Source organism: Homo sapiens, chromosome 10 (assembly GCF_000001405.40).
Source record: "Homo sapiens chromosome 10, GRCh38.p14 Primary Assembly".
Classification (NCBI taxonomy): Eukaryota; Metazoa; Chordata; class Mammalia; order Primates; family Hominidae; genus Homo; species Homo sapiens.
The window spans coordinates 76,668,292-77,821,724 of NC_000010.11; the positions used below are offsets into that span (position 1 = coordinate 76,668,292).

General features: G+C 43.3%; 2 protein-coding genes, 7 long non-coding RNA genes and 7 pseudogenes across 87 annotated transcripts in view, besides 35 other annotated features; 9 read left to right on the top strand and 7 right to left on the bottom strand.

Annotated features, from left to right (window-relative positions):
• Positions 110,782-111,674: an enhancer, noted in NCBI's record as "NANOG hESC enhancer chr10:78538831-78539723 (GRCh37/hg19 assembly coordinates)". NCBI's record gives its function as "activates a minimal SCP1, AML or CMV promoter by ChIP-STARR-seq in naive H9 embryonic stem cells {active_cell/tissue: H9 hESC(naive)}" and the evidence as "EXISTENCE:reporter gene assay evidence [ECO:0000049][PMID:30033119]".
• Positions 140,947-141,448: an enhancer, noted in NCBI's record as "OCT4 hESC enhancer chr10:78568996-78569497 (GRCh37/hg19 assembly coordinates)". NCBI's record gives its function as "activates a minimal SCP1, AML or CMV promoter by ChIP-STARR-seq in naive H9 embryonic stem cells {active_cell/tissue: H9 hESC(naive)}" and the evidence as "EXISTENCE:reporter gene assay evidence [ECO:0000049][PMID:30033119]".
• Positions 154,692-155,193: an enhancer, noted in NCBI's record as "NANOG hESC enhancer chr10:78582741-78583242 (GRCh37/hg19 assembly coordinates)". NCBI's record gives its function as "activates a minimal SCP1, AML or CMV promoter by ChIP-STARR-seq in primed H9 embryonic stem cells {active_cell/tissue: H9 hESC(primed)}" and the evidence as "EXISTENCE:reporter gene assay evidence [ECO:0000049][PMID:30033119]".
• On the top strand, positions 168,055-168,670 carry ATP5MC1P8 (ATP synthase membrane subunit c locus 1 pseudogene 8; annotated as a pseudogene).
• KCNMA1 (potassium calcium-activated channel subfamily M alpha 1) lies at positions 201,311-969,517 on the bottom strand. 61 transcript variants are annotated; one of them, XM_017016208.3, is made up of 32 exons: positions 968,974-969,517; positions 825,507-825,638; positions 735,571-735,732; positions 582,904-582,965; positions 516,532-516,625; positions 515,130-515,241; positions 452,682-452,757; positions 444,076-444,151; positions 441,882-442,052; positions 440,190-440,281; positions 422,109-422,219; positions 418,197-418,302; positions 416,346-416,428; positions 411,190-411,259; positions 404,806-404,961; positions 371,237-371,346; positions 359,532-359,600; positions 357,155-357,166; positions 350,722-350,808; positions 343,676-343,752; positions 333,116-333,289; positions 301,683-301,776; positions 285,510-285,633; positions 280,851-281,075; positions 276,482-276,674; positions 246,645-246,758; positions 245,766-245,846; positions 241,675-241,805; positions 223,234-223,428; positions 221,160-221,278; positions 219,000-219,224; positions 201,311-209,599 (listed from the first exon to the last, which is right to left on the bottom strand). In XM_017016208.3, exons 1-32 carry the CDS (start codon positions 969,349-969,351, stop codon positions 209,578-209,580), a joined length of 3,933 nt encoding a protein of 1,310 aa, XP_016871697.1. In that variant the 5' UTR covers positions 969,352-969,517; the 3' UTR covers positions 201,311-209,577. The 61 variants fall into 61 exon arrangements, 60 of the variants coding, with proteins under 60 accessions (XP_016871697.1, XP_016871696.1, NP_001309759.1 ...); XM_017016207.3 differs by having other exon boundaries at positions 201,311-209,602; NM_001322830.2 differs by lacking the exons at positions 333,116-333,289; positions 825,507-825,638 and adding an exon at positions 339,894-339,902 and having other exon boundaries at positions 201,311-209,602.
• KCNMA1-AS1 (KCNMA1 antisense RNA 1) lies at positions 219,753-310,302 on the top strand. The gene is made up of 4 exons (NR_120655.1): positions 219,753-219,990; positions 233,513-233,731; positions 309,319-309,513; positions 310,151-310,302. It is a non-coding gene; the product is annotated as a KCNMA1 antisense RNA 1 (long non-coding RNA).
• Positions 261,673-281,172, top strand: LOC124902466 (uncharacterized). Its single transcript, XR_007062207.1, has 3 exons — positions 261,673-261,946; positions 271,387-271,492; positions 280,675-281,172. It is a non-coding gene; the product is annotated as an uncharacterized LOC124902466 (long non-coding RNA).
• Positions 304,991-306,190: an enhancer, noted in NCBI's record as "P300/CBP strongly-dependent group 1 enhancer chr10:78733040-78734239 (GRCh37/hg19 assembly coordinates)". NCBI's record gives its function as "activates an origin of replication core promoter dependent on BRD2, BRD4, P300/CBP, MED14 and CDK7 cofactors, with strong dependence on P300/CBP, by STARR-seq in HCT116 cells {active_cell/tissue: HCT116}" and the evidence as "EXISTENCE:reporter gene assay evidence [ECO:0000049][PMID:35650434]".
• Positions 339,867-339,926: an enhancer, noted in NCBI's record as "active region_3609". NCBI's record gives its function as "activates an Ori minimal core promoter by ATAC-STARR-seq in GM12878 lymphoblastoid cells {active_cell/tissue: GM12878}" and the evidence as "EXISTENCE:reporter gene assay evidence [ECO:0000049][PMID:35858748]".
• Positions 413,239-413,795: an enhancer, noted in NCBI's record as "OCT4-NANOG hESC enhancer chr10:78841288-78841844 (GRCh37/hg19 assembly coordinates)". NCBI's record gives its function as "activates a minimal SCP1, AML or CMV promoter by ChIP-STARR-seq in primed H9 embryonic stem cells {active_cell/tissue: H9 hESC(primed)}" and the evidence as "EXISTENCE:reporter gene assay evidence [ECO:0000049][PMID:30033119]".
• Positions 428,906-429,093: a silencer, noted in NCBI's record as "fragment chr10:78856955-78857142 (GRCh37/hg19 assembly coordinates)". NCBI's record gives its function as "represses an EF-1alpha promoter that drives an FKBP-Casp9 reporter gene in an ReSE screen in HepG2 liver carcinoma cells {active_cell/tissue: HepG2}" and the evidence as "EXISTENCE:reporter gene assay evidence [ECO:0000049][PMID:32094911]".
• Positions 445,914-446,882: an enhancer, noted in NCBI's record as "OCT4-NANOG hESC enhancer chr10:78873963-78874931 (GRCh37/hg19 assembly coordinates)". NCBI's record gives its function as "activates a minimal SCP1, AML or CMV promoter by ChIP-STARR-seq in naive and primed H9 embryonic stem cells {active_cell/tissue: H9 hESC(naive and primed)}" and the evidence as "EXISTENCE:reporter gene assay evidence [ECO:0000049][PMID:30033119]".
• KCNMA1-AS2 (KCNMA1 antisense RNA 2) lies at positions 472,540-481,809 on the top strand. Its single transcript, NR_120654.1, has 3 exons — positions 472,540-472,557; positions 479,361-479,527; positions 481,550-481,809. It is a non-coding gene; the product is annotated as a KCNMA1 antisense RNA 2 (long non-coding RNA).
• Positions 495,126-496,325: an enhancer, noted in NCBI's record as "MED14-independent group 3 enhancer chr10:78923175-78924374 (GRCh37/hg19 assembly coordinates)". NCBI's record gives its function as "activates an origin of replication core promoter dependent on BRD2, BRD4, P300/CBP and CDK7 cofactors, and independent of MED14, by STARR-seq in HCT116 cells {active_cell/tissue: HCT116}" and the evidence as "EXISTENCE:reporter gene assay evidence [ECO:0000049][PMID:35650434]".
• Positions 495,660-495,954: an enhancer, noted in NCBI's record as "tiled region #3384; HepG2 Activating DNase matched - State 9:DNaseU". NCBI's record gives its function as "activates a minimal TATA promoter and a strong SV40 promoter by Sharpr-MPRA in HepG2 cells {active_cell/tissue: HepG2}" and the evidence as "EXISTENCE:reporter gene assay evidence [ECO:0000049][PMID:27701403]".
• Positions 532,978-533,506: an enhancer, noted in NCBI's record as "NANOG hESC enhancer chr10:78961027-78961555 (GRCh37/hg19 assembly coordinates)". NCBI's record gives its function as "activates a minimal SCP1, AML or CMV promoter by ChIP-STARR-seq in naive H9 embryonic stem cells {active_cell/tissue: H9 hESC(naive)}" and the evidence as "EXISTENCE:reporter gene assay evidence [ECO:0000049][PMID:30033119]".
• Positions 630,563-630,765: a silencer, noted in NCBI's record as "fragment chr10:79058612-79058814 (GRCh37/hg19 assembly coordinates)". NCBI's record gives its function as "represses an EF-1alpha promoter that drives an FKBP-Casp9 reporter gene in an ReSE screen in phorbol 12-myristate 13-acetate-treated (for megakaryocytic differentiation) K562 erythroleukemia cells {active_cell/tissue: K562(+PMA)}" and the evidence as "EXISTENCE:reporter gene assay evidence [ECO:0000049][PMID:32094911]".
• Positions 645,993-646,540: an enhancer, noted in NCBI's record as "OCT4-NANOG hESC enhancer chr10:79074042-79074589 (GRCh37/hg19 assembly coordinates)". NCBI's record gives its function as "activates a minimal SCP1, AML or CMV promoter by ChIP-STARR-seq in naive H9 embryonic stem cells {active_cell/tissue: H9 hESC(naive)}" and the evidence as "EXISTENCE:reporter gene assay evidence [ECO:0000049][PMID:30033119]".
• Positions 656,579-657,121: an enhancer, noted in NCBI's record as "NANOG hESC enhancer chr10:79084628-79085170 (GRCh37/hg19 assembly coordinates)". NCBI's record gives its function as "activates a minimal SCP1, AML or CMV promoter by ChIP-STARR-seq in naive H9 embryonic stem cells {active_cell/tissue: H9 hESC(naive)}" and the evidence as "EXISTENCE:reporter gene assay evidence [ECO:0000049][PMID:30033119]".
• Positions 681,983-683,182: an enhancer, noted in NCBI's record as "P300/CBP strongly-dependent group 1 enhancer chr10:79110032-79111231 (GRCh37/hg19 assembly coordinates)". NCBI's record gives its function as "activates an origin of replication core promoter dependent on BRD2, BRD4, P300/CBP, MED14 and CDK7 cofactors, with strong dependence on P300/CBP, by STARR-seq in HCT116 cells {active_cell/tissue: HCT116}" and the evidence as "EXISTENCE:reporter gene assay evidence [ECO:0000049][PMID:35650434]".
• KCNMA1-AS3 (KCNMA1 antisense RNA 3) lies at positions 682,581-708,322 on the top strand. The gene is made up of 6 exons (NR_126365.1): positions 682,581-683,119; positions 686,119-686,328; positions 686,878-686,937; positions 704,556-704,656; positions 705,406-705,544; positions 708,138-708,322. It is a non-coding gene; the product is annotated as a KCNMA1 antisense RNA 3 (long non-coding RNA).
• Positions 707,583-708,782: an enhancer, noted in NCBI's record as "BRD4-independent group 4 enhancer chr10:79135632-79136831 (GRCh37/hg19 assembly coordinates)". NCBI's record gives its function as "activates an origin of replication core promoter dependent on BRD2, P300/CBP, MED14 and CDK7 cofactors, and independent of BRD4, by STARR-seq in HCT116 cells {active_cell/tissue: HCT116}" and the evidence as "EXISTENCE:reporter gene assay evidence [ECO:0000049][PMID:35650434]".
• Positions 741,982-742,481: an enhancer, noted in NCBI's record as "H3K4me1 hESC enhancer chr10:79170031-79170530 (GRCh37/hg19 assembly coordinates)". NCBI's record gives its function as "activates a minimal SCP1, AML or CMV promoter by ChIP-STARR-seq in naive and primed H9 embryonic stem cells {active_cell/tissue: H9 hESC(naive and primed)}" and the evidence as "EXISTENCE:reporter gene assay evidence [ECO:0000049][PMID:30033119]".
• Positions 765,281-765,491, bottom strand: COX6CP15 (cytochrome c oxidase subunit 6C pseudogene 15; annotated as a pseudogene).
• LOC124902464 (uncharacterized) lies at positions 848,706-869,730 on the bottom strand. The gene is made up of 2 exons (XR_007062205.1): positions 868,635-869,730; positions 848,706-868,422 (listed from the first exon to the last, which is right to left on the bottom strand). It is a non-coding gene; the product is annotated as an uncharacterized LOC124902464 (long non-coding RNA).
• Positions 862,740-863,241: an enhancer, noted in NCBI's record as "H3K4me1 hESC enhancer chr10:79290789-79291290 (GRCh37/hg19 assembly coordinates)". NCBI's record gives its function as "activates a minimal SCP1, AML or CMV promoter by ChIP-STARR-seq in primed H9 embryonic stem cells {active_cell/tissue: H9 hESC(primed)}" and the evidence as "EXISTENCE:reporter gene assay evidence [ECO:0000049][PMID:30033119]".
• Positions 862,740-864,228: a biological region, named in NCBI's record as "BRD4-independent group 4 enhancer GRCh37_chr10:79291078-79292277".
• Positions 863,029-864,228: an enhancer, noted in NCBI's record as "BRD4-independent group 4 enhancer chr10:79291078-79292277 (GRCh37/hg19 assembly coordinates)". NCBI's record gives its function as "activates an origin of replication core promoter dependent on BRD2, P300/CBP, MED14 and CDK7 cofactors, and independent of BRD4, by STARR-seq in HCT116 cells {active_cell/tissue: HCT116}" and the evidence as "EXISTENCE:reporter gene assay evidence [ECO:0000049][PMID:35650434]".
• Positions 863,242-863,741: an enhancer, noted in NCBI's record as "H3K4me1 hESC enhancer chr10:79291291-79291790 (GRCh37/hg19 assembly coordinates)". NCBI's record gives its function as "activates a minimal SCP1, AML or CMV promoter by ChIP-STARR-seq in primed H9 embryonic stem cells {active_cell/tissue: H9 hESC(primed)}" and the evidence as "EXISTENCE:reporter gene assay evidence [ECO:0000049][PMID:30033119]".
• Positions 877,570-878,070: an enhancer, noted in NCBI's record as "H3K4me1 hESC enhancer chr10:79305619-79306119 (GRCh37/hg19 assembly coordinates)". NCBI's record gives its function as "activates a minimal SCP1, AML or CMV promoter by ChIP-STARR-seq in naive H9 embryonic stem cells {active_cell/tissue: H9 hESC(naive)}" and the evidence as "EXISTENCE:reporter gene assay evidence [ECO:0000049][PMID:30033119]".
• Positions 895,977-896,833: an enhancer, noted in NCBI's record as "H3K27ac hESC enhancer chr10:79324026-79324882 (GRCh37/hg19 assembly coordinates)". NCBI's record gives its function as "activates a minimal SCP1, AML or CMV promoter by ChIP-STARR-seq in naive H9 embryonic stem cells {active_cell/tissue: H9 hESC(naive)}" and the evidence as "EXISTENCE:reporter gene assay evidence [ECO:0000049][PMID:30033119]".
• Positions 895,977-897,688: a biological region, named in NCBI's record as "H3K27ac hESC enhancers GRCh37_chr10:79324026-79324882 and GRCh37_chr10:79324883-79325737".
• Positions 896,800-897,094: a silencer, noted in NCBI's record as "tiled region #368; K562 Repressive non-DNase unmatched - State 21:Repr, and HepG2 Repressive non-DNase unmatched - State 21:Repr". NCBI's record gives its function as "represses a minimal TATA promoter and a strong SV40 promoter by Sharpr-MPRA in K562 cells, with weaker repression in HepG2 cells {active_cell/tissue: HepG2 | K562}" and the evidence as "EXISTENCE:reporter gene assay evidence [ECO:0000049][PMID:27701403]".
• Positions 896,834-897,688: an enhancer, noted in NCBI's record as "H3K27ac hESC enhancer chr10:79324883-79325737 (GRCh37/hg19 assembly coordinates)". NCBI's record gives its function as "activates a minimal SCP1, AML or CMV promoter by ChIP-STARR-seq in naive H9 embryonic stem cells {active_cell/tissue: H9 hESC(naive)}" and the evidence as "EXISTENCE:reporter gene assay evidence [ECO:0000049][PMID:30033119]".
• RNA5SP321 (RNA, 5S ribosomal pseudogene 321) lies at positions 918,758-918,868 on the top strand (annotated as a pseudogene).
• Positions 924,203-924,391: a silencer, noted in NCBI's record as "fragment chr10:79352252-79352440 (GRCh37/hg19 assembly coordinates)". NCBI's record gives its function as "represses an EF-1alpha promoter that drives an FKBP-Casp9 reporter gene in an ReSE screen in phorbol 12-myristate 13-acetate-treated (for megakaryocytic differentiation) K562 erythroleukemia cells {active_cell/tissue: K562(+PMA)}" and the evidence as "EXISTENCE:reporter gene assay evidence [ECO:0000049][PMID:32094911]".
• Positions 951,459-952,746, top strand: LOC124902465 (uncharacterized). Its single transcript, XR_007062206.1, has 2 exons — positions 951,459-951,548; positions 951,729-952,746. It is a non-coding gene; the product is annotated as an uncharacterized LOC124902465 (long non-coding RNA).
• Positions 981,379-981,478: a silencer, noted in NCBI's record as "silent region_2517". NCBI's record gives its function as "represses an Ori minimal core promoter by ATAC-STARR-seq in GM12878 lymphoblastoid cells {active_cell/tissue: GM12878}" and the evidence as "EXISTENCE:reporter gene assay evidence [ECO:0000049][PMID:35858748]".
• Positions 990,651-991,850: an enhancer, noted in NCBI's record as "MED14-independent group 3 enhancer chr10:79418700-79419899 (GRCh37/hg19 assembly coordinates)". NCBI's record gives its function as "activates an origin of replication core promoter dependent on BRD2, BRD4, P300/CBP and CDK7 cofactors, and independent of MED14, by STARR-seq in HCT116 cells {active_cell/tissue: HCT116}" and the evidence as "EXISTENCE:reporter gene assay evidence [ECO:0000049][PMID:35650434]".
• Positions 1,004,808-1,005,006: a silencer, noted in NCBI's record as "fragment chr10:79432857-79433055 (GRCh37/hg19 assembly coordinates)". NCBI's record gives its function as "represses an EF-1alpha promoter that drives an FKBP-Casp9 reporter gene in an ReSE screen in K562 erythroleukemia cells {active_cell/tissue: K562}" and the evidence as "EXISTENCE:reporter gene assay evidence [ECO:0000049][PMID:32094911]".
• LOC105378372 (uncharacterized) lies at positions 1,034,143-1,042,397 on the bottom strand. Its single transcript, XR_001747510.2, has 2 exons — positions 1,042,215-1,042,397; positions 1,034,143-1,034,827 (listed from the first exon to the last, which is right to left on the bottom strand). It is a non-coding gene; the product is annotated as an uncharacterized LOC105378372 (long non-coding RNA).
• Positions 1,041,572-1,041,631: an enhancer, noted in NCBI's record as "active region_3610". NCBI's record gives its function as "activates an Ori minimal core promoter by ATAC-STARR-seq in GM12878 lymphoblastoid cells {active_cell/tissue: GM12878}" and the evidence as "EXISTENCE:reporter gene assay evidence [ECO:0000049][PMID:35858748]".
• Positions 1,042,002-1,042,191: an enhancer, noted in NCBI's record as "active region_3611". NCBI's record gives its function as "activates an Ori minimal core promoter by ATAC-STARR-seq in GM12878 lymphoblastoid cells {active_cell/tissue: GM12878}" and the evidence as "EXISTENCE:reporter gene assay evidence [ECO:0000049][PMID:35858748]".
• Positions 1,044,308-1,044,539: a silencer, noted in NCBI's record as "fragment chr10:79472357-79472588 (GRCh37/hg19 assembly coordinates)". NCBI's record gives its function as "represses an EF-1alpha promoter that drives an FKBP-Casp9 reporter gene in an ReSE screen in HepG2 liver carcinoma cells {active_cell/tissue: HepG2}" and the evidence as "EXISTENCE:reporter gene assay evidence [ECO:0000049][PMID:32094911]".
• LOC399783 (zinc finger protein 532 pseudogene) lies at positions 1,062,481-1,066,680 on the top strand (annotated as a pseudogene).
• RBBP6P1 (RBBP6 pseudogene 1) lies at positions 1,069,882-1,070,918 on the top strand (annotated as a pseudogene).
• Positions 1,102,442-1,102,941: an enhancer, noted in NCBI's record as "H3K4me1 hESC enhancer chr10:79530491-79530990 (GRCh37/hg19 assembly coordinates)". NCBI's record gives its function as "activates a minimal SCP1, AML or CMV promoter by ChIP-STARR-seq in naive H9 embryonic stem cells {active_cell/tissue: H9 hESC(naive)}" and the evidence as "EXISTENCE:reporter gene assay evidence [ECO:0000049][PMID:30033119]".
• On the bottom strand, positions 1,108,661-1,108,764 carry RNU6-1266P (RNA, U6 small nuclear 1266, pseudogene; annotated as a pseudogene).
• On the bottom strand, positions 1,111,304-1,113,632 carry IMPDH1P5 (inosine monophosphate dehydrogenase 1 pseudogene 5; annotated as a pseudogene).
• The window catches only part of DLG5 (discs large MAGUK scaffold protein 5), a 149,946-nt gene continuing 119,012 nt past the window's right edge, over positions 1,122,500-1,153,433 (bottom strand). For 14 of the 19 annotated variants that reach the window (XM_047425998.1, XM_005270276.5, NM_004747.4 and 11 more), the window contains 18 exons: positions 1,152,791-1,153,433; positions 1,151,604-1,151,727; positions 1,151,030-1,151,174; positions 1,149,486-1,149,598; positions 1,148,716-1,148,805; positions 1,148,260-1,148,410; positions 1,143,924-1,144,086; positions 1,143,633-1,143,766; positions 1,142,803-1,142,943; positions 1,141,256-1,141,439; positions 1,139,505-1,139,653; positions 1,138,467-1,138,637; positions 1,137,374-1,137,570; positions 1,128,160-1,128,303; positions 1,127,770-1,127,897; positions 1,126,558-1,126,667; positions 1,125,717-1,125,826; positions 1,122,500-1,124,252 (listed from right to left, as the gene is read on the bottom strand). The exon at positions 1,152,791-1,153,433 is cut by the window's right edge and continues 377 nt beyond it. In XM_047425998.1, the coding sequence (XP_047281954.1) occupies positions 1,124,149-1,124,252; positions 1,125,717-1,125,826; positions 1,126,558-1,126,667; positions 1,127,770-1,127,897; positions 1,128,160-1,128,303; positions 1,137,374-1,137,570; positions 1,138,467-1,138,637; positions 1,139,505-1,139,653; positions 1,141,256-1,141,439; positions 1,142,803-1,142,943; positions 1,143,633-1,143,766; positions 1,143,924-1,144,086; positions 1,148,260-1,148,410; positions 1,148,716-1,148,805; positions 1,149,486-1,149,598; positions 1,151,030-1,151,174; positions 1,151,604-1,151,727; positions 1,152,791-1,153,433 (3,001 nt within the window). In that variant the 3' untranslated portion in view covers positions 1,122,500-1,124,148. Of the gene's footprint in view, positions 1,124,253-1,125,716; positions 1,125,827-1,126,557; positions 1,126,668-1,127,769; positions 1,127,898-1,128,159; positions 1,128,304-1,137,373; positions 1,137,571-1,137,607; positions 1,137,881-1,138,466; positions 1,138,638-1,139,504; positions 1,139,654-1,141,255; positions 1,141,440-1,142,802; positions 1,142,944-1,143,177; positions 1,143,330-1,143,632; positions 1,143,767-1,143,923; positions 1,144,087-1,147,738; positions 1,147,885-1,148,259; positions 1,148,411-1,148,715; positions 1,148,806-1,149,485; positions 1,149,599-1,151,029; positions 1,151,397-1,151,603; positions 1,151,728-1,152,790 lie in introns of those variants that run through there. The other 5 variants (XM_006718056.4, XM_011540346.3, XM_047426002.1 and 2 more) reach the window with 5 other exon arrangements.
• Positions 1,140,468-1,140,967: an enhancer, noted in NCBI's record as "H3K27ac hESC enhancer chr10:79568517-79569016 (GRCh37/hg19 assembly coordinates)". NCBI's record gives its function as "activates a minimal SCP1, AML or CMV promoter by ChIP-STARR-seq in primed H9 embryonic stem cells {active_cell/tissue: H9 hESC(primed)}" and the evidence as "EXISTENCE:reporter gene assay evidence [ECO:0000049][PMID:30033119]".

Sequence of the window (1,153,433 nt, forward strand, 5' to 3'; positions counted from 1 at the left end):
GTGGGCAATGGAAAATTGACCTGATGCTTCTCCCTCACGTATTTCTGCCATAGAAGCAGAAGGAAAATTGACCCCATAGATGAAGGAGTTATATGATGAATTGTGTTCAAAGAACCATGTTGACAGAGAGAGTTATCTTTTAATACACAGAAAAATCCTAAGGAGAATTAAAACACGGAATAGGTAGATATCAAAGCATTTACTCTCTCCTTAACCATAGGCAATGCTTCTGCCCCTCTTTTTGGCTTTAGTTACTCAATAGTACTTATATTCTATTATCTTCTCACTTAACACCCTGCAAATGTCCTCTCCTGACATTAACCTGAGTTAATAGAAGGCTTTATGTCTCATGAATCCTGTCTACAGTCAAGTGGGAACAGTAGTCACTGAACATGGGTCAATGTGAGTCAGAAGAGCTCACTACAGGACACTGACAGAACAATTCTGGAGGAAGGATTTATGCAAGATTTATGCACAGGGCACAGACACAGAAAAAAGTTGTCAAAGATTGGACTTGAGGACATGTCTGCAAGCAAATTTCCAGAGATTTTAGAGCAGCTCAAGAATCTCTCATCAAGAATTAGAATTTGGATCAGTTAGCTATTGCTGTGTAACAAGTTATCTCAAATTCAGTGGCTTAAAACAACAGTCATTTATTATTATAGTGTGCATATCTGTGGATCAGCTTGGTGTTCCTAATAAAGATTGGTTTGGTTCATCTCCATTGGGCTTACTCTTGTGTCTAAGGGTTGTGTGGGAGCTCCACTCTGAGTTGGATTTAGTTGAGGCATCTTGGTTGTAACAGCTCAGGATTCTCCCATCCTCTTGTTGACATCAGCATCTAAGCCCAGGTACATCTTTCCTATAGTGATGGCAGAAGCTAAAGAGACCAAGCAGAAACACATGATGTCTCTCGAGGCCCAAGCTTGGAGCTGACATACTAAATCTCTTCCTCATTAGGTTGGTCAGAGTCACAGGCTTGAGCCCAAATTCAAGGAATAGGAACATAGACTCTGCTTCTTTAGCAGCACAAACCTCAAAGTCACATGATGGAAGTGTGAATAGAAGGAAAGGTGAGGAATTTGAATCATTCATGTGATCTACTGTAGGAGCTTAGAAAGACCAGTGGTTTTTAAACATTTAAAAATCAATAGACCATTTTGCAAGTAAAGTAAAAAAGAATGCAAACTCTCGTGACACAAATCCATTGTGTGAAAAACACTGCGTATACATCTCTGGGGTTTATTAATCCTTTGAGGTTTATCCATAGGCCTCAAATTTAAAAATCTTTGCTGAGAGGGTCAAGTTGGTTGACTAAGGAGTGACATTATATTTCCATATAGAGAGAGGGACACCTGCCTGCCAGAGACCCCAGGAGGTCTTTTTTGGTATGAGATGTGCTAGTCTATTGAGAACAGAAATTTTTCTTTCATGGGGTTAAAAGTATTGTGACCCAACAGTGTAAGATCCAGTGCCAAAGTGTGTACCGAAGGAAGAGCTCTGTGTGGGTGGGTGTTCTAGAATGAACCACTTAAATCCTTTCTTGGCAGTATTTTCATTAAATACAATACTTTATAAATTCTAACTTTATTGCTTCATTAGCATAGTGACAGGAAGTTATATTTCAGTTTTCCAAATAAGATTATTTGTCTCTCTTTAATAGCCTACTGCTTCTGAAGGGGACTTAAGCAGTGAGAGGCAGTGCAGCCTGCAGAACAGGTGGCAGAAGCTAGTTCTTAAAGAAATGGACTCCCCTAGGCAGTCCCTCTTCTCCCTAAGTCCTACTCCACCACCTCACCCTGGCCAGCCAAGGAAACGATGAGTGGGTCCAGAGATCTGCCAGTGAGGGGCTACTGTTTACTTGACAAAGAAAACTTGAACAAGTCCAGTGAACCTGTAAGGATACCTGGTGGATGAATAGCTCTCAATAAATACATTAGTTTGTCTATTTTCAGTGAATTGACCCCAAATAATATCCATTTGCTTTATTCACCTTCTTTCAGCTAAGTTAAAACAGATGGATTGTTCATGAAGATGTCAGTTTAAAAGGCAGAGAACCTCAATAAACTGACTTAGAAAAACAAAGTAGGGGTGGTTCAGTGACAATACTCAGTCATTTACCATCTGATATGGGAATTGCCTTATCTATAGAACCATAACTCAAGGTAGAAACATTTGCTTCTTCCGGTGCTCATTCTGTTTGCAGTTCTTTCATGTCCATGTTCTTCCCTAGATCATCTGTACCACAGAGGGTTGAAACTGAAGCAGCTTTTATTTCCTGTAGTATTTCTTGCACCTAGCATAGTGTGCAGCTCACAGTGGGTACTCAATAAGTTTGTCAGATGAACAAAAAAAAAATTCTTCAAAAGCACTTTGGACAGTCCCTTCCCTGTACTAAGAACCTTATTGCATATTATCCATTTAAAGCACTAATGAATTGGTATTTATAACTAAGATCACTCTCCCTGGCTTTTGAATATTTTCAGGATTCCTTGGGGAGGAATATAAACTTAAAAATGGTGATATTATAATAGCATAATTCCGAGTCAAAAATTTTATAATGAAACTGAATCTAACCAAGGATTTAAAATGTGAATTTGAAAGCTGTTTTCCCACAGAAGCTTTATATGGTGAAAATATTTTTAAGGATTTTTTTTTCTTTTGACTCAGTGTTTAACCAGGAAATTCTAACATGTTCTACTTTACATAAAAAGTTGAGCTTATTATTAACAATAAGAATATTAATTGCTAGTCACTGTGAACTATAATGCTGTCTAGCCTTTGAGATGTACAATTAATTATTATCACTTTTTTGTTTTTATTTTAATTAAGCACTTATGCAGCACTTTACATATTTGATGTATTTTGTAACCATTAACCACAGAATTAATGCACAAACATAAATTATACATGTTCAGGAAAAAAAAAGAACCATCTTAAATTATGAATAAAGAAGCTGTTAAGTTTGTGTAGTTTTTCTTTTTGGGGAGAAAATTTTGCCCCTATACAATAGGAGGCTCAAAACATATTTTCCTATTGAGAATGGCAGAGCTAGTAAAGGTTAACTAATAGTTTTACAAGAACTTGTGACAGATATTAAAAAATGGATACAACTTTTTAAAAATATCTGCTATTTTAAGGGACACAGGTTTTCAAAGGCTAAATGGTCCACAAATGGCTCAGCTCCCCTTGTGCAGCAGAGGAACAACTGGAAGTGGGATGCAGAGATGGGCTTTATAAGGGTTTTGAGCATGAAGCCCAGAGAGGTAGAGCTCAGGGTTACTGAGCTGGCGAGTGTGCCTTGAGCCCAGGCAGCCTGCTTTGTGGACTCTGGAAGGAAAAGCAAAAGTTGTCCAAAGCAACTGTACTGTTGAAGTGGCTTTGTTGTCTGGGGTAAATACCCAGGGTTCATCGTCTCATGCCAAGAAGATTTAGGACAGGGACACACACGAGGAGTGAGTTTAGGGGCAGAGGTTTAATAGGCAAAAGAAAGAGAAAGGAGAACAGCTCTCTCTCTTTTGTGAGAGAGAGGGGCATCTGAAAGGGAAAAGCCAGCCTATGGAGGACCCCAGCAGATTGTATAAGCAGTCTTGAGGAGGTGGTGTCTGCTTTACATAGGGCCCACAGATTGGTTCCACCAGGTGTGATGTTTACATAGTAGGAAGGCTGGTGGCCCCACCCTAATCTTATTATGTAAATAGGCTTTCCACTTGGCCAGTGACATCTTGTGTGCTCCTTACTGTACTTGTGGCTGTCAAAGAGAAGGGAAGTTGGAGCCGCCATTTTGATCATGCCTAGTCCCAGGTAGCCTTTTCCTATAGGCACAACAGCCAGCATTCACCCATGTAAGCTTCCAGCTTACTTGTCTTTGTCTGCAGCTCGATTTTACAGGCTACTCTTTGTTAGAAAATAAAATGATTTGGGGGCTCCTTTTCATTAAAAGGAAAACCTTACCAAGGACTTCCTTATGCTCACTATCTGCCTGAATAATTGCTTTTTAATTCCTATATCACTGTGAGGAGACTGGCATTGACTGGCTGACAACAGTTCTTGGCGCTACCTTCCTAAGCTAATAGAAACCATTGTGAGAGGTAAAATGTGGCCTCTGGAACCCAGGACTGCCTGGGTTCAGTTATCTGGATTGATGAAACAAGTTTCTTAACTTCTCAGAACCTCAGTTTCCTCATCTGTAAATTGGGAGCAATAATTGTACATACTTCATAGGGTTGGTGTGAACATGAAATGAATTAATTCATGTGAAGCACTTTAAACAGTGGCTGATATATAGTAAATTGTCGGTCAACGATAGTCTTATTTGTTACTATTTCTGGCAAAACTAGGACATCATTTGGACAGGATTGTATCAGAGGTCCCTGACATTAGGGTGCCTCCTTGAGGAGGAAGATGGTCCTGCTCTAGTAGGGATCAGAGGCAGGTACCAAGTTAGTGTGCTGGTCATTACCATGGATGCTGCAAACATGAAGTGTATGCAGAAGAGGAGACTCAGTACAAGTAAAGCAATGGAAATATCCTAAATGAAGAGCTTTGAAGGGACTGGGGACATTGTGATCAGAGAAGAACAAACTTCCCACGTTCATCTAGGCTGCCTCCAGAGACGTGAAGGAACTAGAGTTGTCACATGACCCCAGGAAGCCAATGAGACCTCTGCATATGGAATCATACAGTCTGGTACTTGGGGCAGAGCACCCAATACATTTTTGTTGAATGGAGGAATTAATATATGAGTAAATAAATCTGGATGAGAAAGAAATTTCTCACAGCCAGCACCATTGAAAAAGTATGAACCCTGTTACTCATTTTTTGTCATGGACATTTGTCATGTCATTTTTTCTTTGTCATGGGCAAAAAATAGTATAAGAGAGAACAGTGAGTAAGATTTGGACACTTTGGAGTCAGGCAGACCTGGGCTAAAATTTGGCCACCTACACTTAAAAGCTACTTGACCTTGGGAATTGCACCTAACCCTTCTCATGTAGAGCTTTCTAGTCTAAAATGTTTATGTTATCTGTGCCAATCTCATAGGGTGGCTGTGAAGATTGCATGACATAATGCATGCACCATACAAGTCAATACATGATAATTGTGAGAGCAATGAGAGTAGTGAGAGAAAATGCAGGTCAAAGATTGTATAGATGCAGCATGGGAATCACACAAGAGATGGCACTGAACAGCTTTTTGGTTTCCTTTCAAATTGTAGGTTCTGTGCTTCCATTCACTGTTAATTCTATATTCTTTCTAAGAAACCTTTGAGAGTAGTGCATGTCTGTGTATTAAAGGGAGAGGGGGATATCCTTCTGTTAATAAGGAACGCAGCCTCTGGTCAGAAAAAAGAATGGGAATAGTAAGTGCGTATAAGGAGGGATTACATCTGAAACCTTGGTTTCATTGGCACTGTACTCTAACCACCAAGCTAACCAGCCACAGACTCAACCAGTAGACACCAGAGGTTAAAAAGAAGAGAGCGAAGAGTGGTTTCCTGGCATACATGCGCTTACCTGGCAAGCTCTGGGGCACTCTGAACATGGTTGTTCTCCATGGTTTCCCTGTTTCTAGCCCAAGTTCAATTAGAAACTCCTGGCTGAGCGCAGTGGCTCATACCTGTAATCCCAGCAATTTGGGAGGCCGAGGTGGGTGGATCACTTGAGGTCAGGAGTTTGAGACCAGCCTGGGTAACATAGTGAAACCCCATCTCTACTAAAAATACAAAAACAAAAAATATTAGCCGGGCATGGTGGTGCACGCCTGTAATTCCAGCTACTCAGGAGGCTGAGGCACGAGAATTGCTTGAGCCTGGGAGGCAGAGGTTGCAGGGAGCCAAGGTTGTACCACTGCACTCCAGCCTGGGTGACAAGAGTGAGACTCTGTCTCAAAAAAAAAAAAAAAAAAAAAAAAAGAAAAGAAAAAAGAAAAGAAAAAGAAAAAAAGAAACTCTATTCTCTTATTGCTTTGCTGCCTCAGTTCTCCATGGTGCTAGGCTCCAAGCTGAAGCTTCTGATAGTGCTCCCAATATCCCTCACAACCTGTTCTAAGTGGTCCTAGAGTGAGGCATGCAGGTCCACCATGGCAGGGTACCAAGAGGTGGTGGAAGGAGAAACTTTCTCATAGCCATGTCTGGGCCTCCATGTTGCATAATTCCAGAAAGTGCCATTGTCATTGTGATTATTGCTGCAGCAGCCCTTGCCAGCAAGGACGCCTCCAAAGTTATTACATACCTTGCCCCCAGAGATGGCCCATTGGAGACTGGGAGACCTCCAGGGTAATGTGACCTTGTTAATCATCATGATCAGTTATGATGATTACAGGGATTGTTGGCTGTCCTCAACCCAAAACTTTTTTGGATGCTAAAACATTTTAAGACATAGCTCTTTCCTTCCTTCTAGGAACTTACATTCTCTCTAGGGAGAGGACTCAGTTAAGATATTATAACTAAATGCCATCACAGTTGTACAGGGAGTGCATTAAGTATTATCTTAGGAAGTAAAATGTTACTTTCTTAATCTATCCAAGACTAGAATAAAGAGTATACCTATGATACTCAGCACGTTTGGAGAGAAATGCTCATTAACTAAATCTTATCCACAAAGAGCGTCTTTTAACCCATAGTTGATAAGTCTTGAGCAAGTGCAGCCTGGTACACACAGCTTCTTTGCAGAATCTAAGGTGGTGAGTAAAACACATGAGAAGAGAGTCAAGATGGATTTGTTGACTTTTACATGTTTTAGCCTACTGAGGAAGATTTGGGAGCAGACTCCCAATATTCAAGTGGGGAATTACTTCTAACACAGTGAAGTTAGTTTGGGGGACATTTTGAGGATCTCAGTAAACTACAGATTCTTCTCCCCAGAAAAAAGTTACATGTGCATATGTTTGCACATAAGCAAATATCTCACATGTGCCTGTACACACAGATACTTCTCCCCAGAAAAAGTTATATGTGCATATGTTTGTACATAAGTAAATATATCACATGTGCCTGTACACACAGATACTTCTCCCCAGAAAAAGTTATATGTGCATATGTTTGTACATAAGTAAATATATCACATGTGCCTGTACGCACATGCAGGTGTTATTACACACAAAATCCTGTTCATAGACCCTGGGATTCCAGGGATTTTATATACAGAACCCATGTGTAATATGTCCTTTATTTCTTGGAAATTAGTCTCCTGCTGTTTTTTGGGTGAAGATTTTGCATCTGCAACTTGTTTGGAAGCTTCCCAAGAATAGGAACCTCATTTTCCTTTCTAGCACATTGGTACCTGGTGCAGTGCCGAATGCAGGGGTGTTTAACAACTTTAAGCCAAATGAGTAAGTATCAAAAGGCTGATTCCCAAGTCAGACCCAAAACTAGCATTTAAGAAAAAATATGTTTTGATATGCTTTTCTCTTCTCACAGAAGGTACTCACTGGATGAGCGGGACCTTTCAGCAACTCTGCTTAAGGGAGGACAAAAATTTCTTCACTCTAAAAAAATCTAAAACCTGGCTCAAAAAGGAATTTTCAAACCAGGGAGAAATAGTCTCAAACATGCAAACAAACGTCATGAAACATCCAAATAGAATGACTTTAAAGGACACAAGTGCCAAGAATGCTAAGGAGTTGGAGAAAGCCACTTTGGGAAGGCCTTTGGGGGGCTCTCCCACAGAGTTCCCTGCAGTGCCCTGGTCACATGGGCTTGACTTGGGCATGTGTCTGCCTCCTTGTTCTTGGCCAACTATCCCCTCAGCCAAAACTAATTGGGACACAAGGAATGTTCTGAGGGAGGGTGAATGTTATAACTGGCCCCTTTATGAGACTTCCTGGAAGCCTGGTGGTGCTCCAGTCCCAGGGCTGGGATACACAGGCTGGGCAAGCCTTTGTCATGAGCCTGTAGGCCCTTCCAGTTCATGGCTCAGTCCAGGAAAGTGGAAAATGCCTTTGAGACCATTAGGCACAGCTCAGAGAAGACAGGGTGGGAATGCCGCAGAGGCCAGATCCTTCTGATGAAGGGCAGGCTTAGGGTCACTGATCTGGCATGAAATGAAAGATGCCTACTGACTAGTTCAACCAAACAAAAACAGGCCTCTTGTGGTGGAGAGAAGTGAGGAGAATTCAGCTTTCCAGCTGCCCAGATCTGCCCTTTTGGGTCCGGGCCAGGGAGGATTTAGCCGCCAGGGGCAGAGATGCTGACGTACTCATCTGCATTTCTGCCAACCCTGGGCTCTCAGTCAACCCCTTTTAAGGCATATTTGTGATGATTTGACTTCTCAGAGTCTGGAAGACCAGGGTTTTGTGGCTCATATTAAGTGTGAAGGCTTGGGCAAAGAATCTACTTCAGCAATATGGTTTATTCCCCATTTGTGAATTCAATCATCATTTATTGAACATTGGCTTTGAACAAAAATGAACAAAATTCAATTCTTTCCCTTTAGGCATGTACAGTCTGGAGGGAGCATATGATTACATGCCCAAGCAACTGCAATTGCAGAACATGACGATGTTTCCAGAAATGACAATGGAGGACACAGAGGAAAGGGTGCACATTTTAATTATAAAAATCAGAAAGGCTTCATAGAGGAGGAGGTATTTGAACTAAAATTCAAATAGAAAAGTTACAGGAGAAAATTAATAGCACATGCTCTACTTAACTTTCAGCAGCTCTAAGAATGAATATACATATTATATAGTTACAGTCCTAAGATCTACTTGGAAAAAAAATCATTTAAGACCTCAGTCTTTGATATTGATTTGGTGTAATGGCAACATACTGATCAGCATGCTTGTCTGATGCATCCTAATAGTCTTGGATTAGCCATTCATACGGAGCCAACCAAGGCCTGCAAACATGGTATTGTCCCCTAGAAGGGCAGATATGCAGGTGAGAGTTAAGGGTGGTGACACTGTTTTGCAGACAGAAATCTCCCACAGCTTTGCATTGAATTAATGTCTTCAATGTCCTCAAGGCATAGTATTTTGCAGTGGCTGACCTGAGTTTGAATTCTGGTTCTGACTGTGCTACCTATGTGACCTGTGGCAGGCTATTCAGATTCTCTGAATCAGAATTTGCTTAAGTGGGAGATGATAGCAGTGTTACAACACAGAGTGGTTGTTAGGAGTAAAAGCAGTGATGCTTGTAAAACCTCAGGCACTATCAGGCCCTCAGTACAGGTTAGCACCCCTCCTAATGTGTTATAGAATTATGACTATTGATATAATTAATTCAAGATACTCTTCGGCATCCCCAAACTATAATGATATTCTCTTACTTCCTACTCTGACTTCTGTTTGTATAAACTATAAACCAAACTTCATGAACTTGTATAAGTTTCATGTAAGTCTTAGCTTTATACCTAATTGAGTTACAAATGATCATGTAAAGGCTGGAGTGCCTGGGACCCTTAGCCTTCTCCTCATTCTCTCCCCTGCCAATTTCCCACTGGGGTCTCTCCTAACTATTCTCTTCTGAAAGGGCTCTCATTTAGTCAAAATAATACATTTTTACCACCCCTAGTCATCAGAATTTGGAAGTAAAGAGACCCAATGGTGGCCAAGGTTTTGATTTTTATAAGCCTAGATCAAGCTGTGGGACTGACCAGAATTTGTACGGTATTGGGAGAGTCTACTTCTTGAGAGTTGATCCCACTTGTAGAGTAGCTGCATTTACTGGCATCATCCTGTTAATAAACTGGCTAGTGCAGACACTGCTGTCAGAGATGGGAACCTGCTGGAGATGCCCTGATAAGGGGCATCCTTGAACTCTGAGCATCTTTTTATCAGGCATGAAGAATCCCTTGTGCTACTTGATAAAAAAGCAGATTCATGAGCCTCAGTGCCGATGGAATGGACAGGGTGGGGAATTGACATGCATGATTCTTCTCCAGGTCATTCCGATTCCCACTTACTTTGGGATTTACCCTTCAGATGGGCAAATGGAGCCATCCACCAGCATCAGGTGGTGGCCATCAACAGAAAGGTATCTGTGGAGTGAAGCTGTGGCTAGGAGGGCAGAGATTAGGCTGGAGAGCAGCTGAGGCCATGGGTAAGGAGAAGCCAGATTTCTCAAAAGGTGAGCAGTCTGGAGTGGGTTATGTTTGATGCCTAGGGGATGGCAGATACCTAAGATCAAAATGAGACAAGAGGTCATAGTCATGCTGAGTAGACACAGTAAGGAAACAAAGAGCCAGAGCAAGCAGTGGTAAGAAGACAGGTGGCCAGACAAGAGCAAGGTACACACGTGGTCATTTCCAGAGATGTCACGGCCCTAGGGCCATTCTCAAAGCTGCTTACCCCAGCTGCTGGAGGAGAGGAAAGCAAGCTAGCAGTTGCCTAGTCGGTGAGGAATAAGACCAGCCTTGGCACTTGTTTACAAAATTATCCAAGCCATCCTGAATCCCATTGTCTAGCCCCTGACTGTCACTCCTGTCTGACCGTGGGACATTAAACAACCCCCACCTGTCACAATGGTGCTGCGAGGAGCAGAGCCATACAACAGACAGAGTGTCCTGAACATTTTGGATATTAATCCTGATGGAAAAATCTTTAGCATTGTATGGATTAGTCAATGTAAATTCATTAACTACTTGTAATGACTGTAATATAATCTGCCCTGACTGTAAAGACTCGACAGCACAGTGTTAACCAAATTGACGCAGAAAAAAACACATTTCTGTTTAGACTCAATGACTGCTTTACTTGCCAGAGCAGAGGCTGCAGCTTTAAGAGGAAAAAACAAAGTGCTCTTTTGAGCATCCTTGGGAGGGAGCCTCCTGTCCTCAGAAGAGCATCCCAAGTCTCCAACAGTGACAATTTGAAGATACCTTCCCTTTTCTGCAAACCACACACCCTCCACATAATGGAATCCCATCAATCTCTAGTCCCTGTCCACGAGAAGTTCACAGATAATAAAGCAGAATGTATTCTGCAGGATTGAACATTTCCTCCCAGGATGAGTAATTACCAGGTTTTAATCATGCTCATTAGCCAGCCATTAGAGTGCTGTCCAGCTTTTCACCACCAGAGACAAGACTGGAGAATGATTGTGGTCGGGGGCTGCACCTGACCTGGTGAAATACTCAACCATCTGTTCCAAGTTGTAACCCCCTCTATGAAGCACCTTGGTTTATGGCCACAGCAGCCTAAGATCTCCAGCACTGAATCTACTTGTGTATCTAGGTTGAGCCAGGCCTGAACCCACCAGAACTTGGAACAGTAAAAAGTTAGCATTCACTAAAATCAGAGGTAATCCAGCACCAACTTAGCAATCATGAGTTCTCCACTTTAGCAGAAATATGCATTTTTTTTCTCCATAGCTTGGTGCATTAGAAGCCAGTAAAAAACTGACTTTGAAACAGATGAGTACAATGCAAATGACTAAGAACTTGTTTCTTTTCTGTTCTCAAAGCAACTGCCATTGGCTAAAACACCACCGTTCTTAGGAATGCAGAAAGAGCGAATGTTTAAGTTCAACATCGTAGCATTTGCTTGCCGTTCTCTATCTCTTCAGAATTGTACTTTGATTGTCTGTGGTGGGGCTGTCCTATAACTTTTGTTTTCATACAAATCTAAGTTTTCTTTCAGAAAAATAACTGACAGAGAGCTTCATACACAGTAGGTGCTTTATAATGTTTTGTTGAATAATGGAATGCCTCACATGTATTTTCTTAGCTAAGAATGATAAACACAAGGTGATTTCATGTATTCCCAACATGTGAGTTTTTCTCTGTGTACCTAGGTCCAGTGCTTCCAAATGTTCTGCCCATAGTGACCAATTACCTTACCTTAGCCTTTTAATTTATAACCTGCTCATTTAGAATTTTGCCTGTGCTGCAGAAGAGCCAAAACAACAACAATAATACTATTAATAATAAAGCTTTCACTTTTTTTCCTTGCTGCAGTAGCTATTAAATCTCTCTTCTCACTTTTGTCTCTTATGTAGACCCAGATTCTTGTTCATTCTAATTTCAATGATGAGTTTTCCTACTGTTCCTTCTTGCTCCTCCCTGAAGGAATCTTCTGTGGTGCTCAACAGAGGGTACCACATGCCCTCTGGGGCAGCTGCATAAGCTGTTATGGGGCAGCTGCATAAGCCATTGACCTCTAACTTGATACCTTCCCTTCAAGTGTGCAAAGTCCAGACAGGTGGTGAAAGTGAGCATCCCAAACATCATAGTGATGGTATCAGAAGAGCTCCTGAGGAAAGCATATATATTCCCATAGGTGAACAAGGGGAGGGTGCTAATTGCAAGTCAAGGAAGGGTCAATCAATGAACCAGGTAAGTAGACAACCTGAGTGGAGAGTAGCCACAGGAATCTGTATCCTACATACAAGGCTGGGTGAACCCCAGCAAAACTAGGATATAACCACTGCTGTGGAATAATAAATTGTGTCTTCCAACGTTCATATGTTGAAGACTAACCTCCACTGTGACTGTATTTGGAGATGGAGTGTTTAAGTAATCAGGGTTACATGAAGTTGTAAGTGTGGGGCCCTAATCTGATACAATTGATGGCCCTCTGAAAAGAAAAAATGATCTCTGTCTGCAAGCACGCATTGAGGAAAGACCATGTGAGGACACCACAAGATGGTGTCAGGAATAGAGTCCTCACCAGACACCAGCCATGCTGGCACACTGATTGTGGTCTTCCAACCTCCAGAATTGTGAGAAAATAAATTTCTGTTGTTTAAGCTAACTCATGGTATTTTGTTATGGCAGCCTGAACCGACTAATACAGCTTTGCCAAAGTTCCAAAAGAGCATAGTATTAAAGCAAGATCCAGTCACTGGAACTGGGTATGTGGCCTCAGGAGAGAGGTAACTGGAACCAAAAGCCATACTCAGAGCCAGCATGTTCTCTGGGCACCAAATCTGAGCTACTTATGACTTCCTGATCTAGGACAGGAGCAGGCTGAGAGTCCAAGAAGGTGGTGGGCAAATGGCCCCAACAGTGGGAAGAACCTAGCTGTGAGATCAAGCAGCAGGCAAGGCAGGGCAGGATGGCCCTGGCTGCTCATAACCCATTAATTGACTTACAACAAATTGAGCTGAGAAGGGCCAAGAGATTTACCAATTGTGCTCTGTGAATGTGGGCTGCTTGGCCTTGGCCCAACAATTACCTCAGAGAATTATGTTAGTGTTGAGATTCAAAATTGGATTACAAATAATAGTGGATTATGAGAGAGGAGCAATAATGCGTTACAAATAAACATTTAACTTCTGTCTGTCAAGGAACTGCCAATTATGAAGGACACTAAATATGATATACTCCAAAATGAATGTTGTGTGTCCCATTTGATTTAAACACTTCTCACCAAGGCGTTTGCTGCTAATAGAACGATGATAGGACCTTCTAATAGAGCCACCCTGTTCTACCCATATATCAATCAGGATTATTCTGCCCATTTCTACCCATTCTAACCCCCCAACCCACTCCCACTTCTGATTGATAGATACTGTCAAGAAGACCAAAGGAGGTGACTTCTTTTATATGAGGCTGGGAAGGTCCCACAAACTCATACCTCCCCCAAGTTACCACCAAGGCACAAAGGTGGGCCAGTTCCTTTGCATTTCCCACAGCCCCCTCAGGCCTGCAGGCTGGGGATTCCTTTATGTCTCCATATCTGATGGTAACATTCATTACAGGGTCAAGAGATCACAGGAAATGAACCAATAAAGGGCTTCCACTCTGTGCCAGCTAGTGTGTTAGATATTTTATGCCATGCTGCCACGTTTAATTTTCCCATAAATTTCATGATGTGTTATTAGGCTCATTTTACAGATAAGGAAACTGAGGCTCAGAGAGGTTGTATAAGTTGCTTATGTCACGTAGTTGATAAGTGCTTGCCCTGAGATTTGAACCTAGCACTCTGGGGCTCCAAAACTAATAATATTTCTCTTTGGACAAGCTGCATTCCAGAAACAATATGCCAGGATATAAATATCACAGAAGGGGCCGTACCAGTATCCCGCCAATATGGCCATGACTGCTGTGAGTTCAGTGGGGTTACTTATTATTGGCACATAAATGTCCTCTTTCCTACTTTTGGCCAAGATTTGCCCTTCTCATAATTAAAACCTATTTTTATCAGGAACAAGGTTATTCCATATCTGCTTTTTCCCAATGCCTAAGAACTGGTAGACTGCTATGAGTGGCACAAAGTTTTGTTTTGCTTTAAAGATGGTGCTATAGTTAATTTCCTGGGTAACTTTGGGTGCTCCATTAGGAGGAAAGACAGACAAGTAATTTCTTAAACAAGAGAAGCAATAGTCAAACCCCTCATCCCTATAACTTTTCCTGTCCTCCTGACCCAGCATCCCAGTAACACTAAGAGAGAGATGCCACAGGAGAGGGTTGTTCAAGCCACTGGAGTATGGTGGATGTGATGGTTAATTCTAGGTGTCACCTTGACAGGATTAAGTAATACCTAGAGAAGTGGTAAGGCATTATTTCTAGATGTGTCTGTGAGGGTTTTTCCACAGACACAGACACCACTGAGTGGGGAAGGTGTGCCTTCAATGTGGACAGGTACCATCCAATTGGGTGGGGCCTGGTTAGAAGAAACAAGCTCCTTTGGACTCCAGGACTTACACCAGCGGCCCACCAGGTCCTCAGGCCTTTAGTCTCGGACTGAGAGTTACACCGTCGGCTTCCTGGGTTCTGAGGTCTTTGGACTTGGACTGAGTCACATTATTGGTATCCTAGGGTCTCCAGCTTGCAGACAACCCTACTGTCTGACTTCTCAGGCTCCATAATCACATGAGCCAGTTCCCTTAATAAATCTCCTCTCATCTGTCTATCTATCTATCTATATCTGTCTATTATCTATCTTTCTATCTATCTATCTATCATCTATCATCTATCTATCTATCTGTCTGTCTGTCTAATCTATCTATCAGGTTGGTGCAAAGTAATTGCAGTTTTTCCATTACTTTAATGCAGAGGTAATTGTGATTTTGCCATTAAAGTAATGGTTGGCACAACTACTTTTGCACCAACCTAATAGCTACCTGTCTGTCTGTCTATCTCCTATTTGTTCTGTCTCTCTGGAGAGCACTGACTAATACAGTGGACGAGAGAGGGTGTTCTGGCAATTCCAGATGGCATCTCTACAGAGTACGGTTTGGGGAGCTTTTGAGTCAGACCACAGTGGGTTGAAATCCTGTGTCTTCATTCACCAACTGGGTGACTTTGTTAAGTTCCTCCACAGTTTTAGGTCTCAGTTTTCCTATCTATAAAATGGGGGATTGTTGTTATGAGGATTAATGAAGTGATGAATGTAATGCATTCAGTCTAAAACCAGAACATAATGAGCCCTGAATCATTCTTGGCTCTCATTAAGATTATTATTACTGTGATTCCTCTATTAAAATCATGGAATCTATTATTGCTTTGTTTAATGGGACATGGGGAAATGACACGATGGAAAGGGAGGAGCTCTTTTGGTATCAGCAGGACTGTCAGCAGAGTCTTAGATTATTTTGGAAGCTATTGGGAGACATGGGGAAAAGCTATGGGGGATCATCCAATTTATATACTGAATTCCTTAAATGATATATGTATGTATTTACTGATGTTTCATTCAAGTTAGTGATGGAATTGCAGTGTCATTGAATGTTGAGCCCTTCCTTTTACTCATAAGGAAACCAAGGCACAAAAGGAAGGGCCCTTTTTGAATCATACAGCAAGTGAAAGATGGGACTAGCACTGGAACTTGGGTCTTCTGGCTCCTGCTCTGAGCCTTTTCCCCAACTGTTTCGTAAGGTTTGCAGGCCTCAAGGGCAGGCCCCAGAAGGCACCTTCTCTGAAGGGCCCAGCTCAGCTCTGTGTCCTTAAAGATGCTAGGTAAGAACCTGTTGATGAATTGGATGTTTGACTAGGGCCTCTACAATTATGCTTTCCCATTTATCCCTCCTTCCTGTCCTAGCCCAGGCAGCTCAAGAGGCCTCCTCACTTCAGCTCTGTAGCTTCCATTTCTGCAAAATCCCTGCTGCCATTGCAGACCTGGTCTCCCTTTGGGTGACTGCATTCTCATAAGCTTGTAATTGTCCCTTTGCTAGTTTCTGGGGTGTGGATAGTATCAGGTGGTGGCTAAGAGCTGGGACTTCAGATCAAGCCCATCTGGATTCAAATTCCATGCTCTAAGTCTGCGACCTCAGGCAAGTTATTAAACTGCTCCCGGTCTTGGTTTCCTCATCTGTAAAATAGGGATAATTATAATGAGGTGTTCATGGGGCAGTGGTGAGAACTGAGTTAGATGAAGTATTAAATTAGAGTATGAGAATCACCTAAGTCATAATAAGTGCTCAAAATCTGAAAGCTCTTAATTATAAACTGCATCCATGTTAGAGGTGGAGATGGTAGGTGGCAGGATTCAGTGCCAGAAAGTTATATTTTAAGATGTACCACGCTTTTTCTAATCATATTTTCTGAAATCTAGTACTTCACAATTTCTATCATATTTTCTCAAATTATTTTGAACTCAGAGATGGAAATTCAGCACTATCCTTCACTGAATCTACATTTGTTGAGCACCTGCCATATATATCAAACTGACAGGCCAGACACCTACCACCTGCCCTGCATCCATTTCAAAGCTGGGGTTGCTGGATTGAGGGTAGCTAACTGATTCTATGACCTGTGGGTTTTAGGAGTGAGATATGACATTTGTCAGTTATTCGGGAGGTACAGCCTCTGAGGAGGGTCTCTGAAGACCTGCCCCCATGACCCCCTTAGGCTCCCTTTGTCTATCTCTGGAGGGACCTTCAGTCCAAACAGCAATGTTTTGACATCTTAGTTACAGGGACACTAGGCTCATAGCAAGAGTGGGGAGAGGGACTTTTCTGGCAAAAAGACAAAGTCCTCTAATTGCTGACTCTGCATTGCCGGCTCTGCATTGCTATGGCAATATTACCGTCCTTCCGTGAGTCATCTATGGCTTAGCCACTTCCATGCTCTATCTAGTCAGGCTGTGGGGCTGGGGTCTCCATTTGCTAAGGAGCCTCAGTCGTCATGACAGCACTAATCAGAATAGTTGAGAAACATCACTTGGAAGAAAACATCACCAAACCCAGGAAATAAACTCATTGCAAACGATAGAAACTTTTGCACGTTCTGTAATTTTGCATTTTCACTAAAAAATTTTGCACTCCGGGAGAACAGGGATCATCCTTGCCTTATATTGCACTCACAGCTCCAGTGCCTCACAGAGTGTCAGGTAAAGTAGGTACTCAATAAATATTCTTTGATTGAATTATTCTCATTGCCTAGAAGTAATCTAAAGGCATGCTAATTCTAGGTACTGCTCTAAACACCTTGCAAAAGTTAATCACTCTGTGCCTCAGCTTCCTTGACTGTAAAGTGGACTTAATATTAGGAATAATAGTCACAGTCAGGTTATGAGTTAAGTAATTTGTCCAAACAGAAGAAGCCAAGGTTTGATCCCAGGCAATGTGGATCTTGAGTCTAGCGGCTCATCTAGCAAGGTTGTAGAGGCATCTAAGTGAAGAAGTGGGGTCTGGGCCAACTGCTCTCTTGGTGTGCGTGTCTTCCAACTGCCACACAATGTGTTCAGATAAAATGACTAAAGTAACTATTTTTGGTGGCTTGATGAACAAAAAATGCACACCAAATTGCAGACTTGAAGAAGGAAGTTAGTGCTAGCCTCTGCCATGTGGCAGTCCTATGGAAAACTCTGGATTTGAAGTATTCCAGGGCTCTTTCTTTTTCTCCCAAGCACATCCTCATTAGCCCTACCACAGATAAAGGTAATGAGCTAACTATGAGTTTTATGAAGACAAGGAAATGTTTGTGTCATTCATACTGTAGCTTTGTTGCCTAGCACAGGTGCGTGACAATAATAAGTGCTAAAAACAAATTTGTTGAATGGAAGAATGAAGAAGACAGCACTGTGTGATGGGTGGAGATACTTTTAAAAGAAGATCATTGAGGGTAACTGTCCAGGGTTCAGGAAGAAAAAGCCAATAGACATGGTTTTCTTTTTTTGAGGACTCAAGTTTTGAATGAAATCCCAGAACACAGATTCCAGAACAGACGACAAGAATAATTATTTTTAAAATTCATGCCGTGTGGTGTGACTTTTCTTTGGAAAATTTCAATACATAATTTTGAGGATGCCAGTTGGAAGGGAGAATTTTTTTCCTAATAAAATAGTACAGACCACTTCAATTATTCCTGGGAAAAGGGATATTTTCTCTTTTCTCCTCCAGGCTTTCCCTGAACTCTGATTGCCGCCTGAGGAACTACGGGAAAGAACAGGATGCGTCTGCTTCTTTGTCTCTAATAAAGTTTGTCACTTACTGAAAACTCAAATGCCACCCTCTTCCCCACATTATGAGTGCCCAGCCAGGCTTTCCAAGCTCTGAAACACTGAGCCACAGTGAGTATGGAATTCACTCCCTTTCCTCCCCTAAGAGCATGCCACACACAGTACATGTCCAACCAGGCACACACAATGTACATATGTGCAAGTGCATGCATGCACACAAGACCACACACACACGCCCACACCCATCTGCTCCATGCTTGTGTCAGCCTTGGTTAACATGCTTAGGAGCATCTTTACTCCTTTGTCTCTTACAGGACCGGGGAGGTGGTTTTCTTGCTCTCTGCACATAGCAACAGCTGCAATCAAAGTTAGCCTAGCTCTTCTGTGGGGAATCTGGTGATATACAGAAGATGTCAGGGCTAGCTGTCTTGGCTGAACAAGGCATCGACCTGCCTGAAGGGACATGAGATGGCTGTTCTGTCTTCTTGCTGAAGCATAGGCAGCACCCCTAGCAGGCTGCGAGCACATTGACTCCACAGGGGCAGGGATCCTTGACTGTTTTATTCAGTGATGTACCCTAAGTTTCCACAGGTGTGCCTGGCACATAGTATGTGCTCAATAAATACATTTTTGAAAGAATAAGTAACTCTGGATAGTTTTTAGAAAAATACATGGTCTTTCCTTGCATATACTGCCTGGAACACCTGTCCCTCTCTTACCCCTTCCCAAGGCAAAAGTCCCATTTGTATTTTAAGGACCAGCATATTGTCACCTCCTTTTGGGTGCTTTAAAAAATTTATATATCACTGTGTACATATTTGGGGGGTAGATGTGATATTATGATACATGTATACATGTGTAATGATCAAATCAGGGTAATTGGGATATCCATTACCCCAAACATTTATATTTTCTTGGTGTTGGGAACATTACAGTTCTTCTAGCTACTTTGAAATATTCACTAAATTATTGTTAACTATAATTTCCCTAGCATGCAGTCTCCGCCCCAGGTATAGGTAATTTCTTCCTGTCCTGAGCTCTCATAGCATGTTATGTGCTCTGTTTTTCTTGGAGAAATGGATATGTTGACTTGCAATTACTTGGTTACATATTAACCAAGTAATATGTAACCAACATGTAATACATAAAAGATATTACATTCTCTTTCAATAGCAAAATCGTTTTTCTGTTTTTGTTGTTTGTTTGTTTGTTTGTTTTTTGAGATGGAGTCTGGCTCTGTCGCCCAGGCTGGAGTGCAGTGGCGCGATCTCGGCTCATTGCAAGCTCCACCTCCCAGGTTCATGCCGTTCTCCTGCCTCAGCCTCCCGAGTAGCGGGGACCACAGGCACCCGCCACCACGCCCGGCTAATTTTTTTTGTTTTTGTATTTTTTGTAGAGACGGGGTTTCACTGTGTTAGCCAGGATGGTCTCGATCTCCTGACCTCGTGATCCGCCCACCTCGGCCTTCCAAAGTGCTGGGATTACAGGCGTGAGCCACCGTGCCCAGCCGCAAAATGGTTTCTCTAAGGCAGATGCCTATTTACTTGTTTATGTGTTCCTCACATCTACTAAAGTGGATAGAATGACAACACTATGCTCACTAGAGCACAGTGGTTAAAAGGTTGCCTCTGGAGTTGGACTGCTATGGTGTGAAACCTTGCTCTACCATTTGCAAGCCATGCAGACATTTAGTCAACTTACGTAATTTCTGCATCTTCATTTCCTTTTCTGTAAAATGGCAGTAGTAACAAGATCTACCTCATAGTAGTAAGCGGCTCAGTGAATTAATACTTGTAAAGCACTTACAACTCTGCTTTGTGCAAATTAAGTACTCAATAAATATTTTTATTTTTTTCATAATGTATGCTTATAGTTGACATTTGTTTTTAATTTCTTTTTAAAAATTTTACTTGGGGCCAGGTGCAATGCCTGTAATCCCAACACTGAGAGGCTGAGGTGGGAGGATCACTTAAGCCCAGGAAGCTTTAAATTTAACTGTGTATTATTCAAGCAATATTTTCCCTATGATAACCCCTGAATTTTGTCTGGGGACCCACTTGGTTAAATTTCAGTCTCTGTAGTTTTTCCAGAGCTACACACTCTCTACTCCCAGATAGAGTGAATCACATCTGGCCAAGCAGCATTATGAATTTCCCTGGTCCCATGATTGGGCCAGAGATAGATCCAGGATCTCACTGTAACCAGGAAAGTAGTACGAAGCTTGTGTTGGGGTTCCTGGGAAAGAGGAGGATGGTCTCCTCTCACTGGGCTGAATCTGTGTTACCTCCAGGAGGGTAGAGCTCATCTGGGAAGAGAGTCAGCTAGGAGAAGAGCCAAACCATGAGACGGAGGGAAAAACTTGATCCCTGATATACCTGTATTGTAATGTGTGAGCCCCTGATCTATCTATACCAGGGGCCATTGTCTGTTCCAGTGACAATGGCTGCCTAACAATTACTACTAAACTTAGTAGCTTAGAGCAATGGCAGAATGTATTTGGCTTGTGTGTCTTCAATTTGGGAAGGGTTCAACAGGGAGAGATTGCATCTCCTCCACTAGGTGTCTGTGATGTTGTCCTGAGGGCTGGGGGCTAGAATCATCTGAAGGCTTGGCAATTGATGCTGGTGGTCACCTGGGGGGCTCCAGCTTCTGTCTACAGGGACCTCTTCATTTGTTCTTTTCTTATGGGCTAGTGTGGGCTTCCTTACATCAGAATGACAAGTTTTACTCTGAGGGAGTGCCCCATTCCACCCTCTAACAACACAGAAACTGCACCCTTTTTATGACCCAACAAGGAAATTCTCATGGCATCAGTTCTGCCATCCTCCATTGGTTGGAGCACTCAGTGGAGGTCAGGTCCAAGAGAAGAAGAAGAAGAGCAATGTTTAAGAAAAGCATTTGGGACTGGAAATATGATTGTGGTCATTTTTGAAAAATGTAATGTAAAATTACTTTTTGATAAAGTCAGTCAGAATTAGATTTTCTATGATTGATCACAGAAAGAATCCTAAAAAGACTGATAAAGCTTTGTTGAATAGATAAATTAATTGTTGACAATGCCTCATGTAATTTTATGGACTTTGTTATCTTTTCCTTTAATCAAATCATAACTTTTATCATCTTTTATTTGCTCTATATTTTGTTCAGGAAAAAAAAATCCCTCATTGTAGGGGAGCCTAAAAAATGGTGGCATATTCTGGAGAGAGTCATTCACCTCGTTAGTTTTACCAATAGGGTAGGCTCACTTTTGTGGGCATTCAGCAACATGGTACCTGAGATGTATTTGTACAGACATTCTAAGCTTCTCAAAACACTTTCCTACCGGGAACATTTTAGCTTGTCCAATCAGTAGGGGCAATCGTTTCAAACTTTGAGTTGCCTAATATCTAGAGAGGAAATGATTAACATTACTACTTAACTGTAATGAGCTTACATGATGTTTCAAATAAAATGGCTATAAGCTTATATACATTAGAGGGAAGCTGAAATAAACCAGAATGAAACAAACATTTGTTTTGTTTTTTATTCTAGGACTTTCAAAGTCCTTAACATGTCATTTACCAATAGGGACTGTAGAGCACAGATTATTATGAGCTGATTCTGAGCTAACATTTTTTTCTCAGATTCTTGCTAAATTCTGGCATTCTAAGGAACACAGTTTAAGAAATAATGGCATTCCTAAAACAGATCTTGGAGGCAACTATAAACCTTTATTACATTTTTTCATACTTGCCTTTTTGAAAAGTTTTTTTGTTTATTATTTTCTTCAGCCTATTAAGTTAAATTTCATAGTTTTCATATAAACACTCCACAAATGGTATCCATATGAGTCTGATCTCCTCAGATTCATTTGGGGGGAATAACTAGTATCTTCCTGGGTGGGATAATGTCTTTCATCTGCAGAATGTGAGACTCTATGATGTGTGGTCATATTGACATGCATTGAGCAAGATAAGTTCCTGCCACCAGGAGAAGTGCCTTTTCCCAATTCAGAGGGGCTCCAATTCTTTTTGACAGTCTTACAAGCGTGCTGTGTCTGGTATATATTTCCTAGCTCTGGAAACTAGATCCAATCCTTCAGACTAGGTCGTCCTTTTAAAGGCAACCTCATGAGCCAGAAAACAAATGGTGGATATTTCCTTTTCTTTGGTAACAATGTTGTTTCGCAAATACCATTTGTTTTGTATCCTTGTTATAGTTTGCTTGGATCTTGGACATTTTGTAGTTGGTTATTCTTTTTTTTTTTAATTATACTTTAAGTTCTAGGGTACATGTGCACAATGTGTGGGTTTGTTACATATGTATACATGTGCCATGTTGGTGTGCTGCACCCATTAACTCTTCATTTACATTAGGTATTTCTCCTAATGCTATCCCTCCCCCTCCTCCTCCCCATGACAGGCCCTGGTGTGTGATGTTCCCCACCCTGTGATGTTCCCCACCCTGTGTCCGAGTGTTCTCATTGTTCAATTCCCACCTATGAGTGAGAAAATGTGGTGTTTGGTTTTCTGTCCTTCTGATAGTTTGCTCAGAATGATGGTTTCCAGCTTCATCCATGTCCCTACAAAGGACATTATCAGGGGAACCCACCCCCAATATTTCAACATAGGTTCTTTCTATTTTCCATAAGTGTTAGCTGGCTGAGAAATAAAGAGAAAGAGTACAAAGAGAGGAATTTTACAGCTGGGCCACTGGGGGTGACATCACATATTGGTAGGACCATGATGCCCACCTGAGCCTCAAACCAGCAAGTTTTTTATTAAGGGTTTCAAAAGGAGAGGGGGTGTAAAACAGGGAATAGGTACAAAGATTACATGCTTCAAAGAGTCTAACAAAGATCACATGCTTCTGAGGGAACAGGACAAAGGGAAAAAACAGAACCACTGATAAGGGTCCAACAAAGATCACAAGGCAGAGGGCAAAAGCAGAACTACTGATAAGGGTCTATGTTCAGCGGTGCACGTATTGTCTTAATAAACATCTTAAACAACAGAAAACAGGATTCAAGAGCAGAGAACCAGTCTGACCACAGATTTACCAGGGTGGAGTTTTTCCCCACCCTAGTAAGCCTGAGGGTACTGCAGGAGACCAGGGCATAACTCAGTCCTTATCTCAACTGCATAAGACAGACATTCCCAGAGCAGCCGTTTATAGACCTCCCCCCAGGAATGCATTCCTTTCCCAGGGTATTGATATTAATATTCCTTGCAAGGAAAAGAATTTAGCGGTATCTCTCCTACTTGCACATCCATTTATAGGCTCTCTGCAAGAAGAAAAATAGGGCTCCTTTTGCCCAACCCCACAGGCATTCAGACCTTATGGTTGTCTTCCCTTGTTCCCTAAAAATCACTGTTATTCTGTTCTTTTTCAAAGTGCATTGATTTCATATTGTTCAAACACACGTGTTTTACAATCAGTTTGTACAGTTAACACAATTATCACAGTGGTCTTGAGGTGATGTACATCCTCAGCTTACAAAGATAACAGGATTAAGAGATTAAAGTAAAGACAGGCATAAGAAATTATTAAAGTATTATTTGGGAACTGATAAATGTCCATATTAAAATGAAATATTCACAATTTATGTTCCTCTGCCGTGGCTCCAGCTGGTCCCTCTGTTCGGGGTCCCTGACTTCCCGCAACAGGATGTGAACTCATCCTTTTTTACAGCTGCACAGTATTCCATGGTGTATATGTGCCACAGAATGGGAGAAAATTTTTGCAATCTACCCACCTGACGAAGGGTTAATATCCAGAATCTACAAAGGACTTAAACAAATTTACAAGAAAAAAATCAAACAACCCCATCAAAAAGTGGGCAAAGGATATGAACAGACACTTCTCAAAAGAAGACATTTATGCAGCCAACAGACACATGAGAAAATGCTCATCATCACTGGTCATCAGAGAAATGCAAATCAAAACCACGGTGAGATACCATCTCACACCAGTTAGAATAGCGATCATTAAAAAGTCAGGAAACAACAGGTGCTGGGGAGGATGTGGAGAAATAGGAACACTTTTACACTGTTGGTGGGAGTGTAAACTAGTTCAACCATTGTGGAAGACAGTGTGGTGATTCCTCAAGGATCTAGAACTAGAAATGCCATTTGACCCAGTGATCCCATTACTGGGTATATACCCAAAGGATTATAAATCAGGTAATTGGTTATTTTAAGAAGAAAGGGGAGCAAGGCAGCTCTAGAAATCCTGGCTTTCTCTCAGCTCTTTTGTTTTTCCAATTAAGTGTCCTGGGACTTACTGTCCCTTAAGCTTTCTTCTCAAGAGGCTTCTCTATGATGTTACATGATATTGGAGTGCCTGTTGTAGAATATTTCCTGTCTTCCAGAACTCAATATGTTACAAATAACAGACCCACACTGGACTGAGCATCTGCCCTCCACTTTACAATTCTTTTGGTTGTGGGTTTTTGATTCAGGGAATATCACAAACAGCAAGGAGAAATATTATCCATCAGAGAGGTGACACAGAACGGCCACTCTCTGCCAAATATCTCAAGAGAAATTCATCCCAATAATACAGAGACAATTTGGAAAAGAGAGATTTAAAATCTTAGATTGTGTGTGCAATGGTAAAAGGACAAGGGGGTAAATAATGGGAGTGGAGAGGATTGATTGGTTTGGGGTTCAGCATTGCTTATTTTCCATTTAATACACATTCTGCAAAATATTAATAGTTATTAGTTGACAAAAAGAGAGAGAGAGATTGTGTCAGCAGATGAATTTAGAAAATCTGTGGTTAAGAACTTTTTTATTACAGGACTTAACAGAGCCCTTAATACATAAATGTGTTTTGTGTATCTCCAAAAGGGGATGAAATTTGCTAATGTTTTGACCAAGAAATTCTCTTTTCAAGAAGCAGATCTTAGGACTGGTGATTCCAATATTAAACATTAAATTATAGAATAACATTTCCCAAAAGTGTTTTCTGTGATTCTGGCTTCAAGATAAAGATTATTATACAAAAAGAAGGATAAGAAGGTAGCTTGGCAAAGCAGTCAGGTCATAGACTGGTGATGAGAGTTGCTAATGACATTTGGGCAAGAGGAAGAGCTCGATGGTGTGTGCCAGTTGATCTCAGAGACATCTTACATGAATTACCTGATTGTAATCCCCACAACTCCATGAAATAATCACAGTTGTTACCCACATTTTACAAATGGGAAAGTCAAGGCACAAAGATGATATGTTTCTTGTCCAGGGTCACTCAGCAAATAAGTGATGGAATCAGAAATAAACTCAGGCCACCTGACTGCAGAGCTTTTGCTCTTACTATACTACAGTGACTTGAAAAAATATCAAGGAAAATGTGAATAGACCATGGAAGTCATTTCAGGGAAGTGGAATGGCAGTGCCCACAAAGTGGTTTTGCAACATGTTTACCATAGAGATTCTCCAATGTTAAGACTTTTATGCCACTTTATGTGACAATCTTGTCCCTGACTCTTTCTAATGACACCAGCTTCTCTCATTTGCATTACACACTGAAACATGCCATAAATCACACACTGGAGGGCTCTTTGAATCATGGGGCCATATCAGATGGCTCTTCCATGACCTTGGAAATGTATATATTAGGAAAGAAGAAAGATCAAACCAATAGCCAAAGCTTCCACCTTAGCAAGCTATAAAAAGTAAAGTAAATTAAATCCAAAAAAGCAGAATAAATGAAATAATAAAAATTAGAGCAGAAATCAGTGAAATTAAAAACAGAAAATCAGTAGGGAAAATCAACAAAATCAAATGCTGGTTCTCTGAAAAATAGCCACATTTTACAAATGGGAAAATCAAGGCACAAATATATATTTAATGAAATATAATTAATAATCCTCTATCTAGGTCTACTAAGAAAGAAACAATAAAAAAGAGAAGACCCAAATTACTAATATTTCATTTCAAAAATAAAAGAGGGGCTAGCAGTACTGAGCCCATGGACATTAAAAGAATAACAAAAGAATATTATTAACAACCCAATGCCCATGCATTTTATAACTTAGATGAATGGACCAATTCCTTGAATAACACAAATCTATCAACACTCACACAAGGAGAAATAGATAACCCAAATAGGTCTATACCTATTTAAAAATTGAATCAATAATGAATGATCTTCTAAAACAGAAAGCACCTGGCCCATATGGTTTTACTGATGAATTATATCAAACATTTAAAAAAGAAATTATGCCAATTATTTACAATCTTGTTCAGAAATTAAAAGTAGAGGAAACACTTCCTATCACACTGTATGCAGCTAGCATTACTCTAATACCAAAACCCGACACAGACATTATAAGAAAAGAAAACTACAACTCAATATCCCTCATTAATACAGATGTAAAAATATTCAAGAGGATATTGCATACTGAATCCAACAATGTATAAAAAGAATGATACACCATGCAAGTGAGATTTATCCCAAACATTCAAGGATGTTTCAACATTTAGAAACCAAGTAATGAAATATGCTATATTAGCAGGCTAAAGAAGAAAACTTATTATATGTGAGCATATCAATGGATCCAGAAAATGCATTTGACAAAATCTAATTCATGATAGTTCAAAATGTTTTAAAATTTATCTTGAGGTATCTTCTCTGACTCATGTTATTTAGAAATGTGTCATTTAATCTGCAAATATTTGGGGATTTTCCAGCTATCTTTTTGTTGTTGATGTCTGGTTAAATTCCATTGTGGTCTGGAAAGAGATATTGTATAATTTATATTCTTTTCAATTTGTTAAGGAATGTCTTATGTCCCAAAGTATTGTTTATCTTGGTGAATATTCCATGTAAGCTTCAGAAGAATATGTATCCTTCTGTTGTTAGATGGGGTATTATGTAAATATCAACTATATTCAGTTGATTGATGATGCTTTTCCGTTCAACTATATATCCTTATATAGTTGACTGTTGGATCTGTCAATTGCTATTAGTGTCAAAATCTCAACTACAATAGCTTATTCATAGATTTCTCCTTGTCTTTCATTTTTTGCCTCCTCTCTTCTGATGTCCTGTTGTTAGGCACATGCACATTAAGGATTGTTACATCTTCTTGAAGAATTGACCCTTTTATCATTATGTAGTGCCTTTCTTGATCCCTGATAATTTTCCTTATTCTGAAGTCTGCTTTATCTGAAATTAGTGTAGCTAATCCAGGTTTTTTTTGATTAGTGTTAGCATGTTATACCTTTCTTCATTCTTTCAATTTTAATCTACCCACGTCTTTAAATTTAAAGTAGATTTCTTGTAGACAACATGTAGTTAGGTCTTGCTTTTGTTTTTGTTTTTCAGTACACTTTGGCCATCTCTGTCTTTTGATTGGTGTATTTAGATAATTCATATTTAAAGTGATTTTTTATATAACTGGCTTAATATCTATCTTATTTTTAACTGTTTTTTAATTATTGCTCTTGTTCTGTGTTTTTCTGTGTTCCACTCTTTTTCTGCCTTCTCTGCTTTTAATTGAACATTTTATATAATTCCATTTTCTTTCATCTCTTACCATCAATTATACTTCTTTTAAAAATATTATCAGTGGGTTTACTGGAGTTTGAAATATACATTTACAACTAATGTAACCCACTTTCAAACAACATGTACTGCTTCCCAGATAGTAAAAGTAACTTATGAAAACAGTTTTCCTAATTCCTCCTTCTTATCCCTTATAACATGGTTGTCATTCATTTCACATATCCATAAGCAATAATCACTGAATACATTGTTTCTATTGTTAAGTCAATATACGTTAGATCAACTATAATTAAGAAAAATATAATATTTATTTAATTTTTTCCTTATTTATTCCTTTCTTTATGTAGGTTTGAGTTTCTTACCTGTATTTTTTCTCTAACTAATTTTTTAAACATTTCTTTCAAGGCAGACATACTGAGAGAGTTTCCTCAATTTTTGTTTATTGTAGAAAAGTAAAGACTAAGAAAGTCTTTATTTTTCCTTCACTTTTGGAGGATAATTATGCAGGATACAGAATTTTAGGTTAGTGGGATTTTTTTTTCAACACTTAAATATTTTACTCCACCCTTTTTCTTTCCTATCCTTTTTTTTTTTTTTTTTTTTTTTTTTTTCTTGTGTGGTTTCTAAAGAAAGGTGCCATATAATCCTTGACTTTGTTCTTTTATGTGTAAGGTGCTCTCCCCAACCCTCTTGCAAGATTTTCTCTTTATCATTTATTGTCTGTAGTTTGAATGTGATATGTCTAGGTATAGGCTTGATATTTACCCTGTCTGGTTTTCTCTGAATTTTCTGGAACTGAGGATTATTGTTTGTCACTAATTTTGGAAATTTCTCAGTCATTATTACTTCAAATATTTCTTCTGCTCCTTTTTCACTTACTTTTCTCCTAGTGTTCCCTTTATGTGCTTGTTTACACCTCTTGTAATTGTCCCATAGTTCTTGGATATTCTGCCAAGAATATTTTTATTTTATTTTAATTCCTTTTCTCCTTGCTTTTCAGTTTTAGAAATTTCTATAGAGTTATCTTCAGGATTCGTTCCTCAACTGTGTTCAATCTATTAACTTCTGAGTCCCAGGATGGAGTCAGCTGCACTCAAACCACTTGAGTGGTTTGGGGAAGAGACATTGCTCCAAAGAAAACTGGGGAGCTATTACCTAAAGGGGAAACAGGTGTAAAACAGATAGTAATGAGAGAAATAAACTGCAAATGCCTCATAAAACCAGGAAAAGGGCAGTTTATGAGGTAGAAATCAGAAAATGATAGCTAGACTTCAGTGGAAGACATTTAAAACAACATGGAGGAGTGCAAGATGGACAGGAATATACAGGAAAGTCTGAAGCGTGGAGTCAGGCAGCCCTTTAGCAATGCAGCTCAACACCAATACTCTGAGAGCATGGTAACATTCAACTTGGCATTTATTGTAGCTTCTTATCTGTGCTTTCCATCATGGTAGTCACAGCCACATTTGGCTATTTGAATTTAAATTAGTTTTAATTAAATAAAGTTAAAAATTTAGTTCCTCAGTTGCACTAGCCACATTTCAAGTACTCAGTAACATTAACATGTGGCTAGTAGCTACTGTATTGCTTAGCACAGAATAGAACATTTTCTTCACTGCAGAAAGTTCTATTAGGTAGCACTGGATTAAACTATCATTTGCATCATTTCAATTATTTTTCCCAAGAAACATATATGTTGAGACATCATACTTTTCTTTTGCTGGCCAATTTGAAATAATGAGGAAAAGAGAATAGAATAATTTTGCTAATGATAGATCTAATAAAGAATCTCCATTGAGAGGCTTAAGCTCAAACATGAAATTCAATTAAAAATCTTGATTATCTATCCATGACTACACCAATCCCCCTGTGTGCTCTCTTTTTCTCTTTCTCTAATTATGTCCTATCAAAGTGGAAAATAAGTTGTGATTATTGGAAGCTGGTCAGGTTGAGTAACAGACACCAATTAAGTATCTACTGAAAAGAAGAGAACATAATACTGGTTAATCCTTGCTTTTGGACTCTGTGGCCCCCTGTTGGTGTTATACAAACCTCCCACAGGGATGTAGGAAACTGTTCTTCAATTGCTGTCAGCCACCCACTGGGCACCCTGGATGGTCCTGACAGCATCAAGTGGAGCCTGGAGTTCCAGGACTGCATCTTCTTATAATTGATGAAAAATATTTACAATTGCCACATCCCCAAATTGTATCAGATATTTCCTATGTTAAGGGAAATATCATGCTACACAGATGCTGTCCTTTGGGTTTTATACATGTAGTAGATATTAATTTGGAGTGTGTTTGAACTCAGTTGTCAGAGAAAATGAGCAGAATGGATGGCAACCAACGTTTACTTAGCCATTGCTATGGCCAGACTCTGCCAGACATGACAACAAGGCATTTCATGTATATTTCACAAGAGACCTACATGATGTAGGGATTATACCTACTTTAATTAGTTAGAAAACTGAGGCTTAGTAAGGTCAAGCAAGTTTCCAAACATTTCAAATGTTGTCACTAAGTTAAGTGGCAGAGCTGGCATATTAATCCAGTATTGTCTGACACCACTTTTGAGTTCTTTACCACCTGGTATTTCTGCAGTATTTGATGGGGAGTTTGGCCTTTGGTTGGGATCACCTCCTCTGCTTCATCAGAAGTTTGTACTGACTTCAGTTACAAAGTCCTAAGACTTTGGGCAGTGTTGAATTTGGAGTTTTTGTTTGTTTGTTTGTTTGTTTTTTACCTTTGTCAGGGGTATATGTGCAGGAATCTCAGCCACTTCTTGTATGCATATATTTATTGAAACTTCTTTCAGCAGTTATTGAGAATCTATTGTGCAGCAAATGTTGGGGATATAGTGATAAATAAATAAAGCATGGTCTCTGCCTTCAGAGAGCTCACAATATCATAGAAGAGATAGATATATCAGTAAGCTATTACGAAGCAGGGTGATAGTGATAATCAGAGGAGAAAACATAGGGTACTATGTAGTTTCATCGCAGAGGTGGGCTGGCAGGAGGAACAGCCAGGTGCAGGAAATGAGGGGGAACACTGTGGAGAAACTAAAAGCAGTAATGGAATCAACTAAATCAACTAAATGTTACATATTTTTTATTATCACCAGGTACTGGCAATTCTAAATAATATCAATTATATTTAAAAAAACCACTTGTTGGTCTAAGTTCTAAATAATTGTAGAACTTACTGTTGAGTTTGAATAATATATACATAAGCAGGAAATTAGTGCATTTTTGTTACATGTTCTTTAAGAAACGTTTTATTCTACACAGAAGTTAATCCAGATAACTCCTAGTTATACTGTCAGTCCTCCTCCTCCCATGCCTCCCACCACAAGAAAGATGACAGGGCTAAAGTTACTTCATGCTATTGTGACCACTATTTGTGTTCAAAATGAAAAAACAGGGAAATAGTACCAACTACAAGTTGTAATTATTTTGTAACAGATAAGGACAGATTTAATTCAAATGTGACATATGTTGCAGGTTTTTATAATACCCTCTAAATTGACATTATTCTTCTTTTAAAATTGTGAATTGTGAATTGTCTGTTTTCAAACTAGTAAACAAGTTAGGAAACTAATAAGTGTTATTAATTGTTGTGTGATTTCAACTGAAAATCGTTTCATCTTATAGAGGAGAGTTAAAACAATCTTCTCTGGATGTCCAATGCACTAGGCCCAACACTAGTGCTACAGGCTCAATGTAAGGGGCCCCTGACAGCCCATGAGCTTGGGAGAGCCTGATACATTAAAAAAACTCAGGATGGTATAATCCAGGGTATGGGTTGGGGAGTGGTAAGAGCTGAGTCTTGTGAGATAGTAGGAACAAGGTAAGGAGGGTGAGGGATTTAGAAGATTTTAAAAAGGAGAGAGTCATGGTTAGGTTTGTGCATTAGAAAGTACATAGACAAGAAATATGACCATGGCAGCAGATTGTTGTCTTATGTCACTACTTTTTATGAACTTTAAAATTTTTAATAACTTGTTTCAGTTATGCTCCACATAACAATATTTTGCTCCACATAACAATATTTTGCTCATCATTAAGTGATGCATGACTATATTTTAAAATAATTTCAGGTTTCAAAGACAGATGCAAAAGTAGTACAAAAACTGTTCTATGTCTTTCACCCACAGTTGCCAACAGTTAAATCTTAATATGATTGAAACAATATTATTGATAGGCTACTATTATCTGATCTACAGACTTTATTCAAAGTTCTCCAATTGTCTCACTAATGCTCTTTTTGGTCCAGGATTCAATACAGGTTACGATGTTACATTTGGTTATTATTTATTTAGTTAATATCTCTTCCAATCTGGAAAGTTCCTCAGTTGTCTTTGTTTTTCATGACCTCAGCACTTTTAAAGAATACCAGACATTTATTTTATAGACTGGCCCTCAATTTGAGTTTGTCTAATGCTTCCCTATGATTTAATTCTGATTTAAATTTTTGGCAAAGATACTGCAAAATTGATCTTGTGTTCCTCTCAAAGTACATATCAACAGGTACTTGCTAATTTGTGCTATTACTAGTGACATTTATATCACTTGGTTAAGGGGATATATGCCATGTATTTTAATTATGGTTATTTTTCTATTTGTAATTAAGAAATAGTTTAGCATTATTTTGAAATCATATAAATATCCTGTTTCTCGCACTTTCACCCACTAATTTTAGCATCCACTGATGATTCTTGTCTGAAACAAATAGTACTGTGATATTTCTCAAATAGTGATTTTCTATTTCCACTGTTCCTTCTGCATGTATTAGTTGAAGGAAAAATTGTCTCATTTACTCACTTATTCTTTCATTATTTCATTCATCGGTTATATCAGTATAGATCCATCATTTTTATTTTAATCTCTGGATTGTAATTTTTCCTATTATTTATTTTATTTCTCAAAAATTCCCAGACTTGGCCAATGGGTGTTTCTTATGTTGGTTTCTGTGTCTTTTTAACATGTCCTCAATTTTTCTTGCTCAGAAAAAACTAGTGTCATGTATATTTTGTTTTTCAAAAAGAGAATTTTAAAATATTGCTTCCTTATTCTTGACATCATTAGACCATTTGATACTGTTTCACAGCTCTAGGATGCTCTGTTTTGTGCCACCCCTTAACCAGCTCCCACTCATTTTTCTCCTTGTGCTTCAGTTGGGTAATTGCTATTGACCTATCTTCAAGTTCACTGATTTTTTTTTTTCCTCAGCTGTGTTGACTCTACTGATAAGCTCATCAAGAGCACTCTTCATATTTGTTACTATGTATTTTTATTTTTAGTGTTTCTGTATGTATATTTTTCTTAGAGCATCTTTCTTTCTTCAGAAACTTCTCATCTGTATATTGTTTATGAATGTTGTCCACTGTTTCCACTGGAAACGTTAGCATATTAGTCATAGTTATGTTTAATTTCCTGTCTGATGATTCCAACATTTGGATCACCTCTTTGTCTGATTCTGCTTATTGCTTTGCCTCTTGACAGTGGATGGCATTTTCTTGCTTTTTAGTATCTTTTCATTTTTTATTGAGTGCCAGACATTCTATCTAAACCAGTAGTGGCTGAGGCCAATAGTAATTACGCATAAAAACAGGCACATGTTTTCTGTTGGGTCATTAGTCAATCAAATTAGGTATTGAGCTGGGTTTGGGTTTTACTGTTTCTATTACCTGTAGCTCACTCTAATTTTAAATTTCTTAGCATTATCTTGTTTTTAGATTGGGGGCTCTGGCATAGGAAAAGGCTTCTCAATGATCCTGCTCCACTCTCAACTGTAAACTTTCCTGTACCTGTGTCACAACAGTGCTGTCCCTCTATTCTCTTACCTATTCTGTATATGAGTAATATCTTTTTTCAATTATTATTTTCTTCTTTGAGCATTTTCAAAATTTGCTTTCTTATATCTTTCTAAGATTTTTGTTGAGCTGTATATTTAATTTTCTTACTTTTATTCTTTTGTCTTATATTTGCAAGAGTATTTATGGCTATTCTGTTTTCTTCAAACATTGTTTTAATGTATCCATATATTCTGATAAGTAGTGTTGTTATTTTTTTTTTTTTTTACAAATTCTATACTTTAAATTTGCTTTTTGCCTTTACATGAGATTGTCTATAAATTCTAGCAAAAAGACATTTTGTGGTTTTTAACATTTTTTTCTTGGTTATATCTGAGTGTTTTTGCATAGTGATCAGATTGTTGTTCATAATATTTCTACTTTACAAAAGTTAATGCTGATTTCTTTGTTACCTAACTGATCCTAACATAGAATCAATGTTGTGGAGGTCTCATGATTGATTTCAAGATAATATTCTCTGTTATCAGTGTATAGTCTGTACTATGTGTATGTGTGTGCATGAATCTTGCTTTGTAAATTAAATTGAAAGGCTTTTTCAAATTCTGAGATATGTGTGGTCTCATTAGCATAATAATATCCATAATTATGTGTTTTATATTACCTATGTTAATGTATTTACCTGATGCATATTCTTTGATCTTTTATTTTTAAAAAATGTTTTGGGATGTGGAGGAGGAGCAAGATGGTCAAATAGAAGCCTTCACTGATCATTATCCCTGCAGGAACACCAAATTGAACAACTAGCCACACAAAAAATGTACCTTCAGAAGAATAAAAAATCAGGTGACTGATCACAGCACTGCGTTTTAACTTCATATCACTGAAGGAGGCACTGAAGAGGGTAGGAAAGACAGTCTTGAGTTGCCAATGCCACCTCTCCCCAATCTTCCAGCAGCAGCCACATGGCACAGAGTGAGAACCTGTGTGTTTGGGGGAAGGAGAGTGCAGTGATCATGGGATTTTGCATTGGAACTCAGTACTTCCCTGTCACAGCAGAAAGTAACACCGAGCAGAACTCAGCCAGTGCCTGTGGAGGGTGCATTTAGTTCAGCCCTGGCCAGAGGAAAACCGCCTATCTCAGTGTTCAGAAGTTGAGTTTTTGCAAGCCTTCCCACCATGGGCTAAAGGAGTCTGTGGTTCTAAATAAATTTGAAAGACTGTCTAGACCACAATGAATAAAATTTCTGGGCAAGTCCTAGTGCTGTGCTGGGCTCAGAGCAAGTGAACTTTAGGGGCAAGCAACCTAGTGAGACACTAGCTTGGATGACCAACAGAGTGCTTGCACCACCCCTCCCTCAACCCCATGCAGTGCATCTAGCAACTCCAGGAGAGACTCCTTCCCTTCGCATGAGGAGAGAAGAGGGAAGAGTAAAGAGGACTTTGTCTTGCAACTTGGATATCAGTTCAGCCACATCACTCATATAGAGTATCAGGCAGAGTTGTGAGGTCCCCATTCCAGGCTCTACTTCCTGGACAACATTTCTAGACACACACTGGGCCAGAAGAAAACCCACTGCCTTGAAGGAAAGGACCCAGTCCTGAAAGAATTCATCATCTGCTGACTAAAGAGCCCCTGGGCCCTGAATAATCAGTAGCAACACCCAGGCAGTACTTACTATGAGCCTTGGGTGAGACCTAGAGTTGTGCGGGCATCAGGCATCAACCGGCACATTCTCAGCTGTGGTGACTACAGGGAGAGACTCCTGCTTGGGAAAAGAAGAAGGAAGAGTAAGGGGAACTTTGTTTGACGCTTAGGTACCGGCTCTGCCACAGTGGGGTAGAGTACCAAGCAGGCTTTTGGGATTCTCGATTCCAAAGCATTTCTGGACCTGCCCTGGGAGGGTCAGAGGGGAGCCTAATGCCCTGAAAGGAGAGTTCCAGGCCTGGCAGTATTTGCCACAAGCTGATTCAAGAGCCCTTGGGCCTCGAGTGAACATGGACAGTAGCTAAGCAGTACTTGCCTGGGCAGTGGTGGCCATGGAGAGAGATTCCTTTGCTTGCAGAAAGGGGAGGGAAGAGTGGGAATGACTTTGTCTTGTAGCTTAGGTGCCAGCTCAGCTGCAGTAGAATAGAGTACCAGGTAGATTCCTAAGGTTCCCAAATCCAGGTTCTGGCTCCTGGAAAGCATCTCTAGATCTGCCTGGGACTTGGGAGGACAGGGGGCGGGACTTGCTGTCCTGAAGGCAATGGCACAATCCTGGCAGGCTATGCCAAGTGCTGATTGTCGAGTTCTAGGGACTTGATTGAACATAGGTGGTATCAAGGCAGTTGTTACCACAGGCCTTGAGTGAGAATCAGTGCTGTGTTGGCTTCAGGTCTAGCCCAGTACAGTCATCATGGTAGTGGTCACAAGGGTGCTTATATGACCCCTCCACAATCTTTGGGAAACTCAGCAAACAGAAAGACTCTGTTTGTTTTGAAGAAATTAAGAAAATAGGACAAGTGTCTCTGCCTGGTAATCCTAAGAATTCTTCTGGATCTTATCGAAGACCTTCAAGGCAGTACCTCTATGAGTCTGCAAGGGACACAGGATCACTGGGCATGGGGTATCCCCAAATGCAGATACAGCTACAGTGACTACAAACTTAGATCACAACACCCAAATCCCTACAAATACCTGGAAAGCCTTTCTGAAAAAAATGGGTACAACAGGCCCAGACTTAAAAAACTACACCCACAAGTATCAAAATCATCCAGGAACACATGATCTCACTAAATGAACTGAATAAGGGACCCGAGACCAATCCTGGAGAGATAGAAATATGTGACCTTTTAGACAGAGGTTTCAAAATCACTGCTTTGAGGAAACTCAACAAAATTCAAGAAAACACATGAAAGAATTTATAATTCTATGAGATAAATTTAACAAAGTGATTGAAATAATTTAAAAGAATCAAGCAGAAATTCTGGAGATGAAGAATGTAATTGACATACTGAAGGATGCATCAGAGTTTATTACCAGCAGAATTGATCAAGCAGAAGAAATAGTGAGTTTAAAGACAGACTATTTGAAAATATACAGTCAGAGGAGAGAAGAAAAAAGAATAAAGCACATTCACAAGATCTAGAAAATAGCCTCAAAAGGCCAAATCTAAGAGTTATTGGCCTTAAAGAGGAGATAGAGAGAGAGAGATAGGAGTAGAAAGTTTATTCAAAGGGATAATAGCAGAGAACTTCCCAAATCCAGAGAAATATATTAATATCTAAGTACAAGAAGGTTATAGAACCACAAGAAAAATTAACCCAAGTAAGGTTACCTTGACTACCTTAAGACATTTAATAATGAAACTTCCAAAAGTCAAAAATAAAGAAAGGATCCTAAAAGCAGCTAGAGAATATATATATATATATGTATACACATACAATGGAGCTCCAATACATTTGGCATTAGACTTTTAAGTGGAAACCTTACAGGCCAGGAGAGAGTGACATGACATATTTAAAGTGCTGAAGAAAAAAATCACGCTAGAATAGCATATCTGGTGAAAATATTCTTTAAACATGAAGCAGAAATAGACTTTCTGAGACAAACAAAAGCTGAGGGATTTCATTAACACTAGACCTGTTCTACAAGAAATTCTAAAGGGAGTTTTCTTCATTTTGAAAGAAAATGATGTTAATAAGCAATAAGAAATTTTATAAAGGTGTAAAACTCACTGGTAATAGTAAGTAAACAGAAAAACACAGAATATTATAAAACTATAATTGTGGTATGTAAAGTACTTATATCTTGACTAGAAAAACTAAAAGATGAGCTAATCAAAAATAATGACTATAACAACATTTCAACCCATAGACAATACAAAAATAAATAAATAGAAAAACAACAAAAAGTTAAAAAGTGGGAGGACAAAGTTAAAGTGTAGAGTTTTTATTCATTTTCTCTTTTCTTGTTTTTAGTCTACATAATCATGTTAAGTTTTTATCAGTTTAAAATAATAGCTTATAAAATATTATTTGCAAGCCTAATGGTAACATCAAATAAGAGAAAACATACATCAGATTCACAAAATTAAAAGCAAACAGAGAGCCAAATCATGAGTGAACTCCCATTCACAATTGCTTCAAAGAGAATAAAATACCTAGGAATCCAACTTACAAGGGATGTGAAGGACCTCTTCAAGGAGAACTACAAACCACTGCTCAACAAAATAAAGGACGATACAAATAAATGGAAGAACATTCCATGCTCATGGGTAGGAAGAATCAATATCGTGAAAATGGCCATACTGCCCAAGGTAATTTACAGATTCAATGCCATCCCCATCAAGCTACCAATGACTTTCTTCACAGAATTGGAAAAAACTACTTTAAAGTTCATATGGAACCAAAAAAGAGCCTGCATCACCAAGTCAATCCTGAGCCAACAGAACAAAGCTGGAGGCATCACACTACCTGGCTTCAAACTATACTACAAGGCTACAGTAACCAAAACAGCATGGTACTAGTACCAAAACAGAGATATAGATCAATGGAACAGAACAGAGCCCTCAGAAATAACGCTGCATATCTACAACTATCTGATCTTTGACAAACCTGAGAAAAACAAGGAATGGGGAAAGGATTCCCTATTTAATAAATGGTGCTGGGAAAACTGGCTAGCCATATGTAGAAAGCTGAAACTGGATCCCTTCCTTACACCTTATACAAAAATCAATTCAAGATGGATTAAAGACTTAAATGTTAGACCTAAAACCATAAAAACTCTAGAAGAAAACCTAGGCATTACCATTCAGAACATAGGCATGGGCAAGGACTTCATGTCTAAAACACCAAAAGCAATGGCAACAAAAGCCAAAATTGACAAATGGGATCTCATTAAACTAAAGAGCTTCTGCACAGCAAAAAAAACTACCATCAGAGTGAACAGGCAACCTACAAAATGGGAGAAAATTTTCGCAACCTACTCATCTGACAAAGGGCTAATATCTAGAATCTACAATGAACTCAAACAAATTTACAAGAAAAAAACAAACAACCCCATCAAAAAGTGGGCAAAGGACATGAACAGACACTTCTCAAAAGAAGACATTTATGTAGCCAAAAAACACATGAAAAAATTCTCACCATCACTGGCCATCAGAGAAATGCAAATCAAAACCACAGTGAGATACCATTTCACACCAGTTAGAATGGCAATCATTAAAAAGTCAGGAAACAACAGGTGCTGGAGAGGATGTGGAGAAATAGGAATACTTTTACACTGTTGGTAGGACTGTAAACTAGTTCAACCATTGTGGAAGTCAGTGTGGCGATTCCTCAGGGATCTAGAACTAGAAATACCATTTGACCCAGCCATCCCATTACTGGGTATATACCCAAAGGACTATAAATCATGCTGCTATAAAGACACATGCACACATATGTTTATTGCGGCATTATTCACAATAGCAAAGACTTGGAACCAACCCAAATGTCCAACAATGATAGACTGGATTAAGAAAATGTGGCACATATACAACATGGAATACTATGCAGCCATAAAAAAGGATGAGTTCATGTCCTTTGTGGATGAAATTCTTCCACAAAGGATGAGTTCATCCTTCATAGATGAAATTGGAAATCATCATTCTCAGTAAACTATCACAAGAACAAAAAACCAAACACCTCATATTCTCACTCATAGGTGGGAATTGAACAATGAGAACACATGGACACAGGAAGGGGAACATCACACTCTGGGGACTGTTGTGGGGTGGGGGGAGGAGGGAGGGATAGCATTGGGAGATATATCTAATGCTAGATGATGAGTTAGTGGGTGCAGCGCACCAGCATGGCACATGTATACATATGTAACTAACCTGCACATTGTGCCCATGTACCCTAAAACTTAAAGTATAATAATAATAAAAAAATAAAAAAATAAAAAATAAAAGCAAGAAATTAGAACATAACCCCAGAGAAATTCACCTTTACTAAAAGAAAGACAAGAAGGAAGAAAAAAAGGAAGACCACAAAACAACCAGAAAACAGATAACAAAATGGCAGGAATAAGTTCTTACTTATTATTAATAATATTGAATGCAAATGGACTAAACTCTCCGATCAAAAGACATAGTGGCTGAATGGATTAAAAATAATGAGACCTAATGATCTGTTGCCTACCAAAAACACACTTCACCTATAAAGACATATATAGACTGAAAATAAAGGGATAAAAGAAGATATTTCATGCCAGTTTAAACAGAAAAAGAGCAGGAATAGCTATGCTTATATCCAATACAATAGATTTCAAAACAGAAACTACAAAAAGAGACAATAAAGTCATTTTATAATGATAAAGGGTCAATTCAACAAGAGGCTATAACAATTTTAATTAAGTATGCACCCAATGCTGGAGCACACAGATATATAAAGCAAATATAATTAGAGCTAAAGAGAGAGCTAGATCCCAATACAAGAATAGCTGGAGATGTCAACTTCTCATTTTAAGCACTAGAGAGATCATTTAGAGAGAAAATCAACAAAGAAACATCATACTTAATCTGTAACTGTAGACCCAAGGGACCTAATAGATATTTACAGAACATTTCATCTAATGAATACACAGTACACATTCTTTTCCTCAGCATATGGATTATTCTCAAGAATAGATCATGTGTTAGGCCAAAAAACAAGCTGTAAAAAAAAATTTTTAAAAAAGAAATTATATCAAGTATTTTCTCTGACCACAATTAAATAAGACTAGAAACAATAACATGAGGAATTTTGGAAACTATGTAAACACATGAAAATTAAACACTATGTTCTTGAATGACCAGTGGGACAATGAAGACATTAAGAAAAAAAGTATAAAATTTCTTGAAACAAACGACAATGACAACATAACATACCAAAATCTATGGTATATAGTGAAAGCAGTACTAAGAGGAAAGTTTAAAGCTATAAGCTACATCAAAAGAGTAGAAAACTTCAAATACACAACCTAATGATACATCTTAAAGAACTAGAAAATCAAGACCAAACCAAACCCAAAATTAATGGAAGAAAAGAAAGTATAAAGATCAGAGCAGAGATAAATGAAATTGAAACTAAGAAAACAATACAAAAGATCAATAAAATGTAAAGTTAATTTTTTAAAAGATATGCAAAATAGACAAACTTTTATCCAGACTAAGAGAAAAAGAGAGAAGACATAAATAATTAAAATCATAGATGGAGAAGGCAACATTACAACTGATACCACAGAAATTCAAAAGATCATTAGAGGCTACTATGAGCAACTATATGCAATAATATTGGCAAACCTAGAAGAAATCATAAATTCCTAGATACATACAACCTACCAAGAGTGAACCATCAAGAAATCTAAAACCTGAACAGACCAATAACAAGTAACAAGATCAAAGCTATAATAAAATGTCTCCCAGCAAAGAAAAGCCTGGGATTCAATATCTTTATTGTTAAATTCTACCAAACATTTAAAAAACTACTACCAGCCCTACTAAAACTTCCAAAAAATAGGAGGAGAAGGAAATACTTTCAAATTCATGCTATGAGGCCAGTATTACCCTGATACCAAAACCAGATGAAGACACAAGCAAATAGAAAGAAAAGAAAACTACAAGCCAATATCCCTGATGAACATTGATGCAAAAATCCTCAACAAAATATTAGCAAACCAAATTCAGCAACACATTAAAAAGATCATTCATTATGACAAAGTGGGATTTATCCCGGGGATGCAAGGATGGTTCAACATATGTAAATTAATTGGTGTGATACATCATACCAACAGAATGGAGGACAAAAACCATATGATCATTTCAACTGATGCTTAAAAAGCATTTGACATAATTCAATCTCCCTTCATCATAAAAGCCCTAAAAACCCTTAAAAAATGGGTATAGAAAGAACATACCTCAACACAATAACAGCCATATACAACAGTCCCACAGCTATATCATACTGAGTGGGAAAAACTGAATGCTTTTTCTCTAAGATCTGAAACATGACAAGGATGCCCACTTTCACCACTGTTATGCAATGTAGTACTGGAAGTCTTAGCTAGAGTAATCAGAAAATAGAAAGAAATAAAAGGTATCCAGATAGGAAGGGACAAATTCAAAGTATCCTTCTTTGCAGGTGATATGATCTTATATATTTGGAAAAACCTAAAGACTTCACAAAAAACTATCAGGACCAATAAACAAATTCAGTACAGTTGCAGGATACAATGTCAACATACAAAAGTCAGTAGCATATCTATATGCTAACAGCAAACAATCTGAAAATGAAATCGAGAAAGTAATCCCATTTACAATAGCTACAAATAAAATATCTAGGATTTAATTTAACCAAATAAGTGAAATATCTCTACAATGAAAACTACAAAACATTATCGAAAGAAATAGAAGAGAACACACACACACACACAAATGGAAGATATTCCATGTCCACAAATTGGAAGAGTCAATATTATTAAAATTTCCATATTACCTAAAGCAATCTACAGATTCAATGCACTTTCTATCAAAATACCAATGACAATCTTCACAGAAAACAGAAAAAAAAATTCAGAAAATTATATGGAACCACAAAAGACACAGAATCCTGAGCAAAGAGAAAAAAAAACTGGAGGAATCACATTATTTGACTTCAGATTATAGTACAGAGCTCTAGTAACCAAAACAGCATGGTTCTGGCTTAAAAAGAGACACATAGACCACTGTAAGACAAGAGACAACCCAGAAACAAATTCATACATCTACAGTAAACTCATTTTTGGCAAAGTTGTTAATAGTATACTTTGGGGAAAGGACAATCTCTTCAATAAATGGTGTTTAGAAAACTATATGCAGAAGAATAAAACTAGACCCCTATCTCTCACCATGTACAAAAATTAAATCAAAATGAACTAAAGACTTAAATCTAAGACCTCAAACTATGAAACTAAAAGAAAACATTGGAGAATCTCTCCAGGACATTGGAGTTGGCAGATTTCTTGAGTAATACCTCACAAGCACAAGTAACCAAAGCAGAAATGAACAAATGGGAAGACATCAAGTTAAAAAACTTATGCACAGCAGAGCACCCACTCAGACAGACAGAGCAGTTTGTGGAGACTCACGTCATGAACTTTTGCTCCAGAACTACTGCAGGAATAAACCAGGAAAGCAGAGAGAACTCACAGACCCTTTGAAGGAAGCAGATTGCGCCTGCAGACCTGGGAGACAGCCCAAATACCATGAGTGTCCAAGCTGTGAAAGTGGGAAAGAGGGACTGTCCACTGCCAAACACCTACCCACACTGGGGTACCTGAAGATCTAGATCATGGGAAAAGGATCTGACCTTACCTAGAGCTGAGTCAATTTAGAGAGTCGAGTGAAATACAGGGGTAGAGGAAGCAGCGGAAAAAAGATCTGTGGGCTCTGTGCGTCCCCTGGGAAGCTATTTCAGACTTGTCTCACAGAGGTCCTTTGGGGAGAGCTGCCAGAGGTACTGGGAAAAGACCACAGGGAGAAGGAAAGCTCCAGCTGAACTTTGTAACAATTCCAACCAAATGCAAAGTCTCCTGGCCAGAACTTGGGAAAGGGCATAAATCCGGTTTGCAGACTCCACAGCAGGGGAGATACAAAAGCCCTGCTTGCTTTCGCAGCTGAGAGGCAGGTAGCCTGGGACAAGTTCTTAGCCCTGCTTTCCCACTGCCTGGAAACAGAATCGGTGCTGTTAAGCAGGACACCGTGGGAGTGAGACTGGCCTTTTGGATAGTCTCATAGGAGACTTCTTTTCCATAGGAGCTGGGTGAGGCTTGTGACTGCTGGTTTTCTCCCACTTTCCTGATAACCTGCCTGACACAGCAGAGGGAGTCATAATCCTCCTGGGAACATAACTCCATTGACCTGGGAAAAACACCCCCATCCCCCATGGCAGTCACAGCAAGCCCTGCCCAAGGAGAGTCTAAGCTCAGATATGCCTAGCCCTGCCCCCACCTGATGCTCCTTCTCTACTCACCACCGTAACAGAAGACAAAAGGCATATACTCTTGGGAGTTCTAGAGTCCCACCCACCACCTGATCCTCCCTATACTACCACAGCTGATGCTCTCTTGAAAGTGCCACCTCCTGGAAGGAGGCTAACCAGGACAAAAATAGTGCATTATACAACCAAAACTAAGGACCTTCAGAGAAGCCATTTCACCCCCACCACCTCCACCAGAGCAAGTGCTTGTATCCATGGCTGAGAGACCTGCAGACGGCTCCCATCACAGGACTCTGTGCAGACAACCCCAGCACGAGCCCAGAGCCTGGTAGAGCTGCTGGGTGGCTAGATCCAGAAGAGAGATAACAATCACTACAGTTAGGCTCTCATGAAGCGACACCCCTAGGAAAAGGGGAGAGTACTACATCAAGGGAACACCCCATGGGAAAAGAGAATCTGAATATCCTTGAGCCCTAGATCTTTCCACTAATATGGCCTACCCAAATGAGAAGAAACTGGAAAAACAATTCTGGTAACATGACAAAACAAGGTTCTTTAGCAACCCCTAAAAATCACACTAGCTTACCCGCAACAGATCCAAACCAAGAAGCAATCCCTGATTTACCTGAAAAAGAATTCAGAATGTCGGCTATTAAGCTAATCAAGGAGGCACCAGAGAAAGGTGAAGTCCAATTTAAGGAAATTAAAAAAAAATCATACAAGAAATGAGAAGAGAAATATTCAGTGAAATATATAGCATAAATTTAAAAAAATCACAACTTCAGGATATAGAGAATGCACTTAGAGGAATGCAAGATATTCTGGAAAGCCTCAGCCATAGGATTGAACAAGCAGGAGTAGAACTTCAGAGCTCAAAGATAAGGTTTTCAAATTAATGCAATCCAACAAATACAAAGAAAAAAGAATAAGAGAAAATGAACAAAGCCTCTGAGAAGTTTGGGATTATGTTAAGCGACCAAACCTAAGAATAATTCATGTTCCTGAGGAAGAGAAATCTAAGAGTTTGGAAAACATATTTGGGAGAATAATCAAGGAAAACTTCCCTGGCCTTGCTAGAGACCTAGACATCCAAATACAAGAAGCTCAAAGAACAACTGGGAAATTCATTGCAAAAAATCGTCACCTAGGCACATTGTCATCAAGTTATCAAAAGTCAAGACAAAGGAAAAAAATCTTAAGAGCTGTGAGGCAAAAGCACCAGGTAACCTGTAAAGGAAAACCTATCAGATTAACAGTAGATTTGTCAGCAGAAACCCTACAAGCTAGAAAGGATTGGGCTGTATCTTCAGCCTCCTTAAACCAAACAATTAACAGTCAAGTATCTTGTATCAAGCACAACTAAGCTTCATAAGTAAAGGAAAGATACTGTCTTTTTCAGACAAACAAATACTGAGAGAATTTGCCACTACCAAGCCAGCACTATAAGAACTGCTAAAAGGAACTCTAAATCTTGAGACAAATCTTGAAAACACATAAAAACAGAACCTCTTTAAAGCATAAATCTCACAGGACTTATAAGAATACAATAAAAGAAAAAAAAGGTATACAAGCAACAAATAGCACAATGAATGGAATAGTACCTCACATCTCAATACTAACACTGAATGTAAATGGCCTACATGCTCCACTTAAAAGATATAGAACTGCAGAATGGATATGGATAAGAATTCACCAACAAACTATTTGCTGCCTTCAAGAGACTTACCTAACACATAAGGACTCACATAAACTTAAAGTTAAGGGATGGAAAAAGACATTCCATGCAAATGGACACAAAAAGCAAGAAGGAGTTGCTGTTCTTATATCAGAAAAAACAAACCTTGAAGCAACAGCAGTTAACAAAAACAAAGAAGGACATTATATAACAATAAAAGGCCTTGTCCAACAGAAAAATATCACAATTCTAAATATATATGCAGCTAACACTGGAGCTCCCAAATTTATAAAACTGTTACTACTAGACCTAAAAAATGAGATAGACATCAAGACAATAATAGTGGGGGATTTCAATGCTTCACTGACAGAACTAGACAGGTCATCAAGACAGAAGTCAACAAAAAAACAATGAATTTAAACTATATCTTTGAAAAAAATCGACTTAACATATAGCTACAGAACATTCTACCTAATAACTGCAGAGTATACATTCTATTCATCAGCACATGGAACTTTCTTCAAAATAGACCATATGAGAGGCCACAAAACAAGTCTCAGTAAATTTAAGAAAATTGAAATTATATCAAGTACTCTCTCAGACCACAGTGGAATAAAACTGGAAATCAACTCCATAAGAAACCTTCAAAACCATGCAAATACATGAAAATTATATAACTTTCTCCTGAATGATCATTGGGCCAACAATGAAATCAAGATGGAAATTTAAAAATTCTTTGAACTGAACAATAATAGTAACAAAACCTATCAAAACCTCTGGGATACAACAAAGGCAGTGCTAAGAGGAAAGTTCATAGCCCTAAATGCCTACATCAAAAAGTTTGAAAGGGCGCAAATAGACAATCTAAGTTTGCACCTCAAAGAACTAGAGAAACAAGAAAAAACCTCACCCAAACACAGTAGAAGAAAGGAAATAACCAAGATCAGAGCAGAACTAAGTTAAATGGAAACAAAAAATGATACAAAAGATAAATGAAACAAAAATCTGGTTCTTTGAAAAGACAAATAAAATTGAAAGACCATTAGCAAAATTAACCAAAAAAAAGAGAGTGAAAATCCAAATAAGCTAATTAGAAATGAAACAGGAGATATTACAACCTACATCATCATTTAAAGCTACTGTGAACACCCTTACATGCATAAACGAGAAAACCTAGAGGAGATGAATAAGATACCACCCTCCTAGCTTAAATCGGGAAGAATTAGATACCCTGAACAGACCAATAACAAGCAGTGAGATTGGAATGGTAATAAAAAATTACCAACAAAAAAAGTCCAGGACCAGTCAGATTCACAGCTGAATTCTACCAGACATTCAAAGAGAATTGGTACCAATCCTATTGACATTATTCCACAAGATAGAGAAAGAGCAAATCCCCCTTAAATTATTCTATGAAGCCAGCATCACCAGACATAACAAAAAAAAAGAAATCTATAGGCTAATATCCTTGATGAACATAGATGCAAAAATTCTTAATAAAATACTAGCTAACCGAATCCAACAACACATCAAAAAGATAATCCACCATGATCAAGTGGGTTTCACAGCAGGGATGCAGGGATGGTTTAACATATGCAAGTGAATAAATGTGATACATCACATAAACAGAATCAAAAACAAAAATAGCATGATTATCTCAATAGACACAGAACAAGCATTTGACAAAATCCAGCATCTCTTTATGATTAAAACCCTCAGCAAAGTTGGCATACAAGGAACATACCTCAATGTAATAAAAGCTATCTATGACAAACCCACAGTCAACAAAATATTGACTGGGGAATAGTTCAAAGCATTCCCTCTGAGAACTGGAACAAGATAAGAATGCCCACTTTCACCACTTCTATTTAACATAGTGCTGGAAGTCCTAGTCAGAACAATCAGACAAGAGAAAGAAATAAGGGCATCCAAATTGGTAAAGAGGAAGTCAAACTGCCACTGTTTGCTGATAATATGTTGTATACCTAAAAAACCCTAAAGACTCCTCTATAAAGCTCCTAGAACTGATAAATGAATTCAGCAGTTTCCAGATACAAAATTAATGTACACAAATCAGTAGCTCTCCTATACACCAACAGCAATCAAGCTGAGAATCAAATCAATAATTCAACCCCTTTTACAATAACTGCAAAAAAATAAATTCTTAGGAATATACCTAACCAAGGAGATGAAAATTCTCTACAAGAAAAACTACAAAACACTGCTGAAAGAAATCATAGACCATATAAACAAATGGAAACACATTGCATGCTCATGGATGGGTAGCATCAATATTGTGAAAATAACCATACTGCCAAAAGCAATTCTACAAATTCAATACCATTCCCATCAAAATATCACCATCATTCTTCACAGAACTAGAAAAAACAATCCTGAAATTCATATGAAACCAAAAAAAAGCCAACATAGATAAAGCAAGACTAAGCAAAAAGAACAAATCTGGAGACATCACATTATCTGATTTCAAACTATGCTATAAAGTCATAGAAAAAAAAATCATGGTACTGGTATAAAAATAGGCACATAGACCAATAGAACAGAATAGAGAACCCAGAAATAAACCCAAATACCGACAGCCAACTGATCTTCAACAAAGCAAACAAAAACTTAATGTGGGGAAATGATGCCCTATTCAACAAATGGTTCTGGGATAAGTGGCTAGCCACATGTAGGAGAATAAAACTGAATCCTCATCTTTCACCTTACACAAAAATCAACTCAACATGGATCAAGGACCTAAATCTAAGATCTGAAACTGTAAACATTTTAGAAGATAACATTGGATAAACACTTCTAGACATTGGGTTATTCAAGGATTTCGTGACTGAGAACTCAAAAGCAAATGGAATCAAAGCACATAAATAGTGTGACTTAATTAGACTAAAGAGCTTTTGCACAGCAAAAAGAACAGTCAGCAAAGTAAACAGACAATCCACAGAGTAGAAGAAAATTTTACCAATTTATACATCTGACAAAGGACTAATATCCAGAATCTACAACAAACTCAAGCAAATTTGCAAGAAAGAATCAAACAATCCAATCAAAACTGGGCTAAGGACATTAATAGACAATTCTCAAAAGAAGTTATAGAAATGGTGAACAAACATATGAAAAAATGCTCAACATCACTAATTATCAGGGAAATGCAAATCAAAACCACAATGCAATACCACCTTACTCCTACAAGAATGGCCATAATCTAAAAAATAAAAAACTAATAGATGTTGGCGTGGATGTTGTGAAAAGGGAGCACTTCTACACTGCTGGAGGGGAGATTGCCATTTCAAATATCTACCTTTGGAACATTTCTTGTCATTGGTGATTAGATCTATCAATAGAAATTTCTAGCAGTTTCACACTTACAGTAGACTCTCTCTTTCTGGCCATGGTTTCAGACAAATTTATGTCCACCTTTTGTTCCCATCTTCTCTTTTTCTTCTAGTTTTTCTCAAGCTGCCCTTGCTCATCTTGAAAAGCTTGTGGTGGGATCATGAATGACAGCTCACTGGGATTTGGCAATTTTTCTTTCTACAGTTATTTTGAGGTTTGGTAATTCTGTCCTCTAGTTATGTTGAGAGTGTGGGGTTTGTGCAGTTTTTTTGTGTTGTTGTTGTTGTTCTTGTTGTACTCTATTGTTTTAAAAGAATATTTAGGAAGATATACACTTAGATTTCTGCTATTTCTGCTATTATTTTTAGCTACCCAGAAATCCCCACAAATCATTGTGCAACAATGCTCTCTCATTTTATAGCATGAATAAGAGCTAGTATTAAAGATAAAATGCTACATGACTCACGTACAAGTCAGACACCTAATCAGTGGTAGATGCTAAGAATAACACACTGTAGTGACTAAGACTTCATACTATAGGATAAATAAATCTCATTTCAAATATTGGTTTTCTAGCCATTATCACAGATTACTTACTTAACTACTTTAGCCCCTCATGATCTTCATTTAACAAATAGGGATTACACTCACCTCATGGTTCTTTTGTGAAAATTAAATGAAATAAACTACAAAAAGTCTGTAATATATCCTCTAACATCATATTTCTCAATAAATATAAACAGGAACCCCTATTCTCCAAAAATGTATCCTTAAAGCTTTTTTACAGAGTTCTTTCCAAAATATCCTGCTGCCTATGTAGTTAGAGCTTTGACCAACCCAGTCTTGGCTTACTACAAGGAAGAATAAAAGTTATCTTAGCATGTGAGTATTACACATGGCCCTAGTTTTTTTAAGACATCAAAAGAAAGCCGGGCATGGTGGCTCACACCTGTAATCCCAGCACTTTGGGAGGCCGAGGCGGGTGGATCACGAGGTCAAGAGATGGAGAACATCCTGGCCAACATGGTGAAACCCCATCTCTGCTAAAAATACAAAAATTAGCTGGGCATGGTGGTGCACAACTGTAGTCCCAGCTACTTGGGAGGCTGAGGCAGGAGAATCACTTGAACCCGGAAGGTGGAGGTTGTGGTAAACTGAGATTGTGCCACTGCACTCCAGCTTGGCAACAGAGTGAGACTCTGTAAAAAAAAAAAAAAAAAAAAAGTCAAAAGAAATATCTCAGCATCCAAAGAAAACTTGAGAACCTAATATCCTTTTGGAATGTTAAATCCCTCCACAATTTTCCCAGAAATTGTTAATTCATCTAATTTAGTGGGTCTGTAATGCCAAGCAAACAAAGAAAAAATCTCTATTTCCTAAGAAGACTATGTTTTTTCCTCTGGTATCTTTGGCTGTACAAATGTCCTTTCTTATGTAGATCTGACATCTCCCACCCTTCAACTTCCATCCACTATTTCAACTTCCATCCGTTGTTTCCAGTCCTGCCAACTAAAAGCCACTACAATAACTCTATGTCCCAGTGCTCTGATGGTCTCATGAGAGTTATTTAAAACCAAGTGTTCCATTAAACCTTTCTTCCCAAACTGTGAAGCCTTCATTGTTTTGGAGATTGTTTCAGAGATTGTTTCTGCTCTGTAGAAATAACTAGGCTTTCTGCCTGATTGTCCCTAAGATAGAGGTTAGAATGTTTTTCCCTCACTGCAAAGTCTACCAGATCCCTCTCAGCAATGCCCCATTTTTGCATCTTCTCAAGAGTTCAGACTTTCATACAGCAAAGCATCTGTGGTAATAATTTCTTCCATATACTAAAGTGCATTGTCTAGTTATAGGATATAGATATGTGCCCAGCAGGGCTCAGAACCTTTAGTGAAAGTTTTTATTTCTGATTTTATTTCATGCTTCCTCTTATTTTGGAATGGATTCTCTCACTCTTCCTCTCCCCTCCCCTATTCCTGCCAGCATTTTGTCATATTTGATTGAGTAGATCAGTAATATAAACGGATGAGCTGCATAGAAATATGATGTAGATATAAAGGCATTCATCAAACAAGTTTAGAGTGGCCCCAAGTTTAGGAAATAATTATAAATAGACTTGTCATGAAACTCCATTTTAGCAGAGAGCATGACAACAAAATAGTCAGAATATTGTCTAATAGACTTAGGTTGCTGGCATAGCTACCATACCCATCATGTCTACTATCATGTCTCTGATTTCAAATATAATATATTCTCCACTCCTGGCCACGTATCAGATATTCTTTATTTATTCAACACAGTCATCAAATTCTTAAAGCAAATAGTATTCCTATTTCCCAACCGAGTGATTGTCACTAGCAAAATTGTGGTATTGTGAATAGTAGTAGTAGTAATAACAGATAGCTTTTATTGGGTACAAATGTGTCTACCCGGTTGAATGCTTTATGTACCATCATAATAGTCCTATAATCGTCACTATAGTCCTATAAGTCTTCAGTGCCTGAGCCTTTGCCTAAATATACCATAAAATAACTCTTTCTTTTCATGAAATTCTACTTCATGTCCTTCCTTTGTAGCCCCTTGTAATCTGGCTCCTGCCTCATCACCCTGTTGATACTAATCACCAATAGCCATCTAATTAACCAATTCAAAAGCTTCTCTTGTTTTCTCATCCTGTTGGGTCTTTCCTCCAGCATTTTATTTTACATTGCTGACTATTATCTCATTCATTAACTTTTCTAATAATTATTAAAACCATTATTTTATAGATGAAGGAGTTGAGTCTTCCATGGGTTAAATAACTTTCCCAGGGTTACACAGCTAGTAAGTGAAAGAGCCAGAGTTGACAACTCTAGTGTTCAGGCTTTTTACCCTACTAAGCAATCCCAAATCCCAAAACTCAAGCTTCACAGTTCTTTAACCAACTCTACTCCAAAGATATTCGCCTCCACTTCATGTGGGCAAGTCATCCCCATGGCCACACTTTGTGGACTTGAAGTTCCAAGATCATAAACTAAAATTGTGATTTACTAATCACAACAGTTCCCCTGTAATTATGCCTCCTTTTTATCATTTGTTTATTTTTATTGTATATATTTAAGGTGTATAACATGATGTTTTGATATACATCTGCATAGTGAAATAATTGCTACACTCAAGCAAATTAACTTATCCATTACTCACAGTTATCTTTTTTAAAATGCTAAAAGTATCTACTATCTACTCTCAGCAAATTTTCAGTATATAATACAACATAATTAACAGTAGTCTGCACGCTGTACATTAGATCTCTAGACTTATTCATCTTACTTAACTATAAATTTGTATCCTTTGGCCTACATCTCCTTATTCTGTCCCATTCCTCCTACCCATGGTAATTACCATTTTACTCTCTGTTTCTATGTATTAGCCTCTGTTCAGATTTAACATATAAGTGGGATCATATAGTATTTTTCTTTCTGTTTCTGACTTATTACACTTAGAATAAGTGATCTTAGAATAAGGATCTCCAAGTTCATCCATATTATCATAAACGGCAGATTTTTCTTTTTATTTTTAAGGCCAAGTAGTATTTCATTGTGTATATATACCATTCACCCACTGATGAACACTTAGTTTGTATCCATATCTTGATCATTATGACTAATGCTGCAATGAACGTGGGAGTTCAGTCATCTCTATGAGGTGCTAATTTCATTTCTTTGACTATTTCCCCAGATGAGGAGTTGCTAGATCATATGGTAGTTCCATTTTTAATTTTTTGAGCAACCTCCATACTGTTTTAATTAACAGCTATACCAATTTACATTCCCACCATGCCATCTTCTTAAATAATTTTAGTACAACTCTATTCCATTTCTTCAAGTCTCCTCTCGCTGGTCAAACTGCTGCATTTGCCCTGTTAATCCGGTACTACATTCATCTACCTACTCTGTTTCTGAATAGATAGATGCTCTGCTGGAGAAAGGGTATTGTGTCATGACATCCTTAGTGCTATTAAACTCCATATTCCTGTCCACTCTCTTTGCTCCTTCCCCTAAACCCACCACTCCACTGATGTCACTTTACTCCCAGCAGGTGACAGAGTCTTCTCTCCGGCATAATAAAGGCCATGGAGGCATGAAACCACCATATTTTCCTCTCTTCTTCCTCCAAGCTTATTTTCAGTCATCTTCATCTTCCCACATCTACATTTCAAACTTGGCTGTACATTAGAATCTCCTGCAGAAATGGTATGATTCCCAACACTCAGGCAGAGCCCCAGTCCAATTAAATCAACATCTATTGGACATGGGGTATGGGCACATATATATATATACATACACATATATATATGTGTATATATATGTATATTTATGTGTGTATATATATCTATAATGTGTGTGTATATATATATATTTTGTTTGTTTGTTTGTTTGTTTTTGAGATGGAGTCTCGCTATGTTGCCAGGCTGAAGTGGAGTGGTGCAATCTAAGCTCACTGCAACCTCTGCCTCCCGGGTTCAAGCGATCCTCCTGCCTCACCCTCTCGAGTAGCTGGGACTACAGGTGTGCGCCACCACGCCCAGCTAATTTTTGTACTTTTAATAGAGATGGGGTTTCACCATGTTGGCCAGGATATTCTCCATCTCTTGACCTTGTGATCCACCTGCCTCGTCCTCCCAAAGTGCAGGGATTACAGGTGTGAGCCACCATGCCCGGCCCAGCACTGATATTATTTTTAAAGCTTCTCAGTTGATTTCAATGGGCCATCAAGTCTGTGGACCACTGTTCTAATATCAAACATTCAGAGAGCAATCTTTTAAACCAGCTTGATTATAAGAATCACCAGGTATGCTTATTAAACGTTCAGATCCCCAGTCTGCTCTGGTGGAAACATTAATTTGGAAGATCTGGATTGGGGTCCAAGAATGTAGCTAACAATTACCTGCAGGTAATTGTTATTTTCAGGCTAATTTGGAAAACACTATACTAGACTTTCCTGTATGTCTTCTCTAATATTTTCACACTGTACTGGCACTTCTTCTGATCTCAAATATCTGTAAATATTTCTCATTCTTGAGTCATCTTCCTTCTGCTATACATTTTCCTAAAGTTAACACAATCTCTCTCTCTTCTTTTTTTATTATCAAAAGTCTTGACAATGCCTTCCATTCAGTCCTTAACCCAGCTTATTCTAGGTTTTATCCACACTACTCTTTTAACCCAAGATTTCCAACAAATAGCCGAAAGCCTTTTCTGTTCTATCTTTTTTTCTGAATTCACTTCCTTGTAGCATTTGACCTTAACCATCTGCCCACTTTGAAAACATTATTCTCCCTTAACTTTCTTCCTACTCTGCAACCAACCTTTCTCTCTCTTTTAGTGAGTCAGCTCTCTCTACCTTCTTCTTAAGTGTTTTTCACAAGAATCTATCTTTCTCACTGTTCTCCACAGACACATTCTTTATAGGTATTCTCATCCAGTATTGTGGCTTTAACTAAAGCTACATACTGTCTAGTCTCAACATTTTATTTCCAAATTTAAGCTCTACAGTTTTACATGCAACAAGTCCCCTTAGCATGTAGGTGTTTCTCATTCATCATGCCCAAAAATTAACTCATTATTGCTCTGCCTACATCATCTTCTGTCTCAGCTACTTCTGTTAAAATCACCCTGCTTTGAATTGCTCAGGTAGAATCCTGAAATAATTCCTAGTGCTACTGCTTGTATCTGAGTTTATATGAGCACATATATCATCAGATCTTTCCATCCTAGCACCACTTCGGAGTGAGGGATCATCTCCTGCTCATCTCAGTCCTGAATAATTTGCCCCAGCCAGCAGTGCATTCTTACCTCCACCAAATCTCCTGAGTGTCTCACCTCAGTGACCTGGGACCTCCCTTTTACCTTTGGATCATCTTCTATGCTTGGCTCTTGGAGACTGTTTCCATGGTGATATTCTTGGCTATCCTCTTAGACTACATTTCTCCCTTGGCTGTGTTGCCTTAGTTAGCCCTGCGCAAATTCTTCTCAGGGTCCCACACTCCCCCAAGACCAGCTTTCTTGGAAAAGATGCTGTGGCAATCCTCCAGCTATATTTGCCCTATCTCTATGAGCAAGCACTTGACAGATTCTATTTATAAAACATTTCTTGCATCTTTGTCCTTCTCTCTAGTCCCTGACCAACTCTAATCCAGGATTTTATTCTGTTGGCCTGAAGCTATTGTAGTAGTCTCTGCCCCATCTCTTTCCTTGTCTCCACACAGCCGTCTAATTGCATAATTCTCCTGCCTAAAGTCATTAATTGCTCTTTATTGCCAATAGACTAACAAATAGGAATTTTTTGACTTGCCATACAAATGGCTGGCCACCCTTCAGCGGGTCCTAATGTGCTTTCTAGTCTTTCCTCCAACCACTTTGTCCCACAAAGTCTTCTGCCCTACTGCTTGCCTCATTTTACCCATCTTGTTTCTCTCTCTCTCTGAAACCATTGGGTGGTTTGTATAAAACTGCTGTGGAATTGTGGGCTTAGAAGATTTAAAATAAGGCAAAATATTTCTCCAGGGAAATACATTAAACTCTGTATTTTTATGCCTTTCCCCAGCCCAGATTCGTAAGTCTAAAGTGATCAGCCAGTGCCACCAGGAAGAGTAGACTTCCTGAGTGATGCAGGAAGAGGCATATTCAGTGAATGCCTTCCATTCTCACACGTTGGTTCAGCAGGGTGTTAATGGGATTACCCATGCTTCATTTGGAGAAGGCTTGGCTCAGAATATATATCTGTATCGTACCTGAATACCCAAGGAGTGCTTCCTACATCATAAACATCTCTGAGCCCTTGCATAGATGTTAGAACCTTGGGTGCCTTTGTTGTGGTCCTTAATTCTGTTAATCGCCCTAGGTAAAGATTAGCTGCTCTTGTCAATTTAATTCAGCTTCAAACAAAGCAACAAGGTCACTATTTTTTTCCATTCTCTCTCTCTCCCTCTCCCTCTCTCTCTTTGCCAGCAAGCAGTATTGAGTTGTCATGTAGCTCTAATAGGCAGCGCGGGGAATCGTTAGTCCACCTCAACGCCCTGACTGATGGGCACTTCACTTCAATCATCTGCCTGAGCAGTGGTGGCCCAGTACTATTGACACTGTGTCAGCTGCGAGAGAAGATGCCTTAATCGGCCCCGACACCCTCTGCATTGATTTGACAAGTTGCTGTAATGACCTTCTTGTTTTTCTGAAGGATTACTGTTTACTTGAAAGGTGCTGCTGACTAAATGTACTGCATTGTCATGGAAACGCCGCCTCCCCACCAGGCAGGGGTGGAGGGTGACATTGGGAGACTCTGAATATTTCAATAAACTGGTCTGTCCCAGGAGTACTAATTCCAGCCCATTAATCAGACCTACTCTGAAGAGCCAACCAGAATTAGAAACCAGCCTTGTCAGGTCCCCTGTTAAAGACAGTTTGCTTCAAAACTCATTATATTTCCAAAATCCATGTTTGGGTTTCCTTGTAGTAAGAAAGTGCTGTTCCTGTGGCCACCTCCTGTGTGCACCTGGAATTTATAGCCATTTATCTGTTATTGAAAGAGACTGGCTCTTCCCGTGCAGACACACCCTAGCATTAGAAGGTGTACGAATGAAAGACAGAACATAACACTGTGAGTACCTGCCATGTAAGTGGTAGTGAGTTAGGCACCGTTATATATGTGAGTAAGAATTGCTCTATAAATATTAGCTATGATTATTGTCCTATTTCATTGATTTTAAGATAAATGATTTTCCCATCCTAACATTTCAGAAATTGGGTACATCTTATAAATCAATCCCAGTTTGCATTTGTTGTCAGCCAGGTGGCAATTGTGGCATACCTGGGAGAAAAGCTTCCATTGTCACCTCCTGGTAAGAGCAAAAAAAAAAAAAAAAAAAAAAAAAAAAAAAAAAAAGAAACACAATCAAAGTGTTTAAGATTCAGTATTGCACATTTTGCAGTAAATGCTTTATATGGATTACTTTTTTGAATCCTTAAAAAATCTTAAACAATTACATACTGTATTTTTTTTTTCTCACATAACAAGAAGTCCAGAAGGAAAAGTTTGCTGGCATTGTTTCAACTGCTTAAAGATGTCACAGCCAAAGTCTCAGCAATTTTCTTTGTCTATTCCTCTGGTACCAAAGATAGCTGCTGAGGCTGAAGACATCACATCCTAATTACAAACAGAAAGATGAATAAAGGTCAAAAACTATGGCTCTCAGCTATATCAGACCCCTTTAAAAGGATTCCTCTACTATACTCTTAACAATTTCCACCTGTATCACATTAATACCACCCCTATCTTCAAGTAAAGCTGGGCTTTAAAAAAAAATCCTGGCATATTGTTTCCCCTACTAAAACTAGGACTATATTATTGAGAGGAGCATAATGAACATTGAGTAGGCAACTTCAGTCTCTGTCTTACCATAGGAGGAAGGCATTACTATATACCCATTGTACAGATCATGAAATCAAAGCTTAAAGAGGCTGAGGATTGACCCTTGCAACTGTCCCACAAAATGAATATTCTTATCCCTACACTACAGATAAAGGATAAAGCAAGCTTACAGATATTAAGTCACTGGCCCTCATTGTCACAAGTCTATCTTATCCTAGCATTCAAGCACCATGTACTATACCACAAGCCATTTTAGGAAGGGCTTATTTTCAATGGTTATAGATGAAATAATTTGGAGATGAAAGCAGGAACTGGGCTAGGAAACGCATCTGAAGTTATGCTTCTCTTCTTCTTCCAGGGATCCAGCCAGTGGTCATGAGCAGAACCCATCTTCGTGGGTGTCTGTTATTTGTTTGATATTTATTAAGCATGTACAGAATGTCTGACTGCTTTTTCAAAACTCTTAAATGGAGACCATGTGCTCATCTTTTACTGCCTTTTCTTTGTTTTTTTTTTTTTTTTTTTTTTTGAGACGGAGTCTTGCTCTGTCGCCCAGGCTGGAGTTTAGTAGTGTGATCTTGGCTTACTGCAAGTTCTGTCCCCCAGGTTCATGCCATTCTCCCGCCTCAGCCTCCCGAGTAGCTGGGACTACAGGTGCCCACCACCATGCCTGGCTAATTTTTTGTATTTTTAGTAGAGACGGAGTTTCACTGTGTTAGCCAGGATGGTCTCGATCTCCTGACCTCGTGATCCGCCCACCTTGGCCTCCAAAAGTGCTGGGATTACAGGCATGAGCCACCATGCCCGGCCTTTTACTGCCTGTTCTAAGGCTTACTGGCCATGCAAGAATTTTATTTCTTGGTCTCTTCTTGACTCATAATCTCCCTAGGAAAGTCCTAAGCAACTTCAGCTGTAATTTAGAGGATGCTTAGAAAAAAAAAAGTTGAGATTTGAGTGGCCCAGTAAAGGACTGGAGGACCCCAAGTGTGATAAAATAGGGACAGATGATTATCTGCATTATGGCACCTGGATAGGTAAGGTGGAGAAGTGGTTTCTACTTCTAGTCCCCTTTTCTATGGGCACTTCTTTTCCCACCACACCTCCACAACACCCATACCATTCCCTGTAGTTCTGATGGGGCTTTTATTCATGGATGCCCATTTAATCACCTGACTTTAAGCTGGCTCAAGTCTTTATGGTAGACCCAAGGTGTAAAGAGGTCTAATGATGATTCAGGGGTGGAGGGGTGTGACCCAAGTGGGCCATTTAGAAACCTGCCTTGAGATTCTACACATGGGCACTGAAAGGAGGAATGTTTCTCTCCCTTTTAGATCATGAACCACTAAGAGGAAGGCCTGGGGATGCTAGTAGCCATGTTTCCCATGCCCTGGAAAGAGCTTCTCTGAGAATGATGCAATTATACAGAGGAAGGAAGAATCCCCAGATGACAAGATAGCCAGAGTACTGACAACACCATTTGAGCACCTGGATCAAGCAATGCCTAAAGCTATATATCTCTTCATCCATTCAAATTAAGTTGAAATAAACCAACAGCAAGAAAACAACAGAAACAAAGAAATTCATTGTCTGATGCAACCATTCTCTATCACTTTCAATAAAAATTATTCTAATACTCTAGGAAAAAGGCACTATTGCTAAATAAAGCCAAGACACAGCCAACCGAAAAGTGTAAAGGAATGTAAACAAGGCTGTTATCTAAGACCGTGATAGGATTTGGATCTGTGTGTTCCCACCAAAATCTCATGTTCAGTTGTAATCCCCAATGTTGGTGGTGGGGCCTGGTGGGAGGTGATTGGATCAAGGGGGACTTTTCTAATGGTTTAGCACCATCTGCCTAGTGCTGTTCTCATGATAGAGTTCTCAGGAGATCTTGTTGTTTCAAAGTGTGTAGCAACTTCTCCCTCTCTCTCTTCCTCCTGCTCCAGCCACATAATAAGAGCCTGCTTTCTATCCCTTCTGCCATGATGATAAGTTTTCTGAGGCTTCCCCAGAAGCTGAACAGATGGCCAGCATCATGCTTTCTGTACAGCCTGCTGAACCATGAGCCAGCTAAACCTCTTCTTTTTTTTTTTTGAGATGGAGTCTTGCTCACCCAAGCTGGAGTGCAGTGGCGCTATCTCGGCTCACTACAACCTCCGCCTCCAGGGTAAAGCAATTCTCCTGCCTCAGCCTCCCAAGTAGCTGGGACTGTAGGCACCCACCACCATGCCTGGCTCATTTTTTGTATTTTTAGTACAGACTGGGTTTCATCATGTTAGCTAGGATGGTTTCGATCTCCTGAAACTCACGATCTGCTCGTCTCAGCCTTCCAAAGTGCTGGGACTACAGGTGTCAGCCACCACACCCAGCCTAAATCTCCTCTTTTTGTAAATTACCCGGTCTCAGGTATTTCTTTATAGTGATGCGAGAATGGACTAATACAGACTGTTTGAAGGACAAGTATAAAATGAATTGAGAAGAGTTAAAGACAAGAATTCAAAACCAAGATTGAGAACATGGAGAATGAGATGTAGATTTGCTTCCTATAATGGTGTGTGTGTGTGTGTATCAACAGTATGTATACATGATCCTGGATATATATGTATAATGTATATACTTTATTTCATGATTTCATGTATGTATGTGTGCATGTGTCTGCATATATAGTTATTTTTCAAATCTATGTAAGTGCTGTTGTGATCAATTTAGTAGTGCTTTTGGACAAATTTGAATTTTCTCAAAGGTTCTTTTTGTCATTTTCTCAAGCACCAAATTAAAAAATGTATATACTACCACAATCACTTAAAGTTCAATGAAGTTTGTGGGGTTTTTTTGTTGTTTTTTTTCCCCGTACCCTCCCCTACCATGATCTAGTAGCCAACTGAAAATTCTCCCCATCTTTTTCTCCCAGAAAGAGCTTCAGAAACACAAAAGCTAATGTCATAATGTCTTTTTATTTGTTATGTCTTTAATTCTTAAAGCCACTTACTCAGACTGTTTCCTTTAATGAGTTTAAAAATGCAGTAACTATGGAGGCCGGGCGCAGTGTCTCACGCCTGTAATCCCAGCACTTTGAGAGGCCAAGGTGTGAGAATCACAAGGTCAGGAGATAGAGACGATCCTGGCTAACACGGTGAAACCCCGTCTCTACTAAAAATACAAAATTTAGCCGGGCGTGGTGGCGGGCACCTGTAGTCCCAGCTACTCGGGAGGCTGAAGCAGGAGAATGGCATGAACCCAGGAGTCAGAGGTTGCAGTGAGCCGAGATTGTGCCACTGCACTCCAGCCTGGGAGACAGAGTGAGACTCTGTCTAAAAAAAAAAAAATGCAGTAACTATTAACTATGGATATTGGAACAGAATCAATTGTGTTATCCTTGTTCAATTTTTTGACTATTAACATCATATATTTATAAATATTTTCATGTGGTGGATGCATTCATGTTTCATATGCTGTGCTAGAGGTGTACAAAGGACATCAGGAAGCAAAATAGAGGCATGTATGTGATGCTCAACTAGACCACATGAGACTCAGTTGAGTAAATACTAAGATGACAGACTCTAACAGTGATTCACGGTAAAATTGCTAATAGACTATATATTGTCTGTTATTCCCATATTCCATTGCCACTGAGTCAAATTAAAGGATGAGAAAAGTTAGATTTGTGTGTCACTTTAAATTGAAGCATGCTTCAATGTGCTACATGAGCATAATAGAAGAATACCTATATATGCTTATATGTTGGCATGGTGATGGATTAAGCCAAGATAAATGGGGCAGTCAGCTGAAGCAGGGACTAATGATGGCCAAATCAGCAGTTAACAAGCTGGGGGCCTGACATATATCAGGTTTTGAGAGAGAGAGAAAACATAAACTGTCCTCCTATCAACATCTGATGAGGGTAAAACGAAGTTCATTGGGTCTTGCTAGCCCAAACCTTAAAAGACAAGTCTCTTTTTGTACTAGCAATTGTTGCAATTGTCGGGATCATTGGAACTCTTTCTCCTCATCTTTCCTCATGCCCCTCCCACTATGTAATTCCACATTAATTGCCAGATACCTTAAGGTACTCAATGAAGCATCCTTCTGGCAGAAGAAAAGGAAAAAAAATCAAACTCTAAGTCATATTTCAGTGCTTAAAAATGATTTTTTCCTTAATATGATTTAGTTTCTATCTTGATGAAAAATTTGTGCTATGACACCATTCCAACTGGTAGCTCATTTAGAGAGTAAGTTAGATCATGCCTCTGCTGGGCCCATGACCAAGTGTGCAGATTCATATAGATCCAGCCCACCTCTTCCCCACATAATCTTGGAACAACCATGAGACTGGTGGGAAGGAGTTTTGTGTTTAGTACTCCAGTATTATTCTGCATTTATTCTTTTCTCTATCCCTCTTTATCTCATTTCACTTGAAGTATACTGCACCCCTTTTTTTTCCTCATTCTGTATATTTACTTATTCCTACTGACCATCCATTTGGATATCCACTTTCACATTCTACCCTTAAGATACATTTCCTAAAAATTTGTTGTTCATTACTGATTGGGACCATAAAACAATTCCAGAGGGAATGCACATGTCTGTCTATCTAAACTCCCAGGCAACTATCACATGAGCTGGAATGAACTGGACAATGGATATAAAATTGGATGTGTGTGCAGATGGTCCTGGAAACAGCTGTGAATGCACATCTGTCACTGTTTAGTTGTCTGAAGGCCAGTAGCCTCTATTTGAGTGGAGCCATCCATCAGGAAATGCTGAGACAGATTCTCTACGCCCCCAACCATAGCCCAGGCTGTGGATAACAACTAGACAATCTGATAAAATCATAAAACTGTATTCATGAGGATTACAGTAGTAATAAATTACCTATCCCATTATACATTTGCATATTAATAGGAGTCCTGTAGTGATTCACTAGCTTAATGTAAATGAATGCCTTCAGTAGTGAAAACTGTGATCTCTTGGACAGACAGTGCAATGTTCCAGTTCTCAAAATCCTCTGCAGAGACAGCCATGTATGTGATCTCCATAAAGAGCTGACTTACAGACAAAGCCATGTCATCTACTTGTGTTTAATAGACTCATGCAGCAACAGAAACATGAGATCAGTCTAGCCTGGAGCAGATTTTCCAAGAGGAGTTGGAAGAAGGACAGCCAGGTGATTAGAAATCTGACTTGGCTTTCATATAGAAAGATGACTCCACAATTTGGGAACAGCAAACCCTACTGTATAGTACCTCAGCAAGGTGTCAAGAGAGGGGTGACCCTCTCCTGGATGAGGTGAGAGCTCTGTTCATTTTATTAGCCCCCAAGTGGCCCTCTTCAGCACCATATCCTTTCACTCATTAGCTTTCAACTTTGTGTTCCAGCCTCTCAACATTACCTCCGTTTCCCAAAGTGCCATCTCTCTGTCCCCTCCAGACCTGGAGACATCCTTTTCTCCTGCCTCTTCACTTGGAAACTTCTCAATCAGTTTGTCTCACTTTCTGTTCTTTTTGCTTAGAGCAGTATCTCTAACACAGCAGTCCTCAAAACAATCCATCCCCAGACCAGCAACATTGAGATCATTTGTGAGCTTGTTAGAAATGCAGATCCTTATACCCTTGGCTTGCTTACCCCTTTCAGAACATGGAGACAAGTAACCAAGGAATTACCATCCATTGGGATGTCTCACCCATCATTACAGTTGTCCAGAGTACAGTATGCTCGTTCCTGCTTGCTTGCATCCTTTGCGCCCAGATGGTGTTACTATCGGAAGCTTCAAGCCTGACTGACACATAGTGGGACCTCAATAAATATCAATTAACTGAATGAATGATTCCAAAGGGAATGAAAGGCAGAATTATATGGTGGTTTAAACACCCAGGCTCTGGAGCCAGACTGCCTGGGATCAAATCCTAGCTCCTTGATATAGTTTGGCTGTGTCCCTACTCAAATCTCATCTTGAATTGTAGTTCCCATAATCCCCATGTGTGGTGAGAAGGACCCAGTGGGAGGTAATTGGATCATGTGGGCAATTACCCCCATGCTGTTCCCATGATAGTAAGTTCTCATGAGATCTTACGGTTTTACAAGGGGCTTCCCCCTTTGCTCAGCTCTCATTCTTCTCTCTCCTGCTGCCATGTGAAGAAGGACATGTTCACTTCCCTTTTGCCATGACTGTAAGATTCCTGAGGCCTCCCTAGCCATGCAGAACTGTGAGTCAATTAAACTTCTTTCCTTTATAAGTTACCTGCTCTTGGGTATGTCCTTATAGCAGCATGAGAATGGACTACTACACTCCTATGCTCCCGATCATGTGGCCATGGACAGTCATTGAGCCTCTACGCTTCCTGGTAAAACAGATGGTAATGGCCTTAATTTTGTAGGCTTGTCACGTGGATTTGATACCTTCATACTGGTAAGGTACTTCGAACAATGCACAGACTCTAGTAAGCATCCAATATTAATAGTATAGAAAAAAGCTTTAATTCTGACATAAACGTCCCTTTATTTCAGAGAGATTTCACTGGATATTCCCAAATGATCCTTGGAATCTAAATCTGGAATAAATATACATATATGTTCATATTCTATTTCTTGGCACTTTTCAACAGCTCTAAAGAAGAGCTTCTTTTGGTGATGTTTTCCACCCAATTAACAGTGTTTATAAATTGGAAGCTGAGTTGATGAGAGCAGGAATTTTTCTAAACAGTCTCTCACTCCTCCCCTTCTCACCTTTCTTTTCTCCCAGCCCCCTTCTTTTTCCTCTCTCTCTCCATTTCCCATTTTTCTCTTTCTCTTCTTCCTTTTGTCTTTCTATCCATCTCTTCTCAGTGCCCACCATTATTCTCCACTTCTGTCCTAACGACTTCCTACCTCTTCTTCCTCTTTCTCCCCAAGATACCTCTGAAGCTATTACAGTTGGTTTCTGCCAAAACTTAAATGCCACAAAGAGTCTGAGATATCCAAGAGTTATAAATCACTCTCAACCACCCACAGTTTTTAGCCCAAATGAACAGGCTAGGAAAATGTCAAGGAAAAGAACATTAATGCAAATGAAGCTCTCAAAGTTATTTTGTTCACCAAACCTAAAACTGAGTTTCCTTGATGGTCTTTTGGCTGAGGCATCTTTTTACACAGCTGTCCATAAAGTGAAGGCAGGATGGGGGGCCATTTGTGGTCAGAGTGGGTGGAATGCCCATCTCACAGGGCATGCAAAGTGGACAGATTGTGCTTAACTGAGCTCCTGACTCACTTCACTTGCATCATCCACCCAGGCGGCATGGAGGGGTCTATGCTGGGAAGAGCTGCCTTCGGAGACAGGTATTGTATTGAAGAATATGGCGGTGCCTAGATGCAGGGACAACCTCCTCATGTGTGCTAAAGAAATGATCTGATGTTTGGTGGGAGGTTGGACAAGATGACTTCAGAGATTCCTTCAAAGTGGACATTCTGTGATTATGTTACTTGACTCCAAACTCTTGTTAGAGGGACTGGAATTCTGCTGTGCACTAGGTGCCCTCCTTACCCCCACCCAGCCCCTATGACCATGGGGTTCTTGCTTAATGGTCATCACCCACTCAGCCATCTGGCAAACCAAAAAATGCCTCCTTTGGGTTTCACCTTAACCCTGGACTATTTCTAAAGTATAAAAAATAGACAAATACCTCCCTCAGAGGTGGCCAAGAATATGGGGCCATGACCCACCTGAGCCAGGTGATGGCAGCTTACAGGCTCAGATGGGGGTATTGCGCTACAGAGGACGGAAAAGGGAAGTTATGGTGGCAATGAATCATGTCCTTCTTTGCCTTTCCTCCCAACAGAGGACCCCTCTGCCACTCTCAGGAATGTATCTTTCTTCTTTCTATTTTTTTCCCTCATTTTTTTTTTTTGAGACAGAGTCTCTGTCACCCAGGCTGGAGTGCAGTGGCGCGATCTCAGCTCACTGCAACCTCCGCCTCTGGGTTCAAGCGATTCTCCCGCCTCAGCCTCCCGAGTAGCTGGGACTACAGGCACCCACCACCAAGCCCAGCTAATTGTTTGTATTTTCATAGAGACGGGGTTTCACCGTGTTGTCCAGGCTGGTCACAAACTCCTGAGCTCAGGCAATCCACCTGTCTCGGCCTCCCAAAGTGCTGAGATTACAGGCTTGAGCCACCGCGCCTGGCTTCTTCCTTCTTTCTTAAAAGCCAAATCGAATTGCTGCCCCCATCCCCTACTGGCCAAATAGATGACTCCTACCAGGGCAAGCAGAGAAAAAAGAGCATTATCTGCTTCTACCTCTGGTTCCCCTTCATTTCATTGAGCTCACGCTTTCCCTCTTCATGTCACTGAAAATGTTATTTATTGATCCTGCTGACAGCAGCAGTAAATAGAGAGGGGCTGTTTTACATCGCTGATGAGAAGGCAGGCTCCATAACTCATCAGGCCCAATCTGACTCCACATCAGTCCTCTTCCTCTTTTTCTTTTCTGTATCTCATTACAGAAAGAGGAATTAATACACATGGACAGAAGAGAAATGAGTTCAGCTGCTTGCTGCTCTGAGGGCTTTAGTGGGAAGGCAAACATCCTCAGCAGTTCCTTAAGAAAATTCGGTGGATGGGTAAGTCAGGTTGCCATCTGTTGGCATGCCCTGGTGGAGGCCCATTAGCTGTGCCCTAATGGTCATAGACTGGGGGTCATCACACACTTGGGCTTGAGCTGAGGTTTGGGGAGTACCATAGAGAAAGAGAGTCCCTCTAACCATTTTTCCTTGTCTGAACTGCACAGCTATGGGCCATGGATATCCTGAACTATAGAATAAACATGGTAGTTTCTTGGCATACTTATTTTACTTCCAGATTTAAGGAGTAAATATGCATTAAAATAAACATGCATATACCTTGGCATTGAGTGTAAATGAACATGAATTTTAATGGGAAACTACAAAGAAATTTCACGCTTGTGATGAGCCTCTTGGAGTTACTATGCTTCACCCCTTCAGTGTCAGGCAATTACTTCATTCCTGCTCTGAGACCTTTTCAAATGAAATACTCACCAACTAACCAACCTATTTATCCCATTTTTTGAAAGCACCATCCTTAAATAGTGACCTGCTTTGTGGAGTTTGACCTAAAACAATAGACAATGAGTCTACATTGAGCAAAAGAATGTTGAATGGAATACATGCTAGACGTAAGATGGATGCCCTGAGATTATTTTCCAGCTTCAATTCATTGCCAATGACTTCAAGGCCATCATTTCACTTCCTCAGATACTCACTCTCCTCCTCTATTAACTGGAGATGGTGGTACGTGTCTTCCTGGGTCCGGCAAGTATAGGTGAGCATCAACTAAAATAAAGTGGGGACCTTTGCTTGTCAACATTCTTACAAATGGGATTTCCCTGTGATATTAAATCACAAGTCCTCACCGGTTTCCCAAGGCATGTACATCATCATCAGTAAGGGCATGTGAAAAGACTGCACATCATAAATGGCCCCACCATGTAAAACACAATTTGAATCCTTACTGAGCACCTACTGGTTGAATTAGGGCCATGTGCCGGAGAACACAAAGTAGGACTAAAAAGATGACCCTGATCTGAGAAAGTCAATGTCTAATGGAGAAGTAGCCAAATGTCCCCAGTGTGCCACACCTAGAAAGCAATAGCAAGAATATCCAGGTGGGTTGTGTGTTCAGATGGTATAATTAACAAGACAACCATAGCACTCTTTTATGGATGTCTAGAATATGCCAGGCACTATTCCGAGATAAGGTATACTTATCTCCTCTACACCTTGTAAAAAATGTATACAATGTATCTTCATTTTATAAATGAAGAAATTAAAAAATAAAGAAATTATCTTCATATTATAATTGAAGAATTGAGGCTTAATGAGATAAAGAAGCTTGCTGTCCACCCCATCCTACAGTGTTTGGACCCATATTTTTTGACTTCAAAGCCCGTGGCTACAGGGTTTTCCCAGGCAATGGTGATTGTGTGTGGGAAAGGGTGTTTATGAAAGATACCCATTTTTCTTCACCTCTAATCCATTGACACACTAACCATGTCAGATCCCTCATTGTGCCACAGTTTCTTCATTTGCAAAATAAAGAAATTTATTTAGATGATCTTAATTTTAGGATTCTGGATATACTTGTGAAAAAGGAAGCTAGAAAGATTCAACCTTAAGTCTGCAAAAGCTTCCAGTAGGTTTTAAAATCTGTTCTAAATGAAATGAAGAAGGGTACCATACAACCCTAAATTAGGCATAATTTATCTCTTAGGGGATGATGTCTTTTATTTTGGAAAAATGAAGGTAAGAAGAAAAACTTCACAACTCATCCAGTTCTTTGAAATAAATTGTGAGGCTATATGTATCTCCATATATAAAATATGTATTCATGTGTAATATACATATTCATATACAGTATCTAGTATACACAAACATAAGCATATGTGTAGTCATACAAACATTTCTCATTATTATCATTGTAGTTATTATTATTAACCTGTTTGAATTTGAGGCTGACTCTTCCTCTCCTGTACTCAGAGCTTAAAAATTCCCAGTTCTTACTACTTTCTTTTCCATCTTTAGAAGTTGCTGCTGCTTGTTTCCCAGCTACTTCTTGGTTCCTAACTTTGCTTAAAAGCATTTCTAATTCCTCATATTGAAAAGAGGGTTGCAAATGAGGTTTAATACGAAAATGTTTTGTACCAAGAAAACTAATGCCCATTTTTCCCCCCTAATGAATGCCAAAGTCATCACAGACTCAAGGCTCATGAATAATGTATATCTTCCAATTAAGCGCAAATGCTGTTCAGTTCTTACAACCCATATGTAATGCCTGCTCTGGCCTTAGAATGGGCAGAGGCTGGGGGTAGAAGGAGGGGTTGGGGAGGGTTGTGTGTGTGTGCATGTGTATGTGTGTGTGTATCTGACAGCTAAGCTCCCACAACCTGTAGCATGCTCATTACCTCCTGGGAGTTAAACTTCCCATGCTTGAGTCTGCAGAGATTTGTGAGTCTTTGCAACCATAAATAAAATTTATTTTAAATTTCTAAATCTCCAAACCTGTTCCTTAATAGCCTGGAGCTCTTGCTGATCACTCTACCATCTGTTGCCAAACCGTCAATCTAATTGGCTAGCAGGTACCCACCTCCCCCACTTTCCAGAATGCTGGATTGTTTCAGAAGGGAAGCCTCTGGAGCCCTCCTCTCCAAGAAAGCTACGGTGGTGACTCTGTGGGTAGCTCATTTGCTTCTTTGGGCTTCTGAATGAGATGCTCTTCTTTACGAAGAAAGCCACACAGGCCTTTTGAGGCTGCTAAATTTGGTGTGTTCATCTTCCACTACCAAAACCACAGAGCCAGGAAGACCTGATTTCAAGCCATGACACACCCAGGAAGGGCGGTCATTTCATGTCTCTAAGCCTCAGTTTTCTCATCAGAAACAGAAGATAGTAAACAACAATTGTGGTACCCAGAGTGGGTGCCTAGACTAAAAGCAATATTTTCTATACATGATGAAGCCCCATGCAAACGTTAGGAATTACCCTCTTTGCTGTCAGTGTATAGACATCCTCACTTACAGCTTCATGACTGGACATGACAAAGCCCCAGGGCTTGGGCTGCTCTGAGCCTGATTAACGTTGTTCATAAAAATATTCATCCATCAGGGTTTCCATTTGTAGCATTTAGGTGTGCCAAATAACAGAGCCAGCCAGTGGTTTCTTAGAATTACACCATCTAATAATGAATGCTGGAGACAGATTTTTTCTTTCAGCCTGAAATCTCTTCTTATAACTCAGGGCTGATGAGTGCTGCCCTACATTTCTCGATGGATCCAATTTAACACCAGACGAAGCAGTGACTCAGACTAACTTAAATATCTCAAGATGAGTTTCACCTTTTCCTCTGAGGCCGTATCAGTTCAATTGCATAAGTGCAAATTTATTGAAAGTGGTTTGGTGCTTAGCTTTTCTCTATTGGCAGTAATGGAGTTTAAATTTATAGCAGGCTGATGAATTTCAGATAAGAGAACCATTACCTTACAACAACATTAAGGAAAAATATATAACTCCGATTGCTGAACCTCGAATGTGTATTGTTTGAATGAGGGGAGATGGATGAGGTAGGCTGACATTTGCAAATGCAATTCCTTTCCATCCTCATGGTACTAGCCCAGGAGCCTGAAAGTATGGCATATTCCAGAAAGGGCTTGGGATAGCTATGCATTACAAGTGCATTACAACCAAATAGCAGGAGTAGGCTATGATCTAAAGGAGAGAATTTTTCTTTCTCTTTAGTAATATAATTGGAGGTGTCTTTTGGCAATGTACCAAGGCTGTTAGAGGGCTTAGGTTGTTCCTTTGGTACTTGTCATGTTCCTCTCCCATAGGTTATTTTCCTTTTACTACAAGGCTTTGTCTTCCTGCAGGGTGGAACTCTGGCATTGTAGGGATTAAAATGAAGGATGTACGGTACAAATGTGCAAAGCTTCAGAGAGGATGGAAGGGGCCTGGGCTTCTCCATTATCTTGAGGCTCTTGGTATACATAAAAAAAGGAGAAGAAATATTAAAACAGTGCTATAAAAATTGTGTTATTTTTAAAACAGTTACACTGAACAAATTAACTCTTTTAAAAAATGTGGTATCAATGTGCTATGCATAAGATAATCACAGAATTGCTAAAATAGGGGTTGTGGACAGTATTTTTCCATAGTGAAACACGTAGTAGAATTTTCGGGCTGTGTGATTAACTTTAACTTTCCCCTAGGTCTGTAAAGCATCTCAGCAATCTTGTGAATAACCTCCTTCAAAGATAAAGTTGAAGTCTAAATGTGAGGTCCTTTGTGGGTTTGTGTGTCGAATACCCTTTCTGTTTTCCCATTTTCACCCATTCCCCTACAGGCCATAGCCATCTACATAAGATTTTTTTTTTAAGTTAAAAAAAATGATAAGCATGTGAGGTGATGAATATGTTAATTATCTTAATTTAATCATTCCACAATGTATACATATATCAAAACATCCCACCATACCCCATAAATGTATACAACTATTACTTATCAATTAATAAAATTTAAAAAATAAGAATTCAAAAAATGTTTTGCTCTTGGGCTTCTGTTTTCTGGGTCTTATTCTCCTCATTCACAAAGAGCGTATGTGTGTGAGGCAAGGGTGGAGCTGGGGGTTCTCGGAGCTGCAGGGGTCCAAGGTGGGATCACGGTCCCCAAGGCCAGAGTCCATTCTCTCAGCATTCGAGGAATCATTCTTGTTGCTATAGTGTATCTAGTATACACAAAGTGGAAAGCAGCTCCACTTGGGCCTCCAGAGCTCCATGCTTGGAGTGTTTTCCCTGTGGTCCTCTCTCTGTCCCAGGCCCCTTCTCTGTAGTTTGTGCTGTGGGGGGTGAACCAAACACAACTCAACCTGAAGATGAGAAGAAATGGGAGGACAGCACAGTTCATTTCTCTTCATTCTCCTGAGCTTCCTGAGAAAGGATAGCTAAAGGGATGAAACCCTGAAACTGCCTCTGTCATTTTAGATGCCAGGACCCTTGATGTTTCTCCAGGCACTGAGGGCAGGGGTGGGAAGGACAGGATTTACCAAGGCCTCATGGATGCCCACTCTAACTGCACTTGTGGGGTCCTTTCTGTATGACTTACACTCTCCTTTCTAGAGCACCAGAGGAAGCCAAGCACTGAAAATGCAGTTAACTTTACAAGAGAAAGCTCTGTTTTCTATTAATAACAACAGAGGGATTTGTGCCGAATGAATGTGGGTATACACAAAGCAAATTTGAAAGAAAAGAGGCTACATTTGGTTGGCTAGTTATTTCTTTTGAAAAGAACTGGCTATTAACTAAACTCAGCAAAGTGTGAGTGAAATTAAATAGGCAAACAACTTGATGTTTTGCCAGCAATTTTCTTAGCCAACAAATGGCTTTTGGTGTGGCCCAATCTTGGAACGGTTGATCCTGTCATTCTGGGCTGAAGCAATTGACCGTGGTTTCTTGTTATAATAGCACAATAGAAGAGACCCAGACTGATGTGGCCTTTACCAGAAAGAAGTATTTCAAACACAAATTACAGAACAGTGGCTAATGCTGGTCTAAAGATGTCAATTGCAATTTTAATATGGAGTCTGTGAGGCTCTATCAATAACCAGGAGTTTGGTTGCTTTAATGTAAAGACAATTGGGCACACATCAAACTAATAAAACTAACAATAACATATTACTGTTTTGCATGGACTAAAAATTTTTAACGTGAGAAAAAAACTAGATTATTTAGTTCAATTATAATTCAATTTTCTTATTTTATAGACGAAGAAACGGAAGCCTGCAGAAATAACTCTAGTGTCTTTCCTGGTATATAGATTTGAGCCCCATCTCCTCTTTTTAGTGTCTTGAGTTACAGAAATTGATACTGTGGAGCTTCTGAATTAGGAAGCACAGATTACTTTCTCTGGTCCCATTTTAATTTTTCTCGAAACTCATAAAATATGATTAGAGTGCTTTTTAATTTTTTCTGAAAAGCAGGGAATCGTAAGATTGATAAATAGTTTAATGTGAACCTGATGGCTTGATTAATTAATCACCAAGCTGAGGAACCACTACAATTCATATGTCAATTCAGACTATTTTCGGGAAATGATTTGAATCAATTGCTAATGAAATTGAGAAATTTAGGAGCTGCTTTCTGACTTCCAAATGACAGGGCTCATATTTAACTCAAGAGATGTGACAGTTAATGACAACATAAAAATGCCATGAATTATTTTCCAGATCATGGGAAAAATTACAGCACCTCTTCATTGAAACAGCTCTTAGCTCATCAGTATGAAAATAAACAGCCTTAATCACATGCTAAGAAATCTATGATGCAGTTTAAAAGCTAGGTTATTTTTGAAATAAACAAAGGCCATAATCCTCAGGAATAAGTATAATATTTCATAACCTCTTCCTTAACACAGAGTGATAGATGAACTTAGTGTGGCTGATATCACAACTGACATCCTATGGGGAAAAAAATGAATCGTTGTTCTTCTATCTAATTACTTTAAACCCTTAAAATAGGGAAAGTTTAATTTTTATTTTCTGCTTCAATTCATAAGTGTGAGTTTTCTAGTCCTTTTTATGTTTAAAAGGGCTAGCTTTGTATATCTTCCCATAACTTCTCATTTCCAGCAGGACTTTTTAATTAATGTAGTTACATGTAGACATAACAAGACAGTTATTGTGTGTTAATGAAATACCAATGGAAAGTGCACTGATCAATATTTAATCTAATTAAGATGAATACAAGGCAATATTACTATGTAATTAACTCAAAACAGCATAAGTAACCCATGCATGTTTAAATTTTTATTAATGTATTTGTTAAAAATTTTTAGATCATGCTGTTTTATGGGCTTACTTGAGAGATATAAAATTAAAATGTTTGTCAAGATGCTACTGGAGCAACTATTAAATGTGGCTCTTAATCATCTTAACAGTCCTTAAGGTTCCCATGTAGTTCTAATTGTCTCACTGAGGATGAAAGATGATTTTGCCACAAACAAGAAGCCATATGTAAAACCTTCCTGGAATGGTTTTTGATTATTATATTTTTAGTTCCCCTGTGGTTTTGCCCAGATATGACAGGGCTGATGAATGCAAGACAATTTGAAATACGTTAATATTTTAGGAACATCCTTTAAAGAGCTACCTATTCCTGGAGGAAAAAAATATTTTTTGGAGTAAATATCATTGGATTACTCTAACGTGTGTAATGGGATTTTAACATCACAGCTTCACAAATTCCCTTGAAATTATAACTTGGGGGGGTAAACTTGGGAGGGATAAGTCTTATCTTAAACATGGACCAGAATCTGTTGTCATGATCTTCAGAGGCTCAGATATACAGCATTACAATATGAGAAAACATTTGAATGAGGGTCCTATACTCAAATCCAGAAACAGGCTCTTGTACATAGGCAATAACTTGAGTGGTGCCACAGAATTTGTGCTAAGTTAATATGAAGAATGTGAACTCACAGTTACAAAGCCAAAGCTCTTTTATAAATCTGTTGCTCAGAAAGTTTGCAATGTCTCACACTTCCCTAAATTTCTCAAGCAAATTCAGCCCTTGAACTAGGGAACCATTGCTTGAATTGGCCCATTCCATGTGCAGGTACATGTGTTTACAGACTCTCTCTGTGCTCTCTAAGGCTCTTAGAACACCCAACACACTGGGAAACCTTTTTATACAAATAAATATAAAGATTGAAGTTGGTAGAATGGTGATTTTATTCCAAAGGCTTGTGTTGCTTTCCTCAAGTCTACCATTTTATTGTAGAAGGAATATAGGAGTTACTGGGGCAATTTATTGTTCTTCACCATTCTTGGTATGTATATCTTACTTAAATGTCGGGATGGCATTTCTATGTTTTTATCTCTGTGAATGAGGAGGTGAGGGATAACTCATGCCTTGTTATTCCCCATCTCACCCATGAGTGATGATAACAACAGGGTTCAGACATCATATGTGATATACGCAGCGTATTTTTCTTCCTCTCTCTCGAGATGGCCTGCAAATACTGAAAATGACAGTTATAGAAGGTAAAAATAAATAAATAAAAGATGTGGGATAAAGATGTTCCAATAGAAGTAAACTTTTAAATACTTCTGTGTGCTTGTGTTGCTAATGAAGCCATTGAGACACGCATGATGAGCTAACATGAATGGCTGAAAATGATTACCTTCACCTCTGCTTCTCCATCCTGGCACTATGATAGTTAGAAATATCTTAAGTCCACAATTCCTGTTGTGTTAGAAATCTTGTATAGCTAGACAGATTTCAGGTCTAAGCAAGCTGTGAAGGTAAGTCAGGGAAAGATTCACGAAGCCCTTCTTTCTATGGGTTCATGTCTAAACTCAGTCAGGTGGATGGATCTACAGTCAGTCCTGGAGCCCCCAGGTAGCAGGCAGCTGTGTGGTGGGGGGGAAGGGGAAGGACTTTACCGCCTCAACCACAAATTGCCCCCACATATTGTCTCCTCATAGTAACGGAAAAATGAGAATACTAGGATTTGTTCATATCAAAACTGAAATTTTAAAGGTCCTTTGCTAATAAAGAAAAATTCTTTTTTTTTTTTTTTAGAGACAGGAACTTGCTATATTGCCCAGGCTGGAATGCAGTGATACAGTCCTAACTCACTGCAGCCTCAAACTCCTGGGCTCAAGCAATCCTTCCACTTCAGCCTCCTCGGTAGCTGGGACTATAGGCATGCACCACCAAGGCCAGCTATTTTTTTTTACTTTTTTTAGAGATGAGGTCTCGATATGCTTCCCGGGCCCATCTAGAACTCCTGGCTTCAAGTGATCCTTCTGCCTTGGCCTCCCAAAACGCTGGGATTACAGGGATGAACCACTGCACCTGGCCAAAAAAATTAATTTTTAATCTCAAGAAAAAGGCAACAAAAGAAACCAGAAAATAAATGAGTACTTTGGTCTGGAGCAAAGAACACAGCTAGACTATTCAGAAGAGTGTCTTAGTAGAGTGACTTCTGATTTTAATGTAACAAAATTATTCGAATTGATTTATTATATTATTTTCAACTTTTTCCTCCAAAAATTGGTCCTTTATTCCTTTGCAGTCAACTCTACCCTCCCCATCCCATTCCAGCCATGAGCAACCACTGAATTGCTTGCTGCCAATACAGTTTTGCCTTTTCTGAAATCTTATTTCAATGGAATCATACAGTATGTAATCTTTTGTATTAAGCTTCTTTTACTTAGCACAATGCTTTCAAAATTCATGGTGTCATCGATGACTTCAATAGTTTGGACTTTCATATTGCTGAGTAGTGTCACTTCAATTGATATGCAGGATATGTTTATAAATTAACCAATTGATATATCTCTGTTTTTTCCAGTTTTTAGCTATTATAATAAATAGGATGTGAACATTTGGGCACAAATCTTTTGACAGATATGTTTTCATTTCCCTTGAATACTCAGAAGTGGGAAAGCTGGGTGGATGGTAAAAGTATGCTTCACTTTATTAGAAACTGTCGTGTGTTTCTTAAAGTGGTTGCATAACTTGTTGTTCATACCAGCAATTGTGTGAGAGGTCTGGCAACTTCACATTCTTGTCAGCACTTAGATTCTTGGCCTTCTTCTTTTAGCTGTTCTATCGTATATATAATAGTATTTTACTCTGGTTTTAATTTGCATTTCTATTTTGTAGAAATGTTTAGCATCTTTTCACGTTCTTATCTAGCCATAAACACTCTTTGGTGAAGTATCTGTTCAAATCATTTGCCCTTTTTAAAAAAGCATTTTTACTTAAAATTTTATTTTAAGTGTCCTTTATTCGGAATACAAGTCCTTTATCTGATATGTTTCACAAATTCTTTCCCAGGGTATGATTTGTTTTTCATTTTCAAAACACTCTATTTCTTAAGTTTTATGAAATCTACTTCATCATTTTTTTCTTTGTATGATTCATGCTTTTTTATGTGCTATAAAAAAAGCTTGGGCCGGGCACAGTGGCTCACGCCTGTAATCCCAGAACTTTGGGAGGCCTAGGCGGGTGGATCACGATGTTAGGAGATCAAGACCATCCTGGCTAACATGGTGAAACCCCGTCTCTTCTAAAAAAAATACAAAAAAAAAAAAAAAAAATTAGCCGGGCGTGGTGGCAGGCTCCTGTAGTCCCAGCTACTCGGGAGGCTGCCACTGCACTCCAGCCTGGGCGACAGAGCGAGACTCCGTCTCAAAACAAAAGAAAGCTTGGGCAGGGTGCAGTGGCTCACGCCTGTAATCCCAGCACTTTGGGAGGCCAAGGTGGGAGGATCACGAGGTCAGTAGATTGAGACCATCCTGGCTAACATGGTGAAAACCCGTCTCTACTAAAAATACAAAAAAAGTAGCCAGGCGTGGTGGTGGCCACCTGTAGTCCCAGCTACTCTGGAGGCTGAGGCAGGAGAATGGGGTGAACCCGGGAAGCGGAGCTTGCAGTGAGCCGAGATTGCGCCACTGCACTCCAGCTTTGGCAAAAGAGCAAGACTCCAGAGACTCCATCTCAAAAAAAAAAAAAAAAAAAAAAAAAAAGAAGACAGAAAGAAATTTGGTAACACACAAAGATACCAAGGTCACAAAAATTATCTCCATTAAATTTTTCTAGAAGTAAAACTGTTTCACCTTGTAATTTTGCTTCTATTATTTGTGATGATTTGTTTATTATATATAGAGTAAGATAAGGATTGAGGTTCATTTTTTCCATATAGATGTACAGTTGTTTCAGCACCATTTGTTGAAAAGAATTTTCTTTCCCTTACTGACTTACCTTGTCACACTTGGAAAATCAGTTAGCCATGTGGATGTGAGACTATATATGGACTTTCTATTCTACCACATTAAACTATATATCTATCACACTGTTTTAATTACTGTAGCTTAAAAGTAAGTCTTGCCAGCAGGTTATGTATTCCAATGACCATCATTTCCACAATAGTCTTGACCATTCTGGCCTTCGCTTTTCTATAAAATTTAGAATCAATTAGTCAATATGTTTTAAAAAATCCTGCTGGTATTTTGATTGAGATTGAGATTGCATTGCAACTATAAATTAATTTTGGAAAATTTGGCATTACAATGCCATTCAGTCTCCAGATGTAATTCTCTTATAATATTTTGTAGGTTTCAATGTACAACTCTTGTACAAATGGTCTTATACTTATTGACAAATAATTCATATTTATGATATTGCAACTGGTATATTTACTTACTTATTTATTTATTTTTGAGACAGAGCCTCACTCTGTTGCCCAGACTGGAGTGCAGTGGCATGATCTCGGCTCACTGCAACCTCCGCCTCCTGGGTTCAAGAGATTCTCGTGCCTCAGCCTCCTGAGTAGCTGGGATTACAGGCATGCACCACCACGCATGGCCAATTTTTGTAAAATTTGTAGAGACAGGGTTTCACCATGTTTGCCAGGCTGGTCTCCAACTCCTGGCCTCAAGCAATCTGCCTACTTCAGCCTCCCAAAGTGCTGGGAGGTGTGAGCCACCACACCTGGCCAGTGCAATTGATTTTGTATATTGAGATCATATTCTGCCATCTTACTGAAATCAATTATTAGTTCATGTTAGCTTTTTGCAGATTTCTTGGATTTTCTACTTAGATGATTATGTTGTCTGCAAATAAATCCAGCTTATTACTTTTCAATCTGCTCACTGCTACTTCTTCTTCTCACTTTATCACATTAGTTAAGATGTCTTATACAATGTTAAAAATGGCAAAAGCAAACATCCATGCATTCAGTCTTTCACCATTGTGGATGAAGTTAGCTATAGGTTTTTCATCATGTTGAGGAATTTTCCTTCCTAAATTTGAGAGACACTTAAAGACAGAAATAAATGGAAAGCTATACTGTACTCATGGATCTGAAGACTCATTATCATTTGGATGTCAATGCTCCCCAAATTTAACTATAGATTCAATGTAATTCCAATCAAATTTCCAGAAGTCTTTTTAGTAGAAATGGAAAGGATGTTTCTCAAATTCTTATAGAAATGCAAAGTACCTAGAATTACTAAAACAACTTTGAAAAATAACAAAGTTGAAAAAGTTATACTACTTGACTTCAAGATTTATTATAAAACTACAGAAATCAAAAAAGTTTGACATTAGAGTTAAGGTTGATGATTAATGAAACAGAATAAAGAAACAAGGAATGGACTTCTACATATATAATTAGCTGACTTTCAAAAGAGAAGAAAAATCTACTTTGTGGGGGATAAGCAGTCACTTCAACAAATGGTGCTAAAAAACAACTTCAACAAATGGTGCTAGAAAAAAGTTAATAACAATATATTAAAAATGAGTTTTGATTCATAGCTTTCAAAAATTAACTCAAAGTGAATTATAGTCCTAAATATAACACCAAAACTACAAAATTTCTCAATAAAATTGTAGGAGAAAGGCTTTCTTTGATACAACACTAAGGGGAGAAACCATTTAGAAATTGCTAAATTAGACTCCATCACAATTAAGAACTCCTGCTCTCTTAATAATTTTCTTAAAGTTAAAAAATAACTAAAAATAAATAATGCTGTTAAGACAATGAAGAAACAAGCCACAGATTGGGAGAATATATTTGCAAGTAACATATCTAATAAATGACTTGTACCCGGAATATATCAAGATAACAAATATTTCATAAGAAAAAAACCCAATTTTAAATATGCACAAACTATTATGAGGATAGAACAGAAGTCCCACTATGTAGGTAACAAAAGTTTTGAAAGAGAAAATAGAGAGGATGAAGAAAAAGTAATATTCCAAAAAAAGAAAGACTGATAATTCTAAGTACTAAAGAAAGCCACACATCCTTAAATGGCAAGAAATGACAGAGTAGGACTAAAATACACACAACACTAACACCATCAATGCTATAGTGACATATTATAGATACACATCAGGATATCAACCATAAAGAGAAAATTGTAACACATACCAAGAGGGAAAAAGGCAATCTACTCTAGCAATTACCATCAATTCTCTGCCATACTTGGTAGCCTTAAATGCAATGATTAGAAAACAAGAATTGATGCCTCCCCATAAGAAATCCTAAACCAATGGGTGAAAAAGAGTTGGAGTGTGAACACTTCAGCTTCCTTACGTTTAGAGTGGGATAATTCTGAGGCAAAGATTCTACACTGTTTCCTAGACTTGTTCAGAAGAATAAGTTCATTTTCCCCAGTGGTAACCAGCTCAATCATTCACACCTTCTTGGGCCTCCTCCCCTTCCTTTCCTGTCTTGATTTCTTATTAGGGTTTCCTGGGATCATCTCCCAAATAAACTATTTTCTTTGCCTCAGAAACTGCTTCAAGAACTCAGATAGCACTAGATTCGTCATTATCAATATTGCATACAAGAACTCCAAAAATGGAGAGGGTGGGAGCGAGCTGAGGGTTGAAAAATAACCTATTGGGTACAATGCTTACCACTTGGGTAATGGGTACACTACAAGCCCAGTCCCTACCAGTACACAATATACTCATGTAACAAACATGCATATATATCCCCTGAATCTAAAATAAAATAAAATAATATCTTGAAAGTGATGAAGACAATACTTTGATTCTAGAATTCTATCCCCACAAATATTGTCATTTAAAGGTGATTTTGGACTCAGAACTTCTATAAATTATAGACCGTGTCTGAAAATAACTACTAATCAGAGGATGAACTACATTCGGGAAAGAAAATGAGTCCAGAAAGAAGCAGGAATATGTGTGAAGAAATAGCAAAGAATTGAGAACTACTTGTTGTTAGACCTAAATAAGTATTTATTATGAAAAGAAAAAAAACAACAATAATATGAACTAAATTTTCAGGCAGTTGCTCCAGGGGCATTAGTGGAGGCTAAGGGCAAAGCTGAGAAAAAGGAAAATGTGCTGTGATTTTTACATTGCTCTGGAGAAAATATAGTTTCTAATTAACAGATTCCAGACTTTAAAAGAAATTAAAACTAGAACTAATTACAGAATTACCTCACATAGGCATTGCTTAGTTAATAATGTTTTGCCATAAGAGCTCTTGAAAAAACATACCATTTCCTGGACACAACTACTTTTCTTTTTTGGTATAATGACTTTTTCACCAACAAGCACACTAAGTTAATGTACTCTAAGATGTGGTATTTCAACATTACAGTTTCAAGCAAGAATACACTCGCCAATTTTCTAGACACACTTTCTAGTCAGTGAATACCACATGGAACAACTTTAAATACAAGTTATAGTTCCATGAACCAAAACATTTTATTTGTGAAAATGTGCCAAGTGAGAAGGATTAAGAGGAGCTGCTTCTTCAACTCTTCAGCCTGAAGTGTCTACTCTTTTACTATGTGTTTTCAAAATGCTTTTGGAATTAGCACTAATTCCCTTAAGTATATATTTTTCTGTTCTTTAATTTTATTTGTAAGAGTTTAACCAACAAACACATGAGAAAATGCTCAACATCACTAATAATCAGAGAAATCCACATTAAAACCACAATGAGATATCACCTTACACCAGTCAGAATGGCTATTATTAAAAAGTCAAAAAACAACAGATGTTTGGTGAGCATGTGGAGAAAGGCAAGCGCTTAGACACTGTTGGTGTGAAGGTCAATTAGTTCAACCTCTGTGCAAAACATTATGAAAATTTCTCGAAGAACTAAAAATAGAACTACCATTCAACCCAGCAATCTCACTACTGAGTATCCACCCAAACAAATATATATCATTATATTAAAAAGACACCTGCACCCATATGTTCATTGCAGCAGTATTCAGAATAGCAAAGTCATGAGACCAACCTAAGTATCCATCAACAATTGACTAGATAAAGAAAGTGTTTTACATATACACCATGGAATACTATGTACTTATAAAAAAAGAGTGAAATCATGTCCTTTGCAGCAACATGGATGGAGCTGGAGGCCATTATCCTAAGTGAACTAACTCAGAAACAAAAGCCCAAGTACCACATGTTCTCACTTATAAGTGAGAGCTAAACAATGGGTACACATGGACATAAAGATGGAAATAATGGACACTAGAGACTCCAAAAATGGACAGGGTGGAAGCTAGCTGAGGGTTGAAAAATAACCTATTGGGTACAATGCTTACCATTTGGGTAATGGGTACGCTACAAGCCCAGTCCCCACCAGTATACAATATACTCATGTAACAAACATGCATATGTATCTCCTGAATCTAAAATAAAATAAAATAAAATAAAAAGAGTTTGAGTGAAGCTACAAAGTGTTAAATAAGAAAGAGGGGCAAAATAATGAATGCACTTTCTCAAGAGTCTCCCCCTTGCATGTCTCCTCCACCAATTCCACTTTTCAAGTTTCTCTTCATCTTTTGGTGAGTACAGAAAACCTGTATTATGTATTTTTGGTTTTTAAAGTGTTGCTTATATCTTACACAATTTAATTGTTCAATTTATATTTCTATTTGTGCAAAGTGTGCACGTCTCTAAGTTTGAAGTGGAGCACATCTAATTTTTTCCATATAGACGTTGCTTTTCCCATTTTAGCTGTGATAAGGAAGAAGCTTGGAAGTCATCACTCCTGTCATTACAATAAAAAGCTAGGCAAACTGAAAATAAACAACTCTTCTTGAACCCATCAGATACCTGAGGCCACAGGGTATACTGCTACTCCAAAATCTGGTAAAAGTGACCCAGAGAGATGCAGCACTAGAGATTTACTTACCTGAAGCAGAAGCCAGTGGAAGCCAAAGGTTGTAGAACCACTACTTTTTCTAGTAATTTCGACAAATTGCTGTAGGCTGAGTGCTAAGTAGCTTGATCATGAGAGATTCCTGGGGGCTGCAATCAAAGGAGAACCCCCACACTTTCTCCAGTTTTCCATCCAGGAACCCCCCCCCAGGTTTTCACGGTGAGGATCCAAAAAAAAAAAAAAAACCAAAAAAAAAATCTCCTGTGTCTCTGACAAGGGGAAGGGAAAAGCAGAAAGTGTAACCCTCCCATTTCCTTCCCTGTAACAAAGGCTTATTCTCCAAGAAGAAATATTTTGCCGTAGAACAGCAGTTAAAACTTACTGAAACTAGGGCAATGGATTTCCTTCCCACTGAAGTCTTTTCTAGTCTTATGTTTTACCTAAGGTAACACACAAAAAGGAGAACAACAACAAAAAGAAAAAAAAATTAACAGAGGGCAGAGCTTCAAATATTTATTTATTTATTTTTCAATATATTATTGGGAACTTGGTAGCCAGGCAAGGTGGGAGACCTACATTCCTGGGGGAAAGGAGGAAAACATTTGTGAAGGCTGCACTCCGAGACAGAACTCCACTGAAAGATGGAGACTTCCCTTCCTCCCCTCCCAACTCACCACACCAACAAACCAAAATATGACAGGATTATAGCTGAAAATCTGTAAGATATAGACTCCTCTCAAGAGAAGTGTTAACAGAAGCCTCAAAGCCAAGAGAGGAAACAAAAAAGAAATGGCACTACAAAAAAGAAATGGTCCCTAAAGCTACAACAAACATGACACACAGCCCATCTTAGAGCCAGATTAACATAAATCCCCCCCAAAAAAACCTACTTACCTGAGTAGCCATTACTGATACAACATATTGACTTTTAACCAAAAATTATAAGCCATAGCCTAAGTCAAGAAAAGCCAGTCTCGTTTTTCAAGAAAAGCCAGAAGCAATCATCACAGTCACATTCAGATATGACACAGAAGTAGAAATTCACAGATAAGGAATTTGATGTGGCTATATGTTAAGGGTTCTAGTGAAAAAATCAACAACATGTGAGATCAAATGGGTAATTTCATAAGACAGGTTAAACTATAAGAAAGAAAAAAAATTAAAAATCAAAAGCACAGTGATAGAAATAGAATGCCTTCAATGGACTCCATAAGAGCACTCAATACAACCAAAGAAGAAATTAGTGAAATTGAAGATTGGTCAATAACAACTTCTCAAACTAAAACACAAATAGAAAAAAATAAACAGAACTTGAACATAATATTCAAGAACTGTGGGGAGATATGCATAACTGAAACAGCAGAAAGCAAAGAGAGAGTGGGGCAGAAGAAGAAATGTTTTAATTAATAATGGCTGAGATGTTACTGAAATTGATGACAGATACTCAACCACAGTGTCCAGAGGCTCAGAGAATACCAAGCAAGAAAACACAACCGTAGAAAACCAAAGATAGTGAGAAAATCTGGACACAAATCAGAGGTGGGAGAAAAACCTTCCCTATATAGGAACAAGGATAAGAACAAAGCAGACTTCTCGTCAGAATCCATGGAAGCAAGAAGAGAGTGCAGTGGAATATTTAAAGTGTTGAAAGAAAAAAACAAACTGTCAACATAGACTTCTACATTCAGCAAAATTATTCTTCAAAAGTAAAGGAGATAAAGACTTTCTCAGACAAACAAAAACAGGAAATTTATTGCCAGCAGAATAGCACTACAAAAAGATATTGAAACGAGTTCTTCAGACAGATGGAAAATTACACAGGCCAGAAATTTGCAACTACATCAAGAAAGAGTGTCAGAAAAGAAATAAATGAAGCTAAAAATAGAATATTGTATTTTATTACTCCTAATTCATCTAAAAGAAAACTGTGTTATCAGAGCTATAATAGTAAAAATACATTAGGTTATCATAGCATATGAATAAGTGAAATATATTAGTAAAAGTTTATAAAAGATGTTGGAGAAATTGGGAATACTCTGTTATATGGTCTCTATACTATATTTGAAGTAGTACAGTGTTATTTGAAAGTGGGCTTAGATTATTTTATGTGTATATGAATATACATTTCTATATATAATAGTATGTTTATATTATATATAATAGTGTATTTTATTTTATTTTAATATATATTTATATGTAAAATAATATATATAATTATACGCACATATAAAATAAGCCCTAAAGCAGTGGCTAAGAGCATTTTCAAAGTAAGTATAAATGATGCAGTAAGAGAGGAGATGAAAGAGAATTATAAAATGCTCACTTAAAGCCAGAGAAGATAGAGAAACGGGATAAAAAGAAACAAAGGACAAACATAATACTTAGGAAACAGTTACAAAGATGGTAAATTTTAATACAACTGTATAAATAATCACTTTAAATGTAAATGGTCTAAATACCACAGTTAAAGATCAGAGATGTCATATCAGAGAAAGAAGCATAATTATACACTGTCTAGAAGAAACCTGCTTTAAATACAAAGATTTTAGCTACAAGTAAAGAGATGGAAAAGGATCAAAAGAAAGCTAGAGTATCTATATTAATTTCAGACAAATCATACTTCAAAACAGGAAAATATTTCAAAGAGAAACAGGGACATTACATAAAGATAGTTAGGTCAGTTCTCCAAGAAATCCTAACACTTATAATCCTGTGTGTACCTGACAACAGAGCTTCAAAATACATGGGACAACAACTAATAGAAAGAATGGAGAAATGGACAAATCTCCTATTATATTTGGAGACGTCAATACATCTCTACCAGTAATTGACAGATCAAGCAGGCTGAAATCAGTAAAGATATGTGACATGAACAGCACTATCAGTTTGATCAAGTTGGCATTGCATAGAATACCCCATCAAAGGACAGCAGGATGCATATTCTTCTCAAGGACACATGGAATATCCATGAAGATAGATAATATACTGGGCCATAAAGTATGCCATACATTTAAAAAAATAATGTAAATCATACAAAATATGCTCTCAGACTACAGCAAAATTAAACTAGAAATCAATAACAAAAAGATAGCTGGTAAATGCCCAAATATTTGGAGGTTAAGCAACATTCTTCTAAATAATGGGTCAAAAAGAAATATCAAAAGAAATTTTAAAATACTTAAGTAAAAATACAACTTATCAAAATGTATGGGAAGTAGCAAAAGCAGTGGTTAGAGGGAAACTTATAGCTTTAAATACACTTATTAAAAAAGAGAACGATTTAGAGTCACTCAACTAAGAAAACTATAGGAAGAAGAACAAATTAAACAAGCAGAAGAAGGGAAATTATTTTAAAAAATGGGAGCAGAAATCAACAAAAGTTAAACCAGAAAAACAACAGAGAAAACAAAACCAAAAAGTGCTTATTTGAAAAGATCATTAAAAATTGGTAAGTCTCTAGACAGGCTAAACCTGAAAAAGAGAAAGAAGATTCAAATTACCAGTGTCAGGAGTGAGAAAGGGGTCATTACTCCTGCTCCCAACGACATTAAAAGGATAACAAGGAAATACTGTGAACAACCCTATGCCCACTAATTTTATATGGATGAAATAGACCAATGTCTCAAATGACATTAACTGTCATGAAACAGATCATCTGACTAGTACCATAAATAGTAACAAAATTGAGTTCATAGTTTACAACCTTCCAAAAATAAACCACTAGTTCCAGGTAGTTTTACTGGTGAATTCCACCAAATATTTAAGAAATAAATTATACAATTTCTCCACAACCTCTTTAAGAAAATAAAAGAAGAAAGAACACTTCCCAACTCATTTTATCAAGCCAGTACAACCCTAATATAACAATCAGATAAAGACATAATAAGAAGGAAAACTATAAGTGAATGTATCTCATAAATGAGACAAAAAGATTTTTTACCAAAATGCTCATCAATTAACTTGAGACATACATAAAAAGAATAATACACCACTACCAAGCGGAATTCAGTTCAGGAAGTCAAGGCTGGTTCAACATCACCAATCAATGTAATTCACTATGCTAACAGACTGAATAAGAAAAATAACATTTTCATATCGATACACGGAGAAATACATCAAATTTAACAAATTTAACATTAATTTATTATTTACCAAAAAAAGCTAGAATAAAGAGAACTTCCTTAACCTGGTAAAAGATATATATATATATATAAACCTTGTAGCTAAAGAAACTGAATGCTTTCTCCATAGTTTTGCAAACATAGCAAGGATATCCTTTCTCTCTACATTTTTTCCAACATTACAATGGAAATCCTAGAGCATAAAATAAGGCAACAGTAGAAAAGTCATACATATTGGAAATGAAGAAATTCACAGATGACATGATGTCTATGTAGAAAACCCTAAAGATTCTACAGAAAAAAAAAAAACACAAACAACAATGAAAAAACCTCTTGGAACTAATTAATGAGAAGCAAGGTCACAGGATACAAGTTCAACATAGAAAAATAAGGTGCTTTCCTTTGTATCTGCAAATGAACAATTGAAATTTAAAATTTTACAAATAACATTTACAATATCACAAAAAATGAAATACTTAGATATTAATCAAAAAAATATGTTCAGGATCCATATGCAGAACACTACAAGCACTGATAAAAGACATTTTTAAGAGATCTAAATAAATTGAAAGACATCCTATGTTCATGCATTGGAATAATCATAATTGTTAAAATGTCTGTTCTTCTCATCTTGATCTATAGAATCAACTCAACGCCAATCAAAATCCCAGCTAGCTTTTTTTTGTTAACTGATTCTAAAACTCATACAAAAAGCAAAAACCTAAACAGCCACACAATATGGAAAATGCAGAAGAAAAAAGTTGGAGGGTTCACATTACTCAATTTCAAAACATACTATGCCTTACACTTCCATTAGAGACAGCATGGTGTTGGTAAAATAGACACACAGACCAATCGAAAAGGATAAAGATACCACATAAATATAGTCAACTTATTTTTGACAAAGATGCAAAAACAATTTGATGGGGAAAGGATAGTCTTTTCAACAAATGGTGCTGGAACAATTGGGCATCCATATGCCATAAGTGTGTGTGTGTATACACAGACCTCACAACTTACAGAAAAATTAACTCCAAATGAATACAGAACTAAATGTAAAATGCAAAACTTAAACTTCTAGAAGAAAATCTAATGCTGGTTTAGTGATGACTTGCTAGATACAAAACCGAAAGCATGATCCATGAAAGAGAAAATACATAAGTTGTATGTTACTGAAATGAAAAATTCTACTCTGAAATACACTGTTACCAGACTTAAAAGAAAAGCCACAAACTGAGAGGAAATATTTGCAAATCAAGTATCTGACAAAGGACTCGTATCAAGAATATACAAAGAAATCTTAAAACTCAGCAAGAAGAAAACAGCCTAACTGAAAAATGAGCAAAATATCTATCAAACACATCACCAGTGGGGATGTACACATGGAAAACAAGCACATGAAATAATTATCAACATCATAGGTTATTAGAAAAATGCAAATTAAAACCACAATGCAATATCGCTACACACCTACTAGGATAGCTAAAACAACAACAAACTCACAATATCAAATGTGGTGAGGACGTAGAGCAACAGGAACCCTCATTCATGGCTGGTAGGAGCACAAAATAGTACATCCACTCTGGAGGACAACTTGGCAGTTTTTCGATTTTTATTGTTTAGACGAGGTATTTTTCAATTGTGGTAAAATCTACATAACATAAAACTTACCATTTTTACTGTGTTTAAGTGTGCAGTTTAGTGGCATTAAGAGCATCCACATTATTGTGCAACCATCACCACCATCCACCTCCAGAACTTTTTCATCTTTTCAAAATAATATTCTGTACCCATGAAGCAGTAACAGGCCATTCCTTTCTTCCTCCAGCCACTGGCAACCACAGTTCTATTTTCTGTTTCTATGAATTTCACTCCTCTAGGTACCTCATGTAAGTGGAATCATTGGAATCATATAGTATTTGTTCTTTTGTGACTGGCTTATTTTACTTAGCATAATATCTTCAGATTTCATCCATGTTGTAGAATGTGTAAGAATGTCCTCCCTTTTTAAGACTAGATAATATTCCATTGAATGGATATATTAATACCACATTTTTTTATTCATCTGCTAATGGACACTGTGGTTGTTTCCACTTTGGGGCTACTGCTATTAATACTGGTGTATGAATTTTTCTTCAAGTTATTGCTTTTAATTCTTTCAGCATGACTCTTTTTTTTTACAAAGCTAAACACAGTCTTGCTATATAATCCATCAATTGTTTTTGTATGTATTTATCCAGCTTATCTGAAAATTTATGTCCACACAAAACCCAGCCCACAGATGCTTATAGGAACTGTATTCAGAATTACTAAAACTGGAAGCAACAAAGATGTCCCTCAAAAAGTGAATGGTTAGTGTAATATATGTAATATAAAATATAATATATCTTTATAATGGAACACCACTCAGTGGTATATAAAGGAATGAATTGTCAATCCAAGCAAATACATGGATGAATCTTAAATGTGTATGGCTGAGTAAAAGAACCAGACTAAAAACAACACATACTATATGATTCCACTTACATAGTATTCTGGAAAAAGCAAAAGTAGAGAGACAGAAAACAGATCAGTGGTTGCTAGAGACCTGCAGGGTAGGTGGGTAGAACGGAATATGTGAAGCACATAAGATTTCTTAGGATGATGAAACTATTCTCCATGATACTGTTGTGATGGATATATGGCACTATGAATCTGTAAAAACTCATGAAACATTACGGTACCAAAAGCGAACCTTACTGTATGTTCTATAAATGCAAATGTTAAGAAATCAATTAGGAGGTGTGGAGATCCCAAGATTGAGCCCAGACTGTGTCAAATGAGTCCAAATGTATTATAAATATATGACATACCTTACCAAGTAAGAGGAAAAGAAGTACTGACCTAAGTAGTTTTGAAAATGTATGGAAATTATAAGACTAAAGTCAAGAGAAACTGTCTATAAGCACCATACTCCAGTTGGTAAAGTTATTTCTCGTAAGAGTACAGATTGACAATTCAACACACTATGCATGCATGATGAGATTGAATAAATAAGTAAATGGATGACAGCTCCTGGGAGCCAGGTTTCTCACTGTCGGATTTGGAGGTTACAGACAAGGAAAGCTAGAATGAATCATAGAATACTGAACTGGAGTTGAAAATATCAGTGTAAACTTATCTTTAGATTAACTTAGATACAGGTGGATTAATGTAAAAATAATTATAGATATGTCTGTCTACACAGTTAGTATATACATATATTTCCAACCTCATCCCACTGAAAGGGCCTAGAATCAATGACACTCCTTAGCAAAGAGCATGCCTAGCACCCAAACTTTGGTTTCAAATACCATTCTCTGATAAAAGAAACCAGGGCTCCTGGAGGAAATGGCAGATTATGAGGCTAGAGCAAAGAATATACAAGATGATCCTAGAGCATCTTATAATGTCAGAAAGTAAGGAAGGACTAAAAATAAAATAAAACAATGGGGTTATGTCAGAACACATGGAAGCCAGCAGTCAGAGCTCCCAATGGCCAAGGCTGGAACATTATGAACAACAAAATAAATAAAATGTATTGAAATATAACCCAAAGCACTATATATATGTGTGTATATATATACACATATATACATATATACACATATATACATATATACATATATACATACATATATACATATATATACATATATATACACACACACTTATTGATATAAACAATTTATTAAATAAATTTATAAATAAATGAGAATAGATAATTCTGCCATACGGAATTTCAAACAATGTATGTAGTTACTTTCTCCTCAAGAAGGTGAAGCATAACTCCTCATTTCCTTAATGTGGGTTGCTCATGGCTTTCTTCCAAATAGAATAGTATAGAACACCGGCAGGGAGGGGAGAGGGGAAGGGCAACTGTACGGTGGAGAGACCTGACAAACACTACCTCAGCCATGTGATCAAGTGATCAATATCATCAGTGATATGTCATATTGACAGTATGTACACTGATATAATGTGATAAAAATGACATGTTACAACTCTATGGTCTTCAGAGATCCCAGAATTACAGTCTAAACATGAGAAAAAATATCAGACAAACTCAAATTAAGAAACATCCTACCCAATAACTAACTAATATTCTTCTAAAGTGTCAAGGTCATAAAAAATAAGGAATATAAGCATTGTTACAGTCAAGAGGGCTCTAAAGAGTCACGATGACCAAATGTAAGTTTCTTTACATGTGGAATCTTGGAACAGAAAAAGAACATTAGGTAAAAACTGATTAAATCCAAATGAAGTGTAGACTTTAGTTAACAATAACAAATCAGTATTAATTAACTAGTTTTGACAAGTATATCATACTAATTTAAGATGACTCTGTTTATCTCTGCTCTAGAACATGCATTAATTATTAAGGTCCATAAAATCTATTAACATGAAGTCCCCATTTTTAACCCCTCTGATGTTTAATATATATAGTAAACTATCAAAAAATATGACCACTTCCTTATTTCAGAGTCCTACCTCTCATTTCCTTGTGGTCTAATACTCACAGCCGGAACATTCAAGAACTTCCCAAGCCAATAGTTATTTCTATTGTGACCTGGTATTTCTATTGTGACCTATTTGACCTAGACAAATTCCTTCTGCAGGCCTTTGTGAATGCTTGAGCAACAGGCTTTGCAGTATGGCTTTAATCCTTCACTATCTGTGTACCTTGTTCAATGAAGGAGATCTAGTCCTGGAGCCGATTCTTGAATCCATTTCAAATATAAGGAAGAAAATTTCTCAAACAGAGAGAAAATTACCTAAGCAAAATGTCCCTGAGATTTCTTCAGGGATAGCTCCTTAAAGAGGGGAAGAAAAGCTCATTCTCAAGAAGATATTTTTATCAAAGAAAGGAATCAGAGATAATTGGAGTTGGAAAAAGCCATGGACAAGATATTTGGACAAGGTGTGGAGACGAAGCCTCAGAAAGATTAAATGAGTCACCCCTAGACATAGTTTGTTAGTATCAGAGAGGAAATAATACATGGTTCTAAAGTAGCATGCTTCTCACATTTTCGTCTTTTACCTCTTTAGCAAATTTAACCTTTTCCATACAGCTGTTGAGATAACCTACTGATCATACAAGCTAAATCAACGTAAGGGACATATCTCAGAAAATGTACCCAAACTGCCTCCCTTTTCATTATCGAAAACCACGAGATGAAAGTCTTTAATAACTCACCACACAAGAGGACCATTTACTGTCAGCATATACCACTCAGACATATATTACAGCTTTTTACTTCTCAACACAAAATTGCTTTGAAATTTACATTTGCTATAAAGGATTCAAGTCCATCACTATTAATTTTCTTCTACAAATTATGTTTAATTATCACCTCTCTCCACCTAGGAAGAACCCCCTCTTGTATTCCTGTCTCTGTACAGCTCTCGAGAAGAGTTTTCCCAGCATGAATCTGTGATGGTGATTTTATATCCCCAACTTGCCCTTCCTCGTCAATCTCACCCAGCCTGCTTGGAAATATGGAAATGAATGGTTAGCTTGGCTCCACATTTCCTGCATACATATGAAATCTGGTCTCCCTGAGCAAGGGGAAAAAAAGACAACGTTTTCCAGCCTTAGCCTATGGACAATTAGGCTAGAAATATTCCACTTTAGCAGGTTTGAAATCCACCCATGATTGATTGCTTAACAGTTCATACACTACATTACATCTACTAAAGAAACTTCTTGGAGATTCAACTATTTCTCTGATGCTTCAATAATCATCTTTATTCTCTCTCAGTTTTGGAACTCTAGAAGAAACTAAAAGAAATAGAGAAATCAAAAAAGTATATTTTATTATTTTTAAATCTAGTTTCTATGTTTTCTTACTGAATGGCGTAATATAAATTGCATGGTCTTTGAAGTCAGATACATCAGCGGTCAAATCATAACTCTACTGAAAAAGTATGCAACTTCAGGCAAGTCTCTTATCTCTGAGCCCCGGATCTCTCAACCTTAAACATAAAGTTATTTTAACTTTAATTGAGACTGGAATGTATTACTCTTGGCAGCTTCAAGGAATTCAAATGTTAATTGTCTTTCCCTTCCAAATTCAATGAGGCAATATTTTCGTCTACAATTTTTGTTTGCAACTGATCAAATCTCAACTCAAAGTAGCTTAAGCAAAAAGGTGGTTTACTGACTCACATAACTAGCAAGTGCAGCACGTCTCTGGCTTTAGACATAGCCAGATTAAAGTTTTCAAGCAATGTTGTCATGGCTTTTGATTCTGTTTATCTCTGCTTGGTGCTGTTCTGAACATAAGTACTGACCAGATGCCTGGCAAAATAGCCCACGTAAGTTACATATCTTTAGCCTCAGTACATATTTTTAATACATATTTAACAGCACCACCATCCACTAACTTCCTTCAACCTCCAAAATTAGAAGTTATCCTTGTTTCCTCCATTTTCTTTCTTTCTTTCTTTTTCTTTCTTTTTTTTTTTTTTTTTTTTTTTTTTTTTTGAGACAGAATCTCACTCCGTTGCCCAGGCTGGAGTGCAGTGGCACGATCTTGGCTTACTGCAATCTCTGCCTCCTGGGTTCAAGCATTTCTCCTGCCTCAGCCTCCCAAGTAGCTGGGATTACAGGTGCGCACCACCACGCCCAGATAATTTTTTTTTTTTGTATTTTTAGTAGAGACGGGGTTTCACCATGTTGGCCAGGCTGGATTTCCTCCACTTTCATGATACTTCACTTCATCCATAGCTTATTGAGTTTTCTTAGCTCTACCTTCAAAATATGTCCTGAAAGAATCCTCTTTGTCTTTTAGCTTCCTCCCTAGTGCAAGTTAACCTCATTCTTGCCTGGACTAATGCAGTAGTTTTCTAACTCACATCCCTGCTTCCATGCTTACTCATATACACTCCACGATATCTTCAACACCCAATAGGTACCCTTTTAAAAACAAATGAGGAAATATTGCTCCTTCACCTAAAACCTTCCAACGGCTTGTCATTTTGCTTAGACTGAAGTACAATGTCTTGCCCTTGGGCTGCAGTCACCAGGTGAACTGGCCCTTTTCCCCTTCTCAATCTCAATCAGATTCATTCTAACCCTTTTATAACACTCCAGCTATGAAAGTCTTCTTTGATTCGTAGAACACACCATGCTCATTCTCACTCCTGGGCTTTTCCTCTCCCTTTCTGTGCCTGGAACTTTCTGCCCTCATCACCACATGGCTGGCTGATTTTGCCAGATGATTCAGGAATCAAGTCATAGGGCACCTCTTCATTGACTCAAAGTATCCCCTCACCACCACCATGCAATCTCTCATACATCACTCTGCTTTATTTCATTTATTCAATCTATTGTTCCCCATTTATTTCCTTTTATTCATGTATCTTGTTCTCTACTATATCCCTGGTACCTAGATGAATGTTGGGACCACACGAGAGAATATATAAATACCTGCTGAATAAATAATTATAAAATACATTTTCCCATAACTCTTGTAGAATATATGATATTGTGGTATTGCACAGGACATTCTATTTTTTATCTGGCTACCACATGCATTATGAGATTTATGCATCTGTAAGTACTAAGTAATTGACATCTATAACCTTATTATTTATGAATTATCATCTACACATTAATAGCCAGACTCCCTAACATGGTCCAGGTGGTGACTAGAATGATACAATCACAATTATATGTGCTAGGTAAATGACTCTTTTAATGAGATGCAGCAATATAATATTCATGTCTTTCCTATGTTCATATACTTTGACTAATTCTTCTAGAATTAGCTTCAGCTTATCTACTTTCTTCATTTACTGAAGAGTTCTTTAATATTGAGCCTTGTTTTTCCATTGGTTGAAGTTAATAATCATTGGCTAAAGTATATTTGAAACTGACATGTAATATGAGAATAAGAACCTATATGTTCTGTTTAAATAACTCAACAAAACTGTACATTTTGACCCAGAAGCTGTTTACTCAGGTAACCCAAATGAAAGTATCATCAGCATTATTAGCAGCATCATCATTAAAATGTCAAATCTATCATCATTAAAACAGCAAGTCTCATGAGTTTTGAAAAGATTGTGAGAGAGGAGACATTTAGAGATTTTCTATTGCAGGACATACAATATTTTAATTGACCCCAAATATAACCTTGGTTTATTGAGATGTTAGCACTACTTAATATAAGATTATATTTCATTATGAATAGCCCTTGCTGGTTCAGAGCTATTCTGAATATGCATAACTAGACATCTTCTTGCAGATCGAAACTAATACATTAATCCGTACCTTTGAATACAATCCTTCAGCTAGGTACTTGTCACCTTACTGAGGGAGGGTCCCTGCTCGATACTTGTCCACAAAGGGATTTTGAAAACTTGGTCAAATGCCATGGGAAAATCCAGGTACAATTTATCTACAAATTCTTAATCTACAAACAATACCAAGAACAGTAAATAGGGTTTGTCGGTCATTATTTTTTTTCCTAATGACCCTATCTTGCATCCTGGTGGGACCTGCTTTTCCACCTCAGTACTCATAAACCAGCTTGTATTATTTCACACTGTAACACTGATCAAAAAAAAAATCTCAGATGTATAGTTTGTCATACTTTTACCTTTTCGAAAAACAAACGTTGCCCTCTTCTATTATCATCTGGCAATTCGCCTAATCTTAGGAATTATATTTGGAAAATATCTTGGGATATAAGCCCAGCCATTAAGGAGCTATTCAGTGTTAGAACCACAACTCACTCTCTTATAATCTTGCCAACCTTCTAGGGTCTCAGTTCCCACATACTCAGTGTCACAGACTTCAGTCCAAAAAAAAAAAAAAATTCTTTTTACAAAAAAGACCAAAGGAAGTGAGTGTATTTTGACTTTATATGCATTGTTATGATAAAGAAGAATCAGATAAAGAGCTCTAGATATTCAGAAGAAAACCTTAGCCTTGGCACCACATGGAATTTGCAGCATTTTCTCCACCTTGGAGTCTCACCAGGAGATTGTTACTCTGACATGAGGTGAGATCAACATGTCTACCATTCATTTACTGACTGTAGTCACAGCTTTAATTGTATGCTTTTCTGGAGCTTGAGTTATATATGTGTGTTTCTTAGAAACATGTGACCAGGTTTGAGCGAGAAGAGGAGAAACCCTCAATAGATATTGAACATGGTTTCCACAAGTGGATCAAAAGCAAAATTGAGAATTTATTGACAACTTTTTCATCTCACCTCCACTTCTCCCTCCTTAAGCTCTCCCAAGGAGAGAAAATCCCTTCTTTTCTCTCAAGTACTGAGTCATCTTGCTTCTCAACGGTCACCTTAATTTCCCACAGAGACACTTCCAAACATTGCACATAAAACTTTGTATATCTGATTTTTATGATAGACTCTTAGGAAGGAACTTCTAGGAAATATTGTAAAAACATTTTTAAGCACTTCACTATATACTACCAGAATGGCATTCTATTTATTCATCTGAAAACTGAGACCTCCTGCTGCCACAAAGCTGAATTCTCAGGACTGAGAACTGAAGCCAGCTATATCAATATGATTTCACTCCTTCTTCCAGGAAATTGTTGCCCATTAAGACAAGGCTGTAAACCAATACATAATTTCACCTGTAGTTTCAGAAAATTTCTAAGAACTAAGTAATATAGATAATTAACTTGTACATATGGACAAACAGATCCCTTGTCAAAACAATAGATTGCCTGTGTGTGCAAATAGCTTGTGAATCAAACTACTTTTACTTGCCAAGACTTGCTTAAAGGTCCTTGTCCCACTGTTTTATTTATTATCACCTATTTTAAACTATTACATCATAAGATTTAGTCACTCCCGGTGAAATCCTTATACTGAAATACCTCCCTTAAATCACTGGAGCCCAGATCTCTAAACCCTAAAGATTTCTACCCATGACCACTCTCTCTGAGACATGACTAAGACTCTGTTAAGTTGGCATTCTCCATTACTGCAGTAGGTTTAGTAAGCTTAGCTTTATTCCAGTGGCTTTTTGGAAAGTCAGCTGTCAAGACATCAACAAACATGTATCAATTTACTTCCTGGCACCTTGCTAGACACTGGGGATTCAGTGATGGCTAAAAATAACATAGTTCATGTAATCCTATGAGGGAGAAAATGCTAATCAAATAATTGTAAATATATAAGTTCCGATTGTGACTCGTGTTCCAAGGAAAAGTTACAAGGTGTTACGAGAGCAAATAACCAGATAACGTGACCCTTTTAGAGTAAGGAGACTATATTGATTAGGTGATGTTTGATTTGCGATTTCAAGGATGAGTAAGGCTTAACTAAGTGGCATGCAGGAGATGACATAGAGGAAAAGGGAGAGGAGGAGGAAGAACGGAAGGGGAGAAGAGGTATAAACATGGAAGAAGGGAAGGAGCAAGGAAAATAGAGAAGGAGGAGGAAGAGAGAGGGGAAAGGGAGGAGAAGAGGGGAAAGAGGAGAGAAATGAAAAGGAGGAGGATAAAGTCAGAGGGAGAGCAGATGGGGAAGTCTGAGTGCTTTCGAGGAATATGGAAAATCTATATGACACCAACTTAAAAAATATTTCCTTACCCTGGAACAGAGAGCAAAGGAGAAAGCAATTTGAGATAAGACCAGAGAAAATCGTAGGAGCAACATGACATATAGGCCAGAAAATTTGTACAATTTAACCTTCATCCATAAGTGTATGGGAGTGTCTGTTTTATCATATAATTGCTAACATTAAGTATTATCGTATGTTCATCTTCACTAATTTGGTAGATAAAAAATGGCATCGCATTATCTCAATTTTTAGTCCTTTGTTTACTGGTGAACTTAAAAAGAAAAGGTAATTTAACATTTTTATTTCTTCCATTATAACTTATCTCTCCCTATCCTTGGCTTCAATTTATCCATTGAGCCTCCTGTTCTTCTTATCTATTTTAACAAGATTTTATATGTTAAGTTAGATTAACCCTTAAGCATCTTTGTTGCAAATATTCCTTCTAGTCTGTGGTTGGCTTTTAATCTTTGTATTGTTTTGTACATATACAGATCTTTTTTTAACATAAATTCAAGAATATTCATTTTTCTTTGCTTTTCTTTTTAGAATCTTTGCTAATTCCAAGACTTAAATAATCACCTAAATGTTTTTAAAACTTTTTTTTTTTTGAGACAGAGTTTTGCTCTTGTTGCCCAGGCTAGAGTGCAGTGGCGCAATCTCAGCTCACTGCAACCTCCACCTCTGGGATTCAAGCAATTCTTATGCCTCAGCCTCCCGCGTAGCTGGGATTACAGACATGCACCAACACACCCAGCTAATTTTTGTAATTTTAGTAGAGACGGGGTTTCTCCATGTTGGTCAGGCTGGTCTTGAACTCCTGACCTCCTGTGATCCACCCACCTCAGCCTCCCAAAGTGCTGGGATTACAGGCATGAGCCTCCATGACCGTCCTTGAAAACTTTCATAATTTGGATTGCTACACTTAAACCTTGAAATATTTGGTATTTATCTTGGAATGTGGCATCTGTTAAGGATCTAAATATACTTTTTCTGCCTTAAGAATTATCCAGTTGCCCCAGAGCCTTTTGTTGATTAATCTTTTCCATCCTCTCTCCGCAGGTTTTTCATGCCTCCTTTATCATATTTTGTTTTCTCTAATCCTATAGTTTGTTACAAAGCCACCACCTATTCTACTTCATTTGTCTGCTTGTTTATCCCTGGGGCCTCACTGATTTAATTATTGGAGCTTTACACTAAGTTTTAATATCTGGATGCAGCCTGTCGCAGCTCTTACCTGGCTCCTCTTCTGGAAGCATCTGAGAATAATGGTATAAAGTTCTAAAGAAACAACTCATTCTGAAGTGGAAATTTGGAGTGTAACAGATTCACCTTCTAACACTGAAATGCCATTCCGGGCAATTCATAAAGCACATATATTTTATCTGGCCTGCTAATTCATTCTTCCAGAGCAGTAATTGGAAATACTAATGTCCAAAGACCTGCACTGGAGGTCAGGTTTCATGGCTTTCAGAATCTATGTGAGGATGTTCTGTAATTTGTACTTTTTCATATATAACCTGGCAGTCCTTGTGCCTCTCACTGAGCTATGGTGAGGATAAGATAATGTTTTATAAACCTTTGTGAGTTAGGACATATCAACCGGATGCAGGAGGCCAGAATTTGTTCAGAGTCTACAGCCAGACCAGGTCTTCCTACTGGTGGCCACGACTGGGCCAAGGTCACACCAGCTCCTCCAAGTTTACCTTCCTTGCTCTCCACATCGAATCTGACCTCTTCAGCCTACAACCTCATAATTTTCAGGATCAAGTTTTGCAATTACTATTATAAAAGCAAAGATTTGAATGCTGAAACGGTACCACAATTTAATCCTGCTATAAAAGGAAGAGGCTTACAAGCAAAACAAAATGAAACACAATAATAGCCCTCCTCCACTGGGAAGAGCTTGGATTTGGTGATTTTTTTTTTTTTTTTTTTTTTTTGAGACAGGGTTTCCCTCTGTCCCCCAGGCTGGAGTGCAGTGGCACAATCTTGGCTCACTACAAACTCCGCCTCCTGGGAGTTCAAGCGATTCTCCCGCCTCAGCCTCCCGAGTAGCTGGGATTACAGCTGTCCGCCACCATGCCCGGCTAATTTTTGTATTTTTAGTAGAGAGAGGGGTTTCACCATGTTGGCCAGGCTAGTCTCAAACTCCTGACCTCAAGTGATCCACCCGCCTCCGCCTCCCAAAGTGCTGGGATTGCAGGTTTCAGCCACTGCGCCCGGCCGGATTTGGTGATATTGAATTCTCTTCAAGAGCTGAGGGAAGAAAGAAGAGGTTGGTTCCCTCCGTGTTCATCCTGTGTGAAGAAAGGAAGGGAGGAAGGCAAAGGTCTGCTGCGGGATCAAGCAAAAGGCTAAGAGAAAAAGGAAAAGAGGAACAGAGGGGTGGACCCTTTGAAATTCAGTTGCCCCCCTCACTTGGTGCAGGGTGGATTTCAATGAGGGAAAATCCCAGTATCTTCCATGAGATCTCTTGCTCCAGCCAGAGGGCTGTTTGCCCAGGTCCAGCCTGATAGGAAAGGCAGATCCCAGAGAGGCCTCATGATGCCACAGCCGCCCTCCCCTCCTCTGAGGCTGGCCCCAAGTTGTCACACACCCCAGCAAACTCAAACAAGTTAATTTGTAATCTTAGGGGGAAAATGATGGTCGCGCTGTGTCTGTCACTGAGCACTCTCCCTGCCAGTTTAAACAGCTGATTAGTTAGCGCCACTGGAATCGATCCGCATCAGTTCCACCTGCATGCACCCACCAGGAACCACTTTATTGTAAATCAATCATTCTGAAAACATCTCACAAAGGGGCCAGGCTTTACTAACAAGCCGTCAATTCCTGCTGCCTGTTGGCAGAGCCCAGCAAATGAGGAGTGCAACTAACATTTATTCAAAAATTATCTCTTCAGATTATTTGGAGCCTGGGCAGGTGGTGGATATGCGGGGATGAATTGGAGCTTCCTAACGCCTGCACATGCACTTAAGCTTCTGAATCTGTTTCCCCAGAAAGAGAGCCAAGGTTTGACCCAGCCTTCACGTTAAAAAAAGGTGGGATGAGGGAGGGGGCAAAATATTTGAACAGAAACTTTACGAAAGAAGACATATGGATGGCCATCAGCACATGAAAAAGTGCTCAACATCATTAGTAATCTTGGAAATGCAAATTAACACCTCCATGAGGTTCCCACACCACCACCAGAATTATTAAAAAGACTGAACATCCAAGGGCCATGAGGATGTGGAGCAAACTGAACTTTCAAACATTGTGTAAAATGATATAACTACTTTGACAAAAAGGTCTCAAAATTTCTTATAAACTAAACATGAACCTACCCTATCATTAGTAATTCTACTCTTAAGCATGCATTTGCCCAAGGGAAATTACTTGTACATGAATATTCATAATAGCTTTATTCACAATATCCAAAATCTGGAAGCAGCGCAAGTGTTCATCAACAGGTAATGGATAGAAAAATTGTGGTATATCCACACAAGAAGATACTATCCAGCAATAAAAAGGGATCAATGACAAATACACACAATGGCATGGATAAATCTCAAAATCATTGCACTGAGGGAAGAGACTTCACAGACAAGAGTACCAACTCTATGATTCCACTTGCATGACACTCTAGAGCAAACAAAACCAATCTATGGGACAGGAGATGGGGATGGAATAGTAGTTGACTACTAGAGAGGTGGGATTAAGGACAGATTGGGAATTTACTAGACTGATGGTTGTGTTCTATGTCTTGAGAGGGGTTTGGATTACAAAGATGTATGCATGTGTTCAAACTCAGTGAAGAGTCCACCTAACATTTCTACCTTACACTGTATGCAATTTTTGTCTCCAAACTAAAAGGTGAGAAAGAAGTACTTTTAAATTCAAATAAATATTGAATTTAATTAATAGTCTGTGCTTGGGGAAAAGTATCAAAATCTGCAATTTATTTTAATTAATTAATTTATTTATTTATTTTTATTTTGAGACAGGGTCTTGCTCTGTTACCCAGACTGTGGCAAGATCTCAGCTCACTGCAACCACTGCCTCCCAGGCCCATGTGATCCTCCTGCCTCTGCTTCCCAAGTAACTGGGACTAGAGGCAAGCCCCACCACATCTGGCTAATTTTAGACTTTTTCTAGAAACAGGGGTCTCATTATGTTGCTCAGGCTGGTTTCGAATTCCTGGACACAAACGATCCTCCCACCTCTGCCTCCCAAAGTGCTGGAATTATAGGCATGAGCCACCATGACCAGCTGGAATTTATTTTAAAATGAGATGGGACAGTGGAGTGGACAGATGTATAGATATGACATAAGGTCATATCATAGGGTGGGGTTGAATATGGATGTTGGATGTTCTCTGTAAAATCCTTTCAACTATGTGTATATTGGTAATTTTTCATAATACAATGTGGGGGAGGAATTTTTCATAATGCAATGAGATGAACGGTCTTTCCTTACCTACTCAGCATCAATAGGACACAGGGGCTTTGTGCCCTAAAGGTCCTATGGGTCTCTAAATCAATCTTTTCCCTTATTCATTGACTAGATGAAATGACTACATTTTGGCTTTGCAGAAGATAAACTTGCCAGATAACGCTAGGAATACACTCCTCCGTGAAAAGATGTGCAGAGAACATTTTAATTGGTTTCCAAGAGCCTTCAACAAGACATGCTCAACTGTCTTTAGTTAAAGAAATGGGACAAAGGCATTTTGTCTTGAGATGTTTTTTCCCTCCATTTGTGGCTTCTCTCTGAATCTCAGTATGTGAACAGGAAAGGCTGAGAAAGCTCTGCTCCCATTCTGGGTAATGGAGAGCTCTATTGTCCTCCTTTGGTTAGAAGGCATGATGGCACCAACCTGATTTTGCCTAGTGTAGTCCAGACAGTCCCATGCAGGAGCCACTTATGTCGTTTCCTGACAGATGATTGCATTGTCAGCATGGCCTGTTGGAAGGTAATTGTGTGATTATGATACCCTTTTAAACCTTGCATCAGAAAGCAAAATTCTGGGAGTTGTTTGAGCAGTGGGGAGGAGTAAAATTGGACTGCAAGGGGGAGCAGCTGAATGCCTATGGCCCATCAACTACAGTGGGGGTTTGTGGAGGCACAGATGGGAGAACCAGCTTCAAGCCACTTGGGAAACAGTTATGGTAATGAAACATCACAAGGTAATGATAGTTACGACATAACATGGTTAGAAGAAACCTTGGATTTATTGGGACTTGGCAACTGAGGAGGAACATGACTTAAAGAGGCATTAGATGTGCTGAAATTACTAGTACTGGTGCAGGAGTTAAGCACTTGGATTGCTAAATCTAGTTTGCCTGGGTCCAAATCCCAACCAGCCACTTACTACCTGTGACCATGGGCAAATTACTCCGACTCTCTAGGCCTCTGTTTTACCTTATCTGTAAAATGATTTAAATAATTATAACCCTCATATGGATGCTGTGAGCATGGGCTGAGTGAAGTAAAAAGCTGAAAATAATGCTGGGCATATGATCAGCATTATGGAAATGTTCATTGTGACTTTAGGCAAACTGCCCTTCCTCTGGGCCTTGGATGGTCTTGAGTTACAGTAACACAGTGTTAGGTTCCAAATATTACTCTCTGTTGCTTGGCTACTCTCTGCCCTTTATTCAGTTTGAATTTTCTTGTTCTGGGCATAGGCCATAACTCATCACAGTAAGCAGGATAAATGCAAGGTATGAGCAAGTCTGTTTTAAGCTGAGCAGATATTTCCAGGCTTCTTTCAGAAAATTAAAGCACAGGGTCCCTACACTTCTGGGTGGTTATGTAACATCTCTAGGCCTTGATTTCTTCTTCTTAAAATGGGGATACTAATGCCAGTTTTGCAGATCACTATGAGGATGAGAATAATATTGTAAAGAACTGGTCACCACAAATGGCACATAATAGTTGCTCAATAAATGACACATGTCATCATATGTGTATATACATATACACATAAATATACAACACACTTATACACACACATTTAGTTGTAGTAATAATGATCATATATATGATTATAGTAATAACAATTATCAAAAATTACAACTAGATGAATGAGGTTTGCAATTGAATATTTATTTAGATACATGGGTACTATTTTTTCTCAGGCATAGGCTACTTGGAAAGCAAGAATTCAGTAAATGATCCATTCAACTGTGTTTTATACCTGATTCTATAGTCATGCATTGTGTAATGACATTTTAATCAATGTCGGACCACATGTGCAATGGTGATTCCATAAGATTATAGTGGAACTGAAAAATTCCTGTTGCCTAATGATGGAACGGTGGTAACATAAAACAATGCATTACTCATGTAATTGTGGTGACTCTGGTATAAACAAACCTACTGCACTGCAAGTTGTATAAATGTGTAGCACATACAATTATGCATAGGACATAAATATTTTTTTTTGAGACAAGGTCTCACTGTCACCCAGGCTGGAGTGCAGTGGTGCGATCTTGGCTCACTGCGACTTCTGCCTCTGGGGTCCAGTGATCTCCCCCCTCAGCCCCCACAAGTAGCTGGGACCACAGGCTTGCACTACCATTCCTGGCTAATTTTTTGTATTTTTAGTAGACACTGAGCTCAAGAGATCCACCCACTTTGGCCTCCCAGAGTGCTGGGATTATAGGCTTGAGCCACTGCACCTGCCTCATAATACTTGAAGATGATAATAAACCACCATGTTACTGATTTATGTATTTACTATACTATACTTTTTATTGTTACGTTAGAGTATCTCCTTATATTACTTTTTTAAAAAAATTTAGCTTCATAACAGCCTTAGACAGGCCCTTCAGGAGGTAACCCAAGAAGGCATTGGTATCATAGGAGATGACAGCTCCATGTATGTTATTGACCCAAAAGACCTTTCAATGGGACAAGATGTGGGAGTGGAAGACAGTGATATTGATGACCCTAACTCTGTGGAGGCCTAGTCTAATGTGTGTGTCTGCATCTTAGTTTTTAACCAAAATATTTAAGAAGTTTTAAAAAAGTTAATAGAAAAAAGCTTATCAAATAAGGATATGAAGAAAGAAAATATCTTTGCACAAGTGTGAGCTGTGTTTCTGTTTTAAGCTGTTACCACACAAGGGTCACAAAGTTTTAAAAAAATTAAAAGTTTATAAAGTTAAAAAGTTACAGTAAGTTAACGTTAATTTATTATGGAAAAAGAAAAATATTTTTGTAAATTTAGTATAACCTCAGTATACTTGTTTATAAAGTCTACAGTAGTGTACAGTAACGTCCTAGGCCTTCACATTCACTCATAGCCTCACCCAGAGCAATTTCCAGTCCTGCAAGCTCCATTCATGGTAAGTATCCTGTAAAGGTGTACCACTTCCTATCTTTTATGCTGTATTTTTACTCTTCCTTTTCTGCCTTTAGATACACAAATAACATTGTGTTATCATTGCCTACAGTATTCAGTACAGTGATATACTGTAGAGGTCTGTAGTGTAGGCGCAATAGGCCATACCATATAGCCTAGGTGTGTAGTAGGCAATACCATCCTGGTTTGTGTAAGTGCACTCTACGTTGTTTGCACCACCATGAGATGGCCTAATATCACATTTCTTAGAACATATGCCAGTCTAAAACTACATATATATATATATATATATATATATGTATGTATGTGTATGTATGTATGTATATATATATATATATATATATATATACACACACACACACACATAAGAAAACTTAGGAGCTATATGTAATACTTATAGAGGAAGGGTTAAAAGAAATAATTCTCCATGAATCACTTATTAGTAGTAATAGAATGATAGTGGTAGTAGTGATATTGATGGCAACACAAACTATACCAAGTGTTTTCCAGTTTATCAATTTATGTTCATTCAAATACTCCTCCTTTCCAACACTTTAAAACCACCAAGCAAAATAACATTTAATCTTAGGTCTAAGATGAACAAATTGAGAATTTGAAAAAATACATAACTTGACTCTTTTTTTCGTTAAATATGTTTCCTAACTTGTCATGTACTCAGTGTAGTGCTATATGTTTTGGGCACAAAGAAGACTAACACATGATAACTGGGTACAGGGCATTCAAACTGAGATAAAGCAGTATTTTTCAAGGGGCCACCTGCTATGCCCTAACAACAGAAGTTTCTGGGTCAAAAATGTGTGAATTTCTACCTACCACCTATTACCCTGATGGAGATCCACAATGCACAAAGGCATATTCAATGTGCTAAGAAGTCCTAGAGAGACCTCATTGACTCTGCATTTCAACAATGAGTTGACCACAGACTCTCTTTGTTGGAAAGACATTTATTTATATCATTTGGGAAATCTTCAGTAGAAGGAAATGGACATATAAACACATGCACCGACCTATGATAAAGGCTGAGGCAGCTTGGTGGCCTGAACAGCCTGGGAGCAGAGAGGATAGAAGGGTCTGATCTGCCTCTGCATTAACCAAGGAGTCAAGAAAGGCCCCCACCTTTGAACCAAGGTCATGGAGAAAAAGGGAGGACATCCTGGGATCATCCCAGAGTGTCTTGAACTAAACTGCAGTGCCCTTAGCAAAAAGAGACAGACTTTCCAAGTTTACCCTTTCCACTCAACAGAGATGCTCCAAGAAGGGTGATGTCCTCAGGTTCTTGTTCTCTTTGGGAAGCTCAGCATTGGTTTTTCAATATGCAAAACAAGGAAGTTGAATTTGGTCATTTCTCATAATATGCTGGTGTTCCATGATTTGTGCTTTAAGTATAGAGTATGCACAACTCAATTAAGGGTTGATGGCCCACAGGTCATCACAGCAGGCATTTCTGTTGTGGGGATAAGGATGACCCTAAATCCAGAGCCCATAAGTGGAGCACTTTATTAAGATGCTTATCTCACTAACGGTGAAATACATTGATTTGGACCATTGAGGAGCCAGGCCATATCATAACAGATACCTTGAGAAAGAAGCTTCCAGGTTAGACTTGACTGGAACATCAAGTTTGGAACTCAAAAAGCCATAGGATAAATGGGGTGAAATCTCCACTTTTGAGGAACTTTATCCTACCAACAGGTAATTCTAGGTTCTGTCCAACAGAAATACAAAAAGAGGTGCACGTATGAGTGAGTACCTGAAAATAAGGTAGGAAGTATGGCAGCCCTACATTTCTGTAAGTAGCCCTCCCATGCAACACCCCTCTTATTTCGTCTTCTCAATGATTATAAGCATGTATGATACACCATGTTACTCAAACTAGGGACTCTAACCCCATGGGTCTGAATATATATGTTCTCAGGAGTTCATACATTTGCGAGGGGAATATTTTTATTGAGATAAAATACACATAATATAAAATTTACTATTTTAACAATTTTTAAGTGCACAGGTCAGTGGCATTGAGTACATTCTCGTTGTTGTGTCACCATTACCACCACCATTTATCTTCAGAATTTTTCCATATTGCCCAACTGAAACTCCATACCCACTAAACAATAACTCCCCATTCCCCCTTCTCCCCAGCTCATGGAGCCCACCATTCTAACTTTATGTTTCTATGATTTTCACTACTTTAGTTAGCTCAAATGAGTGGAATCATACAGTATTTGTTTTGCAACTTGCTTATTTCACTTGGCATAATGTTCTCAAGGTTTATTCCTGTTGTAGATGAAGGAGCATTTTTGAACATTGTGGTTTGATTACGCACCCATATATTTGTATACAGATATCCCATGCTATCTGGATGACCACATGGTAAGGATATCCACTTGCTTTTAGGGTCCATTTTATGCTGTGTGTTTATGATAATTTCAGGATAATGAAAACATTATAGCATACCTGAGGACTGAAGGTTTTATAGTCACTTAAGCAGAAAATAATGCTGAGACAGTTGAGTTAGCCCCAGAATTTGGGAATGTTACTTAAGTGACAAAGGGACTTTACAGATAAGATTGAAGTCACAGACCTTGAGACAGAGATATTATCCTGGATTTATTCTAGTGGGCCTGATTTAATCATGTAATCTCCTTAAAAGTGGAGAATTGGGCAACAACAGTGAAACTTCATCTCAAAAAAAAAAAAATAGTGAAGAATCCTTCTTGGCTGAAGTCAGAAAGAGATACCTGACCAAATAAGGGTGAAAGACAGGCAAAGTAAGAGGGATTCAAGTCACCATTGCTGGCTTGGAAGGTGGAGGGGTGGGGCCATTAGCCAAGGAATGTGGGCAGCCTCTAGATGCTAAAAAGTCAAGGAAATTGATTTTCCCTAGAGCCTCCAGAAAAGATTGTAGACCTACTGACATCTTGATTTTACCTCAATGAGATCCATGTCAGATTTATGAATGACAGAACTGTAGAAGAATAAAGTTGGGTTGTTGTAACCTGCTAAATTTGTGGTGATTTGATACAGCAACCATATAAAACTAATACAATGTGTCAAAAACAAAAAACTGGCACCATGGCCCAAGATTCTGTATTCACATTTCAAAAAGATGTATTACCAAAACCCTATCTATATGGACCACTTGAAGAAGTACATTTTGGAGTTAATGTAGTCGTAAATATGTGATGAACTCTTCTGATCTGAATTCCACCAATAATGGATTTAGAGTAAACATTTATTCATCAAATATTTTAAAGTGCCTACTATGTGCCAGATATTGTGCCATGTATTGGGTACTCATAGGTACATGAATCTGCCTTGATGCCTGGGCTTAGTTTGCCGACATTTTCACAAAGGGAATGAAAAGTAAATAAGCAAATAAATAAGCCTATCAAAGCAGCATATTTTCCTGACCCTTCAAGGGCAGGAACTGGAGTTCATGGGTGCTGGCAGGGGCAAGCTTCACTTACTCACTGCTCCACCCCTTGTGGGAGGTGGAGCACAGATAAGCAAGTGCAGGAGCTGGTGTGAGTGCTTTTGGGCACTGGCAAGGGCATACTCTGTACCAGCCCCTCAGCAGCATCTAGGGGAGGGTGCTCGCAACACCCGAAGCCCAGAGGAAGTGTTACAGTGCCCTTTTAGCTTTGCTGTCTGCAGATGGCTTAAGTGTTAACAGCTCAGTGGAGGGTCAGTGTGACAGCTTTTTGCTCTGACACTCATGGCATCCAAGTTCTTGGCCAGTCTCCAAGAGGAATGAAGTAACATGAACAAATTGAAGGTGGTGAATGAAGGTGATTTTATAACTGATGAAAGCGGCTCTTGGTGGGAAGGGGAAATGAAAAGAGGGCAGAGCGGGAAGGTAATCTTCCCCTGGAGTTTGGCCATTCCTGGCCAGACTCCTCTCAGAAGTTATGCCATCAAGCTGTCCCTCTGAATTCAAGCCACTTCTCTCTGACATCAAACCATAGTTTCCAATGTCCAGCTGCTTCTACTCTCTCCACTGGCTGAGCCTGGGGCTTTTATGGGCACAGGATGGGGGGTGGGGCAGAGTGGGGTCATGGGTGGTTTTGGAAAAGGCAACATTTGAGTGTAAAAACAAGGATGCAAGTTCTCACTTTGGACGGTGGTATTAGGCCTTTTGGCTTGAGGGTGGGATCCTGGCCAGGGACCCTCCTTCATCTGCCCAGAATTTCCCTGTCTCCTGTCCCTATCACTATGGTTATAATTTGTGACACATGCTATAAAGGAAATGAATACCATGTGATAGAGAATAATGAACTGGGATCAGGAATAATGTCATTAGAAAGGCTTGTGAAGGCCTCTCTGAGGACATAGCTTTTACACAGACATCTGAAGGAAGAGAAAAACCCAGCCATGTGGAATGAACATTCCACAGAGAGAAGGATCATGGATCATGGGCAAAGGCTGCAAGGCCTGCAAATTCTTGACTACCTGGGAAGGAAATTAATGCAAGCCAGCATGGCTGGGGTAGTGTATGAGGGGGGATGGCTTCAGACAGGTTGGAGAGGTGGTACATTGCCTTCAATGCTAGGCCCTGGAGCTGATCAGAGTTTAGTTTGGTCAGCAGAGATAGGATAATATTTATATTTTTAAAGTTTCTGTAAACTTCTTTAAGGAGAAAAATTGGGAGCATGAGAGTGGAGGGGGAGAGTAGTTAGGAGGCTTGGCAGAAACCCAGAGAAATGGTTGCCACCTTTGGTGTCAAGGTAGGTAAGAAAAAGACAGAGTCAAAAAATACTTGTCAAGATTTGCTCAGTTCAAGGATTAGAATAAAGAGGTTGAAATCAGGAATGGCCTCCAAATTTCTGACTTGAGCAACTTTGTGATTTAGAGAACAATTTCATGCAGGGGCTAATAATGTAATGATGACATTTAATTAAAATTGGCATTCCAGGACTGCTCACTAATTGAGTGCTGATAAAGAATGAGGTCTGATTATTCTGAATTAGCAAACAAAGTCTTAAAAGTATTCATAGCATTCTGAAAAGCTTACTATGCATGCACAGAGACTTCCTCTGCATTATTATTACTAGAGTCAAAATACAGAAGCAAATTCACTGTAGAACTAGATCTGAGTCTAAATCTTTATGTAATTAACGACAACTTCTATGATTTTGTTTAAACAAAAGCATGATTCGTCACATTGAATTAACACTGTAAACTTCAATTTTACTTGCTTCCTAGTTTTGTCTTAATTTTCAAATTATTTTGCCTTATAGCTGAGTAGTTTTCCAATTGTTTTTACACCCAAAAGCTATATGCATAAAGATTTCATTCCTAGTTTTACCTCATACATTTATAGAAAATTGTATTTAACACATATATAACACCTATAACATACCAGGAACATTTTTTAGTGCCTTGCAAATATTAACACATTTAATTTTCATAACAATACTATGAATATAAGTATTGTTATTATCCCCATTTTACAGATGAGAAGACAGAGGCAAAGAGAGGTTTAATGATTTAACCAATGTCTTAGAACTAGTAAGTGGCAGATATGACATTCAAACCCAGGCAGTGTGGCTCCTGAGTCTATGCTCTTAAGTAATGTCAATAATTTAAGCCAACATGGGGAAGATCTGTGAATTTTTTTGTGGGGGGCTATTACTCAAGTTCGAGAAACCCTGTCATAGCCCATTTGATCCTTTAGCAGAGCCTAGGGAAGATTCAGTCTAAAATTCCTCTTTTTAGCCAGGAGAAAACATATACCTTAAGGAGAGGAAGTGAGTAGTTTTGGGAATTATCCATTTGTTGATTTGTAATGTTATTCCAGTTATTTCAACTATTTGATCTTCCTATCTAGATTGTGAAGAGACAGGTTTCATGCCTCTTTTATCCTCCAGGGACCCTCGGACAGCACTGCACACAGAGTAAAGACCTACAAAATTCACCATGGCTCAAATAGGCTCAAGTGAGATTTAGAACAGTTAGGGGTCTAACTGGCTGAGGATGTCTGGGACACATTTCTCTCCTCCCAAGTAGCACACTAGGTTCTTACTGTGAGATAGCACTGGCCTACACAGGCCACTGGGTTGACCTTAAATATCTACCCTTATAAAATGCCCTGCCACTTCCTCATGTTTTCCCTTCCATTTTCTCAGTCTTCTCCTGGAAAATTCCTACTATGACAGCAAGACCCAGGGCAAATACTGTCTCCCTTTTGATATTTTCTTTGACCCTGTCAAGCTGACTTGCTGATTTTGCTTCTGTACCCTCACTCTACCCAGTCAGTGGCTGCCTCTATTGCTGCACTTCTTATGCTGCAGTATAATTAACTTTATTTCTGTCTCAAGGACTGCCTTTTGCCCCATTTAGTTTGTAGCCCTAGCACCTAATGTTATGGGCTGAACTGTGTCCATCTGAAATTCATATGTTAAAGTCCTAATCCCAGTACTTCAGAATAGAACTGTATTTGAAGATAAGGTCTTCAAAGAGGTATTCAAGTTAAACTAAAGCCAAGAAGAAGAGATATCCAAGATATGCGCGTACAGAGAAAAGACGGCCATCATCATGGCCATCAACAAGCCAAGGAGAGGAGCCTCAGAAGAAATCAAACCCAAAGATACCTTGATGGTGGACTTTCAGCCTCCAGAACTGGGAGAAAATACCTGTCTGTTGTTTAAGCCACGCAGTCTGTAATATTTTGTTATGGTAGCCTTAGCAAACTAATACTTCCGGTTTTCACATATAGTTGGTGTTAAAGTTATAGATAGAAATCTATTTATAATTTTATTTATATGTATGTTTGTATTTTAAAATAAAAGTGACTAGTCCAAGGTCTCAGAGCAAGTTGGTGAAAGGCTGTGATTACAATAACAACCCCCTACTTATTGAGACCTCAATCCTGCTCTCTACCCTAAATTTCTGTAATTCAGCCTTCTTTATATTAAAACCATCCAAGAAGTACAATGTGTTGCCTTTGATATTGTAAACCGCACCACATAACCAAATTCTTACACTTTGGGAAGAGATATTGATTGCTTTAATTATATTAGGATCAACTGAAGTAAAGAATAATACAACTAAAGTAATGTGTGTGTATGTGCGCGCATGTGTGAGCATGCACATGCGTGTGTGTTTATGCATACACACAGTGACATGGTTCTTTTTGGAACCATAATCTCATTTATATTTTTAGTATATCCCCCAAATAAATACCTGTGCAACTGTAGATAGGAGGTGAGGAACTATACAGTGATTCTTTAGCGACAGAATTAGAGATGGAAAAATAGCAAAAACAGACACCTGGGTTCCCAGCTGGAGGCTACAGCTAGGACAACCATATACCTGAGACTGGACTCATGAGGCAGACATGCAGAGAAGTTTGTCAAGTATTATTGTGGAGCCCTCAATGTGCTGGTAGGAATCTCTAAGTGCCCATACATAGGTTCTTTGCTGCCCTTTCTCAGACTTCAAATGCATTCTGAGTCCCACTCTGCAAACAGTGGAGGCTCCGTGTTTGTTGAATGGATGAATGAATCAAAGAGGCTGATTTAACTGGGAACACACTTCAATGTTGATCATAGAAAAGGGAGGTGGGTTCCCATACTAGCTCACAGTGGAGAAAGCAATTCAATTACCAACACTAACAGACAATAAACTCAGGCTAAAACATGGCAATTTTATGAGACACTTGGCTGCAGCAACTTCGCCTTTCTTTTCTTGGTTTCTCCTTTCCCTTTCCACCCCCTATTGACTAATTGTAAGCAGCACAGCGTGGCATCCGGGCTTTTTATTTTTTCTCGTATATCCTCATCACTGTGTGGGCAATGGGAGGCCTAAGTTGGCTGTTTAGTCATTTGTGTTTCTTTTTTCCTTCTCATACAGTTGAATAACTCATGGTCTAAAGGCTGAGGAATTTGGCATATGCAAACACCACATGCACAATGAATGGGAACCTTATTTGTTTCGAACTGGGAAATAGAGTTAAGAGAGGTTTACAGCACTGAAAGAAAGGGCCAGAATTTTGTCCTGACTCCCTGGTGGTGGAGTAGGTCAGGGAATAAACGTAACCTTGAGATTTCTGGGTCCCTGAAAACAGGGAAAGGTATTCAGACCAGGGGATTAGCGAGTCTGTTAGTTAACACATGAAAATGCCCTCACAATTTTCCCGGTAGGAGGTTGTAGAACGGGTAAGGAAGAGGGATTATAAGGAGGAAAAAGAACCATGAGGAAGAAAGGATGATGATTTCTGAAAGCAGAAAGAGAGGAGAAAGTCAGACACACTTTGGAACCTGTTTCTTGGATGACTGCATATAGGATGGGGCTTTGATCTATATTTAGTCCCCAAAGCTCAGAGCTGCACAACAACCTTTGTGGATGCCAGAGAGACTCATGTTGGACATCAGAACAAGGGCAAGAGAGGACGGTGGGAGAGAAGAATTACAGAAGAGGAATGAGGGCGCACGAGGAGGGGTGCAGTGGGGGAAGGGGAGCGCTCTCTTCCCCTCCTTTGTGAATACACAGACAAGTCCATCAAAGCTGTGGCAGGCTGCAGTGATGAGAAAGATACATAATATGATAAAGCTTGGTAGCAGGCATGTGTGATTGAACAGACCAATGAAGAGATAACATTTGAAAGCTTTACTGCTTGGAAAGCTGTTAGCAAGCTGGTGTCCCCTTCATCATGTTTAATTTTACTTTTACTACCCTTCATTTGCTTTGACGGGTTGATGTTGCCATGGTGCGGTTGGAATTCTCATAAAAGTGCTGTTACCCTTTCAAGATGACCATTTTTTTCTAGGGTTTATACCACATTTTATAGTTATGTCAGAAGGTTTACTTGGTTTATGAATTCTCCAAGCTCTAAGATTGCTGTCAAAAAACTCCATGTTGCCTTCGGTTTTGCCATTTAATTTGTGACCTTTTAACAGCAGTTGCATTATTGGGTGATGTCCCCACATAATTAGAAATGCATCTTTGGGTTCATGAAAGTAAACAAAGGGCACACAGAGAAACCGAGCTTCCTTTTCCTAGGTTACAAGCCCCTGAATACATGTGACTGTCTATATGCATTTGAATACTGTATTTTATGCAGATAATGGTAATAAATAAAATAACTATGATCAACTATGAAATCTAATGATTAATATATAAGGTGATGACTCTTTTATTTTCTCTCTAACAATTCAAGTCTGGTAAATTGTAAAACACTCTTTATTAAATCCCTACTGAAAATGTCCAGGATATAGATTCTGAATAGCATTTAAATAAGCCTTCAATTTCATCAATTATTACAATCTGTTCACTGAATGAGACATTTAATTAATCGCCATATCTATGTCTAAGAATTCTTAAGAAACCAGAGGATCTCAATATACCATGTACCACCACATTTGGGAGGTAGCCTCTGCAACCAATGTGGAATGTAATTGCAAGATAACGTGGTGAGATCTGTTATAGCACATAATTTCCATGGACTGAAATGTGCTTTTGCATTCAGATTTGAGTGAGACATCAGAGGAGTATTATGAATTCTATTTTTCATTCCAAAGTGTATCTTTCAGGTTTATCCTAGTCAATAAATATTTAGTTCAATCTTCTACATTGCCTTGCAAGATCTGGAATGTGGAAGCCATTTGGGGAAGTGAAGAGCTACCTGGGTATTAGTTTCCTATTGGTGCTCTAAAAAATTGCCACAAACTTAGTGGATTAATGCAAATGTATTATTTTACATGCCTGGAGGTCAGACGTTCAAAATGGGCCTGACTGGGGGAAAATCAGAAGGGTTGCATTCCTTCGGAGGCTCTACAGGATATTGTTCCCTCACCTTTTCCAGCTTCCATAAGTAGCCTGCAATCACCCGTTTTCCCATAGTCACAATTTCCTCCGGCCTCCAGCTTCTTCTTTTCACTTTTAAGGGCCCCTATGATTACACTGGGTCCATGCAGATAATCCAAGAAAATCTCTCTTTTAAGATCGGTTGATTAGCAACCTTAATCTCATCTGCAGAGTTAATTCATCTTTGCCATGTAAAATAACATATTTACTGCTCCCCAGGATTAGGATGAAGATATCTTTGGGGTCCCTTATTCTGTCTATCACACCGTCCACTGGAAGTAGCAGGCATATTGGAAGATGACTTAGGGCAATATGGAGAAGGCTTTCACATTAAATTAGAGTTGGACTAAATGACCAGAGGTTAATTTTCCAGCTTAGAGGTTATGACACTTTAACATTGTACAAGGAACTGAATTTCTCTGATTTTAGCTTCCTCACTGGTAAAATGGGCATGGTAACATTTTACTACCAATAAGCAAGAGTTTTAAAGCTGCAGACAATTTAATTATATATATATATACCTAAAGTGCTTACTTAACCTTTTTGCAACTATTTTACATTTTAATTGCTTTGAATTTTGCTATTAAAAATAACACTGGAGTATACATCCCTGTATATCTCTGGTTGTTTTCCTATGATAATTTCCAACTTGTAGCTGTACTAGGTCCAACAGTGTGAATGTCTTTAAGGACCTTGTACTTTTCAAAAAGGCAGCATAGGCGTGAGTGTATGTCCTGGAAGAAGCACAAGATAGGGCAGATGAGTCTGTTTCTATTCAGTTCCACTCGGTTCCTGAGACCTGTCATAAAATGTTTAAAGATACACATTTTTATACATCATGGCCACTAAATGCAAAAGAAATACATTTTATGGTGTTCAACCAAAGAAAGTTCAAAAAGAACCCTGTTGGAGTTATATTTTTAAAATGCTCTAAAATATCAGGATTCAGTATGACATACAAAGTTCCCTGTGATATTTATTGTGTAGTAATTTTTGACACACAGCTCCCTGTTACAAACTGACCCTATTGTTTCAGCCCCAAAGCTTCTTAAGCTGATAAGCAAGGACAGCAAAGTCTCAGCATAAAAAGCCAATGTGCAAAAATCACTAGCATTTGTATGCACAAACAACGCTCAAGCAGAGAGCCAAATCATGAACAAACTCCCATTCACAATGGCCACAGAGATAATAAAATGCCTAGGAATACAGCTAACTAGGGAGGTAAAGATCTCTACAAGGAGAACTACAAAGCATTGCTCAAAGAAATCAGAGATGACACAAGCAAATGGAAAAACATTCCATGCTCATGGATAGGAAGAATCAGTATCATTAAAATGGCCGTAATGCCCAAAGCAATTTATAGATTCAGTGCTATTCCTGTTAAACTACCACTGACTTTCTTCACAGAACTAGAAAAAACTATTTTAAAATTCATATGGAACCAAAAAAGAGTCTGAATAGCCAAGACAATCCTAAGCAAAAAGAACAAAGCTGGAGGCATCATGCTACCCAACTTAAAACTATACTACAGCACTACAGTAACCAAAACAGCATGGTACTGGTACAAAAACAGACATGTAGACCAATGGAATAGAACAGAAAACCCAGAAATAAGACTGAACACCTACAACTATCTGATTGTCAACAAACCTGAAAAAAACAAACAATGGGGAAAGGATTCCCTATTCAATAAATGGTGCTGAGACAACTTGCTAGCCATATGCAGAAGATTGAAAGTAGATCCCTTCCTTACACCATATACAAAAATTAACTCAAGATGGATTAAAGACTTTAATGTAAAACCCAAAACTATAAAAACCCTGGAAGACAACCTAGGGAATACCATTCAGAAAAGGAAATTTACATCCAAAACAGAAAAGTAACTTGCCCAGGTTGCCACAAGGATTTATTGGTAAATTTAAAACAGTTGTGTATGTGTAGGTCACATCAACAGCAACTAAACTGTAAGAGTTACCCTTGTAAATTATGTGAGAAATAATGCAGCATTCTAGGCTTAACTACTATAAAAGAAAAGATTCTATTTCCAAGTAGTATCTGTGATGATCACACATGTGTAGGTCATATTGGAAGTGGGAGGAGGGCACCTGTAACTGAAGAGGGTATTTTTCCTAGAATGTTAATATTGCTGTAAAAATTGGGCAGGAGGCTAATCTAATTAATTAGATCTTGGCCTCTATCATTTGGGGATGGTCACATCTTGGAACAGTATTTGTTCTTGTGGTACATGCCTTCTAAGACAACTTTCAATAATCCCTACCTCCTGGTGTTCACATCCTTGTGTAATCTGCTCCCCTCGAGTGCCATTGGCTGACTGAACTAGTAACTTACTTCAAATCACGAGCATATATAAGGTGACGTGATGTCAATTCTATGATTAGGTTATGAAAGATTGCAAGCAAGACTCTCTGTCTTGTTGGTCTTGATGAAAGAAGCTGCTGTGTTAAAGAGGCCACATGGCAAGGAAATGAGGGTGGCCTCCAGCCAGCAGCCAGCAAGAATCTGAGGCCCTTAGTGCAACTGGACCCCAGGCACTAAAGTTTGAGAACAACAGCTGCATGAGCTGGGAAGCAAATCTTACTTCAGTTGAACCTTGATGGCAGCCTTGTGAGAGACCCTCAAGTCAATGGTCCAGCTAGGCCATGACCAGATTCCTGACGCAAAATGAGATAATAATTATATATAATCTTCTTTAAGTCACTAAGTTTTATAGTATTTTTTAATGCAATGATATATTGCTATTACAGTCCTTGATGGAGTATGATTTTTTGCTTTCTTGGAAGACTAAGGCTTTCTTATCATGGTTACATCAGAAGGTAACATGGGCTACGGGTTTTGAACACTTTCAGACTAATGGGCTCTGTGGCTCTGTGCAAAGCAGCAGGAAGTACATGAAATCCCTCAGGGCCAACCACCTCTAGAGTAGTTGAGGGTTGTGAAATGGGAAATCAGGAAATACAACCTTTCCATTGCCCACTTGCAGGGTTTACTACAGCTTAGCAGAAACTCCTGCAAGAAAGAAAAGTAAGAATGAAGTGGCACTAGCAGGAAAGAGAGTTTTTTGAGATATAGCTGGTCTCACTGGTGTCCCTTAATTGCACATTTTTATTTAGTTTTAGCCAGCTGGCAGTTATACACCATTTTAATTATGTTAGAACTGGAAAAAGAAGAGTATTTAGTTTGGGTTTCTTGTTCCAAGTTCCTTTCTTAATTGCCTTTTCATTCAAGCTGAAGACTTATGGTGGCAGCCACAGCACTGTTGAAAAACAATTCATTGTATCAGTGACAGGGCCTCATAACAGAGCACCTTAATAAGACCAAGTTCTGTACTTCTTGACTCCCCAAGATGGATGATGTTCATAGTCCATTATTTGAACGAGGATATCTGACTTATGGCAAATCTATCTGAAACAGCATTGTAGAATTGTATTTTATCTTTAAGAAATGTATTTTTATAAAAGTAAGATATTTACTTCTGTTGTAGGAAGGAACTTAAGCAGAAAAATTTCTCTCTAATGTTTGTTGAATCATAGGAGAATGATGAGGGAGAACAGGGTGATCCATCCACCAACTAACTTGAAAACCTCGGTTGTATTTTTATTTCAGGAAGAAAGGCTGAGCTAAAGGTGCCCTATGGTATTACATGAAATACTTTTCTTCTTTTTCCAAGTCATGCATATCACCCAGGAATTCACAAGGGTAGCATCTCTGTTCTCTATTACTTAAATTTGCACAAGCATGTGATCAATTTTTCTTTCCTCTCTTTCCTCTGTAGGGCTTGTAAAAAGGGTTGAAATTTACAGTCTTCAAGGATAGTTATCCTTGTTTGGAATCATAGTATGTAAGAACCAGAAAGCACCTCTGAGATTACCTGGTCCGACCCTCTCATTTTACAAGTGAGGGAACGAAGGCCCTTTAGGGAAATATCTCTTCTGTGATGGATGCTTTTAATGACACCCGGAGTCCTGAAACAGAAAAGGCCAGGCTCAGGATTCACAAGAGCAAGGAAATCAGGCATACGGGTAAGGTGTTTTCACTTGATTGTAGTTTATTGTTTTCTTCTTATTTGAAGGAAGTTACAAAAATGGTAGAAGGCCAAAGGTACACAGACTGTGCTGGCAGAACCCAGGATTCAGCCTAACTCTCTGACTCTCTGACTCTGTGACCTTGGAAAGTAATTTAATCTCTTAATTTCCACCTTATAAGTGGAAATTATAAGAGTTACTCTTATATAATAATAGGACCAACCTCTCGGGTTAAAGTGAGGATGACATGACAGACTGAATGTAATGCTCTCTGCACAGGTCCTAACTCTTAACAAGCGTTCATGAAATATTGTGAACATTATTATTAGCTCCTGCTAATATTACACCTTCCCAACTCTGCTGATCTCTGCTAATAGCAAATCATTTCACCTTTTGGGCCTCAGATTGGCCTATGCAAAGTTAAGGCATCTTGCCTTTAGGACTACCTTGCTCTTAGGTCCCACACTCCTGCAATCTCAGTTTGGAAGGTGTCTTCTTGAATGGCCTCCTCCCTCAGCTCCCCTCCGGCTGTCTCTGTGCTGCTGGACTGAAAGTGTCTTGGGAGGGAAGCTCACAGTTGACCCTTCCTGCTATTCCCTGGAACCTATTAGACTTTGACTAATAGGTCTCCATATTAAATTAGCATTTTTATATTGAATTTCCATTGCTCCTTGAGACAAGGCAAGCTTGATGGGTTCATGCAGAAGTAGAAGAGAAGATCCTAGACAAACAACAGCTGAGGATAATGTAGCATAAAACTCTCCAGAGAGCTTGGGATTGGTGCTGGCAGCTCAGGGTATAGTGGTTATCAGTGCACATGAAGCTCTAGGAAAGCTGACAGGAGGAATACAAAACAAGCATTGGACAAAGACATCAAGGGAAGAGTGGGGGTTGAATTGGGAAATCAATTTTAATGAAAGGGGAGTCTAACTTGGGAGATTAGGGTAGGTCTAGCGGTAAAGAGAGATTCACAAATATTTATGAGTTATTTTTAGTCATTTATCCCTGAGGCAAAAGGAAGAAATGGAGCCTTCATTGATCTTTAAAACAAACTGGAATTGCAGTTTTAAGCATGAAACTCTTTAGTTACCAAGCATAGCGTGCTCTGGGGAGTGGTGCTTGTGATATTTTTCACCCTTCCCTTCTTTTTCACCTTCCACAGAGCTTCCATGACAAGCAAAGGCTTTGGAGAAAACACAGTACAGGGCTTTGCTCACTCAAATGCACTGTCCCCCCATTGTCAAGGCTCACATTTTAAATCATTCTGGCCACTCACTGTGGAACCCAGCAAAGAATCTTTGTCACGGAAAGGTCATGTGCAGTTATTAACACAGAGTGACAACTGTACTTCAGAAAACAATTGCCCTTTCCCATCGTCCCTGCCACCTCCACAGAAGTCCTTGCTGACAATCTCTTCATTTCTATTCATTGTCAGCGAAATATTTTAGCAATGCCTCATCATCCATCTTGGCTCTCCCAGAAGTGTGGCTAGGGGAATGCAGTACAGCTTGGGGACAAACAAGGAAAGAAAGAACATTTCATCTCTGGCTGGGTCAATTCAATGCCACTTCAGTGAATATTTTGCTTTTTTTTTTTTTTGTGGCTGGCAAGACTGAGGTGACTCTGAGCCAACAACCGTGGAATTTTAGAGCTAGAAAGAGTTCACCCACCCCTCAGAAGCCCTAGAGGACCCTAGAATTCTTTGACTCTGTGGCCAGCATTGTAGTCCATCCATCATCGTTTGATCTGCCTGAGGCCTCTGTCACTATAGGCAGCTCTTGGTTTCTGGTGACCTTGGGCCAAGTCAACCCACGTGCTGCCGTGATTTCTTGACACTTTGCATGCCATCACTGCTTGGTGTTCTCCACCTTCACGAGGGTCAGTTGCACCAATTTTGAATGGATAAATGAATGCATTTCTCTGGACTTGCAGAAATGGGCAAATGAGCAAAGCTGAGAGATTTTGTTTTACAGATGATATGGGAGTGACAGAATTAACCTCACCTGAACAATCTAAGAGAAAGGCAATAATGCAAAATTTTGCAGGCTTCTGTGATCATAAGGGTTATGTATCTGGATCTAGCTAAGCAGGAATTTCAAAAGCAGACTGACAAACTGTATTGACACTCTTCCTTCTAAATGTGTCAGTGTGTGTATGTGTGTTTGTGTTGGTGTTGGTGTATGCACACATCTGTGGGAGCACACTCATGCTTCCAAAGCCTGTCATAGCTATGTATGTGGATGGATGAAGAAGACAACAAACAGCATGAGAAGGAACGACACGTGGGCTGTTGGCACCCCACATTGTTTTGCTCAAGTACTCAAGGCAGGTAGTCACCATGAATTCCCAATTGTTGGTCTACATGCTGGTGTGTCTCTCTCTGTTTTCTTAGTCTGCTGCTACTGTAGACTGTTGTACCAGGATGGTCTTCTCCTAGCTGGATTTTGCTACAGAGCTCCTTCCCCAGAATGGTGATGCCTGTGGATGGAAGGGAAGCTGCTCTGGAGAGCATGTTGACTGAGAGAAGCTGTGACATGTGATGAAAAGATGAGCTCTCCAGGGAAATCTCCACAGCTTGGCACTGGCTCTGTGATTAGTCTTGTCCTCATTGGGGGATGCACGGTGCTTTTTTCCAGCCTCTTGAAAGAAATAATATATGATCTGGATATTACTTTGCTATTGACATGCTGGCATTTCTGCTTTAACAATTTTAAAGAAACAAGTAAGAGTTTACAGTGCTGAATACTTAGTAATCCTGGAAGACAGCTGAGGGTGGCTTGCATGAATGCGTATCACATTTTGTTCTGGGCTTCCTTAGGTCACTAGACATAACCCAAGTACCAAGTGGGGAAATGTGCACCCAACCTATGCTTAGAAAATAATTGCTGATGATGTGGATTTTCAATAGATGGGGTTACAAATTTTAAAATTCCTAAAATCCTTCCTCTCCAATTTCCTCCTAAAGATTAGGACTTTTTTATTTCTTTGGTTTGTATTCATTGGTTCAGCGTCAAGGATCATAATTTAAGCTGAGTTTTCTCTAGATCTGTACAATCATAATTCTTGCAAAAAGTGGGTTTGCCTCTAATGTATCCATTTGAGATTAGACACAGACACCACAGACAAAGTAAATAGTTTTTAAGCCACAGTTTGGAGATGGCTTCAGTTCTCACCTCTAATAATGTGCTCTTTCTTTAAATGAGTCTGTACTCCTTCAGGTCACGTGACATCAATTAGTTTTTTTAAAAATTACCTATAAGGGGGAGAGGAGATGATCAATGGAAAAGAAAAACACTAAATCGAAGTAGAATAGAAAATTTACAGTTAGTTTCGAAGGAAGATTTTCTTTTTTACAGCATTTTAGGTACGATGAGATCTTTTTTTACATACTTTAAGTTCTGAGGTACATGTGCAGCATGTGGAGGTTTGTTACATAGATATACATGTGCCATGGTGGTTTGCTGCACCCATTAACCCGTCATCTACATTAGGTATTCCTCCTCTAGCCCCCCACCCCATGACAGGCCCTGGTCTGTGATATTCCCTTCCCTGTGTCCATGTGTTCTCATTGTTCAACTCCCACTTATGAGTGAGAATATGTGGTGTTTGGTTTTCTTTTCTTGTGTTAGTTTGCTGAGAATGAGATCATCTGATTCTTTTAAAAACACTTGTCCATATAGATTCTTGCTTCCTGCACACTAATGATTATTTGTTTGCTTTTTAAAGACAGAAATACTGTGACAAAAGAAAACCTAACAAGAAGAACCACATAAGATAGAAAACATGGAGTAAGCCAAAAGTATAATCCATGGTACATGTGGCATAGTTGTTTTTGTGGGGCTCAGTTTGAAGTGATATAAAATTGATGTTTCAAGGGAAAAGCATTCTCAAATTCCTAGCGTGTACCCTCTCATAGGACAGGGGTGTTTGGGGTAGCACAGTGGAGAAAGGAATCGGATGCTCACAGGGGATGCCCATGTGTATGTGATTTAACTTTCCGGGAGAAAGATGCAGGACAAGCTTGAGCTGATAAATTTGCATCAAGGCTGAGACACTGTATGGGAAAGGAGAAAATGAGAAGATGAAAAAATACTCTGTTCACACACACACACATTTTTCATTTTTTTCTTCAACTTTTATTTTAAGTTCTGGGGTACATGTGCAGGATGTACAGGTTTGTTACACAGTTAAACGTATGCCTTGGTGGTTTCCTGCACAGATCAACCCATCACCTAGATATCATGGTATTAATACCAAGGTGCTAAGGTATTAAGCCCAACCTATATTAGCTATTCTCCTTGATGCTCTCCTTCCCCCCAACCCCCAAAAGGCCCCAATGTGTGTTGTTTCTCCCCATGTATCTATGTATTCTCATTGTTCAGCTCGCACTTATAAGTGAGAACATGTGGTGTTTGTTTTCTGTTCCTGTGTTAGTTTGCTGAGGATAACAGCTTCCAGCTCCATCCATGTCCCTGCAAAAGACATGATCTCATTCCGTTTTATGGCTGCATAGTATTCCATGGTGTATATGTACCAGATTTTCCTTATCCACTCTATCATTGATGGGAATTTGGGTTGATTTCATGTCTTTGCTATTTTGAATAGTGCTGCAATGAACATACACGTATGTGTATCTTTATAACAGAATGATTTATATTCCTTTGGCTATATACTCAGTAATGGGATTGCTGGGTCAAATGGTATTTCTGGTTCTAGAGCCTTGAGGAATCACCACACTGTCTTCCACAGTGGTTGAACTAACTTACACGCCCACCAACAGTGTAAAAGTATTCCTTTTTCTCCACAACCTCACCAGCATCTGTTGTTTCTTGACTTTTTAATAGTCATTCTGACTGGCATGAGATATCTCATTGTGGTTTTGATTTGCATTTCTTTAATGATCAGTGATATTAAGCTTTTTTTCATATGTTTGTTGGCTGCATAAATGTCCTTTTGAGAAGTGTCTGTTCATGTCCTTTGTCCACTTTTTAATGGGGTTTTTTTCTTGTAAATTAATTTAAGTTCCTTGTAGACTCTGGGTATTAGACCTTTGTCAGACAGAAAGATTGCTAAAATTTTCTCCCGTACTGTAGGCTGTCTGTTCCCTGTGATGTTAATTTCTTTTGCTGTGCAGAAGCTCTTTAATTTAACTAGATGTCATTTGTCAATTTTTGCTTTTGTTGCAATCACTTTTGGTGTTTTTGTCATGAAATCTTTGCCTGTGTCTATGTCCTAAATAGTATTGCCTAGATCTTTTTCTAAGGTTTTTACAGTTTGGGGTTTTACATTTAAGTCTTTAATCCATCTTGAGTCAAATTTTGTATAAGGTATAAAGAAAGGGTCCAGTTTCAATTTTCTGCATATGGCTAGCCAGTTATCCCAGCACCATTTATTAAATTGGGAATCTTTCCCCATTAGCTGTTTTTGTCATGTTTGTTGAAGATCAGGTGGTTGTAGGTGTGCAGTCTTATTTCTAAATTCTCTATTCTGTTCCCTTGGTCTATGTGTCTGTTTTCATACCAGTACCATTCTGTTTTGGTTACTATAGACTTGTAGTGTACTTTGAAGTTGGGTAGCGTGATGCCTCCAGCTTTGTTCTTTTTTGCTTAGGATTGTCTTGGCTATTTGGGCTCTTTTTTGGTTCCACATGAATTTTTAATAGTTTTTTCTAGTTCTTTGAAGAATGTCAATGGTAGTTTAATAGGGATAGCATTAAATCTATAAGTTGCTTTGGGCAGTATGGCTATTTTCACTGTATTGATTCTTCGTATCCACGAGCATGGAATGTTTTTTCATTTGTTTATGTCTTCTCTGATTTCCTTGAGCAGTGATTTGTAGTTCTTCCTGAAGAAGTTCTTTGCTTCCCTTCTTAGCTATATTCCTAGGTAATTTATTCTCTTTGTAGAGCGCACACATACTCATATGCACACTGTTATGGGCTGGAATTTTGGTCCCCAGTACCTCAGAAAGTGACTATATTTGGAGATAGGGCATTTGAGAGGTAATTAAGGTTAAATGAAGTCACTAGGGTGGGGCCTAATTCATTATGGCTAGTTTCTTTATAAGAAGAGATTAAGACACAGATGCAAACAGAGGAAAGACCCTATGATGACATAGGGAGCAGATGGCCATCTACAAGCCAAGGAGAAGCTTTAGAAGAAACAACCCTGCTGATCTTGATCTCAGACTTCTAGCTTCCAAAAATATGAAAAAAAATTCTTCATTTAAGCTACCCAGCCTGTGGTATTTGTTATGGCAATCCTAGCAAAGTAACACACACACACACACACACACACACACACACACAATTATTTTAAACAAAATTAACTCAGAGTATGAAGTTTTGCAATTAACTTTTGCTTTTCATATTTTTATTACTATGAAAATTTCACACATTTAGAAAAGTAGAAAATAATATAATGAACACGTATGTACCTACTATCTATATGATAAGATATAGCAAATCTGAATGTTTTGCTATTTTTGCTTTAAGCTTTTTTTTTTTTTTTTAAAAAAAAGGAATAAAATACTACAGGTACATCTGAAACCCCTTCAGTACCTAACCTGAATCCTAGTCTCCCTTATTCCCTCCCTGGAGATTACACTATCAGTATGATTTGTCTGATATCTGTACGAATCTCAGCCCCCACCCCATGAAACCAAAAGATTGAGGCATGGCCAGAATGCAAATGCTGGAATACTTTTGAAAGAGAGGGGTCCATTGTCTAGGAATGTCCGGTAATAAGACCCCTTTCCATGCCTTACCACAAATTGTCTTGTTTGAGGTCCTTCCAATCAAAGCCTGTCCTATCAATGCTTCCACATACCAACCTGCCCTCCCTAACCCATAAAATTTGCCCAAACCTCAAATCAGGAAGACAGATTTGAACATTGCCTCCTGTCTCCTTAACAGTGGACCTCATAATAAAGCCTTTGTTTTCTATAAAACAAACAATCAAAACAAAACAGTGCCATAGTTTTGGCTTCTATGCACATTGGGAAGCACCCCATTGCTTGGTGGTAACATTATCATGTCATGAAAATTCGATGCTTCCTTCCAGAAAAGTATTTTAGACACTGGTCTATTTTGGCATTTGAACTACATTTACAGCAAGCATTCTTGATGATTTTATTTGTTATCTGTTTTCTAGAATTAATGGGAGTTCTTTTCCCTCACACATATTGAAGGAAACTGCATTTAATGGATACATAAATTTAGAGAAAAAGAAAAATTTAGGGATATTGAAACTTTTCACCAATATGCATGTTACATCTCTCTACTTATTTAGATATTTTTTAAGTTTACTACTAAAACTTATTTATCTATGATGTTCTAAGACTTCTATTGTGGTGAGAAATTATATTTTTTAAATTACATTTTTAATTGGTTATTTCTAGCATATAGAAATATTACAAATTTTGTATGTTGGTCTTCTATCTAGTAATCTTATTGTTTCTAATACTTTGCAGATTCTCTTGGATTTCTTAATATAGAATATAACATTCTTGCAAAAGAGTTTGTTTCCTTTCTTTCCAACATTTGTAGTTTTTCTTCTTCTTCTTCTCTTACTCCATTGGTGAGGAGCTCTAATAAAATGTTAAATAGAAGCAGTAATAGCTGAAATGTTCATTGTGCATCAAACTTTAAAGGTTTTAAAGGTTTCTAAAGTTTCACCACTAGGTATGCTGTTTTCAGTCAGTTTTTGAGAAATAATATTTTATCAAGTTAAGGAAGGGTTCCTTCATTTTGTTTTTCATTTTATTTTATTTTATTTTAGAGACAGTGTCTTTGCCCAGGCTAGAGTGCAGTGGTATGATTATGGCTCACTACAACCTTGAACTCCTGGGCTCAAGGGATTCTCCCACCTCAGCCTGGTGAGGAGCTGGGACTACAGGTACATGACAACATGCCCAGCTATTTTTTTTTTTTTTTATTTTTTGTACAGACAAGGTCACACTGTGTTGCTTAGGCTAGTCTACAACTCTTGTCCTCAAGTGATCTCCCATCTCAGCTTCCCAAAGTGTGGGATTACAGGCCTGAGCCACTGAGCCAAACTCCTTCATTTTGCAAAGATCTCTGATAAGATCTTTACCTTTTGTAAATTCCATAATGAGAGTTACATTGCATTAAATTCCTTTTCTGTTTATTAAAATGATCATATTTCCTTCTCTTTACTCTTTTAGTCTCATGGCTTATATAAGTGGATTTTCTGATATTAAATCATCCTTGCTTGGTTTAATACACATATAGAATAAATATATATTAATAAACATTTTAATATTTAACACCTTTATAAACATTATTTAATAAATATATTAAAATATATATTAATTATGTAATCCATAAATATAACATTTATTTAATGTATTTCATAGTAATACAATGTTACCATATTACCATATGTGAAATGCATAGTTTTGTTTCATAATAAACTATGCTTGCATAGTTTTCATAAGTAAATAAGCATATAAACCATATACAGCTACATATATATTTTCTTTATAAATATACATTCATACTATTTCATTTGCTACTTTATATTATATGTACTTAATACAGTGCTGACATATAATTAATCATATTATATATAGGATTCTTGAATCTATATTTACAGGTGAAAGTGATCTCTAATTTTATTTACTTGTCAGAGTATATTGTCAAAGTTGCGCTAATTTAAGAGAGTGAGCTGGACTGTGTTCCATCTTCTATTCTCTGAAACAATTTATATCATATATATTTCTTGAAGCATAACAAACTTTCCTATAAAATTATTTTGTTGTTGTTTGGAAAAGAGAGACTTTTAAAATTGATTTTTAATGGTTATTGTTTATCCAAATCTTCAAGTTGTTTTCTAAGCAATCAGTAATGTTCTCAAACATTGTCCACTTCATCTAATTTTCCAAATTTATCATAATTATTCATAGCATTTTAAACAATTTTTTATTTGTAGTGTCTATACATTAGCCTTCTTTTCCATTACCAGTATTGTTTATTTTATTTCTGTCTCCCTGATCTATATAATATAGGATAAAAATCTATTTTATTGATCTTTTTTCCCTTAAAAAGCTTTTCAGTTTGTTATGTGCATTGTCATTCTTTTATTTTTTCACTTGTTTTTTGTTTGTTTGTTTTCATTTTCTGCTTCTAGCTTTATTTTGCCCTTCATTTAACTTACTTCAATGTACACCTTTATTTTGTTTTGTCTTTCCTTACATCGTTATAGGAATAACTCTTTTATTTTCAGTTATCTTTTTATTATAAATATCTTTATAAAAGATAAATTGGACATAAGTTTACCTTGAGGAATACATTAGCTGCATCTTAGAAGCTTTTACAATATTGCCATTGTAATTCTGTTCTACTTGTGTATATATTTTATTGTAGCTTTTCCTTTAATCCAAGTGTTAAAGGCCTGATTGCTTATTTCCAAATTTATATTTGTTCTTTACTGTCTTTTATATTTATTTCTAGTTTTATTTTACTGTTGTTAGAAAAGTTAGTCTACTTAATATATTAGTAATCATTTTTAAGTCTTTTGGGTTTGCTTTTGTGTGTTTTAAGTTCTCTTAGATCAAACTGAGAGCTTGAAAGGAGGTGGTTAGGTAAATAAATGTGTTAATGGGTAGTTAAAAGCATGATAATTAATTTCTATGTTCAGGAAATAATATAAAAATAACTTTAGAATTGTATTTCCATTCCTAAAATGTTAACAAATACACTTAATTATGATTTTTCAATAGCACATTATTTTCAGTAAGGAAAGAGGGACTGACAGAGGCAGGGAACAAGGTAAACAAGACAAAAGAAAGAAATATAGGAAAAAGAAAGGCAAAATAAGATGGCAGAAAAGTCCTAACACCTCAGTAGTCAAAATAAGTAGGGACAGATTAAATGTACTTATTAAAAACAGGTACTATCTAACTGAATGGAGCGGGGACCTAATCCAGTTATAAGTTAATGACACAAAAAGATGCAGAAAAGTTAAATATAACAATTTTGGGGAAAAAATGCAAATATTACCAGAAGGAAACTAGTGTGACATTGTCAATATTAATGACATATAACTTGACACAAAAATTACAGATAGAAATATAAAGGACTGCAGATAAAAGCAGAATTTTATCAAGAATGTATAAAAATCATGAACTTATATGTATCCAACTACAACAACACACACACAATCATAGGGATAGATTTTACACACTTTTCTCAGAAATAATCAAATTATTGCTTTTTAAGCCAAAGTTCTTCCAGGCTCCTGTGTGCACCCGTTCCCAAACCTACCTCTACTTTACCCCTTTTCATTAAAGACCAGTGTCTGGGGCTTGACTGAGGACAAAGAGATGCAGGAGGGAAGACAGGTCTCTGTGGGACAGGCAGAATAATGCCCTCTCCTACCACGTTTCTAATCCCAGGACTCTGCAAATATGTTATATTATACAGCAAAAGGAAATCAAGGCAGCAGACGGGATAAGGGATGGTAATAAACTCACGTTATGATAGAATTTATCCTTGAAGTAGGATTAATGTAGAAAAGAGGGAAATCAAAGGTTGGGAAGGGAGCGTTAAAGCGATAAGATGCAATAAGAACTTGACCCCGACTGCTGGCTTTGAAAATGGAGGAAGGAGCCACAAGCCAAGAATACAGGCAGCCTCTAGAAGCTGGGAAAGGCAGGGAAATTGATTTTCCCTAGAGCCTCCAGAAACAAACACAGCCCTGCTGATGCCTTGATTTTGACCCACTGAGACCCATTTCGAACTTCTGACCTCCAGAACAGCAAGATAACAAATTTATGATGTTTTAAGCTATTAAATTTGTGGTAATTTGTTACAGCAGGAATGGGAAAGTAATACACTATGTATGTAAATGTTACATAATCGCCAAGATGCTCCTGCACACCGAATCAGGCTGTAGACAAGCCTCTATGCCAGGACTAGATCCCCGCAGGGAACATGGACAGGTGTTCTGCCCTTCTCTGACACATCAGGAAGTAAGTTGTCTATCTCTGAAGATTCTATTTATAAAAGTGACCCTTTCAGATCCAGAAAATGAGCTCAAGGGCTAACCACCCTAATGTGTCTTCAGCAACAGGGGCTGGGGGAAGAGGCCCGGACTCAGGGCATTAGAGGTTGTCTCCATGAACTATTGTCACATCGGGTCTCCATCTGTCACTGTCTTAACTTTTTTAAGGGCTTGTAGTTGAGACATAGGCAGGCTTGCGTGTAATTGACAACACTCAGGGCCCATGTGCATATGAGGTTCCAAATAAATTAAAACCTAATTATGTACGTTAACAAAAGGAAAAAAAAAGAAAATATTGCTTTTTAAAGGAAACAAAAAATGTAAGGTACCATAGACATCTTCTTATGTCATTTAGATCTTCAATTTTATTTTTAATGTCTTTGTAGTTTTTATCTTGAATAGATGTATATAAAATTAAATGACAAAACAGGTGGGCATTTAGCATGTTTTCAATGTTTTGCCTTTGCAAAGAGCACCACAATATACATATTGTGCTATTTTTTAAATTTAAAACAAGAGTTTCAAATAAAAATTAGTTATTTCCTATAGAACCCTGTAAGTATGAGATTCTATCTGGTAACACTTTCTTTAGTCTGAAGAATATCCCTTAGCATTTCTTAGAGTGAAGATCTGCTATTGTCAAATTCTTTCAGATTTTGTTTAACCAACAATTTAATCCTCAATTTAAACTGTATTTTCATTAGATATATACTTCATTCTATTGTCTTCTGGTCTTCAGTGAAGTTAGTAATATTTTTGTCCTGTATATAAAGTGTGTTTTTCTTTGGATGCTTTCAATGCTTTCTCTTGAAAATCTTTGGTTTTCAACTATCTTACTGCATTGTGCCTAGGGATTTGTGTGTGTTTATCCTGCTTTGGGTTTCCCAGGTTTCTTGAATCTGTAAATATGTGGGTTTTTAAAAAAATCAAATTTGGGACATTTGGGCTACTAACCCTTCAAACCTTTTCCTGTCTCATCATCACTCTTTCCTATTCCTGAGATTTGTATTATACCTATTTGGGGTTATTTAATATTGTCCCACAGGTACCTGATGCATTGCTTACATACAGTTCCCCCATTTTTTCTTTGTTTTTAAGTTGGGATAATTTCTATTTATCTATATGCATCGTCACTTTCTTCTGTTAGCTCCCTTTTGCTGCCAAACACATCTATTTTTCTTTCCATTTTGCTATTCTTTTTCAGATCTAAAATTTTTATTTGTTTTTCTCTCTATGGCTTCCATTTCTCTGAATAGCTTTCTTATCTGTTCATTTATGAAGAGTATATTTTTATATTTTATTTCCTTGAACATATATTATTTTAGACCTTTGAATTTATTGTAATAACTGCTTTATAGTTTCTGCGTGTTAAGTCTAACATCTGGGGCAATGTGGGTCTGTTTCCATTGACTATTTCTTTTTCCTTGATTACGGGTCACAGTTTTTTTTTACTTTTTTCCATTTCTAGTGGGTTTTTATTCTCTACTAAATAGTTGATGATACATTGTAGACACTGTAGATTTTATTATATTCTTCTGAGGATAGTTTATTTTTGTTTAGGTAAATGGTTCAATTATGGATTGATCAACTTAAATTTGTGTAGGCTTAGTTTTCCACTTGTTGGACCACACCTGTGAAAATTCTGAACTTTTTCCTAAACCTTTTTTTTTTAACTTGGAAATACTTCTCTTCTAAACTGTCCTTTCTAGGAATTCTGCCAGATTTTGGTTTTAGACTGTATTAGGGAGGTTCTAGAATAGACTTTCTACAGTAGGTCCTTATTCTTAATATGTAGCCTTTCTAGTATCTTATCTGGATGCTTAGGATGGCAATAAGGAGTTATTGGGACGTCTTCACTACAACCTCCTTCACTACAGCTGGGCTAGACTTCCACTGTTCTCCATCACTGCTTGACCTCTAGTTTCTCTGTTCTGCTCTCATATCTATAGAACCTGGTCTTTGGAAATCTCAGATGATCTTGTCCTGTGAAAGTAACACCCAACCTGTCGTCACAGACTTCCAAAGAATTGTGACCTCATGTACTTTCACATGTGCTTCTGAATCTTCTCTTTGCACAACTTCTTCCTTTCTCATGTCCCGTCCTTAGATTCCAGACTCTTAGCTGCCCGACACTCCGATCTCTGCCTTCTCAGTTCAGCAAGAGTGCTGAACTCTGCTTGCACTTCAGCTTCCTGCACCATGATTTGAAAATTATCTCTCAGCAGAGATCTAGGACAATCATTATTGAATGGGGTCCACTCCTTCAGTTTCTCTTCTTCAGGGACCACAGATCTGTGCTCCCTGCTGTCTAATGCTTGATAAACTTTTGTGTTTTTATATTTATTAATAATGGGAGGTCTAGTTCAGTACATTTCTTCATCATAGCTAAAAGTCGAATCCAGATATTGCATTATTTAATTCTAGAAATTATATTTGATTTTCAAAACATATTGTCTAGTGAAATTCTCTCTCTCTTAATTTACTTTGTCCATCTTTATGTCTATTGTCCTGACCAAATTAATCACATTTATCTTAAAGCCTTTGTCAGCCAAATCACAATTTATCTATTTTATGTATTGTTTTAGTCTTAGTTTTTGGCTGCATAGTCCTGTCTTCTTGTGTGACTAGTATTTTTTAAATCAAGCTGTAACACATACAATGAAATGCAAACATCTTAAGTTTACAGTCTGATGAATTATAACATATGTGTGACGACTGTGTGACAACTTCCTAGATCAAAGATACAGAATATTTCAGAATTCCAGCAATCTTGCTTCCAGTCTTACCCAGTCACTAGACCCCTAGGGATAACCTATTTGGATTATCTATCTCTACAGATGTTTTTAAACTTCATATAAATGAAATAATATTTTACATACTAGTGTGTCTATCTTCATTCATTTTACAATGTCTTTAAAAACATCCATGTTGTCCTGTGTATCAGTAATCTGTAAGAATGTTTTTTCCATTGTGTGTATTATTCCATTGTCTGAATTTACTGCATTTTACTTACTATTCCCTTTTCATGGACACAGAAGTTGCTTCCAGTTTGAAGGTATTATCAATACAACTGCTATAATCATTTTTGTACATGAATTTTCATAGATATAAGCTTTCATTTCTATCGGTATATATCAAAGAGTGGAATTATTGGCTTATAGTGCATATGTATATTTAGATGTAGTAAATATTTCTAAATATTTTTTCGAAAGTTCTGTTCTCCTCTCCATAGAACCTACTTTTTGGAAATTCTCAAGTAATCTTGTCCTGCGCAAGCATAGCCCAACCCTTAGTCAAAGACTTTCATGGAATCCCCAGATTTAAGCTATTTCAGCCGTTTTACATCCTCTCCAACACCTGATAATGTCAACTTTAAAAAAAAATTTTAGCCATTCTCAATATCTCATGATGGTTTTATTTTGGATCTCTCTGATGATGAAGAACATGGAGTACCTATTAATACATTCCTTGTTTCTAACAATATATTTATTTTATAATCATATAATTTATAACAATATATTTATTTTATATATTTTATAAATATATTGTTAAGTTATAATATATATTAAATATATAAATATATAAAATATACTTTATAAATATATAATAAAAACATAGAGATGCAAGTTTATAACTTCTTCTGCAGAAGGATTCCTCTCCCTTTGCAGGGAAAATAGTGTAAAGGCTGACCCCCTTGATCCAATCCATCCTGAGTCTAAGATGGGTCAAAGTCCTGGTAAGACACAGACTATACCTGGTTTGCTCCTGAGGTTTCATGGTTTTCAACCAAGAGCCTAGGTTCTTCCCACTGGTATATCCTGAACTCTGATCATTGTCTCAAAATAGTGCTAAGAATTCTCTTCTCCCTCTCAAAGAGTTGTCACTTAGGCTTTTAGCCTCTATCCTGCACAGCTGCAAGATTCAGCAAATGTCCTGAAGGGAAACCAATTGAGGTCTTGAAACTCCCTGCCCTCCCCTCGACCTAACCTATTTTCCTGTCCAAAGCCCTGCTGTTTTCTCTGTCCCTCCAGTGTTCCTTTGCTCAGCTTTGCCCTAGTATTTGCACTGGTTTCTCAGGCTCCTGCCCTGAGCTGCGTTGCTAAATGCCTTCCCTCCTCCTCCTCAACCACTTCCAATGTAAAATCAGCTGCCATTTTCTTTAATTTATTAAATGAGGCAAAATTTTCCCTGCCACTAGATAAAACTACAACAGCCTTCTCTGCTGACTTTTAGGTCATCGAAGAATGTATGGTCACTGTAGATTTCAAATACAGTCTCAATTAGATGATTAAACTTCCTCAGCCTCCCTGGGCAGCCAGAGGGCAGAAAACTCACTGGGAAGGCAGTTGTGGTTGACATGTTCACTCTTTTCTGCTTACTTCCTCTCCTACTCACTAGTTCCATCCCACGTTGAAGCAGGAAGGGGGAAACAGCTGTTGTTTGAAGGGCACTATTATAATATGTGTCCTATCCATCCTACTAGTGTTTAAAGTGGTGATTGAAATGTTTGAGGTATTTTTTGGGCTCCTCCAACTGTAATCCTGTGATGTGAGTAGCGCAACTCTTCCTTCGGGCCTCTCTTGGGCCCTAATTTGTTGGAGGACTGCCCCTCACAGGTGTCTCTCTGTTGCAGTCCTATTGCCCCTCCAGGTAGTACTCAATGGTAGACTTCTTAAATGGCCCAAGGGTCACTTTCTTTTTCCTGTATGGTCTAGCTTGGGGACATAGAAAATACCTAATATTCTTTTCAAGTGCAAACTTCTTCCTTTGGCCCTGATGCTAATGCCAGCAGCCACAGCTCTTTGCTCTGAGAGTCCTCAGATATGGTCCTCACTGTGGCCAAACTCCAAGGGACATATATCAGCTCCCTGAGTGGTTCCCCGAAAGACATAAAGTGAGGTGATTTTTACTTCCTCTCCTTTCCCTTGGGGAAGAGCTCATAGCCCAGTTTTCACCGAAGAAGTCCTCCTCTCAAAATCTACTCTTGATCATTTTATGTCCTCACTGTGGGTGAGGGATTTCAAGAGTCATGGAATTGGGCTTGGCTATTTTCTTTGAAAATTTCTGTTTTGGAGTGTCAACTCACTTGGAAATTTTATACCCATGGTATTGGGGCTGGCTGAATATCGTGCTGCAAATATGTCCACATCTTAATTCCAGGAATTTTTACATACGTGACCTCATATGATAAAAGGGCCTCTGCCAATGTGATTAATGATCTTGAGATGGGGAGATGATCCTGGATTTTCTGGGTGCAGCAAATGTAACCACCAAGATCCTTACAAAAAGGTGGCAGAATGATCACAGACAGGAGTAGGAGATGTGACGATAGAAGCAAGAAACAAGTGATGCAAGGAAGGGGCCATGAGCCAAGGGATGCAGGTGGCCTCTGGAAACTGAAAAAGGCAAGGAAACAGATTCTCCCCTGGGGCCACCTGTTGGCAGGGTTGTCAGCCCTGCCAGCACCTTCACTGCAGCCCAGTGAGGCGGACTGTGAATCTCTCATCTCCAAAACTGTACTATAATAAATTTGTGATGTTGTAGGCCACACATTTTGTGGCAATTTGTTATCATAGTAACAGGAAACTACTATAGGCATCATGGTGCCTCCGGCAAAATTTTAAATTTTGTTTCTAGTAACCTTGCCACAAAATGCTCTTAGATAATGGAGTTATTTTAACAGCTGGGGTAATAGCACATAATGCCCCTAACTACAGGACAGACCTGAAATACTAGGGAGGGCTCCTAAGGTCTGTTCCCCATGGGTGGTGCTGATACATTGCACAATGATTCAATATCACTTTCATGCCATTCACAGCTGCAAATACTGGCTCTCCCATTTGTATTATTACAGCTAAGTGACTTTGGGGAAGTTACCCTACCTATTTTTACTTGTTTATCTATAAAATGGGATAATATTATCTACCTCTGAGATTTGTCTGAGGGTTAAATGAAATTGTTTAAAATTGGCAAACCCTTTATTCAGTACCTACCATGTAACAAGTGATTGAAAAAGTATAGTCATCAAAAAATGAATGGTGTCGATTCATAGTAAAACCAATTTGTAAATGTTTAGGTGTTGTGTTGGGTTAAAAATATTTGCCCTTGCGGAGGGTGTAGAGGTGCTGCCTTGCAGTTTCCATGGTAAGCACAGGGTTGGTCACTTCCAGCTCAGTCAGGTGAGATGCCTCCCTGATTTCAGGAGGCAGAGTGTCCTGATGGAAGGTAGTTAGCTTTGAAATATCAGTTTCCCTGCCTGGTGGAAATAAGTGTTTGCAGCATATAAAACATATTTAGTAGTGCTATTGATGGATAAATCATGAAAGATGCACACTTGAAAGGTTAATATTGACATCCTGTAAGACATAACTTTATATGCAGCACGACTATTGATCAAACCTGAGTTGATCAAACCTGAGGTGGTGATGGGCTAGAAAGTGCTACTGTGGATCATTTACAGGAGGAGCAATGTGAGTACTCAGAAGGGCTCAGGCATTGTATAAAAATGAGGCTTTCTTTAAACACATTTTGCAATTTCCAATCCAGCCCATGAGCTGCTATCAGTTTATCCCTTGCAACAGAAACAATAACACCCTGCATCCAAGAAGAAACATTTGCTGACCATATACATTTGGTTAATTATGACTTTTCCATTTGCCCAGATAAAGGGGTCAACAGGAATTTCCCAGGTACGTGAATAACACTTTCGAGGGGAGCTATGTGTTTGCCTTGGTCAATTCACACACACACACACACACACACACCCCAAAGAAAATCTTTTGGTGATATCTTGAGCCCTTACTAATTTTTTCTAGCTAATGAACTACAATGAGTTTACTATTTTTAAAAAAAGATTCTCGGCCGGGCGCGGTGGCTCACGCCTGTAATCCCAGCACTTTGGGAGGCCGAGGCGGGTGGATCATGAGGTCAGGAGATCAAGACCATCCTGGCTAACAAGGTGAAACCCCGTCTCTACTAAAAATACAAAAAAATTAGCCGGGCGCGGTGGCGGGCGCCTGTAGTCCCAGCTACTCGGGAGGCTGAGGCAGGAGAATGGCGTGAACCCGGGAAGCGGAGCTTGCAGTGAGCCGAGATCGCGCCACTGCAGTCCGCAGTCCGGCCTGGGTGACAGAGCGAGACTCCGTCTCAAAAAAAAAAAAAAAAAAAAAAAAGATTCTCCAGTTAAGAAAAGTGTTTACTTCATTATTAAATTGGGAATGGGGGAAAAACCCTGGGATTTCAGTAACATTCTTAATAACCATTAATGTGAAACAATTCCTCAGTCTTTGTCTGTCATGACTTGACAAATTTAAAGAGTACTGGCCAGCTATTTTATAGAATGTCCCTCAATTTGAGTTTGCCTGGTATTTCTTTATGACTAAACTGGTGTTTTACATTTTTTTATTAAGAACATAACAAAAGTGATACTGTGTCTTTCTCAGTGCGTAATTCGGAAGTTTTACCTCTTCCTTGCCCGTTCTTATTGGCCAATTTGTCCCATGACTGGCAATATTAACTTCAATAATTTTGTTAAGGTAATGTTGCCAATTATCTGGATTTGTTCTTTCCCTTTGCACCTTACGAAAAGTTGGTTTGAGACTACCTGAGAATCCTGTTTCTCATCACACTTTTGTTCTCCTTCCAGTTCTAGAATTCACTGATGATAAATACCTGAAGTAAGAATTACTGTGGTGGTTTTCTACTTCTATCATTCTTTCTACATTTATTTCCTGACATTCAACTGTAAGACAGCATTTCCTTCTCCTTTATTTTTTAATTTATTCAATTATCTATAATAGTATGAATTTGTGAATTCCTGTTTTATTCTTTAAGTTATAAACCAGTTTCTGGTTTCCTTCCAGAGCTTCCTGTGCCTAACATGTACATTTTATTATTTTCTCTGTTTCTTATTCAAAAAGTAGAATATAGAAACTCTTTAGATCCAAATCTTTGACACATATAAACTCTAAATTTAGAGTTTATTCTTGTGTGTGGTGTGAGGTGGGGCTCTGAGTTGATCTTTTTGAATTGCTGCTCAGTTGTGCTAGCACCATTTATTAAAAAGTCCATCTTTATTGATAAGTCCCTTGATTTGAAATATCTTTATCATATAGACTAAACGTCTATATGTTCTTGGGTCTATTTTTGGATTTTCTATTCTAGTACACTCGTCTGTTTGCCTATTCATGAGCCTACCTGACATTCTTAATTATAAAGATGTTATGGAATATTTTAATGGCTGGTGGAATAGTTACCACTTATATTCCACATACATATATGCGTGTGTGTGTGTGTGTGTATGTGTGTGTATATATATATATATATGTATATATACGTATATATACATATATATGTATATATATGTATATATGCATATATATGTATATATATACACGTATATATATATGTGTGTGTATATATATATATGTATATATATATATACACTGGTTTTCCAGACTCTTATCATGGCTGACTTTTCAAATAAACATTAGGATGAACTAGTCTAGCTTCATGTAAAACATGTGCTGTTAACTTGGATTGAGGTAAATGTACATGTTAGTTTAGGGTACTGCATCTGTATCAAGTTGGGTCTTTCTATCCAAGAAGAACGCATGTCTTTCCATTTGTTCAAGCTCACTTTGTGTCTTCAGAAGTTTTTTAAAAAGTCTTTCTCATAGACATGTTGCACATTTCTTGTTAAACTTATTCTTAACTATTTAATTTTCTTTGTTGCTATTATAAATGGAGGTTCTCTACCATTATGTCTTCTAACTGGTTGTTGTTCATGCATATAAAGGCTATTAATTTCTAGATATTAATTTTATATCCTCTTACCTTGCTGAATTATTTTGTTTCTTACGTTAGCTTTATCATTGATTGCCTGGGGCTTTACCCCTTCTTTACCATCATTATATCCAATTGATTTCTCTTGTCTTATGGCACTAGCAAATACCTTTAATACAATATTGAAGTAGTAGAGGTAGATTCCTTCCCTTGTTCCTGATGTTATCATATTATCTGCAGATAGAGAAACTTTACCCCTTCTTTACCATTATTATTCCTCCAATTGACTGATGTTATTGTAAATACCTCTTGTATTTCCCAATAAGAAACATGCTAGCTTTATGATGGTTTACATATTTGTTCATGATAAGAAAGTATCAATCAGTTTATATGTTCTTAACTTATTTATTAAAGAATAAGTGATGAATTTTCCCAAAAGATTTTTCAGCATTTATGGAGGTTTGGTCTATTTCTGAGACTTATTAATATAGTTTGTTACATAAATAGAATTCCTAATATTAAGTCAACTTTGCACACCTGGAATAAATGATACTTGGTTATGGTGTTTATTTTCTTACTGCAATGAAGTGTTGGAGTATATTTGCTAATATTTAGTTTAGTTACTTTTCATCAACATTTAAAAGTGGTATTGGTCTCTAGTTTTCTTGTACTCTCTTTATTATGTTTACATATCAACATTATAGTTGCATCATAAAAGTAATTAACAAGTTTTTCTTCATTTTTAATGCTCTGGAACAATATATGGAGCGTTGGAACTACCCAGTCTTTGAAGGTTTTATGAAGTTTGCCTGTGATAGCATCTGTCACACTATTAATATCTATGATACCATCTGGGTCAGATTCTGTCTTGTGGGATAGTTTCTTGATAACTTTGTCTCTATTTCTCTTATGAAAATTGGTTTAAGTGTTCTATCCCTAATGGTGTCAATTTTATTAACTTTATTTCCCGAGGAAAATTTTCCATTTCACCTATGTTTTCAAAATTATTTGTTTAGAGATCTTTCTTTTCTTTTCTTGATTAAGTTAGCTAGTGGTTTGTCTATTTTGTTAATTTTTCAACAAAACAGGATTTTATCTGCTAATTAGATTTGCCATTTTTCTATTCTTAATGTTATTTTTTTAGTTCCTACCTTGAAATTATTTTTTCATACTTTGGTTTTCTTTTTTTGAGCTTGGTATTTAATTCATTTGTGTTCATTTTTTTTTCCATAATTCCTCTTTCAACAAAGAGTTTTTACAATGGAGGGTTTACTTTTTTCTACTTTCCAGGTACTTTATTAAGCCTTTTTTCTTTTGTTTGCATTTTATTCACATGTTTTTTTTCTGCTTTCTTTTTTTGTTACTATATTGACACTTCTCATTTAATTGTATTTCGATCAGAGACTGTTGCATGTGCATGTAATACTGCTAACGTATGGGATTCACTGATGTTTCCTTTTGATGTGTGTGTGTGTGTGTGTGTGTGTGTGCGTGTGTAAGGTTATATGAGCCTTTGAAAAACTGTATTCTCTATGAGTAGAGTGTGTATTCATTTTCTAGTGCTGCCATAACAAAGAACCACAAACTGAGTGGCTTAAAACACTATAAATGTATCGTTTCACAGTCCCAGAGAGGAGAAGTCAGAGATCAAGTCATGGTCATGCTCTCTCTGAGGCCTGTAGTGGGGACTCCTTCCTTGTGTCTTCTAGCTCTGGTGTTTGCTGACAATCCATGGCAGTCCTGGGCTGGTAGGTACATCACCCCAATCTCTGCCTTCATCATCACATGACTGTCTTATCCTGTGTGTCTCTGTCTCTTCTCTTTTTCTTATAAAGACACCAGTCACAATTGATTAAGGTTTCACTCTACTCCAGTGTAACTTCATCTGAACTAATTACGTCTGCAACAATCCTATTTACAAATAAGGTCACATTCTAAGGTGCAAGGGGTTAGGACTTCAGTTTATCATTTTGGGAGACATAATTCAACTTATAATAATATATAAAAATCAATATATATTCATAAGATCTACATTTTTCTTATGTATTTTTAGGTCTTCTATATTCTTATGCATTTTTGTCCGCTTGATAGTTCTTGTACTGAGACTGTTGTGTTAAAATTCTCTATTGTTAAAGTGTATTCTTGAATCTCCTATGGGTTTTGCTTATTAAAGGTGATTGCTACATTATTTGGTGCATAGATCTCTATAATATATCTTTATTGTGAATTGTGGCTTTTAGCCTTTAAACATTTTCTGCATTTAATGTGATTTTTTGGTTTGAATTCTCTTCTGTCTACTATAAGAATATGTTCCTTTTACTTACTTTATTTTTAATTCCAATTACCTTAGTTTCTTAGTATACCCTTATCCACCCATACCTTTTTTCCAAACATTTCAAATCATTTTAAGTATATCTATTATATACAACATATCTTTTAGTCTTATTTTGTGTATATTTCAAATGTTTTTCTTTTATTAAGTGGATAACATCGATTCTAATTTATCAGTGTGACTATATGTCTAGTTCCAACTGTGGCAAAATAATTTTTAATTGCATTCTATTTGCTATTTTTCATTTGATGTGTATGTTTAATTTTTTCTTCTTTCTTTTTCTCCTTTTATTTCTTCCATTTTGGAAGGTTTCTGTTATTGTTTTGTTGGTTACCTTTACACTTATACTTTATTGAATACCCCTAGTCCAGTGTTTCCTTAGGTAGTCTTTTGCCATCTGACTTCTCGGTTTTTCATAGTACCCGTTAACTTCTAACCACTGCCTATACAATGAGCTGATTCTTCTCTTGAGGTTTTTTGAACTGTCCCAGCTGACCTCAAATGTGGGAGTGTGAAAGTTTGCTCACTGGAATTTGATATTTTATCTTTTTAAAATTATAGTTACTTTGAAATTTGGGTATTTTGTGTGTTCTATTTATTCTGAGGATGTGGCTTTCGAATATGTATAAATATAGACAGATATAGAGAAAAAAGAGAAGTTGTTTTGTCAGGAAAATGATTCCCTGCATTCTAGCCCAGGCTTGCCCTTGAGTGATTTGCATTTAGACTTTCCTAATGACTGCATCACACAGCTAGAAAAACTTTTTTGAACTTTTCCTGGCCTCATCAAAACTTCAGTCCAATTAATTAATCCAACCACTCTCTTATAAGCCTTTACTTCTCCCTGTCTTTCCATTTCCTCCTCATGCAGGTAAGAGTCCATCATCTATTACCACAATTCAATGCTTGCAATCTCACAAGCTTACGGGGCCAGGCAGGCAACATAAATGAGTAAAACTGGCAAGAGAAAACACAGCAAGAACTTGTCCAGATGGGATGAACCAAATTGATTGTGCTCCATCTAAAAGCGTTCAAATGCATAGTTTTAATACAATGAATGAGCCAAACAAAATCTGTCTCCAGGCTAAATTTTTCATGTCACCTCTCACCTTATTTCCATTCATTATTATCTTCTAAAATCTCAACTTTCATTAAACTCCCTGTTTTCTCCATGTCTGCATCCACGTTGCTTCACATTGAAGAGAAGAAAAATAATGCAATCAGGCTGACCAGCTTCATGTACAACTCAGTATCACATCGCACGTGGCACTCACCCTAAGCAGCCATCCTCCTACACCTTCTAGGAAGCTTTCTATTTCTCTCTCAGAGATGACGATTTATTTCTCCTTCCCACATACTTTATCATTAGAACGCTTTTAGCAGCAGTTATAGAGTTTTCAACTAAAATGGCTTCTATTTATAAGAAGTCCCCTCTGTAACCTCAGTTATCCTGTTTATTTCATTCACAGCAATCATTACACTCTACAATCATTCTGGGTTTTGCTTATTGCTTTATATATTTTTTATTTTCCTCAACCAGAAACATACACTCTGTGAAGACAAAGATTTTTGTCTTTTATTTGCCAGGTAGCTTTTGGATCTAGAACTATGGCTGCCACATATTAGGAACACAATAAGCACATGTTAAATGAAGGGATTAATCAGAACAAAGATATAACGTGTTTGAATTCCAAGAAACACAGGATAAAGGGCTGTCGCGGGTAAGGTCTAGAAAAGGGATTGGCACACCTTTTCTGCAGAGAGCCAGATAATAAATATTTTCAGCTTTGCAGGCCATATGGTCTCTGTCATGAGTATTTAACTCTGCTATTGCAGCATGAAAGCAGTCATGGATAATGTATAACAAATGGGAGTGGCCACATTTGGACCACAGTCATAGTTTGTGGACCTCTGGTCTAGATGAACAGTCTTTGCAAAAAACGAAACCCTGGGCTCATGCTGCCACTTGTGCATGCTCAAGAAACCATATATGCAAGTATACACTTATATCTACACTGTGAACTACAAAGCAGAGTATGGACTCTAGCACCATATTGCTCAGTTCAAGTCCTGGTCTGTCACTTCTGTGCTTTGTGACCATGGACAATTAACTATCTTCTCTGCATTTCAGTTTCTTCATCACTAAAATAGAGATAATAGCAGTTTCTTTGTCATTAGGATAAATGAGGATTAAATGAGACAATTTTTGTGAAATGCTTAGAACAATTTAGCACATAGTAAGTGTTAAGATGTATGTGTTAAATAAATATCGAAAGGGTCCTTGCTAGGCATTTTGCACCTCATTTCCTTCTTACAGAAGCTCATTGCTTCTGTGAGATATTAGTATTATCCCCATTTCGAAGACATGTAAATTTTGACTCAGGGAAACTAGGCATGATTCCTATGGTTATATGCCTAGTAAGTGATAGTATTAGGGCCAGATAAATGCATTTACAGATACTCTCTGGAAAGATAGTAGAATACATTTTTCATATTGAATGTCCATTCAAGATAAAGGTAACCAACATAGATTGGCCCCTGCACTGGTTTTAAAACATGGCTGCAAATTGTTTGATACTCCTCCTAGTGAGAGGAATCCACTCCTCTTGAATCTGGGTGGATTTGAGACTGCTTCAACCAACAGAGTATGGTAAAAGAGGCACTCTGTGACTGCCAAGGCTAGACCATAAAGGGTCATTCAGTTTTTCTTTCTTTGCTGGAATACATTCTCTTAGAACTGTGGGCAGCCATGTAAAAGGTCCAATTAGCCTGAGGTCGCCATGTTGTGAGAAAGCCCAAGCCATGTGGAAAGGCCATGCATGGCTGCTTAAGTCAAGGGTCCCATCAGAGCCCAGACTTGGAGTCATCCAAGCCCAGGAGTCAGAAATGTGAGTGAAAGTCTTCAGATGATTCCAGCCCCCAGCCAGTAGCCCCACAGCCATTTAACTCTTCCCAGCTGAAGCCCCAGACATCACGGAGCAGACAAACCATCCTCCCCACTGTGATGTGTATGAGTTTCTGAACCACAGAACCCATAAGCATAATAAAACAGTTGATGTTTAATACAATTAAGTTTTGGGGTGCATTGTTAGCACATTACAGAACAGCTTCTTTCCAGATTTTCCTAAACTACAGTTACAGTTAAGCTTATCAATGCTGAACTTCTTTTCCCAGTTACCTTGCTTTGCTGCTACTCCCACAGTCTTTTGAGCTATCCAGCATTCGAAGGATCTGAGATTTGAACTCAAGAATTGTTTCTGACCCCCTCACTCTACTAGGTGATCTTAAGCAAATCGTTTCATATCTTTGGATCAGTTTTCTCTTCTAAAAGGATGAGCAAAGCCTGCTTTGAAAGATTCCCGTGAGAATCAAATGATACCATGGATGCAAAACTGCTTTAATGGAATTTAGACTCCAGATTTTTGGCAAGATCTGGGGCAGAGGGCAGTTTTAATCTTGCTTCAGTTTCAGTCTTGCAAAAAGCATATTTGCCCAAGCAAACCAATAATGTTGATGCTGCAGCCATTGGAAGAGCAAGCACACTTCTTACCATGCACTAGGGGCTTCTAAAGTGTGTGTGTGTGTGTGTGTGTGTGTGTGTGTGTGTGTAATTTAATAGTGGGCCAGCCTGGTGACTTTGAAACAACTCAAGTGTCTGACATGAAAGCAAGAGACAGTGTTTGGAACGAGGGCCATGAAATGCAAGTACATTGCAAATCACTCAGTTGTGCTGTCGAGGGAATCACAGTCACTATATATATTCTCTTAAATGTAGTTTCCCAGCAAACCTTTCATAAAATTCATAACTGTGGCTGACCTCTGCTACATGCTTGCCACCACGACTTTCTCTTCCACCCTCAAATATAACCCAGGCTTGTAAGGCACTTGTGGCAAACACTGTTATCATTCCCAACCCCTTCTCCCTTTCTGTCTCCTTCTATAGAATTCAGAAAACCAGTACTTGCTATCTCAGCTTCCTAGGCATCTAAGGGTGAGCAGAGTCCACAAGGAAGAAGAAAAAGCCTTCAGGAAGAGGATTTTTGCAAAATATTTCTCTTTCCTGAAATAAGGGCACATAATGCTGACACAGCCTTTCCCACTTACTCTTTCTACAGCCTTGAAAGCATGAGGGATGGAGCTGCAGCAGCCATCTTGTGAGAAAGAGGAAAACTCCAAGATTAGTATCTGTTCTGATATCTTTGACCCAACTGCCTTTCACTCTGTATGAAAAAGTGTCTATTTTTGTAGCCACTGTTAGTTGCATTTTCTAGTGCATATGCAGAAAATTCTAACTGATATGAAATTGCAGAAAATTAGGTGTGTGATTGACAATTGGACCCTTCTTCTATAAGCGAACAGGTAAATTTTACTTCTCTGACCTTTATGAGGATGGCAGAAACAAAAACCCTTGAGTATAAAATCATTTAGAGCCCATTATGTCACTCTCCCACTAGGTTAAAAAAAAAAAAGTGACGTCTTAGACACTCCCTTTATTTCTCCCTGCGGCTTTGCGACTCTGCTGGTTGAGTGCATGATATTCTCCTGCCCCAACTACTGCCACAGCCTCCCTAGTTACCTTCCTCTCCACTGTGGTACCCTCCCAGTCATTCTCCACCCTGCAGCCCTTGAGGTTTTCCTAGAAGCAAATGTGATCCATATTCTCCATCATTGCAATGCTCCTTCATGAAAGCCTTCTCTCTGCTGGGAAGGCTCTCCAAGATTTGGCCTCTACATTTCTCTCCACCTTCTCCCCCAGCCAATTCTTTTGTAGAGGCACTTCACTACAATGTTCTCAAGCTCCTTAAACTCTCAGCTTCAGCCACCCTGAATTTTAAAATCCCCTCTCTCACCATTCTAACCCCTCTGCTTGGCTATTTCCCTCTCACATACCTCAATTTTTTCTGATGTATGTATACACACACACACATACACACATACTGCTCTAGATTTGTTGCTCCTCTTATGTGCCCCCAGTACTTGAAGAAAATATACAATATAAGCAGATATCTTTCTGACTAGGTAGTAAGTTACCTGAGGGCAGGGCTTGAGTGTGTCTTGTTCACTGTTGTAATGCCAGTGCCCAGAGAAGTGCCTGGCATGTAGTATTAGAAAAAAGGAAGGAAGAAAGCAAGCAAGAAAGAAATCAAGGAAGTAATGAAGAAAAGAAGGGAGGGAGAGAGGGAGATGGGAGAGTAGTCTGATCACTTTCTATTCACCTCCTTGTTGTAGGAGGCACCATCTGCCCTAAATAATATGAGATGGCTGAACACATGTCTGACACCATACAGCTGAGACAAACAGCAGTTTCTTAGTCATATATACTCACAGCCCAGAGTGGGAGAACACCACAGTCCCTGCAGAAAAACATGAGAATTGCTTGGGAGCAGACAGAACTGAAAGGAGTTGTAGCAGGCAGGCTCTGTAGTGACACAGGGGTGGGGTGACCCTTTGTTCACTTAGGAAGGTGTGATTGGCTTGTTTGAATAATTTTGTGGTCTGGCAGGGGAGTGACTAAATTAAGCTCAGGGTGACTTTTCAGTTACCACCAGGGGTATTCAGTGTTGACTGGCTGATCCAGTCCCTGTTCCCAACCTCCTTATCCCTATCTACTTTCCATCCAGGCCTGATCATGTGTCATAGTGTGGGTCAATGGGACATAAACATAATTGTCTGTGGAATTTCTGGAGAAATTCCAGAGAAAGTTTTGCTTTCCTCGTTAAGGTAATATTCTTTTCTCCTTATTTTTCCCTCTTTGTTCCTGCTGGAATGCGCACCTAATGGCTAGAACAGCAGCAGCCATCTTGTAATCACTGGAGATAGCCAAGACAATCATAAAGGTTTGCAACATCTGAAAAAATTTGCCTCTTATTCATTACTTCTCAGGAAGCTATTGTATAATTGAGTTTACTTTTTTACATAAGATTTAATCATACATATTTTCATACATCATTAAATATTCTTTGTAAGTATCAATTTAGATTGTACATATATGATTACATTGAATGGATATACTATAGTATGTCTTTCTTACTATTTTCCCATTGTTGTGAATATGCTGTTTTATTCATCTTCTGTATCATTCAAATTTGAGGGATTGAGAGTTACAGCTAGCTGTGCACTGTGATGGGCTGCCATTGGGGTTAGTGTTTGGCTGGACACTGATTTGAATGCCCTCTGGGTTTCAGAAGACATGATGAATGAGTTTGGAGCTTGAAACGCTTGGAAGGCATCTATGCAGTGGTCTATATTCTAAAGCATGGTGGATACCCACATCTTCCCTATAAGATCCAGGCCCCAAGTGAGCTCAGTGGACATTCCACCTACATGCTGGAGAGATCGGGGGCTGGACTGAATTGGAAAAGTGTTGCCTAAGGGGCACCAAAGCTAGTGTGGAGAAACAGAATCATCTTTTAAAAGAGCCAAGGTAGTGGCTGGTACCAGTTTTTCCTTTCCATGTTTAGTGCTTCCTTCAGGAGCTCTTTTAGGGCAGGCCTGGTGGTGATAAAATCTCTCAGCATTTGCTTGTCTGTAAAGTACTTTATTTCTCCTTCAATTATGAAGTTTAGTTTGGCTAGATATGAAAGTCTGGGTTGAAAATTATTTTCTTTAATAATGTTTAATATTGGCCCCCACTCTCTTCTGTTTTGTAGAGTTTCTGCCGAGAGATCAGCTGTTCGTCTGATGGGCTTCCCTTTGTGGGTAACCCGACCTTTCTCTCTGGCTGCCCTTAACATTTTTTCCTTCATTTCAGCTTTGGAGAATCTGACAATTATGTGTCTTGGAGTCGCCCTTCTCGAGGAGTATCTTTGTGGCGTTCTCTGTATTTCCTGAATTTGAATGTTGGCCCGCCTTGCTAGATTGGGAAAGTTCTCCTGGATAATATCCTGCAGAGTGTTTTCCAACTTGGTTCCATTCTCCCCGTCACTTTCAGGTACACCAATCAGACGTAGATTTGGTCTTTTCACATAGTCCCATATTTCTTGGAGGCTTTGTTCATTTCTTTTTATTCTTTTTTCTCTAAACTTCTCTTCACACTTCATTTCATTCATTTCATCTTCCATCGCTGATACTTTCTTCCAGTTGATTGCATCGGTTACTGAGGCTTGGGCATTCGTCACATAGTTCTCGTGACGAATTCTCAGATCTCAGATCTCAGATCTCAAGCTGCGTGCTGGGAGAACCACAACTCTCTTCAAAGCTGTCAGACAGGGACATTTAAGTCTGCAGAGGTTATTGCTGTCTTTTGTTTTTCTGTGCCCTGCCCCCAGAGGTGGAGCTTACGGAGGCAGGCAGGCCTCCTTGATGGTTTTCAGCTCCATCAGGTCCTTTAAGGACTTCTCTGCATTGGTTATTCTAGTTAGCCATTCGTCTAATTTTTGTCAAAGTTTTAACTTCTTTGCCATTGGTTTGAACTTCCTCCTTTAGCTCAGAGTAGTTTGATCTTCTGAAGCCTTCTTCTCTCAACTCGTCAAAGTCATTCTCCGTCCAGTTTTGTTCCGTTGCTGGTGAGGAGCTGTGTTCCTTTGGAGGAGGAGAGGCGCTCTGATTTTTAGAGTTTCCGGTTTTTCTGCTGTTTTTTCCTCATCTTTGTGGTTTTATCTACCTTTGGTCTTTGATGATGGTGACGTACAGATGGGTTTTTGGTGTGGATGTCCTTTCTGTTTGTTAGTTTTCCTTCTAACAGTCAGGACCCTCAGCTGCAGGTCTGTTGGAGTTTGCTGGAGGTCCACTCCAGACCCTGTTTGCCTGGGTATCAACAGCAGTGGTGCAGAACAGTGGATATTGGTGAACCGCAAATGCTGCTGCCTGATCATTCCTCTGGAAGTTTTGTGTCAGAGGAGTACCCGGCCGTGTGAGGTGTCAGTCTGCCCCTACTGGGGGGTGCCTCCCAGTTAGGCTACTCGGGGGTCAGGGACCCACTTGAGGAGGCAGTCTGCCCATTCTCAGATCTCAAGCTGCGTGCTGGGAGAACCACAACTCTCTTCAAAGCTGTCAGACAGGGACATTTAAGTCTGCAGAGGTTATTGCTGTCTTTTGTTTTTCTGTGCCCTGCCCCCAGAGGTGGAGCTTACCGAGGCAGGCAGGCCTCCTTGATCTGTGGTGGGCTCCACCCAGTTTGAGCTTCCTGGCCACTTTGTTTACCTACTCAAGCCTGGGCAATGGTGGGCGCCCTTCCCCCAGCCTTGCTGCCGCCTTGCAGTTTGATCTCAGACTGCTGTGCTAGCAATGAGCGAGGCTCCGTGGGCGTAGGACCTTCCGAGCCAGGTGTGGGATACAATCTCCTGGTGTGCCGTTTGTTAAGCCCATTGGAAAAGTGCAGTATTAGGGTGGGAGTGACCCGGTTTTCCAGGTGCCATCTGTCACCCCTTTCTTTGACTAGGAAAGGGAATTCCCTGACCCCTTGTGCTTCCTGGGTTAGGTGATGCCTCGCCCTGCTTCGGCTCATGCACAGTGCGCTGCACCCACTGTCCTGCACCCACTGTCCGGCACTCCCCAGTGAGATGAACCCAGTACCTCAGTTGGAAATGCAGAAATCACCCATCTTCTGCAAAGCTCACGCTGGGAGCTGTAGACTGGAGCTGTTCCTATTCAGCCATCTTGTGACTTCAACCTATACTACAGGCTACAATAACGAAAACAGCATGGTACTGGGGCCAAAACAGAGATATAGACCAAAGGAACAGAACAGAGCCCTCAGAAATAATGCCGCATATCTAAAACTATCTGATCTTTGACAAACCTGACAAAAACAAGCAATGGGGAAAGGATTCCCTATTTAATAAATGGTGCTGGGAGAACTGGCTAGCCATATATAGAAAGCTGAAACTAGATCCCTTCCTTACACCTTATACAAAAATTAATTCAAGATGGATTAAAGACTTAAATGTTAGACCTAAAACCATAAAAACCCTAGAAGAAAACCTAGGCAATACCATTCAGGACATAGGCATGGGCAAGGACTTCATGTCTAAAACACCAAAAGCAATGGCAACAAAAGCCAAAATTGACAAATGGGATCTCATTAAACTAAAGAGCTTCTGCACAGCAAAAGAAACTACCATTAGAGTGAACAGGCAACCTACAGAATGGGAGAAAAATTTTGCAACCTACTCATCTGACAAAGGGCTAATATCCAGAATCTACAATGAACTCCAACAAATTTACAGGAAAAAAACAAACAACCCCATCAAAAAGTGGGCAAAGGATATGAACAGACACTTCTCAAAAGAAGACATTTATGCAGCCAAAAAACACAGGAAAAAATGCTAATCATTACTGGCCATCAGAGAAATGCAAATCAAAACCACAATGAGATACCATCTCACACCAGTTAGAATGGCGATCATTAAAAAGTCAGGAAACTACAGGTGCTGGAGAGGATGTGGAGAAATAGGAAGACTTTTACATTGTTGGCGGGACTGTAAACTAGTTTAACCAGTGCGGAAGTCAGTGTGGCGATTCCTCAGGGATCTAGAACTAGAAATACCATTTCACCCAGCCATCCCATTACTGGGTATATACCCAAAGGATTATAAATCATGCTGCTTTAAAGACACATGCACACGTATGTTTATTAAGGCACTATTCACAAGAGCAAAGACTTGGAACCAACCCAAATATCCAACAATCGACAATGATAGACTGGATTAAGAAAATGTGGCACATATACACCATGGAATACTATGCAGCCATAAAAAATGATGAGTTCATGTCCTTTGTAGGGACATGGATGAAGCTGGAAACCGTCAGTCTCAGCAAACTATCGCAAGGACAAAAAACCAAACACCACATGTTCTCACTCATAGGTGGGAACTGAACAATGAGAACACATGGACACAGGAAGGGGAACATCATACTCTAGGTACTATTGTGGGGTGGGGGTAGTGGGGAGGGATAGCATTAGGAGATATACGTAATGCTAAATGACGAGTTAATGGGTGCAGCACGACAACATGGCACATGTATACATATGTAACTAACCTGCACATTGTGCACATGTACCCTAAAACTTAGAGTATAATAATATAAAATAAAATAAAATAAAATAAAGAAAATTATATAATTAGACAAAAAAAGAGCCAAGGTAGTTTTCAGAAATTCATAAAATTATATGGGCATAGCAAGAATGAAAATAAGAAAATGAGAAATGGATTCATAGTTGGAAAATCCAGAAAATATGAATTATGTCATGTGGTTGCAGTCAGGGGCTGAGGCCACTGACACCAAGTAGACAATGGGTGGCCTCCTACAAGATGCCTGGCTGCTAGGGTGGAGGCAGATACAAGAGCTAAAAGGAGCTATATCGGCCAGGTAACTCTCCTCTTTATTTTTTCCTGATTGTTTTCTAACTTTTTAAAAGAGTAAAAACTCCTTTGAATATAAAAATAAATAGTGTTCCTATTTCTCCACATCCTCTCCAGCATCTGTTGTTTCCAGACTTTATAATGATCACCATTCTAACTGGCATGAGATAGTATCTCCTTGTGGTTTTTCAATCTGCAGTTCTCTAATGACCAGTGATGATGAGATTTTTTCATGTTTGTTGGCCACATAAATGTCTTCTTTTGAGAAGTGTCTGTTCATATCCTTTGCTCACTTTTTAATGGGGTTGTTTTTTCTTGGATCTAGAACCAGAAATACCATTTGACCCAGCAATCCCATTACTGGGTATATATATACCCTGTCAGGCCTCTGAGCCCAAGCCAAGTCATCGCATCCCCTGGGACTTGCAGGTATATGCCCACATGGCCTGAAGTAACTGAAGATCCACAAAAGAAGTAAAAATAGCCTTAACTGATGACATTCCATCATTGTGATTTGTTCCTGCCCCACCCTAACTAATCAATGTACTTTGTAATCTCCCCCACCCTTAAGAAGGTTCTTTGTAATTCTCCCCACCCTTGAAAGTGTACTTTGTGAGATCCACCCCTGCCCACCAGAGAACAACCCCCTTTGACTGTAATTTTCCATTACCTTCCCACATCCTATAAAATGGCCCCACCACTATCTCCCTTCGCTGACTCTCTTTTCGGACTCAGCCCGCCTGCACCCAGGTGAAATAAACAGCCATGTTGCTCACACAAAGCCTGTTTGGTGGTCTCTTCACACGACGCGCATGAAATTTGGTGCCGGAACTAAGCAGCTGCCAGCTTGACTTTTAGCTTAGTGAAATTTGGTGCCGTGACTCGGATCAGGGGACCTCCCTTGGGAGATCAATCCCCTGTCCTCCTGCTCTTTGCTTGGTGAGAAAGATCCACCTACGACCTCAGGTCCTTAGACTGACCAGCCCAAGAAACATCTCACCAATTTCAAATCCGGTAAGCGGCCTCTTTTTACTCTCGTCTCCAAACTCCCTCACTATCCCTCAACCTCTTTCTCCTTTCAATCTTGGCGCCACACTTCAATCTCTCCCTTCTCTTAATTTCAATTCCTTTCATTTTCTGGTAGAGACAAAAGAGACATGTTTTATCCATGAACCCAAAACTCCGGCACCGGTCACGGACTGGGGAGGCAGCCTTCCCTTGGTGTTTAATCATTGCAGGGACGCCCTCTGATTATACACTCACGTTTCAAGGGTGTCAGACCACGCAGGGATGCCTGCCTTGGTCCTTCGCCCTTAGCGGCAAGTCCCGCTTTCCTGGGGCCGGGGCAAGTACCCCTCAACCCCTTCTCCTTCACCCTCAGCGGCAAGTCCCGCTTTCCTGGGGCCGGGGCAAGTACCCCTCAACCCCTTCTCCTTCACCCTCAGCGGCAAGTCCCGCTTTCCTGGGGCAGGGGCAAGTACCCCTCAACCCCTTCTCCTTCACCCTCAGCGGCAAGTCCCGCTTTCCTGGGGCCGGGGCAAGTACCCCTCAACCCCTTCTCCTTCACCCTCAGCGGCAAGTCCCGCTTTCCTGGGGCAGGGGCAAGTACCCCTCAACCCCTTCTCCTTCACCCTCAGCGGCAAGTCCCGCTTTCCTGGGGCAGGGGCAAGTACCCCTCAACCCCTTCTCCTTCACCCTCAGCGGCAAGTCCCGCTTTCCTGGGGCAGGGGCAAGTACCCCTCAACCCCTTCTCCTTCACCCTTAGCAGCAAGTCCCGCTTTCCTAGGGGGCAAGAAACCCCCAATCACTTATTTCCGCACCCCAACCTCTTATCTCTGCACCCCAATCCCTTATTTCCGCACCCTGACCTCTTATCTCTGTGCCCCAATCCCTTATTTCCATGCCTCAACCCCTTCTCTGCTTTTCTGGAGGGCAAGAACCCCCCACCCCTTCTCCGTGTCTCTACTCTTTTTTCTGGGCTTGCCTCCTTCACTATGGGTAAGCTTCCACCTTCCATTCCTCCTTCTTCTCCCTTAGCCTGTGTTCTCAAAAACTTAAAACCTCTTCAACTCACACCTGACCTAAAACCTAAATGCCTTATTTTCTTCTGCAATGCCGCTGGACTCCAGTACAAGCTCGACAGTAGTTCCAAATAGCCGGAAAACGGCACTTTCAATTTTTCCATCCTACAAGATCTAAATAATTCTTGTCGTAAAATGGGCAAATGGTCTGAGGTGCCTGAAGTCCAGGCATTCTTTTACACATCAGTCCCTTCCTAGTCTCTGTGCCCAGTGCAACTCGTCCCAAATCTTCCTTCTTTCCCTCCCACCTGTACCCTCAGTCCCAACCCCAAGCTTCGCTGAGTCTTTCTAATCTTCCTTTTCTACAGACCCATCTGACCTCTCCCCTCCTCACCAGGCCAAGCTAGGTCCCAATTCTTCCTCAGCCTCTGCTCCTCCACCCTGTAATCTTTTTATCGCCTCCCCTCCTCACACGTGGTCTGGCTTACAGTTTTGTTCTGTGACTAGCCCTCCCCCACCTGCCCAGCAATTTACTCTTAAAAAGGTGGCTGGAGCCAAAGGCATAGTCAAAGTTAATGCTCCTTTTACTTTATCCCAAATCAGATAGCATTTAGGCTCTTTTTCATCAAATATAAAAACCCAGCCCAGTTCATGGCTCGTTCGTCAGCAACCCTGAGACGCTTTACAGCCCTAGACCCTAAAAGGTCAAAAGGCCATCTTATCCTCAATATACATTTTATTACCCAATCTGCTCCCGACATTAAGTAAAACTCCAAAAATTAAATTCCGGCCCTCAAACCCCACAACAGCATTTAATTAACCTCGCCTTCAAGGTGTACAATAATAGAAAAAAGTTGCAGTTCCTTGCCTCTACTGTGAGACAAACCCCAGCCACATCTCCAGCACACAAGAACTTCCAAACGCCTGAACTGCAGCGGCCAGGCGTTCCTCCAGAACCTCCTCCCACAGGAGCTTGCTACACATGCCAGAAATCTGGCCACTGGGCCAAGGAATGCCCGCAGCCTGGGATTCCTCCTAAGCCGTGTCCCATCTCTGTGGGACCCCACTGAAAATCGGACTGTTCAACTCACCTGGCAGCCACTCCTGGAGCCCCTGGAACTCTGGCGCAAGGCTCTCTGACTGACTCCGTCCCAGATCTTCTCGGCTTAGCGGCTGAAGACTGACACTGCCCGATCGCCTCGGAAGCCCCCTAGACCATCACGGACACCAAGGTTCGGGTAACTCTCACAGTGGAAGGAAGCCCCTCCCCGTCTTAATCAATACGGAGGCTACCCACTCCACATTACCTGCTTTTCAAGGGCCTGTTTCCCTTGCCTCCATAACTGTTGTGGGTATTGACGGCCAGGCTTCTAAACCTCTTAAAACTCCCCAACTCTGGTGCCAACTTAGACAATACTCTTTTAAGCACTCCTTTTTAGTTATCCCCACCTGCCCAGTTCCCTTATTAGGCTGAGACACTTTAACTAAATTATCTGTTTCCCTGACTATTACTGGACTACAGCTATATCTCATTGCCGCCCTTCTTCCCAATCCAAAGCCTCCTTTGTGTCCTCTTGTATCCATCCCCCCACCTTAACCCACAAGTATAAGAAAGATACCTCTACTCCCTCCTTGGCGACTGATCATGCACTCCTTACCATCTCATTAAAACCTAATCACCCTTACCCCACTCAACGCCAATATCCCATCCCGCAGCACGATTTAAAAAGATTAAAGCCTGTTATCACTCACCTGCTACAGCATGGCCTTTTAAAGCCTATAAACTCTCCTTACAATTCCCCCATTTTACCTGTCCTAAAACCAGACAAGACTTACAAGTTAGTTCAGGATCTGCTCCTTATCAACCAAATTGTTTTGCCTATACACCCTGTGGTGCCAAACCCATATACTCTCCTATCCTCAATACCTGCCTCTACAACCCATTATTCTGTTCTAGATCTCAAACATGCTTTCTTTACTATTCCTTTGCAACCTTAATCCCAGCCTCTCTTCATTTTCACTTGGACTGACCCTGACACCCATCAAGCTCAGCAAATTACCTAGGCTGTACTGCCTCAAAGCTTCACAGACAGCCCCCATTACTTCAATCAAGCCCAAATTTCTTCCTCATCTGTTACCTATCTTGGCATAATGCTCATAAAAACACACGTGCTCTCCCTGCCAATCGTGTCCAACTGATCTCTCAAACCCAAGCACCTTCTACAAAACAACTCCTTTCCTTCCTAGGCATTCCTAGGCGGTCAGAATTTTTACACAAGAGCCAGGACCACACCCTGTAGCCTTTCTGTCCAAACAACTTGACCTTACTGTTCTAGCCTAGCCCTCATGTCTGCGTGCAGTGGCTGCCGCTGCTTTAATACTTTTAGAGGCCCTCAAAATAAGTAGAGGCCTTTCCTACAGGGTCTGAGAAGGCCACCGCAGTCATTTCTTCCGTTCTGTCAGACATAATTCCTCAGTTTAGCCTTCCCACCTCAATACAGTCTGATAACAGACGAGCCTTTATTAGTCAAATCAGCCAAGCAGTTTTTCAGGCTCTTAGTATTCAGTGAAACCTTTATATCCCTTATGGTCCTCCATCTTCAAGAAAAGTAGAATGGACTAAAGGTCTTTTAAAAACACACCTCACCAAGCTCAGCCACCAACTTAAAAAGGACTGGACAATACTTTTACCGCTTTCCCTTCTCAGAATTCAGGCCTGTCCTCGGAATGCTGCAGGGTACAGCCCATTGAAGGTCCTGTATAGACGCTCCTTTTTATTAGGCCCCAGTCTCATTCCAGACACCAGACCAACTTAGACTGTGCCCCAAAAAAAAAAAAAAAAAAAAAAAAAAGAAAAAACTTGTCATCCCTACTATTTTCTGTCTAGTCATACTCCTATTCACCGTTCTCAACTACTCATACATGCCCTGCTCTTGTTTACACTGCCTGTTTACACTGTTTTTCCAAGCCATCACAGCTGATATCTCCTGGTGCTATCCCCAAACTGCCACTCTTAACTCTTGAAGTAAATAAATAATCTTTGCTGGCAGGACTATGCCAAATCTCCTTAAGCACTCTCTAATCAGACATCCTGAGTCGTCCCAATTCTTAGACCTTTTATACCTGTTTTTCTCCTTCTGTTATTCCATTTAGTTTTTCAGTTCATACAAAACCGTATCCAGGCCATCACCAATCATTCTATACGACAAATGTTTCTTCTAACATCCCCACAATATCACCCCTTACCACAAGACCTCCCTTCAGCTTAATCTCTCCCACTCTAGGTTCCCACGCCGCCCCTAATCCCGCTTGAAGCAGCCCTGAGAAACATCGCCCATTCTCGCTCCATACCACCCCCCAAAAAATTTTTGCCGCCCCAACACTTCAATACTATTTTGCTTTATTTTTCTTATTAATATAAGAAGGCAGGAATGTCAGGCCTCTGAGCCCAAGCCAAGCCATCGCATCCCCTGGGACTTGCACGTATATGCCCAGATGGCCTGAAGTAACTGAAGATCCACAAAAGAAGTAAAAATAGCCTTAACTGATGACATTCCATCATTGTGATTTGTTCCTGCCTCACCCTAACTAATCAATGTACTTTGTAATCTCCCCCACCCTTAAGAAGGTTCTTTGTAATTCTCCCCACCCTTGAGAATGTACTTTGTGAGATCCACCCCTGCCCACCAGAGAACAACCCCCTTTGACTGTAATTTTCCATTACCTTCCCAAATCCTATAAAATGGCCCCACCCCTATCTCCCTTCGCTGACTCTCTTTTCGGACTCAGTCTGCCTGCACCCAGGTGAAATAAACAGCCATGTTGCTCACACGAAGCCTGTTTGGTGGTCTCTTCACACAGACACGTATGAAATACCCAAAGCATTATAAATCATTCTAGTATAAAGACAAATGCACATGTATGTTTACTGTGACACTATTCACAATAGCAAAGACTTGGGACCAACCCAAATGCCCATCAATGTTAGAATGGACAAAGAAAACGTGGCACATATACACTATGGAATACTATGCAGCCATAAAAAAGGATGAGTTCATGTCCTTTCCAGGGACATGGATGAAGCTGGAAACCATTATTCTCCACAAACTAACACAGGAACAGAAAAGCAAACACCACATGTTCTCACTCATAAGTGAGAATTGAACAATGAGAAAACATGGACACAGGGAGGGGAACATCACACAGCAGGGTCTGTCAGGGGCTGGGGGCTAGGAGAGGGAGAGCATTAGGATAAATACCTAATTAGATAAATACCTAAAACCTAGATGATGGGTGATGGGTGCAGCAAACCACCATGGCACATGTATAGCTATGTAACAAACCTGCAAGTTCTGCACATGTATTCCAGTACTTAAAGTATAATAAATAATACTAATAATAACAAAAACCGACTAACTAAATAAATAAAGAATTACTGTTACTAAAGTGAGATGGAGTTACTGATCCTATATTCTCTGGCCTCCTATTCTACTACGCACTGTGGAAGCTCCTGAGAATGTTCAGTGGTTATCAAGGGACCATAGACCATCCCATGAGAGTCCTCTGAGCAAAGCAAGACAGGGACAATTTTCAGCTGTCTTTCAGAATATGATGAAATCTGCTAATTGCCTTAAGAAAAAATTTCATGTGCACACATACGTAAAACTTTACTTACAATATCAGAGTGTTAAGAACTCCACTTTATGAACAAGAACATTGAAATCCAGGGGCCATAACTGGCTCTTTCTCACTTCTCTGCTACTTACCATTTCATTCTTCAGAATTATCTTCTTGAATCCCAGCCTGTGACTGGACATCCAGATGTCCCAAGGGGCTCAGGAGGCACAGAGGTAAAGTCACTATGGGAAACTCTCTTCTATGAAACTAAAGTTGCTTATAGCCAAGAAGAATTAAAGAGTAGAGATGAAGAATTAGGGTAAACAGCTGTTGATGGTCCCTGAGCGATGTCGAGTGCTCCAAAATCCACATGGGAAATCTTCTGTTCCTTCATCCAGGTGCTGTGAACCACTATCCTTAACAACTTCCCCCTGTGCTCTAGGGGACTTCTCACATGACAGAATATGCCCCCACTCTCTTTGGGATGACCACTAGGTACTTACCCATTGTTTCCCTTTCTTAGCCCTATCCAATTTTTCCCTACAAGGACTCTATCCATCCTCCCTTAAGCCTCACTCTACTTTTGAGAAGCTGAACTCTTTCCTGCCTTGATCTTCATCTTGACTCAGTACCCTGCTCCTAATTTGCTCCTAACCTGGGCTTCTTAGCGATTGTGTTTTCCCATGGGAAAAACCAAAACTTTGTCCAAAGGTTTATTCATGGAGTAATAGTCCAGGAAAGAAAGCCTACCAAATAAAGCAAAAAGTCAGGAACTAAACCTAAAGAACAAATAGTAAATACTCACTGGGCTCAGGGGAAGACAATTCACAAGGCTGTGGAAGCCAAGGTAGGCTTCACAGTGATCCCTGGATTTAGGTAGGGTCTTGAAGCCACTACATTTATGAAGCTCACCACATGCAGAGTTCTGTGCTAAGTATCCACTATGCAAGCTCTCTTACTCTTCACATTAACTCAAGGTAGGCATTTTGATTGTGTTCATTTTGCAGAGCAGAAACTGCAGCTCAAAGACATTAAGGAACTTAATAACATCAATATTACAGAGCCAGAATTTGGACTCAGACCCATTCGATACCAAAGCTTTTACCAGACTCCAAGCCACTGATTGATCTAGTGCCTAGCACACAGCAACTGCTCGATCAATATTTGCTAAATGAATGAATGAAAGAATGAATGCAGCAGTAATTTGAGAATGAGAGGGCTTATGTATCTTGTGGATTATACATCCATGGTGAAGGGGGCAAGCTTAAATGGAGGAAGTGATTATGCAGCTACAGAATTATTGACATTTATCTCTGCTAGGCTATGTGCTCAGTGCTTTAACACTTCAGGACAATCCTCTTGAAGTCAACAGAAATATACTGAGTACTAGACCCTCTGGCTGGCCCTGTATTAGGCCCTCAGGTTGGCGAATTACACTCAAGCATTCATAGCAGAAATACAAAAGAAAGACCTGTAATGTACTTCACACCATGGACACGGCAATCTGGGGGTTTAACTTACCTACTCTCCACTCACCCTCTACAACCATGAGCAATCCATCACGACTTAGATTTCTTTGGCCCTGGGTATTTTGGAGTGATCGATGGGCTCTGGCTATAGTAAGAATCTACCGCCCCTCTTCCCAGTTCTCACAAACTCCCCATAATAGACTCCCATATAGTGTGAGCAATTTACAGTATAATGAATTTGTTTTATTCTGGTTCAGTCTGGGCATTGTGGCTCCTGCCTGCCTTCCTGTTGTTTTATTTACTCCTCAGCCATTCTCATTTTTGTAGCTATTCCCTTTAGCTCTCCTTTTCTGTAAGGTCATTCTAAGGACAGGATGTTGCAATGGCCGAGATGAATTGTGAACAAGTGCAAGCCAGGTGTGTGTTGGTGATTCTCTCTCCCGCTCTTCTTTTGGACTCTCTGAAATCTGGCCCATAAAGAAAAATATCCCATGCTCAAGATTTAGAGCCCAAATTCCGATTTTGAGGTCGGTGTCATTCAGATGAATGCCCCTGAGCCAGGCACAACAGAGCAGTTACTGGGAGAGATAAGGTGATTCAGTGTCATACCTCCGAGAGCTGTAACTCACCAGGGGTGGGGGGAGACATTTTTGTAACCACTAAAATGTGTAAGGCCAGTCTCAGCCCTATATATTGCTGTTTTCCACAATGGCTGTTTCCTGGAAAATCCATCTCTTTCACCACGGGGTGCTAAGGGCATTAAAAATTAGTCAGTTTGCTATACTGGTCTTGTTAATACTTGTGGCAGGACATTAATACAGGATAATAGTAATCACATTGGTGCTAAATATTTACAGTGTTAGGGCAATAGCTTTGAATCTCAACCTACTACATTTGATTAATAGTGATGTTAATGGTGGCACCAAGGAAGATGGACTTCCCAGGCTTCTTCTCCAGACAGTATAAATGCTCCAGTGGTAAATGCTTCATTTATATGTGAATACAATTAAGAGCAACTTCTAATTATTTCTGGCACATGCTCTTTAATGCCAGAGCCTTCAAGTCACAGTGGTCAAAGGGTAATACATCATAACAGGTTACAACATCCCCATGGATTTCTTGATTGACATAAAAATAGTTTTCTCCCACAATTGATTGACACTATGGCAGGTGGAAAGTAATGGCCAAGCTTCTAGCTGTCCATTAGAAGATCTTCAATCAAGAAGGATATGGCTTTAATAATTAGTTTCCATATATGGGGGCTGAGACCAGCTGGACTGTGGATGGCACCCTTTTGGGGACTGAGGCACCTTGGGGATAGTACAACTTTTCAGATTAGTCCCTCAGAACAAAAAACCCAAGAAAATGATTTCTAAAATTTCCAGAGTGTTGCTTTTTTCCCCTGGAGGGACATAATTGAAACCAGAGGTTTACAGTGAAGAAACAGGTGACCTCTAGCTAGAGGTAGGAAATTTTCCAATGAGAAGTGTTTGGTTTTGCCTTTGCAGAATACAGGTGGGGACATGTATTTACCTTCAAAAACTGGATCATACATTTCAACATTCATTGGGAGAAAGAGCAGGCATTGTGTTTCAGGAACTGCAGTATATTGTAACCAAATGGGTACACTTGAAAAGAGCTGCAGAATGGGCATCCCACTGTGTTCTGAATGAAACTGTGTGTGCCAGGAGGACAAGGTTTCCTTGGCCTTCCATGCGTAATCTCCCATACTTCTGCTACTTGCTCTACATCATGGCTCTGGTTTGGACAGAGGGTCTTCTATACATGCTTTTTCACTGGAGTGTGGGAAGTTTGGGAGGGAAGAAATCCATGGATTTATGGTCTTCCATCCCCTGAGAAACCCCTGGACAACAAGGACCAGGATTTTCCCTGAGATTAGGACAAATGAACAAACAGAAGAAATAAAGTATTTATTAGGTAAAGACAATTCTACCATCCTGGAAAGGCCAATCATCATGTTTCTGCTTAGAAATAAGACCCAGGCATATTTGTTTCAATGTATATGGCTGGGCAAACACTTCTTAGCTTTCTTGCCTTCAACTTCTTACCCAACTTAGCCAAACAAAAATTCAGAGATTGCCACTCTGAGTGCTGATACTGGAAACAAAAGAACAAGATAGGCTCTTCAAGGAGTTCACTTTGTATCAGAATGATAAGATGTAATACAGACACCAAATAACAATGTAGCACTGAAGCACTTGGAAACTATATTCCCCAAGTGGTGTGGAAGTACAAAGAAGAAAATGATTAATATCTCTGGGAAAGTAGAAATGATCCACAGTGTCCATGAAAGCTTAACATAGGAGCTGATATTTAAGCTGAGCTTGAAAAGTGAGCGTAGTTGGGCAAGGTGGAAAACATAGAGGCTTGTGTGTCAAAAGGGTCTTCCCAGCAGTGTTGGGCCTAAGAACGTGGCATCATGTATTCATCACCCAACAGGAGTGTCCCAGGGAGGTGGAGAGGATACAGAAGTAAAACCTCCAAGGGTGCCTTCATTTACTCAGAGATTGTTTTTAGGAATCTTCTGTCCGAAGCACTGGACTACACAATAAATCTTATGATGATGTGGTTAGGGTATTGAAACCACTTTTCTTTATTTCCTCTCTCCTTTTCTTGTGTTTTCTTTCCCCTATGAAAGTGACATTATTAAAGGAGCTCACTTTATAAGCATACACCTGTCCAAACCTCTAACTTTGTAGTAGTAACAAAGTTCTTGTATCCTATCACAGTTGGCCATGCCCTCAAGTTTATTTTTATAATACCACTGCTGTGAACTGCCTTGGGTTGTGGGTGAAGGGCAGAGGAGGAGGAGAAAAAGAAAGAAATAGAGATGGATGGGAAGATTTGCACTAGAAAGCCAAGGTCTATGAATACCATTACCTGTAGGGAATGAAGAAACATGGTAAATACTTAATTTGGGAGGGCAACATAACAATGTCTAAGTTTTAGAAAAAGAATACTGTTAGTAGATGACTAGAGAATGGCCAGAAATAGAAAGAAAAGGGATTAGTTAGGAGGATAAGGTATGAAGTATGATGTGCTGAGAAACAGCTACACCAGTGGTTGTGAAAATAAACAAGAGGGGTCAGATTGGAGAAATATTCACTGAGGACTCATTCACTGTGGGAGGTGATGATGTGGAAGTAAGATATCAAGACTGATGTTGATGCTTCTCTCTTAAGCAAAGTTGTGAATGTTGTGTTATTTCTGACATAGAAAATCCCAAAAGAGGGATAGATTTGGGGAATCGCATGGACGCAGTTCTTTTTTTTTTTTTTTTTTTTTTTTTTTTGAGACGGAGTCTTGCTCTGTCACCCAGGCTGAAGTGCAGTGGTATGATCTCGGCTCACTGCAAGCTTTGCCTCCTGGGTTCCCACCATTCTTCTGCCTCAGCCTTCCCAGTAGCTGGGACCACAGGCACACGCCGCCATGCCTGGCTAATTTTTTGTATTTTTAGTAGAGACGGGGTTTCACCGTATTAGCCAGAAGGGTCTCGGTCTCCTGACCTCGTGATCCACCCGCCTTAGCCTCCCAAAGTGTTGGGATTATGGGTATGAGCCACCACACCCAGCTGGATGCAGTTCTTGACATGATGAATGTGAGGTGTCTGTGAGGTGTTCAGGAGAATTGTAAAAATGTTTTCAGAGACAAATGCTTAACACTTAAGGAACCACTAGATTTAAAGAGAAGGGAGGGAAAAGGTAAGGGAAGAAAAGTCATTGAGTAAAAGCCAAAATGGTCAGAAAGGTAGGAGAAACTAAAGGAAGGGAAAGTATATTTACCTAGTATTTATTTTAAATCAAATGCTACAAAGAACTTAACCCGGGTTATGCCATTTAATCCCCACAGTAAGCTTAAAAATGATTTTATTCCACTTTATACATGTGATTGGAAGATTTCAAAATATTAACTGACATTTTCCTGCAATTTCTTTGTACCCACAGGCCTTTTCCCATGTGGCATCCATTGGCTCATAGAACAGATGTTACAAGAGAAAGTAGGAGAAACGGACTTTTGATTTAAAAAGCCTAGACTTTTAATGTTCAAAAATAAATAGCTCTAGGAAATTTGAAAGGAGGGAGATTTGTGTCTCTGGTTCTCAGTGCTCTGGGAAACAGAAAGGCCTGGGACCATGGTGTGTCCCAGGCTGATTGATGCGTCACAGGCAGCCTCACAGGATTCCTCATGTCCCAGCAAGGTAAAAGAGGAGAAGGATTCAAGGCAAGAGTGGCATGGGAGTGAGGAAGATCTTTAAAAACCCGCTGAGCTTCTTACTGCCCTATAAAGCAATGTAGCAGTGGACTGCTTCTTATACACTCAAGAAAGGCATGAGCTAGCTCAGACAGGGGTAAGCCTGAGGAGGCCTTGGGTTCAGGAATGAGAGATGGCTCCAAAGCAACCTTCATGGACTCACAACAAAAGACCAGATGGGAATAGGCATCTCAGCAGATGTCAGTGTGGGAGGATCCTGACTAACCCAAGATGAGAAATCCTCAACCCAAACCTGAACTCTCTGAGTCCCTGAGAACAAAGAAGAGCCTTGTGGGGTGGTGGGGAAGCCCTGAAAAGATTAAGGTTGTCTATTTGCCTGCCAATAGAATGGGAGCTTAAAATATTGAAAAAAAAAAAAAAGGAAATTCTATTTTTTGCACTGTTAAATTTCCATTCAAAGATTTGTGTTGCAATCATCAGTAAAACTGCATCTAGGGGAGGCAGTTAAGTGGATTTCCAAAGGCCATGCAGCTGAGCAATGATGGAGCTTGTACATAAACTTAGGTCTTCCTGGGTCAAGAATCTTTGCTCATGTTGCTATTCCATTTGGATTGCACATTCCTGTTTTCTAGAGTCAAGGGGAAAGTGGTCAGCTGTGTCAGGCTTTTGGGTCTGGCCAGGAGGGTGTTCCTAATCTTCCCTGCTTCTGTTTTTCTGCAGTGCTAAGGGCAGATGACAGAGCAAATCAGGTGAAGATCTGACCCAAGTCTTCCTCTAGAAACTCCACATTGCTCCCATCTGGCTGTGGTTTGGATGTGTGTTGCCTCCAAATCTCATGTTGAAATGTGATCTTCAATGTTGGAGATGGGGTCTAGTGGGAGGTATTGAATCATAGGCGTGGATCCCTCATGAATGGTTTAGTGCCATCCCCTTGTTGATGAGTGAGTTCTTGCTCAGCTCATTCATGTGAGATCTGTTTGTTTGAAAGAGTTTGGGACCTCTCCTTTCTCTCTCTTGCTTCCTCTCTTGCTGTGTGATATATTGAGCCTCCCTTCACCTTCTGCCATGACTGTAAGTTTCCTAAGACCTCACCAGAAGCTGAGCAGATGCTGGTGCCATGTCTGTACATCTTGCAGAACCATCAGCCAAATAAACCCTGATTTTAAAGAAATTACCCAGGCTCAAGTGTTTCTTTATAGCAAAGCGGAACAAAATAACACACATCTATTCTTTTAAGAAGTAGCAATCCAGTCACTACTTCTTCTGGCATATAAAGTGAAAATTTAGGGATGGATAAAAACATAAGTTGAAGAAGGAAAGAAAGTACATTTTAAAAGTTTATATTTTAAAGCATTTTTTGTCATTGCCAAGTAAAAGAGGTCTGTTGAAATGGGGAAAGGAAAGGATTGAGGTCTTTTAAAAATAATTATTTAATAAAAATTTACTATATGCCAGGAGCTTAACATTAGTGCTACTGAAAGTGTGGCCCATGGACCAATGTGGTTAATATCACTTGGAAACTTGTTAGAAATTCTTGTCTATGAATTCTCAGGCTCCATTCCAGACCTACAGAATCAGAATCTCTTGAAATGGGGCCCAGAAATATGTGTTTTAATAAGCTCCTCAATTGGCTATTATGCACGTTAAACTTGCTGAAGCGATGCTATAGAGATATGAAAAGCAATTGACCAGAGATGAGGAAATGGATTACAGAGAATTATGGGTCCAGGTGAAGTTGGAAATTATAAGCACGCAAAGTAGCTCATCATCATGGCCACAGGATTCTCAATGTGAGCTCTTGGTAACAAGCTTGGGGATGGATGCTAAGAGAAGTGAGGGGTGTGTTAATCTAAGATTCATGAAATCAGCAGGACACGTGAGCAAAAGGTCAAGAAGAAGATGAAACTGAGGAGTTTGAGAAGAAACTGCTAAGAGAGTGTCCTTGATTTGATTAAACCACATTAACCACTTGGGCATAGGATGGCAATGATCCCAGGATGGAGGGAGGTGATGAGGAGCCTTATCCAAGGCTAAGAGACTTAAGGATACAATGATATCTAAGTGTCAATTTCCTGCAGTGAATAACAGGAGAGGTGGAGGTTGAGAGGATCAGGTAAAGATGTGATGGTACAAGTCATTATCTGAAGTGGGATGAAGGCGAGAAACTGTAGAAGTCTCTTGCATTCTTAATCACAATTGAATTCATATTTTTTTCTGATTTCATAAAGAGACCTGGTCACTCCCAATATGGGAATGAATTACTAGAAAACCAGAAAGAGAATTCCATTTCTGTAATCTCTTTTTTTTTTTTTATTTTTATGTTTTTTTTTTAATTATACTCTAAGTTTTAGGGTACATGTGCACATTGTGCAGGTTAGTTACATATGTATACATGTGCCATGCTGGTGCGCTGCACCCACTAACGTGTCATCTAGCATTAGGTATATCTCCCAATGCTATCCCTCCCCCCTCCCCCGACCCCACCACAGTCCCCAGAGTGTGATATTCCCCTTCCTGTGTCCATGTGATCTCATTGTTCAATTCCCACCTATGAGTGAGAATATGCGGTGTTTGGTTTTTTGTTCTTGCGATAGTTTACTGAGAATGATGGTTTCCAATTTCATCCATGTCCCTACAAAGGACATGAACTCATCATTTTTTATGGCTGCATAGTATTCCATGGTGTATATGTGCCACATTTTCTTAATCCAGTCTATCATTGTTGGACATTTGGGTTGCTTCCAAGTCTTTGCTATTGTGAATAGTGCCGCAATAAACATACATGTGCATGTGTCTTTATAGCAGCATGATTTATAGTCCTTTGGGTATATACCCAGTAATGGGATGACTGGGTCAAATGGTATTTCTAGTTCTAGATCCCTGAGGAATCGCCACACTGACTTCCACAATGGTTGAACTAGTTTACAGTCCCACCAACAGTGTAAAAGTGTTCCTATTTCTCCACATCCTCTCCAGCACCTGTTGTTTCCTGACTTTTTAATGATCGCCATTCTAACTGGCGTGAGATGGTATCTCATAGTGGTTTTGATTTGCCTTTCTCTGATGGCCAGTGACGGTGAGCATTTATTGGCATTATACTTCTGTGTCCCACCTCCTGTGCCCCTGCCCATCTCAGATTCTACTGTTTCCTGAAGGTGACTAAACCTACAATCCACTTCCCTCTCCCAACTTGCGAATTAAAGTGGAGTGTCAGGATCTGCACACAAACCTCACTTCTCCATGAGTCGTGTGTGGTGTGTGTGTGTGTGTTTAATTTTGCCTATCTAGAGAAATCACTTGACTTCTGTGTGTTGCATTAGGCCACTGCTGTTAACAACAGTGGTGTCATTCTGATGTGCTCCGTGAGGCAGTGGGAACTTTGAAGTTGAAAGATAGAACAGACACGGATAAGTAGTACCCCGAGCAGGCTGCTATTGCACCATTATTGCCAGCAATTATTTCACCAAGTGACACATCAGATAAAAAGTCAGCCACCTTCCTCCAGGAAGCATCTTGGTAGCTACAACCAGATTTCTGTCTGATTTCTTTTTCTTAAATGGACAGAAGCTTGTTATCTCTCTCACTGGAGCCTTCTGCCTCCCTCTCCATTGTCTCCATTGCTGTAAGTAGAGTTGAGGTTTTAGATGCTGGCTTTATGGGACCTTGCTCAGGTTTGATGCTGACTCTTCCCTGGGATGAGCTATGTAGTAGCCTTTTCATTCGTCCTTTCCAGGTTTCCTTTTTGCTCAATTCCCCCCTCAGCCTGTCATTATCCTTGACAGTTTTCCTTTTCTGGTTTTGGGAATGCAGATTAGAAACTGAACAGCCATGTCTCAAGAAGACAGCGTTGGATGGGCTCTTATTTTGATCAACACACACAGCAGTATGTACAAGGCATTGTCTTAAGCATAGCAACCACTATTAACTCACCCAATCTTCATAATAATGATGGTAGGTGCCATTATTATCAGCCCCATTTTTTTCAAGCAGGGAAACTGAGGAACAGGGGTGAAACAGAGGCTGCACAGCTAATGTTTAACACAACAGTATTCAAACAGGCAATTTGGCTGCAGAGATTACCTGGCTGCCTTCCTGGCTGTGTGTGCTTGTGGGAGGGATGTGGTCAGGCATCAGCAGTGGGAGTCAGAAGTGGGATAACTAGTTTCTGGTTAGAAAATCGCAACAAGGGAGAGGCTACATGTACCCACTGATAAAGGGTTAGTTCCAGTGCCAGGGATGGAGTAAGGGCCCACATCTAAACCAGCCAATTCACTGAGAGATGCTAGTGGATGTGAGGGATATGGAGTGAGGGTCAGGGTGGCATAGAGTGGGTTTGGGACCCAAGACAGAAGCTGGCAAGAGAGAGTTATTGGCACATATTCTTAGGGGTTGGCTGTCTAATTGTTGATTCTGTAGCCACAACTTGAATGTAGCTCAGCAAAAGGAGAACATTTTCTGAAATCCTTACCTCTCTGTCTCCAAATATAATGTCAGAGGAACTACTTGTCTGGGTAGTCCATATATGTGTGCATTTTTCTTTTTTTCCCCCATAAAACATTATTTAGGTAAACTTTCAGCTTTAAGCAGACTATCGGGGCCTGAAAGTTCTGTCCATGCTTGATTTCCTGGAGTGACTTAAGGAGGGTGTGGTTTAATCAGATGGGGTGGCAATTACTAAGGCTGAGAACTTCACTCTCCTATTCAGACCGGGACTGAGAAAGTGTGTCTTAGATGGCTTTTCGCCATACATGTGGCAGAATATTGTTACCTCTTCACCTCCTTTTCTCCTTTCCTCATTCCTACTGTTAGGAATTGGGCTTTGGTAAAACTGACTAAAGAGGTAGATTATCACCTAAAACATTTTAATTGTGTTGAAAATATAGTAAAGCAAAGGTTTGCCTTGTAGGTATTCCCAAATGTTGGTTAATTGTTGGATTTATACATGTGCCATAATTCCCACTAGTCCCTTTTTTTCTTTTTTCTTTTTTTTTTTAGTTTTAACTTTTAAGCTTTTAAAAGTGAAGTCAACCAGAAGTTTAGGGTATATGGGAAAAAATTTTCGAACAATTCTCATGTAAACTTAAATTTTAAATCCTTCTTTGGAGTAAAATGGGTTCAGGCTTTTCACTGTTTTCAAGGTTATTTCTGAGTTGCAAAAGATCTCTCTCTGTTTTTCCCTGTATTCCTATATTCCTCCTGTATTCCTCATTCAATCATGGCAGCAGCAGTCCCATGAAAGCAAGAAGATACTCTTTTCTTGCATCTGTAGTGGAAACCATAGCAGCAGGCAGTAACTGTTTCATGTGTCAAATAGAGGCATTCCCATTAATTTATAATGTGGACTACAGAATTTAATTTTCACAAGCATTATTGAGAAACCAAAGCAAAAAACAAAAAATCATTAAGTTACAAGGATGTGGCAAATGTAAATTAAAGCTACATACTGAAGGCCAGATGTGGTGGCTCACGCCTGTAATCCCAGCACTTTGGGAGGCCAAGGCGGGTGGATCATGAGGTCAGGAGATGGAGACCATCCTGGGTAACACGGTGAAACCCCATCTCTACTAAAAATACAAAAAAATAGCCAGGCATGGTGGCGGGGGCCTGTAGTCCCAGCTACTCGGGAGGCTGAGGCAGGAGAATGGTGTCAACCCGGGAGGTGGAGCTTGCAGTGAGCCGAGATCACGCCACTGCACTCCAGCCTGGGCAACAGAGTGAGACTCCATCTCAAAAAAAATAAATAAATAAAGCTACATACTGAAATCAAAGCAGACAAATCCATACATTGGTCCACCAAAAAGTGAGCAGCCTAGGACTATAGAAAACTTTATATTACCCAAAGAGTTGGGGAAAGTCAGTTTATCATCAGTTTTGGCAGGGGTGGGAGTAGAGGGGAAATAACTTTCCAGTAAACAAAAAACATTGTCTGCACAGAGTTTAAAGGGAACGTGTGAAGGTTTCTGCCTACCCTATATCTACTCTTTCTTCTTATGGAACAGTCCTGTCATTTTCCTCTAGAAAATTGCCTCCTATATTTTCTGGCTATGTGTTCAAGGAGGTATAATACCCACCCCCAGATCCAGGGATGGGCACTTAATCCAAGCCAGGATAAGGAATATATACCCTTGGAAATTTCCTGGACTAATAATTAATAGGATGTTATAAGCCTGGAGCTGCCATTGCTAAGGGCTAAAGCTGGGAGGTAAGTCAGTCACATTGAGCCAGGCGAGCGCTGTGGGCTGAGCAGGGGCTGCAGGGCAGTGGGAGTGCAGACTGAAAAAATGCAGACCGGGGCACTACTCATTTCTCCAGCTCTGATGTGCTGTTGTACCAGGGGTCTAATCAGGCCTGTGTCTGCCTCCTTCTTGAATAGCCCAGAGAATTCATCTAAACAGCCCTCCTATAGCAGCTCCCCACTGCAGGTGGCCAGACAGGAGTTTTAGACCAGTGTTGTCTCACGGAACATTGACACAGCAGCCAAGTTGATTGGTGCTGGGGCAGCCACAGTAAGTGTGGCTGGTTCAGGGGTTGGCATTGGAACAGTGTTTGGTAGCTTGATCATTGGCTATGCCAGAAACCCGTCTCTCAAGCAGCAGTTCTTCTCCTGTGTCATTCTGGGCTTTGCCTGGGGACTTGGGGCTCTTCGGTTTGATGGCTGCCTTCCTCATCCTCTTTGCCCTCCCTGATGGTCACCTGCGTGTCCCTGCTGCTGCAACTCCACATCATTCCTGGTGCTGGGGTGTGCTAAGCTTTACCATTAAACACAATGTTTCTCAAAAAAACAAACAAACAAACAAAAACCAGGAGAGCTTGCTTGAGAATGAAGTCAGTGCAGAAGAAAGCAGGCTCTAGAAACAAAACCATCTGATCTTTGACAAACCTGACAAAAACAATAAACGGGGAAAGGATTCCCTATTTAATAAATGGTGCTGGGAAAACTGGCTAGCCATAGGTAGAAAACTGAAACTGGCTCCCTTCCCTACACCTTATACAAAAATTAATTCAAGATGGATTAAAGACTTAAATGTTAGACCTAAACCATAAAAACCCTAGAAGAAAACCTAGGCAATACCATTCAGGACATAGGCATGGGCAAGGACTTCATGATTAAAACACCAAAAGCAATGGCAACAAAAGCCAAAATAGATAGATGGGATCTCATTAAACTAAAGAGCTTCTGCACAGCAAAAGAAACTACCATCAGAGTGAACAGGCAACCTACAGAATGCGAGAAAATTTTTGCAATCTACCCATCTGACAAAGGGCTAATATCCAGAATCTACAAAGAAGTTAAACAAATTTACAAGAAAAAAACAACCCCATCAAAAAGTGGGCAAAGAATATGAACAGGCACTTCTTAAAAGAAGACATTTATGCAGCCAAAAGACACATGACAAAATGCTCATCATCACTGGTCATCAGAGAAATGCAAATCAAAACCACAATGAGATACCATCTCACACCAGTTAGAATGGAGATCATTAAAATGTCAGGAAACAACAGATGCTGGAGAGGATGTGGAGAAATAGGAACGTTTTTACACTGTTGGGAGTGTAAAGTAGTTCAACCATTGTGGAAGACGGTGTGGCAATTCCTCAAGGATCTAGAACTAGAAATACCATTTGACCCAGTATCCCATTACTGGGTATATACCCAAAGGATTATAAATCATGCTGCTATAAAGACACATGCACATGTATGTTTATTGTGGCACTATTCACAATAGTAAAGACTTGGAACCAACCCAAATGTCCATCAATGATAGACTGGATTAAGAAAATGTGGCTCATATACACCATGGAATACTATGCAGCCATAAAAAAGGATGAGTTCATGTCCTTTGTAGGGACATGGATGAAGCTGGAAAACATCATTCTCAGCAAACTATCACAAGGACAGAAGGACAGAAAACCAAACATCGCATGTTCTCACTCATAGGTGGGAAGTGAACAATGAGAACATTTGGACACAGGGAGGGAAACATCACACCCCAGGGCCTGTCATGGGGAGGGGGGCAGGGGGAGGGATAACATTAGGAGAAATACCTAATGTAAATGACAAGTTAATGGGTGCAGCAAACCAACATGGCACATGTATACATATGTAACAAACCTGCATGTTGTACACATGTACCCTAGAACTTAAAGTATGATTAAAAAAAAAAAAGAAACAAAGAAAAACAGTCGACTGGCTGGGCACAGTGCCTCATGCCTGTAATCTCAACACTTTGGGAGGCCAAGGCAGGCGGATCACAAGGTCAGGAGATCAAGACCATGCTGGGTAACATGGTGCAACCCCGTTCTCTACTAAAAAAAATACAAAAAATTAGCCAGGCGTGGTGGTGGGCGCCTGTAGTCCCAGCTACTTGGGAGGCTAAGGCAGGAGAATGGCGTCAACCCGGGAGGTGGAGCTTGCAGAGAGCTGAGATTGCACCACTGCACTCCAGCCTGGGTGACAGAGTGAGACTCTGCCTCAAAAAAAAAAAAAAAAAAGGAAAACAGTCGACCTTTGTATATTAACGTTTTATCCTGCAAGCTTGCTATACTCATTTATTTGTTACAGAAAGGTTTAAAAAATTATTTGGTATTTTCTACATAGACAATCACATTGTCTACAGACAATTTGGTTTCTTTCTTCCCCAACTACATGCCTTTTATTTTAGCTTTTTATTCTATTACACTAGGGACTTCAAGTATGGTGTAAATAAGAGCAGGGAGAAGGGCCATTCTTGCTTTGTTCTTGGTCTTATGGAGAAAGCACCCATTTTTCCCCACTAAGGATGATGTTATCTGGAGGTTTGTTTGTTTTGTAGATGTTCTTTATCTAACTGAGGAAGTGCCCCCAGTTATATTTTGCTGAAGATTTTTATCAGCAATTGATATAACCATATAATTTTTCTTCTTTCATCTATAGATGTGGTGGATTATATTGATTGAATTTAGAATATTGAACCAGACTTGCATACCTTGAATAAATCCTATTTGACCATTGTGTGTAATGCATACAAGGTTGAATTTTATTAGCTAATTTTTTGGGGAATATTTTTTGCTAATATTTTGTTGAAGACACTGGAGGATACTGGTCTGTATTGTACTTGTTGTAATGCCTTTATCTTGCTTTTGGTATTAAAGTAATATTGGCCTCAAAAAAAAAAAAAAAACAGGAGAGCTTGCTTGAGAATGAAGTCAGTGCAGAAGAAAGCAGACTCTAGAAACAAAAAAAGACAACACGTGATGTAATTGAGCACAATGAGCTCGCCATGCTGGCCTAAAGCCATGATGCTGGACTTTTAGACACATAAGCAAATAATACACCCTTTTTGTTTAAGGCAGTTTTAATTATATTTCCAACCTTTGCCACTGACTAATATAAAACTGCACTTACTCCCTTAAGCTCATAAGACGTTTTATAACTGAGGGTATTTTTGTGTTTCTATATCAGCACCAGGAATATACATACAGAAGTACTGGGAAACAAATATTTAAAGCTCTAGGGCTGGGCAAACTTTTTCTTAAAGTGCCAAATAGTAAAATTTTAGGCTTTGTGGACCAAGAGGCAAAACTCAGGATACTATGTAGATACTTAAATAGCCATCTGCAATAGTTTGAATGATAGTGTCCCCTCCAAAATTCATGTTGAAATTTATTCCTAATGCAACAGTATTAAGAGATGTTGCACTTAGGGAGTGATTAAGTCCTGAATATTCTGGCCTCAGGAATGGAATTAACACCCTTATGAAACAGCTCAAGGCTGAAGGGAGAGCTCTCTTGTCCTTCCATACTTTCCATCATGCAAAAACACAACCTTCCTCCCCTCTGGAAATTTCAGCAAAAAGGCGCCATCTTGGAAGCAGAGAGCAGCCCTCACCAGATGCCAATCCTGCCGGTGCCTTGACCTTGGACTTCTCAACTTCCAGAAATGTGAGAAATAAATGTGTATTGTTTATAAATTACCCAATCTCATGTATGTTGTTAAAGTAGCACAGACGAACATAACACACTATTTTAAATGCAACAATTTTAAAAGGTAAAAACCATTCTTAACTCCCTTGCTATTAAAAAAAATCAGCCTCATGTATTTGACCTGCAGGCCCTGCAAAAAAAATGGCTTATCTTACTTTGAACATTCTTTCTTTTTCTGTCTCTTAGAAGAAAGTATTTGCTCATTTCATTGTTATCCTTCAAGAATCAGCACAAATATCTCCTTACAATGGCCGTTCCTGGGATTGCATATGTTGGGTCCTATGTTCTCTCTTCCATGCTTTACTTTTCTAGACTCATAACCTTTACTCAGTTCCTTCACTCATTTTGACATTTTAAAATTGTGAAACTTCAGGCATATAAAATGCTATAAAATACTAAACACTTGTGTATTATGTGTACAACTGAGCATAACAGTTAATACATGACCCATACATTTCAATTCTATTTTGTACCTTTCCTGAAACACATTTTTCTCTCTGTTAGACAGTTACTCTCCACCCGTGATTTGGTACCTATCCGTCTTTTCATATCATTATAATTGTATAGCATCTCCAGTTATTCCCATATGTGTGAGTGTAACGTTGTTATATGTTTAAAGCTTTATAAAAACATGTGAATTTTTCTAAAATTTACTTTTTTTTTTGCTTTTTCTTTTTTTCATCTTAGCATTGTATCTGTGAGAGTCATCAAAGTTGATTTATGTAGCTACAATTCATTAACTTTTACTGCTCTATTGAAACGCATTTGATGAATACACCACACTCTGTCTATTCTGTTGACGAACATCAAGGCTGCTTCCAATTTTTGGCACACACAAATATGTGCTGCTCTGAAAGTATTTTGCCTGCCACCTTGTGCACATCTGGGAGAACTCCTCCGTAGTCATCACATATGCAGGGGCAGAATTGCTTGGTCGTAGGTGATGTACATCTTTCTTTTTTTTTTTTTTTTTTTTTTTTTTGTATTTTTTAGTAGAGACGAGGTTTCACCACGTTAGCCAGGATGATCTCCATCTCCTGACCTCGTGATCCTCCCGCCTCGGCCTTCCAAGCCTGGGATTACAGGCTTGAGCCACCGCGCCCGACCGCCGATGTACATCTTAAAGTATGCTATAGATTACTTTACTTCCGCCCCATAAGTGAACCCATTCCCCTTCTTCTCTGCAGTCTGTAAGAGTACTCATTGCTCCAAATCGTTACTAAAATATGGTATTGTTTAAAACTTTTAAGCTTTTAAGATTTTCAAGCATAAAAAAATAGAGAAACAACGTAATGGATCCTAAGTATCCATTACCCAGTTTCAAGAATTATCATCTCGTAGTCAGTATTGTTTCATGTGTGCTGATATCCACTTCCCTTATCACATGTCATTTTTTAGCAAACCACAGGCATAAAAATCATTATCGGCTGGGCACGGTAGCTCATGCCTGTAATACCAGCATTTTGGGAGGCCAAGGCAGGCGGATCACCTGAGGTCTGGAGTTCAAGACCAGCCTGACCAACATGGAGAAACCCCGTCTCTACTAAAAATACAAAATTAGCTGGGTGTGGTGGCACATGCCTGTAATCCCAGCTACTCAGGGGACTGAGGCAGGAGAATCACTTGAACCCAGGAAGGGGAGGTTGCAGTTAGCTGAGATCGCGCCATTGCACTCCAGCCTGCACAACAAGAGCGAAACTCCGTTTCAAAAAAAAAAAATCATTATCATTTAATTTGTAAATATTGTATGGTATTACAGCTTTAAGACTTTTTTATTTAAAAAATGACCACAGTGCCAGTACCACACCTCAAAAAAAAATTTCTTACCAGCAAATATCCAGTAGTGTCAGTATCATCATGAACATTTTTAATAGTTTTAATCAGTATCAAATAAAATTCACATATTGGAAATGATTAATGTCTCATGTATTCTTTTGGTCTGCAGATTCCTTTTCCTATTTTCTGTTTCCCCACTTCCTTTACTTGTTAAAGAAATTAAATGTTTTATCCTGTAGAATTTTCCACAGACTGGATTTTGCTGATTGCATCTCCATGATGCTGTTTGATATGACCAGTAAGTTGCTAGTTAGGACTATAGGCTACAGGGTTGGTATCGTATTTTTCCATTGTAATGCCTGGTTATCTGATTCCTTGTGATTTTAGCAGTTGGTACTCAATCTCTACATTCGTAATTTGTTTCATGCTGCAAAATGTTTAATTCTAATTTTCTCACCCCTTCTCAACTAAATAGCTGGAATACTTCTATGAAGAGAAACTTTCCCTTCTACTGTTGAGTTACTTAGTAGTAGAGTTCATACAGTAAAGATGAAACAAAAATGATTTGTTTTATAATGTTTATCTGTTCTTGGAAAAAATGAGATGGTTTACAACCACTCTTCAATGATGACTAATAAATTTATTTTTTGTATTATTTAGAATTCAAAATAATAACGTATAAAAGCTCATGAATTTAAATATAATTGATGGGGTTCAATCCATCTCAGTTCTTGTTCTTTCTGATACTCAGATTTTTCTTCTTTGTCTGATGGAGCCTCCTTGAGTTGGACCTTGAGTCACTTTGACAGTTTTGATACCCTTCTTGTTATTTTCTGTGATAGGCTATTGCACGCTCATCTTATATTTATCCTGGCCCAGGTCTGAAATTATCCACTTCTCCAGGGATCCTTGGTGTGTGTGTGTGTGTGTGTGTGTGTGTGTGCGTGTGTGTGTGTGCGTGTGTGTGTTTCAGTGGGAATGGCATTTGGCATTTATACTCTGGGCACTGCAAGTTGTTGATGAAATAATTTAATGCTTGTTAATCTGATAGGTATGTAATAGTAGCTCACCGTGGTTTTGATTTACATTGCTTAGATAATTACTTAGGTTGAGTGTTTGTAGGAATATTCTGATCATGTCAGTTTCTGTTCCAAGTTGTCAATTCACATCTATCATTAATTTTATTCCATTGGATTGTTGTCTTTTTTATTGAGTGTTGAGGGTTCTTTAGATATTTTATATATCTGTTCTTTATTGGCTATATTTGTTTCAAAAAATTGCTCCCAACCTGTGCCTTTTTTTACTGCTGCTATACTATCTTTTAATGAGAGAATTTCTTAATCTGAATGCAGTTAAGTGTACTTTTATTTTGTGGGTTGTGCTTTTCCCTATCTTGCAAAATAATTTCCCAAAGAAGACAACATCATGAATGGTATCAGGAGGAGCCATGCAAATCCTCTCTTGAGTGAAATAAGTATAATTGGTAAAAATTATAAAATGAACAGCCATTTAAAGTCTCTGGGAATATCTAACAAAATCTATTAAAGCTGGGTAAGAACAGTGAGTGCCTGTGGCACTTGAGCTATGACCTAATCCCTCTCTCCCCTTTTTCAGCTCAGTGTGGTGGAAGTGCCTTTCTGACTGAGCTTGGTCAATAAGATGGGTCTCTCCATCCAGTTCCCATGTAGGTGCTACTGTATCTCTCTCGCTGAGGCAGGCTACCAGCATTTCTTATACTTGTTAACTTCCATGTAGCAGAGGCTAAATTCCAGGTGAATATGGGTAAGAGGTCAGGCGTTCCCTCCCTTTACCCACCTGCTTCTTGTAAAGGCTCTAGCTCAGGTGTAGAAGGCTAAGAATACTGGATTCCTGATTACCCTCACCTGAGCATGTTGGTAAGGTGGTTTTCATGCCTGGGGAGGCAAGAAAAGACAAGAGGCTACTGCCTCCACCCAGCACTTTGCCCATAAATCAAGGATGTCACTCAAGAGTAGCATGCCACTGTCCCCACCTCACCTCTGGAGAAGTCGCCTAAAATTTTTGCTCAGGAGAAAAATCAGCCCATAAGAACAGAAAGATCCAATGCTCTCCCCAGGGGAACTGACTTCATTTGGAACAGACTGTAGAAAAGTTCAAGCCTAAGTGCACTGTCAAAAACAATGGAGATTTCAGATGTAAGCAATTGAAAGGATGTTGGTAGATCCATGAAACCATCAGTTAAACTCTAGGCCAACTAGTTACTAGGAAAATAAAAAAACAACAACAAGAAAAAAGACAGCCAAGAAGAGCCCTCCTGGAGTCAAAACAAATTTCAGTGACTTGCTTCAAAAACTACCCTTATGAGGGGCTCTTACATTATTAGATGAGACTGTGAAGCTATTTATGCACCATGTCGTTGTCAAAAACAATAGAACAATCAGCCTACAATTTAGTGTACCCCAACAGCTGGGTGTGATACCAAGAGAGGCAAGCAGTTTAACTTAGAAACCCATAAAGAGACTGCCAGAAAGCTCCACTAAAAGCACTGTAAATCCCAGGGTGACTATCTCCATCCCTAGGCTGTACCCTCTCAGGAGCAACATCAAAGGTGTCACGCTGCAGGGAGAAATATAATTTATTATATGAGTTCAAGGAAGTGAGTAAACAAATCAACAAGCAAACCAACAATGAAAAAGTACCTAAGAAACTATACTAATACAGTTAATATTTTTTAAACTCCATAATGTATAGCTGTTCTCCTTTCTTCTCTTGGCTTCTTCATAAGACATAAAGTTATATAAAGTAATAATTACAACAAAGTATAATTGGGAAGAAAAATCAGTATCCAGAGTTGCCACAGTATAGAATTTTAAATATCCAGTTTTTTACAAAAAATATGAGACATGCAAAGGAAGGGGAAAGAGTAAACTGCACACAAGATCATTAGATGGCAACAGGAACAACTTAAAGAGGACCGAGATGTAGGACTTAGCAGACAAAGCTTTCAAAACAGTTATTATAAATAAGTTCTAAGATCTAAAAAATACCATGCTTAAAGAAGTTAAGGAAGGTATGATGACAATGTCATAGCAAATACAGAATGTCAATAAGTATAAAGAAGTTTTATTTTTTTAAAGAAGAACAAAATGGAAATGTTTAGTGAAATAGCACAATACAGAAATAAAAATTGCACTAGAAGGACTCAGTAGTAGATTTCAATAGTCAGAAGAAACAGCTAACTTGAAGACAGATTGATAAAGAATATGCACGATGGTGCGTGCCTGTAGTCCCAGCTACTTGGGAGGCACCTTAGGTACCAGCTTGGCCCACAGAGATTTAGAGCACCAGGCAGGCTCTTAGGGTCCCCGATTCTGGGCATTGGCATTTGGATTGCATTTCTGAACCTGCTCTGAGCCAGACAGTAGCCTACCACCCTGAAGGGTGACTCCCAGGCCTAGCAACTTTCACCACAAGCTGACGTAAGAGCCCTTGGGCTTTAAGTGAACATTGGTGGAAGCCTGACAGTACTCCTTGTGCGACTGTGGTTGTGGTGGCCATGTGGTGAGGCTCCTCTGCCTGTGGAAAAGGGAGGCAAGAGTAAGAAAGACTTTGTTTCATTGTTTGAGAGCCAGCTCAGCATCAGTACAGTTGAACGCTGTAGGTTTTTAACTCCCATCCCTGGTTTCTGTATGGCATCTCTGGACCCACCCTGGGCCTGGGGAACTTGACACCCTGAAGGAAAAAACACAAGCCTGTCTGAATTCACCATCTGCTGATTATCTAGTCCTAGGGTCTTGAGCAAACATAGACAGTAGATAGATAGAGGTTACAGCAAGCCTTGGGCAAGACCCAGTGGTCTGCTGGTTTCAGGTCTGACCCAGTGCAGTCGCAGTGGTGGTGGTCATAGAGGTGCTTGTGTCACCCCACTCAAGCTCCAAGTGGCTCAGCACAGAAAGATAGACTCTGTTAATTTGGAGAAAATAAGGGAAGAGAATGAGCATCTCTACTTGGTATTCCAGAGAATTCTTCTGGATCTTATCCAAGACCACTAAGGTGGTACCTCCATGAATCTGCAAGAACCACAGCATTACTGGGCCATGGGTCCCCCCGAATGCAGATACAGCTTAGATCATAACACTCAAGTTCTTTGAATTCCTGGAAATCCTTCCCAAGCAGGGTGGGTACAAATAAGCCCAGACTGCAAAAACTGCAATAAATACCTAACTCTTCAATACCCAAACACCAATGAGTATCTACAAGCATCAACACTGTCTGGGAAAACATGACCTTATCAAAGTGAATAAAGCGGATGGAGCCAAGATGGCCAAACAGGAACAGCTCCGGTGTACACCTCCCAGCGTGAGTGACGGAGAAGACGGGTGATTTCTGCATTTCCATCTGAGGTACCAGGTTCATCTCACTAGGGAGTGCCAGACAGTGGGTGCAGGACAGTGGGGGCAGCGCACTGTGCATGAGCCAAAGAAGGGCGACGCATTGCCTCACTCAGGAAGTGCAAGGGGTCAGGGAGTTCCCTTTCCTAGTCAAAGAAAGGGGTGACAGATGGCACCTGGAAAATCGGGTCACTCCCACCCTAATACTGCACTTTTCTAACAGGCTTAAAAAACGGCACACCAGGAGATTATATCCCGCACATGGCTCAGAGGGTCCTATGCCCACGGAGTCTCGCTAATTGCTAGCACAGCAGTCTGAGATCAAACTGCAAGGTGGCAGTGAGACTGGGAGAGGGGCGCCTGCCATTGCCCAGGCTTGATTAGGTAAACAAAGCAGCCGGGAAGCTCGAACTGAGTGGAGCCCACCACAGCTCAAGGAGGCCTGCCTGCCTCTGTAGGCTGCACCTCTGGGGGGCAGGGCACAGACGAACAAAAAGACAGCAGTAACCTCTGCAGACTTAAATGTCCCTGTCTGACAGCTTTGAAGAGAGTAGCGGTTCTCCCAGCATGCAGCTTGACATCTGGGAATGGGCAGACTGCCTCCTCAAGTGGGTCCCTGACAACCGAGCAGCCTAACTGGGAGGCACCCCCCAGTAGGGGCAGACTGACACCTCACACAGCCGGGTACTCCTCTGAGACCAAAATTCCAGAGGAACGATCAGGGAGCAGCATTTGTAGGTCACCAATATCTGCTGTTCTACAGCCACTGCTGTTCTGCAGCCACCGCTGCTGATACCCAGGCAAACAGGGTCTGGAGTGGACCTCTAGCAAACTCCAACAGACCTGCAGCTGAGGGTCCTGTCTGTTAGAAGGAAAACTAACAAACAGAAAGGATATCCACACCAAAAACCCATCTCTACATCACCATCATGAAAGACCAAAAGTAGATACAACCACAAAGATGGGGAAAAAACAGAGCAGAAAAACTGGAAACTCTAAAAATCAGAGCGTCTCTCCTCCTCCCAAGGAACACAGCTCCTCACCAGCAATGGAACACAGCTGGACAGAGAATGACTTTGATGAGTTGAGAGAAGAAGGCTTCAGAAGATCAAACTACTCTGAGCTACAGGAGGAAATTCAAACCAATGGCAAAGAAGTTAAAAACTTTGAAAAAAAATTAGACAAATGGATAACTAGAATAACCAATGCAGAGAAGTCCTTAAAGGAGCTGATGGAGCTGGAAGCCAAGGCTCGAGAACTATGTGAAGAATGCAGAAGCCTCAGGAGCCGATGCGATCAACTGGAAGAAAGGGTATCAGTGATGGAAGACGAAATGAATGAAATGAAGCGAGAAGGGAAGTTTAGAGAAAAAAGAATAAAAAGAAATGAACAAAGCCTCCAAGAAATATGGGACTATGTGAAAAGACCAAATCTACGTCTGATTGGTGTACCTGAAAGTGACGGGGAGAATGGAACCAAGTTGGAAAACACTCTGCAGGATATTAACCAGGAGAACTTCCCCAATCTAGCAAGGCGGGCCAACATTCAAATTCAGGAAATACAGAGAACGCCACAAAGATACTCCTCGAGAAGGGCAACTCCAAGACACATAACTGTCAGATTCACCAAAGTTGAAATGAGGAAAAAATGTTAAGGGCAGCCAGAGAGAAAGGTCGGGTTACCCACAAAGGGAAGCCCATCAGACTAACAGTGGATCTCTTGGCAGAAACTCTACAAGCCAGTAGAGAGTGGGGACCAATATTCAACATTATTAAAGAAAAGAATTTTTAACCCAGAATCTCATATCCAGCCAAACTTAGCTTCATAAGTGAAGGAGAAATAAAATACTTTACAGACAAGCAAATGCTGAGAGATTTTGTCACCACCAGGCCTGCCCTAAAAGAGCTCCTGAAGGAAACGCTAAACATGGAAAGGAACAACCGGTACCAGCCACTGCAAAAACATGCCAAAATGTAAAGACCATCAAGGCTAGGAAGAAACTGCATCAACTAACAAGCAAAATAACCAGCTAATATCATAATGACAGGACCAAATTCACAAATAACAATATTAACTTTAAATGTAAATGGGCTAAATGCTCCAATTAAAAGACACAGACTAGCAAATTGGATAAAGAGTCAAGATCCGTGAGTGTACTGTATTCAGGAAACCCATCTCATGTGCAGAGACACACATAGGCTCAAAATAAAGGGATGGAGGAAGATCTACCAAGCAAATGGAAAACAAAAAAAGGCAGGGGTTGCAATCTTAGTCTCAGATAAAACAGACTTTAAACCAACAAAGATCAAAAGAGACAAAGAAGGCCATTACATAATGGTAAAGGGATCAATTCAACAAGAAGAGCTAACTATCCTAAATATATATGCACCCAATACAGGAGCACCCTGATTCATAAAGCAAGTCCTTACAGACCTACAAAGAGACTTAGACTCCCACACAATAATAATGGGAGACTTTAACACCCCACTGTCAACATTAGACAGATCAGCGAGACAGAAAGTCAACAAGGATACCCAGGAATTGAACTCAGCTCTGCACCAAGCGGACCTAATAGACATCTACAGAACTCTCCACCCCAAATCAACAGAATATACATTTTTTTCAGCACCACACCACACCTATTCCAAAATTGACCACATAGTTGGAAGTAAAGCACTCCTCAGCAAATGTAAAAGAACAGAAATTATAACTAACTGTCTCTCAGACCACAGTGCAATCAAACTAGAACTCAGGATTAAGAAACTCACTCAAAACCGCTCAACTACATGGAAACTGAACAACTTGCTCCTGAGTGACTACTGGGTACATAACGAAATGAAGGCAGAAATAAAGATGTCCTTTGAAACCAACGAGAACAAAGACAAAACATACCAGAATCTCTGGGACACATTCAAAGCAGTGTGTAGAGGGAAATTTATAGCACTAAATGCCCACAAGAGAAAGCAGGAAAGATCTAAAATTGACACCCTAACATCACAATTAAAAGAACTAGAAAAGCAAGACCAAACACATGCAAAAGCTAGCAGAACGCAAGAAATAACTAAAATCAGAGCAGAACTGAAGGAACTAGAGACAAAAAAAAAAAACCCTTCAAAAATCAATGAATCCAGGAGCTGGTTTTTTGAGAAGATCAACAAAATTGATAGACCGCTAGCAAGACTAATAAAGAAGAAAAGAGAGAAGAATCAAATAGATGCAATAAAAAATGATAAAGGGGATATCACCACTGATCCCACAGAAATACAAACTACCATCAGAGAATACCACAAACACCTCTATGCAAATAAACTAGAAAATCTAGAAGAAATGGATAAATTCCTTGACACATACACCCTCCCAAGACTAAACCAGGAAGAAGTTGAATCTCTGAATAGACCAATAACAGGCTCTGAAATTGTGGCAATAATCAATAGCTTACCAAGCAGAAAAAGTCCAGGACCAGATGGATTCACAGCCGAATTCTACCAGAGGTACAAGGAGGAGCTGGCACCATTCCTTCTGAAATTATTCCAATCAATAGAAAAAGAGGGAATCTTCCCTAACTCATTTTATGAGGCCAGCATCATCCTGATACCAAAGCCTGGCAGAGACACAAACAAAAAAGAGAATTTTAGACCAATATCCTTGATGAACATTGATGCAAAAATCCTCAATAAAATACTGGCAAACCGAATCCAGCAGCACATCAAAAAGCTTATCCACCATGATCAAGTGTGCTTCATCCCTGGGATGCAAGGCTGGTTCAACATAAGCAAATCAATAAATGTAATCCAGCATATAAACAGAGCCAAAGACAAAAACCACATGATTATCTCAATAGATGCAGAAAAGGCCTTTGACAAAATTCAACAACCCTTCATGCTAAAAACTCTCAATAAATTAGGTATTGATGGGACGTATCTCAAAATAATAAGAGCTATCTATGACAAACCCACAGCCAATGTCATACTGAATGGGCAAAAACTGGAAACATTCCCTTTGAAAATGGGCACAAGACAGGGATGCCCTCTCTTACCACTCCTATTCAACATAGTGTTGGAAGTTCTGGCCAGGACAATTAGGCAGGAGAAGGAAATAAAGGGTATTCAATTAGGAAAAGAGGAAGTCAAATTGTCCCTGTTTGCAGACGGCATGATTGTATATCTAGAAAACCCCATTTTCTCAGCCCAAAATCTCCTTAAGCTGATAAGCAACTTCAGCAAAGTCTCAGGATACAAAATCAATGTACAAAAATCACAAGCATTCTTATACACCAATAAGAATGCTTATACAGACAAACAAAGAGCCAAATCATGAGTGAACTCCCATTCACAATTTCTTCAAAGAGAATAAAATACCTAGGAATCCAACTTACAAGGGATGTGAAGGACCTCTTCAAGGAGAACTACAAACCACTGCTCAATGAAATAAAAGAGGATACAAAGAAATGGAAGAACATTCCATGCTCATGGGTAGGAAGAATCAATATCGTGAAAATGGCCATACTGCCCAAGGTAATTTATAGATTCAATGCCATCCCATCAAGCTACCAATGACTTTCTTCACAGAATTGGAAAAAAATACTTTAAAGTTCATATGGAACCAAAAAAGAGCCCGCATCACCAAGTCAGTCCTAAGCCAAAAGAATAAAGCTGGAGACATCACGCTACCTGACTTCAAACTATACCACAAGGCTACAGTAACCAAAACAGCATGGTACTGGTACCAAAACAGACATATAGACCAATGGAACAGAACAGAGCCCTTAGAAATAATGCCGCATATCTACAACCATCTAATCTTTGACAAACCTGAGAAAAACAAGCAATGGGGAAAGGATTCCCTATTTAATAAATGGTGCTGGGAAAACTGGCTAGCCATATGTAGAAAGCTGAAACTGGATCCCTTCCTTACACCTTATACAAAAATTAATTCAAGATGGATTAAAGACTTAAATGTTAGACCTAAAACCATAAAAACCCTAGAAGAAATCCTAGGCAATACCATTCAGGACATAGGCATGGGCAAGGACTTCATGTCTAAAACACCAAAAGCAATGGCAACAAAAGCCAAAATTGACAAATGGGATCTCATTAAACTAAAGAGCTTCTGCACAGCAAAAGAAACTACCATCAGAGTGAATAGGCAACCTACAAACTGGGAGAAAATTTTTGCAACCTCCTCATCTGACAAAGGGCTAATATCCAGAATCTACAATGAACTCCAACAAATTTACAAGAAAAAAAACAAACAACCCCATCAAAAAGTGGGCAAAGGATATGAACAGACACTTCTCAAAAGAAGACATTTATGCAGCCAAAAAACACATGAAAAAATGCTCATCATCACTGGCCATCAGAGAAATGCAAATCAAAACCACAATGAGATACCATCTCACACCAGTTAGAATGGCGATCATTAAAAAGTCAGGAAACAACAGGCGCTGGAGAGGATGTGGAGAAATAGGAACACTTTTACACTGTTGGTGGGGAACTAGAAATACCATTTCACCCAGCCATCCCATTACTGGGTATATACCCAAAGGATTATAAATCATGCTGCTATAAAGACACATGCACATGTATGTTTATTGCGGCACTATTCACAATAGCAAAGACTTGGAACCAACCCAAATGTCCAACAATGATAGACTGGATTAAGAAAATGTGGCACATATACACCATGGAATACTATGCAGCCATAAAAAATGATGAGTTCATGTCCTTTGCAGGGACATGGATGAAACTGGAAACCATCATTCTCAGCAAACTATCGCAAGGACAAAAAACCAGACACTGCATGTTCTCACTCATAGGTGGGAACTGAACAATGAGAACACATGGACACAGGAAGGGGAACATCATACTCTAGGTACTATTGTGGGGTGGGGGTAGTGGGGAGGGATAGCATTAGGAGATATACGTAATGCTAAATGACGAGTTAACGGGTGCAGCACACCAACATGGTACATGTATACATATGTAACAAACCTGCACATTGTGCACATGTACCCTAAAACTTAAAGTATAATAATAATAAAATAAAAAAAAAAAAAAGTGAATAAAGCACCAGGGCCCAATTCTGGAGAGACAAAGATAGGTGACCTTTCAGGCAGAGAATTCAAAACAACCACTTTGAGGAAACTCAAAGAAATTCAGGATAACACAAAGAAGGAATTCAGAATTCTATCAGATAAATTTAACAAAGAGATTGAAAAAATTTAAAAGAATCAAGCAGCAATTCTGGAGTTGAAAAATCCAACTGGCATACTTAAGAATGCATCAGAGTCTTTCAATACCAGAATTAATCATGGAGAAGAAAGAATTAGTGAGCTTGAAGCAGGTTTTTTTGAAAATACACAGAGGAGGAAAAAGAAAAAAGAATTGAAAATCACAGAGCTCACCTGCAAGATCTACAAAATAGCCTCAAAAGGGCAAATATACATTACTAGCCTTAAAGAGGAGGTAGAGAAAGAGGTAGGGGTAGAAAGTTTATTCAAAGAGAATATTCCAAACCTAGAGAAAGATATCAATATCTAAGTACAAGAAAGTTATAGAACACCAAGCAGATTTCACCTAAAGAAGACTACCTCAAGGCCTTTAATAACCTAACTCCCAAAAGTCAAGGATAAAGAAAGGATTCTAAAAGCAGCAAGAGAAAAGAAAAAAAGAATATACAACAGAACTCCCATATGTCTGGCAATAGACATATAAGCTTTTCAGTGGAAACCTTATATGTGCTGAAGGGAAAAAAAAAAACTTTTACCCTAGAATAGTATACCCAGTGAAAATATCCTTCAAACATGAAGGAGAAATAAAGACTTTTCCAGACAAACAAAACTGAAAAACATCATCAACACCAGACCTATCCTACAAAAAATGATAAAGGGAATATTTTAATCAGAAAGAAAAGGACATTAATGAGCAATAAGAAATCATCTGAAGGTACAAAACTCACGGGTAATAGTAGGTAAATAGAAAAACACAGAATATTATAACATCATAACTGGTATGGACTTACAAAAGACCCAGAATAGCCAAAGCTGTTCTAAACAGAAACAACAAAACTGGAGGAATCACATTACCCGACTTCAAATTATGCTATAGATTTATAGTAACCAAAACAGCATGGTACTCTCCTAAAAAATATCAGACATATAGACCAGTGGGGGAGAATAGAGAAATATTTCAATGCATCTACAGTGAACTCATTGTTTACAAAGGTTCCAAGAATGTACATTGAGGAAAGGAAAGTCTCTTCAATAAATGGTGCTGGGAAAACTAGATATTCATATGCAGGAGAATGAAACTAGATCCCTATATCTCACCATATACAAAATCAAATCACCACGGATTTAAGACTTAAATCTAAGACCTCAAGCAATGAAACTACTAGAAGAAAATATTGGGGAAACTCTCCAAGACATTGTACTGGGCAAAGACTTCTTGAGTAATACCCCACAAGCACAGGCAACCAAAGCAAAAATGGACAAATGGAATCACATGAAGTTAAAAAAATTTCTGCACAGCAAAGGAAACAATCAACGAAATGAAGATACAACCCACAGAATGGGGGAAAATATTTGCAAACTACCCACCTGACAAAGGATTAATAACCAGAATATATAAGGGACTCAACTCTATAGGAAAAAAATCCAATAATCCCATTAAAAATGGGCAGATAATTTGAATAGATATTTTTCAAAAGAAGACATACAAATGGCAGATATATTAAAAGGTGCTTAACATAATTGATCATCAGGAAAATACAAATTAAAACTACAATGAGATATCATTCGACCCCAGTTAAAATGACTTTTATTCAACAGGCAAGCAAAACAAATGCTGGCAAGGATGTAGAGAAAAGGGGACTCTTGTACACTTTTTGTTGATATGTGAATTAGCACAGCTACTGTGGAGAACAGTTTGGAGGTTCCTCAAAAAACTAAAAGTACAGCTATCATATGATCCAGCAACCCCACTTGTAAGCATATACGCAAAAGAAAATAAATCAGCATATTGAAAAGATATCTGCACTCCCATGTTTATTGCAGCACTATTCACAATAGCCAAGACGTGGAAGCAGCCTAAGCATCTATCAACAGATGAATGGATACAGAAAATGTCATACATATACACAGTGGAGTACTATTCAGCCACAAAAAAGAAGGAGACCCTGTCATTTGCAACATGGATGGAGCTGGAGATCATCATGCTAAGTGAAATAAACTAGACACAAAAAGATGAACATTGCATTTTCTTGCCTATCTGTGGGAGCTAAAAATTAAAATAATTGAACTCACGGAAATAGAGAGTGAAAGAATGGTTACCAGAGGCTAGGAAGCGTAGTGGATGGATAGGGGGAAGTAGGGATCGTTAATGGGTACAAAAAAATAGTTAGAATGTATAAGACCTAGTATTTGCTAGCACAACAGGGTGACTATAGTAAAAAAATAATTTAATTGTACATTTTAAAACAATTAAAATAATATAATCAGATTGTTTGAAACAGAAAGGATGAATGCTTGAGGTGATGGATATCCCATTTATCCTGATGTGATTATTATACCTTGCATGCCTGTACCAAGATATCTCATGTAACCCATAAATATATCTACCTACTATGTATCAAAGACAGTTAAAAAAATTTTTAACTAAGAAATTAACTTCATTTTTATTTATAAATGTATTAGCATAAATGGTTTATATTCTTCTTATTATTATTCTTAGATATATCTCTACCTATGCCCATTTTTCATATCTAATATAATTTATTTGTTTCCTCTTTGTCATTATTATTTTCCTTTTTACTAATCTTTGACTTTTCAAAGAAACAACTCTTGGCTTTAAAGCTTATGCATTCTATTAGATCTTCATTTTCATAAATTTCTATGGTTATCTTTAATTATTTCCTTCCTTTTATTTTCTTAATGTTAATTCGTTTGGGTTTCTCTTTTTTTAGTTTTCAAGAGAAATACTGAACTCATCAATTGGAGCCATTCTTCATTTCTAATTTAGGTATATATGGCTTTAAATTTCCCTTTAAGTACCAGTTTATCTTCACGTCAAAAATTTTCATGTGTAGAATATTCATTAATGTTCAGGTACAAAGATTTTCTAATTTCCCAAATGATTTGTTCTTTTATTTAAAACTACTTCTTTAAAGTTTATTGAGGTTTGCTTGACTGATTAGTTACATGGTTGTTTTTTCCTATTTCCTGTGTACTTAAGAATAATGAGTTCTTGAAATGTTGGACGCAGTATTCTATACATGCCAGTTCACTAAACTTCTTAGTTTTTAAATACATACTGATTTGAAACTGTCTCTAAGTTTATCTAATTTTTTGTCTTATGATTTATCTTACATTGAAATAGAATATTTCATTCATTATGGTGGTGTTTAATATTTCCTAGTTGTAAGAGTTACTGTTTTAAAACATATTTTGAGGTCAGATGTCAAGTTATTGGGTGCCTATGAGTTTAGAATTGTATATACTTTGGGCAAATTATCCACATCCACATTCAACATGTCTATTGTAAAGCTGTTTTTTGTCATTCTCATATTTTGTCTCATATTAGTCTAGTTATTTTATTTATTTGTTTATTTATTTATTTATTTATTTATTTATTTATTGAGATGGAGTCTCACTCTGTCCCCCAGGCTGGAGTTCAGTGGCACAATCACAGCTCACTGCAAGCTCTGCCTCCCAAGTTCAAGCGATTCTCCTGTCTCAGCCTCCTGAGTAGCTGGGGACTACAGGCACATGCCACCATGCCTGGCTAAGTTTTGTGGTTTTTGGTGGAGACAGGGTTTCACCATGTTACCCAGGCTGGTTTCCTGACCTCAAGTGATCCACCCACCTTGGCATCCCAGACTGCTGGGATTACAGGCATGAACCACTGTGTTATTATTATTGTTTACATTTCAGACTCCTTCAGGGTCCATAAGTATTTGCTTTTAGTACTCAGATGAGACGTTTTAGAAATCAGTATCAATTCAGTAATCTCTAACCAGTCAGAAAGTAGCTATAGTTGCCCAACTTCCCCTTGGCTGTCTCTGGAAGTTCCACACTTGATCTTAGCCATGAGGCCAAGAAGCGATGGAAGTTCCATAAACAATGTTTTAACTAATTTTTAATTAAAGTATTTGCTTCACTTATGTTCATTTATATATCTGTTTATATTTACTTCTACCACCTTAATTGCACTGCTTGTTTGATGCTTCTTTTTAACATTTTTGTGGTTTATTTTGGGTAGATTTTTTGGTTGCATTTTCTCCTGTACTGATTTGGAAGTTATAAACCCTATTTCTTCCTTTCGATTGTTTTTTGTTTTTTGTTTTTGTTTTTGTTTTTTTGACGGAGTCTTGCTCTGTCACCAGGCTGCAGTGCAATGGCACGAACTTGGCTCACTGCAACCTCTGCCTCTGGGGTTCAAGTGATTATCCTGCCTCAGCCTCCCGAGTAGCTGGGACTACAGGCATGCGCCACCACGCCCTGCTAATTTTTGTATTTTTAGTAAAGATGAGGTTTCACCATGTTGGCCAGGATAGTCTCGATCTTTTGACCTCATGATCTGCCCACCTCTGCCTCCCGAAGTGCTGGGATTACAGGATTGAGCCACCACCCCCAGCCGATGGTTACTGTTAAATTTTAACATCGCACACTAAACTTAATGATATTTAAAAAAAACAGTGGCTGGGCACGGTGGCTCACACCTGTAATCCCAGCACTTCGGGAGGCCAAGGCAGGTGGATCCCCTGAGGTCAGGAGTTCAAGACCAGCCTGGCCAACATGGAGAAACCCCGTCTCCACTAGGAATACAAAAATTAGCCAGGCATGGTGGCAGGTGCCTATAATCCCAGCTACTGGGGAGGCTGAGACAGGATCATCGCTTGAACCCAGGAAGCAGAGGTTGCAGTGAGCTGAGATTCCGCCACTGCACTCCAGCCTGGGTGACAGAGCAAGACTCTGTCTTTAAAAAAAAAAAAAAAAAAAAAAAATCTCTGATCTTCTGAGCAAGTCATAGAATGTAAAATGTTTAACTCTGATCATCACTCTATATCTACTCCTCTTCTATTGTTAAACTATTTTTCCTTAGCTCGTATTTATTGCTTTTCATTTTAAAGTCATTGTTTTCTTATTTACCCATAGGTTTACTAATTTATTTGCTCACTCTTCATTCTGGATTTCACACTTTACTTCTAGAATCATTTTCCTTATTTCATTCTAAAAGTTGATTCTCTGAAAAACTAATAAACTAATAAGGTTAATTTTTTTAAAAAAGGAAAAAGAAAGTCACAAATTACCAATAACAAGAATAATAAAGAGGACATATCTATAGATGCTCCCAATATAGATGATGTTATGAACAACTTTATTCTAAAAGTTTTGAAAATTTACATGAAATAGACAACTTCTATTCAATGAAGCCACAAAACAGCAAAGATCAAGACAGTAACTTGTATGTAGCCAGAAAGAAGAGAGAACACTCAAAAGGAAAGATTATTAGATTGACACTGCCTAAACTAAACTAGAATTATATTTTCTTACTAAATTATCATTTAAGAGGAGATTAAAAAACAAAGATATTTCCAGACAAGCAAAAAAACTAAGAGAGTTCATCACAAATATACTCTGCCTAAAGGAAATTGAAAGGAGATTTACATCAGAAAAATGAAAGGTACAAATTACCAATAACATAAAAAAGGACAGATGTTTCCAATATTACAAAGATAATAAAAAGATTTTATAAACAGTATTATACTAAAATTTTTGAAAATTTACATGAAATAGACAAATCCTAAACCAACACAATTCACAAAAACCAACAGAAAAGGAGAAAGAAAATCTAAATAGTTCTACATCTATTAAGTATACTGAATCTGTAATGAAAATACTTCTCACAAAGTAATTTCCAAGTACAGACAGCTTCATCAGTGATTTTTTTCCAAAGACTGTGGGCAAAAAATAGCACTAATTTTATATAAACTCTCTCAGGGAATTGAAAAAGTGGAAACGCTTTTTAGCTCATTATATCAGGCCAGTATAATCTTGATGCCAATGTTTGACGATGAACGAAAAAGCTTTCCATACACTGAAAAATAACAAGATCCTTTCTAGGACATAGATAGAAAAATTCTCTCAAAACTTAGCAAATCAAATCAAGAGCTATACATATTTTATTAATTTGTATGAATACTTTTTAAATGATTTAGTTGTTTACAACAATGTTCCAGTTTTTGGCTTTTGAATATTTCATCATTTTTATAATACCTTTCCCAATCTGAGATTTTCTTTTCATGTCTAGCATGTTTTCTTTCATTGCTTTTTCTTTTTAATCTTTTCAGTTACTTATTTTTTGCAAAAGGAGTTATATAGGCCTTATATTAATTTCCTAGGGCCATAACAAAGTACTACAACTGGTCTGAAGGACTTAAAACAGCATAAATGTATTCTCTCACAGTTCTGAAGGTGAGTTCTAAATCTAGTTAGCAGCAGGGCCATGCTGTCTCTGAGACCCTAGGACAAATCCTTCTTGCCTCTTCCTGGCTTCTGGTGGTGGCCAGCAATCCTTGGTGTTCTTTTGCTTATAAATGTATCACTCCAATCTCTGCCTCTATCATCACATAGCCAACTTCAATCTCTGTCTGTGTCTTCTCATAAGGACACCAGTCATATTGCATTATGGGCCCACTGAGTAAAGTGTGACCTTATCTTTACTAATTACATCTGCAATGACACTATTCCCAAATAAGGCCATATTCTGAGGTAGTGTGAGTTAAAACTTCAACATATCTTTTTGGGTGACAGAATTTAACCCGTAACAGGCATAAAGCTGTATCTTTTATACATGACTACTCTATCTTGATATCATTTGAATTACCCACCTCTCCTTCACTAGTAAGTAATGCCATCTTTCTCATATGCTAAATGATTCGATATATGGGAAGAATTTCTTGTCTGTCTATTCTATCTCTCTAATCTGTCAAGTCAAGCATCAGTACTACACAATTTTGATTATTGTCATTTTATAATTTGTCTTTGTTTTCTTCAGTCAACTATATTGAGGTATAGTTTACGTACAATGAAATACGCTGATTTTAACTGTGCATTTCATTAATTATGACAAATTTATACAGCCATATAACAACCACCACAATAAAGATATAGAAAATTTCTATGACCCCCAAATTTCAATCATATCATATCCTAATCAATCTTCTCCTTTCTTGCCTTTCCCCAAGCAATCACATGTCTACTTTCTATCACTATAGAGGTTTTTCTAGAGTTTCATATAAATGAAATCATACAGTATGTATCTTTTTTGTTTTGATTATTTGGTCAACATAATATTTTTGAAATTTATTCGTATTCTTATATGCATCAGTCGTTCATTTCTTTTCTTTGTTGTATAGTAGTTCATAGCATAAATACATAATTTGTTTATACATTCACCTGTCAATAAGCTTTGAATTGTTTACAGTTTAGGGTTATTATGAATAAAGCTGCTGTGAATATCTGGTTTTATACTATGAGTGGAATTGTCTCTTTTTAATAAAAAGTACATCTGTAACTTTACTGGCACTACTAAACTGTTTTCCAAAGTGGCATTACCATGAGCAATGTATGGAAGGTTTAGTTGCTACACATCCTCACTGCCCTTGGTATTGTCAGTCTTTTAAAATAGCCATCGTAGTGTACATGAAGTTGTTTCTCATTGTAGTTTTAATTTACATTTCCATGATGACTAATAATATTGAGTATTTTTTCATTGAATATTTATTTTAAGCTAATTAATATTTTATTTTTAATTGTTTCATATAATTTTTTACTTCTTAATAGTTTCACATTTTTATATTTCATAATTGTACTTAGGGAGACTATTCTCTTTTGTAGTTCAGTTTTTTTTTACCCAATCAACTTATTTGATTCTTTTATAATTCATTAGTGTTTTCCAGTTGATTTTCTTGGATTTTTCATAGATATAATCATAATGTGCAAATAATAAAAGTTTGCCTCCATTCCAATTTTTAAAGACATCTCACTTTTTAAATTGTCTAATAGCATAAGCTAGACATAATAAACAAAGCTGAGTTTCTTAAACTTTCTTTCTGGAATCATTATTGGAATGGGAAGAGTTCTGTAGTTCCTTCATTACGTCTAATGCTGATTTTTAAAATACATATTGTTTATAATGTTAAGAAAATTACCTACTTTATTGTGATTTTTGATCAAGGTGTTTTTATCAAATCTCTTTCACCATATATAGAAATTACAATATGATTTTTACCTCAGACATGTTAGTGTGGAGAATTACACTGTAATAATTCCTAATATTGAAATATGTATTTTGTACATATGTTGCAAGTTTTATTTTCATATTTGCTATATTTGAATTAATATTTGTAAGTGAAATTGGTCTCTAATTTTTTTGCTGTAATTGTCAGGTTTTGTAAACAATGTTTTGAACATTTCATAAAAGAATTGAAAGCATTATTTTTCTATGCTCTGGAATAGCATTGAAAATACCTGTTTTTAAATTTTGGGTGAAACTCACCCACAAAATTACTAGGCCTAACACATTTTTTATTAAGGGTGAGTATGCTTCAACAATGGTCTCCATTTTTCCCAGGGCAATAGGTTAATTTCGCTTATCTCTTTTCTAAGCACCAGTTTATATTTTCCTAAGATTTTCATTTCATCAAAATTTTCAAATGTACTTTTACAGAGTTAAACACACTTCAGATTCATATTATTTGTTTTTATAGTTATTTACCATTTATATTTTTGTGAACTTGTACTTTCTTCTTTATTTCATTGTTTTTTGTTCTCATAGAATTGCTCTTGTATATGCATTAGTTCTATAACTTTTTGTTGTCTAGTTCATTAATGCCTGCTTTAATATTTTTTAGTTTATTTTCTTGTCTAAAGTTGATTTCATTCACTTTCTTTCTGACTTCTTGTGTTGTATGCTGAACTTATTTTATTATTTCTTGCTTAAATATATGTATTTAAATACATGAATTTTCCTTTTCACAGTGTTTTATCAGCATTCCATAGATTATAATATCAAGTATTTTATTATTGTGATTTTCTGAATAATCTCCAATTTTGGCTTTGATTTTTGCTTTGAGATAGTTAATTTCCAGCTAGTAAGTTTATTTTTCTTTCTGATTTTTTTGTTAGCTACCAATTTTCTTGCACTAAATAATGTGTATTGGTATTTTGCAGAATAGTATGTGGTAGAGTTTTAAGAATGCTTCATGAGAAGGGAACATATTCTGTTTTCATTATATATATAATTATACATGTATATATAAACACACACATATATACACACATATATGTCCATATAACATATATACATACACACACATGTCCATATAACATATATACATACCCAAGTATAAAACTTACATATATAATCTATCTTATTAACAATGCTGAATTTTTCATAGTCTTGCTTATTTTTATTCACTCAATCTTTCATGGAATAAGAGAGATTAATATCTCCTACTATTAATTGCTTCTAAGTATTTCTCCCCACATTTCATATATGAGCAGTCTTGAAAAAGTTTATGAAAATGCATACTATGAAAAAACTATGCATGGATTTCAAAACATTTTTGGCACAAAAAAACTAGTACTAACTTCTTATAATATGTCTGGACAGGATCTAAGAAGGGTAAGACATCAATTTGAAAAGAGCCCTTATCAGAGCAACATGAATTCTGCTAAAATTGAAGCAAGAACAAACAGCAAATTTATGGTGAAGCTTGGGTGGAAGAAAGGTGAAATCACTGAAGCTTTACCAAAAGTTTATGGGGAGAATGCCCCATGGAAATCAGCAGTTTAAAATGGATAACTTGTTTTAAGAAGGGATGAGATGATGTTGCAGTTGAAGCCCACAGTGGCAGACCAGCTACATCAATTTGCAAGGAAAAAATTAATACTGCTTGTGCAATAATTGAAGAGGACCAACGATTAACAGCAGAAACAATAGTCAACACCACATCTCAATTGATTCAGCTTACACAATTTTGACTGAAAAATTAAAGCTGAGCAAACTTTCCATTTGATGGGTGCCAAAACTATTGCTCCCAGATTGGCTGCAGACAAGAAAAGAGCTTTCAATGGAAATTTTAAACAAGCAGGATCAAGATCCTGAAGCGTTTTCCAGAAGAGTTGCAACAGGAGATGAAGTGTGGCTTTTCCAGTATGATCCTGAAGTCAAAGCACAATCAAAGCAATGGCTACTAAGAGGTCATAGTGGTCCAGACAAAGCAAAAGTGGACTGGTCGAGAGCAAAGTTCATGGCAACAGATTTTTGGGATGCTCAAGGCATTTTGCTTGTTAACTCTCTGGAGGGCCAAAGAACAACGACATCTGCTCATTATGAAAGTATTTTGAGAAAGGTAGTCAAGCTTTAGCAGAAAAATGTCCAGGAAAACTTCACCAGAGAGTTCTTCTCCAGCAGGACAGTGCTCCTATTCCTCTCATAAAAAAGGTCAATTTTGTAAGGGTTTCAATGGGAAATCATTAGGCATCACTTTACAGTCCTGATTTGGCTCCTTTTGACTTCTTTTTGTTTCCTAATCTTAAAAAGTCTGTATAGGCCACCCATTTTGCTTCTGTTAATAATGTAAAATAGACCACATTAATATGGTTAAATTCCCAGGACCCTCAGTTCTTTAGGGATGGACTAAGAGCTGGTATCACTTACAAAGTATCTTGACCTTGATGGAGTTCATGTTGATAAATAAGATATATGATTTTAATTTTTATTTTTTATTTCAGTTTTTCCATGAATATTTTGAAGTTCCCTCCTATTTTTGCTTTACAGAATTTGATGGTGTGATAATTTGAGTCTGGTATCTGTGGTTGTTACAGCTTGTGTGATTATACTGTACTTTTATCATAAAAAATACCATGCTTTTTCTTGTTCAATAATTTTTGTCTTGATGTTAACATTATCTGATACTATGAATTTGCTATTCTGTGCTTAAACCAAAAATTCTATTGATCCAAATGCCTTTGCATATGCTTTTACTTTCAACTGTTCTAAGTTCCTTTTCTTAATTTTTAATTTTTATTTTAAGCTCTGAGGTACATGTGCAGGTTTGTCACATAGGCTAACAAGTGTGCCATGGTGGTTTACTGCACCTATCAACCCATCACCTAGGTATTAAGCCCAGCATGCATTAGCTATTTTTCTTAATGCTCTCCCTCCCCCTACTACACCCCCCCTCCAACAGGCCCCAGTGTGTATTGTTTCCCTCCCCATGTCCATGTGTTCTCATTGTTCAGTTCTCACTTATAGTGAGAACATGTGGTGTTTGGTTTTCTGTGCCTGAGTTGGCTGAGGATAATGGCTTCCAGTTCCATCCATGTCCCCACAAAGGACATGATCTCATTCCTTTTTATGGCTGCATAGTATTCCATGATGTATATGTACCACATTTTCTCTATTCAGTCTATCATTGATGGGCATTTGGGTTGATTCCATGTCTTTGCTATTGTGAATAGTGCTGCAATAAAGTTTATTTTTTGATAACATTTTTATGCAGCATAATTTTTGGGTTTACTTTTTCACCATAGGTCTTTAAAAAAAAGCCCATTTTTATTTACTTATATAATATGTTTGTCTCAGATTTGCCATCATATTTTCTATCTTTTCTATTTTTTGTTGCCCCTTTTGATGGTTCATCTATAATTTAGTAAACTACATACCTATGTTTGCTTTATGTAGGTGTGATAGTTCTGAAACTTCAGAAATTTCCTCTGTATTTCATTTTTAATGCCCCTAGCACCACTCTTTTAACAGCAGTTTTTTCTCTGATGTATTCAAGAGTTAATTGACTTTGGCGGGGCAGGGAGACTCTGACCTACAGATGACAATCCTTAAAACTTTTAGCCTTGGTCTCATCCTAGATTCCACTCACCTGCTCATTTATGTCTCTTCAGGGAAGCAGTGGCCCTGTCTATTAGAGAGAAAGGAACTCTAGAGGGTGGAAAAGAATAGGAAACACCTGAATGTCATAAAAGGTGGGTGGACTTTTAACTTAGATCTATACATCAATTAGAATATTAATTTTCTATAGCTTTTTATTCTTAAAATTTAATTTTGTTATTTTACTACTTTCAATAGATAAGTTAATTAAAGGATACACTAATTAAAAAGATGTTAATTATATCTATTAATCTGGAGGGAATATAATTCTGTATTTTTAATTAAGAAAAGCAAGTTGCAAAATCTTATTTGTAGTATGAGCTTTTCATTTGCCAAAAAATTATTAAACATTTCCCCACCTATTTTACATATTTGCATTGGTTTCGCAATGGAGGGGTGGAAAATATAAAGGAGGTTTTAGGAGATTACTTTAAATATAAATATCTTTTCATTATTTATGGTGAGCATATGCTAGTTTTGAAATTTTAAAAAGAAATTTAATTAAGAAATTTAAAAACTGGATAACTTTAAATTAAATCACATAGGAAGTTCAGTTAGAGAAATATAAATGGAAAAATTGGCAACAAAATGTCAAAAGATGTTTAACTTTGCTCATAATTTAAACATTTATATGTAGTTGAAATTAAAATTTACCTTCAAATCTCACATTGGCCACTATTTGGTGGTCTGGTCTATGACCACTCCTCCTTCTTTTTTGTTTGCTGGATTCCCCACTCAAGAAGTAGAAGAGGTGATCTCACTCCCAAACTAACATGGGCGGCTCAAAGTCTAAGTCAAACATATAATTATTATGCCCTTTTCATATCAAGTCTTTTATTATTGTGAGTGTGGTCATGTGACCTCATTCTGGCCAATGGGATCCAAAAGAAAGTGTACTAGGTGACTCTAGAAAATGTTTTTTCTTCAATTAAAAAAAAAAGTCCCATGAGAAAAACTAGCCTCTTCTTTTTTTATAGAACATTATTTTCTTTGTATGTGACCACTACAATAGTTGTAACTGTCCTTTGGCAATGAGCACAGCCATTGTCAGTGTGCTGAAGACAACAGAACACAAAAATGGAAAGCTCCCAGGTTCTTGGTAACAAGGTTCAGCTGCTGAATCAACCAACTCTATAACTAACACACCTGTGGACTTTTCATTTCCATAACTAATTTTTAGTTGGACATTCTATTACTTACAGTGAAAAGCATGCTGGTTAATATAATAACCCATGTTGAAGACGGTGTGGAAAGCCAGCATGCAGGGGTAGAGGGTAGAATTATGATTTAAAACATCTTTGGGGGATAGTTTGGCAAATCAACTACAACTGCACTTAAAACTTTTTTTTTAATGACAGGGCAATTCCACTTCTGGGAATTTAACCTACTGCTATGCTTACATTTGTGCACAAAGATATATGCACAGAGTGTTCATTGAAATTGTGGGTGAAATAGCAAAAGAATAAACACAACCTAATAATCATCAATAGGGGAAAGGTTAAATAGATGATTTTTATATGGAATACTATGCAGCCCTTAGGAAAATTGATGGATGGACAAAAAATCTACACATTATATTGTTTTAAAAAGATATATAGAGTGCATTTAAAGTGTTATAAAGTATATAGCATGCTATTTTTGGATTATGATTGTATATGCAAAGACTTTCTGGAAGGATAAAGAAGAAACTATTAACCATGGTTGTCTTAGGGAGGGGAGCTGGACGTCTAAGACAGAAATGGGAGGGGTATTTATTTTCACTGTTTATTCTGTATCTTTAAAATGTGTGCCAATAGCATGCATAATCTATTATGCTTAATTAATTTTGTTTTAATTAATTAATAGATAAAAGATTATTGGAGGGCATATCCTTTCTTGGGAAGATGCCTCGATATAAAAAGGACTCCACAAAATAGAATGACGTCAGGACCCAGTGCAGTGCTGTCGAGTTGAACCCTGAGGGTGAATGTAAGCAGAGCCTTGGAGTTAAGTAGCTCAGGCCTGCAACCTCCTTCTGCAGGTGGGTAGAGTTCTCCTGCTGCTGCATTGGTGCTGGGGATGCAATTACAGGAAGAACAGTTTGTTGGGGAATGAGACTCCTGCTTGCTAGCCTGGCAGGTCCAGTGCTCAAAAGCTGTGGCAAAGCAGCAAACTCAGAGTACTGGATAAACTGTCACTATGTCTCACACTTTCCTGCTTTATACAGGCCACTTGGAAACTGGCAGCTACGAGATGCAGAGCTCCGGAATGGTCTTTGGAGTCAGCAGAACTGCGTTCCCATCCTGGCAATGCCACTTACACCCAGGGTAACCATAGGCTTTTATTTATTATAAATGTATTTTGTTAGCTAATTAAACTTATTTATTAATTTTCCTAAAAGAATTATCTTTAACATTTTTCCAGTAGTAACAATTGTGCATGTTGGATCTACATAAATCTAAATAAAACAGAAATGTATAAAGTGAAAAGCAAAACTCCTTTCTGTCTCTTAATATTTCCCCTTTGCTTCCTACTACTCTGATAATTGCTGCTTATGACTTGACCTTATTTCCTTCCCAATTTTAATGAATGAATAAATAAACCTAATTGTTTAACATGAATGGGATTCTACTATACATTTTATTTTCTCCCTATATGCAATATAGACCAAGAGTCAGCACAATTTTTTTGTGAAAAGTAAGATGGTAAATATTTAGGCTTTATGAACCTTATCCTTTGTCTCAGATACTGAACTCTGCTGTTGTATCAGAAACTCAGCTATAGATGATATGTAAATGAATGGGCATAGCTGTGTTTCAATAAAACTTTATTTAGAAAACAAGCAAGTGGCAGGCTGCATTTTCCTTCAAGACGTAGTTCACCAACCCCTAATATATAACAATTAAGTCTACCTCATCTTTTTTACTGGCACTCCATGGAATGGGTGAAGAAATTCACTTTCATAGTCACCCATATATAGATATTAAAAGTCATTTCCCTTAGAAGCTCTCTTAAATAAGCACCAGTTATCCACTAGCTGGATTAGCTGATGTCTGTCTCCTTTCTCCTGTGAACAAGTTAACGGCTTTCCGTGGTATACTGAAATTGTGTGTCTTGCACAGAACTCCTTACTTCACCTGTGTCCTTGGGAGTTCACCAGCTGAGCTGACCAGCAGTCTGAGCTTGTTTAAACACCTGTACTTGTTATCGTAGTATGCAATTGAATTAAACAGTATGTTAACCAGAGAAATAGAAGTGAAGGAAAGAGATTGTTGACTCCAGAAAAATGAAGTTGATTATTTTTGGAAACACCTAATTTAAATGCTTTTTCAAAAAAAAAAACTGTTGAATTAGGTATAGGTTGAGTTAATTACAATAGACTAAAAACCAGCGAGCATGTGGTAGACTTTGGGGTGAAGGACCCATAGCATCAGCTCCTTGGGAGAGGAGGCCAAGCGGCCAGGCTGAGTATGGGTTCAGGTTCAGCCCAGGTCCCTCTTTGATTTTCAGAAGGTTGACTGGTCTGGGGAATCTGCCTTCTGCCCGATGAAGCCCAGGCTCTCACCTTGTCTGATCATCTTTCCTGGGTCTTGGGGGACCTCATGTCTCTGACTACATTTAGCCTACGTTTTTATACTCTCTGAATGTGAGAGGTTATTAAGCATGAGATTCTGTTTCTCCTCTCAAAGGCTGGTCCAGTAACATTTAAAATAGCGTTAAGTCTGTATTTACATTTTGATGTCACTCTTGCTTTATTTCCTTAGCAGACTCTCTATTCTGTTCCACCCATGTTTTTCTCCCAAGCAGAATCTATCTTATCTGACATTGCAAAGCAGTTAACATTGATTCTGGTGAATGGTCTACTTTGATTTTTGCTACAGGGAGATTTTAGTACAAATTCACATATATTGTTTTCTCAACAAATGGAAAATTATGTTCCACATTCATTGTGCTGGGTTTGCCGAGCCTGCTCTTTTGAAACTCACTGTCTCATCTCTTATATTTGCCTTCTCTGTCACTGTCGATGTTTTCCTAATACTTCATCCTTTACGCAGACTCCTTCCTTGGAGCTGAATTTGGCAGTGGAGTTTGCCTAACTAATGGGGACCATATGCTCTGCAATTACATTCCCCAACAACATTCAGATTTGTTAGCAAATATTGGAGAAGGCAAGTTGAGAAACTGGAGTGCAAAGGACAGTCAGGAACTGGCACATTCTGACAGGTAAACCTGCATTTGCTGACCACTGGAAATAAGTTCCAGTTAGGGCTTATACTGACTTAGGTAGAAGGGGGATTTGTTTTTTTAAAATATCTATCAGTTGGTATACTTCTCTTCAAATAGCTAAGTGCGCCTCTGATGTGTTCCCAATGGCAAACTGTGCTTTCCCCTGCAGATCAATTTTTAATACATGACTATCACCTGTTTATTTGTTGATCCCAACCCTCCCCCAGACTGGAGAACTGGAATCATAGAATTCCTCACTGTTGTTTTCCCAGCTCCCAGCAGAGGACTGTTAACATAATAGCTATTCAGTAAATATTTGGCTAATGAGCAAATGAGACAATCTCTAGAATACATTAAATCTCAATACATTCTGCACATTACATCTGTATGCCTTGGATGGCTTTTTCCCATTCTCCAGATCCTTCCCTTTCTCTAGGCTGGACCAGCTTTACTCTTGGGAGTCCAGGCCCCTGAAAAGAGTGCAAACTCTGAAGGTTCTGAAGAAGGTTTAGAGCATGGCCCAACATGGCAACATTCATTTTTAAGGGCTTTTTTTTTTTTTTTTTTGGCTTTTAAAAGTTCCATCTGTTGCCCTGTTGGGGATGAGCGTGGAGCAGGATGAGTTAAACCTTTAACACATTGTCCTGGGTTTTGATAAGCTAAATGCAGGGGAAAGAACACCATTTGTCTGTGCAAATGGCAGGAAATGGTAACTAGCTTGAGAGTGGGTGGCTGAGGGGAGAAATGCTTTAGCTTTTCAAGGACCTACTGAATGCTGTGCATTTCTTTAGTGGCCGGCTTGCTGGAGCCTTCTGCAGGAGCACCTGTCCCATTGGCCCCAGTGTGGCTGCGTAGGGCTCTCAGGCACCACGTTGAATGACAGCAGCTCTTCCTCTCTGCCGTGCCTATTGCAGTCTTGGGCAGCACCCACTGACTGGCTCCTTGAAGACCATGGAGGTGGGGAGGTCTATTTGCACTCGAAGCTGCAAAGGGAAGCTCATGGTTTCAATCAATCCACAACTTTGCCTTCATGGAGGAGCATGAAGGGAGGAGACAAAAGCTGCCTGATTAGAACTCAGGGACCTCACCATCCCCAGCTCACCTCTCACCCCCATGGCATGTAACTGCTACAAAGACACAAGAAACACTCCTTGTTTTAGAACACAAATACATAAATTTTTAATCTGCGAAAAATACAAAATGAAACCATGTACAAGTTATGTACAAACCCTTTTTACAAGACAAGAGAGTTATCACTGGTTGTTACAGATGACAGAGTTGGGTAGATCATTTCAGAGCACCAGCATATAGTCTCTTCTTCAATTCCTGTCAGGTCAGAGTAATTAATCATAATCATAATCATAATGCCAACAATCAAAAGATTGAAAGATGAATAAGCCACGCTCTTTTTCCTCAATGAACATGTAGGCTGAACTCTGCATGTGTGTACTTTTTTTTTCTTTGTCCCCTAAAGAAACCTTGAAGTGCAGGTTTTGGTGTTAAGCAGAGAAAGGTTTCTTTTCAACATCTGGGTGGTGGGATGTGGGCCAGAAGTTTTAGGCAGGATGTGATTGTGCCACCTGGGAATGCAACGTTTTTAATTAGGATTTCCCAACAGATCTGGGTTTGTGTTTGAAATGTTGCAGTTCTGGTCAAAGGCGTGTCAGGCTGCATTGAGCGGAAGGAAGGGGAGGAGAGCGAGCGCTCTGGGGCAGATGGGACTCTGGTTTTGTGTGGAAGTGAGGCTCAGTCCACCTTGCGGGCGGGGCTCCTGTCCCTGCCAGCTGCCTTCCCACGCTGACCCTGAGTCCCATGGGAGGGAAGCACTGGGTCACTCCCGCAGGCGTGTGTCAATGCCTTGTGTACATTTCCATCTAAGATTCTAAACAGTGGGGCCCGGTAGTGCTTCCCAAGGCAGGCATGGCCGAGAGCATTGGTGTCACTTCTGCCCCTGTTCTGTTAACTAGCAAGATGGAGGAGAAGCAGCAGCACAGAAGTCCTCAAGGGATAAGCAAAGGAAACCTTTCTAAACTGAAAAACCTACCTAAAAATAAAGTCCACTTTCACCTGGCCAGAACATCTCTTCTCACAATGCCTGTTCAGAAAAGCCACCAAAGCAAGGTGGTCGTAGCATTTGTTTTCAGACCCCTGAAACTAAGGATGCAGTGTGTGTGCTGTTCAGGGAGGGAAGAAGAACAGTGCAGTGACATGCACAGGAAGGTGAAAGGAGATGCCCACCCTGAGACCCCTCCCTGGTGAGTCCTCCAGAAAGACTGCCGATCACCACAGGTTCTGTCCAGCCTCCATCCACCATGGCAGCCACAGTGATACATAGTGGCCGAGTGACTGCCCACGTGGGCCAGACCTCATGACAAACTCTGGGAATATGGACAAATAAGCAGAGTTCCTGCCCTTCGAGTGAGTCTTTTGACTTGTGCCTCACCATCTCCAACACCTTTCATCTCCAACCTCATAGATGATCTTCCCTCTCTTTCTTAAAATTCCCCTCTTGTTTCTCATTTCCCTGGTTCTGGAGTACCCTAGATCTCCTGTCCCAAGAAGTTCTACTTATTTTGCTCCTTCTTAGTCCTGAAAAACTTGGCTGTAGCCCACAAACACATCTGCCAGCTGATCTAAACCTACACTTTCTCCCTAAAATAATTCATCCAGGATCCTCACTTTCTAAGTGCCTCTGTGGGTCTGGCTTCCACATCTGCAGGGCCTGTTGTAGCCCACTCCTTTACTCCCCTGTCCCACTCCTCTTGCCTGTGTGGCCTTCCCTCACGGACAGCTCTCAGCTTTTCTTGCTCTGGATGAACCCAATGTAACATTTCTTAGCTGCTGTACTCACTGCCTCCGCTTCTTGCCTGCTTCTCTTGTTTTCCTATTCCTCCACATGGTTCTGTCCTTGAGGACAGATTAGGTGTGTGTCCACTGCACAATGAATATACTCTAGACCCACAGCCATTGCCCCACATCCAGTCCCTACAATCCCAACCAATCTTCTACAACTATTACGATCTATAACATTTATTTGCTATTCAGTGTTCACATTTATTCAAAAATTATTTATTGAACACCTGTTTTGTGCAACATGATCTTTCCAATATATGTGTGCCTTGTGTTCCCAGTTAGGCAGGTGGGCTGTCTTCCTCTAATAGTCTTACCATCGTGAGGACACAGCAGCTGCTCAGTAAATATCAATTAGCAGTTACTGATTAACATCATTCACCCTGCCACATGCCAGATAATCCTGCCTTCATACCTAGAATGCTGATCCTCTACTTATCTAACTCCTAAACCCCCCTTTCTCTAGAAATCCTACCTTGTTGAACCACTTCAAACCACAGCATTTCTCCCTTGTTTCAACTCCTACCATATTGAATGTGAAACTATGTCATTAGGGCTCACCCTTTCTCTAATGGTGCTTTGAGCATGTTTTCTTTCTTTAGTTGTATTATAAGCTGATTGATGGCAGAACCCATATTGTGCTCATTTCTCCCCCACTCACTCCTTGTACAAATATTTTATGAGTGCTAATTGGTTTCTAAACAAGGGCTACCTGATTAGCTGCAAGGGTGTTTTCATAAGGGGAATTCCTATTTGGCAGTTCTGGACTATTAATTATTCTCTACTATTTGTGGATGTCCTGCCTCATGTTCTTATTATATTACTGTCTAGAAAACAGTATGATTGGCAGGTTTTTAAAAATTTATGTATCTATTCCTACCCTCTAATCTACTTTGTGAGTTTGTTGCTGACATTCTAGTAATTCAGGAGAGTCAGGACGTTCTACGTCTGATGGTCCTGTGACAGAAAGCAAAGCAAAATGTGTGAGGAAGGTGCTGCACACGGTGAGTTGTTGACTTGGAGTGTGCACCCTTTAGCACTCCTTGCTGCTGAGAAAATGTTCAGTTTTGTGTGCATTCTCATGATATCTTCCAGGAAGAACTGACATCTCACTACTTTCAACCTGAAAAATGCACAGCCATTGCTGCCCCATCACTCTTTGCTTAAAACTCTGAGTGGCTTTTCATGACTTTCTAAATCAAGTTTCAAACTTTATCTAGGCCTTTAGACTGTACTTTGTAGCCCCTTCCATGAAGTCTCATCTCAGTTTTCCTCAGTTCCCCTACACAAACTTATCACAGTAGACAAAATAGTCAATCTATTGAAATCACATTCCTACAAATACATCATGGCCCATTAAGTCCCATCTCCCTGGAAAACCCTCATATTCCACATCTTTCCAGTCCTGTCACCCATTTACTATTGAAATGCCTCCAAAGCCCATCAAACATTGTATACCTCTGCATTCTTGCCAGCCTACGCAGTTCAATGCAAACTCTTCTTTCTTTCAACCCAAAGAACTACTCTTTGTACCATATGCATGCCCATAACTCATGGTATTTTAAAATACTGCTTATTATATCTTTTTCTTTTTTTTCTTTCTTCCCAGATTCTTAATGTATACCCCAAGTTTGGCTTATCTTTAGATAGGGAGTCTCAGGTCCTTTTTGTGATTAAAAAAATATGCCAAAAGAGGAAGGTCTGCTACAGGTGGTCTAAGTCAGAATTCTTTCTCCAATCTATCCATGTGGGGCTGTGATATCATGGAGCTTCCAACTGTTGTAGGGCTAAAGGTGCCTCTGCCTTTGAGCATGTAGGCTTCTTTTTATACATGTTTTAAGCAAGCTTACCATAAAAATTGAAAATTAGGCTCTGTGGTCTCTTAAGAAATAAAATTAAAAATGTTTTCCAAGTTTTCTTATTTTTATGGAAATCTTGAAATTATTAACAACTGATACTTTATTGGAAACAAACAATCAGAAGAGACTCCACTTAAACAACCAATATGACCAAACTAGTACAAACTGCCTAGGAATCATTTATAATTACTACTGTCTCATAAATAAATCCAAATAGCGTCATCACCTCCTCAAATGACCTGGGATTTATATGCTAAATCATCTCTGCTGGATTAAAAAAATTGCCTTTTGGGAATAAGGAGAGGATCAGAAAGGTAATTTACCAGAAGATTGTAAGTAAATTCTGTTTCTTTTGCTTTTTAAAGAGGGTGAGTCAAGTCCTCATTAGTGAAGGTCCTTTCAAGGCTCATGGTGACTGGTGGCTTTACCACCATTCCAAAAGCAGCAAGTAAGAACAAAACAGAAAATGGACAGATTCTGCCCTGGAACTCAGTGTTCAAGCTGAATGGATCTACTTAGTCTCCTAGGAGTCAAGCCGGCTCACATCTCAGTCAATTGGTTGGATAGTCTTTGTTTCTCTCCCTTCCTACCTTTATTCCTCAATTTCTTCCTTCCTTCCTTCAATGAGATTCTCTTTCACAATGAAACACAATAGATTAAAATTACATTTGTGAATGTAAGTAGCTAAGAGATGGTTAGTTTATTAATGAAAGAAAATAACCAAATAAACAGAGGACAGGAAATGAAGTGAGAAGGAAGACTGGTTACTTCCTGAAGATTCACATGGGGAAACATAAATGGGGAAAATGGCAGGAATTTGGGGTCTCTTGAACCTCTAGTTACATACTAGGAATTGGAGACATGGCATAGAGATGAAGGGATTAACTGAAGCTGGGCCTTGAACCAAAAAAAAAACAACAAAAAAGGGAAGGCAGGGATGAAACTGAGAAGAAAACCCTAGAAACAGGCAGCAAAATTTGACCAACGTGATGCAGGTGTGTCCAAATTGAGAAATCTGCATCTTGAACCTAAAGAGAATCTAAAGTGAAAAGACCAGGAATGAACCTACCTATTCTATGTCCAGAGCAGAAAATGTTCACCACTCCTGAGTAAGGCTGGGAGTGTTGCCTGGGTGATGCAGCAAAAAGGACCTTTATTCCAGTCCTGGACACAATAGTCTGCATGGGCTTAGCCAAGGAGAAGCAGCCACTCCCATGTTCCCACTCCTAACTTAGATCACGTCCCCTGGGACCTGAAAGAGACCTTAGAGTCATCTAGATGAATCACTCTCATTTACAAATGAAGTCACTGAGACTCAGAGAGTTTTAAAAACATTTTTAAAGATCAAGTTTGTTGTTTGTAAATGTGGCTCTTGCACCCTCATATTAAATGGTAACTAGGGAACTTGTGCTTTTTCTCCTTTCAACATGAAAAAGTCCCAAATTTCTTATGCTTTTTCACTTTTCCTTTATCTAACCCTAACACTTCTAATTTCCTGTTTATTTAAAATCTTCAATCAATTTTTTTACAAAGTACATCATAAGGTGCCAGAACCCTTGGGAGGAAAGATTGGAATGTTCTCCAACGTGCCTTAGTCACAATCACTTTTATTTAAGGTGTTTTATAATGGTTCAAGATGATATTCTAAAATATAAAATTGCTTAGACAAAAATAAAAGTTTTCTCAAGGAGAAAGGTTATGATGGTGATGATATTTTCTGCTTTGTAAACAGCCTGTTGGTGACCCACAGCACCCAAGAATCATTAGTTTGGGAGAATGGCTTTTCTGGAGCCCTAAACTGGGATAGGAAATCAGAGCCTCATAATGTGGACTGTACCAAAGACCCTCCTTGGTCTCAGGCGGATGTAGGCAGAAAGACAGACTGTTGCAGTGGAGATGGATGGGACTCAGGGCCAAAGAGCTCAACAAGTAGGAACAAGCCAGGGAGAAGCTCTGGCATTTGCTTGAGCCCTCCAGTGATTTCACAAATGTTATTTCTGTTTCCATTTCGTTTCTACTTACCAGGCACCAGCTTTTGCCAAAGGGCCCAACAATCAGTCATTTTCCTACCCCCTTAACAAAATGCCTCATTTTGTTTTCTAGTCCAGAACAATTCATTATTACAACGGCAACACAGTATGAACTTATTGCTCTATTTAAAAGAAAATGAATTTTTACCAATTTGGTTTTTTTGGGGGGGAGGTGCTTATGAATCAAGGAGCCCTTTGCTATAGGAAACTATCCTAACTATTATGATTTTTTTTAAAAAAAGTTTAGATTAAAATTTCTAGCCACAAATGCATCGGTGGATGTGTGGTGGGGCTGGAGTTTGCATTTCTGCTTCCAGATTGCCTTGTTAGGGGAGACACAGGGAAGAGAGGGTCATGGGAATGGAGCTTTGTGTCCTGTGTCCCTCTAATGGAAGATCCTTTATGTGGCCACCACAGCCTGCCAGAGGAGACCAAATCACTCTAACAAATTTGGAGGTGGTTATTACGAGCAGGAGTGAAGAGCCCACTATGGTTCACGAAGGAAAGAAGAGCGTGGATTGACGTGAATATACTAAGGTGACCCCAATGCAAAATCATTATGTAAAAAAGGCCTAGCTTTCAGGAAAGTTGTCAAAATCCTAGCAAAACGTTCTCCCCACAAACACATTTGACTTCTGTTGGAAACCAAGAAATGTTTATAAGCCTGAATATAGACTGTTGACATCATTTTAGTCTGCTGAGTAGGCTAGTGATTAATTATAAGTAGTTTTTAAACAATCCAATTGGACATACATTGTATTCACAATACTTTTATAGAACTAATTCTACAAAATGTGACGACAGAGTAACCACAGTCCGACAAATCACTGCAGGACAATGCCTACGAGGTGGAAGCACGACTATATTGGCTCTGCAGGGAGTGGACAGAGGTGGAAGCTCATTTTGCCTACGCTGGTAATTGGAGTACTTAGTGGACATATGTCTTCATGATGATCTCATTGCTTTGCTCTGATCTGATTTGCACTACCATAACTAGGTACCACAGGTCATGGCCCAAAGAGTTAATGGACTAGATATCATGAAACTTCGGGGAGATACTTTGGTTAGCTTGGTTCCATTAAGTGTCCACAGTTTACATTTTTTAAGAAAATAGAAATCACTATTACATCCATGCTTCTCCAGAGACCTTGATGATCATATCAAAGATTGATAATTTTAAAGTTGAAAGACTTGCTAAGTTGATTGGAACAAAACAGTTGCCGGGAGACTGTACACCGAGCATGCAAGCGATAGCAGAGCTCTGAGACATCGTAATTGCATCTGATGGCTAGAAAAATCTTTTGACCGCAGTTTAAAGTGGCTAATTTATTTGATTTCACTGCTGGTAATTTTCAAAGGCCTTTTCTAACAGTCTATATGAAGTGCATTCGTTGCTTTCCTTTTGTTATTATTATTTTTAAATTGTTGTAACAAGTTCATGTGTTTGGCCCCAGCAACTAAATAAAGGAGAGCATGCAAATTAAAATCTGTCTCCATGATTGTAGAAATTTCCTGGTTTTTAAACAAAAACTCAGTGAGAAGAATGACTGCCCTCTCACATCCTATGGTAAAGTAAAACTACTAATCAGTTTTACAAACTTCCAGGCTAAAAGCTCTGAGACTTGGGGAGTGGGGAGAAAGTCCACCAGACCCTCCCGAAGTTGACATTACTCGCTCAGGTGGTTTGGAAATATAAAATGAGAAGCATAACAGCACGTAGGAGTCTCCACCACTAGAACAGCAAACAGAGCAATGCCTTGTGTGCATCTGGTCCTCAGCTTCCACATCCCAGGTGTGCCCACAACCCTCCTGGTGTCCTTAGTTGGCCAGACAAACCTGATCTGCCAATTGTAGAAAAGCAGCAGAAGGTCTTCCCTTTAAAAATATGAACAAAGGGGTGAGAACTACAGAATGAAAACTAGAACTACAAAAATATGACTTTCAACTGTGAAAATAAATAAGTTTCCATTTATTAAGAGCTGGTGTCAATGCAGATCAAAATACACACCCATCCAGGCGAGGAGCAGGTATTCACCTGTCCCCTTAGTCTTCTTTTCTGGATTTACTAAAATACATGTATACATCATTGGCCATTTTAAAATTGTTTTAATAATTCATTTCCCTTAATTACAATTAATTGTGGTGGTGACCATCATTCTCCTCAAAGAAAAAGAGAGAAAGAAGAGAAAAACACATTAAGGAGTCTGACCACTTATTCATTTAGATTTTGCATTGTTTAGATATAGGGAAGATATTTGACAATGAAAAGAAAAAATATATTTTCTTTCTAATAAATAAAAATAATTTAAAATGCTAGAGGCTATACATGACTATTTTAGTATGTTCATTTATAAATGAAATCATTTTCTTTTCCAAAATACATGGAAGCAATATTCAAGGCAGACAAAGAGAAAGATCTGTCTACTTTATTTTCTGGCAATTCTTGCTTATCCTAACGTTTCCACCAGTGATTCAGCATGTAAGAAGAAAAGTCACATCACCATTTATGAAGTTTGTCAGGCTTTAAAAAAATAGTTCTGGTCTCCTGGGAGTCAACATTCATCTTCAACTTCTCTGATTGGTGGAATCAAGCTGCTTGTGGATTTATATTGGTTGATCTGGTTAGCCATGTGGGTACTCATGGGCTTGATTTGAATGTTTCTGGGATAGGCATTATCCGGTTCATCTGTAAACCATTTCTTTTCTGCTAAAGGGCAAAATGGATAGAGAACAAGAAGGAGAAATGAGAAGTTTAATTAGTCCTAGGGTAAAGCCTTTGGAAAGTTCATTGAAAAACGCAAAAAGGTAATCGATAGAAGCCGACAGTGAGTAATTGCTAAGAGAGACAGTGCAGTGTAGGGAGGACCCCAGAACCTGAAATATACCTCTGCTTCCTGTAGCAAGTGATGAACAAAATGTGCCACTGGGACTCATAGGCACCATGGGCGGACCTCAGAGGCTAAGGAGGGATTGGAGAATGGACTCTGGCAATGTCCCTTGGAGTTAATTTCATGGCCAGAAAAGGTTTGGTGGGGAGGGGATGTTGCATATATCAGCCATTGGGTACAGACATTGTGCCTGAGGAGAGATGTGTGCATCCATTGATTTGAGTGGAACGGAAGGGCACCATCACCCTTGCTGCAGAGCGAGTGATCCAGAATCTTACACAGAATCACCACCTCCCAGCCTTTTCTTGGCTTTGCTTATAATACACACACTTAAAGCCATGTCTCAACTATACCACTCTCCTGTTTCATTTGTAGCCACTTTGGGGGGTCTAAACTAAACCCATAGATTTTGCTGGCCAAAAATCTATGAAAATCAGAATAGCGACCAATGTTTTAAAGAGGATTTTGAGGTGGCTTTTATTTCAAGAAAGAAAACTCTGTGTTGGTATAAAGTTATGAATAGAGTTCCAAGTGGCAATATCTTAACTGACTATAATAACCCAAGCTGTCGACAAGGGAGCTCAATGAAGTCTTGGCATTTCATTTCCACCCTAAATACAGAAATGGCTGAGAGAGAATGCTGAGTCAGGGCGTTTGGGGGCTGGGGTGAGAATGAAAATGGTCTAGCATCCTCTTAGCAGTGCAAAGCTATTTTACAAGACTCAACCCTCATCCCCACCTCTTTCTAGGATTGAAATTTTCTGGGAAATTGGCCATGTGTATAGATAGGAAAGGACTGGGCAAATAGGACATTCTAACTTGGGAATCATATGCCTCACTTTAGTGGCTTAGGGAAAGAAAAGAAAAAGAAAAAGGGTAAAAGCTATCAAGCACGTCCACTGCTATAGAGACAATGGCCTCTGTAGCTGCTTTTTCTGCTTACCAGAACAATTTGTAACTGCCTTGTCAGTGGTCCTGAATGGACACATTAGTGAAAACTGCTCACCTGGTTTGATAGGGGGCGTTGGGGGTGGGGTATGTGCATGTTTGGCTAATGATTTATAAATTATCTATGATCAGTTCATGACCACTCTGCTTGTTTCTCCTCAGTTCCTACTTCTGCTGTTTCAAGTGCCCTGAGCTGTCAATGTCGAGGAGGGCTGTCACTGGAGCTGGGATATGCCTGAGTCAAAGCCTCGCCCCAGTTTAATGCGGCAGCTCAGTTTACCCCACAGGAAACTTGCTGCCTCTTGCCTCGTTCTCCCCACCCCCTCTCCTGCTCTGGCTCACTCACCTATTATAATTAAGTTCACTTTGATTTGAACAGATTGGACGATAGGAATTCATAATGCTACATCCTCACAGTGAAGCTAACTGATTAAGTGCTTTAAATTATTCCCCCTGACAGAATGATAAAGTTACAATCTGTTCTGAGATGATCTACAGCTTGCCAGACTCCTACAGCTTCTTTCTACATTCATTTATCTTTTTGTCAAGCAGAGTTTTTTTTTTTTCCCTAAGCTTCAATTCCATAGATCTTTTAAAGTCATCAGCACATCTGAATTATTAATGAGGCTTTAGAGGCAAGGTTCCTGATGGGCTGGTTAAAAAAGGTTGTATAGAAATCCGGGACTGTGTACACATCAAAATAATTTCAGCTCCATTTAAAAAACCATTTAGTTCAAGTGTGACATAGATGAACCATTATGCATTTGTGGAAACCAATTTTTTGTGATCTACGATTAAACTAACCTTTCAGAGAGGAGTAAAGTGTGATGGTTATCATGTTTTAAAAGCTTTGCCAGGCCGCTGAAACAATTTCACACTACGACTTTTTCCAGGGGTTTATGTGTAAAGATGATTTTCAGAGAGGTTGAGCCTGGTGTTTGTGCTCAGGTTGCCTGAGCTGCCCTCGGTTTTGGCCATGCTGTTATGCAGACTGACTTTGCAAAGGGATTTAGTGCTAGGTTGGACATGCCAGGTTGGAAGAGTGAACTCAGCTGATGGAAATGAGTAGGTCTTTTGGGTGAAAGACCTAAGACAGCTGCAATTTGCTGAAATTTTTACAACTGCTGAAGAGAATAATTGTTCGGAATTTAGTCTTTACAGTTCAATTCAAAGTTGGCATTTTGACCTTTCGCGGCAGAGAGAATATCAATTTCCTTCTGCTGTCTGTAAGAAAGAGAGCATTATTTCCTCATTTAAACTTCTCTCTTTCCTTTTACATTTCTTGCCATTAAAAAAAAAAATCTAAGCAGAGTAGCCCATGTTTTGGCCATGCTGCCTCAACACAAGGAGTGAGTTGTGTTAACACACATTGTGGTGAGGAGTTGAGGTCTTCCTTATGCCTGAGAAACAGCTGTTTAATTTGGGTGCCTCCTAAGATATAAATGTGTGTGTTTTTGGAGACTTGGTTATGTAGGATGTTCAGGAAACGGAACTGTATGAATGCTCTGGGCGTTTTACTAAAATGTCTGGTGCAAAGGTATTTTACGAACAGATTCTCCCAACATGCTTCCAAGGAACACACATTTCAATGATCGCCAGCCATTCAGCATCCATGGAGAGTGCTGCAAGTAGGACAATGATAATTTGATGTATTGAATCTTGCCTTCTGAAGAAGAAACAATGCCAATGGGTGGCTACAAAATTGACCACGAGGAAGAGGACTCAGGGAAGCAGCTCTAATGAATGCTGCCATGACAAGGATAAATCCAAATCCCTGACTTTATCTCCACTCCCTGTTTCATCTCACATACCAGAAAGATTTCCAGGGGCTTTATTTTCATCTCTAAGATGAGAAGGGCAATTGATCGGGGTGGGAGGGCTTCCTCGCTGCCAGAGAAAAATAGCCTTATTTCTTAATAAGCTTCTTAAGGATGAGATGCCTGTTGTCAGTGCTCTGAGTACAATGTGTGACATGTCAGGAGTTCGTGGAGTTAGGAAAGAAGAGTCATTTCAGTCTGTGGCTGGGAGGGGGCTAGTGGGACAAGATAAAACTCTGGAAAACAACTGCAGAGAGATGCTGGTAGAGCAATTGCCACTGCCATTGGCAGATGTCACCTATCAAGACCAGCTATGCTATGAGCTGTCCACCATGAAGAAGCAAGGAGATGCGGGCTAAGGAGACAGCGCAGGGCAGGAGGTGAAAGTTAAGCAGATCTAGCTCACGTACTAGTTGCATGGCTCTGAACAAGTTATTAGCAAATTTATCTTAGCTTCATTCCTTTTCTGTAAAATAGGGCTGATGATACAAACTTCCTAATAGTGTTGTTTAGATAAATGAAGCCAGTACCCTTGAAGCACTTACACAGGTCCAGATACATGGTAAGTAAATGTGAGTTGTTAAGGTTATGAGTATTTGGAATAATATCAGCGGGCATTATATCACAGTGGCTAACTTCACAGACTCTAGTGTCTCTCAGATTCTGTGTCTTTCAAATGGAGACACAGCATCTCCATCTGAAGCTGTTGTGAGGATTGAGTTTGTATAGGTAACTAAAGAGTGCTCATGAGAATGCCTGGCCCAAGGCAATTGCTGAAGCGTTAGCTTTTAGAGTAAGTTTAGTACTAGCCTGAGTACTATCAGTACTAAAGGATGATGTAAGCATGGGTCGTACCTCTTGAATGTGATGACAAATGATGCCCTTCAGCAGAGATTCTGGGGGTAGAGAACAGGGGTGTGTATATCGGGGTGTATCCTGAAGAACATGGATTGTGGCAGCAGAGGTGACAGAGGGGGATTTGGTTGGTCATCTTCATTTGGAAGGTAAAGGAGAGGAAGAGGTAACCTGGTGTTATTTCTGGGGAGCTTAGGGTTTTTCCCCTCCCAGGGTGACTCTGTGCCTCTGAAATACTGGCTTTGACTCACCAGGCATCCTATCCCATCTGAGAGCCATCTGTTTCTTGCATTTCTAGTTTCATCACTGAGATCACAGGGTTTAAAATAAGGGTCAAAACCTCCTCCAGCCACAGGGCTGCAGGTCACCCTGGAGGAATGGGCTCTTGCAGGGAAGGGCCCCAGAGCTGGGCTGACTGAGCTGCCACCAGCAGAGGAAGAAACAGGCTGCACTGTGATAATTGAGCTTCTCTGTTGGCTCTGTGGGTTGTCAGTGCCATGGGATTTAGCCTTTTCACAGTACTCCCTTGAGAAGATCGCAGAAAAGGGGAGACAATGATACAGCAAAAGCATTTGGAATAATTGGCCCTCTTCTCACTACACCACAAGCTGAGGTTGAGAGAGAAAAGGCTCAAAAAGAAAAGATGCTGTTTGGAGAGAGACAACCGTGGAGAACAGTAAGGGCTAACAAGGAGCTTCGACCTTCAAGGGTAATGCTGTGTGGTTTCCTGTCCCGCGCTTGTGATAGGCAGCCTGGCACACTTCCTCTGCCCAGCAAACCCTGATGCCTCCTCCGTCCCCACCCACACATACTACCTCCTCTCCTCTCTGTGAGCAAAGTATGCTTATTTCATAGAGATACAAATTATTTGTACCAGAACAAAAGCAATTACCGTTTATGAAAAACCTTCTCACTTCTTTGCAATTGGCTACCATGACTCTGTCTCTTTTAACTGAAAGTCTGATGCTGCCATTCTTTGAGCAAACTGCTCTCCCAGCCCTCCTCTGTGGCCCTTGGTCCAGCCAACACCCTGAGGACAGATTCTTCACTAATCCCTTTCGGATAATCCCTCTCACCTCCAATGGTTGCAATGGGCATGCAATCTTGCATGGGAGACAGTCAGCCAGTGTAGTGACAGGTGCCCACAGCTACTTCTTTATCATATTGTGACAAAGCAGGGATGGGCTGAAAGAAGCTGATTGAGAAATTGATTTTTACCCTGTCTTGACTTCCACAGGCCCTGGAGTTTCTGTACTCTCCTCTTTCTCCTTCAAGGAGCCTGTTGCTATAGGAACCTGGCAGGTTGATTTAATTGTCTCTATTGGGATGCAGACACCTTTAGGCTTTTCCCATGCTGCAGAAGAGCCAGACAAAAGCTTTTTCTGGTCATCTGGGATCTTGATGATGCTGCCAAGAGGCATACTCAGTGTCTCTACTCATTGAGCTTACAGGGCTATTCCCCTTTCTCAGAAGCCATGTGACCAGCTTGAGAAAGTGCCACCAACACAGCAGCATCATAAGGCATGTAGAGGCACTCATATTTTTTTAAAAAAATCAAACCAAGAGGACAAGGGTAATATAGAAAATGGTTAAAGGTATAAAAATGTGTAAAGTCAATTTATATCAAATATTTATTGAGCACCGATGGTAAGGTTCTGGGTCATAATCTTTAATATTCAGAACAGAATTTGAAACCTCTCCCAATTGTGGCAGAAGTTTAACTGTGTGTATAAGAGTCCAGCTTTCTCCATCCATTTGAACTGGCTTTGGGAAGAACCTGGGTAGCAGACTTTAGGGACACTGATGATGCCACGATCACCCAAGTGTTGAGACTGAGAAGGCTTCACCGTGCCTTCTGGTTTACCAGCCTACTTATTGTTCACCCCTTTCAAAGCCCAAAGCAAGTTGGACTAAATGGCTTACAAATTTCTTCTCTTCTAGAATGGTGCAGATAACAGAGTTCCTAACTTTTTAAATGTATATACTTTATTTTCAAAGAACTCTCACTTTCTACCCTTACTTCCTTGTTTTTTTTTTTTTTTTTTTTGCGGGAGGCAGTGAACAGGAAGAGATATAATAATAAGAAACTTGTATGCCTACTTCCTAAGTAAGCAGATGTTCTACTGAAAGAGGAAGGGGAAGTTTGGAGTCAAATAGAAAACAATGGAGGGGACTCTTCACTCTATTAAGGAAAGTATAATATAGTAATTTTGGCAAATAAAATTGAAGTAGTAATGATCCTTCTCCATCATCAAATTTATCATTAGTCAAATATGGTGAATTCTCAATTATCTACCACTGGGGCATGACTGTGTGCCCAAAGTCCAGGAAAACCTCAAAATTCCATCTCTTATCATAGTCTGTTCCCATTCCATTCCCATCACAATATCATCTCATTGGAGTTGCTAACAGACTGTATATAAAACGCACTTCGGATTTACTTCTCTCTATCTGCCCGGTCTCTGGTTGGGATTTAACAAATGTCTGAAAGGCAGCTGGCAGGAAAGATTTGGGTAATACAGTGACTGAACCATCAGCTCCCAGATAACTGGGTGTGGGCTACTGAGTTGATATACACAGCAGAACACTTTTAATTTGAGTCATACTGATCAAGCATAAAGAAGACCAATGCTTTTGCCATTAATAACCCTCCTGGTTTAAAGGAGGATGAAATATTGACAGAGAAGCAAGTTTGCCAAATGGAATAGCTGTAAATGTTTTCCAGGGAAGTTTATCAACTGGCATCATCACTTGATTGAGTAGGTCTTGCCAAGATGAACACAGAGATGTGAACAGACCGATGGGGGGACTGGGATTGGGGGGTGGCAATGGGGGAAGTGAAGGAAGCTGGGTTTCTTGATAGGAAAATGCTTTCGGACTTGGAGCAAGGTACCAGGGTGGGCAGGGAGGCCACGTGCAGATTAAAAGGCAAGCCAGATGGAGAGAAGTTCCCCCCAAATTACCCAACCCCACACCCAAGAACACCAAAACAAACTCTAAGGAATCTAGCGATAGCAGCAGCACAGCCTCATTGCGCTGAGCAATTTAGAAAGTGGAAGAAGGAAGGAAGAGAAGAAGGAAGGGAAAAGGAGAGGGAAAGGGGAGGGGGGGAAAAGCAAAACAAAATAAATAAAACCACAAACAGAACAATATAAATAAAAATAAACAAACCAATAACAGAATAAAATTTGTAACTCCTTTTTTTTTAATTTCACAAAAGTTTTCACAAGGACAACGTTATAGAAGAAAACCCCCAGCAGTGGCTAGGTCATGCAGAACCATTAATTGTCATACCTTGGCCCATTCTATTCATCCTTGTTGCACTTTAGAGAGAGAAGTAAGCTATGTGAGTTTTACAATGCTTTTAAACTGTCATATTTCCTGTTGAGCACTTTAACTGGCACATTCTTATAGTTATAAATGTTCTGAGGGCGTAACTTTATAACCTCCTTTGCAAAGAATGCATGAAGAGCTCTTCATGATCCAATACTAGGGGATACATATATATAGTTATATATATAGTTATATATATATAATTATATAGTTATATATATATAATTATATATAGTTTATATAAAGAGATAGTTATACATAATATAAATCAATATATAGAGGGACAAAAATAATTTGAAAAAATTCTTCCACTCATAGGGCTTGATAATTTACATGTATACAATTATTCCCCACCACAATACTGGTTTGAATACTACGCTGCCCCTGTCTTTGGTGTGGGGGAGGGTGGAGGTTCTGACTGAGCCTCACCATTTGTCAGTAAAAGTGCTTGTCAATTCACACAGCAAGCAAATATCCAAAACTATCATGCTTGAGGGGACGGGGGATCCAAAATCTAAATCCAAAACATTCACCATAAAAACACCTTTTTAGAGATGGTACAGCTGTGACATGTTTTCCTCCTCCCTTTTACCCCTATTCTATTCGATGGAATTCTTTGAAGTAAAACTTTTCAAATATGTATATACCAGCCTAGTCCATCCATAAGGGAAATTGGTTATGGTGAATTGGCCAGTTTTTAAGAAATACCGCACTGCCTAAAGCATGATTTGCATGCACAAAGCATCTGACAACTATATGTTGAAAAAAGGGTATTTTTCTACCTCTCCTCTCATGCTTACTAAGTGTTAAAAAAGAAAGAAAACAAAAGAAGAAAAAAATAACTATACCAAAATGTGTTTGGCTCACTGTTGCACTCTTCTTATCCCACGTCTCATAATGACAAGGAGCAGCTCTCTATTGCCGTCATTACCCTGCCTAAATTGGCTACATTAAAGAAAGTGATGATGAGGAATTCCTTCCCACCAGCTTTCTGCATTGGGACAGCCAGCACCGCACAGCTGTGCCAACAGTTGAAGGTGGTGGCTGGCTTTTGTCTTTGTTGAGTCAACTGTGGCTGATCCTCCTACATTCTAATTTATTTAGCATGTCGGCTCCTAGAAAAGCATGATCTGCAGCTGGGTTTGTCTTCCTCTCACTCTACCATTGCCCCAGCCCTTCCTCCTACCTGGCATTGGGGCCCTAACTAATCAAACAAAGGGGAGTAAAAAGATCCCCTGAGAATGCATGGAAAAATACTTGCTCTTTCCTGAGCATTATTTATTCTGTACATAAGGTAAGTAATTCACCTTTTAAAAGATGTAAAAGTCCCAGGAAGGCAGTTTTTAATGACTTACATCTGATATTTATGATACATATGGCTTTTCATCCCAAATGTCAAAAGTGAAAGAAAAAAAATAGCTATTCATATGGCAACATAAGGAGACAGAATAACAATTTAATATGCAATCAAACCTCTTTTCACTTAAACTAAATGACTAGAATTTGATACATCCATGATTGGAATACTATTCTCTCCTCCATATTAAGGTGAGAAATGTTCATAAGAACTCCCAGAGGGAACTGGCTCTGGGACAAAAGGCCTTGGTGAGTAACTAAAAAAATCACTGATGTTCTCTTGCAACAAGCAGGTCCTTCATAATCATCTACACAAATCGTGAAAGCTTTTCAAATGCTTCGCAATACTTCGGCCCAGAGACTGGAAACAATCAATATGTTTTCATTGCTGTTTGGTTGCTTGTTTCAAATAAACATGTGCTAACTTATTGTGTGTATAAAAAAAGAAAGAAAGGAAAACAACAACAACAACAAAATCAAAACCCAAAGCACCCTGATAATCCTGATAAATCAGAATCAACTTTTCTTTTACATTAAATAAACTTGCTCTGCCTAACTGACGTTGATCACAAGTGCTCCCTTCTAATCTGTGAACTCGTTCCTGCAGTGAGCTATTTATGTCTGGAGCATGCCTTTGGGTTATTTTTCCCCCAGAATCATAAATAACTTTTGGTCCGTCTGCTTATTTGCTGTTGTGCTCAAGGGTTTTATGGTGGTGAAATAAAAATGACAACCACATGCACACTATCATACATATGCAAATATGTGTAAAAAAAAAGGGGGGGACTACAGGGGAAAACAGGGAAAGTTACTTTGTTGGAAACACCAACTGGGGAAATGAGTGGCAGATACAGTTTCACACAGTGGCGGTGGATACACATATCAAAGCCGCTCTTCCTGCACGTACTTCTGTTTGTCCCGGGACTCCCTGGACTTGGGCCGGTTCTGTCGGTTTGCTGTGGATGGGATGGAGTGAACAGAGGAGCTCTTCTTGCTGGAGGACTGCGACGAGTGGGAGGAATGGGACAGGCTGGCCCGGGACTGGCCGGCATTGTGGTCAAACTGCATTAAGCAGAAGATCAGGTCCGTCGGCACGAGCTCAAACTCATAGGGCGGGTTGGTGATGACATACCTGGACAGGGAAAGCAGAGATGTCACCTCCTGAGAGTAACTGAGTAAAGAATTCAACTCTCTCTGAACCAAAAGCAATGGCCTGGTTACTCAGGACTTTCAGAGGATCTGGAAGATGCACTCCTAGCTGGTCTGAGGCCTTAAACATTCTTTTTCTTGTTAAATGGAAACTTCCTCTGTTTAACTCAATAAAGGAGGCCAGCCAGGAGCCCAGGCAGAGATGTGGAATTAGAGCCAGTAATGGAAGAACCAAACTTCGCTTCTCGTGGTCTACATGTACCTTTCTATACAAGGTCAAAGTCACTTTCAAGTAGCCCAACCGCAAGAGGTTTCATGAAGTGTGATGCAACTTTCATTTCATAATTTTCGGACAATCCCAGATATACATCACAAGATCTTTGTTTACCATGACAGAGTGTCTCCTTAGACTATTCTCGCTCTTTACCTTTTAAAATCTACTTTGGTGAGAGAATTTGGAATTTGGAATTCACCACATGGAAGAATCTAAGAAACCTGCCTACTTATCAGCACTACTTTGTTGTTCTTCACAATTAGTTGGAGCTTTCTTTGGTCAACAGCAGATGTGACTAAGAAAATCACGCTGTTTCACTTAGAGCAGTGGTCACCAAGTGTGGTCCTTAGGCCACACAGGTCAGCATCACCTAGGAACTAGGAAATGCAAGTTCTTAAGCAATCCCACCCAGACCTACTGAATTGGAAGTGCTGAGGATGGGGTCCAGCAATCTGTGGTTGAACAAGCTCTGCAGGTGAGTCTCATGATGGCTAAATTTTGAGAACCCACTGGTCTATAGCAATTGTTCTCAATTCTGGCTATACACTATAATCCCTGGTTATTATATATAAAATGTTTACATAATTTAAAATATATATATGATGTTTTCTTCCTTCCAGACCAGTTAAGTTAGAGTAATCAGAATATTTTTTAAAAGCTCCCCAGGTGATTCTACTATGCAAGCAGGGATGAGAAACGCTTGTCTCTGCAGCACTGTTGCCTAGGGTATATTATGCAAACTCACTGATCTTGGTAATTCTAGGATGTACTTTTAATTTTTGCCTGCTATGAATTTATTTTAATGCATATGAGAAAAATATAATTGGCACATCTAAACTGTTATTTCTCTGCTTAAGGTGATAATATATAATTGTCTCAAAAATAAATATATAAAAGTTAAAAAGCGAGTCAATTTAAAATATGTGAAGTAAAAATATGGGATTCTGAGATATGGCAGAAGAACCACTTATCTTAGGGCGGGGTGTGGTGGCTCACACCTGTAAGCCCAGCACTTTGGGAGGCCGAGGTGGGTGGATCACTTGAGGTCAGGAGTTCGAGACCAGCCTGGCCAACAAGCCTTCTCTCTACTAAAAACACAAAAATTGGCTGGGTGTGGTGGTGTGTGCCTATAATCCCAGCTACTCAGGAGGCTAAGGCAAGAGAATCACTGGAACCCAGGAGGCAGAGGTTGCAGTGAGCCAAGATTGTGCCACTGCACTCCAGCCTGGGCAACAGAGCAACACTCCATCTCAAAAAACAAACAAACAAAAAACAAAAAAACAAAAAAACTTATCTTAAACACTAGCAATGTAAAATATCTCTATATTAGGTACCAACAGATGTTATCCTAGTAGCTAGAGTTTGGGAGAGATGTTTGTGTATTCAGACTTTTGTAATTAGGTGATGGAATTATTCTATTAATACAAAACTTGAATTCTTACCAAAATGTCTTTACATCTACTATTAGTAATTATAGAAAAATGCTTCCCATCACCTCCAAACTCAGTGTTGGATTTAATATGGGCAGAGTAATTTGCATGTTGAGGAGATGTATACAGACCTTTGCCTTTACAGTAGGGGACAGGAAAGGATATTAATATTTCTGTGATTAGGTGGGAGGGCAGAGTTGAAACCAATACTCACCTCTTTGTGCACTGACTGGGGGTGCTGAGGTGAGCATCTCTCAGCCGGTAAATTCCAAAACAAAGCATATTATATGTTTTCAGAGCTTTGCAGAACAGATCACCATAACAACCACCATCCTGGGAGACAGCAAAAGAACAGAGAGAAACATCCTTTTTATTTGCCTGAAAATCAAGGGACAGCAGGGAAACGGGTCTTTTCATCAAAGCTTGTTTTGGTGTCTCCCAAGTTGGAGGGTCCATGTGCCAAGGGACGGCAGTGGAAGAAGTCAACATGTTTAACAGACTACACCCAATATGTGTGATTTTTAGGGATCAGGTAACAATGGGGTTTTCCTCTGGTGTCTCTCCAGTTTTCCACCTGTCGCAGTGGGGTTTGAAAGCTCTAAGGAGATTATGCTTCTCCCTCACTTTAAGTCAAAGTGTAAAGCTTGATGGTCTCAGATGTATGCTCAGCTGAGGAGATGAACCCTTCTCTGCAAAATGGTGATTATGTTCAGTCCCAGCTCAGCTGTAACCGCTGTGATAGGCTCGTGTTGTCAAAACTGTCTGAGTGATAATGAAAACCACCGCAAGGAGGAGGACCCCACCAGGTCCTATGGTGACAGACTCTTTCAGGAGGTAAGGACCCTGTGAAAAGCACAATTTACAGACCTCAGAGATGGCAAGGGTGCAAGAGAATGTGTTTCCCTAGGAGCCAGGGGTCTGCAGGCTGAATAACTAGGATTCGCAGTTCTGATCAGTTCACAGCCACCTTCCCGGGGTCTGGGGCCTGATGCAGAAAGTGAAAGCAAATGCATCCACTTGGAAATGCTGGCTTCAGCGGCCAGGTGGCTTCAGGTAGATGTTACCTGTATTATATGAAGGGCACTGGGCACTGCGGGATGGCTTCACTGGGTATAAAATGACTGTCTTTGTCCTTCCAATCATTGGAATTCTCATATTGGTCTCATACCAAAGAACACTGATGGGACCAAATCTTACCATTATCTAAAGTCTTTATCCTAATCAAGTGCATCAATAAGTAAATGATAGGTATAAAGAGCCACTAGCTATGAAAATTCCCTTTCAAAAAAAGCCTAGTCTAACATAGGTCCCAGTCCATGATCAAACTAAAATATGGGGAAAGTATGCAGCACTGTTTCAGAAAAAACAGAGACAGACCCTTTCCTTGGCTCCTTTTCCACTATTTAGTCTTTCTGGGCGACACCATTGTTTGTGTAACAGGTTTATCAGTTTCTGTGACTTATGGCTGCATCTCTTAAATGCATCTGTGGGGTTGGGCTGGGAATAAGGGCAAAGACAGCACACTTCTGTCACAGTGCCTACACTAGGCAGATACATGGAATCAGAAGGGAGACGCTGGCCACTTCCGTCACAGGGAGGACATGAGGGAACGTGACTGGGTCCACTCTCAGAAATTACAAGGTCTAGGTTTTGATTTACAGGCATTAAAGGATCCACATAAGATTCGGTTTGTTTGGCCGGTGGTTCTGGATACATCTGACTACTGACTACCCTGGTGCTTTGAAAACCACCAGTGCCTGGGTCCTATTCACATATAAAAACTAAGAAACCTGCAGGCTGAGGCTGGCCACCTCCATGTGCTATTAATGTATAGTTGGGTTGAGTATCCCTAAGCTACGCTAAGAGCCTGTGGAAATATTTCCCAACCTTGGCTGCATGCTGGCATCACCTGCTGCTTCTCACCTTGTGCAGAGGATACGTGAAGAGAACACCAAGGAGGGAGAAAGCCCACTGGCTCTGAAGCCAGGATGCCTTGGTGCAAATTCCCAATAGGTCTAGTGCTCATTCTCTCTGGGCCTCAGTTGACTTAGAAGGTGTGATACTAGAACTTATATCAAAGGGTTGCTATGAAGATTAAAATGAATGACTATGCATAGAGCAAAGTGTCTGATCCAGAGTAAACTATAAATAAATATCACCTCTTACAGTTATCTACAATAGGAAGGAGAAAAGCCAGATGCCTAGCTTGTCACATCTGATACCACGTTCTTCAGGATCAAGCTTTTCCCAAACAGCAAGCTCAGGTGACCTCGGTGCTGTGGACTCACCCCTAAGTCCGCAAATGGCCCATCGAGCAGAGCTAACTGGGCCACGCGGCAGCGGTCCCTATTGGCCAGTGTCTGCGGGGTGCTGTAGCCACCTCTAAGGGCGTTTTCCTCAGCAATCAGAGCCTCCAGCTCCGGCGTGGCTCCTCCGGTCACCAGGGTCCGTATCAGGGTGAGGATATTGTCATTGAAGTACGTCTGGGGAAGGAGAGAAAGTGAGGGAAAAGTCCTTTAAGCAAACACCCTAAAGTCATGACAGCCGACATCCAAATTACAACTTTTCTTGGTATCTCCTGTTTAAAGTTCTGGCCTGTCTCTTCAAATAATTTCATGTGGGGAGTGAAAAGACAGCAGCCTCCAATTATTCCGTTATTTTCTCTCTTGCTTGGCTCTGCTACGACAGCCTGACTTAAAAAACCCAGTTCAGGGGATTTTTTAGTAAAGGGCTCAAATCTGAATAATTAGTGTTTGCCATAATTGGTTTTAGTAGGGATACAAATATTGCCTCCCCCTCCTAAAGTCTACGTGACTACTATGAGATTCTGGACACGTGTAATAAAATGCAGCCTGCCCCAGCTACTAACCCAAGCAGCATTGTCTCTGAGGCCCTGTCATCCATGTGCCAGGAAGCTTCCTCCCCACGACAACGGCAAAACCTTTCATTAATGCCACACGCTTAACGATTTACCACATGCGTTGATAACTGTCTAACTCAGAAATCTCGATCAATTAAATATGCCGGATAAATTTATGAAAAGGTGAATGTCCTGGTAAGTGTACTTTGGCTTTTGTTTTCTAAAATAACCTCAGTAGTCTGAGGCAAATATCACTTATTAAAGAAGTTTCCCTCTAAGTGTACATTTGTGTCACATCTGAAACATAACAGATCTGTCAGGAACAAAAGAATGGGAGTTTAAAAAAAATTAATAGGATGTCAAATAAAGGAGCTTTAAAAGGTATTTGTCACCAGCCTAATTTGAGAAATTCTCAGGTAAGGGTGTGCATTCCATTTTCCTATGTAAGTAGAAATCAAGCAGGCTAAAAAACTCAAATCAAAGTTTGCCTGTGGCTTTTGAGGATGCACTTTGGAAAGAGGTAAGGAAAGATGCAATTGCACCTCAGCAGCTTCTTAGAGAGTTTAGCTGGCAAGGCATAGTAGGGAACAAACCAAGTAAGGGTGAGCTCAAGTTCCCATCCCAGGTTTGCTAACTAGTTCTATGTCTTGGAGGTTGCCTAGTCATTCTGGACTTTGATTTTTCTCGTCTGTAAAATAACAGTGGTCATTAAAACCAAATTTATATTCACATAATTCCATGAGGACTTCTGAATTAAGATGATAGTTACTAGCGGGGCTGGATTCACAATCCTCATTGAAATACTTACAAAAACACCCATTGTGATACAAAATTCCAACTGCAAAAGAATTTAGGAATGTTATCCATAGCCTGCCAGACCCTAAAGGAAATTTATGCTCAGAGTTAAGATATGCCCTTAGGCACAGAAGCAGAAAAAGGATACTTAAAGTAGGATATGTTTCTGGAGAGGTTATGGGATCCAGGGATCCAGAGCTGGGCTGAGGGGTTTAATGCTGACTTCACCTCTCAGAAGCTGTGTGACCTTGGAAAGTTATTTAACATTTTTGTGCCTCCGTTTCATGATCTGTAAAATGTAATAATAGAAGGCTGTGGGGCTCTATGACCTACCCATGAAGCACTTAGAAACATGCTTGGTGCACAGGAAGCACTGATAAACATTTTGGCCTCATATCAGAGACATGAGGCCTTTGCCAAGTAGAGGAACAGTCAGCTCCATTCTCAACTTTCCTTTGAATTTTTAATCTTCTTTGTTTTCTTGGAGGCGTGGGGAACTCAGGGCTTTAAAAACCAAGCAAGGGATTTTAAACTCGATGTGGTAGAAAATGGGAGGTCAGCCAAGCATGGTGCACACCTGTAATCCCAGAACTTTGGTAGGCCAAGGTGGGAGGATCATTTGAGGTCAGGAGTGAGGTCAGGAGTTGGGACCAGGCTGGCCAACGTGGTGAATCCTAGTCTCTACTAAAAATAAAAAAATTAGCTAGGCATGGTGGCGGGCACCTGTAATCCCAGATCCTCGGGAGGCTGAGGCCAGAGAATTACTTGAACCCGGGCGGCAGATGTTGCAGTAATCTGAGATCATGCCACTGCACCCCAGCCTGGGTGACAGAGTGAGATTCTGTCTCAGAAAAATAATGAATAAAATACTTAGAAATAAATATATTGAAGGAGGAACAAGACTGGTATACTGCAAACTACAAAATATTACTGAAAGAAATTAAAGAAGACCTAAATAAATGGACAGACATCCCATGTTCCTGGATTAGAAGACTTGATTTATTAAGATGGAATACTACCTTAATTTCCAGATTTTATGTAATACCTATCAAAATCACAAAGTCCATTTTTTTGTAAAAATGGAAAAATTGACTCTAAAACTGCAACAGACCCAAAATAGCCAAAGCAATCTTATAGCCTTATAAAAGAAAGACGAAGTTGGAAGTTTCATACTTCCCAGTTTCAAAACATACTACAAGACTATAGTAATCAAGATAGTAATGGCATAGGATAGACCTATAGACCAATGGAAAATAATTGAAAATCCAGAAATAAACTCATTCAGTTATGATCTATTAATTTTCAGTGAGTGTGCCAAGACCATTCAATGGAGAAGTTAATATAGTCTTTTAAACAAATGGCATAGCAACAACTGGGTATCCACAGGCAGAAGAATAAAGTGGGACCTATACCTCACACTATATGCAAAAATTAACACAAAAGGGGTCAAAGATCTAAATGTAAAAGCTAAAACTGCAAAATGCTTAGAAGAAAATATAGGAGTAAGTCTTTATGACCTTTGATTTGGCAATAGTTTCTTGGACATGACACAAAAAGCATAAACTACAAGAAGAACAGATTAAATTGGACTTCATAAAAATTTAAAAAATATTTGTTCTTTGAAGGACACTATCCAAAAAGTGAAAAAAACAACCTACAAAATGAGAGAGCATGTTTGCAAATCATATGTCTGATAAGGGTCTAATATTCAGTATTAAAAAGCCTTTTATAACTCAACCAAAAAAGACAACCCAATTTTTTAAACGGGCAGAAGACTTAAACATTTCTCCAAAAAGATATAAAAGTGGTTAATAAACTTATGCAAAGAGGCTCAACAGCTCTAGTCATCAGAGAAATGCAAATCAAAACCACAATGAGATATTTTACACCTACTAGAATAGCTGTAATAAAAAAGACTGATGATAATAACAAGAATTGGTAAGAATAAGGAGAAACTGGAACTCTCACACACTGCTGGTGGGAATGTAAAGTGGTGCAGTTAAGGGAGGAGACCACCCCTCACATTGTGTTATGCCCAATTTCTGCCTCCAAAGAAAGAAAAAGTAAACATTAAAAGGCAGAAATGAAACCCACAAGCAGATAGCCCGGTGCCACACCCTGGGCCTGGTAGTTAAAGACTGACCCGCACTTAATCGGTTATGTTATCTATAGATTACAGACATTGTATAGAAAAGCACTGTGAAAATCCCTATCCTTTTTTGTTCCAATCTAATTACCGGTGCATGCCGCCCCTAGTCACGTACCCCCTGCTTGCTCAATCGATCACAACCCTCTCACACGCACCCCCTTAGAGTTGTGAGCCCTTAAAAGGGACAGGAATTGCTCACTTGGGATACTCGGCTCTTGAGACAGGAGTCTTGCCAATGCCGCTGGCCGAATAAACCTCTTCCTTCTTTAACTCGGTGTCTGAGGAGTTTTGTCTGCAGCTCGTCCTGCTACACAGTCACTTTGGAAAACAGCTAGGCAGTTCCTCATATGTTTGAACATTGTGTTGCTATATGACCCAGAAATTCCACTCTTACAGTATATACCCAAGATAAATAAAAATATATGTCCATATGAAAACGTGTACACAGATGTTTATAGCAGCATTATTGGTAATACCCAAAAGGTGAAAATAACCCAAATTTCCATTAGCTAATGAATGCATGCACAAAATGTATTATATCCGTGCAATGAGTATTATTTGGCCGTAAAAAAGAGTGATGCAATGATACATGCTACAACATGGATGAACCTTGAACACATTGTACTGAGAGTCTATCAGACAAACCACCTCTGATAATTCAATGTACATTCGTTTCTATTTCCTTAAGTGTCGGCCAGTCTGAGAAATAAAGGGAAAGAGTACAAAAGGGAGAAATTTTAAAGCTGGGTGTCTGGGGGAGACATCACATGTCGGCGGGTTCCATGATGCCCCCTGAGCCGCAAAACCAGCAAGTTTTTATTAGCAATTTTCAAAGGGGAGGGAGTGTATGAATAGGGTGTGGGTCACAGAGATCACATGCTTCAAGGGCAACAAAAGGTCACAAGGCAAAAGGTCAGGGCGAGATCACAAGGTCAGGGCAAAACTAGAATTATTAAGGAACTTCCATGTCCTGCTGTGCAGGCGTTGTCATTGATAATCATCTTAACAGGGTTCAAGAGCAGAGAACCGGTCTGACTAGAATTTGCCGGGCTGGAATTTCCTAATCCTAGCAAGCCTGGGGGCGCTGCAGGAGGCCAGGGAGTGTTTCATCCCTTATCTGCAACTCCATAAGGCAGACACCCCCAGAGCAGCCATTTTAGAGGCTCCTCCTGGGAATGCATTCTTTTCCCAGGGTTGTTAATTATTAATATTCCTTACTGGGGAAAGAATTCAGCAATATTTCTCTTACCTGTTTTCAGTAATAAGAGAAACATGGCTCTGTTCCACCCAGCCCACAGGCAGCCAGACTTTAAGGTTATCTCCCTTGTTCCCTGAAAATTGCTGTTATCCTGTTCTTAAGGTGCCCAGATTTCATATTGTTCAAACACACATGCTTTAGAAAAAATTTGTGCAGTTAACGGAATCATCACAGGGTCCTGAGGCGACATACATCCTCAGCTTACAAAGATGATGGGATTAAGAGATTAAAGACAGACATAGGAAATTATTAAGAGTACTGATTGGGGAAGTGATAAATGTCCATGAAATCTTCATAATTTATGTTCTTCTGCCAAGGCTTCAGCCAGTCCCTCCGTTTGGGGTCTCTGACTTCCTGCAACAAGAGTCTATTTATATAAAATATCCAGAAAAGGCATGTCTACAGAAATAATGAGTAGATCAGTGGTGGCTTAGGGTTGGTGGGTTGATGGGTGGAGTTGTAGGGGAGGGTAGGATAACTAAAATACAAAGTTTCTTTTTGATGCCATGAACATGTTCTAAAATTGACTGTAGTGATGGCTGTACATGTCTGTGAATATGCTAAAAAAAAAACCACTGAATCGTACACTTTAAATGGATGAGTTGTATAGTATGTTGTGTCTCATTTTTTTAAAATAAATAGTTAAAAGACAACTAAATTTGCACTGGCCAACTTTTTAATCTAAGGAGCCATGAGTATTAGAGGTGAAAATTACACACACACACACACACACACACACACACACACACAATTAGTGATACGGAAGTAAAACCAGGAAGTTCTAAGCTAAATAGAGAAAGATATAGGGATTTTTGTTTGTTTGTTTAATAAGAGTGCTGGTTGATATTGAGAAAAAGACAACAAAGGTCAAGTGATAAACAGTAAGTATTTACAAATCAAAGTTGTAAACAAAATGCAAGCGTGTAAAACAAGCAAACAAACAAATAAAAATAACCTGTCCTGAGCTGGGAAATGAATCTAGGATGCAGATCAAAAGCATTCAGCAAGTTAATGTGGCCAACTCCTAGACCTGTACTCGGTGAATATTTGAATTCAAAATATTAAATGGAGAATAAAAATGACCTAAAACAATGCTGTAAGAAATACAAGTATAAAATAAGGCTAGGCTGAAGCTTCTCTAGAAAATGTAAGAGGAATGTCAAAGGAATTTTGACAGGACACATTTGTTCCAAAAATTCTACATATAGTTAAATTGCCAATAATTTGTGAAGGCAACTGAAATATTTTTTGACTCTTTGCGTACATAAGCATTTATTGATTTAATTTTTTTAAATACTTAGAAACAAAAATTAGCTTCTTTAAAGATAATTTTAAACCCTTAGTAACTAAAATATGAGCAAATTTGGTTTACTGTTAAAATATATTTAAAACAGAATTGTAAAAGATTATTGTATATATTATTACAAAATGGAATGCAAATGTCAAAACTAATTATTAAAAAAATGACAAAACTAGCTATTAATATAGTATTGCTAAAATTATGTTTTAAAGTTAGAAAAATGAGATGAGATAGAGATGATGATGGAAATAAAGGCATGAAAATTGCCTGATCTTATACAAGGAGGAATCAAGAACTACTAAATTTTTCTAGACAATAATACTTAGAAAATACATCTATAGAATGGCTGGTAACAACTAACTAGAGTTAAAAATAGAATGGAAAGTTTACACTACAGAAAATAAGCATACAAAATATAGTCCACATACCAAAAGATGGATCATAAAACATATAATTATGATAGAAGCATGTAAAAAACATAATGCAAGACTATAGCATCTTATGTTATATAACTAAACATAAATGAGCTAAATGATCCTATAAAATGGCAAAGATTTTCAGACTTGTTCAAATGCCAAAATCAAACTCTGATATCTTTAAAAGAGAAAAAGGGAAGAAAAAAAGTATAGCTTCAAAGAAAAATTTTAAACTATTATGTTAGATAAGTTAATTTTATATTCATAGTTGACACAATAAAGCTATAATTTTTTATGGACAAATATTATAACTGAAATATAGAAAGCAAAACTAATTAGAATTACACTAGAATAAATCTGGACTAAGGGTAATACGTGAAATATTCCCACTATCACTGTTTTTAGCTTTTACAGGCCAAATAGATCAAAAGATAAGAAAATTGAGGATATAATCAGGTTGATTTAGTGTATTTTTACTAAACTTTGTAACAACGATTACAAAAAAAAAAATCAATGGCCAAAACCATCAAATCTCAATACATATAACAAAGTATAAGCTGTATAACCTACATTTTAAAAATTAAATACAATGTAATAGAGGCAAAAGTAAATATTCCAGAACATCAAAAAAATTTTGTTAAGTATCCTATAACTACTAGGTCAAGATGGAAATCAAACTTAGAATATGAAATATTTTAAAATTAAAGAATATTTGAGAATGACATATAAAAATATCATGTCTTGAGGCCAATGCTATAGAGACAAATTCAGAGCCTTTAATGCTATTATTAAATACAACAGAATTATAATAAGTAAAATTAAGTATTAAAAGAATTCTTTTTTTAAAAAAAAGCAGGATGAAAAGTGTCAGTTAATGAATTAGCAAGAGGATATTTAGTGAATTGTTAAATTCAAGAAATAATTCCTTGAAAAAATAAACTTATGACAATATAACTGAAAAAACACAAATAAAATTAGAAATAAGGAGAATAAAATGTCAGATACATAGGAGAATTAACAGTATTATTCCAGATACTCTCTTTAATACCAATCACTGGACGTGAATAAGAATCGCTACTGTTTTTAGGCAAAAAGCAAAGTAGTAATCATCTATGAAGAGACAGAGGAGAGTATTAGGAAAAAAGGAAAATTCCATGTTCCTTAACATGTAAATAGGCCATTTAATGTCATTTTTTCCAGTAAAATTGTTGTTTGACATATGTGTAATTGCAGATTTGAATTGGACTTTTTAAAACTTGATAAAATTATGCTAAATTTCCCCTGGAAAGAGTTGTACAAAATTGTCCTCTCATGTAGTATAGTAAATTTTAAAGGTTTCCTAACCAAATATTGTAGACAATGTGAAAAATTAGAAGATCAACCAGAATGGATTTATGAGAACCATAGCTTAGTAGTTATAAGACCTTAATACAAAAGTTGGCAAATCTGGCTCTTGGGCCAAATCTTGCTCTGCCATCCATTACTTTTTTAAAATAAGGTTTTGTTGGGACCCAGCCATGTCCATTTGTTTATGTATTGTCTGGGGCTGCTTTGGTGCTAACAAACTCAGAGTTAAGTAGTTGTGACAGAGACTATGTGGCCCTCAAAGGCTGAAAATATTTACCATCTGGCTCTTTACAAGACAGTTTGCTGATCCATTCCTTAGTATAACAAGGAAAGCATTGCATACCACAGGGAAGGGATTTTACTCAATGAATGATTTGGGGGAAACTGGCTCTCTGATAAAAATTTTTCAACAATATGGTAATGATTAAACAATGGTTCTTTGACATGACTCATATTGTACAGACATGAATATTGTGCTTTCAGATAATATTTAATGGCATGGTAATAATTATATAATACTAAAATGTTTTTTAAAAGTAGGATCCCCAAAACACCATGAATCACAATTCATGTTAAAAATGCATACCTGCAAAACTATTGGCTAGGGAAATTAACTTTTTCTGTATTTAAAATTTAATTTTAAGAGTACCCACTTTTAAATATTGAATCTTTATGGTACTGGGTTTTAAGTTTTAATATTACTTTTAATTGGCTTTTTCATACTAATGATTCCTTTTAATGTTTTCAATTATCATATGTTTATAAAATGTAGAGATCATTTTTATTATTAAACTTTATAATGTACACTGTTTCATAATATAACAAATCATGCACTTATTACTTTTTGAATTATTTTTTAAATATAAATCTTCAATGTTTAATGGAAAGTTATCAGAAAATGATATCCTGTTTATTATTATGGTCACTCATTTATTTCTACCATAAAGTATTACAAAAAGTACATAATGCTCTGATTTGGGGACTTCCAGAGGGAAAAATAATGCATACCTGAACTGATAGACGTATTTATGTGAAAGTAACTGTAAGTAGTACACAAAATTTCTACTTAGTAGTTAATTCTTGGTTTTAGAATTTGGGGTTTTTTTCCTATAATTTTATTTTATATATTTTCTGCTGTGAAAATACATTTATTTTAAATTTCTGTAAAAAAGAAAGTAAATGTTACTAAATAGTTAAAGGCAAAAAATGTAGCCACAAACAACTTCACAAAAATATAGCAAACTGTTTAATCTCAAGATGCTTGATAGTTCTCATGTTCAGCATGCACTTTTTATGCATAAAAACTGAATTCACTATATAAAATATGTATTTACATCATTATATACAGATTAAAAACTGATATGCTTCAAAACTATCATAAACACAATTAAAGGGCCTCCTAGGAAAAATGACAATCGGCATTTGCCATAATGTATGAGATGGCTCAGTATGACGAGAGTGTGGATTGGTAAAATTGTTTCTTGGAGATATCATGACAATATGTATCAAGAAATTTTAAAATGTCCCTATTTGTTAAAAAAAAAAAAAACCCAGTACATTTGCCTCAATATAATAAGTTGCTACTTGTTCAAAGATTTATGTACAATAATTTTTATTACAGGATTAATCATTGCTATAACAAAAATTTTTTAAAGCTAAATAGCCAAAAATTTAGTGATAAATCGATTCTGGAACATCCACAGACTGGAGTCTCATAAAGTCCTATGGAGGCTCTGCAAATCATGACACCTAAGGAAATAATAAAATACTCTGGATAAAATATTAACTGAAAAGGGAAAAAATAACCAACCTATAAAATGAGATAATTCTGTATTTATCCATCCATTTAGAAGGAAAGACACCAAAATATTAACCATGCTTATCCTTGGTGTTGGAAACATAGGCCATTTATATTTTCTTCTTTATATGTTTTCTTTTTATTTTTATATGTTTCTTCTTTATATGTCTTCTTTTATATGTTTCTGTGCTTTCCAAATTTTCATCAAGAAGTATGAATAACTGTTCTAATAAAAACACAGTCAATTTTTTTTAAACAAAGGGCACTATAGGTTATCCATTGCAATGATAAATCTAGAAGGTCAGGCTGGGAGGTTATTGTTTTGTCAAATCTTTGGGATTTGACCCTAACATGTTCCCACTTCTGTGTTGAAATCAGTTATACCCAAATCTTTTTGATCAGTCACTGACATTTATTGAGCACCTACTAATCGTTGGGCCTTGGTTTAGCCTGAAATTGTGTGAAAGTCAAAGAGTGCATGACTTTTAGAATTGCTCATCAACAGGTACAATTTCATAGTCAGTCCCAGGGTTTCACAGGTGTCTGAACAACTCTGGGACCACTCATATCTCTGAGCATAATTGTCTGCTCTCTGAGCTGGCACTGCATCCCAGATGATGGCTCTCCTTGATTTTTCCATGCAGGCATCCAGGAGCAGAGCTGTGGGGCAGCAGAATCTGTGATGACAGAGAATGATGATGTATTTTTGCCAGCAGATGCTTTTGCTCCTGTTTTGATACCCCAATATTCGGATGCAGAAAAGGACTCTGAGCATTGCTGACGGGTGTGCTCTGCACACCTATCTCTTCAGGATCTGAATAATTTGGTGGAAAGACAATGCCTTTTCTGGAAAAGGGTGTCAGGTCAGTCATATTGGAGGATGCAAATTTCCTTATGTGATGGGAGTGAGGGTTGGGGTAGGGCACTTCACGGAGCATTCAGCAGTCTGCAATTAAGCATCACTCCAAGGCTTTCTGCATAGGTGATGGCTGTTTCTGCATCATGGGGCAAACCAGGTGCTAGAACTTCAAATGCCAATTACCAAAGGCGCTTCCTGCGGAGGAAACCTCTCTACAACTCACCTGACCCAGAAGGCACACATTTTTTTCTGGGTTAACATAAATGCTAAAATTGAAGAAATGAAACATTCTAAAGGCAGGATCATGTAGGTGAGATCCTTTGCCTCCTAAGCTTTTGTCCTGCCAGTCTTTTCTGTGCCTTACCATGATACCTGTGCTAGAAGTCTTCTGGGAAGCTCTTGTATAGAACCTCCAACTCTGGCAGGGTTAGTCTTCAGGGATGCTTCAGGCAGAGACCTTCTCAATATCTATCCTTGCGTCACATGGGCATTGAGTATAAGACAGCTGAGTTAGGGTCCTGTTCAGAGCCTGGGATCAGGGAACCCGCATAGTCTAAGGAATACAGGAGTCCCTCTTCCCACTGCCAAGGACAAGTTTGCAAACCTGACTAGCGAAGCCCTTCTTCTGATTAAGGCAACGTGGCCCCCTGGTTATGAGTACAGATTTCCAAATCCAATTAGTGTGGCTTTTAATACCTGCTTTGCTATCCAATAGGCACAACAATGAAAAAGTTGCCTAACTTTTCTCTGCCTTGAATTCCTCATCCATATAACAGAGATGAAAAAACAAAACAAAACAAAAATTTATAGATTAGAGTTAAATGAGAGGATTTGTGAAACTTCTGATAGACAAAGCATACTCAAAAAATGGGAGTTTATAAAAAGAACCATCAACTAGCAATGCAACCAATTTAGACAATTCCCTCTCCGGGTGTCTCGGCGTTCTGATTCTAATCTCTGAGAGCTGGCTCAGAACACAAGGGTGGCCCGCTTGGCCTCTAAAGTTTGATGATTCTCAGGTCCTGTAAAAGGACACTGAGGAAACCATGAAATGCCAGGGGAGGGACCAAGGCACTGTAACAGGGAAACCTGAGCCCACAGCGCCATCTAGCCCGCTTGGCCCACGCCCCGCTGTGCCTGCAAGTGTAACCCGCCCAAGCATCCTCCTCTTTTTATTTTTTTAAAGTATAATTACCGGAGCTTATGTTTCACAGTTAATGCTGTCAAGCCTTTTAAACTAATTGGTCTTTTATAGAAAATTTAACTGAAAATTAACACATCTTTTAATAACATTGCCTTAACTTTAATGGCTCTCTGCCTTTCGTTTATAATTGCTCTAAAATTGTCATTTTCCATGTCATAGCTGCCATTTTTTATATTTGCTAGTTTTCATGGTGTAGATTTTTATTTTTAGTATTTTTCTTTCGTGAGGGATGAAAATGATTGGATTTTTTTTTCCCTACCCCAGGCCTGCCTGGCCTGATGTGACAGCAGTGGTCTGTCCTGAGTCTAGCAGGACATACCTCCATGTACCCGACTGACACCACTGCTAGCTCCTCTGCCTCGGGACGGCCATGTGCCCTCTGTCTCCGTGTGAGCAGTTGAAATGGAGGCTCTTGAGTGGAGTGTAAGAAATAGGGTTATGGAGCAATAAATTGTTTATGTAACTAAAATCACATGGCATTAGGTTAGCTTGGACTGATAGAGAACTCAGGCCTCTCCATAACACCAGGTTCAAGGGTTTGGCCCTTAATGAAAGTACAGGAAAGACAGTAAATCATGTGAACCCACATTCCAGACGGTCACACCCTCCAGTCTTACTGATATAACTTCGTTTCTGGCAAACAGGCCAGCTCTCTGATATTAAAGATGAGAACATGGAATCATATCTTCTGGGTACCCCAACTCATCTACCCACTAAGCTCCCAAATATTATCTAAGATGTGTGTTCATGAAAGAGAGAAAGAGAGAGGATAAGTGCACACAAACACATAAATATATATACATATATGTACATGCATATATACCAAAAAAATCTGCTTCTTTGTAATTACATGTGATCTTAAGAAATACGTATCTGCTCTGTGAAAGATTTTTATATGCCTTTGCCATTCTCCAATTAGCAGAAAGTCATAAGGAGTAACATCATTCCCATTTAACAGTAGAAAAAATGTGCAAGGGCTGCCGGTGAGCCAGGACCAGAAGCTACAAGTCCTAATTCATGGCCCAGTTTCCCTCCTCCAAGTCACTGCCTTTGTTCTGAAAATATGAATGCACTGGACATGCAAACTCCTGCCCTGGGCATTGTGGTGCAGTGGGCAGAGCAAAGACACACCTGCCTTAACTGGCTCACATTGAAATTTCTCTCTAGCTCCTGGGGGATCCTGCGCATGGGTCTCTCCATAGGCTGGCATTCACGCTTCTCAGATGTATCGTACACTAGCAAAAGGGGCCTCTGCTTTTCTCTGCTCTTTCTCTTAACACTGTTATAATATGCTTTTTCTTTATTTTTCCAGATTAGGTAGGCCCTGCAAACCTAAAGCTTCATTAAATCTTGTTTTCTAAAAAAAAAACGACAACACTCCCAACTTGTGTGCATTGGAACTCATTAGCTCTTGTAGTAGGGTTCCCCTTTTTCTCCTCAGAAGGAGGTGGCTCCTCACTGCTCCTTCAATAACGATGGTTCAGTGTGATTGGTATCTGTTTAGGAAAGGTCCAAGGCTCAAGGAAAATGGACATCATGTGCACAACCTCCTAACTCAGAGGACAAGCAAGTGACCGGAAGGCCAAGGATGCTGTCTGACCACAGACATTGCAATGCAGACACATAAGATTAGAAGCAAAACGCAGGAGGCTGGTAAGGCCAGGACAGTGGGATGAACCAAGCAGGGAAGGGACATGAATGAAGCAGGCCTGGTGGGATACAATAGAGAGTAGTGTGGACTGTGGCTAAAGGGAGCAGCTGCTCAGCTCAAGCCAATAGCTGCTTTACGGGAATCTGGGACTCTGCCTTCTGACTCTAATTTAAAGAAGGCAGGAACCCCGATTTTATATAAAATCTTATTTTAAAATATTGGCAACAAATTCAATTTAAAAATAAAAACTTGATAAATGCAGAAGTTGTCTGTGGGGTAGATGTAGACTGCAATGTGACATTTCGAGACTTCTATTACAGATCTTTTATTAGAAACAAGATATCAAGCCAAGTACTATGCCAATATATTGTGCTATTTCTTCTTCTAAAATGAGTGCATGAGGATGGGGTGTTGGACAAAAAAATAATCAAGGGTTGCGCTTCAGGAATCAACTCAGTGATGAGCTCACTGTCCTAGCCAGCGTATCCAGAAACAGTGGCATTAGGAGGAAGCTGGTGGCTTTCAGAAGAAGGAGGATCCTCTCGCCAAGTCTGAAGTGTCTCATTCCAGACTTAGAACTTGGCCAGATGTGGTCTATTGTACTCGGAATACTCAGTGTGGCCAGCGGCCTTGCCTTCTTGATTGCCTTCCTGTCTACCACATTCCAACCATAATGGCCTCCAACTGCTTCCTCCAACAAACCAAACCCAGCTTGTCACCACTGTGCAGCTTTGGCCTTTATAGTGTTCTCTCCCTCTGTTTTTTTCAGTGTCAGCTTCAATGTTACCTCCTAGGATAATTTTACTCTGACCACTGAGGGTAAAACAGGTCTCCACACCCATTCAAGCTATTTCATGTTCTTCAAATCAATTATCCTTATGTGACACTATTCATTTATTCACTTACCTATTTACTCTTAACCCACTAGAATGAAAGTTTAAATAACATGAAGGCAAGGTCTTCATCCTTCTTTTTTACAACTGAATCCGCAGCATGGGGAATCATGCCTGGTGTCCAGTAAGTGCCCAATAAATGTATTGATTAAAAACACTAGCAACAATAAATACATACAGAGCTTGTCAAGTGCTAAGCACCGCTCTAATCGCTTTACAACCTTTACCCATTTACTCATCTCTGCAACCCTGTGACATAGGTACTATTACTATCTTCATTTTAAAGATGAGAAAACTGAGGCACAGGGAGGTTAAGGTTACCCAGCCAGTAAACAGCAGTTCTGGAATCCAGATCTAAGCCATCTGGCGCTTGAGTCCATGTCCAGTATTCACTTTTCAGGGTCCAAGTGGAGCTTAAGTTGGGGCTGGGGTTGGGAGAAAGTGATAGCTGGATGAAAAAGAAATCTGAATACTCATATGTGAGTCTCATCCCTAAAAACAGAGAGGATTCCTTTCACCTGGTGCGACTGTGTGCATCAAGATGGTATCATTCTGAAAAATACATTTCTAAGTTGTGATCTTCTTAGAGACATATATCCAAAAACCTAATTATTCCCTCTCATCCTGTGTTTCTGCTGTTGATTTGTGAGATAAAGCCACAGGGCCATGTCTGTAACATCCTGATCTGTTCCAGGAATGCCTGTGATGAATCAAAATATTATTCTTTTAACAAATGAAGCAGTAAGCAGCAGGAGTTGGGTTATGAAGGACAATATTCAGAGAATGTTTAGACACATGATTAAATGACAATTTGGGGAGGAGCGCTAGAATAAGGAGACTGTCAACAGCTGAAGAGATTTGTGTGTGGATGTTGTGATGTTGCTTATGAGTGAATGCCTGCAATGAAAGTTTACCTCTGTCTCCTGCTGTTTGGAGGAGTCTCACTTTCTCAATTTATATTCATGACAGCCCTTTTTGTTCCTTCTAGTTACTGCCTTGGCACTTGACTAATCTGTTTTTTCATACATTAAGGTTGGGGTAGAATGCAAAGAAATCACAGGTAACATTTTACCAAAACGTCTGGATCCAACTAGATTTGTGGACTCAGACCCTACTCAAGACCTCATTATGAAGCTTGTTCATCCTAGACAATGAAAACAAGACCTGGAATAATTTGATAGGCATTTTGATTAATGATTTGAAAAGTTACCATCAATGACTTACTTAAATATGTCTTGCTTCAACACTTAAACCAAGAGTATTCACATTATTGTCCAAAAGATTCGATAGTGTAGCTAAAGTGCCTCGCACAGTTCTGGGCCCTTAGTAAATGATGCTCCTGATGATAAATACAATGACAGTTACCAGATTCCTGATACCCTTTTATCCTAGGCTAGAATGCAGAAGACATGCTGCTCCCATACTATTGCATCCAAACATGCCTTAGTCACACTATCCCAAACATTTTTGTGTGCATTTCAAAGGAGATGAGAGATGGCTTGTTTAAAAATTTCAAATCAATTCACTTTGAATTCTCATTTGAATTTCCAAGAACTGACTACCTACTGATGATATAGATGCTTGTGCAACTCAAATCCAGATGGGCCCCCACCTCCACCCTGTGGCTACCATATGCCCCTTTGGCTGTGTTGAAAAGAAGTTCTCCAGTGCTCAAACCGATTTTATTCCTTGGAACCAGGGCTGGTTTCATGGGTGTTCAGCCTATGTGGTTGCACAGGGCTGTACTCAGACACATCTCTGTTGTTTTATTTTATTTTATTTTATTTTTTGAGACAGGGTCTCATTCTGTCACCCAGGCTGGAGTGCAGTGGCGCTATATCATCTCACAGCAACCTCCACCTCCCAGGCTCAAGCGATTCTCAGGCCTCAGCCTCCCAAGTAGCTGGGATTACAGGTGCACACCACCACACCCAGCTAATTTTTTTATATTTTTAGTAGAGACAGGGTTTTGCCATGTTGCCCAGGCTGGTCTCAAACTCCTGGGCTCAAGTGATCTGCCCACCTCGGCCTTCTAAAGTGCTGGGTTACAAGCGGTAGCCACCGCACCCAGCCCCAAGTCTCTTTTGTTTTAATACTCTGCTGTCACCATTTTGAAATTCTTAATAATTCATGAAAAGTGACCTTGCAAATTATGTAGCCAGTCCTGCTAGAAACATACTAAATATCTGATATGTAGAAACATAAACAATTTTATAAATTTGGAATTTTAAAAATGTTATCAGAGTATTTTGTAGTTCTGAAAAAAAAATTCTACTGTAAATAGTTTAACCAGCTCTTAGAACAGTCTTCTGAGATCTCTGTAATTAGGATCAGAACTAAAATAAAAATTTCTAATGAGATGAATTACCAAAATCCATTTGAAACTGGATTTGCAGAATATGAGGCCTATGACTGAGAATATGGTCTTCTTAGGAACACATCTTGAGGCTTCTATCATTCCTTCTGGCTTGCTCAAGGAGTTTGCCCAAACTGAGCCCAACATCACTAGCAGGTAGAAAGGTTAGCCTTGGTATCATCAGGCCATAAGAAAGATCATGAGCCCCAGGAAACCAAGGGAGCCCTTTTCCAAGGACCATTTTATCTCCTTGTTGGCTTGGAAAGCCATGGCATGGCATGAAGCCCAGTTAACCTTAATTCAGACGAATGTCATTTCACAGTCATTTTTAAATCCAAAATTCTGATTTTTAAATAAGATATGCTTGCAGTTGGACAATGTTCAGGCATACAGAATAACCCAAATTAGTCTTAAAAAGCTTTATGTTTTTTCTTTCCTCAAATAGAGGTCCTTCTGGGATTAGCATTATTTAATGAATAGATGAGACCAGTACATAATTAGCATATCAGTTGTTTAGCACATTCAGGAGAATAACTTTCAGCACTTTAAGAAATATACGTGTGTAAAAACTCTGAGTTCTGTTTATGGTTTTAATGTGTTCAGAAAAGCTCTTTATCATGGATTCTCCAAAGGTCAAGTTTTTGTTCAGCCTATGTCTGCATTTTCACAAATTGAGAATTTGAGAACTCCAAAATGAAGAAGATTTTCTACATAATAAATAAAGATGCTCAGTGGGAAGACTTCATAATACCCAGGTTATGACTCATTCTAAATGCCTACTTTTGCCTTTTGCAGTGAAAGATGGCTCCATAATGTTGGGACCCATTTTTTAATCGTTATTTGTTTTTCGGTTGCAAAAGTGAAAAAACAAATGCCTGATTGCTAGATGCACATCAAGTTATAAAAGAAACCAAAGCTGTGTTTGATCCCTGGGCCAGCCCACTGTCCTCTCTCTGCCACTAACTCCTCCCTCCTTCCAGCCAGGCCTTGCCTCCATGCCTGGTTCTCTCCCAAGGACTTCAGTCTCAGTGACAGGCCTGGCAGTCATCTTTGACCCACTGTCCTCTCCACCTTCTGCTCATGCTCAATCTTTTCCCAAGTCCTATTAATTGTACTGCCCAATACCACTGAGCTCCATCCACCTCCCTCGATCCCAACACCAGCTCTATCCTAGTCCAAGCCATGACAGCCTCTTACTCAGACCTCCTGCCGCCATCTTGTACCTCTGAATCATCCTCCCTACAACAGCCAAGGCAATCCCCTTAAAGCATGAACCTGATTATGTCACTCTCCAACTAAAATCCTTCAGTGCCTCTTCATTATTCTTAAGAAAAAGTCCAAAACCATGAAAATGTGTTTCAAGGTTCTGCAGGTCTAACCTTGGCCATCCTCCTGCACCCTTGTCTCCCCATGGTCCAGCCTCACAGGGTTTCTTTGCCTTCTTTGAGAGCCTCAGGTCCCCCCCAACACCAGGTTTTGCATTTGCTTTCTTTCTTCTTCAGAGAATGCTCTTCCCCCAAGATCTCCCCTCTTTATGGCTCAAATTTTAGCATAAAATGTACAACTCCCTTGGGGAATTTTTCTGGGATCCCCAAAACCAGGTCAAGCCCTCACCTATATTTCCTTCTAGCCTGCCTTGCCTTCCTTGCACTTGAGGAATTTATAATCAAACATTTACTTGTGTGATGGTTTTATAATGTGGGTCTCCCCTTCTAAGGTGTGAGCTTCTAGGAGTCTTGCTCTCCACTGTGGCCCCAGTGCAGCCCAGGGCCTCAAAGGTTGGAGGTGCTCTATTGGCACATCCTCCACCCTTGAGTGAGGAGGAGGGAACAGGATAACTCACCGCGCTCATGAGTGAGTCCAGGACACTGACGGCAAATGCTGTCCCACAGGCAAAGGGCTGCGTGAGGTACAGTTCTGTATCAGGGTCATCATCATCGTCTTGGTCCAAAAACTGAACATTAGTATCGTTCACTAGAAAAAGCATAAAATAAGAATTAGCTCTGAAGACCACACACAGGCATTGAAGCCAGAGGGAGACCAGGCTACTGGTTTAGAAATACTGAAGTCATTGAGAAGGAAACAAAAGCATGGAATAAGCTGTAGATGGATCTTTGGGTAAGGGGGGCAGTGGGACTCAATGGACTGTTCCTGTGTCACTGTTTAAGTGTCTGAGACCTGGAGAGCAATAAGTTCAAGCAGGCTTGCTCCACGGCAGGCCACTGGAGGACCAATAGACTGTGCTGGCCAGTCCTTTGGCATAGCTTTAGGATCATGACCTAAAAACACTTTCCAGTGTTTTTTGGTAACCAAGTCCTTTGAGAGATGGACATATTTCAATGATGAGCAGCCATGCTGGGATAGTCATTTTAGCCACAATGAAAAGAAAGCAGCTTATTGGGAGTAAAGAGCGCTGGAAGGGGAGCACAGCAAAGGCAGATAGCAAGGAATTCAGCCACAGGCATAACCCGCAGCCTACCCACTGGGATTGGCCTGGGTAGTTCCCGGGGTCCCAGGCCCTAAATCTAGGTCCACACCCAATAGGCCCTGTTTAATACACAGGAAACCCCAGGTGGGATGGATGCCTGGCTGTCTCCTGCTGCTTGCTGACAAGGACTTGCTCTGAATTTTGAGTTGCATGGGGACGCCCACGTTCTCCCTTTCCCATCCTAAACAGCTCAATCTTTTATATGCTTGCATTCAAGCAGATGCAGCATTGGATGCTGTATTTCATTTCCATCTGAGGATTCCTCAAGGACTCCTCCCGCATGTACGTGCAGGCTGATTAGTTGTGTCACTCAGATGTCTTTAACTTATTAAAAATTAAATGACAAATTAATTTCCATTCCCATCTTGGCTTTGGAAATTATCAGTTTTGCAGAGCAAGTAATAGGGGAAAAGTCGGTGGGGGGATGGGAGAAGGGGGCACTCAAAATTTCTGAAATAATTATTGTGATTTTAGGAAGAGAACAGATGAGGTTTCCTTTCCCTGATTCCTTTCTAAATGTATCAACAGCTAATTCTTTTTTCTAGAGTGATTGTTTTAATTTTTAAGCAACTTTCTTGATAACTCTTCTTTTTTAAAAAAAAAAAACTTTTGTTTACTGTATGAAGCAGAATAAATGATACTAGCATGAAAGGCTAGGCATGGAATTAGTATTTTAAAATGACATCATCTTGTTTCCCCAGAGAAAAATTCTAATGGGGAAAATCTTTGCTCTGTTCTTCCAAAATTGGTCACATTTGGGTCCCCATTGTTTAAGCAGCAATTGAATTGCAGGCTAGTGGTGAAAGTCCAAAATCCAGGCTCTGACAACTGGGCTTCAGTCCAGCCTGTGCTGCCAACTTCCTTGGGCAAAGCATTTCATCATTCTATACCTTAGTTTGTTTCTGTAAAATGGGGGAGTTACAGCAGCTCTCTCATGAGGCTGTCAGGAGGCTCATACGAATGGGATGGTGCCCAGTAAGCCTGGCCCAGCATCTGGATCATGCCATGACTTGATAAATACCAGCTGCTGTCATGATCTCCCTTCTGACATTAAATACCTGTCCACCCATTATAGCATGAAAATACCCAGCTTCCCTCTGCCTCTCTTGGAAACACTGAAGGTCTTGCTCAGGGGTCTTTCAAGAGGTAGCTTTTCCTCACCTCCCTTCACTTGTCCAAAGGGATGTTGTAGGCCACTGTTTAGTCTTTCTGTTTTGTGAATCAGAAAATGTAAACTGGAGACCACATATGGAAGAATGCAGTTTTAGTTACTTGTAATAGCCACCAATGGTGTGTGTGGCAATGCTCCGAAAAGCACAGCATCTGTTACCTCTTATCAGGAAGATGGGGAAGGGTTGGTACCAGATATGGAGGTGAAGTGACTCCAAGTAGGGGGAGGGGACTCCCGATTGCCAGTGAGCTAGACATCTGGGGTCATAGGAAAAGCGCTCCAAGAGACCAGCCAGGGTCCAGTGAATACCTTGTATACCGTTCTGAAATACCCAGTCTCAGAAGGAGAGCAAGCAATGCTACTCAAGGCCTATTTCACAGAACAGTAATTATGTGGGTGCTAAGAGGTACCCACGTAATCACCCCAAAGCATATGTGGTCAAATACAATTGGAATAGTCAGGTGAAACAGCTGTAACACAGTCCTTTCTTGTGAGACTCTGAGGAGCCTTTGCCATGCTAACATCAATTGAGAGTCTCCAAGTAGATGAAAAGTGGAATGTGCTACACAGCTTTGAAAGCTTGTGTGGCCTTGGTGCCCTCTGTGTCTCTTAAAATTCATTATACTGGCCTGGCATAATGCAGAACACATCTCAGAACATGTAGATAAATAAGAAGTATTTGTGGGGGATGTGGGAGGTGAAATGGTCTGAGGAGGGTGGTATAGTGGCTAGAGAAATAGGTTTCAAGGCAGAAGACAAGGGTGGTGTGAGCACCTGAAAGATTCTCTGAACACAAGGAAGAAATCTGGTGTGGGACAAAGGCTTCAGGAGAGTCAATGATGCTAATCAAATACCAGAATTGTTGCCTTAGGTTTGGGGCACCAAGCTTTTCCTTTTCTCGTCTACTAATGACAAATTAAGATATCCTAGTTAGTCAGCGGCACGTGAATTCCAAATAGAAAATGAAATTCCCGGCAGTGAGGATTCTGAAATGCTGCTGTAGGTTTGTGAGATGGAGATGTTTGGATTAATTTTCCAACCAGAGGCGTGGACCACATGAGCCCTGGGTCTCTTATTGCCCTCCAGTTCTGAGGAGAGCAATCCAGAAACCTAGGGCTTTTAAACAACTACACTAAACATGAAAAAGATACCCCTCCTATGGTTGGAAACAGAAAATAGTGTGATACTCCCTGACCTGAGTGAATTTGTCCTGATAAATAGCTATACCTACAATAATGCACTGCTGAGTGGTGGACAATTTATTCCTTGGTTTCTAGACATCTCGCAAGCAAGATTACTGTGTTGAAAGCCTGCTCCCTTATTTTGAAATATATTTTTGGGCCAAGAAAATGGGGTGTTCATTTCATTTGTGAGTCATGTGAAGGCAGGTGCTCCCACCTCTCTATCCACCCCTCTGCTGAGCAGCACTTTTGCTGTCTCTATTTAGAAGATCAATCCCCAGTTCTGAGACTTGCTGCTGATGGGTGCCCTTCATGGAGTTATTAACCAAGTCACGGGGAAGTGGGGAAGAACCTAACAAATGCAGTCACGACTGGAGGCCTTTATCGTCCACCTGAGTCCATTGTGAATCTCCCAGAGAGGATTCTGGGCTGGGATTGGGGGCCAGAGTGCAGGGCTGCACGTGGGTGGCTGCTAACCTTATCCTCCGCACCCTTCTTGAAATCTGCCTTTAGTAAAAAAAGTTCTCCTAGGGACCAGGTGTTTTTATGGCTTCAGAACCAGAGCTTCTGAGAAATGCCCTAGTAGGGGGGAAAAAAAAAAAAGGCAAATAAAGTCAGAATAAAGAAAAATAAACAGCTGGAGGGAAAGTGCCATCTTAGGTTTCTTATCTTAAAATTTTGATATTCTCCTTTGACTTCCTCTAAGAGCTGTGAAGACATGTCATTCAAACTGACAGTATGTTGGAAGAGGAGTAGAAGGGAGAAGGCGGGAGAGCGGGGTGACAAAAAAAAGTGGGGAAAAAAGGCTCAGGCCAGAGAAAATGAATTAGAGCAAATATGCTTTGGAAACAACTGCCAGGTCAGATGGGTGTGATCAAAGGTTTACTGATGCTGTGTGGGGAAAAAATCATTAAGAAAGGCCAGAACAAGACAGTCGATTCCAACCAGAGCCACAAATAAAACACATTCAAAGCAGTGCCATGGGGTAGCCTTTCTGTTACAGCCGGTGAAATAAAAACAAGCTGATGATAGTTGGAAACACCAACAACAGAACAAAAGGAGATACTGATGTGAAGGAAAACAGTGCTTCTTACCCAGTTCAGTTATCATTAGAATGTGCGTCCCACTGTTTTTTTCCTGATTGACTGATACCAAAGGCAACTTGCCCGGTTTAGCTAATTGGATACAGCATTTAAGGGTTGGGGAAAGGGAGTGGAGGAAAGTACAGAAAAAGAAGAGAGTGAGGGAATAACAGAGGAAACATTCTCAAGTAAAGGGACCCCGGACCACAGGTAGTTTGCATTTGTCTTGGGGGAAGAGGCCACTCTACAGTTTTGCACACTCACTAATGGTAACAGGGAGTGCCATGGCCAGGTTAGAAGTTAGATTCTATTGTCCAACCAACATGGCCCTCAAAACCCCATCATTTTGGGGGCCAGAATGGCATTTGCTGAAAATGGCTTTTGGCTGAGATATTCAACTACGATACGTTAAATGTCAAGTTATTACACATTAGCCCAGGGCTTCTACCTTGTTCCCAAAATGGGTTTGGCTTAGATCCGAGGCTTTGTATATCAGTGGAGGACTCAGATTGTAGGAGCTGTCCAGACAGAATGCTCAAAAGAGGTTCTTACAGTAAAAATCACCAGAAAGAATCCGTGAACTAAGCCTTTCCTCCTTTCCTCTCCATTCCCAATTGAATGCCCCAATCGCAAATCCATCATCTCATGCTCCTTTGAAAACAGTGACCAGCATGAAGGAAACTGTCTATTCATCTCAGAAGAAAGATAGATCAGTTTTCCCTTCCGGTAATCTGCCATATTTCTCCCCATACCTTCCTCCCAGCCCCCTCAAAACAAACCCCATAGCAGCTACAAAGTTGAAAGGGCTAAGAAATAAACCAACCTCCTCATATCCTGTATGGTTTGAAAGACAGAACAAAAACTCCCCCCAAAGCTGACATTGACCCCTACCTAGTTCAGTGATGATGGGGATGTTGACCCCAGTTGTGATGGATGGTTGACGTAACATCCCGTGCACTGGGCTGTTATCTGGAGAGGATCTATCCATTCCTGGAGGTGTGAACCCTAGTGGGAAGGAAACAGAGGAGGAAGAAAAATCAGAGAAGTAGAAAATTTGGAAATAATCAGAGTACACTATATACATACAACCCCAAAAATGTAGCTTATGCATTATTCACAGGTCAACAATTAGTATTCCCGGGATAAACTCTGATGATTAATTCTTTAGAAGGACAGGGTAGGAAACCATTATAAATAATCGTAACTCACTTCATAGTTCCCTAAAAAATCCAGACTTCATACCAATTATTTATTCTGCTCATAGATCTTGGCTCCCATCTCTTTCCAGGGACACAGGAGAATTATCCCCTGTGCCCCCTTGAAGTTAGGTATGGCCATGTGACACATGAAATGCTCTGGCCCATGAAAAGTGAGCAGAGCAGTGCATATCACTGCTGGTTCAGGTATTGGACAGCCATCTCTCTCTTCCCAGGCCATGGCAACTGTGAGAATACAGGTTACTATGGAGATGAAGGCTAGACAACAGCCCTGGACAGTTACCCAGACCCACAAAGCATACTGAGTGAGTCAAGAATAAAGCTGTGTTGCTTTAAGCCGCTGAGATTTGTTTGTTTGTTTGTTTGTTGTTGTTGTTACCACAACATAACCTAACCTGGCCTGACTGTTACCGTAAACCAATCAATTGCTTATCCTCTTGCTGGTGAGTGACTTAGGCCTCAGTTTTCACAGAGTTCTGGCCAATGGGAGGTGTCAGGAAATCTTCCTGGGGCTTTCAGGAAGTGTTTCCTTGCTCTTAAAAAGAAACACATAGGAAGAGATTCTCTTTTAATTTACTGAGCACGGTTTTATGTGCCTGTAGTGCCAGGAACTGAGGCACCAGCTGAGGGCATAACTAACTTAGTGATATTGGCTCAAGTGAATGACAGGAAGAGCTGTCCTGGAGTTCCTGGGGCAAGCAGCCTGGAGCCATCCCACCTCAGGATTTCTCCCTATGTGAGATTTTATACACATAAACACACACACACACACACACACACACACATACACAAATGTATTTATACATATACATACACACAATATAATAAGATGTTCACATTTTTTTCTTTCTGTTTAAGCTAAATGGAGAAGGAGTTTACTTGCATCTAAATCCTCCTGACTAATGTATATGCCACCTGCTTATGGCTGATCCCTTGAACTTCCCAGTGTGCCAAACACAGACCACATAAGGTATATGTGGACACAGGAAAATTGGAAAGCAGCCTGCTTGGTCTCTGATTTTGCAGTTTGGGCTTCTTTGGGTCCCAGGTCCAAGCCAAGTACATACCTGGATGAGGTTGGAACAACTGTAACTTTCAGTTTAGTGAGAGTGAGAAATATCCCGGCTAGGCAGAATGTCTGCCTCGTTAAGGTTTTGCATGGACACATATCAATATTAGAAACCTATTTACTTCCTACATTCATCTGGTAAAAATTAATTTTTCTAACGAAGCATACGGCAGCTCCACGCAAGTGGCAAGACCCAGTGCAATTACATTTAGATGATAGGCAAGCATTCACACTCACTTCGGTTTCTCCTTTTTTCCTTCAGCGGAATGCTACATGGGCTTACCAATGAATTAGGGACTTTTAGGAACAAAGTCACTTGCTAAATTTCCAAGGATAAAACTCCAAATAGATTATTATGTGACCAGATATCTGACTCACTTTCCAGCAATGTGACAAGATTGTGTTGAGTCTGGCATTTTGGCTAGGTGTGAGTCAGGAATGAAATACGGGAGCTCAATAATTGCCTGTTGTTTTGGAGGTGCATAATGCATAAAATGCCAGAGAAATATAAAAGGGTTTTCTTACTTTCTGCTCTCCCGTGTATACATTTCTTATCACTGAGTGCCATACTTTCAAAAAGAAAGACAAAGTTTTACTTAATATCCATTCCCTGACTGCACTTAAATTGATTCTTTACATTAATACACTATGAAAAGGGTAAGTCATTTTGATTGACATTGTAGTGTCCATCTTTTCAAACTTTCGAATATATGTTTTTCAGCCAACCACATAACCAAAAACACGCATTTTTAAATGCTAGCTGTTTTCTTCTTCTAGGATGGTGAAGGGGAAAACTAAACTGTTTTCATTAGAAGTTTCATTCAAAAACATGAAAAACTGGAAGTGACAGCTGTGCAGATTCAGTGGATGTGACGTTTTTGAATTTCTTCAACTTGACAAGTAAACACCTTAAATCGGTAATGCTATATGCATAATACATGGCCTGTATTTTGACATCCATCATCAAATGCTGACTTGAGAAAATACGGGTTTGTACGTCAAGGAATAGCACCCATAAAGCAGGGAGAAATGCAGGTCACACGGTATTAGGAAAACTGTATTTCATTACAGAACTCGCAACAAGCCACGGCATCCTTTTATTTTATCTTATTTAAAGATTCCATTTTCAGCTGTGAAAAGACTCAATTCCTTTGCATGAAACCTTCATTTGGAAATGACATGCTTGCTTCATAGGCTTCTTTCATTTTGCTTTCATATTCCATTTTCCCCTTCAGTCACCAGGCCTGGTTCCATTAGCATCTGCAACTGACAAACTATGGTAGGTGTCCAAAGACATCTCTCTGTTGAAGGCCCAACTCTCCCCTATGCATGACTCCCCAAAAAAGTGTGCTTTTATTGCTAAGAAAACTTCATGCCTCTTTTTGTTTCCCTACTTTTCTAGTCACACATTTTTAAAAGCAAAAGGCAACAATAACAGCAAAGTTGGCTTCTTCTTTTTCCCTGGTGTAGAGTTATGTTAAAGGTGAACATAATTTATTAGCATTGTTTCTTTCTTAGGGGTACTGATATGGGAAAATTATGGTCAGAAACGGCAGGATTGCCCCAGATTCCTTAAATGGCTTTGGAGAGAAGAGAAATTCAAGCACCTTCCATAAAGGAATGAGGCAATCCGGCCTTTGATGCCATAGGATGGTGTCCACCGCATTCCTCATAGCTGCATTTGATAAAGGGGCAGGTCTAAATTGTGGCCCAATCTCTGACCATCTTGCTCTCCTTCCCATTATTGCTTGCAGCCATGACTATATCATGGGTAGCACCTGAAGTCTCTCTACATTAAACAACGCCCTAGTTCTGCATGTGAACACACTGGCACATGGAATATACTCCAGAGATCTACAGCTAGAGAACAGTGAAACTGGGAAACACTCCCTTCATTAGTTAAACTAACACTTGGGAAGTTAATTTTAGAAACAACCACTTATTTTGCCAGAAAAGATGACTAAGAATATCACCATTAGAGACATGGAATGAGAAGTCCTCAATCAGGAAAAGACTGAAGTTTAAATCATCCACAGCCAAAGCTATCACCAGATGGGCTCCTGATTCTTTAGCCATGTACCCATAGCACTTTGTTGATCATGGCCATGGGAGGCAAGTTTTGTGCTAAAAATGACTTCCATATGTTTGTTGGCCATTTGTATATAACATCACTAAGTATCAGGAAAATGCAAATCAAAACACAATGTGATACCACCTTATTCCTGCAAGAACGGCCATAATCAAAATATCAAGAAACAGTAGATGTTGGCATGGATGCGGTGAACAGAGAACACCTCTACACTGCTGGCGGCAATGTAAACTACTACAGCCACTATGGAAAACAGTGTGGAGATTCCTCAAAGAACTAAAAGTAGATCTACCATTTTATCCAGCAATCCCACCACTGGTTATCTACCCAGAGGAAAAGAAGTCATTATTCGAAAAAGATACTTGCACACGAATGTTTATAGCAGCACAATTCACAATTGCAAAACCATGGAACTAACCCAAATGCCCATTAATCAATGAGAGGATAAAGAAACTGTGAGATATATATATATATACACACACACATATATATATCACATCACACACACACACACACACACACACACACATATATATGTGAGTGAATACTACACAGCCATACAAAGGAATTAATTAACAGCATTTGCAGTGACCTGGATGAGACTGGAGACTATTATTCTAAGTGATGTAACTCAGGAATGGAAAACCAAACATCATATGTTCTCACTGGTATGTGGGAGCTATGCTATGGAGATGCAAAGGCATAAGAATGATACAACAGACTTCAGGGACTTAGGGGTTAAGAGTGGGAGGGAGACGAGGGATAAAAGACTACAAATATGGGGCAGTGTATACTGCTTGGGTGAAGGATGCACCAAAATCTCACAGATCACCACTAAAGAACTTACTCATGCAACCAAACACCACCTGTACCCCAATACCCCAATAACTTCTGGAAACAATAAAAATAAAATAAATAACTTCCAAAGACCACCTGAACTCCTTACACTGTAAGTTTTCTCCCCACTCCAATCTTCAGTGGCTGGTGTGGCAGGTTTTTGTTACCTATTTTATTCATTCAGCATGAGACATAAGTGCTTGACCAACTTTATCCTATGACAGATATTCTCATTCTATATACTGTATAAGAACTTTAGGTCAGAGACTGGATTTTCATTTCTTTGAACTTCCCAGATTATCTACAAAATGCCCAGCACATAGAAAAGAAATAGAATGAAATTGTTAACAGCATGGGCTGTAAAGTCAGGTGTCCTGGATTCAAATTCTGGCACCTCCACCTATAAGCCATGGCACTATAAGCATTGTGCAGACTCTCTCCTAGTCTGCTTCTTCATCGATAAACCACAAATACCTCCCACATAGGACAATTGTAAGGATAAAATAAAATAATGTATTTAAAACATTTAGTACAATATCTGGTATGAGGCAAGTGCTAAAAAATGCTGGCTACCAATATTAATATTTTATTAGGTATACAATAAGTATTCGTGGATCACTTCCCCTTCCCTATGGATAAAGAACTGAAGAAGTATTTAGTAGATTCTTAAAAAAGATTTTTCACACACAGAAAATCCTAGAATACTAATGAGAAGGCAATGAGCATTGTGTGTGTGTGTGTGTGTGTGTGTGTGTGTGTGTGTGTATATATATATATATATATATATATATATATACACACAATATTCCTTATGTGATCATAAGGAAAGAAGGACTATGGCTCAGACAAGATATACACAAGTAATGGCTGGAAAAGGGTTCCAGGACACTGTAAACCCAAGTGCATTGGAAAATGAGAAAGGCTCAATGGCATTGTTTTTATGAGACTCAAAGCAAAGGCAAGAATACTCTAGACCTAAACTGGTTAATAATTGAGAATGAAGAAGAGAGGGGGAAGGCTGAACTAGAACCCAAAGAAAAAAAATAGCCAACACTTACTGAGTGCTTACTATGTACTGAATTTTGCTCACGTAATAACTTCGGTTCTCAGAACCATCCTATGTATATACTACTATTTTTCAGAGGAGGAAACTGAAGCACAGAGAAGGTAAGCAACTTGCCCCAGGACATACATCTAGGAATTAGCAGATCTCAGAGTGGAACCCAGATAAACAAGTCCCAGTGTCTCCTCTAAGCCACCACGCCATATTGCTTCTTATGTGCCAGGCTGGGCTAAGGGTTTTTTCATGGGCCACCTTGTTTATTCCTCATAACAGTCCCTGTGTGTTTAGGGACTGTTGATATTTGCATTTTGTAGAAGAGGAAAATAAGATTCAGAGCAGTGGCATAACTGGCTCAAGCATACCCAATTGGTAAGTGTCCCTGGGAGCCGCAGCCAGGCAGTCTGACCTCAGACTCCTGACACCTGCAGGCTGTGCCGCATCCCTGACTTGGGTGCTGGCCTTCTCCTTCTAGGTACTGTCCCTGGCAGGCAAGTCTGAGGCCTGAGCCAGTCTTACTTTTTATTGTTTTCACTTTTAAACAATAGCAGATAACAACTGGGACCCATTGTAGTTATGCTTAACTTGCTTTGGTATGGCAGCATGCACAACTCAGTACATATAATAAATGCTTTATTACAGTACTTTTCCATGGGGGAAACACAAAGTACTTTCTAAATCTTCCCTAGTTAAATCCCTGAGCCTTTCCAGGGAGAGAGGGAGATGGAAATTCTTATCAATCATCTCCCCTAGAATAGATGGAGAAATGAAGGTAAGTGCTTCTCCCACCCCGATAGACTTAACATAAAGGAATTGGTTCAAATGGTGGGCCAAATTATCTTTTATTGTGTGCATATAAATGATGGTTAGAAATCCATATGCTACGTTAAACTAGGGAAATAAATTAGGCCGAGTCATCTAGGTTTGCTGAGACAGGTATTCAATATGAAGTTGTAAAAGGGAAAGATCACCTTTAAAAATGATCTATAAAGACATGTTAAAATCAAGAGAAACATCTCATATTACATCATCTATGAGATGAATTAAATTTCCTGTTAATGCCAGGGAAAAAAACCTCAAAGGCAAATGTCAGATGAAGTGCAGATCAATAAAAATATTTTGATAAGTAAATGCAACAATGCTATTTAACACATGATTGGCAACTGCTGAAACATAAATTATCCAAATTTCCCATTGCTGCTTATGGGAAAATTATGCAGATTAGAACTTGATTAGGCTTATATCATGAGACTCAATTTGGACTTTTAATCTATTAAGCTCCAATAAATGAGGCATCTGAATAGCTCCCCTGAGCAACTACGGTAATAGCCACAGCAGTCATTTTTGCAGTATGTATTCCAACGAATGCTTCAGCAGCTGAAGTAAAGAAAATTCCATGTATAGAAGCACAATTGCTTTCTAACTTGTAGGGGAAGAAAATCCACACACACCAGGTTGATTTGGGAAACAGGTTTTTGGAAATGACTGCAAGAAAAATCCAGCCAAAGGAAAAACCTCAGTTTAACCTTGTAATATTTTTTCACAGTAGTTTTCAGTGGCTTCCTATGAAGCTAGAATCCAGAGTCAGGAAGGCCAGGCAGCTGACCATGTTTACTCAATAAAAAAAAGATTATTTACCAAGGCAGCAGCTTCTCCTGAAACTCCCCAAAGGCCACCCCAACAGGGTAGAGGTAGCCCCCAACAAGGTGCTGGAGGTCAGTGTCAAGGAGGGAAGCGGGGAAATGCCCCTGCCAATTTGTGACTCCCCCGCACAAAGCCTAATGACAGTGCTTGGAAACTGTATAAACAGATAATTCTGTGACTCCTGAGCCAAACCATAAGGTGTCTTTTGCCTCTTCAGCAATCATTCTATGCTAGAAACACGAGAGTTTTCAAAATCCTCTAATCAATTCCTCCATTCTTCAAATGAAGAAACTGAGGCTTAGAATGGAGAAGTTATTATATCCAAGGTCACAGAACCAGTTAGCAGCAGAACCAGGATAGTTGATATCTGCTGTTTTCTGTTCCTTTTTAACTCCTTCTATGCATAAGAAACCCATTCCACAGTGTTTGTTGGGGGTGCAGGGAAGAAACTCCGCCCCCACCCTGGAAACAGAAGTGGCAACATGAAGCCAGGCATCCTGACTTCACAGGGCCGCTGATGGTCCTGCATAATCCTGGCCACATCATCAGTTTAGAGATGAGTCTGTCCTCCTCAATCTAGGGCCTGTCCGTATTCTCCCCAGGACATTATGTAAAAGATGGTAAAGGTTCTGTGGTTGCAAAGTCAGGAGTCTGCAGGTGTGGGGCTACTGGCAAGCAGTTAGCCCACCATGGGGTGAATGAAAACAGGGCAAATGAACCAAGAGGTGGAGAGAATGAGATAGAGCTCTGTCATTGTTCAAGTTCCTGCACACAAATGTGCCTAAAACCAGAGACATTCCAGTTATATGTCTCTGTTTTTACTTAAGCCTTTTTGCATTGGATTTCACTTGTGCCAAAATGTCCCAACTAGTACAACAACTGAGAAAAATCTCCATTCTCTTCGCGGTGAAATGATTCATGCTGGCCTGATTTTCTACTGAAACAAATGACTGCATCTTCATTTAAGGTTTCCTGCTTGTCTCCAGTGACCAGGGACAAGACCTGGCTTAATACTCTCCTTGTTTCTTTCTATTTACAGTAACTAACAGTGACATTTTTAGCGGTACATTTTTTTAGAGACTGTCTTTGATTAGCACCTTTGCAAGTTGACTCCACCCACTGAATAAAGTGCCCCATCCTTTTTAGAGTTTACATTTTGGGTCCAACCCAAACCAAAGCAAATTAAACCAACCAAACAAACAAAACTTCTCTATAGTTATTTGCCCATTAAGATTCGTAAAATATATTCAGCTCTTAGACAAGTCTCACACACATGAAACAAATATATTTACAGGACTTGTCTCTCCAAGCAGACAGTCTCTTTCCTTAGAATTAACTTAAAGATGTAGTCCCAGCTATTCGGGAGGCTGAGGCAGGAAAATGGCCTGAACCCGGGAGGCAGAGCTTGCAGTGAGCTGAGATTGCACCACTGCACTCCAGCCTGGGCAACAAAGCGAGACTCCGTCTCAAAAAAAAAAAAAAAAAGAAAAAAAGAATTCGCTTAAAGAGCTTACTGTGTAAGATGTTTCTCAGAAGGGTTGGTTAAGGGGAGGAAGGAAGAAAAAGACAAAGCTAGTAACAACTCAAACACACCTAAAACTACAGATTTGGAGAGAAACCTAATATTCACCCGGTCTAATGTCTCCGTTTACCCAAGAGCTCATGGTATCATTGCTTTCTCCACAACATCTCAACTTCTCAGTTTTACCTTATCTTAATTCATCTTACAATTTAAAGATAAGGCCAGATGCAGTGGCTCATGCCTGTAATCCCAGTACTTTGGAGGCCAATGTGAGTGGATTGCTTGAGCTCAGGAGTTCAAGACAAGCCTGAGCAACATGGTGAAACCTCGTCTCTACTAAAAACAAACAAACAAACAAACAAACACAAAAAAATTAGCTGGGCATGGTAGGGTGTGCCTGTATTCCCAGCTACTTGGGAGGCTGACGTGGGAGGATTGCTTGAGCCAGGGAGGCAGAGGTTGCAGTGAGCCAAGATTGTGCCATTGTACTCCAGCCTGGGTGAAAAGGTGAGACCCTGTCTCAAAAAATAAAATATAATGAGACATACTTGCTTGGCCAGTGTGGATCAAATTACTTATAATTTTACCTCCACTTTGGCCTAAGCAATTGTACTTCTAAAAATATGTGTACAGCCATAATTTCCTTACATTAAAAATTTGGCTGCCAGGGTCTTCATTCATAGGTATTAAGTAACAACATTCCACTGAAAACAACATGAATGTCCAATTTTAGGGAAATTGGTTAAGTATGCATCCACTAAAAATAATGCAGAAAAACATTTCACGACAGAAAAATGGTCATGATAAAATGTTTGTGAAAAACCACAGGTAACATACTGACATGTATGATCCATTTTTTTGAGGGTAAAAGTATTTATATCTATGGAAATAAGACAAATATGTCAACTTTCTTATGTCTGAGCAGTAAAATTACAGGGAATGTGCATTTTCTTTTTGGTTTCTATAATTGCTAAATTTTCTAAAATAAACACATTTTATTTATGTAATGAAAAAAATTTTTTAAATTATAAATTGATGTTAAAGACCCTGAAATCTCGAAACCTCATGTGATCTCTATGGGTTGAGAGCAGCTGATGAACATGATGGATGGACACAGCTGGTTCATCTGTAAGGGTCTGACAGGTCTTTGAACATCCACTTGATTTGGCAGTTAAGGAGACTGAAGTTCTGAGATGGAAGTGATCAGGCCAAGGTTACAAAGCAAAGGGGCTTTAAAAGAACAGGGCCCAGAGAGAGTTTTCAGGCTTCCTAGTTCTCTGTTATTTCAGCCTCCCACCATCTTGTAAGAGCTACTCAATCTCAGAGCAGAGGCCATTTACATAAAGCACACATGGGCAGTGAAGAGCCCAAGAAACCCACAATGCCCCATGCACATAGGGGAAGGGAGGAGCAGTCAGAGCTGGTTTCCAACACAGAGGGAAAGTGGCACCTGCTGATGCCCATCCCTGCTCCCACCAGCCTTACCCACTTCAGAAACGCTGTTCCCCCTCTTCCCTCCCAACCCAGCTCCTGTCGTTTCTTTACCTCTTCCAGGACGTCTGCCTTGAATAACTTCTCACATTTAGTTACTTTATGAAGATGTTTTCCTCTGCCTTTTTTTCCATCCCCTTTATTCGTTATTTTAAAATGTATGAATTATTACTAAATATATACAAATTACTACATATTAATGTTTAAATGTTGTTAAGCATCTTTAATTCTTCTGTTTTATCTTCATATACCCACTGGACTTCCCAATTTCAATATGGCACAGCTTATGCTAACCTTTCTTTATTGTTTTTATTTATTCTTAATTCCTGTTCTGGGACCCTCCCTCTTTGCTGCCACCACAAGAGGACAAAGGCTGTTTTGCCACTAACATGGGATCTCCTCTTTCATGATGGATCACATTTCCAGTAAACTAGAGGCTTACTATGCCAGGGAAAAGGCAGATATATACATTACAAGACAATGATATCAAGGGGATACTAATAAAACACACAGACATCCCCCCTCATGCTGCCAAGACTATATACCATTTTGTTTCCATTACATCAATTTTTTTCTCCCCTTTTGCAAGCATTAATCAAAGAAACGTGAAGAGCTCATTAAAGTGATAGATTGACTGAAAATGTAACCACTTTTTCATTATAAACAGTTTCTTTATGTTCTTGGTGCTATGGGCTTTGTTTTTCAGCATTTGTCATGTAGTTCAAATGTCCTTTTACATTTAAAATACCAAATGCCAAATGGGCCCCAGTTGTTTGGTTTAGTATGAATTGATGGCCAGCACAGCAGAAACCAGAACTCCAAAATCACGAGCAAAGTATAACATCCATATCTTAAGCACACAGAAAATTAAGTAGCTGTAAAAGATGGGTTTGCCAAGTGATCCAAGGCCTTGCCATGAAATTCAGGAAAGCAGAATCGCATCAACAACTTTCAGCCAGCTATCTCTGAATGGTTCTAGAGACAAGACGCCTGGCCCAAGATAGCACCAAGGTTCCAAACAGTTGATGGTTCTTTAAAAGAAAGAATCTTTTTTTCTTAAGTGTTGAAGTGTTTCCTGTACATACGTTTATGCTGGCAGATGAATAGGAAACTGGGATCTTGGATCTTGGGGTCAGGCATTCCCACATACATACACACACGAATCTTCACTAGATGAGGGTTTGATGCTGGTTTGACTCTGAGCATCTCTCTGTACAGCGTGGTCAATAACTTTTGACCACTACCTGAAATAAGCCATACCATTTGTGGTCTAGAACTTGAACACTGTGGCTAGACTGAATGAGTTTGGGTCCTGCCTCTTTCTGTTTCTAATTTGTGATCTGGGGCAATTTATTTAAATTTTGTGTCTCAGTTTCCTCATCTGCAAATTGGAAGAGGAAGATGTCATGAAGATTGAATGAGTTAATAATAATAATACAGGGAAACTGCTTACAACAGCACCTGGCACAGAGCATGTACTTCATCAGTACTAACTTACTATTATTTATCAACAACAGGGTTGTAAGCTGACAGAGAAAACAAAACACATGGGTTTTAGTCCCAGGTCAACTCCTACCTCTCTGTGAGAATGTAGAAGGATTCAATGTCTTATCCAAACTCAGTTCTCCCATCCATAAAATGAGGTTGTAGCAATGTCCCAAATCCCTTTAGATTACCGTGCATCATACATAATATTGAAACCACGATAATTCTGTGTTCAGCTACTCAATATTCAGGAATGTCTGTGGAGTCATTCATGGGGTTGTTCTTTTAAGGAAGTGGAACACAGGAGCCCTCTCTTCCAGAATCCTATCACATTGTCGGTATCAACAAACATATCAACATTTCATACAAGAGATGCGCACCAAATACATTAAACCACAACAACCATGTAGCTTGCACATCACAACTCCAGGTACACATCATATCCTCTCTCAGGAGTAGCCCCTAAGGCATGATCCTCCCTCCAGGAGCCCTGCATCCTTTCCATTTGCTAACAGTCAAATCATTCATTTGCTGCTATGCGATCACAGTCGTGGCAATGGCTGTGGCCCTTGGTGTCTTCATCTGTAAAATAGGAATGACTCTAAGGCCCTCTCAGCTTTGAGATTTATGTCTCTTTCATGACCCCAAATTTTAAACGTGATCTCCAACAAAATAAGCTAGCAAAGGGAATCCAGAGGATCTCCTTACAGACTCCTTCACAAGCTCTAGTGTACATCCAGATTTTTTTGATTCAGTTTTATACCTTTGCCCAGAGGATAAAACTTCACTTCTCAAACCAAGGAGAAGGAAGTACTTTCTCCAAAGTTGCTCTAATGGCTGAGAAGGCCATAAATAACCATTTATTAAACAAACACTATGGGCTAAAGGAAGAGAAACCACCGCAATTAGGCCCCTGAGGCCTGCAGGCACAGTACATAACGATGGGACTCTCATAATCCAGGCAATATATAACCAGTTGTTCCATTTTCTTGAAGTTATCTTCATAATCAAGATGCTATCTCGGGCATTGTGGGCTTTAAAACTATTTTTAATTTTAATTTAAAGAGTAATTAAAGAAAGACAATGGATATGCAGGATAATAAAGTAAGCGATTAGCAGCATGCAAATGACATAGGCTTAATGATAATATGGTTCTAGTCTCCAAACAGCTTGTCGAGAGAAAGCCCTTTCTACATGTGGTTGTTCAGCTAATGTGTCTCAACCCACAATTACAACATTGCTGACACCATTAACCAGTGAAACAACACCACTTCGCGAAATCCTTGTTGTCTCATTAAAAAGGAAAGGGTCAGGTAATTTACCAACGTTGTATGTCTAGTTTTGTTGTTGGTAATTAGCAAACATTACCCAGCATAGACTCCCACTGGGAACTGGAGGAACTTTGTGAAATATTAAAGAAGAAAGCCTTTATATTTCACTGGAAAATTGAAAAGAGGTGCAGTAATATTCTCCCTGTCATCTTTTTGCATTTAGGAAAAGGAAAATGCAACTTGGAACTCTTTAATTTCAGGAGAAATATTCAAAATGCATTGGGAAGTCACTACCCACATTAAGACCCTGGATCACCATTGTATACTGGCAAATAGAATCTGCATCCCTGTTTACAAAAGGGAGTTGGAGATGGGAGGACGGGAAAATTGCAAACTTTATCTTTATTGCTCTTACTTATGTTATTTGAATTAATCTCCTTGAAACAGAAGAAAGGAGATATAAAATTTTCTTTTTGAAATGCTACGGGACTTAAATAAGCACCAGAATTATTTATTCAGAAAAATACACACACACACACACACACACGAACACGCGCGCGCACACACACACACACACACACGCACATACACACACATATTTAGACCTAAAGAGAGAAGAAATATATTCCAGGGAAGAGACTTCCTGCCTCCATGCTTCCTAATAGAATCTTCCCCACATTGGAACTCAGACCCCGCCCCCAACACTGGCCAATGCTTGGTGTGTTGTCAGGGAGTAGAATGGTATCTTATTCTTTAAATGGAACTTTTGGAACATAAAACACATTCCAATAAATGTGAGCAGAAAATTATGAATTCATTAAACTACTTTGGTATCTTGTGCTATATATAATATTTATATTCCGACTACTGTAAAATATGCTTTAATATCTTTAGGCAACTATAAGGACTTAAATATTTATAAAATGGCTAAAGATAAAGTATGGCCCTCTTATTCCTACATACAGATGATGTAAGGCATGCAATCAAAGACAATAACACTCTCTGCCCATTTGTCATCTTAAAGGAGCCGATCAACGCGCCATCCCTCGTGTGCCATCTACATAAGAGTTGTTGCCGACACAGGCAACTCCAGAGGAGTTTGCGCCTTAAAAACTACCTAGAGTGCTATACTTCATAGAAAACAGGGCTTTCTGAAAATGGAGACAAAACAATAAATTTGCAGGCAAAACAGCTCCAAGAGGGGCTTCAAAGTACTGCTGTATTTATCTCTGGGACATGAGGGAACAGGAAGCATTTTGATTTAATATTTCATAAGATAGAGACAATTGCTTCCTTGCATGGTATATACTTAATGCTCACAGAAATGAGTTTTTTTTAAAAAAGTTTCAATATCTTAAATGCAAATAAATAAATAAATAAGGAGACACACCTGCATAATAGGAAGGGCTTCCTTTGGAAATATGGAATAGACCCATATAATCCCAATAAAGAGAAAGCCACCACGAATTTATAATCACCTAGGGGCCTGTTAAAAGTAGTTTTATAGATTAAGTGTGAAACCTCAACCCTGATGTTATTATTATTTACCTTCCTTGCTTGCCTTTAGGCCCATGGCCTGATTGATTTTCAAAATTCTTCCATTTCCTATGCTGATTAGGTATTCAAAGAATTGTTTGTGCCCACCTGCCTTGACCTCTCAAATGGACACCCCCTGGTTTATTTTCCCAGCTCCCACTAGCTCCCTGCTGGGAACCATGTGGAAGTTTGTGAATTTCTCATGTATCTTGCATTTTCACAATGCCCATTATATGCTTTCCAAATCTCCTAGCAATCATGCCTAGGAGAATGATTTATTCTATAAATAAATTTCCAAGATAAATTTCTATGGAAATGTAAGCTTTAGTAAATCAGCTGCCTGATACAAGGATCAGAGATGGTTTCCTTGAGTAAGTAAGGGGCTAGGCTGGTGTTTCTCAACTTGGGCTGCACGTTGGAATCACCAATGCATGCCTGCATCAATGTCTAATTTAATTGCTCTGGAGTATGGCCTGAGCATTTCAAGAATGTTAAAAGTTCCCCAGGTGAGTGCAATGTGCAGCTAAGGTTGAAAAACAGTGGGCTAGTTCAGAATTAAATCCACCCATTTAAGGGCAACTAATCTTTGACAAGGATGTCAAGAACACACAATAGGTAAAGGACAGTCTATTCAATGAATAATGATGTTCAGAAAACAATATTTACATGCAAAAGAATAAATCTGAACACTTCTCTTACAGCATATACAAAAATCAAATGGATTAAAGACTTGAATGTAAAATCTGAAACCGTAAAACTCCTAGGAGAAAAAATAGGGGAAAAGCTCTTTGACATTGGTCTGGGCGATGATTTCTTGGATATGACACCAAAAGCACAGGCAACAAAAGCAAAAATTAAAAAGCGGGACTACATCAAACTAAAAATCTGCACAGCAAAGAAAACAATCAACAAAGTGAGAAGCCAATCTACTGAACGGGAGAAAATATTTTAAAACCACCTAGCCAATAAAGGGTTAATATCCCATCTATATAAAGAACTCATATACTCAGTAGCAAGAAAATAAATAACCTGATTAAGAAATGGGCAAAGGAACCTAATAGACATCTTTATAAAGAAGATATACAAATGGCCAACAAGTAGATATGAAAAGGTGCTCAATATCACTAATCATCAGAAAAATGCAAATCACAATAAGATATCACCTCATACCTGTTAAGATTGCTATTATTGAAAAGACAAGTGATAACAAGTGTTGGTGAGGTTGGAGAGAAAAGTGAACCCTTGTACACTGCTGGTGGGAATGTAAATTGGTACAGCCCTATAGAAGACAGTATGAAGTTTCTATAAAAAATTAAAAATAGAACCACCACATGATTTAGCAATCCCACTTCTGGGTATATATCCAACAGAAATGAAATCAGTATCTCAAAGAGACATCTGCACCTCCATGTTTATTGGAGCACTATTCACAATAGCCAAGATATAGAAACCACTGGTGTCCATTGACAGATGAGTAGATAAAGAAAATATGGTCTGTGTTGTGTATGTACCTGCACATATATATAATGGAATATTATTCAGCCATAAAAAAGAAAGAAATTCTGTCATTCAACAACATAGATGAACTGGAGAACATCATGCTAAGTGAAATAAGCCAGTTATAGAAGGACAAATACTGTATGATCTCACTTATACATGGAATCTAAAAAGTTGAACTCATAGAAGCAGAAAGTAGAACAGTGGTGGCCAGGGACTGTGGTGAGGGTCAGGGGGAATGGGGAGATGTTGGTCAAAGGATACAAACTTGCCATTATAGGATGAATAAATTCTGGGGCTGTAATGTAAAGTGTGGTGACTATAGTTGATAGTGCTGTGTAGTACACTTGAAGTTTGCAAAAAGAATAGATCTTAAGTGTCCTCATGACACACACCCGGGCACACACACACACAATAGTAACTATGGGAGATGATGGATGTGTTTATTAACTTGATTTTGGTAATAATTTCACAATGTATATGTATATCAAATCATCATGTTGTAAACCTTGAATATATACAACTTTTACTTGTCAGTTGTATTTCAATAAACCTGGAGGGGAAGAAAATCATTAGGGTAGACAAAACTCTTAAATTTGTATATAAATATTTATGTGTCTATGAAGAGGTAGGAGGAGGGTCACAGAGAAGATTCATTATTAGCTATTTAAAGGGGTAGGTACAAGACCCCTTTCCCAGTTGAGAACTAATATGCTATAGGTTTTCTGGCTGAGACCCAAAATTACTGTTTTAAGAAAAAAAAAAAAAAGAGGCAAAGGAGGGAGGCCAAGTGCCATCTGTTGACTAGGTGGAGTAGCATGGGTCCTGCTCTGGAAGGGTGTCACTTCACCAACATCAGGGCTCCTACCACAACCAAACCCCAGAGGTTGGAAGTGTATGAGGTTTTCTGTCAGCGAGCTGTCCCAATCTCTGCTTCAGAGAGCAGCTGCGTTGCATGGCGCCATGCTAGCCTGTCTATGGAGGGGAAGCGCCCCATGCTCACTGTTCATCTGCCCTAGTCCTTCCTCAACTCCTCTGTAGGCTTTTGTTAGTCTACCTTACCTGGTCTGCTCACCTTCCAAAGGTGTGTTGGTTTCTATCATCATCTATTTTCTATGCATATTTACAGACAAACAGATCAACAGTAATTCTGGCTGCTAGGTACAAGTGGATAATCCTAACTTATGATTTGTTAATCTGGGAGTAGGAGGGGATGAAATAAAATAGTAAAATTGTAATAATAATAACAAAAATAGCTAACATTGCTTGATTTCTCCCATCCTAGGTAGGAAGTGCTTTAACAGCCATTCATTCAGGGTTGCCATGTATGGTTGTGAAGGTTGGGCACTACACAGTAGCTAATCTAAGTGGGTACCACTCATATCAATAGGCATTGTATATTTGCATATTTATGACAATATTTTTTCCCAGCAGATGACAGAAAAGTGTATTGTTCAAACATATTAGTAGATTATCACCATTTTTTTCAGCAGATGAAAATAAGGTGTCTTGAGAAAAGAGTGACTTTTTCTGGCTTACTTAAAGGTACTGTATGGACAATAGAAAGTCCTGTATCTCATTGAATTCTCATAGTCATTTGATAAGCCAGGTGCATTTAGTATTCTTAGTGAGAAAATTGAGATAAAAAGAGGTAAAGTAATTTTCCCAGGCCTAGTAAGTGGCAGATCTGGGCTTCAAACCCAAGCTGTCATTCCAGACCCATGTGTGCCATGACTGAACTTGACTGCAAAGTGCTATTTCTACAGCCTTTGATGTTTAATAACCTTTCTGCAGCCATTATGTCTTTGTATTCATACACTGATCCCTCGGTGTTTTGGGGTGGGGTCATTTAATATATAGATATATAGATGAGGAAATGAAATCTGGAATCTTTATTATGTCAAATTGCTCATGATGGACAGAACCAGGATTTAAAAGCTGTTCCTTAACCCTCCATGACTGCATCATTACTCTGACAGCCATGTTTGTGATTCACTATCATGAACTAGAGCAACAAAACACATCTTCCAAGTTCCTCCTGCTCCAGTCTACCGCTGAGAGGAATGTTCATTTCTACATGGCCAGGGAAGCTCTCAGGAAGCATTCACAGCTCCCTGGAGCAGAAAGCAGAGATATTTTCTGCCCTTTGTTGAACTTTGGAGGTCTCAGTCCTACAGCCTTGGGCCCTGGGTTGGTACTGTGTAATAGTACATTCAGCGAGGCCAGTCAAAGGTTGAGGGCCAGGAGCTATTAGTAAAGGTTAAGGGAATAGTACAGTTTATATTAGAGACAACCTGGCCATCTGATAAAGGCTCCTCCAGACAAGTGCAACATCTTTGATCTCTGTAACCCTTGTCCAGTGCCCAGTTGTCAAATGAAGGGAGACTAAATCCTGGAGGGAAAGTGTAGGTTTTTAATACAGGTATTTGGCTGCTTTATCTCATTTGAGGGCACGTTAAGAGAGAACAGGCTGCAAACAACAGATAGCAGGATTAAATCATGTATTCATGTATCCATCCCCTCCACAAACCTCTACTGAGTGTCTACTAGGTGTGAGGTACTGTGCTAAGCATTTAGAAAGATTTCTGGCAGTTGGCGAGCATGAAGAGGTCAGCAAAACAATAGAACAGGCTCTTCTTTGGAGGATCTACTCAGGTTAACAGTGCACCCACCTACAAGCATTTCCTTTGACATAGTGAGCCCTTTAAGTACCTTGGTTATACCATTAGTACACAAATAGCCAGGTGACCCTCTGTGAAAAACACTCGGCCTTTCCTGTTTCTGTGCCTTCTGTTACTCAGCTTCAGCCCTTTCCACATGCCTGTCGGAACCTTTATTTATATTAATCACACTTATTTTCAAATTCTGGTCCCTTTACTCTGGAGTCTTTCCTGACTACCACAGCCCAAAGCCACCTCTGCCTTCTCATAACACATTGTGTGGCAGCATGCATGGGACACTGAAAACATCTGGTAGAACATCTCTCCTGGAGATCTGTAACAAGATGCTCAAGGACTATCCTGCTTTTCTGGAATTCAGAAAATAATTTTCCTCCAGACCATTCCATGAAGTATAATTGAAGCATTTAAGGACTAGCCATATCCTTAAATGTTCAATAAATCCAGAACTAAAGTCATTTATAAATCAGTTGGCTTCTTTGCAGTGCCACTTTTTCTTTCTTTCTTTCTTTCTTTTTCTTTTTGCTTGTTTGTTTTTGGTTTTGTTTTTGAGATGGGATCTCACTCTGTTACCCAGGCTGGAGGGCAATGGCGCAATCTCGGCTCACTGCAACCTCCACCTCCTGGGTTCATGTGATTCTCCTGCCTCAGCTTCTGGAGTAGCTGGGTCTACAGATGTGAGCCACCACACCAGGCTTATTTTTGTACTTTAATAGAGATGGGGTTTCACCATGTTAGCCAGGCTGGTCTCAAACTCCCAACCTCAGGTGATCCACCTGCTTCGGCCCCCCAGTGTGCTGGGATTACAGGCATGAGCCACTGCATCTGGCCTCAGGGCCATTTATTTCTTTATTTTTTTCTTGAGATGGAATTTCGCTCTTGTTGCTTTTAAGAAAAGAAGTAAAGTTTTTAAGACTGCACATGAGCTATTGCCTATAGAGAATAGGTGAAGACAAAAATGCACTGAATAGCTGGCTAGATTTATCTGCCAGCTTGAGGCATGTGTGCTATCTTCACAGCAGGTGTATTGAATGAAATGGCTCACACTCTGCACAAGGAATACACTGAAATGTTCCAAGCCCTGTATCCTTAAGTATGTGTGTCAAAGTCATTCCATACAACTTATTTTATGTTTCTGTCCCTTTTGCCTGTAGACCCCATTACTTCTATGACAGCATAGACTATGGAGACAACAGGGGCACTAACCTCATGCATAGGATGCAAACCAAACTGACATGCAGGATAAGGTAGTTGACCTATCCTTATCCAGAATTTCATGAGGTGTCTTAGAGGGTCCATGGGATTACAAGACTTCCTTTACTTCTCTCTGATTCTACAGCTGTGGTTTCCCCACTATAAGACAATTTCTCTGGACCATTTTCTGAGCCTAGGCTTTGGGCGCTACAGTGGTCTCTTCATTCTCATCTGCTGTCACGGAAACTTCCGCTTGAGCATGGAAGGAGTAAATAAAACCTGAAAATGTTATTTAAGTGTCTTCACAAAGAAAGTAACAGCTAGGTCTCAAATATTCCACTCTCTTCCTTACAGCTCCGAAGTCCCATCTATATTCACAAGAAAAACAGAAAAGAAAGACTCCAACAGTCATACTGTTCACAGAGACAGGCTAAGCACAGTGCTTCACATTGCCCCCAGATTTACTCATTTGTCCAGTGGTAGTAGCAAGAAAGACTGAAGCCAACAGAATCCTAGTATCTCTCATTGTTGGAACAGCTAGGGTCAAGGGGCTCAAAAAATGGGGATTCACAGAGACAAGAACCGTTGAAAACAAACTTCAGCCCCTTAGGTGCAAGGACCAGTTTAGAAGTGAGGCTGGCACACCTTGAGCACTTTCATCCCCTTGAGTGTTTGTCCTGGGGGTGCCCCCATGACCCTTGAAAGTACATGTATAGCTTCAGGCCCATTCTCATCAGGATAACACTTGCCTTTTAAGAGACAGGCTGATGTGCCGAGAAAAGCATAGACTTTGAAATCAGATGTTTGGAGATCAACTCCATGTGCCCTTGACTAGCTATAAGGCTATGGGAAAGGTACCTAATTCCCCTGAATCTCTGCTTTCTCAACTGTAAAATGAAGGTGGTAACTCTCCCTCAGCAGGTTGTCAGGGAGATTAAATAAGATATTACATAGGAATGTGTCTGGTGTATGGCTCACCTGAAAAAAAAATTACATTTTCTTAAAAAAGGCATTAACCAGGCACACAAATTTTGAGGAGTAAACTGGCATGTGAGAGCCAGATGCTAAAACCATAAGTTCAGTCCAACCCCAAGACCACCCAAAATCTGCTTTCTGTCTCTGAAGCTAAGATTTCCCTTCACGACAGTTGTCACAAGCCGGGCACAGCCTGAGTGGGGACATGAATCTGCTCTGCATCCATTTGGAAGGAAAAGATGATTCTGTCTGTTTTTACTTTTTCTTCTGCACATCCACTCTCCAAGAAAGTCTTTCATGCATGGAGGGCATAAAACCCTCCATGAGTTCAAAAAGTAGTCCAAGTTTCTCAGTCTCTTATTATAGCTGCTGCTGTTGTTTTTCCTTGTTTCTCTTGCTAGGAATACATTACTAGAATAGTAAATGGCAGGGTTAAAGAGGATCTCTCATGTGATGAAATATGCTATATAGGAAAAATTCTCTTAAGTTGAAGTCATTTAGAAAACAGCTGCAATTGCTGCTTTGCTGAAATACATCTGCACCTGAGATTCTTGTGATGAGATTCATCTTGGGATGTCCACGGAAGAAATGTAACAGGGCAGGCCCCTTTCTGTACTTGAGATCTGCTCAGAGCCCTAAGCCAGATTTTCTTTATTGTTTAGTAAGCTCTTTTAATGAAATGTACTACTCTTATTATAGAGGACTCAAGATAAGATCTAAATCACAAACCAATAAAAGAAAATTATTGGGGTAGATATCTAAAGTTACTACCTAGAGGCTACTCCAGTGTGGTATTTATAAATCTCTAAACAGTTAAGTATAATTGTCTTTCTGGTTTTTGGGACGGAAGCCAACAGCAGTTTCAGTTACAATGGAAGAAAAATATTTTAGCGCTGAGCTTTGTTCGTTTAGTGGGTATAAAGAGAAATGGCTTCTCCCCTATCACCATTTCAGAATTGAGAGAGAATATTGTGGTAATGAAATGTTATATGGGAGCAGCTGAAAAAATTCTTCTCTGACTTCAAGGAGGGGAAATGTGTGTGAGGATACATGTATAGGTGCGTCTGCAAGAAACAGTGAGCAGCCTGGGGGTCAGGAAAGCCAGGCTTGTAGAAGTGGGAGAAGGCAGAGCCCTGGGAAAAAGGCAGGTGTGGAAGGGTGGTGTGGAAGTTGAAGATGGGGTGGTCTGTCCAATTAATGGAAAAGCCAGATCTGCAGCTGCTCACCCCAATGCCGTCCGCTCCCCATCTTTGAACACAAAGACAGTGCCGTTCAGGAAGGACATGAATGCTTCCACTAAAAGACTCATGACCCCAATCCTGACAAACACCATAGCTCTCCCTCTGGAGTTACAATGCAAATCATATAAAACACAGATCCCTATGTAATAAAAATCAAGAACATGCTGGATATCCTTAGTTATAAAGGACCACAGAACTCATCTCTCTACCAATCTCCCTCCCATCACAAAGAGCGTGTCAGTAACTCTCCTTTAGCAAAGAGACAGTCAGGGATAGGAGGCTCGCTGCATTTGCAGGCTGTCCATGCTGTTCTGGAAATATCTTCCTTATGTTGGGCTAAAATCCTGTTCTCCTTAATTATTAACCATTGGCCCTGGTTTTTGTCCAATGGAGCAGAAGATTAAATGGCCCTTTAAGCCTGCTGGCTTTGTTCTCTTAACCACTTGGCAAGTGACATGTTGTCCAGGCACTGCCCCATTCTGGCCGTCCTCTTTACAACATTTTTCTGTTTGTTTGTCAAATTTCTGCTTCAAATCTTCACAGCTCTTGACACATTCCCTCCTATCCCAACAAAGATGAAACAGTCACTGCTCAAAAGAAATGATGCTTTTATCACCAAGGTTTATCTAGCCTGTCTTTACTGATCATTTGAAAATTAACATGCAGAGGTCCTCAATGCATTCTGTCCTGTGGATTTCATCCCAGAGTTCCACTTTAGGAAGGCCCTTTTCGTTCTGCTTTTTGTCATCCAGTAATTTAGAGATCCTAATCCACACTGTCTCACACAAAGATAAAAGAGAAATCACATTTTCTTCTTTGGAACAGTAAAAGACATCTCAGACTTTAGGATAGGGAAGGTGTACCCTATGCCCCCAATTAATGCTATCTCTCCAAGGACTGCTGCCATACTTCCAAAGAAAAATGTCATTCCCTACTTGAGGCTCTTAACCTTTGTTGAAATGTGGAGAAAGGAGGGTGTCCGCTTATATGTGGATGTTCATTTAGTGTAACTATAGCTTCAGGTCAAAGAGGGCGGGAGGAAAGCTGTGTGTGTGTGTGCGTATGTGTGTGTGTGTTTGTGTGTGTGTGTGTGTCTGTGTGTCTATAAAGCATAAAATATGGAAAAAAGGCAGTGGACATATGTCTTGGGTTTGAGATCTTGGCTCCTCCCTCCCCTGGGACATTCGGGACAGGCTCAGCTTTTGGTTCTCCGGCTTCTACCAAAGTTTTCCTCTACCCTCTCTTTCTGAGATGGTATACTTCTGTCCTGCAATTCTCTTGCCTCTCTCCCTCTCTCTGAGGCTCTCCTTTGCTCCTAGAGCATGAGCAATGGGCCAGATTGCTAGAAGCAAACTTTTCCTGGATTAAGGACTTCATTTCCACCCTTCAGCTTTTCATGCCCATCTGGATTTTCCACTAAGTCCCCGTGGAAATAAACCATGACTAAAACCCAATCCTCCCAACACTGCTTTCTCCTGCAGCCTGTCCCTCCACTCTGCCATCCTCTGACCCCCAGAAGGAAACACACATCCATGCAGACTGTTTTGCATGTACAGTGACTCCTTCTAGAACCTCCCATTCTTTTTCCAGTCCAAGGTTTCAGGCTTCCATCTGGATAGCCACAGTTCCTAACCAGAGTCCTTGCATCTTCTTCCTTTCCACTCCAAACAATGCTTCACAGGGCTGCCAGATCCATCTCCCTAAAGCTCAGGTCCAATCCCATCACTCTCTTGCTTTGAAACCTTCTGTAGCTCCCCAGTGCCTAGTGAATTATTTACAGCTTCCTAACTCATAAACACATAAAAAATTATTTACAGCTTCCTAACTCAAGAAAGAAAAGAAATTCCTCAATGCCCAACCCACATTTCAACTTCATCTCTCCCTGCTGCCTTATATGTACCCTGTATTGGGGCCAAATTGTACTTGTCCCTGTCCCTCTAACACATCCCCAGGAATCTTTGCCGTCACTTCCATTCGCTCCGTCTCAAGCCAGCTCACTTTGCCTCCACCTGTTATCTTTTTCAAGCATGGAATTAATTACTCTTTTCCTATAAATCTTTGATGACTCCCCCAAATCCAAACCCTTAGCAAGACAAGTCTACACTCTAGGACTGCACCATCCAATATGGTAGCCACTGGCTATGGATCACTTTAAATTTTTATATTTGTTAAAATTAAATTAAAAGGAAAAATTTAATTCCTAAATTTCAAGTGCTCCATAGCCACATGCATTCAAGTCATCCACAGATGCCACCTCTTCTTTTTTTTTTTTTTTTTTTTTTTTTTTTGAGATGGAGTCTTGCTCTGTCGCCCAGGCTGGAGTGCAGTGGCATGATTTTGGCTCAATGCAAGCTCCGCCTCCTGGGTTCAAATGATTCTCCTGCCTTAGCCTCCCAAGTAGCTGGGACTACAGGGGCGTGCCACCAGGCCTTGCTAATTTTTTGTATTTTTAGTACAGACGGGGTTTCACTGTGTTAGCCAGGATGGTCTCGATCTCCTGACCTTGTGATCCACCTGCCTTGGCCTCCCAGAGTGCTGGGATTACAGGCGTAAGCCACCGTGCCTGGCCGATGCCACCTCTTCTTGAAAGCCTTCTCAATTCCTCAAAATACCTAAACCAAGGATCCCTTTGTGTTCCTCTATTTCTAGCCTCGTCCTTGTTTCCTTGGACTGTCATTGTTTATGGGGATACCTCCTCCACTCACCTGAATCCTGCAAGCATAGTGAGTGGCTGAATCCAAGCAACCTTTGGTCACCTTTGTGTTCTGGGCCTTTAGAGTGCCTGATGCATGGAGAACAGCCATTTATTCCTTTTTCTTTTCCTTAGGAGTTACCTTTCATGGAAGGGTAAGCAGGAAGCAACTACAAGATCATCATTTCAAAACAATATGAAAGCAGAATGGGAAATGCCATGGCATGCTCCCTCTTTTCAGGTATGAACTGAAGCAGCTCAGAGAGCGGACATTGCCTCCCTCTGCTCACCCTTTCTTCCAAGATCAGACTCAGTTCTCATCTTTTTGAACCACAGGGAAACAGTCTGGCAAGAGCCACTGTTGTACCAGCTGATTTAAATTGAAATGTTTTCCCCAGATAAATGCGTGCTAAATAATACACCAGCTCTCCAGCCAAAGGGAAGTGACAGGCACTCTGTAAATAAAGGCACTTAGTTGCTGGTAAAGAGCTGTAAAGTGGTTCTGAGCTGATGTTTGCTGACCAGCAAGAAGCAGCTTCATCTGCTTTATATAATTGTCACTGCAGTTTTGCCTGCTGTATATTAAAACTGCATCTCATAGACCCAACTGTCACATCGGATATACCATCTGGCTTGGGATATGCCACCTTTTCTGTAATTGTTTTTGACAACAAGCCATCACATCTTGGGTCTTTTCAGAAAGTGTCTGGTCCAGAATCCCTAGGCTGGGTCAGTTCTGACACCATGTGGGCTAGAAAAGTGACATCAAAAGGGAGTGTGAAAAGAGAACAGAAGAGAAAAAAGAGGCTTTGTTAGTCTAGGAGCCCTAATAACATGCAGTGGCAGCTGTCCAATGAAGGCTCTACTTTCTCAATGTGAATGCACATTTTTCATGCTAAATTATATCATCTTAGGACAGCTTTCCATAGGGTTGCATGCATATTCTGGCCCAAGAGCATGACATTTGTCCTGAGTCCACATTTCTACCCAGTGAGGTTCTAGAGACATGGAGACAGTTCTTCAGACAATGCAGAGCATGAGGTTCCATAAAGGACCATAGAATACATAAGAGGGAAAGCAAGGTGTCAGTGGCCAGAAATCTGTGTAGTTATCACTCAGAGGAAGTTAGATTTGTTTTCCAAAATGATAAGAGTAACATGAAATCCCCAGCACTTTGGGAGGCCAAGGTGAGTGGATCACCTGAGGCCAGGAGTTTGAGACCAGCCTGGCCAACATAGTGAAACTCTGTCTCTACTAAAAATACAAAAATTAGCCGGGTGTGGCAGCACGCACCTGTAATCCCAGCTACTTGGGAGGCTGAGGCAGGAGAATCACTTGAACCCAGGAGGTGGAGGTTGCAGTGAGCTGATATCACACCATTGCATTCCAGCCTGGGCAACAGAGAGAGACTCTACCTCGAAAGAAAGAAAGAAAGAAAGAGAGAAAGAGAGAAAGAAAGGAAGGAAGGAAGGAAGGAAGAAAGAAAGAAAGAAAGAAAGAAAGAAAGAAAGAGAAAGAAAGAAAGAAAAAGAAAGAAAGAAAGAGAAAGAAAGAAAGAAGGGAGGGAGGGAGGGAGGGAAGGGAAGGGAAGGGAAGGGAAGGGAAGGGAAGGGAGGGAAGGGAAGGAAGGAAGGAAGGAAGGGAGGGAGGGAGGGAAGGAGGGAAAGAAAAGAAAAGAAAAAAAATGGAGAGTAACATGAAATCCTTTTTGTTCCCCATAATCCCTATTCCCTTGGAGCTTGATCATGCCAAATGCCCAGATGAAGGATGACAAAAGTATCTCAGGCCAGTGGGCACTCCAGTTAGTCAAAAGGGTCTCAGATATAGAAAAGCAGGGAAACTCAGCTCACAGAGTCAGCTCACAGGCTGGGAGGAGCCCAAGGAGTGGAGTGCTGGGTCTGCAGCCAGAGGTGAGCTCTGGGGAAGGAGCGATTTCTCTGTGTTGATGGCTCCCACTGGACCACTGCCTTTACAAGGTTAGAGTATCACCAGAGAACAGTATTCAAAAACAAGAGAGGAGCAGACAGACAGACAAGAAAACAATGGGACATAAAGTCTTGGTGGGCCTAGAGCTTTGACACTCTCTCTTAGGGAGCAGAACAGACTGCTGGCTAGTGAGAGACAGATGCTCCTCTCCACTGCTGACCAGGGGTCTACGAGAATCACTGCTGAGCATAGAAACACATCCTTTGCCTTCTTCTGTCATTTGTGCGGTCTTAGTCCATTTGGGCTCCTGTAACAAACACCATAATCTGGGTGGCTGATAGACAACAGATATTTATTTCCCACAGTTCTGGAGAACGGAAAGTTCAAGGTCAAGGCGCTGGCATGTTCAGTCTCTGGTGAGGACTTTCTCGCAGTGTCCTCACATGACAGAAGGGACGAGGGGTCTCTCTCAGGCTTCTTTTACTTTATTTATTTGTTTGTTGGTTTATTTTATTTTGTTTTAGACAGAGTCTTGCTCTGTCACCCAGGCTGGAATGCAATGGTGCCATCTCGGCTCACTGTAACCTCCACCTCCCGGGTTCAAGTGATTCTCCTGCCTCAGCCTCCCGAGTAGCTGGGATTATAGGCACCCGCCACCATGCCTGGCTAACTTTTTTGTATTTTTAGTAGAGATTGGGTTTCGCCATGTTGGCCAAGTGGTCTCAAACTCCTGACCTCAGGTGATCCACCCGCCTTAGCCTCCCAAGGCGTGAGCCACCATGCCTGGCCTCAGGCTTCTTTTATAAGGACACCAGTCCCATTCATGAGGGCTCCACCCTCATGACCTAAACACCTCTCAAAGGCCCCACCACCTAATACCATCGCCTTGAGGGTTAGGATTTCAATGTATGTATTTGGCAGGGAGTAGGTGGAGGGTACAAAAACATTCAGACCATAACTGTGTGCATGTGTGTATACAAAAGAAAGAGTGCCCTTTTTTTCTTTGGAGGAAAAATAAGCTCCCTTTCTCTTTCCTCCATATCTCCTGTCAAAACCTATTTTTCTTGCTTATCCTGTGCTATAAAAGAATAAAGAAGGCTTTTGGGCACCGGGGAGTGGAAGAATTGTTACCAGTTTGGCCTTTATATAGGATCTAAGAGGCTGGGATGAGGTTTAAGAGAACTGGAAGGAACAACTATATCAGATGTGTATGTAACTAAATTATACACTGACATTCTAATCTGTGGCCCTGGAAAATCATGATCGAGTTTGGAGGAAACAGGCATGTTGGGGAAAGGGAGTGTTTTCCTGCCTCCTCCTGCTGGCTTCTGTCTGTACTTAAAGGGAGAATCATTGCTTTCACTGTTTTCCTTTCCCCTTGATGGTTCACTCCTCCCCAGGAGAGGAGGAGCATCTACCAAGGGTTGGTCACATCCTGTTCATGTGAAGGTTTACTGTGCTTTAAAAGGGCACATTTGAGTTGCCTGGGGATCTTGTTGGAATGCAGATTCTGACCCAGCAGGTCTGGGATGGCCCATGAGGTTCTGTAACTCTAACAGCCTCCCCCAACAGACACCCATACTGGGGCAGGGCAGAGAGGACACATATTGAAAGTCAAGGGCTTAAAGGCAGGAACCAAATGCCGGCTTGCCTCTTTCAACTCCTAGAAGGTCAGCTTACTGTCTTCTCACATCCTTTCTCGCCTGTGCTACCCGGGCAGGCCGCACAGGATGCGGGCTCTACCTCTTCAGGATGCAGCTGGGAGTAAGCTCAGAGCCTCTCCTAGGCCTTCACATGTTGTGCTGTCCTGCGGGCACAGCTGAGCAGGTGGATACCAAGATTTAGATTTGGGTGTGGCAGGGAGGACGGTGGCATGGAGAGGTCAAAATTAGGCTTCAGGCTGTATCAGGGTGATGTCAGAAGGACAGAAGCCATTTCACATGCACCACCAAAGGGGAAGGTTCTCTTAAGCTTGACCAGAAGCTGCTGTGAATCTCAAGATCCTCAGAGAAGCCCCAGCCCCTCTCTCAGTCTGTAGCAGTGAAGACACTGGCTCCCAGAAAGCTCATCTGATAGAAGATTTGAACCTGGGTCTGCCAGGGTCTGGCTGCAGTTGCCTCCAAAGAATCAAAGCCTATCTTTCTCCTCCACTTTCCAAATCTCACCCCAGTGCCCATCTCCCACCAGCTGACTCTAGCCCAGAGCCATGCAGGGAAGAGGATTCCAGGAACTATTGTTCCTGGCTTTTCTGCAATGCTAAGCAAATGTTAGAAGGCAGTGGTGGTGATGTCAAGTTGACAAAAAATAATGTAGCTCACAGGTCCAGGATGCATGATTCAGCTGAGCTTCTAGAAAGCCTGGCATGATGGGGAGGAGGTCAGACACTTGCCAAGCTATCAATAAGGTGATGCTTCATATCCCAGTAGCCATAGCTCTCATGGGCTGTGCTCCTACACCCTTCCATCCTGGACTGATGGGATTCTGGTCCCCATCAGGCAGCCAATGCCACCCTCTGGCAGCTCGTCTGTAACAACTATCCTCCAATTCATGGCTAGCCTACACGGAGGTGTCACTCAATGGAAAATGCTTTGCATCCTATCCTGCCAGATCCTGATTACAGAGGTCATTTTTTATGAAGGTTTTGCTGTGTTGCCTTTCTGAGACCCCTAGACATCTTTACTTGTAACCACCTGCCCAGGGTCCCAAAGCAAATGACAGGAAAGACTAGGGGCAGAGTAGGAAGGCAGACGTGTGTCACTTAAGGCTGCTTTGCCTCCTATAGGAAAATGTGTGGTCTGACAAGTGTCACCATTTGCTAAATGACTTTTAGTGTCCATAGAGTTGCCACTCTCCAGAGATTACCATCCCTTGGTCAGCAGAGTCCTAGAGGCGGCTCTAACAATAGCAAAGCTTCATTCCCATCCCAGCTCAATGGCAAAAACATATACTGGAAGGAAACGGTCAGAATTGTGCAGCCAGCTTCTTTTCAGTGCTCTGACATTTAGCTGATGACACTGGTCATGAAGCCACTCCTTGGGAAAGCTGAGGGGGTGGCTATTTAAAGGCTTGTTTATCCTCTGGAAAGGCAACCTAGTCTGTGTGTGGGTGACCAGGTCTCAAGCCTGCATTCTGGAATGGAAAGAAGAGGCAGCAGATGCCCCTTTGAAAGCCATCATGGTGACCGCAGGTTTCACTGCCAGGCAGGCTGATGTGAGCCTCTTTGAATTACTGAGTGAAGGATATCCCTCTTGCCAGCCCCTGTCCCCTGCAGGCACAGCAAAGAAGTATTACAGGCTGTCCTTACCTTGGGAATTAGCCTGCAAGACTCCGATGCTGTCATCAAACTGCATAGATTTGATGTTGAGTGACGCCAAGATGCATTCCTTGTCCTGCAGCGAAGTATCATCAATATTATTCTGATTGGCTGACAGGATAACGCACATGTCACAGAGGTTGATGTTGACAGCCCTTAAATCAGCCCGACTTAATGGCGTACCCTTTGGCATAGAGGAAAGAAAAAAAAACAGAGATGGGGGGAGAAAGAGACAGAGAGAGAGAGAGAGGAGCAAAAGTGAGAGGAGAGGGAAAGAGGAAAACAAATTAAAGATTGAGTCGGAGCTTTGGGAAATTATTTAACAAGTATCTTTTTTATGCCTTGACATTAAGCTGGCCTAACTACATTCAAGGGAATAGGAGCTGTGTGCTAATCTAAAGGGTAGTCGGTGCTGATGGCAGCATTTTAAGCTTGTTCTCAATACTCAATCAAGCTATTACTAACAAACGCGGGAGAGGAATAATGCCAGGGTTCTACATCTTCTTCCTGCCTGGAAATTGTCTTGATTTAAGTAACTGTCCTGTGGCAACCTCTGGCTTTCAGAATGTAACAAGGGGGTGGGTTTCAAATGCCTGTTTATTTAATAGCGGGTCACTTCTGTCTCAGGCAAAAGACAGCAGTTCCAATGCAGCCAAGGAGAAATGGCCAGTGAGCACAGAGTGATGAGGTGGGCCTGGATGTGCGGCTCAATTTGGAGGCTATGGATGGAGTGGAATTAATGTGTGCAATGCAAAAGAGATATGGAAAGGAGTTAAGCTTCAGATCATATAATTTTATTGCATATTTTCAGCAAGAAAAAAATACACAGGGAAATGACCTAATTGTCCAACAACATAGGAATGGAGAAATATACTTTTGGACATGCACACAGTGAAAATGTATGCAGGAGGTAAAGAGGCAGAGCTGGCTCTCCATGCAGGCATTGGTTTAGAAGCCTAAGATAGAGGGGGAAGTGAAAAAAAAAGTTCTACAGCAGTTAAAAAAAAGTATAGTTTCATTTATGTAAAAAAAAAAACCCACAAAATAAAATTACATATATATAAATGTATGTAAATTTGGAAGGAAAGCACAGGAAAAATAGCCATTACACTAATAATGGTAATTCCCTCTGGGAAGGGAAATAGGATTCGTGGGGGTGAGGGGAAAGTTTGCTTTTCACTTTATATACTTCTATATTGCTTGAATATTTTATAACAAGAACATATTTGTATATTACAGGTACATTTAAAAAATAAATAAGCCAGTAAACAGATTTTTTAACATAAAAAATAACAACAAAAGACAGTGGAAAAATCCCAGATCCAGGAAGTAACAACAGAGTCCGGGAATGCAAGCATAGGGAAAATAGAAGGGTTAGGTTAGGACAGGGCCATGGCCTCCACATGCTCTGTGTCTTCAGGTGAAGCCACAGCAAAATCATCAGGCCACCCCATGCCATAGCTCCCCAGTGGCCACGCGGCATCATTTTGGGGCTCCTGTCTGGCCACCAGCTTCATTGGTCCTCTAGCTTGAATCTAGCTTCCTCTTTGCCTGTGTGGTGACCTGAGTTACCTTCAACTCACTGATTGTGTAGACCAAGGGTTTGCCAACTGTCACATATCTGGGAATGTCCTCCTCTAATCTCCCTTTCTGGAGAACTGGCTTTGGAAAGAGACTTGGCTGCAGAGATGGAGCCTATCTACCCTCTTTTATGAGTCACTGGTAGTCATGATTCTATTCTCAGGCCCTAAAATATTGTGCAACTATGGAGGAAGGGGCATTTAGCACTGTGGTTGCTGCTGAGACACAACTAGTTCCAAGCTCTGGAGCAGCGTCTTTTTGAGAGAAGGAGAATGCCCTCTTCTCCTGTGATCTCTTGGTACAAAACAAGTCCAACCAACTTCCTGAATCATTTTGCCAGTGCATAAGCTTCAATTGCCTGCATCCATATTCTTTTAATTTTCATCTTGTAGGGAAGCCAGCCGTAATTGTGATATAAGATGATCCCTGTGCAGTTGTACACACGTGATTTCAAACTACAAGAAATACAAATGACATACATAGAAATCGCTTATGTTTCTCTGGGCTGGCCCTATAGGCAGGGTACTGTTTAACCAATAAACTCTGTGAAGACATAGGTGAAGGCCCATTTTGTGAAAATCTATTGTGCTTGAGTATGTTAAATTTTGGAGGGTTTGAAATGACCTGCAAAGATGACAGCTCATTCATATACATGAAGAAAGATGAGTGAACGTGTACAAGGGCACACAGAGCCGGGCGCGGTGGCTGATGCCTGTAATCCCAGCACTTTGGGAGGCCGAGGTGGGTGGATCACCTGAGGTCAGGAGTTTGCAACCATCCTGGCCAACATGGTGAAACCCTGTCTCTACTGAAAATACAAAAAAAGTAGCCAGGCATGGTGGTGCATGCCTGTAAACCCAGCTACTCAGGAGACTGAGGCAGGAGAATCGCTTGAACCCAGGAGGTGAAGGTTGCAGTGAGCCGAGATCGTGCCATTGCACTCCAGCCTGGGCAGCAAGAGTGAAACTTGGACTCAAAACAAACAAACAAACAAAAACAAACAAACAAAAAAGGTCACACAGGAGGAAACATACACAAACACACAAAACACACACACAAATACCAAATATCACACATATACCCATCTCTCTCCACACACATACACACACAGACTCATGTATCCTGGTAAAATAATAAACCCTTTACAAAGACACTTTCAGAGGTCAGGGGACTATGTGGAGGAGCACATGACAGAAAGATAACCATGGAATCATATAATCAAATCGACCATATTTCTGGAATGAGCAAAGCATATATATGCTTATGCTCTCCTCTGTGTATGACTGTTTGTCTATAGGTGACTATTTTCAACTGCCTGTGCTCACTAAGGCAGTGGGTTTTTGGCCCAGCATCCAAAAGATAACTGTCCGATCTTTTTCTCACTCCTTTAAATATTTATTGAGTCCCTATTGTGTCAGGCATTATGTAAAGGCACATGGTGGCATCTAATGAGTAACATGTACTGCTTGTGGATAGATTCTTGTGTGTTCTTTAATGAATTATATTACTTGGCTCTTTTTCCCCCCATTTCTGAGGTTTTGGAAGCTGATAACAGAAATAATACATTTTAGCTTTGTAAGTGGGGGAAAACCCAGACTTCTTAACATGTAGAGAAATCCATGTTCCTCAGTTGTTTCTTGTTTTGTTTTTGTTTTTGTTTGAGGCAGGCTCTTGTTCTGTTGCCCAGGCTGGAGTGCAGTGGTGCTTTCACAGCCCACTGCAGCCTCCACCTCTCAGGCTCAAGTGATCCTCCCAACTCAGCCTCTCAAGTAGCTGGAACTACAAGCACACGCCACCACATCAGGCTAATTTTTTTAACTTTTTGTAGAGAAGAGGTCTCACCATGTTGCCCAGGCTGCTCATGAACTCCTGAGCTTAAGTGGTCCTCCCGCCTCAGCATCCCAAAATGCAGGGATTACAGGGATTAGCCACTGCACCTGGCCCCTGTTTCTCAGTTTCAGGGATGTGAACTTACAAGAAAAATATTTGGAGGATAAGTGAGATTTGCATGAATTTGTGATGTGGAGAATTACATCAAATGTTGAAATGCATAATTCTCTACAATGTTTTGAGAGTTTGTGGACTATGCATTCATTATGATTAGGAAGTAGTTAATTACATGACTCCTAAATCCCATATCCTCACACTAAATTGTGGAGTCCCAGACTGTTTTTTCAGACTGAAGTCCTAATGTTTTGCAGTCAAGAATATCATGCACACATGCACACACGGACACACACACAAACACAACCATGAACACGTTGCTGGACTTCTAAATGAACAGGGGTTGGGGCTGAGCTGCAGAAGGAGTTGGCCTTCTGTACAGCAGAAATAAAGAACTCTGTTATTTGCATTTATTTAGTTAAAAACAGAAGGTGGCACAGATCAATGTTTCTTCAAGCATTAAAAATGCCATAAGTATAATGCTATAAATAGTTCTGTAAGCAAATCCTTACTATAAACATCATAATATAACAATGCTCTAGGTTTTGTATAGGCAGGAGTGAGAGTGTTTAGACGCTGATATGGTTAATATACTTGATACAAGCTAAACTTCATCCCTGATGAGGGACTGAACTTGGCTGCAAATTCCTTTTAATAAGGTCTCCCAGGGTTTGGATTTTCCTTGACAGAGCATAGGGGAAGTGCTGAGTCCTCAGGCCCATACCCAGATGAAGAAGCACAGGCATGATCAAAGCTACAACTATTATATCCATCCGGGATTTTCTTTTGTGAATGAAAAGAAGAAAAGGCATCAATAATGTGACCTTGGACTTACAGGCAATATGGACACTTTGGGGAAGTTATGAAGCGTCTCCCATTCCCGCTTGAGGTACTCAATAGAGCCCACAAACACAATGTGCTTGAGCTCATGGTAATGAAAGTTGCTGGCACGGAGCGGCATCACCAGGTTCCGGAGGCCGATCAGGGCTGAGCTGACGTCGCCAAAGATGCAGACCACGACATGGCCACTCAGGACGGTCATGGCAGCTTCACTTCGAGTCTACAACAGGGAGAAGTGGGTAAGAGTCAGAGAGAAGACTGCATAGGGCTGTTGTAAGGAGTGAAATAAATCATTTGTGCAAAGAATCAAGCAAATATTTGCTGAGAGCTTACTATGTGCTATTATTTTTATTTCATCAATGTTATATACATGCCATATAGAGCTATAATTTGAGCACGTGTATATGTATTATATTTTTGTAATAAATCTGTCCAAATGTATAGCCATACACATTGCTACCTTCTTTGACAAAAGATTTAAGAAAGGTATGCCATAAATATGTGTGAGCAGACCTTCATAATAATTTTCAGGAGGTAAAATAAAAAGGAAAAGGAATATTTATGCTATTTGGAAAGAGAAGTCTTAGTTTCCATGAAATTGTTGATTAAATGAGCTGCCTTTTCTGGCTTGCTTGCTGAGATGATGATAAAATGGTCAGATGCCTGCACTGGGCTCAGTGGGAGAAATTTGACTTTAGAATTCTAGACTTATCAGTGAGATGTCCGTGCATCAGCAGGTGGAACATGCTACCTAAAGCCAGGAGTGGAAAACTACGACCCACAGGCCAAATCTGGCCCACTACATTCTTTTGTATGTTCAGTGAGCTAAAAATTGTTTTTGTGCTTCAAAATGGTTGAAAAAAAATCAAAAGAAGACAATGTCATAATCTGTGAAAATTACATAAAGTTCAAATTCCCATAAAGTTGTATTGGAATGCAGCCATGCTCATACGTTTAGGTATTGCCTATGGGTGCTTTTATGCTACAACAGCAGAGCTAATCAGTAGCAACAGAGATCTTATACCCTGAAAAACCTAAATTTTTCATTATATGACTTATTACAGAAAAAGTTTGCTGACCCCTGTCCAATGCTGCCTTGGACTTTCCAGGGACATTTCTGGAGGGGCCTGTTTTGCTTAAATCATTCAGAGAAAAGATCTCCCCAAATAATCATTACAAGGGGCTAGAGAGAGATTAGTAAGAGCAACAGGCCAGTGTCTTCCTCCAACTCCAAACCTCTATCTACAAAGGAGACAAATGAAAGAACACAGTCACTCTATTAGAGGAGAACCCCAACTTCCCAGGAAATACAAATGTTTAGTCACTGCTGGCCCTTTGATTCACTGAGCTAGTGAAGCCAGGAGGCCAGCCGTGGACCTTTCTCTGCCTCTCCTTCTGGTTCAATGCCTCCCATTCCTGTCCACCCACTGCATGCCTGGATGGCCCCATGTGGCTTACAATGCTTTGGGGGAGGCATATTAATGTCCACTGTACATATCAAACTCTGCTTGATTTAATCTCTAGAATTGACCACTGCATTGATTGTATAAATGCCAATGTTGCAATTCACAACAATGTCAGGGTTATTACAGTAACCCCCAAGGAGAGGAAGAAACTAGCTTTCACTCTCTGATCATTAGAATAAAGCAGGGGCTGTCACCATTATTGGTTTCCCTCTGCAATAGTCCAGGGAAACCGGAGACATAAGCTGTAAGAAATGCCTTAGAAACTGTGACCAAGGAAGACCCACTGGGGAGCTCACATCACATATCCCCACTTCCTGCAGAAGACCTGGAGTTAGTTATCTGGGCCGCACGGAAGTGCAAGTGCCTGGGTGCCACCAGGAGACAGCCAACCAGTCTATAAAGCACTGTTATGTGATGGGGCTCCTAATTATTTGTAATTGGCCAGGTCACCTGGGAGGCTAGCTCCCTTCAACAAGCCAGAGGAATATAAACTGGGCCCAGGGTGGAAGTGAATTCTAGAATAGGGAGGTGGGGAAGGCACAGTTAGTTGAGTGGCCGAGGCACAGATGCTGACCCCAGGAACTTCGATCTGGGATCAAAACACCCATCCTCAGACTGGCCACAGCTACATCACCCAGAGAACCTTATGAATATCCTAATTCTAGAGCCTCAGCCCCGGTGTGTCTGATTTTGCCGGGTTTAAAGCACACTAGAGAGAGAAACTGATCATTTCTCTATGTATCTGGAATTCCCATGCATCCTTCCAGGCCCAACCCAAGCACAACCTATGTGTGTATGACGGGACTTGCCTGGTCACTTAAACACACCCTAGTCCTTCTCCCCTACATTTCAATAGCATTTTGCACCTCTTACCACTTAGCTTTAAATACACTGTTTCATGGGTTACATTTTATATCTTCTCTCTAATTAATCCAGGAAATTACAATTGGGACTATCTCTTATATCTTCAAATCCCCAAAGTAGTTAGTTTCCCGTGCCCAGTGGGTACACAACCTCAAAGCATCCTCATGTAGCTGGCCCTACCTGTCATTCTTATCTCTAGCCGTGTTACTTTAGAGAGGGCTTCTTGGATCATACTTTCCAGACAGCACCTCCCAGTCTCTTTCTAGCCTACAATGCTGCTTTACTTTTTTCAAAGCATCCTATAAATATCTGAAATGTTATTAAGTACTCATTTGTCTACCTAGAGATAACTCCTCTTCCCCCAGCCCCACCCTGCTAGAACACAAAGAGATAACTCCTCTTCCCCCAGCCCCACCCTGCTAGAACACAAGCTCTGTGAGAGCAGTCGTTGTCAGGGATTGCATCTCCAGTAACTAGAATGGTGTGTGGCACATAGTAGGCCTCCTGGAGATGTTTTGTTAAATGATGTTATTTTTCATAGGATAGAAGTAGTAACTCACCTCCTTAAACTTTTTTATGCTGGCAGGAGATGTTGATTGAATATCAGTTGGCATGCATACTACACCAATATCCAGGCAAGTCATTAAAACCCTAGGTCCCAGATACGGCATCCAGCCTGTGACCTGCCACAAGTGGTAACATCAGGCTAAATTTAGGCCACCAGGGCAAAAGTGCCATGAATACATCAGAATGTACATATATGGCTGGGTGCAGTGACTCACGCCTGTAATCCCAGCACTTTGGGAGGCCAAGGTTGGCGGATCATGAGCTCAAGAAATCGAGACCATCCTGGCCAATATGGTGAAACCCTGTCTCTACTAAAAATACAAAAAAATAACTGGGTATGGTGGCGCGAACCTATAGTCCCAGCTACTCGGGAGGCTGAGGCAGGAGAATCGCTTGAATCTGGGAGGCAGATGTTTCAGTGAGCTGATAGGGCTCTGCACTCCAGCCTGGCGACAGAGCGAGACTCTGTCTCAAAAAAACAAAACAAAACAAAAAGAATGTACATACGTGAAGCAGCTTTGCGAGTAGAACAATTTGCACTCCTGGTCAGTTGGACAACAGCTGTTTGCTAAGAATTCTGACTTTCTGTGCTCTTGCCTGCAACTTTCCCACCTCTGAGACAGCCTCCAGCTTGATACTGTATTGGCTGTTAATGCTCATTTATAATTAAGCTGAGAACACACATACACATAGATAAAGCATAGGGGAAAGTCCAGTGTGTTAGCATACAAAGCCATTCCGAGGACCCAGAACAGTCCTTGTTTAGGAAGGGTGGTCCTGACATCAGAAATGATAGGATTTTCCTGGCTGACAAAAAGGAACAGACCCATACCAATCTGGGGATTAGAGGCCCAAGGGAGAAAGAACCCTTCCATCTGACTTTCCTGATTATTAATCCATTTCTCATGGATTAGCAAGACAATAAACTGTAGGAAAGCCAGTGTAGGCATTAAGACCCAAAGCTGTTAATAGAACAAGGGCAGAGAGTAGAATGGATTGTTACCTATGCTGACATTCCTGGGAGAGACTGGGTGAGCCCACTGCTGCTATGAAGATGTTCACAAGCCTTCCACGAAATAGGGCTCTGAGCCCCAGCCTCCCCAAGGGGACTGTAGTTCATTATTGTCATCATTATGTCATGCATCATCATGCATTTCCCTGTCTACAACATGCACTAAGAAAGCTCACAGATGCACAAGGCTATTATCTATAAGAATACAAAACATTGCTATAAACCAATAACAATACAGGCAGCATTCAGCTTTCCTCACAGCATTTAATAATAGTAAGAATAAGAGGTAACTTTACTGAGTCATCTGTTGGATTTTAATCTTCACTACAGCCCTATGAGTTAGGGTCATTCTCATCTCATCTTTTTACAGATAAGAAAACCGAAGTGCAAAAAGTCAAATGAATTACCCAAGCCATGCAGCTAATAATTGGTACAGGCAGGCTCTGACACCAGCGCCATGGCCACAGGAATTATGTTCATACCACCTCCCACCATGGCTTTCCCACAGCAAGTGCTCACCTACTCTTATGAGGAGCCAATATATTCAGAGATTGAAAAATCTGAATATTGCTTATGTTCTGATCAGAGGTCTAGCTGCTTCAATCTATGCTCAGAATTTCACTCATCAAAAATAATTAGGACCAGGGACAGTATTATCCCACTGTCCAACTAGGGAAACCCCATTCCTAGCAAATGTGGTTTGGGGCAGAAGCGGGCAACATCAGATGCACAGTCCCTCACTCACCAGGATGACTTTCTCTATCTCCTTGGGTGCACACCAGTGAAACATCCCAGTAGAGTCGTACTTCTTCACATTGGAGTCCATGTTGTCAATCTGATCATTGCCAGGAATTAACAAGGGGTCATGCCTGGGAAGAAAAGGACAGGAAAACCTAAGTGGAAAATGTGATAAATTATAAATGGAAAGTGCCCCCTGAATTACATCTCAGAGGATGTGAAAGATGCAGAGGAAGTGGTTGTCACTGAAGGCCATTCTTCTGCTTACAGAATCCATCCTTTGAGAGACAACTGCCCCAAACCACCACCCCACTTCTGGAAGTGCAGGTGACCTTTGTCAGGGAGCATTTCTGCCTTTCCCCCGCTCCTCTTTTCCTAAATGGTCTTCCTAACATTTTGTGGATTCAGCCTCCCTTTTTAAGGCTACCTCACTCCTCTTCCTCTCATTTTACCAGCTATTCGATCTCCCCAGCGTGCACACACACACACACACACACACATACACACACACAGACAGACACACCAAAGGGTTGCTATGAGCCTCGGCAATGAAGAGGAAGGAATAGGAATAGAGCCTCATGCTGACTGACTGGCATGAGGATGGAAAGCCAATTACTCGCTCCTTCTGACTACAACTTCTGACGTGATGCTCTTCGCAGTAAAAGCTTTAACAGGCTGCACTTTAAATATTTTAGCAATTTGCCCAATCAGATTTTGCTCTCCCTGGCTGAAGCCTTTAAAGATTCAGCAGCATGTCACTTCAGAGCAGACTGACTACCAAATGCCCACATCTGGAATACATGATTTCAATACTAAACAACACCCTCTCTCCTTGCCTTGACAACTGTATATGCACTAACCATCCAATGATGCTCCCCACCACCTTCACCTCCCAACTGCTGCATATCTTAGATGAGAGCCTCAAGCTCAGATGCATCTTAATAAACTTGTTTCAAATTCTCAGGGCAACATTCGCCCTCTATTGCCTTGTCTATTGGTGGAAAAGGAAGATGCTTCCATAAAGGCCTCCCGTCTAGTGGGTTGGCAGAGCCTCACTGACAACCTTAAGAACTGCAATGGAATCAGGCAGTTCTAACAAGCTTATAGCACAATAAATAAGCTCCTGCACCTTGAATCATAGTCAATGTCCATGCTTTTATCTCTGATAGTGATTCAGCACCTCGGGTTTGGGAAGTCATTGTTCCTTCCTGCAAAACTGGCCATATAATTAGGACATTGTCCCAGCTATACTTAACCACTCTTGAAATGGAGCTATCTTTTCTGAGTAATATTGTCAACACAAGACAGAAAATATACATCGGGTCACATTCCATAAATTGTAAAGTGATTTTACCTTTTGAAATTCTATATTTCAACATCAGAGGGTGACTTTTTTCTTTTTTCTTTTTTTTTTTTTTTAGACAGAGTCTCGCTCTGCAGAGGCTGACTTTTATTTACTTTTTACTATTTGTCCTTCTGAAATGTCTCCGATACTTCCCACTTATATGTCAAGAGTACAGAGTGGGACAGCAATCTCTTCCATGGCCCAAAAACCTAGGATTAAGCTTTTGAATAACTACCACGACCCTCCAATATGCTCCCCACTCCCACATAAGGTGAGAAAACTTTCTCACTGCCTTTATTTATGCCTGAGAATTTGCTTTTAGACTACACCAAATGACAAATACTATGTGAAGCCAACTTGCAAAGTTATCTTCAACGAACATGCTAGACTACTATAGGAATATCTGTCATATCTGATCTTAAAAGAAGAACAATCCCACTCCGAGTAGCATCTCAGTGTCTGGATTGTTGAGAGGTCTTGAGGTATGTAAACCACCAGGCCATCTTCCAAATACTGAACTTAGTCAAAGATGTTAAGATAAAAAGGCTGATAAGAACTATTTACAGATCAGGGTGAGAGCACATTTTGAGGGATGTTTTTGTCCTTGAAGAGTCTTTAACAGTTGCATAGATATCTATTAATATTATCTGGAATAGGTAGGTAGACAAAAGCCATCATGGAGAAGAGGTTTGAGAAAATGAACAAAATTAACTCTTTCCAGCCCATGAAGAACATATTTCAGTTGCAAGAGGATATTAGCAGACTTGCCCTGAAGATATAGAGCCAGGTTCAAATTCTCTTGCCCTGTTTACTGGTTGGAGAGAAAGTATTACCTCAGGATGACCTGAGACCTGCCCCTAGTGCATTTAGGATTTAAAAGATACTCAGAACTATGTTCCCATAATATCAGCAAGCAAGCAAATGAAACAGCAAGCTGACAAAAAACACTTTTAGAAAATGTGTGCCTTGGGGAAGAGGAGATACATTTTGGTTTGGTATACTTGATTCTTTCTGGGAAGGAGTCAGACGTTGTTAACAGTGGCCTACAACTTTCATCCAGAAAAGCAAATAAGCAAGCCTGATGATCGATCGCCCTTCAATAAAAAGAAAAAAGACAGCTAATGTCAAGCTTCATTAACTGGGGTAGTGGTTTCCAGAAACCAGGCATAATTTCACACTGGAGCTCAAGCCATGGTTTGCAATGGAACATCCAGAGGCATCCAGGAAGTCTTAGAGGTATGCCACACTACACTCTACTCCCCACACATCTCTCATCCTGGCCTGGACCATTTAAATATAAACAATCCAGGATTTCCCCCAAGAGACTGACCTGAGGAACATCAAAAACCTCCCGGAACAAAGACATTACCCTCTCTGACCAGCATGGTACCTGGAATTCTAACTTTGGTTTATTGAATCAGTAAAGCAACCAATTGAATCAGTAAAGCAATCAATAAGAATCCCCTATTCTGAGCATGGAATGGAGGCTACAGTAATGATTAAGATAAAGTCCCTAGTCAAAGAGAGGTCCACAAGATAGCAGGAAAAAAATATATATACACCAATAGTTCAATAGTTACAGTACCTTGTGGCAAGTGTTACAGCAAAGTACAAGGTGATACAAGAATACCAAGAAAAAAGCTGTTCATATCCTGGTATTTGGGTAGCATTAAGGAAGGTTTTGCAAAGAAAGTAGCATTTGGGCCGGGCGTGGTGGCTCAGGCCTGTAATCCCAGCACTTTGGGAGGCCAAGGTGGGCGGATCATGAGGTCAGGAGATCGTGTCCATCCTGGCTAACACGGTGAAACCCCATCTCTATTAAAAATACAAAAAAATTAGCCAGGCATGGTGGTGGGTGCCTGTAGTCCCAGCTACTCTACTCGGGAGGCTGAGGCAGGAGAATGGGGTGAACCCAGGAGGTGGAGCTTGCAGTGAGCCGAGATCACGCCACTACATTCCAGCCTGGGCAACAGAGCGAGACTCTGTCTCAAAAAAAAAAAAAAAAAAAAAAAAATTAGCATTTGATCTGAACCATGAGAAATGAAGAGGAATCTCAGCATGTTGCAGTGTTGATCCACTAATAGCCAGTAGGACCCACCCAGAGAATTGAGGCCCAAATGAAAAGGGCCAAATAATGGCACCTAAAACCATGGCTGAAGATGCCCCATACCATACCACCTAACCTAAGGTACAGAAGACTCAGACCAGGCCTTCCAGCTGTCTCCAGATGTGCAATGACAGTCAAGTTGAAGATGGATTAAACTGATTGAGTATGACTGATTGACAGCAGACTAAGAATGATCCATGAGATTAAGAGAGAACAAAAATCATGGTTCCAAAACAGGAAGATTGTTATAAAAATTGAAAGTAATTCAAAAATGAAATGAGTTGTTGCCCAAGACAGTGGGTTTTCTATCATTGAGCCATTCCACAAGAGCAAGGGATACAGTGAGCATATGCATATAAAGGTTGGGCGAGCCTAGAAGATCCTGAAGGTTTGAAGCACTGTGCTGTCACTGGAGAAAGACACAGCTAGAAGAATTTTGAAAGTACTGGACCATTGTTGGATATCAGAAGGCTGGAGAGCCCTGAGTAGGTAAAGAAAGGTTGCTAGAGTGAAGATGAGAGGTAAGCAGCGTGGGAGAGGGATTAATTTATGGCTCCAGTAAGGGCCAGCACTGTTACACACTCACTGGATTTCACAGTCTGGGAGTAAGCTGGGAACACAATTCGTTCCAGCAACAATAGAGTCTGTAACTGTTTCTGGCCAGACAGTATAAATTTCTTTACTATGGCTGTTGCTGTAGTAATTTCAAGTGCCTTAGGCTGGCCTGTGCTGCAGAGAGATCTCTGGAACAGGTGGAGAGTGTACAGTCAGTTGTCCACAGGGACTAAATCAAAGTTTCTAAAGCTTCTATTGCTAGAAGAAAGTCCAAGCATTTGCCATTGAGCACACCAATCAACACTGCTGTGATCCAGGGAGACCCAGAGGAATTGGGCCGTTTGTTGTATGGAAAGGAGGATCATGAGAAATCTCCCTGAACAAGGGATCCCAACATCTTCAGTTTGCAAGGTGATAGAGACCCACTTCCAAAGCCTCTCCCACAACTCCTCAAAGACCAGTTAGTTGAAATCAAGGACCAGGATTAGATATTGTCTTTCACATCATAATGACATTACCTAAGTCTTCCACTCACAAAGTAATTTTCAATTTCCCTAAAAGGCACCATAATTAATTCAAGGCTCACTTGTCACTTGCGACTTAGCCAATGTACATGCCCTATTTTAGGGTAATAGAAACTCTATGATGTGAGATATATCTGCTGTTTCATTTTTATGGGCTGAACTGTGTTCTCCCCCAAATTTTTATGTGAAGTCTTAACCGCCGGTACCTCAGAATGTGACTGTATTTTGAAATATGGTCTTTAAAGAAGTAATTAAGTTAAAATTAGGTCATTGGGGTGAGTTCTGATCCAATAGGACTGGTGTCCTTACAAGAAGAGGAAATTTGGGCCAACTTTTCCACAGGAGGGAAAATCATGTGAAGACAGAGGGAAAAGACAGAGATCTGCAAGCCAAGAAGAGAGGCCTGAAACAGATCCTTCCCTCAGTACCCTTGGGAGGAACCAACCCTCCCAGACTTTCATCTCAGACTTCTAGCCACCAGAACTGTGAGAAGCTCTGTTGTTTAAGACACTGGGTCTGTGATACTTGATTACAGCATTCCTAGAAAATTAACACAATAGCCCACCTTGAAGAAAAACAGGCACAATATATCAGATATCCCTTAGCTGAAGGCCCCCGGCTGCCCTTCTTGAATCTTAAGTTTTTCTTGTCCATTTAAGGGGGGGAAAAAAGCATCCCGCCATTATTTCAGGAATACATAGACATATATATGTAATACCCAGTATCTCCTCTAAAGGTTTTCGGCCAATATCCTTCCCCTCTCCAACCACCTTCTCTACCCCACCACCAACATACAGGCATGTTAGATCTGCTCTGCCAGAGTGGTAACTTCTCTCCGTCTTTAACTTAGACATGCATTTGAGGATCAATGCCAATGAAAGCCCAGCTTAAAGCAAAGAGGAAGCCTGAACACTAGCCAGCTAATTTGAGCAGTCTGACTTATAGAGTCCATCTCCAAATGGAGTGTTCAGGGGTTGATACCACTAAGGGCAGGAAACCACCTATTTCCTTAGTGACAGTATACCATAGTGGTTAAGCGCCCTGGCTCCAGAGCCAAAATGTCTGTCTTCAAGGCTTGGCTCACCTATTACTTGCTAAGTTGTACATTGCCTTAGTTTCTTCATCTGTAAAATGGGAATGTTAATCATTAGCATTATTCAATGGATTCCATTTGAGGATTACATGAGTAAAGATATTTCATGCCCTGAATACAGCATCTGACCTAGAGCATGTCCTCAAGAAGTGTTAACTAGTCTTATGGTTATCATCCTTTATACTTTGCTTAGGACCCACTCATGTATTACTAGCTCTGATTATGGTGAAAGGAGGCAGGAAAGGGAGAGCAGTTCAATAATAAAGATATAGAGCTACTGCTATTATTTCTACTACTGCTACTATTAATACTACTACTATTGCTGCTACTAGTGCTATTACCATTGTTGTTACTATGATGAATAGCTGCCATGAGTCCAACACTTCCAAATGTTGGTGCACTAAAACTTTTACCTACATTTTATGATTTGCTACTCACAAGAACACCTGTAGGTAATTTCTGTTATTATCGGGCTCTGTGTATACATGGGAAACAAAATAGATAAGTAACATGCTCAGGTGGCACAGCCAGTGAGAGGAGAGGCAAAGCCTTAACAAAAAGGTCTACTTGGCTGAAGGCCAGTGCTGCAGGGTGCCCACCTCATACCCTCCCACTTTAAGGAGGCAGCCATATCTTGTTCATTCTCCATCAAAACACCCCAAGTTGCAGTGTTCTAAGCAGCCAAGAAAGGGAAACCAGCATCGCAGGCATTTACAAAATGCACCACTTATGTGAATGATTAGCAGAAATTCACCCCATAACCCTTGCATCTCAGCTCACCCTCCAGTGTCCACAGCTAGAAATTCAGTGTGCCTAAAGTCTAATAAGGAACACAGGCATGGCCAAGTATGGTGGCTCATGCCTGTAATCTCAGCATTTTGGAGGGCTGAGGTGGGCAGATCACCTGAGCTCAGGAGTTTGAGACCGGCCTAGGCAACATGGTAAAACCCCATCTCTACAAAAAATATAAAAATTAGCCAGGCAGATGGTGCACGCCTGCAGTCCCAGGTACTCAGGAGGCTGAGGCACGAGAATTACTTGAACCCAGGAGGTTGAGGCTGCCAGTGAGCCGAGATCACACTACTGCACTCCAGCCCAGCAACAGGGCCAGACCCTGTCTAAAAAAAAAAGAAGAAGAACATAGGCATACCTCATGTTATTCAACTTTGCTGTATTGCACTTTGCAGATATTATGGTTTTGTTTTTTTTTTTTTTTTTTTTTTTTTTTTACAAATTGAAGGTTTATTTTTCCATTGCTAGAGCACAGGCAGAGTAGATTTCACATAATTCTTAATGCCTATGGGATTTTCAGAATGTTAAATGAGCTTTGACTTCAACTTAAAGTCACCAGCTGCATTAGTTCCAACAAGAATCAGCCTGTCCTTTGAAGCTTTGAAGTCAGGCATTTACATCTGTTTACAGCATGATCTACTGAATATTTTAATCCTGCTGTTGAGACCTACTGCTCAGAGAAAAAGATTTCTTTCAAGATGTTACTGCTCACTGATAACGCACCCAATTATTCAAGAGCTCTGATGGAGATGTATAAGATGAATGTTGTTTCCATACCTGCTAGAACAACTACCATTCTGTAGCCCATGGATCAAGGGGTAATTTTGACTTTCAAGACTTATTACTTAAGAAATATATTTAATAAGCTATCACTGCCATAGTGATTCCTTTGATGAATCTGGGCAAAATAAATTGAAAAACTTCTGAAAAAGAATCGCCATTCTAGATGCTAATAAGAACATTCGTGATTCATGGGAGGAGGTGAAAATATCAACAGGAGTTTGGAAGAAGTGAATTCCAACCCTCATGGATGACTTTGAGGGCTTTAAGACTTCAGTGGAGGAAGTAACAGCAGATGTGGTGGAAAAAGTAAGAGAAATAGAATTAGAAGTGGAGCCTGAACATGTGACTGAATTGCTGCAAACTCATGATCAAACTTGAACATATGAGGAGTTGCTTCTTACGGGTTAGCAAAGAAAGTGGTCTCTTGAGATGGAAGCTACTCCTAGTGAAGATTCTGTGAGCATTGTTGAAATGACAACAAAGGATTTAGAATAGTACATAAACTTAGTTGATGAAGCAGCAGCAGAGTATGAAAGGATTGACTCCAATTTTGAAAGAAGTTCTACTCTGGGTAAAATGCTATCCAACAGCATCACATGCTACAGAGAAATCTTTTGTCAAAGGAAGAGTCAGTCGATGCAGCAATCTTCATTGTTGTCTTATTTTAAGAAATTGTCGCAGCCACCACAATCTTCAGCTACCACCCCCCGATCAGACAGCAGCCACCAACACTGAGGCAAGACCCTCTACCAGAAAGAAGATTAAAACTCACTGATGACTCAGATGATTACTAGCATTTTTAGGAGTAAATTATTTTAATGAAGGTATGTACACACTTAATAGACTACAGAAGAGTGTAAACCTAACTTTTATATGCACTAGAAAAAAAATGTGTGTTACTTGCTTTATTGCGATATTCACTTTGTTGTGGTGGTCTGGAACTGAGCCTGCAATATCTCTGAGGTGTGCCTGCAAAAGATCTTTGTTTTGAGGATTCGCAGAGCAAGAAATGCCACTTGGCATCAATTAATCTCAGGAAGTGAACTAAATGCCCTGCTACAACAGGAACAGAAAAAGCTCGCCTTGAAGACAACAGCCTAAAGCAAAACCACAAATCCCTTTTCTAGCAAACCTGCTGTGAGGAAGCTGATATCATATTTTAAAGTGCACAATTTCCCTTACAGGCAAAGACAGCAAATCCCAGTTCCTTCGGTGGCACTGGGTTCAACGCTGGACTTCAGAAATTTACATGAAAGTACAAAAAACCAGCCAAACACACAAAAATGTTATGAAAAAGGAAAGTTACAAAATGGCTAGAAAATTGCATTCTTTTCTCTGCTTGATTTTCGAGACCTCATGTCTTATCACACGATAAGGCCTTTTCTGTCATTATGAGCATCCCATCCAAATTAAGGGCATCCTACAGTGGTCTCCCTGGGAGATGAGAGGCTTGATTAAAAGGAGGTGAATTTCTCATCCCTCCACAGACCTTTTATCCGAGCTGCAAATACTGACTTTATTGAGCATCTATTATGTAAGGCACCATGATGGGGCTAACAAGACATTTCTCAGACTTCACAGTTTGGCTCAAGTGTTCCTCATAAAGCCATCATCCTGAACAGCCAGAGAGACTGAAGTTATTTTCCCTTCCTGGGAACTTCTAGAGATGCTCCTTCGGCAATAATAATTTCCATGTCTGTTTTATCCATTAGATGGTGAACTATTTAGGGGCAGGGATCTATTTTGCTCTTCCATGTATTTCCAGAATCCAGCAGAGGATGCAATCAAACTAACTAAAGGAACTGATGAATCATCTCTAGTCCCCAAACACTCTTCAAGCAGTCAACAGAGACTCAGCAAACCTTTCGTGGAGATCCAAAACGTGTGCAGTGAGAACCCATTTACCTCTGATATCTTGCAACAATTTGTTTTTGAACAATCAGGGTTCTTGCATCATTTTTCATTTACAGGGACTGCGTATGAATTAGGACACAGAGCATTTGCTATAAAAAGGGCATTGTGATGTGAAGGACAACCCTAAATTATGTCTCTAACCAGTCAAGGCTGCCTGAAGTTCGCCTGGAGCCAGCTGCTGTAACTAATCAGCAGGGAGGACTCATGTCAGTGGTCAGACAGATGTTCTTAATTAAGCAACTATTTGGTTCTCCAGTGCAAAGTCTGAACACTTCTTAGAGATGGGCCCCCATCACTTCAAGCTCCTCTCACTGTTCTGATTCTTCAAAAGAGTGGTTCTCAAACTGTGGCCCAGACCAGCCGCATCAGCATCACCTGGAAGTTTAACAGAAATGCAAATTTCCAATCCCCAGGCCAGATCTGCTGAATTAGACTGTGTAGGGCTGTGGACCAGCAAGCTATATCTTAACAAAGCCCTCCAGGTGATTCCGACACCTGCTAAAGTATAAGAACCACCACTATAAAGTTTTGCCCAGATGGAGAATCTATATGGCTTCAGTAAATCCTACCCAAGTTAGCAATTGTCAACAACACACAGATTATAAGGCTGTAGTTCTATTCAGCAAAGCCAGGACTACAGCTAGACAAGAGGGTGCCTAGGGTGCAAAATTGAAGGAGGCGCCTCACATTCTGGGTGCCTACTCTGATTCTCTGTGACTCTGTGGAACTCGAGGCATTGTGTCAACACTTGATTCTTGATGGGGATTTACTGACTAGATGCTGCACTAATGACTCTCTCTTGCTGACTTCTCTTCCCATGAGCTAATCAGCAAATAAATTTAAACAAGCAAATTAAATACTAGTCCTCGCAAAGTGCAATACTTACAATTCAGTGTTCTACCCTTCTTTAACAACATGGTATCTAGTCACTAAGACCTTGAGCACAATGTTCAAGAATATCAGGCCACACGGGTCTGTCTGAGCCTGTATCAGACACAGAAGGCTGGATTAGGCCTTAGGTGGTCTCCTCAAAAGGAATCATAGTTGGGTGTTCAGCACCATAAATGGTTCCAACTGGATCTGCCTCATTCTTGGGTGCCTTGGCTCCTGGGTGATTACTATTTCCTGATACTTCCTGAGGCTTTGCAGAGCAAATCCTGGCTCCTGCCTTAACACATCCTTCAACAGGGCTTCCACTCTTCTGATAATGATCATCACCCCCGAGACACCACTGCCCACCACCCTCTCCCCATCTCCCACTTGACGGCCATCCCTGGAGCCACACTGACAAAACTCTCAGGCCAGGCTGTAGCCACCCTGGCAGAACTAGGGTCCTTTTCAATTTCTCTGCATCTATCTACTTGCATTATTTTCCCTGCTGCCACCTAAGATGTTATCTAGTGTTAGGCAGCCAGCATTCTCAGAAGAAGGAAATGGTTGCCTTTATGTTTGGGAGACAGCCTGGGAGAACCAACACGTTCATCAGTCCTACAGGAGGTTGTACAAGATGCTCTTGACACAAGAGGGCAAGGTCATGACCATCTGCTGAGCATGAACTTGTCCAGGGACCTGTGTGGTCCACCCAAGCCTCAGTACCATGACACCAACTACTTTTTTCTTCTCCAGTCCTGGGGGAGGCCTGTCATATGCTATCAGTTTGTGCATTAAGAGATGAATTTACTTAGCTAAGCTGTCCCTGCCTTCCTTCTTTCTTTTGCCCAGTGGAAGGAATTGTGAGGGTGACTTGGCTCAGTCCATTTTGCCATTTTCTATTACTAAAATCTTTCATGCTAGCAGGCTCTGATGTGAGAAGTCCTAACAAAATGACCCCACGAAAGGTTTGAGTCAAAAGAGAGGTGATGAGACTTAACAAGTAGATGAGTTTATTTCACTTAATGACCAGGAGATGCCCAAGAGGATAATCTGTTTTCCTCAAATCATATTTTGCCTCCCATTCAGGAAACTAATGTCTAATATTTTCTGGGTCTCCTGACATGAAACTCTCCTCAAAATGTTCAATTTCTTTTTTCTGGGTGTTGTCAATTATCCTTGCCAGCCCAGCTGGGTGCTATCTGTGTAAACTGTCCACCTGATACATCCTATGTAAATCCTAACTTTCACTGAAGTTTTCATTGAAAGTTTATAGGGTTGGTAAGGCCCCCAAATTAAGAACTCTTGACCTAGCTATTTAGAGACAAAGTCTGTGCTCCCCAGGACTTTACAAATGAGGAAAGATGTAGCTATCCTTACAAGGCACCACCCCACTAAGTAGGGAGAATTGGGCCACGGGTGCTTGATGATTTTAGAGGAAAACTAGGATGATTTTAGAGGAAAACTCTAGGTCTCAGGACTGATGTCAGGAATTACGTGTGTCCTTGGGAAAACTATGTATCCCAGTCCTGGTCTACTATTCTACAGCAGACCCTGAATGGCTTAGCACACAAACGGCCTTGGCAGAGGCTGGGGTTGAGTGGGCCTTCTATTTCACACCTCTGTGCTTATGTAGTGTGTGTCTCAGAAATCTCCTGATGGAGGACTCCCAACCCTTCTCTCTGCTGCCACCAGTGATTCCCCCAAAACACAAGTTAGGTTACCGCCTCCTCGAAAACCTTCAGGGGTTCCCTAATGCCTATGACAAGCAAAACCTTCATGACTGGGTGCCAGAATACTCTTACATTCTCCACTCCATCTAGGCCACTCCAAAGACCCCTGGCTATAGCCACACCCAGGCATTTACTGTGGTCTGAGCACTGTCCCTATGTCTTCCATCATCCTAATTAGGGAAAACTTACCTAGATTTACCAGACTTTACATTTCTGTACCTCAACATACTCACCTGTAAAATGGGGGCAAGAGTAATAACTACTTATAGAGTTGTAGTTAGGACTCAGTGAGTTACAGGCATCCAGTCTCGGTAAACCTAGACAAGTAATATTATTAGTTGAGCATTCTCCTCATGGTATGGAACTAGGTTCAATAAGACCTCCTCCTAAACCAGGCTCAGCCTCCCAAACCAGAGGTAATGACAGCTCTTTCTATTCTCACAGCCCATGCTAGTGGAACCCCCAGCTTGTTCTTACCCAATTCTGTGTTTTTATGTGCTTGTCTTCTCCTCTGCTAAACTATAAGCATTTTGAAGGCAGGGATCTAATCTAATCTATTAGACTGTGTGGAAGTTCTTTAAGGGATCTAAAGTCATTTGGGTGCTAGACTTTAGATTCCTTAAAGAACTTCCATGACAACTTGCACACAGTAGGCTCTCGCTAAATATTTGCTGGATGGGAGCTAATCTGAGAAAAAGATTAAAAGCAGGCAGCCGAAGTGCACAGACTTTTTGGATTCCATGTGAGGATTCAGTGTGAGAACCCAGGTGTTTACTCCATACCACCTACCCATTGGAGAAATCTCATCAACCAAAAAGCATTTGTACGTGCAACTATGTGGAGGTGGCTCTGGAATAAACTGAATGTGATTGTAACCAGGGATCCTGAATGGAGATTTCAGGAATCCATTAACCTGCTTCAACTGTGGTAAAAGGGGATCAAGTGTACTTTTTATTTTTTCCTAGAAAGACTTCCTAGAGAGTTTTCATTGAAGGTTCATAGGGTTGGTAAGGCCCCCAAATTAAGAACTCTTGACTTAGCTATTTAGAGACAAACTTTGTGCCCCCCTAGGACTTTACAAATGAGGAAAGACGTGGCTATCCTTACAAGGCACCACCCCACTAAGTAGGGAGAATTGGGCAACGGGTGCTTGGTAATTTTAGAGGAAAACTACGGGAGGCTCCTTCAATAATTCCACAGTAAGAGACCGGGAAGGAAGGGAAATAACAGGCAGAGAGAGCCGGGGACTTGGAAGCCTCCATGGCTCACACCTCCTCTGCGGGTGTGGAGCCAAATTTATCCATCATTACACGTGTGTCCTCAGCCTGGGGCCCAGACACTCGCCATTCAGCTCTATCTGGACATGAGGGTTGTTTTCTGTTGAGGTGACTCAAAAACATACTACCTCAGGATCCAGATATACAAAACAAGGCTGTTCACCTAATGATCGTGCAGAGTTAAGTGACACTTAAACACTAGGGTAAGCCTGATACAAGAACAAAGGGAAGGAAAAGACCATTAGTGCAGAGTCCCCGTTGCATCTCCTGCTGGCAGATGATTTGGAAGGAGCCTTCACGCAGGAGTCTGTTTTATTTGCAGAAGCCACAGTGGTAAATTACAGCCCATCCTAGCCCATTCTGGGTTCTCCAGTTCCTCTTGGAGCTATTCCTGTCACTGCCCATAGGCCACTAAAACCTGCCCGCATTCAGAATGATTGATTCTGCTCAAACTGCAAGTCACAAACTCATGTCGAAAAATCCACTTCAAATAAGTCATTAGCTTCCTTTATGGATTTTTCAGGTCATGAGGAATAGGACCTGAAAGTCCCATTTACTGGAGAGTAGAAAGCAGGTGTCGGAAGAGGCGGGGGCAACTGGAAAAGCCACAGGGAGCTGGGAGAGCCCTTGTTTTCTGCCAATCAACAAAGGGGGTTTAGCAAAAATGGACCCATGACTTCATTGCCAGTGCCAGATATTCAAATGTAAAACAAAGGGCCCTGAGGTCTTTCTGTAAACTGGAAGTCAAGGGATATGGAGAGAGGGCTCAGGAGGGGTCCATCTTTGCTCCCAGGTCAGATGGAGAATGTGGAGCACCTGGGACATAGAAAGACGTGGTAAGGGAGGAGTGTCTAAGACTTTCTCACTTGTCATGGGATGGCCCATTCCAGCTGGGCTGCGAAGGGAGACCATGGTGGGCTGGTGGGATAAGACATCCCAGCGACAGGAACTGAGGCCTTAGCAGCAGCCCAAAGGCAACCAACATGAGAAGCCCGAGTTCTGTAGCTTGGCAAGTTTCCACTCACCACCTGACCCACGTTTAGCAATTTTGATGTACCATGAAACAGACAGCTCCAGCCCAGGATGACTGCCTCCCTCAGCCCCTCTCCAGCAACGAATGAAAGCAAGATCCACTTTGAAAATTCTCCCCCATCATGCAAACTGACACAGGCATGCTTTTCAAAAACCCACAGCCAATCTGTTGATCATTACTTATTTACAAAGGCCTTCGGGCAGAAAGTCCTGTAAAAACCATACTTGATACGATATACACTAGCTTTTTCTGCTTGTGGAAAAAAAGTCCCCCCAAGGCTACCTCAAACCATCACTTTCTATTGCACATAAAATGTAGCGTGTAACACTAAAGTATTTAATATATATGGTATAATATATCTACAGGAAAGGCATTTGTGTAGAAGTATGTTACCCTGGATTTGGTAATTTGATGTTTTGCTGAAGGCTACGACTTAAAAAAGCCTCCACCTCATACAGAAGACCTGTCATCTTGGTACCCAAGAGCCAACAGAATAAAGAAGTACCCTTAAGCAGCAAAACTTTGACACAGCTTTGAAGCATATGAAAACAGTATAACTCCTCAGAATTATTATTACTCAAGATCAAAGAAATGAGCCATACTTTACATAGCAAACAGGGACAGGGAATTTGGCTCCAAAGGTTTCAGATTTTTCAGACTTCTCTTTATTTATTTATTTGCTTCTCTAAATTTAGGTGAAGGAAAGTGGCTGGGCTTTTCTCTACTTTAAATGGGAATAACTATTAGAATTAGATAAGGTGATTACCTAAAGGTGAGTAAATAGGAAATGAATGCTAGCATGACACTGGCATCATAAAAACGAAAAGCTTGGCAGTTGGCACATTTTATTCCTCCTCATAAACTGTAAACAAGCATGCAAATCAGCCAAACCCAAGGAAGGCTGGGTGAAGTGGAAGGCAGAGAACTTTTAAGGAAACATTTAACAGGAATAGATGGTGATATGGAAAAGGAGTTGGGCAGGGTGAGTCTTCCACGGAAAACCTGTGTCCTCAACCACATGAAGAAAGACTGCCCTTGCCTATTTTCCAGAAAGGTGGATGTGGAGGGCCAGGAACATGCAAATGTTATTGAATATGGGGAGTGGAAATCACCACTATTCTATTTCAAAAATCAAAGCCGGTGGCCATGAAAAGACAAAACTAATGTCAAGATGGCAGGCATTTCCAGAGCAGAAACCACATAGGGTGAGCAGTGCAAATCTGAAATCACTCCTGTTTCATTTGGGTGGTAGAGAGTCAGGATGTCGGAGGAAAAAAATGCTGGGATTGGCAGATGAATTGAAGACAAAAAGGGGAGATAAAAGACAGATAGGCCAAGAAGAAGAAACTGCAGAACGCTGTTGAAATTTGACTTCACTTGCTATTTACCAGAGGAAGCCATAGTCAAGAAAGAAGTGAGGGAGAAAGAGAGAGAAGGAGGAAGGGAGGGAGGGAGGGGGAAGAAGGGAAGGAAGGAAGGAGGGAAGGAAGGAAGGAAGGAAGGAAGGAAGGGAGGAAAGGAGGGAACATGTACATGCATGCTGTATTTCATAATTAATATTGCTTTTAGCCTGAGCAGAACTGGATTACTTTTGAACTTTGCTTTGGCAAGTCCACAGATTATTAGACTTTTTCTTATCAGTCAAAATCAATTAACAGAAATTTGATTTCAATCGACAGGATAAAAGGAAGGTAATCTTCAGGTTCATTTTTGATTGTGATGATACATCTCACATATGGCCTTAAGTACAGAAAACAGTCCTCGGAGGGACTCCAGCAGAAAGAGACTGCCGCAGGCAAACTAACCACACGAGTTTCTCTGATTGGTTACCGCCATCATTAGTGCCACTGCTGTTTAGGAACTACACACAGACAGGACATGGTGACAGCTAAGACTTTAAAGCCTATGTATTTTTCAAACAGCTTTTCAAACTGTTTTTCATGACAGAATTTTTTCAGCTCTATCATTAACTGCTGACAAGCTGACAGAATAAATACTCCAGCCTTTAAGAAGCCATCTAACGATCTCGCTCCCCTCCCCCACCCCGGGCTTGCTGGGGAGGGGAGACTCTGGGCCTGGCAGGGTGAGGAGAGGGCGAGGGGAGGAAGAGAAGGGCTAAGAGGGAAACCGTGGGCAACCAGCCCCTCTCCTTACCTCATCAGCTTAGGCGAGGTGTTGGGTGAGTTCCGCATGCCTCCATTCCGTTGCTTTTTTTTTGGTGATAGTGTTGACGGCTGCTCATCTTCAACTGGAAATACAGGCAGCTCATGAGATTATGAACAGTTTGAGGGCAGACTGTGCAATACAGGCAAAATATCAAAGGACACACACTCAAGGCTCAGTCACTCACTAGGAATTCATGGCTGTCTTTTAGGACCCAATGACAAAGACCAAATGTGTTAGTCAAAGAGGCCGGCTTAGAGAAGGTGAAGGCAACACCTCTTTACACTCCAGCCTTTGAACATACACTTTAAACAGACTAAAACAGTTTGTAAACACCCTGCCATAAGAAAAAAAAAAAAAAAAAAGAAATCATGATTTATCTGTATACCAAAAAAAATACTTATCATTATTCTTAGAGTTAATTTTGGTTACTTTGCTTTGCCCAGTAATAGACTGCGTTTTGTTGTAACCAAAATCAGAAATAAAGTTGTATTTGAAATGTCAGCATAACTGCCAGCCTGCTGCTTCTCCAGATGAACCAACTTAGCTGGTTCCTAACCCCTGCATACCAGAGAAAGAGCGTTGAAAAGAGGCAAGGATTCAAGGCCTTGACAGCCAATGTTTCAATCAGATCGGGGCACATTGGTGCATGCTGGCTCAATAATCCCCAGCCCAACTCAGCTCTTATCCCTCCAACTGCCAGGAGGGAGGGCTTGTGGGGCTGTGCCAACGGGGTCCTTTTTCAACCCATGAAGACAGGAGCACCGGGGCTGGTGAGGTTGGAGGAGAGCCCCGGAATGAAGGAGGAGGTTGCCATTGAATGAAATCTCTGATGATGCAGCAGCGGGGCAGGGATGGAGGGCAGCACAGGGGATTGGAAACCAAAAGCTGTTTTCCAAATGTCTAAACCACACAGATTGCTAAGCAATGTGAAGCTTCACTTAGAAACACCACAGCACACTCTACTGCTCTTGCCCAAAGACACCCACTAATAAGCTTTGCAGATGTATTAGCCTGCATCATGCTTCTTTTTAAGAGAACTGCTTGATAATTAGCAGATGCAAACCCAGCCTGTCACCCAGGGGCATCAGCGGCAAAATTCTAGTCCTCCTCTCCCCACCCCCACAATTCAGGCTAAAGCTGTAATATCAAGAAGGAAAAATAAGATCTTTGGATTCTTATAGTTGACTGCAACACAGACTAGGAGGAAAGCACCCTGAAACTCAGAATGCACAGCAGTTACCTTAAAGCTAAGAAGAGAAATATTAGCAGTGATGACATCAAAAGAGACTTGATATATGTTAATGGTGTAGGAGTCTTAGATGGGGGAGAAAGTGCCATGTCAGCTACTTGGTATTATCCAGGAAGACCCATATTAGAGCATGCATTATATGGTACTTCCCTGAAAACGCTAAATAAATTTAGTAGGTTATGATACATGCTTCCAAAGCTATTTTAATAATCCAACTACCCTCCAAACCTGCTTCAAAGTATTACACATTTTACACTCTCCTATTCTGCTGTCAGTTTGGGCTTGTCTAAACCCTGGCTGATGCAGGAAAAGGGAATGACTGTGGTGTAAGGTGAGAGTGAGACCAGAAGAGATGAAGGCAAGAAAGCACCTGCAAACACCCACAGCCGACCCCCTGTACCACCTGCTTCCTCTGACACCCACCAGGGCCCAAGCTCAGGCCGAGACTGTATCAGTCATTTAGAGCTCCAGGCAGAGACTATGTGGCTGGGATGATATCGCATCTTATCAGAAATGAGTATCCAAAGCAAATCACACAGAGACTAAACAGCACTTAAAAGATTAAAGGAAATAAATACAAGCCACATAAATGGTATTGAAAAAATCACTTAGAGTTGATATGCATCTCTCGGCAAGCAAACAGGCACTCTGAGCTTGACCTGAATTCATCTTCCTTTCACAGGATAGGGGACCAGGCATCTGAGGCAATAATGGGGTAGAAAGGCAGCGAGGGTGTGTGGGTGTGTGTGTGTGTGTGTGTGTGTAGGTATGCTTTCGCACTTTCCCCATCTTAGAATGAAGTAGAAAGTCTTGCACTAACTAGACGTATAAGACAAGGTCATCTTTTAATATGGGCCACTTGCAATTGGTGTATTGTGTTCAGGGTGACCTAGACTGGTTGTGTAGCATGCTGGAGCAAATAACACGTGTGTGTTTGTGTGAGTGCATGTGAGTCACTCTAGTCGGGGTGCAAGTTCTGTTTTTCTCATCTTAAGGTTATAATTCAGTTAGACTTCTTAAGGTTATAATCCCACATCCAAAGGTTTTTATCTAACCTAGTCTACCACGGCTAGCATTTTTCAAGGTCACCAGATGCTACCATGGTTGTGTCCAGTTACACAATGAATCTAGATGAGTTAAGACCTGAACAGAAGTCATCCTCCCTAGCATGCCTGTGGGATTATTTTGCTGAGCATTGGCTTCCCTTTTTGCATTGGGCCTATAACAAATAATCCTCTTTGGTTAAGTGGCCATTATCTTTACACCTTGTTGCTACACTGATCTTCAGATGGGAGAGTTGCAAGTTAATACCTGTTAGCCAGCTCAAGGGAGACACCTCATTCTGGTAGTAAAGTTATGCCTCTTCTATGCAAAGAAACTATTTATTTTCATTGCAACTCAGAAAGATCATCCATCGTAATCATACTGCATTTAAAGTGGGATTTGTTCTCCAAAATGAAACTTGTGTTTAAAGGTTTCCTCCTGCACTCACAGCCTAAAAATGCAGATCTGTTCCCTGAAGAGATGGGGGAAAATGTCTCCAGCTTAAATATATGAACGCTGTGTAATGGAGACCATTACATATGGCTTAGGTCCCTCAAGAGAAGCAGTGATAACTTCTTTCTCATAAGTAGGATATAAACCATATTTAATTATCAGCCTTTATATGGATCCTATCAATTTCTGCATAAAGAAAGCAGATCTAGGAAAACTTTTAGTTAAGCTATAAAATATAATTTTCATTTCATGGCTTCTGTGACTACATGAGAGGAATAAAAATGGAATTAAAAGGGAGACTTAAATTTACTCACTTTCATGAAAGACAAACGTGTTGAAGTAGTGGGCCACTACCTCATGACGATGCAAATTTACAAGCTCTTATTTAACCTACATTTTGGCTAATTACAATACACCTCCATCTATGGCATTTTCACTTGCCTTCATGCTGCGGAAGCCACATGAAGATATGATCCTTTAAAGAAACCTGACTTCTTTAGAACACAAACAAGTTCAGGAATCTAACGTGGAATTTTATAGGAGCTGAACTCCATCCAGTCTCCAAGTACTCATAAAATTCAAGGGCTTGTTTTTGCACATCCCTAAGTATAACACTTAATGTGCTGTTGTAACTTCCCAGCGCTCCCTTGTCTAATAGGCACTGAATCTAACAGTTTTACAGTTTGGGAAGACTCAGTGCTAGAAAAATGTCAGGCAAGTCTAATGAGGCTTCAGATCCCCTGGTTTGCGCTAGAGTTTAATTTAAAGTTACAATGATGTTTTAACATGTTTGCTTATACTTGACTAAAGAGGATTCGTTATTTCAATGACATAACCTCCAGACAATGTTCTGAGAATTGATTTAAGATGTGGTGGTAATTCCAACAGCCTTAATGCAGAGTTGAACATCTGTAACAACATTTTACTCGACTTTTCATCAGCATTCTGTTTTCAAGCAAAAGCAACGTCTTCCAGAAACACTGGCCAGAACTCTGGGCTTACTTCAAAATGATTACATATTTCACTAGATTTTTAAAAAAAGAAATATCTTCCTTTATCAGCCGCGCCAGACTGCAAACACTGTGTCAGGGTTTACCAAGCCTCTTTATGGTCCTTGGAGTGAAATGGGGCAATGATTGCAACTCCCAGCCTTCCCTAATTCAGTCTAATGCCTGCATTAGATGGACCTGATGCTCAGCTCTAGCCTGGGGCACATTCCCTCTGCCCTGTTTCCCCAGTGAGATTTAAGGGGATGATGCCCTTTAAGATTTAAAGGTGAGTTTATTGGCTGGAGTTAAAAAACAGTTCAAAGCAAATAAACTCAGAAACGTAATAAAAGGCAAACAACTCATAAACATGAGTCAACCGCTATCTCCATTATGTTATTAATCACCACATCTGGAGAAACCCACATCTGTACACACTTAGCAGGTCATTAGTAATGTCATATTCACACTGGAGTCACTCAGAATAAGAGTCATGCAAAGTGGTTTGAACACAAAGGCATCTAGCTAACAGGGCTTCCGACTGAAGTCTTGCACAAGCTGCCAGTTTGGGGGTGAGGTCGTTTTAATTATTATTAATCGTTTTTTACGGTTTTCCCTTTTGGTATTTTGCTGCCCAACAAGCTAAGTGCAAGCTGAAATCCACAGTAGTGCATCGCTCTTCTTCAACTGAGCTCAGCATGGTAAAGTAGAATGTTGAGGGCTGCAGGGTAGTTATTAAAAATGGGAATGGGTCCCAGTCTTCCTTCACCTGGCTCGGTCACAAGCCGAGAATTGGGAGTCTCCTTCTTGAACTCAAATGGATCTTTGGAATAGCGTGATCTAGCTGCAACCTTGACTGCCAAACAATAAGGAGAAAAGAAAATGGAAATTAATCCATAGTGAAATTTCTTTTAGAAAAGTTCCAAACAATTTTAACATTGAATAGCTTTGAATCAAACTGGAAGTTTCTCCCTCACAGCTGAATTGCCATTTTTTTCCCTTTCTTTTACCCTGATGACTTCCTGCAATTCTTTTTGCCGTCTTATTGTCATCTGTATCAGTAGGGATAATACTTCTGGAAATTCAGAAGACAATCTTCTTGGTATAATTTCCAAAAATATACTGAGTTCCCCGTCACCCCACAACATGTACAGACACCGAAAACTCAGTTTAGCAGCAGGATCAGACCCATTCTTTCCTGAAGTCTGCTAAAACAAATTCTACTGAATAATCATTATATTCCGAGTCATCAATCCTTGGTGATAAACTTTTGCTGTCTGTCTCGAACTGCCGGCTTGGTCAGCCCCCTTAGTTGTGGTATCAGTGCCTAACATTAAATGCCGTGAGTTTGCCACTCCTCAGAAAGACAGATCCACGGCATTTCCTTCGGCCGTCAGCGACACCAGTGAAAAGTGGGTGTTTCAAATGTTGTTTTACTAAAATGAAGGGTATGGAGTGATGGTAAAATTCCTGGAATTTTACAACAGTCGTGTTGCAAAATGTAATTCACCATGAACAAAACTCCCAAGCTGACCTAAGCTCTCTCTGATATGACTGTTTAAGACTTTCACCAGAAAGTTTGTGCAAGTTAACTCTCAAAGTCTTACGGCATGGCCACAAGAGCGCAGTCTCTGGATTGGAGGATGGAATGGTGCCTGGCTGTTTCTCACACGAACCAGACGGGTAAGAGGGTGTGGTTGTTTCCTTAAGCGATGATGGGAAAACAACCACAAAAATAATAATACATGCCAGCTGAACAACCCATACTGTGAATTTGGTAGTATGATTCCTGTAAAGGAGCACTTGACTGCTGTTTCGGGATGGATCCCGTGGTGGGGAATGCCATGTGTCCATCGACGAGGCTGAGCTATTAAGCACAGCTAGGATCAGGCAAGCCAGGCAATGGAGCCAAGTTCTACGCCCAGAGAGTAGTGGGCAGTATCAGGGTGCAGGGGAGTTAAAGTGGGTGATGTCCTTGGAATGAGAGTTTCTTGCCTGACAACCTTGAATAGCACATATCACTAAGAAGTTTGATAAGCACTGCAGTATTCTTCATAAAAATCAACTATAAATCTATTTTTTGAAAGATCGTGGCTAATATTTTCTTTTTCTGAGACAAGGGGTCTTTGTTGCCCAGGCTGGTGTGCAGTGGTGTTATCTTAGTTCACTGCAACCTCTGACATCACGGCTAACATTAATCCACAGATTAGGAAAAGAAGAAAGATGCTGCCCCTTAAAAGCAACCCCAACGATCATAATATCTCAAACATATACACCTCTCTAAAATCAAACAACCACATTATCATATACATTATTCTGGCAGGATAATTTCACAACTTCTAGCTAGGAAATAGGAAACACATTTACTTGGAAAACCTAATGGGTATCAGTTTTTAAAAAATCTATCGTTATGCAGAATAAGAATTTCAAAAAATGTCTAAGTGACCTGTACTGCCCTAGGACAGGCATAGGGAGTGCCCACCCCATGGTAGGCTGCCAGGGCAGGGAAGGGAGGCTTGTTGGAGCTTTTGCATTTCTGGCTTTTGTGGAGCTAATAGGAAAATGGGGAGGGAGACTTTAAGGAACAATAGGTTATGTAGAAGTTAATCACAGGGTGTATTTCTGGCTCTATTCACTGCCTAGGAAACCTGAATTGTGTAAGTTTGAGTCCATCAACACAGAGTAATGAAAGAATTCAGCTCCTCCATAGGAGAGAGAAAAAAAATACTATATAAATATATGAACAGAATCCACATGACATGGAATGCAGTGTTCTCTACAAAATACTGCGGGCCTAATGGATCCTCTAGAATCCAATTGGGTAAATTAGATGTGCCCATGCTACCCATGCCATAGGCCCTCAACCCCAATCTCAAACTATGTTCTGTATGCATCCTGAGAGGAACTCAGCATGTACCAAAGCCCCCCATATCTAGAATCGCAGCTCATATATCTTCGCTGTAGACTTGACCTGTTAGAATCATTGCCCAACACTCCGCCCTGTTCAGTATTCAGTAGAAAATCCTTTTGGAATTTTCTGGTTGCCTTTAGCCCTTTTCTTTTTCCCTGGAATAGACTCTCTATTACCTCAAGGGCAAAGAAAAGTCTCAAGCAAAGATCACTAGGTATTAGTTTCTTAGAGATGAGACACAGAGATGAACGATGGAATTCTAAGAGGAAATGCACAATTGAAAAGAAAAATTCGAGAACTTCCCTGAATTTTTGCTATGGGGTTTGGAGAATGGGAAGGTACTAGGAGATGGGAGATAATTTTTACTTTACATCCAACTGGGAGGGCTGGGGAATGTATAGAAGTCCAATACAAACAGCCCCTCCCAACTTTCCTTTCCTTCTCTCCCTACTCCCTACTCCTGACACCAAAAGCCAACTTTCGGCTTTGTGGCAAAAGTTAAACCTGACTCCTTTAGGTTGCCCTAGCACTTGCAGTCCGCGTTTGTGAGGGACAACTTTTAGAGTAGGGATGAAACCTGCCACATCCTGGGCACCAACAGCTGCTTCTTTCTCATCTTTCTCAAGTTCAGGGGTCAGCAAACTGTAGCCTGCCACCTGTTTTTGTACATCACATGAGCTAAGAGTGTGTTTACATTTTTAAGTCATTGGGGAAACAAAATCTAAGAATAATAATATTTGGTAACCCACTAAAAAGATATGAAATTTGGTGGCTATAAATAAAATTTTATCAGACCATAGCCACAGTTGTTGGTTTACCAGCCATCCCTGGCTGCTTCCATCTCTAACGACAAAGTTGAGGACTTGCCATAGAGACCATATGGGTTGCAAAGACTAAGATATTAACTCGCTGACCTTTGACAGAGAAAGTTTGCTGACCCCTGCAGTAGTTTAATCTTCTCACATTTCCCTTGCTTTCCAGTCTCCACAAAGAACAATGTTCTTCCCAACCTGCCAAGACAGCCAAATAACAAAAGAAATACCCGTGGAGCCCACCTGAAGTGCACAGATCTGGGGACATTGGGAGGAACAGAGGTAGCTTAGTGACTCTACTGTCCCTACCACCCAACCTGCTATTAGCCCTGCTGGTCCGCTCGTGTTTGAGGTCATGAGTCAGGTGAGTTTCACATTTTCCAACTCAAGCTAAGTTAGATTCATCCACCCAGTACTTTGGAAAGCAAGGCGAACCACATCTACCGTGAGCAATTCCTCGAAGCTGTCAGCGTGTGCTGCCAGTCCACCCTGCGAGAGCCCCGTACAAGACAACAGATTAACCATTAGACTAGATATGTTGAAAATATACAGCTTCAACCTTTCCCCAGCTAGCTCAGAGCGATATATAGATGATTATTTCAACCGTCAGCTGCCGCATAGATTTAAACCTCTGCACAATAACTCCTGGATTCATCTGCCCCTTGTCAAACTTGCACAGCTTTAGTTGGAGGATACATGGTGTGGCAGTTTCACTGTGAATCCAGAATGATCCAGACGGCTGCTGTCTCTTTGTTAACAGGAAGCCAAACTGATGAGTTTGTAATGCATTTCTTATCAAAGGTAGTTTCAGAAAAGAAAATGTGCCCCATCAGTTTGGCTAGAATTTCACATACACAAGATTATAGGCTTAATCAGAATATCTCTGTTATTTTCTTGAGGAAATAGATAATTCCACATCCATTCCATTAAATCATTTTATGCCAATGAATTATGTATTTATGAATTTATAATTATCCTTGATTTTTCTTCCCCTTTTGCAGTCTACTTAATAAAATCATCAGCTGGAGCTTACAAAGCAATAGTGCTTAATAGATACAAGCATGCTAATATATTTTTTAAGTGAATGCTGATCTTTCTGAGCTGTGTGTCTAAAATCATCATTGTGAATAAAAGAATTGTAATTTCCAACCCATACATTTAACAAAGACAAAGTGGACTGTAATGGAATTTATGGAGCCTGTAAAGGAACTCTTTTTCTAAGACGGTTTATAATCAAATAGATTTGGATTTACTGTAGGTCAAATCAGGTCCCCCGATGTGTATCAAGAAAAAAATGCCTGTAAGATACCAAACACTGCTCCTGGCACCCTGGAAGGGCTCACACCCATGGCTACAGCTGCTAGTTTCCTGGTGTCCTCATTGTTTCCACCCCTAGTGAATTCAGTACTTAAATGTCAGCTTTGAAATCAATATTTATACTGTCTTCACTTAAAATTATGACATTCTGTTCATCCTGGATTTTTTAAATTTTGATTATTTTGAAAATATTTTATTTTGATAGTTTGAAAATATTGCATGAAACTATCATTTATCTTGATTCCTGAGGTTTTGGGTCTCCTCTTAAATTTGGTGCCCAGGGCAAAAGCTTCTCTCACCTCGCCCAATTTCCAGCCCTGAACACCATTTCTCAAAGGTGTTTGAGGTACTGGTTCTGCCACCCCACAGAACTGGACAAGGCAAATCTAACACAAGACTTATTTCTTTTGATCACTTCATGCTGTTTGCATGAGATTGTTAAGGAAGGCCCTTGCAACAAACACTTCCTCGTGGATTTACAAATTGTCAGGCATCCCAAGGAGTGGAGAAAAGATCATGCTGCCTCAGGAATCTGAGATTTGCCACCTGCCCAGAGTGAGAAACAGAAAAGAGAGCTGGGGTCAGGTCTCTCGTGGACTTTATTTCACATCCCACATCAAATCCTCCTGGTTAACACAATGTTGATTTACATTTCCACTTTGGGGTGAAAGTTTTTATTTGCTTACATATTTTGACACCAATGTTACTTTCTTTTTCTTTCCCCCCACCCCCAAACAGGTTCAAATAGCCATGACTGGCAGAAGATGTCAATCACATTTCATTTCCATTTTCACTTTGCTGTTTACATTCTTTAAATTAATGCTTGCCCCAATGATTGTGATATTTAAAGACCAGCCTAGAATCTAATTGTGTATATGTGAAACTGTTTTCTAAACCATAAGATGTTATATAAATACAAACCACTATTATTATTAACATTATTACTATTGGCTCATCCGGAAATACCATATCTTCCATTGAGCCAATGGTGTCAAGAGCCCCCTAGAATTCTAATATATATTCCAGATGGGTGCACTGATAATTTCTTTCAAACTCAGATAAAGGTAAAATGCATGGGTTTTTAGTGCAAGCCAGGTGCCCGACGAAGAATATTCTGCCAGAACACTTTAGAAATACAGTATGCTTTTAACCTTGGGAGGTAAGGACCAGTGTGGATTATGACTTTACACTAAACACAGCATTTAGTATATTTCTTAAGGGCATAATCACCTTCTATAGATGTTCTTGAACTATAAAATCTTTATCTGTATGCTATCATAATTTATCCTCGGACACATCCTGTGCAATATTTTATAATGCTAGTGTATGGTGGGCCTTTCTGGTCAATGCATTGGAGAACAAGGTGTGGAGTGCAACAGAAGGGCTGGAAGCGGCTTGGGGATGCTCTGGCCTCACCCTCTTTTGCGTCATAGCTGCACTCATACGCAGACCCTGACCCAGGACCCAGGTCGGCTGACTTCTAATTCAGATCATTTGCTGCCAGAATTCTGCCTGTGAGTGAGAACAGCATGAGGATATGAGCTTCTTGAGTCAGTCCACCTGCCCAAGTCCCAGCTCTGACCCTCTTTAGAGCTCTGATCTCAGACCAGTTACTCCATACCTCAATGTCCTACGATCTACTGTGATCCCTACTGGACCAAGGACACCAAATTTCGGAGATGCTTTGGGATTATGTGACATAACCAGGGGGCTGCAGGCTGACAGCCTGAGGACCAACTACTGTCCCCAGTGTGCTGAGCTTGGCACCACCCTGCTGATACACAGGATTTCACATGTGGGACAATCTTTAAGTCTGAAGATTGTCCATACAAATATGGATTTCTAACTTCTAATTAAAAATCTTGTAGAGGACTGAGTCTTCATTCCAAAAGGGTGCCATTCTCCTGGGGCAGGAGCTTATCAGCTGCTCAAATGCCCCACTGCTGCCTACTGTACCCCCATATATAGGGCAGACACCCCATGTTTGCATTTCTGGCCCTGGAACCAGTGACACTCAAGTGTACCATCCCCGAAATAAAGATTTTAAGGCATGGGATATCCCTCCACAAATGCCTACTCACATTGAGTGGGTAGAGAGGTTAAGAGTTAACCACACAGGTCTTAAAGCCACATTGTTGGGTCTGAACCTAGGTATTTGGCAAATTATCTAACTTCAGTTTTCTCACCAATAAAATGAGAATTAGAGTACCTATCTAATAGGTTGTTGTGAGAATTGACTGAAAATGTGAAAAGCACTTAAAAGAATTCCTGGTGAGCTCTTTCTAAATGCTACCCATGATTATTGCCTTGGCTTTGAAGAGTCAGAGCAATGAGAGTTCTCTGCTGCTGGGTCCTTCTCCACACCAGTCTGCCACATTTGGACATGGTGTAATTCACATGGGTCCATACTCTCTCTCCTTCCCCAAGCAATTGAGCCGCTAACCAACACTTAGAATGGGGTGAGCATTCCCACCCCCACCTGACCCCTAGCCTTGCATCTCATTCAACTGTCACCTTTGTCCCTTGTTTCATATGGCCCCAATGAAGTGCTCAAGTCAAATAATTAGGTTTTGCCAAATGTCATAAAAACAAGAAAAGCCAGAAAACGTTTAAACGGACCTCAATTGGAGAAGGCTGGAACCATTCAGGGCAAGAACAAATGAAAGACAGATGGGGACAGAGGAACCCCACTGTTTCCTCTAAATTACAGGAAATTCACGCCGTCTGATTGTGAGGGCCTCTTTTCTTTCCCTTGAATTTCTGCTGGGAGGTCATGGGATTGATCGGCGTGTGCAGACACATGGGAGACAGAAGAAGGGGCAGAGGCATGGCGGGGTAGAGAGGCAGTGACTCCTTCACCAGGCTCTCCCACCATGTCTTCCTTTCACCTGACTACTTGACCACCCTTGAAGGGACAGCCTAGGCTGCCTCCTCCAGGGGGCCTTCCCAGATGATTATGACAAGATCAATTCTCTCCTTTCTTTAAAAAATCCCCTGGCACTTCTGATCTCATGCCTTGCATTATTATAATTTGTGTTCAATTCTAATGTGTTCTACTCCCCCAGCTAGGCTTATAAGCTCCTCTGTTGGAGTTCACATATCACTGAGTCTCTCACAATGCTGGGCCCTGAAAAGTTCCCAATAAATAGCTCCGAGCAGCTACAGAGGCGATGTTGCAAAGGGGAGAAGCACAGCTTAGTGATCAGGAGCCCCGGGGTTCTAGGCCTGCCTTGGATCAACTGTGTGGCCTTGGCAAGACACTTCCCTTTCCTGGGGGGATGAGCATTAGTTAAGTATGAGACCCTTCTGGCTCTGATTTGTAATGACTCTGAGTTTAATGTCGGGCATACCTTTTTCTTGTTCTTTTCTTTAAAATCTTTTTAAAGATGCACAATAAGAGAGAACCACAAGCCTAGCCAGAGAAATTAGATAATTGCATTAAATACGAATATACGAACTCATAAGTTACATAAATGCAACAGTACAAAAGATGTTGCATGAGAATGTCAAGGGAGGGCTACATGAAATGTCTTAGACAATAAGTTAAGTCCTAGAGAGAGAATTGTTCAGGAAAAAAAAAAAAAAAGAAAGGAAGAAAAAGAAGACGACTTGAAACAAGAATAGGATGAATAGAGAGGTCCCGTATATCCCCAGATGGAGCACAGGGCCTGGCACTCAGGGGGCACTTGACCCATGATGCTGAACAGACTAAGGAGTGGCAGTAGAGGGTGGGAAGGGCATGCCAGGTGGAGGACACAGTTTGAACCAAGGCAAGGTGGTTGGAAAATACTAAACTGTATAAACTGTAAGAAAGTCAATTTGGCTAGAGCAGGAAAATGTGTTTGAGGGCACAGTTGGAGGTATAAAGGGCAGAGAGTGTAAGCGTTTACATTCCAAATGATAGAATTTGCACAATATTTAGTAATAATCTGAAGCCTCTGGGAAAGCTATTTTTCTTCTGATTTAAATACTGAAGTTCAAAGAGGATAGTGGGTGGGCTTTGCATCTTGCAAAAGTCTATCAGAAACTGCCTAGCTCGCTCAGCCCACTTTCCTTTCCAAGGTAAGAAACACACATTCATGCATGGAAATAAAGCAGGGAGGCCCTTGGCAACTGTCCAGTTCCATTGAAGTTCTCATTTTTCTTTTTTTTCTGGAGAGCTTATTCAACAGGAAAATAAAGTTATCTAATGCCTCAGAAAGGGGTCCCGTGAAACTCACAAGGCCTATTCCTCACAGCCCAGCCAGGTAAATTTACCCTGATTTCAGGATGGCTATTTCTTGTCTTCAACTACTCCAGCTGATCCCATCCCCTCTACAGAGAACTGGAAGGAAACCCGTCAGGGTTTGACTTTTACATGAAAACTGACTGCAATCCATATTTTCAAAAAATCATTTTCAACAAAACCAGTGCTTTAAAATAGATTCACTGAGAAGAAAATGTTTCCCCAATCCTCTCCTCCTTGATTTTGTTGAATCAATAACATTTCAAGATGTTCTCTGTGAAAATCACATGGGTGAGTTAAATAAGAACATACATTACATTATCTAGATCCTCAACTTGCAGCCCTTAGCGCAGTATGCCTGAGAAAAGTTTAAAAACTCAAAAGAGAGAAATCCTATTCAAAGAGTAAAATACTGCCTATGCTTCCAAAGTTCTTTACGGCCTGATAGGTAGAAATTTAATAATGAAGGGCTGGGAATGGTGGCTCACATTTGTAATCCCAGCACTTTGGGAGGCTGAGGCAGGTGGATATCTTGAGGTCAGTTCAAGATCAGCCTGGCCAATATGGCAAAACCCCGTCTCTAAAAATACAAAAATTAGCTGGGCATGGTGGCATATGCCTGTAGTCCCAGCTACTTGGTAGGCTGAGGCAGGAGAATCACTTGAACCTGGGAGGCAGAGGTTGCAGTGAGCTAAGATCGCACAACTGCACTCCAGCCTGGATGACACAGTGAGACACTGTTTAAAAAAAAAAAAAAAGGAAGAAAATTTAATAATGAAAAACATAAACAAATAAGTGAGTCATCCTGAGACATATTTCAATTCTCCCCTTCTGTAACCTCAATAAATTCATTTTCTCCCACATAAGCTAATGTTTGCACTAAATATTCTGTACAAAGGAATACCGCAGACCATAAAAAAAACAGTAAAAAGATATAGCTGTGTCTTTTTTAAAAAACGGTTGAAAAATTGGGTATGTGTGGACAAAATAATTTTTAAAAATAGTTTTGCTTGCACATTTGATTTCTCTCTTCATTTATGATGCCCTAGTTGATGAGCTGATCAACTTTTCTGTGAAAAGTCTTCCTAAAAAACAGAACAAAACTTAACAGAAACTCTGATCCTGTTTGTCAAAATGTAGTTCTGGCCCCGAGAGAAAGGCAATATTCTTTGGATGACTTGGATTCTAAAGCAACTCTTTTATTAGTATTATTATTTACTTTTTTTTTTTGAGACGGAGTCTCGCTCTGTCACCCAGGCTCCCAGGCTGGAATGCAGTGGTGCAATCTTGGCTCACTGCAACCTCTACCTCCCAGTTCAAGCAACTCTAGTGTCTCAGCCTCCAAAGTAGCTGAGATTATAGGCACCTGACTAATGTTTGTATTTTTAGTAGAGACGGGGTTTCACCGTGTTGGCCAGGCTGGTCTCAAACTCCTAACCTCAAGTGATCTGCCCGCCTCAGCCTCCCAAAGTTCTGGGGTTACAGACGTGAGCCACTGCACCCAGCCTGGATTCTAGAGTAACTCTTGATGAAAGAACATCATACTAAGGTGATTTTTATATAAAACATTAATTCAGTATATCAATCAGTCACTTTAATAAAAATGCCCCTCATTATCCTGAGGTGAATAGAAGCCTATGGGATTAATTTGTGTAAATAGATATTAGATTAAAATGGGAACTTGCCACATAACAATAATCAGATAGCATAGGCAATCCAATCTCAGTGCTGAATCCAGTATTGTGTGTGTAGTTACCTTTTAAAAACAGTAACATGTATTTAACTTGGACTTGCTTCAAGTAAGCACTGCATCAGGCAAGTTGGATTTCAAATAAACCTTAGCAATTGAGGGGCATTGTCGTACTGGAAGTATATCTCTTCAAACAACAGCAACAACAGTTTTAGATATTTATTTTAGAGAAATAAAGGAGACAATCTGCAAGAGAAAAGGCAGAAAGTGAGGAGGAGGAGAGTACCTAGAATCCAGGTAGAGGGTTTATTTCTAGAAAAGCAGCGCCACCTGCTGGTGGACCTGCATGTCAGGCCCTTCTGCGGCTTGCAGGCCATCTGTCTTGCAATCTATGCATAAATACACAGCAGTATTTCTCAGCTGCTGTTATACGTAAGAATTGTATTACCAGTAGGCAGATTTCTAACACACTGGTTGTAGTTTAATAATCCTATATTACCTGAAGTATGGGTTATATAAAAACCTAGAATGTTAATTGTTGACAAACCAATTCTAATATGTAAAGCACTGTAAGTCACCCAGTAAATACACAAGTAAATCAAAAGGGATAGCTCTTTTTGCTCTAACAACGTGTTATTAAAAGCCACAACTTAATCACTTACATAAAAATAATGTTCATGAATTTCGATGTACTAAGAAATCAGGAAAATGCATTATAATCTTACTAACAGAGCTTTTCCTTCACTTACAATTTAGAGGAAACTATTTTGCAGAAAATATTTTTCCCTTTCTTTAAAAAATGTACCTAAACCAACATGCCATTTAGGAAATTTGCTCCTATAACAAAACCTAGTTACAAACAACTAAGATTACATCTATAAAATGTTATATTTTTAAAATAGCAATAGAGAAGTTGTGGAAAATATGTCACTGATACAGTGAGCAGAGAAACACTACCTGTCATTTTTCAGGAAAAGATCACACAAACGCGATAGCAAAGGAACACAATAAAAAGCAGAAACAGGAATGTGATAGGTGACTCTGATTGCATCTGCAAAGGAAACTGTGAAATAAATTAACACCCAAGTACCCAAGAAAGGCACATTGTGGCTTCACTGGAAGTGATCATTATGCAACAGAGAAGGTTGGTGATTTTGTAAGAACAGAAATAAAGTGTAGCCTGTGAAATCTAGTGGTGATAACTAATGACCATACTACTTACAACTCTGATTTGATCTCTAACATAAAAAAATAAAATAAAAAAGTACTCTAAAGAATAGATGTATGCAATAGGGATTGTGTTTCTCACTTGAAACAAATAAACCTCAAATGGGATCAAAGGGCCCCGGTAAATGAAAAATGACAGTTCCTATGTTGCCCTGATTTGATCTCAAGCAAAACTACCATGCTGATAACATAGCAGGGGATGTGAGGAAGGCAGTGGAGTTCTTGGATTGCTATGAAAAGGAGGCGAGTGTGTAGCCCATTCAGCTGATGGGAAGCCCATTCTAATTCCAAAAAGTTATTGAGATTTAATCTCTAACAACAACAACAACAACAAAATAACTCATGCGGCAACCAAAAGGGTATCCTTTAAAAACACACATACACAATTTTGTTATTTCCAATACATTCTGTAGAATCTCTTTACATTCAATTCTTCCATCTGTCTAAGCTGGGTAAGGCACATGTGTGAAGAGAACCAAATGTCACAATGCTTGCTTTGAGAACGAAGTGTCTCCAGTTATCCAGACAGGGAGCTTGACTAGGAGGGTCTCAGGCATAGGCCATGGGCATCCCATCTCCCATCTCAGCTGGCTACCACTCACTCTGGAGAGACAGGGTTTCCAGGAGCAATTCTGGACAGATGCAAAGGGTGAAGGGGAATCTGGTGGGGTTCAGGGCTGTCAAGATTCGAGTTGGGGGCTTACCCTGCCTAGATATAACTCCTAGTGTTAGCTTGTGTATTAGTCCAGTGAGATAAGGTCTAGGCCATTGGCTAGGGTCTGAACAATTAAAGGTGCACACCCTGCCTTAAATATCCAAATTTATTTGGGATAAATTCAAATCAATAAGGAAACATAGGTGGATGAACAGAAGCAATGGGTTTGCCATGGCTTCCTACCCCGACTCAAATACCCAATGACATATGGAAGGAGAAAACATCAGCACCCCCAGATCCACTACAGAGCCCACCATGTGCTGTCAGCAGAAACAACGGAACAAATGTGTTACCTTCAGAAGAAGCAGTGATCAATTTGAGATCAATCTATTCAAGAGTTGTCCAGCAGTCAAAGGAATTGGCTGTTGGCTGTTCAGAAACAAAGGTTCTGTTCAAGAAGGTATAAAGGAACAAGAAGGAAGAAAGGAAGATCTCTAGCCTTGAGACTTTTTTTTTTTTTTTTGCCTCTGGTTCAGCTTCTCATGAAAGACCTTTTTCCTTGAGATACATGCTTAATAAACTATGGAAACATATTGTCAACAGAGTTTACATGTTAATCAGCCATTTATTGAATTCACACTGTGTGTCTTGGTTACTGTGTGCAATATGCTAAGAATTCAAAGACCAATTTTGACTTCTACAAAAACCTCAACATAAAAACTGTCTAATGGGGTTTACATGAAATGTTACAGGCTTACAGAAAAGAGATTCACTTTTTCTAATTTGGTTTCCGGGTGGGCTAGTTAAGAAGGCTTCACAGAGATGGCAGTACTTGAGCTGTACCTTCACAGCAGAGGTTGGCCAACTTTTTCCCTAAAAGGCCAGATAGTAAATATTTTGAGCTTTCTGGGCCATACCCTTTTTGTTACAATTACTCAGCTTTGCAGTTGTAGCCTGAAAGCAGCCATGGACACTGAGCAAATGAATGGGAGTGACTATGTTACAAGGAAACTTTACTTACTACAATGGATGGCAGGCCAGACTGGGCCCATGGGACAGTGTGCTGACCCCTGCTCTGAAGGATGGGTAAGTTTTAATCTGCTAGAAGCAGAGAGGAAAAGAATCACAGTCTCAGGAAAAGGTTCCAGAAATGTGTAAAGTAATGAGAATAAGACGCTTCTAGAGAATTGTTAGATGATGGATGCTTATGTGGAGAACGGAACTAGGGAAACTGGTTGAGGCCAAACTGCAAAGGCTTTGAATGCCATTTTAATAGCAGAAAGTTGGAAATTATCCTCTTAAAAAACAAGGAACCATCAAAAGGTCTCTCTCTTTAAAATGGGATAACATGACAAAGTCTGTGCTTTAGAATACTAAAGTTGGTGGTGGTTTGGTGGCAAGAGGAACTAATTGAAAGGTTGAAGGGCAACAATGGCAGACTAGCTGAAGAAGAAATGAGCATGTGAGCTTGGCAGTGCCACTGGCAATGGTGAGAAAAGGTTCGAAATGTAATCTGGAGGCCAAATCAGAGGACTTGGCCATCGGTAGGAGGAAAGAGAGAGTGTTACAGGGTAAAACTCAGAATTTCAAATGTGCATATTGATACTCATTCCACTCATCCCTAGACCTATCCACACATCAGGTCTGCTGAAAGAAAGGGATAGTGGTAAGGCATGGGTGAAAAACTTGGGCCCAGTCTTGGCCTTGCTCCAAGCACTCATCTAATTAATTACAAAATCAACAAGAAACAGAGCCCAGCTACTCATAAAGCAAGGTAGGAAAGGTGATGATGTGAAGTCTCAACACCAACTGGACCTCAAAGATATGGCCAGACATGGTGGTGCACGCCTGTAGTCTTGGCTACTTGGGAGGCTGAGGTGAGAGGATTGCTTGAACCTAAAAGTTCAAGGCTGCAGTGAACTATGATCACACCACTGCACTCCAGCCTGGGTGACAGAAGGAGGTCCCATCTCAAAAAACAACAATAACAACAGAAAAAGATGAGTTGAGATCAAGACCATCATCAAAAAAGAAATTTTGATGGAATTTGAAAGGACAGGAATGTCTTCTTTCCCCATCTGTTCTCCTCTTTTTGTGTTCCAACTTTCCCTCCCTCTCCCAAAAACACATTGAATTTGCTGACGATCTCCAGACCTATTTTAGGGATGGACAAGCCATAAAGAAGGGGTTTCAGGGGGATGAGGAATGATGAGACCTGAAGTCACAGTTTTCTAATGATCCCAGGACCTAAGGATTCTAACAGCTGGGCTAAAATCTAAGACACACATTTATTTTCATCCATCAAATCTGTACTATTCCAACTAGGAAGCCTCTTTTGCCTGGAGATGGTGTCCCCGTTTGGCCCTATATGCTTCCTGCTACACGATTTCATTCCTGGAGACCTGGCAATAACAAAACAAGGTGTAACAAATATGATGAGGAGGCTCTTTGGGGAGGTCAACAGTTAGCATTCATTGTGGGAGGGCAGGGCCATTTGTAGAGACACTGCATATGAACTGGTCTGGGATAGCTTCAGTAGCTGACAATGTTCTGATTACTAATAACCCCCAAATCACTGGAGCATAGATAATACCAGGACCCCGGGTTAGGGAGAGGGCCTTTTTCTGTGCTTTCCTTGAGGAAAATAAAAGACACCTTGGAAGAAAACAAGCTGACAATAAAGTAGAAACCTGTAAGAATCTTCTGGGCTCTTTCGGTGTGTCCCTGTGCGCCCAGTTCCTGCCCTAGAAGCTGCGAACTCACAGACAGAAGACTAACACTGATATACTACGAGGTTTCTACACACATAATTGTTCCTCACAGGACCTACCACGATGTTGGGTAATAGACATCAGCATTTTAGAAGGATTTATAACAGTAAGGATTGAAGCAAAAAGGACTTTTAGCCTTTCTCAATCAGAAGAAGGAAGATAATCAGAGTCTCAGAGTTTAAAGGAAACTTAGAAATATGACCTTCCAATTTCCTCATTTTACACACAAATTTTGCAAGGCCTACTGGATAGTCAAGATGGAAATCAATGTTCTGGGGAGATATAGCTGTCTCTTGGTATTTTTGTTGGCTTATTTCTGTTGGGACAATTATTCCATGACCTAGAAATTAAACAAATTGACTCCATTTAACTTTTATAGTCTGTTATACTAAGCTGTTCAACTCTCAGCCACTATCTGTGGGCTTCTCTGCCTGTAGCTGATATGACCTCTTATAAGGCTAGCTTGATGACAGTCAGTCATTTGAAAAAAAAAAAAGCACTAGTTATGGTTAAAGTGGCTTATCATTATTATTTCCATCAATACTATGGGAGATGGCAAGCTTCTGATCTAGCAGTCCACTCATCCGCTATGTGATCTTGGTCAAGTTCATCTCTGTTTCTTTGTTAATTTCATATGTTAATGAAGGATGATAAAAATAATAATTCAACATATACCAGGCAATCTTTATATATATTCACTCACTGAATTCGTGCAACCACTCTGTGAGATAGGTCCTTATTATCTCCAGTTTATAGATGAGGAAGCTAAAAAATAGTGAAGTTCTGGAACTTACTCAAAGTCACATGGTAGTAGGACATGATGTCTATGCTGGGGATGCCTAGATGAAATGAGATGATGTTGGTGCCTTGAGAAGCACAAAGACTCAAACACACATAAGACATTACTCTTATTATAGCCATGAGCATCTACTTGGTGAACATGTCAAAGCATGACTTCACCAGGACTTACTTCCAAAGTTTCCAGAAAATTCACAGATCTCACCCTTGTATCTGCCTGCTCTGACGTTTCCTAGAATTTCAGGCTGTAATTGCCAACAAGATCTCTCAGTTCACTGCACAGTGAGGGGAATGGCATCAGAATCCCCTAACATAGAGAGGAGGAAATACAGGAGATGTCTGCCTGTTTCCCATCTTCATCTTAATAGAAGATGTTTGTGAAGGAGCAGTGTTTCCAGCAACCAGCCCCTTGCAAATTTCACATTCATGCCCTAACTTCCAGACCCTGTGACATGACCTGAGCCCCTTCCTCCCTGTCTTCATTCCTAGCATAGTTGCAGCTTTTATTTTCACCTAGCATCTCTCTTCTCTGCAGGTCATTGTGCATCCCTTCTCAGTAACATCTGTTTAGGGCTTTGGTTTTGAAGCATCCCTGCTGGATATGTTCTCTCAGTTGGATACGTTACAGGCCATATGTGGAAATTTACTCATCTGCACTGAAGAAATGGCCAGATCAGCCTTGACAAAATGCAGAGAGCATTTCAGAACCATTCAAAGGTAAGGGAATGCTTGGTGCAGCCTGAGAGAGCTTTGAGAACAATCAGGAAAACTCTTCCTTGGCTTGAGCAGAACAAACAGAATAATGGCTCCTAATAGGTAATAGCTATGAGACATTCAGCTTTTGGATACCTCCACGCGGGAGGAATCATTTGGGTGCTGCTGTTGCATTCAAGCTGCCTACCTCGAGTCAGAGTCAAATTACCCTGACCGCCATAAAAGGCCTCGAATGTTGCTCTACATTTGGGCAGGTTGATGTGCCCACCTGCAGATGCTGACACCTCTCTAGCTACAACAGACTCCTTTCCTCACATGAGCCCTGCCCAATGCATTGGTTTTATGCTGCCCTGACTCACACCAAAATAATCAGGTTTGCTGAAATTAATAAAACTGAATGTGAATGTCACAAGTCCTTGATTTTCCAGAGCAAATGCTCTATATGTGGTAGTAACCCTGCCACTCCTCATTGGAAGCATTGGTGGATTTTTGCCTATGTGGTTTTTTCTGGTACTTTGTTTCCAGATCTTCTTTCCCATAATTTATCCTTCACAAAGAATATCAATTGCACCTGCCATTTGATCATTTTCTAGTTCCTTCAGTCATGTCCTTGTTCTTTCTTACTACATTTTTCCCTCTTACTCTTCTTGTACATCCCAGTTTTTTATGTTTACATATATATACTATATAGTAAGTTGCTGCTTAGAAAGTTTTGGGAAGCTTCATGGATCTAGGGCGATCTGGCTTCTAGCACATCACCAATTCCTTTAAGGGTTGGGAAGCCCTTCATTTATTCATTCTTTTACTCATGAAATATTTACTGAACTGGAATCCTTCAGGCCATTTCCTATTCAAGTACTCTTGCCAATATAGGAAGCCCAGCCAAGGATGTCAGCATGCTACATTTTTGACCTTGGAGGGAGGGAAGGCAGCCCCTGGGTCCTTTCTTGACTGAGTGTGATCCAACAGGCTCCAGCCCAGAAAGCTGACATTGGCCAAAATGAAGATCATTTTAATGCAAGCAGTCAGCTCCCTTCCCAGAAGATAGCCCATGCTCTATGGTGTGCAGATGCCCATCTATGCACTGTCGATACAGCTGGTGCAGTGCCAGCTCTAGGGCTGGAGTCTTTCTCACTTCATTTATAAGTCTCTCAGTGCAGTCGATCATCCCTAATGCAGATCTGCCTCAAAAGATTCCATTTTCTATTTGCATAGGGTTTTCTCTGCAGCTCTAGGAACATTTGGTGGGACTCATCTTGCGGTATTGAAGGGGCTAGAATGAAAACTTTCAGATTTACTAGAAAAGGCTGGGGGAGTTTTTTCTTGCTGTTTCCCTTGAATATGAGAGATTAGCTCCCCCTGAGGATGACCAAATGAGATGGTCTGAGAAGAAAGGCCACTTTTGTTAGTCCTGCTCATCTGAGCTGGACATCAAAAGAATGTCTCCTCAGAATAAAAATCTGTGGGCATGTGTAGCAATCTCCCTCCAAAGCAGGCACTATCTAGCTATTTACAGAAAGGCCTTTGCAATTCCCTCTGAGATTTCAAATGCAAGGGTCTGACAATGCTGGATTTAGCTCTGTCCATTTAGATTCCCTTTGGGAAAAAGGTCAGCTGGGGAAGCAGAACCCCTGTAAGCAGATGTGGCGATGGAGGGTCCCCTGACTATCCAGGTAATTCAACAAGCTGGTTTGGGAGAAAGCCCCAGAGAGAGAAGGACAACACACAGCTGGTTGGCTTGGTGCATTTTGCCACATTGCACTTCCAGAAGTTGGCATTCTCAGCATGCACAGCCTACCACCATGAGGGAACCCAGGACTCAAGTGCTTTTCCATGCAGTTTTAATGACCCCCTGAGGTCAATGGTGTACACAAATGCCACAATCACGGATGCTGACATAAGTAAGGACACAGACAAAGGTCTTATGCACAAAGCAGTAAAACCGAAAAGAAAATTGTGCATGATACTTAGAAATGCCACATGACTTCTTTAGGACTCTGTGTGGCAGTACTTCACAGGAAATGTGTTTTGTATTTCCACTCGAGAAGGTTAAGTGTTTGAAAACTACAGTGGATTTTCAGTGAATGGGATGTGAAGCACTTTATTATTTTCCCCCCATCGATGTAAGGAGACATGCTGACTTCCTGAGAAAGGAGGAGAAAAGTCTCCTTGCCATATACAGGGATTTAAAGAATAATTCCCATGAGCTCTAACTGAAGCTACCACCTGCAGCTGGAAGCAAGAGCCTCAGCGCTGGCCAGCTGTCCCCACTGGTGGCTCCCACTTGCTTTGTGTCTGCTGCTCAGCCTGAGCCAATACTTCACACCAGCAGGTGAGAGCTGCCTGCCTGTCACCTTCAACACACTCAAGATGTAAGATATATTTGAACTGGGGAAGATGATGAGGAATAAGGAAGAAATAATGGTTAGGAAAAGGAAACAGAAGCAGTAGATCCCCAAGGCCAGTGGTAGTGGATGCAGCCGAGTGGGTCTCCTAGTCCTGGGTCAGGGGTCAGGAAATCTTCCTCCAATAAGAAGGAAACTCTAGCAAACCCAGCTAGGAATCACAATGGCTGCCAGGTCAGCTGGGGAGAATTAGGCTCATGGAATTCAGCTGCTCCAGAGCCACTAATTAAACTGTCTTTTAAAGACTGTAACTTCTTGGATTTGCATCTGGGCAATGTGCTTCACCTGCAGGGTCCTGCAGACTATAGATCAAGTCTTCCTTCTGAAGGCTTCTCAGAACAGCTGGGGCCCGCCCACAACAGGCTCCCCTCTGTTTGTCTCCTCCCCGAGAGGGGGGCTTCCAGCTCCCCTCTAGTCAGTCCCTTCCTCCCCTGCAGCCACAGCAGCCCTCCCAAAACAAAGCCTCTGTTAGGTCACTTCCCTGATCAAACACCAATATGATAGTGTCGCACTGTCTAAAGACTTTCTATCATATTACAGACTAAGAACAAAACCCTTGGCCTGGCCCCTGCCAGGAATGGGGCCCCATTTTACCCTTCAGGGGGGTCAATTCCCTGCATGCTAAGTAAGTCTTAAACTCTAGCCAAATTGGGTGGCCAGCTGCTGTGCAGGAGGCCCCCCCAGGACTCTCTACATTATCTCGAGGTTTCATTACCAGAATCCTCACTTTTTTCTCCTCCCTTGGAGATTAAGTGACTTATCCATCATATTCAACTGCAAGAGTAACTGAGCAACTCAACCGACTCCACACTCTGTGGAGCCACACGGCCTGTGTTGAAATCCCAGCTCCACCAGTCACTGGCTATGAGACCCTTGGCAAGTCATGAGACTGTGACATGAGGCTATGAGACCCTTGGCCAGACTCACTGGCTATGAGACCCTTGTGCCTTAGTTGCCTTATCTGTAAATGGGGCACATTGCAGATGTCTCAGGTTATAGTTGCCTCAACTGCAAACAGCAGTTACCACATAATAAGGGTTAAATTAATTAATATTTGTGGTAATAGGGGGAGTAGTGCCTGTAATGCAGCAAATGCTATATAAGTGTTAAATTTAACAACAGCAACAACACATACACACATCCTCCCTGTGTACTCAGAGTTGCTTGCACACAGTAAGAGTAGAGACTACACTAATTCTAGTCGTAACATGAATCCAAGTTAACCAACTAGCCATTTCTTAGTAATGCTGTGTCAACAAGTCTCACTCCCTTGGTGATGCAGTATACACAGAATATAGATCTCTTTGGGGAGTGACCCCATGCTCAGATAAGACTAAAACATGATGCTAGCCTCAAAAGAGAAACATAATTTTTCAGCAAATGTTGGTAGTATGCCTCCCTCTGTCTCTCCTCACCAATGAGCATGACCTGCTTATGATTACTAGGTCCACTCCATTCTGGTTTCCATTTTTGGCTGCTCTGTGCTTGCAGCTTCTAGGCTTCACTGGGAGTCAAAGATCCCAAATGTTAAGATCGTTTTGAAGAGCATGCTGGCAAATGTCCTAAATGTGCTGGGCCAGATGACAAGCATCCATCTCCGATGAAGGAAGTATCCAACTGAAATGATGGGCACCATATGAGAAGGAGAATCCCAAGGCATGATGGAAACCACAGGTGCTGCAGACCCACTGTCCGTTTCTGTCTGGATGGGGAAGGAAGGCAGGATGCAGTGAAGCCTGTGCCACTGCCCCACAAGCCTCTCTCGAGTGACTTCACACCATTATTGGTCTGATACTAATTTGAGACAATACCCAATCACATCACAACAAATTAGCCACAGACACGTGATAGCAATCAACTCAGGGGGCGATCCTGAATGCGGGCTGGGGGATTCTCCAGCTCCGTGAGCCGCACGCTCCCACAGATGTTTCTAAAAGCGTCTTCCCAGAGGCCCATTTAGAGAGAAATTAAATGCAACTTCGACTTAATTAACGTTTTAAATGATAATGAATACAATGTAGATTCATAGGAGGCATTTACATTGTGTTGTAAAATTGATAAAAATTTAATAACTCTTTGTTAATAAGTTATGTCTCCCCAGACCCATAAAGCCTAAGGCGCTGCAAACTCCACACTGGGTCTAATCGAGGCTCCTGGTGCAGGTGGAGGAAAGAGGCAGAGACGGACTTGACATTTGCTCCAAGCCTGCTCTAATTCAAACCTCTGCTTGTTCATCAGTACTTTATTTCATACAGTAAAGGTCAGGATTTGGGCTCAAGGCAGAGCCTTGACAAGAAAGCTCAAGTGGAAGGCGGGCTGGCCCTGGCATCTGTCGCCTGAGATAGTGGAGGAGGATGGAAGATGAGGAGCTAACTGGCCACATCTGCCCTCCACCATGGAGGTAAGAGGAAGCATTCACTGCCTGGTGGTAGAAGCTGTCAGGATGAGTATCCTGAGAACCGGCCACTGTCCTGAAATAAAAAAGCAAACATAATTTCTATGTCACCTTGCATAAGGGCCTCTTCTGGGCTTACATGAGGCATGCCAACATCTTTTCTAGTTTGTCCTTAAAGAGCCGAGTCATTTATTACAGCATGGTGTCCCTGGGAAGAAAGGTGTCCCATGATGGGGTATACACAAAGGACCCTGTCAGCTTCCCTCATTCTGACCTTTCTCCTTCTTGTTTCCCAATCCTGTTTCAAAGAATTTCTTTTGAGAAGTTGGCTGCCTTTTGCCTACTGTTCCCGTCTCCTTTCATCTACCTGCAGTACATCTTCATAGTGTATTCATCTTCAGGAATTCAACCATACTCTTTTTTTGGAAGGTGGTGAAAGCACAACAAGGTCCCCAAATACAAGCCAGTGACTTTACCTGACACTCAACTGAAACAACCAGCTATTTATTCTGGAGAAGAACCCAGTGTGTTGGGAGCTCTTGACAGATGAGCGATGTAAAGGATCCTTCTCAAAGGCAATTTTGCCCAAGCATGATTTCTGCCTTACAATGCTGATTTAAGAAGCTGCCCACTGCACAGAGTGAGCTAAGGCCCACAGTAAGGCATATTTCCAGTCAACCTATGGCTCAGCGTGGCTATCACAAAATCAAGCAAGAGGCAGTGGCTTCTGTAGCCTCACCTGCTACCAATAAGAGTGTCTTAAGAAGCCCCTTCCAGGCCCATCACTAGGTCTTAGTCACAGGGGATGACCCAGTGGCTGCCTAGGCCGATCTGCCACTCTGTTTTTACTTCCTGCAATGAAGTACAAAGGGTCAAATCAAGACGCATGGGCCAGGGTAACTAAAGAGCCAGGGGACAACCCAAAGGCTCTGGTAGTGTTTGGTGTGCACATGTGTGATGGATATTGACACAGAGAGAGAGAGAGAGCGCACTCACATCAGCACGGCAAGCATGGGAAGATGGGAGAAAATGGAGACTCAGACGAACAGGCTTTAAAACTAATACATGAAAAACTATGATCACATCGATTCGTGCTTATTATCCTTGGCTCTCCTTTTTCTGTCTTTTTCTCACTGGTAGTGGTGGTGGAAAGAGGGGAGTAATTGATTTTAGGGCCCAGAAGTAAAATAAGCAAATAGAATTTAGGTTTGGGGAATTTGAGGAAGTCACCTAAAACTGCACATAAAAGGAATGAGATAATTATAGGCTGTTGATTTTTAAATGTAGCTTATTAAATTAACTCTCCTTTAACAGGCGTTGGAGACTGTCAGGATAGGGTGTGTCCTATTATAGACATTTTCCTAGAGCTGTTTCCACCCCCTGCCCTTGTATCTGATTTTATGTACTTCAAAATGCCATTAGTTCACTTAAGTGACTTTAGTTCTATTGACAATGTTAATTCTCTGTCTGCACAAACCAAAGGCTACTCAGGATAAGCTGATTTTTGTTTATTATCTGACAAGACTCGATATTACACTAAACTGATTTTGGTACGTCTCCCTTCAACCTAATCATATTGGACTTCTCTCAGCTTAACCATCGGAGTTGAATGCCTTCTTGTATTATATTTATACCCAAAATAAAAGTCATGTGTAATTTAAAATTAGCTACAGTAGTTTGCAAAAGGCTGCATGTAATTGTGCAGGTTTAAACAATTAGTAAATTGAAAGGTTGGTGTGAGCAATCACACATGTACTTTAGCTAAAGCTGGTTCCAAGTGCAAGTCTAAAGGTCTGCTTCTCTTCTACCACAGGATTAATTTGTTTGTGCCAGAGTTACTGATGCTTTGTGACTAGAATCATGTCAGGCAGGTCTCAGCAGGTCTGAATCAGTATGGCCCTACGTTGCCACTGCATCATAATTTTAATTGTCCCTTTCTATTACATTTAGCAATCAGATAGCAGGCAAGACTGAAATAACAAGAATAAACTTCTAAAGAGAGAGAAAGGTCCATTTTACAAAATTATAGTGGGAAGAAATCGTACTGATTGGAATCTACTTCTATATTTATGTGCATGTGTATGTTGCTAGACATTCATTTTTTACATTTAATAGTACTAGAACACAGCTACTTGTGAAAAAGCCGAGGCCCATACCATCCTGATGTCTTTTGAGAGAGCTGGGACTCTTGCCCAGGACCATCTGAAGTGGAAACAAAACCAAGATGATCATAAAATGACACTCTATGCACTGATTCTAGCCTACCATATTGAACATTTCAGTCTTGCCAGAAATAAAATCCTTTTGTGATGAATCCTTATCGGTCACAATTTGCCTTACTTTTCTGACACCTTTTATTTTGATTTTTGTCTTTCCTAAACTAGTCCTTCCCCTCTGAAGTTCTTTTGGTCAACACAGTCTGGCCTTCCATCTCCTCCTGAGTTCAACAGAAGACAACTATCATAATAGCACATGACTCAACCGATCCACAGTAATGGGCCACACCTCCATAGAGGGGTGCACCGAGCAGGCAGCCCCTGTTGTTAGAAGGCAGGTTTTCAGAACTGTGTGAGCACTTTTAATATATTACCATTCCTCTGGGAACCAGCTACTTCTCTTCCCACTTCACAAAACACATAATGGGACTTTGTGTTTCAATTTAACATCCCTTGAAAACGGAAATTTTTCCCCTTATAAGAAAAAAAATAGAGTAAAGAGGGAAACGAAAGGAAAGAGAGAAATGAATTAGGCAGTCTCCAAAGCACACTGGCTCAACTGGGAAACTGCGACCAAAGCAAGCTCCATAATAGTATAATGACCTTTAATGAGTGTCTTGGGAAACAATACAGCCCTAGCATAAAAGACAAAGGGCAAAACTCATCATGGCTCTGCTGACACTAATTCAAAATGATTTTCAGAACAACTAAAGAATGTAAGAGAAGTAATCTGATCCGCCCATCTGACCTCACTTTGATTCAAGGGCCCTTCTCCTGCCATTTCTAATTGTCAAACCCTCTACATTTCACATCTGTTCATATTTAATGAAAAGCCCACTCTCACCACTGCTCTTGAGTCAACTTGCTCTGTCAAATGGGCACCACCCAACTCCACCACCAGCGAGGGATGCCTGGGGATTGCTATTGGAGCACTGCCAGTGGAATTTCACATAGAGACAGACATTTTTATAATTGGAGAAGAAGGGCTTATGCAGGCCCAAAAAGGGGCTCAAATTGGAATGGATTTTTCTAACTTATTATTAATGGTCAAAGGTGAGTGGTCTCACACAGGGATGGATGAAATCTGCTTTTGTTTGATGGAGTGATGACGGCAGGACGACTGATGAAACGGAGAAGGCAAATCGCCCCCTGAGCTGTCAATACCAGTTAAGGCTTCAACACGCAGCCCAAAGCTCCACGTGTTCCCTGGTGGGGGCTGATTTTGGAGGCAAGGGAGGGACAACATGCCACTCACAGAATGTTTCTTAGAGAATGGGACAATCCCACCCCAAGGTTTTCTTCTCCCTGGTCTCCATCAATGGTTGGATTAAATTGCACAGCTGAGAAATCCCTCTAATTAAGATTTCTCTTGGATATAATGGAAATTACACACACTGGGCACCATGGGGTCTACATGGGGGACACAGAGTGTGCTGTGATTGGTATTGTTGGCCAGTGCCAAGACATGACCAAGGGGCCCTAGCTCAGAGCCAGAGTGGCTCCTTTCTTTTCTCCACTGAGTCTAGGCTAAGGTTTTAGAGCCTCATGATTATTTGAGAACAGAAGTTGTGCATTAGGCAGAAGAGTAACCCGGGGGCTTGTGGTTACTTTCACCACCATCAGTCAAAGAGATGTGACCAATTCATGCCACCTCAGGCCCTCCTCTGCTCTTCCTCCCCAGCACCTATCTTTGAACTTGGTGTCTTGCTGCACATCGTAGACAGACAAGTTCTCTGTGCAGCTGTGCCCTAGCTTATCTCTGTAATGGCATGCAAACTACAGATAACTCTTCAGGGGAAAATAAAGTGATAAGGATTCATATGGTAGCATCTAAGGATTGTAACAGAAATCTTTCCAAGATTTTAGGCCCATATGGCAGTCCACACTCCCTCTCAATGCAACCTCCATTAGGTATTACTTTGAAGTGAATCCTGTCCCTTGGCACTGCTCTGGAGCAGCAGGAAATCGTGAATCAGAGAGAATGACTCTCTGGTCCTAGATCAAAGTTTTCCAAATGCCTCTAATATGGCTCGATGCACAAATCATGCTTTGCACTTGAACTTTGGGCCCAAACATAAGCACCTGGCATGGCACACAGTGAAGTCCCGGTTCCCTGAGCCCTAGAGGCCTCATGGATCCCGGCTACACAGCCGCACTCTGCTGGGACCAGCCTCAACACCAGCACAGGGGAGTCAAGCCAGTTCATTTTCCATGGGAATAAATGCTTAAGAGCTCAGTGATCTTCTTCCTCCTGTCGTCAGTGTACACCTACCCCTGCTAGGAAAGTGTAGCTCAACCAGCTCTGAGCACTTGGAAGGTGAGAGGACAGGGAGCAAGAGGTTAGCAATATATGTGTTGGCTGCTTTAAAGAGGAAGGGAGGAAGTGCAGAAACGAGAACCATCTCCTACCTTCTATGCTACCAAAACATGAAAACAAAGTTATAGTTATACTTCAAGTAAAGTCCTCCAGTGGAACCACAGCCTTTTCTGCACTTGGACCAAGACCCACAGTCCCAGGGTCTCAAACTGGAGCTTTCAGGAACTTCACTTATGAACCGTATCAGGAAAACAGCAAAGTCCATGGGGAAGCAAGGATAAGGGAGGTCTCAGGAAACTGGCACATCTCAGCCTTGCCAGCTACCAGCTGCATAGCCTTGACAGGTTCTTTAACATCTCTGAGCTTGTGGATGACAAAGAAGACTGACATCAGAGGCCTGTGCTATGGACTCAGGGATATCACAGAGGTTTCTGACTTAAATTTTTTGTTGGCATTTGGAATCACAATTGCTGCAAGATACCTTAGTTAAACAGGGGCTATACTATTGGAAAAATAAAAGATATTAATGGAACAGTCCTTCAAAATAGTCATCATTCTGAGAAAAAGCTCTGTAATCCACTAGCCCAGTGCAGGCTGACAGACATAGAAAACTCGTTTCCAGAACAAAAGACAAAATCTGGCACTGGAGGAATGAGGCACAGGTTAGAGAGACATAGTAAAAAGAAAATATATATATATATATATATATATATATATATATATATATATATCCATCTGCATCAAAACTCTGTTGTATTTTGGAAACTATCTAAGAAACTATCTAAGCTCACTAAAAGCAATTCAATGCTAGAGCTGGCTTGTTCTCGCTACACCCTTTCCTTCCTCCCTTTGATACAATTCAATTTACAGCCATTTCAAAAATATTAACATGTACACTTCTGCATATCTCTGTATTAATACAGTAGGTGATATGCTGTCACTTTAATTTCCATTTATATTTATTTAAAGGAGAGAGAGGAAAGATATCACCAGACTGTAATATCACAGTCCTGCATGCTGTTACGAGAAGCGTAAGTTAAGAAAATCAGAAGGGAGGCCTTCCTAGGCACGTACACAGAGACATAGGCAGCTGGGGCAACATGTCAGCACACAGGAGTTCACACTGGGAAGAAGACATCAGCCCGACTGACTCAGAACCACAGGGCACAGCACAAGACAGGGATGATACCACAGACAGCACAAACATGGAACTACGTGTGTTGAGGTTAAACTTACAGGCACGGAAACTGGTGGAGCAATCATTAACAGAGACAGAAGAAAGTGGGAAGGCTCTCTCAAGGGTGTCCACGTTACCACGCACACGGCCTGACATGCATGAGCAGTCACGCTCAGAACGTCCGCAATCAAAACAACATGCCCGTCTCATTCTCTTGTAGATGGACATCTTGGCTATAACCGTGTGGTTGGATGGGAGGAGAGGAAGAGCGGCAATTAATGGCAAGGTCACACACAGCAAGGCAGCTGGAAGGGAGCTGAAGGGATTTAACACAGGTCTTAGTTCACTTTAACAGTCTTGACCCAGAAAAAAATGCAGAGTGATTGTTGGTAACAGTTTGGTTGTACATCAAAAAAGCAGCGAAAATATAAATTGCCTTTATCGTCTCCCAAGGCTGTTGCACATGATTTTTCTCCCCTAGGTAAAGCGGTGACCACAGGAAAAGGGCATGGCTGAATACACTCGGGTTCTCAAATGGGAAGAAGAGCAAATTATCGACAGCAAAAAACGTAACCAACACTTTTCCCCTGATATGATTAATACAGGAGGACAAAATATACACACTGCCAATCAATGAAATTAGCTGCTTATTTGGTATAATAAATGGTTTTTGCAAGATGCAAAAATATCTAATATGTAGGCTTTCTAATTTCCATCCATTTCTGGGCATTAGGCAGAGGCTGGGACAAGCTTTCATCAAATTAGATGTGAAACGATTACGTGTTAATACAGTATCTAAGGATGCCTTTGCTGAACTTCCCGAGAGTGAGTTTATATGATGGCTACAGGAATTTAAATTTACTCTTGACAGAACAAATATCCAAATCTGTCCATATAAGAAATGCAGCTACTCAAGACTAACGCTGCAGATTTGACATTAAAGGCAGTTCACAAATAAGAAATCACCAAAAGCATATGAGATGTTGCTCTATTGGAATGCATTTAGCTACTCATGGGTGTATTTTCTGCTTAAAGCTGAGAGGATCTGAAAATCGCATCTGCCTTTCTCTCCCCACCAAATAGAAATTCAGGAAGCAATCAGGCTATTGGTTAATCATATTATTTCTTTTTTCCTTATACAGAAAATATTCGCCAAAATCGATTAAAACTGACAAAACATGAAATAGAAGAATAGGTTCCACGTGAAATATCTTAATGCAATTTGCATGCAGCATTGATAGCTCTTCTAAAGCTGGTATGGTAGGTTCTGCACTGCCTGGGGATCCAAACTGAGTGGTAACCTATAAAAGTTGTTGGAAGTCAGCATCGTAGTTTCCAATGCCCTTCACCTTTGCCTTTCAAGCCAATTTATATTTCAGTACAAGAGAAGGTTTTTGTACCTCATTTTGATGCTACAACAGGCAAACATGTTTGCTTATCACTTATCATGAACTGGCCTGCTTCTCTCACGAGGTGGGAGAAGAATTCACATTTATTCTAAGCATTACTGCCAAATGGTAAACCTAAACTGAGGAGGTGTTATTCCCTGCACCCACACCTTCCATTTTGAAAGTCATTTCCCCCACTCTTTCTTTTTCTTTGTAGAGAATGGTTGCACTCTTATTTTAAAATATGGCTTGTGGTTTTGCCCTCTTTGAATGTTACAGTCACCAGGAAGAGGGGTTTAAATCTCTCAAATGGGTCAAGTCCTGTTCTAAGACCTTTATGACTTGCCATACAGTATATTTGTCAAGCAAGGGTAACGTTATGATTGTGAAGAACAGGCACTGGGGGAGATGAATGAGAGATCTCTTCAGCAGCAACTCCATTCTTGTAAACTTGGCTCACATTTTTAGTGACGTGTTCTTTTAGTGTCCTAGCTAGTCTGTTGTTCAGATCATCATGCAGCCCCAGCCCTGTTCAATGGTGGTATATCATTCCTTTGAGCTTTAGCTTTTACCAAAAAAAAATAAAAAATAAAAAAGTTCCACTATAGCATTTGAATCAGAGGAATTTAGAAGGCATGGTGTGAATGCCCAGACATCCCAAACAAACAGCAACGGCTGAAGTCAAGAAAGGGAAAAAAGTCTTCAATTAAAGACATGAACATAAATTTATCTTAAATGCATCCGGATCTGGCATACAATCTGCAGACATTCCCTTGTTTTCTCTTTCTTATTTCTTTTACTGGAAATATTGATTTGTTATTTACACAGAAGAGGGAAACAAGGATGATTTTTTTGCTTCACCGTAGATAAATCATTTTGAAAAACAATTTTTTTAATCAAATGCTGTAGCAGAAGAGAAGCCCATCAAACTCTGGAATGCTATGCTTCTCATTAGCAACGGTCCCTGGTTTTCATTTCCATACTGCCATTTTGGGTTTATGTACAATAATAGAATCTGACACATTTGTGGAGAAAGAAAGTTCTTATAAATATACCGTCTTTAAGGATAAGGGGAGGGATGATGGGGATGAAATAACTTTTGAAACTATTTGTTCAGAGGCAAACAGATCAGAATGGGTGATGTAAACCTCCTCCTTGATATGAGTTCAGGAGGAAACACAGTGACAAACCAGTGGCTCTCAGGGACTGTTTGCAACTGTTATTGTTAGCCGTTCTGGCGACCATGCATTGTTCTAAAATTTCTTATTGTTAGCATGCAGGAACAGGCTGAAACTGGTAATCGAAGCAGCAAAAAACCATGTGCTATAAGAAGATTAACTGTTAATTATAAGCAGTCACATTCCAAAGCAGCATATGCATAAAAAAGAAAACATGCTATTACTTGTCATTCCTTCCCAATCATTTTTACACTCACACCAAATGCAAAATAGAAATCTCAAAAGACAAACAAGTGCCACCACACACACACACACACACACACACACACACACACACACAAAATCAGCAAGAACGATCAATGAGAGGCTCAAAGACAAGACAGAAACAGTTAAAAACTATTGAGCCCCACATGTTGACAAACCTTCATGAATCAGAATGTCTAGATCAAGGTGCCACCAACTGGGAAGGTGGCTCTTTTTCGCTACTGCTGGCATAGTCCATTTCCATTGACTCCCTGTCAGGTATCTTCACCTAGAGACTTCTGGGTCCACTTTCTTAAAAGGTAAGACCTCCCATCTGGTGGAGCGATTCATCAGGCTTGAAGGATATGAGTACTGGCCAGGAAGAGCTCTCCTCTGGGCCATTATACAAATCATGAACAAACTCTTTAACTAAAAGCTGATGAGGAGTTGTCTCCCTGGTGGTAGATGTTCCAGAAGAATTGAACACTCTCTGTGTAAAATTATACTCTTAAGTTGTAAAATTAAATTATATCAAAGTTAAGTCATGGACCTCCTAATTTGGAAATTACCACCCCTCATCTCTCTCAACTCTCTCTGGCTTCCTAACCCTTCAATTTTGTTACAGTGAATCATGGATATTCAGAACCACTGGTGTTTTGTTTCCATTTCTCAGTGACTGTTTCCTTTTCTAGAGCTGATTTAGGTTAGAAGGTTAATTTTAGATATGAAGAGTTCCACTTTAAATTCCCAAGGTTAGGTCTCAAAGTGCAACTTTGAAAATTTCAGGATTTATTTCAAACAGAAGTAAGTTTCTTATCTACTCCCTGGCCACACAAAGCATCCTCTCTCCTTTGGTGTTTGCTAATTTTCTTTCTTACGTAGTCACCCATTGTTCCCTTCCCAAATCCCAATTCTCAGACAAGGTTTTCCCCAGGATGTCAATGGTAATACAAAGTAGATCTATGAGGACATCTAGTGGATCAATGTGGAAGAGCAGCTAGTTCATGGGCAGTTGGAACTAGCCTTTCTCCAAAAGGAGCAGAAAGAGGACCCTGCTGTCTCTGAGAATTGAAATATATGCAGTGTCATTTCAATTCAATGGCTTCTCATGATCCACAGCAGATGATTAGGGGTAGGGGCAGTGAAAGGGTGAGAGGTCCTAGGAGATGAGCCTAGGGTCTGCAGCCACAGCTGGCACAGGAGGACTATTTCAGTGGCAGCTGACTGCGTCTCCTTTTTAAAGCCCTGCTGCAGCTTCCTGAGACTGGGAGCAGACAAGAGTGTGTCTCTGGCAAGTGTGAACACCAAAGCTACTTGTCATTCCATCTTAGGGCTCTTGAAACTTCATGCTCAATTAACTGCCCCGATAGGCCAACTTAACTCTAGGAAAGCAGAAATACAAGGCTCTAGGGACTCAGTTTACCCTCTGGTTCACATCATAAGGTTCTTGTTATTGGACCAGGGCCATGGATTCTATGAGGTTATGTGGTTGCTAAGAATTTGACCCTGAGTCTCACCTTCCTCCGAAGACCTAGGTCCTGGCAGTTTCACAATTTGAGAAAAAGCTTTTATGTGCTTTTCTTCACCACAGTGAAGTGGATATTCAACCAACATTTCCATCATAACTTCATAGTACTATTTACAGAGACAAAATAGAAGTATTTCCCTAATGGACATCATCAAAACTATTTGTTTACTCTTGAGTGTTTAAAACAAAAAGGCTTCTCAGAAGTGTTCTTGGACAACTTTTCCTCTATTCTCAAAGGCCATGATCATGAGACCAGAAACCTGTTGGAAAGTGGCTGGTGAAGATGCAGCTCAGTTACTGCTCTTTCCTTGAGTCAAATGGATAATCAGCTGTCAAACTCAGGTTCTCTGCTGGCTGGCCTTTCTGAGCCAAGCCTGGAATGGAAGGAAGAATTGGATTCCATCCTATCCTCAGCACCATCTGCCACCTGCATCAGCAACCAAATTGTCAGCCAATTTCCAATGCAGAATCTTAATTTCCAGGGTGGATTGGAAGAGGCAGGAAAAAGCAGTACTGGACTGAGGGGCCCAGGTGGAGTTTTCCAACTGCTGGGGAAAATGTTTTAGATTTCAAATGGAGCAAATTCAAGGGAAGACTGGGATGGAAGAAAAAAAACATCTGCCATTCAATCAATAGATACTTTTCAGGTCACAGCCTCACTTTTAAAATCAGTCAAATGAAGGAGGGATTATTTCCAAGCAAGAAACATGGAGCTACTCTTCATGGGCTCTGCAGCAACTAACGTTACTAATAAAAATATCCACGGAAGAAAAAGTCCACCAGGATTTAAGGTGAGGCCTTTGATGTGGCACTGGGAATCAGAGAATATTCTTTCAAGTCCTATAAATGAGAAATGATGTCTTCACTTAGCAAAATTCCTCCCATTACCTTCTGGAGTAAGAAGAAAGGTCTTCCAGGTGGTTTTCCAAAAACAGAGGAGAAAGAAAAAGCTAGTTAATGTCAGCAGCACAGAGCACACTGAGCTAGTTGATTCTGCCCCTAATGACTGTATTGTGGCTGAGGAAGGCAGAAGTATTTGGCACTAGAGTTGTTGGTTGATTGACACCACATTTTCTCTCCAATTCTGAAGGACCATTCAATTTAGTATGCAGCTCTGCAGGTATGAAAGTGGGCCATGCCCTCAAGCCATGTTTAAAGGGTTCTGTCGATGAAGAAAGCCACAGAGTCGATTTTGGCAAGACTGTGCATTGAATTGAAGAAGGTCATCATTGTGTTTTGTTTTTAAAGTGAGCAATCTATACCCTCCAAACACTGATGACTAACCAAAATCAGATGATCAACTTGCCTCTTTTGCTGCAAAGGAATGAGGGGACTGAATTTGAAACATCTTCTCCAAATTCCAGAGCCATTGGACTGAACTGTTCCACAGATTGGGTCTCCTTTTCAGTAGAGCCTTACAAACATGAATAAAGACCCAAAGCTCAATGCTGGCCTTAAAAGCTCCTCCTCAATGGCCACATCTTGTTGAGTAAAAGGGCATCCTATTCCTTGAGTAAGTTAGAGGTTCAGACACTTGTATTGACTTGTTCAGACTTATACATTGCTCATTGCTGAAATGGAATGTTCTCCTCCAGTCAGCTTTTCTGCCTTAAACAGGTAAAGGGATCTTCCAAGATGTCTGACTAACATTCATAAAGCAACTGGGTGTGTCCTACTGAGTACTGACTAAAAGAAAAACTTTGTTGTAAAGCAAGGGAACTTCATAGACTGCAGATAATAATTACCACTGTGCAAATACTTGTCTCCAGTAAGACAATTGAGATACTTACAGTCCCAAAGTTGAGTAACCAATTAATTATCTAGCAAGCACTTCTCATACAGAGAAGCATGTACTGCAATAAATACATCACTCTATGGAATATCTCTACTCTTATATGTAAAAATATGAATTTTTACATATAAGAATGTACATATACTCTGATACATCATGGTACATATTGTGTGTGTGTATATATATATATATATATATATGTATCACAACATGGGAATATATATGTGGCATATGTGTTTCCTTTAGGAGAGGAATCCAAGCTCAATAACAAAGGAGACCAAGTATAATTTATCAAAGGCAAGCATGACAATTACCCCAGCTGATGAAGCATCTGGAGTTATAGTGGTAATTACTTCAGCCTAATCAGTGTCCCTTAAAAGTCCTGAGACAAGGCCTTCAAGAGAAACACACTGTTGTCAAGGTCTTATTTTCAAATAGAAAAATAAGACAGTGCCCGAAGCTGGCCAGAGCCCGGGGACTGGGGTGGATGGATGGAGAGCAGGCTCCCTGGGGACTCTCTGGCTCCAGGCTACTCTGTAGACTGCATTGGGGGATGAAGGAGTTGGGGCATGATGTCACTGCTACATGCAACATAAATACCAAAAGTAAAAGGGAAACTAAAACTGTACAGAAAATTAAAAGAGTATCTCTTCTAGAGAAAGACAGGGGGAACTGGACTCCGGGCTGCTGGGAACCCGTTTTACTCACAATATATCACTACCAGTGTGCAGTTAAAATAGAGTAGGGGCCGTATTCCAAGGCAGCAAAGAGAAAAAAAATAAATCAAAGATATGTCAATGATTTGAAGTCAAAGAAAATTCCTTCAAACACATCAAACTAGACATTACTTGTCCACTAGGAGTCCACACTTTGGCAAACTTTTAGAGTCTGGGGGAAGAAATGTAAATCATTAGACAAGGTTTGTTATATAGAAAAAGAAAATGAGTAAATAGTAGACCCTGAGAACTTGCTCCTCGGCCAGACAGCTGAATTTGACTCTTTTCCTTGATAGAGAGCTATGAAGAAATGGAAAGAAATGCAAACGTTAAACTATACTATCACAGGATTTCCAGAAATGGAATGTCCGCACCTGATATTTCTCCGGATGAGATGACGTGAAATGTTGAAGGTTACTGAATGAAAGTGAATGAGGAGCTAGGGGTGGAAGTGAAAGGGGAAGGCTGGGTTGGGGAAGGAGGGTTAGGAAGCTATGGGTAAGGGCCAGTGACTGTCATGAGCTCTGCCCTCATGGGATCTACCATTCCAGGGTGAATTATTAATACCTGGACTAACACGTTTGGACAGATGAGTATGTGGGTCAGCTGTCTTCTCCAACTTAGAGAGGGAACCAAGCAATGTCTGTTCGAAGGCATGGGGGTCCCCCCAGTGTGTTACTAATAATCCTAGTTTCTTCTAATTAAAGTTTCTTTGCAACTAAAACATCTTCTCCAATTTCCTCACTTGCCTGACCTACATGGGGAGGTTTATTTTTAATAATTCATTTTATTCTAACCACCCCCTCACCTCACACACACATCTGCATCCTGCCCTCTGTTCTATGGCCTTTTAATTAGTAGGAGCAATATTCAGACAATTCTGATTGTTACATAGCCAAAGGCCTTTGTGAGATGAAGAAGCTGAGGTTGGGGGAGGAGGCACAGGGATGTACAGAGAAGGAAGCGAGGCCCTTGTTACACTGGCTTGGCTTTGTAGAGGCAGGCCTTTTGCAGCAATTGGTGCAGTGCATAATGGGAGATTATATACCTCACTAGCTCCACCAACTTTAAAGGAAATGAAGAGAAGAAAATTATTTCAAACAATTATGGGCCTCTCTCTCCAGGATGAAGCTAAAGCCTGCTGCTGTTTACCTGTCTGGAACCAAGGTGGAAAAATACCCTAGAGGCCAAATCCTTATTTCTTATTTCTAGGGACAATTTAGTCTGCTGTGTTCCACTATGGCGTCCTATGAGGGACATTCCAATGTCAGAGCAAGAGTCAGAGAAGTTCTCACTTCATCCTTCCACTTCCACTCCTTCCTCCCGAGAATGCTCTCCATCCAGACACCAGGGACATCTTTTAAACTAAGAACTAATGATGACATTTCCTCACTTAAAATCTTCCAAAGGCTTCCTAATATAGGACTAAAACCCACACTTCTTACCACGTCCCCTGTCTCCGTCTCTAATCTCATCTCATACTACCCTTTCCCCAGTGCCACTGGCCTTTCTTCCATCCTTCAAACACCACAAACTTATTCCTGCCTCCTGACCTTGACCTTTGCTCGTCTCCCTATCTGGATTGGGTCTTGGCCTCAACATCACCCCTGACTGAGGCCTTCCTGACCTTCCAAGCTATAAAGTAGCACCACTGCAGGATTCCTCAACCCTCAGGCAGTCTCTTCTCTCTTCTTAGCACTGGCTATCTCTGAATTTATTTATTTACATCATCATGGTTTGTCTCCATTCACCAGAGTAAAGGATTCAGGAGGGCAGGGACTTTACCTTGTTGACCACTCCATCCCTGAAACCAAAAATAGCAGCTCATCCAAAGAAGATACTCAAAAATATGTGAACGGCTAATCAATATGTGAATCACAGTCTTGCTATTTCCTTGATACTCTGTGGGATGAGGGTCTGGCAAATATCCTGTCAGGGGTTATTGGCCTCACCTTTCCTCCCTTTCCCAACCCCTCACTACAAGCGTTTCTTTACAGAAGTGTTCACCTCTTGTATTTGTTGTTCTCTCTTATTTCCCTCAACCCTCAGACTGCTGTGCTCCTTCTGATTGAAATGATTCAGGAGATGTCTGGTCAACTCATCCGTGCTGCTGTGTCCACAACCAACTAAGCATGGCTGGGATGGACTGCCTGGTGAAGAAGGTCTTTGGATTCATGGGGTCTGTGGGGGTTGAATGGGGAGTGAGGTTCATTCTAGGCCTTGTTCTCTCTTAGATGCTCTTCTCGGTAGGTTGTCAGAATCGGGGAATTCTTGTCCCAAGAAATTAGAGGCTCTTGTTTTGAGATATCAATAAATACTCATCTCGATAAGAGTCTGGGGGAAGGGGACCAGCTGTATTAAGTCAGTGGAAACAGGGGGAGGAAACCCATGGTCCTAAGCTGCCCCACCCTGAGGGGATTTCTGCAGAAACTTCTCTAGACCAAGAGTGCACCCCAAGGGAATTTTCCCCATGGGTTGAGGAACTTCTTTACCCTCCAGCAGAGTGATATTTATAGATGACTGGTTCTACATTTTCTGTACCCCACTCTAGGAGTACAATGAAAAAGGTCCTTCCTTCAGTGGCATACTTTAGGAATGGTGCTCTTCTGTCTGGCTTCTGCTTGTGAACAAGGATTTTATGGGGTACTCTTTCATAATTGTTCTTACTCATCAGACCCAAGACTGCCCACATTGCCTTTCCCTTCTGCAAAAAAATGTTAGAGCACCCAGAGAATCAATAGAGGCCTTCAGGTGTGCCCAAATCCCTGTATGTTGGCTGTGTGACTGTCAGCAATCTCATCCTCTCAAACTTGGAAGCTTAGTTTCCTCTTTTTGTAAAATGGGATTAATAACACCCCTGCCAATTACATGGGGTTAGGGTGAGAATCAAAGCAATGATTATAAGGAGCTTTTAAAAGACTAACTCACCATAGGAAGGATGGCATCATTTTTTGTTTGTTTTTCAAGGGTTGAGAACAATTTCTATTAGGCAATACAGCATAATTACTGCAAAAGGCACAACCTTCTCAAAGCAAAGACCACTTAAGTCATGGTATCTCAGGAGCTCACAATTCCACGTTCTGGACTCACTATATCTTTCTCAAGAGGCCCCAGTGGCAAACTGCTTTAGAAGGGACTTGAGACAGAATATGCCAGAAACAACTGAGCCCAGTCTAGTCTACCCCAAAGAGCGATGATGCTTGAGGTCGACCTTTGGACGATGGCAACTGAAGCCCTTTGGCAGTGGAAAGTTCTTTTCTTGGGGGCAGTCTGAAGGTATCACAGTTGCCAACTCTGGCCTGTGGTATTAAAACTAGCAGGAATTCCAAATGGAAAGAGTCAACTCCCATTTTGGAGACCAAGTCCTCAGATTTAGTTTCTCTCTCAACCCTATATACTCAGGGACCCCCAATCCACTGGAAATCACGATACAAAAACACTTTGTGCTCTGTGGCTTTAGTTCTCCTCCTTATTATACATCATACTTGTCTCTGTTAGACTGGACACATCTACTGAGGCACCTCTAGAGTAAAGAAGCAGGGACTAGGCACAGGTTTCATTCCTAGGTGTTGATGGTGGTGATTTTTCATCCTCTGCTCTAACAAAGCAAGGACAGGTATTTATTTCATATTTCTTTAAACTGCTGGGTGAAACATAAACATACTCAAGAAAACTCTCGATGTTTAGTGTTTCTCTAATAAGAAAAGGGAAGGAAAAGGAATTTGGGGAATAGGAATGAGAAAGGGAGGGGACAGGGAGAGAAACACTACTTACGCCGTTTGCAGCCACATTTTTTTATTCTTTTGGGATCTGTGATGTCATCATGACAGGCCTTGCAGTAAAAAAATGCCCTGGAGAAAGAGAATGGAAAAACTGACACGTTTCATAATCCACCCAAATGAAATGAGTACCACATTTCCTCCACGGTGGTGCCAAATTAATGAAACACGCCAGCATTAATTTCCTTTAATCTTTTGAAAGGTTTAGACATTTGCAGACGGAAATGTTTGTTGCAAGACCATTTATTTCAAACACAGGATTCTGTGATTTGAGTTAGTGCTCCTTTTCATAAACTTCCATTTACAAAGAAACTGGGAAAAAAGTTGCTGATGTGACACACTGTGTCTGCTCATTCGTCTTTCATTTTTGAGAACAGCCTTTGATGCTACTCGTGGGGACATGTGGGCAATGAGCCCTGGGCCCTTGGTGGGGAAGTTAAATACAACACCAAAATTCCCACAGTCTGGTCAAATATATATTTGAGGGGGCAGAAGTATGTCGTTTCTCAGTCAAATAAAAATATCAAGCTTGTCACTCTGAAAGCACCTTTTCTGGGCAGCCAAAGGGAGACAGAGTTGAGGAGGTCTGCAGAGAGGGAAAAACGAAAGCCACGAGTCAGTGGGTTCCTCTGTCAAACCCCCTCTGGAGTTTCACAGCTTATTTTACTCCAAAGCTGACTGGACCAATTCCCATGCTATCCAGCCCTGAGAACATGCACTAAATGATGGTTTTCTTCTCACTATGGAGCAAAGCTCAGCTGACCACTGGAAGGGGGTGAGTAGAGCTTATTGAAGCAATAGGTAGGTAGAAGGAGAATGAGATGAAGCACTCAAAAAGAAAATCCCCTAATCTGACTTGAATGTCCATAGGTGATTCCACAGTGCATTAGCTGTGTCAAAGATATTCTGGATAAGAAAAATAAGATCATTCAAGCACTATTTGAAATCACAGTGCCTAGAACAGCACAAGAGGCCTGTGCCCTTTCAGTACTGGGGAGGTGATAAAATTCACTGGAACAACCCTACAACCTTCTGGATCCAAGAACTAACAAAATCCCTGGCTTGTTGCCTTTACCACTCCCAACAGGAAACTGAATGCCAGCTATGAACATGGCCTTTTCTTGACCAGGGCTGCAGAAATAAACACAATTCTTGACCATTTGATTCTTAGGTTCCTTTTTATGTTTTCACAGGACTTGATTTATAATTGGCACTCATTGGAAACCAATGTTAAGACTTTTGGATCCACACGAGGTCTTGGAGATCCTGCAGCCTAAATCTCTGGGACTCAGTGTCCTCATCTGTAAACTGAGGAGGTTGTCGTGGACTGCCCAGTCATTCCATGCTGGGATTCAGCCAGCCCCAGGACTTCTGAATCCAAGTCCAATGCTTGCTCTATCCTAGCAAATTCTCCACTCTTTCTTTAAATGCCAGCTGTCATCTATGTCTCAAAAAAATTAAAAAAAAAATAAAAAGAAATCCTAGCTGACTGTTGACCCTGAGTGGCAATGTGGCTAAGAACCCAATCAATCTGCCTTGGCACAGGAAGAACAGGAAAGTAGAAAGCATCCAAGTTGGGGAAAGTAACTCTGCGTCCACTTCCTTTGGCCATTTTCCCTCCCCCTTTGTTGCTCTTAACACATAATGATAATAACGGTAACAATCATATAGCTAACATCTATAGAGAACAGACTACATGTCAGGTGTGGTTCTAAGTATTTTATAAGCATTAAACATATTTGATCCTCAAACAACCCTTTGAAGGAGGTATGATTATTATTTCTATTTTACAGATAAGGAAACTGAAGCACAGAGAAGTTAAGTGACCTGCCCAAGGCCACACAGCTAAAAGTACCAAAGCTGAGATTGAATTCACATAGCCTGGCACCAGAGCCCAAGGTCTATACTAAAGAGATGATGACATGATAATAAGCCTGAATAGACTTGTGAAAAGATAAAGTTTGATTACTTCATGAACTAAAGTTGGATTCTTTTTTAATTTAATTTTTATTTTTAATTGACAAATAATAATTGTATTATATGTGTGGTATGCAACACATTGAAATACATATACAATGTGGAATAGTTGAATCAAGCTAATTAACATATACATTATACAGATAAAGAAACTGAAGCACACCTTTTGTGGTACGAACACTTAAAATCTACTGTCTTGGCTGGGTGTGGCGGCTGACGCCTGTAATCCAACACTTTGGGAGGCTGATGTGGATAGATCACGAGGCCAGGAGTTTGAGACCAGCCTGGCCAACATGGTGAAACCCTGTCTCTACTAAAAATAAAAAAATTAGCCAGTCATGGTGGCATGCACCTGTAATCCCAGCTCCTTGGGAGGCTGAGGCAGGAGAATCGCTTGAATCCAGGAGGTGGAGGTTGCAGTGAGCCGAGATTGTGCCACTGCACTCCAGCCTGGGAGCCTGGGCAATAGAGCAAGACATTGTCTCAAAAAAAAAAAAAAAAAAATCTGTCTTTGCAATTTTCTGGTATATAATTCATTTTTAACTATAGTCACCACATTGAACAATAGATTTCTTGAACTTATTCCACCTGTCTAACTGAAATTTCATGTTTTAGATGGACATCTCCCCAATCCCTCCCAACCCCAGCCCCTGTTAACCACCATTCCACTTTCTGCTTCTATGAGTTTAACTTTTGTAGGTTCCACATGTAAATAAGAACATGCGATGTTTGCCTGGCTTATTTCACTAAGCATAATGTCCTCCAAGGCTAGGCAATTAAGGTTAATAAGTGAAATGAGGCAAGGGTCGGGGGTGTCCATGGTGATCTGGAGCAGGCAGAGTATCTAAGCTCAGCTGACCTCTGCCAAGTGGCATTTCTTTGCAAGAATCATTCTCTTCCCCACCCATCTTTGCCTCTGTCATGCTCACCTCGCAAAGCCCCTCCCTTACTGCACACCTGCACCTGAGCAACGGAGTTTCGCTGGGAAAGAAAACATGCTGACCTCACTTTAAACCCACAACCATGGATTTCAGGGGCCTTTTCCACTCTTTGGGATCTACCCCATTCTCCTGTTGCTTGCTTTCTCACACTCCAAAACAGCTCTCTCTCCTCTCCTCTCCACTTGCTCCAGCTCACCGTACCCCTCCCACAAGCAGCCTTCAGCTGGTGATCTTGCTTCACCCATCATCAGACCAGCTTTGTGTCCTGCAAGGCTGGCCTGTATGGTCTCCTTGTCCTCTGGTTTCCTGGCCTGCGTGTCCAGTGGAAGGAGTCAGCAGGAGACTAGGGTGAGGGGGGATGAGGTCACCACCTTGACCCCCCGGGTGCCCTCCTGTACAGGTCTATGAAATGGCACACGACAGCCTCTCTCTCCAGCTCCTGATAGCCCTCCTTCCCCTTGACCCCACAGATCTAGGGTGAAGGTGGCTTCCCCTTTCTTGCTAGCTCTGCAGTGCTTGGCCATCCCTTGTTGGTTTTCCTTTACTATTTGCCCATAACTTTACAGTCTCTTCATAAAACTCTCCTCCTTTTTCCCATTTAAGTTTGTCATCTGTTTCTTGCCAGGACAAGAAACAGCACCCACATTTACATATTCATCTCCAATTCACACTTATCCCCAGAACTCCAGACTCTAAGATCCAACCGCCTTATGATATCACTGTGTGTATGTTTAGTACACATCTCCTACCTAACATAGCCCAGATAGAATGCTTAACTTCCTACTACCCAAAACTTGCTCCTTCTCTAGTATCCCTCATCTTGGTTAAGATCAACACAATCTAAGCCCTGACTCTAGCCTTCATCCTTCATTCCTCTTTTTTCCTCACTTCTGCCCAATTCATTGGGGGGTTCTGCACACTCTCCCAAATACAGTCTGAATGGGAACCCACCTCTCTCCACCTCCACTCAGGGGTCAGTCCAAGCTGCCATCATCTCTCACCTAAACTATGCAATAGGCGCTGAGTCTCTCACCTCTTCTCCTGCCCCATTCCTCTCATTCTCTACAATGCAGGAAGAATGACCTTTTCAAAATATACATCAGATCAGCTTAAAGCCATCAATGACTTCCATTTTATAACAGATCCAACCTTTCTATAAAGTGCTTTAGGAGCCAGCCTCTGCCTCTCTCTAACCTCATCTCATACCACTCTCCCCAAATCTATTCCCTAGCCGCACTTTCCTTCTTGGGGTCCCTATCCACAATGAACTTCTTCCCAGCCCATCTCTTCTTCCTATCTGATCCCTGCCTGATGGATTATTTCCCTTCATCTCAATCTCTGCTCAAATACCAACCCCTCTGAGAAGCTTTCACTTATACCCAACCCAAATCAGTGACCCAGTTGCATTAATTCTTTTACCACTAATTATTTTTTAAAAAACTGTAATTCTTTCCTGCCTAGAATATGAGCCCCACGAGAGTTGGGACTTCTCCCCATTGTTCATTTTTCACCACTGTTTCCCTGGTGCCTTGTATAGAGCCTTCTAAATGTAAACGACTTATACACATTTGATGGGCGAATGAATGAGTGAGTTTGAGACTGCTTCCCGGTATTGTTGGGTCTGCCAATTTTTCAGGAGAAATGAGTAATAAGGATTTTTATATAAAAGCTCGTAACTTTTTTCACCTTGGCAACTCATTTGTATTTTAAAATTGTGACTCAAAAGGATCATATGTGCAAGCCAAACTGAGTCACTGAGCCACCGTTTTGTGACTCCTATATTAAAGTCTATGTTCCAACGTTATTTTAAAAGGAAAATATTTGGTGGCAAGGAGGAAAGAGCAAGTACCCAAATGCCCATCCTCAAGTGACCTTCTTAAGACTGCAGTGGGATGGTTTCACTCCTCATTTACTAAAACACTGCATCTGAAGGTTTCTACAAGCTAGAATTCATTAACTTCTTTTGTTGCTTTTTTGCAGTGGAGGGTGCAAACTCGATACGAGATCATCATAATCTACTTTTCCATTTTTACAAAGCTTGTTTAGTTTCATTCAAATCTCCAATGTCCTTTCTGTGGTTTTTTGCAGTCTTCATCTATTTGAGATCCCCTAACTGACAGCATTTGCTTTGACACATCACATGCCATGGAAAATTACAGCCTGGTGTTGTAGCTGATTGTGTCAGCATGTATTTGTGAATACCATAAAGCACTGAAATGAGACATATTGCACTCCCTAATATAGGAGGTAATTTGTTTTTTGGACGGCCTGATATTTGTGACATTCATTAGTGAGAGATGCAATAGGAAATAGAATTACACAAATGGGAGTTTCATGTTATATTTGCTATCTGGGAGGTATACGTGATATATGGTTCTCCTGTGCTCCCCAGCCTCCTGTACTTGGTGCTGAGATGCTGTTTCAAGCTTTTGTGTCTCACAGTCTGGACAAGGGCACAAGCTTCTTCTCCAGGAGACCTGATTGGAGCACAGGGAGAGGGAAGGTTCAGTCCCATTAATCCTAATTTCCCTTCTCAGGTGTACCCAGTTCTCAGGATACTCTTGAACAACCGGGAGATTCTGTGAACTGAGTAGGGAGGTATTTTTCCCCCACAACTCAATCATGGCAATCTTTCCCCAATTTGCAGAAATAAATTTAAGTTATTAGAGCACTCAGTTTAAGAATTCTTTTTCCTTCCAACAGCCCATGTTTTCTTTTTCCCAAAAGCTTCTGTAGCCAGTATGGCTTAGTTTGCTAGAGTGGATGGGGAGGAAGAGGACCCTAAGTATCCACGGTCACATGTCATCGTTCTGTGCTCAGCGTATCAGGCTTAACCTAGGCAAATAATTAAGAGTGCAAGCTCCAACTTCCTGGCTTTATTCCTCACTAGCAGTATGGCTTTGGGCAAGTTAGTTAGCCAAGTTGTGCCTCAGTTTCCTCATATGTAAAGTGGGAAAGAGTAATGCTACCTATCTCATGGGGTTGCGTGAGAGTTTAACAAGTTTTAGATACAGAGAACCTAGTACCTAGAATAGTGCTGGGGTGTAATAAACCCTCCTCTGTAAGAATGTGGTAGTATTATTAAATTTGGTAGAAAGAGAGTGGATTTTAGAAAAGGAAAGACCAGTTCCACTCTGGGCTCCACCACTTACTTATGTGCCTCATGGCCTTGGACAAATCACTTATCTCGATTTTACAGATGAGGAAACCAAAGCTCTGAGTGTTTGAGAAGACTTACCTTCCAGGGTTATTTTGAAGAGCAGCAATAAAGAATGTAGCACACCTAGAACAGGCCTGGCTTTGACTAGGAACTCATTCAATGAAGACAATAGGCTTATATAACTAATGATAGACCTTCACAATTAATAATGTACTTAAAATATTTTATGCAATATTACTGTTGAGCTGAATGACCTGTCTGAACATTTGCATCACATTTTCTGCTAGTAAATTTCTCCAAGTTCATAAGATAGAATCAAATACAATAATATTCCATGTTGTGCTGCAAAGGGCCCTGTGAATTCCTAGGCTGCTTAAACAGGTTTAAGGATACGAATAAAAATGTCATGAAACATGTAGGCCAGTGAAATCCTGTGCTGCACTTACAGTGGCTTAACAATTGAAGCTGACAACTTCAGCCACTTACCTAGGAGGCCACAAATAGAAATAGAGCCAGTTTCATATTCCATCTGAAATTAATCCCAACCTTTTGAAATTCTATTTGGCAGGGAGAGTAGTAGAAAACTGATAATTCTCAAGTAAATTTCCCAGATAATATTAAGTAAAGAGCACTAGATAAGGAGCCAGTTGTCTTGTTATGTTGTTCTGAATCATCAGGAATCAGGATGACCTCGAGCAGTCATTCAGCTCTCTGAGCCCCCATTTTCTCCCTCACAAAATAAATGAGCAGGTAACTAGGCTTCCTAGTTCTAAAATTTTATTATTCTCATTCAAAGATGTGGAATTCACTACATGAACTGGAGTCCGTGGAAGTTTTTCTTACACCAGTTGATGGCCATAGACATGTTAAGGAGTTTTGGGGTTATGGAAGCCTGCCTACTTCCGTGGGTCAAGGTGTCTACAGCCGGGCCAGAAAGAAAGCCAGTTGAAAATAAACTCTTACCTTTTAACTTCTTTGGCATCACTTGCGATGAAAAATCCTAAAGTACCTTCTTGGATCTTAAGATGGTTTCCAGGATTAATTAATATACTGCTCAGTGAACAAAAACAAACAGAGAAGATACATTTGTGAGGTCATGTTCTGAATAAAACCTTGAAGGCTACACCATACTGTTGTGTTTATAGGGGGCCCACTAGTCTAAAGCTTTCCCCAAAGATTTTGTCCAGAGTCCAATGTCCACTGCCCCATACATTTAGTTGGATAATGCCATCATTAAGCACTACTGCTTACTTCCCAGGCTGGCATGCTCCCAGTTGAGGAAATCAAAGCAAATCAAGGTATTAGGGCCTGGGTTTATATAATGGAGCAGTCTAGCTGCCATCATGGGCACATGATTTGAAGCAAAGTCCATCAGAATAAATTCCTTTTGAAACTGCTATTGGTGGTCAACACGGAAGCATTATTGGCCTGATGAAGCTATTGCTACAACAATTTTCCATTAAATGACAGAGCATTAATGGGACCCCTATAGATATACATAAACATCATGTACACACACCACATATTACCGCAGGGAATGGTACAAGACACCCGTAACCAATGCGGAAGCAAGCTGAACGTCTTCATGACATTGATAAGGACATGGAAATTGATTCCATGTACAGCCTTTATAGGAAGAATTGGATTTACCCAAACAGTTTTTTTTTTTAAGTCAGCAGTTGGATATACTTAACAATTCCAGTCTGCTGTTTATAAAAACGTACAGGGTGTTTGAATAAGATGTGTGTCTAGCATGTCCTAATTGAGGCAAATTGAGAAAACAAATGCAAACCTCCCCTTAAAAAAACTTGCCCTGCAGAGAAGTGGGAACCTAAATATACATTGTCCTATTTCAAAGTGGCATAAATAGATTAGCGGACCAAGTTGTGTTTGGACTGACAGAAGAGATAAATGTATCCTAATCTAATAAATGGATGAAACAAACAAGTTTAATTTTCTGCAGATCAAAAGCAGAATACAAGATTGTCTGATGCAGAGACTGAGAAAAGACTTCAGGCTTAATGGATACTGAATTCAGGGATTCTGAATAAAACAACAGATACAACAGAGGTATTCCTTGTTCTGAAAAGATGTTGCTTAATAAGGTAATAGATATTTGGAATCAGTCTAAAGGAAGTTCTCAGCTGCCCCAAACAATCAAAATATAGAGGATGGTAATTAACACATAATCTTTTTTCCTACTGATAAACCATTCCAGAGAAGTGTTGTGGTCATGAAGTGATACGTCTGTAGTCATACAGGAAGGACCCAGGTGAACCTTTGTTCACCTGGTTGGGAGACCTCCGAGCAGATCATTATTGCAAAATAATTTTTTGTGGTCACAAGAACATCTACCATTACTTATAACAATACCTGACAGGAGGAAACTGTACTTGTGTCATGACTATTATTAACACTCAATAATACCAAAAGGCTATGAAGATTTAACTGTTCTGCCCTACAACCACAGGCAGCAGTGAGATTCCTCCCAAATCAGACAGCAGCAGTCCACACTAATAGCACGGCCTGCACTGAGCAGCGGCTCTCCATAAGCACCTCCTAATGACCCCTCCGCCAACTCTTCACATGGGTATAACAAGCCCTCTGACTTCATGCAATCACGAGGGTGAAGTGTTAGAGCTCATACAGTTTAGATGAATTTATCTTTCAAAGCCAATTCAGTATGATGTTTTAGAAAGGCAGGATTATAAATTTTGCACATTTTTTTAACCTCCTTTCCTGCAAGGCAGTTTTTACATGCCCTGGCTCTGCAATCAGAATTTGGGTCCAAATTCCAACACTACCACTTAATAGCTGTTTGACTTTGGGCCAGTTACTAAATATCCCTAGAACTCAACTTTCTTACCTACAAGAGGTGGATAATGGTAACAATAATCTTTAGAGAATTAAGAGAGATGATGTATAGAAGGCTCAATGCATGTGGGTTATTGTTCCTTTTTTTAATTCTTGCAAAAAAAAATCCAAAGTGTATTTCATTTTCAACAAAGTTATCACAGATTTTCTCTAGCTGACCCCATGGAATATAATACAGTCTTCTTATCAAAATACCTTGCCCATTAATGAGATGAAATTATAGGGTAAAGAACTGTACGCTACAGAATAATGTATAAGGACATACACAAAAAATTCCATGCACTGGCTTTGCAAATGCAGGTAAGCCTCACACTTCTCATCTGTAAAATGGGTCCTGGCTTTGCAAATGCAGGTAAGCCTCACACTTCTCATCTGTAAAATGGGTGAATAATCGCTAGCTTACAATGCCTCTAAGAGAGTTAAAGTATGTACTATGTGCTACATGACTGACACATAGAAGGTCTTAAATTCTTAGTTGCTACTCTCAGTGAGCTAGGTGATTATAAAACTGAGAGGTAAAAAAATCCTCACAGCACCATCACCCTCCACTTTGTCCCTGCTGCTAATAAATGACCCAGGAGGTGCCCTATTGGCATTGAAAGACTTTTCCACTGACTGCAAGGAAATCCAAAGCATTTTATCCCTGCACAATATCTGGTGATGGGCTAATTTAGACTGACTTTTGTCTGCACAGTGAAGTATCCTGTGTTCCTTAAATCTATGGCTGATTGTGTAAGGAATCGAAAGCATCTCTAATTACCTCACAGATCATGTGGATTCCAGGATGCCCTCTTATTCCCTGTGAACAGGGGTGAGGGGGTTTAAATCATCCCCATGTGAGGTGTAAGGCAGAACCATTTGCAGATACTAAGCTAAGGCTAAGGCAGCCTTCTGGGTGGGAATCTAAAGAATGGATCCAGTCCTTGAAATAATGAAAGAAAGAAATCTAGATACATAAAGATGCTCTTGGCGCTGAAGCACCAGAAACTACATTACTGGTTTTTGTTTTTGTTTTTAATATTTTCGACATTAAGTCTTCTATACACATTCCAAATCTAGAAAGTTTAAATAAAATGCTAATCCCCGTCTTCTTCAAAATATAAAAAGACAAGGATTCTGGATAGTGATAACCTTCTCCCCCTTTTGCCTACTATCTTTAGAATTCGTTATTGACCTTCTAATAGGAACACATAAATTTTTCCAAGGATCTCTGATCTCTTTAGGAGAGTATCCAATGTTAAGTTTGTTTTGTTCTACTGACTGCCAAAAGTCTCTCTCTCTGTGCGCCACTCTGAATCAGTTCTCTAGCTCCAACTTTATATAATTCACTAGTTTATCAGAGATAAACTTCAACATGTGTCATGTGAAGAATCAGGAAAATCTCTAAGAGAAAAAGCCCATATATCCATTAACAGAATTCCAACAAGGACATGTTGGCAGAGGTGGACTTTCCCTCATTTCAAGGAACATATAAATTATCCTTTCTTCTTTGACCTTACTGGTTTCAACAGAAAACATCCAGTGACAGCTGGAAGCACGGGGCTGGTGTGGTCCCTTGCTGTCTCTGTTTCTTTTGCTCTCAGACTAGTTTTAAGTCTCGACTTATTCTTTGTTTACTCACCTCCTACATGGAGCAAATACGTATTTTCTGTAAGGAACCCACAGTTGAGTAGAGGGGTACAAAACATGATCACATTCTATTTACCTTTGAGTTTCCTGGAGTAGCAGGCTTAGAGCCTTGCACGCAACAGGCACATTTCAACTATTTGTTGAATGAATAAAAAAAATAAGTTTTTAAAGCCTCAGTTCCATAAGTTTTCCTTTTTTTCACAAATAAGTGGAAAGGAGGTCACAGTTTTCTTTCAAAGAACAAGCTACAATTCTCATCAGTCAGGCCGATTAAAGGAGTGACCACACCTCTGCTAGGGCTAGGGGATTGGCCAATGATCTAGCAATCTCTCAGATGTGTTAAGTATGAATATGTAAATATCCCAATATGTAAACAGCCTGCCACTTGCAAAGTTGGGGCAATTGATTTCAACATTGAAAGCAAAACTTCAAAGAGAAATATGGGTTCCTAGACATAAAACACATCTACGTGCAATTGGCTAGCGGGGCTCAGTCCCGCAGGGAAATGCCTCTATCAGGTCCCTCCATGAGAGGAGCACCGCGTCTCAAGTTGTATCACATTTCATTGGGTATCTCTCGCTAAACACTGGTCAGGTTGGAAGACTGCAGCTTGATGGAGGAAAGTAATGCATTCCTTTCTCCACCACTTGTGCATAACTGGGGGACATCTAGTTTTGTCTTCAATCATTGTAAACTTTACTTGTTTCCTGTTTCTGAAGACAACCTATGATTCGTAATTCAAGTGAAACAGATATTGTTTAAGGAAACTTCTATCCATTATGGGTAAATATGATACATATATATTTCTCTCCTCTCCCTTTCATTTTTGGTAGGTGTAATGTACCATTCCTCAGGCAATTTTTAAAAAATAGCATGACTTATATGAGAACATACTTTGTGCTTGATAACGTAGTAATTATATTTGTGTCTAGCAAGCTAATGGGACTTCATTAACTAAAGCAAGCAAATAAGAACCATTTAGGGTTTCCATTCATGCTATGCCCAGATGAATCATGCCATTGAGAAGAGGCTTCTTTGATCACACAAGTTCATATACAATGACTCTCAGTTGGAACTTTGTTTGAACCAATCCGTGTCCCCTCTCAGAGAGTATGACTGCATTTGTAGTTTACAGGCTATGTGCAGGCACAGTTCAGAGAAACCCCACATCTCAAATCTTATCACCTTTCTGGAACTTTTCATTTTTTCTGGGCTTTCAAATACATGCTGCTGCTGGAGTCCCACACAACTAGACACACACACTTTTACTTTAGGATACCATTGGAGACACAGTTGTGTATTTCATATGTCAATATACTTAAGCCCAGTTCACTTACACACAGACAGCATGATAAAGATTGCTCCCAGTTGGTCAGACTCAAATGACTGCCACTGTGGTCCACCAGAGATACTGGTGAGGACTTACTCAGCCTGCATCCATCTCAGTAACTTTAGAAATGGCATTTTCAAATATATTTCGTACATACAAAAAAATATTAGCCATATGGGATGGGGAACAGAGAGGTGATCTAGAAAGGATAATGCTGGATATTTGGTTCTGGGAGCAAGCCAAATCATTTTCTGGTATACTTAGGACAAGTCATGCCTACATCACAACATGCCTTCACCACAAGATAAAAGGACTCAAAGGCCAAAAGCCAACAGCAGAGGTGCAACCACTGTGGACCTTTAAGATGCAAAGTGTTGCAGTAACTTCTTGCAGTTGGATCATATCAATAATACCAAACTGACAGGAAGCCACCTCTATTTATACACATGTACTCAAAAAAACAACAGAAGAATCAGATTTTGGAAAAAGATACAGACAAATACACACGCACAGACACACACACACACACAATTACAAACACAAACACATGACAGTGATTACAATCACAGAGAAAAGTAACTTGAAAAGATGAACAAGTAGGCATCTCAACAGTATGTTTTCAACAATATTGTCTTAGATAACACATTATTGAAAAGCTATCCTGGAACTATTAACCCAAAAGTTTTTTTTTAAATGCCATTGATGATGATTTAGTCATGCTTCATGCAATGTAAAACAGCAGCAAAACAGGGTGAAATCACATGGTGAAAATTGAGAAACTTCATATTAAGAAATATGCCCAAACACACTAGGAAAAAAAAGCCATGAGTCTGTCTCAATAAACAGTACTAACTCTGTAAATCAAGTGTGATAATCTGGCAATTTAATAGCAGTGTTCTAAGACTATACTGAGCACTGCCCAAGAAATAAAATATTCAAAATGTTATCACCAAAATAAATGTAAGGAAAAATAGAAGTGTAAGGGCTTGGTCTCTGTTTTGTGGATAAAAGGACAGGAATTCTGCTCTATAGACAAGAAACTCGACACAGGGAGGAGGAGGTCACTGGGAATGTGGAAGTGGTATGTAGACAAAATGGCACTAGAGTGCAATGGACATCAAGACACGTCAGGACAATACAGAAACAGACACAAAGGGCTGGAGAGAAGCATCCTCCTGTTCAACTTTAATAGTATTTGTTCCCATTATTGGTGCCATGACTGAAAACAGGAGTGTGCCTTTCCTTTCTTAGGTTTCCTGCAAAGAAGTTAGTGCGTCATCCAAAAGAACCAACAAATCAAACAGGAACAGAAATAGGCTACTTCCAATTTATGTACTCTAGTTGGAGAGGGGTGTGTGTGTATATATATATATATATATATATATATATATATATATATACACACACACATATATAATATAGATACACCAGACAAGGGAATGAGATTATATATACATATATATAATCTCTCTCTTCTTGAATTCTTGGCAAATGGTTAGTCCTGTGGTTAGGAGTGAAGATAGAGGGTGGAGGTTGGAAGAAAAGTTAACGAAGAGTGCATACCGCTTTCGGCTTCTGCAAAACGACAAGAAAAGAATTTAAAATCAAACAATTTGATAATAAATCGACTGACACCAGAAGGAAAGAAGGAATAAAACCTTTGTTTCAAATCACTTGAAGGATGCATGTGAAAACAAGGTTTTTTGGCAAAGCATGAAAACAGTATCATGGGGTGAAACCAACAACAAAGGCAGTTAAACACAGGTTAAAGAAGGTGGGAAGGAGAAACAGGTCCTTTGAATTTTCACACCCAGTCAGTTAGAAAATGTGAGAGGGAAAGAAGTGGGACATGTTTAAATAAAGAAAAACATTAAAATTATTATCTCAGGGAAGATTTTAAAAAATGTGTGTTTTCACGTGGATATTGTGTTTGATAAGTCCTGTGTTTTCTCAGAGGCATGATCCACATTCCCTCAAACACACCTTTTTCCACAAGAACCAATGTGCTTCCACACTGAGACCAAGCCACATTTGAGAATTAAAGCTGGCAACTGCACAAAGAAAGCCCAAACAAAGCCAAACAAGTCCTTTTTGCCCTTTTCTGAAGAAAAAAAAAATATATATATATATATATATACTAAAAACTATATCTACAAATATGGCTTTGTTGAAAACATCTCAGAATTGTGACTCAATTGAAGGGCCTATCCAAGAAAAGTTTCATCTTCAGGGAGTGCTCTGAGTTAGTTTTCTTAGAATAGTGACATTGAGTTCACAATGAACCATTAACAGCCTTTCGCTCTTTTTCTCTCCTTGGAACCAAAAGGCAACAAGTGAAAGACAACTGCTCAAGGTTCAGGGTGCAATCTCCTGCAGTCAGATTATTCCAGAATGGTCGAAAAACACTATGCAGCATCAGCATCACCCACATCATGACATTTTTTTTTGAAAGATGCACAAAAGTAAATAGAGAACACTGAGTTACACAAAGATTTGCGATTTCGCAACACGGGGAATATCATTTGCAAAAATCCAGGATACATACAGTTCCCCTACACAGGTACAAGTGAGTATTGGCAAAAACATGGGTAAACAGTAACCCCAGAAAATTCCACCTCATCTGCTGAACAACTAATAATCAGGACTGTCAGTTTTTGCAAACAATATTCTTCACTTTGCCAACATGAAAAAGAAAATATTTATCTATCTACATATTTGTTAACTGCTACAGCCATGTTCTACATATGGCCACCAAATCTACCATTTTTTTCTTCCTTTTGGTTGATTTGGGTTTTCAAAATAGCTTAACATTTGATCAGATTGACTTTGTGAGCAATCTGATCTGGTAGTTAAGGTAACAGAAAACATTGGATTGATCTGTTTACAATCCAGTGTTTTCTTTTCTTTTGTTTTGTCTTGTCATAGACACAGACTATACACTTGAAAGTCTGGCTGTATTGGGTTATTCACCCAGATAAGGAAAACTCCTTAAATGATGATAAAAGGAAACGTCTAGTCTTCCCCTGTACTCTGCTCAGTTATTAAGGTGTTTGTTGGAGGGGATCTGCACTCTACATTTGGGCATCTGCAGGATCAAAAATATGAACTATAGAGGAATAGACTGTGGGTGTCATTTCAGAGAACAAAAGCTTGAGCATTTCTCAATGAGCTCTCTTTCTTCCAAAACTATTGACAAGAACTGGGGAGCAAAAAAATCATCTCTATTTTATCTGTAAGGTGTACAGTACTCCATCAGCAAAATTTCTTGTTAGCACGATGCTTCCCACCTCCAGTGTGAACTCACATATTGACTGGGATGTTATCTATTTCAACCAGACCCAGTCCCTCATCAGTCTGATTTGCACATAATTAAGTGTAAAATAAATAAATAAAGAGAGCTCCTGCCTCTGAGCTCCACTCTCCTGGCTCATTTACATGAAGCTGATATTCTGCCACCTGGATTTTGGTTGCACCGGGAGAAGCACATATGGTACACAATAGGCTGCTTGTAATTTGGCTATCAAGAGAGTTGGTGTCTCCCCTCACAGCTCTACCCCAAGGCTGCTGTAAAGGAGGCCAGAGTCCACCTGCTTTTTTGCTCACAGCAGTAAAAAGGGGTTTTAAGTTCTGGTTTAATACTTAGAAGGTGAAAAGTCCAGGTCGGCATGATCAGGTGGAGATATTTTGAGGACTCATCCCTCTTCCCTGGAGAAACACTCTCTGAATGCCCAGCAGGGCTTTGGGTGCCAGGCTGGTCTGGCATAGAAGCTGCAGTGTCTGATGGGGCATGCCTCGAAATGTGCTCTAGGGTCAGAGAGGTTTTACATCTGGTTCCATGCAGATAAATAATGCACAAGAAAGCAGAAGTGAACCGACCGTTCTCAGAACGCACTCTCACCATCAAAAGTGTCAGCTGGCTGCTGGGTCACCGCAAACTTACCGGCTCTCTCGGTTGGCAGACTTGTACTCAATGGCTATCATTAGGAGCTTGAGCTTCACAAAACACAGCCTGCAATGAGATGGAGAAGCCTCCCAATCAGTTCTTCTGAATGACCAGAGCCACATAACACACACTATTACGATCTTTCGGTCTCCTAATGCAGTCATTACCGAGGGGATCCTCATTCCACCGGCACTGTGCCAAAGGGAGGGGGTGGAAGCAACACCTCCCCATCTTCCCTATTAAACCTGATTTCTTGCAAGTGATAAGGTGCTGGATGCTCAAAGTGCAAATTGCACTCAGGTCTGGCTGTCTAGACACAGAGCCCAAGCAGGAATTTGTGCCTGGGGATTTACTCTGGGCCAGATTCATTAGTTACTCGGTCGGGTAGTAAAATGTTAACTACAGGGGGAGGGAAAGATTTGGACCAGCTGGACCTGTTATTTGGATTCCGTTTCGGTCTTTTGTACAAATGGCTCATATTGTTGTTCCGAGCAGACCCCTGTGTGCTTGCAATGATGGTAATAATACTTGGCCTCTGTGTAAGTGCCCAGCACATGACGATGGCATTGTCACTCCTGGCTCCATCCAAGCTGTCTCACCTCATCTGCTTGGTGCTCTCGACTGCAGAGCAGACTGCTTTGAGGCTGGCTTGTTCCTGTTTCCATCCCTTCCCTTGTGCGTTCCCCACTCTCGATCCCTTCTTCTCTCTTCCCAACCCATCCTCACAGGCCACGTCAACTCTAATCTTGCAAGCAGTGGGTCTTCTCCAGCTACTGCTACCCTGTGATTTTCTATTCTCAAAACTCTCCCAGCACCTTGTCTGTAACCAAATCACTGAGCCTTTAGTCAATTTTACACTGGCTGTGGTCGCTCCCTATTGTTTCATGTGTCTGAACTTTGTCTCCTTAACCAGAGCAACTTCCTTAAGAGTCCTGGACTTGTTTGGAATTCTCCATAGTGCATAGTGAATAGACCCACCGATACAGAGAAGCTAAACAAACAAATGGTTTCCACTTACTGGGTTTCAAGTCTAAGAAAATAACAAAAGGTGCAGTAAAATGTTTATGCTTAAAGATTTTCAGAGTAAGTGTTATTTATATGGAGTAGAAAAATAGAAAACAACCTAAATGTCCAATAATAAGGCCATAAAGTACAGTGCAATATGGTACTAGCATTCTAAATGGCTTTTCAAAGAATATTTCAAGATATAAGATCAATAAATAATATCATATAAAAAGACATGAACATGTAAATAGAACAAATATATAAAAATACATGAATATGTAAATGGCACAATACAGTTAGATGAACCTATACACTTACATACTTACAGAATAAAAGCTCACATAAACAAAATAATTACATACATGATGTATGACAAGTGTCTACAATTAGCATTACCATTTTGAATAATAGAATATTGATTAACTGATAGACTGAACAATGAGTTGATGCTTATTTATTTAGCTCCAGCATTGTAAGGGGGATAAGATACTGGGTCACAGTGTGGGGAAGGCTTCCTTGTGGGTCAATTTAATCCCCTCAATATCCCTAAGAGGAAGCTATTACCCCAATTATTCAGACTTCTATTGATAGCTCCATTTTACACGTGATGAAACCAAGGATCAGAAAGTCCATGTAACATGCCTAAGGTCTCTAGCTAATACCTGGCAGGATACCCTACATCTTGATCTCCAGTGAAGCCTATTTTGTATTGGGAGAGACAGACAATAAGAAAATATACAAGTGAATAAACAATAAATTCCTAGATGATGACAAGTTCTATGTTGAAAATAAAACAACCTAAGAATATAAAGAGTAACTCAGAAGGGGTATATCATCTGTGATGGTTCAGGAGGACCATTCTGAGGATGCAGGGAGCACAACAGCATGATGAGAAGATATGGGGAAAGAGCTTTCTAGGAAGTAGAAACAGCAAGCACAGAGGCCCTGAGGCAGGGAAGAGCTCTGAGTGTTTGAGGATCAGCAATAAATTCAGTAAGACTGCAGCTGAGTGAGCAAAGTCAAGCGTGACAGTGATTAGGTCAGGAAATGAGGGGGGAGCAAGATCATGAGGTCTTTGCTTTCCAGAGCAAGGAGTCTACAGCTTATTATAAGTGGAATTGGGGGATTTTAGTTGGTTTAAAAGAGAAAAGTGACATAATCAGATGTGCTGGATAGGGGGATGTGTTGCTTTCAAGGAAAGTGCTGCTGAAGGCCTCATGCTCTCCAGGGAGTGAAACCAATTGCTCATTCCTACATGTGAGGTTGTGGTCCACAGCACTGCCTTCAGCAGACAGTCAGATGTCAAAGGACCACTTCTATCCAGGCATATCTGGGATCTCCTGGTGATTTGCAGGTTTTCTGATTCCTGCCAGCAGAATCTAATGACCTGGGCTTTGTGCTGATTATGCAGCTTGCTGAAACACCAACACACATATCCAACTACAGCTGGAAAATGCCATCCTTAATTTATGTCCCAAAGAGCACTGCTAACATGCACCCTTTATGGGACTGTTACTTCTGGAGCTTAAATTGTTTTTTTAAAAAATAAGATAGCTTATGCAATGTTTATTGAACCAAATTACCAAATTAAGTAACCACTTTCTAATGTAAATAGTAGCTAAATACAAAAACATCAGGGAGAAGGCTGATCTTAAACTTAGTATGGATCGTGCAAAGGTTAATTTGCTAATATCCTATGAGCAATGACCAGTCCACTTTGGGACTCTGGTAGTTCATGGGATCAAAGATCTTCATTGCTTTTATAAACCTAATCCCGCTGGTAAGAAGGGAAGTAACAGTTCGTAGTAATGGTGAATTATGTCTTCCTAGCTACTACAGTACCATCTACCAACTGGATATAAAAAGAAAAGAGTTTCCTCTACAAGAAAGTCCTAAGGTCTATGTGGCCTTGTATTCATTCCTTAACCTTATAGGGGATGGACCCGCAGATCTGAGTCCTCTTCCAGTTTTAAATCCATAACTTCAAAACATTCAAATCCATACCCAAGCTGATTCTACAATGCCTTATAGAAGCCCCTTTTAAAAAGTCCTTTGACCCAAAACAAGCTGTGGCCCACTGGCCAAAGGAAAGGAGAGGGATAGAATGATGTGAACAGAGAGAACATAGGCAAGCCGTGCCACAACACAGATTTTCAGACTCAAGCCCTTCAAGATTGGCTGATCTTGCCCTTCCTATGCAGATAACAAACTGAGCCCAAACAGAGGAGAGCAACTAGGTCAAGGTCAATTGACTTTTATGTAAAAAGCCAAAAGTGGAAATCGAGTCTTTGACGCAATGTGCTGCACAGATGCTTCTCATCAGAAGAGAGGAAATGAAGTGGCAGTCACAAGCCCAACAGGCAGACACATTCTGTTTGGTAAGTACAGTGTTTTTTAAAAAACTGTAAATAGATGCCAACAAGTGAATTCACATAGAAACTGGCTTTTCAGCTTTCCTTGCAAAATCAGATAGGGCCACATTGGCACCACATTCCACATGCTAAAAGGGAGTGCAGCTGTGAAGCACTTATCCCTCTGGATGGGATGTTTGTTCTCCAATGTGCCACAGTTCCCACCACTCTCTATTGTCTCAGATGGCCTCACTCTTCATTCTTTCTTGCTAACTGCCTGAACCCTATAGGTATCTAAGTTTTTAATCCCTACTATAATAGGTATCCTCTAGATATTGCAAAATACAAATCAAGTATAATACACCATGATTTACACTGGAAGCAAGAGCTATGGCTCCCTCTGTGAGTGTTCAAATCACACGTTTCTGTTAGATCCTGCCACAGAGAGTTGGCCAATGTCACAATCCTGGGCTTAAGGACTGCATCCTGTTGCAGAGATGCAGCCTCTGTTGGAGGTGTCCATTGGGGAAGAGCAGAGCAAGGTGAATGAACAGGGGAGCTGGTGTGGTAATCACTTGTTTGCTTATCTCTCCCCTCTAGACTGAGTTTTTCCTGTACAGGATGCATGCTTTGCCTCACTGGCATTTTGCAAAGTTCAAAGAGTAAGCCTTCAGTAAAGTCTGGATAAATAAATGCATGTATGAATGGGGAGTAGAATCTCATGACTGGCTGGAGGGATGGAGAAAAGATAAAGTGGCAAACTAGGAAAGTCTATGCAGAGAAAGCTTGGAAGTGAGTATAGAATCATGAAACAAGCTGCTTCTTAGCTTGTCTTATTTGTTAGAAGCAGACAGATGGGAAAGGAAGGATACAGAAGGAAATAAAAGTAGTGATATGCTCTGGGAATCTAATTTTTGCCTTCAATCCACAATGCCAAGATGCAAGTCCAATTCTAAGATACAACAATTTGTCCTTGGGACCTTCTAGAGACCCTCTTATACCCTTATGTACCCCTTACACTCCCAAGAATATATATACTTTCAGTATACCCAGAACTGATGTTCTCTGGTTAAACATTTACTTGCATCACTCAACACCATTTTTTGGTAAAGAAGAATGAGCATTAGCCATCTAATCCTTATTCTAATTCTGCCTTTACTCAACTTACAGTGTTTCAACATATACAGAATTGGTGTGAAATCAGGAAGCAGGGTGAGGTGAGGTAAGGGGAAAAAAGGAAGTAAGAAAGCCTTCACAATGTGATAAATGGGATAAAATCAGCCATAAGCTAGCAATAATTTAATTATTGGTTTCTAAAATAAAATGCCCCAGTATGTCCAACGCAGGAAGTTGTTGCTGGTTGCAAAAATAATTACAGGGGAATAGAAATGACTTCTTTTTTCAAGAAAAAAAATGCCACTTGTCACAAAAAGGTCTTAAGCCAGCAATCTGCAATAAAACTGTTATAATAACAAGTTAGATTGCTTTCTTGATAATTATTAGGTAAAGGTCTACCAAATTTGACAACGACATTATACAAAGCCCAACCCCCCTTTTTTTTTTTTACTGCCAACATCATCTGTTAACTACAGTAGTTTCAACCCAGATGTTCCTGAACAAAGGCTCTTAAGAATTAGAGTCCAACTGTTTCTGCCTACCCAGAGGGAAATACATTGTTCCTGCCATTAAATCAGCCCCCTTTACTGGAAACATTACTTGCTGGTGTTAATTAAACATGGAAACCTGTCATAGAGTTTGCACCTTCAGGAAGAAAATACAAAGAGGAGGTTTGGGGCTGTTGAAGAGGACTCACCCCACAAGTCAGGTGAGGGAGGATGAAAGAAGCAACTGTCATCATTCCCCCTGAACCCAACCCCACCCAAAGCACCAGCCCCTCTTCAGCTATCCAGAGGGCCCCTGGGAATGTCAGGTTGGCACATGCAATTGAAGTAGATACGGATACAAACACTGCACATTGGGAAACAAGGTCTTCTGGATCGAGGGGCTGGAATGGAAAAGATTCACATTCAGGAGCTTTAATTTAAAATGACAGCCGCTAGAAATCGAAATATCCAGGTAAAGAAACTTTGAAACATCCGGATTTCCAAGACTCAGCACCAAGAAAAGAGAAGTGATTTAAAATGTTCATGGAAATGTTAAGACTCTTTTTCTCTATGAAGCTTTGATAGGAGTGGAGTGGGAAGGTTTCAGAATATCCCCACCCTCTCTCCCACTCTCTTATTCTCTCCTTCTCTCTCTCTCTTTCACACACACACACAAACACACTCACACACACACAATCTCCACTAGCACACCTAAGACACTAGAATTTATAAATACATTACTTGATACAGACAATTAACTTTTGCCTAAAGTGTGAACAACTGCATTTTTAGAGAGCCTTGCTATTATTATTAATGAGAAACATAATATGAAAGAAAAAACCATGTGTTTGCTACAAGAACCCAGTGTTGAGTCAAAGCCCAAGCGTCCACCCCATTTCCAACAGGACTCCTTCCCTGACCCTTCTGTAGAGAATTCTGGACCCACCACTGCCTCAGTAGCCTGTTATTGAGGATTTCAATAGACTTTAGGGTCAACGGTTTATTCACTAGCTCATAGAAGGTCACCTCTTGGGTCTCTGTAGTAGAAATAACCACCAATACTGTATTCACATCTCTATTCATATATGTTCAACCCTAATTACAATACTCCCCAATCAAGTGGATGAATAGAGCCAGTTCTGTGAGGGGAAAATATTTTTTAAAAAATGAGATCTGCCAGGTGCGGTGGCTCACGCCTGTAATCCCAGCACTTTGGGAGGCCAAGGTGGGTGGATCGCCTGAGCTCAGGAGTTCAAGACCACCCAGGGCAACATGGTGAAACCCCGTATCTACTAAAAATACAAAAAAATTAACCGGTTGTGGTGGCACACGTCTCTAGTCCCAGCTACTTGGGAGGCTGAGGCAGGAGAATCTCTTGAGCCCCAGAGGACAAGGTTGCCGTGAGCTAAGATCACACCACTGCACTCGAGCTTGGGCTACAGAGTGAGACTCCATCTCAAAAAAAAAAAAAAAAAAAGAGAGAGATCTGAGCCTCTCCATAAATTCACTTAAAATGCTCATTTTTGCAGCCAGGCTAAAGAAATCTATCATATAACAATTGGGTCTGCCTGGTTTCTGCTCCATGTTCAAATTTGGATGTCTTTCTCCAAAAACTAATGATTTCACAGAACTGAAGTTAAACTAGCTACAGTTTTCACTGGGCAAGAGGCCCAGCTTTCGCCGGGCGGTCTTAAATTTTAAATTTCCCCAAGCGGCTTCTTTTTAAAGATCTGTCTGTGCAAAATAACACAGGTTGAGAGCATGATTTTCTGAATTTAGGAGGGGAGCACTGAATGCAGGGAGGTAGAGGAGGGAAAAGAGAATCCCCCTGCACTCTTAAACCAGCACAGTAGCATCCATACTTGCCCCTGGGCTTGGGGACAGAACTCCTGCCCTTCAGCACAGCTGAGGAAGATCTGATTGGAGTTCCCCAAGTTCCCCAGGCATTAAATACTCCACATCAAACCTGAATTTTAACTGCTCCATCAGCTGCAGAGGGACAGAGAGAGACACATACCATATTTTAAATACATCTTTTGTCCTAATCCCCTCTGAGCTGTAAAACCTGATACAATTAAGCTTTTATATTTTGCAAATGATGAATGACTGACTAATAGGTTCCCGGTGAGATTCAGAACCTAGAACACAGTGTTCTTGAGGCAGCCCAACTGCTGAACCCATGGTTTCCTGCAGCTCCTCCTTGTCCAGCCCCTCCCCTCCCCTCTGCCCTCCCTGGGGGTAGGGGAGTGCACCCTCGCTTTCGCAAGTGCTCACCAAAAACACTGTTATCAGTTTCCCCCAAAAAAATCACAAGTCAAAATAAATCTGATGCATCTCTTTGTCTCATCTAAAGAGGAAAGCAATTTGCTGTAACTGGAAAATCTCGGAGACCTAGGTGTTGAGAGAGCTCCCTATGGTACCAGGTGGCGCAGCCTCCAGATTCCCTACCACTTAGAATGTCCTCTTCCTTCTTTATCCCCCATCTGAATCAAAACTCCCGACAAGACACAGCTCAAATGTCATCTCTTCCAGGAAGAACCCCCATGTCCCCCCAGCCTACAGGGAGATGTCCCTATAACTCTCAGCATCTCTATTCCAGCTGTGTGCATCTACCACAGCACTTATCAGTGGGTGTCTAGATCTCTCTGACGATGGGTACTATTTCCCTTAGCCAGACAGTAAACTCTGGAGGCAGCCACCCTAGGGAAACTGAATATTTTACTTGGCATTTGTTGGCATTTGTAAGTATTGCTATTAATCTTTTCATGCACATATATTTGATCAAATCTAGTAGCAGTTTCCTCTAGAAGTGGCACCAAGCTTGGCACAATGGTGCACATATCCCAATTCATTAAATATCTGATTAATCGGTGATTAACCGATAAGAGAATTTCCTAAAGGTTAAAAGTAAATATAACTTGGATACACATATAGCTCGCAATGTGTTTCTTTCTTTCTAAGTGCTTCTATTATATTCAATGAGAAAGATAAAGGTAGAAGGAAAAGGAGAGGAGGGAGAGGGGAAAAGACATTAACCCGTACTGACAGATAAGTCATAGCACTCCTATTTCAGAGAAGGAGATTGGAGTAAGCATCTGTGATGGTTAATATTGAGTGTCAACTTGATTGGACTGAAGGATACAAAGTATTGTTCCTGGGTGTATCTGTGAGGGTGTTACCAAAGGAGATTAACATTTGAGTCTGTGGACTGGGAGAAGTAGATCCACCCTCACTCTGGATGGGCACAATCTAATCAGCGGCCAGCATGGCTAGGATAATGCAGGCAGAAGAAAGTGGAAGGACTAGACTTGTGAAGTCTTCCAGCCTTCATCTTTCTCCTGCGCTGGATGCTTCCTGCCCTTGAACATCACACTCCAAGTTCCTCAGCTTTTGGACTCTTGGACTTACACCAGTGATTTGCCAGGGGCTCTTGGGCCTTTGGCCACAGACTGAAGGCTACACTGAGAATCTCTTGGCTTGAAATTGATAGAGATAGCTTTCGGGGTGGCAGGACCTTCTGCCCCCACTGCCTCTTTTGCTCTCCTTCCTGTTCTCTTGGGAAACAATCTCAAATTTCACCCCTACATCCTGCTCCCATATCTTTTCATAGAATGACTCCCCTAGCTTCTGAGAAAACTCCAAGCTCTCCCAATCCCACCCTGCAAGGGAGCATTTTGCCAGCCTAGAGAAAAAGCACATTTATTTCTTTCCATGCTTTAAGATGTTATTGGCTGCATATTGTTTTAGCGCAGCGCATAATTACAGAAACTGCTCTGAAAATCTGTATATTTTATCTGTGCTTTATGATACCCAGAATATTCCCCAATTCTTTTTCTTCTTCGTGAACCAGCTTAAAATATATTTTGGCATCCTTTATGTCATTTTGAAATTGAATAGCCAATTCTTACTGTAATGAAAATACTTATGTGCCAGCCCAGTGATATACAACACTACACTCTAATTACGGCTGTGCTTTAATTAACCTGAATTGAAGAGTGTTATCATTAAACTGCTGGTAACTTTGAGTTATGGCTTTTCTTTAATTTAAAGTAGAAAACACAGATAATTAAGCCTCCAGATAATCAAATGCTTGAGGAGAGCTTCAATGTTTTGGGATGTTCCTAAATCTCATTAAATGTCCTTCTTTTATTGATCATTTCTACCTCTGCTGTATCATTGTATTAAACGAATAATAGCACTAAGTTGTACACATTCTCACTCACATCAGAAGTGGAATATATATATATTCCAGAAACTTTACTGAGCAAATACTAAATTATCTGACAACAATTTGTCTCCTTCTTGGGACATGTTCTAAATACAAAAATCAATCAAAGGGAATATTCACAGAGCCACTAGTGCCAGCTCTTGAGCTGGCTGAAGGCCAGTGAAGTTCCACACCACCCAGTGGGTCAGGGTTGGCAAACTCACACAACCACAGGGCCAGGCCTGGGATTTATGTGCAAATCTGGCCTGGTTTAAGATATCAGGGAGGAGTAACTACATGACTATACTAACCCCTTTGCTACATCAAACTGGAGCCAGTTAGCATTCTGAGGAAATGCAGGTCTTGCATTGTCACATTAGATTTTCTAAAGAATCCAGAAATCTAGTTTTTACGTGACATACTACTATTTGGAAATATCAGCAACTAGTTGATATCTACGTGAGTCAAACATACCTAGTGACTATCCCAGTTAGAGCCTGTAGGGGGAGCAGTCCTGACCCTTCAAGTTACCCATAAGAGGAACGGACTCAGTTCCCAAGAGCAGAGTAAGAGAAGGGTGGAAAAGCAAGAAGGGCCTGGGGGTTGGGGAGGGAGCACTCTTGTTAGATACAAACACCAGTTAGGCCAGGGAAACCCTACAGCCAAGGAAGGGGGCTTGACGGAGCCCCTGCTGACACCCTCACCAACATAAGACTCCCGCAGGCGCTGGCAGCTCTGCTATGTGCTCAGACCACCACCACATTAGACAGCCAAGGCTTCAATTGCCTTTTTATAAAACTAGCTTCTGTTAAAAAGCCTGCTTTCCCCCGGGGCTTTGTATCCTAGGCAGACCAAGCTCCAGGGAGGGGGAGATCCCCTGGGACAGCCTCAGTGTTCCAGGACCCAATGCCTCTGAATGCTTAACTCCTCTCAGTGGCAGGAAGAGAAATAGCTCTCAAAGAAAGGCACACATGGGAGTCACAATAGGGCATCCATTTTCAGAAAATAACTCCTTCCGAATCAATTACCTATTCACTTTTCCAGTCCATTTAGCATTAAAACTTTCGCTTAGAGACAGGGTGAGAAATTTCAGTAAACAGCCAAACCATTTTGGATTGCTTAGGGTCTGGGCCCAGGGACTGACAGAGTGCACCTGCTGTGTTCAGTGACAGGAGGCTCCAGGTAAACACGAAGCCACCAAGCGCTCCGCCTCCCTCCCTCCTGCATACAGAAAGAAAACCGTGATACAGAGGAGGCCAAGGGCACCCAGGACTGTCCCCTCCTTTGTGGTAAAGCCTGATCAGTTTTGTTTCGATGTCTTCAGACCTCTCTTTTGGTTTGTATGTAGGCAGGAAGTGCAAGCAAATGGCTTTTCTTCCTCAGCCCAGTGAGCTCCCAGATACCCCTGTTTCTTCCCAGTGAGAAGAATCCTTGTCAAATCCTTTGCTAAGGTGTCAGGAGAATAGGCTTAATGTTTCACCAACCTCAGGGAGTTTGTGTTTTCAGAGGGCACAAAGACCCCGTTCATCTTAAACTCAACATCTGAGATTTTTTATTATTATTATTTTAGAGATACAATCACTGCTATCCAGGCTGGAATGCAGTTGCGTAATCAACCTCCTGGGCAGCCTCAACCTCCTGGGCTCAAGCAATCCTTCTACCCCAGCCTCTAGAGTAGCTAGGACCATACGTGTGTGCCACCACACTCGGCTAATTTTCCTTATTTTTTGTAGAGATAAAGTCTCACTGTGTTGCCCAGGCTAGTCTTGAATGCCTAGCCTCAAGTGATCCTCTCACCTCAGCTTCTAAAAGTGGTGGGATTGCAAACATGAGGATTCTAAGTGAGGAATCTGAGGCACTGTCATGCCTCACGGCAGACACCTGGAGCTCTTGAGGTCATCCCCCATAGGTGACCATCTATTCTACCTGCAGTGGCCATGGCGGGTGGCTTTGATCCATCCTGCTGAGCCAGTGGAAAGAGAAGCTAAGACTTGTTATTATTATAACATGGCAGTTGTCTATGTGGGGGCTCAAGGCCTCCTTCTGTATATTTGGTTCCACATTTCCTCAGCAAAGGGTGAAAACACTTTGAATGGCTTTATTTCAGTAGCTTCTCTGTTGTCTCTATGATCAGACTTGATGGGAAGACAGATTAAAATTCCTTTCATTGAGGGGCTGGCAAGATTTGTTTTGCCCTCTTAGAATCAGACAGGCAGGGGTTTATGCCACTCTTCATAAATGTGTCTACATCACAGAAGGCATGCAGGATAACTGTAGTTCATAAGTTAGCATAAATGATGAATTCAAGTCCAAGACTCTCAGGCCTGTCAAGAAAAGTGGGGCCAGTGGAAATTCCCCAGGCAGAGGCCATGTAATGACCCACCCTCCTATTCATCACATGGGGCCGAGCACACGGGATACCCTCGGCAATTGTCAAGTGCTCCAACTGTACCCAGCAGAGGTGGGAGGCTTCCTTGCAAGGGGCACATTCAATATCCCTGAAAGCCAAAGAGCATCCAGTTAAAGGTCACTTACTCACAAACAGTAGGGAAGGACAGACCCACGAAGGCACTGGAGAGATATTCTGTGTACATTTCATTTGAGACTCCTTCCAAGTAGTATTTCTGCCATGTGTCTTCCTCAATCTAAAGGAAAGGAACACATGCGGAGAGTTTAAAATATGACGGTGGGCTGTAAAAGGGAAACCTGAGTTACACTCTTAGGCAAACAAATGAATGCACTGGTTAGATAATGGTGACCTTTTCAGCAATCAGGAACACGGCCTCTGCACCCATATAAAGCCTTCAATAACCCTAAACTCATAAAGTGTGTGCCCTCTAAAACACTTTTTTAACCTGTGTGATTTCTTTCCTTTTTCTTTTTTCTTTTTCTTTTTTTTTTTTTTTTTTTTTTTGAGACAGGGTCTTACTGTTGCCTGGGCTGGAGTGCAGTGGGTCATAGCTCACTGAAGCCTTGGACACCTGCACTGAAGCAATCCTCCTGCCTCAGCCTCTGGAGTAGCTGGGACTATAGGTGTGCATCACCACACCTGGCAATTTTTTTTTTTTTAAGAGACAGAGTCTTGCTATGTTGCCCAGGCTTGTCTTGAACTCCCGGCCTCAAGTGATCCTCCTGCTGCTGCCTCTCAAAGTCCTGGGATTACAGGTGTGAGCCACCGTGCACAGTCTTTAATCTGTATGACTTCTAATGGTGCGGAGACATGGGCACTCACCCACATTAGTGGGCAAGGAAATTGATACAACTGTTTTGAAGAGCAATTTTGCAATTATTATCAAAATTTGTAAAAGTACACAGTCTTTTACACTACAATTCCATTTGAAGTATTCATAGCAAAGAAACAGGAAAACAGAGGTAAAAAAATATACAAGAACATCCTTTCTATTCATGAAAAATGGGAAATAACCGTAAATGGCACACATACAATGGAATACTAAGAAGCAATTAAAAATTATAATGAAAATGTATACCTGTTCATACAGAAATTCTGTAAAAAGGCACATTATAAAATAGTGTACATAATCTGATCCTATTTTTTTAGATGGCCTATAGTTATCTGAATGTTTGTAAAGCCATAAAAAGAATTTAGGAAGCTTTATATCAAAACACTAACAGTTGTTACCTCTGAGTGGTAGAATGATACTTTTTTTCCTCTATAGATTCCTGTATTGTCTGAAGGCTTTTATAATAAGCATGTATATATTATAATGAAACAGTATATTTCTACTTTGCACAAAATGACAGATTTTTCTGACCCCCCAAGGAATATCACAAAAGGTAAAATGTTAGTTTCAGAGATGTCTTGCTCCAAATTTCAAAAGGAGTATCACAAAAGTAAAATGTAGTTTCAGAGAGGTCTTGCTCCAAATTTCATTAAAATATGCATTTTTTCTAAGTAGTCAAGTTTAGCTGGTTTTCCCAGCAACCCTCTTCATGCTAGGCATCTCTGAAAGGATTTCACAATGTAGTGAATCTTCTTTTTTGTTTTTTTGAGACAGTCTTGCTCTGTCACCCAGGCTGGAGTACAGTGGTGGGATCTCAGCTCACTGCAATCTCTGCCCCCTGGGTTCAAGAGATTCTATTGCCTCAGCCTCCTGAGTAGCTGGAATTGCAGGTGTGCACCACCATGCCTGGCTAATTCTTTTTTTTTTTTTTTTTTTTTTTTTTTTTTTGAGACGGAGTCTCGCTCTGTCGCCCAGGCTGGAGTGCAGTGGCGCGATCTCGGCTCACTGCAAGCTCCGCCTCCCAGGTTCACGCCATTCTCCTGCCTCAGCCTCCCGAGTAGCTGGGACTACAGGCGCCCGCTACCACGCCCGGCTAATTTTTTGTATTTTTAGTAGAGACGGGGTTTCACCGTGTTAGCCAGGATGGTCTCGATCTCCTGACCTCGTGATCCGCCCGCCTCGGCCTCCCAAAGTGCTGGGATTACAGGCGTGAGCCACCGCGCCCGGCCCTAATTCTTGTATTTTTGGTAGAGACAGGGTTTCACCATGTTGGCCAGACTGATCTCAAACTCCTGACCTCAAGTGATCTGCCTGCCTCGGCCTCCCAAAATGCTCCCAAAATACAGGCATGAGCCACTGCTACCGGCTTACAATGGAGTCAGTCTTTAGAAACTGGTGAATTACAAGGAGAACGTTGAGCCGCTATGGGAGCTTAGGGATCTCACAGGCCTCCCTGAGGGAAGGAGGGCAAGCTGTGTGTCTTTGGCTGCAGCCTCTCAGGCTTCCCTTCCAGTGGGGGCATGGGTAAGAGGAAGATGAGAGGAAGCCACCCCGCCAACAGGAAGTGGCTCTTTAGAACGGCTTGTGCTTATCTTGTATTAAAAGGCATCTTGCTGGCAGCCAGTCAGTCAGTTCACTGGGAGAAATGCAACATGTGGACCAGAAGGAGAGCTAGGAACAGTGGGCAAGGGCACACCTACCATCTACTTGGTGACACTCCAGCATACAAAAGCCAGAAAAAATTTAGAAATAAACTGAAGGCTCCCTGGCTCTGTGCTCTTTGTCTGCTTTTAGCTCAGTCTGGGCAATTAGATTATGTAGGTTAACCTCATTAGTTTGAGCTGCTTCCAGCCTACTCCCACAGGTTAGACATTAGCTAGGCAGTGCTGCTGGGTATGAGCAGTTTATCTACAAATTGGCCTTCCCCAGAGTGGGGTCTTTAAAAAAAAAAGTCACTCAACCAATTCTATTGCTAAATGGTATGATTTTAAAAATTAACTGCAATGTGTTTAGCTAAGCCTGAACTTTTTAATTTCTCCAAACCATAAGATCTCAATAATTTTTTTCGAATAAAAGATATGCTTGACTTATAAGCAAAGGTCACTAACTCTAACTAATTTGAAGAAAGCCTAATCTGCCTTAGTAAAAAAATGTTGGAATATAGAATATTTGGGAAACAGTATTAACATAATTTGTTTTATTAATGAATAGGATACTATATGAGGTATCACTAATTACAAATCCCCATACTAGAGCCTTATGGGCAAATAGTATTCCTGAAGTAAAATAATTCAGCCTATTCTTTTCATATGTGTTCTTTTATAATGTGTTGTTTATGGTCTAATTTAAATACAACAACTGATTATCAAAAATAATGAAAATACAAACCTTTATTATTGATCATTGGTGGTATTCCTCAATTAATATGGTTTTAACAAGGTTCTTTTAGTTTTGGTCAGAATTTTCATGCCTTTATGTCCTAATGAAGCTATTCTTTATACCAAATTTTATTGTAGGTGAATCACTAAACTTTTTAAATAAGAAGGAACACATTTTTTGTAGGATAACAATATTATTCATGTTTGTTTTGAATTTAGCAAAAATTGTTTTATTGAGTCATTCATTCAGCAAATATTGACTGCATATATTTTTAATCTTAGGATCTGTTCTAGCTTCTGATTAAATCAAAACTGGTATTTACTTCCCCATATTTTTCTCTTTGCTAGAGAAAGCACCAGATGTATCTGACTATGATATACCTGACCACATATATCTGACTTTTACTGATTTTTCCATATCTTTTTTCCTGCAAGTTTGCCTCTGTGGCTAATCAAAATGCTTGAGGACTGAAAGTCGTATAACTGGAAAAAAGTACAGAATGTTCTAGAAAACAAAATGCCTCTTCCACATCCTTGTGTAGACCTGCGGATAGTCTCTACACACTAGACCTAGTAGCATCGAATCAACTGAATAAATGCTGGAGCATTTAAATCCGTTGCCATTGCCATCTGTTTAAGATTTCCACATCTTTAACACTATTTCCATATGGATAGTCAATATGTTTTTGAGGTTTCTGGTAAAGGAATTTCACTTTAAAAAGAGTCTAAAATTGCTAATTGAATTACACTGTCATATTCTCAAGCAATGTATGTAGTTGGTGGGAATGTAAAGTGGCACAGCCACTGTGGAAAACAGTATGGTGGTTCCTCAAAAAATTAAACATAGAATTACCATTGGATTCATAATTCCACTTCTAGGCATATATCCAAAGGAACTGGAAGAAGGATCTCAAAGAGATATTTGTACACTCATGCTCACAGCAGCATTAGTCATAATATCTAAGAGGTGGAAGCACCCCAAGTGTCCATGGACAGATGACTAGATAAACAAAGTGTGGTAATTTACAATGGAATATTATTCAGTCTTAAAAAAGAAGAAAACTCTGACACATGCTACAACATGGATGACCCTTGAAGGCATTACGCTAATTGAAATAACCCAATCAAAAAAGGACAACCGTGTTATGATTCCACTTATATGAGGTACCTAGAGTCCTCAAATGCATAGAAACAGAAAGTAGGAAGGTGGCTGCCAGGGGTTGCAGGGAGAGGGAATGAGGAGTCATCGTTTAACTGAGACAGTGTCCGTTTTGCAAGATAAAAAGAGTTCCGGAAGTGGATGGTAGTGATGGTCACACAGTCATGTGAATGTTCCACTGAACTACATGCTTAAAAATGATTAAGATAGTAAATTTTGTATGTGTATTTTATCACAATTAAAAAGATTTTTAAAACCCTTATGTATAACATAAGAGCAGGAGAATCAGTAATTATAATTAATACTGAGACCATTTAATCCTTAAGTCATGCCAGAACAAGGACACGAATAGGCCAATCACATCAGACAAGTCAGGAGTGAGAACCCAGAGTCATTACATCATAGTGCATCACAAACTCAGCAACAGAACTTCAGTCTTTATACCTACCCAAGGGCTGAAATTATCACCTTCTATCAAGGTAACTTTTCTAAGTCTCGAGTGTGGTATCTTTGACTTACTTTGGAAAAGCAAAAACAAAAGTGTACATTTCTCATACAATGCATTCTTAGGACAGAAAAAAAAAACAGTGTAAAATACATTGAATTTAAATCCTTAGCCACACCTGTATCCCAGCACTTTGGAAGCTGAGGCAGGAAGTTTGAGGCTAGATATTTGAGACCAGCCTGGGCAACACAGCAAGACCCTGTCTCTACAAAAAATTAAAAAATTTGCCAAGTGTGGTAGCACACCCCTGTAGTGCCAGCTACTCAGGAGGCTGAGGCAGGAGGATAGCTTGAGCACAGGAGTTCAAGGCTGCAGTGAGCTATGACTGCGCCACTGCACTCCAGCATGGGCAACAGAGAGAGATCCTGTCTCTAAAATAAATAAATAAAACCTTGTGTTTAATACTAAGAAAATGAAAGTGAACAAAGAAATCTGGACCAGGTAAAGGGAGTTATTGTCATTATGAATTCCCCTTTTATAGATGATAAAACTGAGGCACAGAGAGGTTAAGAAACCTGCTGACAGTCACAAAGTGAATCCGTGGTACAAACAGGATTCAGAGTTCACACTCTTAACCACCCACCACAAAGATAGAGGTGTAGGGAGGTTGTGGTGTTAGGATTTCGGGGAATGGGGAGGATTTGCTGTGTACAAGTACCAAAGAGGGAAATATCAAAACCGAAGCCCATCAAGGACTCAAAAGCCCAAACTCTGTAGCCTATGACTTTACGAGACGTCTAGCAAGGAGTAATAATCCATTTTGGCTCTAGCTGAAAGGGCGGTTCAAGCCTCCTCTCAGAGCATAAAAGTATGGTTTCTATTATACAAAATGGAAACTTCCTAGCCTACAACTTCTTTCCTAAAATAGTACATGCTGTTCCCCACATTTGTGTTGTCAATGTATTTTTAACTGTAATGTGAAGACACACTTCTCAGCAGAAAAAAATGAAGGAATGGGACCAAAATGACTTAGGGAAAGGTGCCAGAATTAATTTGCCAGCCATTCAGCAATCAGTCAAAGGCAGAGCATTTCCTGAGGCAGCAATTTATCCTTTGGCTGTCACATCAAACCCCAGCTGTTTTAGAAGAGCGCCTAGCAAAGATGAGCAGATGATGCTCTGTGGGTCCTTATTCATCAAATACACACGGGATCATCAGTGAGAACAGGGGACTGAGCCAATGAACTAGCTTGCCTACACCTCTCATTTACTGTCTTATTTATCTACTCTTCATTATCTAATTTTTCATCCAGTCTAGTTGAACCTCCCAAGCAAATGGTTTCACACCAATCCACGGGCAGACAGCTCCCCCATCAAATGTACCTTCCAACTGGAAACCTCAGCCTTGGCTCCACGGGAAGTCACACCTTCCTGATCCCAGGTTCTGTGTGTGTCACTAATGGTGGGTTGGTAATGATGCCTTTTATTTTTTATGCTTCCTCTGATTAGAGTGAAACTGTGTTTCTCTAATGCTAACAGCCCAGTGAATGTGAAAAATTCAACTCTCCTGGCTGGGAGTATGTTACAGCCATCATGATTTCTGTTCCCAGTAAAAAGTCTGAATAACTGTGTTGATTACAGCCAAATAATCTTGCAAAAGTCCACCTCTACCCGTGAAGTCATGTAAATAATTCCAAAGATTGTCATATACTAGTCCTTATTTAATTGAAAACAGGCAAATTCTTTTAATCCAAATATACATTATATTATGCACATCAAAAATAAAGCACTAAAAGGAAATTATAAAAACCAATGACCATTATGTTAATAGCTGCAATAAGAAGAGATGAGTCGTAACATATACACACTAACACTGCCCAAAACAGGTAGTAGAAGGTTAGTGTATTCACAAGAACTTACTACATTTACTATTTTTAAAAAGTCTATCTGAATTTTCAGTAAATATTCTTCCTATAAAGGATCCACAGTTTTAAATCTTAGAAGTGCTTAATAAGAATTAGAGACATTTGAATGAATATTTATATATATCAATTATGCAATACATTGTCACTGTCCTTTATAATAAGATTGTCTGAAACAGAATGCAGTCATATGAACTGACTGGCATATCTTAGATGCCATTAAAACGTATTTATCATGACCCCACACCCCCCAAGAAAACCCCACAAAATGTGTCAAGTCCTTGCCTACAATACTAAACATGAAATCAGAATTGATGGGCTCTAAGTTGATGAATGTTTGGGCTGGTTACTAAAATGGATGGGGGGTCATTTGTATCCATTCCTCAACAGCATGCTCTGTCAAGGGGAAAAGTTTAATTGAATCTTGCGTTTTCTCATTTCTTGCTGAAAAGTACGATGTTAAGGCCAGCAAGGTATTAAGAAGACTTCATCATGGGACTTGTCAGATTCTCTCCTCCTCTATTTCCCTCTATGTTCCAATGTCAACAAACTTGCCCCAGTTTTTATCAAAGGGCATGTGGTTATCTCCTTCTCTACCCCTTCTTAGCCTCTTCGTTCTTCAGTATAATTGCAAATCCTAAAAGCAATTCATAGAATAAACAAAATGAAATGTTTGAGTCTTGTTAGCTGAGGTCCAAATGGTGCCAGCACAGAGAATGCCTCACTGCACAGCTTTCTGGGGTGGAGTTAACTAGTGATCAAGTTGAAGCCAAAGGAAGAAAGCAGAAGAGAATAGTGATTTGCACCTTTTCAGAATGTATTTCTTCTCTGTGCCAAACTGCATCTCAGCGCTGAACTTCTTGGATGTGGACTCAGTTCAGCTGCCTTTCTGAAAGTTGCTTGGATTTCAGGGACTCCATAACAATTTGGCATTCCACAATTATGGCCTCTTTCAGAGAGCATTTTCCAGAATGTGTGACTAGGACAAAAAGATCTCAGATTTTTCCAAAGGCTTCAGGACAATGTCAATTAAAACAATTTTGGGGGGATTTGATGGAATGCCAGAAAACTGGTTGCTTCAGCCATGAACAAATAAATAAACAACTCCAAATATTAATTTCGGAATGGACTTGAGCCAAATCTCTTACTCCCAGACCAGTGGGCTGCAGACTATCAAATGAGATTTCTTCCATCAGGCATTATGAAAAAGAATCAACCCACACGAGGTGTTCAGAGGGCGATTAAAAGACTACACCACATGTAAAAGTACCAGAATACATGGTATTTTCCCTCACTCCATTATCCCAACCAGGTTTATTTCTGGAAAGACAGAGTGCCAGAGGAACTGAAGGTAAAGGAAGGGTAAACAGCAAGAGTGATATGAGAACTTTTTAAAATAATAATTGAGAAATTATTTTTTAAAGTGTTACATATGTGGCAGGAAACTGGTCTTTTTTTTTTTTTTTTTAACACATAGAAGGTTTTGCCACCCTATCCTCAATTTTCTCTCCAATATAGAAAAGGTGTTTACACTTAAGAGCCTTTTTTAAAGATTGGCCTATTCACTCTCTGTTCAGAGAGGAATTTGGTTTTGCAACCTTGCTAATAGTAAAGAACATATTTACATGTCCTTCAAATAATAAGGATTCTTAAAAATACCACTGAAAATAATTCTTATTTGGGTAAATTGAGCAGGAAGTAAATGTTTTCAGTCAGACGTCTGCCAAACCAACCCCAGAATAGTTCAGCTTCGTATGCAGGGTTTTCAGGACAGCCCTTCTTACCCCATCTGAGGTGAGGGACCAGGGTTTAGCTTTTATTTCTAATATCCATTCTTTTGCAAAATCTAATAAAAATGAATTACAGGCCAGGCACTGGCTCACGCCTGTAATCCCAGCAATTTGAGAGGCCAAGGCAGGAGGATCGTTTGAGCCCAGGAGTACTAGACCTGTCTGGACAACATGATGAGACAATAAATAAATAAATAAATAAATAAGAATTACAAAAAAATGAAAAGACAAATCCAATGCAAGGTACAAATCCAAAATTTTTATCATAGATTCACAATCCATATAAAATTAATCCATCCAATTGCTTTGAAAGTTTCTAAGCACTTACTCTCATCTTCTGTACTTAACTCGTCACGGATGAGTATCAAACAGCTCACAGTCCCCATCTATGGACCATGGACCACACTTGGAATTGTGCTGGTCCACAACATGGCACCACTCTGTCTTAAAAATCTGACTTCCCATAATTTCCCCTGCTTCAGAAAAGCAGAATTGTTCTCAACTAATACTTCACAGAAAGAACTTGACAAAACTTAATAGCAGGTGTTATCTGAAACAAAGGAGAATGGGGAGGGGATTCTGTGGTGGCCCCTACTAGAATGTGGGAAATGTTGAAGGCACAGATTTTTACCTGAATCTCCACTGCCTGGAACTGTGCGTGGTACATAGTCATAGCTCAATAATAGTTTCTGAATGAATGAAATAAACTTGGGAAGCACAGAATTTAACAAAGCCAACTTGTTTTATTTAATTTTATTATTTTACTTTCAGCACAATACTCCTTAGAGTATTTAACATGTTAAGAGGAATTGTAAATCTCCAAGAGGAGAACATGACTTTTTTGTTTTTTTGAGATGGAGTCTCGCTCTGTCACCCAGGCTGGAGTGCAGTGGTGCAATCTTGGCTCACTGCAAGCTCCCCCTCGCGGGTTCATGCCATTCTCCCACCTCAGCCTCCTGACTAGCTGGGACTACAAGCGCCTGCCACCACGCCCGGTTAATTTTGTTTTTGTATTTTTAGTAGAGATGGGGTTTCACTGTGTTAGCCAAGATGGTCTCGATCTCCTGACCTGGAGATCCACCCGCCTCGGCCTCCCAAAGTGCTGAGATTACAGACGTGAGCCACCGCGCCCGGCCAGAACGTGATATTTAGTCACAGAATCCTTTATTTCAAGGAGCAGCTTAAGAAGATGGGAAATGCTAATCTAAAAACTTCCTCTCCTGACTTCCCACCCTGAAATCTCTGTTTCCCTTGACGCTTCTATCACAAATATGTCTCTCTATGACCTTTTTCAGTTGTCAAAATCCAGTGCTTCCTGTAACTTTCAAGTCATAAACTACCTCCTCTCTGAGGCCTTTCCTCATTTCACCAATGTGCTGTGCTGTCCCTGCCTTAATGGGAATAGTAACTGCACACATCTCTCAGGAGGCCATGTGGGCTGAATGAGATGATCAGTACAGAATGTCTAGAACAGTACCTGGTACTTAGTAAGTGCTCCATGTGTGGTGATTAGCATTAAGTACCATCACAGCATTTGACTTCTCTGACATCTGAAGAGAACTACAATGAGGTGGAATTCCATTTCCGTATCGACTGTAAGCTCCTTAAAGGAAGAGCTGTCTTACTCAGCTCTGTATCTTCTAGAAGGAGCAGCACAGTACTTTGCAAATAAGAGGTGCTGGGTTAATATCTGCTGAGTTGAACTAAGCAAGATAAAACTGGAGAGAGAGGCCTAAAGAAACAAGAACAATTTTTCTAGGCATCTGATCATAAGTAAGCATGAATAACTTCAATAACTTCATAGCGTTTAGTGTTGGGGCATGAAATAAATCAATTCTGCTTCTGAGCATGGAAAAAATTTCTGCACTGTTAGGATCTACCAGGGAGTATGTATAACTGGGTCATTTTTACACTTCCCAAAAAACTTCTTACTATGAGCAATATTTTCTGGGAAATTTTTCATTACAGAACATCTTGGGCTTCTTAGCAACTGACTTACGGTTTTCTAAATTCTAAATCCGATAACTTGGAGGCTTGAATTTGAAAGACAAAACTCTCAAGAACTGATATATTGCCACCAATCTAACTGGAGTTATTCCTACTAGCTAGAAGTCCTGCCTGCATTCCTCTGGGAGAGGAAGCCCCGTCCCTCCCCATCTCATGCCTATTCTATCTTCCCCATGTGACTCAGCCCTCCTTGTCTTCTCCTTGTCTTCATTTTTTGGATTCCAAAGTAAAGTCAAACAACAATTCAACAGGAAGTAGACTGAGCCCAGGGAAGGTGATATTTGGCAAGTTCATTATTCCTAAATTCTAAAATTGAGGCCAAAACAACTTGATCTTTTCTAAAAAAAAAAAATAAAAAAACAAAAAAACAAAAAAAAAACTGGGAGAAGAGGAAGGGAGTTAGAAAGAACATTTGAATCCACATAGGAATGGGGAGCTTGCTTTTGATAACACAAAAAACTAGAGAGTTGCCTGTGCCTTTGAAGGATCTTTACTATTTTAGACAGTTTGGTGAGAATCCCACCAGCCACTGCTGTTAGCAAATGACAAGGTCTCACCAGTGGATGTGTCTGAGGGCTTACTTAGTAAAAGTCCTTTGAAATATGGAGTCCAGTGCTATCTATACTTTGATATGCACGTATGTCACCCAAGTGTCTTGGCAAAATCCAGTTTCTCATGCCTTAGTCCTGAGGTGGGGTCAAGTCTATGAGTCTGCATTTCTAACAAGCTCGCAGATGACACTGATGCTTCCCCTATAGGGCCCACATTTTGAGTAGCAAGGAGCTGTTCCCAAAGACGGTGAAGAATAAGGGGCAAGTATTCTCCATGATGCCTTGAGGACAAGAGATTCAGAAGAATCGATTACAGCCTAAAGGATTTGAACCAGAGATGAAAAAGAATGCTTTCCATGAAGTATTGCTAGATATTGGAGCCAGTTACAGAGAAAGCTTTTAGACAATTAAGCACAAGATGGGTATCCAAGTGTTTGGGCTGTTGTGATAATTAGCCTAAACAATATTTCAGGGGTCCAGATTTATCTACTTAGTCTCTCTCCATTGATTCAGTGACCCCAGTAATAGCTGAATCTCCATTGGAATGTGGGTTGTGTAGATACAGAAGCAATATCATGACTATATTGAATTCAATTAAAAATAAAGTTTCAGAAAATGGCCCTGATTTGCATCCCTAATTTCTATTCAACTTTCCCATTTTAGGACACAGTATTGAGTGTGAGGACGAAAACGCTCGCCAACCCAGTCCTGTTTTAGTGACAGCAGATTCTGGGTACTTATGTCTCCTATCGCCATACAATATGGCCTAATAAAGTCGCGCCAAAGAGACTAGATTTCATTTCAGAGCAAAGGGTTCAGTCGTAAACTTTAGCTTTCTGGCTGAACAGAGCCATTCCAGCCGCAAGCATAAATTCTGCTAGTTTTAGGTATCAGAGTGATTGGGAAGCCAAATGGGTTATTTGTGAGCCTGGTAGCAAAGGCAGAAGCGCCAGCTTTATTGTGTATTCATTGTTATCTGGACAATCTCTTGTCAGTTAGAGAATATTTTCACAGGAAGTTAGAAGCGATTTCAGAAATTCCCCTCTGCAGTTTCTCAGAGTGGATGTTAGGCCTCATCAAAAAGACATTTGGTTCAGAGATTGAAAGTGGGCAGCCTATAAATTGCTGAGGTATTTAGCTGGGCTTAGCAGTTTTCCTTTGAGGAGGAAACCATGATCCTGAGTGCTCACTGAGTACAGCAGGGAAGTGCCTAAGTTCACGCAGCCTCTGGCTTCAAAAAATCCCAGCCTTATCATGTGCTCCTGAGCCAAGGAGCATAACCTCTCCAAGCCTTAATTCCCTTCACCTGCAAAATGAGAGCAACACTAGTACCTACCTCCTAGGGAGGCAGCTGAAATGAGGTGGTGCATGTAAAGTGCTTAGCAGGGTGCCTGGCAAATAGCTAACATTTGTGGAGTACTTTCTATGCAACAGATGAGCATGTGTTCTAACCATACTAAGAGATGGCATTTATTGAGTTTGTACCTTGTAGACAGTCTATACATGTCAGCTGTCATTATAAGTAATGAGTGATAGTGATAGTGATGATGCTGATGATGCTGATGATAGACAAGATAGCTCTACTGCTCAGACAAAGGAACTATGCCAATTAGATGTGGGGCCTGTGATTCATGGCTTCCTATTGCTTAGCTGCTGCTAGAAAAGGCTGGAACATCAGTGATCATACAGTGGTTCTCTGAATTGAAGAGAAACATTAAGCAGCCTGAGTTTGTCCCCAAAAGACAGCAATATTCTCTGGAGGTCCTCTCTGCCACCCATGGACTTTCCTAACGGCCAGTAAGTTAACTCTGGGTAGATATGATGATAAGGGAGAAGTTGATATTTTGAGGGGACATGATGGTCTCCCAAAATAGAAAATGGATCATGTGTGGGTAGCACCATTAACATGATGCAGGATCACCCAGCCTGGCTTTCTGAAAGGAGCCCTGGGCAAACAGGACCCTGATGACCAGAATGACACTTGCCCACATCTCTCAGTTAGTACTCCCCACACACTATTCGTACCTGTCGTTCTCCTTCCTATCAAATGGCTTTGCTACTCACTTCCAGCCTTGCCTCCACGACTGATTTTGAATGGATACCTAGCATATCCTTGGTCCACAGGATGAGTGTGCAAAAAAAAAAAAAGGGTACTTATTCAAAATATTCTTTTTAAAAATACTTGTCCAGCTTGTATTTGGAGGACAGACAGAGCAGTAGATGGGGTGATAGAGAGAGGAATGATCCCTGGTCAGAGTCTTCAGCTACTGACCCTAGTAATTCAATCTTGAGCCCAATTTTGCATACTCAGCAAAAGAAAAGTTTTGCAGTCAAGCAGACCCATGCTTTTTAGAAAGCAAGTTATAAAATATCTGTCATTACTTGAACATGCCATTTGGGAGGAGGAGACTCATCCCTCCTAGCCGAAAAACCGTATCAAAGTATTCCCCCAAATACCTTATTAAAGTATTCAAAGTAATCTCAAACTTTCTGCCTCCTGAGAAGAGTTCTGGGAAGCACACTTTTCTATTTCTTGTTGCATTTCTAGAATGTTTTACCACTCATTGTAGTTCAGCATCCCCAGAAAACTGACAGGCAGGCCATCACCCTGCAGTTGGTATAAGATGGAAAGAGGGAGAGGACTTGCTATGATCCTGTTTGGGCAAAGAGACCCCTCCCTGTCCCCATGCTCACCTGTCCCATGAGCAAGTTCAAGTCAATAATACATGTCTATCCACTGAGGTAACTCATTGCAGCACACAGCTGTTCTCCTTGCAGTCAACACCAGTGCAGAGCTCTCCCTGGGCAAAGCTGCACTTGCTGGATGGGTTTTCATTAACATATGGGAAAGAATAGTCAGCAAATCTTCACTGTTGCAGAGGACTGGGAAAAACCAGACAGATGCACCTAGTTCTCACCTATCCATGCAGACAAAATCATCTAGCCTTAGGGAGTGGAGGGTGAATTGCCAGAGACGCTGAAGGGGTTGGGAAAACCAGTGTCATTTAGGTTGATGAACAATGCTGCTGCCCTAAAAAATGTATTCAGTCAGAAAATTCTGCTGACTCCGTATCTCACCACAAAGAGCTCCAGGGACCTTCCCCGACATCAGTCATTTACAAAAGTGTTGGCAACACAAAATTGTAAGCACTGTAGGTAGGGATGCCTTTATGCCACCTTAGAGGGTGGTTTTATATCAGGATTATTCCTCTATCTTCTCCCATCAGTGATCCAGTTCTGACCCAGTCTCAAATCTCATCACAAATAGAAAGCCAAACAGCACCTACCTCCATCTCTTAAGAAAGTTGAAGGAGAGAATTTATAGACTGAGGGGTAGGTGCTTTCATATACGGATAATCTTTCAAAAATACCATAAGCTCTTCCATTTTTTTTACAGCAGGTAAATAGGGAGCTAAGAGAGGTTCAGTAGCCTTCCCCAGGTCTTACAGCAAATCGCGTCCTAATCAGAGTCTTATAATCCTTGCCCTGTCCCATCCTGCTGCCCACTGCACAGCCGCACAACCCCCCTCACACTTCACAAACCAGGGATAACAGGAAGGGTGAGGGCTGTGGTAGCAATTTTGGATAATATAGTGGTCCATGGGTACTTATAGCAGGGAAATACTATCTGAGATCTTCAGATGATCAAAATTGAATCCTAGTTAGACTGGAATACCCAATCCCATTCTGAAGGGGAATCAAATATTCCTCTTTCAGTTGTTCTTGCCTCTCTAGCCTATTTAAGGAGAAAGAGAAAAAAAATACTCAACCACAGATAGAAATGTCCTTCTCATTGCCAAATTTTAGCCAAAACAAGAAATCAACAGAAGCTTCTTAAGAAACTATACCTATTTGTCCCAGTCTAGAAAAAGGAGAAAGGATAGAATCCATCACCCTAAAAAGCAATGCCACAGGTATGGGGGCCAGGAATAAACAGACTTCCACAGCCAGACTGACAACAAAGAGCTTCTGCACACCAGCATCAGTGGGCACAGAGATATATGTTACTTCTCAGTGGGCAGAGATACCCTATCTACTTACAGGGTATGGAAAAAAGAGAGGAAGTGATGACTCTTATTCATAGATATTAATTAGTTACATCCACTTCCCATCCTCCAGTGTATACAGAGTACAGCCATCAAGACAGGACCCCTGTATTTCTCCGAACATGAAACCCTAATCACTGGGACTGCATCACTCGTTACCATGAAATACATGTGGCAGTTAATGATAAAAACCACAAAAATTACACTCAGTTCAAACGTTTTATTGCATGCCATTCTTCAAGATGGCAGATGGCTGCCTAAATTGATCTCAGTGTCATGTTACAGGTGCCCCTAAGTTTCTCTAAATCAGCCAAATGAGTTTGAAGTTGAAACGGCCACCTCACATTGTTCTACCAGGAGACGCACAGGATGCCACTGTAATGCAGTTTGCTGAATTATAGTATTCATAGGCTCTGATTAAAAAAAAAATAGGTGAACTACCTGAAACTTGCCCCACAGAGAATGATTATTGAATATGCTAAAAAGCCATGATGCTGATGACCCTGACTTAAAGGCAATATTCTCCCCATTCTGGCTGTACAGGGCAAACATAGCATATGGCGGCTAAAGAGATATCTGAGTTACTGGTTCTGGGTAAGATGGAGTTATCACAGTTCATCCTGTCTTTCCCACTGAATGATGTTCTAAGACCTGGACAGAATGCATGGAGCAGCTATTTGAAGACATTGAGAATAAACAATGGCAGGTAGATTGAAGAAGACCCGAATTAGAAATACCACCAAATCAGCAGTGAATTTACCATTGTTCTCTTCTGGTATCCTCTAGCCTGACCTCGAGGCAGCCAGAACCTGGAAGGGATCATCAAGATGTGGACAAAAAACCTCCAGGAGAAGCCTCATAGTAGAACTAACTAATGCGAGGTAACTCTTAGAAAAAATGGAGGAAATCACTGTTTTTCCCTCCCTCCCTCCCTCCATCCATTCCTTCCTCCCTCTCTTCCTTCCTCTCTTTCTTCTTTCCTTTCTTCCTTTCTTTTTCTCTCCTCCTGTGCCCCAACACCAAGCCATCTAGTAGTGGCAGTAGCAGTGGTGACAATGCAAGCCAGAAAAAGATTAAAGGAGATAGGAGAATTTTCCTCTCTGCCCAAAAAACCTATGGTCCTGAGAGAATGAAAACCAAACCCTATTGCTTTTTGTCTCTCTCTGCCCTTCTACCAGTTGGCCCCAGATGTGAACACAATCACAGAAAGTATACAGAAAGCCAGATAACTAAAGCCTCAGCAGCCCTTCCATCAAAAGATCAAAAAGGAAGACCCCAGGGAACCTGAAAATATTGCAGAGATCACATAGAAAGAGGACATGGGGAAGTAGTCACTAAATTGTTTATAAACTCTGGGGCTCACGCTAAGCTGTGCATGGATGAAACTGACCCTACACAGCACATTTAGATTCTAAGAACTAAACTACAATATAGACCACCACCCAGTCTGAGGGCAATATTGGACAGATCCAAATAGCACTGCCAACGCTTTGAAAACTCAACTAACATTGAAGTCACAACCCATAGAAGCCCCATAAGAACCTGTAGCCTAAAATCAAGCCGATCAGGCCGGGCGCAGTGCCTCGTGTCTGTAATTCCAGTATTTGGGAAGCCAAGGCGAGTGGATCACCTGAAGCCAAGAGTTCAAGACCAGCCTGGCCAACATGGCAAAACCCTGTTTCTACTAAAAATACAAAAATTAGCCAGGCGTGGTGGTGGGCACCTGTAATCCCAGCTACTTGGGAGGCTGAGGCAGGAAAATTGCTTGAACCCAGAAGGCAGAAGTTGTAGTGAGCTGAGATTGCACCACTGCACTCCAGCTTGGGTGACAGAGTGAGACTCCATCTCAAATAATAATAATAATAACAATAATAATAATAAAGTAAAATAAAATAAAGCAGGTCATTACCTTCCAAAATAAAATTATCAACATTCTTACAAAATTTAAACAAGAATCAGAGTTTCATAATAAAAAAATTAAAATATCCAAGACACAATAAAAAATTACTTGCCATAAGAGTAACCAGGAAAATCTCAACTTGCATGGAAAAAGACAATCAGCAGATGCCAATGCCTAGATGACACAGATGTTGGAATAATCTGACAAAAACCTTAAAGCAACTACTATTTCCCGATAACTAAGAAAGAACACATTTGTAAAGAAGTAAAAGACGGGATGCATAATTTAAAAATCAAAATTTTAAAAATCAAATGGAAATACTACAATTAAAAAATACAATAACTAAAACATTCACTGAATGGGCTCAACAGCAGAGCAAAGATGATGGAGGGAAGAGTCAATGAACTTGAAGCTAGGTCAATATAAATTGTGCAATTTGAACAACAGAGAGAAAAAAGTATTGAAAAGTTTCACACAGAGCCTCAGGGTCCTCTGATACATCAGAAAAAGATTTAGCATTTGCATCATAGGAATCCTAGAAGGAAAGCAGAAATAATATGGTGCAGGAAAAAAAAATTTTTTTGAGGAAACAATAAGTGAAAACTTCTTTAACTTCCCCAGAGACAAACCTAGCAGTTGAAGAATCTCAATGAACTCCAACAGGATAAACCCAAAAGAATAATGCCTAGACACATTGTAAGCAAACAACAGAAAACTAAAGACAAAGAGAAAATCTAGAAGGCAATCGGAGAAAAATGACTCATTACTTATAGGTAACCACAATTCAAATGACTATGGATTTCTCATCAGAAACAATGGAGGCAAGAAGAAAGTAGAACAACACTTTTAAAATGTTGAACCCTGAATTCTATATCCACCAAAATGTCCCTAAGTAATGAAAGTGAAATAAAGATATTTTCAGATGACAGAAAACAGTGTTTGTTGCCAGAGCATGGCTCTGAAGGAACTGCTAACATAAGTTGGACAAACAGAACAGGAATGATACTAAAAGGAAGGAAACAAAGAGAAAACAACAACATTAATAAATATTAGAATAATATAATAGACTATACTTCTCTTGAATTCTTTAAAATAGATAAAAGCAAAAATTATAACATTGTCTGATATAGTTTGCAACAGCTGTAATACATAATACAACTATAACATAAAATGGGGAGGGTAAAGAAACCTATAGTTTGGTAAGGGTTCTACATTTCACTTAAAGAGGCAAATCATGGAATCCAAGTAGACTTAAAAAGTTAAGTATGTACATTACAAACCCATGAGCAATCAATTTTTTAAAAACTATATAAAGAAGTATAAGAAATACCACAGACCAAAAAAAATTCTGAAAATGTTCAAAATGATTCAAAAGAAGAAAGAAGAGAGTTCAAAGTTTTTGAAAAATTAGTCTAATTTTCAAAACTGAAACAGGAAACAAACAGAAAGCAAATAAAATATTAGGCCTAAATCCAAACATATAAATAATAATATTATAGATAAATTGTCTAATGCAACCAATTAAGAAAGAGAGATTCAAAGAATCGATTTTTAAAAAATCACCCGACTATAAACTGTCTATAAGAAGATCACTTAAGTTTTAAAGATAGGTTTGGTTCAAACAAAAAAGAGGAGAAAAGATATACTTTTTTCCATGAAAACACCAATCAAAAAAGAAAGCTTGAGTGGCTATATTAATATCAGATAAAGTAGACTTCAGAACAAAGAAAATTACAAGGATATAGGGATAATATATAATGATAAAAAGGTCAATTCACCAAGAAAACGTAACAATCTAAAGTATATGCACTTAACAGACTTTCAAACACACACAAAGCAAAACCTGACGGAACTAAAGTAGACAAATCCACAGTTATAATTGGAGACTTCAGCATCCTTCTCGTAGTAAGATGCAGAACTAGCAGACAGGAAATCAGCAAGGGTATAGAAGAAATGAACAACACCATTAGCCGACTAGTAATAATTGACATTTATAGAACACTCTGCCCAACAATAGCAGAATATACATTCTTTTTAAGCTCACCTGGAACATTCACCAAGACAGATTACATTCTGGGCCATAAAATGCACCTTAACAAATTTAAAAGAATTGAAATCATGCCAAGTAGGTTCTTAACCATAATGGAATCAGACTACAAATCAATAATAGAAAGATAAGAGGAATATCTTCAAATACTTGGAAATTAGGCAACACACTTCTAAATAATTCATGGATCAAAGAAGTTTCATGTGAAATTAGAAAATATTGTTAACTGAACAAAAATGAAAACACAACATATCAAAATTTGTGGAATGCAGCTAAAGCAGGGACCAGGAAGAAATATATAGCACAAAATGTTTACACCAAAAAAGAAGAGTCTCAAATCCAAAATCTAAGCTTCATCTTAAGAAGAAACTAGAGAAGAGGAGCAAAGTAAATCTAAAGCAAGCAGAAAGGAAACAAACAAACAAAAAATACAGGAAATAATAAAACCAAAGCCGATTATTTAACAAAGATCAGCAAACTTTATATCTAGTAAGAGTGACAAATAAGAGAGAAGACACAAATAACAAAATCAAGAATGAAAGAGTGGTTATCACTGCCCACATTAAAAGGACAATAATGGGATACTATGAATAACTCTACATACATAAATTGAAAAACTCAGATAAATTAGACCAATTTTTCAAAAACTTTGAATTGTCACAACTCACCCAAGATTAACTATTTAACCTGAATAGTCCTATAACCATTGAAGACATTGAATTTGTATTTAAAAACTTTCAGAAAAGAAAAAAATCTAGGCCCAAACCTAGTAGTATTTCACTGCCAAATACTACTAAATATTTAAAGAAAAAAAAATCACCAATTCTACACAATTTCTCCCAGAAAACAGAAGGAAGGGAAAGATTTCCAACTCATTTTATAAAGCCAACATTACCTGACACTAAAATCAAAGACAGTCTAAGAAACGTACAAACTAATATACACCAAAAAACAAACACACACAAATTCTTCATAAAAATATTAACAAACCAAATCCACCAACATGTATAAGAAATAATCACACTAACTAGGGTCTCTCCCAGGAATGTATGGTGGCTGGTTCAATATTGTATAATCATTCAATGTAATTTACCATATTAACAGTCTAAAGAAGAAAAACTACATGATCCTATACATTGATGCAGGAAAGCATTTAGCAAAATTCAACCTCCATTCATGATTGAAAAAAATAAAACTCTCACCAAAATAGAAATGGGAAGGAACTCCCTCAACCTCAAAAGAAAGGTATCTACAAAACATCTATAGTTCATATCATACTTAATGGTGAAAGAAATGAATGTTTTCCCTTGAAGACAGGTGACAAAGAAAAGATGTCTACTCCCACTCCCTCTATTCAATATTCTGCAAGAAGTGCTAGCCGGTACAATATGATTGCCAGGTACAAGGTCAATACAGAAACATAATGTATATTTCTACATACCACCAATGAACAATTGGAACCCAATTTTTTTAAGATGTCATTTATAATAGCTCCAAAAATGTAAAACTTACATATAAATCTAACAAAACATGTACAGAATCTTGATGCTGAAAACTATAAAACACTGGGTAAAACAAGTTAAAGATGACCTAAATAAATGAAGAGACCAAATTGATGGACTGGAAGATACGACATAGTAAAGATGTCAGTGCTCCCCCAAATTGGTCTATAGGTTTAATACAATTCCAATCAAAACACAGGAGGAATTTTTTTTAGGTATAGGCAAGCTGATTTTAAAGTATATATGGAAAGACAAGGACACTAGAATAGCCAAAGCAATTTTGAAAAAGAATACATTTGGAGGACTCAAACTTTGTAATGCCCATTTTAAGCAACAGAAGATTGTTCCTAGACCTTGAAGCTCAATGGAGTTTGCCATATTGGAATCTGAAGTTGTTTGGTTCCGGTACCTCCTTTCATCCTTCCATATTCTCCCTTTTGGAATGGCACTGTCTATAGCCATTATCCTATGGCTGTCCTGCCATTGCATTTGGGGTGCAGAGTACTTGTTTTCTAGTTTCACAGATCCAAAAATGGAGAAGAATTTTGTCCCAGGATTGATCACACCCAAAGTCTCACCCATAACTGATTAGATGATGACATTGGGACATGTGAGTTGCTGATCTTCAGCTCTGATTTTGGACTTGAATTGTTTTGCAGGGTTGAGACTTTTGGGGATGGGGGAATGAGGTGAATGTATTTTGCATGTGGGATGAATGTAGATTTTTGCAGAAGTGATTAACGATCTTGTGATAGGAAGGTTATCTAAGTGGGCTCTAAATGTAATCTCTATTGTCTTTTTAGAGGAGGTTTGGCTAAAGAAGAAGAAATAGGAGATGTGACAATGGAAGCACAATGTTGGAGTGATGCGATGACAGGGACAAGAGCCAAGGAATGTGGTCAGCCTCCAGAAGCTAGAAAATGCAAGGAAACAGATTCTCCTCTAGAGCCCCCAGAAGGAACCAGCCCCGCCACCATGTTGACTCTAACTCCACTGAAACTCAGTTTCCAAGTTTTGGCCTCCAGAAAAGGAAGGAAAAAAACTTGTGATATTTACAGCAACTAGGTTTGTAGTAATTTATTGCAGTAGCCATAGGAAACTAATACATAGAGTTTCATTTATCTTGGGTAGATATCTAGGAGTGGTATTTCTGAGTCATATGGTAACTCAATGTTTAACCTTTTAAGAAAAACTCCAAATATTTCAACTTAAAAACTTCTTTCCAGGAAAGAAAGTTTAAGTTAAGAAAATGAAAACACAAGCTACAGATTAGGGGCAAATATTTACAAATTGTATATCCAACGAGATCCAAAATATATAAAGAATTCTTAAACAGTAAAAAACAAATTCAAAGAAACAACTCAATTAAAATGGACCCAGCACTTCACCAAAAAGCATATACAGATGACAAATAACCACTGGGAAGGTGTTCAACATCAGTAGGGAAATACACGTGAAAACCACAATGAGATACCACACTGCCCACCTACTAGACTGTTTAAAATAAAAAGTATTGACAATGCCAAGTGATGATAAGGATGCGGAGCTACAGAAACTCCTGCATTGCTTGCTGATGGGAATGATAAATGGTACAGTCCTTCTGGAAAACACTTTGGCAGTTTCTTTTAAAGTTAAATATAAACTTACCCTATAATCCAGCAATCCTAATTCGAGATACTTACCCTAGAGAAATTAAAACTTATATCCACACAAACTTCCATGTAAATGTTTATATCGACTGTATTCATGATCGCCCCAACTGGAGGAAAACTAAATGGTGTCCAATGGATGAATGGATAAACAAACTGGTACCTGCATATAAGATGTCATACTATTCATCAACAGAAAGGATGGAATACTGATACATGCAACAACCTGGATGGATGTCAAGGGAACTATGCTAAATGAAAAAAGCCAATCTCAAAAGGTTACATGCTCCATGATGCCTTTACATGACAGACTTGAAAAGACAAAACTGTAATGACAGAGAATAGATCAGTGGTTGCCAGGGCCTAGGAGTGACAGGAGGGTGTGACTGTACAGCATGAGGGAATTTGGGGGTATGGAAACTATCCTGTATCCTGATTGTGGTGGTGGTTGCATGACTACACATACACAAAATCAACTTTACTGTATGTTAATTTAAAAAATAAAATGAAAAACACTTCTGGAAAACTATAATCATTTCCAAATCTTACTGGAATCATGTACCTTCAGCATTTTCCTATAATGCAAATGGATTACTCTGCTAATAACCTTGAGGACTTATCAATCCAAAGCCCCAACACCTCCACTCGAATTGCTTGAGTTACTTGAATATTTTTGTTATGATCAGAAGGTGTCTGTAAACATTAGGATTAACTATATTTTTTTCTCCAAGATACTTTTCTTTCTTCATCTTATTAGCACTACCTAACCCGTCCGGATCTCACTCCCCTTTACAGACACATTTCACACATGGGAAGTCTATCATACTGCACTGTAACCTACTGCTTCCTTCTTTCAAATGGTTGAGACTAAACTTTATAGCTTTCTTACATGTCCCTCAACAAACCAGTCATCATCTCCCTTCTGTACTCAGTTGCGTCCCTTGGCTTGAGCAATACATCCTCCCACTACAAGGCATTATGGTCTAGACAAGACAGCACTTGCCTGGGTCTTTTCCAGACTAAGCTACCACCAAGGGAATGGGGCAGACATATGTATCTCCTACCTTGGAAAAGAGCTTAATTTTTATAGTTTTTCATGGTTGAGGGGAAACCTAGGATAAGCTCATTTTACAAATGTTGCAAAGTGGTTTCTATTCTTAGAAGCTATTGATTTGAATATAAAACAAAGCAGTGTTTACATTCAAGACATTTCTCTTGGAGAAGCAATGTGTAACAGTGGGGAAAGCGCTGAGCTGAGAAGCCAATGATGTTGTAGCGTTCTGGCCCTAGCTCTACCATTCCCCAACCAGCCATGCAACCAGAAGTCATCTTCCGATTTCCTCCTCCCAAAGAGCTATGGTGATGGGTCCTGTGGCTTACTATTCTACAACTGAAGAAAGGTCAGAGACATTAGGTTCTTTGCATTTGGCATGTTTTCCATATGTATCTGGTTTCCTTGTGTATCTGGTCAAATAAAGAATTTAAGTGAAAATGTATATCTCAGCCAGGCACGGTGGCTCATGCTGTAATCCCAGCACTTTGGGAGGCTGAGGTGGGCACATCACTTGAGGTCAGGAGTTTGAGACCAGCCTGGGCAACATGGTGAAACCCCGTCTCTACTAAAAATACAAAAATTAGCCGGGTGTGGTGGCTCGTGCCTGCAGTCCCAGCTACTTGGGAGACTGAGGCAGCAGAATCACTTGAACCTGGGGGCTGCAGCGGCTGGGTTGCTGGGGGAGAGGTGGGCGGAGGTTGCAGTGAGCCGAGACTGCACCACCGCACTCCAGCCTGGGTGAGACAGCGAAATCTCCGTCTCAAAAAAAAAAGGTATATCACGTAAACTGAAAAGTGCTGTGCAAACGTAAAGTATTACTATAATTCCAAAGTTCTTAACAGAATACCCACGGTATCAAATCAATGGTGCTTCCTTGTTTTGCACCCCTAGATGTGTAGAATAGTTGCCTCAAAGTTCCAAATTCCTCATCATTGTTCTGGACACAGATTCACACTTAAAATCACCTTAGGGCAACGACAACCAATAGACTTAAGGAAATCTGATATTTTATTCCTTATGGCTTACATAGGACTTTGCGATTTTCATGTAACAATCACTAACAGTGGATGGCACTCAAAAAACCAAAGTCAAAAATTTGGAAGAGTGGGGAGGCAGAGTAGACCCAGTCTGTGGATACCCAGGTGGACTCAGGAATGCATGCAATTAATTAAAGGCCAATTATCTCTGAAAGAGCTCAGACTGATGCTTGGCCAGAGGCTTGTTCAATAAGATGGCTCTTATTTCACATCAGTGACTATATCCTGCCAGCCGAGAAGGGCCAGGGTGAGTGTCAGCTTCTACTGGATTTTCGCATTAAGTCCTGACCATTGCCGCTTCTCGGGCCCCATCCTCGCTGGGCACCGGACTCTGTGTATATGTTATGTAATCTTTCTGTGCTGCCTTTCTCTTTGTTCAGTCCATGCCAAGACCCATATAAAAGAATCCATATGTGATTACAGCTATAAAACCAAGAGGAAAATATTAGATGAAAATATAACATTTTGGGGTTTCTAAGTTTGCTTTACCTTTAATGCTAGGCAGACAGTTTACACAAATCATTTTGCTGCAAAGTAAAGAATAATGAGTTAAATGTGTTCCCTGTCACCATCAATCATGTACATTTGCTTTTGATTCACCAAACATATAAGACACATGAAATGACTTTCTAATCATGTTGGGGGAAGGAGGGAGAAGGGAAGAAGATGGGGAAAGGAGTTTCAACTTCTTTTATTTTATTCAGAAGATCCGTTGACATTTTCTGGCAATCTATCTTCTAACATGCTGTATGGGCTTCTTTTTGCTAATAATGTTTGCCTTGAGAATTTGTAAAGGTCTGAGAACGCTTTAATTCAATGTTCTAGAAATTACCAGGGCCATAGGGGAAATGAATCCCTGTTAATAGCTCATGGATTACTTCTCTCTTTATTAGAAATAGTTTTCACAGAAGTTACTCTACTTTCAGGTGGGCATTAGTGGGCTTGGTCAGACTGAGTGGCACTGCGGGAGGCAGCATCCTGCATGGAAGCCTCTGATCTAATGGGATCTAAGTAGGGTGAAAAGCGGGTACACAGTGACGTTGACCCAAATAGGATACTGGGGTTTAGCAAATTCATTTCAATTCATGGGTGTTTATTTTGATTTGTGAACTTAAACAACACACTGACTGGATTTTCTGGCAGTTGAAGAGCTTTATAACCAAATCTAACCAGCCTCTGCACAATCCTTGTCAAGGATTAAAGAGCTTTGCATTTCATGTTTCTACATTGAATCAAAGCTCTTTAATTTGGCAAGGGAATCATATACAGTAGCAAAGAAAGAAGTTTTCTGCACCAAAATCACACCAAATTACAAGTCCCCGCTGGTCCTGGTCCCACCCAGCTGTCTGTAATACAGGCTGGTCAGGCTAGGCTGAGGCCAACCGATGCATTCATTTACTCCACAAACACGTATTGAGTAGCTATTATGAGTCAGGCGCTGTTCTAGGCACTGAGGATTCAGCAAGTAGCCCCATCTTCACAGTGCTCACCTTGTCCCAGGGAAAAGAGGCAATAAACACCAAAGAGTGCCACGGGAAAAAACAAAGCCAAGAGAGTAAATAAGGATGTGGATGTATGGTGTGTGGAGGGGGAGGGGGTGCAGATTCCTAAAATGCAATTCTGTTTTTTCCACATGGAAACTTCATCCCCCAATGAAGCTGAGAAGAACAGCTGTATACTTCCTAGAGAATATGAAGTGGGACATCTACTCTCTCTAGAGACCCTCACAAGCCCCAGAGAACTTGTATGAGCTTAGTTACTTTCTTCCTGATTTTCCTGTATTTGCCAGGGAAGTTGTTGAATCATAAAGTATCCCTTTATAAGAAATATACCATATTCATAGATTGGAGAACTCAGTATTGTGGAGATGTCAATTCTCCCAAGAGAATCCAGAAACAGACCCGATCATGTAGTATCACCTGACTTATTTAAAAAAAAACAGGGGGTTCTGGGATATTTGTAATGTACTCTTTGTTAATCTAGGTCCTGGTTACATGAGCACTGAGGGTATAAGTATTTAACAGGTTGTACATTTATTACATGCACACTTTTATTATATTTCAATAAAAAATTCATTTTTAATCCCTTTTAAAAATGCAGTTCTAATGCCTTAGAGGAAAGACTCAACTGAGAAATTAATATTAAGCAAAGACAACAAGAGTTGGACAGAGGGGAGCCAAGCAGCTGCTCAGGGAAGGAATATCCAGCCAGAGGGAACAAGAAGTAAAAATCCCTAGACCAGCCCAAGGGAGTGTGGCTAACATAAGAAGCAGGAGAACACTCAGGACTTAAGCCAATGAGGTTCCAGGGACCTGACTGCTTAGGACCTGCAGGCCATTGTAGGGACTTTATTCAGATGAGATGGGACCCCATGGAGAGACTTATGCAGAAGAGTGACAGGATCTGATTCATGCTTGAGAAGGTTGTTCTGGATGCTTTGTTGAAGATAGATTGGAGGTGGGGTGGTAAGGGCAGAGCAGACAGACCAGTTAGGAGGCTGGTGTAATATTCTAGGAGAGACATGATGGTGGTTTGGAGCTAGTAGTAGGAGTGCAGGTGGTGAGAAGTGCTCCGATTCTGGGAATATTTTGAAACTTGAACCAAGAGGATTTCCTGCTGTATTGAATGTGGTGTTTGAGGGCAAATAAATAAATTTTTAAAAATGAGTCAAGGGTGACTCCAGAGTTTTTAGTTTCAGCCATGGGAAGGATGGCATTGCCAATAGTAAAATGAGCAAAGAACAGGTTTGTGGACAAAGAAAAGGAATTCGATTGTGGAATGGTAAGTCTGAGAGGAGATGGGGTATTCAAATGTAGGTGTTGAGCAGCAGTTGAATCGGTGACGCCGGGTTCAGGGGAGAGGTTCTTCATGGAAATATAAATATGGAAGTCATCTATGTATCTAAAAGCAATGAGAATAATTGAGATTATCAAGGAAGTGAGTATAATTGTATTGGGAGCTGCTCTCCACTGGTGAGGAATATGTGCAGAAGTCTGCTGTCATAATGCCATCTGTGGTTAGGGTGACATTGTCCATGGGTAATAGAGTAAGCAACATCTTGCATCTCCCTATCTAATTTCCACCATGTGGGTTTACTTTGCCAGACAAACTCTCTACTCTGGTACCACTAGTTGTTCTTTCCTAAGTAGAGAGCCACCTCAATCCCAGCCTTATCAGTTGCAGCCCTGGCCCCATTTCAGAGCTCTTGTCAACTCCAACCCTGCCACGCAAGGTTGAGTTCTGCTTCTGGTATGCCTCCTTCAACCTGGTTAGCAGAGCTTACACCCACCAGACAATAAGAATTGCTTGCTGTGATGATTAATGTTAACTTGACTGGGTCACAGTGTACCCAGATATTTGGCTAAACATTATTCTGGGTGTGTCTTTGAGGGTGGAGGGTGTTTCTGCATGAGATTAACATTTGAATTTGTGGAGTGAGTAAAGCAGATTGCTCCCCCAACAACCCTCAACCCAACCCATGTGGGTGGGCTTCATCTAACCCACTGAAGGCCTGAATAGAATAAAAAGGAGGAGTAAGGGAGAATTTCCTCCCTCTGCCTGATGGTCAGTCTTAAGCTGGGACATCAGTCTCCTCCTGCCTTCAGATCTAGACTTATACCATTGACTTTGCTGGTTCTCAGATTTTCAGACTCAGACAGAGACTATACCATCTTCTTTCCTGGGTCTCCAGTTTATAGAGCTTGGGATTTCCCAGCCACTATAACCCTGTGGGCCAATTCTTTATAATCAACATCTCTCTCTCTCTCTCTCACGCATGTGTGTGCACACACACACACAGAGACACCATTGCTCTGTTTCTGTAGAGAACCCTAATATACTTACTTTGTCCCAGAAGCACCTACCTAAGTCATCCCCAGCCCTTCAGCTCCACTTGGTTTAGACTCCAATTAGTTTCACCTCCTCAAAACAGCAGTGTGTGTCAATCCCTTCTTGGGAGCCTAGTTCATTCCTTACCCTGACTCAGCCCAGCCTAGGGTAACTGTTATGATGCAGTGGCCTCTGCTTTTGCAGAGCTGGGCAGACAGAAAGGTAAAGAAGATGCACAGAATGGAGCTATGCAAACATGTGCCCATACATCCAAGTCAGAACAGAAGCTTTCTGAAGCTTACCAGAGCTTCCTAGACCTAAGGATGCTGATGGGATTAGCGCACTGTCTGGAACATGGTAGGTCCCCAGGGCATCTCTATTGCATCAATAGTTCACATAGAATGAACTATAGAAAGCTAAGATTTGTGCTAAGATGATGGCACTAGCTAAAGTTTTCCCTTATCGTTTCTCACATTTCCTTTCAGTATACTCAAGGGCAAACCTGGAACCAGTTTGCTTGGGTTTGAACACCTGAGTTTGTGAATTCCAAATCACACATCCGCATGCAGGTTGTTGAAATTCTCTTAACCCATAGTGCCTGCCACTGTAAAAGGAGGATAATAATAGTGACAAGTTTGGGTATGGTCATTGTGAGAATTAAATGTGATATTGCAGCTAAAGCACTTAATACGGGATTTAGCACATGGGAATCAGTATTTTTTAGCTATTATTAAAAGTCCTTGATTTACATTTTTAGCTGCTAAACCAGACTAATTCTATACATACATATGTACAAGCACACATATACACATAAACATAACCCAGACTAAAAATATTTAAATGATTCCCTTGGCTATGGTTAGTGCTAGGACAAAAACTTTGTGTGTCCAGCCATATCCACTTCAGCCAAGATACAATCTGAATAGCATGCTTCTGATTTCTCTAGTGCATTCTCATTCAGAAACAGAAAACATGACAGAGAAGCGTGTATTGTTATCGATATTAAGTAACATTTCACCCGCAAATTCCAAATCTTGCGGCATAGGGAAAAAAAAACAACACTAGAAATACATAACATATTTTCTTCATTCTCAAAACTGATTTATTCAACAAAGAAATAATCATGGAGAGCATACTGTGTTCCAGGTTTTGTGTGTGTGTGTGTGTGTGTGTGTGTGTGTGTGTATAAAATGATAGATTAACAGACTTCAAATAGTTGGCAATTCTGAGAACTATTTAAATGTGCTACATTGGAAGTCCCAATGTACATTGAAAAACAATTTTAAGAGTTAATCACCCTCTAAACACACACACACACACACACACACACACACACACACACACACACACACAATTTGTCATGTGCAAAGACAGCTAATCCTAGTAAGAATGATAGCACAATTCATGAAGATGGCAGGCCATGCCCCAACTTGAAACCTCATACGCTGAAGAGAAGCTAAGTATGCATAGTAAGACTCAAAAACAAAAACAAAAACAAATCAATGGATCTTAAATTACATCCAAGTGAGGAAGCCAAGTAGAGAGTAAGTGTGGCCACTTATTCAGGGCTGAGGCAATAGCAGATAGGCTAAGTAAGTTCATTGCCTGGGTCTTTACAGAAGACAGCAGGGAGAGTCTCACTAGAACCTGACAGGCTAGGAGTAGGAGATCAGACAGTGGCAAATGAACAGCATGTTCCAGGGCTGGCTGATGATGTGAATGCAGATAAGTCACAGGCACCAGGATGTTCGTGCGAACTCCTTAAAGGAACTCAAGGGTTCAAATAAGATCCTATTGCACAAAATGCTTAACCTGTCCTTAACAGCAGCTGCTGAGCTGGAGGATCCCTGGATTGCCAGCTTGAGTCTCTTTCCTAAAGGTATTAGATATAAAATTAGCATAAGATTTGTTAAATCCTAGCACTGCAGAAGCTGTAGAGGGCATGCCTTGAAGTTTAAATGGAGTAAATTAAGGACAAATAGCCAGAAAAAAAATATTTAGCAGTAGTTAGCAAAGTTAAGAAATTCATTACCCCCAAAGATATGGGGGTATATAAAATATAAAAAAGATTCCTAAAAAGTTTAGATCAATTCAGAGATATATCCACATAGGAGTGAGGTTTTCAGGGACAAAGACTTAGGGTCCTAAGGTTGGTATCTTTGAGAGTGGCATTGATGGAGAGATAAAGAAGCATTGCTCCATATTTCTTGGTACCTCCAGGCTGGGCCTCTTTTGTAATTCCTGTATGCCAGTAGTCCCTCTTTCTTTTTCTTTCTTTTTTGGAGACGGGGTCTTCTTTCTCTGTTGCCCAGGCTGGAGTGCAATGGCATGATCTTGGCTCACTGCGACCTCCGCCTCCTGGGTTCAAGCAATTCCCCGGCTTCAGCTTCTTGAGTAGCTGGGACTACAGGCATGCGCCACCAGGCCCAGCTAATTTTTGTATTTTTAGTAGAAAAGGGATTTCACCATGTTGGCCAGGCTGGTCTCGAACTCCTGACCTCAGGTGATCCACCTGCCTTGGCCTCCCAAAGTGCTTATATTACAGGTGTGGGCCAACACACCTGGCCAGTAATCCCTCTTTCTTTTATTAAACATATCACCCCCACTTTCAGTCTTGGCATTTTGGTCTCATGCATGATAAAATGCCCAGTGGAAGTGGCTCACACCTATATAATCCCAGCACTTTGGGAGGCTGAGGCAGGAGGATTGCTTGAACCCAGGAGTTTGAGACCAACCTAGACAACACAGGGAGACTGGTCTCTACAAAAAATTAAAATAAAATTAAAAAGCCCAGTGGATAGTCACTGTGCTTCTGCCTGTGCCACATCTTTGCTGTTACAGTCTTGTTTCTCTTATTTTAACAGGGGTTCTGCCGCACCAAAAAACAGACACGACCGGCCTAGGGGAAGGGAGAGGGTGAGCTAACACTTTACCTTGGCTTCCAGAAATGCTAATTGTTCCCAAAGGATCAAGTGCTGCCAAAGCCTCACCCCTTCTTTGTCCATCCTAATAGGCCTGCTTGTCCCCATGGAAATATTGATGAATTCTCCGTCATAGGATACGGAGGTCATTGGAGAAGGAAGCAATTTCTGTAAACAATAATCCATTTGTAGGTTTACTTTTCCACCTACCCCCCACCCCCAACAAAAGTAAGTGAGGGCTTTGTGATCCCTGGAATGGGAGATAATACATAAAACATGCCAAGGAGGGTGCCATTATGGTGTTCACCATGACCTAAAGGAGACGAAGATCTGGGATTTGGAGGTAAGTACACAAAGATAGCAATGTAGAATGGGGAGCATGTGAATAAGGCATCTCTATTTTAGCTGAGAAAAATATATGAGGGGAAGGCTTGTGATTTCCAGGTCATGTACCTTAGCCAATTCCAACACAAAGACCATCTCAGTGTCAAAAGGTCATATTCAGAGAGCTACTTCCAAACAGGCGGGAATTGGCCTTATACAGAAATAATGTGGTAACATAACCCCCAGAGGAAAATGTGTTTTCAGTTACACCAGGGCCAGGCCCAGCCTTTCCCACAAGCTCTTCCTAAATAGGAACTTGGCAATGGGATTAGCTGAGCTGGAGCGGACATCCTTGGCTTTAGAGGTGAGGCCCATCAGGGTCTGGAGGAAGGTTGGGCAGAGGTTTTCCCTGCTGCTAATAGCACTGAAGAATCAGCATCACATCCATTTTATTAATTTCCTTGACAGACAGCTCTAGTTACCATGCAGGCACCACAAAATCAAAACATACGCATGTCAAGGGGCCCCATCTGTGGTGGGGCCCTGCCAAAGCCCATGTTACATCAACACGAGGAAGCAGAGCACAGCTCCACACACCATGTGCTTGGTCCCATGGGCCATGCCCTGGAAGAAAACCACCAGAGCTTGATTGAAAGAGCCAGAGAAGTTCTCGTGGTGACAGTCCTTTATCCTGAGTCTGGGCTTTTCATGTTGAACATAAGATCCCTGGGAGACACGTGGCTACATCTGGCTTCAGGGTCTCGTCTCTAAACACAGCTACACAGACCTCCCTGCCACCTCCATTCAGTTCCACCCATGCAGGATGAGAGCAGCCTGGATTAAAGAAGATACCTAAAGGAATGCAACATCTTTATTTGTAAGCTGGATCTGAGCTCAGAGTTCTGCTGAGCTGAGACCTTTGGCTGCATAATGAGCATAGGAGGATTTTTTAAATCAAGGTATCCCTTGCTATCAGTGTTGCTAAAGTGATTGAAGGAGCTCCAAAGCAATTTGTTCCTTTATGTGGAGCAATGTTAACTATCAGTTGGCTACATAATGCCGATTTGGCAGGTACGAAGGATAAGGACTTAGAAAAACTCCTGCTCTAAATAATATCACTCATAGGTGCCCAAGGTGAGCACCAATGCATCTGTATCCTCATGCTTCCCACCCATCCCTCTTATTGCAACCTAGGCCATTTCCTCAAAACCATCAAGGAACTTGGCAGTCAATTAGGTAGCCACATGACAGCAAAAGGCAGGAGGTCTCATACCTTTGATTGCAGAGCTTCCAGCCTCCTTTATGGACCTCGTGCTGACTCATGAACTTTCTAAGGATGTAATTTCCCACCTTGCCAGCTATTAATTCTGCTCCTTACATAGTAAGAGGCAAGATGTAAGCCCAGATCCAGAGCTAACTGCCTCCCATGCCATAACAGAAAGGCTCAAGCTAGACCCGTTTTACACACGGGTTTGTCACCTTGACTGCCTAATCTAAGAACAGTCTAAGGATGAGGACTGGAGTGACTGTTATCCCAGGCTCCAGAAGCCCCCTTGCTAGTGGCTGGGCGATCAATGCAAGGCTCTGGAAACACAATCCTAACCTGGCCCACCCTGGGAGGACAGAGTCGGTTTTTTTTCTCTCCTTGCCTGCACTGGTGCAGCAGGTATGGCCACCTTGGGGACTCTGGAGTGTCTGTCCAGCCAGCTCTGACAAGGACATGAACACATCCAGACCGCCTGTCTCTCGGTGCAAAGGGCACTGCTGCCGAGGACTCAGTACATTGTTTCGCTCTCCATTCAAACAACCGCGGCATGTCAGTCCTGCTGGCCTCCTTGATTGTGCAGAAATAAATAAATGAATTATGCTGTTGGGGTTTGGGCTTCAGCACAAACACATGGTCTGCATTTATCCACACAGTGAGAGGTCCACCAGCCACTTGATATAAAAGAGCAAAATGATAATTCTTTTCTTTAGGCGCTCTGTTGCCATATGGAATGTATATAAATCATATTTTTGTTTTAACAGCGGAGGCTTTGTTGATAGATAAACATGTGGTTTATCTAAAAAAAGAGGGGATTGTGCTTTGAACAATCATTTAATGGCCGTGGATGTGCCAAATAAAAATAAAAACATAATTTTGAAAGAAGTTGGCTTCATGCCCAAATCCGTAACAAGGAATTTCTCCTTAACCCAAGTGGTTAGAGCCCGTCGATCTGTTTTGAGTTTAAGCTGTGCTCTCTACTCAACCCCACGACAAATGGAATCCCGAGCTAATGTGCTCTAATAAGACGAGACGTTACCTTTATGAATGACCTCATGGAGAAGAGGTTGGCAAGCATGGTGGAGAGGCCTTGAGCCAGGCAGCTCTGGGCTATGAAGCCCAACTTCAACTCTGCGAGGCAGATTGCGTCATCACCTTCTTTCCAATTCCAGCTCGGGATGTTTAGCAGATGGGCCTGGGGAAAGAAAAGCAGGTATGAGACCTTGCTCTGTTAAATGTTCAATTGTTTAACATTTCTTCTGGGAAATGCAGCATTGCCCAACCACTCAGGGCCATCCAGTCTTGCCCTTCTTTTCCCTTGCTGCGGTCTGATGTTTGCTGTTTTATGCAACTCTTCTGCTCATCACACTTCAGTCTCTCTGGACTGTTGCTTCTGCACCCACCAAGCCCAAGTCCTCCCCTGGGTTTGTCATTTAGCCAAATAGAGCCCAGAGGGAATTTCCTCTTGTGACAGACCCAACAGCCTGGGTTACTAGGATGTCTAGCTAAATCATTAAGTTGAGTCCTCTAATAGACCGTAGGAGTGCCAAATGCCTGTATATTTTCAGTTTCTTTTTTACCTGCCTTTCCAATACTCCAGATCAGTGACTCCCAGGCATCAGGAGCGGGCATCAGAATCACCTGTACAGTTTCTGAAAACACAGATTGCTGGCCCCCCACCAGCATTTCTGATTCAGTAGATCTGGGGTAAGGCTGGAGAATTTGGCATTTCTCACAAGTTGGAGGTGACGCTGACGCTGTTGATCTAGGGGCCACACTTTGAGAACCACTGGCCTAAAACATCAGGTAAATCACAGTGTCGACGTTTCCAATCTCTTGCAAATGGACTGGTCCTATTCAACCCTTATGTCAGGCCCTGAGACAAGAACCCAGAGGCATGCTCATCCAATTATTTTTAAGTGGCATGAAGCAGAGAGTCATAGAAAATACATTGGATGAAAGAATCAAAGTTCAAAAGGTTCTCCAGAGTTGGAAAAATCGGCAAAAGACCAAACTAAAAAGATTTACAAGGCTTTCATGTCAAGTACAGCATTTAGGCTAAAAAAAATCAACTATATAAATTCAAAATGAGAAGACCTAGCTTGGCAGCAGGCAGGAGAGAAATAAAAGAAAACAAAACACACAAAGCTAAATTTAAGTGTGTGGGTAACTAAAACCTCAAATTTTAGGCTAGCCATGTGACATTACAGAGAAAGCCAGTGTTTACTTTTTAGAAGTGCTCCCCAGATCAAGGGAAATGAACATTTCATTCTGTTGTGAATTGGTCAGACTAGTTCCAGAGTACTTGATCCAGTTTTCAGTCAGATTTAAAGAGGGAAAATGATCAACTGAATAACTTCCAGAGAAAAGTGACAAAGACAAGAGGAGGTAGCGTCTGGAAAAGATCTTTTGAGGAACAGTTAAGACAGCCAGTAATATTTGGCCTGAAGAAGGCTCTCGTCCTCACAGAGACAGGATGGTTACATCTGAATACTTCAGGTGCTGCTGTGTACAAGATTAGGTTTGTCCTGCTTTGTTCTAGAAGCCAGAATTAAGACTGACTGGTATATATTCCAAGAAAGCAGATTTTTGTCTTGTTTTATAAATGAACTTCCTAAGGATGTAATTTGTCTACCAAACGGAGAAGGTTACCTTAAAAAATGAAAGGTCTTTGTCCCTAAGACTCAGTAAGTATTTCTCCAAGTTACTATGGAAAGAACTTTTGCTCTGCACTAGGAGGTTGAATCAGAGAGCCCTTCTAAGTCTCTGCTAGTGCCAAGATTCTATGGCTTTGAAGTTATTATTTCTCTGCACATCTCAGCAAACACAAGGAGCACCAAGGGAGCATTCCCTTCACTTTCAGAACAATATACAATAGTTGAACTAGAAGGATGGAAGACTCCATTGTGAAAACAAAGAGCAAGTCCAAGGGTTCCACACTCTGCTTTCAAAAATACTATTCTTATGAAATTCCTTCTTGCAAAATCCGCTTCTGTGACAATCTTGTGCATCCTAAGCCAAAAGTGGGTACTCCAGGGAGAGATGACAGTGCCCTCCCTGATGAGAGCATGGTTAAATAGTCTCATGGAGGGGCCACAGCAAGTGGTAATTGCTGTCAAACTATCAAAGGACCTTCCCCACACTGCAGACTCAATTCCAACAACTAGCCCTACCCTTTATTCCTTCCTCTCCCTACTCTCCAGTGGCTTCAGATGGCCACTTTCCCTTTTACTTCCTGGGCATCGTAGAGAACACATTGGTATAACTGGAGAAATACTCACTTGCAGTAATATCATCTGAGAACCTGAGAGGAATGAGGAGAAATTCAGTTTAAGTAATGAACAAGTCAAGCATTGTGTGTGAAAGGAGATTTTTTTGGTCCAAGCCCTAAAGAGACAGCTCTGAACCTTCATGGCACCTTCAAACAAACAAGCAAAACCTTTCAGAGAAAGTCTCTCCTATCCGCATGTGCTATCTAAGGTATAAGGCTGAGGCATTTCATCCTTGGGTCCCCCATGGCCCTGTCTGGTTTGAGTTCTGTAGGCATATTTTGAGCTTTCTTTCTCACTGTCCACCTTGACACTTGGCCATGTGATTATATAGAAAAGTTGAGTTTGTTCCTTATCTCAGGGTTCTGTGCCCTCTTTTTTTGGATATTATATTTTCTCCAACGCAGGGAAGGAGTGAGGGTGACCTGCTGAATGCTTGGAGGGAAATCTCTGTGCATGAAACAAAGAGAAGAGACTGACCCAGGAACATAAATCCTTTGTTTCTGGAAACTTCGTCCTTTTCCATTTGAAGTAAATTGAGTCTGATGAAAAATGCCAGTGTTAGTGCCCAGAAGTCTGGAGGCAAATCCTCTCTCCCTAACTTGGAGAATATAAAGAGCAGGTCTGGCAGACCTGGCTGCCCTTCATTTCTGCTACTTCACCACCCCTCCCTCCTCTCATGGAGAAGGAACTGGAAATACGCTGTCCTGGAAAACCAGGAGAGATGGATTTCAGTCCTAGTTCCATCTCTCACTACATACAATTTTGGGAAGCCACTATGAGGAACAAAGAAGGCCATGAAAGAGGAAACGATTTAATACAATTGCCCAAGTGTCAGGGTGGACAGTGGAAAAAAAAAGCTCAAAGAACTTGCCTCTATCTGCACTGGGCTCATGGGACTTGGCTTCCAGAGATAAAGGCCTCTTTCACTAGAGTCTTTGGGAAAAATAAAAAATCCACTGAGAGGTAAATCATCAGGAGTGATACTTTTCCAAGAAGTTATAAACCAATCTTTCCTTGAAGAGCTTTGAGCCATTTACACTCAAATCAGAAGATGCAGGGCCAGCATTTAAAAGATGGCCAGCATGAAAGCGTTTCTCTCCAAGAATTCTAGTGATATTAAAAGATACACTTTGGAGAGCATCAGCCCTTCTATAATGCCTACTCTCGGGAACCACAGTTTGGTTCAATGGGCTGTGGCTCCATTTAAAGAGTCGGTGGCAGTAAGCTCTTCTGTCTCCCCGCTCGCTGGCTGCAGAGTGGTGGCCATGATTTGTGCCCAGCAGAGCTGCGCTGTCTATACAGAGCTTAGATGCCCTGCTCTGAAGTTACCCTGGGATGCTAAAATGCACAGATGGTCCAACGAGTACTAAAGAAGATAATGGATGTCAAAGCTCTTTTAAAACCATAAAATATGACACACATGTCTACAATTATGATGATGACAAACTCAGGGCCAGTTTTACATGGAGAGAAAGTAGGCAGCTTCCCTACATCCCTCTAGGCCCTAGAATATTACTATTACTGGATCATAGGGGATTGAAATGCTTCATATTTCAAGCCCGTTGTCCAATTATGAAATCAGCTATCTCTTGGAATATGTTCATAGTGACATGACTTTACAGGCACATACCAGGTCCTTTCCTGAAAGCAAATTGTAATGCATGGAGATCTCTAAGCATCTAGGATGAGTGCAGCAAAAAGTGCCAAGAAAGGCAGAAAAAAAATGTTGAAAGGGAAGAGGAAGAAAATGTATTGAAAGAGTAGGAAACATCTCAGGAAACACAGCAAAACTGTGAAGCAAGGTGAAGAATGTCCATTTGCAATTCTACAAGGAATGAAAGACAAACAATGATGAGTGGACGTTTTCTTCTTTCTCTAGAAGAGAGATATGAAAGAACAACAACAACAAAATGCCCTGTGTCAAAGTCACTCTATTCCCTGTGTCCTGACTAATCATCCAAGGATCTGTAAGTGATTCTGCCCAACCCCAAAACTCGAATAGTTTGGGATGGTTCTAAACAAAATGTGTTTTAAGCAAATAATCATGAATTGGTTGATATCTTCCTCACTGTTTCTGAATAATTACAACACAGAGGTTTGCCAAACACATTCAGGTTGCTATGATCATGTGATTACTGACCAGGGACTGTCTGGATCCCAGGCCGGCTGAGCTGCTTTGAGTTGGACAATAACCACAGCTAAAATCCTCCTTAATTTCTTGAAGATGCTGCATCAGCACTCATTGGAAAGAGAAAAAAAAGGAACTGACAACCCCTTCTAAACATACAACATTAATTTTCCTATTCAATCTAAATTCAGCCAAAAATCTAAACAACAGCTTAAAGCACTCCCACACTAAATGAAATTTCAGATCACAAATGAAAGAAGGAGAGCTCGTTGCTGCAGGAGCTGTCACTAGTCACAGCCTTGCTAATAAAATTCACCTCCACCTACAAGGGCTGCCATCAAAAACTTCTCCAGCTTGACACCCGTACATTACCAATATCCTCACTTTATCTCTTCAGTGTCCTTGGGTTTTCCAGAGACAAACAGGCGAATGTGACCTTGGGTGCCCACCACCAAATCCGTTGGCTGGAGAACAACACGTTCTGCAAGGGAGCCACCTGCCGAGGGCTGGGCAGTGGCTGGCAGCAGTCAGCCGTTCTGGATGGTGGGCCAGTCACTGACAGCAGGCTCCACTCAGTGACAGCCTCTGATGGGCCTCCACACAGCAAAATGGGCCAGCACTTGCCAGCAATTAAGAAATAACGGCATGGCACTGGTGCATTTGGCAGAATGGGGTTTTTCTCTGCATCACCTGACTGCCTATTTCATAGGGAATATGGCCCATAAGAGGGGGTACGCTGTTACTCATAACCCAGCAGCGAGTTATTCTGTACAGACAGGACACCTGGCTCCAGGTACTGGGCAGCCTCCGGTTTCTAGGTTTCATTAAGGACATAACTGGTACTGCATCAAATGGAGAAAGGTGCCACCTTCCCTCCCCTAAAGCTGTTTTTTTGGAAGTTTATTGACTGGCTGAGAGAAGGAGCACTGCCTTTGAATGAGACACTGGACTCTGGTTTACTGAGAAGTAATCACAGGGAAACAGCATAGACTCTGACTTTTGTCTTCTTTCTAATCAATCCCCCACTGTAAGCTATAACACAAGGAAAATTCCTTTCTCTTTAATCTCTGGATAGCTTACTATTTTCCTGATTCAACTCTGCAAATTCTCATCTCGACTCTGGGAATGTGTCCCACATTACACTCTTACAGAGCGCATTATGCACTCACTAGTTCACCTGGTCTCAGATAGAGAAATCCTATCACTCACTTGCCTGGAGCATTCTACACCTTAACTGCTAAATCCCCGAGGACACAAAATAGGGCTTCTCCTTCACTGATATTCCTGTGGGTGTCAGGGAGAGTGCTAATCACACAGTATGTATTCAATAAATATTTACTGAATAAGTAAATGACTGCAGCACATACAAATAAAAGTTGTTGTAACTTAAGTATGGATGGGATCCAAGAGTAAATCAATAGTTCTGAACCTCGGGTTCCAATAGACACTTCCCGAATGAATGAATCAGTACATGAAGGAGCATCCTTCCAGTGACCAAATGCAAACACGTTGTTTGGACTAAAGAAATGGGCCAGAGGCGTGGTGGCTCATGCCTGTAATCCCAGCACTTTGGGAGGCCGAGGCGGGCAGATCACCTGAGGTTGGGAGTTCGAGACCATCCTGACCAACATGCAGAAACCCCATCTCTACTAAAAGTACAAAATCAGCCTGGCATGGTGGCGCATGCCTGTAATCCCAGCTACTCAAGAGGCAGAGGCAGGAGAATTGCTTGAACTTGGGAGGTGGAGGTTGTGGGGAGTCAAGATCATGCCATTGCACTCCAGCCTGGGCAACAAGAGCAAGACTCCATCCCAAAAAAAAAGAAAGAAAGAAAGAAATGTCCCAGGAAGATTTTTAACAATCACACCTCTTTACCCAGGTCTTTGAGTTGCGCACATGTGGGCATGTGAGAGTGTGTGTGTGTGTGTGTGTGTGTGTGTGTGTGTGAGCCTGTATAATGAGGAAGAAGAGGCTGGACCTGTGGATGGGTCTTCAGACCTGGAGCGGGCTCTCGCACTCCTACCTTGTTGTGATACTGCAGCATTTGAGTGATGATTCTTATCTTCGGATGGTAGTTCTTTATGGAGATTACTCTGAAAAAGAAAGAACCAATGCTGAGACAGGTCTGCCTTATGCATGGTGTCTGACAAAAAGATCAATTTTACTGTCTCCAAATGGGGTACCCATGGGACTGAGGTAGGAGGCAGGACTTGATTCCAGAGGCAGGGCTCAGATACCAGACAAAATTGAAGACTAGCTGAAACAGGGATGGGGCAGAAGCAACTTTTCACTGGACAAGCCCAGCAGTGTGCCCTGTCAGTTTACCATTGCCATGGCAACACCCAGGAGGTTCCCTATAACCTCTAGGCCCTAGAACATTACTATTACTAGATCATAGGGGATTGAAATGCTTCATATTTCAAGCCCGTTGTCCAATTATGAAATCAACTATCTCTTGGAATATGTTCATAGTGACATAACTTTACAGGCACATACCAGGTCCTTTCCTGAAAGCAAGTTGTAATGCATGGATGAATTCCAGTCCCAGTTCCATCTCTCACTACATACAATTTGGGGAAGCCACCATGAGGAACAAAGAAGGCCATGAAAGAGGAAACCCTTTAATATGATTGCCTAAGTGTCTGGGTGGACAGTGAGAAAGAAAGCTCAAAGAACTTGCTTCTATCTGCACTGGGCTCATGGGACTTGCCTTTCTATGGCAATGACCCGGTGACCCAGAAGTTACTACCCCTTCCCTAGAAATTTTTGCATAAGCTGCCCCTTAATCTGCATGCAATTAAAAGTAGGTATAAATACGACAGCCTGCCCAGAGCTGCTACTCTATGGTGTAGCCCCGCTGTGCAGGAGCAGTCACAGAGCTGTAATACTACTGCTTCAATAAAGCTGTTTCCTTCTGCCCTACCATCAGCTTGCCTTTGAATTCTTTTCTGGGGGAAGCTAAAAACCTTCATGGGCTAAGCCCCATTTTGGGGCTCACCTATCCTGCATCAGGACCAGCAGCCAGGGCTATCCTGAGGGGTTGCAGACACTGGGCCAGGTTAAACAGTATTCCCACCACCATATCTCTTGCTAGTGTGAAAACAAAATCACAAAACAGCCACAGTCTGTGTCCTGGGCATGAAAAATTTGAGGGCCCCTTGGAATGCATTGGAGATGGGATGTATGCATGTGCGTACTGGGGAGTAGGGGGCCTGGAGCAGGGGCTGCCAGCTTATTGCCTACGTAGACATCGAAAGCGAGCCCAAATCATGGGGCCTCCAGAGGTTTGCAATCTCCCACACCCTAGGGACTAGCCCAGAAACAATCTGCTGAGTCCAATTCTCCAAGTTAACAACTTGAGACAACAATGACAAATCAAACAAGCAGGATGACAAATGGTTCTAATTGTGACACATGCTTGGCCACTATCACAAAAAATGATTTCTAAGCAGGGCTTTTAGGATGAGATCAAGGACTCAGCCTTCCATAGCTAATAGAGAAAATGATGACTTAAACGCTGGTTAAAAATAAGTGCCAAGGCATTGCGGGGGTCATGATCTGGTGGAAAATTGTCTCCTACCTGCCCTCAGTCCAAACTCAATGTTAAGCATGGCCTGCACCCACCCCAGGCCTCACGTGTCCTCCCCACATCAATTATGGTGCTAAAGGGAGGGGCAGAGCGCAGATGAATGGAAACACGTGGGTTCCAGTCACAGCTATTGTACTAATGAACTGCGCGACCTTTAGGAAAACCCTGGGCTCTCTGTTCCTGTTTCCTCATCTGGACACTGGGAGCAACAGTACCTGCTTTATTTACTTCACAGGCTTGGTATGAGCAGCAAATGGGAGACCAGATGTGAAAATGCTTTGAAATCATTAAAAGTTCTCTCCACGTGTAAGTTATGGTTTTTGTCATTACCAAGTCTGTCAGAAGTGACATTGTACATTTCCTTCTGTGACAAGGAAGGCTAAAGAATGGAATTCCACAGAAAGGCCCACCTCCTAAGCCTAATCAGAAATGCAAGTGCATTTATTATGACCACCCCCACAAACTTCCCACCCAGCAGCGCTCCCCACTTCACCCCTTTTAGTGCAGAAATGGAGAGAAGGCAGCCAGGGAGCAGCTTTATCTGAAAAGCTGCAACGTACGAATTTAGGAAATGGATCACGCTAAAGCCTCTCCCAGCACAAATTCACCCTGCGTTTTTGCACTTGAAGGATTTCATTTTATTTTTGAAAAAGTGTTGCGTTGGCCCACGCTTATAACTCAAGGACTTTGAGCCTCTGTCAGCCCTGCCTTGCAGTTCACAGCTTCAGCCAGTTTTCTGCATTAGCTCATTTCAAATGGATCTTTGACATTTTAATTTCAAAGGAGGCAGATTGGTCTCATTAAACTGAGGAGGAAGGAGGATTATACAAATAAGAGAAAGACAAAGCCCATTTTTAACCCTGAACTTCCCACTTCTTTTTGCAGCCAAGGCCTCAGTTCTGGCTCTACTTAATTACATTTCTGATACTACCTTTGACCAGTAATTTCTTTTTTTCTTTTCTTTTTTTTTTTTTTTTTTTTTTTTTTTTTTTTTTTAAGACGGAGCCTCGCTGGCTCTGTTGCCCAGGCTGTAGTGCAGTGGCGCGATCTTGGCTCACTGCAACCTCCGCCTCCTGGGTTCAAGCGATTCCCCTGCCTCAACCTCCTGAGTAACTGGGATTACAGGCACACACCACCACACCCAGCTAAGTTTTGTATTTTTAGTAGATACGGGGTTTCACCATGTTGGTCAGGCTGGTCTTGAACTCCTGACCTCGTGATCTGCCCACCTTGGCCTCCCAAAGTTCTGGGATTACAGGTGTAAGCCACTGAGCCCCGCCCTTGACCAGTAATTTCTATGCCTCCTTGTCCTGCCAGTCACCCTAGTACCTATGTGTCTTCATATTAACCCTACCACAGTTAGGGTTTAAATAAAATACTACAATTAAGAGAAACACCCATTTCAAAACTATTACTCAGGTAGCCCCAAACATCTCTGTGGAGTCAAAACATTAAGCTTCATCTTCTTTTGGTTTTCCATTTGGAATTTTGAAGACAGTGAAGCCAGGTTCCTTAAAGGGTTACATTTTTTTTTTTAAATCATTTCCAATGACAGAAAAAGGTGTCAAAAGTTGAAAATCCTTCCTACTTCAAAGAAAGGAACAAGTGACACACCCAACCCTGATCCTGGTGTAGCCACTGTGCAGCTGTAACTGATTCGGGAATGAGCCCAGGTGTGAAGCCAGAATCTGTTCCACCCTCTCTCTGCAGCCTGGCAAGCCCAAAGCTTAGAAGAGTTCACGCATCCACTTCCTTAAAATGACCTCACTAAGCATATTGCCAAAGAAAACTGAGTGGCAAGAGAAGATGGTGCCAGATGTTGCCTGCCAGACACAAGGACCAGATGCTTAAGGGAGGACTGGCTCCTCTGAAATGCACTGGAGGAATTCCCCCACCTCACTGATGGGGAAGCTCCGGTCACTTGGGGCCACTGATGGAAAGCAAAGACAAAGGCAATGCAAACATTGTCAGGATGTAAAGGTAACTTCTTGACCTTCAACCTCAGGTAAGTTCCCAGGAGGCAGTAAACCAAGCCACCGGTAGAGGGGGAACCTTCGGCCCGAAAGATGGCTGTTCACAGTTAGGTAAAAGTTCCTGGGAATGCAGTGGGACGGAAATCCCACTGAATTTAGCTCAACTCTCCAGAAGCTTCCCTTTATCATTTCCTCTCAGCCCTCTTAACTCTTCTGCAATTTATGCTACAGAAAAGACAAATTCCAAAGGGCCTCTAACTACCTGGAGCAAAATACCTTGACTTTTTAGTCATTTCATTGTCACACAATGTGACTACTGGGTTTATGCAAGGAACAAAAACTGAACAATTGCTTTTTTTCTGAATTAAGAAAAGAATAAGGTGCTGGTGTTGGGGCCAATATTAGCAGTTGACAGGCCTAACCCTTGTGCACAAAAAGCACTGCACAGTGTTTCCCAGTATGACCTCCCCTAGATGTTCTGTAAAAAAAAAAAAAAAAAAAAAAGGGAGGGCAGGGCAGGGCAGGGCAGGGCCACAGCGGCACACTCCTGTAATCCAGAGTTTTGGGATGCCCAGGTGGGAGGATCACTTGAGGTTAGGAGTTCGTTGAGATCAGCCTGGGCAACATAGCAAGACCCTGTCCCTACTAAAAAAAAAAATCTAAAAATTGGCCATGTGTGGTGGCACATTCCTATAGCCTCGGCTACTTGGGAGGCTGAGGTGAGAGGATCGTTTGGGCTCAGGAGTTCAAGGTTATAGTGAGCTATGATTGAGTCCCTGCACTCCAGCCTGGGCGATAGTGCGAGACTCTGTCTCTATGAAAAAAAACGGGGGGGGGTTGGGGGAGGTGGGAGAGGAGCAGAGGCTTATAGTCAAATAGGTTTGGAAAGTGTTCTATAGTACGTTATCTCAGAGATGCATATTAGTATTAAAAGCACTGAAAAGCCTTTCAAGAAAGAACATTAATTTTGGGAAACTGGATGAAACAGCCTAACTGGTCACTAAATTCCCCTTTGGGGTGATAGGAATCAATATGCCGTAGACACACTTGGAAAGCCCTAGTAAGGGTTTTCTCAGCCTCGACACCATTAACATTCTGGGCCAGACAATTCTCTGTTTTGGGGGCTGACCTGTGCATTGCAGGGTCGTTCGCAGTGTCCCTGGGCTCTACCTATCAGATGCCAGCAGCACGGTCCCCTAGTTGTGACAACCAAAAACATCTCCAGACATTGCAAAATGTCCCCTGGGGGCATCTGCCTTTAGTTAAGATATCTCAGGCCCATTTCCTTTAGGGAACATGGTACTTTAATTCAGGCCAGCACCCATCTCAATCTATTTCCTAGTTCTGTCTCAAGGAATCTCAAACCCAAGGCCAGCTGTAAGCCCTAGAGCTGCCACCTGCTGAGGGTGAGCTTCCGGTTGGTGACACCCTGTGTGCCACTGCCCCAACCCACACAGACAGCCTCGGCTCCCCCAGGCCTATGCAGCTGGTGAGTTGTACAGTGGCTTGTGGGGCAAAAAGGCCTCATAGAGATAGTCCTCTGCAGAAGATCCAAAAGGGCCGTGAACAGCCACAGACTGCCAAGCCCAGGGCCTTCCGCAGCGCCCCAAGAGTTACCTCATGATATTCGAGGCATCCTCCGCATCCGGGTCAGCGCAGTACTTGTTGGCAAGGATCAGGCATGCATCTGCTGACTCTATCTAAGACACCGAAAGGAAAATTCACAGAACACAAACATATAAATAGCCATGCTCGAGTGTAGTCTCTCTCTGTTGACAGCTTCTTGGGGAAGCTTTGCAAAGAAAAAAAAAAAACAATCCTGAGAGCCTGAGAGATTATAGTTTTTGTCAAAAGTGTAGGTTCCAAGTTCTTGTTATGGTATAAACATTTCATCTTGTTGCTGTTGGAGGGTACAACATGTACCTTGGTAATTATACTTTTCATTTGGCATCGTTGCTTACTTGTAGGATTTCCAGATTTCTTTAAATAACAATTAATTAAGCCTTTCAGTCTCCTCCCCACCTCCTTTCTCAACCATCTGCACCATCATCCTAATTCTTCCTATCAGGAGTTGGAGGTGGGTGGGTTAAATCCCTTCTCTCCAGTTAGCAAGGTAACTGAGTATTGGGGATTCAGAAATGTACACTCTGAAGTCCTTCATCTGACCTTTTTCACATCTTCATTTTCTATAGGCTGGGAAGAGATCAGAGCTCTAAATCAGATAACATCACCATATTGCTTAGTATCCGATTAGTATTCAGATATTCAGAAGACAACAAATCTATGTATGAAATAATGTGTTACAGTTGAACTCAAAATATACCTACTGACTTATCCAAACACGAGCCCACAGGGGTTTATTCCTTAGAGGGGACCATGAGTTTGATGTGCTAATGATTGCTTGCATTTAAATTAGGTCCACGAACAATAACAATTGTCCCTACGTTCTCATAAGATTTTACATAAGCAATAACTTGAGTTATGTCTGGATAATATCAAGATTAACTGGACTCTATGAGCATAAGAATTCTTATGCTGGCTCAGGTCTGCAATCTGTCCTACTTGGTATGTTATACTTAATAGATCATTCCTGGATTTTGAGGGAGGCCATAATATCCTCCGTGGTATGTCACAAATCATCTCTGATTTCTTTAATAATATAAAGAAAGAATTTATCCAAATCCTTTTGGATTATTCATCTTGGCCAATTATATTATTTACAAAATTATGCGGTGACCACAGTTAGCATTTAGACTTCAGTGAATTCATTATATTAATGTACACCCCCTGGCATGCAAATATTGAACATGCTTACAAAATCTATATTACATAGGTAAAGTAGCAGATGCCATTTTGCCTTGTACCTTTCCCTTCTAAGCCTCAGGTGTGCTTTATGAGAAGATTCTAAATTACCAGTTTCTGGAAAAAAAGATTCGCCCATTATCAATGATATCAGATAACTGCATGTTTAGTTTTACACCCTGCGTCTTAGATGGGGAAAAAAGAAAGCTCAAATGTTTTATCGCTTAGTAAAATTTTATTTTATATTTTAGCCTAATGTTTCTTTCAGATGTAAATAATAGAAGTCAGAGCTATATTGAGTCCAACTTAAGTGTTCAATATAGGAATTACTTGATTATTATGTTGTATAAAGCTACTGGGTCCATATAACTGGTCTACTTCCTTGATGAGTAGCTGATTTTGAGGAATCCAGCAAAGCAAGTTTCATGTTATGACCAGTCCAAGTGTGGGATGGTTATAGGTAGTGTTGCATATGCCAGCAGAAGGAGGTCCTGGGACCAGTGGAAGGGTGACCTCAAGGTTGCTGGTATGTGATTGATCTCATTAGGTGTTTAGGAGATGACTCGTGGCCAACCTAGGAGGTGTGTCCCCTCAGCACAGAGTCAGGACTCCCCCCAGACCCACACCAAGATGGAATAAAAGCAGAAGTCACCTCTTCCTCCTTACCTTGACTCTTGCAAGATCATGTGGATTGAGGACGGAACCCTGATAAAATTCCACCTGAGTAAAATGTCGTTTGAACAGAGCTTCAAGCTCCAGGTTGGGGGAGATGCTACACAGGGAGAGAAGAAATCGCTATTAATTTAATGGACTCGGGGGTTTCAGCCTCCATGGGCTCCTTCCTCTCTAATTTCCACAGGGAGCCCTGGGGAGAGGCTGTGACCTACAGTCACCCTTTTGCTTGCCATAAATAAAAGACTCACACTCAAGAGAAGTAAAACCCCAGCCCAACTGAAAACCAAACCAGTACCATGGTAAAAGAAAGAGGTTCATGGGCTTTAGGAAGGCCAAGACCTCAGGACAAATGTCTTCTCTTCGGTATGAATGGAATTCCTATCTTATAAATATGGAAGCTGGGCTGCGCCACTAGTGGGATGGTTCATTTTATGCGGACTGTGCCAGAGGGTGCCCAGATCCAGTGTGATTTCTGGGTGTGTCTGGGAGAGTCTCTGGATGAGAATGGCATTTGAATCAGTGAATTCAGTAGACTACCCTCCTTTGTGGGAGTGGGCATCATCCAGTCCTTTGAGGGTCTGAAGAGAACAATAAAACAGAGGACAGAGGCGTTTGTCCCTTTTGCTTCTTTCCTGCCGGCTTGAACTGGGCATCTCTTGTCATTCTCCTATCCTTGGACTGGGGTTGACATTGGCTCTATGACTCTCTGGCCCTCAGACTCAAACACCACCAGCTTTCCTGGGTCTCCAGCTTGCTGGTGGCAGGCAGTGGGACTTCCCAGCCTCTGTAATCAAATGAGCCAATTCTTCCTAATAAATCTCTCTAGAGATAGATAGATAGATAGATGTATCAATATATAGATACCGATATATATCTGTATTAGATATATTGATATATATATTTCCTATTGACTCTGTTTCACTGGAGAGCCCTGACTAATACAATCAAGGATTAGCCGAAGGTTCCCCTGGGAGAGGCATCCTGCTGTTCCCTCCATCATGAACCTTATCTCTGCTTCTGTGTCTCATGGACTTCTCATCCCCCAAGGCCTGGATCAAAAAGTATCACTCTGAGGAGCCACAGACAGACTTAATTTACTCTCATTATTGTTCTTGATTCACACACATGTATGCGACTCATCACATTTCTTGGTGCTGATCTGTACTGACATCTTTCTCTTTGGAGGACAAGGATTAAACAAGTGACCTATTTATTCATTTGTTAATTCTGCAGAGATGAAAAAGACTGTCGATAAGGTACCGTGCTAGGCACTGGGAGATGATATTTAGTTAGAACCTACTATACGCCAGGTACCGTGATAAGTCAACACTTGCCTAACATTTGTGAAGTCCATAATGACAATAATAATAATAGTTCATGTTTTGTAACATTTACTATATGGCAGATAACATTTTAAATAAATAATAGTAAAATAGTATTATAAATAAATAAGTAAAATAAATAATATTTATTTATTTTATTTTATTTTACTTAGAGTTTATCTCTGTCACACAGACTGCAGTGCAGTGGCAGGATCTCTGCTCACTGCAACTTCCCAGGTTCAAGTGATTTTTGTGCCTCAGCCTTCAGAGTAGCTGGGATTATAGGCATGTGCCACCATGCCCGGCTAATTTTTGTGTTTTCAGTAGACACAGGGTTTTGCCACATTGGCCAGGCTGGTCTTGAACTCCTGGCCTCAAGTGAGCCACCCACCTTGCCCTCCCAAAGTGCTGGGATTACAGGCATGAGCCACCATGCCTGGCCATGATGAGCATTAATTCATTTAAATCTCAAAACAACCCTATAGGCAGGTATGTTATTAACCCAGAGCTTCAAGAGGTTAATTAACTGGGCCATCTACTATAAGTATGACATTGATGGATGTTAGGGATACAAAGGTGAATCCTAGCAATGGAAGCATGAGCAGCCAGTTTTTGTTTTGTTTTGTTTTGTTTTGTTTTGTTTTTTGGAGACAGGGACTGGAGTGCAGTGGTGCCATCTTGACTCACTGCAACCTCTGCCTCTCAGGATCAAGTCATCCTCCCACCACAGCCTCCAGAGTAGCGAGGGCTACAGGCACGTGCCCCTATGCCTGGCTAATCTTTCTATTTTTGTATAGATGGGGTCTCACTGTGTTGCCCAAGCTGGTCTTGAACTCCTGAGCTCAAGTGATCTTCCCACCTTGGCCTCCCAAAGTGCTGGGATTACAAGCATGAGCAACCACACCTTACCAGCTTGTTTATTCAAACTAAAGCAGTGGATGAGAGAAAAGTGGCTGCCTCTGTGAATCTGACCAGTCTTTCAGACCCATGACAAGTCATACCTCATTCAGAAGCCTGCCCGGGTAATACCATAGACTGATGCTCCTTGAAAGAGATGTCCCCAGTCACTTCTGCCACCTGATCAAAATGACTTCAGCATCCCTTGGATAACACAGGGTTGATGTTGTCTCTAATGGTTGCATGTGTGTTCATCTTGAAATGCCCAACTCATGTGGGGGCACAGCCTACACACTATACCTCTAGAGAACTTTCCAAAACGCTCAGTAGAGGATGGGCCACACAGCAGGTAATCAGTGGCTAAGCACTGAATGGAACCTGTGGGTACCTGCTCCTGTGCTAACATAGCCTGGTCTGTTTTTTCAAAGTTTGGAGAAATCAGTGCAGAAAAGAGAAATGTTGGTGCCCCAACATGGTGACAAGTCAGAAGTCTAGCATTCTGTGAGCAAATGCCAGAGGACGACGATCCACCAAACAGGGAGTTTGTAGGGAAGCCGACCTCAGTGGAACCTCAGAGTAGGACCGCGTGCTGGGTAGTCAACAGCACGTCAAGCCAGCACAAACATGTTAGCTTTGTCCTGGACTTTGCGATGTGGTGCCAGGACTGGCCCCATGACAGCCCCATCTCCATAAAAGAAGATGACCATGGTACCACACATGTCACCATAATGGAGCCCCCTAATTCTCTCCATTCCTGGGGCAGACTACCTTTTATCTAAAAAGAGGATTAGTCAAAGTTGAAAACCTCAACATTGGGTAGAAGGGAGATACCTTGCTTTCCTCCCCTGTAAAACATACAAGATAAGACCTACCTCCTAAGTGGATTATACAACCAAATATATGTTATTTTTCAGGCTGATAGCTAACACTTATTGAAGACTTACTGCACGCCTGACTCTGCTCTGCACACTTCATATGGATTAATTCATTTCATTCTCATCACAGCCCAACTAGGTAGGAACTACTATCATCTCCATGATTTATGGATGAGGAAGCTGAGGCACAGGGAGCTTAAGTAACTTGCTCAGCCAGTAGTTGGTTGAGTCAGGATTCAGATCAGGGAATCTGAGTCCAGAATATGTATTTTTACTCTGTTTGTGGAGTAAATGGGAGCCTGCATGCACAGTGACGGGCTAGGGTCCCATGCTGGGGGTTCCTAGGAACGGCAGTTGTTATTACTATTACCTTCTGTCCTGCTTCCTCTTAAGTTGGTGTCTTGCTTGGTCACCAACTGACTCCAGAACTCCTAACGTATCCACACCATACAGCTAATCATCCCACAGCAGATAATGTGGACACGCCAGATTGCTAAGGGGACAATGATGATGACTTGGACCCACAATGAGCTCCACTATTATTTCTTCCAGAGATAAACTCGGATGTGGTCCCAGAATCGCCTCCACAGAGGCAGACTCTGCTCTCATCATTGAACCAGTGTGTTGCTTCCCTTTCCATTGGTTCTGCAATATCTTCTCCAACGAGGCCAAAAGGGATCATGGCTTACCCAACTCTGGCCCCATCCCCAGTGCCATTCCCCAAGACCTCCACTCTTACAGACATTCAGGGAGTCCCTCGCAGGGTGTGTGGTTGGGCAGAGGGTCTGACAGCAGTAGGAAGCTCTTACTTGTGAAGAAAAACGATCTCCACATTGACGTCATCCCGGTCCTTGTGCAGAAAGTCCTTCAGGAAGTTGGAAACACTCTCCAGAGTGATGTGTCCGCAGACCACAATGTGCCTGAACAGGAGAGGCCAGTTAGATCAGGCCAGGCACCACGACAGGACCCTGCATCCCACCCCCTGGCAAGACAGCAGAAGCCAGGCAGCTGCAGGGGAAGCATTCATCTCCTCCCTCCGCCTCCATAAAAGCCCAGCTCCCATCCCCAGAGGGCAGTGAGGCAAAGCAGCGGTGCTAGCAGGTGCTGAGACTCCTAGACAGAAAAGCCATATGGCTTCTCACCTGATGCTGCACAAAATCCTATTAAAAGCCCAACTGTTTGGCCAAGTGGTTTTATGCATTTAACAATAAGTGACATTATGCTTGTGCTTAAATGCTGCATTATCAAGTCCCTTGCAGATTCATATCTCTCCCTTTCTGCCCACAAAGCGTCCTCCGGGGAGATTTACTGTATGAGTCTTGGTTTATGACATAGAGCTTATCAGGTAATGAGATAACAAATCTTGCTGAAACGATGATTTTGTGTGTAAGAAAGCAGACTTTTATCAGGGTGGCTAATGTGCGGCCTGACACGTTATAGGTTCTGCTGGCCATAAGCAGTAAAAAGGAAATTTTGCATTTTTCCACTATAACTCCTCCGACAATGGGGGCATGTAACACTTTACAGTAAGTGAGCATTACTCAGGGCTAAATGGGGCTGGGATGCCTATGGAATGGAAGATCATGCCAGCTGGCTGTGCGTCCCCAGAGGGCTGCTTCCTTAGGGTGCCCGGGATTTCCAGGAGAGCTAAAGGAATTTACCTCAAGATGGGGAGATGCTGGGAAGGGATGAGGCTGGAATTGCTCGCCTTGTTTGAGGGTGGTTTGGACTTCTGTTTCTGGAAGTAGTGGCTCACCCGGAAGAGATGAGCCCCACAACTGTTGAGACTGACAGTCCCTCCAACCGCTCGGGGCTCCTGGCCAATCTGACTTTGGCACCAGGCAATGTCATGGCCACTTATATGTGCCACATAATGCCCAGTCAGGAGTGAGCATTTGATGCAAGAGTCAGCCACAAGACAAAAAGCCAGGGACTGACTGTGGAGATAAAACCACTGGCTTCTAGTGAAGAGACTGTATGTAGCAAGAGGCTCGACTCCTGTCCCTGTGCCCCCCAGGCTCATAGTGACAGCATCTGAGTCTCTAGCTGCGCTCTGAGACTTGGGCAGGTGGTGAACATGCAGCATGGTAATTTCCTGGGTAAAATTTAGAATGGCCATGTCCCTTGCACTTCATAATTGCTCTGTGCACATTCCACTAAGGCAGAAAGCTCATTGGCTGGAGGTGGCTCATAATAGGAGGCAGTGATGATGGCTTATGCAATGTTCCATTAGATGCCATTATAAGAGCCTGCCCTTTCGTTGTAATTTGGTGCTTGACTAAGTATGTGAGAATAATGCAGTAAACTCATTGGTGAAAGGATAATGATGCAGAACAAAGAGTAAATCAATAATATGCACGATGCAGTTAATAATATCACCATTATAGACTGTTATTGTTACGGTGGTGCACTTAGCAATCAGGCACGCAGCGGCCACCAAGGTGAGGGAAGAGTGTCAATGAGCTACTTCAGAAGAGATGTCTTAACATGATCACTTTGCTCTCCTGCTAGGTTGATGAAGGTCCCTTAGCCACCCACCCAAATTTTATGCCCAAAGCCCATATGACTAACCCCCTCATTAGTATATGGTGAGTAGTATGAGGCTAAGACAGTGTGACACACAGTGTATCAGAATACACAATATAGATTGAACATTTGGATGATATGCATTTTATCATATATTTTAAAATGTTTCTTGTGGCACATGTACATTTACATGGACAAAATACTTCAAATAAATTTGCACGTTCTGAATAAGATTTCAGACTTTGAATTTGCCAAATATGTTTGAAGTGAATGAGAAACAGAATTCCCCTACTGACCTAACTTCCTTGCAACTGACAATAGGGCTACTTTGCCATTCTAACATCCTCTGCACATAGACTTCCAAGATTAGGAGCAAAGCCAACATGAATCCAATGCGTGGGTATCTCCACAGGACAGATACGTGGCTGAGGCTGTTCTCATCACTTAGATGTGAAAGTAAGCCAGATGTGATTCCCTGCTCTGCGACCAAGGGTGTGGGCAAAGTATTTATTCCCATTCAGTGCAGGAGGAAGCTGAGAGGTTAATACCACCCAGCCGGCCTCCTGTGCCAGGCATTGTAAAGTTCGAAGTTCTATACCAGCATAAGCCTGGTTATTACTCAAAGCTAGGCTCAAATCAATGATAGGTCTGGGGAAATGCCTGAACATTCGTTCTTCCTACCCAGCATGCAAAGAACTGAATGAACATCAGCCAGCATCTCCTCCTCCTCTCTGAAATCATTCATCCCTAGGAAAGATGTGTGAGAAGTGCAAGGGGAAAAGATGAGTTCCCCCCTCTCACCCTTGAATCAAAAGCTCAGCTGGCTGATTTATTCAGCCTTAGAAAAAGTCAGGGTTCTCTTCCTTGAAAATGTACTGGGTACATATAAAATATATTCCAATGCAATCAATATTATCCCTTAAGCCTTTAATTAACTTTCACTTCTCTTAAGAAGTAGACAAATGCTGGCAAGAGTGAGGAGAAAAAAAGGATTGACTTTTTTCATTTGGTGCTAGCTATCCAATACCATTCTAGACAATTGAAAATATATATCTTTTAGCCACAGCATGATTTCTGGGGTGGAGAGCTGTCTTTATCAAAAAAGGAAGAAAAAAAACCTTCCTTCAACGTAATTGGTATTTTTGCTCAGAAAAAAAGCGAGATTGATTGAAAGCAGATTGCCTTTTTGCCCAAGGAGAGTTATTAGGTACATTATCATGGCAACCTTGGAGAACCCATATTGTTCCAATCTGTCCTATATCTGATTTGAAGATTTATGGCCTCCCCCTTTTGTGCCAATAATCATTTCCCTCCATTTTGTTTTCCATACAGTGAAAGTTATCAAGGAGCCCACATATTGAAAATGTTTGAATGCAGTTAGAATTGATGGATGGGGAGAAGCTGCCTCTAACTCAGCAATCGGTATTAGGAGATCTGCTTCCGCCAGCCTGTGTCTGAGGAGGGCCCTGCAAGAGCATGAGGGATGGATGGTGAATGGGGAACATTTATTTACCAGAAATATTTTCAAGACTTTTGAAGATTCTAGGGCCATAGTTTGGGGAAGGATATTATTGCAGGAAGAAGAGAACTAGAATTTATTGCATCCTCAATTATTAGAGATATCAACACAAATATGTTAAGATAGACAGCAGGGTGTGACCTCATTGGAGGCAGAGTAATGGTTGTTCACAGGGCATGATTTGAAGAATGCCAAAAAAGATCCCCATCCAAAGTTATCTCTGTTGGGTTCCATGATGCCTACATATCTACCATGTGAGATTCATACTCTGATAGCCCTGTGTTAACTCAGCTCAGACACTAAATAACTAAATAGTCTTGGACAATGTACCAATTTTGCATTTTACAATTAAAAAGCCAGAGCCTTTGAGGGGCCAGAGCTGGTGCCTGATTCATGAAGTTATCCTGATATCTAAGGAGATGATACATGGAAGGGCCAAGTAATCTGCTCCATGGTAAGCACTATGAAATGGTAAGTGCCATATGGTATCTGTAAATTAGGATGTAACCAATATAAAGTATTCTGTGGCCTATGCAATCCCACCTAATCCTTCAACAACCCTGTGTTCTCACTGCCTGAGTCTTTTCAGGTAACCTCTCTGAAACTCTTTCCTTAAGTCATATATGCCTGGCATCCCACAGCAAGTAAAAGTGACTTGCCCAGGATGCAATCTGGGTCTCCCACTTCAGTTCCCACTAAGATGAAGGTGGTGGTGGAAAGGAAAGAGGCTTGTATATCTCAGCTTCTGCTCCTTCAGGGCAAGCAGAAATGGACCCACAGAGGTCCTCCTGGATACATGGTGGAGGGGGTGTTGGAGGGGTCCTCCACTGGCCAAGGGAGAGGTTTAGTCTGGGAACTGGAGTGGATAAACCATCACAGTTTTGCAAGATCACTAGAGTCTGGCTGGATAGGCAGTATCATGATAGTCTTAGCAAAGTCTGATTACAGGCAGAAATCATAAGTTCCACCGGTCAGGAACTCTAAGCCAAACTTAACTGAAGCCATATGATTGGAGCAAGCTAAGGGGCTGCAAAGTGATGCAAATGTCCATTTTATTTTATATTATATTTTATTTATTTTTTAGAGACAGGGTATTGCTCTGTTGCCCAGGCTGGAGTACAGTGGCTCAATCAGAGGTAATTGCAGCCTTGAACTCCCAGGCTGAAGCGATCCTCCTGTCTTAACTTCCTGGGTAGCTGGGACTATAGGCATGCCACCACAGCTGGCTAATTTTCTTTTGGTTTTTGTAGAGATAGGTTCTTGCTATGTTGCCCAGGCTGGTCATGAACTCCCAACCTCAAGTGATCTGCTCACCTTGGCCCCCAAAGTGCTGAGATTACAGGCATGAGCCACCGCGCCCTACCCCAAATGTCTATTTTAGACATGTCATGTACAGCTCAGGACTTCCTCACCAGCCTGGAATCTAGAAGATAATAAGAATCTTAATGATCCATTTACAATGGGGAATATTTAGGAAAGTTCAGCTATGAGAGTAGCTAAATCTCTCCCCATCTGTGGATGTGGATCTGAACTTTCTTAGACCATCAGCGATTGTCCTGACCAATTTCTATAGGGCCTGACCACTCAATTTGTGAAGATGACCAATAGTCCTCAATCAATAACCATTTCTGATCTGATGAAGTTTTTGGTTTTAAATGCTAGGTCTGGATCTGTAAACAAATATTTCTTGGGCAAAGGTAACATAAAATAGATATAAGCTGACAGGTCATGGCTTAGAATAAAAGATCCACCTCAGAAACACAAGGAAGCATCTTCAATGCCAAAATAGTATCCAACGGCACTTTCTGGAGAGGAATTATTCATCCAGTGTGAGCAAGTAGTGCCTGGTGCTGGGTCAGGGCTCCATAAATATGGGCTGGTTTAACTGAAAAGGGCAGTGCGGTGGGTCACGGCATTGGAGGGGTAAGAATGACTTCATGAGAAGAAGTTTGATGATTATGAACACTATTGAGGGTCACCATAAATTCGCCAGTTGCTTATTTCATGTGCATATCTTCACTAAATATACATGGGTGTGCTTCTCCTGCCATTTAAGCATCGCTGCCTCCAGAATGAAATCCCACAAATTCTTCTCAATCCTTCTACTCTCTTCTCAGTGATGGGCCAGGAAAGCCTGCATGCCCAAGTTGAGCCAGAACTTCAGTTTCAGAGCTCAATTCCACAGGTACACAGGACAACCTAGGGGAAGTGACTTAAGGCAGAAGGCAGAAGAGGACAGGAGGGCAGTGACTGAGGCATCAAGAGAGCCACTGAAGATGACTTTTAGGTCTATGACAAGGAAAATCTACATACTTTTCCCAAGCCTCAGATACTGGTTGTTAGAGCCAGTAGCCTTTGAAAAGGGAAACTGTGACCATGGAATAGTCACCATTGGGCCCCCTCCCACGTTCTTAAGTTTATCTCAGCATCTGAATGAATAGCCCTTGGCAATTGTTTAATCTAGCACCTTTCTTCTCTTTGATGTGGAAACAGGTTGCAAGATGAGTGCCAGATCCAGAGCACAACACCTCCCTCAGTTTCATGCCTTCTGATGAAAGAAAGCAGCTGGTGCCAGGGAGGATAACCTAAGCTGGGAATTGGGAGACTGGGGGGCGAGTTCTCAGTGACCTGGGGCCAGTCACTAAAATGAAGAGGCCCAGGCTGACTGGGCTGCACCCACCAGACACTGATGAATCCTCACACAGGGCTCCAGTTCTCTGTCCGACCTTAGTTCACACCTCCATCATACCTTATCTAGACATCTGCAATCGCTTCCTAACTGATTTCCCTATTTACTGTCCCCACTGCCCCCAACCATTCCCACACTCCCTCAAAAAAGCCAAAGAGAAGGGATGGCAGCAAATCCTACTGCGATCAGGTTCTGCGAGGGCGGGGAGGCCTTAGATCTTTCTTTAGCAGAGCCTCGCTCTAGGAAGACAATGTAAAATGCACAGCTCTGGGCTGTTTATTTTTAAAGATACTATATCCATTTTTACTGGAACGAGTATAAAGAACTTAAAAAACCCAGAGCTATCTTGTCACAATAAATCAGACAGAGTAAATTGAAAATCCTATACAGCTTTGCCTGAATACATTGTGCTCACTTTGTCAAAGAGGTAGATGAAATGTGGCACATATTGATCTAGATGTCTCTGTAAAACTATAATATTTATATCAAATACATATGCTAGACTCTCTGTCTTTCTGCTGAGCCTTCTAATTGTGTTTTCCTCGTCCTGCTCCTCCCAAAATGCATCTCACCATTGGTAGCCCCTGACATGATGGGAATGAATTTTAAGAAGTACTTCTCAAGAGAACCAGCAGCACTGTATCATACAGGAAGCAGGGCGTGGGGGGTTAGAGACCCAACGACCTAAACCACACAGTGGTCAGCACCAAAGCTTCACGTTTGCCCCCCTAGGTTGACCTTGAACCCTTGGTGTCTGCATCACCACCTCTCCATGACACTCCTGCAAGCTGGCCTTTCCTTTCCTTCTCACCTGGTAGTGCTTTTCTTGGCTACTTAGTCTTAATGCAGGTTTCCCTGATTTGGGGCATGTCCTTCAGGGTTACTGTTTCCCAGCGCTTCCCTTGAGGCTCAATCCCCCACTGCCAAAAAATAAGACTAATCCAACTCCCACCTTCCCACTTCCTCCTTTACTGAATGTCTCAAAGAGACTGACTTCAGTAAAGATAGGGGAGACATCATGGGCAAATGAAGCCTAACTCCAGGCTGTGCTGCCTCATCCCTCCACCCTACCCCAGGACCTGGCTTGGAACCCCCAAAACTTGCTGGGCTTTCAGGAACTATTTGTTAACTGATGGATTGGTTGACAAAGTATGCATCTTGGAGACTCTATCCCATGGTAAGTGCAGAAAAAAGTTAACAGGTAGTTCACTGCAAGCCTTTTAGACCATAGGCTTATTCCACCACCCTGAATCTACTAGCATATTTCAAGTTTGTAAGGGATCTGTACACATAAAGAAAAATAAAAACAAAGCAAATGAGAGTGTGTATCAGTCCCACAACCCCAAACCCTGACTATCACCATTTCCTGTTAAAATAATTTTTTTAAAAAAAAGGAGGTTCAGCAATAAGATAATTTCCTATCCATGGACACATCTAGTACTTTGCTAATCACAAAGGAAGGAAATGCATTCTCCCTCCTAGTGAGGAAGTGAATAAAGTAATCTTCTTCTCCAGCTGTCAATGGAGCTGTTCTGGATGTGGCAGGCTGTGCTGCTGTTTCCCTAAATGGGGCAGAAGTCTGAGCAAATAGATCCCAACAGTGCAGCAAAGGCACCTCTAAAGCAGAGCCCCAAGGTCAGAGGACAGACAACTGGCAGCCCCAGTGGGGAATACCGGGATGTCCCACCTGGGCCAAAACTTTGCATCTTATCGCATGCAGACAGTCAGAACCTCAGCTACCCTAGAGGGATCTGTGTCTACACCTCCACCATCCCAAATCACAGTTAGACCTCCATAATTAGACCGTGGTGAGAAATGATCACACATATTTTGTAGCTTGTAGCCTACATGGAGCCTCAGTCCAAGTCTTTAAATTCTGAGAAACTCAGTGCCGGGGACATTGGTAGATTTTGCCTGTCCTGCATACACCCTCTCTTCTGTGGACAGCACCTCATTTTAATTTGGGGAATTGCTCCTCCCCAAATTAAATACAGTCTCCCAATTATATACAGTCTTGGGACCTTTAGTGAAGGTTTTCTGCCCAAGTGAGGCCAATGGGTACTCTTAAATCTTGGATGGGCTGATGCTAATCACAGTGGGAGTTGATTCAACCTGATGACAAAACCCTGTAATGACTACTCCCGAGTTTCCACTTCCTCAGTGTCAGAGCTGCATCTCTGGTTCTTTTCTGTCCTTTCTGGGATCTTGCTCTTCAGTTTTTCATTGGAATCTCTAAGGTACCCTAACCTTTAAAAAAAAAAAACAAAAAACTTTTCTTCTTAAGTCAGCAAAAAAATAAGTTTCTGTTGCCTGCAACCAGAGAATCCTAACTGGTAGACTTGTTTACCTTTACTTTGGTTTCTCACCTAATTCTCACTGTTACCTAGTATGCAAGTATTACCACCATTTAGGTTTCTTTCTCTCTCCTTTCCTTTCTTTCCTTCCTTCCTCTCTGGAAGGGGAATTCTGCAGCTTTCTTCAGTAAGCAATTCCACAGTTGCTGAACCCTCACAAACTGCACTGATTCCTCCTATGCCTCCCTCCCCAACACCCTCACCCCTCTGCATCTTATTCATCCCATTACTTTGGGCTTGGTGGCCTTTGGCCATTTTAAAATAAGCAAGTCTTCCCTTGACCTGAATCTCCCAATGCTAGATGGTTCTCTGCTCTTACAGAGAAATCAGGGAGCTGAATGGCACTTTCCTTTTTTCAGATCAAAGCAGATTTGCCCGATTTCATTTTTAATGCTGCTTCTGTACAAGCAGAGACTGAGAGAAGACTAAGGCAGGCAAAGGTCAGCCTCACTCTTCAGGGATGAAGGTGGAATAGAGGGAGAATGAGTCCAAGCAAAGAAATGGCTCTGAATTTTGCCCAGGAGAGGGTTTTGATTTACAAAGCGAGCCCCACCTCCCTCCCTAACACCCCTGGTGAATCATGTATCATGGTCCTTGAGCACATACTGTTGGGACTGACCCTCCCATAATGACAACCAACTTGACATATCTTTGCCTTGTTCTCCAGCCACACCCAACGGTGTTGCCACAGCTAGCATAAGCTGCTAGCCATTCACTCTGTAGACTCAACATACTTGCATAGGCCCCAGCAGACCTCCAGCATCTGTTAGTCACACAGGGACTGGAAGGAGCTACAGGTTAGAAGGCTGGCGGATCACCTGCGGTCAGGAGTTCGAGACCAGCCTGACCAACATAGAGAAACCCCGTCTCTACTAAAAATACAAAATTAGCTGGGCATGGTGGCGTACGCCTGTAATCCCAGCTACTCGAGGGGCTGAGGCAGGAGAATTGCTTGAATCTGGGAGGTGGAGGTTGTGGTGAGCCAAGATTGCGCCATTGCACTCCAGCCTGGGCAACAAGAGCAAAACTCCATCTCAAAAAAAAAAAAAAAGAAAAGGAAAAAAGTAAAAAGAAGGCATGATACGAGGCATGACAGGCCACAGCAGGACCTTTGTGGGGTCTGGAAAGGAGTGGACCTCAGGATCACATCAGCGGATTCCCAACCCTCCCAAATCTTTCTGCACCCCTCTTTTACTGGGTCTGTAAGCTTTTAGGTGAACAAGGCAATCTGCTATTACCTATGCTCTCCACTGTTCAATGGGTATGTTCAACAACGTGAATTATCAAATGCTTTTGGGAGGCTTCCCTCTAATGTCTCTTGCTTTCATGATTATTGTACACTTCCATGATTTCAATGAATAAAATTCCTGAAAAAAGAGCATTTCACTGGGAAGACGCTCCTGCATACTCAAGCTTCTGTTTCACTGCCACTGTTTCCTTGGGTGGTACTGATTGGTCAGAATCTCAGATAAGCTCCAGGAGAGCAAGAACCACATTTTACCCACAGCACATGGTGGGGATTCAAATTATTGTTTGTTGAGCCAATATGTTAGAATGGGAGTTTTCCTAAGGCTGTTCTATACACTAGCTGACATTTGCCTTTGGAGTCAATGGCTAAGGTCATATAAGCTCCCACTGAGATGGGCACATATCTATCTCTGAACTGCCCCCATGTCCTCTTGTTAGAAAGGTACAAGGAGGGGAGATAGATTACTTTTCCAGCAACTGGTACCCATATTTGGAACAGTCCCTGTGGTTCTGGGGGTGACAGCAGGCCATTGTGATGCAACACCAGTACTGGCTGTGGAGACTGGAACCCTTGGGACAAGAGAATCAGATTTCCACAACTCTCACAATGTATTGACCTCTATAATGTTTTAATAAAAAGAGACACTGGACTTGGCCAGTTAGAAAGTTTCCTGGTTTAGTTTCATAGTATGATGACAGCAGCATGGAAGGAACCCCAAAGCTACCAGGAACCATTTTGCACAGCTCTGGAAAGAAGTCCAGCAGAGTGAATGACATGGTACGAAGACAGAAAACAGGGGGCAACCTAGTCTGGATGGCTGCAATTGTTCCTGAGATTCTGAATCTACCCGGCAAGGATTCACCCAATCAAAGGAGCCATTGATCAGAATCTTCAGCAATTATAATTTGAGAAATCATATTCGAATTATTTTTTAATGGAAGAAAGAATATTTGAGAGTGAAAATCTAGGCTTGAATACGACTTTTTTTTTAAGGTACACAGTTCATCTCCCACCTACATTTCTATTCTTGTTTTCAGAACAATAGCTGGAACATTTTGCTAAGTGTGTGGAAGGGAAGAGTGACAGCAGGAAAGGAGGGGAGCTTCATTCTATCAGTATTATCAGGAAATTGATTTAATATGCTTCCAAGTCTCTTTAAATAGAGCTTCAAGTTTGAAAGGGACTGAAGATATGGCTTAGAGGAATCCAAAACAGATGCCAAGAAAGAAGTGCCCATGTCCCACGCCCACCAAGACCCCTCTCATCAGGAAGGGATACCTAGCACATCACATCAGAAGACATGGCATCTAATGACAAGCGCTTTGGGTATCTACCCCTCAGCACCACGTTTCAGAAGTAGTCAAGAGGTCATTTTTCCAAAGTATTAGGGCAAGCTCATTTTTTGTTTTCCCTGTTCCCAAGAAGTTTAATGCTAATCAAAGCAGAATGCCTAATCAGTCCAAGATGTTCTGTCAACTTGAATTATCTATTTGTCTTCTTATTTACTGTATCTGTCTGTCTACAGTTCTTCATATCTTTATAAAGATCGGTTATTGGGGCCTGTGTTTCCTTCTGACTAGAATCGCTACCAGATGATCCTTCCTGGTGATATGTTGATGATTTGCTAATTTATGGCTTTTAAAATCTAGGAATCCAAAGACATTGCTGAGGGGTTCAGGCTGGGGAAGTCACGTGGCTCATGCAATGAGGGCTGAATGGCTACTTGATGAGGGATCTAAGTCTGTGTAGGATGCAAAGCTTCAGTCACATTTCGACCAGAGCCATGTCTGCAATAGAGAAATCGTAAATGACATTTTATAGGAAACACCCCTCATGAGAGCAGTCCGCCCCTTGCAGGCGAGGAAAAGTGAGAATAGCTGTTGCCCAAGACACAAGTAAACATGGAAAGAAAAGGCCTGTGGATCGGCCCAAGTCAGTATAACATGAAATCATCTCAAATCCGATTCCCAAGTGCTAGAGGCCATGCCTTCCCAGAAAGAGTCGAGAGGGAAATGGTGTTGTAGCAAGACTCTCTCAGAACCAAGAGAAGAGGTTTCAATAAGCCCTGATATTGGACTTCCCAACCACTTAGGTGGCCAAATAGTACGATGTGTAGCTCAGAAAAGCTGTGGTATAGTTGGAGATTTTTATGGATGTGTAGAAATGCATCTGTCCCCAGTGCCTGGTAGCAAGCCCTCAGTAAACACATGTGGAATGGATGGACATGAAGGCATGACTCGTGTTAATTCCTTTAAGGTAGGGTAGGCTATGGGGCCATAGATTAAATGAGTCTTTGTAAATAAATGATCCATGCTCTGGCACACTAGACAATTTAAAATTCCAAATCCTTTAGAAATCAGTCTAGAACCCTGGTGGACAAGACATGAGTGTGGTGGAGGAAATGGAGTGGAATTCCACGTTGATACAAGACAGCCAGGCAGGAGGGAATAGTGTGCGCTCTCAGGAAGGAACAAAGGTTCTGAGTGAGAAGGAGAGTCCAAATTCTGATATAAGGAAAGACACAGAGTTTAAAAATAACCCAATAATCAGGAAGCAGGGAAGATACGCAGGATGCCATCTCCCGATAAGTCAAGCAAGCACTGCTCAGGCAGGTTGGGGTCTGAGCGAGCAATCAGTTTTTAAGACTTCCTCTAGTGGAGGTAGAACTGAAGACCTATGTTTGCAAGTGGGGCTTGCATAACCTGGATTTTAAAAGCAAGAGTGTTAGCTCCCCCAGCTTAGTGGGTAATGCAAGCTGGGTCAAGGTCATTGAACAAGCGTTAGTTAGCATCTCCTCCTCTGAGGTGTCGCTTCCTTGGACTACTTTATCCAGTGTAACTAATCCCTGTTTTTCTCAGTTGCAGAATCTTAGTCTTTTCTGGTTTTGCAGCACACATTAAAAATGTGTAATTGGCATTTGCTTTAGTTGTACCCTTGCTCAGTGCTTGCAACCTCCTTGAGACTGTAAACTCCAGGAGGACAGGTTCCGAGGGTAGTTTGTTCGCCAATGAACCCTGAGCACCCAACAAAACCCAGCATCATGCCTGATGCATAACACAGAGAATGCCTGCCTGCCGAGTGAGTGAATGAACCGATGGAGAGGGGCCACAGGAATGGACAGTGAGGCAGGTCACTAACTGTGCTGGGCTGTTTTTAGTTCTTGAATTTTGTTCTCAACTATTGAATACTCAATTATTTCTTCTAAAGTATGGAATCCTCTTTAAAATATGAGCATTTACAATAAAGAAGATAATTAAGTACTCTAGTTTCATATTTAAATAGAAAAGCATGACAAACTGTCCCCATCTCTCTGAATGTAAGGCTCTTTCCAATGTGGAGACCACATCCGAGGTTGAAGGCAGACAGCCCTAACTCCCTCCAGCGGGATACAGGCTCCTGAGGGTGAATATTCCAAGTCAAAGCTATGAAACAAACACACAGAATGCACCCTGCAGAACTGGTCACGTGGGGCTCTACTGTGCCTTTCACTGATAAGGAAGAAACCACCTCCAGATACTGCTCTGTGCTGTGCGGCAGACTAACTAAGGAGTGAAAGGGAACAGGTGGTTCCATCTGCAAGGGTATAGAAGGCTCTGCAGGTGAGATCTGCCCAGCAGGGAAGTCCAAGTTTAGCAGATCACTACAATTCTCCATGGAACTACCTTTAAAGGATGGAGCCAGGAAGGGGAAGAAAATGTTGAAATCCACAAAAAAGGCACAATTCTCACTTTAGGTGTGGTTCATCTGTCTGTCCTTGAGAGCCTTTCATTGCTAGAAGTGTTCAAGAGGGAATTAGAATTCTAGTCTAACCAAATGGGAAAAATAAAGGAAGGAATGGTTTTGTCCCCTCTCCATCTTTTTCCCCTCAATCCTGGGGCCAGGACCCTTAGGGGTAGTGGGTGGGCAGGAGGGGAGAGGAGACAGCCCCAAAGTGAAGCTCATGCCTTTCTCTTCCTCTCCATCATGAGCACGGTACTCTGGCTCCCCTTATACGGAAAGGTGGAGGAAGATACAAACAATAGGAGATCACTGAGTTTAGAGCAGAATGGAGTCTCAAGAGATGACATGGAGAGGCAGCAGGACGCAGGGAAGCAGGCTGTCCAGGTTCAAACCCCAGCCCAACTCTTTACTAGCTGCGTGATGTCAGGCAAGTTACTTAACCTCCCTGTTCCTCAGTTTCTTCACTCATTCCAAATGGAGATGATGGTAATACCTTTCTCACAGGATCAATGTGAGGATTCTGAAATATGCAAATATTTGTAGGTATTACTATTGCCAGAGAAGGCAGTCCTGGGGCTTTAGGCTGCACTGATTCACATTCTCATTTCAGGAAGTGTGTGGCACTCCTGTCTCTATAGGCAAATGTTCCAAGAGAAGCCACAGCATTTAAGTTTCACAGGCAGCTTTCTTGAATTGGAGCAAGAGACGGGTTAGTCCATGACAACTATTCCCCAAACCAGAATGGCGGCTCAGCAGCTTCATCCTGAGGACCTTCCTTCAAGTTAATTACACTCACTTTCCTCTCCCACCTTGGCTACATCTAGTCTTTCATGACTCATTCCCCTCTCGTGTGCCCTGTCAGCATTTGGCTACCAGGAATCAGTAGAATAATCCAAACCCATCCCATTCTCTCTGTCCCAAACACCTGGGCCTAGGATTGCCTCAAACTTGAGTCACTCAAGTCCCAACATGGGAAACACAAGGTCTGGGTGGCTCCCGGCTGGACTCCCTCTAACAAGGGGGTTACAGCAGATGGATTCCTCTCTGTGACTGATTATTTTCCATGGCCCTTGGCCATGTGACCTTGGACCACGATCTTGTCAGTTCTCATAAACTAACCAGGAGTGGAATGAATCACACTCAGGGAGGAGACCTCTGGGGGAAACTGCAAGGGGCTGTGAGAGGGAGGAGAGAGCTGGGGATCCCAAAGGCCATGGGAGCGTCACCAGCCCTCAGGCCTTCCCTGTCTCTAAGCAGCTTTGACCTTACACAAAGGAAAGGAGGAGGAGGCAGTGGCCTTGGGAGGCAGGCTGGGCTGCAGGAGGGCTCCCTTATGAATAAGATTTAGGGTATCAGCCCAAGAGCCCAGAGAGCTCTAATCCCTCCAACTCAGAGAGATTACCTGCCTCAGCTACTCACTGAACCCTTGGTTGTGGACACCCAAACCCCTATTCTTAGATGCTCCAATCCATCATAACATACATGAAATAGCCAACACACACGCACATGTGCACAATTACCCATACCTACTGCAGGGACTGGGTATCCTTCAGGAGGTGATGAAAATGTTGGGTAAGGCACTCTAGGCCCTTGAAATAGTGTTGATGGTGAAGAGGCTTTGAGAATGCTACTTGAAATGTTTATATTATGCCAAACACATTGATTAAAACTGAAAATGAAATGCCAATGAAATCTTCATATTCTCAAATATCCTGAATTTGGGTGTTGTACAAACAAAACCCTGATCTTCTCTGCCTAAATTTTGTACTTTAAATAATCTTTGAATTTCAAAGTTTTATGTCTCTGTAGCTTTAGATCATGAGTTACCTTGAGTTCTCTGACAAGTTAATATATTGTTAGAGAAATCATTTCTGAATAAAATATGCACAAGTAAACAAATCCCTTAACTATGTATACATTCTAATTTCTTTCTGGGCATTTATTTGATTGGGTCCTGGGGAGCAGAGAACATGTATGTGTGTGTCCATGGGCAGAGCACATGGACTTATGCATACACAAAAACTCAGAGCACAGCACACTGTTTTAAGAGTCTGAACTTTATCTTTCAACAAAGTTTAGCTGCTTTCCTTTTGCAAATGCATTTAATTTTATCTGGAAACTTTTTGACGTTAGAAATAGAACAACTGTAGTTTCTCATTATGTTTGCTGCCAGAATCCATGCTTGGTTGCTCAACTAAAGACCTTATATTGCTAATTACTACCACATGCCCATATCCCAAGCGAAAGAAAACTTATTGATTCTGACAGCCCATTCTCTCAACACTGAATTCCAAATGAAAACTCAAAATTTGGCCAAACATAACATTTCATCAATCTTGTTTTACTGACTGGAAAAACAACATCAAACAAAGGGTGCTAATGGCCCTTTATTACCGTGCCTTTCCCAAGCTTATATTTTCTGATGAAAGATCTAAGTGACCAAAGGCCTTCTTTAAACTACTTAGTAATTAGCTTTTGAACCAGGAAACAATGCATAAAGTAGTGAACAGGCCCGGTGCTGATGACAGGACGGACTCTGTGTCTGCAGGGTCAGGAACAGTGGGGACCCAAAAAGAACATTAAAAGCAAAGTGCATTTTCATAAACGGAGAAGAAAAAAAAGAGAAAGAGAGAGAGAGAGAGAAAACCAGGCTAAAAGCGGTGATAAAAGATTACAGAGCCAGAACAGAGTGGCAGGAAGTCTGTGATCTGAAGTCATCAGCACCTGAAAGTTTGAGTGGAACTGCCAGGGTGAAAGATGACCGGATCGGACTGGGGGCAGTGAGTGAGTGCCGGGCTGAGAGCCCCATCTGGGTCAGCTGGCACCGAAAGCTGCCGGCCTCCAGCCCACCCACCAGCTCACCCACATTTGACTAGGAAAATTATTTCATTAAAAAAAAAAAATCACCTGGAATGAAAGTCAAGAAATATTTTCAACTTAGCCTTCAGGGCAATTGATTTTATTGACTTCTTGGGGCAGTGATTGGGAAATGCTGGCGGAGACGTCAGAAGATAGGGAGGCCATAAAGAGAGCCCCAGGCCCTCAGAATGCCTTCTGCTTTATGGAGACCTGTCCACACCTTCAAGGCAAAATGAATTGAGATGCTGTTTTCCTCTTGGCATGGGATACATGACCACTGGGAATCTTTGGACTTACTTGGCCTTTTGGATCCAACCAATGGCCCAGAAATCAGAACAGCTTGGTTCTAACCTCATCCAGGGCTGTTAAGATAATATTGAGGGGAGGGCTCCATTAGAGGGAAGATGGAGGGATGTGCTGCCTCCCGGAAAAGACGCCAACTGGCCTCCTCTGGCCCACTGTCCTTTGTGCCTTTGAAAGGAAACGGGTGTCCTGTGGGTAGTTCAAGAAAATGAGCCCTTTTGTCCACCTCCTCATTTCCTGTGCAGAGGCCTGGACACCTGAGCTCAGGAAGCACTGGACTCACTGACCAAAGGGGAGGGTCCACTCTGTCCCACACGGCTGACTGTCAAAAAGAGAAGGCAGCAGTGGAGGGAAATACAATGCTCCCAGTCTGATTTTATTTCCTCTTAAAAAAACAAAAGAAGCTCTTTAAGAGTTCATTTGAAACAGAACGAGAAGGGAAAACAAAACAAAACAAAACAGTTCCATGATAGGAACGTCCATGACTGGGAAGAGGCATGAGTGATGAAAGTTTTCTGTGTCCTGATCCGGATGGTAGGATGATAGTGACTGGGTGTGTACATAGGTACAAGTTCCTCACTTTATATGTTAAAGATGTGTACATTTAACTCTATGTAAGTTATACCTCAAAACCAAAAACAAACAAAGGTGACTACTCCAGAAAAAGCTTTAAAAAAATAAATAAAGGATGGCTGCTGCCAGCCCCCTCTCCCCCATGGCATTCTCCTCTTGAGGTTGTAAGGTACTGCCCTCTACTTAGGAAAAAACCTTGGGGTCTCTATTGAACCTGCACATTGATATCGAGAGTGATAAAGTGATCTGAGCACACACTAAAATAGTTCCCGAGAAGAAAGCATTCACATTTGGGAAGCCAAACAAAAGATTTGGCAGGAATAGCATGTAGTACCCTAAACTACCAGAAATATACTATTTCTTGCCCGGAAGGAATTTCAGCTGAGTAATGAGTCCCTTTGAGGATAAGATCGGTGCCTCCTGGATGAAGAGGAGAACTGGGTTCCCAGTGGCCGCAGTGCCTTTGCAGTAGGCCAGATGACCTGGATCTGCCACCCAAGGACTTCTCTGCCAGAGTCTTATCCTGTGTTCTTGCTACACACAAACCACCATAGGAGGGCATCATACTAGTTTGAGGGACCAGAATTTTATCACATAGCCAGATGATGGAAGAATGAACGAGTTTTGTTTACTTGTTAGGGGTCAGAAGAGAAAATATGGGCCCAGTTATAAATGGACTCCTTTCAGGATAAATTCATTACATCTCTTGGAATTTGTGAATGGGAGTTGGTCCAAGCGTGGCAACGTCCTCGGGTCACCTCTGACATCACACCCCATGCAGAAACTGGGCCTTCCCTCACAGAAGCACCCGGTGGGGTTGGGGAGGGGCAGAATTCAGATGGCACCTCCACAGGGACTCCTGAAAGTCACTCAACCACATCTTTTCTGATGCAACTGACTTACTTTCTGCCTCCATGTTTGTTAAAAGTCCCGCCGAATTTATTCCGACTCAGGATGAGAGCAGCAATTTCGGGCACGTAGCGGGCAAACATTGCCTACATGCATGAAACAAAGAAACAAGAGCCAAAAAAAAAAAAAAATGGCATGCAGAGAGGATTCTACCGCAGCAGAGGCAGCAAAACCTCTTGGCATACTTACTTTCTTCCACTAACCGCACTATAGGAGCCCCCGTATTTCTTGCGGTTTCCTATTAACTCTATGATTTCAGGGACGTAGCTGGCAAACATGGCCTGAGAAGATAGGAGACAGAAGAGAGACTAAAAAGACAGGCCAAAGAAAAGGGGGGACCTGTTCAGAGGGTGGGGGCACTAAGATCTGAAAACACAAAAGGATTAGGCCTGCAAAGGTATATATTGATATGTTGGATCATAAAAAACTAAAAGCACGAAGAGAGCAAGCTCCCAGAAATACACAAGACAAACAAACATTGGCCACCTTGACAACTAAAGAACAAAAAAAAATCACAGTCGAGAAAAATACAAAGGCGACAGGAATAAATAAGGTGATATCTAGTTCTTCTTGCTGAAGAAAAATAGGCAAGAGGGGGACATGCTAGTGAAACTAAACACACACAGACACATGTGTGCATGCACAGACACACACAGTTTCGCAAGAGAAGATCTTCCTTTGTCATTAAAATTCAGAGGAGAATCAATGCTTTTATGAGTGACAAAAGAAAATAAACACCAAAAGATTAAAAACTACATTTTTCTATTAAAAAAAAAAAAACACTGAAAAGCTCAAAAGGGAAATTTAGGAAATCACCTGGGAGGAGAAGATAGCAAGGAGAAACACAAATCTGCCATGTTTTGTCCAACAAACATCTGGCCTGTGGCTGGCTGGATGGGTCTTTTTATCTATAGGCACCTCACGGATGCTGTAGAAATGCTTGCGTGAATGTACACATGCATGTGCACATTTATATACATTTTTAAAATGTATAGGCCCTATGCATACAAAACAGAGAGAGGTGTATGCATCACTACATATAAATGTGCGCACGGTGTACATACATGAAAGCTGTGTATGGATTAGGATTTTAATCACTCGCTTCATAAATGGCAAAAAAAAATCTAAACTTAAAATGAGCTACTTTGAAAGACAAAATGCAGCAACTGCCAACGTGTGGCCAGAAATCCCCTCGATTTACATTAGAAGGGGTGGTTTAGTGCAACATAAAGAGCTGCGTAGACTTTTAAAAAGCAAACAGTGAAACTTTCTTAGAAGAAAGGAGCAAAAATACCCCATGTGTCCGCTGCAGAATGGAGTGAGCTGTTTGCAAAACTGCACTCTGCTCACATGGGGATGTCCGCCTGGACAAGACTAAGGTGCTCTCTCTCCTTTGATGTAGGGACCCTTCTCTTTAGGGCAGGCCCCAGCCACAGTGTTTGTTGGAAGTTAGGGGAGGAACATAAAGGGGAAGGGAGAGCTCTTGAAACCGCAAACTGTCTCTACAAAGTATCGACAGCTTCTACCAGAGGCAGGTGACAGCCACTGTCCTTGTAGCATACCAGATGCTGAGTTACATTGCTAAGGGGTAGACACTCTCCCTTATTAACAGCATCACTTTTCTTAAGACAATTAGGTTTGCTCCTGGCTAAATGGCTGTCCCCGACAAGGGCAATGTGCCTGGATCTATGGGACAAGTGTAATACACCAAGAATTATGCAGAAAAGTCACCATCGTGTTTGGATTTACTTAGCCTGATTGTAACGTTAAGGCTTGCTTCTAGTGCAGAATACAGTCTAAAATACAAAGCTTTAAGGAAATGTATCATGGAAAATATTAACAGCCATCAAAATCAACATCATAATAAAGATTTTTTTTTACCAGTCCCCCGAGGATGAAGAAGACCATGAAGAGGCGCCCAAGTGTGGTTTTTGCATAAACATCCCCATAACCAACGGTGGACATTGTGACCATGAGTAAATAGACACATTCCCAGTAGGTGAGAGCCTGGTTGTTTTGGAAATTTTCCCATGGGTCCCCTGAATTCTCCACCTAAAGCAAATGGGACAGGGGAGAAAAAAGAAAAACATGCTATTGAAGTGTATACATGCAATAAACGCGGAAGCTCGGCACTCTCGAAGGCCACTTGCTACTGCACACCACTCTCCACACGAGATGTGTGGTTCCCGGGCTGAGTTCTGTGAGTCAGGATGCAGAGCTCCTGAGCAGGACACAGAGAAAGTGGAGAAGCAGCTGCAGGAGATGTCTTCCTGGCTGATTGAGACAGAGAGGGAAAGCAAGAAGGGAAATATCTCTAGGCCTTTTCTCTTCTTCTGGTAAAATGTGGGAAGCCAGCTAAAATTCAGGGCATTGCCTCTGGCCAGGTTTTAGAGCACTCTCTTCAAGGAAAGAGCCAGAGATTCCGTCCCTGACCTTCCTCAATGGGTTTCTAAGGCCCAGATGGCCTGGATCTGCCTCTCCCACAGAAATTCTAAACACTTCCGTAGGGGGCTGCCTCCTTCCATCAGTTTATCCAAAGAGTATATATGGGCCCTGCTTATTTCTGATTCAAACAGCATCTCTGGAATCTGGCCCTGCTCTCCCTCCTTTGCAAATTGGCAATGGTGGTCCCAGCCTTGAGGCTGCTGGAATCTTCACAGGGGCATGGAAAGTGAGCTCATGAGAACAGCTTGCACTGGCACAGCCCGTTAGATCAAGGGCTGGCAAACTTTTTCAGTTTTGTGGGCGACACAGGTCCTGTTCAACTCTGCAGAGGCAAAACTTCAACAAATGGGTGTGGCTGGATTTGGAGAGCTTTGGCCCGAGACTGCAGTTTCCCCACTTTCCTGTCCTTCCATCATATTTGATCTGCCAACAAGGCTAGTAGGTGGGCAGGAAAGGTACTTTAGATACTCTCAGGAGAGAGGGAGCTGCGGGCCCAATTTTACTCAAATATGCCTGTGATCCACCCACAGGGCCTGTAGACGGTGGCCCCCAGGCCTCCACCTCTGCCTCTGCAAAATGTTTCCAGGGCCTGGCCTCTTTCACACATCAGTTTGTCCTCAATGTGCCATTTTCACAAAAGTTTCCTGGTGAACCTGAAGGGACTTCACTAATACCCGTAGTAAGGTGGGGTCATCATCTTATTAAAGACAACTATCTCCTCCACATATGTGATTTGGGTGCTTCGTGCTTGGTTACAGCAAGAATTAGGGTGATTAAGGTTGATTTTGGCCATGAATCCCATCAGCATTAAGGGCTGGGCAGGAGACTCTAGATCTGGTGACTACGTGAGGCCCCATGCCCCAACCACTGCCATCCCAGGCCTGTCTTCCTTTGGGTGATAATTACCTAAATCCCAAGTGTGGGTAGCTAAGCGCGTCCTTCTATCCCTTATGCAAATAGAGGCTCAGCCACTGGTGGTCAACTTTATCCAAAGTCTCAGAGCTAGACGAGGCTCCTTCCAGTTGTAACAGTCTATGTTTGCATGAAACACACTTCCCACAATGGCTGTGCTCTCTAAAAGCAGGGGGAAAGTCTGCCTTCGGGTGGTGTGAGGGGCTTGACTTAATACAAGGCTTTCAAAGAGTCACTAATGAAAAAGAATGAACATTTTTGAGGTACAAATCAGACAAAATAATCAAAGGTGGCTTTTCGTAAGGCGGAAGTGGAAAGAAATTGAGGGATCTGAATTTGTTGTTTACTAGGAGGTGTGGGTCCAACTTCCAACCTTGTCCCCAGACCTTTTCCAGGTGTTTGCTTAGGAAGCACTGCCATCTTGTGGCTTACTATAGTTATTGCAGACAGAAGGAAAATCTACCAAAGCCCCCATGACAATACCAATGAGCAATGAACTGAAAAATGCAGGTTAATAGTGCAAACATTACTCACCATTTGGAACTAGTTTGGGGTAAAAAGGTTGGAAACCCAGACAATTGTGTGGTTGCTTCCCATCTTCCTGTCTACAACCGAGGTGAAGTTAATTTCCAGCAAGATAAATTTTAGGTAATAAAATGACTCAGAGAGGGTCTTGTTGCAGGCAAGCGAGAGCAGAAGGGTCTTCAAGGTTACTCACCAAATGGATGAACCCGGCTGCAGTCAGCCACGTGCTGATAAATATGGAGAGCAGATTCACCAGCTTGATGGAATTACTGTGCAAGAGACAACAAGCAAAATCCCCACGTTACCAAGGGAAGGCCCTGCTGGGGCTGCCTTACAGGGTAACAGCACCCGCTTAGCAGGAGAGGCTGCCACATCTAACTCCCAACCATTTCTCCATTATAAGGGAATTCTGGAAGGTGGAGGAAGCTGCTGGGATGAAGGTCAGGACAGAGCCTAGAGGAACAAATTTAACTTTGGTAAAAATTAACTTTTATTTAAAAAACTCTTCAAATCTACAGAAAAGTGGAAAGAACAGTATAATGAACACTTGTACGCTCTTCATTTAGACTGACCAATTATTAACATTTTACCACGGGTGCTTTATCTCCCTACATGCTTTTTCTCTTATCCCCCCCGCCCTTTTTTCTTCTCTTCTTCTTGCCATGTACATATATATATATATATATTTGCTAAACCATTTACCAATAAATCAGAGACATCATGGCACAAGCCCTAAATACTTTAGCACCCAACTCCTAAGAAGAAGGGCATTGCACAGCATAATCACAATACCATTGCACGCCTCAGAAAATTAAAACATAAAAATTCAGTAATGCTATTTAATATGCAGACCTTATTTAAATATCTCCAGTTGCCCCAAAATTATGTTTATTGATTTTTTTTTATTTTCCCCCCAGACCCAAGTTTCATGCACTGCATTTGGCTGTTAGGTGGCTTAAATCCAACTGTCAGGAAACAAGGACAGAGAGTAAATATTTTAGGCTTTACAGGCCATATAGACATTGTCACAAATACTCAACTCTGTCACTGTGGCTTCAGAGCAGCTTTTGGACATCATGTACAGGAATAGATATGGCTTTGTTCCAATAAAACTTTATTTACAAAAACAGGCAGCCGGCATGGGCTATAGTTTGCCAATCCCAGCTTCAGTCCCTTCTAATGTATAATTGACACCACTCCTTTGTAATGACATTAAATTTTGTGTGAACCTAGGTTGTCTTCTATAATGTTCTATATTCTGGATCCTGTTTATTTACTTATTTATTTTTATTTTATTTTTTATTTTTTGAGACGAGGTCTGACTCTGTCACCCAGGCTGGAGTGCAGTGGCACGGTCTTGGCTCACTGCAACCTCTGCCTGCCAGGTTCAAGCAATTCTCCTGCCTTAGCCTCCCGAGTAGCTGGGATTACAGGCACCCGCCACCACGCCCAGCTAATTTTTGTATTTTTAGTAGAGATGGAGTTTCACCATGTTGGCCAGGCTGATCTCGAACTCTTGACCTCAGGTGATCTGCCCGCCTTGGCCTCCCAAAGTGCTAGGATTACAGGTGTGATCCACCGCGCCCAGCCCAGTTTATTTTTTAAATAAATGTTATTGTGTATGTTTGAGGTTTACAACATGATATTACCTACCATCTCACATAGTTACGTTTTTGTGTGTGACAAGAGCAGCTAAAATCTACATATTTAACAAAAATCCCAAATACCATACAATTTTATTAGCAATAGTCCTCATGTTGTACATTAGACCTCTAGACTTGATCATCCTACATAGCTCCCTACTTAAGTATTTCTGTTAAGAATCTCTTCGGGGATGGCATCACATCAGGATATCCCAGCCCAATGACTAGCTCCATCCATGTGGCTAAGGCAGAAATGCTAATGTCTCCACTGAGAGGTGCCCATTTCCCTTTGTAATGAATATGCCACCTTGAGTGAGGCCCCGAGACTGCAGGAATATCCTGCTCCCCAAAAACCTTATACCTAATAGCTTTAGCATTCACTGGTGTTCCTTGAGTGGATCAACTGGACCTTATGACATTTTGAGGTCCCTAAGAGCTGAGGCCTTGTCTGTCTGGATTCCAGGAGCCCTGGGTCCCTGGAGCATAGCAGACCCGTGACTCTGCACTGAGTGCACTGGTATCTGCCCCTGCTCTCTTTCTAAACTGCATCCTGTTCAGTCCCACTGGGGTATACCTGAACGCTGCTGTCAGCAGGTCACTTCACTGTCCAAAGGCTTCTTGTTGACTAAAAGATGACATTCAAACTCTCTCCTTCCATTGTCAACACCTTGTGAAGTCCCAGTCTCTCCCACCACCCCTCTTTCACATAAACTCTTGAAACTGCCATGCCAGCTAAACCTATTTACTATAGCTATTGTTTACACTATTTACTCAACTTGAAAGCCCTTCCCATCTAGTCAAATTTCCCCATTCTTCAAAGCCCAGTTCAATCCCTACTGCTTCCTTAAAGTCGTTCCATCCATCTGCAAGACAAAGTGACTTTCCCCGGCTCTCAACTCCAGCCATTCATTGGTAATTGATCCTACTGACTTAAGATGTCTTTTGTAAAGTTTTAGGTTGCTATTTGACTCTTGTGTTCCTTGCTGCATCTTGCAGAAAAGAACTCTCTTTTCTAGCTCTTGCATTTTCCCAGTAGTGGCTTAATGCAGCCTACAGGGTTGCCCAACCCATTAGTTTTGGTCAGTTCATCTCTGTTATGACTGCCCTCTCTTACCTCTCTTTTGGAGAACCAATGATTTAAATTCTAGGCATTTAAGATCACAGTAATAGTTTCAGCTAGCTTGTTTACAGTTCTTTCCCAGTGCTCACCACATGTGCCACCATCCTAAGTGCTTTAGGATCACCTGTGCTTTATGTATACTAAGTCATTTAATGCTCATAACAACAATCTTTCTTCTTCTATGGAAGAGCACAGAGGAATCCATAGTCTTAGTTTTTCCAGAGTTGATTCTGACAGTTCATGGAAAGAATAAACAGATTCAACTTTGTGGGTGAGACTGATATTTCAAAATGTGTGGAACAACTTTCTTCTGGCTCGAAAACTTGGAAAAACAGCCAAAATGTCCATTCTGTCTCTCTTGGTCATTTCTAGAGTTACCAGATTATAATAATTGCCAATATTTATTGAGCCCTTATTATGTGTTAGATGTTGTGTTAAGCAGAATTCTCTCCTGCCTGTACCTTGTAAGTCCTCTAAGGTGTGCTCCCACATTGGAGGGTAAGAAATAGATGAAGAACTGATAGCCGGCGACAAAGGGAGGCCTCTTAGGGAGGTGTGTGTTGTTCATTTTCTCAGGGTATCGTTAAATACCAAGTGGCTTCACTTACATACTCCTGGATTCTTGGGACCTGAACACAGCAGTGTCCCACCAACAACCATGTAGAGTCCTCTTGAGATATTAAACCTATTTAGAGTCTGAGTCTCCTTGGTGCTTTGGAAAAATGACCTAAATATGGTGATTACTAAACTCTAAATGATGGTTACAGTGATATTAGTAGTGCGTTAGGGAGCTCTTGCCATATGCAGAACATTTAATCATTGTTGCTAAAACAGTCCATGTTTAGCTCTGAAATCTGATTATTTTTATGACATCAGTATTATCACAGATCCCTAGGTTTAGGAATTTGCTTTCTAAATGAAACTGTATGACCACACATCTGAAAGCTACAAGCAAAAGATGCAAGGTTAACCCCTGGTGGGCATTCTCCACAGTCTGAAATGTGAACCTTGCCAGGTTAAGTAGGGCTCCTTGGGAAGAAAGAGTGAGGCACGCCAGGAGCAGGGCTGTGTGCTCTGCATAGCAAAGGTTATATATCTCTGTGTGGAGATAGTCATAGCCTTCCTGGTCAAGCCCAGGGATCTGGGCCAAACACGAAGCTACCAGCGGTTAGAATGATTTGAACCATTCAGATTCTAGCCTGCTTCCTAAGCTTTGAGGGAGATTATGATCTTATCATCAACACCTGATCCAACTAAAGTCAATCATTCTCATGTTGCCTATACAATTCCTGAGTCTCCATCCCATGAGTTCTAATTCACATCGATGGACACAGTGAATCATGATAGGTCAGGCACAGGATTCTTGTAGATTAGAGACCTCTTCCAAGAAACTGTGGATGCTGCAAGAGAAGGTCTGGCTCCAGAGATTACAGCTGTAAACCCAGAGCTTCTGGGGCCTCCTTTGTCCTCTATATGTTTAACAAGACATGTTTCAGTTAACACAGAAAATGCCATGCACTTTGTACAAAGAAGTGTACGTTTGTCCCTGTTCTGCTTGTCTCTAATTTTTCTCTTTGTTTCTGGTACTGCCAGGTGCTGCTGGCCTTGTTTGTTTTACTGCTCTCTTTGCTGGACAGATGTAAAATACCCACCCCCTAAAAAGTTAACTGGACTGCACCACACTAACATAAATGGTCTGAATGACAACATGAGTGGAACAAAGTGAAATTCTGCCAATTCAATCCCTTAATTATCTCTAGATCCCTTCTTCTTTCTCTGCCCCAATTTGCACTGCCTAAGGCCATGCCCTAATACCTCTTCCCTGGACTACTGCCTCCTAATTGGTCTTATGGTCTATGAGGTCTTTGATGCTTCAACCCCATTCTCTATACAACTGTTGGAATAGTGGATCTTTCTAAAATGTCAGTCTAACCACATTTCCTCTCCTGATTAAAATCCTTCAACAGCTCTCATTTGTTCTCAGTAAAGTCCATGAATCTAAGAACCTGCATGATTTGGCCTCTCCCTGCACATCTCTTGCAGTCTCCATATAGAATACTCTTCTTTACAAACTTTATCTTGGAGCCATTTCTAAGTTCATGTCAGTAGTAATGTTTTAGTTTCAAAAACGCCTCCCAAAACCATATTGGTTAGGTACACGATGACTCATGCATATCATGGAATGCTATGTGAGAAACAAAAGGTGACATAGTAGATGTAATCATTATCTCAAAGTAGTGTGATGTGGAGGCAATTTTACTTTATCCTATGTGATTTTGTGTGTTGTTGCAATGTTTACCATGAACATATTTTCAAAATTAGAGGAAACAGGCTGGGCACAGTGGCTCACACCTGTAATCCCAGCACTTTGGGAGGCCAAAGTGGGCAGATCACCTGAGGTCAAAAGTTCGAGACCAGCGTGGCCAACACGGTGAAACCCTGTCTCTACTAAAAATACAAAAAGTAGCCAGGTGTGGTGGCAGGCACCTGTAATCCCAGCTACTCGGGAGGCTGAGGCAGGAGAATGGCTTGAACCCTGGAGACGGAGGTTGCAGTGAGCTGAGATCACGCCCAGCCTGGACAACAGAGCAAGAGTCTATCTCAAAAAAAAAAAAAAAAAAAAAAAAAAGAAAAGAAAAGAAAAGAAAAATTAGAGGAAACAATAAGGAAATTCCCATTTTGGAAAAAATTGCTGAGTGATCCATGTTTTAGTCATCAATATTTACCACAGTCAATGAGATGTGGAATTACAGCCTTTAAACACAGCTGCTGACTTTCCTCTGACAGTAGAATAAGTGTTCTAGCACCTGTGTGTTAGATCTCCAGTTTGCAGGGCAACTGAGAAACTGCCAAAACCTCAGATAGTGAGAGGGAGTCTCCTTGTCTCCCCTTTAATTGGCCGTTTCAGGCTATGGAGTATTCTAGGCCCCCTATGGGCTTGCAGTTTGGGAAAGGGCCCTGATGCTGGTCACATAATTGTGATTTGCCCATTTCATCCCATGCACTTTAATTTTCCTTCTGCTGCATTCTTAATTCTTTATCAATCTTTCTGCCCACCTTATGCTTCTCTGCCTTATTTCTTTCAGCTCTTGGCCCAGTGAGGCAGCCAAAGTACTGGAAATGAAACAGCAACTCCAAATCATTATTTCAAATTGCATTGCAAAGCCTCCATCCCTGCCTAATGCCACAGATTGGCAGGAATTCACCGCCAAAGAGAGCCAGACAAAATCTCCCTAAAGACGATTACATGGGTCCCCCAACCCACCCTTCTGGAAGGACCGCTATGAAAGCAGCAGAGTATGGAAGAGTCACAGGAGAATCGCTCAAAAGTCCAAAACCCTACAAAAGCCAAGGCTGCACTTTCTCTGGGACAGAACTTTGGGATCCACACTTGGGGATGCCCAAAAGGAAGGAGCCAAGATTAGCCAGGCTGGCACCTGGAGAGAGAATGGCCTCAGAGAGTTGTCCTAAAGCTTCTAGATTTCTTACAATTACATGACGTTTGCTTCTGTGCCTGGTGACCTGGCCTTTCCTACCCTCTTAACCTCATCCTCCTCTTTCCATCACAGAACGCTTAATGTCCAGGAGTGCAGAATTACCCAAAGTTTCCCCAAGTGTTATGCTCTCACACCAGTGTGCTGTTAGCATCTTCCTTGATTAGAAGTCAACCCCCACCCTACCCCTCACATGCCCAGCCCCATGAGGATGACACTTTTTTCTACAAGGCTTACCTAAAAGTAACCTTCTCCTCGAAAAGATCCTTGACTGCCCTGCAACTCAGGCTAAGCCCAGCTTAGTTACTCCCCTCTCAACCCCTGGGCATGCTGACATCAGCATTAACCACACCGTCAGGTGGCCTGGCCCCCTACGCAGCAAGTTCTCTGACAGCAGGACTCCTAGCATGCACCTTGCTGCTGATACCAATGGGTGCTCACTCCAGGCTTGCTGAATTATCTCAACCATCTGGTTATGACCATAAGTGAAAGGAACTCTGAAAACCCAGGTTGTGGGTTTGTGGCAAAAAGCACCCTCTAACAACAAGAGTTTCATATAGTGGGAAGTGGGGTGCTGGAAAAAGGCTGTTTTGGGGCCCGGATGGCAGATGCCCAGACAGCCTTCCACCCCGTGACTCTTCCCTAGGGCCATTCTCTCCCTCGTCCCCTGGCTGGCTGCTTCAGCTTCCCCGCTCTGCACTGAGAGAGGCAGCACTGAGTGCAGTTGGCAGGTGAGCTGACACCAGGGATCCCACAGCCACTTCCCGCATCCAAAGGAAAGAGAGGTGAGTGTCCTAGCAGAAAGTCAGAAAAAGATATTCAGATGGTCCATCATTTTCTCAAGTTCTAAAACGGTCCAGGGAGTAGACAGTATTCCTCAGAGCAATGGAACCTTCTCAAAATGCTGGCATCAGAGAATAAAAATCCCCCTAACATATGATGTAATTGTGAAACAGGGAGAGACAGACACTACCCAATGTTAGAGAGTGTCACAAAACACCATCCCTACCAAAAAAGTAAGTGTCTCTTAAGGACAAGGCTCTATGCTTGGTGCTGGGTACTCACGCGTTCCATCTTTAAAACACAGTCTAGTGGAGTGAATCTGACATACGTAAATATTGGCGAGATGCTAGCTTCATTGATCGTTTACATTTCAAAAGTAATATGATTCTAGCACATAGAAGAATAATTAAAAGGCAGAAATCAAGGTTATTGGCAATCAGAAAAACATGAAGAAATACAATATTCACTGTATGTGAATAATATTACATTATTGCTAATAAACAGAGGACTGATAAATTCTTATCTCAGGATAATGAACAGTAAAAGGCAGGAGGACATACTTTTAAAGACTTCAGTGCCATTGGATTCTCTTTTTCTTTTCAACTTGACTAATAGAAAGTGAATTTGACCTCACAGTCACATAGATGAGCAGTCAGAGAGAGGAAACCAATTTGGAATTAAAGCAAAATAAAATAAACAAGCAAAAAAAACACTAACACCCAAGGAGTAAAGCCAATCATAGGTTGAATTTGTTGGCTGTGTCAGGTTCATTCAGGAAGCTAGGTCCCAGCCTGTGTTACCAGGAAAATGATGCTGAATCTAATCCTCAAAACTACAGATATATTAATTACAAATCACAAAATATGGAGGTGTCCTGTTTTTAATCATTTATCAAATGCATGAAGGGCAACCAAAGAGGAAATGGAACATTAGAAGTTAGCTTCTTAGAGTGTAATTTCCTAGAAGAGAAATTTATGGCCTGTACTTATTCTCCATTAGAGCACGTCTAACCTCTTTTATTAGTTTATTCATCAAGACAGCCTTGGTTTCAGGCCAGCTCTGCAAGCCGGCAGGTCATCAGGAAAGGGATCCTCTGGGGGCTTTTCCTCCTGGTCCAGTTGTGTTTTCCAGATCATAACGCAGTTAACAGAAGTATTCATGGTGCATTCGGCAGGAGGTTTGTAGGTTTTCCCCCAAAAGGCAATTCACAGAGAAAGCCCCAAGGGCTATACGGATATAAAGTGAACATCTAAAATGTGCTTTGAAATGAAATGATTTTCTGTTTGCCGTATGAGGTTTGTGATTGCCTCTCACAGCATTGCTTCTATTGCCTTTACGACTGGGTTCAATTTCTTATTTAGTGATGTAATAAAGGGGCGATTTAGAATCTGGCAGCAAGGACTTCCCAATCAATGAGCAAATCTATCCCTCATTCACTGTGCACCTTTCCCCTTGACACCGTGGCTCTTATCTGGGCAACCCCACTGGGCACACAGATATCAGCTATGTGTCCCTAAAAGTGTCCCTACTTCCCTGCATGCACAGCTATTTCTCTCTTTTCACCACATAGTTCCCTGGCCCTGCAGAAGAGAGCAACTCAAACCCTACTCTGGTTTTCTCTCCCTCTCTGTGTTAGATCACTCTTTCTGTGAATAATATAACTATTAATAATGTCATTGTGATGAAAGCAAGCACACCTGATATTTGCAACTTGGCATAGGGGACTGGAATGAAAAAAATATGACGAAGAACATCTTACCTTGTTTTAAGAATATTCAGAAACTGCAAAATTTCTGAAAACTGTATCAGTCTCAGAGCTCTTAAAAATCTCAAACCTGGAAAAAAGAATGAAATAGAGATGCATTATTTTCAATGTGTGATTTTAATGTTCACAGTCTGCCATTTGATTTACAGTTCCCAAGGGTCGAAGGGATGGGAAGTTCTTGCAGAAGATAAACCAGCTGGTACCTCAGACATATTCCTTCATTCTGATTCTTGACTGGTTTAATCTCGACTGGGAAATGGACTTTCTCTTTATAAAGGTGGCCTGTTTGGAACCTCTTTAGAGGAAGGGCTCATGGGGAGAAGCCAGGTTAATGAGACTTTTCATTTGGTGATCTCTGATTGAAAGCACTGTTTCTAAGTTACCTAGTTATCTGGCAGGATTTTGTCTCTGAAAAATCCTAGGAATTGTGATAGCTCAGGGTAACCCTTGTGCTAAGAGCAGATTGAGAATAAATCGGATAACCTTATGTCTTTGATGGATTTTATTTTTTATCTTTATCTTCAGCCCTGATAAAATGAAGAGTACAGCCCACAGTGTTATCTGTTTTCTACAAACTTCTATATTTTCCTCCCAATAAAAAAAAAAAAAAGATCAGTGAGATATCACACCCCACAACTTCAGGATTCAAAATTTATATAGTTCCCCTTTTATTAAGTGTTAAGATAAATGGTTTGTCCTTTCTAAATCAACAACCTCTCTTGAATGAAAAAGAAGCATCAGTGTTTAGGTGGCAGAAGAGAGATGGAGAAGGAAAACACATCAAGGACATTTTAAAAATGCAAATTATTATGTTTTAATAGCTAAGAGTGAATTATATTTCTGTTCAGGTGAAATTCATGGTCAAAACATTCAGTCAGTCCTGGGCTATAATAATTTGGCTATCATGCAAGGGAATTACTTACAAAATGCTGGTTTGTCACCGCTTTGAGACACATTGAATGTCACACCCACTCCCAAGGGGATTTTCTTTTGCAGACTTTCTAGAAGCATTTTATTAAGCACCGCCACGTGCCAAAGGCAGTGCGAAGCCCTCCAGTGCACTGAGTTGACAGACAACTCCACGCCCGTGGGTGGGGCTTTGTTCTCCCACGCCCGTGAGCCAGTAAAGGGCAGCCTAGGGCACAGTGGTGGGAAGGAATCCTTACTACCTTCTACTTGAATGAGGAGTACACTAACTGCACGCAACGTGGAGCTGTTTAGGTAATAAGGGAAAATTAACTTAAAGTTCATGGGGTGGGGGAAAATCTGTACAAGGAAAGAGGGAGAAAAGGATTGGCTCAAAAAAATAATTTCTCATCTGAAAAGGATTAACCATCATGAACAGAAGACTTTTTTTGAAAACATTCTCCTTCTATGCTAAATAATACTTATATAACTTTTATTAAATAATTGCAGAGATGAGACGGGATGTTGATGAAATAAAAAGGCTCACGGCCAAAAGCACAGTTGTAACTGAGCTGATGAAAGGCTGACTTAGCACCGCTGAAAACCGACCACGGCGCAGAGTACAAAACTAAGAAGTCACCTCAGAAAGCAGAGAAAATATGAGAAAGGGAGAAAAAAAAAAGATGAAACTTCAGAAAATAGAAACACAGTAGAAATCACAGAGATCCAACCCATGGATAAAATGTGTTGGCCAAAGGGAAGTCAAAACATCACATTGATCATAAGCAAAGGCCAGGACATAACAGAAAAGAACTTTTGAGATATGAAAAAATGACTGGAGACTAAAAGGTAAAATGAAGGATCAGTTCTTAGAGACCAATGCCAAGAAGCATCTGGCTTTTCATTTTCACATTTCAAGTATTAAAATCAAGCAATAAAAATAAACCACCAGTGTTGATGGGGTTATTTACCGTTAATGTAACTAAGATCATTATATTTAACAAAAAGTGTTGGCCGGGCACGGTGGCTCATGCCTGTAATCCCAGCACTTTGGGAGGCCGAGGCGGGAGGATCACGAGGTCAGGAGATCGAGACCATCCTGGCTAACACAGTGAAACCCCGTCTCTACTAAAAAACACAAAAAAATTAGCCGGGCGTGGTGGCGGGCGCCTGTAGTCCCAGCTACGCGGGAGGCTGAGGCAGGAGAATGGCGTGTACCCGGGAGGCGGAGCTTGCAGTAAGCCGAGATCGCGCCACTGCACTCCAGCCTGGGCGACAGAGCGAGACTCCGTCTCAAAAAAAAAAAAAAAAAAAAAAAAAAAAAAAAAAAAGTGTTAAACAGCAATTGGGCAATTTTCAGAATTTTTAGACAAACAGAATTTGACCCAAGATTTTTATACCCAGTCAAGTGGTTGTTCAAGAATAAAAGTAACAAAAAAAATTTCAAATTCTAAGGTCTCAAAAAATACATTGTTTGCTCAGTGTGTGCATAAAGTTTCCAAAGAGGTTCACAAGACTTGCTAAATCAGAATGGGAGGGGGCAAGGGCTGGAAATTAAATTTATAACAGACTCTACTGCTGGTCCTAACCTTCCAGCCCAACCTAGACTGTTATCTCATACCAGTATCACTGTCGCATATTGCTGAGCTAAAACGACAAATGTAGAAACGTGGAGTAGAAGGCGACTGGCAGTTAGCACTGAAACTATGAAAGATAACAACACTCTTCCATGTTCCTTGAGGGATACATTCCAAGACCTCCCAGTGGATGCCTGAAACCTCAGATAGTGCCAAATCCTATATGCATTATATACACACACCTACGGTAAAATTTAACTTATAAATTAGCACAGGAAGGGATTAACAATGGCAATAATAAAATAGAACAATTATGACAATATGTACCAGCATCACTATACTTGCGCTTTGGGGCCGTTATTAAGTAAAATAAGGGTTAGTTGAACACAGGTAACATGGGTTACAGCAAGACATCGGTCTGCCCACTGAAGTGCCCTGAGAGACTAATGGCCAGGGAGTGCAGATGGCACGGATGTGCTGGACAAAGGGAGGATTCTTGTCCCAGATGGAACCAAGCAGGACAGCATGCAACTTAAACATTATGAATTGTTTATTTCTAGAATTTCCTATTTAATATTTTCAGACTACGGTTGCCTGGGGATAACTGAAACCTCAGGAAGCAAAACCATAGATAAGAGGCACTCCTGTAGAAATACATGCTAGCAATGTATTAGCCATTTAGTGTTTAATCCTGAACATTCTGTGTGTGCATAGATATGCTTTTATTTATGGAACTAAAAATAGAATACAAACAACCTGAACTTCAAACTGGATTTCTTCTTTTTATCTTTAAACGATGGTGTTTGTATCGTATATCCATTGCTGATTGGCAGCTTGCCACATTTGAGTGAGTTACACAAATATAGTAGAATAAAAGCTTTTCTTTTAATTAAGGTGCATGAAAGTAAGGGCAGGAAAGAAATGAATGCAGAGGCCACAAGGTCCTATACTCTTGCTAGACACAAACTGCAGATCTAGCTCTGAGCACCTTCTTAACAAAAGCAAGCAGGCAGACAGGATAAGATCAATAGTGTATACATATGAGAGAAAAACAAACTGGCTTGCAGGAGAATCATTTATTTTTCCCAACATGGAGACCAGAGGGAAATATCTCCTTGCAAAAGGGACCCAGGGTGATGCAGGAGCAAGACCCCTGTGGGCTGAACAAGGGTGGCCTTTGCTTATTTGACTGCCTCATACTGGGCATTTTTATGGCACTGAGTTTCACTAATGCAAATGAGCCAATGAAGTTCTCCATAGGTTAAAAAAGTCAGTCTACATTTCATCCTCAGATCAAGCCAGACTATCTGGAGAAATGGTTGGTCTTTCAGGAATCATTCACAATAGCTTCCGTATTAGTCCGTTCTCACTCTGCTAATAAAGACATACCCGAGACTGGGTAATTTATAAAGGAAAGAGGTTTAATTGACTCAATTCCACAGGGCTGGAGAAGCCTCAGGAAACTTACAGTCATGGCAGAAGGGGAAGCAAACACATCCTACTTCACATGGTGGCAGGAAGGAGAAGTGTTGAGCATAAGAGGGAAAAGCCCCTTATAAAACCATCAGATTTCGTGAGAACTCACTATCACGAGAACAGCAGCATGGGGGTAACTGCCCCCATGATTCAATTACCTTCCACAGGGCCCCTCCTACAACATAGGGGTATTATGGGAACTACAATTCAAGATGAGATTTGGGTAGGGACACAGCCAAACCATATCAGCTTCCTAACCGCTTTCTGCCCTGGACCCCTTGTGTTCTCTGCTCAGAAGCCTCCAATGCCACCCATTCCACACAGAGTAAAAGTCAAAGTCTTTCAAAGGCCTAAAGCAACACCATCCCACCACCAGCACTATCTCCTTTTGGATCTGATGGCTTCCTACTGTCACTCCTACTACTGTCCGCTGATCTGGCAGATGTCTTCAGTGACACTTGAACACACAGGTATGCTACTGCCCCAGGGCCTCTGCACATGCAGCCTCTCTGCCTGGAATGCTGTTTGCCAGATGCCCACATGGCATACTCCCTCACCTCCTTTGGGTTCTTACTCAATGTCCCTTGATCAGCGTGACTTTCCCTGGCTACCCGACCTAAACATGCAACTCCTCCCACACCACCCGTGCAACTCCCTATCCTCTTTCCTGCTTCACTTTTCTCCTCAGCATGAAGCACTAGCACCTCGGTTATGTGGTTACTTTCTGCCTTCCTCTCTTTAGCATCAGCTCTATGAGGGGAGGAGCTGATGTCTGTTTTGTTCAGGGCTATATTTCCAGCATTGAACATAGTGTCTGGCATAAGGTGAAGGCTCAATAAATCCTTGTTTGAACTGAATGAGTGAATCAAAGTTTTGAGAAATAATTAGACGGCGGAGTTAAAGGTTAGATAATCCACATTCAGAATTCTGAGACTATATGTTGCCTACTAAAGGGAAAAGCCAGAAGCCCTGCGGGGTCCCCTGAGAGAGGTCAGGGCTGCACTCTTGGGAAGTAGAAAGTAGCCTCATCAGGGAAAAGCCTTAACGAATGACCACTCTGGCTATACCCAGAAAGAGCCCAGAAGACTACAGACAGCGACTTCAGGCTAAGAGAGGAGACCAAGATAAGAGAGGTGAGAGGGGGAACTCTTTGGTGACAATTATTCATCTTCTCTATTTTATAATATCTTTTATTATTTTTATTCTATAAAATCTCTGAAATAAATGATTTTCTAAGGTAACACAAAATAGCTATAATAGAGTTGTGAAGAAGAAAATGTGTATATACCAAAAGCCAGGAATTACATGCCCTCCCCAAAAGCTTCCAGGTTCAGAGAGTTTTACAAGTGAGATTTTTACAGTTTCAAAAAATAGTAACTTCTCTATCTATTCTCTATTATATGATCAATTCTTAAAAATGGACTTATCTGTGTTTTTCCATGCTCTGTATTGGTTTAGAAAGTTGGCATTACCTGGACACAAGTTCCCTTGCATTTTTTCTTAAATGGCAAGCTTATCACACTAATGACTAACAACAATAATCCTAAATAAAATACTAGGGTATCATATCCAAGACTGCATTAAATGAATAAAAGACATGAGCTATAGCAGATGCTGTAGGGTACAGCCCAAATCCCCTCTTCAGGGACCTTATTTGTCCTGGGCTCTTGAAGAGTGACCTGCTAAAGGCTCAGAGCTAGTCCCTTCATGAGAACTGCCCTCTGCTACAAGGAGCTGCCTCACCTGGGGCTACATCCCCTGTCAGTGGTGGTGCCCCCCACCCCCCCACCCCCCCCCCACCACCACACACAAATGCTGGCTGATGTAGGGACAAAGGTCAGCTGCCTTGCCTCAATTTGGGATACTTTTTCCTGTGGGATGGGTTGAGGCTTCCCAGGCAGCTGCAGCCAGCCTGAGTTCTCCACCCTTATTCCCTCACAGGCATGGGCATTAAATCCTACCCTGGTGATCTGCATACCAGAAGACCGAGCATTCTAAGAGTCCATGTGGGCATACTGGAGGCACTCAGTAAATGGTAATTTCATCATATGAAGAATTACAATAGCGTAGGAGTGTACACACGCCACAGAAAAGTCATCAAACTGGACTAGAAAGCCCAGAAACACACACACAAACACACACACACACACACACACACACACACACACACACACACACACACAGAGTACATATAGTGTTACTATTATTTTAAATTACTGGTGAAATGATGATGTTGACAATGACATTAATCTATTATTATTGATGATATCTAGTATGTTTATTTACTTACACACACTAAAACTTCTAACTATATCTTTTTTAAAAAATACGTACACAGAAGAAAATAGCTAAGGAGACACAAATGAGACAGTGTATCCAGCATAGTTTGAAAGCAACAGAGCCAAGTTTCACCACAAATGTGACAAACTCCACAAAGCCCAAGCTTCTAGCCACTGCCCTGTACAGACTTCAGCCAGTCATTTCCAATTCAGACATTAGGACTCAAGCACACACTTTCAAGACTTGTGATACATCTTACCAACTTGTCCTCACAATTTGCATTCCCTTCAGTATGCAAATGCTCTTTTGCCTGTATTCCCACTGGATTGAGTACAGTGATAGAGAAAATAGGAAGGAAGGAAGGAAGGAAGGAAAGAAGGCATGAAGGCAAGAAGGGAGAGAAGGAGAGAAGGCAGGAAGGCAGGAAGGCAGGAGGGGAAAGGGAGAGAACGAGGGTAAGAATCCCAATTTGAGGTCGGGCATGGTGGCTCATGCCTGTTATCCCAGCACTTTGGGAGGCTGAGGTGGACTGATCACTTGAGGTCAGGAGTTCGAGACCAGCCTGGCCAACATGGTAAAACCCCGCCTCTACCAAAAATACAAAAAATTAACCAAGTGTGGTGGTATGTGCCTGTAATCCCAGCTACTTGGGAGGCTGAGGCAGGAGAATCACTTGAACCTGGGAGGTGGAAGTTGCAGTGAGCCGAGATCTCGCCACTGCACTCCAGCCTGGGCTACAGAGTGAGAGTCCATCTCAAAAAAATTAAAAATTTAAAAATTAAAAAAAAAATCCTAATTTGATAGACCCCAAATAAGAGCTCATGGCTGTTTTATTTTGCTTTTCTATCTTAACAAATGAAGCTAATTATTTTTTCATATAATTATTAGTCATTTTATTTTCTTCTCTAAAGTGCTTTAGAGTGGCCTTTGCCAGTCTGCCTGTGTATTTATCTTAATTGTAGTAATACAATTATGTTCTCATATAAAGAAGATTTTGTATACCATATATTATCTCCCACCGTTCGTCATTCTTCTCAATTTGGCTTAAAGTATTTTTCCTACTGTCAAATTTTACTTAAGGTGGGTTTCTTTCCCCATGAATTCTAAAATATATCAATCTTTCTACCATGTTCCCTTTTTTTAAAATTTTTTTGGCCATCCCCATCATATAGATAATTTTTTTTTTTTTTTTTTTACTGCATCTATTTTTTTTTCTTTGTACTTTTGGGGCACTGGTTCTGGACTTTGACTGTACATTTAAATCACCTGGGAAACTTTTAGAATTGTTGACACCTGGGTCTCAGCACCCCCTACCTGCATTCTGATTTAATGGGCGTGGGGTACATTCAGGCAGAGGGAGTATTAAGGCTCCAGAGTGATTCTAATGAGCCATCCAGGTTAAGAAGCATTGCAAACTTTTTCTATAAATGAACATATAGTAAATATTAATAAATATTTTAGGCTGTCACAACGACTCAACTTTGCTGTAAATAATAGGAAAACAAATAGGTGTGACCATATTCCAGTAAAATGTTATTCATATAAATAGGCCATGGACACTAATTTTCTACACTTGCTTTGGAGGCATGGGATTCAAATCCATTGTGCACATGAATCACCTGGCATTTGTAAACATCCAGATTCTGACTCAGTGGGTCTCCGATGGGGCCTGATACTGTGCATTTCTAACAAGCTCTAAGCTATCGTCAATGCTGTTGGTCAGAAGACCACACTTTGGGAAAACAAGGCTGCAAGGCAGTGGTCCCCAGATTTCTCTGCCATTGCAATCACCCGAGGATTTTAAAGCAATACTGAGGCCTGCTTCCCACCAGATTCAACGGGTCTGGGATACAAGCTGGGCATCAGAATTTTTATAAATTCTGATTCGAGTGTGCAGCCAAGTTTGGGAACCAGTGGTTCAGAATATATTTTCTTTTCTCTAACCTTTAATTTGTTAATCTGTTTTGATGTATTTATTTATTTTGGTTAACAGTGCACCAAAAGGACCAAGCTTTATTTTTCTAATCAAGAAGATTCTAATGTACAGCCAGATGATGGATGAGGATGAGTCCAGTGTACAGCCAAGTTTGGGAATCACTGCTTTAGAGTATCTTTTATTTTCTTTTTTTAACCTCTAACTTGTTAATCCATCAGGATGTATTTATTTATTTTGGCTAGTAGTATGCCAAAAGGAGAATGCTTTATTTTTTCTCCAAATAGCAAATTTCCGTTAATCCGAGTAATCACTTGAGTAATTTAAAACCAGTAATCTACCCTCTAAGCACACTACCAGTCTATTTAAATCAATTTTAAAGAACATACTGGCTAACTAGAAGTTAAATCAATAATACAATAAAAGATTATTTATAAAACAAAGCATTCAGCTTAAGATTTTGGGGGAAAAGTAGTCTTGACAATAGGAGAAAGCTGATTTTTTAGTTCAGTGTTTATGACTAAATAACCAGAAAACCAATAAATATGAAAAAAAATTTTAAAAATCTGTAGAATTTTATGGGAGCAAACAATGGCAACAAGAAAACAAACAAAATAAAGTTCTGGCTGATCCAATAAAAAAAGAAAAAAATTATCCACAATGATATTCTAATAAATCTGTGAAAAACCTCAGTGAGAGGGATGACTTTCTGAAAAATATAAACTTCGAAACTTGATACACACAAAAAAGAAATCCATTATAGGATAACAATTGAGATATACATTGAAATATATAGTAACAGCTTCCCTTACAGACTCTGCACCCATATATAATTTATGATTAAATTATTGCACATACATTTTATTAAAATTCTAAACTGTTCCATAATACAAAACGAGATCTAAAGCTACTAACTTATATTATAAAATAAACATAAACTGAGGACCAAAAACTGACTCTCAAAGCACAAAAATAAAGTAGAAATGGCCCTCAACTTACAATGGTTCAACTTAATGATTTTCTGACTTTTCAGTGGTGCAAAAGTGATACCTATTCACCTTAAACCATACTCTAAGTATTCACACAACCATTCTGTTTTTCACTTTCAGTACAGTATTCAATACATTACACTAAATTTTCAGCACTTTATTATAAAATATGCTTTGCGTTAGATGATTTTGCCCAACAGTAGGTAATGTAAGTGTTCTGAGCATGTTTAAGATAGGGTAGGCTCAGCTGTGATGTTTGGTAGGTGAGGGGTATTAAATGCATTCTCAAACTTAAAATATTTTCAGTTTATGATGGGTTTGTGAGGATGTAACTCCATGGTTAAATTGAGAAGCATCTGTATTCTAATATCACTAAGATCATAGATGCCAAAATTCTGTATATAATACCAACATAAATTATTCATCAATGAATTAAAATGATAATCCAGAGCATTCTAGTTAAACATAGCAGATGGATCACAATGGTTTATGTCTGCCCCCTCTCAAAACTTCACTAAACTAATACAAATGTTGAGGGGGTAGGAAACAGCAGAATCCCACAAGAACAAAAAGAATGGAAGAGGAGATTACAACACAGAACAGACGAACACAAAATGTGGGTAGATACTCTGTTAGAAACTGACTTGGCATACATATATATGTATTTATTTATATTTATATAAACATATACATATATTTTCCATGTATATATTTCCATAATGAGAAAGAAAGACATATACACACACATATGTCTATCTCCACAATGATAAACAGAATATTAAAAATGTCTTTGGTCAATACATAAAGACTGAGGTTGATGGGGGGGTGGTTGGGATGCAGAGATCACAGTGAAGAAGAAAACAACCATCCAAAAGGTGAAATGAAGTGGCTGACCCTGGGAAGAAGGAGGCTGTGACAATAACACTGATTGACTGGGGTGCCAAACAGGAGTAGTCACTACATGGCAGCAAGTGCATACACTTGAGGTGTTAAAATAGAGCAATATCCTGAGTAAACTGTAACTCTTGGAAGAAACACACTGTCTCTACAGCTGTAAGACCAGTTACCGAATAGAAACACACAGTAGCATATCTCAGTACTCCCCAGACAAACTGCAACACACAAAGACAGCATTCACATATAGGCTAACAGAAGATCTCAAATGCAAAGATAAGCACAAAACAGGCCAAGCACGGTGGCTCATGCCCGTCATCTCAGAACTTTGGGAGGCTGAGCAAGACTCCATCTCCAAACAAAAAAACACTGTCAAGTACATCTACATATAACCACATGGATGAATCACACAGGCGTAACACTGAGAGAACAAGGCCTGACACAGAGTCATTCTATATAACCCAGTTATATGAAGTTCAAAACTGGGCAAAACTGATATATGGTCAGGAGAGTGGTTACCTTTGTGGGGTGTAGTGACTAGAAGGTTGCCAGGAGAAGGGACTAGGGGGTGACAGGCAATAATGACTGTTTCTTGAGCTGAGCGTTGGCTTCTCAAATGCATTCTCTTCGTGAAAATTTATCCAGCTGTTGCCAGGCACGGTGGCTCATGCCTGTAATCCTAGCACTTTGGGAGGCTGAGGCAGGCGGATCACTTGAGGTCAGGAGTTCGAGACCAGCCTGGCCAATATGATGAAACCCCATCTCTACTAAAAATTCAAAAATTAGCTGGGCATGGAGGCAGGCACCTGTAATCCCAGCTACTTGGGAGGCTGAGGCAGGAGAATCGCTTGAACCCGGGAGGCAGGGGTTGCAGTGAGCTGAGATCGCGCCACTGCACTCCAACCTGGGCAACAGAGCAAGACTCGGTCTCAAAAAAAAAAAAAAAAAAGAAAAGAAAAGGGAAGAAAAGAACTAAAGAATTGCCAAACATTTGAGGAAAGGCAACTTTCCTTCAAGAAATGCACATATTACACTTCAGGCCAACTGACCCTTAAGGATACAACATTAACAAAGCATTAAACAAAAAATGCTTTAGAAAAATATTTGAAAAATATAAAGAGTTGTGAAAAACTATCTCAACTCAAAAAATCAACTAAATATCTTAGCAATTAAAATTTTGAACATCAAAATCTTAAAAGGCCAGCTTAATAGAAGAATGGGCATAGCCACACAGCAAAGTAGAGGGCTGAACTATCACACAGCCATCTTCATACAAAGGGGCACAGGAATGAAAAGTGCAAAAGAAAAACTAAGAGACCCAGAAAACAGGAATAAAGTTTTCCACATCCATGTAATTGAGCTGCCAGAAGGAAAAAATGAAGGAAATAGAGAACAGGAAACATTTAAAATAACATTAAAGTGTCCTAGACCGAAAGAATGACCTGTATCCTCAGATTGGAAAGGTCTTTTAAGTGTCCAGCAGGTTAAATTTTTTTTTTTTTTTTTTTTGAGATGGAGTCTGGCACTGTTGCCCAGGCTGGAGTGCAGTGGCGCGATCTCGGCTCACTGCAAGCTCCGCCCCACGGCCAGCAGATTACATTTTCAAAGACCTAAATCCAAGCATATTGTGGATAAATTTTATAACATCAATGTGAAGAAATAAATCCCTTCAAAGCAACAAGAGTCAAATTATTGTCACAATTCTCCTGGCTTCACTGGTTGCAAGAAAACAAAAGAAGGATATCTTTACAATTCTCAGGACAGATTAATTTGAACCAAGTAATATATACTTAGCCAGTTGAAAGAAAAATAAATCCAAAAGAAGCAAGATACAAGAAGCAACATGGAAAAGATAAAAGTAATGGATTCATTTATGTGTTGACTGAGTATGTTTTAAATGAATAAATAATAACAATGATCCAAAATTAAAATCTCTGGAAATAAATGGAAGATGGAGGTGTGAAGGAGAGAGGGCAATGGGAAAAAGAAAGGTGTGCAGAAATTCTTGTCTTGATAGGATACAATCAATCATATATATTAACAGAAAAAAATTAAAGTATGTGTATCAAAACCTTAAGGATATAAATTCCATAGCCTAGAGAAAAAAAAAAGGACAAAGGAATTTAATCAAATGGAGAAAAGAAAAAAAGAACAAAAACTTCAGCCCATCCAATGAAAAGAAAAAAAAAATAAAAGGTATATTAATCAGAAAACATAGTTACAATAGCAAAAGAGTCCAAATATATTTGTAATCATAATAAAATTAAATTAAAATTACTTTCACCTATGGAAAGACAGAGATTCACATGATATGAAAACAACAACAATAATAAATTCCAGGCGCATGCTATTTAAAAGACATACACTGCAAACAAGACATACAGAAAAGTTAGAAATGAAAGAATGGAAATTATGTGCCTGGCAAATGCTGAGAAAAGAGGAACAAATAGAGCAATGACTATATCAAATAAAGTGGCAGCTACTGCAAAAAGTTATATAAAAATTATATATAAACATTATATTAAAAAGAATAAAAAGTAATATCTCATATTGATAAAAGAAACAATCCACAAAGAATGTGTAACAAAAAAAAACTTTATACACCTAAAAGTATTCCTTTGAGATAAATAAAGCAAATATGACAAGAATGCACAAATATAGGACATTTAAGTAGCATTTAATCCCTTGGGATATATTCGTATCTATATGTATCTGAATGGATGGGCAGAAAGACACACACATATATTAGTAAACTAGGAACACACATTCTTTAATAACAGCCATGAGCAGTCTCAAAAACTGACCACATATTAGGCCACAAAGAAATTTCATCAAAATCTAAAATGCAAAAATCATCTAAGTCACATTTACCACAAAGCAATAGAATAAGAAAGTAATAAGAGCATGGCAACAATGACTAAGCAGTAGAGAAATAGACTCTATTTTATCAGAAGAATTTTACAGACAATAAAGAGGTCATCACAAATCAAAAGGAAGACAGGCATCATGCAATGATGGACCTCATACCATAATGGAAATAAGTTTGAGATGAATTAAAAATTAAATATAGATAATAAGGGACAGAAAAATTGAGGAAAATATAGGTATATATTATTAGCCCTCTGAAAAGAAGAATTTCTAATTTCATGTGTAAAAGGAGTCATACAATCTTTGAAATACAGGCTCTGCCACCACCATAAAAACGTCAAAATTCTGCATGTTTAAAATCATAATAAACACAATATCCAATGAAAAAATAATCAAATATGATACAATAAGGATAAATTCTTTGTAATGTCAAAAGCATGTATGTAAAATACTTTATCATTAGTTGATAAGTAGGCAAAAATCAAACAGCTACATCATGAAGTAGATAATATAACTAGTGAATAATCATTAAATAAATTAATTAAATGAAACTATTTTATCTTAACTTGGTTCAAATAAAAAAAATGTGCACCATATACAAAAACCAACTCACAATGAATTAATGACTTAAGATCCAAAACTGTGAAACTACTAGAAGAAAGTATTGAGAAAGAGCCCCATGACAACGGTCAGGGCAATAATTTTTTGGAAATGACCCCTAAAACACAGGCAATAAAAGCAAAAATGGACAAAGAGGATTACATCAAACTAAAAAGCTTGGCCCAACAAAAGAAAGAATCAACCGAGTGAAGAGAGGCGGGGCGCAGTGGCTCACGCCTGTAATCCCAGCACTTTGGGAGGCCAAGGCAGGTGGATCACAAGATCAGGAGATCGAGACCATCCTGGCTAATACGGTGAAACCCCGTCTCTACTAAAAATATAAAAAATTAGCCGGGTGTGGTGGTGGGCACCTGTAGTCCCAGCTACTCGGCAGGCTGAGGCAGGAGAATGGCGTGAACCCGGGAGGTGGAGATTGCAGTGAGCTGAGATCATGCCACCGCACTCCAGCCTGGGAGACAGAGCAAGACTCTGTCTCAAAAAAAAAAAAAAAAAAAAAAAAAAAAAAAGGAAGAAAGAATCAACGGAGTGAAGAGACAACCTACAGAATGGGAGAAAAATATTTGAAAACTATACATCTGATAAGGGCTTAATATTCAAAATATATAGAGAACACATCTCAATAGCAAGAAAGCAAATAGCCCAATTAAGAAATGGGCAAAGGACCTGAATAGACATTTCGCAAAAGAAGAAATGCAAATAGCCAACAGTAAATGTTTAAAATGTTTGACATCACTATTTATCAGGGAAGTGCAAATTAAAACTACAATGAACTATCACTTCACATCTGTTAGAAGGGTTATTATCGAAAAGACAAAAGGTTAAGTGTTGGTGAGGATGTGGGAAAAAGGAACCCTTGCATACTGTTGATGGGAAGGTAAATTAGTACTATTTTCCATTATGGAAAAAGGTAAAAAGTTTCCACAAAAACCCAAAAATAGAACTACCATACAATCAAGCAACCTCACCACTGGGTATATATTCAGAGGAAATGAAATCAACGTGCTGAAGAGATGTCTGCACTCCCATGTTCTTTGCAGCACTATTCACAATAGCCAAGGTATGAAATCAACCGCAGTGTCCATCAACAGATGAATGAAGAAAATGTGATATATATACACAATGGCATATTATTCAGCCAAGAAAAGAATAAATCCTTTCATTTGCAACAATGTGGATGAACCTAAAGTTTATATTAAGTTAAATAAGCCATGCACAGAATGACAAACATCACGTGATCTCACTCATATAAAACAGCTGATCTCATAGAAAGAGGGGCTGGGGCGGTTGGAGGGAAGGGTGGTTGGGTAGATGTTGGTCAAAGGATACAAAATTTCAGTTAAATAAGAGAAATAAGTTTAAGATATCTACTGTATTACATGGTGACTATAGTTAATAACCATATAGTATTCTTGAAAAATGCTTTAAAAAATTAAAAGAAATGCAAATTAAACAAAAATAAGTAAGCACTGTATTTATTCTACTTAATAGCAACATATTTGAGCTTCACCTAGTGGAGATGACTCTACAATGAAATAGTCTTATAATTCCATTGTGGAATTATAAACTGATAAAACCTTTTCAGAAAGTAATTCAGCATTATTAATCAAAGTAATTCCATTTCTGGGAATATAGCCTAAGAAAATATAACAAAATATGGAAATATGCTACAGAAACAAAGATGCTCATTGCAAAATTGTTCATTAAGCAAGAAAAATAGAAAGCAGCTTAAAATCCAAAAATAGGTCTTACGTCTGATACATCTTCTTTATAGGATATTATATATGCTCAAAGATTGTAACAAGGAAAATTTTTGACATAATGTTAAGTTAAAGAAGTAGAATGTCGAAATTAAAATAGCGATTACCAGGAGCTGAGGGGAGAGGAAAAATTATTTGTTTAATGGGTTTAGAGTTTCAACTTTGCAAGATCAAAAAGTACTGGAGCTCTGTTTTGCAACAATAGGATATACTTAACATTACTGAACTGTACACTAAAAATAATTAAAATGGTAAATTTTATGTTATGTGTTTTTCACCACAATTTTTTAAAAATAGCAAATTGGAAATGCTGAAAAAAAAAAAAAAGAAGTAAAAGATGAAGTGCATGGTCCCTATGATAAAACTATGAAAACTATAGGTATGTGTAAAATGAAAAAGTAGAAGAAAAGCATAAAATGATGACAGTGGCCATGTTACAAAGGCAGACATTTTGGATTTCTTTAATATTCTTGAGTTTTTTAATTTTTTTGTAATATTTATATCAAAATTTCTATTTTTATGCATAATTACTTATTGCTGTAGTCATAAAGTCAGTGGCAAGTCAGGACTGGAATACAGGTTTTCCTGGCTCCGAGCCCTGTACTCACATGCAAGATTCAGTCACATGAGACCATTGGCTCCAGGTGAGGAGGACCCCCTGCCAGAGCTTTCCCTTCGAAACTTGCTGCCCAGGGCCTGAACAACTAGGTGAGGCTCCTCCTGAGAACTATTGCTGTGGAATTTTAGCAATGACCAGACAGATTAAGGGATCTTGAACTCCCTTCTCAGATAAAAGCAGAGTTACTGTACTGACAGAAATTGAGGGATAAACAGGTAAATGATAACTCATTCACTGCTTCAGGGTTCCTGTGATCCCCAGAGAGAAAAGACTCTGGAGATTCATACATGTGAGGTCTCGGGAGAGGACAAGACAGAAAACACAACAGCAAACACATCCAAGCCCATACCAGAAAGCCTGCCAGGGTTTTCCAATTTGCTATTTTCCATTCCCTTTCACTCCTTAATCTTTAAATCCAAAAAGCTGAAAGGTTCCAATAAACGTCTGTCGTTTCCAATCTCTGCAGCCCCACGCAAATCCTGAAGAGCAATTATTTTTGTGGTGTCTGACAAGGTCATTGTTATCTGGCCTTGCAGCTCAGAGGGATCAAACTGAGGGCAGGCATATCAGGGTAAACAGAGGATGCCCAGGAGCATGGGGAGGCTTCTTCAGGGTGGTCCCCTGCACCCTTCTGCCATCACAGGTCCCACCTCCCATCCCCAGCTTGGTCACTGTGAGGACCACCTGCTTCTTAGCCCCAGCACAGAGTGAATCTGAGCCTCTCCTTCCCAGCTGGAGAAAAAGGACTGTCTCGCTTCCTCTCAAATGCCCCTGGGCTTTTGTTCCCACAGTCAGAATGTGTGTTCTATAAACAGTTCTTGCTTGTCTGACCTTTTCACCATCCTTTCCTTTGGTAATTGTTCAGGTTGTTTTGCTCCCTACTTTTTTAAAAAAATTTTTTGAGACAGGGTCTTACTTTGTCACCCATGCTGGAGTGCAGTGGCACGATCACAGCTCACTACAGCCTCGACCTCCTGGGCTCAAGTGATCCTCCCGCCTCAGCCCCCCAAGTAGCCAGCCACCATGCCCAGCTAATTTTTTCTATTTTTTTAGTGACACAGTTTCACCATGTTGCCAATCCTGGCTCCCTACCTTAACCCAGTCCTGGTTCCTGTTCTGATAGATGCTCAACATCAGTTGATATTCAGACTGGGATTGTCGCCCATTCATTCATTCATTCATTCACCCACACACATGCACAGAGTCACTGCTTCCACCACCCCTTGTGGTTCCAGATGCTGCAGCACAGGGGTGAGGCTCCTGCTTCCAGGTCTTCTATTTGAATAGAGGAGCCAGTAAGTAGAGAAACACATTTTTTAAAAGTAAACAAATAGGACTTACTCACTTTACCTCTTTACTTTGTTTTAAAATTATTGAATTTTTTAAGAGACAGTGTCTCATGGTCACCCATCCTGGGGTGCATGATCATAGCTCACTGGAGTCTTGACCTCATGGGCTCAAATGATCCTCTCACCTCAGCCTCCCAACATGCTGGGATTATAGGCATAAGCCATTTTGCCTGGTCTGACTTTACATCTTAAATATATGTGAAATAACTTATCTTTTCCCTCTCCACTGCCAGAACCATGGTTCACACTGCTGTTACCTCCATCTGGACCAAGAGCCCCACACGGGTCTTCCTGCTTCACTTCTCTACCCCAGTCCCCCCAGGCCCCACCAGCATTCTCCAGAAAGCAGCCAGCATGGTCTTTTCAAATATCCATCAGATTACATTGCTCCCTGCCAAAAGCCATTACATGGCATCCATCTCACTAAAATTACTTTCAGATTCCTTATCTCGCTCTGGAAGGCTCTCCATGGTTTCTGCTCATTTCATCACCACTCTCCATGTCCTCACGCCCTGCACACAGTGTCTCTGCTCCAGAAACATTTCCCAGTTCGTCCTCAGCTCTGAGTCTTCCCTTCTGTTTCTTTTCTTGGGAATGTTCTTCCCCCAGATCATTGCAAGGTTGGCTAATGGAGGTCTTCTCTGACCACCCGATCTGGAGCCCAGTCCTTCGCCGCCATTATCCATTCTTCTTTATAGGGTTTACCACAATCTAAAATGATCTCATTTGCTTGTTCAGGTGCCTGCCTCCTGCCCGTTCCTCAGCAGACTATCTGCTCTATTGGGGCAGGTGTCTCACTCACTGGCTCACTACCAAGTGCACCCTCTTCTAGAACAGTGATGACTGGTACATAGTGAGTACTCACTACTGAAAATTAATAAATGCATTAATCCTTTCAAAGGAAAAGTAAGAAGGGTATTGGATACTAAGTTAAACCCATGGTTTTACTCAATTATTCAACGTTTTCTCAGGAAGTAGTGTATGTGCCCTTAGCTTAATAATTCCATCATTTGGTCTCTTCTCTCTAGTGGCTTTAATCCTGATTCTCTCCAAGGCCAGATGTTACAGTACAGAGCAGCTCTTCTCTGTGATGAAGGGAGAGGAAATATAACAATCTGGCCAGCTAATTCTAGGGTTATAGACACAGAAGCATGAATATTTAGATTCCAGGCATTTCAGCTGACAGAAACATTTTATATCAGTTCTAATGAAAAGGATTGACTAGGTTTCACTTATTGCTTGCCAACTGGAATTTTGTTAGGCACAATTACATAATGCAGAAGTATTTGAGCTGTGCCTACCCACATCAGAATCCTAAACTAGGTTTCAAAGGGACTACATTCCATTTTAAAGAAATTCCTAGTACTGCTAACTTTCCTGGAAATAAAAGCTATCCCTCCCTAAGACTGACATTTTTATGGCCAGAAATGTACATTTAATCTATTTGTTTTAAACTGTAATATATTATGGATGCCTAAATAAAGCCAAATGCCTATCAGAAAGCAGTTGAGAAAAGAAAATCTGCCTAGAAAACTATTCTTATGATCTCTGCTGGGTAAGAATAAAAAAGTACCACCCAAGACAGGCAAGACCACGCTCCCATGGTCAAATGTAAGGACAGAAAATGAGCCACAACTCGCACTGTAGCCCCTGAAAAAAAAATTATCGATAGGTCCAAATGCCTCTTCCAAAAATGCTGACTCACTGAAAATTATTGCCATTTAATAAATAGGAAGCAAGCTATTACATCGTTTGCCAAACTTTCTCCCACATTTCTGAAATATATTCTTTAATAGCTCAATAACATTCAGGAGCACTAGAGGCCAGTTAAATTCATCTAAAAAGGAAGGACGAGATTTCTGCCTCACCCAGCACATCTGCGTTGGGTGGGTATGCCAAGAAAACAGGAATCAAGGTGGCTATCACCTCTCCACTAGACAGTTCCCCAAATCCAGCCTAGACGGAAAGCACTTTTTTTCCCAGGCAGCCTCCAGGAATACGGAATACTTTTGGGAGGAGAAGAGCCATGGACGGGTGAGTCCTTACCCCAGGATGCACAAACACCACAGCAAGACACCAATGACTGCCGGAAGTTCGGCGGTTCCTCCTTCTCCGGAGCAGCAGGCCCAGACTTCACCCGGTAGCCATTATGGAACAGGTCCCCCAGGGACTTCTTGCGGCGCCTGCCGGGTCTGTAAAGCTCTGTGCCGGTTCTGCTGGATGGGTGGCGGTACACCAGAATCTTACTGGGGATCATGGTAGAAGGAGGGAGATGGGCTAGGCTTTCGGCTCCCTTCCATTCACTTCTTGCAGGAGTCAATGCTCTGGAAAGACCTGGAGGAGCCTGTGTTCCTCTGACCCGTGCTGCAAACAGGTCCTCCTGTCCAGCGCAGTGTGGGTCACCAGCATCTATGTCCTGGTGGAGCCAATAGACACTCTCTCCTCCCTCACCCTCCAGTCCCTCTTGCAAGAACCCCGGCATGCTCTGGGCACTGGATGCACGCAGCCACATCAGAAAGGCGGTTAAGAGGGGCGGGGGAAGCACTCTGATCCACGATGTCCTGCGAGCTGATCAATCAGCTTCACGCTGGAAATAACCATGTAAGCTCCTTTGGACATGGTTTAGGGGGATAGAAAGAGAAAAGGCTATAATTCCTCAAATCAAGTGGTATAGAATAGAGTGTGAGAGAGGCTGCAGTTTGGGGCCCACTAAGTCGTTTCTTTTATTTTAGTAATCCTGCTTAACAACTGAGGACTCATAAGGAGGATTCCCTTAGAGGATGTGATGCCCAACAAGAAAGAAAAACTGAATTGTCCTACTCCTCCTGTCGTGGCCACCTCCCACCACTAACATAACCCAAATACGCAAATCCTCTGCTAATCCTACATACAGGACTGAGGAAGAAGAGGGATTCTGGGCTATCCAGAGGAAGATGGGAGGAGACACTCATTAGAGCTCCTTGGCCCACCCCCTGCTTCTTTGTCCCATTGTTTTCAGCATCTTCTCTCATTACCAACCCCAGCCCCCTCTTAGTTCTCTGTTACAGGCTACATTATGGACCCCCATCCCTGCCAAAGTCGTAGGTTGAAGCCCAAACCCCAATGTGATGGTATTTGGAGATGAGGTACTTTAGGGAGTGATTAGGTTTAGACAAGATCATGAGGATAGGGCCCTCATGATGAGATTAGTGCCATTATAAGAAGAGAGACCAGAGAGTTTGCTCTTTCTCCCTCTCTGCCATGTCAGGACACAGTGAGAGGGCAGCCGCCTGCAAGCCAGAAAGAGAGCCCTCACCAGAACCTGACCATGCTGGAATGCTGATCTCAGATGTCCAGCTTTCAGAACTGTGAGAAAATAAATCTCTGTTATTTCAGCCACCCAGTTTTTGATATCTTGTTAAGGCAGCCCAGAGTGACTATGAAAGTCTCCCTTCCCAGGGTACTGAGTGTAAACAAAAATATGACACAGACAGAGAGAGGGGAAACATTAAAAATATAAACAGGAAAATATCCACATTCCACAAGTTGTTAGCTGAGGCTCCTCATAATTTAATCCCCACCTATTTTTTCAGACCTCTAGCAAGGCTAAAATTATTGGTAGAATTTTCAAAGCATAACATTTCTTCTCAATGTGGATTAGTTCATTCACCTGACCATGACGTATTGAGCATCTATTATGTGCCAAGCGTTTTGCTGGGTACTGGGTATTTGCTGATTAACAGGAACAATGCACAAGTCCAGCCTTGGTGGCATTTATAGTATAATCAGAGAGTGAAACAATATATCATAACTGTAATTAACAATTTGGTTAAAGTGCTGTAAAGAAAAACCCTAAGTAGGCCGGGCGCAGTGGCTCATGCCTGTAATCCCAGCACTTTGGGAGGCCGAGGCAGGCGGATCACAAGGTCAGGAGATCGAGACCATTCTGGCTAACACGGTGAAACCCTGTCTCTACTAAAAAATACAAAAAAAAATTAGCCGGGCGTGGTGGCAGGTGCCTGTAGTCCCAGCTACTCAGGAGGCTGAGGCAGGAGAATGGCATGAACCTGGGAGGTGGAGCTTGCAGTAAGCCAAGATAGTGCCACTGCACTCCAGCCTGGGTGACAGAGGGAGACTCCATTTAAAAAAAAAAAAAGAAAAGAAAAGAAAAAAAGAAAACAAAAAAGAAAAAGGAAAAACCCCAAGTAGTTATCTGAGTATGTGTATGTGTATGTTACATAAATGTGTATCTGAGTGAATGTGTATGGAAAATGTGACATACATACGCAAAAGGGCTTCACAATAATTCTATATCCTAATGATATAGTAGCAGACAGCCAGGTAAAAAAATTATGGTGATGGCAATTTTTTTAGGCCGAGGGAACAGCATGACGAATATCTTGAAGAGGGAAGTAGATGGCCTGGTCCTGACTTGAAAGAAACTCAATGTGTTTAAAAAGAAATTGGTGAGAAACTAACTCTCCAACACCTAAAGTTGTCTGGAAATGATAGACAGAACTACAGGTCCTACAAACACTAAGAGGATAATTTTAAAGTATTAGGAATAATATTATGTCTCCAAAACTTGACACCCTGATGAAATGAACAAATTCCTTTAAAAATACAATTTTCTCCAACTGACACAAGAAAAAATAGAAAATGTAAACAGCTACATATCTGTTAAATAAATGGAAACTTCAATGAAAAACATTCCCACAAAGAAAATTTCAGGTTCAGGCAGTTTCCACTGCAGAATTCTACCAAATATTTATGGTGGAAATAATACCAATATTACACAAACTCTTTCAGGGACTGGAGGAAAAGAGAACCCAACTTGATTTATAATGCCAGAATAATCATGACATTGAAACCTAATAAGAGTATTATGAAAAGAAAAAAAATTACAGAAAAATATATGTCATCAACATAGACACAACAATCCTTAAATAAATACTAGTCAAATGAATCCAGCAGTATATAAAAAGAATAATACTTTAGAATCGAGTAAATAGAGTTTATCCCATGAGTAAAAGATTGGTTTAAAAAATGAAAATTAATTAATGTAATTCACCACATTGAAAAATTAAAAGACAAATCATATGATCATTTTAATAGGCATCAAAAAATAATGAAACTATGTTGTGTTAAGATAATGTGTCGTGCCCCCCAAAAAGACAAGTTGATTAATGAAACAGAGTCCAGAAATAGACCCATATATATACAATCAATTGATTTACAACAAAAGCACCAATACAACTCAATGAGAAAAATAAAGTCATCGCCACAAATGGAAGGAAAAATGGATATCTACAAAGGGAAAGAAATCAGTCTCAACTCTTACCTAACACAATCTACAAAATTAGTTTGAGATGGATCACTGACTTCAATGTAAAAGCTAAATCTGAAGCCTCTATAAACAAACACAGCAGAGTGTCTTGAGGACACTCGGATAAGCAAAGGCTTCTTAGATAGGACACAAAAGGCACTCACATTTTTAAAAAGACTGATAAATTAAATATCAGTAAAATAAAAAACTTCTCATAAAAAGACAATAAATTAAAAGATAAGCCACAGATTAAGAGGAAACACTTGCAGTACATTTATATGACAAAGAACTTACAGAAATAAAAATTAAAACTACAACAAGATGGCACCACAAATCCATTAGAATGGCTAAAATTTAAAAGTTGACATTATCAAGTGTTGGTGAAGAAACAAAGCAGCTGGCACCCTCACACGTTGCTAGTAGAAGTGTAAAATGGTGTATCTTCCTTTGGAAAACTGGCAGTTTCTTGTAATGTTAAACATGCATCTATCCTATGACCCAGAGACTCAATTTCTAAGTATTTACCCAAGAAAAAAAAATATATGTCCACAAAATCATTTGTACAAGGATGTTCATAACAGCTTTATTCAAAATAAGCCAAAGTTGGAAACAACCTAATGGCCATCAACAGGGTGGTTTGATAAACAAATTGTGGTATATCCCATAATGGAATATTAGCAGCAATAAAATGGAAGAAATTATTAATATATACAACAATATATACAAATATCAAAAACCTTATTTTGAAGGAAAGGAGCTAGTTAGAAAAGTGAATACCCTGCATGATTCCATTCATACAAAAATTGAGAGCAGACAAGACTAATCTATAGTGATTGAAGCCAAGATAGTGATTTTTTTATGTTCAAGGGAGGAGAGAGCAGATATTGACAGAAATGAGCATAAAGAAACATTCCAGGATAGTAAAAATGTTCTCTATGTTGATATGGATGACAGACCATTTTACAGTGGTGCATATCTCTGTCAGAACTCACTGAATGCACCCTCAGGATCTATGCATTTTATTGCATGTATAATATACTTATTAAAAACATTGAGATGGGCTGCCATGTTAGATGGTATCTCCCTGTCAACAGAGATACTCAAACAGAGTCTGCTTGTACCAATTTAGGGAACACTAAAGTTTCACCTGATGCCTAAACAGAGATCATCTGCTGTAACCCTGTAAATTCCCTCCCAACTTCCAGTGGGCAGTATGGCATGAAACCCCTGCAACTCAGAGATGGCTGGTTTAATTGGAGAAGTGAAGGATTTGTATTCAGGCTCTGCCACCAGCAGCTGCACATCTGAGTAAGTTATGTAACTCCTAGCCTCATTTCCTCATCTCCGAAATAGGGATTATGACATCTACTTCACAGACGAACTATCCAGATTAAAGAAAACGATGTTTGCAAAGCTCTGCACAGGGTCTGACACTCAGCAAATTCTCCTCCAAAAATCTGCCAAAGCACTAGGGCCCAGTCAAACTGGTCTATATTCTGCCATCGAATGCCCCATCATCACTGGGCAATCTGGTCTCCTACTGTAAATAAAAACCCCACCTATCTCCATGGGGCACATCTGCCAGCCTCTTCCTAGGACCCTGTAGGTGTGGCAATAAATGTGGTCCCTGGAACCAGCAGCAGGGGATTTGGTTCCTGGCATCTCCACATACGAGCCACATGCTCTTGGAAGTTATTCCAACCCTGCCTCAAGTCTCTGACTTTTAAAATGGGAAACACTTTTCAAGATAAATCTGTTCATCACAAGAAAGGATTTCTTATAAATTTGAAATATTTAAAAGAGAATTCTATGCAAACGTATGCACACATACAAGTGAATGTGGGCCCATTTCTCTGGACATGTGTCTATTCCAAAAAAAACTGTCATAAACTGTATCCTCATTTTGCACTCCTCCCACCAGTGTGTCCCATGGTGCCACCTGGTATTGTCTGCCTGAAAGAATTCTAGGAGGGCTTCATTTGTCTCTGAAGTCATAGATCTTCATCTACCAATACTGGGAAAACTCCCTTGCTCCTCTTCCTCTGCATTAGGCTTGTTTTTCTGAGACAGAAGTGGTCAGAGAAAAAGGACACTGGAATCCATTCATTCATTTAAAAATATTGACCAAGAAATGAACTCAGACGAAATTGACCTCTTCAGTGAAGTCATATCTAATTCCCTCAACCCTGTACAAAGTAATAGTACATTTATTCAACAACATATTTTCATGGAGTACCTATTTAGAAAAGAGACGGAATCTGGGCCCAGTGTTATAGGATTCAAATCCCAGCTCTGCCATTAATTGGGAGTGAGCATTAGCAAGTTCCTTCAACTCAAAGTATCTCAGTTTCCCCAACTATAAAATGGGAACAGTAATAGTAACCTACCTCATGGGGTTATTGTGAGGAATGAATTAATATCTATAACGGTTAAAATTGTCCTTGGCACATAGGAAATGTTCAGTCAGTGCTTGCTATAATTATTACTAGGAGCCAGATACTGGGCTAACCATATTGGGGATACAAATGTGATTTGCTCTAAATCTATCCTCAAAAAATGTACAGTCTTGAGGAGCTGTTTACAATCTACATTTGTATTTAGCTAAGATAGGAAAGATGACTATCTACATAATTTTAGGGGACGATCCACCAGCCCCCAAAAGAAATTAGCCTTCTTCTCTTCCTTGTTTATTGATGCCTAAAATTCCCCCATAAGACAGCAGCATTACCCAGTAAGAAAAAACTGTGCCTTGGGTTCAAATGGATGTAAGTTTTGACCCTGGCTCTGCTCCTGATGCACTGAGAGACCCTGGCTGCTTATATGAAACCTGAATGTCTATGACTGCATGTAAAAAATAAAGATGAGAAGCTGGGCGCGGTGGCTCATGCCTGTAATCCCAGCACTTTGGGAGGCCAAGGCAGGCAGATAGGTTGAGGCCAGGAGTTTGAGACCAGCCTAGTCAACATGGCAAAACTTCGTCTCTTCTAAAAAATACAAAAATTAGCCAGGCGTGGTGGCCTGCACCTGTAGTCCCAGCTACTGGGGAGGCTGAAGCAGGAGAATCACTTGAACCCAGGAGGTGGAGGTTGCAGTGAGCGGAGATGGTGCCACTACACTCCAGCCTGGGTGACAGAGCAAGACTTCATCTCAAAAAAAAAAAAAAAAAAAAAAAAAAAAAGAAAGAAAGAAGGAAAGAAAAAAGATGAGAATTATGCCTCTCAGGGGCTGTGACAATAAATTGATCTACGTGTGTTTTAAAATGCCTTTCACACAGAATATGCTACATAATCACTCATTCCTGGTCTCCTCCAGAAGTCCCTGCACTTGGCCTCTCTCTCTCGGGTGTAATGGATTGGTCCCCATTGAAATACATTTCCTTTTCAGAGTCATTTATCCCTCAGTTAGAAAGAAGTATTGACCATGGGGAAGGGGGACTGTGAAGCCACCTGGGCATGGCAGAGGGGGCCAGGCACAGAGGAGGGAGCACAAAAGAACGAACAATGAAGCACATAGAGAAATAAAACCTAACTCGACTTGCAAGCCAGTGATGGCCCTATTTTTAGCTGACAAGTGAGTAATCTGATGTGTGTGACTTGAAACAGGGAACATAAACATCAAGGCTGAATCTATAACCAGCCACATATAACTTGTACTATAACTTATTCCCAGAATTCTAGACTGTTTGAATTAAGTGTCTGCAGGTCTCTTCTTCACGCACTTACTCTTATTAAGTTTGGGAACTAGAAGCCTGTGTCATTTGCACAGGTCTCAAGTTACAAGGGAAAAAGATGCTTTGCTTGGTCTCTGGTTTGACTATTCCAAAGAATCTTTCCTAATCTCCAATTCGTCTTTGTCTCCCACCCCACCAGCCTCCCTCCCTCCTTCCCTTCCCCCTGAAAGCTAACCATCAGAGGGGTGGAATAGCCTCTAATTCAGCCCATTCTTCCCTCATCCCTTTCCCTTTCATCATCAGCTAGCAGTGAAAGTCACCATCCTCTTGGACCTCCCATTTCTGAGGCATTGTCTGTCCCAGAACCCCATGCAGGACATTGGAGACAAGTGAATCTAACCTCGTCCAATCTCCCTCTTCTTCCCGTAGATAAAAACCTGAACTCAAAGAAGAGAACTGGAATAATCCTCCCTTATCCCACTTCCCATGGTGAGCCCCAGCTGGGACGCTGACACATGGCCCCAACTTTTCCTCCTGCCTGATGTCTGGACCCACAGGGGACAGATGGTGGTCCCTGGTCACTGAAGTACCCACAGGTTTGATTATTGAGACTTTTATCTCTGTTGACTACAGGGAGGACCTGAATCAGTTTACATGGTTAAAATAAAAGCGCCATATACAAGGATAAAGCAGGACAGGGCCCCCACCATCTAAAAGTAGAAGGGATGGGGATTGCCAGGCAGCACCTGCCACCACCAAGAAAAGACTGAGAAAGGGACACTTCAGGCACAACATGTAAGGAGGTGCTCCTTTTGGGACTGACCCTGCCTTTGCATAGCCCTGGGAATGAGCCACCCTCATGTTTGCACCCAGGCCTCTCTCTTGCCTCATCCTGCACCTGCCATGAGTTTACTACTGAGCTCACTTCTGAAATTGGCTCTGCATTGCCTGTCACCTATGGCAAGAGAGAAACAACTAGGTTATGACTATTGTGAACTGAGAAAACCTATAAAGCCAATTCAGAGATCAAATCTATCCTAAAATTAAATTCAAGCAGAATTTTTGTGCCAGCGGCTTTGAATAAAGACTGAAGAACACGGTGAGTTATATCTTCAATTACAGTTTACAAAGAACAGAGGTACTCCTTCCAAAAGGGGACTCTTGATTTAGCTCTCTGTAAGGACAGAAAGCATAACACTGAATCTTGGGTCAGCAAAAACATTTTCACAAGGGCCTCAGGTATCATGAGATTTAGCTCTGTTTAATTCTGATGCTCAACATTAATTTAAGGAAAATGAAGTACTTGTTTTGGGGGGGATTAATTTGCTACCAGGCACACCTCAGCTGTGTTTTATTCTGAAGCTCTAAATTAGCACCAGGATCAACCTGGATAATCTAAATCAGGGGTTGCCAATTTTTTTCTGTAAAGGGCCAGATCATAAATATTTTGGGCTTTGTAAGCTGCACAATCTCTATTGCAAGTGCTCAATGCGGCCATTGGAGTGAGAAAACTAGCCACAGATGATACAAAAATGAATGAGCTTGGCCTCGTTCCAGTAAAACTTTCCTTACAAAAATAGGTGATGGACCAGATGTAGCCTGTAGGCCATAGTTGGTCAACCTCTGATGTAGCTGACATCTTGAAATGAGGAAGGAATGTTTAATTTGAGAACAGGTACTTCTACATTTCACAAGGTAGAAATCTGTAAATAACAACATTTGGAAGTTCCTTCTGTTTCCTGCAACACTCACTTTAGAACCTAATATCATGCTATTTTTATTGCTCTGGCTTAATTCAGTTATATAGAAATCATTTCTATTCAAATAGACGATGAAATCCTTGAGGTCAAGGTCTCTGTCCAACTTCTTTGGGTATAATCCATCGTGCCTAGCACAGCTGGGAACTTTGCACTTGCTTAAAGTGTTTTCTTCCCTTTCTGAAGGACAGTGATTCACATCTCTGCTTTTGACATGCAAGGACTTGACGATCTATTTAACCTAAGGGGAGAAGAGTCTCTTTCAAAGAATGGATTGTCATCCCCTTCTCCCTGCCCCTGCCATGTACATTATGCTTCTAATCAGTCTGGAATAAAGCGATGTCATGGGCATAAACTAATTTCTTCCAATCCAAAACAAGTTAGCAAGTCTCATTTTGTAATTCTAAAGTCTTCAGCTCATGTATTTATTTCAACATTTTTTTCCTATAAATAAATGGCTGTGTGACTTGTCTCCTTCTTTGTGTTCATATCCCAATGTCCAGTGTAGAGTGGCCTTCACTAAATATGTGTAGAAGGAATGAGGAAATGAATGCAAGATGGGCTTAGCTCATAAACCCTTTGTTTTGTTAGAGACTTTTGCCAACTCTTTTAGGCAGTTACAATATTTTGATGGGCAAGACCTGTGCTGTTGGGCTGCCTGGTCAAACCCATGCATAGTGAAATAATCCGTCTCCAATCTCAGCCTGCATCCTAACCCCAATTTGTCCCTGAGTGCAAGGTCACTGATCTGAATTTGAATGGCAGGCTTTGTTGACCTAACAACTCTGTTAGGCTCACCCATTTCTGCATACTACTGGTGAGTGACAGAGGATGGACACTGAAATCTCCATCTTTTCATAGAACCCATGCAAGAGGCACAAAACCATCTGCTTAGTGGTCATGTGGCAGCAGACAGTATCTCAGAAGTCCTCGCAGCATATGACTTCACTGATGAAGATGGATCACACTTGAGCAGGGATTCTTGATCTCTGCAAAACAGCTCATACACAACAGGAACAATCTCACAGATAAGAAAAACTCCAGAAGTTGGTCTCGGGCTATGAAAATTTCTGCCACAATATGATTTATATGAAAATAAATAAAGTGGGTCTACTACTTTATCATTAGCAATAAGTGGATTCTTTCTTCCTGCCACAGACAAACTGAGGATGTAAATGAACACCATACTCGCATTGTTGCTTATGCTGTTGTTCTTCACCCACTGCCTGAGGTGTAGGTTTGCAAATAAAATCAAACCATCATTATTCTGGACTGATTATCCAATTAGAGAATGAAATAGGCCAGCCCTGTCTTCCTTCTTCTTCCATCAAATGCCATTCTTGTAGCCATTTCACTGACAACATGAGGGGCCAACAGAAGAAATAAACAGGCATAAATTTCAAACCCAGGAAATTTATGTGAGCAAAGGGAAAGAATCCAGATATATAAAATGAATTAATCATCAATAAGTCACCACATCCCTATTACATGGTAAGTTCTTTTCTGGGAGCTGTTAGGGCCAGAAAGGGACTGTAAGACACAGTCCCTGCTTTAAAGAAGTACAAACAATCACCAAAAATAAAAGCAAAACTGAAAAACAGCAAATAAATAATCATTTATCAGAACCAACTATGGACTATGGATAGTTTAAAAGTGCTGAGAGCATAGCCCACATGGCAGAAGTGCATAAATAATGCAAAACCTTACATTGGCTGACAATTTAAACTTCCCTTCATGATCATTCTTCTGTCAGAACCGCTGAGAGAGATAAAGAAGATAATAATAACAAAAGAACTTCAAGTTTCTGGTGATTCTAAGTAGGTTCTAGTTTCAGGAGTATTCCAACACACTATGTTACCTTAGACAAGTCATGTTCTCTCTTTGTGATTAGGTTTCTCATCAAAAGGAAGGAAAGAAGGAAGGGAGGAAGAAGGGACTGGGAGTGTTGGTAATAGATAACCCTTAATATCCCATTCAGATCAAATTTCTATAATTATAATGTGGCTCTCTGCCTCTGGAGGTCACTCAGTAACAAAGAAATATAACTTTAAAAATAGCCAAAGTAGGAAAAATAACAATCATTCTCATAAATCTGCAGTTTCTTTCTTTCTTTCTCTCTCTCTCTTTTCTTCTCTCTCTCTTCTCTTCCTTCCTTTCTTTCTTCTTTCTTTCTTTCTTTTCTTTTCTTTCTTTCTTTCCTTTCTTTCTTTCCCTGTCTCTCTCTCTCTCTTTCTTTCTTTCCTTCTTTCTTTCTCTTTCTTCCTTTCTGATGGAGTCTTGCTCTGTCACCAGGTGGGAGTGCAGTGGTGCCAGATCAGCTCACTGCAACCTCCACCTCCTGGGTTCAAGTGATTCCCGGGCCTCAGCCTCCCCAAGTAGCTAGGGACTCAGGTGAGAGTCACCAGGCCCAGCTAATTTTTGTATTTTTAGTAGAGATGGAGTTTCACCATGTTGGTCAGGATGGTCTCGATCTCTTGACCTTGTGATCTGCCCCCCCTTGCCCTTCTGAAGTGCTGGGATTACAGGCATGAGCCACCACACCTGGCCATAAATCTGCAGTTTCTACAGCTACTTTGCAACTATGAACAAATGCTAGTGTACACAGAAAACTCCCTCCCTCCTGTAAGCTTCTTATGCATGCCACAGACTCTGGCCTCCCAGCTGGGCCAGATACATTTGAATGCTGGAGCACTCAGCTGATTAAGATACCTAATTTCTGAATGATCCCACTCACACCAGGAGGACAGTGTTTAGAGCAAGATGTTACATCTCAGTTGACTCACCTTGTGCAATGATTTCTTTTTATAAATGCTAATTGCAACTCACTAATTAAGAGAGATGTTACACTGGGCAGGAAAATCATTGAGTCAGGAAATCTTGCAATTTTCTCTAGCATATTTCATGAATCAAAAGTCTTGATCTGATGCAGTTTTTTCATGGCCTAGAGGGCAGAATAGGAGCTGAATACCACAGCTTCTCTTCATAAGGGTGGTATGGAAATGGACTCCCAGTTTAAAAGAGAGTCAAATGTCCATCCTGGGAGAATTAGCAGAGTATTGTGGTTAAGGGCAGAGGCTTTGAAGACAGGCCTGGACTAATTTATTTTTGCCTATGGTTTAGGACAGAGGGTCCAAGACTGTCTTTTTCATCTTGTCATCTCAGCATTTAGGATAGCAAGGGGTACATAGCAGGTGCTAAATAAATGTGTTGTGAAATTTAAGTCCTGGTTCTACCATGCATAAGCTGTTTCCTAGGGCACCTTCCATAACCTCTTGGAGACTCTTCTGTTTTTTTGCTTTTGTGTGTGTGTGTGTGTGTGTGTGTGTGTGTTGTTGCTGTTGTCATTATTTTGTAAAATGGGATGTCTCAGTTGGGGTTCCTCTGCAGGAGAACCTGAGAAAAGGATTTGATTACAAATAGTTAACTTGGGAAGTGATCTCAGGAAACACCAGTAAGGGAACAGGAAAGTGGGGAGGAGATGGGAAAGCATCCATAAAGAGTTTGTTATCAAGCATTTATCACTGTGGGCAACTAAAGGAAAATCCCACTGGGGTACTCTGGCAGCCAGGATCTACACATGGCTTTATGTGTAAACAGAAGAGCCTTGCGACCAAGGGGTGAGGGGGCTGGGGCATTGATCCAACACCTCCTGTTGGTCACTGGTTGAGGAGGCATTAAGTCCCTAGCACTTACGACCTGTAGACAGGCCCACAAGCAAGCTTCAGTGACTGGAGAAAGTCCTCTGGCAAAGAAATGCAGATGCTGGCAATTCAAAATCTAGCCACCTGCACTACAGGTAAGGGCAAGCGGGTCTGGGTTGCGGTGACAGGCACCAACAGGGCCAGCCTCCCAGGAATAATAAAACCTATGTCTTAGGTTGATGTGAGGCTTAAATGAAGCGGCGGATGGAAAGGACTGATTGCGACCCTGCACACTGTACCTCCATTCACTGAGGGCTTCCTGCTGTCATGAGAACATGGAAAATGTGGCGCTCCCCACTAAGGCCCCTGGAGCCATGCATCAGGTAGAATACAGTCTCAAGGGCATCTTGAGACCTTATAGATCCAGAGAAATGCCACTTCCTAGCCTTGGAAACTGACAATGCACATTAGCATATGGAAGGCTCTGAGGATTCTTATGGTTAAGAAACTCTTTAATTAAATGAGGATTTCCCAAACTTACTGGAGCACAGAGTTCTCTTTCCAAATAATGTATGCCAACTTTCAGTGTAATCCAACACTCCATGAAGCACATTTTGGGAAAAGAAGGCCTGAGACTGGTGAATTTTACCCAGAAAAGCATTCCATAATTTCCAGCTCACCCCCAAAATTCTGCTGACAAATATGTTTCCTTAACTACACCCAAATCTTCTGATTTCATCTTCTTTTTTTCTTTTTCTTTTTGTTTTTTGAGACAAGGTCTGGCCCTATTGCCCAGGCTGGAGTCCAGTGGCACCATCTTGGCTCACTGCAACCTCAGTCTCCAGGGCTCAAAGGATCCTTTCACCTCAGCGTCCTGCATAGCTGGGACTACAGGCATGCACCTCTACATCCAGCTAATTTTTTGTATTTTTTCTAGAGATGGGTTTCACCATGTTGCCCAGGCTGGTCTCAAACTCACAAGCTCAAGCACCTTGGCCTCCCAAAGTGCTGGATTACAGGCATGAGCCACCATGCCCAGCCTCACCTCCTTTTTTAATGAACCCAAACCCACCCTGATGATTTTTTTATTCTGCATTTCTCAGATTCATAATGGTTTTCACGTGTGATTTGAAATCATTTATGGGAGCTGCATGAGCAACTTACATCCTGGAGTTTACAGGTGTTGCACCCTGCCCAAAGTTGCTGAGTGCTCACCAAGTCCTGCTTCTCTCAGAGGCAGCATTACCTAATGGACAGGAGTCTCCGGGCCCAGCTCTGTTGCTTATTAACTTTCCCAACGTCATTTGTAAAATGAGAAAATGTCTGTTGTTCACAGGTGATATAGTTAGGCTCTGTGTCCCCATCCAAAATCTCATCTTGAATTGTAATCCCTATAATCTCCACCTGTCAAGGGTGGGACCAGGTGGAGGTAATTGGATCACGGGGGCGGTTTCCCTCATGCTTTTCTCGTGATAGTGAGTAAGTCTCAAGAAAGCTGATGGTTTTATAAGCATCTGGCATTTCCCCTGCTTGAACTCACTCTGTCCTGCCACCCTGTGAAGAAGGTGCCTTCTTCTCCTTTGCCTTCCACCGTGATTGTAAGTTTCCTGAGGCCTCCCCAGGCATGCGGAACTGTGAGTCAATTCAACCTCTTTCCTTTATAAATTACCCGGTCTGGAGGATTCCTTCATAGTAGTGTAAGAATGGACTAATACCACAGGTTACTATAGAAATTAAATGAATTACAGCACAAAACATCCAGCACTGTGCAGCCACCAACTAATGCTCAATGAATGTCGCTTGCCTTTCAAATTTCTTCCTCTAACCACCCCTAGCCCTGATTCCAATTCTTCATTACTTAGATAATTGTCATATAAAGAGAAAATAGAATGATGAAATGGAAAGACTGTTGCCTGAATAATTCAGGCCACTTAGTGAGTATCTATATCCATATAGACAGCTGTGTAGCTACCTCTCTACAGGTAGGTACCTTAATATGCAATGTCCATCTGTATCTATATAGAGATACAGATATATAGAGGCAGAGATATTTCATGCAATAAATATTTATTAAGCACCTGCTGGTGCCTGGCATTGCTCTGTGTTGGATGAAAATACTGAATAAGACAGACATGATCCCTGCTCACAAGTAGGTTACGGCCTAGTAGTACAGACAAGTCACATCAAGAAACAACTAAACAATGAAGCAAACAAACAACTAATTACAAATTGCTTCAAGCAAATGCTTGTATAAATTGCTATAAAACACACAAATTCCAGTGAGGGACACTTTAGACTGTGTGGCCACAGAGGCCTTTCTAATGAGGTGATAGATCAGTGGAGAACTGAAGGGAGAGAGTGGGCCATCAGGGGACGCAGGGGCAAGTGCCATCCAAAGGAGCGGGTTGCTGCCTGCCATTGCTGAGGCAGGGAGAAGAAGCCTGGGGGGTGCAGGAGAAGGCAGAAGCTCTAAGGCCATGGCAGGCTTTATGGGCCGTAAGGAGGTCTTGGTTTCCATCTAAGAAGAAGGAAAAAGTTTAAAGAGGTGGGCCACAAAAGCAGATTGAAAAAGGGTTGACATTTTAAAAGATCCCTGCAAACAACTAAAGAAAGGAGATGACTGTGAGATTCTCAGAGAATTCTTTCCTGCCTGCTATTGATCTCCAAAAAGTGTGATTCTATAACAAGAGCAAACATTGACAGTGAGTCAGATACCTCTGTAATCATTTTTAAATCACTCATTTTATTCCCACAACACCTTACATGCGGTGGCCATGGTTGTCCCCATTTTACAGATGTGGCAGCAGTTGAGGCACAGAGAGCTTAAACATCTTGCCGAAGCTCACCTAGCAATGAGATGATGGAGCCGCGGTTGAAATTTAGGCAGTGGAACTCCAGATGTGTGCTCACCCTGCCCTGTTCTGCCTCCCTGGAAGCACGCTCAGCCATGGCTCTGGCTGCCTCTCCCATGCTGCCCCCGAGATTTCATTCCCTGTATGCCTGAACGTCAACACAAGTGTCTTTCTTCTCAGTCCCATGGAAACGGTTCCTCCACCATTACGATCTGAACTAAAACAATAAGAAGATGCTATGCAAAAAATGAACCTGGGTGAGTACTGAACACTTTAAAATGCAAGACTTTACTAAGGCTAAATAGAATTGAAAGCTATAGCCTCAGAAGAGAATGTCACAAAACCCTGACACAGTGAAACAATTACATAACTAAGAAGTGAGGGGAAAGGATGGGGGAGAAAATGAAATGTCATTTTCTCTTCTTTCACAGCAGAAAGTTCATCTGTTTTACACCAAATTAAAAAACAAAGTTGGCCGGGCATGGTGGCTCACGCCTGTAATCCCAGCACTTTGGGAGGCCAAGGTGGGTGGATCACGAGGTTAGGAGATCGAGACCATCCTGGCTAACAGGGTGAAACTCCGTCTGTACTAAAAATACAAAAAAATTAGCCAGGCACGGTGGCAGGCACCTGTAGTCCCAGCTACTTGGGAGACTGAGGCAGGAGAATGGCATGAACCTGGGAGGCAGAGTTTGCAGTGAGCCAAGATCACACCACTGCACTCCAGCCTGGGTGACAGAGCGAGACTCCATCTTAAAAAAAAAAAAAAAAAAAAAAAAAAAAGTTAAATGAAAACATGACTCTACCTTCATCTTTTCTCCTAATTGCTTTCTCATATTCATATCAGCATGTCTTAGGAGGTAAAAGTTACAAAGTTTAGCGATTGCTTCATTTTTCTCCAATTTTTCTACATTCAAGTGAAATCACCTTTGCAAAATTATGACAACAAGAGAAATCTGACAGAGCTGACTCCCTCTTGCTTCCAACTTCCAAGCTACCCTTAGTCATTCCTGGGCATAGGCCAAGCTAACTTTGGGAGGAATTTATAGTTTAACCTTTAAGCAAGGACAGTAATAGCCCTTCCCAAAACTAAATTGTCCTTGTAAAACTAACGAAAGGCCATAAGGTTAGGGTTATAAGAGGTGCCTGAATTCTGCTAACACATAAGCGCAGTTAAATGATAACCAGCCATTGTTCTGGAGGTCACAGATTTGTAACTTCCTCAATTACTCTTGTAAATAACATCACTACTGTAGAACTGAAGACTGGCCCTGGGAGATGTTTTTCAGACTTCTGGCATTTCTGGCGAGTGACTGACCCCACCTGGACCCAAGACTCATGACTCAGCCAGTCCTGTGGTCCCCACCCAGAGGACTCAACACGAGTGGACTGTTTTCCATACGCTTGTGGTTTTACCCCCAAGCAATCAACATTCCCTGTTCCCTAGCCCCCTGCCCACCAAACCATCCTGAAAAACTCCTAACCTCCTAGCCTTTGGGGAGACTGATTTGAAGGATAACCCTAGTCCTCCAGGGTGGCCAGACTCACATTAATTAAACTCTTTCTTTACAGCAATACTGCCATCTCACTGAATTACTTTTGTCTGTGCAGCAGACAGGGAAAATCCACTGGGTGACTACACAAATAAGCTTAAACTTAACAGTTTTATTTTTTAAAAAAACATGTAGGCCAGGCACAGTGGCTCATGCCTATAACCCCAGCACTATGGGAGGCTGAGGCAGGCGGGTCCCGAGGTCAGGAATTCAAAACCATCCTGGCCAACATGGTGAAACCCTGTCTCTGCTAAAAAATACAAAAAATTAGCCGGGCATGGTGGCAAGTGCCTGTAATCCCAGCTACTCGGGAGGCTAGTACAAGTTCATTTTATATAAATTTCTGTTTGTCTAACTTATTTACTTATCTACTGTACAGAAAAATATCTAGAATGATCTTTATCCAATGTGATCAAATGTTTTATGATATTTGCTTTGGTTTGTTGGACACATTCTTCTTGGCATTTTCTGTGTTGCTTCCATTTCTCTTAAATGAATATGTTGAGTTTTTTAAATAATAAAATAATTATTTTGAAAATACATAAGGAAGACGTCCAGACTTGCTTTACTTGATCATATGAAATAAACTCCTCTTCACGCTGGAGCAAAATAAGAGCACTCTTATCTTGGGGGTTTTGGAAGTATTTCTGTGGTTTCTGGGATGCAATATCTCAGCCAGAAAAATAAGCCCTTCATCCTGCCTTCAGCGAGGCGAGCCCCACAGCAAGGGCCAAAGTCTAGGAGGCCTGAGCATGAGGCTGCAGTGTCTCCAAGCCCCACTGCCTTTAATGGGAACAGCGTCCTGGCACCCTCTCCAGGATCACAGCAGTGAGCTCTGTCCTCTGGTCACCTGCGCCACCAACACCCTGACAAGGTCCTCCTCCTCCTTAGCGATGGGCTGCCTCCTTTCCCACAGCTTCTGGTGCCCCCATGGGTTGGGGGCAGGGAGGGAAGTAGCAAAGAATTAAGAATCAGATCCAGAGAAGCATGTGGTCATATCAAAGAAGGAGTGTAAATAGCTCCTATACAATGAGGTGATCAGATCTCTAAGAGGCTCAGGGAAAATAATCAGGAATAAGTGGAAAGACAGAAATGAAACTGAACAAAAGAAAACACTTTTAGGGAGAAGGAAGTTTGAGGCAGGTCATCATCCTCAAGAATCTTCTTTGAGGCAAAAGAGCTGTATGCCATGAGGAGAAAATGATACAGGCAGAGCAAGAGAAAAATAATGACCTAGTCATTGGCTCAAGATTAAAAGCTATAATAGACCCTTTGATCCTCACAGTAACTCCTTTAGGTAGTGAAGGCAAGAGCTCATCTCCTTATTATAGGTGAGGGTGATAGGATTCAGAGACTATAGCTTGTTGCTCAAGGTCAAGCAGACTGGTGCAGGTGCAGCCTGGACCACAAGGAGGTCTCTGGACCTGATCACTCGGCCATGGGAGTCTCCTCTCTCTCCCCTTCCCCCTTTTCATGGAAGTGAGAGTTGTGTGAATCTGATATTCCCCATAGTCCCCCCCTCCATGATTCCTAGTTTGCTCCCAGCTCCTCTCCCCTCTCTAGCTCCATAACTGGGGTCAAAGCCAGGCTAACTTGAGAAGCTGAGTGGAAATCTCATTTTTGGCTTGCTAAGAAGTTGTCTTGAGACCCCTTTGTTTCATAGGGAGGAAGGTTTCCCAGCAGAGGTTAAGTTTTGTGCTCAGGTTTAAGGCATGAGTCAAGGTCAAGCTTCGGTAGTTGCCCAGGTTTTATTTCAAGGGAAGAAGGAGTTCAAGGTGATAGCTCTCTTTGAGGGAGGGAGGAAGGGAGGACTGTGTAGTTGTGGATATGGTAGCCTGGCCAGCCAATGCGTAAGTGTAATAAGTAATCCTCATACTCTCACCCCATGCTGCAAGAACTGTGGTAATAACCTTGAGCAACGGCACACCCTTCCTCCTAACAACACAGGTTTAGGCTAAAGACATTATCCATTAAAAATAACCACATTTTATAAACTTTGTGTTGTGTGAGTTTTTTCCCCATTCTTTTTTGAAGCAACTGGCTTGGTACATAAATTACACTGTGTGCTAGAGAATATATGACACGGCTGTGAATTACAAGGTCATAATTTTACCAGCAATTTTAGATGCTGCCATAAACCATCCAATGTCTGAGAGAGCTCTAATACATTTTGATTTTTTTCCTAAGCCCCCAGAATGGCATTCTAGGCCAGCTCTTAAAAGATGCTTCATTTCTTGCTTTTGTTTTAGGAAAACAATAGCCAAGTAACATCATCCGCTCCTTTCTTTCTTTTCTTCCCTATAGTATCGTTGCCTTTTATTTTTTTGTTAAATTACTAGCATCTATCTTAGATAGATGTTCCCTCAGCCTTCTTATGGGAAAGATGGGCTTATGTAGGGCTTTGAGTGAGCAAAGTTCCCAGAGCCACACCATTTTGGCCCAGGGCTTGCCTAAAGACATAACGAAGTGACCTTGGACCAGGTGGTTCTGTTCAGTCTCAGGTGGAAATGTTTTCCCTGGTCTTCTGTCCTTACCTTCTTCTCCACTTCAACTTAAGTTACACCTACATCCTTGCTTTTCCCCTAATTTTCAGGCCTTTGTTCATTTGCAAACACTTGCCCTCAGTTTGACCTGCCTATTCCCCCCTCCTGTAGCTAACAAATTTCTACTTCAGACTCCAGGAACCAGCCAGAACACCACCTCCTTTTGGAAAGTCTTCCCTGGGACACGTCAGGCTGTCTCTTTTCTGCCTGTTCCCCCAGCACTCTCCTGCCATATTCAATGCAACACACTGGAATTCTTTACTTACTTCCTTCTCCCCCATGAATGAGCTCACCAGCCCTTGTCCCTTTTCTTTTGTTCATTCATTCATGTCTAAATTCACAAAACATTCATTGAGGGTTCCTTTTAGTAACTTCAGTAAGACTTGACACAGTGCCTAGAATGTGGTAATGGGAATGTCTGTTGAATGAAACAAAATGAGCTAAAAAGAAATAAGTGGATGGAGGTGGATGAATCCCAACTACTGTGCATCTGCAGGACACGGTCAAAGAGAAGGTCCCTAACAGGGTAACTGGGAAGGCTCTCCTCCTGTTCCCCTGCTCTTCTCCAAGGGTGTCAACGGAGTAAGTCCTGCCCCAGAGTAAATCCACTCCAGTTACTATAACCACGCACTGAGGATCCCTCAGCTGCCTCCCTATATGATCACTCTGAAATATTCACACCAGTCCACTTCCTGGCTCCCCAAAGAAGGATGCAAATTCCTCCCCCTGCTCACCTTTTTCTCTTGTCTGGAATGCTCTTGGCCCTCCACTCCACTTAGTTAAGGCTTTTCCATGTTTTAAGACTCAACTCAAGTCCAGCTCCCCCAGCAAGTCCCTATGGCTACAGGCACATCTGCCTACTTTTAACTTATAGCATATACTACATGTGGTTCCTAATCAGAACATAACTCATCCCATCTGAATACAGGCCTAACTAATTGGCGTGCACTGAGGGAGCAGGGGCAGACCATAGTTCTCACTGCTGAGGGGGAATGTGACTGGTTAAAAGACCTCTAAGTCTAGCCCAGGCTATGCTATTTACTACTTGTGTGACACTGCAGACCTCTTGGAACATCCTTGCCCATATCTGCCAATTCAGAGATAACAATAACATCCATCTCACAGAGTTTATCAAATACAGTAATGCTTACAAAAGGTTTTCACATAGTTGAACAGCTGTGGAAATGTCATGTCTTATAAATGCACCTAAGTAAACTCAGGCAACCCTAATAGGCCCTGGTTTTGTTAGTCATTGAGGCCACTCCTTCCATATGTTATGTTCCCTTGGCACTGAGCTTCCTTTCAAATTAAGAATTGAATTGATTCATGCAGGTGACTCAACAACTCATAATTTAGATCTGCTTTCACTCTCACCATGAAATACACACAGACAGCTGACACCATGCTCTTGACTTACGAGCCTATTTTTCTAAAAGGCCCAGTCCCTCCAAGGCTCTTTCATCCACTCAATATGGTCAGCCACAGGCTTGGTTTGAACTGCCTGTTGATAGAAACATTGTCTGTCGGCTCCATGGTCCTTGACCACATGACAGCCTTCAAGGACAGATGTGGGATAAGGAAATAAATAACAGCTGTTTTACTGACACTTGTACTCATTCATTCAGGCCAAGGTGAGAAGGATGGGTAGGATTCTTCATATGGACTCACTGGTATATCCTAGTGAGTTTTGTTTAAGAGACAGGGTCTCTGTGTTTGTCACCCAGGCTGGGGTACAGCGGCATGATTATGGCTCTGAGCAGCCTCAACCTCTTTGCCTCAAGCGATCCTCCTGCCTCAGCTTCCCAAGTAGTTAGGACTACAGGCATAAGCCACCACGCCCAACTACTTTTTTTTTTTGTAGGGATGGGGTCTCACTATGTTGCCCAAGCTGGTCTTCAACCCCTGGGCTCAAGCAATCTTCCTGCCCTGGCCTCCCAAGCTGCTGAGATTACAGGTGTGAGCCACCATGCCTGATGGAGTTTTAATAGTAGTTACTGCATTGCACCAGCCAGATATTTCATCTGAGAAAAGTCAGGCACACTAGGTTCCATCATTCAATTACTATCCTATTAAGCTGAATTCAGTTATGAGTGTGTTTAGAGATGTGCATGTATCTTGTAGTCAACGCATGGATAACATGTGAATTCTATCCAAAGCAATAAGTGCTCTGCATACATTTAAATGCATGTCTTCTCATGTTTACTCTTCTGTAGTATTATTTAACTATTTATTCATCTTTTGTTATATTGACTTATGAAAGACTTTGAACTCTTGTTGTAGAAAAGGTATTTGGAATTCCCATATCTATAACTAGATTAAGCTACTCTAGGCTGAAATTGTGTCTTACATTTCACAGTATACCATGCACAACAAGCAGAGTGCTATGATCCATATGTATCTATTGAGTGAATCATTTATTAATCTCAAATTACATCCCCAAATCCTGTTCTTTCCTTCCTTTGCCTTTTTTTCCTAGATATCAAGAAGCACACTGATTCTAGTTAAGTAGTTATTACTTTGAGCTCAGTTAAAGATACTAAATATTGGCACTCTTGGTGGCCCCCATTCCAAGCATCCTTTTATGTAAAAGAACTGTAATCCTATGAGCAAAGACCTGTAAAACTGACTGCAGCTAAGGGAATTATGCCCCCATGCAGATAATGCTGTGGACCAAACAGTTCCGATAAGCAAACAAAATCTCTCAGACAATTATGTTCTTGTTTAAGGCCGTTTGCCTTGGAATTCCCAAAAGGATTCTGGAGGATTGCAAATTTGCTGGGGATGAAGAAAGAAAGTACTAGCTAGAGTTTAATAGATTATTGGATTAAGACAGGCCAGAAACAGTCAAACAAGAAAAGTATTATGCAAAACCTTCTAAGGTTCTAATCTCACCTTATTTCTATTTTGATTAATATTTTCCTGGGAAAGAAAAGATGGGGGTTTTTGTTGTTCTCTGACTACAATCCAGAGATAACATCTTTGCCTCCAGTTTTCATCAAGATAAAGACCTGGAAGACCCGAGCCAAAAGGAAGGAGCTGGAATTTTTTTTAAATCTTTCTTTCTGGTCTTTAAGGAAGTTATCTGAAAACCCACTGGTACTCTCCAATGGGTAAAGAATGAGACAGAACTAGCAGAAAGTGTTAAAGCATTAGACAGGCAAATTAACTTAGAGACAGTGGGAGAATGATTCCATCTCCATTGATTTTCCAGTCTGTAAATATGAAATGCTGGAAGGATACTTGTGACATTTGGAAAGTTTTATCTAGAAATCTCCAATTAATTTTAGAGTGCATAGCATACATCAATTAAACAGACTGCGGGGTTCATATTTCCTACACGGTCGTGACTCATCCTCGGAAGATCTGACCCATCAAGGATAATGATTTCATCTTGATATTGGTGACTAATATTTCTGTTTGTATGTCCAGTGTCTGCTACAGAGCCTGACATAGAGTAAGTAAATGCTCAAACATATGGATAAATGAATCAATTAAAAACCTCATAAAATCTTTACCCTATTAATCTTCCTCCTATAGCAGGGGTTGGTAAACTACAGCCTGTGAGACAAATCTGGCCACCACCAGTTCTTGCACAGGACACCAGCTAAAAATGTTTTCCCCCTACATTTTAAAACAGCTAAAAAAATTAGAATATTTTATGGAATATGAAAATTGTATGAAATTCAAATTTCAGTGTCCCGAATACAATTTTATTGGGACACAGCTATGTCCACTCTTTTACCTATTGCCTATGGCTGCTTTCATGCCACAGAGGCAGAGTTGAATGGTGGTGGTGGAGATCATACAGCCCCTGAAGCCAAAAACATTGACTATCAGGCCCTTTATGGAAGAATTTTGCTGACCCTTATTCTATAGAATGGAACTTGGGAACCCTTATCATTTGTCATTCATTCCATTGTTCACTCAGTGGCTATTTACTGAGTATCTCCCATGCGTGCAGTGCTCTGTCCCATTCTGGGGATAAAACAGAGAGCTGAGAAAGATCCCTGCCTTGATGGAACTCACAGTCTGGGTCTGGAGCAGCAGAAAGAGGCTCATCAAGTAACCTTCCAAGCACCTTTGCAATCACAACAGTGAGGAGAGCTAAGAAATGGTACATGGGGTAAGCTTCCATGATGTACTGATGGTTATGCTAATTACTAAAGACTGTCAAATCAGGACCCAAATTGTCTAGTGCCAAGGTGGATGTCTTTGCTCCTTCCTTTTTCTGCCCTGAGACACTCTTCATTCTCAGTTGGGTTTCCCTTTTAGAATGACCTGTGACATGTGTCTTCTCCTCATGTGACACTCTTCCTCTTTCTAACCCCAGCACCTAGAACAAAGCCTGACACACGGGAGACACTCAGGGCATCACTGTTGAACAAATGAAAGAATTAATTCATTAGGAGAAGAAATGTAAGCAAATTCCTGGGCATCCCCAGGCCCCAGTTTTCTCATCAGTAGAATAAGAAGGATATGATGTACTCAAGCCTCCCAGCTCGGCATTCTGCAATTTGTCATGTCCTGAGAGCTGGACTCATCTGGCTTTCTGATTCACTCCTCTCTGTGGACATAAGGCAGACTCCCTCTGACTCAGCAGCCTGATGCATCTTCCTGAGTGACACATGAACTCTGCCCAAGGCAAGGCGGCCAGCCCCAATCCATTCCACGGATCACTGCTGACAGTGAATGGGAGTATACCTGGGGGTTTTAGCCAAGGTCTGCTCAAGGTCTTTGGCATAAAGGGAGGCCAGGTTGAACACACACCAGCAGGAAGAGAGATGACCTTGACTTCATAAATTGGCCATAAATTAGAGCTAAGAATCAGGAAGATTCTCCTTCCATGCACATTTCTAAATGGCAGTTTCAAGGCAGGTGGCTATTTTAAAACACAGACACAAACTCATAATTCACCCTCTTTGTCCCCCACCCTCCTACATGCCATTGATCTTTCTTTTTTTTTTTTGGAATCCTGAAACATGATCTTTAAGAAAAGACAACTGGACTCCAGGATTACTTCCTAGCTCTTCCTCCTCTAGAAGCCACCATTTCTCTTCGCTATCTAGACCCCAGGGAAGTGGCTTTGGCAAAAGCACATTTGCACCCATGGATCATTTGGTTTTCTTGTCCTGTTAACTGCCTGGTTCTGCAGCACCCAGAGCCAGATAATAGAGGTGTTCCTTCACCAGCCACAGCTACTATCAGGATCCCTCTTAGTCCGGAGGTAACAGAAGCAACTGGTTGAACGTGTTTCCTCCTGGGAAATCCTAAATGTTCCATATGGCAATAGGGAATCTAGAGTTGTGTTTCTCCTTGTATTAGGGATATTTTCCCTCTTTCAGTTTCTTCCCATTTTTTCCCATCTAAAATATGTTTTTTCCACTTTGCTGAGATGAAGACCAGCCAGAGAGTCAAAGGAAATGACAGACATGCCATAATAGAAAGAAAAAAATACAGACTTCTGAAGAATGAGTTGATTCATGCCATGAAAACTCACGATAAAAATATTCACTACTTTTTTTTGGCCACTTGTCATAGTGTGCTGCCTCTGCTAGGCAGCTGAAAGTGTCTCATATGAAAAGCTCTATTATCCTCCACAGAAATGACCTTTGGGACCCACCCAACGGTAGTCAATGGTAATATTATACTAACTTGCCCCCCAAGAGGAAAGAATGAAATAATAATACTTAAAATATGAATGCAGAGAAGTCCTCACTTAAACACAGTACTTCTGGTTCATAAATCAGTTCTGACACATTGAAGTACACATATGATGACTAGACGCAAGTTTATTAACACATTTTCTTTCTTTTTAGGTCTGAGAAACATATCTATTCAGAATCCATACATTTGTTCATTTTTTGAAGCTGACAGCTTGATAGGCAAAAAGTAAAGTGACAGATCATTTCAATATTTCTTTTAAATTCAAAACCAATTCAGTCAAAAGACCGAAGGAAAATATTCTACGGAGATAAAATGATAATGCAAACAATTGAAGACAGTCCTTTATTTTAGTGAAAACAGGTAATGTCTGTACTCTGGAGTCGGGCTGACTTCCTCCTCTTAACCTGCCCTGCAAGTCCAATTAGAATGGTTTTCTGCGGGGAGTTGTTTTCCATTTATACTTAGCCCGAACACGTATACCTACTTTTCAAACTCTTAGCTATTCACTTGACATTTGTCTTCTTCAGTCTTCACTAAATAGTCTTTGGACCCTTTGGGAGTCTTATAAGAGTTATTTTCTGAAAGTTAAAAACGTAGGACCTTATTTCGGCAGAGGTTAACTAAACCAGGCTTCAAAGAGGATTCTGAGGGCGACAGCCACTATAATGTCCATTCCTACTTTCCTTCACTAGGTGGCAGCACGTCACAACACATTTTTCAGAACAGTCTGGGGAAAATGCAGTTGAGCTAAAGTGAGGTTGGGGAGTCTCTGCGGGCTATGGGAGGAGGATACACATTAGGGCAGGTCAGTGCATGGAAAAGCTGGCGACACTTGTGTTTCCTATAGGTCCCCTTTGTTCCCAGTGGAGCTGGGGCCCTTCGTCTCTAACAAACCAGAAGTACTTGTACTAATGGAAGGGAGGCTATTTATTTCATAAAATAAATATAAACAAACAAGAAAATTGAAATAAGAAGTCCTCTGACCATGTGCACGTTGCTCCAGACACCAAAACATGAGAAAGCACTTCTGACCCAGTTTGTAAATTCGAGTTATAGTATTTTACGTTTGCTAAAATATTCACCTACCACAGTAAGAATTTTTGTTTATCTGATGCAACCTGTTTGGTGTTATAGGCAGATGCTAAGTTACAGGCTTTGTGGTGGATACTGGGCAACAGATGTGGTAAGAAGGGGAGCAGCCCAAGATGAAATTTCCTCCAAAACACCAGAGGTTCCTGTCTCAAGCAGAGAAATCATAATACTGCAACACATACTAGTTTGCAAAGGGCAAGTCGCTATGGCCAAAAATGATTGATTCAGAGGAAGAGGAAGGGAAGGAAGAAGAAAGAGAGGAAGAGGAGGGGAAGGACATGGAGGAGGGAAAAGAAAAGGAGAAGGAGGGAGAGGGAGAGGAGAAGGAGGAAGAGGATGAAGAGGAAGAAGAAAAGAAGGAGGGGAGGAGGAGTTTTAACTGAATACTGTATTTTTGCCTTAATGTAGGAAAGATGAAGGGGAGAAGGAGGTAACTGCTAGTGGACATTGAGAAGCTGTCAATACAGCAAGACCTTGCCAAAGGTTGATCAATAGCCTCTTTTTAAAATTAATACATAGTAGATGGATGTATTTTCAGTGTCTATGTGATAATTTGATACATCCATATTGTCAAACTAGGGTAACTGGGACATCCATCACCTTAAAATATTTATCTTTTCTACATGCTAGGAACATTGAAATTATTCTTTTGTAGCTATTTTGAAATGTACAATTGATTCATGTTAACTTGTCACCCTAATGTTAACTGGTCACCCTACTGATCTATCAAACACCAAGTCTTATTTCTTCTATCTAAGTGTATATTTATTCCCATTAATCAACCTCTCTTCATCCTCCCCTCCTTCCTACCCTTCCCTGCCTCAGATAACTACCAATCTACTCTCTATCTTCATGAGATCCCCTTTTTTTTAGCTCCCACATGTGAATGAGAACACGCAATATTTGTCTTTCTGTGCTTGGATTATTTCACTTAACACAACGACCTCCAGTTCCATCCACGGTGCCACAAATGACAGGGTTTCATTCTTTTTCATGGAACAGCCTTCCTTTGAAGAGAGACATTCACTCTCCTGCTAGAGACAGCCTCCACCTGGCCTGCTTCACCCATTTGTTATCTTCTTGTCCCTGTAAGCATTTGTGTTTGCAATCTGGGGTTTATAGATTCATCTTTCCTATAGTAGGGCTAAAATATCTTAGTTTAAACTCCAAGCCTAGGACAACAGCTGGCACATTACACTTGTTTTAAGGTTTGTTGAGTGAATGATGATAATAATAAAGATGATGATAATAATGAAACCGGCAATATTTATGAAGTTTCTTAACCAGGGCAGAGACTAGGGTAAGACAGTGATGCATCCAGGGAACAAAATTGAAAGGCACGCTCATTTTCTTTTTCTTTCTTTCTTTTTTTTTTTTAATTTTGAGACAGGGGCTGACTCTGTCCCCAGGCTGGAGTGCAATGGCATGATCTTGTCTCACTGCAGCCTCGACTTCCTCGAGCAATCCTTCCACCTCAGCCCCCAAATAGCAGGAACTTCAAACATGCAGCATCATGTCTGGCTAATTTTTGTATTTTTTGTAGAGATGGGGTCTCACCATGTTGCCCAGGCTGGTCTCAAACTCCAGGACTCAAGCGATCCTCCCACCTCAGCTTCCCAAATTGCTGGGATTACAGGCATGAGCTGCTGCACCCAGCTGAGGCCCTCGCTTTCAGGGTCACTTGCTTCATCTTGCTCCTAGCCTATTTATAACATAGGCCAGTTTTCTTTACATGATTTATCTCATTGGTAGGGCTTTTAAACATTTCTGTCTCTCATCACATGTATGAGTTACTACTAAACCGTGGGTATATAGTAGTAATTAAAAGCTCAGGCGCTGAGATCACAAAGATGTGAGTTCGAATTCTTGCTGTATCACTTGCTGAAGTCATACAGCAAGTAAGACAGGTCACACAGGTCACCTCTCCAAGTTCCAAGTTCCTCTACCTGTGTGTTAGGATTAAATGAGATAGGCCGGTAAAGAGCTTTGTCCAATACCTGCCACAAAATATAGTCATGCATTGCTTAATGACAGGGATGTGTCATTAGGCAATTTTGTCATTGAGCAAACATCATAAAGTACACTTAGACAAACCTAGATTGTATAGCCTCCTACACACCTAGGCTATATGGTATAGCCTATTGCTCCTAAGCTACAAATTTGTACAGCATTACTGTACTGAATACTGCAAGCAACTGTAACACAATGGTAAGTTTTGTGCATCTAAACATATAAAAGATACAGTAAAAATACATATTATAAGCTTATGGGACCACCATTGCATATGGGAATTGTTGCTGACAGAAACATTATGTAGCAGGACTGTACATAGCAGCTATAATAATAATAACAATAACAAGAGCAAAAATAACTTATTTTATTCCTATTACATTTATAAGGATTTCAGAGAAAAATTCATGTTCAGGTCATCAAAATTGATTAGTAGCTATTGTATGCAAAACATAGTGCCAGACATTTAGAGGAATATAAAAGAATATATAACATAGCTGCAAATCTAGACCAGGGATCAGCAAACTTTCTCTAAAAAGAAAGATAATAATTTTTTAAGGCTTTTTTGGGTCCTATCTTCTTCATGTCATTGCCATAAACAATATGTGAACGAATGAACATGGCTATGTTCCAAGAAAACTTTATTTACAAAAACAGGCAGTAGGCCAGAGTGGCTAACTCCTGATCTAGTTGATGAGTCAGGACAGGTACATGTTACTTATAAAAACACAACCACATCAGAAGATCACCCATGATCAAAAGAGTGGCTCAGACTATAGTGGTTTTGGAAGAGGCAAGTAACAGGATAATAACTGGTTGAGTGCAGGTAAGCAGAGAAGACAAGAAAGCAGCTGCTAGACAAGAAACTACCAAAACCATGGCGATGGAACATATCTGAGATTGGGTAGGAGTGGTTGGTAAGTAGGCTGGCTAGAGTGAAAATGGGAGAAATTCACAAAAATGCAAACAGGGCTGGAGAAGAAGGCTAGGTGAGAATATAAAGAAGGAAGACCATGAGACTGAGTTTTTTGTTTGTTTAATTTAATTTAATTTTTTATTTTTATTTTTTTTTTAAGATGGGATTTCACTGTATTGCCCAGGCTGGAGTACAGTAGCACAACCACAGCTCACTGTAGCTTCAACCTCCAAGGCTCAAGCAATCCTCCCACCTCAGCCTCCTGAGTAGCTGGGACCACAGGTATGTGCCACCATGCCGGGCTAATTTTTTAAAAAAATTTTTGTAGAGACAGGGTCTCACTGTGTTGCCTAGGCTGGCCTCAAACGATCCTCTTGCCTTGGGCTCTCAAAGTGCTGGGATTACAGGAGTGAGCCACCACACTCAGCCAAGTTTTTACAAAAAGGAAGTATCTGCTGTGCTCCCAATCTGGCCAGTGAGGTTTGCAATCCACTCAGGAAATAATAAGCTAATTTTACCCTTTATGAGCTGGGTTGCTAAATTCCTACCTGGCCTTAAAGGGGTAAGTCGAATTTAGTGATTGTGATATGGGAGCAAAGTGTCACCACACTAGTGTTTGGCATTTATTTCGAGTGATATAGTGTGTCTTATGAAAAATGGGCCAGGCACAGTGGCTCACACCTGTATCCCAGTACTTTGGGAGACCGAGGTGGGCAGATCACTTGAGGTCAGGTGTTCAAGACCAGCCTGTCCAACATGGTGAAACCCCATCTCTACTAAAAATACAAAAATTAGCTGGGCGTGGTGGTGGGCACCTGTAATCCCAGCTACTTGGGAGGCTGAGGCAGGAGAATCACTTGAACCCAGGAGGCGGAGGTTGCAGTGAGCCAAGATTGTGCCACTGCACTCCAGCCTGGGCAACAATGCAAGACCCAATCTAAAAAATAATAATAAAAATAAATTTAAAAAAAAGAAAAATGGAGCTCTGCTCACCACCTATCATCTGTTCTTACTCTCATGAGCAGGCTTGGGCCCAGGCCTGGGCATCTCAGTGTCTGCAAGTGAGATGACTGGGAAAGAAGATTTGTTCAAATAAGTCACCCTGCTATTGGAGAGAGGCTGGACCCTAAGAGAGCCCTTCCCTCGAGGAGCGGGCTGAGATACTGTATCCCTGGGAGAAGGTTGGAGGTGAGGCTCCATCCCTGGGAGAAGGTCGGAGGTGAGGCTCCATCCCTGGGAGAAGGTCAGAGGTGAGGCTCCATCCCTGGGAGAAGGTCAGAGGTGAGGCTCCATCCCTGGGAGAAGGTCAGAGGTGAGGCTCCATCCCTGGGAGAACATCGGAGGTGAGACTCTAGGGATGAGTTAGAAATTTGGCCTGGGACCTCCCTCCGCCCCTCTCCTTCCCTAATCTCCAACACACCCTGTATCTATTTTCCTGAATGAGTTGACCCTATCCTAATTTCAGAGAGTTTAGGAAGCGATATCAACCAAATTGGCTCTAGACAAAATACTAGTGACTAATAAAGTCAAGCAAAGGTGCTCATTCTTACTAGTAACCAAGGACTTGGAATACCTTAGAAGGGGATTACAAGTGGAAGATCCAAGAGCTATGGGAAAAGGGTTCTGCTGTTCAAGTTGAAATTGTAATATGGAATATCATAGGATGAGTATATCTCAAGATGTAAATGACTCAGATTTTAATCTCAAAAACATATGAAATAAAGGATTACATTAATAAGAATACTGATATTTAGGAGCACAAAATAGCAAGGTTTACTCTAATACCAGAATCCTGGAAACTTGCATAGCAGCTACAACTAGAATTCAAGTTCAGCCTCACCGTGGGCTGGACCAGCAGATCTCAAAGTGTGGCCCCCAGATCAGCAGCAGCAGCATCACTTGGGAATGTGTTAGCCATGCAGATCCTCAGGCCCCATCCCAGGTGTACTGAATCTGAAACTCTGGGGATGGAACACCCCAAATCTGTAATTTAACCAGACCTCTAGGTGACTCTGGTGCACTCAAAGTTTGAGAACCACTGGTCTATCTAGAATACATAGTGTGCTTGTTCCAAAGCAATTGTCCTTACCACGACCCAAAGAGCCTCACAGAATAGATTTCGGAAAGTACGTGTGCGTGTGTGTGTGTGCGTGTGTGTGTGTGTGTGTGTGTGTGTGTGTGTGTGTGTGTGTTGAAGTTTCTCAGGTATTCAGGTATGTTCCTCTGGTTTAAGAACCACCACTGTGCCAGGCCTCTCAACAGTGGCTGCACAAGTGAAATTATTCAGAGAACTTGAAAACATTCTGGTGACTGAGTTCATCCCCAATTCTCATATGCTTGGTTAGAAATACAGTCTGGCCAGGAGGACGTGTCAGAGTTCCTGGGTGATTCTAACATACTGCCAAGATCATTTAGCCCATAGAAGAATCACCAGGAGAATTTGTTAAAACAGATTCCTCAGCCCTACCTTTCAGAGATTCTCCAGGTTTAGGGTTGAACTCCAACATTTTTATTTCTATTAAGCTCCCAGGCCATGTGCTGGCTTGCAGACCGCACCTCGAGTAGTCCTGCTCTAGGAGAAACATGTTTATATTTTAGATACCTGAAATCTTCTTTGGGCTGGGATGGCCAACTTTCCTCCATCTGTTCCTCCTCTAAATTCCTATAAACTTACTGTTCTTTCTAGAGGACACTCCAATTAAGTTATTAACATCTTATAGAGGCAAGATCTATGTTTTCCCCATCTTTGGGTCACTCCTAGCACCTAGGGATTTGCACACAGTAGGTGTTCAGCTGAATAATGCAGTCGAATCCCTGAGCTGGTTTCAGGTGTTCATTTTCTCCCTATCTGATCTGCTAGCCAGGTCAATCCATTATGGCCCTGGTCTCATGGAAAAGAATCAAGGCATCTATTTTTTGAAGATGATGTGAAGGTAAATATACGTCCAGTCCTAGAGATTTAGGTTGCTGAGGAGGCTGTTCCAATAATACCCCAGATGAAGTACAGCCATCTGGAGAGGTTTTGGCATCCATGCAAACCTACTGCTGAATTCGTTCCTTGAAGACATTCATTTTAGGATGGTATTTCCAATTTGGCATATAACAGAGCCATGCAAATCAATGAGGATTTAGAATCTCTACTTACGGAGGGCATCTTATTTAAAGCGTGTCCCTGACAAAGCAATATCAAGGGAACACAATTGGAAATCTCTTGGAGAGGAGTAATTTCTCTAGAAGCAGTTTTAGCTATAGCAGCGACCGGAACAGCAATGAGCTCCCTGAAATACATCCAAATTTTTAGTATTCCACTTGGCTGGGCTGCCTTCTTCAGAGCCCAATCATAGGGACAGAACTTAATAATGAGTTCATTTTTCTTGTCACACTAGAGCAATTCAGTTGCAATGCTATTCATAAGGTGTATGTTGCCATTGAATTCTTTCTCAAAAAAAAACAAAAAAAAAAAAGCTCAAGCCAAGAGTAGAGCCCCATGTCAGTCTATATGCGCTAACAAAATACCTTAGACTGGGTAATTTATAAACAACAGCAATTGATTGCTCACAGTTCTAAAGGCCGGAATGTCCCAGATCAAGGCGACAACAGATTCAGCATCTGGGGAGGGTTTTTTCTCTGCTCCATAGATGGCACTTTCTTGTTTCCCTGCATGGTGGGAGGGACAAACAGCCTCCCAAGGGCTTCTTTCATAAGGGCACCAATACCATTCCTGAGGGCTCCACCCTCATGATCTAATCATCTCCCAGAGGCCCCATCTCCAACACGACGGCATTGGGATTTCATTTCAACACATACATTTGGGGCAGATACAAACATTCAGACCATAGCAGCCCATAACATCTAGCATGATACTATTTCAACATGGACTAATGGTAAAAACATGGATTGTTTTTATTTATTTGGCTACTTGTATAGAATGGGTCAAGAAGCTCAGAAGAGGGGACTGGTGAACATGGGGGAAAAAAGTAGTTTGGAGGCTGGTAAGTTATTAAAAATGTGTTAACTTGTAGCTTGAGAGACAGCATAGTATCATATCAAGTAACATGGACTTTGGAGGTAGATTGCCTGAGATCAAAGCTGAGCTCTACCATTTACTCACTAGGTGACTCTCAGCAATTTATTTAACCTTCTGAAGCCTCAGTTTCCCCATCTGTAATATGGGCCCCCAAATGACACCTATTTCATAGTACTGTTTGGAAGAGCACTTGAGACAATTATATACTGTATGTACATACACATACATACATATATATACACATATATGTAATATGTGTAATATGAACACATCTAACTTTATTCTAGTTATGGAAGCACTTTTCTTTTGGATTTCTCTTTCTCTCAAACCCCCCAACCCCCACTCTCCTAAGGACACCTGGCCCAAAAAGGGAAATCATACTTTTTCTTTTCTTTATTTCACTATTCTTATTCTAAAGAAACCCACAGACTACAGACAGCAGTTTACTTAGAAGGCTCTGGGCTTCAGGGAATCTAGATGTCCAAGTTGAAAGTCAGCTGCCTGGAACATGGAGTGGGTGACCTCTGGGGGCACTCAGGGGCCCTTCCTTCCAGGCTTCGGGCACTGTCACTGAGAAGCAACTCCCTTGGGGGAGGGGTGCTTTTGGTCATAGCGGTTGAGTCAAGTTATCAGATGTCAAATAGCTTATAGGAGTTCAAAGTGAGCCTATCTCCACCACTGCTAACCACGAACTGCCCATCTGAGCATGATGAAATTGGCCCCCTTCCCCTCTCCCCTTGCTACTTAATTGCTCACAAATCCAGCAAATTGCAGGACCAGCCTCTAGGGGGCACCAGAGACCTTTCCTTTCAGAGCCCAAAATGCCATTTCAGTAGCAGCAGAGTAGTGTGTCCTGGAGCTGGAGCATGGTCCAGTGTCTCTTGTGCTTTTTGGCCTACTGAGTCCTTAAGTATATTTAATTTAATTTGGGTAGGGTGGTAGAGGGTTCCTTTTAACAGTGTATTCATGATTTCTCTAGCATTTCTTCAGGAAAGTTATTTATTTCTTTTAGATATAGAATTTTTACCATTGGTCCATTCACTCAAAATCACTTCAAAAAACATTTGCTAAGCTTCCACTATGTGCAAGAGTGTCCTGGGCATACAAAAAGTAAAAAGCCATGGTGTGTGCTGTCACAGACTCATTCTAGAGCAGCGTGGTCCCACAGAACTGTCTATGATGATGGAATGTTCCACATCTGTGCTGTCCAGCTCCGCAGCCAATGAGCCACATGGGGCTCTTGAGTACCTGAAAAACAGCTGGTAGGATGGAGGAACTGAGCTTTTAAATAGGCAAATGTGGCTAGGAGCTACCATACTGGACAGCACAGTGTATTAGTTTGGTGCAAAAGTAATTGTGGTTTTGGCCATTTTTAAGTGGATTGGTAAGCCTGGCTATTTAAAGTGTGGTCCACAGAGCAGGAGAATCACTACACCTGAGAGCTGGTGGAAATGTAGATCTCTGACGTTAGCATAGGCTTCCTAAATCAGAAACTGCATTCTAACAAGATCTCCTGGTGCTTCTCATGCACAGTAAAGTTTAGAAAGTTAGGAGATGCATACAAGTGGTTCTCATCCTGACTGCACTTCAGACACAACTGAGAAACATTAAAAGAAGCTGAGCCTAGGTCACACCCTCCACCCAGAGATTCTTAGGTTAATGGTTTAAAGGCTTGGCCTGAACATGAAGAGTTTTAAAAGCACTCTGGGGGATTCTAATAAAAATTCGAGAACCATCCCAGCATAAGTCAGTACGGTGGCTCCAAAACTGGAGATCACCAGGAGTGCTTGTTAAAACACAGACTGCTGGCTCCAACTCGCGGTTTCTGATCCCTGGGTCTCGGTTGAGCTCTAAGAACCCTCATGTGTAACAAGTCCCCAGTAACGCTGATGCTGCTGATCCAGGAACCACACTTTGAGAACCACTGGTCTAATCATTTTAAAAGATGGGCTCCAGAATTGGACTAACCTGAGTCTTGGACCTGCCACTTACTTAGACCCTGAACCTCAGTTTCCCAAACTGTAAACTTGGGCTATGAATATTTACTCATCGAGTTATTGTGAATATTAACTCAGAGAATGACTGTGAGATGCTGGGCATAGTGCCTACTTTTAATAAGCAATCAATAACTGTTCCTTACTATCATGATCCTAAGAAGACTCACTCATTCATTCATTCAACAAGTATGAACTATGTGTCAGGCACTGTTCCAGGTACTAGGGACATAGCGAAAAACAAGGGGGCCACAGTCCCTGCCACATTGCTATCATGGAAGCTGCAGTCCTACCTGTCAGTACAAAGCAGGCTGCGTATGGTGCTCCTATAGCACGAATCCTAACAGCACAATACAAAGGTCAGAGAGGAATTCATTCCAATGGATGAGAATGGGAAAGCTGCACACAGGAGCTGGAGTCAGAGCTGTGCCTTAATGGGGAGAAGGATTACAACCTGCAGAGTCAGGGCAGGAACTTACTCATGACCAGGCACAGGGCAGAGACAGCAAGAAGATGCAGCTAGCAGCCTAGTGGAGCTGGGGCAGGAAGTACAGGGAAAGGGGAGGCAGGAGGCAGGGCTGTGCATATGGGGATGCCAACCAGGGTCTGCCTCCACTCTCTGGCCAAACCATACTATTTGTGTTTGTTTAAATCCCAAACACTGAAAATTACTGATGTCAGGAAACTGAAACCAGGCCACAGCTTTCATTCTTGATTATTCTTACCAAATGCAGAGGCCAGTCAACAGAAGGTCCAGAGATTCACAGAATCATCCTGACCCTGCCTGAAGGTGGGGCGGGGCTCTTCAGCCAAGCAGGTGGCCTTGGGCCCAGATGCTCCATTGAAGCAGAGGAACAGAGAGATGCTTGAGACTTCAGCTGAGCCCTGGGTGGGGTAACCATTAAAAGGAAGAGTGGTGTGCTGACCCCATCCACCGCTTCCCTTAGGAAAATGGTGGCCTACCACCACAACTCTTTGGTCTCATTTGGGTTTCTCTGTAAACTCCAGAAAGCAATAAAGCATGATTCCTAAAAAAGAGGGCTACTAGGTGGAGGTTATGCAGACCTAATATGTTCCCCTCAGTCACTGCAGCTGCACAGGAAGGGGCACCCAAACCTCAGAGTAAGTTGCGTAAGAACAACAGACAACAGGCAAGTCTGTCTAGTAACTCACCTGTTCCCATGAAAAGAAAAAAAAATGTCACTCCATGCAAATGAGGGGTGTGGGAGGGTGTTGAGCTTCAATAAGGCTCTCCCCAACGGTCTCCTCCCTAACAGGCTGTAAAATAACATGAAGCATGGCCCCAAAGGGCCGTGAATGACCCCTGGAGCAAAGGACTCCAAAAGGCTCTGCAGAGCTTTTGGCACATCTGAACAGGGGCCCGGATCCCAGCGCACCCTCTTCTGGGCTCTGACTTTGGCAAGTTACTCAACCCCTCAGAGCCTCAGATTCCTCTTTGGAAATAATAATGGGAATAATAATATGCCCCTTTTGGTAGGCAGAACGATGACCCTCAAAGATGTCTGTGTTAATCTTGGGACCTGTGAATATGGTCATCTACATGCCAGAAGGAAATGAACGCAGCAGGCAAATTAAGGTTGCTGATAGGCTGACCTGGAGATGGGAAGAGTATCCTGGAGTATCCAGGTGGGCCCAATGTAATCACAAGAGTCCTTAAAAGTAGAAGAAGGAGGCAAAGAAGAGATGGCAGGAAGCAAGATCAGAGTGATGCAAGGTGGGGATGCACCCTTAGTTGCTGGCTGTGAAGGTGGAGAAAGGGGCCATGAGCCAAGGGGTGTAGGTGGCCTCTAGAAGCTGGAAAAGGCAAGGACATGGAATCTTCCCTAGAGCCTCTGGAGAGACCCATGTTGGACTTCTCACCCACAGAACTGCTTGGAAATAGAAAACTTCTACACCATTTTGCAAGGTTGTGAGGCTGATGCTTGGCACTCAGCAAGGCCTCTCTCTTTCTTCCTTCCTTCCTTTCTTCCTTCCTTCTTTCCTTTCTTCCTTCCTTCTTTCCTTCCTTCTTTCTTTTCTTTCCTTCCTTTTATTTTCCTTCCTTCCTTTCTTCCTTCCTTTCCTTCCTTGCTTCCTTTCTTCCTTCCTTCACTTTCTTCCTTCTTTCCTTCCTTCCTTCTTTCCTCTTTCCTTCCTTCCTTCTTTCCTTTTCTTTTCCTTCCTCTTTCTCTGTTTCTCTTTCTCTCTTTCTGACTTTCTTTCTTTTCTTTTCTTTTCTTTTTTCTTTTCTTTAGCAGGGTCTTACTATGTTGCCCAGGTTGGTCTCAAACACCTGAGCTCAGGGGTCCTCCTGCCTCATCCTCCCCAGTAGCAAGGCCACTTTCTTCTCTAGGCTGTTATTAGCTTCTGTGGGTACACACCATGCTCCACACATACTAGGCTTCATTCTCCCTGTCTTAGCCCATCATTGCAGCCTCCACTGAGCCCCAGCCTCTCACAGAAGCCTATCCTCATTCTCCCACCCACATGAGCTCTCACTCCTCTGAACTCCCATGGCCTTTACAGCCTGTACCTTGCAATTACGGGCTTAATTATATAGTGGGTAGTGTTACCTGCTGTCACTGCATGTGTGTTTATTTTGGTTCCAAAATGAGATTGAAACTTTAGTCTCAAACAGGAACAATGTTTTGTCCTTTTGTTGTTGTTGTTTTTAAGCACCTGTGCTTTTTTTATATAATCCTGTTTTTATTGCCTTCTGACACAAAAAAAGGACTATTTTGGGCATATATTTATAAGCAGATACCCTACATCATTGCAACTGCCCTGTGATTGGGCATTAACTCATTTTTCTATTTTCTAGCAGAGTTTACTGAAGGTTTTAAGGTTTAAGGTCTAAGGCCAGTTCTGATACAGACAATAGAATCAAGTTTATAGTTTTCCAATCATGGTTCCAATGACCATGGTCCCTTATCATATGCCGATTTCATCAGTCAAAGAACAGGGGATGGTGTTGGAAATCACAGTACCAGTAGGATACAGGGTGGCCCGGCATGTGTTCCTCTCATCCCAGTGCTGAGCACACAGTAGGTAATAAAAATGGGCTAGAAAACTGGCTGGTGAGTGCATCATTACTTTCCTCCTACTCCCTTCTTTAAATCCTACAAGATCACCCTCAACAAAAACATACACACAGGCAAGGTGCAGTGGCTCACACTTGTAATCCCAGCACTTTGGGAGGCTGAGGCGGGTAGATCACCTGAGGTCAGGAGTTTGAGACCAGCCTGGCCAACATGGCGATCCCGTCTCTACTAAAAATACAAACATTAGCTGGGTGTGGTGGCAAGTGCCTGTAATCTGAGCTATCGGGGAGGCTGAGGCAGGAGAATCGCTTGAACCCAGGAGGCAGAGGTTGCAGCGAGCCAATATCGCACCACTGCACTCCAGCCTGGGCAACAAGGGCGAAACTCCAAAACACAAAAACAAAAACAAAAAAACATACACACAAACAGAGGCAGCACAGCCCATTGACCTACCTTGGGGATACATTCCCAAAAGAGAATGAGACAGACGGACATATGAGTTCTCCTTGGAGCATGTTATTCAAATCTCAAAATAAGATAAAGCTCTCATTTCAAGGTGCATTTATTTTAGTGAGGTTTGGATTTGTAAGGGAAACAAAATGAATAAGTTGGTGGGTGGGGACAGGAATTAAAATAAGCAGCGTCTTGCTGCTTGCCGACATGACTGTCCTCACATCCGCTGCCTTATTTTTTATTCTGTTCTGGTTTGTTTTCTCCTGCGGTGCTTTAAAATATGATGGGTAGGTTAGAAAGAGAGACCGAGGTAATCCTGGCTTCTGTTCATTAAGCTCGTATGAAGTACGTGCTGTGCTACTCACATTACCTCGGTGAATCCCTATGAGGTGGGTGCTGTAATTAGCCCATTGTACAGGTGAGATAACTGAGCCTGAGGCAGATAAAATGCTCATGCTGAGCGACCCATCAGCAAACAGTTTAGCCAAGATGTGGACTGAGTTGGTGGAGCTCAGAGCTGAGCTTTAATCTACTCTGCGCCAATATCCGGGGTGTTCTTAAGCCCCAGTCTCTCTGTCCCAGATGGAGCAGGTCGGATCTCCAAGCTGCTGAGGGGCACTAGGACTCGGGAGACACCAGGCTAGCTCTGCATTCTTCTGGTCCTCCTGGCATTTCTAGAAACTGGAGGTGGGCAAGGAGGAGGGGGAAAGAGGAGCCAGGAGAACACGGAGTCTTAAATAAGATCTCTTCCCTCTCTTCCTGCCTGGAGTGAAGCCCTTTATGAGTAAGCACCGATGGAGGGATGCCAACACAACACAGCAAAACTAGCCCTGTCATTCCCAACCCAGGCCTCACAACTCCAAATCATTCAAGGGGTAAGGACACAGAAAGAAGAGCAGAGGAAGAGTGTGGACATAAAGTCAGACCACATACTGGGGAATGCACCCCTCCCACCACTCCCAGGAGATGTGACCTTGGACAAGATAATCTCTCTTAGCCTCAGTTTCTTCATCTGTAAATGGGGAAATGACAAGTCCTGCCTCATAGGTTTGCTCTGAGGATTAAGTGAGTCCGTGTCTGTGAGGGGCTTTCCAGAGTGCCCATCACACAGTAGGAGCTGACTACATAGTAGTGTCTCTATGAGTACACCGTTACATGCACTAGGATGATCTGCACAATGAATATATTCTGTACTATACAACACGCAATCATATGCCGACAATTGAAAACTAAACACGGTGTGGGGAGCGTTCTGGGACAGGTAAGGGCAGGGACCCTGCATTCACTCTGGTTTTTATCTCCCACAGAGCCAGCTACCGCACAGTCCTGTACCCTCAGCAGGGCCAGGAAAGTTTGTGCAGGAGAATGGGGATAGACTTCGGTTTCCTGCATCTTATCCCAAACCTCAGCCAGAAAAGGCAGCACCCTTCCACTTTCCAGGAGAAGGGCAGCCATGCCTGAAATGCCCCTATTTAATGGGATTATTTCTTCTCCTTTATAAGTCATATCTCATGGGAATGTTCATTTTCTCTCTGGAAGCTCATTGGTACAATGGTTGTTTCACAATGTAATAACCCATGTATTAAGTCAGATGAGAACCTCCTTGAAATATTATTGTACTGAATTCTCTTCCATAACAGGGAGATCAGTTTTAGATTTCACCCAAGGAGATTTCGCTACCAAAGAACCTAAAGCATTTCATTAAAGGTGCTTTCTCCTACAAGAGGAAAGAGGTTTTTTTATTTTTGTTATTATTATTTCATATCCCAAAAGGTTATTGTTCTATGTGTTCAATTTCAATAGTACTTATGCTTCCTAACCATACCGTATCATTTACTTCCTTATTAGGTTCAGTGTTTCCTGCTTTCCCAACACTGCAGTATAGGAGGGTAGGGGGATAGGACTCTATTTCTTCACTGTTGTTTCCCAATCATCTGGAATGGTACCTGACATATAGTAGATGCTCAATAAATATTAATATACAAATGGAAGCACATTTAGAGCACATTTCTTTTGGAAAGCGACCACAGTTGATACAAAGATGTATCTCATTAGAAATTCATTTCCACCTCTTTTATTTCCTATTCAATTTTTTTCACCCCCATTCTGTGTTTGTGCCAATAGATTTTTTATGAGATCACAACATATCTCCAAAAATCAGAATTAAATCATCCACAGGAAGGCTATGGATTTCAAAGCATACCAGAACTCCTGGCCCTAAAATGCTTCAGGGAACGTGTCACTCACCACAAGGAAGCTGGGCTCCACACTTTTACCGGGGGCATGTTCTGCTCACTGCAGAGGAGGATGTCTCCACCACAGTCACCAGGGAGCCCTTCCATCACCCAGGCCCACAGGGGACCAAGAGACAATGGACACTGGCAGAAAGTGCAGATTCATGAAGTGTGAGGACTAGAAGGTAATTTCATTTAAACCCCCATTCTTCAGATGAGAAAACTGAGGATCCAGAAAAGCAAAGTGGTTGTTCGAGTGCACAGGGTAATTAAGCACAGCTCAGTGAAGAAGGCAGATCCCACCTCTCCCCTTCCCCATCGATTTCCCTGTGTGTGCATGGGTATGTGTTTGAACTCTTAGCAACAAGATGTTTTAAAAGGAGTCCCTGTTAACAACTCATCCATAATTTTGACTCAGGGGTGCTGCTGATAGAATTCTACTAGCTTCCCTGTCCACCCCAATGACCTAGATCCCAAATTTCCCATTAATGACCCAAGAACCTTAAAGACTTTCTGAGCTAAAAGATTCTTCGAAGTCATCTAGCCAAATCTTTATCTTACAGATGAAAAACAACAGGCTAGGTAAAGAAAATTGAGCTCCCAGGTCACAAAGCCAGTTAGCAGTGAAGCTACAGCAGCTGGGACTGCTGGCACCCAGGGCCACGTAAGTTACACTGAGGACACTTCTCAGATTTGTGTGTGACTCTACTAGCCTCATCAGGATAAGGAGAAAATAAGGAGGAATCAGGATACGATACGGAGAAAATAAGGAGGAATCAGGATACGATAAGCAAAAAATCCAGTCTAACCAAGCATATCTCAGGTCCAAAACAAAAACTTTTCCTTAGAGCAAGAGAATATAATTCTAATGAGAAAACTGTAGCAAAAGAAATCTTTTTAGGATATGGACACATACATATATATATATATGCATGCACACGTGTATGTGCATATAATATAGAGATTACCACACATACTATATTAAGAAGATGCTTATTTTTTAAAAAAATACTTGACACTAGGTATATAATAAATTCCCAGTGCTAGCAATGGCATCAAAATGGATTGCTAGCGGAAGCCTATCTTGACACAACATTTTTTAAGTTATCCATCAATGTCTGCACAAAAGAAAATACACATATTCTTTGAACCAGCAGTTCCTCTTCCAGGAACCTGGAACTATTGATAGAATTAGAATTATACAAATATATGAATAACAGTGTTTATTAAACCATTGTTTCTAGCAGCAATAAAAGGAAAAGGAAAACATTCAGGTGGTCTATCATTAGGGTTATGGCTGAATATACTGCGATACAAACAAATTATGGAATTTTATGCAACTCTTACAAAATGAGTTATCACAGAGCTGACGGAATGTCCATCATGATTAGTTAGGAAGCCAAATTGTGGTGCAATGTAATTATTTGAAACAATTTCTTATACAAACACCACCATCTCTAAAACACTATCATGTGTGCACATGTGAAGGCCTGGGAACCGTGGGTGTCTAAAGGAGGAGGCAGTGATGGAGGCAAGGGGAAAAGATGATGAATGCTCTCTTCACACATCTTTGTTTTCATTGATTACAATGCATGCATATTACTTTTTAAATAATTAAGCCAAAAATCCTAAAAATAAGGACAGAAGGAACCCACAAATAGTCCTCCAGGTTCTGTTTCGGCCTGCCTTCTTCCCTAGTAGACCCCATGACAGCAGGAATACTCTGAATTCAGGGAAAAAATGAAATCAACGCAGCAATGAGAAACTTGAAGCTGTCTCTCTAAGCCCTGGGCTTCCATGACTATCCTCTGGTCAAGTTACTTTCTCCACTAAAGTGTTCTAGTCCTGGTCCAGGAGGTGCCCTGTACAGTACAGCCCAGCAGCACTCTCCCCTTAACACAGAAAGGGACCTCAGTCTCCTGTAAGGTGAGAGATGACTCAAGAAGCTTCATCTCTCCCTGCCCTACAAAGAACCTTGTACCTATAAATAGACCATGCAGAACCCACTTTTTGGAAGCAGACCAAAGCTAACTTTGGCAGGCAGGCCTCTGGGGTACCTGAGCCAGCCACTCGGAAAGTTGGCCTTACCCCCATGGGCTTCTTAATCCAGTCCTGACTCTAAGTTCCTGAATGAAAAGTGACAGAACCATGAACATAAAGGCCCTGGCTGTGACAGTGATGACCACTAGGCTTTGACAATGATAAAACTGCACTGCCTGAAGCGCAAACTGTGCAAACCCTTTGGGGCTAGTGCTCCAAAGAGAGCTGCCACCATCAACTTCTAAAACTCCAAGAGCCCGTTGTTCACATTAATACATACAACATTGTTTGTAGGGAGACAGCCCCCTCATCCACTGCAAATTCTGTCCTTCAGCCATGACTCAGGAACCAGGAAGGAGAAGGAAAGAGAGGCTGACTTACCAAGCCAACTTCTGTTTAAGTACACAGACACAAACACGGGGGGCACCGTGAAGAAATCCACTACAGAGTTCACTTCCAGCCAGAACCACAATTTATCGTTGGCTGCAATAAACTGGGGGAAAGAAGAAATAAGAAAGAGAAAAAACATGAGAAGCATGGTGCTGGCATCCAATGTACACTCTTTTGTCAAAGGGTAAGTTTTGAGTTTTCATAGGGCCACCACGCCCGGCTAATTTTTGTATTTTTAGTAAAGATGGGATTTCACCATGTTGGCCAGGCTGGTCTCGAGCTCCTGACATCAGGTGATCCACTCGCCTCAGCCTCCCAAAGTGCTGGGATTACAGGCATGAGTCACTGCACTCGGCCTATTTCTATTTAATTTTTAAGGTCTGGAGGGAGACATTATGTCCTTCTCATATCTACACAAAGCACATGCTTTTATGATTGGACACACACGTTTTCTAGTGCCCCATAGAGAGCCCTATATAGACTAACTATATGCTATGCTAGTCTTAAGAGAAAGATCAGGCAGTGTATTTTTCTGTGGTTCCCAACAGCTTCATAGGGAAGATTGGGTGATTTTACTTGTATTAGACTCATTCATGTAAATATAACTATAAATAAAGCACATATGTACGCATTCACACACACACACACACACACACACACAAAATTCCATCCATCTACTCTCCTCACCTTCCTTTCATTCATACTCACAACTGCTCTCTCAGGGCTCAGCTAAGTGAACACTGCTAAACGTAATTTTAAGAGCTGAAGAGGTTTATTTCTATTTACTTTTGTTTTGTTTTATTTTTTTGAGATGGAGTCTTACTCTGTTGCCCAGGCTGGAGTGCAGTGGCGTGATTTCAGCTCACTGCAACCTCTGCCTCCCAGGTTCAAGCAATTCTCCTGTCTCAGCCTCCTGAGTAGCTGGGATTACAGATGCCCGCCGCCACGCCTGGCTAACTTTTGTATTTTTAGTAGAGATGGGATTTCACCAGGTTGGTCAGGCTGGTCTCGAACTCCTGACCTCAGGTGATTCACCCGCCTCAGCCTCCCAAAGCTGGGATTACAGGCGTGAGCCACCACACTCAGCCTATTTCTATTTAATTTTTAAGGGAACAGGGCATTATGTGAATAGAGAGATGAGAAACAATCCACCGGTGGATACATCATCATTTTTCTTCAATCCCTATTTCTCCCCCTTGAAACAAAACTGATGTGAATTCCAGAAAATGCTTAGCTAAGGAGAGGGCTCTCTCTCAGACTGAAAATCAGAATGCGGGTGCGCTGTTTCTCCTGGAAATATCTTGACTGCGAGAGCAGAGGCTGAGGGGGATGATCCCTGGGTCCCAGACTGAAACACCCCATTGTGATACTGAACAATGTTGCACAAACTTACCCGCAAGCCGAAGTAGAGAAGGAAGAACACGTTGAAAGCCATGTCGATCTGTAATGTGAAATCTTTGTAGAAATTCTGGCAGGATTCTATTGGGCTATTAGACAGGAAGAAGAAAAAGCAAGAGGTAAATGACAGGTAGTATCATCCTGTCTCCCACGATGCTGAGAAGTGGTAGTGCTTAGGGTAGACGATGAAATGAATATTCATAAAAGAAAACATTTGGTCTTTCTGCCTCCTGGGATCATCAAGCAAGCATTGCCAAGGGGTCTTTCCATTCAACCATTCAGGAACTACTGTTCTTTTATTTATTGTTTTCGAAATTATTATATACTATCATTTTTTATCATCATTCAGCAGTTGAACTAAGAATCTAAAGAGGATCATGCAGATACCCTGGAGGAAGGACAAGCAGGAGAGGCCTCCAAATTCCTTAATTTCATATTAACCCTTAAAGAACTTCTTTCTTTCTTTGAGAGGACACATACTAAAGCTAAAACACAGTTCCTCATGCCCTCCAACGCATTGGCAGTGGGGCCTGTTTTCAATTAAACACAGTGGTTGTGTTTTGGACCTTTTAAAAACCATTAGTTGATTAATAAATTCAGGACCCAGGAGCATCTCAAGAAAGCTAGAGAGGAGAGGATCCTGGGTGAGGTTCTGGCTAGATTAAGCACAGACTTTCTGTGCAGGACTCGGATCTGGGGAAAGAAGCATTGTCCGACCAGTCAAATTCAGACCATTAAACCAAAAGGTTGAAGCAGTACTCTAAGGGTTAATTTTTTTTTTTTTTGGCATGCATGCTAATTGACTTGGTGTGTGTGTCGAGCAGCCAATGCAAACCCCTAGCACACTCTACTTCAAGAGTCGCCAGTTCAAAAGGGTACTACTATACAAACTGGTACAAGACTTCTGTGTGCTTTCCTGTGTCAAACTGATCAGAGGATCAGTGTGTGGAAAGTCCCAAGGTTTGGGCTGGGTGGGAAGTAGGAAAGCCTCATAAACACTCAAAGCTGTGAATGGAAATTCACATAGTATTCTGTGATCAGTAGGTAAATAGTAACACCCAGGCCAGGAACGTGAAGGTGAAGTGAGGTGAGGGAAAGGAGACAGAATACCAAGAGAAGCAAAACACTTTAGCTAAAGGGAAGCGACAGACCTCCTCCCTCCAGGAGAGGGCCAGCTTGAGAAATGGAAGATGAAGGATTTCCTAGTAGTGCCACTTTGGAAATCACTGTGTGCAATACCAGTTAGTATAGTTGCACTTCTGTAAGGACAACGCTTGGCTGTTCAACAGGCAGGAATCTGTGCAGTAGAGGAACTCGGGGCCCACTTAGAGGCAGGGTAAGTTAGTCTGTGGGAATCTCCGATCATGTTCCATGCACTGGATTTATCCATTCTTCATCTCTGCTACAAGTCAAACATGCCCTATATCATCTCCCAAATCACGTGGAAAAATCTCCAGACAAGCATTAAGAGTAACCTTTATTTGCATTCACAAACTAGGTGGACTGAACAAAAAACAACACTGAAAAACAGTTCAAAAAAAAACAAAAAACAAAAAAAAACGACAATTGCCAGGTTTTCACTAAGGTAGGGAATTGGGTAGAAAGACAGCATGGAATTTGGTTAGTCCAATGCTGAAAGGAGACACAAGCAAGGAAGCCAAATATCACAGCCTGCCATGGCTCTAGGCCTGCTCTCCTACACAGGTACTAATTTCGATGAAAAAAGGAAAATCCAGGCTACAGTGAATCGGTGATACTTCTGCAATTCTCAGGCCATGGGGGTGCTTGTTTTTGTTTCAAAAACAAGACCCAAAGGTCCATGGGTGTCAGAGTTCCCAGCCACTCTAGTTGCAGTGAAAAATGTACAGGAACTAGGTTGACCAGAAATCCTATAGACTCCAGGGTTGAAGAGACAATGCATCTCTGCAGGATACGTTACTAAAGAGTAAATGTGTGTGTGTGTGTGTGTGTGTGTGTGTGTGTGTGTGTGTCAGAGAATAAGCAAGCAAGGATGGGGAGATCTGTAGGTAACTACTGTACTCAGGTGCTCACTTGTGCCAGCGGGGACTCACATAGCTGTGCATTATAAACTCACAGTCATCAAGATTGATGTATACGCAGTCAAGGGGAGAGAAAAAAAGGGCTTGGTTTCCAAGACTATCATGGAAAACTGACTATTGTTTCACCAAGGCCAAAACCTTACAGTTGCCCTCACAGTCGTTATTGGTGGAGTTACTGGTGGCATATTTGGGGCCATCATGAGTTCCCTAGCTCCTATTAATCCCGTGGCCTCTGTGGTTAATTTGGTGGTAACCTAGAAATACAGCTAATTGGAAAAGTATTTGCTAGGCTGTGGTAGAAAATGGAATAGTTGGGGGAGAGATGTGAGCTGAATGCCACAGAGGATACTTGGATTCAACATAAATGGAAACAGGTATTGAGAAGAGCATAAGGAATTGGCTGCAGTGACTTCTCCACTGTTTCTTACCTTCCTGGTCCTTTCTGTCATCCCTCCTCATAATGCTTATGTTCAATGGCCACAGTGAGAGGGCTTGAAGCTAGAGGACATGGGTGTTGAAAAACGCACCTTAACAACACCCCTGGTTTACAGGAAACCATGTTGAAGCCATACAAGACCTTTTCCTTTTCTCTAATCCTTTCAAAAAATTTAGAACCGATTTCATCATGTTTCATTATCATTCCTTGCGTACTAGACTTGGAGCTGAAATACTAAAGGAAGTAAATGATGCCGCTGGCGCGGGTGGCTTTTCCTCTGGCTGGAGCTGGCAGGTAATATGAGCATACCTCAATAATATGAGGGGGCAGGGGGCAGGCAGAGAAGCAGGAAACTCTGGGACAAAAGACCCATATAGGATGAGTGATCGGGCAATGTACTTTCTATCCCTTTTAGCTATTTCCTGCTTGCCACTACAGCCCCAGGAGAAATGTCCTGCCTGATTTTTTTCAAGTGGCAACAGAACTGTTTATCAGATCCCCTCTGAGATAAGTCCTCTGAGTGCCTGTAGTTTACGGACTCGCACAATCAGAGACCACAGAGTGGAGCTTCCAAATCCCCATTATTTCATTCCCCAAATGGAAACAACCCATGGAGAAGTTCAATGATCCTTTAAAAAAAGAATACATATTTCAACAACAAAAGAGTTGGCCATATCAACCAGGATTTATTTTCCTCCCAAAGAGACTTCATCTTAATGATTAATGCACATTATAGGATGGAGAATGAAATACAAACACCTCTCCCTTCTTGTGTAAAGTAGGAGGAGTTTCCTTGTCTAGATACACAGAAACTTCAAAAGCTAGCAAAGAAATTGTGCTTTAAAGAAAAAAAAACTACAAAGGAAAGTGACTCTGGATCACACACAGACTTAGATTTCCAGTCTGATGAGGCATATCCACCTCAGAAGGATTTACATGGGCATATGTTGCCAACAGGAAAAAAAAAAAAGTGGAGTTTTATGAACTGAAATAACACTAGTTCTGCCTCTGGTAGTAGAAAACTGACTTACCCTAAATTGCTACGGGTTAACTAACTTAACTTATATCCTCTTAATAATTAGAGAATATAAGATACTTGGTAAGTGGCAGACTATTCATTTCTAGGCTCCCATAATCCATGAAACAAGTGTGATACTAAAACCACAGGCAAATTTAGCATGTTGACCAGGACTCCATGACTGAGCACCTTCAAAAGAGCCTCAGTAAAGAGTTGATTCTTATGGAGTAAATGTTCAGTTGTAGGGTAGAGGTTGAAATACAAACTCCTATTTCCTCTTGGCCATCAAGTAAGTACATCCTCAGCATTTAGATGCCTCTACAGAGGAAAATGAGACTCACCCAAAGTGGGAAATGTTTCTCTTTCCTCATCTACTTAGTCATAGAATTTTCAAAAAGACTCTTGAGCAGGATGATCCAACAGACCTTCCCAAAGACTGACTTAAGAACTTATCTTTTCAGAGCACAAGGCAAGTGAGGGCTACCCAGGTTTTTTTTCAGAGGGCAGGAGCTCTCAGCACAAAATCTCACTGCTAGCAGTTGTTCCTCTGGGCATCTTCCTCATCTCCAAGAGGGAAGGATCACCCGCTCCTCACAGCCTCTAAACTTCCCTGGGTTTCCTGCAGTCTGTTTTCCCACCTCCCTGAGTCTGGCTGCCGAACCCTGTGAAGCTACTTCTCCAGGGTAGTGGTTCTCAAACTTTGGCATGCAGTTGGAGGGCTTGTTAAAATCTTGCTGGGCTCCATCCCCAGTTTCTGATTTAGTAGGTTTGGGGTGGGGGCCCTAGATTTTGCATTTCTTACAGTTTCCCAGATAATGGGGATGCTGCTTATCTGGGAACACCGCTTTGAGACCTGCCACTCCCAAAAAACCTTTCTTGCAACTACACACTAATTATAGGTGTTGCTGCTCGAGAAGCTTCCCATTCAGACCTGAACAGAGATGATTCAGTGTTTGAGCCAGCCCCCAGATAACCAGCTGCCTACCACTTAGCTAATTGCTGGGATCAAGGGGTTGAACAGACATTTTCTGTTTCAGATGCGAACAAGGGGGTGAAAAAATTAAAAAGATACAGGGAAGCAATTGCAATGCCACTGTGCAAGCTTCACCAGTGGACGTTCCAATTAACAATCAGAGAGTACCTGCTGAGCACATTTTAGATTAAGATTAAAAGGAAAAATGATGAAGTACAGATGGGGAGGGGTTACGGAGACCATCATTTACAAGGGATAAAGAAATGGTAAGTAGCTTAAGAATGACAACAACAATAACACACACCCAAGATGATTTACTAGGGACGGGACTGGCTGAGGAACAAGATATCATTTTGTGAAATAATTTCCAACGTTCAAATTCTCCTCACTCTTGTGGCTAGTCCCTTTCTAAATTGAATGGGGCCCTCTCAATTCCCACCAGGATTATGGACAGGCAGAGTTCAGGCCCACAGCACCACAGACATGAGTCAATGCAATAAGCCTAATGATTCTAGACTCTTTTCCTAGTCTCACCTCTGCAATGTTGCCAAATTAATTTAATTAAAAATGTCATTCATCCACCATCACGGTCCCTGCCTGTTTCATATAGTAACTCTAAGCCTGGCTAGGAAGAATTTCTAAAACCTAAACTCATTCTACATCTCTTACTTTATTTTCTACTATGTTTCAGTCCAAACCCTTGCCTTCATTATTTCATGAATGTGACCCATGTATTCCCTAATTTTAAATCTATGCCTTCTCTGTGGCCTCTTCAACTGCTGATTACTCTTTGTGTTCAAACCTTGGGCAGTCTTCGAGGCCAACCTCCAGGCTTGATTCAGCAAACTACTTGTGCCCTCATTGACCTCTCCCATCTCTGAATTCCCATGCTACTGGGAGGAAAAAAATTCTAAACTGCCTCATTATGTTCATATTCAATTATTCTTCAATTCAATGTAATAATACCTGACAATTGTATAAAATTTACATATGCTATTGCATTTGGTCCTCACAAAATGGCAGAATAAAGTAGATATTGTACTATAATCCCCATTTTACAGACAGAGAAGCAGAGGCTCAGATATCCAATCAAGACCCTGCAGCTATGTGGTAGAGTTAGGATAGAGACCCACTAGCCTTGTGCCATACCACTTCCTCTCCAGATGGAGTGCAGCCTTCTTGGAGAGGAAGAGGAAGCATAAGACATAGTGTCTGCTATCTACAGAGCCTCGCCTGGGGCTCATGCAAAAATGATGGGGGTTGACTGATTCATAAATCCTTCATAGAGGAGGACAAACTGCCCTAGAAAATAACTGATGTGTCTGTTGGGTGGTCTAGGAAAATGCAGAGGAAGCAGATGTATTCAACCTGTACCTAACCCTAACCCTGCTCTGTAGAGACTGTCATGTGGGACACTAATAATCCCCAGAAGTCCTCTCTGGGACCCCGTGTGGGGTGGTGGTATCAGGAAGACTGATCCCATCGGCTGAGGGGAAGTTCTTCTGCTTATAGAGGGATAACTCCTAGTTATCCAACTGATTAAAGATGAATGACCCTTCAAGTGGCCCAATTTTCCCTCACCCTCTCCTATTCTAGGAGAACAAGGATGAAGATAATGAAAGCTGATAATACTTAGACACTCTGAAGACTCTTAATTATGAACTAGATGATTAATAAGCTTTGCATCCCATTTGATCCAATCAAAATAAATAAAAAAGATGATATCATATGGATATGGATTTTTATGGAATCTATCTATAACCAAGAGAGTAGGTCTAAGTGATTTGAAGCTTTCCTGGCTACCTCTGGATATCCTGGATAAACTGCCTACACTGGAATAAAAGCATCTAGCCAGCCAGAATATTATGAGACAGACTAATTTTAAAAGGAGGCAAGTCTTTGCAATGTACTTCAAATTAGAAACTGATATTATTATTCATAAAATTTAAGATCACAGAAAAATATTTTGTGAGCTAATAACAATAATGGATTTAGTGTGAATGACATGATATGAATTCATCATTGAGAAAGCAATAATATTTATATAGAACATTTTCTCCTGAACTTGGGACAACACCCCAAGACTGCCCTGAACCTGACGGGATCCAAGCTGAAAGCTTTGTATTCTTTTGGTTTTCTTCATGCTGCCATTTTACTTATCTTATCAGAGCTGTGTACCTAAGAGTTTATCTTTCTAATATCGATTCTTCTCATGTTTACACTGGACGGGGCATGTGTGTTCAATAAGTTGTGTAGTTTTTAGTTTTACCAAACAGAATAAAGCCTCTTCACTTTATCCCAGACATCATGGAATAGTTATCTTCTAAGATGTGGTCACCTTTGATGGGTCAGTTTGTGGTCAATCATCCATCAATAGTAATGATGATAACATCAAAATGGGCCCCCCTTTTTTAATCTTAAAACATTTTTCTTAGACCTTGAAATGACTCTAATGTAAATAGAAAACAGTTTTTGTTACTCTGCAGTACTGATCGATTATGATCCCATGCCAGCTGGTTGTTTAACTGGCTTTACTGGGAAGTCATCAGTTATGGGTTTGTATCAACAGGACTATTAATCCTTTTGATGGCAGCAGGCTTCTAATTATAGCTCTGCTCAGTTGAAGAGATGTGATCCAATAGCCACAAATATATGTATTCCATGTTGAAATGAATTGGAGCATACCGGAAAGTAGTATAAAAACCCTAACAACTCTTTAGCATCCATATACACTCTGTATTCTTGAGCTTTGAGTAATATGGAGACTCCTGAAACAATGATAGCAGTTGACTTCAGAGCAGTTGTAAGGCTCAGGATGTCTACCTGAATAATTATTCCTAAGAGTAAAACATTCTTCTAGGAGACAAAGAAAATGACATAGATTGCTAACAGAGAGAATGGAATATGTCAATTCTTTATAAATTTCTCAATAAAACACACACAGATCATTTGCTTTCAAGAAACTCAGGTGGCGAGAACCCTTTTGTTTGTTATGAAGTTCTTTTAAATTTTATCTAACAAGACTTCAATATTATATCTGAACTAAGAGTCTCCTTTCCCATCTTCATTCCATATTTCTTATCCACGATAGACCTAGATAGGTATAGCAAAAGCAAAATACGGGCATTACAAGTTGACCTCAAAAGTGGTTGGCAGCTAGGTAGTTTTAGAATTCAATGGAAGAGCTAAAGTTCCAGCCCTATCACCTCCTAGCTATAGGATCTTAAGCAAATAATTTGACCTCTTCAAGTCTTTGTTTTCTCTTCTGTAAACTGGGGATAAGGTTACGAATTCCCAACGTTGTTCTAAGACTGAATCAGATGACTCAGCACTCAAAAGTGATAGTAATTTCCAAAACTAAGGTAATAATAATAGTGATAATAGTAACTGTTTGTAGAAAATGCCCCCAAAAGGCAATCATTCAACTGAACAAAAACTGATAGGATCAATTGTTTCTATTTTTTTCATTTGTATCTGCTTTACTGCCTCTTTATCTGGTGTTGCACTGTAATCCAAATGCCCAACAGGCTGTGCATTGGGCTACTGTAAGATTTCACAAATGCCTAGTATAATTCTATAGAGTATTAAAGAAGAAAAAGTGAAAATTATATTTCCATGAAGGCAGCCACACAGTCTCATAAATGCTAAATAATTAGCCAAGATTTCTTGACAGAGAAAGCCATAAGTCACTTTAATGAGTGGCCACAGGAGTTTGTTATTCTCCTTTTTTCCTAGTTTTTTTTTTTAGAGATGAGAGCTTTCCTTGCCTGGTTGGCTTAGCACGGATCTACATAAGAGGCAGAGATCTGAACCAGTCATATGTCTTGTAAATATCTCTTGTAAGTTTTCTTCTCTAAGAGCACGTACTTTTTCACTGTTACACTTTTGGAATGATGTCCAAGACAACCTACCCACTAATGCTTGTTTTCTCCAGCTTATCTGCAGACTACAATTATTTCAATCACAGTTGTTACCAGAGTAGAATTAGTGTTCATATTTGCCAGCAACTTCTATGTAATAAATCAGAGCTAAGCTACTACATAAAACAGAGTCTTTCCAAACAAGTATTGCTTGATTTTAGTTTTCACTAAACTGTCTTAGGAATCATGACTGACCAATTCTACTCACTCGTTCCACTCCCTCCACTGATTCTAGCCATCCCTTTTTTTTAGGGAACCCTTATTTATCTAGAAAAGGAATGGGATGGAGTAGGTGATTCAAATAGCACTAAATGCATATGCACTTATGCACATATACCAGAAGACAGAGTGAAAGTTCTTCGAGGGCAGGGTCAATGAGCCATGTATAGGTATGGAGTGGTTCATGTGGGTGGGCACCCACACAACGTGTACACACAAACATCCCCAGCCTCCCAGCACAAATATATGCTCTCCATCCAACCCCAACCCCACTCTGGGACCACTCACAAAACAGGACAGCCTAGATGAGGTGATTAGAAATGGGGGAAAGGAAAGAGAAGAGAAGTCCCAGGTCTGAATGGAGAGCTGAGAATCTAGACACAAATGCTGGCATGGGGAATGGAACCTCTGACCCCTGGATCCATACTCCTCTCACATCTACAGGAATTTAGTCCTAGGGAAACAAGAATAGACTATTCATGTAACCACTACATTCTGCTTCCTATGCCTTTTTTTTCTGGATATTAAAATTGCCACCTATGTGCTAGGAGGCTGATAAACAATAATCTATAACCAGGGATAGCCAACAACCCCTAGCCATTGGGGAGCAACAGCCTGGAGCTCACATTTCTGAAAGAGAGGGCATCCTAGAGAAAGTAGCTCAGGGTACAGTTTCAAGGCACTTCATATCAAGGCTTCCCAAATAAGAAGCCCTCATATTCATACAGGGGATGGCAGAGGCTCCTAAGAGAAAAGAAGAGCTCTCTATTTGCCAAAGGCTGGCCAATCAGGGCACGGTTGGGCAGGTAGGCTGGTACTCCCATAGCATAACAGACTGTCAAATCACTGTGGGACTTCTTTGGGCTGTTACTAGATGCAGACTTCAAAATTCTGTCTGAGCCTTCTCCAGATGTTTGCCTTGGACTCTTTGGGCCTCCCCTGGTCATCTCACCAGTCCCCTATTTAACTTATGCCTTATACTCCCTTTTCTTGCCCTCCTACCTGGCTTTGACATAGTCCTGTCATACCTGGATGGCATGACCCTGGCAATGGCACCTTGCTATGGGTCTACCTGTAAGGATTTGGAGTACAGAAGCTAAAACTATTGAATCGACAGCTAGAACCAGCCTGTTCTGAGTTCCGGACTGACAGTTGCGGATAATGAGATGCCTGAGACGTATCTCTTTCTTATTCTGAACCTTAGTATTTCAGCCAGTAGCCTAAGAGGTCTATTACAGTTCCAACTCTTGTACCTCTTGGCACATCTGCACTCAAGCAGAATGGCACACAAGCCCCTCAGCAGGGCACTCAAGGTCTACACTAACAAAGAGTACCAATGCTGAAGACTTGCTGATCCTGAATGTAGGAAGCCTGAGAACATCTGGAAAAAAAAATAATTATGTTTAAAAAACAGTTGTTCCATTTATCTGCTGCTTCACTTTGACGAACAGAAAACAATGTCACATAACATAGATAGTCACCACAAGGACACCAGCTTGTTTAAAGTTACACATGAATTTATATGTGATGCTGAAGGATAATTATAATGGCTTATATCTATTTCTAACATCTTGAAGTTTTGTTGTTGTTGTTGTTGTTATTGTTGTTGTTGTTGTTGAGGATTTTTTTTAAGAACACACAGAGAAAGACCTGGTAGAAGTCTTTCTGACATCTGGCATAGAAGACAATTATACCTTTATTGCACAAGGAAATAAAATAGCTGTGTCTTAGCTCCGTCTTTGGCTGACAGCTAAGGCCTGGAAGTTTTGTAAGTTTTCCTATTTAGGAGTTTTGTTGAGAGCCTAGCAGCCTCACAGCCAAAACGGAGTGTCTGAGATGCTGCTGATTAGAAGTCATGGGTCTGCTGAGTACAAGGCTAGAGTCACTCCTTAGGAATGTCATAAAGGACCTGGGCAGTAGAAACCAACACCACCATGGAAAATCAGACAGGATGAGTTACCTTTAAAACAAACTGTCATCATTAATAGGGAAAATGGCAATGACTTATTAACCCCTATGATTATACAATCATATCTTCAAGTATGCACACTTTTCATTTCCTTCTTGACAACTTCATGAAAGTAATGTCTCATCTCCTGGAACATTTCTTTTCCTTTTTTTTTCTTTCCTTCTTGCTTCTAATTAACATTGAAAATCATTTATTTATCAAAATTAGGTTTCCCCTGCCCATGTTTCAGAAATAATAAATAGCTGGCTGAGTATGGTGGCTCAAGCCTGTAATCCCAGCACTTTGGGAGGCCGAGGCAGGTGGATCACTTAAAGTCAGGAGTTCGAGACCAGCCTGGCCAACATGGTGAAACCCCACCTCCACTGAAAATACAAAAATTAGCTGGGAGTGGTGGTGAACACCTGTAGTCCCAGCTACTCGGGAGGCTGAGGCAGGAGAATGGTTTGAACTCGGGTGGTAGAGGTTGCAGTGAGCCAAGATCATACCACTGCACTCCAGCCTGGGCAACGGAGTGAGACTGTCTCAAAAAAAGAAAAATAATAATAAATAGCTATTTCCACCATATCAATGACATCCACTAGATTTTTGGGTATAAATTTGGAAAGAAATATGATGAATTACCTGCTCAGTGGGGTGAAGTGTCTTTCTCCTTGCTTCCTCCTGCAGGCCCTTCTTTTAATTTTATTGTCCTATCTTTGAACTTCTCTAGAGATGTTATTCCTATCATTATAAAAACATCTCTGTGAGAGGCCTAGGATGGCCCCAGGAAGCCGATTTCTTAGGATTTTCTCTTCTGTCTCTGTGAATGGATCTCTGTATCCCCACTTTCTGTTGGGCTTCAGAAATCCTTTCATTTTATGAGGAATCACTGTGTTTTTCTGGGAAAGAGGAATGGGTCTCTGTACTGAAGAATCTCACAAAAGAGAATCAGATGTTTCCTTCGCCAAGCCCCCAGATGAAAACGTTCATAAAGTGAGAATATGCCAACGTGCTGGGCAGGATCGCCTGCCTGCACAGGTCTGTACTGTAATTACATTTAAGCTCCTTTCAAAAAGCGAAATGCTCCCATTCAAAGGATCTTTTTACTGGTTACCAAAAGAACATGTTATGAAATTCTAAGCAAAGTCCATTTCAATATAATACATGGGATATGGTTAATAGAATAGGAGGAAAAAGGACTGTGGGAAGAGCTTCAATCTACTAAGCCCCCAGATTGTAGAAGATCAGATTTCATGAAGAAAACCTAAAAATAAGATAAGAAGCATTCGGCTTTGTTTCATTCTGACTGCTTAGTGCCTACTCTTGGGCTAAGGGATGCTGACAAGCTAGTATCATCAAGAATTGTCTAGGAACTGTTATTCCTACCCTAGGATTATCACAGCTTGGAATGCCTCGCCTTTCATTTTTCTCAGCTTACAACCAAGGCATGTCTAAAATGCAAAGTATCTATTTGAAATGACAAAAAAAGAAATGCAGTGAGAAAACAGATCCTGACAGTTGTGTTTTATAAAAGTCCATTCTGAGAATACAAGAAAGAAGTATACAAGTTTAAAAAAAATAAGGAAAAGAAAGCAGTTTTAAAGTAAGTCATTAGACAGCCCTAAGGCAAAAAAAAAATATTTCAAGGAGAGAAAATGATCACAATTTACTAATCAATGATGTTGAATGCAGTGCCAACATGCTTTAACAAATGCGATATTTCTTCCTAGTAGTACCATTTCATTTCTTTTAAAGTTGAATTAATAGTTTTACTAAACACTATGAAAACGATCAATAATTGCATTTCCTGAGGCATTTAGCCCAAGAAGTGCTTTTAAAAGGTATATCTTTTTATTTAGATATTTGTTAGATCTAAGCAAAATCAAATCAGGTAACATTATTCAGAAAGACATGAAAGGGTATCATCATCCTGGTCACTTGGTGCACACCCAGGTGGAGTCAGGAACATGTAGGACTGATGATCAGGTAGGTTGTTACTTGGAAAACTGGTCCTAGCTTCTAATTATTTGTCATTAGTCTTTGCTCAGCATAAACCTAAAAACGGGAGATTTATCTCTCTCTTTTCCAATGTCCTAGTCTTGAATTTTCAAGGGACATGGTGGCCTTTGTGATATCACAGCAAACTGAGGGCCCACAGGGATGATCCAGGAGAAGCCTCAGGCCCAGTGCTTCAGTGTATTGGAATGCTCGCTGCTTTAATTCATGCATGCGTCCAGTGCTCACCACGTTCAGGGCCATCGGGGAAAGCACGTCAACATGCTTGGGCAGTGCAGGAAAAGAATCTGGTTAACCTGGAGGCGACAACCGAAAGGGGGAGGTTGCATCATGCAAATGAAAACCACAGCTTGGCCTTAGCTGCCATGCAGAAAGGACCTACATCAAAGAGTCTGCAGTGCGGCTCCTGGGTAAGAGTCGATATGAGAGAGGTGAGTTACTTCAGCAATGAGAGACACAGGCAGAAAAATGTTCAAACCACTCTAAACAGAACACTGTACAGAGCGCTGGCATTACACGCGAGAAGAGGCAGCTTTGGGGACGAGGAGGGGCGAGACAGAGGGAAGGTGAGGACAGAACTGGCCGTTACTCAATGAAATGGCTTCCCTGGCCATCCTTTCATATGCATGTATTTTTATAATGTATTTCACTTCAACAAATAACCTCATGAGAGTTTTTAACATCAACCATAATTGTTAAGATGTTGTGAAAATTCAGGAGAAACAAGGCATCAGTTACATAAAGATACACACCATGGTTTCCTGTAGTTACAGTTCATTATAGAAGCAGAGCTGAAGCGGGTCAGATAAATAAGAGACAGTTAAGTGCCAACATCCTTAACACTTTGGTTACAGAGCTCATGATGACTCTCAAGGCGTAATGTAGTGTTGAAGGAACCCAACAGTCGTGAAAGCTCGGGTGGTGCAAGGGTAGGGACTCTATGCATCTATACCCCTGAAAGCCATTTATAACCCTGAAGTTAACCACGCTCTCAAGTGAAGCCATCTTTTCTTCATCTCAGCATGAATGACAGGTGAACAGTGAGCTCACCTCATACATATTGACCATTTAGCAGAACCCTAGTTACGAGCAAGATTCTCAAAGGTATTTCTTATCAAAATCAATTCATCAGCAAAAAGCATATATATGTGATATATATATATATATATATATATATTTCTTAACATTTCTCTTAAAGGAGTAATAATACTGTTTTAAATTCAGTAGAGATTCATCAAGCTTCGCTCTAATGTCAAGGCTACACTGGATATCTAAAAACTAGTTTCCTGTAAACTCCCTGCTTAATATAAGGCTTGTTATCATTTTTCTTGCCTCTTCTGCCTTTTATGATCTCTGGTACATTGAACACAACTCAAAAAATGGTACGGTCTAGTCCTAACTCACAATTCCTGCCTCCTAGTTCTGACAGGGGAAGAGCAAGCCCCGTGCTTATAAATTACTCCTTCTAAAATGTTCTCCAGGAGTTCAGCCTTCTGATTCCCTGCGTGTATGATGGAGGCCTTGATAGGGAACTTAGGTCCAGTGTGAATGAGCAGTGCACTGCCTCACTTTCCACACTCAGTGAGACCTTAACATACCCACTGAAACTTGAGCACCACCCAGAACATGGGAGTGAATGCAGGTAGAAGCAAAACACAGGATTCCTCCCGACACTACCTTCCTCATTCCTTGAGATGCAGCTGTTTCCACTTGATCACAATTTATTCTCTCTTATAGATTAAAAACTCAGAGGCTTAGTTGAATGACATCTTTTCAAAGGATTATCTTTTTGAACAAAAACATAATAGTCTGTACATTCATTCAACAAATGTCTCTGAGTTTTTTTCTTTGGTGACAGGCACTATGCTGGTTTTGGAGACATATAATTCAATAAGACATGATTCTTGCTCTGGAGTAGTTTTCCATTTAGCAGAGAAGTCTACCCAGATTTTAATTTCTGGCAGCAGATATGCAAGAGCAGCTTGTTTAAAAATTCTACTGATTACCTTGTATGACCTTGGATAAGATATTTAATCATGCTGTGCCTCAGTGTCCTCATTTATAAAATGCAAATAATACCTACCTCCTGAGGTTGTTGAGAGAAATAAATGAGTTAGTAAACGTGAACTGCTTTGTTAGTGGCCAGCACATGATGGATGCTATGTCAGTGGTAGCTATTATGATCAGTAGTACTCAAATATAAGTAAGAAGCAAAGGACTCTGGAAGCAGAAGATCGCCTCTGCCTAACTTTTGCAGTAGGCCTTGAGTGAGGATTAGAAACTCATCAGCGTGAGAAGGCAGGGGAAGGGATGGAAGCAGAGGGCTAAGCTTGGGCAGAGAGACAGAAGCACAGAGAACACAGTGCATTCTGGGAGTGGAAGGACACCTCGTATAGAGCCTAAGTAGATTGTAAGGTTGGCAAGAAACAAGGCCAGACAGGAGACGGTGAAGCATCTGTGTGCCCTGGAAGCATGTCTGCTCTTTATCCTATAGGAAATAGGGAGCTGACAGAAGTTTATTTATTTTTTATTTTTATTAAATCTAGTTTTTGAGACAGAGTTTCACTCTGTCACCCAGGCTGGAGTGCAGTGGTGCGATCTTGGCTCTCTGCAACCTCTGCCTCCCAGGTTCAAGCGATTCTCCTGCCTCAGCCTCCCAAGTAGCTGGGACTACAGGCGCCTGCCACCATGGCTGGCTAATTTTTGTATTTTTGGTAGAGATAGGGTTTCACCATGTTGGCTAGGCTGGTCTCGAACTCCTGACCTCAGGTGATCCACCTGTCTTGGCCTCCCAAAGTGCTGGGATTACAAGTGTGAGCCACCACGCCCAGCCTGATAGAAATTTAAATGCTGGAGAGTGGTACCATTATCTTGTCTTGTAGCAAGTTAATTCTGGGGACAATATAGAGTAGGAATTGGAAGCAGAAGGTTGTGAAGACAGAGGTCAATTAGTCAAATTAAATCCCCACGGAAAAAAGTAACCTATGCACATACTAAGATGAGCATCATTGTTGCCATATAATTACAGTATCTTAATATCCTGGGAAATACCCCTTCTTCAGGGCCTGCTGCTGTCAGAGTTCTTTAGGAAGAGGGGATTAGGTCCACAGTATCACTGAAGCAATTTCCTAAACCACATGGTTCTCTCTCCTACCACGGCCCCCATGTCTATTGCAGGAATCTGTGTCATGAAGAAATGACAGCACATGTCTCTTAATCTTCTGGAAAAAAAAAAACCCACCCTAGTAAGAAGCTGTTCTTTCTGCTATTTGGAGAGCAGTCTCTAAATTATAGTTAGAATCGACATAAAATGAACATATTTCAGTACCTCAAATAGGGGTACCTGGACATAGTAGACACATGCCAACAATTATAGACAAATTACAGATAACAGATTATAGACAAATTGTATACATGTGATCACACCCAGGCACATAGAAAAATTACAGTGAACACTTCTGCTGCATCCACTATTAATTACCTAAAGAACTTGGTTAGTCATACCGTCAAGCCATCAACTTAACTGCCTTTTAAGTGTCCATCCAACCCTGTGCACAGTTAGGATTTCATGAGCATGTTGGACTGGTTTTCTCTCACAGAATCCTGACCTTTAGATTTAGATGTCCTTAGTTTCCAGAGGGCTGCCTGAAAGTATGAATTCTGGGGTGTGCAGGGGGTAGGGGGTGAGGCTTTCTTTTGGCAGGAGTTGACAAGAGGAAAGATGCCATTTTCAGGTAATGTGCTTTCTCTTTAAAAAGTGACCAAGTGTGTTTGATACTCACTTAGCTCAATTTTAACCGTGGTGGGAGCTCTGTACCCTATGTTGGTAAATCAGAAACAGGAAAGTTCTGTCTGTGTGCTGCTGTGACCATGCGGTCATATTTGTTTGGTGGATTTCCATTTGTTCCAAGTCCATTCTAGTTTGGAGTTTCCATGAAGCCAGGCCAAGTGTACAAATGCTAACACAGGGAAAAAGAACCCTCTATACATGGACTTACGGAGAAGACAATACACACTGAACTTGGAAAAGGAGCACAGGCTGAGATTCCCTAAAGTGGCAGCCACCTTGCTGCACAGCAGACACTCAGGGAGATGCTCCAGGCAGCAATTGCTCAGCAGGAAGGCATGCTGGGGAAGGACCTCATTTCAAAGGAGAGTAGAACAGGCCTAAGTGCTGGGATTACAGGCGTGAGGCACCGCACCCAGCCTGAAATTAGTATTATTTTAAAGTTCACGCATGTGACCTTATAAAAATGTTGGTGCTTATTTTTAAGTTATTTCTTTTTCTTTTTAAAATTTGGTTTCTCACAAGAGAATTTCATTGTGCTGATGGAAGAGTTCTGTATACTGACTGGAGAGGTAATAAAACAAATTTATGTGGGATAAAATGTCTTGGATCTACACAGCAAAAAAAAAAAAGTGCTTGTAAAAACTGGCAAAACATCTGTACTTGAGTTTACAGCAGTACGCCAATATCAATTTCCTGGTTTTGATAACATACCATGCATGCCTATGTAGCATATAGCACTATCATGGGGAAAGCTTGGAAAGGATACAGAAACTCTGTCCTGTTTTTGCAACTTCTTGTGAATCTTAAACTATTTCAAAATGAAGTTCTAATTTTAAAAAACAGTTATTCTCCTGTTTGGTTTTACTGTAGCCAGACATCAGGCTAGTGGTCTATTTCTGGTGATATGTGCCTCTAAATGTCTACAGACTGATTTCTTTAACAAACATTTACTCAGCACCTGTTATAGGTATAATACTGTGTTCAATTCCAAAAGATATAAAAGAGGGATAAGAAACCACAGTGATACAAATCAACATTAACTATCTTAGTTCCTTTCTCAAAGGAGTGCTAATTGAGGCAAAGACATCATTTACCTACTGCACAAATTCTCAGAGACAATCCCCCAAGATAATCAGCTGTCAATAAATGTAGGTCGTTAATGTAATAAGCAAGCTTCTAGAATTAACCCACAGTAATCTCTTCAGGTAAGCAGATATCAGGTAACAAGCTGTGCTGAATAATGCAACTGATGTGATAATGACTCTCTTCCTTCACGTACAGTTGGTGCAGGCTAAGCCATCCTTTTCCTTAGTTTTTCAGTCCCTGTTTTGTCCTTCCCAGAACTCAGTGCTCACCACACTGAGGAGCCAACAAGTGATACCTGCTTAATGAAGGTGCAGGGTGACACTAAGAGCTACTTAGATTTTAAGAAACAACTGAAAAGGCTTCAAGAATGAATGTCTAATTGGTGGAATTTCAGGTACTTTGCAAGTTAGAAGAGATGTTTTGGAGTATAGGAGTATTTACAGCACCCTCAAACTCACCCAAGGATGGCCATCTACCACACTCTCTACTAAAATAAGTTGTCATGGGCAATTATATTGGAAGTAAAGTCAAGGCCAAATGAGGCAATAAGGATGGATCCTTAGAATGCCAAAGACTTTGCAAGGAACATGTCAACAGTTTTTATCATTCTGAGAAGCTGCCTCTAACAGGAACAAAAAGAAAACAGAGAAATGTGCAAAGAATAAAATCTCCTGGAATTGAAGCCTCAGCAAATGAATATCCAGGAAGAGCCAATTCAATCCTTCCTGAAATAGAAGATGTGTCACTGCTGTTAACCTGACACCGTTATTACCTGCAAGTGGCTTGGGCTTTTAAGAAGTCTGGAAGTACCATCTTTTTCTTGCTGTTTAAAGGATAAACAACTAGAACAGCTCAATCCGGGAACAAATGAATTTTTCAAAGCATTCCCCAAAGAACTGGGAAACTCCTGCTATGAAGAAGGGTCCTATCCTAATCACAACAATTTTTAAAGAAGTTTTGTAACAGTGGAAGACAGAAGACTCCCAGAAATATTTGACATCTGTAAGAATGAACAGCAGCTAAGAATGGACGGGCTGCTGCATTCACTCCTCTGTTTCACACCCATGCTATTCCCTTGCAAGCTCTTACTCATCCACCTTTGAACACTCAACTCAGTGGCTGCCTCCTCCAGAAAGCCTCCCCTGATCCTCCTCCCACCCAGAGGTAACTGAACCTTTTTCTAGGCTTTTCTTCCTGGGTGCTTCTGTTGTGGCGCTCATCACTCATGAAGTGGTAATTTATTTGTTTGTGTATCTGTCTCCCTTCCCTGCTAGACTGTGAGCTCCTGAGGGGAGAGCCTTGGTGTTTTGTGTCTGGGTTCCCATCATCATGGTACCCGCAAAATAGGCCCTCAATACATGTTTAAGGAGGAGGAGAAAAATAAATGAATTGAGGGAGAAAATAGACAAACCTGGAGGAAACTGATTATAATTCAACAGTACCAAGATACTAGGGAAGTCCCATCTCCCAACATGGTTTCAAATGGCCCCATAGTCCCATACCAATTCAGAACTTAAATTAGGCTAGGCGTGATGGCTCACACCTGTAATCCCAGCACTTTGGGAGGCTGAGGCGGGCAGATCACTTGAAGTCAGGAATCCGAGACCAGTCTGGCCAACATAGTGAAACCTCATCTCTAATAGAATACAAAAATTAGCTGGGCATGGTGGCGGGTTCCTATAATCCCAGCTACTTGGGAGACTGAGTCAGGAGAATCACTTGAATCCATGAGGTGGAAGTTGCAGCAAGCCAAGATCACATCACTGCATTCCAGCCTGGGGGACACAGTGAGACTCCCTCTCAGGAAAAAAAAAAAAAAGAAAGAAAGAAAAAAGAACTTAAATTATATGACAATTACATCAGTTACAATATTACTACAATCCCTAGAGGATGAGGTGCATTCAAAGGACTGATTTGTGTGCTCTTCCCGTGTTTCAGGGGAGTTTCAGGTTATCTCACCTCATGTGTGCAAGAAGAAGAATGGGAATGACCTTGGAGGTAACAAGATTCACCACTCAGCAAAGCCATTTGACCTCACTAGCCATGAGAGGTCCAAGACCTGAGAAGGCTATGGGATAGTTAAAATTCCACAGGAGAGTCTCCCCGAGGGCATTCAATTTCTGTGTCATTAGGCATCACAAAATCTAAATGCCTAAAACTAAAAAAAAGTCATTCCTCTGAAACTAATGAGTATGCACTTTTCTCCTTCTATGAGGGTTATCTTCTATAACTGGGAAACCAAGATTGAAATGAAGTTGCCCCTGTAAACATTATAAAATTAATCAGGGAAGAAGAAAGGGGAAAAAATAAATTAATAAACCAAGCTTGAAGCACATTCAGCATTAAGCATGAGGTCAACTCATTCTCTGACCTGCTTCCTCGACATGGTTTGGTGCCTATTGTCCTAGAATCATGTAGACTCTGTGATAAGATGATAGTTCCCCTTAAGTGCTCTATAGATAACAACTTGAACATTAAGAAATGTTAAGCTTTCCCCGTGAGGTAGTCTTTCAGGTCCTGCATACGAGTGAAACTACTACATCAGCTGATCTGAATGAAAGACCCCACGGGTGACCCCAGGAAGGTCTGAGGAACACCACAAGAAGCTGACTCACCAAAGAACACAATTTCCACATTCTGATGATTTAATCCCCCTTCCCCTGATCAGTCAACAACCCCAATTTTCCAGCCCATCACGCTCCATGATGTTCTTAAAAACCACAGCCCAGAGCTCCTCAGAAAGATGAATTTGAGGCTCTCCTCCCATCTCCTCCCTTGGTGCCCTGAGATAGTTAAACCCTTCTCTGCTGCAAACCTGCTGTCTCAGGGTAATGGGTCTGTTACTATGCAGTGGGCACACAAACTTATTGGTTCTATATCAGAAATAATACACAGAGGTGATTGAAGCCCCAGTTCGTTCTTCTCTCTTTGCTTCAAATGATATATTTTTTTGTGCTCTAGCTCAGGAAGCTGGACCTAAACTTGACACGAAGCATACTAGGAGCAAAGCTAAAAATCTAGAGATGTGTGCATATCAAATAGGAGGAAGTCAGCTCATGTTTCTCTTGCTGATTCATTTCTCCAGGAAGCCAACCCAAGGAATCAGGTGTTCAAGCAACAATGGAAAAAGATGAATTAAAATCTCCACATAAGAATACATAGATGAAGAGGAGTGTGGGTGAGGATTTTAACCCAAAGGGTCTCCTTGGAGAGTAACTTATCTTACTGGATATAAATCAACATGCTCTAATTTTTCCAGTAAGGCTGAATATATTTAAACCTTCAAAAAATATAGTAATTTTTAATGCAGTCTTAGATTGATGAAGGTTTCTTATAGTTTTTACTCCATGCTGCATATATGATGAAGATTCCATTAGGAAGTCCATCTGAACCAAGTATTTAAATCACTTAACATTAACTTTCCTTTGAATTTGTCCTCTCATATCAGCCTAGATTTTGATAACCTGCTCCTTCTAGTCATCACTCTCCCTAAATATAAAACCATTTTTTAAAAAATCAGGACGACTTTTTAAAAGTCTATGAAATTGTAAAAATTTGTAGAGTTATCACTAGCTTCTGAAGTGACACCTCTGGGTAGGCAATTCTACAAAGACTATTTGTAACTATATGAGCTAATAGTATAGAAGCAGTGATGTAAAACTGTATTATTTGTTTATTATGAGCAACAGAATAATGGAATGAATTAATGCACCAATCTCGCTCTAATGAATCTATGGACAACATGACAGTATGGTGTGAACAGAACAAAATAAAACCATTGAGTGGGTCCATTTGCAAATAAGCCCATTTCCCCATAAGGCGAGAGAACATTTGTTTAATTTAAAGCTTAAGAACAATCTCTTTACATACAAAATACTTTTTCTCAGTTAAAAAATTATAAGTGCTAAGACAATTAAATTAATACAGCATCACCATTTTTAAAACTGAAAAAAAGAGGTTTAATTAATCTCATTGTGTTCTAACTCACTGTTAAATCAATAAAAGAGTTTGAAAAAAATGTGTCAACCTGACGTTGGATTCATTGTTTTTCTATTTAGTAGATATGTTTAAGAATTCATTGAGTGGTGTTGTGGAGTTTAAATGAGTTAAAACAGGACAAGGGCTTAGACAGTCACTGGCACTGATTAAGGGCTCATTAACTGTTACCTGTTGTCAAATGTAAAGTCATGCGCCAAACTTCTATCTGCTCTTGGTTTTTCGTCTAACTGGGAACTGGACCTCTTGCCTCTACGTAAGTCTCCTACCACCCGTATTACTCTCTCTCTTTCCCACTGAGCTCTAACCATACTCATCTTCTTTCTGTTTCTTCAACTGTCCAAGTTTTTGGCCATCTCCACTGGAATGCAAGGCCCATAAAAGCAGAAAACATGTGTGTTTTGTTCACTGTTTCACCAAAACCTACACAAGTGCCTGACACAGACTAAGTACTCAATAAACTTTGCTAAACAAGTAAATAAATAAATGGAGAGCCAAAGGAAGGAATAAAGGGAGGCAGGGAGGGAGGGGGGGGCGGGTCTTAGTTCATTCTCACTAAGATTAAGTCTATGGTCAATACTAGTTTGCTAGTGTTTCCTTTATCAAACCATGCTTGTTATTAGGATCAGGCTGCTCCCACCTCACTTCCTATGTCTATATGATTTTTTTGTACTCACAAAAAGGATTTTCCTCTCTTGCATTCCAACACAAGGAGTTCCTTGACAATTTAATATTATATAATATATGCACCTGGAAAGATGTTTGACATCTAATTTTTGACTTACACTTAACCACATATTTCCGCTTTCATTTGAAGGCAAAATGGAACATTTTCTTGTCAATTTTTTTTTCTAGATTATGTGAAGAAGAAATTAATAGTCTTGTCCCATGTTAATCTAAAGCTCTTCTGATTACATAAATTTAATAGAGGACTCTCCCTAAACAAACTTTAATTCCACACTTAAAGTATCTTTACAATGACAAAATTGTTCTGCATTCTATAGATATTGGAATATAACACATTGCATAATTTAGAGGTTAAGAAAATGGACTCTGGATTCAGACCAGGGGTTCAAACTCTAGTTCCTATTACTAACCATGTGGACATTGAAACCTTCTGAGGTGTTCTTTCTTCATCAAGCAAATAAAGAAAATCGTAGTAGTGCTACTAAGTAGAATAATAAGTTTGTAAAAGGCTTATCATGGCACTTTGCACCTAGTAAGTACTCAATAAATACAGAAGCTGCTTGTAGACCTAGAGAGAGCAAACTAGAACTAAGATCAGAATCCCCTAATGATAGCCAGGCAAGCCAGTACCTGACCTATTGAACATCTGGTAGAGATCCACTGAGTGAACGGCTGCTACTGGTGACTAACTGCATGACAGCCTTTCCTTGTCTTCCTCGCTAATGTCTGTTCAGGTTGTGTGGCCCTTCCTATACTGATGTGATGTATTTTGTAGAATCCCTCTCCTTGAGCCTGTGATGGCCAAAATTGCGTGCATACCATAAATGCTTAACTAGGTAAAATGCCTTTGTAAGACTCTGATGTTAGTCCCTGCTGACAACTTTCTACCTCACTACAATCCACTTTAATCTTTGCATTGACATTTCTGTTTAGAAGAGCAAGCCAGGAATGATGGCTCTGGGCTGAGAATCTGGAATGCAGATTATAACTGCTCAGCAAGTTCGCTTGCTTTGTGTAAACTGGCCGCACTTCTTTTGTCCTCATTTGGAAAATAGCTTTGGCTGCTTGATATCGCCACATCTTCCATTTTACACATTCTCAGTTTCTGACAAGAAAAGTAGAGAGTGGAATGCCACACTGTTGCAAATCTGCGGATACGCATCAGCTTAACCTTATTTGTTCTGGTGGATTTTTGTAGATGAGAATGAATATTTGGGCTACAAACTTCCAGCTTGATTCCCTTCTCTTAGTTCCAATTTCCCAGGGTTTGTTTGCTCAAATGCCCAATGTAAGAGCACTACTCTATTCTAGGGGCCACCTTCCACTGCTGTGGGTTGACCTCAACAGGCATTAAACCTGTATGCAGAGCCAGGCATGGTGGCACATGCTTATAATCCCGGCTCCTTGGAGGCTGAGGCGGGACGATCACTTGAGCCCAGAAGTTTGAGACTGCAGTAAGTTATGATCACACAACTCCAGCCTGGGCAACATAGCAAGACCTTGTCTCTAAAAATAAATAATAAGTAAATAAAACGTTTTAAAAACCTGTGCGCAGAAATGAAAGCCCATGAACAGCAAAAAAATCAAATGCAATCCTGGAGCTATGCATAAACCAAAGGAGAGATGAATATGTCTAGATTAAAGTTCTTTAGCATCTACTGTCCATCTTATGGGATTCCATAGACAAACATACAGTAGAAAAGCTCAAAATAAAATGGCTTTATTCTATATTTAAAACTACATTTTTTCCTTATTTGTGTTATTGCAGACTATTAGTTTTTCATGCACAGGCAAGAGCTAAACAAATACACTGATTCCCCAATGTGACCCTCTATAGCATCAAGACCTATTTTTATAGCAGTGTAAGTACATGCACCAACTATTATGTGTTCTTATGAAGTAATCCTCATCCTGTCAACTGCTGTAAGATCCTGGGGAACATGCTGAGCAATGCTGGTGTTCTATGGTTATGCAGTACTTGGCCAAGCTCAGTGGGTAATTTCTCCTAAGTATATATATGCTTAAATGGCACCTACCAATTATCTCTCTTTGGAAGAGTGCAAGTGTAGCATGCCCACTCTCCCAGATGTGTGCACATTCCCGCCTCCACAGAGCTGTCTCTTCGCCTCTCCTCTCTAGAAGCTCTGGGTTAGTCCTTTCTCCAGGCACAGAGGCAGCTGAGTGAACTCAGCCTAGGGGAGCTATCACTGTTCTTTTCTTACCTCTAGGAGTTACAACAGAGAAAACCTGTTCTCCAGAAAAAGACCACCCTCTACAATGTCTTCATAGGAAAAAAAATGGTCACACCTGTGACACAGCCCTAATTGAATTCTTATAGGCACCTCAGATCAAAGCTACCCAATAACCTGAGGTAATGGAAAAGAAAAACAATAGAGTATGACATTTATTCATGTACCAAATTCTTGGTTTCTCACCTATTAATTTTTGGTCTTGCAAATTTTGCTGGAACAGAACATGATAGAGTACTGGCTCTGAAGTTCTAGGTTCAGATAACAAACTCAAAAGGGGTTTAGGAAACTAATCCAAGGGAGAATCATAAATTTGAACCTTAACATGGACTCTGTTCTCCACATTAAAATATATTGTACTACCTTTTTTCATATAACATATCAAAGAAACCAAGAGTTGGCTCTTCGAAAGAATATACAAGAATGCTAGACAGCTGGCCAGATTAACAAAAAAAGAAGATTCAAATAAGTGCAATCAGAAATGACACAGATGACATTACAACTGATCCCACAGAATTACAAAAGATTCTCGAAGACTATTATGAATACCTCTATGCACATAAATTAGGAAATCTAGAGGAGATAGATAAATTCCTGGAAACACACAACCTCCCAAGATTGAACCAGGAAGAAAGTGAAAACCTGAACAGACCAATAACAAGCTCTGAAATGGAATCAGTAATTTAAAAAAAACCTACCAACCAAAAAAAAAAAAAAAAGTCCTGGACCAGATGGGTTCACAACCAAATTCTACCAGATGTGCAAGGAACTGGTACCAATCCTACTGCAACTATGCCAAAACACTGAGGAGGAAGGGCTCCTCCCTGATGCATTCTATGAAGCCAGCATCATCTTTATACCAGAAGATGGCAGAGACACAACAAAAAAAGAAAAACATTAGGCCAATATCCCTGATGAACATAGATGCAAAAATCCTCAATAAAATACTGGCAAATCAAATCCAGTGGCACATCAAAAAGTTAATTCACCACAAACCAAGTAGGCTTTATCCCTGGGATGCAAGGTTGGTTCAGTATATGCAAATCAATAAATGCGATTAGCATTATAAACAGAATTAAAAGCAAAAACACATGATCATCTCAATAGCCTCAGAAAAAGATTTTGATTAAATCTAACATCCCTTCATGATAGAAACTCTGAAAAGAGTAAGCATCAAAGGAACATACCTCAAAATAATAAAAACCATCTATGACAAACCCACAACCAACATTATACTGAATGGGCAAAGCTACAAGCATTCCCCTTGAGAAGAGGAACAAAGCAAAGACTCCCGCTCTCATTACTCCTATTCAATATGGCATTGCAAGTCCTAGCCTGAGCAACCAGGCAAGAGAAAGAAAGAAAAGGCAACCAAATAGGAAAAGAAGAAGTCAAACTACCTCTCTTCACTGATAATATTACTCTTTACTTAGAAAACCCTAAAGATTCTTATAAAAGGCTGTTATAACTGATCAATGATTTTAGCAAGGTTTCAGAATACAAAATCAATGTACAAAAATCAGTAGCATTTCTACACACCAACAACATCCATGCTGAGAGTCAAATCAAGAACACAGTCCCATTGACAATAGCCACACAGAAAATAAAATACCTAGGAGCACAGCTAAAAAAGGAAGTGAAAGATCTCTATGTGGAGAACTACAAAACACTGCTGAAAGAAGTCAGAGACAACACAAATAAATGGAAAAACATTTCATGCTCATGGATAGGAAGACTGAATATTGTTAAAATGGCCATACTACCTAAAGCAATTTACAGATTCAACACTATTCCTATCAAACTACCAATAACATTCTTCACAGAATTAGAAAAAACTATTCTAAAGTTCATATGACTCCATAAAAGAGCCTGAGTGGCCAAAGCAATTCTAAACAACAAAAACAAAAACAAAAAAACAAAGCTGGAGGCATCAAACTACCAACAAAGCTGGAGGCATCAAACTACCTGACTTCAAATATACTATAAGGCTACAGTAACCAAAACAGCATGGTATTGGTAAAAAAAACAGACATATAGATCAGTGGGACTGAACAGAGAACACAGAAATAAAGCCGCACATCTAGAGCCATCTGATTTTCAACAAGGCTGACAAAAACAAGCAGTGGGGAAGGGACTCTCTATTAAATAAATGGTGTGGGTATAACTGGCTAACCATACGTAGAAGAATGAAACTGGACTCTTACCTTTCACCATGTACAAAAATTAACTCAAAATGGATTAAAGATTTAAATAGAAGACCTCAAACTATAAAATCTTTGAAGAAAACCTAGGAAATACCCATCTCAACATCAGCCTTGGCAAAGAATTTTTTACTAAGTTCCTAAAAGCAACTATAACAAAAACAAAAATTGACAAGTGGGACCTAATTAAACTAAAGAGCTTTTGCACAGCAAAAGAAACTATCAACAAAGTAAAAAGACAACCTATAGAATGGGAGAAAATATTCGCAAACTATGCATCTGACAAAGGTCTAATAACTAGGATCTATAAGGAACTTAAAAAAATTGACAAGCAAATAATCCCACTAAAAAATGGACAAAAGACATGAAATGACACTTCTCAAAAGAAGACATACAAGTGGCTAACAAACATGAAAAACTGCTCATCATCACTAATCGTCAGAGAAATTCAAATTTAAACCACAATGAGATACCGTCTCACACCAGTTAGAATGGCTATTACTAAAAAATCAAAAAACAACAGATGCTGGCAAGGCTGCGGAGAAAAGGGAATGTTTACACACTGTTGGTGGGAATGTAAATTTGTTCAGCCAATGTGGAAAGCAGTTTGGAAATTTCTCAAAACACTTAAATCAGAGCTACCATTCAACCCAACAATCCCACTACTGGGTATATACCCAAAGGAAACTAGATAATTATACCAAAAAAACACATGCACCTACATGCTCATTGCCATGAAATTTCACAGTAGCAAATACATTGAATCAACCTAGGTGCCCATCAATGGTGGACTAAATAAAGAAAATGTGGTACATACACATCATGGAATATTAAAAAGCCATAAAAAAGGGTGAAATCAAGTCTTTTGTGGTAACGGGAATGGAGCTGGAGGCCATAATCCTAAGCAAATTAACACAAAAACAGAAAACCAAACACTGCGTGTTCTCACTTATAAGTGGGAGCTGAGCACTGAGCACACATGGACATAAACATGGGAACAATATATACTATGGACTACTAGAGAGGGGAGGGAAAGGACCGTGGGTTGAAAAACTACCTATTGGGTACTATGCTCGCTACCTGGGTGCAATATATTCACATAACAAACCTGCATATGTACCCCCTGTATCTAAAATAAAAACTGAAATTAAAAATATATATTTTTAAAAGTACTGTATGTATACTACTTTTAATTATGAAATGCCAATTTGTTATATTCTCTCTCTCTCCTTCTCTCCCTCCCCTGCTCAGTGTCTCTTGCTCTTTTCTCTCTCTTGCTGTCTTCTCTTCCCTCTTCCTCATTAAGCTGTATGGTTAAGGAAATGAGAGCAATCTCTGCTTCAAGGCACAGCCAAGAGGAATCAGCGCTCTTGACTTTGACATCTTCAATTCCTACTACCACACTTCGTCAGAGAAAAAAAATGACAGGAAACTTCTAGACAAGATGATTCCCTGCCATTATCCTTAAAGATCTATCCAAATCACATCATTCCTTTCACTTGCTAATTGGTTTCGTAAGCCTTCTTCCCTTCCTTATGTTTTCTATTCTTATTTTTGGGACAATTGCCGACGTATGCATAGTTCTGGATTTTTTTTTTAAGTAATTTGTAGTTGACTATCGTTTATTTCTGCAATTGGTGTAATTAAATCTAATTACATAATCGGTGAAAGACTGAGTAATTACATAATTAGAATGTGCAATAATAACAGTTGAAATCCTATTGTTATGACGTGTAATGATACAATTATGATGTATAACATTCACAGGGTACTCTGCAACGAGCAAAAACGGCTCTAACCCTGGCTGAATGGAGCACAGCTAAAGTTGGAGACCTGGAAAGTAGCTTTCAGCACCTATACTTGGACTTGCTTATCATCCTTATCCCCCTAATGTATCCTTTGACTTTTATACTCCACAGGAATCAAAGGCAGTAGGCGAGGTCTAAGGAAGGTCCTCATGAGGGCAGGAGCACTCACATCTCCAAGAACCAAATCACCAATACAATCAGCCCTTAGACAGAAAGGAGCAGCAAGAGATGGACTCACATTTCTGAAACAGTCACTCCTGCATGTCAGTTTTAAGTTTGAAACTGTAATCAGGAGACAAAAAGTTAGGGTTGGAGAATGTCTGGTGATCACACACACAATTACAAGTGGGCCTAGTGATTATGGCCTGGGACATAGCTCCCAGCTCTCAGTCTGCCCTCTCCACCCCAACTCCAGTCATCTTAATCACCAGGACATAGACCAACCACCAGAAGTGCTGGCCTCCCAGGTCCTTGCTCTGCTGATTGTCGGTGACCCTTTCCTTTCCTCCACGCCACCCACCCACTCCCATGATCTTGCTCTGGACCCGAAGAAAGCAGCAACTATAGTGTTTCTGATATCTCGGCCTCAAACACCCCATTCATCAACAGCAACCTCTCATCCTTGTGCTCGCCTGTTCACGTGCTCCCCACTGGGACCCTTCCCCAACCTCAGAGAAATCTCCAAATTCTGGACACCTCCCCCGACATCCCACCCCTGGCCAGTCATCTGCTCCCTGCCTTGCCTTGCAACGCTCCTTGTCCAGCCTAATTCCCATAGTCCACCATTGTCATCACCCCTGGGCAGCACCCTCCTTCCATAACAGAAGCCCTCAGCCCTACTTCACACCAGCTCTGGAAAGCTGAAAGTTCCTGAATAAAACCACACAAGGGAAATGACTGGTTTCGCTTTAAATTCATGATCTCAAACTGCAAATTGACACTCCATACTGACTGGCAAACTGCTATTTTTCTTGAATTGGTTTGCTTTCCAATTTTCCAAGGCCACTATTTCACAGTTTTCCTTCTCTCCTCCAACCTCCCATGTTCTTTTCTGCACCATCAGGCTCAGTGGATGGCCTCGCCTCATCATGTCATTAAAAGTCACATAAAAGAATCAGGCCAGTTACACTTTTTTTCCTACCAGCAGCTCTCCAACACTGCACTTACAGGCGCCCAGCACATCCTCTGCCTCTTCATTCATAACACACCATGCCCTCCACAGACACTCTTTCAGCCCTGTACTGTCTAACTGTACTGTGTTGCTATAGCAAGCTCTCCCTTGCTGCTGGAGCTCTGCTGCCAAAATATAAGCTTGCTCAACTGTCCTCCATAGCCAACCACATTTCCAGAGACTACTGCAGGCTCCATCCTTTAGCCCACTTTGATCAGGCCCTCCCTCCACTCACTAGAGCTTCAATGTCAAAGAAACCAGCAACATCCCTGTCACAAACTCCACAGATGACCCTAGACCCTTACCTTCCCTCTGTCTCAACAGTGCTTGGCAATTGGCCACTCCCTCTGCCTGAAACCCTCTCCTCCCTAGGCTTCTGCCATCTCCTTGCCCTGTGTGTGCCCTTCCTCAGTTTCCCATCCAGCCTCCTCCTGCTTTACTCACCCTCTAAATGTTGGGCATCCTCTTGCCTTCACCTGGGGCACCTTCTCTCCTCTCCCTACACTCTTTCCCCAGATGGTACCATCAACTCACAGGCATTCAAAGTCATCTTTGTAATTTCCAAATGTAATATGATTCCTCTCTTCTGAGTTCTGGACTCAATTATCTACCCTGCTGTTTGACATCTTCTCTTTCAGGTGTCACAGACTTCTTAAACTGAACATATCCAAGATGGAAATCCTGATTTCTCCCTAGTGCAGCCCTTAGCCCCCAGTGCAGCCCCTCCCTTCCCAGTAAATGCTACCACCAGCGACTTGTCATTGAAGCCAAACACTAGAAGGCTAGAAGGACCCTGATTCCTCCTTCCATTCACTCCACATCCAATTCATCATGGAGTCCTGTCCAAAATGTCTTTCTCCTCTTTAATTTCCCTACTTCACCACCCCACTAGATCAGGCCAGTGCCCTCTTCTGTCGGGATGGTCTTTTCTTTATCTTCTGAACATGATTACAGATTGCACCTGTTTTGTTTTGTTTTGTTTTGTCTGTCTTTTATTTTTGCTTTTTTTTTTTTTTGCCTGTCTCCTCCTCTAGACTGTGTTCCCTGATTACATTTATTGTTTTACTTATTTACAGTTTCCAGCATAGATCAGGTAATTAACTTTCATTAGATAAATAAATAAATGACTATGGTATTGGCATCTATAATATGCAGACTATGAGCCTCATGGTAAACTTATAAGGGCCAAGATGAAAGCCAGGGCCAGAGCAGAGATAATAAACTTAGCTGAAAGCTACTCAAAAAGTTAAACATCGAGATACCATATCTTGATGTGCTATGAACTGGATTGCATTCCCCCAAAATTCATATGTTGAAGCCCCAGTCCCCAGTGTTATGGCATTTGGAGGTGGAGCCTTTGGGAGATAATTAGGTCTAATGAGGTCATCATAAGAGTGGGGCCTTATGATGGGATTAATGTCCTTGTAAGAACAGATACCAGTGAGCAGTGAGCTTGCCCCTCCCCCCCACCTGTCTCTCTCTCTCTCCTCTCTCCTCTCTCCTCTCTCTCTCTCTCTCTCTCTCTGCCGTGTGAGGACACAGCAAGAAGGTGGCCATCTGCAACCCTGGAAGAGAGCCCTCACCAGAAATTGACCATGCTGTTGCCTTGATCTTAGACTTCTTAGCCTCTATTTCTATCTTGAAAACATCATGCTAATTGAAAGAAGGAAGTCACAAAAAGCCACATATTACAAAATTCAATTTATATGAAATGTCTAGAACAGGCAACTCTATAGAGACAGAAAGTAGATGAGTAGTTGCCTAGGGCTGAGAAGACTGGGGGACTGGGAGAATGTGGAATGATTGCCAATTGATATAGGGTTTCTTTCGGGGGTGTTGAAAATTTTCTGGAATTAGATTGCAGCGATAGTTGCACAAATCTGTGACTATACTAGAAACCACTTTAAATGAGTGAATTCTATGGTATATAAAACATATTTCAATAAAACTATGAAGAAGAAGGGGGGAAGAGGAGAAGTGGGAAGGAAGGGTGAGAGAAGCGGGAGGAAGAGAAGGCAAACAGCAGCAGCTCAAATTAGTTAACCTAGCTGAGTTAGTCTATGGAATCTAAGTTGCCACCAACAAAAAAGTAAGCCACTGCTTTATATGCCACCAAGAAAGAAAATATTTACCAATTATAGCCATAAGAAGTCATGAATGATGAGACACTTCCTGATTTTGGAGATTTTAAACTATGAAAAAATTGTATCTTAGAATTAGTAAAATACAGTACACGTAGCTGTTGTCAGATCTAGGTACCAGCTTCTGAAGGCTTCTAAATTTGAATTACTTCTTTAAAGATAATTTATTAACCATGAACTCATTCATTCATAAGAAAAAATTTTATCAAATGAGTATTATAAGCTGGATATTGGCTTTATATATGGTTTTGACTCTGTGCACATCATTCATTTAATCTTCAACAACTACCCTTCAAGATAAACATTATATTCCTCATTTTATAGATAAGGGTGTGGGCTACAGAAAGGTCCCATAGTTCTTAAGTGGCACAGCCAGGATCCTAAGCCATGTCTCCAGGTCTCTGCTCTGTCCCTGTGTTATGAATGAACAGTTCAGATGCAGAAACCTTGTGAGCAAAAACTGAATTTTTGGCCAGGTGCAATCTTAATCGCTCACGCTTTTAATCCCAGCACTTTGGGAGGCTGAGGCGGGCGGATCACCTGAGGTCAGGAGATTGAGACCAGCTTGGCCAACATGATGAAATCCCATCTCTACTAAAAATACAAAAATTAGCTAGGCATGGTGGCAGGTGCCTGTGGTCCCACCTACTCGGGAGGCTGAGGCAGGAGAATCGCTTGAACCTAGAAGGTGGAGATTGCAGTGAGCTGAGATCATGCCACTGCACTCCAACCTGGGTGACTCTGTCTCAAAAAAAAAAAAAGAAACTAAACAAACAAACAAAAAAAAACTAAATTTTTTTCTAAGCCAAATGTTTCCTCTGTCAGCTTTAGAGATGTAGATGCCCATCAATCCCATCATCTCAGGCCTTACTTCTCACATGGCCAACTTCTCCCAACATCAACTGGTATGTATTAAAGGAATAGGAATTACAGTACATTTCTGGAGAATATTCTTGGCCACCCTGGAATTTCCTGCATTCAATATGTTGGTTTGCCATGAAGTCTCCAGGAGCTGCCGAATGAAAACATGGAGATACTTACAGATGACACAGACAGAACAAAGTGGAAAATGAGAAACAAAAGGAGAAAAAAAGTGGTATGAAGTGCAGTTGCACCTCAATTTATGCTGCAGATGCTTTCTTGAAAATTATGTGTAGATCAAATTGATTTATGAACTAAACCCTATCATAAATTCAACAAAAGCATTGTGATGGAAACTTTTGTAATCAGAAAAATTTATTTGTGCTGAGAATAGTTGATTCTCAGCCTCTCTTTTGAATTTACTTGTTATTCTTCTCAAGGGGAGCCTACCTGCACATAAAAGTTCGATAACCACCAGGGATTCTTGATGTGCAGGAATGTCATGAGACCAAAATGCTTTACAAAGGCTTAAAAATATAAACTATCTATGCCATTTATAATAGCCATTTCCATAATACTTTAAATATATATCTCAACATAATGGGAGGGTTGAGAAGATCCTTCTCAGGGATGGAATTCTAGGACCACTATTGAAGGAGATTATTTGCGTGGGTGGGGAAGTTCAGAGGAGATAAGTATCTCCCCTGGGTAACCAAAAGCCCTGAACCCTTCTCTCTTGACAGTTGAGAGGGAGGGAGAAGTTGAAGGAGTCCAGCACTCCATTTCCAAATGACTCCCATGGCCTCCTTGCAAATTACAACGTCACTAGCTCCCTGGTCTTCCATAGCCAAAGGTTACAAAATGGCCACCCATACAGGCCATTTAAACCATTTAAACCATTTAAACCATTTAAAACCATACAGGTTTTAAAAATCAAGTGTTACATTTCTTAAAATGGATTTGCAGAATTACTTGAATGAATAAAAGATCTGCAAGACATGCTCCATATTCCCACTGGGGAATAACTCACTGGAGCTGGGTAGATGCTCCTGAAGACGTGTCTCCTGGTCCCCACTACTTCTTAAGCCTTGCATCCAGCCTGGCTCCTGCAGGCATTTTCACTTGCACCCCAGTAGAAGTCTCCTCTGAGCTAAGGGTCACCACCACACGACTCACCCAATCCCATGTAGAGCCCGCAAATATCCATGATCCCAAGAGCATCCTTTCTTTAATGTGGTCTCATTTCAAAATATATGAGACTGTTGGATTTATTTATTTACTGATTTATTTATTTATTGAGACAGAGTCTCACTCCATCGACCAGGCTGGAGTGCAGTGGTGCAATCTCGGCTCACTGCAACCTCCGCTTCCTGGGTTCAAGTGATTCTCCTGCCTCAGCCTCACAAGTAGCTGGGATCACAGGTGCACGCCACCATATCCGGCTAATTTTTGTTTTTTGGGTAGAGATGGGATTTCATCATGTTGGCCAGGCTGATCTCAAACTGTTGGCCTCAAGTGATCTGCCCGCCTCGGCCTCCCAAAGTGCTGGGATTACAGGCATAAGCTACTGCGCCTGGCCTTATTTTTTTTATTATTTAATAAATTTTTTAGAGCTAGCCCAAATTCTTTCAGATCCTCTGTTCTTGAAGTGCCCTCCTGGTTCATTTCGTCTAGTGACAAATATGACTCCATATCACCACTTTCCCAGAGAATCAGCACAGCAGCCATGCCTCCAGAGCTTTTGCTTCACAGACATGCTTAATAAATTCACTTTACCCTTTAGACCACAGGGCTTAGAAAGGAATGTTGTTTTTGTTGTTGTTGTTATTGTTCTGCTTTCCATCAGCTTAATACAATCGTGACGACATGCTTCTAAGAAGGATCCTAAGACGTTCATTTCTTTGAAGCACTATTACCAGTGGAGCTGACAACAAAAAGTTAATAGACATAGGACTCAGGCACTCAGGCTCACTCTGCTTAAACTAGCGGAGTGGGGAAGAAGAGAGACGTGTACATTCCATATCCATACCAGCCTGGGGTCTTGGGTTCTAAGAGGGGTGGTGGCTTTTCCCTGAGCCCTAAACCCAGCAGCTGCAGTTAGTGCCAAAGATTATGAGGGTACAGAAAGTAAAGAAAGATCAGTGTTTTAAAGTCTCCACCCACCATATGATTTCTCAGAAACCTCAAATGTCCTTTGTTGTTGTTGTTCGTTTTGTTTTGTTTTGTTTTTGAGATGGAGTTTTGCTCTGTCGCCCAGGCTGGAGTGCAGTGGCGCGATCTTGGCTCACTGCAAGCTCTGCCTCCCGGGTTCAAGCAATTCTCTTGCCTCAGCCTCCCAAGTAGCTGGGACTACAGGCACCCACCACCACACCTGGCTAATTTAGCAACCTCAAGTCTTAATCCATATAGGAACTGTAAGAAGACTACTGGTTTGTTTCTCATCACTAACATGGTAACTCATGATTGCCGAACACTGGCTGAGCAGTCATGCTCTGCCCAGTGGCATTGTTTTCTAAGAACTTAAGTGTATCTTCTCATTATCCTCATAAAATCCCCATTATCAGCTCCATTCCACAAGTGGAGACCTTGAAACTTAGAGAGCTTAAATAATAATAATAACTAAAATTCATGAAGGGTGCCCTTCTAGCCCACTACACATACCAGGCACTGTTCTGAGTGTTTTTATCTGTTGACTCAATTAATCCTCATAACACCCTTTTTGTGTTACTATTTATGTTGTCTTCATATTACAAATGAAGAAACTGAGGCACAGGGAAGAGGTGAAATAAGATCACTTAGCTGGTGAGTAATTAGGCAGAACTTGAACTTGGGCAGCTTGACACCAAAGCTGTGCTTTTACTGCTAGGCTGATTTGCTCAAAGTCACACCACTGGTTAAGGCTGGAGTTTGAGTCTACTCCATGTGGTCAGAATCTAGAGCCACAGGGGCAGCCATGTGCTCTGCGGCCTGCTTAGATGTTCATGGGGTCAGATTTCCTCTGCAGTGGCTCCAACGGCTGGCAGCAGGGTCTGGGATGGATGTACTGCCTTTCTCAGAGCTAGGCTGGGAAAAACATTTCCTTGTCATTTATTTTTTAAATGTCAGGAGATTTTAAAACTTCTAGGAGAGCAGATAAGTGATAAGAAGAAAATCTGGGTCGTTTTTGTGCATACAAAGGGGCCATTCTAATAGTGGTTTCAAGGGGTCTTTTCTAGACAAAAGGGGAGGAGATTGTTTTAGTAGCCCTCTCTTCCTTTCCTGGGGAGTTTGAAACTATCTAGTTTTGAAATCTAAAAATCCCCAAGCTCTTGGATCTGGTCCTTTTTACCCCCTTAGCCATATATTCCAGTTTCTGCTAAAAAAAGTCTGCCTCAAGATATAAGTGACATCCAACTGTTGGGGCTGTTTTCTCTTTTCATAGAAACCAGAGCTTCTGGGGTTCTGAGATGTCTCTAGCGGTCACTGACCTAACCATTAGCAACTGGGTTCTACAAATAATGTCCCTGGGGAACTCAATAAAATTATCAATCGCTAGCCCCCACAGGTCTTAATAGAGAGTGGATAGGTGGAAGGTTTATAAATCAGGATGAGTCATTTGATTCACCAAGGGAAAAGATAAATAAACCAACACTCCAATTAATTTTAACCTGAAAAGAAACTGCTAGTGAATGGTGCGTTAGCCAAGTCCGTAGGGTCTTAACAACCTTAATTATTCACAAATGCAAATTGCTTTTACTGCTTGCTAATTTCTTCATGTCTTCCATCCAGTTCCTCTTCCCCTCACCATCCTCCTCTCTCCTCACCCAGTCTCTTTATTCCTGAAGAGCCAAAAGGAAATTTCTGGAAATGACCTTCTAATCACTCAAGCTTTTTCTCTAAAAAAATTTAACGAATCTTCCCAAGACCCTAATTAGCTTAACCTGGGATCCAAGGACTGCCCTAGGCCTAAATAATCCATAGATGCGCTTCAGGGACCCCATGAGCTAGCTGAAATTATATGCAAAATTGTGGGGGTGGGTGCAAAAAAAATCAGAAAGAATGAATAAGACCTACTATTTGATAGCACAAGAGGGTGACTATAGTCAATAGTAACTTAATTGTACCTTTTAAAATTAACTGCAAGAGTGTAATTGGATTGTTTGCAACACAAACGATAAGTGCTCTAGGGGATGGATACCCCATTCTCCATGATGTGATTATTACATAATAAGTGCCTGTATCAAAACAGGTCATGTATGCCACAGATATATACACTTGCTATATACCCGCAAAAATTAAAAATTAAAAACAAACAAAAAATTGTGAGGGTAGGGTACTTCCTGGCTCCCTGCCCACCCAAGAGGTCCAATTTTCATCAAATTCTCAAGAAAGTCTATGTTCTCCCCAACCCCCTAAAACAGCATTAAGCATTAAAGGACTAGACTGTACCCACCTAAACACTGCATCACAAGGAATATTTATGATGCAGAGTGAGACAGCCCAGGCTTAGGAGCCAGACAGATGCAGGTTCAAATCCCAGCTCTGTCACTTACGAGCTGCATGAATTTAGACAAATGTCAAATTCTCTGAGCCTATTTCATCATCTGTAAAATGGTGATCATAACTCCTTCAGTACAGGATTATTGGGTGACTATACAAAATAATACGAGAAAGCACAAAGCATTTGTACATAGAAAGGGCAAAATGAAAATCCTCCCTACAAGAGAGAGAAAAAAAGGCAGATCTAGGCTCAGGAGTAGAGACGCTGCTCTCCCATCTTTGGGAACTGCATTTCTGGCTTTGCTAAAGATGAAGGTCACTGTACTACAAAGACAATCAGATTGGGATCACCCCTGGGAAATCCATAAGAATCAGATTGGAAGAGCACTCTTTATGAGCATCATATTAGATTATAAACCTTTTTATAGATCTTATAGTGACATGCCCAATCTGATTTAAAATAAGCCTCTAACCCTCTATTCTCCTACTGTCTCTACCTACTACTCCCAACATAATGTGATAAGCAAAGCCTAAACATTTCAATCATGTACAATGTGAAGTTGCACCACAGTAAGGGCACTGAAATGACCTCAGGAAGCCCGCATAGCCAGATGTCTGCAGTCCTTCTGCAAGATCCCAATATTTTCAGGTTCTACCTGGGTCAGTTCGCTGCTCTGGGGTAAATATCAATTAGAGGCTTCTAGATCCTTTGGCTGTTGGGACTTCCAGAACAGCATCAATGACTTCAAAAACATCCTGAAGTCGATTAATCTGCTCCTGTTGTATGGGCTAGATTCCTGATTCCAGAGAACAGGCCAACAGAACGCAGGCCAAGAGGACCCCACCTTTGCATTTCTATTTCTCATGGCAAGGTTGCCTCACTCCCAGAAAAAAGAACTTTAGCTTTATTATCTGAGACAGGCAGAGGATTGAAGCTGATTGCCATTCTCTACATATCTGATTTTATATTATGATTGTATTGTGGGGCATGCTACTGCAGAGTTTAACTGCATTGAAATCATTATATCATTTCTCTTTGGCTATAAAGAATTTTAATTTGGGGCTGGGCGTGGTAGCTCACACATGTAATCTCAGCACTTTGGGAGGCTGAGGCAGGCAGATCACAAGGTCAGGAGTTCGAGACCAGCCTGGCCAACATGGTGAAACCCCGTCTCTACTAAAAATACAAAAACTTAACCGGGCATGGTGGCAGGCACCTGTAGTCCCAGCTACTCGGGAGGCTGAGGCAGGAGAATTGCTTGAACCCGGGAGGCAGGGGTTGCAGTGCGCTGAGATCATGCCATTGCACTCCAGCTCTGGGTGACAGAGCAAGTTTCCATCTCAGAAAAAAAAAAAAAGAATTTTAATTTGGAAGCCATTCATAGTGGTTGTAGTTTTTGCTCAGACCATGTTGTGACACACAGTGTATTGGCTTTTCAGATGACATTAACCCAGCCACCTGCTCATCTTGGTCCTGCTCAGTTAACCTGCACATCTGTATTTTTGTCTTTAAAGTCTTTATTATCAACCTCACTCCCCAGCTATAAAAGCTGTTTGTCCCCCAAACAAGTTGAAAAGAAAGTGCAGAATAATCAGAGTGTATCTAGAATGAATAAAAAATGAGAATCCCATGACATCCAAGATGGGATACAGTCTTGATTGGACATACAGACAGACATGGTGACAGAAAACTCAGAAGCCGGGAGGGTCAGAGCGATGGAGCTTACTAGAACACAAGTTCATTTTCTCAAATGTGAGTGTTTTGCCCTCTCTGATTGGCATGCCTTTTTTCCTTCCTCAATTGTGGGGCACTGTCCTCTAACCACAGATGACTTCTTTACACCGCACGGTTGCAGATAGCACAGTTTCAAGGAGGGTGTGCTTGGATCTGGTAGAGGTCATGGACGAAGTGAAGACAAAAGTGAAGTCTTGGTGGTACTGGTTCACGCAAGGAATCAAACAGCCCAATGAGTCAGAGATCTGCTAAGTATATGGAAGCCTTCATGACTTAAAATATCCAACTGCCACGAGAGAAGTTCCAGAACAGAGGAGCCTCTTCCAGCATGGACCCAGCAGCTACAGGAGGGCTCAGATTGCTTGCTCTGCCACGCCTCTGCCATCTGCCCCCTGCTGAAGTCAGGCCAGGGAAGAGGTGCTGCCCATGAGTCAGCCATTCTCAACTGCTGCTTCTGCCTTCTCACTTTGCCATATTTGCTCCCTATCTGGGATGGTACAGTTCCACAGACCCTGATACACCTGGGGTTCAGCAGACCTAATTAGCCTTACATGTGTCTGCTCCCAAAATAGAGAGTCATTTATTCCAGTTTCTGTCCTGATCAGCAAGGTGTGACCTAGGCCCATGGCCCATAGCCCCAGACTGGGAGAGGAGCCACATTCCTTCTGAACAGTTTCTAAAAAACTTTCAGTCCCAAATGAGTGACTTTAGAAGTGGAGTTTTGAGGATGGAGCTGAGCACGTGGATTTCACATCTTCTCCTCTTTTCAGTATAGCTCTCAAGCCCCCTGGATGCAAAGGCAGGACCCTGATGAACTTGCCTTTTCTATGACAGTCTTTACACTACAAGAAAGGGGCTGCAGGACAATCCCAGCTCCCAAAGACCCAGCCCAGAGCTCAGGAAAGCCAGGCTGCTTCTCACCAAAACTGAAAACCAGGACACCTTGGGAACACTCAGGACCCCACTCAGGCACCAGCTCCTTCCGGCAGCTCTTCCTTACCCTGCTGAAGTGCTGACCATCCCTGCCCTTGACTCACTCCCATTGCAGTGCCAACTCAGAGCATCTATCCCCAAAGCCAGAGTTTCTGGGATTCAGATCTTGGAGGTGTCACCCATTCCCTATGTGACTCTGTGGGAGCTACTTAGTTAATCTGCACCCTAATGTCCTCATCCATCAAATGTCGATGATGACAGCACCCATCTCACAGACTTGGGTAAGGCTCAGAAGAGCTAATATAAAGAAAATGCTTAGAACGTGGACTAGAATAGTAAGCACTCAACATACTTCCCATGCTGTTGTTGGCGCCGCTGCTCCCACTTGTCAGATACCATGTGAGACCAGGAGCCCCTTGAAGGTGGGAAACTTTTTCTGTTTACTTCTATGGTCCCAGCACCCAGCACAGAGCATGGTGCAGAAAAGGCTCAAAATGTTTTATGAGTGAATGAATAAAGCGAATCCAGTTGGCAATGCTGGACTATATACAGCTTGACTTGGTGATGGTTACCTTACAGACTCCTCCCCTGCAATGTTCTGAAAGAGGGCAGAATGTCAACGGGCAGGCACACTGGCCAGAGAGAAACTGAGCAATGTGAGAATGGCCAGGGGAGACTGGGCATTACAGCAAAAAAGACTGGCATTGAAGCTCACCAACTGGGTTGTCTTGAGCACATCCATTTCCTCTTGGGCTTCAGTCTGGCCATCTGTGTGTCTAAACAAAGGCAGGAACTACTAGAAAGATGGGGTATCATTTCAGCAAGAACAGGTGGAGAGGTGAAACATGACTCATCTTTCTCCACCTGCCCCAGGGGACTCCCCCTGGCCAGGAAAAAACAGAAGCTCTAAACAGACCCTGCTTCTGAAGTCACAGCAAAAACCATGTCCAGTGTCCCCAGTAATTCTCTAGAATTCTCCCACCTGAGAGCCTCCTCCTCCCCACACAGGCCTGCGGAGTGCAGTGTAAATACCTCACCTCTCTCTGAACCACACGGCAGGAAGCATGGGAAACTCCTGCGGCTGTCGTAGGTGCCCACGGGACTGCTGGGCACTGTGCCACCACCACTGAAGAGGCCTTTGTGGCCTTCTTCCTGTGGCCCCAGGAGGAGACAGGAACTGGGAGCTAGCAGGCACCAAGGGGCCATGGAGGCCACATGCCGAATGGAGGAGCGTGGCAACCTTCCTTGAAGCCAGAACTGCCGAGGTCTGTCTATAGCTCAGACAGTGCTGTGGGCCCCTCTTGCAGGCCAGTCGTCTCACCTGGACCCTGGGCTCTGAGTAAACAATCCAATGATGCTACCCACAAAGGCCGCAGATCCAAGCTTAGGAGGCATCTTCCCGTCAATGCCCTGGGGGCCCCTGTTGCCAAGTGACATGTGTCTGTGATTGCAGAAGGCCCTATTCTCCCAGAATCTAGGGGAGGAAGGGGGACTTTATGCAGCTGGAAAAGGCAAATTCTAACAGTCCTTTGTGATTTTAGACATGGTATTTAATCTCTTTTGAAATGCCAAATAATATTAAAAGAGGGCATGCTGCTTTTATGATTTTTCAGGAAGGGTCATGGACTAATAACAGGTTGCAAACATTGCAACATTGCTGGGAGGGTTCTTGCCCTTGCTGTAGGTACATATTGCTGTTCTATTTATAACCAACATGAAAACAATGTAATAATCAGAACTAAGAGATGTATACATCCCTTTAGCCTACCTATTTTTCTTGGATCTGGAATATTTTGGGCCTCACTTGTTGATTTTTAGCAGCAGTTGAAAGGAGCTGACCAAATGCACATTAACGAGACGACATTCCTGTCTCTTTCTGTCTTCACTGGGAGACGTCCTATTTGAGCCATCCTGGTTTGAGATCCCAGCCTCCCACCCCTCAAGCATGAGACAGCCACGAGAAGGCCCCCTGCAGCCACAAACATTTGTCAGAGTGATTTGGTGAAGTTCAGCAGTGAAAGCAATTTCTTACTCGGAAAATCATTTATCATGGATAGCCTGTCGAAAACAATCTCATTTCAAACCCTTCCCAGGGAGAAAAGAACTGACAACTGGCACTAAGTAATCTACAACAGAGCCATGGGAGTCATTCATCTTTCCTTTGCCCAGCCCAGGACTTGATGCTTTCAGAAGAGAAGTGGAATCAATCATAACTGCTCTGAGGGGCTTCAGGTAAAAGAGGAGGGGGCTACCGGGACAGCCACATACTCCTGAGTGCACAATGGGAGATTGTTCAGTCTCTATTTTACTAATAGCCAAAAACCAGAAGAGTAGTTGTAGGGGTCTTTGAGGGAGGTGTGCCTCCTTCATTACAAAACATGTTCTTTTTGTACTTTTAGCTCATCTTAAATGCCAGAATCCTCCTTCTTAGGGAGCAATTAAGGAAAAGCTTATTGCTTTTTTATATAAGCTGACTTCCCCTTTGCCTGGGGCAGTCTTTTCTTTGCCAGACCATAGCATGGAGCTTGTGGCATAGTAGATAATGATTCTGTGCATGCCATTTCCACTGACATCAACACCCTGGAAACAGAATATCTAGCAATTTGAGGCTCATGGAGAAAAGCAGAAGAGGGAAAATTTTTCCCCATTAAGTTCCCTGCTTTTTTAAAAATACAATTAGTTACAGATAGGAAAAGCAATTGATCACTTTCCTTACTGAATGTCTGATTAAACCCAGGTTCTGGTTTTGAGGTTCACCAAGCCCCAGAAGAAGCTAATGAATTTCAGGGCTCCATCATTCTCATGTTTTGGCATTAACCAGTGACTCAGAAGGTACTGCCAGATGCAAATTATGACATCAATGCTATACTCCCTGGGAACCAAATAAAACAGAACCACCTTTGTAGATGGGTAGCTCCCACCAGTTCCCAGAAATATTTATATTATGGATATTAGTACTTCATTAGTACTTCATTATTATACCAATCTTAACTCAGAAATAAATCACCAGGTTTAGCACATATGATGCTTTAAGATAAAACTGTCCTCAAACTGCTTTCATTTCTCTGTCATTATCAGGGGTCTGAAATCCTGACTATTTTGGAAAGAAGTGTTATGCTATTTTGCCCAAGCCAAATGCAGGCATTAACGGTAAAGTTCTGGGATAAAATGCTCCATTTGAACTGAATTGTTCACATAAAATGGCTAATTTCTATTAGCCATTTGGGAGTACTTCTGCCACTTCCCAGCTGTCACTTTAAGCAAGATACTTTAGCCTCTCTGTGCCTTGGTCTTCTCATCTGTAAGAAGGGGGTAATACTGCTACCTACCCTGTAAGATGTTATGAGGATTAAATGAGGTGATACTTACAAGGGCCACAGCGCCTGCCAAAAAGCAAGCATTTAATTTAATTTTTTTTTTTTTTTTTGAGACGGAGTTTTGTTCTTGTCGCCCAGACTGGAGTGCAGTGGCGCAATCTTGGCTCACTGGAACCTCCACCTCCAGGGTTCAAGTGATTCTCCTGCTTCAGCCTCCTGAGTAGCTGGGATTACAGGCACGTGCCACCACGCCTGGCTAATTTTTATATTTTTCGTAGAGACGGGGTTTCACCATGTTGGCCAGGCTGGTTTCGAACTCCTGACCTCAGGTGATCCACTTGCCTCGGCCTCCCAAAGTGCTGGGATTACAGGCGTGAGCCACCACACCCGGCCTAATTTAAAATATCTTTTAGAAAACTCTCAGCCAGAGATGAATTAGGGGGTAAGCCAACCACTCGGTTTCCTGGTAGCCAATCTATAAAGTCCCCAGGAGATCACTGGAAAAGTAACAAGATGGAAAAATGAGATTTTCAGGGTGAGCACTCACTATACATGATCGAGAAGAGCACTATAAAAAGCCAGGTGTGAGGAGGTAAAGCTCCCATAAGGACAAGATCAGAGATAAACAAAGAGTCTCTGAACTGCTAAAGAGGCTTGCCAGGGTCCCTGAGCCACCTCTACAACAGTTTTCTTCCTCCTCCGCTTCCCCAACACAAAGGTTAGTTTCTCTGCTAAATAAATATTGAATACTTACATAACAAATATCAATTTGAAGGCACATAAAATTATGAGCCTGCCCAAGTGTCTTCTTGGCCTACCATGCTCTGAGCTAACTGGGGCACTGAGTGTAAACACTCTCCCGGCTACTGCTTTGCTCTTTCCCTCCCTCATTATTCACCACATTCAGTGAACAGAAATTCCAGCTTGAGCCACCTGTAGTCATGTGGCATTGGTCCAAAGCCCTCACTACCATGGGCGCCAACCCTAAGGGGAGGTATCCTCAGCACTCACTACGTGAAAACCTACTTTGCTTGGGACCAAGAAAAGAATAATTCAGCATGAATACGACATCACTGGAACTTGTTAGTGTTATTTGAAAGATGTGGCTGAAGTTTTACATAGGGAATGTGTGCTTCCATCACAAGTAACACAGTGTATACAAAACTAACAAAGCAGTTTGTGGCCAAGAGGTTTTTGTTTTCTAGGATGAATAAGAAGTCCATGTTCTTGAAGGAACTTGAGGAACAATGACTACTTCAAGTCCACCCTGAAATATGGACACGATGGAAAAGCAAAGGTGGGTCATCCACCTGGGAATCTCTAGTTCAATGGTTAGCTCAGTAAATCTTCCCAATTTACCATGCAGATCCATCTCCCTTAACCCCATAAACTGGGCTAAAGAATAAACATATTGCAATTTGGGTATTAATTTAATCAGGCATGATTTTGCAGAGAAGCCCATGGCAAAAAAAAAAAAAAAAAAAACTTTCTATAATGAGGTCCAATACCAAAAATAGTAGTAACAATAATTTAAAAGCAGATTGTTTAAAATCCATCTCTTCCTCTCTGTTTCTATCCATAATTGAGGAGGAAGAGCATTTGTTCAGCCTACTGTCTGCCAGGCATGTGCCAGGAGCTTCACTCATCTCTTCACCCCAGTATATTATTGCTGTTGTATGGATGGAGAAACCAAGATTTGCAGAGATTATCACCTGCCCAAGGCTACCTTCCTGGGAAGAGGGAGATCTGGATTTGAACCCCACCTCGGTCTGAGTCCAAAGCCTGTGCTCTTCCCACATTGTGCTGCTGGCCATCCCTGAAGCTGCCGCTGTAGGTGGAGCATACTCCCTGAGACGAACCAAGGGAGTAGTGGCTATATATATATATATATGTACACACACACAAAGCAAACAAACAAAAACAAAATAAGTTGGCGAGGATGTGGACAAATTGCAACCCCCGCATGTTGTTGGTGGAAATGTAAAATGGTACAGCCATTGTGGAAAATAGTTTAGTGATTCATCAAAAAGCTAAACATTGAATTCCTAAATGACCCTGCAATTCCACTCCTATGCATATAAGAATTGAAAACAGGAATTCAAACAGATACTTGTGCACAACTGTTTATTGGAGCATTATTCACAATAGCCAAAAGGTAGAAACAATCTACATGTTCATTGACAAATGAATGGATAAACAAAATGTGTGGCAGACATAAAATGGAATATTATTCAGCCATCAAAGGGAATTAAGTACTGATACGTGCTACAACGTGGATGAACCTTGAAAGCATTATGTCAATGAAGGAAGCCAGACACAAAGGTCGCAAATATATGATTCCATTTAGATGAAACATCTAGAAGAGGTAAATCCATAGAGACAGAAAGCAGATCAGTGGTTGTCAGGGCCTAGGAGGACAGAGGAATGGGGAGTGACTCTGATGAGTATGGGGTTTCCTTTTGGGTTTACAGAAATGTCTTGACTAAATAGAAGTGATGGTTGCATAACATTGTGAAGGTACGAATCACCACTGTATCGTACACATTAAAATGGCTAATAGTTACTTTTATGCTCTGTGAATTTTGCCAGGATTAAGAAAACAAAAGAGTGGTAAAGTTAGAAGATATTTCACAAGTTCTCTATTGCACTGCATTCTTTGTGGATGAGGAAAATGAGCTGTCAGTCTGTCCAGTGCGGAATTACATAGCTAAAGTTTGCCGGTGAAGTTGGGGTTAGAAGTCAACCCTCTGTCAATTAATTTATCAGAGCTTGCACCCAGGCTCACACTGGGGCTCTGGAGGAAAAGAAGAACAATATTGAGAGAAATAATTCTTTCTCAAGTGTAACTGAGAGCCTCCCAGTTCCTGCCTCTTTGGCTCAAAGCTCATATTCCTGGGAAGTCATCCTCCCTTCCACTCCAGGGAAAATGGCTTCCTACTTTTATGTGAAAAGGAGCCACAAAGAATTCAGCATCATGAAACACCCTTAGCTCTATCAATAGAGAAATTTCTGTCTTCAAGGGAAGTCCACTTGATTTGCTTCTGCTTGAAGTGAAGCAGATAACCTCAATCAACATCTGATTACTTCTTTAATTTCCAGAGCTTGCTCATTACCGAAGCCACACTGTCTCTAGAGAAGGACCTAGAGTAACTCAGATTTTAACACACCTGGGCTGACAAGTTACTTAGCTTGGGCTTTAATTGAGAAATCAGTTATTTTACCCATTATTTTGCTAACATTATCAAAATCCTGTGATACTCAAGGCCCTGAAATGACATTTTCCTCTCCTTTATCATTTGTACATGTGACTAGGAGAAAATTATGTGTGATGGACATGTCGAAGATACATAAGTTCTTGAAGAGATTCTTTCCTACTTGCTCTACTCACTGATCCGTTTCCACTGAACAAATTGAGTATCAGCATGAGAAGTCACAAGGCAGGGGGTTCATTCTTTCTTCCCTGGCTTGGCTTTCTAAAGCGTGTGAGTTTTATATTGTTGCTTTTCAAGATGTGAAGTTGTGTGTAAATTTGTGTGCATGTATGATGAATATTTTTCCCTGCTAAAAGGTACAATGAAATTGATAGTGAAACTTTGCAAACCAACTCTCCGATAAGCTTCTAGTGTTTTTCTTTTTTTTAGGTTTGCCACTAATCCTCCCAGCATTTCTGCAGATTGTAACTGAAGCTCAGCTTTTCTAGGAGGAAAATACCTGTTATGGTCAACAACCTAAGAGTCACTCTTGATTCCTCTCCATTTTCAACTAAACAGCTGCTCTGTCTGTGACGCCTCCAGCATGTGCTCACACCCCAATGGCCTCGGACCTCTCCCAAGGCAGCATCCTCTCAGTTGAGACCTAAGAAAACTGCCTCCCAAATATTTTCCTTGCTTTTGTCTTTCCCTGAACTCTATTCTCCACATCACAGTCATTATTTGCTAATGGCTTTATTGAGTTCTAGTTTCTACACCATACAATTCACCCATTTGAGGTTTAAAATTCAATGGGACAATCAATTTTAAAACACTTTCATCACCTCAAAAAGAAGCCCTGTAGCCTTCAGCTATCAACCCCCAATCTCCCCACAAGCAAGGAGTCAGTAATCTATTCTCTGACTCTATATATTTGCCTATTCTTGACATTTTACACAAGTGAAGTCATATACTGTGTGATCTTTTGTGACTAGTTTCTTCCACTTAGCATAATGCTTTCAAGGTACACATATGTTGTGGCATGTTTCAGTTCTCCATTCCTTTTTATAGCCAAATGGTATTCCACTGCATAAGCACATCACATTTTGTTAATCCAGTCATCTGTTGATGGGCATTTAGATTGTTTCGCTGTTATGAATGTTCAAGCGCAAGTTTTGTGTGGACATGTATTTTCATTTCTGTTGGGTAAATACCTAGGAGTGGAATGTACATGTCATGGTAGCTCTGTCTTTCAGTTTTTCAGGAATTGCCAGGCTGTTTTCCAAAGCTACAGCACCATTCTACATCATCCCCACGAGCAGCCACAAGGGTTGCAATTTATCCATATCCTTGTCAACACTTGTTATGATCTGTCTTTTCAAGTATAGCCATCCAAATGGGTGTAAAGTGGTATCTCACCATGGTTTTGATTTGCATTTCTCTGATGACTAAGGTGTTGAACATCTTTTCATGTGCTTCTTGACTATTTGTATATCTTCTTTAGAGAGAGATGTATTCATAAACTGACCATTTTTAAACTGGGCTGTCATTTCACTTTCTTTGTAATGTCCTTCCATTGAAACACAAATGTTTTTAATTTTGATGAGGTCCAATTTATCTACTTTTTCTTTTGTTGCTTTTGTGTTTGGTATCATATTTAAGAATTCATGGCTAAATCCAATGTCACAAAGGTCTACCCCGTCTTCTCTCCTAAAAGTTTAAATGTTTTTGCTCTCACATGTAGATCTTTGATCTATTTTGAGTTAATTGATGTGAAGAGTCCAATTTTATTATTTTGCATGTGCCTATCTAGTTATCCCAGCACCATTTTTTTTTTTTTTTTTTGAGACAGGGTCTCACTCTGTCACCCAGACTGGAGTGCAGTGGCACAATCACAACTCACTGCAGCCTCCACCTCTCAGGCTCAAGTGATCCTCTCATCTCAGCCTCTCAAGTAGCTGGGTTCACAAGCGTGTGCCACCATACCTGGCTAATGTTTAAAAAAGAAATTTGTAGAGACAGAGTCTCACTATGTTGCCCACACTGGACAGCATCATTAATTGGAAAAACTATTCTTTCCTCATTAAATGGTCTTGGTATTATTCTCAAAAATTAGTTGACTATAAAAACTGGATGTATTTCTGGACTCTCAATTCTATTCCACTGATCTATATGTCCAGAATGACTGTTTAAAAGTGGAAATTGCATTATTACTCTTTCTAAAGTAATAGCCTAATGCCCAATACAAGTCATTCTCTATCCCAAGGATTCTTCACTTGGGGCCATATACTTCCAAGAGGTCCTTGTGCAGTACTCAGGGAGTCCATGATTTGGACCAAAAAAATTACATCTTTATTTTTATTAACCTCTAATTCAAATTTGGCATTTCCTTTAATTATGAATATAGCAATAAACTGTAGGGAGCCAAAGGCCCATGGGACATGACCAACTCAGCATTCCACTGGAGGCTATATGATCAAACAGCAAACTGTTTATCGTGAATGCAGAATGTGAGCAAACTCAGGACTGCGCATGCCTCCAGGAGGTTTGCTAAGGGCCAGGAGGTTTGCTGGGCTCCTTAAAGTTATCTACTGGGAAATCTAGTGCCTATTGTTTGAAGAATGCAGTCTTGCAAGCCTGCTGTGATTCAAACTGCTGGCCGACAACCACCTGCCCCTTTCTCGTTATCTCTTTTACCTAATAAATTCGGAGGACCGAAACAGCTCAGGGCCCTTGTCCACTAGAGGCGAGGTGCCCCCAACCCCTTCTTCCAAATATACTCTCTTGTCTTTGACTTTTATTCCCCAGTTAGCCCCACTTTGTTCAGTCCACCAGGGATCATGGCAGGTTACAAGTGGCACCCCGAACAGTGACAGAATCAGGTGTTCTACAATAAATTAGAACAGTATTAATGACACTTGTAACTTTTTTTAGCAACAGAAATCTCAGATATTTACATATAAGATTACAATTGTTACAGGTATCTCAAAGTATTACTTATATTAATCCTACTTTAAAATGATGGTGGTATATTAGAATTATTGCTGGATCTTCATAAAAATGCCCTAATCAAGAAGCAAGCAGACTTTATCATAATTTGTTTTTTATAATCTGATAACTGATTTTAACATAATCTATTTTCTTATAATCCAATGTTTTTATATTATGCCTTTATAAATAATATTTTTCTGAGAAAGGGGTCATAGTCTTCACCAGACTGCCAAAGAAGTCCTCAGCACAAAACATTTAAGAAACCCTGCTTTTTCCATTACCAGTTTTATTTTCTTCCCAGCACATGGCATCAACTGAATTTATCTTATTTACTTGTCAACTTGTTTACGGTCTGTCTCTTTCTGATACTGGAATGTAAGTGCTTAGGGCTTAAAATAGTGTCAGGCACATAATAGCCATTCAATAAATATTTATTGAGTTAATTACGGAATCAGCAGCAATTTTCTAAACAAGAGCTAAATCATTGGCTTAATGAAAATAAAGACTACTGATACCAAATTAGTGACATGTAATCCATACTGAAAATTATTTTACATTTATGCCATCATCATCATTAGATTTAATAAATGCCAGCATGTCCTATGTGCTGTATTAAGTGCTTGATGCACAGTATCTCATTCACTATTCTCCATACTAACAACCAAGAATATCATTAACCATACTTACAGTTAAGGGAACTAAGCCTCAGAGAGGTTAATTTCTCACTCAAGTTCACATAGCTAACAAATGACAGAGTTGGGATTTGCAACCAAGCCTACCTGCCTTCAGAGTATTGATTTTTAACTACAATAAAACACTTCTAAGAGAGGAGGAATTTTCTTCCTGTTCAACTGAGAAAGCTAAGATCCTGTGAAGTTAAGAAATGTGGCCCAGAACGCAGAGTTCAGCAGAGATTTCCAATAAAATGTTCTTTCCACTGTTCTCCTTATGAGCCACAGCAGGAAAACCCCTTAGCAGAACTGGGTGCTATCAGGTTGCCTCCTACGAGAAGATGAATTTTGGAAGAAGCATAATTAATACTAGCAGGCATTAACTGAAGCCTGTTCTTTTCTTTCCTGGGGTCCAGTCTGCTTCTCTAAATATTAGGGCTTGGCCTCATTCAGGGCATTAAGGACTTCATTAGGCTGAAATCCAAGTTAATTTGATTGCACAATTATAAACTGTCCCTGGCTGGAGGTTGTCTCATTTGCCAGGTTGCAAGGGGGCAGCATGGCTGGATGACATGCTTTTGATCCCCAGCTTGAAGTTTCAGTGCTTTCTGGCTTTGACCTCATCAAGTTTTACAGAAAGGAAGTTAAATTGGAGCAGGGAGACAGATATTCTCCTTACTAAAGTTGTCACGGGCACACAGAGGACCATTCATCAGGTCTGCAAAGAAACAAGGCACAGGAAAAGTCCTGGTCACCCGGAGGTGGCAGCAAATGAGATCTAACCAAAGGTCCATTATGCCCAAGGTCACTCACCCACATGGCAAGCATACATCCAGGCTGACCCCTTTCCTCTTTCCTGTGCCTCATTTTCCCCTTACTGGCTAACAGGTTATTCAGCCCGGGTATGCAGAGGAGCCAAGGGAAGGAATAAATCGCTTCGTTTTCAACAGGGATTTTGTTGACATTAGTAGAATCTGGAAGCATCCACTTCATGGAGTAGCATTTTCCTCTCCTCTGCTATTCATGCAAGTGATCAAAGGACCCACTTCCAGCCTTCCTCAAGAGAGGCCTCTCCTCCAGCCAACAAAGTCCCTTCACTGACTATTTTTGTAAAGACATTAACTTTGCCCAAAGAGAGGCCTGGCCTTGTCCTGAGCTTCTGGGAGGCAATGTCTAAGCCCTTGGAGTGTCATGCCTGATAAAAGTGTCTTTTCCAGGGGTCTTGGGCTGGCCAGATAGTAACAGTGTTATTTTGGGTAGGGGCTGACCATGCCAGAAAGTCTAACAATGTCATTTATGATGGAGGCTTTGGGTTACATGGTATCCATCCACCTCCAGGGGAGCAGGGGACTGAGGCTGGCCATGAGGGCAGTCATTCAAGTTTACATGATCCAGTCCCAGTAAAAACTTTGAACTCCGAGGCCCGGGCGAACTTTCTCGATTGACAGTACTCCTTGCGTGTAGTCACACATTGATGCTGGGAGGTAACACGATCCATGACTCCACATGGAGGAGATAATGAAAGCACCATATTTGGATCTTTCCCAGACTCTGGCCTATGTACTTTGTCCTTTGGTTGATTTTAATCTGTATCTTTTCCCTGTAATAAATTGTAACCGTGAGTATAATAGCCTTCAGTGAGCTCTGCAGTCCTATGCATTATCGAACCTGAAGGTGACTTGGGGAACGTGCCAAACCTGCAGTTGATGTCAGAGGGAGGATGGTCTTGGGGACTGCTCACCCCATGCCCCTCTTCTGCAGCATCCAAATTCTACCCATGCCTTGGGACCCAACTCTAGCCTGCCATCCTTCCTTAAAGTTCCCTGGATTACTGCAACCAGCAAGTATGCTGGCTTCTACACTAAAAGCTAGTGTTTCTTAAACGCTTTTTAGCAAATTCCACAGTAAGAAACAGAGTTTACGTCACAAATCAGTACATTTATACAGTATACATACGTTTATACAGTATATATACATTTATACAGTACATAGATCTATATATGTAATGGAAACAAAAGTTTCATAAAATCAAATTGAACTTCTCTAGCTATATTTCCATCTTGGGCTGATCAATCTCATGTTTTATTTATTTATGTATGTACTTTTAGAGACAAGGTCCCACTCTGTTTCCCAGGCTGATCTCAAACTCTTGGCCTCAAGCCATACTCTTGACTCAGCCTCCTGAGTAGCTGGGATTATAGGTAAAAGCCACCATGCCCAGCTGTGTCATCTTTTTTAAATGCTTGTTTTTCCTTTCACAAACCATGAATGAGTTGAGATTGCAGTTTTCAGAAGCACAGGTCTCGTCCATTATTCTGATAACCGATCTCTTTACTGCCTTACAATACATCTTATTTTGTTTCTTAACTTCACTGTGTTTATATCTCATCTCTCTCAAGACCTGATTAAAAGTTTCAAAACAGACCTCAAAAAGAACAATACCAATAATATCTAATACTTTTTTTGGTCATGTTCAAGCTGGGCACTGTACTAAGAGCCTTTCCATGCAGTGTCTAATTGTTTCCACACACTACTATCAGGTAGGTATTATCCACTATGACATCTCTCATCACCACTTTCACCCCATGTGACAAAGGAAAGACTTCATAGCTTGGAAAGGTTAACTGGCTTGCCCAGGACAGCTACAAAGTAGTAGAGCCAAGTAAGCCAAGAAGGTCTGGTCTGATTCCAAACCCTGGTGTTCACCACTAGGCTCCTTCCTCCCCACTTTCTTTTTGCAAAATTGTTTTTTTAAAGACAGGGTCTCACTCTGTCCCTCAGGCTGGAACACAGTGGTGCAACCAGGGCTCACTTCTGCCTCAAACTCCTGTGCTGAAGCCATGCTCCCACCTCAGGCTCTTGAGTAGCTGAGACTATAGGCACATACCACCATGACCAGCTAATCTTTAAAACATTTTCCAGGGCCTCACTACATTGCCCAGGCTGGTCTTGAACTCCTGGGCTCAAGTGATCCTCTTACCTCATGTGAGCCACCCTGCCCAGCTACATTCCCACCCATTTTCATTCCCCGCCAGAGCTGCCCAGCAGACCTTTTTGCCCCAGAGTGGAAAGGGCACAGATGACAAATATGAATATACAATTCTGGCCCAGTGGGCTCAAAGAGGAGGGAGTTGGCAATGTTTCCTCTTCAGCCAGCATTCTTTTCAAGCAAAGCTCTGTGACCTTCTACCCGAAGGCAGCGCTCTCAGGCCTGTCTGTTGCGGTTCCCCTCACTCATCTCAGGAGAGTCTCCTTCCAGAATGCCAGGCACCCCTGCCTGCCTCCCCACTGCCTCGCCTTCCCTGCACCAATTAAACTGTCACAGTCGGCTGGCTTGGAGGCAGGTGAGGTCAGGAAGAAATCTGAAGGAAGCTGGGAATTCAGATGAGATGAGGCCTCCTTGTGCTGAAGCTCCTCTTCTGTTTTCTGTCAAACTGGTCTGAAGACTGATTGGATGAGCCCATAGAGATCCCTGGCGACTCTCTACACTCACCTCTTCCTCTCCAATGGAGGGTGAGAAATACGGCCTTGTACAGAAGTGGCAGCTTTTGCATCTGTTTGGGTACCCAGTGGTCCCTAGTTCCTGGTGCAACAGCAGTGGGTCTCGGGTGGAATGATTTTGGCTGGAGATTGTTTGCATCCTGGAATCATTGCCTAAAGAGGAATTTGTCCTCTACAAACAAGTGCTAACCCACAATACACAAGAGAAGCAAATCAAAGAGCTCTTAGGCTTGGCCTAATAGATGCATCTTGTCTTACCTACCCCTTTTAGTGTTGTCTGTTATTGGAGGAAGAGGTAGGAAGCCCAGGGCCTCCCTCCCAGAGTTTCCTTAGCATCACCTGTCATTGTTGAGATTTTGAATGCATTGCAGGTTAAGGGACACTTGATCAAGAAGGGAAAACACAGCAGAGACTTTCACTTAGACATGTTTTGTATGTCATGCAGGGAAAAGTTCCCAGTCAACCTCTGCTTAACCTTCGGGTTTGAAGATGGCCCTCTGGCAGTCACCTGATCTTCATGGCAGAAGAAACAGGAGTGAATGAGCAGATGAATCCATCTTAAGAGAATAGAAATCCTTAGTTTGGGTTTCATTGACCAACTATAGGGTACCTGGCAGGCAAAATTTTTGCAGCTTTCATCCAATTCCCAAATGGGTGTTTGACCCACAAAAGAACCACCACCAGTCTACATGGTAATATACATACATTGCCTTCTATAATTTTACTTGCTGTAGCTGCCAAATCTTATTCATACTTCCTCCAAGCATAAGCACATGCATGCACACAGACACAGCCGCCAAATGCACCCTCCTTGTCTACTCCTCAGCCTCACCTCGTACCTGATAACAGATTGTACTCAAAGGCACTGGAAGACCACATGGCTGCCTGGAGCACCTTTCAATTATTAATGCTGTTCTTTAAAGGCCTTGCCTTATTATTTCTACTCATGCTATTATGAAGAGGGCAAACTCCTTAATGCACTCCTGTGCCACTTCCTCCCACTGCTAGAGGAAAAGCACATGCTAGGTACAGTCATCTAATAGCATCCACGTTATTTTCACCTTCTCTGCACACTGTCCCTGCAGTTCTCTCTGGGGCCTCAAGATCAATTGTATCTCAAACTGGGCCATGGGTTCATTTTCTGCATTTTCTGGCATGGAGTGAGGGTAGCGGGTGTATGGAAATTCCAGCTCTCAAATTACAAGGTGGCAGGTCTCTGCATGGGTGTGATGAGCAACATGAGATAGGTATCCTTGTTAAGGACAACTGCATTCTAGTAGATTCCACCATCAGAGGTCCTGGAGCCCTACCTACTATTTCTTCCTGAGAGTGTCCTGATAGGTAAAAGGTGGTGTGAGTGTCTTCCACGGGGAAAAGAGACTGATGAGGCAGCTCTACTGAAATGGCAGTTGATATTAATAGGGCCATCTACTTCCTACTTTGAAAATATCTGAGCTATAAGCTCAGACGCTACCTATCACTAACTGCCAAATTTCCATGAAAAAGGGTCAGTGATGAAGTTGTAGCCTAGACTTGGGACCATGTCTCAGGGGAAAAGTCTAAGTATGCCTCCGATTTTGTTTTGGAAGGGACGACACCGTAAGAATTTCATCAGTAAATATTAAATACAAAGTTCAGCAAATTGTGAACTTTAGGGTTCATGAAAACTAAAGCCAGGATTTATCCATGTCAACCTGTACCTTATACCTACATATGCTAGAAACTAAATCAAGTTTCATACAATGTGCCCATTTAGCTAAGTAAGTCAGAGGATAGTTTCCAATAATTACTAACACTTACACACTTAGTATAATCAACTCTTCTTTGGTCAAGTTAATATCCTGGCAGAACAGACAGATTTGGGCCTCTCTTCTTATAAAAAAAGAATCTGACAATTTAAGGGGCATATGTTCACTTCCATTTATGTCCTGGAAAATATGCCCTGTGACTTAGCAACCATGTTTTAAAAGCTCTTGCAGTTCTTAAACAAACAGAGTGTATGTTTATGAGCTTCTAACAACGTTATTTTCAGAGATGATGTAGAGTTAGTGATATGTAGCTCTGGGGCTTACAGTAAGCTGTAGATGATTTATTGGTGTGGCATACAGTATTTGCCTCGAGAAAAATGGAAATTTAAGCAGTGTTTGAAAATGTGTTAGATGGCAAACGACCCGGGGCACCCTGAGACCAAAGGCTTCCCATCTTAGAGAGAGAAGGGGTCCTTTTTGGCAGATGGAGGAGCAAGGGTTAAGAACGTTTCCTGGCACTCAGGGAGCACAGCCAATTCAAGACCAGAAAGAGAGACAGTTTAGAATAGAGGCTGAAAACAGGAGGCCCAAATCTGGCCTGCAGAGGTGTTTTGCTTGGCCTGCAAGTACTTTAAGAGTTTTGGATTTGAGGCCAATATTTTAAAATTGGAGATTCAACATAAAATGCAGTATTCTGTCTCCTCTTTGAAACACAGGAAGATCTGGCCACTAGAGCCTGCATTTCTGCATAGGAACAATCAGCTGGACCTGGGAAGCCACTTCAGGTGAGGCTTCAGCTCTCATTGCAGTCCTCACCAGATCCGCCTCACTCATTTCCAATGTCTGCCCTTCCCTGTCCAGATGAATTTGCAAACATCAGATGAAAAAAATGTTATTTTGTACTGTTGCACTCTCAGCGAACAGATCTCTTAAACCAGTAAGACTCATTGTCAGATAAAAGAATGGAAAAGGCACATGTTTTTCCAAAACTCGGGAGAAAAGCAAGACTATTAAGTTGTCTTAAAATTTTTGTTGTATCCATTGTTTTGAATGCTGGGTTGCTGAAGTTCCTATTTCCCAAAGCCAAGTTATCAGACAGGGCTTAAAATAAAATGCTTATTTTAATTTTCTCATTTGAAACAATTAGACCACATTGAAGGGGTTTAGTATAAGGCATCTGTCTCTGAGCATGTTTTCTTATCTGTGAAAATTTCCAGAAGGATGGGGCTGTTGGAAAGGGAGAAATAAAGTCAATTTCTCCAGCAGGCAGTGCAGGCACAGTGCCTGAGGCCACTGTACTTATGGGACACAAAAAAGTCTAAATTTTAACTTCTTTAAAATCAGAAGAAAATAAATATAATAATAAATGACGAATAATAACAACGAATCCAGGCTGGGCACAGTGGCTCACGCCTGCAATGCCAACACTTTGGGAAGCTGAGGTGGGAGGACTGCTAGAGCACAGGAGCTTAAAACCAGTCTGGGCAACACAGTGAGACCCCCCCATCTCTACAATAATTTTTTTTAATTAGCTGGGCATGATGGTGCCCAGCTGTAGTCCCAGCTACTCGGAAAGCTAAGGCAGGAAGATTACTTGAGCCCTGGAGGCAGAGGTTGTTGTGAGCCATGATTGCACCACTGCACTCCAGTCTGGGAAACAGAGTGAGACCCTGTCTCAAAGAAAAAAAAAAAATTTGCCAGCCATGGTGGTGCATTCCTGTAATCCCAACTACTCAGGAGACTGAGACTGAAGGATCACTTGAGCCAAAGAGGTCAAGGTTACAGTGAGCTATGATCATGTCAGTACACTTCAGCCTGGGTGACAGAGTGAGACCGTGTCTCTAAAAATAATAGTAATAATAACAACAATAATAAATCCAGCCTGGATTATATTCATTCTTATACCAATGCAGCCGCAAAATATAATATTTAATATTCTTATGGAAGAATTGGCTCAACAAAGCCAACGTACCTAGAGTCCATGGAAATCACAGCACGGAGCTGGAGGCAAATGCTGGTCTTCAGGCCAACAACCATGCCCACACTGTGGCCTGTTTGCGAGCAGCACAAGCTCATTTTACTGCAGACTCTCCTCCCCATCATGCCCCTGTGATGCTCTGTATGTGGCAAGTTCGTAACAAGACCCCTGCAAAGCACGTCGCACACTGACCTCAGTTTCAAAAAGATGGAGTGGATGCCATTCAGATGCTTCTGGAAATTTCCAAATAAAAATTTCCAAAAGTTTTAATCATCTATCATTGGACAACAGGTATTACTGCCACTGGATAGAGTCCGCTTCTCTGATTATTTTATGCCGTCCCTGAAGCATTCTCAATCCCTAATCTCAGTAGCTGATTTCAAGGCAAGGTTTTGCTTGACTTTAGCGTATACTGAAAATCACAAAGCCCGAGTACAGGCCATAATGAGAGTCTTCTCTTGTGGACTCCTAGAGTTGAGGGCAGACTGAGTTTTCTGTCTATTCAACTCAAAATCTCCCCTACAGCCAAAACATGTTATAGCATCCAGCTATCTTTTCAACTCCTCAACCTTCAGCACTTACTGTGTGCAATGCTCATATTAGTCATTGATATATTGCTTAGCGATGCCTTACTTGTTCTTGTTTTGTTATCTTATTTTTCCTTTATATATGGCTGGACTTCCTGCCCCTTGTAAAAATATGTATAATTTAAATGTCTTAATGGAAAAGATCTAGCATTATACATAAGTACTCAAAATTCCCCAGTACCTAGCAAAATGCCTTATACACAGTTTGTACTCAGTGGAGAGCTATTATCTGATTGGTACCTTTAAGGCCACAGGTACACAGACAGCTCTCAGCCTCATCTCTGCTACTGTGATGAGCCTGGTGGCCAATTCCCCCATGCTCTTCTTCTCCACTTAATTTTTAGGCAGGACATAATTGTTTCCTACACACACACACACACACACACACACACACACACACACACAGAGTCTTTCTCTCCCTCTCTCTCTTTTCTCCCAAATTCTATGAACAAAGACATATGCATCAAAAAGTCCCAAGGGCATTGTTGCTTTGAGAGTTCTATTTTTAAGCCACAAATGACTCATCACCAACCAGGGTCTCCCCAAAGCTACATGTGTCAGGCTGTCAGGTCAAAAGACAAGGGGTAAAAGACAAGGAAGAGTTCACATCTCCTCCAGCCCATGAACCCCATGATAAAGCTGTAAAAGCTGCCACCACTCCACACACCACACCACACCCCTACCACAGTTGTGTTAGGCACAAGCACTGCCCTTGTGTTTGGATTAAACTGTTCTGAGCTATAACATTTCGCTCCAGCTGGCTCCTATCCTGATCTCTCAGCAGTCTCTGAATGCATGTCAGCCTGTGACTATAGGGAAAGGCCCAGTGCCATGTGACAGGGAGGAGATGCAGCCCTCTTGCGGTATAAACTCAGGCTTGTTGTAGAGGACAGAAGTAACTAGTGGGCTAGTGGGTCTGAAAGGGAATGCATTTCTTCATTTGCCCTGAAACAATTATTCTTTTAAAAAGAATAAGAGAGGGCTGAGAGAGTGCCAGGTTGTCCAAAGCATTCTTTTTAAGTTTTGGAGAGTGGCGAGAAGGGAAGAAATAATTCATCCTAATTTTGGAAGGCAAAGTAGATAGGGATGTATAGACATAGTTATCAGATAGTGTTTCCACAGGGGAAACAAGTGAGCAATTGGGCAAAATGTCCTCAAAAGTTATGCATAACAAATTCCAAACAGGCCAAAACAATGTGTTCAGCTCTTCAATGCGTTCAGCCCTGTGTTACCCTTCCACAGTGGAGCTGAACTCTTAACTCTTACCCATCCCCAACTCCATGCTGAAACAGTACAAAAAAGAGAGGGAGACAGTGGGGAGGGAGAGAGAGAGATTAGTAGGAGGGTCATAAAATCAAGGAATTCAAGGCCTCTCACCAGTGAGGATGAAATAAACTAATCCCACGCAGCCACCTGGCTGGATTTGATCTTTTCCACCTGGGATTATCTTTGTTCTTTCCCATGGCCCTAAAGTTTCCCCCATGATAAGGGCCTAGAAGTCCAGAATTGGCATAAAAAGACAATATATACTTTGCTATTCAATGAGTAGGTTATCATGTCTTTGTTCATTTCTGTATTTAGTAGAAAGAACCCAGGAGATCAAGTAGAAAAGGACTGGGAGAGAAAAGTTCTATCTTCCAGCTCCAGCTCTGCCCCTGGCTGGTCGGATGACCTTGAGGAGGTCCCTCATCCTCATTCCTCAGGAAAGGATGCTGAGGCTCAGAGAACAGTGGCACCAGTTGGGATCCAATGCCTCTTTGACTCTAATACTATATTCTACAGTTGTCTTTTGTGGCAGACCTGAAAGGTTCAGCTCAGTCCTCCTGTCCTTTCCTAGCATAGTCCCTGATTTCCCCAATGAAAGCCAAAGATAAGCAGTTCCCTTAATGCTTCTAGATGCCATTGCCTACGATGCCTAGGTACCACTTGTGCAATGACAAATAAGCAAGGAAGACAAGATTTCCTCACCAATGTGGAAGGGAGAAGGAGGAAGGGTGCTAATGCTCTGAACTTTGACGTAAATGAAACCAATCTGTTTGACAACCAAAGAACAGATCCTGTCCCCAAAATCTACCTATATGGAGACAAGGACATATAAAGAAGTTGACTCTGTTCCTTGGCATACTCTCCACCTGTCTTCTCTACCAGGCTTTCACTCGATTCCTGAACAAATGGCAATATGGAAGGTCAGATGAGCTAGGAAGGCTGAGTTAGAGTTACTCTCATATCAGAGCACCAAGTGTTGCTATTAAAGGGTACATTCTGAAGGGAGACAAGACTTCCCATTGGAGTTATTTACAGCCTCTTTGCCCTGAAGGCATCTTCTCTTCCACCATCCCTGAGTGGGCTCGGCTCCTCTACCATCTGACATTCCATTCTTTCAACAGCTGCTGGCTCTCCTGTTGTGTTCCCTTCACAGATGTGCAGTGCCGTTCTGAACATCCTGCCCTTGAACTTTCCCTACCCATAATTTTCCAAACCAAAGCCTGGCAATAAAAATGTCAGTGAGGGATGGAGAAAACTGGGGGGAGTATTTTAAAAGGAAAAAAAAAAACAGGGAGGTGCTTTGCACACAGTGATTTGTGTTGACTTCTTCAACAAAGGTTAAATGCATGCCGTGACTTCTCAAAAAAGGGCATGAAGGCAGACAGCTGGAGCTAATTTTCCAGAACACTACCTAGAAAGGCTGTATTTCATAAAGGAACTGGTTACAGAGTAGGCTGGTGAGCTTCCTTTTCCATGTCACAGGCTGCCCATCTCATCATGCTGCAGGATGGGGTACACTAAAGGGGATAGTGAAAGCTGGTATACACAGTCCTTTACAGTTTAAAATGCGCTGTCATGAATGGGATGGGATCTGTGCTGTCCTCACAGCTCTCCCAGGTGCCTGTCTTGGGGCTGAGCACAGGAGAGGCAGTGGGTCTACACCTGTGCCTAGTCAGTTTGAACAAGGCTGGAGAAGGAAGCCAGATACTTTATGACATTTCAAAGACCTCCATCCTATGTGGCTCCATTCTTTGGGGCCAAATTTTCCTGAAGTCCATTAGTTTGATAATACCAACTCTCTGGGCATATAAACATTGCATAACATAATGCAAAACTATAACAAATCAACTAATTCTGTAACTCTCTAAAAGAGATAAAAGAATGTATCTCATGGGGAAACAGCATTTCTCATATCTATTTCAGTATGCCAAATCACAAGGACAGATTAGGTAAGGATAGGAAGGCCAAAGAGTCTTTCTACTTGGAAAGACACCCCTAGGTGGTGGAAGCTAATGAGGAACAATCAGCTCTCCTTGTTTTTTGTTCATTTGATCCTATCTCATTGCAAAATGCTGCCACTCCACTGAGATAACAGAGAAGCTGGTCTCATCAAGCCATTATTAGGAAGAACTGAATCAAGGCCCAAACAGACATCAGACAGCACCTGACCCAGGGCAGTGTCTTACATGGAAGGCCTGTGATAGGAGCCTCCTACGTACCCACAACTGCACACTTGGTTCTCAGGGTGAGAAATGGAGAAAGGGAGAACAAAAGAGAAAACAAGACCAGTGCATTGGCAGGATGAGGTGATGCAACTTCCCATTCTTGCAACATCTCATTAAACCCCATCAGTTACTTACACAATCTGGAAATTTACTTCTTGACACTTAGAAGAGAGATGGCTTTAGAATGAGCCATGCTGGAATCTAATCCTGGCTCTACTGCTTACTAGCTACATAGCTTGGGCTATGCCTGCAGCTTCAGCCTCCTCATCTGTAAGTGGGAATAGTAATACCTATCCTAAGAAGTTGTTAGGGGAATTCAATGAGGTTGCATGTGCTATTTTTGGTAAAGTGCCTAGCTCTGTAGCTCACAGACAGTACATAATCAGTGAATGTTAGTTCCCTCCAACGACTTGCCCTCTCTTCCCTTTTGAAACAGAATTTCTAGGCCAAGGGATGAGAGACCAGGCTATGTGAAGACAGGGGAGGGAGAAACTACTGGGCAACTAAACCAGTTCTGCTAAAGCTCTGGACATCCCCAATACATCAATGGTGCCAGTTTTATTTTCAGAGACTATGAAAACAATCTGGTCAATTTCTATCGCAATCTTAAAGATAGTTTTCCTTAACCATAAGCAATTTTACTGCCTGGAAAATATTCAGCATTATCACATTTGAAGATGTTACAAACTAATAAATGAATACAAAATGAATAAATGGGTGAGTGGATGCAAAAGTAACATTTTAAAAGACTGGGGAGAGGCCATTTTCCAATCGTAACCCCACTGTTGCCTTGGCAATTGTGCCCTTGGATGAGATGCTCTACAAAATTTGTGCTGCCATTTCCTGCTCCTTCCTAACGTCCATATCCCCAAAACAGCAGTGCTGATACCAGAAGCCAAGAGCAAAGACTGGCAAAATCAGCAAGTGCCCCCATTGTGTGCCAGCCATTTTGGAGCAGATAAAGTCATTAAGGAAACATTTAACAACGTATAACCTTTCAGCTTTACTCTGCAAACAGCAGGTAGCTTCCCTTTCAGAGACAAGAGCCTGCATTGAAGTCACCAGTGAGCAGGACTTGACCTTCATTTTCAGTATACGCCACATTAAATATTCATAATCCGCGTAACCGTAGCATAAGAAGTAGCAGCGTTTAAACATGAATCAAAGGAATAAATATCTTCACACATGTGAGTCATCCTTTCCCAGAATGCCCCTGGTGAAAATGCAAATACCCAGAGCTCTGGGCCTCTGTCTCTTCCAACTTTCTCTTGAAATTCTGAAAGCTACAGGGACTGCTGCATTATGCAATCCATGAATCTCGCTCTCATGCTGACACTGGTGGGTCTTTGTTTTTTTTCCTTATCTGTTAGATAAGAATTGCTGTTCTTGTGTCAAAGGGAGGAAATAGACAAGGATGGAAGCAGCAATGGTGACATTAGCACCCACAGGGCGTCTGCAGGCACTCTTGACTTGGTTGTACAATTTCTAAAAAATCTTTGCTTCACAAGGATCAGAATATGTGGGAGGACAGGGTTGGCGTTGGTGTCGGGAGACATCAGAATTAGGAACTAAAGTGACGTGTGACATAAATTGGGCAGGAGTCCTTTTAAAAAGAATGCAAAAGAAAGGGAGCTTTTTGTACACAATCCACCTCGTGTGGCTAATTGGAGATCTTTGGGGAGATGGTGTGTGGAGGGCTCAATGCTTGTCTGTGCTTGTTAAGGCACTAACATGATGTCTGACCAAAGACTCAGTCCAGAGGCATCTTCCTCTGCTTGGGTGTTTCTAGAGAGTCTACTGCTGGGATGATAAAGCATAATTTTAGTAAGGTTTAACGTAATTATCTTTGGTTTTCAATTCCAGGAGCTCTGAGGACAATCTGTCTTAGCCAGATAGTAATCACTTGCAGCTACACAAATGAGTCTTCCCTCACAACCACCCTAGGTTCATTAAGATCAGACCCAAAGAAAACGCCCTATGCTGGGATCTGTCTTTGCCTAATGGCCAAAAATGAAAGGTGTGCAGCTGTCTTTGGAAGTGACTTATCCATCACCTCTGGATAGTAAAAAGAGCTTTAAAAGGTTAAAAAGATCATAAACCACCAATGATGACCTTTCTCTGAGCTGTATTGCTAATGGACAGAAGTAAAATAACTACCTAGCCTGCTTGTCCACTTGCACAACTGGAGCTGGCCTGCCTCGAGACATAGCTGGTCCAGCAGACCTAGGGAGCCTGTTTTATACATTAATCGGCATTCCTTGCACTTTTCAAAGGGCTGGGTGCAGAGAGCCTGGAATCTCAAACTTGTGCTACAGGATAGTCCTCAGCATTCTGGAGGGGAGGGGCAGCTCTGGCTAAAATTCACTGAGACAAGCCATTTCACGCATGTCTGTTGGTTTAGATTCACTTGTGGGAAAGCCTATAGACTGTCCCCTGATTCATTTATTTGAAGGGTGTAAATACTAGCTACAATTCATCTGGAGAATTCTGGGTGCTTTTTTTCCAGGGTGATGATTTAGTATAACTTCCACGAGAAGTTTAAAGCTGTCTTTCCAAAATACCCAGATGGCCAGCCAAACCATGAATGTGTAAAACTGGTAACAGTTTTGAATGAAAGACATGGATTTTAAGAATGTACATTCTACTTTCTCACTTTCTTTCCATTTGCATCTTATATGTGGATAGAACTTCATTTTTTTTTCTCATTCACTAAGCTCGATTATAATTTTTTAATAGGTTTCACTGTGTTTTATTCCTGGAAATCTATGGACTTACCATAGAGATGGCTTTAGAGATTCTACACTAATTCTCTCCCAAACTAAAACTGAGCTTGCTTGCCGTCTTTCCCAAGGAAGATGGAAAACTCCCTTGTGCTGAATCCACTGATTGGGCCTGCCACCGGACAGAATCTTCGGATATGCTCTCAGAACAAAATGAAGTCATGAAAATGAAAAGTTTCTATATAAATAACCAGAAGGTCTTCTTATAAACAAAGCCTTGCTATGCCAAATCACACAGTTTAGCAACAGAGAAGAAAGGCTAAAGCTGGGATGAGGCTACGACAGTCCTCAGGCAGAATGGGAATAGCCTTGTTTCTAACCTTATGGGCATTTTTGCCAGGAAAAGGTGAGGACAGGACTGAAGTTCCATCCTTGGGATAGACTATTTGCAAGTTCATAAAAGAAACCAGAATCAGAGAGGACTCCCAGTGCCATCTTCGCCAAGGCCTAGAAGGATCACAATTAAAGCCAAAGGACATTGAGATGGTGTAGGACATTAGGGGAAGAGGGTGCATTGGGGAATTTCATTCCTTTTCATCTTCTCACACGGAAACAGAGAACACCAGGATCTACAGAACAAAAGACTGCCTCATAGTAGACTGTAAAAAAAGACACAATCCAAATCCATCTAAAGAGCATTTTATTTCTGAGAAATACAGAGGGACAAAAGGTTAAAAAAATAAAAAAAATAAAAAAACGAAAAGGGAAGGAAGGTGCTGGCTGAGGCATCTGGACTTCTAACCCATCAACACACTCACCTCCACATTAGGGTTTTCTTTCTCTGGGACATACAAGCTTCAAGCCCAAACCTCTTTCCTGAGTCTCAGCATGGAAGTTGGCAGGGTCTGCACCCCACGACATGTAAGAACACCCCTGGAGAGAGATTGGAGAAATAAGACCAGGGGCTTTAGAGGATCTTCAGTTCAATACAAATAGGATCCAGAATCATTAACAGTAAATATTTAAAAGGGGGCTTACCTTCAATGACATGCCAATGGGAGTCTTCCAAACTTAAACAAGCTCTTCTCTTTCTTGGCTCGGGAGAGCTGATGGAGGGAGCATGTGGAATCTTGTCTCCTGACAGCGTTTAAAGGACTCTCCATCTGAGATGGGTGAGGGCAGCCCAGCCTCGCATGTGGGGTGGGCTGAAGGACCTCTGATAGGCTTAAACTTGGCTGATTCCCAGAGACAGGTTATTAAAGGAGATATTTGCTTTGTTTTCCCTGACTGACATTTTGGCCTCTCCACCCAAATGCACAAAATCCTTGGCCGGTGACCAGATGGCTCTGAGAAATTCTGAGTTTAGCTGTGCATGAAATTACCACCATCCCAAGCCACAGGAAAGGAGCACTAAGCTCAGAATTCAGGCACACCAGAGTCTGAGCCAACAGGCACACCAAGCAGGTTTCCTAGTATCAAAGTCTAGTAGCCAACCATGCCAGGGATAGAGTTTAAAGTTCAAAACACTCACACAGTGGACAATAAAGGCAACAAGCTCAAGGCCATTGTCACCAGAGTTGCCAAGTTCACGCCACAACAGAAAATGAGTTAGACTCCAGCTTGTTTCCCAGATGCCATCAACTTCATGATTTGCAATAGTATAGTTGGAACAAATTATTTCCTCAGGGTTGGCACCTGCAGGAATCAGGGCAGAACTGGCTGCAACATTGCAGTTCTAGTCTGTGCCCTCTTCATCCTTCTGCAAGGTCTTTATCATCTGTCACCCAGGCTCACTCTGGAGCACCAGTCCATTCGGCTGGCACCCAAGGAGTCTGCATGAGTGTCCACTCTAGAAGTCCTCAAATGGCCAGGGCCTCCACCTCTGGGGGTCATGATGAACTCCTCCATCCATCTCCTTACCTTCACAAGTCAAGAAGCACCAGCGTGCAATGCTTCAGCTGAATACCCGATTGGCAGGTGAAAGGATAGCATCATGCTTTCTAATCTGACCTCCAGTAAGATCAAAGCATTGGAAACCCAATTGAGAAAAGGATCCTACAACCATAGCAAGAATGGCTCAGACCCTCATCTGTGGGAAACTGTCACCCTCCCAGAAGTTGCAAATTCCCATCAAGTCATCTTAACTACTTGACATCTTCAGTGCAAATACATCATTAGGAAACAGCTCTTTAAAAATAAGTAATACCCAGCAAGAAGACTTGACCTCATATACCTCACCCTCCTATGCCAGCAGACTCAAAATAGCCTTCCTTCTGAGAACTTTCTTTCCCATTTAGAAAATCAGTACAGTACAGCACTAGCTTCCTCCAAAATCTTCTGCACTCAGAAGGTCTTGCAAAGGTTGGTGTCAAGGTAAATAAATGGATCAATGTAAAGGCTCATGATTGTTTATGAAACGAGGGCAAGAAAGTATATTTGAATACTCACTTTGATGAATCTATGAAGTATATTACAAGTGCACCGATGCTGAGAGCAAAGACTAAGACAACCTGTAAAAGAAGAGGAGAATGCCATCACTTAAGAGTTGGACCTCAGGATGTTTGGGTTTTTTGACACATACCGAAGCAGCTTTGAAATACGGTGCCCATTGCCCTTGGGGACCTGCTTGGAAATCTCACCCTCATCCCCAGCCCCCCATTACTGCTTCAGGTTTGGCTCTTCATACAGCAATGGGCAGCAACCTCGCTCCTTGCCAATAGGGGTCAGGGTAGCCTTTTATGTCTCAGGGCACTGGGTTTTTATCTGACCCTGTTATCTCGAAGTCCAGCTTCTCTGCAATTGTAGTTGATAAACTTCAGTGGGAAAAAAGCAGGTGAAAATTTAGGGTGATACAATTTTTAATATTATATGTAGTCTAGGATCTGCAGGAACTCCAATAGAGGAATATCAACTTTAACAGCTTCATTGAGGCATAATTTACATACCACAATATTCACCCATTTAAAAAGTACAATTCATCAATGACTTTAGTAAATCTACTAAGTTATGCAATCATCACTGTAATCCAGTTTCAGAACATTTTCATCATCCCAGTAAGATCCCTCATGCCTGTTAAATCAATCCCCTTTCCCATTTCCAAGCCCCAGACCACACTAATCTACTTTCTGTCACTACATAAGAGATACCAATTTGAAGATCACAAATTTGCTCGTACAAATGTCCGTGTGTGTATGTGTGGACATACATAAAGATATATTCACTGCATGTATGATCTATATGATTAGAACACTTCTGAAATATTTAGGAAAGTAGTTCCAGTTCAGGAAGTCAATTAGGCAATCCATTAGGCCAGTTATGTGACAATCCTTGTCCTACTTTACACTCTTCACTCAAAATTAATCTCCATGGATGGAAGACAGTTTTGGCATCTCCTTCAGTGGATACCTGTCATGCTAAGGTCCATAGAATGAATATGTAGCAGATTAGGCTGACACTGACACTTCTGTCCTCAGTACACATTCTACTTTCTTTAATCTTTCACAGAGGAGACTATTAATGCAAATAAAGGATAGTCAGAAATAAAGAAGATGCTTTCAGCCAACAATTAAGCCTGAGAATAAAAAGTAAGCACCACCATTACACACAATGCCTGGCTGCTAGGTCAACCTTTCCAGGTATGCTAATACCCTGAAGAGACTGCAGGCTGAAGGGCATTGGAAGTCAGTCTCCTCAGTGTCCATCTATTGACATCTCTCAGGCCTTGGCTGGTGGGTAGAGAGGAATCCCAATTTATGTAAAGACTAAGCATGATCAAGCTTTGTGTGTGTGTGTGTGTGTGTGTGTGTGTGTGCGGGCACGTGTGCCTGTGTATGTATGAGAGACAGAATCTCTCTCTTTTACACCCACCCACACACACACACACTCCTGTATTTTTTATGTGTGCCAAAGTGGCTGACAGAAAATGAAATCTGCATGAGATACTCATTTAAAGCATTGCAAAACTGCATGGAGCTCCTGGGGCAGAATGGTGGCTTGCACAGCCCAGAAAATGACCATTAAAAACAATTGGACACTGTAAAAGGAATATGCAGTTTCATAGCAACTGATAAAATCTCCATATAAAGGGAGGTGCTAAAACAATACACCACTGAGGTTTATTTCATTCTGCCATTTAAAAAAAAAAACAACTAAAACATGCTCCAATTGAATGCTGCAGTCTATCAGTAATTATCACCCGCCCAGCACTAATCCCTCTTAGCTGCCTCACCTCAACCCCTCCCATCACACATATTCATTCATATGTTCCTTTCAAAGGTACACACAAAAACAAGCAAACAAAAACATGAGCAGGCCTTCGCTTTTTCCTCTATTATCTAAAGGAGGCAGCAAAACAAAAAGCTTAAGATTAATTTTGATCTGTGCTGCTATTTCTGAGGCATAAGCAGTTAGATCCTGGCCCTGACCTCATTCTCAAAAAGCTGCAAAGAGAAGGGGTGTGGCCAGAACCCAGGAGAAGGGCCTCTTCTCCATTCATAAACAGCTGATTTAAGACTAATCCCTGTCCATTTGGCTCCCTGTGTGTGTATCTGTGAATGCTGAGCATCTGTCAGAGCTGGCTATATAGGCCTATGCCACCCAAAGCCACTGTTGCAGAAAAGGACTGGAAAGAAGCCCTTGCAAATGGCATCTACATCATTCTGTAAGGAACTCAAAATCTAAGACCCCTGCAATGGCAATGATTTCGCAGCATCCAGATGGCCAATGTAGCTGATCCTAATTTGCTCCAGCTGCCTCCACTTGGAGTCAGTGATGGGGACTAATGCATTCCTTATTTAAGCAAATCAGCCAGTGACAGGAGGAGGCCAGGAATCCTGCTACCCTCTGAAGATGAAAACTCAAATATCAGCATCTCTCTGATAGGGTAAGAGAGGGAAGAAATCCAGGAGGGAAATAACCTCCACAGCTCCCTGGCCCTGAAGACTCTGTTGAATGGACATGCATTTGGGTCCACGTATTCAGCTGGAAGGCCTCCTCTCAATGAGATACAGGATAGGCAAACTGCCCCATGATGTACGATGAAATGCTCCCTGGGGAGATGATCTGCCTCTCAGTATTAAGGTAACTGTGCACGTAGTCTTGAAACTTGCTAAATGCCTCTTTATCGTGTCAGGCTTGATCACATTGTCAGCCCAGATCCAGGTGCTGCAGAAAACACATCAATACTTTGGATGTGGCCATGAAAATAGAATCCCCATCAGAGACTTGTCTTCTCTAGGCCCCTAGCAAAGCCACCTTAGAAGTGTCAGTTTAGTCTCTCTCTTTCTCTATCTCTCTAACAAATCCCCATTGTCTGAGAACTCTAAGTTTGAAAACACAAAATGATTACATTTTAGTCTGCATGGTAATGGTATTATTATAGAGCACCCCAAATAGTCACCTAAGTATTTAACATATCCTATACATAAGGCCCAAGAAAAACAGAAGATGGGAGGCCACTTGGAGTCATGAAATATACTCTTTTTTTTTTTTTTTTAGACAGATCCTCGTTCTGTCGCCCAGGCTGGAGTGCAGTGGCGCGATCTCAGTTCACTGCAACCTCTGCCTCCCAGGTTCAAGCAATTATCTTGCCTCAGCCTCCCAAGTAGCTGGGACTACAGGTGCCTGCCACCATACCCGGCTAATTTTTTGTATTTTTAGTAGAGAGGGGGTTTCACCATGTTGGCCAGGCTGGTCTCAAACTCCTGACCTCAAGTGAACCACCTGGCTCAGCCTCCCCAAGTGTTGGGATTACAGGCATGAGCCACTGCACCTGGCAAAATATACTCTTTTTTATAGAGTCATTCTTCTGTAGATTAATCCCATGCTATTATGCAATTAGTGATAAATCATATAGTACAGGTTTAGCCAATATAAAATGAACTATTGCCTAGATGGATCATTAGTAACTGGGTAAAGATAGAAAAAGTAGGGCCCTTATCTCAATATCCTCTCCTTTCCCAAAATGTCCTTCCTTTCTACATAGTACCACTACTCTAATATCTCTTCACGAAGGGCTGAGGCCATTGGGAATCCTTTTGCAAGCTTCTATAGTTTCAGGGACAAGGAGGACAGAAGCCCAAGGGACATGGTAAAATGAGGCCAAGGAAAGCACAGTACCCCAGAAAGCAAAGCATCCCTGCCCTACAGCAGCTGAGTCATAGAATAAGACAATAACCAAGCATGTAACAAAGCATTGTCCCACACAAGGGCTTGGGGGCAGCAGTGTGATACACAGATAATTTGAGCATTGCCTCTTAGGGCACTTCTGCTAGCTTGCTTGAGAGCCTGTCCTGGTTGCTAAACTTGCCATAGTCTGAGCTCAACAAATTACCTCAGCCATCTTGGACAGTATGAATTGTCACCTTCTCAGATTTACTGAAAACACCCATATACTGTGTGGAGATATTGAGTACTCGGTGTGCCAGATTCCTAAAAACAAAAGCAATTTGATAAATGTCATTGGAACAATGGTGTTTGAGTCATCTATTTTCAAAACTCCAAGATCAAACAAGACATGTGTTTGCACAAAAGAATGCCAGGAACACACATACACGGTGTATTTTTTTTTAAGGGCAGGGTGCAGTGGCTCATGCCTGTAATCCCAGCACTTTGGGAGGCCATGACAGGTGGATCACTTGAGGCCAGGAGTTCTAGACCAGCCTGTCCAACACAGTGAAACCCTGGCTCTACCAAAAAATGCAAAAATTAGCAGTTGTGGTGGTGCACACCTGTAGTCCCAGCTACTTGGGAAGTTGAAACAGGAGAATCACTTGAACCCTGGAGGCAGAGGTTGCAGTGAGCCAAGAGTATGCCACTACACTCCAGCCTGGACAACGAAGTGAGACTCTGTCTCCAAAAAAAGCAAAATAAAAAAATATAAAAGTGGGCTGGGCATGGTGGCTCACACCTGTAATCCCAGCACTTTGGGAGGCCGAGGTGGGGGGATCACGAGGTCAGGAGTTCGAGACCAGCCTGGCCAATATGGTGAAACCCTGTCTCTACTAAAAATATAAAAAGTTAGCCAGGCATGGTGGCGCTCACCTGTATTCCCAGCTACTCAGGAGGATGAGGCAGAAGAATCTCTTGAACTTGGGAGGCAGAGGTTGCAGTTAGCCGAGATGGTGCCATTGCACTCCAGCCTGGGCAACAGAGTGAGACTCCATCTCAAAAAAAAAAAAAAAAAAATCTGTCCCTAACACCTGATGCAAAGAAGGAGCCTGGTGCAAAATGGGGAGGAGAGAGGGGAAGTCCATAGCCATCTCGCTAGATGAAAATCCCGGTGGACCATGAAGATCTTTCAAATGTCTGACAAGGTTCATGAAAGTTCATGAAAATGGACAATAGCACAGCCAAGCATAGACTATTCCCCCTCAGGTGATGGAGCACTTCAGGAAAAAGGCAGATTCAGTGATGTGAGTATAGAGGTGATTGAGTTGGGAAAGCTGGCTCTTAGAAATATTTCCTGTTCTAGAACCTGGACTGGAGTTGCTGCAATTAGGCCCATATGCTTTCAGCGGGTGTGTGAGGCTTCACGGCCTTGGGAGGCAGATTCAGAGCCAAGGCTCACAAAGGTGGCTACCACCAGAATCCAGTCACCTGAGGAGCTTTCCTTCCAAAGCAGAGATGCCCTCATCCCACCCTAGGGCCAGCAAATCATGAGCTGGGGGAGGGGAAGTCTGGGCACCTCTTTTTAACAAGCTCCTCCAGTGAATCTGACAATGGGAGTCACTGAATTAAAGCCATTAGGAGAAACCACTTAGCTCAAGTCAGAGATTAATCTACAAATGTCGCCTTAACAATTAGCCCATTAGAACATATGTATGAGGCCTGCAGGCTTAGAGAATCGTGCTAGGAGTACTAGAAAAAGTACAGAGAGGAGGATGAATTAATTCTCTCCTGAGCAGGTTTTACACATTCTTCTCAGCTCACAGCAGAACAAATGACCCTAATTAATGATTCTGCATGTTTGATCAGGGTTTATCTGCCTACTGAAGGCAGAGACCCTTCTCAGAAAATGGACAATTTTCTATATATGATCCCAAAGGCATAGGACTTTTTAAATTGAAGTATATAATTTACATATAATAAAATCCACTATATTAAAAAATACACTTTGGGAGGCCAAGGCAGGAAGATTGCTTGAGCTCAGGAGTTCGAGACCAGCCTGGGCAACATAGAGAGACCATATCTCTACAAAAAAAACTTTAAAAAAATTATCCAGGCATGATAGCATGTGCCTATAATCCCAGCTACTCCAGAGGGTGAGTCAGGAGGATCGCTTGAGCCTGGGAGGTGGAAGCTGCAGTTGAGCTGTGATCAAACCACTACACTCCAACGTGGGTGACAAGGCAAGACCCTGTCTCACACACACAAAAAAGAAAAAAATAGATGTGAGAACTCCCAAGGCAAAACAATCTGGTGACATTTTGTTTTTTGAGAGATAATATCATTCCAACATCTAAATTATAATGTTTTTGTCCTGGTGAATTTATTAATAACAATGCCAACAAACATTTATTGAACACCTATGCACAAGGGCCAGAGTGAGAGACAGAGAAATGCAAAACTGAAACAGTTAAGTCTGGCCTGGCCTTTGCCCTCAGGGAGCATGGGATCTAGAAGTTTAAATTACTCAAGAGTCCCTTCTGAATGTAAGAAGCGCTACACATATCAACAGTCATCTCCAGGATATAAAGGAAGGATCAGATCAGGCAGAGAAGCAACACCACCCTCATTTCAGACTCCCAAAGTGGAACGGGGAGAGAAAGTGAGAAATGGAAAACCAAGGAAAAAGGAAGAAGAATTTTTGACATTCCAAGTCCACCTGGCTGTTCTAGGAAAGGACAGACACCAGTGATATGGTTTGGCTGTGTCCCCACCCAAATCTTATCTTGAACTGTCGCTCTCACAATTCCCACGTGTTGTGGGAGGGACCTGGTGGGAGGTAATTGAATCATGGGGGCGGGTCTTTCCCATGCTGTTCCTGTGATAGTGAATAAGTCTCACAAGATCAGATGGTTTTATAAAGGGGAGTTTCCCTGCACAAGCTCTCTCTCTTCCCTGCCAACATGTAAGATGTGACTTGCTCCTCCTTGCCTTCCGCCATGATTGTTAGGCCTCCCCAGCCACGTGGAACTGTGAGTCCATTAAACCTCTTTTTCTTTATAAATTACACAGTATTGGGTATGTCTTTATCAGCAGTGTGAAAACGGACTAATATAACCAGGCACACAGGATGAGTGATGTGGAGAAGGAAGAGCACAGGACACAGAAGACCTGGGTGTGAATCTCCACTCTGCCCCTATAAGCAACATGCTCTTAAGCACGTCACCTAATCTCTCTGGGTCTAAGTTTCCCAATCTGTGAAATAATGAGATTGAAACAGATGATTATGAGATGGGACCTTGGTAGGAACTAAAAACTTTTGGCTTGAAAAGGTAGCCCTCACTTATGCTAACTGTAAACCATGTATACATAAGTCTGATTCAACATGCTGACAATATGCCTGTCCCTAAATCTGTATGCAGGAGACTTGTTTCATAAGATCACAAGAATAAACTCCATAGACACTCAGATTCATAGTTTGTGTTTCCAGCAGCACAATCAATTGCTCATGCAGAATGTCATCCCACAAAACTAACACAAGACATAGAAGGGCCATGGATCAGCTTTCTCCTGAGTCTGGGTCTCAGCTCTGCCATCACTACAGAAAATTGAGTGGTGGTCTGACCCATCGCCTCCCTCTCCTTGCCTCTGTGAGCTTTGAAAAGCCCATGTTTTTGCAGGCTTTAGCCTTCCAGAAGCTCAGACTGAGTCTCAGTGTTTTCCTAAGGGAAAAAGAAAATGATTTTTTTCTCTTTACTGTTTAGCAAGTATAGTTGATATGTTCTTGTCATTCCTAAGTCATGAATGGTTCTCAATAGAAGAAGATATAGGCCAGGTGCGGTGGCTCATGCCTATAATCCCAACACTTTGGGAGGCTGAGGCGGGTGGATTACTTGAGATCAGGAGCTCAAGACCAGCCTGGCCAATACGGTGAAACCCCATCTCTACTAAAAATACAGAAATTAGCTGGGTGTGGTGGCACACACCTGTAATCCCAGCTACTCAGGAGGCTGAGGCAGGAGAATTGCTTGAACCCAGGAAACGGAGGTTTCAGCAAGCCGAGATAACGCCACTGCACTGCAGCCTGGGCAACAGAGCGAGACTCTGTCTCAAAAAAATATATATATAATATATAATCTTGCCACCAAAAAAGGATTTTTGTTATCATACATTTAAAAATATCTGTAATATTTCTGCAGAGCCATTTAATCATCCATAGGTCCCCTAAATTACCAAGCTAGCACTATGAAACATCACATTTGACTTATGGAAGCACATGCACAAAAATGCTGTAAATTGATTCACTGGAAACCAAGACTCCAAACAACGGATTAAGTAGAGATGTATTCAAGATGAAAGAAAGGAAGAAGAAAGAGGGGCTTTGTAGTTGGTATTTGGGATTATAGCATTAAAATAAAATGCATGGGATTGCCAGATAAGAGTAAAACTGATTTGTTCACATGTAAGGAAACCTAGTAAAAATCTCTATGATTTTACAGGCATTAGGATCTGGTGCTTCCAAAAGTGCAATACTATGAAGCCATACTCTGTGTGCAATGGACTGAATTCTTAGGACACACATGTAAATCGGAGAGAATCCCTCCTTAAATCACCTCAAATGTCCTCCATAACTTTTGGTATGAAGAAAAAAAAAATCCTTGACAGAGTCCACAAGGCCCTGAAAGCTCTGGTCTTTTCCTCCTCTCTGGCTTTATTTCACATGCTTCCACATCTAGACTCCAGGAATCTAACTTGCAGTTATTCTCATTCTCCATTTGCCTCCTCCCACCCCAACCACCACAGAGCCTTCGCACAAGCACTTTCCTCCTCCCAGAAGCCTCACCTGCTCACATGGGATGCCCATCCTTCAGAAATCAGCTCTGCTGTCACTTCCCTGCCCACAGGTATTCTGTTTTGTGTAGCAGTTAGCAAAGCAGCAATTTTACATGTCTTTGTGCAATCATTTTGATCAATTGCTCTCCTCTTTCCTTTGCTGGATGGCAAGTTCTATGAAGGCCGGGTGTGTGTCCATTTTTAGTTATCACGAAATTCCAAGAAAGTAGCAAAGTGTCTCAATCAGTATTTGTTAAATAAATAAATATGTGGAGAAAAGGCTGGAGAATTAGTTTGAAGACTGAGTGTAGTGGAAGCAAAAGAGAGGTGGGAGAAACATGGATTACCCTCACTGAGTGAGACCCTGAAGTTTATAACCCGGAATAAAGGTGAGATGCAGTTCCAGGTAATGGCAGCATCCAGGGGATCCCTGGTGAAAGTGGAGCAGGAAGAAGAGCACCGCGGTGGTAGAGGTCGAGGGTCTGAGACACACACAGGGATAGCAAGGACAGTCCTGCACACAGACTCAAAGGGGATGGGGGGAGCTGAGGTTGAGAATAGAAGAGGACAGGGCCATCCCTGAATAGGGGGAGGGGCCTGGACTTAGATGGGTGACAGCATCAGGAAGGACAGAGAGAGGAAGGATTTGGTCGGATGGCAGGAGCCTGGAGAAAACAGGTTTCTACAAGAACAGAAGGGCAATGAAGGGCCAGAGTGTCCAGCACTCCTGGGTTACAAAGATGGCCCGGCATGGTGGCTCATGTCTGTAATCCCAGTACTTTGGGAGGTGGAGGCAGGTGGGTCACCTGAGGTCAGGAGTTCAAGACCAGCCTGGGCAACATGGTGAAAACCCATCTCTACTAAAAGTACAAAAATTAGTTGGGCGTGGTGCTGTGCACCTCTATTCCCAGCTACTGGGGAGGCTGAGGCATGAAAATTGCTTGAACCCCAGTGGTGGAGGTTGCAGTGAGCTGAGATCATACCACTGTACTCCAGCCTGGGCAACAGAGCGAGACTCCATCTCAAAAAACAAACAAACAAACAAAAAACAAACAAAAACAGAAACAGCAACCTCCAGAGAGAGGAGTGAGGGAAACAACTATGTCTCTAGGAAAAACAGATTCAACTGAGGTGGCAGATATAGGGAGCATTACGTGAAGAAGCAGAGAATTCAGATTTGAATCAGGACTAGGAATCTGTGAAAACAGATGTCATAAGAAAGTGAGATGGAGAGGCATAAAATAATGGAAATGCCAACGTTCCAATAATAAGTGAATATATTTGTGTGTATTTGTATGCACACAAACACGCTGCAAGGGGCACAGAGACAAACTGTGATTCCTCTAATCAGAAAGACCGGGTCTCTGTCAGTATTTATTAACCACCTGGGGGTCTCTATCAGTATTTATTAACCACCTGCATGCCCCCCAGCAGTTTGTCTCTGTCCATTTTCAAATCAGGTCACTTCAAAGTGACTATAAATACATACGAAACCCTGGGAAACAACAGGGTTCCCTCTTACTATAAGTTTACTATAAATCATGCATCCATCAGTATATAGACAAAGTTAACTGCAATCATGGACTTTTTTTTGAGAGGGCAGAAGAAAACTTGACTCATGCAGATAGACACAGTGTCTGAATTCTCATTTTTTAATGCTCCCCAAAGAAGAATCTGGGACATGATTACTACAAGCCAATTGCCCAATCTCTTCCCTTCTGAGGCCTGTGACATAACTATAGGGCCAGAGTTATGTGAACTTCTGCAGGTTCGTGTTCCCCAAACATCGCAGGAGTGTTGTCCTACATCCTGGATTTTGTTGATGATGTTCATCTCATTTTGCCCAAATTAAAAATACAGAAAAGTTCAATATATTCCTCCTAGGGCTTAATTTATTATAACTGAAATGAGGGAAAGCAGTTGTAACAGGAAGTCAGAAAACTTTCCCTAAAACCTGTGTCCTTCCTGCAAGCCGAGGTTTAATGACACTGAAATCTTACATCATTGCATCATAAAACTTAAAAGGTTGCTTTTTGCATAATTTTACCAATGACATTAAAACCGATGCACTGGCAAGCATGATAAAATCTTCCATTTGAGGTCTAAAGTTGGAAGACCTTTCCTGTCCAAGTATTGAAAAACCTAGGGGAAAAAGTTCCATCTGCTGGTGGAGCGCTCAAGTTTGCAGCTAATGAGCTTTTTAAGAAATTGTCTGACTTAAGTGCATGTGGGTTTGGCCAACTGGATTTTTAATTTAATTAGGTTTATGAGATGAGAAATCTTCTGTAGCGTAGTCAGGTCAGAAGTTGCCACTCACTGTCACCAAGGACTAAATTTGTGGCTATCTTTGCCCTACTTCTCAAACCCTGCCAGTTGTTAAATTACATTAAAGGCAAAACTGGAATTTAAAGCTGGGACTCAAACAAATACTTATATGCCCATGTTTGTTGCAGCCAAAAGGTAGAAGCAACCCAAAGTGTCCATGGACAGATGAATGGATAAACAAGATGAGATCTCTCCATACAATGGAATACTATTCAGTGTTAATAAAGAAGGAAATTCTGGTCCATACTACGACGTGAATGACCCTTGAAGACATTATGCTAAGTGAAATAAGCTATACATAAAAGGACAAATATTGTGTGAATCTACCTAAAGGAGGTAACTAGAGTAGTCACATTCATTGAGACAGGAAGTAGAATGATGGTTCCTTGGAAGTGGGAGAGAGGGAGAAGTGGGGAATTATTGTTTAATGGGTACAGAGTTTCTGTTTTGTAAGATGAAAACAGTTCTGGATATGGATGGTGATATGGTTTGGATGTCTTCCCTCCTCCAAATATCCTGTTGAAACATGACCCCCAGTGTTGGAGGTGAGGCCTGATGGGAGGCGTTTTGGTCATGGGGGTGGATCCCTCATGAATGGCTTGGTGTCCTTCCAGTGGTAATGAGTTAGTGAGAGATATGATTGTTTAAAAGAGTCTGGGACCTCTGCACTTCTTTCTTGTCCCCTTGCTCCTGCTCCCTCTCTTGCCATGTGATACACCAGCTCTCCCTTTGCCTTCCGCCATGATTGTAAGCTTCCTGAAGTCCTTACCAGAAGCCAAGCAGAAGTGGGTGCCATGCTTGTACAGCCTGCAGAACCATGAACCAAGATAAATCTCTTTTCTTTATAAATTACCCATCTTCAGGTATTCCTTTATGGCAATGCAAATAACTAGTACAGATAGTGATGATGATTGCACAATGTGAATGTACTAAAAGCCACTGAATTGTACCCTTACAAATGGCTGAAATGGTAAATCTTATGCATATTTTACTGCAATTTACAAAATGGAAGGAAAATTCTGAGAACCCACAAGTAGAATTCAGAAGCATATGTATATTTAAAAACTCAAACATCATAACCCTCCCACAGGAATACTGACATCTCTCAATTCAATGGCAGTGGGTATCTCCAAGAAACTTGTATTACATGCAAGTGACTCTTCCCTCTCTAGAGCATTGATCTTACCCCCTAGGATGCTGGAATTTCTCCTTTCATTTCCAGAATCTATCCCCATGTAGCCACAGAGATGTTATGTGTGTCCCGCCTTTCCCTTGCACTGCACTCTAGTCTACAACCAATGCCCAAAGTTGGCTATGATTTTTTTAGAGACCTTATTTTGTCTTTCGGTAACTGTAGCTAAAGTCCAAGATATAATTAGGAACTTTAAAAGAGTGTTCCCTTCATCCTATAACCACTTTACAAACACTCAACAATTTCCTCTGGAAGATAATGAAACACACAGAGGGCATCTGGTCCCTAAGACTAAACCTCAAGGTCAAGCTTGGTTGTAGCTCCTCAGTGGCTTAATGGAACATTGAAAGCACCCCTAGAAATAACATAAAATTTTCATCTTCTACAGCAAGGATTTTGGCACCAAGGTCTTACTTTGTAAAAGGCTTATGTAAAAGGCTTATCAGTGCATCCCAGAAAGCAATGCCATCTAAGCCCTATAGTGTCAAGGGAGTTGGCCAAAATTGCTAAATGACCATTCAGCTGACGATATGACACCAACATCGGCTGTGCAGGTGCATGCTCACATTCCTGGCACCAAACATGTCACACTCCATTTTCTCCTCTGCAGAATCGAATCTGACCATAACAATGGACTGGGCTTGCTAAGAATGATACTAGCATGCCTCTTTGTTAAGACTTTCAGTGGGTTGAAATCCAGGTCTCCAAAGAGAAAGCCCTAACCTGTCTACTTCTGACATCTCTCCTTCCTGCCCTCACCTCAGAAATAAATGGTATTTTTGTATTTACAATTGAATTCTTACAGACAAACTACCCTTCCCGAATGAAGTAGAAAGTTTCACAAGATAGCATCCCTCATGCTCAATAAATTCCCACTCCTACAGCCTGGAAAGTTGGAAGGCAGAGTCAGCAGCATAAACCTCTGCATGTGTATTCGCGCAAGTTTCGAAAGCCTGGCCCACAGCCCCTGATTCCACCTTGCTTCCTACAATGGTCTCACCATTCTCCCTCTCACCCAGTGAGGACTGGGTGATAATAATGCCTCTGTGCCCCCTCTAGCACAGGGGACCTAGAGCTCTGGCTCACTGGAGATAAACAGTCAGAAAACCACATCCTCTACATGTGTGGGGCATTTGTTTGAGGGTGGGTGGATGAGAATGTGGTCAGGTAACCCAAGCTTTCCTTCCTCCTTCAGCCTCACACTTTTGCAAACAAAAGAGAAGAAATGGAGTCTGTCTGTAGAATGTCACTTGTTATCTTCTCAAGGTCATTTTTAAAAAGGAAGATCATGTGTATGATGTTCGAGTATGCTTCATAGTTCAGCAGACCAGGCACACCAGGTACACAGTGAAAGAATTGGCAAGACAAGGGCCAGAAAATGCGTGGAGATCTTTCATTGCACAGTTTTAAGAGCTTTGACATAGTTATCAGGAAGAAATCAGAATTGAGGTGGGCTCCCTTAAGCTTACTGCATGGTTTTTCCATGTGTCAAATTTATATGTGAGGAGAACCTTCATCCTTTCAGGGTTTACGGTCTCTTGCTGTCATAACCCGCCTGCATATTTCAGCACAGCCCCAGCCTGATCACCAATTTCCATCCCTCATCCACTCCATCAGAAGATCTTTATGTGCTAGAATAAATTTCTCTTAACCTCCCACACCAGCCTACAAGTCATTCATTCATTCATTCAGTGCACAAAGTTGCTGAGTATCCACTACAGGTTCAGAGTTGACCTGGCAGGGGACACAAAACTGAAGAATGCCCTTTTTTTCTGGAACTGGAACTGGAATTTTCATTCTCGGGCAAAGCAGGATGCCAGAAGCCAGATGATGTTCATAGCATCAAAAGACTCTTTTTTTTTTTTCCTGAGACAGGGTTTCACTCTATTGCCCAGGCTAGAGTGCAGTGGCACAATCTCATCTCACTGCAACTTCTGCCTCCCAGGTTCAAGTGATTCTCCTGTCTCAGCCTCCCAAGTACCTGGGATTACAGGTGTGCACCACCACGCCCAGCTAAGTTTTGTATTTTAAGTAGAGACGGGGTTTCACCATGTTGGCCAAGCTGGTCTCAAACTCCTGACCTCAAATGATCCAACCGCCTTGGTCTCCCAAAGTGCTGGGATTACAGGCGTGAGCCACTGCACCCTGCCAGAATGTGCATTTCTAATAAGTTTCAGGTGATGCTGATGCTGCTGGTTCAGAGACCACATTTTGAGAATTACTGCTTTTAACCTTATTTATAAAAGATAAAAAGTTTATTCTTTCAAGATATTCTTTTTCTTTGAACATGGGTATAAAAACATTTTAAACTGTTTAGGTATGTGCCATTTGGACAAAATCTCTTTAATATATCTATAAAAATATACTTTGAAGGCTTCCAAAGGGGAGAAAACCGGCTGGAGCTCTTTATCTTGAATTATTGTTCAAAATCATTTTCAGAGTCTAGTTCATTGGGCTGGACAATGCCAGCAAGGTGTTTGGTTTTTAATTAAAGTTGAAATATCATCTCCATTGAAAGGTACCTCATGAATTTAACCATGATGCCATGGCTGCTAAAAACAAAACAAAACAAAACAAAACAAAAATACATAGGCTTAGGCTGGGTGCTGTGGCTCATGCCTATAATCCCAGCACTTTGGGAGGCCGAGATGGGCAGTTCACTTGAGCTCAGGAGTTCAAGACCAGCCTGGGCAACATGGTGAAATCCCATTTCTATAAAAAATACAAAAATTAGCCAGGTGCAGTGGTGGGCACCTGTAATCCCTGCTATTCAGGAGGCTGAGGCAAGAGAATCCCTTGAGCCTGGGAGGCGGAGGTTGCAGTGAGCTGAGATAGCACCACTGCACTCCAACCTGGGCAATGAGAGTGAAAACCTGCCAAAAAAAAAAAAAATACCTCGTAGGCTTAGATTTCTGAAAACATGCTTCCACCCAGAACCATAAAACTTGTAAAGGTGTGGCTGAGGAGACTTTGGGTTCCAAAGAAAGCATTCAGAAAGCACCACAAATGAAAAATAGGAGTTCATCAATATACTGTTTCCTTTATCATTAGAAAGAAACAGTGCTAAAAAAGAAGAATGTCCACATGACTTCCAAAAACAAAGGAACCCAGGGTCATGACTCTGTCTGTTTTTCCCAGCTATATCTAAGACTTAGAGGGGAGAGAACAGCTCCCTTTGTCCAGGTTCCACCCACTGCAAGAACTTTTTGGCAATAATATGACTTCTCTTGTGTGCTCTGTGCCAGCCAAACTTCGTAAGAATGCTGGCCAGCTTGGCGCACCCTCTCCAGCATTACCTATGTTTGTTATTTGAAGTTGCCATGCTAGATTTTACTTTAAATGACATTTCAAGTACACAGGGTAGTTGAATAGGTTTAAGTCTTGTTGTTTCTTTTCTTTTCTTCTATTGAATAATCAATCCATTCAGGCACAGAAAGATCAACTCTTAGGCTTCCCTAATTACCCTGAATCTGCTACTTCACCCAAGGGACCTCTTGAAAGACCCCAAGGATGCTTTAAACAAAGCACTTCTTACTCTTTATTGTAGTCATGAGTTTTCTTCTGAGTCTCTTGTCTGTGATCTCCTCCTTGAGGATGGAAAGGGTATCAATCATGGCTGTGGCCCCACCATTCACTCATTCATTTATTCAATCAATGTATATTTATTAAATGACTGCTGTATACCAAGCTTTGTGCTAAGCCTGAATATGCAGCAGAGGACCAAAGAGCCACAGCCCTTGCCCTCATGAACCTTACAGTCTGAAGTAGGGACAGACACTCAACAAATGACCCCACTAGTGAGTAAAATTTGCACATGAATTAGGAGGACTCTCCAGAGAAGGGGCAATGAGCTTTGCAGGCTGTGGAGTCTAGGGGTGTTCCATGGAAGGAGGATGAGAAGGAGTGAAGAAGATGAAGACTAACATTGCTCTCACAGAACCCAGTGCATCTAAAGCTCCTTAATGCTTCCCCCATGGATGCTTGTTGAGTGACTGGATGGACCTAGGCAGAGTTTTGCACTCAATGTGACAGACTGGGGAGGAGCTCTGTGTGGAGCAAGCGATGAAGTCCCACTGAATTCAATTGAGGGAGGACCCACTGTCTTCAAAAAGGAAGAGGCATCTCCATTCTAAAGGTGGAGCAACTGAGGCCCAGAGAGCTTAAATGCCCTGTATAAGAGGCAGAGCTTAGTCTCAAATCCAGGTCGGACTCCCTGCCTTTGTTCTTTTAATCCATGACTCCAAAGCTCCTTCCTGAATTGGTGGGTATAAATCCTCCTGTCTCTCAGAAACTTCTTCTCCACTTTCCCTTGTGAAACTCTGTTTCATCTCATCAGCTTTCCAGAGTTATTTGGTGAAAGAGCATCCAAGGCAGGAAGATTTTTCTTGGATCGCTGTGATGGCTGCACCCTCCAAAAATGGGTTCACAAAGGGTAAGCATCGGCCCCACTCATTTTCCCAAACCATAGCAACCCTCTCTTTCTCTCCAAGAAAATTTTAAGTTGCCTGCATCACTGTACATATTATTAGCATATTTTCCAATCTCATATCAGAAAAGTCTTCTAATGAGTCCCAATCTAATGTGACAATCATCCAACAATAGAATGGCTGCTGCATGTGGCACTGAGCTTTCAGTCCCTGGGGACATTTAAGTTGACACAGGAGATCACCTGCCAAGAATACCATAAAAGGAATTCCCTGTTATATCAGAATGCTGACTGATTTCTGATGGCATTTTAATAAGCCAAGAATAGACGCTTCTTGACAGTAGACCCTGCCAAGTGAATATGCCTAAGGAGACTCTACTTCCCAGTTTGCTTGATGTCCTGGAATAATTATTAAGAGCACCTCCTTTCCACTCTCACAAGTGCCCTGAGTAGATGCCAAAGAATATGGTCATCCAATTTAAGTTGCACTTGGGTCCTTGGAGAGAGGCCTAATACATCCTGACACACTGGCTGCCAAACATCCAGGAGAAGATGGGGAAGCACAGTTGAGAATCTGCAGTGCTCCTGTAGCCACTCTAGGAGAGTTTCTAGTTCTCTGTTTAGTAACCTGATATACCAGCAGGCGAACGACAATGTCTAAAACCTCCATAGTTCTGTGCCTACACACAGGCACACACACACTAAAACACACACACACAGACACTCATGCTGTTCGCAGAGTATAGGAGATTCTCCGAGAGAAGCCAGTAGCATTTCCATGCTGCTAGTGGTCTGCTGATGAGTAAGTGTTGTTTTTTTAAGGCCTTGTCTGGCATTGAACATGATTAATAAATTGCTGGAGATGATGGGGACTGCTCTACTGTGATTGAGTTACTGGAGGCTTACAAGGATGAAAACAGGGATCTCTAGATTTCAGATCAAAAGCAGTCCATAAAACACAGCCCCTCAGGTCATGGGAAGTGGCATCCGCAGGCTTCTCAAGATCGCTTCCCGGTGAAAAGAGTAAACCAGCCTCTGATCCCATACTGAACTCTAACTCACATGGGGTTCGAATGTGTCATATGCTCTCTGTACCTCAAGTAATAAAGCAGGGAGTAGTGGGAGCCCATCGCTTATGGCTACTTTTCTCAGGAAAACTTAAGACCATGCAGGATGGGCTGGCTCAATTTTGACAGAGAGGGTGTCTCTGCACTGCTACCTTAGTGCGCACAGTGATTTAATGAATACACGCCTCAGTAGTGACTGAACAAAAGCAGTCTCCAGGAGACGCTGCACCAATGCAAAGAAACACAATCCAAGCATCTTGTGGCAGAAGTCCCAGCAGTCCCCAGCCTGGGACCAAAGGAGGCCTGGCCAAGCCTTGATATAAGCTGCTTTCCCACTGCACAAGGGCAGAGTCCCCAAGTGAAGAACTGCCCCAGTTCTGGCTCAAGGAGTTGGTGGTCACTCCTTGTCTTCATTTCAGGGGCTTCTAGAAGACCCCCTTTCCCCGAAAAGTATTCTCTATCTAAGAGCCTGAAATTTCACCATTAGAGATTACTTCCTTTCAATTTTACCTTAACTCTCTTTCTTGGACTTCTTAAAAAGCACAAGGAATAAGGAGCAAATCCATACTGAGTTGTTAATGATTTCACAGGGTGATGTTGAAATGGCAGCCTACTGAATATCCACTTGGGCTGTAGGTTACAAGTGCATTTCCAAATATTCTGATTCCAAAGGTCTGATGAACAGCTTAGAACTCTGCATTTTCAACAGGCACCCTGCACCCCCATCTGCTGTAATTCTGAAGCACTTTGAGAAAGTTCATTTCAATGCACCATATCCTCTCAGGGAAAGATAACTTCATTCAGAGTTTTTAAAACCTGGATTGTCAGGTTACACCCCAGAGCAATTACATCAGCATCTCTGTGGGGAAGACCAGGTATCAGTATTTTTCTGATGTATTAGAAAAAGAAAGCTCCCCAAGTAATTCCAGTGTGCAGTCAGGGCCGTGGCCACCTGAACAGCCAATGGGTGGGATCTTAATGCTAACACAGCAGAGCAAATGGAACATGTGACTATCTCCAGGGATCTGGGCTGCCTGGGACTCAGGTCTCTGCACTGGCGAAGTGGGCAGCTACCTGGTCTTCAATGTCCCCACTTGAGTGACCCTGGAGGAGTCTTCAGTTGACTCAGTTATGGAGGAGCCCCATCTCCCCTATACAAACCCACACCTCTCCTTGAAACCACGGTGATAGGGAGGCTGCCCCAAGCTGTACCTCTGAGGAGATACAGGTAAGTAGAGGCTGGGACAGAGCCAGACCCAGACAATGATTGGCCATTTGCTGCCACTTGGATTTCAGTAGCCTGAGTTGCTTTGGCAGGCTGTTCCCTGGCTCTGTGGGGTCCCTCAAGCAAGCACAGCCCTCTCACCTCCTGCTTTTGGGCACCTCTGGGACCAGGTGCAGGATTTGGCCCTCAAGCATTGTGCTGGGTGGATAGCTGCTTCCTGCCAGTGGCAATGCAGGCCTCATTCCTTGTCAAGGAACAGGCAAGGGCAGAAGGCAGAAGTCACATATGGTTGAGAGACTCTCTAACTCCAACTAAATCCACACCATTTTTGAGCAAAATGGGGGTTGTGTTCATGTATGAGTTCCCACCAATCTCTATCCATGTGGCAATTCCATCTGCAAAACCCAAGAAATAGTGGTGCATGTTGGTCCCGGGGAACTGGGAACTGGAGTGAGCTCAGCAAGAGCCCAGAAGTCCGGGAGAACTGGTGCTTAGGATGATGGCTCAATGTCCACCCAAAACACAGCCGTTATTTCCTCTTTGTTCAAGCTCTCTTTCTTTCCTTTCTTTCCTTTCTTTCTTTTCTTTTCTTTTCTCTCTCTCTCTCTTTCTTTTTTTTTTTTCCAGGGTCTTGCTCTGTTGCCCAGGCTAGAGTGCGGTAGTGCAATGTCAGCTCACTGCAACCTCTGCCTCCTGGGTTCCAGCGGTTCTCATGCCACAGCCACTCAAGTAGCTGGGACTACAGGTGCACACCACCACACCTAGCTAATTTTTTTTTTTTTTCAGTAGAGTTGGGGTTTCACTAAGTGATTGGCCTGCCTCGGCCTCCCAAAGTGCTGGGATTACAGGCGTTGAGGCACCGTGCCTGGCCCAAGCGCTCTTTTTAGAGGCTTGAGGGTAAACTTCATCCCAGCTCCCTCTAATAGAAATATTCAAAGATTCAAGCCACATTTGTAATTTTGAATGTCCCAGTTAGCCACATTTCAAAAAAAAGAAACATATAATATTAGTGTGTAAAGTGTTTCATATTTAACCCAATATATCCAGAATATTTTTACTTCAACATGTCATTAATATTAAAAATTCCTAATGAGATACTAGAAATACTTCATGCACCTGACACCCCCACTGAAATATAACAGTGTTTCATGTGTTGCAACAATTGTTGCATCTTGTGAAAATTAGTCCTACCAAAACAACAAAGTATTGTTTAACAGACAAACATTTTATATTCCTTCAGTTTTTAGGTTTATATTTTTGTTAATTAAAGTTAAACACAAATTAAAAACTCAGTTCCTCAGTTGCACTGGCTACACTGAAGTGCCCAATGGGCACATGTTGCAAGTGGGTACCATACTGGGCAGACTGAGAATGTTTCCATCAGGGTGGAAAGTCCTTAGATCCCTTAAATAATTAGAAAAGGTCCCAACTCTCATTCTGCTGGTCCAGGCTAGAGACACTTAGAAGTGTCCTGAGTGACATGGGTGCTCTCTCGTCTCACAAAAAAGAAGCACAAGAGTTAAGGGCTAGAACAGCATAACTAGAACACCTCCCAGAGATGTGGCCTAGAGCAGGTAACTCTCAAGGCTCAGTTCCTGCCTCTGACAGAGGAGCCGAAGATGAGCATCTACCACAAAGAGGTGTAAGGATTGAGTAAGTTAATATGTTTGTAAAACACTCAAAACAGTGCCTGGCACATAGCAAGCTCTCTAGAAGTAAGTGCTAAATAAATCCCCAGTTCAATGGCTGCCAGTTGGTTGCCAGACACTCTGACATCTTTCATCCCAGAATGGCCTTACTGGAAGATGCAAAAAAAATCTCTCATTGTGAACAGCTCCCAGCCTTCTGGCTGCCAAAATTATACATTGATTCACCTGAGCCTTACCTGATGCAAAACACCACAACCCCACACCCTGGGGGAAAAAAAAAGCTCAGATACTCTGAAATGTTCTAGAATGTCTGTCCCTTTCCTATCCTCCAAACCATATCTTCCTGACCCTCCAAGGTGAGGACAGAATGCCATCCCTTCTCCAGGTTATTTCTCCTTATTCAGGTCTGAGTCCAGGCCAGCTCCTCCTACAAGGCCTTTCCTGACTATCCTTTCTAAAGCACGACTGAGTTGTGAGCAAGCAAGTACATGCAGTTAGGTGCACACAGCACTGGCCTGTCCCCTCACACTGTTTCATTTCCTTCATTGGCTTATCATTCCCTGAAATCACATTGTTGACTTACTTCTTACTTGTCTATTGCTTGCCTAACCTCAAAAGAAAATAAATTCTGTAAGGACACAGACCTGGTCTGTTCAGTCCTTGCTGTATCTCTAGCACCCAGGTGTGAGTACCTAGAACACAGTACATGCTTTATATACAATTGTTGAATGAATGAATGAATACCCTCCTTAAAGTATAGGTTCCTATTTCCCCTTGCTTGATATTCCAAAGCACTTTCCATCTTTCATATTTTGAAGGCAGTCAATTCCATAATACTTGATACATACAGTTAACTATTTTTGTGTATATGTCTTATCTCCCCAACTAGACAATAAGCCCCTTTGATGGTATGTCTTGAATGTACATCCCTCCTGAGGTCCTCTTGCATCCTCAATGAATACTTGTTGATGAATGACTGGGAAGAATAAAGCACAAATCTTAAATTAATTTTCTTGGTCACACATACTAGACTATTTCTACAAATAATAATTTTTAAAATGAAGTAAATATATATATATATACACATGCATCTATATATGTGTATTATGTTTCTCATCCTAATTAAATGAAGCTATTTTTGCAACTGTTTTCCAGTCCAAGTGTAAAACTGTAAAGAATAATGCTAAATGTTAGATCATTAAGTTGGTTTTCTTTAATTATATGGCAGTGTTTCAAAAAGGCTTTGAGTCACCTTTAAGATTCCTTGCCAGGGGTACAGCACACTACATTTAAAATGGCACTTATCTTAGTAAACACATTTCTATTGCAAATGATTTGTTCCAATAAGCAATCCCTTGGCAAAGAGCTGCTATTTCTTCTAGACCCCCTACCAAAACATGGACCTATTATAAGCGCCAGAGAAGAGAAAGCTTAAAAAGCTTCCTTTATCAGAAGTTACCAAGATACATTCCCTAAAGCAGAAGCATCTATTCATCTACCCTTTTCTCTGATTTCAAAACCTATAGCACTTACTTTTTGTAAATATCTTCTATAAGGTAGCTGTAAATAAGTCCTCAAAACCTATTGTGAAGTAAGCTATAGATGTAAATATACATTCATCTTTTTTCTCTCTCTCATTTTCTTTCCTCCTGCCTCTCTCTTATTCTCCCTTTGTTTCTGTTTTTCTAAAACAAAAATCAGTAGGTTGGTCACAGGCAAATACAAGTTCAATTTCTACCAGAAAGCTGAGTTCTTGAGTGATTAAGCATACAAACCAATCATTTGAAGGGAAAAAAAATCCAGTAAAGGCTAAATTATTTTCTGAAGTACTTATTACATTACATGAAGAGCTTATTATGATAAGCTATTATACTTGCAAGATGAATTGAATTCACATTCAGGCAACTCATCTATTCCTAGAGAAACACAGATAAAAAATTTTATAGCAACCTGAAAAGGTTTGTGGAATGGATATAAAAGAGATCAATACTATAAGATTTTAATGTCAAATTGAAACAATAGAAAACATGGTCCAAAACAAGGTCTCAATTTCCAATAAAAAGGAAAAGAAGAGATAACTGGTGAGCAGAGGAGAGGACAGTCCTTCAGGCAGGAGTGGCTGGGGAAGGACCTGGTGGAAGTGTAATTAAGCTGTAAAGGAATCATGGATAGAATTTGGAGGGTGGAAAGCAGTCCACCTGTAAGTTCATTTATTCCACGTGTATTTGTTGATTTCTTACTATATGCTGGGCACCATTCCCAGCACAGGGGCTATCACAGAGAACACATGACAAAGACCCCTTATTCAGATGATATTCTAGTGGGGAAGGCACCACTTCTAGAAATTAGTTATGAAAAAGCAGGCACCCTTTTATGTTTACGTGTACATACATGGAAAGGAGGCATTCATGTTTTTGTTTTCTACTGCCCTTCTCTTGAGCCTGGAAGGTTTTCCTTTGTACTGATGGCTAGCATTCCTCTTAGCTTTGTGGAGATTTGCCTTGCAAACAAAGAGTTCCCTCTCTTCCCTCTTGCCACTGTTTACCATGGGGATGCAGTTAAGGATCATGACAAGCCATAAAAGATTTCTCCTAACTCTTTCAAGTATGACTATCCTGATTATAGCCTCCAGATATGGCCAGCCAGAATCACACACTATTTATAGGCTTAACCCACAGGCAGAATTAGTCATGTATCACACATGACTAAAATGCAAGACTCTCCCAGACCTAGGGTCCTAAACAAATCCCCTCTCCTTCCCTAAACCTTCCAAAGAAGGGCAGTGAGGATGCCCCCACAATGTTCTTCCTACAGACATGTTTATTTAAGATCTCCTCCCCATCCCCTAATCAAGGAAACTACACAACTGAGCTAATCATTTAAATGATGCTACTGAGAAACGAAGCCATTTTCCTTGTTAAAAATGTGCTTGCCACCCTATCCATTTATCTATTTCCTTGGCAGTGCTCACTGTTAATTTATTGCCCAATAAAGCACAGACACTAGCAGAGCTGCTGAACCATGCCTAGTGGAAGCCCCACTATTTCATCCCAGCAAAGGCAACTGACAAGCCCAAAGCACAAACACAAACACATTGGATGCCACAAAGCCGGGCTGGCTAACCCCGACTCCATTTGTCATCCCAGAGACACAGAAGGGAGGGCGGTTTACAGCCTTCTGGAGAATGTAGGTGATTAATAACTATCGATTGTCAGAGGAAATGGAGTAAGTTTGGTCGGTTAGCCAACTGCCATGGGTTTTCTTTCTATTGGATGGTAAACCTCACTGCCGCAGAAGCCATCTCATGGTGAGTTTTGTGGGGAGAGAAACTGAGAAGGGAAGTGATGAAGACCGAGATGGGGCAGCCTTGGCTGGCCATGGTGTCCACCATTCGGGCAGATTGCCTCCTGTTGCCTCCTGCAGCTAACACACAGCCATCACTCATAAAGTCCCAGGCAGATGTGTGCTTTTAGTGCAAAACCTTGGCAATCATTATCTTGAGTGTGGAGGGGCTTTTCTTTTCAGAGTCTCCTTCATGGGCAACTGGATCAACCACACAGAAGGCAGATCCTTCTTATTTGGACAGCTTAGACCTCAGAGAGCCTATACCAACTGAATATTTGTGAGGTAGGATCTGAAAGCACAACCCTGAGCTTCAGGATACTCTTTCTGATGTCTTGACTAGCTCCAGTTTGCCTGGAGGTTTAAAGGAAAATGTACCCAGAAAACCTGGGCTCTTACTCCAGTATCTGTCTAATACAGGAGGAGGAAGCCTTCTCAAAGCCAAAAGAACAGAACACCAAGAGGGGTTCCAAAGATTGGGTTCAAAAAAGTCATTGAATGTTACTTTGAGAAGGAAGCAAGGTCACCTAGTCGTAAGCCTGTATTTTAGAGGAGAAAACTGGGACCCAGAGAGGAATTGACTTGTCCAACGCCCTATTGTGTGTTATGGACAGAAGCAAAATTAGGAGGATGGGTGAAAAAGAAGGAAGTTCCAAAAGCCCACAGGGTCTGCCTTCCATTGCCATAGTCCCAATTGTTGCTCCCCTAGTGAGGGCACAGCTGGCCTAACCACTCACAGGCAAAAGACATAAGACTACAACAGACCCCACAAAACACATGCACATCATCCACTCCTGCAGGAAGTTGTGAGCAGGTTGCCCTGCTCCACCATCACTGCTCAGCAGGAGGTAGAGAGGTAGATGAGAGGAGCACAGGACCTGAGAACCAGGAGAAAAGGATGGCAAGGGAGGCCCAGCCCCAGCCAAGGCCCAGCCCAGTTATGTAATCCACCCTGGGAGGTTATGCCCGCTGCTTTCCATCCACGGATTTTGCAGGATGGGTCTTCACTAGGAAGATGGGGGAAATGTCCCAGAGGGAATCCTCACCAGCCCTGTCCCATGTCAAGTTCTTTATGCCTCTGAACCTTCCTCAAACGGTGTCCCCCCTTCCTTGCCCTTGCCCCACCTCTCCACATTCACAGGGCATCTTAATTCCCTAAGCTGAGTCAACATGAGTACCACAGTCCTCTCCGCTTAACCAGGCTGCTGCATCTCAGAGTGAGCCTCACAGACACGCACAGAATCAGCACCTGCTGGGCATTTTCATGTAATTTGATGATCACCTCTGTAATAAGACTCCTCAGGAGCTGAGACCATCCTTCGTCTACCTTCTAGCATTGTGTCTCCATTGGGCCATTGAGGCCATCTGCTCTGGAAGTTCCTGCAGGGGCCTGCTAACAGGTAGATGCCTAGGCCTAATCCCTGACTTGCAAACTCAGAATCTTGAGCCAGTTCAGGAATAACTGCCTAGAGTGCCTCCCACAGCAAAGGGCATACTGCAGACATCAGGAAACACTCATTGATCACAGAGAGGGGCTTGGCGTCAGGGGACCTAATTTTAACCTTGCTGTGTGGCCCTGCGGAAGTCACTTAACCCTCTGGTATTCAACTTCTTCACCTCTAAAATAAATGTCAGACATTTGTGGATCATGGATGTGAAGTTACCAACACAGATCCAGGCTCAGCAGGTACTCAATTCGAGATGTCTGTATTATGCGTGAGGTTTGTTCATACACAGATTGACCCAGTAACTACCCTGAACCAGATCCCCAGGGAGTGGGTTTCTAAAGGCTGGGGACTGGGCCTGGCTTGAGAATATACTAATCACACAATATATTTATAATAGCCAAACACACTACATAACCTATCATATTATAAATGAATAATACTATAAAATATTAATAGCAAACAAAATATGGTACATATTTTGTGCCAGGCACTATTCTAAATATTTTACTTATATTTCCCCATTTAATCCCCACAAAAAATTTAGAAGATAGTTCTATTATTATTATCCCCACTTTATAGCTGAGGAAACTGAGGCCCAGGGCTGTTAGGTAATTCTCCCAATGTCCTGTAGCCAGTAAATGACACACAGCGGGGATTCTTCAAACTCCCACACCTTCCTGAGATGTCAGCTGGCTGTGTGGTTCATGCCTTCTCTTCATTGTCTCTGCCCTGAGATGTGCTCAGCAAGTGGTCGTTGCCTTAAGAGAGCTTTGCCTTCCCAGCATGGTTGGGGGAAGCTCTCCCTCCTTCAAGGGAGGAGAAGAAGGGGTGAGGAGCCACTAACAGGGCTCACCTGCAAAGTTTTCAGGACCATACCTCCAGGCCAAACTCTAATGAGAAGGAGCATTCCTGGGCCTCAGCTCCCTGGGGTTCAGACTTGGCCCCTTACCATAAAGAGGTCAACTAATGCAAAATGCAGAGGCTGCACCATGATAGCTTTTCCACGATGGGTCTGGGCCAGGATTGAGGGCACTGTCCAGCAAGCTGATGCATTTTTAAAACTTCCGAATCATTGATACTACCTCCCCAGGGAAAGGAAGACCTCAGCAGTTTCTCCAACACCCAGTCCACATGCCAACCTGCCAGAGAAGCTGGGACGGACCACAGCAAAAGCACCAGCACCCAAGCTCTGCCACAGACAACTGACTTTCAGGGACATGAATGACCTCCTCACTGAAAATGACCTTCCCCAGGGGGCTTATTCTCTGAACTTCTGGAATCACCAATCACTTCTCCATGTAACTGACTCTACATCAAAGTCGATGCAACAGATCACATTTCTCACCACTCCCACTGCCCCAACCTGGATGCAAAGTGTCATGGTCTTTCACCAGATTATTACAATAACCTCCTAAGTGGTCTCCCTGCTTCTACACTTGACCCCAAGTACCACAATTGGAGAAGGATGATCTCCAAAGCTGCCTGGGAAGTCTGCAGTTACGCCTTTGGACATGGACTGTTGGGACTTTTCAGTTTCTAAGAGTTCAAAGAAAAAAGAATGCTAGAGATGTTTTCTTTCCATCCAAACAACTAAAGGCTTGTATCTTTCCATTAATCAATACCAAGAGCTGTTCATGCAGCTCAAATCCAAAAATGAGCATGCTGAGTTTCTCAAGTCTGTCCTCTGATGATATGTATATAATCAGCATGCTCTGTTGTAGACCTTTGTGACAATCTGTGTCACTTAGTACAAGTTTACCCAATGTCATTTGCATTTAAGCAAATGGAAAAGAATTTTCTCAGACCCTACTATGACTCTGGCCACCTGATAGGTGCTATAGAGGACAAAACAGAAATATAAAATATGATTCTCTCCTTTAAGGAATGTATTTTTTCTGATGGAGAGACAAAATAAATGCCCAACAGATAGACAAACAACCATATCAGACCATTTAACCATTTCCATATGGTTAAATGGAAATATCAGTAGGAAAGATATTAAACACCTTGGGAATTCAGAAGCAGATGATCAGTTTGGCTAGAATGGCTGGGAAGATAATCTATCAAAAGTAAGAAAAGTGATAAATGTGTGAAGTGTAAATGAGTTGTAGTATTGCATCCCAACAGGCAACAAATATTTCGTGCACTGGATTGAACTGCTGCTAATACTACTTTCCTCTCTCCTGCATTTGGAAAAAAACAAGGTGGTCTCCGAAATCCAGCCTCAACCCAGGACTATGGAAATTTGTAATGGCAGTGAAGACAAAAAATATTTTCTCTGCCATATGCGGTCACCAAAAGCAAAGCAAAAATTAAAGCAAAGTATATAGGATTTGGTATGGTAAAAGTGAAGAATCACATGACGATTCGTTAAAGAATATAACCTCCACCCAAGGGGACAGTTGAGGGATAGCAAAGTCATTAAAGCGTCACAGCTAAAAGGAAAAATAAGTCTTTCAGCTACTATTATCCATCCCTCTGCTATTCAGTTTCATGAAGTGAAGCTACTGGAGTAGACACTGTATTACATCACAAATTTGTTACAGACATTCCTGTAAAAGTGGCTTTTTCCTCATAGACTGAAAATACACCTGAAGATCCCCTCATGATGAATAGGAATAGTCCATTTTAGATGAGTAGATTTTGGAAGTGTTTCCACACTTTTTTTTGTTTTTAGGTTTTTGGGGGGTGTGTTGTTGTTGGAAGCTCCAGCATTTTCCTCTTCACCACCTGCAGCACTGGGACAGCAAAGCTGAAGAATCTCATTAAGCTTCGACAAGACCAATTTTTTATTTTTAGCCAGTCTTTTAAGACAATGTGAACTCTACTACATTTAGAATAATTATTCCATCAACTATTTACTTAAACATTTTAGAGGAAAGGAAAGAAACTGGGAGATGTTTAAGGCTTTTTATAACAGATTGTTTCAAGGGTAAATAGAAAAATCCAAATGCAGCTGCTGAAAACACGTAAGCCCATGGCAGGGTGCCCACTTGCTGCAGCGGAAGTGAATGGTGAGAAGAGATGAAAGATGTGGAAGACAAATGTACCCAGGGCATCCAATCCCAGCAAGCGGACAAAGGGCAGATTCATAACACTACTTTGTGGTTAACTGGTAACTTTCATCAGGGAACCTCAACACACTTTACAAATAACACTTATTTTCCTGTCTCACAGAAGCAGGGAGATAAATGCCAAGCCCAAACGTCACACAGCAAGGGTGTGATGATTTTAAGAATAAAATCCAGACCTTATTTCCCAGTTGGTGGCCTACCAGGTGTCTTGATATGGTTTGGCTATATCCCCACCCAGATCTCATCTTGAATTGCAGCTCCCACAATTCCCACATGTCATGGGAGGAACCCAATGGGAGGTAATTAAATCATGGGGCAGGTCTTTCCCATGCTGTTCTCATGATAAGGAATAAGTCTCATGAGATCTGATGGTTTTATAAGGAGGGGTTTCCCTGCACAAGTTCTTTCTTGCCTGCTGCCATATAAGACTTGCCTTTTGCTTTCTGTCATGATTGTGAGGCCTCCCCAGCCACATGGAACTGTGAGTCTGTTAAACCTCTTTTTCTTTATAAATTTCCCAGTCTCAGTTATATCTTTATCAGCAGCAAGAAAACAGACTAACACATGCCTCCCTTCGAACCCACAGTACATCCCCACCATTTGCTCTTTCCATAAACCAGTTTCCTTTGAAAACTTCCAGATCCTTCCTCCTCTAATAGAGAACACCAACATACCAAAGACTACTTCAGACATGAAAGAAATGGTGTGCTTATCTTGAAATCTCAAGTGGAATGGTAAAAACTTACCTAGGTTCATCAATGCGCTAGAAACACCACAAATTACCAATGCAGGGGAAAATGAAGTATGCTGCTACAAGGGATGCATTGACAGACTCCAGAGAACGCCACTCTTGGTAAGCTGATTCTGACCATATAGAAGTTATTTTATAATTCTGTAAATTGTACATAAGTGACAGCAATGCAAATAATTCCTGTCCATGGACATGAAAATTCTGTCCTGTCCAAGAGAAGTTCCATTGACTTCTCTCCTGCCTTTGTGGAAAAAAACAGTTTTGCCTCTGTTTCCACATTCATTTAAATATTACTGACCTGTAAGTGTCTGTTCTTTTCTTTTTTGTTTATGTTTGTGTCTTTGTTTCTTCAAGACAGGGTCTTGCTTTGTTGCCCTTTGTTGCCCAGACTGGAGTGCAGTGGCACAATCATGGCTCACTGCAGCCTCTACCTCCTAGGCTCAAGGGCTCCTCCCACCTCAGCCTCCTGAGTAGCTGGGACTACAGACAGGCATCACCATGCCTGGCTTTTTTTTTTTTTTTTCAGGTATAGGCAGAGTCTTACTATGTTGCCCAGGCTGGTCTCGAATTCCTGGGCTCAAGTGATCCTTTCACCTTGGCATCCCAAAGTGCTGGGATTACAGGTGTGAGCCACCATGTCCTGCCTGTCCTCAACTGGTTATAACATCTGCCTGGTCCCCTCATTGAATAGGAGTAGAATAAAATCTTTAACACATATTCATTTTGATATCTGAAAGTCATGATTTTCTTCTTTTGTGAAAATTAATTTTTAATACCAATTCAATCTCAGAAATGCTCAACCTCAAAGTTAGAAACACAGATGGGAACAGCAAGAGATGTTAGAACTCACAAGAGGACTGATGGAGAAAATAGGGGTGTAGATCTCCGAACACAAATTGGAAAAGATTTTCTTATGAGAACAAATCCATAAATCAGAAAATATCTGTGATTTTATCCTCTATCTTCCTACCACTTCAATCTTGTTAACTCAAATATAAGACATGTTAACTGGATCCAGGACCTGAGCCCTGGCAAGTGCCACAGACAACAGCATGCTATCCAAAGGACTGCCCTTAGGAAGCCCTTAGGAAGCCTTGAATGCATTAGAAAAAAAGTACTCTCCCCTCTGGCTGACACAGCACCATTCTGGAGCCTCTGGCTTAGCAAAAGGGGTACAGGTTGCATTTGAGTGCTTTCTTGTACCTTCTTCAGCTGGGCACCTTTGTGCAGTACTCAACCTATACAACTGTACATGGTGGCCATGAATGGAAGGACCACTCATGACCCAGGACCCAAAACCATAACAGGGATATATAGCTAGAGAACAGCTGCTGCTAAGCAGGGCATGAGAGAAACTGAGAGGGCTGTGTCCGGGCTGACTTTATCTAGACCACTGAGATCCAATACGATTGAGGAAAATCACTAACTCTATGGCACCCTGCTCCAGCCATGCCTGGGAACCGGTGACTGCCTTATGATGGGATGCCCTTTTCAGGGAGTCAAGAAGTGCCTGACTGGTAATAAAAAGGAATGAACTACTGATACCTGCTACAACATGGAGGAACCTTACAATCATTATGCTGCATACAAAAAAGCCAGACATAAAGGATTACATACTGTATGAGTTAATTTGTATTAAATGCTCAGAATAGAAAAATCTATAGAAACCTAAAAATAGGTTCACACAAAGTAGATTAGTGGTTTCCTACAGCTGCGGTGGTTGGGGAGCGGACTGAAGGGATTTCCCCAGACACTCCAATCCATGTGTCTGGGTGTTACGATAACCATGATAATAAAAGCCAGGGAGACCTCAGTTTGGGTTAACAGGGAGGTTAACCTCATTTTCATGCTTTGTTTTTCAACCCTTATTACTGACTGGTTCTGCCACGATCCTTAAAACATGCTCTTAGCAAATTTTATTTTTAGTAACTATCACTTAGTCTTTCTCCCCAGCTTTTTCCCACTTTCCTCCCATCCCTTAGATCCCATCTCTCACATCTGTATGTTTTACCCAACAGGATGGAAAGAGAACAATGTGTGGGGGCAGATTTGGTACCTGTCATGGCCTTGACCTCTGGCATCAGGCTTCCTCTCCCTAAACACCCCAGCCAGGCTGCACTTTCCTCCATGACTCAGGTGAACCTTCCTCTGTGCCACCACGTGGACTTTGCAAATTCTGTTTCTCCTATCTGCAACATTCTCTCCCATTCTCCTCCCACCAGTCTTCTTTCATCATGGATGAAGGATGACTCTTATTCTTCCTCCTAATCTCAAGCCAAGCATTCTTCTCGGAAGCCTTTGTTGATCTTTAATCCCTTGGCTCTCATAGCAGAATGTGTGCAGGGCAGGTATATTAGAATTTCTGTAGGTTAAACTCATAAACTGTGGGACTTTGTTGACTAGGTGACATCAAGGGAAACAGAGGCAGGCTTCTTCTGTGGAATAATTGTGCATCCTTCCTGCCCTTCTAGGGGTCCTGACTATCTCCCCAGCCCCCAGCCTCCCAGGCTCCAATCTGCAACAACAAAGAGATAGAAGCTCTGATAAGAAACACAGGTGGCTGGGCGGGTGGTGTGCTCTGTAGTCCCAGCTACTCACAAGGATCCCCTTGAGCCCAGGAGTTCAAATTCAGCCGGGGCAACATAGCAAGACCCCATCTCTAAAACAAACAATCAAAACAGAATTTCTTTGCTAATTACTTTTGACATAAAAAAACAAAAGAAAGAAACACAAGTGATTGTAGCACCAGGACCCCTGAAGCTAGCTGAATATGTTCCTGCCTCTGGCAGAGTAAATGTTCTCTACTTTTGAGTCAGACCAGTGAAGGCCAACCTTCGTCTTAGGAAGAAGTTGTGGTGCCAACATAAGCTTTGGAGCCAAACAGACTTAGTTCAACTACCAGCCTTTACCTAGTTTTTGGTGCTCCCATTGACTAGTCTGCGGCAACAGATGAGTTAAAGGAGATGTTGGGTGTGTATCCTAACACACTGCACAGGCTGTGTTGCAGAATAGTCAGTAAATGTCCATTTTCTTTCTTCACATACACCTTCTTCTTTCTGCACCAATAATTTAAGTAAGAACTTTCTATTTTCTCCTCTACCAATCTCAGAACTGTCTAGATAGAAGTTAAAACCACCTCACTCTGGCTCGAGGAGGAGGGAGAAGGAGGCAGGGTTTCATTTCAAGATCAGTCAGCCCATTGCAGCTGGCTGTCCTGCAGCTTCAGGAGAAACACCAGTGGTCCCACAGCTAACCAAGATGGTGCCTGTCAGGCACAACAGCTTGATAGGGACAGCCGCATTCCCTGTCAGATTCTTGATAAAGTACAGCACATGCCAGGAATTCTGTGGGCCCTTCAGGCACTTGTGCTGTTGACACCCCTATGGCTCAAAATCAGAAGCTGTCTCTGAATTTGATGAGGTGGTAGAGTTGGATCCTTTGGCATTGAGGGAAGAATGGCAGAACGTGGGTGTTTACAAACACTTCTGTCCACTTATGTATACTGCAGATACTTAATGGAGTGCTCATCCTGTGCTGGGATAGAACTGAGACAAAAAACAGATAGTAGCTGCTTTCAGGGAACTTAACAATGTCAGTTAATGGGGGAGACAGGTATCCATTCATAATCATCCCCAATGAATGTGAACCCAAAATGAAATAAGGGCATGGAAGAACATAACACAATTCTAGAAGAGCTGCTCACAAAAGATCAAGGTGAAAAGAAGTTTCTCAAGAAAGTCGCACTGGAGCTGGCATCTGAAGAATGAGTAGGTGCTATTTGGGTGAAAGGCGTGTGCTGTGGGAAAGGGATGGGAAGAAGAGGAGAAAGAGAGAACAGCATGTGCAAACAGAGGGAACAGCACATGCAAAGCCCAGTGGCAAGAAAGACTATGGCGTGGTGAAAAATTGGGCTAAAGACAATATGACCAGGGCTGGACACTGAGGGTGAGAGTGAAATGCAGCATTGGGGAAGAGAAAGTCAATTCCTAATTGTTCAGGAAAGGTGACTGGGTGATAGGCATGACCAGAAGAAGAGAGGTTTCCTATGAAACTCTGTACTGGAAATAGAGCTGCCACAATAGGCAACAAGAACTAAGGTACCTAGAACAAAATGCTCTGTCATTTTGTTCCCTGGGAGAGTAGAGTAAAATTCAATTGAACAGAGGTTGAGACAGCCTATTGATAATTTAAAGAAAAAAAATTTAATGGGCTAGGTCATCATACAGGCATATTAAAATGTAAAACAGCAGAACCAAATCAAATTTCTCTTTGACAGGCTTGCCCTGGTTTTATAATCCCTCTTTCAGGGGAGACTCTGTTGTTGTTATTATTATTATTATTATTGCTCAAGATGGTGTCTCTCTATGTTGCCCAGGCTGGAGTGCAGTGGCACGATCTCGACTCACTGCAACCTCCACCTCCCAGGTTCAAGCGATTCTCTTGCCTCAACCTCCCAAGTAGCCGGGATTACAGGCACATGGCATCACACCCAGCTAATTTTTGTATTTTTAGTAGAGATGGGGTTTCACCACATTGGCCAGGCTGGTCGTGAACTCCTGACCTCAGGTGATCCTCCCACCTTGGCCTCCCAAAGTGCTAGGATTACAGGTGTGAACCACCGCGCCCAACGAGACTCTGTTAAGCTGAAAATATTGAGCTAAATGCCAGTGTCATTCTTCTGTAAATATATGTAATTGCCATTTAAAGAACTCTCAAATTAAGGTTATAACAGCTAGTGATAAACATTCCTTCATTTCTCACAATATTATAATAGAGAAGAGGACCAGCATTAACAAACTGGCTTTTCCTGTTCTCCCGAAACAGTCTTAAGTGATCTCATTTATCATGAATTTCTGTAAGCATTAACAGTTTGTAAAATGAGTTAATTATGTTCTTTGGAGGTTTAATAAAATCTACCAAGTTAAGTAATATCCCGATGCTCTTGAAATTTACCCAGAAAACTTTAAAGAAAGAAATAAATGCATTCGACTGAGCAGAACATCATGTATATTTTTAGAAAGCATACATTATCTCACAATACTTATGCTAAATATGTAAGAAAATTTCTGATAGACTCTAAATCAAGTCTAGTTGTAAAAGGATCTCTCCTCTAAAGTTTTTTTTTTAATCTTCGTATCAATGTATAAATATTGGCATCTATGCAAGCCAAATATATTCCAAATCCAAAAGCTTTGGCAATCCAAACTTTGAGAGAAAGAATAATAAAATCTAACCTTTAATGAGAAAAAGTAGGAATTTCAAGAACATGCATCTATTTTCTACAGGCAGTGGTATGAGAGAAATAGAACAGACACTGAAACAGGTGAAAATTAAGATGTTACATAGGGATGGCATATGGGACTCATTAAGTTTAGGATGGTGTTTTGCCCTTCTTTAAAATGTGTTTTTCTTTTCCCCCACCATAAACTCAATTTGCCCCAGGTAGTAAACTGAAATGACTGGAATTTTCTCTGATTAGATTTCTCTGGGGCTGTTACTGGGTGTTACCACATGGCATAGGGGTGAGGTGCCAGGCTCTGGAGTCAAATTGCCTGTGCTCAAATGCTGCCTCTGCCCCTTACTGGCCATGTATTTTTGGAAAAGCCAGTTACTATCTCTAAGTTCCAGCTTCCTCATCTTTAAAGGAAGAGGTTTGTTATTATGCATACCTCATGGGTTGTTCAGATGATTAGATGAGATGTGTGAAAAGTACTTACTTAGCACAGTGCCTCTGTAAAGGACAGCGATCAGTATTCCCCTGGTGGAAACAGTGGCCATGTTTACAAGATGAAGGAGGAACCAGTCCTTACTGCCTCCCTGTGTAATCAAAGTAGTCATTATCTCCTATTGCCAGGGTTTCCTTATCTCTATCACTCATGTCCTGTCCTGACAACATATTTATAATGGGACTCTACCTACACAATTAATTGTGTAATTTTTTTTCTTTAAATCTCATTCTTTAAAGTTCAATTTTTAAATTGAACTTTATTTCACTACCACAAATGGAAAGCCCATCTCACTTGCTATAACTAGAAGGTAATTCTAAACATACAGCAAAAAAGAAAACCCAGATCATTTAAACGCCACCTCGATCTTGTCACCCCAACAAAGACTCAGAGCCTGAGAGCGGAGGCTGATTGCCAAAGTTTAGAGAGGTGTTAAAGACCTGGTAGAACCTAGGGAAGACATTCTCTCTGTGTTAAAGAGAATGTAAAAGAAAACATAACCCTCTCCTCATTGGAGTCTGTGTCATCCTATGCTGGGTCAGGCCACCACCTAAAATTACGCCATATGCCCCTGGTAATACCCATCTCTCACGTTGTTATCTAGAGTGATTTCCATTGTAGTTTATGGAGTTTTATGCATAAACAGACAGTGTTCTGTGATACCTAAGAATACTTCCAAAATTCCCATGGAAGGAGGCTCCCAATTAATTCCAGTCCATTCATTTTTAAAATTGCTGAGTGAGGCATTAGAATTCATAGAATTTGCAGACCTGTGAATTCCCCTAGCCAGCAGCAATCTTATTAGCATATCCGTAAGTCTTTGCAAATTTGACTAGGGACGGTGTGTGTGTGTGTGCGGGGGGGGGGGGGGGGTTCCATTCTTACTTTATGCATCCTCATTTATACACCCTCCTCTCTCTTGAGGTTGAGTTTCTAAGCTGATAGATCATACCTTCCATCTCTGTCCATAAATGCCTTTGACCCAAATATCATGCAAGTCCAATGGTACACATGTCCTCTAAAACACCCTAAGTGGAAAGCATTGCCTGTTGAGGATTAGAGTAGACATATAATCACGTTTCATACTGAGCTATGGCCTTCATCCAATACAAATGCCACATTCACTTAGGAAGGGTGTGTATACATGGGAAACAGCAGGGGAATCAAGGACAACTTCCTGAATCAGCCTGCTCAGCAAATCCAAACTCATTCAGCCACAAACCCAGTTCATTCATGCATCAGGGTTTGCACTGCTCTAATAAGATGAATGGAAATGCAAAGACAACACTTGGAGGGAGTCCTCTCCGTGCACTGAGACCCTTGTCTGAAAATACAAGCAACTGCTGCTGCTTCACACTCAAAGAGCCAAACATTTTGCATGGATAATTCAGAAGCAGTACGTCACTGCCCCATACACAATCCTCATGTTAAGGGAGCCTGCATCAGGAAAGCACAGACTATCTACCTACACAAAGAGGTCATTGCAAATTCCTCCTCTCCTTCCTGTTGCATTCACTTTAGCAATTTTATTACAGAAGAGACTGTCTAGTCCAGAAGCTTGCTCAGTGATGAAAGAAGCCAATTTGGGATCCTAAATTTGACTATAGAGCATTCATATGGACAACTGGGAATTACCTGGTTTGTGAACTAAGCAAAAGCCAAAACTCTAAACACCTTCTGAGCATCTATGAAAAAGTATTTCCAAATCACAAGCATTCATTTTTTAGATGGGAGTTGGCATGAGGATCTCCTGCAAAGAGAGAGAGAGAGGTTTCCTGGCATGGGATGGGGAGTGCTGAGCACCAAGACACATGTGCAAGCTGAAAGCACACCAAGTGCTCTTCTCTGCATCCAGCACCTCACACACATTAACTCAAAGGGCTGACAAGTCCCTGGATCACTCAGCAGGCAGGCAGCAAACTCTCAGAGCAAACAGAGTTACTGCTGCCTTATCTTGAGCTCCACTATTAACACACTTGTCATCACTAAGCCAGGTTGTTAGTCTCTGGAACAATTTGATGGAAAGGGCAAACACCAGAGAAAAACAAGTTGACCCAGATGGGCTGGCAGAGGGGATCAAGTGGCAATAAACTCCGTTATCACTCCTGGTTGGCAAACAAAAAGCTCTGCCTACGCATGCATTCCAGTTAACTATGGACTTCCCCTCATACATGCATGGAAGGCCATTATGCAGAGAAATGGGCACAGCAAATCACACTAAACACTGAAACTCTGCTGAAGTGACTCCAGTGACTTGGAGTTGTTGATCTAAAAATTGCTTATTCTTGCCTTGACAATAAAATCAGAGTCCAAGTTAATAAAGATTTCTAGTTAGCAAAGTCCCCAAGAGCAAACAGTTTATTCAGATCACCAGCTTTCTGCTTTGCAGTGTGAAGAGATTAAGGGTCCAGGGACACTCCTAGTTCTGGTTCTGCCTGTGTACATCACTGAGCCTTTGTAGACCTCAGCTTTATTCCCTGTGAGACTTAGACTGATCAGCAGTTCTCAATCTGAATGTGATGACAGAGTAGCAGAGGTGGCCGAATATAGAATCCTCAAAATTAACTTACAACCAAAGGCTGGTATCTGTCAGTAGCTTTACATGTATTGACTAATTTAATCTTCACAATAAACCTGTGAAGGAGGTACTATTATCATCCCTATTTTACCAGTGGGGTAACCAAGGCTCAGAAAGGCTGACAACATGCAAGGGTCACCCAGCCAGCCAGGTGCAGAGGTGAGACTAGGAATCATGTGGTCTGTCTCCAGAAATGCTGCTTTTAACTACTCAACTCTTCATAATCTAGTGCCTCTCAATAATGGTTAATAATAGCTATCAGTATGGCCAATTGATGGCCTGATTAGAGGAGATCTGAGGCTTGAAATAAAAGGCTACTGATACTCGCATTTTAACAAGCTTTTTTTGAGAGACAAAGAAGTGGAGTTTCATAACATAACCTGGAGTTTGCATCTCAAAAGTGAACACCATCCACAAGGCCAGGCAAGAAGAAAGGTTGGCACTGGCTGACCACACAATGTGGTTGGTTCCACCTCACTTAGCCATGGAGTCTATGATTCCTTGGTGCTATGAGAAAGAATGCTGCAATCTGCTCACTCTCATTTTGGGAGGACCAAAGCCCTGCCTAGCAGCAATGACAATCCTGGCCCTAACACAGCTGGGAGCCTCTTGACAGGCTTATCTCCTCCAGCTCCCCAGGAAGTCTCCCATTGGCTGTCAGATCAAGATCACCAAACCCATTCTCCTAATTAGCTCCTTGGCAGGCAAACCACACAGGAGCAGTTCCCTTTCCACCTTGAACCCAGCAGACAGTCCCACTCCCCAGCATCAGCCAGCCCCAAAGGCACAGGGCTCCCCTAAGGCCTGCATGCCCTAAGTGTCTGAGAGGACCCCATGACTACAGCACATGTCACTAAGTCCCTAACATTCCAATCATCAGCAGGCATCTGTAACTCCAGCCGGCGTCCCTCCAGGTATGCAAATGCCATCTGCCCTTACATGAGGGAAATGGACAGCAGCGGAAGTTACCAAGGGCCCACAAGGTGTCAGCATCTGGGACAGAAATGAAGTTCCCTCCCTATCACCAACTTCTCTTTTAAAGAACCACTCAAACCCTGCCAAGCTTGTACAAGAGGAGTAAATAACAAAATGACACAGATGACCCATAAAGGATGTATATTTGCTTAAATGAAATAATAGAGTACTTCACAAGTGCCTGGTCCATGTAAGACTTTTGTTTTGTTTTGTTTTAATGGCTATTTCAATATAACACTAATTTAATAGATATAGTTTAAATATAAGGGACTGTAAATAGAGTCTTCAAAATAGTACATCAAAAATTTCCTTCATGATGAAATAGATGGCCTACTATGCTTATCCAGAGTTATTCTTGCAAATTTCTACCTGTAGATATTGTTCGGCAAATAGGCAAGTTCAATTGATTGTTGATTTTAAATAAAAGTTCTAACTGAGAAAAAAAAAGTAAGCCCATAAGAGAAACCAGTTTCAAAAGGCCACATCCTGTGGATTCTCCTTATTTGACATTCTTGAAAAGATAAAGCTATGGTGATGAAAAACAGATCCCTGGCTGCCAGGGGTTAGAGATGGAAGGAGGCGGTTCGATGCGGTAAAGGCACAGTTCCACTGATTATAGTGGTGGTTACACGCCTCCATACATTTGTGAAAATTCATAGACCTACACACCAAATTTTTTTAAAAAGTCAATTTTATTTTATGATTACCTAAAAAATAAAAATGTTTACAAGGCCCATGAATTGGGTTGTCTCTAAAAGATGACTTTTCTTCATATTTCTTCCAAATTGGTTCATATTTAGAGCACTATTGATTATCTAACAAAATTTTAAATGGAAATAGTTGCAGTGGAGATTAAATGAAATAACATATTAAACTGCTTTTGAAATAAAAAGGGCATGGAGGATGTCATAGAAGTAGCGGTGCTTGCAGTAAGAAGTCAGATCAGACTTTACAACCTTGTTAAATGAGGGACTGAAGGCCTGGGGTCCCCACCACTCCTTCCCGTGAGCCAGTGCCCTTCGTACTCCACTTTCCTTATGTGTGAAAAGGGGCACCTGAGGAAGGGTTGTATCTTCAAGCACTTTAATCCCATTACCCAATTATTCACGTGCACAGACCCATAATTGGGAGTTAGATGTTTTCCTTCAGTGCTCAAAATAGAGCAAGTTTGTCCCTCAAAACCAAAAGTACTCAGGTCATGAATGAAGGCTGAAGAAATTCTGATCTGGCGGGAAATTCCACTTTCTGACAACCCTGATGGTACCTCTGAAAAAAACAAACACAATGACTGCTTTTGAAGGGCAGGAGACAGAAAGACTTAACCAGTACTTTTCAAAGGGAGGAAAATTCTGTGTCATCGTAAGCTTGAATAAACCCAGTGCTGTGAATTGCCAAAGGAGAGGTTAACTGTTTTGAAAGCTGTGGCATTTTTCTCATCAGTGTCTCATGAGGCTGGCCAGGAGGGGCAGTTGGAAAGAAGGCTCGGAGATTTGATATTCAGGAAGTCCACCAGACATGCAGCATTCTTGACAAGATGCCTTTCACCTAATGTCATATTAGCAATTCAGACAGAAACCCAGGAAAGTTAGCACACACATATGCCCCACGCTACACATGAGCCCTCCTCCCAAACCACAGCTTCCCGTGCCTCTCTTCCCCATGAATTTAGTACCAGCCTCCAAGGGTTTCTGCCTTCCTTTCTGCAAGTCAATTGAAGTAACTTCCAGAAATGCCTTAATTACAGGCCAGTATCACTGTCATTAGAGGTTTAAATAAAAAGTCCCCGGATTCTAACCTGCTGAGATTTCTTGTATGAAATGTACTTACGGAACTTTGATAAAGTACCAGTCAACTCTAACACTTAAATGGGAAAAACTGTTGCAGCTCAAAATTCAACTCTCATGCAAAACTCCAGGGATGAGGCAGCAAAGGTACCACCTCAGCAAGAAGAAAAAGGAAGAGAGAAAAAAGAAAAACAGGTACTCCATAAATTACCCACATAAATCAGTTTAGGCAGACTACAATTTTTTTTAACACAGAAAACGCTTAAAGGAAAATTCACAGAAAATCCATGATTACTCCTTTAGCAGGGCGAAATGTCCCAATAAGAAGGAGATGTATTAATGGGTGGCCAACCACCTCTTTTGCTCCAGTCGCCTTCCGTGGAGAATAATCAACAGAAGGAAATCTAAAAATCAACATAGAGAGGCTGCGGTGAGCTGCTTCATGGGTCCTGGGATAGGGGGCATCTGAACTATTTCCCAGCGTCTGGGGGAAAAGGAGTGAACATTTTCAAGTGCCTCATATGTGCTGGTGCTTTACTTGGGCTGTTTATTTCATTTTTTCATGTTCTTTCAAGGTGTTCTTAATTCTGCCTTACAGACCAGTGGAGGCTCCAGTATGTTAGATAAATTCCCCAGGGGCACCAGTTAAGGATCACTAGGAATGCGGAATTCCCCTCCAGCTCAGCTCTGCCCTGAACATCTTGATGCCAGGAGTAAATTCAGGGCTCTGAGAAGGGTCCCAAATGTTACAAACTTTAAAATTGAACTAAGGGATGAAAGTTTAAAATTGTCTTCAAAGGAATTCCTCAAGTAACATAACCCTGCACATATAAAAGTGTCAGCAGGCTCAGATTAAAGGGCTCATGAAAGAGGGTTATTTCCAGAGATAAGAATCCTTCATCCTCCTCTGGGCAGGGCAGCAGAGATAGAAGGCACAGCCGGCTGAGACCCCGCCGGGCCTCAGGAAGTCTCCACTGTTAAACCCAGCCTGCAAAGCCCTTCCCTCTTAGGGATCCACTCCATTAGAGTTGACCTGAAAGCTGACTCCTTTGGAGTGGTGCGTTCCATTAATTCATCCATCCAACAATTGCTTGCTGAGGACCTAGTATGTGTCAAGACAGCTGGAGATAGAGCAAGGCACCAGTCATTTCAGTGTTTTCAGATGAATTCCCCACCTATTGCCTGCTCTATTCTTAATCACAGGGGCGGCCCCCACTATGTTTTCTGGCACTGTTGCCAACTGGATCATACTGGATTTGGCCAGTGGAAGCACTGGGCAAAGCCCAGAGGGCGGAAGGAAGGGAGAAGTTGGAACCTGTCCCTCTCCTGTCTGTTCTTCAGCCATGATTAGGTCTCCTCCATGATACCACCTCCTCTTTTTGTCCTTCCAGGCCCCAGCTCCTTTCTCTTGTCAACCTCCGGGTTGCCCTACAGTGACCTACTTAGCCATTCCACTCTTCTGATGCTAGGGTAATAGTTCCCTACATTAAATATACTCTCTTGAGCCACTTTGTTTTCCTGGCTGGGTTCTGACCTCTACAAGCATTGAATCTGACTAACCAGATCCCTGCCCTCTTAGAACTTACATTCCAGTGGGCAGGAATACAATAAGCAAGTAAGCATTCAAATACATGAATAAGAACAGTTCCTGATCATGTTAGGATTATGAAGGAAATTAGCATCGAGGTGGCAGGATTTGGGGATGGAGAGCTATATCAGCTGGTAAGGGGATATCTCTGCTGAGATCTGAAGAACGCAATGGATCTACCTTTGAAAGGCCAGGAGAAGAGCATGGCAGGCAGAGGGAACAGTAGGTCAAAGGTCTCCCAGGAAGAACTAGCTTGGTGTGCTTCAAGAGCCTCCAGAAGCCAATGTGGCCAATGCATCTGAGCAATGGGGGATGTGTCAGGGGCCAATGCCATGGGAAGGAGTTTGGAACTTACAATTGATTTCATTTACATTTAAAAAGATCACTTTGGCCAATGTATAGGGAATTTTCCTCATTGTTTATAAAGAGAGACCCTTAATGCCTCACCCTGTCCAGGCATATCCCCATCTTGAAGGTCTAAGAGAGAGCTACCCCTCCTAATGAGTTTGCACAACAAGAATGGGGGGGACAACCATAGCTCCTAAAGCATGGTTCTGAGGGAGAAACGGTGGTTCCCTTGATATCAGCTCTACCATGTTCTGAGGCCATGGTACAGAAGAGGTAACCATTCATGTGCATGACAGCCCTGACTCTAAGGGGCATTGTGGGTTCCTTTCTTAACCATTCTGGAAGGTTCCTGGTGAAAGGACTGATGCACATCCACATAGCCTTGCATTCCAAGGTGATCCACTGGACCGTCTAGACTTTTATCTCTGGACCCTGGGAGTTGCAGACACTGTATCAGAACCTCCAACCTTCCCCTTGGCCTGCCAGAAAGCTGAAAGTTTCCATGCCTCTGCTTTCCAGCTCTTTCTCTGCTACATCAGAGAGCCCCTTTCTCATGTCCTCAAAGTGACAAATGTATGCTGCCAAGCAAGGCTGAGGGAAAGAAGGAAATAGAAATGCAGTCCCCATCATGCATTCTTTCCCAAAATGCGACTAATCTGGCATTTAGGTTGTTTGCTCCTTTAATCAGAATGCCATTAAGAAATCTCTGCCGGGTTTCTGTACACAGTTTTTCTCTAATGAAGCATCAAATCTCTTTCACAAACAATAGCTGTGTCACATCCAAGCACCCTGGCCCCAGCCGGTGTGGCTGCAGTCTCTGCTAAATGTGCTGCCTCTTTCAGGTCTGTTCCTCCCAGAATAGCCCGCCACTGCGGTACTCAAATCAAAGTCTCGACACTGTCTAGCTCCAGCAACGTGGACAGACAAAAGAAATCAGAGGTTTTCAAGAAGACATAGTGCTGTGTCCCTAGAATTTGACAGAATAGCTTGGAATATGATGTTTAATGAATAGCCTTTCTAGTGAACATGTTTGTCCTGGCTTCAACTCTGGGCCCAGGTTTGCAGTGGCTCACCCAATGGGTGTACTTATCATCCTTGACTTAACCCCCAACTAGTGAGCTATTTCCTGGAGGGTGGACCTTGTCAGAGGCAGAACTATAATGAGATGTCCCCAGAGCTATTAGTGAATAACATGGCAGAGCCCTGCTGAGCATGGTGTTTGACCAGGCCCAGGTGCCATGGTCTCTAAGCATATGTTCATATATACATCTTGGAAGGCAATGCAGCAACAACTATCATTATTTAAGGTGCACATAACCTGGGACCCAAAAATGCCATTCATAGGAGTTTACCCCATAGATACACTGGCACATGTGTGCAAAGACCAATGTAAGAATGCATTTGCTGTTACATTGTTTATTACAGCACAAGATTAGAAACAATGTTACAATCAGGGCCAGGCACAGTGACTCACGCCTGTAATCCCAGCACTTTGGAAGGCTGAGGTGGGCGGGTCATCTGAGGTCAGGAGTTCGAGGCCAGGCTTGCCAACATGGTGAAACCTTGTCTCTACTAAAAATACAAAAACTAGCCAGGCCTGGTGCCACACGCCTGTAATCCCCTCTACTTGGGAGGCTGAAGCAGGAGAATCTCTTGAACCCAGGAGGTGGAGGTTGCAGTCAGCCGAGATTGTGCCACTGCACTCCAGCCTGGACAACAGAGCAAGACTCTGTCTCAAAAAAAAGAAAAGAAACAATCTATTGATAAGGGGCTCCCAATTACATATATTTGGATACACCAATGCAAAGTAAAAATATGTTGTAGCTGTTTTTAAAGGCAGGTATATAGGTCTGATGTGAATAGATCATTAAGAAATAGTGTGAGGCCGGGTGTGGTGGCTCAGGACTGTAATCCCAGCACTTTGGGAAGCCAAGGTGGGCAGATCACCTGAGGACAGGAGTTCAAGACCAGCCTGGCCAACATGGTGAAACCCTGTCTCTACTAAAAATACAAAAATTAGCCAGCAAGGTGGTGCATGCCTATAATCCCAGCTACTCCAGAGGCTGAAGCAGGAGAATCACTTGAATCCCGGAGGCAGAGGTTGCAGTGAGCCGAGATCATGCCACTGCACTCTAGCCTGGACAACAAGAGTGAAACTCGGTCTCAAAAAAAAAAAAGAGAGTAGTGTGAAAGTGCACCATCATTTTTTAAATGGGAAAATTATACATAGACACGCATATATGTGTGCACATACGCTTGTATGTGCATAGATTCTCACTGAAAGTGTACACTAGAGATTGTTAATAAACAGTTTTCAGGCCGGGCGCGGTGGCTCACGCCTGTAATCCCAGCACTTTGGGAGGCCGAGGCGGGTGGATCATGAGGTCAGGAGATCGAGACCATTCTGGCTAACAAGGTGAAACCCCGTCTCTACTAAAAATACAAAAAATTAGCCGGGCGCGGTGGCGGGCGCCTGTAGTCCCAGCTACTCGGGAGGCTGAGGCAGGAGAATGGCGTGAACCCGGGAGGCGGAGCTTGCAGTGAGCCGAGATTGCGCCACTGCAGTCCACAGTCCGGCCTGGGCGACAGAGCGAGACTCCGTCTCAAAAAAAAAAAAAAAAAAAAAAAAAAAAAACAGTTTTCAGCTCTGGGAAGGAAAAATGGGGCATTAGAAACTGGGGATGAAGAGATATTTTAAAGTATATGATTTCAAACAAATTAACTTTTTTTTATTTTTACAAGTACATACTTAATCTCTTTAAAAGTAATTTTGTAAAAGGGCAAAATGCAGTGCTCCCTGAGGCTCTGGTAAATAAACCGAGAAATCACTGACTGGAAGTTGTGGTAGATAAAATAATGACCCTCAAAGATGCCAGTATCTTAATCCCAAGAACCCATGAATATGTGACCTTACATGGCAAAAGGGGTTTGCTGGTGTGATTAAGTTAAGGATCTTGAAATGGGGAGATTGTCCTTGATTATCCAGGTGGGCCCACTGTAATCACTAGGTCTTTATAAAAGGGAGGTAGAGGGTCAGAATCAGAGAAGAAGATGTGCCAACAGAAGCAAAAGTAAGAAGTGATGTGAGGAAGGGGCCATGGACCAAAAAGTGTAGGCAGTCTCTAGAGGCTAGAAAAGGAAAGGAAGCAGAGTCTTCCCAGAGCCAGCCTCCAGTCCTGCTGACACTTTGACTTTAGCCCAGTGAGATGATTTGGGATTCTGACCCCCCAAATCTGTAAGACAATAAATTTATATTGTTGCAGCCACTAAGTTTGTGGTAATTTGTTACAGCAGCAACAGGGAACTAATATGGAGGTAAACCTTTTAAAACCAACTAATTCATGTGTCAGAAGGGGGACCATCAGCCATGCTTACCCAAGTGGAGGCTCATCACCCTTGATTGATCATTCTGCTGGGGACAGGACAGATTTTCCATAACACTATCAGTTCCAATGAAAGCTGATGTATGAAAAACATCTCCCTTAGTTGGTCTGATGGTAGCAGTCTCCTGGATAGAACTGCCATCCCAGACCCACACTGGGGTGAGCTTGGCAGCCATCTGGCCTCATCACTATGCTCTTCACAGAATGCTATCTCCACTCTAGCATGTGTCTGTCTCATTTATCAAGCTGATGACATGGCGGTATGAAAAAAACAGATGAGAGGTCCTACCTGCCGATCTGCTCCAAAGAGATTATAAAATCTAAGAGGAATGCCTGGGTGTGTGGGCGGGGGGGCGGTGGGGGAATGTAGAGAAGAACAAAGTTCCTTCTGGAGCTTTGGGAAAGCCGTTTGTGAGCCTGGACTTCCCCCAGCCTTTGAATCATTAATCTGGTTGTACCCAAGACATCCAACAGGGTGCAGACTTGCCTCATTGCTCCAGAAGCTGAGACCACCCCCGTAACTTGTGAGGACGGAGGTCCTACCCCCTGTGAAGAAGGCTGAGACACAGAGAAAACTGAGAGATTAAATTTATAATCATAACCTTCCTCTGGCTTCCAGAGAACTACAAAACAAGGACACATTCCCACTGTCTCTTGTCCCAAGAGTAGAGCCAAACCAAATAGCCTCACCATACCCAACATTATGCAACTTGAAGCCCAATCAATTGGCTCCACCCACATTTCATCTACAGGACATTGTTGCCAAACTTCTTAGGTATCTTCAATATGAGATTTTTAAAGAGCTAAAGATATAACAGAAAAAGCCTCAATGGAAATTTTACGGCTATTTTCTTTTGCGGCTCAGGGAACATAAGCTTTTATCATTTTCCTTCATTCAAGTAACAGCTTTGCCCTAGCTCCATGGTTGTCATGCATGGTCCATGGTGCTGCTTTGATGATTTATAACCAGCTGAGTCATCATCTCACTAAGTCAAAAGAGATTAGTATGTGAACCTATTTGGTAAACTGTAAGGCACTACACACGTCTGGTGGCAAGGCTTGTAAAGCTCTAAATACACGCATAATTAATGTGACTACTCCCCAAGACAGATGGTATAAAGGAGACGACCTCTACCTATGAAAGGAAGGGGAGAAGAAAAGATCAAAACCACCTCCTTCTCCAGCCAAGCTATGTTTGCTCTCCCATTCCTCTCCTTACTCCCAAGATCTAAACATGACAGGAGTGGAGAAGGGAAGATGTCTTTAATTTCCTGGTTAATTTCTCCTGCCTGGATTCCAAGATGGAGACCCAAAGGGAGACCTGTGTGATAACTGGCCCTCAAAGGAGTGCACACAGTAGACCCAGGAGCAACAGCAAAAGTTGCTGACTAAACCTGGGGACAGCAATTGGTATCCATCCCTCAGGCATTTACTTTGCCTTTTCCTCACCAGTCAACTTCAAGGCCCTTGAAGTTGTCAAGAAACTGGCAACCTAGACATTTATATCCAAACCAGATCCAAGAATTGTATCGTAAGAATGGAACAATAATTGAACCTTGTGTCCCCTGCTAAACCAGAGAGAGCTTGTCAACAAAAAGGACTGAGAGAAGAATCCTGGGGAACGGGCTAATGAGAAAGGCTACCTGAACCTTCAGAAATACCTGGGGAGCTTATTTTATTTATTTATTTATTTTGAGACAGAGGTTCACTCTCAACGCCCAGGCTGGAGTGCAGTGGTGTGATCTCGGCTCACTGCAACCTCCACCTCCTGGGCTCAAGCGATTCTCCTGCCTCAGCGTCCCGAGTAGCTGGGCTACAGGCATTCACCACCACGCTCAGCTAATCTTTGTACTTTTAGCAGAGACAGGGTTTCGTCATGTTGGCCAGGCTCGTCTCGAACTCCTGACCTCAGGTGATCCACCCAACTTGGCCTCCCAAAGTGCTGGGATTACAGGTGTGAGCCACCGTGCCCAAACTTGCAGCTTATTTTAAATGGATGTCTGGGCTGCACTGCAGATCTATGGTGATAAGGCAGGAGGGGGCACCCTAACTGAAAAAAAAATCTCCAGATGATTCCAATACCCAGCTGAGTTTAGGTCCTACCACATTAGGTGACCTCCCAAAGGTCCCCTCATTTGATTTCCCTCCCACTTCCACACTGAACACCAGCAAGTCCAGAGAGAAATGGCCCTCGGCATCCAGCAGAGTTCTTTCCAGTGCCCGCCAGAGTGATGGCCACCAAACCTTCCTCCAGACTGGCTCCCATTGTGTGCAGGGCAGGCAGGACAGTCTGTAAGAGATCATCACTGTGGACAATCGGGGAAGGAGCTGGCCTGGGCAGAGACTGCCCTGAACATTCATGGGACCTGCGCCCCAGAGCATCAGATGGGCCTCTCTGCTGAAGGAATAATAAATATGTCTTTTGAACAACTGATTTTGTTGTTGTTGTGTTTCCACACATATATGTTCACCAGTGCTGGTTTCATAGTAGTTCAGTCGTACTGCACAGGTGAGCTAGGGGGCTTTCTTAAAAGCCAGAAGACTATTTAAATTTAGATTTGCATGCTGAAATGGAGCAACTTTTGGCATGTGATAAAGATGGGGAAAGTTGAAGACCACACCCTGCAACGCCCTCCCTGACTTACTACTACCACCCATCATCTCCCATTAAAAGAAACAAAACAAAACATCATTCTAATGCCAGTTAAACGTTGCATGTATTGATTAAGCCTTCCCTCCCATCTGAAATTCTCCCTAAGGAGTAACATTTTAAAGCTTGCAGTGAGGGTCCTAAGGAGGCTGCTGCTTTGACAGCCTGCATGAGCAGCAGAAGGGACCTTGCTCCCTAGGCCAGCATCTGGATTTCCCATCTGGCCCACGCCTGCAGCTGCGTAACCCTCTGGCCCCCCTCCAACGTGCCTCAAAATGTTATTTCACATTTTGGGTCCAAATGGACACTTTCTGAGAAGTCGGTGTAACCTATCAAGCTTTGGAAACAAGTTTAAGTTGTTTTTGTACTTTCCATTACCCAGGTTGTTCTGGAACGCAGCTCTAAGAGGTTCAGCTTGCCACCACGTCAAGGAATTTGAGAAAAGGGAAAAACAAAGAGGGGGAAAGCCTGCACAAGAAGACCGAGGGTCTGGAAATCAGAACCTGGTGTTTTCCAAAGGTCCTGTTCAGCCTACACTCCCCTTTTCCATTTCTGCCATGCTGTTGGGGCAAACTGGCATGGGAAGTAGGGGCTTTTGTCCTAAAGGCATAGCATCAAGGTCCCCAGAGCTACAAGGCTCTCCAATTCCTTCTCCCTGGTCCCGTATCATCAGACAAACCCAATAGAGTGATTCTCTAACATGCTGTGCTCAGAAAGGTGAAAGAACCACCAGGCGTGGTAGGGAGGCTGTGTCCACTGTTCAGCCCAGTCAGTGTGGCTTCTCTCCCTGGGCTGGGCTCCATCAGCTCATGCTGAGCCTCTGTGGCATTAGAAAAAATAATCCCTTGGCCTCAGGGCCTGCTAAGGGACTTCAAGCCAGATTTCATTCCCATTCACTTCCTAAGCCAGGTACCCTGTGCAGGGCATGAGAGCCAGTGGACAGGACGCCCCTGCACTTGGGAGATTCGGTACCCTGATTAAGGGAAAGCCACCTCCCTGGCTCTGGGGAAGGTAAGAGACCTGAGAAAGCAACAGCCTTGGATCTCACTACATTTTGTGGGCTACTTCTGAAAACCACACTTTGAATTCCAGTCCCATCACTGACCAGCTCTGGACTACCTGTGACTTTGAATAAGCTATTCAATCTGTGCCTCAACTCCCTCCCCCATACAATGGGGAGGATGTTAGCATCTATCTCACAGGTAGAGTTGTTGTGAGGACTAGGCAGAGTAATCCATATAAGGCACTCTATCATTATGTTGTTAGATCAGTTTCAAGAAGCACATTTTCCAACATAAAATGATTTGTGAAACTGAGATCTTATAATCAGTCCATATGTTAATACATACTTAATAGAGTTTTCTCCCACCGCATCCTCCAAAACAGCAGGTATTAAATCAATGGTGCATCTTTCTCATCAACGTATTTGAGTTAAGAAAATATGGTCTTTTAATTACCATTTCATGCATAGTAATGGCTGCAATGTTAAAGACTCACTTCTTCCTGGGTAATTTTGCAGCATAGTCTCTACCAGCACCCCTGGGGATGTAGGTGCCTACCAAGCCACCATCTCCTTTCTTCTCCAGCCCCTCTGGACTCCTTCAGGTGCTCTCAAACCTAAACTCATAAAATCCTTGCCAGATCCTTAGGGAGCATCCAACAAGTGGTTCTGAGCCCGAGCTGCTCACAGAAATCCTAGGGCACTCGCTGGCCCCACAGGTTCTGATTCCATTAATGGAAGTGAGGCCCGGGCATCAGCATTTTTAAAAGCTCCCCAGATGGTTGTAACATGCAGTGGAATCAAGAACTCTGGCTCCAGTCTGTCCCCACCTCCATCTGATGCCTGAAATCCCCTCAATCCCTGCAGCTAATGAGTAGCTGGCCAGCCTCTTCCAGGAGAATCAAAACTTCACTGACTTAGGTTGCAGAACACCATAATAAAGCAGAGGTTCTTCCTCAGGCAGTGTCTTTGTTGTTCTGAGATAAAGAAAAAGACCTTGAAGGCAATTCTAAGCTGGGAAATGAGAAAACCTGCCTCAAATGGAGTCCTTCTTCCCAGCCATCTTAAGCTCAGATACCTGGAATTTATTTATTTTGAACTTTGTAGAAATCTTTTGACTTACAAATGACCTAATTCTCTAAACTAGCTATGCTGAGAATGCAAGATAACTTTTATGCTGGCTTGATTCCATAAGAAATAGTGACTCATAAGGATCATCATCAGAAATAAATTTCTCAAAACTTTTAAGTAAATCTGTTTCTAGGTAAACTTGATGGACTTTTGAAGGATTATATTTCCCCCTTCTTTTTCCTCTTGCATCCATACCAAGCTCTTTTCTTTATGGCAGACCTTGTTTCCTCTCCATCTTCTACTTTCATAGATACAGTCCATCAAATCATACACATGACTCATTTCACCAACCACGAAGATTCTACCATGCACTGGAGAATTAGTGAGTTGGCTTCAACTGCACTTCAATTGACGCCCCGGAGGTGGGTAAGCATACATTTCCACATGTATGCAGATAGAAAAATATCTGATTGGGCACTAAATGTTTAATTCTCTGAGAAATTGGCAATCCAGTGAGAAAGCTACGCTAGGCATCCTAGATGCTTTTAGATCACAGTAATGGAAGCATCTCACAACAGCCTAATGTTTTCAACCCATCAGAAAGCAGAGTCCCAGAGAGCCTATGGGGACTCAAAACAAACCCAACTAAAGCCAGGTGGAGTGACCTCTCATCTCAGACTCCAAGGCTTGGGAGTAGGAATGGGCAAAGTGGAGACAAGCTGCCAAATATTAGGGGTGCGCCATGTCCTACATGTTGGATGGGCCCTTTACACATGCCATCTCCTTTAACTTCCTTCTCACAGTAAGTGGGGAGACAGAGATTAGAATCAGGCTCGCATAAGGTCACAAAGATAGTAAACAGCAGACCTAGGACTTAGCCCTGGTCCCTCTGATTTCCAAGCTTCCTTCCACCAAATGGTGGAGTAACTTGCTCCCAATCCATGGATCCAGACCTGGGAAAGGGGCTGCTTCTCTGAGCTCCAGGAGCTATTGGTTGAGAATCCTCTCTTTTTTGCATCCCTGGGTTGCTGCCCACCCCCATACTGCTCCTTAAGCACTTAATTAATGGTGTCCTGTGGCCAGTCCTGATGATGCAGTTTTTCTTGGTCACTCTGTGGGCCACAGACTTGCAGCTGCCAATTCCCCCTACAAGCATTGCTCGGGTCCAGGCCCACTGTAGGAGACACCCTGACTACTCCGGTGCAGATCTCACAGCTACCATGACTGTTTGTTCAGCCCCCACATTCTCCAGGGTCCCAATTTCTTGTCCCACATTCAAAAAGAATGAGGTTATGCTGCCAGCCAGTGGGTGAGCAAGGTGAAAAGTTTTATTAACTGATGAAACAGCTGTCAGCAGAGAGGGGACGTGAGAATTGTCTACCACCCAAAGTCAGGTAGTCTCTGTGTCCCAGTGTGGCTGAGTCCAGGGTTTTTATGGGCTCAGAAAGGGGATGGATACTGATTGGTCTGTGAGTATGCAAAAAAAGGCAACAGTGTAAAAACCAATTGGGGAAGGGTGGGTATAGGTGAAGAGGTGGGGGTTAATCAGAGGAAAGCATGCCAAATGGGAAGAGAGGTTCTCAATCCAGTCTGTGGATTTATCCAAGACTTGTAGCTTGGCTTTCAGACTTTAAACTGGCTTTGGTTTGCAGGGGGGGGTTTCACTGGGGACTCACCTGTGTTTGCCTAGGGATTTGTCTACCTCCTGCTGTATCACTGAGTTCAAATCCCCATTCTACCACTTGCCAGCTGTGTAGCCTTGGGAAAATTACTAACCTCTCTGGCCTCAGTTTCTCCATGTTTGAGGTGGAAATAATAATACCTACTCTGCTCTGAACACTAAATGAGCTCATTTACGATGGCATTTAGAAGAGTGGACAGAAGTGAATGTTCCTTCTCCCATTATTCATATTGACTCCACCAGTACTGTCTCACAGGGTCACTGTATCATGGCATCCATCTTTCCATGGGTACATGTCTTGTATAGTCCTTAGGGGAAGGTCTTGTTCTTCTCTCCTCTCCTCAGGGTCCACTCACTTATGCATTATCTCATAAAGGATACTGAAGCCCATTGAGGGCATTTCCTAATCTGAAGGGGCCTCTGATAGACTTCTACTACTTAAGTCTCCCATCACTTTCCCACCCTTAACCCCATTCTAGAAAAACCCATAGGTAAACAGAGTATACCTGATTTTCTAATACCCATTGAATATTTTATATTTGTTTTTATACTTTGCAATGAAGAATGTTTCAGTAAATTTCCTAAAGGAAACAAAAAACTCATAGATGATATAAGTAAGCCATGTCACCCCTGGGCTTCCTCCACCTTCCACTGTGTACTACAGGCAGCACAGTCCCTCCCATGCTGTGCTCTGACCTTGCCTGACCTTGCCACCCTGAGTGTGACCTGCAGACCAGCAGCATCAGCATACCCAGGAAGTCAGTTAGAAATGTGAATTCTTGGGCCACAGACTTAAAGACTCAGAATTTGAGCCCATGGATTCTTGCTTCAGGGTCTGTGCTCTTCGCCACCACACTACACTGTTTCTCTTTATCAGCAATGAAATTGAGAACAGACTCATTGCAAGACGCTCATTGTCAGCTCCGTCCTCTACTGACTTCAAAACATCATCAGCTTTTCACATTAAATTTGTTTATCACCCGTCTCAGATACTATCTTTGATATCAGAGGTAAGACTGGCATTGTGGACAGATGTTTTCATGCCTTGACCCAAAAGGGTAACAAACATGGATACTGCAGGCCAACACGAAGGAATTGTGTTGATGGGCCATAAGAACCACAATGGGTCCCTTAAACCACACCTCAGCTACCTGATTTCCTGCACATAGGGCCAGAAATATACTAAGGGGAAAATGGTAGAAGGGAAAATGAGAACAAGAAAGAATGAGATACCCTGCAGGTGTCTTCCTCTACTAGGGAGGCCCCTGAGAAATGACTGAATGTTTTTAGCAAAAGATTAGAAGAATAATATTATCTTGCCATCTGTTATTGCTTATAGAGAGCCAATAAGTGTGTCTTAGAGATTCTGAGTTCCAGGGATGATCCCACTCAGGTTCCCTGACCCACTGTGAGTCATACCTCCATAGCAGAGGGGCCCCTAACCCCAGGATTTCCATGCCTTCTGCAAGCTGGTCTTTTAGATTTCATCAGCAGTCAGTCCTGTGGCCATGGAACGGGGAATGATCGATGACAGCCCACTGAAGGAGGACCTTCTTCTTGTTTGCTTGGTTCTGGGGAATGCATCTCCTAGGCAGGAGCAACACGTGCCATAATGGTAAAATAATTTGGGAAAAAATGGCAAAAAATATTTGCTTTTGCCTTAAATCTACCAAAAGTGGATCACAGGTTGAAAACTGCCTGATCTTGGTCGTTCGAAGCCCCTGAGTGGCTCAGTATTTGAACTCAGTGCAGCCCTGAGCAACCAATTAATATTTGCCCAGTGGGCAGGATTGACTTCAGTTACCTAAAGATGTTACTACTGCTCTTCTGGTTGCCCAGAGATTCCCACACCCCGTGTGCAGCACAGATCCAGCAGAGACTCCTTGCCAAAGGCCATTGCGGTCCAAGACCCCAAAGAGGAAGGCTCCAGAGGTGACTGCTGCTTGGGAAGTCAATATCGGACATGAGTGCTAGAACCAAGGTAATGCTTCCCAGACTTCACTATGCCCACCAGAGACCTGGAGAGCTTGTTAAAATTTTGACTGCTGGGCCAAGAGAGCTGGGGCTGAACCTGAGAATCTACATTTCTAACAAGTCTCCAGGGGATGGTGGTCGATGGACCACACTGAGAAGCACCATGTCTGAAAATCTTTTGAGCCAAACATTTTATTTCACCAATGAAGAATTTGGGACCAGAGAGGCTAACTAGTATGTCCAAAATCACCCAGCACATCAGTGACAGGGTTGGGACCAGGTGCCCTGACTCCTAGTTTCCACTGTGTTCCCACTCTATCAGCTTACCTTAAAACAGCAATCGTCATAGTCATTTTATGAACTATAACTCATTTTGAGTACCAAATGCTTTTCCTATTTCCTCTTCTTTATCTTTATAATCACCCTTTGAGGTTGAGGGCATGGGTCTCAACTTATAGAGAAAGAAACGAAGGTTGAAAAAAGTAACAACAACAATGAAAATTGGCTCTAGATCACAAGCCAAGGAGTAGAGCTGGATTCTACCCAGTTCTCTCTGACCTTGTGCTGTTCCTCTTTACATCTCTTCAGGTTCTCAGAGGGGAGCTCTCTCTACCAAAGGTTTAATGCAAGACCCACATAGTCACCTAGCTTACGGAAAGGACAGGCCTGAAGACTAGGGTAAAATTAAGATGATAAAACAGTGAACAAATATTTTAAAACTATGTCCAGGAGGAAAGCTAGAGGAAAGAGCCCTAAGCCCCAGCTGCTCCATAGGCTACCTGTCATTCTCTTTCCAAAACCTTTCAGGGGTTTAAGACCTAGAACCACGTGTCTGACACCACAGCCCTGTAAATTCTGTCCCCAAGAGTCCTGAGGCTCTGCGCAAACAAAATTAATAGCCTGCAAACTCTAAATGGGTGATTACAATCTATAAAGCAGCCCATAAAATGACATCATGGGGATTCATATTTATTTTCTCCCACTGATTTCCACTATAAATTTGCTTGGTTTATGAGTAGAAACAGTTTCTTCTGCTACGTGCCTGGGCATAAAGCTCACCTAAAGATGGAAACCTAAAGATGTCTGGGGCTCACTTCACCCCCAGTGGTGCTCTGGTCAATGGGACACACAGAAGAAACCTCCCAAGGAAGCTCTGGAAACCCCAAAGCAGCCACTGCCTCTACAAACATGCCCTGAGAGCCTGCTGAGCTGCAGGCTTCTGTGCTAGGTCTTGAGCAGTAGCCAACAAAATGGGGGTGGTCTCTGCCCTCAGGGACCTTGCAAGGGTCCCTGAAAGGGAAAGAGGAGACAGACACTAAACAGAAAACTACATGGATAACACATGGGGGTTCATTAGGGAATGCAAAGGGAAAGTACAGCAAGCTATGAGCTGTGGAACAGGAGCAGCTAACCTGATCTGGTAGGGGTGATGCCCAAGAAGGATGAGTAAGTGGAGGCTAAGCAAAAGGTGGGGAAAGGGAGAAGAGGAGAGACATTCCAAGTAGAGGGATCCACATGGGTAGAGCCCAGCTGTTTGCTGCTGTTGCAGTTGAGCCACATGAGTATCAAATAAAGAATGACAAAAATTCTGGGTCAGACAACACATATAGGATATAATAAGATTAGGTTTTCTTCCAAGTGCAATAGAAATAAATGAAGAGTTTTAAGAAAAGAATTAACATGATCAGAAAACCATCTTAGAAAGATTCTACCAGCCGCAGTTAGAAGAATGGATTTGACAGAGAGGGGGTGTTTAGGAGGGAATGTCAGCAGATTTGTAGGACACTATTGCAGTTGTCTACACAAGAAGTGATGGTGGCCTGAACTAGGTAAGAATAAATGGGCCACAGTGCTATCTAGGAGGTAGGACCGATTAGGGCTGTCAGACCCAGCTTACGCAAAAAGGGCAGGGCATTTAGGAGGTGCACAGTAGATAATGGTGATCACTGACCTACTGGCACTTGCAAATGCTTTGAATCCAATCTCATTAGCCAAGGTCAATACCTGGAAGCCACTCAGAAGCCAGTATTGGTACGAGGTCAAGTGACCACCTCACCAGTGCAACATAGCACACGCAGCTCAAGTCATCCCCAGACCAGTTGACACTCTCAACTTGCAAAAGAACACATGAGGTAGAATCCCTTTCCTTTAATTTAACCCAAGCTCTACTACTGCCTCAGTTCAAAGGTCATCAATTGCAAGATCAGCAGAAGGGGCATGGCTCCCTGAATCCCAACAAGGCTACAAGGGTTTTGGTTTTACATAGCTCATCCAAAGCCAGTCTCTTCTGGCCTTCAGAAATTTCTCCCTCTTCCAAGCTCCAAGGGCATTTATATCATCCCTGTACATGCAGACACAGTCCCCAACTTACAATGGCTCAACTTATGATTTTTTGAGTTTACAATACTCCAAAAGCAATGGGTATTCAGAAGAAGCTGTACTTCAAGTACCCATACGACCATTTTGTTTCCTACTTTAAGTGCAATATTCAATAAATTACATGCAATGTTCAACGCTTATCACAAAATAGGTGTTGGGTTAGATAATTTTGCCCAACTATGAGCTAATGTAAGTGTTCTGAGCACATTTAAGGTTTAAGGCTAGGCTAAGCCATGATGTTCAGTAGATGGAGTCTCGTTCCGTCACCCAGGCTGGAGTGCAGTGGCGCGATCTTGGCTCACTGCAAGCTCCACCTCCCAGGTTCAGGCCATTCTCCTGCCTCAGCCTCCCAAGTAGCTGGGACTACAGGCGCGCACCACCACGCCCAGCTAATTTTTTTGTATTTTTTTAGTAGAGACGGGGTTTCACCGTGTTAGCCAGGATGGTCTCGATCTCCTGACCTCGTGATCCACCCTCCTCGGCCTCCCAAAGGGCTGGGATTACAGGCATGAGCCACTGCACCCGGCCTAAACACATTTTTAACTTATGATATTTTCAACTTATGATGGGCTATCAGGATGTAACACCATTGTACGTTGAGAAGCATCTCATTCTACCTTGCTTAGATTCAATTTGGAATCACAACTTAGGCTGCCATTGTTGTCTAATAATTGCATGTTCATTAACCTGTTTTCCAAAAAGACTTTAAGCCACCTTAAGATAAGCACAGCATACCCAGCGACAAGGTGCTGTAGATGAGCACCTACTAAATATCAGAGAAAGAAGTGAATTGACTGGGCCCAGAAGAGAGGAAAATGCCAGTCTGGTGATGCCAGACCAACAGAGAGGAGTGAGTGGGAGGACAGGCTCAGCACTGAACTATCTAGAGTTGCCCTTGAGTCCTAGCCAAGATGGCTGTCACTCCCCAGGTGCCCAGAGATGGTGGCTTTCTTGAGCAATTGATCTGAAAATAGGTCCCCTAAGCAGACCTTGTCACTGAAGTTCACACACTGCCCAAGCTGAGTGCCATGCTGAGCATAGCCCAGATGAAATGATTGCTCATCTTGAGGGCAACATCCCAGACAAACCAGTCCCTTTTATGTCTCACTCACTATGGAGGGAAAGCCCCTGCTCTCTTGCCCTCAAACATTAGATGGGCTTACAGAAATGCATTCCCATTTCATAATGCCTGCTGTGATTCCAGGTAATTCCTCTAAGTGCACTATTAAATCCCAGCAGCTGTTCCAGATAACAGCAAAGTCGACAATTCCAGCTGCCGCCTTGTCAGGAAATGAAGCAAAGCAGCTGTAAGTTTCCTAACACTGAGACATGACCAAAATGGCAGCATGAGGGATCACTCATGTGCAGGTTTCTCCACCGCCATGCAGATAATGTGTGTCCACCATCACACATACATTACCTGCCCTGAGTCTACTCTGATGTCTGAGGCTGGAGGACTCAAAACTGTGGGCCATATTCCCCTGAGATACCCAGCTACAGTTATCTTTGAGATCCTCATGAGAAAGAATCCCAAATTAACACTGAGCCCCTACCCATAAAGCATGCTCAAGGTGCTGGAGAATTGCTTAAGGCCACACAGCTAAAATGGCCGCCAAGTCAGGATTTGAACTCTGATCCTGTGAGCTCCAAAGCATCAAGCTTCTCTATCCTTCACTGTTCCCTACTGCTCTTAAAGCCCTGTATTTCCCTTACCCAAAGGAGCCCGGCCATCTCAACAGTATTTTCGCCATCTGGGCCAACCACGTGCCGGCAGAGTGCATAAATACCACTTTTGTGACCAAAACTGTATTTCCTCGGTTGATCCAACATCAGCATCTTTGCACCTGCAACTTTCCTTAAGAAGAATTTTTCCATGATGTGATGACAGAATTTGCAGCCAGCAAAGGGGATCATAGACATACATGTACACACGAGCCCACAACCATCTACTTCAAAGCCTCCCAGCCTGAAGTACGCTCTCCAGATGTCTCTATATACCAGGTGCTTCGAGGCTGGCCAGCATCTCCCTGACAGCAGAACAAGTTAGTATAAGGAATTTCTATTTAAAAGCCAAGTTCTACAAAAGCTAAGCCAAGCAAGGTTCTAATAAACAGTAAAACCGCCACGTTGTGACACATGGCTTAAAGTTGGTCACTCACCTAGGTGGGTCAGAAAGACACCAATGCTTTTCATTTTCCCCAGCACCTCAACCCTGGTTAGTGCTAGGGTGGGATCCCTGGTGGGAGACTCCACCCACACTGAACCTGGCTGGCTTCACTTTTCCAGACTGGTGTGTTCTCCAGGCAAATATATATTTTCCCCCTACCCACCTCCCTCCGTGTGACTCAGCAAGCAAGTGCTGGGTAGGAGGAGTGCTGGTAGGGTGGGGGACGACTCTGTTCTCATTCCAGGCTCAAGGAACAGCCTCAGTCATGGACAAGAAGTATAGGCAGAGAGTCAGGAGACCAAGGCTCTAGACCTGTTGTTGATGACTAAGATGGCCTGGGATGAGTCCCACAGCCTCTCTGGTCTCAGTTCCTCATCTATAATTTGCAGGTTGAATGATACCTGAGGCTCTGTGATTGCTTGAGTCAGCCAACAGCTCAATCAGCCACACAGAAACAACCTCTCCTCTTCTCTCTTCCAGCCTGGATAAAGCTTGTGGGGCATGAGATTTATGGGTTTGGTGCTGAATTGCATCATGTATGAGGCAGAATTTGAGTTGGATTTTCATGGGTTGGGAGGATTTGTAAAGGCATTGAAGGCATGGGGGGACATGAGTGGCATAAACAAAGAAGTGGAGTCAGGAATGTGCTTAGCGTCTTTGAAGGAACCACTAGGGATGATAATTTAGACAGCGTGCACTAGTACAACTAAACCAGTCTCTCAAATATTGAAACCTTTTGTACCGGCTGGTAAACAGCCAATGGCCTTGACTTAGGAGTGCCCCCTCAGCTGCCCCTGCTGCTGCAGTGCCTATCCCCCATCCCAACCCCATGATCCAACAACCAAAGGGTTAATTTCTGAGATCTCGATCCAAAAGGTGCCCATACCATGGTGATCCTAGTCAGCCCAAAGCCACACCACACATCTAACAAGCATTCCTGTGTGCCAGATACCATCTTAGGCACATTAACATATGTTACTTTTTCTCCCCTTCACACTAACCTCTTCAGATTAAGGAACTGAGGCTTGGAGCAGTTATGTGACTTGTTCAAGGATGCAATAACAGTATTTGAACAAAGACCATTAAATCCAAGTCCAGAGCTCACTTCTTAAAACCCCAGCTGCCTCTGAGCAGCCTTGGCCCGCAGACAGACGAGCTTTGGAGGAAATAGGAGGAATTTCTCCCTGCTATGGAGATTGTTTTAAGATCATGAATTGTTAGCGGAACAAGTTGTCGTGGCAGCTTATGAAATCACCCTCTTCTGCGATTTTTATAAGTAAGAGGGGTTAGAATAGGCCCAGAGACAGAGGGAGAGATGAAATGACCTAATAAAACCCTTTCCAACCCTGGAACACTTCAGCCCCACATGAACAGAAAAGTCTATTTATTTTCAAAGCCCCATTTTAACTCCTGAAGTACTTAGGAGACTTAAATATGTCTGAAGGCAAAACAAGTTCCCTCTTTTTCCTCTTTTCCTACCACTCCAACTCTTCATTGCAGATTTTCTTCCTGCAGGTCTGACAAACACCATTTTTGGCCACAGCTGCTGTCAGTTCAAAAGTTTGGCTCTGGGGTCTGAAGACCAAAGTCTGTCCAAGGCTGATCACCTTCTGAGAAAGACTCTTAAATTCTGTGAAGAGTCTCCAGCAGAGGAGAAATTGGTTTAAAAAAGCAAGAAGAATCACCACAATGCATGCCCACTCCACATTACCAAGCCTGCACAACTCATGTTAGGGGATGTCTGCTGCTCCTCCAGCTTTCTCCCCTGGCAAATACAGTGGTGGTCCCTGAGTCCCCATTAGGGCCCAACAGCAGGACCAGTAGCAGCCCCTGTCAGAGAAACCACAGCCAGTTGGGGAGAGCGAACTCATACTATAGGCTTGTTTCCATGGCAACAGATGCTCCCTCCTCCCTGCTTCTCGGCACCAGGGAAGGACAAGGAAACCCATGAGAAGACAGTGGCAACTAGGGGGAGGAGGAATGGCAGCAAGTCCCCTTTCTTTGAAACCCAGGCAGCTGCTGCCCCACATGTTGATGGTTACAGCTCTCAGTGACCTTGGACAAGTTATGCCCCAGCTCTGAACTTTGTTTTTATCATTTAAAAAAATAAATAAATAAAAAAGATCAAGAGATTGAGAGAGAGAGCAAGCGAGCTGGGCCAGAGATGATCCAATAAAGCTATTTCAGCTCTGATGTCCCAGAATCCAATGATTTGTCTAACCTGGCCAGTGATTGGGAATGGGTTCACCTCTTCTTGCAGCCCTCTGCAGGAGCATGACATTCCGCAAGGCTGGAGTGGATCTGCCTCTCAGGGACCTAAGCCTTATCCATTCCCCCAGTCATGCTGCCTCCCTCACAATGGTCTGCTGTCATTTCTCTGAAATCATCTCAGGAGATCTATCCCATGCTTTCCTAAGGGTGCACGGGTTTCCTGGGGCTCACACAAGCCATCCAACATGACAGGTGAGCCAGAATGTCATGGCACCGCACCCAGCCACTTGCCTCCCACCTCACTGATGTTGTTGGATTCAACCTGCAATTCAGATGCACACAGCCCACTAGGCGCTAGCCTGCTATGACTGCGCAAGCGAAGGAACTCCAGGGAGAACACCCAGAAAGGTCATTTTGTTTGGTATGAAGAGTGCTAGGGTGAGGTGAGGGGCAGGGAGTGGGACAGAAGCTTCCCAGGAAAAGGGGAAACCATGCACAGCAGCCAGGAGCCATGGACTCCAATACCCCAAGGTTTGGAAAAGTACTTGTAATTTTGGCTGATTGACCAAAAGTGGAAAGAGGAGTGTAGCATGAGAGAAGGGAAGAGAGGAAGGACAGAAAAGTGGACAAAGAATTCCAGGAGATGGCCGGCCGCGGTGGCTCATGCCCGTAATCCCAGCACTTTGGGAGGCCAAGGCAGGCGGATCACCTGAGGTCAGGAGTTCGAGACCAGCCTGGCCAACATGGTGAAACCCCATCTCTACTAAAGATACAAAAAATAACTGGGAATGGTGATGCACATTTGTAATCCCAGCTACTTGGGAGGCTGAGAGAGGAGGACTGCTTGAACTTGGGAGACGGAGATTGTAGTGAGCTGAAATCGTGACACTGCACTCCAGTTTGGGCAACAGAGCGAGATTCTGTCTCAAAAAATAAAGAATGCCAAGAGGCATAAAAACACGGCAATGCTTCCAGGGCTGGATTTAGGGGAGAAAAGGGAGTACTCATTGTTGGAAGTACAAGCCACATGCCCAGTGCTAGCTTTTATGGGAGTAGCAGGGGATAGCTGAGGGCCAGGTTAGTCACTGAGCCCTCCACATGAGCCTGGTGGGGGTGTACTTGTTTCCATTGTATGCATGAAGAAGCAGCAACTCAGAACTACAGCATGATTTCACCTAGTAGGTCAGCTACCCCTTTTCTGGAGTATACAATCTTGCTGGGGGACAAAATAAACAATCATGGACAAATTACCACATGATTTAAAAATTGACACACGGCCACTCTCACAACCATCCTCAGAAATCCAGAAGTTCAGGGAGGAACAACAACAAATTGGACTTCTGAGGACTTCCTGTTGCCAGTGGACTTTAAGAAACGTTCAGCCTCTCCAGCGCAATTCACCCCTAACCTATCAGACTCCGCGTTGGTCTGTGATGGCTCATCTCTGGCTCGGAAATGGTTAAACAGTTCATTTCTGTGCTTGAATCAGGAGCTTCCTTAAACGCTAGCATAAAGCTGGTCTACACATAAGAAATCTGATTAGCTCCCAGCATTGGGCAATCCCAATTATTATGCCCTGCAAGTTGCTCTGCAGGATTAGCGGTCTGCGGAAGAAAGGAATCAATATACAACAGTAATTAGGGCTCCTGATGCCGGTAAGAGGAGCACTTCTCTTCCCCTTAAGCCACTCACGACAGAGTCCATGAGGGGACAGGGCCTTCACAGCACTGCCAGTCTCTGTTTTCTAGCATATGTTCATTTTGACTTTGGTTTTTATTTACTGAAGGATGTGAAATTCTCTGCTACTGGGCCAAGACTTTAGGGCTACATACGTCACCCAAGAACAGCGAACAGGATGTGTCATGCATGGGACCTTCCTTCCAAGGAAACTCAGGGAAAGCAGATGCTAGGATCCTGGCAACCCCAGGAAACCTAATCAGTGTCCCTGTAACCAAGAGCTCTTTGAGAACAGGGGCTGTGTCTTATTTACCTTATATCAATGTGGCCTAGCACAGTACCTGGCACATGGTAAGTAATGAACGGGATGGATGAGGAAGTGAATCAATGAGTAAGTGAATTAATAACACATGGTTTTCAGTTTGTCAAAAACTTTATCTGTGAGCCTGCTGTGCACAGAATTTTGTACCCTAATACTGTAGTAGCAATTTACATTGGACTCACAGGATTTGGGGGTTAAAGGGAATTTGAATATAACCCAATCTGGTATTTTTAAAATCACAGGTTGCAACCTATTAGTGGACCATGAGATCAGTTTCATGAGTCCTGACCGTCATTTTATAAATGAAATGAGAATGGAATGAAATGAAGTGGAGTGGAGTGGGATGGAATGAGATGGAACTAGCAGGAAATAATAGAATATTCCAGAATAGAAACTATCAAAGTACATCACATGTAGTAAAGGTGAGTACAGGAAAATTAGGCTTGTACTTGCAGGGCATGAGTGTGTGTCTATTGGGTGTACAGTGTCTTAAGGCCAAAAGCCACTGATGAATCTAACCATTCATCCAGTGATTTTCACTGCCCTCAGAGGCCACATCAGGGACAAATAATTTTCCTTTTTGATCCCCTCTTGTTACAGGAAATGAATTTCATCCAGAAGCAGCCTGTTTCACTTACAGACTGTCTGGCTGCAGGAATTAGGGCAAATCAGAGATGTTATAGAAAGAAAAAGAAAATGTTTCCTAGATCAAAACACCCATCTAAGTGCTGGGGCCATAGAGATGAGATCGATTCCATTTTCCACATGACAAACATTCAAAGATTTTAGAATGTCAATTGCGCCCCTGCTGAATGGCTTGGAGAAGAGCAGGAATAGTTCTAGTTATCCTAACAATTGCTCCTAAGATGTTGCTTTGTACCTGCTCGTTATCCATCTTGATTGTGTTTATGTAAGTTCCAGCCCATTCATGACCCCTGGTGTGTGGCATGAAGACCATCACATTTGAGTCTGGTCTGAAGCTTGTCTGGGTGATGGCTGAGGTGAACCCATGTTAGCTCCTGGTGCTCACCAACTCTCTTCCTAAAAGCTCTCACATTATCTGTTCAAAAGCCTGCATCCACCTAGCAGGGTAATTTCATCATCCCTGCCCTCTCGTCTGTGAATAAACAGCTTGAACTAATAGTATTTTTCAAATGTTTTTGACCACAACCCTCAGGAAGAAATGTACTTTACAACATGGTTCAGAAGACACCACCACACCCCCAACACACACACACACACACACACACACACACACACACACACACACGAAGCAATGTTTACCTTTACTATATATAATGGGATGTACTATGATGTTTTATTCTATTCTGCTTCATTTCTTATGATGTTGGTGATGACCCATTAAATAGATTTCACAAGCTACTGATGGACCATGACCCACAGTGACACTGAACTAGATAGTACCTAATAATCTGAAAAGGCAGGGAAGGGCATCTGGGAAGAATTTCACACCAAGCCCATTTCTTTTCATTATGTTTATTTAGCCATGTGCCTACGTTTGGTTGTGTGTAAAGGAAGACAATGGCTTAGTGAGCTGCAGCCAGGCTGTTTTGGGGACTCACAAAGGAATGGTCACAGTTTCCTGCCTGTCTCTTATTGCCCCCCAGGCAAGCTCATTGAGAAAAGACAGTGTGAGTCTCGTACAGAGCATGCTGATAACTATTACAGATACGTGATTATTCTCGGTTCTGTTGATGATAACAACATAGCTGCCATCTTGTGTTTGTTTCCTCTTAGGATTAGAAAGCAAAAGCAATCTGAAGATTGAAAGTCAGAAGCAAAGTTAGAATGGTGATTTTTTTCCCCCAACCCAACTTGGAAGAATTTGTCTTTGGAGAACCAACCTAATCAAATAAAGTAGCATCAATTTACTGGAGACATAATCCAACTTGCATAATTGTCCTGGCTGGTTTACACCACAGCTGTTCATATGACATGGTTCATTAAATAATAAAGTCTTCATCAGGCTCTCCTGCACTGGGCTGCAATTCTTTTCCCCCACACCACCAAAGAAGTGCTGCCTTTATTAGAATGCAGTGCCACCCATTGGCAGTGGGATAATCAGGGGATTTGTTTTTATGTGACATTCTATTAACCAAACATCATAAACTGCATCAAGTAAAAGCCACTGCATTTTCCCCAGTGGAGGATCCCATCACCACATAATCATTCTAGACTGTGGGTTCTCTGTGGGCAGGGACCACATCCCTTCATCTTTATATTCCCAGTGCTAAGCAAAGTACTCAGCATTGGTGGGCGCAAGATAAACATCTATTGAATTAAGAGGAAAATATCTCCAGTGTGGGATTCAGAAGAGCAATGCTTAGAAACCTGGAGGCTCCCTGGTTGCAATGAGCATTTAGTGTCTTGAATACTGTGTCCCTTTCCTTTCTGGTTTATTAATTTTCCACTTGACTGGACCAAATTTTCCAAGTCCACGTGATAGCAGACAGGACTCTCAAAATCCCCTCTGGCCAACAGAAGGTTCAACAACACCAATTTTGCTGTCTTCAAGCTCAGGAGCCCTGCTGGGCAGCAGGGAACCTGTGCCAATCTCAGTCTTCCTAAAGAATCCCACAGTTAAAAGAGGCCACCTGAAAATGGGCTGCTGAGAGGTAACGATGACCTTGGAAATGTCCTCAGGTTTGGGAAGTCAGCAATTTGGTTTACAAAGCATGAAAAGGAAGACTCGTTGTAAAATACAGAAGATTTACCAGCTTAAGTAGTTTAGACCAACTCAAACTTGAGCTTGAGCCTGCACGGGACTCTCCTGGAGGGATTGTTCAAGCACAGAGGGTTGGCTTCACCCTCAGAGTTTCTGATTCAGGAATCTGCACCTCTAAGATCCAGGTAACGCTGCTCCTCCAGGCACCCCACTTTGAGAAGCATTGGTTTAGCCTGCTTATTACAAGCAAGGCTCTAGAGCTGGCTATCTATGCTGGAACCCTGAACCCACCACCTCAGCCAATAATTTTAGGCAAGTCATTTAAACTTTCCCATCCCCAAGATGCAAGTGTCAAACCAAAGCACCAAGAGGATCTTTCTCACGAGATTGTTATGAAGGTCAAAGGAGGACACCCACTGCTTAGGGGTGTGCTTGGTAGGTAGAAAGAGCTTAATTAAAGTTAACCACATAAAGGAAAGTAGGGATATGGTCTGGGGGAAAGACTGCTGGTCAGAGAAGCCAGATATGCATTCTAGCTCTAGCCCTGCGACCCTGACTTGCTGTGTGACCCTGGACAAGTGACTTCTTTCTGGGTCATGCCCTCATTCATAAAATGGGGACACTGGACATTCTATAATGGACTGAAGGTGCCTTGGCGCTAGAAGCTTCCAAAGCTCCTTGCTCCTGACTCTATCACACAGCGTCACGTACCTGTAGTGCCTTCCCAATCACCCCCTACCACTTAGACTGCCAACTGCCAGGCCCCAGCAGGATAACTCAAGACTGCCTTGAAGACATTGTCTGGTTCCTTGGCCTTGAAGGGTCTTTCCACTTGGCCACAGGTGACCACCTGACTCACCGAATGTAGTCTAAGGAACCCACTTCCACCTGGGAAGTGCAACCTGGGATCCTTCTTGCTGAAACCCTATTGCACTCCACCAAGATTTTGTTCACGTTTCATTTGTAGCCAGCTCCACTCATGCCTCTCATTGATATTCTTTTGTGGTTACATTCCAGACTGGAAGATAAGGGAATTCATTGAAGTGTTTAGAAGGGACAAGTGTGGTTTCATCGGGAGTGTTATGCTCAGATGAGTATTGGAGGATTAGTTGGGGAGAGAATCCACACTCGCAGAGGGAGATGAGGTTCTGAAATTTATTATCATAGCCTGGTTGTGGGGAAGGGAGCCTCAGGAGGAGGGTTGGAAGCCCAAATTCCTAATTGAAGATGCGAAGCCCATTTTCATCTTATATTTTTATTAGCCCCATAGCAGCCCACTGCACTGGCTTTCTGCTAACAGCCGATGGCAGGGAGAGGATGCTTGTTGGCACAAGGCCGCTGTACATTTCATTTTTGTCAGATGCTGGCAAAATTTCCTCATCAGGGAAGATAAATTCGAGGTGATATTAATAAACCTCTGAATGCAGCAATCAGATCTGGCTGGCACTCTTAATGATTCCACCAGCAGTGAGCCATTTCCAGCCTGAGGAGCTTAGAGATTCACGGTTTTGTTTAAGGCATCCCAAAAACTAGAAATTGTTTGCTTGACTCCTGGGTTGAGCCCGCATCTTCAACCTGGATACTCCCAGGTGCCCCAAGTGAGGCAGTAGTGATGGAAGAGAGGCATTTACAAAATAAAGTCTTGGGTAAATGTTACTCACTATTGTTTTGTACCCAGAAAGTGCTAAGTGTCTCATACTATCTCGTGTAATTACCATAGGCTCAGTGATGGAGGTACTATTTTTAGGTGAGGTCACTCCAACTTAGAAAGGTTATCATTAACAATATTGGCATCATCATATTGCAATATTGACTGACACTAAGTGCTTTCTATGTGACTGAGCTTAGGATTTTACCTGCATTTTCACTTTTCATTTGCACAACAAGTTATCAATTAAGCACTGTGATCGCCAATTTACAGAGTTGAAAATAGAGGCTTAGAGAGGTTAAACGTGAGGCTCAAGATCAGACTCAAGATGCATAGCCAGTGATGGAATCCATGTGTGTTGGATTCTGAAGCTCATGCCGCCATGGACTGTGCTTGTTACGGCTCACACCACCATGGACTCTACTGTGGAGGCACAACCAGAGGGCCCCATGGGTCTCCACTTGTAGAAGGCGGTTCACCTATCATCCTACCTTCTAGTATGAAAGCAGCTTGCACTCATAGGCAAGCTTACAGAAGGGTGCAGCCCCAGCTCTTGACATAGAACCAAGCACCTGGTAGGCACCCTTTCAATGTTTGATAAATAAATGAATTGATGGTCAGTCCCTACTCACGTCCTAGAAGATTTGTGAAAGGACAGTTGAAATTAGTCTCCTATGCTGCTGTCCACCTCTTGGTATCTTGGTGGACCTATTCACCAAGGGCCAAATGTCCCTAAGCACAGGTGAGAAGAGTTGAGGAAGGTTTTTGTATCCTACTCTGAGAGCAGTTGGAGACTTCGTTCCTTGGCTTAGAAGTCAAGATTGGATGCAGAACTAGGCAAGTTGCTTTTCTGAGCAAAGAGAGTGCTGGCCCACCCCACATCCTCCCCTGGCTGCTGGCCCGCTGCAAGCCTTGGCACACAAGAGAAGGAGGCAGAAGTGCATTTGTTTATTCATTCACCCACAAACATGCCTCAAGCAATTGAGCACCTACTGAGGCCAGAGTAGTTTTGGGCTCTGCGGAGAACATACATATAAATAAGAAACCATCCTTGACCTTGAGGAATTTATAAGCTAGGAGGAAAAATAACAGGTACATTAACTCAGGTGTCAGCTGTCTCTGGCTTCTCCAGTGCCTAGGCCCATGTATACAGCATCTTGTTTTGCCCTGAATAACTTTCATCCTGAAGGTTACACTTTTTTGAGCTTCTCCCTCTTGTCCCTCATCCCACCCCATCACCACCCCATGCCATTGCTCCAGATACAAGCAAAAAGGAACAACACAGACTGTTGAAGATTTCACAGGTAAGGCAGAAAAGGAATTTAAATCACATATCTCATGGCAAATGCTCTAACAGATTTTGAGTTTGCCTTAGTTCCTTCCAGGCCAAAGCACAACCAAGGATTTCCTTCCCTGACCTTTTCCCACAGAGTTCCTTGAGGTAGAAAGGTGGCTCCAAGAAGCCCAAGTCCTTCACTCGCCCTCCAAAAGCCTCACCTTTTCACTAGAGCAGTCTTCACCCCTTGTAGATGTCATTAAGGATATTCACAAATACTCCTATTACGTCCTCTTTCTGGGCAATTGTAGGATTGCACTTTCTAGTTTCCTAAAGTTAAGTGTGGCTGAGTGCTGAGTGGTTTGCTCTAGCCAATGTAACATGAGCCACATGATGCGTGACACTTCTGGATGGAAGCTCTTAGCCAGAGCAGTTCACCACTGCCTCCTGCCAAGACGGTGCTGGAAGCAAAGACCAAGAGGAAGTTTCCATCAATCTGGTTTGCTGAGTGACTCTGATGAACAGCCTCCACCCTCCTACTGGCCTCCTACCTTCATGACTGATATATACTGTATTGAGCAAGAAATAAACCTTTCTTGTGTTATGCCACTGTGGGGGCTGTCTGTTACTGTAGCAGAGCATGGCCTCACTTGACTGATACTGCCCTCTTCGAAGCAGAACAATTCTGCTTTGCTCTGACCTACAGTCAGACTTTCACACTAAACCAAGGTGGGCACTCACCAAACAAAAGATTCTCCAGGTAACACAATCTACACTCTGTGGATGGAAAGTTATGGCATCTTTTGATGGTGGAGCATTTTCCTTGAGGTCTTACCCCTTACTCCATGAGACTCATCAACATATTTTTTCTAAACAAAATGGTGGAGAAGAATTCTGGGGAAAGAATTCTGGGGAAAGAGTGTCTGGCACAAAAGAAATATGCTCTGGGAAGTGCATGAAAAAGGTAAGTGTCAAAACAGTGGAGACACAGGAAATAGTAGCATTAATTTGGACATAAGATGTCTTCAAGAAGAAAGTGAAGTCCCCCAAACTTTCATGCAGGTTTCTCTGCAAGGAAGGAAGGGGCTACTCCCCTAAGAACCTAATTGGAATGTGGCTCTGGGTGCCAAAGCTGAGGCTGAGACCCTAGGCACACTCAAAGAAGGAAGAGGGAGCTTCTGTGGCTCTCGGTGCTCTGCTTCTCTGGGTCAAACCCTTCTTGCCACACAGGTGTGGGAGCCTGAGCAGGCCAGTCCACTCCTGCCCTCCTTTCAGCCCACTCCCTGGGCCAGGATGCACACAGGTATGTATTCCCCAATTTGAGCCCTGCCTCACTTCTTCCTCGTTGTTACCTGCCAGCACCACCACACTTGAGAACAGCAGACACATTGAACTAAATATGATATGATGTAACTCTAGCCTAGGAGTTACAGAAAAAAACCCAAGCACATTTCTAAAATATTCGAGAATCCTGTGTTGAATGTTAAAGAAACCAACCACATAGGATCTTTATAACACACCAAGGCAGGCACTCACGGCCTGTCCTGAACAAATCCAAATCTTTTATCCCTGGAACCTACGTCATTGTCCACCTCCAGGAATCTGTGCTGTTGAGCTGACGGCTCCTCCACTACAATGTTCTGCTCATTCAAGACTCTGTCCTCAGTGGTTCATCTCCCTCATTCACATCCCCCATCAAAATATGTCTGACTTGTATCCTATTCTTTCAGGGCCTTTCTAAGAAAATTCCAAATGTACTCTAGCAGCTTAATATTTTGCCTTCCCTAGGCAAGATGTTTATATTTAATCAAACAACTTCTGGGAATGATGTATGTTTAGTGTAAAGATATGCATTACTCAGAGTGGAAATTTTCAGTATGCAACAGATCATAATGGACAGAAGGCTCTTTGTGGAGTCCGTGGCTTCACCCTACATGCCATTCTATAATATATACCACATGTGCCAAATAAATCCCCTAAATACAGCTCCAAAAATAACATATCAGTATCCATTCTCAAGTAAGCGACTTCTGCCATACCCAGAGGAGAAAGCATCAGATTAGGTAACTCTGCTTAGTGGTAACATTCTCTAAAGATGAAAGCACTTTTCCCACTGACAGAAGCATGGCTCCAAGAAGCCCAAGTCCTGAGGATATTGTCAGTAAAACCACACACACAGGTCACAGCTTGTTATTAATCAATTAATTCTCAGCTTGCTTTGTCCCAAGTCATCCAGCAGACAGAACAAGAAGAGATTTACAAGCTGTGTGCATTTAAATTAATATTTTTAAATGGCATGAGTGTGCAATTAATACTTTCGAAGAACATGTCCACACCAGATCAGGCAGTGTCGGTTTTTTTTTCCCCTGTCCATATGAGTCTATTTTTAATTCCTTTCTTGGGGAAAGACAACAGTCCTAGATTTGTTTTGTTTTGTGTTTTTCTTCTGAGACTCAAAATAACCATGTTCTTTCTGCTTCAGTAAATCATTACTGCAGCTTGAAAGGGTTCCTAGAAAGTTCTAGTTCCATTCAGTTTTTAGGAGGAAAAGCAACCCAAACACGCCAAGAACTAGAAGCTTTATCCACAAGGGAGTACGCTTCAGGATGATACCAACTGCATTAATCAGGATAGACAAGGTTATGCTGCAGTAACAACTAAAACCTAAAATTCCAAAGGCATAACACTTAAACATTTACTTCTCACTCAGGAAAAGTCACTTTGGGTCTGGTGACTCTCCAACACAGCTTCCTTTAAAGAGATGACTCAGGGATTCAAGCTGATTGTATCTTGTGGTCTACAATCTCAATGCATGGCCTCTGCAATCACCATGAAAGGCCAAGGGAGAGCATGGAGAAGCAGGTAGAGGCATTTTACTGACTCGGACTAGGAGGGACATATATTATTTCTGTGCACAATCCACTCAACAACAAGGGGCCTTGGAAGCATGGGAGAGTCCACAAGTATTTGATGGTTATTAAATCTCTCTTTACACGGGTTATCTCATAGTGATGTTAAGAGACTTCATGATGTTGTTACTCTACTTAGAAACTCTTGGATTTCAGCCCTTGAAGACCATGCTCCAACTTCATCATCAAATCCTCACCAGAAAAGACAAGAGGATACAGAACACTGAGCAACTCACAAGATGTGTGCTGCAGATGTGTTTATCAGAACTCAAAAGTTTCCTCTCTTTTCTCTGTCCTATGACTATTCCAGGAGTGCCAGACAGAACTAGTTCTTACGCTCTGCGAAGAAAAGAGTGGACTGGAGGTGGGTCACATTGACATTTTGGTAAGAGCCCTACTCCTTAGAAACAGAATGAAAGTTGTCAATGAGGGGAAGGGAGTAAGGACTGGCTAAGAGTAGCCATGCTGGGAAGATTTCATTGCAAATTTTCCTCTACCTGGGAGCTGGCAGATAAACCAGATCATTGTTCCCAAACACTGGAAGGAGGACCGACTGTTAAAAAAAAAATACCCATGCTGGAGCCTAAATACTCTATGCTAGAGCCTGGCTATTGACATATTAGCAAGCATCCCTGGGCAATCCAATGCACAGTCATATTTTGCAGTCATTGCACTAAAGGAATATCCAAGGTCCCCACCAACACTAGGATTTCACAATTTATGAGCATTTTGAAAGAATTTACCCCTGAGGATTGACTTATTCAGCATTTAAATGGGAACTAAGACCACGTAATTGACTGGGACCAAACCAAGATCAGAATTCATAACCTCACAGCTGTTCCTCATGTCAACTCTTTCTATTCTAACACACTGCCATCCTCATTTTAAAAAAGGGAATGTGGCCTTGATATTCCCATAGATTGCTGGATGCATACTTCCCTGTCACCTTCCAGTAGGGACACAGGCATTCTATTAGCTCAGCAGAATACAGGGCTCCCATCCACATCTGATGGAAGGCAAAGGAGATGAAACTGGTCTCCATGTTGAGGACAGACTGGTACATTAAAGAAGCAATAGGTCCCCTCATTTGTACACCAAGACTCAAGAGTTGAATCTTTCCTTTAGTGACAAGTGGAAGTCCATGGAAGAATATTTACAGGCATGGAAGAGTGAGTTTGAAGTGGGGGGCAAATTCTAAAGAGTAAAGCCTTTACCAATGGTAAACTGTGCCCTTTCTATCCATGCCAGCTTGGGAACCCAGTTGAGAGTCTGAAGGAGCAGGACTTAGCTTTGGACCTGTGAGATTTCCTCTGTCCCCATCCCAACTGTGCTCAGGCCCATCACTTTGCAGGAGCATAATTTTATGGCAAGAGGTTCACCACATACCTATTGAGCTGCAAGAGGAGTGATATCAATGTGCATATAGTTAGGGAGAGCAAAGAGTGCTAATTTAGTAACTGAAGATAAGTTACATTGTATATGAGATGTATTTATATGCATTTTCTACTTCTCTCTCCTGCCTCCTGTATCACTATAAACCCTAGCAGTCAAGTTCCATGTCAGGCCTGTTGGATCTTTTTCCTGCCATAGAGGGAGGGACCTGGGAGATGGGGAGGGATTCAGGGATGACAGTGTTCCAGAGTTTGAACTGGGCATAAAGATATAGAACCATCCACTGGCCAAGGCTGTCATAGGTAAATCCTGCCTGGAGGCAATTTCTAGACAGAACATTCTGTGAGCTTCTAAATGATCCTGAGGTCGGTATGCAGATGCTGACTTACCAGATCTAATTTGGGAAAAAGAAGAGGGTAAGAAGTTATATCTTCTGTGGGGATTCTGGTGGTAAGGATGGGCACAGAAGCAAAAGAGTGTTTCCTCCTTCTCCAGAACATCTGGCTTCATTGCAAGCCACTGTGGGCTACTGGAGTAGATGGAGAGCAGACAGCATGGCACCAACTGAACACTGTGCCCACTCTCCAGACCTGTCCATGCAACCCACAGTAGTGGAGTGGCCACTCCAGGGTCAGGTAGATATGGCTTCCTTCCCAGCTCTGCCAATTCCCAGCTGAAAACATTCTTAAACTTTTCCAGTGTCCTGTAAAATGGGAAAACCAGACCTGTCCCATTGTATCCTAGTGAGAATTACATGATGTCATGCCATTAAAGTACCCAGTACCAAGCCTGGTACATTATAAACATCCAAGAGCCTAGGTCTTAGCTTCTTCACCTAGCATGACACCTCTCCCACCCAGCTTACTATACCACTGTGAGATGATAAAAGCACACAAGCCCTGTCAATGCTAAAATATTTATGAAGCTATAGAGAATATTTTTTTAAATTTTCAACCTGAATGTCTGATTTTTTTCTTCTGTATAGAGACAGGGTATCACTATGCTGCCCAGACTGGACTCAAACTCCCATAATTCTCCAACCTTAGCCTCCAGAGTAGCTGGGTGCCACCATGCCCAGCTTGTGTAAGAGCTTTTCTGTCACGTTCTCAGCATTCCTAGATGCATGCATCAGGACTTCAATTCATGCTTCTTCTTGCCTACAAGTGGGTTCTGTTGGTAGCTGGAAAGCCAGGCTATGGTGGAGGCAACAGAAGGAATACAGGGGTCCCCTTTCCAAACCTCCAAGTTATCTGGGTTGGGATACTACAATTTTAAGAGTATCAAGGAAGGAGCTGGAGAGAGGAACTTCTGGACACTCAGTATAGCTCTAGACTCTCTCTCTCTCTCTCTCTCTCTCTCTCTCTGTGTGTGTGTGTGTGTGTGTGTGTGTGTGTGTGTGTGTGTCAGAGAAAGAGAGTGAGATTGATTTTTTATTTTGAACTGACTAGGTGCCACCCCTTCATTACCATGCTGATTTAAACTGTCAAGACTGCAGCCTGGCCTGACCACTGAGGAGCAAAGACAATAGGAAAACAGAAGGCGACTCAGGATGCAAATGCCTCATTGTTACAGAACAATAAACAGATTCACCCTTTTGCTAAATGTCAGGTTAATATCCTCTTGGCACCAGCTGTGCCTCTCCCCTCCTTCCCTGCCACAGTGAGTCCAGGCTCCTGGAAGTCTGCCCTTCACCAGCCACCTAGGCTCAGCACTGGGCGTCGAGGAGAGCAGGTGTGGCTGGCACAGTAAATGCAAACACAACCAGTCCAACCGCAAAGTGGAATCAGCCTTTGCATGGAGTGATATCCTGGGACAGCCTCAAGCTCTGACTTTGGGGAGCTCTGGGCTTTGGGCTACAGCTTGGGTAGCTGACTAAGCCAGGGGATGGCACTAACACATGTTCTCCGTGTACTTACTCACAAGCCAAGAACAGGTAGGCAAGGAGGGAGGATGACCTTCAAGGCCAGTTACCAACAGGCTCCAAATGCATTTCCCATGGATGCCCACTGGGCCCATCCCCATTCCTCCCTCCACCAAGTCCCTATCCATTCTAACTTCTCATGATCGCTTCTTTCTGCCTTATCTCTGCATTGACATTGACACTGTTGTTGCTGGGGGGCTTTGCTGTGCTTGCCTCTGCTGCCCCAACAGGTCTCCTTGTCGCCATACCATTCTCCACAGTATCTGCAGAGTCTCCCCAGTTAGATGATCTGGCCAGGTCACTCCTTAACTCAGAATACTTCTGTAGCTCCCTCTGGCTTTTAATGTAAAGCCAAACCCTTAGCAAGCCACTGAGGAATGAGTTTGACCCCATTCCTCTGAACTCACATGGTCCTTTGAGTTTACCCTTTGCCCAACCCTTATTATCCAGGATGGGGGTTGACTGTTTTGGTTTCTTCCCCCCCATTTCTAAGGACAGGAACCATGCCTCTTACCTCTGCACACCCTGTGCCTTACATGGGGTATGGAACAGGAAATGTGCTCAGTAGTGATTGGAAGCCATTCATTCCTTACTCAGACCTCTCTACAAATTGTCCCTGAGTCTAACCCACAACTTCCCTCACTGCAAAAATCCTTCAGATTGCTCCTGACAGGACTGTCTTCCTCATCTCATCTGTTTTCTCTGTCCTAATCACTCTCTGGAGCTTAGCTCAGGTTCCCCCACAAGTCTCACCACCATGAAGCCTCTACACTGTTTTGTCTTCTCTAACTGCATCCCCCACGTGGAACTTCATAACGGTAGGCTTTGTAATAGTTACTTTACACCTCTGAACCTCATCTACAAGGATGGTTCACAATAGATTTGCCATAAATTTTAAATTATGATGCAATATAAATAAAGCACATAGCACAGAATCTGGCACACAGTAAGTGCTGAAAATAGATTTGTCTGATGGTGAGGACGAGCGTGGTGGTGGTGGTGGTGGTGGTGACAGTGATAATGATGATGATATCTCTGTTTTATATTGCAAGACCCAGAATGTCAATTCCTTCTTTGAGGGAAAGGGCCACTGCTTATAGTGGTCTTGACAAACTTCAAAACATATGGCCCAATGCTTATTTCTGGTGGAAGCTTTACTGACCATATTAATGCTATTGATAATATTTTCATGTTATTGGTATTAATCACGTTACCAGGGAAAGAGCATTGGATTCAAAGTCAAATGCAGACTTTCAGTCCTGTTTTTCCACTTTGGGCCTCAGCTTCCTTAGCTATAAATAAATGAGTTTTCCAGAGTTTTCCAGAATGATCTGTAGTCCTTTCTAGCAATGATAATTACGTGGTTATTAGTGAGACTAGTCCACACCAAAGTGAGCCTACACTCCATCCATATGGGTCATCCCTCCCCAGTATACCTGGGCCCCAAAATGCAAGCACACCATGGGGAAATGGAAGAAATTGGGACTTATGTCATCCAACCAACAGAACGCCAGTCCTCACTTCAACACACAAATGTTTTCTGTTTTAAAATCTACTCCAGCAGCACTACAATTGGCATTCCCCCTCCTAGCAGTGGGTTAGCAGCAGATGTTACAGCAAAATGATCCAGACTGGGGGTGATTATTAACCCTTCTGCACAGCATACCCATTTTTGCTTCTGGGTCCACACTTGCACACCTAAGACAAGTTCACCCGCCATCCCTGTCATCAAGAGCTTCACCACCTTCTTGTCTAGACAAGCTTGAATCCCAAGCAGAAGAGGAGACTGAGCACCATATCTTTGCTGCTGTTTTTGTTGTTATTGTTGTTGTTGTTGTTTGAGATGGAGTCTCGCTCTGTCACACCCAGGCTGGAATGCAGTGGTGCAATCTCAGCTCACTGCAACCTCTGCCTCCTGGGTTCAAGCGATTCTCCTACCTCAGCCTCCTAGGTAGCTGAGATTACAGGTGCCCACCATCACATCCTGCTAATGTTTTATATTTTTAGTAGAGATGGGGTTTCACCATATTAGCCAGGCTGGTCTCGAACTCTTGACCTCAGGTGATCTGCCTGCCTCAGCCTCTCAAAGTGCTAGGATTACAGGTGTGAGCCACCTCGCCTGACCAGTATCAAATCTTATCAAGTATCAACCACATCCTCCTATAAGGTGAGAAACCAGACCCCACTGTAAGGTAGGACTGCCCACAATGGTGTAAAGAGCCATCTGGGAAATAAATAGTAAATAGCCCACTGCAAAAAAAAAAAGTTTCAAGACAGACAAACCTGGCTTCTCTATGTATAGTCTGTGCGATCTTAGGTAAGCCACTTAAATGCTCTCTCAGTTTCCTCTACTATAAAGTGGGGATTTTTATGTCAACACAACCCCAGGAAATAGGCTTTGAGTATAATAATATTCACAAAGCACACAAATAGGCACTCTGAAGAGGTCAGCCCCTCCCTTTCCACCCTGAGGACCTTGTGGGAGTGCACACAACGTGACCTCAAGGTAAAGTGGGACTCTGCTCCACTGTTTATGACATAACTGGGTTGTCTTGCACATTTTAAATATCTGTCTGTGTCTCATTTTCTTCATCTAAAACTATTCATATCCCCAAGATTTGTTGTTGGGAATTAAACAAAACAATACATGCAAAACAGTACTTGGCGCACAGTAAGCACTCAATAAATATGTAATTGTCATCACCCATGTTATCATTATCATTTAATGATGCTGAAGAACAAGTAAGTGCTTATCACTTCCTTTAAATCTTGGCACCAACCACACTAAAATCTCAGGCAGGCAGGTCAAACTGCAAGTCAGAGGGCCAGTACTGTCAAGTCCCAACGAGGCCACAGGACCAGTTACCCATCCGCAGATTATCCTTGGAAAATGTTTAAAGCATCATCCACTCTGATGTCAGCAGGTGTGTGCTCAGGCAGTGCTAGTGTGACATCCTATAAAAGTCAGAAAAAAGGCCTCAAAGAAGATAACCTGAGCCAAGAACACAGGCGTAGCTTAACTAAAATGTTTGTCTACTCAGACACCTTGGCCCCTGTCCGTGGTCCTGAAAGAGACAAGTGGACAAAGACTGACGGGTGGTCATGACTTTTCTTTTTCCCTTTTGCAAATAGTTGAAGACCTCTTCTGATGCAAATGGTATCAACAAAAGATAACAGAAGAAAACATATATGGGAGGTCATGACTTCTGAGACATTTCCAAGGAGAAAACAGAAAGACTCTTCGACATCAAGTTCAAATAAACAAAATTATTGAGAATAAATATATATCTATATTTTTTGTTTTTGTTTTTGTTTTATTTTGTTTTTTTAAGATGGAGTCTTGCACTGTCACCCAGGCTGGAGTGCAGTGGCATGATCTCGGCTCACTGCAAGCTTCACCTCCTCAGTTCATGCCATTCTCCTGCCTCAGCCTCCCGAGTAGCTGGGACTACAGGCGCCTGCCACCATGCCCGGCTAATTTTTTGTATTTTTAGTATGGACAGGGTTTCACCATGTTAACCAGGATGGTCTCGATCTCCTGACCTTGTGATCCCCCTGCCTCGGCCTCCCAAAGTGCTGGAATTACAGGTGTGAGCCACTGCGCCCGGTCAATATATATCTATATTTTTAGTCATTGGGCTTCCCCACCTCTTATACCCTGACTCTAAAATCATCAAAAAACCCTTCATAATGCATACCAGAAATAACACAAATCACTTGTGTGGTCTTTGGCTACTGCTATGGTCTGAATGTTTTGTCCCCTCAAAATCCATATATTGAAATCCTGTCATCCAATGTGATATTAGGAGGCAAAGCCTTTGGAAGCTAACTAGGTCATGAGAAGGATCTCTCATGAATGAGACTACTGTCTTTAAAAAAGAGATTCCAGAGGGCCCTCTTGTTTCTTCTGCCAGGTGAGGACACAGTCAGAGGACTGCCATCTATGAACCAGAAAGCAGGCCATCACCAGGCATGGCATCAGTTAGCACCTTGATCTTGGATTGCCCAGTTTTCAGAACTGTAAAAAGTGTTTTTGTGTCAACCACACAGTCTAGGTATTTTTGTTACAGCAGCTCAAATGAACTAAAACACCTCCCCTCTGTTGGTCTGGATAATAAGAAATTGAACAACACGAATGTCCTATCCTGAAAATAATTTAATTCTTCTATTCCCTCATTTATTGCAAAGACATGACAGAAAATATTTAGTAGGAGCAAGGCTCTGAGATTTCAATCCTAACCTCTGATTCCAGTCCTAAATCCATCACTAATCAGGATAAGACCTTGGGCAAATTGCTTCACCTCTTTGTCCCTCAGTTTATTCATCTATAAAAATGATAACAAAAATAATACTTAGTTCATAAGGTTATTATAAAAATTAAATGAGATAATGCACCCGAATAGCTTAAAAAGTGCTTGCCACATTGTACAACCCCAGTAAGGATAAATGTTAATATTATAATTAGTTTTATTGTTATTATTATTGTTGTTGTTCCAAATTAGACGTAACCACATATTGGTTTGCACAGGTGCCCTTTCTTTGTACTGTTTCTAATATCTAACCCCTTCTATCCTCTGCCTGAGAAAACTGTGGACATATCACGTAAGATCTGAAGAAAGTTTGTTCACTCACCCACCCACCCACTGAGTTCACCATAAAAAGAATTCAGAAATTTCTTACAATGGGAGATAGTAAAAACATAATGGCCACAATTCCCAAAAAGCTGCAGAGAGCTTATACACCCTCAGTCCACATCACAACAGAGCCACTCTCCACTCCCTTACCCAGCCATGCTTGGGGCCACTCCTACTCACTTCCTCATCATTCTGTCAATTTTAGAGGAGCCCACGGGGCTCACACAAGCTGTGCAGATCACCAAGGTTAGTATCTCCATTGCCTTGCTCCTTGGAAGAATGTTCAATATTAGTTCAGTGTTCCCAGCCCACAACCTAAAGCCTCCAGGAGTCAGGATGAAATACAAACAATGGCAATGACCCCTCCTTATCTGGAACTCACAATAATTTCGTAAATACTGCTATGCACCTTGGTTCCTTCAATCTTCTTAACATCCCTCCAAAGCAGGCGGTTAGTGATCTCCCGATTATACAGAAAGGTAGCTGAGGCCTAGAGATTGACATGACTTGCTAAAATTCACACAGCTATCAGTGAATGGCAAAATCAGAACAGCCCAGGATGGCTCTTCAGGCAGCAAAGTTTAGTGGGAAAAGCAGCCAGGGAGAACTCAAGTTCAAGGGAGAACTTGAATCTTAACACTTATTACCTATATGACCTCAATAAAGTCACTTAACCTGTGAGGACTCAGTTTCCTCACATGTAAAATGAAAATAGTATTTTCCATTCAGGATGCTGGGGCATGCAATAATGTGGGAGAGCACTGAGCCAAGTGTTTGGCACAGAGATGGGATTAAATAGGAGGGTCCTATTGTTATTATTACTATGGTTAGGGGAGCCCCATTCCCTCTCCAACGTACAGAGCCACACGGAATCTAAACTAAGGAGGCCATAAAACACACTGGCTCCAGTCTAAGTCCAGTGTCTTTCTCCCTGCCCCCCATGTACCTGCCAGCCACATGCCTGAACAGCAGAGAGAGAGCTCAATCATCACATGTGGCTTATCTAGAGAACTTTTAAATCCCACGCTGGCCTGACCCACCCCAGCTGGCATACTCTCAGGCCTCTGACACTGGCAGCAGGTCTGAGCATGAGGAATACAGTATCTAATCTGAGCAATAACTTGCTTATCCTTATATTTAATTTATACAAAAGTGCTTTATGATATATGGCATGATGGCAACCATGGGTCAGTGAAACATATGAATTTCCATTAAACATATCCACTTCCATAAACAACCATTCCTGTTTTGAGTAGGTAGAGCCAGTAAGGATGAAATGATGCTGAAGAGGAAGGCAGTGGAGGGTATTTTATAAATATCAATATTCAAATACCACTTAAGTCCTCATATTTACTTAATAAATATGACAATGGGCCAGGCACAGTGGCTCACACCTGTAATCCCAGAACTTTGGAAGGCCAAGGCAGGAAGATCACTTGAGCCCAGGAGTTCAAGACCAGCATGGGCCTGTCTCTACAAAACCTTTAAAAAAAAAAAAAAAATCAGCTGGGTATGGTGGTGCATGCCTGTGGTTCCAGCTGCTTGGGATGCTGAGATGTGAAGATCCCTTGAGTCCGGGAGGTCGAGGCTGCAGGGAGCTATGATTGCACCTCTATACTCCAGCCTGGGCAACAGAGCCAGACCTCATCTCTAATATATGTATATATATATAAAATAGGTAACCTGTCCCCTGTCCCAAATTGCCCTGGGGAGCACTGCAAAGCCTTAAAGAAATACATTGGGGATTATCTGCTTGTTTGGTTACCCAAGCTGCTACTTCCTTTTTGTCTATAATTAATGAAATTAGACCATGCACATAGATGAGATCCACTCAAGTCTACAAATATTGACAGCACTAGATATACATTTTGAGGCCATGAAAATGCAATGAGGAACAAGACACAACCCCTGTTGTTACGAGGGCACAGCCCATTGTGGGAGACAGATTACATAGCATTTACAGTACGATAGGCTGAGTACGCAGGGGTAAGGGAACACAGAGGAGGAACATGTTTCCTGAATTTGGGGCCCAAAGCTGAGACCTAAAGCGTGCACAGGAGTTGGCCAGGGGATGAGAGGGAAAAAAAGGAGAGAGAGTTGCTCTGAGTTAAGGAAACATTTGAGCAAAAAATCCATTTGTAAACAGAGCTTGGGGACCTCAGTGCTGCCACTGAGTGACAATTCATAAATGCAGCAACTCTCAGCCACCCACCCAACATTATTCTGTGCTTGATCAAGAGCTGAAGCAGCCTCCAGCTGCTGCCACCTTCTGCCAGCAGTGTTAGTTCCATGAGGGCTGTTCTGCCCATGGATCATTGATGATCTGTTGTCCCCTGCATGCACAGACCAGAAACCCCACCTCCCCACCTGCTGCTGTTACCCTAGTTGACCTCCTGCCTCACTGGGTGGCAGAATGGACAGCCCTGCCATCTGCTTCCCTCCCCAGAGCACCAGGCATGGAACACTGGGGATTTATGGGGTCACCAGGCAGAGCTAGGAGGGTTTTGCAGTGGTAGGGAACTAGCAGTACACTTGAACACATCCATGGGATCACAGCAAGGAGGCCAAATGAGATAGGATAGGGATTCAAAGGAGAAAAACAGAACCACAGAAGTACACAGCTCTCAGATGAAAGCCACTTAATCAGCCTCATCCCATTTTCCAAAATTCAGACAAATGCAGAGAAACACTGGGCTTATTTAGCAGTATCTATACTCTAACACACACATACATGCACCTGTGTGTTAATCTAATTAGACAGCTTTTCTAGTTCTAAAGGTGAAATGCACGAAGAGCAAGTTCTTAGGTTATTTTCTCTTTAAGCAAGGGGGACTCTTACATCCAACACATGCAACAGCTATTTAGTAAAACAAACACATGTTTTCATTCTGCTTCCTGCTTGGAGCTCCAGAATGGCCTCATCTGGTCAAGGAAGGTCTCGGTTCTGCCAGCCCATTCGAGAAGGCAAATAGCAATGGTATAGATGGCATAGAGCAGGATGTGAGTCCTATACCTTGGATTGCCCTGGACAGAGGGCCTATTGTCTCCTCTATTTTTGGACCAAATGGGTGAGAAACAGCTTATATCAAGAATGGCCTGGCACATGCCTGTAAGTCCAGTACTTTGGGAGGATTGAACCCAGGAGTTTGAGACCAGCCTGTGCAACATAGAGAGACCCATGTCTACCAAAAAAAAAAAAAAGAAAAAAGAAAGAAAGAGAGAAAGAAAGAAAGAAAGAAAAGAAAAGAAAAGAAAAGAAAGAGAAGAAAAGAAAAGAGAAGAAAAGAAAAGAAAAGGAAAAAGAATGGCCTGGCAAATAACCCAAAGTCCTCTCAAAGCTACATTACTATAAACGAGTCGCATGCTTATAATTCAAAAATAACATTTGTGCCTAAATTCAAACTAACACATTTTAATGGAATGGCAACATTTTTAGGCCTCAACTCATTCTGGGCTCAAAATAATAACTAGAACTTCATAGCATTTGCTTGTGGAACCCATATTCCTTGAGCAGTATCTCCCTAGGCAACAGCTCCAGTATATCCTGCATTAGAGGATATTTCAGATGAGATGCACTTGTGTTGCCTCAGACTACTACGGAGTGACTCCGCAGCTGCTGAAGTGTTGCCTAATTGAGGATCTACTTTAGAAACGATGTGAGTGTGATGGGTAATTGGCACGTTTTCCTGCTTCTGAGAGTAAGCTGTGCGCTCCTTGGGAGGTGAAACCCACTTCCTTGTCTCACCATGGCTTGAATGACATAATAGGATTTCAGTATATGCAATTGTTGAGTGAATAAATGAATAAAGAAACATATTAGCTGAATTATTGAAACAATAAGATCAAGTAAGCCCACATAGATTTGTTCACCTTCTTCACATGCCCCCTGCCTGCCCCAACCACACCTCCTTTCCTTTGCCTTGTTTGATTTTCCACCAGGCTGCTTATTATACTATCGGACATGTAAGCACTTTACTTGGAAATGTGTTTATTTTCACATGCTGTGTAAAGTCCAAAGGGCATGGATTTTTATCTCATTCGCTCACCGCTCTACTCCCACCACCTAGAACTGGTCCCTAGCAAGAGTTCACTGAGCATTTTGTGGGGGAGTTCATTGTAAGACTCTTTAAGAATCACTCTATCTCTAAACAGAAATGATGGAAGATGTTTTTGTTCTGTGTATCAAGGGTCTTTATATATGTAAATTAATCAAAAATTAAGGTGTATTTGAGGGCGCTTGGTCTTAAAAATGTAACCATTCCACCTTGCACTGTTTTCTTACAAAAATCTTTGTAATTTGGCCCCAACATACCATTTGAGCTTTATTACATCATCTTCTTCATTACCACAATCATCACTACCATCACTGTTATCATTCACAATTACAGAAAACATTTACCAACTGCCTGCTGAGTACAAGGCATTTTGAAAATAGGTGTTTGGGGGCCAGAAAATGAATGGGATGCTGAGGTCTCTGTTCTCAAACTGCCCATCTAATGCAAGCGTTGAGACATATTTACACATGAAACATACACTCAGTGTCAAACAACGGGTTGAACCAGTTCTGTCTGACAGAAATATAATAATGAGAGCTATATAGCTAATTTAAATTTGTCTATTACTCATATTAAAAAATGAAAAATAAACAAGTAAAGTTAATTTTGATACTATTTTGCATAACCCAATATATGTAATATATTATAATTTCAACATGTATCCAATATTTTTAAAGTTTTATTAATGAGATTATTTTTCTTACTTAGTTTTGGAACATGTATGACACAGCACATCTCAATTCAGGCTAGCCATATTCAAGTGTCTAACAGCCATATGTGGCTACTGGCCACATATTGGACCCTCAGGGTTAGACTAAAGGATTTTCAGAGTACAGAGGAGGGGACACATCTCAGCAGGCACAGGAGTGTGGAGAAGGTCCCATGAGAAAAGCCTCTCCCCTTCCCTCCTTTTCCTGCTCTTTCCTTCCCCATCTTCCTCCTCCTCCCGTCCTCATCCTTATGGAAGCACAAGCGGTATAGTTGCAGGGGTAAATAGGTGTCCCAAGATGAAAACAAAGGGAAACCTTGGGCTTACCCACTGAGAGTCCCTGTTCCACACTGCCTCTTCTTCTCTTTCTCCTAGGCACAGCCAAGGAAGGTTAAATCCCATTCCATCACTAATGAGAGATCTGCCCACAAGCACTAAAATAAGATTCCTCTGATCTTAAAAGAAAAGTGTTTTTGGACTTTAGGCAACCCTGGGGACTTAGAGTTGTTCTCAACCCTAGCATCCATCAGACTCACCTAGAGAAAATTTTAAAAGTAAAGATGCCACAAGTATACACTCCCAGATTCTGATTTAATTGGTCTAGAGTGAGGCCTAGGGATGTTTGCACCTTTTTTAAAGGCTCCTAGGTGATTCTAATGTGTAACTAGACCTGAGAACTGCTGGGCTGGGGTGCAGAAATTGCAGAGTGGAGGAGAGGAAAGAGTGGCCAGTTGGCTATGATGCCATTAACCACAGCACTCAGCATCACTTTATGTACCCTTTCTCGTTGGATCCATATGATAACCCTGTGTGACAGGTACCACTAACCTCATTTTGCAAGTGAGAAAACCAAGGCTCTAGGAGGTTAAGCAACTTTTCCAGGGTCACACAGTTAGCAACTGGGAAAGGAAGAAACTCAAGCCCGGTCAGGTCTGACTCCAAGACCCATGCTCCTCACTTCATATCACCCCTTGTCCCTCCTCTTCATCAACCTTGCCCTCCATTTCCACTCCACCAATCTTGGTTCAAGGTGAGAAACTGGGATGGGAATGAGAGGATGAAGAAAACTAGGTAAGATGCAGGGACAGGTTGGGAAAAAATAGTAATGCATACAGCAGATGCAGGGGGAAGTTGGGAAAAAAATAGTAATGGACACAGCAGCAAGGGAGAAACCTCCTTCATAGATGGCCAGCATCTCCCAGATATTTTTTTAAGTGCTAGATAGATTAAGTGTTGAAAGGACACATGCAGGGGAGGGTGCTGATATTGACTACGAGACTTGTTTGGCATCATGACAAGGAAGAAGTGATGAGAAAAGGTGTCCCAGAAAATTAACCATTACCTAGCTTCCACAGAGGATCCTGCCCTAACCAACAGATAGGCTAGAAAGAAGGCTACAGAACAGAAGACAAAGAATAAAAGAGCTGTACACAAAGATATGTTCTTTTTCTGAGGTTTCATACACTGTGAAATTTCCAAGTAGTGAAAAATTAACTCAATGCTTAAAAAAAAAAAAGAAGATGAATGCAAAGAAAGAAAAAAAAAAGAAAAATCTGGCAATGTTGGAAGAGAAATCAGTCTTGCCTGACAGTATTTAAATTGAATGTCTGTGAGCATGGCCCACAATTTTTAGTGAAAGTAGAAGCTATTAAAAAGTCGATGCACAAGATTAAAATTTAGAATGCTATTTTAATAATACCAAATTCTACTCAATTTCAAATGGCTGTCATTTTTAAGCTCCACCAATTTGATAACACTTGACTGATGGCATTGGGAGCTGAGTGATGGGAAGATTGAATTCGGCAGGTCCAGCTCAGCTGACACAGCCAGAGAGATGAATACTCATCCTCAAAGAACTAAGCAGACCAGGCTGATGGACCTCTTAGAATCTGTTTTCCCATCTGTAAAATGGGACTAACAATATCTGCCCTACTGAAAGGAACAAGTGTGATGGAGGGTGAATGAACCATTGTCAAAAGCATTGTGAAGGTCAAGAATGCATTGTGCTCCCGCTGTGGGTAGAGCCTGTGCTAGGTCACAGGTCACCTCTTTCTGGAAGCTTCCCACATCTCCCAATTCTAACTTAGAGAATCAACAAGTAGTTGGACTAGTCAGTGCTGGGATGAGAACATGCTCAGGATGTTCCAGAACTCGGAGACAAGTCATCTGTCACGTCATTAGATCCACCACCTTGTAGGACTGGGAGTTTGCTCTGTGTACCTAGCACTGTGCCTGGTATACAGTGAGTGGATCCTCAATAAGTATTTGTAGTTCCCTCATTCAACAGGATCTTGTCCCTAATGTTTTGACTTTAGATGGGAAGACAAATATTTACCAAGCATAATATAAGTACTGATGCAGAGACCATCAGAGCATTACAGAGGAAGAAGAAACACTAGGCCGGGCATGGTGGCTCATGCCTGTAATCCCAGCACTTTGAGAGGCCCAATGCCAAGGCTAAGGCAGGCGGGTCATTTGAGGTCGAGTTCCAGACCTGCATGGGCAACATAGTGAAACCCCTTCTCTACTAAAAAATACAAAAATTAGCTGGGTGTGGTGCTGCACACCTGAAATCCCAGCTACTCGGGAGGTTGAGGCAGGAGACTCGCTTGAGCCCGAGAGGCGGAGGTTGTAGTGAGCCAAGATTGCACCACTGCACTCCAGCCTGGGTGACAGAGTGAGACTCTGTGTCAAAAAAAGAAAAGAAACAGAAAAATCATTTCAACTGGATATTGAAAAATCATTTATTATAATCACTGTGGTCATGTTTAATGCTGTTGACAAATATTTCCTGCTCTTCACATCCTAGGCATGCAGCAGGATTACATTACCCTGCACCCTCTGAAGTTAGGCTAAGCCATGGGTCCTACACTGGCCAATGAAACATCAGCAGAAGTGGCATATGTCCCATTTTGGCAGAAACTTTAGGAGCTGTGCAGTTCTCCATGTTTTCTTCCTGCAGTATGGCAAATGGAAGGACATGTTAAAATGAAGAATCTTGGGGGAAAATGGCTCCAGAAGCAGGGGTTTCAGTACAACCTATACAGAACATGAAGGACAAGCAAGAAATACACCTTTGTTGCAGAATCCGACTGAGATTTGGGGGCCATTTGTTATTGGCGCCTCTCTTTACTAATACAATCATGTCAGGAGGAGCTCCAGCAAAGTATCTGTAAGGGAAGGGGTGAGTGAGCCTGAAGGCTCTTGAGAGTGAAAAGGAAACAGGACTCAAGCCTCTCTTTGGTCACAGACTCAGCTACCTTCTTTCGGAGATTTCCTCCACAGGGATACACTGAAAATGCCACTCAGGTTTCAGAAGCCTCTGAGTGAGGAGCCCCAGACTCCTGCCTTTTATATACCCATCTCCCGCCCTCATGCCTTCTGGAAATGGTGCTAAGTATAGCTGGGTTGGATCCCTGGCTCAATTACTACATCACAACCAGAGACTGAGGAATAAACATGCCAGGGTGGGGCTTTTTCTCTTTGCCCGGGATGGCTCTGCCTCCATCTCTCTCAGCTCTCAGCGAAAATCCTCCCCTGCAGCCAGAGGCCCTTACAGACCCTAAGCCTCTGCTCCTGCTCTTCTCCAGCAGGTGCTGCCTCCCCTTCTCATCTCTGCATCTGTCTGTCCTGCAGAGCTCAGTTCACACCCCATCTCCTCCAGGGAGGACCACTACAGACTCCAGCCTATTCTGTGCTCATCCTACGAGCTTTGAACCCATCTGACACTCAACCATGCCCTGTCATCAGAATAGTGCTAGCTTGTTCATCTGGGCAGGTTGGATCTCTTCAAAGGAGGGAGGAACCCCTAAATCTTGATGATGTCATTTGTGAAATGAGGCCCCTGCTCTGACCACTCAGAACTGCCATTGGGCATCAGGTGAGTTGTCAGATCTAAAGCCCCTGTCTTGGTGCCAAATACCTAACAGGTGCTCAAGAAATGTAAGACTCTTCTCAATTCCCTTTGTCTACAAGACAGTTTGACAAAGTGGGACCAGCTCTTCTCCTCCCACAGTAAGCCCAGATGCGTCTCTAGAGATGTGTCTCATGCATGTATTCTCAATGGGGGCAAAGTCTCCTCCAGGAAGGCAGACATTGAAAAGTGAAAAAACAACCTTTATGTATAAACACAGATACATACAGAGTACACACACAGATATACAGTGTATCTGTGGTATTAAAATCTCATGGGGAGGGGGTAAGGAAGTGTTTTTTTAATGCTTAGAAAAGCTCCATAGGTATGCAATAAAGGAAAAAAAAAAGGCAGGCTCTTCCATGCCCATCTCAGCTGAGCCTCTTATCACTTGTCTCTTATATTTCCTCTCTTGTGTCTCTTCCAAATCAATAAAGTGATATTTTAGAAAATTCTGCCAAACCCACATTTCTCCCTCCTCCACCGCCTTCCCAGCCTCTCTGCTCCTGTGCTCATCTAATCTGCTGCCTTTCCTGGGATGTCAGCCTTGCAATTGGCTACAGGGAAAGCAGGCACTGGAGAGCTGAGAGACTCCAGTCTTGGTTTTCCAGACATAGCAGATGTGACTGTGTTTGTATCTACCCCCAGCAACACCATGGGGAAGCAGAGCTAGGCACTCCTGCCTCACCCCACCTCCCCACCACCCAGCTTGACTCAGAATGGTGCCTCAAGTCAAAGACCTGCCTGCAACTCCCAAGAGAACTAAATGTTTCCCTCCACTAGGGGAGGGTTACTGGTGGGTTTGGGCTTAGGCTGGTTTGTTGGAAGGTGGCTGACACTGCAGTTTGGCTCACCCAAGGTGGAGTCCAACCTTGCCTGTCCTCGAAGATGGAAAGCTGAATAATCACCTTCCAGCCTCCCTTGCAGCTATAGGTGGCCACGCCACATATTCTGCAGGGGAAGATGTCTGATAAAAAGCAGGAGGGAACAGCTTAACCTGATATTGCCCTTCCCCCTTTTCTTTCTACCTTGAAATGGACCCAAAGTCTGAAGCTCTCCATCTCTCTTGCAGCCATGAGTGAAAAGCCAAGGGAATCCTGACATCCTACAGACACTATCTTGACATGATGTAGCAGCAGCACTAGTGCCAGAAACCCCTACATCTAGACTTCTACTTGTAGGAAAAACTGCTTTTCTCTCTGTTACATGAAGCCCAAGGAATCCTAACTAACACAGAAGTCAAGAGTGACAGGCACAGACACATGAAAAAATGCTCATCATCACTGGCCATCAGAGAAATGCAAATCAAAACCACAATGAGATACCATCTCACACCAGTTAGAATGGTGATCATTCAAAAGTCAGGAAACAACAGGTGCTGGAGAGGATGTGGAGAAATAGGAACACTTTTACACTGTTGGTGGGACTGTAAACTAGTTCAACCATTGTGGAAGACAGTGTGGCAATTCTTCAAGCATCTAGAACTAGAAATACCATTTGACCCAGCCATCCCATTACTGTATATATACCCAAAGGATTATAAATTATGCTGCTATTAAGACACATGCACATGTATGTTTATTGTGGCACTAATCACAATAGCACGGACTTGGAACCAACCCAAACGTCCATCAATGATAGACTGGATTAAGAAAATGTGCACATATACACCATGGAACACTATGCAGCCATAAAAAAAGGATGAGTTCATGTCCTTTGTAGGGACATGGATGAAGCTGGAAACCGTCATTCTCAGCAAACTATCGCAAGGACAAAAACCAAACACTGCATGTTCTCACTCATAGGTGGGAATTGAACAATGAGAACACTTGGACACAGGAAAGGGAACATCACACACTGGGGCCTGTCGTGGGGTCGGGGGGAGGGGGCAGGGATAGCATTAGGAGATATACCTAATGTAAATGATGAGTTAATGGGTGCAGCACACCAACACGGCACATGTATACATATGTAACAAACCTGCATGTTGTGCACATGTACCCTAGAACTTAAAGTATAATTTAAAAAATGCCAAAAAAAAAAAAAAGAGTGACAGGCATAATCCTTACCCATCTGACTTCCCTGGAGTCTCTTTATAAACACATCTGTACTACAAAACAGAATGACTAGTGCTTCTCAATGTCCAGAGTGCAGGGAGACTCAGAGATGCTCTGCCATGCTTTAGGTCCCAGGGTCATGGCCTCTCTGCAGGGGGTTAAGCACATGGGCTTTGCACTCAAATTGACCTGGATTCTAGTCCTAACTCCTCCACAAAAGCTGTGTGATCTTAGACACCTCACCGTTCTGTATGTCCGTTGTTTTCACTGTAGAATGAAGTTGACAACAGCACTTATCTCATAGAATTGTTGCAAAGATTAAATGAGATATATCACACACTAATCTCAGTGCCTGGCACATACTGTCTTCTCAATACGTGTTAGCTGTCAAGATAATTTTCCACTTTCCCTTTCTGGGTCTAAGTCCTTCTATGAGCTTGTCTGTCTCATTTCCCAATTATTTCTCAGTGTTTTCTCATTTCCTTATCTCTGTAGCTCTTTCCTTCTCCTTTCTCTGTTTCTCCATCTCTCTGCATGTGTCTCCATTTTTGTCTGGCTTTTTCTCCCTCCTCCCTCATTCCCATTCAGGTTTACAGTGGAGAAACACAGCAATTTGCCTAATTTTCCCTCTCCCAGGTCAAGAGAAAGCCCTTCCCAGGCTCTCAGTCACAGTTCCTTAGACGTGGGTCCCCCAGATCCCCTTGTGTTCTGAAATGCCTGTGATGGGAAGGGGAGGGGATGGTGATGTGGTCTCCTGCCAGGAAAAGTTGCTGAAGGTTGGGGCTGGTGAAGGGGGTAGTGAGAGAGGGGCCTGCTGCCCTGCCTCAGGAATCACGTCCACTTCATGACTGGCTTTAGCAGCTGAGTCTAAAAGCTTTGGAAGGAAACGCTGGGTCCACCACTGGCTCCATTCCTGCCTCCCTTTCTGGCCTACCCCAGGATTCCTTGGCAGAACTTGGAATTTGGTATAGTCAGGGACAAACTCTTCTCTCAGATGCTTACTGTCCCAAATGGAAAGCAAGACCTAAGTGCATAATCCTAACCCACCATGGACAGACCCCTCTGGCTCCACAGCACCCAAAAGACCCCTCTGGTGAGGGGAGCAAGTCACCAATAATAACCCACAACACTTGCCCTGCACTGATGCTGCTTCAAAGGCCTTTCCTGTGCCAACCTACTGACATCCTTGCAGCTGCACCAAGGAACAGACTCCTCTTTCCCCATTTTACAAATGTCATGGCACATGGGGGCTAAGTGATATGTTCAAGGTCACACAGTTATAAATAGCAAAGACATGTTCCAATCTAAGCAATAACAACAGCAATAATAACAGCAACAGCAAAATAATATTAAGATAATTTTAATGATAAAAACACAATGTAGCATTTATTATATGCCAGGCACATGCAAGGGCTTTGCATCTATTAGCTCATTAAATCTGACGCCTACCCTGTGAGATAACTACTATCATTGTCCCCATTTTACAGGTGGAAGGGAAGGTCAAGGGAAATTCAGTCATTTGCCCAAGGCCTCGATACCATAAGAGTGTGGATTCAGGGATGTGCATGCTGCAGTGGCCAAGGCCCACAATCTTATGGGACAGCTGACCACCCAACCCCCAGCCAGATTCCTACAAGCCCCAGGAGTAAACACTCCCATGAAGAATCAGCTCAAGCTCACCTCCAGGCTGAGACAAAGGGTCACCAAGGACTGGCCACCACACGAATGCTTCTCCTTGGTCTTACAAAACATGAAAGGTGCTATTATCAGAAGCCATGCCTGCTTGCAAACTACAGAGGTGACACGAGGTAAATTCATTTCCTTCCTGTCAAGAGAAACTCAACAAGGGTATAATCAGAAGCTAATGTGTGTACTGTGATTGGGCCCATCACGGGGTGGCACATAATTGAACAAGTTCTCCATGCCTGGAGGAGCAGAGCCGAGCCCCATCACTGGGAAGTGTCACTCATCTGGCCAGCACACATTGGTTTTTAATAACATTATGGAAATAATGCTGCAGGGCTGTGGAAAGGACAGAAGCTTGAGGGGCAGGGCCTCATCAGGTCTCCGAGAGCTTTGACCTTGAGAAAGAACCTTCTGGCCCCATCCAGAATAGCCACTTTCCTCAGGGATCTCTCCTGTAGGCTTTGTGGATTTATGTCTCCTGGGCTTAAGGAACAGGGCTTGGTGTGGCTGAACCTTCTTGCTGAATGGATCCCAGGGGACCCCAGGTGAGCATTGAGGCCGGGTTCTCAAGAGACTGAAGGGGGTCGGGGGGTTACCAGAGAGAGGACAGGCCCTTTGCTTCCCCAGTAACTGTTGACAATGGTAATACCTCCATGGCCCCTACTATGAATCAGATAATTTTCTGAGGACTTTATGTATATTAACTCATTTAAACTGAAAAACAATCCATGTGATAGGTATTGCCATTGTCCTGATTGTATAGATAAAGAAATTGAGGCACAGAGAGGTGAATTTATCTAAGATCACACAGGTGGGAAGTTGTGTTTGAGCCCGGGCAGTCCATCATCCTAACCATACTCCCTACTGCCTCAATGAGCTGACACAGCCCAGCCCTGATAAAGGGGGTGGCAGAGGGGAGGGGGATGAGGTGCCTTCCTGGCTGTTGGCATTCATTTCATTCACATTTTTATCAGGCACCCCTTTCAACCAGATACTGCTGTAGGCACTGAGGATACAGTGGAGTATAAATAGATAAGAGTTATATTCTAGCGAGGAGACACAAATCCCATATAAATGTACAAATAAGACAATTTCAGAGAATGCCAAATACAATCAAGAAAATAAAACCAAGAGGTCATAGTGTCCGTGGCAGGAAAAGGTAAGTAAGTTATTTTAGAGAGGAGGAAAAGGTAACTTTAAGAACCAGAGACAACTGTTTAGGAGAAGGCCTAGCCAAGACTGAATAATTCATGTGTTAAGAGGTTTTCAATCACCTACCAAATACAGGAAGGAACCAGTCATTGAGGCTATTGAGAAGTCAAGAAGTTAGAGACCTATGAAGACAAAGGCAGCCTGGGCTCTGCTCCACCTGCCCACTCATGGGCCTAGGCATCAGAAGCTCCGCCATCTTGCACTGCAACCCTGGAAGCCACAGTCTCTTCAGTGCCATCAGGGAAGACAGCAACTGCACCACCACACACAGGCATCCCCTGCCCCAGCCCAGAAGTGATGCACATCCCTTAGTGCCTCATGTCCTGCCTAACAGTGGATGCTGGAAATTTACAGGAGCAACTGGAATATTCATAAGCCTAACTGCCTCGGCCACCAGCCCACAAGGGACACTAATGGAGACAGCAGAGTTGCGTGAGGGCTCACGAGCTAAGAGGTGGAACCCAGCCAGGCTGAGTAGAAAGTAAGCCATCGACAAGCAGGGAGTTAATAGGTTTTTCCAAATGAACGGTCCTTAATTTCAATTCATTGAGAGGTGAGGGATCAGGTGAAGGAAGCAAGGTGAAAAGGAGGATTAATCCATCCATCAAGGACCTTGGGTACTGAAAACATGAAAAGATGAATGCATTTGTGAGACATACTGATTCACTACCATGAGAAATAATTATCTTGAAGCTTATTTGGTCCCAGAATCAATCTTTATTTAACCGTACTTATTTTTGGTGGCTCATCCTGCTTGCCTCTCTTGGAAACTCAAGAAATGCTTTCTCTATTTTTTTTTTTGGGTAAATTCCAAAGACTTGCATATTTCATATTTTTCAACAGGATGATCTTTGTGTAGACTGACTGTCTTCCCTCTTCACTAGTCCTCTCTATCATTGGACCTCACCCGTAGTAATCACTCACTCCACAATCATCTTCTCTTGTTTCCTGCATCACTCATCACTACCTTAAAGTATTATTTATTGATTTATTATTTTTTTATAATCTGACTCTTCTATTGTAATATAAGGTGGGTAAAGACGGAGACCTTTCCTGTCTCCGTTGGCCACATCCCCAACACCACACCAATCAAGCAACAGACTAAGGACACAGCTAAATAAATGAACAAAAAGATAATAATAACAATCATGTGTTAGTCTTCATAACAATCTTCATTTATTCTTTTTGATTATTCCCATGTTACAAATGAAGAAATGGAGGCACAGAGAATAATTAAGTAACTTGCTCAAGGTTATACAGATATTGTAAAACAGCCAGGATTTGAAACCAGAGAGTTTGGCTAGAGGTTCCATGCTTTGTTGGTATAAATATTTAAGAAATATTTGTTGATTGAATGAATAATAAATAAATGAATGGCTTCCTTGTGTTTCCTGCCTTCTTTACCAGGGTTATTTGCCTTCAACTTTCACTGGACCCTCTATGTATCAGGCATGGTCTTAAATTCTCTTCACACATTATTCAGTTGAGGGTAGTCCCATCTACCATATCTCCATAGAATCGGTCCCAAGCCTGGTACTTAGAACTGCCCTGCATTGTCAGGCTCCCCCTTTGCCAGGTGGTGCCTCCCTAATCTGAAATCATGGACTGAGTACCTTCAAAAGAAAAATTAAACCAAAGATCAGGAGGAGATGCTTCTGACTTAGTGAGTCTAGAAGACCCTGGCCTCCCTTGCCCACTCTGCCCAGAAACTGAATCCCAGAGAGATGAAGTTATGGGTTTCATACCTGTGTCTGCCCATCAACCCAAGGGGGACAAATGCCAACATAGAATGACAGAGAGGGAAGGAAGAAAGTGTTTTTCCTAATTAATTGGCTCTAAAAGTGGAGAGGAACCAAGTTGGGTTATTATAGAAGCATCAGCGTCCGACACAGGTCTTCAACTGCCATGCAAATACCCCCTACTCTGCACCATGCAGTTCCCATGGTTTACTCTGTTGTGATGTAACTGTGCATGTTTCTACCTGAACCCATTGAACACGGCTTTGTGCTTGAACCTTGAACAATGCCTGGGACACAGTTGGTGCTCAATAAATAATGATGGGATAAATGAATGAGGGATCCCCATTCTCCTACCTACCTTGGCCTTGTCATCATCTCTCACTTTTGCGACTGCCAGATAACACCTAGCTCTATCCCCTTGAGCCATCCAAGTCTCAGACACATTCATATACTGACTGACCTTGAATACATACTCCCTTCCTGAAAGAGATGCTTCCCAGGACCCTGCATCATGGAAAATAGGAATATCATGGTAAACGTTGCTTTAATTGAACAGTGGAATCTATGCTAGTCTTCATGACGAACCTTGAAACACAAGAGTGCTGCAGTAACCATCATTCCTGAATTGTGGAACTTCACAGACTCAGGTTAGCCCCAAGTGATGCTTTGCTGAGCAATTTAAAACCCAGTCATGCAAAGCCAAGTGCTTTCATGTTTGAGAAACAAAAACATTTCAACTGCTCAGCACATCTAAATCAGTACTCCCTTAACAACCCACCTTGGTTCTTCCCCTTGATTCTGAAAGCCAATTTAGTAAGAAAAGCATATTAATAATCTTGCCCTCTCACTGGCCTTCCCTCCCTCCCTCCTATTCCAGCATCTTGCAGCTGGTACCTTGGGTCATTTGTTTTGTTTTTGTCCCTTAGGCTGAAGTGCGTCCACAGTTTTGAAACTGCTAACTAGAGTTTATATGGAAAATTCAGATTAGAAACAAATTCAAATGCACTCTCTCATTTTCCTGTAATACACTGGGTTTCTTCCCCCAATCAGCTAGAAGACTTGCTGGGTACCTCCTCATTGTGTCCTGTTGGAAAGTGTCTCTTCTGGTCACCTTGACTGTTAAATAAGTAAACAGACTCATTGGGGTTGCTGTGTCCTGTGACATTGGCACAGACTCTCACCCCAGCCAAGCATGCACATATCAATGGGCCACCATCTGTGGCAGAATTACCAGACCCAAGATGGAATTTGATGCATCTGTCCTGGTGAAATGGCATTATACTTCTGCCATATTCTTCTGGTTCAAGAACATTGTCCTCAAGCCCAAGGGACAGCCCTGTCCAGCATAAACATGATTAAAATGCCCATTGCCCGACTGCCCTGCTGACCAAGAAACATGGCCAAGCACAGAGTCTGCAAGCAGCCTGCATGTGGGTCTAAAGAAGAGGAAGGGGGAAAGTGTTTCCAGAAAGTAAGGTTGCCAAGATTTGAATCTCAATGTCACAATCTGGCTTTATGACCTTGGGTGAGTCCCTTAATCCCACAGAGCCTCAGTTTCCCCATCTGTAAAATGAAGAGTACCAATATCCTGATGTGTTGTGAGGATTACATGAGATCATTTTCGTAAAGCACCCTAGCACAGAGCCTGATACAGTGTCATTGGGAGCTAAGATTTACCAGCACTCATCATATACCAGGCCTTGTGCATGAACCCCACCTACATTATGTCATTAAGCATCACTGCATGCATAAGAAATGGGTGTTACCATCCCTATGTTACAACAGAGAAGACTGATGGTCAGAAAAGTTAAGTAACCTGCACAAAGGCAAGGAGGTAGAGACGAGTGAACTTAGGATTGGAACTCAGGACTCTCTTAACCACATGAAGAGAATCCAAGTGGAAGGTGCCTCCTACCAACGCTGAGATGAGGTTCGTGTCTGTGGGCCCCTGTCTGAGGCTGGTTGACAAGAAGCTTTAGAGAGACGCTTGGGGATGGCAGGCTTGCAGCCAGAGGCCAGGGTTTGACTCCTGTATGGGCTGTGTGACCAGGGGCCTCTTTACCGCTCGGGTGTGCTTCACCTCCTTCCTCCATAAGACAAGGACAACTGCATCTTCCCTGTAAGACTATTGGGAATAAAACAATAGGGCTTTGTGACCTTTGACCTAAGGTAGGATTCTTATACTACCCCATGCTCTATGACATGATAAGAAGACAGTACCAACACTCAGCACAGTGTTAAAAGATTCCAGCAAATAATAATGGATACTAACATAATAATAGCTACCATATATAGAATACATTATATTTCAGAAACTGTACTAAAACCTTAATTAAAGCACTTAATCCTCAATGCAACCCTGTGAAGTAGATGCTTTTTATTATCCCCTTTTACAGATGAGGAAACTGAGGCATGTAATGATTAGGTGACTTGCTCAAGGTCACAAAACTAAGTGCTGAAAACTTGGGATTCACATGGTTGCATCAAAACTTTATTGAAAGGATTGGTCAATCCAAGTGAACAACACATCTGGACTGTGCCCCATAGAAACAAGCATTTTAGTTTCACTAGAATCACCGGGATAAACAGAGGCAAGCTAACCCCTTTACTACAGGACATCTATGGTCTTTAACTTGTAAATACGAGGAAACCATCAAGAGGGAGATAGAGTATGCAGCCTTTCCTGAGCTTTGAGGGGCAACAGTGTGCTCTGACATACGATTCGAGATGTACCAAGTCTGAGTCATTTACCCTAAATAGAACAGCCTTCCATTGGCTGTTGGAAACACAAAGTAAAACCCAAAGAAGAGAGAAAGCAAAAGTGAAGAGGCCATTGTCCTCGATCCTTTATCTTTTGTTCTCTGATTCAGATCAGGAGAGGTGTGTATGCCTGCAGACCTGGACACCCGCAAGCCACATGCTGAATGAAGGCCCACAGAAGTCCCAAAAAAAGATGGAACCAGGGAAAGGAGGTCAGCCTGGAACAGTCCTGGGAAGCTGAGACCCAGCCCAGAACCTGCTGGAATCAATAGTCTTTAACACAACTGTGACATTAGCTTGGGCTGCTGGGATCCGTCTTGAAAGAAGAAGCTTTGTATATTTCTGCTCTTATTCCCCACAGGATCCAGAAATATATTTCTGTAATTCTTTTAGCTGATAAGTATGAAAAACAGAATTTTAAATATTCCAGTAGGGACCTGACAGAACAGGGCCATCTTCATTAGCTGCTGAATTTCCCAATGACTCCTAGAAATTGACACAATTAGACAAAATTAAGTGCTTCTGTCCTGAGGATAGGCCGCCACTGTTCTTTAGGGCATATCTTTGCAAAGGAAGGTGCTGGAATTCCTCACAAAAGCCACATCCCTCTCTCTCTCACACTCTTTCTCTGAGCAAATCTAAAATCTAGTGCCAAATTCCTTGGAGCTAATTCTAAAACCAGGAAAGCTTTTTGTAAGATTATAAAGATTGTATTGGACTTTGAAGATGAGTCCCTTTGCTCAGCAACTTACTTTCTTAATGCAATCCCTGAATTCTCCTTGCTATGCTCTGAATGTTTATGCCTGCCCACCCCCAATTCATACGTTGAAACCTCATCACCAATGTAATTATATTAAGAGATGAAGCCTTTGGGAGGTGATAACGTCATGGAGACAGAGCTCTCATGAATGAGATTCATGCCCTTATAAAAGAGCCTCCAGAGAGCTGCCTTGCCCCTTCCACCATGTGAGGACACAGCAAGAAAGTGCCATCTATGAACCAGACAGCGGGCCCTCACCAGACACCAAATCTGCTGGTGTCTTGACCTTGAACTTTCCAGCCTCCAGAACTGTGAGAAATAAATGTGCTTATCAGCCCCCCAAGTTTATGGTATCTTGTTACAGCAGGCCAAACAGACTAAGACATTCCTCCATCCTCCCATCGACTGGGCAAAAGGATAATATTACTTCCATTTCTATGGTGATTATGGAAACTCAGACCCAGCAAGTGGCTCCCAACCCACTGGGTGAGTAAGCAGGGAAACTGAGGTTAGGAAATGAACTCAGTTCCTTTTCTCCCCATCATCTTTTCTCCCCTATAAGAAACTTATCAGCAGTTCTTTTGCATGTAGAGTCAATCAGAAAATCATTAGCCAAGGTCAGACAAGAAACCACAGCTTTGGTTTCTTTGATTTCAAGGTTAGAATAAGAGCAATGGAACTTTAAAGAGCATGGATGGTAGTAACTGTCTCTGAGAAGCCAGCCACTCAAACTTTCCAGGCCCAGAATCAACATTTATTTGGAAAAACTTTTTGTTGTCCATTTTTTTAAAGAGCTCTAAACTTCCAGTGAGTCTTATGTAGATCTATTTATATGCCCATTTCTTCTTTTATTTTTTGAGACAGAGTCTCGCTCTGTCACCCAGCCTGGAGTATAGTGGTACGATCTCGGCTTGGCTCACCGCAACCTCTGCCTCCCAGGCTCAAGCGATTCTCCTGCTTCAGCCTCCCGAGTAGCTGGGACTACAGGCGCCTGCCACCACACCCGGCTAATTTTTGTATTTTTAATAGAGATGGGGTTTCACCATGTTGGCCAGGCCAGTCACAAACTCCTCACCTCAGGTGATCCACCAGCCACGGCCTCCCAAAGTGCTGGGATTATAAGCATGATCCACTGTGCCCAGCCTACATGCCCATTTCATAGGCAAGAATACTGATGCATAGGGCACACCACACTTTACAGGCACAAGAATGAACAAGTCTTTAGAGGGTAACTATTTCTTGTGCAAGAATCAAATGCAACTGCTGACACTTACAGTTTTATCACTGGTGACAGCATGAGTGGCTGAGTGAGCAGGATGAATCTTGAGCCTGGGGTGTAGACCAGAGCAGGGGCTTCCAGGTGCTCACACCTCTGGAAAGCAAGAGGAACTGGAACAGTTGGAGTTCAGAATAGGCTAAAAAATCTCCTGCCAGTCTTCACAGCAGAATCTCTGAGTGGAGCACACAGCCATTTTGAAGTTGGCCTACTTGGATGCCAGGGCTCAAAAATTCTAATGTGGCCAAAGAAACCTTCAGAGAACTACAGCAAATTCAACTGATAAATTTGTTCTACTCTAGAAAAGACACTGCCAAAATTCCAGTCCCTATCTATCAGGGACCTTGGATAAGTCCCTTCCCCTGCATGCATATCATCACAGACCATCCTCATATGGGGGTGGGGAGGGTGTCTCTCTCCCCTCTTCAGCTGCCTTCCTACCTCCAGGGGTGCACCAATTCACTGTGATGACCTCACAATCATGCCTGGTGATTATGAGGACTTAGTGGGATGATGCTCTGGGCAACCACAGGGATTGCTCACCGGTGACTCAGTGGTTGACTCAAAGGCTAGAGGGTGGTTTGGGGGTGGAGGCAGAGGTCCAGTGAGCTGGGCTCCACCCTTTCTCTCCCTGCAGTCCCAACTCCATTTTTATCTGTGCTATATGTTGGAGTCTAGCCAAGATGTCATTTGAACAAAGATTCTGAAAGATCAAAGAAAAAAGTTTGAAAACCACCAGGACAATGCTTTCAGGGGACTTTATCCAAAAGACTGCAACAATGTAAAGAGATACGATTGCTTTTATTACTGTGATATGTTTAAAGTATTATAAATTTTTTAAGAGCTTTGTAAGTGACAGAAGTGAAGACATGCTCATTTTAATGTTACCAGTCAACTCTGAGAAGACTAAAGGTCAAGGGACAATGAAAATGTGACCCTTACCAACGACAGAAACTCCCAGGAAGCCACAATTAACTCAAGACCACCAGGATATTTGGGGAAGTTTATCCTTCTGGAAACCAGAATTTCTGATTTGTGGAAAATTCTATAGATATTCTCTGCCAGACTCCAGCCTATTTGGTAAGCTGGCCACAGATGATTTAGAACACAATGACCCTGATACTCACTAGAGCTCTGAGTGTGGCTGGATAAGCCCATTTCAGCAGCATGTCAGCCCCTCCCTGAACTAGGCTCTGTCACTCAGATCTCAGATCTTAGGGCAGCTGTAGTCTGCCCCTTGCTTTCTTATTACCCCAGATAACCAATGTTATCCTCTGTTTTTCCTTCCTCCCAGGGGGAAAAGAATTCAGAACCCTAGTCTGAGTATATGAATTAGACTCTGCAAATTGTTTATATGAGTCATTCTCAAAACTAGGTCTGGAGGGTCCCCAAGAGATCCACAAATTTCTTGCAATATTCATGTAACAATGTTCATCTCTTTAGATCTATTACCATTGAGTAACCCATTGATATTTAACAACAAAACAACAGCAAACACCATCCTGATAGCTTTAAAAGCAACCCTGTTCTTCTAATTGTTTCTAGTGCATGCTTTTTGAAGCTAAACTAGTAGACTGGATTGTCCTCAAGTAGACTGGCTCACCAAAGGTGTCCACAACAAGAACATTTCAAGTTCAGATTGGACAGGAATATTTATGAGGGTTTGACCAGTGCTAGACTTGCCAGACAATGTGCCTGAATAGTCTCCCTGAACTTCTCTCTTAAACACAAACAAGATCCTATGCTGGCTTTCTGGCCACACCTGTGCCAGCCACAAATGGGCTAAAACACGTGAAATGTGCTGTCCGCGTGCAGGGTTCAAATCAGATAACAAAATACACATTGACGGTTCTCTATAGAATGAAAAATATCCTACTTTCATTGCATGCTGGTGTTGGGTCAGAAAACAACAGTTTCTTATTTCTCCTGGTTAGTGGTCCTTTGGAAATCACAGAGGAAATACATGCAGAGAGTTAAGAGGACTACTTCACATCTGTTGTCCCGTGATGCTACTTAACTGAACACTACACTCATGTGCCCATTCCCGTTCCCTTTCCCCTTTATGGTAAATGTTGTCCCATATGACTTTGTGATTGATGGAAATGTTCTCTATCTGTGCTGCCCAATATGGTAGCCACTAACCACACATGGCTATTGAGTACTCAAAAGGTGGCTAATGCAAAGAGAAACTGAACCTGTAATTTCATTTAAACTTAAACAACCACTCGTGTCTAGTGGCTACCATATAAAACAGTGAACTAAGTCTAAAATTTAGGATCTTGCAGTACAGGGTGTGTGTGTGTGTGTGTGTGTGTGTGTTTGTGTGTGTGTGTTAACAAAACAAACACTGCTCCTTCTGTAGTGAGCACTGGCCTATGGCCAGGGTCTAAGGAATATGCAAAAGAAAGTGACTGGAAGTTTTAAGCTTTTAAGGTTTTATCAAAAGACATTTCTTACCACTCCCTCTGGGCAGTACTGTAGAACATCTACTAGGGAGAGGATGATATGAAGATAGAGAAGCAACAAAAGTACAGACACATTAGAGGCAAAATATAGATGCCACCTTGTAAACTGGTTGATAATTCAGAAAATGACAGCTCTCCCCGACTTAGTTGGAAAGGCAAAGGCCAAATGGGAAACATCAGTCTCTTCACGTCCATGGAAGACAATCCCCTGAATGCAAAATTAGAACTTGGTGGCTATTTCCTGATCCAGCCCCTTGTATTTTTCATGAAGCTTAAAGGAGATTAATGGGACAATCAGGATATTACAGATGAGAAGCACAGGCATTTCAAATGAGGCTGTGACAAATGGCTGGGAGGCCTTTAGAATGGGGGAAGAGAGGATGTGGAACAAGCCCTGGACTGGGAAGCTCCTCACTATGATTCACACCCTGGTCCTGCTAATGACCACCTGGCCAGGAGACCCTGGAGAGGCATCCAACCCTTCCCTGAGAGCCACTGGACAGAGGAATAGGAGCCCCATCACTGAGTGGTTGTAGGGCTCAAGAAGGATCATATTGGCAGCAAGAACTCCAGAAACTATAAAGCTCTATTTAGATGAATCACATTATTATTAAACAGTTCAATCAACATAATAATTATTAATAATAGCTAAGATTTATTCAGTGTCTGCTATTGCCAGACAATATATATGCAAAGTCTCTAGGGCTTACAGCAACCCTATAAGATATGTCTATCTATCCACATCATTCGTGCTTACTAGATGCTGTTACAAGTGTTTTCCATATATATGAAGGTATATATAATATATACATATATAATGCATAAAATTTGTAAATGAGTTAAATGAGGATTAATCCTTACAACAACCTATAATGTGGACATTACTTGTATCAATATTTTACAGATGAAACAATTGAGGCCAAAGAGATAAAGTGACAGCCACCATCATCCCAACTAAGTTGGAAGGCCAAATGACAAAAGGAAACATAAGAACGCAATTACCTGAATGACAGATTAGAACTCAGGGATTATTTCTTGATCCAGGCTTAGTCAATGGAAGAGCTGGGACATGAACGCAGGCACAGTTGGTGAACAGTAGAGCCAGGATTCAGACTCAGGCAGCCTGGCTACAGGGCCTGTTTTCTTCAACCCCATGGCATCCTGCCTCTTTTTTTGGGGGGGGGGGTGGTGGGGGTGGAGGGGTGGGGATGGAGTCTTGTTCTGTCACCCAGGCTGGAGTTCAGTGAGTGGTGCAATCTCGGCTAACTGCAACCTCCGCCTCCTGGGTTCAAGCGATTCTCCTGCCTCAGCCTCCCAAGTAGCTGGGACTACAGATGCGTGCCACCACACCCAGCTAATTTTTGTATTTTTAGTAGAGACAGGGTTTCACCATGTTGGCCATGATGGCACGATGGTCTCGATCTCTTGACCTCGTGATCTGCCTGCCTCAGCATCCCAAAGTGCTGAAAGTGACAGGGTAAGGATTTGAAACTCAGGCCTGCCTGCCTGTCTCCAACCACTCAGTCTTTTCTTCAGCCACCCTGCGTCCGTTACAATTCACACACTGTTTGTCACCACTGGCTAATGGCTTTGGATATTTCTTCCTCTTATCAGTGTGAGACATCTGGGGAGGCTCCCCTTTTTTTCACCATTTGAGGACTGAAAGTAAATTTAGCTTCCTCAGCAGAAAGAAAAGAAGCTGTTTTGGAGGTTGGGAAGAGCTTTAGAAAATGCGGCATCACGTCTGTTGCCCCATTTGAAGAAAGCAGCTCTGGAAAAGGCCTAGGACATTAGTTGCTACAAAGTTCTAGATCATTCTGTGTGGTAAGTATGCCATCATGCCCATAGCACTCTTCTCTGTCCACAAAATTCGTCATATACTAATAAAGAATGGGTGTCTTTGGACAAAGTCAAAGCAAGTTTGTCCAGAGTACTAACTAAGAAGAGACTACAGAGGGAAGCAAAAGGTAGTTCAGTGGCTGAATTATCCAAGGAAAGGCCTAGAATTTGAGTTGTCATAGACTGAGCATCAAAGATTATGTCTTGGAGCTATATAGAACCTTTACTGCCCAAAAAAGAGAGACTATGGAAACTTCAGTGCTCTGGTAAACATTTCTTTGATGCCTTACCAAAACATATGCCTTCTGAGCATTTGATATGGTTTGGCTCTGTGTCCCCACCCAAATCTCATCTTGAATTGTATTCCCATAATTCCCACGTATTGTGGGAGGGATTCCGTGGGAGATAATCTGAATCACGGGGTGGTTTCCCCCATACTGTTCTCGTGGTAGCGAATAAATCTCATGAGATCTGATGGTTTTATCAGGGGTTTCCACTTTTGCATCCTCCTCATTTTTATCTTGCTGCTGTCAGGTAAAGAAGTGCCTTTCACCTCCCACTGTGATTCTGAGGCCTCCCCAGCCATGTGGAACTGTAAGTCCAATTTAACCTCTTTTTCTTCACAGTCTCAGGTATGTCTTTATCAGCAGTGTGAAAACGGACTAATATAGCATCCGTTGTCCACTTCCTCCTTCCATCAGTCTGCAAAATTCCATTTGGGGATCCATGTGGCTTCAGGGAAATCAACTTTATCAATGTTCTCTGTTCCGTGGCAGCAGTGATGGGTTCAGGGATGGGCATGTGACCTAAGCCAGTCCAATCAGAGTGACTCTCAGGTCTTGCTGAAAGTGCCTGGAAACGATGCCATTTCCTTCCTGTTGGGCATGATGAAGGAAGCATCTAGCCCCAGGAGCTCCTTCAGTCATATTAGGGCCTAAAAGGTGCCAGCCTTTGATAAAGACACCAAAGGATATGAAAGATAGCATAAGACAGAACGGAGAGATGGAAAGAAGCCAGATCCTTGGTGATATTGTTGAGCCAACAGATCAAGTTTGGCCTTAAGTCAGCCCTAATTCTGTGCTTTTCAATTAGATAAGACAATACATGCCCTTTATTATTTAAGCCTATTTGTGTTAGGAGTTCTAGTCTTTGCAAATGAAAGCACCTAACTAATACTAATGTAGATCTCTGTGGCCATCCTTCTGGTAAAAGGAGAAGGCAGAGTCAAGGGTGACATTACATTTCCTGAAACTGGCAGCTCCATCTCATAGAAAACTCACGCATTACTCAGTGAAAAAACGACCCCCTGTACACAATATCCACGTGGGAAACTCCTACTCACTCATCAAGACCCATCTCTAATGTCCCTTCTGTCTCCTAGACTACATTTACGTAAAATTAATCACTTCCTTCTGTTTTACTTCCATAGAGGCATATTACTCATTCTTTTATGTAACTATAAACACAGAGCAATTACATACAGCTCAAGGGCAGAGAATGTCTTATTCATCCCTAAATGCATCAAACCCAGCACAAGCACATAGATGCTGGATTCTCCAGGTTGCATGGCCTTTAACAAGTTCTCTACCATTCTGACCCTGTTTTCTCTCCTGTAAAATAGGGCTAATTGTATATGTCAGAGGATTGTTGTGAAAAATATCAATAACGGAAGCTACAGGAATTTCACTAAAATGTGTTTAATTATAGTAAAATTAAATTGATACATAATTTTGTAAATCTTCAATAGTCTTTAGCTCAATATTGATAGCCAAAAATTAAGCCTGGAGGATAGAAATAACTTCTTAACTCTACAGTTGGAAAAGTGTGGGCATAGAACTTGTCTTTGCCTTCTAGATCAGGTCTGTGTTGGTAAATTAGACACCGTGTGGCCTTTCAACATCCAGGAGCAAGATGGCAGGAGAATCATGCCAACAACTGAGGTACCTTGCAGGAAATCAAACAGGAAGAAATCACCCAATGGGATCAGCTGGGCAAACATGGGTCACCCCAGGTCTGGTCCCTCAAGTCTACCCAACCAAACCATATCATAGTGGATAGCTATTATCTTTACCTGACTAGCATTCATTGCCCCTTCTGGTATGCCCTATTCCCCACTCTCAATCCCTCTGTTTTAAGAATGCGCCCACCTCCACCTTCCATCTCCAGGAGTGATATCCACCCAGGTTTGCTCAGTAAGACTATGAGACCTATCTTCCTGGCTGTGGTGATTGGTTCAGAAGCAACATGCCAACCAACCTGATCCAATGAGAGTGAGTTCTAGGACTTTTGCTGGAACTACTGTATGTCTATATATAAAAGAGAATCTATCTTTCTATTGAAAGCCAAAGGTAAGAAGCCAATATGATATGCATTTGATTCTGTTACGGAAATCCACATAAAAGAAGGCTGCCCAAGTATAAAACCAACACAGAAGAAAGCAGAGGTAAGAGATGGAAAAAGAAATGAGTGAACCAGTGACAGCAAGAGACTGAAGAACATCATTTGATTGCCTGGAATCAGCTAAGCCTGAAGAGAAGCCTAACCCTAAGCTTTTCAGTTACCCAAGCCATCAAATTCCCATCCCCATTTTTTTGGTTCTTAAGCAGCTTGAACCATAGTTGTCTCACTTGCATGCAAGAGATCCCTGAAGATACATGCAGTTCCTCAGGTGAAGATTGCCATCAGTTAACAGATCCTGGCACCCATGGACCCTGGGACAGTCATTCTGGTAGCATCCTCTGGTAGAGAATAACATAGTCAAATCTGACAGTCAGAGAGTATCTGCCAGCCTCTGCTTAGATATAGCCCACTGAAAGGGAGAGATGATTAATTTAGCCTTGATTTCAAAACCTTGTCTTGTATATTCCATTCAGCACTTTTTATCTTCCTGTATTCCCCTGGTTCCTCTCTAGCTGAATAAAGAACAATTTTTAAAGCAAACATCTTCACTGTGTATCTAGCAAAGCTTTCTGCTTCATTGGAATATGTGATTTATTTAAAAAATTAAATTTCCCATGAGACGCAATAATTTAAATTAAGAGAAAAGCTTGTCTTTCTTAAACTTCAGTTTCTACATACAAATTGATGTTTTATAGATTCCAGAAACTTTCACTGTTATGAAGATGGCTCTCAGTTTTCCTGCTGGATTCAGATTCTCTTCATGACTTAAAACAACATGAGGAGGATGAGTCACAACTGTAAGCTGGTGAAATGCAGAAAGAACCACCTAGGAATTCAAATGTCAGCTTAAGAAAGACAGAATGGCTTAAAAATCAAAGATGAGATGAAGTGGACTGGGGGTCTCGGGAACACCAAGTCACAAAATCAGCTTACAGTCAGAGGGAACTTGCAAATGATCTGATTCAAGATACAAAGAAAGGTTTTAGTTCTTGAGGACTTTTTCCAGATAAATATTTGAGCCAAAGCACAATATAAGAAAAAGATGCAAGTGGAACAGCTCCTTCAAGCAGTGGGGGATGTTAAGGAAAAGCAGGGAAAATCAGCTGAGAATCCTCCGTCCCACCCCCAAGACTCCTGCAACCTAGCTGAGAGCCACAGAACTGGTCCTCTCTCTCCGGCTGTTCTCCAACATCCCAGAGCCTTAGGTGGGGCTACACTAAGAGGAAGTCCTCCAAGGAAACTCTCAGGATTAGACCAGTCTTTTTCTGCTAGTGGTCTTTGATAAGCCTACATGGTAAAGAGTGGGATTCACTGACTTATCTGTAGTAGATATTATTAAATATGTCTCAAAGCATCTCCCCCACCTTCTCACACCCACCCATTAGAACAGGATGTTATCTACAGGCTGATACCTCCCCACTCCCTCCACCTCCCTTCTAATACATGGCACCAAGACACTGCCTAGGACCTAACAAGTGATTGGCCCCTCCTTCTCCAAGACATTCCCCTCTTCCTTTTTCTCTTTTAAGCCCAGAGGGCCTGACCCTCTAACGCCTGTCCCAGACCACTCTCTCCCTCCAGGAGCCTGCCAAGTTGAACACAAAGTCCTACCACCCCTGCCCTCAACACAGACTTCTCCAAAACAAGTCCACAAACACCATTCAGGATGATTCCTGCTAAGACCCACAGGGTGGGAGTGATAAAATTTCCAGTAACATCTACCATGATATTACTTACAATCCTAAAAGAGGAAATGTTCTGTATTACATAAAACATGTCCAAGGTCCTCCTACAAGTACGAGTGAATCCGTGCCTGGTTCTTCTTTGTCTTCGGATCCTGCCACCTCATCCCTGTCGTCATCTGTCTAAGTTTTGCTTTAGAAGCCACCCTCGGTCAAACCTTCACTCTCTTACACAATGAGCTGGGCATCCTCAGTTTCCCCTTCATGCTAAAAGTAAGCCCCATGTTTTGTGCATGTGCCCACACCATTTCCTCAAGTTCTTGCTCCTAAAGGTAACAGGGCCTGGGTAAGGCACTTCCTGCAGAGATCAAAGGAGACTCGTTCACACCCAGGAGGAGGAATATTCTTCCTGTTCTACCCCATTTAACCCTGTCCCCTCAACCCAGAGGTGTCCTCACTGTCCAGCAAGTGCTTCAGGCCTGCAGTTCTGCTGTTACCCTATTTTGAATCTCATAGGTGTGGAAGCATGTGTTGGCGGGGAGGGGCAGGAAGGTTTGTCCGCCAGGAAGAAGAAACGAGTGTGTCGGTATGTGTGTGTGAGCGCCGCAATGACAGTGCTGCCACCGCTGCTGCTGCATGTGCTGGGTCTTTGAATGTGGCATCTGTCGGGCTCAGTGAGGATGACAGATGTCTCTCTGCTTTATGAACAAACAACACAGGCCTGTGGGGTGACAAAAACAGCCTCAGCCCAACCAGAGCGGAGAGGTGCAGTTCTCTGGGAATAATCAGAAGACAGCAGCGTAGGAGTCCAGAGTCTACCACACACCTGCTCCCCTAAAAAAGCATGTTCTCATTATGAAACCTTAGAAGGCAGCTCCCACGCCAGGGACAAGTATAAGGGAGCCTGTGTGGCCTCATTCATTACCAGATGAACCACTCATTCAGGGAAGTCTTGAGGCATGTCCAGGAAATGGCGCCCCAAAGACCCAGTTAACCCACAGGGTGAGTGCCCACGGAGATGGGAGCTCTGGGGGTGACACTGTTGAGCCAGTGGATCAAGCTTCACCCTGAGTCAACCCTAATTCTGTGTTTTTCAAATAAATAAGCCAATCAATTTTCCTGTTCATTTCTGTATCCCCAGCACCTAGAACAGTGCCTGGCACACAGTAGGTGCCCAGTGGACATTCGCTGAAAGAACAAACGAATGCCAAGGCAGAAAATGGGGGTGAGAGGCAAAGATGTATAAAAAAAGAACTAAGCAGAGCAAAGCGATAAGAAGAATATTAATAATATGAACCACAAAGACAGGAAAGTCATCTGATTTCAATACACAAGAGTATAAACTCATTATGGATGCTGAATTACACTAGTGATAGTTTAAATATTTCTTGGAACTGAATATGCACATAAGAAGAGCCCATCCCAGGCTTGAATGAGTGCACATTCTTGTCTTGGAGAAAAGGAAGAAAAATATATAAAGCAATAGGTACAATACAATGCAACAGATGTTCTAGAACAAAGGCCTGGAGCTATGATTCCAGGGCAGCCTGCAAAGATCTCCCAGTGGAGCTGATGATTAGCAGGCCTTGAAGCAAGGATGGAAGCCTGGCAAGAGGCAGGTCAGTCATCACAGGCAGGGATGACAGCTTCCAAGAACTATGTCGTCTGTGAGCCCAGGGGCCAGAGAGCTGCTGGGTTTCCCAGTCTTTCCAGGCTATGGCCAAACTGATGAAGCCATCCTTGTTTCAGTCTCTGATTCCTTCAGAGAAGAAGAAAGAGTTGAGTCTAGCAGAGTCTCACTCTGCCTGGACGCCTGCTGTACCAGGAGAGCACTCCCTCCACATGCCACTCTAAACAGAAATACTCCCCGGAGCACCTGGGACGACCGGCATCCTCTGCACTTCCAAGGCCTTCACTCTTCCCAGTTTTGCTTACTTCTTCTCATCTTCCCATTCACTTCCCAGATGTGTTTCTCGGGTCTCCAAAGGGAAACTCAGGGGAGAAACTGAGTCAAGCTACTTTAAATCTCCTTTCCTACCTGGCCCTTTCCACAGCACTCAGCCCAGAAGAGGTGCTCTGGGTGAAACAAAGCAGCAGTCGGAATCTCTGCAGGCCACAGGGAGGGAGGGACGGGTAGAATCAAGGAGTGGGGCACTAGCACGGAGGCCTGAGCCTCCTCACTGCCAGGATGAGGGAGCCGCAATGATCTGGGGTACTGGCAGCTCTGGGAGCCTCTGAATAGTGACCCTGGGGCTCTCAGAAGTACTAGGTCAAGGTGTCCCGGTGGGCACAGCTGGGCTTAGTCATCAAGACATGGGTACAAACCTCAGCTCAGTCACCATCCAGCTGTTTGAGTCTGAAAGTTACTTAATCTCTCTAAGCACAGATGTTCTCATCTATGAAAGGACTATAATGCTTGTCTTGCGGGGATGTTGTTAGAATTACATGTGATGAGGTCTAAATTGCTCCTAGTACAGAATAGGCAATTGGTAACTCTTAACTACTATTAGTGTAGTATTATCATGATCGTCATCGTCATCATCATCATCATTGGGGCAGACAAATCTCAGACCAGGCCTGAGAATTCCCAACTCTGAATTCAGAGCCTTTTGCTCCAGCAACAGAAATGAGAAGGTAAGGCCTAAAGTAGAACAAGACTAGAGGAGGCCCTGAACAGTGCTGGGCGCCCAAACAGGGACTTCCTCCCAGGAGGCCTCTGTGCCACTGGCCTGGGGTCTCATCATCACCGCCAGCAACAGGGTGACTGGCTGCCCCCTGGATTTTCTGCAAGCAAAGAACAGGAGGGCAGAGCAGAAAAGCCCGGGAACTAATGAGATTCAGAGAGCTCGAAAATTAGAGGTGCACGAAAGGAGTTTCCGCCTAATTGCTCTGACACCTCCCACTCCCACTGCCGAGTCACTGCAAGGAGCAGGCGAGTGCAGGAGCAAGAGGGGATCCATAGGTCTGCTGGTCCAGGTCACTGCTCTCTCCAGGAGCACTGGCTCCAGTTGGGAGTGGCCCAGGGCCTTTCTGCGGCCTGGCAGGACAGGGTGGCCACTGCCCGTGGCTGGCCCAGAAGAGTCCACCTTGTGGGTCAAGAGCTGCCCAGGCTGATATGTGCCTTAAAAAGCGGGAACGAAAGCAAGGCAGCACACAGCAAGCCCAGGCACCTCCTCAGCCTTGCAAATGGGAGCTGGTGATATGGGCTCAGGAACTGCCATTTCTGACCCAGCCCAGACAAATGTGGCCCAATTCTCTGTTCCCTTGGAGCTGAGCCCATTTGTAGCCATGCCAGGCCCAGGGTCTCCCTCAGTGGCTGCTGGCAGTTGATAGCAGCTGTCCTTAGAGCCTCAGCTGCCTCTCCTGCGCTGTGTCCTCCCTAAGGGGCTTCCAGATCGGTTGTCTCACGCGAGGCTCCCAGCAGGCTGGAGGAGGGCAGGCTGGCAAGGCAGCCACACTGCCCCTGCATCACAGAGGAGAGGAGGGTGGCCCACTGACAGGCCAGAGGCAAACTGAGACCCTTCCGATCCATTGTCCCTTCCCTGCACCCCCAAGAACAATGACTTAGCCCCAGGACACATCCTTAAGAAGAGGGCATCCCTAAATACCACCAGCCCCCACCCCCTATCCCCCCCCACCCCCCCCACCCCACACACACACACACACGATGCTGGGATAGGCTGTGAGACAATATGGAAACAGCCAGAAAGATTTGCATTCAAATCCAGGTTGTGTCACTTCCTGCCCATATGTCTTTGGGTGCTTTATGTAACCCCTCTGAGCCTCAACTGCTCCATCCATAAAGCGGAGCATGACTGGGAGGGATAAATGGAATGGCAAGAGGAAAACACAGTGCCCAGAGGACAGCAGGCTTTCAATAAATGTGAAATGCTCTCAGCATGGCCCTGCCTGACGTCCTGCCTCAGACCCCGCCGTCCAGCTCACAGGACAAGCCACAGCCTTGTAGGACACTAGAATTGCTGCCAGTCTGCCTTCAGTTCCCTTTGTTGTTTAGGAGTCTCCCCTGGACTATCAGCTTATAAGAAGACATGTATCCATCACAAGGGCCTCTGATAAATCTCTTCACGGACCGCTTGCTTATATCAAGAGGCAGAACATTTAGAAAAGACATAGTGCCTGCTGCTGTCTGGGCCAAGCCATCCCACAAGCAGGCTGAAGTGTGAGAGAGGCAGATACATTCCCTTTCAAAATGTCTATGGTCCCCTGGTCCATGATATAATAGGAGAGATGCACAGCTGGCTTAGCTTGCGCCGTCTCCCAATGCGGACAGGCACCTGGGAGAGCCAAGATCGTTAGCCCTCCAGGCAAACCATTCAAGTCCTCGTGCTGTCAAGGTGACTTACAATATTGAGAGTAGTTTGAGATTGTTAAGAATTATTATTATTTTTTTTTTCTGAAAAATACACAGTGAGTTTCTCAACTCCAGTTTACTCCAGCTAACACCACAGCTTTACTGTTCCTCTTCCAATCAATAGTGGAATGAAATGATCCAGTTGGAATTCCAGTTCAGGCCACAGAGCTGACATCTTCTGGATTCCCACTCCTGGGGATTCTCAGACCCAAAGGCAAAATGGGCCCTGGTCATGGGAAAGTCCATGGCTTTAGATGGGCAGAATCTGCAGCCACTGAGGCTGCAGCACACAGCAGGGACCAAAGCCAGGAACAGCCAAGGACACTCAATGCCACTCCTGCCTTATGCCAGCCCTCAGGGTGAGTGCATAAGCTCTTCCCATAAAAATGGCATTTGCACCCTTAGTAACCTTTTATTCAATTCAACTTCATCTAGTCCTAGTAAATAGAATTACATTACTTCCTTGCTTAAAACACTTCCATGGTGCCTATGCAAAAATGTAAAATACTTTCTCTGGCACACAAAGCCCACATGCTCTTGCCCTCCTCTCCAGCCTCCTTCATGCCAGTCACTGGCTTGGCCATCCAATTCAGACTCCCTGGCTTCACTTCTCCTTCCTTGACTGTGCGTAGCTCTTTCTTGCTTTGTAGTGAGACATACACTCCTCCCCGTCTTTGTCCAGTTAATTCCTGCTCCCTTTTCTGGTCTCAGCTCAAATGTTGCCTCCTCAAGAAAAACTCCCCTGACTGCTTCCCAGTACAATTTATTCCCACTCCTGCCCCCTTCTCTCCTATAGTTCCCTGTTCTTTTTAAAATGGACTTGTCAATATGCATGACGATATGTTTTTGTGTTTATTGTCCTCGCTCTCTGACCATGTAAACTCTATGAAGCCAGAGAGAATATCTTATTCTCTCGACCAGTTTGCACAATGCCTGACACCTAGCAGATCCTCAACAACCTTTGTTGAATAAATGTGTCCATTTATTCAGTTCTCCAATGTCTGACTTCATTCAATCACTTATAATTAAAATGCCAATTTTTATAATCTCCATGAACCATAAATTAAGAAATCACTGTGCGGCCGGGCGCAGTGGCTCACACCTGTAATCCCAGCACTTTGGGAGGTCAAGGTGGGCGGACTACCTGAGATCAGGAGTTCAAGACCAGCCTGGCCAACATAGCAAAACCCTGTCTCTACTAAAAATACAAAAATTAGCCAGGTATGGTGGTGTGTGCCTGTAGTCTCAGCTACTTGGGAGGCTGAGGCAGGACAATCTCTTGAACCCCAGAGGCAGAGGCTGCAGTGAGCCAAGATCGTGCCACTGCACTCCAGCTTGGGTAACAGAGCAAAGCTCCATCTCAAAAAAAAGAAAGAAAAAAGAAAAGAAAAAAAGAGAAAGAAAACACTGTCTTCCAAGCTGTGACTGGAGGCTTACATTAACTCATTTATATTTGTAGTTAGTAACATCACCATTTTTAAATGAGTGAACCCTGACCCCAAGAAGCTAAGTAACCTTATAAGTCATAGAATCAGTAAGTGGCAAAACCATAATTGAAACCTCTGGCTCATAACTTCTCACTTTTCCTACCAAATGACACAAGTGGCTACAACCTGAGTGGCCAGGCCTGAATGGGTAGCCAGTCTAGAACTGCCTTGGTCCCCAGCCCCACAGCACCTGGGACAAGACCCAGAGTGGCATCCTCCTCCTCCACAGCAGAGGAGACTACTTAGGCAATGAGATGAAATTGGCACGTTTACCTGCCTCTGATTAAACAGAGTTTTTACTGGACAGCAGTTGTTGAAATAATTTGGGCTATAAATAAATAGGAACCGGGCTAGAATCTGAACCTGCTTACAAAGCTAGTCCTTTTCCATTTGAGTCATAACAAATCCAATCCACTCGGGGAAAAATTAGGAAACAAGGGGGAAAAGCTTTCAGTTTCTGTAGCATTTTAATGAAGGATTGATTGAGGTTTTATGCAGCAAGAAGGGCACAGCTGGGGAGTAATTGCCAAGAAAATTGAGGTGCAAGAGCCATTTACATAGAAGAATCAACTAAGGTTCCTCACCAGTGCTCAACTGAAAGCAGTAGCAATTGGACCAAATGACAAGCATCACAATCTCACTCTCTAGCACCCCACCCTAGGAAACAAAGCCACCTTGTCACTGTCTCCTTCAAAAGTACCACAACCCAACCCAAGACAGGCAATGGCAATTCATGTGCATCCTCCACTCCCAAGCCTTCAGCAACCTAGATACTTTGTCTGGGGACCTTCTGAAGAGGAGGCTTTAGTTGACTTCTTCAAGATCACTTACTACCATAGACGATGGCTAAAGCAGGACTGAATTCCAGATGTTATGATCCTAGAGAGTCTCTCAATCAATGGTAGAACTCTCATGCACAATCTTCTTTGGTTGGGGGCAGAGGAGGGGTAACTTGGAGCAGGTGATAGTGTGGCTCCCGACAGGCTAGCCACTTTACAAGGATTCACCTTCTGTCCCTTCACTATGTATCAGAAGCTACACTTTATGGCCACGTTTTGTTTCCTCTTTTCTTCCTCTTCCTCTTTACTGTACCTCCATCCATCCTTTTATAGTGCCGCTTTCACCTTGGTGTGTGAACTTGCCGCTGACTTCCCAAATGAGTTCTGAGAACCGATTTCCTGTGCTTTGTGCTCTGTGATGGTTCAGCCCACTCATCACACCTCTCATGGAGATCTCTGGCACTTTGGTGGGCCCTACTTAGAAACCATCTTCCTCCTTGATCCTTCACTAACAAGTTCTATAATCTTAACCTCCCAGGGTCTCAGTTATACTACCTGCAAGATGGGCAGAAGAATTCCAGCCTAGATCCCCACACAAATGTAGGAAATCCAAAGACAATAATATATAAGGGCTTGGAGAAAAGAATAAAACTCAGACTGCAGTGAGGTGAATAATTCAGTGCATCCTCCTTATGCAGCTGGAGTTAATTCCAAGGAAGCACTTTGCAAATTCTCAGGTACTATGCATGTTCTTTCTTTCTTTCTTTTTCTTTTCTTCTCTCTCTCTCTCTTTCTCTTTCTTTCTTTCTTCCTTCCTTTCTTTCTATTTTTGAGATCACGTTTCTGTCTTGTCACCCATGCTGGAGTGCAATGGCACGATCTCAGCTCACTGCCACCTCCGCCTCCCAGGTTCAAGTAATTCTCCTGTCTCAGCCCCTGGAGTAGTTGAGATTACAGGTGCCTGCCACCATGCCCAGCTAATTTTTGTATCTTTATTAGAGACAGGGTTTCACCTTGTTGACCAGGCTGGTCTCAAACTCCTGACCTTAGGTGATCCGCCCACCTCAGCCTCCCAAAGTGCTGGGATTACAGGCATGAGCCACCACGCCCGGCCACATGTGCTTTTTAACATTTTTATTATTTCATTTTTGGAGTCATTATTATTTTTGTTACACCACACAAATTGCAATAACATTAAGAGATTGAGATGATGATGGTATGAGGGTGGTGTTGGTGATGACAGTGATGATGACAGCAATGTTGCTGATGTTCCATAGTGGTAATGGTGAAGATGATGGTGATACTGGGGAGATATGATGGTGGTGGTGATGGAAGTGATGCTTACATTACAAGTCCACTCTACACACACATGTTCTTTACAAATGTGGATGAACCCTATCTCCTGCATGGAGTGGGCAGCACAGATTGTGGAGGAAGCTGTTTTCCTTCCCTGGCATCTTCTGTTCTTGGAAATCAATGAATGTCCTTCATTATTTTCCCCATAGTTCCTAAGAGGATACTTTCCTGCTTCTGAAACATTCACTATTTCTATAAAGTCAGTTTGTCTTCATTCTGTAAGCTCCTCAGCAACCCTCACTATTTGCCATGATGCTGGTCACCGGGCCTACAAGACATAGATCTTGTCTTTGAAAAGCCTGTGTTCCTAGGGAGAGAAACATCTGAAAAGTGAAAGAACATGAGAGCAAAATAGCATGCATACTGCATTAGAAGGTGCACCCTCATTCCGCACGGGTGTGTCAGGGACTGGCAGGGTCGGGGATGGCTTCCCTGGGAAGGTGCCTTTCAAGCTGGCCAGTGACTAAGGGGTCACTCATCCTCCAGGGAATGGGTGGATAGAGAGCACTCTAGGCCACAAACAAAGCAGAGAATATACACTGCTGTAGGGTATGATCTGAGGGATATGGGAGATTTCAGGGGAAAGAGCTTACTTTAAGTTTTTTGAAGTGATAAAATATTTGAATTTTATCTTGGAAGAACTATGGATCCGTTAAAGGTCTCTCAGCGTAGGAATGAAATGAGCTGAATCTGCATGTTACGATGTTTCCTCTGTAGAGCCTAACCCCCTCCACTTGTGTTCCCAAGAGCCCCAGCATCACTCAGGAGCTTATAAGAAATGCAGAGTCCCAGGCCCCATTGCTAAACCTCTTGAATAAGAATCTGCACTTTTCAAAAGTTTCATTTTCTAAATTACTATACAGTAAATTTAATTTTTTATTTTTGGTGTAAAGTTCTACGAATGTTAGTATATGTGTCAATTTGTATAGCCACCACCATAATCAAGATACAGAACAACTCTGCCCCAAAAACTATCTTGCATTATCCTTTATGATCACACCTATCACCCCTACCCACTAATAACCACTAATCTGTCCTCTGTCACTACAGTTTTACCTATCCAAGGAAGTAACATAAATGAAATTGATATAATATGTAACCTATTAACGCTGGCTTTTTTAATTGAGCAAAATGTTGTTGAGATTCATCCAAGTTGTTGCTTTTATCAATAGTTCATTCTTTTTTGCTACTGCATGTATTCATGGTAAGGATGTATCACAGTTGTTTTAGCCATTCACCCACTGAGATTCTTCCTAGTTTTGGGTAATTATGAATAGAGATGCTACAAACATGTATATGAATGTTTTTTCTGTAAACTTAAGTTTTCATTTCCCTAGGGTAAATATCTAGACATTGAATTTCTGGTAATATGCTAAGTATATGCTTAATTTTATAAGAAAACTTCTAAACTGTTTTCCTGAATAGCAACATTGTTTTGCATTCCCATTAGTAATGTCTGAGAGTTCCAGTTGCCCCCCATCCTCATCACTACTTGGTATTGTTGGTATTTTTATTTCAGCCATTATAATAGGTGTGTTCACATCTCATCATTGCTTACACTTGCATTTCCCTAATGGCTAAAGATGCTGATGTTCTTTTTCTGAGCTTATTTGCCATCCAAATATCCTCTTTGATCATGTGTCTATTCAAGTCTTTTGCCCATTTTCCAGTTGGGTAGCTTGTTCTCTTCCTGTTGAATTTTGAGAGTTCTTTATATATCCTGGCTATAAAGCCTTCTGTAATATATGTGATTTTTAAGTATTCTCTCCCATTATGTAGCTTATCTTTTCATTCTCATAATAGTATCTTTCACAGAATAATAGTTTCTAATTTTGACGTGTCTAAGTGATCCATTTTTCTTTTGTGAATCATCTTTTTGGGGTCATGTCTAACTTACCTAAGTTCAGATCAGAAAGATTTTCTCCTATGTGTTTTTATCAAAGCTTTATAGTTTTACACTTATATCTGTGATCCACTTTGAGTCAATTTTTGTATAAGACATGAAGTTTAGGTTGAGCTTTTTGTTTTGTTTTGTTTCATTTGCCCTTGGATGTCCAATTGTTCCAAGACCATTGTAGAAAAGACTCCTTCTCCATTGAATTGTCTTTGTACCTCTATCAAAGCAATTGACCATATTTGTTGTAGGTCTATTTTTGGACTCTAGTCTACTCCATTGATCTATGTGTCTATCCCTTTGCCAATATGACACTGTCTTGATTACTATAGCTTTATAGCAAGTGTTAAAATCAGGTAGGGCGATTGGTGATTTCTTCAAATATACACTTCTTTTTCAAAATTATTTTACCTATTCTAGTTGCTTTGCCTTTTCACATAAATTTTAGAAATTGGTTTGTTTATATCTGCAAACAGTCCTGCTTAGATTTTGGTTGGAGTTACATTAAATCTGTAGAGAAATCTGGGGGTGAGCTGGCACCATTACTAGGATGAGTCTTCCAGTCCATGAACATGGTATGTCTTGCCATTTCTCTAGGTCCTCAGAATCTGCATCTTAACAAGAATCCCAGGTAATTTCCCTGTACATTAGAGTCTGGGAAGCACAGCTCTAGAGTGGAAATGACAGTGAAGTCATCTGGGAGGATTTACAAAATATGGAAGCCTAGACCTCACTCAGACCAACTGAATAAGAATCTCTGAAGGGGGACCTAGGTGCTGGAATTTTTTCTATGTCTTGTAGGTGATTCTAACTGGCAGCCATGTGTGAACCTCTACTCTAAACCCAGTCTGGGCTCTTGTGGCTCTGGCCCTATGCTCATTAAATCAATCTGATTAAGGCCATCAGTTCATTCCTTTTCAACCCTAGATGTATATTGGAATCCTTTGAGGATAGAGGTTACTTCAATGAGAATTTTCAAGAAAAAATTCTAGTTGACAGATTCACCAAACTTCCTCTGAGGCCCCACCTATATTTGAGGATTACCTTTCCCTGCCCAACCCCAGGAGCTAGAACAACATTCCAGAAGTTTTAACTCTCAACTCTAAAAACCTGCTCTCTTTTTGGAAGTCTCTCTACAAGTTACTGAGGCAGGAGGAGACAGAGGAGAGAGGGAACATGTGTGCACACAAGAGAAATGTCCAATTGAATGAGTCTGATCAATAAGATCTATGACTCAAAAATACTTGCTTCATGGCAAGGGAACATCTTTTGCTTTCATATCCATCTCACATACCTGCTGAGTCAAGGAAACAGCTCCATATTTAGGAGAAAAATCCTCTTCTAATCTCTAAATGCAATCGAAGGTTTTCTATGTCTTTTTCTGTGGCTCCTTGGAAATGTTAAAGGCATGTCTCAGCTACAGCAAGGTGGGGCATGACATATTGCCCCCCAAAATATGAACCAATTGAATGTCGTCTGAAGTCAGCTCTGTTTCTGTTATCTTTTAATGGATTTTAGGTAAAGAAGTGTTGATGTAGATAAAATAGATATAAAACCAAATTCTTCTGCTTTGGATGTGCACCAACCCCAGCAGGCTAAAAATAGATTCAACTGCATCAATAATATTTCTCTTTAAAGTTGCAGGTCCTTTGGGGGTTTGGAAACATTCAGAGAGGATAAAAGGGGAGAAAGATATGAAAACAGCAGAAGCTGCAGTCTAAGCCTCCAGGTGGGGGCCTTGGGGACAGCCATGCTGGAATGCCTGATTTTTACATGTCCAAGTACCTATTTCCTACCAAAAAAAAAGCCCTTCCACATATGATAAGAACACATCTTTTCTTGCAGGGCTGTCAAGTTCATTCTAAACACCCCTGCCGCTGCCTGTTTGAGATTGATGCCTCTCCAATCTCTAGCTCTTTGTTTGAAATTAAACATCCAAAGACCTTTAGAATAAAAAAAGTCAACATACAAATGAAATGCATTTCAACATGCATCTCAACTGCAGAACCACAGCATGTTGAGACTGGACCAAGCAAACCCTGAAGAAGTTTCCCCTCTTGCTCCTCTGTGGTAGATGACCTATCCAAGTTCACACAACAGGTAACATGGAGCATGTGGAGAGACTCAGCATAGGCCAGTGCAGTAGCGGGGTCTACTGGAAAAGACTTGGCCTTTGAAGTCTCATTCCAATCCCAGCCTTGCATTGACCAACTCTGTGACCTTGACCTTGAAAAAGTAGAGTCACAGTGCCCTCTACTTCACAGGGTTGTTTGGAGAATTACTGAAAATGTGCACAAAATACCTGATACACAGTGGGGCACTCAGCTAACACCAGTCATTCCTGTAATCCAGGTCTCCCAACTTCTAGTCCAGTGCTCTTTGCACAACAACACCATATGAAGACTCTGAGCTATCCAAATAAGTGCACTTGAACCACAGGTTAAATCCCCTTCCTCTCATCAGAAATACAGGCTAGCACCGCCCAGCGTTCTTTAAAGACAGCCAGGAAAACAAACCAAATTCATACTACTTACCCAACACTGAACGAGACACGCTGGCTCCCTTTCCTTTATTTTGTTTCCCTTCTATTTGTCCTGGGTTTGTGGTTCTCGGGCAAGGTGAACTCTGCTCAGTATGATATGTGACCCCTGGCCACAGTTGCATATGGCCCTGCCTCAGTTGCTGCCTGCTCCTTACTTGATTCTCCAGGTCCACACTCCTTTCCTGTGCCATCTTCCCCTGTGGCACCTGTGTGTAGGAATCTTCAACAGCTGCACCGCCAACAGAGAAGCCACAAGCTGGAGCCCCACAAGTTTCCCCCCAGGCCCCATGCATGGGTCAGCAGTCTTGACCCCTGGGCTGATTTTAATATTTTAATTAAATTGACAACATGTAAAAAATCTGGAGATTTCACAACAATGCAGATTTCTGACTTCTTTTGACAAATTACAAACTGGCCAAATGTCCACAGCTGGCCAGAGCTGTGAGGCAGCTGCTCCCTTCATCTGGAAAGACTCTTGCTCCACTGGTCAAAGTCCCCACCGGTCCCCTCATTGCAACCTCACCATTCCCTATCAACCTCTGAGTTTTCCACCCCTGTTATGATATGCACTTCCAGTTCTCCAGCTGGACACTCAAGATGTGTCACCACATGGCCCACTGCACTTATTCAATCTCTTCTCCTGGGAACCCTGGAAAATCTCTCTGCTTCTAGGCTCTGCTGGGAGCAATTCCCCTCCTACAATGTCCTCCTTGCTCTTTTATTTATCCAACCCAATCAAGAGTATCTCTGCTTAAAAAATTCTTGCTGACCACCCAAGCCACAAAGAGCTCTCCTTTCCTTAAAGCATGGAGTCAACAGTTATCTTACCTACCTTCACATAGTTGGTTCTTCCTGTTTGCACATCCTGTTTCCCTAGCTAAATTGTAAACTTCTTGAGTTCACATTTGTTTGCCTTCCCCAGAAGGCAGCCACAGACTTTCCAAAGGGAAAGTTCTGAACAAAGATTAATTGTTTGGTCAGGAGCTATCAACCATATCATCACTCAGTGCAAGACCAGTCTCTCCAGCCTCTTTTGCCTCCACTCCACTTCCCTTGTTCCCCTCTCAAATCCACCCAAACCCCCATCCTCCTGGAATCACTCCAAAAGGACTAGAATTTGTTTCCTGTTTTGCCCACGATTGTTCCCATCGCTGCCACTCCCCAGGGCTAAACACAGAACCTGCCACATAACAAAAGCTCAGCATATGCACATTAAATGGAAAGTGCCTTACTTTTTAGTCCCTATATCTTAACATCTGCAGTTCACCAGGCTGACCATGCCCTTCTCCCTTTTCACCAACAGATCTACGGGTCTTGGAAATCCCAGTTCAGTGTTCCTCTCTCAATCTTTTTCTCTTCCTTTACTCAGCCAAGTCACTCCTCTCTCTAGGCGCCGCAGTCCTTTGCTCTTGCCTGCCACAGCCATTGCCAAATGTTGGTGCAATTGTTTGCCCACACCTGTTTTTCCCTTGGATGCCAAGGTCTTCCGGATCCAGGATTGTGTGATCTTCTTCCATGCGCTTGCCTGGTTCCCCAAGTCATAACTGGACATAATTAGTCTGGTGGAGAAGGCAAGTATTATGGCCCTCATTTTTCCAATGAGAAAATGGAAGCAAGGCACCAGGCTCCCTGCATGCAGCAGAGAGATGGAAGAGGAAGAGAGGAGCAGCTTGGGTGAGAAGACTTGGTTCTATTAGCAGGGGTCAAGCAATGGAATGGAAATGTGTCATGTCCTTTCAAGGTCATCTGTGGAGCAATGTTTAACAGCCTGCCCAAGAAATATTTAATTACCTAGAGGAAAGTAAGTACCTTTGTTGACTTGATATTTGCTACCAACTAAATAGCCAGATTATGTGAAGTTACACATTAATGTGTAGGATTTTGCCTAGTAGAAATACAAATGTTTTCTGTTCAGGAGAAAAGATAATCTCAAAGTTTATTAATTGACTCCCGTGTAGGACATTAACCAGTTTTGTTTCTAATTTAGCAATCTCATTCCAACACTCTTCCTCCAGTGCCTATGTAAACTCATGCTGCCATCTTGTTGGTTTCCTCATTAATGAGCTAAATGCATTTTTGACATGTCCACATTCTAGATTTGTATGAGTCACAATTTTAACTTTTTGAAAATTATACTTTGCCACCCAGGTGCCACCAACTCTGGGAGTGTGAGCAAGTCCCTCCCTCCCCTCTTCTGGACTCAGTTTCTTCAACAGTAACATGAGGGCGTAGGTCTGCATGGGAAATTACAAGCCCCAGGAATATTTGATTTTAAGCCTGAATCTTAAAAAGAATAATTTCCTCATAGGGTTGAACATCTTACGGAGTTATTTTCCAAAATAACAACAATAATGGGACAGTGCTTCATACCTGGGGCTAAGTATTTTAATTCTCACATAATGAGATGGGGCTATTGTTCCTAGCTCTATTACAGGTGAGGTTAGGAAAGCTGAAACAGTATTTTTTTTAACGAGGAGACACTATGTTTGTCCTTCCACTCATGTTTCCTTCCATTCTTCTTTTCACCTGTCTGGTCATCCATGTTTCCAGTCATCCATCCCACTGATGCAAAAAGAAGGTGGTTTCCATTTTCACTCTGGATCTATCTAATTGACTATTTAATTGATGTGGACTTTAGTAGAGGCAGTGATTGCTTCCAGTTGGTGGGCCCAGGAAGACTGTGAAAAAGGTACCACTTTCAGCTTGACCCTGAAGGTTCAAGCAGAATTATTTAGGGATAGGTTGAAGAAGCATCTTTGCCTGAAGGAACCATGGCAGGGACACCAGAAGACAAAGGAGGGAGACATGCACAGTGACCAGTGGGTGGTTATGGCTGTGGGAAGGGTGGATAATGGGAGATGAGATGAAAAAGATTGATTGGTCTTGGCATATGTCAATGGCTGATTGAGAATCTTAAGTTTCCTTGATCTGAAGCCCTGTCCACAATCACCCAGACTCTGAGTACTTCATGTGGTAGTAAGAGGCAGAGACAAACCCTTCCCCAGGTGCCCTGATCTGGCCAAGCCTGGGCGCTCTGACTACCAGAGTCCTGAACTCTTAGAAGGGAGAGCTGCAAACAACCATGGCGGGAATCTACTCCAGCCTCCCTTCCCGAACATGTGGGCCTGAGCTAATTTAAGCTAGTCTGAGCTCACTTTGCAAGCAGTTGTCACAAGGTGCTACATCAAAAGACTCCCAAGGCCCAAATATTTAACAACCAGAACACTCCCTCCATCCATCAGTTTGGTAATTCTATCCACACAAAAAAACTATTGGGGTTTCATTTCTGGCCTGCTCATTTCTTATAAACATGCCAGGGCCATTTACAGCTCACAACTCACTGCTCTCTAAACATTTACACATTTCTCCCTCTTAACACATCCTTGGCTATTTGATTAAGTAGTAGATCACAGGGGATGGAAGGCAAGGCCTTGGCATCTTTGGGTTTTCTCCAAACCTATCTTGACATGGGTTCAATGCCAGCCTCCCCTTCCAGTAAACACAAGGATTATTGCACTCCTGGGCACAGACTTGCTGATGCCTTGGTCTTTTCTATCCCTTCTCTTGCAGTTTCTTTAGGTAGGAGGGAATACAAACCCCAAAAACAAACAGACATGAGTCCATTTTACCAGCTGGGTTTAATGGGAAAGCTGGTAGGGTTCCCCATGACCCCTAGGACTGAATGAGTGCCCACATTTCACAACACCCTGATTCCAGACAGGAAGCTTGGAGAAGTATCTATATTTGGGGGAAGGAAGCTGCCCCAGACACAGCTTCCTGGACTGTTAGCAAAGGAATCTCACACAAGGCCTAAACCAGTTTCCATACAACTTCCTTGCCTTTTGGGAAGGTGCAATCTCACAGGACTGGTGGGACTTACCCAATGCAGTCATCCAAAAACAGTTATGGCCAACACCTAAGTGCTGAGAAAAGTCAAGAGGAAGAGGAAGCCCCAAGGGCAGAGAAAGTGGTGAAGGTCACAGAAAAGGCATGGAGCTGTGGCACCATTGGCGGGGGACAGCTAGAGTCCAGGCACAGAGCTAAAACTGGGTATGAGCAAGGGTAGGAGAGGGGACACTGCTGAACACCCACAATGGTCCTGCTCCTGTTGGCTCTGCCTTCAATCTCAAAGGCAATTATGAATAAAGGAAAGCACACTGCCTTCAGAGTCCGACCTAAGTTTGAATCCTGGCATCTTTCCCAGCTGGCCGTATTACCCCTAGGAGCTACTCAACACTTCAGAACCTCACTTTCTTCTTCAGCAAAACAGAGGTGCAGGTATATATCTCCTAGGAGTGACAAGGGAATTCACGCGGCTGTTAATGACCTGGTGCCTGCCTGGGGCTACCAAGCAGCCACCACAAGAGTCCTCCATAATAGCATCCACCGCACTGCAGTCAGGGCAACAGCACTGCAAGCACTTCATGGACAGAGACCAAGCCTTTCCAACTTGATCTGCCATGTTTCAACACAGTGCCTCAGCCATTGAGAAAATCCTGTGACAGGCACAGACCCCCTTCAAGAAGGACTTGCTGCTCAGCTCGTGAGAGGGTTGTCAGCAGCTTCTTCAGGGCTTGCTCAGTTGCAGAGAGCTACCTGGCCAGAGGTCATGCCCTTCAGGGGCAGCCCACCTCCTCTGAGTGATGGGAGTGATGGAATAAAGGCCCATGTCAGCCCATCCCAGCACTCATTCCAGCACAATGCTGGCAGGCCATCTTGGTGCTCTTGGGGCTGGCTGTGGCTGCATCCAGCCTGCATCACGACTCAACCTCTGCACAGTCCTGCTGCCTTCCCCTCCTCCCGTGGGTATGAGCCTCCAGCACACTCAACTTCGTGTCAGAGCTTACCTTCCAAGAACCCTACCTGCAATGAACTTGGTATTTGTTGATGAGTAAATGTCTGAAACAAGATCCCCAATCTTCTAAATCCAGAGTTAAAACTCAGACAGGCCACGGTCCTTGGTCATTCTAGGTCCAAGAGGCTCTTGCTGCTGGCATGGCCAAGAGATACAGGTAAGTAAAACAGTATACTGTGGTGCTATGACCACCCAGGGGGCTGCCGTGTCCCACTCAGGAAAATCAGGTACCTAGTTGGCTTCCAAAAGAGGCTGGGGAAATTTTAAGTTGAGGTTGGGCTCTGTAGACCTTCTCCACCACTAAAGCCCCCAGGTTTATCATTTCCCGGGAGAATAGGTCCTGGGGGAGAGGGGGAGATAACAATGGAACACACCAAAAGGGAACCCTGTAATGGAACAGTGCCCACTAATGTTTATTTTATCCCAGGAGTCACAGAAGGCCTGGAATGGCTGCGATGGAGATAAAGGATGAAGGGTAGTCCCCTCAGGGTGTTATCCAAAAAGTCACCTTGGAAGAGGAAGAAACTCCTACCAATATCAGAAGAGCAACAAACATTTTTTTTTCTAGAAGATAAGTGGCTAATTTCAAAATAATTATTTTATCAACTGCCACATAAGTTTTTTTTTTTTTAATTCATTAAAAAAAAAAAATGAGGCCGGGCACAGTGGCTCATGCCTGTAATCCCAGCACTTTGGGAGGCCAAGGTGGGTGGATCACCTGAGGTCAGGTATTCAAGACCAGCTTGGTCAACATGGTGAAACCCCATCTCTACTAAAAATACAAAAATTAGCCAGGAGTCGTGGCGCATGCCTGTAATCCCAGCTACTCAGGAGGCTGAGGTGGGAGAATCACTTGAACCCAAGAGGCAGAGGTTGTAGTGAGCCGAGATCGTGCCACTGCACTCCAGCCTGGGTGACAGAGCAAGATTCCCTCTCAAAATAAATAAATACATACATACATACATACATACATACATACATACATAAAAATGAAATGCTTCCCTTTTCAAATGAGGAGTGGGAACACTTAGATTACAGTGCTAAGTTCTTTTTGTCTGTGAGGTAAGGAGAAGAGCCTGCGCCTAGGTGACCTTGGCCTGGTCAGAGATGCTGGGACAGCCTGGACGTGGGAAAGAAGGGATCTACGCAGGTCTGTCCACAGCACATTCCAGGGCAGCTTCCTCCCGGGCTGCTTCTGTGCCAGAACCTGCTGGCCTCAGGAGCCCCAGCTCACCTTTCACTGACCTTCAGCCCACAGGAGAACAGCATTTCCTACCTCCCCCACCTGCTGACAAGGCCTCTCTCTTTCCCACGCCAAGGACAAAGATGACCTCTGGGGGATTCCTTTTAGCTGGCTCATAAAAGGAAGAGAGATGGGCCAAAGAGAAAGAGCTGCTGGGTCCTTCCCCAACTAGAACATGGGAAATGATGATTTTCCAGTAGGGAAGTGGTGGCCAGGCAGGCAGGCGTCGACTAGATGGGTCCCTCTGGGGTGTGGTGGAAATGACCTCAACTTCAAAGAGACAGACTTCCAGAGAAGGCTGGCATTAGCATCCTGATCTGCTCTACTGAGAATCCCAAGGGTTTTGCGGAACTCTTGCTGGGCCATGAGGATACAGTCTCCTCCTGACCCCAATCCTCTAACCAAAGCAGCTAGGTTTCAGTTAGTGTACACAGAGCTCCAGGCCTCTAAGAGTGTGAAAGCCACTGCCTCAGGAGATATCCCTTGCTGGAGATCCTGGGAAGTAGAGGCTATGGAGGCAGACCACTTAATAGCTGTGCAACCCTCAGCAAGTCATTCATCCACTCTGAGCCCGAGTTCCCTCCTGTGTAAAACAGCAGTTATCACAGTGCCTAGCTCCTAGTCTGGGTGTGAGAGTTCAAGGTGAGGCCAACCAGTTGCTTCACTCCGTGCCTGGCTCATAGTGAGACCTCAGTAAATGTGAGCTATTTTCTTTCAATGAATATTTGCCCTTTCCAGCATCACAAATACATGAGCTTCCAATTCTAGGGATACAAAGACAGAGGGGCTTTATTTCTTTCAATGAGTTCAGAGAAGTCCCTAGCACTTAAACTGCTATACACTGAGAGAGTAAGCCATAGTTCTGAAAATGCTCTGTGTGCTCATTCACCTGAAGCAGCACTGGGGGTCACTGCAGCCTCAGGTGCCACCGAGCCGACAGGCCATGAAAAGAACACCCACTGACTCACTCATCTGGGTGGAATGGTTTCATGGGGACCCAGGTGAGGTGGTGAGGTTGCTGCTTTTTTATGTATTGGCTTTTTCTGCCTCCCCAATGCCCCACTTCCGTCGCAAAAGTGTCTGAGTTCTGGAGCAAAGGCTCAGCTAGGAAAAGTTTCAGATATTTTCTTTGTCTTAACCCTTCAGGGAGAGGAAGGAAAATCTGTCTCTTGCCAGGGTGAGGGCCACCAAGCGGGTTAGCTCACTCTGCCACATTCTGCATTTTCTACCTTCAACACAATGGACAGTGGGATGTCTCTCTCTTGCCATATGCATTCAAGAGAAAAGCCCTGGTTTGGGTGGGGCTCTGGTTTGGGTGGGGTTTGCATTGGGTCTACAGCCACTAGCAACTTGCTGTAGTCAAGGCAAATGACATAAGCTCTCTGATCCTCAGCTTCCTCATTGTAAAGAGAGCTCTTAGCTCCAGGTCTCATTACTTTCAGGGTATTTAGGATGTTTAGATGCCAAATAAGACAGCAGAAGGCAGAGCACCTTGACAAGCATAAAGCACTGTATGCAAACATAAAGCATGGTGCAATCTCACAGGACTGGTGGGACTTACCCAATTATAAACAAATTTATAATCACATGGCAGGAAGGGTGGAATTTCAAGATAGAATTATTATTCATTGTAAGATGACTTGTGTAATATTGTAAATGACTGCTCTTCACCCCATCCTCTGATTCAAATTAAAATCCTCATTCCATGGCCCCTACATGTACGCTCATTTTCACTGTTCAGTTACAAGCAACAAGATGAGACATTTTGACGCCCTTGGTAATTGTCTGGTTTCTAGAAGTTCTTGGTTCACAGGCCTAAGCATGTTTCATTTGATGTTTGGCACCATAGAAAACAGTGTATGTTTAATGATTTCTGTGTTAAACTGAATAATGAATAACCAGGAAAGACAACAGACCAAATAGCAACTTCTTGATACACCTGCTTGACGGAATTCTGAGCCTTTTTCCCACTCTATCAAGGACAACTGCCTAATGGAGAGTCAGAATATTTTTCTAATACAAATAAAGTAAAAAAGCAATGTAATGTTATTATCTTTTAAAGACAGAAATACTATTAAATCCTCAACCATTTTTAAATTAAAGCATAAAACCCTCTTCTACCCAATAAGCAATAAGAACTCACTTGAATTCCTTTTCACAGGCATTTAAGGGATACTAATGGGTACAGACAGAAGAGGGAAAAGTACAGAAAGGAAAACAGCAGATAAATATATAGAAGCAGAAAACAAGAGTAACAGAAGAGAAGCAGAAGAGACTAAGGAAGGCATCTAGGATGCAGTTGTGAAGAGAAAATCAGACATATGTAGGCAGAAAAGAAAACAATCAAACAAACAACAATAATAAAATTAGAACTAAAGAGAAACTTTCTTAAAGGAACCCATAATTTTGGAAGCTTATCAGTAGATTTTAAAAGTAGACTACAGATTTATGACTACAGGAGTAAAGGGTGTGTTACTCTTAGTAATTGTTTCCTTAATGACATAAAATCACATCAAGACTATATCCAGCTCATGGGCCAGCAGCTCCCCATCCCTGCCCCATAATGCTGCACTGTATTATGTTTCAATACAAAACATTTGGTGTCCACTTGGGTCAGCACCTCCATCAGACTGCCATCACTAAGGGAACTGAGCCAGCCTCCCACGTCAGTTTCCTCCCCTATGGGCTCCACTGAATGGGGATGAATGCGGTACCTACTCTCATAGTAGGGATATGAGGATTAATGAGGTGATGTAGAAAAATCACCTGGTATTGTAGGTGGCATTTAGTAAATCCTTCATAAACACTAGTGTTCATTATTAGTTGGGGTTACAAATAGTTACTCTCAGAGGGGGAAAAATGAATGAAAGTGTGTGAACAGGTTAAACAAAATATTTTGGAAATTTTATGTTGTCGTCTGAAAGTTCTTTCATGTGCATCTAAAGGCATCACACTCACTGTCACCCTCTTCACATGGTGGGTATCAATATAAAGAACATTCTTCAATTTCTGCTTGACTGCTACATCTCATTTCTGTCTCTAGGTTTCCACTGAGCCCTCCAGCTCAAGGGGCCTCCCTCCGCATGAGTCGTCTTTAGGAAGCCCAGCCTGGTCTCTAATTTTGAGAAGCATTTCCCTTATTTCAGGTCTTCATTCAGCCAGTGGTTCAACCACTGAACCACTTCAGTTTCCTTCCTTCATTTTATTCACAAAGGAATCCTTTCATCTACAGCCCCTAGCTGGGCTCCTTTGAAGAGACTTTCTCTTCTTGCATTATTTTCTTGGTCAGCCTTCCTTAGGAAGGAATTAAGACACATTTCAGGAAACGGGCAGAAAATGTTAATCCTTCTCTCCCTCATTGTCCTACTCATAAACGCTTACTCCCTCAAATGCACCCATAAATAAGCTGTAGATCCACATCTGGTTCTGAGCCCAGCACATAGTAGGAGCTCAGATGAATGATCACGCCTGACTTCTCAGCCTTGCTTCTGCCATCCCTTCCCCTGAAAAATCTGCTCCTCTCTACTTAACCTAGTAGAACCCTCATGAAAGCTGTTGTCCCTGTTGAAGGAATGATGCCCCAAGCATCCAGCGTGTCTGCTGTTTACTTCATGCACCTTAGTGGATGTGGTGAAATGAAATGACTTTTCCATTTCCAAAGAGAAAGTGCAAAGTCTCCAAACTTATGACCTCTTTCTCAGAATGCCAATATTTACAGCTTAGCCCTGGGCAACCCTGTGCTTTTCTGACCTTAGATTCCCATTTGGAGTGGAAATGGCTTTTCTATTTCTCCCCAAGGTTCTCTGAATTAGATGACCAAAGGAGAACTTACTTCTACCAAGATGGGTCTATGAGACCCATTCAGGCTCTCATCCATTCGTTCAACAGATTCATTCATTCAGCCCCTACTGTGTTCCAGGAAATAAGTGTCAACCATACAGGAGTGACCCAGACAAAAAGCCCTGCTTTTATGGAGTTAGTTTGGATTTTAGTGGAGACAGGGGAAGATAGATGATAAGTAAAATAAATAAAGTATATATAGTATATTAGAGAATTATAAGGTTTATAAAGAAAAAATGAAAGATACAATTAGTAGGGAATGGGGATAATTTAAAATAGGGGGAAATTTATAAACATAATGGAAAATATGCATGTAAGTAAAATTCCTTCCAAAAAATGGAATATTTAACACTAACTTGCGGTGTAAACATGAACACATCATGGGCTCCCTCCAGGCCTCGGTTTCCTTCTCGGCAGTATAAGGTGGAACTACAAGGTATCTCTATGGTAGCTTCTGGCACTGAAATTCTCTTTCTCTACCCAATAGATAGCAATTTGAATTAACACTAGAGCCTGTTGGGACCCAGTGATTGTGGTCTAAGTTTCAATGACTTTTTTTTTAAATCCCTACATTCCTTGGGGTTCCCAGCAATGTCTCCAGTGGGCTGCTGGTCCAAATTAATTGTGAGAGCAACCACAAATTCCCTTGTTTATATTTTTGAATTGTTGACTTAGAATCAGTTTTAAATCTGAGCCCTTCTTCCCCACAGATACTCTCAAAACAGCCTCCTGATAGGCACTAACCCCTAAGAAGGTCATCAAGTGGGGCTCTGAGAGCAAGGATGCTGGGCAACCCGGCTTCCAATGCCACTTATCCTAGCCACATGAGTACTCATAACAGGCTTGACGTCAATTAAATCATACTGGCCCTGAGAGGCGCCACCCAACAAACTGTTTCTTCTTCGTGGACTTTTTGTTCCCTCTTTATTTATTTTCCACTGAGCTACAACAAGGCTCAGGAGGAGGCCCTTCATCTAGGAAGAGTCATCTTGGGACCATCTAGGGAGGAAAAGGCATCCATCAGGCACTCATCAGCCACCTCTGATGAAAAGCTTCCTTTGGGGTAATTTCTCTGCACCACCGAGTAAGCCTTCTGCCTGCTGGAGGAGCTGTGGTGAGCATGTGAAGGGAGGTTCTGAAGGCTTCAGCAGCAGCCACCAGTCCCCCTGCAGCCCCTAATGAGAGGTGATCCTTGTTCAACTCCTGCTATGTGCTAGACACATTCTAAGCACTTTACATGTATTAACTAACAAGTCTATGAAACAGGTGTTATCATTATTCCCATTTTACAGATGAAGCAAGTGAGACACAGTGAAGCAGCTTGTCCAAGATGACAGTTTGTAATTGGAGGAGAAGAGCCCCTATCAGCATCGCTGTCCAGAAGAAACATAAGACAAACCACACAGGTCATTCTAAATTTTCTAGAAGGCACATTTCTTTGACACTTATTTTATTTACAACTCTATGCAAATTTAAAGACAAATAATATTCCAAGTGGGGCCGGGCATGGTGGCTCATACCTGTAATCCCAGCACTTTGGGAGGCCAAGGCGGGTGGATCACCTGAGGTCAGGAGTTTGAGAACAGCTTGGCCAACATGGTAAAACCCTGTCTCTACTAAAAATACAAAAATTAGCTCGGTGTGGTGGTGGGTGCCTGTAATCCCAGCTACTCAGGAGCCTGAGGCAGGAGAATCACTTGAACCCAGAAGGTGGAGGTTGCAGTAAGCCGAGATCACACCATTGCATTCCAGCCTGGGAGACAAGAGCAAAGCTCCGTCTCAAAAAAAAAAAAAAAAAAAAATATATATATATATATATACACACACACACACACATACATATATATACATATATACACATATACATATATATACGTGTGTGTGTGTGTGTGTGTGTGTGTGTGTGTGTGTATATATATATATATATATATATATATATATATATTCCAAGTGGAGGAAAGAAGTTTTCAGATTGCTCTCACTTGTAACTCCCATACATTAATTTTCTTGTACATTTTTCTTTAAGATTATAATGTTGATTGCCTCCTAACAGTCATTTCCATCCCCCTCCCTCATTCAGAGAACCCTGATTTTGTTCAGGGGTGCAGGTACCTCACCAAAACTGATGCTGGCCCCACTCCTGGGCAGACCTCGATTAGTCTGAGCAAGCCCTGGTGCTCTCATTCTTATGCCAACAATTGGCTTAGGACCGACCTGTGACTGGTTCTTGACCTGTGAAATAAATGTGCAGGTGTGCTGGGGGCTTCTAGAAATGTGGGCCAGACTGCTGAAGAAGAGGCCTGGAGAGATGGTTGCTTAACCTCGAGATTTTTTTTTTTTTTTGCTTTCTTTTTAGTATGATAAAATATACATAAGATAAAATTTACCATTTAAGTAATTTTTAAGTATACAGCTCAGTGGTATTAAGTACATTCACATGGTCGCTCAGCCATCACCATTATCCATCTAGAAAGCATATTTTTTAAAAGTAAAAAGAAAAAAGTGAAATTAATTTTAATAATGGAGTTTAATCTATACAAAATATTATCAATAAGTAATCAATATAAACATTATAATAAGGTTTTTTTACAGTCTTTTTTTGTACTAAATTTCCACTTACAGCATTGTTGCTTTTTTAGAGACAGGGTCTCTCTGGAGTGCACTGGCATGATCATAGCTCACTGCACAGTCCTTGAACTCCTGGCCTCAAGCGATTCTCCTGCCTCACCTCCAAAGTAGTTGGGACTACAGGTGTGCACTACTACTCCCAGCTTTACAGCACACAGCAATTCATATTTCAGATGCTCACTGACCACCGGTGTTGGACTGCCCAGGTTTAAAGTTTCTCAGGCTTGTGCGTGCTCAGCCAGCTCATGGGCATCTCCAAGGGACAGCAGCATGCTGTATGTTTATGAAAGATTTGTGCGTCACCATCAGCTCTCTGGGGCAGTTTGCGATTCACCGCAGGACCCTAGATGGTGTCTGACTCTAATGGTTCTAGATCAGCCTCTCTAACCCCCGCGGAGATCACTGGCATCACGCTGATGGACAATACAAGATCTGAAGCCTAAATGAGAGCTTTTCCTGGTGGAGCAAATACCGTGCCTCCATCACCCAGCTGTGATTTCATCTCCCAGTTGAGAACATGACCTCAATGGCAGAGGTAGGGACAACACCTATGCAGCTGCACAGGCACTCCCAGGTTGGACCAATAATAAATAAACACATTCCTACTTGGAAAGAGGGCAGCATGTGTGCAGGGTTGAGGCAAGCCGTGGTTGCCATGGAAACCAGCCAGCATCACTCCAGACTTTTTCCCTGGTGCTCGGATCATTGGTGGCTGACGAAGCCCAGTGGAGAGGCATTGTTCCTGTACTTATGGAAACCTTCCAAATAGGCCCATTATGATGAAAGCACATCAAAGAGGGAATGATGACGTACCTTTACCATCCATCGTCACATCCACTGTTTGTCCTGGGTAATACCCAAAAGAGAAGAAAATAAAGCCACTCTTGCCACAGAGGGAAATAACTGGAGAGCACTGAGGTATGACACTAGGGGTAGCAAGGTGGTCCCCAAAGGGGAGGCAATGAAACTGCCCCATCTCACCACCATAGTGAATGCTCGACTGGACAAATGGTTATGGCTTCAGGGATTTGCTACCTGCCCAAGCTGACTTACAACTCACTTTCTATGGCAAGCCTCTGGTTTGCTCTCTTTCTGGAGCCACGTATGTTTGAGATCTTCCCATTCATTCATTCTTTCCTATGCCCATTCATTCCTTCACTCATTCTTGAATGAGAAGCACCATGGTAACATGAAAACAGCCTGGGTCATCGAGTCATGAGATCCCAGATTTAAATCTCAGTTCAGATGCTTATTGGATGTGTGATCTCACCTAAGCTATTAAAGATTCTCTGAGCCTTGGTTTTCTCACCTGTAACATGGGGACAAGAGAAGAATAATGTTTGCCACTTGTCTTCTACACAGTCATACTCAATGTGTTTATACATGATTTATATCTCATTCCATTTTGATCAACAATTACCCAACAGAGAGCCTGGTCTCTCCAGATACTCAATAAGATTATTGAATTATTGATTATTGAATAAAAATATGACAATGTGCTTTCACATATATTTCTTCTCTCTCTCTCTCTTCAAATTTCATTTTCACAGCAATCTGGTTCAAGGTTGTTTCAGCCCAGCACAGGACAAAGAGGATTATAAAATTAAACCACATGTTTCTGACTCTCAGTGAACTTACAGTTTACTATGTTTTATTAACAATGTATACAACACTTAGTCTGCCCCAGCTACTGTACTAAGTACTTTATAAATATTAGGTCATGTAATCTGCATAATAACCCTATGAGGTAAGTACTACGATTGTCTTCTGTCACTGGCTCAGGGTCACACTAGTACATGGCAGAACAAAGGTCAAACTCAGCCAGTCTGGCTCTATAGCCTGTGCTCTTAACCACTCAGCCTCATTGCCTTTAGAGTGGATAAGTCACATTCACAAGTGTATGCGAATACTCTCCAAGACTGATGGATTCAGAGGAGGAAACACTATGCACTGCATCTTAAAGATGAGGTAGGATTTGAACACATGGAGTGCATGGAGGAGAGCAGAAGAAGGACAGGTTGGAAAGAGGATAGGGGCCCTGACCATTTGCTTGAAGTGTTTGGGCTTTAGACCTTGGAAAGCCACTGAAGGTCTCTGAGCCATGGGGAAACCTAAGCAAAGCTGGCTTTGGGGAAAATTCATCTGGCAATAGCATGAAAGATGGACTGAAGCGGGGAGATGGGACAAATGAGGAGAGTGACATGTAGCTGCTATAATGAGTGAAGGAAGGGGTCACAGGGCTTAAGCCAGGACAATGGAAAAAGAAGCATCAAGGGCAAATCCATAGGACGTGCCTCCTACCAGGATGTAATATGTCTCCCCGAGTTTCCCACCAAAACTTTCACATCAGAAACAAGTTCCAAGGAGCACTCACTGGGCACTTTCGTGGCCATCCAGAGTGGCACATGGGTGCTCTATAGCACTGCTTTCCTCAAAGGAAACATGGGGTCATCTTGAGCAGCTGGAAACACTGGCTGAGCCTTTCCTAGTTGCATGCAGCCATTTACTGAGGCCAAGGGGGCAAAATCTAATCCTGACAAAGAATCCTGGCCACCTCAAATGCAAAAGATAGCCAAGTACAACGAACCATAGTCCCGTTTGTTATAATGTCCTATAAATCACAGCCTAGGCCTTACAGTTAATAGGGCTTTCTATTCCAATTCCCATTATGCTGGAAGGGGAAGAGGAAGAATTGAGGAACGAATGAGGAGTCTGAGAGTGAGTTACGGCCCAAGAATATGACTTGTCAGCCGTCTTCCAAGCTCTACCAATTGCCTGAAATTCTCTATCCAGTCGTAGGTTTGCATAAATTCCTGGAGAAGGCTTTGTCTGATACCACAGTGAAACAGATGCCAGGGTGCAGGCACAACAGGTAGACTCATAAAACTGGTAAAGAGAACTTTGCTTTGACAAAAGCTGGAGTTTTCCTTGTTATTTATCTTTCCTATTTGAAGCCTTGAAATCCCATTTTCATCTTGATGGAGATGATAAACTCTTAGAAAACTTTTATGGCTCCCAGGATGAAACTGAGGACTCTGCCTCTGCTCCCCACTGCAATTCTGGCAGGCTTTTAAATTCAAGTCAGGGCAGAAACTGTTTTTGGTCAGAGGCAAAATGTATTTATCTCTGTAAGCACAGCCATTAAGATGTGAGCATGAATAGCTAAGAGAAAGAACATTAAGGGAGAAACAGGAAGAAATAGAAGGTGAGGCTATGATGGAAGGAAATGATGACGCATCAACCCCCACCAAAAGCTTTTTACAGTGCCGGGGGAGTGGGGCACAGGGAAAGGCATCTGCAGCGATTGGGAGAAAGAACCCGGGAGTGGGCTGAGGGGAAGGCTTTGCAGTGGGAGGGCTGTGATCAGCGTGTGCTTCATGCAAAGAGAATTTTGAGAGTGGACATAACAAACAGGAAAATTGTGCTTGCATTTCTGTTTGTCTGTAGAATCACTGTGGCTCTGAAATCCACCCCCTCTGCTCTCCAAACACTAAAGAAAGTCTCCAGATGGAAAAATCTGAAGTCAGGCTGCAATATGAAAAAAGAAAAGAAAAAGAAGGCTGCTACAGGAAGCTGACAAATTTGCTGTTTCTCTGAGGTCTAACCTATGCAGCTGGGGTATCAAATACTAGACAGGGTCAGGAGACATGTCTGAAACTGACCAAATGACCTTGGACAAGCCCCACTTTAATCACACATAATGTAAACTTTAGGGAATGTGACCTAGAACAGGTAGCTAAGGCACAAATAACACTAGTACTACCACCCTCCAAGCTGGCACTCATGGCAGGCATCATTAGTCAGTCATGGAATTGTTCTTTTCTTTTCTTTTCTTTTCTTTTCTTTTTCTTTTCTTTTCTTTTTTTTCTTTTCTCTTTTCTTTTCTTTTCTTTTCTTTCTTTTCTTTTCTTTTCTTTTCTTTTTAGATGGAATCTTGCTCTGTCACCCAGGTTGGAGTCCAGTAGCGTGATCTCGGCTCACTGCAACCTCTCACTCCCAGGTTCAAGTGATTCTCCTGCCTCAGCCTCCCAAGTAGCTGAGACTACAGGTGCCTGCCAGCATGCTCAGCTAATTTTTACATTTTTAGTTGAGACAGGGTTTTAGCATGTTGGCCAGGCTGGTCTTAAACTCCTGACCTCAAGTGATCCACCTGCCTTGGCCTCCCAAAGTGCTGGGATTACAGACGTGAGCCACTGCACCCAGCCCTCGGAATTCTTTAGAGCAGAGCCATTATGACTGTTTGCTGCTGAACCTTAAATCTTTGGCCAAATATTCTCTGTAGCTGCTACTGATCAATCAGAATGAACCCAGAAGATGAAAGCTGATGAAAGATGATGAAAGTTCACCATTGCTAGACTTGATCTCTTCTAATCCTTAAACACTAGAGCCAGATAAGATTGCATGTCATGTGTAATCTCATTATAGACATCCTTAACTAAGTCCTACCTTGGTTTTCTTTTCTCTTTGGCCTTCTTTCCAAGTCTTAGCAGCCAAGGCTGTGAAATAAGAACTGGTATGAAGGCTCTTCATTCAACTCCACATCTGAAGCTCTGAAAGTGACCTTGTGCACTTTTCTTGAGCCTCTTTACTTTACGTTCCCCCATTCTGCCACAAAGCTCCTGGTGGGGCTGGTGTCTCCTCTACTCTCCTGCTGATTTCATCAAGGTAAAGAATTCTATTCCTTTTCAAATGCTTTGAGATCATGGGATAGAAGACAGCCTGGGGAAGTTCAAAGACGTTTAATCATTAGCCTCAGTTCTTTTGAAAATTATTAAAGAGCCCAGAATTAGAAATTCAGATTTCCTCCAAATCCCTGAGAACAAACAACTCTCTTGTAAATGGCTTAATGTGTCTGTTTAATGTACACAAAATTATCTTTCAGGAAAGTGGATTGTTTTTTATATCATTTTGCATCTCTAAAATATACCACCTATGGCAAAAGGATTGGGATTCAAAGTCTGACAAAATCTACAGCAGAAATAATTAGCACCAGAGGCTGTTTCTGAGAGTTAAATGAAAGAGAAACTGGTTATTTATTTATTTCTTTTCTCTCTATCTGTATCTCTCCATCTCAGCCCCGGGAAGAGGAATTGTATCTCTTGGTGCTAGAAGGGTGGCTTGCTGAATTGCCTTTACAAGGTTTTTTTCTGTAAGACAACAACTGAGCCCCCAACACACAACTCCCTGTGGGCCGCAGTGCTATGGAAACAGCTGCAGTGCTCCAACTCTGGGGAAAACAACCAGATAAACCCACTGGTTTGCAAACTAGGCACAAGGGCAGAGGAATAGTGATGTTTTCTAATTTAGCATCCAGGGAGGCAAGGGGGAGTCTTTGCTTAAATCATGTTAATGAAATTGGAAACACTTGAAATAGCCCATTGAGGGTCTGTTGCCCCTGTTTTTTAAAGTTCATCTAAAAGTTAACCTACAAGGAATTTTCATTTGGGGAATTTCTGCAATGTCAACTCCACTGATCACCCACAGTGTTTAACACCCTTGCTATAAATTTGGGGGCTAGCTTGGCAGCTCCTGCCACCCCCCTGAGTCTGCTACCTTGCTCCAGAAATAAAAAATGACTTTGGCCACAGTAATGTTTCCTCGATCCTCAGCCCCTCCTGGGGGCCTCCGGCAGTCATTATTTTAAATAAACATGCCTTTTATTGTTTTCAGGTACACAGAGATGGAGGCGCTTCTACCTCTGGAGGAGGGATGGACTTTCAGGGGCCCCATGATTTGCAGCAGTTCAGTCAAAAGCAATACAAAGAGCAAAGGATAGGGGCTGTTATCTCACCCAAGAGCTCCTCAAGCAGAGGATACTCAATTGGAAAGGAGGCTCTTCCAGTCAAATTTGGGGCTAGTGGGGTCACCACGTTTGATACCAACTAGGAACAACATCCCCTTAGAGGCTTCCAACTGAGGAAGGTTCCAAAAGAGAGCTCCATGGCTGAAATGATTCAAAAGAAGCCAACTCCTTCTCATTGAGCTGGCCCTTTGGAATATGGCCCCCTCCTCCCACGGCATCCTTCCCCCTGCCCAGTGCCTCAGGCCCATCTACATGCTTCTACCTATAGGCTTTGCTTCTTCTCTAGAAAGGAGCAAAGAAGGAAAAGAATCATTGGAGGTGAGTCAAAAGCAGGCACCGTAACTCACGGGGCCTTGTAAGCCAGGGACACAGTTTCAGATTTTACTTCAAATGGAGGCAAAACCATGGGAGAGCCATGCAGAGACACCCCTTGATGAACTCTGCTTCACGCCAATCACTCTGGCAGCTAAGAAAAGTGCATTCTCTCTCCTTTTGCAGTTCTCCTGGTGCCTAGCACAGGGCCAAGGGCACAGTAGATGTGAGCCTAACACTTGTGGCCTTTGCTGATGAAGGACAGTGAAGGGGATAAGAAAACATAAAGATATTTTGGGCTGCAAGGGAACGAACTACTGAAAAACTACTGCGGCCCCCTCTATTTATGGAGATGCTGAGGCCTTGGAGAGGGAATTGACTTGTCCAAGGTCAACCAGAAAAGTGATAGCAAAGCCAGGGTTAGTATCCAGGTTTCTGCTGATTGCAGCTCCTCAGATAAAAGTAAGTGACTTGCCTCTCTTCTCCCATATCCAGAATTGATCTCAAACACTGTCATGAATCCCCAAGGGCCAGAGAGACACACAGCATAGACCAAGGTGAGTAAACTGTTTTCTCTCTTTCTGATGATCTGAGCTTTTTCCTGGAGAGATCTCAGGTGGCCAAGAAACCAAGTTGCCCACCTCATGGTTCAGAGGAAACAATAACCTCCTGGCAGCTTCCCTGGGAGCCCATGCAGGTGCCTCAGGGATTAAGGAGCTCCTGAAAACAACTCCTTTCCTTTGCAGGAAGTGATTTTCCACCCCTGAGGCATAACACCAGGCAGAGGCTCTATCAGTGCCTGCTGATATAATTAGCTCTGGACAGACTCTCCAACCAAGGCAGACACAACCAGGCCCTTGCTCTAGAAACAAAAAGAATGTTCTGGACCTATCCCAGTACACTTCCAAACCCCACGCCTTCCTGGGCAAGTCGGGGCTCAGAGACCAACAAACCCAACAGACTTCAGCAGCAGCCAGGGAGCTGGCAGCCTCTGTCCCCTGAAATGCCACTTTTTTTTTTGTGATTCAGCCTCTGTTTCAAGCTATTTTTAGTGTAAGCAAAGGCTGCATCTGAGGGAAGGTGGTGTGGGAAAGGGGTCTTTACTTTCTCTCTCCTTTTCAATGAACTGTCCTGTTTCCCTTAGGACAGCCATTTCACCAAAAGCCACAAAACATGTGGGGAGGGAGGATTAAAAAGAAAAATGGGAAAAAGGTCAAAATTCAGCCTGTTTGCTAAAAGTCTGGGAACAGTTCTAGGAAGGTGATAGTTTCTCGATCCTTTGCGTTAACCTGCTGAATCCTGGGCTGCTCCTGCCAGTGGGGAACCAATATGCCCAGTCCATCTACCTTCCGAATTAACCAACCTCCAGTAAACAAGGAAGGCCCAGAAGTTTGCTCTCCCAGGGACGTGGTGCAAACAGGTTTAATGGTCCCCCTTGATGCCCCAGGGAAGGATGTGTGCCCTTGGAGGCTTGTGAACAGAGAAGCAAGCTTCCGCTCACAGAGGACCCTGGCTTCCCACCCTCACCCCGTCTCCATCATGTCAGCACAAGGCCAATTTTACAAACTGAAATTAACTGGATGAGCAAAAAGATAGCCTTGGTGCTTAAGAGGCTTGGGTACATTTAATTGAGTTTCCAAGTGCCCTGATTCCTTAAGAAAGCCAGAGAAGCCACTGTTATGTCCTAGATCCCTCACTACTCAAACAGGAGAGAATAGTTTTTACAATAAAAATTTTAGGGCAAATGGTGGCTTTCTGTTGTTGTCATTTCCCTGAAGTAGGTTTTTTGTTTGTTTGTTTGTTTGTTTGTTTGTTTGTTTTTTTCTGGAAAAAGCCTCACTCTGGACCCAGAGTCTAAAAATGAGGCTTTTAGTGCACCAAATTGGGCTGTTTGGGGCCCGTAGGCACGAGTCAGTCTGCCTCCTCCTAAACATAGCCTCGTAAACTAAACTTGGAAGCATCAGCTTGCGTGTGGTCCCGAGTGTGACTTTCCAAGCATGCACTCCCCTGCAACGACAAAGGCTGATGACTTTGTCATCATCATCTCTATTTTTGAGTCTCCCTGCTAAACAAACTTTCTCGCAGCTGAAATGGAGGCTCTAAGGATATTTTTCTGACAAAAACGGAGTGCTAAGCCATCAGCACCCTCTGAAGGCCTTGGGGGAAAACCTGGGTAAGAAAAGTCTCCCAGCCCAACTCAGTAGCCGCAAATACAGACATTTCATTTCCTGAAATGCCTCCAGGGGGCGCCAGCTTTCATGGGTTGGGAAGGAGGGAGGGAAGGACGGAGGAATGGAATGAGGCGAGGAAGGAAGGGAGGGAGGGAGGAAGGGAGGGAGGGAGGAGGGAGGAGTGGGGGAGGTGGGAGGGGGCAGTGGGGAGGAAGGAAGGAAGGGAGAGAGGGAAAGAAGGAAGGGAGAGAGGGAAGGGAAGGGAGGGAAAGGAAGGGAGGGAAGGGAAGGAAGGTAAGGGAGGCAAGGGAGGGAAGGGAGGGAGGCAGGGAGGGAAACCAACTACTCACATATTTGCCCAGGCCCCTGGGATTCAGCTGCAGAACTGCACAGGATGTGCAATCAGGACTAGAATGTCTGAGCTCCCAGGCCTGTCCAAGGGACTGAGAGATGGGTCACAGGTTCTGACTTATCACTAAACCCTACTTCAGAAACCTTGCCACCCCAAATCATTCTAGAAAATGCAAGCATAACATTTCCACCTTCAACACTTTGGATGACTGCACTTTGCAGCTTTTGCTGAATGAACCAACATATGTCCAGCACATTGAACAGTATCTGACCCCGAGCAGGTGCTCCAGAATGTTTGAAGGAATGGATGAAGGGATGGAGGAATAGCTCAGAGGAGCTGCCTCGCATGTGCAGTAGAATCTGGGTCTTTATCTTCTGGTGACCTCACACGCTTTCCCATCTCCTTTCAATGAATGTGTGGTCACTACCTGTCAAAATGTACATCAAACCCACCTCCCCAAATACTGGTGCAGATGTGCCCTCCGAAACCAGCCTGTCCCTGCCCTGTCAGCCTCGCCCCACCTCCAGGGAGAAGTGGATACGGAGACCACAGTAAGTGCACTTGACCCTTTTTCCTTAAGACTCATCTGTTGTCCTGCCAAGGCATTTCCTGTGACACATGCGCCCACAACGTACAGCTCCAGGGAGAGCCCAGCCCGTTCTCCAGTCCCCAGCCAGCTCAGGGAGGCTATATGAAGTGAGAATTTCCTGGCCAATTTGACAATGGTGAGTCAGGCTGGCATGAGCCAGCTGCAAAGAGGACGCAGCCTGGACAAGCCTGAATTAAGTGTGTGCACAGAGCAAACATCATCATCTGGATGGATCCAAACCAGGGCTTGCCTGGGGCATTCAGAGCCTTTCAGATGGCCCTGCCCAGAGCTGCTCAGCACTCTTGGAAGATGTCTGGGTTTGGGGAGGCTCAAGGGCTGTTCTTCTACCCCTGCCCCAGAAAAGGATTTGTTCTTCACCCCCTGACCCGTCTGTCTCCATACCAGCCCATTTCCTCCATGACATGGTGACCGGGCTCACACACACAATAACAAAAATAATAATAACCATGCTTATCAAGCACTAACCATGTCAGAGGCACTGTTCTAAATATTTTACATGCATTAACTCATTAAGAGGCAGGGACTATTATTGTCCCCATTTTGTAGATGAGGAAACTGAGGTATGAGACAATGAAGCCACTCGCCCAGGGTAAAAGCCAAGCCCCTGAGACAGATGGAGCTGGGAGTCAGGAGTCTGCAGAGGCTGGGCTTCCAACTGCCCAGCCGCACCACACACAGCAGCTCCTTCCCAAGATGGGTGTCCCAGGGAGAGAGGCAATGCAAGAGCTGAAGTGAGTTTTGAGGCTGCTATGGGCTCCACCCATCCTCCTTGTTTGTTCCAATCAAGTGAGAACGAGACACAAGGAGCAAGATGGAGATCAAAAAAGAGTAGGAGCTCTAGTTCAGATCATGATGCACTGACAAAGGGGCAGGGTTTCTCACTCCCAGGCCCCAACAGAGACTGAAGCAAAGCGGACAGAGACAAGACAGGACCGGCAGAAGCAGGCCGGACTGGCTGCTGACTGCACAGAGGCTGCAAGTGCTCTGCTTGCTTACCAGGCCCCCACTGACCTGTGCTACGCTCAGTTCTGTATACTAGGGAACACCAATCAATGTCGGTGGATCACACAGGTGGATGAATGGACATAGATGGATGGGCAGACAGACAATGGGATGGAAGGCCAAAGCAGGCACCCACATGCACCTGGAAACTTCAGAGGAGAGGGAAAACAGCCATGCCAGCACTTGCCATCAGAGCCCTGAGGGCCTGGGAGCCAGAGATGAGTGGCCAGGATCAAGTGGGCTGTCCCTGGACCAGGAGGCTCTTCCTCACTCTGGAGCCAACTGAGGGTTGATTTCTGAAACTCTCCTTCATTTTCACAGCAGCCCTGGGGAGGGCAGAGGAGCCAACACACCAGCTAGTAAAATTAACAGCTGCTCTTTACAGGGCGTGCCGGAGAGCCCAGCACATGGCTCGAGGCCTGCAGACCAGAAGCTGCTGCGAGCTGAGGTGCCTGGCCTGCAGGCCCTGATCAGGGGTCCTCTTGGGGGTAAGGCTTAGACTCTGAGCTGCCAGCAGGGCCTGGGGTGTGGGGGCTGCCGAAGCAGTGGGCAGGTGGATGGAGAAACTCAAGGAATGATGCTGCTACAAAATTCTCAGACATATTCTCCTGACCTTGCGAAGTGGAAATCCATATGTTCACCCCAGCTGGGAATCTGCTATGGAACTTGGGGACCCACCTGGCTCTGGCCTCTCCATCTCTAATGCAGTACTTAGTTGAGCTTGGGGAAGTGAATGTAGACACGTCCCCATGAGAAGGGGACAGATGTTATATCTTATCTATTACCTATGCCATAGGTAACTTATGGAGCAAGTCCTGTAGGCCACTTGAAGAGGAATATTGACAGGCATACAGGGAGTGGCAATTGTTTCTTTACAGGGACAGATGGTAATTATTTTAGGCTGGTGGGTGTTTTGGACTCCGGATACTACTCAACTCTGCCTTTGTAGCTTCTTACAGAAGCAGCCACAGACGATACGTAAATGAGTGAGCATGGCTGTATTCCAATGCAACTTTGTTTATGGACGCTGAAATTTGAATTTCATATAGCTTTCACATGTCACAAAATACACTTATTTTGATTTTTAAAAAATAACCATTTAGGCCAGGTATGGTGGCTCACATCTGTAATCCCAGCACTTTGGGAGGTCAAGGTGAGAGGATTGCCTGGGCCCAGGGGTTCAAGACCAACCTGGGCAACACAGTAGAACCCCATCAGTACAAAAAATTTAAGAAAACATAGCATGTCATGGTGGCCTGCACCTGTAATCCCAGCTATCAGGGAGGCTGAGGCAGAAGGATCGCTTGAACCCAGGAGTTTGAGGTTGCAGGGAGCTATGATTGCACCAATGCACTCCAGCCTGAGCAATAGAGTGAAACCTTGTCTCTGAAAAAAAAATAAAAAAATGTAAAAACCATCCTTAGCTTATGAACCACACAAAAGAGGCAATGAGCCAGACTGTCCCACAGGCTATAACTAACTGATCCCTGGGCTAATTAAATGTTTCCCAAAGTGAGTGCTATGTGATGCCCACAGGTATTACATGGGGAAAGGATTCCACAGGGAAATGAAAATGGAAAATGCTGGGCAAAACAGAGCCTTTCCGCTTTCTGACTGCAGGACTTCTGTAAGTATTTATATGCTGATATGCATTGGCAATCTCGAGGAGGGGGATGAGAAATGAAGTCTATCCAAGTTCCCAGGGAACCATTTTTATCCGGGAACAATTCGTGGGTCTAGTGTTCTATGGAACCTAATTAAAGCCATGAGGATAAAGTCTAACCAACTGTCAGCAACAGCACTATGAAATGCGATCCTGCTGCTCTTTGAATATTTCTAGTAACAGGCAGCTCACTACCTGTCGGGGGAGACTGCTCAATTCAATTATTTCTCTGACTCATGTTTTCTCATCTGGGTAAATGATGTTGAGTCAAAAATAACAAATCTAGTGCAAATCTAGTGTATCTTTCATTAGATAAAGACAAAATTTCATGTTTAATAGTAAAAAAAGAATGTATCTTCTTTGACTTTTTGACTGATACCCATAATGTGATTTCAGTATCTATGCATGGGATGAAATACAGAACCACTATTAAGTCCTGGAAGGAAATTATCATATGGTTCCTTTAAACAGAAGCCTCCCTTAGGAGTGTTAAAACAATGCCAATAAAACTCCAACTGATTCCCAATAGCAGAGAGCAGGACATACCTATTCACTATGGGACATTCTTACTAAAAGTACAGTCCTGTGAAACCTCTAGTCTTTCTGCTACACAAGGCATTGGCCAATGATGTAAGAATTTTACATAGATTTGCCTAAAATATAATAAAAGCTGGGGCATAGATGAGGGGGGTGAGAGACAGAGACAGAGACAGAGAGAGAGAGAAGTGTGTGTGAATTTGCCACCAGGCACCACTGAGAAAGAAAAGTAGAGGATACTGATGGGAAATGTCACAACCTCCATAGGGCACCTAACAGAAGTGAATGCAATGAATGTGATATATTTGATTATGTGTGTGCCCATGTGTACTCCCACTGGGTTCAACCAGTCTAATTTCATGCGCAAACAGCACATCAGTGAATGTACATCTATTTAACTCTGTTAAACCAATAGGATTATTCCTATTTGAAAGGCATATTTGACACATATTTTCTTTTGGGCCCTTGGAGATAAAGATGAAATGGTCCAGGCTATGTATATAACGTTAATGTAAAATGCCACACATGCAACATATTTAGGGGGATAAAGAGAGAGGCTGATATTTTTCTTTCTTCTTACATCGATAAATCATCCCTATACATTCAAGCAAGTAGCATATGCTTTCAGTTCATAGAATTAGCTGTGTAAGCTTCCTGGAGCAATACACAGATGTAACAGCATAGGAATATGGGGAAAGTAACTACAAAGAGTGATTCTAAGGGCTCTCTCTAGCTTTGCTCAGGAGCTGGTAGCTATTTTGGCAAGACCAGTCTTTGAAGAGACACACAAAACATTGAATCTGTCAGGGGGTTGAGGTAAAGTCTAGGCAGTGTAGATGTCGCTCCCAAGTTGAGGTGAGGCTGTCCTTCACCACAGGACATAGTTTCCCTAGGGAGACAGTTGCTGTGAGATCAACATGGAAATGAATATGAACATGCAGAAACTAAGTGACAATGTGGATAGTGAGAGTATGTGTGTGTGCCTGTATTTATCTTTGTGTGTGTATCACTGAGTCTGTAACGCTCCTTTACAAAGAGTGTGACACTCTTGCTACTCGACCTTAGAGAATCTCTTCGCCTCCAGCCCCAGACTTTCAATTTCTTTATATATAAAACAAGGGGATAAATTAGACTGAGTCAGCAAACTATGGTGTGTGAAACAAATCTGGCCCACCACCTGTTTCTTTTTTTAAAACGTTGTATTGACATATAATAGTGTACATATTTTGGGGGATGCATGTGATATTTTGGTACATGTATAATGATTAGATCAGGGTAACAGAAAACCATCACCTCAAACATTTATCTTTGTGTTGGGAACATTCTAATTCTTTTCTAGCTATTTTGAGATGTACAATAAATTACTGTTAACTATAATCTCCCTATTGTACTATCACATGCTGGAACTTATTCCTTCCAGTCAACTGTTTTCTCTACCCCCTATTTCTATAAATACAGTTTATTTGTATAAATGTAAGGAGTATGAGTGCAGTTTTGTCACATGGATATTTTGCACAGTGGTGAAGTCTGGGCTTTTAGTGTAACCGTCATCCAAATAGCGTGCATTGCAACCATTAAGTAATTTCTCATCACTCATCGCCACCTCCCACCCTTCCACCATTCTGAGTCTCCATTGACTACTATTCCACTCTCTGTCCATGTGTACACACTATTTAGCTCCCACTTATTCATGAGAACATGTGGTATTTGACTTCGTTTCTGAGTTGTTCCACTTAAGATAATGGTGTCTAGTTCCATCCATGTTGCTGCAAAAGACATGATTTCATTCTTTTTTATGGCTGAATAGTATCTTATTGTGTGTGTTTGTATATATATAAATGTAATATATATACATATATAATGTGATATATATGCATGTGTGTGTATATATGTGTGTATGTGTGTGTGTGTGTGTGTATTTTTTTTTTCTTTATTTAATCATCCACTGATGGACCCTTGGGTTGATTCCATAGCTTTGCTATTGTGAGTAGTGTTGTGATAAACATAGGAGTTCAGGTATCTTTCTTATATAATGATTTCTTTTCCTATGGGTAGCCACCAATTAGTAGAAATGCTGGATCAAATGGAAGTTCTGTTTTCACTTCTTTGAGAAATTTCTGTGCTGTTTTTCATAGAGGTTGTACTAATTTACATCTCCATATAAGTGATCCTTTTCTCCACATCCTCACCAACATCTGTTATTTTTTGTCTTTTTAATAATAGCCATTCTGGCTGCTGTGAGATGATATCTAATTGTGGTTTTAATTTGCATGTCTCTGAAGACTAGAGATGTTGAGTATTTTTTCATATGCTTGTTGGCCATTCGTATGTCTTCTTTTGAAAAATGACTATTCATATCTTTTGCCCACTTTTAAATGTTATTTGGTGATTTTTGTTGTTGAGTTTTTTAAGTTCCTCATGAATTCTGGACATCAGGCCATTGTTGAATGCATTGTTTGCAAATATTTTCTCCCATTCTATAAAGAAAGTTTACTGGAACAAAGTCACACCAAGGCTGTTTGTGGCTGCTTTCAAACTACTGTGGCAGAGTTGAGTCGTGGAGCCCACATGGTCTGCAAGCCTAGAATATTTACTATCTGGCCTTTTATGGAAAAACTTACCAACCCTGAATTTGACTACCACTGTTGACTTTGGCTTATGATTCTATACAGCACAACCAAACTATACTAAAACCTACACCATACGTTTCTTGCCCTCTTTATTTAGAAACCACCTTATTCTTAGGGGGATTTAATTTACCTGACAAAAATGTATGGAACACATAACTGCATACATGTAAATTCCAAATAGGAGTAAGAAAAGTAGGGCAAAGGGAAAATGAGAGGAGAGATGATGAAGACAAGCCAGAGCAGGGGTGCAAAGACACAGAGCGCAAACCTGAGCCACTCTGTATTTTCCATAAGCCACCGACTTGGCTCTGAGCAGCCACCACTGAGAGACATGATCCCTTTCTCGATTTAGCATGCTCACTGGATGTTCACCAGGAAAACCACAACAATCTCTGGTGCAAAACACTACTTATCCCATGAGTCTGTGCATAAAGCAGGTAACATGAGATGCAGTGAACAAAGTCCTCAATGACACCCAAACAGTTAAGAGAAATCCTGACGACATTGACTGCTATATCCAAATTTCCCTCCGCATGAGCCGACTCCAAATCCCACAGTGGAATTTATCAGCACGTCTTCCAGCACATTTCAATTTTTTTAAAAAAAGCAAACATATATTACTTTTATAATCAGAAAATAAACATTTGTTTAGTTAAGAAAAAAATAAAAGGAAGCAGTACTCTTGACAGCCTGGTGTTCACTTTAATGTAGAATCCCTCAGCCACGTGCTCCAAGAGAAGGCTCTGTCCAGTCCTGCTGTTTTTGGCCAGTTGAGCCTGAGTGCCAGGGTGAGAGAGGAGGCAAAGACAGGCTATTCTGAGATCTGGAGCCGGGGGGTCAAGGAATTTTTATCATGTGGATAATCAGGCTCCAGGCGTTGACTATAAAAAGCACTGGTGAATGGCAATTATCATTTGTCATTTCTTAAATTGAGCTCTGCATCCTTATATCTAGTTTATCAATATAAATAATTCACACCTGGATCTCTGTTGCTCACTGCTTTATGCCCAGTGCCTTGAACAGTGCCAGGTACAGATGAGCAGTAAACACTTAGTGAATAACGGATGTGCTCGTCTGGGAGATCCTACAGATATTCTGAGGTTGTATTGGCAAATTCTTCCCCAGCTGGACCTTACTCATGATGTCCCAGCTTCGAGATTCACACCTGTGACAATTAGACAGGTGAGATAGAGGCCCAGATGAGGAGGCCAAGCTCCTGAGCGTGCATCAAGGAAAACAAATTAAAAATTGAAACGGGAAACTGAATAGCCAGCTGTCTGGTCTTGCTTTGGTCCCATTGTTGCAGGGATAAACATTTGGACGGCTCAAGACAAACACAGCTTTGGGTTCTGAACAGGCAGTGCTGCTTTCTCTTGCCCGCCATTACTTAATTGTGAAATCTCTTCTTTGTTCAGTGCAGGGACCTGCCTGCTCCTAAAGGGCAGGCCTATTCTCAGGATACCGCCTGGAGCTCTGAGATGCCTGCTTTCTGTGCAGCAGGTCCCACTTGCTCTGCATGGCCCCAACAGCCTGGGCAGGATTTTCTCCAAGGAGACCTTCAGAGAGCAGCTGGCACCTTGGGCAGGCTCAGGCAAAGAGGCCTGAGTGGACCATGCTTCTACATGCAAATGTTTAACAAGCAGGCCAAGCATCCTCAGGACCAAATTGGCTAAAAGATGGTAATGTCAAAATGTCACAGCCAAAGTGACAGCTGTCAGTGGCTTAGAAAAGAAAAGGCATTATCTTCGACTGGGAAGTAATGACACAAAAGGAGCACCAGACTGGGAGACAGGGAGCTGGCAGGTACTAGCCTGGCTCTGTCACTCAAAGCTGAATGTTTTTAGACAAATAATTGCCCTTGCTATATCTTGATTTTCTCAACTGTAAAACAGAGATGAATTCACTGATAAGATTGGCCTGTTTTCTTGTAATGAACCCCTACAACACAACAGCAATAAGGAGATACGGAAGAAATACGACATTGTCCTTCCCCTTCAAACTGATCATAACATATAAGGTTAGCACAGTGCCTGGATCACAAGAGGCGTTCAACAGTGTGATTGCCAGGAGAGTCTCAAGGTGGCCGCTGGGTGTGCTGGGCCCAATGAGTTCCATTTCCATGATATCACCCACATGGGCTACCTGCATCTTCTGCTTGGTGTCAGTGCAGACCGTGCCCCACCAGGACCACATCAGGAATCTGCTCCCATGCCATCACTAAAGCAGTAGCTTACTGCCCTAACTTGTCCTATAGCCTCCAAGCTCTAGCCTCACCCATTCAGTCTCCACTTGTCCCCCAGCTCTCTCTGTACAACACCCCCTGCCTCAAAATCTCCTTGTTCTACAAACTTCAAAAATTCATTTTTTTTTTTTTGAGACGGAGTCTTGCTCTGTCACCCAGGCTGGAATGCAGTGGGGCGATCTCAGCAGAGCCGCTCACTGCAAGTTCCGCCTCCTGGGTCCGTGCCATTATCCTGCCTCAGCCTCTCGAGTAGCTGGGACTACAGGCACCCGCCACCACACTGGCTAATTTTTTGTATTTTTAGTAGAGATGGGGTTTCACTGTGTTAGCCAGGATGGTCTCGATCTCCGGACCTCGTGATCCACCCACCTGAGCCTCCCAAAGTGCTGGGATTACAGGTGTAAGCCACCACGCCTGGCCCCAAAATTCTTTAGCATGGCCTTTAAAGCCCCACCAGGCTGTCTCCAGGACACTTCCCCAGACTTTGGGGTCTGCACCCCCCATTTCCCAGAGCGCCAGGCTCCTTCTCTGTTTTTCCTGCTCCTCACTTTGAAGGCTTTCTTCTCCTTTAACTCTCAAGATCCTAACTCACACTTAAAAGCTCACTGCAAATGCATTCTGTCTTATTAAGTATTCTTCACAAATTCCAGCCCACCTAGTGGTCATTTTCTTGTGTTTAAGCCTGGATATGTTTTTATTTTTTATATCTTCCCGCCATAAAGCAGCTCATCTTGAAATGGGAGTTTTAGTTCAAAGACTTTCCTCCCTATGAAAGCTTTTCTGATCAGCCCTACTTTCCCCTACAGCCCCTCCCCACACTCCACAAGTGCACACCGTGTTTGTACTCATAGCACTTATCCTCCATGCATTCCTTCAATAACTTCCGCATATGGTGCAATAGAATCAGGATCCTTCCTTGTTTTCTCCAGAGCTGAAACAAATACACTTGGCCCAGAATTAGTGTTCAGTAACTCTTGCAATGCTGATGAAGAAAATTAGAACTGTCTATAATGGCCACATGGAAGGAACAAGTGTCACATTTGTGCAGCTAAACTGTCTGCTGCTCCCCATTCACTATCACCACCATACATATAGAATACACTACCTCCATTTTGTCCCCATGAATACCCAGACTCAGAATTCAACCTCTCTTAAGTTTCCAATGCAGAATCCACTCCTCTTCAAGCATGAAAGAGCAATGGAGACTTCAGTCAAGAGGCAGGAGGAGAGATAGAGGTGCTGTTACACAGCTCAGCCAACAGCAAGTCACCTCCAAGTCCCCACTAGACACTGTCCCTCCTGGGTCACACCAGACTGAATTGTCTCCCTCTCTGCCTTCCTCCAAGCAGCCACTGACCTCACCAGTTTCTCTCTCCTCCTCCAAAACTCCAACTTTAAATGTCCCCTCTTTCCATTTTGCCATCAATTGACATCAGCCATGGTTTCATAACCAGACCCTTCAGCACACAGCTCACGGCAGATCCCTCGGTGAACAGAACCTGTCTTTCTTGAAGGCTGTGTGGCCAGCACCTTTGATTACTCAAGCACCACGTTCATTCTCTCACTCCTTCCCACAAAAGTGTGTGTGATATTGATCCCAGACATAACATTGAGTTCTCCCCAAGAAGGATTCTGAGAAGTGAAATTCTCACCACCTCCCTCCATCTACAGTCACCTCTTCACTGAGTTTTTGCTGTGAGACTCAGAGATAATGACTGTTTTCCAGTGTCCCTGCCTGGTCTTTGAGCCTCGCAGGCCTCAGGATGTCCCTACTCCTTCCATCTATGAGCCAAATGACTCTTGACTGAGCCCTAGCTTCATGCCAGGACAGGTGGCCCAAACAAAACAGCTTCCAGAATCACAATGAGAAATCACTCCGAATGCAATATCCTTCTCAGGGAAACTCCTGACCCAGAGCAGACCCAAGAAAGCAAGCTAGGGCTTTCCTAGAGCATGGGCCTGGCTATGGCGACCAATTCATCCCTGTTTGCCCAGGACTTTCCCAGTTTTTGCACTGAAAGACTCATGTCTCATGTACCCCTCAGTCTCAGGCAAACTGGGATGGTTGATCACTATAAGCCTGTCCCAGTAATGATCCTTGACAAAAACCAAGGGCTCATGAGGCCAGCCAGTGAAGCCAAGCTTCATATAAGCAGATCAGAGAGATGTTGGAAACATACAGAGAAGGGGCAGAATCAGCCCTGGTTGCAGGTGGGCTTAGGAGACAATCTCATCAGAAAAGGGCACACAAGCGAGCTCTAGGTACACGGGCCAGGCAGCCTCAGGTGGGCTACTGATGCATCCACCATCAGCATGACTGATTTCTACCGTGCACAGGGCCCAGCTCACACACTGCAGAAAATTAGGAAACTGCTGCAAGAGGGGGTCCCTATGGGCTACCACAGGACAAGAAGAACATCCCCCGAAGACCACCAAACACACACTCACTCAGCACTCCCCAGGATCCCCGCATTTGTAGCCCTTCCATGAGTTTCTGGTATATTTCCTTAACCCTCTTCTCCTCTCCAAGATGATGGAGGGTGTGTGTGTGTGCGCGCATGTGTGCTTTAGCAGAGGAAATGTGCTACATCTTCCCAACAACCCTTCTCCACTGCAAATCCCACTCCTTGAAAATCCCTCCACAAACCACTGTACACAAGGAACCGAGCCTCTCCTCCATGACCACGCGGGAGCACTTGCTGCTCACCCCCACCTCCCAATAGCCAGCCTCCTGCAGAAGACCCTGGGGAATATCACGTCTCATAAGCAAAGCCACCTTGGCCCAGACAGCAAGGCCTCCTGGTGTGAGAAGTGGGTGGAGACTCACCAGGACTCTGCCAGTCAGTGTCTGGGCGGATATCATCACCCCCGCCCAGTCCTTCACGGAGGTCATCCAGCCGACCTCGGCGGCCACTGCCTCCTCTTTTTCATCCACTGGTTTGAGAGTGCCATCCGCCTGGCTTGAGCCATTGTTAATCTTCTGGGCCTCCTGGCAACAGAGAGAGCAAGAGTTAAGACATAGGGAACAATGGATTTAAATAACATGCTCTACCCATAAAGAACCAGAGCCAGAAGGGGTCCCCAGCTGAGATGGAAACTAGCTTAAAGGTATAGGAGTAAAGCAGAAGGGGTAAATTATGCCTTTGATTTTTTTAAAGCCTTTATTTAAAAAAGAATATTTTCTTTATTTCCTCTTAAAATATCTTAGTGAAACAAAGAAGGATGGTATTATTCTATTCTATTTTATTTTATTTTATTTTTTGAGATGAAGTCTCACTCTGTCACCCAGGCTGGAGTGCAGTGGCGCAATCTCGGCTCTCTGCAACCTCCACCCACCAGGTGCAAGCAATTCTCACGCCTCAGCCTCCCTAGTAGCTAGAATTACAGGCGCGCGGCCACCATGCTCGGCTAATTTTTGTATTTTTAGTAGAGAGGGTTTCACCATGTTGGCCAGGCTGGTCTCAAACTCCTGACCTCAAGTGATCCGCCCACCTCAGCCTCCCAAAGTTCTGGTCTCCTCCCATTTTAAAGAAAAAGAAAATACCAAAGCAAGAGGAAACGCAATCTGTCTAAGATTAGGGCATGCTGAGGAGGGAGGAGGAAAGTGTGGGAGATGTCCTGTGGTCTTTGCCTACCCAGCCTCTATGCCCCTTTTCACAGCAGCACCCCCACTTTCCTTTAGGAAAATTATCTCTTCCTCTCAGTCTATGTAGTTCAAAGGGGACAGATGGCCTCACATTGGCTCCAACATTGGAGTCCTTTCTACCCCCTGCCAACAGCAATTGGGCCATTAATAATCACATGATCCATGCCAAGCCAATAAGACTCAAGCGTGGAACATTTGCAGGAAAGAATAGGAAAAGTCATCCTTCCCTGAGAATGAAGCCACTGCAGAGAAAAGTAAAAGTAATAGACTACTGATGTCATCATTTGAACACCCGGATCCAGCTGTGCCTGAAATCTACACCAGACCTTTCCAGTTACAGGAGACAATACATTCCCCTTCTGGCTTAAAATGTGCTTGAGGAAACAAGGCTGATTTCATCAGATAACTGAGCCCCACACAGGGGCCGAAACTGTAAACCTTTGCATACAGTGAGTGTTCTGCCTGGAATACTCTTCTCCCACAGAGACTTATGGCCTGCTCCCTTAAGTCTTTGCTCAAATATCTCCTTTTCAATGAAGTCTTCCCTGGCCACCTGTTTAAATTTGCAACACTTTCTTTCCAATAGCACTTTTCTGCTTTATTTTTCTCCATAGCACTTAAAACCGCTAATATACTTAATAATTCATTTACTTCTTTCACTTACTGTCTGCCTTCCCCACTGCTGCAGCCTTGGTGCCTAATAGAGTGTCTGGGACAGAGTTGGCTCAATAACCATGAATGAATGACTAGAAAGGGCTATGAGTATCAGCCCCTCGTTAGCTACAAAGGCTGGGTTTAGTGTTGCCAGATAAAATACAGGATACCCAGTAAAATTTAAATTTCAGATAAACAACAAATAACTTTTTAGTATAAGTATATTCCAAATACCACATGGGACATGCTTATACTAAAACCTTATTATTTATCTAACAATGTACATTTAACTGGACCCCAACACAAATACCCACTGCAACTATGACTGCAGATGAAGATGTTTAAAAAGATGCCAGCAAATTATGTTCATCATTTAAAACTCTGGAATTAATTCCCAAGGCAAAGCCACACTGGGGATCATTGTGATTTGGAGTAAGGGGAAGAACCAAAGACAGTGGTGAAAAGCTTTGTCTGCAGTGACAAAGGGGGCGGGGCAGAGGGAGGCCAGGCACGTGGGAGGCAGGTGGGGAGGGTGCACTGGTGAGTCATCCTCTTGGGGACTTGGCCACGGCAGGCAGGAAGCTGGTCCCGATTCCTGCTTCTCTCCCTCTGGCTGCCTGTGGCTCAGGGAAGCTGGGGAAGAGAAAAGTGGGACCTGCAGCCCTGGACGCTAATATTTTCTTTCCAAATGTGTTAAGCCCCACAGAGCTACAATGATCCAAGAGGAGGCCCAGGAGGGGGAGGCCACTGGGCAGATGTATCTGGGGGCTGCCTGCTGACATGTGTGGGACCTGCTGCCCAAGCCTCCCAGGCCAGCCTCAGATAGGACCTGTTAGGTCTTGCCCTGGTCCCTGAGCCTCTGCCCTGTGAGACTCTGAACAGGAGGGTATTTAGGAGGATGGGGAGGCCCTGATACAGGGTCAACCATGGTAACTGAAGGTGTAGATTCGGGGGAAAATCCAGCTCTGCCACCGCTGTGGGACCTCAATAAGATGGGGACAGTACTGCCAGCCCCTCAGGCATTGTCAGGATTAAACAGTGTCCAATAGCACAAAACACAGGTTCAAGCAATTATCCCAGCACCCCTTGCTTCTTCTCGTGCCCCTGACACCATAAAGCAATGGTTATCACAATGAGCGGGCATCATAAGCACACCAGAGGGCTTGTTGAAACACAGTGTGCTGGGCCCATCCCAGAACCTACATTCGAACCAAGATGTCAGGCACTTCTGATGCTGCTGGGCTTGGAAGCCTACTTTGGGGACCACAGCTCCTGACTACCCTAGTATGGCTCGGTGACTGCTGAAATGAGACATGGATCTTCACCCCCAGCTCTCTCCTGGCCTCTCCCTTCACCCAAGGACAGAACCACCTGCTTGTTTCAATATTGGACATTGGTGGAGGGGTGAGGAAAAGAGGAGGGCAGGGAGATCGTCCCACATCTGAGGCTCTAGTGTTTCCTTTTGAGTCAAGCCTCCCAGGATGTTTCTGAACTGGTCCCTGGCCACCACGTGGGGACCTGGAAGATAGCTCCCTGCTCCTCAGTCCTGGGGGCCCAAGTTCCACAGCCCCTTGGTAGACCCTGGAGAGGAGAAATCAACGTGAAAAAGGCTGGGAGGCAGGGGGGCCCTCCAGTCACAGTGGTTAACTGCATCAGTAATTCATAGCACAAGAGGTATGTGGCAGATAATGCTATTTCGCCAGCCCTCTTACCTATTGTTTTACAAGGCATTCATTATTTTAATTACTTTATGATAGGCAAGGAAAAACACAGACTAAAGGGAGATAATGCCCTTGTTATTATTTGCTTACACTAGATGTTGTGAGCTTAATTACCATGTGTGGGAAGCAGGACTGGGAGGAGTGATGGGGGAGCTATTTAAAGCCTGATGCCAGCCGGCCAGACTAGCCACCAGGCTAGCCACAGATCTTGTGCCTGGAGGAAGAGGCCCCTCTCTCCACCACTGACTTCACTCTGGCCAAAGCACCTCTTATGGGGAGCAGGCATTATAACTCCATGCTCCAAAGAAAAAGCAGAGAAGGTTCAGTAGCCTTGCTGGGAACATGCAGGGGCAGAGTCCATTATAAGAGTGTTGGCCACCATTGAACAAGCCAGAACTAGGTGCCAGCAACTAAGAATTAAGTGTTTTCTATGCATTGTCTTGCTTAAACCTTATAATACATCCAACAGGCAAGTGAAATTATTTCCATTTTACAGACAGGGTAACTAAGAGCAGGTATCTCTCAGAAAAAGGCACAGAGCCTGAGAGCTCAGGCTGGAAGCAGAGAGCCCACCTGGGCTTGTACCTGCTCCAGAACTTCCAAGCTGATGGCTGTGGCCCATCAACCCTTGAGTCTCAGCCTCTTCCATGTAAGATGGGGACAAACATGCCGCCTCATTAAGGTGGTGGGGAAGCTGAAGCTTGGCACAGTCCCGGGCACACAGTGGTTACAGCTGCCCTGATGAAGCACCCGCTGATGGGGCTGGGGCCTCTAAGAGTAATCCACTGAAGCTGCACCACTTTCATCAACCAGTGGCCCTGGGAGGCACACTGGCCAGAGTGAACCTTTAATAAATAATCACAGAATGGAGGATAAGGAGGTGCAGGTTCTAACACTGTTATCCTCCAATGAGCAAGAAGTCCCTATAAGGCAAGGTGCTGTGACTCCTGCAGGGCTTCTAGTAGGCGCTGTGTGACCACCACCCAGGACAGCTGGGGCAGGGATTCCCGCACAGGGTGGACCCCAGACCCAGTGACATCTCAGACCCCTTCTGACTCGCCCCATTAGATCAACCTCCCATTTTTAAGATGAGAACGCTGAGGACCAGGGAGAGGCTGCCTCCTGAGTCCCAGCATTCCGTTCTTGCTCCTGGCCCCACAGGATACTGCCTCACAGGGGAACAAATGGTTTGTTCCAAATAGCAAAGGGGATATGCAGCCACGCCCAAACCTTCCACCTCCCACTGCAGAGGACCCTGTCCTTACACAGGAAGCACTTCCCAGTAGGGGCAGCCCGATGTCAGTCAGGAAATCACTGAGTGCGTGTGCTCACACATGTGTGTGTGCATGTGTGAGAGTGTGTGCATGTGTGTGCACGTGTGAGAGTGTGTGCATGTGTGTGTGCGTTTGTGTGCACGTGTGAGTGTGTACGTGTGTGTGCATGTCTGAGAATGTGTGCATGTGTGTGTGCATCTGTGTGTGTGCTCACACATGCGTGTGTGTGTCTGTGTGTGTAAGGGAGAGAAACCCCACTGGCTGCAGCCTCCAGCTACCCCAGCTTCAGGAGGACAGGCCACCAGATCTTCTGAAATGCAAGAAAAGATGTCTTGGGAAAAGAAAGGAACATGGAGGGAAGAATAGGGAGAAAAATGAGAGGTGAGGCCATCGCGTGGGGAGGCCATCTCAGAAAGAGGAGGTCCTGCAGGAGCCCTCCCCCTGCCCTTGGCAGCTCCCTGAGAAAGGGATTCGGCCTTGCACTGGAGGCCACTCTGGATCTGCCTCCAACCCTGCCCTCTCTCCCCACTAGAGCCTTGTGTAAAGCAGGCCACAGCTGCCTCTCAGTGGCAACAGTGACATCTAATTTCAGTGCCCACATCAGAAGGTGGGGAGGAATTCAGGGCAAGGGTGCAGGCACAGGAGGCAGGGAACACCAGAGAGAAGAGTGGCCACAGTCCCCTCCCGACACCCACCCTACCAGGCAACCTCTCACGGGGCTGTGCCCAGCCTTACACCCTCACCCCTTTCTATGCCTTCTCCCCATTCCCTTTAGTGGTGTTCCCCACGATGACTTTTTGTTGACATGGCCGCAGAGGGGCTCACCCTTCCTATGTCACCTGGGGCCAAGGGCCTGACTGCACCCCATCACCTGGTGCTCAAGATACAAACCTCATCTGATGCGTTTGGGCATTTCCCGCTGAATCACAAGATCAAAGACCAAAGCTTGAGAAGGGACCTTAGCAATTCCTGAGGATCCCCACCACCACCCAACTACCACACACACAGTGTACAGATGAGAAAACTGAGGCCCAGAGGGAAAGCCACAAGCTCAGGGCCACCCAGCCCAGCCAGGTGACCACCGGGCCAGGAAGCAAGCCCCAGTTGCTCTGTTTCCCTTATCTCTTGTTGCCTCCCCGATAAGACAATTGCTCCAAATCTAGCCCAAGTGACAGTCACTCTGCTGCCCCAGCCTGGAACCTGGAGTTCAGGGTGTTCCTAGGACTGGCAGAAGGCTCCACCTAGCCTGGTACTGGGTTCAGGTGTGAGGGTCACGACAAGGGCTAATCCTGCTTGTCTTCAAAGGGCCCAGCCTTCCCCAGCCACGACAGCTGCTCTGGTCTAGCACAGGAGAGCAAGCTTGTGCTAATCCTAGGACCCCACAGCCCCATCCCTCAGATTTGGCTGTCTCCGTCTCTCATCCTTGCTGAATTAGACCCAGTATACTGGGACTCTCAGGTCTGTGGTGTGGCAGGAAGAACTATGAAAATCAAAAGATACTCTGGACCAAGTCCAACTTTTCTGGGTGGCCTCCAGCAAGTCATGTCATTCCTCAAACCCTCCATATTCTCTTCTATGAACAGGGATGAGTCCTGCCTTGTCACCCTGCCTGATTCTTGCAGGAGCCCTAATCTGGTAACAGAGCATTGCCTTTCTGAAAGCAACTGCTTTACAAACGGCAGGCAAGTGGAGTCACTGTCCTCTGGTTCTGGGCAGGAAGCAGGGCTGCTCTGGAGAAAGAAGTCCTGTGCCACAAAGCCAGAGCCCTCACAGAACGCAGGGCTCAACACTCAGATTCCTACCCAGCTGCAACTTGCAGGGCAGGTCCCCCGTTGTCACCCTGCACCCTAACAGGATGTCAAATTGCCAAGTCTCAGCAGGTGACCTGTCATGCTGGGCACACCCTCCCTGACAGGGTGAGCTGCTGCCACACCTGCTCTCACCCGGTTGGACTCTCTCACCCCCAGGCACACTCCTGACACCTGTCAAGCTGAACCAGGCACCAAGGTCACTGCAGGCACCACACCTGCTGGATGACTGCCTCAGGCATGAGAAGCTGGCTGGGCCCGCCTTGAGGGGATCCCAGGGCCCCTCCCTGCTGCCTGCCTAGAGCCAAGCCTTGAAGCTCCAAGTCTGCCTCGGGTTTAACTACGTGTCAGTTCTTTGGACACTGGTTCCTCATCCAGGATCTGGGAAGTTGTTTAGGCAAAGGCCATCTGGGAAGAAAAATACTTTTCAAAAATGTAACTGAAATCATGTCACTGTTGTACCCAACACCCTCCTATGGCTTCTTGGCCCATTCAGAGGACAAGTGAAGTCTTCACACCCAATCAGCCCCACTCGTGCCTGTCATCCTGCGAGTCTGCCGCTCACTAGCTCCACTTCAGATGCAATGGCCTCCTCATGCTGCCAGGACATTCCAGACCCAGTCCCGTCTCGGGGCTGTCTGCACTGGCCTCTGCCTCTGCTCCAGAGATCCCCGTGGCTGCACCCTCATTTCTCTCGAGCTTTGGTTCACATCCTCACTTTGTCCATGAGCTCTCCACCTCATCCCGACCTCTCCCTGTCTGTGCTGTCTTCTCCGGAGTGTGTCTGCCACCTGCTTCCTTTACTTCATCATTGTGTGCTGTCTGCAAGCTGCATGAGGGAAAGAGTTTTTGTCTGTTTCTTTTTGTTTTGTTTGTTTTGTTTTAGACAGAGTCTTTCTCTGTCACCCAGGCTGGAGTGCAGTGGCGTGATCTCGGCTCACTGCAACCTCTGCCTCCTGGGTTCAAGCGATTCTCCTGTCTCAGCCTCCTGAGTGCTAGGAGTATAGGCATGTGCCACCACACCTGTTTAGTTTTTGCATTTTTAGTAGAGATGGGGGTTTCACCATGTCTGTTTCATTTATGGCTGTATCTTCAATATTGAATCCCTGTGAGCTCAGAGTAAGCACCTGACAAATCTTGGTGGGTGGGAGGGAAGGAAGGAGTGGGGGAAGGAGGAGAGGAGGGAGGAGAGCTACAGCAAATGGAAAGTCAGTTCTTACCATGCACAATCTAGAATAGATATTACTAGTAAATAGTACTACTAACAATAATTATACTATCGACTACTGTTTTTTAGCATGATCATAGTAACTCTATGACGTTGGTACTAATGTCCTCCATTGACAGATGAGAGGTTAAGTAGCTGGCCCAGGAAGACACAGTGTGAATTTAAATCCAGCTGTCTGATGCCAAAAAGGGACACGTACCCATCCTGCTGTCCTCCCGGGAACAGTGTGAGCAGCAGACGGGAGAATGCATGTGCAAGGATTATTGGCTGCTGCAAAGTGCCCACGAAAGGTTTATTAACATGAAGAGCACTCAATTCATGCCACTTCTGGGTACTGCTTGTACCATCACGACCCTTCTTCCAGGGCCCTGTGCCTATGGAGGGCAGTTCCATCAAGGACAGAGAAACACAGTTCCTTTCTCTGCCAAGAACCTGCCCGGAACCATAAATTCACCCTTCGTGGAGCAGAGTATCACATTGGAAATGAGCGTGGCCAAGCTGACGGGCTGTGAAGCCCTCCTGCTAAGAACCACGGTTCTCTATGCAGATGCTGCTAAAGGAAGATTTGGCTTCCTCCCTCGCCATGCGTATCCTTGGAGTCCTTAGCACGCTCTGCCCAGCGGTCTCCAGCACTAAGAGGCTGAGCTCTGCCGGGCCTGACGCACCTGAGTGGGAGGTAGGGTTCTGACAGGGAACAGGAGAGATCAGGTTAGCACAAAACCATCTCCGCTAGCCCTTTTGGGACCAGAGTAGGGGCTGGGAAGCCCCTCTCATCCCTGGAAGCTGGATGTTCTGCCCAGCACCCTGGAACCATGGGATAGTCCCAGGATGCTTGACCCCCAGAGGGCTGTGAGAGAAGGAAGGGCCTCATGCCTCACAGCCCCTTTGTCCTCAAATTTTCCTGGTCAACATCAGAAGGCCATTTCCCCTGAGCCTTCATTGATGGACTGCGCTCTGAGTTACTCATTCCATCTGCCAGGAGCCCCACCCCACCCTCTCCCTGGCCACTCCATTGCCCCATCTCCTCTCGTCTGTTGAAACTGACCCAGCAGCCCCACATGCTGCTGTCCTCAACTGGGCACAATGCAGAAGGGCTCCTTCTCTCCTACCAAAGGGTGGGGGCAGGGGGAAGCCTTCTGGACCAGAAGCTATGAAGCCAGGCACAGGCTGTGTGCCCTGGGCCAGTCACCTAACCTCTCTGAGAAGAGTCCCTATCTGGGAGACGAGAGGGGGTGGTGAGTTAAATCCACAGTTTTCTGTACCTTGAGGCCCAGCATTGTGAGGTGCCCCAGGGGGGCTGGTTACCAAGGGAGGGCAGAGGAGGCAGGGCCCCGGACCCCGCGGAAATAAAAGCGCCTCTGCATTGAGCAATTTCACCTATTATGGTTCTGTGCTAGACTGCATCTGAGTGAAGGGATTTTCTGGGGAAAAACATTAGAAATCCCCTGAGTAAAAGTCCATAGGCCCATGTTAGCTTTTTTTTGTTTTGTTTTGTTTTGTTTTGTTTTTTGAGAAAGAGTCTCACTCTGTTGCCCAGGCTGGAGTACAGTGGCGTGATCTCAGCTCACTGCAATTTCTGCCTCCCAGGTTCAAGTGATTCTTGTGCCTCAGCCTCCCTAGTAGCTGGGATTACAGGCGTGTGTCATCATACCCGGCTAATTTTTGTATTTTTAGTACAGACAGGGTTTCACCATGTTGGCCAGGCTGGTCTCAAACTTCTGACCTCAAGTGATCCACCTGCCTCAGCCTCCCAAAGTGCTAGGATTTACAGGAGTGAGCCACCTCGCCCGGCCCCATGTTAGCTTTTTAAAAAATGCTTTGTTTCATGACAATAACTATGACATCCTGTGGCACAGTTTGGCCTAAGATCCAGAAGTGTCTGAACCTCAATACCTTAGGAAGCCCTGGGGCTGCTGGTCCCTCCCCGCGGGCTGCTCTCCTCTCCTTCGCCTCAGGTTTTCACCAGCCCCGAATGCTGGGGCTGGGTCTTCCGTGTCCCCCCTCCCATGCCAAAGAGGACATCCACCCAGCAACCTCTTTCACCTCCTGGGCGGGTTTCCCAGCCACGGGCATTCTCCCAGGTACCAATAATCCTGCATATTAGGGTATTAGGCAGATTACCCAAAGCAGCTCAAGCAAATCAAGCATAGCATGGGCACCACCAGCTGGGGTTTTCATGGCAAGAGTTCTGCAAAGGGAATGGATGGAGGAGGTGGTTACTCTGAGACTCAAGGACCAGAGAAATAGGGCAACAGGGGACCCAGGTCTTTCCTAGAGCTGGTGTCAGGAGTGGCAGAGTTCACTTCTGCCCCTGGGAAGTTGCATAGTCCAACCTCTCCCTGGCTGCCATCACTTCTCCTGCTCTGCACCCCGGAGACTCTGCACCAGCAGGGCTTAAGACATTTGCACTGATTAATTCACCTAGCAGTTACTGTGTTTGCTAACTGTGGGCTGTACCTTTAGGGAAGGGACACACTGTCCACAGATTCAGGCAACAGGAACTTATAAAGAAGCTGGGACCTAACCGATTACCCCGAGCTGTCAGAAAGCCCTGTGAGTTTACTGGGTGTCTCGGCTGGACCTACAGTGCTCCACCATTGAGGCATTTTTAGCCATTGCTTTCTGGGTGCCCTGTCCAGATTCTCACTCTTAGAAGCACCCCTGCGCTGGGTGTGAACAACTACTCTTTGGAAGTCTTCATGGTAGAAAAAGGCCAGGTGACCTTTAACAAGTCCTTACCATCTTGTGCCTCAGGTTTCTTTGTCTCAAATGCAGGGAGCCATGTAAACACTCCCCAAGGTCTGTCCAGCTCTAAACTGTCTGACCCGGAGGCCTGGATTGTTAAGTCCCTTACTTTGCACGCACTGTCTCAGCTCTGTAACCCTGGGCAAGTCAATCAAGCATCATTTCCCTCCCCCGGGAAATGCTGCAGGACAGATTCCTTTTCAGCTCTTCTCAGAGCCAGGTTCAAAGCTGCTCTCCCATTCCCTGAGGACCAAGGGGGTCAACTGGTGCTCAGGAGATCACTGATCCCCTCTTACATCTACTGTGTTCTGTCCTTGGTGATTTTACACCAACTTAATCTTCACAAGAAGCCTGCAAGATAGGAATGTTTTTTCTTTTTTTCTTTTTTCTTTTTCTTTTGAGACAGAGTCTCACTCTGTCGCCCAGGATGGAGTGCAGTGATGCAATCTCAGCTCACTGCAGCCTCCGCCTCCCAGGTTCAAACGATTCTCCTCCTCAGCCTCCCAGGTAGCTGGGATTACAGGCACCCACCACCATGCTCCAGTAATTTTTTTTTTCCTAGTAAGATGGGGTTTCAACATGTTGGATAGGCTGGTCTGGAACTCCTGACCTCAAGTGATCTGCCCGCCTCAGCCTCCCAAAGTGCTGGGATTACAGGCGTGAGCCACCACGCCTGGCTGCAAGGTAGGAATGTCATGAGGCTCAGAGAGATTGGGTAATTTTCCAAGATTACCCATCTTGTAAGTGGCAGAGCTGAAATTTCAATCTAGTCCATTCTAACTCTGAAGGCCATATTTTTTCTCTCTATTCCACACTGTCTTGGGATAGGTCCAATGTGCAAGAACAGAGATGGAATCTCCATATAAAATTCTGTTTACTACTACTACTGAAACAACCATCTCACAACCTATGGCTTCTAAGTAACAAAATCCTGTAGTACAGACATCTAAATTCAGTTATAATCCACTATGTACGGACAGAGAGTTGGAGAAATGGGCTAGGGGACGGGGATCCAACCTGGGAATACAATGCTCATTAGACATTAGATATGTTCTCAAATGGCCACATATGCTGCCTAAAATTAGTAAGGCAACCTCCAAACTTTCAGGGCTAATACATACATCCTGGCCAATGTGCCGTATTTGTAAAATAACAATCTCCTTCTCTTTCAATTAGCTTAATAAAATTGGAAAATATAAGTGACAGTCCAGAGTCCACTATCAGAGCCATAGAGACTTTGAATTGGATTAGTAGAGTCCTCAGCCAGGATGACCCTGGCAGGGTCCAAGACAGCCTGCTGTCCATCAGAGACTCGGAGACTCAGCTGCCAGTCTGCAGGGCAGCCCATCCTGCCCCAGAAGCTCAGCTCAAGACCTGCCCAGACAAGAAAACTGTGGCAGGGGCCCAGCAGGAAGGCAAAAATTACATTTGTTTCTCATCAGGGCAGACTGGGATATGGATAACCAAACACACAGGAAATCCCAAACCCTCATGTTCATAAAAGAATGCAGAAATCTTCGTGCCAAGTTAACTTTTACCGGAGGGAGCCCATTGCCATCCTGTAGACCAGGAGGAGGATCCAGCCCCCAAGGAGCCTCACTCTCCTCAGCAAAGGCTCCTGCAGGTAGCTCACAGGTGCTCTGTTCCCATGGGTCCTGCATGGCCACAGGGCAGTGCTGCCCCTGATGTGGTACGGAATGAAAAGCCTCAGTACAGCGCACTGTGTGTGTCAGTGGAAGACAACTGATGAAGGGCCTCTCCCAGGAAGAACTGTCCTTTTCTTTGACATTATATCGTTACTCCTTTGTTGGGTATTAACATGTCCTTTTAATGAAATGACAATGGTGGCAGAGCTGGCATTTGACAGTTTCTTTTTTTATGTTTTTGCTTGTCAAAATAAAAAGCTGGTGGCCTTGTGATATTCTGTTTTATAAAAATTCATTGATTATCCCACAAAAAGTCTAGGAACCACTCCCCTAGCCCAAATGCCTCATTCTACAGGCAGGAAATTTAAGGCCCCAATATTCCACACTCATAGTGGCCAGGTTCCCCTCGAAAAATGTGGCTTTCAGACTTCAGGGGCCCAGGGTGTGTCTGTCACACTAGCCAGAGGCAGCCTTGGGGCCAGGAAAGGTAGGGTCTGAGGGATGGAGGCATGGTCTCTCAGGGCTGGAGGAGCTCTGCAAGCTGCTGGCCCACACAATAGGGGAAAGGGGAAGGCAAGCATTTTCAGAGCTCAGGGCCATACCAACCGCCTGAGTTCCTGGCATCTAATGCCTTCACTACCACTACTGCAGGAAATGCACAGAACTATAACAACCTCCCGGGAAATACTACAAGTGTTACCGTGGCCCCAAGCCACCACCCAAGGGGCAACTGGGAAGAAAGAATTCAACCACAGATAGCAGATAGGATGAATTGTTTATGGTTGAATATTCCCTTCAGAGTCAACAGAGGACTCCAAGCAATTTGGAGTAAAAAGATGAGTAACCCGAGAGCAATGTAAGTCACAGCCCAGTGCCCCACACGGAAGGGAACACGGTCATCCCCTTCGCTGCTGTTCTTTGCTTCCCACCACTACCACCTTCATCACACACGTGTGCTTATTCTCTAGCAGTCAGGGCAGAGTCTGCCTGATTTGCCCACTCCACATCCTCAAAGCCTGAACAGCACCTAGCACACGGTGAGCATTTCACAGTGCACTGAAATAATAAATGAAGAAATTCTGTTTTTTGTTCTGTCCTGCTTTGTTTTCACTCTTCGCTCATATCTTCTGGAATCTCAAAAATCCTGCCAAGTCCACAATGCCCTAAGCATAGAAGTCAAACTCCTCAAGGCCTGATCTTCAAGGCCTGGAGCTGAGGCTGCCGGCTGCCCTCCCCACTCGTCACTGACCTGCTCTTCCACCTGACTTCTCGGCTATGACTTGGTCCTCCTGACTGCCACACCTCCGTGCTGGCTGTTCCCACTCCTGGGATGCTCTCCCCATTGCTCCCCAACCATCTTCATCCTCCCTGATCAAATCCCAGAGGTGCAGTGAAGTTCTCCTTCCTGGCTAGATCTCCCCAAAGCTCTCCCTGTCCTGTCTCCAGGGCCCACATCTGCTCCCCCAATTCCACATGGGACAGGTACTTAGCTGTCTTTTGGTCCATGCATGTTGCATTGCCCCAGTTAGCCTGGACAATCCTTGAAGGCAAGGCCTATATACCTTTTATGCCCAAAGTGTTTGGCATACAGCAATGTGCTTAACAGACACGTACCGATTGAGTAAATTAAATCTCTGCTCAGTGGGCACTGGAAAAGCAAGAGCTTTCCCAGGCATCACTGACGTCTGGGTAAACCAGGCCAGTTTCCATGACTTGAAGCTTAAACTGGGGGTTGGCTCCTAACTGCTGTTCCTCAGGGCAGCTACATTTTCAAATAAAAACACTAAATCCCAAATGAGATCAGATGACATGGAGCTTCTGAGAGGCACATGCCCTACCAGGCATGTCAGTCAAAAGAAAGATGAATGTTCTTGTTTACAAAAGGATTTGTCCCGTGCCAGGAAAATTTCCACCATGATTTAGGACCTAATCCAGTCTGTGCCTATAGACCTCACCAACTGAACATGTTCCCGCTTCTTCCATTTGCTGAACTTGGATGGGGCTTGGCTTCGGGTCAAAAGAGCTGTCCCAATTAGGTCGTCAGACAGCCTTTCCCCACACTTAAGATGATCCCCATTCAGGAAACCAAGGGCTAGCAAGACAGACAGACTTTGGGAGGCAGAAAGATGGCCAGGTTACCAGGCATACAGCGGCAGTCAGGATCTACCGCTCCGAGCACAGCCCAGCCTGAGGAACCAGGCTCCCAGAGCTGCCCTGCTCCCTGGACTCTGCCTCTGACCTCACCCCTTGGAAGAACTGGCTGGGTTCCAAAACTTCAGCCTCTATGTCCCTGGGTTCCCACACACCCTAGTTTGGATCTAGGTCTCCAACACAGCAGCCAAACACAAGAGAGTCCAGAGCAGTTGCTAATGTGAAATAAAAACAATTCAACAGCCCAGGGAAAGGAGACAGGACTTCTTTTTCCATTGGATTCAGAGAACTCCTTCTCCTTTTCCTTCTCGATCCCTAATGGGAGTTAAGGATGGCAAGCGCCTGGCCCTGCAAAGCCTCAACTCTCTACTTGGCTCCGCTAGACCCATCAATCTTCTCTCCATGGCCTGGGACCCCTCCAACCCTGGACGTCGAGAGAGACTCGGCAGCTGTGAGAACCTTCTTTCTCAAGTAAGGTTTTTTTCCAAAATTATATCAGGTTTCCTTCTACCCCAGCTTGTCAGTGGGGGACTCTTTTGCCTAACATGGTTGAGGAATGTCTTAGAAACTGGTGTGATTCAATCTGGCTTCTGATGAGGTTTTCCACCCAGACAGAGCTCACCGAGTGTCTGGAAGTGTCGGTTCCCTACACCCAGGGGCATCCACACCCTGTCCCCATCTCCAGACCTCAGTGAGGAGGATACCCTTGACAAAGTGGCTGGTCCAGCCCTACGATGAAGTTGGATCCAGAAAAAGAGCCAAGAGGAAGCCAAAAGGACTTGCCCACACACTTGCATCCACGGGGGCCTCCCTCCTACCATGTCCCCTCTTTCCCCCAACTTTCTAAATTGGTGAATCTACTTGCAACACACCCAGTATAAATAATTGAAGAGCTCCCGATGGAAGTGGCTCAATAATTGAAATCTCAAAAGGCACACACCTTTCTTTTAGAAGAGAGGGCCACCTCATTCAGACTTCTCCAGGGGAAGTCGTTCTTCCCCTCATTCCTTTTCAGACTGGCCTCCTTCTACAAATACAGATTTTAACCAGAGGGTAATTGTTAGAAAGTGCAGTTTGCAAAAATGTCAGTAACCTGAATGCCAAGTTTACTAATGAATTGTGACTAGGCTGTTGTTAGTGCCGCCACACTCTCACCTGAAGACCCACAATCTCCCCTGGACAGAGGGAAACTGGCTGTCCCTCTGTTACTGCTCAGCTACTGCACTGAGGTGGGGTGGCACCAGGGGGACTGGCATGAAGGTCACATGAGGGGAGAGTTCCTTTTACATCTCAGAAGTCTCTTATTATAAGGATCTGCCAACTGCAAGGAGAGAAGAGCCCTGCAGAGCAGAGGGACCTGCCAGAGCGCTGCAGGCATCAACTTTGCTGGCGTCTTGGAAAGACGCCCCACGTCTCCATAACAACTAACCATCCAGCCCTTAGCACTGACAGGGATGGAGACCTTTTTTGGAGGAGCAGATCCGGAAGAAAGGTCAGGTGGTTACCTGAATCCCAAGTCTCTTTGTTTTGTTTTGTTTTGTTTTTCTCCTTTTGCAGCTGTTTTTCTTACTAGAAGCTAGGCAGAAAGAGTTGTTACTCAGATTTCTTGAACTTGAGACGTCAAAGGTGAGACGCCAGCCAAGGAGAAGGGATGGTCAGGGAAGCTTCTGGGGATACCGACAGTATTTTATTTTTTGAACTCAGTGGTAGTGACACAAATTTTCTATAATAATTTGCTATTTTGTAATTTTTCATTTTATAGACTTTTCTGTCTATACTATTTTTTTAAAGTCTTTAAAAAATAAATTGGGCAAACTGCTCTTCAGGGACCCATCGTCATTGCCAGCATTTATTAAGTATCTTCTGGCACAGGACAGAAATCAGTCTGCAAATCACCCTGTGTCACAGCCCTGGAAAGCAGGACTGAGAACCAGAAAACTTCAGTGGAAGTCATTGGTCCCAGTGGCCAAAGCACCAAACTGAAGAAGAAAGTGAAGAGGTCAGGGGCAATCACAACAAGTCATAGGATCAATGGGCTAGAGGCCCCAGAGAACTTGTTGATGCAGTTTGCTGTTATCCCAGCTTTAGAGCTCTGCCTATAAACAAAGTCATAGAGAGGGGAATGTGATTCATGATTTGTACCTGCCTTGGAAGGGCCTGAAGTGAATTGGGGTACGCAGGGCCCTGGCCATCAGTGAAAGAGTGGGTCTTCTGCTGCCCTGCTGATCCACTGCTGAGGGTAACTCATGGTCCCAGCACAGCCTTCACTGAACTGTCAGGCACATGAAGCAATCAGGAGTCTAGATTGAGTTTCCAAAACAGGAGCACCTCTTTGCTCTCTGTAAGCCTCCACTGATGGCTCATGCCAGCCACATGGCTCCCCTAGCCTCCCCTGCACCCACCGGAGGCTGTTAATAGACCTGTCATTGTGCTCATGTTGGATTAATGACCACTGTTCTCCTTCCCAAATCCTACACATTGTTTAAGAGAAAGCCTAAACGCTGCCTCTGCCATGAAGCCTCTCCAGACCTCTTCAGTAGAGCTAACGTCTCCAGGGCTGTTTGCTCAATACTTCCTTTCAGGTATCAGTCCCCTCAGATATCACTTGTTTCTCTGCTTATCAGTCCTCATTACATTCTAGTCCAGTGGCTACATCCATCAGTCTCCCGGCTAAGAACCTGAGGTCAGGAGCCAGGGCTTATTAATTCTTATATTTCATAGCATCTAGCACTGGGCCTGGTGGATTTGTAGCAGGTGTGCAACAAACAATCAATATTTATTAATATATCAGGGTCCAAGAGCACAGACCCAGTAACCAGGAAGGAAGGTTCTTTAGGTTGTCAGAGAACACAAAGGGCCTGGCAGGAGGGAGGCCAAGCATCACAGAGAACCTTCACCTTTCAAATCTACCCACTTCTCTCCATCTCAGCTTCTCTCCCCTGGTTGACTCCTAAGCTTCATAATCATTTACATTGTATCATGCAATGGTACAATTCCCACTTAGTTCTGCCCCTCATTCTCCACACTGAAGCCAGAGAGATACCACAAGGTTTCTATCAGTCACATCATGCCTGTGCTTAAACTCTTCTCAGGGACTCCCCCTTGCTCTTAGGCAAAAGTTAAGGCCCTCAGCATGGCCGTCGAAGATGCTCTGGCACATCTGGCCTTTGCCAGGCATCTGGCCACATACTGAAATACTCTTGGCCTCACCTCCCTTAATCCACAGCAATACTGGACATTCTTGCATTCCTTCAATGAGCACTCCTCTTTTCTAATTCAGGGATCTGCATGTCCTAGGTTTCCTTTTCCTGTAACAACCTTCTTCACACAGTCATATTCCAGATGTCCTACTCATATTTAAGATCTCTCCCCAGGAAGCCTTTCCTAACTCACCCTCCACCTCCACTCCACCACCACCATTGCTATCAGTCAATAAAACCTTCCAATCATGTGGTCTTTGCACTGCTCCTTCATAACACTCAAGGCATTTGCAAGTACTTGTTCAGGGCCTCTTTGCTTCACTAGACTAGAGGTGGGCAAATTGTTTCTGTAAAGGGCCAGATAGGAAATATTTTAGGCTTTAGCATATGGTCTCTGTTGCAACTATTCAGCTCTGTTGCTGGGGGGCAAAAGTGGCCTTAGACAATATATAAACAAAGGAGTGTGGTTGTATTCCAGCGGAATTTTATTTAGAGACATTGAAATCAGAATTTCATACCATTTCATGTTTCATGAAATATTCTTCATTTAAAATTTTTGTTCAACTATTTAAAAATGTGAAAACCATTCTTAGCTAATGGGCCATACAAAAACAGATGGCAGGCCAGACTTGGCCCACAGCCTGTGGTGTGCCAGCTCCTGCACTAGACTATCAGTTTCCTAGAGACGGAAGCCACGTCTTGTTCACAGATGTATCTCTCCAGCACAGTGTCTTGTTCTCACAAGGCGGTTCATAAAAATTCACTGAATGCCTTGATATGTGGACTAGAGCCATGTTTCCCAGTGTAAATTCACGGAACACCAGTCTGATGGGAAACTCCATACAAAAGGGACACTTCTCTTTGCAGTGAAATCTGGAAATGCCATCATTCCTCTTCTAACAAATGTTCAATGCTCACTGCATACAGCATAGCAAAAGCTCAGAGATAGCCTTCAGTCAAGGAACCTGTTCAACATAGACCAATACAATGCTGCCCACACTCATTTTGACCAAATAACTTTCTTCTTTAACCCAAAATATCTGCCAGTGTCCAAGGGCAGCCCCACTGAAAAGTGATGCAGTGAGGAGAGACGGCAGAATTTAGAGGAATGGGTCTCAAACTTTAGTGTGCATCAGAGTCACCAGGAAGGCTTATTAAAATAAGAAACTACCCCAGCCCAGAGTTTCCAATTCAGTAGGCTTAGGTTGGAGCATAAGAATTTACATGCCTTACATGTTTCTCAGCTGACGCTAATGCTGATGGCTAGGGGAACCCCGTTTTGAGAAACACTGATCTGCAGAATAAATGATTTCAAGGCTTCGGTCCTCTAGCTGGAGTTTGCTCCTCCATCCAAGGATCTTATTCCCAGGTGAACTCCAACTTGTCCACTTTCTCACACTGGCAGTAGCAGCTCTGACCCATCTTTCTAGTCTTAGGCACCTGTAATGGGTTGCAGTGTTTTTTTCCAAAAGATTTGTTTCAATAGTAATCCCCAGTTCCTGTGAAGGTAAGCCTTATTTGGAAAGAAGGTCTTTGCAGATGTAATCAAGTTAAAATGAGGTCATACTGGAGTAGGGTGAGCTCCTAATCCAATATGACTGGTGTCCCTAGGAGAGGAGGAAAGAGACACACATAGGGAGAACGCCCCATGACCAAAGAAGCAGAGACTGGAGTGGTGGCTGCAAGTCAAAGACTGCCAGCCACCAGCAGAAACACGGAAGATGCAAGGAAGGAGAAACCCTACAGGCTTCAGAGGGAGGCTGGCCCTGCTGACATCTTGATTTAAGCCTTCCAGCCTTCTGAACTGTGAGACAATAAATTAACATTGTTTTAAGTCAACCCCGTTGTTATGGCATCACTAAGAAACATTCTAGTCCAAGGACAGATAAAGCTCTGGCCAAGGCCTTATTCTTGGTAGGTGTCCACATGAACTCTGAAGGAGGAAGCCACGATGTCAGCTGTCTGTTCCCTTTGTCATCACTGCTAGACAGTGGGTGTCTGCGCTGGGGTCTGTTTTTGGAAATTAGATTATCTAATTAATGTGATGTTTTGTTGGATCCATGCCTTAGGGCTGGATTTGGCAAAAAGCATGTGATTATTTTTTACTCTTAAAAAAATGTCACTAAATAAGATAAGGAGACTTGGCTTTGCCCTATCTTGGGCTCCACATGTCCTGTTTCTCACTGAGAGACCCTGGCAAGGAGTTTCTCAGTGACAAAGAAATGGTTTCTTCTCCTCTAGTTCTGAGCTATAAACACCTTCTCTAATCGACATAGAAACGGCTAAGCAGTAGATATTTTCAGTCAGAGTACCCCAGTTTTAGTCATAAATTATATGCCTCTCCTTTTGGAAATATAAGGGGTATAATTTTTATTCTTGGGCAGACATAGTCCTGTGCCCGATACCTTAGGAAAGAGCCAAAAAGAGAATGTGGACACAGCTTGTCATGGTGGATGGAGAGGAAGGAGACACCAGGGGTAGGGACTCTGTATTCTGAAGCTCTGAGGCCACAGGATGAAAAATCAGAGCCAAGTGAATGCCTTCTCTGCCTCTCCAATCCATGCCAACCCAGGGCTGGCTGCTCACATGGGGTCTGCACAAACTTGAAAATCTCCAGATGTTTTATAGGGGGGACAAAGCCACGCTTTCTGCTGCAACAGACTGTGAGACTTTTAGGATGCTCACCCCAAGGCCCTTGAAAAATGAGAGAGGGGTCTGATTCTTTGAGATGGGTAAGGCAGAGGCACCCCGTGGAAGTCAAGCATTCCTTCTCTCTTCCCTCCCAAGGCCAGCATGTAATTTCAAATGTCCAGTCCATCCATGAACAATATGTTAGCCTTTGGCCAGGCGGTGAGCTTCCAAAATGCAAACATCTCAGCCTCTGTCTGCAGAGGTGAGAATTCAGCTTGGCAGAGGAATGGGACACTGTCAAGGAAGACAAGCTTTTGGAGTCAGACAATCCCAGGTTTGCATATTGGCCTTGTTTTGTTGGTTTGTTTTGCTTTGTGTTAAAATCTAATTTATTCTGCAAACTACAGCAGGTTAGTTAATCCTTTGAAACCTCAGGTTTCTGAGCTATAATACAGGAATAATTATAAGTGCTTTGCAGCAGATTTGTGAGGATTCTGAGAGTTGTTGGATGTGTCTAGCACATTCCTTCTAACTTATAAAGCATTATATGCCAAGTATGAATCTAAGTAATGCACATGCCCTAATCTTTTCCATCCTTACAACTATTTATAGCACTGCCCCCATATGGCAAATGAAGGCTCAGAGAGGTCAAGGCACCTGCCCACAGTCACAAAGTCAGTAAGCAGCTGATTCTGGAGCTGGTGCTCTCACCACAGGGACTGCTATATACCCATAGTGGAAGCCTGGGGCTAGGAATGAAGATCTGTGTTCATTCATTCATTCATTCATTCATTCAACAATTCACCTGGGCATCTCTGAGAGAGGATTACTCACAACAGGTTCTCAGACAAAAAAAAAAATACAATCTCTCCTTCCAGGAGTTGAAGATCTCTCAGGGGAAACAGACAAGTACCCAAAACTAAATCAAGGTAGAATATGACACCAGGGAGGAAGAGAGTATGGCAGAGGACCTGTTAAATGGCAGGAACAGACTGATTTAATGAAGGTGGTGGTATTTCTGCTGAGCCTCAAAGGATAGGCATGATTTTGACAGATGCACTCAGCCTGGTTCAGTCCAAATTAGGGCCCCCTTGTTCTTTCTCATCACAACCCATTCATTTCCTTTGTTGGACTCACTGTGATTTTAATTTCACAGCTATTTGCTGATTTATTTGTTCAATGCTGGTCTCCCACACTAGACCATGAGCAGGAAGGAGAGGCAGCATGCAACTGTGCTCGTTGTCTACACAGGGCCTAGCACTGGGCCTGGGCCAGGGCAGGCACCTGGGAGGTATGTGCTGAATAAATGAATGGATGGATGGGTGGATGGATGGGTGGATGGATGAGTGGATGGATGGATGGATGGATGAGTGGATGGATGGATGGATGGATGGATGGATGGATGGATGGATGGATGAGGATATAAGTATTGGCAGGCTGGTGGCAGCTTGCAGAAGGAGAGCACATTATCTATAAACACATTGCCCCGATTTATTTAACATTGTAGTCACTCCAAATCTTGGTTACCCTCACCTGAATTTTCTCTTTTGGGGGAAGTTTTACACAACCACCCCAGTTTCCCTAAATGCCCCCTCCCTGGATTCCTGCAGCACTTGAATTTAGGCTTCTGAGCACTGGTATCTCCCCAAATAGATGAGACTCCCCATGTGGGCAGCAGCCCTGCCTTCTCCTTCATGTTTGTCCACAGTGCTTGGGTGAGATCTGGACATGTAGCCCACACTCTGTTGAAACCTGCCCATGGCATGCAGCTGAGGGGCCCTGCCTTCTCCTTGTCCTCATTTATTGCCATCAGTCAACCACCAATCATCCCACATCGACCCCAGAGGCATTGGTCTTGGGGTCTCCCTGGTGCGGCAATGTGGGCTGCCTTCCCAGCCTTGTCCAGGTGGCAGGACTTCTGCTGCTGACAACAGGGCTGTGATACTCAGCTCCCCAAGGCTGAACTGGATGACTAAGAGTCCTAATGATTCTGGTATTTTTTCAGGACCTGTCTCCAAAGGCAGGAGGACATTTAAAAATGCATGGGTCTCTGCTAGGTGACACATCCTGCTTAGGAGTCTGCTGGCCTCCAGTCTGGGACAACAGAGCACTTCAAATAGGCACCTGTGTTCATCGCGGTGCTTTCTGTCCACACAGGGCCTTGGTTTCTGAGGCTGAGAGAGGATAAGCTAAGCAAGGGGCAGAACAGGACACCAACCATCTCCAGACCCCAGTACAACACAGATGGCAGGCCAAAGAGGGACTGTGTCGTCTGATTCAAGAGTACAGACTACACAGCCAGAATAATCGGGGCCTGGCTTGGACTCTCTTTAAATATTCATTCCTCATCTGTAAAATGAGCATATGAGTCCCACTTCACCAGACTGTAGGACATACGTGAAGGACTCTGCAGTGTCTGGAACATATTTATGGCCCCTGAAATAAACAGTTATTGATGACAGAGATGAAAAGAAGAAGATCCAATGGAGTAATCTTCAAGGCCTGCTTCAAGTCTTGCCTTGGTAAAGCTTTCTATTGGGCACTCATATAAAGCTTATATGACTTTTTTTTGTATATAACAGACATGTATATATGATGACTGTCTACTGGGTATGGTTCTGAGCACTCCCTAAATAGTAACTCATTGAATCCTCACAACAAGTTTATGTAGTATGTACTATTATTATGCCCATTTTACGGATGAGGAAAATAGGCATGAGGGGTTAGGTGAACGACTCGAGGTCACACAGTTATAAGAGGTTGAGCTGGGATATAAATCCAGACAGTCTGCGCTAGAGTTCGTGTTAGTTAAAGATGGATACAGTGTGCTGCTGTTATTATTCTTGTAGATGTTGACTATTATAGTCTCTTGTCTTGCGGAGCAGAGCTAGTCTCTCTCCCACTTTCTTGACAAATGGTAGGGGCCTCCCCTATAACATCTCTGAAGCCCCTGCAGCACTTCATAGAGCCAGTCAGAGTGAGTTTGCTGACCCACTTGCCAGGACTTGCTGTGCCCTCTGCCTTCTTCAAGGCATCCCCAGCAGAGCCTTAAAGGGCAAAGCCTGCACACCTCCCTCTGCAGCACTGCTGCATGCCCCACCTCCTTCCAGGGCCACGCTTTCCAACTTGTGACCTGGACCCAAAGTAAGAAATACATTTTACATCGTGACCCACACATACCTACTATACAAGTAATTGCAACACAGGATTCATGAAACAATACCTACACTATTACATGGAATGTACTTTGATATCCTGTATTTTTTAACATTGATTACAACTCACTAAATTGATTTCATAATCCACTTAGAAAATTCCTCTTAGGGGAGTTCAGCTCCAACATCTAGCACATGCAATTTCTGAGTGCAGTGCACAGCAATTCTTCCCAAAGGCAGCCCTTCCTGGTGCACATCAGCATCATGGTGCTGTCCCAGCCCAGATGGTCACTTATATATTCCCCAGAGCCCTGAGCCTGGCTGGAGCACCCAGGCAGTGGAAAGTCAATACAGGCTGGGAATCAAGGACCCATTCAAAACAATGCTCACAGCAGACACAGAGTGAAGAGGCTTGCTTTAGAGTATGATAGAACTGAGCTCAAATCTCACCTCTGCTAGTTACTAACTCAGATGTTATTGGACGGGTTCTTAACCTCTGTGAGCTTCAGTGCCCTCCCCTGGAAGGGGGCACTATCAATATGCACCACAGAGGGTGTTAGCTGAGATGTGGAGATGACTTGGCACAGCACCCAGATACAGATACTGAATCAGTGCCAGTCAGTGGTGGTGGGAGGTCTTTGCTAACACCTCACAAGGGCCTTCCCTCCCCTCTCTTTTTGTCTCTATATTTAGAGATTCTACAACCTTCAGAAGAAATAGCAGTACTTCCTAGCACATAGGTAACACTCAACAAATGTCTGAACCAATTAAGCAAGGGCCCAGGCTTTTGCCCAATAAGTCATCCAATCCTGAGCATCCATCCATTCATTTATTTATTTATTTATTTATTTATTTATTTATTTATTTATTTATTGAGATGGAGTCTCGCTCTGTCACCCAGGCTGGAGTGCAGTGGCATGATCTCGGCTCACTGCTGCAACCTCCACCTCCCACGTTCAAGCAATTCTCCTGCCTCAGCTTCCCGAGTAGCTGGGACTACAGGTGCATGCCACCACGCCTGGCTAATTTTTGTATTTTTAGTAGAGACAGGGTTTCACCATGTTGGCCAGGATGGTCTTGATCTCCTGACCTTGTAATCCACCTGCCTCGGCCTCCCAAAGTGCTGGGATTACAGGTGTGAGCCACCATGCCCAGCTCTAAGCATCCTTTTGAAGGAAGATGTGTTTTATAATCCCTTCTAAATTCAGTGGCCAATAAAGTCTGCTCCGTGAATTACACTCATTCAATCACAGCTGATATCTCTAGATCAAGGACAATGCCCCTCTCTACAGGTGGGAAGACAAAACCAGGAGGTCCCAATGTGGCTTCTCCAAGGTTCCCCCAAAGTTACTGTCAGTGCAGAGCTGGGGTGACAGAGCCCCTGCTCATCACTGCCTATGTTGCCTTCCAAGAGAGAAGCAAGTTGCTCAATAAATAGCTCATCACCCTAAAAATAACGAGGTCTCTGATGAGACTTAGTCTCTAATGAAACTAAGCACAGGACTGAGGGGGTGAAGAGCAAGCAGAAAATGGATTTCCACCATGGGCTAGACTGTTCACGTGGCCCAGTGGTGGAGAGAATCCTTAGGGAAAGCCTAACTCCGAAGCCCAGAGAAGGAAGGAAAACTAATAAGGAGTGTGTTTTGCAGGCTGATTTTTCTGAAGTTATCCATAGGAAAATTCATTTATGTGAGAGGCTAATTAGTCATGACAGTGCTTTGCTCCAGACATAATTGCATTGGTCCCATGCAGTCTCTGTGGGTCAGCCTGTAATGGAATTTCCATTACCTATTGTGTTTTGGTTACTGGAGAAAAATGTGTGATTGGGGAAGAAAGAGGGATGAAGAGAAAACATGAAAGGCTGGAATACCTTGAATATCCATAAAAACCATCTGTGATTTTAAAACTTCATAAAGATGATGGATCTCTAAGAGCCAGATAGTCTTCTTGGAATCTGAGCTCTGTCTGCGGGAACTGCTCCTGGCAGGCAGTGGGTTTTGAAATCCAAGTTTGTCAGACCACAGAGCAAAGCGAGCTGCCCCAGCTTGGCCACTAGGGGTGGAAACAAGACCCAGGAAAGGGAGACTAAATGTTCTTCTCAACTAGCCACCAGCTCTCAGGCTGCCAGGAATGCTGGGCTGTGGTAAATGAATATATAGATATATAGATATATGGGTCTGGTGCCAGAAATGTGCAGGTCTGCAGGGATGAGTATGAAAGGCCTCACCTCTCCTGCCTTCTAGAGAATAATATACAGTTCAAGAGCCAAAGATGCCTGAGGGTGAACTGGTATGCCAAGTTCGGAAGGGTCACCAAACCACCTAATCCCCCAAGTGTTAGAGCCAGGAACAGAAGGGGGTTTTAAGTTCAGGGTTTCTCAACCTCAGCACAATTGTCACTTTGGCTAGATGGATAAACTTTTTGTTGTGGGAGGCTGTCCTGTATATTGCAGGAGGTTTGGCAGCATCCCTGGCATCTATCCAGTAGCTATTCTCCTCCATTCCACCCCCATCCTTAATTGTGACAACTAAAATGTCTCCCAACATGGCCAAACGTCCCCTCGAGGGCAAAATCGCCACCATTTGAACATCGCTGGTCTACCCTTACAATTCCCAAAGTAGAATTCCAAGGAATATTAATTTCATAAGCTTCTCCCCAACACAAGTATTCTATGGTCAACTAAGTTTGAGAATCACTGCATATTGTACCCTCTTTTGGAAATTCCCCATAGTAGTCTATTAAAGGCCCTAAAAAGTTCTGCAATAAGAAGAACACTATTTAATTGTTTTGTTTGACCTAACATCTTGCAAGCTTTCTCAAACAAAACCCCTTTATTCCTATATTTGCATCTTTCAGAGTTCCTGTTCCAAAGAATATTGTGATTTATATATATGTTAATATGTATCTATCATATATGTATATATATGATATATCAGGCAACCCAACCTTTCCATTGAACAAGAGGAACTGAAGCAATAAGCAAGTCAGGGTTCAAAATCCTACTAAGAGATGAGTGTCAGAGCCATGCATAGAAGCTGAAGTCCTGATTCCCAGTCTACCTCCTTCTCTTACACAAATGATTTAGATTAATCCTCAAGAAGATACAAGATACAAGAAACCATCCTCTCACAGCCATGTCACAATTTGGTTTGTGAAAGGAAAGTAAAATCTTGGGACCCTCAACTCACTATGCCAAAAGAAAGAGTGAACTTTGTCATGCAAAAGCTGCTTTCTCTTTGTTCCTAAACAGATTGCTGCAAGAGAGAAGGTCACCTATCTCCCCAGGTAGCCTCTCTCACCCTGACAATGTATCTTCACAGGTAAGGGACAAAGACAAGACTAGAAATCATCCCTCTGCCCACCTCAAGACAAATGCAGATCTGACTTCTTCTTCCTCTACTCTATGTTTACTTTATCTTATGTAAAATACAAGATTTACTGAGCAGGAGCCGAATGCACTATTGAGTGTCCCTCTTTTTGCTCCTTCCCACTCTCCTGCCTTTAAATACTGAAGTTCTCAAAACCCTCTTTGGAAAAAGCACAGGCCACAGAGTCTACTGTAGCCTTTATCTCTTTTTCCTGGGCTCATCCTCAACCTTGGCAAAATGAACCTCTAAATTGATTGAGAACTCTTTCAGACATGTTTTGGTTTATAGGCTCCACCACCACCATCCAGAATACTCACCTAGGAACAACGCCTAGTGAAACATCAGCATTTCTGTTCCCCAGGAGAACAGACAAAGCAGGCACTTTTTGCAGACATAGTTGAGAAGGACCTCACAGTGGTCATAACAAGGGAGGGTGCAAGGAGGCGCCATCCACTTACATCATGTCCATGCACCTGCTAATCTACTATAAGTACAACTCCCATGAGAATCACTAAAGCTGATTCGTCTTTGTATCAATGCAATACATCTTTGTATTGTGGCGAGCACAGAGTGGGCCTCCATTAAGTTAGGTGGAAGGAATAAACTGTTAGGCAACACATGCTAAGGACTTGTCCATCAACATGCCTTGATTATAATTCACAGATCGTCACCAACACAATAAAGCCTCCCCAATCCTCTCTGTCCTCTTCATGATTTTCTTGGGAAATATTCTACCCTGGCCTCTCCAGGCTGCAGGGAACTACTCCTTTTAGGATGGCAGCTCCCCGCTTCCCTGACACATCTACTGTCATCTCTTCACTTGCGCCAGTTCAGAAAGATAAAAGATCAATTTCCAGCTCAGATCAGCCAGCCCAATGTCCCTCCTGAAGACAGTACATCAAGGGACCAGTTTCCTATCATTCTAGGTAGAAAACATGCAGTGACTGGTCATTCAGTCTCTTGATGGTCTCTCTTGCCAAAAGCAGGCACTGGAGAGGCCATAGATTGGCTCCCATTCTCAGATTGCAAACAATAGAACTAATATTGACAGAGAAACTGGATGGTATGACATTCTACAATTTTGCATGGGGATTGAAATGTAATCATACCTTGAGGCCTCTGGTATTCCAGGAATCCTCTTTCAGCCCTGGGAACAGAACAGTGTCCTAGGGATTTCTCTAATCCTTTTATGACATTCTAAGCAGAGTGTATGGATGCAGGAACAGCCAAGAGTCTCAGCCAGAGGGCAGACCTGGGGCCCCCTCTTGGTTTACCTTGGCTCCAGCCAGTCCAAAGAATACACAGGCAGCTTGCAGACCACTGAGTTGAGACTAAGGGCTCAGCCCTAGGGCAGCTGCAACACAAATGCAGCAGCAACTGCTAGATATTTGCAGCATGCCCCTGAAGTCTGGTCTGTTGTAAAAAAAAAAAAAAAAAAAAAAAAAAAAAAAAAAGGCCGGGAGCGGTGGCTCACGCCTGTAATCCCAAAACTTTGGGAAGCCGATGCGGATGGATCACGAGGTTAGGAGATTGAGACTATCCTGGCCAACATGGTGAAACCCCATCTCTAAAATATAAAAAATTAGCCGGGTGTGGTGGTGCACACCTGTAGTCCCAGCTACTCGGGAGGTTGAGGCACGGGAATCACTTGGACCCGGGAGGCAGAGGTTGCAGTGAGCCAAGATCGTGCCACTGCACTCCAGCCTGGCGACAGAGCAAGACTCTATCTCTGAAAAAAAAAAAGGCTCACAGCAAAGGGTGTGGAGGTTGGGATGCTCAGCTTCGGGGCAGGAGAAGCATACAGCAAGCCTCTCACACCTGCAGGACTCCAGGCTCCCAGAGCCACAGCTGCACTCTACCTCTCTCCTTTCCTTTCCCCTTCTGAGCACCTTCGGGTTACTGGGATAAAGTAGTGCTTAATGAGAGGCCAAAGGGACTTTGCCTCCTTGAGGCTTTTTGATTGCTTTGCACAAAACTCATAGAATCACCTTATGTTCCTTCACTTAATCAGTCACTTATGAGCACTATTCTAGGCACTGCGTGAGGCTGGGAAGGCCCTGCTCACCTGTTACTCTTACTCTGTTATGCTCTTCGTAAAATCCATCAAAAACAAGCAGTCATCCTGCTTCTCTTATTTCCCCATTTCACAACTGTGGAACCCAAGTACAGCCATCCAGTGTCAGACTCATGAACTTCAGAAGCAGAAGCCTGAAGATGAGCTTTGGAGTCACTGTCACAGCAACAAGCCAACTGGCATGCAGAAATGAAGAGACTCACTCAAATGAGGGACCTAAATCCCTTCTATGGTCAATGAGAAACAGAGGCCCATGAAAGGGAAAGGCCAGATACACCCTCACACAAGGAAGTGGTGGCAGAGCCAGGCCCAGACAGCAGAGATCTCAAAGGTCCCCATTTTCAATGTTGTGTTTCTTCCATACTGTCATTTCAAAAGAGCCATTTAAGGCTGGGACACTCTGGTCCCACTCAAAAAAAACAACAACAAATCATTAAACTTTCAACTTTTAAAAAACTACCAAACAGGTTGCAAAACACTTTCTTATCCTACACCTGGGCGAGAGAGACTTACAGAGGGGGAAGGGGCAGGGAGGGAAGAAGGAGAGGGTCATGAATGGTGAGGGGGAAGGGACTGAGTGAGGGTGGAAGTGTTCATGATTGGGATGGAGTAGAGATTAGGGAGCCTTGAACCTCCCTGAAGGTGAGAAAAGATCACGGATATCTGTTCATGAATTTAAAAAGACTCCGCAACTTCATATTCAGAGAGGAGCAGGACTCAGGAATCAGGCAATGGTCATGAGGTAAGTTTCAATTTTTCAAAACAAAGGTGATTTCATTTTTAAAAATTTGTTGTTTATTTGTCAAGAGAAACTATTTATTTTTATTTTTATTTTGAGACAGAGTCTCACTCTGTTACCCAGGCTGGAGTGCAATGCTATGATCTCCGCTCACTGCAACATCCACCTCCCGGGTTCAAGCAATTCTCACGCCTCAGCCTCCCGAGTAGCTGGGACTACAGGTGCACACCACCACATCTGGCTAATTTTTGTATTTTTAGTAGAGACAGGGTTTCACCATGTTGGTCAGGCTGGTCTTGAACTTCTGGCCTCAAGTGATCTGCCCACCTTGGCCTCCCAAAATTCTGGGATTACAGGCATGAGCCACTGTGCCCAGCCTTAAGAAAAACTATTTCTTAAGCCACATATTCATGTTTTATAGTTCAAGAACACAGGTCAGTGACAAATCTCTAGGTAATTCTTCCCAAAGGAATACTTTATATTCCAAAATCACTTTGCACTCTGAAAGATACCTCATCTCCTCAAAATCTTTCATAGAATCATAATTTCTGTAGAATCCGTGTATGCCTTCTTTTTTAGTTCAGCCACAGCAAAGTTACAGAGGGTTGCAACCCCCAGGGAAATAACAAATGCGCCAACAATATGAAATCACAGATGCTCAGCCAGAAGGCCATGTATCTGAGGTTTTGTCAAAGCACCGGAAGCCACAGTAGTTATTATGCTCAAAAGGTATGTCAGCCTCAACACCAGCATCCTTCCTGGCTGATCGATTTCATTTTTTGACAGATGAGTTTGACACCGCCAATCAGTGGCACCAAGGGACTGTATCATAATATCCTAATGGTCCCGAGGCTGATTCCCACGCCACAAGGGTAACTGCAATTCCATCAAGCCACAGCCAAATACAGAATGCCTCCCATTTAGGAAGCTCAGTTAAACTTTTTATGTCACCAACACGCCCCAACCTCAGAGTTGTCCCTTCCTCACTCAACACACGGGACATTTATCTTCAACGTCACCACCTAGCTTCAAGCTTCCTTCGGCTTCCCCAACCACAGTCCCCACTAACTACAAGCTCAGGCCAGCGCTACAGCCTGCTGACCACTGGCAAGGGGCCTTGGCACATCTAGACATCTGCAGCCAGGCCTGCCTCTCACCTTCTAGGCTATTTTCTCTGTAGAAGAACAAACTGCTTGAAAATCAGACTGCACCAGAACAGGCATTCTTCCTGCTGCTGTGGAAGTGTGTCTCGTTCCTGTGGAAAGGAGGTATCTTGTTCTGGACAGTGTGGGCTGGAGCTGCTGGCGGTCAGAACAGGGAAGATCGTGTTCAGGAAGAACACCATCCCTGAGAGAACCAGTCTCCCGACACACATCTCAAGGCCAGCCTGCACCAGCTCAACCCTCTCCTAAGCGAGAGGCTCCCCTATTAGCGTGATGCATGTCTTGGACCATTATGGATTGACATACATTCTTTTGTATGAAGATATTCAATGCTGCACATGGCATCTCTCACGACAGGACCCCCGAACCCAGAACACAGCTGCTGAGGAACAGGTGCTCCATCAATACGGGTGAAATAGATGAATACGTCCAAGTGCCGGTGTCGAGCACTGGAAATACAAGGACGATAAAGACACCACCCCTGCCTCCAAGGAGTTTTTTGGCTAGTGGGAGATTCCCCCTTGTTATTTGTCACTGGTGGGGTCAGAAATGGAGTCAAGGTCAGCGGGTTTTGGACTAATCTAGAAGAAGGACTGGATCAGTGCTTCTTAAATGTGTTATTCACATACTCCCATCACAACTTCTGCCCTAGCTGCATGACTCCTATGCTATTCACTAAACATTTTTCTTTCAATGGAGTCAAATTTTTTAACTAAACAAAGATATCTTTTTTGGGGAGAGAGTCTCACTCTGCCTCCTAGGATGGAGGGCAGTGGTGTGATCATAACTCACTGCAGGCTCAACCTCCCACTTCAGCCTCCTGAAAAGCTGGGACTACAGGCATGTGCTACCACACCTGGCTATTTTTTTTTTAATTTTTTGTAGAGATGGTGTCTCCCTCTGTTGCCTAGGCTGGCCTCAAACTCCTAGGCTCAAGCGATCTTCCCGCCTCAGCCTCCCAAAGTGCTGAGATTACAGCAATGAGCCACTGCACCCAGCTTAAATAAATATATCTTAAGGATACTCCGTAACATTACCACATGTGAAAAACTGGTATCACCAGTGAAGAAATAGAAGATAACCTTCAAAATAAACAAAATAGAAGAAAACTTTCAAAATAAATGCAAAACAAAACCAGGGTATGAAATTCTAGGTAGATGCCTCCGTTTGCATGCAGTCTCAATGGGGGCTGTTCTGTGCCTTTGTTCAAAAGGGAGACAGGCAAGGGTTAAGAGATGTTCAAACAGTAAACCGAGACTTTCTCCCTGAGATAACTAGAAAGACTGGAAGAAAACTGGAAATGAACTAAATCCCTCCTTGGTGACTCAGGGTCCTGTCCATATATCACTAGAAGGTATCTGCTACACCACCTGTGGTGTGGGGAAACCATAAAGCTGAAATGAGCTTTAACATTTCTTTCAACATCCAGGTCCTATAACACCATAAGCAGATTATTTAATGTCAAAGAAATCAAGCGCATGGAAGAAAGACAGCACCTAAACAACACAGGTCTGTTGACTGAATTAGATTTCCAAAGTTTCTGGCCCTCCCAGATTCATTATATCCTATGGTCTTCGGGTTACAAATGAGGACAGAAAAGCAGAGAGAGAGGAGGGAATGTACCCAACCCATCCACCTGGCAGTGACAGAGCTCAGAGGTCTTCATTTTGGATGAACCATGGGACCCAGATGCCTATGAAAGGGGAGGACTTGTAATCTTTTTATTCCCGATCTTAGACTACCTGTGTGTGCAATATGTGTTTCCACCACTTTGTGAAGTTCAGCCAAATGGCCCTTAAGAAATGAAGGCAATGACTTGGTGGAGGCCCTGCACGTAGAGAACGTCAGAAAAGGCTGAATTGGATCCCCAGATGTTCCTAAGACCTGCTGGGGGAAGCTTGCACAAGTCTGGTCCAAAATCCGTTTGTAAGGAAATTGGTGAAAATCACAGCAAAGCTGGCCTTCACAGGCCACATACCCAGGCCCTGCTCTCAAGCAACATCAGGCTTGGATAGATTTTTCCAGAACCCCAGATAGAGCTGGGCTAACTTAACAGGTTGAATTCAAGGCGTACCAAACTTTAAAACTGGAATTGGAGTTGACTATTTATATTACAAGAAGATTCTTCACTCTCCAAAAGCAACCCTTTGTCGTCTGAGCACCCCTAAAGACTTAAGTGTTTGTTAACAGATTACTAACCATTTGGCAGGAGTGCAAGCACTAAAGAAAACTTGCAGAGAAAGGAAGGGGAGGGAACTGGAATCTCTGCACCATTGGTTCGCCAAGCTTTGTGCTACATGCTTCACTTACAGTATCTCATTTAACTAATCCTCCCAGCAGGGTTAAGAATCTCCATTATACAGAAAAGGAAACAGCACAGAGAAGTGAAGTAATTTGGCCAAGGTCACACAGGTACTACAGCACTAGAAGCAGGGGCTGTTTCCAGCAGCACATGACATGGAACTTCCTAAGGAAGTGCCATTTGCATTTTGTTATCACCATCTACTAAAACATACCCCTCTGGCACACAGTGCAATAACTATTTATTGACATGAATATACATAAATGCTAAGAATGCCATACACAGTAAAGATGACCATATGGAGCTTAAAATTTATTACAGGTCAGAGGTATCAAAAGAAAATTATCTGAATATGCCAGGCTAGCAAGGGAGGGGATTCTTGGTGCCTAAAGTCCTACTATTCCAGTCTTCTTTCTTTACACACACACACACACACACACACACACACACACACACACTCCTTCAGCCAAAATGTTCCACTTTAGTGGAGGGAAAAGAGAGCCTGGAGCCATAAGTCTAGCTTATTGCTGATGCCTGGTGTTCCCCACTCTGCCTCCCAGGATCTGGAATTTATCTTGACCACCAGACAGAGCACAGAACTCCATTACCTAGGGTGGGCCAGGGCTGCCACGGAGCAGCATTGTGTGGCTGTACCCTCCAGAAACTCTGGATGTAAGATGGAAGGATTGTAGTACCTGGTGGACAATAGGTGGGAAAGGATGGAGGGTAAAGAAAAGCACAAGACAGGGAGAAAAAGGAAGGGGAGAGTGGGAGGATGGGAGGCAGGAAGTTCGGTTAAAATATACTGTCAGTGGCACCGGATAAAAATAATAGCCTTTTCTGTGATTGAAAGCATTTCTAAAAATCAAAGATAGGAACAGCTGCTGTGCTATGGTGGTGGGATTATGACTGCTTTTGTAAATGTCTTTTAATGTTCTTATATAGTTTTACAGCAGGTAAAATTTTGGAGCAGAAAGATATAAAAACATTCATGGATAGAAAATTCAGAACAAGTCACCAAGGGGAACTTGGTTTGTGATAATTTTATAAAACAGTGTTACATACATTCCTAACCTATCCCCAGGCCCCCTGAGAGCCACAACCAAGACCCATTGGACCAAGCTTCTGAATTTCACAGAGCTTAATGGGCTTCTGATGGCAGGGGCTAGTCACCCACAAAGAGAGGCCACAACATACAGAGGCAGGAGGCCTGCACCGGGGCCAGGACCATGCTCTGTGGACAAAATAGATGATTTCAGGCAAATCCCTTACCTGGCTGACTCGGGTCGTCTTCCTTAAAGTAAGAGGCTGCATGCGATCAGGAGTGACAAACTCAAATGCTTTAAAGAGTTAGGCTGGGATCACAGAACTGAATGGGCCATCAGAGCCTATGGTGGCCTGGAAATCACACACCCGGAGGCCAAGGGTGCAGCTGCTACCCAGACCTAGGTGAATGCTGGGCCCCATGCTGCCAGTGTAGAGAAGTTGGGAATCTATACTTTTTTAAATGTTTGGTTTAATTTTAATTTTTTTTGTTTTTAGAGATGGGATCCCACTGTGTTGCCTAGAGTGAAGTGGTGCAATCATAGCTCACTACAGCTTTAGACTCCTGGGCTCAAAGTGATCCTCCCGCCTCAGCCTCCCAAGTTGCTAGGACTAGAAGCATGGGCCGCCACACCAGAAGAAAACTAGACTTTCATGTGGGCTCTAATTTTTCTGTTGGCATCCAGTTTCTAAAAAACGTAGTACCAAGCACAGTGCCTGAATCTGTAATTCCAACACTTTGGGAGGCCAAGGCGGGCAGATCACCTGAGGTCAGGAGTTCGAGACCAGCCTCAATTAGGAGAAACCCCGTCTCTACTAAAAATACAAAATTAGCCGGGCGTGGTGGTGCATGCCTATAATCCCAGCTACTTGGGAAGCTGAGGCAGGAGAATTGCTTGAACCTGGGAGGCAGAGGCTGCAGTGAGCCGAGATTGTGTCATTGCACTCCAGCCTGGGCAACAAGAGCGAAACTCTGTCTCAAAAAAAAAAAAAAACAAAGAAGTACTTCAAATGTATTATCTCACTACTCTATGATATGTTGTAAGATTGGCCCCATTTTTACAAATGAGGAAACTGAGGCTCAGAGACATTAAGTAATTTGCCCAAGGTAACACAGCTAAAAAGGGGCAGAGCCAGGATTGGCTACTACAAAGTCCTTATTCCTTCTCTCCACAACATTTTATTAAGAAAATTTCAAACAAGGCCGAGTGTAGTGGCCCAGGTGGCTCATGCCTGTAATCCCAGCACTTTGGGAGGCCAAGACGGGTGGATCACCTGAGGTCAGGAGTTCAAGACCAGCCTGACCAACATGGTGAAACCCCATCTCCACTAAAAATACAAAAATTAGCCGGGGTGATGGTGCATGCCTGTGGTCCCAGCTACTCGGGAGGCTGAAACAGGAGAATGACTTGAACCCGGGAGGCCGAGGCCGAGCCCAGATCATGCCACTGCACTCCAGCCTGGGCGACAGAGCGAGACTCTCTCAAAAAAAGAAAGAAAAGAAAAGAGAAGAGAAGAGAAGAGAAGAGAAGAGAAGAGAAGAGAAGAGAAGAGAAGAGAAGAGAAAAGAGAAGAGAAGAAAAGAAAAGAGAAGAGAAGATTCCAAACATACAACAGGTTGAAAGGATTTCACAGACAATACCTGTATCCCATCACCTAGATTATACCATAAACATTAAATTTTACTGTATTGCTCTATCACAAATCTATCCAAAGATTGTCTCCTTTGGTTCCATCTGAAAAGCAACCTAGAAAGTACGTTAGAGGTGGAGCCCAGATGTTGCCATTTCTGAATTAGAAATAATTTGGCCTCTTCTGAAACCCACTCATCCCATTCCCTTTGTGGCTGGGGAGTATGGGGGTGGGAAGGGGGCAGGCAGGAAGGAGAGTGTTGATCCAGGAACATCTGCACACATCATCACAACACACATCCCAACCAGCTCTGATTTCTCCCCTGGCTCAAAGCAGGGAGAGATGGGTATTTGGGAAAAGCTCACCACCCCAAAATATCTCCCTAAACCCTGAAGGCTAAGTCAACCCATGGGCTCTCTGAAAGTGGCCAGGGGACAGCAGGAGAGGCAGTACTCGGAAAAGGGCAGCGGTACCTATCTTCGGAGCCCTTTCACCTGCTCCAGTGGGATTTTATTCTCACTCTGTGGCCCTGATACCTCCTGTGTCTTTTAGCTGCATTCGTGGGATGGGAGGGTTGTCAGGGAGGTTTCCCACCTGGGGCCTCTTCGTACACCTCAAGGGGATACCATGCCCACAGAATGCAATGTGAATGGTCCTCCTGGAGTCCTGCAGAGTGGTGGCAATCTTCAAGTCCATCTGATTCATGCAAAAGTTGTTCGAGCATAAACAGCAGCTTTCTCCAGTGTCCCACGCACAGTAAAGACCCTGCAAGAGGGCTGCCTATGAAAGGCCTTGGGGCCAGGGCGGGGGCTGGGAGTGCTGGACTCTCAATTCTGACACCATAGCTTCTCCACCACTTCTTGCTATGTGACCTTAAGAAACCTTCCTATCCTCTCTGGGTCAGAGCTTTACAAATGACGCCACACCAAAGGAAAAAAAACAAGCAAATTCTGGCCATCTCCTATGTTCAAGACAGTGGGCCAGATGCTGGGTGGAGGGGAAAGAGGCATACTAAGGAGCTCAGCAGATACCTCAGAGCCCTGGTCTAAGCGCTTTGCACGTTTTTAATACTGACATCAACTCTACAAGGTGGGTGTGACTTTTATCCACATTCTATAGGTGAGAAAACTCAGGAGGAGAGAAATTAAAACTTTCCTAAGGCCACAGGGTTAAGTAAGAGGCAGAGCAAGGGTGAAACATGGGCAACAGTTTCAGAAGCCTGCACAGGTGACCACCACAAAACGCTGCTTGCTAGAGAAGCCCAAGACCCCCTCTCTGACCTCCAGGAAGACTCGGTCCAGGGGAGGGAGCAAGACAAAAGTGAAGATTTAAATGCTGATAAAATATTTAAATAATTCTTTGAGATAATAGTGGGAAAGATGCTGCCAGGGAGAACATGATTAATTGTCAAATGAAAGTGTTCAGACAAAATTGCTCTAACGGTCCAGAAAAGGGGAGGAAAAAAACCCCTCTACCGTGAGCTCATTCTGAGTTGGAGGAAGCCTGGGAGGTTAAATGTCACTGGCTTTTGCAGAGTGAGCAGGACTTGAACAGGAGAGAGTAGGGCAGAAAGCATTCCAGCAAGAATCAAAATTCTTTTTTTGTTTTTGTTTTTGTTTTTGAGACAGAGTCTCATTCTGTCGCCCAGGCTGGAGTGCAGTGGCACGATCTTGGCTCACTGCAAGCTCCGCCTCCCGGGTTCACGCCATTCTCCTGCCTCAGCCCTCCGAGTGGCTGGGACTGCAGGCGCCAGCCACCATGCCTGGCTAATTTTTTCTGTTTTTTTTTCAGTAGAGACGGGGTTTCACCGTGTTGGCCAGGGTGGTCTCGATCTCCTGACCTCGTGATCCACCTTCCTTGACCTCCCAAAGTGCTGGGATTACAGGCGTGAGCCACCGCGCCCGGCCAAGAATCAAAATTCAAAGGGCCAGCTCTCATGTTTGGAAAGGTGAAGGGCCCTGAACGACTGAAGATGGCTCAGGGGTGCAGGAAGGGTGAGCTGAGGCTGGGTCTGAACTTTGCCTTATAAGTAATAGGGAGTCATAGAGGAATTTCAGTAGAGTAGAGGAGCATCATGACCCAAATGTCTGCTGATGACACACTGGATACACTAGGGGTGCAGGGAGAAAATTAATAAATTCCCCAAAGTGTTGGCCAAGGAGTCCTTGGGTCTTGACAGAGGAAAGCAAGAAGTTAAGGTCATGATACTCCTCAGAGACTGACCAAAGAAGGAAGAAGGGGGATACTTCAGCTGGAAGTCTTCAGCTGGGTTCCATCCTAAGGACTTTAGAATTTGGCACTCTGCGTCATCAGGGAAGCAAGTAAATATGATCCAAAGTCCCCCCACCCCCTCGCAGGGTTATATCCAGAGAACAGAATTTTTTAATGCTATTTTTAATCTTTCTGTTGACCAAAAACACACTGAGAAGAAATGAAGCATGAACATCAACAAGAGGCTCTACAAACTCTCTCCCCTCTCTTCCCTCCTGTTAACCACTCTGCGACCCTGCAGACTCACCATATGGTCCACCAGCTAGATGGCCCCTTCTGATCCTGGAAGGGCTGATCCGCTTAATTATTTGGCAGCTATAAATAGAAGCATTGGACAATAGCCTGAGATCTTTTTTTTTTCTTCTTTTTTTGGTCTTGCAAACAAAGAGAGGGTCCCTAGTTGGCAGGATTGGAGAGTAGGATTTCACTCCCTCCCTCCAGGCCATTGTCTTCCACCTGAGCCACCACAGCCTCAGGGCGGCTTCAGAACTGTCCTGGATGAGCTAGGGACAGCCCTGTCTCAACTGCGCCAGCAAGGAGATGTGCTGGGGTCACTCACAGTTCTTAGAGTCAGGGTGGGTTTTAGGAAAGAGATCACCCAGGAGACTCGAAAGGTCCGTTTGCTTTAGGCATGTCCTTGCCTATGGGGCCAAGACCTCACTCTAGCCACCCACAGCTTTTCCTACCTTACCACTCACTGCACCCACATTCAGCCTTCACTCTCACCCCCACCCCATTCCCAGGCGAGAGCAGCCACCTGGAGGAATGGACTCCTCTGGATCCAGAGCCAGGAGGTGAGCAGAGCAAATGTTCCCAGTGCCTGCAGGAGGAAGCCAGGCACCCAGGGTTCCCCTTGCCACCTAGACCCCCGCCACCTCCCCATCTAGGATGGGCTTTCTCTACTCCACACATAAGCACTCTCCTGCCCCAGCTCCTAAGCTGTTCTCCCTACCCCTAATCTTAGCAGGGACCTGGCATGGAAGTCAGATGAGCCTGGCTTGGCCTCTTGGGTCTGCTACTTTACTAGTTGTAAGATCATGGGCAAGAGGTTTCATTGCTCAGTGCCTCAGCTTCCCCACCTGTACAATGGGCACAATAACGATACTGACCTCTAGGGACTGCTTATGAGGACCTATCGAGAGAGCAGGTAAAGGTTGTCATCTAGAGCCTGGCACACAGCAAGTGCTTGCTAAGGGGTGTTACTGGCAGCTTTTCTCTGAGTCCAACTCCCATCACCTATATGCATGGGACTCAGCACACATTTGCTAAGTTGTTGGTTTCTCCACGCTCCCCTCCTCCTCCTTCACACCCAAGAGGAATGACCAGGTGGCCACAGGAGTCAGCATGTTTGACTTTGGTACCTGGGGCTCCTGACCATCCAGTGTGAATCCAAACGCATTTCCCTGACTGTCTGACACCTGCTGTTTAATCTCCATCACCTTCCCTCCTCCTACCTGGCTCAGGGTCCCTCACTCCGCATAGGTGGCCAAGGTGTGGGGGAGAGCCCTCCTTCCTAATGCTTGTTTGTTTTTTCGCTCATGTGTTTGCTCAGAGACAGGATACCATGGTGACACCCACGATCCAGGGTGGCTGGGTACACACACATAGACAGGGAAATCAAGTGAAAGAAAAAGCCCATGGGGGCCACCATCATCCCACGAGGGGCCAGACTGGCTCCCAAAAGAGGGGGAAAGGCTGTCCCTCCCAGGGGCCTACATATGTTTTCCCAATGGAAAGCTTTTCTCAGTGGTCCCGGCAGGCTTCCAGGACACTCCTGCAGGCCAGGGACTGGTTTCTGTTTGTCTAGAAGCCCTGCATTCATGGTCTAGCATAGCCACCAACCTCCTTGAGATCCATCACTATCCCCCCATCATGGGCATCTGCAGAGCATTCATGGGTTGTGGTCATGACTTGGAAAATTATTCTTAGGCTGGGAGTATGGCTGGACTAGGCTTCACAGAGAACACGGAGGGCAGGGTGAGACGCTGCCAGTTGGAGAGAATGGCAGCCCCTCATGAAGTTCAGAGACCCCAGCACACGAGGAATCTACCCTGCCTGGCACTGCATTGGCTCTCGTGGAACATGGAGGGAGTGGGCTTTGGAATCAGAGGCCAGGGATCAATTCCTAGCTGTGCCACTTCCTAGCTAGGTCAACTGTGCTGTTTCCTTTAACCTTTCTGAGCCAAATTATTTCTAATTCAGAAATGGCAACATCTGAGCTCCACCTCTAAAGTGCTTTCTAGGTTGCTTTTCAAATGGAACCAAAGGAGACAATCTTTGGATAGATTTGTGATAAAGAAATACTGAATGCTAAAATGAAAATAAAAATATCTTCTGCAGAAATAAGACCTAGAGTTTGATAGATCAGTAGGGTGACTATAGTTTAGAAAATATTATATATTTCAAAGTAGCTAGAAGAGAATAATTCAAAGGTTTCTAGCATAAAGACAAATATTTAATATGATAGATATCCCAATAACCCTGATTTGACCTTTACAAATTATATGACTATATTAAATATCACATGTACATATGTACATTTATTATTTATCAGTAAAAATAAAATTAAAATTATAAAAGGGAGAGAGACTTCCTGCATATGAAATAGAGATTACAAATCCTTTCTAAGTACACATGGGATACTGACCTGTATGCTAAGTCATTAAAAAAAGAAATCCTTCTGCAAAGGACCGTTTTGAGACTATGAGGCTCTAATTTAGAAAGGTGACAAGCACATTGCAGGACCTTACTTAATAGGGCTGGGGCTTGCCAGCATACAAAATTACTGCAGTGACTTGTTCAGACTCCTGCACTGGGAAAAGACTTAGTCCAGAGACTTACCCAATGTTTTGCCATAGTAAATTCTCCAAGGATGAAGAAAGGAGGAGGAGAGAAAGAGAACTTTTCTCTGTCTTCTTCAAAAGCTGTAGCAGCCAGATGAAGTACGGTGTAGGTGGCCAAGCAGCCAGATCCCTAAATAGCAACTAATGACTTTGATTGAAATTAATAATGAAACGACACCTGTTAGCTCACTTGTAGCCACTTTAGTTTGTCACATGGCAATTATATTCACTATCCTATCAGCTGGTCCATGAGCTGTAAAATGCTATAATGCCATGCCATATGCCTCTCTTGTCTCCCATGTTGAGACGGGGGCTGTCCTCAGGGTGGTTATCAATTCCAGGCCTCCTAACCACTCTGGAGATTGTCCTGGGAACTTCCCCGGCATTCAAAAAGACTTGAGGACCACCAGCCCCAGTGAACCTGCTGAGTCCCAGGGAGCAGCTGGGCAGCCTCTTTGAAGGTGGATTCCCCCACCGAGCAAGAGGAAAAACACACCCAAGAGTTACCGAGTCCCTTCTGTGGTTGGGTCCTTGAAAAGCCTTGTTGGGTGATAGAGGGAATTCTCCACTTGAGCAGTGAACAACAGTGTCACCATCCACATTATCTCCCCAGACAGAGGCAGGACATAAAGAACTAAACAGGCCCCCAGCAGGCCATGAGATTTGGTTTCTATAGCAACCCAACTGAGGTTGCATGAGTGCCTATGAGATAGATGCCCAAGGCTCACCCCAGACAGGGCCAGAATTCCAGAATCCCAACGGCAAGGACCACCCAGCAGCGTTTAGAGATGGAAAGCAAGGTTTGTTCATGTTCAGAAAAACCCAGGGAAGCCACAGGAAAAAAATGGGGCTAGGATCCCCACTTTCTATAAGGCAAGCTCCAAGACTATCTGGCAGCCCAAAGCTGGCATGCAGAGCTGAGGCAGGCCCCACAGGTGAGCTGAGCCACGCTGGGGATTTTAACAGAAAATAATCCTCCATCCACCTCTGCATCGTCCATATTCTCTCTCTCTCTCTCTCACACGCACATACACAGACACACACACACACACACACACACACACACATATGAAAAATAAAAAAAATCTTGCAATTATTCAAAAGAAACTATGGTTGATTTGTTGATCAGAAAAATATCAATGAATGACCAATTGCAACAAGGTCCAAGGTCCTTTAATGAAAGTTTCTAATTAACCCTACCTTTGAACACTTCTATTACTCTATCTGTAGAGTAATTGTTATTTTAGCGATGCAATGTTTCCTAATAAGACCAAGCATTGGGAGAAAGGGAGGAAGGGAGGGACCTGAAACCCAAACCCAGCCCCAGGTACAAGCTAGCACAATTAGCAGCCAGTGTACTGGCTTCTCGAATGCTGATATGGAATAGCTCAGGAAACTCAATCCCACCAGGGACCTGCTTACTGTCCACAGATGTCATCACAGTCATCGGTCAAGCTGAGAGAGGCTAGCGCAAACAGGCGATGGGGCCGCTCTATCTCTCCTCCTCCATCAAATCACAAAATGCCATGACAACACCCAAGCCAGGGCCTCTGAGGACACATGAAAGGAAATCCAACTTCATGCAACAGGGACTCAAGGTATGGCCCTTTTCGGCCAAAAGGCAGTGTGGGCTGGAGAGAGAGATAAACACAAGAGGCTGGAAACACAGACAGGGTGAGTGGGAAAGCTTAGAAGGCACTTAGCAGGTAAGGCTGGCATCGGGAGGGAGCTGGCTGGACCCTAATCCCTGAAACCTCTCTCCCTGAAACCTCTCTTCAAAGAGATCTACACTTTCTAAATCCTGCCTCCATGAGATGAAACTTCTGTTCGGTGTCCCACTCTTACAGCCCCTGATTCCCCCAGGGCCTAGCTAAGGAGGCCCTTGGACCACCAGTGAAACTAAACAGAGTCACTGCCTATGAAGTCCCTTCAGTCTGGAGCTGTCTGAGGAAACAGATAAGCCATCCAGGCCAAAGACCAGCCTTTCACCATCTGAGGGGCTATTAGATGCCCAGCAAATATGGGTTGCCTAGCTGGTAGCTTCTGGCCCAGATGCCAGTCCAAGAGCTAGAGTGGCCTCTCCAAGCTTGGGAGTTAGGGAAGCTGTACCCAGATCCTTGGCACCCACCCCAAAAGAGCCCATGAAGAGAAATGAATGAAAGGGCCCAGGGAGATTCTCAAGGCCCCGGTCAGCCGCCCTAGAAGTCACCTCAATCTTAGTCAAGGATGAGCTGAGCCTTGAAAATCCATACTCTGTGCAAGAAGATGCAGATAATCTGCCCAGTTGCCCAAGGCAATAACTTGGAGGACAACCAACAAAGGCCAATGGGGGTCACTTGGGAAGACACATCCCTAAGTTGACCTGACTTCCTTAGAGTGGGCAGGAAAGACAGGCTTCAGAAGATAGCTAGAAAGTAACACCAGAGAAGGTCACCCTAGAGGTGGCCCCTGGCCATTTCTCAAGGTGACAGCCTCTCTGCCCAGGCGTCCACACTGCAATGTTTTCCATATTGGCACTTCCTTACAAAGTCCTCTCTTTCTACCTCCATACCTTTGTTCACACTGTTTTGCTTAGCTGGCAAGTTCTTCCTGCTCCTCTCTGCCTACCAAAGCCCCACTTGCCCTTCAGGGTCAGGTCAAACTCAAGCTCCTCATCAAGCTCTGCATGCCATGGAGATGTGCTGCCCCCAACCTCACCTCGAAGAAGGACTTGAGGCCCAGCTTCAGGGAGACGGCTTTGCAAACAGCCCCCAGCTGTCGGTTCCTTCAGGCTCAGCCTCAGCTACAGCTTCAGCCAAGGTCACCCTTCCTGGGACAGCCTGCATCTGGTGACAGAGTGAGGTGGGGTACAGAAGCACAGCAATTTGGGCCCAAAGGGATCATCTCTGTTGGATAAATCCACTCCAGAGTTGTCTGCTGGGTTGGCCGAGGTTTTGTGGAAGCTGCATCAGCTCTCGACTTGTCCCTCTTGTCACTCTGGCCTCTGCCTCTCCCTTCTCAGAGGTGGATTCCTAATAAACATCATGAGCTCAAACTGGTCTCCACCAGTACCCATCTCCCACCAGAAATTCAATCAATGGTCATTATTATTATAGCCCATGTTTCTGCCACAAAAGGTGCTCAATAAACCTTTGATAAACACATGAGATAATTTAGCATTTCTACTTGCTGACGGAGCTCTTGCAGAGCCTGCCACTCTTTCAGGCACACTCACAGCAGCTGCTGATCAGGTAGACCAAATGACATGAGGCCAATGAAATAAATATGCCATCACAAGAGCATGGCTTCCTCTGGCTCCCTAGGAATCACACAGCATGCTGGCTCCTGAAGAACACACAAGGAGATGCCTCACCTGAGAGGTTTTGGATCCTGGGATCAAGAACAGGGGCTCATTGGTACCTCTGTGTCCATCCTAAATGATGGCTCACTTAAGAAGTGATGGAAGGTCAGCTTTAGTGACACCTTCTCATCAGCAATGCTGCTACTAGGTGCCAACAGCATCTCTCACCACGGCACTTTAATCAGGATGGCATGACACCACTGTAAATATTAAAAAGGTTATAATTAGAGACGCAGTTAAAACAACCGAGGGCTTAGTGTTACTAAAGATATTTGCAGAATCTGGTGCAATATAAATAGCAGGGTTTACGGTGTCATGCCTAAAATTTTGAGCAGGCTGATGTTCCAAGGGGATGTTCAGTGAATGCCCATCCAAGCTGGGATTTCTCTCAACTGATTGTTTTCTCTCCAGTGTCAGAGTTCTCAGAAATAGATATCCAGAGTGTGCCCATTCTCATAAAGGGGTGAAAAGACCTTGCTACTCAAAAAGTAGGACAACCTTGCACCAGGACACCCGTTGAAGCTCGGTGGGGCAGCTGCAGCCCCTCAAGCTGCTAGAAACACTGTCTCCTGCATGGAGAGGTCACAGCCTTGTGATTCCATCGGCTCCAAATTTAAAGCAATCTTGCAGAAAAGGGCCAACATTTATCAGAATGAGGAAATTGTTTTCTAGGGTGATATCAACTGGAGTCTGCTGGGTACACATGACACAGAGAACAGGCAATCAACCTACCAACAAAGACGATAATTGTCACAGTGCCTGCCACCGGCCAGGCCTCTGCACACATTCACTTTTTCCTCACCACAATCTTACAAGGCTATTGTTGACATAGTCACTTTACATATGAGACAATCAAGACTCGCAACATCATAAAACTGATCAGCAGCGACATCTAAATTTGAATTCAGGTCTGTCCAATTCCAGGGTTCTTTCAGATGTGAGAAGGGAGGTTCAGAAAGGGCCCCTTTTTCTTCTCCCTCCGTGTACTTCTGTATTATTTGAAATTTTTATCAATAGTATATTTTCTTGTATTACTTTTTAAATCTTCAAATCATCAAAAAGAATTTATGGGCAAGAGAAATGGTCCTATTTCTGTTGAAAATGTATCTTAATTTGATGTAACAAAATACTACTAACAGGCCGGGTGCAGTGCTCATGCCTGTAATCCCAGCACTTTGGGAGGCCAAGGCGGGCAGATTACGAGGTCAGGAGATCGAGACCAGCCAGACTAACATGGTGAAACCCCGTCTCTACTAAAAATACAAAAATTAGCCAGGCGTAGTGGTGCATGCCTGTAATCCCAGCTACTCATGAGGCTGATGCAGGAGAATCGCTTGAATCCAGGAGGTGGAGGTTGCAGTGAGCCGAGATCGCATCACTGCACTCCAGCCTGGGCAACAGAGCAAGACTCCGAAAAAAAAAAAAAATTACAAACAGCCATTGAAATAAAAAAAAATCTGTTCTTTGCTACAATAATTTCATTTCTGGAAACCTATCCTGAAAAAAATAAGCAGAGACACCAAATTATATTAAATAAAAAAGCTGCCTTTATTTTGAAGTGTTACCTTTAATAAGAAATAAACTGGCAAGAAACTCGACACCCAACAACAGAAAATAAAGACTGGATATCCTCATGATAAACTAGGGTGATGCTATTAAAAATAGTTTTGAAATGTCAGCAACCACAAGGGGAAATGCTCATTACATGTTTCTAGGTTTAAGAATCAATAAATAAACTAAGTATTCACACATGTAAATGCTGGTATATGCATCCCTCCCAGGACCCACAGGCATACAAAGGAATTTAGAAAGAGTAGACATCTTTGGAGAGAGGTTTCCAGGATTAGGGTGGGTGGGGTAGGGTGGGCAGAAAACTTTTACTTTTCATTTTATATTTTTATAAGTTATTTCAATGTTTACCATATGTGTTACTTTTATTTCATTTCACTTTTTCAATTTTTTTTTTAATTTTTAATTTTTTTTTTTTTTTTGAGACGGAGTCTCACTTTGTCGCCCAGGCTGGAGTGCAGTGGCGGGATGTCAGCCCACTGCAAGCTCCACCTCCCGGGTTCACACCATTCTCCTGCCTCAGCCTCCCGAGTAGCTGGGACTACAGGCACCCACCACCATGCCCAGCTAATTTTTTGTATTTTTAGTAGAGACGGGGTTTCACTGTGTTAGCCAGGATGGTCTTGATCTCCTGACCTCATGATCCACCTGCCTCGGCCTCCCAAAGTGCTGGGATTACAGGTGTGAGCCACCACGCCTGGCCTATTTATTTATTTTTAATTTAAAATAGAGAATGTGTCTCACTCTGTCACCCAGGCTAGAGTGCAGTGGTGCAATCACAGCCCACTGCAGCCTCCAACTCCTGGGCTCAAGTGGTCCTCCACCATGCCTGGCTTTATTATTCATTTATTTATTTATTTGAGACACAGTGCAGTGGCACGATCTTGGCTCACTTCAACCTTTGTCTCCCAGGTTCAAGTGATTCTCCTAATTCAGTCTCCCGAGTAGCTGGGATTACAGGTGCCCGCTACCATGCCTGGCTAACTTTTGCATTTTTAGTAGAGATGGGGTTTTGCCATGTTGGCCAGGTTGGTCTCGAACTCCTGCCCTGAGGTGATCCACCTGCCTCGGCCTCCCAAAGTGCTGGGAGTACAGGCGTGAGCCGCTGTACCCAGATTTATTTTTTAAACTAAGTATATTTTAAAGCTTTACATATATTATGTATATTAACCAATATACATATTAACATTTATATATATTAACCAATCTAAGTTTTCAGAATAACATTTCATTATATAATAATAAAATACACCCAAATGTGATTTCTGCATTGCAGAATTACAGACATTGCTTTCTCTTTATAATTTTTCTGTATTTGCCAAGTTTTCTCCCATAAAAGCATAATTTTATTATCATAAAAAGCCTCCTTTTCAAAACTTTAAGGTATCTCACTAGTAAGAGGATATACTTTCTCTAATAAGAGTTTGGGTTTCACCACCAGTCATGTCCAGCCTCAGACCCACCCAAAGAGTCATACTATCATGAGTACAGGGGATAGAAGGGCCCCATGAGACTCATTCCAGGAGGTTACCAAAGTAGTAGACCTGAAATGGTTTGGCTCTGTGTCCCCACTCAAATCTCCTCTTGAATTGTAATAATTCCCATGTGTTGTAGGAGGGACCCAGTCAGGGGTAACAGAATGATGGGGGCATGTTTTTCCCATACTGTTCTCATTATAGTGAATAGGTCTCATGAGATCTGATGGTTTTATTAAGGGGAGTTCCCCTGCACATGCCTTCTTACCTGCTGCCATGTAAGATGTGACTTTGCTCCTCATTTACCTTCTGCCATGATTGTGAGGCTTCCCCAGCCATGTGGAACTGTGAGTCCATTAAACCTCTTTCCTTTGGAAACTACCCAGTCTCAGGTATGTCTTTACTAGCAGCATGAGAACAGAATAATACAAGACACAAGCCCTACTGGCTTAGCCTAGAGCCTCAGCTGAAGCCACAGCCCTCAGCCCTGGACCCCTGAGATACAAGAGGAGCCTGACCAGTGACATCCCGGAATTAAACAGGGGGAGAATCTTCCTCTTATTGTCATCCTGAGCAATACACTAGACAAAGGCCATCGGGCAGATAAAAAGAGGAACCCTGTGCCCCTGAAGTTGATCTGACCACCAGCGAGAGGTCACATCTGCTATGTGCAATGCCCTGCAGGGGTCACAAAGATGACTTCAACCTCGACCCTGTCTTCAAAGGAGAGTCCAGTCCAGGCGAGTAGGTGAGAAGGCATGTACCAACTCAAATCCCAGGTAGAAAGTGAGCAGAGCCCGAACTACAGAGGTATGAATACAGGGCAATTGAAGTTCAGAGGACGAAAGCTCGCTTCCAGCCTAGGGTGCAAGGACAGCTTCCAAAGGAGGTGATTCACAAACTGAGTTTGAAGTCTAGGTGTATTCAAATACAGGCCAAGTGTGCCCCTGCCCAGGAGTAGGCAGTCTATGCAACATGTGAATCACATGTTCAAGCACCTGCCTCACCTGTTTTATGGGCAAGTCTGCCAGCTACAGTCCTATCAGGGCACCTATATTTCTAAGGACCTGGATGCCTGGATGTTTTTTCTCCCCAGGGCATATATCTCAATTACAAACCTGCAGGAAACAAAAAGTTTGTGGAGAGTCACAAAACATATTTGAAATGTATAAGACTTTCACCACAGGAAACTAGGCCTAACAAGTATTTTCCTGTGGAACACCCCTGGCTTTGATGAAACTCCCCATTCAATGTCTCTTTCCTCCTGCAAACTTTGCTAATAGCAGTGAAAATAAAAGCACAGATCCTATATTTACTTAATGATCTTGGCTGCTTTAGACATGAGATAGCATTCCAAGAGAGCAAAGTGCTTTTTAACAAAATTCAACAAGACCCTGCCCTTTCCCCCGCCCTCCCACCTGGCCTCTGGAAGGAGGAAGGAATTTCTCATTCTCTGATCTTTTCGCCTGCCATGACCCCCAGGGCAATCCAGACAGTAAGACTGGCCATGCCTCCTGGTCATGTCCCATACCTCATGTCCTCATGTGAGACCCCAGATGGGGGAGATGATCACATTTGAGTTACATTTGAGGCGGAGATTCAGGTGGGGGCCCAAAACATGGCTGACATCCAGCCAGCATTCTTTGCTAGATGGAGCTGGGAATGGGGGGTTAACTTTTGTGAAAGTTTATTAGAGAATAAAGTAAGTGAGTTAATTAAATTGGAGTGTGAAAGACATTTGGGTGGTGATGAGGAGGCGAGGTGATGATTTATTTATAATTGACAAGGTTGCATCTAGCTACTGGGATAGTAATTATACACTTTATAAATGCGCAAAAAAAGTCCTTTCATGCGATGGAGGTTTAAGGGAAAATCCTGTCAGGGAAGTTTCTGTCTGCCCATGAGTATGACACCACCTCAAGAGCTGTTGGCCACTTGGCTTCTGCCAACCACAGCTGTAAGTTGGGGACTGAATAATCTCTAAATACCCTTCTAAAAATGAGGCCTTTTCTGGGAATCAGTACTTAGCCTCCATCTGCTTCTGATGATGTTTTCTTATCTCAATTCAGGGACAAAGAGGGATCCTTTATCTTGTGTCTGATTCTTTGTTTTTGTTTTACTGATTCATATTCAAGTTCCAGCTCTTGGATCCTCCCTAATCAAGATGATAAGAAAGATGCTGCCCAATGCGGCATCTCATTTAAGGGTGAGCAGATGTGAATTCAGACCCTAAATTTGGGAAAGTTCCTTAATCTCATCTGGAAAACAGGGATGGGGGTACCTAGCTGACGGGGTTGCTATAAGGACAGAACCTGGTGTAAAGGCAAGCCTGGTACCCAGTTAACACTCATTATCATGCACCTTAGGTTAAGTCATGGTAAAGGAAACGTTTCAGGTTAACTTCAGTCCCTTGATAACTGGGGATTCCAGCCTGACCTGTTTGCATAGAGTCTAGCTTGGCCCCTGTGACCAGCATTTGCCTCTCTAAGGGCTCCTAAGCACTCAGTTTTAAAATCCAATCAAGAGTATTTCCAGAGATAAGCCACGACATCATTAGAATACAGATTACAGCATCCATCTTCTGACACCCACTGAGAAATTCTAACAAGCACAAGAAGTTCCAGAATGCTAGAGGTAAAAAATAAATAAATATAAATAAATAAATAAATAAATAAATAATCTTATCTCACCATTCAAAGATTCTCCAAAGAAGTAGCATGGACTAGATCTCTCCTCCCACCTGAAACAACTAAAAATTCAGACAAGACAATGATTTTCAGACACTGGAGCTCAGTCAGGGGAAGACAGCAATCCCTGAGAGAGGAGAAACGAAGTGAGCCCTACAGTTGCCTCAACTTCCTGTCTGGAGAGAGCGTCCAAGTCACAGCAGAAAGAAGGAGGACCCCAGCAGGGCCCAGATGTCTCCCTGAGTTGAGGAGATGAAGGCTGGATTCCAGCAAGGCCAAGGAGGCTGGAATTCACAGGCCAGGGCAGCAAAAAGAACTGCCCAGTGAATACTTGAGGTCAGCAGAGGGACCCCCTTGAGTCTTTAGCTAAGTATTGGTGGACACAGGCATGTGTGAAAGCTATCCAAGGTGGGGGAGAGAAACACCCTAAAGGAGCAGACAGAACATTTCCCAGAGTTTATACAGGGCTGGGAACGGTTCACCTTCCCACCAGCCAGAGTGGAAACCTCAAGCTCACAGAGCACCTGGTAGAGTACTGAGAATAGCAGCGTCTCTGTAGTGGGAAAAAATTAGCCCTAGATTAAGAGAGCTCTGGTTCCACCTAATAAAGCTCAAAGGCAAGACCCAAAAAAGATCAAACTGTTTCCATACAACTTGATCATGTCCCAGAAAATAAGCTCAAGAATGTTTTATAGGAGTACTAAGATATCCAGCAACCAACAAGGTAAAATTCACAATGTCTGGTATCCAATCAAAAACTACCAGGCATTCAAAAAGGCAAAAAAATTGAACCCATAATGAAAAAATAGTCCATCAAAAGACTCCCCACTTCTGCAACCACATCTACAGTGTATTTCAGGACCCAGCCATAGAGCCCCTCTGGTCCTAGAAATGCATTTCAAAGTGCCTCTCTAGCTCTGTGCAAGAGATTTTCTCTTTTTCATTCTAAAGACAGTAATCCTAGGTAGAAACAAGAGAGAGAAAAAAAACAGAAATGCTCACTTTCTAGTTTGTTTCTCTGTTTGCTAACAGTGTCACATTTCCCAAGCAGTGATACTCTCCCATCTCGTTCATCTTCTAATTCTCTGCCTATAATTTTACAAATGTCTGTGGCTATCTTTAGCAGTTTTCACCAGTTTTGTGTTTTAGCCACCTGACCCCCTTTCACTCTACCCTAAGTTAGATGACTCCTCATTCCTCATTCATAAAGTTCTGTCTGTTAAACCTAGAGTTGATCAGCGATCACGATACACGAACATGCTCTCTTCTTCAGATGCCCTCACATTTTCCTTCTTTACTTGGGGATTAACAATTTAATTTTTAATTAGTGGAGCATACTCAAAATGTCATGGTTGCAGCCTTCCATCACTCTTGGGCTATATTCTCTCTTAAGGTCTTCATATGGACTGCTGTCTAAAACAATCTAGAAGAGCAAGAAATCCAAAAATGGGCCCAAGTATCCTAGGGCTGTGGATCCAAGGCATCCATCCAATGTGAACTAGATAAACTGCAGTCTGTCTGCACCATTGATCTTTCTGAGATGAGGGCACCTGAAAGAGTGGGCCAAGCCACTAGAACCCTGGACCCTCCACCACAGGTACCTTGTGGCAGTTGGCTTTAACTTCCTCCCTATCCTTGCCATATTAATCTTCATTCCCTGTAGTCATAAAGTTCTAGAAGAATATATCAGCTTTGATCTCTTTCAGTTATTCATGCATTCTTTCATTTAAGTAAACAGATATTTACTGAGTACCTACCATGTGCTTGGCAATACTTTCCAATCTTCAGAACCGGGCTCTCACACCAAGCCCAAGCACAGGCAGCTACCCTTACTCCTACTCAAAAATGTGAAGAGGCTGAGGCTTCTAAAATAGAAAAAGTCACCAGCTCAGGGTCAAATAATTAATGGAACTCGAACCCAGGACTCCTAGACCCAAGCCTCTCCTGGCCAAGTCTCATTCACTGCAATCACAGGTCCAGCCTGGTCACGATGATGAGTGGGACTGTACCCTGCCCTCCCTGCCCAGCCCATTCTAGGCTTCCTCAGAATTCCCTACTTTGAGTGCTCCTTTGCCATGTGAGGCTCAGTGATTTCCTTCTCCGAGTCCACTCACATTTGATAGGCTCCTATGAAATGTAGGTGAGCTTCACCTGAATCTGCACCTGTCCTCATTGCTAAGGTGATGAGCTAGTGTCAAGAAAGGCTGAGGGATCCAAGGATGAACTCAGGCAGGGCTTGAGGCCACTACTCCCGGTTCCCCTCCTCTCTTCCCCATGAATCACCTTCAAGGACACTTCCATCAAACCTGACTCACACAGAAGGCCCAGACCTGAGAAATGACCAGCCCCTGGGCCAGAGCAGAGAGCCAGAAGGCAATTCCCTCCCCCATCACTGCTGCACTGGGTGGAAATTGGGTCAGAGCTGGCCAGCCCATTCATTTAATCCAAACGCCCCCTTTCCATTCAGCTCTTAGTCCTCAGAGCTTTCAGTCCAAGGAAGCACTATTTCCTCTGCAAAATAAACAAAATAAATTAAGCCCATGCTCTTTGATCTCAGGGCTTTTGTGTGGCTGATGAATTGAACAGAAATGATCTGCCATCCTCCTGGCATCTCAAAGACACTGCAAAAATTCAGCTGTAGCTTCCAGCCACCTGCCAGGCACTGTGCTGACAAGGAAGCATGGCTAAGGAAGGCACTCTTTGCCACCCATTCTCCCAGGGAAGCAAGAAGAGTCTGCAGGAGGCACGACAGGGGAAGTCAAAAGAGTCAAAGACTGTGAGGCAGGATTCGTCTTTGGCCACATAGGCATGGATTCTTCTTCCTCTGCTCATTCCCACCCCAGGGACTTTGCACTGGCTTTTGTCCCCATGTGGCATACTTTCTCTGGAGACCTTGGAAAGCTGGCTCCTTCTCATCCTTCTCATGTCAGCTTGCACAGGACCTCCGGAGAGAAACCTTTCCCATCAAAAGTAGCCCCCAGACTCTACCCGCATCACTGTCTGCCAGCCCCCTACTCTATTATCTCCACACTTATCATAATCAGAAATGACCTTGTTGCTGCATTTGTTCTCTTGTTTGTTTTCTGTTTCCACTTCTACCTCCGTGACAGCAGGGACATCATCTATCTTGATCAGTGCCATATCCCCGGCAGTTAGCAAAACGTCTGGCATATGGCAGGTGCAAGGCAAATGTTTGCTGAAGGAGGGAGGCTGCATGGAGGAGACTGGGCCCTCTTTCCAGTGCCAGCTCTGCCTGCATCGAGCACTATGTGGCGCATCTAGACCAGGATCCACATCCATGGTGTGGTTTCCCCAGGCTGCAGAAGTGCACTGTGGAAGCAGGTCTGTGTGCTTGAGATCAGGGAAAGCTGACCAAGAAGATGGGACACAGTTGATTCTGGAGAGGCAGGGAACAGACAGGGGACTCTCCTAACAGGCTGGATCTTCCAGGACAGTTGAAGGACAACATCCAGTAGGACCCTAGACCAAGAGTATAGACACTGTCGCTATGGGTGTTTCTCTGAGCCCTGAGACTTCCCATGTTTAAGATAAGCTGGTTGGATTACTGGTTATTGATTATGTTGAATCTTTTGGTGGCACAGACCAACTTGAGAATCTGAAGATATCAACTTTCTTTCTGGAGAAATGCATGTGCTTACATAGAGACAAAATATGCCTGCACTTCCTAGAAGGGCAAGGACCCCTCCGAAGTTCATTCACAGCCCCAGGATGACAGCCTCTCACTTAAAGGCTCTTGGGCCGCCCTGCTAGTCATTGGCCTGCTTGCTCTGAGACCCAGTCTTTACCCCTCGTCTGTAGACTGTGGACTACACTCCCCAGGCTCCCTCGCTCTTTCTTCTAGGGAAGTTTGTTCTATTCAGCAGGAATGCAGGCAGAAGTCTGCAGGGTGGGGGCAGGCAGAAACCAGGACATTTCTCCCTCCTTCTGCATTTGGTGGCATCTCCAGATAGAGAACATGTCCATCATTATATCTATCACCTCTGGGTATCCTGCCCTCCCCAGAGTCCTTTCCTCTGTGATCCTGCCCAGCCCAGCAGGCCTTCTGTAGTTCCAGCATCCGCCAGGTGCTGCTGGATCCTGAGTTCTAGAAAACCAGCTCCTCCCTTCCCCCTCTAGCCCTAGGATGCTAGCAGCTTCCTGCCATTGCTATTCTCTGGGCTGCCTCTCCATTTTTTGCTTGGCTTTTTATCTCCTTGGACACCTTTATAACTAGTTCCCCATATAAACTCCTTCTACTAGATATTTTGGCATGAACTCTGGGTTTCCTCTGGGGTCCCTGGTGGGATCAGCCTCCCTCCAGCACGGGCATTCTGAGAGCCTGGTAGCTTCCTGGAAAGGCCAATCTGAGCTGAATTAACAAATCCCTAGGAAGGTCAAGAAGATGGAGGGGCTGGGAAAACCCATGTTGCCTGCGAGTGCAGTGCCTCCATCCTGTCTGGTTCCATTCCAGGAAAAAAAGTTATATAGGAAAAGCCTCACAATCGCAATGTAGTTAAAAACTGTTTACTGCCTTTTTCTAAATGAGGGAAACAAATGTAAGGCCCAGAGCAGCCTCCCATCAAATCATGCTCTTGCTCAGATCAAACGGCAGCCCGAGTGAATATTCCTAGAGTTCCTACTTGGGAGCTCACGCTAGCTACTAAGTCCTCCCTGCCAAAAAGACCCGATTATACAAAGTGGGGCAGCAGGAAAGCCAGTCTTGTAGCATCAAAGAAACACACTGTCTGAATTCCATCAGCCACAAGCAGGCATCCTCCACCCAGGGATAATGCAGCCAGGGCACTGTGCCCCAGAATGGCCCCACCCATGCAGGAGGGCACCTTCCCTCCTCACTGTGCTGGCTTCTTTTAACAAATAGCCCTATCTATGAGCTCCCTTGTTCCTTCCAACCATTCTAAAGATAGGGCAGGCACCAAGGCCAGGGGTATGGGCAGGTCCTCCTCCCTGAGGACCAAGGCACAGAGAGTTTCCAAGGCCACACAGCCACTTGGAAGCAGAGCTGGGATTAGAACCCTGCCTGGACAGGGAATGACTTCAACTTACACACATGAACAAACACGAATCTCAACTCCCTGTTATGGTGGGGTTCCCCAGACACACATGCATGGTAGAGATTTCAGTGCAAATTTAATCATTTGAAAATACTGACATTCAACCATTTTTTAACCTCAAAAATGGCAATTTCATGTGGCTTACATGAATAGTTTATTTGGGTAGTGATCCCAGGGGAGAACCAGCTGGGGAGTGGGGAAATAAAATGGGAAAGTGAGAGGGCAGGGTTTGTTAATGGTCAGGACACTGCTGCAGACAACCAAGGCTCAATGCCACTGGAGACCTCTGGGAGATGGGGCAGAACCACCCTGTCCAACATGGAAGGCACCAGCCACATTGAGCTATCTACATTTAAATTACTTGAATTGAAAAACTTAGTTCCTCAGTCCACTAGCCAAATTCCAAAAGCTCAATAACCACAGATGGCTGGTGGCTATCATATTGGACAGCACACATACAGAACATTTCCATCATTACAGAAAATCATAGGGGTAGCACTGGCATAGACCATGCCTCAGAGCTGTGTCATCTGAGGGGTAGAATCTGGGGTATTTATACTCCCATTAGGGTCTATCATTGGCAAGGGCTGCACCTGGGGGTATTTGCTGCAGGCACTTCCAGATGTCTTGGCTCACACTGGTAGGGGGAGGGAAGGCACTGACAGTAGGGGCATTTGAGTGGGATAGGAATAGAGTGGCCTGGGGGCATGGGCAGGGCATTCACAGCCTCTGCCACAATCACCAGCCCTTCCTGCACATCACCTCTGCTCTTGTTGAAGCACCTCTGGATGCAGGCATTTTGACAGCTTCTTCGCAATGGGAATGTGGCCCCAGAATCCTCTGACCTGATGACAAGCCATTCTCCCTGGAGACAACACACAGAGAGAGACACAATCCAGGCCTTCCAAGCATTTGTGATCTACAGCAGGCAGCTGGGACACAGACCACAGCATGCAGCAACTATACAAACACTGACTAATAAGCTAAAATCGGAAATCTTTATGGAGAAACCCTTGTGAGCAGTGCCTGGCTAACAGCATGTAGGTGTTGCCTCCAAGAACTGTCTAGCATTTGAGAGACACAGTTGGAGACTGAGCGTCCCCATTAGGCAGGCTGGTCCCCGAATACCCACATTATTGTGGTAATCAAAACACAGCTTTGAGACATCACTGTGCTGGTCACAAACCTGGCAAGGTCAAGAAAGTGCTCTGAAGACCAGCACCCAAAATCTTCACAGCTTAGCCTTCCTCCCAGGGGCCCGCTCTTGGCATAGCACAGTGGCCAGAACACAGACTCTCTGGAGCCCACTGCCTGAGGTCATGTCTCATCTCCTCCTTCCTCACTGCGTGGCCTTAGGCGCACTATTTGATCTCTCTGAGCCTGCATTTCCTCATCTATAAAGTGGACACAATAACAATAACTTTCCAATATGGTTGTCAAGAAAATTAAATGAGCCCATGCTTTTAAAGATCTTATAAGAAGGATGGCAAACTTTTTCCATAAAGAGCCAGATAGCAAATATTCTATGGCATTGCAGGTCACACAGACTCTCACAACCTCTCACTTCGGTCCTTGTAGCTCCAAACCAGCCATAGGCAATATGTAAACAAATGGATGTTCCAATAAAACTTTATTTATAAAATCAGGTAGTGAGCCAGATTTGCCCTGCAGGCCATAGTTTACTAACCCCTATCTTAGAATGATTCCTGCTCTACAGTGAGTGCTATATGAATGTTCGTTGATAAAGTCTGCTGCGCTCTCCCACCTCTCAGATTCTTCCTGTATTATTATTCTCTCTGCCTCCCTCTCCACCCATCCTTTAAGACCAAGCTCAAGTAGCCTTCCTGAAACAGTGTGGAGATTTCTCAAAGAGCTCAAAATAGAACTACTATTCAATCTAGCAACCCCACTAATGAGTATCTACCGAAAGGAAATCATTAGACCAAAAAAACACCTGCACTCATGTTTATTGCAGCACTACTCACATTAGCAAAGTCGTGGAATCAACCTAAGTGTCCATCAATGGATGGCTGGATAAAGAAAATGTGGTACACACGTGCACACACACACACACACACACACACGCACACCATGGAATATTACTCAGCCTTAGAAAAAAAATGAAATCATGTCTTTTGCAGCAACACAGAGGGAACTGGAGGCCGTTATCCTAAGTGAACTAACTCAGAAACAAAGTCAGACAGAAAGTGATGGGTACACTAAAAGCCCATGTTGTCACTTATAAGTGGGAGCTAAACTGAGTACACATGGACATACAGAATGGAATAATAATACTGGAGACTCCAAAAAGTGGGACGGTGAGGGGGTGTGGGATAAAAAATTACCTATTGGGCTGGGCATGGTGGTTCAAGCCTGTAATCCCAGCACTCTGGGAGGCCGAGGTGGGCGGATCACCTGAGGTCAAGAGTTCAAGACCAGCCTTGCCAACACGGTGAAACCCCATCTCTACTAAAAATACAAAAATTAGCTGGGCGTGGTGGCATGCCACTGTAATCCCAGCTCCTTGGGAGGCTGAGGCAGGAGAATTACTTGAACACGGGAGGCAGAGGTTGCAGTAAGCCAAGATCACACCATTGCACTCCAGCCTGGGTAACAAGAGTGAAACTCTGTCTCAAGAAAAAAAAAAATTACCTATTGGATACAATGTACACTATTTGGGTGATGGGTGCACTAAAAGCCCAGACTTTACCACTACACAATATATCCATGTAACAAAACCGCACTTGTACTCCCTCTTTTTTTTTTTTCAAAAAAGAGGCCTCCCTGGACCCTCCCTCTTTTCTTAGCCACATCCTTAGACCACTTCCAAGTTGCTCTTCTGTGGTGACCCTTGCCCCACCCTGCTATTTGTGGGGCAACTTGTTTCGCTGTAGAATTTCATTGTTCCTGTTAAATGATGAGATGATCCAATGTCTTCATTTTACAGGGAGGGAAGCAAGGCCCAGAGAAGCCAAGCGACTTATTCAAGGTCACACAGTGACGGCAGAGTCAGGACCAGACATGGATGTGTCTTGATTCATGATTCAGTACAGTCTTGGGCTTAAGGAGATTTCAATACTGAGGAGAGTGGGGACACAGATCACCCAGCCTTCTACCCTTGATTTAGGGCTGGACTAGGTCACCCCTCCACAGAGGTTCCTTACTTCCTGCCTCAGCACCCCTCCAGGCAGAACACTTACGGGGCTTGTTGCCCCAACTAGACAGGTCTGGCTCACTTCTGAGTCTGTCACATATCCAGCATGGGCCCAGGCACGCTCCAGATGCAATAGTGTTGACCCTGTGTGCTTTGTCTTCCTCTTCCTTCCCCGTGAGTCTGCCCATTGCCCCGGGGACACCCAGGACAGACTCACAGATCTTCCCCAGGGGACATGTCCTGTTCATGCCTATCTAAGTCATCAAAGGCAAATTCCAGAGCAGCCTATAGCCAGGGCTGTGTGGGGACTCCCCACTGACTATGGGGCTTCACAGAGGCACAGCCCAAAGTACCATGCTCACAGACACACAAATTCAGACACACACATGCACACACACACACAAGCAGACACATGCACACACTAATATAAACAACACAGACACACATACACATACACACGGACACGGACACACACAGAAACATGCACACACTAACATAAACACATACATGCACACACATACACGCATGCACACAATGAAACAGGCACACAGACACATGCACACTAACATAAATACACACAGCACATATACTCAGATAGATGCACACACCTAAACACAAATATACACATGTATACCCACACTGATGCTAACACATACACACATGAGCACACACACACATACACAGAAACATATATACACTTAAATACATATATGCATGGAGAAACAAATGCATACATGTGCACACACACACTTAGACGTAAAAACACATATATTTACAAACAAACACAAATGTATGCACTCAAATAGACATATAAATACACATGCATACACACAGACATGTAAACATACATACACGTAAACATACACACATCTATAGATGCTCATGTGCTCACAGAGACCCTTATATACCTATGCACACATGGATAAACACACACACCCTCACACATGCACTTACACACTGTGTGATGTTTTTAGCTTTTACCTTTACAGACAGACATGGGAGCTTTCCCTGGAAGATGTAAGGTCCCTGGGAAAGGGACTGTGCCCTGGGCTCTCCCCCGGGAGAGAGTCCCGCCCACCCACAGCATCTGCCTGGTGTCTTGAACACAACTAGTGCTCACGTTTCCTCAATGGACGGATGAATGAAGTCGTCTCATGCCTGGGCCTTGGGTCCATGGGGAGAGCTTGGCTCAGGAAGCCGGTGCTGCCTCTATCACCTCTGAGTTTCCAAGCCATACTCTCTCACCCCATCCCAGCTTGGGAAACAGCCAGCATCTTGCTGGCCTCTTGGTGGAGTGTTGCTGATCCATGCCTCTGCCAGAGGTGGGAGAAACCTCGATGAAACTCAAACCAAGTCTTGACTTATCTAGGGATGGCTGAAGGTCCTCCTGGGGTGGGGAGAAGGTGGAAGAAACCACTGACTAAAGTGGTCCTGGCCCCATTCTCCCAGCATGTAGGTTTTCTGGCTGGACTTTACAAGTAAAAACCACAGTGAGGAGCTCACTTCTACCTGAGGTAACACAGTGCATGGCCCCCACCTGCTTCCCTTCATATCACTATCTTGCAAAACTGGCTCAGAGAGAGCCTCCTGGCCCTGCGTAGCCTGGGAAGATACCACCCACCATCATTTGTTACCTCCCCACAGTGGGAAGGTGAAGGGCTTAGGAGACCTGCTTCTTGGCACCATCACACTGTACTGTGTTGTCACCCTATCTGGACCTCAGTGTTTCCTCTGCTTCTATAAAACGGGGTGAATAACCTTTGCCTCCTAAATACCAAGGATACAGCATCAAGGAGAAAGGACTCTGACCTCACAGGAGGTGGGACCAAGGAGAGGGGCAACTCACAAAAGCCTGAGGAAGAACATTCTTTGGTGGCACCTCCCTGATGAGCAGAGAGGAGCCGCTCTGCAAGTTAAGTAATTGATGGAGCACACGCTAAAAATACAAACTAGGTTAGCACTCAGGGTGGTTTATTGCTCCAAGAGGGAGTTAATTCAGGCACTCAAATCTCCATGGAACAGGGACTGTGAGCCCAGAGCAGCAGACTCCTGAGCCAGGAGGCCTCATGCAACCCAGCTGAGAAGTGCTGTTTACTTAAAGGCTGAGCAAGACGGAACCAGAGAAAATGGGCTGGGGAAGCATAGGGGGTGGCAGAGAAGGGAGTGCCCAGGCCTTAGGAGCATGAGGGAAAGAAAGGAGGCAACATGCAAATTAGTAACAGGAAGTGGGACAGGCGACAGGAGCTGGAAGGGCTACTCCCTCCTAGATTGGGCTGCAAAGACCCCAGCCTCCCAGCTTTCTGGAGCCCCTTGCTATTCCAAGTAAGCTCCAGAGACCAGCGGCATCTGCATCACCAGGGCTCTCATCAGAAAAACAGAATCTCAGACCCCACCCTAGACCTCCCGAATATACATTGCCACAAGATCCTCAGATTTCCTGTGCACACTAAAGTTTGAGAAGCACAAGATTAGGAGTCAAAATCCCTGAGTTCCTGGTCCAGCTATTGCTATCAAATTGCTGTGTGGTTTTGCAGGACTTGCTTGACCTCTCTGGGTGCTAGAATTTCTTCCTCTGGGCTACAGGATGAGTGAGGCTTGTTTCTTTCTCCTGGGTTCTGAGAGGCTCAAGTCAGACCCTTCATCTGCAGGCCTCGGAAGCATGGGAGGGCCTTTACAGAAAAACGTTTCCATTTTCTACCAGGCTGCCCCCTTCCGCTTTCTTGGAGTCATTAGTACACAGAGAGGTAGATGGGGAGATGATCCTTGAAGGACACACTGCAGTCAGGAAGAAGACTTCTTAATGTCATTTTAAGCCTTGATATCTCTCCATTAAAAAAAAAAAATTATAAAGCAGCCTCTTGCTAATGGGGAAGCAGCGGGTCTGAGTCATGCTAAGTAAGCCAGAGCATTTCATCTGGAAATCCCTGGTCTGGTGTTACCCATTGCCTTTGGGACATTCAATATCACTACTGCACTTGAGAAATGTGGCTTCTGGGGCTCAGAGAGGTTAAGTGAGTGGGTCAGAGTCACACAGCCAGTGAGAAACAGGGCCAGGACGGGAAGCCAGGCTCCCGGCCCTCTAAGAGAAACTCTTTTAAGTACCTCAAGGTGCCCACGTCCTTGACAGCTGACCCAGACTGGTGTGAGGACAGGAAGGGAAAAGACATTCTGACTATTGCCTGAGTTGGACAGAGTTAAGAGGATAAATCTGGGAGGATATGATATCACAAGGGTTCAGATAGAAAGTTTCTAAATTATTGCTTAACTTGTTTCATCAAATGAATTGCTTCCCTCCATTAGCCCAGGGCTGAAGTGGCCAATTACCTGCCTTCTGCACAGGACGACGGCCGTGTATAAATCAACTTGGGTAGGTAACAAAGGAATAGCCAAAATTCTAAAACAAAAATAGATGAGAGACTTAAGCACACCCCAAAATAAAACACACACACACTCGGTAACTCAAGTATTAAGTTCTGAGACGGCCAGGCCTGAGTCCCTCTCGGCCTCCATCCAGAGACCAAACATACAGTCTCTGATGATGCTGAGCGTGGCAATGAGGCCTTTGCATAGGCCACGATCCCTGCAGCAAACTGCGTTGCCTTCCCTGGGCTTTGGGAAGGACACTTAAGGCTGGAGATTCAACTAAGTGCAAAGCTGGTACCTGCAGACCCAGGGGCACCAGTCAGTCTACAGCTATGGAGGGTGTTTTAATGCAAATGGTAAGGCAACTTTGCTGGTCCCTCCTTCTGGCTCCAGGATGGCACCTCCTGGGGCTGCTGGGCTTTTCCCAGGTCTTAAAAGGAATTCTGGTATTACAGAAATACTCAGAGTTTTGGAGTTAGAACAGCCTGAGTTTGATTCTGGATGCTGCCACTCACTAGCTGTATCTGCCTTGGGTGAGCCATTTAAACATACTGAACCACAGCTTTCTCATCTGCAAAATGGGGATAATAACAATGCCAGTGTCAGAGGGCTATCAAGAGGATTGAATAAGGTTAACATATACAAAGCACCCTATCGGCACCTGGCAAACAGCAGGCATTTAATGAGTGTGGGCTCCCTCCAACATAGACTAGAAAAACTGGTCGAGGGGTAGCCTCTCCCTAGGAATATTCTCTTCCTTTATACATTACATTAAGAGGGTGAACCAGTCCAAGCCAGATTCCCAATTCCATCCTTCAGCCCAAGGCTGCTCCATTGCACAGCTTCAGGAGGCACTGCCCATATGGTGGTCTAGATGTGTGACGCTTCCCGGGGCTGGGCAGTCCACAACCTGCCTCAGCCTATGGAGACACCCATGGGATGCTAAGAGGGAAAGAAGAGATCCAAATCCACCCTTGGCAGAAAATGGGACCATCCCAAGAAAGTGTTCCTGGCAGGAGCTCAGTGGGCAGGAAGTAGGATGCCCAGCAAGGGCATACCCTTGGCGGGAGCATCAGGAACTAAGGCAAAAATAGACCATGAGGCCCAGGGCTGCATCCACCTCTTCCTGGCCCAGACCTCTCTGCCCCTCTGAAGCCTGGCTGCCCTCACTCCTCGATCCTCAGTGCCTAGCATGGACTCTCCACACCCACTCTCCCTCACTTCGCCTGGTCTCCCTAACTAGAGAGCAAGCTCCCTGTGGGCAGGGGAGTAACTGATATCACTGTGGTCCTCTTGAGCCAAACACACTGTGCTAAGAAAGCCCAGGCCTGCATCATCTGCTGGCTAGCTGCTTCTTCATCTCCAAAGCCCAATTGACACAGCCACCCATGTATCTCAGAGGATGGTTAGAGAGCCCAAACGATGCTCACTCAGTCTTTCAACAAACATGCATTGAGAACCTACTGCATGAGCTCTGGAGTGCAATAGTGAAATAGGCAGAAAGGATTCCTGTCCTCAAAGAGCTTATTCTCTAGTGAGAGACAAAGGCCAATCAAGTACACAAACAAATACTACATATTACATATATGTTAAATTGTAATCAACTACAAGAAATGAGTTCACTGCATTATATAATCAACCATTGAAGGCTTCAATAGTCACAGAAAGACTGATGCAAGAGACAGGCTGAATGTAGCTCTAGTGAGAGAGTAAGGAGCCAGAAAGGTAAGGAGGGGAGAATATGAGCAAACAAGCCTCCTGTGCAGGACATTTCCGTCTGCTGTGACCACCCTTCACAGAACTGAGGGCTTGCCTGTTCTGTCACGTGGGATGCTGATGTCCATGAGGGAGGCAGGTTATCACCTTTGATTTGAAAGCCCTAGAGGCAGTGAAGTTGCAATCAGATAGACAGGACCTGAAAGAAAGAAAAAAGGGAGGGAGGGGGGAAAGGGGAGGAGAGGAAAAGGAAGAGGAGAAGGAAAAAAAGAAAAAGTAGAGAAAAGAAAAAAGAAAGCCAGACCCCTGTGCTAGGAAAAATCTAGCTAGAGGAACGCAGAGCCTAGCCTGTGATCTTAAGGTGACTTCTAGGCCAGACTGTGAAGGGCACCATGTCATAAAGCCATTGCCACCTCCATTTGATGTGCACCATCACCTCTCCTGGCTCTTGGCCTTATAGATTCACCAGTTTTTAAAAAAACTCTTACATTGCAGCTGCTTCTCAGAGGCTGAGACTCAGTGACTGTGTCAGTTTTCATCTTAATTCATGTCTGTACTGCCACACTGTTGGCAGGACATGTTTCACACCAAATAACTACACTTTAATCAAGCTCTCTGTTGGTTGCATTTTTTGATGATGGAAAGTCCGTCTCCGAAGCAGTTGTCTTCACTAATGTTGACTGAGCAGTGCTCAGCAGATGTAATGCTGAGCGAATAGGGGATCCCAAGGGACTCCAGGGTGCCAGTGCGATGATCCAACAGGGTTCCAGACATGGCAATTTAGTTGGACTTCATCCTCAGTCATAGAATCCAGTGGCAGAACTCTATGTCACAGCATCACAGTTGTGTGGACACACAGAGCTGCCAGAGACTATAAAGGCCATAGCCTTTTCCACCAGCGCCTGCATTTGCCCCTAGGGAAAGCCAACTCGAGGTCAAGGTTAGTTCCCAAGTTTCCAGACTTGAGAGAGGACAGTGGTCAGAGAGTCCAGAAGTTTCTGAAAGGCTGCTCCAAAAGGGCAGGGAGGCACAGCAGGGCCACTTGGCCACTCGCCGAGTTCTACATTCACAGGGACCACGAATTTTGACCTTGAAGCTATTCCTGATTAGGTTATGTACACATTCCTGGAGATGTATTCATGGAAGGAAAAAATATGGCATTGATCATCTGATTTAAACTTTTATCCTGTTACCAGATCTCATTCTGGTAGTACACTAGGAATTAATATGAAGTTTGCAAATTAAGTATTATCCTTTGAATAGTACAATCATATTGTTTCCTTGTTTTTATTTTTATTTTTATTTATTTTTAAATTTTTTGACACAGAGTCTCACTCTGTCGCCCAGGCTGGAGTGCAGTGGTGCGATCTTGGCTTATTGCAGACTCCGCCTCCCGGGTTCCAGTGATTCTTGTGCCTCAGCCTCCCAAGTAGCTGGGACTACAGATGTGCACAACCATGCCTGGCTAATTTTTGTATTTTTGGTAGAGACAGGGTTTCACCATGTGGGCCGGGCTGGTCTCGAACTGTCAGAACTGTCAGGGGATTCTGTCAGAACCAGGGGATTCTGGAGTCAGAATGCCTGCCATCTTCTCCTATAGCTCTGTGTCTACACACAAGTTACTTAGCCCCTCTGTGCCTATTAAGGGCTGATTTATGTTCCCCACCAAAAATTCACATTGAAGTCCTAATGCCCAGTACCTCAGAATGGGATGTATTCAGAGACAGGGTATTCAAAGATGTGATAAAATTAAAATGAGGTCATTAGGGTGGGTCCTAATGCAATATGACTGGTGTCCTTAGAAGAAGAGGAAATTAGGACACAGACATATACAGGAGGGAGATGATACATACACAGGGAGAAGAAGGCAGTCTTCCACAAGGCAATGAGAGAGTCCTGGAACCGATCCTTCCTTCACAACCCAGAGAAGGAACCAGCCCTGCCAACACCTTGATCTCAGACTTCTGGCCTCTAGAACTGTAAGAAAATTAATTTCTGTTGTGTAAGCCACCTGGCCTGTAGTACTTTGTCACAGCAGGCCTAGCAAACTAATACAGTGCCTCCCTTTCCTCATCAAGAAAATAGAAATGATAATAGTCCCTTCCTCACAGAGATGTGTTGAGTACCCAGTTCCCAGCACTCAGTAGGTGTCCAGCAAATGTTTCTTGCACTACTTGTGATTAGTACAGAGTCTTAACCCAACCTGGTCTCTGCATGCTTCATCTTACTCTTCTGTGTGAGAAAAGAGGCTTATAATGAAAGCAGAGAACAGTAAATTCTGCAGACAAGTCACACACTTCACAATCCCCACCACCCTCCCCGACCACTTCGCCCCAAGCACCTTAAGGTTGAATGGTTTGAGTCCCAAATCTGCACTTGCATAAGGTTTCTTTTGCTCTAGCCATGTACTTTGCTGACTGTTGTAGGACCCGCCTGCCCATCCTGTGTTCTCTCCACCCAATACCTTCAAAGGCCACAATAGGAACCCCGCTACTCCTTGGTTTATCAATATTAGACAACTTAGGATGCAGTTAGAGATCCACACGCCATCCAAGTCCCCACATTACAGAAATTAGAAGCCTCTCCTTCCAGTTTATTGGAGAAGGAGGATTTCTGGTCAAGACGTCCACCTTCAAGATGAGGTGAAGAGCAGACACCACTCTGGACAGTTTGCCTGGCCACCTAAGGAAAACACAGCGTTTAGAGGGCAGCGCCAGAACTGTGTCTCCTCAAGAAATTTGTCTTGAGAAGGGTCCCTGAATATAACGGTTGCCAGAGGGGACTCCTTGGGGCCTAGAGCAAGCTTACTGGGGGTCCTGGAAGAGTTCTCAGAGGTGTGTGAACTCACTGGCAGCTGACTGAGAAACTGGGAGTGGCACAAAGACCTTTAGAAACCAATAAGGACTTCAGAGGTATCACCCACAAGCCCAGAAGTGTGGCCAAACTGAATACCCCAGCTCTCTGCTGCCTCAGCAAGGAGCCAGGGATTCAGTGATGGTGTCTTCTTCCAAACCTGTATGGCATGGTAATTAAAATCAAGGTCATTTAGAACCCAGAAACCAAAGCCATTCTGACTCTAGAGGGAATTTTAATTTGTTAATGGATCTTCCGGCTGATGGCTGGGGGAAAAGATAGCAATTCACAATGGGTTTGAGGCCAAAAATGGCACCACAGTGGCCGGGAAGCCGCTGATAGCTCCTCGGTCAGTCTTCAACTGCAGCAAGGAACAGGCTGGGCTACCCAGGGATACAGATTTTTTTTTTTAACTTTTTAATCAGCTAATAGCAGATGAAGACCTAACAATGCTGCCAAGATTCTGCTCCTTCTGTCAGCAGTGGTGAGAAGGAGGCCAGGGTCGGATGCGTCCGGCTGCCTTTGCTCTCTGAGGTTCTTTTGGAGGGATGTAGGAATTTGGGGCTGAGGAGGAAACCCCAGGGCCATCTTCTCCACTGGTCACCAACTGCAAGGATCCAGGAAAGGGAAACAGGTGGAATTCTCAGTTCCCTATGCCAATCCTGGGGGAGGGCCTGAGACATGTACTGTATTAATTTACCCCACAAATGATTATGGGCTGCTTAAACGGTGCCACAGATGTAATGGAGACTCAGCAAACTGAGGAGGTGAGGCCCGGAAACGTGTCACTAAAGCTGCTTACTGTGTGCCGCAAAGGGAAGACTCCGGGTGGCCTCAGACAGAGGGAGGGTAGGGCAGCAGAAGAGCTTCATCCAGAAATGTAAACCAAAGGCCCGGCACCCTACCTTGAACACCCAGTGCTGCCGGAAGATCCTGTCCCCACATGAGGGCTCTGGGCAGGGGATCTCCTCCTAACCAGCGCCAGCGACCACAAAGGGTGCTCTTCAGTGGAGAAGAAAAAGAAGAATCTAATTCCTGACTTTTATTTTTAGCTGCAAGTCAGACAGAAGAGCAGAAAGAAGGCACTTGACCATAATCCTGATCATACTGAACGAGTAATTTAATCATTTTTAAAGCCTGTGTGCAGGCTCCGCCATCTTACTGGGGTCTAACTTGGGAAACTCTCACCTCATTTCAAGCAACCAGGGTTTCTCTACAAGAGCCATCAAAAACTACTTCTTTAGAAGCACAATTTCTAGGCATTTGTTTTGTCCAAAAACTTGGATTCTCTTACTTTGTTCCTTGAGCTAAATCAAGCACAACTATGCCAGCTGAGGCAGTGAGGAGAAAACCGGGGTGGGGAATGAAGCAGGCAAGAGGGCCTCCTGCCCTCAGAGAGGCAGCCCGGCTCATCCAATGGATAGACGCACACCATACACACACCACACAACACACATGTAACACAACACACACTACACACTGCACACCACATACATAACACAACTCATACTACACACACAACACATATACAACACACAATACACACCAGACATGTTACATAACTCACACTACACACCACACACATAACAACTCACACTACACACACACCACACACAACACACAATACACACCACACATGCAACACACACTACACAACACACATTACACACATAACACAACTCACACTACACACACAACGCACATACAACACACAATACACACCACACATGTAACACAACACACACTACACAGTGCACACCACACACAACTCACACTACACACACAACACAACACATGTAACACAACACACACTACTTACCACACACACCACATAACACACATCACACATACACACACCAAGCACCACACACAATGCAACTCACACTACACACACACCATGCACCACACACGTAACACAATACATGCTACACACACACTTCACACCATACACCACACACCATACACATACACACAGCACACACTACACACACACCATACACTGCACACACTCCATACCAAATACCACAGGTCACACACACACACCACACACACTATACATATACATACATAATACACACCCAACACATATAGACACATCACACACTACACACACACACCACACACACTATACACACATACACATTATATACACATATCACACATACACACATAACACACATACACGCATTGTCCACACACCATCCACGTACATACCACACATATACACACACCCAACAAATATACACGCAGCACACACATACTATACACACATTATACACAACGCATGTACACACTATACACACATCACACATATATACACACACATAAACATACAAGTGGTATACACACACTATACACACACCATATATATATACACACCACATACACCATACATACACCACACACTACACATCACACACACATAATGCCACATACACACACCACACACACATACACCACACACCACACACATGACACATATTCACATACATGTACCACATACACACATGCACCATACACATACCACACACACACACCACATAAATACCCACACACCACGCATTCTGCACACACTACATACCACACATATCACACATATATTATATATTCACTGCCCACATACACACCACACAAATACACCACACACACACACACTACACACACACTATACATACATCACATAGACACAGACACATACACATAGCACACCTAGGCACACTATGCACATGTCACACACACATCACACACACACAGAGAGCGTACATACTAAACACACATCACATATACACATACACACACCACACACACATACTACACACACACTATACAAACATCACAGACACAGACACATACACATAGCACACCTAGGCACACTATGCACGTCACACACACATCACACACACACAGAGAGCATACATACTAAACACACATCACACATACACATACACACACCACACACACATACTGTTTATTTCCTTGCTTTAATAAAAAAATAAAAAGAGAGAGAACTTTAAAAGGAAGCAGAGGAAAATAGGCATTTGGAAAATTAGCCCCATCCTACCATGATAGCTCCTATAAAACATCTTCTAGAGTCTGATTTTCCCACATCTAAAAATTATTTCTTTTTATTCTGTTGTTGTTTGGCACTACAATATAAATATCTGTGCGTGCAGAAGCAGCTTTTAGTCTTTCATCTGTGACATCTGTGGAGAGCGCTGGAGCTTGTGTTTATTCATAGGCATCAGTCCGTTCCACCCTTCAAACAACAAAGGAGGCAGGTGGAACCCAGAGATCAGAGGAGTGAAGACATTAGCTCAAGGGCTCAGGATGGGCTCCAGGTGCACTTACTCTATGCTGTCTGACATTCATGGTGGGCTCGTACTAGGATTGGGCAGGGTGAGTTTGGCAAACCAAAACCCAAATGTGCACTTCCCAGCGGGGCCACCCACCAGGGTGCTGTACCCTAACCCTCCACGGCTGTGGCCTGCCCTGGGTCACCTCATGGCCTGGTGCTGCCCTTCACACGAGGAAAACCCTTCTGTCAGTTCCTAGTCTCCATCTTTCTCCTCCCTGATTCCAAAGTGCAGGTGCCTGCTGACTGAGTTCTTTTTAGATGAAGTCTGTTTTCACCATAGGCCCTCAACCAAAGGCCAGTTGACTTCAACTGGCCAACTTTCATCTCAACCCAGAATTACAGCTATCCCCAGGAGGCAGGCATTGGAGGAGTTGCTGGACCGCAGAACTGAACACTCACATCCTCTGAGAAACGGAGCAGTGAAGGCTCTTGCAATTATCTCCTGAGGGGGGCTGATGAACTGGGGGCCCCAGCCTGGAGCAGTGGAGGCCAAGAAGAGCTTTAGCCCTGTCTTCAAGGGCCTGAAGAGAGTGGCCCAGTGGTCAGATGTATTCTGTCCATCCCCAGGGGGAGACCAGAACCACCAGACAGAAGATTTAGAGAGAAATCTCTCTCTTGCTTTTCAGTAGAGCCTGACTTTCACAAGATAGGAGGGGCCTCCGTGGATGGAAACAGGCTCCCTGGCACAGGAGGCATTTAAGAAGAGGTGGATGGTCTCTCAGTGGGACACTGGAGCAGGGGGACAGACATCGGGGGAAGGGTGGGCCAGTGCGACCTTTCCAATTGCCTCCCACCTTGAGAATCCCTGACTCGACAGAGTGAATACACAGCCATCTGAGACCTCCTGGTCACCTGCCTGCAGGGCTCTCTTCTGGGCCTAAAAATAAGATTCCCAGAGTCCTGATCCAAATTAGATCCTTAATAACGTGTCACCATGGCTATAAATAAGTCTCTTTGAGGGCCAGTTAATATAATTATTTTAATCAGCTACACTCCCTAGAAGGACTGCCAGCTAGCTCCCCGCTCAGCCTCGCTGCGTTCTGAACAGGTGCGCTCCTCCTCCGCCTCACCCAGGGCCGGTCCTTAGAGCAGTCACAATGATGAAGGGTGGGTGGGCAGTCTCTCTGCTTCCCTCTCTCTAATGTCCCTGAGACACTCCTTCCATTCTGGGGCCTACATTCTCCCTTGATCATTCACCAAGACTTCCAACAGGAAGACAGGGGTGAAAACGCAAAGTCTACAAGAGCCAGACACACAGCAAAGACATGTAAATCACACACGGCATGATGTGAGAGAGAGTGTTACGGACTGAATTGGTTCCCTGCAAATCCACATGTTCATATCCTAATCCCCAGGACCTCAGAATGTGGCTGTACTTGGTGACAGGGTCTTTGAACAGGTGATTATGGTTAAATGAGGTCATTAGGGTGGGCCTTCATCCAACAGGACTGATGTCTTTATAAGAACAGGAGATTAGGACATGGACAGAAAAAAGACCATGTGAAGATACAGGGAAAACAAGGCGGCCATCTACAAGAGCCAAGGAGAGAGGCCTCGGAGGAAACCAATCCTGCTGGCACCTTGACCTCAGACTTACAGCCTCTAGCAGGGTGAGAAGGTAACTGTCGGTTGTGTGAGCCACCCAGGCGATGGTCCTTTGTTACAGCACCTCAGGAAACTCACATGGGGCGCGGTAGGGTGTGCCCTGTCTGGAGGTTCCACATTCTTTTTTTTTTCTCTCTCTCCCAAAGACTGGACAGCCAAACAACACAGAGCCCTGGACTTCTCTGTCATTGTATATGACTCCCTGAGAGAATGTAAGGAAAGAAAAGCAATAGGGTGTCAGAGAAAGGACATTGGCCTGGCCGGGAGAGCTGGTGGGTTTAGCCAGGCTACCTGAGCAAGCTGCTCAGTCTTGGGAACTATTCAATTATGTTGGCCCCCATCCTATCATCAGTTAACTGAAACACCTGGCCCACAATGACCTTTAAAGAGCCTTCCAGGACTAACAATTTTGCCCCTGGGTAGCAAGGGGCAGCCTCAGATCATGAGCCTAGAAGGGAGAAGCCCTGGAGGACAGAGTGGGACAACTGCAGAAGGAGCACACAGAGGTGTGGGTGATGTCAGGAGGCTGCTTGACTCTTTCCTGGAGCTAGGAGCTTTCGTTCCTGTCCCAGCTGCTCTATTTGCTAAGTGCCTCAACTTGTCCCCCTCCCGGGCATCTGTAAATGAGATAATAGGAGTGCACGTGTTGTGTACCAGTGAAAGTCTACACTATGCCAAGCATGCTCACCATTACGAAAGAGGACAAGGACAGGTGGGTGCCCAGTGGCTTCTCAAGACTGACATCTACATTTATCAGATTCCCCAAGGGGCAACTCCCTGGGCAAGGCAAGGTGGGTCTTCAGAGTTGGGGCCGGAGTGCCTGTCTTCTCCCCACCACAAACCTAGGTGCCACATTACTATACAGTCCTAAAGATGCTTTAGGATTGTGGTTTCGTGCTGAAGGAGGCAGGGGAGAAATCGTAACTTGCATCTCCCAAAGGCTAGAAGTGAAATTAAGATCCTTACACACGCTTAGTGGTCTGCATTTTACATAGAGCTTTCACCAATACAATCTCCCAGGTATTATTATTCCCATTTTACAGATGAAGAAACCAAGGCAAGGGGAGATTAATGATGAAAATAAGGCAGTGTAAAAAAAAGCACAAGGCTTGGGTTCTTACTTTGACCTTTAACAAAGTCACTTAATATCTTGTTATCACATGGCCTGCAAACAAAGTCCTGTAGCCAGTACAAGCAGGGTCAAAACATGACCTGAGGACTTCCACCCAGAACACGCCATATGCACATTTCACAGATTCAAATAATCTCAGAACTGGAAGGGCCCTTGGCAATCACAGATCTGATTCCTTTGGATTTATGCCAAGGAAACTGAGGTCTAAAGATCTCCTTGCTCAGGGTCTCACAGTGAGGCTCTGGCTGGACTAAAACCAGAGTCCAGGGTTCTTTTTCATAGACCATCCTGCCCTGTCAATTTGACTTCAAAATCTTCCTCTTCAACACAAACCACAACCACAAAGAGAAGGGTCTTCTGGGTTATCTGTATTGGGTTGCAGAAAGAAGTTCCACCCGTACCCCCAAACCTGGATACTTCCTCCAGGCCGCACGGTGCTGGCCTCCTCCAGCGACTTTGAGCAGGAGAGCAAATGAGTCAAGCTCCTCTCACAGGATGAGGCTGCTGGGAGCAGCTCAGAGGACTGGAATTAGAAATTCTAATTATTAGAACTCTCGGAATGCACCAAAGGACAATTTATAATTAGCACATGTCAAAAGGCCATCCGCAAAGGGGACACATTATAAATCAGAAAACAAAGATGGCCCCAGAAAGGGACTGGGGAGCTGAGCTGTTTGGCCTCCCACCCCTCCTGATGGCCCTAAATCCAATCCACCTCCCACTCCTGTGAGCCCTCCTCCCTCCTATGCCAGCCTCTCTCCTGCTGCTCTGCCCTTTGCAAGCCCAGCATTGGTGCTTCCCGCTCCCTAAGCCCTCTTCCCTCTGCTGCTCGGTCAGGGCCACTGTCCGAAGGCCTTAGCACAGGGATCCCTCTCTTCAGGGTCCATGCAGCTCTAACCCCAGGTCCTGAGCGGGTCAGAGGCTTTTGGCTCCTGCTGTCACAGGCTGCAAATAAGGATTTAATGACTAGCCTTTTTATGAGGAAGAAAATGTCTCCAGTGGACTGATAATGTCATCGTCTGCTGCTCAGGTGCATGTGCCCAGGTAAGCCTCACAGCCAGAACCCTGCTCTTATGATGAAAGCTCAGGGCACAATCCCAGTGCAGACTTGGAAAGGCCAGCATGCAAAAGAGGTCGGGGCACCTCCTTGTTTCTTCCATGAATGAATGAATGAATGGATTTTCTACTGACTTATATGCCATAAATATTTTCTTGAGTACTTCCTATGTGTTAGTCACAGCACTTGAGATTGGAGAGGAAAAGCAGTCAAAAACACAGAAATAAATAAGACACGACCCTACCCTCCCAGAATTCATAGTAGCACATACTTGACAGGTGAAAACATTTTTAGAAAAACAAAAACGAAAACCAGCAAGAGAACTGGCATCTGAAGGCAGGACACCTGGATTCCAGGAAAAGCTCTTAGCTGCATGACTTGCCTCCTGCCGGTCATTTGTCTTCCTTGGGCCTCCATCATCTGTGCCATGGAGATAATACCAACTTCGTGGATCCCACAGGGGTTGCCATGGAAAACATGATAAAACACAGGAACAGACCCTCTGAGAAATGTCTGCAGTGTAACTCCTTATCATAACACGAAACACTGAAGATTCTGTTGGCTGATAGGAATAAGAATTCTATTTTCCCACACTTGCCAGTCTGACTCAAGATGGCACCTAGTTCCTTGGACAAAGATCCCAAGGGTAGAGAAAGGCAATTTATCAGGCCACCATATGTCTGTGCTTACCAAGGAACCTTCTAGATGGTGACATTTTCTCATATGCTGTGGCTCACAGGGGAAAGACTGCCTCTATGTCTAGGGATGACAAGGTTTTATTCCAGGAGCAAATGAACCCCATCTGTGTGGTAGTGGCTGCCTGGAGCACTGTGTTAAAAAAGATCCTGAAGTTGCATCTTGGCTTGGCTAGAAAGAACATCCTGATAGATTATGGATGTCTGTTATGAATATGGAGTTGGGGAGTGGCACTTTGTTACTTGTGACCTAGGAAGATAACATGCCCACTCAACCACACTCCTTGTTGCACACCTTTCTTTAGAGCTGTGTCCTCTGGCCATTCAAAGGTGAGCTGAGTATTGGTCAATGCCCTGAACACGATTCCTTCTGTGTGAATTGTTAATATTAAGTTCTTAGAGCCAGCAAAGCCTAAGACATATGCCCAGCAAGAAACTGCTATTTTTAGGAAATTAGCTGGTCCTTCAGACCCGGTTAAATGTGCTAGGTGGTCTCAGTCATGTTCTTTATAAACTGAGAAGAATGCCTCACAAATTTGGGTGTCATTAGGGTCTGTGGATCCCGGGCACTGCCACACAAAATCACCCGGTTCAAATACCCTGCAGGTACATGATACCCTCTGCCGTTAATTCTATGCCATTTTGTTGAAGTCTATTCCACTTCCTTCCTTTACCACTTCTCAGGACAATGCATTCTCTGAGTTTATTATGAGCTTTATGCTCTATGAATTCTTGCCATTTTTCTAATATTTACCCTGCTTGCGTTTTAAAGGGGACCTCTCTCTTAGCATGTCAGGATGTGGCAAAGAGTCTGTACTGGCTTAGTTGCTCTGCTCACACTTTTATAAAAGTCTATTATGTCTGTGTTAATTCCCAACAGAGCTGAGCTGCAGTCAACCCCTGAACTACTTATTAAAAAGAAGCACTGAGCAGATGAACGCTCTGCTCATGACTGAGAGGGGAAGAGAACAGACTGTGTCCAAGTCCATCAACACATCATCTGTGCACCAGGAATGCTCCAAACACAAACAGCCCTAGTGAGTCACAAGGATAGATGAATGCTACGGTGATTCTTACATTTGCAGTCAGGACCACAGAGTGCTGGAGACAAGAGGCAGCTTAGAAACCATCTAGTGACTAAAGATGCAGAAATTCAGGCCCAGAACAATTAACCGGCCCACAGTGTTACTCCAAGCCAGGTATACTTACTATAAAAAAGAGTATCACAAAACTCTACATGTGAGGTATTTCATTTATGTCTCTTTTTGCTATTTCAGATGGTTTCCTCTCAGAACTAAAAGCACATTGTATTGCACATTGTAGATACTCAAAGTCTGTTAAATAAATAAACCAATGAGGTAATGTACATAACCCTGCAGAAGGATTTCAGTACAATGCTATTTATAATAGCAAAAAAGAGGAAAAAGTAAAGAGCAAATATAAGGAAAAGGAGTGAGCATCCATATAAGATATAGTCATTTAAAATATGTTTATAGAGTCCCAGTGTCACTTGGAAATGCTGATAACGTAATGTTAAGAAGAAAAGCAGAACACTAAATCGCACATATTCTAGGATCTCGGCATTATAAAGAAAAATGCACAGTAATATATTTGGGGGAAAATAAAACGAATCATGAACAGTAGTAGATGTTTCTGTTGTGATTATGGGAGGTTTTATTTCTGCTTCTTTGCACTCTGCTGTTTTTTGCAGATAATTTACAATGTGCCCATAGGATTTTCATAAGCAATGCGAGGGTATTAAGAAATAGAAAAGAATATCCACAGATATTATTCAGCCTTGCTGGGATTTGGAAAGAGACAGAGATCATTTCTCTCTTTTCACATAAAGAAGCTGATGAAACAAAGAGACAGAGACACTAGTGATGAAGGCAGGCATTAGCTCTCTGGTGTGGAGGGCCATCCAATGCCAGGCAAACAACAGATGCGGGATAAAATCCACTCAAACCACAGTGGGAGGGGGCAGGAGGTGTCCAGTCTTCCTCTTCACAAAGGTTCCATCCTTACCTTATCCAAAAGATGAGCAATACAAGGCTAGGCTCAGCCTTTACCAGCAGAGCCTCCCCAAAGACTCTCTGGCCCCTGCAGCCAATGACAATAAATTAACTATCACAGTGAGGTTTTTCCCCTTCGTCAGGCAATGTGCTATACACATTGTCTCATTAAATCCTCCCCATGTCTCTGAGGCAGGTCTTACTGTGCCCATCTGAGGGATATAGAGACCAGGACTCACACAGGTAAACCCAGGTGGCCAAGGTGTCACAGTTTGTAACCGGACCCCAGAAGCCTAAGCCCTCGCCCCTGTGCCCCGGCTGGTCATTCGTTCCTCCAGATCTTTGCAGCACTAAGAAGATGCTGCCTGGTGACATTTCCTGAATTGTTTCCCACGGGTCTTGTCTTTCAGGCTAGGACAAGTTGTTTAACCTTTCACGTGCGTCTGTCTCTCTTGCTTCCCTCAATTGGACTGTTAGCTCCTGAGGGGGATGAGGGGGTCCTGCTTTATAATTCCTTGTGTGTCCCACGGAGCCAAGCCTGGTGATGTCTTCAGTACTTGACACTTCAGATCTCAGAAAATACCTGCTCATCGATTATTGGATTGAATAGGTTAAGGAGGAGAACCGTCTCATGGGCAGACCTGGCCTGCAGCCAAGACAGAAGCTGGATGCGCCTCCCTCCGGACTCTTGACCCCACCAAATACGACGCCCATATATGTCAACTGTGGCATTGGTGTTTGTCCCCCACACCCCTAAACCACAAGCCAATAAATTGCAGGGCACTCAGACATCAGGATGTGTCCTTCACTTGCCACCAGACCTGAGCTGGCTACAGGCCAATGACAGCATAGGGCTGGCCCTGCCCGCCTCCCATCTGGCAGCAAGGATCCAGTTCCAGATTGTGACCTGTGGTTGAGTCTGGCACAGTGACCCAGGGCTCCAGCAGGCAAATCCCAGTCATAAAACCCTGGTCTGAACCAGCCACGTGATGGACCCCAGTTATCTCTTCCTAAATTGCAGCAGAGCTGATCTTCTTCCAGCTGAGCCAAGGGCCATCAGACAGGGACACGTTTACTTTTACTATCCTATTAAAGCATCCCAGAAAAAAAGAAACAGTCCCCATATCCTAGAGCAAGAAATAAGCAAATCATTATCTACAATGATATCCTTTAAGTCTAAGCTTGCCCAGAAGGTGCTGCACATTTGGAGACCAGGCTATGGCTCCCCTCTCTGAATTCTTTTGAAACCGCAGGGACTGTTACAGGCGCCTCCAAGACTCTGGAGCCACAGCTTGCCTAGCGCAGCTTCCCCCTCCCGGCAAAGCCCTCCCTGACAACCCTACCCACAGTAATCTCAACTTTCATGAACCTTTTCTCTCCCCATAGGGTGAACACATAAAGACACACACGTGCAGCCGGGCACGGTGGCTCACACCTGTAATCCCAGCACTTTGGGAGGCGGAGGTGGGCAGATCACCTGAGGTCAGGAGTTCGAGACCAGCCTGGCCAACATGGTGAAATCCTGTCTCTACTAAAAATACAAAAAAAAAAAAAAAATAGCCGGAGGTAGTGGCGGGCGCCTGTAATCCCAGCTACTTGGGAGGCTAAGGCAGGAGAATCTCGAACCTGGAAGGGGGAGGTTCCAGTGAGCTGAGATCATGCCACTGCACTCCAGCCTGGGCAACAGAGTGAGACTCCATCTCAAAAAAAAAAAAAAGATACACATGTGTATGCACATACACACGCGTGCACACACACACATACACACAGCGTGTACATGTTATTTCTCCAATGAAAGCATATTTCCCTTAAGGGATAGGACCAATCACTTATCTTTCCAGAGTCTAACTGAAAAATGGACCCAACATCCTTGAATTAATAAATAAATGAACAAATAAATTTGTTGATGGACTGGTCAGTTGATAATGTCAAGGAACTCCCTGCAACAGCCTACACAGGTTCACCCTCCTCCAAAATCATACCTTTCCAAGTCCAAGGAAATGCTCAATTCAATCATGCTGTTTTAGAAATAAAGTAATGAATGATATTAACAATTGTTTAGAAACTAACAGGTGCCTGGCCAGGCACGATGGCTCACGCCTATAATCCCAGCACTTTGGGAGGCCGAGACGGGCGGATCACAAGGTCAGGAGATCGAGACCATCCTGGTGAACACAGTGAAAGCCCATCTCTACTAAAAATATAGAAAAATTAGCTGGGCATGGTGGCAGGCCCCTGTAGTCCCAGCTACTTGGGAGGCTGAGACAGGAGAATGGCGTGAACCCTGGAGGCAGAGCTTGCAGTGAGCCGAGATCGCACCACTGCACTGTAGCCTGGGCAACAGAGAGAGACTCTGTCTCAAAAAAAAAAAAAAAAAGAAAGAAACTAACAGGTGCCAGGTACTAGGCTTTTGATATAAATCTCATACGTTAATCTTGTAAGTGAGGTAGTATTATCATTATTATCCCCATTTTACAGGTAAGAAGAATAAAGACCAGAGGGCTATCCACAACTGAAGTATAGACAGTGGGTGAGGAAACATGAACCAAATGGTTCTTCCAGACTCAGGGCCAGATCCCTGGCACAAAGTGCCTACCCTGCATTGCCTTCAGCTAACGTGCCAAGCAGACAGTTCCCATCCTTCAATTTTATTTAATCAAAGCAAAGAATTCATAAGAATCTGCCCATGTTCATTATTCAGGCAGATTAAATATTTGATAGCCCTGTAGTTTAATTTTTTATGGCTCAGAGATTGGAGTGAAGTGCTCCCTGGGAAGCCACACTGTCCCTGGGACAGGGCAGCAGCTGGCCAAGGAGGCCAGAGGCCGAGGCTCCACAGGGCTCTGCTCAGCACCCACGTGCATCTGTCCTGACTCCAGTAAGCTGCTCATGCTGGGTCCCAGGGCCAAAGGTTACAGACACTTTGTAAGTTTGCAAGAGAATCTACAAAAAGGAAAGAAGGGCTGTGGGGACAGGAGGCTTAGGGCATCACAAAATCAGAAAGGAACCCAGATGAACCAAAACATCCAGGTCCCAGGAAGGGGAGGCAGCCTCCTCCTTCTGTCTCTGACCACGCAGCAGAAACAAAGCTTTTGGACAAATGCATGAGACGGCATAAGGGCAGGATCAACTTGTCCATCTCTCTGCCAACTAAAGCACCACAGGGCCATTTGGGACCTTTTGCCTGCCCCTTCCAGCCACATGTAACCTTCACAGTCACTACATATTCCTCCCAGTTCACTGTCTCCCTGCAGAAGCTTGAAAGTCCACAGAGAACAAGAAGAGCTGGGAGCCAAGAGTCCTTCACAGCCTCAATCTGTTCTCCTCTGGCCTAAAGAAGCTCTCTTTCCTAGTCCTTTTCTTATCTTCAAAATGAAATTCCAGCAGTTTTTGTCTCAGCTACCCCAAAATGCCCAAATGTCATGCAGCATGATTTCAATCCCTGAACTGCTCCAACCCACCCCGATGCCCCCAAGTCTCTCTCTTGCTCTCCTTCCCTCCTTTCCTCCTTCCCTTTCTCCCTCCTTCCCTTCTTCTCTCCCCCATCCTTCCTCTCTTCTCTCTCTCTCTCTCACATACACACACACACACACACACACACACACACACACACACACACACACACACCCCTTGTTCTTCTGTGCCTACCATAGAACAAGACCTAATATCTAAGAATTTCACTGGTACCCAGTCAACATCCAACCAATTAATTTGTTCAAGGGTTTAGAGGGGCCAGGAGAGGAGACTTTTTCACTCCAGCAGCCCACGGAGATTTCTGTTTTAATTTCTTTTTAATTGGCAGCGCCACTAACAGCATATCAGAAATCTCTCTGCTCCGACCCTTCTCCTCTCCTCTGTTCTCTTCAACTTTTACAAGGGAAGGACATCCGGCAGTTTTCTGGAAAAATAGAGACATGTCACAGCAGAGCCCAGCTCCTTTTTCCTGCCATCCCTATTCATCACCAGCCTCCTGAGGAGCCGGGGTGGTGACACAGGCTCTCACTTCATCCATGTGGGGCTCATCGGGGCAGGTGACGAGGAGAAAGGCATGCGCCACTCCCCCCAGAGATGGGGCCTGTCGCCTCCTGGGAAAACTGGGGTGGAGGGCTCTCTTCCCCGATCACCTGGCTCTATCTTGCTCTACAGACACCTCACTGGGCCCTCAGTACTCTCATGAGAAGAGAGCAGACTTCCAGCCACCCCTGCTTGCCACTCCAGGCCTCTCTGCTGATGGGTGTATGGCCACGGGACACTGGAAATAACAGGAGTGTGTGGTGAGGGAGAACTGTTTGCCCATTTTCCACATTCAAGAACCTGGTGAAAAGATGAGCAAGGATTATCTCCACACTGGAACCATTCATGCTGCAAAAACAGCACTGAGACATTGAAGGGGAGGAGGCAATTTATTTGCTGTCTTGACACTGTCGCCCAAGCAATTCTCATCGTGACAAAAGAACACTCTGGACAATCACTGCCCCTCCTCTTTCAGGAAACCACACTGAGTTTTCATGACTTGCAGGTGACATTTTAATAAGGAATCAACATGGAACCACAGGGGAAGTAAGCTGAGGCCAGGATCTAGGAGGACCAGGGTGGGAGGGGCCAAAAATGGCACTCAGGAAACAAAGTCACCTACGGTGCAAAGGCTCTTTGTGCCTGCAAGTCTGGCACCGTGGGATTTCTGGCTTTTTTCTCCTCTCTCATTTACTATTTGGGCAGAGGGGAAGTATTTTCCAGAAAGGACAAAGTAGAAGCAGCCTCAGTAAAGAGCTCTCTAGAAACTTCTCCTATTCAGTTGGTGTTTTACAAAGTGCAAAGCACTGCAGGCACCTCCATTCACTTATCCCGTTACGTGGGTGTCGTTATCTACATCTTATAGGCAAGGAAAATGATGTGCCCAAGGTCACAGAGCTACTGAAAGAAGGAAGGAGAAATCAGACATTTCTGTGCCACCTCCTTATAGAAGTTGCCGTCCCCCATCATAATCCAATTAATGGTAAAAATCACAACTGAGGCTAGATATGCAGTAACTCCTTGTGCTCTGCACAGTGCTAAGCACTTTACATCAGTTGTCTCCTATTTTAATCCTCATACTAATGCCAGGAGAGAGGTGTTATCACTCTCATTTGTCAGATGGGGAAATCAAGGCTCTGGGCCATCAGTCACTTGTCCCAGGCCACAGAAGCAGCAGGAGCAGAACCAGGATTCAAACTGTGTGCCCCTGCCTGTGTATCTCCATGGTTCTCAATCTTGCCTATCATCAGCATCACCTGGACAAATGGTCCAAACAAGACATGCTGGGCCCCACCCAAAGAGTCGCTAAGTCAGTGGGGCTGAAAGCAAGCCTAAGAATCTGCATCGCCAACAACTTCCCAAGTGAGGCTCTTACTGCTGATATGAAAACTCCACTTTGAGAACCTCTGCTCTGTCTAGCCTGCCTCTTGTCACCCACAAGCTAATGTGAGCATCCTGTTAGACAAGTAATGGAACAAGATGTGCAAAATGTGGCTGCAGGAAGTTCACTTCCTGATGCACAAAATCGCTCCAAGAAATCACACACCATCCAGAAACACTTAAGCATCATCTGCATTAAACATCAACTAAGGGATGTTCTAAGCCAATTTACTCTAAGACTCACTCTCTCCTTCTTCTGAACCTCCTCTGCTGAAAGTGACCATCTTCCAGCCAGCCCACCTCATGATCATTAAAATACAGCTGTGGAGACATAGGGAGCACTTCTGAATGAGCAACCCCCATCAGTGTCCACTCCCACGTGTGTATTTGTATGCCCATCATGCACCATATGGTGCTCATATTACATACGCAATAAAGTGCACACAGATGTAATCATTTTAAAGAGTGATAAACGTAAATAGAAATAGATGTCTTAACATTTTCTTCCCCTATTCCAAAGGATAGTTTTGTGCATCCCACTTTGGAGGCTGCTGGTCTAGAATTCACTGTTCCCGTTTCTAATTTCTGATCATTAGAATTTGGCAACCACCCCCTGCCCCTGCAGGCTGACCGAGCGTGTCTGAAGAGTTGCTGTGCTCTGTGGTTCGAGGAAAAGCCGTTTCCTTTCTGTTAGCAAGCCCCTAGAGAACACAGGCTGACCCTCCAAGACTTGCCCAGCACAAGCTCTGTAAGTAAGGATGGCTCAGCCAAAGCTTCTTGACTGTGGGGGTCTTTTCTCCAAAAGAGAATAAGAAGCATCTCAGAGCCCATAGAGAAGACAGTGGCTGTCTCTAAAAGCTTTTGACCTAACAAGCAAGAGCAGGAGACTGAGCCCTCACTTCTAAAGCAGCAGGAGGAGAGGGAACTGGATCAGGGTCAGAGAGCAGGCCTTGGGATCAGCCTCCACCAATAACCATGGGTGAGACTGGGACCACACTGTGTCCCCCAAGGACCAATGTCCTTGCTTGTCAAATGAGATATAGGGTGACCAACCAGTATTGTGGGGCCTCCCAGAATGCCAGAGTTTAGTGCCAAAACTGAAACACACTAGAATGTTTGGTCACCCTAGCTGTGGACCAGGTACCGGGCTCTGGGCAACTATAAGTGTTTATCAGCCCTACCCTGACCTCTGCTGTAAGGTATCCTAGGAGAGCCTGAGGGAGCTGGAGGCCATTCCCTGCTCACTAGGGTGTTGCAATCCTAACAAGATAGAGATAATGATAAGCCATGCCAAGTCAAATGTCAATACCAGGTCAAAACAGAAGCTGGAAAGAGGACATAATGTAGGCTGCCGTGGCCAGGACAGACCTTCAGGAGGAGGGCAGGGTGCAGGAGGAGGCAGATTAAGCACACACTGAAGTATTCTTTCCTCAACCTCACCTCATCTCCTCCCTCCCCTTCCCCACCACCAAGTAGAGCAGGACCGCAGAGAATGAACTTAGGCTCTGGAGTCTTCCTGTTTGATTCCAAATCTGGTGCTACACTTTTCCTTTTGGAGTGATCTCGGGACCATTACTCAAACTGCATAGCTGAGGTATTGTTTTCTTTAAAATGGAGCCAATTATACCCCACTTTCCAGGGTTGTTCTAAAGATTCAATGAAGTAATGCACACAGAACACTTTGAAATTGTGGCTGAGAGCACAAGCTCTATAAATATTGGCTGTTCTTAACCTCTCTTGACCCTTTTCAATCTGTTCGTGAATCTAAGGTATTTTCAAAGAACAGTGAGCTCTCCATGAGAATGAGCTATCCTGAATATTTCTGTTATTAATGATGGGTACAGCCGGCTTAGTTCTGCTTCTATCTGTCACTCCTGAAGCCAGGGAGGATGAGAGGGTGTGTGGAGAGAAAGTCACAGGGAAGCCAGCCCTGGCCCCGGGCAAAGCCCAAGGGTTTCTCCTGGCCCTGTGCATAATAAGAAGCAGCTTCCTCTGTCTCCATTTCCAGCTCCTAGCCCCAAGCAGGCAAGTCATGGAGGGGTTTCCCTTCCTCCCTAGTCCCCCAGGTTCTGAAGAAAGAAAGGTTCAGAGGCCTTCTCCCTCTGCAGAAAGGGTATGTCACCTCAGGCCATGACAAGTCCCCAGCTAAGCATCCGCTCAGGACCACTTAAAGCTCTTGAAAATGAGCTGTCTTAGCTCATGGCAGGTTTCAAGAATCCCTGCAGGATGAAATACCAGCAGTGTTCCCCATAAACTCAGTCAGCGATGTTGATGGTAGGAACCAGGAAAGGTACCGTCCTGCCTAACTTTCTCTCCATCCAGCTCAGCCCTAGAACTCAACACATATAGTAGAATCTAGATGAGTAAACCCCCACACAGACTTGGCCCTGAAATTCCACCATTAGGCATTCACTTCTTTGATATGAACTTCTTTTCTGTAGGTAATACATTTTTTTTTGGTTGCCTGGTATGTCAACTGGAACACACTTAAATGAAGAAGACCAAGATTCACCTCAGCCTCTCCCCTTAGAAATCTCGCAAGTCAACTGGGGAAAACAAGCCACACAGAAGTGTAATACACAAAAAGAAGTGTATACTTCTTCAAAAAGTATATACTTTTGGTGCAATACACAGAAAGAGAGAGAAGTGCAATACAAAAGAGAGAGAGAGACACTATCACACTTGCCCTCAAAGGGATACCCCCAACAACACTGCACATTCCCCTTACCACACCCCCATTGCACCTTCAACACAATATCCCAATAAAAGTAATTAGATTAAATGGTCATTGTTTGTCATGGGCAATTCTCTCACTGTACTGTGAGTTCCTTGAGGCAATTTTTCTCTTTTTATCCCCAAAATTTCGTGCATGGGACAGAGTAAGTAGTCAATGAAGATTTTTAAAAATTGTTAATTAAGGAATATTTTAATAAAAGTAAAATGGAAATGCAAGACATTTTGAGAAGGGCACCAGCTTAAGCCAGTGGTCCTCAGAGATGGCCCTGGACCTGCAACATCACCTGGGGATGTGTAAGAAATGCAAAGTTGTCCCTACCCCAGAACTACAAAGTCAGGAGTCCCCAGGTTGGGCTGGTACTGTGCGTTTTAACAAGGCCATCCAGGTGATGCTAATGCCCACTCAAGTTTGAGAACCAATGACTTCATTCAGCCTTTATCATCAGACACCTTCTGCAATATGGGTTAACTGTCCTCAACTCTGTGAATATAGGCATATATTCATTCAATATATGCCTATTAATAAGCACCCATGCAGCAAAGGCCAGGTGGAGCCAGCCCTGGTCATTAGGTGGCCCAACGATGTCGACAAGATGGCAGACAACATGGTGAGTCCCTAAGCAGTTACTCCCAAAGACCCTCAAAGGCTGTTCTGAGCCAACAGGAAGAAAGGCCACCAAGTTGTGGCTGTGGCCAGCTGACTGCCCTTTAGGAGGAGCTGTGAGGATGAGATTTCCTAGCAGGAAGCTGCTCTGGGGAAGGGGGATGGCATCCTGACACCTGGGAGCAACAGCCTGGACCATGGATTGGGAGGCGGAGGGAATGGGGCAGGGCAGTGGGCCACCCACCTTGTGCCATTGGCTGCCGGACCCTGAGCACTGACTGGTTTGGAGCCTGGTGTCTGGGCTGGTAAGGAAGCAAAGGTGAAAGGGGTGTGGGATAAGGCAAGGTGAGGGAGCAGCTGAGCCAGCATCCCCTTCTGATCTGTTGATAGGCTCCACATCTAGGCCTCTTCTAAACAAAAAGGCTGAGCTGCCGGCTCAGCAGCAGCTCTGTGGGTGCACAGCCCTGCCCATCATTTCCCCCTGTATTAGGAACAACCGCCCAACTCTGGCCCCTGGGGCAGGCCCAGAGCCCAGGGGTGACGAGGAGACAGCACCTCAGCCCTGGAAGGTACCATGTCCAAGTGCTCCTCAGCCAGGGCAGCCATGTTCTCTGGAAACCAGTAGAAGTGCAGAGGACACTCTGTTCCCCAATCAGGGGCAAAGTTGCCACAACTTCTCCAGACTTGGTTTTCCAGGGCCATAGGTCACCTGCTGACACTTCATTTAAACCATTCTCCTGTTATAAAAAGGGACAGTTTGGCCAACCTCTCAACTTACAGGCCCTTTAGCCCAGTGTGGCTAGCCGGCTCTTCCCAGGCACCCACAGGCCAGGAGCTAGGAATGCCTGCTCCACTCAAGGCCCACCTGCCCCTTCCCATCTTCCCCCTCTAGGCAGAGGGGGTCATAAGGGTTGCAGGAGCCTCAGACAGGGGTAGATGACCCCAGGGCCTACCTGTGATCTCAGGGCGATGGGTAGAGCTCACAGGGCTGACAGACAAAAGATAGGGTGCCAGTTACATTTGAAATTCAGAATAAACAAGAAATAATTTTTTAGCATAAGTATGTCTCAAATATTGCATAGGGCATACTTAAACTAAAAACTAAAAACCAAAAACCTATCTTGCTTATCTGAAATTCAAATGTAACTGGACAACCTTATTTTCTTTTTATTTATTTATTTTTTATTATTTATTTATTTTTTTTGAGATGGAGTCTCACTCTTGTCGCCCAGGCTGGAGTGGAGTGGCACGATCTTGGCTGACTGCAACCTCTGCCTCCCAGGTTCAAGCAATTCTCCTGCCTTAGTCTCCCTGGTAGCTGGAATTACAGGCACCCGCTACCATACCCGGCTAATTTTGTTTGTATTTTTAGTAGAGACAGGGTTTCACCACATTGACCAGGTTGACCTCGAACTCCTGACCTCAGGTGATCCGCCTGCCTCAGCCTCCCAAAGTGCTGGGATTACAGGCGTGAGCCACCGCGCCTGGCCTGGACAACCTTATTTTCATTTGCTGAATCTACCATCCTTACTCTATCAGCAAGCCCAGAATAGGAAAACCTGGTTTTTCCAAAGCAGAGCTTAATATCACAAGAGAAAGAGCCTTGAAAATACTATAGAGTAAGGCCTCATTCACATGGGTGAGGTTGATAATTTACTTCACAGGTGAGATGACAGTATCAAGGTTCTGTCTGGCCTCTGGCCTCTGGTCAATTGATTCAAACTTTGGATCCCAGCTCTGGTGCAGCTGTGCTGCCTAACCTCAGCAAGTCACTCCCCCTTCCTGGTGGTCAGTTGTCTCATCTTCAGGTTAGGACAGAGTTTCTCAACCCCGGCACTGTTGACATTTTGGTCCAGATTACTCTTTATTGAGGAGGGTTATCCTGTGTATTATAAGATGAGCAGTGTCCCTGGCCGCTACGCACCGGATGCCAGCAGCACCCACCCCAATTTGCCAATGTCTCATGGGAGGCAAAATCATGCCTGGTTGAGAACCACGGGGTTAAATGACCCTATATCCTAATATCTAGGGCTCCCACCACTTTTAACAGTCGAGAATTATTGGGTTTACACATGAATTTGTGGCAAAGATTCCTCTTAAATATCCAACTCCCATAATGAATCTAACAGGAGATGTGAATGACCAGGGTTTGATTACATGTAAACTTTTTAAAAATGTATCCTCTACCTCACTCCCCTCAACCTCATTCCAGCATTCAGAAATTGACCTAGCCTGATTCCAGCAAGTGGCTCCAGCTCTTTGATGGCCTTACAGACAGCAATGACTTAATAATACTAAAAAATAAAATTATCATCACCCTGATTGAAGGGAATGATTTACTGGAACTTCTTGGGCAAACAGTTTTTGCTAGTTTAATATTAATATGACTACTACTAACGATAGAGTGTGTAGAGTGCCTACAACACGCTAAGACCACACTAGGTTATGTCATTTAATCTTCACAATAGACCTAGGAGGTTGGTGCTGTGCTTATTCACATTTAGCAGTTGAAAAGAAATTAGGCAGTTTGCCTAAAGTCACAGACTCTGCCTGTGCTCTTTCCAACACAGAAACAGTCTATTTACATACAGCTCTCACAGGAGTAGGGAAATTCATTCCTCCCTGGGCCTCCATTCCAGGTAAATACTCACAGTCTTTCATCTCCAGGACCGAAATCTCTAGGACCACACAGAACCCCAGTCCTTATAGGGCTGCCACGTACAGACAACACACTGGCTTGTAAATGTATCTTGACCTTGCTTTTACCTTGAACCACTCTTTGTAACTCCAGGGCCTACTGTAGGAGCCCTAATCAGCCCTACTGTAGGAGCCAGGCCCACATCAGGCACTCCCTCAATAAATGGTTGCTAAATAACTCAGTGTTCCCCCATTTCAAAGATGGAGACACTGAGGTCCACCTCTTTCCGTGCAAGTCATTATCTAAAAGAAAACCAACGCTGGCTCTCAGGTTTTGTTTGTCCTGAATCCAAAATCCCCCACAGTGCTGATTCACTTTGTTTTCTTAACTTGCTCTTAAGATCCCACATTTCCTTTTGTATTATTAGTGGATGGAGAGTTGATTGGATTTGAGTGACCTGGTTGCCTGGTGGCCCAAAGGACTGGCCCAGGAGACCACTGAAGAGTTCTAGAGCCTGGATCTGGAACTGGGGCCTGGAAAATCGTGTGTCCGTGCCCTCAGTTACTAGGTCACCTTGAGTGGGGCTGCCACATTGTTCCATGGCCCAGTTTCCCCTCGGACAGCATGCTGAGTGAGATTCCCCCCACGGCGTGCTATTATTACCTGGCACACCAAGGAATTAGGCCACTGCTACAATGAGGCCACCCCGCCCTCCAAGATTCTTCAAAATTCTGCTCCTTAGAGCAGGACAACAGGGCAATGTAGGGCAGTGGCTCCAATTTGCTGAGGACTGCAGGATGAAAGAGGGCATCTTGGGGTGACTGGGTGAACACTGTTCTGGGACACCCAGCTATGACAGAAGGGACCACAGAACAAAAGGGTGCAAACTGTGGGCCTCACCCTGGGGGGAAATGGGTTTAGAAGTCATACACACACACACACACACACACACACACACACACACACACCCTACATATACCACCAGGGAGTCTAATTTTAGTAGCCATTTGCCCCAGCAAAGCACTTTGCAAGTAGTTATTTTGAGAAATGGTATTAGCCATTCGGTTATTTTTAATGCCCCTTCTGTGACAGGCATTTGTGACATAAACAGCAGCTGAAAGACCATAAACCCATAGCCCTTAGATGTGTTCAGGGCCCAGGCAGCAGCCCCTTGGGATGTCCCAAGCCCAATTCAAATGGAGGGAATGGGCGAGCATCTTGTACGCCCTGCCGGTCCCGCCTCACTGCCTACTGCTCCGTTCACTGGGGATGGGCAGCAAGATTTGACTGAATGGGAAGCCCCTCTGGTCTGTGACAGCCAGTGTGCTAATGACAACCTTCAGTGCTTGCCGACAGAGTGCAGGTGAAAATCCACACTGCTAATGAAGGTCCCTCGTGGGCTGTCCCCAACCTGATGTTCTCAGACCCTGCTCCCAACACATGGCTTCCACACTCTCTGCCTTCCCACATCCTCCCCTCTGCTCAAGCTGACCTCTCATTTGGATCAGCCCACTCCTCATCTCTCATAACCCAGCCCCTGCTGATCTGCATGCTCTGATTCCCCATAATGAAAGAGCTGGATCACCTCCTTGGCCTTCTGCATCTAATAGCTTGAATTGTTGGCCACCTGTGTACTTGTATTTCTTATTGAAGCCACTGCATTTACTCTGTACTGAGGATGCACCAGGCATCATTCTAAGCCCTTAATGAAGTTCAGGGAACTTTCCTGAGGATCCTAGCTGGTATCATCATCATCTAGATTTTCGAGATGATGAAATGGAGGTATAGGGAAGTTACCCAAGGCTTCTTTGCAAGTAGTGCTCTAAGCAAGACTACAGATGCAAGAGCCTCACGGTCTAGGTCTAACCCTGGTTCTGCACCTTGGAACCATGGACAAGTTCGTCAGTCTGTGCCTCAGTCTTTCCCTGAGTTCCTGTAAAGATTAAATGAGTTAATGCTTATATGATCCCTTTACAGATGTCTGGCACATGACAGGCACTGTCTAAGAGTCCTCGCTTGTATGGGAGTGGAGAGGAGAGGCCAGAGTATTGTAAGGTAAGATGTATTAGTGCCTACAATGTGTTATGCAATGTACTAAAGCATTCTGCATGTATTATCATATTTAATGCTCATAATACCTTGTGAAATTTTACAAAGAAATTAAGCTTAGAGAAGTGAAATCATTCTCCTGTGGTCAAAGCCAGTGAATGGGGATTTGAACCAGGTAGCTGAACACAAGTCTAAGTTTATTAACCTGAATCCTCTGCTGGTTGTCTTGACTCTCTGGAAACTGATCATGTCTTCAGATTTCCCACAGTTCCTGGCACTAGGTTGAGCACTCTAAACAGATTCAATGCCAATTGCAGGCTTCTGACAAGGCTTCCTAAATGCAGAGCCCTGGCTGCAGATCAGGAGACCCTGGCCCCTCCAAGGGCACCCCGGCTAATCAGCCTCTTCTTCTGACTTCTGACTCCACCCCAGGACAGGCATGGTGCTTCGAAAGCAGAAGTAAGGCAGCAGAACACTTGGAGAAGCCTCGCTGAGGGCCAGGGCCTGGTGGTTCGGATGGCAGCAAGCTGCCCCCAGGGACCCAAAACCCAAAGGTCAGGAATGTAGTACTGGCCAGCCAGGGCAGGCACTGCTGTGTGGTAGAAGAGAAGTCCAGAACTGTGAGGCGTCAAGCGTGAGTTGGAGGCAGGATGGCAGTGAGAATGCACGCCCAACTGAGCGAGTGCGTGTGAGTGAATTATGTGTGTGGTTCAGTTTTAGGCACTGGGCAGATTTGCAAAGCTCATCACCCTCCTAGAGTTGCCTGCAAAAGGCCACATGTTTAACACCACGTCAATCAATCAACGGAGGTGCACTGGGTGGGGAGTGTGTGGCCAACCCAGCACGGGGAGCCGTGCAGCTGCAGGGAAGAGAGCATCTCTTTCCCCAGTGGCTCATGGTCATAGCCGAGGACACAAGACTGGCCCTTGTGGGAAAATTGAGGGGACCTGTTAAATGCTGACCTCTAATGTGGTTCCAGTTGAGTCACCATATTTCTTGTGAACCTCCAAAGCACTGGAAGACTTCTGGGCCTCGCGTGGCTGCAGGTGAAACATACAGCCAATCACTCCACCCTGGAGTCTTGGTTTCCTCCCCTGCAGAATGAGAGTGACGCTGATAAGACATCTCAGGCAGAGGCGAAGGAGGTGAGCCCTGTGGGAATTTCGGCTGCCCCTGTGCCAGGCTGAACAAGACAGGGCCTTTGCTTTCTGGGGGCTGATGAGTCATATAAAGGGGATAGAATCAAACACTCAAAAGACAATAACCGCAACACAGGGCTGGGTGAATAAATACACAACTGGCTACTCAGAATGGGATAACCATGGGAGAGGACTTTTAATGCCAAAGAAACTCACCACGTTGCCTTTGACTTTGAAAAGTGATCTGTGCTTAATCTGGCATTTCGCCAATTGGACCATGAGCAATGGGGTCCCAGTCCTCATTACCCAGTGCCTCCTTTGCTTCAGGCCAGGGCTGAATAGGTACTTAGGACATTCCTAAGAAGGACTGTGCAGGAGGAGGCTAGCCCAGCTGCCTGGCTAGCCTCAGCACACACATTCCCTGGAACAGCAGCCTCGCTTACTGCCAGACCCCACAGGGGTTTCTGCAGGGGCTGGACAAACGGGCACATGGGGATGAAAAGGGTAGAGTCCCCAGAGTCAGTCAATGTCAGTGAATTGGCAGCCGCTGCTCACAGAGCTGTCTGGATTCTTTGCAGCCCAGAGAGCACCTTTCACCACCCAGATGGGGAGGCCTTGCCAACCCTGAGCCCCTCAGGGAGGTCATACGTGTGATTCTCAGACACCAGAGGGAGCAGTTTTCCAGAGAGTGAAGAAATGGGATCCGGGAAGCTTGGTGAATTCGTCTGCTGGGGCTGCCATCATAAAGTATCAAAAACTGAGTTGGATTAAATAATAGAAATGCATTGTCTCACAGGTCTGGAGGCCAGAAGTCTGACATGGAGATGTCGTTGGGGTCAGTTCCTTCTGAGGGCTGTGAGGGCACATGTGTTCCAGGCCTCTCTCCTAGTTTTCTTGTCCTTCCTTGGCTTACAGATTCATCACCGCAATCTCTGCCTTCATCTTTATAGGCATTCTCCCTGTGTGCATGTCTGTCTCTGTGTCCAAAGTTCCCCTTTTTATAAATATGACACCAGTTATTTTGGGTTAGAGCCCACGCTAATGATCTCATCTTAACTTGATCATCTGCAAAGACCTTATTTCCAAATAAGGTCACATTCACAGGTACGGAGGGCTAGGACTTCATTATCTGTTGGGGAGACACAATTCAACCAATAATATTTGAGTTCCTCAAAGGAAAAACAGCTTTTTAAAAAGCCAAACTGAAATTCCTAACATTACTAATATACTGGAACAGAGTCCCAAGAAGTAGGCTCAATGTGTGAAGGAGCTTCCCGGTTCCAGCCCCCACGTTACCCCAGCCCAGGCCTTTGTGGCCTCCCGCCTGCACTGCTCTGTGATGGGCCCCTTGCCGGCTGCCCTGACTTGGCCTGTCTCCCTTCTGCTACCTCCGCATCAGGCTGCCACACCTTGCATCTCACCACCAGGTCCACCTCGGTCACGACACCTTCCTGGTCTAAAGGCCCCAGTGGCAGTCAACCACCCAGAGGGCTGACTGTGGCTCACTCCTTTTGACTTCAGCACCCTTGGTAATCTGCACCAACAGAAACATCGGCCAATGAGTGCCGTGATTTCTCTGCCCGTTTTCTCATTCATGAAAGGGAGAAAAAACGAACTCTCCATGCATCTACTCCCAACACATTCCCCTGAGAAGCCTGCGGGGAAGCTCCCTGGGAGCCCATTGCCAAAGCTTCCACCTCATGGAGCTGGCGTGTACACAGACAGGCACAGCCTGCCGTGCTGGGCCACCATACTGGTGACTGGCTGTGCTCTGGTCCCAGCCCAAGGGGTGGGCAAAAGAGGAAAGCCAGCCTCATGATGAGCAGAGGACAGGGAAGAGACCCCCACACCAGGGACTGACCCCTCCATTCCCTCAGAGGAAGCAGAGGCTACTGAGCCACCAGTACCCCCGCGGTTCCTCCCTGTAGTTGCTCATGGAAAGCCACCAGCCTCAGGAAGTCTTCCTGTGTGGAAGCTCACTGGCACCAAGGCAGGCTGAGCCCCTCTGCCAAAGGTTCTGGGCAGCCATCGGTCTGATAAAGACACAGAGCCCTCCTTGGAGGCCTGGAAGCCCCACCCCTAGAAGGTGGTCCTTGAAAGCTCTGTCACTCATTTCTTCTCCAGAGCCCCTGAAGCATCCTCCATGCAGCTGTGCCCACCTGACCATACAGCCTGGCCCTCCCTTAGCAGCACCCTGGACTCCATTCCTACCACCTCCTTGACAACAGAATCCTGTCTGTCACCCTCCTCACCAGGTGCGGGTCTTCAAGATAAGAGACCACCTCATGCATGTTACAAGGAATGCTCTAGAAGGAGCACCATTCAAGAAAGAGAGGACAGGGCCGGGCACGGTGGCTCACGCCTGTAATCCCAGCACTTTGGGAGGCCGAGATGGGCATATCACAAGGTCAGGAGATCGAGACCATACTGGCTAACATGGTGAAACCCCGTCTCTACTAAAAATACAAAAAAATTAGCCAGGTGTGGTGGCGGGCGCCTGTAGTCCCATCTACTTGGGAGACTGAGGCAGGAGAATGGCGTGAACCCGGGAGGCAAAGCTTGCAGTGAGCCAAGATTGCGCCACTGCACTGCAGCCTGGGTGACAGAGCGAGACACTGTCTCAAAAAAAAAAAAAAAAAAAAAAAAAAAGAGGACAGGTTGAGCGCCCTGTCAGACCAGTGGGCCCCCAAAGCTATATACCATGTTTGTTTACCTACTTGATTTCTCAACATCACTGTGAGGGAGCTATGAACATCCTCATTTTACATACAGGTAAGGTAACTGAAGTTCAGCTAGATTAAGTGTGTTGACCAGGACACAGCACTAGCAAGAGCCTGAGGACACCTGGCTCCTGCTGTCACCTGGCTGTCTTCACCTGGTGTCCCACAAGTACTTCAAACTCTGCTCTCCAAAGCTCTGCTCATTGTCTTCCCACTCGCCATCCTTACCAGCCCCTACCCACACTACCTTGCTCTTCCTGAATCCTTTGTCCTCACTAGGACACCACCCTCTACTCTGCTGACCAGGCAAACAAAAGGACCCAGGCGAACAAAAGGACCAGTGTTGCCCAAGGCCTCTGCAGAGGTCTGTGCATGCATCTCAGAGAGCGAACTAACCATGGGAGTTCAGCACTGATCCTATTGTGTCCTTCCACTGGCTTTTTGTCTGAGCTCCCACTGGAAAAACCCTGCATTCTTACTTGATGAATTTTCAAAAGCAGCCAGGGCTTTATTATCAACTGTCTTTTATGAATAATCAAAGTCCAATGGGGACTCCCTAATTAGCCTGGGCATGAAGGCCATTTGCATAACATATTGAATGCCTCTGGAGTGTCAGGTACCTCAGTAGACATGATGGTTCATGCACTAAACCTCAGCATGTGACCAAGCCTATGGCCAGACACAGATGAACTTGAAAGTGATGCACTGGAAGTCGATGCCCCTTGAGGGTGGGTGAGCTCACAGAGTCTATTCCTGACACTGTTGCTCTCACCTCGTGACAAAGAACCAATGCTGCTTTCTTGCATCCACCCCTGAGTTCCAGAACCCCCGCAGACAGGCTTCCAAAAACTGTGTCCCCAAACTAAGACTGTGTGATATGTAAGAAGAACTGGCAGGGGACCCAACCTATATTATAAAACCTCTTGATCTCCTAAAAGAGAGCTGAGTTTAACCCGACTTAGATCACCAGGACAGATGCTATCACAGAATCTTAGAATCTGAGGTTGTAATGGTCTTCTCCAATTCAATATCAAATCCAGTGCTCCCAGTCCTCTTCTCCTAGGACTTTGTATTTGAGGTGGGGAATAAGGGAGAAAGTGGAAGATGTGGCTAACTTGCAGGTGAGTAAAGGAGAAGTCAGGAAGAAGTAGTGACTTGTCCCCCAATTCCCACACTCAGGAGCATGGGCAGTGGAGGGAGAAGGATGCTGCCACTGGCTTCATTTACATTTGTCCATTTACAAATACCATGGCAACAAGAGCTCAGGCATGCAATGCCCTCCTGCCCAGATTCCTGCTTCAAAATCAAAACAAATCCAGTATGCCTGGAAAACCTGCCACAGCTCAGCAAACTAGGAACAGGTGCCATCAATGTGCCAAAAACCTAAAGGAATCTGAAAAAAAAAAATCAGTTATGCAGAAAAAGAGAAGGCAGGGAGGCCCCTTGGGCAGCTTTGCTCCCTGAGAAGCGGCAGGATGGTTGTGAAACAAGGAGTGAGGCCCTTGAAGAACCTCACATCAGAGCTGCCTACATCAGTAGGGCTGAACAGGGAGGTGAGCCAAGTATCAGGCACCGGGACTCCCTGGTCACTATGGATCACAGCAGTGTTCAGCAGCAGCAGCAGCTCTGAGAAGCCCTGGGAATCACATGGCAGATACATCCAGAAGAAAACTGGCCAGGGCAGGGGCTTGTCCCTGACACAGCAGGTGGCAGCTCCAGGAAGGAGGACAAGTCCAAGCACAGTTTGTACCTGGCATGTTGGCCAGGTTAAACAGCAAGCCAGATGCAAACAGTTGGCACAAGGTGCAGTGGCTTTACCAAACACAGAGAAGAAATATCACAGGATTAAGTTCCCCTTCTGGAACTATTCATGGTTCCAGCTCACTCACCCAGACTCACAGGTCTCTGCAAGGCTTCACTTCATCATCCAGTGCTCTAGTGCAAGATCCGAGAGTAGCATTCTATGGGCAATGAGGTGCACAGCAGAGGAGCCCAAGAGAATTGACCCTCCCTATTTACAGGCAAACACTGACTGCATTCATGGATGCAAAACACGAAAACCTCCCACCAGACCTTGAAAACATTCTTAACTATAAAAGGTAGAGAATGCAGCACTCAAAATAAATAAATTTGAAAAAAAAAAGGACTGGGTGGGAAAGTGCCATTATCATCATGGCCAAGAGCACAGGCTCTGCTGTGAAACTGGCTGGACCTGAGTCCTGGCCCCCAGTCAGTACCCAGATGAGGCTGAGTAGGGCTCAACCCTCTGGACATGCGTTTCCCCAATCTATATAATGAGGACAAACAAAGCACATGCCCCTTGGAGTTGTTCTGAGGTAATGCACACAAAGTGCTTAGCACAGTGCACAGAGGACAGTCTGTGCTCAGTAAACAACTCGTGTGATATTGTGATAATTGAACTTGGAGAAACCATCTATTCTATGTCTGCAGTAAAAGTCAAGAGAACTTATTTCTGAAACAAGATGTGTTATGAAGGGCACATTTAGAAAGCACTCTCAAAATGAAGAGGAAAAAAATACAGAAGCAGAAATACTGTGAGGTCTAAGACAGATTATACAAAAAGATGACAGATATAGAGGACAGGCAGCCAATTCAGAATAAACCTAACTGAAAAGACGAAAACAAAAAAAAGTTTCTTAACACAGAAGACAGACCCAAGTCTGAAAGTCAAAATGCTCAGTAGGCATGTATATATATATATATATATACACACACACACATACACACACACACACACACACATATATATATACACATACATACATATATTTTAATTTCATGGTGAAGAATTATCAGCATCCAAACAGAAGATATCAGATTATCTATGAAAAAAAAAGAGAAAAATCAAGCTGATATCTGATGTCTCCTCTGCAAAACCCAACAGCAGGGCCAAGTTGTCATTCATATTAAAAGAAACAAAGTGCAAAGTGCGATAAAGCAGAATACGTTGTTCAAGAAGATTAAACAGGTGTTAAATTTTTCATATTTGTAATTAAGACATTAATCAAAACAAGGAATTCAACAACAGGAGATGTCCATGGTAATAAAGATCTGGCAATGAACCCTAAGATCTATTAGGTTTAAATAATTGTTACAACTGTGATTACAAATCAAAATGAAAATGAAAACTAAAATTTATTGGAAGAGAAGATAAAATGTGAAAAATATAATAATAATAAGTAGAAGTTTTAAATATCAGATTATACCATAAAAGCATGAGTGTAATATTATGGAATGGGGGAATGAAAAGAAGAAAAATTATTTATCTTACGTGGCAAGGAGTAAGAGGCTATTTCACTCTATACATTAACCATTGGCAAAATATGGTTGAACAATAGTTTTAAATACTTGAGAGGCAGCATGGGTAGACATTCCAATTTAATAAAGAAAAGTATAAAATAAAAAATTTAAATATCTATTACAGATAGACAAAAAAGACTGCAAAAAGCATTTTTTAAAAAACAGAAAGGCCAAAACATATTAGTTATTACAATCAAAATGTGTGGTACACATTATATATAGTATTAACTATATGCAATAATATATAATAAATAAATATATAAAATTATACACTGTTTATAAGAAATATACCCTAAACCAAGTGACAAAATAAGGTTAAAAGTAAAAGAATAAACCAGAATATGCCAGGCAAAAATCAAGTGAGGCTCACACCTGTAATCCCACTGCTTTGGGAGGCCGAGGTGGCAGGATCACTTGAGGCCAGGAGTTTGAAACCAGCCAGGGCAATATAGTGAGACACCATCTCTACCAAACTGTAAAAAGCAAGCTAAGGAGTGATGCCAAGTTAAAGGCAATGGTATCCAAGCAAGTGAAATTCAAGGCAAAAGACATTAAATAAGGCAACACAGGAGGTTTCACATTGATGGAGATAATCCAAAGTGAGTATCTAAAAGTCAATGACTTTTAGGCACAAAGGAAGCCTCACAACACAAAACATCAAATTGTCAAAAATAAGAGGAGACAAGTGACAGAAACCCAGTAGCAGTAGAGGAGTTTACTGAAGTACTATTGCTCTCTCATATATTAAGTTGTCCAAAACTAAACATAATTATGGGTGATTAGAAGGCTGGAATTTCTGCGTTAACTGGTCAACTGGAGAGAACTGGTAGAAAGCTCAACCCTCTGGTTTTGGAGGTTGGAAACTGAGACGGGATGATGAGTCAGTACAGCACAGACTAGTGTGGTCCCTGGGCTTTACCTCAAATGGAAACTTATTAAAAACACACATTCTCAGACCTATCGCAGACCTGACCGAAATCAGAAACTCTGGAGTGGGGCCAAGCCCTCCAGGTTGTTCTAATGCAGGCTCAAGGCTAAGACCCACCAAGGCAACAATTAAGCCCATAGGCTCTGGAGGGCCAGGGCCAAATCCTGCCCCATTTCAGCATTGTTGGGTGACATCAAACAAGTTGCTTAACCTCTCTATGCCTCCATTATCATCATCCATAAACTGAGAAGAAGAAGAATAGTGCCTCCTCTTGGCATGGCCCTGAGGACAAGATGAGATCATGTGGACACAGGCTCACAGTGCCTGCACGGTGTGAGCACTCATTGATGGCTTGCTTTGGTTCAGGAATGCTTGGCAGAGCTGTGCCTCCAGCCCCACTGCTCTCCTGCCTCCCAACACCCAGAGGTGTTGAGGGTGAACTCCTCTGCACCCAATCCTCTGTGCATGTGCCTGAGGAGGATGGACTGTCCCCTGACAATGGATGGATGCCACCTCATGGCTGATCACTGCTGCATGAGGCAGTGTCATAAACCCCTCCTTGATGCTCTCTGGCTGGAGCGGCCAGTTGAGTGACTCATGGAGCTTGTCATCTCAGGGCCTCCTTCCCTGATGCACACGGCCCTCTATCCCTGCCCCCCAGCCTGATTCCTCCTCCCCCTGGCAAGACTGCAGAGCTGAGCAGAGGCTGACCCGATCTGGGCCCCTCGTCTCTGCAGAAGAGAGAAAGCCAGCATGCAGCGGACTCCTGGGCAAGTTCCAGGATGCTGTCCTCAAGTACCACGTGGCCACTGCTACCCATGGTGGGGTGGGAGCAGGGGCAGGCAGAGGCCTTGGGCCACAGAACAAATTCTCTCTGTCTGTGAGCAGACCAGGGTCAGGTGTGTCCTAGTTAAATCAAAATGTCCTGTGGGGCAGGAAACAGTTTTTCCACTCATAAAGATGCAGTTCAAATTTGAGATGTGTCAGGGATTTCACTGTGGCTGACTGTGTGTCATCATGATTAGATCATACACTCGAGCATTTTAGAGCTGTAAGTCCCTATGGAAATCACCCTGTGTATCCCCCTCCTCTGCCAGGTGAGACCCATGAAGGACAGAGAGGCCCTAAGGCAGCCCCAAGGTCACACAACATAAAAATCTAACAGCAAGAATGGAAAAGAAACTGCCTTCTACCACATTGGGTTGCCATGAAACCTAACAGCTGGGGGCGCCTGGGAAGAGAGAAAAAGTCACGAAGTTTCTTCCTGACACTCCCACTGACAATCGTGATTCTGACACCAGAAATGCCTTTTCTTCATAGCATTTCCCTTACATGGAGAAATACACCTCTTGTCTTGCTTCATTCACAGTTAAATATGCTTAGGAAGACGAGGAGACGGAGGCCCGTACTCTTGAGCCACCCACCTCTGAATCCACCTGCCTCTGGATCCACCAAAATACCTGCCCTTCCTATTTGCCCGAATGCTCTCATGTTTCAGAGCCCTCTCCTCCAGGAAGCCCTCCCTGCAAACTTCATCTTACCATCCCCTTTTCCATCCTGGATACTCTAGAGAAATCAGAGCTCAGATTGAAGCTGAGTCCTCAGACTTTCAGTTGCGTCTGATTTGGAAGGAGAAAGAAGAACCCCCACATCTCTGGCACCCCCATGGACACCAAGAGAAGAACTTCAGTCCATCTGACAGCAAAGCCTGAACTCTTTCTTCACTGAGTTCAAATTTGCCTCTACCACTCACCCACCCTTTGTCATCAGGCAAGCCACTTACAACTCTCCGAGCCTCAATTTTCCCACCTGGAAAAGGGCAATAATAATAATACCTTCCTCCTAGGTTGGTGTGAGGATTAAATAAGATTACATGTGCAAAAGCTCCAAGCACCCACAATAGATACCGAACTGGAAGTCACTATAATAAAACTGATAATGACAACGATAGTGATGGTGATAAATATCATTAGTGTATAATCCATACTTGGACCAATTTGGGTTTTTTGTTCAAGACCGCTCGGTGAGCTGAGTGTGGCGGCACATGCCTGTAATCCTAGCTGCTTGAGAGGCTGAAGCTGGAGGACCGCTTGAGCCCAGGAGTTTGAGACAAGCCTAGGCAACATAGCTAGATCCTCTCTTCTAAAAGAAAAACAAAACAAAACCAAGACCACTTGGCAACTCTATCAAAGAAAGGTAAACAGGTAAGAGCTTTTTGGGTTAAAATGTTGCAGGGATCTGAACTCCCACCCCTCTAGGCCAGGGAAGGAGAATGGGAGTGGTAAGAGACTTCCTAGTTTAAAAATATAACAATAAAATCCATCTTCCAAATAAAAACTGACCTAGTACACATTTTGGATTTTTTTTCTTTCTTCCAAAGCTCTGAGAGTTAGTTGAATCCTTTAAAAAGACAGCATGCTCACCTCTTTCTCCCTAGCACCAATGATTTGGAGAGACAGATCACTTCACTTCTGACATTCTAGATACATCTATATGTTGGGATTCTCCGTCCACCCAGCTAGGGCATTCTATGAAGCCAAGAATTTAGTTCTAAGCTCCCAAAGGAAGCTCTATTTCAAAAAGCCGGGTGGCTTTATTTCAAATTGAAGAGGCCATTAAATTCACAATATTTTGCCAAATGAATTTCTCAGTGATCCTGAGCAATCCTCTGAAGTCAGCTGTCCTTGTGCAGTCATGGGCCCAGCACAGAGCAGGCGTACATACTAAGCACCTGTTCCAGCAGGTAGAGACAGTGTAGTGACTGGGACAAGCCTCTGCCCTCATGGATCCAGCACTCCTTAAACAATTTCTGAAGAAACTCAGGGGAGCCAGTGACTGGTACATTCTCTGTTTGAGCTGCCACAAGTGCTGCGGGATTTTTCAGTGCTGGAAGGGGTCCCCACCATATTAGCAACAAGGTATCAAGTGCCAAACACTGTGCGACATCTTACCTAAGTTTTCACTGGGCATTTTCTGTTTAGTAAGTCAGGCACTGAGGGAGGGAACATGTGACATGTCCAATGTTCAGCTTGGCAAACAGTGAAGAGGGGGTCCAATGGGGGGCAGGGCGCAGGTGGCTGGGATATGGTGCTGGAGGGTCTCTCCACATAGGGATACAATTGGGTAGCATCTCCATCAGCTGACGTGTTCCCAATTGTCCTTTCTTGGTTATCTGCCTGCCTGGCAAGAATGTGTTTCTTACACTGCCGCCATGAGCTTACACTTCACTCACTATACAATTTATTCCACTCACTTTTCACAGTGATAGCAGGTTGCCCATATGGCTTTATCTCTTCTGGAAAGGGAGAGTGAGCATGTCCCTTGCCCCATCACCCTCCAGATATGGTGTCTGTGCAGCTGGCAGGATTGGAACCCAGTTCTGTTTCACTGCTCTTCAAGTGTAACCTTCATCATAGTCTACACCCTGCAGAGGAGAAGCCATGGAGTGGGAAGGCAGTGATGGGGAACCGAGCAACCGAGAGGGGTGCCAGACTAGCCCAGATCCTTGCAAACTTTCCCATGACAGCCCTGAAGGCAGAAAAGAAGAAACTTTTACCTCCTACCTCAGGGAGTCTGGATTAGAATTTGAAGCAAGCCTTCCACAAGCAGACAGTTTCTTTATATATATTTTAAATTTTATCTTTTTATTTTTGTTATATTTTTAGAGACAGGGTCTCACTCTGTTGCCCATGCTGGACTGCAGTAGTGCAATCATAGCTCATTGCACTATGATGCAATGAACTCCTGGGCTCAAGCAATTCTCCTGCCTCAGCCTCCCAAATCACTAGGTATTACAGGCATGAGTCACCATGTCCAGCCAGGAAGCTTCTTTAAATTGTTGCATTTTATCTTTTAAAATATGTATGCATATTTTATTCCTCCTCATGACAAATGTGATTGAATACAAAATAATATTCATTCCCAAACCTTCAAGAAGAACTGGTTCTCCAGGAAAATGTGCCATGATTATACTGCAGCTTCTAGCATTCCCTGTGAGGCTCTGGGCTGTGCACCTCTAATGCTGGAAAGTCCAAATCCAGGAGACTCGGGTCTCCTGAGATTCCTTGGCCATCTGTTCATTCATGCCATCCACTCACTGATTCAGGGCCCAGAGGAGCACCAGGGTTAACGGCTGGCGGCTGAGTCAGCAGCTCTCAAGGCAATCACCTTTTCCACCTACTCATGAATCACTAACCTGCTGCCCCCTTGCTACGTGCCTGGAAATGCATAAATGTGCTTAAAATAAGTGGTACCTGGGTAGCAAGTTTCTCACCAGCAGGAACCAGTCCAAGTGAGTACAGGGCAAATAGCAGTGCGGGGTGAAAATAAAGACTGACTACCACTGGCAACCCTTGGTCACTCTTCATTTATTCATCCAACATTGCTGAATATTTGCCCTGTGCAAGGCTCCATGCCCTGGCAATGGGGGGCACTTGAAGGCAAATAAGAGCTTTACAAGGCTCTAGGAGATGTCACTAGTATTCCAAAAACCCTAACAGAAGATACAAAAGATTAGTGCCATTAGAGAGGAAATGGGGTAGAAGCTTTGGTTGGGGGGAAGCTCATTAGTTAGAGGAGAGAGATGTTACTTCTAACTTAGAACATCAAAAACAGAAGCTTCCTGGCTTTAGCCCCAGGCCATGAAGAATGAGTGGAATTTCAGGATACACAGACAAGAAAGCAGAAAAGATAAAATGAACTCCCACATAAGGCAGGAGATAGGGGTGACTAGTTATGTGGGTTGCAGCCCAGGAACACAGGGAGGAATGATGGAGATCTTTGAGCACCAAGAAGAGAAGTTTGGACTTTTTGTTTTCCTTTGGTTAATGAGGAGCCATGAAAGAGTATTTGTGGAGGAAAGTGAAGTAATTAGCTAACATTTAGAAAGTTTAAGTGGGTAGTAAGATGTATGACTAATCAGAAATGACAGAGTCACGAGACCAGCTGGAAGAGTACTGCAAGAGTCCAAGCAAGCAGCAATGGAAGCCTGAACTAGAAAAGAGACAGCAGCAGTGGAGAAGAGTTGAGCCACGAGGATTTGGCAACTGACTAGAGAAGGCACCAGGAGAAGCAAGTCCCTGAAAACCATGCTGCTTGGGAAAGACCAACTCTTTCTCTCATTTCCTCTTAGGGAATTGTAAAAGGAATTCCCTATCACCATTTAAATTTGGTTAAATTCACCAAAGAGTGATGGGGTGAATCACTCTTTGGTGACTAACCCCTCTGGCTCTTGTGTAGAGCTAATTAGAGTTTCTTCTGGAAGATCTGAAACCACCAACAGTGAGACTCCTCAGATGACCCTGATGGGCAGGTCCATGATTCAATCTGTTTCTTCCAGCATCTCCCCACTGGCTGCAGCACATCTAGGGGTTCAACCTAAGGGAGCCCCCCTACTCTGGGTATGGTTAGAGCTCCTTTCAAGATCATTCTAATATCAAAAGAGGGAATCTTCAAGGAGCCTTGTTGGCTTCTTATACTTAGAGAGAAACCAAGAACACAGTCAGAGTTGATGTTTTTAAATACCAAATCTGTATGCATCTATCAGAGAGACAGAGAGAGAAAGAGAGAGAGAGAGTTAGAGAGAGACAGAGTTTTGAAACATGGAGAGAGGGAAAGAGAGATGTTCCTAGAGAGAGAGAGAGAGAGAGAGAGAGTGTGTGTGTGTGTGTGTGTGTGTTAGAGAGGGAGAGAGACAGAGAGGGAGAGAGAGAGAGAGAGAGAGAGCTTTGAAATATGAAGAGAGAGAGGGAAAGAGAGATGTTCCGAGAGAGAGAGAGAGAGAGTGTGTGTGTGTGTGTTTGTTAGAGAGGGAGAGAGAGAGAGAGAGAGAGCTTTGAAATATGAAGAAAGAGAGAGAAAGATGTTCCGAGAGAGAGAGAAAGAGAGAGAGAGAGAGAGTGTGTGTGTGTGTGTGTGTGTGTGTGTGTGTTAGAGAGGGAGAGAGAGAGAGCTTTGAAATATGAAGAGAGAGAGTAAAAGACAGATGTTCCTATGAAGCCCTCAGCTCCTAACCCTCTCTCTGGCTCAGTGTTTGAAGCCCCTCCAGCCGCCCATGGCAAAACTTCCTTCCAGAGGAGCAGGCCATGCATCCCAGACCCATGTGTATGCTGTCCCCTAAGAATGAGAGCAGTGCTCTGTTTCCCAAATGGGCAGGGGAAGCAAACTTTTGTTTCCATAGTCTATAAAACATTTTTAAATTTAAAAACAAATGCTTTGCAGCCTCTGAATTATTAGTTTTTTATTAAAAATACAAACAGCTCTATGGAACACCATGGGAAAATGAGGACTCTTGCAACTTCGTTTGGCTCCCTGTTAAACAGAATAATGTTCATGAGGAAGAAGGTACTGTTTGTTCCTTAAAATGTTGTATTGCGTACAATGGAGAAGAGCAACGTGGAGATGACTTTCCAATGTGTTCCCTTGAAATGACCTGAGGACCGAATCAGGAAGCTCAGTCTGACCAGCTCAGCAGACTACCCCCACTGCCCCATCCCAGAGCTGAACTTGCAGTCAGCCCTGATAAAAATCTCTGGACTAGAACCAGAGCACCAATATCAAGGGATTATCCATGAACTGACTGTTCTTTCCTGCAGGCAGGCTCCACGCTCCTGGGTGGCCAGAGTGCCAATCAGCCCTGTCCCAGTGCTCTAACGAGGTGCCCATTCACTGCCCAAGAGACAACATGCCCAAGCTATGACCCAGCTCCAAGATCTGAAGGGACCAGACTGCCTTCCTGTTTTTCTCTGCATCCCCTGAGCTCCCTCTTGAAAAGGGAAGGAAAGCTAACAGAAAAGCCACTTTCTCACACACTTTTGGTGAGATTTCATGAAAGCTGCATGACCTTTCTGGAAAGCAACTTGGCAATGTATAGAGAATCTTAAAAAACATGTGCATCCTTTGGCCCAGCAATTCTGCTTCTAGGAATCTGTCCTAAAGAAACAAGTCTGTGATGTAAATAAAAATGGACATATTCAGTTCTTGACTGCAGTGCAACCTGAAACACTGAAAAACTGAAAATAACTCAGAGGACCAACAATAGGGAGATGGTTAAGTAAACTGCAGTGTATCTACTTGGGAAACTAATATGCATCATTTAAAAGCATAGCTTCAAAGAATTATTGATAAAACAGGAAGATATTTATGTATGCATCTAAATGCATAGAGAAAAGAGTGACATAAAACATTCAAATATGAACAGCAATCATCTCTAGGATTTAACTGCTGCTTTCATTTTTATTTGATTTTATTTTGAGACAGGGTATCACTGTATCACCCAGCCGGCAATGCAGTGGCACGATCTCAGCTCACTGAACCGCAACCCCCTGGGCTCAAGCAATCCTCCCACCTCAACCTCCTAAGTAGCTGGGACTACAGATACGCATCACCATGCCTGGCTATTTTTTTTTTTTTTTTGTAATTTTTGTAGAGATGGGGTTTCATCATGTTACCCAGGGTGGTTTCAAACTCCTAGGCTCAAGCAGTCTGCCTGCCTCGGCCTCCCAAAGTTCCAGGATTAGAGGCGCGAGTCCCCCCACTCAGCCTGCTTTGACTTTTATGCTCTTTTTATTGTGGCAAAATAAATATCACATAAAATTTACCATTGGAACCACTTTTCCTTTTTCTTTTTTTTTTCTTTTCTTTTTTTTTTTTTTTTTGTAGAGGTGCTCTCTCCCTCTCTCTCTCTTTTTTTCTTTTTGTAAAGGCATGATCTCACTACGTTGCCTAGGCTGGTATTGAACTAAGTGTCTAGTTCTATAGCACGAAGTACATTCACATTGTGGTGCAACTATCATCACCATCCACGTCCAGAATTTTTTCATCAACCCATGGTGAAACCCTGTAACCAAAAACATCTCCCTATTCCCTCCACCTCCAGCCTCTGGCCACCACCATTCGCTTTTTGTCTCTGTGAATTTGCCTACTCCAGGTATCTCATATAAGTGGAATCACACAGTATTGTGTTTTGTCTTTTTGCGACTGGCTTATTCCACTTAGCATAATGTCCTCAAGGTGTGTTCACCCATGTTGTAGCATGTGGCAGGATTACCTTCCTTTTCAAGGTAGAATAATCACTGTATGTCTATGCCACATTGAACGGACATTTCAGTTGATTCTACCTCTTGGTTACTGTTTTTTGTTGTTGTCATTTTGTTGGGTTTTGTTGTTGTTGTTGTTGTTGTTGTTGTTGTTGTTGTTTGACAGAGTATCACTCTGTCACCCAGGCTGGAGTGCAGTGATGCAATCTCGGCTCACTGCAACCTCCGCCTCCCAGCTTCCAGTGATTCTCCTGCCTCAGCCTCCAGTAGCTGGGATTACAGGTGCACACCACCATGCCTGGCTAATTTTTGTCTTTTTAGTAGAGACGGGGTTTGACCATGTTGACCAGGCTAGTCTCGAACTCGTGACCTCAGTGATCTGCCTGACTCAGCCTCTCAAAGTTCTCGGATTATAGGCGTGAGCCACCATGCCCGGCCCTACCTCTTGGTTATTGTGAATAATGCTGTTATGAAGATGGGTTTGCAAATATCGTTTTGATTTCCTGCATTCATATCTTTTGGTTATATACCCCAAAGTGGAACTGCTGGATCATGGTAATTCTATGTGTCATATTTTGAGGAACTGCCATACTGTTTTCCACAGTGAATGCATCATTTTACATTCCCGCCAGCAATGGACAAGGGTTCCAATTTCTCCACATCCTGTCAACACTTGTTGTTTTCCAACTTTTTTGATAATAGCCATCCTAATGGATATGCATTTTTATGCTTTTATGTATTTTCAGAATCTCCTTCGGGAAGCATGTGGTATGTTTATAATAAGAAAAACAAAAATTAACGTTATGTTTTAAAACTGTGCTAGGGAATGGCTCACTGGATGTTATCCACTTTACTCCTCAATGCTGCTGGGCTAACAGTCCTCCTCCCACCCTCAGCAAGGCACAGCTAAATTCTGGGGATCATTAGTTGTCAAACACCAACTCTATGGCAAGTGGAGTGCAAGACCCTACAACCTTATGGGGCTGATATCATAACCCAATTAGCACAATCCCACTGCTGCTGCTTGGAGGCCTGGTTCTCCTTCCATGAGTGTTGCTCCTTTCTCCCCACTCCTACCCCCCACTTCAAGCTCCAAGCGATGACAGGAGTATAGAAAGGAAAGAAAAGAGATTTGGGGATTCACACAGTCCTGGGGTACAATCGCAGCTCCACAGTTGCTCAGTGATAAGATAAGCAATGTCACCTTCCTGGACCTCAGATTGCTCATCTGCTAATTGGGTGATGGTATCAGGTTCATAAGTTTGTAGGGTCTTGCACTCCACTTGCCATAGAGTCAGTGTTTGACAAATAAGGATCCCTATTCATTTCTGGAATTGTGCATAGCTTCTGCCACAGGAAGAAATACAGCATACCTACTAGTAAATACCACTTAATTGACTGATTGAAAGAAACCCGTCACTGTGAGGATCCCAATTCAATTATTTATGTCCTCTCCTGGAAGCCTCTATGGAGTGCAGGTTTCTCAAACATAGTCCTGTTCTCTTCTCCTCAAACAAAGGATCTCAGGATCAAATAAGCCTGGGAAGCACAAAGATTGTTATCTTCAAAAACAGCAAAAGAATAATAATTAACATATGAAAGGTCTGTAACCAAGAAACCTATGTTTCTCTGGCAAGACCCTGTCTCTACAAAAAAAAAAAAGAAAAAATTAGCTGGGCATGGGGGCACACGCCTGTAGTCCCAGCTACTTGGGAGCCTGAGGCAGGAGGATCACTTGAGCCCAGGAATTCAAGGCTGCAGCGAGCTATGACAGCGCCACTGCACTCCAGCCTGAGCAACAAGAAAGGCCCTGCTTCTTTAGAAAAATAAAAAAGGAGAAACCTATGTTTCTGAAACATATTGACCACTGAACACCTTTTTGGCATAACGCCAATTAACAACACATGGAGATGACTTTCCATGTGGAAACACATGGAAATAACATATCTCCAACACATGGAGATAACGCCGATTAACAACACATGGAGTGAGCAGTGCTGCTCCACTCCTCATCCGACCTGAAACCTGGAAGTCTGGTTCCTCAAGGACATCGAGCCTTGAATTTCCACATGCAAACACCTGTGAGTATGTTGGGGCTGCTGCAGATCAGCAGTCTCAAAATTCATAGAGCATGAGAATCACCAGGAAGGCTTGTTAAACCAGCGTCCTGGGCCCCAGCCTCAGTTTCTGATTCAGCAGCTCTGGGCTGGGACCCAAGAATGTGCATTTCTAACAAATTCCCAGGTGATGCTGATGCTGTTGACCCAGGGACCCCATTTTGAGAACCACTGATGCAGACAGTCAAAAACCCCTCACATACAAGTTTAATACAGGACCATACAGGAAATCTGTCTACTTTCTGCAATGCCAAAGAAATCAAGTATAATTCAGAACTTGAAACATCCATTCTCTTCTGGGACAAGTTCTTAAAGGAAGCATTTCATAGTAGTTAAGAAAATGGACTCTGGAGTCAGAAAAGAGCACGTTTGCAAGTCCCAGATCTCCCAGTGCCTGGCTGTGTGAACACAGCAAGTTATTAAAACTTCCCAAGCCACAGCCTCTTTATCTCTAAGGGAGAGAAAATCATGGCAATGCCTAGTTCATAGAATTTCTGTGATGCAGAAATAAAGCAAGCAGGATGCTTGGGGAATGCCTGGCATCTAGTAAGTGCTCAATAAAGATTGGTTATTCTTTTTAATGACTGTTATTTAATCATCTTATCTGGTAAATAGCTCATCTGCGTACTGTCAGCTGACCTCAGGATGTGACTATACAGTCGTCCCTGTCATGGGCGAATGCAGGCTGATGGCACAGGGGTAAAAGAATTTACCAAGAAAATCATAGGTCAAGAAAGGCAGATTTATTAGAGAAAGTGGGGAAATATGTTGCCTGAGAGACAATGGGCAAGTTAGCCTGAGAGAAGCTAACTTCCAGAAGACAAAAGCTTGCTGCAGATTTTAGAGAATGGAACTTGGGCTGATTGATAATGCCAAGGCAGCAGGGAGCTTAACTTGCATTCCTCTGTCAGCCTGGATGTTTGATAAATTGAGGTGTTTGATGGTGAGCAGGAAGCCCGGGAGTTATGTATGTTATCCGGGCATGAAGGCCAAATGTCTTGGGTCATATATCCTGGGCCATATGCCCTGGGCCACAAAGAAAGGCAGACCTGTAACTTATCTGGTTTCTCTTTTGTTTAAATTCTCTGGACGTGAAGAAAGGCAGATTTATAGCTTATCTGCTTTATCTCTTGCTTTCCCCTGGTCCCACCAGCCTGACTCCTTTTCCCTAATTAGGACTCCACAGTCCCCCCTTATCCATAGTTTCACTTTTCATTTTTTCAGTTACCCACAGTACAGTACAATGAGGAATTTTTGTGCTCTGTAATGAGACAGAGCACAGTCACATGACTTTTATTACAGTATATTGTTATAATTGCACAATTTTATTATTCATTACTGTTGCTCATCTGTCACTGTACCTAATTTATAAATTAAACTTTATTGCAGATATGCCTGTGTAGGAGAAAACACAGTATATACAGGTATCGGTACTATCCATCTGCAGTTCCAGGCATCCACTGGGGTCTTGGAATGTAACCCCTAAAGATAAGGGCATCTACTGTATTTGGAGACAGGGTCTTTAAAGAAGTAATTAAGTTAAAATGAGGTCATTAGGGTGGGCCCTCATCCAATATAACTGGAGCCCTTATAAGAAAAGGAGATTAGGGCACAGACTTACACTGAGAAGACAGTGTGAAGACATGGGGAGAAGACAGCCACCTACAAGCTAGGCAGAGAGGCCTGTGATGAAACCAACCCTGTCAACACCATGATCTTGGACTTCCAGATAGTAAGGACTGAGACGGTATATCCGACTTGAGCCTTAAGTCCAAGCCACCGTTCCACTATTAACTCCCACCAGGACAAGTGCAGTGGCCTGAGGGGCCCTTCTGCTTCCACTCCTGCCCTTACTCCCTGGCCTTACTGTTACAAGAGTGAACTTCACCAGTGTTAACCAGATCACACGCGTGGCTGCCTAAATTCCTCCAATATGTCACCTAATACTGAGAAGGAAATCCAAGCTCCTCACCATGGCCAACAAAGCCCTGAAAAACGGCCCCTGCCAGCCTCCCCCTACCCAGCATTTCCCCCACCCCCACCATCACCACCTCATGCCCTAAACTCCACTCAGAGTGGCGTTTTTGCTGTTTCAGAAACAAGCAAGCTAATCCTTGCCACCAGGCCTTTGCACTAGCTGGTGCTACTACGTGGAACGCTCTTCCCCCAAATTTCCTCCTGGCTGGCTTCCTCTGAGTTCAAATGTCTTCTCCTCGGAGAGGCTTTTCCCATCCATCACAAAGAAACCCTCAGCATCATCTCACGCTATTGTCTTCCTACAAGTTAGCAGTAGCTTATCACTGTCTCCCTGAGAGCAGCCACCGTAGCTATCGAATGCACTGCTGCCTCCCGGGAGCCTAGCACTTATTCCAAGGCCTTGGAGCTTAGTAAATATGTGTTGCCTGGATAATGTATGTGAAAGAGCTTTGCAAACTGTAAAGTGCTGCATAAATGTAAGATAATGTCACAAATATCAAAAAGAGCCAGCCAAATAATTCAAAGAAAATAGGAAACAAGGGGAGAAGAGGGATGAGGAATTCAGAATGAAGCTGAGAGATTTCAAGTGATGATTCAAGAAATAAACCAAGCAACCAATTTTGTTAAATATGTGAGGCCACAGGGCGAGGGAAGCACAAACCACTCCAATGATCCATTCAGGCCATGTCTGCTCCACTCAGCCATAGAAACTGCATAAATTACAGGCAGCAGCAGTTTTCCTGGAGCCAGGCAGTAGAACACTCTCCTTGGTGCCGGCCTGGGAGGAGGATCCTGGCCTGGCAAGCAGGGCTGACTCAAGCTCATTGCATTAGCCCTCCCCTCCTGCATCTGGGCCCCTCTCACCGCAGTGCTGCCTGCCCAGGACCTGCACTCCTCCAGCGGGCGGGACTGTGACTCACAGATGGCCTGTCACTCCCAGTGCCAGCACAGAGCACCACCCGTGCCTATCTTTAGAAGTTTCGCAGGCTGAAAAATCAATTTGCCCGCCTGGCACCTGGGTCTGGGGCCTCCCCGCTAACATCAGTGGCAGGCGAAATGTGGCCTCCCCTCTGCCTGCCCTGATGCGTCAGACCTTACTCAGGGTCCCGAGGGCCTGGCAGTGCCGCCCAACAGACTCCTGTGAGCTGCTGCACCCACAGGTGTGCTGGTCTGCCCCTCAGAGATAGCCAGGCCTCACCAGAAGATGCGGGCAAACACCACGCCCTAGAAAATACTGGCAAGGGGGAAGCGAATCACTTTGCATCCTGGCTGCCTGACTGGCACATTCCCCAGGTGGTCATCTGGCACCTAATCCATGTGTGGTCACAGCAAACTGGCTTGCCCAGGTGGTACAAGTTCAGCCTCTTCCTCCAAGCAGGGACCAGAGGTAAGAGAACAGCACACAACTCCACGCCTTAATAAAAAGGCCCAGGAGGCAGATTCCCAACGCAGTGACAACTCCCAGCTGGCCCCCAGGCTTCCCAACTACTGAAAATGGCCACATGTGACTCCCACAAGCCAAAGGGACCCTGTATTACTGGGTATGCGGAGAGAGAACCATCTCAGACATTTCACCATATTAATAATCTCTCTTTCAATAAAGACTCGCTGAGCACCTGGCAGTGGCAGGGTGGGTGGAATAGGGTAAGAATAAGCTGAGGAACAAGAGAAAGGAAATCTCTGGCCCTGGCCCTGTACTTTCTCCTTGCACCTGTGGGCGCTCTGTGCTCAGCCTTTGAGATTTCCAAATCCCCTCTGACCTTCTGCCTCTTCACTCACGTCTAGACACCATTTTTACAGAAACCAGGAGCTACTGCCTGTTTTGTTTTTTTTTGTTTTTTTTCCAGTAATACAGCCTAGGGCCCTGCCCACCCCACCTCCTTTTCTTTATGAGATACAGTGAAGTCCAGCTGTCCTGCAGCAGATGAAAACAGAGAGAGGGCTCTCACCCGCTAGCTCTAGTTGAGAAATGAGAATGCCCCAGAAGAGCTTAAGGGCTCAAAAGCCATCTCTGAGAATTTGCAGAAGCACAATCCTACATGTTTGCTTCCTTAATCCAAAAAAGGATCCAAGGTCATGTGTCTACAGGAGCCAGCCTGTTACGGTGAGTGAGGGGTGCTGCATTCAGCACCGGGGGATGGGGGGGAAAGGAGAGCGTGCAATGGCTCTGCCCAAACCAATCATCACCATGAGGGGACACAGGCACACAAAGGTACATTTTCAATCTTTTATTTTTTCAAAAACAGCTAGCAATCCAGATTTTTATCCAAAATCTCCTTTGTAAATATAGGCAATTGATGAAAAAAAAAATTAAAAAACAATGAAGCCACATGGGCTAAACCAAACACACCTGTAGACTGCCAGTTTGTCCCCTCTCATAGGTAGGATGGGGTGACTGAATTCTGGGGAGCACGTTCAGAGGTCGCTATCTTTCTCTGCTTCTCCCCAGAGAGGTCTTCCTAGGCTGCCTCTCAGACACACAGCACCAGCCAGAGGGCAAGGACCAACTGATAAGCCAGGAAGTGTGGCTCCCATCACTTTGAGGAGGGAATCAGGAACTCTTTGGAAACCCCTGCTGTACACCTTGCTGGTGCCATTTCCCAAATATTTGTGGTTCACCCCTCGGCTTTCAGTGTCTCTTTCCTTCTCTGCCTCCCCACCCAGGGCTAACTCCTCTCCTTCCTGAAGACTCTGTTCAAGCATCAGCTCCTCCAAAGAGCTGCCCACTAAGCAGTGCCCCTCCCTCCAGCCCCTGGGCTGGGAGGCTTCCCGGCACCTGGCATATCATGCACTCTGCATGCCCACACACAACTTCCAGGCACTTGATTGACCCTCACTAGCAGGGAGCTCCTCAAGAGAAGGGCTGGTTCTCTTCCATCCCTGTTATCCCTGCAGCCAGCGCAGATCTTGGAACACAGAGCAGCTCCACACAGAACTGAACCAGCAACTTCTCCAGGAGCAAATGTTTTCTGAGCACTGGCCTATACCAGGTGCATGCGAAGGGTGCATAAGGCCACTGAGATGAATTTGACATATCCAGGGGCTTCAGAGGATCACAGTCTCTTGGGTCTGACAGATGTTTAAGAAATCCCCATCATGTAGAGTACCCACAGCCCACCCCCCTACTCCGCCCCGCCACAGCCACCCTCCTCCCATCCTTCCTGGGTCTTGGCCACACTTGCTCTTCCTTCTGCCTGCAACATGGCCCTTTCCTGAAATCTGCTCCAAACTCCCCTTAACAAAGAGCTTTCTCTCCATGCACCCTCCATAGCACTATTTTTTCCCATTCCCTGTTTCATTTGTGCTTGTGCACTTATGGCCACCTGGCTTCTCCTGTTTCCCTATTTGTCCTGTCTGTGGTCTGTCTCCACTACTAGACCTAACCCAATGAGGGCAGGGCCTGCATCTGCTTCGTTTTCTGCAGTATGCCCGGTGCAGAGGACAGCGCCTGACCCATGGTAGGTGCACAGTAAACAGTGGTTACCCGAATGAATTTAAGAATGAGAAAGTAAGATACGTTCCAAAAGCTCTGCATGCTGCAAAGGCCTCTGAGCCTCTATATGCTGAGAGGCAGCTGGACCTCTGCCTCCTCCTTTGCACGGTGGGCAGAGCACCTGCAGAACTTTCCACTTCTCATGCCTCATCATGTGTCTGGGCTCCGGCTCCGGTGCTGCAAAGCAGGTGAAGGGCCCCCTGTGCAAGTGTAAGAGGCTAAAACGGGGGTGCCTGTGTGAGCGGCTGGTGTGGGGTGGGCACCTGCCGGTGTACGGGAGACTGAAGGGTGGAGAGGGCCTCTCATGCAGGCATGTGTGAGCAGCTGCAGGTGTGTGAGCAAATGTGCATCACTGGGGAACAGGTGTCTGTGGATGAGGGAGGAAGTGAGGGTGAGGGTGTTTGTGGACATAGGGATGTGTGTTTTTTACAAAAAAAAAAAAAACAAAAGGTGAGGGGAAGCCGGCCTGCATACATGTGCATGCATGTGAACATGCGTGTGTGAATGTGGGGAAGGGCGCATTGGTGAAAAAGGTGCTGGTGCTTTTTCTCCCTGATGCAAACTCAGGCTGGAGAGACTGGGACTAGGCAGACCCTACCCTTGGCACTCCAGGAAGAGTTCCTCCCTCTATGAAGAGCTGCCTGACCTCATTCAAGGTGTACAGAAAGAAAGCAGTGTCACCGGAACCCAGGCCTCCACCATAAATGGGCCAGAGGCAATTCCACAGCAGTAACCGGGCAGGCAAAACCACCCCTGGAAAACACAAGCTGACACGAAGGATGAGCCTCTCAGGCCCCCTGGGCGTGGGGTCCCTGGAATCCCTCTGTCCCTGGCTCCTAGTGATTTTACACCAAGGCTGAACACATAGATTTGAGGCACCAGTGCAGTGCAGGACATGGGCGTGTTATTACCAGCTCCATGGTTAATGAGCATTGCATCCACTGGGAGCAGCCAGGCTGGGGATGCTAAGACCTGCTGGGTGGTTCTGCTGAGTTGGGGCTCATGGGGCAAGAAGGCCAGTTTCTGCCAGCCCCTCCCAGCAGCAGTGAGACAAGGACACAGACACTGAAGGGCCCGTGTTCTCAGCCTCTCCCCCTCCGACTCCTGCCCATCTTCCTGGTCACATCTCCTCCCACCGTCTGCCTTGCTTGCTGAGTCCATGCATTTGTTCATTTCCCCATTCAACAAGGAGGTATCAAGCACCACTATTTCCCAGGCACATTCCTAGGGTGTAGAACTGAAAAACACAGGTAAAGTACTGCCTCCATGCAACAGACATTGTAGTTGAGGAAACAGGCGATAAGCCAAACTGATAAGAGAAATATAAGGTGTGTTAAGACAAATATAAGATGGTGACAAATGCCCCAGAGAAAATAATAAAATAGGGAAGGGAGGCAGGAAGAGGGGCCGTTAATCAGGGTAGCCAAGGAAACTCTCCAGCAGCCAGCCTCGTTCCCTCCCCAGAGGCTTCACAGCTGCTGTTCCACACACCTGAAGTACTGTTCCCTCAAAGATCCCCCATAGTTTCCTTTTCCAGGCAAGTTGATCTTGTTCCACTCATTGGCCACTTCCTTAGAAAGACCCTCCCTGGCCAACTACATAAAACAGGTTCCCCATTGCACTCACATCACTATCCCCTTAGCCTGTTTCATATTCTAAAACCAGTTCTCATTATCTGAAGTTAGTTTATTATTTATTTACTATGTTTCTGCCTCCCCCAGTGAAATATGAGGTCTCAAAGGAGAGAGGATGTGTGTCTTGCTGACCACTATATCTTCAGCACCCAGAACAGGCCAACACATGGCAGGCCCTGGGACTGAAATTTCATAGTCCACTTCTTGTTCCTTTGGGTTAAGCAATGCCCTCCCCCAGCATCCATTTAAAAATACTCTCAGGCAAGTGATACATGAAGTCATGAACACTCTAGTATGAATCCGTCACTTCTCTCTAGGGGCTGCTCAGAAATCTAGGAGCACGTGTTAGTACTGAGGGAAGGGGACAGGGCCGAAGGAAGAAGCCCACAGGCTGCCTGCCCAAGCACAGGACTGGAAGGGAGGAGGCCTGGGTGTGGTGCCAGCTCTGTCCCCAGCTTCTGGGTAACCTCTCTAAGCATCCGTTTCTTCATGACTTAGAGCTGAGAGGGAGCTCTTGGTCACCTATGCTTTGGGGACTCCAGCGGGGAGGAAATGAGTCAATTAGGAGGACATGAAGTTGGCTGCCTCCTCACTTTGCCATCAAAGACAATAGGTCTATGTTCTGATCCCTGCCTCAGACAAAATGGAGAAAACCCAAAGATAGTGGGAAGCCGCCTGCACTGTATGAATGCACGCTTGGAGAAGACTGTCTCCCTGCTGCCCAGCACCCACTGTCCACGCATGGTTACTATTAGAAAGTTAATCATGGAAAATGCTGAGGTCTCTTTCCCCAGCCCTGCACCTCTCAGCTCCACACTACAATTTCATCTTCCATATAGTGTTACCAGACAGTGCCATTGGCTCCGTCCACTCACTTGTCCCAGGCCTTTATGACCTTTCCATTCAAGCCACACACCACGTCTGCTCCACAGAGCTGTAAGACACACTGGCTTCAGCCCGCCTGGCCTGGGCCAGCACGCTGACATTTTCCATGAGTCCACATCAGCCAGTGAAATGCTCAGAGGGGATTAAGGCAACCTTCTCCATCACCCCCGAGTTGCTTTAGGAAAGAGAATAACAGCACTGACCCCTCCATTGGCAGCTGGTGATATCCACACACCATCTCTATCCAGAGATGAAAGGCTCCTTCTCCATCCTTGACTTGCAAAACAGGGATTATTTCCCACCTCACGCTTTCTGAAATATCACCAAAGATGCAGCTGTGTTTGAAGGCCAGCCTCATAAAAGGCGTAGGACCCACGTGTCAGTCAACACTCCACTGAGAAGATAATTGATTTTTTTTTTGTTTTATGATTATTTGCGGGCACTGGTTCTCTTTCCATTAGCCTGGATAATCGAGGGAAGACTGTAAAGAGTATTAATATCACGGCCAAGGTCACTCAGCTGGCTCCTGCTGCCATTCCAACCCAAAGGCTGAATTACTATGGCTTTTACTAATAATAACAAGAACAATAAATAACATGAGTGATTATAAAGCCAGGGAACTCTGCAATTACCTCAACAATTAACACATCCCTTCGTGAAACACAGAACAGAAAAAATTTTCAAAGGTTCAAGTTAGAAAACTTCTGCATTCTGTTTGGTGCAAGTGACAGTCAGAAAAGGGCCTTGTTTGAGGGTATGCAGTGTGAGAGTATGCAGTGTGAGGGTATACATGAGGTCTGCAGTATGCAGTGCAGTGTGAGGGTATGCAGTGTGAGGTGTGCAGTATGCAGCGTGAGGGTATGCAGTGTGAGGTCTGGGGTATGCAGTGTGAGGGTGTGCAGTGTGAGGTCTGGCATATGCAGTGTGAGGGCTGGGGTATGCAGTGTGAGGGTGTGCAGTGTGAGGGTGTGCAGTGTGAGGGTGTGCAGTGTGAGGTCTGGAGTATGCAGTGTGAGGGTGTGCAGTGTGAGGTCCGGGGTATGCAGTGTGAGGGTGTGCAGTGTGAGGTCTGGCATATGCAGTGTGAGGGCTGGGGTATGCAGTGTGAGGGTGTGCAGTGTGAGGTCTGGGGTATGCAGTGTGAGGGTATGCAGTGTGAGGTCTGGGGTGTGCAGTGTGAGGTCTGGGATATGTGGTGTGAGGGTATGCAGTGTGAGGGTGTGCAGTGTGAGGGTATCCAGTGTGAGGTCTGGGGTATGCAATGTGAGGTCTGGGGCTGGCTCCAGTTGGTTTCCAACTTTACCAGGTGTGTGGCCCGGGCAAGTCACTTCATCTCAGCAGGTTCCTGCACATAGGGGCTGGTGAGGACTCAAGGATAAGGCACACTAAAGGGCTTGGCACAGTGACCAGCAGGTAGCAGCACTCTCTAAGTATTAGCTGCCATTGTTGTCTTTATCATTAATGTAACTACATCTTAATTAGGAATGATGGGATCTCATTTGGCCCCCACACCAATCCAGGAATTGAGATGAGAATAGTGTTTCCTCTACCATCCATCAGCCAATATCCAGCAGCCACCCCAGGGGAGGCCACTGGTCATCCCACGCCATATAAAGTTCACTGCCCCTGGATGGTAGGCTCACCCCAAGCCTGCTCCCTCATCCTCATTCCCATCCTCAACAGAGAGGAAAGTCCACCACTGTCTCCATTTTAAAGAGGCAGCCTGTGACATCCAAGAGACCTTCCAGCCTCAGGGAAAGGCGTGAACAAGAGCTCCAGCTGGGTCTTTACAGATGAAGCCCCACTTTGGTACCTCTTCTCCTAACAACCCCAGCTTTTGGAAGACATCAAAATTCCAAAGGCTCAGCTGCAGAAAGATCTTCCAAATTTCTCATTATAGTTATTCCCTGAAAGGCCAAGAGCTTTATTCTTCATCCATTTACTCAACACTTTCATGGAGCAACTGCTACGACGTGTCAGCCTCTGCAGGAGGCAGCTTTAAACTAAGTGTGACAGATGAGAAAGAACCATAACACACAAAGCAGGGAGAACAGTGATTCCAGCCAAAGAAAACAGCATGTGCAAAGGCCCTGAGGTGCATAAAATTTGGCATGTTCTCTGTGGATAGGGTTCTAAATCATGTCCAGGACAGGGGGACACCTTTGTGTCACCCTCATCTGAAAGCAACCTTTAAGAAGCCACAGGACAGACTGTCTTCAACTCAGAAAACCTCCCTGATACCCATCTTCCATCCTCCACCCCTACATTCTCACTCTTGTCTGGTTTCCTCAGTTACCATCCTGGTGCCTAATTTCTGGTGGCAGCAAAGTGCAAGATTAGAGGCCCACACACTAGTGCCCGGAAGCTTGGGCTTCAATCCCAGATCCGCCAATTATGGCTTCAGTGGTTTGGGGCAAGTGATTTAACTGCCTCTCTGTGCCTCAGTTTCCTCATCTGTAAACCATGGATAACAGAGAACCTCTTTGGAGATCTGCTGTAAGGATCGGACAAGTAAAAAGAAGTGAGGCTCTTGGATAAATAAATATCTAAGGCACATAGAAGTTCCCTGAAAATGTGGGCATTATCAATATTTATTTTAAGCATCATCATTTTTCTTATTATATTCCCTTTCTCCATCTGGTCCCTTGAGAGTGATGACTCGGTTGAATGAATGACACCCACCCCAGTTTCTCACCCCATCTCCCAACACCAGGATCCTTTTGCCTAGTGGGTGGTTATCACTTAGATGTGCCCATCCCCAAACCTCACTTGATATAGTGATTTCTGGAGACCCTAAGAGGACTCAGGGACCAGGCACGGTGGCTCATGCCTGTAATCCCAGCACTTTGGGAGGTCGAGGCAGGTAGATCACCTGAGGTCAGGAGTTTCAGACCAGCCTGGCCAACATGGCAAAACCTATCTCTACTAAAAATACAAAAATTAGCCAGGCGTGGTGGCAGGTCCCTGTAATCCCAGCTGCTCAGGAGGCTGAGGCAGGAGAATCACTTGAACCCAGGAGGCGGAGGTTGCAGTGAGCCAAGATCATGTCACTGCACTACTCCAGCCTGGGTGACAGAGCAAGACTCCATCTCAAAATAAATAAATAAATAAATAAATAAATAAGACTCAGGGGACTTCCTGCACATTCCCATGAGCCATGAGCCATCTCCAACACCTTGGGGCAGAGTAGGGGACTCTATGACTCCACTGGGGAAGGGGTCCTGCAATGGGGCCTGAGATGTGCTTTCCCCCAGCTGACACTCTTTTCCTTATTTAACTTTTTCAAAAACTCCCCCAAATGTTTTGCCTTTTCATTTGCCTCGCCTCCTCCTTAACACTCTCCACCTGCCCCAAAATCCCCAGTAGTTTCAAAATTGAATAACTGTCGGGAACAGCATTTAAAGATGCTAATTTAAACACACGTGTCAGAAAAGGCAAGCTGGATCCCTGCTCCTAGCAACAGCCCCTCACCCACACCTCACAGCTGCTGCTGCCCAGAAACAGGGCTTGCTTGAGTGAGCTGGCAGGGGGGCCGGATACAGGGAAGCAGAGTTGTGGGACCTAGCTCTGAGCCTGCTTCTGGCCTTTCCCCTTGGATGGAGGTCTTTATCCTTGCAGGGCAGCCTTCAAAGGTGCAAACTCTGCCAAGCTGCCAATTCCTCAAGAAAGGGGTCTTGGGGCAACCAATGGTTTAAGTAAACCCATTGTATCACATTTTGAACATACAGAACTGCTAACACAGAGACCTCTAATTTCCTTTAATAAACCCAAACTCTTCCATTTGAGTAAGCTTCATACATTAAATAGCAACACCTACTGTTAAAGCATAACAAGTCTCCTTTCCATTTTTCACATCATAAATGTAAGTTTGGGTCCCATCAAGGGGCAGATTCCTCTAAGTGCCAATGTAAAGTGCCCCCTCCTCTATGTAGTCCTCCTGAATGACCCTCCATGCCACAGGTGGGAGTGGTCTTTTCCTCCCCTGAACTCTCTCATGCTCTTCCCAGCTATCTTTCATTGTAGCAAGATCTTGGTCAAGCTCATGCATAGCTTATCTCCACTTCTAGACTGGGACATCCTTAAGAACAGAAGCTATGTCTTACTCAACCTTGGACGTGCCCCCCCCCCTTGCAATCACACCACAGAACCGCATAGTAGGTGCTTAATAAATAGTTATAAATTATTAACATCAGTCACCTTGGAGCTCTCCAATTTAAAGAAACAGTTTTTTAAAAATATGTATAGTAAGTAGACACTGCCCCAATAGTTGGTCCCATTGGTAAATATAGCTTTTCATGTGTTGGGTTTGCTTCAAATGGAGGTATAAAAACACACAGAAAGACCAAGACAGAAGCTAAAACATAGGGAATGCAAGCCTGGTAACCTCTACCTGGGAGAGAAATTTGCCCAACTGGGCAATGTGCAGGCAAGGCTGATGTCAAGGGAAGATGCTGGAGAAGAGAAATGCTACTGAAAGAGCACGCAAGTGCCTTTGCATCTCCAGGTAAGTGCTTATTTCAAGAAAGTGTAAAGCAGCTATGTTTCTTGATTTGGATGTTAGTTCCATGGGTGTGTTCAGTTTTGAATATGCATATACTTTGTGGTGTGTTCAAGTTTTAGTATCATATTATATAGTTCAACTTGAAAAGTAAAAATATTTGTGGGATCTAAAAAATCAAATTAGAGTAGAAAGAGAGTTACCAGAGGCTGGGAAGGGGAGTGGCGGATTGGAGGGGAGGCAGGATGGTTAATGGATACAAAAAAATAGAAAGAATGAATAACACCTACTATCTGATAACATAATAGGGTGACTATAGTCAATAATAACTTAATTGTATATTTTAAAATAACTTAAAGAATGTAACTGGATTGTTTGTAACTCAAAGGATAAATGCTTGAGGAGATGAATATTCACTCTCCATGATGTGCTTATTTCACATTGCATGCCTGTATCAAAACATCTCATGGGCTCCATAAATCTACACACCTACTATGTAACCCACAAATTGTTTTAAATAATTTAAAAGCTTTTTTAAAATAAATGACTAAACAATATTTCTCACATGGAAACTTATCCTCGATGTCCAAGTGAAGTTATTGTGAGAATAGGGGTTGTGGTGCAAAAATTCACTCTCTAGAGAACACAGCTGTTACCACCTATAAAGAAAGCGAGGTCTCCACTCACAAAGGAAAGCAGCAGGAGTATGTGAGATGTCGAAGGAGAACGTGGAATGCCTAAGTAATAAAACAGACACAGAAAACTTTCCATCCCCACGGTAAGAGAAGCTTTGGCAGAGTTTGCTCTTCAGCCTCAGACCAACAGAGCTCCAGCATCCAAATGCTGAAGAAGCCAAGAATGTGCAAACTATGCTCTCTCAGAATAATAAGAAGAAGAATATTCCCTTCTCCTCTGGGACTCTTCAAATGTTTTGAAGTTTCTGACACTCTCAAAAACATGCAGAAACCGCAGCCTGAATTTAGAAACCTCAGCATGGTGGTATGTGTGGTATGAGTTCCAAATTCTCGACAGCCCTAGAAACCTGTTTCTAGAGGAGAAATGAAAATACCAGGCACACTGATGCAGCTTGTGGGTTGCTTTATTGCTTTATTTAGGGTGGCAGCTCGGGACTGAGGGACCTGGGTCTCATTATCTATCAGCTACCTCCCCACTCACATTTTCTGCAATTGACATCATGCACAATGAGAGCCACCTAGCTGGTAAGAGAAGGCTCTAAAGACTACTCAGAGGGTTATGCGGGAGGGAAGAGGAGGAAATAATATGAGCCCATCCACTTCCTCTAAACACTGGGGTCGAGGGCTGTCATGGATCACCTGCACGGATATGATCCCCGGCCTCCCTCAGCACCAGCAGGCTAAGCCGCTGTCACTGCCTGACCCCCTAACCCAGTCAATACCCAACCATCAAGATCACAGTCCTCAAATGAGCTCACTTTCAGTAAGGTACCGTGTTCGATTTTTCTTTGGACAATTTTATCTGGACGATATCTACCATGACTTAATTTTGTAGCCAATGTATACACATTAAAATAAGATGAAAACAATACTTTCTGGACCTCATGCAGTTCTAATTAATATAATTCCATATGGATTTATGGATACCAGTTGTGTTCTAGACACTGTTGTAAGTCCTTGGAATCAGGCAGTAAGAATATGAAAAAAGAGACCAAAATGAGAATTATCTCCAGAAGAGAAAGCACATCCAGCCTGGAATATGTCCTTACAGGTTGGAACCCGTTCTCTTCCAGATGCCTTGAGGCTTCTTTAACTTTACTCTTTCTCATAACCACCCAGAAAGTGCAGGGTTGGAGACTCAATGGTTGATCAATACATTTATTGAATGAAAATGACAGGCCCTACAAGTAGTTTCTGGAAGCCCTGCCAACATTTTCCCACCCTGGGTTCTGGTACTGCTCCCAGGCTGTGTGGCATTGACTAGAGTGCTTCAACGGCCCACTGGCCCCACACAGCTGGTGCCTGGGGCCCAGGGTGGATCCATGAGTTTGGGCAACTCCTCCTCATTCCTGGAGCTCAGTTTCTTCATGTGTAAAATGAAAGGATTGAAGAAGATTGTCTCTAATTTCCCTTCCAAGTTCTAGCATTCTGTGATGCCATGTGCACCCCAGTTAAGTGAGAACTGCCCTTTGCTATTCATGGAGGCAAAAGATGTCACCCTCCTCCTCGTTACTAACATGGCCCCATCTTGTCCAGGTTCCCACTCCTTCTCCACAGTGTCTTGCACCTCAGATAAACTGACCCCATTCCCTCACCAGCTGGTGGGTCCTGTCTAGTTTACATCAGGGCATTCCCATTCTATTGACACTGACTGATTTGGAGCCAGGCAAGTGGCCTGGTTTTGGTCAATGAGAAAAATGGGAGAAGTATCGGGGGCTTTGGAGAAAGATTTTCTCTATATATAAAGTCCTCACCAGAAGAGATGGTCCCTGCCTTGACTCTGGACATTGCCATGTCCAGATGTGATGTCCAGAACCACTGCAGCTATCTTGCGGCCATGAGAGAAATCAGACTTGGTATAAAGCTGTCACTAAGGACAGTAGGGTGAAGAAAAGAAAGGGCCCAGGGCCTCATCCACATCACTGAACCACTGATCCATCCATAGTGGAGCCTTTCCTCCCCCAACTCTGTTCTCTTATGGGAGATACATTTCCTTACTGTCTAAGCCAATTTGAGTCAGTGTTCTTGATCATTAGTAATCAAAAGCATCTAACTAATGTAGTGGACCCCCAATTTGGAAAGAATGAAAATATTCTGAAACACTCAACACTAAAACTACTGTACACAGTTGAATCTTTCTAATGTCTGAGAAAATGCTCTACAACACTATCTGGATGGAGGTTACCCTTTCAAATAAATGCCTGACATCCTTTCTTTCTCAAAAGCCAATAGCATCCAGATATTTGCACTTTTCGGTTGCTTGGTTTCTAGACAAATGTTAGTGGCCCGATCATTCCTACAAGAAATGGCACTGACTTGCCCTTCTCCATGGAGACGATGAGCACAGCCATGAACTCAATTCAAAGAGCAGCAGAAGAGTCAAAAGTGGCACCTTGAAACTGAATTCTCTGTTGTGTTGATTTTCTGAGCTTTCAAAGTGTTATTCATTTTTTTCTACCTGTGAATGAATCCTTGATTTCTCAATCTGCCTACTCGCTGAGATAGATTTCAGCAAAATAACAGTAGACATGGGTTTCCTTCTCCTCTCTCTCTCTCTCTCTTCCCCCTCTCCAACTTCCCATCCTCCCTCTCCATATCTCCCCCTCTCTAATTCACCAAGGTAACAAAAGAAACAATAATTAAGTCAATGAGCATGCTCGCATGTGCAACAAAAAATACCTCTCTTATTACATTGCCATTTCCTTTTCAAATCCTTTGGGGGCATTGTGTACAAATATAGTAAACAGCATTAGAGGGAAATAATGCCGACACATACTTCTGGGAGCTCGTCATGTCCCTTTAAGACAAGGCCCACTGTTCAGTTCCATTCTAGGCCACAGCTCGGGTTTCAAGCCCAAGGTCCCCTTACTGCCTCATGCAGTATTAATATGGCCCTGGCATACTCCCAAATTTACATTATGAACCATAATCTGGGCCAGCTCCCACAGGACGAACTGGCTTGGGGCTCCCCTCTTCATTTCCCCAGAGGGCCTTCTCCCCATCCATAGCCAGGCCACCCCCTTCCCCAGGGATCCCCCACTTTCAGCCTCAGCCAGGGGAACACACAAGTGCTTTTCAACAAGTAGTTAATTCCCTAGCATGGAGTATCATCTGTGGGGGCTGCTTACACAATGGCAGAGGAATTGCGCTGTCCTGCAGGCAGTCACAGGGGGAGAGGGGAAGAAGGCACTCTCAGACATTAGAGCCAGAGCCAACTCAGGGTCACTTCTGTGGCAGGCCTGAAAGCACCACCAGGATGTCCAGGCCAGGAGGTCCCATGGGCATACCCAGATCTGCTGAAGGAGGCCTCTCTGTCTCTTCTCTGTGTCTCTTCCTCTCTCTCTCCCCAGTTATAACCAGAAGGCAGGTGCAATTTCTAGAAGAGCCCATAAACCATTTCCATTTATTAAAAGAGAAAGAAAGAGAGAGAGCGAGAGAGAGGTGAGGCTGGTGGGGAGTGAGGAGGAGGCACAAGGAAGGAGTGCAGAGGGGAGGCAAGGCAAGGAAAGAACACAGGGTGGAGGGTGGCTGAGTGGGCCCTGGTGCAGCCCTCATCCCCAGGGGCTGGCTCGGGCTCCATGCTGTGCGCACAGCCTCCAACCACCATCAGGAGGCTACAGGCTCCATCCAGGATGTTGTCTATGGGACTCCTGTCTCTGAGGCACCATGGGGTGTGTTGGGGAGAGACTGCACTCTGGACAGCCTGTCTGGGTTCAATTCCCAGACCCTCTACTCACAAGCTGTGTGACCTTGGGTATGATGCTTAACCACTCTGTGCCTGCATCTCCTCATCTGAAAACCAGGACCAAGAAGAGTGCCCACCACCTGGGGTTGCTTGTGAGGATGGAAAACAGGACCTGGCACAAGGTGTCTAGCCCATGCCTCAGAGCTTGCACCCAACAGAGCAAGTAACAAGGTCAAGGCAACAACAGAGGGTGGACCTGAAACACATCCTCAAGAATCCAGCAATTTCCTCAATAAGTTAAACACAGCATTACCATAGGATCTAGCAATCCCATTCCTAGGCATATACCCCAAATCAAACACAGGCCTGGCACAGTGGTTCATGCCTGTAATCCCAGTACTTTGGGAGGCCGAGGCAGGCAGATCACCTGAGGTCAGGAGTTTGAGACCAGCCTGGCCAACATGGTGAAACCCTGTCTCTACTAAAAATACAAAAAATTAGCCGGGTGTGATGGCGGATACCTGTAATCCCAGCAACTCGGGAGGCTGAGGCAGGAGAATCGCTTGAACCAGGAGGCAGAGGTTGCAGTGAGCTGAGATTGTGTCACTGCACTCCAGCCTGGGTGACAGAGTGAGAGCCCATCTCAAAAAAAAAAAAAAAGAAAAGAAAAGATACCAACAAAAGCTCGTACACAAGTGTTCATAGCAGCACTATTCACAATAGCCAAAGGCGGAAACAACACAGATGTCCATCAACTGATGTATGAATAAGAAAAATGTGGTGTGGCCATGCACAGAACTAAAGGAACGGAGTACTGCTGCATGCCACAACACAGGTGAACCTCAAGAACATTATGCTAAGTGGAAGAAGCCGGACACAAAAGGCCACATATCCTATCATTCTACTCATAGGAAATATCCAAATAGGCCTCAAGAAGCAGCAAGCAGATCACAGGTTCTCAGGCTGGATGGAGGAGAGAACGGCAGTGACTCCCCATTGGTCCAGGGTTTCCATCTGCAGTGCTGGACGGTTCTGGAAGTAAGTAGCACAGATGGTTGAACAGAATTCTGGTTGTATACTTAAAATCTCACAATGGTCAATTTTATAGTGTGTATATTTTACCATAATAATAAAAAAAAAGAATTCAGAAAGGGCACAGCACTCAGACTCTTCTCCCCTGAGTCCTCTCACGTGGTGAAGAGCCAGGCAAAAGGGTTGAGGGCATTGTTGTTATGCACTAAGTTCCCCCACTGTGTTCCTGCCCTCCCCTCTTTTTCCCCCTGCACCACTCTGCCTGTGGTTTCCCAGCTCACCTCTGGGCCTTTCCTGTGCTATTCCCTCTGCCAGGAGTGCAGCCCCTGCCACCCCAGCACCCTCCCACCTCAGCCAGCCTAGCTCCTCTCAGCCCTTCAAACCCAGCTCAGCCCCTGCCTGCTGTAGAAGGCTTTCCCTTGTTAAGATCTCCTCCTCAGGGCTCCCACCTCACTCCCCGGCACCTACCCTTTGTCAAAGCACCATGTTCTGTGCATGCTAGACAGAGCTCCCCACCTCAGCTGTAAGCTTCTTCCATGCAAGGGCCAGATCTAATTTACTCTTATACCCTTAGAGCCGAGCACAGAGAAATTATATAAATAACAAATGAGTTAAAACTACAGACTATTATCTAGAAGTCATGAGATAGGAAAGAAAAATTAGTTATGAAGAAGGGACTCTCAATTCCTAGATAACTTAACCCCATTCTCACCCCTGATCCCAGAACCTCTCCAGGGAAAAGAATGAGGACACCCCAAGCAGAGAGTGACCAGGCCAACCAAGAGCCCCCACGTGGGCCTTTGTCAGGAAAGTCAGGGGCTGAAGAACCATGACATCCTAATCCCAGTTTGGAGTGGACAGCCTGGCCTTGGATTCAGTCTCCGCTACTTTCTTCAAGGGAGCCAAGTACTAGGCTCTCCCCACCTCTTACCTCATTCAAACCTGCAGAGGTAAAAGCCACCTTATAGAGGAGGAAATTGAGACTCCGGGAGGTCAGGCGCATGCCCCGACAACAAAGCTAATAATGTTCAACACCACAGGCATCTGAGGCCAAAACTTGTGACTTTTAAATTCGTTTCCTCTTCCTCCAGCAGTGTCTACATGGTTGCCTCCTCAATCTTCTAACTAACACGAGAAGGCCAGAGACACAGGCAATGCTAAAGGACAGATCCTTGTGGTGCTGGACTAACCCACCGAATGCAGCTGGGTCCTGTTCCAAAAACTCACTTCAAACAATGATGCTATTGACCAGGATAGACAGAGGGACAAGGAAAGAGAGATCCTTGGGGAAAGACACAAAATGATTCATCTCAGCCACTGTGCTCAACTACTTGTGTGGCTTTGAGTAAGTCCAGGTCTCTCTGGGGCTTTTTAATTTTTCCCTTTTGTAAAAAAATTGTCTAAGTCTAACATAAAATGCAGTAAATCATCTCCAAAGTCTCTTCTAGCTCTTAGGTTCTAACACTATTACAACTAACAGCTTCCCCAGAAGGATCTAGAAAAAGTGGCCATCTTGTCCACATTCACTTAGTGCAAGTCACGCCTAGAGCAGACAGCGTTGCCTGTGAGGGTGATGCAGTGCACAAAGCTAAGTCACCATCACCTTTTCTCTGGGAGCTTCTTATACCAATGCCCCAAACATTCCTTGTACCAGGACAGACACAAAGAGAAAGATGCATTTATTCTGCTCCCACCACATGTTCTATAGGAGACCTGTAGTGTAGGTCTCAGTAGTACTCCAAATTCTGTCATTCTCTCCCATCTTCCTGATTTCTGCCCCGCCTGCCTGCCTGCACTAATATTCAGTGCATATTATCCTTGAAATCAACTTGAAATTGTCTCGATTTTTTCAAATTAGCATTGTCCTGGGCAATAATATCTGTGAAATCACGAGCTCTGATGTACTAGTTCTATTTTTCCACAAGTGTATTCAAATACACAACTATAATAAGAAATTCGTCTGTGTCCCTCCTCAAAGCATCTTGCATCCCACCAGCATTGAGGTGTGGCAAAACACAGCAGTAGCTCACTTAGTCTCCACCAGCAAACCTCTTAGGCCAAACAAAGCTGTTTCCTACCATTTTAGAAAAACCGAGACTTGGGGAAGCAAGCGTTCAAGGTGACGCAGCCAGAAAGCACCACGCGGGGCTTCAAACTTGGGTGTGCCTGATTCTAAGTCCCAAGTCTTTGCCGCTCTTGTAAGCATCCAGCTTGTCTACAGCAGATGGGGGTGAATGAAAGTCAAGAGATTGTAAATAATGCCAATGACCTTTATCACCTATTCTACTTAATCCTGTCCTAAGAACTTGACAGCAAGATTTTCCACGATAATCTGAAATGAGAGTAATTCATCTATGCATAAACAAAGCTGACAGCCAGCATACTGAAATGGACAGAAGGAGAGCACTGTATGAGTCCAGACCAGTTAGCTCCCTGGGCAGGTGCCCCTCACCCACGCCAGCAAGGTCAAGGTTTATTCCCACTCCAGGCAACGCTGGGTTCAAGCTGTCCCAGTTCAGAGGCTGTACCACCGACCCTGCCAGCGCTCCTGCAAATGCACAGCTTAGTCACAAGGGACTCCGGCTGTGCATGTGCGTGACTCAGCACACATCCCTCAGCCCTCCAAGGAAAACAATGACAAGAGCACATGGGATCAGCAGTGTCATCCGTGAACACAGAAACACCCGGCCCTTCATGCATAAACCCACCAAAGAAAAGGGCTTCCAACCTAGCCTGGAAAATTCAAGAACTGGAAGGGCTGGTGCTCAAAGTCATCTGGTCTGACCCCTCACAAGACAGCAAGGAAAAACCAGAGCCAAGAAAGAGGCAACAAGGGACTTGCCCACGGGCACTCAGCTGTGTCAGTCCAGGGCTAAAAGGAAGTGCCCCTACAGCTTCCTGCAGAGTCAGCAGCCCCAGGCACAGTACTTCTCTCTGCCCACGTGGCACTGAGGAAATTGCCAATTACAGAGCTATGCCCTAAATTCAGGAATCAATAAAGTGTAAGTGGAGAGCCCAGTTACCCATATGAATTCAACAACAACAAAGAAAAATGAAGAGGAAAACTACCCAGCTCATTATCTCTCTGAAGTGTTTTCCAGTAACAACTCAATACGAATCAGAAATAATCTCCTACGAGAAGCAGCAACTGGGGGGAAAATGCACTGAACTGTGCTTGGAGAAAGAAGGGGCTGGCCATGCATTCCAGCACGATGAGAATCCCCCCGTGTGTCACGCAATATGCCAACTGCAGGAGGATCCCCCAAGCAGGCGTGTGCTAACACGTCATTTGACTCCAACACGAGATGACTTTGAGTTCCCAATGATGTGCGCAAAAGGGACAGATTCTCCCCGCCAGTACAGTGGGCTCTCTGGACCTTCTGACCAAGCCAGGAAGGGAAGAGGTTGGCAGCAGATGAGGGACTGACCAGCGAATGAAAACACAGCGATGCCAGATGCAAAGGACACTCCTTGGGTGGGAAGGAGGTAGGGTTGGTTTATTTTTTCCCAGACTTTTTCACTCATTTAAGCCTGGAGAATACCTCCCTCCAAATTTTATCCAAGAACCAGCCAATGGCCAAACCCCACTCAAAAGAGAAAACATGAACACTAAAATATTCCATGTACTGAATATTTTTAAAGCAAAGTTAGGATTTTCTAGGTTTGTTTCCATGGGGGAAGAGGGTGGTAATTAAATGATTTACAGAAGAATTTTACAACCTCTTCATTTTACAGATAAAGCAAGCAAGACATAAAGAAGCAAATGGTTTTTTCAAAGTAACCCTGATAGTCAATAGCAGAACCAAAACCAGAATGCAAGTGAAAAAATCCAGATTTGCCAAAACCTTCCTATTGGCTCTATGAGAGACTAACTTCTGAGTCCGGGCTATCCTGATGATACTGACAGGGTCCCCAAAAGCTATCATGCCTCTCTGAGTATGTTCTCTTGGCAACCTGAAATCACTCTCTTCCTTAGCTCCTCTACCATCTGTAATTAATTATTCTATAACTTTTATTGAAGACTTTCTCCCCTGCAATAGTAGAAGCTCTACTATTATGCTGGGAACATAATAAATGTTTGAAAATATTTGTAGAGTGAATGCATATGTATTTCTGACATATGAACACTCGTGCATTCAACAAACCAGGGCTGACCATCCAGGGCATGACAGTGCTTTCATCCCTCAGTGTTGCTAACATGCCCAGTGTTGAGACACCCCAACAAGGTCATACTACACATGCAGGGGATTCAACAAGGTCAGACACAACCAGAGCCCCAAGGAGCAGAGTCTACTGGGCAGACTAGCCAACACACAGAAGCGGCTGCATGACACAGGAGAAAGGGCACCCGTGAAGCTGGAGCTCCGGGTCTAGTTTCCCTTCCCTAGTCAATGATTACATGACTTAGGACAAATCATTTAACTTCTCTAGAACTTGTCTGCTTCATTTGCAAACACAAGCCAAACAAGAGGAAGGCAGGCATCCCGGGAGGAGGAACAGTAAATGTTGGAAGTAAAAGCCCTAAGGATCCTAATCTCCTTGAGTACAGGGACCAGTCTTTCTTCCCGCATCCCACCACTCTTCCCCAGATTTGTGTGCCAGGCTCTGCCCCTCCCCCACCTCCATCACTGCCCGGCAAGAGTCACCAAACTCTGACAGCATTATTCTTCCAGCCACTGACCTCCAAATATCCCTCTGATAAAATCAAATCCTAACAAAGGAGGATGAACTCCCCCTGCTTAGGCTTTGTGGGAGAGAACTGCCTGTTGCTCATTGGTAACTCAGGGCAGAAATATCAGAAGGATGAACTGTGGGGAGGCTATAAATGTGTGACTGTTCCTTACCACCTCATGGCCACCTGTACTGTCTCTATAGAGCCAAAGCTCTAAAAGGTACTCATTTGTCTTAGCTCCATGCCTGAATGTTCTACTCCTGATTACAGAGGGAGAACCCTTCCCTCTCTTGCTCCATCTATGCCAAAGCTGGCCCACTATGCTGCTTGGTGCTGGCCTCTAGGCCAGCAGCCCCTGCCAAGGGCACACTTGAGCCAGGCAGCCAGGTAACTCCAGGCCAGGCTTCCCCCTCAGGGCGTTACCAGGCTCCTCCCCAGCTTCTCCCTAGCCTGGCAAACATCCAGCCCTATGCTCATCCCAGAAACCTAAAGATAAAATCATTAGGAAAACTTCTAGCTCAGAGATGATTATTGCTATGTTATTTATAATAGCCAAACAGCAGAAACAGCCTAAATATCCTACACTAGAGAAATTATGGTGCAGCCATACCAAGTAGAATGTAGTCATAAAAAGGGTTTACATAGGAGATGTTTGTTATAGTAACTGGGAGGCAGAAGGCAGCATACAAAATTGGCAGAGGGTACAGTCAGAGCTAAAGAAGTTGAAATAATTTAAAAAATTGGTACAAGCAGGCTTAAAGAAAATGCATCAAACGATAACCAACTGGTGTCCTAGGAAGAAACTAGATACGAGGTCCTTTCTCTATCCACGTTTATGTGTATTTATTATAGCGAAGCATAAACATTACCACTGAAAAGCATCTCATTTTTCCTGAAGGAACCTAATATACTCAGGAAGATCAGGGATTTGGGCATCAAAAGTTCTGGGTTCAAGGTCCAGGTCTATCTATACAATAGGCACAAAAATACAGGTAGATGGAAGGAATAAGATCTAGTGTTCAGTAGCACAACAGAACGACTACAGTTAATAATAATTTACTCTACATTTCAAAATAGCTAAAAGAAAATATTTGAGATGTTCCCAAAACAAAGAAGTGACAAACGTTTGATCAATGTTCTTTCTGTTTCCAGCCTACAATCTATACCTACAACCCACAGCCTACAACCCATACCTACCATTTACAGCTATAACCTACAGCATATAACTACAAACTAAAACCTACACCCTGTACCTCCAACTTATACCCTGCAACCTACAACTGCAATCTATACCATATATACCTACAACCTATAACCCATAATCTACAACCTATATCTACAACCACACCTACAAACTACAGGGATGCTATAAGGGTCGTGGAGATTCACCAAGTGCCAATCTTTACATGAATATGTTATATGAAGGTGGCGCATGAATTATAATTTCTTAAATTCTACACACATGCACACACTCCAGTAGCAACCACACATCAGTTACTAAGCACATCTTAATTCCAGAAGGACGCTCTAACATCCCAAAATACTCCAACCAGGGCTCAAAAGTCAAAAGGTCCCACCATTGACTCCTGTTCATCTACCCCACATATCTCAGGACTCATCAGATTTGGTCCAAGAAGTTTATTCCCCTCCTTCCGAAAAATACGGATGGAAGTAGTTATAATTCAGTTTTTTAAAAGACAGCTATTATCAAAAAGTCTGAAAATAACAAATGCTGGCAAGGAAGTGGAGAACAGGGAACATTCATACACTGTTGGTGGGAATGTAAATTGGTACAGCCACTATGGAAAACAGTATGAAGGTTCCTCAAAAAACTAAAAATAGAATTACCATATGATCCAGCAATTCCACTGCTGGGTATATACCCAAAAGAAAAGCAATCACACAGAAGAGATCTCTTCACTCCTGTATTTATTGCAGCACTCTTCACAATAGCCAAGATACGGAATCAACCTGAGTGTCCATCAATGAACAAATGGATAAAGAAAATGTGGTACATATACACAATGAAATGTTATTCAGCCATACAAAAGAATGGAATTCTGTCCTTTGCAGTAACATGGATGGAACAGGAGGACATTATGTTAAGTGAAATAAGCCAGGCACAGAAAGACAAATATGACATGTCCTTACTCATGTGGAAGCTAAAAAACTATCTCATGGAGCAAGAGAGTAGAATGGTAGTTACCAGAAGCTGGGAAGGGTAGTGGGGAGGGGATATTAAGAGGGATTGGTTGATAGGTGCAAACATACAGGTAGATAGAAGGAATACGATCTAGTGTTCAGTAGCACAACAGGGCAACTGTAGTTAACAAGAATTTATTCTACATTTCAAAATAGCTAGAAGAGAATATGTGGGATGCTCCCAATACAAAGAAATGATAAATGTTTGAGGTGATGGTATCCCAGGTGCCCAGAGTTGATCATTACACATTGTGTGCTCACAGCAAACTATCACAGGGGCCTCATAAATACATAAAACTATTATGTATCCATAAAAATTAAGACAAAGAAAGGAAAATGCACTGGCATGTGTATTTTGCGGAATTATTTGGTTTGGCAACTACTCTTTGTCTAGAGATGGAGTTTAGAATTGTCCCTCAGGTTTGAGGCCACAGTTCCTGGCATCTCGGAGCAGGAGGACGCCAGCATCCTTCTTGTTAGAATCAGACAGCATGGGCTTTCCCAGAGCTTACTTCCTGCTGTGGTCTTTCTTCCCAGTGTTGGGAGAATTCCCTCACTTCACTGATCTTCAATATCCTCATTAGTGACAGTAATGCCAATATTTTTATCATTTAGAATGTGCTAGATACAAAGCTAAGGGCTTCATACCTACGAACTCATCTATTCTGTGCAACAGCCTTACTATGAAAATAACATTAGGTACGTTGACTGCCTCCCCCAGGTAGAGATGAGGAAGTAGAGGCACAAAGAGGTGAGTAACTTACTCAGGTTCCCACAGCTTGTGGGCAGGATGTTGGGGTTGGAATTGGGTACTCTGTCTCCCGCACTCTGATATGTCTGTCAGCTGGAAGCAAAAAGGCCCACTTCAGAAGTCATTGACTAAATTTTAAAAGCCAATGATCTAAACACCATAGTGCACCCTCAATTGGTGTCATCACTGGTCTCCTCCCCAGAGCTGCCAACATCCACACCTTTCTCTCAACAGCCATTTGAACACAGGGAGAACACATGATTCACCACAGCCAATGACTGGGAAAAACCAAACACAAAGCTCACCGCATGGAGTGTGATGTCTTGTGTCCCATTCATTTCCCAGTGATTTGCAGGACCTTGTATGGTGTCTGGGAAAAATGTGTATTGACTTTAGTTCATTTCCTTCGTAGGTTCAGCCTCTTATTATTTTATGTTCATATTTATTTTCCAGAGATAGCCCTAAACACGGGACATCACCAGTTCCAGTGAAATCTCCAGGGGGAGTACATAGAGCCCCAGGACAGACAGGAACTGTGTCACCTAACCCAACACTCCCAAGACTTCTGAATGCTCCTAGAACCAAACTCCTCTTCTGCTCCATTGCTTCCCCTCCACCCCCCTGCTCCTTTAATTTCAGTGACAGGAAATGCCTTCCGTTTGGTCCATCCTATGTCATGCATCACTGTGCCAACTCAGGGGACACATTCTTCAGCCACAAGAACACCACCCCAGCAGAACCACATTGAGCCTACAGTGCCCACACCTTGCTCCAAAAGTCACATCCTTGCCCCCACCCAGGGCCCACCTTCCCCAAACCATGGACAAATGCCAGAACCAGGCCTGAGAAGGGCTCTTTCAGAGTCCAAGACACATGAGCTTCCTTGGAAAGCATCTTCCCTATGGAAATTCCCCCCATGACTGCAGAAAAATTAAAATCACTCAGAATTCTCTATTTCTTCTTAGAGTTTCAGAATTGACTTGAAGACACCTAAAATCCTAATCTCACCAACTCTCCATCTCCTCCTCTGCCTCTAAAGGAAGAAAAAAAAATTTTAAAGAATGGACCTAGCATTGAGAAACAGAGAACAATCTATTATTGTGACTATAACAACTCCTAAGGAGCCATCAGAGTCTCGGTGGCACCGCTGGCCCCATCGTCACCCAAATCATCACAGTGGGCCGTTCGGACTGCAACACGCTGCCTGCTCCTCCCGGCGCACATTCTTCCTGGCTCTCCCTCACTGATTTTTTGGCAGGGCTCAGCAGGAATGGAATGGGCTTCCACGCCCGTTATGATGATGGATGGGCAGGCTGCTGGTGGAGTGGGGCCTTTGGGGAGGCACTGTATACACACGCACATACACACACACTCACATACTCTCACATTCGTATACTCTACACGTACTCTCACACACACTCTCATATTCACATACTCTACACACACACTCACACACATCCACATACTCTCACATTCACATACTCTACACACACTCACACACACCCACATACTCTACATTCACATACACACTCTACACATACTCTAAACACACACACATACACTAGACACACTCATACTCACACATACTCTCATATTCACATACTCTACACACTCACAAACACACATATACTGTCACACTCACATACTCTACACTCACACTGCATACATGTGCTATACCCTACACCCTACACATACCCATACACACTCACACTCAAACTCTTGGCCAGCAGCACCCAGGTGAATCCACTGTGGTCTCGTGGGCCAGGATTCTCCCCAAGATCCTTGGTCGCTGAAGCAGCCCCAAACCCGCTTTGTCTGGGTCTCTTCCAACTCTAGAGCTTTCATTGCCATCATTACCCCCAGCTGGACTTCTGAGTCAACCAGATCTGAGTTAGAATCCCAGCTCCACAGCTTACTAGCTGTGTGGCCTTGGCAAGGTCACCTCTCTGAACCTCAATTTCTTCACGTGTGTCTTGGAGAATGCCAGTACTAAACTCCCAGGCTAATATGGAGTCCTCAACAGCCCAGCTAGATGGTGAGTCCCATCTATGATCCATCAATGGCACCCCCTCCCCCACCTTGGTCCCTCTGCCACAGACTCCATGGATCTCCTTAAAACCTAAGGATATGGAGTTAAAATCTGACCCAACAGAGGGCCTCTATGAACCTGTTCTCGTGCCACAAAAGGCATCTAATCCCATTGCTCCCTGCCTGTGAAGGGCTGGTTGTCAAGACTGATTCAGGGGACAGTGTGTGTGGAGTGGTTAGCACAGGGCTCAGCATGAAGGCTCTGCATAGTAACAGCTGCCTCTGAGGCTAGGAGGCTCCGTACATAGGTCCCCCCTCCTGCTGAGCAGTAACCTGTCTCCTTCATGTCACCACCCACGGTCCTACATCTACCCAAGAGGCTGAACACACTCCAATACAGGCTGGTTGGTCCGGGAGGACCCTAGGGAAGAAGCTGGAGACTCTGAGACTTACACCATTCATAAACCAGCTCCCCCACCCTAGGTAAGAGCATATGTCTCTGAGGAACCCACTTTTCTCTTTTCTGTTCCCTCAAGAGCCTGCAAGGCCATTCTCTTATTTGCCATTCCCAACTTCCCAATGAGCTAGCATGATAGGTACTAACGTTCTGCATTTTAAAGACAAGCAAGCACCTAAGTCAGGTTGCTTGTCCAAGATAATGCAGAGATGGAGATGGGATCAAAACCTATGAGTCATCTCCCAACAACGTATCCACTAAAATACCTGCAATTCTAGTTTTACAGGTAAGAGAATAGACATGGGTGGGATAAGTGAGTGGCCTGGGGATACCCAGATAATGGAGCATGGAGGTGAGGCAGAATTGAGCTTGGGGACCGAAACTCTATCCTCTTAAATGGCAGATTTGGGAGACATTCCCTCAAGAATGAACCCAGCTCTGGCAGGGCCCCTCATCCCCAGGTGTCCCCACCAAATTCCTGGCCCCTGCTATTTTGGAAGTCTATCAGAGATGGGCAACACAGACACTGAGGAGCCACGGGTGAATTCCCAGCCCTAATTTTCTGTTCTGTGCTCAGTCTGTGGGCCCTGGGCTTGGGTATCGCCCTCTCTCTGCAGAGTGTGTGCACCACCCACCAATGCAAATGCTGTTGGCCGCTGGGAGAAAGCAAAGCAAAACTTGCTGCCAGCCCAGCTCTGCTTCGTAATCTGCCCTTTGCATTGCTGGGGAAGCAGTGGGAATACAGTTGCAGCTACCTGATGGTACATCTAAAAAAATAACCAGCTAAAGGGGCCCACAGACTCCCACCTGTCCTCTCCTACCCACCACTCTGGGAGAGCAGCGAAGAGCTGCTGTTTCTTTTTTCTCCCACCCCAAGGAAATCAATATGTTGTGCAAAAACAACTCCTTCCAGCAAAACTCCACTTTACACCTACCTCCATCTGGACCATCCCTTGGAGCATCCCCCTAATTCACCAATAATTCCTCCCAGAATCATCATGATTGATTTCACAGACCTGGGTTGCTGCCTGTCCTGCTATGTCCCAGCCAGGTGGAGCAGAGCAGTCACATCCACACTCAGTCCCCAAAAGCTTTGGATCCAGGGTCACAGCCAAAGAGACACATGCCTAGAACTGGCTTGCAGAGCAATAAGGCAAAGCTGGGGTGTTTTAAAAGGGAAGTCCAGGTTGGTATCCATATAAAGGCTAACAGTGATTGAGCACCTACTGTGGGCTAAGCACTCTGCAGAACTTACCTCATTGAATAATCAGTATAACATTTTACAAATGAGCAAACTCCTTTGGGAAAAACTGGCACTGTTCAGACTATAATTTGTTCATATAACTTTCACAATGTTCATCTTCTTGATACCATACTTATGGATAAAAATAATACTTAGTGGCTCTTTGGGTAAAAATGGTAATATTAATTGTAGTGCTGGCAGTAGTAAGACTAGCACTAGCAATTGGAATTTATTATGCATTTTAATGACTGTCAGGCATTGTGCTGAATATTTTGAATACATTATTTGAGTAAAAATACTGTTATCACTTTCAATGTTCCCAGAATTATGAAAATGTATCTCAAAAATTTAAGAGTAATCACTAGGAGAAGGCTGGGCATGGTGGCTCATGCCTGTAATCCCAGCACTTCGGGAGGCCGAGGTGGGCTGATCCCCTGAGGTCAGGAGTTGGAGACCAGCCTGGTCAACAGGGCGAAACCCCAACTCTACTAAAAATACACAAAAAAAATAGCTGAGTGTGGTGGTGCACGCCTGTAATCCCAACTACTCAGGAGGCTGAGGCAGGAGAATCGCTTGAACCCAGGAGGCAGAGATCGCAGTGAGCCAAGATCGCACCACTGCACTCCAGCTTGGGCAATAGAGCAAGACTTCCTCTCAAAAAAAAAAAGAGTAATCACTAGGAGAACAGAATATGATCTACAGCTTATGAACCAACAAAATTTAAAAAAAGAAGAAATATGGAACAATTCCTTTAATATAAGACAGGAAAGGGGGAAAGAGGAGCAAAGAAACCCAAAATAAAACAGCAGAAAAAACTCACATATTGTATCAGTGAGTATATTAAGTATAAACGAATTAAACGTACCTATTAAAAGACAGAGATTATCAAACCAGATGAAAACATTAAACAAAATTCAATTATTTGATGATTGTAAGAAACATATAGAAAAGCCTTATTAAAAGATTGACAATAAAAAGACAAAAAATAATATGTCAGAAAAACTCTACCCACAAGAAAACTAGTGTAACATGTAATTAATATGATATGAAACTAATTTTGTTCCTCAAAACAATGCAAGGTAGAATTAAAATCCCTATTTTGCATGAGACTGTGAAATAGAGAAGTTAGGTTACTTGTTCAAGCTCACACAAGCAGCAGGGGCAGAAAAAGGACCCACACTTGGATTTCTATTACTCCAAAGCCCATTCTTGAAACTACGTGACTCTATTGTTCTAAGTAACATTACCTTAGAAACTATTCAGTGTGTAGAAAGTACATGTTCCAAAATCAAGGCTTGAGATAGGAGTAAGGAAAATGGAGAATGGATCATGAGTCACTAAAAAAATAAGAAAGAACAATCTACTGGTTCTCAGTCTTGGAAGCACGCTAGATAGAACACCTAGGGAACTCAAAGAAAAGGCCAGTGATTTGGCCCTACCCTAGACCAATTAACTCCACATGCCTAGGGGTGAGGCCCAGGCATCAATATTTTAAAAGCTTCCAAAGTGATTTTAATGTGCAGCCAGAGTTGAGAACAACTTATCCATTCACTAACTCAAGGGCAAGTTTGCTAAAACATGGAGGGTATCTTTAGGTCATTGTGACAAAGAGAAATGAGAAGATCCTCCAACCTTATCCCTTTGCAATGGTTTGAATATTTGTGTCCCTCCCCAAAAATTTATATGTAGCAATTTTAACCCTTATAAGTGGGATTACTGCTCTATAAAAGAGGTCCCAGAGAGCTGCCTGGTCCCTTCCATCATGTGAGGACACAGAAGGCTCCATGTATGAAGCAGGAAGTGGGCTCTTACCAAAAACCACAAGCACCTTGATCTTGGACTTCCCATCCTCCAGAATTGTGAGAAATAAATTTCTACTGTTTGCAAATCACCCAGTGCAAGGCATTTTTATTATATCAACCCAAATGGACCAAGACAAAAGGAAGAATTGGCATAAAGAGAGACATAAGCCCTTCTTCTGCATAGTGAGAGGATGCCATGCCTGAGAATATGACAGAATCCCTGTGCTAACACCCCCTCCCTGTTTCTTAAAGAGAACACAATGAACCACAGAATCTCAGCACTGGAAAGAATCTTAGGGGAAACTTAAAATGGATCCCAGACTTGGCTGATTGTTAGAACGCCTTGGAAGTTTTATAAAAATATAAATTTCTGTGGCCCTCCCCTAAGGGAATCTAATTCTATAGCTCTGTGTTGAGCCTAGGAAATTGTATTTTTTTAAAAGATACGCAGGGAGGCTTTTGGAGAAAGATGGCAGAGTGTCCCAATACATAATCAGACAAAGCAAAACAAAAAAACAAAAACCAATAAGTGAAGGAGAAAAGCAAGCAGCAATCAAACAAGGAACTGGCACACACTCATACTATCAACATCTAAAAGACCTGGGGTGAGGGTGGGGGCAGGAACAGGATTTGGCAGAAGTTGTCAGGTTCCTAACCCCACCCCATGCTTCAGAAGTATTATTGCTGAGGCCAAAATCTTTAGACTTCTCACTAATTACTATATATTTGCAGAGAAGCAGACTGTGAGTGTGACATCATTTCTTCCTCTTTTCTGACTTAATACGGAGAGAGTTGGGGAAACAGATTGAGAACTATTAGAAAAAGAGCTATAAAACAGCAGCATGAACAATCAAGACTCTCTCTCTTTCTCTCTCTCTCATTCTCTCTCTCTTTCTCTCTCTCTCATTCTCTCTCTCTTTCTCTCACAGAAACACAGGTTCCAGGGCTCAACGCTTAATTGAGGGGATCATCTAAATGGCAAGGACATCCCCTCCTATATCCCCTCATTAGTGGAATGAGCCCTGGAACAGCACATTTAACAAAGTCATGCAAGAGTTAAATGTGGTCCTACCCAAAGGAGCACACAGCTCTGAGTCTGACCACCCTCATCTCCCATGTTCCCCTATAATGCTCCCAGGCATCAGAAAGCATCTCAAACTGGAGCTGACACCATGGCAGAGGTTTCAGGTAAGTCACAAAAGGAGTCCTAAAGAATTTGCCCTCAATATCAGAGTGATTAGAAGAAGTGGACAGAGCTACCCAAGTTAAACATATGCAAGATAAAAAAAATATGGCACTTGTGAACACACACTACAGGAGGAAAATAAGGAACATAATAGCATATTGTGCTATTATGATGATGAAGAACCTCTCTAGAAGAAAACATAACCAAAGAAACAAAGAAAATTCCTGCAAATGTTTAATGCTATAGAAGAAATTAACAAAAACATATATTCAATGAATTCAGAAAAGTTAGCAGGTCAAAGAAAACAAATCAAAGACCAAAATAATCCCATTTTAGATTGTCGAGTAAACTAGAACAGAAAGAATACAACTGGAAATTGAATTCCTACGTAGGGGACATGCTTGAGACTAAACAACTCAGGGACTTGTTAGATATTATCAGCCTTAACAATGTAAAAATAAGCTATAATTAAAATAAGAAAGGGGGTAGGAGGTAGGAAGAAGCAGGTGATTGCTAATTTTTTCATCATTTATAACATGGGCTCAAAAGTCTAAAATTGAAACTAGGTATTAACAGAAAGCAATGACTCCATCTTCTTAAAATTTTTCATAACCTTGATGAGCTCTTCTAAAAGATATCCATTTCAATGAAGACATATTTTTCCAGAACTCAGAACTTCCTTTAGATGTACTTGTTTCCTCTTAGAAATTTAAGCCATGTACGTTAATACTCTTTGTTAAAATTGGGATGTAGAGTGTGATCCCATTATTCTAAAATTATTCCTGTCAATCTGTGATCTACATATCTTTCCAGCTGTGTGTGTGTGTGTGTGTGTGTGTGTGTGTGTGTGTGTGATGATAGAGAGATTACGTGAGTTTTCTTAATGTTCATGATGGTTATGTCTAGGAAGTGAGATTTTTGAGTAATTTTTAAATTTCTTCTCTGAACTTTGATATTTTCAAAAACAATTGTTATAATTGTTTAAAGGAAAAAATTCCCAAGTGGTTGAGAGGGTCACAGCTAAACTTGAAGAGCACGGCATCTAGCCCAGGAATCTGATTCCTGAATCTCCAAAAATCACTCCTGAGAAGAAGCCACACACCAAGCTGCTGTCAAAATCTCCAGTGATGATGAAGCACTCACTATCCTCATATGCCCCATCCCACTGCAGGGCAACTTCAATTTTACAGGACCACAAATTTTCTTTCTACTGCTACCCTATCTTCTAGTAATAATATCCACCTTTCACTGAATTTCCCTAACTGTGAGCTAAGCGTATTCTTTAAATCTTCAGAGCAACTCTATGAAGGTATGAGGTTTCACTATAGTTTTGCCCGTCTTCCTGTTGAAGAGACTGAAGCCCAGAGAAGTAAATTTTCCTGAGGTCCCCCAGCTAGTAGTTTGCAGAGCTGGGCTTCAGCTTTTCATTGTGGTTGAATACAAAGCCTGTGTTTTTAACCAAAATTCTTTGCTAGAAAGTATTGCATCATATTGACCCCAAATCCACTTTTCTATAACTTCTAACCAATGGCACTGACTCTGCTCCCTGGGGACACAGCAAAAAGTCTAATCCCCTTCCATAAGCATTGTCTTCCAACATAGGAAGACAAAAATCATGTGACCCTCATCTACCCCATCTTCTTCCTCCCCAAGTGATCCTTCTGCAGGTGCAAAATGTACCGAGAAGAGAGCATATTTTTTCTGACCCACGATGAAGTCACTGAATGATTAGTTTAAATGGAATCATGAAGTTTCTAATATGTACTTAACTATATGCTATCATTTAAGTTCTGCTTTGAAGGAGTTCCTAATAGTTGGGTTCCTCCGGAAAATCTCCTAAGAGGGTTTCATCCCACAGACAACTCCCAACTCCCTGGGTTAACTGGAGGGGTGCAGTGGTGTGGATAAAGTAATTTATGTCTGACACGGAAATGTATTATATGCATTTTTCAATTTATCTTCCTAATTAAATTTTTTCATAGACTCATATTTAAATGAGTTTCCACTCCCCTAACACATGAGGACTGACAGTGAGTGGAGGGAAAATAGGATAAAAATGTTAAGTAGATTTTCCACCAAGTGTGAATCCTCCACACACGAATCACTGAGGGAATCGCTGGCACTCTGTGGGCTGGGTGGAGGGGTTTTCTTTGGTTTATAAACTCCCCAGAACCTGATTTTCACATGCAGACATGAGAGCCTGTCCAGCCAGCAGAGTATATACTGTCCAGCATCTCCTGTGCCAGGAGCCACAAGGCAGTGGGGCATGGAGGTGCCCCCCGGGCCCTGCCTGGAACATATTCTCCCAGGACTTTGAGCTTCCTGGCAGGGTCATGTTCCAGGAGCCCCGATTTCAGGGAAATATTCTGCTCCCTTGGTTTCACACAGAGGGTAGCAAGCCTCCACCAAAATGCACACCTGTGTTGGCAGCGAGGCTGTGGACTGTGGCCTGGAAAACATGGCCTCACGCCTGGGAAAGCATGCCTCAGCGTAGGAACAGAGACCCAATATAGCTCAGCTCGGACTGAGTCAGGCACTGACCCCACTACCCTGTCCCTAAATCCCCCCTGCAGTGTCCTTGATGTCACCTCCCTGATGTCCTGAAATCCAAGCCCCCCAGCCCCCTGGGGCACAGGCACGGCTCTTCACTCCCTCCCTATGGCCATTCCCCAGTTACCATCTGAACTCACTTATTCCAGGCCCAGGCCTGGCTGTCCCTTGGAGGGAAGGAGAGACACCCAACACCACAGCCCAGAAGGAACCTCCACAGGGAGTCAGTCAAAAGCCAGACACTAAAATTACATTTTCTCACTCCCTTCTCATTTGGAGGAAAGTCTGTGTGGGGCTGGCTGTGATCACACACTTTCATCACACACTTTCTGCATAAGTGAGAGAACTGTCTCAACTGCCTCCTCCTCTTCCTCCTCATCCTCCTCCTATTCCCTCTCCCTCCTCCACTGAATTCCCAGCTCACTGCCTCCCACTAGTTCACAGTGTGCTAGGGCCCTCCAGCCCCACCGAGAAGCCACAGGAAGCTCTGATCCACCCCCACAGGGAAAAAGGGATCAGAACCACCACCCAGCACAGATATAGGGGCCTTGTGTAGGGGACCAGCCAGGGAGCCCCTCCATCTTGAAGAATCTAAGTCACGAGGACAAGCACAGGAGCAAAGCAGGCAGCCTGAGCTATCCATGTCCCAGGCCACTGCCGGCCTGTTCTGAAAAATTTCACACAAGGTTATCCCCAATATTCCCAGACATGTGTCCCTTCCCCGGTGCTGCATGGCCCCCACACTGGCTGAGTATCTCCAGTGGGAGAGGAAAGGACAGACCGACTCTTAGGAATGCCTGCTCACTCCGTGGTAGCATGTCCCCTTCAGGCCTCCTTTCCCATCTTTGAAAGTGAATCCTGGGTGGCTCCCTGTCAGGGGAGCACACAGATAACCCAGCCCCAAAGATGGCGGGGCAGACCTGGGCATTAGCAACTGGAGTTCTGTTTTCCCTTCTAGGCTACCTACTATGTGTCGGGCTCTGTGCTTGGTGCTTTGTAAACCCACTCTCATTCCATCACCCAGCAACAGTGAGACCCAAAGCTCAGAGAAGTCAAAGACTTTGCCTGAGGATCTTACCTACAATTAATGGCACATGGTCAAGACACAAATCTCATTCCAGAAACCAAGATCTTTCTACCACACCAAATGTTTCCCTAAAGAGAGCCCATAACTCCACACAGGAACCCAGCCCAGCCTGGATAACCCATCAGAACAGAGGAAGAAAACTCCTCTGTCAAAATGAAAGATGCTAATAGCAAGGGTGTTTACTAGGAGTGTTCAAATTTCCATTAAAACCTTCCTGTGCAAAGATGAGCTACGAAAATTTCCTTCTTGGAAGCTTGTACCTCCTGGAATCCAGACATCTACTTTCAAGCTGCTGAAGGCTCCCACTGCCTCCCCACAGGGCTGCAATCCCGACCATGGATTATTAAGGAGTCCACAGGCTTGGCTCAATGAACAGAACGGCTCCGTTATATTTCAACCTACCCACTAAGACTTAAATATCACACCCTAGTTCAGACAGCCCTCGCCTTTCATTTTTCTTGGCTTTAGGAAGACAGGGAGGGAGGGCATACAGAGCCAAGAACCCAAGTGTCTGAGCTTTTACAGTAACCCAAACTCACCCAAGACAGGCTGCCCAACCGGGCCCACCTCTGTGTGGCTTCTCCAGATCAACAGAAATTTGGGGTGAAAGCCTGCTTTTCTCCATGCAGTAAGGCATCTGCATGAAAGGCACATGTTTCCAGGACCTTCCAAGCTCTTTCTTGAGTAAATATTCTCTTAAAAAGGTTTTGAAGCAGAGGCTAAGGAGAGGAGTCAACATGGAATTTTATTTCTCTTGGATTATCTGACTCAAGCAGCACCCAAGACTAGCAAGACCAAAGATGGGCTGACCCAAAGATAACCATTTACAACAGGAGTCAGCAAACCAACAGCCTAAGGGCCCAATCCAGCCCGATGCCTATTTTTATAAATAAAGTTTTATTGGCACACAGCCATGCTCATCTGTTCTGGGGTGTCTGTGGCTGATTTCATGCTACAAAGGCATAGTTGAGTGGCTGCAACAGCATGGCCCAGAAAAGCCTAAAATCTCTATTATCTGGCCTTTTACAAATTAAAAAAAAAAAATTGCCAACCCTTGATTTAGAAAAACTTTCAGATGTAGTTAGGCCTATTTCTTGAGCCTTTTTAAGAGCAAATAATATCTCTGGAATATATTTGGTATAGTCTTATATGGAGGGAAAAGGATGAAAAAAAATGGCCCCTGAGTTTCCTTCCAAATCCACAGGAAGCCAAAAAAGGAATGAGGTGCCTGGTACAAATGCCTCAGGTGACAGACATCCTATTTACAGAAAGGCAATCTGTGCACCACCTCAGGGAGGCCAAACCAACATGCCTGGTGCAATCATGCAGCCTTACCCTGCAACCACGCCCAACACTTGGAAGCCTAACGTGGACAACGCCTGGTGCAAGAGGGCATGTGGTCAGATGTTCCACCCCCACTTAGCTCAGGGGCAGACAGAAGGCTTCTCCAAAGCTGTCCCTTGGCAGGATTTCATGTAGCAGATGCCACTAGTCTACAGTCTCTACAGCCTCTGACTCCCAGCATGTACACATGTAGGTGTGCACAGAGGCCCAGAGAAGCAGGGTCAATGGAATCCATGAAGCTGACCTGGTGGCAGCTCAGGGTTTATTCCCTGCTTCCAACCTACCAGCAGGCACAACTCTTGATAGATCTAACAGCACACTGGGGATGGAGCACTGCATCAGGACTGAGGAGACTCAGGGTCTTGCCCCAGCTCTGTGGCTAACTCCTGATGCAACCTTAGAAGAGTCATATCATGTCTCTGGGACTCACTTTCTTCTTCTGTCAAATGGATTAATACTACCCACTCCATCTAACTCACAGAGCTCAGTCATGCAACAAGTAATTATTGGGCATCTACTATGAGTCAGACATTATGCTAAGCACTTGGGATATAGTGGCAATCAAGATGGACAAATTCCCTGCCTTGTGGAGCTTACACTCTGGGGTTGGTATGGAAACTAATAAGGGATGCATAGATGAATACTTTGAAAAATCATGATGTGCTTCACTTGAGTCGTGGATGGTGATGCTATCTTCCCACTCTGGGCCATTCATGGACTAGACTCACACACTGAGCAGACCTGCTGGGAACACATCACTGATAAAAGTCATTCATTGGGAACTATTCTAAATGCCTTGTATGTATTAACCTCACCATCACAGAGAGTCCTCAACACTGAAGTAGGAACTCTAAATATGCATACTCCACAAACAAGGAAGCTGAGGCCTGGAGCACTGGAGCTAAAAAGGAAATATGTGTCCTGTCCCTTATGATATCTCCCATACTGGCTGGAGATGTTGAATTTACTATATTAAATTCTTCTCCATTATCTTGAGGAGTAAGGCCAGGACCCTTCAGATGGAGAGGAAGTCTCTCTCCCTAGATGGGGAAGGGAAGTTCTCCTTCCCTAGTTCAATCATCACAGAAAAGGAAAGCATCTAACAGGAAAGTAGCACCCAGAAGAGAGGCCTTAAACTCCTTGGAAGAGGTGATCCTCCTATCTGCCTCTTTGGGCTGAACTCTCCTAGCAGGGGATTTTTAGAAGGGTGGATAACCAGTTGTGGGCTGCAGTGAGAAGAGCGAACCCAGCCCATGAAGAAGGCCAAAAAAATGAGGACTCTGGCAGGGTCTGTGAGCTAAGATGAGCTATGCCCTACAGGGCAGTTATCTAGCTCTGTCAGCCTCCATTCATTTCCTTTTTTCTGTCTCCACATTTTCAGTAACGTCCTGTCTAAACATCCCACCAGACTCTCAACGCAACATAGACAATTAGCGAAAGGTTAGAAAGTCATGCACCCAAGCTTGGCCCACCACAGTTAGAGGAAAATGGCACCACCTTAAAACTAGTATGTAGGTGTTCGTACTAAATACGTGAGAAATTCTCCCAAAGGAAGGTGAAGCTGGAGAGAGTCAGGGTCATCCAACTACTTTTTGCCCTCTCAGAGCATTTTCCTCCTTGCCAATGCTGGACAATGAAAGCACTAGTTTATTCAGGGAAATCACAGTTTCCTTTTTAGAAGAGCAGGATGCTAAGAAGGGAGCAAGAATAAGTTGAAAACAAATGGAGTAAGATTCAGCATTGTGCACGCACCCCCAGCCCAGCCACCCAAGAGATTCTCCCAAGCCAGGCAGTGATGCTCACATCTGGTCCTTCACCACCAGGACCAAGTCAGAGCAAAGGAGAAAAGAAGAGAAGGAAGAGACAGGAGCGCACTGGATGGGAGAGTGAAGGGTTGGAGAAGAGAGGGATCCCAGCCTACTCCCAAGCCCAGTGGGATCATCTTCCCCTAGGAACTCCCATCTGATATTGGCTCTGGTTGGGGCTGCCTCTCTCCCAGCACCTGCTGGGTAGACTTCCCCATGTTTGGTCCTGGGAGGTGCTGTAGCAGCTGGAGCTGTCCTCTTTCTGCCGCTGGAAGCAACTGGAAGTCCCAGGGGCCCTGGCGCTCCCTCTGGGATTTCACCCTATTCTTTCCTGTCTCGCTTTCTCTTTTATCTCCTGGATTAACTTACTGTTGTGCCATCTACCCAGTTGTCAGTGTGCCTGTCTCAGCTTTGTGATCTCACGTAGATCCACAGAACCTAAGAGCTGGAACGGGCCCTGAAAACATTCTGGAGCAGGCGTCTCGGCAGACTCAGGCATGCCTCTCCCCAGGGAACCAGGCCGCGTCTGGGCAGAAGCAAGGCTTGGGGGAGTGGCAAGGATTGTGTGTACTCCCTCGAAGCACATCTTCAGAAGTGGAGCATTTTCAAGGTAGGATGTTGACATAATTGTTAGGTCCATGAAGGCAGATGCTAGAAGCAGTGTGAAAATAAGACTCTGAGGTTGTCCAGGTGGGGGGCTATTTTTATACATTTCCCCCCACAACCCAAGCAGTACATGGGCCCTAGCCCTCAAGCTTCACCTCCCAGATGTAAGACTCCAACCAAGATTTTGGAGTCAGGGGCATACAAAGCCCACTCAGGGGACACACTCATAGAGTATTCAACTGATTCAGAGATGTGGGAAGAACGCTATTCCTATTTATTTTTTTGTAGAAACAGGGTCTTGCTATGTTGCCCAGGTTGCTCTCAAACTCCTAGGCTCAAGTGATCCTCCCACCTCATCCTCCCGAGTAGCTGGAACTACAGGAACACGCCACCACACCCAGCTACCACTATTTTTATATTAAATAAAACATGTATCATGGAGTGACAGGAAAAACCTATGCAAGTTTAAGTAAATATTGTACTTAAAGTGGGTGACTTTAAATTATGCTCTTATATGTACAGGGGAAGGACAGAGGAAGGGCTCATTTACCTTCATTCTTCTCTCTCCCTAGAGAATTCTGTGTATCCAATTTTAAAAATTCATCATATGTCACAGACAGAGGCACAGACCCCCTGAGCCATGGTGGGAAGATACTTCTGGACAAATGTATACCCAGCAAAAATCTCAAAAGCTCCAACTTTCTAATGGCTTCATTTTACTGATGAGAAAACTCAGACCTATAGAAAGAAGAGCAGAAACAGACTGGATCCCAAATCCCTGTGCCCCACAGTTGATGCTCTTTCCACCTCCAATCTGAGGCACTGCTCTCCATGTGGCCAGGAACCGTTTCCAACTAAACTGGTCCTGCCTAGGGCCTGGAAAAACACACTGTTAATATGCAGCCTTAATTAAATATTTCTGATGAGCACAATGATGCTTCAAAATTCTAGCTAGGATTCGACTGATGCTGCAGCCTGGAGCCATCAAGGAAGAGCCTCTTTCCCCTAAGCATGGTGTGTGTGGAGCTTGCTGGGAAGACTGAGACCTTCCAATCCAACCTGGCCAGCACATCTATTCAAGCCATCAACCAGAGGACAGATGTAGAAGTCACCTTCTCCTTCCAGGGACCACTCTTGGAAGCAGATTTCCACAAAGGGGACCGTACAGTTCTAAGCTTACAGATGGTTAGAACAGACCAGCCCCACTGGAAGGCCAGAAGTGACGAGGATGAGGTCAAATGTCAGTGACAGAGAGGCTCAGACCTCTCTGAGCCATGGTGGGAAAAATCTCTCTGACCCATGGTGGGAAAAATCTCCCTGAACTAATCTGCAATTTCCAGGCATTTCTGACCAGTAAGGAAAGGATTTGGTTGCAGAAGGCTGGGAAGCTAGATTGTAGACCAAGAGATGGAGAAAACTCTTCAAGGGGAGAGCCCAGCCACTACAAAGGGGCCCAGCATGAGGTGTGCTGGAGGTACCCTGAGGGCCGTGGCTGCCTGACTGACTTATCCTCTACTTTGGGAAAAGGCAACTCAGTGCCTGGATTAAACCATTAGCTCTGGAGGATGCCTGTCTGGTTTGAATCTTAATTTCTCCATTTCCCAGCTGTGTGACCTCGATAAGATTACTTCATCCTCTGGGTCTGCTTCCTCATATGAAAACAGGAACAAGAAGTGCATAAACACATTTCAGGGATGTAGGGAAGACTAAAAGGGTTAATATAGGGCAAGCACTTAGCACAGTGCCCAGCATAGAGCAGTACTGTCTAGGCTGTAGCTACCACACATACCCAGTGAAGGCACTCAACTACCAGGTGGACAAGCAACTGATACATGTGTGTGCTGCTCTCTGCTCCCCTTTGGACATTTGGAATTTCAAGTACTGGGACTTAATACCACAGAGGGCAGAGTTTTGTTTTTCCTGCCTTTGACATGATGTTTATGATCTTCTTTTCTTGTGAACACCCCAGACCTAGGGACCAGCGGTGGCCTGGCTTCCTGATGCAGCCCATGAACACATTTAAGAATCCAAAAAGGTTAGCCAGGCGCAGTGGCTCACGCCTGTAATCTCAGCACTTTGGGAGGCTGAGGCAGGCCGATCACTTGAGGCCAGGAGTTGAAGACCAGCCTGGCCAACATGGTGAAACCCTGTCTCCACTAAAAATACAAAAATTAGCCAGGCATGGTGGTGCACACCTGTAGTCCCAGCTACTGGGGAGGCTGGGGCATGAGAATCGCTTGAACCCAGGAGGTGGAGGTTGCAGTGAGCTGAGATTGCACCACTGTACCCCAGAGCAAGACCCTGTCTCAAAAAAACAAAAAACAAAACAAAACAAAAAAACGCCGGGTGGCGGGGTGGGGAGGCGGGGAGAAAGCTGCCTCTGCATTGCAACTTCCCAAACAGCACAGACATTAACATTTTAGTGATGAAATAACAAAGCTGATATTCTCAGTATCATTCCTTTATTGAGTGAAATCAGAAATATAACTTTTTCTTCTTTTTTTTCCCCCGTGGGACTCCATAAAACTATTTTTGTTGTAAATGTTTTAAAAGGCAGCCTGTCAATATTTCAAATGTTCCTGAATTGGAGCTCATGGATAAATGACTCTTCCCCCATTGGCCAAGTCTCCTCTCCTGCTGCAGCAAGGAAAGGGGCACTTGGGAGCTGAGAAGGCAGGAACCAGGCGCCGTTGACACTCCTCTAGTGAGATGAATGTTCCCTCCACTGGGTCAGCAGTGAGCACCAGCCCAAGAAGTGCCCTCGCCTCCCTCCTGCTGGGCAGTCACCAGGCAACCCTGCAGGCAGTGCACCAAGCTGTTCCTCCATAATGCACACCCAGTCAGGGCCTGGGCACCTCTAGTTACTCAGCAGTGAGCCCACCTGCTATGTCTCAGGGGCATCCCACACCCAGAAAGCTGCTTCTACTTCAAGCCTACTCCCAGGGGATGCCCCATCAGGGACTAGAGGGTCCTGCTGAACCCACCCCAGGTTCAAGGTCAGCAGCAGGCTGTTTCACCAGGAAGGCCAGGAGCTATGCTCAAGGTAACCAAAAGGACAGAAGGCCCCACCCAAGTGTCATCTTGCCCCTCCTCCCAGCTTCCCCATTGGCTAGTAAATGAGTAAACAGACATGGTTCTAAAACCTAGAAGAGCATCAGAACTCCCTGTGGATCTGGGTTCAATAACACAGATTTGATATTCCACTCCTGGATATTCCAGTTTTGTAGGTCTTGAGCAGGGATCGACTTTTTTTTTTTTTAAGGTTCCAACAGATGATACTGTGGCTACGATGGGCAGCTCAGATGTAGGCCACTGGCAACACAGAGTGGAAGGAGAAGCCCACAGGGTTCCTCACTGGGCGACACAAGCTCTTCAAAGCAAGCTGAGTAAATCTCTTGGTAACAAGCCAAGCCGGACTGCCCACAGCTATGGGCAGGTCTGCTGTGTCTTTCGCCTGCTGAAAGCCCAGGTTGCAGCACAGGGAACAGCAGAGACAGGATCAAAGGCTCTCTGAGGACAGTCTGTGGCAACAAAGTAGCAGCTCCTCTCTGATGAGGTAAGGAAGAGTCCAAAGAAATTACTTTTGGGCTGGGTGTGGTGGCTCACACCTATAATCCCAGCACTTTGGGAGAACAAGGCAGGCAGCTCACTTGAGGTCAGGAGTTTTAAGACCAGCCTGGCCAACATGGTAAAACCTCCTCTCTACTAAAATACAAAAATTAGCTGAGCGTGCTAGTGTGCACCTATAATCCCAGCTACTCAGGAGGCTAAGGCAGGAGAATCACTTGAACCTGGGACGCAGAGGTTGCAGTGAGCCGAGATTGCACCACTGCACTCCAGTCTGGGTGACAAGAGTAATACTCCATCTCAAAAAAAAAAAAAAAAAAAAAGAAAGAAAGAAAAGAAAAGAAAGAAAGAGAAAGAGAAAACACTTTTGAAATTTGGAAATGAGGAAGACTAAGGAAGAGTCCAAAAGAAACTTTGCCTCTGCCCAAGGAGCCCACAAACTTTCCAAGGCCTTCCTGTTCCTGGAAACGGTGCCATCTCCAAAGACTCCTCCGCACATGGAAGAGCCTGATCTCTCGGGCACAGTCAACCATTACGGCCCATTTTCTCAAACTAGGCCCTCCTGGGGGTCTTAGGGAAAGGGGGCAACATTACACAAGGCAGGTGAAGGGGATAGCCAATCACAGAGGGGTGCAGGTTGGCATTGACCTCTTCCTAACTTTTCTCATAATATGAAAGTGACTTCTCTTCTCAGAAGAACCGTTCATAATGAAATTCGAGCTGCCTCAATCTTCCTTGATCATCTCTTCACTCTTACCACATACACACACGCACGCACACCACAGGAAAACGCATCAGATGAAGAACTTCCCCAGTCCAGTGCAGATTTAAGAAAGAGGACACTGACATAGGGAGGTGGGCTGGGGAGCTGGGGAGGGGGCAGACAAACAAGGGCATGTGACTGATACACTTCAGGGCGGGAGTCAGACGGCCCCCTCACAGGCCAGGGTGACATGTGACAAAGTCACAAGGCCCTGTGGTATTTCTTGAAACTTGATTTCAGCCCAAGTCAAACTCCATGGATCAAGGGTCATTTCTGGCTATTATAGGATGAGAGTATCCAGGACTGAAGACCTCATGGGGCAGAAAGAAAAAAAACAGAAAGGTAGCTCTTGGAGAAATAACCTAAAGATTAGAATCAAGGAAGAGCCAACCTCTCTTCTAACAGGGAAAAAAAATTTACTAAAATGACACTTCAGCATCACCTATTTTTTCAAGCTTGTCTTTCTGAACAGAACTTGAAAACACAGTTGTAAAACTGTTTTACTAGTTCAGCCGACTTAGAAAAACAAAAAGAGCTTCTCACAGCTTTAAACAGAGTCCTGTGCTGAAGTGTTCCAACACTCCAGCCCCACTCTGGGGTTAAGAATGACAGATGATGCAATGTAAAAACATCATTTTCCACTGGACACAGAGAACATGGTACAATACTTTGGAGGTTAAACAGATGAGAAGGGAACAGTACAGAGACCCAAACTTAGCTCCTCCATGCCTCTAGCACACACATATGCCTCATGGAAGGCATCTGGAGAGGTTAGTGCTAGAGAGGCCAGAAATCTTGTTTCTGGTTCTGTGCTGGAATTAACTAGGTAAACCCTGGATGAACTGTTACATCTTTGATCGTCACTACCTGAGAATTAACTTAGACAAACATTGACACTCTATAAAGCAGCAATTGCAAAATGTGGGTTTTCAAAAGCACTCTGAGTTCTTTTCAAAGAGGATGGCATAAGAATCGACACAGCTGACATATGGTGTGGACAGAGAGAAATAGCTTGGGCTTGGATTTCCGGTCAGTTCCCCTTTCTGCCAGTTACCATCAGAGGAACCATGGGCAAATTACCCAATCTCTCTGAGCCTGTGTCTTCACCTTTAAAAATGGTATTATAGTTCTCAAAGTAATTGCGAGGAATTAAAAGTCAATTCAGGGTCAGGCGCGGTGGCTCATGCTGTAATCCCAGCACTTTGGGAGGCCGAGGCAGGTGGATCATTTGAGTTTAGGAGTTCGAGACCAGCCTGGCCAACATGGTGAAACCCCATCTCTGCTGAAAATACAAAAACTAGCCAGGCATAGTAGCATGTGCCTGTAATCCTAGTTACTCGGGAGGCTGAGGCAGGAGAATTGCTTGAGCCTGGTAGGCAGAGGTTGTGGTAAGCCGAGATCACACCACTGCACTCCAGCCTGGACAACAGAGTGGGACTATCTCAAAAAAAAAAAAAAAAAAAAAAAAGGGAATTCTATGCCCTGTAAAGTGCAGTCTATGGAAGTGATGATGATGAAGACCAGGATACAGTACAATAAGGACTCTTTATGCTTTCAAAACCGTGATTATGCTGCATCTGGTGGAAGCCAGGACTCTGGAAATATGGCCCAGACACACCCAGAACTGAGGATCAAGATGAGCGTGGATCCCTGGGTCATGAGCATCCCAACCAAGTGCCTGATGCCCAACTCCAGGGAACCATCTTCCCTCCGCACACAATAGTCATTCCATGGTGGTGCACACCTGTGAGTCAAAAACACCCTAAGAAAATGTAATCCTTGGGGCATTTCCTCAGCTCCAGCCTCCGGCCCATCAATCACAAGCACAATCAAACTGCAATGCCTCAAACCAATCTCCTAGGACCCCTGCCAGGGCAGAGACTGAAAGTCACTGAGGCAATAGAGCATGTATTATATTGATGATCCTCTAGCTGCAAGACCTGATTGGTTTGAGACTCCCTTGGATAATGCTGGCAATTAATTTTGGCAAAAGAGCAAAAGATAGATGTGACATCCATTGAACACAGAGCTGCACAGGAGTCAGGTTTCTGGAAGGTAGGAAGAATGCAAGGAAATTAACTCCAGAGTGGTTTGCAGGGAATGGGGGCTCCAGGCTCATTATTTCAATCTTGAAAGCTGTCAATCACTGTCAAAAGGCAGTTTAATCTCACCCTGAAGCTTTCAAGAACACTATGAATCCAGGCCTACAATTAGCAGTCCAATGTTGGGCTGATGAGTTATGGGCATTTTCCATCTGGGAGGGCACAAGCTTCTCCTATCCAGGGCGTGCCCTGGGCATAAAGGATGTGTGGACAAATACAAACACTCCACCAGCCAGAGGTGACAGAAATAGGCCTATAATATTTGCCCAACTGGGTTTATGAGACAAGCATGTAGTTCAACACTGTTTATACAGTTCATGAGAGAATCTTGGGCAGTGACAGAGAATGTAACTCTCATCCTCCTTAGGGCTTCCAGAAATGAACAGAGGATATATATATTTTTTTAAAAAGTGGATCCTCCACATTTTCTAAAGTTTTTAAGCTCTCTGGGGCAGGTTAAGAAATTCAGACTGCCCAGGAAGTGATTTTTTTTTTTTTTTTTTTTGCATGGAATTTCGTTCTTGTCACCCAGGCTAGAGTGGAATGCAATGGCATGATCTCAGCTCAATGCAACCTCCGCCTCCTGGGTTCAAGCAATTCTGCCTCAGCCTCCCTAGTAGCCAGGATTACAGGTGCCCGCCACCATACCTGGCTAATTTTTGTATTTTTAGTAGAGACAGGGTTTCACCATGTTAGCCAGGCTAGTCTTGAACTCCTGACCTCAGGTGATCTGCCGGCCTCGGGCTCCCCTCTTTACACCATTCTCTAAGCAAATAAGCTAACATCCCAGAATGGAATTATAGAAAGATTGCACCAGTCAAAAAAGGCATTTGGTATACATATTCTAAGAAATGCTACATAATAACAATATGAATTAATAATAAATTACCTTCTTTCACCTTGAACTGAAGGATTTGCAAATTTTCTCAAGTTCTCTTTCATTTGACCTTCACAACAAACCTGTGACATTTCTTACCCCCTATGAATGGTTAAGGAAAAGACTCAGAAAGTGGGTTCTTGCTTCTTCAGATCCCAGATGACTCCTGAAATATTCATAATTCTGATCTTAAAAAAAATATAACACAGATGGTAGGACATGCCTCGTGAATCAGGTAATACCCTGGCAGCATCTCCCTTAGAGCGTAGAATTCCACAGGCAGGGATGTGCCAAACACCTCTGCACGCCAAGCTGGGTGTAGCAACTCCATCAAATCCATTGGATCACGATGATCCTGGTACAGGGAGAGGGGACAATGGAACAACCAAGGCCCTGGAAGACAGCAACTGAAAATTTTGACCTGTGGTTCACCAGCTTGAATCCAGCACTGGGATGTCGGGGGTGGGGTGTTCCAGGGAAAAAGACCACAGCTTCTGGATGGTTCCAAGAAGATAGGTTCCCTCATTAAAACTGGTATCAACCAACCCTCTTGTACACAGACCCCTGTGGTGGGTGTCAAGGGGAAAGAAACAGATGGGCCCAGGATAGATAACACAGATGCCCAGTCCCTGCCCCCAAGAAAGCTGCCCCTGCCAGTTGAGAACACTGCTGCATCTCATCTGAAGAGAAGCCTACACAGCAGTCCTGGAATTCCAAATCAGGTGGAAGAAGGCAGATGGCGCAAAATAAACTCAAGAAACAGACAATGGGAAGTAAGCATCAAGCCAGGTACCTTGACACAGTACCTCTGGCATGGTCCCCAACAGCTGGCCTGTTGGCCTCCCCAAACAATGCCTCTTTCTAATGAGTCTTTCTTTAAAGTGGTCACCGACTATACACCTTAGTGTAGAGCTGCTGGTACAACTTCCTGTAACATAGCAGTTGCAGTGAAGCTCCAGGGCTACGCTGGGAGTATGAGTGACTGGCTCAGCCCCAGAAGGCAAGTCACTCTCCGTGTCCTGGTCAGCCCAGCCCCTGTCACTGGGCAACATGTGGTTGTGTTCAGACATCTCCCACCTGTCCATAAAAGGTGAGGTCTAATGGTGGCCTCTTTGGGACAACCTTAGGGCAATGGGGCATACGTCCAGGACTGAGGCTGAGAAGCACACACTGGTGCATCCCTACCAGGGTGAAAATATTGAAATCCTTTTTACATGGTGGTAAGTAGCAGCTTCCCTGAATTCCTGCATGCCTACTACCACCACCCAGCCTCTACAATGGGACTCCATGCCTCCCCATGATCCAGCGACTGAAGGGTTGGACCTGGCACAGTCGACACTTCTCTAGGACTCTGTCGGTGCCCAGGCAGCTGTGTAATTGTGAAATGCTTTGAATATCCTCCCCACACGGGCCCAGTCAATGGTGCTGCACCTTAACCCAAACACCTCACTAGTAGAAAGGCTAAGGAACTCACCTTCCTAAGAACCTGTTGAGGCCACACCACCAGCTGTCCTCCACTGGGCAAGAAGGTGTCACCCCCAGCTCTCCTCTCTAGCTAGGGATCCTCCATTCCTGCTGAGAGGGACAATCCTGGAAAAAGAACTATAGCCCTTCAGGTATTGTATCCATACCTCTGAGTCTATGTGTGTTTTTGAGAGGAAAAAAAAATGCTTCTGGTTTCACCTTTAGAACTAAAAATCTGGTTGATCTAATATGCTAGACATTTCAGCAATCTCTGGCCCAACACAGAGTAGGGTGCCACTGTTCTCTATATTCCTGGCCCAGCTGAATCACAGCATCATAGCATTTAAGCACCCTCAACTATATTCAGCCCGATATGTTTAAAACTGCAGGTTATGGCCAGGCATGGTGGCTCACACCTATAATCCCAGCACTTTGGGAGGCTGAAGCAGGTGGATCACGAGGTCAGGAGTTTAAGATCAGCCTGACCAACATGGTGAAACCCTGTCTCTACTAAAAATACAAAAAAAAAAAATCAGCCAGGCGTGGTGGCGGGTGCCTGTAATCTCAGCTACTCAGGAGGCTGAGGCAGGAGAATTACTTGAACCCTGGAGGTGGAGGCTGCAGTGAGCCAAGATCGCGCTACTGCACTCCAGCCTGGGTGACAGTGCGAGACTCTGTCAACAAAAACAAAACAAAATAAAACAAAAACCCTGCAGGTTATGACCCATCAGCAGGTCACAGAATCAACTGAATCATTCACAATCAGCATTTTTCAACTGAAACAACAGCACAGAAAACAGAGTACTGCATATTAAAAGGGTTGCTGCATGGAACTTTTGTTTAATTACATACATGAACATAAGTATTGGGTTGAGAAAGAAAAGGTATTTCTTATTCTGGGTTTCAGGGGAAAAAGCTTTTGAAAGCCCCTGATCTAGCTAACTCCACTCTATCATTGATGAGGAAACTGAGGCTCAGAGAACAGCATGGTCAAGGCCACTCAGAGAATGTGCAGCCAGGTGAGGTGGTTCTCAGTCCATGCAGCCTGCGGACTTTGCTTTTCTTCTAAGCAGCTCTGGCTCTGGCCATGGGCATTGGGATTCTGGGATGCTAAGTAGCTGGCTCCTCAGTTCCTAAGAGCTGTGCTCAAGTGGTCTCTAGTGCCATTGAGATTTTCCCCAGCAGAGTAACCCTTAGCACTAGATCTCCTGAGGCTGACCAGGAGGCCCTGAGAAGAGATGCCAGCCAAGCACCCCATCCCCCATTCCCACAGCCTGGTAGTGGGTTTGGGCCCAGCCTCTACATCTCATTCTCTCTTTATAAAGTCTCAAGCAAACTGTGTGGCTGGGACTTTATAATAAACTTGGAGCCTTCTTCAAGCTGAGGCTCCAGCAAACAACTAGATCTTTCTGAGCAGATGCTTCTGCTCTTTAGGCAGGCTTCCTGTCTCTACAGGTGGTCTAGCCCTGGGACTACTGGAAAAATGAGGGAGTGAGGGTGTGCTTTGTGAGAGGCTGGGACAGGGGAACGGCTCCTCCTGACAATGTATGGAAACACTTTTTTTTTTCAATTAAAAATAGCATAGATCACAGATGAGAAACTAACTAGAACTATATAAAAATACAACTTTTTTTTTTTCCAATGGGACCTGCTTAGATAGAAGCTAACATTCCCTGAAAACTATTTGTCAAGCATTGTGCTATGGGCTTCACACACATTATCTCCCTGGATGGTATAGTAGTTATCTCACTTGATATAAAATAAAGTTCAGTGATACCAGTGAATGTATTAATGACATACACAGAGCTATCACTTCTACAGTGCTTATTCTATTCTAAGAATTTTGTGTGTTATTTGATCTCATCATCAGCTTGATACAGTTGGTGCTATTCTCATCCCCACTTTGCGGATTATGAATTGAGGTAAGAAAGGCTACCTGACATGCCCACACTCACATAGATACTAAGTGGTGGGGCCAGGGTTTGAACCCAGATGGTCCAAGCTTTGGACCCTCCTAATTACCTCCACTACACTGGTTATGATTCCTTCCACTTTCTGGCGCAGAAGCAGAGACTCGGGAAAGTTAAATCATTTGTGTCCACTCCACCCAGAAGCTCTCCACGTACACCAGAGGGATGGAAAACATTTAACAATGGGTAAGGCAGGTCCATGACCTTCACAAGGGGCACCATTGGCTAGGCTGGAGACCTCCTGCTATGCTGGAAACTGAGCCATTTTAGGGGCTGCTTCAAGGGGAAACCCAGAGGGTTTCAGAGAAGGGATAAGGTAACAGGGACACTCACAGCACTTAGGGCAATGTCTATTTTAATCAGCAGGGAAGTTTTCCAATATGTTATCAATTTTGGCCACTGCAAACAGCCAAGATAAGACAGTGCTAAAGCTCTTAGTCGAAACTGAATTTTTGCATGTTTCGGGGCTGGAAAGAACTCTTGAGCCATATAGAATTCAACAGCCTCATTTTACCAATGAGGAAACCAAGGCTGCTATGCAAAGCATGGTGCCCAAGGTCAGAGAACTAGTAAATGACAGAGTCAAAATGAAAATCCAGGGTGCCCAGATGCCCAGATTGGTACTTAGGGTGTTTGGTGGTGGTGGTTTGTTTCTTCCCTATCTGTGCTGATTATATTCAATACACAGATGCTGATGTGCATGCACGGGGCCCAGCCCCCAGCTGCTGTGCCACACCCTGACAACCTCAGGATCTTCAGAGAGGCTCAGCTGCTCAAAGTTCCACCAGGGACCATACAAGCTTCATGGATATTCAGATTTTTTTTAGTAAGCACCTGAATTTTGTGTAACTGATTTCCACACCCATTGAAGGCGGCTTCTAAATTTAGAATTAACATCCAAAGCGGTCTGTTGCACAAATGTATACTTCCTCGCAAGCTGTTGTCAGAAACAGTAAAACTGACATCCATAAAACAGTTTCTTCATACCTTAATAATATTGAACTATAAAAATAGAGGATCTCAAGCAAACAAAGCTGTAACCATAATAACCTTTACAAAGTCTACTACCACAGTCAAGTACTGTCCAGATCTTTTTTTAATGAAAATGTAAAGGTGGCCCCAGCCTTATTCTCACATGACAATGCAATTCCCTAGGCCCAGCATTCCCTCTAGACACTTGTCACTGCCCAATCCAGAACTTTAGTAATTGATCATTTGGGGTAATAACCTGCACCTTATACAATAAAGCCACCTTTGCAGAAACTGCAGCTTCACTTTCATCACTTCCTCCTTTGCCTATTCCAATTAGTTGCTTAGATTCAGTTAGACACGTCTCCCCATACCAAGCACATTCAGTTGTGCCAGGAGGATGGAAGAAGTCTTTCTTTCAAGACATCTTAACAAAGTAGACATTGCAACGCAATAAAGTAGTGAGACTCATGGTTGATGCTTACACACAATCTTCCAACAGAATGCTTTATCATCCCTTGCCCAGAACAGATGGGGAAAAAATTACGCTATGCCCTGAAATTTTCCATTCTTGATCTCAGCCCAAAGGTGACTTTTTTATTTTTAAACTTGAGACTTGAGCAAAAAAAAAAAAGTTCAACTATTTTTGATTCATGCCCAGGCTAAAGAAACACATGGTAAGATTCTTTTTTTTTCCAAACCCGTAGGTAGCTCAAACAGCTAAGCTTCAAAAGCTCAAGCTTTCCAACTAGCACTAATAGTGTTCACAGAGGCAGCACCTCTGCAGTAATTGCAAGGCCAAAAATCAATAGCCGGGGTGAGAAGGAGCTGGGATTCCACTTTCTGGACACATTGTCCCCAGTACCTCTAAATACTTAAAAGAACCGCATAGAATTCTCAAATGTTTAAGCAGGATGGTTGGGCCTGAAGCTTTTCCTCCCTTCTGGGTGATAAGGCAACCCGTCCTCATCACCATTTTTTCATTACCCATCCTTTGATGCATTTCAGTCCTCTCGAGAGTCCAGGCTACCCAGAGAGAACTGACAGGTCTCCTGACTGCCCTCTGTCCCCAGAACTTGCTCTCTTCTACCCCGTCCCTCCCAGCCCTAGCCCCAACACTGACTCCTCTACTCCTTCTACCCTCCCTCCATCCTGCTATTCCCAGTCTCCATAGAGGAAAAAGGGAGTGTCATGCCTAGATGAAAAGATTTGGGGTTCAAGTCACCCCATGTACCTCCCTGGTTCCAACGAACCTCCGGAATTCTAGCCACAGATCCCCCTCTTGCCCTCTCATCCTCCCCTAACACATCCCTACACATTGCAGGCCCAGGGGGGAGTCCACAAAATGGGACTCCATGCATCCATCCTTCTGTGGGGCCGCGTAGCACACCCACGGCAAGACTCCAGTCCCTGGTCCCGGCTCTGCCACTTATGAACTGTGTGCCCATAAGCAAGTCGTCTCTTGCTCTGCAGACTGGGGCTTATCACATTTGTCCCACCTGTCCCAGAGAGCTGTTATGCAAAGTAAGGGGAATCACAGATGTGAACAGGCTTCAGAATCAGAGCTCAATATAAATGTACCTCCTTATTATTAGGCACATGGCACAGTGCCAGGCAGTGTGGTATGTTCCTTGGGGCTAAAGTCCAAGAGATATTGGCAATAAAAGAAAGTGAATTATACCGGGCAGAAAACAAGGAACAAAAAGAGAAGAACAGAGATGAGGATTCACCAGCCTCCAGAGAAGAGTGAATTCACAGTGACAGTGCAATCAATAAAGGCTTCCTGCAAGAGGAAGGCTTTGTATGCAGCCTGAAGTGGCTCTCACCACGCTGATCAAAGGTGATTTCATGGCCAGGCATGGTGGCTCATGCCTGTAACACGAGCACTTTGGGAGGCCGAGGCGGACAGATCACTTGAGGTCAGGAGTTCAAGACCAGCCTGGGCAATATGGTGAAACCCCATCTCTACTAAAAATACAAAAATTAGCCAGGTATTTTTTTTACAGGTGGCACATGCCTGTAATCCCAACTACTCTGGAGGCTGAGACAGAAGAATCACTTGAACCTGGGAGGCAAAGATTGAAGTGAACCAAGATCACACCACTGTACTCCAGCCTGGGCAACAGAGCAAGACTCTGTCTCAAAAATAAATTTAAATTTAAATGTAAAAAAGGTGATTTCATGCATGCCCCTTCCCAAGACCAAGCGCTCTTTGAGGGCAGGTGACATGTCTTTATGTCTCAGCCTTCGCAGCTTCCTCCTGGCATCTAGGTGAAAGAAAGAATGAATGGAGCCTTGAACTAACCAGGAACTCAACTAAGTGGAAAAGAGGAGAGACTCCCAGATAGCAGAGGGAAGACAAGCTGGGGTCAGAGGGCGGACTCTTTGGCTTAGGAGTAGAGGAGTTCAGAAGTTCAGGCTTCTGATCACAAAGGGAGGTAAAAGGAGTTCAGAGGAGTCAGTGACATCATGAAATCAGTATTTGGGGAGCTTAATTGGGCAGCTGCATGCAGGATATGCAGCAGGGGGTGAAGGAAAGCTGGCAGAGTGGCCAGGAGGCAAGGGCAATGAGTCAGGCAGACGGTGAGAAGGGAAGCCACTGCCTCTCGGCCAAATCGCCCTCTGGGAGCACCCATCTCTGTCCCAGTGGAAGCCCCATCAAGGGCCACTCTCAGTGACTGTCCTCTTTAGGCTGGACCTTAAGTGTCCCCTAGTCCTCCTGCCTTGCACCCAGCACTGGCCTCCTGCAAGTGGTTACCTTCCCCTTGTGAATCCCTCCAGGCTCAGGGATTCCAGGGATTCCAGGGATTCCCTCCCATTCCCGTTTTAGAGGACAACGCGGATGGTAAGCACTCCCTTAAAGGAAGCACAGTGATGCAGCAGCGGGCGGGGAAACAGGGAGAGAGCTTTTACTTCTGAGCACATTTTCCCAAATTGCTATCTTTTCAACACTTTTATAAGGTAGTATGTTAATATGACAGTTAAGATGATGATAAAAAGAAGGTAGAGGAAAAAAATGTGGAAGACAGGACCAGTGCATTCAACACACAGCTCAGACATGATTGAGAAACAGATCCTGGTGCTGAAGAGCTGGGGACAGGAGCCTGGTGATGGGCAGCCTCGGTTCCAGGGCAGGCCCTGCCACCAACGCACTGTGTGACCTTAAGCAGCTGTGCTCTTCCCAGTCACTCTCTTCCACCTGTAAAATGATGTCAGAGATAGTTCCCACCCAAGAGGGTAGTTGTAAGAAGGAAATGAGTTGATCTGGTGCAGTGCTTAGTACTTGGCACAAGATAAGTGGTTAGTAACTGGTATCTGTGATGGGCACCAGGCTAGCAGTTACTGCCTCTAACATCTGGAGACGCAAACCCTAGCACTGCAGCTATCCCACAGGAGGTGTCAAATGTGAGCCTCCCACCCCATCCCCCTGAGATCCCCACATGAATGCACCTCCCCACAGCCCTAACGCTCTCACCAGGGACACACAGAACAAGCCAGTGCCTCCTCGCTTTACAGACCATCAGAAATGCAAAGGCAGTTGCTGTGCCTCCACGGAATATTCTCTCCCCTAAAATCTTCATGTTTTTCTCTCCTCTTATTTCTCTTCTATTCACCTACTGCACAAACAAGATCAGGCAGCAGTGATAGGCAAGGAAAGATGGAAATATTCTTTAAGTGGAATAGCAAAAATAGGCTTTGGAAATTAATGCCTAGAAATTTACCCTGTGGGCTCTCTGGAGACCAACCCAAATGAAATCCCATTGACAGAAAGCTGCAGCCCTCTGGGGAATGTCCCCCCATCCCATCCCCCAGGATCCTTGGTCCAGGAAACATGGAAGTTGGCTTCTGATCTCCCTGGTCTCCCAGGGATCCTGCTCGGGGCACCACCTGAAAAGTCCCTCGGCAGAAGCACTTCTCGCCATGCGTGAATGCTGTGGAAAGCATCTGAACATGAAGTTTCCAATTACTGCTGGCATTTCTGGAGTGTCCTGATGCTGGCTGCAGCTGTCCCACGGAAGGCCAGTGATGTCATCAGCAAGCCTGACAGCACTGAGTTCCAAGGCTGGCTGGGAAGAAAGGTTCCCTGCAGGCTGAGCCCCCATCACTGGAGAGGGAGGAACCTGCCATTTCCCCCGCAAAGGTGGGCACTACTCAGGTTTGCTGCTTCCCTTCCTGGGTAGAATTCCATTGCCATAACTTGGACTCACACCAGGAAAGGTTCAGAAGCTGCACCAATGTCCAGGATGATTCCATCTGACTGCTTCTGAAAACTTACTATGTGTCCAGAGTTGTTCCGGGTGGAGGCAAGCCCAGGTGAGACCTACTTTCCAAATGTTCATGTACTCACTTCGTGGCATGAAAACAAAATGGTCTTGCATTCTTCGGCTACAGAGAGACAATAAGGGAAGTAAAAAAGGGAAAGAGAGAAACGGAGAAAAAGCAAAAGAAGGAAAAGGTGGGAAGGAAATGAAAAGAGGAAAAGAGAGAGAGGGGAAGGGAAGGAAGGAGGGAGAAAAGGAGGGAAGAAGTTTTTGTCCTGTGGCTAGTTTTACCTTGAACCTCCCTACTCAAGACCTTCCCAGTTCCTCTCTCCTCCTCTCCCTTGCTCAGGGAGCTCAGGCCCTGGGGGAGCCCTGGCAGATACCGTCCTCTAGAAGAGCTGACCAAGGAGACAGAGCACGGGATGCCTGCAGAGCGATGTAACAGATTGGGCCCTGAGCCCTACAGTAGAGTTCAAGCTCAACGCAATGTTCAGATTTCCCAAGGCGGGGGATTAGATTAATTGGAATTTGCAGGCTGTGCCCAACCAAGATCCATATCTGTCACCATGTTAACCACATTCAGGCCCCTCTTAAAATCAGAACCCCGCCATCCATCACCACCCCGGTGGAGAGGCACGGCCAGAGCCTCGCAGTCCAAGACTGACCTTCTGGCTGGCAGCCTACCTTTTAGCCGCCAGCCTCCTCCATGGGCTTCCAGATAAGCGTGTGTAACTCTTGAGCAAATCCTAGCCCCTGGAGGAACTACCGGCAGTTATGAACACAGTCCCTTTGTTCATCTCAGGAGCTGATTTAATTAAACGAGAAACTATGGACCCTTCCTAAGGGAGAAACTATTTAGTATCCAGAACCAAGGAAAGTAAAGGCTAAAGGGAAATCCAGATCCTTTCAAAAACTATCTAATTGAACCTTGGGAGCAAAACCATGCAGTCAAATTACACAAGAGGATCCAAGGGGCTGCAGTGTAACCCAAGGTGACACAGCCATTAAGTGAAACACTCAGGTCTGAGCTAGGGCACCCTTTCCAATGCATTATGACACATTTAATCTGTAAAACTGTAAATTATTTTTTTTAAAAAAACTGTCTTGGGCCAGGTGCTATGGCTCACACCTATAATCCCAGCACTTTGGGAGGCCAAGGCAAGTGGACTGCTTGAGCTCAGGAGTCCAACACTAGCCTGGCCAACATGGTGAAACCCTGTCTCTACAAAAAGTACAAAAATTAGCCAGGTGTGCTCTACGCAAATAAACTAGAAAATCTAGAAGAAATGGATAAATTCCTCGACACATACACTCTCCCAAGACTAAACCAGGAAGAAGTTGAATCTCTGAATAGACCAATAACAGGAGCTGAAATTGTGGCAATAATCAATAGCTTACCAATGAAAAAGAGTCCAAGACCAGATGCATTCACAGCCGAATTCTACCAGAGGTACAAGGAGGAACTGGTACCATTCCTTCTGAAACTATTCCAATCAATAGAAAAAGAGGGAATCCTCCCTAACTCATTTTATGAGGCCAGCATCATCCTGATACCAAAGCCTGGCAGAGACACAACAAAAAGAGAGAATTTTAGACCAATATCCTTGATGAACATTGATGCAAAAATCCTCAATAAAATACTGGCAAACCGAATCCAGCAGCACATCAAAAAGCTTATCCACCATGATCAAGTCGGCTTCATCCCTGGGATGCAAGGCTGGTTCCACATATGCAAATCAATAAATGTAATCCAGCATATAAACAGAACCAAAGACAAAAACCACATGATTATCTCAATAGATGCAGAAAAGGCCTTTGACAAAATTCAACAACCCTTCATGCTAAAAACTCTCAATAAATTAGGTACTGATGGGACGTATCTCAAAATAATAAGAGCTATCTATGACAAACCCACAGCCAATATCATACTGAATGGGCAAAAACTGGAAGCATTCCCTTTGAAAACTGGCACAAGACAGGGATGCCCTCTCTCACCACTCCTATTCAACATAGTGTTGGAAGTTCTGGCCAGGGCAATTAGGCAGGAGAAGGAAATAAAGGGTATTCAATTAGAAAAAGAGGAAGTCAAATTGTCCCTGTTTGCAGATGACATGATTGTATATCTAGAAAACCCCATTGTCTCAGCCCAAAATCTCCTTAAGCTGATAAGCAAGTTCAGCAAAGTCTCAGGATACAAAATCAATGTACAAAAATCACAAGCATTCTCATACACCAACAACAGACAAACAGAGAGCCAAATCATGAGTGAACTCCCATTCACAATTGCTTCAAAGAGAATAAAATACCTAGGAATCCAACTTACAAGGGATGTGAAGGACCTCTTCAAGGAGAACTACAAACCACTGCTCAAGGAAATAAAAGAGGATACAAACAAATGGAAGAACATTCCATGCTCATGGGTAGGAAGAATCAATATCGTGAAAATGGCCATACTGCCCAAGGTAATTTACAGATTCAATGCCATCCCCATCAAGCTACCAATGACTTTCTTCACAGAATTGGAAAAAACTACTTTAAAGTTCATATGGAACCAAAAAAGAGCCCGCATTGCCAAGTCAATCCTAAGCCAAAAGAACAAAGCTGGAGGCATCACACTACCTGACTTCAAACTATACTACAAGGCTACAGTAACCAAAACAGCATGGTACTGTTACCAAAACAGAGATATAGATCAATGGAACAGAACAGAGCCCTCAGAAATAACGCTGCATATCTACAACTATCTGATCTTTGACAAACCTGACAAAAACAAGCAATGGGGAAACGATTCCCTATTTAATAAATGGTGCTGGGAAAACTGGCTAGCCATATGTAGAAAGCTGAAACTGGATCCCTTCCTTACACCTTATACAAAAATCAATTCAAGATGGATTAAAGACTTAAATGTTAGACCTAAAACCATAAAAACTGTAGAAGAAAACCTAGGCATTACCATTCAGGACATAGGCATGGGCAAGGACTTCATGTCTAAAACACCAAAAGCAATAGCAACAAAAGTCAAAATTGACAGATGGGATCTAATTAAACTCAAGAGCTTCTGCACAGCAAAAGAAATTACCATCAGAGTGAACAGGCAACCTACAAAATGGGAGAAAATTTTCACAACCTACTCATCTGACAAAGGGCTAATATCCAGAGTCTACAATGAACTCAAACAAATTTACAAGAAAAAAACAAACAACCCCATCAAAAAGTGGGCAAAGGACATGAACAGACACTTCTCAAAAGAAGACATTTATGCAGCCAAAAAACACACGAAAAAATGCTCACCATCACTGGCCATCAGAGAAATGCAAATCAAAACCACAATGAGATACCATCTCACACCAGTTCGAATGGCAATCATTAAAAAGTCAGGAAACAACAGGTGCTGGAGAGGATGTGGAGAAATAGGAACACTTTTACACTGTTGGTGGGACTGTAAACTAGTTCAACCATTGCGGAAGTCAGTGTGGCGATTCCTCAGGGATCTAGAACTAGAAATACCATTTGACCCAGCCATCCCATTACTGGGTATATACCCAAAGGACTATAAATCATGCTGCTATAAAGACACATGCACACGTATGTTTATTGCGGCATTATTCACAATAGCAAAGACTTGGAACCAACCCAAATGTCCAACAATGATAGACTGGATTAAGAAAATGTGGCACATATACACCATGGAATACTACGCAGCCATAAAAAATCATGAGTTCATGTCCTTTGTAGGGACATGGATGAAATTGGAAATCATCATTCTCAGTAAACTATCTCAAGAACAAAAAACCAAACACCGCATATTCTCACTCACAGGTGGGAATTGAACAATGAGAACACATGGACACAGGAAGGGGAACATCACACTCTGGGGACTGTTGTGGGGTAGGGGGAGGGGGGAGGGATAGCATTGGGAGATATACCTAATGCTAGATGACGAGTTAGTGGGTGCAGCGCACCAGCATGGCACATGTATACATATGTAACTAACCTGAACATTGTGCACATGTACCCTAAAACTTAAAGTATAATAATAATAAAAAAAAGAAATTACTTTTGAATGGGAAAAAAAAAAATTAGCCAGGTGTGGTGGCACATGCCTATGGTACCAGCTACTCTGGAAGCTGAGGCAGGAGGATCACTCGAGCCTGGGAGGTGGAGGCTGCAGTGAGACAGGATTGCGCCACTGCACTAGAACCTGGGCAACAGAGCCAGACTCTGTCTCAAAAAAAAAAAAATACTTTCTTTGATATATCTTTATGAGAATTGCTATCTTAATGTTGCTCATAAAAATAACTTACACAAATGTGTGCCAATTGCTGAAGATCTTCAGTTTCAGTTATTCTATTTTTTATTTCTGGAAGTCCTATTTGTATTCTTCAAATCTCCACGGATTTTAAAAATTAGTCTATTGTTTCTTCCTCATTTGTTTCAAACATTTAAAATACATTACCTATTCCATTGGAACTATATCTGAAACCCTCGGGAATCTGATTCTTCTGTCTGTTGTTTCTGCTGACTTTCACTCGTGGTGACTGGTTTCCTCATCTGTTTTGGATTTTGAGAGTGAAAGCTCATGCTTGAATGGCTGGGTTTTACCTACAGGAATCCATCAAGGCTTGAGCTACAAGTATGTCCCTCCAGAGAGAATGTGCATTTGATTCTGACAGGAACTCTGGTGTGACCAACCCCAAACTACCTCCAGTTAATTTTGCAGCGTGGAGTCTCCTGGGTCACCCAGGCAGTACAAATTCAAACCCCAAACTTGCATGAAGGCAGACTTATGATTACAAATTCTCACAGCAAACATTGTTCCATCCTTTGGCAAGCCAAAGCCAAAACAGATAAGGGCCCCTGTCTTCTCCCTTTGCCCCCCTGCAGATGTCTGCTGGACCACCTGTCTGTCCCCTAGGGATATATTTCTCCTGTAGGGGAAAGCTTCAGACAGAAATCTCATTTCCAACTCCCCACCTGGCAAGGGTCCCAGGTCTGGCTCCCTGGGTATTCTAAAGGCCATGCTTTCAATCCTGGCTTAAAGCCTGACACGCCCTCAATCTGATTTATTGTAAACACAGCGAAGTCTTTCTTAGAGCCTAGATCTGTGCTTTTTCCCGTACCTAATTTAAAGCTAGATACACCTTTCTTTGGTCTTTGGAGCCCAGAGTTCCCAGGGCCTTCTAAGGAATAAGCTTTCAAAACTTTGAAATGTAGATGTATTTATAGGAAAAGGAAAGCAGCAGCAACAAGGTTTTAATGACCTATAAGGCTAATGGAAGGGAGGAAAAAACGCACACGCCTGTGTAGTCAGCAGTTCCAATTGAGGAGCATCTGAAATGCTGTAAGAAGGTAGAACAAAGTGGGAAATATTAGAACAGAGCAGAGTGGATGGGGAAAGAATCTACAAAGACTGTAGAGACATTTCTCTCTGTCTCCGTATCTTTCTGGGTCATTCTTCGTCACAGGATGTCAACATAAGAGGTATATTTTACCCTATACACACATGATGTGGGCCAAAAGTTGAAAATGAGTGTAGGATTAGAAACTACAATTCAGAATTTTAAAAAGAAACCAGACCACACACAACAACTTATCCAGGTAGTTTCCAGAAGGCTTCATAGCCATCACTCAGTTCGTCCTCACAAAAGCCCTCAAAAGTGCATTTTATAACCAGTAATGGCCAACCTTCTGATAACCAGTCTACTGTACTTTCTCACATCTGTCACTACTTCTTATCAAAAAAAAATTCATTGATTAATCAATAATACGTTTGGGAGGCTGATATGTCTGGATCACTTGAGCCCAGAAGTTCGAGGCAGCCTGGGCAACATGGCAAAACTCTGTCGCTCCAAAAAAAAAAAAAATCCATATATATATATATATATATATATATATATATATAAATTAGCTGGGCATGGTGGCATGTGCCTATAGTCCCAGCTACTCAGGAGGCTGAGGCAGGATAATCGCTTGAGCTCGAGAGGTCAAGGCTGCAGTGAGCCATGATCATGCCACTGTGCTCCAGCCTGGGCAACAGAGTGAGATCTTGTCTCAAAAAAAAAAAAAAATCAATAACATGCACACACTGCAAATATATCTCCAGCTCTATGATTCCTCACTCAAAATCTTCAAAACCAGATGTGTTTTAGAATTCCAATTGTTTCGGGTTTTAGGAAATTATTAAGGTGAATCTCTGAGGTTTGGGCTGCACATCACAGTCACACACACTAACATTTCTTCAATGACACACGACAATTCAGACTAAGCTGGATGAATGAAGACCATAAACTGCCTCGCAGTTCAGGGCAGCTTCCACTCACCACCAGCCCCTCCATGAATTAGGTAAAAACACTCACTTTTCAGAGTTTGGGGGACTTCAGGTTGGGAATGAGCTGGTGTAGAACTGGATACATAAGTCATCTCTCAAAATATCTTATATTTAAATCCATCAGCTTAAAAGTCCTTCCCACTAAGTCTCAAAATCTTCACTCTGATTCTCAGAAGGGGCAGAAAAGAACAGTGATCAGAAGAGGAGAGGAGCATGAAACAGTTGATGGCCAGAGAGAGCCCAGTGGGCCTCCCCGGGAGCCATGATGTGTAGTGTGTGCATGGGCGGTGGGGATGTGTAGGCATAAAACCACAGGATAGGTCAGACATGACCCAGGAAGACTCTTAACAAAGCCTCAGGTGTAACAGCAGGGGCAGGCTGGGCAGGGGTGGCCCTCAGTACAGTTGCATTTGGCCTCAGATTTGTGACTAAGAGAAGCATAATATGAGGCAAAACCTCAGCATCCTCCTCTACAGCAGGAGAGCTGGACTACAACAGCAATTTCAGATGGCAGGCCTCAACCCCCTGGTTGACCAGGAAATCTATGTAACAGGTTATAAGCAATTATTTTTTAAGAAAATGGAATGGAATGGAATGGAATGGAATGGAATGGAATAGAATAGAATAGAATAGAATAGAATAGAATAGAATAGAATAGAATAGAATAGAATAGAATAGAATAGAATAGAATAGAATAGGTCTGTACCTCGCTCAACAGGGACAGAAGCTTCTGTACTCAGGACCCTTCCAGACTCACCCTGTATACCTGTCCACCTGCCTGTTCATTTATATCCTTTATAATACTCTTTTTTTTTTTTTTTTTCTGAGACAGGGTCTCACTCTGTCACCCAGGCTGGAGTGCAGTGACACAATCTCAGCTCACTGCAACTTCCGCCTCCCAGGCTCAAGTGATTCTCCCACGTCAGCCTCCCGAGTAGTTAGGACTACATGCGTGTGCCAATGCCAGGCTAATTTTTGTATTTTTAGTAGAGACAGGGTTTCACCATGTTGGCCAGGCTGGTCTCGAACTCCTGGCCTGAAGCGATCCACCCATCTTGGCCTCCAAAAGTGCTGGGATTACAGGCATGAGCCACTGTACCCAGACCTATCCTTTGTAACATTCTTTATAATGAAAAGATTATGTCAAGCTGCATCTCATGTGGTAAGGACAGCCATTGTTTCAGGAACTTTTCTTTCTATAAGATATATATATTAATATCTATGCGTGTGTATATATATATATATATAAAATCTAGCAGAATGTATCCACATGTATATATAACACATAGATATAATACACATGTATATACACAATGTATGCTTTGCACACACAATGTGTGCTTTAACTGTGGGATGTGGTCTAAAAAATTTAGGATTTACTGTGCTAGATGACTGCCTCTGAATCTTTTTAACACAAACATCCTGTGGATTGTTTTTTCTGGTGTTACTGAATCCAGGCATTCTGTATTAAAATCATCCCAGACTGAAAATCAAAAAGAAGTCTCGTTAAATTCTCTCTTTTTCAGGATGTACTTTAGCCACTGGGACCTGACTTCTAAGGTCTCTGCCACTCACTCATTATGACCACTAGGGCATTTATCTAATCTCTGAGCCTTTAGTTCCTTATTTCTGAAATGCAGAGGCTGACCATCACAGACCTCTGAAGAGCAACTGCTCACATAAAATTGGAGAAATGACGACTCCTAGCTCATAGAATGGTCGTGAGGATCACATGAGGTCATACTTTGAATGGTGCACCCAACACACTGTAAGTGCCATATAATTTTGCCTCTAAGACAAGACTATGAATGCTTTCCATGTCTGGTGCTTCATGATGCTTTTGAATCCAGTATTCATTTTGCACATGCAGCCTGCTTGGAGTGGGAGCTGATGGCTTTCAGGAGGCCCCAGGGCCTGACCACTGCAGGGGCTGGGACCACAGATCGTACCACCACCCTTTGTTCCTGCCTCCTCCTAGCCCTTGGGAGGCAAAGCTTGTCCCCTCAATAAATGATGACCAGAACCCTGTGTTTGTTGCCCAGCCTCCTGGGAGATGGGCAGTGGCATAGCAAAGGGATTACTTTGGGTAAATATTTCTCTAAACCTCATTCTTGCCTCCACCAGTGCCCAGAACGAGCCGGCCAGCTCCCCAACAGCCCCACCGTTCCAATGCTAGGACAGTGCTGACAGCATCAGCTCCCTGAATACAGGGCAAATGACCTCACTAAAGGTAAGCCCCAGAATTAAGCAGTGGTGGCAGAGGCTGGGAAGCACAAGAGGAGGAGAATGCATGAACTGTTCTCTCAAGGCACTAGCGATTTCCTTTTCCAGAGCAGGTTATCGTCTTTACAGCACTTAGTACTTGGACCAAACAGCCACCACATTGCAATTCCACCTGAGGCCATGGCGGGCATCCAATCCTGCCTCCTCCAAAACGGGAATCTTGGCTGCACCTTTCTGGACAGATGGAAGCCCACTTTCTGGTGTGCCTTCCAGAACCCAGGGAGCTAAGTCTTAATGCTCCCCAAGGCACCTTCCCATCACTGGCAGGCAAACAGAGGTTAGTCTACCCAACTGATAGCTGAGAACGCTGAGATTTAGTTCACAGGCCTAAAATGCTGGTTCGCAATATTGGCTGCACATTAGGATCACCCGGGGAGCATCTGAAGTTCCCAGAGTCCCTGCCATACCCAGAGGCTATTCGGATTTGTTCCAAGCATTTGCTTTATCTCCCCAGGAGTTTCCAACGTGCAGGTGCTCTGGCTCTTGGTTATCGATCTCACTGGTGCCTCAGAGCCACTGGAAGGCCAGTTAAAATAGAGCCCTGGGCCCCACCCCCAGAGGGGAGTCCCTGACTTGGGGGTTGGGCCTCTGAATTTCCATTTCCAACAAGCTCCCAGGTGAGGCTGATGCTACTGGTCCAGAGAGGAAACTAGAGCTTTGAGATCCAGTGCTCAAGGCCCATGTTTCTAGCCTTAGGCTTCTCAGCCATGGATTGGGGAGAATGGCTCCTGGCTTGAGAAGCTCTGTTCTAGAATAGCACTCCTCAGTCTTCTGTGTGCACATCCGGACGCATCTAGATTCATGCCCAGGAGGTTTGGGTGGAACCTGTGCTGCTGATCCTCTAACCACCGTCTGAGGAACAAGGCCCTAGACTAGCAGGCCTGACTGCCAAATCTACATTCTTCCCACTTCAAGCAGGTCTAGGGCCAGGCAACTCGCCCTTCCCTAACAGAGATCTGCCTCCTTGAAACCTCCACTCTGAGAGACTTGCTCTGAGCCACAGGACAAAGAAAAAGACTTCCTCTCCCAGAAAGGCACCCAGGTATCCTGTCCCCACCTCTACCTCTTAGCCTCTCTTTCTCCCTACGAAACAATCCCCCATCCTTTAACTCCTCTTGCTATGTCACAACAAACAAAACCTCAGGGATCTTGGAAGCAGGCGGACTCTCGGCCTCTCCCAGCACTTGATGGGGCAGTACTACGTGACATTTAAGTCCCCTCCACTGGAGACGTGCTTCCTAAGTGTCCACCACATGCTGCATATGGTCCTCAGGGCTTGGGACCCAGCTGGGGCACAATGACAGAAACACAGGAAGCACACAGCCGTGCAAGAAAGCTCACCATGGGATTCTAAAAGGAGTGACGCTAACAGCTGGAACAAGAAGACTGCAAAGGAAGAAGATCCAGTTCCCATCTGCAGGCCAGGGGTCTCAGGACTGCTAGCCTTCTGCCCTCTAAGCCACTGGTCCCATTCTCTAGCCTAGAGAGCTACAGGATATCAAGCCTCGAGATGCTGGTAACCTGTCCAAGTCATTTAACGGGAGGAGGAAGGACGACAATGGCTTACACTGTTTCCCATGCACCATGTGTTAGGCACTGTGTGAAATGCTCTGCAAGTATTATTTCATTCAATTCTCACTGAAATCCCATGAAATGCTCATTGCTATGGCACCACAGTTTAACAGGAAAGAATGGAGAAGAATGGAGAATTACAGATGTGAAGTAGCATGCCAAACAGGAGGTAACAGCAGTAACTGACCCCATGTTGACGAGCCTACACACTCTCTTTTTTTTTCTTTCCTCGGCTCACTGCAACCTCTGCCTCCCGGGTTCAAGCAATTCTCTGCCTCAGCCTCCCGAGTGGCTGGGATTACAGGCGCCCACCACCATGCCCGGCTAATTTTTTTGTATTTTTAGTAGAGACGGGGGTTTCACCATCTTGGCCAGGCTGGTCTTGAACTCCTGACCTTGTGATCCACTCGCCTCGGCCTCCCAAAGTGCTGGGATTGCAGGCGTGAGCCACCACGCCCGGCTCACACTCTCTTAACTGCCATGTAGTTGAAGCAGTTAACTTGCCTTAACTGCCTAAAGATGAGGCACTTAACTTGCCTCATCAAGGACCGGGAGAGACCGAGACTCAGCCTCCTTCCAAGATCCAGGTTTCTATGCAAGATGGTCCCGTCCTCAGGCCATTTCATATGGTAATAAATAACATCAAGCAATATAATTGCACTTAATACACCAGGCAACTCTAAACTACATGTGTATACACATATATACACACATACGTAACTTATGTATAGATAAAAACATACACTCATTCCATCCTCACAACAGCCTTCTTTGTAAATATCTAGATTTCCATTGTGCAGATGGGAAAACTAAAGGACAAAGAGCTTGGGTAACTAGGGTCTCCCAGCTAGTTGGTGGTGAAGCCAGAATTTGAACTCTGACAGTCTGGTTTCCAGGTTGTGCTGGTGACATCCCCCTGCCCCCTCCACAGTTCACATTGGCTTTGGTGCCTAAACTGAATAAAGAGCACAGTTCAAGGTGCTTTCTGTGCCCACATTGCACCCAGTCCAGTGGCCAAATCCTCTGCAGGTACCTTGATAAACATCCAGTAAGGACCAAACAGGTGCCTCCTGCCCTATTTATAGCTCCCAGCATGGCCAGCTAGCTATAATTAGCAAAGCTCCCCTAGGACTGGAGCTAAATTAAACTGGTGGGATTAGAGGCCAGCAGCTTCGGACAGTGCCTCTGGACACCTCCAGCAACACACCACTGGTGATACTAAGAGAAGCCTCTTCAAAGAAGTAGTTTGGCCTCACCAGTGGGCCTTTCTCCTGAGTGGTGTGTGGACCCAAGGGGTTCCTTTAATGGCCTCCTCCCAATTCTAGTGGCTGATCTGTCCTGAGATCCCCCAATTAAATCAGAAGAAGATGAGTGATCTCATGCTCTAAGGGTCAGAAAACCAGAACTCTGGTCCCGGCTGTGCCGCTGATCAGCCCGGTGGCCAAGGGACTCAACTGCTCTGGGTTTCAGCTTTGCTTCTTGAGATGAAGACAGGCCTATCTCTGAAGTCCTTCTTGGCCGGAAAATCCCAGACATCTCACAGATCTCAAAAAGGGGCTTCCAGTTAAGTCCTGTGGTAGGGATCAAATGCCCTCTAGAGAAGGGTCTGAGGGAAGCCTGCAGCCCCCAACGAGGGAGGAGGACTCTGACTTGAAAGTCTGGTGTAAACTCTTAGGCTGCTGGTGCTGTGAGCCTGGAAGAAGAGAAGTGACAACCTCTCACCACCTCCTGGAGCCTGAAGAGGACAAAGAAAGAGATCTCATCTTCCCTCTCGCTCCAGAGTATCCAGCCGCCAAGGGCTCTGCCTCTCTCGGGACTCAGATGTCACCTCCTCAGAGGCCTTCCTGGGTTCCTTATCTAGAAAATCCACCTGCCACCACTTCCTAGCCACTGGCCAGGGCACTCCCAAGACATGGACTCTCATCCCCTATATATTTGTTAAAATGTGCATTAACTGTCTGTATCTCCCACTGGGATGTGAGCCCCACAGAGGCAGGGCCTGCATCTGTGCTCTTCACATCTAGAGCACCTGGCATATACCAGGCACTGGGTCTGCTGACTCAGTGAGCCATTTTGGCCCCAGGCCTCCTTTCTCTGTGCTGAGCGCCCAGCTGCCAACCTCCCGGAGTCGTTGGGCTTCTGTTTTTCCTGTCCAAACAGGGAGGGAGCCACTAAACCAAACAGGATGAAAGGGAAAGAGGGGAGGTCAGGAAGCCTTCTTGGAGAAGGGGATTTCTTCAAGGATGAGTCAGTGATGTCTAGCCAAGGAAGCAGCAAGGATGGAGAGAAGAGAAGGGGCAAAGCACAGAGGTGGAAATGGCCCATGCAGGGCATCTGCCGGCAGCTGGGAGTTGCTAAGAGCATGGAAGGTTATCAAAGCAGGAGGGATCAGGGAGGCAGGGGTGTCAGTGACAAATGGCCACAGGTGTGTGCGAAGAAGCCTGAATTTTATCCTACAGCTCAGGTGTGGGCAAACTTCTCTGTAACAAGCTGTCAATCTGTCACAATTACTCAACTCTGCCACGGTAAGCTTGAAAGCAGCCATAAAAGATACATCAGTGAATGCAGATGGCTCTTTCCCAATAAAACTTTATTTATAGATATTTGAATCTGAATATCTTATCATGTTCATATGTCGAAAATATAATGTGTCTATTGTTTTTTTCAACCATTTAAAGAGATAGAACCCATCCTTAGCTCATGGACTATACAAAAAGAAGTGGCCGGTAGACTCCTGCTGTGGGCAATGGGGAAGTTTTGGGAGGTTTTAAGAAAAAGAAAGACAAGATCTGGGTTACGTCTTCAAGAGGCCTCTCTGGTGGCCAGTAAAGAACGGACCAGTGAAGGTGTTATTCCAGAGGCTGGGAGACCCTCAGGAGGCCCTTGTGATGGTTTAGGTGGAAGACAGAAGGGATCCCAGCAAAGGAAATGAGTCACAGAAGCTCCCCTAGAAAGTGATTTCCATCTGACCCATTGGGGCAGTGAGGCAGGTGTCCCCGGATGTTTCTTCCATGAACAGCAATTGAATTGAATGCCAAATTTGAATTTGGATAACAGCCTCTCGTCCTAGCAAACCAGATTAATACTAATCACTTTCCCTCCCCACACATATCCAGCTAACTTTCCATAAAATGCTATCCTTAATAAATCCAGAAAACAAACAAAAACCTTCAATGTCTACAATAAGATTATAGTATATATATAAGAAATGTCTGGCCGAGCACCGTGGCTCATGCCTGTAATCCCAGCACTTTGGGAGGCCGAGGCGGGCAGATCACGAGGTCTGGAGATCGAGACCATCTTGGCTAACATAGTGAAACCCCGTCTCCACTAAAAATACAAAAAATTAGCCGGGCGTGGTGGCGGGCGCCTGTAGTCCCAGCTACTTGGGAGGCTGAGGCAGAAGAATGGTGTGAACCCAGGAGGTGGAGCTTGCAGTGAGCCGAGATGGCGCCACTGCACTCCAGCCTGGACAACAGAGGGAGACTCCATCTCAAAAAAAAAAAAAAAAAGAAATGTCTTTATTTTCAGAAATGCAAACTAAAATCTCTAGGGATGAAATCCTGTGATATTGGTAACTGACTTTCAACATATTTCAGCAAATAAAAAATGAACGCATCAAAAACAGCTCCAATCTCTACTGCCTTCCTCCTGGCCCATGACTTGGGAAATGCAGGGCAGGGTCAGCCTGCCCCAGGATCCCACACACACTTCTAGGAGGTAGGTGTCTCTGGATCCATGTGGCCTGTGCATGTGATGAGGGGCCTCTTGCTCCTGCAGAAGAGCCATCTGTGCTTTGCAAAAGAGGTCAGAGTCCCAAGCCATAGCAGCCAAGGGCAGAGACCAAAGTCCAGACCTGTTCCTGAAGCTAAACCACTGTTGCAGGTACCTTTGCTCTCCGTGATCTTTTGCCAATGACCCAAAAAGAAGCTGTGAATTTCTGACCCTGCACTCATAAATGCTGGTGTCCATCAAGCCCTTACCATGTGGCCCAATACTTTATATGCATTATTATCTTTCCTAAACTTCACAACAAGCCTATGGGAAATATACTATTTTCTCCACTTTGCAGATGAGGAAACTGAGGCTTAGAGTACAACCTGTGCCATCATACAGGTCCCCACACCTGGGAAGAATCCATGCTTGGCTTAATGCTCTGCTATCACCATCATAAAATTCTTCATACATTTTATAGGAACCCTACATTCGCATTCTGCACAGGACCCTGCAAGTTACATAGCCAATCTCACTCAGGTCTCACGGCTCACTGGTGGTGACATCAGGGGTAATGCAGGCAGTAGGACTCCAGCACCTGCCTGCCATCCATGACAGTGTTAGAAATTTCATGTAAGTGGCTATTTGATTCCAGGCTGCTAAAAGCCAAAGCCAGGACAGACACCAGGCTCTGTTTGATACCCAATTCTCAACACTTTTTTTTTTTTGAGACAGAGTCTCGCTCTGTCACCCAGGCAGAGTGCAGTGGCGTGATCTCGGCTCACTGTAACCTCTGCCTCCCGGGTTCACGGCATTCTCCTGCCTCAGCCTCAGTAGCTGGGACTACAGGTGCCCGCCACCACGCCTGTTTAATTTTTTGTATTTTTAGTAGAGATGGGGTTTCACCGTGTTAGCCAGGATGGTCTCGATCTCCTGACCTAGTGATCCACCCACCTCAGCCTCCCAAAGTGCTGGGATTACAGGCGTGAGCCACCACACCCAGCCCCAATTCTGGACTCTTAACTCAGGCAGGACAAACAGTTGGTGGCCTGGGCCCACCCAACTGCCGTGCTCAGTTGCCTTACTCCCTCCACTCTCAGCCTCCTTGAGAAGCACCTTTCCTCTCTCGGCCACTTCTGTTTCCTCCACAGTGACCTTGGAACGGTGACTAGGAGTGCTGCAGGTGGTGGCCTTAGAAGGACAGGGGCCAGCCCAGTCCCACTCTCCGGCTGTCACTGAAGAAGCACATGCTCCTCAATGGAGGAAGACAGCTTCAAAGAGCATCTGAGTTTTAGGAAGGGTAGGAGACAGCTGGAACAGAGGCCGATTCTGCCAGCTGTCATCGGTCTCTGATCTCCTGGCAAGAAAGCTGGCCATAGAGTAAAACCTCTTTTTAAAAATTCAGCAAACCAGGAGACATACCCTCAGGGTGTAGCTCTGAGGTTCCAATATACATATTTTCCCAGGGCTGAGAAGACTGGAAATTTCTCCAGCAAGATCAAATGCAATGCATCTCAACCCAGACCCACCAGGGCAAAAGCAGAATCTGTCCCCGAAGGTCAACGACATCATCACTGACATTGAGTCTAGCTCAGGCTCTGGAGCTGGTCTGCCTGGGCTTGAATCCTAGCTCTGATGCTCGCTAGCTGATTGGCCTTGGCAAGTTATTTAACCTCTTCATATCTTTGTTTCTTCCTCTGTAAAACAGAAATAATGATGCCTGCATCAGGGTTATTATGAGGCATAAACAACTTAATATATGTGGAAGAGGAGCTTAATAATTGCTAGTGATTAAAGTTGATATCATCATTTTCAAGCTCTGCTTAGGGACCTGAAGAAATGCTCATTCCCTACCTAATGCAAGCGGGGCTTAAAACCTAGATGACGGGTTGATGGGTGCAGCAAACCACCATGGCACGTGTATACCTATGTAACAAACCTGCATGTTCTGCACCTGTATCCCAGAACTTAAAGTAAAATTTTTAAAAAATGTTCATTCCCCCGGAAGTAGCCCCAACCTTGCCATGCCCTAAATCCGCTGCTCTAAAATCCCTAACACAAGCAAGAAGTATTGCCTCTTCTTGACCAACTGCAAGGAAGTGCCTGCTTCTCCAGGACACCTACAAGGGCAGCTCACAGAGCCATGCCCCTCGGGGGACTTCTTGACCTTGGTGGTGGAGGCCTTGGCAGACGCTCAGGTGTTTGGTTCCATATTTGCTTCCAGATAAGACTGTTTAGTAGACATGCAACTGCTTAGCTATGCCCCAAGGCATGGGGCAAGCCACCAGCCAGGGAGGGCCCACTTCCTCTGACTCATCTGCACACATGACAGGCCACCAGCCCCATCCGCCAATAGCAAGGCAAAGCTGACTCAGGCAACATGAGATTACGAGAGCATCTCCCTCCCCTCCTACTTCAGTCCACAGCAATCTGTGCCTCCAACCTTCTTTGTGCTACAAAGATAACTCACTGGTCCAGGATTATCATGGTACCTCTGTGACAGGCTCATCAGCAGGGCTGCTCTTGCCAATCTCTTACTGCTCAGAGCCTGGCCCTTGTAGCTCTGCCTGCTCTTCCCTGGTCCTGAACCTTGCTTCTGCTCCTTGGACTCCCAGGTTGGGCTTCTTCCTGGTCAGTCTTATGCAGGTCTGACCACAACTAGTCCCACTATGAAGCCCATCAGAAATGAGGTCAATGCATCACTGGCCCAGTTTCACAGAAAGATGGACGGGGGCACAAATGGCTGCTGGAATCCAGGTCCTGACAAATAGAGACTTGATAGAGCATGGTTGAATATTTCTCACATAGGGACACAAGTCCAGAAGGCATATGGCATCTCTGAGTACTGGATGTCATACCAGGAGAGTCTCATCTCAAAAGGAGGTGATGATCATGTATTTGGCCTTCAAAGCCCATGCTGCTATAATTTTCTAAGATCTGAAATCTGAGTAATACAACAGCAGTCAGCTTCATGACCAAGAGCCCATCCTTGAGGGAAACTGACTCTTCCTCCTCTGATGAGTGACTTGACTTTCCAGGCAAGTAAAGCAGGATTGAGCTTACTCCTGGGTCTCAGGGTTGCCTCCCTGGCCTGGGGCAGAGCAGATGAAGAGGAAGTGGGTGTTGATTCTTAGTGGTTTGGGGCTTCAACCTTGTCACCTACCTTTCAGGCCTAGCCTCAGTCCTGACTCAACAGGAGAGGCCAACACACCCAACTCCACTTCCTAAAGGCTTTGGTGCCCAACCCCAAGTCCTGATCACTACTCAGGAAGGAAATACAAGGAAATGCCTTCCAGGTAGGAAAGGAGGTATAACCATATGTAGATAAAAAAGGAACTTTCCATTTCTGTAAATTGAAGTCTTATTCACACAAGAGACAGATTGCAGGGGGCTGGATTTATGGGGTAAGATGATTAAATTCTGTGTCCTCTTTCATATGTCATGCTTTATCACGCATTACTAAGGATCTGATTTGGTGGCAATTTGTTGATTTCTTCAGTTCTTAGCTCAGTTACAAAAACGCAGTGAGCAGGACTTGGGTACCCTGCCAGTCAGCTCCTTAGGGTCAGAGAAACACCGTCAGTCCACAGTGCTTTATAACCACCCAACCACCTTAGACGGGGCCTTGGTATTCACTACCCACTCGTCCTCCCCTAGCAACAAGCACCAACAATCCAACATATACGTAAGACTTGTGGGAAGCCCTTATTTGTCTTTATAGCCACAGAATGTGGTACATTTAAGTTGTTCCATAAATGTTTTTGTTTTTGTTTTGAGACTAAGTCTCGCTCTGTTGCCAGGCTGGAGTGCACTGGCGCAATCTCGGCTCACTGCAACCCCTGCCTCCCAGGTTCAAGCAATTCTCCTGCCTCAGCCTCCAGAGTAGCTGGGACTACAGGTGCATGCCACCACGCCCAGCTAATTTTTGTATTTTTAGTAGAGACAGGGAGGGTTTCACCATGTTAGCCAGGGTGGTCTCGATCTCTTGACTTCATGATCTGCCTGCCTCAGCCTCCCAAAGTGCTGGGATTACAGGCATAAGCCACCACGCCTGGCCTTGTTCCATAAATGTTTTTAAAGAAGAACATGCTCCCTGAAATCCAGCCCATACGCCATTCAGTCTCTGACTCTGTCTCTGACAGAGACACTCAAGAGTGAGCTGGGAGAAGGCCTGGCTGTCTGACATCACCTAGGAGGCTGAGGTCTGACCCAGTCTTCCAGACCCTAAGAAGTCTCACAGAGAACCCAGCACTCGGCTGCACTTAAGGCTTCCACAGCACGCTGTTCCAGCATCACCTCCAGCTCCCTATGGGAAGCCCACACACCTGGCCAAGGGACACTGGAGCATGCACTCCCTGCACAGTCCTCTCAGCCACTCTAGCCCTTTGCTCACGTTCTTCTCTGACCCCAGAACAACCTCCCTACCCTTCTCCAAGCTGTCCCTCAAAACCCATTGATCACTTAAGAATCTCCATAGCAGATCTTTTGTACTTGGCATACTGAACTCTGACCACATGCTGGGCAGTTTGCTGGATGACAGGAGTACCAAGAGGACGAAAACACATGCCTGCTCTCAGGCCACTCAGACTATCGGGGGAGGTGAACAGAGGAACAAATGGCTGCAACTCCTGCACAGTCAGACTGGCTGGGGTGAGTCTCAGCCCCACAACGCACTAGCCGGGTGACCTGAAGCAAGTCGCTTAACTTAAAATGTCTGTTTCCTCTTCTCTCATATGAGGACAAGCATGGTACTGATTTCACCAGGCCGTTGTCGCAGTTGTATGAATTAATATAATTAAAGACAACATTTATTTTACTCAAAAATTACTGGAGTAAGAGGAGTGAAGGTAATGCACAAGCTATATTACTTGGTTTTGTACCAAGCTCTTATCAGATTGCTTTCACTAGATTGGTGCCCTGTGCACATGGCAGGCCCTCAAGAAATGTTTGTAACCCTTCCTTGAACATGCTCTGCACTTTACCCAGCTTTTCTGTTCTCATCACCTCTTCAACATTGTTTGTATAAAAATTATGTATTCTGCAAGGATGAGATCAGATGCCACCTCCCCTAATTAGGTTTACATGCTTCATGATTCCCAGACGAACAACTTCCCTGTCTTGTTTTTGGATTTCTCAGGCATCTAAAAACAGGTCCTCACCACCTTCAGTTATACCCATCCATATAGGTATACTATATGCTCCTATCAGACCACAGCTCCTTGAAGACAAATACTGAGATTCATGCATTGTTATTTGGGGCCAAGGCTCTAGCGACAGAACAATTAAAAAGCAGTGCTATTTCTGTAGGGGAGCACTCCAAAACTCCTTTCCAAAACCTTTTTCTCATAAGCCCATGAGCCAGAATGGCTTTCCAGAACCTCATTTTTATCAAAAATAGAAACCAATCTGACCACGCACACTTTATATCAGAGTGAAATGGAACATCCCAAACTTTTATCAACATGCATTTTCTGTTCCCGGTATATAATAAAGGGTCCCAATGTTTATCTAACATTTTTCTGAAATCAGTATGTAACACTCTCCACTTCTGAATCTGATGGGGCACCAGTCAGTTTCATAGTCATCACTGGAGAGACTCTGTGCCAGATTTTGTCTTCAGTTGTAACACAGGATCACATGGTCACTCTACTGAGCTATTCCCACCCACACTCTTGGTTCTAGGGATGATGAAGGGAAAAACAAAATGGTTCTAGCACCTGGATGCAGACCGTTGCATGTTCGACGTCCTTTTCTTGTGCTCCATATGAAACATGTCCCAGATCCTTCACGAGCAACCCTCCACTGTTCAGTTTCATAGGAGCGCAGAAAACAAGTCCAGTTTCAAGTAGGTAGTAATTTCTGTTTCATTTCATGAACAAAATAGAGATGCAGCAATAAATTACATGATTTGAGCCCTCATTAGTAGACAGTAAATGTCACTGTTTATTAAAAAGCTAATAATCCATTCAATTTTTTAAATTAAGCAATAAGACTCTAATATAATAAATTTGAATAATTAAGCCTAATATTAATGGAGTGAAAACATGAGGGAAGAAAGAAGTTCTAAAATCTTTATTTTTCCCTCCACATAAAACATGTTAATAATGATCCCACAGGTGAAAGAAGTTTCTATGTGCATACCAGTGGAGTACTTATTTGTCAAAGCAAGAACTCACACGTATGCTTAGATGGCTGGAAATCTCTAGGGAAGTACAGAGAACTCTCCTAACTCAGCCCTCACTATTGACTCCTAGCTCTATTTTTACCTGATCTGTTTTTATTGCTGGACTCCACTCTCTTTCCATTACATACAGCCTAAGAATTTTCTACTCCAGCTAGAAAGAGCTCTGACTAGGACACAAGTTTACAACCAGGATGGTTGGTCTGTACGTGCTGTCTTCTCCCTGCTCAATAAAAGGAGAGCATCCTTGTGTTAGAAATAGCTTGGTATCTGCGGCCATACCACCCTGGACACACCTGATCTTGTCTGATCTTGGCAGCTAAGCAGGGTCTGGCCCAGTTAATACTTGGATGGAAGAAACAACTTTGCACAACAGTTCTAAACAAAGCACAGTTTGAACTTATTCTTCCTGCCACACAGCCTTCCCACCACGTGAGGCCGTAGCATCATCTCTGCTTGGAAACTCTACACCAAGATTGCACCATCACGCCCTGAAGAAGGCAAGAAGCCTTTTCTCAGGCCACTGAATATAGGCTTATGTAAACAGGCAGTATAACTCAGTAGGCGGAGATGAAACATTTGCACTTCTCTCCAAGCATTATAATGAGAAAGCAAAACTCTTTATACAAGCTAAACCCTTTTCTACATTCTTAAGTGTCCAAACAAACTTTTCCCCAGCAGCCTGCACTTCTATGGCTTTGCATTATTGGGATAAGCCAAGAGGGAGGGAACAGGAGCCTTTCCTCCTAAGCTCAGAGAGATCAAAGAAAACAAAGCTAGAGAGTGTGAGGGATTCTGCTTGGTGAGCATTTCTCAGCAGAGTGGACTTTCTGTGTCTGGGCTGCGGGCCCCTGAGTGTCCGGTGCTCTGAGGACACCTTCAGTGGAATCTGTGGAAGGTACACATCAGATCTGCTCCCAGTAATAATGCCCTGCTTTGCAGAGGCTGTTTTGCTTTCCCAGGTGCTTTCATGTCTTTTATTGATCAACAAGCAAACACTTACTGAGCGCCTATCAGATGCAGGGCCCCAGGTGGAGTTATCTCACCGACAGATCATCTCACGGCCCCAGTCTTCAGATATATGTGCCACTCTGAAAAGAAAATAAGGCCCAGATCTGCCTTCAAGATGTTTATAGTTTATTTGGAGACATAAGCAGAGTCCCACAGAAAGAGAAATAATACTGCAAAGCACTCTATTTTAAGTTAGTCTTCCTCAAACTTTGATCATAATCACAACCACATTAGGAGCTTATTAAAAGTCAAAGGGGCCTGGATCACATCTTTGGAGATTCTAATTCCATGGGAATGAAGCCTGGGTCCCTGTATTTTTAACAAGCAGCCACAAAGATTAAAAATTTAAAACCTAAGACAGTGCCTAAGTGGCAAATGAGACAGTCACTCCTGTTGGCCGAGGTCAAAGGACTCCAGCAAGGTCAGACATAAAAGAGACCTGCAAGGGCAGACAGGAGGCTGAGAGCAGAAAGGCAGAAAGGGGCAAGGTAGGAAGTTAGGAGGGAGAGGGGGATAGGGTCCCAAGAACAAGTGCAATATTCATGTAGGGGACAGAATGCAGAAAATTCTGGATGTAGGAGAAGGCTGCCCTAGAGGATTGAGAGATCAAGACAGACAGGTAGGTCTGGAGTCCAGGGCCGTGGGACTGCAGTCTGGGCCCTGATATTTTATCATATCAAAGTAAGGAGGATCATGAATGACAGGTGTTTACTTTAGCCTGGAGGCAAAGGGTGCCTCAGGAATGGCAGGGCCATGAGAGCAGAGAATTTTAGACAGAGGTCCCGTGCTAGGCCTGGATTGAAACCATCAGGAAGACCGGAAGCTGGGCCCAAGGTTCTAGTAAGATATTTTAATATCCTGTTCTACCCTCACCACAGATCAACGAACTCAGCAAGATAGATAATATTATCTTCTTTCTGTAGAGAGAAAACTGGAGCACAAAGTGGCCAAACAGCAAGAGGAAACCTGGGGAAGCCAGAACAGCCATGTGGCTGGCGCTCATCTTTGACAAATCAATCCACTGCATTTCAAGCCTATTCAACATACATTTATTGAGTGCCTACTACCAGCAAGAAACAAGAAGCAGCAAGATAAACGGAGTGCCGTTCCTGCCCTCAGGGAGCTCACCTCCCAGGGGAGGAGCTGGCAAACATTTTCTGTGAAGAACCGGATAGTGAATACTTCAGACTGTGCAGGCCAGTTAGTCTCTGTAGCAAATGCTCACCTCTGACATAGCACAAAAGTGGCCATGCACAATACACGAACAAATGAGCATATCTGTGTTCCAATAAAACTTTATTTACAAAACATGCAGTGGGCCGGATTCGACCTGTAATGTACCAATCCCTAATCTAGTGGGTAAAACAAACCCCTTCATGGCTACTTATAAAACAAGAGAGGTGTGTTATAAATAAAACGACTTTGCAGCCCAAAGGAAAGATAGAGTAATTTAGTCTGGCCATGGATGACTGGGGAGGCAGCACTGGAGTAGGACAAGTACTTAGTTTTCTAGGTCTCAGTTAAAACGATGGGGCTGAATCAGAAGCACATGGACGGCCCTTCTTGTTCCCGTGTTCTCTGACTTGGATGTGGTGCTCCTTTCCTGCCCAGAGTCTTCCAACTGCACAAACAACGTGGCCTCTCCCAAGCTCCCTGGGCCTCTCCTCACCTCTACCATCAAGTTTTGAATGTCAATTAAGGAATAAAAATTCCTAAATGATCCTGGAAGGCTGAACACACACACACACACGCACAAAGTGTGTGTACATCCTACTGTGTCCGGAATTGGTGGGTTCTTGGTCTGACTTCAAGAATGAAGCCGCAGACCCTCGCGGTGAGTGTTACAGCTCTTAAGGTGGCGCGTCTGGAGTTTGTTCCTTCTGATGTTCGGATGTGTTCGGAGTTTCTTCCTTCTGGTGGGTTCATGGTCTCGCTGGCTCAGGCAGGAGTGAAGCTGCAGACCTTCGCGGTGTTACAGCTCATAAAGGCAGCGTGGGCCCAAAGAGTGAGCAGCAGCAGGATTTATCGCAAAGAGGGAAAGAACAAAGCTTCCACAGTGTGGAAGGGGACCCGGGTTGCCACTGCTGGCTGCGGCAGCCTGCTTTCATTCTCTTATCTGGCCCCACCCACATCTTGCTGATTGGTCCATTTTACAGAGAGCCAAGTGGTCTCTTTTGACAGGGTGCTGATTGGTGCGTTCACAATCCCTGAGCTAGACACAAAGGTTCTCTAAGTCCCCACCAGAGTAGCTAGATACAGAGTGTCCACTGGTGCATTCACAAACCCTGAGCTAGACACAGGGTGCTGATTGGTGTGTTTACAAACCTTGAGCTAGATACAGAGTGCCGACTGGTGTATTTACAATCTCTTAGCTAGACATAAAGGTTTTCCAAGTCCCCACCAGACTCAGGAGCCCAGCTGGCTTCACCCAGTGGATCCCGCACCGGGGCCGCAGGTGGAGCTGCCTGCCAGTCCCGCGCCGTGCGCCCGCACTCCTCAGCCCTTGGGTGGTCGATGGGACTGGGCGCCGTGGAGCAGGGGGCGGCGCTCCTCGGGGAGGCTCGGGCAGCACAGGAGCCCACGGAGGGGCAGGGAGGCTCAGGCATGGCGGGCTGCAGGTCCTGAGCCCTGCCCTGCGGGAAGGCAGCTAAGGCCCGGTGAGAAATTGAGCACAGCAGCTGCTGGCCCAAGTGCTAAGCCCGCTGAGCCCACACCCACCCGGAACTCGCGCTGGCCCGCAAGCACCGCTGGCAGCCCCTGTTCCCGCCCGCGCCTCTCCCTCCACACCTCCCCGCAAGCTGAGGGAGCCGGCTCCGGCCTTGGCCACCCCAGAAAGGGGCTCCCACAGTGCAGCAGCGGTCTGAAGGGCTCCTCAAGTGCCGCCAAAGTGGGAGCCCAGGCAGAAGAGGCGCCCAGAGCGAGCGAGGGCTGTGAGGACTGCCAGCACGCTGTCACCTCTCACTACCACCGCCAGATGCTAAGTCTAAATTTATTTAAATTTCTAAAGGTTTTCTCCCTCCTTCCCAGAACCTCTCCCTCCTGAAAAAGGTCCAGCTGCTTCTGTACCAGACACTCTAGCGAGACTCAAATGTTCTTCCTGACCAAATGCCCACCTCAAGAAGAACCTGGAGCCAGGAAGAAACCAAGGGTGGCCACACACCTCATCTGCCCTGCTGTGCTGGTGCCAGGCGAGAAAACAGAAATAGAGCCACGGAGCTCAACAGCAACACCTCATATGGTGCCAGCAGACAGCGAGCAAGGCCCAGGCAGATAAACACATTAAGGCAGGCTGTGCAGCGCAGGCCACGTCCAGGCCTCAGAGGGACTTCATCTCAGCCAGCCAAGGTCAACTCCATTCTAAGGCTTAGTCAGCCTCCTCCTCTGGGGGCTCAGACTCCCCTGGCCAAGATCACTCATGTACCAAGAGGATTGGACAAGGCCACGAGTGAGGCCAGGTGCCAGCAGGGCAAAGGCAGGCAAAAGGCACCACAGATCGCATGTGGTGGCAGCAAGCCAGCTGTGTATAGATTCAAGCCTCAGACCCACCTCTGAAAATCCTACCCTACTCAAGCCTGACCACCTCCTCCAGGAAGCCCTCCTGGCTCTTGCTAATTAGCAGTAAATTGTGTGTTCTCTTAACATCTAGAGTAATACTTCTCAACATAGGGTTGCGAGACCAGCATCATCAATAAGCACCACCTGGGAAGTTGCTGGAACTGCTGTTGGAAGTTCTCAGGCCCCACCCAGGCCAAGCAACTTAGAAACTCTGAGGGTGGGACCCAGCAATTGGTGTTTTAATAATGTCCTCCTAGTGATTCTAAAGCAGGCTGTGGTTTGGGAGCCACTAATCCAAAGTCTAGATTCTAAACCACTAACTGGACACCTGTGTTTTACATGCAATCCCTGTGCTCCTGGCTTCCCTGGGAATGTGGTTGCATTTCAGAGCCTGGATCGCACATGCCCATCAATCCCCCACCTTGCCCAGCCCAGGATGCCACAGCAAGTACTTCCTCAGCAAACACCTGTGGAATTTAATTAGCTTGAGTTCAGATACCACCATCAGGTTACAAAATCACAGAACCTGAATGCTGAAAGAGGCTTTAGTGCCCATCCAGCCCAACTGCCCATCAAGGCTCTGCCAGGACCCAGCTTCTCCACGTTTCTCTCAGGTCAGGTCAGATGCTCCACTAATGCCTGGGAGTTCAGTCTCATTCGTTCGCCCAGCAAATATTGACTGAGCATGGGTGCGAGGCACACACAGATGTTCCTGCACACAAGTGAACGAGACCAATGAGAATCCTTGCTCGGAGGGAGCAGATATTCCAGTGGCAGGAGAGACCCAATCAATAGCAATAAATAAATAAAACAAAAAAAAACCCATATGCTTTAACCATTAGAAAACATCAGACACACCAAAATATACAGACCGCCTATGAAAATAACTAACCAGCACTCTTCACCAATGTCAAAGTCATGAAAGGTAAGGAAAGACGAGTCACAAAAGCACACTAAGGAGACATGGTGGGTACATGCAATGTGGGACCCTGGACTGGATCCTGGAAAAGAAAAACAGCATCAGTGGGAAAAGTGATGATATTTGAGGAAGGCTTAAAGTTTGACATGCAGTTTTAGACCAACATGAAACTTGTTCTTTTCTATAGTGATGTAAGATGTGAACAATTACGGGAAACTGGCTAACAGGTAGACAGGAATTCTCTGTACTAATTTGCAAATTTTCTGTATAATATTTTGATGGCAAATCCAGTTGGGAAAGATGGTCCAAATAAGAGGTGAGGTGCAGTTGGCATCCTTAAATAGAGAAGTGACATGTGGGCAAGATGACATTTGGGCAAGACCCAGAGGCAGGAAAGGGGCCAACCAGTGGCACTGTGAATGACATGAGGCCAAACTCAGTCTTGCCAGGATGTTTACCCGTTTGTGCTTGTTCTTCTATCCAGATGAATTCTGACCACGCTTTGAACACTTACAATAATGCTGGAGGACCCTCAGTCTTCTCTTTAGAGGAGGCCTCACAGTCCTGCAGCTGTGCCCACTGAGTGTGCCCCGGCAGCCTGAGCCCCTGGAGTGGACAGTAAGAGAGAGCGCACAAAGGCAGTGGGGTCCAATAAAGACCAAGGTTGAGACCAGGAGCACCTCCACCTTCTTTGTTCTGGAATTGCCCTGGTCTCTTTTTCTTGCCAGCAAACCACTTTAGTTCCTACTTTCTCCTCTCTTTGACCCTGTGCCCAAGCTTCTCAGCATGTGAGCTTCTCCTCTAAGCACTGTCCACATGCGCCCAGAACCTTGAGCAGTGGAGCTCAGAGCAGGGTTGACGTGAGTAAGCAGACATGAGTCAGGCTGAGACTCCACCTAATGACTAAGGATCAACGTCCCACCCAAAGTTCCCATGTCTAGCCCTTCAGAAAGGACAGGGAACCATAATCCAAAGTAAAACAGCCTACTCCCTAGGAATGACAGCCCACAGTCCTGAGTTCTAGGGACCTCAAATAAGTCTCTCCCTTCCAGGCGCCAGGTCACCATCTATAAAGCGATACATTTGGATTAGTTAATCCTCAAGATGCTTTCCAGTTCTAACACTGCATAATCAGTAATGTATCAAATGAAATTGTGCAAGGTAATTGCAGCTTTGAAGTACAATGTGGGGTAGTAATGGTAGCAGTGATGAGATCTATGGGCTCCTACCCCAAGTGAATCACCAGAATTGGAAATGGTAATTGTTACTATTAATATAATAATGTCTTAAATTGCAGAGTGCTTTTCCATTTACAAAGCATTTTTATACACATTATCTTGTGTGATCCTCATAAGAACCCAGTGAAAGTGGTAGGAAAAATGTTATTTCTTTGGCATAGATGAGGAAACAAAGTTCAGTGGCCATTCAATTAGGAGTGACGGTGCTCAGCCCTGAGCGTAGGACTCAATGCCTCATCTTCTTTCTGCTGCTTGGTGCTGTCTTTGCTACTCCAACAACCTGTGCAACCATCTGTGATTTTGTCTCTCTAGTTTTTGACCAGGTTAGTTCAAGGCATCTGCACAATAAGGAAACCCAGGCATTCCCCTGGAGGGGAAAGCATCCAAATTGTGCCCAGAGCTGCCTTGGCTCGGTCCATCCATTGGGCTCCTGGGAGCACAGTCCTCGCCAGGAGGGGAGGTAGCAGTATTCTCCATTTGTCTCCCTGCAGCTCAAAATAGAACAGATGATGTATCACAGCTGATCTCACTGCAGCATCAGATGTTTTAAAATAATTAAATAAAGAGAAATGGGAGTGTGAAGAAAAAGGCCCCAATTTTTCAACGCTAGTGTCCCATGAAAGTGAAAAGAAAGGGACAATGGTCAAAGTCAAGGTGAGGGGGCAGCTCCCCCAGAGGTGCCAGGTTTACAGCCGTTCTGTCCCTGCCATCCAAGCTTTCCTACCAGTAGCAATACTGTCACCCCTCACCATTCGGTTGCAATTTGCAAAAGGCAAGAGACAACTTCCTTTCTTGCCACACTCTAGGATAGAAGAAGCACTCCAGCCAGCCACCAATTTCCCCTCGCTAAGCAGCCCTTTTCTCCCATGCCCACTACATGCAGAGGGTGACCCAGGCACACCCAGAGTGGGTGCTCTTGTGTCCTGTCGGATGGGGCCAGTCAGCATGAGAGCTCTTTGTTCAAACCCCGTCTCCCTACCATTTGTGTCCCTACCTAAGTGCCTACCCTTGCCCACGACACTTATCTCCCTAGACCTCAGTCTCCACGGTTCTGAACTGGGAGTTAGAAGCACTCATCTTACTTCCTCATAGGGTTGTCAGTGCTATGAGGATGGAGTGAGATCACACTTGAGAAGACACTTCAAAAACTTACAAGTCCCACAGGGCACTAAGAGACCATGGTTCACCAAGCACCTGGTCAGGACTGATAACAATGGCGTATGGCTGGCCTTTCCCAGCCTCCCTCCAGTTAGATGGACTGGAAGATCAAGTTCTGGCCAGCAGAATGTGGGCAGAGTATCTGCTCTATAAAGCCTTCACACACGATCCTGCTCCCTCTTTTTCTCCTCTGCCAGCTGAAGACCCAGAGGAGGATTCTGGGTACCTAGAAAGGGCAGAGCCACAGACACACCCTTTGATTGTGTTACATGGCTGGAGTTGAGGGTTGCTTGCTACAGCAGCTAGGCCACCTGGACTAGCAAAATGTCCCAGTGGAGTAGCTGCCTAGAAAATCTCACAATGAGGTTGTAAATTCAAGTGAGTGGAAAAAAAGGTTTTAGTGGTCGGGCGCAGTAGCTCACGCCCGTAATCCCAGCACTTTGGGAGGCCAAGGCGGGCAGATCACGTGAGGTGAGGAGTTCGAGACTAGCCTGGCCAATATAGTGAAACCCCATCTCTACTAAAAAATCCAAAAATTAGCCGGGCATGGTGGTGGGCGCCTGTATTCCCAGCTACTGGGGAGACTGCGGCCAGAGAATCACTTGAACCTGGGAAGTGGAGGTTGCAGTGAGCCAAGATCACGCCACTGCACTCCAGCCTGGGTTACAGAGCAAGACTCTGTCTCAAAAAAAAAAAAAAAAAAAAAAAAAGGTTTTAGTAGCAAACAGTCAAGTTTCCTCATAATTCTTCCACCCAGTAATAGGATAAAAATGAGACCATATAAAAGATGTACCCCGGCACATGGACTTCGGGGCCCCATAGTTCTGTGACGTCTGTGTTCAACCTGTTTGTGGAACAGTCAGTACAGCACACACCAAAATGCAGCTCCCATCTAGATTGTTGCTGAGGTGCTCTTCCTTTTCTCAAACACCTATTAATAGATTTACACTCCTGACAATAAAGAAGCGCGGATCAACCTCTAACTAGCCAGACAGGCTAGTTTTTGTTTTGTTTTGTTTTTTGAGATGGACTCTCACTCTGTTGCCCAGGCTGGAGTGCAGTGGCGCAATCTTTGCCTCCCAGGTTCAAGCGATTCTTCTCCTCAGCCTCCCAAGTAGCTGGGACTACAGGTGCGCGCCATCATGCCCGGCTAATTTTTATATTTTTAGTAGAGACTGGGTTTCTGACCCATATTGGCCAGGCTGGTCTCGAACTCCTGACCTCGTGATCCATCCGCCTCGACCTCCCAAAGTGCTGGGATTACAGGCGTGAGCCACTGCCCCCAGCCCAGATAGGTTAGTTTATCCAATCACAGTATCAAATGCCCTCCTAATGTGGACAGGCCATGCTGGGCCACATAAGAGACTAATAAGCCACTAGAAAAAAAGTGGGGGACAAAGGACATGAAAGACAATTCACAAACATAAAACAAATGGCCCCCAAACATGTAATGTTCACCCTTACTCATACAAAATAAATCACGTCTCACCCATTAGACTGGCAAAAATCAAAAAGGGTGGCAAGATCTCGAATTGCCGAAGAAGCAGGGAAAAGGCACTCACTTGTACTATCTGTGGACAGGGACACTGGTTCCTCTCCAGAGATCAATTTCATAATATCTATCAACTTGTAAATGGCAAGTCCCTTTCAATTCAGCAATTCCACTTCTAGAAATCTATCCAAAAGAAATCCTCATACATGCATAAAAAGACTCATACACAAGATTATTCATTGTTTGAAGTGCAACAGATGGGACATGGCCTAAATGTCCAACAGTACAAATCACACAAATACATTTGGCTACTAAACAGATGAAAAGTCTACCCCAAAGTTTACACGATCCTGCTCCATAACATCCGGAGATTGGGGGTTGGGGGAACTGGCAATCAAGCGCATACCCACAGAGGTTGTACCAGGATTTACATGCGCACAAGAAGGGATGCTATGGGGAAGCATTATCCTTAAGATGCTACGGGAGCACAATCCAATGTTCGACAAGGTGTGAATCTGTTTCCATGCAGTTCCTTGGTGTTGTGCTTATTTTAAACATATGGAAAATTAGCCATAATGCAAATAACACAGCAACAGCTGTGTTTTCATCTTCTTGGCTATTTTGACGTCACAGCCATCAAATACAAGCTCCAAAAAAGAGCGAATGATATTGTTCCCAGCAGCACATGCCAAAAGGCCACACACCTTCCCACGGGATGAAGGATTCCAGGGACATCTCTTTTTATAGGTGTGACTTCCCCTCTTTGCAGAGTAGCTATTTAGCAACTAGAGGGCAAAGCCAGGCAACTGAGACTTAGGAACAGAATTATATCAGAGAAATTGGCGACAACCTTTCTGGAGCGAAATCTAACAGTGTCTATTAATATTCTATATAGACATACACCTTTTGACTTAGGAATTCCGCTCTCTCAACACCAGCATGAAAGGCAACATATATGAGATGTAGTGGAGAAAGAAACCATACCCTGACAACAACCTGAAAGTCCATCAAAAGAGAATGATTGAAAAAATTATGGTACCTCTATACCGTGAAAATTCTGTAATTATATTTTAAAATGAGATCTATATCTACAGGAAGATATAGATCTCATCTCTCCTGCCTCAGGAGAGATGTTCAGGATGAAAAACGTAGTTATCAACAATGTATTGTATATTTCTAATGCATATTTCAAAGTAGCTAGAAGAGAAAGAATTTCAGATGTCCCCAACACATAGAAATGATAAATACTCAAGGTGATGGATACCCCAAATTCCCTGACTTGATCATTATACATTCCACACATGTAACAAATATCACACATACCCCATAAATAGGTAAAATATTATGTATCAATAAATAATAATAAATTGAAATTTAAAAAGAAAAGCAAGAGGCAGGGGACAAGAATGTAATAAGATCCCATTTTCATTAAACAACTGAAAAGCCATATACAAGGCTCACAAGGCCCTACCCAATCTGCCCTCCTCCAATTCCTTCCCCTCCTTCTGTGACTTCATTTCCTGCCTTTATTCCTGTCACATGCTCTGCTCTGTCCCATTGACAGGACACATTTCTAGGTACATCCTGCCCCAGGGCCTTTGCACTTACCCTTGGCCTCAGTGCTCCTTCCCCAGAAAGCCATATGGCTTTCTCCCAAGTTCCTTTTGGTCTCTGTGCAAAACTGACCTTCTCAGTGAATTCTACCCTGATCCCTCCTTTAAAATTACAAAACAGGGAGGAACTTTATCCTGTTTTATTTTTCTCCATAGCACTTATCATTGGCTGCATTCACTTCTCTGTAAGATATTTTTGTTTTGTTTTGTTTTCATTTTTATTGAGACTGAGTCTCACTTTGCCACCCAGGCTGGAGTGCAGTGGCGCGATCTCGGTTCACTGCAACCTCCGCCTCCCAGGTTCAAGTGATTCTCCTGCCTCAGCCTCCCCAGTAGCTGGATTACAGGTGTGTGCCACCACACCTGGCTAATTTTTGTATTTTTAGTAGAGACAGGGTTTCACCATGTTGGCCAGGCTGGTCTTGAATTCATGACCTCAAGTGATCCGCCCACCTTGGCCTCCCAAAGTGCTGGGATTACAGGCATGAGCCACTGCACCCGGCCCACTGTAAAATATTTTAATCCCCTGGACTGTCAGCTCCAAGAGGGCAAGGGTTTTTCCCTGTCTTGTTCCCTGTGGCATCCCCAGCACCTAGCACACAGTAAATATCCAGCAAATTTTTGCTGAATGAATGGAAAACCTGTTTGCCTATCTTGACCCGGGCCTGGGGAAATAAGTGGAAGGGTCCACCCTAGGCCCTAAGCACTTGGCCAGGAAAGCTGCAGGAGAGGAGTGCATGGCATCCGAGAGCCATCAAACAGTAAATAAGAAAGACTTTCTTTTTCTCCATATTATGATTCCACCAGTTGCTGTGAACATATGCTATTTTTATAACTTTTGAACACACATTAAATAAAACAAAAAAGCAAAGATGTAAGTCAGACTCAGAGGAGCAGTGTGGAGGGGAGGGGAGACAACGCAAAGAGAGAGGGACCCAGGCCACGCCAAACAACCGCCTGGCTCTCTCCTCCCTCAGAAGAACCCATCCCTGCCCCGCATCCAGTGCAGCAAGCGTCCTGGGAAGGTCAGGCTGTGGCTCATGAAAGACACTACAGAGTAGATGCTAACCCAAATCCGAACACTCCCAGACTCTCCCTCCCACCCAGCTCAGCTGGTACTAGAGGCAGACAACGAAAAGCTGGCAGAACAAGACAAATGGTGGAGAAAGTAAGGTCTGAAGAAGGTGGGGTGGGTAGAAAGCAGCAAAAAGGAATGAGGGTTGGTCCAGGGGGCCAGGCCCCAGCTCAGCCTCCTAGTCACTGAGTCAGCTTGGGCAAGGGTGCTCTAACCTCTGAGCCTCTGGTTCTTCCTCCCTAAAAGTCAAAATAAAGGTATCTGCCTTGCCCCAGTGGGCTGGATGTATACGATACTGCTTTATCATGCTGTACAAATATCATTAGAAAGAGAATCAGCAGCGTGGATGCCTCACTGGATAATGCAAAACCCCGCCCCACACGGAGCCTTGGTTTCCTCTATTGTGTTTTCCAATTATTTGCTGTTGGTCTATCAAAAATGCATTTAATATGCATTTTAATATCTGACCTTTGGCCACCTGGCTCAACTCTGTTGCTTCTAATAATTTATACATTCGGAGTCTACGATTTCCTCCAGCCAGATGATGGCTGCACCAGAAAATAATGATGCCTTCATCTCTTCCTTTCCAAGACTTATGTCTCTATTGGTTTTCTCTTGTGGTATTGCGCTGGCTCTGACCTAGGGTGCAAGGTTGAATAAGAGAGGTGATAGTGGGCGTTCTTGTCTTCTTTTTAACCTGAAGGGATTGCATCTCATGTCTATCTATCAGGAATAAGGTTTGCTAGAGATTTCAGTAGCTATCTGTCTTCAGATTAAGTAAGTTCCCACTGCGCAGAGTTGACGATGTGTGATCATGAAGCACCTACTGGATCATATTGAATGTCATTTCAGCAATTAGAGAGATCATTACATGATTGTTCTCCTTTGTTTTAATAGAGGTCTGCAAAACAAGGGGATGCCTCTACCCAATACTGCCTTTCAGGGTCAGGAGGAACAAGGCCTGGGACCCGGAAGATAATGACACCACTCCCACCTCAGCCGCCAGCCTGAGCCCCTGATGGTCCGTCCTCCTGTGTGCCACCCCTCCTCTCCTCAACTCTGTAGCTCTCTGGGCCAATCTCCTTCACCTCCATCCTGAACTCTCACTAGTCCTTAAAATGCCACAGACTTGTCCCTGTGTGAAGTCACAAGAGAAAGCTCACTGCCAACCATCTCCATGTCACAAGAAGTCACCCTGAGCATACGCTGTGGGAAGCAGGCTGATCGCATCATTTTTTCAGGATGAGCAGTTCAGGATTCTGATGCAAAGACTCCACATCCACCTTGGCACATGCTAAGATTCACATGAAGCTATTCCAAAATGGAACAACATACCTAGGAGGCAGTGAGCTCCCTGCTACCAAAGATGAGAATGTCCCCATGACATTTGCTACAGAGGTATTTCTACAAAAGATGAAGAGTGACCCAGAGTCATCTGTAAAATGAAGGTAATCAGACCTATCAAAAGGTAATGGAGGAGGAGGAGGTGGCAGCCTAGTGGGGAGAGCAGGAGGTGGGATGGACTGACATTCCAAGCACCTGACATACACCTCGTCACTTAGTCCTCACAGCAGCCCCTGTGGCTATCAGGACACAGAGAAGTTGCTACAAAACACACACACAGAGGCCGGGCACAGTGGCTTATGCCTATAATTCCAGAACTTTGGGATGCCAAGGCAGGTGGATCACCTGAGGTCGGCAGTTTGAGACCAGCCTGACCAACATGGAGAAACCCCATCTCTACTAAAAATACAAAATTAGCCGGGCTTGGTGGCACATGCCTGTAATCCCAGCTACTCAGGAGGCTGAGGCAGGAGAATCGCTTGAACCCAGGAGGAGAGGTTGCGGTGAGCTGAGGTCACGCCATTGCACTGCAGCCTGGGTGACAGAGCGAAACTCCATCTCAAACACACACACACACACACATGCACACACACATATGCGCACATGCACACACACACATACACAGACACACCTTGTTCAAGGTCACATAGTCAGTAGGTGACAGCGCCCAGGCATGCACCAAGGGCTTCTGTTCCAGTCCTTAAGCTCACTCCACTCCACCACTCCCCCTCCCAGGCTCCAGGGTATGCTTGTCAAACTGCCTAACACAGTGACAGCCACATAATGGGCACTTAATGATTCTCCCCAGATTCAGATGGTCAGACATCCCTCCCACTGAGCAAAGTCAATTTTCTCATCTGCGAAGCAAAAGAGAGACTTCATCTTGGCCCTTCACAGGCAGGAAGGTCTGACTGCCTGGCTTTTACGGTCAGCCCTTGCCACCTTTGCAAAATGTATTCAGAAACATGATCTCCTTTGAGCTTCACACCTCTAAGAGGCAGGGTCTCGGCAGAGAAGGTCACTGGGGCTCACGTGGGGAAGGTTCTGCCTGAGGTCCCATGCTGAACTAGCACACTCACATCCAGGGACATCAGCCACCTTTACTATCTCCACCCCAAAGCCTCATGAGTGAAAAGGACGGACGATCTCTAAGATGTCATGAAAACACGGAGATACAATTGAACCTATCTTCAAACCCAAATGTGTGCCATTGACTAATGTGTGATGTCCACTCTCTAAATGGTGAAGTGAAGAAGCAGTCAGCATAAGATTCCGCCAATCAAGCACAAATAACACCATCGCCTTAGACTCGGACCATGTGATGACCTTTATACCCGTGGATTACATATTGACTCTCCTTTCATAATCTAGGCACCAAAATATCTGCTGGCAGCTTATTCCCATCAGCTGCAGGACAAAGTAGCTTCTGCATTTGGTTCCAAGACAGGAGTCAGCAAGACACTGGAGGCCACAGTCCAATCCCAATGGTCTGTTTATTGTCTGAGGTCATTACCATGGTGTCTCCTCTCCCCGGGCCCTGGTAAGCACCAAGGCCACTTTATTTGTCAGTGACTCAACCAGGAACCACATGGACTTCAAGGCAACCTCCTGGCCCTCAAGGACACAGAGTAGCTAAGCCAAGGATACAGCAAATTTTTTGGACCAAGAGCCAAAGCAGGTGGCGCAGACTCTGCTAATGATCAGATCCAGGCAGTACAGAGTTCTGAGCAAGGGATATAGCAGGAGTCCAGCTCCAGCTCCCTTGATTTCGAGAAGAGCCACACCACCTAAGAAACTCACCTTGCTCCTCATCAAAACTGCCCTATTCTAAATGGCACTGAGAATGAGACTGTCCTTTATACTTTTCACCATCCCAGTTGGTGGGAGGGGTCTTTTGAATGTATTCCCACTTGTGAGGGACACAAAACTCACCAATGCCTGACAGCAAAATCTGGGGGCAGGCTTCCCAGGTCTCCCATGTCTGCCCTGGCACTGAAGCCTGGTTTGGGGGAGACGGGGATGCGCTTGTGATAATGCCAACTCTTCAGGTTCTGAGCACTCTCATGTCTGTCATAGAATAGGATAGGGGTTCACTATTGTAGCATGACACGGGCTCAGAAAGGCCACCTATTGTATGAGCACATTTAGATGGAATGGCCACAAGGGGCAAATCCGTACAGACAGACAGCAGTTCAGTAGCGTCTGAGGCTGGGGAAGGAGGGGTGTGGGGAGTGACTGCTCATGGGTATGGGGTTTGTTTCTTTTAGGTTGATGAAAATGTTCTGGAATTAAATAATAGCAATGATTGCACAACTCTCTGTATATACTAAAAACCACTGCAAATGAGTAAATTTTATAGCATGTGAGTGATACCTCAATAAAGCTCGGTTTTTAAAATTTGATGGTGTAGAAGAATATGGAGGTAGCACACTAGGAGGTGCTTCCCTGCCCCACAAGCTGTCTGTCATTTGTCACCTGGGCACTGGGCACATATCAGTCCTACCTAGCAGCCCTTGCAATCCTACCATAGGAGACCAGCACCCCACACGGGCATTTGTTCAGCCCTCCAGCAGCCCCTCCTGCCAGCCAACCACCCTCATCCCTCCCGTGGATTTCGGGGTTCTGAGTAACCAAAGCAAGCATGGGAACATTCTCAGAGCATGTCCAGGGGACACCTCCGGGAATATGCATTCATCTCAGAGGGGAGCTGAGTGCTTATTTGACAAGCACAATGTAACCAAGCCAAGAATGGGGAAGGGTATGAAACAAGAGAGGCGGCCCTCTTCCTTCTCAGGGAAGCCGGGGCTGGCAGGAAGTGGGGCTGCAAGTCCAACAGCTGACACCATCGTCTATGTTCCTCTGAGCTGTGTGCAAGGAAGAGTACAGTCTGGGGCTGCAGGCATGACAGACTTCAGAGGGAAACAAATCAGGCATAAAAACTGCTAGAGGTTCCATTAGCAAGACAGAGCAAAAAATAGGATTCCCACATCCCCCCTGGTGCCCTCAGGGCTCCTTGTACCACTAAAAATAAAGCAACAGGCAATGGTGTTTTTAATGCCAGCGTTCGCAGGACTTCCTGCAGAGTCAGGCTTGCACAGCTTCCTTCGGTCCCCCCCACCCATCTCCACCCCCTCAGCCATGGATTTCTGCAGCACCAGGGGCCAGCAAGGAGCCCAGGACTGAATGAGATGCGTCCATGGATCATGAGGCTGAGATAGATTTCCCTCTGTTGTCCCACTTCAAGGATGCAGTCTGGAGCTTGCAATCCAAACAGGGAGACAGGTTCTGTGTCCCTTCAGGAGAACAGGGTCTGAGCATTTGTGTCATAAGCAGGGAAGGAGAGGGACCTCAGATCCAGTCCATGATTGGACACACCTCCCTCTAACCTCTGGCATCCTGGCAGGCATCTGGGAGGAGGAGTTAGAAGAGGAAACAGCTGGGGCCGTAAGTCAGGCGAGTTCACACCCAACCACCTGCCCCATTACACAGCAGAAAGCACCTCCCTTACTCCTTCCACAGCCCACACCCCACAACCCAGCCCCCAGGGCTGCCCAGTACTAGCTCTTGACAGAGGACTCTAGTCTCTCAGATCAAGAACAGCCCTCAGAAAGGCAATATGGCTCTCAGTGATTCTAAGTGCAGACACTGGCATTGGGCTGCCTGATTCAAATCCTGCCTCTGCCACTTGCTACATGTGTGGCCTTAGACAAGTTACTTAACCTCAGTTCCCCTACCTGCAACATGAGGTTAATGACATTTCCTGCCTCCAGGACTAATGTGAATTGCTCACAACGGTGCCTGACACATAAAGGTGTGTGATAAAGGCCAGATATTACTGGGGACCAACTAACACTATCTTTCCTAGGGAGCCACTGGCATCTGAGGCTGGCAGCCTTCTCTTGATTCTCCAGGTTGCCCTGTGTGCAGCAGGATGCCAACTTGTCCTGGCCCCGAGGAAGTGAATGCTAGGAGTTGCTCCTCTAGTCTAGGTGACAATCAAGTCAGTTCAGTGGTAGGGACAGGATTCAAACCAAGCTTTGTCTGACCCTAAGCCCATGGCTTTCACTACCATTCTACACTAAACTATCACCTGCAAAACCCACAGTGGGCATAAAAAGCCTCTTTTGTCAAGGACAGTGAGGGACATAGTAACAGAAACTGAAAGAGAAGAAAAAAAGAAGTCTCAAGAAAAAACAATCAGCAGGCATGATATTTATTTTAGTTTTTAAAAGTTGTTGGCCAGGCACAGTGGCTCACTTCTATAATCCCAGTACTTTGGGAGGCTGAGGCAGGAGGATCACTTGAGGCCAGCAGTTCAAGACCAGCCTGGGCAACAGAATGAGACCTCATTTCTACCCCCAAAAAATTTACTTAATTAAAAAAAATTAGCTGGGCATGGTGGTGTGCACCTATGTCGCTTGAACTCAGGAGGTGGAGGCTACAGTGAGCTATGATTGCACCACTGCACTCCAGCCTGCACAACAGAGCAAAACCCCATCCCCCGCCCCCCAAAAAAAAGAGTTGCCTAATTCTTCATCTCAGGTCCCTTTTAGAAAAACTTATGTCATATCCCATAAACCAGGCTATCATTCCTTCCTAAAGATTAGTAGACCTAAGTAGGCAACTAGAAAAACAACACATCCGTCTGAGGTCTCAGGCTCACCTGGAAATGCAGGTCCTGGCCTCCCTGCCTCCACCCTCCCCCACCCCTTCCTTGTCAGGCAGCTTGGGCCACCCACCATATGCCGCTGCAGCCCATAAAGACTCTGGAACATTTCAAAGGCCTTGGCCCCCATCAGGTGTGGCTCCAAAAAACACAGGGTCACCTATAAAAGGTTGAGCACAAGGAAACAGCCATAAAACCCGCAGTCCTAACAGCAGACACCCAGTGGCCAGAACAAAGCAGCCAGCTGCCGGGCTTTCCAGGAACCACAGAGGGACATCCCTCCCAAGGACCGCGCCCAGCCGCAGCCCAGGGGCACATGGCTGAAAGGTCCTCAGAGGCCACCTGGTAAGAAGGGCCCTGTGTTGGGTGCTTGCTAGTTGCCAGGGACTGTCCCGGATGCCCTCCTTGAAGAGGGTTAAGGAGGTAACACAGGAAAGAGCTGGCATGGTGCCTGCAGCCCTGAGGGCCTCTAAAAGAGATGCTTCATCTTTCCTGAGCTTCAAAGCACCCGGCAAGTGGGACGTGATTCCCATCTTTTAGGCGGCAAAACTGAGGCCCTGAGGAGTAACACAACTAGGAAGTGAGCTTCAAGCCAAGTCTGTCTGTTCATCTCATGCTTTCTCGTGGGTTCCTGGAGAGGTCAGATGATGGGCTGTCAGTGCTCAAAGGGGCCTGGAGACCTCCCAGCCCTCTGCTGGGTACCCTCCCTACACAGTGCAGCCAGGCTTCCAAGGCAGCCTCCCTCCTCTGCTGGGACAGTCGTCAGGGGTGTTTCAGAAGGAGCAAGCCCCGAGCAGCCTCCCCACACTCTGGCCCAGTTGAGGGAGGTGACAGGGCGCCATCTCCTGCTCCCTTTCTGGAAAGCTTTCCCACATCCCAGGCCAGGCCCTGCAGGCCCTCAGGCTGGCTGATACATGGCAATGACAACAGAAATGGCTCACACTTGGTAGGTGCTTCCTAACTGCCACATCCTTTACACACAACTGCACAAATGCTCTACATCAGGGATGCCCATGTTATAGAAAACTAGGACTTATGGAGGATGTGCAACTTCCCCAAGGTCATGCAGCTATCAGCAGCCGAGCTGGAACTGAATCCATGGTCCTCACCATGCCACGCTACCCTGCTTCTGCCTGAACGCAAGCAGGTGCAGATAAGCCGCAACACCCATGACTATACCCACACACTACCATCTTCCCAGCCGCATGGCAGTGCTGCGGCCTAGACCCATGGCTCAGGCTCTGCCATCCACCCTTGGTGCAGCCCTCCAGCCTCCCAGACACCCCTGCATCAGCCTCTCTCTAGGTAACAGATAATACTGCTGAAATACCAGGCTGGCTTTAAGTTTTGGGTCCCACTGTCCCACTGTCCTAAGTCCCACTCTGACCTGTGGGACTAAAAGGAGGGATGGGACAATCATTGCTGTACAAGCAGCTCCTCCAGAGAAATGCCCAGACCCAGAGCAGCAACCCCTCATGGCCCTCAAAAAGGCATCTTTGGCCAGGCACAGTGGCTCACACCTGTAATCCCAGTGCTTTGGGAGGCCAAGAGGGGACGATCGCTTGAGGCTGGGAGTTCAAGACCCCATCTCTACAAAATAATTAAAAAATTAGCTGGGCACAGTAGTGCGCACCTGTAGTCCTAGCTACTTGGGAGGCTGATGTGGGAGGATCACTTGAGCTCAGGAGTTCAAGGCTGCAGTAAGTTATGACCATGCCACTGCACTCTAGCCTGGGCAACAGAGTGAGACTATCTCTTAAAGAAAAGAAAAAAGGCACCCCTTCCTAGAGTCCAGAAAGACGTCTGTATCTGGCAGTGCCCGTCTTCCTAAGTCCTTTCTGAGGGTCCTGAGCTGAGGGGAGCCAAGGATGCAGCTTCACTCCATCACTGGGTGGTCTCCTCTGGGAACTTGGAGTATTCCCTTCCTGCAGCAGGAAGAGCCACCAAGAGTTTATCGTGTTCAGTCCTTTTAGTCACCTAATGCCCACAGGCACCTTGACACCATACAAAGAACCCCTCTGGGGAAGCCAACAACCCCAAAACCCGTGCAACCCTTGCACCCTCTGCAGCCAGCCCTTGGTAGTGGCCTTACTGTACTCTCCCTCTCCATGACTCAGTTTGCCTCCAATAAGCCCTGGGGCCTCAAGTTCAGACTCACCCAACTAGACAGACCAGAAGTGAGCCTCTGCCCTGACATCTTCAGGCACTCTTTTGTCAACTACTCACAAGGATTTATCAGATAGGAAGGGAAAAGGACAGAAAGAACTGTGGGATAAGGAAGGCTCTGAATGTCAGAAAAGGGTCTGAGTAGGATGATTTGAGACTGAAGAAGCTACGTGGTATCACTTAGGAGCAATAAAGGAAAGATTAGGGCAGGTGAGGAGGATAATGGACAGTGGAGCCTGGCCAGTGCCAGCTGACGGACTAGACCGATCTTCCTACCTCTGCTTGCAAAAGGCATTGCTTCCTGCTTAGCATGCCTCACTGATTCCCATAAAAATGGCATTCATCTATATGCTGAGGTGGGCTGAATCATGGCCCTAGAAGATGTCCACGTCCTCATCCCTGGAATCTGTGACTGCGACCTTAACTGGCACAAGGGACTCTACAGACATAATTTAATTAAGGACCTTGAGATGAAGAGATTAGCCTGGATCATCCAGGTGGGCCCTAAATGCAATCACAAAGGTCCTTCAAAGAGGGAGGTAGAGGGAGATTTGACACAGAAGAGAAAGTAAGAGATGTGATGATGGAAACTGAGATGGAGCAATGTGCTTTGGATACGGAGCAGAAAGCCACAAGACTGGGGATGCAGGTGGCTACTGGAAGCTGCAAAAGGCAAGAAAAACGACTTGCCCCTCAGAGCCTCCAGAAGGAACCAGCCCTGCAGACGCTTTGACTTTAAAAGCCCAGGGAAACTGATTTCCGACTTCTCGCCTTCAGAACTGTAGGAGTATATTTGTGTTATCTTAAGGCACTATGTTTGTGGTCGTTACAGCAGCAAGGGAAAACTGACACCCACACTCAGCCACTCGAGAGGTCCCTTCTCCTGCTCAACACTGCTAGCCATTAGGGGTTAAGTAATTCACAAAAGAGACCCATCCCTGCCTTCCCGTAACATATTGTCATCCTCTTTCCTCCATCCTCTTTCCTAGGGTCCCTGTGGCCTGGACTATGCTGCTTTCTGCCTAAGTCCTCCCCGTCCTTCCAGCTCTCATTCCTTCCATGAAGCTTTGTTCCAGCCTCAGAGTCTTCAAAGACACCATTCCTCTGCACGTCCCCCTGCACCCACCCCTGGCTAATGCCTCTTCATCCTGTAGATCTCATTTCTTTTTTTTGGAGACAGGGTCTCACTCTGTTGCCCAGGTAGGAGTGCAATGATACAATCTTGGTTCACTGCAACCTCCACCTCCCAGGCTCAAGCAATCATCCCATCTCAGCCTCAAGAGTAGCTGGGACTACGGGGATGTGCCACCACGCCTGGCTAATTTTTTGTATTTTTCGTAGAGATGGAGTTTTGCCATGTTGCCCAGGCTGGTCTCAAACTCCTGGGCTCAAGCGATCCACCCGCCTTGACCTCTGAAAGTGCTGGGGTTACAGTCATGAGTCACCATGCCGGGCCTGTAGGTCTCATTTCTGCAGGGAAGCCTTCCCTGAGCCCCGGCCAAGGAGAGGATGCACCCCCACACACACACGCATTATAGTCCATAGTCTCTCATCACACTCCAGGCTGAAGTGTGCATATACGTGTGTAAGAGGGGATTATCTGTTCAATCTAGTCACTGATGATGGAATTGCTCAGACCTCTGAGGGCAGGGACCTTGGTTGTCCTGTTCACCAGTGAATCAACTCTCAGCCTGTTATAGACACTTGCATTGATCTCCCTCTGCCCAGAACTGCTTTATTTAACATCTCTATCAAAAAGAACCGTTGCATAGACATTTTTCCAAGGAAGGCATACAAATGGCCCACAGGTATATAAAAAGGTGCTCAACATCACTAATCATCAGGGCTACACAATCAAAGCCACGATGAGTTATAACCTCACACCTGTTAAAATGGCTATAAGCAAAAAAAGAGAGAGAGAGAGAGCAAGTGCTGGTGTGGGTATAAAGAAAAGAGAACCCTGTTACACTGTTGGTGGGACTGTAAATTGATAAAGTCATTATGGAAAACAGTATGGAGGTTCCTCAGAAAAATCAAAAATAGAACTACCATATGATCCAGCAATCTCACTACTGGTTATATATCCAAAGGAAATGAAATCAGTACGTCAAAGAGATGTCTGCATTCCAATGTTCACAGCAGCATTATTCACAATAGCCAAGAAATCGAACCTATCTAAGTGCCCACCAACGGATGATGGATAAAGAAATTGTGGTACATGTACACAGTGGAACACTATTCAGCCTTTAAAAAAGAAGGATATCCTGCCATTTCCAACAACATGGATGAACCTAGAGGACAGTATGTTAAGTGAAATAAGCCAGGGATAGGAAGACAAATACTACGTGATCTAATTTATATGTGGACTCTTAAAAAGTTGAGCTCATAGGAGCAGAAAGCAGAACAGTGGTTACCAGGGGCTGGGATGGGAGAGGAATGCTGGTCAAAGAGTACAAACTTTCAGTTAAACAGGAGGAATAAATTCAAGACATCTATTACTGTACATCATGGTGATAACAATTAATAACAATGTATTGTATTCTTGAAAACTGCTAAGAAAAGAGATTTTCAGTGTTCTCACCACAAAAAATAGGTATATGAGATAATGCATACGATAATTAGCTCAATTCAGCCATTCCACAATGTATACATATTTCAAAACAACATGTTGTATACAATAAACAAGTACAATTTTTATTTATCCAGAGAAAATTTTAATAATAAGTGTTCATTTTAAAAAAAAAAATACAGCCAATTGGCACTCTCAGGCCTGCGTCAGGAACAAGAGGAAGTCAGGGCTCAAGTTTCAAAAACACAGACTGAAAATAAAGCCCCAAACATACTCAAGGATGGAACTCCCCACAGCCTGTCAGCAGTGGACAAAACCTTCCATAGCAGAAGCTGCAAGTAAAAGATGTCTGTGTGGGAGGAACCATTTAGAAAAAGCAGTAACAAGGCGATGAAAACAGAAACAAGGCGGCCAGTCACCCACCATCCCCAATTCGCCCAAAGGCCAGGTCACCCTGTTCCCACCCTGCACCAGCTGCTCCTCTGCCTGCGGCTTTCTGGCCCAAATCCTGTGTGGCCCTCACTTTCTCCTCAGTCCTGCCTCTGCCATATGACCATCTCCTCCTCAAAAGAGGCTTCTCTGGCTACCCACCAAAGCAGCCCCTCTAACACACACAATCCCATCCCCTGTTCAGTGGTCTCATGGTGCCACTGTAAATTATCTCATTCATTGATTTACTGAAGTGTTGATTATCTGCACCCCCCACCACACACACTGAAACCCAACCCAGCCCTTTCTGTTGCAGTTTCCCAGGGCTTCAGACAGTCCTTGGCACATAGAGGGTGCCGGAGAATCCAGAATGACCCTCACTGTGCATATCCATAGCTGCCCTCACTGAGCCGCAGCCTCGGGCTGCCCCAAAAGGTAAGCGGAGTACAAGGGTGGAGGCTCTCTCTCTCTCTAGCACAGAATCTCTTTCTTCCAGAGTCGGCCAGCGGTGCTGTCTCTTTTCTGCTGGGAAAGATAGGAATGGAGATTCCTTGAGGTCAGACACAGTAGATCCTAGTCAGAAACTCCCATTGGCTAAGTGAGAGAAGCCAGACACAAAAGGCCACATATTGTGTGATTCCACTTATATGAAGTGTCCAGATCAGGCACATCCAGAGAGCCCACACAGAGTAGACCAGCCAGGGACTGGGAGCAGAGGGAATAGGGAGTGACTGCTTAATGGTACAGGACTTCCTTTTGGAGTGATGAAAATGTAGATAATAATGATGGTTACACAACTTTGCGAATAAGCTAAAAAACTACCGAACTGTATGTACACTTTAAAAGAAGGAATTTTATCTCAATTAAAAAAACAAAAAAGCACTTATTGAAAAATGCCATGGAGTGGTTAGCAGAGCAAAGCTCTGGAGTCCAACTGTCCAGGCTCAATTCCTGGCTTAAGCCATGAGCTATGTGAACTGAGCCAAATTACTTGGCCTCTCTGTGCCTCTGCTTCCTTGTCTGTAAATGGGGGTGATAATCATGCCAATTTCACAGGGATGCTATGAGGATTAAATGCAACCACCCATGTGTAGGGGACTTTGGCTAACTCCTTTCCAAACTTCCACCTTCCCCATTCCTTGCAGACCTTGTTTTCCATTTGAGATCCATAAGGTTCTGAGGATACTGACAATAATCCCTGGCTTCAGCCAGTTCAGTTACAGCAACTCTCAGAACCTGTGCTAGGAATGCTGGTGCAAAGGTGATTTATTTCCTGACAAGGTTGAGCAGATCAGCATGTGCCCTCCAGAGCTGCAGCAGCCATGTGTGAACCCAGAGGCAAACCAGCCTCAGGACAAGGCCAACTGTAAGGAGAGCAGATTAGAGTGACAGAAAGAAACTGGGTCCATGGAGACATCGTTGAGCCACCGGATCAAGGCTCATCTGAAGTCATCCACCTTTCCAACTATATGAGTCAATGGAGTCCCTTTAATGTTAAGCCCATTGAAGTGAGCATTTCTGCTACATGCAATCAAAAGCTTATCACTGATTCAGCTACGTAAAGTCCCTCATACCCAGCCCGGCACATAGCGAGTTCTCCATTAAGTGTGACTTATTATCATTTTTTTTTCCAAGCTTCTCTGCTGTTCCCCAAGGCCAGTGTTCACCCAGATGTCTAGATACAGAAACTGTTCTACTGGTTTATCTAGATCCAATCCTATGTCCCTGTAATGGCAAGCCACAGACAACTTTACCAAAAACCCTTGCTGTGTGCAAAATCAGTGCACACAGCAAGCATTCATGGGGCGAGGTACTGTGTGCTCAGACAAGACTAGGTACGCAGGGGACAGCACATCAGGGAAGGACAAGGCACTCTGATCATAAGTCCAAAGAGGAGTTCATAATCTAATCAGCAAGGCAAGATCAAGGTCCACAAAACAGTAAAGTATATATTTGACTAGTGACATGATTTAAGAAATGCAACAGTGCAAGCTAAAGGAGTCCAGAGAAGAAAGAGATGGGAATCCTGGTGGCATTCTGGTTTCTCCTGGCTCCCAATGCTCCCAACACATGGACCTAACCAGATCCAAAAACATCCTCCCAAGAACATATGGAGGCCACAGGACATCAGAGCCCAGCACCAGACCTTGCTCCTGCAAATCCCAAAGATAATGTGCACATTTCACGGACATGGCCAAAGACCCAGGCACATTCTAGGTCATGGTCACGAAACTGGCTGAACTAGTCAAGAAGTCCTATCATCTTTTCTTCTCCCAATTTATTTTCTTTTTCCCTCTTTTTCTCCCAATGCAGTAAAAATGTGATGCATGAAACAATTATTCTTCAGAACTCAGGGGCAGGTGGGGAGCCTCAAATCTGGAGAAAGCAAAATGTAAATGATGCAAAAAGAGATCAAGATCCATGAATATTCATCTTCCTCTCCCTTCTGGTGGAAACTAGATTTGGAGGGGTTCATTGCGCTCCATTTCCTCTGAATTCCTAGGAGCGCTTGTGGTCGGCATCTCCTCATTCTGCCTGAAGACCACATGCAACTCATAGGGCTCTTGCCTCCAAGAACAGGCGGCTGCACAGGCGCATACATTGTACCAACCTGTACACCTTATGTCTGTGCATGCCCTACATGTATGTTAGACTTCAATTTTAAAAAATGAAAGTCAAAAGACTGGTCAATTCCTTCTGGTCCTCAAGGCATATTTCCAATGTGGGGGTACCTTCCTCTCTTCACTTCACGGTGGAGGATGATTCTCTACTCTACCTCCTCACCTCCCTGACACACCTCCTTGCCCCAAAACAAAACAGTGAAAATGAACAATCCCCTCTAAGCCATTTGCTTATGGAAGACAAAGCTGGAGCTGACTCCTTTCTGGATTCTCTCTCCCTACTCCCCCCACCCCCACTGAGCACAGGCATGCAATAGATGCTCAATAACTGTTTATTTTGGGAATAAATTACAAATGGTATGGAACTATCTCACACACAATAAGTCTGTAAGTTCCTGGATGTCTGAGCTTGTCTTCTACCTCTTGGGATGCCTGTGTGGCCCTCCCCAAAACCCCACCACCAGGTGATTTCTTAACCTCTATGAGTCTCAGCTCCTGAACCACACTTGTCCTTCAGGATCACTGTGAGAATTTTACCAGCTAAGATGTAAAGTGGCCAGCTCAGAATGTGATATATTGTAAGCCCTCAATAAATAGTAGCTCCCTGGACCCAACCTTCCCCCACAACCTTCCCCAGTTGCAGCACAGAGTTTAAAACCTCCCAGGAGCCCCATAAACTGTGGCCGACCAGGACTGACCAGCTTCAGCTCTGGGTGCTCTGTGCCTCTCTCCAATACACACAGTGCTTCATTAAAGAACTCAAAGCTTATCTGGCCCAAAAGCAATGCTTTTATCTAAAATCAGACCACATGGGCAACAAGTGAAGCAGGAAGCCTATCAAGGCATTTGGGCCAACTGGTTTTGGCTGCCAAGGGAGCCCTCCTTATAGGAGGCGGTTCAGACCGCAGGCCGGCTCACATACAACACTGGTGTACACGGAGGGGTTAATTAGCAGTAAACAGATGCCATGATTCACCTCTGTGCTGTTATTTCCCCGTGTGCAGCTAAAACTATAATCACTCTGTTCTCCGACAGGATGTTTGCGTTCAAGCCAAAACTGCCTCCTCTATCCAACTTGCTGCAGTTCGGTTCAGCACAGGGCAATGAGGAACTTGGCTCCTCTCACGATAGCTGGTGGCTGGCCTGACAGAGGCCCCTTCAGACAGGGAAGGAAAGAGGAGATGGATGGGGTAGAGAAGAAAAAAATGAATTTGTCATTTTATCAAACACAGGTGAAGGCTGTCTGCTGGTGGGAACTGCTCCTCAACACTTAACACCCACAGAGCTCACAAAATACCCTTTCTTCTGAGGCAGTCAGGCATGAGAGGCTTCAGGAGCCCTGTGACAAGTCATTGGCAAGAAGGAGCTGGGGCAAATTTGCAGGCCAATGCCTGGGTCACACCCTCCCTACCACTGCCCAGGCCTGGGTGGGTGTCTAGTCTACTTGGAGCCTGGGACCTGGTAAAGGTGGCCTGAAAGGCTCAACCTCAGCTTCCAGAAAAAATTAAATACCCTGAGAGAGCCAGAAAACAAAGAGATTCAGTGCCCAAAATATAAATGTAACCAGTGTGGAGTATTAGTCAATTCATCAGCAAGAGGTTACTGAATGCTCGTTTGTTCATTCATTCGCCCACCATCTACCAAATGCCCACCAGAGACATGCCACGTGTTTGGTGCTGGGAATACAGAAAGAAATGAAGAAGATGTATGTCCTGTCTCAGTGGCCCACAGACCAGAGTGTGCCAAATCCTGAAGGATCCAGTTAGGAGCTTACAATCTAGCTGGAAAGCTAAAGAAGGGAAGCATGCGGAATTCTCCGGGGCTCATCGCCATCCCTCACCTAACCAGTGCTTTGTGTAAGATAGACTCAAAGGTGAGCTTGAATAAACTGACTTCTGCTAAATGCCATTATTCTACCTGGATACATCACAAAAATGGGAGCCATTACCTACTGAGTATTTTTCATGTGCTAGGTGGAACTTTCTCTGTGGTCTTCACCCTACATGTAATGGAAACTGAGGCATGAGGAGGGTAGACAACTTGCCCAAGACCACACAGGGGAGGCAAGAGAGGAACCCAGGTCCTTGCACCCCAACCCCATGCCCTTTCCACCTCACTGCATGAGCAGAGGAAGGAGCCCCCTTGTCCATCCCTCACCCAGCCCCAGCTCAGCTTGGGCTCCCCCAAGCAAGCACCACATGACTGACACTCTTGGAATCCTCTTCATAACCTGGCCCAGGTATGGGACAAGTTGCCAATGAGCAACATATTTGCTTAACCAAATGCCTGTGGCAGAATAAGCTTGAGATAAAAGGGAGTGTGAAGTGGAAAGAAGACCCGGAAGTCTTCATGAAGGAACTTGGTGTACAGAAAGATGTTTTGGGTGCCTCAGAACACATAATCCCTGATAGAGAAAAGAGTCTGGAGACAAATACCAGATGTTAAGCAACCTTAACACAGGCGCCTGGGCTGCCTCAGCCTATCAGAGTAGCACAGGTTCCTAAATAGGGGAAAGTGCCAACTAAAAAGCCCACCAGGCAGGAGGGCTGGGTCTGGAGCCTGGCCTTTCTTCTTTGTTCAGAGCCCAAAAGGTGCCTCTGGTCCATTCACCATTCACCAGGCCCCAGAGCAGCCCCAGGATCACCAGATGGGTCCACCAGGTCCGTCCTGCTCTGGCTACCAGGCTTCTAAGCCTCTTTTCAGACCCTCAGCCTTCTGGGAGAAACCATTCCATGCCCTCCAGCACTTTCCACCCCTTCTGTTCCTTTTGACATCATCTCCAACTGCCTGAGGCTGCAGAAGGTGGGTGGTGTAGGGGCAGAACAGGCAGGAGCACAATCACAATTCTTATAAAAATGCAAGGGACTGCTGGAGCCACCAGGGACCCTCAGAATGGCCTCATCCAATCCTCCGTTTTACAGGTGGCAAACTGAGGCCTCGCCCCTGAGTTAACCCTTTCAATGCCTGACATCTCGTACTGCAAAATTCTTCCTTTCCTCTCTCTCCATTCCCCTCTCCCTCGTCCTTCCTATAGTGGTATAGGGGTGTGCCGTGGGTGATGAGAGGCAGAGGGAAGGGAGCATTTCTCACCCCATTTTCCTCCAACCCTACTTTCTGCCTCCATCTTTAGCACTACCTCACTGTCCGTCTTGGTGCTCACTGTTGGCCCCTGGCTACCCTGCCCCTTCCAGTGGTCTCCTGTCCCTCAGTTCAGCACAATCCTGGTTATATTGACAAAGGAGAGGGATCTAAAATAAAGGCCAACTTCATCATAACAGGGCCATTTATTGAGGACTTACAAGATGCTAAATGCTATTATACTCACAAAACCTTTACGTGGCTGGTATTTTTAGTATTCACAGTTTACCAATGAAGAAAGTGAGCTTTGCAAGGTTAAGTAAATTGGCCACAACCACCAAGCTAATGCAAGGTAGAGCCAGGACTCAAACCCGCCTTTGACCAATTCCAAACTAGGCTAAGAGCCTCACAAGACTGAATTTAAGAGACCAAAATGAACATTCAAAATGTTGCACTGTGGATGCAAAGATGGAAGGCACAGAGTCCTAGGCTTCAGAGATGCTACATTCCAGCAGGGGGTGGACATTCCACAGACGTGCAATCCAACCTGGATGGACTAGAGTGGAGACTTACCAGAAACAGAGTGACCAATGACCTAGGAGGTTATTGTCAATGCCCACATTAGGGGAAAATGTCACAGTCTCCCAAAGATGACCAAATGAAAGTAACAGTAATAACTAACACTTTCCTAGCCCTTGGTTTGTAGCAAGTGCTACCCTCAGCATTTAACACATGATCCTCCCAACAACCCCAGGCAGCAGGAGGATAATGTGGGGTGACATCTCCCAGCATTTGAAAGTCAATTTGAAGACCGGGTGCAGTGGCACATGCCTGTAATCCCAGCACTTTGGGAGGCTGAGGCGGGTGGATCACTTGAGATCAGGAGTTCGAGACCAGCCTGGCCAACATGGTGAAACCCCGTCTCTACTAAAAATACAGAAATTAGCCGGACATGGTGGTGCGCACCTGTAATCCCAGCTACTCGGGAGGCTGAGGCAAGAGAATCACTTGAACCTGATAGGTGGAGGTTGCAGTGAGCCGAGACTGCACCACTGCACTCCAGTCTGGGCACGAGAGTGAAGCTCCATCTCAAAAAAAAAAAAAAGCCAATTTGATACTAGGAACTGTTTGAGGGCGTTTTCAGTATTATTTTATTCCCACTTTCCAAGTGAGTGAACTGAGGCATGCAGAGGTGAAGTGGCTTGCCCAAGATCCAAAGGTCAGCAAGCAACACAACTATGATTTAAGCCTGAGTAGGCTGGCTCCAGAGGGCATGTCCCTGATGACCACACTGAACTATCTAGAATGAGAGACGTTGCTCATTGAGACATTACAATTCTGGTCCATTGGATTTTAGAAAGGCAACCGTATTACTTATGTTACTACTCACGTTTGAGACCCTGTTTTCTCAGCAGTGAACTGTTGAACTTACTTTGCTGAGACATAAAATTGGACATGGGTAGAAGGGGCTACAGTGAAGTGCATTTCCAAGGTGAAGCACATCACCACAGGAGTGAGACAAGAAACCCGGGAAGCAGCCTCTGTCATCCATGAGCCTTCCACTCTCAATGCTCCAGGCAAAGAGCCACGCCAGGTAAGATTCAAAGTGGGAGAGGGCAGACTGGGAGATGATGCATTCAAATCATGAGGGCAGGCTCAGGTAACTACTGTCAATTCACCACCCCTGAATTAGGGCCAACGTAAACCAGTGACAATCTCTTTGAAACATGAAGCAGGGAGGCAGTTATGCCCCTTAGTCCCTTTATCCTGAAGGTGTTTAAGAAGCTGAGTAGCTTTCAAGCTGCAGACAGGGATAAGAAGAGGCAGAGCTGAAGGCACTCCAGAGCAGCATAGGAAGAGGGTAAGAGTTAACAATCTGAAGACAGAAAACCCTGGGTTCTAATGCTGGTACTGCCACTTATTAAGGATGCCTCTTGGGCAAGTGACATCACATAGCCATTGCAAGCCCCAGTTTTTGTACATCTGTAAAATGGGAAAAATACAGATAGTATCTACATCATAGGCTGATTTAGAGGATTGAGATAATGCATATAAAGTGCTTGACACCATGTCTGACACCTAGCAAATACCCAGTAAACATTCAGTTTTCTCATTGGGTCATGATAATGGTTCTGGCAGAGCCAGCTATGGACAGCAGAAGCCCTCAGTGTGGGACTCGGGAGCCCCTTCAGCAGTCCAGGTGTTCTCCAAATCTATTTCAATCTCCTGGGTGCAGTGCTACATTTCCCAGGATCCCTTGCAGTTAAAATACCATGTGATCAAGTTCTGGCCAATGAACTGTGTGGGTAGACGTGATGTGAATGACTTCCATAACTACCCCTACAAAACTACCCCTCATGATCCTTACTTCTCATCCCCTATCATCCGGACAGATGCAGAGGGTCCAGCAGAGACCTTCAGGGGCCCCTAGAAGATTTCAGGTCCACAAGTGAAAGGAGCCGGGGTCTTTAATGACTGTCTGAAGTGTGTCTTCACTGCACCCTCCACACACACCATCAATGGTACTTTGTATGAGCAATACGTAAACTTCTGCTGTATTAAGTCATTGACATGTTGACCTCTTGTTACAGAGGTGGCCTAGCTGACTAATACACAGTTTATCAAACCTCAAGATGGACTCACAGGTCCCTGTTGCCTCAATGATTCCATCGCCACTGCACACACCAGAGTCTAGATACCATAAATATGGTCCAGGAGAGAAACCAGCAGCGTGGTGTGGTAACTGGCAACTGGCCAGGTATGGTAAGCATAAGGTAAAGCCTGCAGCAACTCAAGAAATGCAGAGGGAAGACTACTCGTCTAGAAGAAACAGGATGGCCCAGCAGCAATATTACCTGTGCTCATAGCTACTGGTTCTTCAGGAGAACAGGAAAGAGCATGGTCTCAAAGGCCAAGCATATCAGAGGCCATATCTGCCTGGGATCTACCCAGAAAAGTGACTGAACTGCTCTGGGCTTCAGTTTCCACAACTGCCAATCATGGATAACAATACCCTATGTTCTGTGACATCACACTGGTATCTTCAAACCAGCCAGGGCAGGAATATTTATACCATAGGAATTGACGAACACCGTACATAGGGACTTTCTTCTCTAGAAATCCCGTTGTTAATCACTTACCAGCACATCCCTGGATAAACAGGAGTCAGCTAAGTGGAAGGGGAGAAGGAGGACAAGAAAAGAGAAGTCCGGCAGTGTGAACAGCATGTGTGAAGGCCCAGAGGTAAAAATCAAAAGGTTTAACGAAATGAAGGAAGTCCTAAGTGGCTGGGTGTGGAGAGCTTGGGAAGATGTTAAGAGGAACCTAGAAAGAGGGCAGGAGCTGGACCTTGTGAAAGGACTTCACTAAATAGTAATTATTTGTTCCAGTCATCCATGGCTATGTAACAAATTACCCCAAAATGTAGTGGCTTAAAACAATCATTTCATTTTGTTTATGACTTTTAAGTAAGGAATTCATAGAGGGATCAGCTGGTGGGTTCATCTCCAATCTATGTCAACTGGGGTTGGAGGATCCACTTCCATGATGGCATCTTCACACATATGCGTGGTGCCCCAGTAGTGTCTCTCTGTCTGTCTGTCTCTCTCTCTCTCTCTCTCTCTCTCTCTCTCGTATGCCCACGCACATGCTTCCTCTCACTCTCGCTCTTCCCCCTGTAGTGGCCAACTTCCCTAAGAAGTAGCATTCCCAGATAACAAATGAACTGCCAGGGTTCTTCCAACATAGCCTCAGAAGTCACATAGCATCATTTCCACCACAATCCATGGGTTACAAGCAACCCATGGATTACAGGGGCTAGCTCTGCCCCAAAGGGTACAACCCAAGAGGATGAACGTGAGGAGTCGTGGTTCACTGAGGGCCTGCTTTGATGACCAGCCACCACATTGAGCGACCCCTGGTCACTGCCCTCTAGGACCACCTGCCAGGCACAGATCCAGAAAGAAACCAGGACCAGCCCTGTCCACAAGGAGCTGTCTGCAGAGGAGACAGGATGCCTGTATAGAAAATAGGGCTGCAGCATCAGACGGCTGCTCCCCACCCAGGATGGAAGGACAAACAGAGAGGACGCATCAGGGAAGGGAGAGGCAGAGAAAGCTGACTAGGGTAGGTAGAGAAGGCTTCCCAGGAAGGCGGCATTCCCAGCAAGATGAGCTAAGACTTGGAGGATGGAGGAGGTGGAGGGTTGGAAGGGAAGGAGTAGGCCATCACTGGGGCCACCCCCAGCCTTCTATCACATTTGGATCACTATGGACCACGCCAGGTCATCTCCGCTTTTCCCAGCAGGGATGTTGATCAGACCTGGGCACTCTGCAGTGATGATCAGCAGCTCAAGAGCAAGGGTGGCTCCTGACCGTGAGGGGTCAGCACCAGGCCCACAAGCCTGTCTGTTGCACCAGTGCCCAGGAGGGGCTGTCGACTGCAGAACTGTTTTCTCTGGCTCGACCTCACCCAGAACCAGCGGCAGAAAGGCCAGTTATGCAACCATCCTCACCACAGCCTGCCAGCCTCAGAGGCTGGGCCTGGCCGCCGGGCCTGGCCGCCAGGCCTGGTAAGGAGACTGCTGTGGCCTGCACAGCACAAGGCCATCCTGGGCCCCAACTGCCACTTTCCATGCAGGTGCAAGACGCTCTGCTGACAAATACCTGGGGAAAGCAGGAGCTGTGGGAGGGAGGTAAAAATAGCACAGTTGGCAACAGAGAAGGCTTTTCTAAGTCCTCAGGGTCCTATTAGTCCTTGTCCATGGGATACACATGAGCTGGCACTGAGCATTCTCTCTTCTCCAAGGCTCATGCTTAGAACAGGCACAGAGGCCTGGGAGGCCTCTTGTATCATGTCAGGAGCTGCACAGTGATCAGAAGTTAGGGAGAGCGCCTGTTGCAGAGGCTGGATTTGGAGGATATGCTGGGGCTGCCGTCATAACCCCACATCCCCAGTGGGTTCTCTCTGGCCACTCCCTCTACGGCCAGTTCTGTTTTCTCCCCATTTTTGGAAACCCAAATTCTTGATGTTTCTGTTATTCACATTGCCATTAAGAATTATGGGCTTTGCACTGTGTTTTTAATTTGTTGTGTAAGGGTTTTACACAAACACAGCTAGATGCCTAGAAAAGACAATGTATATGGGCATGCAGGCTGTGCACTGCACAACTCCAGAGGGCTTCATTCATGACCAGGATGTGAGTGGCGCCCTGGAATCATGCAATGTGGTTACCGGTATTGCCAGAGAGGAAATGATGTCTTACATGACCCCATATCCCCGGGAAAAGGCCAGCCATGCTAATAAAGATTTGCTAACTAACCAATTTGTCTCCTGCTTCCAAATATTCCATGCACGGGGTTTGGCAGGCACACGGCCACAATGCGCAATGGCCTAGAAAGAGAGCCATATTGAAATATAATAATGTATTTCCAGGCCACGGAGGTGGAGAGGCACAAGGAATTGATCTTTCTAAGGCAAGGAAGATTCATAACCACTGAATGAGTTAACCACTACCTTCTTCTGAGTGTGCAGATTAAATTCTCTGTCGCACCAACATCCAAGTGCGCTAAATTTTAACAGACCTGGAATTTGGATATATTTATTTCTCTTTCACAGAATTCCCATTCTTTTACTAACACAGTTTCAGAGTTTGAGATATGAGCATATCTCATGTGGGATAATAAGGCATCATTCCACACCAGGTTGCACAGGCCCATGGTTTAATGATGAGACTTCGCTGGTGGGTGCAAACTTTGCTGGTCCCCCATGCTCTCTTGAATCTGTGTGCATCTCACACATACGTACATGTACACACACACACACACACACACACCCCTCTCTCAAGTTTTTAAAAACCTACTTAAATTCTGCATCCTACCTCCAATATACTCTGTGTACAGTGTAAGTGTTAATACCAAAAATAGTGTTTTTCTGCTGGGCACAGTGGCTCACGCCTGTAATTCCAGCACTTTGGGGGCCGAGGCAGGTGGACCACTTGAGCTCAAGAGTTAGAGACCAGCCTGGGCAACATGGCGAAACTCCATCTCCACCAAAAATACAAAAAATTAGCCAGGCATGATGGTGCATGCCTGTAGTCACATGCCTGCAAGTCCCAGCTACTCAGGAGGCTGAGGTGGGAGATTGCTTGAGCCCAGGAGGTGGAGGTTTTAGAGAAAAATAGTGTTTTTCTCCAAAACTTCATGGAAGACTGTTGACACTCAGAAAAATGACCCAATATTGATTCTGTGCCTCCACATACCCCCCAGCACAGAGATGTGGCACATGTGCTGTGGTTCATAAAATACATTTATATGTCATCTGATGTGAATCTCATAGCAGTCCTGGAGTTGTACATTGAGTAACCTGCATGACTGTATATAGCCCACTGCCTGTCAGGTAGAGAAAAGGTGATTATCCCATTTTCCAGCAAGAAAAACTAAGACTCAGGGAATGTAATAGAACTAGACAACATTTAAGGTTCCTTCTCATCCTGGGAATTGACATACCTGAGAATTCAGTAGTACAAAACTCTCTGAACTTGTCAAGGGACCTCACATCTCTCCAGGAACAACACACCACTCCTCTTTTCAGTCCTGTCTATGTCATCAGAGTTTCCCTCACACTGTGGCCAGGAAGAGCTAAGGAGGTATAAATGAGGTGTACAGTGTGGGATTAGGTGCATGGGATCCACAGCCCACCTGCCTGGATTTAAACTGGCTCTGCTCCTCACCTGTGTGTGACCCTGAGCAGTTACTCAACCTCTCTGTGCCTCAGTTTTCTAATCCATAAGTGAGGATAATAATACCACCGAATTCACTGGGTTGTTGTGAGGATTATATAATACATATAGTTTAAAAACAACCAGACACACAGTAATCACTCAAAGTTTGTTATCCAAAAAAAGAAAAACATTCTCATTCTCTATGCATCCATTTTCTAACCTGTAAAATGGGAATTTAAAAGGGGACTACATCACAGGATTGTTTTGAGGATTAAATAACAGAATAAACATAAGGAGCTTAAAACAATGCTTAATGCATAGAAGCCACTCAAACAAGTTTGTTCTGATTTTTTTTCCCCTAAGAAAATAGTAACTCCAATTCCCACAGAAAGACTTCCCAAAACAAAAGTACCAATAAGTCTGAAAATAAATGCAAGACCTGAGGAGGAATCATTGCTGTTTTCTAAAACCAGTGATAGACAGGCTATCTTAGAGACCGGAGGTTCTTGCTTTACATTCATTTTCTGAGGTCAGGAAGTAAAAAGGAACATGGGTGAACAGGCACTGGTGAGATGAGGAAGAAAGAACAGGAACATCTCAGTTGCTAGTTTCTGTTTTCACCATGAAAATCATTTTAAAGCCCTGCCTAGAATTTAAATAGCATCATCCCTGGAGATAGCTGTTTTAGTTTCATTACAGTCTGTGTTCGTAGAGTACAAATAGAAACCTTCGTGATTTTATTAGTTTCCATGCAACTTAGGAGAGATTTGCATGATAACATTTCATCTCCTGACTTTAAAAAGGGACCAATTAAAAATACAGCACTTGCATTGCCTGTCACGGGAAAATGAAAAGGTTCACAGAGTTTTAAAAACCTCTGCCATATCTAGTCCATGGTCATAAATCAAGTATTCAGTACTACGGTGGCAATCACTATTGTCTAAATTTTTAGTTTATTTTGTAAGAAGTACTTGGAACAGCTGGGTGCAGTGGCTCACACCTGTAATCCCAGCACTCTGGGAGGCCGAGGCAGGTGGAGTACTTGAGATCAGGAGTTCAAGACCAGCCTGGCCAACACGGTAAAACCCCATCTCTACTAAAAATACAAAAAAAAAAAATTAGCTGTTCATGATGGTGCATGTCTGTAATCCCAGTTACGTGGGAGGCTGAGGCAGGAGAATTGCTTGAACCCAGGAGACAAAGGTTGAGGTGAGCCGAGATCGTGACACTGCACCCTAGCCTGGACGACAGACCAAGACTCCGTCTCAAAAAAAAAAAAAGAAAGAAAGAATATTTGCAGGATGTTTGCACCCCTGAAAAGAGTTAAACTATAGTACAGAAGAAACAAAATGTACAAGTAAGTATTTTTGCCTGGATTGCAGCAAGTCCTACACAATTACCAACACCCCAAAGCTACCTGGTACTCTGTGGATTTGTGAAGTGTTAATGTAATGTATCTGTGACAAGTTAAAATTTAATGCATGGCTCCGGTAGCATAATCGAATCGATGTTATGTAACCTAAGAGAACTATTCCAGTAAGTTCTGATGTGCTGGCTGCTTACGGTTCAGGGGGAGTTTTTTTCGGAGGTTACTGAGTATTTAGGAATCATCCCTTCAGACACTTGCTCTTTTGCCACAGAAGCTGCAGTTATCTTATCCCTGCTTTCGGCAGCTGGAATGCTCCGTGGAACAGGGCTGAGATGAACGTTCTATCTCCAAGGCTGCGTTTTGGGGCAAGTTAAGGAAAAGGATCAAAGTAAGTTGATTTGCATGACCTTCTCTTTAATCAGATGTTTCTTTTTATGTTCAACCTCAACAAAGCCAGCCTATCATAGCACACTATTTATAGTCTATAATCTAAGATGTTCTGAACCATTCCCCCACACCAAAAATTAAAATTAAAACCTCAATAGTGGTGTGGCTATATCATTAGAAGTAATAGTAGAGTCACAAAAACCTATTTCTGAGACTTTTTTTTTAAATGACAGGTTTGATGGTATTTCCAATGGGGCCTGTGTCCCTAGATTGTAATTCTTAAATATGTCATCAAAGTCAATATTGAAGTTCTGGGGACAAGTCAATCAAATTTCACTCTTGTGTTTTATAGTAGAACAAGAACTTCTCCCTGGATTCACTGCCCTCAATAACTTAATCTTTGGTTCTTTATCAGGTAAAAATGATAGTTTTAAAATCTGACTTAAGAAATGGCTTTATATTGAAATCATGAAATCAGAGAATTTGTTATATGCATGAGAAAACTAAGGCCTGGAGCCTATGACTTGTCTAAGACACTGTAGCTAGTCACTTGTCATATGTCAAAATCAAAAATCCGGCGCTCCCTTAACTTCACTCTAAGAGTAGACACCATTAAACCAGACCCCACAGGCAGAAAGAGGGTTGTTCTCTTCATTTGTCTGCTCTCAATGTGGGCAGGGCCTACATCAAAGTCAGCCTGGGTGCTTCTAGAGGGGCTGCAATCTTTAGAGGAAGAATATCAGCTGCCCACCGAGAAAACAAGAACGCCACCGTAAAGAACATGTCAGGGAAGGAAATGTGCCCAAAGATAATGCTGGTCATCTCCTGGAGGGGGAATTTGGAGGAATGTTTTTCCCTTTTCTCAAATGTTTATTTATAATTGTGGTGAAATACACAGAAGACAAAAATGTACCATCTTAGGCTGGGCACAGTGGCTCACGCCTGTAATCCCAGCACTTTGGGAGGCTGAGGCGGGCGGATCACGAGATCAGGAGATCCAGACCATGGTGAAACCCCGTCTCTACTAAAAATACAAAAAGTTAGCTGGGCGTGGTGGTGGGCGCCTGTAGTCCCAGCTACTCCGGAGGCTGAGGCAGGAGAATGGCTTGAACCTGGGAGGCGGAGCTTGCAGTGAGCCGAGATCATGCCACTGCACTCCAGCCTGGGCGACAGAGCGAGACTCTGCCAAAAAAAAAAGTACCATCTCAACCATTTTTAAGTGTGTAGTACTTCACACTTAAAAATGTGCATGTTTCACATTGTTGTGCATCCCATCTCCAGAACTTTTTCATCTTACAAAACTGAAACCCTATACCCATTAAACACTTCCCTCCCTCTGGCCCTGGAAACTACCCTTCTACTTTCTGTTTCTATGAGTTTGGCAACTCTATGTACCTCATGTAAGTGGAAGTTATCCTTTTGTGACTGGCTTATTTCATTTGGCTGATGTCCTCGATGTTCATCTATGTGGTAGCACGTGTCAGACTTGCCTTCCTTTTTAAAGTTGAATAATACTCTGTTGTATGTACCTACCACAATTCGCTAATCTATTCATCTGTGAATGAACCCTTGAATTGCTTCCACCTTTGGCCATTGTAAATAATGCTGCTGTGAACATGGGTGTACAAATATCTCCTTAAGACCCTGCTTTTAAGTTTTTTGGATATCTAACCAGAAGTGGAATTGCTGGATTATATGATAATTGAATGATTAATTTGTTTTGAGAAACTGCCATACTGCTTTCCACCGCATCTGTACCACTTTGCATTCCCACAAACACTGCACAAGGGTTCCAATTTCTCCACATCCTCACCAACACTGGTGATTTTCTATTTTTTTTTTTTTACAGTAGCCATCCTAACAGATGTGACTGTGTCCTTTTTGTTTAATGCCCCTGCACGGCCTACGTTTTCTACAATGAACATGTAGTATATTTGGGATTAAGGACAAAATATAAAATACTGAAGTTAAAAAGTAAATCCTATGGAGAAAACAGGGTTGTGAAAGAACTTAAGAAATGATTGGGTTTTTTTTTTTTAGACTGAGGCAAACTGTTGAGCCCTCTTGTGGGCTCAGCTAGAGACATCATTCCTATACTCTTCAAGAATCTACCACCTGATCGGCTGTGGCTGCCACAAGCCACAGGAGAAACGGCCATAATTCATGGGCAGCTGAAATAATTCCTCTAAGCTCTGGGAGGAAAGTGTTCCCAGATGCAGGAAGGAGAACAACAATGTATATTAAGCTGTTGCCAGCTAATGTTGGTCATAAAAATCCCTAGCACTTGGGTAAGGCCTTTCATCTTCCAAATCTTTCCTCCAAGCCTTAGAACACTTATCTCTGAGTTCTCCATTTGAATAACTGGAGGCCCATTTTTCCCCTTCCAGAGCCACAAAGGGTCCACTTTCCAAAACCACATAAAGAGAAAACAACGTCAATGTGGCAACTTCTCCCAAAGAGGAGCAGAATTCTGCTCTTGGTTAACAAGCACACAAAGAACATCTCCCACAAACCCTTCCAACGCTTCACCTCTGAGCCACACAGGCCGCGTGCTATCAGTTCATTCCACAGAATGTCTCGTTTGAAGAGCTAAAATTTTCCAAACGTGAACTCATTCTACCCACTGGTAGAATGCTTTACTCCTTGGAGGTGAAGTCATTTGACATGATTTATTCATTAAGACAAAGGTGAGGTAACTAAAACCAAAATCCATCCAATTAGCTATTTATCCAACCTCTAACTCTCAGAGGAGAAATTCTTTTTTCCTTGGTGTCAACCTCTCCCTCTACCTCCTGCCCTCCCTCACCTTCTTCCTTTGTGTGTTTTGCTCTCTTTTCTTTTCTGGTTTCTTTCTGTTCAGCAAAATAGGGGAGATGACAGCAGAGGCATACAGGAGCCCCAGAGGAAAGGAGACCCAATGAGCAGGTGGGAAAGAAACAGCCTCCTATTCTAAGAAGCGGCTGTATTCAAGTGATGCAAAAAGAGGTTCAAGAGCACTGTCTGTCTCCCTAGGTGAAAAAGAGTCAACACCTAGAAAATGGAATCCAACTCGAGTTTCCTAACAAAGGCTCTGTACCCTACATCCAAATTCTTGGCAGGGCCCCCAAATTACAACCCCCACGTGAAACTGAGAAGGGGGCTAAACCTTGGAGATACAAGGCACGTGACATTGATAAGGAGGTGAATTTATGGCCCAGCAACAGTCAAAAGCCTCCAGTCACAGCTGCTGACAAGACCGAAGAGACCTCAGAAGGCAAACTTCAAGAAACAACCAGAATGGGTCGTTTTCTGAACTCTGGGCAAAGGGGCAAAGGGAAACCACACTGTCTCAGGAGGACGAAGAACCCAGGGAAGCCATCAGGGAGAAAAATAAAGTGGCCTTCATGGAGGAAACACAAGTTAAGGTTAAGGTCATTCTACGTCTCAACACTGCGGACATGGAAACACCACCCAGCTCTGTCCCTTCCTGAACTGGATTTAGAATTTGAAATCTACCATCCACCAAGGCTTGTTCTGCATGTCCCAGACACAGACTAGAAGCAAACAAGGACTAGTGCAAACAGAAAGATCTTTCCAAGTTCATCGTAAGGTGGGTTTGTCCCCAGTGGAATAGTGGCCTCAGGAGATCATAAACACACTGGTAGGGTGGGCTTCCAGCACTGGGGAGGAATCGCACAGGGCCTGAGGCCCCAAAGCTTCCTTCCACCACTGTGAATTTATAGTTCCATGCGCTTCTGCACTTGTTAAATCAGGTCGCTATTTGTTGTCTACTAATCTACAAACCTGAAGCCCCCAGCCAGCAGAGGCCACTCTCGATCCCACCCCCCAGCCCCAGTTCACTCCCAAAGATGAAGACAGAGAGGACTGTCCAGTCTCTAAAAGGGAAGAAGGAGCAAGAACAAGACATGGAACCAGAAAATAAAATAAATACTCATCTTATACTCCCAACTTGAAATGCACATACAGGCAGCCCAACAGCCTGTAGATAATTTGGTTTACAATGATATGCAAAGATGCAGACCCATCGTGGCTGAATAGTTTCGTACAGTTAGAAGTGACCCTGGAAAGAATATTACTGACAGTCTTGCCTTAAAAACTCTTTTGCAAAAGACATCATGGTCCCAGACTTCAGCAGTTAACAGATGGAAATTAACTTCACTTCAAGTCAAAAACCTAAAATCTCGCCGGGCGCGGTGGCTCATGCCTGTAATCCCAGCACTTTGGGAGGCCAAGGCGGGTGGATCATTTGAGGTCAGGAGTTCAAGACCAGCCTGACTGACATGGTGAAATCCCGTCTCCATTAAAAATACAAAAATTAGCCAGGCATGGGGCATGAGAACCTGGAATGCCAGGTACTCAGGAGGCACTAGAACCCTGGAGGGAGAGGTTACAGTGAGCCGAGATCATGCCACTGCACTCCAGCCTGCCAGCCTGGGCAACACAGCAAGACGGTATCTCAAAAAAAAAAAAAAATCTAAAATCCTATTTTTCCTTTTTAAAAAAACACCCCTTCCCCAAGTAAAAGTCAACTCTGATAATGGGGAGATCTACATAATGTTTACCTTAATTACTTCTTCCCCAAATTGAAGTATTCCTCCCTATTGTGCTAGAAACCAAAATTAAACAGCACCAACTTTCCACAGAAACCCTCAGGAATGACAGCCACTAAGGAAAAAAGGATGTAAAAGAAAGGATGGAGCAAGAGGAGGAGGGGGAGAAGGCTGGAATTCAGGCTTTCCTGTGAATTCGCTTTGAAATGCCTAGAGGCCACTGGATCTGAGTCCCCAAGAAAATCTGGTAGAGAGGCCAGTGAACCAGCATAAAGAATAGAAAATAAAGGAGATGTGTTAAATAATTTTGATTTTGGCCACGTGAAGAAGTATTAGTCATACAGGTAACAAGATCTTACAGGGAGATGATTCCAAGGCTCGGCTTGACAACGTTAAGTGTATATCCATTCTGGGCCTGGAGTGCCAATTACATTTCCAAATTGGCAATTAGACACAATGTCCCAAGACAATCACCAAATAATGCCAAAAACAAAGCAAGTTCCATCTTAAAGCAGCCATTCTTTTGAAACTGCCCTTCCCTCCCGTGCCTGACTCATCCACCTCACAAACAACTGCCCATTATGAACTAAATCCTTGTTAGCTACTGATCAAGAGAAACCAGGTGGCATGAATAATTAAAATCCACGAATGATTCAAGCACCATGTTGTCAACAAACCAAGCCCATCTCTTTCACCAGGAGTTTCTCCATAGCATCTAACAAATTACCCAAAAAAGCAGGAAAATATATTTGCCACCCCCAACCAATGCATTCTCGTTCAGCCCCCAGCTAACTACTGGAAAGAGCCTTCCAACATCTACGTGTGTTTACATTTGCATGACTCAGTTCCTGCCCTCAAGGAGTTTGCAGGCAATTCAGAGATCAGATGTTCATATTCCATGAGAAGATAACTGTTTTTTCCTCTGCTCAGCCTGTCAAGTACTAATAAAAGCCCTAACAAGCAGGGAGTCAGAACTGGGTCTTAATTATTTTTCCCCCAGCACCTAGCTTGGTTTCTGGCACATCGTATACACTTAATATGCAACAAAAGCAAAAACAACAACAATAATTATAACCAGAAGACTTCTTTGAGGGCCTACTGTGTGCAGGCCGCCACGATGCTAGGTCCTTCTTCATTCTGCCTGCTGCAGACACTCATGGTGCTCCCCTCTGATGATGAAACAACATAAAAAGCACATCTCATGGAAAAAGTCCCTGACAGTGTGAGCTGTGAAAAACCCTGGTATGGTGAGAAAAGGAGCTACTTTCACTTTCATCTTCTGGAATTCTTAAGAAGTGCATTGGAGGGCCACACAGCACGGTGCCACGCGTGTCCCCCAGTCACTCCACGGGCAGCTCTTCAGCCAATTCTTTGAGGTTGAACCCTCCATTTGGGAAGGCCCACCCAGGCCCCTACAGAAAATCAGGCTGGCAGTCTTAATGCCCACTGACTTCAAACACTCCAGAGGGAGTGGTCCCCAGCCAGCCTGGGGCATCACCGCAGTGCAGCCCTGGTGACACCACCAGCCTTTAATTTTGCAAGGAGGTAGTTTGGCTGGGTTGCCCTCCTGGACTTCGGGAAGTCACACCCTTTGCAGAATGACCAACTGGCACGAGGAAGAGCCCACACATTGGTGGGTAACACACAGACCACACCCTGTAAACACTGCTCTGGCCACCACAACCCAACCCTAAATCCACAACGCTGATGGGTTCCTTAGGAGCAGGCACCTGGACCATCAGTTTTCGCAAATAAGAGCCCAGCCCGAACCACAGCTACCCTGGTCTGAAAGGAGTTTTCTCCACCCAACGATCTGGCAGAGCAAACCTTCTGCTTCTCATCCCTTCCCCCTTCAAGAGCTGGGAATTTCCACATTTAAAAATAAGCCTGTCTTCAGGGATGGACTGCACGGAGGCTGAGGGATGGACCAGATCCTTGATACTCAAAGTGTGGTCTGCACAGCATCAGTATAGCCTGTGTCTCGCCAGACCAGCATAATCTCAGGTCCCACACTGGATCTTCTGAATCACAGCCTGCATTTTAACAGCTCTCGGTGATTCCTGAGCATATTAAAGTTTGACTAAGCCAGGCACAGTGGCTCACACCACTGTGGGAGCACTTTGGGAGACCAAGATGGGAAGATCACTTGAACCCAGGAGTTCAAGACAAGCCTGGGCAACATAGGGAGACCCCATCTCTGTAAAAAATTTAAAACCTAGCCAGGTGTGGTGGCACACACCCATAAGTCTTGGCTACTTGGGGAGCTGAGGCAAGAGGATCACTTGAGCCTGGGAGGTTGAAGCTGCAGTGAGCAGTGATCATGCCACTGTACTCCAGCCTGGGCAACAGAGTGAGACCCTGTCCCAAAAAAAAAAAAAAAAAAAAAAAGTTTGAGAAGCCCAGGCCTAGAGACACTCTCCAGTCCTTGGAGATAAAGATGTGATATTCCCACTGAACATTCCCCAGGTTTTCTGTCCAAAGTGCTAGGACACCCTTGCCTCCGAGGGTCCCTGGGTTTCCTTTTCTAGGTGCCTAATGCGTGGGGTTCCACCCACCCAAGAAGCAGTTCTAAAAGAGACATCCTTGGTCTGCTCCCTGACTGTGCACAGAAAGGCATGGCCCTGTCTGATCCCCAGGGATGTCTCCAAGGGACCCAGTGTTCCCCACACGGCCCAGGGCCTGGCATCACAGCACAAACAGCCCTTTCACTGGAACCACAAAGGCGACCTTCCAGGGGATCTGCAGCTTGGCAAGGTGGTATTGGCTGCTGTGATTCACAGATTAGCATGGTCACTGCCAGTGTGAGCCGGGACGCCCACTTTGGGAAGGAGGTCCTGGCATTGCAATCGAATGCCAATGTAACTGTTTCTGCACCAGGCCTCTCATGCCCTGATGAGAGAGAGAGAAAGAGAGAGACAGCCCCAAAGCAAGCACTTACTCCTGGCTATCAGCCACCAATGAATGTCCCCATCCAGGGAACAAAATAGCTGTGAGGCAAAGAGAAGGTCCATTTGGACTTACCATTGGAATGCTTTATCCCCCAGGCCAAACAGCAGGGGGCAGGCAGCTCTTCTTTTCCTCCTGTTGTATGTTTGGTCAAGTTTCCTGGGCACCTAGAAGCAGGGCTAGCCCAAGGCTCCCAAAGGGAGGCCATAGGTTCTCAGTGTCCTCCTAGGAAATGCTATAAAATGGGGTTGGTGAAAAAAACCACCCCATGAGGCTGTGCTCTATCACAGACCTCAATTTGCAGGTGAGGAAACTGAGGCACAAAGGCATGACGTCTTTGCCCAGGATCACAGGCTGAACCTTGGGCACTGCACAGCACCCCTGACACTGAAGCAAGACTGCTCACAGGTAGCACATTTGAGGGCATTTTAACCACTTTCTCTACCAGCAGGATGCCGCCAAGCCTGTGATGTGGCCCTCCAAAGGGGAAGCTCAGCCACGCCATGCCTGCTGATTTTTTTTCACAAGGTAATTTAAAAGGCAGGTGTGCCACAGAACACACTTGGGGAAACCTGGCCTAGGGGGTGTCTTGGAAAAGCTGGTCTGGGTAGACAGTGAGTGTCCTGGCCAAGAGACCGTGACATCACTTGGGAGACAGGTCTATGAGTTCTGGACTTGGGATAACAGGGATGGAATTTGTCCCTCCTCAAGGGTACAATGCTGGACAACCATACCTGCCCACCAAATGCCACAGTGTTTCCCTTCTGCCAGCCCAGCAGCTCCTGGTCCCCCATACTGTCGATGTTCGTCCACTGATACCCCACCATCAAAACTGTAACCATCCTGCCAGGACCCCATCCGTGAAGCCTACCTCTGCTGCCCTGCCCTAACTTTCCAGCCTTGCAACAGCCAAGAGCCATAAGCCCATGTCTCAGTCTGACTCTAAATGGTTTTTTGATCTATGACAGTATACTTCAGGATCTAAAGCCTCCTTTTGGCTCAAAAACTTTATTTGTTATAGTCTGCGCCCTTCAGGGGCTATAAGTTCAATGAATCAAAGGGAAAATAAACTCAGCACTTCATGAAGCTATGATAGTTACCACTTACAAGAGGCCTGCTAAGTGTCTGGCATTTGCAGGGTGCTATGTGCCCATTATTCCTGCTCCCTATAAGAACCCTACAAAGTAAGCATCAGTATGCTCTTGGTATAGGTGATGTAACCAAAGCTCAACATGGTTGGCAGTCAAAGATGCCCTGCTAATAAATGTGAGATCCATGATTTGAACTTGGGTTTGCCTGATTGCAGAGTCTTGTACTAAAGTGTGCATTTCCATAAAGAGGGCCAGGGGCTGGACGCCGTGCCTCACGCCTGTAATCCCAGCACTTTGGGAGGCCAAGGTGGGCGAATCACAAGGTCAGGAGATCAAGACAATCCTGGCCAATGTGGTGAAACCCCGTCTCTACTTAAAATACAAAAATTAGCCAGGTGTGGCAGCGTGCGCCTGTAGTCCCAGCTACTTGGGAGGCTGAGGCAGGAGAATTGCTTGAACCCAGGAGGCGCAGGCTGCAGTGAGCCAAGATCGTGCCGCTGCACTCCAGCCTGGGTGACAGAGCGAGACTCCATCTCAAAAAAAAAAATTAATAAAAGGAGAGAGAGAGAGAGCAAGGAATGAGGAGCACGAGCTCTCTGGACAAGGGCAGGTCAGCTGGAGCTCCCCCGTGACTAGGACCCAAGAACTCCTCCAAGGCCACCCCAAGTGATCTGCTCAAAAAGGAGTATCTCAAGGTCATCTGGTGCAGCCAATCCCCAGGACAGGATGAGATGAGGCACAAGGGCCAATCTGGAATCAAGAGCTCCACGGCACTGAAGCTCCAGCCCTGATTGACTGCGTCAGGCCAGACCCTGGGTAATTACCAAGCTGTAATGGGATCTGATATTTATATTAGTCACGAGCCTGACAGAGAAAACGTGTTGTTTTCTCAGGCACAGCCATGGAGACAACATCTCGATAATTCATTACACGCAGACCATCCTTGATCAAGCCCAAGCTTCTACAAGGCCAACAGCTCAAACTGAGAATGGAAATAACTCTATGCCCAGCCACACTCAGGCCCCTCAACAAACCACAGCTCCAACAGGAAGTTGGCCTCAGTTTCCCCAGTTATTTAAAGAGAAGTAGACCACATGCTGGAAGACGAGCAGAAGATGGAAATAAAGATATGTAACTGTCCCAAGGCTGAATTCCTAAAGGAATTGCTAGGGAACTGCAAAACACATTCTGAGCTAGAAACTTTAACCCTCATTCCTCAACTCCTCCCTCTCTCCTATATCGAATCACAGAGCAGGAAGGGACATTAGAACTCACAGAATTCAATCCCCACATTTTATACACAAGGAAAGATAGACACCAGAGAGGTTAAATAACTTCTTCAAAGTCATGGCTTTATTCAGGCTACCAGAGCAGCTCCCTATTCAATATAGTCTATGACAGGATTGAACTTCACAACGTCACACCCAAGTGAATAGAGAGCTCTGATGAAATCCCACAAGGAAAAAAACAATAATGTGAAAAAGTACAGCAAAGAACACAGTACTGGAATGACTGTGACCAAGTTCCCAACAGGAGGAAATTGTAATGTTTTCTTCTTCACTTTCTGAAAAAGTCCACATGCCACTCTTTTCAAAAGACTAAAGTCATTCACTGTTTGAGATTCAGAGGCCAAAGGTACTAATGAAGAGATGTCCCACGATGCATGTCCACAGTCTTGGGTTCCTTTGATCAAAAAGGTTTGGTGCGATCCCAGAGACCAAACGCTCATGAAATTGGAGCTCCTTGCTGAATTTTATCTCCCACAGAATTTCAGACCTGCTTTCCTCTGGACTCCAGCTCTTGATCAAACCATCTTGGGGCTGAAGGAGGGTGAGGGTGAACCCATCTGAGGGCTGGTAGAATTTTCTGGAAAGGCAGCCTATGTTTTCTTGGGAAATCTAGCACAAAAATTATTATTCTAAGCTTAAGCCAAATACATGCCTGTGTATCGAGTCTTGACAAAACTACCAAATACTTGGAAAGAAAAAAGAAAAAAAGACAAACACACACACACACACACACACACACACACACACAATTGCAATAAAAATACAGACCTCAAGCATAGAAAGAAAAGCTTTTAAAAGGCCTAACTTACCGTTACTGCATATAATGAGCTGGCTACCTATGGCTTAAGTGAGCAAATCTAGGGGCAGGTATCAAGAGATTCTAGGTGTGCTTTAAAATGGACTTACGGTATCAAAAGGAACCTGCACTCATTCTATACTGGCCTCACATCTTCCAAACAAACCACCATCACCTCTCATCCCTGGCAGATTTCTTACAGCAACTCACTTCCAGTTATGTCCACTCAGCAGGTCTTGGGGCTACAAAACATAGCCAAATATTTACGAATTGTTTTTTCTAATCGTTGCCAAAAACCTATTTTCTTGAGTAAACTGACAGAAGTTATGCTTGCTCATCATTTAGGAGATCCTTTGTGTGTGCGATGGGATTAGCATTTCATTACAGACACTGCAATTGCATTTATGTACCCCCTAACATAAAAAGACTTTGGAAGCTGTGTTTAGGACCCCAGGTTCACAAAAACACCACAACTTATTTTCAATCATGGAAAAAGTTTTCATTATGATAAAAATTGCCCCCTGCCTGAAAGAAAGCAAGCTGTTAAAAAGTTCACCCAGATCACTCTATCTAGGGAACATTTCAGAGGCACACAACTATGAGCTATCTTTCCCCTAAAGACAGTCGCTGAATCTCAGTAAACCGGGGAACAAAATTCCCGAGACTGTTGGGGGAGGTGGAGGAGAAGGATGGAGAGAGGGAATGTGGGAATTTGAAGGCTCCAGGAATAAGCTGTTCTCAGCAGGAAGGCTAGTCAGGGATCTGGTGTATAGGGCTTTGCTTAACCTGAGGGCTTCTCTGGAAGGTGGGAGGTTTGCCTCCTTAACAAATAAGAAGAAACCTCTACGGCTGAGAAGGTAATTCCAAAGAAAACTCTCCGACCAGCACCTGCAGGCCTCCGGAGAAGCCAGAGAATGACGAAGAGAATGATGGTTTTCATATTTCTCCCTTTGTTCCAATACACCAGTATTTTCCAAAACACAAATGTGCTGCCACAAAACACAGCTGAGCTCCAGCACCCAACAGGATGTATAATTAATGATCAGGAGAGACAGGCTCCTTCCCCCCTGGTGTTTTCATAGCCAGCCTTCACCCATAGCCCCAGGCTTCCCTACTTCTCTCAGCCGCCAAGGAGGCTGCTACAAGTTGCTGTGCCCTGTAGAAGTTTGAGGGGTCCTCGGTTTAACTTTACTAGAAAAGATGTGAACATGTGGAGGCTGCAATGTGTATCTACCCTGCACTATTCCCCTGGATTTCCCTTCCCTCCAAAACGGTTCGCGCGTGAAGTCCCCTAGGATGGGAATTACTCAGAAAGAAGGCAGCTGGCTCACTCTCTTTTTTCCAGTTCTTTCTTTTTTATTCTGCAGTTTTCTATCAGTGTCGGGTCCCCCACTCCAGCCAGTGGCTGTGGGGAAGGGAAGACATCTCTAGGGACACGACTACAGACCAGGCAGTGAGCCTAGCAACCATACATCGAAGGTGTCGCCAGCCTCAGTGCCGGTGGGCGTCTGCACCAGGAATAGCTAAAGCCGACGACATCTAGCCACCTCGAGCGCCAGGGAAGACGCTCCGCGTAAAACCGCGGCCTCAGGCGGACTCCCGCTCCAGCTCCGCGCTGCTGGTGGCATTTCCGGGGACCCAAAGTGGGTGGCCTGGGGGCAAAGGAACAGAGGCCGAAGAACTTGGGGTATGTTCCACTAGAGCACCTAAGGGACGGAGTGGGAGGTTACATCAGATATGCGACCTCGACACATTCCAAAAGTGGCAGCCCCGTGGGCTACCCCCAATAGTGGGATGGATCTCCCCAACTTCTCTCGCCCCTCGAAGTCCCCCTGTTATCTCGGGCCATGCTCCTCCCCCGGGATTCCCTTGTGCAAAATTATTCTCTCCCTTGCCCAAAGGATTTTTCCCTTCTTTCTGACCCCACGAACTCATCTCCCCAACAGGTTCCTAAAGTATGGGCGGATGTGCTCCCTCTCGCCCACCGCCAGGAGCCGAGCCCCGGCAGGTGAGCGGTGCAAAACACGCACCCAGCTGCCCCCAGCTTCCTCCGTCCCCGCTGAGTTGGCTGTCCCCACCCCGCACCACGGCACCCGAGCCTGTGAGTCCCCGACCCCGGCCCCAGCCGCAGCCGCCAACAACCCTACAATAAACAAGAGGACAGGATTGAGCGTCCGCGTCCCGGAGCGCACTGGCTGGGGGCAACTCCTCACCCCCGGCGCGCCGCCCGCTGCCCCGATCCGAGAGCACCGGGAGAGCCGAGGGAAGGGAAGGCGGCGAGGGGAAGGCAGGCGGGGATGGAGGGAGGCACGGCGCGGCGCGGAGCGAGGAGGTGGGCTGCAGGGGACGCCGAGAAGCGGTGGGGCTGGCGCAGAGGGCGGGCGCCCGGGGCGCGCGTTACCTTCGTCTTGCCCCCGCAGTGGCAGCACACGGTCCACAGGTACTTGAGCGTCCGCCAGAGCAAGATGATGAAGAGGCCCCCGAAGAAAGTCACCATGGAGGAGGCCAGGAAAGCCCACCACATGCGTTGGCCCCGGCTGTCGCACGGCACCTCCATGGTCACCGGGATGATGAGCGCATCCATCTTGGGCTCGTGGACCGAGGACGAGGAGGAAGAGGAGGAGGAAGAAGAAGAAGAGGAAGAGGAGGAGGAGGAGGAGGAGGACGCGTCTAGGCTGAGATGGTTCGCGTGGATATTGCTACTCATTCTAAGACTGCTGCCTCCGCCGCCGCCGCCGCCGCCGCTGCTGCCGCCGCCGCCGCCGCCACCATTTGCCATAGCTAGCAACGGGCAGCCGGCGCAGGGGCTCGGGGGAGCTCCTCCCGCCGCCAGCGCCACCCCAAACACCCATCAACAGCCATATTGCTGCTACTGCTGCCGCCGCCGCCGCCGCCGCGGAGCGCGGGAGGGGGGCGGGGAGGCGCCTGGGCTCGGGGCGCTGTGCGCGACCTGGCGGGGTGCGCCGAGATATATACAGCGAGCCGCCGCCGCCCGCCCGGGGGGGAGGGGGATGGAGTGCGCGGGCAGCTCCCCCTCCCCGGCCCGCGCCCCGCTCGCCCCGGGCTGCGCTGGCCCCGAGCGCCGAGAGCCAGGGGGCGCCGCGGGCCGCCCGCGCCCGGGGTCTGCGCCGCCCCCGGGCCCGCCCCGGCTCCGCGCGCGGTCCCGGGTGTCCTCGGCGCCGCGCCGCCCGCCGTGCGCCACGGGTGTGCGCTGCGCTCGGCCGGTGACCCCCTTCCCCGAGCGCCTCCCGCGCGGCTAACGAGCCGCTCTCCGCTTATTAGGTGGTAACTCGTTAATAATGGATAATCGGCCCCCTCCGCCCGGGCGCCCCTGCGCCAGCCCTCCTCCCCCGGCTGCGCTCGGCTCCGGCTCGCCGCGCCAGTGCGCGCCCGGCCGCGGCAGGTTCACCGCGTCCGGCCGCCGGCCCGTGGCCGCCTGCTAGCCCATGTTCTCGGGACCCCCTAGTCCTGTCGCCACGCCGCTGAGCCCCTCGGCCTCCGCTCGCTCTTCCTCCTTGCCGCCTCCGACTCCTCCTCGTCCCCGTCCTCGCCGCCCAAGCCTCTTCGGCGCGCGCCCCGCGCTCCCCGCAGCCGCCAGCAGCAGCAGCTGCAGCAACTGGAGCGGGCGCGGACTCAGGACGACCCAGGCGGGAGGGGAGGAGGCTCGCCGCGCTGGCTCGCCTGGGCTCCGGGCTGGGCAGGGGTGGGCAGGGCCCCTCGGCAGCGGCCCGGCAAGCGCCCCTGACCCCCAGGGCGCAAGGTAGAGCGCCCCCAGCCCAGGCGCGGGGCCAGGCGCCTCTCTCCAAGGTGCTGCGCCCCCAGCCGAGAGCGGTGGGGTACACTGGGAGGACGGCGGGGCGCCCCGGTCAGGCCGTTTTTTTCCCCAAAGAGCCCCCAGTGGGGAGGGGAGGAGTGGCCAGCTGTCAACTGGATTCCACAGGCTGAGCTCCCCAGGACCCTCGGGCTTCGGGAGTGAGGAGGACCCCACGCCAGGATACACACAGCTACCCACCCCTACTTCGCTCTTCCTGCTACCTATGTGCCCAGGGTCCCGCGTGTGGCTGGAGGGTAGAGTCAGGAAGGCCAGCGGGTGGTCTGTGGCCTCTGACAGCAGCAGGTGGTTTCTCTCCTTTTTCCTTATTAGCAACAGAGGCTGCCCAACAAAGAGTAGGCAGAAATGATCAAGGACGACCTGGCCTGGGGATAGTGCAGGCCCCGATAGACAATAGAGTTCCCTGAAGGGTTGCTTTCCTCTCATATAGTCTCAGACTCCATCCATCCCGTGAGGAGGGCAGATGGGGGAAGAGGGACTCCAGACTTCATTCTGGCTCACCGTTCCCCATTTAGGGTCTTCCCTTCTCCCCACTTAAGATGAAGAAGGAGTCCGTGTTTGTTCCGTAGCGTGTCTCCGTACACCACCAGGGGAATCCCCCTTCTGACACTTTCAGAAACTTTGCGCCCCCTGAACAGCGTCCGTCCTCGTGCTACCAGCTGGACCCCAAGTTTTTCCAGCGCTAATTAAATCGAGGATGATCACGCTCTTCCCTCATTGCTGCAGTGGTTTCCCCAAAGTTTCCAGCTCATTAGTTTAAGCCTAATTGGAATTCTCAGGTTCCTTTCAGCTCTTCCCATGGAAAAGGCCCAAGTTAGCATCCTTAGCTTTACACCTGAGGCTGTCTCCGTGAGAGTCAGATCAGCCCTGCCCTTGTCCTTGGAGGTCTCTGGAAGGAAGAGCGAGCAAGGGAGGCTGAGCTGGGCAGAGAGGCTGAAGAGGATGTTTGAAGCTTCTCTCTTGCTTGATTCGGAATACATTCATTGGGTTTAGAGTACACATCCACTAAGAAAGAGTCAAGGCCAAAGTCAAAGGAGAAAATGGAATGAGGTAAGAGTTCTTGAGTATTTGGTTCTCAAAAAGAAGTGTATGTAAAAGGGAGCTGCAGAAAGTGTGCTCCAGAAAATGGAATTGTCTGAGCCTCCTCTCCATACCATCCCATAGTACCTCCAACCTCGGCCTCTGTGTTCAGCCACTCTGAATGCATCCCTGCCACACCAGACCCAAGCATGCAAAGGCCCTGGGCCTTTTCTGGTACTGGGTTGGGGGAGCGGGACCCAGAAGTGCTGTGGGGATGCGCAGGAAGGTGACTATGGCATTGAGGTTCCTTTATTAGCCTCTCAATGGCTGTAGTTTGCTGCTTTTGTGCCTCAGCAATGCCAAGAAAGTTAAGGACATTCCTTAAATCAAGGCCAAGATTTGAAATTTAAAAATAAAACACCCAGAACATAAAAAGGGCAGCAAAGGATAGGACTGTCTCCCCAGTGGGATATGAAACCTCCAGAATGGATTCCCTCACCCACAAAATTGAAATTTTGCAAACCAGCAAATCCCCTCTGGGGCCTTCTTAGACATTCCCTACAGCCTGGATTCCCCTGAAATGCCAGTCTGGGGTCTACTGGTAAGCAGCCGATGGCCGTGACTTCTGTCACCCCAACTGCAGGATCTATAGCTTTTTCTCCTCCATCATCACCTTCATCACCTCAGCATCTTTGGAGAGGGTGCTTGGAGGCCCCTCAGATGCCATCTCCTGCTCTCTTCATCACCCCTGCCTCTGCTGATTGAAGCTTTTAGCAACTTCTGTGCTGTCCAAAGCCTCGGCTTAGTCAGGAATCATCAGAAACTCTCAGTGTTGATGTCAATATCCTTTCCTTCCTACAATCCCCAGTCTCTCACCTCCTCCCTGAATGGCCTGGCTGGTAAGCACTGAGAGAGTGCTACCATCCACCAGAAATAGACATTCCCAGGCCTTTGCCCAGTTCTCTCTGGCCATTTCCACATTGTTCACAAACTTTTGCACCACTTCCAGAAAACTTGGCCCCTGGCATTACAAATTTAGGAAAAGGCTCTGCACAGACAGAACCTCAAACTTAAAAGGAACCTTAGGTATCTTTGATTTGATGTGTTTCTTCATTTATACAATCAAAATAAAGCCAGAAACTTCCCTGCCTACCTCGAAGGGTTATATGTGAGGATGAAAAAGAAGGCTGGGCATGGTAGCTCACTCCTGTAATCCCAGCACTTTGGGAGGCTGAGGCGGTGGGATCACCTGAGGTCAGGAGTTCAAGACCAGCCTGGCAAACGTGGTGAAACCCCATCTCTACTAATAATACAAAAATTAACTGGGCATGGTGGCACATGTCTGTAATCCCAGCTACTCGGGAGGCTGAGGTATAAGAATCGCTTGAACTCGGGAGGCGGAGGTTGCAGTGAGCCGAAATTGCACCACTGCACTCCAGTCTGGATGACAGAGTGAAACTGTCAGAAAGAAGAAAGAAAGAAAAGAAAGAAAAAAGAAAAAGGAAGGAAGGAAATATTATACAGATCTTAACTATAATTACTGTGACCCCAAAAATGGACAGGCAAGTCTAACCAGATCTTCTGACCCCTGAGCTCGTAATTGTATGTGCACATGCCTGCATGTCATGCTGTCCACAGCATGTCCACAGCCAGACTGTGGCCAGACTCCAGGGCACAGCAGAGCCCCTCCAGCCTAAATGAGCTCTCTGACTACCCAACACCACTCCTTTTCTTGCCAGTCCCTGGACAGCCTTGGAAATGGGAAAGGTATAGAGAAGCACTCTAAGCCCAGCACATCTTCCCCTAATGTAGGTGTGTCTGCAGGCTGGAAATTGAGGTCCATTGCACAAGAACTGAAAGTCTCAACAGAAGTAGAAACTTCACCCTCTGTTCTGAAAACACCACGAGCCTTATTTTTATTTCTAAATTCATTCAAAAGCTTCCCAGAGAGAAGGGCAGCCTCTGTACCATGTGCATGTGTGTCTATGGCAGCTCTCAAAGCAAATCAGAGGTTTCAAGCTTAAATATTCTAATCTGAACAGTCCTAACTGATTTAAAAGAAGTAAAAGGAAGTGCATAAACATACATACTAAAAAAGCAGAGTGACTAAGGTAAAAGGAGAACAAAAAAGATTATTTGCTAAAATGTTGGCCAGCATCGCAATTAATGTGCAATGGATTTTCTTTTCCTCCAACCTGGACCTAGTTCCAATACTCTGACATCAATCTTCGCGATTTTGCGATGGAGAAGCCAGGTGGTGACTCTTTAAATGATCTAGCGCCCTCTGGTGGATTTTCCTGGCACATGACATTATTTCATGAATGTTCAAAAAAGGGACTTAATTTAACAGTCTGAAATTTGAGATATGAAAATTCCAAGAGGAAAACCCTGCTGGAAAAAAAAAACTACAGGGAGTAGGAAGGAGGCATGGATCAGGAAGATGTTGGTCCAAGGATACAAAAATTCAGTTATACAGGAGGAATAATTTCAAGAGATCTAATTGTGCAACATGGTGACTACTGTGGATAAACAATGTTTTTTTGTATACTTGAAAACCACTGAGAGATTTTAAGTCTTCTCATCACAGGTAAATGATAAGTATGTGAGGTAATACATGTGTTAATTTACTTAAGTTAGCCATTCCACAATGTATGTGTATTTTGAAACATCATGTACACCATAAACACACTTTTTGTCACTTAAAAAAATAAGAAAAATTGATAAAAAAACAACAAAACCCTACAGCTTCAACAGTATGAATTATCTAGTTACCAGTCCTACCAGCATATAAGCTGTTGTGGATAAAGGCAGCTAACAAAGTTCATGTTATTACTATGACTTGATGTCAGATCTCAACTGTTACTGCCACCAGTAACCCTGCCCTTCCTTGAATCACCACTGTGTTTTCTTTTAAAGTCAGCAGTATCCCTCTTTCTAACCACCCTTGGTCTTCACAGTCTCTTTGTGAAGTAAAAAAGTGCAGTAGTGGCCAGGCGCGGTGGCTCACGCCTGTAATCCCAACACTTTGGGAGGCTGAGGCGGGCAGATCACCTGATGTCAGGAGTTCGAGACCAGCCTGGCCAACATGGCAAAACCCCATCTCCACTAAAAATATAAAAATTGGCTGGGCGCGGTGGCTGACGCCTGTAATCCCAGCACTTTGGGAGGCCAAGGCAGGTGGATCACGAGGTCAGGAGATCAAGACCATCCTGGCTAACACAGTGAAACCCTGTCTCTACTAAAAATACAAAAAATTAGCCGGGCGTGGTGGTGGATGCCTGTAGTCCCAGCTACTTGGGAGGCTGAGGCAGGAGAATGGTGTGAACCCGGGAGGCAGAGCTTGCAGTGAGCCGAGATTGCGCCACTGCACTCCAGCCTGGGCGACAGAGCGAGACTCCATCTCAAAAAAAAAAAAAAAAAATAGCTGGATGTGGTGGCGCATGCCTGTAAGCCCAGCTACTCAGGAGGCTGAGGCAGGAGAATTGCTTGAACTGGGGAGATGGAGGTTGCAGTGAGTCAAGATCGCACCACTGTACTCCAACTGGCAACAGAGCGAGACTCTGTCTCAAAAAAAAAAAAAAAAAAGGCTGTAGCTATTTTCCCACTTTACAGGTGAGAAAACTGAGGCTTAGCTCTGCCAGGTTACTTGGCACGACAAGGAAAGTCTGTTACCTCTGAAGTGATTTATCTGTTTGTAATTTATAATGCTGGAGAGTGGGACTTACAGAACAAGCTTTCACATGCTTACATTTTTATAGATATTTATTTTATATTTACTTCTGCTTGTAAGAATAATTCATATGTATTATAAACTTTGGAATATAAAAGTTTCATATAAGCTTCAAGTCAGTGACAAGAAAAAAGAATATGTCACATAGAATCTTACCACCCCAAAATAACCACTATTAATATTTTTATATATTTATCTCATACCTTTTCCTTGGGTGTGTATTTCTGCAAAATTAGGGTTAGATTAAACATCTAACTTTTATCCTATTTTCCCTTAACATGAAACTGTTAGCATTTTCTCTAAGTCATTAAATATCATGGAAAACACTATTTTAAAAAATGATAATTGGATAACATTTCAGTAGATGGCATACTCCTGGCATTTAGATGATTCCAAAGTTTAATATGTTTTAAAATAAATTATAAAACTGTGTGCAAATGACTTCTAGTTGTCAAAAAAGATGTCCAGAAGATTTCCACTGACATGCTTCCATCCTGTCTCCAGTGCCTCGGGAGAGCAGGTGTGTGTAGGAAAGAGGTGCCTGTGGCAGTCAGTCTGGCCGTGGGATACTTCCCAGCCCTGCCCCAGGTCACTGGCCTCAGATCAGCCAATTGTGATGAAGAAGCTTTGAGCCAGGGCATGTTACCCGCAAAGTAATTCTCTTCTTTTCTAACACATCAAAGCCAGTGCATTGGAAGAAAATAATGCTGTGGTCTCATCGTATCCTCCTCAATCATTGCGCCACCTGCCTGCCAAGATACAAACTTGCAAGAACATCATCTTCATTCCCCAAAGGACATCCATGGCTAGGTCAAAGAAGGCACAGCTCAGGCACAATGCCCTGCCTAGAATTCACCTTTCACCACCATTCTGCAGGATTTCCAGAATAACGATTCTGCAGATTCCTGTGTCCCTTTCCTCTCTGTGATCAGTGTCACCCCCCAGCAGAACACCACTACTGTGGGCCTTGCCTCTGGGAGGTAGGCAGGGCAAAAATCAGTCCACCCATTTTTGCTAGTGGGAGAAGAAGGCACCAAAAGGAAAAAGATTTTCCTCAGTGCTACAGAACTTGTCTTCCTGACTGACAGACCAAAAAGCTTTCTAATCCTTTTCTTAGAGTATTCCTGATTTAATCTTTGCAAAAGCTCTAGTTCAATGCCTGGGCAGTCCAGGACTTGACTTCTTACTCCTAGTGCTCCAAAATAATCCAATGACCGCAATCTAAGGGACTGTGCAGATGAAGCAGGGACTTACTCCTGCCTCTTCCTGGTAGCTTTTGCAATATTTGCAAGTAAGAACAATGCTGAGATCATCCTTCCCACTTACAAACCCTCTTGGGAATAAGGAGAGAAGTCAGGAAGTACAACATCTCTAAGAGTTTCATTTACTTCCAATTCTGACTTGCTTTCCTGGTGTCTGCTTTTGTCATAATGTTCTCCAAAACAAGGTCCCTTTGTTTCAGGAAAATAAGTCATTGTACCAAAAAAATGCATGCACTTTTATGTTCATCACAGCACTATTCACAATGGCAAAGGCATGGAATCAACCTGAATGTCTGTCGATGGTGCACTGGATAAAGAAAATGTAGTATGTGTACACAGTGGAATACTATGCAACCAGGAAAAAAAATCACATTCTTTGCAGCAACATGGTTGCAGCTGGAGGCTGTTATCCTAAGTGAATTAACACAGAAATAGAAAACCAAATATCCCATGTTCTCACTTGTAAGTGGGAATCAACTCTCGGGTTCACACAGACGTAAAGATGAGAACAATAGACTCACACTGGGGACTCCACAAGGAGGAGTGAGGAAGGGGAGCAAGGACTGAAAAGCTGCCTATTGGGCACTGTGTTCACTGTCTGGATGGTGGGATGAATAGAAGCACTAACCTCAGCATCACACAATATACCCTTGTAACAAACCTGTACGTGTACCCTCAAATCAAAAATAAAAATGGAATTTTTTTTAAAGCCCTTTGTTTCACAGTGGCCTCCCTGGAAGGTGCATCCCTTCTTCAGCCTTGTTATCCCACAGTTGCCAAGCACCCTGCTTCCCAAAGATGATCATTTGATGGTTTAAAAAATTATAAACCATGATGCTTTTATGAAAGGTAAGGCTCTTTCTGTGAAACCAGGAAATTCTGCTTTTGCTATATTTTTGCAAAGATAAACATTTTTTTTTTTCAGAGCAGGAGTGAAAGTTTATTTAAAAGCTTTAGAACAGTAAGGAAAGGAAGGAAAGGAAAGAGAAGAAGGAGAGTACAACTTGGAAGATGGTCAAGTGGGCAGCTTGAGAAACCAAGTGCATAGCTTGACCTCTTGACTTGGGGTTTCATATGGTTTGGCTGTGTCCCCACCCAAATCTCCTCTTGAATTGTAGCTCCCTCCCGTAATTCCCACGTATTGTGGGAAGGACCCGGTGGGAGGTAATTGAATCATGAGGGTGTGTCTTTCCCATGCTGTTCTCATGACAGTGAATAAGTCTTATGAGATCTGATGGTTTTATAAAGGGGAGTTCCGCCACACAAGCCCTCTTGCCTACTGCCATGTAAGACATGACCCTGCTCCTCATTCGCATTCCGCCATGATTGTGAGGCCTCCCCAGCCATGTGAACTGTGAGTTCATTAAACCTCTTTCCTTTATAAATTACCCAGTCTCAGGTATGTCTTTATTAGCAGCGTGAGAACAAACTAACACAGGGTTTTATACTTTGGCCTACTTCCAAGATCTTGCCTTAACCCTCCCCACTCCTGAGATCTTATTGGGAAGCTGCTGATCAGTTTCAGCTGTTTTCTATCTGTCAGGAGACTGCTGTTCCCTGGCTCTGGCTGTGACCAATTATTACTTTAGAGAAACAGTTAACCCCCTGACCATCACCTGATGGTTGCCCACCACTCCTAAGTGTGTTGTGGGGAGCCCTCTCCTGCCTTGCTCATACCTGACTGGCTACCTACTATAACACGTCCCCCCTCAAGAGTCCAAGATCCTAAACCTTTGGGGGAAAATGGATGAAGGTCAGTCTTCTGCAACTTCTTCCTGCTGACAGAGGGGCGGTGGTGGTTCTGTGGGTCTTGGCCTCTTGCTAGCTGTCAGGGCCGACTTGGGTCCATGAATTGGTGAAAGCGGTATCCAGCCAGGTCTAAGGGAGACAGGGGCAGGATTTTGCCTCTGTCGTGTCCCACTGATGAACAATCTAGAGGTTCCCTTTAGAAAGGTGACTCTTGAATATTGAGAGGACAATATCTCTCACTGAGGATCATCTGGAGCTTGATGTCCTTTCCCCTTAAAGAGGAACCTCAGATCTTTCAGGGCCTTGCAAGTGTATTGAGGAGCTGAGGGCATTGCTTCCAACTCTGGTGTCCTGAAGCCTTTTCACGGCTTCACTCGGGTATGTTGTATCCAGCTGGCAATCTCTAGTACTTTAATGGCCCTGGGGGTAAATAATAAAACAGTGAAGGGGTCCTTCCAGAACAAAAACCCAATCTAGCAGTGTCCTGCAAAAAAGCCATAAATACAGACCAATAAACTGGTTTCTGGGTTCAAGAGGGAAGTTCAGTAAAGGTCCTAGTAGAAGGTGCTTACCATATTTCAGCAGAATGCTGTTAGAGTCCCAGAATGTAAGAATCACCATTCTAGGAATGCTGCCTGGAGCCAGGAAGGAGAGGTAGATCCTCACCTTTGGCTAGAAACTGAGTCTTTGAGTCTCCCACCAGGGAAATTTCCCCAGTGGATTTTGCGTGGACATCTGACTAATCCAGAAAGAGACCTGAAGGTGGGAGAGACCCTGCCATCTTCCTGGCCATTCTAGAAAGTCCAAACACAAAGAGAAATGACCTCCCGTTTCTCTGAGCACTGCAGCCACTACAATTTCGTAGCATCCACAGAGTGCCTCGCCAGCTCTTTCTCTCTGAGGACCTCTGACATGGGCTTATTTAAGCGCAAACTTTAGATGCTTCCAGAAAGATGGCTTGCCTACAGCACTATGCAGCTGGAACAGGGAGACTGTTAGAGGCAGACACTGCCCAGCGTGTGTCTCAGACCTCCCTTCAGAAAAAGCCTCTGTGAGCTCCAGGACACTGTGCTAAATGCATTTTCTGCAAGATGCTACACTGAATTGAAAGCGTGCAAAAACATCCTTTTGGTTATCTATAAATTTCATTTTGTTCTTCTCTCCTAATAACAAAATTGAAAGCTGTAAGTTGAACAAAGCAACCTGCAAACTGCTCTAGCAGCCCTGGGAACTCCCTGGGTGATATATGGTCATGGGCTTAGAGCTTTTCATTTGACTTGCTCTTGGCTTTTCTATCAAGATCTGTCTTGGTGACACTCTACTGAGATAGATGAGTTGGTATGCATAAGTGGCTTTTATTTCAGAAGGTAATACATATTCTATTTAAAGTACAATGACCCAGAAGGGAATTCCAGCCCCTTTATCATTAGTATAGAAATTCAATGGTTCATAATCTGGTAGCTCATTGAAATGACTTTTCATTAACTTCAATGGTTCATAATGTGGTGGCCCATTGAAATGATGTTCCATTAAATTCAATGGGGGATATTATTTGAGTCAGAACCAATTTACAAACTAAACAGAATGCAGGCACACATCGCACTGCCCAGAGGGCTCGCTCGGCTCTCTCTTCCCTGGGTCTTCCATGAAGACTGGTGAGATCAGCACTGCCTGGGAGCTGAGGTGGTAGGCAGAGAAAAAGCATGTAGGCAGGGCATGCCCTTCCTTCTAGGGGAATAATAGTTGAGGCCAGAGACCATAATGGGCAATTTACATGTCCCAAAATTCAATGCACATATTTCCCTAATGCTTAGACCACCTTCACAATTTTGACCATATCGTCATACTGCCTTTTCAATTACTTACTAATATTTGTCTTCAATAGACTACTTTTATTTACCTAAATTTATTTCAAAAGGAAATTCTATACCACTATCTTCCTGGAAAACCAACATCACTGTAAGTAGCAGGTAAATAAATACAGTAGTCTCTCACTTTTCTGCAGGGCATACCTTCCCAGAACCCCTGTGGATGCCTGAAGCCACAGATAGCACTGAACTCTACACACAGTATATACAAGTTTTTCCATCTGATAACCGAGAACACTGCTCAGGTACTAACAGGCAGGTGGTGGGTGGTGCATACACTGGACAAAGGAATGATTTATATCCCAGGCAGGATGGAGCATTTGGCAAGAGATTTCATCATACTACTCAGAATGGCAGCAGTTTAAAACTTATGAATTGTTTATTTCTGGAACTTTCCATTGAATATTTTTGGACTGTGGTTGACCACAGGTAACTGAAATTGCAGAAAGCAAAACCTCAGATAAGAGGGGGACTACTGTAATAATAAAATAAAAATAAATAACAAATCAAAATATAAATACATTAGAAATAAATAGAAGGCAAGTGTAAAAGTAAATATAATAAATGCAAACAATGCTGTAAAATCAGAGCTTGCTGTTTTCAGGTGAAAGCCCTCCATCTGAAGCCTAGACTGCCTTTGCTAAAAGGAGAAATTGGTAAGTGTTGTAGAGATGTTCCAGGCACAATGACCATCTCTGTGGCAATCAGGTTAGAGAGGGAATTGGGCAGGGCATGACTTTCCCACTGAGTGCCAAGACCGGAGTATAAGCTCAAATCATCCTTTGTACCGCGTGGGGTCAAGCAGCCTGCCTTTTTGGAAGCACTGCTTTCCTACTCGTTTTAATTCTTACACGAGGCTGGGCACAGTGGCTCACGCCTGTAATCCCAGCACTTTGGGAGGCCCAGGCAGGTGGATCACCTGAGGTCAGGAGTTCGTGACCAGCCTGGCCAACATGGTGAAACCCCATCTCTACTAAAAAACTACAAAAATTAGCCAGGTGTGGTGGTAGGCACCTGTAATCCCAGCTACTCAGGAGGTTGAAGCAGGAGAATTGTTTGAACCCGGGAGATGAAGGTTACAGTGAGCAAAGATCATGCCACTGCGCTCCAGCCTGGGCGACAGAGCAAGGCTCTGTCTCAAAAAAAAAAAACTTACACCATCTCCTAAAGTATCACCCCCACTATACAGATGTGGAAACTGAGGCTCAAGTAAGTTAAGTAAGCAACTTGTCCAAAGTCACACACAGAGTGTCCTCAAGGTCAGTGCACAGCATTATCAGGGGTCACTCAGCCCTCTGACCCTATCGCCATCTGGGCCATTATAATTCTAGAAGGAAAAGCACATTAGAGATTTTGTCTGACTTCCTCTTTTTAGAGTGAGAAAAGTGCAGCCTAGAGGTGTTTAATAACCTGCCCAAAGCCTCTTTGTTCCCCAGCGACTGAGCTGAGGTTAGAATCCTTATCTGGTGTGCTTTCTGTCCTCTCAAAGTCCACCCGGCCAGCAGATGAGCCTGTTGGGAGCCAGGCAGGTGGTAAAGTTTCCTCACCATCCTCCTTTCTGCTCCCAGCAGGCCTAGGAAATCCTTTCTTGCTGACCTTTCTTTCAAATGCTAATCTGGGCCTCTGAGGCTGGGGTGGGGGGGTGGGAGGGGGGGCCTTTCCCCCATTGGGAGCCCCACTGCCAGGTGAGCCCATGGCTGTGAGTCAGCACAGAGAGCTTCAGAAGTCCCTCACTGATGGGGGGCATGCAGGGAGTGTGCCCCATGGCATCTGGGCCTTTGCAAAGCCTGTAGGGGCCGGGGTGCCCCATTAGCCCAGGAGATGCCCCTGCAGGAGGCTTTAAACTCAGCAGGTGCACCTCACAGCTCCTCGGTCTCAGACACAGCCTGAGGTCAAGACAGAAGCTGTGAAGAAGCTCTGTTGGGTGAGCCCTGGGGCTGCAGGCAAGCCAGGACCTTTGGAGGCCCTGGGAGGCTGGCAGGGGTGAGGGAGAATGGCAGGTGCAGGTGCCATACTGCACCTTTGGGAAGAGCAAAGGTGGTGGGGTGAGCGGGTCGAGTTATGAGAAAGTTCACAGAAACAAAAGAGGGGGTATGAGAGTAGAAGTGGGAGGACAGAGAAAGAGAAGGAAGAAAAGAAGTAAAAAATAAAAGGAAACAGAGAGAGAAGAAAAAGAAAGAGAAGGGAGGGAGGGAAGGAAGGAAGGAAGGAAGGAAGGAAGGAAGGAAGGAAGGAAGGAAGGAAGGAAGGAAGGAAGGAAGAAGAAATAAATAAATAGAGAGACCTAAGAAACAAGGCAGAGAAAGGGACATCACCTGTCCCAGCCAGTGGCCTCTTCTGAGTTGCTCCACTTCCCTAACAAAGCACAGAGACATTATGCCTGTAATATAAGGGGGTCCAAAGTGCCCACAGTAAGAAACAAGTATTCTCCCCTTAAAGGAAAGGCACAGGATCCTGGTGGCAAATTTCTGACAAGTGAGCTCCCCACCCCCAACACACACACACAGACAGACACACACACACACACAATGGACTGTCTCCTTTCTCAGAGGGATACATGCTTGAGATGCTGGGTGTACCTGCAAAGCACAGGCCTGGGAAGCCCCTCCAACACAGATGGTCTTGTCTTATAAGTGTCAGGGTTTGTGCCAGCTGAAAGGGAGCCCGGACTTCTGTATAGGAGGTGAGGACAAGGGCAGAATCTCCTTCATTGTGTATTCTTTTCTCATCACCCAGAAGAGGATTAATCATATTAGGACTCAGCAGAAACAAACGAGAAGAAGCTGCACATGGCCAGGCAGTGCCTCCCATCCCCAGGCAGTGCCTCCCATCCCCATTAGTGGCCTGCGGGAGGAACTTTCCATGGGAATCCCACCCAGCCCAGCCTCCTTGCAGGGCAAGGGCCCAGGACACTGGTCTCTCCAGCTGACTGCACAGGGCTTTAAAGCCAAGGATGAGGCAGGGGAGGAGAGGGTCTCAGTGTAACACATTCTACTCTACCCTCCAGGGCTCAGTTCCTCAATTCTACAAAGGAAAAAATATTAGGTGTTTATTAGGTAAATATTTATTAAGCACCTACCATGTGCTTTGTGCTATTGGCAATTTCTATAAACAGGGTTTTCCCATCCACAGCAGCTCTCCCTACCACATGAGAGGGTCCCTGGAGGAGCAACCACATGGATTAAATATTTCACACCATGAGTCAATGGAAGTGCTAGCTCAGCCCTCAAGTTGCTGCATGATCCCACTCTGGAGTTCCATGGAGCTGGGTTCCAATTTCAGCTCTCCTCCTCTCTCAGGCTGCAGGCTGTGGGTTAGGTTTCTTAGCCTCTTGAATTTCAGTTTCTCCATCTATATAGTAGAGAGAATAACAGTGCCTTCTCAGTGAGTTGGTGTGAGGATTGAATGGAAGAATCCTGGTAAAGCTCTTAGTTAGCACAGTGCCTGGCACATGGTGTCCTTTTGTTGGCCTTTGCTACAATTAATGAAGGCAGAAGTGTGATTATATAAACCTGTACCCACTTTCTTTGAGTCTCCATCCTCTGATGTATACCATGAGGTACTCCCTGCAACCCCTTTAGTTTGAAGCCATGCTATTCTTGTCTTTGCTCCCCTATCTCAACCCAGGAATGGTGATATTCTTGTTTACTCGCCTTTGTTTGGTGTTCAATGCTGTCTCTCCTTCCTGTGATGGAAGGATTGTTCTGTCCTTTTCCCCCTTCCAGAACCTGTTCTCATTTCCGTTCTCCCAAGGCCAGCTGCAGCCTCTTGTCTCAAGAATGTATATCTTAACAACAATGAAAATCCTCACAGACTCATAATCAAAACATCTTGGAGAGGATATCTTAGAGAAATGAGGTACCTTTCCAATAAGGGGAATGAGGATCTTTGGTGTCTTTTTGTGGGTCTTTCATATCATCAACAAATACAAGTGTTTGTTAAGCATCTATTACACACACGCAAATATATTAATTACCATGATTTAAAAAGGGAGAAGACACAAATCCTCAACTCAAGATGAAAAAGATTCCTAAAGATAAAGGCTCATTTAATATGAATTCACAATTCAAAATTTCAAAACCCGTGAATAAATAATCACATTATGAGCAAATGTCAATAAATAGAAAAAAAGCAAAATCAGATAAGACTGCCAAGAACTTGAAGTAAATGAATAATATGATAGAGACCACAAAACTAGTAAGTGTAAAATTATTAGACATAAAAGAAGGAATATGAAATGTAAAAAACACAACAGAAAATAAAACAGATTTGGAAAAGAACCAAATAGAACTTATGGAAATCCTTTTACGGCCACAGAAATTTTACAACTCAGCAAGTAGGATAAATAGCAGATTAGACTCACTTGGACTGTAACAATTAGGCCAATAAAAATAGATCTGAGAAACATAATCAGAATGTAGTATATACAAAGAAAATGATAGAAATAAGAACACAGGCATGGCTCTTATTTCTATCAGAGAACAGAATGAAAATAGGGCCAGGCACAGCAGCTCACACCTGTAATCCCAGCACTTTGGGAGGCCAAGCCAGGCAGATCACTTGAGGTCAGGAGTTTGAGACCAGCCTGGCCAACATGGTGAAACCCTGTCTCTACTAAAAATACAAAAATTAACCATGCATGGTGGTGGGTGCCTGTAATCCCAGCTACTTAGGAGGCTGAGGCAGGAGAATTCCTTGAACCTGGGAGGCAGAGGTTGCAGTGAGCTGAGATCATGCCCACCGCACTCCAGCCTAGGTGACAGAGCACACCTCTGTCTCAAAAAAAAAAAAAATGAATGAAAATAGAATGAGAAAATCTACCATACACCTAATGAGAGTTCCAGATGAAGATGATGGAGAATGGGGAGAAGCAATAATCAGAGATAATGGCTGGGAAGTAAAAAAACCAGAATTCATAGATTCATAATGCCACAAATTTTAAGTAAAATAAATAAAAACCCACTTTTTCATGCCTTATAGAGAAATCATAATTCACCAAAGCCAAAGAATAAAATTTTTAAAGTAACAAGAGAGAAAGGAGAGACTACCTACAGAGGAATGACAATTAGACAGCCAACTTCTCAACAGAAACAACTGAAACAAGAAACAATGGAACAAGATCTTCAAAGAACTAAGTGAAAATTACTGTCAACCTAGAATTGTAGGCTGAACACAAAGTGTTTTTAGACAAATAAAAACTAACAGAATCTGTCACCAACAGACTCTCCCTGAAAGAATTTCTAAAGGATAAACTTCAGGAGAAAAGAAACTGAACCCAGAAGAGTAATAAAGAAGCACTGAAGAGCAAAGATGATGATTACCATATAGATAATACTAAACAAGCATTGATTTCTAAAACAGAAAAAATATTAATGATAATTTTGATCATTACCAAAACAAGATGGAACTAAAATATTAGAAAACAATAACATGCTAGACAGGGACTGTTACATCAGAGTTAAAGCATATCAAGATTCCTAGATTGTTTGTAAGGCAATAGAGGTATGAATTAACTTGATACTGTTAAGTCAAGTAAACATTAAAAGTTTAGGGGTAACCACTGAAAGAATAAAAATGAAATATATAGCTTCCAAACCAGGGAGGGATGGAAAGGGAGATAAAGATAGAAAAGAAGAGTCAGCCAGGCATGGTGGCTTACACCTGTAATCCCAACACTTTGGGAGACTGAGGCAGGCAGATCATCTGAGGTCAGGAGTTTGAGACCAGCCTGACCAACATGGAGAAACTCATCTCTTATTTTTTTTTTCTAAAAATAAAAAATTAGCTGGGTGTGGTGGCGCATGCCTGTAATCCCAGCTACTCCGGAGGCAGAGGCAGGAGAATCACTTGGACCTGGGAGGCAGAGGTTGCGGTGAGCCAAGATCGCACCATTGCAATCCAGCCTGGGCAACAAGAGTGAAACTCTGTCTCAAAAAAAAAAAAAAAAAAAGAAAAGAAAAGAAAAGAAGAGTCAGGGAAAGCAGTATAAAGTAAAGTAAACAGAACTAATAAAAGAAAATGCTATACAATAAATAAATACAATATATTCAAACATCTGAAGCTGTAGTAATTGTAAATAGATTCAACTCACCAATCAAATGAAGAATTTAATTGCTTAGCAATGTGCTATTTCACAGAACCATATCTATACATTAAAGACTCTGAAAAGGACTGAGGAAAGATGTACCAAATTGTAACGAAAAGAAAGCAGTGTAACTGTTTTAATACCAGACAAAATAGACTTTAGGAGTAACTAGAAGTGACCTAAGTACAATGGCAGGTGGAGAAGGAGAGTTATTGAAAGCAGAGAGAACTGCATGAGCAAAGACATCAAGGGAGGACTATCCCTAACAAATTTCAATAGCTCAAGTTCAAATATAGGTTAAAATAGAGAAGCTTCTTCATTGTAACATTATGCTCTGTTATTTTTAATGTATATTTTTGAGCATGTAGGCACCAGACACCATGCTATAAATTATTTCTATAAATTATTTCTACTCCTCGAAAAATCTCACAATGCAGATGCTTTGTTATTCAGTACAATTTTGGTTATAGAAAACTGAAACCCAATTTGAATCAGTCTGAGTTAAAAGTAAGAATAGATGGATCTCTCACTAGAAAAACCCCACAGAAGGAAGGACACTGTTTGGGCCAACTTTGGATCCCATGCCCACTCTCCAGCTCATTACTGAGTTCAGGAGGACAGGCCAAGCTTGGGTCAAGTGCCTGCCCAGCCTGAAGTGTGGGGTGTTACAATAAAAAATAAAAAATAAATAAAAGAAAACACGATTGATGTACAGAAGGACTGCTTCTCTGAAAGTAGGGGTCTGACAAAAACAAACAATTCCACAAGAGTAGATTGTATTATCCTCATTTTATAAATGAAGTCTCAGACTCAGAGGCCAAGGGACTTGTCCAAAGCCCCAAGCACCTACATGGCAGAGCTGATGGGAAACCAGGTTTTTTCCTCTAAAAGGCTGAACTTTTTCTCCAAGCAATGAACATAGGACTTTGCACAGAGTTAAGTTCTCAAGATATATACTAATTCATTATTTTAAAGGACCTACAGAATATAAAGAAAATTGATCATTTTCTTTATAATCATTAAAAGATTTGGAATGAGGAACTTGTTTCTAGGGCCAACAACCCTACAGCATATGGGCCCTCCCAAGGACCCTCCACAGACACCAATGAACTTGGCATCATAGATCCTCATGCTTAGAACTCCTTTGCACTGATAATTTGTACTGTGCAGTTCAGCCCTAAAACCATCTTTAATTATTTCACAGCTTGTCCAGGTCTAGCACCTCCCTTTCTCCTCCACAACACCCAAAAGAGCCACTAGTAGATGTTTAAATGATTGGCTCCAACACTTTTTAACTCATGAACCCATCTGGAAAACTGATGAAACCTATGGGCTCCCACCCCGAGGAAAAGGGGGAATCAATGCCTATTTGCACATACACACACACTTTCAGCAACTTTGCAGGCCCCTGAAATGTATCCAGGAATCCCTGGGAGTTAAGAACTGCCTCAACAAGAAGGGAATAAAACTTAGTACCCCCAAGAGACAGCATTGGGAGGCTATTCAATCAACTCAAAAAGATTGGGGCCAATTCACATGTGACTATCTTAAATGGACAAGAAGTGCTAACCCATAAAAGCACATTTCATAGTTAGCTGTTGACTGCAATGGATCCCATTCAGCTCCAATTTTAAAATACCAGCTGAGTGCCACTATGTGCCAGGTACTCTGCTGGATACAAACTAGAGTAAGACCCTGTCCTGAATCCCTAGAAGCTCAAGACAGATGCATAAGCAACAATTTCACTTCAGTGTGGTGAATGCTAAGGTAGAGCTGTGCTAAAATCCTATGGGAACACTGGCAGGAGGTGGAAAGTAAGGGAAGGTTCCAGGAGAGAAAGTCTCAGCGGAAGGAGGATCAGGTGTTTTCTGGCAAAGAACTGAGGGAGGAGGGGAGCATTGCTGGTGGTAGAAACATGAGACCCACATGCATGTAGAGTGACATGTGTGGGAACATCAAGCATATTGGTATCACTAAGGCAGTGGTTGTCAATGAGGGTGATTTGCCACCCCACTCGCGACATCCCATTAAGGACATTTGACAATGTCTGAGTGTTATCCAACAGAACTGAGGTCCACTTGCCCAGCACAGTTAAGACCAAACATCCACATCTATGTTTTCAGCAAGAGAAATAATGGCATTTATTTGCAGGGCACCAAGCAAGGAGAATTGAGCAGCTCACACTTAAGACCCAGCCTCCCCAATGGCTGGCAGGTAAGGGTTTTCAAAGGCATGGGTAAATTTCATGAAAGCAGAAGTTACAGGCAAAATCCTAAATCAATACATAGAGGTTACACAGTGGGTTGGCTTGAAAAGGTGGGATATCTGGAAGCAGGGCCTTAGAGGTCACAGGTGGGTTTAAAGATTTTCTGATTTGCAATTGGTTAAGGAAGATAAGCTTTGTTTAAAAAAAGAAGTAGAGAATGTTGCCTATTTCATGGGCATAACTTCCTTCAGGCCCCTCAGGAAGAACTTTAGAACAAAGACCAGCAAAAGCGGTAAGAGTTCAGTCCTCAGTTCCCCCTTATCTGAGGTCTATGTGCCAGTAGATCCATCTGGTAGGGGTCTGGGTTTCTGAAGAACCACTCAGGGACATGTGTTAAAGTGTTACCTTTAGTTTCTATAGGGAACCAAACACCTCATGGCTCTAACGTCCTTGGCTATTGTTTAAGCTACCATTTCCTTTTAGGTTATGCACTTGCTCACTTTCTTCTCAGAGCCAGCTCGGTGCCTCGAATTTCCCTTGAAGGAACTTAAGATTTCCCTTTATTTCCATGTTTAGGGTACATTCAGCAACCTGAGAGGGGTCCCTGCTCCATCTCACGAGGATAGCTTTGGTTGTCTTATCTCGGGTGGGAGTGGAGTTGCTTATGGGTATCTAGTAGGTAGAAGCCAGGTCTGCTGCGAAATATCCTTCAATGCACAAAAAGCCCCTGACAACAAAGAATTTTCTGGTCCAAAATATCGATAGTGTTGAGAAAGCCCACATCAGAGGATCAAGTGTGGATAGGGAGTTGTTGCCTGAATTGAGAAACCAATATTCCTGTAGCTTTGGGGCTGCTGCCATCAGACCCTCTCTTCCCTAAAGCAATGATACCAGCTCTGCACCTCATCAGCAGGAGGAAAGAATGAGAGTGGTTTGTCTCTGTACAGTGAAAACATAGGTTAGTTATTGAAGCTAACTTGACTTCTGCACTCATGTATCAGTTGTGATTATAGAAGAAGGCTCGGCTGCACCCAGCCTGCTATGGTCTGGATATTTGTGTCCACCATCCCCGAAATTTATATGTTGAAACCTAATCCCTGTTGACAAAAAGAGTCAAACTCTGTAAAATATTTTAAGAGATTTATTCTGAGCCAAATATGAGTGACCTTGGCCCCTGACACAGCCCTCAAGAGGTCCTCAGAACATGTGCCCAAGGTGATGGGGGTACAGCTTGGTTTCATATATTTTAGGGAGGCATGAGACATCAATCAAATACATTTAAGAAATACATTGGTTCGGTTCAGAAAGGTGGGACAACTTAAAGTGGGGGCTTCCAGGCTACAGGTAAATTTAAATACTTTCTGGCAGATAATTGGCTGAGTTTGTCTGAAGACCTGAGATCAATGGAAAGGGATGTTCAGGTTAAGGTAAAGGGTTGTGCATACCAAGTTTTATTGTGCAGAGGAAGCTCTCCGATAGCAGACTTCAGAGACAGCAGGTTGTAAATTGTTTCTTATCAGACTTAAAAGGGTCCCTGGATCATAGTTGATTATCTCCTGGATCTGGGAAGGAAGGAAGGAAAACAGAGGGGCAAAGGTATTCTCTGTAGAATGTGGCTTTTTCCCACAAGAGACTTTGCAGGGCAATTTCAAGGTATGGCAAGGAAATATATTTTGGGGTAAAACATTTCAAATTTTCTTCCTTGTTATGCCAGAGTCAGATTGGAAAGTAAGTCATGATACACAGGGTTAAATAAACCCATCTGATGAGAATTTATGATTTGTAGGGCATGACTCCCCACACCCCTTAGGAATTTGGGCAAGATAAAAAAAATCAGAGCTTAGTCCTCATCCCCAGTGTGATAGTTTTAGGAAGTAGGGCCTTTGGGAGGTGAATGGGATTAGTGCCCTTATAAAAGAGTACTGAGAGAGACTCCTCACCCCTTCTACCACGTGAGGACACAGCAAGAAGGAACATCGATGAACCAGGAAGCAGGCCCTCACCAGACACTGAATCTGCTGGCACCTTGGCCTTGGGCTTTTCCAGCCTCCATATCTGTGAGAAAAAAAGCTCTGTGGTCTATAAGTCACCCAGTCTGGTATTTTTTTAAAGCACCCCAAGCAAACTAAGACATGGCTCCACCTGAAAGTAACCTGTGGATGACTTGTGTGAACCCCAAACATTTGAGACAGGTCTTAGCTAATTTAGAAAGTTTATTTTTGCCAAGGTTGAGTACGCGTGCCCCTGAGACAGCCTCAGGAAGTCCTGACAACAAGTGCCCAAGGTGGTTGGGGCACACCTTTGGTTTTATACATTTTAGGGAAACATGAGACATCAATCAATATATGTAAGAAGTACATTGATTCCACCCAGAAAGACGGGGACAACTTGAAGCAAGGAGGGGTCTTCCTGGTCACAGGTATGTGAGAGACAAATGGTTGCATTCTTTTGAGTTTCTCATAAGCCTTTCCAAAGGAGGCAATCAGAATATGCATCTATGTTAGAAATACCAAAATTGTTAGAAATAGATAATCGGTGCCATGAAGAAAAGTCAGCACGTAGACATAAGATCTCTCAGCAAGGCAATCTTTACTTTCTGCAGAAAGGGTGCTCAATCACAGATGGAACAATGGTGAGAATATACCTGAACAAAGGAAAAGCAGACATATTTATCCCTTACTCATTTGGGTCATCCTTACTGCTGTGTCCTGCATCCATTTGCTGGAGAAGGACCTCACTGATATCCGATTTGCTAATAACCTGAAACTTTCCTAAATAGGTAAGTGCAGGGAAGGACAAAGAAGGAGAGGAAGTTGCTTATGAAAGGTTTAAGGAAGCAATAACATTTCCAAATAAGGAAGGGGCATAAGCTATGAGCTAAGATTTGCCTGGGCCTGTCCAGACATGCCTGAGTAAGCCAAAGCAACTAACTGGGCTAAAGTGTAAGAACTAATAGTTGATAGGAGGGTTTAGAGTAAGGAACTATTATTCCTAGTGTCTATTATTTTATTTTTAAACAAGACAAGCTTTGAAGAGGAAGTTTTCTACTTTCTACAATCTCAGTGAGCGGAGGGATTACTTTGAACAGAATGGGAGGCAGATTTGCCCTGAGCAGTTCCCAGCTTGAATTTTCCCTTTAGCTTAGTGATTTCGGGAACCCAAGATATTTTCCTTTCACATTTGCATACCCATCTTCGGGAGTAGCAGGTAACCCAGGTTATTCACGGGATTTGGTTTGCCTGGTTAGCCCACAGTGGGACACAGGAAGGAGAATTCAGAGCTGTTACCAAGTGCTACCTGAGATCACACACAGTTACTAAGGTCTGGAGAATTCTCTCCCCAAAGCTCCAGATGTAACTGTGACTCTACAGTGACTTCCTGACTCTAGGGACATCAGAACAAGTTCCTTAAGAGAGCTTTCAGGAAATAGCCTGGGAACTCTGTAAGCAGGGTCAAGAATCCATACAGTCACAGGGGCAGCATCTTGCTGAGGGGTTTGCAGAGGGTTACCACAGGAAAGAGAAACCACCCATAGCAGAGGGGCAGCAGGAACAACCGCCACCAAGTGGGTCACTAGCCATGGGAGCCTCTGAGTCCTGCTGACAGCCAGTGGCTGGAACAGCAACCGAGACCTGCACAGGAGCCAGGGCTTCCAAAGCTTATGATGAAAACTCCCACTGACATGGTCAGAGAGAGGGTCTAGTTCCAGGAACTTATTTATCAGAGTGCTCTCTCCCCATCTTGGCATGTGTTACTGGATATTGTGATTTTTTTTTTTTTCGAGGCAGAGTCTTGCTGTGTTGCCCAGGCTGGAGTGTAGTGGTGCGATCTTGCTGCAACCTCTGCCTCCTGGGTTCAAGTTATTCTCATGCCTCAGCCTCCAAGTAGCTGGGACTACAGGCATGCGCCACCACCCCCACTAATTTTTTGTATTTTCAGCAGAGACAGGGTTTCACCATGTGGGGCAGGCTGGCAAAACTTGGTCTCAAGTGATCTGCCCACCTTGGCCTTTGAAAGTGCTGGGATTACAAGTGTGACCAACCACACTCAGTAGATATTGTGATTTTTAATAAGAAATATATATTTGGTCTTCATCCAAGCACAAGTGCTAGGAAACTAGGAGGTTTCCTAGCACACACCTCCTAAAACCCTTAGAGTAGCAGAAGTGATTTGTCCTTTTGTATACTAATGGGTTGACTGTTGGCTGGGGGCCCCTGGATAGCCTCAGAATGGGGACTGGTTGCCAGTGGAACCAACCTTGTGATTGGAGGATTGGGATATTCAACTCTTCCCCCTGACCTCCAGGGAGGGGGAGGGCTGAAGGCTGAGGTGATCATCAATGTCCAATGATATAATCAATTGTGCCTACACAAAGAAGACTCCATAAAAACCCAAAAGGCTGAGGCTCAGGAAGCTTCTGGATTGCTGAACACATGGAGGAACTGGGAGGGTGGCGTGCCCCTAGAGGGAAGCTCTGCACCCCTTCCTTTATACCTTGCCCTATCTGTCTTTTCTTCAAGCTGTACCTGAGTTGTATCCTTTTATAATGAATGGGTAAAATTAAGTCAAGTATTTCCGTGAGGTCTGGGAGCAATCCTACCTCATAATCAACCAAGAGGAGGGGGGCGTGGAAACCTCCAATTTACAGCCACTTGGTCAGAAGCACAGGTCACAGCCTGGGATTTATGACTGGCTTCCGAATGGGGGCAGTCTTGCAGTCTTGTGGGACTGAATCTTTAACCCTGTGAGATCTGACTCTAACTTCAGGTGGATGGTGTCAGGATTGAATTGAATTAGAGGACACCCAACTGGTATCAAAGATCTGGTTGCATGAGAAAAAATAACCCACACACATTTTGTTGACCAGAGGGGAAGTATTCTGTGTTGAGTGTGAATGTAGAAGGGAAAACTGTTCTTTTCTTCCTATTATACAGTCATCCTTAACATCTTTGTAGAAAGCATCATTGATTTTCAACATATCCATCACTGAAAGGAAAAGCCAGCTCCCCACCAGCAAACCTCACCAGGAAAAGGTCCAAACAGCCTGAGAGGGAACTTAATTCACTGTAACTAGTACTCAGATCCTGGGGGGAGGCTATGGCCTGGGGGAGGATGATATACAGGTATACCTCAGCTGCTGGTCACAACAAAAACAAACCCTGAATACTACACCCAAACATGCTAAGCTGACTGTGGGAAATCGGCTGAGATAAGGCAAACAGAACACAATAAGACCATTTATCCTGAAACAAACTGGCCCTTCAGTTTCCAAGAGACACCCATAACTCAGCCCTCCAGGAAGAACTTGCACGTCAGTTGCCTCGTTCTCTGGGCACAGAACACCATTAACTTTAAAAATACACCAACGGTTGTACGAGAGACAAGTCATCAAGCATGGTGCTGGGAACAGGGCGGTTTGGGCTCCATTTAAGGAAAAGCACTGGGCACTTGCAGGCCACAGACTTCTGCAACGGAATCTTTTGAAAAAGCTTCTCCTTCCGTCTGGTGATCCCGTCAGCAGCAGGCCTGTCCCCTAGGTCAGGTAGCCTGGAATTTCAATCCCCCAGGTGCCAGCACTTCTGCTTCTCAACTTGCGGTCCCTTTACTAAAGTCAAAGGAGGATGGAGGCTGTGCCTCTACTTCTGGACCCTACTTTTATAAATATCCTGCAATGTAATTATTTTTATGACCAAATTTTCTTTTGACTGTTAGGCCTCCTCTGGGACCATGTAATTACCCAGCCCTATTTGCAAGTTTAAGTGCATGGCTCTGCGGTCATCTGAACACAGGAAAAGGCTTTGCCGTGCATCTGTACGCATATTGCCTTCATAGCCAAGTTATTCCTAAATCGTTCACCAGTTTAAAGATGTGTCCCATAAAAACCTTCTTCTGGGCTCCATCCAAGGCGGTGGAGCCAGCATGGCCCTGGACGGATATTTCAGGGAGGCTGAGAGCGACCGCAAGGAAGCATTGTGCCTAATCGTGGCACTCGTCCGGATATCGTAGGAAAATTATGACCGAAAATACCTCCTGAAGACAGAATGACCACACGGCCTGCGGCAGACTGGCGGTGTCAAGGTGTTCAGCTTTTTCCAAGAATGGCACAGAGAAGAAGACCACAGAAGAGCTAAGCTTCTTGGAAAATGGGTGTGTCATGCTAGGGAAAGCACTGGCAGCGCAGGAAATAAAGAAAGCTCCCCACGTAAGCCATCTAGCACAAGGGAATGTATGGCAGAGAGTCAACAGCCACGTCTTGGCAGTGGAGGATCTAGGTTCAAAAGGCAGCTCTGCACCTTTCTAGAAATATGACCTTAAACAATTTGGTTAACTACTCCGATTGCCAGGTTCCCCATCTATAGTACTGAAAATCATTCTATCCATAGGTTGTGTAAGGATCAAAGAAGATAACAGACATAAAATATTTAGCATTGCACCTGATAAATAGTAAATATTTCACAAATGAGAGTATTGAGAGTATTATTACCCTCAATGGTAATTATTATTATTATTAAGAGTATTATCATTTTCTCATTATTAACTCCTTATAGCTGCATAGTGTTTTAGAATTTGCAACAGGCTGCTCTATTCATTCCTTTTTTTGTCTGAGAAAAATCTGACTAGGTAATGTATTAATTCATATAATTAAAAATAAAAATGATATACAAGTACATGATGAAAGCCTAGCTCCCACCCCGTCTCTATCCACCTTCTCCCCTCCTCCACAGCTGCCCTTGAAGGTAACACTTTCCTTAGGTCCTACATATGCACCAGTGTTTCTTTCTACAAATACATATATTCAGCTTCCCCCCATTTTTTACACAAAAGTAGCATTCTATTCACACTATTCTGCTATTTGCTATTTTTACTTTATATTAATAAATCTTACTATGGAGAGATCCTACTTTCCATATTAGTATATAGGAAGCTTGCTGGATCTCTTTCTCTCATACACACACACACACACACACACACACACACACACACACACAGAGAGAGAGAGAGAGAGAGAGAGAGAGAGCTACATTGTATTCCTTTGCATAGCTCTATCACAGTTTATTTAACCAGCTCCCTCTGAACGGACACCTGGGCTGTTTCCAATTCCAGTCGTGTATTGCTCTTGACACTGCCACAGTGAGGCCCCTTGTTCATCGTCATCTTGTACAAGTGCAGGCACATCCTTAGAATGAATCCCCAGCAGTGAGATCATTGGTCAAAGGGCACAAGCATCTGTGACTGTGGCTGGTTATTGCTGAGGGCTCCCCATTGGGATTGTGCCATTTTGCACCTCCCCAAGCAATGTACAAGAGGGAGCAATCCTTTTAACTCTTTTCATTGTTTCTTCTGCTAGCTGCCCCCATGTCTCCAAATGTTATGCTCAGCCAGTTTCTTTTCTTCTCTTTTTTTTTTACCATCTTAACCTTATTTAAGCACACAATTCAATGGCAGTAAGTGCATAATGTTTAAGTGTCACCAAAGCATTTATCCCAAACTGAAACTATGTGCCCATTAACAAGAACCCCCCATTCCCTCATCCATTCTTGTTTATGCTGGCACTTGCCCATATAGCATAGTTGGAGGGAAATAAACCTTCCTGACAAATCCCCCAAAACACTCCCACTTGCTCTCTGAACCATCGTACTCGTTTAATAATAGAGGAACAAAGGCTTTCATTGTATGATAAGAGATTAGCCTTGTAGAAAAAAATTCTCCTGGAAGAAGAAATCAAAATCTTTAAATTTCACATAAACTTGTGAATGGCTCCTTTCTATATGCAGCTCTCTGTGTGGGTCAGGTAGAGGATGCTGGAAAGGGCAGTGGGGATGGTATATCCCATGGTATGTGGGGTCAGGGGACTCAGAAAAAGAATGCTATATTTTATCTACTTCTTAGTCTAAGGACTAAGTTGCCTAGCTGTCGGATAGAGGAGAGTGAATTTGGCTTTGCACCCAGCAAGTACTTGGTTTTCTAAGACATGCAGTTCTGTGGGCACCTCCCTAATGCCATCGCCCTCTCCCCAGATTTCCCAGCTGTGTCAATATTCCTCTTCCCAAGCTCCAAGCCACCTGAGGACCACATGCCAGGGGGCATTGAGAGATAGGTAGGATGAGGCTGAGAGAGCAAAGGAAGTAACAGTAAGTAGAAAGGACGCTGCACATAAAGTGACAAGCTATGTGGACAAGATGATGTATGTAAAGTGCTTAGTAGGGGGTCTGTATCCAGCTACTGTTCAGTGAATGGTGATGATGATGCAGATGACCGAAAATGATAATGGTAATGATGACAAATTCCTCAAAAATCAGCTGCCTGAGTAGTGGCTCAGCTCCTAAATATTGGAGCAGCTAACCTCCTTATACTGATCTGAAATCCAATCCCTCCAACTTCCAATGGGTCTTAATTCTACATTGGGCCACCCACAATCTGATTACACTTCCCATTACACACACGTCAGTGGGTTAAAGACAGCAATGGTTCCTCCTGGTATCTCCTCTTCTTCAATCTGAATATCTCATCATTCTTCAAACATCCTTCAGAAAACTTGGTTTCTAGACCCTCATGAAGCATTTTGACAGATTGAAACAAGGGAGACATGAGGAGAGGAGCTCCATTCCATGAAAGTGAGATGGGCCACAGATGAGAGGCAGGTAGAATTTGAGACCCAGGGACAGAGGAAACAGGGTGAGAAAGGAGTGACTCCTTGGGTCAGAGGCCCAAAGAAGTGACTCTTCAGAACTTAGTTCAGAGCAGTGATCCGTGAGAGCACCAATACAGGACTATCAGCCGGGTTAGCCCTGGACCAAGGAATGCCAGGATTTGATAGGGCTCCATGGCTGAGTCCCTGGGAATTCTGCTATTTCATTACTAAATCTCTGAGGTTCACCTCCATGTGAGCCCATCTAAGTAGGGTATTAAGAAGGTTCTTAACACCCCCCCAAAGTCACCCTTTCCATCTTTAGGTGGAAAGTTATGCTATGAAGACTTTGGCCTCCACATTCCAGGGGCTAAGTCCCACCCTTGAACAGAAAATGTCTCCCTCATTTCCCTGTAATAACTTGGTGGCATTGCAGGACAGAGTAGAGGGACAATGTATAGTAGAACAGGCAGGGGATACTGAGTGGCTTTGTTCCCCTCCCTGGAAATCCCTGTGGACCCAAAGACTATACAGGAGCAGTGGCATTATCACTGAGATCTACTAATTGATAGTGGTTAATAGTGATAATCTGATTAATCTATTAACCTAGTTAATAGGTTGGCAGATCCCTGGTGTTTACTTCAATTAGATCCCATGCATTTGCACATTTTTTTAGTCCTAGGTGATTTTTTTCATCTCAAGTTATCCAAGTATTTGTCCTCTGCTGCAACTCAAAGGCTTGTTTTCCTAAACATTCATTCATCACTTTCCATTGAGAAAATCTCCATCCATTATTCTTCCTCCTTACATCACTCTTTAGTTCTAAAAACCTCCCCAGTGCAAATACCACATCAACACTCCCTTTTTCTTTTCTGTTTTTTAAAATTATTTTTTATTATACTTTATGTTCTGGGATACATGTGCAGAATGTGCAGGTTTGTTACATAGGTATGCACTTGCCATGGTAGTTTGCTACACCCATCAACCCATCATCTACATTAGGTATTTCTCCTAATGTTCTCCCTCCTCAAGCCCCCCACCCCCTGACAGGCCCCAGTATGTGATATTCCCCTCCCTGTGTCCATGTGTTCTCATTGTTCAACTCCCACTTATGAGTGAGAACATGCGTCAACATCCCCTTTTTCTATTAAGCCTAGCAGCATTCCAAAAAGGAAGGTAGATGTAGTCTTTCATACAGAGAATAAAGCACTGAGAAAGAAAGTTCATGCCCATCTGGTGTCCTCTCTTAAGGAAGCCACCACCACAACAGTGAACAGATGAGCAATCATTGGCTCCCTACTTCTCCCAGCTCACTGGACTCAGGGCCACATAGCCAAGTACAAGATGCCTGGTTGGTATAAAGAGTTCCCAATTATATCACCAGGCCTGGTTATTTCTGCATGCCAGGACAGATCCAGGTGGCCCACACTGGGGGGCCTGGGAGCTACCTTCATTTTTGGATTCACCTTCACAGTGTATGGATGTGAAGCTCAAGTTCAGGCTCTGTTTCTGCCTTGGCCCCAGGGAGAAGATATGTGCAGTGGCACGTAGCCACCATTGCCACCTCCCAAGTTGTGGCTACAAGTTCTTCCTGGCAAAGTCCATCTTCATTGATGCTCTCCAATTTCCCTCTCCACCCACCATCTCTTTTCTTTTTTGGATGATAATGACTGCCTGAGTTAGCTCTTATGAGTCAATTCCACCTATTTTTGGTCAAACTCCACTCCTGGTTTGGTCCTCTTCCAAGACAAATCCAGAAGCCACAGGGGGCTGGAGAGTTGCCCTGGCAGAGAGTTGCCCAACAGAACTTCAATTAATTTCCCAGGTTGCCATCAGGACCTCCGACATGGGAGTGGAGCTCAGCGTCCAAGCCTGGCAGGGAAGTTGGCTGGCATTTGGGGAAGACATTTAGGATGCTGGGTCCTCCTTACTTATGCCTTTAAATATGAGGACCAGTTCCTGACTCCAATGCTCTCCCAAACACAATGGGGCCCAATATTAGAATTCCACATATTTTCTAAATTCAAAAGTCAGAATGAAGGAGAGGTGGAGAAAGACAGCGACACCAACGAAGACACAGAAGCAGACAGAAAGCTGAGAGAGGCAGAGAGGCAGACTACAGGAACAGAGGGAGCCTCGTTCCAAGTTGCCTAGCCCATTTCTCACACTCAGACACTTAACTGTGCTCACCCCTCATGTTCAAACTCATGCCCCTCTTGTTCCCCAGCACCTGCAGTGGTTCTAGAATTTTTATGTAAGAAGTTGACCATCTAGTTGGAAGAGGGGCTAAGGAACTAGCTTTGAGGCTGCATTTGCATACTGGGCACACTTTTGGTTTTGACTAAGTGCTCACTTGGTGTGGCCAATGGGAACTGTCAGGGGGTTTCCACTGCCCAGTACAATTTCTGTTCCATCAATCCTGCCACGTGGTCCAGTCATTCTCTTGCCCCTCAACTCATGATGTCCAGACTCATGTGCCTAGTTGTGCTCATTTCACTTCCTTCCTTTTACCCAGACTCTGCAAAGACCTTCCCAGGCTCCATGTCTCAATGAGACCCAATTAAATACCATATTGCTCACTTATGTGGCAGCTGGGTACAGTATCTGGCTGGATGCCAGGGACTGCCTACAAGCCTTGCATCTGTACAGGACTTTGCAGTCTGCAAAGTGCTTTTGCATCCAGCATCTTATCCAACTCTCACAACAGCCTTACATGGTAGCTAGGAGAGTAAGGGTCATTGTTCCATCTTAAAGATGAGGAGAGACAAGAATGGTAGCAGGTACACCAACTTCAGACACACAGACCCGCATGGAAACCCCATCTCTGATGTCTATTGCTTTGGGTGAGCTGGGACAGTTCTGAGTCTCAGTTTTCTCATCTCTAAAATGGGCCCATAGTTACCTACCTTGCAAAATTGTGTTAGATCTAGAGGTAACATATTTAAGGTGCCTAGCAAAGTACATGGAATCGGGTATAAGCTAAATGGTAGCAATTTTGAAGATTGATGATGATGATAGTGGTGGTGGTGGTGATCATAGTGACTGTACTAACCAAGATGTTAGTAGTGGTTTTATTGTTTACCTATACTTTCTATCTTTTCTATAGTTAATCATGACTAGCATGATTTATGAAAAAATGGTTTAAATATTTCTCTTTTTTTTGAGACAGAGTCTAACTCCATCACCCAGGCTGGAGTGCAATGGCATGACCTTGGCTCACTGCAACCTCCATCTCCCAGGTTTGAGTGATTCTCGTGCCTCAGCCATCCAAGTAGCTGGGATTACAGGTGTGCGCCACCACACCCTGCTAAATTTTTTTGTATTTTTTCTAGAGACAGGGTTTCACCATGTTGGCCAGGCTGGTCTCGAACTCCTGACCTCAAGTGATCCGCCCGCTTTGGCCTCCCAAAGTGTTGAACTTACATGTGTGAGCCACCACACTCTGCCAGTCTTTCAAGTATTCCTGATAAGAACTTTATTCTTCTTCTCCAGAGCAACATGTTAGTTCTGCAAAAACTCCACCAGGAAGCTGGCAGCCCTGGGCAGGTGCTGTCTGAATGCCTGGCCAAAGCCTCATTCCCCACGCTCCATCTCACTCACCACGTATTCAAGTCCAGGTAATTGTGCCCAGCAGCTACCAGTTCCCATGTAATTGTCCCCAAATTGCTCCGGGTGGCCTTTCCAGGCAGAAGCTCTCCACAATTAGTCCTTTCATCAAGATGTTGAAAGACAAGTGATTATTTTGGGGAATTACGTGTCAGCAAGAAGATGCAGCTTTAATAGGGCACTATAGGGCCCTCATGTTAATTACAATCTGGAAGATACTATCACATCATTTCTTCATCCACAGCTCATTAGGCATTCCAGCCTCAGCTCCCTGACACGACTGTGGATTTGTTACAATGTGCGAAGGAAAAAAAGTATCTCAAATGAGGACAGTGTAAGGATTCTGTGGATGCACCCATATGCAGGTGGTCAGCAAACATCTTAATAAGCCTAATCTTGTCTTGGATTCAAAGTAACATGTATACCTATGAGAGCAAGCATATCCATGCACACAACACACACACACACACACACACACACACACACACGCAGCACTCTTAGAACATCTTGCGAAAAATATCCAAATGCTTCCTGATTACATTCTTCTGCTTCACTTTCTTTAGCTTTTTTTAAGCAATGAGGAGTTATTTTTTGAAATAGGAAACCAAAATCTTCAATTAAGTATTCAGTATTTCTTGAGGGCCTACATATGGCCAAGTCTGGTGTGGGTACCCCAGGGGATAACAGAGAAAAACACATGTCCTCATGGAGTTTATAATCTCATTAGGGAGAAAGAATCAGTGCCCACAAAACAAAGCACTAAAGAAACAACAGGCCTGGCACAGTGGCTCATGCCTGTAATCCTAGCAATTTGGGAAGCCAAGGCTGGTGGATGACTTGAGGTCAAGAGTTCGAGACCAGCCTGGCCAACATGGTGAAACCCTAACTCTACTAAAAATACAAAAATTAGCCAGGCGTGATGGCGCACCTGTAATCCCAGCTACTCGGGAGGCTGACGCTCGAGAATTGCTTGAACCCAGGAGGCAGAGTTTGCAGTGAGCCGAGATCGTGCCACTCTACTCCAGCCTGGCAACAGAGCGAAACTGTCTTAAAAAAGAAAAAAAAAAGAAAAGAAAAGACAAAAAGAAAAAGAAAAGAAAGAAAGAAATGACAGCAGGAAAAAAGGAGGGTATTGTCATCTTTTAAATGCCTCTGGCACTCTGAGAGAAAGGTCTGGGCATAAGGGATCTCAGGAAAAAGTAAAAACCAAACTGGGCTTAGCCTGGAGGGATGAGTCATGTTGTACAGGCATGAGACAAACATATAGAATGGTCTTTCTTGAGAAGAGGGGATAGAAGGCAGAAGACAATGAGAGAGACAGAGAAAGAGGCAAAGGAGAGAGAGAAAGAGAAAATGAGAGAGGGAGGGGGAAAGGGAGGGAGAGAATCAGGGAGGGAGAGAATGAGAGAGGGAAAGGAAGAGAGGGAGGGAGAGAATGAGAGAGGAAGGCGGAGGGAGGGAGAGAATGAGAGAGGAAGGGGGAGGGAGAGAATGAGAGAGGAAGGGGGAGGGAGGGAGAGAATGAGAGAGGAAAGGGGGAGAGAGGGAGGGAGAGAATGAGAGAGGAAGGGGAAGAGAGGGAGGGAAAGAATGAGAGAGGGAGGGGAAGAGAGGAAGGGGGAGAATGAGAGAGGGAGGGGGAGAGAGAAAGAGGGAGAGAATGAGAGAGGAAGGGGGAGGGAGGGAGAGAATGAGAGAGGAAAGGGAGAGAGAGGGAGGGAGAGAATGAGAGAGGAAGGGGAAGACAGGGAGGGAGAGAATGAGAGAGGAAGGGGAAGAAAGGGAGGGAAAGAATGAGAGACGGAGGGGAAGAGAGGAAGGGGGAGAATGAGAGAGGGAGGGGGAGAGAGAAAGAGGGAAAGAATGAGACAGGAAGGGGAGGAGAGAATGAGAGAAGGGAGAGAGAAAGGAAGAGAGAGAAAAGAGAGACAGACTAGGGGAGAGAAAGAAAAAGGGGGAAGAAATACGAAGAGCAGTGGGGACAGAGGGGGAACAGAGAGACAGAGAGAATGAGGGGGAGACAGGGAGACTGGCAGAGACAGGGAGAAAGAGAGTAACAGGGAGACAGAGAAAGAGAGAGACACAGGGAGAAACAGAAAGAGAGAGGAGAGAGCAATAGGGAGAGAGAGGGACAGGGAGAGAGAGACAGAGGGAGAGACAGAAAGAGAGAGGGGAGAGGGACAGGGAGAGACAGAGAAGAGAAAGAGAGACTTGGGGGAGAGAAAGAGGGGCAGAAATATGAGAGGAGGAGGGAGGAGAGGTGGGGAAGGGAGGACAGGGAGACAGAATGAGGGAGGGGGAGAAAGAGAGGTAGAGAGAGATGGACAGAGGGGAGAGGGAGGAAGACAGTCAGGGAGAGAGAGAGAATGAGGGCATGAGAGAATGGGAGAGGGAGGGAGGGACGGCACACAAACACGTAAAGGAGAGGAGGGAAATTGCCAAGCAATGGAGACCCGGAGAGTGATCTTGAATAGCAGACAGAAGGTTGGGGTGACTGAAGAGAGCACTATTTCACATTCTTAGGCAGAGTGTAAGGTGGTAACAGAAGTGAGCTAAGTATTTGTGAAGGTCACTGGGGACGCTGTGTCCAGATCTTTGGAACCCTGCTCTTTTGGAGGAACTTCATGGAGCTAGCTGAGCTCGTTGAGCCTCTCAGGTTGTCAATTTCTCTTAGAAGTAAAAGAGCGCTGACTGCGGAAGTGAGAGGCAGGGGGTGTGTGCATGTGCGTGAGTGTGTGTGTGTGTGTGTGTATGTGTGCAAGTGCGCTACATGCTGCCTTGATGAGACCATCTGATAGGTCCCTGCCATGCCAACCTGGCACTCTTGTTCTTTGGGCACAGATGAAAGAGCTGGGATAAAACCAGCTGGGATTAGGGAGTTAATGATGTGCTTGGCCTTGGGAAAGTTTGAGGGGATCTGGCTTCCTCAATCTTGTTACGCAATTTATAACCCCGTCTTCCAACTCGGCAGCCCCTCCTTCCATGTCAGTATTATTCTTGACTAAGAATTGCTCTTGCTTGCTGAGGGTGTACCTATTTGTGGATTGCTTGTCACCTACAGTTGAAGGGAACTCAGATTCCTAAAGGGCAGTGTCCTCAGATTTAGTCCATTTTTGTCCAGCCTGTAAGTATGAGCTGCCATGTTCATTTTCCCCCTACCACCCAAGCCAAGTCATTTTAGGGTCTGGCCGCAGGAGGCCAGTGCTGGGTCAGCTTTGAGCCACGGCAGGAGGTTTACAGGGATTAAGGCAAAGCGAGGGACACCAGATTTGGTTTCAAAGTGATATTCACCAGGATATTGGATTGCATTTTAAGGAGCTACTAATGGAGATGTGGGTGAGTGGGGGCCAGCCCCTGAAGATTTTCCATTCCGATAGTGAAATCGAGTCGCCCAGTGCAGGCTGTCATATGGGGCTGCTGCTCTACTTTGCTTGTTTAGAGGGGAGTCAATGACAGTGGAAGGCCTTGTACCAGGGCCAGGGATGGGAAAAGCCACCACAGGCCTCTCTGTCTTCCTGAACCTGTGGACCACCAGTGTAGGCTCAGGAGTAGATAGAGCCAATAAGGGGTGCTGGGAGATCCTCCTACCAGAATTTCCCCATTAATGACTCCTCTGCAGACAGCCAGGAAGGCTTTGGGGGTCTCTGAGAACCCCTTACATAGCATCAATAATCACAGAGACACAGGAGGGGGAACCTGACATGGTGTGAGGGGAGAATAAGAGAAGGGATAAGGAGCAAAGAGTGGACCTGTAGCTGAATACAAAGCCTAACAGGATCAGAATTCAGTCTGGGCTCTGGGAGGGGGTGAAACACTAGCTAAACGTTACTGACATCACTATTTCGCCAAGGTCAGCCTTCAGGGACACAAGACCTTCAGTGTTGCTGACTCAGAAGTTACCTTTTAATGCAAAGCCTATGCTTAATCCCTCTCATCTCTCCTTACCACCAGGCCAAACTGTTTACCCATCCCTCTTGGAGCCTGCGGTCTCCGGCCTCCCTGCCTTCCCCAGGGGCCATTCACAGCACCTCCTCCAAGTCACCTTCTAGGCACTGTGGAAGAAGCTTTAGCCTGGGGGTCCCCAGGGCTGGAATTCTAGCTGTGACACTGGTGGTGGTTGGACCTTGTGACCCTCCACCTTGCTGAGAGTCAATTCATGGATGTCATTATCTCTAACTCTTGAGTCCTAGTGCAGATTAAAGGAAATAATGAATGCATGTGAGGGGGCCAAGCACCAGGCTTGGCACCACAGTAGGTACTAAATTATTTCTCTCCCTTCAGAACTGAACCCCTGAGGTTGAGGACTGGGTGTTCTTGGTCTGTGCTTTGGGCCATCCCGAAGTGGCTGGAAAGGAGTGATGTGTTCAGGGAGGGCTACCAAGTAGCCAGTGGCCAAGGCCCCAGGGCTCTGAGTCACCCTCCACAGGGTCACCAACCAAGAGATCTAGCCTCCGCCTCTAAACCAAAGTTGAGTGACTGTTCCCAGCAGTTCCAAGAAGCAACAGCCAAGGCCTGTGGATCTGGATAAAGAGCTGAGAAACACCCTGGCCACTGTACATTCTGCTCCTCCCACACTGCTACCCTCCCCACCCCCAACCCTGCCCCACCTTCCCACTGTCCTACTCTTTGCTGGCAGGGGCAAAATCAATCGCATCTTCAGGGGGATGAAATTCTCCCATTCACTCTCCTCTTCCCCTTCAGCTAGCAACTAAAAAAGTCACATTTTATTATCAAGATGGAAGATCTTAAGGGTGGTCAGTGAAAAGCAGCACAGCCCAACAGAAAGAACCAGAAGACTACGACATCATCCTGCTCTGCATTTATTAGCTGGGCAATCTTGAGCCAGTTGCTGAACCTCTCTGAACCGCCTTTTCCATATCTGTGAAATGACAATGAAAAAGGAAATCTTTGCAGGGCTTTTATGAAGAAGGGAAAGCAAGACAGTGTATATGAAACGGCTTTGTTAACAGGAAGTGCTGTGAAAATATGAGGCGGTTATCAGAAAGAACATGCGTTGTAGGAGGTCACCTAAGGATATCTGTGATTGTGTCACCTCCTAGAACACATCTTGATTCCTGTGTTTGTTTCCTGTGTGATAGGCAGGGCCCTAAGCTAGAGGGAAGCTGCAGTGAACAAAAGGCCACATCCCTGCCCTGGAAGAGCTTACATTCTAGTCGGGGAAACAGACAGTGAATGAATAGCATGACATAGCATAGAGTTATGGGCAGGAGATAAGCAGGTGAGGCTCAGGAAGTGTGGGGTGGCCAGAGTCACTATTGTAAAGAGAAGGGCCAGGGAGGAACCTTCTAAAGAGGGTTACTGGCTCTCCTAAGAGGCTTCTCATAGCAAACTCCCCCTCCTTCCGCTGAGAGGGTTTGATGGCAGGCAACAGATGACTTAGGACTCCTCTAATGGTCTTTAGGAACAGGAAGGCACCACCACCATTATCATGCAACATTGTTCTGGAAGTGCAAGCCAATGCAATTAGATAAGGAGAAAAATAAGAGGTAAATGTATTAGAAAGGAGGAAGCAAATTTAATATGATTTACAAATGATATGATTATATATCTAAATCAACTAAAAAACTTTAGAAACAAAAAGATAATTGACTTTGGTGGCTTCTTCTTATATAAACAACCACCAGTTAAGAGAATATACTGGAAGAAAAAGTACCATTTATAATATGAAGAAAAAGAAAAACACATCCAAGAATAAATTTCACAAGAACTGTGCAGGATCTCTATAAAAAAAAAAAAAAAAAAAAAAAACTTTAAACTGCCACTTAGGAATTTTAATCACACTTGAATAAAAGACATATTCTTGAATACAAAATTTCAGTGTTGTAGAAATTTTGGTTTTCCTTATTCAAAGCAATCCTTGTTAAAGTATCAGCATAATTTCTTTTGGCTATACAAACTTATTCTAAAGTTTATCTGGAAAAGCAAATATATGAGAATAGCTAGGAAAAATGATGGAGAAAAATGAAAGTGGGCAGATGGACTTCCTCATCAGATATTTAAATGTATTTATTGTAAATCTACAACAAAACAATTCGGTAAAGTGCAATTTGGCACAGACAGATTTACAAGAGAGAGTCCAGATATAAACCCAAATGCATATTGGAATTGGGTATACCATAAAGGTATAATTCAAATCAGCAATAAATAAATTACTCAATAAATAAAATGGGAAAACTGCTTAACCATTGGGGTTGGGAAAGAACTAAGCTGGAAACCCATTTCACACCTTATACTAAAACAAAATTACAGATGAAGCAAAAATTTAAACGTAAAACGTACACCTTAAAAGTTCCAGAAAGATACACAGATGACTTTAAAAATAATCTTAGGCTAGAGAGAGTCTCTGTATGCATAACACAAAACCCAAAAGTCATTAAAAATATTGACCATGTAAAGTTGTGTAAGTCTGTAGGTTTAGAAAAATAGCATGTAAAAGGTCAAAAAACGAATACTAAACATATTTAGCATATAAGTTAAATAGACTACTTCTTGGGTATTTTGTGTACTAGTTAGGATAGGGGAACTACTATTATATTTAAAAAAAAAAAAGACCTAAAGTGTATGATGGTTCAAGTCAAGTGGTTTCAGTTAACCACAGAAAAGGGAACCCTCTCCTCTAAATCATTCAAAGACCAGGCTGACAGGTCTTACCAGCTCTAACCCCGGGTGTCATGGAGGCGAGTTGGTGGGAAGTTCCCATGGGCTAGGCTTGGCAGTAGCATATGTCATCTGTACGCACAGTCCCTTGGCTAGAACTCATTCACATAGCCATATCTACCCTAAACAGGGCTGAGAAATGTAGTCCCTCGCTAGATGCTTCTTCCCAGGGACAATTCTACACACCAGAATGCAGAGCACACATTTCTGATGAGCAGTTAGCCATCTCAGCCGCATCGTTCATGCATGTCACACGTAGAAAGGCAGAGGGCAAATATTGCTAAATTAAAAAGAGTTCCAGAAATCTATTCAAAAAGACAAGCAGAGCAGAGGCTATGAACTCACAGTTCATAGAACAGAAAATGCAGATACTCATTAAGCAAATGAAAAATCCTAAAGTTTGTAATAATTAAGCACATTAAAATAAAAGCAACAGGAAGATGCCACTTTTTATTTATCAGACTGGTAATGATGAAAACGTTTGGTAAGAGTTGATAAGTGTGTGTACCATACACACCTTCAAATACTGTTGGTGGGAGTATACATTAGTGTAACACTTTTGGAGAACGATTTGGTAATATCAATAATAATTTTAAATACATGTATCTTTTGTTTAACCCAACAATTCCACACTAATAAATGTGTCCTATACTGGTTAAAGTACACTAAGTCATATGAATAAGAAAGCTCATTGATGCATTGTATATATTAGCAAAAAAGCAAAGTAGACAGACAAAAACTAGGAACAATTTGTATATCTACCAGTAAGAAACATATGTCTATATAATGGACGTGGTACAGTCTGTTAAGAGAATAATGTGGATCCATTTGTCCTAACAGAAAGATCTCCAAAATACCCAGAAGATGCTCACTTAATGGGTCTTCACTTAACAGACTTACCACATCGTGTGATGCTTAGTCCCTACAGAAAATACACCACGTGATGAACATGGCCTACTCTCTGGCATTCCAGGACCCTTCTCCTACAAGTTGAGTAGGGGGCTTAGCAGGAGCAATTGTGTTTGTCGCCAGGCCTGGTTACTCAAGTTGCATTTGTTATTTTTTATTCATAACTAAATACTACGAAAGAACTAATTGAGCATGAGTACAAAATAAGAGTCAGTTCTCTGAAAGCTAAGGGAAATGCTTTGAAAATACTCAACATAAGTGAGTTTTTACCAAAAACCAAAATGATGTTAAAATAGATGTGAGGTGACTGTGAAAGACGGCAGGCAGGAGTGATCTGGGGAGGTTTCTACTCTCAGATATCTTGCAAAATATCTTTAAATTCTCATTCCAACTTCGGGAAAGAAACGTAAACCACAAATTGTAGATTACGCATTACTCATTACAGGTATGGTTTTGACTGACAGTAATATGGGACTCCAATTAGCTGATGCATCCTCATAAAAGAAGAGCCTTAATATCACATTAAAAGTTCATCCACAGATACCTATGAGCTTAAAGATGGATTTTGTAGGTGCAATAATATTGTTATTACGTTCATTTGTTTGAATTTTTACCTTTTAGAGATGCAGGCTGAAATATTAGGGAATGAGTAAAATTACATCTGAGATTGGCTTCAAAGTAATAATGCAGGCCAGGTGAGGTGGCTCACACCTGTAATCCCAGCACTTTGAGAGGCCAAGGTGGGATCACTTGAGGTCAGGAGTTCAAGACCAGCCTGACCAACATGGTGAAACCCCATCTTTACTAAAAAAATACAAAATTAGCTGGGCGTGGTGGTGCACACCTGTAATCCCTGCTATTTGGGAGGCTGAGGCAGGAGAATCGCTTGAACCTGGGAAGCGGAGGTTGCAGTGAGCCAAGATCACACCACTGCCCTCTAGCCTGGGTGACAAGAGTGGAACACCACCTCAAAAATAAAAGTGATAACAGTGGGAGGGCAGATACAGATGAAACAAACTTGGCTGTGATTTGGTAATTTTTGAAGCTGAATGATGGGCCCATGAGGGTTTATTATACTATTCTGCCTAATTTTTGTATATGTTTAATATTTTCCATAATAAAAAGTAGAAAAAAAGTCAGAATAATATGTGTTTATATATCATAAATTAGAATAAAATGTTTAAAGTATGCATATATAATTTTTATAACTACTCTCTTAACCTGCTCTTTAAAATTAACCAGCAGTGACAGCATCAGATAAAAGGGTTTTGGCTATATCATTTTTTTAAGGGTATAGATACAGTATGATTGTATTATACTTAAATATGCTGGTAGATGTATCTGTAGTGATGTCAGTTTTACCCCAACACAAGGAAACATCACAGCACTTTTCTAAAATCAAATTTAATTTACTCCAAGTCCCCATCCCACCAGTGATAAAAGTGTTCATCTCAAGCATTCCAGAGTTTCTTCTCACTCCATCTAGTGGGCATTCACTAAGGGAAATTATCATTGCTCTCTTCCTCTTCCTCCTCCTCCTCCTCCTCTTCCTGGTCAAGATAGTAACAAAACAACAAAACTCTACCATAGAAACAGACCCCATTCCTTTATCCTGGTGCCAGAAGTCACCACTGCCCCTCCACAACTCAAGCTCCCAAATAACTGCCTCCCTGCTCCCTTCTCTCTGTCCCCAGCCTTCACGCCAGGCACATACAGGGATGTAACTGACCTCCGTGAGGCTGACAAAGGCAGGTCAGGGCATTCTGTCCAGGCACTTCTCAAGCATCTCCATGGACCTCAATCTCCCTGTACAAGAGTCCAGCCCTGCCCTGCCACAGAGAGAAGCGGAGGACAGCCCACCTTCTTCTGAAAAAAGATACAGCAACTGAACCTGCCTTTACATCCATCCTGGCTGGATGGTACATCTTCTCTAACACCCTGCTGATATAGTTTGGCTCTGTGTCCCCACCCAAATCTCATGTCGAATTGTAATCCCTACATGTTGCAGGAGGGACCTGGAGGGAGGTGACTGGATCATAAGATTGGATTTCCACCATGCTGTTCTCATGATAGTGAGTGAGTTCTCACAAGATCTGGTTGTTTAAAAGTGTGTAGCACATCCCCCTTCACTCTCTCTCTTCTACTGCCATGTGAATACATGCTTGCTTCCCCTTTGCCCTTCTGCTATGATTGTATGTTTCCTGAGGCCTCCCCAGCCATGCCTCCTGTACAGCCTGTGGAACTGTGAGTCAACTAAACCACTTTTCTTTTTAAATTACCCAGTCTCAGATAGTTCTTTATAGCAGTGTGAGAATGAACTAATACACCTGCCTCATCCCAAGTTTGCCCTTCTCCAGAAAAGGTGGCTAACTCAGAAAGCTCTTGTCACTTTGAAGTAAGTGAAGCTCTTCCATTTCTGGAGTCTTGAGGGCCCTCCCTTCTGAAAGCTTGTCTGTCCCTAAGCATCTCTCCTAATTACCTTTTTTTAGTCAAATTTTGGTGGGGTTTTTTTTTTTTATCATTGATAGTTTAGAGAAGTTCCTTTCAGCTTCACAATTTATTATCAGTATTATCATCCACACCTTCAGAATGTCAGAAGCATCTGAACCAGAGTGACTCCATCTAGAATAGGGGCTGTGAAAATGAGGCTGAGACCTGCTGGGTTGCAATCCCCAGAGATTAGGCATTCTTAGCCACAGAATGACATAGGAGGTCAGCACAAGATAGTTCATAAACACTCTGCTAACAAAACAGGATACGGTAAAGAAGTCACCCAAAACCATCTCCAAGATGATTAGGAAAATGACCTCTGGTTGTCCTTACTGCTCGTTATACACTAATTATAATGCATTAGCATGCCAAAAGACACTCCCACCAGCGCCATGACAGTTTACAAATGCCTTGGCAACATCGGGAAGTTAGCCTATATGATCTAAAAAAGGACCCTCAGTTCCATGAATTGCCTGCCCCTTTCCTGGAAAACTCATGAATAATCCACCCCTTGTTTAGCATATGACCATGAAATAACCACAAAAATAGCCAACCAGCAGCCCTTGGGGCTGCTCTGCCAATGGAGTAGCCACTCTTTTGTTTCTTTACTTACTCAATAAATTTGCTTTCATTTTACTCTATGGACTCGCCCCAAGTTCTTTCTTGTGCGATATCCAAGAACCCTCTTTTGGAGTCTGGATCAAGACCCCTTTCCAGCAACAAGAATTGTTAGCAAACTGGGGAAAACTTTTATTCAGATTCTTTCATATATCAGCAGAAAAATGTCAAGACATTTCAATTTTTCTTAAGTGTACCATTCAGTGGTTTTTATTATATTCCCTAATTATCTTTGAAATGCATTTCTTTGAGGCTTTGGGCTATGATTTCTAAGACTCTTCAATTAAATTGCTAATTCCCTGGGAGAAGAAGATGCAAGGCCATCATCTTTCTTGGAAGTAGACTTTGGTTTGGGGAGTAGGGGCAGAAAGGGAACTCCCATGTGCTGAATGTCTGCTGTGTGCCATGCTAAGGAGACCCTTTCATCACATTTCAATTAACTATAGACCGGGGCACTCTCCTCCTCTAAATCATTCAAAGACCAGGCTGACAGAGACCTTATCAGCTTTAACCCTGGGTGTCATGGAGGTGAGTTGGTGGGAGGTTCCCATGGGTGGTTTACAGTGCTGGGAGGTAGCTCTCACTTATCCACCTGGTTTGGAGTATGAGAGGAAGCTACTTAGTTGCATGTGGTGTGGCTGTACAGGTCAGGTGCTCCCTTTCACGGGAGGCTTTCCAGGGCCACCAGCTTGTGCTGTGGCTGTGTGCCCCAGGACCATGGACAGCCCATGATTCAGGCAGTGGGAGCTTTGCTAGCCACTGCTACGCAGAGCACTAGACAGCTGAGGTCATGTCTGGGGTTCCTGGACCCACTTATATATTTTTTAAAAATCTATTTAGAAAGTTTCCAGGCCAGGCATGGTGGCTCACACCTGTAATCCTAGTACTTTGGGAGGCCGAGGTGGGCAGATCACTTGATGTCAGGAGATCGAGACCATCGTGGCCAACACGGTGAAACCCCATCTCTACTAAAAATACAAAAAAAATTAGCCGTGCCTGGTGGCAGGTGCCTGTAATCCCAGCTACTTGGGAGGCTGAGGCAGGAGAATTGCTTGAACCCTGGAGGTGGAGGTTGCAGTGAGCTGAGATCACGCCACTGCACTGTAGCCTGGGTGACAGAGCAAGACTGTCTAAAAAAAAAAAGAAAGAAAGAAAAAGAAAGTTCCCCTTATTTGCTTTGTTTATTTGCAGGACTTGGCTAGAAGTAGGTCCCCAAAAATATCATAGCTGTTACTATTACTGCTGCTGTTATTCCCCCTTTTCCACTCTTCTTTCCCCTCCTCTCATGAAAGCCCTTCTAACCGCAAAGGTGAACTGGCTCCTCTCTGCCTTCCCACTATTCATTTAGGCTGCGAATCAGCAGATGTTCCTGGAGATCAAGGGTGGGGACAGGGACTTTGAACATGGATGCCAGCAGGAGAGGCATCCCGCCGACCTCCACCGCCTGGGGCCACCACCTGGTGCCATGGAAAGAACCATGCTTTTAAAGCGCACAGCGGTGGCCTGGCCTGGTTCTCTGGTTCTCCTATTTATTGTCTACAAATGCTAGCTTAGCCGAGTCACTTCTCCTTGCTAGATTTCAGTTTCTCCTTCCTGGAAAAGAAGAAGATTGGACTAGATAGGATCTACTTTTCAGCCTTTTCATTCAGCAGGTATTTTGAGAGGGCCTGTTGTGTGCATGGCCCCGGTCTAAGCAGTAGGTTGGGTAGAGCCGTGAGTGAGGCACACCAAGTCTTACCAGCTTTCTGATTAGCAGAACATTCTAGCAGCCTAGGTTCTTGGATTTCTGAGGGTCCTTGGTGCATTTCTCCAGCTCCTGAGGCCTCGCTCCTGGTTTCTGCTTGGGGGTACTTCCAGCTTCTGAGCCAAAGATACTGAGACCAGCCTTGGGTGGTCTGCCCTTTGCAAAGAAATTCACAGCTCACCAGGGTCAGGGGGTAAATGTGACCAAACCCCAGTCACTCACTGCCTACCTCCCTCTCTGCCCCACAATGGGGATGCTGACGGGGCTGGGCACAATGTAGTGAATTCTTATAATTTATGCTGCCTCAGGATCCATTTTGGTTTTTGTTGTTGGTTTTGTTTTTGTTTGTTTGTTTGTTTGTTGAGATGGAGTCTCGCTCTGTCACCCAGGCTAGAGTGCAGTGGTGCAATCTTGGCTCACTGCAACCTCCATTTCCTGGGTTCAAGTGATTCTCCTGCCTCAGCCTCCCGAGTAGCTGGGATTACAGGTGCCCGTCACCATGCCTGGCTAATTTTTGTATTTTTAGTAGACACAGGGTTTCACCATGTTGCCCAGGCTGGTCTCGAACTCCTGACCTCAAGTGACCCACCCTCGGCATCCATTTTAAATATAAGCTTACTTTTCTCACACCAGAAGCAGGGCTCAGTTATCCTTGACACAGTCTCTCCTGCTACACCTCCCCGCCGTCCTTCAATGTCATACACAGCTGCTCCCTGGTGCTCACCTCCCCACGGGACAGCTAGAGACAACCTATTCAGCCCGCTAACTTTCACCCCCTACACAGACTGCAGATATGCCACAGTGACCCCCTCTCAGTCACAGCATGACCTCCTGGAACTCATGCCTGCTTGCTCTTTTGCATTTAAACCCACCAATTAAAATTCCCTATGGGAAATGTGCATGGATAATGCCCTGGGCTTCAATAAAAGCCCTGATGCATAGGGGGCCCCCCACTTTCTCTTTCTTTGTGCACCCCCTGATCATTCCCTCTCTGTTGTGGAGGAGGGGCTCTAGGCATGCCGTGAACTTCCCAAGACCTGTAAGTAATAAAACCTTTATTTCTATCTTGTGTCTCTCCTAATCGTTGAAGGGGCAACCTCTATTATAAAGACCTGAAATTAAAACACATGGGAAGCAGTGGCTCTGAGCTTGGGGAGCCAGGTTCCTGACTGTCAAGCCCTTGCCACAGCCAAGAGGTTGCTCAGGGGCTGCCAGGGGTGGGTGCAGATTCCCACACAGTTACCTAGGAGAAAGGCATCAAGAGGGATAGAAGGAATGTACTCCGGGAAGGCCAGCTTCAAGGGCATGAGGTCATGAGCCACCCAGACTGAGGACAGCCCTATGGGGACAGACAGATGACAGAGTGGGTCCTGAAAAACTGTTCTTGTATCCACTGTAATGGGCTGGCTAGCTTGTGGCCAACCCAAATTTCTCAGGCATGCACCAAGAAGAATGGACCCAATGAATAAAAGCTGTGGCAGCCAGATCTCAGAGCACAAAATCCAACTCATGCCAAATTCATATCCGCTGTACATTTAGAAGGACCATAGCATCGCAGTCAAGATCATAAGCATTGCGGCCGCTTGCCTGGGTTCAGATTCTGGCTTTACCACCTGCTAGCTGTGTGATTCTGGACAAGTTACTTAACCTCTCTGTGCCTCAGTTTTCTCATCTACAAAACAGAGATAATAATAATAACTCCCACCTAATAGGGTTGACAGAAGAGAGACAGACCCTCTCATATTGTCTTATATTGTTTTATACTCAGTACCTGTTTTAAGAAAAAACAACAAGGAAGTAAAACCAAAGACAGGCAGCCCGGCGCCAGGCCCGAAACCTGGCTTGGGCCTGCCTGGCCTAAAGCCAGTAGTTAAAAATCAACTCATAACTTAGAAACCGATGTTATTCATAGATTCCAGACATTGTATAGAAGAACATTATGAAACTCCCTGCCCTGTTCTGTTTCTGTCTGACCACCTGTGCATGCAGCCCCTGTCACATACCGCCTGCTTACTCAAATCAATCACGACCCTTTCATGTGAAATCTTTAGTGTTGTGAGCCCTTAAAAGGGACAGAAATTGTGCATTCAGGGAGCTCGGATTTTGAGGCAGTAGCTTGCCGATGCTCCCAGCTGAATAAAGCCCTTCCTTCTACAACTCAGTGTCTGAGAGGTTTTGTCTGTGGCTCGTCCTGCTCCAGGGTTATGGTGAGAATCAAATTGCTATTATATTGTATTAGAACAGTGAACAGCACATAGTCAACGCCACCACATAAGTGGTGTTGCTACTTCTTTGTGACAATCACCCCTTATTTTATGTAGCATATAAAGCTTACAAATTCCCTCCAAATTCATTGTTTGAAACACAAACTTGTTGACTTTGTTCATTCATCCACTAGATTGTAAGTGTTATGCAGGTAGGGAAATGTTAGTTGTTTTATTCACTACTGTGTCCTTGAAGCCCATGACAGTGCCTGACACAAAGTAGTTGCTCAATAAATATTTGTTGATTAGATGGATAGATAGATGGGTGGATGAATTCAACAAACATTTATAGAAGCCTATTATATGCCAGGCACTGAGGATTCAAAGGTTAAAAACCGTGGTACTTGCCCTTTGAAAAAGACTTGAATTGACTCATAATTCACTTCTATAATGATGAAATGCATTACTCTGGAATTATCAGCCATGAGAGTGGTGGTACTCAGTGCTGATTTTGCCCCCATAACCTGAGGAACTAGACACAACTCAAGCAGGGATAGTGGCCCTACATCAGGGAGCCTTCCCCCAAAAGGCTGGAGGGAGGGAATGGTAGGCACGTGCCCTGAAAATCACTGTCTTGTTGGCTCTGTTGGCGATATGAATGTCTATCATCTATCTGGTACTATGATGGTTTTTTGTTTTTTTTTTTTTGAGGCAGAGTCTCGCTCTCGCCCAGGCTGGAGTGCAGTGGCGTGATCTTGGCTCACTGCAAGCTCCGCCTCCTGGGTTCACGCCATTCTCCTGCCTCACCCTCCCAAGTAGCTGGGACTACAGGCGCCCGCTACTATGCCCAGCTAATTATTTTGTATTTTTAGTAGAGACGGGGTTTCACCATGTTAGCCAGGATGGTCTTGATCTCCTGACCTCGTGATCTGCCCGCCTCGGCCTCCCAAAGTGCTGGGATTACAGGCGTGAGCCACCACGCCCAGCCCTATGATGGATTTTGTTTTGTTTTTTACTATTGTGTCTTAAATGAACTGGTTCCACATTTCCATGTCATCCTCTCTGCCCTCATCTTTTAAAGTCTATTTAAAAAACAGACTTCCCAAAAAGCTGTGGCCTGAGCTTTTTGTATCATCTATAACACACTGTCCCATACTGTCATTATGTCCAATAGAGTTTTCATACAGTGAATCTGAACAAATCCCTCTCTCCCTAGACACAGTAGGAGGGAATGGTAGAAGATTCCCTTTCCCCACATCATTGCTCCTCTTGTTTTTTGGCATTGTGGGTAAAGCAGGGACTTGGGAATTGAGGCTTGAGTTTAAATTCCAGGTGTGCATTAAGTAAATAAAAATCAAAACTACAAGGAGATACCACTTCACAGTCTCTAGGATGACTGAAACAAAAAGACAGACGATGAGTGTTCGCAAGGATGTAGAGAAGCTGGAACCCTCAGACATTGTTTGTGGGAATGTACAATGCTACAGCTGCATGGAAACCAATCTGACAGTTTCTCAAAAAGTTAAACATGAAGTTACCGTAGGACCCAGGTATATACCACTCCTAGGTATATACCCAAGAGAAATGAGAACATGTACTTCCACACAGAAATCTATACACAAATGTTCATAGCAGTGTTATTCATAATAGCCAAAAAGTGGAAACAATCCAAATGTCAATCAACTGAGGAATGGATAATTAAAACTTGGTATATCCATACGACAGAAGATAATCATTCATCCCTAAAAAGGAATGAAGTTCTGATACATGGATTGACCTTGAAAATATTATGCTAAGTGAAAGAAGCCAGACACAAAAGGCCACATGTGATTCCATTTCTATGAGATGCCCAGAATAGGCCAATTCACAGAGACAGAAAGGAGATAGTGGTTTCCAGAAGGAAAGCCATCCCCAAAATGCATCTGGTTTAAACATGGTCATCTTATTAAGTTCTTACCATAGCCTGGAAAAAAAAATACAATTCTATTTAAAACTCACCAGGGATTGCCTGGTTAAAGGATTCATTATAGAAACTCTTCCTGTGTTAAGAGCATAATTACCTACTAATTTACCTTCCACTCCTCCGGCCTAATTTTCCCATCATGAACTTGTTTCAAGCCAGCTGTTGCTGTATTCTGACATAGGTGCTGTGCTTAGTATGAGTGGGCATCATGCTGCTGACCGCCTGCTGGTGAAAACGTTTCAAAGCATTCTGCCAAGTTTTAAACAAAGCCTCAAATGAAACCTGCCTCTCTGACTGTATCACTCTCAGTGATAAATTGGCTTCCCCCACCCCCCCCCACCTTCTTTTGAAGGTGTCCCTGAACGAAATCAAATAATAACAGGCTCCATCTCAAAAGCCCAAGTAAGGAGGCAGACAATAATCTTTCATCAGAATCCTATTTTTCAAACCAACATTTAGCCTGCATAAAGCTCTCAATGGGGCAAGACCCGGAAGCAGGGTGATGGGGAGAAGAGCAAGGCCCAGAGGACAGTTTGGAGGCAGAAGCTCAATAGTGGAGTGTACTCCTCCTGCCAGGCCGACAGGTGCTTCCCGTGGAAGGAGCTGATGCCAGCATGAACCCCTTCCCTTCCCTGGATGATGGCTGGTGAAAGGCAACGCCTGACAAATCCTCCAGGAATAGAAGAATCCTGTAGGGGCCAATGGATTGAATGGAAGGAATGCTACAGCACCAAGGAGCCTAGCAATTGTTCTCCAACCAGAAAACTTGTTTTACAAATTGGGGAACAGCATTTGTGGTGAGGAAAGGGAGAGTCTTCCCCCCAGGCCACAGGAGATGGCAGGGAAAGAAACAATCAAGAGCTAAGCCACCTGTGGGGATTTGTAGTGGGGCCCACAAGGGCCATTAGCGGGAAACACAGTGCGAGGCTGTTTACCTCTCAGTTCATCCCCAAGCCTTCTGATTGTCTTAAAGAAAAAGCCTTATTTGGAGGTGGTCTCTCTTTAGGATTGAACATTTGCTATCTCAATTTTGACATGGACCACGACACCGGCAGTAGTTCCAAGCTAGGATGAACACTGGTTGAGTTTGCTGTGGTGGGTGTAGTGATTGTTAAGGGTTATCCTCTATTTATGATTCATGATTATTCTTTCTTTCCCTTATGATATTGATTTCAAGTTTTCCTTAATCATATAGCTATTTGTGTCCAAAACGTGGTCACAGATAGGTCAAAAATCTGAAAGAGGAGTGAGAAACACTAATCTAGTCGAAACCTATACTAATGGTGTGAATCGCCAATCCATTCCTCTTTTGAAACACACACACACACACACACACACACACACACGCACGCACGCTCTCAAGGGGCCTTTACCCAGTGAACCAAAAAGGTTTCCCTTTCCACATGTGTTCCATGAGGAGATTCCCTGCCTATCACTTTCTTGCCTTGCCAAGGTGCATTTTCATGGATCCCTGTGTTCTCCCTGCTGCCAGAAGTGTCCCTGGTCCCCTCCCATACTGAGCCTGCTTCCTCCCCATCAGCTTCAGGAACGCTGCTCCCTCCTGCAACTCTGGGGGTCAGCTCCCAGTTGCATCCTTCCTGAGTCCCATCCTCCCAGCTGCAGTGTCCTCAGCCGCCCACTCTCCCGCTTCCTGGGATCCAGGTCACAAGGCCCTTTGCTTTCATCTGGGTTTAGCTGCCTATCAGTACACACTGAAGTGATCACAACCAGCAGGCATTGGGAAGTAATAGTTCCCAAGCTGAGCAGACAAGTCCCCTCCTGCTGGGCACTGGAGTCATCCCCCACCCTTTGATGGCTCAGGAAGACTCCAGCACTGCACTGCGACACTTATCCCTCTCTGCTCCTTCCTCCCACCTCACTCCAGTGGGGCCCCTTTCTTCACCCAGGAAAAGTCAGTTCAGGTCCTTCCCCACCAGCTCAAAAGTCCCTAGAATCGCAGTTCCTTTCCTCCTGGTTGGCTCTCAGCACACAGGTGCCTTCTCTGGCCACCCCCAGGGATGGTAGGACTGGGAGGGGCTGGCCTGGGGGCAGCTGGGAGCACTTAGGATTTTCCAAGCTTTGGTGTAGCATCTCTGCAAACAGGTGGGTTGGGCTTTTCCTTCTAGAAACTTTTTTCATCTCCACTGAAGCATAAAGGTAAAGTGTGATTCTTTACCCCTTTCCAGAATTTTAAGCCAAAAGCTCAGAGCTCCCACTTTGCAGCTTACATTTGATTCAAATCATGCAATCCCCACTCCAGGATCAGGACCACCAGTCACCAAGCAGCCTGGGTGGATATGGCCTTAGACTGTATCCTCAGGGCCAACTCCAGCTCGGAGGACAGTCCTTAGAAGGTGGCAGCCTCTCTCTCCTGCCCCCTGCCATCCACCTGGCTACCCTGCAAACAGTGGCTGAAAGCCTGCATTGAGAATGCCAGTCATACACTCCTAGAAAGGGACACAGTGGGGACTATGGCCTGAATATCTGTGTCTCTCTAAAATTCCCATGTTGAAACCTAATCACCAAGGTGTTGGAATTAGTATTCGAACATAGGGCTTTGGAGAGGTGACTAGGTCCTGAGGGCTTCTCCTTCATGAATGGGATTAATTACCTTATAGAAGAGGTTCGAGGTTGTTCACCCCTTTGCCTTTTGCCCTTTTGCCTTGTGCAGACACAGCAAGGGGGAAGCAGGGGGCAGCCCTTGCCAGACACCTAATCTGCTGGGGCCCTGGTCTTTATAAATTACCCAGTCTCAGACATTTTGTTATTTTGTTATAGCAGCAGGAACACACTAAGACAGAGAGAAATATGTCCAGCCCTTTCCCAATGGGTCAGATCTAAACAGAGGAAAGTGGAATAGTGTAGAGGAAAGTGGCTCCCCAAAGGCAGGCCATCTTCAAGCCCCAAAGACTGGCTGAAGCCTAGGTTGCCTTTTAGATGTAGGAACACCCAGTGAACTGAGGAGAGAGGCTGGAAATTGTTAGTCCCAAGACTCTCTGGTGAAAAATGGTGCAAGCTTTCAGGGGACCCTTAGAAATGCCAATCAAAGTCTTTCACATACACAGAAAGCTAATTTATGGCTAAAAGAATGATCAAAACAGCAGTTTCCTCTGGAAATGGGGGTAGAGACTGAATTAGAATGGGACATGAAAGAACTTTCCAGGGTGATGGCAAGATTCTGTACCTTGATTTTGTGTGTTGCATTGTAAGTTTTATCTCAAAAGAAAAAAAACTGTAAACAAATATTAAATTATAGAGCAGTGCAGTCTAATAGAATGTTCTGCAGCAATGAAAATGTTCTACGTCTGTTTTGTCCAAAGGCTAGCCACTAGCCACCTGTGGCCATGGAGCACTGGAAATCTGGCAACTGAATTCAGTGCTATTTCACACAGACTCTCACCCTATGGCTTGGGCAGGGCCATGGTGATTTCTCATAAATACAAAGGGGCATTCTTGGGCACACAGTGGTTAAGGGACTCAACCAAAGTCACACACAGCAGCAAGATGGCCAAAGCTGGAAGTCTCTGAACCTCCCACTTCTCAGGAGTGAGCTTGTTCCCCTCACCTCCCAGGGAGAGACCCCTTAGAACTGAAGTAAAGAGAGCTCACTGAAGGGTAGAAAAGCCTGAGAGCCTCGGCAGATGCTAGAAATCCCGAACTCTCGGCTCAGAGAGGGCACACTTCCCTTCCTGAAAGAGGACAGCTTTGGTCTAACAATGATACTCTAGTCCGTTTTTACACTTTATATTTTAGAAAGCTCTTTCACACGCCCACAGTCTCTCACTTCATCCTCACAGCCTGGAAGAGATCCTCCCTTCCTCCCTTCCCACCTCCCTCCCTCCCTCCTTTCTTCCAAGTGGTGGGCAACAAGTAACGACTAAGGGTAAAACGTTTAGGCTTTGGAGTTGGACTTCCAGGGCTTGATTTCGAGTTCCCAAGCAGATGACTTTATAAAATGGTGCATTTTAACCTTTCTGTGTCTCTGTCAACTTGCAAAATAGGAATAATAATAGTATTTGCCTTGCTGGGATGGCAAGAGAATTAAATAAAATAATCCATACCAAACCCCCTATCATCATCATCATCATCATCATCATCATCATCAACTTATTTATTGAGCTATGTACATGTCAAAGTTGGAGCAGGAGCTGAGGCGAGGGGCAAGTTCAGAAGCCCACAGGAGGCAGAGTCCTGATGAACTGAACTGAGCTGGGGTGGCTGAGACTTCACACTAAGGGAGGGCGGGTTGCCAACACGCTCTCCCCTCAGCCAGAGCAAGCACCTCAGCTCCAAATTGTTTGCTCTCAAAGAGGGATTGCCTTTTGCTCACAAATCTCTCACCTGCAAAAGGTCTGCTTCCTGAGCCAACTAGGAGATAAATCACTAGGATCATCATCATCTTTCATGTTCCATCTCCCTTTGCCCAGCAAGCCCCACAATGGCCTCTTCTATTTAGAGGCTGCAGCCGAAGACAGAAGGAAGATGCACAGGATCAAATTAATGTTGGGAAAAAGGACTTCTGGCCTCCTATCTTCTACTAGCCTATTAGGTTGAGAGATGGAAAAACCAAAACTGTGTGTGTGTGTGTGTGTGTGTGTGTGTGTGTGTGAGAGAGAGAGAGAGAGAGAGCATTTACATTTGCAGAACATTATACTTACAAGCTAAGTTGATCCTTATAAATGCCTAGAAGGGCAGATATTTTTTCTTCCTACTTTTTGAGATAAAGAATTGAGTCAGAGAGGGGTAAACAAACTACCCAGGAGCAGCTGTATTAAAACTCGTTGTGAGTTAGCATCATCCCATCAATTATTAGATGTCTGAAATGTTGCTTGGAAAGAAAGCACCACCTTTGATCAGGAAGGTCATTGCTGAAGTCACAGCCAGGCATCTGTCCAACAGGGTCCCACTGGCCTCTTTTTCTTTGGTCCCATCCTCAGGCATTGCCGATCTGCCATCCCTTCTAGAACAACCTCCCCCAATTGATGCATGGCATATTAAATGCTGGCGGGCAGACCATTAGGTAGAACCCACTGTGCTGAGCCTGAGGCGGGATGGCAGCAGGCTAGGGAGGGCAGCAGGCTGGGGAGGGCAGGAGCGGGGAGAATTCAGAGCCACACAAAATGCAGAGGCTGGCTTCATGAAGGTAGGAGACATCTGTGAGCTCAGAAACCAAGGCTCCAGTCTCAGCCAGCATTCAAGTCCACAGCTGGGAAGAACAATGTGTTCATACTTTGGCTGTCAAGGATAGAGCTTTGTAAGTTTAACTGAGACTTTGTGTCTTAATTATGATAATAGCTATGATCATGGAGCTCATCTTGTTTGCCAGGCCCTGTGCTAAATGCCTTATCTAGCTTAGATTCTGTTGAGCCCCATTTCCATTGATAGATCCCCTGTGAAATAGACACCACTCTCAGCACCATCTTGCACATGAGGAAGCTGAAGTGTGCCAGAAGGCTACCCAGCTCCTGGTATAGAGGTGTAGCCAGAATTTGAACCTAAGCAGTTTCCAGAGCCTCATGCTGAACTGTCTGTGTAAGTCTCGCACCACAAAAGACCCTTTTCTGAGCCTGGGTACATCTAACATATATGTGGAAGTTTAGATGCATTTTCTGAGGCACTGCATAACAAGTGGAACATCTCATTTAAAACCCGTATGATTCATTTTAGCCATGGAGATGCAAATAAAGCTTCTCTTTATTCAGTTTACTAAGCCCCTGCTCACCTCTAACTGAAGACTCCGAAGACTTCGGTCACATTTCTGTCCATAACATTGATGTAAATCAAATAAACCAAATTCTTGTCTATCTGAACTTATAGAAATCACAGGCTGACTTCTGAGTCTTGAACTTCACTGTTTCATTTTATGGCACTTCAGAGGCTGGACATCACACCATAGTGGGGACATATTTCCTAAGGTAGAGGCCACTGGGCTTGAAAAAAGGGCTCTGTCCTTTTAGCAGCCATGTGTCAGAGGGTAGGAGCTTCACCTCCTGCAGCCCAGTCCCCTGGTCCTGCCTGCCCAGAGCAGCATCACCCTCAGTGTGCCAGGCACCTGTCCTGCCTTATCTAATTTGACCCACACAACAACCATTTAAGTTAGGTACTAATTACAACTTGCATTTTACAGATGAGGATGCAGAGGCTGTGTATTAGTCCATTCTCACGCTACTATAAAGAACTGCCTGAAACTGGGTAAATTGAAAAGATTCACAGTTCTGCAGGGCTGGAGAAGTCTCAGGAAACTTAAAATCATGGCAGAAGGAGAAGCAAACACATCCTTCTTCACATGGCAGCAGGAGGGAGAAGAATGAGAGCAGAGTTAAGGGGGAGGCCCCTTATAAAACCATCAGATCTCGTGAGAACTTACTCACTATCATGGGAATAGCATGGGGGAAAATGCCCCTATGATTCAATTACCTGCCACACACATGGGAGATAATTGAATGGTCCTTCCCAGGACATGTGGGGATTATGGGGACTACAATTCAAGATGAGATTTGGGTAGGGACACAGCCAAACCATATCAGGCCCAAAGGGAAAAATGTTTTGTCTGGGGTTGGATGGCTAATCAGTGATTTGGCCATGTTCATTCTATACAAGCTCTGTCCTTGAACTACCAACATGCCTGTGGATATTCTACAAATGGAGGAGCTCTGCAGAAGGTAAGGGCCTATCAGAAGCATGTAAGCACGTCCAAGCTCCAAGCACTCGAGCTCACTGAGCTGCCTGGGTTCCTGCCTAATCCTGTTCTCTCCGTCTATTGGTCTGTCTAATAAGTATAGAAGAAATAAGAGCTGGTTCAATAGATCAGGAGGGTGACTACATTTTACAATAATTTATTGTGCACTTCAAAATAGCTAGAAGTGAATAATTTGAATGTTTCTAGCATAAAGAAAAGACAAATATTTAAGGCAATGGATATCCCATATACACAGATTTGGTCTTTAAAAATTATATGAATGGGCTGGGCGTGGTGGCTCACGCCTGTAATCCCAGCACTTTGGGAGGCTGAGGCAGGCGGATCACGAGGTCAGGAGATAGACACCATCCTGGCTAATACAGTGAAACCCCGTCTCTACTAAAAATACAAAAAATTAGCCGGGCGTGGTGGCAGGCACCTGTTGTCCCAGCTATTCGGGAGGCTGAGGCAGGAGAATGGCGTGAACCTGGCAGGCAGAGCTTGCAGTGAGCCGAGATCGCGCCACTGCACTCCAGCCTGGGCAACAGAGCAAGACTCCGTCTCAAAAAAAAAAAAAAACTATATTAATATATTAAATTACCATATGTACCCCCTCCAAAAAAGTAAAATTTTAAAAATGAATTTAAAAATAATTTTTTAAAGAAATATAGAAGGATCCATCTCCTCTGGCTTTAACAGCTCACTTCTGCCTGATGGTGGTGGTGTCTGGAAACACATACTTTCCCAATTCATCAGCCAGCTGCATGCAGCCCTCAACACAGGGCAAGGATTTGATGAGTGTTCATTCAGGAACTTATCAATGTTCCACTCCTGTGGAGGTGAGGTCCTGCAGCTGGCAATGCATAGAGGCTCGGATCATTGGCGGCTGTCCAGGCACCCAGGCAGAATGTTTCACATCCCCAGCCCACGCTGGCAGATCCATGCAACTGCCCAGAATGAAGTGAGTCCTGAACCACAACAGACAGGCCCATTGTTGAGCTACCATGGATGGAGCTCATTGAGGACTTGCCTCTTCCAGGACTGTGAGAGAGCTCCTCCTCCACAACCCTCAGCCCATCTCAGCTTCTGTTAACCACCTTCACCCCCCAATACCCTTATAAGTGCACTTACATGGCACTAGGCCCTATCCTAAATGCTTGACATGTGTTAATCCATTAATCCTAATGACCCTTACCTGCCATGCTAGGTTTACTGGAAAAAGCTCTGGTTTATATTGTATCAGATTATATCACATCACATTGTTCAAATTGGTAATACAATTGCATGGTGAAAAATACAAGAGGGATAAAAGAATATAAGTCAGTCCATATCCAGGTGGGCCATTCTTCCATGGCTTTAAATGGAGAACCAAAGGGGCTTCTCCTTTCTTCCTTCAGTCCAGCCAGCTCTGCACTGACTTTCTGCCAGACTGTCAGCCCTTGGGGCAGGACAGTGGAGCCTGGGCTAAACTGATATTTCCCAAAGTTGGATCTTTTGAGGACCTCTGTCTCAATTTTTATGCATCCACATAGTACCTTTACTTTTTATTCTTTACTTAAGAATTAGCTTCAGGCTGGGTGCAGTGGCTCATGCCTGTAATCCCAACACTTTGGGAGGCCAAGGCAGGAGGATCGCTTGAGACCAGGAGTTTGAGACCAACCTGGGTAACACAGCAAGGCTCTGTCTCTAAAAAAATTTAAATAAAAAAAATAGCTGGGCATAGTGGCTCATACTTGTAATCCCAGCTACTTGGGAGGCTGAGGTGGGAGGATCACTTGATCCCAGGAGTTCGAGGCCAGCCTCAGCAACATCTCTACTAAAAAAGAAAGAAATGATTCACAACACGGCTTAGTACTTGGTAAGTGTTAGCTACTACTTACGGCATATCCCTTGCCATAAGTAGGAGATAACTGAAAAAAAAAACACAATGAAAACCAAACTATTAATTAAAAAATTAACTAAAGACTACCTGCCCAAAGACAAGTTTTCTCCTTGTCAAAATTCGAGATGAACCAAAGTTAGAGAAGTCATCAGCAGTGGTGAGGAGAATTGAAAGGGGAACAGCAATCTTGCCTCATGATACACTCTTATTCACTGCCCTTCCTGCCTTCCATCTAGATCCACCTTTCATGGCATTTGTGCCCCTTGGTCCACACTCTGGGGAATGCTGGGCCAAGCAGTAGTTTCATGGGAGATGGAGGAAGAACCGTCTCTCCAGGGAGAAGGCTGTTGATTCCACAAGAGGCTTTTACAAACTAGCTGTCCCAACTCCTTCCCCACCTACCTCTCCCTGGTTTTGCTGTGTCTATCTTCCCTGTGTGGGAATTATAGTGTCTAATGAAAGCTGTTATTTATGGAAGAGTGTTCTCACATGAAGAGTCTAGAGGCAAAAAGGGCTTGAGACCAGTGTATGAAGAGGAACTTTGGCCCATAGGGATTGAGATGGCATCTTAAGGGTTCCTTTTAAGCCTGGAAACTGGACTTTGAAAAAAAAAAAGTGGGAGGTGGGGGGTTCCTTGCACATTCTGCAGTATTTCAGAAAGATTTCATGTTCACTTTCTTATTAAGTTCTTGATCAACCCAGTGAAAAATTTGGGCAGATGATGATGAAACCAAAACCCAAGATGTCACAGCTCCCAAAGTTTGAGCTGAGGCAAGAATCCAGGTTTCACCACCTTCTGCTCTTTGTTCCAAACTAAGAAGTCCCCTCTTGAACACTTGTTCAGTGGTAAAGGCCATCAGAGTATACCATAAAACACCTTGAGAATTGCTTTTATGCAATAAATATTTGAATGAATGAATGTATTCATTCAGTTGGTGATGATCAAAGTGATGATCAATAAGTAGCTTATCATTGCATTTTTATTACATGCCAAGTAATGGTTGCTAAGGAACTTACATACATTATCTCATTAAACCTACACAACAATCCTATAACATAAAGATTATAGTTTATCATTTAGGAATCATGTTCAGCTGATGGTGTATGAAGTAGACTCCAGTGGCTTCAAACAATAGTTTTATTAGGGTATGTGTGTCCTTGGGTCTGTGAGCACTTTCCAAAATAATTCAGGTAAAATGGATCTAAGAGAATCCATTTCCAGAACTAAACTTCCACATTTACTCTTTCCCAATGTCTCCTTTCCTATGGCTCCTTTAATAATTTTCCTTCTCCTAGTTTACAAAAGAAAAGTGTATCTCTCGCCTGTCTTGAATCATAGTATGGTGCATTGCTCATGGATGTCAAACAAAGGAACCATTCAAAATCTTGGTGTCACAAAGCCTCCCTTAATCAAGGTACCATAAATCAATGCTCTCATTGCTACCCAATAGCTCATTATTTTTCCCTTAAACACATTTCAGTTAAGGGTGAAACATGCTGTTAGAAATGGGGTATTTTGGACTATACTGGGATGTTTTGAATTCAGACATATTGTAGAGTGATGTTTAGGAGTGATGACAATTTTTATTTAATGATATCTCACCTCTTCCAAACTCTAAGTATTGTCAAAGAATACATTGCTTCTGAAGGAAAGCTCAATGAGTAAAGGGGGAAAAAAACCTGTCAGTGAAAAATATTGAATGAAGCAGCATCTTATTTCATTTGGTGACACATTCATGGCACCTTATCTTTTTTACTTAGAATTAAAATTCAGAAGTGAGGTTTGCATGGGATTTTATATTAATATATCTACTTGAGATAATAATAACTGATTACATGTATATATAAATATGGAGAAATTTATTGAGTTATACACTTAGGATTTTTGTATTTTATTTATATAAATTAGACTTCAATTTTAGAATATAAATTAAATCTGATGCTAATGGCAAATTGAGAATATTTAACCAATCTCTTAAGGATGGCTTAATTGAAATAGAAAATGGGGACGTAGTATTTTTAAAATCCCCTTTAAGCCATAGGAGAACTACTAAAACAGTAAGAAACAAAAAACAGGTAAACAAAAAAGCTGGCCAAGATCTAGGACAAGACAGAAATTCAGAGATGCAACTGGTGCCATAGAGGTCGGTCTGCTTTTCTCCTGGGGACGTTTGATAATTCTGCCTGGAAAAGCCAACTATAAGAATGAGAGGCGAAGAGGCTGAAGAGTGCTTCTTTGTTGTTTGTTTGTTTGGTTTTTTTTTTTTTTTTGAGACAGAGTCTCACTCTGTCACCCAGGCTGGAGTACAGTGGCGCAATCTCGGCTCACTGCAACCTCCGCCTCCTGGGTTCAAGCAATTCTCCTGCCTCAGCCTCCCAAGTAGCTGGGATTACAGGCGCACGCCACCATGACTGGCTAATTTTTTTTATATTTTTAGTAGAGACGGGGTTTCACCATGTTGGCCAGACTGGTCTTGAACTCCTGACCTCGTGATCCGTCCGCCTCAGCCTCCCAAAGTGCTGGGATTACAGGCGTGAGCTACCGTGCCCGACCTGAAGAGTGCTTCTATTACTTCACAAGACAAAAGGGACACAAGTTGGATACCAAGGCCCACCATAGCAGTGGTACCTAGGAGTAAAAGAGAAACAAAATAGTCCCTGAAGCAACATAAAACTTTTTCTTTGAGACAGTCTCACGCTATCACCCAGGCACAAGGGCAGTGGCACGATCGTGGCTCACTGCAACCTCTGACAGTCAGATTCGAGTGACTCTCGTGCCTCAGCCTCCCGAGAAGCTGGGACTACAGGTGCATGCCATCACACCCAGCTAATTTTTGTATTATTAGTAGAAAGAGGGTTTCACCATGTGGGCCAGGCTGGTCTTGAACTCCTGGCCTCAAATGATCCCGCCGTCTTGGCCTCCCAAAGTGCTGGGATTACAGGCGTGAGCTACCGTACCCAGTCTAAACCAGCTTTAACTAATTTCAGTCTTTACATCTGGAATAAGGTGATGCAGGATAGCTGGTGCCCCCAAACATCTGGCAGAAGCAAAAACAAATCCTCTCTAGAAAAAGAAAACATCCTCCTAGATTAAACATTATCTTTTAAAAAACAACTTTTCAAATACAATTCAAGCACACAATAAAAGATAACCAGCCACATAAGACAAGACAATATGAAAGAAAAGAAGCAGAAACAGGCCAAGCCCAGTGGCTTAGCCTGTAATCCCAGCAACTTGGGAGGCCAAGGCGGACAGATCACCTGAGGTCAGGAGTTCGAGACCAGCCTGGGCAACATGGTGAAAGCCCATGTCTACTAAAAATACAAAAATTAGCCAGATGTGGTGGTGGGCACCTGTAATCCCAGCTACTCAGGAGGCTGAGGCAGGAGAATAGCTTGCACCCAGGAGACGGAAGGAGCAGTAAGCTGAGATTGTGCCACTGCACTTCAGCCTGGGTGACAGAGCAAGACTCTGTCTCAACAACAACAACAACAACAACAACAACAACAACAAAAGCAGCAGCAGAAACAATAAACACTAGAAACAGACCCACAGGGGCTCCAAATACTGGCATTATCATATATAGACTTTAAAACAACTATACTGTGGAAGGAGAATTGTGCCACCATGACCAAATACAATGTGTAGACCCTGTCTGGAGCCCGGGTTGAAAAAAAATTAAATTGTTAAAGAGTTGTAAAGCTAATCTGGGAATACTGAAAATTGAAGGTGAACAAGGTAGTAGGTGACATTAAGGAATCAGTATTAATATCACTTAGTGTGATTTTGTGGTTATATATATATATATATATATAAATGTATATATGTATATACGTTTTGTGTGGGGGGGGGGGGTGTTTTTTTTGTTTGTTTGTTTTTTTGTTTTTTGAGATGGAATCTTGCTCTGTCACCCAGGCTGGAGTGCAGTAGGGCAATCTCGGCTCACCGCAACCTCCACCTCTTGAGTTCAAGTGATTCTCCTGTCTCAGCCTCCCAAGTAGCTGGGATTACAGGCACATGCCACCAAACAAGCTCATTTTTGTATTTTTAGTAGAGATGGGGTTTTACCATGTTGGCCAGGCTGGTCTTGAACTCCTGACCTCAAACAATCCACCCACCTCAGCCTCCCAAAGTTCTGGGATTACAGGCATGAGCCACTGTACCCAACCAGTTATATATTTTTTAAAGTTCATATTGGTTAAAGAAATACGCTAACATCTTGGGTTTGCTTTTTTTAATTATATATATTTTTAGATGGGGGTCTATGTTGCCCGGGGTGGACTCAAACTCCGGGACTCAAGTGATCTTCCCATCTCAGCCTCCCAAGTAGCTAGAACTACAAGCACACACCAGCATGCCTGGCTCTTTGAATTTGCTTTAAACTACAATTCAAATTTAAAGCTTTAGATTGCTTTAAAGTAAAGAAGGAAGCGGAAGTGAAAGAGGAAGAAGAAAAGGAAGAAGAGGAAGATGATGAAGGAGGAGAAGGAGGGGAGCAGAAGCAGCAGCAATGGGGGAGGGAGTAAGGAATACATTTTGTAAAGGAATTAAAGAATATTGATCGTTATTGAAGCAGAGTGAATACACAGAAATTCATTATACTATTTTTTCCGCCTGTGCATATTTAATACACAGATCCATACACAAATTGTTCATAATTTAAAAGTTTTAAAAATTCTGTGCTTCCTGTGTATATGCAGATAAAAGGAAAAAAAAAACAATGTCAGCAAAATCCAGAAACTATACAAAAAGACACACCAGATTTGGGGGAAAAAAATGGGAATTCTAGAATTGAAAAACACAGCAAGTAAAAATTGCTTAAAATTGTGTTCATTGAGATTCTAGAAGATAATATGAGAAACTACCTTCATAGCCCCAGTGTAGGGAAAAATTTCCTCATCAGGACACAAGAAGAACTACCAATGAGGAAAAGCTTGTTACTCAGACCCCATTAAAAAAAGAAGTTCTTGTTCATCAAAAACAACCATTTAAAAGTAAAAAGACAAATCACAGAGTGGGAGAAAACATTGTAATACATGTAAGTATTAATGGGATCATATCCAAAATATAAAAAAGAACTCCTACAAAACAGCAAGAAATAAAGATTGCAACAGATAAATGGCAAAGTCTTAACAGGCAACTCACAGGAAGAACTAAGTCTCATTCATTATCAGAGAAATGCAAATTAAAACCATGGTGAGCTACCTCCATGTGCCCTCCAGAAGCTACATAAAATGCAAAGGTATATGCAGGAGTTACAAAGAAGGTACAAATGTGTGGTCTTTGAGCTGATGAACCTAAGTGTGGGTGAGGACGTGAAGCAACAAGCAGTCTCCTATGAGTAGGAGTGCAATTTGGGTACAACCACTTTGAAAAACATTGGCACTATATACTGTAATTGAAGACAGACATGTTCTAGAATTCAGCAATTCTACTTCTAGGTAGAACAGAAATGCATATTCATAGCAACATGATTCATTGTAGTACCAAACTGGAAATAACCTAAATGCCCATTAACAGCAGAATGGGTAAATTTATTGTACTAATTTTATACAATGGACAACTGTAGCAAAATGAAAATGAACACATGTAAGTATATGTATGAATTTCTCAAACACAATGTTGCAACACAAAAGGAAACATACAGTAAGATTTCCATTTATAAAAAATTCAAAATTAAGCAAAAACTAACTGTATTGTTTAGGGATAAGTACATGCATGGTAAAATTATAAAGAAGAAAAGCACGCTTACCATAAAGTCAGGATAGTGGTATCCTCTAGCAGGAAGGGAGGGAAGTGTGAGTGGGAAAGGAGAGGAGCTGCGCTTTCTAGGATGCCAGAAAAGAGTGATAGTTACATGCAATGAGAACACATGGACACAGGAAGAGGAACATCACACTCTGGGGACTGTTGTGGGGTCGGAGGAGGCGGGAGGGATAGCATTAGGAGATATACCTAATGCTAAATGACGAGTTAATGGGTGCAGCACACCAACATGGCATATGTATACATATGTAACAAACCTGCACGTTGTGCACATGTACCCTAAAACTTAAAGTATAATATTAATAAAATAATAATAATAAAAAAGAGTGATAGTTACATGGATGTTGGCTTTTGATTATTTGTTGACTTGTAAAAGTTTGCTTAGTGCAATTTTCTGAATGTGTGTCATATTTCAAAATAAATAATCTTGACTCATTGGTTTGGCAATAAGAACTAGCTTTACCATCTAGGATATTTGGTGGACATTTTCCAATGTTTGGATGAAAATATGTTTAAAGCTGGCACTCAGACAAAAGCATTCCATCAAAAATATTATGCTGATAAAGGTAAATTGAAATTTATGTTTGGATATCTCCCAACACGTTTTGTGAATAGCAGTTTAAACAAGTGCCCCTGTGTAAAGGAATGAGAAGGTAATTAATAGTCATTTGATAGGTTTTGGTGCATAGCCTTTTTGATACAATTCCCAGAAACTGAGAACGTGAATTACTCTAACGATTGGGTTGCAAATCCTATGAAGCCAATGATTTCTAATTCCTTGCTTTCAAGAAAATTAAAGGAAGGCTTAATCAAACTATTAGCTGACAGAATATTAAAAATGGTTTTGATGATATATCATTATGCAATTTTAGCATGCAATTCATAAAAAGTTCAAAGAATCATGACAGTGCTATAATAAAACATATTCCATTTTTATTTACTTATTTACATGAACAAGGTTTCTGAGTGCTAACATCTACAAAAACAATTAATAGGAAGACTAGCTGAATCCTGTTTCATTCTAGCAGTATGTAATATTCAACCATGAATGAACAAACCAATTAGTTGAAGAAAAATACTCCATTCATCTCATTAAGAAATGCATTTCTCAATTTATGTTTATGTTTATTATTTATAAAATTTTAAAATACTTTTTTCTCAATTGTATATTCATTAAAATTGTAATGTAGCTTAATTTGGACAAAATTTTAATCCTCAGAGATGTATGGTCGCACAAAATAAGAAAGGATTTTAATGTATGTGTTCCTGTGTATGGAATTTTATTGTAGAAACATTGGCAAATGTAATCTATAAAAGACTTTCAAGCATAAAAGTATGTTAGGTTGAATTCCTATAAGATACACAAAATGAAAATAAGAGTTCAAGCAGAAAAATGAACGATCTAAAATTAAACCGTTAAAGGAGGTTTTGTTCATGGTTTTGTTTTTTGTGTTTTTTCTTTGTTTGTTTTTGTTTTTTTTGAGACAGCATCTTGCTCTGTCACCCAGGCTGGAGTGCAGTGGCATGATCTTGGCTCACTGTAACCTCTGCCTCCCGGGTTCAAGCGATTCTCCTGCCTCAGCCTCCTGAGTACCTGGGACTACAGGCGTGCACCACCATGCCCAGCTACTTTTTGTATTTTTAGTAGAGACGAGGTTTCACCATGTTGGCCAGGATGGTCTCAATCTCTTGACCTCGTGATCCACCCGCCTCGGCCTCCCAAAGTGCTGGGATTACAGGCGTGAGCCACTGTGCCCGGCCTTATTCATGTATTTTTAAGTAGATGATAGTGAATATCAGATTATTATAAAATTTATATTTCTTTGAATACACTTTGTTTTTTGAGACAGGGTCTCGCTCTGTCACCTACGCTGGAGTGCAGTGGTACAATCAGGGCTCACTGCAGCCTCGAGCTCCTGGGCTCAAGCGATCCTCCCATCTCAGCCTCCTGAGTAGCTGGGACTACAGGTGTGAGCTGCCACACCCAGCTAATTTTTATATTTTTTGGTAGAGACAGGGTTGCCCATGTTGTCCAGGCTAGTCTCGAACTCCTGAGCTCAAGCAATCCTCCTGCCTCGGCCTCGAAAAGTGCTGGGATTACAGGCATGAACCACTGCGCCCAGCCTCCTCTGAATGCACTTTAAAGAATGATGTGACAGTTTTAGAATGTTAACAGTTTCAGTAAGTCAGAATTACATTATTTGAAACTATTTAAACTTATTAAGAATTTTAGATTTCAACTTTAAAATGTGCATAAGGTACATAGTTTTTAAAGCCTAATGGCTGAAACAGACTAATGGTTTATTCTCTGACATAAAAGAAGTTGGAGATAGACAGGTTATGCTTGTGTGGCAGCTCCTTGAAACTATGAGAGGCTCAGGATCCTTCAGTCCTTCTATTCTGCCATCCTTAGAAGGTGGCTTCTACCCTCAAGGCTACATTATGGCTACTGGAGCTTCAGCCATCATGTCATGTCTGGGGATCCCAGAGAAGGGACACAATAGCTTTTACCAGGACTCCTACTGAGCCACGTCCCACTCCTATCTGTCAGGGAGCCTAGAAAAGAACTTTTTCTACTGGGCATGTGGCCAAGAGCCCTGTTACCACAGGAGAAGATGAGAATATACACTTGGCAGGCAATTCGCAGTCTTAGTCATGTAGAATATGACTCCATTTTTATTAAGTTGTACACTTACATGTGATTTTATGCAGTGTTACATTTGGAAGGATGTTTACCAATGTATTTGTGGTTTATCATCGGATAGGAGATCTCAGTTTACTTTTACTTACTTCTCTGAACTTTTCTACATTGAATTTTTTGATAGACATGGTCATCCTTTTTTTCTTTACCTTTAAACAACATGGGTTTGAACATGGTCATTCTTACAAAAACATTACAGATATGCTCATATTTTAAAAAGAGGTAAACTGGGAAAAAGAAAAATTAGAGACTTTGCAGTCAACAACCTGAGTTTAAATTCCACTCTGCAATATAATTTAGGCATATAACTTAATCTCTATGGACCTCAATTTCCACTGTATAACTAGGTTATAGCCTCCAACAGTATTAGAAGTAGAGGTCATATTTTCTTCTTTTGTTTTATATATCAAAATTTAGAAGTCCCATTTACTGGGAGTGTCTTCAGAGAGCACAACAGATATATGTCCCAATTCGGGCCCATGAGATACAAGGGTAGGTTTGGTGGATGCTTCGGGGAAACTGCTCCTCCTTCTCAAGAGTCTCTCTTACCGGGGTTGTTGTGAGAACCTATGAATCCTGAAGCCACCACAGCTCAAGCCTCAGGATGAAGCCAGCACCAGGAGAAGGACAGAGCTGAGAGACACACAGAGAAACCATAGTGTCAATGTGTCCAGTCTGGACTTTTCACTTATAGGACCCAATAAATCTCCTTTATTATTTAAGCCAGTGCTATGGTTTGAATGTTTGTCTCCCCCAAAATGCATGTTGAAATTTAATTGTAACAGTATTAAGAGGGGAGGCCTTTGAGAGGTGATTAGGCTGTGAGGGCTCTGCCCTCATGGGTGGAATTAATGTCCTTATGACAGGGCATATTTGGTCCCTTTTGTGTTTCTGTCTTGCCCTGTCTTTGTCCTCCCACCTTCTGCCATGTGGTCACACAGCAAGAAGGTCCTCGTCAGAGGCCAGCACCTTGATCTTGGACTTCCCAGCCTTCAGAACTATGAGCCAATAAATTTCTGTTCATTATAAATTATCCAGTCTCAGGTATTCTGTTAGAGCAGTGTAAAACAGACTAAGACAGCCAGTCTTGGTTTTGTTTTATTTTGCCTGTTTGCTGCAAGCATCCTAATCGCTATTCAGCTTAAAATTATGTAAAATTACTTTTATTTATATTATCTTATTTGATCCTGACAAAAAACCTCTCAAAGTGGTCAAGAGTTATAATAGCTGAGGAAATTGAGAGCCAGGATGTTGAATGCTCAACATCACATGATAGAAAAATGGTGACAAGGATGGGACTCAAACCCAAGTTTCCTTGGTCTGAGTTCAGTTTCCTTCTCATTGGGCCATAATGCCTGCAAGGATAGGCAAGCAGAAGGTGTTCTGATGACTGAAAAGGAGTTGTCCACACTACAGATGCACCATGGTCTGAATGTTTGTATCCTCCCCAAATACATATGCTGAAACTAATCCCTAATGTGGTGGTATGCGGCAATGAGGCCTTTGGTAGGTGGTTAGGTCATGAGGGTGGAGCCCTTCCAAATGGGATTAGTGCCCTTATAAAAGAGACCCCAGAAAGACCTCTTGCCCCTTCCACTATGTGAGGACACAGCCAGAAGGTGCCATCTATGAACCAGCAAGCAGGTCCTCACCAGACACCAGATCTGCCAGTGCCTTGATCTTAGACTTCCCAACCTCCAGAACTGTGAGGAATAAATTTATGCTGTTTATAAGCCACTCAGTCTATGGTATTTTGTTACATCAGTCTAAAGCCACCCTGGGATGTAGTCAAAGCTTTGGGGATGACATTAAAAGGGCGGTGCCCATGGCCTCCCGAAATCATACCAGGGGATCTTGGGCTTATCAGGCTAGTGGCACTCAAAACCAAGCACCCAACAGTTGGATTTTTATGGGGATTCCACCTGCTAAGTGGAATCCCTGGAGGGAGACACCTGGAGGAAACTAATGAGCTGTTTTCAGAGTGCATAGACCAAGGAGACTGGGAGTGAGTCTGGTGAGAACCCATTGAATATGGGCCTGAAGGTTGGCATTTGTAAATTAAACCTAAAAGCTAAAAAAAAAAAAAAAAAAAAAAAAAGGTCGAGAATACTTTGTGACTACTAGCAGCATCAGCATCCAACCTAGGATATCCTTTCCCCAAGCCACTCACTGACATTTGAAGTTCCAGAAGTTATGGTAATTCCTTCAACTTTACAATTGAGATGCAGCTCCTGTCTCACCCCTCACCACCCCTCGGGAGCAGGGAGCTACTCAACATTGATAGTCACTTATTCTTTATTATTACTGAGTTATTGCTCCTTTCCTAGAAGACAGGGAAGTGAGATTATTGTTGGCAGGGGGGCAGTGGGCAAGACAGGAAGGATCCCCAAAAGAAAGGGTGTTGTCAGCCGGGCGCGGTGGCTCACACCTGTAATCCCAGCACTTTGGGAGGCTGAGGCACGTGGATCACCTGAGTTTGAGACCAGCCTGGCCAACATGGAGAAACCCTGTCTCTACTAAAAATACAAAAATTAGCCGGGCATGGTGGCGGGCACCTGTAATCTCAGCTACTCAGGAGGCTGAGGCAGGAGAATCGCTTGAACCCGGGAGGCGGAGGTTGCAGTCAGCCGAGATAGCGCCATTGCACTCCAGCCTGGGGAACAAGAGCGAGACTTCATGTCAAAAAAAATAATAAAATAAAAACATAAAAATAAAAAAAGAAAGGGTGTTGTCACCATGACTTTGGGAACAGCTGCTCCCTGGATGTCCTTGGGCCTCCCTCTTGTCTGACCTGGCACAGGGCAATCACCACTGGACTGAAGAAGTGGCAAAGAAGCCCACTAAACCAGTCTGATGCTAGAAAGAATGAATCCTTCACCTCCCACAATTCCTCCCTAAGGCCTGCCGCCCAGAAAATAAACGCCAAAGGGAAGAAACATTTCCATTTCCGTCTATTGACCTCAGAGCCTCTTCCAACCCAATGTTTTGATGTCACTGCCTGTAGGTGGGCTGAGTCCTGCTATGACTGAGAGGGGCTGACCCTGAGCCAAAAGTGGAGGCCACAGCAGTTGACTTGCCTGCAGCTTTTTTGGGGACACTTAGGTTTCCCAAAGTTTATTAGGCAGAAGGACAGGAGGAACAAAACACAAACTGGCCAGCTTTTTGGGGAGAACAGTATGGTCAACGTAAAGTCAGGTGAACAATCCTAGCCACATCGGATCAATACAAGGGACAATAAAAAACCAAAAAATATCTCCTTACTTTGTGGAACACAATTCAGTGGAGTCTAACAGACCTGGTTTTGAATCAGGCTCTGGATGTAACCTAACAATGTAACCTCAGACACGCTACTTATGTTCTCTGTATACCAGATTCCTCATCTCTAAAGAGGAGGTGATGATAGCAAATGAGGAGAAACTGAAAGCTTTTCCTCTAAGATCTGGAACAAGACAAGGATGCCCACTTTCACCACTGTTATTCAACATAGTACTGGAAGTCTTAGCTAGAGCAATCAGACAAGAGAAAGAAAAAACAGGCATCCAAATTGGAAAAGAAGAAGTCAAATTATCATTATTTGCAGATGACATGATCTTATAGTCAGAAAAATCTAAAGACTCCACCAAAATACTATTACAACTGATTAGCAAATTCAGTAAAGTTGCAGGATACAAAATCAACATACAAAAATCAATAGCATTTCTATATGCCAACAGCAAACAATCTGAAAAAGAAGTTAAGAAAATCATCCCATTTACAATAGCGACAAATAATTAACCAAAGAAATAAAAGATCTGTACAGTGAAAACTATAAAACACTGATTAAAGAAATTGAAGAGGACACAAAAAAATGGAAAAATATTCCATGTTCATGGATTGGAAGAGTCAATATTACTAAAAGGTTCATACTACCCAAAGCAGTCTACAGACACAATGCAATCCCTATCAAAACACCAATGACATTCTTCACAGAAATAGAAAAACAATCTTAAAACTTACATGGAACCACAAAAGACACACAACAATCAAAGCTATCCTAAGCAAAAAGAACAAAACTGGAGGAATCACATTATCTGACTTCAAATTTTACTACAGAGCTATAGTAACCAAAACGGCATGGTACTGGCATCAAAACAGACACATAAACCAGTGGAACAGAATAGAGAACCCAGAAATAAATTCACATATCTACAGTGAACTCATTTTTGACAAAAGTGCCAAGAATATACATTGGGGAAAGGGCAGTCTCTTCAATAAATAGTGCTGGGAAAGGTGGATATCCATGTGCAGAAGAATGAAACTAGACCTCTAAGTCTCATCATATACAAAAGCAAATCAAAATGGATTAAAGACTTAAATCTATGACCTCAAACTATGAAACTACTAAAGGAAAACATTGGGGAAACTCTCCTGGACATTGTAATGGACAAAGATTTCTTGAGCAATACCCCACAAGCACAGGCAACCAAAGCGAAAATGGACAAATGGGATCACATCAAGTTAAAAAGATTCTGAGAAGGAAAGGAAACAATAAAGAAAGTGAAGAGACAACCCACAAAATGGGAGAAAATATTTTCAAACTACCCATCTGATAAGAGATTAGTAACCAGAATATATAAGGAGCTCAAACAACTTTATAGGAAAAAATAAAATAAAATAATCCAATTTGAAAATGGGCAAAAGATCTGAATAGACATTTTTCAAAAGAAGACATACAAATGGCAAACAGGCATATGAAAAGGTGCTCAACATCACTGATCATCAGAGAAATGCAAATGAAAACTATAATGAAATATCATCTCACACTAGTTAAAATGGCTTTTATCCAAAAGACAGGCAATAACAAATGCTGGCGAGGATGTGGAGAAAAGAGAACCCTTGTCCACTGTTGGTAGGAATATAAATTAGTACAACCACTATGGAGAACAGTCTGGAGGTTTCTCAAAAAACTAAAAATAGAGCTACCATATGATCCAGCAATCCCACTCCTAGGTATTTACCCAAAAGAAAGGATATCAGTATATCAAAGATCAGTATATCTGCACTCTCATGTTTACTGCAGCACTGTTTACAATAGTGAAAATTTGGAAATAGTCAAAATTCATCTGTTGTTCATCAACAGATGAATGGATAAAGAAAATGTACAGATACACAATGGAGTACCATTCAGCTACAAAAAAAGAATGAGATCCTATAATTTGCAACAACATGGATGGAACTGAAGGTCGTTATGTTAAGTGAAATAAGCCAGGCACAGAAAGACAAACATATGTTCTCACTTATGTGTGGGAGCTAAAAATTAAAACAATGAAACTCATGGACACAGAGAGTGGAAGGATAGTTACCAGAAGCTGGGAAAGGTAGTGGGGGAGTGAGGGGAAGTGGGGATGGTTAATAGACCCAAAAATATTATTAGAATGAATAAGACATAGTATTTGCTAGCACAATATGGTGGCTATAGTCAAAAATAATTTAATACATTTAAAAATAACTAAAAGATTATAATTGGATTGTAACACAAAAGATAAATGCTTGAGGTAATAAATACCCCATTCTCCATGCTGTGATTAGTATTCAGTTCATGCCTGTATCAAAATATCTCATGCAGCCCGTAAATATATAGACTTGCTATATACCAACAAAAATCAACAATCAAAAATTCATTAAAAAATAAATAAAAAGGAAGTGATTATAATGATGCTACCTCACAGAAATCTTAAATGAAATAATGCTCATAAAGTACTTAATACAGGGCCTGGCACACAATACATCGTATTCGTCCATTTTCACACTGCTATAAAGAAATACTGGAGACTGAGTAATTTATAAAGGAAAGAGGCTTAACTGACTCACAGTTCCACGTGGCTAGGGAGGCCTCAGGAAACTTACAATCATGGTGCAAGGCAAAGGGGAAGCAAGGTCCTTCACATGGCGGCAGGAGAGAGAAGAGTGAGGATTAGGGGGAAGAGTCCCTTATAAAACCATCAGATCTCATGAGAACTCACTCTATCACTACAACAGCATGGGGGAAACCGCCCCCATGATCCAATCAGCTCCCACCAGGTATCCCCCTAGGGATTATGGGGATTACAATTCAAGAAGACATTTGGGTAGGGACACAGCCAAACCATATTATACATGTTCATTAAACGGTGGCTCTTATTTTTGTCTTGGGTCAGAGAGAATGGAGGCAGATGGAAAATATTGCAAAGAGAAGAAAAGTATAAATTGTGGGGGCAATGGGGATGGCACTGGCATTTTTTTGAACTTTAATAATAACATTGCAAACCCAGTAAATGGTTACCAGACCTAAGTTTGAACAGGCAAGGTGTTTAATACAGCTTGTTGATTGGATTTACGGGTCCTTCCGGGCCTTTCATGGAGCTTGGGCCTGCTTTCTACCTTTATTGCTTCTGATGCCTAAGGCTAACTCCCCAGGGCAGCTTGACTCCCAACAGGGAAGTCTCATTTACCAAAAAGTCTCAGTGATTCTGTTTTCCCTGTCTTTTTTGCTTTTATTATTGTTTTTATTTTTTTAGAGACAAGATCTCGTTCTGTTGCCCAAGCCGGAGTACAGTGGTATGATCATAGCTCGCTGCAACCTTAAACTCCTGGGCTCAAAGGATCCTCCTGTCTCAGCCTCCTGAGTAGCTGAGAGTACAGGCACACACCACCACATCTGGCTAATTTTTAAATTTTCTGTAGAAATATGAGTCTCATGATGTTGCCCAGGCTGGTCTCTGACTCCTAGGTTCAAGCGATCCTCCCACCTTGGTCTCCCAAAGTGCTGGGATGACAAAGCCTCCATGCCCCACTGTCATGATGATTCCGAATCACCTCCAGCAAGGGACACCCTCTTCTTAGGGCTGAGAATAACTGCCAATGAGGAACCATGGATTTGGAGGCCCTTCAAGGGTCAGATCTTGGTTCCACCAGGTTCCCATCCTCACCTGTCATCAATAACCAGCACCTTGGTCTCCTTGTCCCCTGCCTTCAGCATCCCTGGCAGATTCCTGATGGTGACACTCCCAAGGCCACTTCACAGGATGGACCCTCATGGGTCATCTGGGCCAAACGCCTCCATGATAAAGCATAAGCACCAGAGAGGAGGTGGACTTGTCTAGGTTACACAGGAGGCCTGGGGTTGCTATTGGGCTCACCCAGGTCTAGGGAGCCCAGGACAGCAGTCATCACCACCCCACTCTCAGTAACACTGTGCTCTTCAGTATGTAGACAGCTCACATCTATGCCCCATGCATGATTTACAAATGTAAAGACCATGCACAGGAGCTGGCTTAGCAAAAATTGATAAGCAGCAGCCCTGGTTATCATTACTGTCACTGTCCTTGTATCTCATAGCTTCATACTACACCCAAGTCACCATAGGCATGGGCATCTTTGTTTTATAGTAGGAAACCAAGGTTCACACCTTAGCCTGCAGGACTTTGTAAAAACCCTGCTGTGGGTAAAGAGCCCAAAATGGCCAGCCCCTCAGCCTTTTGCTCCCAACCCCCAAGCCCTTTCTCCTCCAGGGCACTGCCTCCCACCCTCGTCTGGTCAGGGGAGGCCACCAGAGGAGGAGTACTGGCCTGGCAGGGAACACTGGCAGTCTCGGCCCTTCACCAAACAGCAGGGGAAAGGCAGCAAGCCCCGCCCCGGTGGCCCCAAGATATGGGTGCCAGGAACCCGTCATTCAGAGACCACAAATGAAGAAAGCAGGGAGGCCAGCCCAGCCAGGCACAGCTCACCCCACCCTGCTGGGAAAACCCATTGTGTTTCACCGGGCATCCTGGGGTGCTGTTGTGGGCCAAGAATGACACTTGCCTCACGCCATCAAAACCAGAAGGGTATCCTAAGGGGAGTAGGCTCGCCCCGCAGAGCCACACTAGATGGAAGCAAGGCGAGTAGCCAGGGCAGAGCCCACCCCCCGCACCTCCCTCCCCACAGCCTGTGTAGACACACAGGCCGGCAGAGTCACCGGGGCAGCAGGTAGGAAGGGCGGTTCAGGAAGCCAGGTACTTACCACAGGGGAGCATGGTCTCTTCAGCCTCACCCTCAGGTTCTCACCGTGGGCTCCACTGGGCATCCATAGGACCCTGCAGTTGTGGGCAAAACCGGGGAGACCCATACAGACATCGTTTTCCTGGGGAGAAAGAAAATTCGATTTCATCAGAGTCCTAACCCTGTGCATGCCTTGCACAGGGACAGACGGAAATAAGCTTCCTCCCTACCCAGGTCATGGGCCTCTGCACTCAGTGACAAAAATGGGAGAGCACAGAGCCAGCTCCCCACACCCGCTGAAAAAACAAGGAGTCCCTGAGGCCTCATGTTCAATCCCACCCCCACCCCCCTTTTTAAGCCCTGTCAACTCTTTCTCGCCTTCAGTCATCAGCTTAGGTGCCTCTTCCTCCAGGAAGCTCGCCTTCATCTTCCCGGGCTGGTTTAAGGGCACTTTCCGTGCCATGTGCTCAATTCCTTGTGTCCCCACTAAACCTCAGATCCCACAGGAGCAGTGGCGGTGTCTGCCGGGTTCTCGCTCTGTCTTCTGCTCTGCTAAGGTGCCTGGCACACCATGCTCTCGATCCCAGATGAGTGAATGAACTAATGAATGAATGAATAGCAGCACCACATCAGGCTGCTCTCACATAACCCACATGGCTAAGGAGAGGTCTACGTTTTATTTTTTAAGAAGGCAGAGCTCGAGGGGGCCTTGAAGTCACATCGCCGGCTGCTGAGTCTACGAACAGGGAAGCAGCCGCAGTCCCCGAAAGGACCCGTCCCAGCGAGCCAGGGCCTGGTTTTCCTTCCGCAGAAGGCGGAGGGACCGGAGCGGGCGCGGGCACCCCTGGGCTCTGAGGGGCGCGCTCTGAAGGGCGGCGGACTTCAGGGCCATGCTGGCTGTCCCCAGAAAGCAGGAGCCCGAAACCGCGGGGCCAACGAACGCCCACATTCTCTGCTACAACCTCGCCACTCCCCTGCGCCTCTCCCCTTGCCCCCTGCCCCCACAGGTAACGCCCAGAACGAGTGCTTCTCCCGGTGGGGTACTGAGGAGCCTGGGCTGCAGCTGCCGAGCCGCCACAGCCACGCTGAGCCCGGCCTGGCCTGCACACTGGCGCCACCGCCTGGCGGGGAGCGGGACTGACGCGCTCCTCTCCCTCTCCTCCAGCCCAGATCACGGAGGCGCGGAGCTCCATCTCCTGCCCTGGGCGAGGGGAGTGAGGGAGACAAAGACTTTGGGCACAACACCCACCACATAGAACCTATTCTCTAGTTGGGAAACAAGTCAAGGCAAAGGCGCACAGAGTGAAAGTCAGTGTGTGAGCAAACAAAACACCAGCCAGCAGAGGTTAAGCTTCTATGCAAACAGGCCTGCCTGACTCAGGGAGCAGGGGAGACTGAGGCAGATGAGAAGCTCCCGCCGAGGCCACCAGGATGCCCAGGCCTTGGGGCTCCAGGAAACGTGGTCTCCACGCTCAATCTCGGCTCAGCCTTCCCCAGAAGATGCCTCTAGCCGGACAGAGCTGGGTTTTAATCATGCCGCCTTCATAAGCCAGGTGCATGATCTCTGGCTAGTTAACTACAGGTGCATTTCCTTAACCTATTTAAAAAAGGGGTGGGGGGATGGTTAGGAACTCTTGCCTGGTTGTGTTGTTGTTACAATTAAATCATGAATATGGAGCATTTGATGCAGTGCTCAGAATAGAAGCTACTCTTAAAAGCAATCCACTCATAATAGGGAACGAAGGTTCTAGAATGGCTACTTTTTAAAACTATAAATCAGAACAGATTCAATATAAGAACATCACTCTCAATTCTTACTCACTTCCATTCTGGAGTAGCAGAGAAAGAAGCAGAGGGGCCACTGGCTGCAGAGGGAATGGCCCAGAGCTCACAGCCTGTCCTGGTTAAGTGGCAGCCATGGGGAGGCCCTAGAGAAATGTCACCAAGAACTGTGGAGACAGCAAGGAGTAAATGCTAGCACTGATTGTCTGCCAAATGCCATTCAATGAACTACATTCTTTACAAGCATTGACTCATTTACTTCTCACACCACCCCTACAAATAGGTGTCATTATCATCCCCATTATTTTAGAGATGAGAAAGCTGGGACATTCACAGATTGGGGACCCAGACCAAAGTCACACTGCATCTAAGCAGCAAAACTGAAATTGTAGCCAGGTGTTCTGGCTCCAGAGCCTCTGCTCCCAACCACCAGCCAATACCTGCCTCTCTGATCTGGGAGCTATATTCATTCCCACTTCTCAGGCGAGAAAACTGCTGTTCAGAGCGATGAACTCTTGCAAGGTCACACAGATAGTCACTGGCAGAGCTGTGATTTTTAGTCTTGAGCTTTCTCCCTAATTCAACTTGGGATAGAGAAAGTAAAAGCTGGCCAGGCGCGGTGGCTCACGCCTGTAATCCCAGTACTTTGGGAGGCCAAGGCGGGCGGATCACGAGGCCAGGAGATTGAGACCATCCTGGCTAACACGGTGAAACCCCGTCTCTACTAAAAATACAAAAAATTAGCCGGGCGTGGTGGCCGGCGCCTGTAGTCCCAGCTACTCGGGAGGCTGAGGCAGGAGAATGGCGGGAACCCAGGAGGCGGAGCTTGCAGTGAGCCGAGATAGCGCCACTGCAGTCTGGCCTGGGCGAAAGAGCAAGATTCCGTCTCAAAAAAAAAAAAAAAGAAAAGAAAAGAAAGTAAAAGCCAGCCCCTCTCCAGCCGTCAGAATTACAAAAGGTGAACCGGGGACCTGTTGGCAATCACATTTCCGACCGTGTAGCAGAAGCTGGTCTATGGTAAGAGACGATAAAACCACCACACAGAGAGAAGCAAAGATGAGGCTCCGCCAACAGAGTTCAAGTCCCAGTTCCGGCCATTCCTGAAATCCAGCTGCAACCTTCCCTTTCTAAAACTTGGTTGTTCAAATTCAGGGTTTGACTCCAGGTGTCAATAAAGCCCCACTGTGTCCCCAAGTTGTTACAAGTTGGGGAATAGTCAGTTGCAACCAAAATGTGCTCTGCCACAGAAGGTGACATATGGAAACAAGAGGCAGAAACCCAGAAGTCCAGAGGATCTGGAAAAATGAGAGGAAAGAGAAGCCGAGAGCAGCAGAAAGAACAAAGGGTGCAAAGCTATAAAGAGCCTTTTGCCCATCTTGCCAAACCATCAGCTCTCTCACTTGTCCCTGAGCTTGCTGCTTCTGCCCACAGACTGCTTCCCAAACAGCTGTGAAAATATCGTGAACTGGTGCTTTTGAACATTTCCTCTTCCAAATGCATGCAAGTTTCACAGCCCCCTGAGTCCCACACGTAGACAATCACTTATACCAATTCCTCCTTCCGATAAATGTTCATGCCAGCTAAAATAACTCCCCATCCTTCAGATCCCCCCACACCAAGTAGTCTCCCTAAGTGCGTGTTCTTCCTGCCCCCCACTCCCCCGCACCCCTCCAGCAGGGTGCTTCTGGAAAGGCAGATGGCATGAGTGGAGAGCTGACCCCCAGCTCAGTCTTCAGGAAGGCAGGGCTGTTGATGAGTCAGCGGGGTCTGCACTGAAGCATCTGGCCCAAATTACCAGGATGAAGACTTTTTCGGCAAATTGCTCACAGCCCAACAGGCAGCACTCCACGCAGACCACCCCAGCGCTGCTGTTAGTCACGCGTGCATTTTAATTTAGCTACAGAAGAGGAAGGAGCAAAGAGCACAGAATAATCCTCTCCTTAGAGAGGAAAATGGGACCTCGGGAGCTTGCATGGCTTCCCTCAGGTCACTCAGCCAGTCAGAAAAGAAGCGCTCAGCAGGGGCAGGCTCCCTGAGCGTGTCCTAATCCTAGTCCTCGCAGAACTCTGGTCATTCTGGGATCAGCATCTGCAGTGGTCACATTCCTCACCTTCCCCCTGCCTCCCACCACCGTCACTTGACTTTCTCTCAGAGCTCAAACTAGAAGGGATCTGGTTCAGTTCCATCAACCATTCATTCATTCACTCATCCATTCAAAGTGGCGAGGCTGGAAGGGGCCTTAGGGCTCATCTGGCCAAATCCTTCCCATCCGGTGTTCACTGGGCTGTTTGACTCTAAGCCACAAACATTGACTCTAGCTAACTGAAGCAAAAGAAGACTCAGAGTTTATTTAAAGTAAAAGAAGAAGCTCAAAGAATTGGAAAATTTTTTAAAAAGCTGAAGACTTGTGTCCTAATAGGACAGGCTCCAGGGACCTTAAAAGCATGAATTTAATGATCTATAGAGTGCATCTTCTAGCACTTTTCCACTGGTGTCTTCTGAGTGGGCTCGTTCATGAACAAAACGTTTTCCCCTTTCTCTCTCTCCCTTGCCTCACCCATGGCTGCTTCTAGGTGGTGTAGCAGGCAGGGAATGGGCAGGGAATGTAAAATAAAATACATGGCCTCTTGAGGGCTCATGCAGACAGATTGCTGGACCCTACAGAGTTCCTGATTCTGGGGTAGAACTCCAGAATTGTGCATTTTTAACAAGTTCCCAGGCGATGCCAATGTCGCTGTTCTGGGCACCATACTTTGAGAATCACCACTCTAAGGAAACTTCACTTAAGTTTTGTGTCACACTTAGCTGGGGAGCATGGGGCACGCTGAGAAATAGTCCCCACCACAACTGTACTCAGTGGGATCACCAAGTCCCACAAGGCTGAAATCAATGGGATTTTCAAATGAAAAACAGGATACTATGACTAAAAGAGAGGATAGATGTTAGGCAGGAAAAAACACAGAGGTACACTGTGCCCCTCCCCAGGTGACATTTGAATGTTCGTGACATCTCCACCAGGTGGCCCCCTGGCTTAGGCTTGAGTTCCTCCAGTGACAGAAGGCTCACCATTCCACCATACCCAATCTATTTGTGGATGCTCCGATAATTACTAAGTTCTGAGTCTTGTGACACAAGACTCAGAGTTACAATTCCCCTCTATGTAGCAACTCTTCAAATAATTGGGGGTAACTCTCAGGCTTCCTGGGGTCAGTGGGTTAAATCTCTCCAGCTACTTCTGCAGTTCTTCATGAGACATGTGGAGGATCCTCCTTGCAATCTTGAAGGAGCCCAAGATCTCTCTTTGTTGGGCAGGTGACACCTTTATTGCAAGCCTGGTATCTGACAGGCCCAGTGCTTCTTCTGGCAACACAGTAGCAAAAAAGGCAAACACTGTGCCTACTCTCATGGAGCATTAGTGAGTAATCAAAATGGAACTGTGTTCTACAGATAAGTTCTCTTCAGCATGCAACAGTGAGGCTATCACCTCCCTCATTCTAATTAACATGCTTCTATTAATGCAACCTGAGATGACATCAGGTTTCTCAGCAGCCACATCCTACCATTGACTTCTTACCATTCTTCAGAAATCTTTAGAAACATTTACAGTGCGCCCAACCCTATGCTGGATGTCACAGGAGTGCAACAGAAGCAAGAGGCCTGGTCTCAGCCTCTTTAGAAGCCACTGTTAGTCTCACTGAAATGTTGGTTAACTGGCAACTGGACAAGATCTTCAGGTCCCAAAGGAGATCCTCAAGGAGTCATCGTCACTGATTCCAAATCCAGGGTCTCATTAGGAGCACATGGACCCTCTGCATCAGCAGAGCCTCTACTGGGGGCCAGGCCTCCAGGCTGAGAAGTCTGGCCATTATATGTCTTGAACTTCCTCCAACTGCAGCAGACGGGGGCTCCCTGTGCCACCCCCTCTAAGGGGTTTCCTGAATGGTCAGCTCTAAGGCAGGAATCAGGAGAGAAGCTGAGAAGCATCAAAGAATAATGAGCTGGAAGGAGCCTTGGCAATCCCAAGTCCAACCTTCTCATTCCACAGAAGACCCTGGGCCCCAAGAAGTGAAGGGGTGGTTCGAGTGCCCACTGTTGACAGATGAATCCTAGGATCCAGCTCCTCTCTTGCCATGAAACCCCATTCCCTGCCCACCACACACCACCCAGAAACAGCCGTGAGTGAGGCAAGGGAGAGAGAAAAAAGCAGACACATTTTGCTCATGAACGAGCCCACTCAGGAGACACCGATGGAAAAGTGCTAGAAAATGCACTCTACAGATCATTAATCAATTGATGCAACTTAAGCAATATATCAGGGGGAAAAACCTTTGTTGCCAATAATGGAAGCGCCTAAGACAGAACATTCTTCAGTGCCGGCTGGGCAACAGAAACAGCAGGCGGCCATAACTCAAAGCCCAGAAAGCTTTTGTTTTTAAACTTGCAATGCCAAGGAGGTGAGACAAGGGAGCCAATTCTCAGGGAGACAGGCCATGCGGAGCCAAATGCGTTCAGGTGATATACTGATCAGATGGTCCAGATACAGTTATTCTCAGAGGAATGATGGCTCATTAACGAGCCAAGCTGTTGACCACAGCTCTCCAGGAGAAGGGAAATGAGGGCTACGTGTTTTCAAAACCAGAGCTACACTCGATGTGACACAAGAACTAGACATGCATGAGTGTGGAGAATCACAGTGAATGGAAGGAAGCAAGACCCTTCTCTCCCAGACACCTTGATGTTGTGGGTTAGCCTTCATTAGAATAGGACTGATTCCTGGATGGGTGACATCATGAGCTAACACGTGTGTGCTGCTTACTACTTGCCAGACACAGTTTGCTATAGTTGGGATGTTTTTGCTCCAAATCACATGTTGAAATTCGATCCCCAGGGCTGGTGGTGATGGGCCTGATGGGAGGTGTTTGGATCTTGGGAGTGGATCCCTCATGAATAGATTAATGCCCTCCCTGGGGGATGGTGGAGGGATAAGTGAGTTCTCACTCTGTTCTCGCAAGAGCTTTTTGTTTAGAGGAGTGTGGCACCTCCTCCCTCCTCTCTCTCTTCCTCTCACCAGCGATCTCTGCACCCATAGGCTCCCTTTCACCTTCCACCATGGGTGGAAGCAGCCTGGAGCTCTCACCAGGAGCAGATGCTGGTGCCATGCTTCCTGCACAGCCTGCCAAACTGTGAGCCCAATAAACCTCTTTTCTTTATAAGTTATCCGGCCTTGGGCTTTCCTTTATAGCAACAGAAATGGACTAAGACACTGTGCCAAGCACTTTGTAAATATTAACTCCTCACAATAACACTGGGTGTGCTATGACTACCCCATTTTACATATGAGTCAACTTTGTCACAGAGAGGCTGAGGAACTTATCCAAGGTCACACAGCTAGTAGCACAGCCAGGTTAGGATTGAATCCAAGTAGCTCAGTTAGGAATGCCTGACTTCGCTGCTGTACCACTAACAGCTAGAAGAATAAGGAGTTGCTGCTGATGCTCCCAGCGTGCCCCCATAAATATACAGACTACTCTAGTACTCTGGTCTTCTAACCTGCCATTTGGGACCTGCCTAAGCTTTCCAATTTGAGGTGCTGTTCTCTGATATCACAAGAAAGTACCTCTATAAATTCTGGCCATGATAATATCTTTTCTTCCACTTGTTGATTACAGATCTCTGATGTACAGCCAAACTGCATTATTTGAGTTTTCTTAGCATATATAGAATTGACACATTGATATAATGTGTAATGGCCATTTACTTTTTTCCCCCTTTTTTTTTACTTCCCCGTAATATAAAGAAGAGCTGCATTTGATCCTAAACTCGAGTGGCCACCTCTGTATACTAAATGAGCCCCAAGGATAATCTGCCCCATTCATCAACACTTTCTAGTTTGCACCATGTTGGTGACTAAGGGGACACCAGGGGAGCAGATATGATCTCTACTGGCAATGAATTCAGTCTCCTGGGAAGATTCGGTGCAAACGATAGTTGCAATAAAACATGGTGAGTGCTATTGTAGGACTGTGCCTAAATGCTTCAGGAACAAAAAGAAAGAGAACCCAGCTCTTGAGATAGCAGCAGAAAAAGAGGTTCAGCAGGGAGACGGGGTCAGATTGAACACAGCTAAGGAGGCTGTGCAGTGTTACAGGAGTTGTGGGGGGGCGGTCTCTGGAAGGATCTAGGTAGGGGGATATTTTAGTTAGGAAAACCACCCCACCCTTCTACATGCATGGAGGGCAGGCTAGAGGGCAGCAGTGCTGGGAGAAAGACAACTAAGTAGGAGATGACGGGGCCAGGCATGGTGACTCACGCCTGTAATCCTAGCACTGTGGGAGGCCAAGGCAGGTGGATCACCTGAGGTCAGGAGTTTGAGACCAGCCTGGCCAACATGGTGAAACCCGTCTCTACTAAAAATACAAAAAACTAGCCGGGCATGGTGGTAGGTGCCTGTAATCTCAGCTGCTCCGGAGGCTGAGGGGGGACAATCACTTGAACCTGGGAGGCAGAGGTTGCAGTGAGCCGAGATCCCACCACTGCACTCCAGCCTAGGCAACAAGAGTGAAACTCCGTCTCAAAATAATAATAATAATAAGAAGAAGATGATGATGATGATGACGCATAGACCAGGCAGGAGATGAGAGTTAAACTCAAGCAGAAGCACTGAGGATGGAAAAAGAGAATGGATTAAATAAAAAGAAATCAGAGGTAATAAAAATGAAGGTTTTTTCCCCTGTGTGGTTCACTTGGACTTCACATTCATTTGCCATAAAATTTTGCATCTGACTTGATCCTGACTGAAGCATCGTGGAGATCTGGTTTTTAGGTTAAGTTCAAACTTCTGGGAAACACAAGTCAGACCGGAAGATCAGAGTTTCCATGCAGATATGATCTCTACTGGCAATAAATTCAGTTTCTGGAAAACATTTGGTGCTATCAGTCCTGTTTGCTTTTGAGCAAATTATTTGCATTTTCTGAAACTCAGTCTCATCATTTGTAAAGTGAGAATTATGATATCTACCTCTGCATCTTATGGCATAAGCTAACTTGGGTGCCAATATTGTCTCATCCCTTTTCATCTTTTCTAATAATGATAACAACAGCAACCTCCAACATTTACTGGGCACCTAATATGTACCAGGCACTATTCAACATGCACTAATTCATTTGATCCTCACAACCACCTTAGGAGATAGATTCTATTATTGTCACCATTCTGCAAATAAAGAAACGGAGGCAGAAAGATGCAGTAACTTGCCAACTCCCCAGGCTGTGGCAGAGCAAAGATGTGAGCTCGCCTTCTCTCATAATTGCCTCAGCACTCGCCTACCCTGATGCACAGGAAGTCCAACGCCTCCTTTCTGGGCCCTCCCTCCTCCCCTGTATTGTCCAAGAATCCTTCTTCTTCAGTCCTGCTCCCTGGCACCAGATGGACAAAGAACAACTCCAGCCCTATGCTGCCATTGCTGGATGCTGCCACACGGTGTCGCTATGGAAGGTGTAGCCTGCAATTGGCGCTGGTGGTCTGTTGATGGGATGTTCTTGCTGGTTCTGGTCCCTGTCCAAGCTACAATGGGGTCCCAAGCAGAGGCTCTGAGACTTCACTTCCTTTTTTTTTTTTTTTTTTTTTTGAGACAGAGTCTCGCTCTGTTGCCCAGGGTGAAGTGCAGCAGTGCAATCTCTGCTTACTACAACCTCCACCTCCCAGGTTCAAACGATTCTCCTGCCTCAGTCTCCCGAGTAGCTGGGATTACAGGCATGCACCAGCACGCCTGGCTAATTTTTTGTATTTTTAGTGAAGACAGGGTTTCCCCATGTTGCCAAGGCTGGTCTTGAACTCCTAGGCTCAAGTGATCCTCCCTCCTTGGCCTTACAAGCATCACAGAGCTTGCAAGATAGTGAAAAATTATCTGGCCAAGTTCCAAAAGAGGCCCAGAATCTAGAGAGGTTAGTAAAACAATTGGGCTTCTGTTGTTCCAAGTTTAGCTGCGCTTCTGGGCTTTGGTGGCCTCAAGATACTATGGGAAAAAAGTTGGCATCCAGGGCCCACCACGTGTCAGACCCAATATATGATCTGGCTCTGGGATGTGACCCCAGAATGCTGCACACTTGAAGTAAGAATAACAAGAAACAAACCAGTCCTCGCATAGATGAAAATGTGCTTCAAAAATCTGAGTGCTGGAGAAAACAACAAGGCCTGAACTTGAATTAAGGTAATCCTGTGTTGGTAGTGCTCCCAGTCTCCTGGCAAAACGAATAAAGAACCTACTTTTAGAAGACAAGGGCACAGTATAGGCCTTAAATTATGTTTTCCAAGCACAATGTCTAACACAGAGTCAAGGATAACCAAGTACACGTGAAGATAAAATGCTATGGATGAGGCCAGGTGCCGTGGCTCACGCCTGTAATCCCAGCACTTTGGGAGGCTGAGGCGGGCGGATCACGAGGTCAGGAGTTTGAGACCAGCCTGACTAACATGGCGAAACCCCATCTCTACTAAAAATACAAAAATTAGCCGGGCGTGGTGGGGGGCCCCTATAATTCCAGCTACTCAGAAAGCTGAGGCAGGAGAATCACTTGAGATCGTGCCACTGCACTCCAGCCTGGGCGACAGAGCGAAACTCCGTCTCAAAGAAAAAAAAAAAAAAAAGATAAAAAAATGCTATGGATGAGAATAAACAGAAACAGCAAACAGACACACCCACAGGAACTGCAAATAATGGAATCATCAGCAGATACCATAAAATAAATAGGTCTGCTATGTTCAAGGAGATAAAAGTTTATTTAAACCATTTTGGCAGAAAACTGGAAATCATAAAAAGTGACATAACAGATATGTAAGGAAACTGTGAACCCTGAACATCTGAGATGGTCTCAATTAATTTAGAAAGTATATTTTGCCAAGATTGAGGACATGTGCCTGTGATACACCCTCAGGAGGTCCTGACAACATGTGCCCAAGGTGGTCAGAGCCCAGTTTGGTTTTATACATTCTAGGGAGACATGAGACATCAATCAACATAATGCAAGATGAACACAGGTTTGCTCTGGAAAGGTGGGACAACTCGAAGCAAAGATGGGAAGACTCGAAGCAGGGCAAGGTTTCCAGGTCATAGGTAAATAAGAGACAAATGGTTGCACTCTTCTGAGTTCCCGATTAGTCTCTCCAAAGGAGGCAATCAGATATACATTCATCTCAGTGAGCAGAGGGGTGACTTTGGGTAGAATGGGAGGCAGGTTGACTCTAAGCAGTTCTCAGCTTCACTTTTGCCTTTAACTTAGCAATTTGGGGGCCCCAAGATTTATTTTCCTTTCACAAAACCAAATAGATTTTTTAGAATTGAAAAATACAATACTATTAAAATTAAAAATTCAATAACTTTTTTTCTGCCTGATTTTATCTTTTTAACAGCTTTATTGAGGTATGGTTTACATAAATAAAATCCACCTATTTAAAGTGCTTAGTTCGATGAGCCTGCCTATGCAGAGGACTTTTTGAAGGAGAGAAATTCTGAAATTATGAATCTAACAGTTTAAATTAGGAACGTAATTCATATAGACTACACCATTCCCAGCTACAATCCTCTTTCAGAGAGAGAAGCACCTTTGCTCTCCAGTCATTTACAATCCTTCAGAATGGAAGCAACTGGCTCCATGGTTCCAGGTTTTATACCCCTTTGAAGTGTAAATTAATAGTCTCAGAAAGAAAAATGGGAACGTCTTTACTACAGAATGCAAGCATTTGGCCTGAGGTGGGGTGGGTGGGAGTTAGAAGATGATAAATCTTATTGCCCTTTGAATGGGAGCAGATGGCTTTAGTCCTAACACCCTCTAACCTTAACTCAGATGTCAATAACATTTGCTCAGAAAGCCCTAATTGTGAAGAGACATGAAAATAATTGCTTATTGACAGATCGAGATGCAGAGGATATGGTGAGACAGTCTTAACGCATATGTTTTATTGGTGTCCCTAAAGAAAAAAATAATGGGAACAGAGGCAAATGTGAATAAATCATTACTAAAGAGTGTTCAAAACTAATAAAAGGCCAAGCACAGTGGCTCAGGCCTGTAATTCCAGCACTTTGGGAGGCTGAGGCAGGTGGATCATGAGGTCAGGAATCGAGACCAGCCTGGCCAATATGGTGAAACCCCGTCTCTACTAAAAATACAAAAATGAGCTGGGCATGGTGGCGCATGCCTGTAACCCCAGCTACTTGGGAGGCTGAGGCAGGAGAATTGCTAGAACCTGGGAGGTGGAGGTCGCAGTGGGCCGAGATCATACCACTGCACTCCAGCCTGGGCAACAGTGCAAGACTCCATCTCAGAAAAAAAAAAAACAAAAAAACCCACTAATTAAAGACACAAAACCACGTGTTTAAGAAGCCAAATAAATCTCAAGGCAGAAAATTTTAAAAATAAATCAACATGTAGATACATTATAGTGAAACTGCAAAAAAACAAAGACAAAGAGAAACCTTAAAAGATGTCTTTACAGAGGCAGCAGTTAGAGTAACAGCTAAATTCTCAAAAGAAACAATGGAAGCTAGAAGACAGTAGAATGACCATCTCAATGCACTGAAAGAAAATTGTTGGGGTGATCAGACCCAACACCAAGTCGTGGGGGTACAAAGTCTGGCAGAGTCAAAGGATTGAGAAAAAGACAGTTTGAGAGAGAAAAACCTGGGACCAGGGGGACATCACTAGTGTATGGAGGCTGCGAAGGCCCTGAGCTCTAGGAGCCCATGCTATTTATTGGTAATCCAACAAAGAAACAGGTGATGAGAATGTGGAGGTCAAAAGGGCATGTTGCATTAAGCACATGATTTACAGCTGTGATGGTTTAGCATTTGCTCTGCTACTTGAGATAATGGAGAGCAGATTCTTTTAACTCAAGATACAATCGATCCTGAGAGAGCAAGGAGCAAGAAGCCAGCAAGTCTAGACACATTCCAGAGCCTCGAGCCCTGGATTCTATCCAAGCCATGAGGGATTTTATGCCCTGGGTTTAAGTTATGGTGCATCAGGGTAGCCTTCTACCCTTTAGCACAGAGCTTGGTGTTCCAAAGGCCACAAGGGGCTTTAGACCCTGGACCCCGCACATATTCCAAGACTTTTTTATATTATGTCAGACATGCAAACCCTGCCTCAGCTTCTGTCAACACTCAGCTTTTCCCAACAGAAAATAACTGCTTATATTGTTTGGATATTTGTCCCACCCAGATCTCATATTGAATTGTGATGTCCAACGATGGAGGTGGGGCCTGGTGGGAGGTGTTTGGGTCATGGAGGCAGCTCCCTCGTGGCTTGGTGTTGTCTTCATGATAGTGAGTTCTCACAAGATCTGGTCATTTAAAACTGTGTGTCACTTCCCCCCAACTCTCTCTCTCTTGCTCCTGCTTTTACTATGTGAAGTGCCTGCTCCTGCTTCACCTTCCACCATCAGTAAAAGCTCCCTGACGCCTCCCGAGAAGCAGATACCAGTACTATGCTTCCGGTACAGCCTGAAGAATTGTGAGCCAATTAAACCTCCTTTCATATAAATACCTAGTCTCAAGTATTTCTTTATAAATGCAAAAACAGCCTAATGTAGAAAATTGGTACCTAGCATGGGGCATTGCTATAAAGATACCTGGAAATGTGAAAGCAGCTTTGCAATTGGGTAATGAGCAGAGGTTTGAAAAGTTTGGAGAGCTCAAAAGAAGACAGGAAGATGAGGGGAAATTTGGAACTTCTTAGAGACTGGTTAAATAGTTGTGACCAAAATGCTGATAGTGATATGGACAGTGAAGTCCAGGCTGATGAGGTCTCAGATGGAAATCAGAAACTTATTGGGAACTGGAGCAAAGGTCACCCTTGTTATACTTTAGCAAAGATCTTGACTGCATTCTGCTCTTGCCCTAGAGGTCTGTGGAAATTTGAAGTGATTATTGACAGTATCTGGCAGAAGAAATTTCTAAGCAGCAAAGTGTTCAAGATGTACCTGACTGCTTCTAACAGTCCACATTCAGATGCAGGAGCAAAGAAATAAAGTTGAAATTTATATATGAACAGGAAGCAGAACTTAAATGTTTGGAAAATTTGCAGCTGGACCATGTGACAGAGAAAGAAAAAGCTTTTTTGGGAGAGGAATTCAAGCAGGCTGTGGAATAACCACTTGTACGAGATATTTGTGTAACTAAATGGAGCCAAGTACCTTTATCTAAGACATGAGGAAAAGGCCATGACATTTTGAAGACAACCTTCGTGCCTGTCCCTCCCCTCCCAGGTCCAGAGGCTTAGAAGGAAAGAATGGTTTCATGGGCCAGGCCCAGGGCCCAGTGGCCCTGCACAGCTTCAGGACACTGCTCCCCACATCCCAGCTGCTCCAGCTCCAACTGTGGCTCAAAAGGGCCCAGGTACAGCTCAGGCTGTCACTTTGGGGAATGCAAGCCATAAGCCTTGGTGGCTTTCATGTGATGTTAAACCTGTAGATGTGCAGAATGCAAGAGTGAAGAATGCTAGGCAGCCTCTGCCTAGATTTTAGAGGCTGTATGAGAATGCCCAGGTGCCCATGCAAAAACCTGATTCAGGGACAGAGTCCTTATAGAAAACCTCTACTAGGAAAGTACCAAGGGGAAATGTGAGGTTGGAGCCCCCACACGGAGTCCCCCCACTGGGCCACTGCCTAGTGGAGCTGTGAAAAGGAGACCACCTTTCTCCAGACCCCAGAATGGTAGATCCACTGGCAGCTTGTACCCTGCACCTGCAAAAGCCACAAGCACTAAACTGAGAGCAGCCACAGGGGATGTACCCTGCAAAGCCACAGAGGTGGAGCTGCCCGAGACCTAGGGAGCCCACCCCTTGCACCAGTGTCCCCTTGTTACAGGACATAGAGTCAAAAAAGTTTATTTTTGGAGCTTTAAGATTGAATGACTGCCCTGCTGGGTTTCAAACATGCATGGAGCCTGTAGCCCTTTCCTTTTGGCCAGTTTCTCCCTTTGGAATGGGAATGTTTATCCAATGCTTATACTCCCATTGTACCTTGGAGGTAACTTGTTTTTTATTTTAGAGGATCATAGGTGGAAGGGATTTGCTTTGTTTCAAATGAGACTTTGGACTTTTGAGTTAATGCTGGAATGAGTTAAGACTTTGGGGGACTGTTGGGAAGGCATGACTATATTTTGCAATGTGAAAAGGACATGAGTTTAGGAGGGGCCAGGGGTGGAATGATATAGTTTGGATATTTGTCCTTTCCCAAATCATGTTGGATTATGATCCCCAGTGCTGGAGGTGGGGCCTGGTGGAAGATGCTTGGATCATGGGGGTGTTTCCCTCATGGCTTGGTGCTGTCTTTGTGATAGTGAGTTCTCACAAAATCTGGTCATTTAAAAGTGTGTGGCACTTGGCCGGGCGCAGTGGCTCATGCCTGTAATCCCAACACTTTGAGAGACCAAGGTGGGCGGATCACCTGAGGTCAGGAGTTTGAGACCAGCCTGGCCAACATGGTGAAACCCTATCTCTACTAAAAATACAAAATTAGCCAGGCATGGTGGTGCACACCTCTGATCCCAGCTACTCAAGAGGCTGAGGCAGGAGAATCGCTTGAACCCGGGAGGCAGAGGTTGCAGTGAGCCGAGATCGCGCCATTGCACTCCAGCCTGGGCAAAAAGAGTGAAACTGTCTAAAAAAAAAAAATGTGTGGCACCCCTGCTCACTCCCCATCTCCTGCTCCTGCTTCCTGCTTTCACCATATGAAGTGCCTGCTGCTGCTTCGCCTTCTACCATGAGTAAAAGCTTCCTGAGGCCTCCCCAGAAGCATATGCCTCTCTGCTTCCTATACAGACTGCAGAACAGTGAGCCAACTGCACTTCTTTCCTTATAAATTACTCAGTCTCAGGTATTTCTTCATAGCAGTGCCAGAATGGCCTAATACACCTGTGAACATACAAATTTACAATTTCCTTTACCCAGGAAAAAAACTCACCAACAATAAATACAAACTAAAGACATATTCAACAGATAAAATCTGAGGGAGTTCACCACCAGTATACCAGTATTCATTCTTCAATATGGAGCCAAGAAAGTGATATGTGTGTGTGTGTATATACATATATATTACTTACATATGAGTATATATATGTATGTATATGTGTATATATATGTATGTATGTGCCTGCATGTACATACTCACATCCATCAAGACATTATTATTTGCTTAATAAATACATACATATTAATATATTAATTACATATTAATATGTATTAAACACATGCATAATATATACATATTTATATAATATATAGACATAAATATTAAGCAAATAAAATAATAATAGTGCCTTGATGTATGTGAGCATCCACATGCATCTACACAAATACACACACACACATTTCTACATATTTACCCTTTCCAACGCTCTTCTTTCCTACACATCCAGGATTTATCTGGTGTATCAGGCCATTCTTCCATTGCTATAAAGACATACCTGAGACTGAGTAATTTGTAAGAAAAGAGGTTTAATTGGTTCATGGTTCTGCAGGCTGTACAGGAAGCATGACAGCTTCTGTTTCTGGGGAGGCCTAGGGAGCTTATACTTGTGGTGGAAGGCAAAGTGGGATCAGGCTATCTTATAAGAAGGGAGCAGGAGAAAGAGAGAGAAAAAAAGGAGGAAGTGCTACACACTTCCAAACAACCAGATCACACGAGAACTCACTCATAATCACAAGAACAGCACCAAGGAAATGGTGCTAAACTATTTATGATGAATCAGCCCCCAGTCGCCTCCCACCGGGTGGCCCCACCTCCAAGAATAGGGATTACAATATAACATGAGATTTGGGTGGGGACATAGATGCAAACCATATCATCAGGTGTCATTTCCTTTTAACCTAAAATGTTTATAGTTTGTAGACTTATGTAGTGCAAGTCTACTTACTGGACTAATTTCCTCAGCTTTTTCCTGTCTACAAATGTCTTTATTTTGCCTTTATTTTTGAAGTATGTATTTTGAATGCTTTGTTAAATTCTTTCAGCATTTTAAAGAAGCCATTACATTGTCTCTGCATTTTTAATAAGAATTCAGCCATCATTCTTTCTTCTTGTTACCTTCTTAAATGTATTTGCCCCTTTTCTCTGATAGCACTTAAGATATCCTCTTTAATATTGGTTTTCAGCAATTTGACCATGATGTGCTTTGGTATGGTTTTCTTTGTATTTATTCTGCTTGAGTTTTAATTTTTCTCTTTATGCATCGGTTTGGATTAATTTAATTAACCTATCTTCAAGTTTATGGATCTTCCCTTGTGCTCTATTCAGTCTGCTGATAAGTACTTCAAATGAATTTTTCATTTCAGTACTGGAATTCCCATTTTATTCTTTTGTAGAGTTTCAGATTTCCTGCCGAAATTTACAATCTGTTCACACATTTTGCTTGGCTTTTCCAGTGAATATTTTAACAGAGTTGTAATACTTATTTTAAAGTTTTTGTCGGCTGATTTCAACATCTGGGTCATTCCTCATTCTGTTTTTTTGTTGTTGTTGTTGTTGTTGTTGTTTTTCTTTCTCTTGATTATTCATTACATCTTCCTGCTTTTTTTTTTTTTTTAGACAGAGTCTCACTCTGCTGCCCAGGCTGGAGTGCAGTGGCACAATCTTGGCTCACTGCAACCTCCACCTCCCAGGTTCAAGCAATTCTCGTGCCTCAGCCTCCCAAGTAGCTGGGATTACAGGTGTGCACCACCACGGCTGGCTAATTTTTGTATTTTTAGTAGAGATGGGCTTTCACCATATTGGCCAGGCTGGTCTCGAACTCCTGACCTCAGGTGACCCACCCACCTCAGCCTCCCAAAGTGCTGGGATTACAGGCATGAACCACCGCACCCAGCCCTTCCTGCTTTTTATAAACATGTCTTCTCTATTTAGTTATGTGCACATTTGGAAAGAATTAGTGGGCAGGTGTGCCCTGAGCAAGTCTCTCTTAATTCTCCCTTCCCTGTTCCTCCTGCTGCCAGGTTCTCAGTGAAGACTTAGGAAGAGTTGATGGGTGGATGGTCCTAGAGAAATCTCTTTACCCTCATTTCCTGTCCTTAGCCTTTACCAGGACAGGGCTATGAAGTTGGTGAAGACCCTGTAGATGAGAACTGGCATATAGATGTCATTTTGTATTTGGGACTTTGGGGGATTTTAATACATTTTGCCAGCTCATGCAAATTTGTTAAAAGTTCAGCTAGTTTCTCCTTGCATCTGCAAAAATTCCCATCTATAGTGGGTTCAATCTTCCATCCACCATACCCCTATGAGGAAAGCAGCCTTGGGTCTCACTTTCCTAGCAAGGGCTCTTTGCACTATGGAATTTAGTTTATTTCCACTTCTTTATCCTCAGCTTGGGTTTTTAACAACTATGCTTCTGTAGCTTATCCAGCTTACTCACATTATTTCAGTGAGAGCAATGATCTCTTGAAACTTTCTATATCCTAATTGGAGGTGGCAGTCTAAATGTTTTTCAAAAAGACTTACACATTTAAAATATGAAGAGAAAAGGTGAGAATAAAGTTTCTGACATCTGTAGACTATTAGATTATCCATCCCTTTCCATATCCAGGGACCATATTTAATGCTAACTTGACTCAGAGAAAATACCACCAGGTCATTTAGCTAGGTCTATATCCCTGCTGGGAAGGCCCAGGAAGGCTAATGCATCAAATGCCCACTGGAACAAAAACATCTTCTTTTAAAAAAATCACCTGTTTTAAAATGAAATTGGAGGAAAATGAAGCAAAAAAGAATTTACCCCTATTTCATCATACTGGATCTCTGTTTTCATTTAAAATGCTCTTTATCCTCATTTCAACATATTTCTACTTCTTAATCTGTGCTAGACTAGAACCAAATCCAGAAATCAGTTTTTCTAACAAACTTACTGAGTCTGAAGGGAGAGTTTGACTTTCTGCTCACCAACAAACTTGGGCACAGCCAGAATTTATGCTATTTCACATAAAGAAAAATAGGAGGGAAACGGCACTGACCCGAGAGGCCTTATGCAGCAACGATTCTCCTGAAGTGGGAGAGAAAGAGAATTAAAAAGATGAAACACACATCTTCTTTCCCCACAATGTTCAGTCAACTGCTCTAGGCCTTATTATGTAGAAGTGTACAATTGATAGATTCTGTAAGAAATTACCTAAAAATCTATACTTAATTGGTATCAAATAGTCTGAAATTTTCTGGTCACAAACCCTTTTTAAAATCTGATGAAGAGTCTAATGCAGGTAGCTTCAGTTGCAGGACACTTGAAACGCCCAGTGCCCTCCAGGGACAAATAGAACAATTAGGACTGCAAAAGGAGAACAAAAAGACATTTGTAGAACAGGTAAGTGGTACTTAGAAGGAAGGTCTAAAAGCAATCATCTAAGCTTCCACATTAAAGACTAGAAAGATAGAATAAACTGAAAATAAATAGAAGAAAAGAATAAAATCAAGGTGAGAATAAGAATAATGAAATAGAAAATGGATAACAGCAGAGATAACCCAATTAAAGCAAAAGCTGTATCTTTTAAAAGTATAATAAAATTGATAAACCTTTAGACTGCTCAAGAAAAAACAAAAATTACCAATATCAGAAGTTTAAAAGGAGACATAACTACAAGTCCTATGAACATTAAAATGATAGAAAGGAATAATATAAACAAACATATGCAAATACATTTATGGATATAATGAAATTATCCATTTTTTCAAAGAAGCAAATTACAAAAATGACAGAAGAGATAATCTAAGTTATACTATATCTATGAAAGAAATAGAAATTGTAGTTTTAAAATGTTTTTTTCACAAAGAAAATACCAACACAGATCACTTCACTGGTGAAGTTTATAAAATATTTAAGGAGAAAATAACACCAATATCACACTAACACTTTCAAAAAACAGATGGAGAGAATATTTCCTGTATCATTTTATGATGCCAGTATTATCCTGATAAGAAAAACAAAGTCATTACAAGAAAACTACAGGCTAATAGTATTTCTTATTAATATAAATCTTTAACAAAATATTAGCAAATCAAACATAGTAATATAGAAAAAGGATAATACATGTGACTTGGAGGGGGGCGGCACTTATCCCAGAATGCAGAGTTGGTCTAATATTTGAAAAATTAGTGTAATTCGTGACATTAATAGGATAAAAGAGAAAAATCATAATCTTGAGAGATGTGAAAAAACTTAACAGAAATAGGTGTTTATAACATTAAAAAAAAAAAAAAACTCTTATCAGGCACGGTGGCTCACCTGTAATCCCAGCACTTTGGGAGGCCAAGGTGGGAGGATCACTTGAGCCCAGGAGTTCAAGACCAGCCTGGGTAACATAGTGAAACCCCATCTCTATAAAAAATACAAAAATTAGCTGGATGTGGTGGCACATGCCTATAGTCCCAGCTACTTGGAAGGCTGAGGTGGGAGCATCACTTGAAACCAGGAGGTGGAGGTTGCAGTGAACCAAGATTGCACCACTGCACTCCAGCCTGGGCGACAGAGGGCGGGGAGAAAGACGGCTACAACCCCACTGGCAATGGCCTACATAATGGGTTTCTCACAGCGTCCTCCCTTGACAGTTACAGTAAAGATGGAGCGAAGTCCTTGAAAGGAGATGTGCCTGCCTCTGAGGTGACTTCGAAAGACTCGACGTTCAGCCAGTTTAGTCCGATCTCTAGTGCTGAAGAGTGTGGTGACGACGAGAAGATCAAGGTGGATGACCCCCTGACAAGGAGGACGTGCAATCAAGCTTCAGGTCGAACGTGTTGACAGGGTCGGCTCCCCAGCAGGACTATGATAAGCTGAAGGCATTTGGAGGGGAAAACTCCAGTAAAACTGGACTCTCTCCATCAGGCAATATGGAGAAAAACAAAGTTGTTAAGAGAGAAGCAGAAGCCAATTCTATAAACCTGAGTGTTTATGAACCTTTTAAAGTCAGAAAAGCAGAGGATAAATTGAAGGAAAACTCTGACAATGTGCTGGAAAACAGAGTCCTGGATGGGAAGCTGAGCTCCGAGAAGAATGACACCTGCCTCCCCGGCACTGCGCCATCAAAGACAAAGTCATCCTCCAAGCTCTCATCCTGCAGCTCTGCCATCATGGCTCTCAGCGCTAAAAAGGCGGCTTCAGACTCCTGCAAAGAACCAGTGGCCAATTCGAGGGAATCCTCCCCATTACCAAAAGAAGTAAATGACAGCCAGGCGCGGTGGCTCATGCCTGTAATCCCAGCACTTTGGGAGGCCAAGACGGGTGGATCATGAGGTCAGAAGTTCGAGACCAGCCTGACCAACATGGTGAAACCCTGTCTCTACTAAAAATGCAAAAATTAGTTGGGCATGGAGGTGCGCGCCTGTAATCCCAGCTATTTGGGAGGCTGGGGCAGGAGAATCGCTTGAACCTGGGAGGCGGAGGTTGCAGTGAGCCGAGATCACGCTACTGCACTCCAGCATGGGTGACAGAGCAAGACTCTGTCTCAAAAAAAAAAAAAAAAAGAAGAAGAAGAAGTAAACGACAGTCCGAGAGCCACCGACAAGTCTCCTGAATCCCAGAATCTCATAAACGGGACCAAAAAAACCATCCCTAAAGCAACCGGATAATCCCAGAAGCATCTCAAGTGAGAACAGCAGCAAGAGTTCCCCGTCCTCTCCTGCAGGGTCCGCACCAGCAATCCTCAAAGTCCGCATAAAAACCATTAAGATGTCTTCTGGGGAAATCAAGAGAACAGTGACCAGGGTATTGCCAGAAGTGGATCTTGACTCTGGGAAGAAATCTTCTGAGCAGACGGCGTCTGTGATGGCCTCTGTGACATTCCTTCTGTCATCTCCAGCATCAGCTGCCATCCTTTCCTCTCTCCTCAGGGCGCCTCTCCAGTCCACGGTCATGACCAATGCAGTTTCACCTGCAGAGCTCACCCCTAAACAGGTCACAATCAAGCCTGTGGCTACTGCTTTCCTCCCAGTGTCTGCTGTGAACGAAAGTGAAGACGGCAGGATCCCGAGTCATTAATTTGAAGCTCGCTAACAACACCACAGTGAAAGCCACAGTCATATCTGCTGCCTCTGTCCAGAGCGCCAGCAGCGCCATCATTAAAGCCGCCAACGCCATCCAGCAGCAAACTGTCGTGGTGCCGGCACCCAGCCGGGCCAACGCCAAACTCGTGCCAAAGACTGTGCACCTTGCCAACATTAACCTTTTGCCTCAGGGTGCCCAGGCCACCTCTGAACTCCGCCAAGTGCTAACCAAAGCTCAGCAACAAATAAAGCAGGCAATAATCAATGCAGCAGCCTCGCAACCCCCCAAAAAGGTGTCTCGAGTCCAGGTGGTGTCGTCCTTGCAGAGTTCTGTGGTGGAAGCTTTCAACAAGGTGCTGAGCAGTGTCAATCCAGTCCCTGTTTACATTCCAAACCTGAGTCCTCCCACCAATGCAGGGATCACGTTACCAACGCGTGGGTACAAGTGCTTGGAGTGTGGGGACTCCTTTGCAGTTGAAAAGAGTCTGACCCAGCACTATGACAGACAGAGCATGCGCATCGAAGTAACATGCAACCATGGTACAAAGAACCTCATTTTTTACAACAAATGCAGCCTCCTTTCCCATGCCCGTGGGCATAAGGAGAAAGGGGTGGTAATACAATGCTCCCACTTCATTTTAAAGCCAGTCCCAGCAGGTCAAATGATAGTTTCTCCATCAAGCAATATTTCCACTTCAACTTCCACTCTTCAGAGCCCTGTGGGAGCTGGCACACACACTGTCACAAAAATTCAGTCTGGCATAACTGGGACAGTCATATCGGCTCCTTTAAGCATTCCCATCACCCCAGCCATGCCCCTAGATGAAGACCCCTCCAAAGTGTGTAGACATAGTCTAAAATGTTTGGAGTGTAATGAAGTCTTCAGTATGAGACATCAATGGCTACACATTTCCAGCAGGCTGCAGATACACGTGGACAAAAGACTTGCACTATCTGCCAGATGCTGCTTCCTAACCAGTGCAGTTACGCATCACACCAGAGAATCCATCAGCACAAATCTCTCTACACCTGCCCTGAGTGCGGGGCCATCTGCAGGTCGGTGCACTTCCAGACCCATGTCACCAAGAACTGTCTGCACTACATGAGGAGAGTTGGTTTTCGATGTGTGCATTGCAATGTTGTATACTCTGATGTGGCTGCCCTGCAGTCTCACATTCAAGGTTCTCACTGTGAAGTCTTCTACAAGTGTCCTATTTGTCCAATGGCATGTAAGTCCGCCCCAAGCACACATTCCCACACCTACACACAGCATCCTGGCATCAAGATAGGAGAACCAGAAATAATATATAAGTGTTCCATGTGCGACACTGTGTTCACCCTGCAAACCTTGCTGTATCGCCACTTTGACCAACACATTGAAAACCAGAAGTTGTCTGTTTTCAAGTGTCCAGACTGTTATCTTTTATATGCACAGAAGCAACTTATGATGGACCATATCAAGTCTATGCATGGAACATTGAAAAGTATTGAAGGGCCTCCAAACTTGGGTATAAACTTGCCTTTGAGCATTAAGCCTGCAACTCAAAATTCAGCAAATCAGAACAAAGAGGACACCAAATCCATGAATGGGAAAGAGAAATTGGAAAAGAAATCTCCATCTCCTGTGAAAAAATCAGTGGAAACCAAGAAAGTGGCCAGTCCTGGGTGGACGTGTTGGGAGTGTGACCGCCTGTTCATTCAGAGAGATGTGTACATATCCCACGTGAGGAAGGAGCAAGGGAAGCAAATGAAGAAACATCCCTGCCGCCAGTGTGACAAGCTCATCCCACAGCCTGTGCCAGCACAACCGGATCAAGCACAAAGGCATCAGGAAAGTGTATGCCTGCTCGCACTGCCCAGACTCCAGACGTACCTTTACCAAACGATTGATGCTAGAGAAGCACGTCCAGCTGATGCACAGCCTCAAGGACCCTGACCTGAAAGAAATGACAGATGCCACCAATGAGGAGGAAACAGAAATAAAAGAAGACACCAAGTTCCCCAGTCCCAAGTGGAAGTTGGAAGAACCAGTTCTGGAGCTCAGGCCTTCCTGAGGAGCAATCACTCAACCACTGAAAAAGCTGAAAATCAATGTTTTTAAGGTTCTCAAGAGTGCCATGTGTGGCTTCACCACCGAAAACCTGCTTCAGTTCCACGAACACATCCCTCAGCACAAATCTGATAGTTCTTCCTACCAGTGCCAGGAGTGTGGCCTCTGGTACACGTCTCACGTCTCTCTGTCCAGGCACCTCTTCATTGTACACAAGTTAAAGGAACCTCAGCCAGTGTCCAAGCAAAATGGAGCTGGGGAAGATAACCAACAGGAGAACAAACCCAGCCATGAGGATGAATCCCCCAATGGCACCGTGTCAGACAGAAAGTGCAAAGTGTGCGTGAAAACTTTTGAAACTGAAGCTGCCTTAAATACTCACATGCGGATACATGGCATGGCCTTCATCAAATCCAAAAGGATGAGCTCAGCCAAGAAATAGCCACAGAAGGTACATGAGGAAAATCCCTGTCCACATTGGAATAAAAAAGATATTTTTGTTACAAAAAGTTTGCAGTATAATAAACAGTACTGTCTAGGCTGTTGCAATATGTTCTCTTTCAACGTACCTTCCTTCACCTCGTTGTATATATCCTCGATAAGTAGTAAAACAGTATTTGAGTTTCAAAGAGTTTGTATAGATTTAAATGAATAACTTTTTATACTGTTTGTTACACATTTGTATCAGTATTTAGTGGCAAACGATTTGAGTTGTTTTGGGTCAGAATTTTTCTTTTTGTACTGTTTCTTTAAAACAGAGTTCTTAGTAACAGGGGCAGCTCCTGAATTCAAATAAACCATTTTGTATGTTTGGATTTTGAAGAGGTTAACTAATTACAGGCTAAAATAATGCCTTTTTTAGTGTTTTTAATTTTTAGAATACACTACATAAATTGTAAGTAATTGTGGGTCTCAAAAACCCTAGGAACTTTTAAGTGTCTTAGCACTTCCTCGATGTGCCTGCCCTGAAGGAGTGAGCTCACATGTGAGACAACTGCACTCCAGTGTGGGCGTGCCTTTTTCTTCAGGCCATGCGAAGGGTGTTTAAAGCAGCCTTGCAGGTCGCTCCTTTCCCAGCCGTGGATAAAAACTGAAGCCAGGAATCTAATAAGGAATGCTGATTTCCTCAATTCCATTTTGGGGCATGGGGAAGGCTGTTCTAAAGAAAAAAATGGGACTGGTTTTCTAGGCAGATCTGCAAGGCTGGCTTTAAAAGCACAAGGAGGGAAAGTAACGAAAGGGCTGGACTACTATAAAAGTTACAAATACGTAGTTAGACCAATAGATTTATATAGTCAGGTTTTTGTCATGTAATTTATTAACTATTACAGAAACACAACTAAGAATATCAAGTATTTCTCTGGCTCTTGACAGAAAAAAAAATCAGTTGACTTAACCCTTTGCTGTCAAAAGAGTTGGCATTGCCTGTTCTAGGTGCTACTGCCAAATGTTCTGATACTTAGAGTTGGGATGCACAACGTCAACCACTGACTTCTCAATGCAGCCGCCTGTGTATTGCAATTGGCCGTTACCTTAAGCGCGGGGCCACCCGGGTTTAGTTCAGCCATTTCAAGAAGTATATTTAACGTCGGTAGTTCTGCTTTATTAAAATGCAGCAGAGGTACTCTTCTGTCCCTTCCGTTTATAGTTCTCTGAGAGAGTTCTATTTTTTGGTTTTGTTTCGTGTTTTCTTTTTTTTTTTTTTTTTTTTTTTTTTGAGACAGAGTCTTGCTCTGTCGCCCAGGCTGGAGTGCAGTGGAGTGATCTTGGCTCACTGCAAGCTCTGCTCGCCGGGTTCACACCATTCTCCTGCCTCACCCTCCCGAGTAGCTGGGACTACAGGCGCCCGCCACCACGCCCAGATAAGTTTTTTTTTTGTATTTTTAGCAGAGACGGGGTTTCACCATTGTTGCGGGAAGTCAGGGAACCCAAACGGAGGAACCTGCTGAAGCCATGACAGAAGAACATGGATTATGAAGATTTTATGGACATTTATTAGTTCCCCAAATTAATACTTTTGTAATTTCTTAATGCCTGTCTTTACTGCAATCTCTAAACATAAATTGTAAAGATTTCATGGACACGTATCACTTCCCCAATCAATACCCTTGTGATTTCCTATGCCTGTCTTGTCTTTAATCTCTTAATCCTGTCAGCTGAGAAGGATGTATATCGTCTCAGGACCCTGTAATAATTGCGTTAACTACACAAATTGTACAGCATGTGTGTTTGAGCAATATGAAATGTGGGCACCCTGAAAAAAGAACAGGATAACAGCAATTGTTCAGGGAATAAGAGAGATAACCTTAAACTCTGACTGCCGGTGAGCCGGGCAGAACAGAGCCATATTTCTCTTCTTTCAAAAACAAATGGGAGAAATATCGCTGAATTCTTTTTCTCAGCATGGAACGTCCCTGAGAAAAGAGAATGCGCACCTAGGGGTAGGTCTCTGAACTGGCCCCCCCGGGGCGTACCTGTCTCTTATGGTCGAGATTGCAGAGGTGAAATAAACTCCAGTCTCCCATAGTGCTCCCAGTCTTATTAGGAAGAGGAAATTCCCGCCTAATAAATTTTGGTCAGACAGGTTGATCTCAAAACCCTGTCTCCTGATAAGATGTTATCAATGACAATGGTGCCTGAAACTTCATTAGCAATTTTAATTTCGCCTCGGTCCTGTGGTCCTGTGATCTTGCCCTGCCTCCACTTGCCTTGTGACATTCTATTACCCTGTTAAGTACTTGATGTCTGCGACCCACACCTATTCGCACACCTCCCCTTTTGAAAATCCCTAATAAAAACTTGCTGGTTTTTGTGGCTTGTGGGGCATCGCGGATCCTACCAACGTGTGATGTCTCCCCCGGACACCCAGCTTTAAAATTTCTCTCTTTTGTACTCTGTCCCTTTATTTCTCAAGCCAGCTGACGCTTAGGAAAATAGAAAAGAACCTACGTGATTATCAGGGCAGGTCCCCCGATACACCATGTTAGCCAGGATGGTCTCAATCTCCTGACCTCGTGATCTGCCCACCTCAGCCTCCCAAAGTGCTGGGATTACAGGTGTGAGCCACCATGCCCAGGCTTGTTTTGTGTTTTATTTTGCATTTCATATCTTACATTTATCCCTGAACATGTTTTGTACTTTTTTTTGTTGTTAAGAAAAGGAATTCTTTTGTGTATCTATAGATACTTGCATGATCTACTGTAGTCAACGTTCGGTTCCTCAAAAGGTCTTGCTGCTGTCAGGTGTTATGCACTCCATCCATAATAACTGTGTGAAACACATTTCATATGTAAATAAACGTGGGACATTTGGCCCATGTGCTTCTGTGAGAGAGTTATTGATTGTGAGTCTCTGACATCTTTGTGAAGTTTGGGAAGTGACTAATTGCAGGGACAAGCTACAGGATGTTGCAGAATCCTTCCCACTCAGAAGAATGGCATGTTCTCTCTCATTAGTAATCAGCTATTTTGTCACTTTCTCATTGACTCCATCAGTACATCGGTACAATCCAAGGGTGTGAATTTCAGCTTGAAATTCCATTGCTATTACTTGTTATGTTTGTATTGCTCTAAGTTGTATTCATAGCACTTTCATATGTTTCTGCATTTGAACCTTGCAATAAGCCTGTGTGGTAGGCCACATAGGTCCAAATAACCTAGTTTTACAGTTGAGGAAGCTGAGCTCAGATTCAGTTCTTTGCTGAAGCCCTCATAGCTGGTAAGTGGCTTTGCATATTAGAACCCAAATATTTTGCTCTCTAAATCTAATGCTCGCTCTATGTGGTTATGTACATATTGACAAATATTCATTTATTCAACAAATAAAAAGTATGTACAAAGCATGAAAAAAATAAAAAATAAAAACAACAACAATAAACTATAGCTTCTGATCTGAACGGAAAACTAAGCTGATGGAGGAAAGAGAGTTTCTTAAAAATGGCAGAGGAGATTCCAAAAAAAAAGTAATTCTAGTCACTCAAGAGACCAAAAGACCTCATGATCACAAAGCCACTTATGATACTAAACACTCAAGGTAAGGGGCAAAATTTGTAGATAAAAGTCTTTGTGAAGATCATGAGACACATATATTAGAAGCAAAGAACAACAAAGAGTCAAGTGGCAATCAGTTACTTGATATTGTTATTCCACCAGGCACACAAATTGAGAAAGAGCAAATTACTGGGCAAGTTGAGAAGAATGCTACCAACCCTAAACCCCAGTTAAGTCACTCCTCTCGACTGTCCCCTGACTTAACTAGAGACACTGATGAAGCTGCTTTTGAGCCAGATTATAATGAAAGTGACAGTGGAAGTTATGTATCTGTAAAAGATGAGGAAACTTCAGGAAACACTTCTAAGGTCCTGAAAGATAAGATAATGGAGAAAGCAGGAGAAAGCAAAAGAAAGCCTGGACACAGTTGGCCAGGTAGGCATAGGAGGAGCCAGAGTCCGAGCAGAAGTCAGAGCCCTTCTGGAGGCCAGACTTGAGGCCATAGCAGCAGGGCCAGTTCTGCAGAAAGTTAGAATAGCAGGAAGAATAATAAAAAGTAGGAAAAGGAAAAGCACAAGAAACATTAAAAAAAAAAAAAAAAAAAACCATACATGCAGGTACTGCAGGGGAATTGGAAAAAAGCCAAAAAACACAGACATAAGAAAAGGAAGTCAAAGAAGAGCAAAAGATAAAGAGAAAGATAACAAAAAATGAAATCTGTCACCATGTAAAAGGACAGATTTTTTAAATGGACTTAATGGCTAAGTCTGTATTCAATTTTGTTATTATGTAAAGAGATTCAGGTCTTGTAAATAATGACATGGAAGACTCTGTGCTGCACTTAAAATATTGCTGCTTGATTATTGGATTTTTACATCAGAGGTTGATGCAGTTTGGATATTTGTCCCCACCCCAATCTCATGTTGAAATAAAATCCCCAGTGTTGGAAGTCAGGCCTGGTGGGAGGTGTCTGGGTCATGGAGGTGGATCCCTCATAGCTTGGTGCTTTCTCTGCAAAATCTGGTTGTTTAAAGTGTGTGGCACCTCCCCTACTCTCTCTTGCTTCTACTCCCACCATGTGAGACACATGCTCCTGCTTCACCTTTCACCATGATTGTAAGCTTCCTGAGACCTCCCCAGAAGCAGATGCCAGTGCTATGCTTCCTGTACAGTCTGAAGAACTATAAGCCAATTAAACCATTTTTCTTTATAAATTAACCAGTCTCAGGTATTTTTATAGAAATACAAGAATTGCTTAATACAGAAAATTGGTACCAAGGAGTGGGACACTGCTATGAAGATACCTGGAAATGTGGAAGCAGCTTTGGAACTAGGTAATGGGCAGAGGTTGGAAAAGTTTGGAGAGCTCAGAAGAAGAGAGAAAGATGAGAGAAAATTTGGAACTTTTTAAAGACTGGTTAAATACTTGTGACCAAAATGCTGATAGTGATATGAACAGTGAAGTCCAGGCTGATGAGGTATCAGATGGAAATGACAAACTTATTGGGAAATGGAACAAATGTCACCTTTGTTATGCCTTAGCAGAGAACTTAGCAGTATTGTGTCCATGCGCTAGGGATCTATGGAAGTTTGAATGTCAAAGTGATGATCTACGTTATCTGGCAGAAGAAATTTCTGAGCACCAAAGTGTTTAAGAAGTGGCATGGCTGCCTCTAACAACATAAGCTCAGATGTGGGAGCAAAGGAATGACTTAAAGTTGGAACTTATATTTAAAGAGGAAGCAGAGCATAATAGTTTGGAAATTTTTCAGCCTAGCCATGTGCCAAAGAAAGAAAAAGCTTTTTCAAGGGAAGAATCCAAGCAGGCGATGGAGTAACCACTTACTAGAGATACTTCCTTTTGGTAACAAGTATTTAACCAGTCTCTATGGAGCAACCACTTGCTAGAGATATTTACATAACTAAAAGGGAGACGGGTGCTAATATCCAAGGCAATGGGGAAAAAGCCTCCAAGGCATTTCAGAGACCTTTGAGGCAGGTGGGAATGTAAACTAGTACAACCACTATGGAAAACACTGTGAAGATTCCTTAAAGAGCTAAAAGTAGAACTACCATTTAATTCAGCAATCCCACTACTGGCTATCTACCCAGAGGAAAAGAAGTCATTATATGAAAAAGATACTTGTACACATACAAAAGATATAGCAGCACAATTTGCAATTTTAAAAACATGGAACCAACCCAAATGCCCATCAATCAATGAGTGGATAAAGAAACTGTGGTATATATATACAATGGAATACTACGCGGCCATAAAAAGGAATGAATTAATGGCATTCACAGTGACCTGCATGAGACTGGAGACTGTTATTCTAAGTGAAGTAACTCAGGAATGGAAAACCAAATATATGTTCTCACTCATTTGTGGAAGCTAAGCTATGAGGATGCAAAGGTATAAGAACGATACAGTGTACTTTGGGGACTCAACAGGAAAGGGTGGGAAGGGGGTAAGGGATAAAAGACCACAAATTTGTTTCAGTAAATACTGCTTGGGTGATGGGTGCACCAAAATCTCACACATCACCACTAAAGAACTGACTCATGTAACCAAACACCACCTGTTCCCCATTAACCTATGGAAATGAAAAGATTTAATAAGAAAGAAAGAAAAAAAGAGAGAGAGGAAGAAAGAAAGAGGAAAGAAAAAGAAAGAAAGAACAAAAGAAAAGGAAGGGAAGAAGAAACAAACAGATTGGAAAGAGGGAAGTAAAACCATTTTTGCAGAGGACACAATTATATTTGTGTGTAAAAATCCTAAGAAATACAAAAAACTACTAAAATAAGAAAACTTATAAAAATCATAAATTACAAAGTCAATATCATAAATTACAAAATCAAATCAATTGATTTTTACATATTGACAATAAACTATAGGGAAATGAAAATGTAAAATATACCATTTATACAATAGCCTCACAAACTTTAAAATAATTAGGACTGGATTTAACAAAATGTGGACACAAGACCTATATACAAAAAGCTGTAAGCCGGGCATGGTGACATGAGCCTATAGTCCCACCTACTTGGAAGCCTGATGAAGAAGGATTGCTTGAGTGGAGTTTGAGTCCAGCCTGGCCAACATAGAAAGACCCCATCTCTATTTAAAAATTTTTAACACAAAAAACAAAATAAAATCCTGTAAAATATTGCTGAAATAAAATAAAGAAGACTTAAATAAATAGAGGGATATGCCATGTTCATGGATTGAAAGACTCAGTATTGTTAAGACACCAATTTTCTCCAAATCCATCTACAGATTCAACACAATCCCATTCAAATTTCAACAGGGTTTTCTTTTTTTTTTTTTTTTTTTGGTAGAAATTCACAAGCTTATTCTAAAAGCTATGTGAAAATACAAAGAATCTACAATAGCCAGAACAATTTTAAAAAGAACAAAGAAGACTTATACTATCTGATTTTAAGACTTTCTATAAAGCTATAATAATCAAGACGGTAAGGTAGACCCACGATTTCCATGAGCATGAACCCACTGCTGAACTTTATTTGCTGTAAAATGAATTTCTTGGCCAGAAGCAAAGCAGAGTGTCATACCACCATGGTGAATAAGGCATTCTTTCTGTATATGGATAATAGTTCTGGCAGGAGTATTGCAGGCAGAAAAAGCAAAGGCTGGCTGGTTCTTCCAAGGAAAGGTGCCATTGAGGGCTCAGCTGGTCTCTGCTGTTCAAAGGTTGGCCACTCAGCAGTGGTGGTAGGCATTAGACCTTAGTAAGTGGACAGTCCACATCACTCTTGCCTTGGCCACTTTGAGCATGAACACTTTAGGTAGCTGAGGAAAGAGGCTGGATGATCCAGAGGACAGATTATCTTGCCCACTTGATTATTAAAATCTTCTTCTGCTGTAATTACTCTAGGTGAGCATTCACATGGGATGCAGATATCTTCACTTTTGTGGCCAATCTGAGAGGTCTGTCCATACACCTCTTCCTCGAATGCCTTGTGACCACTTTTCCAATTGTGTCCCTTCCAAGCCCAGCCAGCTAAACCATTAGCCACTGCCCATAAATCAGTGTAGATCTATATCTCTGGTAACCTTTTCTTTCCCGGAAATAAACAATCAGGGGTACTGCTTGAAGTTATGCCCAGTAGGAGTATTTTCCTTCACTACTGTCCTTCAGGGCCACACCAGAAAGTCCTCCTATTTAAATCTCAACACAAACAAACCAACTGTAAAAAGACATTGATGAGGCCTGGCGCCGTGGCTCACGCCTGTAATCCCAGCACTTTGGGAGGCTGAGGCGGGTGGATCACGAGGTCAGGAGATCAAGACCATCCTGGCTAACACAGTGAAACCCCGTCTCTACTAAAAATACAAAAAATTAGCCTGGCGTGATGGTGGGCACCTGTAGTCCCAGCTACTCGGGAGGCTGAGGCAGGAGAATCACTTGAACCTGGGAGGCAGAGGTTGTAGTGAGCCAAGATCGTGCCACTGCACCCCAGCCTTGCAACAGAGTGAGATTCCATCTCAAAATATAATAATAATAATAATAAATAAATAAAAATAAATCTATCTAAGAAAGCATTCTAAATATTACCCGGCCTCATCAGCTTATGATCTCAAAATACGGTCCTATTTCTATTTAGACCCAATTTAGAATGACTGTAAACATTACCCCCATCTGCCACCTCCCCAAGCAGGGGCATATTCTCACCCTCTCCAGACTCCATTATTCCAAGAAGCCCACAAAGGGGTTCTGCATATTAGACCACAAACTAGGCAGAAGCTGACAGCCATCCCTATCATTTTCTATCCTCTGACTCTCTAAACCCAGCTCCCACTTGTCTACGTCTACTGCCTCAGAAGCCACTTAAAGAGGCTTAATCATTGCTGCTGTTGACAAAAACAAAGAGAAAGAAAGTCCTTGAAACCATTCCAAATTAAAAGACACTAAGATACAAGACAGCTAAGTGCAATATGCAATCCTGAGTTGGGTTCTTTCTATGATTGAAATGTTTGTGCCCCTGCAACTCCCATCCTTACCATCAAATGTTGAAATCCTAACCCCTAAAGTGATGATATTAGAAGTTAGGGCTTTTAGGAGGTTATTAGGTCATGGAGGTAAGTTCTCATGAATGGGATCAGCGCCCTTATAAAAGAGGCCGAGAGACCCCTCACCCCTTTACCATGTGAGGACACAGCAAGAAGTCACCATCTATGAGCCAGAAAGCAAGGCCCTCGCCAGACACTGAATCTGCCAGCACCTTGCTCTTGGACTTGCCAGTGTCCAGAACTGCAAGAAATAAATCTCTGTTCATAAGCCACCCAGTCTACGGTATTTTGTTATAGTAGCCTGAATGAACTAAGACAGTCTTAAACTGGGGGAAAAAATGGCTATAAAGTCATGACTGAGACAACTGAAATTTCAATATGGGCTGTAGATTATAGTATATTCGTGTTAAATTTCCAAATTTGGATCATTGCATAGTGGTTATGTAAGAGAATGTTCTCACACTTAGGAAATACACACTGATGTATTTAGGGGTATAAATTATCACTGAAAATTCTCCCCATCAACACAGCCTTTCAGCCACACAATTTCCTTCCCAATAGCCAACAAATGTTATCTCCTTCTTGGATAAATCCTCACAGAGGCATTTCATGCTTTTACAACCAATACATGTCCTAAATCTCTTTTATAACAAAAGTGAGACCATTCTCTACAGTCTATTCTGCATTTTGCTTTCTTTTTTTTTTTTTTTTTTTTTTTTTTGAGACAGAGTCTCGCTCTGTAGCCCAGGCTTGAGTGCAGTGGCGTGGGTTTCCGCTCGCTGCAACCTCTGCCTCCCGAGTTCAAGCGATTCTCCTGCCTCAGCCTCCTGAGTAGCTGGGACTATAGGCGTGTGCCACCACACCCAGCTAATTTTTTGTATTTTTAGTAGAGACGGGGTTTGACCATGTTAGCCAGGATGGTCTCGATCTCCTGACCCCCCACCTCGCCCTCCCAAAGTGCTGGGAGGTGATCCACCCACCTCGCCCTACCAAAGTGCTGGGATTACAGGCATGAGCCACCACACCCAGGCTGGCTGTCTTTCTTAATACAGTCATGCATCACTTAATGACAGGGATATGGCCTTAGGCAATTTTGTCTGTTGTTCTGTGAACATCTTAGAGTACTTACACAAACATAGATGGAACAGCCTACTACTCACTTAGGCTATGTGGTAATGCCTACTGCTCCTACACTACAAACCTAAACATGTTAATTTACAGAACACTGTAGGTAATTGTAACAAAATGGAAAGTATTTATGCATCTAAACACACCTAAACATAGAAAAAGTACAGTAACAATATGGTAGAAAAGATTAAAAACGGTATACCTGCATAGGGCAGCTCCATTATAATCTTATGGGATCAACATTATATATGTGGTCCATCACTGACAAAAACATTAGTTAGGCAGGGCATCACTGTAATCTTGAAGATCAATCCACATCAGAACGTGAAGTGCCTCCTCATTATTTTTTACCACTACCTAGTATTCCACTGTGAGATGTACCATAACTGAAGCAGGCCCCATTCTCTGGATACTCAGCTTGTTTCCAATCTTTTGCTATCCCTTATTAACATCTGTACAATAGCAAACATCAAGGGACCCAGGAAGATTGGGAACATAAACATATAGTAAAAGTATGACATTAATATGTCATTAATAATTTCATTAGGAATTATATTTTAAATGGATACTAAGAAATGCAACGTTTTATGTTATGAGTCAGGAAACTAGATGTGTGAAGGAATGATTGATGAGTATGAAAAACCAAGAATGTGCCTGTAATCCCAGCACTTTGGGAGGCCGAGGCAGGTGGATCACGAGGTCAAGAGATCGAGACCATCCTGGCCAACTTGGTAAAACCCTGTCTCTACAAAAGTACAAAAATTAGCCAGGCCTGGTGGCATGCGCTGTAGTCCCAGCTGCTTGGGAGGCTGAGGCAGGAGAATCGCTTGAACCTGGGAGGCGGAGGTTGCAGTGAGCTGGGATCCTGTGACTACACTTCAGCCTGGTGACAGACTGAGACTGTCTCAAAAAAAAAAAAAAATAGAAGAAGAAAAACCAAGAATGATTGTGAGGAGGTCAATGTTAACAGTTCTGTGTATTAACTATTAAATAAACCTTCCTGGAAAAGCATTTGAATACAATGAGTTGTTTTTTTTTTTTTTTTTTGGAAAACTATTCCAGACATGAAACCCAAATGACAATTAAGAATACTAGTAAAACAATTGATGGTGGTGTTGTTATTGTGCCATTAATGAAAGTACTGACAGGAAAAGGATAGGACTTTGCGTTCATTAATAAAAGATCTAAAAAAAACCATAATGTCCTATAATTAAAACAACAACAAATAAAGTTACCTTTTACTTCACTCTGCCAAATAAGGCTATACTGGAAGAGAAAGAGGTAACTATTGACCTGAGAGTGAAGACTGGAGTATAAATGTACATATACATACCTATATATACACTGAGACTATGTATTTGGGGATTGTAGGACTCTTTTGGTTGGTAAAAATTAATTCCGTATCACTTTTATCCTCAGGTTCTTTTTTCCTCAGGTATTTTTCCTTAGGTTCTTGAATTTCAAAAGATAGTAACTTAATTTGACATACACTTAGACAATATCCCAAGAGCCTAAAACCACATAGGCAACTTATCCTGACCTAAAATCCTCTCTTCTTCCAGGAATCAGAGTCTAGTAACTGTCCTCTGCCAGCAGACTCAGCACTTTCTCTTTTATTACAACGGCCTTTTGTGGATTTTCACTCCTCGGACTAGACAGTTGGCCCTTTGAAGGTAGAATCCATATCTTAATGATCCAGCTGCACAGAATGTATTCGAGCAAGCGTAGTGTCAGCTCCTACTCTCCAGAAGCAGCAAGCACAGGCTCTGTCCAGTGTCCACTGTCCAGGGCCAGCGGTGATAGTGGTGCAAGTTGCAGCATCTATGCCAGCAGCGATGGCATTACTGTCTTCACTGAAGCAGTTCTAGCCTATGATTTGGGAGGCTGGCCTTGAACATGAAGCCACCTAGCTTAATTTTCCGGTCTTATTGGTCAGAATAGGCTAGGTCATCCCATGAAACAAATAAATTCCAACATTTCAGCAGTTTTGCTTTCCAATCACACACGGGTGGAGGCGGGTTGGACAGCTTGTCTGGGCGGTGCATCTCCAGGCAGTGACTCATGCCCTGGGCTGTTCCTAGTGTGGTTCCAGCATCGCAGCTCCTTCTCTTTCACAGGACCATGAGAGCCAAGGATATGGCAAGAAATTTTAGGGACAGGCCTGGAAACACTATGCATTAATTTCCCCTTATGCTCCGTCGGCCTAACTGAAAGGCAGGCTGAAAAACCTCATCTTCCTATGTGCTTAAGAAGCAGAAATGGGACTGGGGAGGATCCAGCCAGGGTTTACCCTTCAAGAAATTTTATTCTTCCAATTTTGGTATGTGGTATATGTGAGCACTCTCTCAGAGATTTTATGAGCCACCTCTTATCCTTTCAGAGGTTCATTTTCTGATGACCCCAGCCAAGATTGGTTTCTATTGTCTGCAACTAATGTCCTTGACTGATAGAAAGATGGGAGGTCCAATAGGATATACTGTTCAGGAGCACATACCTGCACTCAAACTCCAGGCTCTTGCTTTACTAAACTTCACACTTTTGGCAAGTGACCGGGCCTCATCTTCCATAAAGTGCAGAGAATAATAGCATCTACCCTATGAAGTTGTTGTGAGGATAGAGTAAGTTAATGCGAGGAAAGTGCCTAGCACAGCTGGCCTGCAGTAAGTGCTCAGTAAATGGTATCCATTATTTATCCTCCCAAGGTATCCAGCCTTCAGAGGCTTCCTGGAGGAGGTACTCACAAAGATTTGAATGATTGTAGAGGACTGGGCAGAAGAAGGGGTCTTATAGGAAAATGAGCTTCTCCAGGCATGATAGATGTGTTATCTTTGTTTTGGGTTTTTACAGTTTGTTTGTTTTAGAGACAGGGTCTCACTCTGTCACCCAGGCTGGAGTGCAATGGTGTGATCATAGCTCACTGCAGTCTCAAAATCCAGGGTTCAAGGGATCCTCCCACCTCAGCTTCCCAAGTAGCTAGGACTATAGGCACACAGAACCATGGCCACCCAGCTGACTGAGATGTGTTATTTTTAAATTAATGGGTGCTGAGCACTGAAGAAAGAGCCATCCAGTGTTTGAGTATTCCCATCATGTGCTCAAGGGAACCTCCTTGCCTGGGTCCCATTTATCTTCTCCTTTGAAAGTCAGATTTGGGGGAGTTTGACTCATGGACAAGGTCTGTGCGCACGCTGTCTTTTAGCTCTGGGATGGGGGTGGTGGTGGGCAAGCCCTTCCCGGGTAAGGCAGAGCCTGTGGGGCCAGTGCCTGTGTGAAGACAGCAAGGACACTGGCAAGCACACACCAGGCAGGGTTCAGGCTCGGGCTTAGGGTGTCCGGAAGGGGAATGGCTATTCTGAAATCCCAAGTCTAAGCTGAAGACCTTCCTCAAAGCCTCAGGAGATCCGGCTCACGGTGGGGACAAGTATAGAGTATTTGTTTCACAGCAGCAGTGAGCAGGCCTTCATTTGCTTCTGTGTTTTTCAAGTCACTTGTTGGGGTGTGAAAATCCCATCCCTAGATTCTCCACTAACTTCTTCACTGTAAATGCAGAAGCCCCAAAGGAGCCAATTTCATGTGCCAGAGCCCAACAGGCCTGGGCTCCCATCCTCAGTGTGTTATCATGGAAGACAAGGCAATGACAAGCAAATGGTCTTTCTTTGGGGACAGTTGTAAAGCCCTTGAGTGATAAGCCCCCTCCAATGGAATGTGGCCCTTCCTATCAAGAACAGCTCCAGGAGGCCGGGCGCAGTGGCTCATCCCTGTAATCCCAACACTTTGGGAGGCCGAGGCGGGTGGATCACTTGAGGTTAGGACTTCGAGACCAGCCTAACCAACATGGTGAAATCCCACCTCTACTAAAAATACAAAATTAGCCAGGCATGGTGGCAGGCACCTATAATCCCAGCTACTTAGGAGGCTGAGGCAGGAGAATCGCTTGAATCCAGAAGGCAGAGGTTGCAGTGATCTGAGATCGTGCCTTTGCACTCCAGTCTGGGCAACAAGAGTGAAACTCCATCTCAAAAAAATAAAAAAGAACAGCTCCAGGGAATGAATATAGTGTCAGGTCGAGTCCTCTTTCTCTAGAGAGGGATTTTCTAAATATGAAAGAATCGAGGTTCCTATTTTGACCATGTCTTCTTAAAGGATGACAGTCCAAGTTCTCACTGAAACAACAGTAGTAGGCAGCAGAAAGACAGTGCAGAGGGAGGGGAAGAAGTAGAGGTATGGACTTAAGGACTGGGTGACATGGCCAGGGAAATGGACATTAATACTCAACAGGCTAAGTCAAGGATGTTTAATGTGCCCATCCCACTGCTGGGTTTCAGGGAGCTGAAGGGAGCAATGGGCCAGCACTGAGGTTGAGATCTGATTTTGTCCTTTACTAGCCTTGGAGCCTTGGTCCATGTTAACTGTCTGAGCTTCGGTTTCTTCATTTATCAACTATAGATAAAATTCCTTGCCCTGGCTGCTTCACAGGATTCTCATGATGAACTAAAACACACAGACACATAGACACACACACACACACACACACACACACACACACAAAACACTTTATAAAGCTTGATAATCCAGAAGGGGTTGTTTTAAAACAAAGCATTATTATTATAGTTGAAGTTAAGATAAATTCTAGCTCTCTGGGAACCTACAGTCCAGTTGTAGAAATAAAATACATGAAATTAAAATACATAAGTAGCAAATAATGGCAATCTGTGCTCAGCACGAGATAGTGTTATCAAACCCACATTCAGTAAGTTTTCTGAGAGTCAGATGTAGAGTGAATCAGGTAGAACAAATTTCATAGAAGTGGTGGTAAGAACTGAAATGGGTCCTAGAAAAAAAGAAGGTTGTAGAAAAATTGCAAGAAGGAAGGAAGGCAATTGCGTGTGTGTGTGTGTGTGTGTGTGTGCATTTTAAGCTGAAAAGCTCAACCAGGACATACACTATGCTAGGCTAGAGATGCATACTCTGACTGTGAAAGGTAAGAAATAGGTCTAAAGCAGAGATAGGAAAACTACAGCCCCACGAGCCAATTTTGGTACAAGCTGTAAGCTAAGAATAATTTTTACACTTAGAAAATGTTATAAGGAAAAAGAAAAAAAGGAGGAGTGACACAGACTTTGTGTTATATTTCCTTATAACAGAAAATGTTATAAGGAAAAAGAAAAAAAGGAGGAGGAGTGACACAGACTTTGTGCCCCACAAAATCTAAAGTATTTACTATCTGTCCCTATACGGACCAATATGTACATGACGATTCAATGACAATGAAAATACAACATATTCAAATTTGTGTGGTGCAGCCAAAACAGTGCTGATAGGGAAATTTATAGTACTGAGTGAAATGTTTATATTAGAAAAGACAAGAGGCCACAAATTAATATTACAAGGTCCTATATCAGGAAACTAGAAAAATAAGAACAAACTAAACAGGGGCCGGGCATAGTGGCTCACACTTGTAATCCCAGCACTTTGGGAGGCCAAGGTGGGTGGATCACTTGAGGCCAGGAGTTCAAGACCAGCCTGGCCAACATGATGAAACCCCATCTCTGTAACCCCAGCTATGTGGAAGGCTGAAGCACGAGAATTGCTTGAGCCTGGGAGGTAGAGATTGCAGTGAGCTGAGATCGCACCAAATCCTTGAAATCCTCACATGCACTCCAGCCTGGGCAATAAAGCAAGATCCTGTCTCAAAAAACAAAAAAAAGGGAAAAAAAAGAAAATGAAACAAAAAGCAAACAGAAGGAAGAAAAAATGACAATAGCAGAAGTAAATGAAATTGAAAAAAATACATAGTAAATTAATGAAGCAAAAACTGGTTATTTCAAAAAATTTGTGAAATTGACAAACTTCTATTGAGGTGGGTGGATCACTTGAGGCCTGGAGTTCAAGATCAGCCTGGCCAACGTGGTGAAACCCATCTCTACTAAAAATCAAAAATTAGCCAGGCATGGTGGTGCACGCCTGTGGTCCCAGCTATTCGTGAGGCTGAAGCACAAGAATTGCTTGAACCCAGGAGGCAGAGGTTGTAGTGAGCTAAGATCACAACACTGCACTCCAGCCTGGGCAACAGAGTGAGAGTTTGTCAAAAAAAAAAAGAAAAAAAAAAAAGACTGACAAAGGCAAAGAGGGAAAATATAGTATCAGAAATGAAACAAGAGATATAATTACAGACCCTACAGACATCAAAAGGATAATAAAGGAATACTACAACTTTACACACATAAATCTTGACAATTTTGATAAAATGAACCAAATCCTTGAAACCCACACATGACCACAAGTCAACTAATATGGTATAAAAAGTTTGAATAGCGATATAACTATTGAGAAAATTAAACCCCTAATTTTAAAACTCCTCCCCCAACCAAATCTCCAGGCACAGATGCCTTCACCACTGAATTATGCCAAATTTTAAAGAAGAATTAACTCCAATGCTACACAATCTCTTCCAGAATATAGAAAATAAAGAAACACATCCCAATTTATTTTGTAAAGTTAATATTACCCTGATGCTAAAACCAGACAAATATATTTAAAAAAAAGAAAATGACAGATCAACAGCCCTGATGAATATAGAAATAATCCTTATTTAAAAATAGCAGAGAATTCAATAATATCCAAAAAGAATTATATACCACCATCAAGTAAGGGTTATTTCAGGAATGCAAAGCTGGTTCAATATTTGAAAATCAATCAAGGTAATCTACCATATTGCCATGCTACAGGAAAAAAATTACATGATTATGTCAATTGATGCAAAAGAAGAATTTTACAAAATTTGACACTCATTTATAATAAAAATTCTCAAAATACTTAAGAGGGAAACTTTCTCAAATTAGTAAAGATCAGCTACAAAAAAAAAAATCTACAGATAACATCATATATAATGGTAAAAGATGGAGTACTTTCTCCCTAAGATTAGACACAAGGATGTCTTTTATCACTTCTAGTACTGGAAGGGCTAGCCAGTATAACAATAAAAAGAAAAAAAAAAAAGGAAATAAAGGCTAGCCCTGGTGGCTCATGCCTGTAATCCCAGCATTTTGGGAGGCTGAGGCGGGTGGATCACGAGGTCGGGAGTTCAAGACCAGCCTGGCCAACATGGTGAAATCCTGTCTCTACTAAAAATACAAAAATTAGTCAGGTGTGGTGGCTCACACCTGTAGTCCCAGCTACTCAGGAGGCTGAGGCAGGAGAATCGCTTGAACCCAGGAGGCGGAGGTTGCAGTGAGCCAAAATTGCACCTTTGCACTCCAGCCTGGTGAGAGAGCAAGACTCTGTCTCAAAAAAATAAAAGTAAATAAAATACATAAAAATCACCAAGAAAAAGTTGTCCTATTTGCAGATCATATGATCATCTATAAAAATCCTCAGGGAGGCGGGGCGCAGTGGCTCACACCTGTAATCTCAGCACTTTGGGAGGCTGAGGTGGGCGGATCACGAGGTCAGGAGATCAAGACCATCCTGGCTAACACGGTGAAACCCCGTCTCTACTAAAAATACAAAAAAAAACTTATCTGGGCGTGGTGGCAGACACCTGTAGTCCCAGCTGCTAGGGAGGCTGAGGCAGAAGAATGGCGTGAACCCGGGAGGCAGAGCTTGCAGTGAGCCGAGATCGCACCACTGCACTCCAACCTGGGCGACAGAGCAAGACTCCATCTCAAAAAAACAAAAAAAAAAAATAGAAATCCTCAGGGAATATACCTAAACAAAACAAAACCAATAAAATCATCCAACTCCTAGGAATTATGGTAAGACTGAAAGATACAAGTTCAACATACAAAAAACACTTGTATTACTATATATCCATGGAAACTGAAATTTAAAATACCATTTATGACTGTAATAAAAATTTCTAATACTTAGGTGTGAATATAGCAAAACCTATACAAGACTGAATGTAAAAAATGACAAAATGCTGATCAAAAAAATTAAAAGATTAAAATAAATAAAGAGAAATAGAGACATAGCATATTCATGGGTTACAACACCCACCATGCTGTTAATATATACTTTTGCTACAATTTCTATAAAAATTACAGATATACACAAGATTATTTGAAAATGTATATGGGAAGGCAAAGGAACTTAAAAAGCTAAAACAATTTTGAAAATGAAGACTAAGGTAGGAGGGATAATTCAACCCAATTTTAAGACATTGCATAGCTACAGTGATCAAGACTTTGTGGTACTGGTGGAGTAATAGACACATAGATCAATGGACTAGAAGACCCCAAAGTAGCCCTGTACAGGTACAATCTACTGATTTTTTTAAGGTGCAAAAGTAATCAAATGCAGGAAGAATGGTCTTTTCAACAAATGGTATTTGACCAAGTAGACATCCATAGGCAAAAAATGAACCTCGACCTGAACCTCACAACTTATATGAAAATCAACTTAAAATATTTGCAAACTACTCATCTGATAGAGGATTAATATCCAAAATATACAAGGAACTCAAACATCTCAACAGCAAAAACAAACAAACAATCCAATTAAAAATGGGTTATAAATTTAAATGTAAAACTATAAAACTTCTAGAAGAAAACACAGGAGAAAATCTTTAGGACCTAGGGCTTGGTGAAGAGTTCCTGGTCATGGCATTAAAAACACAATTCGTAAAAGAAAAAAAAAGGTTAAGTAGTACATCATCAAAATTTAAAACTTTAAAAGAAAGAAGGCCCAAGCAAATAAACTGAACGACAAAAAAAAAATGAGACATCACAAAGGATAGCACAGAAATACAAAGGATCATTAGAGACTATTATGAAAACCTATATGCCAATAAATCTGAAAACCTAGATGAAATAGACAAATTCCTGAACACTTACAACCTACCAAGACTGAATCAAGAAGAAATAAAAAAAAAAAAACTAAACAGAACAATAACAAGTAATGAGATTGAATCAGTAATAAAAAGTCTTCCAACAAAGAAAAGCCCAAGACCAGATGGCTTCATCATTGAATTATACTGAACATTCAAGGAAGAATTAGTACTAGTCCATCTTAAACTATTCCCAAAAATTGAAGCAGAGTGTATTCTTGCTAACTCATTCTACAAGGCCAGCATAACCCTGATACCAAAACCAGACAAGAACACAATAAAAAAAAAAAAAAACGTACAGGCCAATATCACTAGAGAACATTAATGCAAAATCTCTCAACAAAATACTAGCAAACTTAATTTAACAACATATCAAAAAGAAAATACACCAAGATTAAGTGGGATTTATTCCAGGAATGCAAGGATGTTTCAACATACGCAAATCAATAAACTTCATACATCACATCAATAAAATGAAGGACAAAAACCATATGATCATCTCAATAGACACAGAAACAGCTTTTGATAGAATTCAACATCCATTCATGATTTAAAAAAAACCTCTTAATTAGGTATAGAAGGAAAGTACCTCAATATAATAATGGTCATATATAACAAACACACAGATAACATTTAACTAAATGGGGAATAGCTGAAATCTTTTCTTCTAAGAACTGGAACAAGACAAGGATGCCCACTCTTACCACTCTTATTCAAGGTAATACTGGAAGTCCTAACCAGACCAATTAGACAAGACAAAGAAATAAAAGACATCCAAATGGGAAAGGAAGTAAAATTGTCCCTGTTTGCAGATAACATGATCTCGTGTACAGAAAAACCTAAGTACTCTTAAAAAAAAAAAAAAACCTGATAAACAATTTCACCAAAGTCACAAGATATAAAATTAATATACAAAATGTGTGTTTCGATATATGAACAATGAACTAGCTAAAAAGTAATCAAGAGGACAATTTCATTTACAATAGCTACCAAATAAATAAAACACCTAAAATAAATTTAACCAAGGAGGTGAAAAACCTCAACAAAAAAATCTCCAAAGCAGTTATGAAAAAAATAGAAAAAGATGCAAATGGAAAGACATTCCATGCTCATGGATCAGAAGGATTAATATTGTTAAAATGACAATACTACCCAAAGCAATCTATAGATTCAATGCAATCCCTATCAAAATACCAATGATACTCTTCACAGAAACAGGAAAAAAATCCTAAAAGTTGTATGAAACTACAAAAACTCCAAATAGCCAAAGCAATACTGAGCACAAGGAACGAAGAAAAAAGCTGGAAGTATCATACTACCAGAACTCAAAATCTACTACAAACCTTTAATAACCAAAACAGCATGGTACTGGCATAAAAACACATAGACCAATGGAACAGAATTGAGAACACAGAAATTAATCCACATATCTACAGTCAACTGATTTTTTTTTAAGTTTTTTATTTTAAGTTCCAGTATACACGTGCAGGATGTGCAGGCTTGTTGCATAGGTAAACGTGTGGCATGGAGGTTTGCTGTACCTATCAACCCATCACCTAGGTATTAAGCCCAGCATGCATTACTGATGCTCTCCCTCCTGCTGCCCACGCCCTGACAGGCCCCAGTGTGTATTGTTCCCCTCCCTGTGTCTATGTGTTCTCATTGTTCAGCTCCCACTTGTGAGAACATGTGGTGTTTAGTTTTCTGTTCCTGCATCAGTTTGCTGGTTTCTAGCTCCATCCATGTCCCTGCAGAGGACATGATCTCATTCCTTTTTATGGCTGCATAGTAGTCGATGGTGTATATGTACCATATTTTCTTTATCCAGTCTGTCATTGATGGGCATTCGGGTTGATTCCATGCCTTTACTATTGTGAAGAGTGTACAACAGCCAACTGATTTTTGACAAAGGTGCCAACAATACTTTTTAGGAAAAGAACAGTCTCTTCAATAAATGGTGCTAGGAAAATTGGATATTCACATGAAAAAGAATGAAACTAGACCCTCACCTCTCATCTTTTTTTTTTAAGACATCTCACTCTGTCACCCAAGCTGGAGTGCAGTGGCATGATCTCGGCTCACTGCAACCTCTGCCTCCCAGGTTCAAGCAATTCTCCTGCCTCAGCCTCCTGAGTAGCTGGGACTACAGTCTCGTGCCACCACGCCTGGCTAATTTTTGTATTTTTAGTAGAGACGAGGTTTCACTGTGTTGGCCAGGCTGGTCTCAAACTCCTGACCTTGTGATCCACCCGCCTCGACCTCCCAAAGTGCTGGGATTAAAGGTGTGAGCCACTGTGCCCAGCTACCTCTCATCCTATGCAAAAATAAATTCAAAATCCTAAATATGAGGCCAAAAGTGATAAAACTTCTAGAATAAAACAGGGGAAACACTTCAAGACATTGGTCTGGGAAAAGATTTTATGAATAAGACTGCAAAAGCACAGGAAACAAAAGTAAAAACAAAGAAATAGGAGTATATGGTAAAGTAAAAATAAATCGGTTTACAAATAGTATATGGTATATGGTATAAACAAATAGCATATGGTATAAACAAATAGTATATGGTAAAGTAAAAATAAACAGGAGTATATGGAACTACAAATCTTCTGCGCAGCAAAGGAAACAATCAGCAAAGTAAAAAGACAACCTACAGAATGGGAGAAAATATTTGCAAACTACTCATCTGATAGGGGATTAATATCCAGAATATACAAGGAACTCAACAGCAAAATAATAATAATCATCCATTAAAAATGGGCAAATGATCTCAGCAGATATTTCTCAAAAGAAGACATACAAATGGCCAGTAAATACATTAAAAATTCTCAACGTCACTAATTATCATGGAAATGCAAATCAAAACCCCAGGGAGGTATCATCTCACCCCAGTTAACATGGCTATTATCAAAAAATAAATAAATAAATAAATAAATAGCAAATGCTGGCAGGGATATAGAGAAAAGGGAATACTTATACACTACTGATGGGGATGTAAACTAGTACAGCCACTCGGGAGAACAGTATGGAGGTCACTCAAAAAACTACAACTAGAACTACCATATGACCCAGCAATCCCACTGCTGAGACAAAGGGGGATTGTGGGACTACTATCCCCAGCCCTGGAAACTCTGCTTTGTCAAAAACTTAGCCAAAGGAGACAACAAATCAAAGAGCGGCTGTTCAGTAGCACCACACTGTAGGAGGTACATTCCACAGCAACCCCCACTCCCCAGCACAAACCCCCAGCCAGCGGTCCCACACTGCCTGGACAATCCCTTTGGGACCTCCCTCATTTGGCTCTGACCATTTACTAGAGCCAACGTGAACTTGGGCTTGAGGCGCCATCTACAGCCGAAATGGAGGCAGCGACCTACTAGCAAAGATTTGCTAAGCTGATATATTCAATAAAAAACAAAAGTGAACGGAGAAAATTGGAATAAATAACTAACCCTTCAATGCAAAGACGTAGATGGATACTCACAAGAAACAACAACAAACAGGGAACCATGACCTCCCCAAAAGGAGGTCATGAGACAGGTAAGTTCTTATCAATAACAGCACTGGAAGTAAACTGTCTCAATTCTCTAATTAAAAGGCATAGAGTGGCTGATATAGTTGAATATTTGTCCCCTCCTAATCTCATGTTGGAATTTGATCTCCAACACTGGAGGTGGAGCCCAATGGGAAGTGTTTACATCACAGGGGTGGGTCCCTCGTGAATGGCTTGGTGTCATCCCCTTGGTGATGAGTGAGTTCTCACTCTATTAGTTCATGCAAGAGCTGGTTGTTTAAAAAGAATCTGGCACTTCCTTTCTCTCTCTTGCTCCCTCTCTTGCCATGTGATATGTCTACTACCTCTTTGCCTTCTACCGTGGATGGAAGCAGTCTGAGGCCTTCACCAGAAGCAGAGGCTGGTGCCGTCCTTCTTGTATAGTCTGTAGAACTGTCAGCCAAATAAACTCCTTTTCTTTACAAATTACCCAGTCTCAGATATTTCTTTAAATTACAGGGGTGTCCAATCTTTTGGCTTCCCTGTGCCAAGAAGCACTGTGCTCAGCCACAAATAAAATATACTAACACTAATGATAGCTGATGAACTTTTTAAAATAGCAGAAAAATCTCACAGTGTTTCAAGAAAGTTTATGAATTTGTGTTGGGCTGCATTCAGAGCTGTCCTGGGATGCATGCTTTATAACAATGCAAAACAGACTAACACAGTGGCTGAATGGATAAAGAAACATGACCCTACTATATGCTACCTTCAAGAAACCCATTTCACCTACAAAGTCACACACAGACTGAAACGGAAGGGGTGGAAAAATATATAACATGCAAGTGGAAACCAGAAAAGGCTAGGTGTAGTTGTAATTATATCAGGTAAAATAGACTACAAATCAAAGACTGTAAAAAAAAAGACAAAGAAGGTTACTATATAATAATAAAGGGGTCAATTCTTCAGGAGCATATCACAATTATAAATCGCTATGCACCTAACATTGGAACTCCCAAGTAAAGCAAATGTTAATAAATCTAAAGGGAGAAATAGACTGCAATACAATAATGGTAAGAGACTTTAACACCCCACTCTCAGTAACAGATAGGTTATCCAGACAGAAAACCAACAAAAAAAGTAGTAGAGTTAGGCCAGGCACGGTGGCTCACACCTGTAATCCCAGCACTCTGGGAGCCCCAGGTGGGCAATCACCTGAGGTCAGGAGTTCAAGACTAACCTGGCCAACATGGTGAAACCCCATCTCTACTGAAAATACAAAAAAAATTAGCCAGGCGTGGTGGCACGTGTCTGTAATCCCAGCTACTTGGGAGGCTGAGGCAGGAGAATTACTTGAACCCGGGAGGCAGAGGTTGCAGTGAACTGAGATCTGGCCACTGCACTCCAGCCTGGGTGACAGAGCAAGATTCTGTCACAAAAAAAAAAAAAAAAAAAAAGAAAGAAAGAAATAGTGGAAATAGTGGACTGAAACTATATACTAGTCAGCCTGACCAACATGGTGAAACCCCGTCTCTACTATAACTACAAATATTAGCTAGGCATGGTTGTGGGCGCCTGTAATCCCAGCTACTTGGGAGGCTGAGGCAGGAGAATCACTTGAACCTGGGAAGCAGAGGTTGCAGTGAACCGAGATCGTGCCATTGCACTCCAGCCTGGGTGACAAGAGCAAAACTCCATCTCAAAAATAAATAAATAAATAAATAAATAAAAATAAATGAAACCACATACTAGGGCCTAGCTGACATTTATAGAACATTTCATCAGCTGCTGCAGGATACACATTCTTTTGATCAGCACATGGAATATTCTTCAGAATAGATCATATCTCAGGCCAAAAAACAAGTCTGAACAAACTGTAAAAATAGAAATCACATCAAGTATCTTTCCTGATCACAATGGAACAAAACTAGAAATCAGTAACAAGAGGAACCTCAGAGAACACACAAACCCATGGAAATTAAACAACATGCTCCTGAATGACCACTGGGTCAATGAAAGAATATTAAGAAGAAAATTTTAAATATTTTTGAAACAAATGAAAATGGAAATACAACATACCAAAATCTATGGGATACGGTAAATGCAGTACTAAGAGGAAAGTATTTAGCAATAAGTGCCTATGTCAAAAAAGTAGAAAGACTTCAAATAAACAACCTAACAATGCACCTCAAGGAACAAGAAAAGCAAGAACAAACCACGCCCAAAATTAGTAGAAGGAAAGACATAACTAGGATCAGAGCAGAAATAAATGAAAGTGAGACTAAAAAACGCACATCAACAAAATGAAGTTTTTTTCTGAAAAGATAAACAAAATTGACAAGCCTTTAGATGGACTAAGAAAAAAAGACCCAAATAAACAAAATCAGAAATGAAAAAGGAGACATAACAATTGATATCTCAGAAATACAAAGAATCATTAGAGGCTATCATGAAAAACTGTACACCAACACATTAAATCAGGAAGTTAACACAGATTCAATACTATAATGAATCTATAGGCCTTATTCAAATTTCACCAATGCCTCTTAATTTAATGTTATGTTTCTGGCCCAGGATCCAATCAAGGCCACCACATTGCATTTAGTTGTCACATGTCCCTAGTCTTCCAATTTGAGACAGCTCATAATTTTGACACTTTTTTGCAAAACATTATTTTGCACAATGTTTGTCAACTTGCTTGTGTCTGATATTTTCTCATCATTAGGTTGTAGTTATGCAATTTTGGCATGAACACTACAGAAACCATGTTGTGCCCTTCTCAGTCTTATCAAGAGGTACAAGATGCCAATATGTCTTATGACTCATGTTAATTTTTAGCAATTGGTTAAGGTGATGCTTGTCACATTTATTAACTGTAAAGTTACTATTTCCCCTTTATAATTAGTATCTTCTGGAGACATATTTTGAGACCAATCATATCTCTTCTTTTTCATTCTATTTTTGCCCACTAATTTTAGCATCTATTAACCCTTTTTCTGTTTACAAAATTAAAAAGTGCAGCCGTTGCCAGCGCTCATTAAATTTTACCTAAACACACTTTTTAAGTTTGGAGCAAATCTGACTGGTTTTCAATGTAAAAATAAAATACAGTTGGGCGTGGTGGCTCACGCCTGTAATCCCAGCACTCTGAGAGACTGAGGCAGGTGGATCACCTGAGGTCAGGAGTGTAATCCCAGCACTTTGAGAGGCTGAGGCAGGTGGATCACCTGAGGTTAGGAGTTCAAGACACGGTGAAACCCAGTCTCTACTAAAAATACAAAAATTAGCCAGGCATGGTGGCAGGCACCTGTAATCCCAGCTACTTGAGAGGCTGAGGCAGGAGAATCGCTTGAACCTGAGAGGCGAAGGTTGCAGTGAGCTGAGATGGCTCCACTGCACTGCAGCCTGGGTGACAGAGTGAGACTCCATCTCAAAAAAAAAAAAAAAAAGAAAAGAAAATAGAAAATATAAAAATTGTTCTTGGAGTTAATTCTAAACAGAACTAACATCAGAATCATCTGAATCATAAAAATCATCTATTTCAGACAAATAAAATTCACCAAATGAATCTTTGGCCAACAGCTCTTTGAGAACAATGTTAACATCACTCATAGACATCATGGTGTGGGGGGCAGAGGAAGGGATAGCATTAGGAGAAATACCTAATGTAAATGATGAGTTAATGGGTGCAGCAAACCAACATGGCACATGTATTCCTATGTAACAAACCTGCACGTTGTGTACGTGTACCCTAGAAGTTAAAGTATAATTTAAAAAAAGAAAAAGAAATGCTACATTTGCCGGGTGCAGTGGCTCATGCCTGTAATCCCAGCACTTTGGGAGGCCGAGGCGGGCAGATCGCCTGAGGTCAGGAGTTCAAGACCAGCCTGGCCAACATGGTGAAACCCTGTCTCTATTAAGAATACAAAAATTAGCTGGGCATGGTGGTGGGTGCCTGTAATCTCAGCTACTTGGGAGGTTGAGGCAGGAGAATCACTTGAACCTGTGAGGCAGAGGTTACAGTAAGCAGAGATCACGCCATTGCACTCCCACGTGGGCAATAAGAGCAAGACTCCGTCTCAAAAAAAAAAAAAGCTACATTTTCTAGGATTTGACATTTTTAGCAATTGAGAATTACTATATTTTGTCAATGGAAATATCACTACTAAAAGCAGAATGCTATAAATAGGATGATGTCTTTTTTTTTTTTGAGATGGAGTCTTGCTCTGTTGCCCAGGCTGCAGTGCAGTGGCGCAATCTCGGCTCACTGCAAGCTCCGCCTCCCAAGTTTATGCCATTCTCCTGCCTCAGCCTCCCGAGCAGCTGGGACTACAGGTGCCCACCACCACACCTGGCTAATTTTTTTTGTATTTTTAGTAGAGACGGGGTTTCACTGTGTTAGCCAGGATGGTCTTGATCTCCTGACCTCGTGATCCGCCCGCCTCGGCCTCCCAAAGTTGTTCTTAATTTTTATTGTTCTGATGGCTAATGACGTTGAGCTTGAGAATTCTTTATGTATTCAAGATATGAGTACTTTGTCAGTAATTTCCAATTATTTTCTTCTAGTCTGTAGCTCGCCTTTTCATCTTTGTAAAGAGCAAAAGTCTTTTACAGAGCAAAGCCTTTTAATTTTCTTTTAAATTGAGACGGAGTCTCGCTCTCACCCAGGCTGGAGTGCAGTGGCGCAATCTCCACTCACTGCAACCTCTGCCTCCCAGATTGAAGCGATTCCCCTGCCTCAGCCTCCGAGTAGATGGGATTACAGGCATGCGGCACCACACCCAGCTAACTTTTGTATTTTTAATAGAGACAAGGTTTCATCATGTTGGCCAGGCTGGTCTTGAACTCCTGACCTCAAATGATCCACCTGCCTCGGCTTCCCAAATTGCTGGGAATACAGGCTTAAGCCACCACGCCCAACCTAAGCCTTTTAATTTTTAAAAATGTTTTCCAGGGTGATCATTTCCTTTCTTTTAATTTGCATTATTTTGAATGTTCATAGAAGCTTTATTCATTTTTTGATTGACTATCAAAAAATATTCAGATGTGGTGGCAGATGCCTGTAATCCCAGCCTCTTTGGAGACTGAGGCAGGAGAATCTCTTGAACCCAGGAGGCAGAGGTTGCAGTGAGCTGAGATCGCGCCATTGCACTCCAGCCTGGGTGACAAGAGCGAAACTCCATTGAAAAAAAAAATTGTCTCCAAACACTAGAGTAACTGTACACAAAATGTAGCTCTGAGCTGCGCAGCCAAAGCAGGGAAGGGAGCAGATGAGTGACATTAGACTCTTTGACTAGTACAAAGATATTTATAAATATATGTACAAATAATCATTGTACATATTCATTGGGGTTCATAGTGATGTTTTGATAGAAATGTTATCATGATTAGATCAGGGTGATTAGCATATCCATCATCTCAAACATTATCATTTCTTTGTGTTGGAAATATTCAATATCCTCCCTCTAGCTATTTGAAACTATATATTGTTATTAACTACAACCTTCCTACAGTGATACAGAAGACTGTAACTTTTTTAAAAATTACCTTTTATTTGAGTATTTTTAATTGAGATAAAATATACATATATAATTTACCACCTTTACCATTTTTAAGTGTACAGTTTAGTGGTAATGAAGATGTTTATTTATTTATTCCCCCTCCTTCCTCCCCTTCCCCAGCCTCTGGTAACCACTAATCTACTGTCTATGAGGTGAAGAGGAAAGGTCTAAGATCGTTTGCACATGTTTTCTTCCATTCTACAGGTTCCCTCTTCACTTTGTTGATTGTTTTCTTTGCTGTGCAGAAGCTTTTTTAGTTTGATGTAATCCAAAGTATCATTTTGGGGGCCACGCATGGTGGCTCACACCTGTAATCCCAGCACTTTGGGAGCCTCAGGCGGGCAGATCACATGAGGCCAGGAGTCCGAGACCAGCCTGGCCAATATGGTGAAACCCCATCTCTACTAAAAATACAAAAATTAGCCGGGTGTGGTGGTGCACACCTGTAATCCCAACTACTTGGGAGGCTGAGGCACGAGAATCACTTGAACCAGGGAGGCAGAGGTTGCAGTAACCCGAGATTGCACCACTACACTCGGGCCTGGGTGACAGAGTAAGACTCTGTCTCAAAAAAAAAAAAAAAAAAAAAAGTCCAGGTACTGTGGTTCACGCCTGTTATCCTAGCACTTTGGGAGGCTGAGGTCGGTGGATCACCTGAGGTCAGGAGTTCGAGACCAGCCTGGCCAACATGGTGAAACCCAGTCTCTACTAAAAATACAAAAATTAGCCAGGTGTAACGGCGGATGCCTGTAATCCCAGCTACTTTGGAGGCTGAGGCAGGAGAATCGCTTGAACCCAGGAGGCAAAGGTTGCAGTGAGCCGAGATCGTGCCATTGCACTCCAGCCTGGGCAACAAGAGTGAAACTCCATTGAAAAAAAAATCATTTTTGCTTTGGTTGCCTCTGCTTTTCATGTCTTACAGAAAAAAATCTTTGCTCAGACCAATGTCCTGGAGCATTTTCCCAATGTTTTCTTCTAGTAGCTTTGTAGTTTCAGGTCTTGGATTTAAGTCTCTAATCCATTTTTATTTTATTTTTGTGTATGGTGAGACACAGGAGCCTAGTTTCATTCTTTCCAGGCCCATCCCCAGGAGATTTGGTAAGGACTGGGGCCTGGGACTCAGCATTTAAAACAAATATTCTAGATGATTCTGATTCAGGTGTCCTGTGACCACACTTCGGAAAACTTGCCCTAGGTGAAGTTTGGCATTAGATTTCTCCCCTGGATCAGAATCAGGCTGTGTTTGACCATCTGATAGGGATCCTGAAACATCCCCAAGCCTAGCATTTCTAATATAGGGCTGGAGGTGACATTGGAGCAATTGATGACACAGAGTGTGATGTAAAAGATCACAAATGGATCAGAGAGAGGATACTTGGGTTTTAGTCCCAGCCTGGAAGACTCTGACCAAGCCTTGCCTCGCTTCTGTAAAATACAGTTAAACAGTCACCGCCCCGTCAACCCCAGCAAGCAGGTGAGCACCAACTGAAAGTTCCTGAATAACTGTCATGGGCAGTTGGGAGGCTCAGCCCCACCCATGTTGCCAGGGAAACCAGACCTCCTGAGCCGGGACTAGACTCTCAGGCTCAGTGGCCAGTGTGACTCGATCCACTGAAGAGGAAACCTGCAAAAAGAGCTACCAAAGAAGCCTGCAGGGGTGCTGCCCCTGGCCCTGAGGCTGGAGAGAGTCTTGAAGATGAGGAGAAAGGGAGAAGGGCAGTCCCTTCAGGGCTTAGGGAACCAGGCCCTAACAGAAGTCCAATAAATGCAGGTCTGTTTGAAGACCTGAAGCTGTCTTTCAGAAACTGGGTCTGAAGAAGCCTCACAGCTGTTGCCAGGCCTGGGAGAGCTGCCATCAGAGGCCGCTGCTGCGGAGAAAGTCCTTCTGCTCTGTCCTGAAGGGGAGAAGGCCATGTCACCATAGGTCTCCTGCTGGGGGTGGGCCAGGATTCTCAGCAAGGAGGTAGAAATGACCAGGGCAATGACAACATGGGGATTCACATGGACCTATGTTAATGTATCAAGAATAGTCGGACCAAAGCTTGTTAACACAGAATAAAACAGGGAAACCAAAAAGTAGTGGAGAGGGAATAGAGAAATATAATTCCAAAGAAATTGCCTCCAAACACTGGAGTAACTGTACACAAAATGTAGCTCTGAGCTGGGCAGCCAAAACAGAGAAGGGAGCAGATGAGTGACATTAGACTCTCTGACTAGTAGAAGGAAGCATTAGTATCCATTTCTCAGAAAAGAAATTGCTTTCCTGACTCCTGAGCAAAGGCAGCAAACCACAGTCCCTTCTCATACTTCTTAATGAAGAATTCCTGAACCAGGGATTCAGCATTCATAGCAAAGGGAAGTCTTACCCCAGAGGGAGGCTAGTGAGGGACACCAAATCAAAGAAGACAACAGTTTATTTAGGTTAGAAGGAAGAACAAGGCTGCAAAGCTAATGAAGCTTGGCTTCAGGATCGCACAGTTACAGGTCCTTCCCTCACATTCTCTCCCCTTTCTCCGTCCACCAGGGCAAACTAGAGATTTAAGTTTTCGCTTTTGTTGACTTTACAAACTCAATTCATGGGTACAGATGGGGATTTAAAAACAAAAACAAGGACCTGGAGCAGTGGTTCATATGCCTGTCTGCACTCTGGGAGCTGAGGCAGGAGGATGACTGGAGGCCAGGAGTTCGAAACCAGGCTGGACAACATAGTGAAATTTCATCTCTACAAAATTTAAAATAATAATAATAATAATAACCAGGCATGGTGGCACATGGCTGTAGTCCCTACTCAGGAGGCTGAGGCAGGAGGAGGGTATGAGTTCGAGCCCAGGAGGTTGACGTTGCAGTGTGCTATGATTGTGCCACTGCAGTCTAGTCTAGGGTGACATTGTTTAAAACTGTTCAAACACACACAAAGTGAAAATTGTAAGTGCTCTTCTAAAAGCATTGCATGTTGGAAAATTAGACTAGGAGGCACTTTGACATCTTTTTAGACCACAGATTTCTGGGGAAGCCAGAAAGGAGCTGGGGTGGCAAAACTAGGAGCACAAGGAATGCCTCATTAGCTGTGCTGGGGGGCCAAGGGTGTGGAGAATAAGCCAGGCACCAGGAAAAGGCAGCTGCCATTCTCTCGCATACCCGGCACACCTTGCTGGGATGTTGGTATACCATGGGTAAAATGCCAAACCTAGCGCCATCTCTTCTTTAACCCCCTACAGTACTTTGTTTGTACTTTTCTTAGGGTACTCATGTTGCCCGCCTCCCTTTATAGATGCTCATATTTAATCCTTCCAAAAACATGTGCCCTGATGCCAAGGGCAAGATCTTCCCCGCCTCTGCATCCAGGAGCTCTGAAGTCTACACGAATGGAAATATATATTCAAAATACGTATTCAACATACCATTGGGGATTTGATCCAAATGGAAATCAAAGAAATAGGAGACTCAGTGTGAGCTCTGAGTATGTTTCCAGGCTTACTGAATAAGACACTATAAGTAGCTCTAACCCTGCAGATCAGTTAAACTGCAGCTGAGAGCTGCAGATGATCAGAATGGTGGGTGCAAGTTTATGTGGGGTCGAAGTTCATAATATTGAAAGAACTTCTTTAGAAAAAAAAAATATATATATATAGTTACAAATATATAATAAGGTCCAAGCCTTGGGGGTGTGAGGCCCTGAAGTTGAAACTTCAAGAACTTCAAGGGTAAATAGCCTGTGGTCTTTGCAAGTGGCTGGCGAAGGTGTCAAAGAGATGGGACTCACCCTTGACTGAGCCTGGAAGACTGGGCAGAATTTGGAAAGACAAAATAAAAAGGGCCGTGTGGCAGGATGAACAAAGACATTTAATATTGCCAGAGGCCTGCTTGGGGAGCCCGTGAGCAAACCAGTCCAATTGGACAGAAACGTTGCAAAGTCCAGGTGGAAAGAGGAAGGCTGGAAAGTCAGCTGAAGTCAGTTGGGGGTGGTGGGGGTGGGCCTTGAGTGTAGGCTGACATCTGAATTCTATTTCACTAGTTATAGGAGCCATGGATGTTTATTTTTTAAATGCAGTTCATTGACTTGAAGAAAACAATGTCTTAGGAAGATTAGCCTGGTTTTATTGTTCAAGGCAATGAAGCAGGAGGCACTTACAAAAGTCCAGGCTTGGGTGATAAGGGCCTAAACTTAGGCTGTTGATGAAACCCAGGTTGTAGCCGTGCGAATGAAAAGGAAATACCTAACTCAGTGGATTTTGGTGATTTTTAGAGACCAAGAAGAGAAGGATTCCAAGATGATTGAGGTTTCTGCTGAGTATTAGAGAATAACTGTATCATTAAGAGATATGAGAAGGTTAAGAGGGCCAGATTTGAAGGAGAAAATAGAAGTGGAGGATTTTAGATATTTCAGACTAGAGATGATGGGAGAACTATGAATTTTGAGATGGTCTTAGGGAACTGAGGGCTGGAGACTGATTTGGTAATCAGAAGCACCCATTTATTCATTCATGCCATAGGAATTTGGCTGGTAACCTCTGGAAAAATCAGCCCTGTGTTGCATGTCAAAAGGGATGTAACAGATGAAGTGGTCCCTCCCTTCAGTGAGTTAAATTTAGGATCTCAAGAGAGAAGAGATGGAGGTGAAATGAGTGAAGTAAGGCAGGGTCTATTGTGTACAAGAATGAGCGACCTAAATGTGGGGGAAGAGTTGGCTGTGGCGTCTGTCACCTACTGGTTTCCAAAGAGTATTAGACTCAGCTGACTCACCATGTGTATCCCCCATCCACTGTATCCCTCTCCAAATGGCAGGCTTGTCTGAAGAGAACAATGTCCATAGAGGTTACAACTGCCCTCTGCCCCCTGAGTAAAATGAGTTGTACAGACAATAAATATGATGCCGTTCATGAAATTGGAGGGAAACTCCCGGATCCTGGAGAAGGGAGAACTAGATCTGAACCTGTGAAGACGAGCAGTTTGCATAAGTGGAGGGGTGTAGAGGAAGCTGCCTTCCAAAAATGGCAGCTACAAAAAAATAGGGAGGATGTTTCCTAGGAGGTGGAGGAGATGTAACCCCATGGGGAAGCTCAACTGACTTTTCTCATGCTGTTCCCTCTGTTGAGAATGGCTGAAGCCAAGAAGCCAGTGTCAGAAACTAAAGAAAGGGAAACAAGAGTCGAGGTGGAAGATAAGGGTACAGGGTTGAGAGAGGAATGGGTGACAACTCCACGATTTTCAAGTGAAGCTGAACCCCCAACTTCCAACTTCTTGTTTACGTAGCAGTGAACTGCCTAGAGCTGTTTTTTGCAGAATCGTATAGAGTTGACCTCATGCATGTTTCTTTAACTTCTATCACTGACGTGTGTTTCAATTTCCTTGTTTCATGATACCCTTTCTTAAGCTTACGTGAATATGTGTAATACATTTTTAAATGTGACATATGTTAATTTTAGGCATGTCAGAGTAAAACAGCCACTATCAAGGGAAATCTGAAATCTGAAATCTGCAGGGTTTGATCTTCCTCTCAGTAATTTGACATCAAACTGTGTGTCCCATACTTTTAAGAAAAAACTGTTTGTGGTATACCCGCAAATCACGGGAGATCATACATATCTGAAGGTGCTGTTTATGAAACTACATTACTCTCAAACTCCTTGGCTGCCTGTTTTTTGTTTGTTTTGCCTTTAATAGGAGTTTTCTTTACTTATATGAATAAAGTGAAGACAGGGAGGACCAAAAAAAAGAATACAGTCACAATGAAATTAACTTTGCTACTTATTCCTACTTGGCCACCAAGATACAATAGATGTTGAGGCTGTGAGTAGGATGAGGGTTTGTAGTCATTTCCATAAATGGTCACACCCCATATTAATGGACAGATGGCCCATGTGGCAAGAGAGCTGGTTGGTCAATGGAACAGGACTTGCTGTAACCAGTGCTGAATAAGCTCACCAGCATCCAGCCTGAGATGAGGGGGGGAAGTCTGAGAGGCTTTGTCTGTCACTTTCAATTAACCAGGATCAACCAAGGTAAGCTTCTTGTCCTGACTGCTGAAAAGTTCTCACCCTAAAGAATCCTACCTTCCCCGATGCAAGATGGAAAATTGCTCAAACACTTAAAGCTATTCTCAATGAGAAACAAAAAAAGGACCACAGATACAAAGTAAGATCCTTTTGTTTATTAGAAGCTATTTCCACAAACTGAACAATTTGGAGACTGAGCATCCTTACACTGTGTATGTAGCTCTAGCAAATCCTACTATTTTACTCTCCTAGCTCAGATTCCTTTGTAAAAAGTCAGATGCTGCTGATGTTCATGAGGCTTCTCTTCTGGCACCAGGGCAGACAAGACAACCTGAAGGGCTTTCTGCAACAAAATGCCTAGAAAATGTTGGGTGCAATTTATAAAACATAATTTTAATGCATAGCTGAGCTCACAGGAAGGTAATGGAAACCCCCAGGAGTCAGAAGGCCAAGGGGACAGAACTCTGGAGAATGAAGCATAAGTGCCTGCTGTAGCTGCCTTGAAGGTGGAAGGGTATGGTAGGATGGGGCTGTTTTAGGAAATACACAGGGAAAAGTGACAGAAACCTTTGGCCTTGCCTATGGGTTGTTGGAACTAAGAAACCCCTCACACAGATACATAAATTTGGGATTATCTAGGAGCAACACAGCACCTTGGGAGATTGAGGCGGGAGGACTGCTTGAGGCCAGGAGCTTAAGACCAGCCTGGGCAACATAGCAAAACCGTATCTCTGCAAAAAAAAAATTTTTTTAATTAGCCAGGCATGGTGTGACATGATACTTGAGTAGTTCCAGCTACTCAAGAGGCTGAGCTGGGAGGATTAACCAATGTCTAGGATTCTCAGGGGTTCTGAAGTTCAAATATACACTGTCCTTTTATTTTGGGAACTCAAAAAATTGTCTCTAAGCCTATACTATCCCTCAGTGACCTTGCATAAGCAAATCACAAATGTCTACAGGACCCATCCACAAGCCAGGCCTCACAGGAGTCCCACTGATACAGCCCTGCTAAAGCTGAGTGCACAGTCCAAGAATTAATCCATTTAAACAATCTACCCCTTGGCCTACATTTTCTCCTTGCTCCTTCCAGCTACAAGTTACGCCGCTCTGTGATACAAACTGTTCCTCTCACGCAGCAGAATTAGAACCGAAGGACTGTTTTCCCTTCCTGTATCCTATTTCTTGCCTCCTTGAGAGCAGTCCCTAAGTTCCTTATAGCTCCCATGCATTGTTTATACTTAAAATACACCACGTGCTCCCACAAATAATACACACTGGTTTGCAACCTCAAGCTCACAGGTGATGGGAATAATGCCCACGATAAAAGCCTGTGAGCCAGCTCACGTCAGAATCAAGACTAGGGTACAAGTCCTCAGGCTCCTGGCTCCTGCTCTTTCCACTTCACTATTTTGCTTCTCTTTTTCTTGCAGCGAGTATTGGCAATAGTAAAATGAGTCCCACTTCTCTGATAACTCACCAACCATGTTGGAGAGAAAGTATCTGAGAAGTCAGTTGAAACAACCACCACAACAAAAACTAATTCCCAAGACAGATGATCCTTGAGTGGATAATTGCCACTTGATTGTTTATTAGAGCCATGGCTCCTGTACGGGGACTGGTGAGGGCGGGTGTTGGGATTACCTTTCAAAGGGCCATTCAGAGGGGAAAAGCTACCTGTGCTCAAAAACAACCAATGAGGGTCTCTTGGATTACCAGGAGGCTGAAAAGCCCAGAGATGGTGGGCACAGTGAAAGGTTGGGGCAGTGGGGCCAAAGACATAAATAAAGGACTCTGTGTTTTAGGACTCTAGGAGCTCATCACTAAACAAAGTGCATACTCCACACTCCCTGCAGAGGCTGTGTTGCCGTCTGCTGTGTGAGTGAAGGTGACAGCTCATCCCGCTAGCATCAGCACCACCAGATTGCTGTCAGGATCTCGAGGGCAAGGCCCATGTCTGATTCAATAACCTGTATTCTGAGCACTCAGAAGAGAGCTTGGCACACTGTCAGTGCTCCCTAAAGAAGTTAAATGGATGCTGCATAACCAGGGCAGCCCAGCAGCGTCGGTCCAGAGACAAGGGAGTGACACCTGCTCCCCGACGCAGTATATTCCGTACACCACAGCTCTGAATGTCCATGTTCAACTCATGCGGTGGTGGGGAGGAGATGAGAGAGACCTGAGACACGAGGCACCTCTGAATGATCCCCCCACGGCCCACAGGGCTGGCAGCCCCCTAGGAGACCCTGGAATGGACTCGCGGACAGCAGCCACCTATCTCATGGCTCACACGTCCCCGCCCTTCAGCTTATGTTGCTTCCCTGCTCTTTCCTGCTAAAGTGGCCCCTGCTGAATGCCGCCAGCCACGGGGTCATGCAGCTTCCCTCCTGAGCCTGATCCACTGAGGTTTCCACATGTGTAGTCAGGGGCTTTGCTATGACTGAGCTGAAGACGCCTTCTTCCCTTTGAGGCCAGAAAGAGAAAGCCCATGGGAGCTGAAGTGCAGATGGGCAGCACTGGCTCTTCCCTGTCAATGTGTGGATGGCAGAGGCATAGTCCTGGCTGGTACCTGCTGCCTCGGCCTTGGAGGTCACCACAGACCTGTCTCTTCTGTGGTTATCGCGCTTTGCCTGCCGCTGAGTCTCTCTGAGGTGATGCTCCTCCTGTCGTTGGCTTGGCCCTCCAACCCAGACTGCATACTGTGGCCTCTCAAAGCAATGTCGCCTGATACTCAGGCCAGAAAGAGAAGGGAGGAGAGTGGGGAGGAGAGGGGTGGAGGCGATAGCAGAACTTCCTTCCAGAGTCTCTATATTCTTCTGTGTTGTTTGAACACAACAACCATATACTATCTCTGTGATTTAAATTCAAATTTCAATGAGAATTAAAAGTTGAAGCTCAGGCCACACTGCTGTGCGTTTTTTAGAGAGATATGTTTGACTGAAAGCATATCAAGGGGCAGGAAGAATTTTTTGCTGGGCAGTATAACCAGGGCAGAGAAAGGTTTTTATTTCTTAAAAATATTTTCTATATCATAAAAAAAAAAAAAAAAAAAAGGCCAGGAGTCAAAACTAGACCCTCCTTCGGCCCCATGGACCTAGCCAGTGGAGCAGGGGTCCCAGCCCTCATGCCATGAGGTGCTGGGGAGAGGCAAGAGAGAGCTGGTGCTGCTGCCATTCTCCCCAGCTGAGTACAGGACCCAGGAGGAAGGCCCAGCCCCAGTCGGGGTGCAGCAGCTGCAGACAGACCCTACTCTTTGTGGTCAGGCCACACTCTGAGACATAGTTCAACCTCTGGACAACTTTCCCTGTGAGCCCAACTCAACCCATCCCAGTCCGGCCCAAGAGGTGTCATCATCATCACATTGAGGGCCAGCTGCCCCATCACAGGGCAAGCAGCCCTGACCCAGGAGGTAACCGGAAGCAGCTTTGCTCCTCTAGAAACAGAATCCACGTGAGGCTCACTGCCCTCCTAGGGGGTCTCCATGTGTTCCCTTCCCCTATCCCAAGGGAAAGTCTCCAAGCCTTGTCTTTACAGAAGGGAACATTGAGACCCAAAGAACCGGGCTGACTCTGTCCACGTCACCGGGGCACAGCCAGAAGCCTTTTAACACCAACTCCCTTGAATAAGACATTCCTGGCACCCAGAAGGGATTTCTATGCTCAGAGCCATACCTTCACTCTCCATACAAGACAGAAATCTCAGTTTACTCAGTACACGCACCCGGAGTGAGGTCAGAATTCCCCCTGATTTCATACCAGTAGTTTATTAAGGAAGCCAGGCCACCAGCTGTCATTCTGATGCTCTCAAGAAGGCAGTCTCCGGTAGAAATGCACCAATCCTTTTCGCTGATGTTTCTCCTGCTTTTAAGTAGCCTCATTAAGAAAAGTAATTAGGACCTTATTAAGAAGTCCTTTCAGTTGTCGTCGTTAAGAAGAAGGTGCTCATCAGCTATCCTAGGTGGAGTCCTCGGCCTCCTCCCAGAAGAACTTGTCTTCATGGACACAAACATATATTCCCAGGAGCCAATGAAGAGAGCTTGAACTCTGCCTTCTCCTGGGTTCCCTTCCCAGGAAGCAATCTTGCCCTGGAGTGGGGGCAGCAGGATTGCAGGGCAAAAAGAGTAGGGGAAGGACCTCACATCCAGGGTAAGGGGCTATCTACCTCGAAAGGGCCAGTAAGGAACATCTGGGGAAGGAGACCAGAGGCCCTTTGTGACTCCCTCAGATTAGTTCCGTGTGTAGGTAGAGCTCCAACCTGAAAACCCAGCAAGGAATTGGACTGGGGTCAGGGAAGCAGTGGCAGGGACCTGTGGCCCAGCCAATTCATGGACCAGCCTTGCCCGGCCCGGGGTCTGCTTGCACCAAGGAATGTGTGCAGTGGCAGGAAAGCTGTTCTCCATACTGATCAGAAATCTGCCTCCTGGAATGTCTTTCCTTGGGCCTGCTTCTGATGGCCGTCCAGATATGTAGGGTCCAGCCCTATGGGGCTTAGCGGGTGTTCTCCCCGTGTGCAGAGACAAGAGATTGTAATAAATGAAGGCACAAGACAAAGAGATAAAGAGAAAGCAGCTGGGCCCGGGGGACCACTACCATCAAGACATGGAGACCGGTAGTGGCCCCGAACAGCTGGGCTCGCTGATATTTATTGCACACAAGACAAGGGGGCAGGGTAAGGAGGGTGAATCTTCTAAGTGATTGACAAGGTGAAGCAAGTCACGTGATTACAGGATAGGCGGGCCCTTCCCTTTTAGGTAGCCAAAGCAGAGAGAGAAGGCAGCATATGACAGCGTTTTCTGTTCACACGTACAAGAAAGATCAAAGACTTTACTTTCACTATTTCTTCTACCGCTATCTACTACGAACTTCAAAGAGGAACCAGGAGTACGGGAGGAGCATGAAAGTGGACAAGGAGTGTGACCATTGAAGCACAGCACCACAGGGAGGGGTTTAGGCCTCTGGATGACTGAAGGCAGGCCTGGATAATATCCAGCCTTCCACAAGAAGCTGGTGGAGCAGAGTGTTCCCTGACTCCTCTAAGGAAAGGAGACTCCCTTTCACGGTCTGCTAAGTAACGGTGCCTTCCCAGACACTGGCGTTACCACTTGACCAAGGAGCCCTCAAGCAGCCCTTATGCAGGCGTGACAGAAGGCTCACCTCTTGCCTTCTAGATCACTTCTCACAATGTCCCTTAAGCACCTGACCCTATACCCACCGGTTATTCCTAGGTTATATTAGTAATGCAACAAAGAGTAATATTAAAAGCTAATGATTAATGTTGATAATAATGATTGATAATTGTTCATGATCATCTCTGTATCTAATTTGTATTATGACTATTCTTATTCTAACTATTTTCTTTATTATACTGAAACAGTTTGTGCCTTCAGTCTCTTGCCTCAGCACCTAGGTAATCCTCCGCCCACACAGATATTTGAAGCCAGTGACACTGTCCTCCTAAAATGTCTCTGGATTTGCCGTCAGGATTTGCTGTAGGATGTGTTTTGTAACTCAACCTGTGATCTGTCCTCCAAAGGACAGCCTCAGGAACGTGGGGAATCTGATCGCCTGTATCCTACCTCTGTGTGGGCAGAGGAGCTGCTTTTTGTGTTCAGGGTGATAATGCATTTTCTATTTCATTTAAATTCACTCTCGGCCTTCTTTCCAGATTAGTAGCAGGCCCAGTGTCTCTCCTGGGAATACCCTAGTCCCCTTGAGTTGTCCCAAGAATCGCTAGAGGTGGCTCAGTCCTGTTTCCCCGGGGAAAGGCCAAACCTCTCCATTCTCTTGGCGAGAGTTAAGAACCAGCCACAATTGTAAGCTGCCATTGCTTCTGCTGCTTCCATAGGGTGTTGCTGCTGACCCACTGATCCCAAACAAGAACAGACATTCTTGCCCACAAATAGGATGGTTTTCATGATGGTTCAGATCCCCACTGAGGTCATGGACGCACACTGAGCTGCTCTAATCTCGCCTTTTAGGCTCATCTACAGGGCCAGCTAGAGCCCTCGCCGCCATGTCATCTCCTTGGATAACCTTTCTTTGCAGTGGCCCTCAGCTGCAAAAGCCTAAGAACAAATCCAGAGGAAGCTGGCCTCCGAGGAGGAATGCACACGGAACCACCCTGTCTCCGGGGAGCTTGGAGTTTTAGTTTTGTCCAAGCTCGCAGGGCAAGGCTGCCCACTCATCTTGCGGAGGGACACAGCTAAGAGGGGCTTTTGTGGAGGTTCTCCTCCAAGCAAAGATCCTGGTTTGGGCTCTGATCTACACACAAAAGTAGCAGGACCCTGCAGCTTTGTTGACAAAACATTTGGAAAATGCACCCATGCCACCAGGCCACCTGCCTATTTCTAGCAATCACTTCTGGTTGAATTCTTTAAAAAAAAAAAAATCTTGAAAATAAGCCCTTAAAAGGTTGTTTAAGAAGTCTAACTCTCTCACAGTCAACGGTACCCACTTTGGAAATGGGTCATCTCCCCTTCCTAACTGCCCTGGGGGATGAGGGTAAGGGATGATAGGGCCCCTTGTGAGATGACATTTGAAGTATTTGTGTCATTGTCCTAACAGAACAGATGCCTGTCTGCAGGACACTGACTGGGCCATAGTCACTCATGCATGTGTTCACAGTGTGGTCCATGCACACCCCCTATCTGGCCCTTCCCTAACAGCTGCTGCAACCCTGCCAGACTGCTGGAGGTGGAATTGGCCAGGCTGGCTATCTCAGGCCTCTAGCCATGGCATTAGCCAGTCAGCACAGACACAACCCCAAGGGTCCACATGCCCAGGCAGACATAAGGTGGCTGGAAAGGCAGCTGCCCCTGCCCTAAGGACTGTTAGTCCAAACTGCACCATTCTGTAAACACCCTCCACCCATACCCCTGCATTTCACAGATCTTGGTTAAAGTGAAACATTCCATGGGGGTTTGGGCCATGAGAAACAGCCTGACCAACCACCTGACTTTCTTACATTCTGCTGTAAAAAAGTACAAAGAACATCACATTCAGCCAGAACAAGGGCCAAACCACCTCATCGTGGGAACATGTTATCAACCTTTTCCCAGGCAACATGCTCCCCAAGATCCCTCCTGCCCAGGGTTATAATTGCCCCAGCCTGTAAGCAGTGGTGAGCACTGGCATTAAGCTGGTCCCCCATCTCTGCAGGTCTCATGCTGAACATAGAACCTGCATTGCTGTAGAGCCGCCGACTCCCTTTCTTTAACCCTCGCCTTCCCTTTAAAAAACCTAATGAGGATGTCTCACAGCTAAACCTTAGAAACCATGACCTTCACTGAAACTGGCTGAGTTTAAGGAGAGGCTCTTAGTCATGGTCAGTTTCCCCTCTCCTCTGGCTCCCACCTCCCTTGGCCATGCTGTGTCCCTTGAGGGATGAGCACACCTGGCTGCTTCTCCAGACACTAGTCCCCTCCGATTACCAGCTCTGGGCTGGGCTGACCACCTTCTCAACCATCCTGGTCAGCATCCTACGTTCTATCTCTTACAGCAAACAACCAGCCTATTTCCTTCAATGCCTCCTTCACTGTTTCTTTGAGACTAGAGTAATATAATGCTTTTAACAGTGGAAAGACTATAAAAAATGAAGTTATCAATACTCAATAAGTGAGTACATTCTCCCAAATAAATACTATGTGTGTTGCCATAAAAAAGAATGCAGCAGATCCACATGGTCTGATACAGGAAAATTTCCATGGCATTGGGTAGGGAAAAAATCTAGTAGGTGGATTATAATTATGTTTAGGAAAAAATATGAAAGGGGAATACAAGACTATTTTTTGCTCGTATAGACATTAAACTGCAACAGTAGTTACTAAGTGGAATTTAAGATAGAGCACAATAGACTCCCCTCTAAACATGATTACAAAAAGTACAAACACAGACTAGTCTGTTTTTCTGTCATGAAAACCCATGTACTCACCACTTAGATCTAAGACTACATTTCGCCATACTGCATTATAAATTTTTTTTAATGAGCCATTTCAGAGGAAATTACTTCAGATGCTGCATCTTTAAAGTGTTGAGTTTACCTTGCCTCAACATATTCCCCTACAAGATGCCATTAACACCCTAACACAATAAGTGATTCCCCAATACCATATAATTGAGTCCATATGAAAATCTCAATTGTTTCCCAAATGTTGTTGCTGATCACCAGGGGCTTGGTCTAGGTCCTGTTGCTCACCACACAGAAAGCCAATCACTGTGGCAACAAGTATTGCCAGGGAAGAAGATTTTATTTGAGTGATGTCAGCCAGAGAGAAGGGAGACCAGCCTCAAATACGTCCCTTCCCACCAACTAAAGTTAAGGGAAAAGAAGAGGGGCAGGGACGAGGAGTTGGTCAATAGGCAGCAGGCGGTAGTATAAGGGGTTCCAGCATCTCATTGTAACCACATGTGGGAAAACAGGAATGAGGCAGGGATAAGAAGTTGGTCAACAAGGAGCAGGTGCACCTCACTGTCCAGTGGCAGTGATCTGGAAAGTCTCAGTTCCCGGTATCATTCAGGAGGCCCGATGGTTGGTTTCCCAAGAAAGGAACTCAGATAAGACAAATGTAAGTTTTCCAAGCTTCAAGGTTTTTGTTTTTTTTAAAATATGGAATCCTTCACTAATTTGAGTGTCATCCTTACAGGGGCCATGCTAATCTTCTCTGTATCGTTCCAATTTTAGAATATGTGCTGCTGAAGTGAGCACTTTGTTTTTTCAAGACAACAGTTTCATTCTTTCACCCAGGCTGGAGTGAAGTGGCACCATCTTGGCTCACTGCAACCTCCACCTCCCAGATTCAAGTGATTCTCCTGCCTCAGCCTCCCAAGTAGCTGGGATTACAGGTGTATGCCACCACGCCTGGCTAATTTTTGTATTTTCAGTAGAGGCGGGGTTTTGCCATGTGGGCCAGGCTGGTCTCGAACTCCTGACCTCAGGTGATCCACCCACCTTGGCCTCCTAAAGTGCTAGAATTACAGGCTTGAGCCACCGCGCCCGGCCCAAGCTTCAGTTTTATGAGAAAACTGGGCCTGTTTCAATGTTTATTTTATTTGGTTATTCAAGTCTCAACATTCTTTCAATCTAAAACAGTCCTCCCACCAGCCCTCCTTCCCCAGCCCTTTTTAAATCCATAGCATTGAAGAGACCAGGTCATTGTCTTATAGAATATCCTTCATTTTAGATTTGCCTGATTGTGTCTTCATTCCCTAAACTTCCTATAAACCAGCAGTTGGATTTAAAGCCTTGATAAGACCCAGGTGGAGGATTTTTGGCAAGAACACATTCCAGTTGACACTGTGTACTTACTTACTTCATGTTGTAACTCATATCTGGTGGTTTCATTATGGGATCTACTAGAATATACAGACCATGGGCAGATCATATACAAAAACAGAACTCTGACCCACAGTCTGCAGTAACCAGTCCAGGAAGCCAAACAACCCCTGTAGCCTTTGGTCCCAAATGGCCCGGACTTGATCAGTACCTGCCAGCTTCCCTAATTCTTGCCTCTGTTTTGAAAATCCTTTAGTAGGACCAACCAGAGAAGGCCAAATATGCTTCCCTAACCAATCACATAGGATACCCTGCTTCTAGTTAGCTCACCCACAGCCTCCAGATGCCAACAGCCTTTGATCAAGGCTCACCTGAAGCCTCCCCTTTTCCCAGCATAAAGCTTTCTCACTCCGCTGACTGCCTTTGAGTGTCTGCAATGGCAAGTGACTGTGGCTGACTCTCTGTGTATATACCACACTGAGAATAAGTAGCTGCTGCTCATTTTCATTTGGGTGGTCTATAATTATTACTGAAGTGAAGTGTGATCACAGTTAAGGTGGTAATAGTCAGACCCTTTACACTGTCGATGGACTCAGACTTTTTACTTCATGCCTTGCTTATACTGCTTGGATGTTTTCCATGTGCCTATATTAATATTTACAATAAAAGCATGATTTAGATTTTCATTTAGAATTTATCTTAAATGCATCAAATATGCAATTTTAAGTCAAGTTTTGCATGTTTGGCTCAAAATATCAAAATAATGTTGTGTGGTTTTAAAATAACAAGGTTTATTGCTCTTTATATTAGACATGTAGTTAATTACGTTGATCTCCATAAAAATAAGTTTAATTTTAATTTGAATAAAAGAATGCCACAATGAAATACTGACCATTAAAAAAAAAAAAAAGAATAAAGGACCTTAACCCTGGGCAAACATATAAAAGCATAGGAAAGTCACCCAGTATAATGTCTGGCACATTGCAGGTGTTTTGCAATTAGAGCCCATTCCCACGGTGGTGCACACTGCACAAGACCACAGAGGTCCAGCCCTTTTATCTTTCTGGTCCCATCCAGTCATCACCCATAGTGAATCCCGAAGGCAGCATCTCCACCCACCGTACTGGAGGACCACCGACAACTCCTAGTCCTCAGGGGAAACTCCCTTCCATATTCTTCTTGGTGGCGGCCAATATACATTTCTTTCTTCACTTCCCAGGACGTTTGACATACTTGGTGTTCCTCCCTCCAAGCTCCTCCCTTCCCTTCAGGTCTCAAGGTCTCATCCAACACTTCAAGCTCAAAATATCACACAAGCATCAAGGGGGTGAGCCCAGACAGGCACTCTTCCTTGTCCAGTTTCGGGAGAAGATCTCTGTTCCCTGTGACCCCAGGATACACAATGGCTGTTCTACACTCAGGAATCACTACATGTGATTCCCAGGACAGGGGCTGCAACTCTTCTGCTAAGAGCTCCCATAGCCCCAGGGCTCCCCCACCCCCACCCCATATACACACACCCCTCTCCCAGTCTTCTGTGTCTTTCTCGAGGACTGGTTAGCATTTTGGTAGCACCTTTGCCAGGGAAGCAGGCTCCCCAGGATGCACTTTGAACCCTCCCCCTACTGACATGGACTTGCGTTCTCCTGCCTCTAGGCTCCTTGCCTGGCAGTTCTGCACTTTCGGACTCCCCTCCTCTAACGAGTCCATTTGCCACCACAGCAGTGACTGCAGTAGGGTCACGGCACCTGTTTTCTGTGTTATGTGGAAAAAAATTAAGATACTGAACATTTATGTATGCTACCTTCTGGGTGTGAAGGAGGGAACATGAATTCACATTTGATTTAGCTGGTATCTGCAGAAAGCAGCAGTAGGGATTTAGAAATGCATAAAAATAGTGTTACTTTTTGGGATGAAGAGTGGCATGAGACTGATATCTATATATATATCTATATAGATATAGATATATATTTGGAGGCATTGAAACCTGCTTGATTTATTCTGATTATTTAATACACACTGACGCAACTGTGATCCCAAAGAGTGCAAAGTTAAAGCCTTCAACTGCAGCTGAGGAAGAGGGCAGGAATGGTACACCTCGGGACGGTGGTGAGTCAGGAATGACAGGCAGGTAGCCATGACCAGGGCAGCTTCCTCCCCAGGGCCAGGAACAGGGGAGTAGCCTGAGGAGCAGGACCCAAGGGTAGCCCAGGGCCGGGGAAGGGGGCAGAGACCTCCCCTTGGCCTAGGTCAGGAGCTCAGAAGTGCCACATGGCTGAGGGGACAGGACCCTGGAAGGGCCAGAGGCAGGGCCAGGACAGCACCATTTCCTGGGGGTCTGGGGGCAGGAAGCTGCCCTAGAGAAGAAGCCAGGAGGGGTTGCCTGCCCCTGGGGTGGGGGCCAGGCTGAAGGAGGCTGCAGCAGGCTGCAGCAAGAAAGACCTGAGGCAGGTGCAGGGCCTGAGAGCCCAGCTAGCTGAGCAGGGGGGGCTCCCAGGGCAGCCTGGCCCAGGAAGCAGTCCTGACTCTGCAGGGGATGCCAAGCAAGGGGCCGCAGACCCCTCAGGACCTCCCCTCTTCTCTCCCTGGAAAGGAGCTGGGGAACCCATAGTGCAAATCTGTGTACCACTCAGTGATGGAGGGAGACTGTGCCCCAAGGTGGACACTGGGGTGCACCCCCTCCACCACCTCAGCCTCCACCGCTGTCCTCATCACAGCTGCTTCTCATACGAGTGCAGGCCATGGACACCACCCTTGATCTGGGCCGACATGGTCTGCTTCTCAAACTTGAGCTCCCCTGAGTACATCATGGACCAAAGGACAGACAGGCTGCGGGCCCCGATATCCTGGCAGCTGTGCTGGATGCCCGCTATGAGGTAGGGCACGAACTTCTGAATGGACCCTTTGTCCTGGATGGAGCCCGAGACACCCTGTGCGATCTTCACCTTATCCCCCTTGCTGAAGTATCGTTTCTGGCTGCTGCTGCTCTTCTCCATGGCATCCAGTGAGCCCATGCCCTGGTACTTCTTGAGCTGCACCCTTTCTAAGAAGAAGTACTCACCAGGTGCCTCCGTGGTGGTGGCCAGCAGGAGCCCATCATCACTGTGGAGGCTCCAAGGGCCAGGGCCTTGACCACGTGCCCCACAGTCTGGATGCCACCATCGACTATGATGGGCACACCAAAGCACTGGGCATACTTGGCCACCTTGTACACAGCAGTGCCCTGGGGCCAACCGCAGGCCATCACTTTCTGGGTAATGCAGATGGAGCCGTAGCCCATGCCCACATGCAGCCCGTCCACACGAGCGTCCATCAGGTTCTTGGCCTGGGCTGCTGTCACCACGTTCCCCCCAATCACCTGGAGGTGGGGGTACTTCTGTTTGATGTAATGCACCATGGTGATCTGATACACCGAGCTCCCTTGGGATGAGTCCAAGACTACAACATTGACACCCGCCTGGGTGAGCAGGTCCAGGTGGCATTCGTCATCCTCACGGGTGCCCACAGCTGCCCTGCACAGCAGCTGTTTGTGGGAATCCTTGGAGGCCAGAGGGTAGTCTCGATTCTTCTTCAGGTCAGTGCGGGCAATGATGGCCACCAGCTCATCGCGATCACTGACGATAGGCAGCTTCCCTTTCTTGTTACGCTGCAGGATCTCATTTGCCTCTTTCAACGTCACACCTTTCAACGTCAGCCACCACCAGTTCCATCCTTGGCGTCATCACCTCACTGATGAAGGTGGCGTGCTCCTTCTTAGCAAGAAAGTCGACGTCTCGGGAGGTGATGATGCCCACCAGCTTGCTGCCCATGGTGCCCGTCTCAGTGAGGGGGATACCAGAGAAGCCATGCAGCATCTTGGCCTCCAAGCACATCACCCACGGTGTGCAAGGGGCTCAGCACCACAGGGTCCGTGATGAAGCCCTGTTCAAACTTCTTGACCTTCAGCACCTCATTGGCCTCGAACTCTGGGGTGCAGTTGTGGTGAATGAAACCAATACCTCCCATCAGAGCCATCCCGATTGCCATGTCAGCCTCTGTCAGTGTCCACAGGGGAGGAGATCAGCGGCGTCTTCAGCCCTTGTGGGTCAGGGCTGAGGTCAGGTCCACCTCATCATCAGCTATGAAGTCTATGAATCCTGGGAGAATCAGGAAGTCATTGTAGGTGAGGCCGTTGGTGCTGGTGAAGAGCTGCTGCGCGGTGAGCCCGTCCTCGGGCACGTAGCTGGTGCCGCTGCTGATCAGGTAGTCTGCCAGGCTGCCGTGACACCCCGCGACCCGACATAAACACCCGAGTGGCCACCTGCCGCAGGCACACTGCCACTGCGGGCCGGGCACAGGGGCTCTCAGTGTAAATCTTTTTATATCCCTTCTACTTTTGGGAAAAAAAAATGCCCCAGGAAGGTCTGATCACCAAATCCTTCCAGAGAGCGATCTTCCAAGCCAAAGAGGTTTTCAGTCCCACCCACTGAAATCATCCAGTCCTTTATTCACCTGTGTCAACCCGGCTCGGAGGTGTGGCCTGCGAGATCCTTCATGCAATCAAGAAGTCAGGCCTCCACCTGGTCCTGGGGGTCATCTGAGGCCCGCAGTTTTGGAAGAGGAATGTTTTCTGCCAGCAGTTCCCACAGACGGGCTGGCTCCCCACTGTGGGGACATGCACCATGCCCTCTGTGGGCCTCTGTTTTTCATCCCTGAATTCATCCCCCACAGAATGGTTCAGTTGTCATATCTAGCTATCTAATAAGCTTGAGGGCACTGTGTCCCCTAGGGGATGCCCACATGCCTGACCATGCAGGCTGATGCAGTGACAAGCACAAAGTATCGTGATTATAGTTCCTGCTCTCCTTTCCAGGGCTTTAAGCCCAGCACATGATGTTGTGCGTTTCTTGTTCCACCAACTGGCTGCTGTGGAATGACTACGAAACATCTTGGATGACAGTTTAATCCTCGTGGGGTACCAGGTGGCATCTGGGCACAGGTCAAACTTTCCGAGAGCCTTTTTAACCTCTTTCACTGCAGCCAGGAATGGCTGGATCTCTGCTGCTGCCTATAGGGATTACAGTTGTCCCATCCATACACTGGTCTGTGTTGGCTTTTGTCACCTGGGCATGTGCGGCCACCATCTTGACTGCTCAGCTAGTTCTGTACCTGGGTTCTAGAATGATGTCATAATGATGCCATTATGACAGATCAGCCCAAGGCTGCACACTGACCTAATCAACAGGTGCGGCAGAGCTGTGATTAAGAGACTGAGTCAGTTCCCACTTGTGAATAGACAGCATGAAGGCTTTAAACCTCTCTGAACCTGATCAGCATTGGCAATGATCTTCTGCAGATCCAACAACAGCACAGAAGAATGTATCATCAGGAACACATTTGGATATTGACACAACTTCATCTGCAGTTGGCTTGTCATCCTGAGCTCCGTTCCCAGGCAGCGTAGATATTGCACAGGATTTTGCTGACCAGGGAGTTGGGTTATAAGTGGTAACTCCAACCTCTTAATACTAACGACATTGACAGTACCATATAATCCATCTATTACACCACACAGGAAAATCAAGCCCAGTGGTACAGGACAGAAGAACTGGCTCCAGCCAGGATCAAGCATTGCTTTGGCATTGTTCCCCAATACCTGGGCCTTTCTTCTCCAATTGTTGGGGTAACTGGAGTGAGGAGCCTGAGGGGACCCAAAGGTGTTCTCCTGGTAGGATTCCCTCTCATGGTCTTCTGCATTTGTAGACATTTTGATTGGTTCCATTTCTAAGGGCCAATTATCTGTGCTTTAACCTGAAATAAGGAACCTGCCTTCTGATCTTCAAGGATATGTACATGGACACACATCTTTCAGATTCAACTCTTGAGATTTTTGGTTTTAAACAAACAATTGTGTTCATCACAAATGAAGATTCCCTCAAGCAGCAGCCTCCTGGAATCAACTGCTGAGTCCAAATCTTGTAGCCCTTAAAAATATTTAGTATTTTTACTAAGTAATAAGTATTTAGGGTGTTATGAAAAATGCAATTTGAAAAAGTACATTGGTTTTTAAGAACAAGAGGAACTATTTAGAAATTATACAATATATTAACAAAAGTAAATATTTAATATATCTCAAACACAAAAATGCAAAAACTGGTTACCAAGCATCAAGAAAAACTTAAAACTTGTAAAATACAAAGGTTAAATGTATTTTATCTTCATTCTATTATTAGCAGATAACCTTAATAAAAATGAGCTGTTATTTACAGCAAAATATCATGTAATTTTAGATTTATCACTTTTTATTTCTATGGAAAAGCAACACCAGCATGTATTGTTGCTGAAGGTGAAGCAACTTTTTGATTCTGTTCTGTTCCACTCTGTGTTCTAAGATGTGTGTCAGATACCGGCCACACACCCTACATGTGCTCGGGGCACAGCCTGGCCCCACACAGCACTCTAGTCTGCAGGTGGGCATCTAAGGCCCTGCCATTCCCACTTCTTATTGTCATATTTACTTAGTTCTCAGCACCTCTGCCCATCTTTAAATGACTTAAGTGAGAGTATGTTAAAGTAGCTTACATGTTCCTAAGCTTCCTCACAGCACATCCCATCTGTGACAGCAATTCAGAAAAAAACAAATTTTCTTTTATTCTTAATGGTACACAGCATAAGAGAACAGCTCAGGCAGTTTACTGTAATTGACGGTCCTGATATCCTTATCTATAAACTAAAAACTCCCCACAGAAGCTTCTGTAAGTATAATGTTAAATAAGTCTATAAACACAAATAACAGTAACAACAAGAATGTAATCCAAATGCTCAGTTATGGGAAACTAGTGAAGAAATTTACTGGTAAACCCACTGTGATGATGTGTGTGTATGTGTGTGTGTGTGTGCATGTCAAGTTGGCTCAGTGACAGTCCCTAGTTATGTAAGCTAGGTGCTGCTGTGAAGGTATTTTGCAGATGTGATGAATATTAAGAGTATCCTGGACCGGGTGTGGTGGCTCACACCTGTAATCCCAGCACTTTGGGAGGCTGAAATGGGTGGATCATGAGGTCAGGAGACCGAGACCATCCTGGCTAACACGGTGAAACCCGTCTCTACTGAAAAATACAAAAAATTAGCCGGGCGTGGTGGCAGGTGTCTGTAGTCCCAGCTACTTGGGAGGCTGAGGCAGGAGAATGGCATGAACCTGGGAGGCAGAGCTTGCAGTGAGCCAAATCTCTGCACTCCAGCCTGAGCAACAGAGCGAGACTCCGTCTCAAAAAAAAAAAAAAGAGTATCCTGAAAGATCTGGGTGAGCCCGATTCAATCAGTTGAAAAGCTTTAAAAGCAGAAGCCTAAAAAGGCCTTAAAAGTTGAAGCTTCCCTGAAAAAGAAAAGAAATTCCACCCACAGGCAGTGGCGTCTGCTGTACTTGTGCCTGTGGAGTTCCATTCTGCTCATTCACTTCCCTCCTGACTGCCCATAGACAACAGTTGTGGTCTGTGCCCATGACCTCCCTGATTCTGGACTTGCTTAGCCAGCACCCACAATCTTGCAAGCCAATTCCTTTAACAAATTTGTATATATATGAAATACACTGGTTCTTCCTCTCTAATTAAAGCCTGGCCAACACACCCAAAAATTAGAAGGGGATGCTGCTGTTAGAAGGAATAAGGTATACATTTTAGGCCATTCAAGACTCCAATAAATGACAGTAAAATAATAGCAAAGAAAAACCTTACTTTGGGGTTAAGAAATCACAGATTGATACATAAACTTAATTTTGCTCCTCTATTAAAATCCTACTACAAAACAGTAAATATAGTAAAAGAATTTCTTTTAAAAGGACATTAATTTAGAAATACAGGGAAAGCAGAGGGGCAACAACCACAAAATCATTTTAGAAGTTGAAAAGGAGAGAGACCAGTGGCAAATTCCTTAGCAGACCTGAGAATACCACACCCAAAACCAGCAGAAGAAAATGCTAAGAATCTTTAAATACATAGAACTGTGGCATTGTTACCCCATGGAAGTTGGGGTGGAGGGGAGGCTTAAGTATGGAATGGGTAAAAGCTGGGTGAGAAACCCATTCCTAGTTTCCAAACTACAGAGCTACAGCCTTTTCCTCAACATGGCCGAAGCTAGGAGGTTATTCTCTAGAGAGTATAAGTGAGGTTTGGAACTAGGGGATGCCAGCATGGATCCAGAGAATGGGCGCCACACTGAAAACAAAAGGATGAAGTGACCATATGCTGTCATGCTGAACGCTGAGTGCAAAGAGTCCTAGCCTTCTTCCCCTACTGGGCTCCAAGATGCGGCCAGGCCGATCCTTCCCATCACATAGGAAGGGCCCCTTGGGGTAATCTGGCAAATCTCTGAAGACCTAAAGAGAGCACTGCTGTGCTTCCCCAGTGAACAGCCCAGCCAGACCATCCTACAGTGAAACTCAAAAGACTCAAAAGACCGCACTCTCACCCATTTGATCTGGACTTTTACATTTCCCAGGCTTCATCAGTCGACACCCAGTGATTACCTGACACCTGAAGTTAAAACCTCTAATGTGCAAAACCAAGACCAAGGCAAAAACAAACAAACAAACAAACAAACAAACAAAAAAAAACAACCTTAGAGGAAATGGAATTATGTGGGATGAAGAAAAAAAATACTATCCTCAGATAAGATATTGTATTCATGAAACAAGTACAGGAAGATATAAAAGAGTTCTTGGAAATTAAGAACTTGTTAGCAAAACTGAAAAACTCAAGAGAAGGGACTGAAGGATGAAAGTTGAGTGAATCGCCACAAAATAAGAGTAAAATGACAAAACGACACTGGAGTAACCAAAAAATGAGGGAGCTGGCCAGATCCAGGGGCTCACGCCTGTAATCCCAACACTTTGGGAGGCCAAGATGGGAGAATCATGAGGCCAGGAGTTTGAGATCAGCCTGGACAACACAGTGAGACCCATTTCTACAAAAAATTTAAAAATTGGCTGGGCTTGGTGGCGTGTACCTGTAGTCCTAGCTACTTGGGAGGCTGAGGCGGGAAGATCGCTTGAGCCCAGGAGTTGGAGGCTACAGTGAGCTATGATTGCACCTCTGCACTCCAGCCTGGGTGACAGAATAAGATTCTGTCTCAAAAAAAAAAAAAAAAGAAAAGAAAAGAAAAAGAGAAGAGAAGAGAAAATGAGGGAACTGTCCAGGATCCCCAACACATAAATAACTGAAGCTCCAGAAAGAACAGGGAAGTGGCCTGCAGCAGGTGCTCACGGCCCTTGCTGTTTTGGCTCTCTGGGTCTGCGTGTCCACCCCAGCCTCCAGCCTCCCAACCCATACATATCAATCCACACACAAGGATGAACACAGATTTTGCTAGTTTCTTTGTTTTTTGTTTTTGTTTCTGAGATGGAGTCTCGCTCTGTTGCCCAGGCTGGAGTGCAGTGCACGATCTCGGCTCACTGCAAGCTCCGCCTCCCAGGTTCACGCCATTCTCCTGCCTCAGCCTCCCGAGTAGCTGGGACTATAGGTGCCTGCCACCACACCCGATCAAATTTTTGGATTTTTAGTAGAGACAGGGTTGCACCGTGTTAATCAGGATAGTCTCGATCTCCTGACCTTGTGATCTGCCCGCCTCAGCCTCCCAAAGTGCTGGGATTACAGGCGTGAGCCACCGCGCCCGGCCAGACTTTGCTAGTTTTTACTTCATCCAGCCCTGTTCAAGAAGATGATGCATAGGAGAAGATAAACCCAGTGACCCTCCTGTGGATTAAGAATTCAGATCCGAGGCTAAGCCTTTCTCCTCAAGTGTTTCCTCACAGGAAACAGATCCATCGAAGGAGAGGAGGACAGGAAAATCAAAAGAAGTCAACATTCCCAGGAGATTCTCAGCAAAATAGAGGAGAGGTGTCAAGATGAGAGCTGGCACCAGACCCCGAGGGCAGTGATTCTGGCCTGGAGCAAGGATTCAGGACAGACACGTCAGGAGCCCTCAGCACCAAGATCCCTGCGGGCTTCCCGCAGCTCAGCTGAGGACAGGTCACCCGGGCGATCCCATTCACATTCTTTCTACTCGGCTTACCTTGACATGATGGAGAAGCTTCCTGCCCTCCAGATCAGCTGAAGATCCTCACTCCATCCCACAGCAGCGCTCGGCTTTGACGTCCTCCCGAAATCAAAAGGTCAGCTGTGGGGACTACAAAAACAGAACTCAGCAGCCGGCACCCTCCATCCACATTCTTGCCAGATGATCAGGGTCTGGTCCATGGATAGTGTGGCCACGGGCCCTGATGGTGGCAGCCCTGCTACGCCCAGGACTCATTCAAGCCTTGCTGCTCCCTGGCTTCCCCAGAAGGGCCCCTTGTAAATTCTTGGAGAAGCTGAAGTCCACTCTGACCTTGAGATCACATTATGTTCTCCAGCAGACTTCATTCAACATTGGAAACACTGTGCTTTCCCCACACAGCTAATCTGTGCTTGATGCTCAATGTTTTTAAAAATGAACAGTATGTGAAGAGCAAGGAAATTATTCACTACAGGTCAGGCTAGCACTTACTTTGGTAGAGAGGGTGGGGCATTCAACCGGGTGAAGACATACGAGTGCTTCTAAGGTAGTTGGTAGTGTTCTGTTCCTTAAAGATGGAAACACTATCCATTTTACTCTTTAAACTATACATTTATGGCCAGGCACAGTGGCTCATGCCTGTAATCCCAGCACTTGGGGAGGCTAGGGTGGGAGGACTGTTTGAGCCCAGGAGTTCAAAACCAGCCTGGGCAACATAGCAAGATCCCATCTCTACTTAATAACAAAACTATACACTTATATTGGATATGCTCTTCTCTATGGATGACATCTTTCACAGTTGGGGAGAAAAAGAGATAAAAACACATAGTAATAGGGAGAACTAAAGGGGAACCATCAGGAGGCCAGAGACTATATTCTACAAAGGGAGAGCAAATGAAAGAGTATGGACGGACAAGAGAAGGGTGAGGGAACCCACAGGCCAGAAAAGTAGCAGAAGGGGGCAGTACAGAAGGCCCACCCACCCTGGAGCCCCCATCTGCTGAGAGGTCCACCGTTCCCACGCCAGCACGTGCACCCTTGTCTGCGGTTTATGTTCACTCTGCATCCCTTCCTGTACTTCACGTTTCTCTTCATCTTTGACATCATGACCCTTGTGGCCCTGTGTCTCATCAACCCCACAGGAGGTGGCAGCTCGGCTTCCCCAAGCCTCTGGTTAGCCCACTGCTGTTGAGCCTCAAAGCTTTGTCTTGGCTGGAAAGAAAGGCCTGAGGCTTCTGGCCGGTGCTCGGCTTCTACTCCAGAGCTGCTCAGGGTCGGCGCCTAAGCATGAGGTCTCCTCCTGCCTTGAAGCTGGGGTTTCCCACAGTCTCTGCTAGGCCAGGAGCAAAGTCAAGCTCCATTTGAGTCCTGTTGCCCACCCATATCACAGAATCATAGCTGTTAGCATGGGAAGGGGCCGCAGAGGTCATCTCATATTCAATTTCTTGGTCTCATGGCTGGAGTTGAAGAATCTGCTCTGCCTTTCCAGAATGATCTGAGCCAGTGTGAGACAGACACCACCTCCAGGAGGAGGCCCATTTGGCTGTGCCCACAACCCCGCCCCCCAGCACAGTCTCCATGTGGGGTAAATAAGCCTCTAACCCACCAGGGTACAAATCCTTTCAGGGCTGCTTGACAGCATGTCTCGGGGCTGCCCTGCAAGGCCCGTGTGTCCAGAAAGAGCGATCTCAGTGACTTAAGTGCCTTCCACCTGAAAAAGACATAGGATTTTCCCCCCCTTGTAATTATAAAAGAAAACCAAGGTACCTGTAGAAAATCTGGAAATTACAGAAAAATCTAAAGAAGAAAATAAAATCACGATGGCCTAAGTGCAACTGTGAAGGTTTGGCATCACACCTGAGCTCTGTGAAAGAAACCAGCCCTAAAACCAGCAGCCACCACCCCAACCCCTACACCCCCATCTGCCCAGTCAGTGACTTAAAATCCATCGTGTTAGGCCGGGAGTGGTGGCTCATGCCTGTAATCCCAGCACTTTGGGAGGCCGAGGCAGGCAGATCACCTGAGGTCGGGAGTTTGAGACCGGCCTGACCAACATGGAGAAACCCCGTCTCTACTAAAAATACAAAATTAGCCAGGTGTGGTGGCGCACGCCTGTAATCCCAGCTACTCAGGAGGCTAAGGCAGGAGAATCACTTGAACCCAGCAGGTAGAGGCTGCAGTGAGCTGAGAGCATGCCACTGCACTCCAGACTGGGCAACGAGAGCGAAACTCCGTCTCAAAAAAAAAATATATCAACGGCTCTGCTGCCCATTCTGAGGATGGCGCAGGGTGTGGGCTGTCAAGGAGACAGAGGCAGGCCCTGTCCCTATGGACACAAGGGCCCACTCCAACTACCAGAGCCCCGCACAGCTCTGTGACACCCCGTGGCCACAGGTGAGATCAAGACTGCAGGGCCACAGTGGAACTTCACCCAGCAGGAAATGATGAGGGAGGCATCCACATCAGTCTGCCCCCACCAGCCTGGCCACCAGTGGAGTGTGAGTGAAGCTTCTGGAGAACATTCTGCCCCCAAGCCCCTCCAAGAAAAAGGATCAGAGAAGGAGGGCTCTGCTCTGCCCCAGGCCTCAACCTGGCTTCCTGCAGCTAAAGGCCCAGCCTCCCAACTTCCTCATCACCTTGCAACACGGAGTTCAGGCCCACGTGGGCTGTTCTGGGAGTCCAGCAATGCTGGGTGATCTCCCAGTGTGATGCTGTCAGGTACTACAAAGCAGCCCCCAAGCAGGTGGGGCCATTCCCAGCCAAGGGCCCCAGACAGGGCCCTGACTGAGAATGCTACCCAGAGCACTCAGCTCACTCCCTTTTGCTTTTCCCAAGCCTGCAGAATTGAATGTGAGGGCCAGAGGGCAGAATCTGGGTCTCACACAGATGGGCAGCCTGGCTGCAGTCACCAGTTCATGCCACACTGGACAGATGGGTGGCAGGGAAGGGCAGGAAGGAGTGAGAGAGAGGCTGATGCAGCGGGTAGCAGGGACTGCAAATTGTCATGTGAGACAGAAAGAACCTACACATCAGCCAACTCCAGCTACGTGCTGCAGAGGAGAAGCTGTCTCAAGTTTAGAAATACAGGAAAGCTGACTGACTAGGAAGAGATTAAAAACTCACATCTTCAAACACAGCCTTACAGAAATTGACCTTTATTTGTTGTACTAAAGCCTGTTTAACTTTTGATACAAAGTAACATTTTAGTACAGAAAATCCCAGTCTGTCAGCTCAGTACCTGTCTGTGCACACTGTACCATCTCAGTCCCACTCTGCCTGTAACTTAGAAAACAGCCCCTACCCCCAGAGGGTCTGCGAGTTAATACCTTGAGAATAGTCTACAGTTTTTCATAGTTTGTCTGAGCTAGAAAACTTGTACCTGTAAAACAAAGGACAGCATTGAGGACTGAAACTTGTCTCTTTTTTGAACAACTGTGCAAGAAAATATATCCCTTTTTAAAAAACATCAGTTATGGCTAAACTACAATCTAGTGTCTAGAATTACAAAGAATAAAATGAAATCAAAGATTTCTCGCTAGTAAAATGAAATGTTAGGAACAGTATTAAAATATAGGTCCTACCCCAACGACACTTACACAGAGCCCAGTACAGTACCTATTATTAACAGGACGCATAGCTTAAGGAGGAACCACATCAAATCTTCAGCCAGACATATCTAGCCTCAGAAGTGCAAAAAAAAAAAAAGCCCCCAAACGAAGACACCCACACTGAGTAGGGTGCATGCCGTGAGTGCTGTAATCAAGATTAAAAAGACCTCAGTTTTTCTTTTTAGACTGTTGATAGTGACAATAACCATTATGCTTCCCCTAAAAGCTCTCAATTCAATGTCTGAAACATGAATGTTTTCATATCAAAAAGAACTGATGTACCTGCCACCCTCTAAAAAGTTTAAGAATTACCCTGCAAACATTGCACTGATGAAGGCTGTCACGACTTACAGAGCCTAAGGAGGACCCAATGGCAGGCATCAGCACAGCTGAACACCACCTGGACCCCACTGCAGCCCTGCCCACGCAGCTCTCACGGAGCAGACACAGTCCTCAAGTAATAAGCACAGATGGAGGAGAAACGAGAGGCTGTGGAAGGCAGGAGAGAAAGGCCGAGAGACGAGTTTGTAAGAATGCCAAAGTCACCTTCCCCATTGTGGGAGGAAAATGCCAAAGGCACTGGTTCTGCTGCCACAGGCAGTCTGAGCACCTGGAGTTGTGACGTCCTTCCAGGAGAGGTGCCACCAAGGAGCAGGAGGTTTGTCAAAGCTCTGGTCCCACCAACAAGAACCTCCCAAAGCAAAGCAGCCCCCATTGAGGTTCCAAGGTCGTTTTGCTGAAGACGGGAACGAAACCAACACCAAAGCGACAGGGGGTTGACAGAGGGGACAGGGGCTGGGCACCGGCAACATGGAGCCGTTCAAGTAAACATAAACCACCAAATACTTAGAAAAGGCTTGTAAACGAGTGATCCGAAAGGTTCTCTTTGCAGCATCTCTGATCAGCTGGCTAAAGAAAGGTGGGTGCTGAACCCGTCTTTAGTGTTATCTGTTTTGTGTTAAAGCACACGTGTGACACGGGCAGAGTGTGTGGGCCTGGGCCTGGATCGCACGCAGCCGTGGCCCTCTGTCTACAAAGGAGGTGCTTCTGGGTCCTGGTTCCGGATCCTTCCCCCGCATGTTCATAGACGGACAGACTTCTACTTTCAGTCGCTAGAAAAGAGCTGAGTCTGGTGTCCCCTCAGGCGGCCAGCTGCAGTCATCCACAGCACAGCATTCTCCTAGAGCGGGCAGGCTGGAATCCACAGGACTTTATTTTGTTCTTGATTGACCATTGCCAAGATCTGAGTGCAAATGCTTGACAGGGCTCCTCCCTGGATGACCCCTGCAAAAGAGCCCCCCAGACACGTCATTCAGCTCAGAGTAAGACCCCAGGTTTGAGGCAAGGCAGTACAGCTTGCACTCTTTCTACTGTGTGGCTGTCTGCTTTGTGCTCCTTGGCACTCTGCTCCATCCCCACCTGACTCTCCTTCACCAGCAAGAAACTGGGAAAGAAAATTGCCCCTCTTGAGTTGATCACTCATATGTAAACTGCCCACCCCACTGCAGTTAACACCCTGGGTTGGGTTTGCAATGGTTGGGGGAATCCCAGGGCATCAGAAGGAAGTTTGGAGGACATGTGGCGGTGGTCTAATCATTAGCAGGATTCTGCAGGAAACGACAAGTTTAAGGAGCCAGATAGCTCATGGCCAAGAGGAGAGTCACAGAAAGATGATGGCGCCAACTTGGGCCAGCCCTGTACTATAGGAGTTTGACAAAGGGGTCTATAGACACCAGGCCAGGGGTACTCCAGTGTGCTCCACATAACAGCACCTGGACACAAACCAAGCCCCTACTGCAACAAGGCATGCTCAGAAATTGACAGTGAGTGTCTAGAAACTGCTATGGAAACAGGACGTCGTAATTTTATGTCTGTTGAATCTAACAAGAAAAAAATAGAGCTTACCTTTTGCAAGACTTAGAGTTTTAAATTTTCATCTCTCTAGGAATTGTCAGTGTATTTGGCTAAATACCAGTCTGTGAGGAATTGGAAATGAAAGTTCACACACACACCCACACACACACACACACAGAGGCATGCACACCTGCACATACCTACACACACATGGGCACCAAGCCCAGGTCCCTGGACTAGATCATAACACTCTCCACAATGCAGTTAGAATCCCTGTCCCATCCTCTGTGACTGCAAATGCTAATGCCCTGCAAATGACAGACTTTCCCAAAGAGGCTGAAGGCCAGAAGGTAAAATAGAACCAAACTTCACTGAGTTTGTTTCACTTTGAAGACCAGAGATGGTAAGGGGACAGCATTGTTTTTTTTTGTTTTGTTTTTTGTTTTTTTTTTTTTGGAGGGGGGTTTGCCAAATCCCGCTGCAAAACGGGACTGCCCTGGAGGGTGCTAGGGACAGATGGGCCCCTAGCCTCCGCTGCCCACACTGCTGGCACACTGGGGGCTGCTCCAGTCCCCGCCCTGCCTGGGGACACTGTGGCTGCACTAAACTGCACCTGTGCTATGAGACAGACCCACCACTGCACGTGTGAAAATGAGCAGGCAAGCCAGGCAGGACCTGAGGCCAAGATCGGTGAGCTTAACATTCAACCTGTAAGAATCCTGACGTTGGCCAGGGACTGCAATCTGAACACCTGACTTGTCAGGAACGTGCTCATGACAGCACTTGGGAGCATGTAGAAAGTGCGGGCTTCTCCACGGCTAAGAAAACAGCCTTAGGAAGCCTCTGCTTCCTTCCCTGCTGCCTGCTCCCCACTCCAGGCCCACGCACACCTACCTGTGAAGTACCTGCTGTACTCCTGCTCAAGCTTCTGCGCCGCCTCAAACTGCTCTTTGGAATGCCTCTGAGTCACCTTGTCCCTCAGGTAGATGGGGTCTCTCTGCTCCCTGTGGGGACAGCCAGACACCAGGCTGAGCACTGAGCCTCCTCCAGGCCCTCTTTCCTTCCTCTGTCCAGGCTAACAGGGGCCCCATCAAGGCAGGGGTAGGCTGTGGAGGGAGGCCCCATGTGCTCCCCACATAAAGCACAGCAACAGCCTGTAGGCTGTCGGGGGAGCTCTGGGCAGATGGGGGAAGGAGGGCCCCCCAGCACACACACTTGGAACAGATGCACCAGCAGCCCCTAGCGCAGGTCCCAGAAGCTCAGCAGCACAGAAAGGCAAAATGGAGCAGGGCCTTGGTGAGCCCTTGGCCCAACCAGCACAGGAGCCGAAGCTCAGCGAAGGCAACGGCTCCTGAGTCATGAGCCAGCTCGGGGCTGAGTGGGACTGTGCCCAGGCCACTGGCTCCCCTGCTCCTAAGCAGCACGTAGCGAGGAAAGGGGGCTGGGGCAGGAGAGGGGAGCTGTGCAGACCAAGCTGGCCATGCCCAAAAAACAGTGGCAGCACCCAAATGGCGGAGGGGCGCGAGGAAGGGGCTGCGCTTGGCTGACACCACCTCTGAGTAGGGGACAGGGCCGACAGGGAAGGGTCATTTTCTACACGTACTGCCTATTTCAAGACCCATAGGCCCATCTCTCATTCCTCAACCCCCCACCCCAACACACCCTGCTCCCTACTTGGGCTCCCAGCCCCACCTGTGACAAGGCCCCAGCGGAGCCCAGGGGGCCAGTTACCTACTTGATGTGCTTGGCGCTCTTGTAGTGGATGAAGATGACAATGGGGTAGATGTGCATGTGGTGGAGCCGCTCAATAGCGTGCGGAGCAATGTCCAGGAGGCAGTGTCGGTTCTGGGGTGGGGGGTGCAGAGTGAGCCCTGGCGGGCAGTGAGGGGCAGCCAGCCCCCTGTCCTGCCACCAGCAGGACCCACCTCACCTCACAGGGCTCTACCCACAAACAAGGCAGTAAAGCCACACAGTACACCGTGGGGAAACCATACCCACGAAACTCCCAACAAACCCCACTTGCTGTGAGGAAGGCCAAGGCTGGGAGCCAGGGCTTAGGGGGCTAGGGGTGCTGGCCAGCCCAACTCCAAACTTCCTTTCCCGCCTTTGCCCAGATACAGGGACCTTCTGAAAGCCCTGCCCCACCCTGGCCTCTGAAGCCTTATTTTTGCCAGACTGAGCGAATGAAGAGCCAGAGTCTGGTGAGCCTTTGTGTGGCTGAGACTGAAATATGTCTGTCATGTCTGTCGTCCCAGGCATCCAGGTGGAGTGCAGGCCCGTGCACTCCCGACCCCCAGATGCTCCACTGGGGCATTCCCCCAAGTAGAGTTTGCCCACTTTCAGCAGTGAGAAGCCAACACCTTCATCTAACAGAGAAGGGAAGCAAAGCCCAGCGAGCGAGCTGAGCAGCCTGGAGAAATGGAGCCCAAGGAGCGGCTGTGTCCTTGGACTCCGAGTGTTTGCCCCACCAGCACTCCCCACAGACGTCCCCGCCCTCGTGCTGCCTAGGATGTTCGAAGGCACCGAGAGTCATAGCCCTTTTAGGGGCAGGGACCCTGAGGGAAGGCACGTTCCTGTCCCCAGAAGGTGCATGTGAAATTGTTCGGCACATGCATTTGGGGACCCCGTTCCGGAATGCCCTGCGAGAGGCCTTTCCGCAGAGCTCAATACTCTCATCAGAGATGAGACCCCCCGCACCTGCCAGAGAGGAAGATGGGGCGGCACATACACAGGGGAACTCCTCCATCCCCACCAAGGGATGTGCTTGCAGAAACACACAGCAGCCATGAGGGCAAGCCCAGGCACAGGTGAACTCAGACTAACACAACACGGTGGGCTCACTGAAGGTCTGAGCCGCTGGGGCAGAGGATCACGGACCAGGGGCCTAGACCTGTGCACAGGAGGTCTAATACTGGATGCCTAATCCTCAGACTGAAGCCCTGGGTACCTTTTCTGTGATCTCCTTTATTGACGCCACAGTGGTCACATCGAAATGGCCGCTTCTCCGCTTATAGTCGACAAACAGGCAATCTTTGACACCCCGCTCAATGGCCTGCTGGGAGGCCTTCATCACCTCTGCAATGCACAGACACAGGAATCAGGGAGCCCCAGGCCCTGCTGAGCCCCAGCAGAGGGAGCAGGGGAAGAACACTGCTCAGCAGCTGTCAGTAACCCAGTCCTGCCATGCATGAATCTGACCCATGTCAGCAGGCTTCTGGAACACTGTGAAATCTGCCCCCCGGTACTGCCACCCACTGTGCACAGCTGGGCAGGCAGGTGGACAGGGACATAGAGACAAAGAGCCCAGTAGGCACAGAGGGTGCCCCGTGCCCCTTACCAAGGGGACATCTGCAGAACTTGCCAGGAGCCTCATTCACCAGCATCTCCTTCACCACGTCCAGCAAAGGCCCCAGAATCAGGACAGGCCTCAGAGCGGTGCAGTCCACCTTCTGGACCCGCTGATAGGCCAGGCTCACCGAATCTGAGGGAGAGAGAGCAGCAGCGTCACGGACCCAGCTTGGAGTGGAGGACCTGAGTGGGGCTGGGGAACCCCGCTCCCTGACCTCGCCCACTCTGGTTTGCCTGGGACTCCCCCAGCTTCAGCACTGAAAATCTCGTGTCCCAGGCACAACCGGGCATCGTCACCCCTGGAGTCCAGCATGAGCACCCCCCATGCCCTCTGTGAACACCAGAGGCAGCTGGTCTCAACCACTCATCCCAGAGCTTCCTTCTGCTCTGATTTTTCCTCGTGGGTCGACGCCTGCTTCCCCTGCCCCATCTCCATTCTCCTCTGCTCTCTGGCAAGGCAGCCTCTGGGGTTTGGCAGGTAAAGCTCCCACTCCCCAGGAAGGTGTGGTCAGTGTAACCCAGACCTGCCCAGTGACAGGTGAGGCCTCCCCAATCTGCACGGCTAGAACAGGTGAGTGCTGTGAGCCAGCTCTGGCCATGCAGTTGAGGATAACCCTTAAGAAATGGCAGAGGCACAAGATGGAAGGGACCTGGGTCCTGGATGATCCTCAGAACGCAATGCCTCTCCCACATCAACCACAGCTCAGACTTGTACATGACAGAGAAATAAACTGCCCATTATGCTTAAGCCACTGTTATTTGGTTTCAGTTAAAGCAGTCAAACCAATATCCTAGTTGATACATGCAGTAAACCTCCCCTTGCACCAAATGAATAAAGTCCTTGCAGGGAGACACAGTCTAAAACCCAGCAAGATCTTCCTGGCGTCTCCCTGGTATAAGTCACTGTGCTGGAATCTCAGAAACATAATAAAGAATAGAACACAGAGTTCCTGCCATTAAAAAGCACACACTTTAACTAGAGTCACAACAGAGCAACACATGAACAGCAAGAGAGCACGCAAGAGCTGCCTGGCAATTCCAGGAGCGGCGGGCTTCAGTAGACACTGTGGCTGGATGACAGGGTGAAAAGACCACTTGGGCAGGCCCAGGAGGGAAGTGGGATGAGAGTCTCCAGAAAGAGCAGGGCAAGAGGATGAGTATGGAGATGATGGGGAGGGCAGAGCACAAGATGACTGCAGGCTTGGGAGGAAGGGTCCATGAGAGGCTTGGCCTGGAGGGATCTGTACGCATATGCAGAACAAGGAGTGACTGCAGAGCAGGCACAGGGACCAGGAGGCAGAAGGCTCAGGAGAACACAAGCACAGTGCCAGCTGCAGCAGCAGGCTCCATGAAGAGCAACCTGTGGGCAAACTCAGGGAGTAAGTAAAGTCTCTCCTCTCCTCTTGCCCTGTCCCTGTGTGTGTGTTTTTTAGAAGTGATCACTGCTGGGCATGGTGGCTCACGTCTGTAATCCCAGCACTTTGGGAGGCTGAGGCAGGTGGATCGCTTGAGGTCAAGAGTTTGAGACCAGCCTGGCCAATAAGGCAAGACCCCTTCTCTACTAAAAATACAAAAATTAGCCGGGTGTGCTGGCGCACACCTGTAATCCCAGCTACTCAGGAAGCTGAAGCACAACAATCACTTGAACCCAGGAGGCGGAGGTTGCAGTGAGCCGAGACTGCACCACTGTACTCCAGCCTGGGCAACAGAGCAAGACTAGATCTCAATAAAAATAAATAAAATAATAAAACTGATCATTATCCACATACATCCACACAGTCTTTTACACAGCACTTCCTAACCTGGTGACCAGCAGCTCTGTTGTTTAAAACTGGAGGAGGGTTTGGTGGTCACATTCACCACCTTGGAACCCCATGTGGTCCCGAGTGAAGGCTCTGAGGAGGAGTCACGGGGCAAAGAACTTCCTCCGAGAGGAGTTTACATAAACAAATCCTCTCTGTAACAAATCTGAACCTCACGGATAAGGCCAGCACTCCTCTCTGATACCCCTTCCCCAACCTCAGTCCCCACTGGGCTCCTTGAAGGTAACCACTATTATGAGCTGGAAGTGTATCCTAGTTCTTCTTATAAACTGATTTTTATATGCTAAAGAAAACCTAGAATATATATTGTTTAAGTGTGTCTGTGGATACTTTATAACTCGCTCCTTGTCCGGGGCTGTGTTTCTGGGAGGCATCCCTGGTGATTCGTCGTGGGCCGCTCTGCTCCTTTTGGGCATCCCATTAACACTTATTCTGGATCGACTTATCCACTTCCCTGCTGATGGACACTACGTCACCATTCCCTCCATTTACTAGTATAAGAATCATATTCTCAAATTATGGCACAGTTGCTATAGGGTGGAATTCAATATAGTGCTTAAAAGAATGGTTTGGAAGAATATTACTGAGATGGGAAGATGCTAACAATATGATAGTGGAAATACCTGGATGAAAACAGTGTAATGCAGTGTAATCCCAGCTTTGTTGTATTAAGTAAAAAACTGGTAAGAAATACATTAAAATGTTAATGGTTAAAAAAAACCATATTCTCCCTTAATGATTACTAACATTCCACACTATGGGGTACCAATTTAGGAGATTCTTTTTCCTCCCTGACAATCTTCTTTGTCAGATGTCCTCACAATTACAGAATTGTAAGACTAGACAGCATCTTATGAGTCACTGACTCCAACTGGAGAAGAAAAACAGCCTATCCAAGGTCACAGCTAATCAGGGCAGAGCAAAGGCATGGTCCTGGGGGTTCCAACCTTAGACCATACGGCAATGGCTTTCTTTAAAAGGTGCTGTGGACTGAACTATGTCCCCTCGACATTTATATGTTGAAGCCCTAAGCCCCAGTGTGACTACCTTTGGAGACGGAGTCTTCAGGAGGTAAGTTAAATGAGGTCAGAAGAGCAAGGCCCTAATCTGATAGAACTGCGGCTTTTTAAGAGGAAGAGACACCAGAGATCTCTCTGTCTCCAACATGTGAGGACACAGCAAGGAGGCAGCTGCGTACAAGGCAGGATGACAGCCCTCACCAGAACCAACCACACTGGCACCCAGATCTCGGATTTCCAACCTCAAGAACTGTGAGAAAATGAATTCTTGTTATTTAAGTCACCTAGTCTGTGGTATTGGTTTTTTGGTTTGTTTTTGTTTTTGAGATATGCTCTTGCTTTGTTGCCAGGCTGAAGTGGAGTGGCACAATCATAGCTCATCGCAGCACTGTACTCCTGGGCTTAGGTGATCCTCCAGCCTCAGCCTCCTGAGTAGCCGGGACTACAGGCACACGCCACCACACTTGATTAGTTTTTTAAAGTTTTTGTAGAGATGGGAGTCTTGCCATGTTGCCCAGGCTGGTCTCAAACTCCTGGCCTCAAGCGATCCTCTTGCCTCAGCTTCCCAAAGTGCTGGGATTACAGGTGTGAGCTACCGTGCCTGGCCTGTGGTATTTGGTTACAGCAGCCCTAGCAGACTAACATAAGAGGAAAACCAGTCCTCCATATATTCCTGAGACACTCCCGCACAAGCCCCTAAAAGAGCAAGCATAAAGACATGCAGTGTCCTCTGGGTGGTGGAGAGTTGAGTCCACTTAGACCATTGCAGGTGGGTGCACAATCAGCAGGGTGGGGGGTACCAGGGATGCTATGCAGCAGTTGGAAGCAATAAACTAAAGCAGGAATTCAAAACCCACTGTGCATTAGAATTAGCTGGGGTAACTTTTAAACTACTACACAGGGATTACCACTCCCAGGTATAATGGAACAGCTTGCAGCATCCCTTGGAGAACACCTAGAAAATCTGGGTAAAAAATGAGAAATATCTTTTTGAAGGCATCGTAGAGTGGCAGAGACAAGACAGAATTTGAGATGCCAAGATCCTGGAGAGAAGGAAACTGGAGTATTAGAAGCTGACATTCTGCAGGCCTTTCCCCCTTCAGAGCAACTGGAGACTTCTAAAGTGAGAGTGAGGGGCAGAGAACCCAGGCAGAGGGCCGCCGCTGAGGGGCTGAGAACCCAGGCACGGGGCCGCCGCTGAGGGGCTGAGAACCCAGGCACGGGGCCGCCGCTGAGGGGCTGAGAACCCAGGCACGGGGCCGCCGCTGAGGGCTGAGAACCCACGAAAAGTTTCTGAAAATCTCCAAAGCAGGTGAGATCAAAACGGAGTTCAGGGCTGCCAGGACCTGGTGGGTCATTATTCCAGAGGAAGGGAAGGGCAAAGAACTAAGTCTGGTATCACAGGTTTTCCCTTAAAGCCATTTGCCAAATTCTTAAGCTGTGAAAAGCAAGAAGCTAAGCATCTAAGACAGTCACTAAGACACTGAGCAGTGTTCCATGGCCTCCCAGTGCTGAAGAGTGAGAAACTGGAAGTCAAGGCTCCCTAGGGAAGAGCGGCCCTAGGGAACACCCCAGGCTGGGACCACTGGTGGGCCACCCCCTAGGGTCAGGTGAACCACCAGCTGCACAAAAGCTGCAACCCAGCCTGAGGTCAGCTGAGTCTGTGGCTGGATCAAAGTGATCTGCGAGCAGCGGCTATCTCCAGAGCAGAGGGCAGACCCTCTCTGGAAGCTGGCAACATCACTCGGAGCCCTGAAAATCCCCTAAACATAACTTCTGACATCTCAATAAACAATAACTAGGCATATCATGGGGCAGGACCAAGAAAAACAAAGACCACAGAAAGAGACTCAGGGATGACCACACATGACAGTTACCAAACGCAGTCTTTACAAACATATGATTCAAGTATTTAAGAGGACAGATGACAAGAGGGAAAGTCTCAGCAGAGAATTAAAGCCTGGTAAAAAAGAACCAAGTGGAAACTCTAGAGTGATAAATAAAATACAACTTCTGAAAGTAAGAACATAATGGATGCAACAGAAGAGTGGAATAATGAACAGGAAAAAAGAGTAGAAAACAACCAGGCTGGCTGAATCATGGAGAGAAAGAAAGAAGTGGAAAATGCAGGAGAAAAAGAGCCCAGAAGACAGGAGACAGACAGGGTATTGTCGAAGAACAAAAACCCCGAGGAGAGGCAAGGTCAGCACAGAAGCAATATGAAAGAAACTGCGGCCAGGAATCTCCAAAACCGACCACACCACCAAACTACAGATGTAAAAAGTGCTAAGCACCTTCTGAGCAGGATAAACACAAAGAAAACCACACGGGGGAAGCACGGTGTGGTAAGAAATTAAGAAGTTTCTTTCTGAGAAAGGAAGGCAGAGAAAACCCTACCCACTCATGGTGGTGGACGGGTGGTGGCACTGCCTTCAGCACTGAGCCTGGAAAGATGACTTCTCACCAGCAATGAGTGTGGCAGGCTGACAAGTGTCCCCCAAAGACTGACTCATGTCCTAAGCCCCAGATCCCATGAGCATTACACCTTATGCAACAAAAGAAGCGATGATTCAGTTAAAGGCCTTGGGAGGAAGGGCTTTTCCTGGAGTATCTGGGTGGGTCCTAAATAAAACCCCACGGGTCCTCTGAGAGGCAGAGGGAGTTGAGAGAGAGACCCACGTGGAGGACGAGGTGACGTGAAGATGGAGCAGATGAGATTTGAAGATGACAGTGATGTGGCCACAGCAAAGGCTTGGCAGCAGCCACCAGAAGCTGGGAGGGGCAAGGAACAGGCTCTCTCCTCAAGCCCGGAGGGAGCGAAGGTTGGCCAACAATTTGACTGACCCAGTGGTCCTGAGTGTGGACTTCTGGCCTCCAGAACTGTGGGAGGATAAACCTGTGTGTTTGAAGCCACACAGTCTGTGGTAATTGGGTACAGCGGCCACAGGAAACTACTACACAAAGAGAGCCAGGGACCAGGAATGATATCTTTAAAGCACCCAAGTAAAACATCCACCAATCTAAAATTCTATATCCAGTGAGAATCTCCAAAAACGATATTAAAATGGACATTTTCAGACACAAACACTGACAGGATGTGTCACCAAAAAACCTGCACTACAAGAAAAACATTTCTGCAAGTTGTTCAGCAGAAAGAAAACAAAATCAGAAGCACAAAACTGCAGGAAGGAATAAAGAGCAATGGAAATGTAAAAGGCAAAAACCGATGAATAATTGATGTGCAAATGGACAGACTGAGTCAGAGTTAAAGTATCTGTAGAATTAAAATGAGAAAAGTATGGCCGGGGACAGTGCCTTGCGCCTGTAATCCCGGGTGCAGTGCCTTGCACTTTGTGAGGCTAAGACAGGCGGCTCACTTGAGGTCAGGAGTTTCAAGACCAGCCTGGCCAACATGGTGAAACCCCGTCTTTACTAAAAATACAAAAATTAGCCAGATGTGGTGACAGGCACCTGTAATCCCAGCTACTCGGCAGGCTGAGGCAGGAAAATCGCTTGAACCTGGGAGGCAGAGGTTGCAGCGAGCCGAGATCGTACCATTGCACTCCGGCCTGGGCGACAGAGCGAGATTCTGCCTCAAAAAATAAAATAATAAAAAAATAAAATGCGAATAGTATCAAAGTTAGAAAAGAGATAAATGGAGTTAGTGGTTTGATGTCTTAGAATTATCAGGGAAGTGGCCAAAGCAATGATTTCTCTTAGCAGTAAGTCAAAGGTGCACACTGTGAGGTCTATTTTAACCCCCAAAAGAATAAAATAGAAACAACTAAACACTAGTGGATGTGAGAGGATAACAGTAGATGATATAGGGGCAGAATAAAACAAAACACATGATTCATTTTTAAAAAGCAAGAAAGAAGGGACAAACATAAACGAGGTAGAATGAATAGAAAACAAACAGTAAGATGGGAAATGTCTACTTTATGTAATGAGGTAAATACTCTTGATGAAACAATCAAGACTGCCACAGGGGTGTTCAGATTGTGGAAATTCCTCACACTGCTCACTTTTCTGTAAATGAATGTGTGCATTGCTGTATGTATGTTACACTTGGATAAAATTTTTAAAAAGACAGATTGCCACAGTGGATTTAAAAAGTCCCACATGCTGCTTATAAGGGATATTTAAATATAAAGTGACAGAAAAGTTTGAAGTAAAAGAAAAAGATAAACTGTGCCAAAGATAACCAAAAGAAAACTGGTAATGTCAATAAAAATATCACGTAAAATAGACTTTCAGAAAGAAACATTCCTGGAGATCAAGAAGGGCATTTTATAACGATAAAAAGGTTAATTTACCAGGAAGGTGTAACAATGCAAAAGGTGTATGTATCTAACGACAACTTCAAGATATATATTGAAAAACACCTGAAGAGCTAAAAGGAAGAATAGACAAAGGGCTATTTTTTAAAGACACTAGCACCACCGGACAAATGCCAAACATAATGGAGATGGCACCTACGGAGAAAGGAGCAGAGGGCACAAGAGTGGAGGCCAAAGAGAGTGAAGGAAAAAAAACAAAAAGCAAAATAAGAGAGAAACCTTGCCTTGAGTAACAGGTTGGCATTTTTTTTTTTTTTTTTTTTTGAGACAGGTTCTCACTCTGTTGCCTGGGCTAGAGTGCAGTGGCGTGATCACAGTTCACTGCAGCTCTTGACCTCCCAGGCTGAAGCTATCTTCCTGCCTCAGCCTCTTCGGTAGCTGGAACTACAGGCATGAGCCACCACACCAGGCTAATTTTTGTATTTTTTAGTAGAGATGGGGTTTCACCATGTTGGCCAGGCTGGTCTTGAACTCCCTGCCTCAAGTGATCCACCCACCTCGGCTTCCCAAAGTGCTGGGATTACAGGCATGCGCCACCATGCCTGGCCTAAACTTTTTCTATAAGGGGCAAGATAGTAAATATTTTAGGCTTTGAAGGCAAAACGGCAAAATTAAGCAATTGTTATCAGCAAAGGGCTAATAGACTTTTTTACATCTTACATTTTAAGAAGTGTAAAAACCCATGCTCAGCTCACAGACCATTTAAAAATAGGCAGTAGTCCAGACTCGGTCCATGGCCAATAGTTTGCCAACCCTTGTCCCAGCTGATAGTGACAGTGGGCCATGAACTACAGTGTGATCCACTGAACTCCCTAGGCCTAAGGTCTTCATTGTAAAAAGCGAAGAGAGGGAGGGAGGCAGCCAGCTGCCCTACACTCTGCTGCTCACTGCCACCCCCACACCTGATTGCCAGGGAGGGCACATTCTAGGACAGTAGACAGTAGACACACACCAGGGCCCTGGGAGCCACGTTCCTAAGGGCCTCTTGCTTTAAAGGACAAATGCATCCTTTCCACAAGGGCTGTCTACCAGGGGATGTCTGACATCTCCTATCACTCAACTCCAGCCCTGGACTAGCATCTTGCTCCATAAGGATTATACAAGACTTGTTCATGAACACAGGACTGAGGCCAGAAATGCCGAAGTTCTGCAGAAACCGACAGCTCTTGGTCACTACCAAGCAGCCTGTAAGAACCTAAAAACAAATGGCAAGCAAGGCACTCAGCAGAGATTGCTTCTTGCCTACCCAATAGCTATCCCTCCATTCTTCCTCAGTAACTGAACCTCTTACTGAGGCCAGCAATGCACCCAGCTAAAACATGCCTTTTCTTTTTAATTATTTTTTGAGACAGGATCTTGCTCTGTCACCCAGGCTGGAGTACGGTGGCGTGATCTTGGCTCACTGCACCTCCGCCTCCTGGGTTCAAGGGATTCTCCTGCCTCAGCCTCCCAAGTAGCTGGGATTACAGGTGCATGCCACCACACCTGGCTAATTTTTGTATTTTTAATAGAGACAGGGTTTCACCATGTTGGCCAGGCTGGTCTTGAACTCCTGACCTCAGGTGATCCACCCACCTCAGCCTCCCAAAGTGCTGGGATTAAACGTGTGAGCCACTGTGCCTGGCCAAAACATGCCTTTTTGACCTCTCTTGCACATGCAAGTGGACAATGAGATGCAAGTTGAAGTCACAGGTTAGGGCTTCCAGATAGCTGCTGAAAGAGGCACGCTCAGCTGAGGCACACTTCTGCCTTACCACTCCTTCCTTCCTCCTGCTGCCTGAAACAGGGACATGATGGCTGCAGCTGCATTGACAGGCGGTGACTGGGAGGATGGAAGCCACACCCCATAGATGTGGCTCTGAAGATGGCAGCACCCCCCGACCAAGCCGAACACACACCTTCAGACTTGCGCACAAAAGCAAAGTAAGACTCTCTTTTGTTTAAGTCCCTGTTGTGGAGCTCCTGGATCCACAGCAAGCCCCATCTGGAGAGCCCACTGGAAAATGAGCTCAGCCACTTGCCTTCAAAGAGTGGAATGGAGTCACTGGAAAAGGCATCCAAGGCGAGCAGGTCTTTCCCGTCCTTGGACCCGCTGCGTTTGTGCTTGTGTTTCCTCCGAAAAAAGGACCGGCGTGCAGCCGCTGACAGCGTCTTTGTGGCGCTATTGTCATCTTTGACTTCAGACATGCTGAGCCTCCTGGAGAATTCTTGGTCCATCCTGTGGCACAGGGGACAATGCTGGGCAGGGCCATCGAGACCCTGCTGCCCTGCCCTTCCTGCCCTTCCTGGTGAGAAAAGCAAAGGTGGGCCAGACACTGGGCTCCCCCCACACTCCTTGGCAGGTCTCAAGGCTACATCTCCTCCCACGCCCCTGGGAACCCTCGGTACATGCTGCGGGGGTGACACAAACACCAGCACCAGGGCAAGCTCTCAGAGCAGGCGATTTTTTCTACTACAGCATATTCAGCTCGGTGTCAAAAGGAACTGCTAGGACAGCCTTCAATTGGTGACATGACGAGTTACGCTTCCTGCCATAGAAGGGAAATGATGCAGGGATGCAGGCTGCCTCGAAAACATGCTCAGTGACAGGAGCCAGATGAAAGGCCACACTATGCAATCCCAACCACACAGAAGTCCAGACAGGGAGACCCATGGGTATCAAAAGTAAAGTAGTGGCTGCCTAGGGCTGAGGGCTGGGTGGGAGGACAGTGGGATAAGGGGCTGACAGCTAATGGGTCTGGGGTTTGTTTGAGGTGATGGAAATGCTCTAAAATTAACTGTAGTGGCGGCTGCACACACCTATCAATATGTTGAAAACCACTGAATGGTACACTTTGAGGGAGCGGCAAGGCACGAGTATCTCCATAAATCCATTTTTCTAAAACACGTTATGCCTTCTGACCCATCACTGTGCTCTATACAGCACTGACTCACACTAGGAGCAGCTTTTTAGACCAGCACTTTTGGCAAAATGTAGAGAGCAGAAGCTAAGATAAGAAGCAGAATCCCTCCTCCAGCAGCCCTGGCCCCAGCCCCCTCCCATGGGACAGCTCCATGGCTGGTGGCCCTCGGCGACCCCTGCCCCACCCCACCCCAGGCCCGGAGAACACTTACACATATTTGCTGGGAATCTGCCCGCGCTGGATCTTCTGGGCATTCTCGTCCAGCTGCCAAGCCATCCAGGACCCGAACGTGCCCTGGGGTAAGGTGTCATCCACGTAGAGGATGTCGTCCTTCTTAAAGCTCAACTCTTGCTCCACATCTGCCAGCCGGTCGTACAGGGCCCTGGACCACAGCACAGAAGGAACACGATCAGGCGGCTCTGGCCACCAAGGACGAACCAGGTGCCTTCTGTGGCCAGGCCCCTAAGGCTGCCATTCTGCTTTGGGCTGTCTCCAAACTTGATCAGGAATCGCCGAGGGTGGTGATTCTCAAAGTGGGGAGCCCTGTGTTTTACATAAAGGGGCAAAGACTGCCTTTGCTCCCCTAACACTGAGGGCGCATCCCCATCAAAGAACTCACCAAGATCTGAGGCCATAACTTCCCTTTCCAGGTGGCCTTTCCCAGTTGCCTCCCTCCTCGAAGCCCAGGCCCGGCCCCTGGTTCCTACAGACTGGAATCTCTCTAGGATGGAAATATGTCATCTTCTACCCTAGAGACAGGGAGTTGTACCGCATCAGTGTTCTCATGCTTTCTGTGATCTTGGATCTTAGGAAATGTGAAGAAAGCTCTGAGCTCCTCCTAGAAAGCCTGCTGCCATCCCTAAATGCCCACAGCATTTCATACAGTAGTAAGGGCACTGAAGATGCCTGGAAGTCCACACACACTGCAGAGGGATCTGCAAACCTGGCTTGGGGGACACCAGAAAAAGAGGAGCACAGCACACAGGAAAACGGGGCTTGACTGCCTCCAAATTCTCTAGGTCTTAAGCCCTAAAGAGGGGGCCCAGCTGGTTCTTTAAGCCCTAAAGGGTTGTTCTAAGTCACAATCATCTCAACATAAATAAGCGTGCAGATTGAGTGTCAAGGAATGATGATCATGGCCCCAGCCTTGGGGGGCAAGAAACAGAGAGCCATTCACCAGGAAAAGAGTCTCCAGTGAAAGCCTCTCCTCTGGTTCCAAATCTCCCACCGATTCCCCAGCCACTGGTACCTGATGTAGAAGCTGTCACCAGGCAGGCCCTTGGCCTTCGTGAACTCCTCAGGGCGGTACTGCACCTTCAGGCGGACGCCATCCCTGGGCTTCAGCATCTCCACATAGACTTCCTCCACTGTCTTGTTCCGCACGTCCAGGCTGCCATACTGCCAGGGATGGGGGTGGATGCATCAGAAGGCAGAAGCCAGGGGGCAGCTTGGGCACCCGAGAGGGGCCAGTGCTGACCATACGGCAGAAATTCAACATCCCTCCTTAACTGAGACTCTGGCTACCTCCCCTCTGCAGGAAGGACTGAGTCTTCATGGTCTCCCCAGTCTCCAGGTCCTGTGCATGCTCCCTGGACACCAGGTCCTCTGCCAAGTGGCTGCCCTGCCCTTGACAGCTTATCCAGGAAAAACCCTGTTCTGGTGACTGGCAAGTCTGGGCTTTTCAGAATAGGGACCTTCCTCTTGCTGATGTTGCCTGTGCTTTTATTTATTTATTTTCTGAAACAGGGTCTCCCTCTGTCACACAGACTGAGTGCAGTGGTGCAATCACAGCTCACAGTAGCCTATACCTCTTAGGCTCAAGTGATCCTCCCACCTCAGCCTCCAGAATAGCTGGGACAACAGGCACACTCCACCACACCTGGCTAATTTTTTTGTTTTGTTTTCTGTAAAGACAGGGTCTCACTATGTTGCCCAGGCCGGTCTTGAACTCTTGGGCTCAACTAATTCTCCCACCTTGGCCTCCTAAAATTCACAGGTGTGAGCCACCAAACCCAGCCCAACTTGTGCCTTTATATTCTCACAAACCATCTCCCCCATGAGGCAGGAGACCACAGAGAAAGACCATCCTCTCTCATCAGAACAGAGTCCTGCAGCTACATCACCTGAGGGCGAGCACCCCCTGATGCCCAGGGCCTGAGCCAAGGCTCTGCCCTCAGGTTCCCTCAATGGCCTGCCTGGCTTCACAGGGACCTCCTCAGAAGGGCTTGGCAGGATTCTGGGTTTACAGGGATTAAAAATCAACCCTGGCCAGGCACAGTGGCTCACGCCTGTAATCCCTGTACTTTGGGAGGCCGAGGCGGGTGGATCACCTGAGGTCAGGAGTTTGAGACCAGCCTGGCCAACATGATGAAACCCCGTCTCTACAAAAAATACAAAAATAAATTAGCTGGGCGTGTTGGCGCATGCCTGTAATCTCAGCTACTCAGGAGGCTGAGGCAGGAGAATCGCTTGAACCTGGGAGGCGGAGGTTGTGGTGAGTTGAGATTGCACCACTGCACTCCAGCCTGGGCAACAAGGGCAAAACTCTGTCTCAAAAAAAAAAAAAAATCAATCCTGAGGCTGGACACGGTAGCTCATGCCTATAATCACAGCAGTTTGGAAGGCCGAGGCGGGCAGATCACTTGAGGTCAGGAGTTTGAGACCAGCCTGGGCAACATGGTGAAACTGGTCTCTACTGAAAATATAAAAATTAGCCGGGTATCGTGGCACATGCCTGTAGTCCCAGCTACTCGGAAGGCTGAGGCAGGAGAATCGCTTGAACCTGGGAAGTGAAGGTTGCAGTGAGCTGAGATTGTGCCAGTGCACTCCAGCCTGGGCGACAGAGCAAGACTCTGCCTCAACAACAACAACAAAAGTCAGCCCTGACTGGCTCACCAGATGAGAGGCTGTACTCCTCCGTCTTTGGTGCCACCTGAGATGGCAGCAAGCCCACTGTGCAGGTAGATGGAGGCCTGGCCTGCTCAGCAGCTCAGAACTCACCTCCAGGATGAGGTCCCCTGGCACGAGGCCGTCAGGACCCTTGGCAGGACTGTCATCCTCCACCTCGGCCACAAACACCCCATGCAGGTTCCCACCACACAAGTGCACCCCAAGCTCCAGCTGGGACTTTTTGATGAAGACAACGCGTGGCTCCAGGGTCTTCTTGTTGGCATCTCCCGCAATCCTTTCAGGAAAAAAACAAAGTTCCTCAACTGTGCACAAAGAGGAGGCACAAAAAGACAAAGCAGTGGCCAATGCCCTAACCGCTTTCTGCCTGCTTCTTGGGGTCTCAGAACCACAGGGAGCTGAGAGGTGGCCTCTAGTTCTACTGGCTCGGCGTTCGGGACAGGATGCTAAGGTGCACTGGAGATGAAGGCAAGACCCCAGGTCCAAAGCCAGTTAGCGGGGGCAGTCAAAACCGTAAATCAGTGCCCCTGCTCCCAGGCCCGGCTATCAATCTCATGCCTTAAAGATCAGGATGGCCTCCCTCCCATGTGGATCACACTCATTTTCCTAACTTAGTACTTCCTAAGGAAAGGTAAAGTTGGCCTCACTGTCCAGAGCACAGCAATGTATTCAGCAAATGTCTACGAAGAAGCTTCTATAGACCAGCAACTGCTAACTTGTGAAGAGGGGCCCCTTGCCATCAAGGCACTTACAATCAAGGAAGGGAAGCTGAAAGTAAGCTGCTGAACACATGGAGGGAGTGAGATGGGACAGCGATGGAAACAGATACAGGGGGCTTCAGGGGAGATGCCAGCCCGGGAGGAAAACCTTGCAGCAGGTAAGTTCCAATGTGACAGACTCTGGTATAGAGAATGCAGAGCTGGCCTCATTCTGTGAGATGCTGCCCAGGGCTTGGTGAAGGCCTCTCAGTGCTGGAGACACAGCTCCTCCAGGACGGCAGAGTGATCATGTCACACCATGGCCTGGATGGCCCTCCCTGCAGCCCCAGGCCAGGCTGGACGCTGTGCAGCTCCCATGGAGCTCCTTCCTCCTCCTGAACTCTGCTGCTCCCTCGGCCTGGACTTCTCTTTATGCCCACTCTTGGCTCTTGCCTGTCCTGAACATTTTAATCCAGCTGCCACCTCCCCTGCCACACTCCAGTGATCTTCCTGCCTGCTCTGCGGCGGCCGGCAGTGCCCTCCCAGCACCCTGACTCTGCTGCACGTGCCCGGCACTGGTCTGCCACCTCATTGGGGGAAGCACTGCTGTGGGTGGCCAGAGCCCAGGGCCTGGCCGGGTGATGACTGTGGGAATGTGTCCAAAGACAGACTCAGAAAGCGAGTGAACAAGAAAAGGAGAAGAGAAAGAGAAGATGCAGGGGAAAAAACAAGTCAATAGAAAACAGGAGAAAAAGAGAAAGGAAAAGAGAGAGTAGGGAAGGAAAAAAGGAATGCCGTGCTCCCGGCCCAACTCCTGAAGACCTGGTGTGCGGCCTGCAGCACATGAGGCCAGCTGCCCAGTGCCCACGCCACTTGGAGAATGTGCTCAGCCCCACCCAGCCGAAGCGGACACAGGGAAGGCTCACAGCAACGTCTGCTGACCTGGAGCTGCTCTGCTTGGCTGGGGGGGTGCTAGGCCCCTCGTCCTGCTCCATCAGTGGGTCGATGACAGATGGATGCTCCGGGGTGGTGGTGCCACTGCCCTGGAGAGTGGAGTGGGTACCGGCAGGGTCCAGGTGTGAGCTGGAGGCGGAGGACAGGAGGGATAAGGAGCAGTACGAAGCCACCCAGAGCCACCCCCACTCCTGTGGCAACTAGATCTGAGCTATAAATGGGGACCAGGTCACATAGCCCTGCACCCTGTGCCCTGAGCAGAGCAGACACATTAGAAGCCTGGACCCATGACATCCACCTGTCCTCTCCCCTCCACCTGTCCTCAGCTCAGGGGCCCTCTCCAAAGGCATCTGACCTCAGGAAGCTGTGAGCATCCTGTCTCTTTTCCTCTGCCTGTGCATCCCATCTCTCCTGCTGAGCTTGTGGCGCAGCACTGCAGGGCATGCCTCCCCTTCTTTTCTGCCCTTCAACCCACAGCTCAGGGGCAGATACAGACAGGTGTACAGCATCTGCTCCTGGACAGGGAGCCAAACACTTTGAGTGAGAATCCACCCCCGGGGCCACAACTCCTGGCTACCATGGGCCCCTGCTGGTCAGGGGGACCACAGCCATCTGTTTCCACACCCCATTTCAGGAGGAGACAGCCTCTCTATATATGCCCCTTTTCCAAAATCCAGGGCTGGTCAACTCTCTCTTTAGCAGCAGTAGGATCCCCAGAACTTACGGCTGGCACCCTGGGTCTCCCTAAAATGAGCAGAGTGCTGCTGCACCCACCTCTCCACCCCCAGCCCAGACGGCCCTGGGAGGCCCGCACTCACCTGGACCGGGAGTGGCTGCTGAGCTGGTGCACGTGGGGGTTGTACTGGGCCAGGATGGTGATGGTATCACACTGCTGCCCGATGATGAGCCGCGCCTGCTGCTCCGTGGCGCTCCGCAGGTTTATGCCGTTGAACTGGGGAAACACCAGGATGGGCTCAGTGGGGGGGTCGGGGCTGTGGACAGGGAGGAGGCCCTGGGGACTTGGGAGCACTGCTGTTCCCTAGGAGGAGGAGAGGGGGAAGAAGTGCAGGTTTCCATGGGCGCCATGCAGGAGGGCAGCTCCCTCTCACCTCCAGTAACTGATCCCCATACTCGAGGCCAGCCTGGTGAGCGATGCTCCCCACGGTCACCTTGGAGACGTAGATGCCGCCCTTCTCTCCACTCACGATGGAGATGCCCAGCGGCTCTGAGCCCTTCTGCACCTTCACGTGGCGTGGCTCCTCCACATAAGGCCTAAGGAAAAGTCAAAAGTTTCGGGGACTCAGGGTCAAACAAAAGGGTTGGGGAGAGCCTGAGCTCTCTGATCAGGCATATGATCTGACAGTGCAGAAAGGGCCCCGAGCCTGGATGCTCCCATTGTGACACAGCTACATGGGGACATGGTGGGCCCACCCCTGTGTGACAAACGATCACATTCCCACAGCCTCACGCAACACGAGCACAGCACACGCAGACACGCAACCACCCAGGCCAAAGACACAGAGAACGGTCCGTGTGAACTATAAACACTGATACATGTGGATTTTCATTACAGGAGAGGAGCTGCCCCACAATATGCAATTACAAACTCTGGGGGGTCTTGAGATGCCCTCCGAGGAAAAGAGATGGCTCCTGGGATGACATTCCATCCTAAGGGGGCAACAGAAAATAATCCAGTTTTATGTTTACTGGCTACACAGAGTGATGCAAACTGGTCACGGAAATTAAGCTGCTGCAGACCCAAGCCTTTGTAAAGGGAGAAGGCTGGGAGCAAGGCTGCAGCCATGCACTTGCTGCCCTGGGGCTGTACAGTGCACCCAAGGGCGCCGGGGCAGGGGCTCGGCAGGGAGCCTCTGGGCAGGCCAACTGCATGGTGGAAGACCTGGGCCTGGTGGCCACGGGCAGCCTCAGAAGAGATCTGTGGTGGCAGAGACATCTGGAAGGTGACAAAGGTTAGAAAGAAGATAAGGGACGCTCAGAGGAGAAAGACAATCAGAGACACCTGGAACATAACAGAAAAGACAGTCAAGTGATGCGGAGCCTCCCGTTGGGACTTCACGCCACTCAGGGCTTCATTCCTCCAAGGTATGGACACCTGAGATTTTCCTCGCAGGATAAAACCATATAGCCAAAGGCTGAGGGGGCCAGTCCAGGTCCCCTCTACAGCACATGGTCAGGATAGATTCTAGCGGGGAGGCACCTAAACCACCCCACCCCGGCCACCTGGAGGCAGAGCAGCTTCCCACTTGGCAGTCTCAGCCTGTGGCCCTATGCCCCAGCCCTCTTGGGAAGGGGAAATTAAAATTCTTCTTGAGTTGTCCCTGCTCTCTCCCACCCTCCAAAGTGTTCCCACTTCCCAAACTTGCCCACTCTGGAAATCCTCCCTTGACCCTCCAGCTCAGACAGATCCACCCCAGACTACACCCACGGTCCCTTCCAATTCAACACGGATTACAGCCCCGTGCTGTTGAGAGCTGCAGAGCCCTCAGCACACAGCCACCCCTACATCACCCTCCTGCCCCAGCCTTAGATGATGAAACAGAGGCCCAGAGCAGAAAGAGGTCCACCTCCGTACAACACGTGTATCACAATAAAGGAGCAAGCAACTAAGTCACAGCAATAGCCACCCAATAGAACAATGATCTGAACCAGGTTCCCAGGTTCCAGTGACATGCAAAGACGTAAGGGACACACCACGGGGTGGGGAGGCCCGATCGGCATCATTTCACTTATATTTATCTGCATCTGCAAACAAAAGTATGTGTGGATTTATGCACAAGGAGGCTTCTTATGTAGGACATTACCAAGTGTTAACAATGGTGTCTCCAGTTGAGGGGATCTGAGCTAATCTTTTTTTTCTTTCTTTTTTTTTGGAGGCAGATTCTTGCTCTGTCACCCAGGGTGGAGTGCAGTGGCATGATCTCAGCTTGCTGCAATTCCACCTCCTGGGTTCCAATGATTCTCCTGCCTCAGCCTCTCAAGTAGCTGGGATTACAGGTGTACACCATCACGCCCAGCTAATTTTTGTATTTTTAGTAGAGACAGGGTTTCACCATGTTGGCCAGGCTGGTCTCGAACCCCTGACCTCAGGTGATATGCCCGTCTCAGCCACCCAAAGTGCTGGGATTACAGGCATAGGCTACCGCGCCCAGCCAGAGATAATCTTTACTTTATAGTCTTCTGAATGATTTGAATTGTTTGTAATATGCATAGAAGTTTTCTCTAAACAACAGCTGCTTCTCAAAAGAGGTTTATAAAGTATACTTAAACTATTAAAAATAGCTAAAAACATAATATTAAGGGAGATTTGATTATGTACATAAATAATAAAGCATGTTTATATATATATATATATATATATATATATATATATATATATATATCCAAAGGGTAATGGCAATTGAATCTCTTGTTGAAGAAATAATCTGTGACTTTTTTCTTCTTTCTACTTTTCTGTTTTTTATTTTTTGAGACAGAGTCTCGCTCTGTCACCCAGGCTGGAGTGCAGTGGCGCAATCTCAGCTCACTGCAACCTCCGCCTCCCGGGTTCAAGCAATTCTCCTGCCTCAGCCTCCTGAGTAGCAGGGACTACAGGTGCCTGCCACCGTGCCTGGCTAATTTTTGTATTTTTAGTAGAGACGGGGTTTCACCATGTTGGCCAGGTTGGTCTTGAACTCCTGACCTCCAGTGATCCACCTGCCTCGGCCTCCTTACAGGTGTGAACCACAGCACTCGGCCTTCTTTCTACTTTTCTATGTCTCTGATTTTCCATAACAAGTATAAAATACTGTACTTCAGAATCTGGGAAACGGGGCCATTTTTAAAAAGAAAGCTGTTGCTCAGTCAGGTCACACATGTCAAATTTCATCTCCAATCGGATCCTAACCACCGTGAGGGCAGGAGTCACTCACATTTTTCTCCCTCCTGGAGCAGGTCCTGGCTCTCCGTGCCCTGTGGGGAGCTAAGGGAATGCTTGGCAGTGGGTGGCAAGGCCTTTTCCACAACTGAAGAACCCACTTCACTTGGGGAAGGTCCCGTCCTCTCTGTGGCCAGGGCCGGGGCTGAGTAAAACAGGCCAGCATGCTCCTGCGCGTGCCACATGGTAAGAGCTCCGTCAGCATTTCTTCCGAGTTACACCCGATTCCCCTACTGGGGCCAGGCCTCTGTGTTTTGCTGTCCTTCCGTTACCCCTCAGGTTCTCTGGTTGGTTGCCTTTTAAGTTCAGATTTTCAAGTCAAATATAAGATTTTCTCTGGCTGGGCACGGTGGCTCACGTCTGTAATCCCAACACTGTGGGAGGCCGAGGCGGGTGGATCACCTGAGGTCAGGAGTTCAAGATAAGCTTGACCAACATGGTGAAACCCTATCTCTACTAAAAATACAAAAATTAGCCAGGCGTGGTGGTGGGCGCCTGTAATCTCAGCTACTCAGGAGGCTGAGGCACAAGAATCGCCTTGAACTTGGGAGGCAGAGATTGCAGTGAGCCAAGATTGCACCACTGTACTCCAGCCTGGGCGAAAAGAGCAAAACTCTGTCTCAAAAAAAAATATGTTTTCTTAACATAGGGCCCACCCCTGCTGAGGCTCACAGCTACAGAGGCCTCAGCTTTCTGGACTCAAATGAAAGAGAGTATCTGTGTTTCTTTTGGTGATTAAATAAAAGTAAGTTTATCAGAGCTCTTTAAGATCTACAATCTAGACAGAAGCTGTTAAATATAAACACAATCTAGTAAGTTCCATCTAGGGGAACAACAGAGAGGGATGTGTGTGCACAGTGCGCGGGGGTGACGGATTCCATGGAGGAGGTGCCTCTGGACAGACAGCAAGCCTACAGTCAACCTGAAACCTAAGATGGACCTACATTCTAAAATGAACCAGTACCAGTAAAAAGCTAGGCTGCACATTTATGCTTTCTTCCTGTGTATATTTTATTTCACAACAGAAAGCTTCGAATGAGAGGGAAAAAGCAAAGGGTAAGAATGAGTCCCGGTGCCAGCCACTAACCACGTGGCCACAGGTCTGTCACTCCAACGTCTGGATCCAGTTTCCTCAACTGTGAAACAGGGATAACAATAATAACGACACTGGCAGGGTCCCTGTAAGGATCTCGTGACTTAGCCACACGTAAAGTGCTTGAACAAGGGCCCAGGAAGGTGTAAATGGTGCCATGATGGCACGATCACCGTCAGGTCATTTCCAGCATCATCTACTGTGAGCCCTCTTGGCTCCCTGCCTTGCCATCCACACACGCCCCACCTCCCTGCATCCAGTGCCCCATGGCACTTACTGGTGACACCAGCAAATGCTGGGACACTCAAGCTACTCCTGCTGCTTCTACTAAGCCCCTTCCCTGCAGAGCCCAGGCCCGCTGCCGGGATGCACACTGTCCACTGGTTTACCCACTCCACCGATGACCGGCCATGCTCACCTGTCCTTTCTCCGCTCCCCGAGGGACGCGGGGTTGACAGCGATTCTGGGCAATGTGGAGGCTGAGGTCTGGGACTGGCTACAAGAGGACAGGGTGTCGATGTTCAGGGGTGACTGTGGAGGAGTGCTGCATTCAGAATGTGACACTGAACCTGCAGAGAGGAGCGGGTAATGCCGGTGTGAACTCCCATCTCACTTCCCCAACAGCCAAGACCAAGAGGCAGGTGCGATCCAGACACACAGCTCTATCCCCACTGCATCGCATAGTCTGGAGCTCAGATGCTAGGCTCTGCATTGCCCCCTACCCCCCACACCACCAGGCCTACTGCTGGGCTCAGTGAATTTTTACTGACTGACTGAGATGACTATGAAGTTCTCAGCTAAGCCCAGAGACTCCACCATGAGGAGTCAGACCGCAGGAAAAGCAGGAGAGATGGGAATGTCGAGAAGTCCTTACCTCTCTCGGAGCCCACGACACTCCGCGGATATCTTGGTGTTGATGGGATTTTAATGCGTTCCGCCTTGAACTGCAAGTTACTCGAAGAACCTATTGTTCCATAAGGGAACAAAACTTCAGGCCTCATGGTTAAACACCACCCTGTCCTTCCTCTCCACCAGGCTACCAGTCAGGATAATAAATGCAAAGCTGGGCCCTGCTGTTTATTCCCAAGGGAGCCTTGATATGGAACAGTCAAGAAAAGCAGACGTTTAACATTTATCTCAATGAACTGTGCAGGCCCAGACTGCTCCAGAACAGGAGCGCACAAGTCTCACTTCCAGCCACGGAACAGCAGCCTAAGAGACACGGCAGCTGCTCCATCTTTTCTCCCCAGCGCCAGAGTTCCCCAAGATCTCCATGGGCTACCTTTGTCCGACTCTCCTCTGGGGTTCACTTTCCATACAAAAATGTATGAAGAGCCATACAAAACAGTCCAGAATGAGGCCAACAACCTCAGGGACACAGAGCAAGGCTCCTAGCTGAGGGGTCACCTGAATGACCATAAGGCCCCCACAGAAAGCGGAAGGCGAAAGCAATGGCTCTGACAGCAGCATGGGCATGGCTGGCCCATGAAGGAAGCAGCCCTTCCCAGTAGAGAAATGAGCTCAGTCCCAGGAGGTGACAGGAGCTCGTGTGGGGAGCCCACCCGCAGATCTGGACATTAGGATGCAGGCAGAGATGAAAAGCTTGGCACCCTCTGCAGCACAAAGTCCAAGTGGTGCAGTTACCCAGGCGGGCGCTGGAGGGCAGTGAGTTGGACCCATGGGTGGCTCTCATCTCGGAGTAGTCGCTGCAGGTCCTGTGGCTCAGGTCCAGGCTCAGGCGTCCCTGGTGCTGGACACTGCGTAAAAACAAGAGGTGAGGAGTTCGGGAGGAGAACCAGGAACAGATGTGGCCACTGGGGAGAAACACACAGACCAGGCAAGGGTTCCCAAGCGGGCAGAAGGGAGGCCCAGGAGCCACTGATTATCAGCCGAGGATAGCAGGCTGCCCTCAGCCACTCCCGGAGGTGGCATCCACTAAGAGCCTTCAGGAAGTAGAAAGGGCCACACACATGGGGCGGTCAGTATCATACCCACTCCAGCCATAGGGTCAGGATTAGGCTCACTAGGAAGAAGTGATAAAAAACAGAGGTTTTGCAACCTGGGTGGGCCTGGGGAGGGGGAACCTGTCCTCCCAGGAAGTGGGTAAGGAGAGACAAGGCACAGAGGACTTTGGGGAGGGGACCTATGTGCCTCACTCGGGACAGCGTGCCTAAGAAAATGAAGGGCAGAGCAGGGATCGCCCACATCAGGCTGCCCTGAGACCAGGCCTCAACAGCATCTTTTTCCAGCTATGTAATGAGGTGACATCTCTTCCCTGCTTAAACTCTACAGTGGTCTCCACTGTCCTTAGAATAAAATCCAAACTCTTCATCACCGCTGCAGGTCCCACAGGGTTTGTGCCCTGTGACCTCAAACCTCTTCTTGACTCGCTGCCCCTTTGACAAGCTCCCACGACTGTGCCTGGGTGCCCTGGCCTTGGCACCGATGGCCCTTCTCCCTGGAGGCTCCAGCCCAGGTCTTGTGCAGCTGGCCTCTTTCATCCTTCTGGTCACAGCAGCATCCCCTCTGCCACAGGGCCCTTCCTGACCACCCACTCTAACTTGCCACCCTCTTCCAAGTTACAGCCCAGCCTGTCACCCTGTTTGACTGCCTTCATAGCCTCTTGGCACCATCTGATATCACTTCGTTCATTTTTTTTTTTTGTCTGCCTCCCACATTTGAAAAACCACACGACATGAGCTAGAAGCTAATTTGTTTAGTTCAGCAATGTATCCTCTTATAATTAGGATAGACCAAGGCATGTAGTAGGTGCTCAAAAAATATCTGTCAAATGAATGAATAAGAGTGGCTTGGAGCCAGCCCACCCTCTTATGAAGTACCAGTTTCCTCATCTTCAAGACAGAAACAGTAATAGGACTTAGCCCATGAGGTTGCTGTTGATTCGGTGAAATGATATTCATAAAGGTCTGAGCACAGTGGCTGGGACATAAGCACTCAAACATCAGCTGCTATCACTATCGTGTCCTTCCAGTACCTTTTGAAACCTTGTGCTGATGAATTCAGAAAGCAGCCCTAAGGCTCCCTTTCCCTGTGCTGCTCTAGCCAGTCCCCTCCCAGGCAGGCAAGGAAGCTTCTCCACCAATGAGCCTCTTTATGCACTCATGGTTCCATGTCCAGGCAGGCTTGGGCAGCTGGAGTACAGAGAAGCGTAGGGTGCCTTCACATACCTGGGATGCAAACCCTGGGGGCCAGCATCTCGGGCCGCAGGTGGAGAGCTGCAGGGGCCGACCCTGTGACTGCGCACAGTGTAGATGGGGTTCCGCAGGATGGAGCTCACAGTGGTGCTGGGGGTCAAACTCCGGGGAACAGTGCCTAGAAATGGGCTTGGTGAGAAAAGACGCCCCAAAGGACCCAGCCAGCCCAGGACTTACACAAGCCTTTCCCCTGTATCCCAGGACGCAGCCGCAGTCTTTTGGGAAAAGGACTTGGGAGATGAGTTTTAACCACCAATTCACAATGTGGCTGTGGCTCCTGGCCTGTCTCCATTTGTAAAAAGGGGGGAAGTCTCTTTCATGCTTCCTATTTCCCAGGTTGCTATGGGGAGAAAGCATGTTGACAAGCTAAGACATGTCATGGCTATAAGACAAACCATCCCAGACAGGACAGCATTTCCCAGTTCTCTGGACCTCAGGGCTGAAAACACATGGCAGCTCTCTGAAATGCTGCCTCCCCTCTCCCTGGAGACTAGGCATCCCGAGTTTACACCGACCCTCAGCCCCAGCCCCTGGCTGGCTGACTCACCCACAGACGGCCTGCTAGGGTATAGCGGGGGGTTGCTGTGCCGGCTGGAATGCCCAGGCGAGTAAGGTGCCCACTCCTGGAGCTCCGGGGAGAGTTCTCCACTGGCCGGGACACACTTCTGTTCCTGCAGATGCAAGGGCAAGAGTGTCTGCTAGAAAGAGTGGAGTGTGGCCAGGCGCAGTGGCTCACACCTATAATCCCAGCACTCTGGGAGGCCGAGGCGGGCAGATCACCTAAGGTCAGGAGTTCAAGACCACCCTGGCCAACATGGCGAAATCCCGTCTCTACCAAAAATACAAAAATTAGCTGGGCATGGTAGTGGGTGCCTGTAATCCCAGCTACTTGGGAGGCTGAGGCAGGAGAATCGCTTGAACTCGGGAGGCAGAAGTTGCAGTGAGCCAAGACTGCACCACTGTACTCCAGCCTGGGTGACAGAGTGAGACTCCATCTTAGGGGAAAAAAAAAAAAAAAACCAAACAGTGGAACGCTTGAGCAGCTCTGCAAGCCAGTTTCTGCCCCCCAGGAACCAGCTCCTCCCACTGGGGCACAGGAAGGGACATGAATGGGAACGCTGCCCATTCATGTTGCCTTACACATCTTCAAGGAAGCAGCTTTACTTCAGAAGAAAACCACAGAGAATGAATCTTTCACAGAGATCACGTAAAAGGTGAGAATGCACAAGTGCATCAGGCACGTACAACTCTGCCCGATGTGGAGGGCTGTGCGAAGCTCTTTGTCCCCAGTGAGCAGTGTGGACTGGTGCCTGAGATGCTTTCCACAGTCCCCAGCAATCTCACCCTTCTGGAAACTATGACAGCACACGCAATCAGGCCGTCCCGCTGCCCACTCAGCCTCACACGTGCCACCTCATCTCCCTAGCCCTTCAAGGCAAGTCTATGCCCTAGGTTTTATTGTGTAAGTTCAAAAGCTTCTTATTAAAAAAGCAAACCAAATGCTATGCCCAATAAAGTGTTCCCCTCTTGTGTCACACTCCCACTACCATGCACTTCCACGCCACTTACCTACCTCCTAGCTGGGCCACTTCCCACTTGAGTCCAACAGCAAAGGCAAAGGCACCAGGCTAAACAGGGGCCTGGGACACTGGTGCAGGGCCACTTAGCAGCCCTCCTTCGGCCAACTGCCCCTCTCTAGGCCTCCCCTCCCCACACCCTGGGGCTCAGCTATACCTCCAGGAACTGAGCAGGAATCACTACTGGAGCAAGCTTCGGCCGAAAACTGGGAGCAGATTTTGGCCGGCGACGCTTCTGCCCCAGCTCATCCACCTTCTGGGAGGTGAGGTCCTCATCACAGGATTTCTTGGCCGGCAGGTGGGAGGAGTCCCCATCTCCTTCAGGGTAGTAGCTGGAAGCAATGCGGACCCTGGCCTTGCGAGGGGGTGATGCGTGCATGGGCTCCCCGGGGTCCACGTCAGGGGGCAGGGCGCTCGGGGGACTAGTGGATGGGGAGCTGCCCACCAGAGTGGCTTCTGACTCGGAGCTAGTCTCCAGCCTGTGCTGGAACTTAATGGAGTCGCTCCTTCTGGGAGGTTTTGGGGGTGTCAGAGGCCCCGCCCTCTTGGAGGGCTGGGGAGAGTGAGCAGGCCCAGGACCTGGAAGCAGGTAGTCTATTTTGGGGGGTGTCTGGGGGCGTTTGAAAGTGTTAGGGTCAAAGATGGACTTTCTTTGCTTTGGCTTTTTATAAACAGAGAGCTTCTCAGGCACTGCCGTGGAGCTGAGCATGGCCTTGGGCCAGGTCCCGCCGCTGTTGGAGCCTTCAGAGTCTGCCTTGTCCAGGGAGGCCTCCCCAACCCCACAGGGGCCCACCTCGGTC

What these genes read in the sequence shown, in the direction of transcription:
- KCNMA1 (XM_017016207.3), bottom strand. Translation starts at nt 969,351, where the DNA reads ATGGCAAATGGTGGCGGCGGCGGCGGCGGCAGCAGCGGCGGCGGCGGC. An exon ending in AAAATGTGGCTGCAAACGGC is followed by an intron (nt 333,290 to 343,675) that starts GTAAGTAGTGTT and finishes ACACGGTTATAG; the next exon opens with CCAAGATGTCCATCTACAAG. An exon ending in TGGACTCACTCATGAGCGCG is followed by an intron (nt 223,429 to 241,674) that starts GTGAGTTATCCT and finishes CTCCTTCCCCAG; the next exon opens with ACGTACTTCAATGACAATAT.